The 1,153,433-nt window shown below is 39.0% G+C and overlaps 3 protein-coding genes across 3 annotated transcripts in view; 2 read left to right on the forward strand and 1 right to left on the reverse strand.

The window, feature by feature from the left end:
* Positions 1-84,221: 84,221 nt before the first annotated feature.
* Positions 84,222-719,397, reverse strand: LRP1B (LDL receptor related protein 1B; the record flags this gene model as incomplete). Its single annotated transcript, XM_082285346.1, has 91 exons — positions 84,222-84,362; positions 86,756-86,854; positions 87,894-88,038; positions 90,336-90,426; positions 92,553-92,629; positions 104,011-104,115; positions 104,727-104,901; positions 109,017-109,178; positions 117,993-118,157; positions 125,407-125,532; positions 126,043-126,216; positions 128,032-128,148; positions 129,839-129,945; positions 130,207-130,430; positions 136,108-136,349; positions 137,505-137,624; positions 138,605-138,739; positions 139,257-139,394; positions 139,653-139,775; positions 140,227-140,349; positions 143,590-143,722; positions 144,048-144,154; positions 145,159-145,288; positions 145,953-146,059; positions 150,821-150,937; positions 156,510-156,629; positions 158,927-159,046; positions 159,219-159,335; positions 160,405-160,498; positions 163,315-163,463; positions 164,236-164,424; positions 175,809-176,008; positions 177,787-177,968; positions 181,685-181,807; positions 185,327-185,412; positions 187,264-187,447; positions 188,939-189,126; positions 190,248-190,388; positions 192,979-193,101; positions 193,953-194,081; positions 195,887-196,006; positions 197,693-197,815; positions 200,435-200,584; positions 200,774-200,887; positions 201,858-201,977; positions 203,363-203,491; positions 205,503-205,628; positions 206,071-206,263; positions 214,393-214,597; positions 216,014-216,203; positions 227,259-227,630; positions 230,645-230,769; positions 231,066-231,217; positions 231,372-231,498; positions 234,248-234,377; positions 234,705-234,839; positions 238,501-238,632; positions 239,856-239,981; positions 241,841-241,981; positions 249,804-249,953; positions 253,534-253,628; positions 253,927-254,101; positions 256,930-257,157; positions 258,354-258,485; positions 264,796-265,040; positions 265,586-265,750; positions 268,187-268,391; positions 269,140-269,337; positions 275,067-275,312; positions 276,764-276,960; positions 283,475-283,661; positions 285,322-285,489; positions 286,749-286,829; positions 288,691-288,807; positions 290,549-290,674; positions 293,967-294,107; positions 295,724-295,846; positions 301,117-301,306; positions 302,939-303,158; positions 306,042-306,222; positions 310,555-310,791; positions 312,214-312,357; positions 314,437-314,608; positions 317,467-317,689; positions 353,514-353,676; positions 372,553-372,810; positions 378,347-378,475; positions 379,821-379,940; positions 455,553-455,690; positions 558,142-558,267; positions 719,316-719,397. 91 exons carry the CDS (start codon positions 719,395-719,397, stop codon positions 84,222-84,224), a joined length of 13,800 nt encoding a protein of 4,599 aa, XP_082141472.1.
* Positions 719,398-944,974: 225,577 nt separating this feature from the next.
* KYNU (kynureninase) lies at positions 944,975-1,003,046 on the forward strand (the record flags this gene model as incomplete). Its single annotated transcript, XM_082285436.1, has 14 exons — positions 944,975-945,064; positions 949,936-950,125; positions 955,305-955,425; positions 962,018-962,100; positions 967,724-967,785; positions 969,129-969,200; positions 970,672-970,746; positions 972,083-972,229; positions 978,485-978,583; positions 979,323-979,396; positions 996,152-996,204; positions 997,681-997,766; positions 1,001,448-1,001,678; positions 1,002,894-1,003,046. The coding sequence occupies 14 exons, from the start codon at positions 944,975-944,977 to the stop codon at positions 1,003,044-1,003,046; spliced, it is 1,536 nt and encodes a 511-aa protein (XP_082141562.1).
* A 29,922-nt stretch (positions 1,003,047-1,032,968) lies between these two features.
* The window catches only part of ARHGAP15 (Rho GTPase activating protein 15), a gene marked incomplete at its 3' end in the record, with an annotated part of 304,078 nt that continues 183,613 nt past the window's right edge, over positions 1,032,969-1,153,433 (forward strand). Inside the window, exons 1-5 of the mRNA XM_082285569.1 lie at positions 1,032,969-1,033,148; positions 1,063,140-1,063,214; positions 1,066,367-1,066,428; positions 1,067,786-1,067,873; positions 1,073,878-1,073,967. Coding sequence (XP_082141695.1) covers positions 1,032,984-1,033,148; positions 1,063,140-1,063,214; positions 1,066,367-1,066,428; positions 1,067,786-1,067,873; positions 1,073,878-1,073,967 — 480 coding nt within the window. The 5' untranslated portion in view covers positions 1,032,969-1,032,983. The remainder of the gene's footprint in view (positions 1,033,149-1,063,139; positions 1,063,215-1,066,366; positions 1,066,429-1,067,785; positions 1,067,874-1,073,877; positions 1,073,968-1,153,433) is intronic.

The raw sequence follows: 1,153,433 nt of genomic DNA on the forward strand, positions 1-1,153,433 counted from the left end.
CAACTAATTTTGGGCAGCAGAAAGGAGCTGAAAGGCACAAGTTTCAGTGGGCTAGGCTGCTTTTCAGGCTTTATTTCCTCTGCCATGTTAAAAATCATAAGCTCAAAGGCGGGTGACATTGGATAAATTGACATGGAAACTTGTACTTATTATTATTATTATTGTTATTATTATTATTATTGTTATTATTATTATTTTCTTCTCAGCCTGGAGAAGAGAAGGCTCTGTGGGCACCACATTGTGGCCTTTCAGGACTTTCAGAGAGCTTATAGAAGAGGAAAAGGACTTTTTACAAGGGCAGATGGGGACAGGACAAGAGGACAAGACAAGAGGACAGGACAATTTTAAGCCAGAAGAGGAGAGATTTAGGTTAGGTATTAGGGAGAAGTTCTTGGCTGTGAGGGTGGTGAGGCACAGGTTGCCCAGAGAAGCTGTGGCTGCCCCTGGATCCCTGGAAGTGTCCAAGGCCAGGTTGGACGGGGCTTGGAGCAACCTGGGCTAGTGGAAGGTGTCCCTGCCCGTGGCAGGGGGTGGAACTGGATGGGCTTTAAGGTTCCTCCCAACCCAAACCATTCTCCAATTCTCTGACTATTGAATGAAGCAACCTGGCTTTACAAAACTATCAGCAACAGTGAAGTTTACTAACATCCCTGTAAGTGCTCCTTTTGAGGTGAAGGCATAAAAAAGAATACTTATAAAATAAAAATAATGGTTATTTAATTTTGCATTGGTTGTATCTACTAATCACATACTGCTGTCACCTTTGGTTAAATTTGGGCAAGAAAAGTGATTGGGGACCTGACCCATGGGCACAGTGCTGGTGTAAGAAATTTGTTTAAGAAACAAAAGCAGGAAAGTATTTAAAAGAAACAAACAGAAAACAAAACTAAATTTTCACTTAGAAAAGGAATTTTAAGGAGGAAATGGGAAGCAGGCGCTGCAGGAGCATTTGTTCTTAGCAGATAGACAGCATTTTTAGAGAATATCCAGACTACAAGGACATTAAAATAAAAATGGAGCAACTCAATGAAAAGAACAAAAGATTCCAAGAGCACTGGAGTACATATTCTACATAATGAAGAATTCAAAGGAAAAGGAGGAAAATAATGAATTTTAAATACTGTTTTCATTAGCACCTATCTCCAAGCCTCTAATCAAAAACAGAAGCTTTTGTGCAGAGCACAGCAATTACAGTTATCAAATACAGTGTGCAAGTTTATTTCTTTGGATTTTTTCTTGTTTCTTTTTTTCTTTTGTGTTTTCCTTATTACTCAGTCCTTTCTTTTCCTTTCTTCCTTGCTTTCTTCTGCCTTACATGTGCACTCTATCCCTTTTTCATAATTTTTTAGTGCTTTTTCTTATTTTCATTAAGTTAGTTCTAAAAAAACTTAAGATGACATACTGAAAACATGTGAAAGTCACTCTTGTTGGCTTCTGAAATACAACCACTTTCTAAAAGAGCGTCTGAGTTATGCCTATGAATAATTATATTTAGGTCCCAAGTAGGCAACATGACCCCAGTGGAACAATGTGGCTTATTATCTGTTGAACTCTTTAGATACCAAAGTCCTTTGCCATCAGAGTTCTGACAACAAGTAAAATAGGAAATTAGGCAGGTGAAAATCAGTTTTTCATAGTTGGGCTCCATTTACTGAGACTGCAGAATCCAAAACAGGGTTTACATCCATCTCACCCTCAACACCAATGGCATTAGACAGGAAATGTCTGGTAATATAAACTAGCCCAAACTCATCCCCTTACCAGCAATGATCACACCAATAATTTCAACATCAAACACAAAGCATATAACGCTACAGCAAAAGTCTGGGTAACTTTAAATCATTTTTCTTTAGAGTGTTTTATCTTGTTGCTCTCTCTGTCATTATATACCTCTCTCTTTTTTTTAAGGCTTACATAATTTAGCTTCACAAACTGGGACTGAAATTGCCTCCATTAGAAAAAAAATTATAAAGCAAGTAAGGCAAGTAAATCAGAAATCATTGGTTTCTTTTATTCCCAGATCTTACCAAAACCATGAAAAGAAAAAGAACTGTAGAATCTCTATCACTGCCCAGTTTGGTTAAGCAAAACACAAGAAAACTGTGGATAGAAGCAGAAAAGCTGCTGTTGAATAATTTACAGTGTAAAGAAACACATACACATCTCTCCTTTCTCACTTTTCCAACTGATATAAAGCTTTGTGAAATAACACATCTTGCCAGACATATCTGAATGCCATCCCACCCACAAGATTTTCTATAGACTGCTGCAACATTCATACATAAAATATTTTTGTTTTCTGCCATTATCAAGGCAGAGGAATTTTTTGATATACACAGACTTGTTCCTCACAACACTGATCTCATTGACATAATAAATATCAGTAAGGTAATATGAAGCCTCCAAAATTATTAATGCCCATTGACAAAATTTCCATTTCAAGTGAAGCCTTAAAGATATTTTAAGAGGCTGATACACAGCTTTTAAGAGGCACTGCTGAAGACTGATCATCCTGTATCATGTCTCCAGCTTCTAAGTCTTCCAAGCTGTTCATTTTTGGGGAGATATACATTAGATAGAAAATTAAAGGGTTTAGATTGATCATAAGACTGTTATATTGCAAATAATAAACCAAACCTGAGTGCCTGAATAAACCAAATTATTGAGATTTTCGGGTTCACCTACAAGAGCCTTTCTTTCATTTCTAGTTCTAGCACTTCTGATAATTCAAGGTTTAACTGGAAAGAAAATAAATCCATTCCTTCAAAACAAACTTATTGTAGAATTAGCATAAAACAGAGCATAAATATTTGTTTTCCAGCAAGATGCTTGAAATGGTACATTTTAACTAGAAAAGCATAACTCTGTATTTCCTCCACTAGGGAAAGACTTAAGAAAAAAGTAAAATTATCTTGCTTTAGTATTTCCTTGGGAGGCCTTCTCTTTTCCACTTTCATGATTTCTAAAGTCCCCAAAAGAGAATCACTTATGACAGAAAAGAGGAAAAAAATAGAAGCCATTTTCCTTTAGCTTCTGTGGACTACACTGTAAGTAGGGGTTGCCTCTTTTTCACCCAGGAATCATTTTCACTCCGTTTTCAATACTGACAATTTTACCTATTTAGGAAGGACATGATTGGTTTTGACAGGGCCTTGTGAAGGATGCACCCAATTGTGTGCAGCTCTCAGGCTCTCTGCTCTGATTCCTCTCCCAGAATAATAAGTTTCTATTTTCCAGCAGGTCAGGTGCCGTTGTCTTCTCCTGAGGAGATCAATTTCCTCAAGGCTGGTAAACGGACACGTGAAGACGCTGCTGTTTCAAAAATCATTGTTGGGCACTGGTAGTTCACACTAACAAGAGGAAGGAAGCCAGTGAGTGATTCCTTCAGTTAACCTTCACACACACAGAGAAGGGCCTGAGCAAGAGAAAATGCCATGGAGAGCAGAGCTGCAAAGGCCTATCAGAAAGACAAACGTTCCTGATGGAGAGGGATCTTTCACCATCAGGTCCTTGGTTCAAACCCATTCAAAAAGCGTGAGATTAAGCAAGGTTAAAGGATCGAAGTTACTGAGAGCCCAAGGCTCCAAGAGTTTCCTTGTCCTCTCTGTGTACTTAAAAGGAAAAGATAAATGCACAGCAATACCTGCTAAAAATTTCAATGAAACGTGAATGCCCTTTGAAAACGGCAGAAAAATAGAGCTAATACATTTCTTGTATGCTCCTACTTCTAATGGCAAATATGGCCACATCGTCCCAGAAATTAAAGGAATTATAAGTTGAGTGGGAAAATGAACACTGCTCATAACAAGAAAATGTAGAAATGTCAATAATAAACAAAAAAAGATTTGTGATATTGATGCATATTTCTGAAGCTAACCTGAGAGGTGAATAGATAGCTAAATGTAATCAAATCAAATAAAAATTGGTGATATGAACATAATATATGCTGAAAGGTCACCCGCCAGAACACCAATTGCACCTCACACTTGGCACACATTCACCAAAACTTTTAAACCCCATTGGCTCTTAAGCTGGAGTAGAGATGATTAACAGAGATTTTCTATCAAAAATGCTAGCCTAAGAAATATTAGCACCTTCCAGATACACCACCGGGAATACAGATGAAAAACACCTGCACAAGTACCCTCTTATAATGTTTTGTTTGCAGGAGATGCAAACATGGGCTCTTTCTCTTCTATTAAGTCAAAGTTTACATTATCTGAAACATTCAGAATACCTTTAGTTGTGGAGCAGGTAATAATATTGTCTTTTCAAGAGACTGGAATTGCTGCATTTTCTGTATTGCTATGATTGACTTTTAGTGAAATTATTACTGGAGCACCTTTATTATCTCAGAGAAATTTTCAGTGTGTCCTTGACTCACAGAACCTGGATAATGTCTGTGAACTGCCTCAGCGTGGGCAGTGCAGGACATGGCACACATCTTAAGAAGGAAGTAATGTCCATGGTTGTAGTTAAATACCTGCAGCTACATGACTGGGAAGCAGGGATTGTACTGACCTTTGCCTTTGGTGCTTTTGGAAATTCTGCCTTTTATGACGTTTGTTACTGTTGCCACTTAACTCTTTGGGAGAGGAATAAGGAAAAAATAAACCTCACATGTCAGATGTTAGTAAATTGATTAATGCACTTCTGAAACACATGCAGTTGATAGAAAATTAAGCTGATATAGGAACCTGTGCATAACAATACTTCTTCAAGTCTCTTCTCTTCCTGAAGTGAAATAATATGCCCTCTCCACATGCAACAATCAATTTCACAACTCACCATGTTGAAAAATATTTAATTTAGAACTTTTTTTTTTCCCCACTAGCATGAGGTTTTAATATTGAATCCTGAGTATTGATGCATGGCTTATTGGATAGATGACAAAACCCAGCATGGCAATTAGCATAGACAAGTATGAGGGAGCAGAATCAAACTTTCTTGGCAGCACAGTGAGTGCTATGCCCCAATGGATCCATTTTCTCGTTTGCTTGCAGAAACAACTGCACCATTTCCTCATGCTGAGTCTCAGTTAGAATTCAGGAGCAAATGGGGAGAAGTCATTGACAAGTTTTTTCCAGCACAGAAAGTTAACTTAATTTGCTAGAAGATTGTTTTTTGTGCAACAGCACCATGATATCTGACACGAAGCACTTTCTTCTGAGACATAAATTGTTTTCACCAATTCTTGCACCACCATTTGCTTCACTCAATGGTTCAGTTTCCAAATAAGGTAGAGGAAAATACTCTCATATCCCTTTAAAATTCCAGGCATAATTAACCTCTAAAATAAACTTTTGTTCCACTTTTGGAGGAATCATTAAGCAATAATGGGAACAATAGACTTTTTAATTAAACTTCACTGGAGAGGCAATTCTGGTATTTGCTGAGCTTGTCAGATGCTTTGATAGCATTTCCCAGTTTTGCTGGCATTTTGCTACTTTTTCTCCCTGGCCCTCCCTGAACTCAAGCTTTATTTTGGGAATCTTGATGTTGACAAAGATGTTCCCAGCAAACTGAGTTTTCATCTTGCTTGCAGACATTTTCTGGCTGCCAGTGTCACCTTGTGCACTCCAAGTGTGGGTTGCAGGCTGCCTTTCTGAGCTCACAGTGGCGGGTCAGGTTTGCAGAGAAGGAAACATCCATCCTTTTAACTTGGACATTGGCTCTCTGCTCATATTTTCTCATGAATCACCTGAAGTCCAGACTTCTCCAGGAGCAAGCAAGACTTCTGAAGGTGTTTCCACTCTGTTTAAAAAAGGATTGTCCCTTGACATTTGAACCACCATTACTGACCACCCAAATCTCTGTTCAGGACTCGTAGCTACAAAACTCGAGGAAATCAACCTGTGAAGGATCTGCTGGGGAAAGAATAAGGAGAAGAAACACCAGTACGAGATCAACTCTAGATTTTATCTCATTTTGAAGAGTCTGTGCAAGAGCAAAGAAGAAGCACAGAGTAAGAAGTGGGTGAAGAGGCAGAGCAGTAAATTAAGATGTCAGAAGCAGCGGAGCACAATGAGTTTGGGAAGTGTGCTAGACAGGCATCATGCTTGAAATGTGTGAAAGAAAGTTTCCAGACAAGGACACACACAGGACAGTGGTCAGAGATGGGCCTATATTTAGATGTTAGTGAGGGTGGTTAGACCTTAATGGGTTTTCAAATCTCAGAGTAAAATGGGTATCAACAAAACCCACAGCAGCTTGTCCATACTCCCCAGAGGAAAATAAAGAGAACTCACCACAGTGCCTTTGGGTGCAACAAAAGAAAATCTGCTGCCAAACCCTGTTATGTTCTGGCCATCTGCAAACACACAGTGATGAAGGCACTAATAAAACTCTCTGTTAGTGGCACAGCTCTCCCAAAAAAGGTGCTGATGCTTTTTTGAAGTCTTGGGTAGGCAAGCCCAGAGGTGAAGTCAGAAAGAAAGGAGACAGCTCAGACACAGAGCAACAATTAGACATTCTCCCCCAAGCCGGTAACAGAGTGTAAGAAAAAGCCTTATAAGCTCCTCCTGGGTTAGACAAGTGTATTGAGATACTGTAAAAAAGGACCTCAGGAAAATACTAAAAATTGTACTAGGAGATTATTGTGAAAAGGGAGTTACAAGTAATCAATAATTATCTGGATGTGAAGAAAGCCTTGGCTCTGAAAAATCATCCAAAGGAAAAAACTATTTACTGTATTATAAAAACTAGTCCTTTAAGATCAATGTCTATTTCAGATCTCATAACTTCTGTGTGCAGGTATAAAAAATTTCAGTTGCAATTTGTCCATTGCAGCTATGGTAAAAGTTATAACTAAACTTGTTTTATCCTCTTCTACCACCTGTTTAAAGAATGGCATTTGCTTCTGATACAATAAATGTAAAATATATAAATAATATGTTGGGTTTTTTTTTAAATTTCACTCTATGACAAAATAATTTGTTACTTGAAAATTACAGATTTCAAGTACCAGGAGCTTAATTTCTGACCAGGTGATATTAATGGGAGTGACATTGGGTTACTGCCAGGCTTTGCATGAAAAATATCCCCTTAAGTGTCTTCATTATAATTATGAAAACAGTGCAGTTCAGCTAAATCTAAAAAATGTATCCCTAAGTAATCTTGCCATGAGTTTTCATTATGGTGCATTAGTTTAAAGCACACATTGAACCCAGGCCAAATCAATGCTTGATTTAAAGAGGAAGAGTGGAAAGTTTTGTAGAAGTCTGGAGGTGTCAGTGCCTGTACATCTCTCTTTTCCAATAAGCATGCATTGCAATAACAGACTTTCTGCCTGAGAAGACACTTGGTTGGCAGGTTCTAAAGGCAAAAAACCCAAATCTGACACAGAATGCCTTACATAAGTCTGGAAATCCAGCTGAGACCCACAGCTGTAGGAGGGACATTTGAATAACAGAATAAGTAGGGGACCATTTTCTGACTCACCAGCTCATTTCTCAACTCGTGTAATTTGAGAAGTGCCGAGTTTTCCCTTCCGAATCTTCCATCATCCAGAGCACACCGAGCAGAGTCTGATCTAATCCTTCCAGGAGTTAATTTCCTTTGTGTTCAGCAAAATGTTCAAGACTCCCTATTTAATCTTTAGTCTGCTATATGAGCTTTTACAATGGGTTCAGAGGGTATAGCAGGAGTTTTTACGTTATGCGTTTTTACTCTTTATTCTGATCTATGTGAAATCTCTGTCAAATATTTTACTCTATTTTAAAATCCTATTTTTATGCCTTTTCCAGTAATATTAACAAATATTAGCATTGTGTTAGTGCATAGCTAAAATACTAGCATTAAATAGATGTTAAATACCTGGATGATTTCTAGTCTGAACTACACCTTCAGCTGTTGATGTTTAACAGTCATCAATTCCTGGGAATTGGAGGAGAGTTCAATTTTTATTCCTAATTTCTTCCTTGCACATTTTCAGCTTTCAGACTCTGTGGCCTTTTGGGGGAATATTCTCCTTTCTGGACATATGTGTTACAGTGCTGTGGCCATGGAAACTGCAGTCCCAAACAAGAAAGAAAAGCAGAACAGGAGTTTTTCCTCCTCCAAGACCCAGCACTAAGTCCCAAATCATCTTCTGCACCTCCCCTTCTCTTCCAGATAATTGTTTGCTTCCAACTATTTATTTTTCTCTTGAACTGTTTTAGTTTTCGTCTTAGCTTTCAACTATTTTAAAGGTATAAAGATTGATTACATTCTCTCCCTTTCTTTTTAGCTGCCATTTGTCACTGTTGTGAAAAACATCAGCATGAAGGCTACTTCTATTAAATGGGAAACACTATAATTCCCATGCAATTTGTCCTTGTATGAGGAATAAAAAAAAAAAAGGAAAAAAAAAGAATAGCCTTTCCTCCATGGCTAGATTTGATTTCCCCACATAAATCCACACCTTCACACATCCCACCCACACATCATCTCATACATGCTGCCGAGGTAGTGAAATGCCACAGACTGCAAGCAAATATTTTAGAAACAATTGCATTTATCTTGTGAATGGCATCCTCTGATTAGCTTCCTTGTAATCAATCACACCAGTATCTGATTCACAAAAGCTCAATTCTGCCTCTGTAAGAGCAATTAGATGGAGACCTTAAAAGAACAGATTAAAAGATTTGAAGACTTGGAGAGAGTAATTTAAAAATATTAAAAGGGAATTACTTTTTAATTTTATGTATTCATCTATTTGTAAGTTAATGAAATTAATGAGGCAAGAAATGAAATGGAAATTCCACAACTTTGCATTTCTATAGTTTGTTTGCCACGAGCAAGCACAGAAAACCATGTTTACTACCACTTTGCAGCTAAAAATAATAAATGGTCTAATTGCAAGAGTAATTCTATTACATATTTTGCCTCTTTTCTCTTATACAATCTACAACTATCCTAAATATCTCCCTGAAGGAGTCTCTGCTGGCCAGCATGAGGCTGAAGCTCTACTGTAAATGTGTATAAAGTGACCCTGGAAAAATCAAGCACTTCTATTAAGATTGGTTTTTTCCCCTCTGCAAACAATATCTGCTGAGCTTTCTGTGTCAACCGAACTTTGAAATGAATCATTTGAGGAACTGAAAGCTGTGGCCTAAGAACTGTGAAAAAAAGCAGTTTTCAGAAGATATGTGTGTACTTGAAGTGTTTTCTTCCTGCTACAGATGGGGAGAGATTTGCTCGTTTCTTTCGTCTTAGCTTGGAAAAATCAACACAATCAAAATAAATATAAGAAATGTGCTGAAACTCAATCTGCAGCTCCTTTGCAATCACTGAACATCCGTAAATTTTGATCAAGCACCCAAGCTAAGGATGAATTCCAATGATTGATTAGCCCAGGTACTGTAACGAGGTGGCTGGGCAGCATCTCCTCCTGCTGACATCTTCTATAGCTGGTTCTTGGTGGGCTGCCATCCTTAATCCTTTTCCTTATAAAAAATAATAATTCAACTCTGGGACACACTAATATGCACAAGGAATTAAGTTTTGGGGCCTCAGGTTGGGTTATGCTGTTTATAGGTGGTTTTGCTGTAGGCAGGATCACACCTCTGGGTTAGGACAGGCTATGTGAGGAGATAGGAGGCTCCTAATATGCAGTGGATGACATTTTTTGTTGTTGAGGCCAAAAAATCCATCATCAGTGGGTGCAGATGCAGAGCAAGGGAAGAAAAACTGACAGTGCTGAAATGAGGCAGGAACAGGAACCAGCACTCCTGAAAACTCTCCTCAGAAATGTTAGGAAGGTCATTAAATAAAGCCTTACTCAAGGAGGTGCTGATATTTGATAAAGTTTTGAACCTCAAGATCTGACATTATTTCTCAGGAAATTGGTGAGAGGCACTTGGTTGAATCCTAAGCTCCTTTTGAGAACATCCTTAGAAAGATCAAAAAGGGGAACAAGCAAAGCATCAAAATCTGAATGATTAAATCTAAAATAAAAGGGAGTCAGGGCAAATATTCGAAGAAAGTGATATCAGTAGCCTTTAGGTCTTGTGAGGAACAAAATGATAACTTTTGAGAAAAAGTAAGAAAAAGTACATCATCAGGGTGGATGTCCCAAGCTAATATAACACCAACAGAACATATTTTACTTTTGCTGGAGCCATGAAACACTTAATTAAAAAGATCATGTTGGCAAGAAGCCTTTTTATTAGTTATATCTAATTACAAGCAATTGCTGGAGTATTAAACAGGTAATATAACAAAAGTGTCATTTATTGTTATGAGATTCTGTGTAGGTTAAAGCTCTGTTTAATAATACCAACAACAGTGATAATAACATTAATGGACAAAGCATTAGCAGGAAGCTTATGAGGTCATTGTACCTCTTGTCCTGCCCAGAGGGAATCCTCCTGGCAATTTTGGGTCTCTGAGGACTTAGAGGACTCCAAAAAATAGACAGTCTCTAAATTGCAGCATTGGGGTCTCACCCCGTCAAATATGAATGTTTTCAAGCTTCTCAATCTCTCTTGCTCTTGATCCCTCATCCTTGGAGACCCCAAGAGATGCAGCATGGCACCATCCCTAGGATCCAAGCATGGGAGCACTCTTTACACTGGTATCTTTTTATAGAGGTTTGTTTAAATCAGATTTTTTTTAGGTAAAGTAACCTCTCTAAAATGAGTGGCTTAACACACAGCAAAAGCAGCCGACATCTGTTTTAGATGCTCATTAGTTGTTCTTTGTCTGGGGTAACAACGGCATCAATCTGGATTTGATAGGGAAATCCTGTAGGTATTTGTTTTCCTAACTTTCCCCATTACATTTACACACAGACCTTGACCCTACAGTTCTTCCTGTACCCTGTTTCTCTCCTGCCAAGCAGGGATCCAAAATCTCACCTGACCTGTGAGTTTCCTTCTTCTTTCACTGGTCTCATGTCCCACTGCAATGTTGACCAGAATGGTGGCTATGCTTCTGGTCTGATGGTGGTCCATGTGCCTGAATGGTCATCAAGCTTTAACAACTTCCCATCATTTCTAGACAAAAGTATGCTAGTGGCAAACTGCACAGACCTCAGATCTATCAAAACATCAAATTAAGGAACAATTTTAGACTTCCACCCAAAATTCATAAATTCTGCAGAAACAGTTTCCTGGAGCCATCCCCGTTAAGTCAACTGTGAGTGTCTGTGGGTAAGTGCAATTGCTTATGTAACTAAAATAAACAAATAAAGCAGCAGATGACATCATCTCTTTAGTAGCACAAAAATAAATCTTCAAAGTAGAAACAGGATTCAATACATATTTGTGTGAAGACAGAAATTGGCCCAAGACATTCACAAACATTTAAACACACTGACAGTGCCCAGCAGTGCAGCAGCTCATTTCTCTATTTACAGCAGCCCACTCACCACACTGAAAATCTCAGGCCTTGCTATGCAACTAACTTGACTTTGAGAAGGTTTGGACCAAACTGAGTCAGCTGCAAGTTACAAAAAAATTCTACTGAAAGAAATCTCTTAGTGTGTGTTTGATTTTAGATTTGAAGGACATACTCTTTTAAAGATTAAATCTAGCCAAATTTTTACTTTCTTTACGATATTTTTGTTATTTTTACAGAGAGATATTTTTATTTCAGGGCCTGTAAACCAACATGAGATCAGGATATTCTCACCTACCCAAATTGTTATACATAATATATGTAATATACATATACATACATAAATATACATAATATACATAATATATATAATATACATTATATATGATGCTTTCTCATTGCAATTGGCATCATTGATATTAATTATATTGGCATCTACATGATTTTAGGTGCATCAGTGCATCCTTAGGTATTATTTTTGTATTTCTCAGTGCTATATTGTGTTTTTCTTGGCAGCAGCTTTCTCACCTCTGCTCGCATCATTGTCTGAAACAATTAATCAGCAGGAAGTGCTGGTCTCTACAGTCACTGACTCATAAATATTACAAACACTCCTTCATTGCTCCCTGAGAATATAAAAATAACAATATCGAAGTGTATTTCTGAGTCATGCAGTTACTTCGATGGAACCACAAATACATCTTTTTTTTCATGGAAAAAAAATTGATCTTTTTGTCAGAGTTTGATTTCCAGAGAAAGAATTTAATATATCTGTGTAATTCTTCTGGTTCTCCATTTGCTTCATGGATGATTATATTCAGATTATGGATATAGTATGGATATTGTAATGACTGAAGCTTTATTTCAATGACAGTTTGAGAATGAACTATCTGAATTTTCTCAACAGAAAATAAATTCACAGTAAATAACAAACTACCTTTGTCTTACAAAGAAAACTAAATAATGGACTCAAACTTCATTGAGAAGAAGTATGGGATGTTTTCAAAATGTTAATTTAGAAAATTGGATGCTTACATTTGTTTCCTACATCTCAGGCTGATCTGCAAGTGGAATCACTTCTCAACCAAAGCAGGAAAGAGACAGAATAAATTTTGCAGAAATACCATAAACTTAAGCAAAAATATTTCTTTTTCACTTTGAAAATAATTAATAATAGTGAGATAAACCCATATCAACTCCTGCTTTTGTGTTTTCTAATATATTGGCAACTTTTGCAGTGTGATCTTAGCCCCACTGAAGTCCGTAGTATAAAATAAAAATCCTTCTGTTGACAAAACCAAGCACACTGTGAAAAATGTGCTACTCTGAAAATGAAGACCTTGAAAACACAACACACTTTTTCATTTGTCCTGCATTAGCATTTTTACCTCTGTGAGCCCTCAGAAACCTTCAGCTTATTTTTCACGGAAATTATGAACACATTTCTGTCTCTTCTTTTAACCATCCACCAAAGCAGAAGACAACTCTTCTCTTCTTATTTGCAAAGCAGAGCTTTAGAGCTATTACTTTTCACCCCGAAAAACCATAATATAGGCAGCAGCAGCCAATAACTGCTGTTGTGATCTTCACATTTTGCTCCAAAATACTGCAATCTTTGAAATAAATGCTGGAGCTGAAAAAATCGTACATTCACAATCCCCTCAATAAGGCTAAGATTTCTTTAGTGGTCCCTGCCAAAAAGACATGACATTTATTTTGGCCAGGATTCATATGTGTTGACAAGGGAATGAGCAAAGTCCTAACCCACTTTGCACAGGCCATGAAATATTCCCATCAAAGGTCTGCACTGCTAAACTAAGACTGATTTTAAGAGGTGAAGAATGCTGTAGAAGCATGATTCCTTGGAGCAATTATATCCTTCAAAAGGCAACCATATAACAGGATTTAATCTAGAATAAGAAATAAAAGACCTACATTCTTAGGTCGCATATGAGATGAAGCTCAAACTCTGCATTTTTAATTTTTCTCCCAAGAAATGATTTGAAGAATATCCACTTTATTCAACTGCCAGACCTAAAGCTTTCCAAGCTAATACACTGTTTTCTTTGATCCTACTTTGGCACAGGCACAATGTGCCTCATTGTAATCTGAATCCTCTCTTTTGTTTTCTGTTTAACATCAGACACTTTAAGAGAAGAGTAAAAGCCCCTGTTCCATACAGGTCTCAAAAACCTCTTCTCTGCATCTTTTGGCTTTACCTCTGAAACTGGCAGATTTCACAAGTATAAGACTCCAGCTACAATTTTCCTGTGATTTCTGGAATTTTCCCTGTCCCACAGCTCTTGTATTCACAAACCTTGCACCTATAAAATACCCTCTTGTCCTTACCTTGTGGAAAACACAAAATGCATGCAAGTATTAAATATTTCCAGTTCTCCACAAGTATTAACTACTTCCAGTTCTCCACAAGTATTAAATACTTCCAGTTCTCCATCACATCAAGATGGTCAAGTTGAGGTTGCTGCCATGAACTCAGGCCCTCAGATCATACAATCAAGAAGTCAAACTTTGAATCTGAGCTCACCATCATTGACTACAGCTAAGATTTGTGACTGGGTTTCTGTATATCAGTGAATCACTACTGCTTTTTGAGACAAGCTGGGCTTTGCAAAATCACCTTCACTGCCACATTTTCAAAAATTTTCATAGATTTCCTCCATGTAGTTATTAAATATTGCCCAGGCTCTTGTGACAGAGCAGAGTCCAGTTCTGCACGCAGAGCAACGTCACAGTGCCCAGTAAGGGGTGTTTTTGGAAAACAGATCCCACAACAAAGAAGTCCATCCCTGCAAGTCACCACTTCAGATGGTACAAGAAGTGTTTTGGGATTATGAATCCTTGGGGCCATCTATCTGTTGCTACAGCAGAATCATCGAATCACAGAACAGTTTGGGTTGCAAAACACCTTAAAGATCATCCAGTTCCAACCCCTGGCCAAGGGCAGGGACACCTTCCACTAGACCCGGTTTCTCAAAGTGCCATCACATCTTTCATTGCATCCTATCAGAACATCAGTGTGTTGCTCCTCACTAAGGAACAATACTCCTTTTAATTACTCTTTTAGATGGGCTCCAGTTTTCCTGACTACTTTGAAAGAAAACCCAACAGTTTTTAATTTGTTTCTGTTTACTTTTCACTCCCACAGTTTCAAGGAGGGTGGACACATCTGTATTATGGAGAAATCCTTGCATGGCTGAGAATTTAACGATTTGACTGTACAAACCAAATATTTTCTGAGTGCAAAAGCAATGCACATTCTTGCCTCACTTGTTCAGAGGAATATAAATGAGTGGGTCAGATGGGAGTCTTTATTCTTTCGTTTTTAAATATCTACTAATGAAGCAATTGTCAGAAGGCTGAGTCATAATGTAAATGTGTTTCTGACCAAAGGTCTGACTGCTCCAGCACACTTCAGAGTATCCGGAGGAGTACATCTAATCTGCATCCACTCTAGTTATTCATCAGACTCCTGCAATTATCTCGAGAGTGTTGGAAGGAAACAAGCAGACACAGGGAAATTCTCGGAGTAAATTTTGATCTAACTGAGCTGAAGCTGCTACTTCTACTACAAGAAGAAAGATTCTTTACAGAAGCCTAAAATAATTACAGCAAAATACGTTACAGTTCATCCTGACATCAGAAAGGTGGCTAATGAATATTTATTTTCAGCTTGAAGACTGTCATAGAATCACAAAATCATGGAATAGTTTGGCTTGAAGGAGTCTTTAAAGGTCACCTTGTCCTACCCCCTGCAGTGAGCAGGGACATCTTCAATCAGATCAGGTTGCTCAAAGTCCTATCTTCTAAAAGGATACTTAAGTCCATCACTTTTGATGCACAGGAGAGGGAAAAGAGCCGCCAAAGGAGAGGGGGAAAAATGAAGGAGGGAACAATGGCATTAATACAAAGAAGAACCAGGATATTTATTTCAAATCCTTTCATATGAAGTAAACTAACAGAAACAGAGCTGCAAATTATGGTTGAAATTAATACAAAGTGAAATCCTAATATATGGCGAGAAGATTTAGCATTGCTCACATAAGAATAACTATACTGTCCCTTCCCCTTGAATGTATGGATCATTCATAGTTGTTACTTCAATTTAAAGGCTTCTGAACACTTTTCAAACACCTTGTCTAGATGGTGGAAGTAAGAAGGTCAGAAGTTTTGTAAGTATACAGGAAAAGAAGGGACAGCTAGCAAACAGTAGGAGCAGAGAGTGAGAAAGAGATGTTCAACTGGTAAAGAGAGAGACTGGGATATTTGGTAGCTTCTCCTGCCAATACTGCAATTGTTTCTAAAGAAGATAAAGACCTTCCCTAAAATATTCTTTCAGAGCAAATATATATTTGCAGTTTGGTCAAATCCTGAAATCAACCAGTGCTTTCCTATAGATCTAAACATCTTCACATCTTCCTTCCACAATTTCAAAAGATGACGAAAATATGTAACCTCAGTATTTATTCTCTTAATGTTAATTGTTGTCAAAGACCATGATGTGTTTTGACAGTCAGGGCACATTTATATGCAGCCTCTCAGCTGGAAAGGAGCTGAAGCAGAAGGAAGGATTTTTCTGGACTAGCCTGCTAGGACACAAGCTTTTGGCTGTGCAAACAGGCTCTGACTCTCAAGTAGGTATGTGCATGTGCTTGCACAGTGTTTCAAATATTTTTAAGTTTGGATTGCCACCAACTAGTAAACTTTCTGTGTGTCTGTGCACTATAATTCTTTTCCTCACTCTAAACTTCCTCAACTTCAGGGAAAAAATGGCTTGAGATTATGTTAGGAAAATAAACACACTTGGCCCTAGGTCTAGGTCAAACACTGACTCAAAAAAAAAAAAATTGTGTCAGTAAATTATTTCTGGCACAATATCTGTCACCTGTTTCAAAAGAGTTGAAGGCAAACATGCCCATTCCTCAGCTTAAACAAATCTGGCCTCCATGCTGCTGAGCTGGCAAGAGATGCTTATATTACTTTTCTCCTTTTTTTTAAATCAAGTTTTTAAAGGTCCTTGTTGCCAGGTTTCTAAACAAGCCATTTCTAGCCAACTTCTGGTTTCTTCTTTGTTTTCTGAGGGGGAATTTGAAGGCTTCTCTCTGAGGGAGTCAGACAGTCATTTTCCTGTGCTTGTGTCTCCCCTTATGATGGAGAGTCAATGTCTGGGAAGGACTTAAAATCTGGGGAGCTGGTAGGGATTAGCAGTTAAAGTGCTCAATGCAAGTATTTGTGTAAACATTAGGAAATCAAAATCCTACATAATATTAACACTATTGTATAGGAGAATAATAATATTGAATAGATGTAGCCACACACCTGCTCTGCAGAGCTCATTTCAAATAGATTGTTCAGGACTCATCAAATGCAGCAACTTCTTCTGTTGATACTTGTACTAGTTTGAAGCTTAAGAGCAATGTTATTATTAGTTGCTTCTCAGTTTGTTTCTCACTTTACCCGTTTCTGAAGGATTTTGGACCAATCTTGTTATTTTTCATACTAAATGAGGAAAACCAGATGGACAAGATGGATCACAGACAGCCTTGAAATTATGCTTGTTCTCCAAGGAAGGGATGAAATCCTGCAGTTGTATCATTTATGAGTAGCTGTTTATTTTTACTGCCTCATAACTAGACCTTGGGATTCATTAATGACTGGAAATCACAGACCCTGTAGCAACCATTTATGCAAACTTTAGTGAGCATAAAAAAAGAGTCATCTGTATCTTTCATGGTATGCTATAGGAGAATAAAAATATCAAGTAACCCAGAATATGCTGCAATGTAAAAGTATCAGCTGCAGGTCTGCATACAAAGAAGAAGATACATAAAACTTTATAGTCGATGTCTTTTTAATATTCTAAATTAACACTTAAGTGTAAAAAACTACTTTGCCTGTGTCTTATTAGCCAAGGAGGGCAGAGGTCTAATGTTTCATCTTATAAATTTATTTTAAGAAATAAGAAAGCCAGTCTTTGAGAGGTATGTCAATGCAAAAATAATTATTACATGCAAGCCCCTCAGCATAAAATGAAATTAGACAAGAAATAAGGGAAATGAAACAATACTATTTGAATGATTAAATCAATTTTGGCTGGGGTCGTGTTGCATTAAGGGAGGACATTATACAGGCAGAACTATATTTTCCCTTCCTGTCAAGAGGACTGCAGTTCGTTTGACTCCTACACCTCAGCAACACGTGTGCCACAGAGGAATGTTGTCTTCCACTGCCAGTTCAGTAGGAAATGAAAGCTGTTCCTCTTCAGTGCAATCCTTGTCACTGTGACCCAGGTATTGTTGAGTTTGGGTTGTTTGGAAAGGTTATAACAGTAGCAACCTCAGCAAATTCAATTATCAAGGGCAATCAGAACTCCCCCTCTCAATGTTTTAGCAGAAAATGTCTGATTTTGTAAACAAATTCTCCTCATCTGCTGATCCTTTATCCCTTGCCATAGCAAATCCGGTCTGGATTCACCATCTCTGAAGAGGGATAACAGTCAAGGTATGCAGAAACACACTCCAGAGTCTTATTCATCAAGCCACTTGAATATTTAATTAACTTCACTGGAAAAAGCCCACAATTGCAGCCCCACAGAGCAGTTTGTAAGCAATATGCAGCTGAATATTATATCTTAGATTTTCTCAGGTGTCAAACTGATGCCTTCATCACCAGCTTCTCTACCCAAAGTAATAATTTTCCGTCTTGCAACATATTAGATGAACTGATGAAACTCAACCCCCAAAATATTAATTTACTTTTCATTTTCTTTTTTTCTTCAGGAGCATATCATGTCTAAAAAAATCATGATGATTTAGAGACAGTAAATTTATAGAGTATTTTGCTTTATTTCCTCATACGTATTTTTTCATTCTGAGTGCAGATGGGGGTGAGCCCAGCAGATGTGCAGCAGCAGTTTCACATCTTGCCTCAAAACTTTTTTTCTCTTAGGGCCTCCTTCTAGGAGTTGTAAAGGCTACATCAAAATGTCTAGAAAGTGTTTGTGTGAAGACACGTGTCAATAGATTATTTAAGACTCTAAAGACTCTAAGTTATTATTTGATTACATGGTTGGCATCAAACAATTAGGCTAATGAAGGGCCTGGGTTTTAGAGCACGCATTTGCAATTTGTTGAACTGATTGCTGTCAGACATTACACAGGGAAGGAGTTTAGAAGGATTCAAATGAATGATCAGCTGTTGATGTGGATGAACATCAAATAAGGACATAATGAGGGGCTGTGAGGCCTTTGCTTCAGGCCATAACAAGAACTGCAGTGCTTAGGAGGAAAACACTGTTATGACCAGGTCTTTCCATCATCACCAGGATGATTGGATTTTCTTATTCTTATCAAACAATGCCTAAAGAGCAAAGGATGCTGCAGTAGATGGACGGTAGGACAGTTGTGATGTTCCAAGGAACAAACTCGGAAAATCAACACTCATCAGTTTAAACCTCTTAATCTGTTCTATCATTTATTCTGCTTATTCTGTTTGTAAACTCCATTAAAGTGCATTAACAAACTATGATACTGAGGCAGACAAGAAATCTAATTATCTTTTGTCGCAGAGCACCATATGCTTCTTTTAACTTCAAATAATAGGCTGAAAAACATTAGTATTTTAAATGAATCTTTGATGAAGTTGAACAAGAGAGAGGAAAAAAAAATAAGTTAACCAATCCCTTCCAGTTATATTGGTTTTTGCTATATGGGTTTACCTTTCTCACATGCTTATTTTGGAGCATACCAAAGGGCAAATGAAAACAGGTGACAGGGTTAGTCACTTTTATGTCAGACATTATTTTGCTCCCAGCTGTGGCCCTGAGGAAGGTTTTGTTCATGGTTTTTTTTTATTATTACTGTATTTTTGGCATGCTCATCTAGTTGCAAAAGCACCAGATGTCTCCATTGACTTTTTGAATAAACAAGCAAACTAGAAAATTATAATAATTTTAAATCCCTTCATATGTTGCACACATAAAGGAGTGTCCTGTTCTTTGGGATTTATTTTTTACTCCAAAATGTTATACTGCAAAAAATGAAAAGCAAGCAACACCCCAGCCCACCAAAACAAAACAACGCCTGAAGCAATACCTCCTCTTGGCTGATGGCAAGTGTGGGCCCACTGAACTGGAGATCACTGTCTCAAAAGAAGTGAAACCAAGGCGTTGCCTCTCCATCCTGCTGAGTGTCTGTGTGCACTGAGGAAAGCGAGGCTGTGTGGGTGCAGAACCACCCCAAGCCATGATCTTCATCCAGGAATGTTGGGTGTGTCAAATGAGGTGTCCATTTCTCCAGGGGTATCTGTAAGGAGGAGAAACCTGTTGTCATATGGCAGCCCTTCTGGTGATTAATATGGGCAAACAGTACAAAATATTTTTCTTGCTTAGCTCTGAATTTTTCTTTTCCCTCTTCCTTGTTCACAGTTTTTACATGAGAGTTTCTGAGGTAAATGGTTTATTTGTACAGCTCTTTCTACCGGTAGCAGCTACCAGGATTTTTTTTAAATGCATAATTAGTCTTTTATAGAATAATCCACAAATAAACTTAGAAGATAAAAAAATGGCTGTTTGCAATACTGAAGATAAAACAAAAAAAATCTTTTTTAGATACTTGGCAAGACTCCTTTTTGCTTTGTCTCCAGCCAGGAAGAAAACAGGAACAATTTGGTGTGTCTGTGCTGGTAATGAAGACATACACATGGACTACCACTAGCTCTGCTTCATGGAGCCATTCCGTGCTCTTCAGGTGATTAATAAAAGTTTTATGGTCGAGATTTAGCGAAGAGAAGAGAAAGGTTTTCATACATTTGCTCTGGTTTTCTTTTAAAGGATTACTCACATTCTTTCCAAAAGAAGCAGGCAATGCTTTTTCTAGGAAAGGAAATTAATTATAAGAGCAACTTCTGGTTTCATTAAATATGTTAGTACTTTAATATTTCATATTTGGTTAAGATCTGAAAAGAGAAATAAAAGCTGTTAAATCTTTAGCACATCACTTCAATTTCCTCAGAAAGTCTGGGGAAGCAATTCCTTCTATTCTATTCATCACATAAAGGAAAAGAGGATTATTTCAAATGTATTCAGAGACCTTAACTATGCAATATCCTGGTGGAATTTGCATGTAATGAAGATTTTAGATGAAATTCTTCTTTCGGATAAAGTCACAGTAATATCTTTGATTTCAAGACTGGTTCAAATATGATCAGATCTTGACCAAATTGAGCTCTGGAAGTTTTTTGGGCAATGCCTCCTTCCCTGCTCAAAGAACTGTTCATATGGGTCAGTCCTGCTCTGAGTGGAGTCTCAGGGACCATCAGTCATCTGCAATATCCTCTAATTCTGAGTGCAAAGTGAAAGGATATGGAAGCTAGATAAAGAAATGCAATATTGATTAGCCAGAGAACTTTAGTCACAGCAAGAATCCACAAATAAAAATATCTTTAACCAGTCCTAAGGATGCCCTTTTCCAGCTTCACCTGGAAGGTGAGGCACAACTGGCTAATACAAGTTCCAGACTGGAAAGAAATATTTTCCTTTCTGAGCATTTCATTTGGATCCTGACAGTTCTTTCACAATCCTTTGGGTTTTCATCTCTCCACTCCAAATATATTATTCCAGGTAATAACTGCAGTATTTATGATTTTTATCTCCTCCTCTCAGTGGTGCTATGAAAGTACTTTTTGCAGGTCTAAAATGTTTCTTGCAGAGCACCTGAGGGCACTCCAGCCCCTCTCAGTTGGAAGTGGGTGCTTAAGACACTTGTGACCTTTTTACCCTTTTACCAATGGGACTTTTTTATACTCACTTTACAATTAGACCATCCATACCAGTCGTAAATATGTTTCTTTATAAAGTTTCTCTGCTGCCTCCTCTTTGCAGTGGTTCTTTTGCAGCTGGCCTTGCTTTTTTGAGCTGCACGTCCTATTTTCCTGGAACGAATCATACTGAAATGTGGAATACAGTCAAAGGGAGGGATATTGATTGCATCCTCACCTAAAACTGCTGAGGAAGAGGCAAAAAATTGATCTCACCCCTGGCTGAGGAGGACTATCAGCCCTGTCCCAAGACTACTAGACTCACCTCAGCCTACTAATAAAAAATGTCAAACTACCTCCCTTTTAGGAGTTCTGCTCCACATTTAGCCAGGGATGCTGTTCTTAAGTGAGCCTTCATCAGCTGTTCAAAAGCAGGCACAAGATACCTCTCTTAATTTAATCTTTTCAATGTGGATGTTGACAGGTCTGTGAAGCCCCAAGTGAGAAACCTGTGGGGACAGCATGCAAAGGACTTTCCTCTTTAATATCTTACACTTATTTTTTTTAAGTGGATGTGTCCTAAATTGTACAGTTAAAGACCTTAATGACTGAGGGTGTCTCCTCACTGTACAGTTTTGTATCCCAGATACTTAGGAGAAAGGCTAGAATGCAAATAACTGAAATCTGCTTTTTAAAAAAAATTCGGGCTTGGGGTTGTTTTTTTTTCTTTCAGTTGAACTATGTTATCACAGTAGGCCTCTCAGTGAAAATAATCTATTCTGTTCCTTTTAATGAGTTCAGTCTTAAGCAACACTTGCACTAGCAGCCCCTCATCCTATCTTTGGGTTACAGCCTGTCTTCACTGCTGAGTGATACTCTGATCAACAGGAAAGAACAGAGGAATGGGCAGTTTCCCCTAAGCCATCATAAATATTTCCTGCCAGGACCCCCGTGATAAGATGGAGCTGATGATTTCATATTGCAGCTGCATCCCAGAATGGCAAAAAGGAATTGCATGGTGTTGCTGCTTAGGGAGCTCATAAAGTCCTAGAGAGATCTCTATTCCCCACATGCCCACACCAAAGAATGGATATGATAAAGCCTGGATGTCATCCAAACCCTGCTTTCTGTCTCCAGCTTTCTGTTTTCAGCAGCTGAGCCTTTCAAATTTATACTAGAATAATGTGACCTCAGGAGATCTTTATTTAAACAAATGGAGTTAGGTTGTATAGCTATGTGGTTAATGACAGTTCCTGAAACACATTCAGCAGCAATTTGATGTTATTATTACAGCTAAGTAGTTTTCATAAGGTCTCAGTTAAATATTTCTCCACTAACTCATCAAGACAAAGAGTTGACCTCAGCTTTCTTTCAGAGTCCATCAATACAGCTCCTTGAGAAGCAGAGGGGCTGTTTAAAACAAAAATAAATCCAAGAACTTCCACCTCCTCCTGTTCCATATTAGCTAAGCACACTGAGTCGGCAGGGCTGCCCATCCCCTGATGGCTCGTGAGAGCTGTTTGCATTCTATTTTTAAGGGTAAAGTTCTCTGTAAAGGTGGGCTGCCTGCTGGGCTCCTGATGGATTTAAGATCTTGGTGTTCAGATTAGGGCAGAAGCAGCTAAAAAGGAAGGAAAATATGTTCTAGTCTGCTGTCGTGTTCAATGAATGTCTAATCACATCAGGATTTTTTTTCAAATTAATATTATTTGTGTTTAGCCTTCATTAGTGCAGTTTAGATTGAGCAGTTGGTTACAGTAAACCCTACAGAAACAGGGACCTGCTTAAGCTTCTCTGCAAAGGGGCCTTGGGGGCTGTATATTTATAGAGATCTGGAAAAGATCACCAGTAAAAAACCACAGATGCTTTTGTGTGAATTTAATTAATTTTAGTAATATGAAGCTATCAACATAAAGGGAAAAGATTCTGTTAGTAAGGGAGCACCTCTGCACTTGTCAGCATGACAGAAATGTTCTCTAGATGGGTATTTTCTTTAGAATATGCATATTGTAGAGCTCACCACCCCTGACATTGCCCCAGAGCCTGGGTTCAATGTCTCTTCATGTTCAGGGGCACATATGGAATGTTTTGGGTGGAAAGGAACCTTAAAGACCATTTTTCCCACCCCCTGCCATGGTCAGGGACACCTTCCACTAGCCCAGGTTGCTCCAAGCCCCATCCAGCCTGGCCTTGAACACTTCCAGGGATCCAGGGGCAGCCACAGCTTCTCTGGGCAACCTGTTCCAGGGCCTGACCACCCTCACAGGGAAGAAGAAAAAGAACAGACATTTATTTCCATTAAAGCACAGATACATGACACCAGCATGAATTTTTGAGGGTGGAATGCACATTATTTGCTGCTTGGCCTCTCTGGTTGTGGAAAGCTCTCCCAGACCCAAGGAAAGATGTGGGCTGCCAGGCAGATCTGGCGCCCCAGAGGTGCCCACCACTCTCTTGGAAAGGTTACCTGAGAAAGAGTTACCTGAGCTTTGTCTGCTGCCTGGAAAAGTTCTTGTGTTGGTCTGTGAAGTTGTCCTGTTATCCCAGCTGTCCTTGTCCATGCCTTCTACTTACCCTCTATAATTTTAAGCCTGAACTAATGTAAATCCACATCCTCCAAAACGTCAAGGCCCATTTCTTTCAATCTTCCCCTCATGAGCATTAACTCCTAAACAGTGTGGGATACATATGATTTCCTGACTGGCACACAGCTCTCTCTTCCAATTCCAGACAAATTAACAGCATGAACTGCTCTTCCCTCTATTCAAGGTTGTAGTTTTTCACCAAGCCCTTGAAGTCTGGGGACTAAAAAGGTCATCAGACACCTCTGGATGCAGTGCCTGGCAGCTGGAGGCCCAGGGACAGTGCCAAAGTCTGCCACAGCCCTGTGAGGATACTCCCATCCATCAGCAAGCAGAGGTGATGCCACTGCAGGATGAATTAACCCAGCACCAGCGAAGCAGGACACCTCTGTGGCAGTCTCCACTTGTTTTCCGTGACTTAAAAAGGTAACTACAGAAAAATAAACAACATTTTGCTTACAAACAGAAGGAGATATGATTGAAACCCTTCAGTGGAGAGTTTTAAAGCAACCAAGGGAGCACACTCTGAGTTTGTAATCAGGCCACGCTGTACTGTTGGAGACTGAGTCCTTTCAGCAGCCATGGCAATGACGTGCATGTGTTGAAAAGTGAAGAAACAACTTTATGTTTTTCCCTGTGGGGGAAAACACTGAAAGCCTTTTTTCCTTTTTAATCTACCAAGAGGTGTAAAAGATTTCATGCTATCTTCAGATGTCAGCGTTAGATTAGGATGTGATGACAGAGGACATAAGGTATTGCTGGACAGTAAAATGCCTCTGGCCGCAAGCAAGCCTGTCCTCGTTAATTTTATCTCAACCTCATCTCTCTGATTTGTCACTGGCTCTGAATTCTTCAGTCCCTTCTCTCCATAAAAATGTCTAGCTGTCTCTTAAATTCATTTATGTCATTGCCTTTTATGACCTTTCTTGATAACTTACTCTTTGTATTTTCTATCCTGAGTAAAAAGCTCTGCCTGAGTGAATTCTCTCATTGGTCTTAATTTCCTAATTTTGAGGTTTTGTGGCTGTTGGTCCTAGTTATTCAATTTCTCACCAATATAATCATTACATTTATGGATATTTAGTTTTATCACCAGCTAAAAACCTTGGGGGGGGGGGTTGTTTCTTTTTTTTTTTAAACAGAAGTTCATTTACTAAAACACCCATGGGCAGCCTTTTTCATATTTTCTTCCAGATGTAAGTTTGGAAAGAGTTCTAAAACTATACATATCAATACTATACCTGGAGCAGGGACTCTGTACCAGGGTTGGGTGTGAGCCAGATAAACACAGCCCTGAGTTAAGTTGCTGGCTTTGGCAAGTTTCTTCCCAACCTACTGTTCTTTTCCCCTATTCTATGGATTGTGTGTTTTAAACCATCATCCTCTACTCATAGTGTCAACTATGAATGCAGCTTCTGCAAAAATATTCCTCTTGACTATCCTGATAATTTTTGCAGTACTTGGAATATTAAAAACCTTTGAGAAACAGTAATAAGAATACAATGATCTCATGTATCTCTATTCATATGCAGCTCTATTCTTTACACCTCAGCTTGGGCTACCTATAAAAGTCTCTCATATGTATTTTCTATTTCAAGATTTTGTGCTCCAGATCAGCTCAAAAGGCTTTATTATTAAGACTTTACCCATTTCATTTCTGTGCAGATTTCATTGTCCGTCATGGCCAATATATCTTCCCTTAATTTTCACAAAGTCCAGCCAGGTAGGTCATGACCAGATTCTTCTATAATCTTTTTATATATTTAGACACTGTAATGAGATCATCATCCAGTGTGCTTTTTCTTTCAGGCTAAATATGCTACACTTCTTGAGTCCCTTTCTCATCCATGGCATAAATTTAACTCCGTACCTTTACCACACTACTCTGAAAACTGACTGAAGTGTCAAAGCTGTAGTGTCCAATTTTTTGAGTTGGCACATGATTTTAAAATTTGGTGGGTCCAGCTCTGGTGCAGTTCTTGCCCTTTCTTTCTTAAGCAGAAAAACTGCCTCCATGACACTGCTGAGTGTTGCAGAAGCTGCCATTTAGGAGCACTCATAAAAAAACCTCAAAAGGTGACTGCTATTTCCTAAATGCTGGCTGTTCCACTGGTTATTCTTACCAGCATCCAGCCCTTGGCTTGGAAAGAAGGATAAAGGCTCAAGACTTTCTTGTTCCTGTCTTATAAACCACACAGGTTACAGAGTTAGGTAGGAAATTGAGTAAATTCTCAGCAAAACAACTCAGGTTCTGCTCTGGAATGTGCATAATGCTCTCTTATGAAGGCAATTTTTTCTTCTGGACTTATTAATGAAAAGAAACTGTGAAACACTGAACGCATGGATTGTTCTGCAGTGTTAAATAATTACAGCAAGTTCTTCCAGTTCTTTCTGTGGGCTAGTAATGAAATGACTCTGTCCTTTGTCTCAGTGTTTGGCAATATTAATTCCTACGTCCCAGAGTTATTTGGCAGAGGTAAGCTGCAAATCCAGAGGAAATGCTGCATTTATTTTTCAGTACTGTCTTCAGTCTCATGGGGCCAGCATGGTTTGTACAAAGGAAAGACAATAATTTGTTCTGCTTATAAGAAAGGAAAAAGTAATTGGGGGGTGCTATTTACCATTGTTGTGGAAATAAGAGCATCTTGACGTCGGATTTGGAGGTAGATGTGATCGGAATTGTCAGAGTGCTGGAGCTGATGCTCAGCAGCCAGGACAGGGAGCACCAGGGACAAGGTCACACAAGTGCAAGAGAAATGGTGGGCTGAAGCCTGTATTGCCATCCTTTCCTGCAAGGCTGGCTCATAGACATGCTCTCTGCATCACTTTAAAATATTTGTTTCCAGCTGCAATACTGTGCATGAGCTGCAGCTGCTCTGCTTGGCTGCTGTAGGTCCTACTCGGGAAATTTTCTAAGCAGAAAAGGACCGCGTAACAGAGAAAGCACCACAGGCACATATTTTTTAATATTATCAGACTAGAACTAGATAAAAATGATAATTATCAGGAAAAAAATGCCATCATCGTCTTCATTTTCTCAAGTCTCGCTGATCTTATAAGCACAGAGCTACACTTCCTCACATCCTCCAAAGAATGCCTAAGATCTGCTCCTGAAACTGGATCCAAGTGATATTCATTAACAGCTCTACCATGCATATTTATTTTGCACTGCACATGATAATGTGTGAACAACAAAAGGGATAATGTCATTATGGAGGTGCAAGTAGCAGCTCTGTACTTGTGAGCAGGTTTACGTTCTCGTCCTCTCGTTTTCTGCTCCAAAGATCTGTCTGCATGATGTGTTTGGTTAAAATACCAGACCAAAAAAAAAAAAAAAAAAGTGTCCCAGGAAATTTAAACCCAGATTAAACACATTTCTATGCTGATTATTAAAATGTTATTTAAGTATCATCTTGTGCTGTGCTTTTCACACAGATCTCCCACACCGATGAAAATTGCCAGGGCAGAGATGGACTTACAGCCTCTGCTTCAGGAGCAAAACCAAGAGATGCAGTTTAGGCAGCCCACCCTGGAGATGGCAGTGCTGGCCAGATTTCCCAAGATTATGTGTGTTTTGTCCTCTCATGCTTTACTTGAGCAAAGCTTTGGCACAAACCCTGGTGCCAGTATTTATATCAGTAAGTGTGGAGAGCCCACAGAGTTCCACTGAGCTGCCTTTTGCAGCATGTGCCATAGCACTGGTCTATCCAAGAGCTCCATGATTTTAGTAGCACACAACTGCACAAAGAAAGATGTGGCTTTTGAAGGAAATAAAAGTCATACCCAGGAAAAGAAGATCTAAAGTAACCCTGAGAATAATGTGAGAATATGAAGAGACAGGAAAATGCTAGTATCTCAGCCCAGGATGGCTCTGAAACCGCTACTGAAGCAAACAAACAGCCAAAGAAAGTTACAGTGCAGTTTTAGAAAGGTATTTCTGTGAAAAAGCAGGCTGCTCCTGTATTTGTTGCACATGAGAAGGATGCAGGAGCCTCGTGCATGCCCAGGCTGCCTTGGTCACAGCAGGAGTTGTGCTGTCCTGCCTCGAGCAGAGCGATCGCCATCACCCAGCCCCGAGCGCCGACTGCGCAAACAAACAAACAAACAAACGGGCTTGTACCCACCACACTCGGGAATTTTTTTGATGAATTGCCATCAGTGGAGAATAATTTATCATAGCTGAACCATTTTTTGGTAGAAAACACTGTCTGAGCAATGAAATATGTCAGGAAATACTTTTTAGCTGGAGGTTCTGTTCAGGATGAAAAATGCCTTCCCTGAAGGAACCAGCAGACTGATACCCAGGAGAGAAAACAGGGATGTACAAGGAAAGGTCCTTTTTCCCAGGAGTGCATCAAAAGGCTCATACAATGGAAACCTAAAGCCTCTTGTCTGCACAACCCCATGGTGAGGGATGCTCTTGAAAGATGGAGGAATGGCAGCATGAGGACATGAGTCACCTCCAAACAGAAGACATCACCTCTGCCCAGGAAAATAATTTAAATCTCAATACTTTCTAGGAAGGGAAAATTCTTCTCATGAGGGAAATGCATCTTTTTTTTAGGAAGGAAGTGCTTGTTCTGGAACAACAGCCAGCCAGGACTGCATTTCCACCTTTCACCAGAACTTCCCAGGAGCCATTGACTCTAATCACTTACTTCTTGTGCTGTGTGTGTTTGCAGACTTTCCTCGCTCTAAAATTAGTTTGTGGTGTTCTAAAAAACCTGGGCACCAGGAAAAAAAATGCCAGCTTTTTTTTGGAGCTTTTTTTTTGAGATTTAGGAAATATTACCATCTACCCTAGCAGTATAATAGACAAAGCACCTATTGAAACAAATGGACGGCTTTCATTTTTGTCTCCTCTCTCCACTAAATAATAGCTTATTTGAAAGAAGCAGGAATTAGCTGAAACTAAGTTAAACAACTATCTATGATAAAGGTTTGTGACAACCAGGCAAGAAATAGTTTTCTGGTCGCAACCAAATTTTTTCAGTCTGGGACATTTGTGGCTGCCAGGAGTGAGTGAGGGCTGAGATCTCACTCCCCATTACAGAGGAGCTGTGAGGCTGATGGAGTTCTCATGGGTCCATCAAAACTTTTATTTTTCTCAAGTTTCATTTCAGTTTTGATTTTTTTGTGTTTACACTGCAGTAAGGGAGAGCAAAGTACCAAAACAAAACTCATTTCCAGCCTTCAGAAAACATATAAGTGGGTTTAGAAAAGGTTGGAATGAAATACTTCAATAACATGCAGGCCTTCCTCTCTGAAGAGTTTCACATCAATATCTTTGTGGAAAAAACCATTTTCCTGATTTCTACAGGCCAGTGTTTCTCCATAAAATACATTTCAAGGCTCTCACCTAATTCAGAATATTACACAGACACAACTTCAGAAATTCTATGACTTTCTTTAGGCTTTTTGAACTTTCTTAAAGCAAAAGCACCAGTTTCTATTCCATTTTCTGGGACAGAAAGACCTATGGAAAATTGTAATTGTTTAACATCCACCGGAGTTTCACAGCAAAGACCAAAACACAAACATTTATTCTCAGGTTCTCCAAACCCCTACACTTTACAGTTGGGGTCCAGAAGAGAGCACAAGACATTTTCTCAGTGTCCTTGCCTGGCACTGGTGATGGGCACAGGCAAAAAGCTCCATGTAATTGGAATCATGCTTTGAAATCCATGACCCTTATTGGGAAGCTGAACATATGTTGTTCAAGCAGAAGGAGGGCAACTTGTGTGAGCCAGCTGCATCCTCATTTCCCTCCCAGAGCACTCCCAAGAATCCCAGTGGGTAACAGAAATCTTGCTTTATTACAACCCCTCTATGTATGGATTAATGCACTCACTGCAGCACTCTAGCACTCCACTGCTCAAGTAATAGACTGTAATATCCCTGACTTTCAGGATGGAAAAAACAGAATACAATTAAAAACAGAATACATAATATTCACTGAAATAAAACAGATTTCCAATCAATTAAAACAGACTCTCTTTCCAATAGCACCAGACAAATAATGCATTTACAAAACTAATCGGTTCTACACAAGCTGAGCTAATGAGTGTCATTTGGGTCACATCCTCAAATTGCAAATAAATGTTATCATTTATCAACCTAACACATTACTCAATAAATCTTCTGCACCACTGTTCATACTTATCAGCTGTGTCATTTAATATTCCTTTCTGGTTTAGAAAACTATTTCCTCTGGTGCCTGACCCTTTGTAATGGAAAACTACTGAAAGCAGACAGTAGCTAATTCAAGAATCATATAATTTGGAGCTAAACAGAGCTGTGGCTGGTGTTGAAATGCTCTAATATTAATTTTTCAATGGGTCTCCTCCCAGGCTGGAAATACTACATGCTGTTGAGCTGAAATATTCATTTAATGAAGGTCAGACTGTAGTCAATACCATAAGAGGTTTTACAGTATATAAAAGCATGAAAATTATTACCTTCTGCCCTGGCAAGGAGACCTGTTTTCTCATTTATGCAAGAGCAGTTTGGACACTCCCAATTCCAGGCACAAACCCTCTCCATCTGAGCCACCTGATGTACAACACACCACCTTGTTTGCAGCTTGGGGATTCTGGTGATTTCAGCACCTCCCAATCCCTGCTGGCATGAAAATAAGAAAGGGACAAGTTTCCAAACACTGTCCAGCAACATCCCTCCTGCCCCCACTGACAGCCAGGGGGGAAACAGGTCTTGTTACCCCATGGGTGATACCTGGAGGGCTCCTTTCTTTGTCCCAGGCTGCTTCCCCAGCAGCAGCATCCTGCCAAGGCTCACTGCAGGCTTAGCACAGAGAGGCCCCTTTTCCCAACACATCCATTCCAGAACCAAATCACTCAGATTCTTCTTCTTCACTGCAAGCACATAAAAGCACAGGCACACAGCCACTGGGACACATCTGAGAGGGACATCCTGTGACTGCCCTTCTTCAGGAGTGTGCTTGTGTGTCCCCAGAGCATGTTTAGAGTGACTGCTAAACACTAAAGGAGTCATGAACTGCAGTGTCCTCTTTGTGCACTTGCTTTACAGCCCACAGCACAGCTGGACACAAGATATAGGCACAGGCTCATATTTTACCAGAAGGGCCCTCACTAGCAGTGCCTGGGGTAGTAAATGATCTTTTCAACAAACATGGCTGAGCTGGGCATGCTGGTGGTCAGCTGGCTCAGGTTATTATGTGGATCTAACTCACTCCTCATCTTCAGTTCCCTTTCCCCCAACTCCTTCTGTTTCCTGCTATTTCCCCCATCTCCTGCCCCACTGCTGCTTGGAGAAGTATCCTTGCATTGATTTAAACTCCCCTTTTAGCACCATCATCACTCCTGTCCTTTCATCTTTATGGCTCCTAATGTTCTCATCAGCTTCCTTGCTATTGCTTTCAGCTCACGTCCCACCCATTTCCTATCATCTAATTTGGTCCCACTCCTTCATTTCCCTCCTTTCCATCCTTCTCAGTCCTTACCTTTCATCATTTGAGCCAGATATGTTTTCTGATCCCCTGCCTGCCTCTGGCACCTGCACAGCTAAAAGCAAGGATGAGACAGCATTTTGTCATCAGCGTGAGCCTTGTTGTGACAGAAACCCCCAAATGCAAAGAGATATGACTGCTCCAGCAGCTGGAGACCTAAACAGAGCCATAGAATAGTTTGGGTTGGAAGGGACCTTAAAGATCATCTTGTTCCAAACTCCTGCCAAGGGCAGGGACACCTTGCACTAGAAATTTGAGCAGGCTGTCACCCCCCAGTAGGAGCAGTGGAAGTATGGACCGTGCGTGCCTCATGGAAAGCTCTGCAACAACTCTCTGCAAAGCTGGGGACACACAGAGGTTTTCAAGGATTTCCCCTTTAGGGAAGTTGTGATTGCAAAGTCAGCAAAAAGCACCTCTGGTACAAGAGGATCTGCTGACAAATAACAAGCTCTCATAGCAGGAGATTAAATCAAAGTAATGTGGCTTAAATTATGTAGCCAGAAGCAAACATAAGTGTGGAGAGTTATAAACGGCTGAAAATTAGAGGTTGCTTATGGGAACAGTTAGATAACCTTAGCTTAAACATAGAATTCTCACTTCAGATATGGCTCTCATATTGCTTGTAAACAGGCTTAGACCTACTGAAATGCCCCAGCACAAGGACTTTTGCATCCTTCAAAAAACTGGCCTTAACACTTTTAAGTTCTACATTATCTGATTTCACTGAGAATGTATCGAAACAAGGAAATCTGCTGTTGTGGATTTCCATATCAACAGGACTCAGATAAACATGCCAACACCTCGACTGCTCCTTTGAGCTGTAGTTTTGATCTTAGTGCTTTCAGGGAGAACCCTGGAAACTTAAGAGCACTGGGATATCCAAACTGGTTTCTGCTGTGCAGATCTGAGGGTCCACTTTACACTTGACTGTTACTTTTATTCTAATGTTTGTTTATATGATTTAATAAACACAGCAGTACTGGTAGATGGAATTTAGCAGTGTGTAAATACCTCAAAAATAGTATACATAACATTTATGGCACAGCATAGTCATAACACATCAACTGCTATTAAAAACCCATTTACTTGAGTTTTAGGGTTGCACTTCACACTGCTAAATGTCTTAGACAAGTTTATCCAGCCATTTCTAATGTGACATGCAACATTAAAGTAAAGGCATTTGCAGTGCCTGTTGACCACTTTAACCAGTTTAATAAACCATGAATAATAAGGTACATGCACAGAAGTGTCGAATAAGTATAGGGTGAATCTTCATTGTTAAAATATTCATCTCCCAACTAAAAGAAAGACCTTTTCTTTGAATGACAATGTGCTGAACTCACATGAGTTATAGAGTCTCTTTATGCTTTTGGTAAACATTTCCCTTTGTGAGCCCAGTCTGTGTGCACTGTGTGTGTGTGTGCTTCAGATGAGTATTTTCTGGCAGTATTTACATTTCTTTATGCATGTCACCTGCAGGGATGATGAGCAGCTGTTAAGCATCGTGTAGAGCTTTTTCTTGCTCCAGAGAAGAACTACTTCTTTCCTCTTGTGCATAAAGAGACTGCTGATTCCATAACTGTGTAACAACGTTTGCATTTAGAGAAAATTTCAGCTTTTTAATGTGGAAATATCTTGACTCAGTCATGTCAGGTACTTCAGGCAGCTTTTAGGTAGTCTCACATGGGGTGGACATGCAGCCTATTCCATGAGAGCATCTATTTCAAAGACACAGAGATGAGACTTGAGAGCATTCACAAACCACATCCTGCTCTCTGCTGTTTCACTCTAGCGCATATTGCTGCGCAGAAGTAGCAAGTAGATGTTCACAGGGATGTGAACTTTATGCAAAGTCTTTGTCTGCTTATTCTGTGAAGATACATTCTATACCTTTATTCCTTCACTAAACATTCAACTACATCTTTGTGGCACACAATCACTACACCCACACACAACCAAATTCCTGTCGCTGTGCTTTCCCTTTGCCCCTCTCCCATCCAGCAGTGTGCAAAGCCCCAGCCCTTCCCTGAATTTTTCATTCTTCTCCCTGCTGCAGCTCCCACAGAACCTGGCTGGCATGCTGAGGAACAGCCAGAAGAAAACACCACCCAACCATTTAACAAGACTTTGAGCAGCAGTCATCTGGATTTACTCTGTGGGTCTTGAAGCTGGTATTGATCATAAGGAATAACTCTGAAATAGTAAGTTCTGGGAAAATAAATAGAAACAGCCACCAGGGCTTTTTTTACCCATGCTCCCAAGTATCGAATGCTCCATTACAAAGCCATTCTGGTTATAATTCTTCCCTTATCCCAACTTCTTTATGCTGCTTCCTGTTTTCAGTAAAACCTAATAAACAGTTTCTCTAGGGTTTTGTTTTCAAGGATACAGAATAATGGTTGTAACTTGCCTCAGGTGCCTGTTCACCATGGTTACCACATTGAGTTTCAGAGAGCTGTCCATCTGAGCTCCGGACTGTGGGGATGTGGACTGAGGGAGTGAGCCCCTGGCAGGACAGGGAAGCAGCTTGGAGACTCCTAAGGTGGCAGAATAAATCACAGATTAATTGCCACTGTCTAAGCAGTGACAATCATCATTTATTTTTCGACAAGAGATGAAATCAGAAGTCTTTAAAAACCCCCACATCCTTTTAAAGCCAGGCAAATTAACACAGATATGTAATATGTCTCATCCTACGGTTATTTATTATTGCAAAACTTTCTTGGACTTCCCCTGAGATGTCAGAATTTTTTGTCTGATCTCTGTCTTTTCTTAGTTTTGCCCTTCTTCAACAGCATGTTTAGATTTTCAAAAGATTTGTCCATAGCACTAAGCAGGAATCAAAGGATGATGAATTTTAGGCTTTGACTGCATGTAAAGTAGAGAGACAAGAATGCATCAATATGCTGCTGCTCTGAGCAATGACTGAAGCCTATTCTCTCACCAGATTTATGGCTGTAGGAGTCTGACTCATAAAAAGGTATTTTATTTTGTTATATCACAGAGCAGGTTGTGCTCTGTATAGTGCAGTGTCTGCTGACTGAGTCTTCAAGATTAGTAATTATTCTCTAAAGATGAGATTCTGAAAAACAACACCTAATCAGTGTAGTCTCTTTATTGCACACGTTAGTTGACATTAGCAGTCTGTTTTACTCCAGGCTCTGCAGCATTTTGGACATCTTTTTGCAACTACTTCAATAAAGTTTTTGGTAGAGAGCTCAGGGTGCTAAGCACATGTTCACCATTAACAATAATGGCAGTCATGCACATGCTGCTATCAGGACTTCATTTACTAATTACCTCCAAGGCTTTCTATTCTAAACCAAATACATTAAGTGTAGCATTTGCCAGAATGCACTTGAGCTTCTTTCATTCATACTTCTGTTCCAGGCTCCAGACAGACCAAATATACTGATCATGTCACTCTTTGATGCTAGATTGGATACAAATGTACTCAGATAATTAATCACACTCAGTGTTTATTGTGCATCTTTCTTATTATTATGCAAGCAGATTTCTCACAGCTTGTAGTTCATTATCAGAGTGCATGAAAACAGCTGATTACCTTTCTTCCCATATAATTATATTAACAGCAAGGCCAACTTCCTTTTTTTCCATCTATCTTTGACCATATGAAGTATTTGGGAAAGAACCATTGAGAAAAAAAGAGCAATATTTCCCACTATCCAGGTTTCAATTACCACTGATAAACACCATGTCCAGAAATACCCAGCATTCCTGTCCGCACAGAAAGCAGAAGTAAAAGAAAGAGATGCCTTCTGCTGTCCCTCAAGCCCAGTGGAGAAAAACCCTGCTCTGAGTTGCACCTTTCTGCCTCCGTCTGGGCAGGGTCGTGTCCAGGGAAAGACTCAGCCATGGCTGTTACACACATGAAGCATCTTCTTCTGGTACAGCTACTATCCTTCAGATTTTCTGCTCTTAAAACCAGTCAATAGCCTGTGTTCCCTGGGTGAACTTTTAATAAGCTCATATTATCCTTTTTAAACAGAACTTGGCTGAAAGCTGGTTCTGTGTGGTTTGGGATTCGCATGAGGACCCAGGGAGAAAACACAGGACAGACAGGAACAGAGAAACACACTGGCCAACCTATTTGTCCTTTCTGCTGATGTTGATGAGTTTGCACAGAGTAAAACTTGCTGAGCATCGTCACCACCTTTACCAGGACGAGTCCCACTCTGGAAAAGACCACTAGACCATCCTCTTTCCTTGGTAGCATCACTCCTGGAGCAAAAGAAGGCTTAATATTAAAAGGGTGCCTTAAAACAGTCACAGAAAAGAAAAAAAACATCCTCCACAAAAATAGGAGTACAGAAAAAAAGAAAGACTGAAGAAGAAGTCTAGGTTTACATAGATTTGGCTGAAAAAACATGTTTTTCATGGATCTGTATTTTCATTGTTAAATGATTAAAAAATCTAAAATTACCATGACCCAAATTGTGTTAGTTCACTGACTTTTACTCATCAACCTTCTGGGTCACTGGAGCTGAGATTTTTTTACCTTATTCAGGTTTTGCTTTACTCTGTGTCTGTAGTCCCAAAAAAAGATATTTTGGGACCCTTCCTTGGAAATGGGTGCTCCTTTTCCAGCCATCCCACATCTCCCTCTCTTGTTTTGGCATTTCCTCCTTGGGGACCTGCCTGGACCTCTCTGTATTCCCCTTGGCCAACTGCCCTGTGTGTTCTGAATAAGATGGGGACATTCATATCTGGAGCAGCTAAAAGAGAAGTGGACTCCATTTGGATTTAATTCAGCCTTTTAATGATGGGTAGCATCCTAATAGCTTCACCTAAACTTGTGCTGCTGATGGATATTTTTTAAAACAGTGTTACTTGGTTAACATTATTTTTATTTCTTCTTGAAAGGATCTGCAATTTTTAGTTTCATTAAATTGCAAGGAAATGCACTATGAGAGTTTAGCTTCCTTTTTGAGTTCCCACAGTAGACATTTTGCTTTTTATTGAATATGAATTGTATTATTATTCATAATTGCCCCTTTTTGTCTGATAAATTACAGAAAATGAAGAAGAGGGACTTAAATTCTACAAGAAAATTAGGAAATTTGCTGGCAAAAGATTAACACTGTATTGACTCACTTTAGTGGTTTTTTAAACACGATTATTAGAGGATAATTCAACATCTAAACTTCCCATAAATATATCAAGCCTCAGCCCATCTCTGATGTAGGAAAATACTATGAAAATTAAAAGCCTTATGAAAAGGCATGATAAACATAAACCAGAGAAACCTTTGTTCAAGGTACTCTAATTGGCCCCATCCATTGCCAATAAACATAGAGATGCTGTGTCCCAGGACAGGGTATAAATCAGCCTTGTTCTCCCCATGCAGCTCTTGCAGAGTTGCACAAACAGGTGAGCAGACAGATTTTCCTCACTTGTTGCAAAATGGTTAGAGGATCAAGGACATGGATCACTGATAAAGGGAACAAATCAATAAATGAACTGTGCAAGCAATAGGCTTGCAAGCAAAGGTTAGTGTGAGAAACTGTCTCCATGAGAAAATCCCTGTGTGAGAAACAGGCCTGGGAACAAGAAGGGAGTTTGAGGATGCGCAGCTGTGCAGATAAGACCCGGAGAGGGGAGGGTGAACTCTGAATTATTTTAATCATAACTAGTAGAAGCTTGTGAATGTAGTCTAATTATGTAGAAGCAGAAATGTGCTTTGATAGGTTTGAGTCAATTAAGAGTTAACAAGCTGGTATACTATGTAAGTGCCTCTGGATTGCTAATAAATGGAGCTTGCTTTTATCAACCATATTGGCTGGTCTGCAATTTCTCCTCCCACCGCAGTCCTCAAACTTTTCCAACACTCACTCAGTACTTTGAAGGGAAGGGCTGCCAATCAAGCATCCATTTCCAGGAGATGGATGAATCTGTGCTGGAAAGGGTTGTTGAACAGCGAGGGTTTCTTGTGTTTGCAAGGAGACTCCTCACTTCAATTCTGTCCCACAGAGCAATTACAAATCCTCATTTCTTACCATGTATCTTCTTTTGTTTGAGAAACAGAGTGCTTAAGCAGTTACTGTGCTTATTTGCATAAGGGCATTTCACAGCACATATCATCAACGCTGTTCCCTTATGTAATTCTATCAGCCCAGCTTTTTCCTAGGGCTTTCTCCTTCTCATTATGCCTTCACCAGCACTAAACTTCTCTGTTCCTGCCTCTAAATTATCTTCTAGACCCAATCAATGTTTAGAGCTTTAATCAAACTGAATTCATACTCTGCACCCTTTCTCATTAGTTTGGTTACTCTTAAAAAACTGTGGATACAGATAGCACTCATTTCTATCATGCTTTGGAATCACTTCTAGGATCAAATTATCTTTCACGTCTGGGTGAAAGCTGTTGACTTCACTGGGATATGTGCAGGTATGAAAGCAGAGTACAATGAGACCAGTGGATGTTTAATAAATTAATACTTTCAGGAAATTAGCTCTCCTCTCTGATGGGATAAAGCAGTGGCACAAAATCAACCGTAAACACATACTTACAACACAGAGTCCTCAATTATTTTCCTAAAGTTATTTTTATTGTCTGTAAATTTACTAGGTGGGTAATTCCCTCTGGTGAATAACCCCTTATGAAATTTCATAAACCTGTTTCTTCTTATTAATGACTTCCCTCCAGAATTTAAGAAAAAAAAAAAGGGGGGGGGGGGGGAAGGTAGGTTGTGCACTGTACTGCTCTGGTGTGTGACATGCATGTTTAAATATTACATGCATCCCACTCCAACAGCAAGCAGGGGAGAGAAACTTTCAATCAGCTTCTGAAGTGCCAGGTTTTCTTTTGCCACTGCTTTTAGAATTTTATGCTAGGGGGACAAAAATGATCTTCACTGTTAATTTCACATATTATGCAGAGCAGCCTTTAATACTTCTGTATGATTCTTGTACATATTTCCTATGAACATGAACATGTACCATATTTTCACTGCTAAAATATTGGAATTTTTTCAGATGGAAAATTGTCCATGAGATTTATTCTTGTAAACAAAAGCATTATTAGTTTCTTCTTTCATTTCTTTTCAAAAATTGGTGTGTGAAAAGAGAGAGAACTCTGCCCTCAGATAATTACTCAAGTAAACTGGTTTCATCTTATATCAAAAGCAAGTCAATAACTATGCTGCAACAAAAGACATAACCTAGCATAAGTAAAAGGGGGTTTAATTACTGCTATGATTATATGAGATGAAGGTTAAATCACACGTCTCTGATGGGCAAAAGCTGTATCTCATCTTGCCATTTGTGAAAATCCAGGATGCTGGTTGGGGCCACTGTTTTAGATTTCAATCTTTTTCCCTCTTTGCCTCCTCCCATTTTAATTCCTATTTTGTCAAGAGCTGGAATTTAATTTCCTAAGAAGGCCAGCCCAGAGCAGCTCACCCCCCATAAGTGTTGGAGTTCATATACTGTGGGCCACTTTGAAAGCATGAGATGAAATATTACTGTTCTCTCCTGCTATTCTCTGGGACTCAACATACTCTGACAAATGCATTCTCTGACCCAAATTATCCTATTTGGATTAGCAGAGCTTCCCAGAAGGAATGGAGGCAGCACAGGCTTGCCCTTCTCTTCTTGCTGTGTAAGAACTAAACCCTGGATCAAACATCCTCAAAATCACCACCCTTGTGAAAGAAGAACAGATGGACAGCCACAGTTTAGAATCTCTCTGGAATTCCACTGGAATACTTAGCAGTTCTTCTTTTGTTGCTGTTGTCGCTGCTATTGATTTATGGAACAGAGCAAGATTATAAAGTATCATCTCACTGAAGAAACAGAAAATTGTGATGAGTTTTGTGGTCATCAGTGATCATATTAGCTTTCCCTAAAACAGAATATATCCAAATTCTCATCTAATTACATTTGCAAAATGTTAGTAGGGGAGAGAAAGGTTACAGCATTATAGCCAGCATATTTTGTTTTCCTCTGGAAAGAGTACAAGAATAGTTTCAATGGAAGCAGTTTGTGATTATGCTTGATAATTTGTAATTAACTCTCCAGGGTGCTGTGAGGCCTAATTAATTACTTATTGGAAAGCATTTGGAGATCTTTGGATCAACACTGCTATAATAATGCCAAAAATTGCTGTTATTGTTATCGTTAGGTATTTGCCATCCCCAAATGCAGTTAGGTGGAAAATGTACCTTTATTACCTTATGATGTCTTACAGGCAGGACTAATCTGCTGAAAAGCAGTATTTAAAAGCTGAGAATAATTTTCTCTGCAGTGGGAAGCTGGAGATGTTTACTCTAAACCTGCGAATATAATTTATGAGTAAGGCAAACACATAAATTGCATTCAGAAGTTTCACAGTAATAACACACTTTATATTCTCCATCTGCAGATAAGCAGGTGCATCTATTTGTAGAATTTGTCTTAAGTTATGAAACTGTCTTCAGTGCTGTGAAACTAGGGTATCATGAATGCCTCTGTGTGTTTAGCATCCAGCATTCATTCTCAGGCCTGTCAACAGGAACGTGCCACCTGTGCAATTAACCCAAATTAATACAGAATTGGAGGGTCATGAAGAGATGAGGATCTCTGTTCAAACCAGGATGATACCTTAGTGCAAAACACTGAGAAACCAGTCCATAGAATATTTGTTTTTCAAAGCACCTGGGTTTGCAGGCTGGGACAGACTCACATGTGAAAAAAGAGGACAAATGTTAGCTTCTCTTCCCAAAAGTCAGAGAAGAAAAGGACAGCTTCAAAAACCTGTCAACTTGCAGGAGGCTTGAGCTGGAGGAAGGAGCTTTTGCAGCCTCTGCTGTTCAGAGGAACTCTGAGATGTGGAGGAGGGAGGTGAGCAATGGAATGAATGCTGTGTGCAAGGACTCAGGAGCCTTTCAGTGTCTCCAGACAGAATTCCAAAAATGCTCAGTCTCGGTATAGAAAATGAGAAATCTGTAGAGAATTTTCTCAGAACTGTAGACATTTTTCTTTCCCTCACCCCAGGTCTTTCTGTTTCATGGTAGGTAAATCTAAAGGAAATGGTTAAATTATGCTCTGTAACTCCTAAGCATAGCTGCATGTTTATCTTCAGTATCAAAACCCCTTGAAAAGACCTGCAGTGAAAAACTATCTAATTGTGCTACACTGAAGAGTCCAAGAGATAGGAAATATTCCTGAGGTTTCCTCCCTGTGAAGAGCTAACAACCCAGGATTCTAAAGCATGACACTTTCCTGTACACTGTTCAAACAAAGAAAGGCTGAAGTCTGAAGATAGTGAGTGTCTTTCAAGTACAGATTGACCCCAGAGGAACCCTGCCAGCACTGTGAAATGTGGGTAAAAATAGACACAAATTTGCATATGATCTATGGAACTCACAATAATTACCCAGAGAAATATGGTGTACTAGTAGTAAGTATTCATGCTTCTTTCAGAAGAAAGATCTCAAAATGTATTGCTTTCAATATTTTTTCCTGTGTAGTAATACATTTATGAATAAATCTCAAGATAACTATATAACACTCTTTTTTTTTAATTATTAATTTTTTTATGGTGTTGAATGTGTAGTTCCCTCAAGCATTAGCTGTCTGTAACAAGCAGGTTGTGGTGGCTCTCTGTTTACCTTGTCAACAGTACTCATTTCTGTTATCACTCTTCTGGAAGAACAAAGTTTCTAGATATGCCTCAAAGGTGAACATAATTACGCTGTTTACATTGTTATTCCTACAGGGATCATAAAGTAGTACTTAGAATGATGTTTACAGTCATCAGCGAGGCAGAAATCACTCTGTACATACGAGAAAGGCAGAAAACAATACCCCGTCACTGACTAATTACAAGTGGGACTGTGCTGTGCAAAGATCCCCTGCCTCACACATGATCTAGGTGCTGGGTACACCAGTAGCCTGGAGCATTCAGCAATTACTCTGTCCATCAAAACAAAATTTCTCTGAGGTGTTTTCATTGGGGCCCTGCGGACAGCATGGCGTACCAGTTTCTAACCTGATAGCAAAGCAACAAAATAAATAAACCAAATATAATGATGTCTGCTTCAATGTACCAAAAACCCCACATCCTTCCTCCAAACTTTCCTGGTTTTCTGCTAGGGTCAGCAGCAAAGTACAGTGAAGCCCATAGAATAATTTCCTTTAACTTCAGAGTGGTTTGGGTCAGAAGTTTGAGGTGGGGCTCATGAAAAACAGCAATGAAGTGGAAATTCTGCTGCAGGGGTGTTCACACCAAGGGAGCACAGCTGCTCCTCCTGCCCTCCACCCTGTGAGCTGCCTGTGAGAACACAGACACAGCAACATTTTTAAAGTTACTTCTCTAAAATGTACAAGAAATACTGATTTAAGACAGTTTAGCAATGATAACTTGTGCTTTGTTTTAGATTAAAACTAGGATTTTTGCACAAAACCAGGTGTTTTCCTTATTTCCCGACTGCTAATCACCAGTAATCCTGTTCCATTCGACCATGATGTGATCTCATACTCACAATCTTGCTGTTGCAATATGAAGGTTATCCTGGCTGGCACTTTCCTTTCCTCGTTTGGTGGCCTGGTAGCCAAACATCGCTGCTGTTTGTGGAGGAAGAGCACGGGAGAGGCATCAGCTCCATTGCACATCCATGGCAACGCCAGCCACAGAAGTTCAAACTAATCAGCCAACATCATCAAATATGTATCATAAAAACCTGAAAGCTATCATTTTGGAGAGAAGAAAAATAATAAAAGGACTACAGCATATGAAACGCATCAAGGATACAGCAAAACCAATTTTTGTGGGAATCCTTGGACCTTGTCAACGCAGCGCTGTTGTTTATGGAGGCAATTATGCCGGTGTAAACACACTGCTGGGAGAAAAGTGCAACTTTTGAAGCTAAACAGATGCAGGATGTACCTTTGCTCTGGTTAACCCTGGCAGGATAAAGATTTGGGACAGTCATGCTGTGCTGCTGGCTCGAAGTGGTCACCTGTGGGTTGCACTAAAACCTCAGCATTGTCCTGTTGTGCCAGTACAAGAGGGACAACGGGGCACATCTTAAAAACCTGAACTATAGAATCATGGAATGGTTTGGGTTGGAAGGGACCTTTCCAAGGTCATCCAGTCCAACCCCCTGCCATGTGCAGGGACACCTTCCGGGAGACTGGGTTGCTCCCACACAGGCTGTCCTTGAATCCAATAATGCATTGGAAATTACTGTCCAGAGACCAAAAAGAGTTTTGAAAGGTTTTCAGTAATTTGCCTTTTTTTTTTTCCCTTTTTATTCTGTTTAAGAGTGAGAGCTGGTGAAGTTGCTGAGCACATAACCATGGATGACAGCGAGGTCAGGGTTTCCACCAAGCTGTGAAGCTTGTTCTTAGCACAGCACTTCCAGCTGCAAAACACAGGCCAAACTCAGGGTTATTGCTGTCACATATATTTAAGAGGTGACAGTCATGAAAGAAAGGGCACGGAGTCCACCAGAGGTACAGTTCATACATTAGCAATTTCACAACCCATCTGTTAAATTCTTATCTCTTTAGATTTATTGCCAGCTTGACAAAATAAAGCTCTGAGAAGACAGAGGCACCTCCTAATCACTCAGAAGGCTGAAATAAAACATTTCAATATCATGGTTTGCCGTATCTTTTTTGTCATTTTTACAGGACATTACAGTCTCAGTTACTCATGGAGTGTTGTTTAAAGTGAAACTTGAGACAGGGTTGTCTGCTTTTCTCTTACAGAGTTTCAAACTAAAGAACTTATCAGGTCTCAAATAATTCAGTGTTGAATCTGGGTTCATAATATAAAAAAGAGGAAGTTTTGGTGTTCTTGTCTTTCCAGAGCACTATTAATACCCTCCTCTGTAAATGGGGAGAAATTTACAAGCCTGCACCACCTCTAAAGCATTGAAAAAATTTCTGAATTTGTTGACATGTATGTTTTTCTTAATTAATTCTTATTCCATCATAGACCAAACTCTCCAAGTTCAACAGCCATTCAAATATAAAGAGTCTCATTGACTGGGATTAAATTCTTTCTGCATCTCAGTAATGATGGATAAATGCCCCAATGAATTTTATAATTAACTGTTCTCAATATCATTATATAACTACTTTTTTTTAAACTGTCCACATTAACGTGATTCAGCAATTAAGATCTACATGATGAAAAAAAAGTTAAACATTGTAAAAAATTGAGAGGGTCTGCTCACAAACTGTCAGACACATGAAGACAACACAGCTGGAATCTGAGCTAGGACAAAGAGAAGGCTCCGCCATGGTGCTGTCACAACTTGTCCCCTTTCTCTGGACAGCCATTCTGTTTAGAATAAAACCCTTTGATATGGCCCCAAACATATCTTAAAATTAAATTTGCTATTTCCATTGGTGGTTTAAATTCTCACTATCTTGCTTTTCTGAGTAACAGCCTAAGTTTGTTTATTGCAATAATCTTTTAATTTGTATGTGGATAAATTGATGCACAGTTTCTTAGGTGGACCAGGAGGATGAGAATACAGTCAAGAAATCTGTTTCTAGGAAGCTCTAAATTACATTAGCAATATATTTCAGTAATAACAATCAAGCCTGTCTCATTTCCTTGGGACTAATGATTAGCTGGGAGAGCTGATGGCCCCAAGTAGGAGTCATTATTTTATTAGAGGTAATTTCTTTTTTGTTTTGTTTTTAATTAGGCAACAATTAGAAAAAATCCTGACTTCTCTGTGTGTAAGATGAATGAAAGCAACACAGGAGAAAAAAAATATAATCATTCAGAGAAGGGAAAAGGTCTCTTTAAAGCATTTGATAACCTTTGGTAAGATAAGCAGGTTAATACTGCAACAAACCAGTATTTTCTGTGGGTTTCATCTGTTCTCTCAAGTGTTTGTGTTTCTCTGCTCCCAGCGGGGCTTTTTGTTGATGTTTTGAAAAATGAAGCATGTAGATTTTGAGAAACATTTGTAAATCTATTGTGCACCTTTGGAAAAGGTTTCACAACACAATCTTTTATGACGGGTCGCTCTGTCGGACTTCAAGCCTGTCAGCTAAAATGCATTGCAGATGGGTGAGTAAAAGGAAGACTGGAAAATGTCAAAGATTTTAAGACATAAAACTCCACAAGTCCCTGGGGAGATAAAAACCTAAACCAAACCAAAGCACAAAAGAAGAGCCAGAGGTTTACAAACCAGTCAATTTAACCTCTCTTACTAGAAAAATATTAGAACAAATAGTTAAATGAAGTCATTGCAAGTACCCAGAAGACAATAGGGAAATGGGTAATAACCAACAGAAGTCCATCAAGAGCTGTGATGTTATTGTGACAAATTTCTTCATTGTGAGTTGTTTCAACTATTTTCCTATATCACAGTAAAAGACTCACGCTATTTCCATGCACTTTTCTTACACTAACACAACAAAAATGAGCTTGTTAGCATGGAGAGTGAAAAACTGACTGCAAACACCCACTGAGAAGGAAGGTAGGAGGGGCTGAAGTGTCAGAAGGTGAGGACCTGGCCAGCAGCTCCTGAGAGAGCTGCTGCATCCTCAGATTCGTGCAAGGACAGGTTTTATTAGTGACCAGTGGAGGCCAGAGCACAGACTTATAAAATTTACACTTAACATGAAACAGAAGGGAACTGCAAACACACTGGAATATGAGAACAAGTTTTAAAAAATCAGGATGATCTCGAGTGGTGGAGTTGATCTGAAAAGAAAAATAAAGGAGGAAATATTCAGTAAGAACAAATTTCCTGTTTAAACAGCAATAATCAGCATCACAAATACAGGATGGTTAAAAGCACCCAGTTATGGGTGCTGTAAATCAGAAAAAGTTGTGGAGCTCAACCCAAAGTGGCTGAGAAGAGCAGAAAGTACAATCAGAGCTTTACAGAATGTGCAGCTCACAAAGGCACCTACATACAGCTGCCATCCCTGATTTTGTGGAAAGAGGAGGCATGGTCCTGTATGACAAGGTGATACCGTGATATCATAGACAAATAAAAGGGAAAAAATGCTTCAGATCAGATGGGTTCTGAAGATAAGTTTTTCTAACTGTTCCTGACCACGCTGCTTTTGGGTTTCCTGGCAGTTTTTGCACATTGCAAGAAATGTTGTCAAGAAAAGGAAAGGGAAGAAGCCTTCTTGGTGTGTCTGACAAGCAAGATCACACATCTTGAGTAAGAAAGACTTAACTCACTAGAAAAATTGGTATGCAAATTTCAGATCAGTTTGACCTTCATTTTCCAAACTATTTATAAATTACCTTCATCTTGCAGGTTTTCACTCTCCTTAAATGTGTTATTTAGAACTCTAAGTGTTGTAGCTAAAGAGAGCCCATGACAATGCTGTTTTCAGTTCAAGCACACTCTTGATGACTTTGTCTTTGTTAACTTATTTGTCTTTGCTTTCTGAAATTATCTGCCATTTGCTCATCGTGTTCTGCAAATCCTCTGCAGTAATAACTACATGCAACAGCCCTTCTGTCTAGTCAGTTGAGATTTGACAGCCTCTGTTTGTTAAATGAATCACTTCACTGAGACTTTGGAACACACTTTTCATCTCCCTCCATTCTCATTATCCAGCTAAGGTCCTTATAACATATGGTCCTATTTTCCTAATTGCATCCACCGTTCCACGTCAAACCAAGCTAATCTTTCAAACCGTCAGGCTAATCAGTGCAAAATGCATGGCCACTGTTTGCACACATGCTGGTAACAAGAGGGGAACAGGACCTACACAAATCAGAAAATGCCACTGAGTCCCAGCTGCCTTGTTTATTCCTCCCTCATTTTCTAAGATTATCTGAAATGCATCTTCTTTTACATTTACATTTTTGGAGTGATTTTCTCAGCAGAGAACTATTAGCACTGATGGCTGATGTCCTACCCAGCCAGACCTCCACCATGAAGTACAGCTTTCGCTGGTGATTCCCCATGAGACAGATCTTTAGGTGAAGGAATATTGCTGTATAGAATGTTTCTATTATCCACAAGAAAAGACAACGTATTTTTTAACCACCTTTAAGGCAGCAAAAATGTAGTTGGTGTGGCAATTACCAATCAGTTGTAGGTTTCTTATTTGGTAAAAATAAAAGGTAACATGCAGCTTGTAATTTACTTATCATAACTGACATAATAACAGCAAGCCCCATCATTCCTTTAAAGCAGGTTTGCTGGGAAGCTAATACAGAGAGAGCTTGGGGAGCTGTTGGTTTGTACATTTAAGCACACAGCTGTAGACTAAAAGAAACAAAGAAAAATTCCTTCTTTGCAGTTTAAATATATTTTTGGTATCTGGGCCAGCTGACACATCACAGACAGTTCCATCAAAGCTGCATGAATTCTGTAGATCTGACCTAACTTCTAGTGCATCTTTAGATTGAATTATCTTTACTCATGAATAAAAGCAACAGAAACATGAAGTCTGAGCCCGTTCTGAATAAGGGTTTTCCTCAACTTTAGTTTCATTCCTCAACATCCCACATTACACATTTTGCCATTGTGCCCTGGGCCCTTCCACATGTGCCCCTTTAACCACACACACAAACAAAACCCACCCATTTTCTGGGCTTGGTCTGCAAACACTTGTGCCTGTGGGCAGCATTTCTCACAGTGTTGCTCCACAAATGTAGCACAGGAACAACCTGAGAGCATCTTCTCAGTGGGCAGCACAAGAGGTGTAAATCCTCTCTAAATTAAAACATGGGTGCCAAGGGACAGTTGGTTTATATGATCAAAATCTGGATTATCTTTAGGTATAAGCAAATGTTTCAAGCATAGTTAGTACAAATCCTCATAAGCCTACCTTGAAAGTTAGTTCCTGCAAGAGCAATTTTGGTGCCACTCCCCATTCCTGCTCCATGGGCAATCCCGTAACTTGCTCCTGGTTACACAGATCCTGGTTTACCTGATCTTGCAACATCAATGTCTGTTCCTAACCCATGGTAGTGAGCAGCCAATGAAGGACAAGACTGTATTTTGTCATATAAAGAGAAAAAATACTTTTTTTTCAAGGGTCCTGCTCTCGTTTCATTCGCACCTTGTGTGTCTCGGATTTATCTGAAACAGGAATTGTGGAACTGTCTGCTGTAAGAGACACCTAAGTACTGCTCCATGGAAATGCATGTATTCACACTGGGGCCCTATTTAGTGCCTTGGTTTGATCTCCAGTCCAAAGATACCTCTGAAGTAACATCAAAGCATGATTTTAGAACAGTTTTTCTTACATGTATTACACAGAGCTGACTTTATGCAATTCAACTGCTACAACTCAGTCTAGAAACCAAGTAGGGAGGTATTAAATGTGAGACACATAGCAGTGTAGGAGAGGCATACAGGAGAGGAAAAGGCTGCTGGATCTATATAGATGTAGAGACAGCCTCGGAGTAGGGAGAGATTAAATAGGCTGGTGTGCAATCTGTTTGGGAAAGAGATGGCTGAGGTGGGATGTCGCAGAGGAAAGTTATGAACAACACAGAAAAAGTTAATAGGGAGCAATTATCTGCTACTTCTCAGCACAGGAGGGTTTGGGACGGTGCACTAAATTAATTTATGTAATTTAAGAAAAGGCAAAGGGCAGCGTTTTTTTCACACATTCACGATTAACTGTGGAACGGATAATTACAGGGTGTTACAGGTGCTAAAATCATAAAGAGGTTCAAAAGCAATTAAACTAATAGAGGGAAGGAACACACTTCTGGGGCCACTCTACACTGATGTGGCTGCTGTGTGGGTGAGAGCAGAGGAGCCAGGCTGCAGGTGTGCTCTCCTTCCTCAGGCATTTGCTGACAGCCACTGCCAGAGATGAAACCCTGAATGGGATGACTCCACTGCCTAGTCCCTCACAGACAGTTTTCTGGTTTATATTCCGAGTTTTCCCTGTACACAGAGGCTTCTCAGCAGGTAGTTCCAACCCTGGACTCTCCAGAGCCCTGGTAAGAGAGGGCAGTCACGTCCCACAGCAAAAACACCCCAAGCTACAGTGCTGGGCAGGCAGCAATGCCTGGCAGTAATTAATACAGGTCAGATAAATATAAAATCATTTGCTCCTAAACACATGACTAAAGTTCACCTAATGGCCAAAAGAAAACAAAATATAATTAAGTAAATTATGTACTTCTCTGTATTTTTGAGGCTGTCTGAAGAAGAGAGGGGGAAAGGATGCTTAGGAACTTGGATTTTCAGTTCCAGATAATTAAGTTCTGCACTTGAGGCTTATTAAAATATATTGCCCAAGAGACCAGACGGAATGTGAGATGGCTGGGTACAAAACTTTCAGAGATAAAGAGAACAAAGCTGCCAGGCTTAAATGACCTTTTATTATTCCTGAATACCTTATGATGTTGGGAAATGAAGACTGTGAAACAGATGGAGCTGTTAAAGAGTTTAGGTAACAACAAGACACATGCTCAAAACAGCTTTAGAAAAAACTTGAATTTTGTATTAAATACTGTGGGTCAGTTAAGATCAGTCAAACCTAGAAAAGAAAAAGACAGCAAAGATTTATAACTTTTTTTTATTATTAAAAGCCAGAAGATATAAAGGCTTCTCTCCAAATGAGCTGCAACTTTTGCTCAGCCAGATGATACCCCAGCTGCCTCTGGTGGGCAGAATAGGCTCTCTGTATCTCAGGGGAAGGGACCTGAAGCTGGTTTATACCAGAGCTACCTGCCATGGTTTATGCCTAAATAAGTGAATTCAATCATTCAGCAGAAATCAATTAGCAGAATTCAGTCAAATTCAGTAGAAATCTATGGATATTGCACCTGCAGACAATCGTTGCTTGAGAAAACCGAAAGTACCAAGTTTTGTTTGAAAACTAAGGGCCTGGTAAGAGCTGAGATTAGGTAGTTTAGGGTCCTGGGACAGCCTGGGTCAATGCTTCTTGCAAGTGTCTTAGCTGCTGAACTTGCTCTGTCTTGCCAAACTGCACCTGACAGAAAGGTTAGATAAGCTTTCTGTTACATTTTGTACCCACCACATACGATATAGAAATATTAATAATTTATTACCATTTGTCATTAATATTGCAATTTCAAGCACTCATAAGCTGGGTTGTCTGGGCAACCTTCTCTTTTGCTCTCTCATGCACTGTATTGATGAGATCTGTAATTACAGCAAGACTTGCCATTATTTCCGTAGGACCCTCCACTCGTTTGGTGCATGGATCAAGCAGGGCTCCTTTAATGAGCACAGCTCGTCAATATTTTATTTCAGCCCCACTGTTAATTGTGTGGCTGTATCACATTTACCAGCACTGTTAAACATGGTGCTGAGGACTGACTTGCCAGATTCCCCCCTGACTTTTAGATCACACTCATTATTCCCCTGGTTTTGTGCGGAGCAATCGTTTGATCCCCATGCTCACAGCGCAAGGACAGGGCAGGAACCAGCTGATTTCATTGGGGGAAACTGAAGCACCAGCAGCTGAAGGTCAAAACAGTTTGCTAATTTTGAATGTCCAGCCTGGGGCCTCTGGGAGGTGAATTTTTGAGAGTGTTCAGCATTATGTGACATGAGGTATGTGCAGTGCACCCCTCCTGTTGCCATCAGCTGCATCTACAAGCACTTGAAATTTCTACACATCACACAGTCGAAAACAATGACCAAATGGTAAGAATAGCAGGGCTTGAAAATGCTGCAAGACTTACCACATTAGGTTGAATTAAACAGTCATTCTTGTCCAAATTATGGTGTGTTTCAATCCTGTAGATATTTTGCACTATTCAGACTTTGCTTCTCTGGCTCCCGCACAGCCCCATGCAGTGGTGTCCTGATGCTGCTTTCATGGAATAGCAAACCCTTCAGTGGTTTTAACAGAGCCAGGCCTGGCCTGAAATGAACAATATCTAATGATCTGTTCAATTTGGTCAGTAATGTCTCCTCACAATACTGGAAACGAGGATGAACTGACCCATGCAGTGACCTGTGTCCTTCACTTATTTCCCTGCCTTCCACCATGCAGCTGAACAAATTAATACAACTTCAAGGCAACCAAGTTCAGGACAAACAGTAAATTGTGTGTTCTCTTCCAAACCTCCAAATAATCTGCATTTGTTTTGGAACACTACCATGAATCATTTTAATCTTTCCTTTCTTGAGATATTTTTTGATTTCTTTCTACGAATTCCATCCTTCCCCAGCTGAACATGTCTATTCTGGGTGCATTTGAAAACTCCTCAGATGAGGTTTTTAGTCATTTGCTTTTTGGTGAGTAATTGTGCTCATTTTCAGCCAGAAGGCAGTTAACCTTTTGAGACAGTCAATTGCCCTCTCTGTGTACCTACCGCTGCTCTTACGGGTGGTGGAAGGCTAAGACTTAATAACCTAGAAAAGATGAAGCATTAACTTCTCTCTGACAAAAACTCAGAATGAATTTTAAGGCCAGAAATTTTCAAGGGAACCTGAAAGATTTGGTTCTCAGAGAACAGTAGTGTAGTAGAGTTGGAAATCTTACTAACTTAGTACTTATTAAATCACAGTCTGTATGACCCAGACAGCATCTATGGCACTTTCTTATATTTGATTGTGATAACTGTGTGAGTTTGAAGACTATTGCTGAAAGTTAATGTAAAATATAGGGAATGGATGGATGTATATATCCTTTTTATCAATTAGAAAATTTTGCTTTGCTTCAGAAAAATAACCCTATGCACTTAAATTAAATGATGGTGATCTTTAACAAACACACCAGGGGACTGTGATTATGTATAAGCATATTAAACTCTGCATATCTTTGTAAAAAGTTCCATTTAAAAAGCATTATATGCATTACATGTGCAAAACAAATATTGCAAGATGATACTCTTGGAATACTACATGTGATAGCAGCCAAGTCATAAAAGATTGAGCAAACCCAGCAAAGACATAAATCTTTAACACTTTATAAGTGAAATTCTACCCCACTTTCTGGAGGGGCTCACAGTTATGCAGGCAAGCCCCAGGTGGCCTTTAAAGATGAGAACAAGGGGGGAGGCTGTTTATCTGTGCCCTTGAAGGTGGGCTTTAAGCCATTTTAATTTCCTTCTTGTTCCTCCCTCTTTACCCTGGAGGGCCACCAGAACTGGGACAACTGGGACAGAGACTGGGGGAGGTCAGAGGGTGATTAGACCCATCCAGCATTAGTGATAAAGGGAGGGTAAAGAGAGGACAAGAAAAACAGGAAGAGGCAAAATCCTGGCTTGGGTAGCTGCCCTCTGTCAGTCTGGGAGTTCCAACACAGCATGGGCATAGTCAGAAATCCTCGGAGGTGGTTTTGAGGGAGAGGAGGTGGGAGAAGATGAAGGTGGTGTTTGTGAGAGCTGGCAGGAGACACACAGGTAGAGCTCTTCATCTGAAAGTCAAAGACACAAAAATAACTAGTTATGGCTTTGGGGAATGTTTTTTTGTTTTGCTTTTATTTCTACTTGCTAGATGAAGAGGAAACAGAGCATTTCCATTGGGTTTGGATTTAAAACAGATCTGTAAAATCATTCTTCACTTGACAGACTTGGTCTCCTGGGTGGGAAACTTTCAGAAGATGGTTCAAAAAAACCCCAAACAACCCAACCCAAAACCTGCTTAACATCCTCATGAGTGTAAAATCCAAATAGTTCTGTGTGAGAGATGATCCTACCCCTGGCTGGGTAGGCTAATGATGATGTTGCTGTCTCAGAGAAGAGCAGATACAAACTTGCAGAGTGAAGAGAGTTCTGATTCACATATTTCATTATTTCCCTGCGCATCATGAAAAATCAGGCTCTATCCATGCCATACAGAGCAGGTGTTCTTTCACAGCTCCTCATCTACCCTGGTCTTATCTCAGTGCCTTCTCACCCCCCAAGCTTTGCCACCAGGTGCTTTTCCTGCTCTCGCAGCAGAACAGCAAACCCCCAAACTGGCACATCCACAGCTCTTTCCTTATCCCCATTTGCGGGAAAATATCTCATTTCTAGAAGCTTTTGTGTGGGTGTGAATAACTTTAATACAAATGAATTCTTTTTTGAAGCATCCTAAAGTCTTAATTCCTTAAATGTTAAGAACATTTGCTACTGAGAAATGTTTTATAGAAAAAGTTTCTTACTGCAAATCCATGTGCCTGCTAAAAGGTGAAAACTTACATACATTTCTCAACAGACCCCAAATGATATGCTCTTTTGAGGTGCCTATTTTCAGGTGTTTCATGTTTTTCTGCAATCAAAATTACAATTTTTTTTTAAAATGATAACTCTGAAAATTATATTTTTGTGTATTTTTGATCTTCCTTCCACTGACTACAAAGTCAAAATTCTTTAGGCAGTCATTTATCTGGCAATTCTTAAGCAACTTCCTTGCCAAAATTAGAAAGAAATATCCTTACAAAGATACTTAAAAAGAGACAATACCTGCTGTGGTTACCACTCCATGCAAAGCCTTTGTGAGAACTGAATTTAAGCAGACATGCTTGGAGCTGGAAGTCTGTCTTTGTTCAAATGAGAATGAACTGACCTGAAACAGCATTTCAACTCCTTTTCAACCCCTCAGAAACTTAAAGGTGCAGCTCAAGGAATGTCCTGCATGAAAGAATAAAATGGAAACTTTTACAGTGCTCAGTAATTTCTGCTCACACAAAGGACACAGAGCCATCGAGCTCAGGAAAAATTATAACCCAACCTGCACAGGTATTGGCATATTAACTAGGGATGACCTGATCCTGCTGGCATGGCAATTCCATGGAAACACTGCAAATGAAAAAAAGTTAAAGGAATCAAGGAAAAGTTAAAGGAAAGTTGAAAGTTTCATCAGCCAGTGCCTGGCAGAGGTGGTGTCTCATGCTGTGTGGTATGAGTGAGCACAAACACTTCTCCCAAGGACCCTTGTTTTCATTATTTTCTTTGGTCTGACAAGATTTAATGAAAAATTCAGCTTTGACCAACTCTAAAACTGTTTGTTTAAAATGGTTTAGTATATCAAGAATAGTTCCTGCATTTTTGCATTAAGTTATTCTGTACCTTAATAACCAAATTCAGTTTTCCTTGTAACATCGGGATAAGATGCACCACAAGACATTTTGGCCTTGTGTCTCTAAGGACACACTCCTGGTCAAGTGCAGATCCACCAGTGGCCTTCTCTGCTTTCACAGCCTGAGCATGGAATTCTTCTTGATGCCTCCATGTTCTGGGTGTAAAATTGAGTTGCTATTTGACACATCAGCTGTCTTTGCAAACCAATAAAAACACATGTATGATTTCTTTATAAACACTTTCTGCTTTCTTAGATACTAAGCCAGGCAGTGGCTTATTAAGAGTGTTGTCATTTTTTATTATTGTCTGTTGGGTTTTTCCAACTATTCCTCCTGACCCAATGCTTGGAAGTACAAAAAAACCCCATGAAATATGCTGGTTTCTCCTAAGGAGCTTCAAGTATTTGTCCAAATTCCCAGCAAATCAGGCAAGGATTACTAAACAGTTTTCACAAATCATAAACTATTCCAGAAAAGCTCCCTTTCTTAATATATCCATGATTTAAGAGAAGCAGTTATCGCTGCCAAGGCTTATTTTAGGGCTGCAGCTGTAACAGACTGAGAGCACTGTGATTTCATTAATAATCAATAAAAGAGGCAGTAGAAACCTTCTCTTTAAGCATCCTATTCATCGTGAAGGAATCTTCTAATTTGAAGCAAAAATGCAATGCAGATGGATGATGACAACATCACTGGAAATATCTTAAGGCATTTACATACTTTTCTGATTCCAAAACCCATTAGAGAAGTCAGGCACATTTTGCACTCACTTTTGAGCACTGTGAACACCATGAATTTAATAATGAGAAAGGTTCCAAGTCAGTGCTAGCATAGTGCTAAATGCAACCTGTATTTCTCGTAAGTTTTTTCCTAAGTGACAATCTTGACAAGTCTAGACGGGCTTTTTCTCCCACATGTTCACTGAATTTCTCTCATTCTGCCACCAAAAATTTCCAGCAGCCTCCACAGTGCAACAGTGCAGCCAAAACCAAACATAAAATGTTGTTATAAACCCTCGGTGGAGAGTGGTGGGGAAACAACTTTTTTTTTGCCACAGAACTGGTATTTATAACTTGAGTATCTTGTTTTTATGTATTCAAACCAAAACAATCATAGTCCCTGATGGTATCAGGGAATGGTTTGCAGATGGATAGATGTTTACCTTTTCTCACTAATGTTATGATAGTAGTGTTGTAATAACTGGAATATAAGAGAGATGAGATTTTCAGGAAGGGAGGAAATACCTTCTATTGAAACATAGCTGGAAGAACAATCACTCTGTGTCTGTGGTAAAAGTTTTGTGTCTGAAAATATCTATTGGGGTTTGGTATTTTCTCCCTTCTACTGAGAGCAATTTTCTTCCTACAGTCACTTATAATTTATTTACACCACCTATGTCAGGAATCCTCCAACTGTCACCGTCTCTGACTTTGCCAAAGACAGTAAAAATATTTCTCTAAAGAGACACTCAGAGCTTCATCATGACCTTTGGGGTGAAAATTGTCCAAAAATCATGGGGAGAAAAACAGGACTGCACTTCTCTGTCCTGGCTTACCTCCCTCTAGAAGTAGGTGACACATAAAGAGGAATAAGCATCGAATCGCAGAATATTCTGTGTTGGAAGGACCCACAAGGATCATTGAGTCCAACTTCTGGCCCTGAACAGGATAATCCCACAAGTGCCTGCATGGTGTGATTAGCACAGAGGACTCCAGAAAGACGATGTCCTGTGCAGCCTCTGTGTCCATGTGCAGACCCAGCTGAGCTCAATGCACTCAGGGCTTTGCACAGGGGAAGCACCAGCATCTCCTGGAGCCTTCCACCAGCCTTGTCCCCAGCAGACAGCGAGGAGCAGGGCTGACATGGGGCCAGTCACCCTGGCTCAGCTCCTGCGGAAACAGGCGGGACGAGGAGGAGGAGGTAACACCACGCAAACCAACACAGCCTTCTCTAACAGGAAGGTCAATAGAGAAAAAGACTAAGGGATTGGTTTAGTTGTCAAAAGTGCTGTCTTTTAATGAAAATGTCAAGCACAAAAAGTCACTTATTTTTCATGTATTACATGGCAACACTTGTCTCGCAGTCAAGTATCTCAGGCATGCTTTCAGTGCCGGGCTTTTAATGAGGTGCTTGATCCTTATGTAAAATCAGCACCAGAGCCCTTATCCAGCAGGAACTAACAAGGAGCTATAAATGGCCCAATTACCAGACTGAAATGTCATTCACACATTTGTTATCTCCCACACCAACAAGGAAAAATAACTCAGAGACACAGTAGCTGAAGGCGAATTGAAATTACTGTTGATTGAACTAGAACTTGTGAAGCTCTTCATGCAATCCAAAGCTTTAAAATTTAATGTGAACTATATTTAGTTTCAAACATTAGTGGGGTTCATTGGTATTTTGTTTTAGGCTTGCCAAAAGTCACAATATCCTTATTAATAATACTAGCAGCCCTAAGTGTTGCCTACATGATGATGCAGTAAGTTCTTAAGAGAAGTTCTTTAGAGAAGTTACTTTGGGAGCAGCAGCCCTCAGCATAGAAGATTTCTGGGACATGTAGTCTTGGAGGCCAGATGCTCTTCCTTCAGGTCACCATCACTTCAAAGTAAGGCATGATACCTGAAGAAGGGATGTTTGGTTTTTAACTGAATTTTTCATCTTAAATCTTAATCATTCTGTTGCTAAATCACATGCTGGTTAACTTTAAAAAACAGATGCTAATTCCATGTTATTTAGACCTTTGTATTGGCAGTACTGTAATACTGAAGCATCTAAAGCATAAAATTTTGGAATGGTTTGAGCTGGGAGCATCTTTAGAGCTCCTTTTAAACCCCTGCCATGGGCAGGGACACCTTCCACTAGACCAGGCTGCTCCAAGCTCCATCCAACCTGGCTTTGAACTCTTCCAGGGACGGAGCATCCCCAGGTTCTGTGGGTGAAACTTTCCAGTGTTTCACCACTCTCACAGGAAATATTAAATAAATAAATAATTAAATAAATAAAACCATCTTCCCTGAAAAAAGAAGAGAGCTGCTGATATCATCATAATCCACAATACCATAATATCATTATAATAATATGAGCTCTGTCAGGCAGTGGGAGTGCCTTGGCCATGGCACAGCAGCACTCAGCTCCTCCCATCTTCCCCTGTTCCACAGGTATGTTGTCTAATCCAAGCAGAGCTCTGAAATAAAGGTTTCCCGCTTAGAGTTGGCACAGGCAGCTCCCAGCAAGCAGACATCATCTAAATCCCTCACTGCTTTCACAAAAATAAAGATGTTTTTCCTCCCTCCTTTCCTGTGAGCTGTGTTATTGCTGTGGGACACCTGGATCCACGCCCATGGGGGATGCTGTGATCACTATAAAGAACTTTGGATGTAAAGACGAAACAAAGCTTTGCACTGAATGTCTCGTTCCCGAGGCGCTCAGGGAAGATATGGGGTGTGTTTAGATCTCTACACTGTCAAGTTTAAAAAGCCTGCTAAGAGAAAGGGAAGAGTGTTGCATTCCCCCTCTTCCCTCGAGCTGTCAGTAAATTCGCTAATTGGGGCTGTGAAATTGCTCATTGCTGGCGTTATGTGGAAGGCAAACAAGGGATAGGGGTCAGGAGCTGGAATGGAGGGTGCTGGTTTCAGATCCCCTCAGCTCTAGATGCACCTTACACAGGTGCATATCAAACGTTTGCAATGTATCTCTGTTGATTCCCAGCCAAGAATTTTCAAGCAGCTTTTAATAAATGTGGTTAAATTTGCTTGCAGGAGCACGCTTATATTGCACTTTCTATAAAAACCAAGTATGGTAATGCATGTTGCTGAATGCAGAGAGCTATAAGCACTGGAAAGAACAAACATGCCTTATCTTCTTGCCTTTGTTAGTGAAAATACTTCAGGCTTTTAATACTGAAATAGCATGTTTTTACCTTTGGGATAGCATATTCATTCATGAGATTCCACTGAACTTTGGTGCAGTGAAGGGCTTAATTTTCAGTAATTTTGGTAAATCCCAATTTACCATGTATTTTAGAGAAAACACTGAACACATCATGTTAGGGACTGATTTGACTCCAAAGTGCATTTTTTCTTAATTGATTTTTTTAAAGGAAAGGTATTAGACAAAAAAGAAAAAAGTCTGATTTTTGTCAAGACCATATACAACATGAGACTTTTTCATGCAAATATTGCTGTAAAATACCAACATCTTAACACAATAAAAAAAGGCTCCTGTTTCTTTTTTTTTGCTACTTCTGCAATTAATATCTAAACCACAAGTTGCTACTTACTGCCACTGAGCAGTTTCCTTCTTCTCTTACTTTTTTACTTCTGTTTTCTTCTTTAGGCTGGTCTTTGGAGGCTTTTCAGGTGATCAGGGGGCAGTGTTGGGATTGCCTTTGTCTTTGCATTCCCACTATTAGGATGGAAGAACAAGATAAATTACTTTTTCTACCCATCATTTTTCTCCTGGAGTATCCTTTGCATCAGCATTTCCCTCCAGCTAAACTCATGCTTCACCAGTTTTTTAAGCACAACAAACAATCTCGAGGTTGCCATCTCGGAGCAGAGCCAGCCCAGCTTGCAGGAGAGGATATTATGCTGTGCTCCCTACCCTGCACACATTGCTCCCTTGGAAATATGTGCTCCTTTCTGCTGTTTAATGAGAGAAGATTCGGCCTTGGGACCAAACATCCCTTGCAACACCCGTTGGAACAGTGGTGAGTGTGGTGGATCTGCTGCAATATCCACTGTATTATGGAAATGTTCCTTAGGAATACAGTGGTCAGTGGTCCCAGAAAAAAAAACAATAAACCCCAGATAGACACAGAGGGAGCCATTGGACTGGAGAAGCTACTTCACTTTATTACTTTATAAAGATCACCTGGGTGAAGGTGCCTGGCTTTGGTTTGGGTGGGCTGGACACTGTGATCAAGCCAGAGCTTCCTCTCAAGCTCTCCTCTTATTCTTTTTTTTGTTTTGTTTGTTTTTTGGTTGGTTGTGGTTGTTTTTAATTTTTTTAACATCATAGAATCACAGAACGGTTTGAGTTGGACAGGACTTTAAAGATCATGTCACTCCAACCCCCTGCTGCTGGCTGGGACACTGTCCACCATCCCAGGTTGCTCCAAGCCCCGTCCAACCTGGCCATGGACACTGCCAGGGATGGGGCATCCATAAGGATTGTCACAAGTTTTGCCTCTGAGCTATGAAAGCTTACACAGAATTTTAGATATAAGCAAACAAGCAGGAGTGTTTAAAGTGCATCACTACTTGAGTCAAGCAAGAACTTAATCCCTGTGCAGGAGCAGTCCCTACACTGCAGCCTGACTTGTAGATTGAATTTGTCACGCGACAAGAATTTTCAAAAGGAGTAGATAATCCTGTGGACAGCCAAGGTATGCAGAGACATAATTAGTAGCTCCCAAAGAAGTTGAAAGGAAGTCCAAACATTTATATTTCATATATTAGTGGGCTGGATTGAATTTTTCATCTTCGCATCCTGAGTTCAGGGAAAGAGCTTTTTTTTTTTCAGCATCTTACCAGGGACAGAGACAGATTACTGAAATGTGTGGTCTTTAGGTCTTGTTCAGTTCCTAATCACTCGATCCTCAGATGCAGTCAGGCAGCATGTTCCTCTCCAACCACATTACAATTTGTAGGTGAACTCAGTAACGCTTTCTCAACTTGTTTAATATTTCTAGCACAGTTGTCAGCCAGCTTATGAAATGTTTACCTTTACAGTGGTTTTTGTATTCCTCTCACTGAGTTTATTCTTTGGAAATTTAAGCTATCCATGATATTGTGCAATATCAGTGCTGCTGACCAGAAGGAGCACTGAGTTTCCTGAGGCCACTTTATAATTGCATTTCGGAATACAAATGAGTTTACTCTCCGAAGAAGATATTTCATTTGAATTCTTCCCAACTTAATTTCTTTTATAAACTCCATCATCCAGTGTTCCTGCAGTCTATCCACAAATTAAGCAGTATTTTGTGACTGTGAAAAGTAGCTCCTGTGTGGGATTCTGACACATGATTTTGTCCCTGGTTTATAGCCTGCTCTCTGTGAGGATGAAGGATAGATGAAGCAAAGTGGGCACAACCCAAAGCCTGTGTGACGTGCCTCACTCTGCAGTGATACTGAAATTGCAAATCCAGATTCCCTGACTTGCACAGCTGTGAGTCAAATCAAAGTAAAATAAGCAACAAATTGCAAGTGAATACTTTCTTGGACCACCCAGAGGCTCTGTGATGGAGGAATGCTGAAGTAATACTGTCAGGCAGTGGCAATTGCTATTAAAGCTGCCCCACTGTGGAGATTTGGGTCAAAAGTCTCTGGAAATGTCAGAATGTTCCCTATTTCATATTACTGTTTTCTGATTTCGAAAGCTGTGCATGCTAAACCCCCCAGCAGTTTGGAAGGGAGACTTCTGTAACTCGATAAATGTCTTGCCAGAAAGAATTTTGCCAGAAATAAGTGGTGATTCTGTCCTTCTTGTATTCATTTTCTCTAGCTTTTGTGGCATTTCCCCCCCATTTAACTACTAAACCACACGCTTTTGCAGTAAGGAAGAGCTCCTGAGATCCTTTGGTCTATCTCCCTGCACTGTGGTGTTCTGAACAACCCCAGCTGGCCACCATAAGTATCTAAAGAGAGATTTTCTACTTTGTGCTCACATTACCTGTGTCAGCCCTTCAGAAGAGTTTTAATGCACTGAATTCTTTCACTATCCATTTTTATGTCTTTTAAGAATTTCTAATCATGGTTTTCCAGCCAGTCTAGACATTGATAGCTCATTTTATCTTTCCACACGGTGCCTGCTTTGCTGAACTGCCAACCATTTTTAGAGCTTTTCTCTAAACTCCTTCCAAATTAGTCAACATCTCCCTGTTAATGATGCATTCAGAGTTAACACAAAGGTGAAAAAGCATCACTAAATGAGCTCCTTTCTACGTTAGCAGTGACTTAAATGAAAGCAAGTTTAAGTGAAAAAGCTTATTTTAATGGTAGTGGTGTCTGAGTGAAGTCTGCTTAGATGGGGAGCACCAGGCAGAATTTTAACAGGCCAATATGCTAATGTGGGAGTGCCAATAAACACAACCACTTGGATGAATATTTGATGGATTCAGGAGAACTTCATAAGGATTTCAACTTTACTAAAAAGGTCTTGGAAATTAGAGAATGACAGAAACGTGTTCCCTCCCTGCTGCTTAAAGGGAACCACGGTGGGTTTTTGTCCATCTGAAAACATGAAATTTTTTAAGAGAAGGAATAGTGAGGACGGATTCTCTATAGGTGTAGACACATCAGTCTTCAGGGAAGGCCTGAGATATTGATTCAGTCTGCAGCAGAAAGGATATTTGGGGCAGGGGGCTTGAGGTAGAGAAGGAAATTTTCCAGAATGCCAGTAGGGAAAGCACCGAGTTGGGATGAACCACAAGCAGTTGCTGTTCCTCTGTATTCACAGGCTACATTGCAGTTTCCTTGGTGTTACAAGTAAGCAGTAGAATGGACTTGGGTGGAATTGCCCAGCTCATAAAAACTTGGTTGTCTAGAAAGAAGTTTATGAAAGTTAAAATTGAATGTTGTTCTGTACATACCTTGAATGTAGCACAGCACAGAAATAGAAGAAATTAAGTATTAAAAACATCTGCTCATGAAAAACAGAAAAGAGAATGCTAAAAGTTGGAAAATATTAAATTCCAGCAGCCAGATCCACAAATGTTAAAGCAAATCTTAATCTTTTGCACCTTAATTACATGAGTACTAATTCCCTGACAGAGTCTCTGCCTGGGGTAAGAAAAATACAAGTAGGGAAACTTAGATTCAACATCAAATCATGAGAAACTTCTGATACTTCCCACAGTTAAGCTAGGTTAAGCTCAAAACATTTATGAAAATTCCTAAGAAAATATAACTCTTAATGAAAAGGAAAAAGGTTCTTGTAAATTTTTAATATGAACTATGCAGACAATTACATTAATAAGATTTAATTATACCATGAAATATTTAGTGTTTCTCTCTATGCTAAATATTATTTTGAACGTAGTTCTAGAAAGATCAGAAAGCTTAAGAGATACCAAGAAAGAAAACAAGAACAAGCATTAAAAAAATTAATTTTGAAAATGTATTAACTGTATAGACCATTGCTTCAGTCTTTACTTAAGGGAACATTTTGGTCAGCTGTTGTATATTAATATCTTTATAAATACAGATATAAGAACTAATATGTGTGCTATGTTTAATTAATAGAAAGAACAGCTCCTGTGTTATAGGTCTCATTTAATAAGTACCACAAAATCTACAATTAACATCCAAGTTTTTGGCAGAAATGCATAACTATCTGTTAGTGTCTGCATTTACTTTTTATTATGCCAAAGCTAACCAGCCACATATTTACTATCAACCACAACGTGACTGGCTAATTAATCGACTTGTGAAATACTCTTTCCTAAATTGTGTGCTGTTGCTATTTTTGTTCTGTGGCTCTTTGGTCTAACAGTACTTCATAATTAAGGGAAACCAAGTTTCCTGCAGGAAGTGCACTGGATTTTGTCCATCCTCAGCCCTGATTCTGCTTCAATGTAGGCTGAATCCATACTGACCTGCAGGATGGAATCCCATTCCCACCCAAACACTTCCCTGGTTGCCCACACAGCTCGTGTTGGTGTTGGGAGTTCAAATTGTGATTTGAAATTACTGCCAAAAGCAGCAGAATACCCCCAGGACAGCAGTAATTGGATAATCAAGTTGTTATTCCTTAACATGCACATTTCTAATGCCATGGAAGTCTCCTCTGTAGTACCTCAAGCACTAGTACCACTCATCTGTGCCTCAGACCCACCGATTTCACGATGTTCATTAGGTGCCAGAACAACATCAAGTGAGGTTTTTCACCCTAAACATGAGCAAAATGCTTTATGCATCTAATAAGATCAATATTCAATAACCAGAAAGGGACTCCAAGGGTTTGCCTGACTTCCAGGTGAGCATAGGGAAGGTAGAGCACCCAGGGCAGTGTGCTGGAAACCTGGGCAGCCCATAAAAACATGCAGGATAAGCCCTTCCTGGGGCTGCTCTTTCCTGCTGAACGGCAATGAGTGCTGTGGAGGTGGCCCTGAAAAGATAAGTACCCTTATTTGTCAATGGGATGTTTGTCTTTACATTTCATAGAGCCATAGAATCACAGAATGGTTTGGGTTAGAAGGGACCTTAACGATCCCTTTAATTAGTTAGGGGATCTTGAGTAAAGGTCAAGGGATCTTAAACTAATCTTAACTACCCTTAAGCTAGTCCCAACCCCCATGCCATGGGCAAGGACACTGTTCAAAGCAGTTAATTCATGTGCTGACCCAAATCTATACATTTTTTAATCAGTATATGTATAACATGTATTTGCATATGGACACAGAGCTGTCTGTATGTACATACACACACAATCTGTACAGAAGCAAAGCCTCCACCCTCTGCTCTCTCCTCCCCTCCCATCCATGGCAGAAATACAGATTAGCCTTATTTCTGCAGGGCATGGCCACAGTTTGAGGAAGGAAGAGGTGAGGAGCTTGTGCTGCTGCTGGCTCAAAGCGTGTCCCCACGAGGACCATCCCTGCTTCCTGCAGGCACCGCCACATCCAGGGCACTGCCTGATTTAAGGGATGGGGTTTGGAGCCTGCTCCCTGCACCAATATCACTTGACATATGGAACAGGGAGGTGGCACTCTGTATATCCATCCCCAGCGACTCCTAGTGTTTTATTTAATAATTTGTCACAGGAGGAGGTGCTATGATGAATTTTGAATACAAAATGCACACGCTGCTTCAATATGGTGAGCTCCTCAAAGGATCTGCTCACAGCAGACATGAATTGTGATTTCCCATCCTACCTGGTCTCATATCAGCTGGGGCACCACAACTTCTCCTAAACTAGTCCTCAGTGGGTGGCATCTCTGCCCATGGGGGGGGCTTGGAACCAGATGATTTTTAAGGTCCCCTCCAACCCAAACCATTCTATGATTCTATGATATCATTCTATTCTGTTTTACATGTTTTCTCTGCCCTTCACCACCACTTTCTCCTTTTTTTTTTACTTTTAATTCTCTCATTTTTATCTTTTTTCCCTTTTGTCTACAACATTTAGCTGTAACACACTATTTCACTCTGCCTACCCTGGCAGGCAGCAGCTTGGATTTGTTTGTTTTCCATTCTATTTGGAAGCCCACAAAGGAGGGAGAGGAGCAAGTGGCCCCACATGCACAGAGGCAGCACAAGGGCTGGCATGTGGGAGCCACATGCCCCTTGTGCCACACGTCGTGGGGACATGAAAGAGCAAAAGTACAGATGGGGGGCACATAGCTCGGGGAGAGGGGATGCAGGGAAGATGAGGAGCCAACAGCCTGGGCTCAGAGGAGATGAGCAAATGAACCTGCCCAAAGATGAGAGAGAGGAAGGCACAGTTTGCTGCAGCTCAGAAAGAGAATTAATCGAAGCAAATCCCACAAGCCAGCACAGGCCTGTGAGTGTGGCAGGGGGGACAGGAGGAGGTGCACAGAAAACCTTTTTTGCTGTTGTTCTGTCACTGCTCAGCTCATTCCTTTGAAGATTTCTGCTTGTTTGTTTTAGATGGCAAATACTAGGGAAATGTGAACTGAATAAATTTTTGGGGGTGATTGTTTGTTTGGGTTTTTGTTTGTTTGTTTTAAATTTAAAACACTGTTCCTTTTTGAGATGTCAAAACCAGAAAGAGGCAAATGCAGACCATCTCTGACTGGGCTGCTTTGGGGTCCCATCACATCTGCCCTGGGAGACAGAGATGGGAATGGGCAAGGCTGGCTCCCTGTGTAGCACATCAGGCAGGGGAAGACATTCAATTTTATAAGATCAGAAAATAATTTTAGATTTGTATTTGGTGGGGTTTTGTGGGAGTTTTTCTGAAGCTTATAAGGGTTAGGAATATAAATCCCTCAAACTTTCACATGTCTAGGCACCTGCTGGGACACAGTGTCACACCTTGTGTTTAGTGAAGGATAGGATTTAGCTATAAATCAATCCTATTTCCAGTCTTCCAAGCAGGAAACTGGGCACAACAGACCTCACCTTTTCTTTATAATGTGTAGGACAATCATCCATGCTCCTCTCCTCACTGGTGTGCAGGAAGGTTGCCCACTCTGGACCAGCAGCCTGTGGGTAGAAAAAGAGGTACATTCAATTTCAGTGATACCACAGATATCACAAATATCAAAATATTTGGCACCCCCAGATCTTGAATTTTGTCACCTCAGACATGCTGCCATGCACATGGGCAGGAAGAGGAAGGGAGGGAGAAGAAGCCTCTACATTGGGCTAATCATAGAGAGCACTAGGTTAAAATTAACACTTTCAGAATATATTGGTTTCAAAATAAGTATCGATTTACCTTGGCACCTTACAAGATTTTTCTAGGATGCTAATTCATGATATAAATAAATCAATTAAACATTTGTCTATGTTAACTTGGCTGTTCCCTAAAGGAATTTTCACAGCAGTCAGCATCCCTAACACGTTGGGAAATTGCTCTCAGTTCAAATAGATCTCATCCTTAAAATGGGAGCTGTTCTCTCTCAGTGCCTGGCCAGCCCTTTTAGACCTCTGCATCCAAGTGCTGCCTCTAAATACCAATACAAATGGCTGTGGTTTTCTTTATTTCACATTCTATCCTCACAAGCCATCACTGCTGCCCCTCCACCTACGCCAGAGAAGGTAATCCCATGGATACACCTCAGGCACCTCTTCTCTGGACACTCTTTGTCTTAATCCAAATATTTTTACATGTAAAAAAACCCCAAACAATTAACCAAAGTAAAGCCACAGCAAACAAAAACAAAGAGAAAACACCCCAGGTAGCCTGCTGGCTGCTTGGAGTGTATCCACCCAGAAGGCCATGATGGTCTGCACTTCTGCTGGCTTGTAACAGCAATTGGATAATTTTTGTCATCAATAAAAGCACTTGCAGCCACCCCATGGCAGCAAAAGTAATAAAGGTAAGGCAATCCCACTGCTCCAGGCAGTGCAGAGAGCTTAGGTGCCTCCACCACCTGACAGACCTGTGCCAAGGAGGAGGTCTGGAAGTGGTGGGAGGCTCTGCTGACAGAGGGAAGGGGCTGCTTTGGTGGGCTCAGGGTCTGAACAACATTTTGTGCTCGGAAAGAACAGAATATAAATGTCAGTCAAGTGCAAGGAGAAGAGTTAAAACAGGAGCAGCAGAGAAATGAAAATAAGGTTTGGCTAGAGCTCAGCTTTAACCCAGAAGCACACCCAACAGGCTCTGGTGGTAGCATTTAGCTGTGAACACTACAGTGACAGAGAAAAACAGCCAAATAGATAACTTCCTTTGTGTCTGTGACAGGCCTTTGTCCTCACTCCACACTCACAGCCTGGGCTGGGTAACACCACAGCCTTATCCTGATGCCAGAGCTCTCACAAGGAGCCATGAGAGAAAAGCAAGGGAAGGTTTATCCCCACAGATCTAGGCATCAGTCCTAGAAAATGTTCCATTTTTGTTTGGTCATTAAGATGGATTCACTCTGCAAGTGTTGCCTTAGCATCAGGCTAAAGATAAGCTCATGCTTTTCCTTCACCCACAGCATTTCTGGTTGTTTATGCTTTTCAATAGCACAAAATAGTTTGATGCACACAGACATGTATATGCAAAGTGACATTTTCACACACAAAAATTAAAGCTCAGTTCTTTACACACACACACACACAAAAAAAAATAGTTGAGAAGCCAGACTAAGACATGCTGGTTGAACTTAAAATTATTTCTGCCATAACAAAAAAAACCCCCCTTTTCTGGCGACAGATTTTCAGATAAATCTGCACAGCTCCTCTGAAGTGAACTGACCCATGACTTTATGTACTCCAGCTACAGAGTTTGTCCATATCAGACTGATCCTGATGGACACAAAGTCAGCCATCAAATTCTGTGTTTTTTCAGCAGGGAAGGATTGGTTCCATTGTATAAACATAGTTGAATTGCTGAAAAGATGAGGGAAGAAAAAGACATAATAAAGTTCCTGGTTTCCTAAGCAGATGGGAGAAAGAAGGTCAATTATAGTGTAAAGCATCATTTCACCAAGAAAAGTGTGAGTGCTGGAAGAGCTCTCAACAGAGAGGATTTTGCTTTGCCATGTGTGGTCTCTGGGAAACAAAAGGAAGGGCGTGACTGAAATGAAGACAGACAGAATGCAATATTTTCCTTTGATGTGTAAACAGATTTAATGCAACAAAAATCAATGAGGAAACTCTCCAAAGGAGAGTGTTTTAATGTGTTATCATATTTCACATAGATTTCATAAAAATTCAATTTCAATTATAGCACAGTTTACAAACAGAGAAAAGCGCTGTGCCTCCCTGGAAAACATATGGCCATCAAAACTTCAAACAAAATACTGCCAAAGCCGCTCATAAAAAATAAATAGCCATAAGCCAGGCTGCTATTGTCCTTTTAATGTCTGCTGAATGCCTATAACTCTTCCCGTGTCCGCCTCGGCTGTCAGCCCCCTGAAACTCCAGTCTCCCATTCACACACCTCCCCTTGATGAGCTCTCGGAGCAGGACCTGTGTTGTGAGCAGGGCTTGATTATTCTGGGTGTTATCTTACATCTCCAGCTGGGCTGCTGCAGAGAAAGGATCAAATAAATAACCACAAACACCCCCAGCGTAGCGGTGGAGCAGCAGCAGGGAGAGGCTGAGCCCAGTCATGGGCCAGTGCTGCTGTGGCGGCTGCAAGATGAGGAACGGGCTCTGTCCCAGACAGCAGCAGTGGTTTCCTGAGAGCTCTTGGCTCCAGCCACCAGCTGCTGCTTTGCCAAGTTAAAAACCCACTTGGTTTGCCCAAGCTGGACAACAAGACTCAGTGTGGGGCACCTCATTTCTGGCTTTGCTGCAGGTGTCAGGAGGAGCCGGGCTCTGGGCATGCATTGGATCAAAAAGAGTGCTGTGCACACAAGTGGGAACCTACTTTTGTGCTTTTATCAAGGAATTAGGATAGGAATGAGAGTAAAAGTCCAGGCTGGAAGGCAGAGGTGGCTTTGAAACCCCATGCACTTGGCAGATGTGCAGCTTTGACATCAGCACAGCCTGTACCCCGCTGCCCACACATTTGTGTGACAACCCCCTTTTCCTGCAACTGGGATACAGCTACAATTTTATGGAAAAGCAGTAATGCTTTTTCCCCACCTTAAGCTACTGTGTCTCTCTCTGCACTTTCCAAGTGATGGAGAGATGAGCTTCTCCCATTAACAACCAAACTGTGCCCTTTTTTTCGATGGAGACATTTCTGTTTTGTCCTTTAAGAGCTTCCTGTTGTTGGATGGAGGCCAGCACATGCAAGTGAAGGGATGCCTGGCTGGGGGAGGAGAAGGTGGTCCAGCCCTCTCTGAGGTTTTGCCCCTTTGCAGTACCCACAGAGGGTGAAAGGAAGGGCAGGGAGGGGGGGAACTTCTCCTGAGACAGGGCTAGGGGACTGCAGGGCAAAGGCAGCATTCAGGGAAGAGCCAATCCCCAGGACAACCCTCCCTAGCCCCCTCACAGTTTAATTTAGAAATATGGCAGGGAGCTACTGCTTACAGGGATTTTGATTGGGCTGGAGGGAGGGGAATAAGGAGCAAGTGTTGATAAAATGCCAGGAATGAAGGAGAAGAAATGAAAACCAGAAATATATGGAAGAAAGAGGACATTATTGATGGCATTAGTGAAGTGTAAGTGTGGGGGAAGAAAACATAATACGTGCTGGCAAGGGAGGACTAGCTCACAAACCCGATGTACTTTAGCTGTGAGGGAGAGAGAGGACAGGGCTCAGAGCTGACACTTTTCCCAGTGCACACCTGTCTAGCACAAACTGGGGGATGTGATGGCACCAGTGGGGCTGGCTGCACCTCCACAAGCTCTTACACCTGCAAATTTTGCTCTGCTTTCACTGGAACACAGGACAGAAACCCTACATAAAAATAAAGAGGAAGAAAAATCCTTTCTTAATAGTAGCCTGCACCCACAGAAAAGATGTAAAATGTATCACCCCTACCACTGGCATTAATGTGTTGTCTCAAAATATGCCCAATCTCGACTTTAGGATGTGTAGCCCTTGGAGTAAAGCCAAATATCCACACATCTGCCGTTAGGATTTTACTGGAAACCATTTAGTGGCAAGGTTTTCCCACAAGTAGTTCATCTCCTCACTAAATGAGCCATTTTGACATCTTCTGTACCATCTTTCTCTGTGAGCTCTTTGGGGCAGTTTGGTATTAAGGTTCCTGAGCATAAACAGCTGACAGCTTGGTGGGTTTGGTCACTTCCAGAATAATAAAGACGAAAAGGAAAGACTGATTTTTCTTTTTATTTGTTTTTCCTATTACAAGTGACAGTATCTAAGTTTGCAGTGGGTATCAGAGGAATATTAAAATAGATCATTCTCTTAAGGCCTGAGAAAATAGCAACAATTAAATGTTAAATATAAATGCATGACCCTTCCAAGATAGTTCAAGCCAGCTTCATCAATAAATAGCATTATAGAGAAAGATGAGTCTCACAGCATCTCCCAAAAGCAACTAAAAATGATGGGAAAACTTCCAGCACAATCACAACAGCAATAGCACCAGGGTGCATAGGAATGCACATTTCTGCACATTAAATATTCTCCTTACAACTTTCCATCTGGGTCTCTCCTCGGGGGGTAAATTTATTCCAATAATGTCCAACTATTTAGAGATCTGTAATGTCAAGGCAGCCCAAAGCACGAACTCACACTGAGACAAAAGCCCTGGAGAACATTCACAGGTGTGTGCCTCGACTCAGCCTCACCACTGAACAGAAAAGCCTGGAATCTGCAGCAGTTTTGGGTCAGACATAAAGTACTTTTTTTGGCGGTTTGGGGTTTTTTGTTTTTTGTTGTTGTTTTTTTTTCTTTGGTTTCCTCCTACCCTGTAAGCTGGGTGCCCTTCCTGAGAGTGGGCAGTGTGGTGGGGTGGGATGCTCAGGTGGGAGGGGTTTGGGTCAGTTTGCTAAAGAAGACAACACATATTTGGAAGTGATCTGTAGAAAAGCCTCAGGCTGATAGCTAAATTCTCTTAAATATTTAACCAAGAGCCATGAAGAGAAAATTGGCTACTTTGTTTTACCTATAAAGAGCTGGGCTGTCTTAGCTGGCAGATAACAGTGTCCAAAATGCCAAGAAGAAGGGGGAAATAAAGAAACACAAACACAGGGAAAATGGAGGCATAAAAGCACCTCTGTCAGTGGATAAGTCAGGAGCCTTAGTCTGTGTGGGAGGTGGGACTGGAGCCTTCCAGGGATCATCCTGTGGGTTTGAAGGGTGGTGGTGTTTAGGGGCTCCTCAGAGACCAAGCACTGCCAGTCCCCAGGACAAGGCTGGAGGGGAGGAGAGCAGCTCAGATATGTCACCTCCAGATTTCTAGCTGCTTCTGGCTAAAGCAACAGAGAAATATATCCCCTTCCCTTCCAAAAACTCTCCAAGGATCCACAACAGTTAAATTAGAAACCTCTAACCTAACATTTATAAAGAGGAATATAAAAGAGGAATAAAAAATATTGCCCTGGTGGGTAAGCAGTTGATTAAATCAGGCTGGAAAGTCAGGAAAATGACATCCCATGTGATGAAGTGCAGCCAGGAGGACACACCAGTGGAAGGGAGGAGTGTGGAGCTCCAAAGTGGCTGTGAGGGAACACAGGCTGCTCACCTGAGGTGCTGCAGCAGCCTGCAGGCTTGGGCAATGCATCCATGCCTTGGGCATGCACAAGGAAACAGAGAGAGGAGTGAAGAACGTGGTTATGGATCTTCAGGCAGGGCAAGGAGGAAAAAGTGTCAAGACCAAAACAGTTTTGGAGAAATTTGCAACCTCTCAAGTGCACCCAGGGCTGACACTGGACTACAACTGTGGGAGTCATTGCTCATCCCCAGGATGAGGTGACTGTCAGGAAGATGCAGTAAGCCAGGAGAAGGTTGGGTTGGTGAAGATCAGCCCTTCTCCAGGAGAAGAGCAAACAAATTTGGACCACAGCTTCCCCAGTCTTGCCAAGGAGCTGGGAGAAGTCACAGTGCAGGAAAGTTGTGCTGGACTTTAATGAGGTTGCCTGTGGGTGAATGTGAAATGAATAAAAGACAGCTGATGGAAACTAATCACTGCCTAAAAGAGCTCAGTACAGATGTGTTTAAGACACAGTTATGAAAGACAGGATTGAACATCTCTTCCAATAAAAGCTGTGTCGAATGACAGCCAAGGCCTACGCAGTTAATTAAAGCACAGCATCGAGACACTCATGTATAGAAAGCAATAAACAGCTTTTGCAGTTGATTAAACAGTGAAGACTGGGGGTTTTAAATTGGCACAGGAGATATTTGCTGTAAGCACACCTCAGAGTCACAGGTATTATTGCTCCAAAACGGATGGTTTGCTGTGCTTACCTTCCCCAGAGCAGGAGAGCAAGTGCATGGACACAGCAGATGAATTTTCTTCCCAGCAAAGGTGACCATGGTCATCAGGGAGGTTGGGGAGAGGCTGATCTGTGGAGCAGAGATGAGCTGAGCCTCCAAAAGTGGGTAAAATGCTTGATAACAGGCACTCATTTTGTTGCAGTTTATCTTTTCCTCTTCCATTTCCTGAATGCCCCTGTTCGTTTTAAGACATACAAAAGCTGTTCCAGAGCTGAAAATTACTCTCACTGTGAGAGGACCTGGCTTTCATAGCTTGCAGCTTCCATCCATCCCTGCCAGCAGCAGCCAGACGTGCCGTGTGACGCTCAGGACACACACACAGAGCAGCAAAGTGCCTCACCCCAACTTCTTTTTATAGACAAAGAAAGAACAATAGCAAAGCCAGAGGTACATTATATGAGTTTCACAATGCCCTGCCATTAAAAACAGTCTCCTGCAGCCTTTATTCCTGAGCAAAAAGTTTTACAGGACAATTTACGAGGGCCATGGAGAGCTAAAGCTGGGAGTGGGTGAATATTTTGCTTTCCACCTCACTGGTTCATTAAGCACAATTAACCCTCTACATGAGAGTGCCACCAGCTGTGCCTTCCCACTGCTCTATCCTCTGCCCTGTCACACCCACCAGGAGGCCAGAATTTGTGAGCACACTTCATATTGGTCATGGAGAGTCCCAGAATTGCAGAATATTTGCATGAATAGGGCATACATAGACAGCCCAGATGGAAAAGGGTAAGGTGGTGAAGCAAAATATCTGTTGTGCAGTTTGATTCTCTGTTAAGTGGCAACACCGTGTTTCCCAGCTGTGTCTACTTGATGAACAGTGTATGGAATTAAATCAGAGGAATTCTACTCAAAATATCAGCTGAGAACTGTAAATAATATAATTAATGTAATAATAAAGTACAATGCAATGCAAGGTGCATACAGGTGTCAGAGTGTTGACAGCAAAGAAAGAGAAGATGCTGGGTACAGGGGCTAGTTGGCAATGCTAATTATCCCTCATGAATGGATAACATATATAAAACATTATTATTTGTATAGGATCCTGAATGCTGAAGGAAGATAAAACCACCTGGTTATGCCAGGAGGAACGACGGGACAGGATGGATTCCAAGGAAGGGACACAGATCACTGACCCTGTGCTGCTTTCAGCCCAAGTTCTCCAGGCTCAGGAGCCAAGCAGGGCTCCCTGTCCATTATGCACTGAACTTTAAAGTGCAGAGAAAAGCAGGAACTCAAAATGAGTTTCAGTAGTGAAGCTGCACTTTACTTTTCATAACAATGGATTTTTTAAAAGGTATGTCAAAGAGAATTGAATTTGGGTCCGTGAATACAGCAGTAAGTGATGTAACTCAAGTTAATTACACTCTCTCTGTCTCCCAAGAACTGGATTTTTCCTTCTTCCAGCAGATATATTCCATATATTGTAGTCTTGGTTAAAATCTAAGCATTCACTCTAGATCAGTGTGTTTTCCTAGTGAACTATTCTGAATACATTTTGAATTTATAAAATAGTCTCAGGAGCAAAAACTATTGAGAATGAAGATGGGAAAGCAGAGACCATATGAAACAAATTTTAACTCTTTTCTGTGAAATTTTGGTGTATGTGTTGGAGTGCCCCTGTCCAAGCCCAGCCTGTGCTCCAGGGGGTGGGGCATTGACAGCCCCTGCCCTTTGGGCAATACTTTTTATAGGAAAAAACCCCTCCATCTACACATGAAAGAGCCCATGGCACCAGGAATTGGCCAAACTGCTACTTGCAGCATTAAATCATGGAATGCCCTGAGGGGTACATCGGGAAAACAAGGTTTTCTCCAGGCTTTGTGGAGAAGATGGTGCTGCTCTGACAGAGTGATGGCTCTTATTTATTTTTGGCCTTTGGCCTGTGACTATCATTTCACATCCAGATGCCCATCAGCAGTGCCCAAACAATGTTCATTGCAGTGACATTATTGTTATTGTTGTTGAAAAATGAAAGTAAACAAAGGGCCTGGATGTTTCCATAGGGCAACAGGGTTTTACAAGCACTTTAAAATACACAATTTTTCAAATTTTTCACTTGAGTACTCTCAATAGCAATACTGTGTGTTCTTACATGGATTTCAGCCTGCAGATTTATGCTCTAGTGTGAACTACATTGCTACCTTCAGCAGTAAACTTGGTTCAGGAAAAAAAACCAAACTGATATGCCCTGACTGCACAGTGAACCTAAAAAAAAATATCCTGTCATTAAGAAGCAGGTTTGCTACACAGAATTTTGAACAGACTTTAATTTCCACTGTACATTCCCACACACACTGGATGAACTGCAAGCTCACGCAGGAAGCATTCAGAGAAGGGATTTTAAATCCTACAGCATAAAGAAACTGATTTAATCAGCTTAAAGCATGTTGATAAAATAGTTAAGTAGATTAGATTAAAATTCAACACTTGCAATGTTTCATGAGCAAAGCTGTTTAGTCCCTATGAGTGGCATTTTTCTTTGCCATCATCTAAGGAAAGCAAGGACACTGAATACATGTCATATCACAATAAATGCTCTGTTCCTGGCAAATTTGGAATTCAGAGCACTCATAAAGAGAAGGTTATGTAAATAACTATTTCCTATTAGAAATTTAGTTATGTGAGACTGGGCTATGAAAATCACAAATTCTCTTCCTGCCCATGTATCTGGACTTTAGAAGACATCCATGTGTTTCTGTAGCATGATAGTCTCAGATATTCTGAAATTCCTAAAAATTCCTAAAAAACTGTGTCACCATATCGCACACTGACACAAGAAATACTTACAAAAGTCATTTTGATATTCAAATATGAAGCTAAGCAGCACCATGAGCAGTATCAAGTAAAGCAGATCCATCTCTGTGGTGATTGCTGCCAAGTTCCCCCCAGCTTAGCAAGCAGAACAGGTACAGAGAACTCTTAAAAGCAATCAAAACTGAAATTACAGGGGGGAAAAAAAAGTAGGATAATGACGAACTTTGCTTTGCAAGGCTGCTCTAGGTTAGGTCAGGCAGAGTTTTCAATGGGAACAAAAAATATCTATGAAGTGACAGCAATGAAAACCAAAGTAGGAGATGCTTTTATTATCATAAATATCCATTTCCCTATGTATCCTTTAGAAACATAACTTTTCATGAACCTCCCTACGTTGTAAGGTTATCATGAGCCCTGAGGGAAGGGAGTCAGTCCAGCCAAGCTGGCTGAGATGTCCATCCTCTGGAGCTTGAGTCTGTGCCCAGAGGAGGTCAACACAAAGTGGAGCTGAGAGAGAATTCAAGAGCCATCAGAGGAGAAATGGCAGAATGTCACTTCCTTGGGGCCAGAGAGCCTGGTGGCAAAGGTGAAGAGTGAGAGGGGGGAGCTGGAGTGCAAGCTAAGGGCTGCTAAAACCAGCTGGAGAGAAAATGGGTGTGATCATTGCAACTGCATAGAACAGACCCAATGCCTTTTACTACTACAGCCTTTACACAGCAGCATCTTTTTTTGCCCATCATGAAGGAAATGTGGGGTCAGGGCCTTCCTGGGACTCTTCTCTGGTGTTCACTTCTCTTGCCTTCCGTTCTGTTTTCTGAAATCCTCGTTTTAGCAGCTAATAATGCTGAAGGGGTAGGTAAGAGGAATCCCAAACAACGAAAAAAACCCACCTCACTAGAGCACCTGGGAACATAACAAGACACCACCTATTTGAAATGTCATCCTGGAGAAAGTCTCTTCTGCATTCTACCAGCACAGACCTTCCTTCAACCTGGCAAAGCTCAGAGGTTCCCCCAGCAGAAATGATTCAGAATGTTTTGTAGGCACAAGCCTTGCTCCTATAAACATAATGAAATTAGATACATTGGCTACATAATCACTGGATCATAGAACATCCTGGGTTCAAAGTAACCCACAAGGGATCAAGCTGAACTTCTTAGATACATCAAATACTGACTACATGATTCTCTGATGTCCAGAATTTTGCAGAGGTATGGATACAAGCCTTGTTTGTTTGGGGTTTTTCTCTGCTGAAATATGAAGGTATCTGCTCACAGTGCCAATTCAATCTGAGGGTTATTTCCTTACAGGTTGTGCCTGGCATCAGCAAGGGATCAATGCAGGATTTACAAGTGACAATTCAGAGCTCTGTGTTCACTTGGGCTGCAGTAGAAAGGAGACAGAAAGAAAAGAGTCTCCATGAGTCCCTCCTTCCTCAGATATCCTGCACAGACCATGAGGTGCAGGAGAAGAGGACACCTGTGGCCTTTGTTCTGCCCCACAGTCTGGCTGGAGATGACATTCCAGCAGGACCCTCCGTGCTCGTGAGATGTAGAGCAGGATGAAGATGTGCCCACCACAACAGGGTCATCTCTGCTTCATTTTTACTCTTCACTTTCTTAAGGGCTGTAGAAGGAAGACTTAAGGGCTGTAGAAAAAAGAATGGTTTGTCCATGATGGGTGGGACACAGAGCTTTAAACTTCACCAGTGCAAACTGAGACTCATGCATCATCAAAAAAAAAAAAAAAAAAAAAAGGACAGCACTTGCTGAAATTGGCACTTGCTGAAATTGGCTGTTTAAGGACATTACTGTCACTCTTCAAAAATTCTGGAGAAATACCTATGAAGGCTGGCTGAGCTATAGCTGATGCTGTTAGGGAAATGTGGAGAGGGCAAGAAGACCCCAAGGTACTGTCAAGCCCTGTGGTTCTGTATTTGTTATTCTTAATTAAGCAGCTCCCTCCCTTGGTGCTGTCCACAGGGTTTCTGTCACCTGTAATGAGCATGATTCTGATTTTCTGTCATTCGACTCTTCCAAAACAGCACAAATTTTTAAACTGCAATTTGAACTCTAAAATTGCAGGAAATATAAATAAAAGGAACAGCTCTGCACAAAGAACTCTATTTCATATTATCTGTATCCATGAAAATCCAGTTAATTTCCCTGACTTTTTTCAACCTGCCAGAGAGTAGGAAATAAAAAACCCTATGAAAACATCAAAGAAATAGAATTGCATGTCAGTACTTTGGAATATGAATACGGAAGGGTTGAAAACAATTTAAGAAATAAGAGGCTTCCAGTAACTGAGTCCTACTGAGTTTGGATGTGCATAGTAACTATAGAGATAAATACTCTCTGAAAGAGCTGAAAACAAGAATTAAAAGGATCCCATCTGATATATAAGGTGTTTTACTAGTTAGACCCCTTTTCCATAACTTCCTGTGTGGAGTTAGTACCCTGGACTTTGACATCCCTCAAAGCTCCCTCAGCCAGCTGAGGGAAAATCTAAACAGAGTAATTTCTTCATAATATCAATATTTAAAATACACCACATAGTTGCAAATGAAGAAACCCCCCAAAATCATAAGTCTCATTTTTTCTCCTCTTTTTTTTTGAGTTTAGGTAACTTACATGTAGCTTTCCATGTACCTCTTGGAATCTCCATCCTTTTGCTCCACACCTCTGGAGCAGCACCTCTGGAGACAGTTCCCTCTCACAGCACTTGTTCATAGAGCCAGGCAGATTTTGGGAGTTCCCCAAAGGCTCGTCCCAGATCTAATCTTGCTCTCTTGCCATTACAAGACTGTGTAGGTTTTTAATTAAGAAGGGCCTCGTTTCCCTTCCTCTGAGACACAACTGTTTCTTCATTAGGTCAAGAAACATCTCCTCTCCTGATGGACTAATTAACCGCTCCTTGTCCCAGTGAAGGCAGAGCTTCCTATCCCCTCCCCTTCAGAGGGTCACTGAGCTCCTCTCAGGGTGAAGTGTCCTTTTCAACGAAATTTTGTATTTTACATCAAGCTGTGCAAATAAACAACTTGACCCAGCATTGCAATGGAGTTTCGATGTTCACAGGTTATTGCCTGTTCCTAGCTGACATGGAAGCAATTAACCACCCAGGGTGACCTTGGGGTGAGTGACCTCAGCGTTTTTCTCTTTTGTGAACTGTAACAATTGTTCTAATGATAATTATGTCGACAAAAATAGGATGTGATACAGTAATATGTGACAAGATCCAGGTTGTCATACTGTATTTATGGGATATGGCCATTTAAGTAGACAATATGATTGCTGCTTTTCAATTACATTTTCATTATGGTAAATGATTTGCTGTTTCATTTACTGCTAATGTGCTTATTAACCTAAATTATTTTATTCCTTCATTATTCATTTTTAAAAAAGTCTAAAATTCTACTTTTTAAGATATGTGAGAAAAAAAATTAAGTTATTTTCAAATATTGAAATGTTATTTACGTTTTAAAACACTTATAGCAGTAGACATAAATTGTAATGGATGTATGAAGCTTTTAGTATGAAAAAGAGGTTTGCCCTGCTGATCATAGACCCTTAAAAGTAATTTGTTTCTTTCAATTTCGATATTTCTTAAAGAATGACACTGTTGTCTAGTCAGATGTGCTTAATTAGGACTTTTCAGTGACAAGAGATGCTGTTCAACCCTTTAAGACTTATTAGTTTTATAACAAAATGCACGAGAGCTGTCATATAGTTTGCCAGATATTCTTAAAACTGGGTAGATAATATTTTGGTTAGGATTATGGACAGCTGTAACTGTCCAGTGGGACTCAGTCTGGGAAGTAACCAGCTAAGAATTTTGTTGGTCTAAAGAAGTGTGGCCAAACCCAGTGGCAGTGCTGGTGGTTCTTCACCCCATGAGTCCTTCAGTGTAATCCCTATTTCCCACACTGTCCTTCCGTGCCTGACATTGCTTTCCAACTGCTGCCACCATACTCAGGGACTGCTCTCAGCCCTTCCACTTGCTGTGTCCCTGTGCCCTTGCATATTTAATCATAATTAGAAGTCAAGTGACTTTTACAAGACATGAATGTTAATTACCTTTCAAATTGCTGGAGAGGATACTTTGTCTGGAGTTCCTCTGATTGTGGTAATTAATTAGTTGTGCGAGGTCAGCCTCCTGTCTTGCACAGTTCATTGAACAGCATCTTTTCAAATATTTATAAAGATGTTTTAGTACCTATCACTGAAAGCTACACTAATGTTTTAATTTAAGGAGAAAAAAGCACAACTTAATCCTGTCAGACACAACTGTGGTAGTGTATATATATATATATATATATATGTCTATATAATAGCAATCTCAAAGTAAGCACTATATTTTATTCATGTTCATTAAGAACAGGGGAGAAATATATCTGATTCTGCAATGTAGGAAACAAACTAGAAAAATTGAACTAAAGCTAAAACTGTAGAAAAAATTGCAATAAAATACTTTTCAGGGCAATGAACTACTAGGATTTCAGGAATTCCAAGATATTTAAAACAGCTGAATATATGCAGAAAATCATCACACATCTTCCGCCAAGGCTTAACATCTTCTGAAAAGTGACAGATAAGACACGAGGGTAGAACAAGGTCTGAGCCTAATCACAGACATGCAGACAAATCCCAAAGAAGGGCACTCTCTATGACAGACCAATTTTCAAACTGCCTATTGAACTACAAAGCCCTACAGGGTAGACAGGTTTTGTTTGTACCACCATAGCTCACCACAGCCAGTGGAAAGGACACCAAAAGTCCATGGGATGTCCAGCCTGGGGGAGCAGAGGCTGCACACCAGCCTTGGGGAGCTCACACACAGCACGGCTTTTACTACACAGTGACTCTGGTTCTGCTGTACAAAGAGCCCTGGTACAGTCTGACTACATAAAAGAAGTTCAAATGACTGCCAAGGAGTTCTAACTGGAATATGGTGACTCCTGAAGTAAGGACAGACATGCAGCATTGCATAATTACATGTCTTATGCTGATCCTACAAATCTGACCACTGGGCACCTTTAAACTACCTGGATGCTGTGCTCCTCCTGCTCTGAAAAGCAGCAGACAAGACCAGACTTCTAAAGTTGAACTTTTACAAATGTACACACAAGGGCAGGATAGGCACATGTGACATTTTTGTGTGAGGCAGGTGGAGAAGAGAGATGTCCAGAATTACAGACCTACCTGGAGAAGGGCAACCTTAACCTCACACGTAAACCAGACCACTCATCCCATCTTGTTTTATTCTTCCTGAAGGACATCTCTCCTGATGTATTATTACAAGACATGGAAGACCCCCTCCCAGTATGTGGGAATATTACTTGAACATTTCTTACTTTTCCTTTTAAAAAGAAAAATTTCCTTTTTTAGAAAGAAAATTGGTTATGGACCTCTGTCACCTCAAAATAACAGCTTAACTATAGCTGCTATACTTATATTTCTGTAATCACTTCCTGGTTTACAAAGTAGTTAATCTCATATATTTCACCAAGTGCACAGAACTTCTGTTGGGCAGCTCTGGGGATACCTGGCCAAACTCTTGAATGCATGGAGGAAAGGCAGTGTGTGATGATGCCCACAGCACACCATGAGGGCTGAGGCTGAAGGCAGGAAGCTCCACCTGATGCTCCCTGCTACAGTTTTCCTATCAGATGTCTCTGCTCTCACGCCCAGCAACCTTGTGCTCTTCAGAGCTTCATTCCAGCTTTCCTAATAGGCCAGGACTATGCCAAAGCTCAGTCCTCAGTGGAATTATAACTTTGTCCTAACATTTTCTGCTGCTCTTTGGAGAGAGCAATTCCAGCGTGGCTCCTGCCCCAATTTAGGTGTTGGTCTGTCACAGAGCTTGGTGAGCAGCTCACACACACACACAGGGTACCATATTTAAACACTGTTTCCATTCCCGAGGCTCAAATGCAATCCCTTGCCAAGCCCTTGAGTTATTCAGGTGCCTGGAAGCTCACCTGTTGAGCAGGTCATCTTTTCAGCAAGTGTTTTCATGCATCTACACAGATTTATTCTGTTTATTGCTATCGAATCATCAGACATCAACTCCTGTGACAGAATGCTGCTTGTGCATTACCACATTACAAACACAGTGAGAAACTGTTGGACTACACAGCTTGTTTCCTGAAATCTTCTGAGGTGCCAACTCTTGTAACGTTCAAAATTGTTTATTTAAGAAATATTTTAAGAAAAAGTCAGTGACCAGCTTCTCTAATCCCTTTTTCTCTTCAGGGTGAACAGATACTTTAAAAGAGCTTTAGCAGCAATCCTAAATTAATATTTCATTTGAGTTTCCATGGTAGTTTCAGACTTTCTACTCACCTATAAAAATAATTTTTTACTCAGTGTAACTACAGATGAGTTCTAATACTATACACATTGCATATATGCACGTATCTTGGTATTTTAAAGTTTTTTTTTTTTTACCAAAAAATGGATCATTAGTAGGCTTAGTAGCAGTAGTGGAAGTCAGCAGTGTCATTATCTTCTTTCCAGGGAAAACTCACTGAACATCCTTTGAGGCCAGCAGACAGTTCCCTGTATACAAGTGCAACTTTGAACATCACTCAGAGGTCGTGAGAGGCACAACAAGTACAAGTGATGTGCAGTTAGCACAGGGAAGCAAAAAAGATTCCTTAGGCTTTTTTCCTCCTTTTTGTCACCTTAAAATATGGGCACTAAATGAGAAACCCTTACTTCCATGAGATCTGTATTTCACATGTGGAGACACGATAAATTAGTGGCCTAAGATGATAAATTATCCTTCCCTCCACCAGTCATCCTTCTGTCCATCTAAGACCAGAAAAATTCCAAACGCTTCAACACTTTTGCAGAGATGCCCAGGGCTGGACAGACAAGATTCATTGTTGGTCTGCTTGTTCCACATGAAAAATGTCTTTACCTTTAAGGCCGACAACCTTGAGGACGTTTTATCATCACTGACATTGCTTCCCTATATCATCTCCTCCAAAAAGGGGATGCATGAGAAGACACTTGGTTCTATTCTGACACGTTAGGCACTTCCACAAATTTTCTGAAATGTTTACAAAAAATTCAATTAATGTATGTGACTGCACTGACTCTGATAAAAATAAAACTATTGCTGCTATATTTAGGACTTTCTCAGCAATCTCACTGCTAGGCAATAGACTGGGGTAGAAATTTTAGACATTCCACAACAGAGCTGCCTTCTGCAAGCACCAAACACCATGACTGCCTTAGAAATGAAAAGGAAACAATTAGAAAATGCAGAGCAAAATAAATATCCTCAAAATAAATATTCTCAAATGTGCTTCCTGGTGTGTTTATCGACAGGACTGCATTCATGTTGGCAATCTCAGTCGTGGGGAATGACTAATCAGAGTACTGAGAGCATCACCCATCTCAGGTTGTCATTTAGAACCTTTGCTGTCATCATTTGGAGCTTATGCAAACTCTTGTACAGACCAAGAGGCAGAGACTCCACTGCACTAGTACCTAAATAAACTAGAATAACCTCTGTGAGGAAAAATAAATCCATTAGACAGAACTACAAAATTTTGAACAAATCCCTTTTTTTTCCATGTTTTGCATAGAGATTCTCCATTTAGCAAAAAATTTTACAACCTAGTTTGTGATGGATCACATCATGTCCCCCTTCAAACTTACATGCATTTTTGTTGCCTTTTGAATGAAAATGTGGGTATTCCTTAGCCTAAGAGCACAGAGTCAATGAACAGTGTATTTCAGGGTTAGACTGATCAGAAGTTCCATTTCCCTAAAAAAATTTTAACACCCGCTATTTGTGGAACCCACAAACAGCTTCACACTGCAAAGAAAAATCATTAGCACTGTGGGAGAAAAATTTTACCCTGATGAATTCTGTGGAACAGTACAGAACTGGCATTTCACATCAATGTTCATGGAATGCTTTCACAGGAAAGCAACCAGAAAAAGCCTTGCAACTACACTGTGAAGAGACAGATGCTTTATCAGTGACGCAGCCAATTTTTTTTTTTACTTCTAAGCTTGTGTCAACTTAAAACACACATGAATCTGTGCCATTAATAACAGCAAAAAGGCTTTGGGAATGTAAAAAGTTAAACATTTTTCTTGTCCCTTCTAAAATTTTATAGAATTTTAAGTAATTCTTTTATAGAACGTCCACAAACGTTTCACTAAACGTATGAGGATGCACGTGTAAGTAATTGATCAGGTCCTCAATCTTTCACCCTTCAGCTCCTTGTGTGTTCTGCCCACTTACAGAACCTGGGGATTCAGGTGCTGTTAAAGGATTGTGGAAACAGTTCCTGTGGAGAACCTTGCTACAGCAAGAAACAAACAAACAAACCCCTTGTGAATTATTACACCTATGTGCAGTTTAAAGTATGGCAGTGGTAAAGCTCAATATCTCCACTGAAATTCTGCCTACATACTTATGATCTCATTCTGATCTAATATCCAATATTTAATTGCTCCACTAACATCAACTGTGTATTTGTAAGGAAATAAATTCATTTTTTATAACGTAATTTACTCTCAAGCAAGTGTAAAGTAAAATGTCTCACTGAAGGGAAACTGAGACATCACGACAAGTAAAATTCCTCAGGCCTGTGTAAGAATTCATGATTTCAAAATCATGGGACTTCTATACCCACTAGTTAAAATTTAGATCTACCCGAGTTTTTAAGATAAGAGATTCTCTGCTAGAAAATGAATGGTAGAGTTTCTGAAATGTCCAACTACTTACGCCTCATAACAACTGTAATTTTGAAAAAAAAAAAAAAAAAATAAAAAGTGAGGGCCTAATCCACCTCTGATGATGTCAGCAGAACAAAGGCAGAACCTGTGGAATCGTAGCTGTGTGGTATGAAACTATTTAATACAGTATTTTTATAGAAAAAATAATAGCTTTAAAATTCTATTGACATTAATATACAGCTATACACCTAAGTTACCCAAACACGTGCAGAGCTGCAAAAACATTCAAATAGAATTTGTATAAAAAGCAAAAATTTTCATTAAGAAAAGGGATTTAGCCATTTGTACAAAGTCATGTTCTTTTGCTTCAATTTGCTCTTTCTTTAGCTTTCATTTTATAAGTTAAATTTAGAAACTAGTCAACACACTGAATTAAGTATGTAGATTTTCATTTAAATAAATCAGTCAACAATTTTTTTATAAAGTATTTAACACTTCATTGTAGAAACATAGGCAAAATGACTATTATAACCAAAATGAAAAATACTGTTCAATTTAAAAAAATGTACTTAAACAAGAACCTGAAAAAGTTTATGATATGCATAACATTGTTCAAGCAAAATTGCACTAGTATTACATAAATCAAGAGTTTTATAAAGGCCCCAATATGGCAAAGTTTAGAAATAGGTAGTATGCATGCACAATAGTACAACAAAAATCTCTTATAAAACAGCAGTTATTTTTGTAATGCTTGTACAAAGGGAATAAAGAGCAACCACAAACATATTTAATCTGTTAGGTTAATATATTATGATAGCTAAAAGTCAGTCATGTCTAGCAGAGGAAGGAAGAGTCCTCCACAGTAATGCGTGAATACGTCTTTTGTGCCTTTAAAGTTATGTATAAAATATTTTGATTCAGTTCAAACCTGAAAGTAATTGTATTCTTTATTTCCATCAAAATTAAAAAAGGTGAGTCAGATTTTGCCTCTTAGCAACAACTGAAAACAGACCAGGTCAGAGAAGTGCTGGAAATTGATACTGATGCTTTTCACTTTTGATCCTTGGACTCTGATATTGAACACTACTGGAACTTGGGCTTTGCTAAGGTTTCACTAATATGCAGCTTTGTTTGTTTTACCTCCACAATACCACAGTTTATCTTAATTTAAAGAAACTGCTGTTTTTTGAATCCTTTAATATCACTAAACAGGTGTGAGGGGTTTTTCTGTGATTGTCAAAACCGAATGCTGTGATCATCCGAGTGTGCTTTAGGTTTGGGGTCTGGCTTTTTCCCTACTGCTCGGTTTGTGTTGGGGAGTTATTAATCTGTAAGTACTGCATGTGATTAAGTGAATAAACATGTAAAGCATGTGTAGGCAATGCCCTCTTGTGCTCTAGGGTGGCTACTGTCCTACAGGACTGTTGGAGTTTGTATGCTTTGTCCCACAGCAAGTAAGGTTTCAGCTTCCAAGATATATCGTTACTATGTTCTATAAGGTTTTAATAAATACAAAGCTTGTTTACATGGTATATATGTTTAGTATATCATGTACAGTCACTGAATTTCTGAAACATAATCATTGTGTTCATGCAGATCATTAGATGTTTCACTTCTATAGTCTTGTTTACTTCTTGGCAACCTAAAGCTAATTTAAAAGCAAGTTATGTTTGTTTGTGAAAAGTTATCTAGCTTCATCAGGATCTGAAGAGAAGTTCTAATGGGCACAAAGAAGAGAGTAGACCATTCAATCATTCTTTCACCATTTAAAATAAAACAAAATTACACACTGTACTACAGCTTCCAGACTACATAATGAAAAAGTGCAGATACCATCTTCATCGATTAAGTAGAACCAAAAAAGTTCATAGAAAATAGATTGCTCATTTTCACGCTACAAACGAATATATTGTTTGCCATTTTAACAAATTTAAAGGTGTGTTATTTCAGCAGCATTGTTGTAAATTGTACCGTAGTGCAGTTTCTTTTTCATAAAAATACCTTACAAATGGTCAGTCAAAAGTCATCAGCAAAAGAAAAACCCAGAAAACAATCAACCAAATAAAAAACAGAGGTAATGCTGATGCCAAAACAATTATAATACTGTTGGTACATAGAAAAGTAATCCTTATATTTTATACATTTATACAGAGTATAAAAGGTAACAGCAGATTATGCCACAGTCTCCCTTATCCCAATATCTATTTTCTTTGGAAGAAGTTCTCTTCTCTCATCAACACTTGCTAAGGAGTTTCGACAGTTTTGTCCATCCACGTATAACTTTGCATATACTGGATTGGCGTAATTTGTTGGCTGCAGAGAAATTAAGCAAACATTAGATCAGTCAGATTGAATCAAAATTAGCATTTATGGAAATGGAAATGACTTTGTTAAAACAAGAACAAGTACACATAAAATATAACAGGACATATTTAATAGATACCTGGACGTCTGCAAACCTGATGATGAGTTAATTATTTAGTTGAAAATTAAATTCATGATGAGACATGCTATTAAAATAACCAATGACATGACATGCAGCATATTATGATATTAAAACCATAAAAACGACGACGAAAATTAAACAAAAAACCTTGATAAAATGTCTCTGAGGTTGACTTGTCCACCTTATTACATTGGAAGATTTCAGAATAGATATGAAGGAGTTTATAGAGAAGGTGCACTGTGAGACCATGTGACAAGTTTAACAGGAGAAAACTGCAGCCAACAGTTTCCATATATTACCTGTTCTAAGACATCAGCATCCCATCAATAGCTGACCATGTTTTCGAATTCTGTGGCCCAAATACACAACATGATTTGACCAAAAAATTCAATACTTTCGTAATGTAAATTAAAATTTAATAATAAACCAGCATAACTATTAATATATCATAGTAGTTAGAAATTGAGAAGTCTTTTCTCAACAATTTTGGTCGCTTGGACTGTAATGAAAAACATCTGTTGAAATGAGTGGCACTTCAGTACAGGACAAGTCCATTTTTAATGCTGCAAAGCACTTCATTGTGTAAGAAATCCCCCGAGTCTCCACTACCTCCTTCATACTTCGTGCCTTTATTGTCTCTAGAAGAACTTTGCTATCCAATTAGACTTAAGCTTTTACCTACAATAACAGGAAAGGGCACCTTTGTAGTCACAATCCCCCTCCTTCTTACAACTAATTTATCAGCACTGCTCTGCTTAATCAGATACTGAGTGGAACACCAGCAAGCTCTAAAAAAAAGGAAAATTAATTTGTTTGGTGTAATAAGAAGTGGCTAAACTTTGAATTGCCCAAACCAAAAGAACTCAAAAGAATTGGGTAGGTTTTCCTGACTTGAAAATATTCTGAGTACACCACAGGAAACAAGGAATGAAGGATGACTATAATCTTAGTTCTTCCTTTCCTTGTTGATAACTGTTTCTGAGCCCAGGATTCAGATATTCCTCAGGCTGGATAGCTACAGCAGCTACTCAGTGAGTTAAAAGCTGCCCATTCCATCTGTTACAGATGACAAAGTGATTGCCTCATGGTCCAGACTTTCCTGGAATGGAGGCAGAACAAGGTGAGCCACATTCATTTAATTAAAAAAAAAAAAAAAAAGGCAAAAAAAAGAAAAAAAAAAGCTACTCTCAGTTCTACCTGTCTGTTCCCATAGATCTCTGCATTTGTAAAATTAGAAAAGAGAAATTTAGTTCTATTTCAATTGTCAGGACTTTTTTATTTCATTGACAACCATTATTAAGGATGATAACCACAACAGAACAGAGACTCTTGGCATCTATGCAGTGCCTTACTGAGTTATTAAAATTATATGTAATAGTAGGCTCTGCCTCATGATACTTCTCTGAGTGGTACTGATTGCACAAGGCAGTACAGTGAGGTACAGAAAGAAGCTGGAGTGACCAGAATTTAAGAGAAAAAATTAAAGATGAGTGAATATTCTGGCTTTCATAATCCATGGTTCTGTGCTCCATCAGAAAAATCACATCCATTAAAAATTATTAAACTTCCAAGTACAACATATTACAATCATGCAAGAACGTGAATGGCACAAAAGATGGATATATATTGAGGCACATGAAAATGGAGGTCATATTGATGTCCCTTTTGTATTTTAAATTTTAATGTTTGCAAACCTCATGCTAAGTTGTAGTAAAAAAATCTGATGTTTTGGAAGGAACTGTTTTATAATACAAATCTATTGAAATCTGAACAATGAAAATACGTGTTGCAAATATAGAAGGAAATTGTTAATTTTTATGTGCAAATTCCTCTGTAATAAAAACACTTGTTTCCATTACTTGGGACCATCTTTAAGTTCCATAAACTTCACTAAATGCCTGTAATTACATCCAAGTAAGAAATATATCAGGATACATGGCTGTGAATGCCATGATAAATATGCCATTATATAATATGGGAAAGCATCACATTGCTTACTGGCTTTTTATTCCTTTGCAAAGACACATTTGCAGTTTTAGATCACGTTACAATGATGGCTATGGATGAAATTTTGTAAGCAGAGGGGAACTCTTCCTTTCAAATAGAAAATGTATTATTTACTGTCATTCTTCTTTCCATTAAAAGAAGAAAAACAAAATTAAAAACAAACAGAAAATGCCTCTACTCAAAAATGACAGACAAACTTTCTTTAGAAAGGGGCTGTGGTGGAATGAAATGGACTTGGATCATCATTTCTCACCCCTGTTGATAGTGGTCCTTTCAAGTCAGAGTTTAGGTAGATTGATGGAGCTGTGTGGGGAAGCTTGAATGCAGTGGACCCTCCCCCTATGTATCTGGCCTGTATAAACAGAAAATTTTAGTTTCTGTGCTAATAGAGCATTTTCCACGTGTACTTATCAACACTGCTAAGTAAACAGTGCACCAACTAAAACCATTATTTTAGAGTGATCTACATTTATAAAAACCTCCTTCCAGGTATTCCTCAGCACGAAAAATCCTTACCTTCAACACGAGAATAAAATTCAGCATTTCATGACCATTTTCCACTAAGGATTAGGGCCAGACTTCACAATAGGGATTGGCTCAGCCACTCTGCCTCCAGTGAGTAACTCCATTTTCAGCTTACCTCCTGCACTGAGCACACTGCCTGTGTGATTCAGCGATGACATTCCTAGAGCTATCAGTAATCCCGTTATTGCTTTGTCAGAAACGCCAGAGAGCGATGGCTGCCCTTTGGTGTGTGTCTGATTACGGAGCTCTAGGAAAGATAGCGCGGCATTACCCCGCTCATCCCGTGTCACATCACTCAGGGAGTTCAATCACTGGAGTGGTGCTGCAGGAGTGACAGCATCTCTTACAGGGAAATGATAATACTTACTAGCTTTGTGTAAACATTTAATCTATCTGCCCCGCCAGGAAGCCCAGTTCCTTATGCCTTGGGAAGCTTTCACACGTGAAATAAGTTAGTCTCATATGTATGCATGCACTCTTTCGTGCTTCAAACAGAGGGTGGGCAATAATATATTTCCAATTTTCAGTATTTGCCACTAGGCTAAAAGGACAGGTTGTGGTTTGGCAGCTTATAGACACATCTGCCATGACAAAAAAAGGCCCCAATCTTTTTGTAGTTAATTTCTAACTCTGTTTTGATAAAATACAGGCACTGGGAAAAATGAACATCAGCAAGCATCAGACTACAAAACAGCTGTTAATATATACAGGACATTTATTCTAATGAAATCTAACTTGATTTTATAGTCATTAATTAAATCTAAATGTCATTGTTCAACATTTCTATTTGTTACATTTAAAGACAAAACCTTTGCAAGACATAAAATAAGTAGTGGCTTTGCCACTAGAAAGAGAAAAGAAATTACCTTTTCTGCATTTAGAGTAAAATCTGAGGCTAAAAGACCACCTTCACTGTGGTCATGGCCCACCTCATACATGTTATATGATGGATTGCCGATTTCTACATTGATTCCTCCATTTATCATGGGTTGTCTTCTGATAGTTTTTGTTCTGTAATGCACAAACATACAAAAAAAAGAAGCTAGCGAACTTCCAAGCAAACTGTTGGATATTTTGTTTCTCTTTAATCTCTAAGACCAACAGGATGAGAAAGCATTTCCTGCAGAGACAATCATAAAATCCTTCCATTTTCCAAGCAAAGTAGCAATCTGAGCCTATGTATAGATCTCACAGAAGCTGGAAGCAGAATTTTATTGGTTTTCTCAGTTTGGCTGTAGAGGTAAGAATCCATACAAAGTGCTAACTCACTGTCTACAACCCCAACTTCCTCCAATCATTCCCAGATTTCCCTCGCTTGCAAGGAAAGCCTGGCAAACTCATTGCAGATTCCCTGCAGGAACGAAGATGGAGCGAACATGAGTCATGTCCCCTTGGTCATTCGTTTCACTTCTACTTCAAACCAGTTGCCCAAAGTCAGTTGTAAACTGAGGACAAGCAAATGGTTTCATCATGATGCATTAAAAATGTATGAATTTATCATCGTTCCAGTTTGTATTCCCTGCCAGTGGTTATTGGAACACTCAAGTTCAACTTGAATTTTCTTTCAAGCTTTAATAAAAGATAGAGTCTTATTTTTATGCCTAACCTTGAATTAGGTATCAGTAAAGATAAGTGATTGAGTTGAATTGTTTCTGTTGCTGAATTCATTTCTTTTAGCTAAGGAGGTGATTTCAGCCCGAGCAATTGAAATAACCTCAAGAGGGTAATTTTTTCCCAATGCAATATGTTCTCTAGAATTACAGGGGAATAATAGGGAGGTCACAGTCAGTATGATAACAGTCGAGTCCTCTTGTTGGCTGAGTAAGATGCAGTCAGTGTCTGAAATCCAATATACTAAATGATCGGTATTTTTCAGAAATGTCATTGAAAAAATATTTCCTAAAATAGGCACTTAACAGTAGCATGCAAGTGTTGAACAACTACACCTAGTTTAATACTTGACAGTCTTCTCTGAAGAGATAAAATAACTCTAAAATACATTTTCAAATATCATTTTAAGAAGAAAGTCCTTTATTGAGGCTAGTTCTATTTCTCTACTGAAAATCTATTATTTAACAAGTGATTCTCAGTAACCTAAATAATTCACAGAGCAGCAACTGGTCTCAGGATTTGGCTACCACTAAATTTGGCATTTCAGGTACAGTGGCTCATTATGACATCCATGGAGCCTGGCAGGGTCAGCATTACTAACAGTATGGTCAGGAAATGTATTTATCTTGTTGGCTTTACAAAAAGGTTTTAAAAATTGATGCTTACTAGTTTACACCAGAGTTTTCAGGGGAGATGCTGTGTGTGGTGCCAGACCTTAGTAACTTAAAAGATTCTTTTAGCCTGAAGCACTGAAATAGTCTTGTAAATGGCCACGTTTGCAGAAACAGCAAATTCATCACTTATTTCTAAAGGATTTAACAAAGAGACATTATCTTGGTTTCAGATGTTGGGTAACAAGCCCCAGGAGAAAGGAAGACAGCTGCTCAAGGTCAGCAAGCAGGACAGCTACAGGCTTGAAGTAAATGGTTTGCTGTCTGATTCCCTCTCCGGGCCTTCCCTAGTGGGCCATGTCCTTATTACCAGGGATCTTCCCTTGTTAAATCTGCATCACCATCAACATTATGTTTTTGTCTCTGAACATGTGGAGGGGAGCAGCTCTCTCAGGTGTCTCATACAGCAGAAACACTCTTGCCTCCCCTGGCCACCAAAAACGGTCTTGGAAGAAATGCCCAAAGTCAAAAAGTCAAATACAAGTCCTCGAGTTCATTATCAGCTCTAAGGCAGCTAAATTCAAGAGAACAAAATATTCCACGCTCAGTGCTGGAATGTGGCTTCCTGTGCAAGATACCAAAGGAACACAGTAATGAGGAAAAGGTTTGGGACTCTACACTAAATATTTTGAGTATTGTTCATATCTTCGATATAACTCGAAGATGTAAACAAAACTCAAAATTTGAGTGTGAGTATGCGGTTTCAATGAAATACATAAATTCTGTTAAGTTCTCTAAGCGCCTGGATAAAGTTATTAACACTTATACAGCCTTGTCAGGATTGAGAAAAGTGGGCAAGAACTACAGTTTTTTTATCTACTGCATGTGGAACATAAGTATCAGTAACAGAACGTGGTTGTTCCAGCAAGAACCAAAATGTAACTGATTTGCTGCCTGCAGAAACAAGACTTGGGTCATTTGTTGTGTATTTTGTTTCTCATATAAAGTGATTTTTTGTATATCAGAAAGATGAAAATACTTAAAATATTTTTTTTTAACTTCATAAATAAATATAAAATTACTTACCTTCGTTTTCTTTTGCAAAGAAATAGTCCGATGACAAGAGTAGTGATCAAAGTCACCAGTAAAACAAGAGGAACAATGATTGCTATGCTTCCTAAAACAGGAGAAGGGAATACCAGTGAATAATCATGGCTTCACAGCTGTAAAACAGTTAAATTAATTAAAAGAGAATAATTTCCCACACCAACAATACAGTTTCATGTGATGAACTTCACCCATCAATTTGACATTTTAATGCTGATCTATAAAAAACCCAACTTCATTACAGATAATGTAATATCTGTATTATACAGACAAGTACTTTTATAAACAAATCAGGAGTTTCCTCTTTCTGGATACCAACACACTTTAGACTAATTCCCTGCCCTCATTTGCAGCAATAGTCCCTGAAAATGTGTGGAATTTCTGGACAATTTGGACTGGAGTGGCATGGCCACTGACAACCACCATGATCTTCAGCAGTTTAGGTCATGCAATTATTAGTTTAAAATATTCAGTAGGCTTGGCTCTGGTTGAAGAATTAATTAGTATTTATGGGTATCTATTATCTTTATTTGTGGGAAAATAAAAGGCAGTGAGCAATGTTAATTTCTAGATGGTTGGTGCATTCCTACATTTTGCTGCATTTTACTGCATTGTACTTGAGAGCCAACAATTTTGTTATGTTGATATAGGCAATCAAAAAAACTACAATAATGCTTAATGCAGCAGAAAAACAGCACACAGATCAGACAGTGATGTTAAAGGAGAGGAGGGAACAGGCAAGAAGAAAATGGGCTTCACATTATTTTGGCAGATAATTTCACTGAAATGAGACGATCTGCAAAAATAAGGTCAGCAACTGTACCCTTATTTCTCAGCCTTACTTTAAGTACCTGCTCGTAAAGAAATACATACAACAAATAATTTTATGTTACAAATAAAGGACTTATAAAAACAGGACTCCAGCAGAAAGGCAGTGTGGAGTGGCATGTATTTTCTTTAATATCACAATCCTTAACTGGTGGAAAACAAAAATATTGCTGGTTGTTTCATTGGCTACATTTATTGATTTATTAAAAAGAAAAAGCTTCTGGCAGTGTCTGCTCTACACTAACAGTCTAAATAAAGAATTGAAAAATGCTTTGAATTCTGCCTGAAGGCTTATTGAAAGCCAAGTCAGGTTGTCAGAGACACGAAATGAAGTACTGAATAACTTGAAGCATCCTGAGTTCACTTCAGCTTGTGACGATTCAGCATGTAAAGGACATAACAACAAGGCTCTTTTAAGAAAACATTTGGTAAATAACTGGATTAAGTTCTCCTTAGGAGACCAAAAAAAAAAAAAAAAAAAAGTTTAATTTTGTCTTGGCATGTAAACTTTCAGGAAAAATCCCTGAAAAACATCCCTCCAGGCATGAGTTGCCATTTAGTAGCCATGCTGCAGCCTGGGGTCTAGGAGAGGCCCAAGACAAACACCCATTTCCCAAACAGTGGCTGTGATTCCATCCAAATGAAGCAGCAACCCAGGTTTTGCCTGCTTTTTTGCCTATTTCCAGCTTTGTGAGTGTTCTTTCACTTGTGTGGATTGCTGGGAAGGTTTCATCTAAGCACCAAGCTGACCTGAATAGCGGGCAGCTCATTTTGCTGCTTCACTTGGGCTAAATGTGACCAAGGCAGATACAGCAGGGCACCAGCAGCACACTCAACACTCTGCAGGGACCCTTGTCCAGTTTAAGCTGCCAGTAGTGCAGCAATGCCATCCTTTTATGCTTACAGACATGTTTTAAAAAATATGGCAGGAGCTATTCTTACTTCCAGGACAATTTTCACAGTAGGTAAATTTCTGCAGACAGCCAATACAAAAGTTATGCACTACTTACAGCTCTATTTTTGATGCTTTCAGTAGGATTTAAATGGTCAGAGGTCTCACACTAGCTCCCTGCACAGGGCTGATATGGCCAAATGCTTGTCACTTGACATGCTTTCCTTAAGGAAAGTGCAGCTAGCCCTTGGAGCAGGGAGAGTATGGCCTAAGAATTGCATCCAAACTGCCTCGTGCAGCACCAAACGGCAATCAAAAAGTTGAGAAATATCTACATTTGGGGGTTTTTTTAAAGAAAAATATACAGGTAATGAGCATTTTTCACAACACAAATTCACATTTTAAAATATCACAAGGCTTAGATTTCTAAACTGAGCCAAATTTGACAAGTGATAGCAGTTATTGGAAGGACTTACTGGTACTGATGTTGTCAGACTTGCTGCTTTTGGGAGCTGGCCTCTCACACTGTGTGCCTGACCAGTTGGCTGAACATCTGAAAGGATCCAATTAAGATGGGAAAGTTAATAAATGTCAGCTATTAACCCAGTAAGCCATGAAAGAGACCACCAGCATCTTCTCAAGAGCTACACGAATGACAACAGTGCTTCTACAAAACCAACAAGAAGCCTCATGGAAGGAGTCAGCAGGACTCTGCCATGGCACTGACAACATTCAGACAGGGTTTTAGTTTAAAACTACACTTTCCAATATTTGATTCCTGCTATTATCACTGCAACCTTCAGTCCAGAGGCCTTTTCTAATTTCTTGAATAATAAAACAAGTTTAATCAAAGGTATATTAACATTTTATCTTTTTAAATTTTGAACTGTATAACCAGATATGCATTTGCAGAAATATATTCACGTGTGTGTGTGTGTGTGTGTGTGCAAGCAGGCATGAGAGTTAAACTATAAAGAGTTATCCTAAAGGGTCAGGATCATCTCCTGGCCTCAGAAAGCCCTGAATACTGTTTATATTCAGAATATATGTTCCAGTTGCCAGGTGCCTGGATTATGCACAGCTATTCTGCTATAATTTCCTTGTGTGAATATCAATATGCAAATATTTCTTCAATTGGGATTCAGAACACTCTTCATGCACACAAGCAAACACAAGGAGTCCATGGCAGCAGACTCAGCAAAATCTATCAAGAACAGAAACAAATACCTGAATGAAATTCAATTGCTTATTCAACCTGCTGTAAATATGATTAAGTTTACTACAGACCCCCAAAGTCTCCTTGTGGAAACGGCAGGAAGTAGTCACTTTTCATCTGTCTCTGTTGTCTATTGTGCAATGAATCATGTTTTTTCTAAGTATTTTTGAATTATTTATGAATTTCAACATGAGTTATCTTTAGGAAGGTGCAACAAAGCGTTACCCTCACACAGTTCCAAGAACTATTGCTATCTGATGCCTTCCTCAGGATTTAATAAATTGCAAAGTTTAGAGGTAGACATGCTTAACAACTGATATCGTTCTATAATAAAAGAAGTTTTGGAAAGATACCAAATATTCTAGACAAAAGCAGTGTCATTCCTAGAGAAGGGCCCTAGGCAGCTTTGCTGGTGATGCTTTGGACTCTCTTTTGTCTTTGCAGATCACTGCAGAAGACTGGCTCATTTCTCTCTTTGCTCCTAAGCCTATTCCAGTATAACCCAGCATCCAGATAAATTTTTTTACTGGGTTTCATATTAAGCTTGAACTTTTTTCTAAAATTAATTTCATTTTTAGCATGAAACACAATGAAGGTGCTTAAACTTTACAGAGGGAAGGCACGGATAGTTTTAAAAGCATTACTGATTAATATTTATATATTGATTATTATTGCTAGTTGACTCATAAATTGTCACACACTAGCTAAATTACATTATAATTTAGAAGTTCTTCATGTTTATTGAAGTAAGTTTGTTTACTTAAAGAAATATGGTAAATACACACTTAGGTTTCCTCACTGCAAAGAAGCCCCAATTAGTAATTACACACATGCTCCACAATGATATATTTTATAATGGAACCTGACTGACTTTTCCACCTGCTTACCACCACTACAGCACACTGTAAGTCACGGGGAACACTTCAATCTTTCAGAAGACTTTAATCTTTCAGAAGATGCATCTGTTCCTTTTCTTTCCAGATCTCTTTTTAGTAATTATGTAAGACAGAAATGCTTGCACCAACAGCTTACCTTACTAAGATACTATTCAAGGAACTTGCTTTTTAAAATTTCAATTTTCAGCATGCAGCTGCCAAGTAAGTGTCTCCAGTCTTGTAGAGAAACACTATATATCTTTATACTTTGAATATTCTACTCAGCTCCAAGCTGGTGGCATGTGACAAACATGAAACAAAGTCTTTATATTTCTGACTGATATTTTGCATCATTTCTGCTCTGGATTCAGCTCTTGTGATTAAAACTTGTGATGACAGGAAATTTGCATTTAATACTACACTACTGAAGGGGAAAAATTTATTTTAGAGTCAGACATATTTAACTTTGCCACTAAATTATATTAAATTTATATTAAATATTTCAAATGCTTCCACTGTATATAAGAATCATTATGATAAATCTGTCCTAAAAACAGTTTAAAGAACATAAGACAGTGAGACTAACAAAAGAACCACCATGAAGCATTCAGGTACAAGCTCGTGAGAAAATTGCAAAATGTACAATTACATTCTTCAAAACCTTATAGCAGATATGATACCACAACAGCTGGTGAAGAAAAAAAACCTACAGCTAGGTATGCAGTAATCAGAGGAAAAAAATAAGGCAAAAATATCAAAAGTTCTTTACCTATCTTGGCATTCTAATTGCAAAAATCAGCAATATTGAAACATCTGAGGCATCTGATAGAAGTCTCATAAAAACATAGTTGCCACTACATTTAAATTTTTTTCCAAATGCTTGCTTTCTCCAACAACCTTCAAAGAGACTGGAGCTGCAAGGATGGCAGTCATTTCCTTCTACACTTTGAGGTGAAATGAGTGTCCTTTGATGGTCCAGCAAGCCACTAAAGGCTTGTCTTGGGAGAGAGAGCAGAAAAAGAAATAAAGCCCGGGGAAAGGGATATTTTCTGCAAGGGAATTCGACACAGAAAATCAGCCATGAGCAGAAACGTGAATAATGATGGGATTGGGACATGGACAACTGTTCATGCAGGAACATGGGAAATGAGAAGATCTTAATCAGTTTTTTAATTGTCTTCACACAGAAATTGTTCCTATTAACAGCATTTTCTGGTATCAGGACATTTAAATTCAGACTGCTCAGGTCCTAGCATGGGAACTGACTCCTGGTTCAGTTTGATGCACATCAGTTTGTCCATTTCCAAACTTGGCTACCAGGAGCTGTTCTGTACCATTTTCAGGGGCTGTACGGTTGGTCAGGACATTTGCAGTAAACCAAAAGGTATTAATGGAGCAGAACCCCATAAAGCCACTTTGTTTCATCCAAGAGGTTCACATCATCACAAACTCAGGAGAAAGAACAGTGAAAATGCCTAATTTGAGTCACACACAGACAAATACAGATGGAAACAGATGGGGAAGTTGACAGTGAAGAACAGGCTGGAGTCAGCTGTGTGGTGCAAGGTGCTACAGAGAACATCTTAGGGTGCAAATCTCAAGTTCCCAGCAGAACCAGAAAAAGATCAAAGAGCAGCAGCATCACAGGGGATGCCAATATGAAATCTAAAAGTGAATGTAATAAATAATGTTTGTGCACCTTCTGCTGCCAAGGTCATTAATAAAACTGCTACCACTCTCTGTAAAAATTTAGTTCTATGTTTATAAAGAGATGAGTGCTTGGGAAGTGCTTTCTGAGGTACAGAATGCCTGTGCCACTGGAATGATCTATTTTGAGGAAATAGCATTGCATTGCAAAGAGAGGCATTTAAAAAAACTTTCAGCTGAGATTATGAAGGTGTTGCCCTTGGAGTGAGTAATGTTTAGAATGAAGATATTTACATTTCTGAGATTGATCATGCTGTTGTTACAGAGTCTATTCACGACAGAAAATGCCTTTCCCTTCTTTCTGTATAATCCTTACAGGTCAGTGTGCTCGAACATTCTAAACTCAGTTATACAGGCACTTGACCATTTGACTATGAAATGTCTGAAGAAATAGAAAGAACAGTTTAAAAAAAAGCTAATTTTGTGGCAGTGTGCAAATCTTTTTAAAATTTTGTTTCTCTTTTTTTTCCCCCCTCTTTGTGCCACAGGCATTGTCATAAAAATGTAATACAGCAGGCATAATATGCAGCTAAAAAGAGCTTTTGTAGACAACTGCTTTCCAACTCAATGTACCAGTGCAGATCCAAAAATGACAGCAGCATTGAAAGATTAGCCTAGATGTGTAACAGAATCTGTGGAACAGTCCTTATGAAACAGAGGTGGAAGGGGAACTGAAAATGTTTCTTAGCCATAAATGATATTTCTTCATTATACAAAATAATTTTCTAACTCTGGTTTTCCTTTAAGCCATGACATAGCAATATATACTAAAAGATATTAATGAAGTGATCCAACCTCACTATTTTAAGAACACTTACATTAAAATTTCACTGGAACTTGTCTTATCATTAATATTAAAACTGTTTGCAAGACAAGAGAATATCTGGATTACAGTTATTTACTATCTACATTAAATTGCATTGAAAGAGAGAAATCAAAATCCTCTTTTTGCCCTTAACTCTGTAGCATGCCAGAGGATGACAAAAGCCCTGCACTAAACCAAATCATTAAACTATTCCTTATAATAAATTTAGGAATACTTCTACAGATATGCTTCGTTCATACAGGGAACTGATATAATAGAGTTAAACCCACTAATAAACCCTCTAAAGTAAAGAACTTTCATAACAAAGAAAGACCAAAAATCCCACCCCAGGACTGATCAATAATTGCACATTCTGTATCTTCCCCTCTATTGTAGGGTTTCATTATTTTCAAGTAACAACTTTTCCATAATCATTCTATACATGAACAGACCACATTTTAATAGTTTTGTCTAATGAACATCCTTCAACATCATAAATGAAAATAATGTAGAAGCAAAGGGATAGAAAATTTATGCTTGTTACCTGAAAATGAAATATAAATTACCTTGCAATCCAATACATTCAGAACAGGGTAATTACATAATCCAAAAGCAGGCAAAACAATAAAAAATTACTTTTGAGGAACACAAAAAACCCCCCTTAAATTAAGCCACAACATATATGAAAAAAATAAAACGTGACTTTACAAATGAATTTTAATTTGGGCATGACATTACTATACACAAATCATTATTCACACTTGCTGCATGATGCTCACTGTAAAGGAACAACTTCCAAGTGCAACTCAGCCTCATTCATCCCAAAGGTAAGAAAAAGAAGAAACTGAGGGTCGTTAAACACTGTGCTAATAGCAATACGTGTACAGTACAGAGGCTGTACAAGTATTAAAAATAATATACAGAAAATATCTAAAAAGCATGTCCAAGTGACTACTACTGAAATTACACTGAGCAATAAAAAGGAAAAGAGATTGAAATGGTAAAACTAAAAAGGAATGAGAAAGGACTGGGTAAGCAGATAGATAAAAACTCCATGTTTTTCCCAAGAGTGATGTACAGCAGCAAATACAATGCAAGTTTCATCTGAAAAATTTTACACTCATGTACAAAGGATATCTGCATTACAGCCTAGTTAGTAAATGCACCATGAAAAAGATACATATTCCTCTTTTCCCAAGATCTTAACATTTCCTCCTCTGACAACCACTCTTCAAACACCTGTTTGCATTTAGTTCTTGAACTAATACTAGTTTGTGGTACAAAGAGGATAAAAGATCTTTTATCATACAAAGGTATAACCTGCGGATTATGTTCAATTTCAAGATATTTATAACAAAGATATTTTCAGTTGAAAAAGAAAGCTCTCAAAGGACTACCAGAATCCTGTGAAATTTCTGTTGTAATTGCAATTGGGGAGCTCATTAAATATACCCCAGGAAATCATATGGAAAGCATTTATTGCAAGATACTTGATAAAATTTCCTGGTTTGTACTGCCTCTCAGGGTTACCTGTGCCTTCTCTTAGTCAGGCTTTTCAATCCTGCAATTGTTCTACACCACTGTGGCTTTTTCTACTCAGCCTTCAGAAAATGCCAGTCAGGGCACTGCATGCTATGGTCCCTTTCTTGTCCACAACTGGACTATGGATGGACCTGAACCTTTTTTTGAGCAGAGGTTTGCCATAGTGATGAGTTTATTTAGTTAAAAACCTGAGTGTAAATGCAGCACTTGTACAAGCTGCATGTGCACTTGCATAAAAACTGCTCATATTTGAAGATTTTTCAACAGGAAGGGAACGTCAGGAGGAAGGTACAGCATCACAGGCACTTGAGCTGCTCCACAGAGAGGAATGCACTCCTTTCTTCCTGAATTCTGTGACCTAAACACATGCACACAAATGCACACACAGGTGCTCACCCCCACACACTCCCCTCACACAGTCTCTCTCTCCAACCTACTGGACATAAAGCTGACAGGAACAACTTGGTAACGCTGCAGCAGGTTTGCCAGAAAAGATGTGGATGCCTCACCCCTGGAAGTGTCAAGGCCAGGCTGGGTGGGGCTCTGAGCAGCCTGGTCTAATGGAAGGTGTCCCTGCCTGTGGCAGGGGGGTTGGAACAAGATGAGCTTTAAGGTCCCTCCCAACCAAAACCATTCTAGGATTCTGGAAGAACAGCTCTCTTATTTACTTCATTCCTGCAGGAGCTATTTTTCATAATTTATCAATGTCTACACTTCCAGGTCCAAACTTTGTTACCACCTTTAAGCAATTCCACAACTTGTTCTCTCCCCAGTTGTTCACTGTCCTTCACCTGTTACTTGACCAAAACTCTCCATTAAGAAATGAAGTAACTTATTCTTTCTCCACCCTTCACTTTTCAGTTTCCTCTGTTAGCTTGACTTTCTTTCAAGCTCCTGCATCATCTGTGCCTTCTCATTAACTCTCCAGGATGACTTGTTCTTCATTACAGAGGAACTGATGTTTGTTCTAACACTGAAATAACAACACACACTTGAATCCCTCTGAGCGGTCAGCACATCCAGCCACAGGCACCTAATGTAATGCTGTACTCTGTCTTCTATTATGTAGAAAAATAAAAATGATATAAAAATTTCTATAATGCCTAGTGTAAGGGGCTTATGGTTTGATCACATTTATTAGCAGATAATAATAATAGAACACATCCATGTGCAGGTATAAATAACAATAGTAATACAAACAAAAAGATGGAATTGCAGCAATATATAGTTATGATGAAGGTATAAAAGAAACAAAGCTGAGAGAGAGCAATATTCTGTGCTAAAGATTCTGTAATAAAAGCCCTGCCCATTCAACAACCAGAGAGACTCTTGAGTGCTTGAAATTTTTAATTCTTTTCAGTTCTCTTCACTGTTATCATACAAGGTGTAATCTCGCTCTAAACCTTGCTTCTCCTGCAGGAATGTATTTTCAGGTAGGTAATTAGTGAGAAGGAAACAGAGAGATAAATAAAGGTATTTATTAAAAGACAGACTGATAGAACAGATGGAAGGGACAGTTTGTGAAATACACAGAAAAAGCACTCCTTAATTATTTCCCACATGAATCTGGATCTCCTGATCATTCTGTTTTGCAATTGATTTGTGAACTTACTGGTGTAATTTAGACATATCTCACATGCTTCTACTGTTATGTTACTATCACACACAGACCTCACCCAAGAGTGAGCAGTACTAAAGAGATCCTTAAAAAATCTGGTATGGGAATACTAAAATGACAGTAACTATATAAGATTATGCTACTTTAAGACACCCTAAGTGGTACATTTTTCAGCAAAGGTCATTACCCCAAATTTTAACATTCTGAAATTCTCTCACAACCTCTGTAATTGAGCAAGAACCATAATGTGGGAGGAATAATAATCATCATATACCTAAAAATAATGCTAAGAATCAATAATCTAGATTGCATAGATGTCCAAAGAGAAATCAACAGCATATTCTGCATATTTTAAACCCTGACAGACCATTCATTGAAACTGGCCTTCATACAACCCTCTCTTTTTTGGTAGCTTATATGAAACTACAGTAAGGCTTTAATTCATTCCTAAAATGGTTAGGTGAAAACCACAACTCCTTCCAGAATACAACTGATATTTAGGTCATTTAGTGCATTCAACATTAAAAAGACACCTTGAGACAGGAAGATAAAATAAAAATGTATGCTAGCAGTACAGGTTGTTGAAAGGAGAATCTGTTCTTACAGGCTTAGAGTTACTCTGTATAATTATGGCTTTAGGATTGCCCTTTGGAACAGATAAATCTGATTCTCTATTGTCTTTACTGAATGATAATAAGGGCTTGATTATGTATAAAGTTTGCATTCTCAGCTGATGCTGGCTGTGAGAGAGAGCAGAGCAGAATTCCTGCTGAATGACAATAAACCCAGGCATCTCCTATTTCTTCTAAAAATCACCCACTTGTGAATTAGAGACTGGTTAAGGAAAAAATAGCCCTTGGACAAGTGTCTCCTGGAGCATTCGAGAGAAAAAGCAGGAAAGGAACATCCAATATGTGACTTTATGGGCAGCAAAGTGTTGTTCTTAGGGCTGCATGATTCTGAAAACACAAGTGTGATACACGGCGATATAAAAAGTTCCGAGCACCCATGTCCCATCCACTGCTGATCAACAGACCCACTCCATACTCTTCCAAGTCTAAGAAGCAGTAGTCAGGACATTAAACTTGCTTCCAGTGGATTTATGGTACCTCAAGTCAGAGAGGTTCATTGCATGAGAACACTGACAAAGCAATTGAGATCATGTTTAAAAAAATAAAATCAGATTATTCACCCTAAGCAGTCCCTGTCTTTGCTACCCACCAGACACCCACATCATGTCCCCGCAGCATTCTGTGTTTTCATAACCTATGCATTAAGATAAGTTTAAATCTGCATGAGTTTCTCATTTTATCCCAAATCTAGGTCTTTGGTTGATGATTTCACTAGACTTTTGCATCACAACCACTGAGCGAAGCTATGTTCATCTGATAGGTGTTTTCTATCTCTCTGTACATCTGCCTTTTTCAAAGGCTAAGGTTGTTTTTTTCCTTGATGAAGACCAAAATTTTCTCTTTAAGAAACAGACCTAAAATCCTTTAGAGAAGTAGAGAACACAAACACAATTTTCTTTTATAATCAGAGAAGTCAACGTTACGATGTAGCTCACATACTTTTAACAGTTCCTGTTTTACAGAATTATTTCTATAAAATTAACAAGACTCCTAAATACAAGCTTAACTCCTGAAATTGTACTTAAATAGCTGTTCTGTTCCTTTCCCTGTACACATAAGAAATAGGAAGTCAGGTTTGGACTACAGAACACGAGCAACATCACTGTTCTCTAAACTTTATGCTGTGTAGGATTAGCTTGGTAAAATATCTCAAAAACACGAGCAATAGAAGCCAAGTGGCATTTTCATTTCTTTTCCAATTCATTCAGTAAAAATAAAGCTTTTTATTTCTTCCCCTAATGATACACACACTCCAAATGTATTTTTAAATACACTCATCAGTGCAACTCTCAAAGGGTAAGTGTGTATTAGAGAAATGGTCCCCCAGATTAAGTATATATTGTGAAATGTATGTGAATGTGCATGACTTGAACCAATGAACTGTGGCCTGGAATGATGTCACAGAATGTGCAGCATTAAGTGGAAGGTTAAACCTACTTGCATCTCGGTTCATTAAACGTGGTTAAAGTGCAAATTCCCTCATTCTGACAGTAGTAATCACAAGGGTTCACTTTCTGGTCACAGCGCTGACTTTTAAACCCCACAGAGCATCTGCAGAATTTCAGTAAAATAGACCTACATAAATATTCTGCCTTGTGCTGAACAGATTTTAAACGCATTATATATAACGACGGCAAGACACGCACACGTACACGGGCACACGCTCACAGGAGACAAAAGCAATATTCTTTTTTCATGGAAGGTCCATCTGACAATACTGAAAAGTTTGCTCATGAATGTTGATCAAACAGTTTTTAAAACAATGGGCCTATACTCCCTGAAGTATAGTTATACTCTCAAAGTAGTATTGTCAGATGCACTGTCCATTTGTATAGATTGATCCAGATTGCAATGGCCTTAAAACATGACCACTTTTTTATCATTGTTAATGGTGTTGGTGTATGCTGCAGCATTTATGTATTGTAACTCCACACACAAATTAAAGCACAAAAGTTGTTTGTTTTTTTTTTTTTTCCTTGAGATGCTATGGTGTTCCATGTGAATTGATAAAGAATATGACAGTTTTATAAGAAAAAAATTAATGAAAAGTCACAAGCTTCCAAAACACCCATTCTAGGTCTTTAAGCAAATCAATCACCAGGCTTAGTCATATTTGAGCCTTACATATTACAGCTGTGACATTCTCCTTTTGCCAGGATTTATGTCTCTAGCCCTCAACTAAAGACATTTAAGGAAGTACAAATAACAGGAAAAATGGTAAAAACAGGTAAAAATAATAATGAAAAAGAAAACTAAGCACGTAAAGTCGTAAAGTATTTTCAACTGTATAAGGGCTACCATGCAAAACTGAATTACATTGTCTTTAGCCCCAAAACTGCAAACATACATTGACAATTTTTCAATCGACATGTTGATTACAGTTGTGTCCCTTTCCTCATGCAGAAGTGCTTCAGCTCTCACAGGGAGGAACCCTTGGCCCATCTCTTCCCCTGGTCAGACTAATAAAATCTAGGCATTTATGAACCTCCTTTGAGAGCCTGAATAAAGCTCTCTTTCAATATGAACAAAATGAAAGAATGGCTGTATCTGTATTCACAAAATTGTAGTGCCAGATCCCTTTGGGCAACAATTTGCTTATGTCAGCCAGGAAAGGACACACTCCAGTCCAATTCTATCTTCCAACCTGGAGGATGCTCTGACCTCCAGGTTGTTTGGAGAAGTGGAAGACAATGAATTCTGACATGAATCTTCTAAAGAAAAAAAAAATAAATGAATAAAAAAGATATTAAAAAAAGACTATGACTAGGTAGCTCAGTGTAACTGAGAGCAGGAAAGAAATTAATTTCTTGCTAAGGTGACTACTTCAGTATTTCATATTGAGCAGCTGAAAAAAGAAGATACACCATAGCTCTCAAGAAAGGAGTAGAATGTAGATTTCTCTACTTCTTACAACAGTACTTCACTTCTAGCCTACAGAATCTGAAATTCTTTGACATTTTATGTCTGAGCTTAAGAAAAGCAACCTGAATTACTCTCAACCACGGCACAGGAGGGAGAGCACAATCTCACCCCAGAACAGCCACAACACTGTGGGGAGTGTGAAGTTTAGGGCAGAAACAAGAGACACATGAGAATAACCCCATAAGGGAAATAACACAGAAATTATTTTTCCTATTCCCTAGCCATCAGGAGCAGGGTTTTGCCTCCACCTCTGACCATCTTTGTAGGAGAAAAGACTTAATCCACCTCTGAAAAGCAGGGCAGGCAACCTCAAGATTCTGTTCCAGAAAAAATTGCCTGAACAAACCTGAAATTACTCTAAGTCTCCAAAGATATATCTTTGTATCTATATGCATTCACAATAGAGTCCTTAGGCATAAATTTCAACACACATTTTGCAAAAAAGTATGCAAAGTACGAGGTTACAGAAATAGCTAAAAAACAGATACTGTAAGTTGAAACTGCAACCAGCACATTATTCAGCCTAGAGAGACCAAAAATACAGACACATGCATAACAATTTTATTATTTGTTGTCACACAGGCATTTTAATGATCTACAGGATGCAGGATACTCACAGACAGACAGGTATGTTTGTCTCGGGGTCCAGCTGACAGGTACCACCATTGTAGCAGTAGCCATCACACAGCTGACAGGTAGAGGCAATCTTTCCATTAGTGCAACTGCCACGGTTAAAAAAAAAATTTAAAAAATAGTGCAAAGAGCAATCAGTATTTTAGTAAATCTGAGCATTTCATTGTAAAATCAATATTTTAATGGGTAATTATGATATGTATACATTGCAAGAATTCCAAGTTTCCAGTTTGAAAAGCTAGTACAGCAATGAGATTACATAAAATACTTTTAATCTTTCTTATTATGAAAATAAACTATTATAATACAAAATAATCACTCAGCAGTAGAGCAGCACATGTTACCTGTGCCTCCAACAGTATTTAGTATGTCTCTATCACTGTCACAGATAACGTAGAATGAAGACATTTCAACAGTATGGTAAAATTCCACTGTTAAATTGATTAATTTCAATGTTTCCAAGTGAAAACTCATTCAGTCTGCTGCTACATTGTGCTTCCTCCAGTGAGGAGTGCTCCACAAGTTGGTTTTAAAAGCCAGGAGTCAGTTGGCTTTGTATGGGCAGGGACCACACAAAGGGACTGATCTGATGTGACCGCTTCAGGGACAAGCTACTGTGTGAGAGATTTAAAGGACAGTGCAGTAAAATTACCATTAAATGTATGGTTTTGAGCAAAATCTGTCCCCTACACACACTTACTTGCATACTATGTCATTGCTGTCCTTGTTCATTATGCAGCGTCCCCCATGGCACCTGATGCACTTGTCCACCTCACACTTTGGCCCTTCAAACCGTACTGGACAGACACATTCCACACTTCCATCATCGGAAATCGTGCACGACTCAGAATTCACGCAGTAATGGTGGCAAACATCTGAAAGCAACATGAGGCCTCATTACTAAAAGACATTAAGGAGCGTTACAGAAAAAAAATAACACAGTACTTTCATGTTTTAAAAGATACTGTAATAAAAACAAAATGAAAACTGAAGCTGGTGACTCACTGGCAACCACAGGAATCAAGAATACCCCAATAAACAGACATATAATATATTAACGACGTAGTCTCGGGAAGTGGAACGGAAATATAAACTCATAAGAGGGTTTTTTTTTTTCCCTTCTAGTTGTCTAACCATTTATGGCATCATCCCACATAATATAAAGACTATTGACGAGAAAAGCAGAGCAATGTTAATGTATTTAATGGGATGTTGGCTGAATAAAAATCTTCTGGTACATTCACATTACCATTAACAGCATTATGCTAAACTGAAATTGAAACGATATTTTGAAATAATTAAGTTTTATTTTCATTTATCCACATATTAAAATTTGATGAAGTTCTAATAATAATATATAAAGACATAATCCATAATTTCTACAAAGTACTACATCCATGCTTATCTTTACAGACTGTGCAAGACCCCATTATAGCATTTAACTATTTAAATGCCAGCAGGACTGAGATTTCAAGTAGTGAATTCTTTAACTCTTCAGAACCACTAGTACCTGTCTCCGTTTTCATACCTTTTAAAAAATCAAATTGCCTAACTGAAGAAGCTTCCAAGAGATACGAAATACTGGTATCTTAACATTTTGGTTAATTTTTTTTTATGTGGTAGTGAAAACTTTATTTTGTGGTTTGTTTTTTCCTTTAAAGTCATCATGTAAACTCCTTAATGGGCAGGGACACCTTCCACTGTCCCAGACTGCTCCAAGCCCCATCCAACCTGGCTTTGAACACTTCCAGGGATAGGACAGCCACAGCTTCTCTGGGAACCACTTGTGAGGGTATCTCAAAGTCAGAAACACATTTTGCTTCTGCTACTCTGAGCTGTTTTTCCTCCTCTCCAAGGAGTGAGTACTGCTGGAAGAGTTCTGTGAGGGACAGAGAAAGGCTGTTGGAGGAGTTATTTCTGTTTGAATATTCATTATGTATCTCCACCTGTCTGTGCAGGCTGTAGGCTCAGCTGCTTAAGGAATCACTGCTCAGCAACCAGAGCAGCTTAAAAGACACTAAATGAAGTTGTTCGTTGCTCCTCAGTACCAGTTCCAGGTACAGAACAGCAATTTGCAGCAGGGGGGATGTTTTTGGAACAAAAACTACTGCAGTTTGAAAGCTAATACTGAGAGTGATTTTATGTAAGAGCAGTGCAAGGGGCATATGTTTGCATGTACATTAGGACAAAAAAAAACAAAACCAAAAGACACAACCCCAAAACTTAGGAATAGGAAGGTCATATGCTAAAAAAAAAAATTTGGTTTTTAGTATTGATTGTAGCCACGAACACCTTTAGTCATCTGCTGTATCTAAAATGTTTATGTTACATTTGGGCTGAAATGACACAATTTTTTTTTTCCCCCCTAAAGAAAGGGAGTTCAGTTTCAGAGAAAGTCACAGCTTGTGGGATCACTGTATCCACTTGGAATGATATTAACTGCATGAAAATATTTCCTATTTTTTAGGTAGTTTGGGCAGCCTTAAATGATACAAGGAATGAACTTTAGCTACCCTGCGTCTTTTTTCTGGAGTTTAAAACAGGGAGCTACATTCAAATGCATCAGATTTATGTGTATTTAATAACATGTGCAATGTTAGTAGAATTCTATGTAAATTCACTCACTTAAATTTATTTCAGCTATGCCAGTGCCTTGACACGGAGCACACATTTCAGTTATTAGCCCTTATGTGAACTAATCACAGGAGAAACTCTGCATTGGGTAACTGGAGACAATAAGTGTGGGGAAAATAAAGTCTTTGCAAGCTGGTAATACTGCAAGCAAATGTCTTCTCCCTGCCATAAAATCCCACTAATAATATTTTAAGCTTGGGAGCAGGAGTAAAATACCTACACACATTCATGTGTCATCCTTTGCATATGAACTGCCTTCAATCACAGCAAAGACAGGCTGAAAAAGATATCTGGGAGGCAACCAGTCTTGGCAATAATGCCATATTAATGTATTCCAACTTGCATACAAGGTGAAGGTGATTAATAAAGCAAAAGATCACACAAATGTGCAAAAAAAGCAAAAAAACCCCAGATGTGACTTGATATACTCATTATTAACTGTTCATGGATACAATTTCACAAAACTGTAATTGGCCACCAAAAAATACTCTAAAAGATTGTAAGACCTTTTTTCACACCTAAAAGACTTAAGTTTTAAATCAGCAAAAGCTTATTTTGTGTTTTATAATGTGTTCAAGTCTCTGCATTGTGGCAGTTTCCCAGACAATCCAAATCTGATAATAAGCACTGTTTAAAAAGTACCCCTAAATTTACATTTAAATTAATTAACCAAAAAAAAAAAAAAAAAAAAGAAAAAAAGAAAAAGAAAAAAAGAGGTTTGCAGAAGCATTCAACTAGAAACAATTTGTTTGGTTTTGGGTAAGCCTCAAGTAAATATTTTTCCTTAATCTGTGTGTCTGTCTGTGCATGATTTATGTACTATACTATTTTCAAATACCCAATTGTGTTTGCAGATACTTATTTGTGGATTCATGCAGTTTGTTTAATACCAAGGGGGAAAGAATCACAATTACTGCTGGTTTTCCATTCAAAGGTTTCAATTTATTTCATAGTCTCCCAACTGGAAATATATTCAGTTTACTTCAGTACAAATCCTATTTAAGATACACATTATCCCTTTCCTTGTTTGACAGACCTTTCTCTAAAACTAAATACTTTTTGTATCTTGTAGATAATTTTAAACCAGAGCTTTATAAAAGCTAATTTCCCTTCCTTTTTTTCTTAAACCAAGCCTTCTTCAGCAAATTCACTGAAGGTACATAAGAGATGATGCCTTTCACATTTAATGTTCTATGACAAGCACTATGACAGTCTAACAAGACTGTGACAGTCCTTGCCTTTAGAATGTTACAGTCAAAGCAAAGCAGGAGTAGAAAAAAGGAGATGATTAAAAAACACCATTATCTCAGTAAGATAATTTGTTCTAACTTAAGGTTGCTTGTGAGTCATCATTTTGAAGAGACATGGGGATGACAAACTGTAATTTGTAAATGAGTGACCAACAGAAGAAATTCAAGATTATGTTCCAAATGTCTTGAGTTACTGAAAAGAGACAATGGTGAAAGAAAACAAAAGCATGGTAAGAAAAGAAATGTAAATGGAGTAAGAACAGAATGTCTATTGGTTGATAACCTACTTTTCTTACTCCTCTGTAAAAGAAGCAAAAAATTAGAGGAAGTTATAGAAAGTGAGAAGAGCCTTTCTAAAGGCATGGAAACCTTCACAAACCTATCTCAATGAGAAGAGACTGATGGGTCACTGGAATGAAAAACAAGGGAGAAAATCGGATGCAAAAGACAGAACCTAAGTCCTGAGAAGTAAACAAGAGTAATGTTCAGAAATCCTTTACAATTTCAATACCAGGGTGGGGCAGAAACCATACTCAGGGTAATCTTTGTGCAAGCTAAAGAAATACAGCAATGTGAAACTCAAAGCAGTCCTCAATGTGCTGCTTGCTGGGGTTAGAAATAGAAAACAAAGGTAAAGGAGCAGTTTAAAAGACATGTTGGTCTGCAAAGATAAGGGACACCAGAAGGTTCTTTAACCAACTATGTCAATTCATTATGTCTAGGTATTAAACCAGCAAGAGAAAATATATATAAATTGGAATAGAAAATTTTAACACAATTATCTCATGGTTACTGACAAAGCTGTCTGTCTTGTACTGCCCTACTCTACAGCTCATTCATGAAAATAATAATAAATCATTCCTAAAACAGCTCGTTCTTCAGCTAGCCAAGTAGAAGGAGAAGAACATGCCCAAAAATCACCGGAATACATCAGATGACATTGCCTCAGCAGCACGAATAATCTGGGGCTAAATTTAACAACACCAAAAAAAAAAAAAAAAAAAAAAAAAAAAAAAAAAAAAAAATCACCCACATGGGTTTTAAACTTCCATTGTGTAGAACTTTTACTACAAACCCAGGTGGAATAATTTGTGGAGATTACTCACAGTACTGGCACCTGTCTCCTGTGTACTCGGGCAGGCAGGCACAGAAGGGCTGGTTGCCCGCCGTGACGCTGCAGGTGCCCCCGTTCTGGCAGAAGCGCTCGCACACCGTCTGGTTGCAGCTCGGCCCTGTAAAACCCAGCACGCAGCTGCAGGTCGGCCGACCTGTCCAAAGCAGAGAAAGCTATTTTATGATAAAAATAAATACAAGTTAAAGCAGTAACCAGCATTTTCTCCACGCAGATTTATCGTAAGAGCAGGAAGTTTCAGTGTTCGAGCCCAACTGTGTTTCTCCAGATGTTGACAGAACGTGCCTTTGCAAACATTGCTTGAATGCAGAACTTTTAAAAAATGAAGTTGGCTCTGGGAGTTGTGGGCACTCAAAAACTGCATCTCTGCAATTTTACACTTGTGCATGTACAGCCATTGACTCATATAAGAAAAAAGTCATTATTTAAAATATACAATAGTTTCAAAAGTTGGTCCTAAGCAGGAATTTAAGATATGACTGAACTCTTCAAATATCCTGCCATGCTGGGCTCCTCCTGTTGCAGAGAATAAACATTTGTATGATCACCATTGGTGTCTCTTCAGAGTGCACTCCATTATTCTCAAATCTACAAACCCTGATATATAATCACATGAATACACAAGTATTTACTAATGCAGCAATAGCTACACTTTACATAACAATTTTTAATAAATCACATATATCTATGCCTGTCTTGTTATGCCACCCCTCTCAGATAATGAAAACTGTTACATAAAAATTGCTGTCTGGCATCAGACCAAAGACGCCTGTAACATCAATATTCAATGCCTGAAAAGCAGTTAACACTTTGGGCTGAACATTTGCACACCACGAACTCCTAGTTTACAGCTTCTTTTCAAAGGATTTGAAGATAGTCTTTAAAACCCAATGTATTTTCCTCCCATAATTCTTCTCTATTGTAATTTTCCTATTTTTTTTTCCTTATCTAAATCTCATGTCTAAAGGATTTATAGCTTTGTTACAATTCCACTGTTTTATTAAACCCTTCCATTTTCCCCATCTTATTTTCTTAAGGCTTATCTTCTTTAAAACGAACTTTTAGATTCCATTAATGTTCTTCCATCGCCTGACTTTGCTTTTCTATCTCATTTATAATCTTCAAGTAAGTGACCTGATGTGTCCAACCAGCCATCTCCCTTCTCACTTCCTAATATACTATTCTCATTCTTGATTATCTCTTACAAGACATTATTTTTTCCCCCCCCCATCATCCTTCTCTTTGCTTTCATTCAGCTTTAAGGATTTTCTTAAATTTAGGGAGAACCAAGTTTAACGCTTTTATTTTTCCTGGCTTCCCAGGAAGAAAAGAGATGAAGATTAAGCAGGTCCTGAGGACTCTTCTGAACTACAAGGGCAGACAGGATGTGTTGGAATAAGATGAGCACTAAGGTTCCTTCCAACCCAAAACATTTCATGGTTTTGTGTTTATCAAGGTAACTACATAATGTACTGTGTGTGTGATGCAGAATCCCTTTGGACTGGAATTACAGGCATAAACAGGAAAAAATAACTTCTCACACTTTATTATTGACAGCCCAATCAAGATAATAGACTGGAGAGCTAGAAGAGATTAGAGAAAATCAGGGAATAAGTTATATATCACAGGCCATAGTTTTCCCTGGATTTACATTTGAAAAACTTCACACCATGCCACAAGGCAGGAACAAGCTTCTTACATAGAAACAATCCTACCTTATGGAGGGATGGCTTGGTGAGTCCACAAAAAAAAGCTATGCTTGACTTGGGCCTGACCTGATTTAAAACACACAGAAGAGCCAAAATCCTAAGTAGTCAAATGAAATAACATTAAGGATCACTTTTCCAAAGTAATTCTCCCTGATTTTCATGGCAATCTAACAAGAACTCTTTACTGCTGCCTGACTTACAGCTGCTGTATGAACAGCTTCCTTCTTTGCTGGCTTTTGTCTCATTGTTTCCTCAGTTTAGCACCATGTCTGGTGCAGGTATCCACACCAGCTTTCCTCCTGATGTTCACCACAGCTGCATCTGAAACTCTGAGATGTGCAACCCTGCTTACCTTGCTGGTCTTTCTTCTCTGCTTAGCTGGCCGTGCTATTGAGTAATTAAGATTAAACTCAATATTCCACAAACCCTACAATTTAAATTTTCTTATGGTCTGCCTTTCTTTTAATACTGAGAAATCATTTAACATCAAATTCATTGGAGAATTTTGCAATGCAAGTGAAGCACCCTCATTTTGTCTCCTCTCTCTGGCTCATGCAGAATGATTTATTCACTCTTTTTCCTTCACTTACATCTTACCCTTCTTACACGACACACTTCACGTAATTATTTTCTGTATTTTCTATTTTAAGCTATGCTAATTTAAAGTGTTTTGCAAATCATCCTAAGGGCCATGAGATCAGTTAAGCTCTTTCTCTAATGAGTACAGCAGGAACAAAACCATTGACCTAAAAATAGCTTTGACTACTTTAATATGCATCAGCCTGGTTATTCATATCTGTCCCCTGTGATATAAACATTAAATCAAAGATGTTGAACTCAGATGTTAGCACAGATTCCACTTGCTTTTCCCCATGCATACAGTTGTATTTAAATTTCTGCCCCCAAGACAGGGGGTTTCCATAATCCTTCATCTGAATCAGTGTTTCAGTAAAAAAAAAAGATAAAATAGTGATAGAACATAGAGCTGGGGGTCTGAAATCCGTTTTCATTATTAATACTCCTCTATTTGTTAAAATGATGAGACAATGATATTTTTCTAGTTTGTAGAAAAGATTATTCTATTCTTTACTAATGTAGACTTATAAATATGCCAAACTGCTGACAGTTGTATGAAAATTTAATACAGTATAGCCTAAACCCCATTTTTGTCACTCAATTTTACATGCCTTTCAGTAGTGTTAATAGTCCATTGCCTATTTATACACAGACTGTTGACATCTGAAATAATACTAATAATGACATTTTCATTTGCCTTATTCTCATAAATTATTTCTGATACAAAAAAATGGTTCCAGGAACAGTTTAACAAAACTGCAGCATTAAACAATGCCAAAATTTGCCATAACATTTTGTATCATGGAATCAGAACATAGATTTATGTTTGCAAGGGAAACAGTCGTGTGACCAAGATGTCACATAATCCAGCTATGAAAAATTGCAGGATGAGCTCATGCACAGAGAGCTCCAGCACCTTTCCTGATCATGAAATCTCAGGTTTAGAGCTCTACAGACACAGAATTAAAACTCCATCTTAATTCTTGACCCTCACCACCACAGAAAGATTCACAACACATTAGTATAAAGAAAATATTCACATGGAAAGTGGTTTACAGAATGTTAAACTGCTTCAAATTTGGAACAGAATTTAGTAGAATAAAGGAGAATAAATTATGGTGACCCTAAGACATAAGTTATTTTTGGTAGTAGGATATGAAAAAAAAATGAATTTTTAGACACAGAAATGAAATGTAGTTTCCATGTTTCTTACAAAAAATAAATCATGTAAAAAAACCCCAAAAAAACAGGGATCAAAATCTTTCCACGTTCAATTAGGTTTTGATACAGAGCCTGTAGTTACTTCTGGTTTGTCAATTTAATTTGCTACATAATAACAACTGTCTATATAATAACTTTTCAAATAATCTTCAAAAATTGCTCATAATATCTTCCTTTACTTCCTCTAGAATATGTTGGCGACTTCTTTTGGGAATTCATTAATATAGTCTTAAGCTCATATTTACATTTATTTTGCAAGGATCAGAATTCTAAAGAGATCAATATTCATTCATGATATTGCCTAAGCAGCAGAGAAATACTGTGCAATTTCAATAACCGCATAAAGTTTAAAAAATAATTAAAAAATAATTAAAAACTAAGTCAATAGCATTATTTTTGTAAGCTTTCTGCAAGATTTTAAAGATTAGATAATCCAGATGAATGTCTTCATCAAAACCTACATTATTTATTTCCTCCAGTCACTGGTACATTCACTACCAGCAAGGTGTGGTTTTCAGTTGTTATGTGTGAATATGCACATTTAATTTCAATATTTAACTTGCTGCTGCTATTAAAGACAACAGTGTGGCTCTACATGAGCTTTCTGTAAGCAGTATCTTGCCCTTTGGTGTCGTTATCAGCAGTCTGTGGGAATCACAATAATTCGTTTCTGTGTGGCTGATGAACAATAATTAGCTTTACTGAAACAATAGGAGTGGAGAAAAGCTGCATTATTGAAGATAATTAGTAGGTGAGCTGATTGGGATCTATCCCAACAGATATGGAGTCTCTCTGTGTTATTGAAAAGGAAAGGAAGAAAGAACAATTTCTAAATATCTCTGAGTGCTCTCACAGGCTGCTCTTTCCAAGGCTGCTGGTGGTGGTTCTGCTGGGACCTGAGATAAGACCCAGTGAAATACCACCCTCATCCTTCCCAGAGTCCCCATCCTGCTGAAAGCACAAAAAACCAGGCTCTTCACTGACAGTGTTTTCAGTATGCACCAAATCACCTTGTTTCGCTCACAAAATAAAATACAAAATATCTTCTTTATACTTGAGGATTCTTTCAGAATATTTCATCAATTTTCATTTAGAGGAAAGACATAATATTTTTTTTCACTCATTTTGATACAAACATCACAATTCTGTATGATTAGACATACCTTTCATATAGTACAAAGGGGTTTATCTGATTTTGTGAACTAGTTAACTTAGTTAATGTGTTTGAGACAATCAGCAAAGTATTGCTGCAATATTTTTACTTTAAACTACATGGAGAAACAAAGCGTGTTTTTATGGTAACATTGACTTTTTTTCCGAATTCCCATTAATTTGGCTTACTGGAAAGTGTTCATTATTACACCCAAACTTTTAATTACATGTCTCCGATGTGTACTTTTAATTAACTGATGACATTTTCTTTGTTCAATTATTGTAGTTCAATACAACTGTCGTAAACTTATAAATTTTAATTAAAGCTGCTCCAATCTCTGGCTATATAACGTTCACATAGGAATTTGCCAAAAGGCTTAGCAGTAAGTAAGCCAACAGTGAATAATCCCTGAATTGCCAGTGGGATTTGTTTAACAAATTAACATTTGTGTGCAGATAATGAGGTTCTACAACTTAACACATCCAGCAAAGATTTAGCACAATCATGTTTTAAAAAATTAGTAATACTCTGCAATTTACTTAATTAGTTATCACATTACTATTCTATATTAGGTGGAGAGAGAGGAGAGGATTTACACATTCACTAGAACACACACATTCACCAGAAGAGTGTCTGCTGCATCATTTTATTTGGATCAGAATATGAGGCAAGGTACATTCCCAGGAAATTTCCTCCTGTTTTTTGAGCCAGAAATGAACAATAAGAAAATTCCCTGACTCCTGGGGAAGCTTCCAGCTGTGGGGACCCTTTGGAAGCATCATCTCATGAGGCTAAAATTGCTGGCAGTCCCTAAGTTCTCCAGAGGCCATGTGTGGAAAATGACACTTGTGAGATTGACTGCCTCAAAGCTGTTAGAATAATATGTGAGAATTAACAAGGGCAGTCCAAGCCTCCAAGAAAGAGAAGGTCAAGCAAGCTGAAATGATCACAGGTCATTTATATTTTGCAGATAGGTTTAGATTGGCACTCACACACACAGCTTCTGCAACTTCCAGAAGAAAAATCTTCATCAATTTGAACAAAAATACACTTTAAAAAAAGGCAAAATTGGGAAAATACATGGAACTTGATTGCATGAGTTTAGCAGGTCAGTTTGATGAGTCGGTTGTATAATGGATGAGAAGTATGAGTGCTGCTTTTTCAGGTGGTGTTTGTGAGCACTGTAGTACAGGAGGAAGCAAGCACAGCAATAGCACAGCAGATCAAAGTAAAATGATACCGAGCTGACTTAATTTTAAAATAGCAATCTTATACTTTACAGAAATTGAGGGAGTTCTTTACCAAAATGATTTCACAATATACCTATTGGAACATGGGGATGTGTCACTTGTAGACCTGGTTTAGTGGTGGACCTGGAAGAGCTGGGTTAAGGGCTAAACTCAATCTTAGAGGTTTTTTTCCAGTCTTGATGATTCTATTGCTATCAGACAAATCAACCTGATAGGACAAAGTATAAATCTAGACAAAATATAATGCTGAAGTTCTAAAACCATTAATGAGAAACTGAGCAATTCCTAGTAATAAAGAACCTTTTCACTCCCACATGTAGAAATGAGCAAGAATAAAGTAACACACAGACTAACACCTCTCACATGAGCCTGACACAGCAGGCCAGCTCTGCCTGGAAGGCTGAGACAAGGAGAAGGAACACTGCTCTGGTCTGGATTTCACACCCTCATCCAGCAAAGGGCTTGTGCATGCCCTGCAGCTGCAAGTGCCCTGCCCAAGTCAAGGGCTGAAGGACACACAGTGGTGTATTCAAGGAGAAAGAGGAAATGGTTATTGCAAGAACACTTGGGGAATTAAGCTTTCTTGATTTAATTACATTTTTCAATGCTTTTGGGGAGTCCAGCGTAACTTCTCTCTGTAAAATACATAACAGCCTTAGTATATCATGGATTAGATTAAACTGTGATAAGGGGCATCTCACTGGCATGCTAGTTTGTTTCAGTAAGACACGATTTATGGACTGATACAGATAAGAAATACAGCCTGATAAGAAATAGAGATTTCCTCTTAATAGAATATTTACTGGGTCCAGGGGCTAGGCATGCAAGGAAGATGAGATGCTCATCAACTTGAAAATTTTATCTGAAATACTGGACTGAGCCACAGCGATTTAGAAAGATATAAAGTCCTTTTTCCACATTTCCAGCACATGAAAGTTATGGTGTGGGCTTCAAGGCACGGCTACCCTCATGAATTGGAAATGGCAGATTGGACATCTGGTTAACTTGAAATATGATTCCTAAAAATTTGATGAAACTAAAGGGACCCAGCACAGTAGAAGAATACTCCTATCAGCAGGTATGGCCATCAGAACCAGCTCTGTGTTGATCTCAGCTCTTTCAGGCACACTTCAGTCATGTGTGCTACAGTAAACTTTAGCTGCTGTTAAAGGTTCAGCTTCCCCCAAATCAGGCAGCTGAACAATGAAATACAGACTGTGGTGACACCCATGCTGGCTCTCCTGATGCACTTTAGTGCAGACCTGTGATTCCATTTGGGACCAAGCATCAGGCTGATTGCTTCGTCCCCAGGCTGATTCCTGCCTCCCCAGATCCACGTTAAAAACTGAACAGAAGTGTATTGTAGACTCTGCTCATATCTCGTCTCTACCCACTGGTGGCAAAACCTACTGCACTAATTGTTTCAGCAAGGCTGAGAGATTTCAGAGGCTGGATTTAGCAGGAAAATGAAAATTAAAAATATCCATGCAATAGCATAGCTGTGGGAGCACAGCAAGAGTGAGCTGCCTGGGAGAGGGAAAACAAACTGCTGGAGGTGAGTGAGCCCTGTGGCTCCTGCCAAAAGAAAAGGATTAAATAAAACCCTGGGGTCTCTGCAGGACTCACAACAGAGCTGAGTTCCAGGAGCCAAGTTATTAATTTTATTAAGCCTTTTAACCCCACAAAAGAATCAATTAGATGCCAGACATGTAAAAATGTGGGAATAAACATCCTCTCATCAAATGATGAGGAAGTTCTGCTCACCATTTAAACCATCACTTCCATTCACTTGCACGTCCTCACTTAGCATGTATTGATCTCACTACATTGATAAAAATCGCCGCTTATCACTTGTGTCAGTAGTTCCATCAGCTGTTAGGAGCAGTTTAAAGTATAATTCATCAACTTCCAGTAGAAGTAATTCTCATTTTCTGATATTTAGTCATTATTATGAACAACATTACTAACCCTCAACTACTCAGAACTGAAAGAATAAATTACTAGACTTGCATTCCCTTGGAAATTTGCCACCACGTCTCAGGCAATGGGAGGAGAAGCCAGCAAGTGGGGTTAAGTTACCAAACTACATAGGCTAATGTTAATTAGTAAGGAGTGCTGAGGAAATCTTTACAATCTCTGCCACAGAGACTCAGACACATAAACTTCTCAAGGTCAGGTGCCTGGACTTTTCTTTCACAGATCAGGGTGTTGGCCACTTCATCACACAGGAGAAAACGATTCACAGCATCTTAAGCAGGTGGAAGCTTCTGAGAAGGAGACAGCAAACTCTTCTCCAGCTTTTGTATTTTGAATCAAATATTTAACTATTCCTTGAAGCAGAACATAGAATTCTACTTTTCTTTTCTCACAGAATTGCTACATTTTAGAGTACTTCTTTTCACACTTTTCCTCTCTAGCCCAAACATTATACAAGATACAAAAATGTGTTAGGGACAAAGATCAGCTGTCAAATTCCTGCTTTTTAACAGGGTGATCCTCCCTGAACCTAAGAAATATAATTTCAAATTCCTCCAAGAAAATGAAGGATCTCAGTTCTCATCAACAAAGTCTTCCTGAGAATTAGATGAGTAAAATTCCTACTGTGGGAACTCCAGTAAGACAAAGGTAAAGGATTGAGGTCAAGGATTTAAGCAAATATCTCTGTGTATGCACATATAAATTTAGGAGGTGAATTGATATAAATTAAGAGAACAAGATGTATGGACTTGTTGTAGACGTAGCTTGACCGGACATTTTGCTTTAAAATTCTGCTACACTTCGACATGTGAGTCTTTACACTGAGTATCTACTTATATTCTCCCTTTTCTGGTATACAGTTTATTTCTGCTGAAACACCAAGGTAAGTGAATGAAAAGCCCTATTGACTACAAAGAATATGTGTATGGAGTATGCTGCTATTTTTGCACATTGTTTAAGTACAGACAAAACAAATAACAAAGAAAAAATGTCACAAACAAGGAACAAATTTCAACATTTAATGCAGGTGTAACAGCAAGATAGAGCTGTGCAGAAATACTTACCAAGGAGTGAGGCCCCACAGGTTCCTCCATTCTGGCAGTAGTTGTAGCAATGATTGGTTTCACATCTTTCACCAGAGTAGCTTGGCCAGCAGTGGCATCGGGGATCCCCCTTCTCATTTATGATGCACTTCCCTCCATTCTCACAGGTTAATTTACAGCTGTCATCTGCAGCAGGAGCACACACACAGAGCACTTAAACAATCCCAGTCTCATGGAAGTGGCAAAACAGAACCTTGCCTCTTAAACACAGCCACAGATCTCTGTCAGTGGGGGGAAAATACTGCTTCTCAAAATGGAGAAAGTAAACTACCCCTTCTGTTTCCACAGTGACAGAAAAAACCCCACAAACTTAGGAGACCATAAGCCCTGGAAAGGCTGCCAGGAGCTGTTGAGTTGGTGGGAGCCCTTGCATGGCACAGGGAAGTTGACCTCCCTAGGATCTAAGTCAGTAATAATAGTATGAATTTGTCTGAAACCATAATTTCTAGTTTGAGAATTGGAAAATTGAATGTTGGTTTCATCTGCGAGACCTCAGAAAACTTCACAGTCATTTTCTGGTGACCTCAGCCCTTTTTATTAGCTTTTTTGGATCTCTCTTCCACTCTCTCTGCTAACAGCCTTCTTAACTAAGCTCCGTCCAAAATATTTTAAAGGAAATCATTTAGCCTTCAAAATCCTCTTCAAAAATTGATATTTGCATACAAACCCATTGCTCCTAAGTCATATTTTCTGATTATTCCTTTTTTTCTGTTCAGACTGTAAAATCCCTGAGAAAGGAAGCTGCTGCTGCTCTGCACTCTTCTTATGGCAGCAGAGCCACCCTCTTAGTGGTGAGGTATGAGGGGACAAAAACTCTGATCAGGCCAGATTCAGTCTTTATGTAAAGCTCTTTAGTACTTAGAGTTGTGTCTCTCTAGGAAACACTTTGAAAAGTAAACCTCTATTTCAATCAGCAAAGTATAAAATCACTCAATGATAACAACAACAAATTAATTATAGATGAGCACACATACAATGCTCAAACATCCAAGTAAGTGTAATCCTAAAGAAGCAGAAAAGCACCTTTCCAGCTCAAATCATGCCTTCAGCAATGAGACTTTTCATTTCTCACACAGCAAAACAATCCTGTGAAGCCAGACTGCTTCCTAACGAATCCAGCATTTGAGCCCTGCATGGCTTTAAACAAGAGGGATGCCACAAGTACTGAGAACTCCTCAGTAATACATCCACCAGCTGCAGGAGTTTTGCTGAATTCATCTGCTTTAGTCAAACAATTCATGAAACAAAGTCATATAAGGGACAAGGTTCCCATTTGTCCCTTACTGGTTGAGGTCTAACATTGACTGGTGTGACTCAGCCACAGCAACTCCTTTGAGATTTAAAGGAATACATTGTGTTGCAAGTGCAGAATTTAGGAATGCTGGATGTCCCCTACCTAAACAGTTCTCTCAGACTCTGTAAAACCCAGGAACACGACTGTGTTTGTGCAGAGCCCTTTCTTTGGATGCACCCAAGTCTCTCTCTCCTGCCTGTGTGCACCCTGCCTCAGCAGGGTCTGCTGCCTCCTTCCACAGCAGTGCTGAGATGGTGCAGACACATAAGCTGGGATCAAACTTATTTCAACAAAACTTCTGGAAACTGCAATCTTTCAGATAATTTACCTTTCCAAAATTAAGCTTCCACTAGGCAGTAAATCTTGAAGTTACCATGGTGGACTGACTGGCAACTTCTTAGTTCATGAGTTTCAGAACAAAAATACGAAATCCTGCTTGCACTTAATTTTTTGGTGTCCACCCTGGATATATACAATTGCTGTAAGAAAGCTACTTTGTATTTGGGAGTTTGAGGATGCTTCAGTGTTTTATTTATTTGGGTGGTTCATTAAATCCTTTGATGTTCCATGAACCGTTCTTCAGTTACTCATTACAGAAGTTGTTTGAATGGATAATGTAGCATGTCTTATTGGAGAGAAGGTCTATTTTTGTTTTGCTTATCTTATCTGTTTTACTTATCATTAGTCATGAGTTTATGGAGCAGAACTTGGCAAAAACAGAATAAATAACACTGAAGTACAGACAACTGCTCATTTTTATGAACCTTTCTGATGGTGCATTAAAAACATGTTCTATTTCTCTTTTAGAACAATTCCATAGAATTAAGATATAAAATTTGGGAAAAAAATATGGAGATTACTACTGATTTTGCTCTCTATGAAACACTTTAAATTCAAGAATTTCAATACAGCTCTAATATGAAACAGAGAAATGGTAATACAGAAATTTTGGACTTTCAATAAACTAAGAAAGAGGCTCAAAAGATGCAATGGATAAGAGAGTATTAAAATATTCTATTAGACTAAACAATATAGGGGGTTTCATGCTGCTGCTTGGTTGTCTGGAGGTAAATACAAGAAACAAATTACAAATCACATCAACTTAGTACAAAAGGGGATGACATGCCTGTCTTTGTGTGGGAGACACAAGCACAATGGTCCCATAGGAGAAGACAGGAAGAAAAGGAATAGAGGAGAAAAATACAGAAGACTTAGTATGAAAAGCTGAATACAGTTAATTGGAATTACTGAATAAGTACCTTGGAAAGAAGAAGTGGGAACAGGTCTACCAAGTACCCACCCTTGGAACAAAGTTGTTAATAAAACAAAGGCAGAAAATTTTCTAACTCCAGTGTTCAGTGCTGTTCTGAGCTTGCTGAACTTGGACTTAAAGTCCTCTCAGCTGCTCTTTTCACTTTTGAAATGACAGAGGTAAATCATTACACTTGTTATCCTACCCCTAGTCTAGCTACTGAATCTCTCTAACATGAAAGAAAGGATTACAGATGATGTAATTTTATATATTCTCTCCTAATCTGGATATTTAGTCTTCTTCTGCCTTGATTTGCCCATTTCAATCTTAACACCTTTAATATATAATCAAATAATTTTGGTTTGCCATTTCTCTTACGTTTTTCTTTCCACTAAAACTTTTTGACACAAACATTAATAGACTTGGGCTTATCAGCTTCATCTTTGACTCCTTCCTTTTACTGGAAAGGAAAATCTTACAAAGAAGAAACACTGATAAAACAGCATATCAAAGCTTTGTGAACTCTACTGGTATTTTTTTCTTTCACTTGTTCACTTTTTGATATCCCATTCCTCTCCCCCACTTACACAAGACACACATCTTTTATTGGCATTTCTATAACAACCCTAGTCTTTCTCGAGAAAAATGCATCTTTTGGCTATTTTCTCACCTTTTGAAGTATCACCCAATTTCTGGACTAGACAAGTTAAATGGGTTGATGATGTCATAGAGCACAAGGTTCAGGACCTACATTCGTTGGGACAGGAACAGTTTCCCTCCCCACAGTGGGAAATTCTGATCTCATGGGGCAGAAAGATATTTGCTCTTGGCTCTCCCTTGGACAAAGGTGTAGCTCATCCTTTACTGAGCTGAATGCACCTAATAAAGACAGAGAGCAGAGTTCTAATGCTGAGGTAAGGTTCTATAAATCTTCCCTCAGATGAGAGTCTTGCTACCTGCCAATTTTCCATATGCTGAGAAGTATCAGAACAAGTTGTTCTCCCCAAATTTTGTCTGAAGGCTGTAAGACAGATGCTACTCTTTTTCCTTCACTTTTTTTTTCCCTCTTAAAAAATCCATTTTCTTTACAATTTTAAAAGGAAGAGAATGGTAAGGAAAGGATCCACAGTGAGAAAATCTAACTGACACCCATTTTCTTCCGTACTGGGAACACCAATCCCAACACCAAAACCCCTTTGTAAATACAGAAGAAATGAGGTAAACAGATTTTTTGTTTTTTCAAACCAGAAGCAGATTTCTGTGTGACCCTTGTTTTTTCGATCTCTAAGCAAGCTGAAAGCAGGACCACCCCCAAGAAGATAGCATGGACCAAACTGCTGCAGCTCTTCCTCCTTGAGGCAGACTTTGGGGTTGAAAAAGAAGCCACGTAGGGATGAACCTCTCCATCCCCAGCCAAAGCACGTTCTCTGCCTGAAATCTCTGCATGCAGTGGGCAAGTCCCCACAGAAATGTGCTGGGGGAAGCAACATGATAAATTAAACGTTTCATCTCTGAACAGAAGCAACATCAGTTCCGAGCCTTTGCAATTTTTCCTCAGGCTTTCCACTCAACCAGAAGAGCAGAAATATTCCCCTCTTAAGAGGAAAGTGATAAACGTGATGCTCCAGAAGAGGGAACTCTTGGAAGTGTTCATTACTCCTGCTCGTTCAGCTGTGGGACACAATGCCTTCCTCCAGTGCAAGGCTCTCCATTTTCATCCTCTAGGTACATTTTTAGCTTCATTGTGCTACAGACCATTAGATACAAGAAATCTAATGGATGCAAGTCCAGGGGTGTCTTTTAGGAAAATGAGGTGGTACTCTGCCCATTGGAAAACTAAAGGGTAGCTTCTAAACGGAACAAGTCCAGCCTATTTTAGTGAACAAATAAACCCCAAAAGAACTCTGATCTGTCAGTAACAATCATCCAGGGAGAAACGAGATGGAAGCTGATCTAAGGATAAACTGGAACTTGCTTTCATTTTGTTACAAAAAACATTCTGAATGATCCAACACACCCATATGTTGTAATAATTCCAGCTTGAAAACTCCAAATCAAACCCTGAAGCTGTTTCTCCTCAGTTGCTTGAGGTGCTGGTGAAACAGCTGTCTGAGGCAAACTGGTTTCAGTCCTACTGAAAGCCACTGAGGAGTCAATATTTAAAATTCCTCACGTAGGATTTTTGAAGAAAAATCAACACAACGGACCAAGCCAAGAGTAATAGTATGCAGAATTTTAGGACTTAGCTAATTTTCTTCTGAATTTAAAAAAAAAAAAAAAAAAAAGGGAAGAAACAGAACAATCCAATGAATAAGAATCTGAGTCAGTTTTTGGGATATAGCACAAGGAACAGAGCAAGACTTAGATTACCTCGCAGTCACCAACCTTTATGGTAGGCACACCAAGAAGAAATTGAATTAGAGATGGCTGTCCCATTTTGGCTCTGCCAAGTCATGGAAATCTATCACTAGTTTCCTTACTACATTTAAAAAGACTCAAAACCCACTCAAAGGCATTTAAAAATGTTATGAATATTCAATACACTACTGTTTTCTATTGTAACTTGAACTATATATTATTCCAAAAGTACAGTTCAACCCTACTAGTTCTCAGTATCCACAATTGCTACTAATTTCTGAAAGTAAAAAACTTTTTACATGACCCAAAACAGCTGTGTACAAGCTCAATAAAACCAGAACACCTCCAGAAACCAGAAGACCGCCAAAATCAATAGGAATATTTTGACTGACTTTGAATCAGGATTTTATTGCAGACCAACAACAACAACAAAAGGCTGTATGACCTCCCTTGGGATTGTTAGGTCACCCTTCAAAACACATGCAGTCAAGTAAGGCAGGAGTTTCTGTTTTGGGTTACTGACATCCATAACTGTGCCAAAAATGCTCTGAATAACAGCTTTAGACAAGGTGGATGTGTGGGGTCTGGAATATCTCAGATACATTTTCTAGATCTTCATCAGAAAACTGCAGCTCCTAATTTTTATTCCATACTGTATAACCTCCTAAAGGAAAATAAGCTGATTTATAAATTGACTTTTCTTTTGTTTGCAGGCTATTAATGACCTATTAATGGCAAGTGGACTGTCAGTCAGCCTTTAATCATAAACCTGTTCAAGATGCTGATCTTGGGGTCAACTCTGATCTTTCCAGAAATTTCTGCTGGTCCTTGGAAGCTGGAGTGTCAGCAAGAGACAAACATTTAACATCCACTTACACGTTTTAAAAGGAAAATCAAAATAGTGCAAAAACATTATTAGAGAGTACTCTGATACAGAAGTTTGTTTCAATTCACAATTTACAATCTGTGATACTACAAAACCTGCAGTCTACTATTACAAAAATAACATACATGAAAAAAAAAAGTAAGAAATAGCCACACTAGACATTACTTGAAATATAACTGTAAACAAAAACCTAGGAAACACTTATTCAGCAGCCCTTTAAAAAGTCGTAACAGATATTGCAGCCGTGGGAAAGCACTGAAAATTATCAATATATTAAAAATGCTTCTCTAGGCATTTTCTGGCTATCCATAAAAATTTATAACAAGTCATTTAAAAAACCTCTTCAGATCTTTCTTTAATAAAAACACACATCCCTGAAAACATGACCACAGCATAATCCCTTGCCTACTAGTAAAAATGGAGCATTACTGAAATTATGGGTTCAAACTGGTACAAGTCAGCAGCGAAAACCAAATTTCTTTTATTTGCCCATTCTTCAACACCTAAGTAGTAACTACGGGTAATTTGAAATAATTTTTAGGTCGTGCTGTAACAGCAGAAATTTTTGACAAGTATCTACCTGAATGGACACAGAGCTGACACTTGGAGGGGTAGGGAGGGTGTTCAGACTGATTTGTGTCCAGAGTTGGACAGTTTTATTAATATCACATCATGAACCACTAAAACACAGTCCTGTTAATTCAATATTTAAAGCCTAGGCAGTACAGATCGGTGAGATTTTCTCCAGGGAATTATGACATTTCAGGTAAATTAATTTAATTGCTAAATGGAGCACTTTAAGCACTGAGGATCTTGCCAAAATATCCATCACTTACACTTCTGAGCATGGAATTAAACATCAGAAAAACATGCTAATATGTATAATGCACACAAGAAATGTTATTCTGTGATTTCTAGAACATTTAAAAATTCAATGATTAAAAATCATTCCAGCAGTCTGACCACATTAGGTTTGGCCTAAATTAGAGTGAAGACAGGTAAAGTACTTAATAATCTTCAACGGAAAAGATTCCCTCCCTATCCCTAAAATACAGCAAGAACTTAGAGGCTCTTTTCCCATGAAATCTGGTTTCCTGTGTCTCAATATTAGTCATTATAGAAGTTCCCAGAAGATATAATTTTAGATAAACACGCTGCAGGTTTTTTTTCTTTCTTTTACTGTTGCTTCAAAGTTGTCATTATTTGCTATGCTGCTCTCACTGCCTTTTCAGCATTGCTGCAATGGTTTTTTTCCTCCTAAATGCCTCATCTTTAGTTTGGGATTCAAAACACTTCAGAGATTTTCAAACTTCTTTTGGTCAGTATTTATACCCACTCACTTTTAAGTATCATCTTGTGTCAGTTAAGCTGAAAGCTCATTTTTCATTTTGATATTAGCAGGGGAGGCATTTTTTTTTTTAATCAGGGATTTTGTTTCTTCATATTTCTTTTCCATTCCAGCTCAGTAATGTGCGTATTGAACAACATCACAAAAGTCTGGACTCGCAGCCAGCCTGGCCTTTTGCAATGACAAAAACTGACCAGCTGTTTATTTTCTGGTTCTCATGCAGCTTGCAATACCTACCTAGGAGGCTCTGATCAATGCACGTTCCATTCATCAATGATTTTCCTTCTGGACAAGCACACGTTGCACCAGAAGGGTTGAGTAAACAAATGAATTCACACCTCAGGTCCAAGCATGGATTAGGCACTGTTTACAAAGACAAAATATGAGAAATATTGCTTTTTATTTTTCTATTTAAAGAATTTAGAACTATGTTCTAAAGCTGAGAAAAGTCTGATACACTTCTACTTTCCAGGATATCAACAACCCCAGCTCTGTGAACACACTCCCTCAAACAGCAGCGCAAGACCCCCAGAAGCACAGAATCTGCATCATTACCAAAAAATGTATGTGTAACATGGAGTAAAAAATTTCATCTGCTTCTGGCTGGAGGGATTTTTATTCATCTCTCTTCTAATTTGTTTTTATCTCTCATTTACAGTGCAGGTGCAAAAGGCATTTGTGTACAAATTTCTCAAGCGTCCTATCAAATGAGTGAAAACACATCAAGTAACCTAAATCAAAATTATATAAATAAATATGACTAAATCTATTTTCAGTTTGTACAATCAGGCTCTGGTTTATATTTCTACAACTTGGTTACTTTTCCCCCCCCCCCGAGGTGATATTGAGTTTTAAGTAATTATGCTTACTCACAGTCCATTTGTTTGTAGCGGTGAAAAATCAAGGCACTTTTTGCTTTATCAACATCCACACTTAGATATTCTACAAGGCTCCTGCCAAATTTGTGCACTCTAAATGCACCATTTTTAGGGCCTGCTCCATATATGTAATCCTCAAAAATGTCAATTCTATGTGGATGCAGCAAACCTGGAATAAAAATGGATAATACATATTCATATATAAATAACAACGAACCTTGTTTTAAAAAAAAACTTCAATTCATTTCTATGATTACCACCTAAGGACATTATTTTTCAGACACCTTGTTTGGTCCCCACAAAAACTACCTTTAAAAAAAGCAATCTTCCTCAAAGGAACTCTTCCCATTCTGCAGACAACTGAAATCTCAAGCTTTTTATCAGCTTTGCACACAACTGAACCTCAGAAACTGGCTGATCATATAAAATAGGGAAATCCCATAGTAACAACTCACTAATTAGAACAGACTTGTTCTACTTGTCGTACTCTAGGTACAACACTTTAACTAGATGTATGTGACAAGGAAGAAAGAGGTTATTTTGCTTCAGATGAAAGAAACTATTCTGGCAAAACATTTCTTCAGCTTCTTCCTAACACATTTGAAATGCTAGTTTTTGTACTGCATTTGTTTTAATTCATAATTATAGGAAATTAATGAAAAGAAATTGTTAACTCTACCAATTCCTCATTTTTAAGAGTTCTGAGGGCCTATTAGGCCACCAACTGGATTTCCTGTGTACAACTGGCTGGAGAATTTCACATTTACCCTCTAAGAAGGCAATGGCTTCTAACTAAAACCTCTTTGCCAGAGATGCATCTCTTCCTGAAGCCATAAAGAAACAGAATTTATCATTCCTTGTGATACTTTGTGCCTGCTATTTTCTCCATTTACTCTAAAAAATGGTTTTGTATTTCACTTGTATTTATTTAATTTCATCTTTCAGCCTTTATTTCTTCCTACTGTTCTTTCATGCTATCAATACTTGGGACTCAGTATTTCATTTTCATGAAAATATCTATGAATTCTAATTAATTATTTTATGCCTGTTTAATTCAATGGGTAGAAGTTTTCAGTCTCATTGCAAAGCAATTTCTGAACTCCCCCAGTTTTCCTTTGGTCCAGTGCTAGAGGAGGTTGTGGCCAGATTCCTACACTCAAGGTGATCTTTCTTCAGATAGTTATCTTCATGTATATTGATATATTGTGGAATTAAATGCTTTTAAACCAAAATAAGATTCTTTAAGTCTTGTCCTGCCCAATTAGGATTCTGGGAGATTTCTCCAAGTATATTCCAGAATACCCTGGTGAATTCTGTGTTGAAACACTCAATAGTACCAGATATAAAATATCACCCTGATGATTTTCCAGAACCAGCTGCCCACTAAGCAATCCTCCCCAAAAGCCTGCTTTTAAATATTTTTTTAAATGTGTTCCTTCTCTTTTCTACTTAAATTTCATAAATTTCTTACTTAACCAATTGTCAAAAAGCCATCGTGCAACTCTATGAAACCAGAATCTCCCTTTTTATCAAAAGGAACTTTCTTAATTCCCATTCTGTTAGCAGAAGTCTGTGATTACTCACTGACCTGAAGTCAAGGCCATTATTTTTCCCAGAACCAATTCAGACCAACTGTTCTATAACCCCTAAAACTCCCACTCAGTGCAGGCAGCTCTGATGTAAGCCCAAGTGAGACCAAGCCTAAATATTAACCACAGTGTTATTCAATAATACCTAAACTTGGAGATCTGCACATATCAATGAATCTTTGTTCCCCTAAGGTAATTTTCTTAGATTATCCTAAAGCTAAAACTATTTTATCTAGAACACCTGTTCAGATAATCTTTGAAGCATTGCCAAACAAAACCACAAAATATTACTTAATAATCACTGATTTTTGCTTATATAGTTTATCTAAATAGTAAACTTCAGCCAAATCAAATCAAATCAAATAGGAATCATGTTATACCAGGGCTCTCCATACCTTGTTTCGTGCTCACAGACACAACTGAATCGGACCCATCAAAAAGAACACTGCCAATAACAGATAACTCAAAATCAGCCCAGAACAAGCGCTGACTGAACTGATCAACTACGAGACCTACAAAGGAGATAAAGTTCAAATAGGTACATAAAACCTGAAAAAAAATTAACATTTTTATGTAACTCTGCATCTTTATGTCATTCATATTCTTCTGGATACCAAATATTGTGACAATGAAAAGACTTGACTGGAAACCAAGGAGAATAAAACATAACAACTCTCTCTTAAACCTTCCCCTTGGGGCAACCACAGTTATTTGCTTTCTTTACCTTACTCTGCCCAAGGTCAGCACCTTTTCTAACCCGTTCTCCTCAGCAGGTAGGGATATAAATACCAGGTGGGAATTAAGTATGGAATCAAATCCTCTAACCTGTTCTCCCAACCAAAATCTAATATGCCAATTGCACCAGTGTGATCCTGTGTCAAAAACAAGGCATTCAGAATTCATGGAGTCTTTGTACCCTGTTTCCACACATATGTAATCGTGTTCTCATTTTTATCACCAATACTTCACATGCGGTCTTACAGAATTAAAAATCAGATTATTTTAATTACATTACAGCTGCAAGACTTAAACAGCAATGTTGGCAGATATATATATATATATGCATATACATATATATATTCATCTATATATGAAAACAAAAGTGAATAAAAGATAGATGGCATTATGAATACCCAGCCTCTAGGCAATAATTAAATAGTTAAATCGAGTAGTCCGTGCTTCACAGAGGAACATTAAATGGTTAATATCCATTTTAGGTCATGTCAAAAACTTCAGTCTGAAAAAATACTGGAACCATAAAATAATTTCATTCTGAGCTTTTGAAGTTGCAGTGCATCTTTAATAAGAATGGGAAAAGGTATTTTTCTTCCTACTTATGTAAGTAGGTAAGCCAGAAAAAAATACATCAAAAGAAATTATATATAACCGCAAAAATACTCCTCTTAAGGTCATAAATTAATCAGCTACAGATAGATGAGAGGAAGTGGAGAAAATCTGACTCACAGACCAGTGAAATATGTTTACATGTAAAACTCCATTAAAGAAACCCCTCTTTAAAAGAATCACTGCTATTCAGGGATATGGGTAAAGAGAATAATTTCTGGTAAAAGGCAATCACAATGTGTCAGCTCTGTGTGAAGCATGGCACCTGTAAGGGGCATGGTTTAGAAGCAGTCCCCACTCTCCAGCTTTAAGTTATTCTTAGCATTTTAATGAGAATATTTAAATACAAATTAGTGAATAACTAACATTCTCAATGTATCTTTCACTGTATCAGAGATAAAAAAAAGTATTTATATTTGTTTTATACATATAACACTCCAGTGATAGTTATTTCTATGTAAATCCTATAAAGTCAAGCCCAAATGCTCCAACTCTCACTCCCTCTTATTTAAAATAGAAAAGACATATGTGGTAATAAATTTAAGAGCAGTTCAAGCAATATTAGTAAAGTCCTATTTGGGAGGAAATATTAAAGGTTTGAACTCTTTCTTTACATTCCCTCTACATGGGCCTGTGTGAAATATCTGACAAAAAAATTGAAAGACTCCATAAACATCTATTTTCTACCATGAAGTAAAGCAAGAATAGCACAGAAGGATGTTACTGAAGTATTTTCAGGCAGTACATACAGGAAAATACAAGCTTCTGGGGTGTTTTGTCAGTTTGAGTTTTTTTTAACTGAAAAACTGAAATCTGAGTTAGTGAGGACCAAGTACTTGGGAAAAATAAGGTGTTTACCTGTAGGTCTTTGCAGGTTCTTTTGAACCAATATCCTTCTCAGAGTACCATCCATAGATGATTCCTCTATGTGAGACCGGTCCCCAATAACGGTCCAGTACATCATCCTGAAAGTATCAAACACAAAAATTAAGCTGAATGCCTACACAGAACCTCAAAACACTTCACTGACACTAAATTATTGTGAGCCTTTAAACCTTCCTGGAAGAGATGGGAGATCTTGGTTTGCATTTAGGTAAACTGAGCAGGAAAGTTAAATGAATGACTTGGAAAAATGTAGACACTTGTAGACATAATTTTCTTTCCCTTGCTCCATTTTGCAATTTTATCTCAATTACCAAACCAGAGCGATGCTGAGGGATACATACCCTTTTTTGGGATTTACAGCAATTGCATATGGTTCTCCTGCAATGCTGGTGAGGAGCCTGGTGCAGTTTGGTCCCTTCAGCTGTCCCACATTGATGGAGTACCTCAGGCTGGTCCAGTGAGTCGTGTAGTAGCTGAACCAATGCATTCGGGAGTGATCAGTCCAGTAAACATTCCCAGCCACCCAGTCCACAGCAATGCCCCTTGGCCTTTTGAACTCTGGACACTAAAAAGACGAGATGTTGCAGTCAGGTTTGTGGAAATGGTCTTTCACAGCAGCTGCACAGCCACAGGGTACTTTTTTCGTGTAATTTTCACGTAATTTTTTACAGTGAAACATCAGAAACACTGCACTGGAAAGGCATAAACTACACCTGCAGGAGTCCAGCTCTAAGGGATCTGCTGACACTTCTATGCAATGCAGAAGAAGTCAATGCTTCAAATCTGTTTTCTCAAGTTTAAGGCTACCCACATTAGGGAAAAGTCACTTTGGCATCAACTACTTGAACTATTGATACTGAAGCAAATAAGTTTCATGGACTGTAATTCAAAACCAAAGGAAAAGGAAGTTTTAAGATTAGACAGCTGTTTTATTCCATGCAGAACCATGGTATGGTGATCCATCCCAAAGGCCTCAGTGAAAACAGCAGGAGAGCCCATCCTGAGGCACAGCTGCCAAGGATAAAGAAAATCACTGCAATTAGAAAACTGCAGAAAATTCCCTCTGTATTCCTGAATATTCAGCTTCACACATAAAAGAGGCTTGGATGATTATAACATTAAATTTATCAACTGCAGGATCTCCATAATGATTTTTTTCCATAATCATTAAGGCCTAGATCTAAGAGATGGTCCTAAGGATATTGCAGATAGGAGATCTATATGAATGAGTTTCTCTAAAGTTTACTGGCATTCCTGCAGAAACGAGTAGCACCTGTAAAATAGGATTAATCAACTCTAACATGAATGCAGCATATCATAAAAAATTCAAGACCAGCATGAGCTAAACACATATACAATTATTTGCCTATTTACCTATAATGACATCAAGTTAAATTATGAACAAAAAACATGTATTCCTTAAAAAAATGAAGCAATGGAATGCTACTAAGCTACATAGCTGAAAACCAGGAAAGAAAATCCTAAAATAACTTGTTTTTCCTCAGGTGTCAGAGTTCCCTAATACCACAAGACATTTGTAGACTATTTTCATCATAAAATAAAGGTCATTTCATTCTCTAGGTGAAATAATAGGACCACGAGGGTGAATTTAGAGTGTTCATTGTTCATAAACTTTTAATTCTGCAAAAATGTCACAGAAGGGATGTTTTATAGATATATAGAACCTTGATTTTTGATTTAGAGGAATAGTGAAGCAGCAAAATCAATCACTGCATCCACAAAACAGTATTTCTTTAAAAACAGGGTCACAGTTGATTTTTTAAGAAAATACTGTATCATAATTCTTTGATATGCAATGATGACAGTGGCAGCACATACTTTCACAAATAACAGAAAATTAGTTTTCAATAAGTGTAGCATTTGTATATAACAAAGATTTTTCTTTGTTATATTCATTCAGCAACATTCACAGAAAGGACCAGATACCAAAAAAAAAGGGCATTTTCATATAAAACCGATTGTATTTTTAATCTAAACTCCTTTTAATTCTGGGCAACATTCAGGCACCTGAGTGTAGAAACCTCTCATACCTGGAGATCTCTTTGGATAGTGAAAGGATTAATGGCACTGGCTTACAATGCTGGAACCAAATACTCTTTTAAAAGGAGAGCAGCTGTCATGGCCAGAAAAGCCTCTCACCTATTCTTTTTTTTCTGACTGTTCAAACCCACAGTTTACAATAAGACTGTTTTTTGAGAGCCTGGAAAGACCAGGATGGGAGTTACCAAGCAGAATGAGAGATGGCTCCCAAACAAGCTGGTTCTAGATACAGATGAAACACCCTAAAAGGGACATCCTTAAGAGTCTGAAACAAGGATGGGGTTGCTGAGGAACACTGACCCCTTCTCCTCAACCTGACAGGAAAGGTGAAATTCCAGTAATTCTGGGGGGAATATAAAAGATCAAATGAAGAAGGAGACAAGGAGAAAAAATGGCAGGGAGCCATCTGGTGTAAGAGATTTACAAAAGAGAAAAAAACCCCACTAGCTGATGCTATGGCTGTGTAATTTCCAGTTGTGCTCATAAAGTTTCAGCTACGTGATAGTTCTGAGGTCTTGTGCATCTTCTCACACTGTCTAGTAAAATTACTTACTGGAAATGAGCTCTTACCTGATAGCTTATTTGGATTATGCTAATTTTGAAGAAGAATTCTGCATACAAAATAAGGATGAAAATACAGGAAGAAAATCACATTAATGTTTTCTACAGCGATTTTAGCCCACTTTGATGCTAAATATAATGTACAACAACATATAAGAAAAATTGGGGTTTGAAACCTAATTGCCTTTTACAATTTGGAAGTCTCTGCACAGCTAGAGAACACATCAGCTCAATGACTTTTCATCGGAACTGCTGTCTTTTGTAAATTCTGTTCTCAAGGTAAAGAATTAATAACAAAAAACCAAAAACCAAAAAACCAACAAAAAAATCAACCCCCAAACCAACCAACCAGCCAAAAAAAGAAACCGCAGTAACAGCTTGGATCTGGCAACCATTTTCATATAATGGTACATTACAGAAAAATTTTAAGTCCCCAAAGTAGATGACAACTCTAGTTTGTATCATAAGCACATATGAAGCAATATTTTATCTTATTTATTTTGCAGATAATTTGGGTATGGAATTGCTATGGAACAAAGTAAAAGAATGTCTTATTTTACTTAAAATATCTTCATTAAAAAATAATACATTATCTAATGTTATATTAATAGAACAGTAAAAAGAAATGAGAAACAACAAAACTTGTAGACTTTTGCCCACTGAAACACAACATTTTCCTTGACAGATGAGCATCCCAATGGGTGCAGTGGTTCACCAAACCACCATTTGTATTACAGAGTGTAGGATCATTTATAAACCCCAACCAGCTGATTCCAGAAAGTCTCCTAAGTACATAAACTTTGTCCAGACAGAGCTGTAGCTCTAAGGAAAACCATAAACCCATGCTATTTAGAGAAAATGGTCTGGAAATAGTTTGCATTCACAGGACACACTGCATTCCACTGGACCCCGGGGCAAGTGTTAGGACCACACGAGTGGATGTGTTCCAAGAGTGCTTAAGGGTCCCTGTGAAGTTCTCAGAACACTAGGGCTGGAGCAGGCTGCCAATATTCCCACTGGATACACCACAAAACCTTTGTTTTTCTTCCTATTAGATGGTATCATTATTTTCATGTTCATCTTTTTGTCCTCGTCTATAAAATAAAGCACTCGAGCTGAAGTGTGGGGTTGCTCTGTGTTGAGATTCACCTCAAATAACTTCCCTGTGTCTCTCCAAGGATTAGGCAGCAAACAGCTGCTCCAGTCATCACCAATTCACTCTGACTGTCTGAACTCGATTGGGATGAAATCCTCTTCTGCATCAGTCAATAAACTCTGAAGAGTTGATATTTACTATTTCCTTTAATGCTTGAATTTGTACCAGTCTTAAACCCCTTTTCTGTGAAAAATAGGAGAGCTACTTAAAGCTATTCTCTGAGGAAGGCTCTTGATATGCTAATTCCACGGAGCAATTTCAGTTGAGATGGATTTTTGCATTAATGTAATTACCTGAAAATGCAGGTGACTTTGTTCAAGTTTACTGTTCTGATTTACATATCAAAGTCTAGATACAAAAGTTATAATGTAACCTTTGAAAACTTATCCATTAAAAAAAACTTGGGTTAAAATTAAGAAATTCTCAAGCTTTTTAAAACCAAATTTCGGTGACAATATTAAAGCAACACTATAAAACCAATTAACCTAATGATCACCAGCAAATAGGGCAACAATATTTGAATATTAATGAGATAATACTGGGAAAATAACTGAATAGTTAAGCACAATAAGAAGCAAATGTTTCACAAATATAAATGAGAAGTGTCCAAGATATATTCAAATCAGTCTGTGCATTTTCCACATTCAGATTTGTAAAAAAGCTTTGTCGGGCTTGGATCAAGAATCGTCACAAGGAGCTACCTGCACTGAGGAGAAGGGGAACATGGGGTATAAAGAAAACCATCATTTTCTCAATATCTTTGAATCGAAAAGGAAGTGACTAAAAAGTATTCTCAGATAACAGTGAAAAAGATATGAAAACCAAAAAATATTTCAGTGCGTTAGGAGAATAGTTCTAAGAATATTTTATCTCTATTAGTATAAACAGGGAGACAATGACACATCAGCTGTGAAAATTTCAACCCCTGGACTATGAAGAAGTCTGAAGGAAGCTCATGCTGAGTTTTACAGACCTGTAAGGAAGACCCGTCAGAGAGGCTGTGGGTCAGCAGACTGCGCTTATTGCAGAATGCATCTGCACATTACCCCAAAACAGAATGCAAATAAACAAATAACAGCACCACCTGTCATTACAACACTTTAATTTCACAAGGCTTTACAAGTTCATTACTTTCTAATAATGATCTAAGAGAAAATCCTGTGTATCAGGATTTTTTAAGCACAAATACACACCACATTTAAATGAGAAAAACACCACAGTAGAATTATTCCACATCTTCAATATGAGTATCCTTCTGCAAATCTCAGATGACAGAGCCGACCTACTAGAAATTCTAGGAATTATTTTGTACTTAGATCTACTTTACATTCACTTTCTCTCAACAAAATCCAAACCCTTCTGCTGGGCAGGTGGAAGTGTTGGTTTTTAACCACTCATAAAGATGCCATAACAGACTCAAGGTATCTTCAGGGTCCATCCTGAGGCTTTTTGCCCTGCTGGTGTCAAAGGTCAGGAATATAATTCATTTGGAGAGGAAATATCCTTGGATGGAAGATACTCAGTAGTGGCTTCAGACGTGTATGAATTATAGATGAAAGATTGGGCTACTGCTGCTACTCCTGTTTATTCTGCTGGGTGTAAAAAAGCAGTCACAGGATGGAAGGTCATCACTGTTACCTCTCCTAAATTTAAGGAAACATGAAACAGCCAGGCAGGTGTTTTTTCTAACTGGATTTACTACTGGGCAAGAAAAAACTAAAAACTCTACTCTGCTATCAAACTCAATAAAGAGTAAAAAACCCAAAATCTAAATTTACAGCCTTGACCACATTGTTATCTTGAGTTCAGTACTACCACATCCCAGAGAATTTTGTAGAAATATTTTAGGTAAAATGAGTAACAACCTGCATTTATTTTATTTGCAAGTAAAGACCATTTGAAATTACCCAAGCTTATAAAAATTCACATTTCTGTTGTGAAGTCCAAACTTACATTTATGTTTATTCAAAATAAGACACTATGCAATTCAACAAATACAGGCATAAATAATAATTGTTCTAATGTTTAAATATACATCATAACTTTGCCAATATTATTGTCTATATGATCACTGTAGAAATTAAGCTTGTGTTTAGCCTATCATCATTTTCTGTCTTCCAAGGATTTGAAATTCATGGCTTTCTTCTTCCATAGATATTACATTCTTCCCTTTCCTCTCTTGAAATAAAAAAATCTTGATGGTATACAGACTTTCCAAGCTTCTAATATAGTGATTATTTCTCTGTAGGAAAGTTTTTTAAATCCTGCAATTGTGTTGTCTTGGAAACTACCAAATCTGTCAGTCTTGAACAGAAAGGCTTTAGTAACCATATATATCAGTGAAATAAAATCATTCTCAGACAGACATTTTAATTTACTAAATCAGCACATGCTATTACAGTCAGAACAGTAAAATAAACTAAGTGGAATTTGTGTGATTTAATCTTTGATTTTGATCACTTACTATCAAGCCACTGTTACTCTGCCTTCTCTCTCTGTCGTGAAGTTTTCTGTAGAAAATCCCTCCTGGATTAAACTGAGTGCTCCAAACAATCATATCCCCTTGAAAATATGCATCCATTCCAGTTATCCTTGAATTGTGTTCAATATGTGATATTTGCTGATGAGCATCACTGTAGTTGAACGGATATGCAAAACCCAGGATGTCAGTGTCATTAGCAACATAGAGAACTTGATCTTCAGAGCCTAGGGATTATTATAATGAAACAAAAATAAGGTAAATGTCAACTAATGCAAAATCAGTGAGTTTAACTCAAGTAGCTTCTCGGTGTTTAGCTGATATCATTTCTTATGTTAAATTTTCTGGCTGTTGAAGATTGCAAAAACACCCACACTCTGGGCAATAAATGCAATTTTTGATGCTCTGATATCAACATATCAACCTCAGTGCTCTTCAAGGTCACAGTGTGACACTCAAGACTATATTTTAAGGAGTATGCAATATAAGAATTTGAACATTTTTAAGCGGTATGCAAAAAATACAGGATATTATGCATTAAGCCCATATGAATCCCATATTTTTATATGCATGCTGTCTTTAGAGGGTCCTACATGTATATATTAAAGGAACACAGAGCTGTCAATAAAGATTTATAAATTTCTCAACTGGAAATTAGAAGTGGAATTGTTTTATCTTTAGTGAAGGCAGTGAAGTTTGGAAATTGACTGCAACAGGACCCGTGCAGTTGTGCCTTACATCTCATTTCAGATAGCCAGATACCATCTTGATCCAGATGTAAAGTATATTATTCATAAGAAAATACTCTCTGACATCAATTCATTGTGTTTTGAGAAAGTTTAAAATCTGCTGGATACTTCAGAATGTATTCAAATTATTTTTTTCCCCCATTCATATCACATTTACCCATAGAGAATCAACTTAAAATGTCTGTCCAACACATTTACTCCTTGTGAGTATGAAATATCAAACATTTGTTCCCTTCCTCCTGATAAATGCAAGAATAAAGAGGAGTTTGGTTAAAGTAAATATCAATGAAGTAAAGAGGGAAGCATGAACTGTATTACAATGAAAATGAAGCTTGTGAAAAATTCAGATTTAGGATAATGATTCCCAGATTTTTAAATTATAAGCCCTCAGAATTGTCTGTGTTCCTATAATAACAAACCATTATCTTCAATTAGTAACCCTGTTTGTTCCCATGTCATAATCTGATTTCTTTAGTAACAGGCAATGATGAAAGACCCTGAGAGAGTCCATGTTATGTGTGAATACTAATGACTCATTAATATGGACTTCCCATGGCAAATTTCCTTCCAAAAAATGTGGACAATGTAGATAACAAATGACAGTACTGTCTACTTTGATTTTTACAGCCTTACCTTTTGCTATGCAACTGTTATTCCTTTCCTTGTAATTTTTCTCACACGCACATCTGTAAGAGCCCTTTAAATTTTGGCAGTGTTGGGAGCAGGCACCAAATACCATGCACTCATTGATATCTATGAAGAAAACAATTGTAATTTGTATACCTGCAGTTTAATACATAATTATTTAACATGTTCATAAAATCATGGAACAAAGGAGATGAAAAAAGTCAACTCACAAGCAGTGCTGGATCTTGCAACAACAAAAGGAAACCCTCCACATTAATCACTGATGTTATTTCCACTGCAATCAACATATCTCAGATAATTTTTTATTTTAGGTCTCTATCCTTTGTCAACCTCTCATCTCTAGAACTTGAAAGCAGCTTTGAAAATGAAAACATGTCCCACAGTTATGTCTAACATACCTTCCTCTGCTACAGCCAGAACTACATCATTATCCTTATTGGAAAAGCTCCTCTTTACACTTTTTTCTTAAGAGCCAAAAAATGAAGGCTATATTCACTTTGATAGTCCCATGGAAGTCACCTGAACTTCTGTCAATTACTGCTCACCAGTAAGAAAATGAATTCACAACCCATTCTTTGGGAAGGCAGATTTAACTTATCCTTCCCATCAACCTGTTTATTATAACAGCTGTGTTTTCCTGCTCACCAGTATGGGATCAGATCTATTAAGACTACATCTTTCAGTTTACTTTGATTTCAGTTTTGTGTTATGCATCTTCATTATTTTAAGCATCTCAAAATACTCTCATATGCCAGCCTCAATAGCAATGTTAAATAATCTACTAGACTTTAAAAAATCCATTTACTCCTTAAATTATTTAACAGCCTGACTTGAACCTTTTGACATTCACAACTAATGTTACATTTTTGATAACCTCTCCAGGTAAAATGTATGAATCTACATCTTGTAAATCCTGTTGATTTCTTAATCCCACTGCAACGAAACAGCTTTTACTCTGTGGAAAAAAAAACAACAAACCCAAACAAACAAAACCATGATCTGTATCTTCTTCTCTAGCATAGAAAACTGACTACATGGTTGACTTTTAATACTTTACAACAAGGGAAGATGGAAAATATCTGTACCTTCACATTGTCTGTTCCTCCTGTTTCTTTGAAATCCAGGTTTACACTGACACAAAAGGGATGATTTTGTTTGATTACAGAATGCATCATCTCCACAAGGATTCACATTATCTTCACATGTATATTCAGAGACACCTAAACATAAATAAAATGTCTAAAAAATCCCTGATAGATTTGTTTAAAGTGTTAAAAATGAGACCTAAAGTAACAACAACAAATAACAAATTTATCTTTCTGTTTAAAGAGTATCAGGTAAATTTTTAACAAATTAATAACTTCACAGTGTTTATCTACATCTGCATAATTTAATCTATTACATTTCATGTAATGACAGTATTTAACTGAGATACTATGTTTCACACCAATTTCATACTAAAATTTTTCTTGCTGCAAATATGATACAAAATACAATCAACTTGTACTTAAATTTTGTAAAGAACTCGTAACTACTCCAAAAAACCTCCACAACTTGAATTGCTATAAAATTTGCCTTGCTCTAGTGGTACAGAATTCCATCCATTTCTAACTAAAAGAATGAACTACATTAAACCGAGTTCTGGATTGTTCAATAGGTTTTGCTCAGATGAATATCTCAGTTAATTGTTTCTGTTCTGCTACCATCAAGAAAACAAATCTTGCCAGCCCAACTCACTTATTTTGCAGTCTTGTTCATCGGAGCCATCTCCACAGTCATCAAACCAATCACACTGCAGCTCCATGGGAATGCATTTCTTGTCATTGCAAGCAAACTCATCTTTCTTACATGGTCTGGCTTTATATGTGATTTTATCTACATAATTACAGATTAATAAGAGAAAAATAAATCAGTATTCAAGATTCTCAGATTATTTTAGACACACACAAATGGGAATGACCACAAAGCATTAAGCCACTGGAAATTATTTCAAGCTTACTTTCTTTTGGTTTCAAATCCTGACCTACTAACCTCCAGTTAAGCTTTACTGAAGGACAAGCAGATCTCTGTAACAAAGTTTGCCTTCAAGGTGTTTGCTCTGATCTGAATGCCTTGAAAGGTAATATCACCTACCACAGTGATCTTCATCCGAGTTATCCCCACAGTCATCGACCTCATTGCAAATCTGCTCAGGCCGCAGACAAACCCTGTTGTTTCTACATCTGTATGGCCTCGTTGGAGGGCAGGGAAACTTTACTGTGCAGCAAAGAAAAGAATCAGCTGTTACTCAACTATTAATACTTTTTTAATAACACATCATCAAAGTCAGATATGTGTTGGCACTGTAAGCTCTTCATTTAGAGAATTTGTGTGGTAAGGGTAATTTATACCATTTTTTTAGAATCAGTAAATATGGCAGAATTAAAACAGGAAGTAGGAAGAGTAATGATGCTCAATATTACATCATACAAGGAACTTTTTCCCCTCTGTTGGTTTCCTACAGAAAATAATAATGTCTCAAAAATATCAAATATATGAAATTATATGAAAAGCAGTAACAAAAGAAAACTATATCCCATATTTTAAGCTTGTCGTCTAAAAGCAAAACAAACAAAATTTAAGACACACATGCCTTTATATATTTGTGTATCTTGCATGTCATTCTTGCTTTATTATACAAAAAACTCTGAAAAATGTAATGTCATACCACACATTTCAGCAACTTCATCAGAGTTATCTCCACAGTCATCCTCACCATCACAAACCCAAAAATGCAGTTTGCAGAGGGAATTGTTGCACAAAAATTCATCAGCTCTACATATATTTCCCCCTGGGAAGATGAAAAGATGACAAAAAAAAGTCAGGAAAACAAAAAGAGGAAAGAATGTCAGTTTTTGATAAAACCAGTACAGCCAGTTATCACACACTATTTGCAGAGAATAGCACAGGTAGCATAACTACATTTACAGATCCCAAAGGAATGGGTTGGAGAGGCAGAGGAATACTCATTCAAAAATCTCTTCCTTGCCCAAACACTTCCTTTTACTGACTGCTGGCTGGGAATTACTGAGTGCAGGTACCAAAGACACCAACGAGTGACCAGCTGGGCATGTTCCAACTTGCATTTTGCCAGGAGATGTTTAAACTCCCTGTCTGCGACTCTCTTTGGTGATGCAGCCTCTCAGCAAAGGCCTGGCTGGTACTTCAGTAATTTGGGCCATCAGAGAACAATCTAAACAGAAATAGGGCCAAACATGTGAAAAGCCACCTCAGTCCAGCTTTGTTTCACATGAATGTCTGATCCTCCACTTATTCCTACCCCACTCTCTGAGTCACACATCAGAGACAAAGTGATTGCAGCCCATTAGCCATGAGGCAGCACCTTTTTCTTCACCTGAGGAGCACCAGACCCGGCCAGGTTTGTAATCACCATCACCTCTAAATGCTGTAATTAGGAAAGGTCCAGCCATGTTGGCACAGAGCAGATAAGATGAGGTGACCTCTGACAGGATCTTCCTTTCTGTAACTTCTGAAATGTTTCACCAGGATATTTATTGAACACAGAAAGCAGCAAGAATAAAATCTTCCATGCAACTCCAGGATGTACTAAATTTTGAATCATCTAACAAAAGGGAGCACAGGGTGAGGGAAAATGTTCTAGGGTGGAGTGCTCAGGCTTTAAAAATTAGTTCAAGGTGGATTCAGTTTTAATGTGTGTCATGGTAAAAAGGAACTTCTTTCACAATTATGACTAAATTTTATCACTACCAATCAACAAAGTTATGGAAAGTTCTTGCAATTAATTTCCTATAAAACACATTTTTATGGTAACTGGATTTTCAGTTTCCTGGGAGGAGTGGAGCATAAAAGAAATAAAGCTGTGTATCTGCAGAGGAGGAAACAATGAAATTTTATATGATAGTGCCAAAGCTCTCACTGTGGCTTACACCTCACTGCATTACCCCTACTCTAAGGGCTAGATCAGGCTTCAATGGCTTTTTACTCGTTCGTTCAGTGCCCTGTTCACACCTCATTAAAATCAACAGAAGGCTTTCTTTTGCTTTAAAAATTCAGAATAGCTGAACGTTTTTCCCCCCAAAATTAATTTCCATAAAATGCCCATTGCATAGAAGGATGTTTGAACTCTCACACTCTGCTACCAGGTATAATTCACTCCCATGGCATATATAACTTATGAACATTAACAGAAATATCCTGTATAATTATCTAAGGAAAATATATATAATTCAAGTACTCTTCATGATGAAAGGCATGAATCCAAATAATTGTGTGTGCAATCACAATATAACCATCATTCTAGTTGTTTAATAAGATTGAAGAGAGTTATTTTTATAAACATGCACAGTGGGCCACAGATAAATATTATGGATATTATTTTAGAATGCTGTAGAATAAAACTCCATTTGTGTTTGCTGTATTTCCAAAGATGAAAAAATTAGTTATCAGTGAGATAAACTGGCATTTGTTTCATGTGATTGCTCTGCCTGTCATAATTCCTTTATAAAATAGATTTCTGCAACAGAATCATAATTGTGACATAAATACAAAGTATGATAGCAATAACCAACCAGGAATAGGCTTCTTATTGCATTATAAGCAATTTGCAGTTCACAGAAGCTCCATTATGCTACCCAAAGAATAACGTGGGCATCAGATAAACTAAGTGTGTTACTCTTTACTTACACTTCATTGGGTTTTAAAGAGATACAGTCCAGATATTTTAAAAGCAGTTTTAAAATGGACTAGATGTTGTCTTTTTTTTTCTTTTTTTTTTTTTTTTTTTTTTTAACTTCGTTATCTGTCTTCTTGCATCTAAACACCTCTGGAATATTCTTCCCATTTTCTGAATTTCCTAGTCTCTCTTTCAAACTTAATCATCCCCACATGACTTTTTTTTTTTTCCCCCTTAGTCTTAAGTATTGCATAATAGACTTAAAATAAGGAAAGGATATTTTACTATGTTTGTTTTATATCTGATTATTATCACATATTGCACTTCATTATGCTTCGAATTTATGCACACATCATGTGACTGTAGATGGCTAACATACAGAACTACCCACTCTGAAGAAAAAGAAAAATCCAGGGAGAAAACCAAGATGATGACAAAATGCCAACTCAAATTATTCTTTAGAAAAAACTTCTTTAATTAGACTAAGAGGAGGGGCTGGTGAGGAACGTGAAGCTCAAGGGCAGCCTGGGCTACAGTGACCATGGAATGGGGGAATTCAAGACCCTTAGGGCTGCAAGGAGGGTGCACAGCAAGCTCCCTACACTGGGTTTCTTCAAGGATCTGCTTGGGAAAGCCCTGGAGGGAAGAGGGACCCAGGAGAGCCTGGCTGATATCCAAGCCATCACCATGCAAGCCCAGAAGTGATGTATCCCAACAAAGGCAAAGTCAAAATGTGCCAGAAGGAGTCTGTGGATGAACAAGTTGCTCCTGGACAAACACAAACATAAAAAAGAAGGTGAGGCCCAGAGTTGCCCAGAGAAGTTGTGGATGTCCCATCTCTGGGAATGTTCAAGGCCAGGTTGGATGGGGCTTGGAGCAACCTGGGATAGCGGAAGGTGTCCCTGCCCGTGGCAGGGGGTTGGAACTGGATGAACTTTAAGGTCTCTTCCAATCCAAAGTGTTCTGTGATTCCATGAAATAAACAGAAACCCGGGCTCTTAAGATGACTTATTTAGCAACTGTTCAATATATTGCACAGCTGTGTAATTTATTGTGCATGGCTCTGTAATTTATGGTAGCCTATAAAAGTTTAAATTAGCCAAATTTACTGCTGGTTTCCTTGATGAAAAAGAATATGCTTCCAGTAACAACATGACCTTTTCATCACTGGGGAGGGAAATACAAAGGAGGAACAAGTCATAAACAACCTAAGTTTTGCTTATTCCTGCAGATCACTTGTTAAGCTGCTGTGCTGTCTTTGTCAAAAGAGGTCACAGAACTTTCCTGTCTCCACTCATAATGGCCAGGGCACTACTAATTTGCAATGTGTATATTCATAAAAAGTCCAATAAACTCTTTTAGAAAAGTGTCTCTTGCCTTGGTCACAGTTTTCTTCATCACTGCCATCCACACAGTCATGGATCCCGTCACAAAGCCATCGCACAGGGATACAGTAGGCCTTATTTCTGCACCGAAATTGATCCTCTTTACATTCTGTTACACAATCCATCTGTGTGAACACAGACACGAGCTTTGTATTAATGAATGAGAGCAACAACAAGCTTGTCTATGCTGCCAGGAGGGAGCAGTCCCTGATGGAAACTGCCCCAGAACCACGCTCGGGGTTTGACTTTGAGAAAACAAATTTGTCCACTCCAAAGCCTGTCCTGAGAGCACAGAAACACAAAAGCATGGGCTAAGTTATTTGACAGTACTCAGTGGATGCAAGAAAACCCTATTTACCCTTTCAGTTATTTTGAGGCCTAAAAAGTTTACAAAAAAATCACACTGGGGGGAAGAAAAAAAAAAAAAATCACCAGAAATGTGTCAGGTACCTCATCAGATCCATCAGCACAGTCCAACTCTCCGTTGCATTTCAAAGACGCCGAAATGCAGCCCCCACTTGCACACACGTACTCACTTGAAGAGCAGGTTGGAGATGCTGGTTACAAACACATATTTTAGCATGAAGAAAAAGACAATCTATGAATAACTTGATTTTTAATTTAAAGCTTTCTTCTGGTTAATACAGTGAGCAAAGTTGTGTCTGAGCACTTTCATGAACTACGATAAAATATTTGACAAAGCCGAATTGTTGCATCCTAAGTAAACTGTAAAATGATAGTGAGAAGGTATTTGTGTTTTACCACTTAGAAAGTTAATGCTGTTTTCTCCTTACACTTGGTAACAAAGGCAACCACATACATGCATATATTCATAGAATGAATATATTTTAAAAATTGCATCCCTTAAAATGGGCAGAGTCTAGCTAAATTTAGGTAATTTATAATTGAATAAGTTAAATTTATAGGAAAAAATCTTTTTGGAAATTATACATCATTACAATTAAAATACATAAATATTAAGCAGGATTTTTAAATATAAAGGTGGATATTTTTGTTGCACTGTAAATTGGGAGAGTTTTGTCATAGGCTTTTACCAGTTACATCTATCTACATGAAGCTTACAAAAAAATTAGGAAAACTCCTGCAAAAATAACAACTGTATTGTCCAAGAAAGCAAAAATAAAATAAAATAAAATAAAAATAATAATTTAGCAGACAAAATCTTTGCATAAGGACTATGAAACTTTGAATGAAGACCACAAAGCAAAAGACTTCAGTACATGCCAAGATTTACTGATGTTTTCAGAGCAGAATTTTATATGTTGAATATTTATTATCAAATTACAATTCAAAATAATTAAATTAAATACCCATGACCCAACAATCTTCACATTGCAGAGTTGTACGTAACTAGGGTTTCCAAAATACCAGCTGGAAGACACAATGATGCAAACTCAAAAGGTAAAGTATTTCAGATTATTTTTGCACTTTCTTGCTACTTCTAGTGCCCAAGAAATTTTGATTTGATGATTTATTTTCTTCTTTCATTCTGATTTATTCCTGGCTTCATTTTATATTTCAGCATTATTTAAAACAATACCTGGTTCACAATTTTTCTCGTCATCCCCAAGTTTGCAGTCCTCATGACCATCACATGTCCATTTTGCTGAGATGCACTGGCCATTGGAGCACTGGAACTGATCCCTTGAGCAGCCTGTTTCACAATACCTCTGGTACAAAAGAAGCAGCCAATACACAAGAGCAAGAGTTTAATATAAACATTGGTAAATATGCAGCTGGTCACAGAAGTCACAGCCTATAATCCTACAGGTTATGAAAGACACAGTAATTAAAGTCTTGTGATATGAAATATATTTGTGGATATGATTTAAGTAAGGTGGCTTGCACCCTCTAGATAGTAGGGAAACACCTGAGGTTTTGTATTGACAGGAAAGGAGAAGGGGAAAAAAGGGAAAAAATATAGAACAGAAAATCAGCAAAGTACTATCCATGAGCTTCTGATGCACAACAAACAGTCTACATTGTTCTCTCAAAAAAAAAAAAATCTCTCAAACCAAACCATTGCAGCATGTAAAAAGAATGGTTTCCCAATCAGGACACAAAATATTTCCAGGATAGGAAGAGGTTCAAAACATTGCTGGGACATAAACATGCAGAATACTGTTAAATGTTACTTGATTTATTTGCATGTTCTCTTTTTAGAATAGTTCCTTCAAGAGGTTTAGTTTTAATTTAGTAATGGTATTTGCATACATGGATTCATGTATAGAGTTCCTATTGCTGCCTTTAAAAAAATTTGTATGCAGGAATCCATTCTCCAACAATATAAAACTACTAACCTCTAAAGAAATACTTTTTCTGGAAGATGCCTACCTCATCTGAGCCATCTGCACAGTCATAGTCTCCATCACACCAGAATCTTGCTGAAACACAGTCTCCATTTGCACAAAGAAAGTCTTTCAAAGTGCACGTTTGAGGCTCTGAAAAAAAACCAAAACAAACAACCCTAGGTTTATTAGCATTTTCATTAAATATTTTATACATAGAAACCCCCAATCAATCAATGAATAAACATGAAAAACTCAAAACAATTAGCTTGCAAATAATAAGGACCGGTTTTTCTGTAGGATTTTATTCCACAACATCTTGTAACTAGATTTCATTTACATATAGTAAGACAGTAATGAAAATACTTTCATTACTTTCCAACATTTCAGTTCTATGAAATTTCTTTGGAAAATCACATGATGTTGACTATATATATTTTATTAATTTCAATGCATGTATGTCAGTAGGGTTTGTGAGATACGTACCAGAGACCAGAAACACCTTTTGCATGGCTTAATATCCAATGTAATTAGTACTGACCAGATTTTTGGCTTTCCATCACACAGTAGCACATAATTTATCACATAGCTTTTAATGAGTGTGTGTGTGCATCAAGAGTCAGCTTCCCCTGTGCTCAGCATCCAGGGGAATGGCATTGAGATACCAGATGGAACTCAAAAGTTTGGTGTTTCAAGTAAAATAAAAGTTTTCACTACTGCTGACAAAAAACATTGGCAAGGGGGGCCTCTGTGGAAGATTCCCTCAGCAGAACATCATGTACTTTCCTCCTGAAAATGAGGACCACTACAAAAGACATTTTCTGTGTGTTGGACATTAGATTAAACAAAGATAGAGAGGTATTGGGGATTTAGGAGAAATTAAGCAATTCTCTATATGCAATTTAGATCTGCCAGTCAGAGGGTTTTTGGAGAAAAAAGGACTTAAAAGGCAAACAAGGATTATTTGTGGGATTATTTCCATCACAGTACACAATGCAGTATGTAAATGATGTAAAATCAAGAATAAGGATTTATTATCAAGACTTTTTCAGCAGAGACATGGGAAACAGCAAATGACAGTGACTGAACCAAAGGAAAAAGGATGAAAAAAAAGAAGAGGAGAGACAGAGCAGACAGTAGCAATGGACAGAAGGACTGGACAAGAATAAATTGAGTAATGCATGAGTTATGGAAGGTGCAAGCATGAGTGCTTTTATAAAACATAACATACTGATCAAGGAAAGAAAACACAAAATTACAGGCCTCAAACTGAGAAGAATTTGGTAAATACCAGCATGGGAATACACCAGACATGACTAGCATGGATCTAACAAAGTTGAATTCAGTGTGAGTGGGGTTTTTTTCCAGGTTTTATAAAAACCAAAACCTGTTTCAGGAAAGAAATCATTTTAATCAACTTTGCCACTGCCTTTTCCCCACTCTTTACTTCATAAAAAAGAATCAAAATGACTCTGTTTGAAATTTTTTATGAGAAATTTCATTTTCCAGGTAGGCACAAATTTTAATTTTGAAGTTGTAGGAAAGTCATTTTAAAAGTAGACCTACAGTGATTACATCAGTTCTCCAGAAATGTTATATTTCAGCAAATCAAAGGCTGGCATTTATGCGGCCTCAGATTATGTGCACACTACCTCAGATTTTTTTTTCAAAGTGTAAGCTTTAGCAAAACCCAGATGTTTGATTCTTTTTGCTGTCAACAGGCCAAGAAGGAGAATTTAATGATATGATAAAATATATCAAGGAAATAATTTGTGGGAAAAGCCATTCACGTGCAAAAAACCCACCAAAACTGTCATGTTTCCATATTGATTAGAAAAATATAAGCAAATACTTTTGCTATACTGCTAATAAATTATTTATAAGCAGAGATTTGATACTGGGAAAATGTACACAAAGAGCTAAGTACTCAATTCTCTGTTTGCAAGAAATATTTCTTCTGCTGCTGGGATCCAGCTCTGTGATTTACATATGAACACAGCAAAGAACTTTTCCATCAGTACTGAGATTGTTAGTGAAAGGAATAAATATTAATACAGAACAGTATTGAAGGAATAAGCATAAATGGACTTCTGTATAACCCATGAAGAACAGCACTCTTTAGCTTCTGCTTTGTAAAATCACTGAAACTCCTTCCCAAGAAAAGCATTTGGGATACCAACTCATCCCAGGACAAAATTCACTAATTTGTTTTCTTGGCAACTTGTAGAAGCAATAAAAGAGCATTGGGAAGGACTTCTAGCAGCATTAATATTTGTACACTGACTGAATTCATGTCTTGCTACAACATTATTATGTTTGCTGTGCTTCAAGTTTACAGTACATTTTCTTTAATCACATTAATTAAAAAAAAAAATTACTAGTGCCTTCTTTTCAGCAGGAACAAGATAAATTAGATATATAGAATAATATTCATTACTATGGAATTTTCTTTTTTTGGCGTTTCCTGAAAGAAGAAACACTATTTTTTGCTCTAATTTATTTAAAAAAAAAATAAACTCTGAAAGCAAATTCTCCCTCCAGAGATATTACCTCAGAAGAATTAACAATGTATCCTACATTTCTCATTGCAGACTCATTATGTACCAATATCCATGCTAATAACTCTTATTTCACAGTGTCCAAATATAGTTAAAGAACAATAGACTGTAAGACAAATACAGTTAAATACCAAAGTCATAACAGGCACAATGATTTGCATGACAGCACCAATAATTTTTCACACCCATACAGGTTTTTTTAACATGTATTGTTTCACTTCTGATAACTTCAGCAGAAGAGTGAATTTCTTGCATGTGAAGAAACTGCATAGAAAAGTGTAAATTCTTGAGCTTAATTTCTATAATTCCGTGAATTCATTCTGCATTCTTAAGAAACAACTCATTTTCTGATACAGTTCCCTGACAGCCCTTTGTATATTATATTCATGTATGCCATGAACAATTTATCTCGCTGTGCAATGTAACATATTTTGTCAAATGCTTTTGAAGTTCTAATTTCATATGTATTTGTTTCATTACACTTTATTCTATAAGTGGCTTGATGGTCTATAAAAATTTTATACAACTATTTCAAACAGCTGAACAGTATTATGTACTGTCCCAGTGCTCCCAAGACTTTGAATTTTAAAACTGTGCCAGCCTATTGTGCTTAATTTAAATAACAGAATATGTAGTTAGAATTTAAGTGTGCATTTCACAACCAAAAAAAATGTAAAAAAACCAAACTAACACCCTTTAGTTTGATTCACCTTCCGTGTCTGGGCACTCTCAACTCACTGATTCGATTAATGACAGATTTCTTTATCTGCAAGTCAAGAGAAGGACCAAGAAATGAATATATAACTTAGCTATTGATATGAACACAAAGCTGGAAACTTCATAACTTTTTTTTTAAAAAAACAAACAGATTATTATTCTCTCATTATTTGAACTTTTTTACATCCCTTTGTAGCATAATGATCTGAACTTTAGGGAAGAAAAATATTACTGCTGGGTCAGTCACACACATGGCTAATTCCAAATGTGATACTCAACACTTATCTTGCAAACAGCAATAATATTTTGTGGAAGTTTTGGATTTGTTGTTTTTTTTTCCAAAATTTCAACAGACTACCCAGTTCTGTAGATTAACACTGCTATAGCAAAACTATGACTCTCTATTTGTTTTCTACACGAGAATAAAAGAACATAAAATACTTTCTTGCTACTTGTAATACAGAAAACTGACACCAATAACCAATTCTAAATTAAAATCTCCCACAAAGCTAAGGAAGCTTTAGGGTGCCAACCCCCCTGGGTGTAACAACAAAAGGCTCTGAGTGATTACTGAGCCACACGACATTTTCCCTTTTATATGAAACACTTGCATATGAAAAACCACAGCACTATTGCTTGCTTGAATAAAACTCACAACATTTTCAATGCAGGTAGTAATTACCAGGCAGACAAATCCACTTGAACCTCCCAAGCAGAATGAGACACTCTGTACCTACAGACACCACATCTCAAACTGGAGAAAGGGGCAGCAGCATTTACTCAGCATTAGAATGCCTAATTTATTAAGCTTTCTAAATCATTACCTTGAAGATACCACATATACACTCATGGCATACATCAGGAATGTGTATTCAAAATTATTTGCAAGAACAAGATATTAACTTATTGGATTTCTGAAAAAAAAAAACCCACAGAAATTGTCAAGAGAAGGCACTTCAGAATTATTTAGGGAATGTCCCTCTTGAAATATTTTATAAAGACAATAATTATCAGATAAAACCATTACAAATTTTTCCTTTCTTCCTGAGAACCAGATGGAAATTAACTCCCTGAAAGTGGTATTACAGAGATTTATTAGGCCTTCAGATTCCTCATGGGTAGGAGAGAACTGGGTACATGAGCTGCTTTGAATAACCTCAGCTACTTCTCAATGCAATTAAGTACTACAGAAATTGACTGCTCAATATGAAACAAGGCAAATCATCTCAAGAATATAAAAAAATGTAACGAGCAGGTAGTGTTCGATCAAAATTCCTTGTTAACAAACACTTACCACGTTACCGCTGAACAGTGTTTATGGTTCTTTTTCAGATAAGAAATGTGATATGTAACCAACTGGCAAAAGGTAAACTAATTGCAATACTTGTTTTTAATTCACCAGATTATTGAGCAGTTGGAAGTTAGGCATTTTTTCACACTGATACAGCTCTTCGTAAGAGTGAATAGAAGTGGAGAAATACAGCAAGGGACATTCTCAGTTGTGGTCAACTGATTTTCAGCAGATCAGAGTGTGTGGAATGAAAACATGCCCATGAGTTTTATCAAAATTCAAAAGCTTCCTCTTGCACATTGCTAAACTGACTCTGTTATAACATGGACTAAGGTAAAAGCTACTTACTACAGTTTTCTTCATCAGAATTATCTCCACAATCATTTTGGCTGTCACATCTCCAATGATCTGGAATGCAGTTGTTGTTTTTGCACTGGAACTCATGAGGTCCACAAGTTTTTTTATCTGTAATTAAGGTGAATAATATTTACAGCATTGCAAACAAAGAGCCAAAATGGGAAAGACTTCCACTAAATACAAGATGATGTTGCTGGATACATTTAATAACGAGCAACCATAATATTTGAAATGTTACTTTCAGGAATAATTTATTTCTCATAACATTCTTTAAGCTTCTATTTATACATTCACACCTTAATCTTAAATTTGATGAAATTAAAATATGCAGTGTATAAACTGTCATATAAAGTTAAAAAATATAAAATTCAGAAGGTTGTTTGAAGAGAGGGTATTAGTGCACTAAATCTCAAAAACTTCTCTAACTTTTCCTTGAATTTATCTCTAAGATTGCTTTACCAAAGATCAGATCACAGTAAACTACTAGACTATTGATTTGAAAACTGTAAAAAAATATGTATTTCTCAAAAGTTACTTTTACATATAATAATTTAAGACAGAAAACTTTGTACTTTGATTTAAATTTTCACCTACTCAGGTATTCAATTGGAAGTTTACTCATATGAGGTAAAACATTATAAAGCCTATAATGCTAACCTGAGGGAAGCTTCCTTCATGTTGTATATTTTCAATGAGCTTTTCTAGTTACAGAGAAGCATTGGAAGCAAAGCCTCTTAGAGATACATGAACAACCTGAGCTCCTCCAGCAGGAAGGAGCTGCCTCTGTGTTTTCTGTGAGCAATTCTTGAATAATTCGTTCAGCTTCTAAGGGCTGAGATGAAATGAAGTAAATTAAAAAGTTATCAGTGACATTTTCGTTGGGGGGGGAGGGGGGGGGAAGTTTGCTTTGTAAAAGCCTCAATGACATATTTAAAATTACATGTCACTGTGATATTTCACTGGAAATTTTTTAAATTTCCGTTAGGCAAAGTCATAACATGTCAGAGCAGCTTCACTCTGCTCTCATGGCAACTCGAGGGCTGCTAATAATTGACAGAAACAGCAGCTTCAATCAACCTGATTGCTCTGCTGGTGAAGCACAAATTAGAGGTGTTAGGTTTGATGCCATGGGCCAAACTGCTGCATTTTCTCTGTAGTTTTAGGCGTGGCTCTGGAACCAGATTGATAAAACTACATTTGCATATCAAGACTGGTGCTGCAGTTGAGTTGCGTGCACTCAAAAATCTGGGCATTGCAAGTCTGCCTTTTGCGTTTGTTCCTTATTCTCTGCCAATGTCATGACTGTAAGAAGTTTTCTCCCAAAGATACTTTGTTTTCTATGATATTTTTCAATATTACAGTCCATGATATTTTGATCATGATATTTCAAACACTTGCACTGGCAAACAATTAAAAATACTTAACATTACGAAACACAAAAGTATTCCTCCCAAACTTATGACACTCTTGTATTTTCATTCTGTAGCTTTGTGAAAGATTAAGTTTTAACCCTGAAATATATCCTCTATTTATTAAAATACTTCTAGTGAAGTCTGCAATCTCTCACTAGAGTATTTGCTCACAAAATGAGTTGTAACACCAATGACAGATAACATCACAGCGACATTTAATTATTTTATTTCTCCTTCCACATCCAATAGGAATACCAAGATCTAGTCAGTAATACACAGAAGCCAGAGATGACAGCCATTCATTTCAGTTACCTGAACATGCAATATATATCTTCTCACTCTTCATAAAGAATTATTTAGATCTCAAGCATGCTAAATCCATTTTTTAGCATTGCCTTTCTACACATGTGAAGAAAGTCTAGATTTTTTTTAATTTATCCAATCTTAACCTCTGATTGCTACTTGAATGTTAATCTTTCTCTTCTTACTCTATTTCTACCAAATATAAAGAAACATAATTTATTTTTTTAATGCAAAATATTTTGCATGTTTGTAAGGCTCTCCCTTTCACAAATCTGAAAACTTTATTTTTTTCTGGGTTGAATGATCTCTTGTAGCAGCTTACAGCTAAAAATATCTTACAAACCAGGTTTGCTTGTCTTGTATTTCTTTCTTTACATGAATGAGAACTGAGGAAAACACTGGGATACCAGAGATAGGATATAACAAAGAGGAACATTTGGGGAAGTTATGTAACAATTATCTGATCTTTGAGAATGATGGATTCACTCACCTCAAAGGAAACAGTGCAAGACCTTATTTACTGGGAACTGTGGAACCATGAAAAGCACACAGGGGCCCCCGCATGTTTTGTCATCTGTGCCTTCAACACTAAATTGCTTTCTCATTTTTCTTTAAATGAGACCACCTTAAAGTGTGAAAGTTCAGATAGAAATGGTACAAAGGCAAAGAAGCAAATACTGATAACTCCATTTTCATATTACTCTCTTCAAGTTGTTATTAAGAGATTCACTGACCTACTGTAACAGGCAAAGCCCTTCCCTAGGAATCTGTGTGATTGCCTGAGGTAGCTGCTGGTAGGTTGGGGTTCACTTTTTTGTGCACACTAAACTAGGATTTTATTTTAGAAATACTTCTAAATGAGCATGAGGAAAACAGGATGAAGACTTCAATCAGAAAAACAAAACAAAGCAAGCCCCAAAACCCTTATGCACCCTAAAAGCACTTTAATTCAAAGACCAATCCCTGTGAATGAAAACACTATTTTGTCACTAATTGTATGCACTGCACTTTGGGGATTTTAAATCCATGTATTTTCATGTGTGTCCATTTGTGTCTGAGAGGGATAAAATCCAAAACTAAATTTGCTTTTGATACAGGATCAGCTGGCTGTCCTAGAGCTTGGCAGGCTGTCACCCATGCTGGATACAGGAAATTGTTGTTGGATACAGGAAACTGTTGATGGAAGTTTATATAATGCATCCTTCAAATGCCTCAAAGAAAATATTCTTTATCATCAGGAAAAAAACCTACTTTATGACTCTCACAGTTAAAAATAAAATTAATATTTTAAAAAGTGAAGAAGCAGAAAGCAGTCATGCCAATGCTGACACATTAAGGTAATAAAGACCTGAAATCCACAAAAACTTTAAAGCATATTATAAAATCACTTTCCAAGACCACACTCAGCTTTCTGCAGATTCTAACTCAAGCTGGTCCATTTTGCTGTAAAGTATCAAAGTTGTGAGCAAGGACTAGCATAATCTAACAGCTTTCTTTAATTGCCTGGACAGTTAGCACTAATTAACTCCACCTACTGTTCTCTGAGAGACACCAGACACTCCTTCATAAACACACATTTCCTGATTCGACCTCAACTGTCTGAGTTGGAAAGTTACCACAGAAGACTAAATACATTTACACTGCTTCTAGCAAATTTACTCAGTGTAATATGTCCAATAACACACAGCAGCAGATGTTGACTAAGCAAAATACATATGGCAATGCAGCACTCAAGCAAAAAGAGATTACTTTACACAAGTTTTGCATTGCAGGCATTTTAGAAATAAACTCTAAACAATAACAAATTAGTGTTACATCAACGTATGTAGATCCTTTTTATACTCAGCTTGCAGCTTTAGAATTTAATTCTATCAAATTTTGTCCATAAAAATAACAATCTTTAACTTGAAAAAAAAATGCAGAAGACCAAACTGTGCTGAAATTACTGCCATAGTAAGGTCATTTAAACATATTTCAAATACTAAAAATATGGAAAACTTCAAAATGTGATTAAACACACCCTGTTCTTGTGAATGCTTAGTTGTTCCATGTGTACACAACCGTATTTGGCACAGAAATTGTGACTATGGATAAGTTATTCTGTCTCCTCCAACATGAAAACCAAGAGCAGTGTATGAAGCCAGGAGATTTAAAATAAAAATGTGGGTGTTTTGTCAGGGAAGGGTATGATTAAGCTGTGGAACACCTCGCTGCAGCATGTTGTGAAAAGCCTACAAAGGTAAAAAGAGTGAAATCTATCATGAATTATTGTATACAGAGACATATTTGACCCACAGTATCTCTGATTCTCAAGTTGTTAGAGGATGGAAGGGTATCCCAGGGAAGTTCAGTACAAGCCTGCTCTGCTCACATATTCCTCCCCAGATACTCATTTTCAGTCACTGCCAGAGACAGGATAAAAGTCAAGATGAGTCTCAGATGTGAACCAACACCTCCAGTTGTATATGTTGTGATTTAAAAAACATGTTGAGCTTGGGATTGCACACATTGCTCCTCGATGCTTTTTAACTGTTTGGGTAATTTTATTCTTTCTATTGCAAAATGATGGTTCAGAGTGAAGCACTTATAAACACATTTTTTCCTATTTAATGCCAGTTTTAGTTCTTTTTCTCTTTTAGAAAAAAAAAAAAAGTGACTTGAGGATATTACTAGATGAACTATTTTAAGACCATTTGTGCCACATCAGTTGGGTGTGCACAGGTTAGCCAAAATGTGAATCCATAGTTTGGAAGCTTGGAATGCTGTCCCAGTTGGAAAGCAACAGCATGTTGGAGATCCAGATGATGTGGAATGGTGTAGGAGAAAGCAGCTGTGAAGTAAATCAGGAAGTGAACAGTGCAGGGGTACTACAACAGCAGCCCAGAAGGGGATATGAAGCTTTATCTCCTTTGTATTCACTGTTTCTTCAGGACAAATGATTCCTTGGACTGGAAACTTCTCCCCAGTTGATAGGAACAATTATTTTCTCCATCTCGGCAAATCAAACGATGGTCTTGGATTTTCAGTGTTGAGAAAGACTTCATTCTCCTAGGCATATTTGCCACCTTCAGCATTTTTATATGTGCTCATGTGTCCATTACTTGAAATACATCCATGGAAAAGCAGCCCAGTGCTTTGTCCTTGACTGCAGCCTATAGTTTTACCTCTGTTGTCGCAGAGATAAACCTGCCCAGACACAGGTGTTTCATCAAACCATTTACTGATGCATGGATGAATAATGGTGAGAGCTTTAAATGTCCCACACTTGTCTTGTTCTCTTCCACCTCAGAACATTTTTCTGTGTTTTCCTTTACAGACCAGTCTTGAAAGTTTCACAAATGTTTCTGCACATGGTTAGCATGTGTCTTGCATTGACACCATCTTCAAGGGTTTTCCAGGAGTACTGATCCACTTACTCTGCCTCTGATTGTCTGTAATCCATTTCCCAGGTAGAATATTTAATTACAGCAATAAGACCTGACTCATAACTCCCTGGAGCTCACAGAGAGACACAAAAGTTGGTCATGTCAAGTTGAAATCTGCTCTGAACCCTTCTACACAACCAGTCTTAACTACCAGGATTTGCAAATTATTATATTTTCACTATTTATGAACTTAGTAGCAATAAAGTGCAGACTGAATTGACAGAAAGTGGGTAACACTGCAAGAAAAATAAAGAATGCCACTGTATCCTGTGACAGTCAGTACATTCTGTGCCACTTCTATGATTCTAAATGCCACATGAGAGACTCATTTGCAGTTCCTGCCAATAAAGCAGTGGTACAATATGAATTTTATTAACTACGCATACAAAGATTGCCATTCAGTAAGAATTGGATGAGCCAGAGGCTCCAGATAGGTATTATCAAACATTGAAAGAGGATATAAAAAGTGGGATGATTATTTTCTTTTGCTAAATAAATGTCAAGCCACAGCAACAGGTTCAGAACCACTGGCATACTCACCACAATTTGCTTCATCTGACCCATCTGCACAATCTGGGTCTTCATCACACACCCACAGCTTGGAAATGCAGTGTTTGGTTGTTTTACACTGGAAGTGGTCTGGAGAACAACTGTTTTCAGCTTTAAATAAAAGAATTCCAGATCAAAATTAGGAATTTCTAGTAATATTTAAAATACGTGTTTTAAAGAAAAAATATGAAGGGTTCAAGAGTCAGAAATTGGATTTCTCTAGCATCGTTTATGTAATATCTGTAAGAAAACAGCAGTCAGGTTTATACTGTTTATAGTTTTGTCATTTTCTTATATATTATTTTATACACAACATTAAGGTAAAACAAATATAAAAAAGTATCTATTGTGATTTTTTTTTTAAACAGCAAATAGACTTACCATTGATAGAATCAAATCGCTTTAGCAAAAACCAGACAAGTTTTTTTCCTTAACTTTCTAAAATGCCAGTTATAAATTCTGAGAGTCAGTTTGTAAGACTAAGGCAGCTCTGGATGCTTTGATCAAAAATGGAATCAAAACTATGCACTACTTTTGTGAAATTCTGTGCTCTGTTAAATTGGGTAAATGCTGAGAAAAGTTTGACAAATATGTCATTTTATCAGTTTAAAGCAACAATTTTTGAATGAATCCTACAACAAGAAAAAGATGCAAAGCTGCAGCTGAGCTTTCAGCCTATTCTTTAAGGATGCTCTAAGTTAAAGCTTAACTGCATTAACCTTAGAACAGCCATTTAAAAACAAAACAGATCCTCAGTGCACCCATGTGATTCTAGATGTTCTTTAGAGATAAGTGTATGTATTCCAAATAATTTTAAACTGAATTGACCATAGGGGGAAAACAGGAAACCTTCAATAAGCTTTTCCCACATTAATGTCTGTAGTGCTTCTAAAATTCTGTAGTGCTTCTAAAAAACTTTCCTGTCCCTGTTGAAAAGCAATTTGCTCCCTGATATTATCATTCTTGTTTCTCGGGTTTGGCAAGAGGAAAAAAATTAGGTTTGCTAAAAGTTGGTGTATTATTTCTTTCAGTGTCACATTTCCACAGAGCTGGGTATGTTCCTAACTGTAACAAATAATTCTGATCCTCAGCTAGGACAGGTTACCAGGGGATTTCACAGTGCTTTACAAGAAAGACCAGCACAATAACCTTCACTGTACATATGGAAAGCCTTCAGTATGAAATGTGACTTTGAAAAAGTCACCTGGTAAGTAAAACAAAACAGTGGCAGGGCTAAAAAAAGAAGTATTTTATGGATCCTAGACTGGTGAAATTAGAGTGAGTGAGAATCTCACCTGTTACCTGTCTTGTGCCAGGAGCCCAAGTCAATATGAACTCACAGTCCCTGAGCTGCAGATTCTGCTGCTCTGATTTAATTTCTGCCAGCTACACCTCAAGGCTTTTGGGAGCCTTCCATATACCATGTGCAGTTCTTTCCAAGGAAAAAAGTAATCTCCTTTATGTTTCACAGGAGTTTATCCAATCCCTCTTAATCAGTTTTTAAAGAAACCCAACATGCAAACCAACACAAAATGTTTTCTGCAAGACTTGTATTTATATCTCTCCTGAGCAGTTTGGAAGACAGCCATCAAACATGACCATCAACAAAGCCTTTATATCCTTAGCAACCCTTCTCCCCTTGGAGAAGGATTTGTTCTTTGCAGAAATGCAGCACATGCAAACCTTGAGAAAGCTGATTCAGAGCAAGCAGCTGAGATCAGCAGCAGATCTGAGCAGTGAAATGAGTGAAAGACAGTGACACTTCAAGGCAGCCCCATCATCAGCCCCATGATCAAAGACACGAACTTATTCAATAAATTTTCGCTGTAAATCTGAAAATATTTCCTCCACTTATATTAAAGAAATACAGAGTTAAAATGAATTTATGAAAAGTAAGCTGCATTAAAAGCTGAGCAAATGGAAATCCAGTTACATAGGTAAATTAATGGAAGTCCCCAGAGAAAAGGGAAGAGAAGTGGTTAAAAAATCAATGAAAGAAAAAGGATGTAGAAGGAGCTTTGGATCTACAGCTTTTCCAACAAAATATTCTGAAAAACATCTTTTCCCGTTGAAATGCATTGCTGCAAGGCATGGCAGATGAAAGCCTCAAGAAGATGAGTCATTTGTGAAGTGGTTAAGAGTCAAATACGTGTTTCAACCTCAGTCAAAAACCCAATTAAATGCCTGAAATTGTTTATACCCCTCTCTTCTTTGCAATGACTTTAAATTTGAAGTTAATAAATGACATTTTAGTTTGCTCCCTTGTATATGAAGCATTACATGCCAATCCCATGAATTAACTGTTTGCATGTTCTCAAATTATTTTAATTAGAAGACATTTACAGTATTTTACTCCAGTTCCTTGTTTTAAACCAGCTACAGATGAAAATTCTCTAAGCAGAACTTACGACAGTCTCTTTCATCCTCTTCATCACCACAGTCATTCTGGCCGTTGCATCTCAGGTTTATTGGGATACACTTCTGGTTCTTCGTGCACTTGAACTGCCCAGACAGACACACATGTGTGTCTGTAAATTAAAAGAAAGTAAAAGAAGTCAAAATGATTAAAAGTTAAAAATGAAAAGATTCAAAACTTCAAAGGTAAATGAAGAAAAATACAGTTTGTTCATAGAGTTTGAAACGTGGCATTTAAAGCAGTTTAGGCTGTTTCTGAAGCCTACAATGTATAGAATCACCTACCACAGTTCAGTTCATCAGAATTGTCCCCACAGTCGTTCTCTCCATCACAGATAAAGGCTGGAAGAGCACAAAGCCCAGTTCCACACTGGAAACGTCCTGGCTGACATCTGAATTCAGCTGGGAAAAGACAAAACTGCTTATGAATACTACCTGAGGAATGGTTAAATTCTCACTAGTGCTGTCCTTACCCTGTGGACTACTCAAAAATACCTACAAACTTTTGTATTTCCTTTATAATCTCAATCTGAGTATATATTAGTAACTAAAAGATACACATATGATTGGAAGACTAATTTCAAAGTCTGATACCTTAATTTGTGCAACTATAGCTACAGAGCTAATGGCACAGAATGAAACTCCCTGCAGGTTGAAGCTTGGTAAAGGCTCAACAGAGAACTGTAATTTAGGATCTAAACACTTGAGTTCAAGTCTGCTTTTAAGAAACTCCCTATACCACTGCAATTCTATTTCCCAAGAAAGGCCTAACATTGTTCCTTCTCCAGCCTCTGTCATTAGAAATAATGAGCAATTATGTACCTTTAAAGTAATATGTTATATAAACATAGAGTAGCTTAAAATGGAATTTTATGTAGAATGGTTACAAATATTAAAAAATGCTTCAAAAGCCTCTGGAGCAAAAAAGGAGAACTAATTATAAAATTGTAAAAATAAGGGTGAGGGATTTCAATACCAAAAATCAAACTAACTGTTAATTAACTGGAGATTCTAGAACACAGAGCATTTTTTTTAATATAAGGTTAAGGGAAGAAGACGAGAATCACGGGGAGAACATTGCTGTTGCTCAGAGAACTGCAGTAAATAATTAATGTGTATCTAAACTTCTATAATTGCAACAAAACACAAGCAAATGAGATTAGAATCCCACATTTTTATTACTTAGAAAAATAAACCAAATAAACCTGGCAGAATTTTGTATTTATGCAAAGAATTCCACAACCTCAGAACACAGCTTCAAAATTAAAATCTTTAGCGAAAAGGCTTAAAAGATGAAAAACACGACTGATTTTTCCAAACACCTTAAACGACTCAGAGACCAAGGAACATAAAACAGTGCTGCAAACAAAAGTGACCCCAAAATCCTCTTCCTAAACATTATAAATTCTATAAATTTGTATAAACATGGACCCTGCTGGCACACTGGGCCCCAAAGGCAGCGAGCACTTACGGCACTCGGCGGGCTCGTCGGAGCCGTCGCCACAGTCATCCACAGTGTCACACTTCCACCAGAACGGGATGCACTTGTCGGTTTTGCAGCGGAACTGTGAGAGGAAGGCCAGCAGGAACAGAAGTTTCACGTGAGCATTTATTTATTTGTTTGTTTATAAGCAGTAATAGCGCCCTTTATGAAAATTTACACTCACGGCTTGAGGCATTCTTACATTAATTTTTAAAAAATACCCCAACGCATTTTGTTTTAAATACGGTTTTTTATTTAGAGATGTTTGGCACTGAGATTGTCAAACGGATAAAAATCACTGCAGTTTCAATGGCTGTGCTATGCTGGCTTACAGTGCCCCAACACAAACTGCTCATTGCATTTTGCTGCATTCTGTGATTTCATTCTCCAAGATCTTATTCGAAACAAACACTTCAATTCCTGGTTTCTGTTGAAGCAGATGACATCATTTTTCCAGATATAGCCAAACACCCATAGTTACAGAAAGGAGCCTTAATGTGTGGTGTTGTGTATGGTATTGCTTATATTGTTTGAATTAAATGAACAAATCTAATGTAAAGCCTTCCAGACTTTTAAAAGGATAAAACATCTGTAGAAAAAACAGAAAAATCCTTTGTAAGACCCTGGCTGGGCCTTTACTGTCTTAAGCAGACCTTTCTTCTGACTGAAAGAGGAATGCAAACAAAACAAACAGTACAAATTGATGTAATTTTCTAGGGCTAAACCTAAAACCTGAGTACATTATGTGGCTCAGGTCAGAGAGAAAAATCCAGGAGGATTATCAGCCAGCTTTTAAGAAATGTTGGTTTTCCTACCTGGTGTCTCTATGAACACAGAAAGGAAGGAAACCAAAATGTTTAGAAGGACAAGACATTTCATTTTCTGTCACTGGGCAGCTTTTTTTCACATTTTAAAAATCACTGATTATTCAATAAAACTGTATTTAAAAGGTGTATTAAATTTGGTGCCTTATCTCAGTTTATCTTTTCTGCCAAGAAAAATAAGGGTCTCGAGAGCATTTATGTTACAGAACCTATAGTTGGAGCTACATCATTTCTGTACCACCCTGAGGGACTTGCTATGTAACAGGCTGGCTTGAAGGGCAGCTGTTCTAAACTATTAAACTGCCCCACACGCATCTGGAGCTCAGAGGAGCTCAGCAGGATGCTGCCAAGCGCAGGAGACAAACAGAAACTCAGACATTTGTCTTTTGTTCTTTGTCTTTTCTTTTCGGCTCTGCTCACCACAAGGGACTTCAGGTCTGTTAAAACGGCATTATAAAGCTATTTCCAGGAAACAGGAGCTAACTCTTAGATGTTGTTATGAAAATACTAGCACTCCCTTCTAAACTGAGGAGACAAAACCCTGCAAAATCAGGGATCAGTCATATGGGTCTTAAATGGATGGAGTTTTGGTGTTCTAGAGTCTGATGGGATTTGTACTGAACAATTTCCCATGCCAGATTAGCCATCACAGGATGGTCTGGAGATACAAGATCAGTTTACAGACCATCCAACTCCTTTTTATCAATAGTAGCCAACAGTGGCTGTGCTGTCAAGAGCAGTTACATCATACCAGCTCTGATTTGACAGCATCATCTGAAAATCTTAAGGAGAAACAGCATTTTGCCACTGATCTCTGCATCTGATGCCATCAGACATATGAATTATCAAACAGCAAACAGATTTCAAAAGTGGAAAAAAAAGATGACTAACCAATGTCAACCTCTAACTGTCTGTCTGAAACAGCTTCTTTTATACAACTCTGCTCTCCACTCTGTGGAATCCACAAGTGATAAAATATTGCTCCTCAAGCATCCAAGATGCGATGCTATTTCTTGAATTCATACTACCACTGAATTAATTAGACTGGAATGGAGCCATTCAGTCAACTGTTAGCACATAAATTCACTGTGGAAAAAGCTTCTAGTATCATTTAAAGAAAAATTAAAAAAAAAAAAAAAGTGCCTTTTTTTTAAGCTGGATTTGAGGAGAAAATATGGGGAAAAATTGGTAAGAAATTCCTCATTTTAAAGTGATTTACACCTTGAGGAAACAGAGGAAGGTAGTGGGTATTTAATCTTAAATAAGATTATTATTTGAGTGAAACTGTACATCTTTTATTAAGATGGCCACTGCTCCCTAAAAATTAGGAGTAAAACCATTTTCCTTAATGCTGGAAATCATTATCATGCATCAGGATATAGAACATTGTAAGAGATCATTAGCACACCTCTAATAAAAGGCAACTACTAGAAAATCATACTAGAAATATTTTAAATGCCATATGTACCATAACAATCAACCAATTAATTGTCTGGTTAGAATATTCCAAAGACTTTTATCAAAGTGGTTCTCTTATAAGAAATCAGTATGTTCTACGTATCTACCTTATATTTTAAGAAAAAAAAGCAAAAAATGTCTATTTTAAGTCATAGGGACTACAATTTTGTGTTTCAATTGATGCAATTGTTTCCATTTCAGCCATTGGATTTTTTTCAATGCAAGTCTATCGTTTTCCAATCTTTCTAACTGGACTGAGCTTGTTTTCTTTTTGAAATGCAAAGTTCATTCATGCATCTCAAATCACTCTTATATACCCCCTTTGTATTTTGATATTCCAGACACATATTTTTTCAAGGCAATTTTTAGGGGTTTAGCAGTTGTATTTGTTGTAGCAACAGGCAGGAACATTGACATTTGAAAGCGAACAAGTCCTGGATTCTCTGGAGAAAAAGCCATTTGCAAGTCTGTTTCCCACTAACAGCCTTGGAGGCGCTTTAAGAGCATCCCTGAGTGTTCAGCTCCTTTTAAAGCTCCCCCATTCCCTGGGTGCCAGCATTCCCTGTTTAAAAGCAGGAGGAGGAGCAGTGAAACAACCCCCACGACGCTCCCGTACCTGGCTGGCAGTGCAGTTGGACAGGCACGTCTTGTTGTCCGCAGCCAGGTAGAAGTTGGTGGGACAGGCACACGAGTGCAGCTTGTCAGGGGCCAGCAGGCACAGGTGACTGCAGCCACCGTTGTTCAGGGTGCACACGTGCTTGGACACTGTGGGCAGAACAAGGGAGGTAGATCAGAGCCTCTTCTCTCAGCACACTTCGGGGTAGCTGCTTTATAGAGGAAGAAAATTGTGTTCCACGTGCTGTCTCTACAATGGAATGTCTGAAATTGAAAACCCATGGAGGCAACCTCTTCCTTTTGCCTTTAAGCTATTCTCTGTTGTAGGCAAAAATGGGTTATTACCATGGCTGTAAGTTCAATGCTGAAAGAATGAGAGGAAGAAAAAAAGCTCTATTTTTTTTTCAATAACAAGAGAAAAAATTAGCTTATCTAGTTGAATTGCCAAATTGCATTCAGTTGCAATTCAAATACAGGATATCAACAGATAAGACACAATCACATCACTCACATTCTCTGACATTCCCTCAGTCCAGCAGTATTCTTCTGCAATATTAACACGTTTCAAAGACCCAGGTTAAAAGTTTTCATAACACATTGTTCTCCTCTTAAAAAATGGTAACTTGTACTGTAATGCAACTGAACAGTTGTGTACTTTCAGTCAGTATCTGGGTTAATTTTTAAACATACAAATTATCTCTCTACCAAGCAAGTTCTGTTAGATGTATTTAATACCGGATATGCTTAAAATATTAACTGCAGATTTATGTTTAAAAATGCTAATTTGAAAACTTCCACAATTTGAAACAGAACAGAAGCAGAAATAATCATTGCAGATAAACGAGCATGCAGTACCTCAGCACGTGGCTACTACATTAAACACATCAGTGTGCTGCTTGGAAAGCAGAGACAGGGTAATTACCATCAGGCTGCCTGTAAGAGTGATACACCTGGATGTCTGTGATGGTGTGCCACGAGTTAATCAGGGAGAGCCTGCCTGAGCCAGAGGTTTTGTGGGCACGGCTGAGGGATTTGGTTTTCCCGTCGGTCCAGTAGATGTAGTCTTCAAACAGCGTCAGTGCAATCACCCCTGGGATGTCTTGATTAGGGACTGGAAGGAGAGATGCTCAGATTAATGTTCACTCTCAGAAAACTGCCAGTTAAAATATTCCCCACTGCACAGGCTGACAGAACAACTGCTATGGAATGTCCTGAGAATAATTATCGTGACAACACACCAGGACCAGAGGGTTCTTTATCACCAGTTACAATGAAGGTGGATGGAGCACGAGCCCTGCTGGTTTAGAATTTGTTGACACAATCAGTGTTGAGAAAAAGAAAGGATTTCAGTTAAAAAAACAAACCTCCAGATTTTAAAGTAAAGACATGTCAAACTTTAAAGTAATATGCAACAAACATAACTTTCCTTACTCTTTGCATAAGCAACATAAATTTGCTCTTTTACTAGAATAAATGTTATTAGAAAACATACAAAACATAAACATGTACACCTCCTGATGCTCTGTGTTTAAGACCCTTTCATACAATTAATAGTATTTTATTTCATCAAAATATACTGACAAGAGAGACAGGAAAAATAAAATTTAAAAATTGGCATTAAAATAAACATTGCAGTAAGAGGGTTTATTGATTATTCCTAACGTCACCAACCACACAATATGAAAAAAAAGTGATGATTGCTACAGTATCACAAAATTATGAGCCAACATCATTTGAAAAAGGAGAGAAGGACATAAGGGAGAAAAAGCTTTGGAGCATTCTTCATCCTGCTGTACACTCCTTAATCTTGAAGTATTTGTTCTTGGTAAACAGTAACTGAATGCCACTTTTCTTTTTATTTTCCTCCTTTTAACATAAACAGCAGTAATCATAAATGTCACAGGAGAATATATGGCCACAGTAACTAATTTGTAAATGATAATCTTTTGTTGCTCAATCACCTAATTACTGATAGGGGTGAAAAGGCAGAGCAGAGCAGATGCCTGTCACATTTAGCCAGCATATCCTTAACACCTTTACCTCGTTTTGTGCATCTTTTGACCTGGAAAGTGCTGACAGAGTTGGCAAATCTCAAATTCCTGTTGGAACATTTCATAGCTCACCGAGATCTGATGATGATACTGAGTGTATGGAACAACAACTTAGAAAATTCAATTTTCTATCCAATAGTCCTCCCAGTACTGAGCTCCAGTGCAGGGCATGTTGCCTTCTGGTCAAGGAGACCTTGCTGCTAAGAAATTATTTTCCCTTCTTATATGTCCCCATGAACCACATCTATCACACTGAAATAACAATATGGTATTTTTGAAAGAGCTTCACGGCATTTCCAAGAAATCAGTCAAAGTCCAAAGAAATCTCAATTTTGGCACTCATTACAGAGGCAACTTTGTCACAGTTCCACACACAGTACAGTACAGGAAAAGCTCTTATAATTTCTGTGATTTGTAGAATCCCACTGTGTAACGTTTCCAGTGAGAAATACAAACCAGGCTGACAGGAGAAGCAGGATGGGACATCAGAAACTGCTGCCCTGAATGAGGCCCTGAAGCTTTCCATAAAACTCATTATTTTATTTTTCCTTCAGTTCTGAAACAATATTTGTTCCTATAAATTATGACCCTTGCTTCTACTCTTGCCATCGAATTAAGATGTCAAAGGTCCCACTCCAATCTCTCTAAAGACAAAAAATGTCCTATTTTATTTGTCTGTTTTTTCTTTTTCGGATCAAAGTTAAGATTAAAATCAGAATAAAAGGGCATATGAAAGCTTTAATGCACATGAAGAGGATTTACATAGAAAAAACTTATTTTGATTTCATCTTTATTATTCCCCACCAATGAAAAATAATAGTTATCCTTATTTTGGCTATCCAGGAAGCAAACCCCATATCCTAAGCATAGATCTATGAATAAATACTTACTTTTTGGTTTTGTGCATGTTTGTGGGTTTCCATACAAATTATCCTGGCTTCAATGGATTAGACATACATAAGAATCCAGATGAAACTTTATATCCATGAACTAAAGAAGATTCAGGAGATTAACGTATACTGCCTGAATTGTCTCATCACACTGCATTAATAGGGAGGCCAAGTTAAGAGTGTGGCATAAAATATTAAATATTACAGTTGGAACACTGCACATAAGAAAACTGGCCATTGACTTAAGTACAATTTTCTTTTACTTAAAAAAAAAAAAATCTGTAAGCACCAGGTTTAAAAGCTCAACTCTTTCAACCTTCTTAAAAAGAAACCCACCTTATCAGGAACAATGTGACAAATATTACATTCTCTTCATTTTATGTTCTTTAAAAGAAGAATGACAAAATATATTTGTTTCTAAAACTGGGTTTTTCATTATTACCATTTATAGGTATAAAATTGAAACTGTCAATGGCTTAAACACTCTCAGATTCAGCTTGCAGTTTGTCCTGTCACTATTTTTTATTTCTGAGTAATTTTCTAATTTTAATGGGCTTCTGCATTAACTTTTCATTAGGTCATAATCAACACAAACTTGCACTGTTTAAAGCTGTAAAAGCTACATGTTTTCTGTTGTGAAATGTAGAGAAAGTTATTAAAAAATTTAATTAACAAAGCAATGGATAGTACAAATATATGCAAATAAAAATCCACTTGAAGTAAAACACAGAAAATAAGTACAGAATCACTGGAAAAATATTTCTTGTAAAAATTCTATGCTGACCATAAAAATATAAAACTCTTATGAAAGAAGAATTAATAATAATTAAGTAACAAAAAAACTTATAAAATTTCCTCTAAGCTGACCATAAAACTCAATGTATTTTCTTGTAGAAGATAAACCTGTAAAGCCTGAGAGAAGTTTCTGAAAACAGGCATTAAATGGCAACCAATTCTGTTTAAGGAGTAGTTCTACCATAGCTGAATACAATTTTTCTTTGGCTTTTAGTATGTTATAAGCAAGGAAACATCAGAACTGTTGACATGCAATAGGTTATAGAGTCTACAATTGCCATCAACTGTGAATGACCAAACAAAACTGAACAGAAAACTGAGGTAATTTTTACATCTGATTTTTTGATGGAACAGTAAAATAGTCTCTCATGTTCTTTTATTCTTTGCCTTTAAGGACATCAGTGTTTCACGCTTTCCAAAATTTCAGGCAGTGAATATTGATTTTTATAAATGTATGGAGTAGAAGAAACACTCCCTTCCCCCAGTCTTTCCTTTAACTCCAAAAAAGCCTCAGCTGATTGACCTCGTCATAAATGACATACAGTCATTAAATGTTGCACCACTAATTACTAACCCTACAGCAAACTCTGTGGTGTGAATCAAAGTTTGAAAGAGGAAAGGAAGATCCCCTTCCTTTGGCAGCATTGCAAAAACAGACTACTAAATTTAAGGTAAACGCAGGTTAGTCATAAGTAAAAACCTCTGTTTCCTCTGTATCACCTATTTGAAAACATTTAATCAACCTGACAACCCATTAGTAAGAAAGCAATATATTCTGTTAAAGATAAAAAATTCATTTTTGTGATTCCTTTCCCCACCACAGCCTCCTCCTACCAGAGACGGGCAAAAGTTCCTTGCAATTCCTCCTTTTCTAACACACCTGCTGCCACCTCTAATTCTCTAGTGGTGCTTCATTTTATCCATGAATTATGGATTTTCTGACACTGAATGCTAATCCCAAACAGTGCTTGACCAAACAAGTAGATGAGAAAAGGGGTAAGAAAGAGGAGGCAGAAAGGAGGAGGAATGCACAGGCCTTTGAGAAAGCTGCAGAAAATAGGAGGGAAAAACACAGGCAGGTAATAAAAGGGAAAAACGAGGAGGTTTGCAACAGATCACAACTGGTGGGAAATAAAAATTGTTAGATACTTGAAGACAAATAAAAATGACAATATATAACATAATAAAGGGAGATGAAGTGCTGCATGAACTTAAGAGAAGAGCCACAGGAGAGAACATGATTATGTAGACACATGAGAAACGTGACAGACTTAAAATATGTCTGTCTCTCTCTCTCTCCTGCATTTTGAATGAATTTTGATCCAAGACTATAAATTCATAGGCTGTAAGTCATATTTGTGATACAAATGTTTACTTTTCTCTTTTGTGAACTCTGCTTCCCTTATATTTTCTGAGCACATTTACTTAAGCATAAAAAAAAATGTTTGTCTGATTTCAGGAATGAAAATCATTCTATCTATGATTTCTTAGCTACAAAAACATGCTTATGGAGAAGCCATACAGAAGTGAAGCCTAGCCTCCCTTGGCTCTTACTGAAACACAAGTATTTCCAAAAGTAAAAGCAAATACTATAACACAAATAATAAAAACAGAAAGGTCTCATTGTCAGCTGATAAAATCAACGTAACAAGAAAAACTGTCCTTAAAAAGGACAAATGCTGACTCCTTCCAAGAGGAAAGGAACCAAAACCAAACCAAATTATCAGTGCCCTATCACGTCCAGAAGATGGCTGATCACTTCCAAGACAGAAAGAGACGTATCCCTTCCCTTTCCAAAAATAAAGGGCTGCAACCTTGCCCTTGTGTAAAAATCTACAAGAACAGAAGGGGTGAAAGATTCCTGTCAGGCTCTTCCCAAAAATGCATTCACCAGCTAGAGTGCCAGCGCTGGGAAACAACTGGTAAAGGTAATTAATTGCTGTTAAGCAACCATTTAAATGACTTTCTAGCCCTCGTGGCATTAGAGCAGTTCCTGTTTAAGAATTTTGGCACCCAAGCACAGAAAATTTACATGGGTGAGCAAACTTGAAAAGCCAGGCTACACTGTTTTGAATTCCACGCTCTGAAACTTGATCTTCTGAACTGCAATAAAACAGAAATAAAAAGCTTACTGACATCTTGATCTAAATGGAAGCAATGGTAATCTCCTAGGAAGGATTAAGAACCCTCCAAAGACAAATTGCATCCAGGAAGAACAACACTTAATAAGAAAATAGCAATTAAACCTACAAAACCAAATAAACTTGGAAATTGCTGATCTTCTCTTCTGCAGCAATTACTGGCCCCCACTGTCCTCTTTCTTTGTGAACTCCCTCGTAGCTGTTTCTGTCTCATTTTACATTCCACTTGGAACCTCTCTGAGACACAGTCAATACTTTTTTATTTCCTATACTACTTCCTCCTGATGCTTGCTCCCTTTAATAAAGAATTTGAAGTGCTTAGTCCATAAAATTAATAATGAATAATGACAATAAGATTATCTCTATTAAGCGTGGGACAAAGTATGCAGTTTTGACAGATATAATTAAATTTAGGTATATTACATTAAATATTATATTTTAAAGATGAGATATTTTATAATCATTATTACATTTATGAAATTGACACTTTGTTTAAAAACCTAAACCTGTCAAACTCAATGAACAGAAAAAAAAAATTCATGGACTATACAGATTAAGTCCAGTAATTGAAGCTATGTTGCACATAAAAAAAATAAATTAAAAATACATTTTTAGGATGCTATTACCCATATCTTTAATAACATGTCCATGCATAAATATTTCTTTCTGCAAAATCACTATCTACATCACACATCCATATTGGGTAAGGTATGGGAGATAAAAGTCCTAGCATTCAGTGATGGGATATTTTGCCAGTATAAAAATGTAACTGAAACAGTGAAAACTGAGAATACTTCAGTACAATAAATTCACACAAAACTTGTTAAACCCCCAAACTGCTATCACTAAAGAAGCAGTAAATTTAGACTTAAATCTAAACATCTTAAGGCACTAATGTATTTGTGATATTAAAGCTGACTATTAGCTATAACAATACCATGAGAAGAGATGAATACATTTTCCAAAATCTGCCCGTAAAACCAGTTGATCAAAGCTAGGAATTAAATATTTTATTGTTCCACTTCAAAATGTTTTATTACATTTTTAAATTCACTGTGAGCAGTTGTTTATATTCCAGTTACTCCACAGCAGTACAGAGTAGTAATTAAATTATTCTCAAATATATACAAGACAGTATTTGGGTAGAACAACTCACAGTGTGCTTGTGAGTTCTAAAGGTTTTTTAATTATTTATCAGATTTACAGAGACCCTTTAGCTGCCTACCAGCCCCTCACCTTAAAATCCTGCCTTACTTCTGGCTTTGGTATTTATTCCCACTGACCCCCAAGTTATTCCTTCTTTTATCTTTCCCTCTCCTGCCATCATCCAACTACAAGGACATAAACCACTGAGTGCCTTTGGTTTACCTCATTTATCTTCCACTGCAACCATGGGAGCTGCTCAACACTTCAACTTCCTCTACCAAAATCCTCCTATTTTCCATTGTGTTGATATGAACAGGGAGAAAACAGAAAATCTGTGGTTTATGTTCTCTGTTGTGATTGCTCTCTGACAGCAACAACTGCATGGAAAGTAATGCCCATCCCTTAAAATTTGTGATGGCACAAGTCCAGCTCATGCAGAAGTTTAAAGTACAGTGAACTATTTTCAGAGGTTTATAATCTAATCTAATTTGAGCATATTGTCACAAGACCAGTGGAATATACCTGGTGCCATATAACCTGTTGGCAATCTTCATAAACTGGGCTCCATAAACTGGAGACTGGGGAACCTTAGAGTAATGTAACTGTATGAACTGCCTTTAATATAGGTGAATATGAGTAATTTCCCCTGAATATTATCCTTTAAAAGAGAAGGAATATAATAAAATAAAATAATCACATTTGGGAAGACATATGGATTGGAGAATGTTATCGGAACAGTTATGAAAACTGAATCCAGAAGGCAATAATGGTGAGGAAGCAACTATCAGTTTGTGCTATCAGATGTGGCTACAATGAATAATTCTATAGACTCCTCCAAAGTTGGGAAAAAACTGTTGCCGTATCAGAACTACTTCTCATCTGCTGTGAGAAACAAACCCTCTTTTCAGACTTCTCTAATTTTTGAGCTATGAAAACCTCCAGTATAAATCTGGAAGGAATTGGTTTCTATAATCTTTTAATCACTTCCTTATTAGGACAATTCTATAAACAGTTGGATACACTCTATTATAAAACTCTGGTGGCAGAGTTCAGAATTAGACACAAATATTTTTTTTTCTACCTACAAACTCCTTACAATGAGCAACTTTTGAAATTACAGGTGCTAAAAACTAAAAAGGTTATAATCTCCTAACTGCTTGTACTTGTTACTTCAAAACTTGCATTTATAGTCACCGATTCTGAGATTTGCAAACATTCATGCAGTAGCTAAGTCTCAAGGAAAGAGTGTCTTTTCAAATCGAGGCACTCCAGGAAAGTTATTATCTGTTAACTGTATTCATTACTAAAGAAGTAATTTATGACTATTTAATTTATAAAGTACAACAGTTTTTCATTGCTTAATTTCCATGTCAGATGAAGGAATGAAGTGCCCAACTTTTTGTTTTTACAGTACAAAGCATCGACTTGACACGGTTTAAAGCTTAATCTCAGAGAAGGTTCTGTACTTCCTAAACCGGACTATCACATTTCCCTGTTACAGTTTCACAATACTGAAATGCTTATCTTCAAAGTGAAATGGGGAAATGTAGGCACCTCTGGGTTTTAGGAGCTCTGAAGGACAGGAAAACCTGCATGAAGCAACCAGATACCCAGGCAAGTGTGAAGCTTGCATCTCCTCTGGGCAGTGGGAACTGAAAGCAGCTAAGTCTGACAAATTCTTAAATTTTTTATTTATTTTTTTAAAGCTCACATAAGTAAACCAGCTTAATGCTTAGCCAGATTAGTGCTTCAATACTTGCTTAATCATTTGCAGTGCATAACATTTGTGAATGCTGCAGTGCTGAATTGGCTAAGCTCTAAAGACAGTTTACATAACCAAGCATTAAACTTCAAACAGCTAAGCAAGGTCATCGCTGCCCCCAGTGCCAAGAAGAGCTCCAAAGTACTCTAAGATTTCTGGCCTAGTTAGCATGTTTTCAAAATTCTTACTAGGACTCTCTTGGCAATTATAAAAGCCTATTTCTCTATTGAAATACAGAGGAACTTTACAAGAGAAAAGCAGCAGATGTTCTCCTCAAAAAGCTTTAAGGTTCATAAGAAACAAACAAATAAAACAACCCCTTCATAGTTGTTGAAAAAAGTGTTAACACCAGGACTAAAATACATATAAACTTCCACTGCATGTAATAAGCACTCCTTGGTTTATCAAAGTGTGCCAATAATCAGCCTAACATTGTTCTGTTTATCCTGAAGTATCTGATGTGGAGCACAGAACACTGCACACTCTCTCATACCATAATATCCCTTAATGGTATGAAATCCACTCATTCTGACAAGTTACTTATTTGCTGGGTCTTGTGAAATCTCTGTGGCATTTTCTGATATATTTTGTAACAGATAATTTAAGATCCAAAAATCATAATCTCAGGAAAAAGCCTTGCAGCAAGTGAGCCTTATCCTCAGAGATCACAGAAACAGGTGAGAAAATGCTTAGTTTGCCACTAAAAGCACTTTGGATTGCATCACTCACAGCATTCCCGTTCACACTTTTTCCTCTGCTCCATGAAAATGTATTTTGTGGTCACCATACCTGTGCTTTTATCCTTCTCCATTTGAAAACACAAAGGATAAGAGCAAACTCAACCATCTCCCCCCTAGTTAACTTTGACAATACAAAATGTGCAAAATGACAAAGGAAAACAGACCATGAAATCCACGTGAAAAACATGCCTTCAAGAAACACAGTTATCACAAGAGATAAAACCTAATCTTTCTCATTTAAGTGCTTATCAATGGGGATTACAGATATCAGAAAGCCAGAGGGGACCACAGCTCTAAACACTGAACTTCCCTAAGTTTCCCTTACTAAAATAATTTATTTACAATGGCTCAATTTCATCTTCCAAAATATTTCTATTCCTGTGCTGAATCATGAAGAAATTGAAATTGTATTTGGTTGGTTGTTCCAGGAGAAAGTGGGGAGGAAGGGAAAAGACCCCAATTAAAGGCAAATTGATCATTATGTGTGAACTTTGCAGAACTCTCAAAGCTCCCCTTGGAGCACCCCCAGGGTTGTTTCATCCGTTTCAGACAGCGAGAATTCTACCAATTACTTTTGAAACCCACAGAAACTTTTCCACAACTTGATTTTGATTTGATAATGATGTTTTGAGTGAAACTCCTGGCAACAGAAAGTGACAAATGGCATTAGGTGTGGGCAGGCTGGAGAGGGTCCAGAGAAGGGCCACAAAGATGATCCAAGGCTTGGGAAGCTGCCACAAGAGCAAAGGCTAAGAGAACTGGGTTTGTTCACTCTTGAGAAAAGAGGGCTGAGGGGAGACCTCATCACCACATTCCAGCCTTTAAAGAGGACTACAAAGAAGAGGAGATTCCCTTTCTACATGGAAAAGGTGAGGGGTGATGGGAACATGCTACTCCTGGAAAGCTTCTGATTGGAGACAAGAGGAAAACTTTTTACAAGGAGAACACTGAGCCATTGGAATAATCTTCCTAGGGAAATGGTGGATTGGGCACTTCTAAGATGCAGCTGGTTCTGGGTCATCTGGACCATACTTTTCCCAGAAAAGGTTGGACTAGGTGATCCATGGGGTCTCTTCCAACCTCATGATCTACAATGATCAGCTAAGGAGAAAATCTCGCTTCCACATCACTTAAATACCTCAGGATCTTTCTCCTGAAGCTCACTTCTTATGGCTTGAATATTTATACACCATCTGGACTTCAAAGAGACATGCCCTCAGAAGCAGCACAATACCAGCTTTACACAAAGTCACTGTTGCTTTTGGAGCTTGCCTCAGATACTTCACTGGTATCAAATTTGGATAAACTTGCTGTGGCATTGTGACAAATTCCCTGCTTCTCCAGGATCACATATCCTCAGGAGAAGACATTTATTCTGTGAATATAAAGCAGTTGAAGCTCACTTTATCCACTTGGGCTGGAGAACCCTACAGGTTGAAGACGAAGGCAATGGACACCGAAGATGGGATGACTGGAATTTTGCAGCTATCTCCTGAGTTTAGTGACAGGACATTTCTGGGGAAAGAAAAATTCTGAAACCCTCAGGCTGAAAGAGAAGACTCTGAAAAGTTTGACCACTGCAGTCAGTTTAGGGCTAAGAGAGACACGTGGGCTGTAATTTACTTCTTTCCTTTGAAAAATCCAGAGAGAAGAGTAAGAGAACAAAAATTTTATGAGAACAAAAATAGCAGGACAGCAGCACAAGGAAAGACATCGAGAGGAGTAGGGAGCTTTGCTTCATCTGTCAGAAGAGCAGACTGTCAGCAGGAATCCAGCTCAGGGCTAGGTCTGAGTGAGTGCTGCTTAGGTGAACAGGTTACAACTGACTGGTGTTCATCCCCAAAAAACCATGGACATTATGCTGAGATTAATGGGAGATTAATGTAAACATACAACTCTCATAGCTACTGCTAGAGTGTCTCCAATCTACCATCTCAAACAATTGCCATTGAATTATTCATGATGTATTTATAACTTACAATTCATGAATACAAGGGCTAGAAAACTTGTTTTGCTTTTCCTTTTTTTTTTTTTCCCCCCTTTTTTATTTCATGACGAAGCTTTGATCCAAAAATAAAGTAGTTATCTCATGAACTGTGGTTTGGAGAAAACGTGGAGGCAGTCAGTATGACATAAAAGCCAAAAAAAGCCCAAATCCATGAAGTTTTACCAGCATAGCAGCAGTGCTGAGGTTTGGGTAAAGCTTGTGGAAGGAGCTCAGGTAACAATTTTACTTCAAGTAAAACCTCAGCCAAAAATTCAGTAGACTGATACTATTTCATATGTTTGAATTAAAATGAAAGAGCTTTAATTATACAATTTGGAATATGAGAACTATTCATCATAGTATAGAATTTTTTTTTTTTTTAATACTTTATAGATAAATGGCACAAGCTTTTTAATTATCTGTCAGGTAAGAAGCAAAACACAAGGATAAAGATTAGCTCATTACATAAATATTTCAAAAGTTATTATTTCACCCATCTACCAGGAAAGCCCCAAATTACAATTGCAATACTGGTCTCATGCTGAGCAGACTAATGGGCATTTCCAGGCTTTCTGAGGCAGGAGAAAAGGCTGATTTTAGCCCTATTCTGACACATGGCACACAGGATATATCCCTTCTACTTTTAACACCAAGTTTCACTCACTTTGTAACTTAATAAGGAACATGCCTATACATTCCAGAGTATAAAATTGACAGGGCTGCCTCAGATTGCTGTCTGTTCCTAGAGTTTCTTTTTCCATTTGACATTTTTCCCACAAACATGTATTACTGCACATTTAAAACGTATTCATATCCATAACAGAGAAGAAAAACGAAAAGCAGATTTTAAAAGGAAAAATTCATCTTGAAAAAGGTTGCAAAATTTTTTTTAAAGGACAGTTTTTACATAATTATACACAGAAAGCACCCTTGATATAAAAATTATCAAAAGGAAAAAGAAAACAACTGAAGCATTGACCAACCTTTATGTCTGTGAGATCCATCCATGTCAGAAAACTCAATATGATTTTCATCAGCCCAGTACAGCCTGTGGTTGACATAGTCTATGGTAAGAGCCATAGGTCTGGAGATGTGTGTTTCTATAACCACAGTTTGCCTGGATCCATCCATCCCCACACGGCCAATGTGAGGGTACTCACAGCAATCAATCCAGTACAAGTATCTGTGAAACAAAACACAGCAGCTGAATAATATCAGTAATTAACCAGAGAGGTTGTGGCTGCCACAGCCCTGGAAGTGTCCAAAGCCAGGCTGGATGGGCTTGGAGCAACCTCAGTCTAGAGAATGGCATCCCTGCCCACCAGGAGGGTTTGGATGATCTCTAAGTCTCTTCTAAACCAAACCATTCTATGACTCAATGGTTAATTTATTTAGTGGATCTCAAGAATAGATCAGTAATTACTCTTTAGTATTTCCACTTTCCAGATAAATTTTTGCATTTTTCTAGACCTGTCCATAAATTAAGTCTGCTGAATGTAAAAGGTTTGAATAGGAGTCCTCATGCTAGGTGTGATTTTATTAAATTAATTATGGACAAGTAAAAAGTGCATTTAAATGGCTTAGTCTTGATACCTTAGAATTTGAAGCACCACCCAAACTAGGGTTTGTGAATCTCACATCCTGCATAAATGGCATCACTACTAAATTGATCAGAAATATGGTATTACATCTACTTTCTTTTTTTTTTTACACACATTACAAAACCTTTTTTGCTGTTAACAGCCACATAATGCAAACTGAATTGCTTCAAGAAGTACTAGTTCCAAAATATTAAAACAGTTTCTCACACAGAGGGTTTAAAAATGGGCGAAGCATTGAGAAAGACTGTCGGAAAGCTGAGCAGCAATTTTCCCCTCAATAAGCTATTTAACCACAATGCAGAGCATGTTTGCCATAAAGAAAGAAAAAAGTCCCATTATTCAGTACAAGGATGCATGTGGCTGCTGTTGTATGCCATTACTCAGAACCTCCGGACACATCTTTCCAGCTGGGAAACTGATTCTGCTCTACAGGCTTTGGACAGGCTCTCCAAAATCCAGATGCAGCTAATATTCCTAATAACCACCTGGAAGTGAATTTGTGTGCAGAAGGAAATGGTAGCCCTAAGAACAGCTACAGGTATCCTAGAAGACACAGGTGCAATATGCTGGCACCAAGCCTGCTCCACATAAGCAGCAGAGAAAGGGAATTTTCTCCACTCTATCCAACAGAAAATGTTTGCTTTGGAAACAAACTTCATGGCATCAGCAGGATAATTCATTAAGCATTTCTCATTTGTGAGAAAAATACTAAGATACAAGTAACACCATTTCAAATTCTAACTCTGAATTTGAGTTTTTATTTCCAGGAACTTTATATACTAAAATAAATTTAAAAATACATATGTTTATTAAAAAAAAAGTAAATAAAACCCCCTCAATCTTGGAAAGCTCTCTATACACACTGAGAAGAAACCCAGTAAATTTATTATGCCTATTTATATGTCTAAGCCTTCCTGAAGGACTGAGAGTCTCTCTACTAACTTTGTAGAGTGATTTCTGCATATACAGGCATGTCCAGGCAACCACACAGAGATCCCAGGTATTCCTGTGTTAAAGACATTAAACAAAGGTCTGCATGCTCCCTCCCAAATTTTACAGGGAATAAAGGGTACTGTTACAAGAAAACTAAATTCCAGTTCTAAGAAGTGGTAGAAAATGGCTTTTATCTTAAAAATAGCAAACTAGACAGGTTACATTTCTATATTAGGAAGAAAACTGCTTTTCTTTATTTAGGTAGAGTCCAGACTAACTCAGTGATTTTCTCCTATCACTGAATATTAGATTAAAACAAACAAACAAACCAACCTAAGCAGTATTTCTTATCTATTCTCTAAATAAAATATATCTTAATATCAAATTAGGATTAAATAGGATTTACTGAAAATTGGCTGCTTCATACCCTGCTTGAGGATCTAAGGCCAGATCTCTGGGGAACTTCACTCTCTTGCTCACAAGGACAGTTGGGTACAAGCCATTGAGTTTAGACACCTCAATAATTCTCTTTTCAGTATCAGACCAATAGAGATTCTTCCCAATCCAATCGACAGCCAGGGCATTGGGAACAGCTGTATTGTGGATCACCTAAAAAAGCAAAAATTACATTAATTATTCATCTAAATAACTGGGAAAATGAACAATTGAAGAGTTACCAGGATATTTAGAGACTGGACATTTGATATTATGACATACAACACATGGAAAATGGGTATTATTCACTGCTAAACACTGAGGCCTCTCAGATAATGACACTTCTTAAGTAGCTATGACAATGTGACACTTTTCTCCTAGTAAGGGAGAACAGAGAATACCATGATATTGTAAATAGGAAATCCCAACTTCTCTGCATTATACACAAACTTTTAAGAACTTCTGATCTTTGATTTCTCATCTTAAGTTTCTAGTTTTGTCTTAATACGAGAAGAAAAAAAAAAAAAATTCAAACCAAACCAACCTTTTTCTCCTTCATATTCTATTTTTTGTTCCACAGACCAGAGTGGAGATGAGGCTTCTCTCCCCACAGCGTGCCCTTGAACACATCTGCTTCTCAGCTCCCCATTTCTCTCACCAGTCTCCATCAGCATATCCTTCATTTTAATGTCACAGTTGTGCCATATGTCATCATGACAGGCCATAAAAGCACTCAGCGAGTTACTGGTTGGAAAGTAAATACTGTGCTCTTATTTGCACCATTCATGTGGCAGAAGAATGAGGAACTTCCCAAGAATTAGTTAAATGTCAAAAGGACTACATTGTTAAGAGACAGAAGCAATTTAGTCACCTACTGGAAAGCCTACAGACTACTGACAGGGATGTGTTATCCTCAGAGCTTTTGATGACTTGGATAATTCTGGACTTGGATAATTCTGGAACTTGAACAAATTCCTCTAGATATATGTGATTACAAATCTCATCATGATTGTATGACTCAGTCTGGCTTGTCTGGGAGTACTCCATGTCAAGTGTGCAGTAATATTTGAATATTCATTTGAGTCCAATTTCTTCTAGGCTTGAAAATTCTGTTCCTGAGAAGGTCTATCCTGACCTATTCTATTCCTGATTAAGTCCTGATTAGATCTGGGCAACTAGAACTTCAGAAAAGCCCCCACAAATCAGGAAGCAATACTTGAAAATTTATGAGATTTCTTAAGCACTAAAAATGGGTTTATTACTGTGGTGTACATTCTAATTTATTGTCATCTTCATCACTAACAGCATGTGCACCAGAGAGCATAAACTTCATTTGTAAACCCATATTATGTATAACTGAATGTGCTAGTCTTAAATTTATTTACCATTTGAAGACACGGAAAAGCCTTCAAGATAAGAAGGGATATGGTGAGATGCTTTAAATCAGTTTTATAGTTATGAATATGTAAAAGCACCTTCTCAGGTTGTTACGTAATTTATCACCTTATAAAATCTTTTTAAAAAGTTAAATTCCAGGACACACTGATTTTTTCATGGGAATAAGATATTTTATTTCCTAACACCTTCACACCACCAGCTTTGCCAGTTTATAAATGTGTAATTGCAGCAACTGCTGCACTGTAACATGGGACATTTCATGAAGAAATGGGTAATTCTGAAAATTTAGAGTGGTTTAGCTATCTAAACACTACACTAGAGCATGAACCAAAGTAATTAATCTCTCTTTCTGATGACTTTTCCTTTGGAGAGTCACTTCAACATATCCCAGTCACTGAGATCACCAGTGTGGCACTTAACGTGCACAGCCCAGCTTTCTACTGCATTTTCCACTAACATTTGAATCTAAACTCTCCATGAAACACTGTGCTAATGCCTGAACACATCTAGGTGAAAAATCTATCATTGCAATTCTGTAAATATCTCTGGCATGAAGAGATACAGAAGAAAAATGAAATGCATCCCAGGGCAGGAAAGCCAGAGGTGGTGTGCTGAAGAAATGCCATCTCCTACAAGGGGAATCCGAGGCAATACATCAAATAGCATCCCTTACACTGATAGTAGATCTATTCATAGCAAAGAGTAACACAACAAGTGCAAAGATATTAAAATGAGAGATCCATACTTCAGGGGAAAAACCATAAAAACCTCTCTCTTATGACAAAAACCCCCCCATTAAAATGCGTAAAAAGGTTTGCTAGACAACAAATAATAACATCAGTGTTTAAATAACTAAATAAATAGTTAAAATAATTTCACTTGAAATAATTTAATTTTTAATAATGTCAGCTATTTAATATGTCCTATGGCAGCCTAATAAAAAGAGACATAAAAATTTGGCACTGGACAAAAGGATACTGACAGACACACAATATATAATATAACATACAGACAGCTACAATATATAATTCTTGCTAATTTTTTCACATGTTTTTAGCTTTCAGAGGCCAAATCTGGGCCAGGTTTTTCTGAGAAAAAACAGGCTTTTGCATGAAAGTTAAATGAACTTATTTTCATAATTTTTGTTTTGAATATGGCATCCTATTTGAGAAAAATTTTCATCAACATGACACTTGTGCAAATTGCAAATTATTAACAATGGAAAACCAAAATACCCTCCATGTCCTCATCCTAATTTTCTCCTACTATTTGTTCAACTTTTGGAAAACTTTTCTTAAAAAAAAAAGAAATTATTAATGAATAAGTAGAAAGCAATTTTTTTTATATTCTTCTACATGGTTATTAGAATTATTTTGATTGGGAAAAATTCTTTGTTCGTTTTGAAATAGTTAAGATTAGAAATAAAGAGTCTGAGTAATCCCCAGCCCTTATATAATACTGATTCATCCAGAAGGGACAGAAGCTGAGGAGGATGCTTTGGAAACTGTTTAAAGACAATAAATATGATTCAAGGATTCAATGGATTTCAAACCCCACACTTGCCTGTCTTCTATTTTCTTCCCTTCACAGGGAAAACTTTTGAGTGCATGCTGGGTTTCAGTTTCACCCTGATGCAATCAGAGTGCCATAATTGCTTGTCCACTTGTTTTTTTTTTTTCTTTTTAAGAACAGTTATTTTGGTGTGAAGGATGCAAACGAGGCGCACTGAAGCCAGTGAGTTTCAAACCCTAACTCATAGAAAACAAAGCTGTCGTGCTCTGAGGATGTGTCAGTCCATGCACGAAGCTGTGAATGAAAAACACAATTCTTTTCTCTCTGCATATTTATCGGTGTGAGGGAACAAAATTCACAGGATATGTTATTGCTCATTTAACTCCATGTTTCAGAAGGTCAGACATAATAGAATAAACAAAGAATTCCTTACTGCTTATCACCAGTTCTGGGAAAATGTTCACGTAAGTCAACAAATGTTCTTAATAGTGGATTTGTGAACTTAATCCACTATGGAGGCATAACAGACAGGCTGTGCAGAAATGAGAGTGCACTTTTACCCTTCACAGCAAAGACACTGAGTTATTTTAATTATCAACGTAGTGGAGGTGAAACACAAACAAACTGAAGATCACAAAAAATTTTATAAGAAGTAGTAATACACCAGTGTATTTACACAGCTTACACCTAATGATAGCTCTTTTTTTTTGCTTTGGCATCCTGGATACCACATGGAATTGCCAATTCACTAAACTGTCAGATAAGTCATGAGGAATTTAGCTCCTAAATACAGTTCTCCTAGTCCCTATCTTTACTTCAAATAAGATATAAATGCAATTAAATTTTATTACGACTTGCTAGCTCATGCTGTATTTGTATTCATACACCAAAGCTTCACAATTTGGGTTAAAAGTATGAAGGAGTATTTCCCAAAACACTCAAAAAATTTAATGCTAGTAGTGTCATTAATCCCCAATTACCTTGATGTCACTTCCATTTAAGGACATTCTGTTTATGCGACTGCCATTTGGTCTGCTGGAATCGATCCAGTAAATGAACTCTTCTCTGTAGTCAAAGTCTATTGCAATCACATTGTTCAGTCCCTAAAAACAGAAAAAAAAAGTCCATTTATTCAAATGTTTGAATACAAACTGCTGGATAGCATTCAGAAAGCAAAACACAGTTAATATTCTTAATGCTTTATTTTACTGTTTGTATATTTCTGAAGAACTTCCCTCTCTTTTCCATACACTACTTTTAAACAGAATAAGATAAAGACTGTAACAGAAATAAATACGGTGATAAATTAACTGCCTCACTTCAAAAATGCAGATGATGTATGAAACTAAATGAGGCTCCTGTGTTTTTCCACACTCTTATTTAAATGAAATTTAGCAGTAAATACTTCCAACTTTTGCTCAGTTTCACTGCTGATTGCTACCTTTGGCATTTCTTTGGTAAACTAGACGGGATAACCAGAAATGGTATAATCTTTATGACATTTAAATAATGAAAGAATTTCCTTAGCAATATAAATTAATCAGGAATTCAGAATGGTGGTGTGCAAAAAGACATTAATGCTAATTCCTGAATGAGGACGTTTTGACTTTTTAGATGCTATATTATAGGTTCGGTATATATAAACTTATATATAAATATGTGTGTGTGAATACACACAGACACAGAGGTGGTGGATACAAAAAGTGTGAAAGCTGGAGATCCAGCAGGCACCTGGGAGTCTCCTAGAGCTCCAATTACAAAGCCAATACATTTTGAGAATGAGTGGTGATTATATCTGAGCTACTCCAACAGGTTGGGAGGAGCAATCCTACAAAAGTGGCTTTTCATCCTAAATTGCAGATAAGGAAGAAGGGGATTGCATTCAGCTGATGGCTTTTATTTCCTTATCTGCCCCATAACCTGCTGAACGTTCTGATATGTAGTGAAATCACAATTATTCTTAATATGCCAGGTTGTTGTTATCAGTGAAATATGGAGCAGCAGTGGTAAAAGGAACGGATGTGGTTTGTACCCTCTTTAAAAAGGCAAGGTCAGTTCATCAATTCCCTTATCAGCCCAATGACATCCTGCTCTCAGGCAGAGCAGCAGCCTCCCTCGTTAGTGTAATTCATTGCTGTGAAGGGGTGTGCTGGACCAGCCAGCTCTAAAGTAAACAAGTAAGGACAACAATATTTAATTGTACAGGAACTGATACACAGCTTATCCGCCATCTACTACTGTGGAATTACTGTAACTACTGGAAATCTACCTTTTGATCAAAATGTAGAAGAAAAGAGTAGTTAGGCTGCACAAATCATCATTAAAGGAAGCCTGAAACAATTCAGTGTAGGAGGACCACTCTCATTTTTCAAAAATATCATATCCATGCACACATTTTTCACAAAGCCAACTGCAGCTCTGTCAGTCATAGCTGGGCTCCAAGACACTTTTCCTGTCTCTTTTTCTATTCTTAGTATAATTGCATCTACAAAGAACCCCCCACCCCAAATTCTTAACCAAGGAGACAACAGGTCAATGAATACAAAATACTATATAATACAATTTTATTACATTCTATAAACAAAGTCAGCAATTTGTAAAAAAACATTGGCTTTATCTCTATATGTTCCACAACACTGCAGAAGTTTCCTAAGGATCAAGATCAATACAGACAATTGACTGCCTGCACATCTTTGGTTTCAAGTGTTTTATTTTGGGTCAGTTTAATTTCAATTTTTATCAGAACATTGACTGCAGGTAAAATATTTCTGTACATCTGTAACAGAGTTCTCTGTCCAGACATCATTTCCTCTTTATTGTGTACACATCTTACTTAAGCCCTTCTAGCATAATTCTTTGTCATTTCACACGTAATCTGCTTTTTAGGAGGAATAGGGAAGATTTCAAATGGCATCAGCTACTTCAGTCTCTCATCTTAAACCTGTGGGTTTGTTTCTGTTACAGCACACAATATATCCTTGGCTGTGATTCATGTTCCCTTGGTGCCCCAGTTAAAAACATGGAGATAAAACCCACAAATAATGAGGAGGAAGCTTATCTACTCTGCCTATTGAAAGCCTAAGGATTTTGATGACTAGGAGTGAAGGAAATGGAAAGCAAAGAAGATACATGAGACACAATTCAAACAGTTGTACTGTTTATGTGTACTTGGAAAAAAAAAAAAGAAAAAGAAAATAGAGGAAAAAGCTGGCACATAACTCAGAGAAGACTGAACGAGCTCCTACTTTCAGCTCCTTTATTCTGAGTTTATATGAACAACTGTTAGAGAATGGTAATCACAGATCAAATACACACAGAGAAGGGTGGGTTTGCTCCTCTGCCAGAGCCACTCTGGTGTTTGCCATCATCTCGTAGATGTGCAGGAAAGAGCCAAATCCATCATAACACTGCAAGGACACGAGGATGTCCTTATGAGGGACAAAACCCCCCTGTTCTGCAGGTAAAGCTCCCCCTTTGGCTTTCAAATCAAATGCTGCCTTTGTAGGAGCAAAGACCAGTAGGGTCAATAGCAGAGGTATTTGTCAGCCCAGTGAATTAATGCAGTATGGAAAACACAGATTTTGTTCAATGGCTGGAGCTGCTCAGTCTCTAACACACCGAAGAGGAGCCCACTGAATTCAGGACTGAGGAAGCTCTGACCATCTGTCAGCACCAACCATGAAGAAAATTTCCTGTTGCTCCCCTCCCCTCTTTTCACAGGCTTCTATGAACAGGTACACCAGCAAAAGAGGAGAGAGGCAGGGAGATGCAAATGAGAGGGAGTCAGAGGATTTCAGGAGAACAGACAGACTTTCAAAATGCTTGCTAAGCTTAAATAAAGTCAATGTTTCTTTCAAGATGATGAATTTTGTAATTACTGAGCACCTCTCTTGTGACATTAAGGTGCACAGCCTAGTGACACAAGAAGTTACAAAAAGCCTAATGATATTGATGGGCAGTAAATAATTTCCTAGTCTTACTACAATTGATCCATTTAGTATTCAAGGAAATCGATATTTTTATTAAAACGTATTTTGGAAATCTAATCTGAGGTAAGTAACTACACTTAGGTGAAGCATAGGAGAGCAGACTGCTAAAAATGGCAGCTCTGTATTTACTGGGTGACTTTCTATTTTTGCAGTTTTTCACTTTTTTTTTTCTCTGTTATAATAATTTAGAGTAATTACTTTAAAAATTAGATTCACACAAAGCTAAAAGTTCACGTTTGTAATACCGTAAATATTGGGATTGTCTGTCTGAAAATAGGTTTAGATTATGACAGTAAGTAGCCCAAATAATACATGGCCAAATAGGTGGGGGTTTTTGTTTGTTTTTTAACTGAAACAGACAAATTGCACAAAACATATTGTGATGGAAGAGGATCACAAATAACATAATTTTTTAGTACATCAGAATGACTGACGAAACAACTGCCTGAGCTTTAATCACGTCAAATCCAGACAAAATAGTCAATTTAAAGTATTGTAAGAACTCTGAAGGTACTGCAGTTGTTCTGTGGTGCACACAACGCCAATTGTAGGATGATGTTTCTGTCAGTTGCAAACTTTAGAAAAAAATAAAAAGTATTGAGTTAAACTTAGAGCATGGTACTATGGTTATACCTGTTTCAACAAAGTGTAGTTGGATCCATCAGTGCTAATTTTTCTTATTTCATGATGATCAGCCAGAATTAAGAAAGGTTCCTCATCTAAACCCCGGGAGAAAGAATATATTAGACTAGCTTTTACGTTAATTTATGGAAAATCAGGAATACAATGCTGAAATACAGATGGTTTGAAAAATAAATGTTACATGCTCTGATCAATGTTATGGATGAAAGAAATATTTAAAACATTCAAATGCTCCAAGAAAGATCAATGATGCAGTATAAAAATGAACAAAGCAATCAATTAGTATATCTTTCAATGCAATTTAATTCTTTTGCCTTTGTAATATGGGAACCACACTGTATTTTCTCCTAATTTAATGTCAGAGATTAAAGGGGAAATATATTTCATTCCATATGTTTTACTTTCAACATTTCCTTTCAAATAGCACTATTAATTGTTATGACTGCAAACCACGCGTGTTTTGACCACTCCTTTTTGAGATTTCAATATTCTGAACATGATAGTGATAAAGAAACAGCCATTTATAAAAACCTTGGCTGTCTAATTCTGAACTGAAGCCAGATTTGATTTAAGTCTGGTCTTCTAGTTTATAAAAAAATATTTACTTTCAGAAACTCATTCATGACATCACTGACATATCTCTGAGAGTGACATACATAATAGTAGCTTTTTTTTTTTAAAGCTATCTTTATTTTAGCTCTGTTAGGAGTGACTCAACTAAAACAAAAAAAAGAAACTACCAGTGATAATTAAAAATGTATTAAAGGCTTTGTATCTACTGCTCACACACTCTAGAATGTAATGTGTTGTCCAGCCTACTCTGCTCCTGTACTGAACACATTTGCATTTTTTGTTCAGCTCTTAAGACATTCTCCAGCTCAAAAAATACTTGAGGCCTGTGGGGAATGGCTGCAATGCTCTGCTTTCTTGTAAAAGCCTTTAAAGCAAATTATGCAGAAAAATCAGCATTAGGCCAAACGTCCCCATGTTGGCCCCTCCTGGCAGCAGAACCACTCCTGTCACAGCACCACAGCTTTGCCACAGTCTCTTTTGAAGTTTGATTTATTGCACCTCCAACAAACAGCTCTGATGTGCTCCAGCTCCCCTCCTCCTCTGAGTGAGCCATGGCTTCTAAAAGTGCAGGTGGCTTGGGAAGTGGGGGGCAGGAATGAAGCAAAACCAGCTGCTGGATTCCTGCCCTCTCCTGTGTCTCATCGGGTTATTTAGGGAAGCACCCGAGGCTGGAATATGAGGCAGACAGAGGTTCCAGCCTTCTTGTCATTTGGAAAGAAAACAGAAAGCTTGCCTGAGCTGTGGAGGAAACTCAGCAGAAGAACACAGCAACAGGGTTTCTGTTCTTTTCACTGATTGAGCCAATCCCACCCACTGAAGCACATGAAAACAACATCAGAGGCGTGAGGAAATAGCCAATGCTCTCACGTATCTTGTGTAACACATATAAAACAGGAGGATTTAATATGCCATAGGAATAACAGAGTTTGCATTTTCTCTTATTTTTTCCTGTTCCTCCTTTACAGATGAGGAAGCTTGATGTATGTACATTCTAATGTTCTAAAGATGATGAAAGCTCATCATAACCATCCTATTATCATGTGACTCAGAAGCAAAACTAAGTGATGTATTCTAACTTTCCAAATACTTTTTCTAATAAACTTACTAATTCAAACTTTCAAAAGCCACTGTATCTATTTACTACAAATGAGCTGAGGACAATACATACTAAAAATATAACTTATTATTACGTTCACACACAATCACATTCCTATTTTATACTGAAGAAATAGCAGATTCAAAGTAACTCTGCTTTTATCTTGCATAGAAAGGTAGCACAGACCTTGGGGCTAAGGTTTTTTTTCACAAATTATTTGGATACAGCTGTGAATTATAAAAACATTAAACAGTAATACCTGAAAGGGATTTGCAGCCATTTGGGTTATCAGGCTGTGTTTCATACCCTTCTGCACACAAGCATTTGTAGGTTCCATAGGTATTGATGCATTGCTGGCTACAGGGAAATCCAGATGAACATTCATCAATATCTACACACGTTTTGCCATCATCCTTCAGGAGGAATCCAGGCCAGCATTTGCACTGGGAAAGAAAACCAAATACATTAATTTTTAATTCTGTTTATCATCTGTGTGTACCTTCTTCTGAATATGTTAGCATCATAAACTTTTTATGTATCTCATTTTTTCAAGTAACATCTTAATTACTCTGCTGCTTGTATGTTTTACAGGAGGCATATCTACTTTTCTTTTCAAGTACTGCTCATGTAATCTTAAGGACCATTTCCTCCAAAAAAACCCAAAGAAAATCCTGTACAATGAGTAATTATTCTTTCTACTTTAGCTGAAAAGAAAGTAAAGCACACCTTTTCAAAAATATAGAAAAGATTTTTCCTTGAAAATAATGATGGATGGACGCTTTGGAGTTCTTAATGTTCAATTATACGTGTGTTTTTTGGTAAAGATAGAAAGGTTTTAATTATTTTCCCTGGAACCATTGACATCATCTAGCAATTTGTGCAACACAGCAATGTGAATGAGAACTCTCGAGGCTAATTAGGAGCTGGAGGTGGACAATTCTTGTGGATCCCTTCTAACTCAGAATATTCTCTGCTTCTTTGACTTTTACTTGGCTCTGATGAAGTTTATCACATGCAATGTGAAAGATGGAAAAAAAAAACTGGGCAGAGGGGTTTTGAAATAGGGGCATAAACTTTATCTACAGAAGAATTTGTGTCATGCTCCCTCCTATATCCTCTACTTCTCTCTGCAGAGATCCAGGATGTGCTTTCTCCACCACTTCAACAAGGTTTTTGCTGAACCCAACAGCTCTTGAGTCTCTGTCTCAACCCTCACAGTTCCAGAGGGTTGAATACCTACACATCTAAGCCATGCTGCACAAAACTTATTTAGTTCTCAGTGGGCCAATGTTCAGCTGAAAAGATGAAACTCTGGGAGTGCAGTTAGGGTTACTTCAGAGTTAAAACCCTGAAAAAAAGGTCTTTCTTCTATTTTTAGCTACTATTTACAGGCTACTGCAGTCTGTTCCTCTCTACTTGTCAAGGCCAAAGAGCAGATTCAGGTGATTCAAAAAACATCCTCACATGCTGACCATGAACAGTTTTATTCTGCTGCTAAGGTGATATTAATTTGTTTAAATATTTCTGTAAGAGTCTTGGTAAAAATTGGGAGAAAACTGCTATTTAAATATTTCTGTAAGAGTCTTGGTAAAAACTGGGAGAAAACTGCTATTTCTGCTGTTCATTCCCATGTACTGTAAATTTTTTACTTTTTGATTTTCAGTGCTCTGCATACACCAGTATGATTTGTTGCATTTAAAGTGTTGCATGATCTCTTCCATAGGTTTAAAGTATGTACTGTACCATTTTTTTAAATGCAATTTGGAATTGTTTGCTTACAGGAAATAAAAATTTGAATGTTCTTATTATGGCATGTAAGCTACTTCACTACAAGGAGGTACCACACAGTGGGGCTTTATTATAATCATGCAGTAGTTAAACCCTTAAGAACTAAAAACTTGCATTATATTACACCATATTTTGCAATTATTCACCTTGTAGCCAACAGGAAGGTCCTGACAATCTTGGGAACAGCCACTGACTTTCTTACTGAGGCATTCATTAATGTGGCAGCTTTTCTCATCAGACCCATCACTGCAATCTTCTTTGTTATCACAAACCTCACTTTGAGGAATGCACTTGCCATTTTTGCACATAAAAAAAGAGCTGTTACATGACTGCTCTGGAAAACAAAAAAGAAAACAAAGCTTGGTGTCATCCATTAGTATTTGGAATTAGTTTTCTCATGTATCAGCTGCTGTGTGCACATGAAATGAAACAATTATGTAACAATTGAGTATTCTTTATTGGCAGCATTATAAAAGCTTTTCACTTTTCAGTGTCTTTAAAGGTTATTCCTCTCCTGGAAAAACATGTGAAGACATCAAGTCATAACTCTCTTCTATATATTTGGTTTTATATAATGGAGAACCCTCTACATCATCTCTGCACAAAACACAGTTCTACAGTTTCCAAAAGTTAAAAAACAGGGGTTGTGCCCCCTGTGGAGGCTGAGGTGTTTAGGAACACAACTGACTGAATTACAATGCATTCCTTGCCTAATGGCCTGCACATATGGTTTTCCCTGTTTGGCAAAACTTGAATACATCATTTCAGCTACATTCAGATCCTTCAAACAGCAACTGAAACATTTAAATAAATTTAATGTAGGTGTGCTGCCTCACCTCACAGCAGATGAGCATTTTCCACGAAAACTGGTATAAAGAAGCTGGCTACAGAGCAATGAAATCCTAAGGTCTAGACAGAAGAACTGGTCTTTCAAAAAGCCACAAAATAGAACACAATATGCAGACCAGGACTAATTTCCCTCTCAAAATGCCGTCAGACCTCATCAAACTTATTAATGTAAGCAGAAAATACCAATAAAACCAATAGGATTTGGTCAATAATTCAATAAAATTAAAGCAGTGTTTATTATTTATAGTGAGAGCATCTTTTTTATGATCTCCTTTTGCGTGACGAATATCTTGGACACAGTAAACATTTTAAGAGCAAGCTAGAAACTTTGGAAATTACTATATTAATATCATCTTATTTTAATATCCATAGGACTTAGGCATTAAGGACGTGTCTGCTATTTTATTCCACAGGAACTGGTGGCTTGAACTTTGTGAACTGAGGTTTTGGATGCTCAGAACACTTTCTCCTTGCAAGACATGAGCAATATCATGAAAGCACTAGAAATTTAAGCCATGAGGTTTTGCATTTGCTGACTTAAAACCCTAAACCATTGCTCTCAAAAAAGAAAGGTCACACATGTTCTCCAAAAAATTACACACAAACCTGAACTTTTGCACTTGGTGTTGATAGGTGCTTCATCAGAGTGGTCTGGGCAGTCAAAATCCCCATCACACTGCCACTGGGAATTCAACAGGCACCGTCCATCAGCACAGGTGAACTCTCCAGGACGACAGCGACGATACCCTACAAAAACAACAACCAATCACCTCATGTTTTCTCCCATAATTTCCACATAAAATTCTGCATATTTGAGGCAATGCAAAGTATTTTTCACTCCATAAAGAGATGCAAATTGTTGTGCTTATACAACAGTGTCTACCAGCAAAGAGAGAAATCAAAATTCTCTTATGTAGCACCCTATAGTCATGATACAACTCACACAGATGTGAAACATTTATGCAGCTCTCAATCCTAAATTCCTTTTCTTTTTGGTGTTATTCCATTTATTCCTGTTATTAGGAAATAGCTTAACAATACCCAGCAAATATTTTTGTGTTGTGCTTAAGGCTGCATGCCTTCCCTTTAAAACATGCAGAACACAAACCATTTTAACCACACTAAACACACATTTTCAAAGATGGCCACAAAATCAATACGTATAGAATGGATGCATTTTCAAAGTGAAAGTAGATTTCTAACAACAACAACAACAAATATATATAATGAAGTAAATAAACCACAAACAGGCATTTGATTCTTAGAACACAGTGGTTTAACTGAGTTGTAAACCAACAAAGCAGTAGAAAAACTTAGAAAAGTCATCACAAAGATAGTTTTTTTCTGTTCAGTTTTAAGTAATTAGTTATTAGGATTTCATTAAAAAGACAGGCTTATACAATGGACTCAAAAATTGCATCAAAGAAATTTTCAAGGAATAGAATGATTGTGAACTTTAAAAAAAAAAAAAAAATTGTTTGCTTCAGTCACCTGTCCCATTTTTATTTCTGAATAGTACTCTACAAAAAAAACAATAAGAAAACATACCTTCAATTATACAAATAGGAAAAGTAAAACCAGCTACACTAAAACAAAGCCTAGATTTTTAAATGTATTCCATTAATTCAGCTTTCAGGAACATATTTAAACCCAAATTCCATGTCAGGTAAGTAGACTGGTGGCTGAAGAGTACCTGGATTGTTTTGGCTCCCAGATGGAAGCCACAGAAGCCATTAGCTCCCAGATGGAAGATGAAAAAGGTTTAGGTCTACAATCAACAGAGCTGTGATCAGGCTCTCTAGTTGGCAGTCAAATCAGAAACCACAAGTTTCAAATCCTGGGGAATGATGTGGTTTAATTTTAAATCCTGTCAGCACCTTGGAAAGTGTGTTTTGGAATTTGACTCCTACTCTTTACAAGCAGTTCCCTTTCCCATAAAAGAATGCAACCCTTTCCTAAAATGGCAGTGTAACAGTTTTGCCATACCAGTCCCACACTGAGGTGTATATTTGATTACCAGTTAACAGAAAATTGCATTGAAGCAGTGCAGCACAAACATTGCTGCAGAGTTCAGTTTCCCTGCAGAAATTAAATATAGCCAGTGCCTGAAGGCAGGTCCATACTAAATCAGATTAGGACTTTGTAAATCTCCTGCTCCTTTTGCTGTTCCCTCCTTCTGTCTCTTTCTGAAAGTCTGACAAAATAACACTATTTATTTGTCTATATTTTAAGGGGTGTGTATAGTTCATAGTGTGTGTGTGTACGTAATGCTATAGAAAATAAATTAAATACACCAGCAAGAAATTGTAAGTGTAAAGAAAAAAAAGGCAAATTCCAAAGTTTATGACTGTTGAGCTCTAAATAGTTATTCAGGTACTGAATACTGGGCTGGGGCAGGAGGTGCACACAACTGCTCTGTGTGTCTGTGTGCTCAGCACCTTTTGGGACTAATTATACAATGGTGTTTGAAAACCCCTAAGATCTATAAATTTTGCAGCTGTGATTTGCCCACTCTGTTGCTGCTAATGATACTGAATGTGTAATTCACTGATTTCCTTGTAATTATCTGTCATTAATAAATCAATAAGCATGCTTTTTCTCACAATCTTTGGGTGTTTGCTCACGTCATTAATGCACATACCCCCTCCAGGTCGTGTGCACAATAGACATCTATAATATACAGATATTTTCTAGCTATTTTCTGTTATGGCTCTCATTTCTGAAGCTAATTTAAGAGTAAACAATTAATATAGATTGTGACAGCACCAAACCAGGCATTATAATCACCAATATCTCCTTTTGGAGGGAATATTTGCTCTATATTTTCCATAAATAGTATTCATATAGATTAGTGTTTCTGAGTATGGCCCTGTGCAGATATCCAGATAGTATAAGAAACCCTAAATTCATGTGAGTGGTGAAAATTAAACATTGACATATGTTTTTTAGTTGATATCATTTAACTTCAATGACAATCAGGACAGATGTGTTTCATTATTTAGTAGGAAAAAACCATATAGAGACAAAAAGACAAAAAACCATATAATAAAGATACACTTGTTAAACAAGAAATTCTAGGACATACTTTTAAAATTCTCTTTAATATTATTAGCAGTCAACTGTAAGACACTATGGGAAATAATTTGTCACTGTAGCCCCAGATCCAAGTTAATCCCAAACTGTATTAATTGATGCATAATTTAAAAGTGAGAATTAAAACAATTTAAAAAAATGAAGAGCTTTCTTTTTCAATAGTGCCTTCAAGTACTGAGCCCTGAAGAATGCCTTACAGTTAGCAGTGAAATTGTTCTATTTGCTCTGTTTTTGTTATACTTGCCACATTCCAGAGATTCATCCGATCCATCTCCACAGTCATCATCGTGGTCACAAACAAACTGCTTGGGAATGCAGACCTTGTTATGGCACATGAAAGCATTCTCATCACAAGTGTTATTGGGAGCTAAGGAAAATACAGCCCATAAAAAAAAAAAGAAAAGAAAAAAAGAAAGAAAGAAATTGAGAACAACCGGATATACAGCTGATTTTCTTACACAAAGATGAACTGAGAAGTGCATTTGAGTGAATTCAATGGAAAGAACCATAACTTTTTAGTCAGATAAAAAGCATCACACAATTCAATACCAGAAAAACCTACACATCACAAAGAATGCTACAGAAGTAAAGATAGCTAAAATCTCCTGTAATCCAAGGCAGAAAAGCTTCAAAAGTTGATGCAACTGAGGTCTGGCTCTGAAGAAAAGAACATTTGGGAAGAAGAGGTGTCCTTATATTAGCCTGCTCCTGAACAAATGCTCTTTCAAGTCCATAAACACTCAAAATGTATAGAATATATTTATATATAATTTTTACACATTAATAAAACAATCCCCTCCAGTGAAACTATTACTGAACTCCTGACACTGTTAACAGAAATGTGTCCCAGGAGACTGGAAGTAATATTTTATAGGGTAAGAGATGCCAGGATCTGAACAATCAGCCAGAAAAGCATCTCCCTTCTTGATGCACAACCTCCCTGACCTGAGCAGCAGCATTTTCTTCAGGAAGAGCAGTAAAACTGCATAGTCACTGATGTGCTAATTTTCACCAGTAAACACACTGTGTCACATCCTGATCTTCAGCTGGGCTGCCTCGCTGCGTGTGAGCAGAGCCTGGAGGTGTCAGGCTGATTAAAAAGCTGAAGGATCCTGCTCCATGTGCTCACACAAGGGCCAGCAATCTTCACCAGCAAAGTGGACACTACAGAGGCAAAAGCAGCATGGAAATAACATTTTTTTTGACATGCAAACCTACCACAGCCTGCTGTGGAGAGCTCGTCACTTCCATTGGGACAGTCCCGCTCCCCGTCACAGAGCCAGTGCTGGGGGACGCAGGCGTGGGAGCCCAGGCAGCTGAAGGTGTCTGCAGCACAGGTCACTGAGCCTGCAGAAACATGGCATGGGAGCCCTCAGCATGGAACCATCCCATATTCTCAGCTGGAACATCCTAACCTGTGTTTTTATGGTGACGGGTAATGATTAAAGGGGTTTATTCTAAAATATGACTTTGTCCTGCACATTATGATAAACTGACTGGCTAGGATTGTTTTACAGCCAAATTTTGACCATTTGCTATTTCTTCCATTCTTTTCATTTATTCAGCCTCTTAAATTTCCCACACTTTATGAAAACCATCCAGCAGAATAATTTTTTGAGCCAGTTTTGGTCAGTAAATTTGACTGCACATTTGGACTGACTGAACAAGGGAACGGATCTTGCAAACCATGTAATCCCTGCATCACCACACTCTATGGAAGCCAAAGGCACTCAAAAATTTTGTTAATCAGAGAAGAAAACAATGTGTACCAAGTACAGCAGTAGTGTGAGTTAAAAATACCTGACAGTTCTGATCCAACTAACTCAACATACTGTTTACCTGACTAGTTTTTTCTTGGCTATTCTTTAGATAATGTTATATCCTAGGATTAAACTCACTCCATTTGGAAGCAAATTTTTGTGCAATCATCACTTAATGTATTCTCTTAGATAAGTTAAATATACTTCACGGTGTATTTTCTACAAGTTTTAATTAGAAATTAATAAAATACTAAAACATTTTTTAAAAATATTTTCTGTCCTACTTATGCAAAAGGGGCAACTTTTGCCTACTTATACTCATTTGCCCTTTTCTGAAATTTCTAGAATTGAACTTCATGTTGAATTTCTACTGCTTTTTAAGACTGAAAAATCTGAAGTCATTTTAATCTCTTTTCTCCTTGCAATTCAGATCCAACACCTGTTCCTTAGGAGAAGACTTAACTCTCCCTTCTTTATAACCAGTGCAGATTTTTCCCCTCTTTGAGAGAAGTTAGTGTCCTAAATAATTCACATTTTACCATATTAGAACAGTATAAGTTCCACCTCCATCCTTTTCATTTGATGGCATTTCTACATCTACATTTGATTAAGCAACTACTTTAACAAACCACATTTCTTCTCTGCCTACTTAACACTTTCAGTTATCAACAGTATTTTTACTGTGGTAACACACTGGAAATATGGAATAAATACTCTTTGTTGAATAGACTTTAAGTAAGAGGATGTTTGAAAAGGAACATATATTTAAGAGTTAAAAGCTGAAATTTTACAAAGAAACTTAAAATACAGAGAATGACGGAACCAATGTATAAAATCACTAAATTGTGACACCATGATTTGACATAATGTGATTTTCTTTTGAAGAGAATTCACTAACATTTCCAGTCCATTGAGCCCTAGAATGAAAACAAAATTTTCAGTTTCTCATGCACCTTGAAGCGTTCGGGAATGTGAGAGAAATATCATACAATATATGCTTATGGTATAAAAAATTTTACAGAGAATAGAAGGAAGAGCTAGGGAAAAAAAAACCAAACCCAAAATACAACAACTTTAGGGTCTTTGAGCACTCGTCACTCAAATACAAAATTCAAACAGCAGTTTTACCTAAAGGATAGGAAATGGACAACAGGCTGGCTGTTCTTTCACCCAGGCTGGTTTGCCATTCATAACTCTACTGGTAAAATTCACACAAATCATACAGTTCCCGTAAAAAGGAACCTATCTGCTGGTTGGAGGGGGCTGAGGGAGGAGATCCCTCACAGCCTTTGGAGATTCTGTCCTTGTTCCCTTCCCAGCCTCTCCTTAGACCACGTGGTGTCTCCTTCTGCCTGATCTGCCACAACCCAGAGCTGAAAGGATCCTACTCACCACAAACAGCATCGCTCTCGTCTAAGCCATCTCCACAGTCGTCCTCACCATCACAGGTCCACTGCTTGGAGATGCACTTGTTTGCAGAGCAAGCAAATTGATTCCACGAACAGGACGAATCTGGGGATGACAGCAGGCACTGCATTTGTTAGGTTCACAACATCCCTGCATTTTCAGCCATGGTTTAGGATTTTTTGCACTGCTCCTTTCTTCCCTCCCAGTTTCCATGTACTAAAAAACACAGTAAAATCCTAATCTTGTTATTCAACATGTTATCAGTTTGTCTCAGAGTTTGCATTCACCAACCCATTTATAAAAATAAATAGTAAAACATTCCAAACACATTCCAATATTTCCAAGTATTTTTTTAGTGGGAAGAGGAGAAACACTTTAAAAACTGAAGCCTGGTTTGCATATGTAACATAGATGCTACAGCTACAGTCAACTGCTCTATTTGGGTAGTAGTGCTGAGGGCACAGTCCAAATTTTCCAACCCAGCCTTTCTCCTGGTATTCCAGTATTTAACTCCATCTTTAAAAGCTTTCATGTTATTTTCTCTCACAAGAAAAGTTGCTGTGTGTTTGCTTTATCCCATTTACACTTTTCTATACATTGAAAATAAGAGCTTCTGCATTTCACAATCAGACTGCACAACTGCTCTAAGTAAGTGCTATTCTTCTCTGAAACATTCAGGTCTTCCATGTTTCCCAGACTCCTTTCTTTAGGAATAAATTTTATTTTGTTGCAGCTGATGACAACAAATTTTAATATTAACATTAAAATAATTTTAGGTAATGAAATCTGAATTTAAAGACTAGCATTGTAACAGGTGTCTCAAAATGTGGGAAAAGTAGAATTGACTTAAACCCCCTTCTCTTTTGCCCATAAAAATCAGCTAATTCAGTTTATAATATTGTACAGAAGTGAATAAAACCTGGAAATGTAAACACCTAGTTATGCTTGACAAACGTGGCCAACAGAAAAGATTCTGATTGTCACAGTGCAGAGCAGTTCCTAATCTGAAGTTATAAGATAAAAATATACAATGAAAACTGCAAAGCAAATATGGAAGCACATTAATGGGAACTGGGTCACAAAGAGAGTGATATAAAATGTTCAGTCATGGTAGGAAGTAAAGCAAAAACACCACAAAAACTGAAAAATACCCAAATTTCAGGTGTTATTTAAATAGGGAATAGGAAAATTTGGCACTACTTTTTGCTGTTCTGGTACAATTTCACTACAAAAATAATCAATTCAGGTAATCCATACAAACTGAAAGACCAGCTCCCAGCAGGAGTAAAGCCCACCTGCTTTGTGACTCAGGTAAAATTTAAGAATCTGAAAAGATCTGAGAGAGAACAGACCCTTAACCCAGTTTGCAGTTCATGCTGTATTTTATTTACATCACTTCCGTCATTACTTTAATTAATTACATCTATATGGCCTCTGATGCAAAGGAATGCCTGTTTTGGTGTTTGGCTATTTCCTGTTGGGGTCCAGATAGTGACTCAAATTCATGATACCTATAAAACTCTTCTAATGAGGAGCTGTGAAGAATTAGTGAAATTGTTAAATATTAAAGTAATAGAAAACTCCGTATATAAATATATCCTTAAGAGAGAAAAAAATAAAGGGCTTTCATTCTGGCATGAAATAGAACTTAAGGTATTGACAGCATGAAGTATTAGAACTGAATCTGAAAATACAGCATCAGAGAACTTTTTATATAATCTCTATAAACGCACACTTCTTTGCCAAAGTGCATTAGTGACTAGAGAAATACAAATAAGACAAAATGCTCACCACAGTGCAATTCATCTACTCCATCCTCACAGTCTTTCTGCCCATCACAAAGCCAGGTGGTCAGAATACATCTTCCACTAGGACAACCAAAATAATTTTCTTCACATGTGGGTTTGTTTTGAACTGTGATAAAATAAAGAATGTAATGTAAAATGGTCTCTACTAGTATGATTAGGAGCCTAATACATTTTTGCTAAATTTCTGAATACTGATGGACGAAGTGTTTATGTTTAAAAACGGAAAAAAAAAAAGTAAATAATTTGTGTTCATTAAAAAAAAAGTGATAGCTAATTAGTTTAGGGAGCTGAAATAGTTATTTTATATATTTTTAGAGAAGAATCAGAGCACAGCTTCAAACTAAATTAAAAAGCCTATAGAGGAAAGTACTTCAGTTTACAGGTTTTGAGGTCAAGCAGGTCAACACTGCTTGTTGGTTTACACCAGCTGAAGAAATTGCCCTTCTGATCTTTCTGCTGTCATTTACAAGATAATCTAATTGTGGCAGTATTTTTGTCACTGGGAGAAGCTACAAATCTCATGCATGCACTGACTAACAGGAGCTACACCAGTGATGCTGGAGCCAGAGGATCAGACCTGGTCAGAAATTAAGAACTTCTCCTTTGTCTTTTTTATTTCGTAGAGTCAGAAAGTAATTTAAAATTTGATTTTTATGAATGCTTAGAAACCAGGTTTGAGGAGAGAAAATGTCACATATTGAGTTTCATGATGCAAGCACAAATATTAGTCTAATAACAGCTTATTTTCAAAATCTTAAGCAAGGTCCTGGGAAAACCCAGGAGTTCCAAGCACTGGAAACCACTGAAACTCTGCCATGGTTTTCATTGTTCCCTCAGTGTACTGTATTTTTTTTTCAGCCTCCTCTCTTTGAAAAGGAAAGTTAAAGTAAACATTTATGGCTTCTACAGCTGTATGAATGAAAAAAAAAAAAAAGAAAGAATAAAGAAAGAAGTGGGACATCTGTGATGACTTGGTAGACATTAAGGATTCTCTAAGTACAGCTACCCTACATGAGTATTTTGCTGTAGTTTTCTGTAAGAACAATGACACTGAACCAAACTGCTAATGGGAATTGCAATATTCATAATAGAAACAACACTCACAAACTTAATGTGCCAGAGTTGGTCAGTTTTGAATGAAATGGCAAAGGAAATCACATGGTGGGAATGGTATTGCTTCCAAGTAAAGGGAGGAATGATCCAGGCAATTAGTCACACATTAAAATGATGGAACATTTTGGCATACATTTGGAATTCAGAGAGAAGTAATACAAATAAATGGACAATGGAATAAAATGCACATTAGTGTACTTATGCAACATTAGTTTACTGAAGCTGTAGCACACTGCCCTCAAAATATTCCTTGGTACGGAAAAAAACCCCTTCTTTGTATGGAAATGCAGCAAATCTAAGCTATTTTGAGCTAAATCAAGGGTTATATACATTTACATAATTAAGAGAATCTGGAGAATGTAGAGATTAGAATGGCAACTCTAACTTAATATGCACCTATTCATAGGATTGATGGAAGTTCTTAATGTCAGGTTGGCTGACAGTACTGCTCAAGTCCCAGCTTTCTCTGCATCCTGGTAATATTTTCATCAATACATTTGGCACAATGTATACAAGAATTCCAATAGAAACTTCTGGTGACATAACAGGATTATCACACAGAAAAAGAGAATATTAAATGGAAATAATCAGATTATGTCCACTACCAGGCAAAATTTTGATGGCACCGAATAACATAAAATTTGAAGTCTTTAATTTTACAAAGAATAAAATTTATTGTTTAGGAAATATTTACTTTTATTAAATGCTTATTCTTAGAGGAAAGAGTTAGGGGTAACAGGAGATTAGTTTCACTCTAGAATAAATCAATTATAAAAACAAATAGAAATAAAAAAATGTTTACATTTTGTGCTTAATATTCTCAAACACAAATGAGGGGTTTTGGATAAAAATGGAGCAAACACATAAATGCCCTCCTTCATTAGGAAAGAATTGAATATTGTGAATAATTTGCTGGCTAACATTAAATATCGAGCAATAACCTCAGTGCTGAGTCTGGGGCTCAAGTTGTCATTCCCTTTTCTCCTTGCTGAAGACCAGAACTATCACAAAAAGCAATAACCCTGGATTCTACCCTGGCAGCCTATTCCAAGGACCTTCACCAAATAAAAGAGAAAGTAAAACAAGTCAGCAAGAAAAGAAATACCACCCACTAAAGTGGTGGCTAATAAAAGTTCCTGAGTGATTATGCTGATGCTTGATGAGCTTGACATTTTAATGACTCCTGTTTTACTTAAATAAAAATGACAAATGACAGACCTAACCTGGAGGAAATAGAAAGCTAGGCATTACAGTTTGCTTTAGGAAAAAAAAAAAATCATTCTTTTGTATTTTAAAAAGTTATAATTATATAATTATTATATATAAAAAAATTATTCTTTTGTAATAGTTTGCATAATCCCATGAAACACAAAATAAAGGTGAATAAACTGCATTCAGCATTATATTAATCTCTGTTAAATAAAATCAGTTTTGACTGAATAAACATTTTGCAACACAATGAGAAACACTCCCCCCCCCACAAAAAAAAAACCCTGTTCTTTTTTTAAAAGTAAATTAATGTTGTTTTGCTGTTGTTTGTTTGTTGGGTTGTTTCTGGTTTTTTTGTTTTTGTTTTTTTTTTTTTTTTTTTTTGTTACTTTTTCACAGTTACCTGGGCATTTTAGCTCATCTGTATAATCTCCGCAGTCATTAGATCCATCACAAATCCATTCTGGCAGTATACAGAGGGAAGTCGAATTACAGCTGATAAATCCTGAAGATTTTATCCCAAGTTTATAGAAGTAGGCACAGTTTGTATTATCTGGAAAGAGACAGCAAATTACCACACACCTAACACAGCCTGAGAGCATCACAGTTTAATTTTCCCACTGAGCTCGAGGACACCACGCAGGTGTCAGTATCCCAAGCAGCAGTGCCCAGGAATTAACTGCTACATAACAAGGAATAATCAGGGAGCAGATGCTGTGAGGGAGCACAAACACGAACTTACTGCAGCTCTTTTCATCTGAAGCATCTGCACAGTCAATGATCTGGTTGCACTGTGCTGATTTCCCGATGCAAACCCCATCTGCACAGCGGAATTCTGTCGAGGCACAGGCTGAGTCTGGAACATATGGTTATAAAGGATGTAAATTTGTGTGCTAAACAGACTCTTCAGATGCACATTATACATATGATGATGTTTAAGCTTTCTGCCTTTCAGAATGAGGCATTCAGAACACACTGTACCTTCCAGCAGACATATGAGTTTGAGTTTACTACACGTGTAAGTTTCTAATTTTTTAATTTATTTTTTAGCCTGGAAGCGTCTCTAGGTAATTAAACTCATTTTGAGATAATCAATATTTGAGGCAGGAAGAAGCATTTTCAGGATCATCCATGAATCTCCCTGATTTATTTCTTGTAAAACCAGCTTGGGGTTCTTGCCTATATGTTTTTCCCTCTACTTATATTTAGGTAAATGATTAAAAATTATTTGGTGCCTTCAAAAAAATGCTAATTATTACAGATATCTAGCTTTTTAGTTATATATCTTGTGGAATAGTATCCCCTCCAACCTTTCTGAATCGTAACGAAGGATTTGTGGTCTTCATGCATTGGCTGATGTACAGATATAAAAATTCATGTTGTAAGACAAAAAACCAAAAACCAATTCTGATATAAAAAGGAGAACAATTCTAGCAAGCTTTGCAAAGGACACAGACATTGCCATGCATCTGAGAAGCAGAGAAACAGAGCATTTGCTGCTTCAAAGAAGAAGCAGATGCAGAGAAGAAATCACCCATCTTCCAACCTGTCTACAGTAAAGTTACTCTCTCATTACTTCACAGAAGGAACAGCACCTGTATTTTATATTTTATACATATAAAATATTATATATAATGCATATATTTGACATTTTATAGTCAAAACCCCTCTCCTCCTAGAAGACTGTAGGTGCAAACCAAAATCAGCCTTTATATCAATCCCATCATATGATTAAATCACACGTTCTTTTCCAGCTACTCCAATCTGCATAATAAATATTTACAAAGCAATATTCCTAAATCACCTTGGAAATTACTGCCATTTACCTTTACAGTCAAATTCATCAGAGTTGTCACCACAGTCATTTGCCCCATCACAGACTTTGTCACTGGGAACACAGCGGCGATTGGAGCATGGCTTGAAACCCTTCCGACAACCTCTGTTTTCTGGGAAGTTAAATACAAGCACATGATTGGACTGACACTTCATGAGAACAGCCTTACACTCAATCCAAACAAACAATCCAGAAAAAAAGTATTTTAGTTGATAATGCATTCGAAGCTACATGAAAAAACCTTCAGAAGTTGTTCATGTCTTATGCAGCAGAACTTGGACTGATAAAGGGGTACAGAAAAATCAATAAAGCATGACAAGAAGAAATGGCAAAAAAAAGAAAAAAGAAAAGGTGAAGCCTAATTCCCAGTTTTCATTATCTTGTGATGTAAAACACCCATGTACTTTAGATGCATTTGTTTTGAGACACATTTTTGGGGAGCGTGTTTGCATATGGCAACAATATTGTGATCATATAGAATGAAGCATACCAAATCTGGCCTAAACCAAAACAGCAACAAATGGAGAATAAAATAACAACAAACATTAGCAGAGAGGTTTCTGGATTTCTGAGCACCAACACCAAGACCATTCTGCTCAAGAACACTATTGAAGAGTGAATGAATTTTACGTAAGGATATGTTGGAAAATTCAGGACTGGTTTACTAAAACCCTAATTATTGCAGAGGTCACAATAATAACATTCACTGCATTAGTTAATCAACAATAATGAGTCCACCATCCTGTTCTTTATCAGGTTCAGAAAGCAACACCCTGCATATGACCTAGTGCATCCCAGAATCCCAGCTCTTCCTGTTCTTTTTTTCCAATGTGTAGCAAAAAAATTTGGTATGGTTGATTTAAATGAGGCAAAATGTTCACTGGCACATTGCAAGTTAATAGAATGTCCTTCACAGAATTATGTGGCAAACCCATGGAAAGACAAATTGATGGCTCTCAGAAACACAGAATCATGGAATGGGTTGGGAGGGACCTTAAAGACCATCTCATTCCACCCCTGCCATGGGCAGGGACACCTTCCACTATCCCAGGTTGCTGCAAGCTCCAACCTGGCCTTGAACACTTCTAGGGGCAGCCACAGCTTCTCTAAGCAACAAATCTTGTATTTATAGATCTATTTATAAATCTATAAACTAGCATTCATACTTTTTCAGTATTGCAGAATAAGTATCTTCCATCTTTGAAAAAGCAGCTAGCTGTCTTTTTCCTTATTTTTATTTTAGAGACACAAATATGAGAACGTTTGAGATGCTTTTTAGTAAATATGTCAGTTAATACATGAAGTTTGAAAGAAAAAAATATTTTCGTATGATTTTCTCCATGTCATGTAAGGGTTTTCTTAATGTGTGTTGCCATTTTCTTGCTGAGCATCTTGGCTGAGATAGTGAAAATAAGTAGAGAAGTCACAGAGGAAGCAGTCTAAGCATGTGTGACACCACAATTACGACAGGAAGGTGAAAGATCTGGAAATACCTACCACAGTAGAAAAGTTTCTCATCAGACTTGTCCTTACAGTGAGCAATGCCATCGCAAGTCAGCTGATAATCAATGCATTCACCATTCCCACATTCAAACTCTGAATAGATGTTGCAAGTAGAATTTTTACCTAAAATAAAACACATTAACAGGAAACTTTTAAAAGCTTTTACAACTAGTGGAGATGAGAAAGAATGCTGACTGCATTTCAAATTTGACCTACGTGAATTTTGAAAACCTAAGTACAAAACAGTAAAACACACCATGGCATCAGAGCTTAAAAGCTTCTACAAAGAGAACCTGTAAGAGAAAATACACTGACGAATATCCATGAAGGAACATGTAGTGAAACAACTCAGAGGCACTGCTTGTGATAAGAACTTTGCCACTATTGTGCTCAGCTTCCTTCTACTCACCCGTGCCTTTCCAACCCCCAGCTTGAATGATACAGCCTAAACCCCAATGCAGAAAACCTGCTGCTTCCATTTTACCTATTTCTTTTATTCACAAAACCCCTCCCCTTCTCATCTAGTGGATGTTTTATCTATCATTTTAGAAGAGAACCTGGTGCACATTTAAAATTTTTATTCTTTTACTTAAGAAACTAAAACATATCACGAATTGAAGACAACAATTTGGTCATGAACTTCATGATAGGTCATACATCTGTCTTTGTGAGCATGGTTCTCAACAAAATATCAAAGTGGAGAGAAAAGAGGAGTATTTAGGACAACTCAAGAAGAAGAACAATGGGAAAATGATACCAAATTTTTATGCTTCTTTCTTGTTTCCATTCTAATCACTTCAGCACAAATTCAGGAAGAACCAATGTCTGCTTTATGCAATAGCCAAGCCAATAATAATGGAAAGCATTTCTTGATTTGATTCAAATATGAAGTAAAATATAGACTCTGGACAAGGTAAGATCTGGTCTTGAATATGATTTATATAGTCCATTAAATTTTAATTTAACAGTTTTTATCTCTTTTCCCTCCATTTTCTGGCATTGCAGGAGCTTAGATCTTAGGGACAGTAATTCTCAATTACATTTCTAGTTCATCTAGTTCAGCATCTTAGACTGGAATCTTTAGAAAAAAAAGAAAAACATAAATACAGGATAATCAGCCCTCAGTTCAAGTCCAACCAGACACCCTTGTAGAGATTGCTTCAAACTCCATCTTGCAGAAACAAAGCATTTTAATGCCTTTCAGACTGTTTCTTTGATGACAAGTAAGTAGTTGGAGCAGTCATTACCCATATCATCATCTCTCCCTCTTTGAATTTCACTGAAGCTTTGTCTCAAGACTCTTGACTGGCAGGAAGTTACACAGCCTAATTACACTGTGAAAGGACAGTTAATTCCTTTTCTCAGCTGGAATTGCTAACTTTCAATTTTATTGAGTATCCCTTTCAACTGAGTTACGAAGAAAGAAACTTTTGATCTCACAACTAAAGTCTGTCTCGTTCCCATCCTTTCTGTGCTAATCAACCCCAACATTTAGTGCCTTTCTTATTTCTTTTTTCTAATAGCTCAGATCAATATTTCCTGCAAACATTCTACAGAATAATTTAGAAGATTAAATCTTTCATCATGTTCTAGGTGACAATTTAAACATGGTTTTACCTAAGAGCAATTTCAAGAGTTGCAGTGCATTTGGAAAATATAAATGCCATATAATTATTATAAAATAAATTATTAGGCATATGAATTTATCAGCTGAACCTCTTTTACTTCACTGCCAATCACTGGTTTGACAACATAAAGAGACAGGTGAGAAAGTGCTTTGATTAAAGTTCAACTTCAGTAAATTATCCCACATAACCCTAGACAGACCTGAAGGATAAATTCACATATTTCTATCTATCTCAGCAGTAATTATGATACATATGTTAAAGTCCTAACTATTAATAAGAAACAGTATCCCACGACCATAAGAGGAGTTTTAAGTAGAGTATTAATGCTTTTTAACCCTCCCAAAAGACTTACAAGAAAAAAGAGTTAAAAGCCTGGATTTGCTGAATTGCCAGATCAATTTTTACAGTGTATAGAAGAAATAAAATTAATGGCTTGGGCCAACTGTCTTATGAAAGCCAAGTGCCTCACAGCACAGAAAAGCATCGTGTCAGCTACCATTACTTACTCACACATCTGTTATCATCTATCAGGACTCTGTCCCCTCTACACGAGCAGTTCACTCGTCCATCAGGTGTCAGAAGGCATAAATCATGGCAGCCTCCATTCAGTTGTGCACAGGGAGATAACTCACCTGAAAAAACCAACAGCAAGAGATGAACTCTCTTTTATTAAATTTGCTTCAATGGCCAATGTCTTTGAGAGAGCAAAGATCACCATATCTCAGATCCACGGGCAATTGATTTGGGTTTTATCACTCGGATGAAAACGTCAGCATCCCTCAGATGCTGGCATGCTAAAGATAAACAAACAGCTGGAAAATAACAATTTTTAAAGCCTGCAACATTCAAAGCTGCTGAAATTTGACAAGAAAATATTTAACTGCTATCCATTGAGCTCAACACCCATAGCAGAAAATTCTGAATACTACTTATTTACTTGGGAAGAGGTTATACCCCATCTTTTCTGAACTAAAGAATTTACGAAACGCCATATAATCTTTTAACTTGGCTAAAACTAAGTAAAATCCCTGAAATTAACGATACTGGCATTAAGAAAACTGCTTTGTAGCTTACAGCTGTTGGTGTCGTTGGCAACAGCAATAATTCCCATTGGCTGGTGCGGGATATCGGAGCGGAGAACTTTGGTGTCTCCTCCCGTGTATTTACTGGAACGCAGGATGGCTCTCCTCACTCCATCTGACCAGAAGATGTACTCATCATACACAGCCAGGCTGAGGAAGGTGCCTGGGCCAGACTTAACAATGACCTAAAAATGCAAAAGTGCAGAGGGGAAACAGGAGAAGTGCTGTCACTGAATGAGAAGTCCTTAAAGTGCAAACTGCGACTCCCATCACTTTTAGACAAAACACTTAATACATTTATACATCCAGCACCTGGGAAAATGAGATAACAGCATTTAAAATGTGTATAAAGGATGCTACAGGCATGTAAATTTCAGAAAACCAGGCATCTGTTCCTTAATTTAAAAAATCACAGTTTATCTAAAAGTGCCTGTAAAAATACCTACTCAACACTCTTCCTGCTTAATAGCTCCAACAGAAAAGAGGTTCTTGCAGAATGGTTCAAAGTCTAAAAATTCAATCTTTATGAACCAAAGTGAAGTGAAGAGTTTTAGAACTGAAGAGCGCTCACCACATCATCACATGAGAAACCTGAATGCAAGACAATAAATGTTTCACGTTTTGGAATTTAGGAAAAAAATCTCACTATAGTAATAATCAGTTTAAAACCTAGAAGAAAAAAAATGAATTGCAGTTCACTATATAGTAAGGTTTGAAAGAAAATTCTAGAAATACAATGAACTTTATCCCAATCCAAATCACAGCTCCTGATTAATATTTGCATATGTTCTTTCTTTCCAGGTATCAGAATTAAAAATTTCACATTAGGAGTTTCTTTTCTGAAGAATCTGACAATTCTTTAATTGCTTTTTTAGTTGAAAGTTTAATTCTGGCTGAACAGAATTACTGGAGGGGGGTTTAATATTGCTCCATTAGATAATAGAGATAAGTAATATTCTTTTTGTTTTTATTGAATTGTATTCCAGGTTTCTATAGAAAAAAAATAGTGGCTTATGTATATTTATAAAGTGGGATCAATTCTGACTCAGGTTAAAAAAAAAAAAAAAAAGGAACCCAATGTCTATGTGCTGCTTATCATAGAGAAATTGGGATAAAACCAGAAAAATAACATCCTTTAACATATCTCTACTTCAATCACCATGGTTTTCCATCGCTTTGTGTGCTTTATCCCCTTTCCCAGAGGGAGTTTATAACAACGAAGAGATTTCATGGAAATCTGCATGAACCAGCACATCTGATGGATCTGAGCCCTTTGTGCTTGCAAGGGGATGCTCTGTGACAACTCCTTAAAAAATGCTGTAATGAGGAAGGAGTAGTAATAGTCAAGCCCATACTTAATTATTAAATAAGTCATTGTGGGTGTGTGGGAAGTCTTTCTCTCCATGTAACAAATGCACCTAATATACAGAACACCCAAACTTCATTTTGTGAAACTAAAGCCCCCAGCTTTGGTACTACAGCTATGCCTTGGAGACTAAGGAGGTGCTCCAACTCTGCAGGATTCAATACCAAGGGATGCTCCAGGTTTGTTCCCACCTGTGCCAATTCACTGGGCAAGTTATCTCAACAATCTGCTAACATAAATCATTCTAGTCCTGTGCACAGGAGCATTCCTGTCCATGTTTAAATTCACTTATACAGAGAGAATGTCAAAATTACTAACATTAATCAGATAATTATAACAAATTCTGCTTCACTATGCACATCATGTATTTCTGCACATTTTAAAGAGGGTTGGACAGCAAATCCTTTTTTCCAGGAAAGATTTTTTTCCCAGTGATAAACGTCCCAAGAGGACAACTTTTCTCTAACCAACCTTTCTCCAGAACTAAAAGTATTAAAAGATAAGTGGGAATATATTAATGGCAAAAGATTTCCTCTCTAATTGTGCACATTTACAGTAAGACACTTTTCATAATATACTCTTAAAAGCCTGCGCTATTCATATTCAGACATTTCAGGAAAAAAATAAATCATGTATATTTCTGAAAGACCTGTATGAAATCTGGCCATGCAGATTTTGCAGCCCCGTATTCCTCTCTGTGCTAGTGTGAAACCATCCCAGTTGGAAAGATTTTATTGTTACAACCAATGCTAAAGCACAGCCCTGCTCAGCTTTCTGTGTTGGGTAGCACAGTCATAATTTCTCTCAGATTGGAACAATAGAATGTAAATTCATTAGAGAACTGATCATTGCTGTTCAACCTTGGGAGAGCTGAGATCCAAATAAAGTGTCAAAAAAACAAACTTTTTTCACTATTGCTCACTGTATTTCATTTCCTGGAGTCTCTGTATTATGTCACAGCGCTATCCAAGGACATTGGTTTTATTCAAGCATCCAAAATAAAGAGCTCATATTCCTATCAGCTTTTGGCCAGCTTTACAGCCCTTTTAACATTCTAATTTATAGAATAACACTGAAAGTTGTGACAATTTTTTATTTCTATTTTTTTTAAGTCTGAATTTACACCAAAAATTGCAACAACCCCAGTACAATTTTAAAACTTTAAGGAATCATGAAAAGACATCCCTACCCTACCATCCCTTCCACCTGCAAGAGTGGAAGTCAGATATATCCAAGAGTACATCCCATGTTTTAACACTAAATGATACCAACATTCTGTTGCAGCAGACATTTCAAGCCTTGAGTAACATAAAACATTTTCTACGTAAAGTGATGAGGGTGGAGGCTGGGGGACGTCAGAAGTTGAAAACCAATTTAATTTTAACAGTGATCTTTTATTTTTTGAATTCTGCTTTTTAAGTTGTCCAGAAATATTTTGGTTTAGCATGTAACAGCTCTAATTTGAGATCTGTGTAGCAGTTTCTCCAGAAAAACATGACTGAAAAAGGACTGGAGCCAGCCAGGTAGACATGTCAGGCAGAGAAGAATTTCTGACAGAATACTATGATTTTGATGATTCATATAAAACTCTTATTAGATTGTCAGTAAGAACTAGACTCAATGATTCTTATCATGACAACACTAAACTTTTATAGAAATACTGGATTATTTTAAAAAGAGGAGTGCATAAAGTTAATGCACCAGCTTAAAATATGATATACATTTTTTTAGTATTTTAACTCTAATTATTTATTATTTATAATACTATAATATCATACTATAACATTAATACTATAATAGTTATGATATTATTTATAATACTTCTCTTTCAAAATGCTTACTAAATATGGGTGGGCAGCACTGTCTAATAAAGCTTTTAAATGCTTTTTAAGGGTTCTTCTTTAAGGGTATCTTTTCTAGAGATACCTAAACCTACTCAGAGGTCTAAAGCAGAATAAAAATTCTAGTACACAAAACTATACTTAAAAAGGTTAAAATTACTGACAATTTAAACTCAATTGCATAATAAAAAATCTGATAGAACTGATTTATACAGAGCACCACATTAGTCAATGTTATTTATTTTATTGTTTAAAATGAAAGACACAAAATAATATCCTATACTTGTTGTTAGGCTATGAATAATGATTTTAAAAGATTATAGAAGAGGAATTTATAGAAAAAAAATCACATGAGAGAAATGCAGGGAAACCTATTGCACAAATGGGGGAAATGAAATAATTTAAGTGATAACTTTTTTTTATTTATTTACCAACAAAGGTACATTTGGATTAAACTCCTGATTGTGTTTGTTGCAAGGCTCTTCATTGATTGGTTTGAATGAAGACTATTTTCAACATAGCTTTAATGCATGAATTTTCCTCTCATTTATCTTTCACTTTTACCTTCTAAATAACTTAAATTATAGAAAAGGATACAATGGACATACCAGGAGACCACGCTTGCCAAGAATAGCAAGATCATGCTTGCATGGAATTTTCTAAGCCCAATGTAACAAAATCAGAAGTGCTTCCTCTTCAACAATTCATTTTTGTTTCTCCACGATAGCAATGAACATCTAAGCCACTGAAACCAAACTTCAGTGCTGAATTTGCAGTGTTCCAGCTGCTACTTAGTTTGCAGTTCAGCTGAATGACAGATTAAACAACTGTTTATGAAAACTCTGTATTTTCAGTGCCATGGAAAGGGAAAGTACACAGCTGTGTTTTAGTTTTATTTACCACTATTATATTAACCAGGTTCTTTGAAACTGCATGCTTATTATGATAATTATCTTCAACTCCATAAATGACAATGACAACTTCATCTAATGTTAGATTTACTTCAATCTCCTAGAATTTTGTTAGATCCTGAGGTATTATAAATAATCTTGTTCTCCACCACAGCCTTTGAGATTAGCTTTACCTGTTCACTAATTCCTTCTTTAAATTAATTTCTACCAGGCTACCAACACTGGACATCAAGATATTTCAGCAAACTGTCCCAAACTAAAAATGTTGGATCTGTCTCAACCAGGTATCTGCCTCACAGGGATTAGAGGATTTTACTGCCTTTGGCTAGGGAATAACTTTGATTAGGTTCAAGCTTAGCACTTCTGTACAGAACTATTGGAAGAAAGCAACTCATCAATGTCACTGAAGAAAACTTCTCAGAAAAACAACAAATTAAGCAGGGGGCGGGTATTTCACTCTTTCTATTGGTTTTGGACTTCTTCAGATGAACGTTGAAGGGAAACGTGGACATTTGAAAAGTTGAGAAACAAAAATTTTTTTTATATATATTTGCGAGACAAAAGACTCAAGGATGGAACATTCCTTCTACAACTACTATATCTATTGCTGGACAGAGAAAATTAAGAAGTCCACAACTTCACTTCTAATGCCATTAATTGCCAAGAATATCTATGCTATTCCAGCTGCTTTTCAAACACAGAAAGATGATTTGATTAAAAAGCCCAGAACTTAACTCTTGTTCCCTTAACAATCATAATAGGGGGAAATAGGGGAAGTAAACCATGGTGAACTTAAATGTCCAGGTGGTAAATTGTGCATTTTGTGCTAAAACCAACATTTTTTTAACTGGCCTTTCTTGTTTCTCTATTATTGTTTCCAGCACCATTCAAAATAATTAAAGAGAAACCACAGAAACTGATGAAGTAATTTCTCTATGAAAGTAGGCTCAATTTTATTTTTTTTTCCTAGACCAGCCATCAAAGCTAATTAAAATATCTGCCTTCCAGTCAACATTATTTTCCTTTGGGTTAGTTTTTATGTTTGAATATTTATTTGTACATAGAGAATACAGCAACGAGATTGTTCAACACAGAATTACATTCAGGACTTGCCTAATTTTTAACTGCTAATACTCAGATCTTGGTGAGGACCTCTTCTAATACTTTTTAGCACAGTCTTATTTTAATGGAGTTAGACATTCTACATTTCAAACTGCTCATGTTTTGCATAATTTCTCTTTGTTCCAGCTGCCTTGGCTGATCTCGCTTTTATCCTGCCTTAGTGAGTTTTTTGGTCACCTCTCAAGGTAACAATGATGTCATCACGAATGCCTTCCCAGAACTGGCCAAAATTATTCTGCTGTCCTCAATGATACTTGTATTTGAAATAAATATAACAGCATGCATGGAAAGTAATTTTAGAGGTCAGTCATAAACTCAAGTTTTTCATAAATGTACAACCAAACCTAAAGCTTGCACTTCTGCTGGAGACTGAAGAAGATATCTGACAAAATGTTACTGAATAAAGCAGAAGTTGAACACCAACTATGGAACTTCTTTAACTGTCTTAATACAGAAACTCAACAGAATAAAAACATACATCCTAGAAACTGAAAGGTACAATTACTGCCAGGTTGCAATTACATGAAGGTTTAATTACCAGAAACACCTCTAAACCCCTACTGACTAACAATCACACCCATAGGCCTACAAAACCATAACTGAGACCAAAACATTCCAGCCTGGAAGTCAAAAAATAACTATTTACAGGAAGTTAGAAATATTTCTAGTATTTCACATGTAAAATGTTACTAAATACTTAACACTGAAGAAGAAAAGGAAAAAAATAAATCCAAGTAGGTCATGATTTATTGGAAAAATAACTCTAAAACTTGAAATTAGTGTTATTTGCTGTTGGCTCAGTTTCTGTGTTCATGAAAAAAAGTGTTATAATTAAAGCACTAAGCAGTTAAAAACAGCTGTGGCCACAATATTAAATCCAAGTAAGGCCAGGAAAAAAAATGGAGGAAAATGGGAAAGAGTTGTGAAAAACACAATTGCCAGTTCTGTATTTTAAACCAGAAGATCTGACAGAACAGAACAAAAAATGTTAAAAAAACAAGCCCCAACAAACTTAATATCCTCTAAGTAATAAAAAGGAACAAAAGTAACAAAAAAGCTTCCGAACTTGAAAGAGTATTCCAGAAACCAAATACTAGCATTAAAATATCAGCTCAACGCAAAAATCAATAAACCCTTACAATCCACTTTAAAGAGTGAGTTCAATACTGCTAAATGATTTTGTACTAATTCATTGTACTAGATTATTGTGGTGAGCAGAATGAAGAAAGAAGCTGCTATCTGGAAGAAAATTCATTATGTTACCATTAGCCTTTCATGTTCTACTATCCAATTTCTACCCTTGTTAACCTAACTGAAACTAGAGAGCAATGAAGCAGAGATAGTGGGGAAAAGGCTAATATGTTTAAACTATTTTTGACAGGTGGTTGATGACTGAAACACCCCAAAGAATCTGAGATCACCAGAACAGCAGAGCAACCATTACTTGCATTGATGTCACAGAAATCAGGGATCTCATCCAGCTGGCCAGCATAGGAACAAAGTAAAACAACTGCCCTGGAAGTATTATTTTTCACTAGCTCAATAATACAGTTACCAGGTTGGATTCTGGCACTCCTTGTATCAACAGAAATGTGCCTTCAGCATGATCAGCCACTCTGCTGAAGTGCTGCTAGGGAGGCCAAGCAGCCTGCTGGGCTTTTCCTGCTGGTATAACAATCCTCATCCAAGCAATACAGCAACAGTGAGAACCCAGGTCAGTATTTCTGACAATAGAATTAGCTGATTATCCCAGAACAGATATTGGTGTAACACACTAGAGCTCCCAAAAACCATTCAGAAGAGTATGCTGGACTCAGATTATTGTGTTCAGGAGCTTTTTTGTTTGCTGCAATGGGAAAGAAGAATTAAATCGTCAGAAAGCCAAACCAAGATACAAGATAACCAGAAAAATTGGAAGTTTCACTGTTCAACTGCTGAGAAAACTGAATGACCCTTTTTTTCTTGCTGATGCAAAGTGAAAACCAAAGGCCTGATAAAAAAATGTGGTATTTTAGTAATGGTTTCTGTAACTAAGTAGGATCATGTCCTGTTTCATGTCTGTGATGCCTATTTTGTTATACCTTATGCAAAGATGAAGCTAAACTGTTTAATCACAACCTCCTAATTACCTTGTACTTAGCTGATTACCTTGTACTTCAGTTTTGTTTTACTAAGTATATAGGCAGAGACTGAATACTTCAGAATCCATCTGGTTTTGGTTTGCCCAGTTTCTGATACAGTTACTGCATCTGAAAGCATTAGTGAGCTGTGGTTAATTCATATAAAAGGAAAACAAAAGGAAAAAGGAAAAGCACATGCCTTACTATGCTGACTGTACCTGTGTTCTGCTCTCACAAGCTTGGCTCTCTTAGTTTACTCTGATAAAGTTTTGTCTAAAAATAGTGTGGGGAATTTCTGGATAGGATTCCAAAAAAACATGTAATTTTCATTTAAGATGGAAAAATATATAAAAACTCATACATTGCATATGAAGCACTTTTTAAAAGTTAACAGATATCAAAGTGAGATGATCTGTACTCTCTTGTAAAGCTGGGAACTGAATATAAACCAGAACATGCCCTTCATTCATTTTATCCTGAACTTTGGGAGATACAAAATCCCTGAAAAGAAGGTTTCAAGGAATATGAGAAATGTAGTGCTAAAGATTTAACAAAACCACAAGCACAGATCAACTGCCTTCAGCACATTCCTAGTAAAAGATCTGCTTGAGGTGAAGCTAAGAGTGTTCAAGGACCAAAATTTATTATGATGAAAGAGTAATGGAGAGAGCTCAGTATCTGAAAATGTATAAAACATGTACGAAAAATGTATAAAGTTAGAAAACATTAGAAATAAGATTTGTTGAGCAACACTCCAGAATTACACAAAAGAAATTCTGAGCAAACTGAGCATTATTTGTATTTCAACAGTCTTCAGTTTTAAATCTAATATACAACTATTATTGGGAGAAATTTAGCCAGTTAATAAACTTCCTGTAACAATTTCACTTTGAAGATGCTAATGAATGCAAACAAACATACAATGAACATGTTCAGCATTTTTGGTTTACTTACATATCTTTGTGATCCATCATATTCACACCTCTCAATTTTTCCCAAGCTGCCATCTGAAAAGTAAAGTTTCTCTGCCCTGTGATCAATGGTGAGTCCATTTGGTGTCAGAATATCAGTGCTAATGATGACCTGGGCATTTTTGCCTGAGAGGGTGGATCTCATGATGCTTGGGAGCTGCTCATTCCAGTTTGTCCAAAACATTAAGCTGTATTAAAATCAAAATAACAAACAAAACCATAAGATACATTTTATAATTTAATTCTCTACAAAATGAGCAACAGAGAAAAAACCCAAATGCCTTCATAAACAATTCTGAATGGCATCTATAATTTTTATAATCAATGGTGAATATGAAAATGTAATAGCCTATAAATAAATTATATATAGAAATTACAGCAGTCTCCTAGTTCATTAATTTGTATAGGAGTACAGATTTTTTTCTTTTACAGATCTGTTCAGTCCTGATCTTGTCTCTACAGTAATTTACCATCACAGAGAGATACAAGCTGTATAATTATATAAACCTAATTCTGCTAATGTGTGTATTAGTCATCTTTAACAGTGAAATTAATCTGCAGCTTCTCCCATACTAGATCTATGATACAGACCAAAGGTGTGCAGGAAGTTGATAATGGGAAGAAAAGGACCTTAATGTGCTCTACAGGAGGCTCAGTCAGCCCCTTTTTATTGTTAACAATGACAGACAAATGTTATGGACTGGGCTGCTGAAGTAATTCCAACTCATGGACTGATGAGAACCTGACCCTCCTCTCATTGCAATCTCCATCAGAGCTTGGGTGGTTTATTTATGATACCTTGGTAATTGTATTTTATGATACAGCATAAACTCTTGATTTGCATTAACAGGACATGAAGCCACACATGGAAATAAGCTCCACTACTCATGGAGCTTTGTACATTCAGCTACCACAAATTAAAAACAGAATTTAGTATGGCAGAAATGTTCCCCAACCTCCCCAAAAGAGACAGCTACAAGAAGCAGAAAGAAGCAGGTTGCCTTTATCATAGAATTAACAGAGAAAATTAAAGTACCTCAAACGTGTAAGACACTGAAGTAAAAATAAAAATCCTCTCACTAACACAGTATTTTTGAGAGTGGCGGGAAGGAACTAAATTATACTTCTTTGCAGGATTTTGTCCATTGTTACATACTTTTATACAACACCAATTTTTGTGATAAACACATGAGCCTCTATTTTGCATACAAGAAACTCAGACTTCTTTTGGTAAGTGCTTAAATTAATTTTATTTTTCATTTAAGCAGTAAGAGTAACATGTCTGAGAAAACGACCACTCGATAATTTGCATTTAGCTCACTCTTAAGAAAAGCAGCTTGAATACTTTAACGTTACATGAAAATGAAATGATTATTTGATCTGGAACATAAAAACATATAAAGTGTTGAATCTTAATTCTGCAACTCCTTTATAAGAGGAAGACAATAAAAGATACTAACAATAAAACATGTTAACATTTGTCTCCTAAACGGAGAAATCTAATCAACCTTTGTAGGGGATTCAGCAATATTGGTTGACTAAAACAAAGTGCTGCTTGATACCAGGCAAGGATCAGGATGTCATAGGAGAGATCTAACACATACTTTTGGCATTCATCCAGGGCCAGCACGTGGGGATGGTCATCCTCAGACATGGTGATCACGGCCTCGCGGTTGAACGCCCCGCGGCGCCGCTGGTCCACGGTGTGCCTGGTGATGGAGGACGTGGTGGAGCTGGTCCAGTACAGGGTGTCCCATGCTCTGTGATAAGCCAGGCCCTCCACTGACCCGACATCTGCAAGACATGGTGACAGAGCAGATAAAACTCCTGCTAATGAGAAGTTTGGTTTCAATTGTCCCCAGAGCTGATCCTGCAGACTCGCAGGGTTCAGCTACTTCAGCCAACTGACTCTGCCATTATTGTACCATGTGTTTATTTTCATTGGAATCAAAATCTCATCTCTTTTTTTTTGTCATAAATTTAAATTAAAAAAAAAACATGGAGGGCAAGACCACAGGGTTAATACACTGCACCATATTGGTCAATTCTAACAATCATTAAACTAGTATTACCACTACAGTGTCCCCAGATAATACATCAGAAAGGACAAACATTCATTCAAGACAGCAATTATTTAATCATGCCTTCAAATATCATTTAAACCCAGTCTTGGGCATTTTTTCACTAGTTGCTTGTATTATTTAGCTCTCTCTATTTTGTAACACTGACACATTACATTAATAGGGATCAAAGTGTCCTGTTGTTATTAACTCTGTTGGCTTTTGTTAAACACCTGAAAAATACTGAAAAACTACCAACTCTGAAGGTCTCAGCATCAATATATAATTTTAACAAGCCATGACACCACACTCATTCAACATAAAAAACTGTGAGCTAGGAAAAAAAAAAGAAAATATTAGTAAGCAACTAAAACATATATTTCATGTCCTGAAAAGATAAATTGTATTTAATCCCAATATATAAAAGTGGCAGACTCTGAGAAATAGGAATAATTATTCCCTACCATTATTTTTTAATTACTACAAAAATACATATGTTGGTAACTTCACTTATTATTTGGCTAGAAACAAATATTTTTCGACCAGAAGGTCCATGCAGCTTATTAATGAGCTACAGAAGGCAAAAAATTAGAAATATAATTAGGATTACACTATGTTGGCTATTACAATTTACATTCAGCTTGCTGAAAGATGTAATTTTCACTATGCAATTCATACACACAGAACAGAAAAGTCCCAAAAAGAGTTTGGTCACGCTGAAAAAGCCAATACTGAAAGAAAACTTTGAAGCAAATAAATCAGAACTATGAGAAAAATAATTATTTATCAGTTTTTTGTATCTTTCTTGTTAAAGCATTTGGCTATCTTCTGACTACATTTTGTGACGTATCTGTGCAGAAGTATCAGTGATTTGTCTTCAAGAAGAAACAACAGAAAAAAAATAAATGTGATGACACTCCTTAAAGGGAGGTGAATATATGTAAAAATAGTTTGCCTACTTATGAAACAGAATTGATGAAGAAAAAACCACATACCTTCAGCTCACCTACAAGTAGCTCAAAATATTGAAATACAGAGAAGGTTTTAGAAATCACCAACTGAAATTCAAAAATAATCAGCTCTTACAAATATCATGACAGATTTTCATTAAAATTATACACTGAATCCAAATTTGCCACTACATACAGTTCCCTAAACTAAAACAAATGTTCTTAGAGATCTGGTTCAACTAGTAGGTTTCCCTGTGTGGAATCACAGCTTGGTCTCGATGGTCCTCATGGGTCCCTTCCAGCCTGGATATTCTGTGATTCTAGCACAAAATAACACATGTATTGATGTTTTCCAACCAATTCTACCCTGTATCTGTAATGAACACACCACCAGAGCATTTATTGCTCTGCATTTGTAAGACAACAGAAAAAAATAAAAATAATTTTTCTTGTGTAACCTCTTGAATTTCTATCAACTTTAGCTTTTTTCCTGTCTGAATCTGTCAAGAAATTTGAGAGAAAACTGATTACACAACATGGCCCAAAACTCTTCTGTAGCAGACAAAAGGTAATGATGTTGTTCCTGTCACAGCAAGATGTGATCAACTAAAACTCAACTACAAGGATGAAAGTGCTCTTCAATACCAGATTTGTTGTTTTATGGGTAATTTCTGTACTAAAGAGGAGAATTGAATTTTCTCACAGGTATCAGAAAGCAAAGTTTCCCCTTTGTACCCAGGACAAACACATCATACTGCAGTTCCATGTTTAGGCCTGTAAATGGTGACAGAAGAAGGTTTAAATTCAAGTTACTATTCATAAAATGGCAATTTCTAAGTTTTTAGAGAACAGCAACACGGAAGGTTATGGCATGTATGGAGACAAGCAAACATTTGGCATACAGATGAAAAATGTTTTAATAAAATACCTAAAATATGCAATTTTGCAAAAAAAACCTTTGCCATATATACGTATGTCCCAGCAGAGCAGAGCTAAAAGAAAGCAAACTATAAAACTTAATTCAAAGACAAGGTTCAGGGGAGAAACCTGTAGATGACAATTATTTCATAAATAACTCAAACAGAAGAACAGAGTAAAAAAATATGCTCCTAAAAAAAAAAAAAAAAAAAATCAGAAGACTTAAATTGTTTTACGACAGGAAAAAAAATATTAATTAAATAGAAAACTAACTGCTGCAAACACACACCAAGTGCATTTTCTTAACCCCACCAAAAGTATTAATTCTGAAGGATTTACACCAGGCATACTCTTTTATTTGCTAATAAACTTGTAGTTTTATCATGTTCTGTACTTACGGAATTGAGAACTCCACCAATATAGGAGTGACTCATTTAATAGCTTTAGAAATCTATAAATAAGGTGGTTTAAAAGTCAAGGGCATAGGATTTAGAGAGCAATACAACTTTTAGATAAATTCTTCCAATGCATAACACAAGTAACTTTGTTCTTGTTAGCACGTGGTGTGAACTGGACATGCCAGCAGTGCACCATTCAGGCAAATAGTCACAATAAGAATTTCACACTGCTAATACAATTTTTTTGGGTTAGTTTATACATTTCTAGGGGTTTTCTTTTGTTTTGTGGTTGTTTTTTTTTTTTTTGTTTGTTTTTTTTGTTTAGAGGTTACTGACGAATCTCTAAGTCTAAGTTCCTGTAAATCTTTTATCAGTGATAAAACAGTGATCAAGGACAGGAATTATGCTAGAAATGGTCCTCTAGACCTTTACGCTGTTCCTTAAAATGAAAACTTTCCAGCAACTTCATATTGCTAAAGACAGGATACTGGAGAATATTCCTGAGCAACTGCATTTCAGTGTTGTATCATCACTGGTTTGCATAGATATTATTTTATATTTCCTTATTTCATACTCCTTTAAAGAATATTCTAGAGCACTTTTTTCCTTAAATTTACTTTATCATTAGATATTCAGTTGCTATAAAATACATCGGAAATATGTACTTGTCCTCTCTGGTGCTACAGTTGGGGGATTTAGTCCCAAATGCCACTGACAGGTTGAAAATTAGCAATTTGTTTACTCTAAGCTTCATATTTTTGCAGCATCATGTAATATTCTGAACTGGTAAAGCATAAAGAAACTGGAAATGAAAGGAATCCCATTTGTTTCACTGACATATTGAATTAAAACACTGATGGCATTAGATGCCTACAGCACTGATTAAATTTATTCAAGCCATGAAGCAACAGTTTATGATTTTCACATGAATAGCATACTTAAGTGAAAAGAACATTAATACAATATGATATTAATATACAAATACTCACATTATTCACCTGCCACTGACGTTCCGAATTAAATCAGTAATGGGGTGTATAACTGATTAAATATCTACACAAGAGAATGCAACAGCTTATGATTTACAAAGGCAATGCCAGAGTGATCACATCATTACGTTGCCAAATGCTATCTATCACTTTTACTGAAGTTAACGAAGATAGATTGCATCCCACAGATGAGATGCAGCCTATAAATATTGTCATGCTGATCTTCATCTGACTTTCTCAGGGAACAGACAAGCAAAAAATCAATAACTGAAGAACTCAGAATATGCTCCCTTATTATTGCAGCCAGAAAATATAAATAATAAAGGGCAAGGTTTAAATAATCCAATAGTATTTGCCACTGATTTTGGTTATATACATATACATACACACATATACACACTAGTTCTCCATTTCATAGATTTTTACTTCTTACCTTCTGTTTTTAAAACCATCTAGAAAGTTTACAGTCAAAACTTTTCCAGTTGCACCACTTCAATTACCTTTTTCCTTCAATTTACCATTTTAACCAACTCCTTTTCCTTAACAGTGATGTAAAGCAAGAACAACTGTCAGCATCATTATTTTTTTTAACACTGAAAAGCCATCAAAGTAATCAAATTGAGCATAAACTGTACTTTGATATCAGAACATTGGAGATGGCTTTAATGATCAGTGGAACACCTGCTTGATCTTTATTCATTCTCTGACTTGGGTTTTGCAATTTCCCTTTCAGGAGTCAGCCTGAGGATTGTTACAGCAGACTGGTCGCAGGAGGGGGTCGTGGTTTCTGTCACTCTGTTTGTGACAGATTATGGTGACAGGTAACAGGTGGTCCCTGTTTGATCTGGGGTGAAAGCAGAGCCTCACCAGCAATGAGGCACCTGAAGGAAAGCATTTCTATTCACATCCCTCACTGACTGCACAACCAGAACTTTACATAATTCTCACCCTCACTTTGCTCTTCAAGTACCAGGAAACCTTTTGCTAAATAAAAGTTCTCACACAGTAGTAAGTTTATGATAAACTGCAATAACCAATTATGCCATCGTTCTATTTAGCCTGAGAATATAATTTTGTTTCAGAGCAGATGTAAAGTTTGCTAAAATTATACCAAGAATCACCAAACACCTGTACCATTTTTCTATATCTTGAAAAAATAAACCCATGCTATAAGCTATCCCACATTAAAGATTATTAAATGCAGTAAGACAGCATAAGCAAAGGCTTTGGCTCTTCAAGGTAACAATTAGCTTAAGAAACTACAAACATCTCCGTGGATGTGACCTTATTACTTCTTCAAACTTCCTGAGCCAATACTGGAATAATGAACATTTGTTGGGAATGATATAAAGAAATATAAGACCATTCTAAAAGCAGGAAAAAACCCTCCATCTTTTCAGGTTTTTTGTGGAAAGTGCAATACTGAAATCTCATATCTAGCAAAACACTTGGTGTCTTCCATAATAACCAACTGCTTTTTATGATAAAATCTATTTCTACCTCCAATTATTTTTTTCTAGACAATGGATAGAGCCCTGCCACAAATGTTCCCTGATTATTTACCAAGGAAAATCACAGACCTGCAACACTCTGTCCTTCATTATCTGATATACAACTTACTCTGTTATTAAATTTAGGGATTGTCTTAGGGTCAGCAGGAATAATGTAACAAAGAATGACACATCACAAGCTTAAGGAAATGCATGAAACTCAATAATTTAGAAAAACAGTAGTATTTTGTAAAACTGTAACTGGAACCTTCCCAGTACGGTTCAACAAGTCATTACCAGTTAGCAAGTGTTGTAACATCATAACTGCAATGTAGTTAAACATATCAACATAAAAGAAGTTTTAAAAGCAGAAAGAGATCTAGATTGGAAAGCTAACCTATAGAGATGAAAGTATTTTACTGGATTATTAAAAATCTCAACAATTGTCATGGAAGAAATGTTTTCCTCATTACAGCAGCCCACATTATCTTCTTATGCATTACATATGGACTCTATAAGATCCCCAAAACTATTCACCCTTACCACCTTCAGAACAATAGCATGACTATCCTAATAAGCCTTCCAATAAATATGTATAATCACACATTTTTATTATTACTCTTGAAAAAGAGCTATTTGAGGCATTAATGCCAGAATAGCCTCGCAATCTAATGATATTTGCTGGATCACATTACTCTTTAGAAAAAAATTAAAAAACCAATAAAATTTGAGAGATGTTCCTCTGGGTAGCTTTTTCCTGATAATTCACCAAATGTATTTTTACATTTTATGCAACTAAGTCACAGCTGCTGAAGGAAAAATGTAGCAAATACATACATCAATATAAATTTGAGGGCAATGTTTAAAGTTGACTCAGTCACAGACATTATTAATTCTTCAGGAACACTCTCAAGTGCAGCAGGCAGAAAGAAACACCTTTCCTCGGTACTGAGGTTGGGAATGCTCGGGGATGTACCAAACTAAAAGATCAGTGTGAGGCAGCTCCCATCATGAATATATTTCAGAGTTTCACACCAGGAACACCTAAACAAAGCATGAAATGTGCAGGAATACACATTTCTAAAATTTTTTAAAAAAGCTTGATATAAAATTAGTAAACTTCATCCACCTATAACAACAACTCACAGGTTTTACCCACTAATCTTAGCCTAGTGGAAGGTGTCCCTGCCCTGGCAGGGTGTGGGAACTTTAAGGTCTCTTCCAACCAAAACATTCTGTGACTGTCTGATTCTCTAATATGCAGCAATATACAGAAACAAATTCCATTGACAAACCAGACACTTTGTTTTCCTGTAACAATGTTGGCATTGTAATAATAAACACTATGTTTTACTATTTAAATATCCTAGACTTAACAACAGCCTCTCTTTCCCTCTCACTTTCCCTCCTTTAAAAGGTCAAAATCACTGGACCTCTATTCCAACACATACAGTTAATAATGAATCCCATTTATTTATGAAATGAAAAGCAGCAATATTCAAGTATTTATTTTTAACAGATTAAAAAGTTCTTTCCTGGAGAAGAAAGCTCCAAAACTAAAGGGATCTCACACAATGTACAAAATGTAATGCTCTGTAAGAGAAATGGGAACATAAATGCCTTTTTGACAGTTAAATTGGACCCATTTAGTTAGGAAGAATAGTAGCACACATTGGAACACCTTTAAAAGATTCAAACTGTAAAAAGCCTTACAATACATCACAGGATCTGACACTTTATGTTAGCAGTGAAAAGATTTTTGTGTTCCATGGGCATGAGTGCTTCAGGTTCAAAACAGGAGCGTTTTCTTCACATAACATTTCCCTTTTGTGCTGTGAAAGACAGTACACTGGCAAAATGTCTCAGTGCTGTTGTTTACACAGGCAGGAGGAAAAAAACATCTCACTGAGTGTATCTCATGTTAATACTCTTCCCTCCTTCTCATTTGTTTTTTTTGTTTGTTTTTCCTTGCCTCCACCTTTTTTCTTTAATTTTTAACTTGCTCATTGTTCTTCTGTCTACTGTTGTACCACTGTACTAAACCTATTTGAGCACTGCACTGTTTTTCCAAAGATGCACTGAGGAAGACTTTGGTTAATGAATATATTACTTCAAACTTCTCCCTATGATAAATATATTTAAAAAGCACTAATAGCCTAGAAATTGAAACTTGAAAGTTTTTCTTCTAAAAAGGCTTCTTTGTATAAACATAAGCTTTGAAACAACTTAGATCAGCCAAAAGAATATTTGTGGGAAATCATAGGCCAAGAAAAAGGTAAACTTTTTTTAAGAAGTGGGAATAAGAAAGATTAGCCTGTTAAAATTACTTAGAAAAATAAGAAAGAGAAAGCTGCTGCTGATTGACCAAAGGAGAGTTTAGAGATATGAAAGAATCCCCTCCAAAAAACCCCTACATTGCACAAATAATAAAGGTGTTAGGGCAAGGCACGCTGTGCACATCCTGGTTTTTTGTTGTTGTTGTTGTCATTGTTTCTTGCTGCTGAAGACAGGACCCCACCAGGTACAGGATTCTTGTTGAGTTTTGAATCTGTTTTTAGTGAACTGGAACAAGTTAGATAAAGTTGTTTATATGCTGTATATCTACCTTCCCTCAGCCGAAAATGTGTTAGCTAATGGGTTGTTTATGAGTTGCAAATCTGTTCAGTGAGGTGAAAATTTGTCAGATAATGGGATGTTTATGAATTCTAAATCAATATTCAGTGAGTTGGAACTGTGTTAGATAATAGCTTGCGTATGGGTTGTAAATCTGTTTCCAGTGAACTGGAAACATGTTAGATAAAGGGTTGTTTCTGGGTAGTAAATCTGTTCTCAGTGAGATAAAAACATGTTAGATAATGGGTTGCTCGTGAGTTGTAAATCTGTTTTTAGTGAGCTGAAAACCTGTTTAACAAAGAGCTCTATGTGTCTTAAGTGTTTTTAGTGTGCAGAAAAGTTCACGGATCTATTAGATTTGAGTGACACATCTGATTTCAGGGAGGTATAGATCCATCTGGTAATAGATCCTTTAGGAGCAGGTTTACATTCAGTGAACTAAAAATCTGGGACAACCATGTCTTGTATGTAACGTACCCTATTTTCTCTATTAAAGTCAATTACTGAATAAAGGTTTACACTATTTGTGGACTACAACTTAATGAGGTAGAAAAAGGTTGTAGAACTGATATAACCACACTAAGTATTTCCAGTGTGGTTTTGAATCTCTTCCTAACAAAGTAAAACTTCCTACAGATGTATTCTAATAATTCTGGAGGAAAAAAATAGCAAAATTAATGTCAAATACTTTATTTTTCAATTCTGAAATGAAACATTATTACTATAATTTTTCAGCTGGGTTCCACTCAATAATTTCTATGTGATCACAGATTCTTAACTCAGAAATGAGAAAATATGGGAATTTTACGTCTTCCAGTGAATGGAATTAGTGGTGCAACCATCTTAACACTGCTTTTCTCCTTACAGGTGGAGGTTGATCAAGTCTTTTCATTATATCAAACAGCCTCATGAATGTCTCCTGTTTACAGTGAGAGAAAAATCACATGCAGACTGTGGGATGGAAGGCTACAAAAATACCAGCTGAAAAGGAATGACTCAACATAAACTGAAGAGGTTTAAAACACATGAAAGAGAGCAATAAACATATTCTGGGATGTTATATCCCTTCTCACTTAGAAAGAAGCATTTCTACAGAATAACAGAGAAGTATTTCTACAAAACGCCATAGTTCACACGTACATCCCAAGCAGCTACAGTGAATGCTTTTGCAAGGATACAAAATTTCATCTGACATTCAATTATTCAGAGTGCTGACTCTGCTAATGAAAAATGAAATCTGGCATATTAAGCTATAAGTAGAAACACTTCAGAACAATTTCTTAGACCTGTAATTCCCAGCTATGCTTTATGGAATGTCTTTAGCTCTTGTAGAGCAACCTCCTATGAAGTAATGAGGAATGCCTTATTGTTCTTTTAAAAACCAATTTCTATCTGCATTAGTGCTTCCCCAGTACTTATTTCTCTTCTTTGTCTGTTTTAAACGCTGAAAATTCCAATGGCTTTTCAAATGATACTTTTAATCTCTTTTTAAACCACCAGAGCTAAAGTTGTGCTTCCATGTCACCCCTGCATGTTTCTGTCTCTTGTGCAGCTAAGCTCAACTCTGAACCCTTAGGTTTAATGCTTTTCTGGGAGTAATGGGAACATCCTGATTCATCGCTTAGTTTATCTTTAACATATCTTAATACAGATAGCACAGATTCCTCTAAAATATGCACACATAGGAGACCAATGGGAAGAAACCCAAACAAAAATATCAAAAATAATCACAGTATGGTTTGGTTTGGAAGACACCTTAAAAGATCATCCCATTCCACCCCCTGCCACGGGCAGGGAGACCTTCCACTATCCCAGGTTGCTCCAAGCTCCATCCAACCTGTCCTTGGACACTTCCCAGAATGGGGCAGCCATGGCTTCTCTGGGCAATCTGTGACAGGGCCTCACCATTATCATAGTGAAGAATTTCTTCCTTAAATCTCATCTAAATCTGCCCTCTTTCAGTTCAAAAATATTTAAAAAATGTTCTTCCATGCATTAATGCCAACTGTTTTCATAACCACAAACGACTCCACAGAAGCCCAGTGCAGAGGCAGAATGTGTAACAACTATCCAATGTCAGTTGTGCAATAATATTTTGTCAGTTTGCAACTGTTTAACTTTTTTCTTTTGTAAAATATATTCCCATTAACACGCAACAGCAAAAGGTGATACAGCAAACAAAATTCCATTTTCCCTCACCACTCTTTGGTTTTGTTATTAAACTGACCCAAACAAATAGCTAAATTTAGGCAACATAGCATAAAACAGTAGAAATTCATACGAGATTTATCCACAACTTAAGGAGCAAATACTATACAGCATTTCAGACCTTTTGGAAAACAATTACTGAAATTGCAGCCTTCAAAAAAGCCAGACAGTACTGAAAAAAGTAAGAGAACAAACAAATTCAGTATCTGCATGTGGTAACTGACTCCAGATGAATGTGGTTTGTTGCATATTTTAGAACAAATTAAGTAGAACAGAAATGAAAGACAGCAGAAGTTTTTACAATTAACACTTCTGGCATACAGATTTATGGATGTTTAGCATTAAGGATGTATTCCTTATGTATTCACATTCAGATTTTCCTTGAATTCAGATTTTACCACGACAAACCTGGTACCTTCCTACACACACATTGTATTACAGTTATGTCAGACTTGGTTGATAAACATTTTATGGCCAGACACTCAGATTTTATTGAGACCTCAGCAGCAAAATGCGGTTTGTCCTATCCCAAAGACTTTGGTGAAGATGTTGGCAGCAATTTCTTGATAGTAGTGCCAAGCTACAAGTTTCAAAGGCTAGAAACTGGTCACATTTCATAAAATTCCTCCTACTCCTGGGGGGAATGAAGGCATAGTAAACATGAGGAGTAAATAAGTACATTACCAAGTGAGCCTCTATTAAAACCAAACAGTTTCGTAGGTTGGAATTTGGCTTTGATTATCACTGAGCACAAGTCCCTTTCTTGGGTTTCACTTCAAGATGGGTGAATCAGCTGAACACCATGACCAAGGTCTTAAAATTTTCTGCTGGGAAATGGCCACAACAGAGACTTCATCCTCACTAACTAGAAAATTAACAGCCAAATAGTTTCATTTCCAAGCAATGCACAATGAGGTTTTGTTTCAATGGTAAAGCTCCTTTAAGTCACAGTAATATAAATTAAGCATTGCCACCATCACTTCTGTTTTCTAGTAACATGCTTCAAATATCACAAACCTGTTTTAACATAAATTATTTTGAAGTGGTTAATGTTTAAATGTATCTTATAGGGATAAAATAAAATAATTCATTATGGTAAAACTTCATTGATTTTTTTTACTCCATAAAGCAAAGTGATCACCAACTCTTCACTCAATACAGTTCATTGAGATAAAATACGCATTTTGGGGAATATATATGTGGTGGGTTTTTTTTTTACTTACTTTCAATTAGCACTCTTCTGCCAGCCCAGTTGTCTTTAATAACTTGGATGTTTCCATAGTGGGCATCACTGAAGAATATGCGGTTGGTGCCCCTTCCCTTCAGGCTGTAGTCAAAGGCCAGAGCGATCACATTTTTGAAGTACTCTGGGTTTTCATATGGCCTTACTGGAGAATTCAGGTTGGTCTCATCTGAAAGGTGGATGCTTTTTAGTATTGTCCTTCCTGAGTAGAGCAGGTAACCCTCGTGTCTGAGGCAGCTGATGCCATCCTCTGCCAGGTACCCGTGAGCGCAGGCACAAGTTCTCCAAGCGTTCCCACGGTAAAGGCAGAGCTGGTGACATCCACCGTTGTTCTTGGCACAGACACTGGTACCTGTAAAAAAAACCATAATAAAATCTCTTACAAATAAAAATACACTTCGTTAACTTAAAAAGAAATGAAATATCATGTGTTCTGAGAATTCTCCTCTTAAAAGTTATTTGCACTATGTTCACAAGGAAAACAAAGGCTAAACCGGTAAATAATGCAGCTTTAACCACAACCAAAAAATAATTTTAAAGAACACAATTAATGAGCAAATACAATGAATGCCCTTTTCACTTCACAACAGTATATATTTTATTAATAGAAAAAGATAACGTGAGTTATTCTTCTGAAACCAGCTGAAGATTTAGAAAATGTTTCAAGTGCTGTGAGCTTTAAATTTTTTTTAAAACACCTGTTACTGGCAAAAAGTCAAATTTAGCTACCACCAGAATACAGTACTGCTTTTAGACATTTTCTAACAAATTAAAAACATATGTACTGACTAGTAAAAACTGTGTGAATCCAGTTCCTTGTTTTCAATGAAGACATTTCCTAACATTCTGTTCAATTTAAATTAAAACCCGACTTCAAAAACTTACTCCCTGACAATTGCACACTATTAAGAAATCATTGTCAAATTAGTAACTACACTTGTTGCAAGCAATGTTTAAAATAACAGTAATCAGCAATAATTGGGAGCTATTTGTCTTTTTTTTTTATTTTGGACTATTTGTGAATTACTATTACAGTTAGTTAAGATAATTCAGTTTCTGTTTCTGACAGCACTTTCCATGTAACAACTCAGCTCTTCCAGTATAGTGATTTCCCCATTTCTGAAAGTTTTCCACATAATGAAGGTGAATAAAACATTTTAATAGAATGTTTTCAGGTACAAAACCATAATTGTTGGGGAATATGTAGTGTCTGAAAGCCCTGTTGATTGAATTCTTTAACTGCTACATTTCAAGCTGAAAATCCATTTAATAAAAAATCATGGGAAATGAGAGGTAACTTGCTGTTAAAAGCAGAAATACTGAATTTGTGTTCCTAGGAAAAACTCCATGAGACACAGTCCTCTGAAGCTATGTAAAACATGTGGAGATTCAGCTATATACATTTTTACATTCAATTTGCTTAAAAGATTCTTTAAAAGTTTTATTAGGCTAGAAAAGTTAATATCTGTTTGGAAGGATGAGAGGTTGAGAAGAAAAAAAGAAAATATATGAAAAAGATCCTCAAGCTTCTAAAATCTCTTGGAAAACTTCAATGCTTCCATGGTTCACCAGCTGTAAATCTCTTTAAAAAAGTGGCCAGTTCTGAAGCCAGTGTAGTCAGGGTATGTCCTTGGACACCTATAAAACTGCACTGAAGGATGGGAATGTTTGCAAATCCCACTGCAGGACTGGCTCACCAGAAAGGGTAAAACAGGTGTTTGAAAAAAAAGCACCTATCACAATCAGCACAGCTCATTGGGGTGTTGGGATTTTTTTTGTTTGTTTGCTTGGGGTTTTTTTTTCTTTTTGGTTTGCAGGGTTGTTTTAATAACAAAAGGTCTAGAAACTAATTAATTACATTGGTTTTTTAAACAGCTAACTTCTTCTAGTTCAATAAACTTAAATATATAGAGATATATAAAAGAGTGTGAGATAGAAAAATATTCCAAAAACATTTTTCACCTGTTTTTGCCCTTTTGTCCTTCTGGCTCACTGACATCCCCTCCCAATGACATTAACCATTTGTACCCTAGTAAAATTTGAAAAACGTATTAAAAAATCATTCAGGTATGTTTTTCAAACTAACATCAGTAGATTTTTAGGCTCAGTAACCATTTCTCCTATTCCTAATGTGATCAAGTCTACAAAGATATCAATAAAAATTACACATAAAGAAGCATTGTTTTATCCCACTGTTCTATTTTCCTAATTCTATACTATAAGGCCCTTCCAAGCCAGCAGACATTAACAATTTCTAGCCTAGTTAAAAGAGATGGGTTTTGGTGTGGCTTTTATTTTTATCCATGAAATATGATGCTCTCAAATTGCATGCAGAAATCCTTAGTAAAATTAATATGCATATATGTTTGCAAATTATTTTTTCTCAAAAATATTTAAAATTTCAAAAAAGAATTTTTCTTCTTCATAAACATGCTTTCTTTCAAAATTCAGATTTATTTAACATGTCATATTTAATGCAGTTATTTAGGAAAGATGTATGTAGAAGAAACAGAATCTTTGGATAAATAATGCTGTGATTAAAGCAACTTTTGAGTGCTACCAACACTGGAAATTTTTTTCCTCTCTTTTTGAACACGTTTCTAGAAAATTTTGTCTGGATTACCCATTAGCAGTTTTTTTCTGAGGAAATCATCATCATTTTTGGTACTCATCTAACCAATTTTGCTCACTAAAGCAAGTTTTTCAAGGTATTGTCAAAAACAGAATTTTAGAAGTAAAAAGACAGTTAAAAAGCAAGATTATTCTTAGTCAGGTAATGGAGAATGAAGTTTAACCATCAGTACCATAAATCAAAGAGAGTCTATAATAACTTTTGTCTCTTGAGTTTGCTAAACTAACTGAATATAAAGGAAATCTGATTATTTACAAAGTCTCTTCCCACAGAAAAAGAAGAAAAAACAAAAAAGAAAAGATAGACTCAAACCCAAGTAATTTCAGCAAATAAATAATGAGACACAGAGGCTGGGAATGTCCAATAAGAAAAAAAATCTGGTTTGCTTTTGAATACAAATCTGAAACTGCCTGAGATTACTGCTCTGTAAAGCACAAGTCAAGGTCTCCTAATCCTACGAGTGTTTTTTAAGAAAAACAAAACAAAAACCATCAAACCTGGAATAATAGGAAGTGTTTTGGTTTTAGGTTTTCTCTTTGAAACACTCTGAAGATTTTAGTAGGATTGGTACTATATGTTTTCTTTAGTACATTAATTTTAGTTAAAAAAATCTACTTCAAGAGTAAAAAGTGGAGATAAAATCATGGATTACTTAATTTTTGGTATGCTTTAATATACAGAAAAAGTAGCAGGTGATATTAAAACAATCAATAGCATCCTTAAGAACAGCCAACCTTTCTCTCGTGCTCTATTAAAGACTTTCACTTCCTTCAGGTTTATCCCAAGGCCAGTCCTCATGGTCACAGCATCCGTGGCCTCACTCTTGTGGCCTCTTCTAATAGAGCCATTTGCATGTGCTCTGCCAAAAAAGTTGAAGATGTCTCATCAACAATCCTCAACTAATTCACACCGAACAAATGACTGAAGAGCAGTGGAGAGTTCACTTAACAGGAGGTGGAGAAGCCTGTTCTCATCTACGGCACCGAGGCACGTTTTAGCTTTCAGCATCAGAACGCCCTCTCCTCCTCGGAAACTGCGCGGGATTCTGCGATCCCGCCTGTGACCTTGCTAAGGAACGGCTAATCCTACAAAGGTGAGGCACCTGGCACTGAAATAATGTTTTGAAATTTAAAATACTTATGAAAAATAAATTACCTGTCAGACCAGTAGATGTAAGCTCCGAACACCGCAACTGAAAACATATCCACATTGCTCCCTGACAGCACAATCTCCCGATTCCCTCCACTCTCAAGGTCAATTCTTTCTATCTTGTCGGTACGAGCATCACACCAATACAATTTATTTTCCTAAAGATTAATTTCAAAGGAAACGTCAACAGGCTTGTCCAAGTATTTAATTAAGAGTTATTAAGATTACATCAAGGTGGAACACCAGCTGGCTTTAATGAAACATAACAAATACTGCACATTTTAAGGTACACTGGAAGACAGGGGAACCAACCTCATAATCGATGGAAATCCCATTAGGCCATGCAATCCCCAGGCTCACAAGGACAACCTTCTCAGAGCCATCCAAGTGTGCTCTGCCTATGCAAGGGGTCTGTCCCCACTCTGTCCAAAACAAATACCTAGAATGTTGTAGAAATCACCAATTAAAATTGCAAACATAATTATTACCATTGCCAAACAAAACTATTACTATAATAGTATATATAATATACATACTATTAATAATATACATACTATTAATAACATATAATAATATTATTAAATGGACACTTAAAAAACATAAGGCTCATGTCTCTAAATAATCTTAAGAAATTAAATGTATCATAGTGCTTGGCTAATCGAACACTTCATTGTTTTCAAATTATATATATGAAGAAATTCTTATAACTGTATTCTAGGAGTCAGTGCGAAATTCTATTCCTTAAAGAATTCAGCTTTGTGCTTGGAAAAATAAAAGCAAATTAGAAACAAAAATAATAATTCTGGAACAGAAGCTCTTTAATCACTAACAAAGATTGTAATAATACAAGGGATGCCTAATTTAAAAATGTTTTAGTTATGAAGCAGTGAGAAGCACTGTGGAAATGGCAGAGCAAAGAGGCTTTATTTGAGAGGAAAATATTTTTCAAATTCTGCCAAATGCCTCATGGGAACAATCTAAATCTTACTTACCTAATCTCATGTTCCTGTATACTTCTCACTATACATCACTAACTTAGGATAAGATGCTAGGTCAGACTTCTGCCTTGACAAACTTCTCAGTCTGTTACTTCGGGTATAGCAAAATGAGGGCAGTTAATCTACACAGAGCACTTCCTTTATGAACAGTAACCTATGGAACAGCTTTGTGGGAATATCTATGAGTCTACAAATACAAATATATGTAGGTACATCTGTGTTAAAATACACAATAAACACACACAATAGCATCGATTCTGTGGAAGAAGTATCTAATATAACATGATTGAGGCTTAGAATATTACTAATTGCCCAAGGAGAAGGATTTCCATAGGAAGTATTCATAGAACACTAACATTTTTTTTAGTAACACGCTGTACATAAAGTGAACAGAACACACAAAACCATTCTCCAGTGTCTTCCTCTGTGTGGGATGTGTGTTGTTGGTTTTTAAAGCTTCCAAAAGTCTTCTGGGCATTACTAAACAGTTCTCCCCCTGTGTCTGGTGACATCATTACATCAACCTGCTGTTAAGCAGCTGTATTTGACTAAATGACTGCAGATATGAGAAATAATGAAGGATAATAATATGATAAGGGTGAAAAAAAGTGAATCCTATAATTTGCTCATCAAATGAAGCTTCTGAACCAACCCACTTTGGCTCTCATTGTAGAGCTTTCTGGCTCTAGGAAAAATGAATCTGTTCTCATAGTTGTTGATAGAAAAAACAATAGCATCTATAGTAATGATAGAACTCAGACAGACTAAAAAACAGAACTGCAACATGAGTTAAATTAAAAATATGTTGAGGAATGTTAAAATAGGCAGTATTATTCAGCTGGATTTTAAGAATCCCTGCTTAAGCTCGATGCAATGTTAACCAGATTAACAACAGCACCTCTAAACAGAGCTGAAATTGCTTTCAGGCATCTGGTCAGAGGTCAGAGTTATTTGAGACTTTCTTAATACAGGTTGTGAACTAAATGTTGGCCACAGAAAAGCAGACATTGAGTATACTAAAATTAAATGTTCCCTAAACCAGTTACTCTGATGAAAAAAAACCCAAAAAAGACCAAAAAACAAACCCCATAATTACCAGGTTAAACAAATCTAAAATCCTCCAAAGAAAATCATGAATAGCTGCCAAAACATGTTGCATGAATAAATACACCTGATGAGGGACAAAGACACCCTTTTGTAGGGCTACACATTCCCTACACATTTCCTCAGTGACAATAAATAACGTCACCAACAAGCTGAATGCTGCCTGCTTCCCATCTTGCCATAACTAGCAGATTCAATGAGCTCTAATAACTGCTATTTTCTTCTCTATTCTTACAGCTGTCTGCTCCAGCTTCCAGAGAAACGCAGAGTGTGAAGTCAGGACAAGGGGAGGGAAGAACACCTTTGAAAGTTTTGCCTCGAAAAGGGGAAAAGATGTAACAATAATGCAAAGGATAAAAAGGCCTTAATCTTTCCACAGAAAGGCAGACCTGTACTTCACTAGCAAAACACTGCTGTGCTTCTCCTGGAGGAACTGAGTGGAGATACCTCCAGTTTTTTGTGGCACAATGTTATAAAACAGATGAAGCTTACCTTCCTTTGCAGGAGATACACTATTCTACCAGATGTAAAATAGTGATCTGTGGTCCTCTCATCCTCCTGAAGCATTCTTAACAACCCCCTGACATGGTTACTCAGAGCCCAGTCCACCCTGGGCCTTGAACAACTCCAGGGATGGGGATTCCACAAGGAGTTCTGGAGGTGGATGGAGATGGTACATTCCCTATTTCTGTTAATGCTGTCCCTGCCTTCAACAATCAGCTGGGTGAATCAGATGTCAGTTTTGCCAACCCTTCCTCTCCAATCCACAACCTTCATCTCACGTGACTTTCAGCTACCCTGGCCAGTCTCCCTGGTTGTTACACTGGGATGTTACACAATCCTGGAGTTTATAACTACCAAGAATTACACCGCTCTGGGATTTCATCGTGAGGTCCCTCATGAGCTGACGTGGCTTCCTTGGATCTGCTGGGCACTTCAGATTGAAGCCTGCTTCCAAGCAACGTCTAACCTTCAGGTGAAATGGTTTCCTTAGAGAATTAGAACTATTTTTGCAGAGAAATGACGGCATGCCATGAGTACAGACAGCAAGGAAAAGCTGTGTGTATGTTAGGAATCACAGGTTACCCTTTCTCTGGGTGTACTGCGATAGAGCGTGGCTGGTCCAGCCCCTGGGAGATCACCACGTAGCGGAAGGAGCCGTTCAGCCGGGCCACTTCAATCAGGTTGAAGCCATGATCTGTCCAATAGATGTTACCTAGGAAAAACACCTGGAAGTCACTGCATGAAGGAAAGGCTACTTGAAAAGCATTTAAGTTAGAACTGGAAACTAACTGCTGTATTTTCATTTGCATGGGTCTTGTATTTGTAATGTGTATTATTCCTGTTCAGGCTTTTTAGAGCATAAACTGGTATTGAAACTGTTCATTTAAGAAGTGCCATCCAAGATATATAAATAAATTCCAGACATTTGCAATGCCAGAAATTAGAGCTGAAAGGAAAACAAGTTATTTAACCTTGGGCTGAAGAGGAAAGAATGTACCCTCAGAAATGAAGACAAGTCCTGGAGCAGGCTCAGACCCACCTGCTATCCAGTCCACAGCAATGCCTTCAACTCTCCCCAAACCATTTGTGACAATGTCTTCTTTCCAGGTTTGGTCTCGCTTAGCTCTGCTAATCTTGTTGAAACCCATGTCTGTCCAATAGATTGTATCATTTCCTATAAAACATGTGCCAGTGATTCTCAGATTAATTCACTTACTTCAGTCCAAATATCTGCATTAGCAATAGCAAATATTGCCAGTTATAGCTTCATTAGTATGTATCAAGTATCAAAATTATCAGCTTTAATTCCTCATTCCTTTTCCTTTTCTTAAATTTTGTTTCAAATAATGCTGCCAGAATTCTACGTTGTTTAGTACAGCACAAGTAGCACAACAGGGCCATGACAACAGCTGGAAGCTACTACCTTTGTTAAAAATCACAATAAATATGCTGTCTTTACCTTCTTCCTAATGGAATAAATGCTTCAAAACATACAATTTTGTTTATCACCATTCCAAAATATTCAGGAGTCTGAAAAGCTACAGTGTAAAACTGCTTATACAGTGTTTTCCTTCAGTAATCAGACACACTGAATTTTGACAGTATAGGGAAAAAAAAATTAACTAGGGAAATAAAAAGTGACACTTGAGAGTGATATGCTGACAAAAGAATAAAAAATATATATTACATCCACAATTCAGATTTTCTTTTAAATGTCCTGACAAGCTTCCACTAAGTCTTTTTTTTTTTTTGTGTTTCAGACATCTCAGCTGTCTTCCCAGCCTTTCTGCTGCAGTGATTGTCCATAAAATGGAAAAAAAGGCACAACTTTGACCATTTTAACTCAACAGCCAGGCCAAGAATTTGAAGTGGCCCAAGCACAAACACAAACTTCCCTCTGTTGCACATAATAAACTCAAAAGGGAGATGGGGCAGACAAAGTGAGAGCTTCCCTTAAGCAGAACTGTCTCTATTTCCAGTGACAGGGCTCTGTAGGGAAGCTGCAACCAACATTCTGCTTGCAAAGTAATCAGCTGATGACCTCCTGAGTGAGATGCTTTGTTTGGGAAAGACACTGCTCAGAGATAATAAATAATATTTGTTCCATCATTATTTTTTTCGTACTTTGTATATCTGCTTTTAATTCCATAATACAGTGTGTGTATTTATAGAATATATATATTTCTACATACAGCATAGAAATGTTACCTATAAAAATAGATATAAATATCTCTACATCCACATGTATCCATACATATCTACAAGTGTATAAATATTTGTGTAGATAGATAAATATATTTATAAATAAAAGAGAGTTATTCGTGACCAAACAATATTGGTATGCTCAAGAATCTTACCACACCATCAATCAAACAAATGACAATTCTGGCTTCAAGTAATCAAAACAAATATGAGAGTCACGCATTTTGCTACTTATTTGCTAATTAGAATTTAGAAGCATCAAAACATAGGGAGAGAAAAGATGTACCCATCTTCTAGCTTGTTCATGTCTGCAAGACATTGTCATTAGACTTTTAATTATGATACACTGTACTACTAGCATACACAAATATATTTTATCCACTTTGCATACCTAATTTACTGAGAGAACAGAAAATATTGGGAAACCTTCCAGAATAAGAATGAAATGCAAGGAACACTCACTAAGTGGAAAATAAAAAAAAACAAGATGAAAACTGAAACTACCCCCACTTGCTTTCTGAATCCTATTTGATGTAAGTAGGTTTTAGGAATGAATTTATAAAATTCAATGTAAGGTACCAAAATGAGAAAAACAGCTGTTTTTGAAGCTGAAATGCAGTTGAAAGCTGCACTGTAACTTTTCTATAACACACAATCCCCTTGTGATTTCACTGTTGCACACCATTTATATTTATCTTTTGCAGTGCATTTGTCACTGCCAATTGTATTCATGTTCTCTGTGCTGGAACTGATCATCAGCCAAGTTGGAGAACCTCATTCCATTTCATCCTGCCTCAAATTTAATTTTTCCAAAAAGCCAAAAATCTCATTCTTCCAAAAATATTAATTGATATTTATTAGCTAAGTTCACATAAAACTCTCTAAAGTAGGAGCTAGCAAATCTTATGACTATGGTTAAAAAAAAAAAAAAAAAAAATCCCAAACCAAAAAACATGAGATACAAATAGCACCCTAGTTATTGGTCCTATATATATATATATATATACACACACATATACATATCCTATACACATAAAATTGTAGTATTGGCATTTTAAATTAGAAAGGTCAAACTTTAGTCTTCTGTATTAGAGATCATAACTTAGTAATGTTTGCATAATTTAAATTTTTAAAAAATGTATTATAATAAAAAAAAGTCATCCCTAGAAAACCCAATTGTCTTAGTACTCTCTGTCACAAACATGTGTGGTTACCACTTCTCTCTCCTCCTGTATCTTTCCAGGAATAGATTAAATCTCTGTATCAGAGTCTTTCCCATCTCAGAAGTCTGTACAAAGGCACTGCCTTTAAGTGATTTTTATGTCTCTGGAGACCATAACTGAACTATACCCGTGAAACAAGAAAAGCTCTGAACATCAGCTGCCACTGATTTGAAAGCAAAATATACAAATATGAGGGCACTGTAAAATGTTGTGAGAACTCGAAATTTTGCTAGGCAGAGATGCAAGAGCATCAATGAAGAAGCAGGTAAAAAACGAGAAGATTTAATGAACTTAACTTCTAACCTGACAACAAGAGATTAGTGATATTTGTGTGATGAAGTGATCCAACACAGCCAACAGAAACAGGTCTGATTTCAATACCAAGGCAAATATTAACCTAAACTTAAGTAAAAAATTAGGATCTCTCAATGCTGAATTCCCAGGCAGAATCTACATCAAAATAAAAAACAATGGAGTATGACAAAATAATTGTATATTTCAGGAAGCCAGTGTCTGTATTTATATAACACAGATAACTTAAGATTTTATTTCTAGACTGCCAGTTTGTAAACTGAAGGGGTAACAAAATGAGTCTCAAAGGAAGGCTGGTCAAAGAGCTGATGGGTTAAAAAGATAAAGACACAGGATATTTTTCAGGTCACTACTTGGTCACAGATTACTTATTTTCCAAAAACTAATCAAAAATTGCTAGCATGTTTGAAGATATCCAAGCACCACTGGGAAATGTATCCAGTCACTTTTAGAATCTGATCTTCAATTTTTTCCCACTTTCTTTCACATGCATGCAAAACTGAGACCTCCTAATTTCATAGGAGGTTTGTGAGGCTGTGTGAACTAAAAACTATTTCTGTAATACAGGGGAAAGGTACATAGTGTACTCCAGGTGGAAATGCCTGCTCTTCAGGCTGCCAGAGCACCTTCCAGAAGGAAGAAACAGATCCAGACTTGGCTTGTGCCTTGCAGGGAAGTGGCTGAGCTGTGCTGGATAGGGAGAAAAGTGTCCCACTCAGCTGTCAAAGCCACCTGTTAGCTACAACACCACACAGGACTACGAAAATTCCATGGAAAAAGTGTCACAGCAGGAACAAGCCTTTTTCCTCAATGAACACTTTCTGTAAAACCAATTTCCTAAGCAAGTTCTCAGTGATGACTCCACCAAAAAACAGCAGCTGCTGCTGCCAGAACAACCTGCATATGCACAATACAGGTTCTTCTATTTACTGTAAATGTTAAAGGTAGAGCTTAACTCTGTAACATGATCCATTTCCAATTCCTTTAAATGCAATTGTAATTACTCAGAAGGTTTGAAAACAAGGGGTTATTTCATTTATGAGAAGAATTTACAATTCTTACCATATATACAATAAACTATACATACACAATATTTACCTGCATGGAAGTCTATGCCCACAGCAAATGAAGTTCCAGATATTGGCATTAAAGCATCCATTTTATCATTTGGATCGAGAGGAATTCCTCTAATTCCCTCATGAACAGAGTACATGAGAAATGATTCAATACCTACAGGAAAGATAAAGCAGCCAGTGAGAGCAAAGTGGAAGCTTTCCCAGTTTCCAAGAATTGAGGAGCTAGCATGCACTGGACTTAATTTTCCAAGAGTGCTCCACTGTTTTTCAGAGTGACAACTCCAGCTCTTTGAAAAAGCATCCATGAGTTATTACAGGGCATTTCTAATTAAATTCCAAATGTGGTCCTATAAAGAGAAGGGAATTACTGCCCATTTCAAGCACCACCTTATAATTAACTAATTAGTAGTAACGAAAATTAAGATGAATTAATGAAATTTAGGAAAAAACCAGTTTTGAATTATGAGAAATTTAAGCATATTTTCAGTGCACATCTGCGCTTTGTGAACATATTCAGCAAGAGATAATTTTAAAGAACTTGTGGAAAACAGGACAGTAAATTGTCTTTTGAGGTACAGAATTCATCTCACCTCAGTTATGCACATTTCCCTCACAGACAGGAGAGAGAAATACACAGTTTTAGTGACCAGCATGGTTGATGCATTTTAAATGGCTACTTTTGTGTTAGATTAATCACATTCCAAATGCTCCTATTTCTGTTGAGTAGGAATAAATTCTACTCTGCAGAGGTCTTCTTATTCAGTAATTCTCAGGAATTACTTAGTCCTAATTAATAGTAATAAACAATACTAAGTTTAGAAAACTCTAAGGCACCTTGACCATAAGGCTGCTTCACGTTATTCAGGCAAAGAGTAAGACTTTGGCTGTAAGCTACATTCTGATTTTTGCCAACTAAAATAGAAAAAGATGGAAGGAAAAAATTGGTTTTAATTTTATATTAAGGGCAATACAATAGGATGAGATACGCAACCATTCAGATACTTGTAGCCTATAATTTAGTTTAAAGGTAAGGTAGATGGCCTTGAACAAGTATTTGCTGCTATTAATGATCATTCAGACTGTCTGCTTTTCTGCCTACATGAAAAAAAAAAACCAAACCCAAAAAACAAAACAACAGAAAAACCCCAAACAAACATAAAAATTCCTCAAGAGTTTCCACGGAAATTTATGTATTTAAATAATTAAATGAAAAGGTAAATTTAATTCTGTCCTGACCACAATAGACATTTCTGTGTAACTGCTTCATTCAAGCATATTAAGTAAAGTTATTTAACTGACTAAAATAAGTTTATTTACTCATTGCAATGTTCCCCTAGAACTTAAGCTGGCTAAAATAAATACTGAAAGCCGTTTTACCTTTGCAGGCCATGCGGTTTTTTTGGAGGTTGTAGCCTACTGTGCACACACAAGTTCTGGTGGTTTCTGATGTTGGCAAACAAAGCTGGGAGCATCCCCCATTGTTTAACTGGCAGGAATTGCTGCCTATGACATGATGGGAGAAGAGGGAGAGAAAGCAAGACCTGGGTGAAACTGGCTAAAAGTGAGTGCTGTTCTCAATATATTATTATTATTTCCAAATTTTGTTCAAGTAACATACTCAAAAAATTGAGATATGCATAAAATAATTCACATATTCATATACCTTTCCACACTTCACTGCTGCAGAATTTCAACTCCACATTTCCCCTCGGAATATAAATAATTTCATTTTCTAAAAAATCTGCCTATTTTAAAGTAAAAGTATATGAAAAACCTGAAAATTCTATGTTAATGACAAAATCTCACTGACGTTACTGTATCTTATTCCAGACCATGAACAAATCATTCATTGTATCTTATTCATTCATCAAATGTTATATTAACCTTGTTATCATCAAGAACCAGCCTTTTTTTACTGAATTTAAGATATAGTTCAAAGTAATCTCACAAATCCATGCTCCTCCTAATTGCTTAATTGATACAATATTTAATTTTAGGTAATAGATTAACATATTTTAATAAGATTTATAATAAACATTACACACAGTAAACTAAACACATCTCAGAAATTTGAAGCTTCATGAAAAAACATTTAAATCCACTAAGATATTCAAGGAATTAGTTGATTACAAGTTACCAAGCCTACAAAAATGAGAGCACTACTTGTTGCATTTATTTCCACATTCCTAATTTTGAAGTAGAAAGCATTTATTCACCTAAAATCACAGAAATTTTCTAATGATGCAGCAGACACCAGACACTGCTAAAGTCTGATCACCCAGGAGGCAACGCAGGTGTCTCTATGGTAGGGAGTTAAGGCATTTTAAAATGATAGAAACTTTACTGAATGCCTAAATTTTTGTTACTTGCTGTTCTACCACACTTAAAACTAAGGGCCAGGATGGCAAAGCACCTTTGGTGTTTCCTACATGAGGTAAAATGGCAAGAGTCCCCAGAAAGGTTTAATATGGAACTGAATTATTGCGCTCCACATAAAGATTACTTCTTGCAGAAACCATCTGGAATGGTTCTTCTGGAAGCTTCTCCACAAAAAAACAGAATCCCAGAATGGTTTGGGTTGGAATGGATTTTAAAGATCATCCTGTTCCAACCCCCTGCCATGCACAGGGACATCTTCAACTATCCCAGGTTGCTCCAAGCCCTGTCCAACCCAGCCTTGGACACGACCAGGCATGGAAAGCCCACAATGAAATGGAATAATTTGCTTGACTTAGATCCCATCCTCATCACTTTTCAACTGGAATCCAAATTAAATTCTTTCTAGAGAAAATCACAAATGTTTTCATCACCAGTCACCAAATTCATAACACTGTGTGCATGACCCCAAATTACACCTTTTTATACTATCATAGCTCCCGCTATGCCAACTAATTTTTGGCAGCATTAGCAATATCCCCTATTTTTCTACTGCCTCTATTTTGATTTATACTTCTGTCATTTCTGTCAACATAGATGAATTGAACTGTTTTTAAAATAAATAATGAAGAATATCAATGAATTCTCTCATAATAGTTCACTTAAAATTTCAATAATTTGAATAATGAGGTTCACATGTTAAACCTCTATTTTTACTAAAAATTTTAAACTCTCTAAAAGAACATCAAGCTTCACTTTAGTGTAAACATCTGATAAACTAAAATATGGTAAGTAGATATGCTAACTAAATTGTCCTATTAAATCCATTAATTTATTCAAAAATCAGGAATTTTTATCAATACAATATATTTTATCAGTGAATTACAAAAAATACATTTATTATTTTCTTCACATTGGGAGAATAACATGAGAAAAGATACTCTGCACTTTAAAAGTTGGTTAAATGTACTTAAAATTTACTTTACCTTGCTGTGCTGCTTTGTCATACACTTTCATGTGAACAACACCTGCAGTTTTGTTTCTTAGGACAGTTGGATTCCTTCCATCTTTTTTATTACAGGTACCAATCTGAGCCAAGTTCTGGTCTGCCCACCAAAGCTTTTTATCTGTAAAATTTCCAAGTTTCAAAAATTAAGAGGATCACTATTGAATTGTAGATGGTTGAGACCTAAGGTGGGAAAAAGCTTTTGAGGTTAACTCTCAGATCGGTTTTAAGAGAAATTGCTTAAAGGGGTTATAGAGGAAACCTGAAGACATTGTGTTTTAAAGATTCTGCAGACACGAAAACAGTTTTCACCAGTTTCACTTTTGCTGTGACAACTGCTTATTTAAAGCTACCTGCATAGAAAAATGCCTCACTTTTCATATCTATATATATGGAAGTTCTAGTGTTACCCTAGGGAAGAAATTCATTGTCACAAGTGAACAAAATTGCTTGAAATGTTAAACCACATCTTTTATTAAAAAGAGTCACAATCAGTAACTAAAAAAATCATGAAAAAAATGAAAAGCAGGCCCTGCCTCCCAATGTTTCAGAATTAAAATTTTAACAGCTTTGATATCAAGCTCGAACCAGTGAACTAATGGATGAGGACTGAAGCCAATCTTCTGACTGTCCTTGTCACACGAGCCCTCACTCGTTGAGTACAAACAGATGAACAATGAGATGGTCTCAGGGTTCTTAATTTCAGACAGAAAAGGTTGTTATTATAGAGAAACCAAAAGTAAAGGCTTGAACTGAAAACTTTTAAACTTCAGGAACACTGCCTTCCCAAGAAATATTGTGTGTTAACTTCACTTTTAGTTAACTTTCTTTTCAGGTAAAGTATTTTTTGCCTATGCTTCACTTTTAATATTTAAATAACCAATTCATAGAGCCACACAGTTCAGTGTTTCATGACAGAAACTGCAGAACTGAAAAGTAATCTCCACTGTGGTAACTGTAAAAAGTTACAGCAAAAAATAAAATACATAGGGAAAAAACCAAAACATGCTCTCCATAGATATATGCTAAGGCCAGGATCTATGGAATGAAAAATATTCTGAATATGAAGATTTGAGACAGAAATGGAACTCTATTTAAATTTGGGTAAAATTTAAAGAAAGTCTGTAATTTTATGCACTGACTGGTCAATCTAGAATTGATTGAGTCAAAACATCATTCTGCAATAACAATTAGTAGTAGCTTGCATCTGATGACACTATCAGAAAATCCTTAGAACAAAAAGTACCTGTGCCCAATTTTGATTGTGTCAATTATAACAAAAAGGCACATGAAAGCTAAAAGCAGAAAGGTGACTGTGGGCAACAATCCATATATGAAATAATGGGAATTGGACTTTTTTTCCCTGTTAGTTAATGGCCCACAATCCTAAAGGTTAGGGTAACTTTTTCAATGAAATGTTTGTGTGTGAAGAAGAGTTTTTGTTCTTCACATCCTCTATGTGACCACAAATTAGAACAGGCCATTAAATAATTTTAGTAATGACTGGTGTCTTGTGCATAGTAACATGAACTTACTGTTTTACATATCCAAACCCTTCTATAAAAAAAATTAGTTGCTTTGTAAGACTGGAGTACAGGAAAGAAGCAAAAAACATATGGTTTTGGCATTTTTATCTTTTATTTCAAAGAAGTAATCACTCTTTAAGGCATTTCTTTAATATTTTGTGCAAAACCTCAACTTTGGCTACGGTTTCCACAGCCTCCTAAAACTGCCCTTGTCTGATTTGCTGACTAAGTCACACAAATCCTGACATTTCAAGTATATTAAAAAAAAAAAAAAAAGGTAAAAAATAACATTAAAAAACCCCCACCAATCTAAAAAAAAACAAACCAAAACCCCCCAACAACTAACAAATTCTGAAGTACAAACACCTTGAGGTCAAACCTCTTATGACTGCCTGCCAAAAAACTTGCCAGTTATGCCCTAAAAACTAAAAAATAAATGTTTTAATTCTTTGAAAGTACTAGGTGACCAACATACACCACTGCTATGTAAACAAACAAAAACCCCAATTACACAGCTATTTTTGACCACAATTCTAAGCAAATTTTGGATTATTTCTCTCTGCTTTACTGATATATTCCTTCAATAGATAAGTCATCTACGATCCCTAGCATTCAGGATGAACTAATTATTTCTATATTAATTTTAAAATATAGTAGATGATTTTACAAAAAAAAACCACTTTAGCATAAAGACAACTTACATTCATACACAAGGGAAGAAAAAAGCTATTTTGGACCTTTAAATGTCAAACTGAAATGATTTATTTGCTTGATTATGCTAACGAGAGTGTTGCTCGATCACTAATTACAATCTTGTTGCTGAAACTAGGTTATAATATATATTAAAATTGTTGTATTTATCCATTCTGTCGGGTAATTAGCATTAAGCACAGCAACATATTGGGCAACAGCAACTTCAAATGCCAAGAATTGCTACCCTAGCATTGTGGACAGTCCTTTGGAGATTTCAAGTAGTACTCTGAATGCAAATTTTGATGGGCCATTAGTTTTCATTAATGGTGGTTTGAGTATTTATGGAAGACAACTATGTACTGCACTTAGAACCGGGCAAATTGCCTAGATATATTTCATGTATTAATGCTAATGTAATGAATGGTGTTACGGCAATTAGAAGACTGATGACTTGGAAAATTAAGGTGTATGTGTTTGAAGTTTCCTGATCTAAGCAGCCCCTTTCACTTTGCAAAGAGATCCAGCAGAGTCAGAGCTCCTTCCGTCTGAGCCACTAGAAAAGCATTCTGGTGTTATTTTTGAAACTTTATTTAGGATGAAACAAAAATCAAATAACCAATATATCATCTAATGCACGATGAAAGTAAACAGGAGCATGAATATATTTTGGTAATATTAACCTACATTTTCTGTCTAAAATGAAATACTATAATTGTTACTTTCTGGTTTGATTGGTTGATAATATAGCTTAATGGCTATATTTATATACAATTTTTTGTTCAAAAGATATTAATCTAATATCTGAAAGCACATTGAAAAGCTATTATGTATATCTGATTTTGTTGTATTGCTGATTGAATTTTTTTAATACGAATTTCAATAGAAATAGCACTTACACATAAAATCATTCACTACATGGAGTACTCTATTTTCCAGCAAAAAAAGACCAAATGCACAACAAATTATATCCTCATTATACAATCTACATTATATTCCTATTTTGTGGCAACATGAGCTGAATTTTGTGACTTTGTGTGAATTCTATTTCTGTGGGGACCTGATACAAAATCCAATCAAATGTCTCCACTAAAACTGCTGACAGAAGCCCTCAGCAGCCTTTTCTTCTCAGCTACAGACTTACGGTAACCAATCGATACTTTTCTAGCAATGCTCAGTTTCTCATTCAGAGACATTCATCATTCAAGAAACAACACACCAGCTTGGAAACACATCAGATATGGCTGCGAGCTCCTCTGCAATTCAGATCTTGTAAAACAATGACTCTGCTCACCAATCCAGAAATACAGTTCTCACCACAAAGGTAAATTTCCAACCCGTTTCAGTAACAGACGAGGAACCGTTTTCATTAAGTAACTTGGAAGAAAGGAAATGAGACTTTATGTAGAATTCCAAATACATCTTTATCATTTGATCCCACTCAAGACACTAGCTACCAGGAAAACTACTAAAATCAGATATTGAATGATATATTAAACTCAAACCTTAAGACAAGTATAGGAAGTGTTTTCTCATTGTTGAAAAGAGTTTTGCTGTACCGTATAAAATCCAGAGGTTCTCTAACATCCTGAATCTCAGGAGAGTGGATATATTTGATATAAATTTGTAAATGGTGCCAGGAGCAGGGGTTGAAAATTATGTAGGACATAGGGTGCTGTGAATCACAAACTTCTAAAAGACTAAAATAAACAGCAGAGGTCTTTGAAGAAAACAAAATGTAAAGCTAACATAGTAACAGAAGAACATTACTGTTGACCAAAAGCAAGACAATAACCAGTGGGAGGTACTAGACCATTCATGTGGTTTTGACTGATAGATTAACTAAAAAATGGCTGATGTGGCATACACAGACATCTCACATATTGAATATGGATTTGAAGAAAAACTGGGAAGAGTCGAAAAGCAAGTATGACTTCACAGATTTACAGCAACTTGTTTGTAATACAGAATGGCAACAGCAAAAATAATTTTTGTATGCTCGAAGGCATGGGAAAATAGCAATTTTGTATATATTCAAATGCTTTACTTTCAAATGGAATATAATTTTCATCCCATCTATATCATGCTCAAAAAGATTTAGCAAATGCAGGCACCAAAAGACTAGGAATTCTGCTCAGCATATTGAAAAAGAAAGATGACTGACACTGCTGAGTAGAAAACCAATAAATGAAAGACCCAAAATACAGAAAGATGTGGATTATATATTGTTCCCATTTCCCTCAAGGATAAACCCGACAGTTACTTTGGCACCAACTTGTTTGCTAACATTATTTTTTATGTCTCATCATGACTTTCAATAAGCTCCCACTAAAGAATGCAATAGTAGGAAGATGTTAAAAAGAGCCTGGAAAGGACTAAACAACAGCAAACATCTGAAACAGAAATGGAACTTCCAAATGGTTTCCAACAGCTAAGCTGCAATGCTGAAGTAGAGGAATTGAAAGCAATAGAAACAATGGGCAGATTAAGGGGTCGTGCTAAAGGAGAATTCCCATTGCTGGTGAAGCTCTGAACCGCTCCATAAGTTGTATTACAAAGCGACCCAAAACTTTACTGACTTCACTAGCAGTGCCTATTGAGTTCATATCACAGAACACAACCATGGAGTGCCTAACTGCTTCTCTTTTCCACTTTTGAAACGAACAGAATCAAAGATCACAAAACTCGAGATATCAGAACAGCACAGAGATTATCAAGGCCAACTAAAGAAGTCTTGGTTGGGCCAAGCCTCTCCCAGTCACCACTTTTTTTATAGCTCTGAAAAATCTTCTGGAATGTGAAGTGTAAGATACAGCAAAAGCCACTGGAAACTGTCAGCTCTGTCAGTTTTCTGTGCAAAAGGCTGTCCAGACAAGGGATGGAAGGCATTAGCTCTTGACACAGGCTGTGGGGTTCTCCTTGGGAGTCTCTGTGAGCCCATGCTTTCTCACAGAGACTGATGGCAGGGGAAGAAGCTTCACAAACAGCTAAAGAAACTTTCAGAAGCAACAAACTGAGGTGCTCAAAGACACATCACTGGTATAAGTAAATTCATTAGAAATTCAGCAATTTTTCTGAAGATCCTTTCTCCTTCAGTGCACCCAGCCTTGGCAGGGAATGGGTGCATGGCAACCAGGGCCATCTCGGATCACATTACCCATCCCATCAGTCCACTGAGGTTCCCTCCACTGTTTCTTCTTTTCAGCTCCTCAGTCCAATAAAGGTTCTAGGGATCAACAAGTCACCAACTGCATGATCTGGTGACACAACTGAACACAGGGAGTCTCAAACCACCAAACTCTATCTCCTCTTTCTGCCTCGCTGGAAACATAACCCAGCAATATGACAAGGTCATAAACCAAGATATACCAAGACAGAAAGTAAGTTGACCAAAGTCCTGCTTTTAGCTGGGGAGACACTAAATGCAACAGACAGAATAATACAAAAGAAAGCTGAAGATTACAAGACTCTCCAGCACTCAGTGGAACTTAAATCCTACACAACAGTTAAGGGTTTGGGTACAGGTATCCTCTCTCTCTTCAGCCACTGATGAATTCAAATGATAGCTCAGTATATTCAGAGAGGAGGAACATTCCATTCATGTTGTTTTATTGTGTTTACTGTGTTTTTAGGTAAAAGGAGTCAAGAAAATTTAGGAATAGGAGGAAAAATGATGCAATAAACATTGCAATTACTGTGATTCACCTGCTAAAACCTCCTATTAAACTTGTAGGCAAACAGATCAGCAGGGGTAGTAAATTTTCACACACTCATGCTAAATCTTACACTAGAACAAATTAGTCATTCTTCTTTATTTATATATTATTAGTTATGACCATTTATCAATTAGAGATCTCTTATCTGGCTTCATACAGCATCGGATTTTCTGTTCTGACCCACTTTACATGCACAAATCCTGCTTATAAGAAGCTGCTGTACAGCCACTCGTTCTTTAGGAAAATAAATGGCATTTATATTACCACAGGATGAAAACTTATGGGAGAAATTAATGCAGAAACTTTTCATGTTTTTCAATCAGCACATACAACATTGTTGATAAAACTGTATGTGCTTGTATTTTTCTCCAGCAGATTGTTATATGCAATCTCACTGCAATATCAAGCCACAGTTTAGCACAACTAAGACTCCAAAACCCCAAAGCAAAACAAACAAACCTCCAAAGTCTTTGAAGGTTTTGTTCACCATTTTTGCGTAGGAAGAATTGTCATCATCCATAAAAACAAAGCATCCCAAACTATGAATATCAGAGGTACATGTGTTTAAAACCTATACAGTAGATATTCTTCCATCTCCAGATGTGCAAAAATTCAAATACTTTCATGCACTCTTCTTTACATGGTAGCTATAAACCCTTTATTGCCTGTTCCAGAGGGATCATTACTGTTGTAGCTTCTGTGAATCACAGATGAAGACCTGACACCACCAACTCAGTGACAGTATGAACAAACACTCTTTACACCTCCTGTTAAAGACTTCCAACAGCTCCCCAGAGCAAAGGTCATTTATTCAATCTATTTCTAGTCACAATCCAATCAATAAAAGACAATTTGTCCAAATTAACATTCATGATTCCTTCTGACACCAAACCTGCTTGTTTTTATGAAAGCACACATAAAAACATCCTGTCTCCAACTGATACTGACAGCATTTAGAGTTCAGTACTGGCCAAATATGTGCATAATAAATCTAATTTAGTAATTACCACTTTAAATATGATCTAATTTACACCACGTGCATAAAAATAATTAAATTTTACTTAATTTTCACTAGTACACAATCTATATGTACATAATTATTATATCATTAATCAAATAAAATACCTCATAAAAAGACTGGCAGTTGATGAACCACCTGTCCCAACAAAAGGCTGTTTATCAACTGAACTTTCCTTTTTTTAATATCCAAGATAAATGTAAGTAATGAGGTCAGCAATTTGTAGGAAATATGGAAAGTTCTAAAGTCATCTCTAGGAAAGCAGAAACATGAACATAAATTCTGAGTCAGACTAGAATTTCTTACTACACTCTGTCCTAGCTACAGCAAGGGCCAAGAGCTGAAGGTATATATGAGAATAAGCCAATTTGAAGCAATATTTTTATAATATTCAGCGATCGGCAATTAGCTGATTTTTTAAGGAATTTTTCCTTATGCTACTGTTTTTTGGATTTTTCCAATTGTTGTTTTTGAACATAATGAACAGAATATTCTTCTTTCAACCAATTTAATACGTGGAATATGAGCAGACATCTGGAAATCCAAATCCTCAACCATCAATTCATAACCCAAGGAAGTCTTCACAAAATGCCAGCCAACCCAACAAACTAGGAATATTCTGAACTAAGTAGAAGAATTGAGCAGAGCAAACAAATAATGAATAATTCTGTGTAATAAAGAGCATAACACAGCTCCTTCTTCTTCCAACATTCTTTACATCTCACTATAGTAAATAAAAGCCATCAATTTGTTACCTTCATTCCATAGATATATATATATGCAAGACTGTAGACTGTATTTGGAAATATACTTGTAATAGAGATTGCAAACTGTACAATTAAATATAAAGAATTTTTCACAGACAACAGTCTCACTCATGAATGTGCCATACGTATTATTTACACAAAAACAACAATAGCTTCCCTAAGCCTTTTATATTTCATTATTAATTAGCTTTGAATAATTTAAAAAAATTATTATCGCTGGACTTACCCATAATGGTTAAAGCAGTGGCTTTTTTTAAGTCTTCTTTCATTGATTCAATTATTTCAAGATTACCACCATCTAAATTGCATCTATTTATGGTTCCATTTCCTGAACTGATCCAGTAAAGCTTGTTCTCTCCATAATCTATCGATAAACCTGTAATTAATGCATACAACTTTAACTGTGGCTTTAACAGATGATACACATTTATTGTTAAGCTGTTTTCATCATGAAGGTGCATTTAAGAAATATATATACACACACAATTATGTTATCTACTCACTCATTTACTTATACTTCCAAAAAAAAAAAAAAAATTGAGAAAACCAAACTTGGTCATTTACCATGAAAAAATCTATGCTTTTATAAAGATTTGTGCCTTTTATTTCTTTCAGCAGTTACAGAAATCAGTGACTGACTGATGAAAGCATTATCTGGCAATGAAGAATTACTTGAATAAGCTGAGGTCCTAAGCGAGGGCATTATAAACTTGTAAATGCAAACCAGAAACCATCATTTATATTCTAAAATTATGAATACAGAGACTGAGTAAACAAGGTACATTTTGTGATTCAGAACTATAAAAAGTCTGTTCTCTCCCTGCTTAGGATGCTGAAATACCAAAATCTAATCCAAACTTCTAATAAATTTATAGTATTACTTTTCATTTTGCTTCACAGTGAGCTGACCTCATAATCAGTTCTTTGGAGTCAGAAGTGAAAAAACTGTCAAAAAAAGACACTTTCAAAATAAGCTACTAAATGAATCAAGTATATAGTTTTCTGAAAGTAAGAGCAAAGAACTAGGAGATAATGTATTTCAGACTTCTATAATCCTTTAAAAAACGTTCAAGAAGTGGTAGCAGGAGATTTTCCACAGTGAAATATTCTTGGCATGGTAACAATACATGCTATAACAATTTGCTTTGGTGCTCCAGCTTTCCCAGAACTCATGTTAAGTATCCAGCAGCAAGTTGCCAAAAAATACTGTATTTCACTGCATGGGTCAACCTCTAGATATTGTACTGTAGTCTTTTTCATCCTGTACACTGCTTTCCCATGGAAAGCTATTTTGGAAAGCCTGACAGGAGAAAGCAGTGCCATGGGCTGCAGCTTTTTCAGCTGCCATCATGTCACTACTTCATGCACGTTGGACACGGCAGAGAAAAGGTGTCTGCTTTCTGAGCTTCTGAAAAACAGCTTCCCAGTCCACTTGCAGGTACTGCTATTTCTTTCCTCCCCTCTGCAAGTGTGTCACCCAGGAGGAAACAAGACAGGCTGGAGAGAGGAGGGGAGCTGTGCCTTCAGGAGGGACTCGTCTCGCAGCGTCTCTGCACACACGTTCTCGCGTTTGTACAACCAGCATCCCTCCAAGCACAGAGCAGCAGGGATCCTGGAGACAAGCAGCACCTGCAGTGCTTAGCCTAGCACAGGGAACTTCCCTGGGAATATCAGTATGGGTTAACAGGGAATACACTAGCACGAAGGCATCCCTGCTCCAAGATGGGCGGCACTTGGTATTCCCCGCACCTCCCAGCCATGGACCAGCTGCCCACAGATTGCACCGAGATGGGATCTGCTTGTGGGGTGGCTGCCAACACAAGCTATGCAGCAATTACAGTCCTGTCTTGTCTGGTTTTATACTTCAGATATTTGACTGGTGTTTCTACACCCAGGTATTCCAATTACACAGCAGCAACTGACATGAGAAACATTCCTATGTCTTTCTACGCAGGTCAACCGTGCTGTTCTTCCCCAAATACTTTCCACCTATAACCAACCTTTGCAAAAAAACATCATTTCTAGTGTGGGCAGAGCATGTTTATTAAGATTTTTTTCAGGAACTGTCCTGTTTTACGAATGAAAATGAGTGGTTTATGGCTAATAAGCATCACAGATACTCATGATGTGTTCTAGTGTGGGTAATTGGCTTAAACCTCATAGCCTACCTGCTAAAGTGAATCTGAGCATGATTGTACAGTATTGGTCTCATTGGATTTAAATGAGCCAATGATTTGCCCAAAGCATAAAATTAAGCATTAATTCTGAATTCCTAAGAACACAGTTTAATGGTACTCCACTGACCAGTTCTTTTATCAACCAATACATGTGTTAGCATTTGAGAATTTTAGAACTGCAGAATGGACCAGCAAGCCATAGCTAGTGTACACTAGCTAAGATAAAAATAAAAGGCACCATCTGTCATCCTAACAGTATCCGTTCCCAAAATTTCCAAACTACAAATACTCTTGGTGATAGAAAATATTGTAATTCAAAAATTGTGTCTTTCTTTCAATTGAACTCAAACAGAAAAGAAAAAAAAAAAAAAATCCATCAGCTTACTTCAGGTCACAGACTGGAAAACTCCCTCATTTTTTGAATTCTGAAATTATGCATCAAGATAACTAAACACCCCATAAATTACCAGGTTATCCCATTTTAATAAGCCAGATTGTCTTTTTCAGCAGTCTACCTAAGAACTCCCCAAACATTCAAAATTAGCACTACATGAACTAGAGTTTCACTTATGGACAAAGACAGCTTTCTCAGTTAGAAATTAAATATTAAGGTTTTAAGACTGCTACTTTCTGGCTCTTTAGAAGGGTTTTCTTGTTCTTAGCATGGGACTGTCATACTAATGGTAAAAAGTGATTTAAACCATTGAAACTGGCATCTTGCTTGTATTTCAGTTCAGAGTTTGATATTGGAAACCCTAAGCATTGCAGTTTAGGACCTTGTGACCTCTGATCACAACATATTCAGTACAAAATGTTGCACACAACCTCCCTTCTTAATATTGTTCTAATATTATTGAAAGTGCTTGTTGTTCACCTTAAAATTAGTGGGTTTGCCACTCTTTTTTCTCCAGATGAAGGTAATTGTCTCTTCAAGTGGTTAGACAGATAATCATATCAATAATAAAACAGTTATCAAGTAATTTCTTAGAAATTCACTGAATTTAGGGTGTAAAATGAATGTCATGTTGTTCTTATGTCAAATTTATTGAATTCTTTAAATCACTTTCATTTCTGCTTGCTTAATGCATTCAGTTATTAAAAAAATGCTTTAAAATAGAATCACTTTATTGATGGGCCATTAATAAGGCAGCAACGATTGACATAACCACTTTAGCTCTCTAAAAAATGAAATTATTTTTTGAAAGAGACTTGAACAAAACGAAAAAATTACACATAGTAAGAGCTTTTTTTTTTTTAAGTGCCATAATTTATCATCAACTATATGAATTCCCAAATACTAAAACTGATGCTAAGTCATGATATGAAATGTATGCTTCAACTGTTGCTTTTTCTCTGTGTGAAAAGTTAAGGGCCAATTCATCTTTTGATCATGCAGCTGAGATTCTGGGGAGGAAGGATCCACATTTGCAGTCAAAGGATCCTCTCACATATATCCACGACGCAGTAAAACCCTGACCCCCACACTTTTTTAACTGTGATACAAAGATTGAGAAATACAGATGGGTTCTCCTTCAGCCTACTGTAATCCTAGAGTTAATAATACTCCACTAATTCTACAGTAGATTTCAGTTAGAATGGGCCAAACATATCCTAAAATGTGAAACACAACACTAACACATGAATGTTGTTCATGTCTTTATGCCTGTTCTTATTACTGCAGATGAAAAACATCATTGTACACTTAAAAATCAGTTCAAAATAATGCCCACAACAAATCACTATCAATTAAAAAAAGAAACAGGAAAAAAAGGTGTTTACCAACAGGGTCTTTTTGATTCTGAAAGAGAATTTTGCTGTTGCTGCCATCCATGTTTGCCATGTTGATTGTGTTACCATCCGTCCAGTACAGCTTACTGAAGAAGAGAATTAACATATTTACAATATTGCTTTGTGTGCACAGTGTTTTTAAGGAGTCAGTAGTGAAAGCATTCATCAGTTTAGGAGACAAAATGCACAACTAATAGTTACATGATTTAATCAGCAGCTTTCTAAGGAAAGAAGTATTCAGTTAAGATATTTTCAGTAAAGTCTTTAAAAATCATGCTTTTAAGTTTGAAAGAAAACAGAATGGCCAAACTTAAAATATGAATGAAGAACCACCTTCTGATGAGCTTTACTGCAGTTTATTTCTTACAACCATGAATACCTTACCCTTTTACTGGGTGAACTGCGAGACACTGGGGTTTATCGATTCCATGGATGATTGAGGTTTTCAAGGAACCATCTAAATGTGCCACATTAATTTGTGTTTCATCAAATTCTGAGCTAATCCAATATAAATTACGTGATATCCAATCCACTGCAAGACCTCTGATACTCTGAGTATCTGCAAAAAAGGGAAAGCAGTTATTTTGGTTTTCTTTCTGGATTATTGTCAGGGTTAGAGAAGAAAAACAATTTATTCTGCAGTTTGTTAACAATACTGTGCAATATTCTATTCAGGTGGATTTATTAACTAGTTGCCAAGAATTAATAATCTTTATTTTTCTTCCTGGGCCTGATTCATTTACAATAAGAACACGAAAATCACACTGAATATTCACAGCATTAAACCTATTGTCCAAAAATAATAACCAGAGATGCTGAACGTCTGTATTTTATTTTTCTACTTCAGAAAGCATTTACTGTTCTGTGGCTTTCTAAAACAATGCTATCCTGAAATTTAAAAGCCTCCTTTCCTTCTTCAGCTCCATGAAGGCTCAGCTCAGTACAGAAGATCTGAATTAAAACCACTGGTCTATAGCATAGTTCTGTAGCTCATAAGTAGTTGAGTCACTGCAGAAATTTACTGGTTTTATTTTTGAAGGCTTTGAAGACTCTGGGTTACTCCCCTGCATTCTTGGATATGGCAAAACATCTGCCAGCCAACGGGAAGCACTGAATGAATTCTTCATTTTGCGTTTCTGGTGCACATAGCTTTTACTTTTCCTATAAATTTTTTTTTAATCAAAACACACCATTTTTCTCACTTTTACCCTTCTGATTCTCTTCCCCAACTCACTGTGGGGAGTTAATGAGCAGCTGTGGGGGGCTGAGGGTTAACCAACAGTACCATTATTACCTGAGGCAGCAAGATAAGAATATGATATGAATGATTTGGTAACTTGATGGTCTTCCTTAGCAAGCTGTTTAAAGAAATGTCAATGTGTGTTAATATCTGCTTGAAATACTGGATGTAAAGTCACTGCTCCATCTCTAGATACCAACATGCTCCTCTGCCCTGAGACAGAACTGGTTCATATTGGCTGGCATCTTTGTCAAGAAGGAAGCAGGCCAAGGGTGATTTAATGATTTCATTATAGTTCGTTGTTTATACACATCCTCTGTCAACTTAACATGGTAATTTCCACTGACAGGATTATTGTCCTTGACAAACTGACATGGATGTGGCTGTGGACTGCTTTGCATGACCATAAGGTTGAGCAGTGATTGGGCATTAGGAAATTTGCCACCTTCACAGAATGCAACAAAGGACACCAAGTACATAGTCCTTGACCCATTTTAAATTGATCCCCTGCCCTTCTGGGTTTTTTTGGTTGGAGGAACTAGAAAATAAGCATTTCATACTCTTAAAAAGGTTAAGGTATGAGTTGGCATCTTTGTGACATTGGCAGAAGACTTCACCCAACAAGAATCCCACCAGCACGTGCTTACACATCTTCTTATAAGAAGTACAAAAATATAACTGTAAGCAAATGAGATCGTTTACACATAATAAATAGTCTTTACAGTGTTTTGATGTGCCAAAACGTTATTTTCTCCAACCTTTATATAATGTTACATCCAGAACTAAAATAAAACCAAAAAAACCCACCAGAAGAACAAAACCACCAAACACAAAAAAAACTCCACCACAGAAAAATAATAAAAGGAATATGAAAGAATTCTGATAAACACTCACACACAGAATATTTCTTTTGGTTTCATTAAATTCAGCAATTTTTCTAGAATAAACAATGTTTTTATTTTACTACTATTTGAAAAAAAGCAAGAAATAAGTCCCTTTGTTGGGCACCTGAATACTTGGAATAAAGATCACTAGGAGGCATTCAAAGCATTGTTCTCATTATTGGGACCAAAAAATATATCTAATTGTTCATAAAGTTCTCTCTGAGACAGCAAGGGAAAACAAAAAAGCAGCCACAGAAAATAAATGAATTCACAGTCTACACAGCCCAATGGGGGTATTGCCATATTTGTCCAAACATCTCCTAAAGTGTGCTAACATAGAACTAATTTCTTCTGAAGTGACACAAGGGGCAGAGGTTGAACTAATTATTTGCTAAAGTCCTCAGATAATCAACTATATGGTTTATTTGTTCTCACAGTCAGAAGAGGTCTGATCTTACACAAATGAGCTATTTCTTTTCTTCCCTACCAAACATTCATTGAACTGTTGGGGAACCAGTGTTAGCAAAATTTGCTTTCACAGAATCAGCTTTTTTACTATTTTCAAGCAGGTAGGTACATTACAAAGTGGAACAACATGCGCTGCCAGGAGAGGAACTGCCAGTGACTGGAAACAAGAAACAAATGCTACCAAGGACAACAAATGGTTTTCACTTCAATACCAGAGCTACTGAAATAGGGTTGAAGCCATCAGATACAGATTTTATATTCATTAAGTTTCTGTACTTACGTACATATTCTGCATAGGTAAAAAAACCACATTACAATCACCAAAATTACCAAGTTGTCATATTGTGGTTTCACCAATGGTGCCACAGCTGAAAGATCTACACGGACTGGAAAGAAAAAATAACCCTGACAGAGCCAATTTCATTGCTAGGTCAACATAGGTAGCCAAAGGACACAGGAAATTCTTCAGTGCAAAGCTATGACAGGACACTGTGCTTCTCCTGCTTTTTAGCTTTATTCTTTCTACCTTCCCCTGACGACATTATCTTCCTTTTTTACCACACATTTCAATCTTGTACAAAATCAATGTGAAATTACATCCCAATTTGTTTACATAAAATTGAATAATGAATCAATAAAGCAAACTAGAATCCTAAAGAGAATTCTGCTTGCTTATTGTTCATCTCAATTATCCAATACCAGTGCAAGGTACACATATGAAGAACTCCTATTTGAGCATGCCCATATCACACCTTCACCTAGAAGGAATTATTTTTACTTCAGTGCTATATTTACCTCTTGAAATAATGGTTTCTAAGCCAGTCCCGTTAATGAAGGCACGTTTGATGGTCTGTGTTTTCACATCAGTCCAGTATAAACGTTCCTCAACAGCATCAAAATCTATGACTGTCACATCATCAATGTCAGGAACAGTGAAGGCTGTGATGAAATTGAAATATGGGTTCTCTATGTCCACCCCTCTTATTTCTGAACGTCTTGCATAAAGAAGAAACTTCTTTCTTTCTGTTAGAAAAAGGGAAAACATCATTCCTCATCCTCTTCACAACATCTCTAACAGAAATCAGAATAATTCACTTGAGATCACTTTACAAAGGTGTAAATGATGTTCATACGAGTGACTAAACATCTCCACAAAACCTGCAGGCGAGTGACACTTGAGAAATAATGTTACAGAGCTTAAGAATCACAGGAAAAATGTAAGAATTCTGGATGCTGGACATGGTTCCCACACCACTAATCAATACAGTCTTATGAGCGTGCAAGGAAAAAGTGTTTAAAATGTTATTTTAAAAGTTTTACCATCCTTACCATTCAAATAAATCCTGTTTCACCTGCACATTGTAACAGATATTAACACATGGTATCTCAGGGTAAAAGATTCACTGTAAAAGGGAACTTTTGCCAACAGCAAATGTGTGTGTGTGTAAGCAGTGAAAGGCAAACAGCTGGGGAAAAAAAGGGCAAATTGGTTGTTCTAATTTACACCTCTACTATTAAACACTAAAGGCAAAGCAGAGTTGTGTTTTTAATCTCAGAAGTCTGAATGATTGGAGCAAATGCCTGCAAATGAACAGCAAAAGTAACTTTTTTCCCCTGCAGTATCCTTGACATGACAAAATAATTTCTTTTTTATTTCCTGAATATTATTAATCAACACTGAAAAGAGTAATTAAGTACAAGGTTTTATAGATAATACACACAATTATTTGACATTTCAAGGGCTTTTAGAGCTTAAAAGTGTGTATTGCAGTTTTTTTATAAAACTCCCTCTGCAAGGATGCACTTCTAATATTTAATCTTTGTTTTTTAATCCTTGGAAATGCAACTAAGACAACTCTAGAGCAGGTAGAGATTTAAGCTATTAGGCATCTTTTTGTTATTCAGCTTACCTGACTCAGAATGTTGGGATGATGCACGTTTCAGTACAAAGCTTTCTGTTTTGCAGAGATAAATTTTATGAACACATCACACACACCAGCAGCATAAAGAAATGGCTGTGGCAGCAAATATCAAAGTACCACAGACCTCAACTATTAGAATAGGTCATTGATTCTCGAAAAGTAGATGCTCCTTTAAAATACACCATTAAAAAGCACTATAGAGTTGTGGGTTTTATTTGTTTTTTTTTTTTTTAGATTAATTTGTCCATTGATTGTAAAAAATCAATGCACTTGCCAGGCTGTGGGAGAAAAACTTACCATAACATGTTTTTTTGTCTGAAGACAGTTTCATCAGGTGTGGACAGGCACAGGCAGCACTTCTGTTGTGATTGATCAGACACATGTGAGAGCAGGGGCCTCTGCCCTCGTTAGCAGCACATGGGTTGGAAGCTAAAACAGAGTAATTGAAACACACAAGAAGTAAAAACACTTCTTAAAATTAAGTTTTGTCAAACAGTTGTGAGAAGGCAAAAAATCTGTTGGAAAACAAACCCAGTCTCAGTGATTAACTGAGATTGTGCTCTAATTGTTTTTTGTAGGCTAATATTCAACTCAAGTCCAAGAAAATATACAGACACCATTGTTTTGTTAATACAGACACCATTTATAATTGTAACTTTAGGAAGCCACTGGATATCATTTTCCCAGGGAGATACTAATTTTGCAGCCTATTCATAAGATTTAAATGTATAGAATTTTACAGTCCTAATCAAAACACATGGGATTAAAAAAATGCCAATATGATGAGGATCTGAAAAACAGATTTGATTGTGTGAAAGCAATAGTCAAAGCTTAGATTATGAGATGAACTATGGTAAATTCAATGTTTCCTCTCAATTTGATATCCCTACTAGAATATTAGTTGGAAATCTAACACACAAAGATTATTTGAAAGGGGAAAAAAGAAAACAAAAACCAACAAAAAACCAACCAAACAAACCCCCCAAAAAACCCACAGCAAAGTATTTCTACTTTTCTCAAAGAAAACCTCTCTTAAGTAAGGTTTTCACCTTACAGCTCACTGATTGAATAAGATGTGCTAAAATTGCTTTAAAGAGCAGGAAGAAAGCTGACCAGAGAAGACCTCTTAGTCTTACAAAACCTGGAAATCATTCTTATTATCTTCATTCCTCGTTATAAACCCCAAAGTTCCAGAGCACTGCTGAAGAGACATTTCAAGCATAAACAAAGTGATGTTGACTCTCCCTTTTGTTAAAAAACCCCCTTTGAAAATTAACATTGATGGAAAGGGAAGTGGGAATGCCTGACTCAAAGACAAACTTATAATTAACAAAACCAATTAGTGTAGAATATATTCCTCTAACATTGTGCTAGGCTGCAGTACAAGTAATTCGATAATCAGAGCAATCTGATGGATGAATTTCCTTACAAAAGAAATTCAGCTCAAACTCCAGCATTAAAATTTGAAGACAAAGCTTGCTTCATTGAACCATTCCTTTTTTTCCACCAGTGTATGCATGGTTCCTTAAATTTTTCCAGCAATTCCTGGACCCTTTAACTAATTACTTGTCTAGCCAGTACTATGGGAAGAATGAAGCTTTCAAAATCTTAGAAAAACAGGTTAATTACAATTGCAGCCATCATTCTATCAGATAAAAATCACAGGCTTTTACTGTTTTCTATAAACTCATCCCATTTGCTCCTTTTAAGCACTGGAGGCAGCACTGGAGGCCACTCAGCCTTTCCCAGAAACTACAATCAAGGAATGTTTATTTAATATCACTTTTCTTCTATCTATGGTAACACTGTCAGAAAACCTGGGGTGACCTCTTGCAAGAGGTTCACAGCTTCATGTGGAAGACAAAAGAAATTGAAGTAGAAGAAAAGATAGTGAATTTAACAAGACTCAGGGAGCCTTTCCAGGTATTTACTAATAGTGCATTAATAATGGTAAGCCACCTACTCCTATGAACTATACATTGGAAAGGAAACACAACTTAGAGTTTTGGAAATATTTTGAAGGAGATCACAGAATCATTTCTGTTGTAAGAGATGTCAGGAGACCAGCTAGAGATTCAACCTCCTGCAATTTTTTTGGGCATTTTTTCCACAGGTGCTGCAAGATGGTAAAATTTGGTCCTTTTGTAGCATTTCCTTCCATTTATTTACCAATAAAAAGCAGTAATTTCTGTGGAATTTCAACCTCTCTGTATGCATACAACCATCTGTGACAAGAATTTACTTTGGATTAAGAATAATAATTCCTGTCTTGTCTTTCTATGCAAGAAGTATGGTCTGTTCTTCTCCACCAAAGTTTCTGTTTGAGCATGGAATTCAAACAGAAGAACAGATAGAAGAAAAAAGTAAAAAGCATGCTGGTTAATGATCATTTTAAAGGGAGTGCTGTGGCTCAAGTGCGCTCCAAGCATCCAAGAGGAGTCACTCCAATGCATGTACTGTTCACAACTCCCTCCATATCATACAGAACACAAAACTGGTGAAAAAAAGGTGTTTTAAAGCAGATGTGTTTCTTTCCACCTGAATGCACAACTCTAGGAACAAAGTACCATAATCTAAACATTACTTTTAGCAGCACATATTTATATATTCCTTTCTTGTTCATACTGCATTTACTGAATAACAGCTAAGCCTGCTCTTTATTTCCTAATAAAAAACTAATTCTCCTGAAGGCATGTTGTTATTGCTCTGACTCTCAAAAATTTGGCTTTATTTCCTTGTGCTCATTCTAACTCTTCTATTTCTATTCTGAATGACCTCATATGCATTTGTTACTCACCTTTTCCGAACCATTTAATGATTTCACAGACTGCCACCACACAGAAGCCTGTCTATAACTGGTATTTCAAGCAGCATGAGCCAACCTGTCCTCAGACCAAAACCTTTCACATACTCTTGATCAGCCTGTCAAGCTTTCTTGACGTGCTGTATATGATCTGTATACAGTGTTCAAGCTGTGGGAATGATATGGATTTATACAGCATCACACACACAGTTCACTACCTGTGTTGCTTTGCTCCTTTCCTAATCATTTCCACCAATCTGTTTTCCTTTTGATCACAGCAAGCCACAGAACTGGCATTTTCCCCGACTGGACACCCTTTTTCATTATTTAATTGATTTCCACTGCTGATTGTTTGCCAATCTCTTTCTCTCACAGTGCTGTGCACAGACATACACGTCACTGCCATCACCTTACTTCTTGACTGCTCTCCAAAACTTAATTTAAACAAAATGCTTATTTTTCTTGACCAGTAACCCCCTCAGACATTCCATCACCAGCTGACAAATGAACACTTACTCTGACAACCTCTCAGTATGCATTTCCTATGGCCAACTTATCCCCTTGCATTAACTTCATATCGAACTTGTCCCTTCGTGGCACCAGATTTCAGCGAGACAAAGTTTGATCTTCTATTTTAATGGGGCACAACGTGCTCAAATTCTGCCTACACCTCCAAATATCTGCACTACAGTCACATCAAAAGGTCCTTTCAAATTGCTGACAATCGATTCCCACTCATATTTAAAACCAGTTACAGATCTAATCCTCTGCTCGCTGTAAATACTTCCAATAGAATTGCTTTCCCTAAGGCCAAAGTAGTCAGCCAATCCAAGTCTTCCAATTGCCTGATTATATCTGATTATTTTAGCACTTATCTTTGAAATTTGCAGGTTAGGACTGATCAGATATATAAGTTCTAAAGTAAATATTTTCTCTAATCATGCCGTTTCAGTTTTTAATCATTCATGTCAAAAATTAGTATAAAAATTTACATATTCACCACGAAACTAAACAAGAATATTCTTAGAAAAAAGTTAACACAATTCTTGATGAAGCTCAGAAAAATATAGTTTAGTATATATATAATAAAGACATAATTTAAATTATAATATATATTTTGGTATATATATTTTCCATGATTTATAATATATATACCATACTTTCTGCTAGTTTTGAAGTAAAAAGAATGCATACAAGGTTGAGATAAAATCTCAAACTAATAAATTTTTTAGATCTCCCCATCTTAAACTACATTTCTGTAAGAATTTATTTGTTTTAAACAGCTGGCAATCTGAACCTCAATAGAATATTGTAACAAAACAGTGCTATGAAGTTAAATGTTCTTCATTTTTTAATTACAATACAGCCCAATGGTACCATTATACTTTTTATGTAACAGTTATTGTACTGGTTGTCCTGATTTTTAAATAAAAAATTCATCTGCAGAAATAAATATAATGTCATAGCCATGTTTGGTTTTTTTATTTGAATTCAAATTAATACCCTGGAGAAATGCAAAAAAAAAAAAAAAAAAAAAGAGAAAAATAAAAAAGGAGAATGTGTGAGAAATTCACAGCTTTGTAAGGGTTTTCAAGCTGTGATCCTCCCAAAGCTCTATATTTACCCCTCTTATCACTATCCTCAGTAGAGCACTGATACAACTTCTCGTGACTAAAACAGACCCTGTTCTTTGCAGCAAGGGGATTTTTAAAATACAATGGTAGTTGAAAAAAAAAAATTTAAATCTTCCTAGAAACCCTGTGTTTGCCATCATAACAGCACTCCTGACAAACAGCTTTGATTCTGGGAAGATGAGTGGGCCTCAAGCTCATATTCCTGAGAATATTCTGCATTAGGGGAGAAGCCTTCCACAATCCCTGTGGTTTACTGACAGCTGAACTTATCATCCATACAAATATCTCACTCTAACTGCACTACCTTAAATTAGCATCTGTCCTAGATTGACTCAAAAACCGTGCCTTTAGGCTACAAAATTTATTTAGCTCTGCTCTACTTCATTTCAATCAAAATAACCTGCTTGATATATATTAAAAGGTAATAAACTTTAACCCACATAGGTGACCCAGATGTAGATCTGTAGAGATGAAACTACAAAATGTTCATCCTTCAGTGCTCTATTCAAACTGACTCCTTGCAGTGTGAATCTACTGTTAATTTTATCTTGGGATTCTAACCTGCATGCTATCTTGCTCATTTATTGCAAAATAACTACAAATTCAAAGGAAAAAAATTAAGAAGTAATCAGGCAGTATCATAATTTCTTTAGCTCAAATAAAAAGGTACAGGAGATTTGGAGAAAGAAATTGATTCTGCTGGAAGACAGTAATTTAGAGCAAACGTAGAAGGCCAATAAAAAAATCAGAATCCGGCGTTTTCTACATCATAAAAGCTGCAATTACACAACTTTATACTTGAACTTCTTGATTTTGACAAAAAAACAACTGAAGACTCTTCTACAGCTTTTCCTTGCCTGGAGGCCAAGATATCTGTGACTGTGGAATACTGACTGATGTCTCCCTAGGCTACAGAATCCCTCCGAAGATGCTGCCTGGCCCCAGTCCAAACAGAAGAGAGTTGTTCTTTTTCTGACAGCAAGAAAAGGCAAATAGCAACTGCACTGCTACTCTACAAACACCAAATATGGAACACAGTTCCTTGAATCCCAGAGTTCAGGAGCTGACCAACTAAAAGAAAATTGCCAAAAAACTCTAAGCAAAAAAACCCACCCAAAACGCTGAAACAGAACAAACACAAACAAACATATTAGAAAGGTGTGTGCAGAGATGTGTATTTACTCCACCCCTATTTTATCTGCCTGGGCATAAATATTATCTTAAGTAGAAGTCAGACAGCTTTTTAGACTAATATCCTGCTCCAAAAAGCAAATTCTGAAGAGTAAGGGAAATGAGTGGCTTATTTCAGAAAGTGATGAAGTCCCAGAGACTTGACATCCACTGAAAGCCAGTAATGTTCAATATATATTCATCATTATTTTAAAATAAAACCATCAGGAAAATGTATGCTGACAATATATGTCACATACTGAGAGGTCACAGTTGTCACCACGCTTGGACACACTAACAATGAGTGGTATCCATTGCTTTTCCTTTTTTCCATGTGCTATTAGAGAACATTCTTCAAATCCTTTGCCTTCTAGTATGCAGGGAGAATTTTACTTGCTGGTACTCATTTACATTAGAGCTTTAGCCATAGTTTTCTATGTATAACTAATGCAGGCCTTGGTTCCAATACATTTACAAAGCCATCCAAAATTGTTAGAATTGGATGTTTTCAAAACAAAATTGCTCAGGACCTACAACATAAAAGTCTAAGTGGCTTACTGAGCACTACAAACCCCACATGAGAAGAAAAAAAAAAAAGTAATTTCTCAGTATTAAAAAGAAAAACAATCAGCAGCAAGTATAAATGAGATGAATTCAGAAGCAGTTTCTATTAACATCAACTTCTTGCCAGGAAAGTTAAAATTTATCCAGCTAACATGGAACATTCTGTACCTAATTGGTGGTCATCCTCCAGAGGTATTTTTTACTTTCCAGTATTTATGTACAAAAGAATCACTGTCTTTTGTTATATCTCACAAAAAAAAGAAAAAAAAATACTTTTTTTCAGCATTGGTGTTTTACATGGTAAATCCTAAGCTATATATAAATATATATGTATATATGTACCCCATAAAAACTTCTGCCACATGGGCTGTGTGCACCTGACTTCATCTAATGCTGAATACAACAGCTCAAGGCAAAATCATACACAGATATTTATGTATAAAAAAAATACAGACTGCCCCCCCTCAGAGGGGGAATAAATAATTATTCTAAAAATAATACAGATATTTTTATCTAAGAAGAATACTTATTTCCCCCACCAGTAATAAGTTATTCTATAAATATTCACCTTGTGGCTGACGACTTGGATGATATATCTGCAGATCAAATGGCTGAGCGCTTGTTTTTTGTATTACACTGACATTTTGGCCAGTCCATTTATTGGCTTTGGCGAGGGTATTGGTCCTCCAATCTGTCCAATATACTTCACTCCCATACAAAGAAACAGCAAAAGGGTGAGAAAGATATTCGTGACCCCGTATAATCTCTATCATGCTGGTTCCATCATACAATGCAGAATAAATGGCATCCGATCTACAAGACAACCCCAAATTTAAGATTACATAAAAATAAAATAAAAAGCATACAACCATTATGACATTGGGCAAAACATGTAAAAAACCTTACTCTGTAAGTGTGGTAAGGCCAAAGAATTTTTGCACTACAATCATTAACTTTATAGATGATTAATTCATATTATTTATTTAAGTAGACATATGAAATACTGGTTTGTATAATGCTTTAATTTACCTCCACGCTGTGAGAAATACAACAGAAAATTCAGTTTTCTTTCAGATGAACTTAAGAGAAAAAAAATAATGAACTAACTTGGGCCTTCCATGGATGAGTGTCAGGGAAGACATATGGGAGCTGCTCTCTGAGGCACAGGGAGCCAGGACCATGGGTGATACCACAGCTGGCAGGGTAATTAAACAAATGTATGTATTTCACACGTGCATGCCCAGGGCTCTTTATGTGCATGATGTCCATAACTACATTCCACTTACACTGCAGCTCACATTGGTGTATGGAGGAACAAGGATTTCTCAGTGACAATAAGGATGCTGTCACCACTTTACCTGGCATCTGTCCACACTATTCTTTTTTCAAAGTGATCCACAGTGAGGCCGTTGGGCCAGGCTCCAGTATCCATATCCTTGTAGATGATCTTCCTCTCTGCTCCGCTCATGGAAGCGGATTCAATGCGAGGGAAATTCGCATCCCAGTCTGTCCAAAACAGAATTCTGGTGAGAGGAAAAGGAAAAGAAAGAGGACAGAAGAAAATATTAATGCATGAAGGAGAATCTGAAATGGTTTATGAGACGACAGTTGAAAAAAAGGTTCAACCATTTACATACTTTAAATGAAAGGACTAAACATGGATCAATTTGGGCAACTTTATAAATTCCTAAAGTAATAGGATGGAGGTGATATTTCATTATTAGTGTTAGAGACATCATGAAAATTAAGAAGTTTTTTAAAGCTAGGGGTTTAAGAGCATTCCTTTTTTCATGTCCATTTATACAGTGGCAGCTTGTCTTGTCTTCCCTCTGTAATTAGAAACCCAGCTCATTAAAAGAAATTATAATGAGAGCCTTTGAAAGCAACCCACGGGTAAGAAGGATGGGGAGGAGAGAGTGGGAAGCAAGGTGATTTGAGGTGGCAGGGATCAAGGTACAGGCTAAACCAGAGATTTTCATCTACTGCTAAGTGTTCCGAAGACCCCTGGATTTTGGTATGTCACTAATGAATCTTTTACAGATTACACTTGCTAAAAAAACTTCCAAGCCAAGTTGTATTGTCATCTCTCTCAGTTTTATACCATCTCCAGTGTTTTTCTAACAACTGTCCTTGTTATAGTCAAAGAAGTGTCTTGTTAAATAACAGAAGCAGCATCACCAAGAAGGCAGAAATAAACTCTTAACTGTTCTCAGCTTACTGAATTTTCAACAACATACAGACTTGTTAAGGGAAAATTATACCTTTGATAGGAAAACTTGTGATTAGTTGTAAAGAGTTAATTGCAAACAGCCAGAGTGCAGCAAGACTTCTGACAAGTTTTCGTATTTCCCACTAAAAAACCTTCAACCTTAACAGCCAGGGAGATTTACAGGATGAGCCCACTGGTGCTGTTTGCTTGTCTCAGTGCTGAGTTTCTGTTTGTGCAGACTGGGCCAGGAATGTGTTTATCCACAGATGTTTATTTTGCATACATCTGCACGTGTGTGGACTGAGAACACCTGCTCAGCCCCACTGCAGGCTGGAATGCAGCTCTGACAGCTCTGCCTCCACTGGGATACAGGATTTGTGCAGTCCTAACAAAACCCTTTCCCTTGAATCACCTGTGTTTATTTGTATTTATTTGTGAAAGGATTGAGGCGATATTCCTGTGTATGTTTAAAGATTTTTCTTTCCTGCATTCTAACATAATGCAGCATCAATTGCTTCTAGCTCTTCAAAAGGCAGATTAAACCTTCAGTTTCAAGAAGAGGGGTGATTTCATTTTTTTTTTTCCCACCCAACCATTTAATTTGAACAACTTCTCTGCTGATTCTTCTGCCAAGAGGATGCCTCTGTTTAAAGATCTTTACAGATAAGTGATGCACTCTGTAAATAAGCTTTCTAGCACCTCAGTTGAGAGGGCAACAGCCTTAATCATTAAAGCATGTACATCTCCTAATTCACAATTTAGGTCCCAGAATCTGTGACCTTTATCAATTCTTTTTTTAATGTTCAAAGCTTTGCTTCTGAGAGAAATATTCAGAGAAGACACATGAAATAGCAAATTCCTAAACAAAATTAAATATCACGACTTTGAAAACTAATAATGCATGTTATTTTTGGCCACATTTAATTTGTGGTTGGTAGTTTGTTGCTTTTGTTGGTTTTACTTGTTTGCTTTGTTTTCCTCTCTGAACAATAACTCTGAGAAGAGGATGTAGTTACTGACTATACCTAATATTCTGGTTTATAGGATACCACTAATGAATAGGTAGAAAAAACACTGACAGAAGCTGGCAAGCACTATCTCCAATTTAGAGATGAAAGCCAAACACAACAGGTGGCATTTACCTCACTCAACCATTAGGCTTCCAGTAACATCTAAGGTATATTTTTATAGTCCCACCAAAAAAAAACCAAACAAAAAACCGAACCAAACAAAAAAAAAAACACCAAACAAAAAGCCACCCCAAAACCCCTTGAAAAAACAAACAAAAAAAACCTTAAAAAACCCTTAAAAAGTCAAAAAAACCCCCCAAACAGACAAAAAAACCAAAACAAACAAGAAAACAAACACAAAAAAGTCCCAAAAAATTGGTCTTTAAGTGAGAAGAATCACCTAAATTTCTCAATTTACCACACAGAAGGGTGAGTCCTGTTATTATCATCCACATTAAAAAAAAAAAAATAAATGAAATACCAACATGTCAAGGTAAGTAATTTGCCAACAAACAGATCCCCAGATCTCCTGATCTACCATTTTTTTAATCCTTCTCACTCAGGAAAAACACACTAATAATGGATTGTTTATCACTCAAAATAGACTTTCAAGAACTATCAAAGTCAAGTTAGAAACTGTAATGCACAGCAAAAAAAGGAAATGAAATAAATATCACATTTAAAGGTCTTTAAAATACTTTGCAACAAGACAAAGTAATGTTTTTATGATTTATAATTACCCATATCTGGGATCCAAAGCAATAGCCCTTGGATGCTCCATAGCTCCAGCTATCAGTGTTGTCCTCAAAGTGCCATCAAGTTTTGCTACTTCGATTTGGTCCAAATTGCTGTCTATCCAGTAAATGTTTCCTGCAATCCAATCTACAGTCAGACCTTCAGGGGTGGCCAGGCCATGTTGCACCACAACCTCAATGGCACTAACACCTTAAAGAGAAAGAAAAAAGAACAAAGAAGGAAGAAAACAAAAAAAAAAAAAAAAAAATCAAAAAAAAAAAAAAAAAACAAAAACAAAAAACAAACAAAAAAACCACAAAAAAAAAAAAAAAGAGGAAAAAAGATTCTTAAAGAACTAATGTAGAGACTGGTAGAGTGAACATGGACATGCAAGTTTATCAGATGTTCTTGGAGTGAATTCTGGATTATTTGGGGTCTGCCTTTTAGATGAAAGCACTGCAGCATACCCTTCAACAAAGAACATTTTGTAAACGTTCTGGTATATATTATGAGATTATATTGAGTTATAGGCTGTCATTATGTCACCAGAGCAAAGAAAAAGCTTTTCTGGATGCTATAAAAGCAGAATCTTTCACCTCCTGAGAGGAGATAATTTTTCAGACATCCGATAAATTCTTATATTTTTTTAATAAAGTGAAGATAAATTGCAAAAAAACGAAATAAATCAATATTGCACTCATTGGATCAGGAAGAAATACCAGCCCTTTGCATTTGCCATTTTCTTCCCCCTGTAGAACATTGCAAAAGGAAACTTTGATAACAAAAGTCTTTCTTCTGGCTAGACATGAAGTACAACCTAGATATACAGCTTTTCAAAGTGGGAATGCCATCATAAATTCTGTTTCTGTGAATGGCAGCTCAGTTACGACTGATCAGGTCTAACACCCTGTAACTGCAGGTGTTCTCACTGTTAAGAAAATAAAGATTAAATCCATACCTCCAGTATCAGAGAGCCTGCCTCTGTAAATTTTGTCCTCTACCACATCTGTCCAGTACAGTAAACTCTGGCTGAAATGAAAATCGAGGGCTATTGTATTTCTCAAACCAGGAACTAAGAGGCTGTAGTCACGCTTGTGAAGATCGATTTTTCTGATCTCATGTCGAATAGAAAAAATTATGAAAGCCTCAAATGGATCTGGAAGTAAAAGATTAAACATTTCAAAGGAATAATAAAAAAATATATTGTTATAAATTGATATAAATGACAAGTGGAATATGAAAAACAGAACACTTTATCAGGAGAAACAGATGATTAAAATAATTCATCTTTAGATAAGGAGTCTTTCAATTACTTTTTCAGTCCAACAGGCTTCTTAATTCTCCCTTCTAGCATTATCTTTGATCCTAACTAGAGATATTAGACATTAAATTTGGAAATATCAGACTCAACTATTGAACTGTATTTTGTAACTCTAGCACAATGAGGCCATAATTAGACATTTAAAAAGTCACATTACCAAATTTAAAATCTGCTTTTCAAAAGGTTCTGAAAAAAGGAACCATTAAGATATACATTGTTTCAAAGGCCAATTAGTGAAACAATTTACTAATATATAATCTACCTTTTGAATATACAGTGTAACTTGTGTTTTCAACTGAAGTGCTTAAGAAAACCCCTCATGCCAAACTAACAAGGAAATGAACATTTTATGTGCTTACTGATACATGCCATATAAATCTAGCTACCAATGAATGACCTCCTCCTTCCATTGTTAATCAATTAATGCTACATGATTTGTGCCAGTGAGTTTATATCAAAGGGAATAAGAATATCTGTAAACACATTCAGCTTTGGTCAACCACACTATGAAACTGATTTTTTTATTATAGCTCTTACATAAAGGAAAGGCTTTTCAAGCAAGTAGCTGTGTTAATAAAACAAACAAGGAAGCCAAAAACTGGATTCTGTAAACTGTTGAATCAACTCAGTATAGCCACTTTGATAAAGGTATTTTTTCACTGGAATCTTTTTCTGTGGGGAAGTAGTTGTTGCTCTCCCCCACCCCGAGTTCCTTCCCCTAGAGTGAAACACAGATTGTACTGGGAGGTTTGTTTTCCATACAATTAAACACTCATTTATGTAAAAGATTATTGGCAGTTTATGGCAATAGGCAATATTCCTGCTTCTCAAGGCTCCTGAGAGTCTCTGAAAATACTCAGTTTATCTCTTGCTCATTCACTTGAATACTTCACTGTTCAGTTCCTCCTGCAGCTCCTCTTCTCCTGATACCCATTGCACACACAGACTAAATTATCTGTGATGTTTTAAGCTAATCAGGCCCCTCAGCAGAGCTGTGTTTCTGCTCTTGAAGCACTTGTTCACAATTTGGCTTGAACTTTCCAAATGAGCTTCCTATTTGTTAAAGCAATGAATGGCTTTCTGCAAAGCCAATTTTTCAAAGCTCTGCAGTGGTTAAATAATTTAGTGCAGAACAGGATCACTGACATTAGCAGCTATTTCACAAGCACCAGTTATCTGAACTTGAGACACACTTTAATGGCACTTCCCAACTTCTGATAAATTGGCAGCTATTATGCAGGAGGCTATTGACCTACAGGGATTTTTGGCAATTCCAGTGCATAAGAACAGAAGTCATAATCATCACCAGAAGCTTTTTTGGTATTTTTCAGTAATTAACAACATGAGAGAAAAAGAAATCTAATAAATGTGTGCCATGTTGGAGCATTTTTTTTTCATTCAAAGTACAGGAAGTACAGCTTAAGATAAATAACCTACAGTGAAAATGATCCTTATGAAAAGGATTGAAGTTCAATGGGATCTTGACAGGATTTACAATTGAATTAAACACCACAAAACCCTTCCCCTAAGCTTGGCTGACAACAGCCTGCAATACTGTACCCTCCTCCGAGCACACCTCTTAAAGAAGAGTGTGAATCAATACAGAAATGCAAGAGGAAATGAGCAGGTGTTCCAAGAGGTCTAGAAATCATGGCCTGCAAGGGAAGAATGAAAAATCTGGAACTGCTTAATCTCAAAAAATGGAATAAGATGATGACTGGAAGCACATAAAGTTCTCTTAAGACATAAAAGGCTTATGAATTGAAAATGGGAAAAATCCTGTTTTCTGTATAAATGACAAGTAGGCCAAGGATTAAAGGCTTAAACTGGACCAGGAGGACTCAGAAAGACCAGAAAAACAAAAATCTTCAGGAGAGTGAGGCAACAGAACATCTCACCCCTGGGAAACTTGGAGTTCAGCACTAAGGGTGTCCTGAAGGTCTTGGAAAGCAGATAAACAGCAGCTGTATTAGCTAGGCTTTGATCTTCCTTCCAACCTGATCATTCAATTGCTCCATAAAATCAGCTACATTACAGTGAATTGGAATTTTTAGACTCAATCAAATTTTTTTTTTTTTTAATTATGCTTCCATCACCCGATAAACTCAAAATTTGATGTTATTTTCCTGATTCCTCTTTTAGAAATTGAGACCAAACACTTTTTATTCTGCAAGTTGATTAAGAGCATTTTTGTAAAATCTCTAATCAATATAATGGTTATTGATTACATTCTTTGAAACTTTCAGGAAAATTAACTGTTAATTTATTAGAGAAAAATCATACATTTCTGCACTTTGTGATTTCATAAATGCCTCAAACTTTTTTACCATAAAGGTTAGCGTATAAAATATATGATGCAAACAAACTACATGAAAAGCTGTAAAAAAAGCCTCTGATAGAAGAAAACTGCCTAAACAAAGCCATCAAAAAAGTGTATAAAGTATAAGGCTTCACACTTTCCAGTGGGTTACATTGAAAATTGTTTCTTAGGAAAAATTCTGACTGAAGCTTACTGTAACAACAACAACAACAGCAGCACAGCAAGCAATCTACACTGAGCTTTTATGAAAATTACCTGCAAAAAAACAATAACTTTACAAAGATTCTGAAAAAAACCTTCATTAAAAGAGTTTTACATTGCTCAGAGAAGATTGGACTATTTCCCCCCCCTCCCATTTTTAATATTGAAAGGTATCTGGAAATTATAACAAAATTGAGTTTCAAACCTGCTAAGACAGATCAAACAGACAGACACACCATCCTCTTTTCTAAACATATACACAGATATATATGAAGTGACATAACAGAGTTCCTTCCCACTGCTTAAGAAAAGGCTGACAGTCAATTTTAAACTAAGCAAAGTGTTTCTGAGCTCATCTAACATTTATTTTACCAAAGTCTGAAAGGTTGAATGTAAACATGAAATCGAAATATCTTTCAAGTACAGGTTGTTTTGTTTTTTTTTCTGAATGCTTATTATCATTTGAATGAGCAAGTGCAATATATCAGCACAACTTATTTTGAAATGTATTCCAAGAGAAACCAGGAACACGAGTATGAAAACATATAATTTGTATTGGCTTTCTATTTGAATAATGGGGCTCTGTAACACACTCTTAGTTCAATCAATACAAATTCAAATGTAAAGGAAACATTTAGTGTTTGGGAAGTCAATAATTCAACAACACTAGAACAGCAAGCAAATGAGATGAAAACAAGAGGCGTGGAAAGTGAAGAAACTCTGGAGGAGAAAAAAGACAACACTTAAAACCCTCGAGAAATGAAGACAAAATAAGCAGGAAAAAGAGAAAACAGGGAAAACTAAGAAAGACTTTGAAAGAGAAACTAGAAAGGAAAGAACTGCTCAATTCAAGCATTTTAGTTCTATATACTCATCATCCTGTGACACATTAGATTTCACTGGCAATTCATTAGATTTCTCTGACAAACACTTTTTGATTCTGACTTGCAATCAGGAAAAAACTTCGAATCCCATAATTATTGCATTTTCAGCACTTGGATTCCCATTCTAATGGGCTCACAAAGAAAAGTTTTTACAACATTCTGAGAATGTGCTGCGCACTAACCGCACACGTCATTGCTGGGTACGTGTGAGATGCTTCCTATCCATAGGAAAATGCTATTTCAGACAGAAAAAAAAAAAAGGCTGAAGGGCAATGCTCTCATTTTCTTCTGAGTAATTTCTTTTTCGTTCTGGAAAACAGACCAGTCACTGTTCTAATAGAACACACACCTACTCCTGGTTCAAGGCATTTTAAATCACTATGGCTGTTCTAAGAGTTACTTCACAGGTGTTATTGAAATAGTAGTTTGGCATTTGGGGGACAGCTTATCTTCATAAGGTCACTTTGAACTTTACTTGCAATAGTATTACATAAAAGTTTTTTTTTCTTTATTCGAAGTTCATTCAAGATTTCAAGCCAAGAGACTTAAATGATGGGGACATTTTCAGTCTCACAGATACAGCCAACAACTGAAGTGTCAGAGGATCTGTCCTCCAGAGAACTTCTCGTGCCTTTTGAATTAAATAAACAAAAAAGAGCCAAGATGATTAGTGACTCTAAAAGCAAATATTTAATATGGAATAATTTTGTCACAGCTTTGATGCCATTAGGGTAGTATCACTACAGTTTGTAAAGAAAGGTATCATTTTTCTTTATATCAGCTGACATCACAGGTCTCAGATCATATCTTTAGTATTACATTCTTTGAAAAAATCTGGAAAAAATCAATTTGTAACTTCAGATTCCCATCAACACCAGTAAAAATTAAGCAGAAATACCTCATGGGCTAAAGAAAAACCGAGAAACTGTAGTCTCACTGATCCTATTTTAAAGCACAAGTGAGTATACTTCACTTAGTTTTTTTCCAGTTTAGTTTCCAAATATTGGTCATTTCTACTTGATTTAATTTAAATTTTGTTTCAAACTTTCCTCATACGAGTACTAACACTGTCTTAAATTATTTTAAGCCTTTCATTTCTCTAACCCGGTAAGAATGCACTTTTTTCAATTACTGGAAATGTCCATAATACAGCAAATCAGATTGATCAAAAATCATTGACAACCAGACCAAAGCACTGACATAAGGCAAGAACTTCAACAGCAATCACTGCAGAGCAAGAATAAATAAAGAATATCTTAATCATATTTACTGAATTATGAAATATCCAAATAAGCAATAGACAATGTGGAAGATACTTCTGTTCAGAATTGCTAAGACACTATCAAAGAATAAAAGGTAATATAGAATACAATTATCAAAGAGTCCTAAACTGAATTATGAAAATCTAGATAGCAAACTCAATACTATTTTTAAGTTTATATTGCACATACATGTTTCTGTTTTACACACAACACTGCACCTGAAAACAACACCCCTAACATAGTTTCCAAATTAGTAGGTTTTTCTTTCCAAGTTAGTTTTCCAAATTTCAGTACTTATTAACAGTGAACAATGAGGGGAATACATTCCCCTCTCCTGTTTAGGCTCATGTTGGTTTTCATCTTTATTAGTGAGCTGAGCAGGCTTTTAGTGCTGTCTAAAACCAGAATGCCTTAGGGCAAAAAACAGCTTAAACCTTGAATGCTAACAGGCAGCACATAATGCACGTTCAACATTAACCTTCTGGACCCTGAACTAATACTGATCAATATCATGATGTTACAGATTGATCCAGTTCTTAAAAATACATAGTAGAATGTATAATTATGTATATACATATATCCCATGCATATTAAATATACATGAAAAACTATAAAACTTCAAACACTTTCAGAATTATACTGTATTCTGAACCATACCATTTCTAGGAACATCTGGTGTTAGCATTCTTAGATTAGGAACAACCTAATATTTCAATACCCTTTGCAAATCAAGAATAGGGACAGTTTTAAGGGGTCCTTAGATTGCCATCAAGCCCACATTTAGATAATCCCAGCCTGTATTTCTTGGATAGAAAAAAAAAGTGAAATAAGCTCTCAATAAATAGCTATTAAATAGCAGCTATGAACATCCTGAATATTGAACATGCAACATCTTACCTGTACTAACACAACTTTCTCCATCCTTACTGAGCTTCCAGCCCTCGTAACATGAGCACTTGACAGTATTTTTATGCTGTTCACAAACTTGGCTACACTTCAGGTGCTTTGTACAGTAATCCATAATCTCACAAGTTTTGTTGTCTAGAGTAAGATTGAATCCTGCAGGGCAGGCACACACAATTCTTCCTCCAGGAACCACAGAACACTGATGGCTACATCCACCATTGTTAAGTGAACATTCATCTGAAATAACACGGAAAAAAAAAATAATTAAGGGTTGCAGGGGCTGTCAGTTATGTTGTATATACTTAAAGTCAACTAAAACACCTAAAAAGGCTTCCTAAAAAGACATGCAAACAAAATTTTGTATTTCTAAAGCGGATTTCTAGACTTGTTTTTAAAATTATCTGATATGCAAGTGTTCATCTCATAGCTTTACTGCAACCTTCCAAGATTTTAGCACAGCTCCACGTGCGAGTGGTGATTCTCAGGAGCCAGTGTTGGGATTGACCCCGTTTAACACCTTCATCAGTCACATGGACAGTGGCATTGAGGGCACCCTCAGCAAGTTGTGGCTGTCAAAGGAGGGGAAAGATGCCATCCAGAGGGACCTTGCCAGCCTTAAAAGGTGAGGCCCATGCAAACCTCTTGAAGTTCAAGAGCCAAGTACAAGGACGTGCACTGAGTCAGGGCAATCCCAAAAACAAATAGAGGCTGGAAAAATAATGTATTGAGAGCAGCCCTGAGGAGAAGAAGGATGTGGATGAGAAGCACAACCTGGAAATGTGAGCTTGCAGCCCAGAAAACTAAATGTATCCTGGGCTGCATTAAATAAAGCTGGACCTCAAAGAAAGAAAGGTTTTGTTAGGCCCCACCTAAAGGACTGCATCCAGCTCTGGGGTGCCCAGCATGAGGAGGATGAGGACCTTTTGGAGCAAGAGCAGGGAAAGCCACAAAAATGCTCCAAGGGCTGAAGCCCCTCTGCTCTGGAAATAGACTGAGAGCTGGGGATGTTCAGCCTGGAGAAAAGAAGGCTCCAGGGAGACCTTAAAACCTTTTACAGTGCCTAAAGGGGTTACAAGAGAGCTGGGGAGGGATTTTGGACAAGGGATGGAGTGACAGGATGAGGAGAAATGGATTCAAACTAACAGAGGACAGGTTAGATTTGATACTAGGATGAAATTTTTCACTCCAAGGGTGCTGAGTCCCTGGCACAGGGACCCCAGAAAAGCTGTGGATGCCCCATCCCTGGAACTGTCCCAAGGCTAGGCTGGATGGGTTTTGGAGCAACCTGGGCTAGTGGAGGTGTCCCTGCCCATGGCAGGAGGGTTGGAACGAGATGACCTTTAAGGTGCCTTCCAAGCCAAACCATTCCATGGTATGAACTCAAGCTTTTGTAGTTGGAAAGAACCGCAAATGAGGTGAAGTCCTTTCCTACACACCAATGCCCTTTAAATTGTTTACCTCCAGGAATGTTTTAAGGGGTTCGAAAACGAATCTGTCCCCTTTGCCTTATTTGAACAAAACTAGTACTTCAAGCATAAACTCATTAAGACTTTAACTAAACAAAAATCCTCTTGTAGGCTCCAGTGATAAAATTTCAGTATGATTAACACGACAACCTTTTCCTCAACAAGAGGTATTACAACAGACAGCATCATGAGCAATCAGAAAAATGTGTCTAAAAGAAGTACCACAAAGATCGCCTTCATCAGATCCATCAGGACAATCTCTTCTCCCATTGCAGAGCTTCTCAGGCTGTAGGCAGATGGAGGTATCATTAGCACAAGGGTATTTTGGTGGTCCACACAAATAGCCCTCGCAATTATCCTCATCAGACTGATCCTCACAATCAATATCGCCATCACATAGCCACGCTTTGCTAATGCATCTCCCTTGGGGAAAAGAGACAATAAACACAGGAAATCAGACTGGAAGCAAACTTTAGGAGAAAAAAAAAAACCCTTCAAAACAAAATACAGATTTTTTTTCTCTCTTTTTATTTATTATGCTTTTCTATTAATACTTCTTTCCTCTTTGATGAGCAGAAAGAAATCAACTTGCACTTGTACTCTGAAGCATCATCCACAGCACTGTTGACAATCTAATTTTCAAAACAGCACCAATCCTACTTATTTCTGTGCTGAACAAAACTGAATACAGGCAGGAATACACATCCTCATCATCTGCTAAATACACCAAATGACACTAAAATTCTCTAATTATTTTTAATTTCTGCCTTTCTTCATCTCTCTTCTACTGCAAGAGCCCTCCATGGGAGCAATGTTTCAATATAAGACTTTTAATTAACATAGGTTTGCAAAGCAAAAATCTTTCTAGGAAGTAGACACAACCCATTCCTCCATGAAGTCAGATAAATGATCAGCTTTTAGGCAAAATAACTAAAGCAGATGAAATTTCTGACATGACTTCAGTTTTGTCAAACCAGTGTTCAGATCACTTCTCAAAATGGGAAAAAAATTGTGTTGACCATCAATGCTTAGAGATGCAAGAAAGCCTCTTGATTAAAAAAGGTGTTTTAATCCTTTAAATCATACAGATATTAAATTAGAATCTGCAAAGACAGGGATTTTAATGAAAAGAGCCAACATTGTGAATGCTGACACTTACAGGTGTGTGTGAGATCCTGTCCCAAACTATTTTTCAACTTGCCATTTGCTACCTACAGCCAGGAGGGTTTAGCTGTAAATTTTGATAACCTCAAGGCTGAACAGAAATGTCATGTACTTTATTTTCCAATTAATAGAGAGAGAACAGCTAGAACCATGAGTTATGAACCTGATCTAGAATTTTTTTTTTTTTTTTTTTTTTTTGCCTATTAATTAATTATGCAGAGAAAATCAATTGGAACGGGAAGGAAGATCCTGGGAATGTTTAGTTCCATTGACAGCAATTCTGGTGGATGCCCAGGAACTGACTGGCAAAGCCTGAGAGTCATAAGTTCAAACGTGCTCAGCATGAACTGACACGATTTTCTGCCCACCCTGCCAAGCTTATACAATTTTAGATTTCAACTTTCTTTAAGGGAAATATTTGTTGAAGATTGGTTTAATGCCTTTGGTTTGACATTTTAGACTTCTTTTGATGCAAAAAATGCTGATGTCCTCACAGAAAGTCAAGGGGATAAAAGACAAAAGAACACTGAAGACAGGCATAATTTTGCAGCACTCATGGGACAAATGTGAGACTGTTTTCACTTTTGGTGAAGAAAAGCAAGAAGTGAAGCTTCAGGATCATACTACATTGAATGTGGGGTTTAAACAACAGAACACCATTTTACCAGTGCAAAATCAGCTTGAAAACAAGCAGGAAGGGATGTCAATTAGAATGAAAATCTTCCACCTTTTTCTTTAGTGGCTGAAGTCCCAAATATCCCATACTTAAAAGACAGAATTGCACAGGAAAGAGGAAACAAAAGTGGATGCATGATACATATGCAGCTTATCATTACATGCAATCACAAGTGTTTCAAAGAAGTAACCCTATTGTTTATTATCTTGAATGATCATTGATTTTTTATATTATTATAACACAGCAGTACAATGCAAGCTAATGGAAAATACCAACATCAACCAAACCAACCATAACCCAAAGTAAATTGAAGTTGCTTCCAGTAGAGCTCCTAATCTGTTATTTTAATCTTTTACGTGTTCAAATGTTTACAGAGAAAATCAGTTTCCCTGCCTTTCTTGTACCTTAGTGAAGATATGTTTTATGATGAAAGATTCATCTGTCTTTATGATAGATATGACACGTTCTTAAGTAGAATATACTTTCAAGGAATTAATCTTTGCCAAGATTTGCCAACCCGGACTGGATTTTTCTGGAATACAGAATGGAGGAAGACCCGGACTGGATTTTTCCTAGTGTATGGAATGGGGGAAAACCCAGACTGAACCTTTTCTGGAGTACGGAATGGGGGGAAAACCAGGACAGGATTTTTCCAGGGGTATGGAATGGGGGAAAACCCGGACTGGATTTTTCCAGGGGTACGGAATGGGGGAAAACCTGGACTGCATTTTTTCCGGCGTATGGCATCGGGGAAAACACGGACTGGCCAAGACACGGACTTAATGAAATATTATGACTGTCTTGAAATCATTATTTAAAATTCACTGAAGTATTTTTTCCTTTAATTGCCCCTTAGTGAAACTCACACTTCTGGCTTCCAGGAACCTTTTTAGTAAAGTTCCATTATAAATTATTTGCCTCAATAGCTATATCTGCCCTTTTCCATCGCTCTTTTGCGTAACACAGTGAAACAGAAGGCGCGGGCAGCAAGAAAGCCTGATCCAAATGCTTCCCCAACGATTTTTATTTCCTACAGATATTATCAACAGAATTAACTATTTATACACCCATTCAGTCTCTGTCAGGATACTGAACCCAGGAGGTTTTTTGACTGATTACATCTTTAACCGCAGAAAAACTACTCTGGTGGAGCATTAATTGAACTGTTTCCTCCTACAGCTAATTCTTACTGCCTAAAGCTGTAATGTAACACCTTCCTAACCTACAGAATGGACTCAATCTCATTCCCATCAACATTACAGAATGTTCCAATCTGACACATTTACCAAAATATTGTGATGGCAAATGATCTCACTTGTCCTTTAGAACACACCTGGGACTTAGATTGAATCACATTGTTTCAAAAACGTGGTGATTTGTCGCATTTAAAGCTTTTAGTAGAAAGTTTATAAATAACTCCTGGATGAGACAGGAAAAACAAAATGGGCCTAAAGAAGAGAGCTGTTACCACAGAGAACAATGGTACCATAAAGTAAAGATAAAAATACTACCAATTTCCCATCATGTTTCTGGAAAACCTTTCCTTCCCAGCCCTCCTGAGTGCCAGCTTCTTTGGTCACACATCCACAACGGGACTCTTTCAATCCCCACCCAGACAGTACCAGTGCTGCTGTTGTTATAGTCTTCCCTTATCACTGTGATCAGCTCCCATTGACTTGATTTCCTCTATGTACATCCCTATTTTTCATTCCAAACAAATTCTACTTCCTTCCTCATAATCTTTTTTCCCCCTCTAATATATTAATTACATGTAAGGAAAAAATAAAAAAAGAAAAAAGTCTACAAAGTGGTATGAAAAAATGGTAGGATACCATCAGCTGCTGCTTGAAAAAGTAAAAAGGACAGTAAGGATGACAAATAAACATTGCAGTTCAGATGTACTGCTTACTAAACTGAAGTATGCATGGCTCTTTTGCATTTGTCTTCATAGAAGTACTTCATTATGACCATCAGAGTAATTAGATGACATTTTAAGTGATACTGCACAGATTCTGCTCTTGGTGTAGCACTACTAACTGAAAAGTAGGGAGATGGAATAAAAAGGACAGATGTATGTAGTACATGAAACTGAGCTGAAGTACATGCCTGTCATACTTTTTGGAGAACAGAATCAGAATTTAAAACAGAAAGTTGGATCTTTGTACAATTTATTCTAGTCTAATTCAAAAGAAGCCTAATCTAATTTAAAACCAGAAAATAATTGACTAGAAGCAGCCCAAGAGGAGACAATCTCAATCAGGTAATCACTGCTTCTCATATCCCACTGCTGTGCAACCTCTAGTATACTTTTCATCACCCATCACTACAAACAAACATTGGATGTTTATGAAAAAAATTAGAAAAGCAATTTTGAAATCTGGTAGCTCAAGTACCCTGCAGCATTTTGGCCGACTTTGGATACAGCAGCTCAAGGACTGCCCAGGTGGGAAAGTTCCAGCGAGACCAACAAAAATACTAAAGGTGTAAAAACATTAAACAAAATTGGAAGATAGGCAAGGGGATGAACAAAAGTGTTTATTTATTCAACAAATAATGTTGTTAAGGAGACATATGGCAGAAGTCATTCCATAGCCAAAAGAAATGACTTTTTGGGAATAAAATGTTCAATTACTAGAGGCAAATGACAGAAGGCCATCTATGTAAGTTGTAGAATACCCTCTGTCATAGATCCTTAACTGAATATTGGAAAAGGAGCTGGGTACAATGGGTTCTTGAAATCAGCATCTCTCTAAGCAGAAAATTCCCTTTTGGCTGAATGCTGACAAATTCTGGTTTTGTAGCTTGGCACTCATGCTTATGGCATTGTGACACATTAACCAAAGCCACAGCAAGGGAAGACCCTGCAGCTACTATTTACAGACATAAAATGAAAAGAAATAAGCAAAAAATCAGCAGCAACATCTCCCTATTGCTCTTCTCACCAGCTGCCATTTCCCTCCTGAAGCACTGGCTGTTTCAGCTCCCTCCATTCACACGTTCCTACACAGCCCCATCACATTCTGCATCAGACATCAGATTGCTAGATACCTAGCAATCTCTGAGGGGAGAATTAGCCAGTACCTCCTCATCTGAGCAACTGCCATAAATGTACAAGCCAGACAGCATTATTTCCTTAGAATCACGCACAGAGAAAGTTACATTTCTTTTGAAATATTCCAGTAACTATTTCTCAAACTCATTATTATTCCTTTGTCCAAACCAGATGGAACAAACTGTAAAGTAACTAAACACAAATTTACCTTTGCTGTTTTCTACTACAGTGCATTACTACATGCCTCCTCCAGAATGGCAGTTTTGCTGCTTCCAGGAGGAAGGAAAATTGCAAAAGAGAAAATTATGCCTGTCAAAACTGGTTGCTCAAGCGGCTTTTCCACACAACAAATAAGTATGATCACATTTTCCTCCAAATCAAAGCTGTACACCCTTGAACTCAGCAAATGTTGGATGAAAAGTATTTTTTTGCTGTATTTCTATGTGGCAGCCAGAAAAGTCTCCTTTCATCCTGTAAACTGAGATAATGCCCTCCTTACACATGACTGCAAAATTGGGAAGTATATAATGAGGGAATGTAGTTTGGACAGTGGTCTTTGAAAGGGGGGGGTCTAGTTCTCTGTTGAAAAGAGAACTCATTCACACAATTATGCTGAATTTAAATACTTGCTCTTTCCTGTTGTTATGGCAGCTGTACTTGGAAAACCTTAGCGTACCACCAGAATGGAAAATCCTTTCTCTGTATCTAAAATCATTCAGGATAAGTAAGAAACCAAAGCCCAGCCTAAGAAGCAAGCATTTCTGAAAGGTAATAAACCCTAACAACTAAAATCTACACTTCATCTTGTATTCCACACTACCTCTAACCTATCTCTCTGCTTTCCCTTAGCTAAAGTAGTAAGATCTTGTCTCATTAGCTTTCCAAATGCAGCTGATGAAAATAAACCTCATCTATTGAGATTTTACCTTTCTTCCCTCAAATAATTCTGCTTTTGCCACTTGGATTGGTGTTACTTTTTCCCCATTTAGGCACTAAGAAATACACTTCCTCAGGGTTCCTATCAATCAGTTTCAGGAAACAGACCACTCTGTTAGAAGTGAATAATCCATTTGTACTTGTAGAAAGTGTTTCATTTAAATGGTACGTATTCTACACATCTTTATGGAAATGGTAAGAACACAAAAGGGAATGTTTTATTTAGACAATTCAGTATTCCATATTTCTTTATCTATACATTATGATTTTTGTAACTTTAAAATCCAATCAACAGCAAGATACTTTTGAACAGAACTTCTGAACATAACTCATCTGCAACATTTATTGTGCTTAGCTGTAACACAGGCACTAGAATGAGTTCTCCCTTCCTTCAATAATTACAGTTGCCCAGTGGCAACAATATTACTACTTCTTACAACCTTAAATATTGCTGTGAAAGTTAATTTAGCCCTAGTATCACACATAGATTTGACAGAAATTACAAAAAATATTAATATTGTGCTGAAATACATTAATTTTTTCCTTAACGGGACTTTCCCTTAAAAAAAAAATGTTCCATCTAAACATTATTTAGCAAAATACCCTCATGCAATGATTGCCATATTCTTTTCACAACATTTAGTGAAGTATATCTAGAGAAAAAAAAAATCTATTTTAAACATGATCAAAGAATGTGTTTTTCTTCCAATACTCCACTTCAGATTTCCAGTGCTGCAGTTGTAATTCTTCAAAGTATTCAAGGTACTCTATACAATTTTATTCAACTTACTTCTAGGGCCAAGAATAAGAAATAGAAGAAAATTGAACTTTTGAGTACTATTAAATGCTATATTTGATTTGAGGTAATACCATAGAGAAAGGTTTCAGCTTTAAGTAATCTCAAAACTCATCCATTTTAGATTGTAAATTAGAAAACAGGACATGTAAATCAGTATAATTTTCTTGGTAGGAATACAATAAATAACCTCACCTTATTAGTATTAAGCATTAAAATCATTAGCTAAAGAGTAGATAAGCGATCAAACAACACAGACTCACACGGACACACACTGAGTAGGTGAGAGGAAAATGCATTTGCAAGCACATACCTGTACTCTTGCAGGAGAACTTTGTTTTCTCATCACAGACTCGCAGAGTTCCATTACAGCCTTTCTCATCACTCCCATCTTCACAGTCCTTTTCTCCATCACAGCGCCACAACTCAGGAACGCAGTTCCCATCAGGGCTGCACTGAAATTCCCTTCCACTGCACCTTCCAGGAGAGGGAGTTTCTTAGAAAAATAAGAATTACATTGAAGAATTGGCTCGTGTGAGGTTTTGCCCCATTCCAAGTCTACACTGACTTACTATCCTCTTCCTAACCAAAGCCAAAATCAGAGTCCCCAAGTATAGCACTCAAAATGCCCTCTTCTATCCTGTAACTCATCACCCCAACACTTCCTTCAACCACAGGCTCTATACCAATTTTTATTTCCTTTTTTCATATCTGTCAGATGGGAAGGAGTTTGGAGGTGTAGGAGTCCCAAGGCTAATGAAGTCTTCTTGATGCTTTATAAGCCCAGTTTAATCCTCAAGCTGCTTTCCCTCAACCTTCCTCGTTCTCCTAACGAGGTCCATCTCCTAATTCACAAAGCTTGAAAGGTCACACCTGTGCTCTAACAAGGCCCCTGCATGGGCCTGGTTTGTGCTATTACAGCACTGGCAGAGCAGCTGGAGCTCTTCTAAATTCCACAGCAAGGAGCTTCACTCAGTGCAGCCCTGGAATCAGCACTGACTGCTTCAAAGAATAATTACTGTGAGATTTTAATTATTCATCACATACATAATTCTCTAACTATTTTCTAGCTTATGGCCTTTTCAATTTTATTCCTGTTTTTCTTTTCCCAAACTATTAGCACTGTATTTCTATTATTTAATAACATACTACTGACAATAACAACAACTTTAAAGCAATGGCATACTTACACTATTCTGCTTGTACCAAAAAGTATTATTTGAATAAATTCTTATAGCACTATTTATAAATATACATTTTGTTTTGTTTAACACTGCCTTATTGGTTTTTTTCCTGCATAATCTACATTATTGTAGTCTATTGTAAAAAGTTAGAGCGAGGCTGTAAGTTTCAAAATGGAAATGAGCAGGGGTAAAAATGGGTTGTTCAGTTCCAGACTAATCATTTTGACAGAGATAAATAAAAATTATTTTTTGTGAATATATAAAAATTAAGGATTTCACTCATGCTGGCGTTCTGATAATTTGTGTATTTGTATGAGGTATGCAACTAGATTTAGAATATAAACTTACGAAAAGGGGCCAGTAATATTGTGTACAATTACTTTGTTGTATAAAAAACATTAGGAGCAAAATATGACAGATATTCTCTCATTCTGATCTGATTATTCTTTATCCTTTGCCATAAGCATCCTTCCCTTCTCTCCCCACCCAAATAAATACAATGTATGGCATTTAAATGGGGCTGTAGTTTGTTAAAATGCTTTTATGTAAAAAAAAAAAAATCACAAATTCAAAGACTTGCATTACACAAAAATGAGAGTATTAACTGTTCCACTGCATGAAAAAAACCAGAAAATATCAATAATAACTTAATGAATGCTTCTTACTGTCTCTTCACCTAGAGAGCATGCATCTTTGTAGTAAGACAAACATCACATCTAGCATAATTCACTAAAGTAAAACTATAGAACTTATCTCACTGTAATACCCCTTCTGTTTTCAAATGCACTCCTCTTCCATAATACACTTCTGTGTTATCACATTGCACTTGACATTTTCCCCATTCCAACCTATGCCAAGGTTAAAAGCATCTTCTCTTTTTCCATTGGCTGAAGGTCAGGTATTTATAACAAGGTATTCTGTGTGTATAAGTATTAAAATGTGGGAACAACAACAACAACAAAAAAATCTAACCTTCCCTGCTGCAGTTTGTTTTGGTTTCATCACTGAAATCTCCACAGTCATTGTCACCATCACATGCCCAGTGACTTGGGATACATCTGCCATTCTGACACCTGAACTGATCAGCAGAACACGAGTGAACACAGCCCAGCTCATCACTTCCATCACCACAGTCGTCATCTGCAAATGTTCATATTTTAAAATATTTTAAAATATTTTTAAATATAAAATATATGAAGGAAATATGTAAGGAGGGAAAATAATTTTAAAAAAGGCAAGGAAAAAAAAAGTGCAGTAAATAAAGTAGTATGCTTACTGCCCACAGGCATCAAATTATTTCTAATGCAATCACTATCTAAATCTTATTTACCTACTCAACTCTGTCATTTTGGGCAGTCTAACCTCTTACTCAGGTATTTAGTCAGAGACACCAGCAAGCTGATGAGAAGGCTGTAGATTTTCCTAATTTCTTTAGCTGTGTGTACTTACACAGGCTTTCAAACACAGTGGGTTTACTTTATTCTCTGTGATAACCTAAGATAGTTAACCACAAACACAAAGAGCTTCATATAAACCAAAACAAAAACCTGATGAATTTCTTTTCAATAGTATTAAACTTTGTTTCCATGTGTTTACAAGAGTGCAAAGAGAAGAAAGCACATAAATAATCGTGGACTGTAGTTTCTCATTACTCTAATGTTGCAGTCATTACAAGAGTCTTAAGGCAATTCCCGTAATTTGATCATGGTCATCAAAGGAGGAAGGAGATAAATACGTTAGGCACACTCTAAAGGGTCTCCATGCACAGAAATTCAGTCAGCACACTGTGAAAATTTCGGGAATTTGTCCATTTACAGCTGAAAATTCCTGTCAGACAAATGAAATTATAGAAACACCAAATGCTTTGGACCAACCCAATGTTATTAGGACTGGAGCAACAACACTCCCACGCCACAAGCTCTGAGAGGAGATTCATTTTAACATTCAAATATGTACTCTTCCAGCCAAAAGAACTAAATACATTGTAAAGTCTTGCTGGCCTTTGCTCTTCAGGGATGCTATTTATTTAATTGAACTTGTCCACAAACAACAAAAAATCAGATATATTGGTCACTGAAACCATTTTTCTAAAACCAGAAAATACTTTCATAAGCAATAGCTTTGCTTTTCTTTTTTTTTTTTTAAATAATAAATCATCATACTTCATGCTAGATAATATAGTATTTGTACCTATTACCATATCCAATTCCTCATTCCTTATCTGAACCTTCAGTGTTGCTGATTTCTAGGTCAGGTCAGTAATTTAAAAATGCTTTATTTATTCTCTGCCCACTTGCAAGCCAAACTGACAATATGAGTCTCAGAAAAAAAGAACATCAAAGCAGTATGTATGTGATATTCTTCATATTCATTTCAGATATAGGGAGCTTGATACTTGCCTGAATCACAGAGCCATTTGCTGCTAATGCATCTTCCATTTCTGCAGATAAATTGAGTTAGTGGCTCACATGTTGGGAATTCTGTGAAAGTGTTCAAAAAGAAATAAAAACTATTTAACATACATCCTCTTCAGTAATGTTCTGCCACCTTCCTATATGCATAAATTACACAAGTGTGTTGCAGCAAACATTTGCTTCCTTCCAGGTACTTAATCTGGAGAGGAAAAAAAGCTGAGACACCAAAAAAGAAAAGACAAAAAAGGCTTAAAGTATAAATACTGTCCAAACCCTACCCTTCCTCAACATGGATCATGAAATTCATCACTGTGACAAATGGCATAGTCCTACATTCCCATCAGACCAGGGCTGGTTTTCCCACTAACCCTGCTAGTATTTAAGACACACTACAGCTTCATGACTGATACAAACTCTCTTTTCTCTGAGCTTATTTACATAAGGGTTCTCCAATTGCAACAGCACTGCAGTAAGAGACAGCAAATGGAGCACTATGAAACGAGAAGGTTAAGTACCAAGCTAAAGAACAGCCAAGAAATAAAGTTACTCTACACTGGCATTCAAAATTGAAATGTCAGCTTTCACAAGCAGTTTCTCCAAGCATTCCAGTAAAGTAGTAGAAATCTGAGACAATATAATTCACCAAGAATCATCTGTACTGAACACAGTTATTTGTTTCTGTAATTATCAAATATGCTTCTGCATAGAGTAACTTAAAGATAGTTTGAATTTTTTCAGACTTCTTTTTCTTCTAAAGCCAATGACATAGGCAGATATTGTGGCTAAGTGCTGCTGCAGTTACACACTTCCATTATTTTTCTCAGAACAGATTTGTTTTGTCACTGCAATGTGTTTAACAAAAAAAAAAAAAACCTGAAGAAGCAAACAAAACCCCCAAATCAACAAGCCCAAAACAAACAAACAAAACCCAAAACCAACCAAACAAAAAGAGCAAGAACTTTCTAGAAGAAAGTGATGAAGTGTTGTCATCAATGGTAGCTTTTCTTCCCACCCTTTTCTACTTTGAAGTAGGATAATCACCTTTGTTCAATGAAGTTCTTGGTGTTCTCTATTTAATTTTTAATTAGAAGTCTACCTTAATAATATTATTATTTTTACTCATGTAATAACTACATTTTATGCCCCATCCCTGCAAATGTTCAATGCCAGTTTGGTTGCAGCTCTGGTCTAGTGGGAGGTGTCCCTGTCCATGGCAGGGACAGGAACAAAATGGTCTTTAAGGTCCCTTCCAACCCAGACCACTCTGTGATTCTACACTTCAATACATCTTACTCTGTGATTCTGCATCTGCAGACAGCTCATTGACCCTTATGCTCTCAGACTCACAGCAGTTACTGGTGCCCTGCAAAACAAATGACTATTAAAATCCTTAATTGTTTGGCAGCAGCTGATTAGAGAGAGCACGCCCGTCTCTGCAGTATCTCAGCAAAGCAGCAGTCAGCACAGCTGCTGATATTCTCTCGTGATAGAACCAAGAATTTTTTTTTTTTTTTTTTTCTGAAAAATAAAAGATCGAATATCCTTCTGTTGAGGCTTGAAACAGGTTGATTTTATTGACATCTAGAATATGCTGAGGGGGCCCATGGGGAGAGGTATGCAGCAGAGATAAAGAATAATTTTTGAGGGTGACAGCATTTGATAATGGGCTGTAAATTAAAAAAGTGTTGATTGATCTGCATATTTGGTATTGTAGTTAAAAACTCATTAAATAGAAAATGCTGCATTTGCTTTGGATTTATTTATTAATCAAATAAATTCTATTTGCTGTTTCAGATATAGTATTATCAGTTCAGTTCACATGAAAAGAGATCCTTATGTGTTTTATATTTTACGGAATAATTTTACTTTTTAATAATAATTTAGTAATAATTTTTACTTTTTCCCCCCAAAAGAAAAATGCACTTACCACAGGATGTCATTTCATCCGTTCCATCTCCACAGTCATCCTCCCTGTCACACAGCCATGATGTTGGAATACACCGTCCATTCCCACAAGAAAACTGATTAACCTGGCAAGTTCTTGCTGTCAAGACAAAACACTCCAAAAATACAAGGGAAATGGACTAGATCTGTTAGGTCTCTTGGTGGGGGCCTGATTTTAGAAGCTGCAGGGCTGGAGGGCACATCCTGGCCTGCTGCACCTTTCCCCTGCTCTGACTAAACATCATTCACCTCCTTTGATTTCAGAGAACACTGGGGTCATCTGCAGGGCTGTGCTCTATCTCTGCTGTGTGGAATTCTTAGTGGTTTCTTCCTCATAAAAGATCATGAAATTCTACATATAATTATGCAAAACTAGGTGGTGAGAAGAGCATTAATATACGCTAATGCTTGAAGTAAAGAAAAATCTGGGCATGAAAATGTCCACCAACTGGAATATTAGTAACTTGTATTCCATAACATGAACAATGATCTTGTGAAATTCATATTTACACAGGAAAATGGGAATTAGGTTGTGTGTGATGTGCTTGGCCTCACTGTTCTTAGAATCCTTGCCTTTGCAAACGTTTAACTGTAATCATGCATTAAAGGAATCAGAGCATGTCTTTCTCCCGACAAAATAAGGATCACTAAAGGAATTTGTGCTATGTAACTACAGAAATTACTTTGAAAGCTGATGAATAGTGAAATGCCACTAAAAAGCTAGCGTAGAAAACTGTCATTACGTATAATTTTGTTTATTTAAAATGTGAACCTATAATAGTGGCAGTAAGAGCAACACCGATTTTTACTCCAAATTTAAGCTTTTAGAGTTCACCTGGATGTTATTTTACACTTTAAAAAAATGGCTGATATGTCAAAAACCCCAGTAACTGAAAGAATATTTCTTCATTTGTTATTTTCAACTACCATTTTCCTTTTTCTTCATAGAAGTAGCCCAAAACAAAAAAGACGAATGAAAGTTTAAAATATTTCAAAGAAGTAATTTTTTAAATGTTAACAGTGTTCGCCACTGCAGGAATAAAGGGAAAAACAAAAATACAAAATTCAATCCATAGCCAACTGACACAGGGATTAAAAAAAATAGTCTTCAAATTAGACTCTCACTCTACAAGCAACAGTTGGATATCAAAGAGTATCAAGGCAATAAGACATCGGGGAATGTTTAATATACAATGAGGGCTGTCTTTCACTGTACTTCAGTTCAAAACAGTCATCAGCTTATTGATGGCTGGCATTTTGCATATTTGAGGTTTAATGCTTGTTTAGTGTACTCAGACAACAAGCAGTAAACATTTCCACACAAGCAGAGGGCAGATTGGGAATTCCATGATTTACTACAGTGGAATCAGTAAACAATCTTCATCTTGCTATTTCCTTAAAAACCCACTCTCCAGTTAATAACTCAGAAATGAAAAGAATTTCAAGGCACTGAGTAGAAATTGAATAATTACGCATAAAATAAATCAGCAAAAAATAAAATTTACAGGTGACATGGCACCCATCACAGCATGTTAACACACAAAATTATAACTGCCAAAAAAGATTTGTACCTCAAAGTTTGTACCTGAGCATTGCTTTGACAGTGGACCCATATGGAGAGATTAAGAGCTGAATTACTTTGGAAAACACAGTCAAGCACGTGGATTAAGTAAAATATAATTTGTATTCCAGCCTTGATGGCATCAAAATCTGAATTCATTTAAAACGTCAATAATCAGATTACAAGTAGCAGACTGGTTCAGCTCAGTTCAAATCAGTCCTGAACTATTTATGGAACTGAAGTTAGAAAACCTGTATGCACAACCAAGTAAAATTTTTACCTGCACAAGTTTTATTTGATTCGTCTTCGTTATTACCACAATCATTAGCTCCATCACAAAGCCACCTCTTGGGAATGCAGCGATTATTTTGGCACTTAAACTGATCATCAGGACAACTATGATTGACTGTGGAGAAAAAAAGAGAGGTTTTTTTTCCCTAAGAAAATAATCTGAGAATAACAGCTGTGAAATCTGTGAAAAGAGCACAGGAAATGGTACTCCCTGGTAATGCTGTTAGTGTGGTTATCCTGTATATATAACTGCCATGACATAAAGATTGTTCAGCACACCAGTCAATTAGAAATATTGCAGTGCTTCATTCATAAATTAAGTAACATATAGTAAAGATGCCAATATGGAGATCCTCTTCTATTAAGTGATAAAAGGTAGCAGCATTTTATAGTGCTGCTATTTCCTTAAAGAAAGATGTCCTTGATCACATTTGAGCAGCGTGATGAGGTTTGCAAACTGAAGTGCAAATAAACAAAGGAAAACACCGAAGGGAGCAGATGCAAACTGCTAAGTGCAGATCCAAAATATGATACCACAGTGAGCAGGGATTTGGGCGAGTCATAAAATGCTTCTAAAATGAGGCACATTACTGTCAATGGCCACATATAGATCTGCTGTTTACTCACCATGAAATTGTAGGTGTCAAAAAGTGAAATATGCAACACGGTGTAAAACTAACCAAAAAAAAAAAAAAATCTGGTATTGAGGAGTGAACAAGTTCTCTCTCAAACATGTTTTTGCTGGCTACCAATTCTCATGGAAAGGATGAAGCTGAATGCACAGAATTTATGTAAATACTATTGGCCTTCTCTTGCAACTCTAGTAGTGTTTATGTTCTGCTTTTTTCATGCTAATAACAACATCTATTATTAGCAGATCCTGCTCATCTCGATCTAGACAAGAACAGTAAACTGTACACGGTTTCAAACGCTGGCTTAAAAATAATCTCCAGCTATTTTTCACCTACTCAGCCATCCACAGTCTCTTTTTTAAAGTTTAACATACATCTGGAAACAAAGGGTATTTAAAATGAAAGGATGTCTTGCAGGCTTATCCTTGACATTTCAGTAGCTTTTATCTTTGACCTTTCTGCCTATTCTTCCAATTGCAGACAACACAGAGCGAGGGTGATATCAATAACACATGAACCCTCTGTGAGTGGTTTGTGTGCAGGGTGCAGAAATACAGGAAGTAGAGATTAGTTAACAATCTGAGCAGAAAGCTGTCCCACATCTCATACTTCCAAAGCAACACACTTTGCAATGTGACTGGAGAACAAAACTGGAAGCATCCAAGTAATAAAATCACAAGTTGAAGACTTTTTTTTTTTTAATTTGACTTTAATACTTGACACAGATACTGCTTTAAATGGTAGTTAAGCTTTTGCTCATATATATTTAGCAACATGTGTGTATTCTACTCATAATTGCAAATATTTCAAACTCATAAAGAACTATTGGAGTTACCACGGCAACTGCTGAGCTCAGTGTTATCACACTGGCCATGTAAACTGTAGATCACATTCAGGTTTATGACCACATTATGATTTCATTTATATCTGTATAAATCCTCAGAGAATTACAAGCTTTGATCAATGAACTGGTCTTCCTTACACTAATTTAAAAGACAATCAAGTCAAATCTGCTGAAAGATTTTCCTTCTCACTGTGTTTATTAGTTGAACTCCTTAATTTAAGTGAAAGAAAGAGACCCCAGTATCAAAACAAAATTCAAAACTAGAAAAAATATTTCAAAAAATATTGTTGAAATCAGGAATGACTACTACATGCAGCTATCAAAATACATAAATGCTGGGAAAACAAAAAAAAAAAACCCAACAGACAAACCCAAAACTGGTCATTTAATAGATATATTGAAAAAGGTCTAGGCATTACAGATGATCACAAGATCAGTTTGCATCAGCAGCATCAGGCCTGCGTGAAGCAGGCAAGACTTACTCAAGGATGAATAAACCATCACCCTTCACAAACACACTCTCTCAGCCTAACCAGCTTCACAAAAGCCTCAGCAGAAATACACACATCCAGTATTGGACATTCATCCCCGAGAATCACTTAGAAAAGAGCAATGAAATCTAAAGAAAACCTGACATAATCTACAAGGGGGGGAAAAAAAACCAAACAAACAAACCAAAAAACCCAATGAAAAACTAACAAAACCCAAGAACAGTTGAGAGTTGTTTGGTCTCAAAGAGATAAGAAAGAGACACTATGATAAGAGTTTTCAGACACAGAGAACAGTGCAGAGTAGAAGAGAGTTCATTTCTACAACTGATTGGGAGAAATAATGTACTTTCATTCTGTAAAGGATATTTGGTTTAGAGAAGTAAGCTAAGGACAGAAATAGAAAGCATTGAGACAAATAGAATAAGAAAAAGAATTCTCAGTGCTGCTACACTAATTTAATAGCAGGTTACTTAAGGACCTTCCAGAAATGACAGGTACATAATTGGTACATTTTCTATTATTTTTCATTTCAACAGCGGAATTCCCGTGCAGCAAAAAAATACATCTGTTGTAAAACTGTAACTTCAAAAACAAAGTACATCTAATTTAGTACTGGAAGTGGTTTAGGGACTTGGGTTTTGGTTTTGCTGCAGGTTTGATTTTCTTGGTGAGGGGGATTTGGGGGGGAGTTGTTTGCTTTGTTTGTTGGTTTGGTTGTTTGTGGGGTTTTTGGGTTTTGTTTTTGGTTTTTTGGGGTTTTTTTTGTTTGTTTTTTTTCTTTTTTTCCTGAGGATTTTTGTTGGTGTTTTTTTTTTTTTTTTTTAAGAAATGTATTATACAATTTCAGTAATTTTCATGGTTGGAAGGGACCTGCTGAGATCACCTGGTGTAATCCCCTGCCTGAGCAGGGCCAGATAGGGCAGGTTTCTCAGGACTGTGTCCACACAAGTTTTGAGCATCTCCACAGACAGAAACTCCACAACCAATTATGGGCAATCTACTGCAGTGTCTGACAGTAAAAATCGTTATATTTCAGATGTTCAGATAAAATTAATGCTTTTCAGTTTGTGCCCATCACCTCTAGTCCTGCTAGTGACACTACCAAGAACAGCATGGCTCCCTATTTCCATTCCCTCCCATCGGGTGTTATACTGTGACCCATGCAGAAAATAGTGGAAAACAAAGCAAAAACCACCAATATTTAAAGAATCAGCAATGATGATGCCAACCCCAAAAGATATCTGCTCTTGCACTGCACTATGAAATGAGTGCACCAGTGAGATTCGAAAGGGCTACTATTACCGTACGCAGGGAAAGGAGGAAATGAAAGATTTGCATGGATGGCTTAAGGGTGATGACTTTTGTTTGGCTGGCATTGTTTAGTTTGCAATCCCTGAAATCCAGCACGGGCTGTGGGTGAAAAGGCAAATGCATACGTACAGCAGATGTCGGAGTGCTCGTCGCTGCCGTCCAGGCAGTCGTCGTCCCCGTCGCAGCGCCAGCGCTCCTGGATGCAGCGCTTGTTGCTGCACTGGAACTGCTCAGCCTTGCACAGCTGGGGCATCACCTCTCCCTCTTTAACTGGGAAAAATATCCAACAAGCACATCTCTTTATCTGCTTGATAAATCCAGAGTGCAATGCCGCCCCTACATAAATACATATCAATTCTTGTTCTTGCTATTAGGAACATTTTTACGTAAGCTCGGCGTGTCTGAGGTAATTCCACGTGCAGCCCGTAGTAGCACAAGTATCTGAGTGCACTACACTGTACAGTAGTATACACTACACTGTGTAGAATGTACTACAAATAAAGGGAAAAACTCTGAACAGAATGGCACTCAAACTGGTTTTCAAATTGCTGCTTAGAGGATAGTGTAAAAATATCTGTTTAAAATATTGCAATACCTCATCAACAGCAAAAAGGAAATATTCTGACAGTCATTGGCCAAAATCTGGAGCACATTTAGGGATAGAAAATGATTACTAAAAAACTGATTCTTGTATCCAAGCAACAACTCAAACACCTGCATTATGCACTGGTACAGACCCGGCAGAGAAGAAAGGATAAAATTCTGCTGGGGTAGAGTTATGTAGCAAACTACAAGCTTATTGATAAAGCCAGGCAGATGTATTTCTCAACATCAGGTTCAGAATGCTTCATGTGTAAATGCCACACATCAGTCTATGTGTGAGGACCCTGTGAGGAATACCAGAGTCCTTGGAAAGAGCCAGGCCGTGAAGTGTGCTGGGGAAAAAGCAGGAACTCTGCCTCATTCCAATCTCCGTCTCTACCCTCTCTTCCTAATGCCTACATTCCATCTTTCCAGTGAGGAGTCCACCTTGCAGTAATTTCTGCTAAAAAAGAAAAATAGCCATTTTTTTAACAACACTGATGGCTCTGCCTGCCATGGATTTGGGTCAAATCCAAGGTCATTACAAGTTCCATAATGTTCATCATGCTATGAAATAATCCTTATGCTTTACTCATCTCTACTGAACTTATTGCTGGAGACTCATATAAAATGTTACACACTTCACTTCAAGAAATAGATCAAAGAGACTTAAAAAAAAGAGAAAATTTTTAGAAAGTTACAGACACCAAGTCTAAACATTAAAAAAACCCAACCAAACCTGTAGTACCTGGCAAGTTATTATATTAACTGAAAATCCCACCTTTTATTTTACCAATTTTTATCATTGTTTCAGTGAAGATATCTAAAGAAAAGAGCAAAGACAGCAATATTTGCACACTCTGTGTCAGAACCTATTATATATAAATACATCTACTTAACATGTTTTATGAAGTTTCATCATGCATGTTTCAATGTCAGATTTCCGTTTAAGATACTAAGTCAGTAAAATAATCTGAAAACTGTTCATAGATATTTAATTTAATGATTATATGGATTAATTTCTGATATTTTAGAAGAGTTCAGTGTACTACTTGGGTGCTTTATCGTATCAGATATGCTGAAATATTTTTCAACGCATTTTATCCTTAAATAGTGTATTTGATATTCTGTTTTCCCTGGAAAATCTTTTGCATTCTGTAAACTGTCTTTAACTAGAATCTTTATTCAAGTAAATTTATTTGTCTTATAGAACCTCTAGGAGGCCACACTTTCTGGTTTTATTTTCAGGTCTGACTCGATCCCTTAACAGCAGCATCAACTCAGATATTCTGTAAGAATCTTACTCATGCAGGTTGTACTGTTTTCCTCCAAAAGCTGATTATCAGCACAGGCACAAACTCTGCCTCCAGGAACGGCCAAACAAAGAGTGCTGCAGCCTCCATTATTAACACGACAGGCATTATCACCTGGGAAAAGAAATAAAAAGCAACTTTAAAACTAACAGCCATGCTAGGAATAAACAATGGGGTTTTGGGGAGGGTTTTTAGTTGTTTTTTCTTTTTTCTTTAGGAACATAAACAGATGAAGAACTTTTTGCAATTATTTTCCTTTTGTTTTAGGAGCACATTATTCTCATAGTTTAGTTATGGTGGGTTATAATATTTAAACATATTTAGTTACAGGTTACAATATTCTATAATAATAATAAAACCCCACAAAAAAACCTGCACCATCAGCTCACAGCATTCTACCTTCCTGTTTTGTGAGGGGAACAAATACTGAAAATATTTGGCACAGCTACATGCACATAGTGGCTTCAAGGAATCAAACAGAACATAAAGGAATATTCTGAAGCTAACTGGCATCTGTACACGTTAAAACAATGTGGCTACAAACGCAGATTAAGAAAAAAGAGAAAGGAAACAAATTGAAAGTACACAAAGATCTACGACAGATAGAACACAGACAAATATTCCACTACTCCTTTCTGAACACATCTGCCATTGCTCTGCTTTGTTTTTCCACGTTATTGTTCCTTCCCCAAACCCATTCCCATGAAGACACTCACAGCTGTCAGGTGTTTTAACCATGTACCAAGGGCTGCTGCATCCTCTCCACCTCATTCCTGAGGCAACCAGACTTAAAGTCACCGAGAGCCCACAAATGTCACCATTTCTGTTTGTGTCACTTCGGTCATGACCCAATTGCTTAGATCTGCATGGCTGAGGACACCCAGCCTCTTAGGAGCAAAGCTCTGCTGATTCCAGGTGCTGGTGAGAAGCAATAATGACCAAGCCAGCTGTAAAACGCCATGTCTGCTGAACCTTTAAATTAAAACTACTTTTTTTTTTCATCTTCCTGTCCTAGTAAAAAGCAGTTCCTCCTTTTAAAGGTGTACAAAACATTCATCAGCTTCCTGGGCTAAAACAGACCCCACACAATTCACTCTGCTGAAACACCCTCATTTCACTTTTCATGGAAAATATAATATTAAGTTTTCATCGAGCTATAAACATGGATATTAAACTGTCCTGTCAGAGCCATTCCTGCATGTGAAGGGAAATCTCTTCAAATTATCAAATGAACATCAGATAATGAGCAAATAATTCAAGATTTTGAAAATTTTTAAATTTTAAGATATACCTTGATACGTCTTACAATACAGACCTTGAGCAGTGCTTAATAACCTTTTCCTATACTTTTTCTGATCCACCATACACAACACTTCTCAGAAGAAAATGTGTAAACCGTCCATTAAAATGCTACTGTACTTTTAAACTCATTTGTTTTAAATGTTTAAATGCAAAATGTTTAATAGAGAATGATGTGAAAGGCCACTGTGGTACTTGTACTTTCACTGGATAGGGTGTGAGTGATATGGGAAAAACACATTAACAGGGAAAACAGGAATTCTCTGTGAAGTCTGAGGGCTTGATCACAATTTTAGACAGAGCTTAGACTGGACACTTAATACACATTATTGTCCTGATGTCAAGTCTGAGACTATAACCTAAACCATTACAAAAATCAACTATTAGGTCTCTGCTCACCAAAACCGAAATAATATGAGCAAAACATCACAAATGTAAGAAATGTATTTGAGTCTAAAATTTGGAAAACCTTAAGTAAAACACAGTCTCTGAAAAAAGTAGCCTTGAAAGTCTCTCCATCTTTACATTGTAAAAATACAGGATGTCAGTAACATAAAGATTTTAAAAGTTCTCAGAAGCTGATGAAATAAACAAACCAAAATACAATCTTCAAAAGTGACTCCAATATTATATAGCAAAAATCAAAACATTTGCAGTGATTTAATTAAAGAATGTACATGTGTTTGTCAGCTCACTAAAATAGAATAAGCCTACAGAATAAAAGACTATTTCAGGCAAATATAGAAAACACATTGAAAAGCCATGATGATTCTGAAGCCCAATGCAAGCTTAACATAAGTAACATCAAAAATTAAATCACTAGATCAAAGTCAACTGGTCCATTGTGAAGATGAAAAGTTCCTACTTAACCTCATAATTGGGATGAAAAACTCCTGCACAGTGGGTTATGTGCTAAGTAAAGTGATAAAAGAGCGGATAATGACAAGGAAAATAGAAGTACCAAGAGTTAAAGCAAAAAGATTCAAGATAAAAAGGTTTATAAAGTGCAGTCTTCAACCTGAAGGTGCAGGGAGACTTTCAGTCCCATCAGTCTTGCTGAAGGGACTCCTAGGCTGAAATGACTCCCAAAACACAGTTCAAACAGGTTAAGCCTCTTTATTGAATAAGCTGTAGAACCTGTAAAGCTATCAGGTACTTGAGAAATTAAATTTCCTCGACTACAGTTCATAACAGCTATTTTATATGGGTGTTCTTAAAATAGTCCCAAAATTTTACAATATTTTCAAAGCTATTATCATATTTTTCGTATTTTGACAGCTTTTAAAAGCAGCCGCTGCCCTGTCAGTTGCACGTGATTAAATTAGGCCAATTCCATTTTAATTAGCTAAAAAATTATTCCAGAGCTAAACCAACAATGTAATTGCATCTCAGTCATCATTCTCAGAAAAAAAATGATGGCAACCATGCACATTTGTTCAATCTTCTCAGTTAATAGATACACTGAAGCATTTATCGCATTTGTACCTTCTTAATAACCTAACCTCAAGTACTGTTAAATTGTGTAAGCCCACTCTTAGGATCATCCTCCACACATGAAGAGCAGCAGCCTGGTGCTCAAGCTCTTCTTTGCAGCCTGAGGAGTTAAAACATTAGCTGAATTCAAAAGAGGCTACTTTAACTGCTGTAAATGCACTTACTCAAGAATTATTTACATGTAAGTATCAATCCAGCCTTTCAATGCAGTGGAAATACCTGCAGGCCTTGGCAGGGTCATACTCTGAGTGTAAATCCAACTCCTATGATTACTATGCTTCACCTTCCCATTTTTAGGGATTCCTAATGTGTTAGTTTTCTCTTTTATCGTTTCTTTTCTTCTTTACTTTTGTTTCCTGAGTTCTTTTACTCAGAGTTTGGATTAAAAGGCAGAAGACCCTAGGTTGTCCTTCAGACTTAGATGTTTATTTATCTATAGCACAGCTGCACGGGATGTGCCTCTTAGTTAACAAGGTGGAAAATGGCCATGAATTCTAACTTCCAAGGCCTTTTAAGGTCCAAAACACCCAATTACGGCATGCCAAGTAATTTGTTTTTACTTTTAATCCAATAACTAGCTATTCATGATCCGCACTGCGGGTTTTTTTGACCCAATAGCAGAACAGCCAGATTTGTGAAGAAGAAGGAGAAAAGAAGAAGAACAAATCCACACCCCAAATCCTCCATATTGTTACATATATCCCAGAAACCTAAATTTTCTAAATCCAGGGTTCCAACACTAATGCACGGAGACCCAAAGACTAAGCCTAAGAAAGGAAGGTGAATTCTAATCTCTGAAAGCAAGGGGAAAAAATAAAAAAAAAAAGATTTCTTCACAAGAGGATCATGCCTCATGAGAGAGAGACAATGAAAAACACCCCTCCTTGAGGAGATCCCAAAAGCTTAATGTCGCTACCCAAAGCACAAAGCAAAGCAGGATTGGCACAGGATCCTGGAAAAGCCCTCGTGGTAAAAATGCCAGTCTGAATTGAACCATGCCTACATGAAATGACACAGTTTCTGCCTGTGCAGGCAGTGACAATACCAGAAGCATCAAAGCAGTCACCTTGAAATATCACAGCCAAAAGTTTCTGAGGTTTGTGCATGTAATCTTTAATATACAACTCGTCTATAAAATGGTTTGCCATGGTTTTCTCTGTATCACAATTCAGCCTTGAGCCTGCTCTTTTAGAAGAAAAACATGTACACAAACACACAAACAGTTTCTTTAAAATAAATTTTTATGCTCCTTTGGGGAACAATGGCAGGATCAACTTCACTGAGCATGACAAAAAGGGAAGTTCCTAAAGGCTGCAGTTAGCTTGCAAAATTCCAATTCCAATTTCAAACAAAGAATATATTAACGAGCCAAATTCTTTTAGCTCATTCAGCAAAACTGCCTAAGAGGCACTCCCCCTCTGGTGTCAGCTCACTTGGAAACTAACAGAAACTGCATTAAACATCCCTTTTTTTCAAAAAAGCAAGGAAGATTCTAAGTACTGAATAAAGCAAGAAAAGTACTAAGTATTGAAGCAAACACTGCATCTTCTGTTGCAGAAAAAACAATCTGAAATTAGCCACCTTGAGGGTAGAATTGGGACCAGATTTTGCCTTAAAAACACCAACCAAGCAAAATCCACAATAAATCCAAGAAAAATACCCAAACGATACTTTTACATGTCTTTGAAATTAAGAGAGAGTCCCTGAAAAGCATCTTTGATCAGAAGATCGCTGTTGCAGCAACCCTGACATTGCACAGTGCTACATATACTAGCTAGCTTTAGGTAGAGGAAATTTAGATGCTACAGTAGCAGAAAAGAGAAACTTTTAACAGTAAAAAAATAATCTTTAAACAGTATTTTAGCTATACTAATTCCTGACGCTCATTTTCATGTTTGGTGGCAGACATTAACCAGAAATACGTTTTCACTGAAGCGAGGAAATACTCAACAACTCATAGGAACGCTGTATGTATTAAATGGAATGCAAAGTTTTCTCCAGTAAAACACATTTTTAACTTTACCTGTACTGTAGCACTTGTATTTTCTAAATTCCATCTATGGAAACCTATGGCTTTTATCTCATTTCTCTACTGATACAAGTAGCAACAGCTATGGATTTTTCCACTACTCTCAAAGAACTAATTTTATTCTGTGCAACATACAGTGTTGATGTAGACCAAGATGAGGGAGAAAATTTAAAAAAAGGAAGACACAGGCAGAATCTATGATCTCATTTAAGAGAAGGTAAATGTAATAATATATTTTATATCTTTGAGCCAATGAACATATGTTACCCACTATAATTGATACTTGCACAGCATTTCTTGGTCACACAAGGAAAAAGGGCAATAAAGGCAGTGTGAATGCACAGAAGGAATTCAGACAGGAATAACGCTATGATTCACTTTTCAGTACTTACAAGAGGCTCAATTTCTATACCAATGGACTGAAATGTTGGAGAATATCTTTCTCATGCCACAACCCATATTTGTTTTTCTATTTTTGTTCATCCAGTCACCTCAAAATACTTGGAGACTGTAAGGGAAAATGTCCTTTTATAACAGACCTCTGGAGAAACTGCATAAGTACCTTGCTGTTTGCGTGGATCATAAATCTGGAGCCCAAACAAAGGTGGCCTCTCACTTCTCAACAATGTCACATTCCTTGTTACCAGATCCAACTGGAAAATTGACCCATTCATGTAATCTGTCCAGTATATGTAATTTCCATGATGTGACAGTCCAAAAGGATGATTCAAATCTTTTCCATTGTAGATTACCTGCAATTAATTAGTGGTAGGTGAGCATCAGCAAGGTTAAAAGAATTATTAATTTTTCTGAGAAGGTAAAACAGGAAACAGGAAAACTGAGATAATTACTGTTCCAAACATAACAATCTATTGCAATACAATTAAATAAAGAGTGCAAAGCCCTACTGTGCAGCATTATCAATATCAAACTTCAAAAAACTTCATATAAATTCACTTTAAGCGGCCCCCATCAGATAACACAGGAGCAGGGTGCCCAGGGAAGTGGTGGAGTCACTAACCCTGGGAGGATTTGAACGACACAGGCGTGGGCTTTAGGGTCATGGTTAGTGATGAACTCAGCAGTGCTGGGTTAAGGGCTGGACCTGAAGATCTTAAGGCCTTTCCCAATATAAATAATTCTATGATCCTGTGATTCTGTCCCAGCAGCTGCAGTTTGGAATGACTGGTCTCCTTCTTCTGGCTGGGATCCTTGCTTGAACCAAGAGCCCTTTTCCTACCTCCCCTCTAGAGAGAAGGAAGCAGTTCCTCAGATGCCCTACCTTGTCTGTTTATAGACACAAACCCAAGAGAATACGGAGATAAAGACAACTAAAATACTACTTTGAGGTGATTGACAAACATCATCCTCTTTTGCCCTTCAAGTTTTCTTTTTGGACTTGGAATTCTTATAGTCAAAACTCCTCAATGAACTGCTTTTGATCCAAATTAATCAGTCAATAATCTGACAGCTTTTGGTGGAATTAAGGACCTCCCCGTCCCCAGAATCTTCACTGTTCTGACACAGAATTAAAGATGTGATTGATCCAGTTAACTTTTGACCAAAATATCCCATATTTAAATACAAATTATTAAGCATCAAAAGCAACTATCTTCTAGTTATTTTTGGCTACATACATTTATTCAAATAGTTATGTAGTTTTTCAATATCCCAGAATTAAAAAAAAAGAAAAAAAAAATAAAAATTCTGTGACACACTTCAAAATAAAACCTGTAAAGACAGGTGCTTCTTGTTATTCACCACCTACTAATTTTATGAAGCAGATGGTAAAACTTGCCCAAATTATCAGACTCCAGTCTAAGCTTTAACCGTTTTCAAGTGTCTTATTCTGTGCTTGTTGCGTCTGCAAACCCACACAGAATGTCTGCACAGACTTGTATCCAGCTAGTACAGGCATTAGTAACAACTAAAGCAATCTCTCTCCATCTTTGACAGCATTTGTTGAGTGCTGCCCCTCTGAATATTACCACAAATGCTCAAAAGAGGCACAGAAATTGATAAAACCAGCTTGTCCAATGAAGTTCAAAGAAAAGCCTCCTTCTGGCAAAGCCAAAAAAGAAACGGTTTTTCTACTGAAAAACTCTTTGCAGCTTAATGGCTCAATCAAAATATAACTCATTGGCACATGAGAAAAAAATAGATTTAAAAAAAATAAGGTTTGGTGTCACTTAGTACAGAGGAACATCTTAAGCTGTGTTTCAGTCTCTCACTCAAGACTGCCACCATCATTCTGACAGAGGTGACGCCGGACACGTGGCAGGGTTGCGCAGACTTTAAAAACCTTGAGAAGTATTTTTAATGCAACACAATAAAATCTGGAGAAAGAACATGACTGTGGCAAACCAGCAGCATTTCTCTTTTACCTTTCTGTCAGTCCCATTCAAATAGATCCTTTCAATGTGATCGTAATAGGCATCACACCAGTACAGCACATTGGCGCGGTGGTCCAGAGTTAAACCATTTGGCCAGAGCATCTTTGATGTAACAAAAACCTGCCGGCTGTAGCCATCCATCCAGGCCTTCTCAATCCTCCCCACGCTGTCATCTATTTCATCTTCCTCCCAGTCTGTCCAGTACATCCATCTAGGGAATTACAAAAGTGAGCTTTCAGATCCCATTTTAATCAGGTGAATTACACCGTAGGCTTTTTGCAACACCTCATCTAAGCCAGAGCAATTTTGACTTTTGCATGTTGCTTTCCACTGCTGTTTCTACAACTGTGGTGCCTTCCCTGATGCTGCTGAAATGACACTTCTATTACTTTGCTCATATTGTGATAAATTACATGAATACCAGATGGACCAATAGACAAGAAAAGTGAAAGAATTAAGACCTTATAAAATCCCACCAGAATTATGGGGTTTCTTTGTTTGCTTTTTTTTAAACCATCAATTGTATTGACTCCATCACAAACTTCAAATTTTTACAGTGAGCTGGTTCTGGCCAGGTCTAATTTGCCTTTATGATGTAATTCTCACTTTTATTACACCTAATTCTACCAAAGAAGTTGCAACACAGTAATTATCTGCACTCTGGTTCTAGAGCTAAAGCATAACCTTGACGTTCCGTGAACTTCAGGTGCTACACGAAAGCAGCTAAATTACACAGAAAACTGTTATGAGTACTTTGTCCATCACAAAAATGTTTAGAAATAGTTGCTGTGAAAATTAGTTGAAAAACAGCCAGCAGGCAATTTTAGCATAGTTTTATAGCTTATAGTACAGCAAAATAGATAAAAAAAAAAAAAAACAAACAAAAAAACCACAACAAAGTGTGAAAGAAAGGCACCAATACTACTTTGGAAAAATTAAAAAAAAAGGATATTAACTCCTCTAAAAGTATTGGCTCATAGGAATTCTATGAGCCATTCTCTACTGGACACTACAGAATAAACCTTGATTTTCCTTATTAAATTTTTCTGATTATCATATTCTATTATAGAATTTGCCCATGAAAACTGTGATTTCAACCATTTAAATTACACAACTTCAACTCGTACAAAAGCAGAGGGCAGAAAATATGCTAAGAAACAACACTTTTTTTTTTTTTTTACCCTTTTTTTACATAAGGAAAATGAGTAAATGGGAAGAAATACATAGAAACCTGTATGCAATCTGTGAATCATCTCAGGTTGTATCACATACAGTCACATCATTCATAAATGAAAACGTCTGCCAGACAGCAGATGCTTACTTTTAGTCAAAGATAGCATTTCAATTAACAAGCATTAAAGAGAGGAAAAACATCATGCCAATCTTAAATGGATCCTATTTATTAAAGTTATCATGATTTAATTGCTATTGATGTACCTCACATTTTATTTCACAAGATTTATCTTTCTGAAATAACTTCTGTGATCCTAAACCATTTAATTGGCCTGTACTTTAAAGTCCTGACATTTAAATACTGAATTTACAAGGGAATAATACACTGAAGTGGAAAATTATTTTATTATCACACCTGTGTAAATTATGTCATATCTACCGGCCAAAAAAAAAATATTCAAATGCACTTTTATATATAAGCATAATTTAAGATTTATGAGAAACTGGAAAAAAATTTCACATCACTACACAGGTTTGCAGATATGCAAATGCAGCTTTTTTGTTTCTTTTTCATTTCTCTCAAATTGCCCACTAGAAGGTTGTTTTGGGTTCTTTTAATGTTTTTGTAAACACGTGCAAAGAACATCAGTCAATTTCTGATCCATGAGCCTTACAAACTCCGTTGCATGTTTGACTCAAACAGCACCGGGTTTAATCACAGAATGATAAACCTTGCACATGCCCTGAGGCTCAGGCAGCTGCAGGTCAATATGGCACTTATTTTATTGGGAGACAAAATATGTTTTACAAATATTTACATGACTTCTCAACAGCAATTAACTAAGCTTTTCTCCATCAACTCTTTGTCTGTACTTATTTTAGTTATCCTGTCAAAAGCTAAAACGTGCTCACAGTGACAGACATTTAAGTCAATGTGCTTTAATTGTATCTCAAAATGCAGTTAATGCTCCAACACCGGTTAAATCAAGACTAAAATTTTGGAAACGCAATTAAAAAGCCATAATAAATGAAATCCCTCAGGAAGAGCTTCCATGAGAAGTATAATCATGAAGGACATGCTATTTTATTGGAGAAGTGTTTTATATAATGGCCCTTTCTAGGCAATACATCTTCATACACTGTTTCCTGTGCCATGCACTTACTGAGCCGGAAAATCTAACAAAGTAATTGCAGGTGTGGTTATGGTTCATGGTCTGATTTTATGCCCTCACTATCTGACCTTAATGAATTGTAGCCTTTCCACAGTCACTTCCCCTCCTCAAAGGACAGGCTCAAAAGGGAAAACCTGATAGTGTAAATATTTTCTGTAATAGGAAAATAGCAATCGATCCAGCCACACTAAAACTACCCACCTACATCATTCTTCAGTGACAATTCCCTGAACAAATCTAACACTGATTTTTTATGAAAACCACCATTATTCCACAGTAATATAAAGTGATGTTTTGTTTGTTTTTTTTTTTATTTTGCAGCCTATCAACATTAATTAATGCTAATAAGTAATGAAGAGTACTGTCTCAGTTTTGTAAATTAATGTGTACAAGGATAGAGTCATAATTATCTCCAGAAAATGAGACTTAGAGAGAGAGAGAAATAATTTACAGGAGAGCATCTTAAAATTCCCCTAATATTAAAAATTCATACAGGACTTACACCTTCAATTTGTTTGAGAAAAAGGTGACTCACACTCAGATTAACAGGACAGACATTCAACAGTGGCAGGCATACAAATTCTTCTGAAGGCCTCAGGGCAAGAATGCTGGACAGGAATCACAGATATTACAGACTCCTGAAGAGTTGCAGACTGCTACATGACTCTCCAAACCTCATCCTGAGCAAAGTCAATCCTGTATTTATGCTACAAAGACAATTATTACAGAAGAAACAGTTTGCTTCATACCCATTGACAGGATCGACAACAATTCCTCTCGGGTGGGACATGTCTCCCTCTAATAAAGTTTTCCTACTCTGAGCAGCTTTCTCCAGTCTGGCAACAGCAATTGTTTTCCTGTGGCCATCATTGGTCCAATAAAGATTATTTCCAATCCAGTCCACTGCTATGCCTTCCACATTATCAAGATCTGTTGAAAGAGAGAGGAGAGTAGTAAGAAATTAATACTATTTATGTTCTATATTTACTTATGTTCACTATTTATTATGTGATATCCACGCTGTATTTTTGAAATTGCTTTTTTCCCTTATCTACTAAAGGTCCAAAGAATATTACAGATATTTGGTACCCACCAAAGTATCAACTAAACCTTGTTCACTTAAGAAACTAGATGTAAGTTTTGTAAACCAATCACAGGTGTAGAGATGACAATATGTCCTGTGAGACACAATATGAGAAAGTTATGTGGGGAAAAAAAAAGGTGGCACATGCTGAGAGGTCTTGCAAAATGTGTTTTAACAATTATCCGTATTTCTGATACACCTGCACTTTTAGGGAATGAATTTACCTTGTGATCTAAGAAGCTTGGGGGAAGCAAAGGTGTCAGAATGAGCTCTCCAGGACATGAAACAACAGAATGATGACATTTCTAACCCAGCAACCACCTGGTCTGACAAGAATCACCCAAAGCACAAAACTACTGTGGGTCAGGCAGTGTCTGAGAGCAGTGCTAGCAGCTCAGCCAGCTTCCCCAGGCTGATGGACACTGCCAGTTTTATTGTTTATCTCTCAGTGCCTTTGCTACATTCTTTTGAAAAGACAATGTCAGAGGGAGCTGAAAGTTCCTGAAAGTGGAGAGTGGCCTTTGATCTTGGAGTGGTCAAGTAGGCTGAGAAAAGTGCTAAGAATGGAAGGGAAAAGAAAAGAGAATTTCACCAAGGACTTGGAGCCCAAGGCTCAGGGAAAAGCTGCTGCACAGAACAGGCAACACAGAAAACCTGAGCTGTGAAAGAAACGTGCTTTAGAGCTCTGAGGGGCCTCAGCAGATTTTGCTCAAGTCAAGAAAACAGTGACATGAGTAAAATGAAGCTTGAAGACAAGGAGTGATTTGTTCAAAACTCATTTTATTTTTATCCTGTCTGACCAAGGTAATTTGGGCTAAACATAATTTCTATACTAATAAGATAAGATTTTGATATTAATAAGGTCACCTTTTTAGAGAAAATATTTTCCTCTTTTTTTTCTTCTTTGGGAGTCAAACCAGTCCAAATATGGGCTGTATTGGTATCAGCAGCAAAACTGTTAGATTAGAATGCTGGATACCTCCTGAAATTTACACGACTATTGCTCCACATCTATTCAGCTTCACATAATAGCCACTGTCTCTGACCTGCCCTGCCTTCTGCAGGAATTTTGGGGGAAATGTGCTTCTAAACTAAATACAATCTAAGTCAAAAAACCTCACAGTAACTAAATACTATCTATATAAGAAAGTTTTAAAAATAAAGGAGAATTCTACAGCACAACCCTATAGAGATAATTTTCATTGTTTTTGTGGAGTTATGATTTCAAGCTCACTTTTATTGCACTATCTAAAAGCTTTAAATATATTAATTACTTTTCAAATGGGTTTCACACCAAGAAGTAAACAGGAACAAGAAAATGGCCATTCTGCCATTCTGGTTAAACAAAATTGATCTGACTACAGTAAGCCAGTCCTTCTGCAGTAAAGCCCTTTCAGCATAAAAGGGAGGAGGTAATAAAATACCCTTGTGATCACTCTTCACTTGCTAAAGGAAAAATTAACATCTGTAATTCTGGAATTTCCACCAGAATTTTACTACCAACAGTAATATGAGGGCTCCAAATACAGTGAGTGTAGATAGGAGATTTTTAAAAACTCAAAGTTCTAGAGGCAGCAGTTTGCCACACTGATTTTCAATGTGGAACAGATTACAGGCAGAGCATGTAATTTGGTACAGAATGGCCAAGCTCATCAATACTGGTTAGGTCACGTGCAGTAATAATGATGAAAATGCTAGATTAACATAAAAATTGGTGGGAAAATAATTCTTCTATATACCAACCTTCGAAACAAAGATCTGTACAGACTAACTTTGGCCTTGTTTAAGCAACAGGTTAGCCTTGAGCATCCCTACTAAAATTGCAAGTAAATAATATAAGACTTTCAGGCTTGCAGCAACATCTAAAAAAAGCATTAGGGGTAGAAAGACAAGTAAAAAACCCTGAGCTTGTGCTCAAGTTACATCGACTGAACAGTATTTAAATCCATTTCAAAATGCCAAGGTTTTTCCCAGTTTTTAATGTAAAAGACTGATTTTACACCCAAGTTTGAAATGTTAATTATAATTTCTGTTGCTGGTGGAAGTACAGTGCTACTGCAGCTGTGCCGCCGGCTCTAAGCTAGGCTGTGCTGGGGGCTGTCAAATTGTTATCAACACTACACAGCAGTTTGCTTCCCAAAGTGAAGAATAAGAAATCACAGCTGAAAGTATACGGGAAATCCAACTCCAGCAGAGTGAGGCGCTCAGTGAGCCCAATTCCCAGCCAACAGCGCATAGGATCAGGCTCTCACGTAGGCAAACTGTAATTATCTGAGCTGCAGTGCTGTCTGAATGAGCGAATACATTCTTGAAAAACCTGACAGTCACCAAAAAAAGGCAACTTCTAATCTGAGAAGTGGCACCTACCACAGCTAGAAGCCCTTAGCAGCACGCTATTCAGAGCGAATACACCACCTCCTGACACACCTGATTTTCTGTAGTAGCCTTCCACCAAGGAACGATTTCATCTGTCCCTGCTGAGCTCTTGAGAGTTGACAAGAATAAAATCTGAGGTGTTATGGCTGGAGGCCACATTAATTTTTTAAATCATAAAAAATACATTAACAAGTGTTCTTTAAATATACTTTAAAGTTATGAAACTATACCAAGTTAAACTAACAATGTAAGCTCCTGGGGAAGAAGGAGGGGGAGAATGACAGTGATGTATTTTTCAGTCTTTGCAAATAGTGGAATCACCAATAATAAATCATCAGATAATCCACAAGTCTTTTGGTATTGCATTGATATTTTTGCTATGTTGTAATTATAAAGAGTAGACACTGCATTTAAACAATATTTACAGGAATGTCACCAGTCTTCTGGTTTGGCATGTTTGAATAGACTAATCCCAACCTGTCTGACCCTGACCTGTCTGACACCTTTCAGCCAGGATGCTCCTTGCTGCTCCCTTATAATGTTCAAATTTTCATATTTCCTGCTCCTTCCTCTATTCCACATTTGAATTACTTCGTTGTCAAATGAAATGCACAGTTAGTAAAAGAAGGTCAGCAATGGAAGATGCGAGATGTGCATTATCCATTCCCATGCTGGCAGTGAAATGAAGAATTACCAGACTGACAGCTGAGTATTTGTTATTTTCTGAAACAAATGCCCTTTATTAACCATTCACCAGAGCAGGGTAAAGAGCCTGTCACTATTCCTTGCAACTGCTGCTGAAGGGATCTTTGTGCAGACTCTGAGGGGAGACCTTACACTAAAAGAGCATCATATCACTGCACAGTGGAGACGGTTCCTTAGAAGGGTGGATTAAAACATGTATTATGAATGACAGGGAATGGAAATCCCCCTGCTAAAACAATTGTATTTTAGTTACTTTCACTGTCCTGAGCTTCCATTCACAAGTAATGATATTAAGCTCTCTGAAGTCCAAGATGAATATTTATGCTGCTTCTTACTTTGAGGACTAGAAAATAATTACTGTAGCATGGATTTCAGCCGTGGCAGTTGCTACCTCCTGCTGAAGCAGCATTTCAGAGAAGGGGCCATAAAGGAAAACCAAATCTTGATTGACACATTGGAAGCTTTTTTCACTGCAACAACATTTGGTATGATGAGATATGATTCTAGCCCAGAGAGATTCAGTGTAATGGGAGATGTGGAAACTAGAGAACTGCTGGCATTTTCTCTCATTGCTATAATAAATGTTACAAGCATCTTAATTAAGTTTCTAATAGATGTTTAGGTCTTCCTGTTGCTTCCACATATACAATGGAAAATGCATCAGGAAAGACAATGCTTTTTTCCTAATGAGTTTTCAAGCACAACAGACAATCTCATTCTGCCAAACTTAAACAAACTCCAGTACCACAGTGTGCTACAGGCTGGAGTGAAGTCTTCTAAAGTCTACAGGGATTTGGGATGGCTCAACAAATACCCAGCTACTGGAAGGATACAAAATGAAGACAGGAATTAATCACTAATGGGGAACTGGACAAAGTAAGAACTCACAACAGAATGACTTAAACAAATTTTACATTTCTGTCCTCAGGAAAAATAAACAGGAAGCTGTAAAAAAGTAGCTCCAACTCTGTTCAAGGTCAAATTTGTGTCAGTTTTCCACAAGAAATTCAAATAAAACTTTAAATTATCTGCAAATGTCAGTTCAACTTCTCCACAGTGAGCATCTCTGAATGTCACCATCACTGAGCATCACCTACCATCTTTGAGGATTGTTTCTCGCTCTGTGCCATCAATTTTCTGCCGTCCAATTAGGAAACTGGTGGTATCAGCAAAGTAAATGTAATTGGTTTCAGCATGGAAGTCCAGAGCACGAGGATTGACCAGGTTCTCTATAGGGATCATGTATTCGTCAGACACTTTGGTATTCAGGTCCATTCCCCGGATTATTCCTGGGCGTCCCTTCCCATAAAAAAGAAACAATTCATTCTTTGGTCCTGCAAAAGAAAGATTACAACAAACATAAACAACTGATGCTGCCTAATCTTCTTCCCAGTGCATAATGTCACTGTTTAATTAACTGGCATAATTAGTGGGGAGCAGGAGCCTTATTCGATACCAAAAATTAAACTTTCATATATTCTGAAGGTATCTAGATTTAAAAAAAAAAAAAAAAAAATCTAGCTAATTACATTCCCTTATTTAAAATACAAATTACTTCAGTGAGCTGCTTACATCTAATTATTTTTTTGTGTAAAAGCTCACACTGAAAAAGCTGTGTGTAGATCACAGAATAACTTTGCATCTGCTGTGAAGTGGACATATATAGCTCTGTAGACATTTAATTTCACAATTCATTAGGATCTATCAAGGTAATACAGACCATGACTGAAGTCAGCTTAAAATTTAACAATACCATAAACCCCAACATGTACAAAACACTTTTGTATCCACCTTAAGTTTCTCAGAATCAAACAACAAAAAAGATTAAAGTAAATTTCTTTCAAATTGAAAGGAATACAACAAATCAACGTACTCTGTTCTTTCCAACTGAGGTACAAAACATGGAGATCAAAAGTTCATATTTCTCAGACTTTTACAATTTAAATAATAAGTTGATTACAAACAACTGAAGCTTATCAAAGTGATTTTCTTTCCTTAAATATACTTACAGATATCCTTAGAGGCTTAATGCTATCAATATACTTCTTAAAATTCTCTATATACTTTTCCTGCAGCCTCTCAGGTATTTTTGACGGAATTGTCAGAGAAAACTGCATTAGGTGTGACTGAGGTCAAATAAATCCATCTACCAGCATCCATCAGAGTATCTAACTGCATGTCTTTCCTCTGAACTAAATCAATGTCACTTGACCGAAAAACCAGCCAAAAACCAGGCATTCCCAAAAACTTTTGGTGCCCTCCTGTTGGCTGTAGGTGACCAACAGATTGTGTTCATGTTATGTTAGGTATAACCACAGCTGCACAAATCACATTTGCTTTCACAAAGTATTCTGTGAAGAACCTTGACTTGTTCACAAGAATGTTCTGTTTTTGTGCTATAAGCTGACTGTATGGGTGGAAATTGGATGTGACAAACTATTAAGCAGCATTCCAGCCCCTGTGTGCTGTGAAAATGCGTGGCATTTAAATAAAGAGTGAGGCTGATTAATGCAAAACTTGTGGTAATTCTTAGTACTCTTTGAGCAGCATCCCAGGTTTAAACTGTCACTCCTGTGAACTAAGCCAAATCAAATAATTTTAAGGGAATGAAAGGAGCAGGTGGACAAAGCACCAGGTACATGTTACAAACAAACTTCACCCCAAAGCAGCTCACGTGATTTGCTAAAGAACACCCAGAACTAAAGAACACGCTGGACTATTCATGGCTGGCAGACTGTTGGATTTCAATAACATACTTTTGCATGACCTGCCATCACTCCCCAGGATGAAGCCAGTCCTGCAGCGACACGTCCGTGCTTTGTAGCTGCTGCTGAGCAGGCAGATGTGGGAACATCCCCCTGGCATTCCATATGGGTCCACTTCACACGCGTGGCTTCTGACTATGGCAAGTGGAAAACAGCACGGCTCAGAGCCATTGAAAGCAAGACAACGACATGCATCAGCATGGAGAAAGTTTACAGAGGGAAAAAAAAAAAAATAAAGGGGATTTATGTCACAATAAATCTTTCCCCAGATTGTAACTACTAAGGAAGGTGTTTTTTAAAGATGATACCCAAGCCCAGGGCCATCTTGTGGCAATCAAGCCATGCCCATCACTGTGTGCAATCACCCCTCTGTGAATAAGCTCCTGCACAACATTTGCTGGGCAGCGCTGCCCTGGGGGAGCTGACACTTCTCCCCTTTGTCATTTGTTGCTTTGGTTCATTTGGTTGGTTGGGGTTTTCTGAGGACAAAGTACAACCCATGCCCACACAGTTTGGTATTCCTTCAACTCCATTAGACAGCACCTTTCTGAGCAGATACCTGTGCTGAAACTAAAGAACAGAACAAGCCTTGTAGTGTTTTTCCATATTTATAGAATCACAAAACGATTTGGGTTGGAAGGGACCTTAAAGCCCATCTCATTCCAACCCCCTGTCATGGGCAGGGACACCTTCCACTAGACCAGGTTACTACAAGCCCCATCCAACCTGGCCTTGAACATTTCCAGGGAGGGGGTGGAGGTTTGTACAGTTGGGATATAAATCCAGCTGAGGAAGACAAAGGATTCCTTTCCCTTGATTTCATATTTCCAAATGCACAGTTCTCTGTTAGCAGCCTGCCATTTTTTTTTTTTTAACTGTTTATGGCAGTGTGCTGAGAAAACAAAATGTACCAGGTTATCTTGTATTTACCTAGCTGGCTTAAAACAGAGAAGAGTATTCTAGCTCGAAAACTGTTCTTCTTTTCTTCCTACTTTACCTCAAGCTTTTCAGTTGTTTTTTTTTTTTTTTTTTAAAAAAGCAAAGCAATCAAGTGGTTTAAGGTCGATATAGTTAAAGGTAATACAGAAACTCCAGCAAGCTGAGACAGCCTTTACAGAGAATCTTGACAAGCAACAAACATGTCCATTCAAAACAAAAGGAGTAGTGGAGTAATGACAGGATGTAACAGAAGATTACACTGTGCTCACGTCTCTCCTCTACTCAACCTCTCCGACTCCCTCAGGAGTACGAGAGGGATGATAATAGCAAAGAAAGAGTCTTTGCAGCCTCCTTCAGACATTGACATTTGCAAATCAATGCCCTCAGCTCCAGGGTGAAAATCAGTTCACCCACTCTACATCAATTTAGAGTTCGTTCCCACTTCACAAACTTCTCCAGAAGCAGCCATTCTGTTTAGAAACATCAACATTGAGAATTGATGTGTTGGCTTTTCACTCTAAGCAGTCATGGCAACGATTTATTGTTATCAGTCACTTCAAAAATTCTCATGAAGAATCATTGTAAATGTTATGGATCTTGCTACCTTTACACAAAGTTCCCACAAGTCCCACTGCTCTTCTCCATGCAGAAAGGATGTAAACAAATTAAAGTCATACAGGATTACGGACCTCAGAAATTGTTGTTTTACCAAAACATTGTGAGATTATAAAAAAGTTTTTCATTCTAGAGGAAAATGAAGATTTCTTTCACAGATGGCAAAGCTGACATTCACACAAAGCAAGGAAACACTGTCAGCCTTTCCCTCTCTCCCTGGTGCTGTGCTGGCAGCTCGGCAGCTTGGCTGCCCACACCCCCGTGCCTTTCTGGCAGCCCCAAAGACAGGAGCTCACATGAGGTGGTGTCTCAAAAGCAGGCCCAGAGATACCAGGAATCTCTGAGATCTGAGATCAAGCATGCAGACAAGTCTGGGACATCCAACAGTTCTGAAGGCGTTAAACTCTCAGAGGTCTGAGCCTCCCAGTGCAGAGCAGGGCTCTTCGGCAGCTCTCCAAACTGGAGTCTCAGAAAGAGGTTGAGTCGGCAGCTTAGAGACACAGGAAAAATGGCAACAACCACACAGAAAACTGGGCAGATGAAGTTACAGAAAGTTGTGCCACAAGGACAAATTTTCACTCCATCTTCAGACACTTTTTAACCACACAACCACTTAATGCCCCGTTTTATGTTTTCTAGGGAGAGGAAATTTGGTCTTACCTGCTGCTTGAGTTCTTTTCTGGTACACACGAATCTCTTTAGCATTGTCCAGCCTAGCAAGAGACTGAACATCAGTACCATTGTATCTGTTTATTCGCAAGATGCTGAGGTTATCTGAATTAATTGTATATAAATAGCTTTCAAATACTGCCAAACCACAAAGATGCCTAATCTGGAAAAGAATAAAAATGGAATCATTAATTTAGGTCAATATTTTAGGCATATCCAGGAGTTGTAAACATCAAACACTAGTGCAAATTGTATGTGATAAACTGTACAAAAGGTTTTCTGAATATGTCAGTAAATATTTGTAAAAATTTAAAAAATTACACTAGAAGTATAGTTCCCATTCTTGTAGTCTGAAATTTATAATTAGAAAAGCTTTGTACAAGAAAGGCATAAAATTATAATTATTTAGCAGTCTAAATTCATTTAGTCTCCAAATTCCCCACTTCTCTGTTTTTTAAATTAAAAACTTCTGCATACTTTAAGTGCAACAACTTATTTTAGTATTAACTAATGATCATTAACTAATAGTAACTAAGATAAATTAACTATTATTAACTAGCATTAACTAATAAATATAGTAAAGTTAGAATTTTAAAACACAGTTCGTAAGAGTAATTGATCCACTTTTTAAAATTATTTTATGATCAATCAAGCCAAATGGTGCAAGATATACTTGGTGCAAGAACATTTTCTTGAGTACATGAGAAATACAAATTCTGTCAGCTTTGCTGGGTTCCTTTTGTGTTGGTGTCTTTGAATATGGTGGTAGCCACTTGGCAGCACTTGTTTCTCAAAAAGTGAATTCTAAAATTGTATTAATTTCTGATGTGTCTGAGCACACAGATTAAAAATATTACCTAATAGCAGTTAGTTAAGACAATCATAGCTCAGACACTAAGTGTTCAATAATTTAGAGGCTGTGCTTGATTTATAGATTTAGAAAATGTAAAATATCTCACAGGCAATTCTGAAAGTTGGACAAATTAAAGAGAATTTTTTGGCAGATGTTCATACATTCACAGGCTGAATATCTTATTACTTTAATCATTAAATTGCTCACCACAAAGTATTATACTTATCTCATTCACTCACAAATTCAGACCTACGTCACCAAAAACCAACCCAAACAAAACAACCCTGTTGTGCATCAAGTATTTCAGTCGTTCAGGAAATTATACCACAGTTGGCCAAGTCTTGCCATTGTATTCTGTCCTGATCCAGAAAAATAAATAATAATTGACATCATTGGAAGTGTTTGATTAAGACCCGAAAGAAATTCAATGCAATTATAGCAAGATGGAAGAGAAAACAGCCTTGAAAATAAAGATGCATCTGTACCAAATTGTGGAATTCTCCCCTGAATTACAATCCTTTCTTCCCTATTTCCATTTCCACTCAGTTTAAGTCTTTATCATTTTTATTAAAACTACTAAACTATGTGGCTCTTTTTGTAATGCATTTTATAATGACCTAATTATTTGCATTTGTTTTTTATTTTTGGGTTTTTTACATCTCATGAAGCTTTCCAGCAATCTTATGCACAAGTGAAAACATTGCTGGATATCCTTTGAAAGCCACCCAGGCTGACAATCACAAAGTCCAGTTTTGTTTCAAAAGCACATCTCTGATATGCTTGTATTTATACAATAAACTTTAGTCCCTAAAACTTATTGTGAACAGTTTGGTGGTTTGCTGTTTCCTCGGGCTAATGAGGAGTAATTTGGAGAAACAATCATTCTAGATCATGGCAAATGCAGCACAAAACCTACTGAAATTACCAAGTCTTCATTTGAGTGGAAAGACAATTGGTATTTTTTGTGACAGCAGTGAGAAGCCAAACTTTTTACTACCCTTCACCCATCCTAAAAGACACAGATCTCCTCTTTTCTTAGCTAGTTTTGAGAAGAAAAAAAACCCCTGAACTTGAGAAAGTATCCTCTTTTGCATCTAAATTTCAGAAAGTAGAGAAAGAACAAGCATCTCTCCTATGATACCAGTACAACTCAGTTACAAGCCTGTAAAGGTATTTGTTAATGGCTTCTGAAAATGATTTTAGCTTTTTAAGTATCTATTCCAAAATGTTACGTTAAAAAAAATAAAACAAAACAAAACAATAAACCCAAAAGTTTACAAGACCTGTTGTTCCAAAATTGGTTAAATACTGGGAATAGATTGGTAAAAAACAGGAAGGTGTTTGCCAAACCACCACTAAGATTGCCTTTTGTCACATTTTCTGCCTACTTTTAGGTAAGTTAGTCTAACCAGTTGTGTCTCGGTAAACAGTGATTATTTGGAAGCAAAGAATGACAGCAAAACACGTAAAATGTTTATTCTGCTTGCACATTTTTACACTCCCTGTTTAACCTCAAGCAGAAGCAGATGCAACTTGGTGCCCACACCAGCTCTGGCAGTTCAAGTAGTGACCAGAACAGTTTGGTCTTTGCTGATTTTCCCTGGATTTACATAAGACTCACAACTGTCAGAGAACTCTTCCACTCTCCAAGCTAATGGATTGAAATGCTCCTGCTCAAAGACTCACACAGTCTCAGTGCTTGTATTTATGACTCTAAACATCAGGATCAGCTGTGAAAAGCATCACTGCCATCAACAAAAATACGATTTAAGGGCATCCAGATTAGTCTGAATGGGTGAATAGCTTTTGCTATTCTGTTTCACATTATTGAGCCTGTTAGTCCCTCCTTCCTGAGTGGGTAAGGACATCTTGCCATTAAGGATTTATCTCCCAGCACCTTTCCACCCCATATTTTCCCTCCTGAAGTCTTTTACAATGGGGAGTGTGACTTACCTGGTGCACTGCTAATGAGACACTGTATGGAAACATGCATAGGTAGCAAAATGGGCTAAATCACAGCTAAACCAAAACATTCAGATGGATCTTTTAAAGTCTAATGCATTTGAACTAAAAAGGGAAAAAAATACAAAATCCCTGTAGCTGCTAGCATTATGTGCCTTCATTTACTGATTATATTACTTTTTACTAATTTGCAAATAAATACCTACTTGTCTGCCTTTAGTTATTGTTTGCCTCCTTCTCCCCTGATAGTCAGCAACTTCCACACTCTCCAGATATATGTCAAGCCAGTACACATATTTATTGATGAGGTCTAGTGCCAGAGCAGTTGGCTGCTCAATTTTCAAGTCCACTATCCACGTCCTGTTCATTCCATCCATGTCACATCTCTCCACCTTGGCAGCATTCCCGTAGTCTGTGAAGAAAAGCTTTCTGTTGAAAGAAAATAAGATGTTGTAAGTTTTAAAGGGTGTGAGCAGAGTGCAAAGCTCCTGCTGGCTCCAGCAAAAGGAAGTTTTTGTTCTTTGTCATTCCAATTTCCTAGATACCCCATACTGATAATCACATAATTACTTCTAAAAATTCACCGTATCTTCAAACAAATTAACAATTACACAGATCCATCTTTCAAATGTAATGCACAGAAGTTCTAAATGCATTTTCTTACACAACAGATAAACCATGTAATACTCTAAAATTACAATCTTAAATATATTTTTAACCATTATTTGTAAAAAAATGGCAAGATAGTTGCAGATAACAGTGACAAAAGCATAAAGCACTCACGTTGTCTGGAGAACAGAACATTGCACACAAGCTATAACAAATACAGTGATTCCCACTGCCAGGTGTTTTAAAATTTATTTCTGAGGGAGATGCTTTAATCTGTAACACATTTGTATCCAGCCTTGGAAAGGTGTTCAGGCTTCAAAATGCTTCCACAAATTCAGAGTCATTCCATCCAGGAATAATGGGAAACTATCAAAGACTTAGAACTGCTGCTAAAGCTGCCTAACCCGATACTTGATTAGCATTCGCTGGCTTTAGCACACGCAAATCAATTTTGATTAACATGACAATATTTTAACAAGATTACCTATTTGTGAGAACAAATTACACTTGCAAGCTGAAGACCACCTTGCCATGACTTTAACATACTGTAAAGAATAATCTGATTCCAGGCTGAATGTTACTAAAACTACTTTGAGAACCAGGATTTCATTATCCAAATGAAGTGAATTATCTCCTAGTTATTACCACTAATGGGAATAACTTTGGATCATCTGCATATAAACCTTCAGATATCTTTATGTGAAGGAAGAGTAATTTATAGCCTTGTAACCTCTTATAAAAATCCAGTTTTAGGCTGTTTGCTGAATAGCCAAATGAAACCTATATCCTTTATTATTAGTCTTCAAATAAATAAAAATGCATTTTAGAGATAGTTAAAGTGTTTCAAGTGCAAAAAGTGAAAACTAAAAAAAAAAACCAAACCAAACCAGAACACAAAAACAACAACAACCCCCCCAAAAACCACACAAAAAATCATCTATAGTCTATGTGCAGGAGATGTCAAATGCCAAAATGAATTGATCTCAGAAACATAAAATAGGACTGGAGGAGAATTTGAAAGGTCATGTAGTCCATCACCAGGCCATAAGGCAGAATAAACTTTACCTATAACATTCCTGAGGGATAACTGCATTCCTGACAGGGATTTCTATTTATCAAAATAATCCAGAATTCCTGTCCTGTCCTTCATTGTCATTCTTCACCCCAGCTGTACTCTATGAATATATTTAAAAACATATATTTAACATTCAAGTTTGTATAAATCAAAATGTCCATAGGACAGAATATATGCAAAGTAAGTGCACTCATATCATCAGAAAAAACAAGGCCAACCCCTATATATATTTAAAAGAAGCTGCTAAAAAATTACATGTACTCAAGACTACAATCTGTACTTCTGGGGATTTGATTTATGCTATTTAATGGGACATGGTACTTCAAGATTCAATAATTCAAATAAAGCTCATTTTGCAATCATAGAACCGACTGGGTTTGCTGTGATCAGGCACGAACACACTCACATACGTATAAATATATAAATATATAAATACACACACACATATGTATAAATACACATCCAGACACACAGCAGTTACCAAGACCTGAAGTTTGACTTCAGACTGACTCTACTGTGTAGTGTTCACTGTTTCTTATTAATGATTTAACATTTCTACAGACTAAAATAAGTAAGAAATAATAACTATTAGCCTTTTACAATGAGAATATCTATTCAGATCAGAAAACAAATAAAGTGCTTGCACATCAATAACAAATAAATCCAGGAAGGAATATCTAAGAATCAAGAATATTTAAGAATTTAAGTGGCTGCTCCAGCTTTCTGGAGTGGGGGATATTTCTTTTTTTCTTCAATATCTGTTTTATATTAACATCATTTGTGCAAGTTATCATGACTTCATGTGCAAATGACATTCCCTTTACTCAAAAAATCATTATTCTTCTCCTGGAGACTGACAACAATAAAACTTTATAATTAAATGAAGAGGTGAAAGGCAGAACAAGAAAGTAGCTGCCTAACTGCTGCTGTACGATCAAAGAGCTCTGAAAATTAAATTAAGAAAATTAAAAGCTTTATTGTGTAATCTTGAAAGGCAATTCTGTATTTAAAGACTAATGCAGATTTTTAGAGTGAGGTTTAAACCAGAATTGCATTTCTAACACAAGCAGCTGACCCACAATTACGCTGTATTTCCATTGCCTTGGGAGCTGTCAAGGATGCACTGTACAGTATTTATTTCAGCTCAAGGCTAATTTTTCTGCTCACAAATGGTGCTGGGTTTGCCTCTCCACCTTCAGCAGAGGGCAATGAAATCTTTTATCCATTCACAGAGCAATTTCAGGAGGAAAACTGGCCATGTGCATGTCCCTGCACAGCCGAAGCTCAGGGCACTGGTGCTGACCTTGAGGGACAGGATCTGACAGGAGAGCTGAGTTCATTACAGCCTTTATTTCCTGAGACTGCCAAAAAGGATGCTAATTGAGGCTGCTGTAACAGTAAAAATGTTGGCACTAAACTGGATTTTATTAAGGCATGCTATCTTTTGAAAGCTATAGACTTAATGTGTCGAAATTCTGAATTCTGTCTGCAGTTAATCAAGAACAAAAAGGGCCATCTTCTTCATCAAGTCCTGGTGCTTTGCAGGCACTTAAACTCATAAAAGTATTCAGTTGTTTTGACTCTTCCAGAATGGTTTCACTGTTGTTCCAGCAGCTGGGAATCTACATCTAATAACTAATGGTGATACCTTCCAGGCTAAATTACACCAGCTGATTTCTGCAGCAGCTTATTTGGCTTCAACAGCTACCTTCACCAGTCTTCCCCTCCAGAGATATTTCTAGATGGCAATCAAATTCTTTCCCTCTACCTAGAAGCTAGAGATAAGCAAGGGAAGGCAGATTTCCCATCTCATAAGGCAGACTCTTTCAGCTGCCCTTCAGTGCAGTTATTCCAGTTTTAGGTCAGTGTTTGAACAAGCATGGCCAGCACTGGGTGTGCTGCTCCAGAGAGGAGCTCACCAGTGCCTGCACAACGGCCCAGCAACCTCTCTGCAACAGCTGGAGATTCAGCCACCCCTGGATGGCATTTGCTGTTTTCACAGCTCTATTACACTGCTGATTTACACTTACCCTCTCACCAGCTCTTACACACACCCTCCTCAGCCTAACAGCTTAGTCTCAAAAAGTTATGATTGGAGGTTTTCCAGAGAGTTTGGTTCCAACCAGGAAAAGATACACAGGGACGATTCCCTCCGCATCTGAGCAACAACAACTCTCTAGCATTTTGAAATATCCCCACTGACAAACCCACTGCCTAAAACCAGCAATAAATGTTACCAAATAGAACTAATGCCAGAAGAAAAGAATGCTGTCATGAGACAAAAGTGACAGTGAACTTCCCAGTCCCTGCTCTCACACCAGTGATCACAGATTCATCTTTCCTTCATTACCAAGCCTCAAAACCATGTAGGGAGGGCCTCAAAAGGCCCTTTTTCTTTCCTGACAGAGACAGCTGCCCTCAATAGAAATTCAGATAGTTACTGCCTGAGTTCAGTTGCCAAATCCCTTATCACCACTGGTTTTGCCCACCAACTTCTCCCTTGTCACTTCCTTTTGTTTTGCGAGCTTTCAGTCACCTCATTTATAACCCACCTATTTAATTAGCTGAGAAAGAAATACTTTCCCTGTAAAGCTGCATTTGGGCACTTGCATGACTGAAAACTGCTAATTTCTAACGCAGCTAAGATGCCAAACACTGTACAGCACAATCAGAGTTTGGGGGGCAAAAAATCACAATTCTGGGGCTCTTTGACAAAAACCCAATGAAATATTATAGGAGGAGAATTTTTAGTAAAGTATATATAGAAAAAGAGGATGCTTTCTTAGGCCAAATTACTGCTGTGGACAAGATCTAACTAGAAGTAAAATAATTCCTACCACACCTCAACAAGAGCTATGAGTAGAAAGGACAGCATTTAGTTTTCAGCAGCTATACCGAGAGGATCATTTTCAAGACATAAGGTGACTAAAGATATTCAGTTGATCCTGGCAAAATGAACAAGTGACAAAATGTTAGAGGCTTTTTACCAATTTAGGAGCAGGATTATGGTGTGGGGAAAAAAGTTTGAATTGGAATTAACAGAAATGCTGTTCAATTTAACTGGTTTGAAACATAATGAGAACAGCATTGACATTGAGTGGCACCAGCCAGATTAACTGTAGGACAAATAGGACAACTAAAATTATAGGGACTGTGGTGAAGAAGGAACCCTCTTCAGAGGAGGTGATCAAAATATCCAGACAAAAGGACTGTGTGAAAACACCCTGTGGGGTTCTCTTACAGCCCAGGTATGAGGTGATCGACTGACTGGATTCTCAGAAGGGGACTGCCACACTGTCCTGTATCTGATTTCTACTGCATTTAATCAAAATGAATGTGATTCGATTTAGTTTACATTGCATTTAAATAATAACATGCTTCATAGCGTGGTCCAGGAGCATTTCTTTTTTTGTTGATGTTTAGGATGGTTTCCGGGTTCAGCCGTTTTCCTTTTTCATCCACATCTACACCAAAAGAAATTGGCTACCCTCAGATTAAGCCCATTTTTGGTAATAAATGAGCCATGGCCCTCAGTGTCCCAGACAGATTTTAGGAACTCAAAGAACACTATGTGCTAGAACACACACACATTGAAAGCAATTCTCAGGTTTGGGGCAAAGGGAGATTTTTCCCCAGGCGAGGAACTGAAACACCATTGGATCGGGGTATTTGTGTTTCTCCTTCCTGTGCTTCTTTCCAGCACAACACAGCACCCATCATCTGGAGGATAATTTCCCCTTCCAAACCCACACTATTTTAGGGGATGAGAAACTGTTTTGCTCTCCAGCAATGTTCCTTTTTTTTTTTTTTTTTTTTTTGGTAACTGATATTGGAAGGAAATATCGAGTGGATGTTTTTGTGCTGCATGGGAGTGAAATTCTATTAAAGTTCCTCTGTGATTTCTGCAGTGTAAAGGAGGACATATGTTCCAAATGTTCCTGGCATTTTGGAAATCTAGCAATGAGTGCCTGTGAGTAAAATAATAATGGTTTCTTCTCCTAGAGAGCTGCAGATTTAGTACCATGCAGGAAGCAGCACAGGGTTGAGCTGCAGATAAAAGTAAAACCCAGTCAGACAACTCATTCTCACCACACAGAGCCCAGCTCCACTTACTGCTTGCTGCACAACAACAGGCAACAATCAGCAAAAGCTCAACCCTTAGTGGGGACATTTGTAATGAAATCCACTTCTCTCTACAGGGAAATTGCCAAGTCAAACTAAAGTTTACTTATTTGCAGCACCAGGGTGGTGGCCTGAGCAGCAAACAGGGAAAGTAGCTGAGAATTTGGGGATGGAGCAGAGCCAGTCTGGTTCACTGCTAAAGGAGATATAAATTGTCATTTATTTTGTTTGTTTTTCTATTTAAACTGTCCATCACCCATCTATAAAAATATGCCTGTTAGAAAGCTGAATTGTTTTGCCATAAACAGGTACCCCCCCATGTCCTTACAGACACAGAAACATGAATTTTCAGAGGTGTCATAAAGTGAATGTAATTTGATAATTCAGGACTGTTGTCTATTATATTGTTATTACTACACTCCACCATTGTTATAGCTTTTCAAAACAAAATCCTGCATGTTTTTCTTCAAGTTTGATCCCTTCCACTACAGAGGGTATAAAAGCCTTCACTTTCTTTTGTCTTAGGGATGTCAATCAAATACACATATTTAAAGTTCAGAATAATCTCTGAAAGTGTTTGTCCCCTCCTTTTTCCACCCAAATATGCTTTTTCTACAGGGTGAGACTACAAGTGCCTCTCCAAAGCACTCCTCTGCCATCTCTGGGTCCTGCAGGAATGAAGTACAGCTGATTTTCGGTCTAGTGGTGTTTAGTCACAGTCGCTATTTTCTCACACAAGCTCTACTTCTTCCTATGCAGAGTAAATACATCATAACCCCATATCAATCCCACCATATTCTCTTTCGTGCTCCTTTCATGAATAGTTGTGGCTGTACATGATAAAAAAACGCACATCTGGAATATGATAGCAATAAAGCAAACACACAGAGAAATGAAAGTTCAGTTCACAGGTTTTGCTTGTGGATAAAATTGTAAAGAAAGTTTGGTCTTACACTCATTCTCATCACAAAAGTTGTCTGGTTTTTCCCACATCAAGACTACAGCAATGAGATTTCCTCTTGAAAAAGTGCATCCCTTAGAATTTAACAAATTTATACTTCATTAACCCTCTTTCTGTCTAAAAAAAAAATTAACATATTTTCATTAAAGTCATGTAATTACCTTTAGCAATTTTGTGCACAAAGTAATCTTCTGAACAAAAAGGATGTTGCCTGAATTTTGAAAATTTATTTCCAATATAAAATTTTAATAAGTAAATCAAATATTACCTTTTCAGCCACTTTTTTTTTTTTTTTTGTAACTACATGCAAAGTCTTAATAAGTGCCAGTTTGAAATGAAATCACAGATGTATTCCTGGATTCACCAAGGACCCTGAACATTAGTATTCATTTGTCAGATTACTGCCCTTTATCTGAAAATGTAAGGATTCAGACTTAAATCAGATGCAGAAATTTGGAATTAGAGTCCTTTCAGCCTAAAATGTATTTCCTCATGTGCTACTACAAGCTCATCAATTAGAATATGAATGAAGAGACATTGATTATTTCCATTTTATCACAAACCAGCTGTGCCAAATCAATGTGCTGATCCACTGAAAAAAATCATTTTATAAACAAAGTGCCATGTAACACAGCTTTATATCAACATTTAAGTAGAGTTTTAATGTGACATCCAAATAATGCCATGAATTCACTATAATATTTTTTAAAAGTAGATATAAACCCTACCTAAAGGGGAAAAAAAAAAATAGCAGATTTTCTGTAGTTATAAAATATGTGTTTACATTCAAACCATGCACACATTGATGTAAGATATACTGAAATCTCTAACATGATGATGAATAATCCTTGGATTATCCTGAATACTTATTTTTGAGGGCAAGATGGTTAATTTCCACTGCTTTACCAGATGCACAATATGAAGGGAAATCATTTTGCCATAGAAAATAAAAATTCTCTTTCTTCACTGGCAGCTCAGGGTCTGATATATATATGTTATCCTTCAACCTCAACTCAAGATATGTATTTTAATGTGCTGTTTTTGATTATTCTGCTTTGAATGACTTCTGGAGCATCAAAATGGTGCCACTTGACCTTTTATACTCTTTACATGAACTCTTATGCACACAGCAGAATACACATATTCAGACACTTATTTTCCAAGATTTCCTTAGTATTGTACTGAAGCTCTTGCACAGAAGAAATAAATGCAGCACTTTTCCTGAAGGTATTTAATCTTCACAAGATATTATTAGTGCAGTCAGACTCTATTGCTTCTTCCACTTAATAAATAACCTTTTCCCACAGTTGAAAAGCGACAATATTAAAAATTACTTTTTAAAATAGGATTTTTTGGGGGGCGGGAGGGGGGAGAGTTTTCATTTAATTGTTCAGCGATTGTAGGGGAATAAAGGTAGAAACAAAGAAGATCCCTGAAATTGTGTTTGACTTGCAGCCTGAGGAGCTTCAGGCTAAAGCAGAGTGGAGTTTGGAAGGTTTAACTTTTGTCCTAGAGCTAAGCTCAGCCTCAGAGCAAATCAGGACAGCAACAGCAGCAGCTCATTGTTTAAAAATGACTGTCTAGACACAGCAGGCCATCATTTCCCAAACACAGCCTCACTTCTCCAGGGGCTTTTCCTTCCCAGAATTTGAGACATGGCCTTTTCAACCCAGCCTGAGAAATGATGGTTGGATGGAGCGTTTGGCACTATGAAATGTGGAAAATGGGCCCACTCAGCTTGTCAGGGATTTAAAATCATGTTTTCTGCACCACCAGCATCGATCACAATACAGGATGCTTTGTCTTCAAATATGTGATTTCTGTCAACCAACTTTTTCCACTTAGTGACAAGGAATGAAAAAGAAAACATTTTTGCAATATTAATTTCTTTTAAATGCATTATTAATGAGGAAAAAATAAATTAAACTAGTTCTTCCACCTTGGTATTTGATGACCTATACCAGATTAAATGTCAGTTATAGCTGGCATTTGAGAACCTGTCTCATCCATCTTATGCAGAAAATGCTACAATAATCATCATTATGTAGGATTACATTAAATAATCAAAAATCCACAATTTACATGCTTCAGGAACCTCAGGGCTCCTTCCCAGGAAGACCTGCAGAGAGGCTAGGATTACGTTTGGACTCTTTAGACCCCAAAGGCTTCAGACCCTGAAAACAGATGATCTGAAGTCATGATGAGTTAGCAGTCAACAGAAAGGATGAGGTTTTTTTTATTTTCAAGCAAATTCAGGGAAGGATGTATCTGTTGCTATTAAATGCAGTGATGTTTCAAACTCTGGAAATCACAGCACTGCACAGTGCTGGAAGCTGGCAGGTTTGCTGTGGGAACTGCTGCTGGATGCTTGGTTATTCTTTCCTTCTTATCTAAGGTGTGGTTTGGGTTTTTTTGAGGTTTTTTTTTGGTTTTGTTTTGTTTTTGTTTTTAATTTGTTTTGTCTTGGTTTGGTTTCCTTTGTTTTGTTTGGTTTGGGTTTTTTTTGTTTGCTTGTTGGTTGGGTTTTTTGTCTGTTTTGGTTTTTATTTTTTGGTTTTTGGTTTTTGGTTTTTTTGCTGCACTTAGGAAAAGTCACACTGGGAATGCTGTGGGAAGGAACTGTGCTGGTGTATTCCTCAGTGTCCTTACTCTCAAGCTCTTGGATTGAATTTAAGTCATTAAATATGATCAATGACATCAAAGCTGAAGATGATCTTGGATATAGAGATAGGTGAGGCTGTAATAGAACTATTCTGACAAAATTACACTTGAAATTTATATTTCAAATACATATATAAATGCTAATTTGTATAAAAATTAATTTAAATCAACTTTATGCATGCTAATGATCTCACCTTATGCCAAAGAGAAGCAAAAACATTTAATATTTGATCTCCACAAGCAAACATTACTAACACAGTAAATCCTTAAGCTGGTTTAAACTGTGCCAATGGTTATTTATCACAGTGCAGAACAGAAAATAGACAGCCTGTGCTTGGCAGCAATGGACAGAAATGATCTGTATCCTGGCTTTCCTTTAGGATGAAGTAGTAAATTTTGCAGGTTAGGGAATTATTCCAATTCAATTGATGATTCCAGTGGTGAACAACAATAAGAGGTACTCAGGTCTCACCAAGAAAAAATTATCTACCCAAACGATAACTGCACAAAATGAAATAAAAACAAAATTCTCATCCAGGACCTTGATGCTCCTGTCTGATTGCTAATGTTTGTGGGGTTTTTTGTAAGGTAGTAAGTTCTGAAGTGAATATTAGAACTTGTCCTACATCTTGAGTTTCTGATCAAGTATTTTCTGCTGGAGAGGTTGGTTTGGGTGCTGCTGGTCCACACCGGGCTCAGTGATGGCACATCTCTATGCAGGACTCAGGGCTATGATCTCTCTACTCCAATTTCCTAAACTGTTATTATTTAATGTCAGCAATGAGTGAATTACTTGATTCCATGTCTCACCTTGGCAGTAAGTAAGTAAAAATAGGCAGTTTTGCTTCCTCATTAACTGCTGACTAAACAAGTCATTTTCTCCCCAAAATTGTACTTGCAAATTAAATTTATTAAAAAAAAACAAAAGCCCCCAAACTAAAACAACAACAACAAAAAAACAACCAACCAAAACAACCAAATAAAAAAAGCCATACAAAAAAAAACAACCAAAAAACCCCCAAAACCCAAACCAAAGTCTTGTCTAAAACAAAGATCATATACACCAAATGATCAAGTTAGTAGAAAGAAAAGCAAAGCAGGATTTATACAGAATGATAATATTTGAAATTAGGTTGAAAATATTGTATTTGCATTATTTCATCTCTTCTGAGATCACAGACTCTTTAAATCTTCATGATATTTCTTTCTTAAGGCAATACAAAACAGAACTCAATTTCAGTTAAGTGACAACAAAATTGGTTTTATTCCACCACAGAGAAGGCTGTAGTGCTTTTGCTGTCGTTCCTCTATTCTTGATCTCTTAACCTTTAATTTACAGCAGCTAGGCCTAGTGGGAAGGCAGAATTATTTATATATACCACTAGTAATTAGTGTCTAATTACTAGAACTAATATGAAGCTGCTAGGAAACTGTGCATATATTCAGAGTTTAAAGCCAAAGAGTGCTGGTTTGTAACAGAAATATATAAACAACAGAAGTATTTCCATTTTGACTTCCAAAGGTTCCCCAACTGAGAGCCCATCGATGATCTGCCACATTACTCAATAAATTTCTACAGTGGCAGAGAAGTTATACAAATAATTAACAAAAAAGAGCTCCTGCTTTCGGCTCTAGTTAGGAAGTATTTTCATAGACTTTTCCTGAAAGATTTACTGAGTGCCATGAAGAATACAACGACAAAAAAGTTTCAGTATGTGGTGGTATGTAATAATATGTGGGTACTGACTGGAATGTAACAGCAAATGGATAGAGGCTCTGTATTTTGATGCTCAAAGTGATAAATATGCATATATTTATTTATTTCAGTCATTGCTTTGAAATTTCCAGTTTCAATTGAGTGGATCATTCGAATAACCCTTATTCACTGATTTATCTGCCGTTATTTTCCACATGACGTTTGTGTCACTTCAAGAACAGTGAAAACCTGTTCTGGCATGACAAAGTAGTTTATAGAAAAGCTGCATCTGTAATACAGTCACTGTACTTGTTACAGAGTTGTGAACATAAGTAATGAATTAGATAAGGGGCTGCGAGCAGCAACGTGGGAATTGTGGGATTAAAGAGGCTCTCAGCTGATGCAGAGGCACAGCATCCACTTCTGCTCCAAACACACCATTTATATAATTTTTTTAAAGCAGTTGGCAAAATATGGTAGCACAAAATGATGCCTTGTTTACAGAAATGATGAAGGGATTAGATGAAATCAAACAAATGAAGAACAAGATAAAATAAATTCCCTGTCTCCCAGCAGAGAACCCACAAAACCATGGGAAAATTTCACCAAAATATGCAGCAACAAAATAAATATTATTTCAGGGGATTACTGGGTTATCTATCTATCTATCTATCTATCTATCTATCTATTTATCTATCTATCCATATCAATCAGACATTTTCTGCTATGAGACTGTGACTCCTCCTTGTTCTCTGGGAATAAAAGCATGGAGCGATAGCATAGAAAGAATTCCAGAAAGTCACTAATCATAAATGAATAAAAAATAGAAAAATAAAGGAAGCTTTAGCACTTCCCCTCCTGCCCTATTCCACTCAGGGTCTGACCTGGGCTGTCCCTGTTATTGAGGAATGGGACACACGGTACCACCTCACCCCACATTTTCCTCTGCAATGCTCAGTGAGCCCATTCCTGGATTTCCTTACTCAAGGATGGAATCTGAAGCCAGCACACAAATCTATTTCCTAATTATGTTTCTGAAGCACCAGAAATGTAGAGATGTGTTAGCAGCCCCAACTCGAAGCAGAATGATGAGAAAAGGGGGGGGGGGGAAACACCTTGGCTGCAAACACCATCTCTGTAATAATGTTTCAAATGCCAACCTACCCCACGCAGAATTAGATAGGAAGACAATTTCTGAAAATTACTAAAATGGAAAAAAAAAAAGAAGAAAGAATTGCAGGAAAAATGAAATAAAAATACTTTTCTGGCCAAGAACAGGAATTTATTAATGTGCAAAGCAGTTAGATTATGCCAGCATGAACTGATAGCTGAGCCATCCACAAATTTTATTATCAATTCTAAGACAATTTTAGAACTCAAAGAAGCAACTTATGGCTGATGTCATTAATGCCATATGAAAAATGGAATTCTTACATATTTATGAGTCATGCCACTCAGTCTCACAGGCTTTTGGTCACATCAGTGGTAACTAAATCTAAGTAGCACTGCTCCCCAAGTCTCCAGGCCACCAGGCACACAGCGAAGAGTACAGTTGCATTTTAGAGCAGATTAACTCATTAGTTTTATTAATTAACTAATTATCTCATTTTAGGAGAAGAAGAAACAACATAAACCCCAATCTAAATGCTGAGTACATGATTTCTCATGTGATGAATGACAGAAGGAAAGGAGGTGAAGTTACATCTGCACGTGCAAGCCCAAGAGGTATCGATGGAGATGCTTTTATTAAAGCAGCTGATGCAGTCTGAGGAGAAGATTCCCTTTGCAGCAGATAGCCCTTCACGTCTGAAAGCATATCATGGTGTGCCTACCTGTCAGGAAGGCTTAACTTCTTCATTTTAAGACAAAATTGATACACACTGACATGAGCGCAGAGTGGATCAGCAAAGAGCCTTGTGGGATTTGGAGGGGAGCAGGGCACTCCTGTTTGCTTGCTTGCTTTACACAATAAAGGCAGTACTCTACAGGCATCATTAACAAAACATATTTTTTACATTATTTTTTTCTGATGTCAGAATTATAATGAATTCCTACTTTGCATATTACCTGCAATAGCAGTTAATTTACTCTGATCAGCCTGAGGTAAAGGGAGCACAGATTAAGTTGGGGCTTTCTTCCCCTCACTTTGTTTCAACATAATTGTCCTCCTCTGACACATCCCCAGTGAATAATCTCACAACCTCCAGCACTGTTTATAATCACTCACATTCCTCACTGCTCTCTGTGAAGAGGCAGAAGATGGCTTGGGTTGGGACACACAGACAGCACCTGCTGCAGAGCAGTTGTTTCCTTTCTTACCTTATTAAAAAATCTGCTCCTGGTCTTTTCACGTTTTCTTCCAGAAGAGGGAATTGAGGAGCAGTAAAGACTTTATATTCTTAAAAGCTGTTCCTGTGTTCAGCAAGCAGTAATTGCTTGACTTAACCTGCTCCTTGATGGTGCCTGGCAAGGGAGGTGCTTACTTGTTAAAGCACAATGGGGAGACAGCAGCAGTGACAATCAGCACAGCAGATCAGATGTGCCCAAATCCCTGTGAAACCATGGCAATAGAAAAGATAAACCCCTGGGATTCAGTTCCTTCTGGAAATCCTGATTGCTTGCTTCCCAAGCCTCAGCATCACTGAGGTCTAGTTCTCATCCCTACGAAGTCAGGTAAGATCTCACCACACAAGTGATGAACCCCAAGCACTCTGAACTAGGATCCACAGAAGCACCATTCAATTATAATGCAAAACTCCATCCTTTCTGTTATTATTTGGTTCCTTGTTTGGCTGTTCTTTTTTCTTTTCTTCTTCTTAATTAAACTAGTAATTGAGGCTGTGCTATGAGCTGAACTCAATTAAATAAGTCAGGGTATGTTCAACACATGCTCCCAAAACTCTGCCACTCAAAGCCCAGGCTGGAACATCTAATCTGCAAGCATCAGACAGCTGTGAAAATGAAATAAATTGCCATTTGAGCATTGTGCTATTGAACGTGTCTAGGAAAAGGCAGCACTCACCTCAGTATCTAAATAACAGCTGAAAATCTAAGGACAGTTCCAAAGGTGATGCAAAATTCAATCAAAAACAAGTATTTACTGGGGAGAGCAGGGCATTTCTTTGGTTGACTGGTTAAATTACTCTGCATTAGGAATTTTGGTTGAATTTTTTATCAAACACTGATTTCAGCATCACATGAAATTTTCTGGTAAGAGGGCAGCAGAGTGTACAAGATGCCCCAAGGGCTGGCATAAATCTGTTGCTGACTAGATGGGTTCTTCAAATCTCCATGTTCCTACTTCCACATCAGAGAACCTGGCCCAACATTTCCTTTTGAAACTTTTCTGCTTTCTGTTACTACTTAAAACAGAAGAGAGAACATAAAGCAATAAAATCAGGCATGAGCAAGACAAAAAATTTCTCATCTCTTCTTTAATGAAAAATATTTATTTACACGTTGATAAAAAGCTTCATAAAGATACTATTTGGTGGCTAAACATTTGTCTGGTGTGTTGGAGGAGTGGAGATACTTGAACTTGGAAGTACCAGACATTATATGAGGATCCCCTGTGGCTTTCCCAAGATGTTTCCTTTTTCATGCTAACTGTGAAAGTACCCAGGTTCACCTCAAAACAGAACAGAAAATCTTTTGCAGGACAGAAAAAGTTCTTCCTATCAGATCTACTTTTGAAACACCAAGACAGAAAAATGACCAAACTTTCTTTGCAAACAAACAAAAAAAGCCCAACCCATTTTGATGCTAGAAATCCCAGATACCAGGTTATTCCTTATGGAAAATGCTCTCCTCACGCTTAGGAATAGCCTAAACTGAAGGAAGAAGCTCAGAAAGGTAGTAGCTCTACTGTTTGTCTTATTTTGTGTTTTCCTAATATCTGAAGGATATCCATCTATTTTTTATATTCAGAAACAGATAAGCTGCTTCAAATCAATGCTCAGTATGTTTTAAACTGCACACTGCCATCACATATTTATGAAAACATCAGCTATTTATAGAAATAAATAATTGGACATAAAGCTCTTCCATGCTCATAACAGATCACTGGACATCAGTGAGATGTTCATTAATCTTTGTTTCAGTTTGAATGGGAACACATTCTGTTTGAAGTGCAGAAATGGAAGCCATAAGAACTGAATACACATGTGCTTTATTAGCAGCTGTTTTTCAAATACATTCTCTAATGTCACATAACAAAGTCAGTGATCCAAGAAGGCTAAGAAATTCACTGAGTAAAAGGACTGAAAAGGATGATCTTTATTAAGCCTCTTTTCAGGTTTTCCTAATAGAAATCCCGTCACTAATCAGTCATTCGTAACAAATACTCATTAATTGTCATCCTTCTCAAAGCACTCAGCAACAGGACGGTATTTTTAGAGGTGGGGAGGTTGAAGTGTAGAGCAGTGAGCTCACAAAACTGACAAGTACAAAAACAGGAAGAAAAATCAGTGGTTTTTTAGCTCTTACACCTGTGCCTTACCCATCTGTTTATAGCTGGGTCTTTACTAAAAACGGAGCAGGCAGCGTGCCCAGAGCTCAAACACATCACCGGGCGACAGAGATGTATTGGCATTGCCTTGTTTGCCAGGCACAGCAAATATTTGCTTTCATTTCCCAAGCCCTGCATTGACATAAAATAATTTATGACTCTATTGAGTATAAAACCTCAAAATAACATCATTTGGCTCAGGCAGAATTAAGCTGATGCACTACAGAAGACGAGGAGAACTCTGTGTGGCTGTGACACACCCCAAGAGTTTACAAACACAAAGTAAATGCTCAGTTCTGCCTTCTGCTGAACACAGGCATAGAAAACTTGATAAAATCTGAGTTTTGGTAGGGTTCATGAAAACCTCTACATCTCTGGCCAATGTTTAAGGCCTCTGCCACGGCAATACCACAGAACCACAGTGGCAGCTGCTGTTAATTAAGGCAAGAGGCTTAATTTGATCAACACATTGATGTAGGTTCTTTGGTTTCTCCTCTTCCCAGACATATTTCCATACAAAGGATTCTCTCCAAGGGACTTATATTTTTCAACTGAACAGCCATGTACTCATAGGTCCTTGTTTTTATTTTTGGTGAGATCCCATTAGGATGCAAAGTTCAGTTGTCAAGGATGTGCGCTTGCTGTGAGAGAAAGATGCACGTGCTCTCTGCAGGTTCTCCCACCAAACCACTGTCACATCACTGGTTACAGTAAATATTCCATTCAGAATATTAATATGCCAATTTAAATACTACTAATAGGTGTACCACAGTTTCCCAAGAGTGTTGAACACTTGTAGGATAAGTTAAAGACTGAGATTGCTCCACTTACACAAGTTTGGGTATTTTTAAATATTGAAATTTCTTTATACTCTTTATTTATATCTATGACCAGGGTAAAACAAGGCCCATTCTATTTTTTTTTTCCCCCACTAACTTCCCACCTTTTCTCCAAGCCTCTTCATCCATCAGTTTTTTCACACTACCACTTAGTTCCTTAACTAGATATTTATCCTCACCTCCCTGTTTCAGAGCACTGCCCCTTGACTGGAAGCCACGAAGGTTGAGCAGTCTCAGCTGTCCCCATTTGGGAAATAAAAGGCTTAATTCATACAGCTTGTTTTTAAGTTCTTAGAGTTTGGCATTCAATAAAGAGTAATTGCATATTCTTGAAAAGAGCTCATGTTGCACATGAAATTCACTGTATTTTAAACACACTATGAATTTTAAAATGCATATAAAGATTTGAAATATTTCTTTACTGCTGTCACAAAAGTGTTTAATTTTTTTTTTCTTTAATCTATCATGACTGTAGCTATAAATCCAGTGATGGAAAATAAGCATTTTCATTTGATTAAGCATTTTGAAGCAGCACTGAGTTTGGGGAACACTCGCTTGAAGCACAAAATGAGAAATAAAACGACACAATGAAAGGTAAATGTCACCAGTCTTCTGATTAAAAAATACAATTAGGGAAGACTTAAAACTAATTCTGTGCATGATTTTTGTTTTTTTTTTTCTTTAAACTGTAGCACATGTGCAAATATGTAACATAGACAACTTCACCTACAGAGGCCAGGGCATGGTCAGTCAGTGACCTCTGACAAGGGCCCTGCAAAACACTCCTGGTGCCAACAGAGCTGTAGCATGACCTTTGCTTTATTTATTATGAGGGAGCAGGGTGTTAGAAACAGAAAATAAGAGTTAAAAATCACATAAACCAGAACTGGAACAACCTCGTAAGTCATGTCTAAACCCAGCAGCAGCAAAGGAAAATTTTTCAGGTTTTTTTAAGGTTGGTTTGTTTATTTGTTTGCTATTAAATAAATGAAGTAATTAACAGTTGGCTAAATTTTCATGAGACCTTCTACTTAAGAAAATAATATACAGCCACAGACAAGATTATATATATATGTATTATTTATATATATATATATATATATATGTATATGCAGGAAATCGGAATGGTTAGTCAGATTCACCTCCCAGATAAAACTTCAGCATGCTTCCTTTTTACCCCTGTTTTTATAGCAGAATTCCTGTTCAAGTACCTTCCATGGATATGGATCCTGAAATTTAAAGAACAGCTTACCTGACAATCAGATTAGGGAAATGGGGGAAGCAGAAAATCCAGGCCATGGACATCACCCACAGCTTGAGGGCGAGCTCAGCATCCCCAGTGTGAGCTTGTTCAGCACTTCAGTGGCTTGGGCCTGATGGTACTGGGTTTAATGGATACTATTTACTTTCAGAGAGAGGTAAAGAAATATGGAAACCAGGTCTGAGCTCAGCAGTGCACACAAACACCATTAGGGCTCGACTGAGTGCCATCACTACCCCGGCTAAAGGGGCTGCTGAGCACACTGAGAGCCAATTTACCTTTCCCTCTCTTCCATAATTCACAGGGGCTGGCACTTCCCTGCATGCAGCTTCCCAGAAAATATCTGTTCCATGATGGTGCTGGTTTCAGGAGTCAGGGGTACTGATGTAAAAAGGGCTGGAGCAGCTCTCATTTTACTCATTTTGGTTGCAAACAAGCAGTGACTGAGAAGTGTTAAGTACAATTTCTTTTCTCCCCAGTCTCTCCCAGCCCAAATCGAAACACCTCTCCCCAGAGGTTTGGCACTGACAGTGACAGTCATTACTCTTAATACTGAAAAACAGTATCATCTCCAAAACCTGTAAGGTCTCTGCTTAGAAAAGAAAGATTCTGCAATCTTCATCTCAGGGTTTTCTTACCATTTGCAGAAATCCATACTACACTGCAGTGGCAAAAGCTTCCCATCAACACCTGTGGATCTCAAACTGCAAATTAGGAGTTCTATTTCTCTGCAGTATCACAACAGCAAAATAAAGCACCAGCAGGACACCAGATGTGAAAAGGTAGGATTTGTCTCATCATGAAAAAATTGGGTTCCGTCCAAGAGTAAGGGAAAACCAAAGCTTCTACAATTTGTTTAATTCTGCTTTATGTGAAGTGGCCCATTCATGGCTCCTATTTTTCTCTTTACCTAAACAAAAGTAGGATGCTTAAATTGAAATGTAATTCAACCACAGACAGTTAACAAATGGAGATTTGTGTCACAGCACTAGAGCAGTTATGTTCCCACCACAGAAATATATTCCTTTCATTTTCCTTCGGGTGTTCGGATAGGTGCACATTTAGGAACATAATCTGTCTGTGTGACTGTACATAGGAAGACATTGAGAAAAAATGTCATTTAAGTAGGTTCAGAGCTGCTTTCGAGCTGCTTGGAAGGCTGGAAATGTTACCTAGGATTATTTAATAAATGCACATTTTGTAACTGCACATAATTACCTACCTGACAGTAAGACAGAACCTACAACTTCATAAACATAGGAAGGCTACAGTTATAGCTCTTCTATCTCTACTATTTCTCCTTCAGCAGATAGAAAATGGCTAAATTATCTTTCTCATCCATGGCAAACCTAATATGAGCTCTCAAATTCACCACATGCTGAGGAGAAAATACAGCCCAGGTGCCCCTGGTTATTATTAGCTGTCATATCTTTTATTCTAAGAGGTCTGTAAGACTTCATTATCTGATTTTACAGTGGTACTTTACTGGTAACAAGTAAAATCCAGGTAAAAACCACAAAGAAATGAGATTGTGCACTCGGGGAGGTGCTGACTGGCCATCCTGGAGAGGGTTCTCTGGAGCAGACAGCCGGGGTTCAAACTGTGGCCAACTCACCTTATCACCAGTAAATCAAAACTAAACCTGGGCCCTGGGAACCATCCACAGATTGCAGGAATTTATAGGAACGTGCAGGATCGCAGCTTTTCTTTTTTCTGATACCTCCCCATGTCTGCAACAACCTAATGATGCTCTTCATGCTGAAGCTTTCTTATCTTGTTCCGCCTTTCCTTTTTCTCGTCTTATTTTTTCCCCAAATAAGTTTGTCCACTCTTCGTATAGTTTTTTCCCAATTTGCTCCTTTTGCACTTTGAATTGTATCTGCTTGTCTGACCTCAGATTATTTTTACTGCCCTTTCCACAACCTGGCATTCCATATTGTCCTTTTCACGTCTGTCTGTACGCATTTTAAGCACTAAATTGTACTTTCCCTTCTACAGCTTTGCAATGTGATTCAAAATTGAAGAGAGAAGCAATGGCCTCGAGACATTAAAACACATCCATTTAAACTTGATCATAGAGAAGGCTCTGTATCTGTGAAGTTCACATCTTTTTTTATGGTCTCTTTTCCCCTGGAACACCTATGCAGAGAAATATCATGGAGGAATAAAATACCCATCATTAAGCCCCACTATGTGTGAATACAGAGGCAAGCCAAAACATAAATAGATATTTGGCTGTTGGCAAGATAGTATTTGGCATTTAATATATCAAGCAGAAATCTGCATTGTATTTATTCAGCTGAGCATTTAAGGTGCATTTGAATGTGAGAGTGATAAATAGAAAGGAGTTACACATACTGCAATCAGACTGGTGTGCTATTCTAGGCCTCAGAATTACCAAAATGAAAATACAAAAAAACAGTGTGGGGGGATGTTTCTAGAAAGGATACTTTTAGTGATACCTCTAAGGGTTTATCTGTAGGTGCAATTCTTTTTCTCCCAGTGGAAAACTGCACCTCTGAGGCAGCTCTTAAAAAACCTCATCTACGTGTGGTACAACAGTCTGTGTATGAGATTACTTTTCCCATTCACCTTTTACAAACCCTCAAATGCAATCCTAAAAATTCCACAGCTGGCTTGTAACAAGCCAGTTCAACAAACACAAAACCCACAGATCAGGCACTGACTCAGGCAAAATTCTTGTGATTATACCTCATCTATATTTTGAAGTAATCCTTTGAGTGTTACACTGTTGTTTATCTGAGGTCCAGCCCCAGTAAGTGGATTTCAGCTTTATGTGCCCCTCCCCACGATTCCAGGTGTATTGATTGCCAGATATTTACATGTTGTTTGTCATGTGTTTATCTCATTACCTTCAGGGGACAGATGTTGAACAGCAGCTGAGGTGTACAATCTTTTGTATGTGTAAGCGACTACGTTTGCATTTCTGCCTGGGATTTCAATCCTTATCTTTCTGCAATATAACATTTGCTATTTTAGATATTAGAGGATAATCCATGTTGTGTTTGTTTGGTTGTGCTACTTGGAACATTAAAATCCAGGAACACTTTTTCTCTACAACATTCTAAATCAATTGCAGGGTTGATTGCAGAATTTTCTGGAGAATTTTTGGCAGCAGCTGTTCCTCTGGTTTGCTTTCTATAGCTTATTATGCATTGGAGTCAGCCCCACAGCCCCTTTTCCATATATTTACTTGAATGAAAATGCTCAAACTTGTTTGTGTGGAACTTTTTAACAAGTGGAGGTTGGAGCCACTGAGGCAAAAGGAAAAGAGGTGTCAATATACACATCAGCATTGCATTTCCCTAACAGGAAAGAAAGGAATCTATCAGCTGACTGAAATCCCAGTTTGTCCTTGCTGGTGCTAAAGGCACCTGGATTTCTGGAATTCAGAGCTCTACTCTGCAGGAGCCTGAAGGTCAGACCTGTTGCTGGAGAAATGGAGCAGGCTGCTGACTGCTCACTAGGCGTGAGACATGGGTAAATTCAGGCAGCCAAGCCACAGCACTCGCCACAAGACACTTTCATGGTCTCCAAGACAATGTTTGCCCCACAAGACGACTGTCCTGATGTCAGTGACTTCCATACAGCTCTGGTACTTCAGGCTCTGACCTCTTACGTCCTCCTGCAACCCTGTTAACTGGTGAGTTTGTTAGGCCTAAGTTGTATGTCTTAAACCAAACACCACAACAAGCATCCACTCCGTATTTAAAGTGATGTAACAACTGAGCAGAGTTAACAAAGAAATGAAGAGTAATTAATTAAGAGCAGCACATTGTGAGACATGACTGGAGCTTGCCTGTGAGTGCCTGCAGTAAGGACATGATCATTTTGCTGTTGCCATTTTAAATCATGTTTAATTATATAATTTAATTGTATTCTTACTATCCTGGAATGCAAGCCAAACTTTACATTAAAATATTAACATTTCATCTGCAGCATCACCTGCTGCCTTCATCTGTTGAAGCCAATGCCTTCAAGGTGATATAGTTCATTGGTCTTTGGGCAATAAAAAACCCCAAAACATTTAGCAGTAACGATCTCACAGAAGGCAGAAGCACCATCTGACAGAGGCCAGAAAGCACTGTGGGGCACAGGAGGCACCGAGGGCCCCATCTGGTGAAAGCTGCACTGTCAGCAAGCACAGAGCACTCGCTGGTGGATGTGTTACTGCTCACACCTTGTAACTGGTCCACGATGTTCATTACAATTAGATGTTCATTGCAGAACTTTATGGCTCGTAGGACAGATGAACAGGGACTTGATTAACAAGCTACAGGCTAAATGGAAATATTTCTGAGGCTGATGTTTCTGAAAACTACTAATGGAGTTTAGTCAAGTAATATTTCCTGTTAGTAACTGGCAAGAGGGAAGCAGATCATACACAGCCGTATCTCTAAGGAGTACATGAGATAAAAGAGATGAATATCCCTATCCACTCCTGTGGCCTGTGTGTAGGTATTTACAGTAATAAATCTCTTTATCAGAAAGCCTTTGCATTCAATCTCTCAGCATCTGTAATTCTGCTACAGCAGTCTTATCCTGTGTGTGGGGTTTTTTGGCTTTTCTTTTCCTTTTTACACAAGGGTCAAAAGCCAGCTCACACATTATTGTGCTGAGAGGCAACTGCTGCCAACTTCACCCTGCTCGAAGTCATGTAACACTGAGGTGAGGACAGACAGGAGTTCACACTCCCCACACTCTGCAGCTGTGTCCCTCTGTACCTTCCAGTGCCACTTAAAAAGTGGAACTGGAAACACAGTAGAAAGAATTTTCTGAAGTTCTGCTGGCCCTCAGAAAACTATCTTTCAGAATAATGAGCAACATGCCACAGAATACAGGACACATTTTGCTTTGAAAAACAGCACCAAAAAGTAAGAGATGACAAGGAGTATGGAGAAGGGAATTAGACATCCCACTGTTCCAGCTGAAATAGGATGCAGCTGAGTAGGATGTATAGGAAAAGCTGTCTGTACAGTGTGATTTCAACAGAAGCTGAACCAACCAAATGGCTTCCCCTGTGCAAAATCCCACTTTTAATCCCCTCTTTATAATCATTAGTGAATCATCTACACAGATACAAGACAGGGAGCACCTGAAGCCACAAGAGCACTTCAGGAAAGGACCTAAAAGGTGAGGCAGTGACAGCTGGAAGGGAGTGACAGCTGGAAGGGCACAGAAAGAACAGGAGCAAAAAAAAATGTAACAGGAAGAGGGAAATAAAAATCATTAAATCACTTTTACCAAGGTAACACCTGACCCAGAATCTAGACCCAAGTAATTTCTATCACAGTGCAAAGGGAAAAACTCCAAAAAGTAGTGAGTATTACACTGAAGTGTTTACAACAGGAAACAAACTTTCCGACTTCCCTCAGCTTTCCAGGAAAATGGAGACCAAACAGAGACTATCTAGAGTGCAGCAACTAAATAATCAGAAGTTTGGATGAAGGAGGTGGTGGGGGTGGGAAATATATGAAAAAAGAAGTTGCAAGAAGTGGAGTTTTCTTAGTCTATATTAAAAGAAGTATCTGTTAGTTGTCCTGAAGTAGCTAAAAGGTCACTTCAAGAAGAGGGAAATAAATTGTTCTCCATGCCTGCTCACAGCATAATTAGAGACAATAACCTTTAGTTGATAGAGGCAAAGAATGTAGAGTTCACGGAATCTCCTCTCCGAATATTATGGATTATGAAATTTAGACAAAACCTGCTGGTGGAATGTTGCAGGCTTGTTTATTCTGCCTTCAAAGAATGTGATAAAATAGGCAAGCCCTCAGCCTCTACCCCTAATCTCTACTCCTTTCCATACAAACTGGAAAAGGTAGAACACATGCGGATCTATGTAACCTGTCTCCAGGCTGTGAGATAAATAAGAACAAAAAAATGCACATAAAAATGTTGCAAGTGACTAAAATCCAAGCATTCAAATGCTAGCAAGCACTACGATTCCTGTGTTGTCTTAAATTATCCCATGATATGAGCAATCAGAATTCTTTGATTACATCCCCCCTGATTATTATTTCAAAACACCCTCCTTGTGCTCTGAAGAGTGCTGCTTCCTTACATAATGTGATGCCTCACACCCTTCGACAAAGACGCATTTTGTTCAAATCCTGCTCAGAATGCAAAGCTGCTCATTTCCAACAGGCACTTACCAGTGTTCACACCTCTGTCTCCGACTGCTTCCCAGACATTAATGAATTCTTCTTCACAAAATCCTCCCAAGATTAAATGAAATGACTCTCCCCCAGAATTTAAACCAGAATTTCAAGCCTACCCAGTAATTATGACTGCTCAGCTTAAGCCTGATGTTGCAAAGCCTGATTCTGCCTGTGACACCAAGACATTATATTTTCAAAACCTCATCCCAAATCACAGACAGTTGAACACAGCCAAAACTTCTGTCTGAGAACACAGGTGGCTCATCAATTTTTTTTTTTTTCAATATATACACAATTATATTTAAAATACATAGGCAGAAGTGTCTTGCAGAACATTGAGCTACAATAATTCACCAGCAAAAGACAGGAATCCTCTCCTAAAGTCTTGGAAATCATACACAGACACACACATGTATTACATAAGTAGCCTCACTTCAGCAATTGAACAGTCTCAGCTGTTCCTTGAGTTGGGTAAGACCTGTGGGCATTCAAACCTTTCAAAATAAAGCTGCCAGCATATTGAATACTTAAACATGCATGCAAATTCCAATATTAGGATTTCATGTTTGAAAATGTTAGAATAGATATCAATTTTTTTGAAGTGACAGCTGCATACACCAAAGTATTGTGATCTACTAAAATATTACTACACTCAGAAAACTTTATGTGACAAGAAACAGAACAGTAATTTAACAAGGAGATTCATACATAAAAACAAACAAAAAAATCCTTGAACTTTCAGAAGATGCACTGTTTTCACATCAGTAAACCATGTCAGACACTCAGGAATCCCAACAAGAGCTTGGCTTGGTGCAGTCAACCGTTTTCTGTTCCAATTTAAATATTTTGGTTAGAGGTCTGATTTTCTGTTGAAGCCAGTGTAATCCCTGTTGAGAATGCAGTTTGCTTGTTCTCCTTTCCTTATGCTCAGCCAGAGCAGCTGTGCCAGCAGAAGTACAGTGCATTTCCATTCTGCTGGAGGAGAACAGCCAAGGTGGTGCTGTGCAGTTCCTGGGGCTGGAGAAGTCTGTCAGCAAAGCCTCAGAGCTCTCAGACTGCAAGTGCTGGTTTCTCAGCATGTAAAAAGGCAGTGAGTTTCAAATACCCTACTATTAATAGGGTGTTCTCATTTAATATCTGTTAAATATAGATCCCTGAGTATTTTGGTTTGGGGTTTGTCGATTTGCTGTCACATCCTAACGAATAAAAATGATCTAAACCAAACTGAAGTGGAGTCAATGAGATTATTTTTTAACTTGATGGCCTTTTTCTAGACTGCCCTATGCTAAAAGTTTGCATCCTCAGTGAGCTAATTACCCATTGATTCAAGGTAAACAAGTTTTCAAGTGCCAGTCTGGACCCTGCCCAGACTCCTAAATTCTGTTCCTTAGAAACACCGAGACTGAGGCCAACTGCAAATTTGGAACGAGTTTTTTGTGTGTGCATTAATGTGTTTTTGTGTGAAAATGAACCAACTAGCTCCAGCTAACTGGTAATGAGGAAGGTTTAAAAGTTTCTAGCACAGAGCATATTCATTTCAAAAACAAAAGAGAGCCACTGCTCCCACACTTTGACGACTTTTGGTAGAGTTTTTAGGATGGTAAAGCAGAAACTCTCCTTCCACTGTGGGTTGGCACAGTTGTGTGTTCCAATAGATAACTTTGGACAGATTATTTAACAGCTCCGTGGCTGATCAAACACAACAAAGAAATTGTGTCAGCAAGTTGGAAACATTCATCTCCAAAGAAAAGCTGCTCCTCACTCCCAGTGCCCACAACCTTCTACCCGAGGCAGAAATTTGCCTTCTCAGCCATCACGTGAGAAAGCTGCTGGTGCTACTTTATGAACACAAAACTAAACATGACCTTTAAACTTACAATTCAATCACTCAAATCAAGGCAATTCCTAAAAAGCAAGGATGGAGCCTGTGGTTAGGAACTTTTATATGTATTCCATGATAAATTTTTGGTATAGAAATCCCTTTAAAACCCACTTTTCAGTTCCATCTACAGAAAATCCTATCACCTCTAAAAGAAAAAAACAAAACATCCTAAAATTTATATACTGACCCATTTTCCTTAGAATCTCTCAAATTCCTTCAAGTGGACAGACAAAACAAAGGGTTACTTGGGTACTAATTCAGCCATACTTTTTAAATGACTGAAATGTTAATAAACAGATTTATTGACATTTATTCCTCTAGTATACTGTTCTTTGACATTATAAGCTTATAGATCTGCACACATCTATATGCTGTCTTATGGAGGATGTGAAATGCAAGGCTAAACATCCCTGCCAGACAGACAGTCCAAAAAGTCCCTAATGACATACTCCAACTTTTGTGAGTTGTACGCTAATGTCTCCTCAGACTTGAAACTTTTTCCTCTATTTACCAGTGTCTGCTAATTAAAATTATTTTTCTTGTTCTTTCTTTAATAAGAACTATAATCTCCCTTGCTATTTTACTGGTCTTTTATAGGAAATAGTATGGATTTTCTCTTCTAGAATAGGTTACCATGGTTCCTGCAAGTTTTACACAGGTCATGGGGTTTTTACATCTTTTATTTCTTATTAATACCTCCAGATTTCCTCCAGCTTTTCTCTGTCTTCCACCAAAAGGGGTCACATTGCAGCTGAGCTCCAGCAGGGCATGTTCACACCACTGAGCATAGCAACAAGGGCACTGACATGAAAGAAACCTCAGGAAAAAAATAAAATTGAAAAATCAATTTTTTTAAAAAAATAACCATCCATGTAATCAGCCCTGAGAAAACAGCAGTTCCATCAGGATGATATCATCATACTGCTGACGAATTAACTGAATTGACTGAATTCATCATTTTTGCTACTCTGGGTGGTTCTGGTTAATCCAGAGAGAGAGTAATGGACTCAATGATCCTTTTGGGTCCCTTCCAACTCAGAATATTCTATGATTTAGTGGTTTTATACTTCAAACATGGCATCTACACAGGTGGTTATTTATCTTGTGGGAAGAAGGAAAAGAATGGCATGACAAGAGCTTATTAGAAAATTCATGGTTTACACAATTTTGCACTACTGCAATACTATGACAGTTAAAAACCCACATTAAATATGTGGGCTGCACTAGGAAAGCAGATTTGGAAAACTTTATAACATCATAATACACTGTGTTAAACATGAACTTTTTGTTCCTGTTTTCATTTTGTTCATTTTAGAGAAAAAAAAAAAAATCCCTCTCTCTCTCTCTTTCTATATATATACATATATATATATACACACAGATATTTTTAAATCCAGAATAAACAAGTACATCTTAGAAAAAGATGGGTCCTAAGCAGCTGTATTTTCAGTTCTGCTCTTCCACTCATGCAGTGCTCCAATTCATATCAGTACCTGTCTTTAACTTAAATGACCTTACAGAAGCTGGTTAGATAATATGACAATCAGGTAATAAAATAAAAAAAAAAAAATAAAAGGAGACTTCAAATGGACATGACATAATGTCCATGCATTATGGAGCCTTAAACTCCCATTTATATGCTCATTCAGAAACAAAGTGGCCTCAATTCTCTCAAGCTTAATTGCTTTCAACTTGAAGAAAATCACTGCTAGGGTGATTTAAATCATGTACCTTTTGCCTGGACATCTCAGTTATTTAAAAAAAAAAAGAAAAAAAAAAAAAAAGTACTTCAAGACTTCCATTCCAGGGAGAGTAACCTGTCCATTTCCTGAGTCTCCTTTACAAAAAGCAAATTATAATTCATAGATCCACAGTAATTTCAGTCAAAGATGAGCATTTTGAGCAGAAGCTTAATTGGTGAAGGACTGAAGGCGAGGGATTTGAGGACAGGCAGCAGAGTAACTACTCCAATCACACAGGGAGAGGGGAAAGCTCAGTGGGAGGACAAGTCTTGGATCAGCTGTGGATGGCCCCAGGCAATGCAGCTCACGGAGTTTTATTGGGGCTGTCGCTGCTCATGTGTTCAGCCTGGTTTGCTGAGACAGTTCTGATGTTTAGGGACCAAAAGGACCAGGCAAAGCTGGTTTGGGTAATGAAGATGCTGTCATTTGACAGCTGAGTCCTCCAGGAGAACCTGAGCCCATTGAGAGAGACACAACTGCCTTCATGGTCCTGTGGACCAAACTTTTGATAAGTGAAGAAAAGTTTTACTGACTTACAAGCTTTTTTTTTATTTTTGTAATTTTTCTTTTTACAAACCACAGCTATCTTGTGATTTCATCAATGTTTTTGTATTCCCACTGATTTTCTCCCATACTTCCTGACACTACTCAAATATTGTTCCTCTCAGTAGCAATATATGAAATCCATTATGGGGCACATGCTGCATAAGAAAAAAGGCTCACTTGAGTTCATGCTTCATCAGTATTACTCTAGTTAGCTTTTCAATCTCCAGGCACTACTGCTGTAATACCAAGTCTCAGAACATCAGTTCTGCACTATTTTAATAACACTGCCAGTGTTCACTTTGCCAGCTCGTTCACAAAAGATTATTACCAAAAGTACATCCTTTATCACTGCTCTCAGTACCTGTTTTTTTCTCTGAATGCAACTTGGTTTGGGCCCAAATACAGTGCACCTTCAGGTATCTATAAAAGACTGGATATTAATTATACTCATCCATTTTGAAACGCAGCAATATTTGATTAATGAAAAGGTAGGCACAATAGCAAACACATTCACATCATTACTTGAGAACATGCATGTACCAAACCTGTGCAAGCCTATTCTATTTTTATTGTTTTGATTATAGCTGTCACTTTGATCCAAACCAATAACCTGATGTTGTTAATGAGCTCCTTTTTAATGCACTTATGTCACATGCTTGGTATGCTTGGTATATCCTTCAGTTTTGTCTGACTCTGAGTCCTTTTCAACTGAATAAGCTGATTTTTTCACACAAGCTCATACCTTCGCATGTTCATAAAATTTTTTTTTAATTTATTTTTTAGTTTGCTGAAGAACCATAATTTCTCCTATTTTCTCTTTGCGCATGAATGCAGAATTGTATCACCTTAGTTTTGGGAAGGAGAGAAGATGTGACAATACCCCTCGTTCCTTTTTCTCACCAAGAGCAGCAGCCACAAGGTTTCCCAGTGAGCAGACCTGTGCTGCTGCACTGGAATTGAAGCATCAAGGGAAAAGAGATTCAGGGGGAAATGTAAAGGTGACAGAGTTTTATGCCTCAGTTTAGTTACAACAATTAAAATTAAAAGATGGAATAGCACAGAACTGGAGGCAGTTTTTTAAAACCTGAGATCAGACAAAACGTCTTCTTTCATTATTTTCTAGCAAGGGATAATAACAAAGTAGAAATAATTTTTGTCTGATTAAGTATCTTTGCTTCTCTCATCTTATTTTGGCCCCTCTATTACACCATCTCCAACTGTTCACAGCCTGAAGGAGGTGTGGAGGGGGAGGAAGAGATACAAAATATGAATTCTTAATGAAAACTTTCATATTATGATTAGTTACTACAAAGTTTTTGGTGTTTTTTAGTTTGAGGTTTTTTGTGGGGGTTTTTTTGGTTGTTTTTTTTTTTTTTAATGAAGAAAATTCCTTTTCAGGTCATCTTTAAAACTTTTTTGAAGTGAGTGGGTCTTATATATATCTTACAACTCTTTGAAAATCTTTGTGACAAGGAAAGGAACTGAGCTGTTTTAATAATGGCATGTTATTAAACCACTAATGATTTTGCTGTTTAAAAGTGAGCTTTAATGATTATAACTCTCCTCTTTGATCAGCAGAAAATGGTGACTAATCTGAGAGGGGAAAAAAACCACAAAGTTTTAAGATTCAGAGTGTCTCCAAAGCCTGGTGGCTGCTATAAAAGCTCAGAGACAAGGGAGTAAAAAGAGAATAAAACAGGCAAACAGTAAGTGCAGATGTTTTATTTTTACCCTGAAATACTCCCCTGTCTAAATAACAATGAAACAAATAAAGAAAAACATATGGCTTGACCTCCCCTGCTTTTGAATTTCTTCTCTTCCTGCCCTGTAAGAATCTTCATCTCCTCATTGATACCTCCAGGCAAATATGAGGTGAATGCAAACTCTATTCACTGTGCCTGATACAAAGTCATTTATGATTTGACAATTTTTTTTTTTTTTTTTTTTGAAAGACATAGGTACAGAAGGAGAAGAAAAATAAAATTACTGTCAATAAATTTGATTCAGAAAGGTCTCCACCTCCCACCAGCTGACTTGCTCTTTGCTGGCTGTTGTGGATTTAGCAATGGAGGAGATTTGAGGGCTGGCCTCAGGTTCTGTCCCATCAAACATTCCATCAGAGACTTCACCCATCTTTTTTCTAAGATCCTACCAAGTAGGACAGCTCTTACTGGTTACAAGGCTACCCATGATGCCTAATAGGTTCAGTTGTCAGCCCCAAACTCTTTCTGTTTATATCACCAATCTCTCTGACTCATTAAGGGCTGTTCTCCATCCTCTGGGATGGCTTCTCCGTACTCCAGGCACCATCTCCTGTGCATGGCTCTCTAACAAGGAGAGCTTCTCATTCAATGCTGTGTAAAACTTCTCCCATTCCCTTGGATTTTTAGTGCAAAGTGCTCAGTGGACCTTACATTGCATTTTGACCTGACCAAGAAAAGCCAACATCCCACGGGGATCATCACACACAGCTTGAGAAAGAACATCTGCAACAGCATCTAATCACCCTGGCTGACAACTGGGCTCACATGACCAACAGCCAATTTCCTCCTCTTACCTCTACCAGATTTCAGAGGAAGAATGAATTCAAAGCTAAAAACGAAAATTAAAAAAAAAAAAAAAAATTAAAAAGGCAGAATTAATTCTTTCTTATGATTTTTTTTCTAGATCCCTCAAATATGGTATTGAAAGTTGCTGTTCAACTCGGACTCTGTTCTTACACAAAAGGCTGAATTTCAAAATGTCTTCTTACCACCTTGCTCCCTCCTATCTTCTGAAATTTTAGACTGAGGCAAGTTTCCCTACTGTGTTTCAGAAAATGATATTATGTATTTTTAATTAGCATTATTATTTTCATACTGTGGCTTTGATTTGAGCCACAGCAAAATCTGTGCTTAGAATCCTTAGAATCAAACAGGAAGTGCACACAAAAATATTTTTATATTTTTTTCCTCAGAACAAATTTCTGAGGTGATGAAGTGGATGAATTCAGCTGATAATTCTTCACTTGTTTCCCTTGTTCCCCTTTGTGAACCACAGAGGTATCAACTGATTGCTATTACAGACTTAAAATGCAACAGAGGAATTTTATTTTTTTTGCTGTAGTGCATTTGTTTGTTTTTTCCTGACTCAGTAACATTAGCAAGAAACGGTACATAACACCATAACACATTAATAGCTGTTGTTCTTCAAACATCATCATAACACAATCTCTTCTTGTGTGCATTTACAAATGTTGTGTGAAAGAAAGAAGTGGAGCCTGTGGGGTTTTTTTGTATTTCTGCGCCATAGCAGAAGGAAAAGCCGATTAAAAGATTTATTCAAATATTTACATGACACACACTGTTGCAGTATTAAAATGTGAGCTTGCTCCTTTTACAAATCTCTTTAGCAGTCTTTTCTCCCCTTTGTTCCTAATACAACTTTTAAATGGCAGTCACAAGTTACAATGACTTCAGCCTGTAATTGTGCATCCCCTCCAATTCTTCTCTACCCCCTCCTCCTTTTCTCCCCCTAACTCCACCTTCTTTTTCATATTGACCTGCAATGTGCACGGGGCCCAGAAAGCCACCCAGGTCCTGGCTGCATCACAAAAAGCATGGACAGGTCAAGGGAGCCGATTCTGCCCCTCTGCTCTGCTCTGGTGAGACCCCACCTGCAGAGCTGCCTCCAGCCCTGGGATCCTCAACACAAGAAGGACATGGAGCTGCTGGAGCTGGAGCAACTCCTGAGGCCACAAAGATGCTCCAAGAGCTGGAGCCCTTCTGCTCTGGAGCTAGGCTGGGAGAGCTGGGGCTGTTCAGTGTGTTAAAGGGAAGGCTCTAGGGAGACTTTTAAGCCCCTTTCAGTGCCTAAAGGGGCTCCAAGAGAGCTGGAGTGGGACTTGGGACAAGGGCCTGGAGGCACAGGAATAGGGGGAACGGCTTCAAACTGAAGGAGGGCAGGTTTAGATGGGATATTGGGAAGATAACCATCCCTGTGAGGCTGGTAAGGCCCTGGCACAGGTTGCCCAGCAAAGATGTGAATGCCTCATACCTGGAAGTTTTCAAGGCCAGGTTGGACAGGGCTTGGAGCACCCTGGGATAGAGGAAGGTGTCCCTGCCCATGGCAGGGGGTGGAACTGGATGAGTTTTAAGGTCCCTTCCAACCCACACTTTTCTGAAATTCTATGATGATTCTATGGAGGTTCACGTAGGAGGTGTCTAAGCCATTTCCTCACTCCCAGTACTGCTCCACACTCTGCTCCACACATCCCTCCACACTCCAGCTTTGCTCTGCACATCCTCTTTGCAATGTCACCCTGTGTAACCACTATCCACACATCTCCTTATGTTTGGAACAGTTCTGTCAGTGGATGCTACGTCAATACCCTCTGCATGTCAAACACTCTCCTTAAAGTTCATCTTTTCCCAGTATCCTGGGAAATATAGTAAAAAGTTATGGCTGGCATCCCAAATAGCATCAGAGCCATTGGTACAAGCTGCACATTTCTGGAGCCAGAAGTAGCCCTGAGGCTGCAGCCTTATCTGCTTTCCCCATTTTCTGCCATTCCCAAAGAAATCAGAAAATGAGTGTGAGGAGAAATAAAGACACCCTGGTATTTATATTACTCCATGTATGTCAGATGTCTGAACAGTATGATCAGGACTGAAGAGCTCCTGTTGGGAGGGAACTGCAGCACATCCCCCTGTCCAGGCATTTTCCTTTGTGAAATGGTGCTGTGCATTCTCCCTGGCCATTGTGGTGTGGTGGAAGGAAACAATTTACCTTGAACACTGGAGGCAATTAAGTAGACGTATTTACAGAATAAACACGTAGATGTGCACAGTTAGCATTCCACAATATTAATTCCTAACATTCCTGAAAGCATTCAAATATCACAGAGCTTGAACAACACACATTTTATGCTTCCTATTAAATACAAAGAGATGTAGAGCCATTTAAAAAAAAAATGCTCTATGTATAGACATTTAGCTGGATGTGGCAGAGCTGAAAGAGAACCTAAATCTGATCTATCCTCTTGTGAGTTTTAAATGTGTTACCTTCCCTATCACCAGTGTCCGGTGATCAAAGTCTCATGAATATGCCAATGGAATACTGGCTGGAATACTTTAAAAACCATTCCCCACGAGCACAGCAGACTTGTACTGAGGATCTTAGCTAAACCCATGCTAACACAGCTGGTATTTGTTTCATGTTGACAGTCAGCAGCACCATCATCAATTTTACACCAATTTCACGGACCAGCAAAAGTAATCACTTCTGTTCCTTGACCACTGAAGAAAAGAAGTCCTGCATTAAAAATATCATAACTACAAACAGCAGACATATGGAGCCAAACATCTTCGTTCAAAGGCATTTGATGGATAATATATTCTTGTAAAACAATTTATTCTGCCTCTCTGTTGCCAATTGCCACTTTATTTCCTACTATCCTTGAACAAGGTTTTCCTTCAATCCATGTTTCTCTGCCAAGTCTGGGCTCTGAAGCGCTCCCAGTGATCAGTGGAGACACATCCTTTGCCCCTGGAAATGCTCGCCTTAACACAGGTCTGATACTTACACTGTGCTACTCTTAGTTGATAATTAGTTAATTAAAGATTAGTTGATGTAACAGATGAGTATCAGCACTGCAAAACTCCTGAGTAGCAAAATTCCAGTTCATTGGGGGAAGGAGGTATTTTTCTGGTGGGTGTGCATTAGACCTAGTCTGGAATAACCCAAACATCAAACACAGTTCAGATCCTGCCAAAATAACATGCTTAAATTAAAACATAACAAATTTGGTTCTTCAAGAGCTGTATGAATAGCAGAATCTTTGTTCTCTCAATTTCAAATTCAGTTTTATTAGAATAAACTTCTATGAAAAGTTCTTTCACTCCCTGTGAGATACTAAAGAAGCTTAGTAGCTCAAGTTCCATTGTAAGCTCATAGGAGAATATATCAAACCATCACCACTAAACATCTAACAGAACTTGCAGGCACAGAGATGTAAAATTAACCACACTCAGAAAAGATATTCTTGAGTGCAATGAGGGGAACCATTAGGAATGAGCAAATTTTCCACTGTGCCTTGGTTGTTTTATGGATAAAAGCAGAATTTCTGGTTCATAACACAACTAAACTCATCACACACGGACATGAACATTCAAGAATAGCAGGGCTTGACCCTGTGCTACTACAGGAAGTTTATCACAGACATAAAGGCTTGGGATCACACTCTGAATTTCTTAGCATAGGAACTGGTCTCCTCTGTGCAAGCAGCAACTCATTCAGAGCTCAACTTGCAATATGGTTTTAGTGTGGACGCTTTTGTGACTTTTTAAATAAAATAAACCCACCAAGTTACTCAGACAGGAATACCACACTAATTCTTTGACACCAAAATAAGTCTTAACTACTATCAGCAAGAAAGAATTAAAAGAAAAGAAGGACAGAAAAAAAACCCAAAAAAACAAACCAAAAACAAAAACCAAAAGAAAGGATCAGAAGATTTTTAAATAGCCAGAATGCTTTTTGATTATCTGTTTGCATTCTGTACCAAAACCCAGTCAAAAACTAACAGAATTAATATCTAAGTTGGGGTTTAGCAGTTAAAATGTATGTTAGATATCCAATTAACAGAACAATATATCTCAGATAATTAATAAAAATGCCAATAAAACCAGTAATGAAATAACTGCTGAAGGGCAGTTATTCTAAGAAACATGTATTCTGAGAAAATTTTCCACCCAGTGTTTTCACCACAAAATAAATGGAGATTGCTTAATAAGAATCACACTGTAAAATATCATGATTGCTTGTGGCCTTTCCCACAGGCCAGCACTTCCATCTCCCTAAAACAGCCACTCTTGGCCTTGCACATGGCACTGAGCAGGTGGCTCTCTGAGCAAGAATAGTTTGTAGCCAGCAGGTAACAATGAAGGAAAATAGTCTCTCATTTTTCTGTCCCTCCTCACAGCACCAAAGGCCTGGGTACAATTCCTACATCCCTGACAGATAAGATTAGCTAATAACAAGCTTTGGATTCATCCAGTAAGTCCAGCAAAGAATATACAAGTAAATGTACAGAAAAAAGGCTGCTGTCAGCAAATTTGAAAGCTTCAAGTTCTTTCAGATCAGAACTTGCAGAAAATCAATTTCTACATGAATTTTTATTTTTCTTTTAGAACAACTCTGCAGTCAGATCGAGTCAAGCTTACCATCTGCTGCAGGGAGAAATACAGCCATACTCAAGATTACATTATCAAACTTCTTTGTAAACTTTACATGCAAGCTGTTCCTGTCAGAATTGAAGTCATTGTGATAATGCATCTTAATATTCGGTCAGGCTTTAAATAAAGACTGACAAAAGTCTACATATGGATGACAAGCTGTTCTACAGTAAATATTTTTGTATTTATTGAGAAGGGGCTTATGGCAGTTTAGGACATATTCCATCAGGCATTTTGGTCTGAACTACTTACTGACTAATGAAACCAAGATAAAAACAAAATTTTGGTGAGGAGTTTTGAACAGGGATTTTAAGTTAACTTGATCCTTTTCCTACTCCTATTTAGTTATGCTTTTACATCATTATTGCTTGAAAGCTTTTCCCAGCTGGTGGATGTTGTAGAATGGAAGACATTTAGTACCCTGTATTTTAAGCAAGGCTTAATTTCCAACTAGCACTGAATGTAGCTGTCTGTGGAACAGAAAGAGCAAATACAATGTAATTTTACCATTATAGCTGACCCCCTAAAGCACAGTAAAACTTCTTCCACTTTTTTGTGTAAATAAACTTGTTAAACTCATTTCCAATATTCCCGTAAATGAGGGGATACAGCACAAAAATCCTTCAAAAATTCCTTTTCCACATACTCTAGTTAGAAACACACCTTACAGAAAAGCAAATGCAAAAGCAAATATTGTGACAAGTAGGGATTAAATTGCTTTTTCAGTTTTGACTCCATTTTGAGAAGTTACAAGGCACATGCTGCAATTAATATTGCAATTAACCTAGTTAACTATGTGTTCCAAGTTCATTACACATTATTATAGCAACTATGCAAGTAACTCAATACAGCAAAGTAAAAATAGTTTTTAAAACACCTGCATGAAACATTTATTATGCGCAGTCACAGACAAGCATGCCTCATGTAAAATAAATCCTAATGCAAAGAAATGACCTTACCCTGATGTTGGATCAACAGCTATGGCCTTGGGGTTGTTAAGGTCCAGCTCGATGAGGGTCACACACACCGACCCGTTCTGGCTGCAAACAAAGATCCTGTCGCTGACGTGATCCACAAAGTAAAAATTCCCCGTGATCCAGTCGATTGCTATCTGCTGCACATCTGCCAAAAAAAAAAAAAAAAAAAAAAAAAAAAAAAGAAAAGAAAGAAAGAGAAGCTCAGGAGTGCAGTTTCAATCCAAGAAAGCAGCTGCTGGCTGCTCTGCCAGCAGATGCTCCACTCACTTAAGGAGCTCCAGCTGCTTTGTATCTATTATATGGCTTCTAATAAGGAATCCAATACACAAATAGTGGTGGGGGAGAATTCTTCCTTTTTAAGTACAGACATCTGACTGCAACCTCAGTGGTGTGAAAGACACACATTTGTTTGGAGCTCTCTTCAATATTTTTAAGTCTGTCATTGTGGGTTTTTTTGTGGTCTCCTCAGAAGTAACACCACTGAATGAGGGTGCACTTGTGAAACGGCTGAAGCTGATGGTACCAGACTGCTGGCAGAAGGCACTTGGAAGACACTCAAATTCTGAATTTAGTGTTCTAGGATGTCTGCTACACCGTGGGGATGGAACACTGGTAAAGGTTAAAAGAGTTTTTTGGCTATATTTGAGGGAGGCTAAAAGCAGACTAGAAATACTTCAAGGAAATAAAAACAACAACAAAAAAGCATGTCTAAACACACCAGATCTATGCATTCATTTTCATAGAAAACACTTTTTTCTTGTAGTTCTGGGGTATCTGGATGCAGCCAGATTTCTGCTAACTGCCACAAGAAGTAGCATTGAAGTAACTGCCTGCGTGATAATATAGAGACATTTTTTAACAACGAAGCTTTCCTTCTCAGGACACTGTGGCAGCTCCACAGCCCCCTAACACAACTTCTCACCCAATTCCTGAAACCACTTTCTGTAAAGGCCATACAAATCCTGCATTCTTCTTATAAGTCACCTGACCTACCCATAAACAGTCTTATTGTTACAGTAAGCAAAAGTATAGGGAAGTGCAAAGAACATAATTTTATCAATTTCATTTAACTAACATTTCTTTTCTTCCTCTTGTTGACAGTACTGTATTGATAACACTCTGTAAGACTTAGTTATTCTTAAATTAAGAGTAACTCAATTAATAGAAAAATATACCCTGTTAAATGTTTTCAATGTTCACTTTTAACAATTTTTTATTTTAAGAAAAGCAATATATGTTTATTATATTACAGTGGTTTCAAAACAGTGCTAGCATAAGCGGAGATTCTATCATGGTGAGAGAAGGCAGATGTGATACAGTATAATTTCTTATAGTAGTTTTTTTTTTCCTTTTAACTTTCAGTTGTCTGTATGTTTATCATCCTTCAGATGTGGGATTTTTAGGTTTGCTTTCCACAATCCAATACAAAACTGCTGCCGCCATCACATCCACGCTGTACTGGAGAGCAAGAAGTAAACCTGACTGAGCAAAAATTGTCTTCATTTAATTTTTGATGATAACTCAGGGCTTATGAGCCTTGTACTTGCTTAAAACAGACATGGAGGCTCATTTGTTGTCCTTGAAAGTGCAGGTAGCTTAAGATTTACTCAATGAAATAGCAGCAACACCAACTGTATCCCACCTCAGCCACCCCATTACACAGTTCACTGCTGTCTTCTGTCTCTCCCATTCATGCCCTTCCACTACTCATTTCCCTTTTAATTCAAAGTGAATATTGGGCCTGATAGGTCCTATTACAAAGATCTGCTGAGCCAGAATAAAGGAATGCTCCATTTAGCCCAATATCCCAACTCCAGAGGAGGCCAATGTCAGATGCACTGTGAGATATGCGAGCACTGATGTATTTTAGACAATAGGAAGAAAACACTTTTTTTTTTCCCTCCCCTTTTCCAAGCAAAATATAGGACATGCTTTTAAAAATACCAGAAGAAAACTCTGTGCCTCTGAAAATCCGTAACAGTTAAAGCATATTTGATGTGTCTGCTTGCCATTTTCTGAAGCTGGATTCATGGAATGAAAAATTTACGGTTTACTGATTCAGGGAGACTTTTGAAAAATGCAGATAAGCTTCTATGTAACAGAAGCATTTCTGGAAATATTGTTTATACAGGACAAAAGGTACAAAAGGAATCCAATTTCAAACATTTGTAGAAATAAAACTACTAATTAAATTCCTGCAATGGGAGCTCTAGATGATTGCTGTACACTGGGAAGTGGATGAAAAAGAACAAGGTTAAGTAGCAGCGTGTTGGAGGAGGGTATGTTTTTCTTTTTATTGTGTGAAAAACGTACCTGTTTTTAGATAAATGTGATATATACATGAAAGGCACATCACACACAGGTTATTGGATTTGTTAACATAACAGTACTTACAGTTATAAAATATTTCCTCTGTTCTTTCCCTAGGTTTTTGGTAACATATCACAAGAAATTGCACCAAACAGGATTTTTTATGGAAACCAAGAATAATTAATTCAAGGTCATATTAGGGATAACCATTTGCATTAGGTAGTTTAAAAGTGAGCTCAGCATTCCAGGAGAAGGGACACATCCAGAAGCAATACCACACCATAACCTTTGTGTCAAACAGCACTGGTAACACCTATTTACCCAATTTCCCTTCCCCAGCAGGATGCTTTTGGGAAGGGCATGGAAATCCCAGCAGCTCAGGCTATTGGAGAGGTTTAGGCTCATTCTAACTGCATTCCTTGTAAAGCTGTTCCTTCCACGTTTCAAGACTTTTATCATAGAGTTTCCAGAAAAAAGCAACACATTAATTCACAGTAATTTTCTTCTTCAGAAGAACAGACTTCCTCGGAGAGGTGTCCTGCTATGCAAAGAACACTTCCCTCAAACCAGACCATCACTGTCATTAGCAATTAACCTGGACACTGAGCACACAGTGGCATTTGTGTGTTGTAGATCCCACTGATCTGCTTTGGGTTTTGTCTCTGTTCCATGCCCTTTGCATTGGTCACATCCACCTTCTCACAAGAGAAACTGATAAAGAATTGTCCAAGTCCATACCCCACCAAATCAAATTCCACAGGGGAAATCCCCCTCAGTTAGCAGATAATGGGTGCTGTGAATCCTGGTTTAATCTGCAGGAAGCTGCTGTGAATGGCTCTCCAGTTATCACACAAGTTGCATGCACTGTAAGCCACAAAGGTAAGGCTGTGGTTGGACTGGGGACTTCTCAAAAGATATATGTAACTTCTTGTACTCAAGACCTTACTGAATTCATTTCATGCCTATTTCTGGATTCATATATAAACCCCACTATGTACAGATGTCTGGTCCATTCACATCTTTAAAGTAATGAATCTTTTCTTCTTTCATTCACACCATTTCAGAAGTCTCTAAAAAGAAATGTTTCCCCTTGAAAACACACATTTATTCTGAGCAATCTTCTATATAGTTCTGAGGGCTTTCCCTATATTAATAACAGTTTCCTTGGAGAATTTCTGCCAAATGGGATCATCTTTCCTTTATTACTTTCTAAAAACTAGGATTTCCTCTTAAGGACTTCATAAAGAATAGTTAAGACAGCATATAGGTTAAATTCTGCTCTACTTAATGATGTTATGTAGACCGTGGGTACAGCAAAACTGTGTCTGGAAGTGAACTTTTCCTATTTCTTTTAAACACACAGACATTATTAGACCTTTAGAGAAAATAATAATTTCATATGAGGGTGGCTAAATCTTCAAAGGGTCTTGGAAATATATGTCTTATGGCCAAACCACAGTTTATGGAAATCACAGAAAAATAGAATGGCTGTCTTCTTTCACTTTGATTTCCCAACATATCTCTTGTACTGTATGAATTACTACATTTACTTCCTTTTCAAATCAAGACTTGGACAAGACTTCAGATCTTCAGCAGAAGACAGGGAAAATCAGTGACATATTCTTGTACTTCTGTTACTGCTGTAATCAAGGATTCTGCCCATGCACCATCTATTAAAATCAGTATTACATTAACAGATTTCATTGTTCCCAGATGTAGAAACAAAAATTAGCAAGCTTTTTCCTGTTAAACACTTTAGTATAAACATTGCTTATTTTTAATGTAAGAACTGAGTGGTTTTGACAAACTTCTGTTTGAACTGGGGCATGATTTTGGATGAAATATAATTAAAATTAAAAATATTTCTTGACCTCCCCATATGCTTCTTGTCAATAATGAAAGAGACAGACACTCTCTATTTTAAGAGAAAGAACTTAGCCTCTACTGCCTTGTATAGTAAATTTCTCCTTATTCTGGACATCAATGCAATGAGGACCTCATCATATATGCACATATAAATCAGTATTGATCCCATGTTTAGATTTTCCCCACATTAATATATAGTTGAAAATATATATTTGAAAGTGCTTAGAACAATCTCTTTTTTTGGACACAAAAATACTGGGTTGTTTGTTGGTTTTGGTTTATTTTTTTTTTCTATTGCAAAAATTGATCTTAAAGGAAGAATTATTTTGATTATTTTTAATTACTTCTTTTTCTTCTGTAACACATATGTCTCCCTTCTGAATGCAATGTCGTAACTGGCATGGCCAGACTTTATTTAATTTATGATTGAGTTAGAAAGAAAAAAAGAGATAAAATCATGTATTTATCAAGGAACAAACAAATTTTATCGCAAAGAAATGCAGAAAGACACTTGGGGATGGACTTTTTGCCTCCATTGAGTAAAAAGCCAAGTTTTGAACAAGACAAGGAGCACCAAGGTTTTTTTATTCTACAACAGCCAGTGATAGTGAGAGCAGTAAGTAGTGTTAAAACACGTAAATGACAAGCTGTGAAACCCTGCATCAGCACTGCCTTTGCTGTGCCTCTCTTCTGACATTAATGTTCATAATTAGCAGCCCAGACAGCCTTATACTGACACTGTGGCTTGGGAAAGGGAAGCTGGAATGGATTTTTTCTGTGCCCCTTCTACTACCAAGAATTTGCCATAATTCTGTCTGCAATGCCACTTAAAAAATAGGATTTTTATTAAAGATGTCACCATTCAATAAGTCAGACACGCTGGGGTCTCAGCTTTTAACAGCCATGTCCAGAGTGATTATTACATAAGTTGAAAAATGAAAAATCAAGTGAAAAATATCCATCCATCTTTTTCAAATGACTCATCCTCAAATATCTGATTCCTCTGAGTTAAATCAGCCTTTGCAGATACTCTTTGTTAGAAGCACAATGCAGAACCTAAAATATACTGAATTTAAATAAGCACTTTAAAGCATCCAGACTTCAAGTTCCTAAAAGGAAGAGAAAGCTTTTCCTTTTCTTTGTGGAGTAAAATCATTTAAATTTCAATCATTTTGGTTACTGACAAAAATATTGTTGGCTTTCTTTCAACCCTAGAGCATAATACACTGCATTAAAACCTATAAATGTGAATACTGAGGCAATAGCAGTTTCCCCAAGCTAAAGAATTTTCAAAAATATAAGAATAATCTAAATATTATGAATACTTAATTAAAGCATCCTGATAGCTCAGAAAGACACAAAATCCCTCAGAGATGTGGTCGATTCAGGCACTCTGAGATTCAGGCATTCAGCTTCCAACCAGGTACAGAAGAGAACAAATCTGGGCATTTGGTGAGGAAGTGGAACAGGCTGGGGCTGCCCCATCCCTGGAAGTGTCCAAGGCCAGGCTGGATGGGCTTGGAGCAACCTGGGATAGTGGAAGGTGTCCCTGCCCATGGCAGGGGAATGAGATGATCTTAGATAATCTTCCACCCAATCCATTCTGTGATTCCATGATTCTACATTGGCTGAGGCTGAGTATTGTGCAGGTACTGAGAGAGAAATGTGAAAGTGTGGGTTTAACAATAAACCTCCTCCTCCTCCTGTTGGAAATCCAATAAAACAAATATTAATAATACAAAAACAAGAATCACATCTTCCTCTTCTAACAAATTCCTTTACAGAGCACTCAGAGGAAATGTGAGGATGCCCCAAGAATGTTTGTGTCCTTTCCAGGAATTTTACAGCAGGGCAGCAGAACCTGGTCCTAAATTCTTAAGGATATTTCTTCTTTTACTTTTGTTATAGGATGATTCTATCAGGAAATGCATCAAGTTTCTGGAATGAGTAAGATGAATGAAATTTCTGTTATTGTGTATACAGTGCTGGCCATGATGCCAATGGGTTAAAAGAGCAAGGAAAAAGTGAGAAACAATTAAATAAGGGCCTTGTGAGCGGCCCTATCTTTTAATCCTGACTGTTGAGATTTTTGTAGAGTGAATTTTCTGACATCAATCTCATGTCAGAAATAAGTAAGAATAGCTGAAAACCATAACATTCCTAATTTCTGCATTACTGAGTTTCACACACATTGCCCAGTGACTGCAAACCTGTAATGGGGTCCCAGTGGCCCGTGTTCATGCTGAACAATAAAGACAGATTTATGGAGGTACATAGCCATAACAGTCTGGTTTTTTTTTTTCCCTTTTTAGCTGCACATTCAAAAGCTTCTTATAAATCTAGTGAGGCTGTAAATCAAACCCAGTTATTTACTTCAGAGCAGTTAAGTCACCCACTGTTAAAATTAAAGCATAATTCAGCTGCAACAGGCGTCCCATCAAGCACGTGGCCTCGGAGAGCGGCTGTGGGGACACGGAGTGGCTGCACCAGGCTGGGACATTCCTTTCCTTCAACCACCTTCCAGCAAAGCCAGAAATCCACCACCCACCACCTCCCTAGGACTGCCCCCTGAAAGCAGTTATGAACGCCACAAATCATCATCACACAACAATAAAGCCACTTAAACGTTTTTCCACAGACATGCTAAGCAGTAGATTATTACAATGTAAAGAGATGCCAATAAATATATGGAGCTACTTTCACAATGCAAAGTATTTAAGGGAAATGACTTCCAGAGAGAGTTTTAACAGTTTAATACCAGAGGTAAGCAATAGTGCCTTAAGAAATGCTTTTGGGGAGATAATTTAGAAGTGAATTATCTCTGACAACTCTTAAAGAATGGGTAGGGCAACAAAAGAAAACTCACACTGCACATTTTTCATAGAAGGCCACATTTGTCAGAGAACACTCATTCACAGCACCCAGATATTCTGTAGGTTCTTGCAATTACAATGCAGGTCATAATTTTGTAGGATAATTTCATTTGGAGCCCACTCTATCTGCTGTTAGCAATATATGGTCTACACAATATGAAATGAGGCCATGCCCTGACCCACTGCTATAAATCAATCCCAAAGGACATCACTACGCTGCATTTTAATCAGAAGGTAATACTGACCACAGAGTATTTAATTTTTTTATACAGACATATCCATATTGGGCACGAAAGTCTTTGTCACCATCTCAAACATATTAGGGGAAAAGGAGAAAACATTACACTTTCAAAAAAAAAAAGAAGGAAAAAAAACCCAAAAACCCCCCAACTTTGCTAAAATAAATGCAACTTGCTTTTAATATAATTAAAATCTGCATACAGAGTCCATTTTAAATCCAGGTTGAGAATTACAACTTAGACAATACTAGAAAATCTAAAAATATTCTCAATAACAAAAAATATGACCTGCACAGTAAGCAAACATACACCTCATTTCTCCGCATAATATTTCGGAAACAAAACCCTATAATGTACTTTACTAGATGAAAGAGCCTCTTTTTTAGGGTTGCTAAGGAAAGAAAAAGAACTTGCTTCTTATATGAAGGACATTAAGCTTTTTTCTTCATCTCCTCTCTTCCCTCTAACAGAGGGATCACCACACCATGCCAGCAGCAGGGTGGCACTTCTGCAAGATTCTGAAACCACTGCACAGCACCTACAAAAGTAGTTTGAGCAAAACAAAGAACTAAAACCCTTTCTGTCCACTAATGCTGCCAACAGACAGTAACAGTGCATCCCATGTAAACACTGCCTCATCCTCCCTTTCTCCCTCTCTGTCCTTTGCTTTTTTTCAGCCATTTACTACATATTTTCAGTATCAAAATAATAACCTTTGAGGAGAAGACATTCATTATATGTGACCTGACCAACAAAGAAGACAACTGCCCAGACTTAAAATATCTACATTGTTACTGCACTTAAAAAATAAATAAAAATTCCTTGCTAACTTATTTCCAGTAATGCAAGAAATAAAAATAAAACGTGGCTTTAGATTTATACATAAATTATTTTTCTATCCATTTTCAACCAGACATCAGGACACTGTGTTTTTGTTTATTTATTTCTCTCATCACCACAATAGCGCTGCTATTGGTCTACCTGAGCATTATCTTTAACCAGAATGGCACCATAGATCCCATTAAAAGTCTCATAAATCACTCAAATAGCTGCTGCTTCCAGAAATATGTCACAAACTCAGTGTGCTTATATTTGCAGAACCTGACCTTTGCTTTCAGGCAGCTTCCAGCCCTTCCCAAAACTGGCCACTCCAGGAAGATGCAAGGCCATAATCCCACCTCTTCACAACCAGAGAAGTCCCAGGTACCTTGTGCCCACCACTCCTATGTTTGTATCCCCCATCATTTCAGCGTTTCAGGTTTTAAACCTCACAGCGTCTGTGACTCGCTGCTTAGAGGGGAAATGTCATCCTGTACATCTAGGAAGAACACAGGTCTCCTGACTACCAGCAGATTGCCTTTCTTCCCAAATCACCTCTCCTTTCATGTAAATGGTAACACGAAATTGTCCCTTGCAGTGAAGTGCAGAGGAGAGACACAAATATGCACTGCACCCTCCTCCAGGTCCCCTTGTCTTCCTCCAAGGAATAATTTCTGCCTAGAAAATTTTTGCCTACCCTGATGTGAGATCAGTTCTGTGCTGAGTGATCCCAAAGGCAGCACAGGACATGGTGTGACCCTGAGTGGAGCAGGGGCACAGCTCCAAGTGCTCCTCAGACCCAGGTCCCTCCAGCCAGCAGCAGCTCTGCTCTGCAGAATGTGGATCACAGGGCCTTCACAGACTGTCATAAAACATGTCTTCTCATTACTTCATCTTACTTGAGTTGCCTTTTCCCAGTGGGTTTGTTTCTGGAGGTAATGCAGTGGTTATAACTGTTTAAAACAAATCTAAATTGTGCAACCAGTTGTACAGACTCAGTGACTAAACAATATATTCTCCAAAGAGTCTTAAGAGGAAAATACGTATTTTCAGTATAGGCACAACTAGAAGAGAAAAGGCACTAAAAGAAAAGGCACTAATCTTTTAAAACACATTATACTTACCTCCATATATAACAATATAAAAAACCTCCCCCATATTAAAAAATGGCATCATATATTTAAGTAAAATAGCAAGAAATGACATTCAAGTCAAGTTCAAAAGTGCCCACAAGAGCAAGGGTGCCCTGAACTGCCAGCTGTGGCACAGATCCCCACACCCTCCTTGGCCAGCTCATTATTTTTGCTAACACAGTGTGACAGAAATGTTACAGAATTACACATGCACAGAGAACCCAAACTTCGTCCCCAGCTCAGAAGTGTCACAGTGAATTCCTGGCCCAGCACATCGAGTGGCAGCTGCTGGGTGACATGCTGAGAAACCTCAGGGCATCGATTTTATGGAAGCAAACTGACCCTTTGCATATCCTGTCCTTCTCATTTATCTGCTTACAATGGTCCCAACACTTTTTTTCCAAAACAAAGAAAATCTTAAGTCTGATTTTAGCAAAAGTGATTTCCTCTGGTTAAAACATTTGTTGTATGTAATTTGTCAGTTTTAGAAAAGTGCTTCACTCACCTATTAAAAATGTTCAAGCAAACACAAGATTTTATTTTATTCAACTCAACTAACAAATAGTGAAAAGGACAAAATTTGTTCTTACATTTTATTTATTTCATGATACTGACACTATCCATAAGACTTTCAGCATTTCAAGTTCTACTCAAAAGCTGAAGTCACAAGAAAGTTGTAAATCAAATGTGCTTCATTTTAAGCAGAAATCCACAATTTTGTGTATTGAGAACAAAGCCAATATTTCCATGGACCAGAGATAATACCTGTTGAGCCAGTCATTGCTACTGCCAGTCAAAGGAGTTAAAAACTGAAGAAAGCAATCCTATACTAAATCCCCAAATCAGAGAGTGGTTTTAATTTGTCATCTCCATTCCAATCTAAATAATGCTCACAACTTTGCAAAACATGCAATTCATCTTTTTGTAAGGGCTTTTGATAAAGTGATAAGGAAAGAACAAGTCCATTATTTATTCTGACACACACAAACCTTTTGGTGTGTCTCTGTCATAGACTCCAGTCCAGTACAGAACTACCCAGGCTACTGTGAGTACAGAAAGCAGATTAGGCAAGACTTAAGGTGCTATAGCAGCTGGCTTTAATTTTATTACCCATGTAGCTTCTGATTTCAGATTTATTTCCATTAATGCAATTATGCATTATTATTCATTTCTGAAAAGCATGCTCTCTATTTACCCTTTTCCCTGCAGTAGAACAAAGAATCAGATCAAAACCTGAGTTTCAAAACACAGCAATTACCAGAGGCCACAAGTTTGATCAGGAGTCACAATATTTGTGATTTTAGTCTATGACTCTTTTCATTGCATAAGACATGGAAACAGATCTTTTTTTTCCTTTTCCTGCTGCTTCCCCAAGATATACAGCAGGTGGAATGTGTGGTTCAGTTGCACCATTCCCTGTGGGTCACTTCCCTGCAGATTCAGATCTCTGGGTAGCACAGACAGCACAGAGAATTCCTGACACTGCTCAGGCTCATTGCTAACAAAATACTGTTCCCTCATGGCTTTAGCTACTGATAAATCTCTGCCTGGGATGGACTTTGGTCTGTAATTGCTTGGTGCTTTGTTTTTTATATCTAAACATGGTTCCAGTTATGATGTTGGATGTAAACAAACCGTATTTTGGAGTTTATAGTTTTTATGTCCCCCTTGCTCCTATAAAGGCAAAAGCACTTTCAAAGAAGACACAGACTTTTTAAAGTTTTCTGCAGTGTTGATCTGTGCCTCAGGAAAAATCTTTAGGAGGTAGAAGAACTCATCTAATGACAAAATCCAAAGTGCATTATGAAAAAAAAAAGGAAAACAAACAAAAAAACCCCCAACAAAACAAAACAACAACAAACAAACAAAAAAACCCCCAAACAAAAACAAAACAAAACAAAAAAAAAACCCAAAACCAAAAAAAGAATCCTTGCCTTCTTCAGTTGACTTTAGTGAAGTGTTTCAGGTTTTGAATGAAGTCTGAATTAAATATTTGCACTAATAAAAAAATATCTGGAAGTGTGGCAAATTTGCTGTCAACTAGTCTAAATGAAGCAAACTTGTTTAGCATCGTATGTGAGAGACATTTACAAAGATATTTTACCACTCAAGAAGACAACCACTGGCTAAACTGTAAGAGATGTGAAATTTATAAACACAATAATAAAGTACCAGTAGAAAGCAGAAGAAGTTATGCATATGTAATTAGCATATTGAAATATGCTGAAATATTAACCAGATATTTTATTACCAGTAAAGAAAGTTTCTAAGAGTGCACCTGAAGCCTCAAGTTCATAAACAACTTGACTGAAATGAGCAGGTTACAACTGTTTGTCTCCTCTATATCTCCTGTATCTTTTCCTTGGAAGAAAGGCAGAAGAGAAGCCCCTGTGAACACTGAGGAAATGTGGAATAGTTCCAAGAATAGTTCCAGTGGCTACCAAGTAAAAACCAAGATGAAACCAACATGGTGCATATGGATGTCAAAGTTTTATGGAAAAATGTGAGTCTAATCCCATAAAACATGCAATACTTAATTCCTCATCTCAGGAAAAAAAAAATTACTTCTGAGTTTTGGGGTTATTTTAACCAATGTTTCCCTATTGTTGTATCTGAGGATATAAATTCTTTTGTAAAATATTCACTACAAAACTGTGTGATTTACATCAGCAGAAACCTAGTTATCTACACATTACATCTTTATAACCCCCACAATTTCTTTATTCCATCTTCAAAACCTTGTTCACAAAATCAAAATGTTACTGTTTTACAAGCAGCATAATAATTCGATTTGACAGAGACGAAGAGCCCCTCAGCATTCTGACTGATAAATTTATGTGGTAACTGATACTATGACAAAAAAGTCCTTTTTTCTTTAGAAAACCCTTCTGCTGCTGTGGGAGTTTGCTTGCTTGCTCTTGGAATTCCTCCCTGGGGCAAGAGCTTTTCTACCCAGGATGGGTTGGGATGGAAGGAAGACATAAAAAGATCCAGTCATGTCCCTCTTTAGGACTACAATGAAGCCAATTAAGAAGGAAGTCCAGAAATGGGGAGCTAGGAAGCTGATAAAACAGGGAAAAGGGAATATGACAATTCAACACTGATAGCTTTTGTCTCTCTCTTTGCAGAGACAGTATTCAGGAGACTGTTCCAGGCAAAGCCTGGGAGTTTAGAGGAGGGAAAAAAAGAACAATCCAAACCAAAAGCAATCAAAATTTTGCACTGAGCAATGCCATTGAGATAAGACTTTTTATTTCCTGTACTCAGTCTGAGATTTAACTGTCCAGGGCACAACTACTGAAAAGTAAATTAAAAAAAAAAAACAGACAGCACGTCAGCTTTGCTAAGAGCAAAAGACAATGACAGGGTTTTGACCAATATCAATGCAAGATCAATTGTGGAAGCTGGATGAGTAACAAAGCTTGAAAAATAATAGCATCACATCTTTGAATGGCTAAAAAAATCCATTTGTGGCAATTAACAAGCAGTTAATAAGTTGCTCTGGTGTCAAAAAGGATTAAGTGCAGAAAACCTAACTTGGGAGGGAAATGCCACCAATTCAGGCTCTCTGCCATGGAAGCTTGTGCCTCAGAGTGACACAACACAATGTTATGGTGACAATACTCAAACCAGCAGCACAAATCTCAAGCAAATGGTATCACCTGTATCCAAAAGATGCACCAAAAGCAGACAGATCCTTCACAGCTAATATTTAGAACCCCTCACAGCTAATATTTAGAGCCAAGGCCCTCTTAGGATTTCAGCTATACAGATTATATCTTAACTTTTGTGCAAACACCATCAACAATTGAGATACAGACCTGATTATATGAGTATTATTAATTAAAAAAAGATAAGGAATTTGCAGAACACAGCACAATCAAAGGATAAGACCCAACTGATCATGCCTGTTGAAGCAGAAAGGTTGAATGAAGAGATATGAACTACCCTTATCCTTCCAGTAACCCTGATAACCATCAAAAGGGCTTTGCAGCACCAATAATCAACAAAGACTAGCCTGGAGCTGAAGAGAGGAGCACACTGTACAGGCCTAAGTCTCCAAAGGAGTCTTGTCATTACAGGGCACAGAAAAACTCTCTGAAAAAGGACAATTAGCAGAGAGCATCGTTTCCTGCACTAAATAAAAGTCCATACTGCACTAGGAAAGCACTTTAACGAGGCTGTATCAAATACTGGATCAAGAGTTCTGTAAATTCAGGGACACCTGAATGAGGAATGAACTTATGGAGAGTTGCAAAGAAAATATCATGGAGTATGAACATCCAACTAAAATTGGGACCTGGGCCTAAAATAGCTAAAAGCACATGGAAATCAAAACAAAACATAAACAGGGCAACATGAAAATCCCAACAGACACTGAGAAAGACATGAAGAAGACTCAGGAAAGATGCAGTGTGACATACAGGACAGTGATGGACCATGGGTGACCCACATGGATCAAACCTGGCTCCCTGTGGAGCATCACCGAGTTCCACAGCAAGAGGCTGTGCTGGAACCTGTGTGAGATAACATTCACAAGCCACCTGGAAGATGGCAAGAATAACAAGGTGATGAGGCCAAATAAAAACAAGATTTCCAGAACAGCAAAGAGGATGGTCTGTTTTGAAGAACTGCAGGACCTTAGGAGACTGAGTGACTGCAGAGAGAAAGGAGATGGAAAATTCAAGATAAACAAATATTTAGTTAATGAGAAAATTGTCCTAGTTTTTTATATTTACTGATGGTTCTGTCTAGAGCACTTAAGAATGAGATATTGACACTATTAAAAAAATAAAAAACCTAAAGCCAAAAACCCAAGAAAGCCCACCTTTGGACAAAATAAGGAAGTTCATTATCCCAAAACCAACATTTGTCCAGTCTTTCCAGAATGCAAGGACAGCAGTGCAAGATCAGCCAGGACTTGAGAAGTGCTCAGTGGATGCCACACACATGAAAAATATCCTGTGATACTCCCTTAGGACGCTCTTCCCACCTCCCATTCTGGCCCCTATGACCGTGTGAGCTGCTCTGAGCACTACTGAAGTCCCATGTGAGGTATGAATGACCTTTGACATGAAACCTCCTCATTTCTGTGCACCTTCAAGGCACATGGGCTGTCTATCACAGAAGAAAAAAGCAAACCCACATTCTACAACTGTGTGACAGCTCTTAGTGCCTGTCTGGAGGCAAGTTTGGGGCAGACTGTATGTAGGAATAAACACTTTCCCCCAGACCTTCACAGCTTTGCTCCTCCAGAGTAAGCCAAACTCTGCTCTGATTTTCCATGAATATTCACAGCAATTCACAGGAATTGCTGACAGGAGCACCATCTCCAGTGCTTGGTGTTTCCTTCTGTGACTGAAGGGGAATTACTGCAGCTACTCTGAACCCAGAACTTGTGGTTGTGGATAATCGCTCCTAAGAAGTGGTTTAGGTCAGGAGGTGGAGGAGCAATTAGGGGACCAAAACCAGGGAAGGAAAGAGTGATGTAACCAAACAGACTCTTGGATCGTGGTTAAATCCTCTGGGCTCGCTGTCTGAAGTTCTTCACAGCAATCACATCCAAAATGTGGGAGATCCAAAAAGCCAGCCTGGCTTCTGCCCAGGAGGGCAAGTAGAAGGTGCTGAGTCCCACAAGCAGAGAGGCAAATCCCTCTACCTCTGGAGACTCCAGCTCCTCCACGCCCATCTCCTGTTCCAAACCTTGGCAGGTAAAAACCGAATTACTACAGAAGAAACAAGACATTTCTTTCAATCCAGAGTGGTCCTGTCCAAACACAGCTGCCAAGAGAAAAGCCTGTGTCCCTTCCCAGGTGAGGTGTGATTCACTGGCTGTTGGCACAGAGCACAGGTGGCACAGCTAAGCACAGGCACTGCAGCATTGGTTGTGGTGTGCTGAGATAACCGAGTGCCAAGAAAACCTGAATCAAACATCAGCCAAGCAGAAAATATCATGCTCTGAAGTATCATCCCAGAATAGATTTTGTTCTATTCTGCAGAAGAATAGCAGCTAAAACCCAGGCTGTGCTGCCTGGTGCTGGTTTGTAGAGCATGCAAGGTGCTTGGTGCTTGTAGTGATGAAGATACAAAATGCCTCCTAAAATGAGGAAGGCGATTCTTGCATCCAGAAGATGCTGCTCCTGCCATCTCTCAGCTCCCACACACAAAAGCATTAATGAAAGATTGCACATCATGCCTTTAAAATGGCAGAAAATTGAGAGGTTTTCCACATTTGTGGAATTTTTGTTTGTTTGGGCCTAGAGATATCAGTTTAAAGAAATTGTTCCTGAAATCTCGCTGTACCCACTGAAGTGGGCTGTGAGCTTGCTGTGAGCTCGCTGTGAGGTTTCAAGGAGGCATCTCTGTTGCTCTTTTACTAGAGGTTGCACAGGGCTCCCTTACAGGAGAATTATCCCTGAAAGCCTATTTGGGTCCAGTACTCTCTGCATAAATCTTTCCAAGAGGAAAATTTCCAACTTCTCTTCCAAAACCTTCTAGGTCTTAAAAAGACAAAGATGAAACAACGTGACAATGCCTGGCCTTGGCTGAGACAAAAATGCCTGTGCTGATACTGCTGTGCCTCCAGAAAGCTATCCCTATGTAAGGGGATACAGCTACCAAACAAACCCTGACATAATAAACCTTGAAAGAGTGAAATTAGCCTAATTACTAGCCACAATGGGCAGCTCTGGAGTTGCACCCTGCTCTCCCAGAGCAAAAACACCCGAGTTAAGGATCAGCCTCTCCTCAGCCTTTCCTCTTTGGCAGAGTAACAGCCACAGACCAAGTTACCCTGTGCTTCAAAGCACCTGATTCCATCCATCACAGACACATCGCACCAAACTGAGGTCAGGTTGAACTGTCTGCTGAGGGAGAATGATAGAAACTAAAGGAATGTAATCTCCTTTCTCTTGTGAATGCAAACCTTATGTTCAGTACCTGGAGCTGGTGCTATATGACCCATCATGAAAACAAAGTCATTTTCACAGTCCCTGCTTTCCTAGATGTAGACTTTCATCTTTAAAGATGATCTATATTCTTTGTTCCTAAGTACAAGACTTACTTGCCTTCACTGAAGCAAACACTTTGAATAAATCCACTTCAAGCAATCCCAGTCACTTTGGATAACTGACTTTTCTAGCACTTTTTGTGTCAAATGCAGATTTATTTTTTTTCCCACTAACAAAAAGAACGGATTAGAAGATTGAGATAAAAAAAGATAAATTCCACAAACACCGCTAAGAAAACTTTTTAGGTTTTTTTTTCCCCCCTAGTACTTTATTCATTTTCACACAAACACCAAAAAAAAGGTTCCTATGAAGAAGAGAATGTACAATTTTATGTGACTCACCCCATGGCCATGACCATTTATTTGGCTTGAGCTGTCAAAGAACACCATTACACTTGAAAACAAGTGCTACAATGAATTAATTTGCCTCATCAGGTGTAGTGCTGTATGATGAAGAGAAAAAAGCAGAAGTGACCTGATGGGTAGCAGAAGGTGGAGGGAGTTAAAAGGAAGAATTTAAAACTAAAACTCCATTTTGCAGCAGCCACACAATGACCTGGCAAATATACCAGGCACAGCAACATGAGATTCCTGCCATGTCCTGGCAGGAATAACTCCAGGGGTGTCTAGAAGATCCTAATTAGGTGGACAAAAACAAGTTTCAGCTGCCTCTCCCTCTGAGGAGACATGCCCAGACCGTGGGGATTAATGCTGCTCCGCTGAGCAACACGACAGAAGTGTCTGTGGATGTGTGTGTGCTTGGGAAAAACACTCCCACAGCTAAATCTGCAAGATTTGGTCAGTCAGAGCTCCCAGCAAAGTTTTTTTTAAGTCCCTAAGCACTACTTCCCAAATCGAAATCAAAGAAGAAGTTGGAGCAAGTCTCAGCAGTCAGTTCATGTCCATGGGAATTATTATTCTTCATCTAAAGAAGATTGAACGATTACCATGAAGTTTGAGAAGAACATTAGAGACCACAGGCTGGTGTGTGCTGGCACAGTGAAAAATGAGCAGCTCATTAATCCCAGACACTGTATTCATTTCAAACCCCTCACAGGGCCTCGATTTTGCAAACAGATGCAGTAACACAGATCTGGACAGCACAGGGATCAGAAATTCTCTTCACATGCAGGGAACAGAGGGAGAGGAATGCAGCAGAAGGGGTGGAGGAGCACAAACCACAGTGCTCAGGTCCACTCTGATGGTGAAAACAAGTGACAGAACACACAAACACACAGAGCTCAACGCAAAACACATTTTGCACAGGACTGTGGTTAGTGTGATTGCTCTTCCTAAAAGGAAAACTAAATGTCAATGGCTGAGTGAATTGAAAACATACAATGAAATTCTACCACCCTACTTAAGGGTACTTTGATATCTGAAGTATGAAAAGTCCTCTAAAAAGCAACACTAAAAAACCACTAACCAAATAACTAACCAAGCAACACAAAAAACAAACAAAAAAACCCCAGAAAGACAAACAAACAAACAAAACCCCCAAAAAACCAAATCAAACCAAAATAAAGAACAAAACAAAAAAAACAAAACAAAACCAACAACTGAATAAAATAGGAAAAAGCAAAAACAAAACAAAACTGCCCAAACAAATATATTTATGCCCATGACAAGAGTCTCCTCTAAAAGCAGAATGCTCACAATAGGTAGTGAATTAAAAAAACAAAACAAAACAAAACAAAACAAGAAAAAAACCCAAACCCTAAGTTTTGAAAGTTTCTTTAAAATTCAATTTACTATTCTAGTATATATGAAACTGGGAAAAGAAGTTAGAAACCCCCCTTACTCTGTATCAATGAGCACACCTTACAACAGCTATCTTGATAGTCCAAAGCACAATTGTCATGCAGGATTTCTCACTTTGACTTGCACCTCTAAGATTTATAATCAAATTTGTGATTTGCATATTCCTGAACGGTATGGTCAGAGGGTTTGAGATCTGTTCAGAGATATTCTTTGATGCACATCTCACCTTAAAAGGATTTTTCAAAAGCTTGGGTCCAATATTAGACTCCAGGCTTGAGTTTTTAGAAGGCTTTATTAACACCACCATTGCACTCCTCAGTGCTGTGGTTTGTAAGCTGATCTGGGGACACCTTCTGTGAAAGATGAAGAAAATGGGTTTTTGGTTTTTTTTTTTTTTCTCCCTGCATGATATTTTGCAGTCTGTTCACATGCTCATGTGTCTGTGGATGAACACCTTCTTCAGAAGACAACAGCGTGCCACAAATTGAAAAGCTGACTGAGGAATAATGCTGTAATGTAAAGTCTAATTCAGTGTGATGACTTTAGGCATTTTCAAATTTATTTTCTTAATTAAAAAAAAAGAAAAAACTAGAGGCAGCAGTTTGTTTCCAGTAAGTCAGGAAATACTTTGGTATTTTCAAGAACTAACACACCCATGATAGTTATGTGCCAAGGATGATTCCATTTCATTGTTAATGTTGTCCCAGTAGCAAAGAATGGCTCTCGAGCACTATGTAGCACTATTCTTCCAGAGAAAAAGAAGCCTTTTACATTTCTTCTTCCATTGCACTGCTGATTTTGTAACTTTCACACAATACAGTTAGTCTAGAAAAGTGCACATCTTAAAAACCTTTGCATAGATACAAATACTGCAGCTCAGACTGAATATATGAGTGAAAAACCGTAAAACTGCTTCAGCATGAGTTGCAATATTGAATGTCTCAAGACTGTTTTCAACTGCAAGCCCAGGAGAGACACCACAGTTCTGCTAAAACACTGCCAAATACTTACTGTGAAGGTACTGGGCAATGTTTATTGTCCACTCCTCTGGCAACTTCCCAGCTTTGGATATCTTGGAACATTTCAGCTGACTGGAGAGATCTCGTGACTCAATCCAGCACAGGGTGTCCTCTCTGTAGCTGTAGTCCAGGGTCACTACTGCAGATCCTTTCACAGGGGTCCGGGCAGACATTCTGCTTCCATTAAGGTATAAAACCTCAATTATCTCAGAGCTTGCAATCAGAAGAAGAGGAGGTCTTTCAGCAGGCTCTGAAAACAAAGTGAAGAGAGTTTAAAGGATTAACAGGCTGTATGTTGATATATTTATCTTTTCAGTTTTAATGAAGTTTTTAATGTTCTTACCTGTTTGTTTTAAGATATGCAATAAATTGGTTTTGTTTTTTATTTTCATAACTATCATATATTCCAAATTATTAAGTCTATTTTGTCCTGCTGTTCTAATGGTTCACATCATTAAAGAAAATTAATTACCCCAGCCCAACAGCCTCTGTTTAATTCCAAGTATCATTATTGCAACATTTTTCATGCCTAAGTCATAAAATGAAATACAACTTATGCAAATTATCTCTATCCAGATTAGTGATATTTCAAAAAGAATGAAGGCCAGGAAAACCTGCAGAATTCATGAGGACACATGAAATTGTAAGATGCTTTTCAAAAAAGAGTCTATAAACAAGACAAAAACTGGGGAGTGGGTGCTGCTGATAGAAGTTATAACCAACCTAACAAAAAATCCAGTGCATGAAACCCTTAAAGCACAGAAAAGCTGCAGTTCCAGGCATATGTGAACAATATTTGTGTTGCCAAGTCAGGAGCTCTCACCCCAATGTAATCTGCTTGTTTTCAAAGGAATGCATCAATGTTTGAACGCTGCATTGACATGTAGCACTCTTAATCAACATTCTACCTAATGGAGTTCTCAAATTTTCACTAAGCAATTCCAAATGTCTAAATGATGAAAAGAAAAAAGGCATAAATAAAAGGATTTGACAAATGGTACTTCATCAGCATGTGTGATTAAAGAGAAAAGAATACTTCAGTGAGTACAGTGCTCAGGGGTCTCACTCAAAGCCACAGCAGTTGGTGTTCTGTTCTTTGGTAATATCTGCTTTTATTTAAACATCTTTCTCAATGATTTTTTTTTTTTTTATTTTATTTTGTCATATTAAAAAATGTAATTTTTATAAGGTTTAAATGTGTATTCTTTCTAACATGGATTTCATTTACTGTTTCCTTATTCTTTCTCTTTCCATAATGTATATTCTGTCTTGTCCCTCTCCAGTAAATCCCACGTGGACATTTGTAAATTCACACATCTATAGCGTTACTTTTGGAACTTACTGCCCATCCTCATCATCCTCACATTCACTTCCACTCACCCATCAGTCAGAGCCAAGCATTATTTTTCTTTGAATTTCAGAAGATGTCCAAGAACTGCAGCGATTTAATTTCTTTGTGAAACAATCCCTTGTGGTGTAAGCCATCAGTGAAGCTCTCTAGTCTTGTTTGTCTTCTCCTTACCAAAAGATAAGGTAGTGGGGGGTTCTTGCTGAGCAATTTTTGTTTGAAATCTGCCAGGTCCCTTTGCAGTCACTGTCTGTTCTTAGCAACTTTTGCTACCCTTGAGAAGAAAGCCAGACTTAAGAACTTCTGTCCCTATCACCCACTCACCCCAGACTTCCCAGACTGGTACAAAAGGAGTGTTTCCATCTGCATCCTGCTGAGTCTGGGGATTTATTTTCACATCCAACAGCTCTGTGCTCAGCTCCCCTCTCCCCACAAAATAATAACCACTGCCCACTCCCGGATTCAATCACTTTTCCCAACTACCAGCAGTGTGAAAAGACCTTTATTATTATTTTTGCTCTTATACTTTGAGTTAAGCCAGGTATTTCCACAGCCTGCAATATATAAAGCCTCAAAGAGAAGGCAGCTCACAGGAGCTGTTCACAGTTCCAAAGCCACCGGGTGGTTTCAGGCTGCCAGAGAGAACTGTATCTTTCCTTGCACTGCTTTGAACTGGCCCACTGAAAACTGTAACGAGGATTTAATACCTCACTAAACTCCAGAGAAAGGCTGTATTTCGGAATTAGGGTCTAAGACAGGAGGGAATTCCTCAAAGGAATTTGCTTCAAACCTCTTGAGCAACAGATGTAATCAAACCTGGCTGCAAAGGTATTGTAAGGACTCATGGTACTGCCAAAAGGTTCTGCTCAGCAGGCACCATTACACATTAAAAATACAGAAACTAGATTCCTGGGCTTGAAATCATATTTTTAAAGCATAAATACATGAAATAATTCAATGGATTAAAGCAGTTAATCATGTTTTTTTACAGTAGGGTAGATTACCTGCTTCCTTCAGTGTTGCTCAGATAAAGGTCGATTTGATAACTTGAAAAACATAATATATTAATGATAAAACTGTAATAGAATATTAAAATTCCATACAAAAATATATAAACCAACTTACTGTATAGCATAATGCAGATGAAAACCAGGAGATACTAAAGAAATCATGTCTTCACCCTCACGAAAACTGCTTGTCTGCTCCTTGAGAACAGAGTCTACAAAGCTTAAAAGTTTAGTGGATGGATTTAGGATGAGTTACAGTGAGCTGACAGCAGCTTTTCAAACAAGTGGACTTCATGTGAGTTATTTTTTTACAAGTTTTTTTTTGTTTTGTTTTGGTTTTGGTTGTTTTTTGGTTTGGTTTTTTTTTTCACTTTATAGGAAAGATAAGAAGTGAATAGCTCTTTAATCCAGGGAAGTTTTATGATTCATCCTTCTTGACTAAAATGAAAGCATCCTCCTTTGAATTATGTTTAAGATAGAGTAGTGGAAAAGATGAAAGCCTTGCATTTCCCTCCTACCTGATCTTGTCTAAAATACAGATCAATAAGTGATGCCACAACAAATCAGAAATTGAAGGTGTTTTGCACTGCCATCAGACTTACTTCTCATCTGGAAGAAAAACCTCAGCAATGCCAGCATTTTCTGTATTTTCCACCACAATGATACGAAAGGCATAAACCCCAGAATTCAGTGTTTACAAGCAGCCTAAACCCCCTTTCCCTGGGGTATGCATTGTGCATCATAAGGACTTAGCTGTCACCAATATATGAATTGTATAAACATCTGAAAAAATACTGAGCAGTCCAATTTCATTTTGACATTATTTTTGGTGTTTAACCATAGTGTACCTCACCAATGGGTTGTTTTATTTCTAAAGTCTCCAAACTTAGTTCGGTGAGATTTTACAAGAAAATTGTGTCAAATCAGTTTAACAGGGCTGATTTTTTTCTTTAAATGCTAGAATTTTTTTTTTTTTTTCTTTAGTCACTATCAGTTCATCCCACTTTATCTGCATGACAAATGTTTGTTACCACACAACATTTCTCTCTAGATTGGCTTTGGAGATACAAAACACACCAGGAACTTTTGTAAAACAGATGAATTTCTTTTTCTCAGCTAGATAGTCCCAATTCTGTAATTTTCTTTCCTTAAATACTCTTCTCATCACATGCAGATCTTGCAATTTAGGCATACAAAATTGGTAAACAAATAAGTTATAAAACTCTGTTCAACAAAGATGTGGGTTTTTTTCATTTTCACCTCAGAAGAAACCATTAACTGCTTCTTTATTCATAAAAGAAAATATGGCTAAAAAGTCTGGAAAAAACCCATGGAGAGCCCCCAGCTGTTTTGATACCTATTTTAACATCCTTCCCAAAGGGAATGTGCAGCTAAAAGCTTTCAGCTCCAGAGTTATTTAATTGTGCTGAGGAAGAAAATGCAGAATTTAATAAGGTAGAGACCTCCCCACCTTCCCAGCCGAGCATTTGGCTGCCTGAAGGGCAGCAAAGAGCAGCTTCTGAGAAGTTCTCTGCTAATTGTGCCACCCCACATGTGCAGAGCTGGCTGAGTGGCTCTGAGGCCATGCAGGAGCTGATGGACCTGTGGGGTCACCACACTGTCCCCAGCACAGGGCAGGGCTCCTCCAGACACAAACAAGTGTCACCTGCTCAGCACCTTCTGAGGCCTCCAGCACCTCCTGCACCTCACTGCTCCTCAATATTCAGGGACCTCAGAGTTGATTTCCAGAGCCAACTGGGATGTGGTGGTTTGGTGTTTCAGATTGTGCTGTATCCAGGATCTCAGCATGGATGGTGACTCGTATTTGTAGCAGATCTGCTGTTCTTAACATTGAAAGCTCTACAGAAAGCCCAGCCTACACCTCTAGTGCTGCTTCTGATCTCTCACAGCTCTTACATACAGAGCTGAATACTCCTCGGCTCATTCTCTTCATCTGCTTGACAGCTACTTTTGCCAAATGCAGACAAAGCAGAGAGGTTGCTCTATCCATCCTTATTTGCTCTAGGTTCTTTAATGAAAAAGTTGATAATTTTTCTAAGTGCTGGTTTGTTTGTTTTTTCCTTAGACACCTTTTTTTTTCCTTGGATTCTGTTCTTCTGATCCAAAGCCACCCTGTGTTTACAAAAATCCCCAATGTAATGAGTAACGCTCATTTCTGTGCAGCACCACGATCCCCGTTTGTATTGTCCTACAGGGGTTTCTCTGATTAATGAGTAGTGATTCCTTTCTGAAAACAACAAAAAATGTGAAAACTACTGTCAAGTAAACATGATAAAGTAGTAAAAAATACAGAGAAGTTCCTTATTAATGTGGTTTTTTTCATCTTGACACCAACAGCTCTCTACAGTGCACAGATGTTACTCAGTTTTCTGTGTGCAAAAAGGGAAACTATAAGGGTCACCTCAAGCCCTGTACTGGCACCATGAGGACTTCCTGATCTAGAATTGCATTATTGATTTTCATGCAGTGGAGAAAGAAGAATAATAAATTATTTTTACTTTGCATGGGCTTTCTTATCTCACAAGACTTCACTGTGGATTAAAAAAAAAAAAAAAAAAAGTCCCATGTATGGATCAAGAAAAAACAGTAAAAGAAGGAAAATACTCTTTAACTCCCAGTGGTGATCAAGCAAGAATATATTTAGTAATGCTCTTTAGGTGAGGAACCCACAAAACCATTACTAGACCTTCCTATCTTCTGATGGCAAAACAGTTACAAAAAGGAAGACTTAAAAATACGTAAAACAAACATGGCTCCATGCTCAGCTACATATTCTTCAGCTTCAGGATGCTAAAGAATTCCTTAAGGAACTTTTTTGGGTTTTTAATATAAAGGTATTGTTAATTCATTATGCTGAATAAGAAAACACTGTGTACTATATTGCCTCATTAAGCACAATTGACTAATTTCCTCAAATACCCAATCCACTATAAGTAATGAAAACATGCACTGAGCAACAAAAAGCCTCATGTGAATATGTATATCAGGAAATTCACCTCTTGGGATAATGCAAGGACAAAGCAATCTCATGTCTTTTTTCATCCTAAGGGTACAATTACCTCACGATCATTTCCCCTGTCTCCATTGTCTTCCCAGAGTAAACAGCCTTTTTTGTTTGTGTGAGGAAAATCTTTGATTTATTTATGAACAGGGAGGCTGGGAACTCTTCTAATCTTGGCTGAATTGAGTATTTTGCTTTAATTAATAATATCCAGATAATAACTTTAAATATTTCCCTTGGAGTATTGTCTTAATAAGGGAAAAGTTTTTTCTAAGGTTGTTGTGTGGCTCTTTGTAGTAGAGTGAAGGAAAGTTCATCTCACGTGTGCTCATCTCTGTCCTTTCACATGAATCCTCTAGGACCAAACCTCAACATATTTTCAGGAAGGCAAAAAGATGTTAAAACTTACTATTTTTGGCCTTGCAGGACTTGTTATCGGGCTGAAGCACATAACCCTCCACACAGCTGCAAGTGTAGGATCCATCTGTATTTACACACATCTGGCTGCAGCTTCCGTAGGTGTCACACTCATTCAGATCTAAAGGAACATCAACACAATTTAGTTTAAGGATTAGGAAAAAAAATAAATTCAGTAAAATTGAGAATTCTAAGAGAGATGTTTAAGTCATGAAGTCATTTTGGTGTGAGGCTTGATGTTTTCCCCTTCTCAAACAATGAATTTATTAGGGATGTTGGCTGTTGAAATCACTCGAGTAGCCAAAATGAAGGGTAGGAGTTTTCAAGTTCAATAGCTCTTAATTTTAAAAGATAAAACCTTCATTATTTCAAGTAATCTCCTATGTCTACATCATATTAGGGAGACATTTGGGTCCTTGTTAGTACTAGAGATCACTAGTTATCAGGGTTGATGAATGGAGCAACATTTCAGGAGAGGAAATAATTGATTATCCTTCTCAACCTATTTATGCTGGCAATGTCTTACAGTTCCTTAAATGAGCTGTCACCACTTCTCCATTAAACCACCATCCAACATCTAAAACTACAGACTCCTCTAATAAATATAAAGAGCAATTTTCTCAACTAGGGTGTATATGGATAATACCATAAAATCAAGATATGCTATTCAACAGTGGTTGAGGGCTTAAGTAATAAATTGACATTCTGAAAAAGCCGCTGTTTAAATCATTTCCTAAGATATATTTTTAATCAAGAAACATGACAACCATAGAGAGAAAGAACTTATAATAAATTACATTTATGAAGAATCTGGCTCACTACTTTTAGTTGGAGAGAGGAGTGATTGGTAGTGAGCACATCCATATGGCCTTAGAACTCCAATAGGATTATTAATACAGACAAAATAAAGCAAGAAACAAACACCTGGACAGAGAACTAAGAAGCCATATATTTCAAAAATGAAGAGAACAGTCTGCAAGTTAAGTCTACAGTTCCAGTCTACAATTAATTACTCCAAAGTAACGTTCCCAACTAAGCTGTATGACCTTGGGAGGGATCATTTATCAAATTCTAATCTAGGTGTGACTTCATGGCCGTGAGGTGAAACACTGCAAGTTTTACAGGCACTCCTGCTGGGGAGGTGTGGAGAGAGAGAGACTCACACAACTGAGCTGTAGCGCCAGAACTCCTCCAGTCGAGCTGATCCCTTCAGTAACTTCAGGAGAGTTTCTGCTGGGGCACAGGAGCACCAAAGAGTCAGGAGGGAGGTCCTGACTCTCATTTTAGGGGCACTCTTTTCCATTCCCTGCTCCAAAAGCCCACACTTGTCCCTGACCAACGCCTTTGAAGAAGGGTGAGGAAGCGACAGTGCTGTCCTGGCTGTCCACCAGCTCCCTGCCCCTGACACCCAACAGGGAACCATCAGGACACCTGGGTCTTGATGTTGTAGTGAATTTCTTGTTTACCTGTGCAGCTTCTCCCATCCCTGCTTGTTTCATATCCATCCCTGCAGTAACACCTGGTGCCGTTCCTGGTGATGGCACATTTGTACTGGCAATTCATCTGCTGGCACTTGGGGAGCAATTCTGTGAATGGCAACAGAGCAAGATGTTACTAAATATTTGTATTACTCCGAAATTGCAAACTTCAGAAGCTTTTATATATATTTAAGTGCATGTCTCAGGAAGGAAACACCACCACCATTTTCATTAGCGGGAAATGCATCACACGTACCCTGTAAAACGCTTGTTATGAAAATTGCATTTCAGCAAGTTAAACATTAGAAATCAACATTTTATTTCTATCAAGAGTTGTTCAAAAGTTTATTATTGAGGTGTACTGTTGCTGTTCCTAAACATCCATTTTTAGCACATTAGTCATAGCAATTATTTGGGAAAAAAACAAACCAAAACAAAACCATACCTGAAGTGGTCATAGTTATAAAAAACAACCAAGGTTATGAGAAATGTTTCAACATCTGTGTCTTCATTATTCCTGATATCAATTGATTTTCTAACTTTGTAAAGCTTGTTTTGATTTACTGATACACACATAACCTTCACACCAAACAATGGGAATACATTCTGCCTCAATAATTTAACATTGGATGTGTAATGGTGAATAAACAGTGGACGCTATTTATGTCACTACTGCTGACATCCTTCATAGAATCTATCTAAATACACACCATCAGCACAAGGCATGATGCTAACAGACTGAAGAAATATTGTAGAAATACAGACTGCAATGTTTTCCAGTGTGAAACAGCACAAAACCAAACAAAAACCACTCCAACACTTCCCAGCCTCAAGCTGTGTGCCGTGTTTAAATAATTTTTCTGATCAAAAACCCCAGTATTTTAATGAACAACATTTCTTTCCCTCCAGGAAAATGAAAAAAAGGATTGAAAAATGCAGCTGAAGGAGTTGCTCTGAGGGTGTTTTTCAAACCTATGCAGATGGATCAGAAAATAACGTGCAAATGGACAGAGAACTTTCTGCTACAGGGCTGGCTTTAAGTAACTGGGCATGACCTAAAGAAAAAGAGAAATCCGTATTTTAATATGTGAACAGTTTTAATCCACCTGATCATTATTCATCGAGTTCTACTTGGGAGTAGAATGAACATGAATATGAAGAAGATTCTCTATCAGCATCTGAGCCCTGAAGCTTCCGTTCTGGAACGACTGCCACTGTCAAAATAAAGCTGAAATTTTGGGAGAAAAGTGGATATGGCTGGCACACAGAGTTACTGCTTATTCTAATGCAACTCTTCTAAAAAGAAAGTGGCTTCACACAATTGTCTCAGGGCATTCCCTAGAATTCTGCATGCCACACAGTCTACAGGCTGCCTAGAGGTCGATAAACCACACACTGTCTAAATCTGCCCATTTTCCCAGTGGTTTCTGGTATATTTCTCTGCCTTCTGGGCCCTGTGCATAGGAAGATAATATATTTTTTGGCTGTAGCTGGCTTTGTTGGTTTCCTGTCCCTAGTCTAGTCCTTAAATTTGCTACACCTTTCCAAGAACAAGTCCTACACAGAGGGTGAACTGGGGAACTTTCCTAAAGGTACCCTGAAGAGGTTCTGAGCGCTGAGGTGTGGAGCTGGAACCAGACAAGGTGGCACCTGCTCATTAAATTTGTCTGTCTGAACAAAATCAACACATACATCTCATTTTCTAAGCAAACATGGATCAGCCATCCTTTACAACCTACAATTTTCTTCCTCCAATATTTGTCTGATGCTACACAGCCAGGAGCTCCTACTGGATGAGAAACATTTGACTTACAAACGGGACTTGGTTTATTTGCACTCTTTCCTTAATGGATGCCGACAGGCAGCAGCTTGAACCAGAATAGTGGGACCTGCACACAGCCAGGAAAGCTGGAGAGCAATGAAAATAAATTGGCAAGTGAGGTCCATTATGGGCAAATTAATAAAAAAACAGTCAATCTGCTCATATTTTTGACAAAAACTGTTGCATTGCATTGATTTTAAGTTATTGAAGTATCATACAAGTGGCTTTTAACAGCAAAATAGCTGCATTTTCCTTACAATAAGTATTAAAAGATACTTTGATAAGGGTATGTACTGAGGGAAGAAGGGGGAATGGCTTTAAACTGAAAGGGGATAGATTTGGATTAGATGTCGGAAAGAATTTCTTCCCTGTGAGGGTGGTGAGGCCCTGGCACAGGGTGCCCAGAGAAGCCATGCCTGCTCCTGGATCCCTGGAAGTGTCCAAAGCCAGGCTGGACAGGGCTTGGAGCACCCTGGGATAGTGGAAGGTGCCCCTGCCCATGGCAGGGGGTGGGATGGGATGATCTTTAAGGTCCCTTCAAATCCAAGCCATTCCAGGATTCTCTGATAGCTGAAGTGCTGTGGATAGAACAGGGATCCTCTGGGAGTTCTTACTCTTCCTTCTCTTACATAAATCATTACATTCACTTTTTTGAGAACACTGTCTGAGCCTATTGATCAGTGAATGAAATCATTACAAATTTGTTTTCTCAAAAGACAGGTTTCACAGCCCACTGTCAGGACCAGGGAAAACCAAAACATCTTCTCTCATTTTAGCCAGCTAGGAAAAGGAGCAAGCAATCACTCGCCTCAAGTTTCACACTAAAACTGCTTTTAACTGAAGGGCAACAACAGCCAGCCAGGAATTGTTCAAATGCACCAGACATCCCCACAAAACTATTAAAGAACCACTGTTGGCTGCCATCTGTTTCTGACTTCAGACAAGTATTTCCCCTCCTTCCTTAAATTATCCATCAAATCATTTCAAATGTATTTTGTTTCTTATTGTGACAGACCCTTTCTGGCCCCAGAAATTTTTGCTCTATTGCTGATCTACTAACCCTGCCAGGGGAACCCATAAGTGAAAAAGCAAAAAAATACAATAACAATGTAGAGGGTAAGAATATATATAATACAACAAAATAGAATAGAATAAAACAGAATAGATTAGGAAAGAATATTTCATTTGGAAGGTACCTACAATGATCATTTAGTCCAACCGCCTGAGCCCTTCAGGACTGACCAAAAGTTAGGGCATGTTATTAAGGCCACTGCCAGATGCCTTTAATAAATAAAACATTGAACAGTAAGATAGAAAATGTATTTTCTACTTTACTAGCCATTTTGTAATAGCTGTAATACTGATCCTGAAAACCTTTGGAAGAAAACACAGTTTGACTGCCTCTGGCAATGTTTGAAATATTGAAGGACAAGCTATGGAAGACAGTGTATACATTTAAGGCTTGGTTAGATTTGTAACAGGTTTCTTGAGAAGTGAGAAGGCACAGAAAAATCATGAAGCAGAACACTGATATTTTTAATGCTCCAGATAGGACATTTAAAGAGATAAAAGCCAGGGACTGTCATTTCTTGTCTCTTCTAAAATTCTGCACCCACTTTGATCTCCCTTTCTCAGTGAGAACTGGTTTACAAAGTACACAGGCAGTGAAGAATGAGCATCACTGAGCCTTCCACTTTTATCACAGCTACAGAAACCTCTGAATTTGTCAAAGCATGGTATTTCTGCTGCAGGATTTAAAGGAAGGAGCTGCACTGAAGGAAACAACAGGAGAGAGCTTTATAGCTCTCTGGCAGACCCACAGTTCAAGAAAAGGAGCTGCAGAGCAAACCGTGAGATTTGCAGAAATATGGGGTAGCAGAAACAGCTCTGAGTGTCTCTAGGATGATCTATTTTCCCCAATCCCAGGGAGTAGTGACAATTCATCCAACTCTGATTTAGGTCATCTTGTTCAGTGTTTTCTTTCTTCCACAGGAGACATGAAGGGCAGCATTTTTTTAGTTCCCTACATCTCCATGAACTCTCTGAAGCTCTGATCCAGGTCTGCCACAAAAGCCACCCTGGTTTCTCAAAGACACCCATGTCAATCTTATGCTCCCTGACTTTCATGTTGCTCTGACTCCCAGGCATCTGGTCCTCCAGGAGAGTAGTCAATCAGGCAAAGATGCTGCTGATCTCATCTCCCCTAAAGTGATACACCTTTGACAATGACTCAGAGGAGCTGTAAGCTTCCCGGACAAACTGCTCCCACAGGAATTCACCGTAATAAAATCCTGCCTTCATTTATTCCTTCTGTGTTCAATGAAACACACTCCTTGCCATAGTTCATTCAAGATGAATGATGTAAGGAACTAACTTCTCTTGAATGGCTTTTTAATGAAAGGTTTAAGCAATTGATCTGACTATCCTTTTTGTCAGATCGCCCTGAGCCGACATGAGGTTCACAAAAGGTTCACACCAGGTTGTCACGCTCAGATGTTTTGGCTTTTTCTATGAACAGGAAAAGCAGTTCAGCTTGCAGATTCTTAATACTGAATTTCTTTCTTTGGGGGCTATTGGGGATTGTCAAAAAAAGTAGAATGGATTTACCAATATACCTATTAACTTTGTCTTACCTGAGAGGAAAAACAGCCAAGGCCAGGTTGGATGGGACCCTGAGCAACCTCATCTATTGGAAGCTGTCCCAGGCCTCGGCAGGGTGGTGTGGGTTGGAATGAGATGATCTTTAAGGTCTCTTCCAAACCAAACCTTTCTGTGGTTCTGTATGACCACATGAAAGCAGACTTGAGGCATACACAGCAAAATGCATTCAGCTGCCATTACTTCCGAGCCACTTGCATGCTAATAAGGCCTTTTGGCTGCAGTGGGTTCCCAATTATGTTTCCTAAGTACATCTGTAATAGACAAATCCTGTCCTGCTCTTTTTGTAATGACAATATATGCTGGAGAGTACTGACAACATTTCAGTACTCTGTGAATTAAAATTTACTGCTTACATATTGTTGATAAACATCAATAATACAGAGCTGGTGCAAATAAAAGAAATTGGCTGAAGTTTACAAGTTGAAAGTGCCAGACAATACACCAGGGGAATAAAAGCAGAGCTTCTGTTGTCAGTTCAGGACTTCCCAATTTGAAACAACAAAGGATCCTTGTCACACAGTTCATCAGAGAGTGACCATGAGCAACCAGTGCAATGTTGCCTGGGAAAAAGGGAAACGCATCACTGAGAGAATTGGGATAAGTGTTTCCCATTGAGAAAGTGTTGATGTCAAGCCCCAGGATGCTCCTGAGTGCTTTCCTTCCAGGAGGCAGCTGCTTGCAGCAGCGCACATCCCGATGGATACATGGAGAATATAAACTCAGCTTTAAGCAGAATCAGAGCCTGAGGGATTAGCAGGGGAATGGAGAGCTGCAATCTGAGGGGAGACTGCGAGTTTTCGTGTTGATTGGTGCCAGGGGATGAAAATGAAGAGGAATTATGACTGCTGTCTATGAATATATCAGAGGATCAACAGCGGGGAAAGAGACAATTTAAACTAAAGGGCTATTGGCAGAAGTACAAATGAGTATAAATTGCCCATTAATAAATTCTGGCTGAAAATGAGAAGGTTCTTAGCTATTACCATAATCAGGTTCTGGAACTCCTCTTTGAGTGGGAACAGCAGGGACAGAAAATAAGTGCTTGCTTTTGACATGGATCAAGATAGACCAACAAAAAAGAGCATATGGAAAGGGCCCTGAAATACAAGAAACCATTTACATGACTCAGGAGGTTCCTCCACTGTGTTCCTCAAGCAACACATCACCCGATGCTAAAACATAATTCTTCATTATGGATCTAAGATTAATCCCTTTTTTCCTTGTCTCTAAAATATACCCAAAGAAAAATTTAGGGGAGCTTGTTACTGAACTGTTCTTCTAATTGAACTCCATGCATAATCTTTTTTTCTCTTAAATATTCGTATTCTTTTCGGAACCCTTGTGTTTCATAAATTTGCTTGATCTTATCTCTGTGTTATTCAGTTTTTGTGATTCAATATTCATACACTGATGTCTAGACTATTCTTATCACACATACTCTGTAAGCCTTATTTTTCTTTTCTGGTTTATGTTTTGAGTTTTTGAAGTACAATCCTTTCACAAATTAGACTTTGTTGTAATCTACCCTTAGTTTTTTTCTTTGTTTGTTATTGTTGATGTTAGAGACACAATATAAAGTTCTATGGTTTGCTTCTCTGGCAGAAAAGGGTAGCTTGATCAATAGAATTCACTTGCTGGATTGAAATAATGCAGCATGTTTTTATCTTATATTTGTTGGTCATTTTATTAGTTTTTAATATCTTACCATAAAAGAAAAATGACACAACTGTAATGAACTTTGTCAGACACCTCAGCCCAAAACTCTGTTATGGCAGAAGCACTACAGAAAAAGAGACATGGAAACCAGAGATCAGGTTCATGACCTTCCAGCCCTGCTGTGGGTGACCTCTGTCAAACTCAGCAGAGAAGCACAAGGACTAAAATTTAAATATGTTGGTTTTCATTAGCTCCTAGAATAAAACATCCAGTCAGAAAAATAAACTAAACTGGGAGATTTTCAAGACTCAGCCATTTACAGCTGAAGTCTGCAGCCAGCCCCAGGTGCCCAGCCCCATCAGTCAGTGCAAGATTTCTGTACAATTCACAACAGGGTGATCAGACCCCAGAATGACAACTTAAAACTCTGCATCCTGAACTCCAACAGCAAGCTGAAGAAAATTCTTAGTCCTGGGTGTAACCGCAAGCCTTTTCCTTCGCAGAGTTTAGATGTCTACTTTAGGACTGCTGTTAGGTAACTCCATTCACTTGAACTCCTGAGTGCAGAATCTCTTCCCAAGGCTGGAGTGTTAAAAGAATATTTCTAAGATGGAGGCAGGGAAATAATGCTTGAGAATGGTGCTTTGTCCTGGGTACCAGGCTACTCCTAAATTTTCCACAAAATAGCAACTGGCTAAAATGAATTACCAAATGGCTGTATTTCCACCCATTTTCATTACTATAATCATCAGGCAACTGAGCCTTTTTCCCAGCAGTATTGGTTCAACATGAGAACACCTGATGCAGCAACTGGTGCATCCTGTGGAGGAAACATTGATGGGCTGTGATGTGTGAACACCCCTGAGGCTCAACAAACACCTAAGCAGTCCTGGGTCCCACCCCCTGAACAACTGCTGTGAGGACAACGCCGTCATGTAAAGGGTGAGCACCAGATTCTTGTCATGTTAGCTATAATTTATAAGAAAAAATGGCCTTAATGCAGTGTCAGAGCTCAGCCCATCAGTAGGAGAACCCTGGCCTGTAGCACCAAGTGGTGCAGGAAGTTTGACTTGGAAAAGAGCAGCTCAAGGCAAGACTTTCTGAGCATGGTGGCACATGAATTGCACTTCATGAATTCACCTGATGTATCTCAAGCCTCTATTGTATCTTTCCACACAACACTGTCTATGTGTTGGCAATCAGTCACTGAACAACTTAATTTGTTATTTTAGGTAGACATTACAACGTGTTTGTCTGTTTTATGATTACAGGAAAATTACATATTTTGTTTAATCTGCTTGTCAGTCTGCACATAACCAGAAGTGTCTCACTGTGATTATTGTTCAGTGAAAATGGGCACGTCTTGCTGAGCAAGTTCAGGCTGCTTCTGAGTAACAAGATATTACTTAGAAAAGACAGATTTCTTTTTTTCCTTTTTTTTTTTCCCCATCATTTCCAACATATCGAAGTCAGAGAGAAGAAGGAATGTTGCAGGAACAAAACAAAGTTTAAATTAGCAAATAAAATCTTCCATAACCCTCAGCACTTCCTTTCAGATGTGAGTGTAACCATCTTCAAAATATTCCTTAACAGTATCTCCCTACCCAGTTCATGGGTAAATTTATTTTTCAAGGATGTACTATTGAAATTTCTGCCTGCCTAAATCTTGACCCACATTATTTGGCTCAGCTTCAAAACAATTTGTTTGATGTGGTGTTCTTCAACCGTAGCATCACACAACACTTTAAAAGATGAGATCAGCAGGTAGGAGGCATGTAGAGAAATATTGGCTTCACCTGTGGAAATGGCTCATTATTCTGACCTTTTGCTGTTTTAGTTATATCTTGGCTGCCATACACAAGCATAAGCTGAAGGAAAGTTCACATGGGAAATAACAAACTGGGTAAATGATTTCATGACTGAAGAGAGTAATTTATCTGGTTTTTAACCCGGACGGAAGATATAAGTTTAAAAGAATAGCTATGAGAAAAATACACATTTATTTAAGTTTATTTAAAGTAGTTTATATTTTTAAGCATTTCCATGGGATTGAATACATGTTCACTGAGGTACAGATAATAATCTCTATGTGTGTCTAAAGAAATATGAAGCCTGACAATGCTGCACATGTCAATAAGCCAAAGATGAAAGTAGGGAGTGCTAAAGTTTGTGAATGGTGATAATGACTGGCAGAATGGGTAAACTACAGAGAGGTCCAGAAGTCAGCAGGAGCAGATCACCTGGGCTTCTTAGTAGTCTGGACCAAATTGCATAAAATTCATTTCCAGAATTAGCTCACAATTTCTCAGCCTTGTAAGTAAATTGCAGTTCAGTGCCTGAGGAATGCTTGGACACCAAAGCAGAAATTTGCTGGCAGGAGCAGAGCAGGCTCTGGTGGCAAAAATGCTCAGGAACGTTTTGTGGTGGTAAAGGATGTTAGGAAGCCTCTCAGGGAGAGCACTGGAAATCTAAGTACTGTCCCTGCTGAGGCAGATCACCCCTCCTGGGTTGTTCCCTCACTCAGGCACACAATTCCAGCCAGCTCATCTGGTCACTGGACAACAAGGAATTCTAAGTTGAAAAAGTGTGACTTACTATGGTTTCATACATGCTTTCCAGCTCTATCTATGGGAAGCCAGCTCACAGCACGGCATCATCAGTGTTCAGTGTCTCTCTTAAAACAGCCTCTTGCAGAGGACTGAACCATCTCACTCCCTCCTGAGGATCATCTCACTCCAAACAAACGGTGTGTTTTCACACACGGATTCACACACGGATTTATGGGAATGGCCCAGTCCAATGGCCCAGTAAGATCAGCTGAAAATCTCTACTGTGCCTCAAGCAGATACACCCCAGCATGGCAATGCCATGTTCCCTTCAAGTGGCAAGATGTCTCAGTCTTCTTCTGGAACGGCAGTTTGCAGAGATAAGTAACAAGTTTAGACACTCTTTGTTCTGTTGCCTCATCTAGTGCTGTAGATATAATGGTGCAACAGAGCTGGGAAGGGTGTGGAACTCCTAAAACATTGCAGAGAGGCCAAAAGATTATTAATTTATTTTTACTAATACTTGGGGGGGGGGGGGGGGGTGGGGGGTGGTGAAGAAAAAGGAAAAAAAAAAATTAAAAAAAGCTGACATCTTTATTTACTTTTCTCAGTTCAGTTATCTGGAAAAAATAATTAAATCATTCTGAAATCAAAAAAGACACCTATAACAGCTTTTCCCAACGCCCAATTTCATGCCTCCTCATGGAAGTAGTACCTCAGAAATTGCTTCTCTTCGCGAATACAACTACACTTGACAGATAAAATCCTCAAAAAATTGCCAGGCAGAAACCACAGGCTCATGAGGCAGAGCCTTCCTGGAAACACAGCCAAGGACTTGGAATCAATTACAAAAATAGCAGCAGGTCCCAGAGAACCAAACATGCGATTCAGTAAGTGAACTTTGTTTATGTGCAAACTAAACCCAGTGAAGGATAACAGAAAGGACTTTAAGTTAGAAGCAAATTAAAAACTGGTAGCAAGGAAAAATTGTACTGGAGAAATAAAATTCTTATTCAACTGTTGACTGGTTTTTTTTCCAGGGAGACAGACATATGTACTTCTGGACTGTGGCAGGGGCTACAATAAGTGATACACTCCCTCACAAGCAGATGTTCAGTCAGCTAAGGAGGCTGAACATTTAAATTTTCCCTGCAGCAAACAGGGTGGGATTCAAGTTGACTTCTGGAGTGTTTTTGCTCCACTGGAAGTGCACAATTCATGACAAATTCTACCTAAAGCTGTATATTGCTGCTGCTGCCTGGAAAGACTCACAATTGCCAGTTCTCAAGGTACTGTTGGCAGTGTTTTCCTGAGCATTTCTCACTCATGGGGTGTTACCATCTCCCACCTGTGTCAGTGTGCACAAGTGCAGGTGGCCAGAGGAGCCGGGAAATGGGATCCATCAGATCCCAAAGCCTAGGAAATCACTGTGATTCAAACTTGCTGTCCCAGTGTCTGGGAGGATGCACAATTTCATGTTTGGTGATTTTATGTCATCTCACGTGGCATCCAGCTGGGATTGCTCAGCAACAACTTTTCTGGAAGCACCAAATTTAGAGCACCAGCTGAAAACATGATCAGTAGCAACACTGCAAATTATGGCAACATTTGCTGCCATTTCACCATGACTCATCTTCCCTTGTTGCATTTCTTATATTTTAACCAACTAATGAGCCCTTAGCCCTTGGCAATGTATGATCGATTCAGTGGCACTGAGTTTGAAGGCAACAGAAGGCCAAGAACTGCTTTTCATCCATCTCTTCATTCAACTGAGAGTCAGAGACCTACCCAGTGCATCCTTATTGCTGATGCCTCTTACTGCCATAGGCACACGTAATACATACAGGAAACCTTAATTTTACCGAATATTTTACATAGGATAACATCATTTGGTATTTTTTTTCACTGTAAGTTCTCCAGCTGTTTCAGGATTGTTTTTTTGCAAAGCACTTCAAGTCTTTAGAGACCCAAAAAACCCCCTTCCCCCTGCCCATCCTATAAATCGAAGAACTGGTGAGCAGAAAACTCCAGTGATGAATCATTTCAGCCACCTGTTGTTTTTATGGTCGGTACAGTTATATCTTTTATGTAGCTCCATGTACTGTTGCATGCACAGGAAAAGAAAAATGCAGATTTTCACAGCAGATGTCACTGACACATTTTATTAGTGGCCATAACATAAATAAATGTCATCCCTGTATCCTGCCCCTCGCTTCATTCTCCAGGGCACAAGCAGAATAGGCTGAGAAATAAATTAATAAAACATGATGGTTTTCAGTGCCAATTTCAGCATTCCAGAGCCTGAGATTATTGGAGGCACAGCTGTAAAGGGTAACACTGAACATGAGAGACTCAGGTGATGTGCTTTGGAGGCTGAAGGGCACCACAAAGATCAGCCCTATTTCTAGCTCCTGAGAATAAACATGGAATCACCATGGTATTTACACAAGGGCTTCATGCATTACTTCAACATTCAGCTACTACATTCTGGCACATTAAAAGTTAACCTGGCTCTTCCCTGGCTTCTCAAGGGACAAAAATGCAAAAGGAGATGGAAAAATGTTATCTGTTTCTATTTTTTGCCAGAATCCTTTTCTAAATCTTCTGATTATTCCAGAAGACAGTCCAACTGTGCCAAGGGCTTGGCTTTAGACAATGAATACAGTTTTGGTGTGGATCACTGCTTCTCCCAAATGCTATTTTGAGATATTCTCTCCACAAAGCACCGCAGACTTCAAGCATAGTGTAGCTTTTCACAATTTCTTCAACTAGAAACTCAGGAGATGGATGTAACTCCAGTTGCTCTTGGCTCATTCCAAGTTTGGCAGAGAACCTCATTATTTCCCCCTTAAAGAATTATTAAGCTCCGCCTATGTAGGGCTCAGTAGGCAAAGCCACCTACATCCAAATTATGAAGTCAATAAACAAATGCATCACCTCAGTTTATATTTGTAGCTATTTTTACATCTCAGTATTAATTTTTGCAAGACTAAGACTACTTGGAAATAAAATCATTCAGTATAACAGTGTACCATTAAGATCACTCCAATAATGTTAACTCTGTATTTTATATAAGTAAAATCTAGGTTTACATTTAACAGTTCTAGATATCTATTTGCAACAAATTTTTCAGGCAAAATTATTGTTAAAATACTTCTAAGTATATATCTTCATTATATTCTATTTTTTAAATACAGAATAAATATTGTGCAATATATAGTTAAAGGTATTTTTAAAAGACCTAAGCTACATGGTTCTCCTAACTACTGTTGACATCAGAAGGTAAACATCTTACTGCCTGGAAAAATGAAGAAAAGATTTATTTACTCCTCTGTAAAGGCTTCTTACAGGAGACTGCTTGCAGCACGCTGTACATTTTGTGTGCCATTTGAAGACTTTCATAGGGTTGTGTTTTACCCTCATGAAATACAGTTTTGAAATTGGACAAAATGCCTCATGATGATTTTCTCTTGTGTAGCCTTGACCAGATCCAAGAACAAGAAGCAAACCTCCCTCCTGAACGATGGCTGTTTGTTGGTGAGCTCCTGGTTATGCAGTCAGAGAATTCCACAGCAGCTTTTATCACTGAGTAACACAAATCCTTCCCTGGAAGAGCTCCCTGAATGCAGGAAGCCTTTTACAGCTGTGCAGCATCTTTAGTCAGGATTAGAAGTTCACTTTTGCTTGACTTGGTAGCAGAACTTCTCAGAGGATGCTCAGACTTCAAAGAAACTTTTTCCCCACAGAGAGAAGTGCTCTCACCATCTCTAGAAAATTCGATCCCACTGAGGGTTGGAACAGCCATGACAAGAATTGCACAGTTAGAAAATCACCATGTTTTCCTTGAAAAGTGATACTAAAATAAAAACAGGGTGCAAACATCTTGTCTACAATATTTTGTATTATTGCCACTGGACTTGTGCCTGGAAAATGGAACTGTTTACATAGTTTTGATAGCTATGTCCTTATGTGTGAAGAGACAACTCAAATACATTTATGAAACATCACTGAAACAAACTTAGGGCTTAATAACCTCCTTGCTATTCCCTGTTACCAAAAAAAAGCTTAAGCATACCCAAAGTTAAAGATGAAAGTGGAGTAGCCAGGAAGAAAAAGAAAGAAAAAAAAAAAAAAGGAAAAAAAGTAATTAATTAATTTATTTACTGACTTTTAATAAAAGCTGTTAAGTACCTGAATATCAGAAGGATCTGTAAAGCAAAAAATCTGAATAGATGATTACTGTGAAAATAAAGAGGCAATTAAAGAGGGAATGAGTTAGAATGGTTGCAGGATAATTAAATTCTTCAGGAAGAAAACAGAAATTGAAAATTAAATTGGGGGAGCATTTGCAACAACAGCTAAATTTAAATGTGTATATTTCACCTTCATGTTTTCTAACAGTCAAAAAATAATAACTGTACTCAAATTTAGAAAAAAGCCTTGCTTTATTTTGAGAAGTCTATTAGGACAAACTTTCTGGTTTAAATTTATTTATTTTTTGCCCTGTTTGGACACATCTTTTTGATATCTCCCAGGTTTTTAATTTTGCTCCATGCTCCACATCTTCCCTCCCTCCACCACCCTATAAACATTCTCCATTTTGAACACATTCAATTATTCTCAAGAAAGCACCATTTTCTACTTCTCCAAACCCAGCCCAGCATACAGAACAAAGGACACCAGAAACAAAAGGCTTTTCTTCTTTCAACTGCCTCTAAAAAACAGGGCATGTCCAACTAAAAGAAAAATACAGAATACTTGCGTAACTGTGAAAAGCAATTCCAATACCACATTTAAAAGAGGGGAGGTTTCATAAGGCAAAATTGTTATTTTTCAGCATTTTTGTTTTCTTGTTTCTGTTGATGAGGTAGTAGGACAAGTCAGATTCAGGACAAGTCAGATTCATTACTGAGAACTCCTCACTGTTACCTGACTACACCTGTACAAGTAATTGCAGCTATTCAATATGTGTGGATGCCAGCAAGGGCCAGCAGAGGAATTTGCAGATGCAGAAATGGTTTAACATTCTTACAAACTGTTGTCCATCCAGTTCGTGTGAGAACAAAAGATTTCAACAGAGAAGCTGTGAGAAGCTGGATTTCTCTAACTGCTTTCTCAAGAGAAAGGAAAGTTTCACAGAAAAATTCCTCTGCTAGCCCTTGCTAGCATCCATAAATATGCATTAAATCTATGATGTATTTTTTTATTCCATGCTTTAATGAATACTGTGAGTGAACTCCAGCCACACCTGCTGTTGGCCTCCCTCTGGATGCTGTGGGACCACATCCCCTCAGGGCACCTTACCACCAAATGGTTCCATCCTGCCATCATCTGAAGCTTTGCAAATGCCACAGTTTTCATGAATTTAATCAGATTTTTCCTGTGTGTATGTGCAAGTGGCATTTCAGAGAGATGAGGAGACAGCAGCTCCCATTTCCTGCCACAGCTTTTTCACAGTCCTTCCACACATCTCCGCTGAGACTCAGGAGAAGGACAAATCCAGTAGCCTTCGGTGGTGAAACTTCAGTTCACAAGCAGCTTTGGTTATTTCTTTAGTTTAGTGTTAGTACTTGTTGTGCATGCATTTCTTTCAACATGAGAAAGAAAATTGGTTCTGTGGACAGCAAGAAAAAGTTGCTGGTTTGCTACTCCAGTTTGGGTGCTAATTTGCTTTTTCAGCTCTGTCATGTTTCCCTTTCCTAAAATGATCCATTTTCAGAAAAATACAACAGGAATCACCTGATAAGAGACCCACATTTTAAGAGAATACAGTAGATCACAAGAGGAATCTGCATTAGGCACACATCCACAGAGGGTTGTTTTCTTCTTTCCAGAATTACCCTCACTGTGGCACAGCATGGCTTTTATATTTGTAACAGCACAACTTAAGAGCAATACTTCAAATATCTGGAGAGAATCCTCCATCTCTGTGTCCCACAAAGCCATCCTCTAATGACCTGTGCCAAAGTGATGCCATTACTTAGCCCTTGTCTGTACCACACAGTGCAGCTCCAGTCCTATGGTACAGCATATGGTGTGGTTGTACCCTGTGAAAGCAACTTTAATGAGATGAATTTTGAATTTACATAAATTCAGCCATACATATTTAACACACGGTTCCAGAACTCCTTCCCAAGCTTTACTGTCTCATGCAAAGTCAGCCTTGTTGCCTGGTGTAGCCTGCGACATCCAAGGAATCCTAAGCCAGAACACAACCCAGAAAAAAATCTCTATCCTCACAGTCACATCCAGTTTCAAGTGATGTCCTTTAAGTGGCTGATGAATGGACATTATTATAAAGATGTCTACAAGACAAGTCTATCGAAGGATCCTGGATAAAATAAAGACTTCAAATACCGTTAAAGTTAATGAATTAGGTCAAGGCTGGTAATTTATCACCTGTCTGAATTGGAATCCAATCTGCAGCATCCTTTAAAAAAAGACACATTCAAATGAGGTAGTGCTCTCAGGGAAGTTCATAGTGAAGATAATCATAATTTAAATAAGAAAATGCCTGCATAGTTTTTTGCAAAGTCTGACAAGGGATTCTGTGCAAAAGCAGCATGGTAAGCAAATTTCCTCAAATTAATTTGACCTTGATGAAAGGCACATATTTTTATCAATCAGACTTAACAAATATTGACTTTAGGCATTAACTGAAGACATACATAAACATTCAGGTTGTTGAAACAGTTGTCAAGTTCGTTTTCCTTCTGAAATCACAGTTTGCTGATGAAGATCAAACTGAACTTAACCTCTTAAAAAAACCTGTGGTGCCTCATAAAGCAAGAGTCAGATGGATTGGTCTTCTCTGCCTATCAACTGCTAAAAAAAGTTGTGTCACACAGGCAGACTGAAACCTGGAGCCAGAGTGCTGACTAGGATACACATAAAAATGACACTTGGTGTAACTATAACTACACTGGGCCCTGTGCCACGGCCCATCCTTGTTCAGCAGCACCAGCTGGAAGCTGTGAGGGCACTTCTTGTGAGTCCCATTCACCACAGAGGTTTCATTTCCATGAAATGAGATGGAGCATGTTATGGGTCACCAAGCAGAGGACTTGCCTAAGAAAAGACGCACAGTCGCTGTTTCTTTTTCAGAAATCTGAAAGATGAAAGAACATTTTAATGGTACTTTGTATTCTCCACTCCTAGTGGAGGAGGGAGGGGAGGAGAGCAGCTCGTGTACAACAGTGCTGTCTTGTTTCAAGTCACTCTAACAGAATTTGAATGAAGAATCAACCCTCACCCTGGGAGAAACAAGATTCCCAACACATCTCCACAGTGCCTGGGCACTCACCGAGCGGGTACAAGGTCTGTTGTGCCCAGCAGGGAACGAGCTCCAGGCTAAGGCTGGGTGTCCCTGCAGGAAACACTCCTTGCTTGAGAGCACCAACAGCTCTTCCCTCCTCTGAGCCCAAAACCTTCTCTGAACTGTCAGATTCCCTAAGGAAGGCAAGAGCAGGGACCACATCAACAGCCAAGCATTTGCAAACATTGTGTAAGGTGAGCGCGAGACTGGACTTGAGTACAAAAAGGCTTCTTCTGTACCACAGTATTCAGGCATCTATTTTGTGTCATATCCAGCCTTCACCGGAGAAACACCTTGAGGCATTTCACAGCTATGTTGACATTTCAATTATGCTGCATTTAAATAGATTTTGTCGTGCTGAGTCTTATGTCTTGCTAAAATACTTCCCCTTCTACATATAGAGTTACAGAGTTATTTACTAAGGTAAATTCTAACAGAGAATGTACCAAGGAAGCAACAAAGCAGAAAGTCACAGTTTTTGCCTCCCCTTTTTGAAAATTCTTTCTGTCTCTCCATTTTTCATCTGCTCCATGACTGGAGGCCGTGCACAGAGAGCACTGCAAAAACAGAAGCAGAGCTCTGTAAGGAAACTTCAGAACAAATTTCGCATGAGGAATGGCAAAAGAAGGTTTCTTTTCTCCTAGAACTGGCTGTAAAATGAGCTGGAGATCAGCCTACCTGCTGTAGTGGCCAAAAAGGGTCTAGGCCAACATAAGAAATCCGTGAACAGCCTGGGAATGAAAGGCTGTAAGTAACTCAAGAGAGCCACTCAGCCAACCAAGTACGCCGATATTTTTCCCTCAAATACTCTTAAAGCTTATAGGAAGCAACAGAAGCAAAGAACTGGCAGATAAAAATTGCCTCCATAATTTAGCAGCCTGTCTGTAATGACTGACTTCTCCACAAGCCATGGAAACGTCAAAGCCTCTGCTAACAGAGTTTGCAGAGCTCCCTTAAACAGCTCATGCGCAGCGAGCCCTCAGGAACCTGCAGGTTCCTGAAACAAGGAACAGCTTCACACTCTTTGAAGAAAGAAGAAAAACTAAGAGTCAGTCAAGTTTTATCACTGTCTCCTCTTCCACCTATTCCTGGCTCAGGAAAGTGACAGTTGGCTAATTCCAGGCTCTCTAGGTATAAAGGTTTTTTTTTTTCCTAGCACAGCCTGTGACTCTCTGCTGCTTTAGCTGTTCTGCAAGTGACAAATGGTACAGAGCCTGAATATTTCCCTACATGTATATTTAAGATTTGTTCTAACTGCTGTTTATCCAGAGAAAGTAATGGCTTTGAATCCTGATGAAAATTATAGCAGATACTGGCCAAGTTTTCACTGAATCTGGTTTTATGAGAAAGAATAAAACAAGTGTGCAGAGCTCTTCAGCAAGTTATACTGCTCACTTCTTTCATACGCCTAGAAATATTTGAGGCAGTGTGAAGGTGATCTCTGGAGGATATATCCAATACCCACTGTTACCCTTACAATCCCATGCTGAAACATCATTGCCAAAAATAGCCTCCTAAAGGTGACACTTCTATAAAAGATGTCACAAGCTGCAGCAAGAGCCTCAGGAGTATATAAGCCATCTTTACAGGACTACTGCACATGTACTTCATGCATTTTCCTCTTCCTATTGGATATTCCTTTTCCTATTTTACAGGAAGTTTTTTGGAGATTAATTTCGATACATGCAGTTATGCATGGGGTTTGCTTGAAAAATATCATTATTATTGAATGTGAATACATCTAGAGAACAGTGGGTTTGAGCCAAAAGTGGTATCTGGAAGCCTGAGAGCAAGTGGCCAGTTTGTACATTTACAAGGCAAAGAAAGCAGCTATTGCAACCAAAAAAACCCACAATTTAATAAAAGAAGCAAAAATACAACCATTCCCCACACAGCTTTATATGACACAGGTAATGAACAGATGTTAGCACAGGTACCCATGCAAAGGTTTTCATCTGTGTGCTCATTTTTTAGAGTTAAAAACATGTAAAGTGATTTACACACATGGCTTTGGGTCATCAGTGTAGAGATGCTTTTCACCTTTCCCCAAACCATTCACGCCCTGACTGAAACAGAGGAGACAGTGAAAGAAGTCTTGAAGAAATCCTTTGGAAAATTCCCTTTGGAAAATTCCCTGGTGGCTGGCTGTGCCCACCCGTGCTGAGTATTTCTGCACAGGCAATTCCCATCTCTAACCTGCTCGTACAGAGCGTGGCAGCTCCTGACAGCACCAAAACCTGCCCAAAACACACGGGAGTGACAAGCCCCAGCTTCCTGAGACCTCCTCCTGGCCCAGCACACAGACATCAGCACAGAAGTGAGCTAATTTGAAGCCCCATTAGACACTTTTTCAAAGTATCAACACCATCATACAATTTTTATTGCAGCAGCTCCCAAAAACTGGCTTTGCCCTACAGTGACCACTGATTTCTGCACTGACTTGTCCTTCTCAGCACAGACACAGCTCCAGACCTGATTCAGATTTTGAGGTATAATATCTGTCTACCAGTAAAATCCTATGGCATATTTATATAGCAAATGCTTATTATTATTCAGGTGACATAAAAGCTGTTGTGGGACCTAGAAGTGATGCTAATTTTAGGTCATATTTCCAACTGCAGCGAGCAGCTTCTTTTATTTTATATTTTATTTCACTTCCACTTGCTCTACTTGTCACTGCAGTAGGTGATTCAGATACAAGATGCAGATGAGCTGCAGGATATTAGCTGTGGGTATAAGAAATATCTCCACAGTTTTACTACAATGCTTCAGACTCATTTCTCAAAAACAACAATTACAATAAAAAAAGAGGGGAAAAAACAACCTCAAATGGTTAAATTAATAAAAAAAGGAATTGTGTAAATTAGGTAGTATCAGAATGTCCTACCACCTACCCTTTTTGCAGGGAGACAAATAAAATTTTTAAATAGCTTTTAGTACACTTAAGGAAAATTACCTATTTTTAAAAAAGCTTGAAGAAAGAAGTCAAGAAACAGAAATTTTATCTTTTCTTCAAACACAGTTTGCTTCATTATTCAAACAAAATTATGATTCTATCAAAGTTGTTGTGTTTTTTTTTTCTTTTTGAGATAATGGAAACATTTATTAAAAACAAACAAACAACAATTCAACCTAGCAGGTTTTTTTGTTCTACACTGATTTAAGTTTAGGGCAGTTAATTATGGAATCCTTTGGGGGAAAAAGACAAGAAAAATCACAACCTAAGACTGAAGAAGGATTTACACACATCCTCTTAAGGCTGATGTTAAAGATGTTTAAATTTAAAGATGCTCAAGTTCTTTGTTTCTGACATGGTTGAATGCAAGCAAAATGTACAGATTGTTCTGAGGGGACGCAAGCACTGCAGTGATGAAGGGAAAACATCCACTGGTTGCACAGGTGGATGTATCTTTATACTCTGCTATGGTACTAAAATCATACCTGTTCACTCTGAGGTCAGATTGCCACAGTTTGTGTTCTTTACAGACCTGGGGGTGTGATGTGAGTAGTTACCCTCTGCCCCAAAACGAATAAAGGAGAAGTCTACCACTTCCCCTTCATCAGGTTACTGAAAGGACCCGAAAGGTTTGGCTCCCACAATATTTTACTGAAAAGGCACATAATCCTACAGTTCTTTCCTCTTAGCAGAGCAATTCTTATCTTTAATAAGCAGAGCAAGTCTCATGATAGCTACACAGGCATGGAAATAGGTTGTAAAGAATTACACCTGCTTTACTTCTCCATCTACTACTCCTAATACATCTGCACTGCATTCCTACAACCACCTGTGACTGCACTATTCTGATCCACACAGTTGTCAGGATCCAGGACACCTTGGCTGACCTCTGGGATTCATCCTAAAATATTTAAACAAACTGGTAACCTTCATAGTAATTTTGGCTCCTAGGAGTAAGGAAAAACTGGAAAAGAAATTCAGTTTCCTTGTAAGAATGAGGTAGAGTATCAAGCAGAGATGTACCAAAATTCAGGCTTCACCTTTTAAAAGCAAACCCAGGTCTTTATTGCAATATAAATGAGAACAAAACTGGGATTATGCTATGATGAAAGGACTGGTAACAAGACTCCCAATTAAAATTATACCAGCAAAATCCACCAATGTGTCAACCAGTAAGAAATCCAATTGTTCTGCAGCCCCCAGCTGCCTACCAGGCTTAGCTATCAGAAAAATACAACTACATCCAAAACTATTTCCAAAAACTCGTATGAAGAACTTCTAAGGGACCCATATTACTTTTCCTAACTTCTTACAAAGTATCATGCTCTCTGAAGTGCCTTTATTAGTGCATTCGGGGTTTTAATAAATTGAGAGACCATCCAAGATCAGAGATTTACTTTCTTTCAAGCAGCACCTCCAAAAACCCTTCCAACATACAGAAGTTCAAACCGAATGCTGACTATCACAGTGTGCTCTTCCTGACCTGAATATTTCAAATTCGGTTTTCTAATGAAAATCTCCCATCAAACACTTTTTTTTTTTTTTTTTTTTTAATTGACAATGGTGCTCTCCTCGGAACAAAGAGAACGACACCTCGAGAATAAGAAATGTGTATCTGCAACCCCTCCATATTTTACTGGCGACAAAAGTTCTCTGACTTCATGCTTTCTCCATACAAAAAAAACCTACAGGGAAAGCTGTGCCATTAAAATCATAGGAGAATCAAGAGTGCACTAAGAGCCCATTATTGCTGCTAATGAGGCTGATACCGCTGCGTCGAGTTGCTCTTTGGCGGCTGCTGCTCCACAATTGAGGCAGCCTGATGGACTCAGATCCGATTGTCAAACACCCAGAAGGCAGCACAGGGAGGTCACGGGTCTGTGCAGCACCAGACACATGGGGAAAACCAGGAGAAGAAAGATTGTTTGGAAAATAGGGAGTATGCAAATGCCTTGTCTTTATCTTAGCAGAATTAGAGTCTGACAGAGGAAGGCTCTGCTATTAAACCCCAAGATCTCTCCTGTGCTCCACCCAGGTCTCTGCAGCCTATCCCAACCTCTCTCAGCCACTGCAGTGGAGCAGGAGGATGACTTAAAGGAGCTTTCAGAGTGTCACCACTTCCCATGAACAACCTGAGATATGGCACACACACACTCACATCCGCCCAACCTGTGCAGCTCCAAACTCAGCGTAAAGCGGCAGGTTAAAATACGACAATCATAACTTCCCATTTTCCAATGGCACCATTTGTTACAGGATGGGTGTCTGCTGCGTGTTTTATCTTCTGCAGATGAAAAATTTATAGTGGCTCTTGAAAACGTTTCTGAGAAATTCACGGAACTCGCTACCGACTTCCAGGGTAAAGCAACTCCCATAAATTCCTGCCCAGTGACACCATGACACCGGTGCTCAGTGTGGGGAAGCAGGGCTCCCGTGAGCAGCAGGTGACAAACAGCACTCATCAACAGCACACACAAAGTAAATTAATCAATGGAGGTGTAATTATGTGGGGAAGGCTACACTGAACTCAGCATTCCTGTTTTGTTTGGAACAGAAAGACAGGAAGAGTATTGCTGCGTCGGGGAGGTCAATGAACTAATAAAATGGATTATCGGATCATATATACCACAGAAATATTGTTATTCATACCCAAAGCATGGCTCAAAACTAGAAAAAAAGAATCCATAATTTAAGTCCACATTAAAGATACTGATATCTCCCAGAATTCCAGAAATCACTTCACCTCTGGTTTTATTTTCCACAATTAATGGCCACATATACATTGATAAGCAAGTATTTATTAGCTAAAATTACAATTTAATTCCATACCTAAAGGGATTAACTTCAGATGAAATTATTCCATCTCATTCTTTGAAGATACAGACAGCAAATATAAGAGGTGCGTATGGATAAAAATCTGTGGAAAAGCAACTGAAAACTGGGAAAAAACAACTAGTAGGACACAAAAATCCCAAGTTAAGAGACCTGGTAAGATGTCAATTACAGCTGAAAAATAAAAAAGCTAATGTATTTCCACGATCGCCCATCTCTTGCAAGAATTACTATATCCCTCGATACAATCTCTTTTTTTCTTCCTTTAATGAAATGCCATTCAAAAGCCCTTCAAGAAGAACAACTGGCAGCAGCTGCAATATTCTTTAGATTTTTTTAAAAAAGAAATGAGATGATTCGATTGAAAAATGCTGGTCAGTAACAAAAGCTTTGTCCCATCTTTCTTTTCCTTTTTTTTTTCCCCAAAAGGAGAAAAGTGCTCCCTGACTGAGAAAAGAGTGGGCACAAAGCATGTTTTCCTAATCACTCAGAGGTAACAGGTCCCAGCTGAGCTCTACCAGGCAACAAGCTTTCTATTTTCCTTCAAAGAAAGGGAGGTAGACCTCATTTAGAGAATTTAGAAGTTGGATGATTTTTTTTATTCCCCTTTATGAATAGCTATGGCTGCAAAATAGCCTGACTAATGCTGCAGCAGCTCTCCAGAGCCATACTGGGTTTATCGTGCAAAAGAAGAAGAACTTGGTGCCTCTTCTGCAGGAAGCAAACATGTGTGGGCACCCAGGGGCTCTTCTCAAATTGGTCAGTACTCTTAATTCTACAGTAAGTATTAACAAACCTGAATTTTGATCTGTTTAAAGCTGTTTCTAATGAATCGTCAAAGTTTTTAAGAACAGATGAGAGACAAGAGTTCTATCCCTGTTTCAACTACATAATCTGCAAGGAAAAAAAAAAGCCAATGGATAATTTGGGCTGGTTTCCCTTGACCCTGACAAGAAATAACACAGAGCACAGAGCCTGCGGTTAATTTGGATTTCCTAATTTAATGACTGGAGCCTGTCAGTCAGAGAGGAAATGTGTTAATAAAATCAACTCAGGTGCAAGGGGGGATTAGGACTCCTTTCTCCGTGTGGGACTGCAGTGGCCAAAGGTTATCGTTCAGAATATTAAAACTAAAAGATGCTGATAAAACAGCTTAGCATGTTTAGCAGCTGCTGCACAAACACAGCAATCATTTCCACTGAGCACAGGATCAATATGGAGAATTACTTCCAAATGCTTGCCAGGGTGTTCTCAATGTCACCAAGGAAGGTTTGTCTCCAACCCCAGAGTCATCATCCCAGCACTTCTCCCACTCACTGCCCTCACCAACACTTTTTTCTAACTCTGGAAACTCTCTTTGACATCCTGCTCTTCTTCAACTGCCCGGTTCCATCCTCTCCATCCCATCGTTTCAACACAAGAGGGGCCAGCAGAATTAATTATATCTTAGGCTGCTCTGTCAAAAAAACCAAAGGAAATAAAAAAAAGCAAGACAAAGTTTGTCCGGAAGACTTTCAACCATATTTTCTCTTTTCTTTTTTTTCCCCCCACCACATTAAATTTTATAACCAAAATCTGTGGCCAGTCTCTATCTCCTCTGTCCAGCTTTGCAATTCAGTGGTTTTTTTCTTGAAATTTTTTTCTTTCCAGTAAATAATTTGAATTTTTTCTTAACTTTGTAAACTTCAATGCCCTTCAGTTACTAACAGAACTTCTAGGTCCTCTTATTACTTTGAATTTCTCTCTTTCTTTTATTTTTCTGTGGCTAGTATATTTCCAGCTTTTGAAGAATTCCATCTAGCCATTTTTATAAAACTTGTTTCAAAAGAATATGCTGCACTTAACAAATCTACAACTCAGCGTTCCGTGCATCCCAAAGCAAAGCACCAAGAGCCAACAAGTCATGCAAATAAGAACTGTAATTACAGAACTAATCTACTTTGACTTTTGATTTGAACTAAACTAAAGCAAAATTAATGTGGTAAAGAATTCCACAGATGAGTTGCATGAGCATGAGATGAGTAAGTAAAAGAAATAAGAAAATGAGATATTAAAATAGAATGAGTAATTGAGTGGAAAACCACTGGATATCTACAAAAAGAAAAGGAAACGGAGAGGGTTATAGTACCTGGGCAGGGATAATGTGCAGACACCTGTTACTTACATCTAACACTCCAGTAGCAGAACCACTATAACCCATATTTCATCCTTCAGGAAAAAATAAAACAAAACCCCTCATCCTTTCCATGCTATGCTGCAATATTTAATGACAACTCTGTTTTCAACAACTTATCCCTTAAGTACACAGGTAAAAAAATGATTACATAAAACCCCAAATATAGAATATCAGGTGGCACGATAAAACATTTCTTTTTAAAAAATAGTTCTAAACCTCTGATAAAAAATCTTTAAGACTACTGAATAAGTAAGTCTCTTCATAGAACCGTATCTTTTAGCTTTTTATAGATTTTTGCTCTCCAACATCTGAATCATGCTGCAAACAATGCACGTGCCATAAAGAAAATCAGGAAAATAATAAACAGAAATCCAATGCGAAGAACAACAGCAGCTGCAGAAATAATGCAAGTTCTGCTGTTTAAGTTTCAATGTCCTTTTAAAAGATGGAGAACATGTTCACTTGCTTGAACATCATTTATTGAACCCTACATTCGCATTATAAGAGTTAAACAAGGCAGTAATTACTGCTGAAGATACAACAGCGGTCCTGGAATACGAATAGAGATAGGCAGAGACTGCTCTCTCTGGGAAGATCAGTTTGAGTTCTAGTGTGAAAACTACTGTTTTGGTGACTCTTCAGCCAATCCCATGCAAATTTATGGTTAAAGCAATGTTTATTGTTGCCATAAATCTGCTTTTCTACACCTGTGTGTAGCTGAGTTTGTAAATCAGAGGTATAAAAAGTACAGTTTCTCAGCCAGCAGCTTCCCTCTGTTAGGAAGTGTGCAGACTCCTGAACTTTTACTGTCACAGAGACCTTGAAAGCTCTGCATGGTACAGAATCACGAGTCAAGGCAGACAGCCTGGATTTTTCAAAACAGCTGTAATTTCAATATTACTTTAGGAGATTGAGATTTAGGTTGGAGTGTGATTTGCGATTTTTTTCTCTCACAGAACACCCTGTCCTTCATGGCTGGAATGGAAGAATGACATCAACCACGCAGCAGCAAGTGTCAGCTGGAATACTCTTATGACCCTAACAAATAAGAAGCCTATAGAAAATGCATGGATGTAGGAGATTGAGATAGAAGTGGATTAGGAAAGGAGAAAGGAGATTTAGAGGATAAGAAAGGACAACTTGAATAGTCAGAAAAAAATGCAGCTGGCAGAGGAGGCAGTTTATACACATACATGCAATCAGAACCCTATGGTGTGCTGATGCCTGCCCAGTGCCTCCTGATAACACGAGCACATCATCAGGAATCCTCCCAGGAATCTCCATTCCTAGGATTTTAAGGCTTGGGACAGTAGCAATGCTCAGTGTGGCAGCTGTGATCCTCTGGGAGGGTCACAAGAGGCAGCCCTTGAGCTGGAGCAGACTGGCAGGGCCTGGGGCTGGTGCTGAGCTCACCTGCAAAGCTGCAGGAGCTGCACAAAGCAAATCCCACCAAACCCACCAATCCCACAGAGTGGCTCTTTTCTGTCTCTGTGACCACTGGCACTCATCCTGATGAGAACTGTTATGGCCCTCATTCCAAGCTGCTACTGTATTTCCCCTGTGTATTTCAGGAATACCACATGCCAAGTCTTTTCCTGCCTCTAGGCATCTTAACCCTAACCTTTTTTCTGCATGTTTCTTCGTTTCTTCATTGGGCTCATGGTGCAACTGGCTCTAGCCTAGACTCATGCCCTGCTTTTCTAACAACTTCTTTAGTTTTCATTTCTTTTATTGCAGAATAAGATTTCCTTAAATATGGACATATATATTTCACACTTGACATGAAATCATGGAACAAAAGAAATACTTGTCCTACCCAAGAAGATGAGATGGGCACTGAGACCCAGCTTTGACCAGGAAAAGCTGCTGCCTCTACAAGTTCCTCTTTGTCACTGGATTCCAAACCAAGAAGCCTAAGTCACTAAGTACTACTACAGATGATTTTATTTTTTTTTTTTTAATTTGATATTTAATTTTCATAGCTTTATTGTAAAGCTTTGCATTTAATTGATATTTATACTTAAAAACCACACAGAAATATTGTTTAGAACACTACTAAATACTTCCAAAGGTTGGACTTGATAGTCTTAGAGGTCTTTTCCAACCTTAGTGATTCTATGATTCATTATTACATAATGTTAGAACTCTTTTTACTATATAATATTTTGCTTATATTTTTCCTTGTGGTAAAATATTTTCCCTGATGGGGTCACTACAATAATTATCTTCTATTAAGACAACTGTCCTTGTTTATGAGATGGCATTGTGGTTTGAGTTTCAATAATTATGCTGGTCACATAGTTAAGGTCCTTGCAATAAGATCTCAGGTACTGTGGTGATTTGTGCAGGAGCCTCACCAGCAAAGAATACATTTTTCCATAAAATAATATTATCTACATTTCTCTAAATTTTAGTTTCTCTTTGGGCGATGAACACTTTGAAAAAAAATTAATTCTGTGTAGTAAATATTTTAAAATGTGTAATGTGTGCTACCCTGTGGCTACTCAACATAGATAAAAGCTTATTATACAAATTATTACTTTTTTGCCAGTAACTCAGGGCAGAATTCCCTTTAACTGTAATTTATCCATTTTCTAGTTGATGCATGAATAACTCAATTTCTCTTATGCTGAAAATACACTAGACATGCACCTCTATTAAAAAAAGCAGCAGGTATTTTTTTCTTGACTGTACTGAAAGTAGGTAGGGAGCAGATTTAACATCTAATCAGAGTCCTCTACTACAGACTTTGACTTTATACCAGACTCCCTTTTTAAGTTGGTACTCTCTGCTGAGGCATATTGGATCTACCAAAACTTGAAGTATGAAGTGTTAATTACCAGAGGTGATGCTAATGAAACATAAATATTCTAGCACCTTAACGATAAAAAAAAATGGCTTTCAGATAATTTTTGGATCATGCTTGACAGTACCACATTAAATTGTGCTCTAAGTTAAAATTGCCCTTTTGCTTGCCAGGATGTCTGATAGCAGCTTAATTAGTAGCTTACATCCAGTGAGAAAACAGAATTTCTCATCCTTTTCTTACTTCTATTTTCTGAAATGTTCCTTACACTAAAAGCTCCTTTCTAGTTTGGTTTTTGCAGCCTGGAAATTGAGAAGTTTGGCCCAAGCTCCAAATGGTTGGGACTGAAGATGAATGAGTGAAAAAGGAAGAAGCACAACCAGAAGAAAAACTATCAGGAAAGGACACAAAGTGCACATTTTCCCTCTTCTTTCTTCCCATTCACACAAAAACCTGTTCTGACATTAAAAGAAATCATTTCAACAAAGCAAAGGGTCCTCAATACTTCTGAGGAATGAGCCTGTCTAAATTTGGGACAAATGAGCAAATCTAAGTAAGGCATTTCAGTTTCATTTCCAGAGGACTAAGGACACTCTTTATAAAAAAAAGGTTTTCTTATATACTTGAGAAAATCCCCCAACTTTGCTAAAAAAATACAAAAATTTATACATCATCTTGGTTTTACTTTGGTCCATAAGAAGCAGTGAAAAATGAAACCATTTCAGCAAGTTCACTTTTGCAACTGCTAAAATTTATGTCCATATTTCACAATCTAAGGGAGTTTTTCTAATATAGCATTAATGGCTATTTCATTTTCAAATGGAAATGGTGGAAGGCTCGTCAAACTTATAGTCCTGGGAGCAATCCTGAACTACAACAGGGATGACCAGAAGATACAACATAAATGTTTCATCTCTAATTTCTTAGATTAATTGATAAATATCTCTAGGAGTTGATCACAATAATTGTTAATAGTGCTTTATAAATTAGTTCAGCAGTGCCATGCCCATAATATTCCAGTAAAAAATATCTCCACCCTTACATCAAAACCGAGAAATTAAGATTTATGCTTAATAGTAATTACTGGGGAACTACAGGATCTCACCCTGCTTGTTCCAAATTGGTCACTATCACTTTAAGTGAATATTTACTTCTGTACTGGTTCCAGTAGATTACTGAATGAGCAAAATAATTGAGTATTTGATCATTTTCAGTTTTTAATTGAATATTCATTTTGCACTTTGTCCAACTCTTTGGCAGATATACTAAATCAAAATTCCTGCTGGAATTCTACTGAGTGTGCTTAATTGATAACACCGGCTAATTAAATTTACAACTTCTATGCATATTAATTCTCTAGTTTTATTTTGGCACTCTGAAATTCCATCAAGCTCCTATTAATACAGGATACAAACATGGGTATAGAGCATTTTCTGTTGCTTAGTATACATGTGGAGTTTCAAAGCACAGAACCTAGAACTTGTAATAAAACAGACATTTTTGAACTCACTTGGAATATAAAAGTCAACCTCAAAAAGCCAGACTTTTCTGAACCTACAATGATCAAAGCTGTGGTTTACTTAGGAAAGATAATTATTTGAAATTTTTTGGCTCAAGATACATATTATCATATATTAAAAGCCTTGGGGATATGTTTTAATGTACAATATCCACCTTACAGTTCCCTCCCCTAAAATAAAAATAAAATGCACAGTTTTCACTGGCAGTGCATGATGGATGCTCTCTGGATTGACCCAACTAAAACCAAAACATTTTGTGACTGTCCCCACGTGATTTTTTAATCTAACTTTGTAAATCATGGGATTCAGAAAAACTTCCCAATCTGTGCATTTGTCCTTAGAATGCCTTCACAGGTGGTTGAATTTTTTTTCCTTATTGATCTGAGGCTTCTTGTGCACAGAAGAATTCAATGAAGAAGGCCACATCTGTATCGCTATAATTGTCACAATCACTCTCATTTTGCAGCCCCAGCTCTGATTGCACAAGTTTCTATGGGATAAAAATAAATCTTTTTTTTTTTTCCTTTCAAAAGCTCATGCCTATTTGATACCAGCATCATCTCACACCATCTTGAAGGGAAGCACAATTACAATGACCAGAAGGGACAACAAACTCTCTCCCTCCCACTGGCACTGTACATTTGGTCACCCAGCAGAATATTCCAAATGTGGGATTATATTACTCACACAAGAAGCTGAGATATTTGACAGCAGCTGAGGGGAAAAATAAAAAAGAGTTGTAGGATGAGTGGGAGATTCAATTTTCCTTGGAATATTTTGCTCTTTGATTTATCTTCCTATTTCAGAAAATATTTTCTGTGCATTCAAAAAAATATTCTAAGTACTACAGCCCCACAAAGCAAAGGATGTTTTCAAAACTGATTTAGACCATTTAATTCAATGAACTACCTTATCTGAAGTCAGAGAAAAGTGACTTTGACAACCAATAATAAAACTTGGATCTTTTAGAATGTTGTATTAATAAGACTTGAATTTGATGGATGAATTTTGCTGGCCTCACCGTAAACCTTTTATGTTATGGAGATGTCATAAACAGCACTCAGCAAATGCGCTTGTTGAAGAGAGGAATGAATGTGGATACATTGGTTCTTATTGGCACATCATTGCTTTGTTAGATTTCACTTTTATTTTTGAAATCCTGATACAATCCAGGTCACTGTTAAAAACCAGCAGTCATTCCCAAAGGGTTTCTCACAGTGTAACCCCAGTGAATTCATGCTGCTGTCTATCATCCACTCCAGATGTGTGCCACAAAATAAGCTGAGATTTACAGCCTTTGGGAGTAGCTAATAAGTGGAAAACAAAAGCAAATAAACTATGTATTTTTCCACATGATAAATTATATCTTATTTCAGGAAGACTTTCATTACTGCTAAGATTCTCAAAGAATATGGCAAAATATACAACTGTTTGTCAAAACAGCTGTTTCCTTTCTTGGAAAGGATGAGACCCACCCTGTGCCAGCCCCTGAATTAGGCAGCAATACTAAGTTGTAGTAGAAATCCTTCTGAGGGCAGCTAAAATTCACTCCTTAACAATGGACACGGCAAATGGACAAGGAGGAGAAGGAAGAGGAGGAGAAGGAGGAGGATTTTCCCTCTGGCTCAGAGTGAGCTGCTGCCAGCTCCTCTGGGATTTCCCACAAATCCTCCCTGACCTGAGGGATGACACCAGTGCAGAGCACGAGGCTTGACCTCACTCATCCAACTCCACCAGTCAGGCTGAGCAGTCTCAAGTCTGAGCACACAAAGTCTGATGAAGGCTGTGGATCCTTCAGCTGTGAAGAAGTGTAAGAAGACATTTAGTGTGGATCTCTTCTGTGCCTGGCCTGGTCATAATTACTGATTGCATTATTAGGAGCTAATAGACAACGAACACCATGGTCATGCTATGGCCATGGAGGGAAAAGTTGTGCTTGCAGAGGTTATGGAGGAAAAACCCTAACAGTTCTCAAAATGGATGGAAGAAGTTCGTAGAATTAGGCAGAAAAAGGAGATCCAGATGCAACTCTGTGGGAGATGGTTATCTTCCCAAAACAAAGGGCACACACTCCTCATCTCCCCACCAGCCCTTTTCCTAATATGTTTCCCAAACAATGACTCCTGGCTCCTGGCAGAGATTGGATCCTTGGCCAGCTGGACCTTTGCAGAGAAGTTATTTTGGGGTCAGAATTAAAGGGAAAAGTTTCTCCCGTTGCCTTCTAATCCCCCTTACATTTACCTTTCTCGGTTACAGTACATAAAGCTATTGAATTAGCCAATAAAGGCCAAGTATTAAAGCTATTATTTCTGCACTTCTGAAGTTACACTTGAGAATAGAAGGCTTGGAAGAAGTTCTGCTTGATCCTTAGAGGGGGAAAAGGCTTATTTATAAAAAAGTAACAGATGTAGCTAGATGAAAAGAAGCCAACCATACCACTTAAAAAAAAAAAAAAAAAAAGAAAGAAAAGAGAGAGTAATCCTTCACTCAGCAAAAAAATGGATACTTGCAATATGTGAAGATGCTATTAAAATGCTTCTAAAATTTTCAACTTAAAAAATGCTTTTGCTCAGTAGTAAATTTAATTTTTTGGAAAAAAAAAATCCTAAAATCACTGAATCACTTGGGCAGGATTTTTTAGAGAATCGTGAATGTGGAAGGCTTCTCTAGTCTTATTGATAAATGTCTCTTTTCTTCTCCTATTACAAATCTTATATTCATTAAATGAGCTTCAAATGTCTCAGTTTACATTAGAAAATCATTATTCTGCACCTGATAATTTGCACTAGTAGGCCATGGTAGCACATGGAATTCCCTGCTGTGCCCTTACAGTGCCCAAGAAGAATTGAGGCTGAATCCAAACGGTGGGGAAGACAATGGAATGACACGTGGGTGACAAATGGTTTCCCCTCCTGCTCTCTGGTCAAGTTTACAGCCTGATTTGGAAACACATTTCTCTTTTTGCATGGGGCTGTGCAACTACCATGGCATGGGCAGCACATTTCCTAACAAGAGCCTTGTGGCTTATAAACCTTAAAATATGAGGTTATTTTAATTCCTTCATCTAAAAGCAATTCTCCCAGGTGGCTTCTAAAGACCGAGATAACTTATATTTGTGTGACAGAGAAGCAGAGAGGAAGCACAATTTTTTATTGATGATTTGAAAAAGTCATCAGCGAGCTGCAATTTGTATTCTAACAAATGTGAACTGTGTTGCTGCCATCCCTTAAAATAACTTATCAACCAGCCAAAATTATCCTAACTCTGGTCTCTTAAATTCTACCACACATCCACAGTAAGTAGAGCTCAATGGGCCTAATCTAACACTATTTTTGCTAACAATTTGGTGAGCAATATAGAATTAATTCACAGCAGTATCACCACAGACAGTGCTGGAGGAAATTCATGGTGCTGAGGATTAAAACCCAATGACAATGATTACCACAGGTATGGGGTTAGTATTTGCAAACTGCTTTTTATATTTATCTCCTTACAGAAATAAAGCTTGTTCTTGAAAAGACCGAATAAAAGCCAAAAAGGACATAAGCATAAATGTATAAATAGCTGTGGGTTGACATAACAGCTATGCCACTTGATTTTTAATTAACAAAGCATGTTGTGTAGCAACAGGAGAAACAGAAGAAACTTGAACAGCAGGACCAAAGGGCTGAAAAAAAAGCCTCTTCCATTGTTTATTCCAGGATGGATGCTCAACTGCAGCAAATGCTGCATTCAGTGAAAGTAAAAATCCATTTCCCTACATTCAACACCTATATGACCTATGTTGGGGTTTGATTTTTTGGGTGGTGGGAGTTTTCTGGGGTTTTTTGTTTGTTTGTTTGTTTTGGTAATAAAACAGAGGAACATTTAGGCCACTTGAAATATGAAAGTAATGTCACTCTAAGTCTGCAGTTTCAGTTTTGGTCCTGTGTGAGCACCAATGATAATCCTCTTCAAAAATAAATAAACAGCCAAAACCTTGGTTGGAGCCATTATCCCTCTGAGGCTTTTTGATCAGAAGGCTCCAAAGGATATTATTAGCACAAGCTTTCCATGTTTTTGTACAACAATTATGCAGAATTTAATGTTTTTCTTCTGCATATTTACAATTTAGAATTGATCTGGGCGCTGGAGGTTATTTTCCTCACATACAAACAACAAGTACAGTATCAACAGCTACACCCAAGGGAATAATACCTTCAGCAGGGAAGTCCAGGACCATCCATTTTCTCTAAGAGCTGAATGGGAATGACTACTCAAAGTAATAGGTTTTAAAATGTTTTCTGAGATAAAGCAGCAGTACTCCAGCTTTTTTTTTTTTCGTTGTGATTCTGTTAGGAAACAGGTAGGCAGCAATAATTCAGTATGTAATGCCATTTACACACAGATCTGAATGTAGACTTGAGACTCCTTTGTGTAATTCAGGGCTCTGGAATTGTCACATTCAGAGTATCTCGCTAAAGCCTTGTATTATAGATTGCAAATGCAGAACAGTTGTTAAGTTTCCCATCCCTGGGGAAAGTGCAGGCACTGCAGATTTAGAGAGCTCTGTCGGCAGGCGAGAGAGCCAGCCAGCAGCTCTGTGCATCAGCTTTTCTCCTGGCCAAGGGAAAAGTGACCTTGTTCCTGTCCTTCTTAGCAGGTCTGAAAGACATGGAAGAAACTGCATGAGAAGCAGGCAGCAGCAGAGGAGAGGAAGCGGATACCTCACCCCTTGGGGCTGCAACACAAACAAGCTCTGTAAGACTGTAAATATGTGTGTGTCTACTCTACCTTTCTCTATGCTTTTTTTCCCATATTTTTTCATATTCACCTTCCCTCTCCTGCCTTTCCTCCCAGGCAGGCTGTTCCTGTCTATCACCTCGCCATGGGACCAGGTGGCACTGACACGTAGGAGAAGGCAGCAGCAGCATCAGCAGCACTGATGAAGGATGCAGGAGTCACATGGATCATTACACGTGGTGCTGGAAGGAGGAGCAGCACAACAAGTGGCACCCAGCTCCTCTGTGCCCATCAGCAGGTGCAGTGAGAATCCACAGAACCAAACAGCACCCTGGGAATACAGGGGCTGGCTTAAAAACAATCTGTCAATGGGCAGAAAGGCTGGGCAGACTTCAATCTGCCTCTCTGCTCTGGCTGTGCTGTTCAGCTGGGCACTGAGCTGATGCATATTCATACACACACATAAGTGGCCAGAGGTGTCTTAGAAGGTTATGTACATATCTTGCACCGATCTCTGTTGGATCCACGTGTTCAGGTCAAGCTCCTGTCCCTGAGTCCTGTAGGATGCTCTTGTCCTCTCTAATAGCACAGCTCCCAGAGCAAATGTTGTGTGTCTCATGAGCTCCAAAATCAGAAGGCATATAGAGGGAAATGTTGGAATTTGACATGATAATCTTTTCATGGCAAAGCCATTGGACATCCATTTTTGTTCATGTATAATTCAGAGGGGGAATTCAACCTGAAAGGAACACATTGTGTGTGCAGTTAGGCACTCACGGTAATGAAGAATTTAGGAATAACATTAAAAACCAGAAGAGTATTGCTCTTCAGAACCCAGCTACACTTTTCAAGTGTGTTTTTCCACTTGAACAGACAGTTTACAGCTCTTGAAGCTGTTAGACTATTTCAACCAAGCCGAAGGCTGGGACTTTTAAAGATATTATATTCTGACAAGATTTGGGCAAATCAAGAGCTTGGCATGTGAGAAACTTATTTCCTTCCTCCATTAACAGTGGACCTGTGAAAAACCTCTCTCCCTGGTTTGCCCCAGTGAGTTTGGCAATCACCTCACACACTCTGCTGTGCCAAGGAACCCCGGGGCAGCACTTTTGAGATACCCCACACAGGGTTGCTCACTGGGGTGAAGGGTGGGGGACAAGGAAGGGTTTGGCGAGCACTACAGAGAGGCCGACGGAGCTGGAGGGCAGGGATGAGGAAAGGCAGACTGGAGGGGAAGGATGGCAGCAGAGTCAGGCCTAGAAGGAATGTCTGAGTTGGCTTAGGAAGGGAAAAGGGACACTCATGGGTTTACAGCAACCTGGCTTTTCTGGGGGATGGATGAAGATGAGAGATACTATTCCATTTTTTATTATAATTCATGATTATGAAAGAACTCTCTTTTTTCCTCTTGGTTCTTGGTGATTAAGGATCTTTTCACTTTATGATTCACTATTTCCTTGGTCTTTGCACTGTTTCCAGCAACTGAATCCTTCTTTTCCCCCTTTCCAGAAGGCTGCTCCATTCTTGCCTCTGAGAACAGCAGCCTTCCTGATTCCTGCCTTTAATCCCTCCAATCCTCCTACAGTGCCTTGGTTCACATCTTACATTCCTCTCTCTGGTTTTCAGAGTTCTGGCCCCACATCCTCCTTCAATTCCTGTCCCAGGTGTTTTCCAATCTTGTGCAAAGACCAGGCACATAATTTCCCTGCCTCTTCCACTCTGCCTTACTCTTATTTCTGTCCTCTGCTCTGTAGCATGAAAGGCACGGTGCCCCTGCTCTCTTTGTTTAACAGCACTTTATAGGCACTTCCAGGACTTTCCCTGCCATCAAACTTCTGGAATGGCCTGCAGCCGTTCTTCAGCTGATTTTACAAGCATCGTGAGGTGTTAAAGTGAATACAATTCCCCTCAGTCTGAATGGCTTAGAATCAGATATTTCTCCTCCATAACAAAAGGCAAATGTGTATTTGATGTCTCTGACGGCTGCCTTTGTTCAGGGATCTATATGTCTGCTGGTAGACTGTTGTGGCATGATAAAAAACCTAAGAAGCAGTAAAATATTAACCGTATTTCAGCTGACAGCACATATATCTCGGTATTAACCAGCAGTATATAGAGAATATCAGCTCGTTTTATGAACAGGCTCTGCTGCAATTGTAGCAATAGAGCTGGTGCTATTAAGGAGTGACAGTTTGTTGTGTTTGCATTACAACTGTCAGGTTCCAGGCTTGTACAGACCTCACTCGACTGCCTCTGGAACGATGAGAATGCATGAGAAGCAGAGCGGAAAGATTAACTGCAAATCAAACCAGAGGAACTGCACAGGTGAGGCAAAGTTTGTGGAAGGGTAATGGCTCTGTGCTTCTCAGGAAGAGACCAGCTGTGAAGGGGAAAGTCTTGTTTCCAAGCCCCAGATGAGATCAGGAATGTCAGAGATTTAACACACAAGCTATTAACTTGCACATACTCCAGCAGGATGTTGTGAAGTTCAATTAATATTTGCAAAATGTTAGAAAAAGAAATGCTAAGAATTAACCTTGCTATCATGAAAACCAGTGACAATTATGGCAAAATCCTGTTTCTCAGCTGTTGATAACTTCTCCCATAGATTCTCTTTCATGAAAGAGTTATAATCATGTCTTGTTTCTGATAGTCCATTAGCCAGCTCCCAGCTCCCTTTTAACAAAATCTTCTTAGTAAATGATTCTGGTTTTCCCTATTTAAAATCGTTAATTCTTATCCCTCTCTTATGTTGTATTGCACAAATCCAAACCCCAATTAAAAGAAAAAAAGTAACTGTGTTGACAGATTATTATCAGTATTTTTCAAGGAAAAAAAAAATCCTTAGTAATGACAACAAAGTGCAAATATTGTTTACAATTAAAATGCAAATTCTAGGCCTTTGAGCTGAAACTCAGAACATTAATCCTCTACAACATAAGCTGGTCAAAACAATAACACATTTCGTTTATCACTTGACATAAACAGACAAGAAGGAATCTGGTTGTCAAGTCTTTCTCTCTCAGATGTATGAAGCTTTCTGCTGATATCTGACACCTATCAGGACGCCCCAAGAAAACTCCTGGTACTGCTAGGAATGATTTATAGTGTGCTGTGAACATTGTTGTTCCATGTGGTGAGGTCTTGTTAAAATGCTGATGTATTTAAAAAAAAAGTATCATCCCCTCCTAAACTCTCTGTGATAACATATAAAACCTGTCTTGGTGGCCATCCAGCCTCAGCACTGCCAGTTGTAAGAACCAGCAGCTTTCCTCCCTGAGGAACTTTTCAAAATGTAGCCATTCCCTCAGAGCTGGCAGTTTCTGATCAAGCCTGAGCATCCAAAACCACATTAAGAAAAGGCTCTTTATACGTCCATCATCAAACAGAAAAATCCCTTTGCCACTTAAACCAGTGTGCTTCTTGTTAGTCCAATTCTTCTTTAAACATTTCTTCTTTTATAGTTGCCAGTATTCTGAGGCCTTAAGCAGTGAAGAACACATAGTTTAGGTTGTGACTCTGAAGTGGTTTCTGACTTGATAATTACTGTTTTAATTAACTTACAGAGCCTTAAATGTAGGGGATATTTCTTATTACAGCAGCGAAAACTACACAATGTAGCATTTTGGCAAACTTGTATTTCCATGATGGTTTAAACACCATATAGTAGTACTAATATGTAACAGAGTAACAAATTATAACAAAATATTCCTGATACACTGATGGCAGTGTCCAACCAAATTTCCCTTCTCCAATTACACACATCTCTGACATTTCATAAACAACTACAAACCAACATAAATCTCCCTCTGATGCATACGGGACAATTTCAGATGTCAGCCTCACTCCCTAGCAGATATCTGAATGCAGATCATTAAAAACCTGTTGAATGGAAGCAAGGAGGAGTTTTATTCCCAAGAGAGATGTTATGTAGATGCCGACTGTAGGCCTGGATGTGTGTCTAGCTGGTGTGCAGCCTTACACCCAGCCATGGAAACTGAAAAAGCCTACAGCAAAGAGACAAACAGGAAAGCAGTCAAGGCTCTTCTCGCTTCCATTAGTACGTTCATCGAGGAATGGGATAAGAAGCTTCTTTGTTTTGTTTGAATTTAGCACTGACTGCTCCAGCCTCCATATGAGCACATACTTAGCCAAATTACAGACAAAGCTGAAATCAAGTAGCTGAGAGAGATCATCCCATGCATCCAACGAGGCACAGAGGTTTCCACCTGAAGAAGACCAAGACAGGGTCTGTGGGTTTGCCTGCACTGCAGGGAACAGCTGCTGCAGAGACAGAGACAATGATCACCCATACCTGCAGTGGCCAGCTGATCAAGGGAATGGCTAATTGATACGGAAGGCATTTGGCTAATTATGATTGGGTTGCTCAGATCTTACATTTTTAGTTAAATAAGCTTCTGCCTTGACAGATGGAAAGTAGCCTGGTGTCTCTCGAAGCTCGAAGGGTTGAACTTCTAATGGGGGTTAGAGGAGTGAGGAAATAATGTTCCCATGTGCAGCATTAAGCATCCAGTATCTGATACAGAGCAGGGTCAAAAATATTTTTCATATGGATGAAGTATTATTGGATGAACTATTGAGCAATATTTCCAAAAATCCTATAATTTGATGAAAATGAGCTTGACTCTACTATTAAAGTAGCTGATGAAAATGCCTTAGTGCCAAAGTAAAGGAGTGAATGAAGATCCCAAAATGGGATTGGTTGGAAGAAAGAAGAGAGGTTACAGGCAGTGGATCTTGCAGTCACAGGGTAAAATCACTCCTAGCTGAATATTTTTACTACGTCTTTAAAACTGGTATCTTACATACTGACTATTAAAACTGTTCAGTCATAAAAATCAGAGTAAGGTAAAGTTTTACAGAAATAAAAAGAAGTTCTGAGTAAGAGGGATCTTCCATCTGATTTTATCCAGATTGTTAGTAGTTAGAGATGGAAAGAACGAAGTGATATTTTTACTGCACTGGTTGGTAGAATGAAGAGATTTCTCTTGAACATTGAGGAAAAAAGTGGATCTTTCACTGACATTACCAGATGAGAAAGAGCTATGTGGTAACCATTTCCCTTTCTTGTTGAAGATCACCTCACCCAGGCAGCTTCAGCCTCTGAGAGCTCCTTTGAAAGGCCTTGGCAGCACACCCACAAAATTCACTGAAGTCCCCTCTGCCCTTCCACTTGCTTTCAGTAGGAGTTATGGCTCCTGTTGTGCAGGATTTGACCACTCTGACATGCAATATATGGGGAAGTTACCATACATTCCTCTCTAAGAGCATCTGAAGCCTCAATTTCCACCACTTTTGATGCTACAGTAAGTAACGCAATAACAGCCAACTTTAGGAAAAGATGCTATGAAACAGGAAGTTGCATTGGGATTTCAATCCATAACTATCCAGGTTTTAATCAAACATGTTAACAAACTCCCAGGTATTACTTATTTTCCTAGCCAAGGGCATAGTCAGCCAAATTACACAAAGCTCAAGGAACCGTTGTCATTTTTATGTTCAACAAACATGTAAGAAAAAGACCCTGTTCTAGGAGAAGCTGCAGAAGGGAACATCATCATTTGCTCTCTATTCTTACCTTCAGTAGACAACTATTTGTATTAAAGAGTAGAACTTAATGACAAGTGTTGCACACATCCATATCCAATTATTTTATTCTCTGATGACTGTTTTTTATGTATTTGTTAGAAGAAATGTGTGAGGTGAACTGTGATCTTTCTCAGATGCAGCAGGTGTGATTGCTGTGTTTCTACAAGTGTAGCCAATACAGCTTTAATTTAAGGCCACAGAAAACTAAATAAATCTTATTATTGTCAGTCAACTACAATATTTTATTTACTTGGACTTGACACTAATTACAGTGGAGCTTTCATAGTAAGAAAAGTCTTCTGATACATTTATCAAGGACAAAATAACAAATCCTGCAATGAGAGAGTGACTTTGGGTCAAACTATATTAATTTACATTGATATAAATGAGATTAATTCTTTGGATTTTTATCATATTATGAAAAATAAAAATTTATATTATAAATACTTTTTATATATATATAATAGATATATGCTTTATATTTTGATTTTGTTCTTCCTGAATGAAGCTGTACATGTCAAAATCTTTTATGTTATATTTTTTAATACAATACTAACCATTCCCACCTCAAAAAAACCTAACCAAAAACATTTCCATGAAACAATAAGGAAATCAAAGTCATCATTGTTTGTTGTCAATGAGTCAAAATGTCTTTTGAGAATGGAATTTTTAGGTACAGCTTTTAGATGTGTAACAAAAATAGCTTCTGCAAGTGTACACAGCACTCGGATTTTTAGCTGAGTGTGCTCTCAACAATCTGGTGTTGCTCAACCCCCTGCCAGAGCTCTCCTTGTCAGATGTTCACCAGATGTGCTGAGACCCAGCATCTGGGGCAGATGCCTTCCATAGTGAAGAATCTGACTCTTGACAGTGGCATAACAGATCTTTTAATTTCTTACATCTGGCAGCTCCCAATGCAAACAACGTCGAAACCTCTGACGTGACATTCGAAAGCACCCTTGAAATTCAACGCCTGGGTGTTTAGACTAGAGAATTTGAGCTAGCACATGCTGTTTGCACTAAAATCTAAATCATCATGTTACAAATACAGAGATTTTACTATTATTGCTATCAGTATTTTCAAAGTTTGCTGAAGACAGCTATGGGGGGGTAAAGGAGATCTGCTGTTCCTGTTGACTCTACTTTTGATGCAGCTCAAAGGGCAGGAGGCCACTACTCCCAGTTCCAAAACACGGACTTTTTAAAAGGTGGCTGAGTCTGATCCAGCTCTGAGGAGCATTTCCAGCAGTGCAGAGGACAGCTGATGGCAGGCAGGCAGCAGCCACCAGGCAGCAGATGGGCAGGTCAGTGGGGAGGTAACACCAGGCTATCAGCAGACGGCCAGGACATGGAGAGTAGCACTGTGTGATCAGCAAAAGCACCAAACAGCAGCAAGGCTTTGTCACTCTGCTCACCACAAGCCATTTATCACACCTGCTGGGTTTTGAGAGTGTTTCTTTCTAAGATGTTTTGAGGGCATGGCCAACCCTTCCTCCTCACTTCAGTCTGTGGGATTAAACTGACACAGCACAACCCAAACAGTGCACCTTTCAGCATCAGTGCCTTTTTGGACATATTTATGTGATCTTAATCCCTGTTTGAAATGAAGATGTGGTTACTGTACAAACTTGAAATTGGAAAGCATTGCTTAAGACTTTGGAATCACTGTGGCTGTAATGACCACTGAATCTAGAGCTGTAAAAGCTGAAGGCAAGGAAAGCAATGAAAAAAGGTAAAGGAAACACACAGATAACAATCCCCTACTGGCCATCACTTGTGAGGTATATAGTTCAAAATACGAAAGACATGAGGCTTCTAAAGTTTAGGTTTTTAAAATGCATTAAAACAGCAATATTTCGATACAATGAAAATCATACTAATGCAACAGAAAATTTATCTGAGGCACTTCAAATCCTAGTTGCTGGTTGGGTTGGGTGTTTTTCCTATAGCACAGCACACAGATATCTGGTACTGGCTCAAAGCACAGGGACCTATGGAGAAGGATGCCCCTAAATAAACTGAATTCTTAGGTATGACTTTGGACTTGAGCTCCCATCTCATGTCACATTTGATTTTTCTGTAGAAGTGCACTTTTGTATTCCCTGTTCCACAGAATATTTAATCTAGTTTTGTTTGAGTTTTCTTTCTTGGTGATACTTCGGAAAACTGGAAATCCTCCCATCAGTGGCACTTTGTGTGTTTGGAGAGCAGATATTAATTCAGACAGTAAGTGTCCAATTTGCATTTCTATCAAAACAGAAGAAGAGAAGAAAACCTCCATCAGTTTAGTTCCTCCTTCTGCTCCCAACCTTCTTTTCCTCTCCTGCTGCCTTTGCAGACATTTCCCAGCACCACTGGAATTAGCCCATCTGCATACACACCTTTGACACACACACTCAGAGGCTCTCCTAATTTGATTTTTATCAAATCAACAGGAAAAATGTGAATCCTCACCAAATCTCATTAGGGACCAACCAATTACACTCACTTGATCTCCCAAGCAGAGATGGATAAATAATTAACATTTTACTAGATGATTTAAGATCTAATTTTTACTCATAGTAAGATTGCTGGGGGTTTTTTTTCCAAATATTTTTATTTTTGCCTTTGGAAACACCCTGTGAACTATTTCTGTAAATAATTCTTGGTGTGTAGTTTCTAGTTGTGTGAGAGTTTCTCTGGGGGATTTGTTACTCAGCACTTACAGGCTGAGATAATTGTCTGAAACCACAGATCCCATATTATGTTTCTCACATGTATTTGGATGGCTGCAGTAACTATAATTATTTCCTGACGTGAGTATCAAATTGGTGCATCTGAAGCAATTCTTCACTGTTATTTTAAGCACTGAGTTACTACAAGCATTCTTGTCACTAAAAACTCAGGATGGTCTTGTGAATACACCCATGTTCATCTGAACTACTGAAATTATGTGTGTGAGAGTGGTTTGCAATCTTTCTGCAATGTCATTGGAGAGCAAGATATGAAACAGATCCATCATTGCATTCACCGAGGGTTCTTTCTATTCTGGTACTCTTCCAGCCTCAGGGGCAAGAGAGTCAAACTCCAGGCTCAGATCTGGAGTCTGAATGAAAGAAAAAAGGGAAAAATCTCAATAGGCAAGTAACCAGAGCTGGGATCGGTAGGGAGGAACAAGGAGCTGTGTTAAGAACAGAAAAAGATATGGAACTGACAAGGAACTAAAGCAAGCATCCTCTGATAACAATGTATGGAATATTTAATGGTTTAGTTCCAGGACCTAAACAGCCCTCTCCATGAATAAAACATGCCCCTCTCTGCTGCAGACATTATTCTTCCTGGTTTTCATATTTCTCACAAGACTTTCGTCTGTCCAGAAACCATGGAAAACAAGAGGGAAATAAAGATATGGTTATTCAGGCGTATATAGGTTAGAAAAAATGAATATATATAAATTCAGAGAGGTCTCAACTTGTAAAGCATGAACTATCAATGAATGGATTTACCCCATACTTAATTAACTCTATTTTAAATTTTTAGATCAGCACAACTATAGCATTATTAAAAAAATGCTTCCTGGAGACCATCCTTCCTTCCAAACTGTGTAATTACAAATTCCCCAATATTGAACTCATCCCAATACCACTAAAAAAAATACATTTACCTACTAAACAGGGCACGGTATGGATATTTCTAGATAACTGAAATTGTGCAAAACTATTCACTTATCAAAAGAATTAGGAAGATATTCACGTACACAGCTCCTGCTAAAGAAATGTGGAGGCATGCATTTTTTCCTTGCGGAAAAATACCAAGAAATAAAAAAGATGTACTAACACATCAAAGAAAAAACCAGTGAAATCCTTCTGGAGAATAAACAGCGTTAAGAAAGGAAACCTCAGCAAAAATGTTGCTTGTTTGTTTGTTTAAGATGAGGATTTTTTTTCCCTATAGCTAAAATTAGAAGAGGGGGAAACAAACCTGTTGTAAATATACATCAAGAATGATACTCATTCCAACCCACCAAAATAACAGTCTCTTGTTTTGAATCTTTGTCTCATTTCTTTGAAGAATTCCTTGTCTGCAGCCTATTTATAGTAGAGTTAAATGCCCAACAATCCAGAAGTGGACTGGTTTGGCAATAAGCTTTCTGTGCTCTGCTCCTTGTGTGCACGATAGGTCTCAGAATTAGCTGTGAATTCATTAAAAATGCTGGTAAGAATCTGGAAAGCTCTTTTGTGGAACCAGGTAGCTGAAAAAAAAAAAATAAAAAAGTGATTTCCTTAAAACTCCAGTAGCTGCCACTATTCAGCCTGATAGGGCATGGACAGGACATTGGGGAGCAGGAGCTTTACTGAGCATTATTTTGGGACTGTTTTTCTGTTGATGAGGAAGAAGAAGAAAGACTGGTGAAGCAAAAAAAAAAAAAAAAAGAAAAAGAGAGAGAAAAAAAAAAAAGCTGCAAATAAGCCTGGGGCAGGGCACAGCCAAGGAGGTTCTGGAAGCTCTGCCCTTAAAAAAAAAAACCAAAACAACCACGTGTGCCAGTTCAGACAAATTTGGAGGAAAATATCCTCTGATAGAAGGCAGGTTACAACCATCCCTCCCTGACCAGGTTTGGGAAAAAGAGATTTTCCTTGGAGGAAAGTGAAAGAGATAAAAACTATTTATTTAACAAAGGAAAAGGATAATAATGCTAAATAATAAAACCTTTTGCTGTGGAGAGGAACCTGGGAAACTTTCAGAGTCCTTCTGTAGATGTGGTCTCTCTCCTCCTCCTCAGAGCTGGGTCATGGGCCCACCTCCAGGGCCTCCACCTCAGTAGAAAATTCTCCCAATCTGTTCTGATGTTGAAACAGCCCAGAAGAGAAGAAGGGGAAAAAAAACCCAAAGTCCTAGGAAAACAAAGTTCAACTCTCCATCTCCCTCCGGAGAAAAGGAGCTGGAAGCTGGCTGAGAAGCAAGAAGGGTGCTTCCTCCGCTCTTGCTGCCGCAGCAGGACACAGAGCAGAGTGTATGTGTGTCCTTGAACAACTGCTTTGAAAAGTTTGCTCGTTTTTTTTTGTCTCCCCCCTCTCAGGCTCAGTTTAAAGGCACAAAGTTAATTTCTGGGCATAGAGCAGCGATAGGGGATACACATCACAGAGTCACCCCAAGACAACACAAAAGAAAGCTAAGCAGGAAAGCTGCTGGGCTGAATGCTGGAGAGCTGGGGACATCATCTGTGTTGCAATTCCTGGCTGAGGGAAAAGAGCTTTGGATGTTCTCTGTGACTAAGTAGGATTGTGCAAAACCAAAATACAAACAAACAAAAAAACCCCAGCAAGCCCAAAACACACACACTCACACCAAAAAAATGCTTACAGCATCATTTTTTAAATTCCTACTGGAAAACAAAACCCTTTAAAGATCCCGAATCCAGTTAACAGCATCAAAGAAAAAGGTGCAATGTAAATGTTGCAATGGAATTCAGTGTCAAAGGGAAGTAGCTAGGAACTGGTCCTTCTGATAATCCATGATGGAACAAACAGTGCAGGTACTTTCATAGCTCACAGATGTCTCAGAAAAATGAAAAATATGATTTAAAACAAAGGCTGGACACATAAAAATGAATTAAAGCTGCATCTGAAAGGTTTCTAGAAAACAGCAGAGGGATGTCTTGCTTTTGGAGATCAAACATCTGTTAAAGTAACAACCAGACTGTCTAGACAGATTATGAAGTCAGTTTGTCATGCAGTGGTAAGACAAATCAGGACAAAGTGACTAGTAATGCAATTATTACTGACAAAAATATTTTTCATTGTAAAAAGGTAGAGAAGTTAAAGGATACTCCTAAACAGAAAAGAACTGCACCAAGGACTTCAGCACCTGGGAGAGGGCTGAAAACACTGCAGAGCAACTATTTGGTAATACTTGAATATTGGCAGAAAGAAATACAGCCCAACTCTAGTTCCAGCAGCCAACCAAAAGTGAGAAGAACTTAAAACTTCTTCAGTGATGTTACTCATTTATCCCAGTTTAGTGTCTGGTCTTTTTACAAGGTTTCATTCCAGTCATTTGCCAGAGACCGGTGAAAAGGCACAGTTGAAAGCTAAAGAGAGATATAAAGAAGAAACTCTCTCCGGGCTGATGGAGGACTTTGGGAGAGCTGCCTTCTTGGCATAACAGATGAATTACTCCTGGTGCAAACCAGAAATGACCCGGTTTATAGCTCCTGTGAAATTTGTCATGGAACTTGCAGTGATCACCAGGAGAGGCAGAATCTACCAGGGCAGGGAAAGAAAGCTGTTTGCAATAGTCCCCAATACATCCTGGTGTCCAAGATGTCCATGGGATAGAGGGTTCTCATCTGCTCCATGACATTCCCGGGCAAATATCATCAGTTTGTAAAATAAGAAAAACAAAAAGTAGTGAGAAAACAGAGGAAAGTAGCTGGGGGAGATGTATGTCGTCCCATATTGGCACAGTCACAAAATCTATCAGGGCTGTGTCCTCTTTCTGAAAATTGCCAGGAGCAAATGCTTAGGGAAATACACTACCAACAAGACACATGCAGAGCCATCTTTCCTCTGGTTTATCTTCCCAGGAACTGACAGCCAGAGGCAGTGAACATCTCGAACTGATGGTTGTGCCAGGTGTACCAGCTACTGATCAATGGTACTACCAGGAATGTGACCAATCCCTTTTTTTAACTATTATTTTCCTTTTTTTCCCCTTTTTTTTTTTTTTTTAATTGCAGGGATAATTTAGCTATATCCTGAGTAACAAGTAAATATGCAGGGAATAGCTACAAAACCCAATGCACCAAAACTATTAACAAGACCAGTTATACTGCAGATCCAGCACCAAATACAAAACAAACATGAGCTGAAAGTCACTTTCCTGTCATGAGAAAAAGGAGGCAGCACAACTTGGAGGCAGGCCCCAGTCTGGAAATGCTGTTTACCTCTGCACCGCTGTTTTCTTTGCTTACTGCAAAGTAATAATAATGTTGGTAATGCAATTATGGACAGGAATGGTAGATATTTGCTCAAACATAATAGTTATCAGATCCCACACGCTGAGAGAGCCCAGGGGAGTATTAGCTGCTAAACTTCCTGTGGATCTGGAGGAGAAATGCTGTACCTACCTATCACTGCCTGCTGAACTTTTAAACTGGCAGAAAATGACACAGAAAGAAACACTGGAGCAAACATGAAGTAGAAGCCTTTAGACAGAAGAGACCGCAAGGAGGTGGCATTTCTCTTTGAATGAGCAAGTCTACCTTTCCAGTCTGGGACAGCCTTTGTACTCTACAAAACCCAAAACTTAACTAAGCCACCCAAAAAATGAAATTGGTAAAAAAAAAAGAGTAGTATTTATGTGAGACTCTACCTGAGCATCTAGTAAAGACCAAAGAGATTTCCCAGGCTGTATGCTCATCTAACAAAGGTGTGAGTGAGCCTTGGGCTTTAGACGTTTTCACCCAGTTCCAAAAAAAAAAACCCTAAAAATCCCAAAACTTCATTTAATTTACACTCCAAGAGAGCAGGTATTCCATGTTGATCTTAGAAATTTGATGTATCTGATACTGCTTACCTATAATTACTGATAGTACAAAGGTATCTAATTTCCATTTGGTACCCGAGTGATTCATTTCTAAATATGTCACTCAGTTTCGGTGCTGCCTTGTATTTCTAACTTGCATAATTTCTTACACTTGCTTTATTCCCTGATCAACAATTTAAATAACATTTGTGGGTTATCCAGTACCTTGTTTATATCAGCATTCCCACACTTCGATCCACTTAGGTCAGGCAGGAAAAACTTCTAATTAACTTTGTTCCTCAAGCATCTAAATTGCTCTGCTTGAATTTCTGCAAAGCTAAAAATCTCAATAGGGTCAACAGCCTCTTAAAGGATTCTTCAGTCACGAACATCCTGGATGCAATAGCAAGTTCAATCGTTTATTCCTCACCACATTCAAGGTTAGTATTGGCATCTGGAAGTGGATCCAAAGGATGGGGAACGATTGCTTGCAGAGCAAGCCAAGGCCTTGTAATTTCAAGTCACGGCTTTTGACCCTGGCCACACTTAGCAGGCTAATGGTGGTGACAGTGCATGACGTGCCTCATCACTTTGTTTGCTATATTAGCCCATAGATTATCGTTCTATTGCATGCTAAAAGCTTTGGCATATCTGAAAGATGCGTGAATAATTTGGCAAAACCCTAAGATACGCTGTGAGCTGAAGCTGTGAGTGAGAATTCCCTCTCAATAAATGAAAACACAGACACTGTAGAACTGTCTGTGGCCAGACATCAGCTGCAGAGGGGTGACTCTGCTCTTAAAAACAACAATAAGTTGCTAATTTATTGCTCTCTTGGTTCAGATAAAATATTGACTATATGTACTAAAAATAACTGTATTTTAAAGTTTGCAAAGTTCTGGCCTTGTGACAAAATCTGCCTTGAAAATATATAAAGCTGTTTTCAAAATCAGAACTCTGAGTGCAGTAAAGCATAACAGTAGTGCAAAATTTTGCAGCTCCACAGTTAAGACAGATTCTCTAGATGTTCATGAGTGAAAGATGAAGTCAACTGAATTATTTTAGCTGAGATCTGATCGTCATTTTCTAAATCTCATAGAATTTGAAGATCTGTTGCAGATTTGCCCTGGGAAGCAACGCTGCTGTGTCACCTGGTCAGTGGCACAGCTACTGCCCAGGGCAGGAAAACTCTGCTGGGACTCTGGGTCACATCACACCACTTCATGTGGGACCAGCTGAGAAAGCCAGGAGACAAGCTGCAGGAGTTTTATAGATTCCAAATGCTAGGAAAACGTATCTTCATGTGTTTGGCATGAGCTTAGTAAATTATTTATTTTAACTATTTTAATGACTTATTCAGCAAGGTGGTGAGTTCCCAACCTCTTCTTCCAAAAAGGCCATATTTGACAATTTTAAGAAATATGCAGCAATAGCTGAACGCACAGAAATTCCCAGCACTGCTAGAAGCATGAGCAGTAAAAACCTGCCAAATTCAAACATGGTAAAAAGGTCAATTAAGAAAGGCTGGAATCGTAAAATAAAAAAAGCAAAGGTGTTGTGTATTTGAAATGCAAATAAAAGGAGACATGAAAAATGGAAAAAACAGTGCAGATGAAAATGCCTTACTGGTAAACACAGTATTTTTTTTTTTTTTTCCCCCTCTTGGAGGACACAGTGGACCCTGCTAGGACTGGAAGCCAGTGAGCACTTGCAATGCGTGTATAATTCAGCAGGTAATGTGCTAACTGTTGAAAGCATTAAAACCCGATGTGTACATTCCACTGGAATAAAGGAAACAAAATTCTTAACCTCATACACATCCACTCTCAGAGTTTAACTGTATTTGCCCTATAATATGTTTTTAATACAGCAAAGCTCTCAAGAGAGTTCTGGTGACTAAATACTACCTTGTAAAGAAGATCACATTTCATTTATATTGTGCACTCCTGAAAAATTATGGGCTTCTCTTACAAAACATAAAGGTCAAATCATTAGCCTGAAAATTTCTGCATTCAGAGGTAGAGAGAAGAGCTGTCTGAGCCTTTCTTATTCTCTGCTCAGAGGTCTGCCAGAGTATTTGACCAGATGCCTCAGAAATCTTCGGGCTGGCAATATGTTCTCTTCAACTTCATCATGCAATGATCTCTAGAATACAATATACTTGATTCTCATTTTGTCTGTCCTGAGAAGTTTGAGGTTGAGCACAGTCTCCCTGTTCCAGAACTACAAACATGTCTTTCAGTATTGCTTCCATTGACAGATTATCTACATACAGTGATTTTATTGTCAGAGTGAATTATGGGCAGGATCACTGGTGGCTTGCACCATTTTCTCCCCTTAAAAACCATAAAATTTTGACCTACCAACAAACTTTCCACTCTTATTTTCACTGAATCACCTCAGCAACAGAAGCGAAAAAAAAAAAAAAAAAAAGCAATTCTGGATGAACTAGTTCTGTCAATTCTTTAAAATATTTTATCACTATCTGAGGAGATTTAAGTGGCACGGCAGATGGATGGGGACATATATCAGCTGGGTGATCTATGATGCATGTGTGCCATGCATGGTGACACAAAAATGATGGGACAATAAAATATTAATAGGTGTGGTCATTACAAAGCAGGATTTTTTGGTAAACGTTTTAAGGAAAATAACAGAACAAAATAATTAATCTTCATTCTTTATTTGCCAAAATCAGAAGCCAGACAAGGCATGTATGTTCCAGTCATTCAAATGATTTGTGCCAGCACCGGGTATTCATTTTTTTTAGGTTCATTCCTTTCTAGGAAAATAAATGGCATACATATATTTTAATAAAAAGGAACAAAACTAACTTAGTAGAGCTCTTTTCAACTCTCTGTGTACTATAAACTGTGCAATCTTTGCCATTTTTCCTAATGCTTAAAAAAAATCCGAGTCTGTATTTCCTGCAGTCATCCACAGAATAAATAAACAGCTTATAGGAAAAAAAACCAGTCTGTGACTTCTGTTCCTCCCAGGCTTCTGCTTTGACACAGAGTTTTTATTTTTATTTAGATTCTTTAGCACTGATGACTCAGCTCCTGCACCATCATTTCCAGTCAGTGCCTGAGCTGGGGTTGATCCTCAGCCTGGGTTGATTCTCAAGCTGAAGCTGAAATGCTTCACCAGTAGCTTAAAAGCACAAAGAAGCCAACACTTGGATCAAGGAAGCACTTTTAGAGCAAACATCTCAGAGCTGCAGAAACAATGTCAAGATCTCAGTCTTTGGCGTCTCTGTCTCAGTGTTTTAAATATGTGGGATTGTTCTATTCCTAAAAGAGCATGGGGAAGAAGAGAGAAGCCAGCTAATCGCTCAGGCTCATCAACTTGATGCTACAGAATGCAGATATTTACAGGATGACTTTATACCCTTGCTATAGTTCCATTCCCATTTTATTTTCAGAATTAATTTATCCTGTATCTTGATTACATCTCTGTTTATCCCCTTAATCTCGCTGTGTAATTTGGAACATTATAATTTCCTTTGAACTGGCTTCTCCCAACTACTTAAAGTCATTAGCAAACTTTAGCATGTCATTGCATTGTTCTCCTTAGAAACAGAGCGCAGAGAAGAAAACCACATTGTCTGGAGGCACCCTTTTAGTCACTGACTTGCCTCAGAAAACCCATCTGTCATCAATATCTTTATCCACTGAAGTCCCTCCTGGTTCTACCCTTGATGCATTCACCAATTAGTGTTTTCCATTATACTTTATCAAAGCTTCCCAAGTCTGGGTTTTTTTACATTTACATAAATGCTACTGCCTGGAAAAGACACTTTATGATGACCAGCTCACAGACCTCTTTAATATGTGTTGTTTTTAGCTTGTTAGCAAGAGTCCCACGTAATCCACTCAGTAATTAATACAGCTACACGCTCAGCAGAGATGGGCTCCTGCTTGAATGAGTAAGAAGGAAGAATGTGGAATTGCTAAAATTATGGTCCCAGTGCTCCAAGTTGGGATAACAATATTATAATGAGAAAATCTGAAACAACCATGAAGGTAAGCACTAATTTAGTAAATAACACAGTTGTTGAAGGCAATACAGAAAAAAAAACAAAAAAAGAGAGCAAGACATAAATTGATGTACAAACTACTAGTGAGTATCACGTTGGATTCATATCTAGGAGCTTCCTAATATCAGAATGTCGGGACAACCAGAGGGAGCTGCAGGGGTGGCACTGGACATCCCACAGATACATGAGCCTGCCTCAGCTGGTCCTAAACCGCATCGCCCGAGCACGCTGAGATCACACATCTGTGTGCAAATAACTCCATCCTCACCCTGGGAGCAGAGTCACCCTTGAAAGGTACACAGGGAGCTCCCTGCCCTTCACACTCTCCTTCACACCCTTGAAGAGCAACTCAGTAGGGAAACCATGTGCACGGGACATGGCTACTCCTCCCTGGCTTAGCTCGAGCTGACTGATTCCCCAGGTTTGCTTTTGTGTTTGAATGCAACTTACTGCACAACATAAAGCAGTGTGTCACCATTTAAAATCACTGATCACATGTCCTAGCACATTTAAAATTTGCCATCATCTCATTTAAAACAAAGCTTGACCAGCATGAAGCATTTTATTGTAACAGACACTTTTTTTTTCATTTTTTAGATGTTCTAATCAGCTAGCAAACACTGTGTTTCATCTACTGGAATCTTTAACAGCTCAGATTTAAAATGCCAAGCTTGTATGTATAATGGAAATGGTTACACACATTTAATTGTTGCCTTGTTAGCTGAGGCGATATGATAAAAGCAACTTCATATATCCTGTGATTTTGACCTGATTGTTTGTGTCAGCGAGTCTTGTAAGAGCAAGGGGGAGCACAGCGTGCTCTCCTGGTCTCTAAATGGCAACATGAATTGTGGTCATTAGAGCATTCATGACCTGTGTACAAAACAAGGCATCAGTGTTAGTGCAGGTTGAAGGATCCTCCAGGACACAGATAATTGCTCCTCCTGCTACGGATCAAACTCTGCCCCTGCTGCATCGCCTTGTGGTTTCAAAGCTGAGGAACCTCTTCGCTCTGGGGTTTAGGACTGATACGTGGTAGAGCCTATTTTCTTTCCAGAAGTGTAATTCATTGCTAATCCAAGGATAAAATCAGCATGATAATAACATACGATACTAAAAAAAAAAAAAGAAAAAGAAACCCAAAGCAAGCAGAATTACAGTAGTTCAGATAAGGCCTAGATCTGACCACTCTTGAAAGGAAACATCTCAAATTATGTATCTTTCTTCTGAACAATATGCCTTATTTATTCATGAATACAAATCTGCATGTGAAACCTATAAGCCTGTACATACATTTAAATGAAGCAACTGTGACTATATAATGTTAATTTTATTTTCTTCACCAAATCCCCTGAGCAAACTGAAAACAAAGGAATTCTAAAAATGTCTGGGTACAGCCAAAAATGTGTATTCTCAGGTATTGATTTATTTATTTTTGGCAGAACCACCTTTTTTCCAGCTGTTTTCTAGTTCAGAATTAATAAGGCATTTGGCCAGTGGTGGATCTGGCTCGGTTGCTGACAGCGACCCTGTCTGAAGTCCATGGAAGACCAAGAACAGGGCATGTGAGCAAAACCTCCCCTCAGCAGCCACTCATACTCTAAATATATTCATGTCAGTGATTTTTCCATATTTGCTGTATATCCCATAACCCTCAGAGAATTCTCCTCCCATTCTTCACACCCAGTTTGTCCTTGCCCATTAAAACTCCCACGTTTACAACATTCTCTGGTGAGGAATTTTATAGGCTCCTTATCCAATGTGTTGAAGAAATACTTGTACTGATTGGTCTGAAAACTGTCACCCATCAGCTTTGACTTATGCCCTGCGAATTTTGTCATAGAAAAGACAAACAGCAACATTCCCTATCCCTCTCACTCATGCTTCTACAGCTACATACTTCAACATGGACAATCATTTTTGAGGATGAGGAGTCTTAGCTTGCTCCATTATTCCTAAAACCACATAACTCCATGATCCTTGTTCAATAGAACTTGTTGCCCTACACTCATTTCCCCCCAGTTTTACAAAGTATTTTATTTACATTGTGGACATTTTTAATAAAGTTAGTCAATAACACTTCAGGACAAATTTAGACATTTATTATCAAAACAGATTGTGAAGACTAATATTTCATTCCCCAACTACTTTGATTGATATCAATTTCGTGGAAGATGAAAGCAGAGATCCCACTTGCCTGACTTGGAATTACACCTCACCAGGACAAGTCTTGACTAGGATTTTCTACTTTAACAAGTTAAATATATGTCTTACCTAAAAGATAAAAAGATAAGTTCTCTAGGACCCAGTACTCATCCTCCAGAGATACAAACCTAGGCTCCAGTTTCTCACTAAAGGCAATCTCATATTTAAGTATTTTCAGGATAAATCAGTGCCAATGGAGGTTGGATGCTGTTTACTCAAAACTACCTCCCAGAACGATTGTTTAGTAAACTGTGTGAAGAAATTCAGGGAGAAGTTCATGTTGACCCAAGCAGACAGAGTTTGAAAGAGTGTCTTATGCTTCCTGATGAAATGATTTAAACACTTTAGTTAAAGAAGGGAATCTTGCCCCAAAAGTCTCTGCATCTCAGGATAATATGTTCTGAAAATGTGATTAAAATTCACCATCACTTTCCTATTACTCAGTAAACCCTGAAATTTTAATTAAAAACCACCAAAACCATTCATTGAGTCCTAGTCTGTTACCAATCCTTGTTTACCAGGAAAAAATGTATTTTGTTGGGGGGTTTTTTTTGTTTTTTTTTTTTTGATTCAGATCAACACAGCAGATGTATCCCTACAATGCTTTAGAGCTTTACAAACCTCAGGCACACACGGCATTCCTCTGCGTGCACAGGAACACGATGTTTTCACACAAAGCACTTTGCAGGGCAGCAGCCAAGTGCAGATGCAAACAAATGCTGCCACAATCTCTGAACAACACACCTCATCTGATGCTCAGAAAAGGAATGGCTTGCCAAAGTTGAGTTTGGAGTAATGTGTGATGAAGAAAGGAGTGATCAGGATGTGCAATCGTTACGTAGCGACGAGTCAATTGACCTAAGGAAATGAAGGGATATTATCACGGGAAGAGATGTGATAAAACTGGTTTGCATGGACACAAAACATCTCCCATTGCTTGGACCCCGTTTTCTATTTCTCACTGCTCCCCTAATGAGGTTAACAGCACAGGGCAAGTGCATCTTTATGGGGCAGAAGACAGGTGTAGCAGTTTTAAGCTGTTTCTGGCTTTTCTATTTCTGCTCATTTCCCTGTATCTATTTCATGTGGGTACAAATGGATGCTGGGTGTCTCAGAGTTCAGCAAGTGTTCCATGTTTGTCAGAGAAAGGTATTCCCACCACCCCTGTAGTCAATGAACAGCTTCCTTGCATTGTGCTTAGAAGATGCTTTAGGGCAAACATCCAAACTGTATAAACAACTTAATTTTCTTCCTTCCTGTTCTGCAGGGAGTATTCTTGCACCAATTTTGTAGCCATGAAGAAAAAACAACATTTGATAACATTTTAAGTTATTGCTTTTCCTAAAACCTTTTCAAAATTTAAATTTGAATGCAAATTTATTTTTTAAATAAAATTTTTAAAAATAGTTCTAGCAGCTTGTTTTACCGCAAGTAGTCTCCAGAGATCGAAATTGAGATCCCCACAACTCATTGTTAGAGAGTCCCTGCCCTGCAATATTTCAAATGTCAACGCACAAAACATGGAAGGATTAAGAATATAAATTATGTCTATCTCGTCACTGGGGGGAGATGGCACTGCAAGTTTAAGAGTTTTACAGTCAACAATAATATTAAAAATCAATTTGGATAAGAAAAGAAGGGAAACTGTCACAGTTAAGGTCCCTCACTGTAAATGGAGTCCTCACCAGTGATTTAAGGGATTTGCCTTTAGATGATGCAAGTTCACAGGAATCTTTCAAAAAGGGACTATTAATTGTGCCAGTGTCTGGTTACCCAGATATAATCACATGTCTCTTCCTACAGGTAGATGTACAACCATAAAATATCACATGGATATTATTCCAATGTGTTATTATCAAGACAAAAATAAGACTGCATGAATCAACTTAGCTCAGTTTTGGAAGCTGCAGAGTAAAGAAAGACAAACAGAAATACGAAATGTCTCAGGTTGCCCCTCAGCAGAGTTTGGGAACACGCAGGTGTTTGTGCAGACCCTGAAAAGCAGGATGCTCCAAGCAACACCGCTGTCGTTATGGCAGAGGTCACCAGATGGCACTGTTAAACATGCCAAGATTCAACTGATAAAGATTTGTTTTCTTTTTTAGATGAGCAATGTTTTTGTCTTAAAGAAAATGCTATCGTGTCGCTTTTGGGACACTCGAGGCAAATCTCTAACAATAAATTAAGAAGTTTTCTGTTCATCTTGATTTGTCTAACTAGAATCAATAACAGAGAAAGAGTGATCTCCTGAGACCCCTGGTTTAACTTCTCCGATGAGAGGCAACTGCCCATGGGGGATGCTCCTGTCTTCTTTGTTTCCAAGACCAACATATGTAGTGTAAAATATACTAATTACAAGGAGAGCATAAAGCTCTGGATATGCAGCACTCTCTTCTTTTTTTTTTTTATTTGGAAACAATTCAGAGTTTTGCTATTTCGTACCAAGTGTCAAGAATGGGAAAATGTCATCTACCATGGGAAGCGGAGATTGGGAGAGTTCTCCTATTCCTTAACAAAGACTTCCTTCTGTTTTTTTCCATACTTACAAATCCAAATAATTTTTCTGGAGTGTTCATGGAATCTTTAGTAATAACAGAAGAACACACTTTGACAGAAACTTTTTGGCAATGCTTTATATTAATTAATACTTTTTCCAACAGGGAAAACCATACTGATAATCTCTGAATATTACTCTGTCCTCTTGGGAAACTCACAATCTACCCCACAATGAAGATCAGTGGAATTCCATCAACTTGTTAACCTGAAATTTTTATTTTCCAGCAAAGGAAGATCTATTGATCAGTGTTCCTGCACAGGATACATCGATCATACTTGTCTACTTAGATCTAATAGCAGTGCGGAGGAGTGGGAATGTGTACAAACTTGCACATGAAATGATAAACAGCACCATTGTGTCTGACACAAATTTTATCACCTGGCTGGATGCTGAGGAGATTTATGGAGACAAGTTGTCTAACTGGCTGAAATGACACATAAAATCTCACTAGCTGGTCACTTAGGCAGGGAAAGCTCAGAGGAATTTCAGCCCATGCTTTTATATTTCATGAATTCTCTTGTCACTTAACACGTTCATATAAATAATATTGCATTTTTAAAATTTCAACCTCAGGAGTATAAAACTGTCATCCTGTATAAATTGCTGTAATAATATATGACAGCATAGTTTGGGCGAGTCAGCAAAACTGGGGTTAGAATTAACCCAGTGATTAATTTCATTGGCACCAATTGAATAGAAGTCAGCAAATACACTACTTTTGCAGTGCCGTAATAATACAGAGAGGACCTACAGCTACATGCTTTAGGTGCTTTGAAATTTCAGTTTATTTCCTGGTGAAGCAGCAGACCTCATGAAAAATCGCTAAAACTCTTTTGGTTTTCCTCTTCATCCGTAAAATTGAAATAAAAATATTTTCTGACACCCCTTCAGTTTAACTTGAAACTGTGGTCTGGCTGTCATCTCATGCCAACCAGTGGTGGCACCAGAGAGAATGATCCATTCAGCATTTGGGTATTTTAGGGTATCTCTACTTTCTGTTGCTTTGTTGAGAAGAAAAACTGAGAGTCTCAAAACCATTTTAAAATAAAGCAGAAACCCTTTTTGAGATCTCAAAAAGCACCATCAGAACATTAACATGACCGTGTGCACTGTTGACATCTCTAGACTATACAATTAGTAAATAAATAACATTAGCTTAATACCTTCAGCATTGTGAACCTGCTGTCCCTTTTCAAATTAAATGCAGATGTGCTTTAGGAAAAAAAGTGTATTTCCTTCATCTTAAATTTATATTTGCTTCAACAGTTAGTCCACTACTTTTGGAACTCTGTCAAGAATGTAAAGAAAAGTGGCAAATACAATCAACTCAATATTATAGTAATAAATAGAGATCATGGAATAAATCTCCAACTATCATAATCTCACTGAAATACACTGACTTACACTAATTTCCAAGAATTTTAATTTAAATTCTGATAAAATTTAGGAGTAACTGAGATCGATACAGATTTCATTTTTATCCCATGGAGTCTTCTTGTGCATAATTTCTTTTAATCAATGCATGGCTAAGCTATAAAGCCGTGGGAAAGGAAGGAAAACAGAATGATATTTTAATATATTAATTCAAAGGAGATGTCTGTATTATTTGTTTGTTTGCATTCCTAATAAGTTAAATGACATTAAAATAACTAAAATGCACAAATTTTTGACGGGGGAATACTTGTCAGAAGTGTAACATCTGTTAAAGTTGGGGAAATGAACTAAATTTAGTTTATACACCTGTAAATGTCATTTATGGGAAAAAAAAATACACAAAAAGCCTCACATACAAACCAAAAAATAACAACAACAAACCAAGAAAAAAAAACCCTAATCAAAAACCCGAGAAGTTAAAATGGAACATTTTTTTGTAGGATATTTAATTTTTGCTTACTGTCCTTTGTAATATTTATTCATTACACACCAACAGGAATGAAGATAGAATTTAAATGAAGATTGTGTCTCAGCCTTTGATCCACAACCAAAGTGCATAAACTCAGTCTGATTTTTAATATGAAATCTATGTTAAATACATATTTGCTGCCTCCCTTACATTAATTTACTGCTATTGCTGGCTCTTGTCAGCTTCCACTGTCAGAAATTGATTATCATGGCCAGAAATCTTGCCTAAATGGTGCTGGCAGTGCTGTGGAAAAAACCTAAAACGTCCTCTTAAAACCAGTTCCATGTATAAGATTTACTTCTGAACATGCATGAATTCCTGGCTAAAGCATGTCACTTCTGAACAGGACATGAAACACATCAAATGGATGGTCAAGAGACAGACTGGCATTTGCTTGCGATCTAAGTAGGTAAATCTGCTTTGCAACCAACTGGAAAACACAAACCACAATGTTTTACAAGGTGCTTTGCCTTGTGAAGAAGCATGGTTTGGCAGGATGGCCAAGAAACTCCAGATCAGAATGTCTGGACAGTTGGTACCCAGTAGGTACTGCCTGGAAGTGTGAAAGCAACCCCTGGATCATCTCCAGCTCAAGACTAGAGGTCATGGACTGGAAAAACCTCCTCTTTTTATAAAACAAACCCAGCACAGATACTCTGGTAACAGAATAGTTCTCTGTTCAAGAACACGGGCATGTTCCAAGGAGTCCTCTTGATAGTGCACTTCAATCCTGTGCCCTTGCTCCCAGGAGTTTCCCTTAGCATGAGTAGCAGATTGCAAAATTTTACACATAGAAGGAAAACTGCAGCAGGTGTGATTTCCCTTCTAGAGTTCTGGCTTTGTAGTAAAAACTGTCAGAACTTGTAACAGAAAAGACCCTGCAGCTCGGCCTTAAAGGAAGTATATCTGCTATGAGGAGTAAGTGTTGGGGTGGTCACAAAGAAAATGGAATGTCATTAAAACAGATTCTAATTTTGTGCAGTGTGGAATATTAGAGCAGCACATTCTCCATTTGTTCTCTCCTTTGTGCTGGAGGGGTCACCCTCAAGGTCACCTCTCCTGCTCAGGACAGACGGCAGCTTCCTGCTGGTTCCACTGCTCCACAGCCAACAGCACAACTGTGTTGGTCATTCAGGGGCAAAGAGTGCAAAATATGGAATTGTGGAGTTCTTTTTATGGAAGCAAACAGTAAGGAAGATCGACAAAATCAACACGGAGATTCTCAGTTGTTTAACTGCTTTTCTTACGGCGCCTAAGTGTCGCTGGGAGACTGAAATGCTTTTATGGGTTGTCATGTCACCTTAAATTTTGGTGACTCAAGCATCCCAAATGACTTCCCTGAAGTACATAAAAAAACCCAGCAGGAAGGGCTGAAGTAGCTACTGAATATCTCTGGATATTCAGCACAACTTAGGCTCCATGAAATATAGATTTTTCAGTACAGCTTATCCATGGCAATAATGCGCTGATGTTTACAACAATACATTTGATAATTTGTGAGCATTGCTGTAAAAAAAAAAGAATAAAAAAGTCAGGAAATACAACAGCAGAGTGGATGGTGGCTGTTTTTGATGCCTTGGCTGCTCTTCACTACCTTTACTACGCACCTCAATGGGGTGCAAGATCAAGACGGTCTGTTTCCACCTCTGGGCTGGGGTAGATGGACTCTAGAAGGGTGCAGTTTCCTTAGGTAAGCATTTGAATTGCTATCACAAGCTACAAATCCCTCTTTTGTGGAATATTATTATGATTCTTCCCCAAATCAATACCAAAGAGTAGGTGGAAAATGCAGAAGGGACAAAAGCACAGACAGTGCAGTAATGAATAACAATTTTGTTTAAAAACTGTGTAAAAATGGCCTACTTTCATTTATTGTCTCCCTAATATGCACAGTTGGGCTTCTCTCATATTTATGCACTTTTGCTGATATCAACTTCTTTCCATTTAAACTATACATACCTTTGTTGCACTGCTTCTAATGTGTAATTTATTTTGGCTAGAATAATCCTGAGCATTAGACTAAGTCAGAAAACAAATAAAACCAACATAATGAAAGTAATTTCTTTTCTATTTGATTTCCATGCATAAGATTTAAATGTGTTTTGGGAAAAAAGCATGAGGACAGAAGAGACTGTTCAGAAATCATTGAAGGGAAGGTGCAGCAACCTGAGAGTCCTCTGTGCTGAGCCCTCCTCCCTCCTATGTGTGCTAAGGCCTGCCAGGAGCAGAATAGCAGCTCCCATGCCAGACAAATCCTATGGCTGGGCACAGGAGCGATCTATCAGCCTCCCAAACATCAAAAGGTATGAGCAGGACATTAGGATTTCACAACTGTTTCTTAAAACCACTTCATACTACAGCTCCTTGGTGTGGGAGGTTATGCTTTTATTCCTCGATTCTGCTTCAAAGTGCCAAGCAGTTGTATTAACACATAAGAAAAATATTCAGGTCAGTGCTGAACAGTAATAATCTTCCATGCAAAAGGATCATAAAGTAATTCCGAGCTATCCAAGAACCATCGTCAAACTGAAATGTATCCATGTCCAGGACGGAAGGCAGGGAATTTGTTATAGCAGCCTTGGTGCCTCTAATAGTGGTTAACTCAGTATAAAGTAAAATAGGGCAGCTAAAGAAAGTTCAGTCTGTGTAGGTCTTGCAGAACAAGGCCTTTATTGTCAAGATAATGAAAGCAGCACACCTGGACTTCGGGCTAAAACACCAGAGGAACCAAGTGCTACCCTAACCTGAGCCATGGAGCTCTAGTTCTGTTTTGGACACAGAGTCCTTGTGAGGGAGGCAGAGCAGCACCAGGCCCAGCTCTTGGATACTCCAAGGCCTCTGGCATGACCACTCCTCTCCATTTCCCCTCACCCACCTGGCATCTCACATTTAGCATCTCCCCTTTAGCCCACTGCCATTGAGGAACAGGCACATCTTGGTGCCCTTTCAACAACTAAGGCCATTGATGCAAGGTACCAAACTGCCCTCCATGCTGTACAGAACACCCTGTACACCCCTTTTAGGAACCAAACTGTGTAACATGCACTGAATCAGACTCAAGCTGCCACTGTATGAATAAGTGAAGTGTTCCTAGACTCCATACTTTGGGATCTGCATTGGCACATCAGCATTCATACTTCTGCCACAACATGAGTGAGATAAAGCAAAAACAAGGCCTGGAAAGAAGATAAAAGAAGAGCGGCTGAAAGCAAATATTCTTCTTTCATTGTGCAGTTAATTTTCTCTTTAACAGACCCCATTCCCACTGCACCCTGAGCCCGGGAGATGGGCTCAGTGATGGTGTATTTTGCAGAGCACTCAGCAGCAGCACACACAAAACCCTATCTATGTAGGCCACAGCTGCTTGAAATTTCCACGCAGCCACCAGATTTGTTTTTGTTTGGGAGGATCTCCCCGCACTTGATGCACAGATGGAGAAGGCAGTTAAGTAACAACGATAATGATCATCCTCCATGAGAGGCCCAGAGCTGAATCCAAATCTAAGGTGAGGAGCTGTGGGAGGTTTTAAGGCATGGAGTCAGTGCCCTGGCCATTAGTGAGAACACAGTGTAAGAGAGGCACAAACTCCCTGTTCCTGTTGGGGATGGAGGTTCTGTTTAAGCCTTTAAGCCCAGACAGAGCTAGCAGGCAGAACCATTTATTAACAGCTTATTATCCTCCTGGAGTACAGGACACACACCAAAGAGAAGCCACTGTTTAAAACCACTATTAACCTTGGTGAACAGGTGAGTTCTGTAATCATAAAGATGTGTTATCTTGGAGGCTATCAGGGCAGGGAAAGACAGTCTCTCTCATCTCCTCATCACTCCTGTGAGTCCAATAAAAATGATACAAAATCCCTCAGAGGTGAAAGGTTTTGATATTTCATTCTTTCTTTTTTACTACACAGTTCCATTATGCCAAAGAAAAGTTTATCACACAAGTGTTAGATCCATTATCTTATTAATTGTCATTATCGTAATATTAGTTGTGGGTAGAAAGATTGAGTAGTTTGGTCTGAGTTTAGATACACATGACAATATATGAATGCTCAGGATATTTAATGTCTGGCTGAAGTGGAAGCCTCTGAGGCAGACTTTGGAGTATGTCTGGCTTCACAGTAGTGCAAAATATGAATAGTGGGGGAAAATTATATCAATGCACCAGAGTAACCATGAACTATTCAGAATATTGGAATTCAAACACTTTGAAGTGCATTAAATTCCTGTTTTCAAAATGTTACATCAGCTTTTCCCCATGTAGGGCATAAAAAGTTCCCCCTCACCCTATTCTATAGTATTCGTTTTGAAGTGCTCTCAAATAAAAGTAACCTTGAATTTTCAATCTATAGCACCAATTAGAAGAGGAAAGGTATTGCAGATGTTTTGCAGTTAAACAGAAGCCAATTCATTTTGCTGTGAAAAACTTCTGAGGCAATAATAGAAATTTTTAAAAAATGCATATTTTCAACATATCTGGCTTATCAGTTTTAAAACAATCCAGACTACAATTTCAACAGTCCTCAACCTGCAGTTTATGTGAAATTTTGATGGAGATGTCCAGCTCACCATGCTCCTTGCCTACCCAGGCACCCTCCAGGTTGGACTGTCTCATTGTGTTTGGTTCTTTGCCAGCAGTCACGGCTACAACCACAGCAGAAAATCAGCTGAACCTAACTCGGATTTATGCTCCATGCAGCTACACCGGAAAACAAAAGTTTGGAATGTTTCTTTATTCTATCCAAATGGCATCAACCACCCTTACACTGCAATTGCACAAGCAGAGGACAAAGAAGGTCAGAGAATAATGAAATTATAACTCAATGACAAAAAAAACAAGCAACAAACGAATGTGTTGGCAAACCAAGCCAAATGACAGAACATTAGTCAAACAACAACAAAATGATTAATAGATTTGGGTACTCCTGGCGATGATTAAAATACCTAAATCCTGTACTTATGGACTTGATCATTTCCTGGCTGTGAGGAACAAGAGCCACACTTTCTTAAAGCCACTGGTGCAGATGTAATGTGCTCAGAGTAAAGTCCTCGTTGCTTTAAAGCCATGAGGAATGATTGCAACCTTTTCTGGCACCTATCAATAAAAAATGGGTCTGTAGTGATATTAAAAGATGAAAATCACTTTCTTTTTCTTACTGACATCTCATTTTTGAAGTTAACTTTATGATTAAAACGAGAACAGCCGCTTTTTGTCACCGTTGAAAGATGGATGGATTAAAAGCACATATCACCACTGCAAACAGCCTACAGATCTTCATCGATATAAATCCACAAAGCATTTCACTGTGCCAGGGAAACACATTCTCAAATTTTCATTCCACTGAGAGATTACAGGGACTTAAAAGGCAAATAGCCATTGATTCTTATTACACAAACTGCTATAGCAAGGAGAAAAAGCAAACATTTAAAACATTCTTTTAAAATCTCTTCCTTAACTTGTGCTTCTTCTTACTGAAGTGCTGAGCACTGATAAAATTTTTGTGCAGCCTGTGCTATGTTTTCCCCCTTGAACTTGCTTTCATTTTGCAGATCAATCAAACGTTTTGGAAACTATTTTGTTATTCCCCACTCTTGGTGTTTTGTCACTGAAGGGCCTGTTGAGTGTTCTGAACAGCCAGGTTGTTTGTATTCCATCCTAAGGTACCTTACAGGCTCATTGATCCCAGCTCCACGGAACAACCACGGGTTTTCCCTTATGCACACACTTAAGTGTGTGATAATTGTCTCTGGAGTGATTAGCCATAATTATTACAAGGTAATCATTATTACCTTAGTACCCAGGAGTTCAAACTACACACCAGATCCCCTCTATCAAGTCAGGTATTTCTCTGTCACAGAAAATTTCCAATCCTTGAGCAGCCAGCCCAGGGAAATAGGAAGGGAAATAAGAAAATTACAGCCAATACCATGGCCAGTACAGGAGGCAACTGCCTCATGTGCCAAGGACTCCATTTCACACAGACCAATCAGGCCTTTCCAAATTTTCCAGAACATCTCCCAAGTTTAAAGGAATCAAGCACCCACAATTTTTAACACAAACATATTTTTTAAAGCATTTTTGACAAGAAATGTGAATTAATACTATGAATTCTAATTAACTTCAGAACAGTTATAAAGGCTTTCTCCCGCAGTGTTTTGGATTGATCATCTTTTTTTCCTTGAAAACATCCATATTTAGATAACTCTTTGAGGAGACTGGAGAAGTTTTAGCACAACATTCTAAAAGTAAATTACACTGCAGCTGGTGACACACATCTGTTTTTTAAAAAAGCATATATGGATTGAGGTAAAAGCAATTTTCAAGCTGCTTTACAATGGCCTGGCTGTTTATTCCAGGCAACATTAGATGTGCTTTCAAAGGTTCTGACCAGCCCTACCATCCATCAGCTCCAGGTTATTTCCTGCCCACTGGAAAATCTGTCCAGAGCAAACAAGAGGAGAATACCCAGGAAGAATAACGATGCTCCAGGAAGAAAATTCCCTATCTGAACTCAGTGAACTTCTGGAAACTCAGTACTCTCCTTTTCCCTTGGGCATTTTCCTGCCTGGATCCAGAGGTCCCCTGCAGCTCAGCACCACCTTCACCCCCTCCACATCCAGAAGGTTCTTGATCAACTGTTCTGTTTTCCCAATTTCATCAATTATTTGTGCTTTTCCAGTAGCACAGGAGAGTTCCCATGATATTATCACTCACGACACCTCTCATCCAAATGCAGGGACTCTTCATAGTTTAAATTATTTGTTTTAAAAATCATGTTGTCTTCTTTCTTAATTTCCAGTGATTACTTTTAATCTTTGTCATGATGGATAAAATAATTTTTTTTTTAAATCCTAAACTCTAGTTCTAAAATACATTGTCTGACTTTCCTAAAGTAAACACCATGAATTTAGCATGGATTTAGCAGAGATTTCTGCAATTCTCTTCGAAAAACACATCAGCATGGGAAAACAACAAAACCTGTATTTTTATTTAGAACAGGCAGGGTCTGTGGTGTTTTGCTAAAGAGCTAATGTCAAGTTGTTTTTAAAATTCTCCTTTGACTTTTTAATTTACAAATATCCTAGCCTTCTATGTGCAGCAAAATTCAACACCATCTAGATTAGTCTGCGTTAAAAACTCCACAATTTCTTGGCTAATACCTATTAAAAAAGACCAAAATCAATTATCATGTTATGTTTCCCCCCCCCCCACATTTTTCCCCCTAAAAAATGTCCTCTTTAACATCCAGATGCGAGCACAAGCAATGTTTAGCACCATAATCAACATTTCCAAGCTACCTGCCAGCAGAACTCACAGTGCTGATCATCAGCATTGTCAGCTCCTTGGAAACCTCGGACATATTTTACATAGTCCAAACAGATTATTGTCTCCATTTATAATCCTTCCACGCAGGGAAGGAGTTCCTGAGCAGAAATTCAGGATAGAACATGAATTACAGCTGAAGAAGATCACTGCACAGTAGGTTCTGTGCCCAGAACCAGCACGGGATGGCTGAGTCCACCTCTCCTTGAGGCAAACACCACTACCAGGGGTGAGACAAGAAATGGCAAGAAACCTCCAGCCAAAACCAAAGAAACCCCAATTAATTTCTATTTGAACTAATGTTTTCAGATTTAACAGAGTCTCACTTGCTTAACCAGATCCCAGAATCAAATGAAGCACCATATAAATTCTGGACAATGCAAAGATTTACTAAACTGCCACAGCTTTTCTGTGCTTCACCACCAGAAATGTCCTCAGCACAAGACAGTAACAAATTTCACCAAGAATTAGTCGCTAACAACAACTCTTTCTGAAAGCAGATAAACTATTTTGGAAGTCTGGAATTCCTAATCACACTATTTGTCAATCCCTAAATGCACAGCTGTGCCTTCATTAGGGGAAAAAGACTGATGTGAGCAGCACTTTTGCAGCTGAAGTCAGAAGCAAAGGCCTGCAGATGCACCCGTTAACAAGAATTGTATTTCACTCACATTACTTTTACTTGGGGGATGATTCTAACTCGTGCTAACACAAGCCAACAGCAATTCCTACTTTTATTCTCAATCCATAGATTGAAAAGAGCATCCTGGGTCCCTTGGTGAACACCAACAGCGGTGCTATAGGACCAACAGACTGATTTCCCATATGCCAGTACTGGAGGGATAAATCCTTTCCAAGCACTCTGGTCCCTGCTCTCAGCATGCACAGGGGTGTTTTCAGAGCTGGTGTCCACAACCACCCAATTCCTGTCCAGCTCTGTGTGCCTTCACATCCTGCCCAGCTTCCCTCTCCAGCTGTGTGCTGGGATGGTGACAGGACTTAGGTACATCCTTAGGGATGTATCATAGGGAGTACTTCTATCCTTTATATACAGCAAGGGCTCTCTCTGACTCTGTGGTGAGTCTTAGAAAACCTGAGACACTTTCCAAATGGCTCCTCTCAGCTCTAGGCACCTTTGGCATCAGAAGGGAAAAAATGCCTGGACTGACAGAACAAATTTTTTATTACAAGTAACGAATGGACTTTTTAAGAAACGTAAATCGTGAGATTGAAAATTTCTGCATTTAACATGAAATTTGTATCCCAAAAATGTAATAGTTTTTGAACTGCAACAATTCATGTCTTTGGTACAGTTTCAAGACAACATCAAGAAATCTGACACATATTAGTGGACTTCAAAATAGAAGTTTTCAAAGAGCAGAAAAGCTGATTCTTCATGAAGATCATGTAAGGGCATATTTTTTGCCTTTTATCTGGTTCTCCTTTGGAAACCCAAACAGGACATGTGTGTAGGACCCAGTAACCTTTTCAGTCAGAGATGGACCATCCATGATCCCCATTTTCCTGCAGCTGAACTGTAGACCACACCATGTCAGGAAAAGCCACACTGCTATTTAAAGCTTTTTTTTTTTTTTTTTTTCCCCATTAAGCTCAAGAGAGAGAAATTGCAGTTTGAAGAGCACAGTGCTTTATCCTTTAACAACAGACACTGTGGCCAACATCAGATTTGGTTTGGACTTGTTTGGGATTTTTTTTCTCTTCACTAAGAATCAAAGCATCCAGATCCTACGGGAAGGGCAAGATGCCTTCCCAGGTTTTCCTGAAGGGCTCACTTGATGGTTTTTTTGCACACAGGACATTCACTTTTACCACAAAACCTAAGTATGGGCCCCAAATTGTGCCCACTTAAATTTATGGGTAATTCACTGATTATTTTTTAACATACATTATAAGTGTCAGCTCATGGCAGAAAGCAGAGCAATTGTGCCTCACAGAAGTGGTTTTGGTTACCATGTACCTTAAATGAGAGTCCTCAGAATGTCTGAACAGTTTTGTTTTAATGCAACTGTGCTCACCTTATGTAACATTTTGCAGAGCAGAACTTACTCCCATTCTTTTTTGTCCTCCTGATGCCACTGTGTGCCATTAGTCTGAGAATGTAAAATTATATTCACATCTTTCATGTAGAAAACTAAAAGCTACCTGCACATAAATGTTTCATGCAATTCTGCTTCACTGTCTTGCAGTGGATTAAAAAAAGCTCAATTTGCTAAAAGACAACCAAATTCTGCTACTTCAAAATTGTGAACTATTGCTTTCTTTTTTATTTGTAAGCTGGAATAATCCCTGCTAAAGTTCTAGGAGATGCACATCATTAAGAGAGGGAAAAAGCCAATTAAACAAGTAGCAGGTCCTCCATCTGATGCATGGTTTTGAAAGTGGTTATGAAATATGCAAGACCATTAGAAAATAAAAAGTACCTTAGACAGCAACTAATTGTGCTGAATTGCCTGCTGGTAATTAAACAGGGCATTTGTTTAAAAGACCGTATTTAGTTCTTAATGAGTGAGGATTATGACCTTCTGCATAGTGGGGCTAAGAAATGTGTTTGGGGCTTAAGTTACTATGAATGATTTTTTTTATTGCAAAACACAGAAATCTTCTCCCTTACTGATCTTGCTGTGGGAATGTGACATCAGCTGTTGTGGAATCTCACAGGAGTGTGAAAACCAAGCTGAAAAGCCAGAAAAGTGTAACTGTGCATGAGATAAACCTTTTTTTGGAATCATAATCTGGACTGATGCTAGTTTTTCCTTGTTTTTAATCCTAGTGGCCAACACTTCCTTTGAGAATATGGACGGTGGTGTTTTTTTCCAATAATCCATCCCATGTACAAGACACCTTATCTTCCAGACAGCACTTTTGATACTTTGCTACATGTTAATGGATTTAAAGAAGGTCTAGATAGCCAGAAATTATTTCAGAAAGATGCTAGATGAAGCCTCAGCAAGTTTGATTTCAAAGCCTTTGTTCTACCAGGGTATGCCACCCCTACAAAGAGACACTCAGGCAGCAGCCAATGCAACAACAACAGCCTTTTTCAACAGCTGAATGCCAGAAAACATCATTCATTTGCAGAGAGTGGGTCATGGTCTCATCCCAAGCTTGAAACATGGCTCATTGTTCTCAAGATGTAGCAGTGTCCTAGAGTTTCTTTAATTTTTTTTTTTTTTTTTTTTTGCACATGTAAATACTTAGAGAACCTGAATAGAAGATATTAAAAAAAAAAAAAAAAAAAAATTAGGCACTTTTTTTCTTGTTTGGATAGGCCCAGCCCAGAAGCCCAAACCCAAGGAAATGCTGCCATTCATTCCAGTAGGACTCAGGCCTCATCATAACTATTTTGTATTTTTTTTCCTTCTTGCACACAGCTTATATCTTATCACTCATGCACAGCAACAATGCTTTCAACACACCCATTTTCACAATAGATAAAATATTTTTGGGCTATGGAGTCTCCTGGAAAACTCTTATTTTCTGATCTGAGTCAATGCACTGGGAACACGTTCCTATTCTTTGATGCATGTAGCTCCAGAGAATCCTGATTTAAAGTAGGTCTGCTTGACAATCCCTCACATGAAGGATTATACTGAACCTTGCTGTTGACTGGGCTCTGTGTTTCCCCAGTTTCTGTTTTCACTTCCAGGTATTCTTTTTTCCCCTTTCCCCCACAATTTTTAACTTATTCCGCATCATCTCACAGTATTTCAATCTGCACATTTGACATATAACTCAAATTACAGGCATTACTGCAGTGAGTTAAAGATTAAGTTACACTTTCCTAGATTTTTGTGGAGAAAAGATGACTGGAATCTGAGAGGGTATAATGAATTCTGAAAATCAGTTTTTGTACGCTCTGTGCATGTTCTTGCTTCCGAGTGGAAGAGTAAGAGTAATTTCTCAATGTGTCAAAGCAAACTTCTTCACACCACCGAGTAGTATCAATCTCACTTAAAATTGCTGGTGACATCTTGACTTGTTTATCATAGTCTCAGAAATGATGGCAAATTTTAATTTTTAAACTATATTACACAGTTTGAGAACGACTTGGGCTTTTTGATTATACAGTTCCATGAGCTTAAAATTGAAAAACGCAAGAAGTGGGGAACGGTAAGGAAGTAAAGCCCTTGTCTGGAAGAAAAAAATGGTGAGTTCTCATTTCAGCTATGCATTGCAGTGTGTGAAAAGGCAGAATCTGTTGTGTTCTGCGTGCAGGTGGTCAGGCAGGTGGATGTTGTGCAGAGGCATATGCATTCCAGGTGGGAATGCTCCTACCCCAGCTCCCAGAATTTACCCCTTTGCTTAACAACACACAGCTAATTGCTGAGGTGGGAACAAGTAAGAGACCAGAACTCAGTCTTTGCCATGAGAATGCAAATGAACACTCCTGGAGCTTCAAGTATTTGCTGCAATAAATGTTTAACTGTTTATGGCTCAGGGAAAAAAAGAGCTCAGAGGAGCAAAAGCACCCCCTTCACAGAACAGATGTAGTTTCCTTATTTGTTTATTCACCTTGGGAAGATCAGGAGCTGGGAAGTCAAATCCCCTCAGGCAAGGAGTGGAAGAACTTGAAACCATTCTCGTAATGTAGCTTGGCTGAGGGCTCCCAGGGCAAAAACCTGACAACTGCACTTCTGACAAATTATGTGATGCTAGCCCCAGAATCTGCTCTTTTCTTTCTTCTTCTCTGTCTCCAATTTGATACCATTCTGTAAATTTAGGCTGACATTATAAATTGCTCTAGGAGGACCAAAATCACGTTTTTCAGCACACATGCCTGTCACTTAATTTTTTTTTTCCCCACTTCAAACACCAGGTTGCCCAATTATTTTAACACTGTTGAATGAAGCAATGAATAGGCAAATAATGTCACTGCAAAAAGAGGACGTGAAAATTTAATGACATGTTTTATTGATGGGCAGATGCCTCAGATGTGTTTTTCTTCAGTGGATATAATTTTACTATTAGTTAATGCAAGAAATAGTAATTAAATTCTCACACCATAGGTCTAAATGTAATAGCTTCTGTATATCCTGGAAGGAAAAAAATAGAGAGATAAAAAATGGCCAAAAGGAAACTGAAAAAAACCCCATTATTCCTTCTAAATAAGATTTTAAGATGTCTGTGCTATCTCATCTTCCCAAATATTGGTGGTGATAGCTGAAGACAGACCCTGTGCTGTCGTTCTCCCTATGCCTCAAGGTTACCAGTGCTTCACAAGCATTTGGTGTCAGGCCCCAGTCTCTCCTGGGTGAAAACTGTCTCTGATGCCTGTATATTGAAAATGCAGTTAAGATTTACTCTGTGATTGGACTAATGGCAGCCAGGCAGCAGTTACAATTCCTGCTCGCAGGCTGAGTTTAGGAGAGTCAGGGTTTTTGCCATGTGAATATGTCAGGAATTCGTGATAGACAGATTATGCCCAGAGTATTTATCTTCATAAAAATCCTTTGTGATTTATTCATACAAAAAGCTTGTTGCATTTCTTACATAAGATAAACTCCCTAAGGAGTTTTATTAGCTTATTAGTTTATTAACAGGGAAAAATTAACAGGTAACTCTACATATTAATCCACAGAAAGTGGATTGAGTAAAACTGAAAAGGACATGCTCATAATACGAATTTAAATGTTTGTTTTCTCAGCAGAGGGCAGCTTCAAAACAGTAACAGGCAACAACAACAGCAGACAACTAAATAGCATTTAACCTAAATCCCTGGGATGTAAAATCTGAAGATTTCTCAGATCATTCCATTCCATCCCCTGTGTCACTGACTGTACTGCTTTCCTCAGGTTTCTGCAGCCCTGTACATGAACCAGTTAACTACCACGGACTGGCCCTCCCAACTACCATCATCTTGTCTCAAATACGACAGATTAACATCTCTGCTACACTTCGTGCATTTTATTGGGCAACAGCATCACTGAAATCCTCAAATATTTGAGTTATAATCTTCACTCCTCTCTCTCATTATGAAGAACTCCATGGGTTAACCATCCAACGCTGCATTTGCTATTGCAAGAATGGTTTCTGTGACCTGAAGAAAGAGTGTGGATTTATACTTGTATGCTAAAAACCTGACCAAAATTTGTATTCGGGGAGGCCAGACCCGACCAACACTTGATTTTGCCAGTAAGGAACAGTATCCAGCATTTTCTCTCAGGAAGATGGATACTGCAACTGAAATGGAAATACTGACTGGGAGCAGACCCAACATGCATTGCTCCTTCAATGGACAAGATCACAACACTCTCTACAAACCATGCACCAGTTAATGATCTGCTATCACATATTATCATCTTACGTGGCCAAACATTTAAATCCTACACTTAATTTGCCACAGAGACAGTGCTGATGCCTCCACAACAGCGTTCATTTGTGAATTCTAGCCTAATAAACCTCTTCAGCAGCAGCCCATCAACACAGGATGAAATCACATCACTCAAATGTCTTCCACTGCTCATTCCCCAACCAGCCTCCTCTAATTTGCTTTGCTGCAAAAGGATTTTGTGATGGAAAGTTATTAAATCACCAAGCCTATGAGTTCTTTGTCTTCACAGTAGAATAGACTAAATGACCTTGACTAATTTCAAAGAGCCACATCATGCACTATTAAGGCAAAAAGATAGCAAAGAGAGTAATATACAAGAAATTGGATGTTTGGATGGTGAAATGAGGAGATATCATAATACTAAACAATGTAAATTCAGCCTTCACCCAGACAAAAAGAGCTCTTTCCTAGCAGCTCTGTTCCAAAGCAAAAACACCTGATTGTTTTATTGTAATGTCCACACTTTGTTCTCTTCTCTACCTCATAACCCAAGTGAAAACCTTGATGCAGAATGCAGAGTGGTTGCAGTGGGAATCATTCCAAATGTTACAGGGTGGTTTCAGCAGCCCCACTGGTACATCAGGAGCGCTGGGAGATTTCCAGGGGGTGCACAGATTCAGCAACCTCATGTGACACTTTGTACATCACAGCCTTAAAGGATGAGTGATTTAAAGCTTGTCAGAATAAATCAAATGAGTTCACAGGGAATTCTCTTGCAGGTGTGCATTACTTCCAGAAAAAGTCTCATGAGAAAATGGAGGAACATTTATAACTCTTTTAAGGGGTTTTTGTTACCTTGTTTCACAACTTCATTAGAAAGCAAAAAAAGCAAGATTAGGATCTAAATGTAGGTCCATATCTTTCAGTTTTATAACTTTGCCTCATTCTTAAAAGGTCTGAATTTTCCTTAAAATTCTGAAATTTGTATTTTCCCCTCTGGAAAACACTATTTAAAATTTCCCACTGGTCCAGCTATAGAAAGACCAGAAGAAAACATGATTCAGTAATAGCAGCATTTATCTTCAACTTACAATGACAATTCATTCAAAAAGCCTAAACAGAAAAATAATACTCTGATTGTAGGTTGCTAAAACGGAACAACTTTTGGCCAAAATTTCTCAATGTGTGTTCTGCAGTTCTTTAATAGTAAATGATCCAGAGTTTGCCTTTGAATATTTTATTGATTAGAGACTTTGGAGATTATGGTTCAGATCACAGTTAATAAAGATCCAAAAATCTGAAGAGATAGAAGGATTCTATTTGCACTGATATTTTTTGCAGTATTCTTCTAGCATTTTCTGGCTGGAATATCAAAAATTTTAGCACAGATATTCCAGGAGCTACTAAATAATAACTAAAGTTAGTTAATTAAAAAATGAGATCTCCATATTCTGTACAAGTTTCAGTTTCCTATAGCTCTAACTCAGAGAAAGACTAAACCCCAATTTTGGCACACCACATTCAATTTTTTGCCATATACATATATATAAAGCACTGATTTATAAAACTGTACAGCTCACCTCTACACCCTATAAAAAAACCCTTTACTGAGATTCATGGGAATGTAAGTTTAATTTTCTAGAAATTATCATAATAATTATATCTAATGCTTTACATACTCAAGGCCAGGTAAGTCCAACTAACTCATGATGGATATGTGCCTGAACCATTCCTAAAACTTTCAGGGGGGAAAAAAAAATAAGAAGAGATATTTTAATCTTCAAAATACCTCAAAATCAGACTGGGAAAAGCTGCAGCCACACAACCCCAGCTTTAACTGACCAAAGCCAACCCCAGCCCCGTACTGGGATGAACCCCGTGAAGGAAAGACTTGGAGCTAAATAGTTCAGTTTGCAATAATTTGGCAGCTCCCCTAGGGCAGGAGAGTTCTCACCTGATCGCTCGGCTGAGCTGCAAAAGTGGCTGCAAATGCAGCTGAAATGAAGGCCTGGCTCTCAAAAGAAGCCTCAAGAAGTGTGTCAAAGAAAGAAGCTTAATTGCTAAGAGCAGATCTGGAGCAGTCTTCTACTAGAACTACTCAAGCCTGGCTCTAGTTTTGGCACTGGTAATTTTTATCTGAGCCTTATCAACTCTCCCAGGAGCTGATGGGCATGAACTCCCCCATTCAGCAGGGCTGGATCGTGGTGGAATTACTGGAGTTATCAGAAAGCTGAAGAGCCCCAGTAAAAGCTTTATAGGAAGGATTAATATCTATTTTGATTCCTTGCTTAGTCAGCCTCTCTAAAGCATTCATTCCTCAATTAGTCAAAAAATGAAAAGAAATCCAAAAGGACCAAATACAGATGTCTTATCACCATTATATGCTCTGAGGTTCAAATCCAGTGAATTACGCACCCCTTTCTCCTCTGAAGGACATTGGAACACATAATGTGAAACAACCATACACAATAAAACATTCTTTATTTCATATTGCCACAACCTCCCCTGAATTTATGCATTACATTCACCAGCAAAAATGCATATGTGCCTGAAATAAAAGATGATAATACAGGAGTGTCATTGTATTTACTACTATTTCCTTGAAATTCTCCATACATTACCATTTCACACTGGAGATATGACTGCATTTCCCCTTGCCAGGGAAAGGTGCAGGCCTGAATACATCTCTAAAAGATCGTTAATAATGAATTAATGTGAGAATGTTAAATTTAGAGAAAGAAATTAGAATACTTCCACTTACTGGATACTTACACTCCATCAGTTCTTAAGGTTTCACCCCTTTGGAGTTACCTGTGCACTGAAATGGGCTTTGCCCTTGTGACACCCCCATATTTCATACCATAACTTATTTTCCTGGTGCTTGGACTGTGACTTATTTACACAGCCCTATCAGTGTTCCCAGCAATAGATTATTTTACCATAGCTCTGTGACCAACTGGGCTGTTTGCAACTGAATATTGAAAAGTGCTGTTGCCTTCCTCGATCACAACTTTCCCATGAACACTGTTAATTAGAGCAGAATTGATAATGCCACAATGCCACTCTTGTGAGTGATAGAAAGAAAAAGCTAATGATTTGGCTGGATTTCTGAGGTAACTTTGCAACTTTTGGCCACATAAATGAGTTCAACATATGACTTGCACGTTCAAGACTCAGAAAGTAAAGAATGACTCAAAGGTTACCCAAACATTTTTCTGATATATAGATACATACATATAGAGAGAGACAGTAATTACAACTATAAAGCATTAATACCAAATATTTCATGCGTAGGAATGTAGCATAATGACACTTTAGTGGCAGTGGTTTGCAACAAACTACAGGATCATCATATAAAATTATGGTTTTCTATACTCTTTGGCTCTGTTGACAGAAATATGTCCAGTGATAATTTCAAGTACTGCCCTCAATAGCAAGTAAAAATATGCAATTGCCACAAAAATCAATTTACTAGATGAGGAGGTACTGTGAGACTTCATTATGTAGGTGTTCTGTGGGGTCTAGAAAAAATGTTTGTTTAGAATGTTTTACCAAATTTTATGGTGATTTATTAAAGCAGACATTAATTTTTCCACTGGGCAGTTTTCATATTCATGTATGATAATAAAGAAAAGAGTGGGAATCAATATGAATCTCACAAGGTGTATTTGAGCATAAATTAAAAGGACATGAATAAAGATTGGGTATTTCATGTGCTATCACATTCCAAAGTCCAGGACACATGCACACAATGCTACATATGAAAAGCAAAAATATTTCATTTCCACTAACATAGGATTTTACTTTTAATCTATATATATGTATTTTCTACTTCCATTAATCTTGTCATTTAAAGACTTGATATACAATAAAAATATACGACAGTTATAATATGATAATTATTCAGCACTGGAAGTTTTTAATCCTCTGTCATTTCATCCAGAATAATTTACAGAAAAATGTGAAAAATTGCAGAATATACATTTAAACAGAACTTAATGAATCAATACTGTTCTCCCAAGAACACTCACCTGCAACTTCAGAAAGTTTCAGTATAGGCCAAATAGTGCTTTGGCCAGTTTGACTTCTGGGGGTTTTTTGGATGCTGGGCCCAGTGCTAAAACCAATATACTGACACAAATTTGGATTTTGTGTAATGCTCATTGAACAAGGACTATAAAATAGTTGAGCCTTCAAGAAAAGAAATGATTCCTATCACTGTGAATAAGAATTTTCATGTCTTTTATAACAGCCAGTCTCCTCATTTGGTTATATAAAAATAACTATTTGTAGTTTTGTAAAGTCAGCAGTATTATAATGATTAATTCCAGATGGCATTTTTTTCTTTTTTTTTTTTTTCATGTGGCTTATTTTTGGCGTGATCTCAGATTTTACTCTGACAGCTCTGAAAATATGTCCACATGAAATTTTAAATTCTAATTTAACTTTCTGAACTCTACCATTAATTGTATCTTTCATTGTATATTGTCATATTGGATTGCAGTGGAAGTCCCAGGACCTGTCTCTGAATTTCTGGTTTGGAACATGAGATCTGTTGAGCATCATCAACAACTGGAAATCTACTGATTAAAAATAACTGACTCAAGGCACCCAAGATTTGGCCCTATGACTATCCCCAAGGCAGACCTCAATCAGCCATGAGTACTAGAGCTGAGATATTAAATAATTGACCTTCACCAACTTCTATTTAAGATTTCTCCTTGTCAGAATTTGGTGACTACTCTATTAAACAGTAGATTATTTGTATAAAATCCTCCTGAAACGAAGTCCTCTATGCAAAATAATGCTCATAACAAATTTGACACATTTTTCAGTGGTTTTCTTTCTTTTTTTTTTTTTTTTGTTTTGTTTGTTTTTTGGTTTTTGGTTTTTATTTTTTTTTAACAGAAGTTATAAGGAAAAAAACACATCCTGGCAAACAGTATGTGCCCAAGTTTTTCTCACTGAAGAGTTTCCTCATCCTTCTTTTCATTTAAGAGTTTCCATCATATAAGCCCAGTAACTAATAAAGGAAAACTCTGAAAGTCCTGGGTGCTTATTTTTTACTTGATTTTTGTTCACACAAAACACTTCCTAAAATTAACTTGAAACACATATTAAAATATGCTTCTATCAGCTCGCTTTCTGTTGTTTTACATATATACACACACATATGTACCTATGTGTATTCCCAAGGAGTAAATTCTGGTTCTCTTTGAACTCAAAACAGAAAATACAGTGGAAGATTTGAGGTTAAAGCAATTTTCACTCACCCCTGCAATGAACTCCTTCGTCGTACCCATCGGAGCAGTCGTAGACCCCATTGCAGAGCTGGGACAAGTGGATGCATTTGTTGGTGCCAATGCAGCTGATGAAATTCGGGCTGCACTTGAAATCTGCTTCCTCAGGACCTAAAGAACAGATGGAAAACTTCTTACACATATTTTTTCATCCACAACAAGGCAAAGAAAGTTCTGCACTTTGTTTCCTTTTTAAAGCTAAGGGCAACACTCTGTGTATTAGTCCATTTTGCAGATTTTAGGACATTGTCATCACTGCATTTATGAGAATTTAAAGTCATCAAGAAATGATTAGTGCAATTACATGGAAAACAATGGCTCAGAGGACTATTTCCTGAAATACAGGTGTTTTACACTTGCTAAAATAAGCTTTGCAGACACTAAAAAGCATCATAAGATTCTCAATTGTCCTGTGAATATCCTATCAAGAGTCACATCAAGAGTAATAGGTATCTGTATTTACTTCCACTGTTGTGCTGTGCAGATAATTGTAGATATTTATGAAAATACATATAAATGTCACATATTTGTGGCTGCATTAGATCAGAGAAACTGTTTCTCCAGCCCAGGAGACTGCCTCAGAAACTGCACAGTCCAGGATGGAAGGGGGAGGATAAGGATGCTGTGATTGCTCCCTTTGGGATACCACCCCAGCTGTAATCACTTATCTCAGTCCCCTTTTCCTGAAGTGTTTGGTTCAGGGAGTTTTGAGGAAGTTTAGGGACTTTTGAGAGTCTCTGTTGTTTATCCCTTAGAAAGGGTTCAGACTGATAAAATTCCCCCTGTAATTCACATTAAAAAGGCTTTGAGATTTTTAACACTGCAAAGAACATTTGGAAGTCTGAAGGGTTCAGCTCATTTTAATGTTGAACCGTAATTTATGCATTGTATATCATTAGCTACACAGAGACCAAAGGGGTGGAAATTCTTTAGGAAAACAACTTGAACCTCCTTGATTTCTTGTGTTGGAACCTTGGGTCTGTGCTGAACTCTGGCAGCTTATAACAGTCCTTAAGGGAAATCTATCCTTGGATGCACAGTGCTCAAGTGTAAGATGTTTTCACCTCCCTCGAGGCACAAACTCCAAGAGGAAGGACAGAAACCTCTGGCAGCTGAAAGCTCCCTAGTAAGCTGGAAAATCCCAGCTTTGTCAGATCTTGTCTCTTGGAGTCAGCAGGACAAACCATTCCAGGGGAATCTACGACTTCTGTAATGGTGATACCTCTAAGCACAGACCATTAAGTAAAAATCCTAACACAAAATTTGTGCCGATCAGAAAACTCCCACCAGCACAGGGCATCCCCAAGCAAAGCAGGAGCCCCTATCAGTGGGGCAGAAAAGTGGGAGGTACTGCCCTGCTCCCTCCTCTGACCTCCCAGCTCCACACCTTGCACCCATAGAGGGAACACCAATGACATCCTTGAGGAATTCCTGATTAACCCCTATAGCATGCTGGCTCTAGGGGTGAAAAGGTAATGCTTATGGGGATGAATGTACCCTGTCTCAAACGATTTGTGTGCTCCCAGGATGAAACACAAACTATTCTCATCATGCTCTGGGTTAAATACAGGAGAATCAAATGTGAAGGGATTAAAACACTTCACAAAGAAAACAAATTCCTTGTATTTTCCAGTAAAATATAAAAAGAAAGTAACAACGGAACATTGAAAGTTGATCAACATTGATCCTAGATGTTAGAATTTGAAGACTATGGTAACGGAACAGAGAATCAGAAAGTTTGGGTTTGGGGCATTTTACTCCTCTTTTTGTGACCTGAAGGTAGGACTTTTCATACCATGAAGCACCCCAAACACGTGAAGTTCCCTACAGTGCCTACAGCCCCTGGCAGTGCCAGGCACTCCTCCAGGACAAGTTTGACTCTGCAGACCTTTCAAGGAAGAACAGAAATAAAGCAGCCCAATGTTCAGTGTCAGGTAGGTTGTATAAAACCAAAAAGTTTCATTTGATTCCCATTGCAGCTGCATCAGCACTTGAAGGCACCTTACATGTAACAAAACCAAACTAATTTTCTGACTTGCTAGTAATAACTTGCTTAGTATCTGTGTTAAAGCATCTGTGATAGAATGTCGGGAGTGAAAAAGGTTTTTTCTTCTAAAATAGAGAAAATTCACTTAAAAAAAAAAAAAAATCTGTGAAGCATGGGAACTGTGGTACCTGCATTACTAAAAACCCTAGATTGCTAGAGGGTCTTCATACTTTGATATCAAACAGAAAACTTGAGATGTGTGACTCAAACTATATAAACATATTTACATATATCCTAAATTTAATGAGTGACAAGAAGGAATCTCTTAATTAACATTTTAAACCTTAATAGTCTAGTCTGATATGCTCCTGTCTATGTGACAACTTGCTTTTAAAATACAAGATTCCTTCAGGACATAAGCATCCTGCAATTCTAAGCATATTCTCTAACTCAAAATCTTAGTAGGGGAGCTTGCTAATTAGATTTCTTTGTTTGGGAACATAGGATGGGACACTGAAAAACACTCCAGAAAGTATTACTCGAATTGTTTTGTTTTTGAGAGAAATTTTGTGCACCACTTGTGAAAGCAGAAGATTGGAAGTCATTCCCTTATCCATGTGATTAAGATAAAGTCATTTGTACTTTGGCTTGTTACAAGCATGATGTTTTGGAAGGCAACTTGACTTAATAATGAAGAAGAGCTTCAGTCCCAAAAAGTCCTGTTTTATAGAAGCTTTGTGACTTATTCTGTCTACAAAACAACTCTAAATGATAGTAAGTCTCAACTATCAACACCAGTGGAAGAAGACAGCAGGTTCCAAGGCCCACAATTTCTACCACCCCTATTGAAAAAAATTAAAAAAAAAAAAAAAAAGCCAAATCAAGCTGTATGTTGTGACGCCTTTGAAGTAGCACTTGCTTCTCCCACTGAATCCTTCCCAGCTGCTGCACTTTCTGAAATGTCTAATGCAAATAAAGAAGAGTAGCTTTTTATCTTGTTTACTCCTCTTCACTCTCCCTTTAACAGACAGCCACTTCTGGCAGTGTTATCAAGTGAACTTCGGAAAAAGGAATTTAAAAGTGTTCTTCTTCAAAATAATCTCAGTGTATTTTACATCTGTGCAAGAATGCTAAGAATATAAAAGATGGATGGTGTCTTTTCTTCCCTTCAAAAGATATCATAATTCCTAGCCTTGCCAGTTGGTGAAAAATAGTCAAAATTACTGGCTGCAATTATGGTAATACAACATCCCGATGTTCCAAACATTCATCCTGGGATGCTGCTTGGAGGGCAAAGAGGATGTGAGCAGCTCGAGAGAGTCGGCTCAGGCAGCAGAATATCCAACTGTCTCTGTGAGTAATTGTCTCAGAACAGATGGCTGAGGAACAGGAAAAGAGCTGAGCTGCAGAAGCCGAGCCAGGGCCAAGGGGGAGCCCCCCAGGGCTGCAGGCAGGGCTGTCCCAGCCCTAGGGGAGGGTGGCTGCGCACTAGGCACTTCCCTAGGGATAGTGGGTGGGGATCAGGATTGGTGAGGGTACCAAGGCTGGGCACATTCCATGGCCAGGTGGACAGATTACTGCTGCTTTCCCTGAATCTCCAGAGAACAGCTGTGCCCAGGGGCAGACAGGCTGGAAACAGGAGAGAGATTCATTTGGGATCCAGATTTCTTTGGCTGTCGGATCACCTGGGAAAGCCATTTCTGATTTGGCCACACTGAGTCGCACACACTGGAAGGAAACTGGACAGTGTTTTTGCAATCCCTGTGCAGTTCACAGGGAATCCAGCTCCAGGCCCTCCAGCGAAGGTGCCCTTAGGTCAGAAGGGCTGGGAAGAGGTAAGAGACTCCTTGTGATGTCCCCCAGCAGGAGACAAGGGGAGGAATCAATCATGAGCTCTGGGTTCACACTAAAGAAGCACTGTGAGAAAGTATTAAAGGCAGAGACATTTCACCATTCACATGGCATCTGTGAATCTGTGCTTAATGAAAACTCTGCCTGCCTCACCTCAGGCTCCTGCTCTACTAAATTTCAAACTGGAGAATGTAACCAAGAACCTACAAACTGGTTATTTCCACTATTGTCATTATCAAAAGCAATATACTAGTGTTAGTTAGCAAAAATTATGAATGAACATTATTTCATGATGCACATTTCCTTCTTCTGAAGGAAACATTCTCTTAGAGAAGCAATCTCTCCAAGCTAAGGTAAATTAAGGTACAACTTTACGTACAGAGTTTATGAGGTTTACAAACTATGAATGGAGGGTATTTCCAAATGCAGATATACTTGCACAACACAAATTCAAGGTTCACAGGAAGTTATTATATTAACAGTAAAACATACACACCCATTTACTGGAAACTCAATTACTGATGCTCCTATTTGACAACTGTTACCAAAAAGAGCATCAAAGCTGCTCCTTCTGTGTTTATTTTTTCACCTGTGTCTTTCTCAACTAAGTTTTTACAAAGTGCTTTTTCTTTGAACAACTTAGGCAAGTAGTTAGAATTTTAAGCAAGAGACAAGGCAGCCAAATGTTCTACATCCTTTTACATCACTGCTTCCAATTTACTTCAAGACCAGCATTTTTTGAGCAGCTCTAATCCTGGGCTGTCCTCAGCCCTAAGAACCAATTGTACGAAACTCTGGGACATCTTCAAAATTCCTGGTAGTGTTGTACATCAGTGACTTGAAGATCCTTCCTGCTCTCCTAAGTGTCTTTTTGGAGCGAATCTTCTCCACAGTGAGCAGTTATCCTGAACAAAACCTTATTCCATGGCTTTTGAATTCAATTTTATTTTAAAGAAGAGGAATTGACACAAATTTTGGAATCTCACTGGATAAATAGGTGTTTAAATAAAAACCTTATGGTACAATAGAGTATGTGGCTTGTCAAAATCACATATAAGATTGTGAAGATTTTTCTGTTAACTTTCCTTTAAAGCACTGCTGGTACCCCATTTCTACCGTGGACTCAGAATATGGAATAGCATATTTAAGGCTGCAGAACTGATTTTAAAACTTTATTCTTTAATACCGCTCTTGGCAACAAGAAACAACCTGCCACATGCAGCCAAAGTAACATAAAATATCTGATGTAATTTTAATTGTGAGGAGCCTTCTCACAGTTGGGGTTTTAAATTTATTTTCTGCCCAGTTCATTATCTATAACAAGGGATTTCAAAAGTGATTATCTTTTATAAAACTTATAGTCACAACATCTTGAAGTAATGTCTCTGACCCTGCCAAGACAAGACATATTGTACCTTAATGAAGAAGTTGCTTTCATGGGAAAATTAGATGGTTTTGTATTGGGCTTTGGGTTTGTTTTTTTTTAAATTCAATATTTGAACTCTCACAAGAGGCTGAATTCTATGTATTGGTTTCTGTAGTTACGAGTTAATGTGTAAACTAAACACACAGGGTATCTTATGGTATCATAACTGCTTTATAAAGACAATTTTTACCCAGACTAGAGGCACATTTCTAATTCCAAAACTTTCAAACACTGAGATAAATGCATGGAAATTACTTAAAATCATTAATCTGTGCTACCTTATATATCTGCAAAGAAAGAATTTCATATTTAGTAAGGATTTATGTAGCATAAGTAACCCCTTATCCATATGCTTGATTTAACTATGTAGACTGATAATTAATATAAATTTGAAGTCACCTTTAATTATTAAATCAGGTATTCAGCTGCCCATGTAAGAAGGAGAATAATAAACATTTACAGTAGGATGTCGATAACTGAAAAGAAGAGGAAAGTAGAAGTTTTGTGCTGTTTGTAACAGCACAGTAAGTGAAAACTCTGTCCTCACAGACACAGCACTTTGTCTCCAAGATAACACTTCACAAGAGAGAATAAAACCAGTGGCAGCCAATGGTTTTGTGAGTCGGCAAATGAGCAAATACAGCTACAGCACACAGAAGTCATGGCTTATGACTCCAAGAGAGGACTTAAGACTGTAGAAACCACCACTGAAACAAACAGAAACGGAACAGAAAATGAAGAGGTTGAGAAATCTGAAGATCCTTTGAGTCATGAGGGTCTGACAAGCAGTCATCTGTGCTGACTCACGGCCCTCACGCGCCTGGTGACAAGTGTCTCATCCCTGCCCTCGCTCTTGACGTGGGGAATGTCAACAGCTCCTTCTGCTCTGCACAGGGAGGAGAAAAACAGCTATCCAAGCCAAAGATTCCCAAATCCAATCAAGAACTTGCATTGATCAGCTGAGGCCTCATCTTGAATCCTGTGCTCAGTTTTGTGCCCCTCAGGACAAGACAGACTTTGAGGGAAGGGAACAGAGCTGGGGATGGGTCTGGAGCACAAGTCCCATGAGGAGCAGCTGACAGAGCTGGGAGGGCTCAGCCTGGGGAAAAGGAGGCTCAGGAGGGACCTTCCAACTCTCTGCAACTCCATGGCAGGAGAGTACAGCCAGATAGGGTCTGTCCCTTCTCCAAAGTGATAGGGCAATAGGAAATGGCCTCAAGTTGCACCAGGGAAGGTTTAGATTGGATATTGGGAAAAATTTCTGCCTCAAAGGAGTGATCAGGCACTGGAACAGGCTGCCCAGGCAAGTGGTGGGGTCACCATCCCAGGAGATCTTCAAAAGACATGTAGATACAACACCTGGGGACATGGGTTAGTGGTGAACACAGTAGTGCTGGACTCAATAATCTTAGCAGGCTTTTCAAACCTAAATGATTCTGTGATATATAATTTGGTCAGTAAAAATCACATAATTTAAAAAAAAAAAAAAAGAAAAACAAAATATCCACATTAAAATTCAGTTCCAAAGGACGGTTCCCAGTTCTGTGCATTACAGCAGACAAAACAGTTCAAGAGGTTATCTGGCTGTAAAGCTAACAAGGCTCACAGTGGCTCACAAAACTCCCATTCCTGTACTCCCGTGACACTCTTAGCACCAGTGCTGTGCACAAGTGAACTCACAGGTGCAGCACACAGCACAGGGGTATTGGCTTTATGATGCTCTACACTCCTCTTTCCCTCTGTGTGGATTTGTACACAGCACACAAAAGCAAACAGCAAGCCAATCTAAAGCTAATATTACACAGCAATTCAAGGTTTTAAATACTTTGTTTCAAACCATGAGCCCTGTTTGCACAGTGCCAGATAAGGGCTCTGTCAGGAGCTCCGTTTGAGATGGCTCTCCAGCAGACACTTCCCCTCTGGCTCTATTTCCTGCTCGCTGCTTTCTGCGTGTCAGACACTTGCTCATCTTCACTGCACAGGTGTAAATAATTAATGGAGCCACAGGACTCATCCTTTCTCCTGTAATGGAGCTGATGGCAGTGGAGACAGGGGAAAAGTTGTGCTGAAGGTTGCACAAAGGCTGATGAAGAGGAAAAAAGAGGTGGAGGAAATATTTCTACAACAGCTCAGCGCTGAATCATTATCCAAAAATCCCTTTGGGCAGGCACAGGCTGGGAGGGGCTGGAGCCAGAACACAGTTCTTGGGGTGGTCAGGCCAAGAGCAGCCACCAGAATCAGGACCTGAATTAAGTGTGGTTTTCAACTTAGCTTAATGTTGCCACTAAAGCTATAAAAGCCATGCAGGTATTCAGACTGATAACAGTAAAATCAGCTCATTAACAGCGAAGTCCATCTATATTCCTAAATGAAGTTGGACATTCTGCATCCCTAAATTATCCCAAACTAGAAAATTCACCTAGCAAAGGGGGAAAAGATCCCCTCCTCAGCCAACCTGCATCTAAAGTAACAGTTCTACAAAAGTGGAGTAATTTCTCACTGAACAGCTCTAAATGTAACCAGTTCTGGATTAAATACCAACAGCTAAGTGATTTTTTTTTTTCTTGAAACAACATTAGGAGTGATCAGTGAAATCCGTGACCACAAGGGGAACAGCAAACCACCAAACCTTACCTCACCTCCACTGTCCTGCAGGGTGTCTGTAACCTGTCTGGTGTCAGAAAATACAAAGAACAAGAGATGGCAAAGAGAAGTGGAGAAGAACTGAGACTGAAGTAGGCTGGGGAGCTCCAATATTCTTTCTCTCTGTGTCAGAAGATAAATATAATAAATAAATCAATAAATATAAAGTGCTCAAAGACTGCCATGCTGTACCAGAATGAAAATGAAGTTTAGAAGTGAGGGCAACACAAACACCTAACTTTACTTTATAGAGGAACTGACAAGGACCTAAAGACCGAAAGAGAAATATGTTTGTGCTTGCGTATTTTTCTGATGTCAGTGAAAATTAAACATTCACAGATTTGATGAAGTCAGGATGTCTACTGATGCAGTCAGCGGGGTTGAGTCTTTATGCAGATAAGACATTTTCATTCCTACAGAACAGTTTATAAAAGCCCAGCCTTTACTGAAGTCAAAGTAAATATTCTCATTTTTACCATTTTTCTCAAATCAAAATCTCCTCTTCTCTCTACTGCTTCATATGCACATATGACCTACTATCATCTTAATATGGTACTTCACCTTTCCCATTCCCCATTCCAAACTACCCTGGAATTGTGAATATAAATATTAGAAATGTGTCTTGCATAGTTTTTAGACCCCTGATATTGCTTAAACATGCCTAAATTTCATCCTTTCACCTTAAAATTTTCAATCTAAAGTTCCACAAATGGAAATATGTAGCCTTGAAATATTAAGTAGTATGGAATATAAAGCATCATCTCACACAAGCTATCAAAAACACCCTCAAGCTCTTTGCAGTCAGAAAACACTGATTAAGATATTTATCTGTAGAGAAAACAGGTTGGTTCTTATAAGAGAGAATGAAGAACCTCCAAGAGAAAACGTCTGGCATGACTTTTTCATAAAAATCAAATCTCTGTCTTGTCTTCCAAAGCTCAGTGTGGCAGTAGCTTTTTCGAGTAAAAACAACAATAAAACAAATCTCACCATTATAACCTTCCATCACAACTCTCCAACAAAATACATTTATGCATCAAAGACTCTTCATATTTTTATATGCTTGTTTAATGACAACAGCTTCAGCTTGAGCAGTAAAACTTCCCAAAGAGATGAGAGAATTTGTGCTCTTTGCCACGGTCCCTAAAAATAAAAAAAAAAAAACCTGATCCACACTTTTATCAAGCTCTTGCATTTAGGATGTATCAGAATATAAAGGGAGGTCCTTGTATGTACCAACATAAGCAAAGTCACTGCTATATATTTATATATTTATATATTTATATATTTATATATTTATATATTTATATAAAAATAAATTTATATAAAAATAAATTTATATAAAAATATATTTTTATAATTATATATTTATTTTTTAAAATTTACATTTATTTATTTATTTATACATGTATACTTTATATTCCCTGGTTATTTTTGGAGAATGGCTTCACAAACATTTGTCAATGAAGAGGAAAAAAAAAAAGTTTGCTCTCAGGAAGTGAAAATAATGAATATTCTTTGTACTTGCAGGAACAAAAAAGCTTTGCAAATGGATTTTTTTTGTGATTTACTACAACACTCTACAGCAGTAATTTACGATCAATGAAGTAAAAAATGAATATTGTCTCATGTAGATGGTCACTCCTCATTAGTTACAAGGAACCTATTTTTAATTTGGAGATTTTGATTTAATTAGTGTCACACATCTCAGGGCTGCCTTGTGTCAACTGCTGTAATGACTCGATGTCATTCTGTGTGGCACAGAAGTGGCTGCTACTGGGGTCTCACTCTGAGAAAATGGCAGGAGGTGAACTAAACAAGTGTTAATTACCTAAACAATTAAAGTACCCAATACCAGCAATATTGTAACACATCAACGCTCCTGTTATAGATGTTTACATAGCCAGAGTGTATGAATGTCACTGGAAAAGTGCTTGTAAATGTTCTTTATAAAGCAGCATAACTGTGCAATAGAACAGTTGGATGCAACAACCACATGGCCCCCAAGCTCTGCAGCACTCCAGGTCTCTTTGACATTGTAAAAGTGTGTGTGACCATATTTACACATCTTCCATCTCTATATAGGCCATTCCATCATGTTCCAGCTCAGCTCTTCGTTAGACTCAGAAACTGTATTAAAATAAGGGGATATAAAGAAATTTTTACTGGATCATAGCAGTTAGAAGCTCTGGAAACCCTGATGGAAATCCAAGGCCTTCATCTGACGAACACTTATGCACTTCCACACAACCTCAGAAACGTCTGTGGACTGAGAAAGAATTTACCAAGCTCCTATTTGCGTCAGCACATCTGGAATTCAAACACAGAATCAGTTCTCAAGCCCTAAATAACATGAAATTCCACAGGATTGGATGAGATTTATAACCTAAGACAGTTTTAAAAACAAGAAAGGACTAAAACATACATTGATACTTTAACTCCTCACTTTAAACAGCAAAACATGAAGTTGTCATCTCATTTGCAATACAGTGAGACTTTCCAGCAGATGATGTTAGTATCAACATGCATGTTTTATTTATGATTTTGGGGTAAAAATTTACCATTAAAATGCTGTCTTCTATAATCACATGAAAACATAGCTTTGAAGGCCAACACTGTCTAAATATTTGAGCTTTTTTTTTTAAAAAAAGTAAATCTGTATTACTTATTAAAGTTTATCTTATATGTTTAATTCAATTTTAACACAGAAACTTAAAAATAGTTCTCATGCATTTTTAAACCGAGCAAGGCAGTTTGCAAGCATAACTTATTCATTTTTATTTTGTACACAGACATATAAATTATGTCTAATTAAAATAAGTGTTTAACGTGTTTTTTCTTAGTCATGCACTGAAAGGATGAGAACCAATTTTAATTGCTCTAAGTACAAAATATAACACTATAAAAGATTTAATCAGCTTTGTTGGAGTTTACAGTGTGTCAAAAAGATAAAAATTACAGGGCTTTGCGTTGTGTAGACACTGAGGGTCCTATTTGATTGAGCATTGGCCCATAATTATAAACTGATCTGGAATTTCTTTCATTTGGAATGGAAAATAACATATGTTGCCATGTATATCACAGTAAAGCTTCCCTCTCACAACATCTATGTGTCTTCCCTTCCTAAGTGATGAAAATAGGTGAACAAAACCTCAGATGGGCACAAAATTAGAACAACTGGTAAAAGAATCCTGTACTGCTTACAGGAAGCATTAAATTAATAGTTCTTAGAGACTTCTAAAAGGCTTTGTAGTGGTATAGTACTACAATTCAGAGAGAAAATTAGTTTCACATGTTTACCAGCTAAAAAATTAAACAGCCTTCCCTGCTCATTTTTGTACTCTTAGAATAATTCTGAAGAGGTGTTATTTACCATGATTTGGTCCTGGCTGTATCAGTTTCCCTACACAAAACCCAAAGTGCCTCCTGATAACAGCACAGTGGAAGCAGACAAAGAGCCCGTGTCAGACACAACCACAGTGTATTTTAGCCCTTTCAAGGCAGATCTTCCCCCATTATCAGGCAAGTGCTAATGAAAGTCATGGGAAACTTCCAGCTCATTCAGCTGCATTCCCTCTGAAACAAGATTTTGCTGAACTCAAGGCCAGACTGAGCACGAGCACCTCGAGACGTGATCCTTACCCACCTGCCCACAGCTCCTGGAGCTCTCAGCAGGTACAAATTGTAGAGAGCTGGAGTGCTCAAATGTCATTTAAAATGCTTTAAAAAGTAATTTTTGGTTTAATTCTGTATGATAATGTTTGAAACAAAAATTGGTATTTCATGACTAATAGAATAGTCCAGACTGCTGGAATTTGCAGGACCCCGTGCCTGGCTTGCAGCAGAATCCTCACTAAGTGAAGGGGACAGAGACATTAAGTCTGGCCTGTCTGAAGAAGTAAGAATAATTGCCTGTGAAATACAGAGGGAATACATTGGGGTTAAAAGTATTATTTGCCTGCTGAGTTCGGCTCACCAGGGAGAGGCACAGAGACGTTCTTCTCCCTCATCACCAACAACGCAGTGTCTCAGAGCTGGGCATTTCCATTTTCACTGCTCATAGAGTATTTTAAGCTTTCCACCATGTCCTAGAAGAGCTGAACACTTCAGAGGACTCAAGAGTAAAGGAAGTCCAGAAGTGTGGGGACTTTGGTAGAGACAGAGGGAAATGAATGAAAACACCCAAAATGCTGGAAGACAATAACCAAAACCGCGTTCAGCTTTTCATCTTTTACCATATCTGGCAGCATTTCTTCTACAACTTAGAATACCAAAAAGCTATTCTATGATCTCAATCTTCTGACTCTCCTCTTCTGTCCTCAATAAAATAGTGCTGCTAAGCCACAAAATTCAGCATTTCTGACTAGGGGAATCATTTCCATCATGGGGACCTTCAGAGAGTGTTTACCAAGAAACTGAGCCTTTAGTGATACTCATCAAGGTCTAGCAGAGAGCTGTGTGTCATGGAACAACCTTTAAAAACTATACTCCAAGATGAGAAAATACCCTTTTGATTTATATAAAACTATATTTAAATGTATCCAAGTTCTTTTTGAAATCCTGTGTATAACTTAATCAGCTTGAAAAAAACAAAACCAAAAAAACCAAGAAAACTTGTTATGAAATGATGAAATAAAATCAGACCTCTTCCATAGAAATCTATATAAAATGGTAAAAAATTTACCAAGTCAAATGGACATAGAACAAACACAAGGTACATGTACACTATTTTTAGAAAGTTTTCATGTATCTGTACTAGAAGTTTATGGTAATACACTAATTATTAGGTAAAATTAGTGTGCTGAAGATAGAAATGAGGATATGATTCTGTTTTTTAGCAGGCATAGAAACAGTTATTGGAAAGTATTTCCTCTCTTTCCCAATAGTACTAGTGGTGGAAAGATTTCCAGATAATTGCAGCAGAGTGTACTGAGCTGGACTGATGATTGCTGTTAAGACTATTTCCTCCAATATTGGGCTTTAACTGTCAGGAGTCGAGATTTAAAACTGTGTCCAGGTGAATAGTTGTAATGTTTTCAAATATCAAACCCAAGAAAGTGTCAAAAGAGTTTATAAAGAAGATATACATTATGCTGGTTTCATATATAATATTCCAAAACCTTAGAACACGCTACTTTGTCAAAATAGAAGTGGAGTTTCTGCCTAAAACTATTTTTTTTTTACTGTCTTGTGCTAACACACTGTGACTCAACAGGTAAAGTTCAATATGAAAAAAAAAAAAAAAAAATTAATCCTGGGCTTATATTTAGCAAATATTCTAAAGTTCTTATATAGATCTGTAAAAAAAAAAAGAAAGTGTTTTCAGATTTAGACAAGAAAAGCATACCATTGTCTTTGTAATTTCAGGATGATTAAAAAATACAATTATTTATATTTTTGTTGAATATGTAAGTGTTGAATAGAGAAATAGAATCTTTCCCACTGATTTTCCTGTAGCAAACAGACCTGGACCATGCTGGTATGGAAATTTCTGGTATGAATGTGGTATTTTCAATTCCAACTTTATAATGAGTCCTCCCCTTCCAGGACAGGGATGACACTAATGATATCAAACTGATTCTTTTTCTATTTTATGTATAAAAAAAAAAGCCTACAAAAAATTTAAGACACGGTTCCAGAGTATTACCAGTGACTCAGTATTCAGTAATTCTTCCTGAGAATCAGCAGCGCCTAAAAAAATGGATAGACTCACTGCAGCTGGGAGTAAGTGCTGCAATTTAGGTATCTTTAGAGTAGGGACATTTATTGTTCACTTGAAATAGAAAGCAGAAATTTTCCAAGAAACTGACAGTGCATAACACATACTGTTGGGGTACTGGTGGGATTTGGGGGTTTTTTTTTAAGTCTACAATGGTTGATTAAATAATGACAGAAAGTCTGTATTTGATACCTACAGAAGACACATGGGTGAGTCTGAGTGCTGTCAGAATTATTTACACCCTTTACAGACAGGTTCTAGGAGAAGTAGTTCATTTACTTGAATGTAGTTTCAAGAAATTCCTTTTGTGGTTAGTGAACCTATCTGCTGTGCTCTGGCATTTGGTGAAGCACAAAAGTCACTTCATTCTGATGAAAGCAGCTCAGAAAGAAAAGGCTGTAATATTCATATTTTACCTGAATACATTCCTAAGGACTTTTAGGACACATATATTTAGAGGATTCAGTTTAGAGCCTGCTATATTGACAACGTTATCCTATTAATCTCCATAGTTTGCCTTTGTGCTGTATATTTCTGGGTTAAAACCTAAAAAGTAACATAACTGTGTTCCTTTTCTTAGCACTGCTTAGTTTTCATCCATTCTCAACTCCTATTAACCTTAAGCAGCTCCCACAAGAGCAGGAGGTGATTTTAGTTACCACACATTCACATTTTTTTAACATTCAGCTTCTCACAGATAAATGTTGTCTATTTCTTTCCTAAGTAAAGCAGCCAGTAGTGTCCACAGATATTTTGCTTTAAAAATGTTTTGCAAATATTTAATTTTCTATCTTTTCATTACCTCTTGCACATTCAAAAAGTTCTGGGTGTAGATCCAGAGCAAGCAAGGCATGTGGAGTGAAACTAGATGAAATTTGGAAAACTAAACTCCATACTAAGACTGGAAAAGTCTCCTGAACTCAGTGAGTAAAATTCATTTTGAGTTCACAGCACTGCTCTGTAGAAGCACCTGACAGAGTTGGAGAGGGAGGTGTTTGCACAACACACAGGAGCATCATGGAAGAGATGACAACTCAGCTGCCACAAACTAACTTCAAAATAAATAGTTTCCCTTCATCTTTACCTTCAGCTGGGATCAGCCTGGACTTTGAGGGCTGTATCTACAGCAATGCTGGCTCTTATTGCTCTAAGAGAAAACTGAATATTGTTTCTTATTTCCTGGGAAAAGACCTGAATTGCAGGTTAAGAAGGTTGGAATAGATGAAGAATTTGTACTGTCCTTTTGTGTTTGACTGAAGATGATGGAGGTAGGTACATCACCACAGCCTCCTTTTTGAGACCTCTCCGTTTGCTACACCAGCACCCTGCAGTGGTTTGCTCTGTGAAAATACAGAATTTTCAAGAGCAAAGCCTGTAGGGATGCAGTGTTGTGCCTAAATATCCATTTTTACCTTGTTAGTCTTCCTTAAAAAAAGGAAAAATGTCAGAACAATGTGAAACTTACATTTGTCCTCTAACTAAAAACAGACACCAAAATCAATTGTGTTGGTTTTACTGTCCATTTAGTGATGGTCAAGTAGCCCATTTTGTCTGAGGTTTCTCTGATGTCCTTCTAAGAAGATCAGTAGTTGGGATAACTTTTTATCCCCATTTTGCTGGTTCAAAAGTGATGTTTCATTCTTATGCCATTGAAATTTGTTTCAGTTTTAAAATAATGTAGGCAATTTCTTTTTTTTTTTTGCCTGATCTTTGACCTACCTCATTTATAAAGAGTATGAGTAAACAATGGAGTAGAGGGAAGTATTTTAAATGTATCTTTTATTCCTGCCCTTTCTCACAGAAGCTTTTTCCTTTTCCCCATGCTAGAAATGATTAAAAAGGAGAAGTCTACACCATGAAGAATGGTCTCTGTCTCGGGACCTCTTAACTACAACAAATATTTGAAAGGTGATGTTTCCCTTTCTCTCTGCTATTGTCCCTTGGATACTTTTATGGAAAAAAAAATTATATATATATATACACACACACATATATATATATATATTTTCCATATGCTGTCTAGGGGACCCTTCTCCCATTTTTGTTATCTCTGCCTCCTGGTGGTCTTTGTTTCTTGAGTTTTTATTCAAAAAAAATTCCACTTTTAAGCACTTCTTTAGTCCTGACTCACTTTCTGCTATTCACCTGCCTTTGCCTGACAGTCACTGGCTTTACCCTGGTGCATTTATTTTATACATTAAAAGAAAGCTATTGAAGTTGAGATCACAATATAAAAGAATTGGCCCCATTTTTCCTAGCAAATATACTGCCTAGTTTTCAGATCTGTTCCTTGGAATCTTATTCCTCAACTTTGCTTGTCTCAGATTTGCTTCAAGGTAAAACTCTCTTATCAGAGGAACAATAATGAGTAACTGTCCCAGCCTATGAGCCAGTATTCAAATAAATTTCAAGGCCTTTATTTAGCAGTTAAAGAGAAAAGATTTTCCCATTTACTTTCATAAAACAACAGTTGTGAGGCTCCTTGCTCCAGGCAGTGGCTCATGTGAATATTAGTTCACAAAGTTTCTCCCCCTCACACTGCCTGCAGAGCAGCTACAGATCCATCAGTCAGTATGGATATCAAGGAGAAAATAAAATAAAAAATGGTATTAGTAAAACATATCTGCATAGACAAAGAAATATTGGAAGCATAACCCAGGATCAGAGACAGAGATAAATCGCAAAATGTTTCGGGTTGGAAAAAGATCATCTAGTTCCAACCCTCCTGCTGTGGGTAGGTGCCACCAAGAGACAAGAAATTAGGCAACAGACACATTCAAGAAATGGGAAAAAAAAACCAAAAAAAAACAAAGCCAACCCCCTCAAGATCTACATCTGCTATAACATTTTTGTGCCTGTTTTTTTTTTTTTTTTTTAAGACCTACAGTGCTTGCTGAAAGGCTTTGATTGATGAGTAGGAAAATAGCTTCTTTCCTAATTTAAATGAGTTGAAAAAATAAGGTCTGACATATCTATATATTCAATGAATGCATTTGTATGTCTACAAATAGATAAAAGGATCGTTTATTCACTTCCATGAAGGCACCTTTATATGTTGGAAGATAAACAAGAGGGAGATTTGTAGAGCCCCATAAAAGCTCCAAAACCCTGTCAGTACTCACATTGTTTCCTGGTGTATTTACTGGTGTTCAGACACAACCAGCTATTACCTGAAAGATTTTCAGTCAGAGGTCTAAGTGAACTTCTTTAGTTCCCAGTTGAGCTTTTAGAAAAACTGCCATTGTTTCTGAGAAAAAAAAAGTCCTAGACTTAAGTGCCTCAAAACAGAAACCTCTTTTTAAGCTACATGAAGTCTGAGACATTCTGAGTTCCCAAAAATCCTTTGTTCTCAACAAATTACTCAAAGTTTAAGTTTTACATCTTCAAATTCAGTTTATCAGATTATTGGAACTCTGTACACCCACTGCCAGGATTTGAACCAGTTTAACAAGTGGGTTTTAAGACAGGCACAGAGTTTTATTCATCACTGGGCTCCTTTTTTGGGGGATTATGTTACTTGATAACTAATTGCTGTACTGAACATCCTCCTTCCTGTTCCACACTTTGACTTTTACACAGTTTTGGGCAGTGTACAGCGAGCTTTGCTTTCCGTGCCATGGGGATAATGGAATTCATGCTTGGCCTATTGTGCAGAACTGCCAATTTCGCTCCTGCCCGGCTGTTTCATAGCATGACTTTTAATTCAGAGCAAATCTCTTCCTTTTCTGAACATGAACTGTGAATTATACAATTAATGTCCTTTTATATCTGAAGAAAGAAATCTAAATGTTAACGAAATACAATTTTCCTCTTGATGTGTATTCACAATGGTGGCTCAGTCTTCTTAGTCCACCAACCACACACTATTAATAGTCCTTTTTTTTTTTCCTTCAGACCTATTTCATCTCACTTCTAAAACTCTATTTACTGCTAAGATTTCATTTTTTTTGAACACTTTTGCATCTTTGTTTTCATCAGCTTCACTTAGTCCCTGTGCCACAGCAAATCCAGGGAGACTCTGCATTTTACCATCTTTCCCTCATCTTCTAGAAAAGCAGATTTCCCAACAGAGCTCAGTAAAAGCAAAGGAGATTTTTATAACTAAATGCAGGCACACTTTGGAATGACCCCTTTTGTCATTTATAGAGTTGTATGACTTTTTTAACTTGTCCTTTTATACTGAGAATTTTCCCAGGTTTTCTGTTGCTAATATTCATTAGCTGTTTTGCTATACGTTTTTATTTCCAAGTAGAAATATAATAGGAAGAAGTTTGGTTTTTGGGGGTTTTTTTGTGAACACTGTCCACAGAATGCTGTAATCTAATTGAGCTATCTCAACTGGAGCTGAAGAGACACATGAACTTGAATTATCCACGTCTTTGATGAATAGTCACTGGATCATTCCATGCTTTCTGATTTCATAATTCTCTCAATAACATTTAATCAAAACTGGTATTTCCCATGCACAGGAACTACTAAAAAATTCAGCAGCTTCTGTTCACCAAAGTCCATATATTCCAACAAAATCTCGTAACTCCAAACATACCAACGTAACTCTCTGCCCTGCACCAGTTCATGTTTGTGACATGACACCCAAAGTGCCTTCACTGCTCATTACTGCAGCTCTAGGACACCTTGGTAAGATCAGTAAATACAATAATTTTGTTTTGCTTTGTTTTTATTGGGCAAGCTGAGACTCCTTCAGCCTGTAGCTTAAATTGTTCGGCATTCCAGATACCATCTGGTTCGTGCTGGACACATGCCACAGACAGATAAATACTCATAGAAAGAGATGTGGTTGTTATTGCTTAATTCATCCTTTGGCTCTGGTTTATTGACACTGCAAGTCTTTCCTGGTTCATAACCATATTTACTGTCACTTGCAAGAAATCATCCTCTTTTAATAAAGTTTGGAGGTTTTTTTTGTTTGTTCGGGGGTTTTTGTTTGTTTTTTTTTTAAATACAGCTTCAGATGAACTTAAGAAAACAAATAATCAATTTTCATAAGGGCTTGGAACCTTCTACCTCCTATCACTTTTGACACAAGAGCAGGTGCTGTTATCAGGTAGGCAAATTTTAGACCAAGAACAAGTGATGCTCCAAAAGTTATTCCAGCCTTGACAGACAACTCCAGCTCCCAGCCCCCCATGGACACGTTATGACTCAGTGAAATGAAAACTAGTTTTCAATGAGGAGAAATTGATTTTATACCTGTGCTGAATTTGGAAAAACTACCTTGTGAAAAAAAGAGCATTGTTTTTTCTTCCAAGTTTTGAAAATTATTTAAAAAGAAATTTTTCTGTTCTCTCTCTCTCTCTCTGTTCTTTTTAAGGAAGGGCATTTCTTCCGATCACAGCCTGTTTGAAAGCCAGAGCACAGTCACGTGTATGCACTCACAGAGCTGGCAGTCAAATACCTCAATTCTCATTGCATCTTCTAAGAGTTTCCCAGTAGAAAGCTGGAGGTGACTAAACCCCTTCTCCCTCCCCTGTGCATTTTGCAGGCACTGTGCCTTCTGTTTTTTACAGGAAATTGGTAGGAGCAAAATCCAGCAGTGTGGTGATGCTGGGAAGTCAGGGCAATCTCAGACATCCTTCAAGCATGGCAAAGTTTGATCGTGTTCATCCTGGAATGCAACAGTGCACCACATGTTACAGAAATGGATTATCACTTTTGATTCGTGTAAGTGTCTCCAATTCAGCCAAGTATGCCATCCTTCAAACCCACATCATTTTTTTTGGTGGCAAAGCTGTAATCTCCAGTTCCATCCCTTAGATGAAAATTTCTAAAGCCAGACTACTTGTTTGAAGGCTGCATTGTCACAACAAGCTGCATTAATTAAAGTAGGAAATATTAATTTCTTTATAGTTACTGATGCTGTGAAGGAAATGAATCCTTTACGAGCTGCTTTTCCAGCTCCTTTTCACCTAACTCTCCCTGTGCCTTCTCAAAAGGGGTTTTGGTTCTTTTTAATTTTTCCTCTTCACCTAAAGTGATTTACAATTTATCTGTGTTCAGCAATTGGGAAGACTGCTTGAGTGACTTCACGTCTGTTTGCATACAGCCAGAGATCTCTTTGTCACCCTTGATCCAGGGACAGCTGTTGACATGCACAGAGATTCAAATGGTTGTCAGATCTGACTGGAACTGGTCTTTGGTAGAGCTTCAGTGAGCTGCTGAGCACACACAGTCTCAGGAGAACAAGTCCCTCAGCTCTGACATTTATTCCTTAGGCCAGCATAACAATCAGGCTTTGACCCTGTTTTGGGGCTTGATACAAAAACAACCTTGAAAAAAACCAGCAAAGAAGAAAAAAAACCCTTGCCCTTCCCTCATCAAGAACTTGCATCTTCACCAACAAACAAAAGATAAATAAAAGCAAACTTAAAAAAAAAAAAAAAAAAAAAAAAGCACAAAACCCCAACAAACTCTATAGATAAGTTGCATCTGATCAAACTTCTTAGTAAGTCAAAATTATTCCAGATTCTGACAGGACTATGAGATTTGATTGTAATTGAGTTCATTAACCCAATTTTATCAAAAGCCATCTACATCTGAGACAAAATGAGTAAGACAAATGTTAATCCCTGCAAACTACAAAGTGCCAGTGCAGAGCAAGATGTCACAGGGGTCTTGAGGCCATGGAATGAATCCTGTCCACAGCACTTACTTGGTGGGCAGACTGGGAGGCAGGCAGGTACAGGTGGGATATTTGGTTACTTGTCCCATTAGCTGGGTTTATGTCACAAGAAGCAGCTTTATGAAAGGATGGGAGAGCACAGAGTGGATAAAGAAGCACACCCAGCATTGATCTTTCTCTTTCTGCATTAGGTAAGGCATGAAGAAAGCATGTGAAAACACCATTTTACACTGACAGAGACTTCAAAAAGAAGAAAGGCAAATGTCAGCAAAAAGATACAATATAATGTACATGGAATCATTTAAAGAAAACAGAAAGAAAAGGAAGGTTGAAGAACAGTAATTACATTTAGAACAGAAAAAAGCTTTGAGAGAACTGGGTTTGATAAGTATTTCAGTGGATACATCTCAAACAGCAACAGCTGCTTTTATGCTGCTGACCCTTTAATGAAATGTTACCAAGTTTCAGCGAAAGGAATCTCTTCTGTTACTAAGACACTCAGCAAAAGCCACTTCTCCTGTATTTGAAACTGATTTTTTTTTTTCCCATCCTTTTGTAGAGAGACACCTGATCTGGGTACTTGGCAGAGAGCAAAACCTTTAATCTGACCAAGCAATGTAATCAAATGACAAAAGCCACGAGCTGGGAAAAAAACAACAATAAAAATACCCAAAAAAGCCAGAGTGAAGTAGCAAGTGAAGACACAGCAACAAAATACCTCTGTGATGGCCTGATTAATTATTCTGTTTACTCAGAACTATTTAAAAGAAGTTAAAAATGATAAATTCCCAGTTTGAAGCAACATACACAATTACTGGACAAATCATTCACATCCATGTGGAACACACAGACTAGAACTGAACACCTGCAAAACCACAGCTCACTTGCCTTTGCTTTAAATGTTGCTACTACAGGTATACTACATAAGGTGCAACCAACTGCACTGTAATCTTTATGGAACAGAACCTGTCTACATTAACCTCACACATTAAATAAGGACAACATGGTTTAATACATTTATGATCTTCAAAGACATCACTTGTACCAAATAAAAAATTTACTGTGCTATGGCACCCTGTAATTCCCTCCAGAAATGCATATATTTATACAAATGATCCAGAAATATTAATGGAAAAATGTGAAAGTTTGATTTCGAGAAAATCTTCCAACAAGGTGCAAATTGAGATTTGCACATGATTTTTATTCCAGACCCTGAATTCCAGGAGAAGTTTTCAATACTGGTGGGTCCTTCTCGTTTTTCTGAATTCTGTATTTAGCTGCATTTAACATAAGCAATGAGGCTTTAATTTGGGAAACATAAGACCAGGGCTCCCAAGGGTGTGTTGATGGAGGGTATGTAAATTATTAAATTCAAGTAATCAAATATAGAGGAAAATCAAAAAATTGCCTGCTAGATCATGCATAATTGACTGCATACTAAGAGCACACACAATACATCTCTGGGTAATTTGTTTAATAGACTAATAATTGAATTTTTTCTTCTGTTTGGAGCTATTAATATTCTCTAACCTTTCTGTAAAACACCTGATGTTCTTCCTCCCAGACTTTTAAGTGTGATGCTGAGAGGCTAATCCAGCTCACATCTATGTAATTACGTGGAGATTGTGCAGCTGTATCAGTTAATATTTATTCTTTATTTATTTATAGCAACATAAATCACAAGTAAGTTCACAGAAATCTAAGCAATTATAGGGCTATAAAATAGATGCAGGTAAAGATGACCTACACCATTAAAACTGAGGCTCATTCTGGCTGCTTTTCAAGTAGGAAAATTTGATTGATGACAGGGGGACTATTTCCCAGGAGCAAAGTAATCCAGACATTTAGAACCTTTTACCTGGCTGTAATGATCATATTTAGTCATTACTTAAAATCAGATTAATCATTAATGCAATGCACTTGCCAGCACACACCTCTAACTAGCCATTTGACTATTTATGCATCTCATGGTGCTGCACAATTAGCTCCTGAATTCCAGTGATATTCCTTCCCTGACTTGATCTCTCCTCAATCAAACCAGCTATGAACATCAGGTAACAGAGGTGTTCATATCATTCCCTTTACACAATTCTGTGAATAAAAGCATCATTTTCTTATTGTGCCAAAGAGAAAATAAAAGGCAAAAGGAGAAAATAAACAAAAAAATCATAGATATTCTTGCAACTTGGACCAGCAAAAAACCTTTTTGTAATGTTTACTTTGCTCTAATTGCTGATACAGAATGACATTTTTACTTTAACTAAAGATCAAATCAAGGTTATTTGCACTAATTAAAGCTGCAGTCTCCAAGTACCAACTGGGTGAAAATAAAAGATTGTACTGCTGGAGGAATTGCCTTCCAAACTTCCCTGGGCTCTTTGCTGTTCATCCTGTAGCTCCACAACTGGATTAAGCAGCCAAACATCAACCCTGTGTTTGAGACTGAAGCAAGATTCTGCACACTATTATTCAGATTAACAAGAGGAGATGTAAAAATAGCAAAAAAACCCTCTATCCTCTTTGCACTCCCACTTCCATTCCTTCCTCCCAAATTTTATGAAACCTCTTCTATATGATAATCACAAAATATCAGTAATTTAAGGAACTATGTAACTTTGCACTGTTCCAACATGAGCTCTCTCTGTTTAAATGAATGCACAAGGGAAGGATCCAAAATGACCAGCATAGAAAGAACTAGTTTTGAAAAACTGCTAATATTTAATTGGTGAACTTCCAGGGGACTGGAAGATCTCTTTTCTTCTTTTATTTACCTAAGAAGTGCACCATAAACTTCATTTAGTAAGGTTCTAACTTCCTTTGTTTAATGAGACACTAAGTAAAAGTAGCAAGGTGATATTTTCTAATGATATTTTTGACTGCAGGTTGATTTTCAATCTATTCTCTCTCACACAATATTTTTAACCACTTTTAGTTTAAATATAGTTCATACCACTGAAATCTAAGAAACTTCTCTGCAGAGTATCCACAAACGAATAGATAACTCAAATTTATTCCATGTACACAGTGACATGAGATTCATCAAAGTCTTACTTCTTGCTTATTTTTCTTAATTCAAGTTAGAGACACTAAGATAGGAAGCTTTTTCTGACACTGGTAGCTGTCAAAAAGCTTTCCTAAAAAAAGAACCTGGAAGACAGTGCTGCATTTTAATTTCCATCTGATTTCAAAACAAGATATTTTTCTGTCCTACAGGCAAATTACTTCAGAACACAATGGTGTGAATGTGCCATTGTTTCAGCCTGATAAATGCTCTGCTTCCAGCTACTTCTTCCACTTCTGAACTAAAAATACTTTAGTGTTTAGTTCCTGTTGCTTTTGTTAATACTCCTTCACCTTCAGTACTTTTCAGATACTCCTGGTTTGGTCCTTTACTCTTAGATTTGACATGGGGGTTTTTTGGGGTTTTGTTTGTTTGTCTGTTTTTGTGGGGTTGTTGTTGTTGTCTTTTTGGGGGGTTTTTTTGTTGGGTTGTTTTTTTGGTTTTTTTTTTTTCCCAACTGCTCTCTACTTTCTTCTTTAATATATGACCAAGCAGGTTTTCTCTCTATAGTCCTGGGTGCTTCTTAATATTTTCCCCTTAGTTTCCACAACAGAATTTTCAATCCATGTCATGCCAGTAGCTTCACCACTCAGTTTGTATTAAGGAACATATTTCAAGTATGAGACTATTACTGCCCAGTTACGAAGCTCGTATTTAATTTAATGTACTGATGGCTAAGTGGAAAATTCTTCACAGGTAGGCCCTTGACTTCTAGAGATAATCATTCACTATATGATTCTGTGTGAATAAACTCAAAAAGGATTCAAAAACCTTGTCTTGAAGAAACTCTAAAAATTTCATCCGTCAGTATTCATTTTATGGCTTTTTTTTTTCTCCTCTCAAACATCAATCTGAATAGCATTTGGTTTCCACAAGTCTTTGCAGAAAGAAAAGAACTTTTGCATCTTTTCAGTGTTTTCTAAAGAAATTATTTGTTCAACATCTTTAAGATGCTCTTTATCTTCCCTCCATTTGTAAAAGTGTGGGATTTCACAGGAATTAAAACTCTATTCACAGTTCATTACTCTGCCAACTAACAGCATTAATTGGTCAAATAATTATTTGCTAAGAACGTTTCAGCCAATTATCTTGAAGTATGCTGCTGGGGGAGAGGGAGGGTTATTTGTCAAGAGGATGCAGCTGCCAAACACATTCCACATTATCATAAAATAATCTGACTGTGTCTGGATAGGCTGAGGAACACTGGTTTTATTATGCTTTTTTGTTAAAAGGGATCTAAAGAATCCCCATGCCAGCTCTTCCTTTTATACGAACTTCCCAAAAGCTTTTAATCTTAGAAAAAATAAATAAACCAAAAACTACAAAAAAAAGACTCTATGGGAGGCAGTTGTCTACTACAGTAGAAAGGGTAAGAGAAAATACCTGTTTGACCTGTGTCCTGCAGCACTAACCAGCTGTAATTGCACCACAACTCCAGTCACTGTCCACAGGAGAACAGAGAAATCCTCAGCAGTTGGTTACAACCAGAATTAAATTTCTTTAGAATAGGACCCATCTATACTAAGAACAAAACCTTATCTCAGCAGCTTTGTTTACTTCTCCCATTGATTTAGATCCAGGAGATAGGACTTATTTCAGTGATAAATTTCTGAACAATGCAGGTGCAGTGTTTATCCTCTGTCGTGCCATCTTTTAAAAAACTCATAAATCTTTTTTATTACAAACACACCTTCAAAATGTTACTGATTTCCTGAGATGTGCCCTTCAGTGAATGTGTCACATTTCATGAGACAAGCAGATTAGGCAAGTTCAGATTTAAAGAAAAAATACTCAAGTTCTCAACTTTGAAAATATTAAGATCTTGTCAAGGAATAATGGGGAAAAACCAATCAGAAGAGTATATACCAATTTCAAAAGACAATTTGCCAATCATTTGCTCTACTCTGAGCTTCTGTGGGGAAGTTCTCCTAAATAACAATAATTTGACTGGCAAATTGTAGAGCTGCAAAAGCTCATCTTTGGCATCTCCATTAAAAGGCTTTCAGCTACTCCTTAGCTCACTGAATGTAGTTTTATTTTGTTTACTTGTTTGGCTGTAATTGCATGCAATTTGTAATTGTGCCTTCCCTATAATTACACATGCCACTTTTCCTAGTGAAAAAACCATGCAGTAACGTGGCAGTCTAAAGATATATGTGGTGAAAATTGATAGATTTTCACTACTACATGTTTTTGATGTGTATAGATGTCATGGAGAAGAATGAAGACCTAGCAGTGCACACAGATCAAAGCTGCTCAGTGGAAATCTAAACATGCATTAAAATTCTTTTCATCTTAATGATCACAGTGTAATAAATACTTTGCTAAATGAAAACCTTTTCATTGTTTCAAATCTTCTTTCAGATAACTGTGTAGACTCACAACACTATAATTAGCTGAAATTGAGATATTTTGCAAACTTCTATAAGGTGTCCAGTGATCCATGAGTGGTATATAGTGCAGCATTTCACATGACTTATTTCACAAATCTCTAAAAATAGGGCTAAAATACGCAAGTCTTTCAGTCACCAAAGGCATGCTTTTGATAATCCTTTCAGATATAAATTGAAGAACACTTTGTTTACACAGAAATGGGGACAAGTTATATAGCAGAATTGTACAGTAATAGAAACAGATATTAATGCAGTTCACTGAAACGAAAACATAATCCAGAGTTTCAGAAGTCCAAACCTAAACAATCCAGAATTCGACCCAGAACTAAGATTACTGCAACTGTGGATGAGAAATGATGAGGAACTAGAGGAAAACCTCACTACCCTTCCCCCATGGGATGAAGAGAAGACAACACCCTGAGTGCCAGCTCATGCTGGCTGTTTCTCTCTTATTAAAGCTATGCTTAGCTTCTGATTGAATCCTTTCTCCTTCGTTTCCTTTTCCTTCTCAGTAAAAATAAGATCCAACAGCAATGTAGAATCTGCAACCAAGAACTAAACCCTGCAGTCTGTCCATCATACAAAGTGTGACACTCCCAAAGGATCCTCTGAACACGAGGACCAAAGAGCCCACAGGGAGAGGCAAGGGCATGAATCCTGCAAAAGAAAAGGAGAGTGCTAAGCCATTGCAGCTGAGTAGAGCTGCAGGAACACCACAAGCTCTTGTACCTCAGACACCAAGTTAATACAAACATCCCTGAATTATCACTGTGCCTTACTTGTGGTCTCGATCTGCCAAGCTCAGGTAAGTGTTTACCCCGAATTTATCAAGCTAAGGCACATTTTGGATGCACAAAGAAGCAAAGCCTGGCACATCTTCCTGTTGAACTTTCCAGGAAGTTTGAAGAGCCTTCACCTTCAGTTAGCCACTGTGTGAGGGCAGAGGAGGTCCCACAGGTAATCTACTGATGGAATGAGGAACTCTGGTTTGGAGAAAGGAAATTTTCTCCAGTGCTTCAATACATGCTACCCAAACTTCTGGCTCACAGATACTAATTTACTATCCAAAAGTATGGAAAAATACATTGCACCAGTTAACAAAAATATTTCTCTAGGAGTGACAAAATACAAGCAAAGCATTTGGATTCATTTAGTATCACTGTTAACAAAAGAAAAGTGAAGGAATAATACATCTCAAGCAAGTGGCCACACTGACAACATTTCAGTCACTTAGATAAATAGCTGCAATTTTAACAGCAGCATTACTAACACTGCATGAAAAAGCACATGCATAAAACCCATTCTCCTCTGGCACAGGAACATCCATGGCTGCCTGGATATTTGGAAAACGTGGACTCCAAAGCTGGTTTTGCTCACCAGTCACTGGCCACATCCATGTGATGACAGGGAAATTACAGTTTATCTATCATGTCACAGTCACTCTGGGTGCATGCAAAACACACCTCATTTCCCAAGGATGATGCACATGGGTTAAGCTTTCACATTTTACTCTCAAAAATGACAGAACACTCATGCAGTTTATGCTGCTCCTTTGACAAGCAGTAACTTGCTGAACTACAACAATTCATGTACGTGACCACGTTCTGATCAACCCAAGCAAGACGCTTCCTACTGTCCTCCTTTTACAGATAGAGCAGCTGGGATACTACACTACAATAGTGACTGATAAACTTCTGAGTCTTCATCTCAAATCTGCCCCTGCTGTTTCCACACTGTCTTCAATTTACAGCCAGTCTTCAGTAGTCTTCCATACTTTGCCTTTTTTAACCATTTTTATGATCTTTTTAGTACTACAATAATTGTAATATATGTATGTGCAGATCATTGTGGGAAGTAAAACTATTAAGAAATTTTACTAAAATAAAGCATGTCAGGTATTAGAGAAGCTTCACCGACGTGACTTTTATTGTTTTCCAATTTTATTCATATATTTTATCCCTCCCAACCCCAACTGTTATTCGGAGCAGATTTTTGTAATGCTATGCACAACCTTTTACTGTCTCCATCAGTAGCTGGAAACACTTGGAATGGGTAAATATAAAAATGCAGATGAATTTCTAGATGGTGCAAGTCCATCAGTCTCTATAATTTCCATTGGCCAGTTATTTCTGATGACTGGGGAGGTGGAGGGTAGGAATGAAAAAGCCAAGCCTTATTCAAATGCCTGAGAATATTGCCTCCAAACAAAATCTCTATTTATTTCTCCATCAGCATCCAAACTGACCTTATAGAACAAACCTATTTCTCATTCCTCTGTCACCAAATGAGAATGAGAACAATAGATGTGATGGACAATGAACATTTCTGAGACAGACAGGCAGGAGGGGAGACCAGAAGTTTCCTGATAACGTGCTGGGCTCCATCCCCACTTCCTACCCTGTCCCTTTGCAACACCTGTTTGTGTCCTGGGCACAGCTACAACTCCAATACCTCTGCTCTGATTCAGGGAGTAATTCACTGATGAGCTGAAATGAAGTTTGATACCCTTTTCACCTGGCTGTACCTCCCTGGCACAGGGAACCCCTCCTGGTGCCGTTACTGCCAGCTGGAGAGTGTTTGATCCCGTGCAGCAGTGGAGCTGTGATCAGGGACTACACCCTTGGGCACATGTATTACTCCTGGCTGCTATCTCTGCAAAGTTGTGTTTTCCACTAATGAGAAACATTTCCTCTGAGTAATTACTCACCTATGTTCTAAAAACTCGCATTATAACAACAAGAAAACATGTGTGAAGCTACTGTTTCAATATATCCAAGTTCTTATCCCATACTAAAAGATAATCCAGTGAATCTGTAAGAAAAAGAAAGATTTCCTACATCAGATCATGGATATTTGGCATTCTAACCTCAGCCACCTGTGGTGCCTTTCTCAGGCCATTCTTGGGCACTTTCTTGGACACTTCCAAGGTCAGCCAAAACTTCACTGAGCCACCTGTGCCAGGGCCTCGCCACCCTCACAGTAAAGAATTTCTTCCCGATACCTGATCTGGAATATTTGAAATCTGGATAATAGAGACAAAATTTGTGTTTCGTTTCTCTTTAACACCAACAAACTCACTGTGGCATGAACTAGCTCTTCTCCAGAATGTTCTACTGCTGCAGATGGCCACAATCTACTAAAGATCCCCATTAAAAAATCAGTTTGCAAAACCAATATCACGTACTTTAATCCCTGAGTTTCCTCCAGGTACAGATATATGCAGCTATGGCTGTGGGAGGAACAGTGGGAAACAGGAGTTGCTAGTACTGTATGTATTTTTCATCTAGACTCAGTAATTCTTTAGAAGGCTTATTATGTCAAAATAAAAGTGTTAGTATCATTTATATCCTTCTGAGAAATATATTACCTTATATAACAAGAAAACTAATTAGAGCCAAGAACATTGTTTTCTGGTCCTTTCTAAATTGTACACAACCTTTTTATTGGCACAGTGAATTGTCCCTGGTTGAAAGTGATGATTCCTTCAGAGCCAAACACTTAAATCTTTATTTAATAGTGGAGCAAGCCCTGAAGAAACAATATTCCCATGTGTCAAAGTAGTATATTTTTGAAAATACAGCCTTCTGCAGAAACAGATTTCAATTACACTTCTTTAATGCTTAAAATACAGTTACCTCATTGACTAATTTTCCATCTAGTATATAACTATGAAATGTATAACAATTTAACTATAAATGTAGCTGGTCATAACAAAAAAAAAAAAACAAACCACCAAACAAAAAATTGCTTGAGAAATAAAACACTACACTGCAAATCATTGCTTAATTGACTCACAAATGTCACTAGCTCCAACCATGTCACAGCAATGACAAGTTACTATGGAAACTAATGTATAAATTATGTTTTAGAATAATTAAGTGTGCATTTACTTCAGCATTTCAGCATTTATTAGAGCTATGTAGAAAACAAACCATCTTGCACAGAGGCATCCACCATCTCAGAAGTGACTCCTGAACCCCATGGAAATGAGAAAGGATGCATTTTCCTGTCAATGAAATACTTGAGAGTTGAGCTAGCTTCACTTGTGCTCTTTGAGAGGAGCCATCATCTGTGTTTTGTATCTCCATCAGGCACCAAAGTAAATGTAGAATTCACAAGCTGTGTACTCTATTTCTGCTATTTCCCAGGGAGACAAGGGCAAAGCAGACTGGAAAGAAGAAGAGACAATCATGTTGGATGCTCTGAACATTAGTGATGGAAAACAATTCTAAAGTGGATGTAGATGTAAATACATCCTCCTGATCCATGTCTTCACAGACAGCAGCAAAGTAACTCATTGTTATCCCTCATGTGCTAACACAGTGATAAGCAAATGAGGAAAAAGACAAAAAAAAAGAAAAAAGAAAAAAAAAAAGAAATAAAAACAATCTAGAAGATTATTTTCCCCAAAGATCAAATCCTTTGTTCTGCAGAGCATGTCAGTGTATCTGCAGAGGGATCCGTGAGAGGGGAGGGAGTTAATTGCCTTCTGAGTCCAATGCACTGTTAATAGAAATTTCTTCTGAATAAATAATGTGGAAATAAGAATATTAAATAGTTCATGATTTTCTAATTTACCTTAATTTGCACTCATTTGGAATTGCCAGAGCTGAATGTGTTTGGCTTCTCAGCTGACTATGGAGTGCAGAAAACCTTCCCTGGCCGTGGAGCTGAGGGCTGGGACAGGAGAGCTCCCACATTCCCGAGGCAAATCCCCCCTGCTCGGGCTGAGTGTCCGTGGGTGCCACAGCCCTCGGGGCTCCCTGGCTGGGATAAACCCAGATCAAGTGTTCATGAACAGCAAGGGGTTCCCAGAGCTCAGAGGTGTGAAACCCTCAGAGCCTGATGGATCCCCAGATCCCTGTCACAGGGACTAACAGGGGGTTACTTCTCACCTCACACCTTGTCCTGAGGGAAAGCAGTAAAAGATGGCTTTTTGTGGAATTGACTCTCATAAAGGAAAATAAAAAGTTTTAGTAGAACTTGATTCTTTATCATTTTGGGCAGTGTCATGTCTCTTCTTCCAAGTGACAAATGTCTTTCGTGCCTGCCTCTCCTCTCCACAGCTACTAAAAGAAGTGAACCAATTAAAAATATTTCGTAACTCAGATTATTTTTGGTTTTGGGAAGGAACATCCAGGCCCTGATCTGTACATTTATATTTTTTCTATTTTGAGTAATTAAAATCCTACTCAGTAATAAAGTTCTGAAGAAATCAGAACATAATTCTACCATTTGAGAGGTAACTTCACCTCCTGTTGGCACTTGAACGTGTGCATCACACACACCTCAGCACTGTGCCACTGAAGTCACATTTGGGTAAAAATGTCTGCCTCCCCCAAAGTTTTGCTCACATTTACTCACTTTGAAGTGAACAGGAGAGAAACTGGAGTGCAGAGGAAATTATTTTTCTGTTTCTAATGTGGTGTGGCTTGGTTTTAATACATTACTTGTGCCCAGTGGTTCACACAAGGCCTGAAACTCAGGATTGCTTGGTTCTACCCACAGGCAGAACTTGGGGGAAAAAAAATACTGATTTTGCAAACTTTTGCATTTCCCTGATATTACTTTCACGGTTTTAACAGCTATCTTCTACATCACAATTAATTATGTGTATATAACATTTGAACTCACTCACTGTAGGGTGCTATATAAGTGTTATTTAACCTTGAGCTCATTATTAAGTCTTATATTCAGTAGAACTAGATAATCTTACTCATACTAAGTCATCACCAAAATATTAATCATTCAGAAGGTTAGAAACATTATTAAAGCCAAATCTCTTTAATTTTTTTTTCCCCAGCTTTATGGCAGAACTTAAAACAGGGAGAAAAAAGATGGGGGAAGAGAAAAATCAGAGCTTTTGAAAAAAGGTTTAGATTATTAATTCTCACACCTGCCCAGGAACAACTCAACAAAACACACTGGCACAACATAACACCATTCACGCTTTGTGTTGTGAGAGCTGCTGGGTTAGAACATATTTCAGTGACAGAGAATCATTATTTGACACTCATTTGCAATTTCTCACTGCTGAGAATTTATTTGAGAAAGACAGTGTATCAAAACATGTATTTTTTTTTAGCTTAAACAGAGTAAGTTTCCTAAGAAAACATCAAATTTTGCTATTGAAAAGACAGTGCTACTCCACTGGTGAAAATGAGTTTGGAAAATTGGCTTCAACACAGCAATGGGAAATGTTCCTTAAAGGAAAGCCTACCAGGACTTTCTTCTTCCTAGTGTCTTGGGGTCTGCACAATGTCACATTTTAACTGTTAAATATTGAATTTTCTCAATTTTCTTTCCCCCCATATAAGTTGATTATGGAAAACTTCATTTAGAGATGGATTGAGAGTTTCTAAATGAGTTAAAATTCTGTTTCACTATATTCTAAATTTAATCATGAAGGCTAAATTTATATAGAACAATTCTTCAGAGGCAAGTCATTTTCATAATGTGAGCTCAGTAAAAATCCAGATTAAAAAAAATTGCTAAGGGAGCCTTTTTTTTTTTTTTTTCTCTTCAGGTAAACAAATAACCACAATCCAAACATCTCCCAAAGTAAAATTAATGCAATGCACTACAATAAAATTAAAGTATTTCTCTCCATTTCTTTTCTTTTTGAGGACTAATGAACAACCTACATGTGACAGATCATACTCACATCCCTTAGTAGTGGAAATATTACTACAGCAATTAGTAGGTTATTAGTATTTACATAAAACTGATAATGGTATAGAGACAAAATGAGACTTCCAATCTTAGAAAACAGGTGGAAATTGTATAAAAAAAAAAAATCTAGCAAACACATGATAATTATTAAGATACGCAGAGAAAGCTAAAACAGACATATAATTAAAATATAAATAAAGTTTCTCTCAAGTTTATACAAGCCTATTTAGAAGGAGAGAAGCTTCTGGAAAAGAACAATTAATATAAGCTATGTCCATATGATAACCCTTTTTACTAGTGTCCCTTACCTAAATATCTTAAAATAACTGTACCATCATGAGGTAAGAGTGAAGGTCATCTTGTGAATTAAAGAGCCTCTAAAAGATTAAAAGGATATGGCAGAATTATTATTTTTCCCCCCTGCAATAGGTGTAGGTTATTCCAAGGATCAGGGCTCAGAACTGTGATATTCAACATTTAAGTAAATCATGTGCCAAGCTGGAAGGTTTGTACATAAGTTTGATGGAAAAGGCAGAGAAAACACAGACTGGTGATAAAACAGCAAATCCATCTCAATGGCAGCACAGAAGTAAAAATAACCCTACCTAGAGCAATAATAAACCCTAGATAAGACATTGCCACTCATACAAGACATCTGGTGTTGTGTCAGACAGCTCCCTAAAAGTGTCAGCTTAATGCTCAGTAGCTCTCAAAAACACAAATAGAAAACTATTAAGAATATCTCAGAACCATCATTACGCCATTGTGTAAATTCATGATTCATGCCTGGAATTTTCCATGCAATCCCAGGCATCTCACCTAAAGAAAGCCTTAAGGCAGAGCTATGGAAAAAGAAAACACGCGAATAAATAAAAAGATACACTTTGCAGAAGTTTCTAAAAAGAAAAAAAAAAAAAAATCTATCTATATATATAATAAAAATGGGGGAAAAAGCTACAAGTAGAGCCAAATTTTTCAGACCAATAGAGAAACAGAAATAAAACCAGATTATATAAAACAGTGCATCATATGAGGACATAAAAAAAAATTAATCCATGAGCTCCATAGAAACAAATGAGGATAAATTTAAACGGAATCTTGTAAAACTACCATTTGAAGTCATGGTTTCACAACACTGCTATAGGATTTGATGGAAGTCAATGTGTTCAAAAACAGGTCAGGGCAAAGTCTGTCATTGCCAACCAGTTCTGAAGGTGCAGATACAAATCCCAGCTCAGAAGTGCTTTCTCTTCATCCTTAACTCATCAGTTAAAACCTGTGAAGTATCCCAAGGTTGGATAAGTCTCCCTGTGCCCTGGATGCCTTATGTTTCCCTACTGGCCACTTTCCAAAAGACTTTATTGAATCAGTTGGGCTCCTGGATTCTCCATCTTAGAAGTTTTTATGCTTCTGAATCCTTAAGCTTATTTATTGTTAATGCATACCTGATCCAATTAAACTTTGATTTAGCTACTATTGTATTTATTATTGGGTAAGAGTTACCTAGTTGAAATAGGTCATTAGAAGAGTTCATGACAAAGTTATTTCCAAATATCATACTTTTTTTCCTCTTCCTTATTTTTCAATTTGGTGTTTTTTTGTTTTTTTTTTTTTTTGTTTTGTTTTTTTTTTTTTTTTTGCAGTTGCATTCTGACAGCTTTCAAAAAAAAAAAAGTTATTTAAACAGTGAGACAGCATTTAATCCAGTATGAACCTGTTCTCACAGAACTATTAGCTAACCCAGAGCTGAAAAGTGGTTGGAAATTTGCTATACTGCAGAAAGTGAAAGACAACTCCATGGCAAAGGTCGAGAACTGAAATAAACAGGCAGAGACTCTGTCTGAGTCACTGCCCAGTATTATCCAGTATTTTTCTCCAAAACAACAACTTACCCAGCAAATTACTAAATTGCTGCCATTCAAGGCGTGCAGGACTCAGAAAATACTCTAGGACTGCAGTTTAAAATATCTGCTCCTGCTCTCCCTCTGTAGCCCAGGCTTGGCTGTCCTCCTCCTCCGTGCCAACGCTGGCACTCGCGGGATCTAAGACTGCCCAGAAAGCTGGAGCATCCCAAAATTATCCCCACTGATGGAAAAGCACAGTCTGCAGATGGATCAGCACCCAGAGTTACCCCACTGATGGAAAAGCACAGTCTGCAGATGGATCAGCATCCAGAGTTACCCCACTGATGGAAAAGCACAGTCTGCAGATGGATCAGCATCCAGAGTTACCCCACTGATGGAAAAGCACAGTCTGCAGATGGATCAGCATCCAGAGTTACCCCACTGATGGAAAAGCACAGTCTGCAGATGGATCAGCATCCAGTTACCCCACTGATGGAAAAGCACAGTCTGCAGATGGATCAGCTCCCAACACGGCTCACTGTGCACATGGGTAGATTCTAAGTGACAGCAATGAAGGAAACAACAGAAACTGCTGCTGGAGGAACCATATGCAAAAAGCCTGATTCAATCTATTTTTATTATCATCATCATTATTATTCAGCACAAAACAAGAGCCAATACGTCCATAACATCTTATTTCCATTAAAAAGTCCTTATTAAGTAGGAAAAAGTGGGAGTTTTCCTCATCTTTTAAGAGGACTATTCACTTCTCTCTAGAAAGCTATTTTTCCAGAGAGATTTAAAGTGGTTTCAGTCCCATGGATAAATAAAGACCTGCCTGCAATAGAAGGAGATCCTAATGGATTACCATTAGCAACATGTCCAGCTACAGAAAAATAATTGAATTGGTCAGTAAGCAAATCTGCTTCCTGTATGGTGGCATTAGGAAGGCACAGGAGATCCTGGAGAATGTGCTGTTGTTGAAGAACCATGTCAGGTTTTGTGCTCTCAGCACTATTAGCAGACCAGATCTTGTAAAATCGCAGCTGTTAGGCAGTCAAATGTTATATAACACTGGTGCTCCCCAGGGGCATCTCTGGAATGTTTTTGTGGGATGGGATGCAGACTCAGAGTTTGAGTTTGAGCTCTAGAGCTCCATCCTGAAATGGGAGAAATGACTCTTCAATCATGACAAGCCATAGGATACCAGATCCGTACAAAATCCATTTTTAATAGTTATTTTTAGACAGAAACCACCAACACAGGCAAAAAATTAAACCCTCACAAGGCTGTGCTAGTACTTTACCATAGCATTTTAGTATTTCCGAATCTATGGTTGGTCTAAATTGAGAAAAAGTAAATGTCTTGAATGGTTACGCAGAACTGGCAGGTTGAAATATTATTTTCAAAGTTATACTCGCACCCCCTTCTTTCAACATTGGTATTTAGGATGGTATTTGAGAGAAGTGTAAAGCCCATCACAGTCCCTGCCCAAGGTTCTGCTTTCCACGTTCAGAACGACCAAACACACTCATTTTAGATGATTTCAGCAAAGTTCTCACACAGTATTTTGGAAAGTCCTTCTTCCCCTTCCCCTTTTCACCCAAAACATCAAACTGACAGAACCCTGCAAAATATTTTGGCTGTATAAGCCAACAACCTCTACATGTAATATTTGCTGTTCACCAGCACCCTGTCATGTCAGAGAAACAGATGTTTCCCTGCTTCCCTTCTGACAAGTTTGTACAATGTGCAGCAAACCTACACCTCCCCTCTTTGGCACCAACCACACTGTCAGTCATAGGCACAAAGTATTTAATCAACTCCAAACAAACCTCCCAGACACGAGCAAGGCTGAGAAAAAACAAAAGTGCCTCAAAAGGGGATGCAATTCTTCCAAAAATCATCATCCCTTAACCCATCATATTTCAATAGCTTAGATTTGGGATTTCTCTCCCAGTTCATAAGGCTTCCAGATTTCCTTTCACATCTGCTCAGAGCTGGAAATCCTACATGTAATGACTTCTATTCAGCTCCTCCAAAGGGAATTTATGTAATCATTTAATTAAGGCTTCCTTTTGTTCATCTAGCCAGTCTGGGTCAGGGGCTGCAGGGATCCCAGGCCCAGGCAGGATGAGTGTGTGCTCCTGTTTAAGTCATACTGATGGTGAATTACACCAGACTTTTTTATATCACTTCAAGGAAAAATGTCAAAAAAATTGAAAAATACTTTTGCTTCCAATGAAATATTTGTTCATTACCAGTTGGAGATGCAGTTAATTGAGCCTGAGGCTCATTTATGAGGAGGTCCTTCGTGTTTTTGATGTTCAAAAGAATCTCCTATTAAGAGAGAAGATCTGGAAACTCAGAAATCTGCTTCCAATGAAAGATTGAAAGCATTCTTCATACTTCTAACACAGCACAAATGAGAACTTGCCTTGGATTATATTCAACAATTTTCCTCTCGCCCCAAAACCAGGTCATGAACCAAAGGATAGAGTTCTGTTAAAAAAAAATATACTGTAAAGCATACGGGTATTTAGGCACATTGAACCAATATTAGCTTCAGCTTTACCAGAAATTTTAGTCTGGAGTTTACTCATGTTCTTGTTTTATTATCCTGACTACCTTGAAGATCGAGAAATGCACACTAAACAATAAGGCAATTTAAAAAATATATAACAACAGCATAGCTGCCTTGAGGATGAGCTCTGCACACAGGGGCACACACCTGAGCACTGATTTACCCCTCTTATTATCTAACCATATGAACAGTGAGGCAACTCTACTCATTTTTATGTGCTCACAAAGGTAGCAGCAGAGAAGAAAAGCAATTTTAGGTGTGCTGGAAATCTAGACTTAGACTATTGTCTAGGATCCTTTCAGAGACATATCTTAGTAAATTTAGCCCTTAAAACAAAAATTAATTTGACGTAGAAATTCTAAGCCGACTCTATATTAAAATTAGCATTTATTTTCCTAATGCCAGTTCCTCCATTCCTCCCTACATGATTTGCTTTTTCCCTTTACCAAAAACAACCTCTTTAAATTCTGATCCAAAACTTAACTCAACACAATAGTAATAACTAAAAACAAAACTGAGAACAAAATTCCACTTCATCTCTTCTAGTACTCTCAATGTAGTTTTACCAGGATACTTAATAAAAAAAAATAAATAGAAAATTCAGAATTCTTTTTTACTGAAGCATTTAATCTCCTTTTTGATTTAACAAACGAATGTATGTAGACCACTTCCTCAAGAAAGATCAACTGTAATGGCTTTTTTTCATTTGCATTATGGAATGCTGACACAATTTCATCCTTCTCTGTCCTATTTCATTATCCTTCCTCAGATTTTAACAACATATGCTTTGTCAGCACTCTTCATTTATAGCATATTGCTCTGTTCTCTACGACTGCTTTATCTTACTAAAAATAAAATTGGGGATTTTTCTTGCTTAACTTGGCCATGGGGCTTGTTCTGTCTATCTTCTTTTCTTTCTCACCCTCCAAAAATCCACTTACTGTCATTCCTGTCTTAAGACTTCTCAAATAATATCTATACCAGTAAGGTATATATAGCTTTTTCTTGACAGTTGGTGATTCCTTAGTGTGATAAAGATTTTCCCAACCTTACACACAGCACCAGAAGAGCCAAAATTTACTCCCCTTTCTGTTTATGCATGGAATTTTAAAACATGTCTTTAGCTAGAAATTCCCACTTCTTTGCTATTAAGATGGAAATGTGACAAGAGTTGCATATCTACCCATATTACAGAATGTGGAAGTTTTTGCTGAAAGTTTTGATGGCCTCACTGAGCAAAGCTCCAGGGTCCACAATTTTGGAATGTTTTGGTGGACAGTGGCTCAGCTGACCTCGCAGATACACCACAACCACCAGACTGGTGATAATCCTTCAATGTACAATGGAGAGGTTAACTACAGTGAGACTCTTCAGTCAGCTCTGTAACTAAGGCTAAAAAAATCTCTGAATTTTCTACTCAGTGGTGCCAAAATTGTTTACACCAGAACTGTTTAAGATACACCATTTGGTTATTGTTAATCTACAGCACTGTGTTGTTTTGCTGCTATTCTTGACATATCTCGTGCTACAGATATTTTTTCCAAGGCATGTGACTGACATCAACATCTTTGTTTTATCAATTAACTTGTAATCTCATCAAAACCAATACCAAGGTGGCTTGGAAGGATCTATTTCCCCTCAGCCAAAGCTGTTAGGCATTAATTACATTACATTCCTTACATTTTTATCAAGCATTCCTAGCATTAACCACTATTACTTTGCTCTGGATCAATACCAGGCTAACACACCAGCAATCACCAGGACCAGTAGTGACTCTTTTTAAATACCAGCACAACATTATCCTTCTGTCTGGGATCTGTACCTGCCTGAGATTAATTATTTCAGTTATTACAAAGAATAGTTCTACACAAACAACACAAATGTTATTGCTGAAGTAACTTTAATTTTATATTTTTGGTATAAAACTGTAGAATATTTTTTGAAGAAGCCTTGGGCATCTAAACATAAGAACTTTAAAAGCTTACATCCAACATCCTAGACCTTATGGGCAAAAAATGAGGACCAAAAATGTTCAAGTTTATGGTCAAGAATCATCAGGGGAAGTTGACATTCAGCCCTTTCACCTGTCAGGCTCATTGTGTAAATGAGCTCTGATTATTTCAGGAAAAAGACAAAAAAAAGGTATCCCATTGCCTACCTGCTGCCTACCCTGCTGACAGAACATTCCCCATGGGAGATCCTGCTCCATATCCTCCTCCAGCTGAGACTTTAGTGCCTATTTCACACCTCCCTGGAGAGTTCCCCACTGTTCTGCTGTCAGGTATTGTGCAGCTCCATCTGTTTCTGCCATCACATTTTCAATGGACTATGTAGGTAGAAATTATTAATTAAAACCAGTATGTTGAAGGTAATGATTAAGAACATCCAGAAGGAAACTTCTCATGAAGTTTCTTAAACTAGATTTGCATAACTACATTATATATACGTATTTATACACAATCACACAGATATTTATATATTTAAAATTAAAGACCACACTGGAATAAAAATAGATATGCCTATAGAACATGAAGAGCACTGGAAGCTGTGAAACAAATGAAATGTCATTTCATTTTCCTTCTACTTCTAGATATTGGACTGTAGAATAAGGACCTATTTGCTGTCTTGAAAAATAGACATTTTTACAGTATAGACGTAGTATAGTTCATTCATTTTGATTAAAAAATCAAAAATATTAAGCTAAAATGGAATGTTGCAGATGTTAAGATGAAAAGTTTTGACACTATGAAAGACAAAATGAGGAGCTTATATAAACTGACTGAAGTGAAGACAGCAGTGATACAGCTGGGAGCTAATAAAAGATTTTGGTCCTGTAAAAGTTCATACTCTGGTCAAAGACACTGGATAGAACAGTGGTGCAATTGTATTCATATCCCTTTTTTTTTTCTCCCCAAAGATACTAATTGAGAAATAAACTGTCTTCCACAAACTATACAGTACTTTGAATCAGTGCAAATTATTTAATTGGTTTTCCCTAAAATGTTCCTATCAGTAACGTAATTACAATAGTTCTTTTATCAGCCAATTTTTCAAAATAAGGAATATTTTGCCCATGACATTCGACTCTATAGTGCCCAGCAGATTTCCCTTTTCTCCTTACAAAGACTGTGAAGCAGCAATACTAGAAAACCAAAGTATACAGTACCCAGAGGAGCAATTTCAGTTTACTTTCTGCTTCCCCAAGGAAAGTAACCATGTTCTTAAGCTAACCTGTGCCTAAATATTTTATTATTTCTTTTATTCATTGAAAAGAGCAGCAGAAGTATATAATAACTGCAAACCACATCAAATAAAGTTCTGTCCTGGCACAAAGAACACAGCATCTTTGAAACTTGTTTCCCAACTCTGCCTCAGAAAATCTGAAAAAAACATGAGGTGATCTGGAAGTCTCCCTGACATGTCTCCCAAAGTAAGAGAACTGCTCATTTTGTAAGAAATGCCCTGTGGTCTGTCAAAATGGAAAATTTTGTATTGTTTCCAAACCCTTTCATCCACACAATATAACAATGACAACGAGCTGTTTGCTTTAAAGTGAGTAAGTGGCACAGGTGTAATTCCAATGTGTAAATCCCCTTCTACATGACTGTGCTCAATGCAGTGGTAAAATGCTAAATGTTTTTCCATTTCATTCCCCACATTAGCAAATAGACATAAATAATGCACAACTAAAGATCACTACAAAAGATTCTCCATGGAAACACTCTGTTTAATAGTTTGGGGCTTTTTCTATTAATTCTTAATGCATAATGAAATGGCTGGTTTCTCACAGAGCACTTTGGACATCGAAAGAAAGTGGAAATCACGATGTGTATGGAATCCCAGAAGGGTTTGGTTCGGAAGGGACCTTGAAGATCATCTTTTTCCAAACCCCTGCCAAGGGCAGGGACACCTTCCACTATCCCAGGTTGCTCCAAGCCCCATCCAACCTGGCCTTGGACACTTCCAGGGCTGGGGCAGCCACAGCTTCTCTGGGAACCTGTGCTGGTGGTGTCCCACCACCTCACGGGGAAGAATGTAGGGTTTTCACAAGCCAGCTGAAGGATGACTGGATATTTTTAATTATACAAAACCACAGTCAATAGCTCCCAATTTTTCAAGAAACTTTTCCATCCTTCCTTCAAACCAAAGTACCTGTGAATCCATGTCTAGACCACACCTCTCTAATACAATTTTTAAATTAGAGGTGTAGAAAGTAGGCCTGAGTTACATAAAAGCAGACCCCAACAACAAAAATTTAAATAAAGAAGTGTTTTAGTCAACTCCTCTTTAGTCACAAATCCAGAGCAGGAAAGAGGGAGAAAAAAGAAAGAAAACTACTTATTCCACAAAGTCTTGGGAATCTCTTCTCAAACCCACATAAAGCAAAAAAAGGTATAAACATTTCTTACAAACATTGGGGTAACTAAACTTAGTAAAGCCTAATTCTATATATAATTTATATACAAAGTCTTGTAGCCTCTGAAAAGAAACTACTCCATTACTACAACAATAGCGTAGGAGCTTTCTGCTAATTATCAGTTACAACTTTAACGAGCTTGGAAATCTATTTGGCTTTAGACAAAAAGCTCAAACACGGCTTAGATATACTGCAAAAGTCTCAGGCTGGTTGTGTTTTGGTACAGCCATTATGTACCCTGTTCCTATCAGATGCTTAGTTCATGTTGCGAAGCCTTGCTACCCCACTGTGTTCATAAAACCAAAATTTGAATGTTTTCTTGAATCTAGTCAAGAAACTGCCGTATTCCATTATGGTCCAAAGCAAACAGTTACTTCTGCACTCACCACTGCCTGGTTTTAACCAGCATAACGAGCTTTTAGCAGATTTTCAGAGCACAAGCTATTAAAAGCAAATACTGCGTGCCAGCCATGAGGTTTGAAGTTCCTGCTGTGAATATCAGATCTCTTTGTGCCCTCATCTTCATTTTCAAATGCCTCCTCATCTACACTTCCCTTCTGGAAGTGAGATCCTTCACTATCCCGCATGCAGGTAACATGCAGAACAGTTGATTGTAGTCTTTGCCTGATCAATCCTCTCCCCTTTCTAAAAAAAAAAAATTACTTGAAATGCTCCTTCACTGCCAGTCAGCAAAAACAAATATCCTTGTATTGCAACAACCCTCACAGCCTGTCCCAGGTACCTCACACATTTTGGCAAGAGCCACACTTGGGTAGTTTTTCCTTTTTTGGTGACTTGTTCTCCGTGTAAATAGAGCAGGACAAAACCAAACCTAGGGATGGTGCTCTGAGAGGAAGAAGCTGGAAGATTACTTTTCTTATTTTCTGTGAATTTTGGAAACAAATATTTTAAGAGAGTAGCCTGTAAGAAAAATTTCTCTTTTACCTCACTTGTGAGAAGGCGCTTTGGGAAATACATTCCCACTCCAAACAAGACAAGTCTCCAAGGATTGTCATTTCCTATCTCCAAGGAGACTCTGCCCACTCAAGCACTTGATGCAAGTCATGACCTGTATTGAATCATGGAATGGTTTGGATTGGAAAGGACCTTAAAGACCATCTCATACCAACCCCTTCCATTGGACACTTTCCACTAAACCAATGATGTCAATCAGCTGCCTCATTTTTACACATATATACTCACCATATTCTGAATACATCAAAATTTGGGTTTATGAAACCATCCAGTATTAAGAACATTCTTATTTTGAATACCCTGACCAGCCTACCTGGAACAGGTTGGGAGGAGGCAGAGATTTAAAGAACATCTCTGGAGGCTCTGCTGCTGGAGATCTGCAGAGGCAAACCTTATCTTTGTGCCTGATACAAACACATCAACAGTGACAATATTCTCTCTGGGTTTTCGGTTTTCTCAGTCTTTCCATTAAAGCCTCTATTTCTTAAAAAATATTTCCATTTGCCTACTGTAAAATAAACTGCTACTGAGCTACGGGAATTCCAGGTATTTGTAACTACCCAAACTGACTCATTAGTTCTCAGAATAGTGTGGTAGACGGCTCTAAAAATCACTTTTTCATCAGATGAAGGATGTCTGAGCTTCAGGGGGTAGTTATATATCAGAAGGAAAATGTATTCTAAGGAACAGTTCCAGAACCTACAATAGAGAATTAGTTGAAAATTGCTGAAAAGTACAAATTAAACGGCTCTTTTAGTAACATGATTCTAGAAATTAGATTGCATTATAGGAAACATGTCACGGCTTGACTTTGGGTGGTTTTGATAACTCAAGAAAAAAGGTTTTTAGAAGATTAAATTTATTAAATAGTGCCTCTCAAATCAGAAACGCTTTTTTTTTTTTTCTAAATTTAAAGATACATATTAAAAAGCCACATGGACTTTGATTTAGGTTCTGTATTTTGCAGAATTCAGAGCTGGAGGGAAGAGGGCAAAGAGGAGACAGAGACTACCAAAGAAACCTAAACCATGTTTAACAGTGAGTATGTTTCAGTGGCAGAAAAATACAGAAAATTAATATGTCTTTTATCTGAATAAGCTCTCTATAGAGGAAAAGACTGTAATTTAAATTCCTTGCCTAATAATTATGTATGATTATAACCAGAAACAAGAAACAAGACTCAGATCCAGTTGTTGGTTTTTTTTCTCCCCTGTCTCAGCCACCCTTTCTTTCCAAGAGGCAAAGTTTGGAGAGTCCCATTTGCAGGCTTGGTGGCAGCTCCACGTGCTGCCATGCCACCTACAATGGAGCACTGAACAACCCAAAGGAAAAGTACATGCAAATTTTTGCCAGCAATTAGCAGGCTTTATGAGCTCACTCAGAATGTTATTCTGTGAATTGATGGAAAAAAAACTGTTACTTCTTTCACGAGCAGTTGACATTTGTGAACAACAAGGCACCAGACCATCAGGTGGCTAATTTAAGCATTAACAGTCCTTGGCAGGAAAGACAGCCAGACTGCATGCAGGCATTTATGACAGCATTTCTAAATGTAGGTTTTGGTCTGTAATCCTATAAATGAACATTCTTTTGTGCAATATTTTGACAAACCAGGGGAAAAAATGCCAGGAAAAATCCAGCAGATAGCATGAGTCACACCTTTCCTAAGCCATTTCAGGCATCTGTTACTATGGGACCATATGGATAAAACAGAAGATGCAGGTACCTTTTCCAGTCACAAGTATTCTAAAGATAACCATATGAGTAGAAATGCTAAAAAAAAGAGACTGATTTAATTGTTTGTCAATTCTATGTACTATGCTTGCAACAGCTTTTCTCTTATCACTGTTACAGTTAATTGTGATTCACTGTTGGTCTTGACATTCTGACATCCAAGTGCCAAAACCAAAAGTAAAACAATTTTAACTTTTGAAGTTGTAGTTTTTTGGTTTTCAGGGTTTTACTCTTGGTTTTTTTTTTAATTAGGAGTGGGTGTGTTTCTGTGTCAACATTAAGCTCATTCTTCACCCATTTTTTGAAATTTAATCACTCTACTACAAGCTTATTGTACTGTTAGAAAATGGACTAGCTGAACAGAATAAGCTGGAATTGTATTTATTTTCCCCATATCAGAAAGTTGCTGAGTGATGAATGTGCAAATAGCTTTGGCACCAGGGGTTAATGGATAATTACCTGTATTTGCATAAAAAATACTTAATCATTGCTTGTTCTTTTGTTTTACAGTAGAAGATGATTCTAAGAGCTATCAGCACCAAAAAAAAAAAAGTAATAAAAAACCCTCACAGGCATGAAATGCTACAAATAACATTTGCTTACCTCATATGTTTCTATATATGGGTTCCAAAGTGCTGGCAGACCTATAAAGAATCAAAACCCTGGAGGCAGAATAGCCCCTGCTGGCTCTACAAATGCCCAGCTGCACTTCAGAGAGAGGTATAACAACCAAAACTCCAACTTTTAACACCAATATGTGCATAAAGGCAAAAATCTTGTGAGAGTTATTCATCTTCCTCACACTGATCATAACATTAAGAAGTGACAGTGCATGAATCAATAAATATTTTAAGATTTTTGCACTTCATTCATGGTATGATGAATCAGGTTCAGATTTGTAAAAGTCCAGGTTATTTTACTGTATTTTCCCATTTTGGGTACCAGAAACATTTCAGGAGCAGACTGGTAACTAATTTTCAAGCTGTTCTCAAGGCGTGAGTGAACTCGAACAATTTCCAAAACTGTGAAAATTCAAAAATTTGAGGAAAGTGCAATTTTCAGGCATTTAAAGAGCTACAAAAACTAAAAATCAAAGTCTAAAGTAATATGCCTTTTCAAATGAAAGATCACATTCAAATACACACACATATATATATATATTTCTATATGCAGATATACATACCATAGAATGGTTTAGTGTGGAAAGGACCTTAAAGATCACCTAGTTCCAGCCTCACTGCCATGGACAGGGACACTTTGCACTAGACCAGGTTCCTCAGAGCTCCACAGATGTAGATATACATACAGATAAAATTCTGTATGTCAGAATTTCAACTCAAGTCAGCTGCTCTAAACTGACTGCAGAAGGTGAACTGGACAGCCACATTTAAAGATTTTTATCACGATATTTTGAGGAATATCCAAGTCTTAGAATAATTTACCACTATGTTGTGGTTTTTACATGCCTTTTTTTGCTAAATAAGTGTTGCTTTGTTCTGGATTCCAGCTCTTTAAATTGTATCCACACTTTTGGCCCTGATGCAGGACTCTCTGCTGGTTTGGATCCAGCAGAAATGTTAACACTGTCAGAGCTTTCACCTTCCTTCCCTCTTCTCTTCCTTCCACCCTGAAGGTCTTTTTACATATAGTATTTCCTCTCCAACTTCCTTATCAGCAAACCATATGCACAGCTAATCATGAAAGCTGTGTTATCACCTCCGCTCTTCCAATGACAGTTCTAACAGAAATCAGCTTTAAATCAATTACAGCATCAATCAACCTCCCTGCACTCCAAATTCAACAGGACCTTGTGTTTGAAAATATCCACTCCAAAGGAGGCTCTGGCAATATGCACAGCTGACTCTCGTCTTTCTCTCAGTGGCAATGTCTTTTTATCATAACGATAAGCAATGACACTTGAAATAAAAGTGCTGGAAATCTGAATATCACAGCCTGAACAATGTTGGTGTCTCAGGACATTTAAAATGAAAAAAGCTCAAATCAAAGTCTAATGCTGTCTGTTTTATCTTCTGTGCTTCTTCTTGTCAGGTGAAATAAAAGCACAAATCCACAGAATACACAAGGATTATGAAGTGCTCCTGCTTTCCCTGAACACCCTTTGCTGGCCTGCACTGAAGGTAATTGCTGTTGAGTTAGAAATTGCTGAAAAATAAGAGAAGAAGCTGCAAAAGGCAAGTGCAATTGTAGGCGTAACACAGAGGTGACATGGTCTGCCTCAGAATGTGCTCTCTTGGAAGGCAGCATCCTTTCATTTGTCCTTTCAAATCTGGCTAGAAACAGGAATTTATTTGCTGTTAGAAGTTGGGGGTTTTTTCCCCCCAGGTAGGTCCAATACACAAATAACACTTCTCTACATTGAAATGTGTATTTATTATCTGTCTCTAAAGTTCATATTTCACTGAAATTCTCGCTCTGTATTTTTTTTTCATTAATAAAACATATATATCAACAAGAACTTTGACTTGCACACCCCTCAGGGTCCCACCACACCAGTGCTAGCACCCGTCTGGCTTCACTTACAATCCCAAATACTGCTGAGAATATTATTTGGGCTGATCATACTTCAGATGACCGTAGAGATCTTTCAGTCAACCTTCACAAACTGCTGTAATGATATTCTGCTTTGAGATTTCCATGTGTGTAGCCCAGCACTAAGTTTTAAGCAGATATGAAAACAAATACAGCATTAAAACATATCCTAACCTATGTATGGAGGACTATTTTAAGTTGCTTTGCTTCAAAGTGAACCCAGATGTATATGAATATAAATGCAAATGGGTTGGCTTTTTAAATCAAAATAAATCAAGAAAGATGATGTTTCTTCCTCTCTTTGTTTACTCCAGAGGAAGTAATCAAGTTGCATTTTGAAAACTAAAGGATATTATAGCAAAATTATTTTACTAGGTACAATTAGAAAATAATCTTATTTCCAATTGTCAGTGAGAAATATGTGCTCTTACTAAAACATTAATTACAGATAATTTAATTATTACTTAGAATTAGTTATTTAATTTTTTTTTAATTTTTTGTTTCTATTTAAGGCAGTTCACAAACCTCACTCCCTTGGTGGTTAGAAACTTTCTTTTTAGAAAAAAAGCAAACAATAGTATGAAAACAGTATTCAGTGAGAGCCTTTGACCAAATCCAATTCCCAACCTGAAGGCTTTGTAAATTTTATCCAACATTTCATGAGAACTATTTGCATATCTTTGATCTTCTTGTTTCTTTCTGGGCCGAGTTTTAAGTGTCAAAACAGAAAGAATAGAATAAAATACAGTCAAGTCCAGAGTTGGAAGGGGTCTATAATGACCATCAAGTTGAACTGCCTGACCACTTCAGGGATGACCAAAAGTTAAAGCCTATTATTAAGGAAATAGTCCAAGTGGCTCTTAATCATGGACAGGGATGCAGCAAATTCTCAGCCAATATTTCAGTAATGCTCCCAGAGAAAAGGGACCTTCCTTCTAACAGGAATTTCCAATCATATTAACGTTCTTCTGGGAATACAATGAAGAAGTGCTCAGTTTTCTGGTTAAACCTTGTAAACAGTTAGTGGGAAATAACACACTTTGCGATAAGAAATCAAACTTTGTATCATGGAATAACATGTTGTTTTTTTTTTTTTTTTAATTATTATTTCTCTACACAGACCAAAACCACAAGCAGCCATTTTTTGTTCATTCAACAATCTACAATATTCCTCAAAAGATTTTCTCCCTAATTTTACTTCTGTGTACATACACTGCCTCTACAGGCACAAGCTCTGCTCAAGCCAGAGGCAGAGGTGAGCATCCTGTAACAAGCAAAAAGGCGTGGATCTTAACAGAGATGCATTTTCAGCTTTTACAAAGGGCATCATCCCCTTGGGAGAGGCACCATTTACTGTTCATTATCCCATCAATCTTTCCCTAGTATTATAGTTAGTGATGTATTTAGGGAAAATCAACCCAGACCTGTGGGCTTACACTTAAGGATGTGTCCAAGTCTTTCTGTGCTCAGCACAGGCCACTGACCCCGATCCAGCAAAGCACTCAGACATCTCTGCATAAACCTGAAAGCACACACACACATTGAGAAACTGCAACCTGCATTACCACCGGTTTTGCTCAAAAGCAAATAAATTGCCACCAAAATACTTAAATCACTGCCATGCATGCAAAATGCTCTCTTTCCTATTCAGTGTGATAAACTCCTCTCCCAGGAGTTAATAGTTTTGCTATATTCAGAGCTGTACAGATAGGGAAGCGCACAGAAGAAAGTAAAGTATGAGTTACTCTGCGCTGACAGCAAATGCTGCAATTTTCCTCAATTTCTACAGTCCAGTCCACAACGCAATCCTCACTGGAATATGGTTAAACATTTAGCAGTTAAATGTGTTTGTCACTCAGCCTCTTGGCTCTACAAAACCTGAAGAGAAACAGACAGGCCACTTGTGGGATTCACTCTGTGTGTGTCTGTGTTGGAGTGATAATTAGTCTGAACACAAAAAAAAGATGTGCTGCCCTGCACCAAAGACACTGACACAGATGTGATGTTATCCCATTAGTCCTAATCCCCCTGATAAGTAACAAGCCTTAAGAGAAAACACACAGAGGAGAGGAAAAGAGGCACAACGTGGCCAGGTTGGATGAGGCTCTGAGCAACCTGGCCTAGTGGGAGGTGTCCCTGCCCATGGCAGGGGGTGGAACTACAAGATCTGTAAGGTCCCTTCCAACCCAAAGCATTCCACGATCCTAAGATCCAGCTCACAGTTTTGAATGATACCATACAAATATAAGAATGACAGTTTTGACCTTCTAGAATCTGCTGAAAGACAAAAACGCTTGAAAAGTCCGTAGGTTTGGGGGTTTTCACAGAATTTTCTAGGAAAATAATCAGAAATAGACTCTATATACATGAAATGGATTATGCTTGCCTCAAAATTACTATAATTCAAAGTACATTTACAAGACATTTTCTTCATTTGCCACACAGTTTTTAATACTTTGGAACATTTGTTTGGATTTTCTTTTTTTCTCTGAACTTGTTTCTTGGGAAATCAATAGATGTTAAAAATAAAAATGGTCTAAAGAATTTGCTTTGAAAAATTACATCAGTAAGTTACAAAACATTAAAAAAACTGACTTCAAGCACAGAATTTCCCAAAGACTCTACTGGGAAGACAAAACTGCATTGAGTATCTGAGGTTATTGTATAGAAAGCCCTGGAGAATTCCGTATTTGCAGATCAGACAACATTTGAATGCTGCTTTAGGAAGGCTGGTTTCTGAGAGGCAGTTGTCGCCCAGAGGCTCTCTGATATTAACAGCAAATCACTCCTGATAGTGTGTTTTTAATCAGAAGCAAGAACATGGTTATGGCATTTTCATCTTACATTAAATATTCATGTAATAGCCATGGGGTGAATAGGAACTGTTCTCCAATGAAATCACTTTTTGGATATAGGTGTCAATATGAAGGAGCCAAAGATGAATCTTTCCTTTTGGTTGCTACAGAAGAGCGTGGACAGGAGAGAAGAGTTCTTAAAACCCCAAATCCAGAGTCCCAGGTTGGTTTGTGTTGCCCTGCCATGAACCAGAGCTAAGGTCTCACTGTTTCTGAGTGTTAAAATGCTGCTTTTCTGTTCCACTTTTGTCTGTTTTGGCAACTACAAGTGATCTAACACCATCCATTTTTTGAACCCTCTCAGGTTTTCTTTTTTAATATTGAATTAACATGGTGTTAGGTAGAAGGCAGAGATTTAAGGAGCTATGCCAGTTATTCCATCATAACATAGCTGGGTTTTTTTTCCTCCCCTTCATCTTGTTTTGTGTTATATTTAACCCAAATAGATCCAGCCTTTGCTAATCAACCAATAGAACCAAACTGCCTTCATCCTGCTTATCTAATATGACTTCTTGATGAGATAAAGGCTGCTACTAAGGATATTATTACACTACATTAATTCTAATTTTGGATGTAGATATCTTAGATATGAAATTATTGCAAAACATAATGACCCGAATTATAATTAAACCCAATATTGAAGGTGTTGTGCAATAATGAATGACTAATGATGACCCTGCTTCCACTGGAGAAAAAGCAGAGCGCAACCAAAGCTCTTTATCTCCCTGCAATGGGAACATTTCCTTTCCCTAGATGCCCTGGTAGAGGTTTAGCCTTTCTGACACTGTGGTTTGAGTCAAAAACCCGTACAAAGGCTAAAGAGAAAAGCTGATCTATTGAGCCTGTTCTGATACTCCCTTCTACTGTTTATTCTCCCTGATAAGCATTTCGACCTTGGTGGATGTCACTGCAACACATCAAGGTACGTGGAGCTGAGGAGAGAGAAGGTGAATGACCACAAGCTGGTGTGGGGATTAAACTGAATCTCATCCTGAGGCTTCTGGCAGGCCCTGCCACCACAGAGCAGTGACAGAGATCAGGTACCACTGGCCAAACCACAGAGCAGGGCTGGAGATGCTCAGTGTGTGCAGGAGAACAGGAGCATCACCAGGAGAGCTGATCTCTGAGCTGTCACCTACCAACTTCTGAGGAGAACAACAACCACAGTCCTTAGAAACACCTGAGCAAGACTAAAAGGAATCTTTAAATACCTTCTAAGGTGATTTTAAAGAGAATTAAATACGAGGCTCTACTCTTGGAACTGCTCATACCCCAAAGCTAGCTTACTTCTATTTCACGCCAAATAAAAGCTTTATGAATCACATAATAGAACGTTATGGCTGCTGGCACAATTAATTAGAGATGGAGGACAGCACAACTTTCACCTCAAACAGAAGTGTCATATTAAAAGAAAAAAAGCTGTTAAAATACTGTGACCACAACCACTGCGAACTGATTCAGTACAGAAATTAAGGGATGCTAAGAAAATATTAATTTACAGGAGATAAGGACAGTCTGTGTCACTGTAATGTTTGTAAAACACCTGGAGATCATACTGAGAGGACGGTGGATCAGGACTTCAGCTGGCAAACCTCTCATTTCTCTACTGCTACTTATAGCAACAAAAAAAGTGTATCAGCACCTGTACATGGGCCAATGTACATGGGGCAATGAAGTCCATTTACACATCTGGGGAAAAGAAACTGCCACAATTAACGCAGCAAGCACTGATGTCCAACTTCCTACTCGATACTGAATCTCACTTCTACACTTAGACAACTATACTCCTTCAAACACTTCAGAAACAAAAATGAATTCAAGAATTGTTCAGGATTGCTCAAAACTGATTACCCTACTGAAGGATGACATAAATGCTCATGGAATGGGAACCCCACTGTGTATTTTATTTGTGGCTGGGTTCATGGAGCACCATCTTTATGTAATTTAGACCATGAAGTCCATACACTTCATGCTGTGCTGACCTCCACTGCCCAAAAAGCCAGGAAACACCCTAAAAATTCAGCAAAGGAACAGTTTTGAACCAATGAGAATAAATGTAACATTTTTCAGAGGATATTTCTGTTTCAAGCACAGGTAACACCCTAAGTGTCTGTTAAGTACCCCTTTAATTCCATTAACATTGACAGAGTTTCAGGTGTGACTGCTTAACCTGAACAGAAAACTTACAGTCCTCGCTCTGAGTTCTACTTCTCTGAAGTGGTGTGGATGGTTAGTTTAGGAGAAACAAAAATATAACAATGCTCAGGTACAAAAAAAAAGCTAATAGTGATCAAAACATTCCTTCTGTTCACCAAACATGCTCTGCCACTGCTCTCAGAGGAGACGTGGATTTAGAACCCAAGTTTCGGCAAGAGAGGATTCTCCACATCCCACTCCTTTTACACAAAATGAACAGTCACCCTTTGCAGTAAATCATTGTGTGACTGCACAGTGACAGCTGAGATGTCACTTGTAACCTCTGATGCCTGATTATGTCATTTAACAGAAACACTATTCTAGAAGTGCTTATACACACACTGCAATGCACAGAGATTGGGGAGCCGGTTTTGACAGGAGCAGCCAATGATGACACAAGGGTTCATTTATAATCTGCCTGCACATGTCAGTTCTAATTTCAAAAAATGTCCATTTGGAAGGCCTAGAGATTATATGTAAGTATTTTGATTATATGTCATTACTAAACATGTCCTCAATGTTTGTTTTGGCTTTTTAAGAGAGGTGCTCTTTGCTATCGGATCCAGGAAACTTTCTGCAAAACAAATTGTTAGTAAATTACACTTCTCTCAGTCTTTTTTTGTTGGTTTTTTTTGTTGTTATGATGGTTTGTATGGTTTGTTAGGCAGGAGTTCTGCTTGACTGGCTCGATGCAAACTGCAACACTCTGCAGATCCTGAGTGCCACGCTTCTGTCTCCACCAAACCTGATTAACAACAAGCACCCACAAGGAGCTCTGCCTCAGAAATGAAACTTAACTAGGTTGCCTTCCGTGATGTTTACCCACAGGGAATGAGGAAAAATTTGTGTTCCTAGTTTGAAATTTTCCTCCTTGCATGTAAGAGGAAGGAGGTTTCCCCTAGGTACACATCCCTCTGTGTTTATGAACAGATGTAGGAAGGAAGCATAGTTTATAGTATACTAGTTTTAAATTGACTCATTTGTGATTTCATTAAAATGCAGAATAAATTTGATATCCCCAGGCAATATTTCCACAGAATTCTTTAGGTTAAGGTTTTCTATTTCTCTAAAAAGCAAAGCAGATTTTCTAAAGGCTTGCAGATTTTATATATCACTAAAAGTGCTGTTCAAAGAGGAAAGGAGAAAAGAAAAAAAATTTTCCTCAATATTCTTCATTACTTCTTAAAACAGCATATATTACACGAACCTCAGAAACCTAATCAGAAAGTTAGAGAGACTCCACTTGTGGAGCACCTATGAAAAACCCACACAGAAGAAGTGTTTGCATATGTTACACTCTTGAATGTTACACTCTTTGAATGTTACACTCTTTGAATGTTACACTCTTTTTCTCTCTTTCTGATAATGTATTTATTCTGGATCAGATTAATGTGATTTTAGACACTAAAAAATTAAAGAGAGCTGTTGGTATGAAATTATATAGAGCAAGAAACTACAATATTGCTCCCTTCATCTCTGGAGTCCGTAAAATATACATGAATATTACCTAAATTCCATGATGGATTAAAAAAAAAAAGGTTCTACAGTTTACCATGCAACATTCTATATAAAATTTAATCTTACAAACTACTTTGATGATGAACAATCAACTTTGGTGAACAATAAAAAGTATTAATGTACTTCTGGTTAAATATTAATTAGGGCCCAGAAAATATTGTTAATGACATGTCTAAAAATGCCATTAGTGACCCTATATGCCATCCCCAGACAATTTTTGAGCTAGGCTTAAAAATTTGGCACACACCGTGTGCATCTGAAACACTGAGATGAAAAATCATTTCAAAACTTTGTCATGGGAGATTTAGTCACAACCAATTACAGTGAGATTTTACACAGGCAGTAAAAGATAACCCCAGACCTGTGCTGCAGGTGATCAAGGGATATTATTCGTTCAAAAATATCCATTTCTGCAGTTGCAACCACAGTAATTAACAAAGAAAGTGAAAGGCAGATACTTTTGACAGAGCAAGCAAGTCTCACCACAGAGGGTTTGGACTCCTTCAGCTGCCAGCTTGTGTCGGCCTCCTGGAATTACCTTTTCTGGCTTAATTCCTCCTGACTGGAGTATTCCTTACACTACAAAGCACTGAACTGTGGGATACATGGATTTTAGCTGAAATTGTGCAGTCTTTTACATTTGACTGTCTTGTTAACAGCTGGACTTTTAGTCCAGTACCAGGAATCACTTAACAAATGTATGAATTACTGCCTAGGCAGGAGATGTTGTAGAGAGGTTATCTGAAATATTTCTCTGGTCAGTAAAGCCATAGGGTAAACAATACAAAACAGTGATTATTCTACTCTGCTTATGGTAAAGATGTAATAGAAATGTAGGGGGAAATAATTAAGAGAAAAGCACCTTCATTTTTCCATAATGTTTCCACCTTACAGATCCATCATTACAGCTGTTATTCCGTGAACAAAGAATGAAATCTGCTTTTGAAAGCTTGACTGAAGTTTTTTGGCTTTGTGACAGAACCAGTTCAGATCTGTTTGCTTCAAATAATCTCACTGCTCCTTCGGCAGTTCTCATACCTGAACAACAGCAGCAACATAAGTGATGTAACAGGTTCTACCACTAAAACCCTCTCAGAAATGAGGAGATTTTAACATGAATGCCACATTTCTTGGTCTCACATTCTACTACAAAAAAAAAAGTGGAATGATTTTTGTGCAGCATGTTTTGTTAGCATACAGAGCTTATTTATAAACCGGCTCTTTGCAAAATCCTGACCCTTAGGCTGTTGCAAACTATTTAGGGAGAACAAGAGAAATAAAGACTAAGGGATGAGGAAGACCATGAAACTGGGTCAGAGTTCACTCCCCAATTAACGAGATCTGCTGGGAGTCTTGAACTTTTCTGAAAATTGGAATTCAGAGGGAAACATGCAGCATGACCTAAGTATCTGTGACTGGCCTGAATTAGACTGCAAAAGCAATGGGGACAGCCAGACAAATACTTTTCTCTCCTGCATAACACAGGCAAAAAGTGATGTAAAAGAAGACAGCATTTCCCAAGTGGCCCCCAGAAGGTAAGTGCTGTAACCAAGGCTTTTATTAATTCTGTCTGAACTGCTTATCTTCTGAAGAGCCATTTCTCTCACAAAGAGATGAACACTTCATTACAAAGATGGCTGGAGAGGCAAATGTGGGACCCACTGGGAACTCGAGGCTGGAAGCAGAAGGCATTGCCACTAAGTAATAAGTCCTATTTACCACATATGGGGATTTTCTTTCATTTTGGTTTTGTGCTAAACAACTGTAAGCGAGGGAAAAAGGCAGGCTCCAAAAACCTTAATTTACAAACAGCCTTGTTCTCTAGACAGGATGGGGGGAAATAGATGTATTCCACTTGTTTAGGATAGAACTGCTCTGAGAACAATACAAATTGAGTAGAAAATAACTATGGGCTACAGAGTGATACAGGGAATATCACTCCTCTGACGTCAGCTTCCAGTTTCAGCTCAAATCCATGTATTTCTTCCCATTAATAAGTGCATATCTTTACTACTTATCTACTTAAATGAATAAATTAAGTTCTTCTGTAAACGGATGTTATACCAGGTATTTCAAGAGTTTAGAAGACTAAATTTGGGCAAACATATTCTGGAGCACATCCACAGATCTCAGTTTCTCTCTGAGCTTGCAAACATTGAAATTACTGTGAAAAAAAAAACAAACCAACAACCTTTTGATGTTTTGTGCATTGCTCAATTCCAGATCACAAATGGCTAATTAAAGATTTGTTACTTTTGCAAGGTTTCAGCTCTGAAGAGTTACACTGAAAGTATGTGAAGATTAAATATCTCTAGGCCAAATCTGCCTGTCTAATAAACAGATTAATGCATACCAATATTGGTGAAGAATCCATGTAGCAGGGGACCTTCCCTTTGACACCTGAGACTGTGCTTATACATAAATAAAGATTTTAGAGAGGGCACATATGGAAGAATCTGTCCCATGCTGGTGAAAGAATGGGAAACAAATCAGAGGGGAAAATAACACTGCATCATTTTCATGGGTGTATGGAACGTGCCCTGTGGAAAAAGCAAAGGACCAGTAAAGAAAGTAAGTGCAAAAATGTAGGAAAATACAGTAAATATGCATTATTTTTTAGATGTTTATACCTTGGCTAAATACGGGTATGAAGAATAAAGATAAAGGTGTGTATCATGGGCAGGAGCAAGAATAGAATGTGTGTACTCTCAACATTTTTTAATGTTTGAATGAAGAAGGTCATGGACTGCTTAAGGAAAGGAGGGATAAAGGAATTTGGGAAATGCTTCCTTGCTTCATGGAACCTTTAGAACACATCCCAAGAAAGGCTGTACTGTTTGTATGGAACCATCAGGCAAAGAATGTATCTTCCCTTTAATCTCTCTCTGGAACACTGGACATATTTCATAGACTGAAATATCCTGATATTTAGCTTAGCTCATATAAATAACACTAAAATTGCTGCAATATATTGCTCCTCTGTTTCTCAGCAGAAGAGAAACAACTGAGAGCAGGGTTTGGTCTGGGAAGGCAGCAATCTCCACAGTAACTCCTGTTGCAAGTCCTTTCAGGAACAGATACAAAGCAGAGCTTTTTCCCATAACCCTCCAAAAATATTATGTTGGATTCTTGTCAGCTACCAAATTATGAAGCTGTCTGTGACTGAACTTATCTGCCACTTGCCACATCCCACGTGGAAGAGAAGACATCCCTTTCAAGAGCACTCGCAGGAGCTGTGACTTCTGACATCTCTAATGCTTGCTTAGAAGAGTAACAGGAAAATTGGTCTGTCTGAACAGTATTGAATTGAAAAAGCAATTTACATAGCAGAACAACACACAACAGGAAGAACACTTTTAAAACAGAAAGAGCACTTGCAAACAAAGTATTTAACAGCATTTATCTTTTAATTATAACTATATACACAAAACACACACTGTAGGCATAGTGGATGGCAATGCTCAGTTGTTCTCATCCTTGACCCAATTTCAAAACATTAGATAAGATGTCAGGAAACCATTTTGAGGGATGGTGAACATTTGCACCTCAGGACTTGTATAATACTATTTTCTTCAATATTTCATCTGCCTGTCTTATGCCTTTTTAGTTGGAATGTTCTTTATTAGCCTCACATAACATGACCGAGTGCCAAAAATACAAGCACTCTAAATGCTCAGGATATTTCCCTCTTGAAAATGGTAAGGATAATTGAATACTACTTGCCTGGGGAGATTAGAGTTGCAATATGTCTTATATATCCTAGCTGATTGGGTAATATACTTAATGGAACATACCTGGGAAGATGAACTGCTTATCTGGCCATAGCATATGTCTCCAGGAAAGATAAGACACTTGGCTTTTTATTTTTTTTCTCCTGAACCAACAGTTCTTGATAATTCACCTGTTTGTTCATTTGCATATACTGAATGTTTTATGAAGCCTTTTACATCCACTCATCAAGAGGAAAATGTGGAGAGCAGTGGCAAGCAAGCAGCAGCTCTCTGACATCCCTGAGCTCCCCTGACCCCTTCACCATCAGGTCTCCCCGGACAGAACAGCAAATCAGACACCTTCTGCACATCCCATGGTCTGTAAAAGAGCTGTGGCAGGAAAAGCTGCAGACCAGTGAGATTAGTCAGCCTTGCAAAGGGTCTGGCCTGAAATTTTAGCCCTTACCACACCAATTAAGCATCCTGGCACAAAGTTAAATCAGATCCCTCCTTCACCTCACAGCCTCTACTGCTTGTCAGTAATTGCCAGAAAGACACCTATGGCCAGCAGGAAAAGTGCAGGTAAAACCAATTGAGATACCCAGCAACTTCTTTTCCTGCAATTCTCCTTTGCCTGTCTCATCTCAGGAAGAACATTGCCAAAAAAGTACCAGGCATGAGCATTTTGTTTTAGGATCCTTCTTTTCAGAAAACCCTTTTATTTACTGATCAGAGATGAGAGCTACTGTTCTGTGAGAGGGTGCAGGCAGCCTCCCCTGACTTGGAGTCATTCCATCCCAGAGCTTTCCTGGAAAGGTAGGAGCAAACAGCAGATAAGTGGAAATGGTCCTTGGTAGGACAATCTTTGTTTAGAGAAGGGATTTTAGTCACAAGTAATCAGAGTGGGGTCCAGCTTGGAATTCAGTCTGGTGGATTTGTGTGAAAGCTCATGGAGCTGCAGAGTAAAGTCCTGTTGGGCTCTGACAGCTCAGCAGGTGGGTGCTCATCAAGAGCACAGCTCTCTCCCAGGAATAAAGGCAGCACTCGTGGTGAACAGAGGTAGGAAACCAACCTGATAAACACCATTTCTAAAGTCATTTGGCTGAATCATGGTTAAAGTCAAGGAAAAGGCATATGAACAAAAAGGTCTACAAAACTTAAAAAAACCTGAAGATTTCTTTGGTGCATTTTGCTGTGCCACATGTAAATCCTAAACTACCTATGCTTCCAAGGGTCAGAATTCCAACCTCTCACTTTCAGTACTCCACAGAAGGATCTATTTCAGGAAGGCAAAAAAGCTCCAGAGAAAGATGTTGACAAAGGACAGAGGAAGAAAATGGCTTTTGGCAAATTCCTTTTTACTTTCATTACTAAAACAAGGGAATAGACACCTTTTACTGCCAACAAACCTGCTAGCCAGTAGCTCACAACAAAATGACTTAATAGATTTAATAAGTGAATCATTTCCTATATTAAGTTACCAGTAACTATAAATACAGTTATGACAGCTGAAGTTCCATAGTCTTGGGGAAGCAGGTCACCCTAGGGCCATGTTTTCTCACAGCAGCTTGTTCCTGATTTAAAGGTCAGTTTGATGAGCTCAACTTCAAAAAGCCACTGAGTCACCACTACCATGGCAGGAACAACTAGTCCATGGTTCAGGGACATTACATCACTTAAAATTGCTGATACTGCTCACAATTGAAAAGTAAACAAACAGAAAACAAATCCAGACAAAAAAAGAAGTGGTATAAGCTTGTCTGTAGCCCTTTTTTTAGTCAGAGTAGGTATTACTGAAGGCTGAACACCTACTGTAGTAAAATATTGGTGTAAATTGCCATAATTCCACAATAAATTCAACGGTGTTCCCTTTGAGTTTAGTGAGAACAGTGAATTGGATTGAATTTATACTGTACTAAAACATTAACAGGATAAGAACATTCATAGAATCACAGAAGGGTTTGGGTTGGAAGGGACTTTAAAGATAATTTCATTCCAAACCCCTGCCCCAGGCAGGGACACCTTCCTCTAGACCTGATTGCTCTAAGTCCCCTATGTGATCAGGGAACGTCTTCCTGACACTTAAAATACTGTCACTTTTAAACATTTCAAAATATTTTCTTTCTATTTGTTGCAAGCTATCAAATGTTGTGAACAAAACAGTTGTGAAAAGCCAAGTAGAAGATCTAAAATGTCTTTCTACTTTTAATACAGGGCAGTGTTTCAGAACAGGGTAGAGTTTATGAAAAAAACCCTCTTTTCCTCTGCTCCTTTTCTTACTCCCTGTTGTTGTTTTCCTTTTCTTTGTGACAGTTTTCCACTCAGGTTCTGTCAAAAGAACTGTTAAGTTTTACTGTCTACATCTAAAAATGCCTTTCAATAAAATGAACCCACAGGTGCAGTGCTTTGAAGGGAGTAACTTTTCCAGCTTGGACAAAATGATAGAATTTTATTGACAATAAAGAACAAAACGAAAAAGAATGGTGAAGAGAAATAAAAACACACCTAGAGCCATACCTTAAATCAGATAATTGTGGCACTAAAGATGGGACAGTAAAAGGGAGCAAGAGCAGTATTTGAGGGAAGGAGAAATCCACCTACTTTGATATACCTCATTTGGGCGGATATTTGAGGCATTATTCCAGATATTTTGAAAATGGAGAATTTGACTGGGCTTCTCCCCTGGAAGACTGATCTTAAAAACACATAATGCATTTTGTTGGGTTTTTTTTTCCTAGTGTCCAGTAACATTTTGAAAAATGGAAGAACTGATTCACTAATTCACATAATCATATTATTCAGAGTCCAACAGAAGGCAATAAGTAGTTCAACATTAATTGCATTTGTGGAAATGAAAATGCCTCAAAACCACTCAAATTGATACACAGCCCTAATACTCCTAAACACTTAATGCCAGCATAAAATGATCACCACCACACCAATCCATTTTCAAACCTACAATTCAAACTTCAAATTTCACCCTGCCAGCGTGGCCTCTTCTCCACCCAAATATAAAGCCAAACTGAAACATAAATTTTAAATGAAACATCCATGTGGCACAATAAATAATAAAATAATTATAAAGTGGTTAAGAGTAGTTTTGATCTGTGTTTGCTTAGAATGGTCAACTGCAGAAGCAACACAAGTCAATGCCTGCCGATAAAACATTTTGAGTATAAAGTGCAATACACCCCTGAACGCTTTCAGTCTTCATGTATATATTTCCCCAAGACTAAACTACATAACAGCTTTATTCTTTCATTCCTTTGTTTTCCACAATAAATCCTCAAAAATATCTAAAGAACAGAAGTTCAAGGTCCAGCTGCTCTCACAATCAACTTTATCTTTCAAAAGAGTTGAAACAAATTAGATTAAATTGATTATCTTGAATTTTATTGTGACTGGGGAGCATGCTGTTTCCAAGCATTCAGATAAATTGCATCCCTTTGAGCCTTCCTATACCCTGCTGTGGTACAAGAAACCCATGAGTTCTAAGTTTATTTTTAAAAGGTGGAATATGCCAAGCTGGGGGAAGAAATTACAACAGGAAGGATGAAAGCAGAAGAAAAATATAAATAACCAAGAAGTTTCTGTTCCTTTGACTGTGGAGCACGTTACCTGCCTGGCTTCACATCATTCAGCAACCACAGAGAGAAACTTAGGTTTGTGTTCTGTTCTTTAAGAGAAGGAGTAGCTAGACTTCAGAGTTGCAGTTTTTATTTAAGCCTTGATTCTCTGCTCCTGGTGAAGAACAGCGAGATCATGTGGATTTGAGTGTCTTGACAGAGCTTTTCAAGTAAATGAAACAAATTTGGATGAGCTTACTTGATTAATAAAATCCTCAAGCTTCAGAATGCTTCATTTTGATGGACAGGAAAGAAAACATACAAAGCTGTGTGAGAGAAGAAATGTGAGCACGTTACTGAGCTGCCAAGAAGCCTTGCATTGTAACTCCCTTTTGATAACCATGCTCAGGATGTCACCCTGTGTTTGCTGTATGTGATGTATCTTGCCCCTCCCTCATTAAGTGGCATGTAATAGAAATAAAACACTTTCCAAAGGGTTGCCATCAACTGCTTTTCCAATGGTCTACCTTTAGTTACACAGAAAAATCTAAGGATTTCTAGATTCTAGAAATCTAGGATCTAACTGAGCTCAACAAGAAAATTTATTTAAAATTCCAGATGAAAGAGCAGAAGGCCAGATTTTGAAATCCCACATTAGGATATGGTACATGGCAGCTCCCATATACTGACAGTGAATAAAAACAGAACTTATTTTAATGACAGTATTTTTAAATTGGTTTTGAAGTACTACTGTGACTCCCTAATGTGAAACTCAAAAATTGAAAACTGAGTGAAGTTATATGCTAACATGTTGCATATTTCAAATCTTCCATCAGTTTAGCAAGCACATTCATACATCACTGACATTCATTTATAATTCATGAAACGTTTCTCCACATTATCAGATTGGAAAACATGTTTCTGCTTTTGTTTTGAAAATGCTACAATGAGAAACATGGAAAGATTTGAGAAACTGCAAAGAGGAAATCAGCAAACAAAATTTGCTCCAATAACCAAATCTTACCTGCAAAATCTGCCTGGCTGAGCAGATTAATTGTTCTTTTGATGCTCTCTTGGCAAGATAAACCACACAGAAATAGACCAGGACTCCAGAAGCTCTCATCACTTGTCAGCTTCGTGCAGGGATCAAAGCTTCACAGCCACACACAGGTTTGAGGGAAATGAGAAGGGGCTACCTGAAGTCACAACAGCTTCTACAGCAATGCCCTCAGGAGCACCAGAATGATTTAGGTGCCTCCACCTTCACACATTAATGATGGAAGTGGCTCAGTCTGCAGTGCTGAGGTGCTCTGGGAACACCCTCCCCTTAACAGTGTGCACTCCCAGTCTTGCAGCAGTGCTAGAATCACCATGGGTATTAAATTTGCTTAAATAATTTGCACTTCTTTCTCACTTAAAACCTGACTCAAAACCTGTTTTGGCACATGACAAGCTTGAAGCACATCTGCCTTCACGAAGTCACTTCCAGAGGATTCACTCGTATGGTGAGTATCAACCATCACTTGTAGTAACAGAGATGGAAAGGGGCAGGTAAAGATATCTTCACACCATCCATGGGAAAAGATTTCTGCAGTTTAAAACCAGAAAATCTGAAGTTTTGCCTTTTCAAGCAAACCTAGTATGTTTGCTATAATTTTAGCTGTAGGAGTTACTAAGGTTGCTCTTTGTCTTGCTTGTTAGTAAAGCACAAGAATGAGAATAAACAGAATATTTACAGAAGTGTGCTCATTAGAATAAAGTCACCATTCCTTTCAAGTTTTCATCCTTCTGTGTAATAATTATAGCTCAAACCCCAAGGTTAACGTGAGTAAACACAGTACAATAAACACAGCACTTGAAGGATCAGCACCACATCTCTCCCAGTGAGAAGCTCCACGCAGAGCACAGACCAAGATGAGACAATTCACAGTTACAGAAAGGAGGAAATGTAAAAAAAAAAGCAACTTGTACACTAAGAGTATAGTGAAAGATGTTTTCTCGCAAAGTATCTATGTGGTTTCTTATTAGTCTCAGAGACACCTGCAGACAAACCTCGTCAATAAAGAGTCACACACTGCTGTTATTTCTGTTTTGAATTTTACACGGCAAATTACTCACGAAGATGTAAACTGTTTTCGCAATAATGAGATTTTAACCTGTCTTTTGAGGGGTTTTTTCCTTGATTAATGGTAAATTACTGTGACTGTTCAATGTCTTTCAGTAGTCTACTTCTACATATTAACAACAAGGTAATTACGGGTAATTCATTTTAACAAAATTAAAAGCTTTCACATGTGCTACTTTCAGCCCAAAAATGATTTGCATTTATTCCGATAAGACTACAGCACATGGACAGGTGCCAGTACTTTTCCAATTGCCAGTTTACTCCTGGAGTTTTGCATAGATTCTACTTTTTGTTTCTGAAGTCCTTTTATTCAACTTCCACACCAGAACAACTTCTCAAGCTTTTGAAATGAAGCCCAACATCATCAAAATCAACACAAGCAATTCCTGTTCCAGCGAGGCAGCCTGCACCTGGCATTCAGCAAAGACCCTGGGAAGGCCTAGGAGGGGGTGGAGTGGCTTTTTAATTGCTCCAACCTGTCCTGCTGCCTTGCACCTGAGCTGCCACTGGCAAAAGTGACTATTCAGGCTCCTGTAAGACCTTCTGTAGTAGGGTGTGCTCGGCAAGAAAGCCACACTCCGGGTTTCTGCCTCTTTTAAGCTTTTTTCACAGCCACCATTCAGTGTGAGGACCAAACCTTGCCATTAATTTCTGCACTGCACTTCCCCATTGATCCCAGGAGGATCGACAGAGCAGGAAGATGGGGCTGCCTGCCGAGCCAGCGCTGTGCCAGCGGAGCCCAGGGAAGCATCTGCCCCCCTGGGAGGCAGCCAGAGATTTCAGGGGACCCACAGTCACCCCTATTTCCCACAGAGCTTTAATTGACTTGCCAAGTCCCCACCACCCTCAATTTCTCTCTGTGGAAGAAATACAGCACAGAAATCAAACACATAAATCATGTGCTGAATAAAAGTTGCTTTGAGGACAGACTTGGCAAAAATAATCTTTTAAGGCCCCCAGCTATTTTTTATTTTTACTGTGTCATTAAGACTCACATATTCCTATCCTGGATTACCTAAGCAGAAATGCACACACACCTGCATATCCCCTAACCAGTGTCTCCTACTTGTTTGGCTTTCCTGTGGAGCACAAGTACTGATCTGTTGACCCACTGTCAAGAGCAGGCCTGGATTCTTCCAGTCTAACCAAAGCACTGGCTATGGCACAGCTACAGAATGTCTGTCCTGAAATTTTCCAGTTCAGCCAGAAAAGATATTCATCAGGAAAGTAAACACATCTGGGAAATACAGAAACACAGCAGTTCTATTCTGCCCAGTTCTGCCAAACTAGAATGCAGAAAAAAAGAAAAAAATCTGCCTTCTAACATATTTCTGTGGAGCAATGTCAAATTGTACTACAAAATGTCCAGGGAGAAAACCAAATCATTGAAACAGAAACCAAGATTCAGAAAGAGCTCAAGAGTATGAAATAAAATAGATTCAAACCCAAGCAACGGAAAAAACCTTAATGTATATGAAATAATTCTCTGCCACAAAATAAAATTGAGACAGGCTACTCAGTAACATTTAGTATACGCTTTGGCGTCATTATGAATCCCTAAAACATTGCAAAGTTGTCATCACTAAGAGTGCTGAATGCTAAATTTCACAGAAAAATACAAAAAAAAAAAATCTACAATCAGAAATAACTTCCCTCATTTGTACATAATGGAAGAAGTGAAACAGCTGAAGCTTCATTGCAATATTCCCAACTATCAATGAGAAAATTACTTATTTCATCAATAAACAGTTGTCAAGAGATGACACTTTCTTACAAGTCTCCAACTCAGATGAGCTGAATTCTGTGTCAGTTACTGACTTTTCCACACATTTTCTATGTAATGTGTTTTTTAGCTGTCTCCAGATTCAGCAATTATTTTTAATTTTCATAGAATAATAGAGGTTGGAAAAAGCCCTTAAGATCATCAAATCCAACCAGTAACCCTGCACTGGCAAGGCCACCACTGAATCTTGTCCCCAAGTGCCACATCTACACATCTTTTAAATCCCTCCAGGGACAGGGAGTCTGCCACTTCCCTGGGCAGCTGTGCCAGGGCTTGACAATCAAGTTAGTAAAGAAATTTTCGCTAATATTGAATCTAAACCTCCCCTGGTGCAACCGAAGGCTGTTTCTTCTTTTCCTATTGCTTGTGACCCCGGAGAAGAGACTGATCCCACCTGGCTGCAACCTCCTGTCAGGGAGCTGCTGAGAGTGAGAAGGTCCCCTTGAGCCTCCTTTTCTCCAGGCTGAGCCCCCTCAGCTGCTCCTGGTGGTCCAGACCCTTCCCCAGCTCCATTTGATGCCTTTTCCTAGTCTTAACATCAAGAGTCATACACAGTTAGAAGGGGAAAAGGGATTTTACCTTGGTATTTTATTTTAAGGATCCTTAGGTGCACACGTCCAGGTCATATGCATTGAAATGCATCCTGCTGAGTATATCCCAAAAGATCTGCTATAACATATAGGTTTTACTAATTAGCCTATCTATCAAAGATTCCCCAATGAGAGGCTTGAATGAGCCCCCCCAGCCCCCAAGGAACCTTCCCCTGGATGGTTCTATCTTGGTTTACAGAATGTGTTCTGGAGAGGACCTTGGGCTCTGGGGCACACTGATCCCCAGCTATGAAGCCTCTAAGATATTGAGTCTCTCAGCTTGACAAACAAGTCCAAGAATGTAGGCAAAAAGCACTGGGAATACAGAAGTTGTAAAAAACGTATAACAGGGGTATAAAAGAAAAGGCAAAAAATCTTCATGGCATCACATTCCTTTTCCTGGCCACACTCCAGCCCTTCAGTAATAGTTTTCTTGTCATGAGGGACCAAAACTGACCCCGGGATTCAAAGTGTGGCCTCACCAGTGCCCAGCACAGGTGGCAGTCAGTGCCCTGTTCCTGCTGGACACACTATTCCTGACACAATCCACACTCCACTCCAACAGCATGACAAGTCGATCGTGTACATTCATGCCACGACCACCTCTGGTTATGAATCTTTCCAGTGCAAGACAAGGTTTGACCTTCCCAATCAATTCTAATTGATGCTATTGATTCATCTGGAAAGAGAAGATGCAAGGGAAGCCTAAACCTTGCTAAATAGACCACTTGTGAGAGAATATCCTAAGGAAATAAAAGGTGAAAACCCATTGTTTGGGAGCATTAAAACACAATGTGACAAAATCCATTGTAAGTATATCACCTGGAACATTATTGCCCTGGAGGGGAGATTAACTCCTCTGTCTTCTCTCCAGTGAGCCTGAGCTTATTTGCTCTGTATCGAGCTCTGCGTCATCTGCTATTCAAAGCAACTTTGAGGCAAATCACTTATCACTAATTGCTATCTGTTCACCGTGCTACAAAAATGTACACATCAGTTTTTAGGGCACTTCTCCTGTATTTCATTTGTAATTTAAATTAACTCTCAAGTCAATATGAAACATCCCTCTTTATCTCAGTAAAATGCTCTTAATTATTTTTGTAGTTATAGGAGCTATAAAAATCAATGTCATTATAAAGACAAATACATTTTATGCAAGTCACAGAAAATACTGTTGCAGGCAAGTCCCCTTTTCAACATCTATTTTGTTTTCTTTGTATGAAAAAAGCCCTTCTATCAAAAGCACAATTCTGTCTATTCATAAATCACAAGATACCTAGAAAGTTTTCTGAGTGAATTAACCAGACCTTGAAAACTCCAGATTCAGGCAGTGGAAAAAATGATTGTTCAAGTGGAGAAAGGCCATGCTTTTATGCTACAGCAGAGTTTAACTGCACAAGTTTGACTAATACCCAAGTTGTTTATGAGTCAAAAGAAGACTCATCCTCACAAAGTACTTCTCAGTCAAACTCACCGAGTAACTGTCAAAAAAAAGCTCCACTGGTACTTCTGAATATTCATTCCACGTCACACTGATGGGCTGCAGAAAAATCACTACTAGTTGAGTTAATCTACTGTGGTTTTATGGACCAGAGGAAAAGAGAGATACGTTCTACCCAATATTCTCAAAAACCAGTTGTTTCCACTTCTACACTAAAGCACCACCAGTCTCAAGGAGCCAGGCTGCAATTAGAACATTCATAACATCTGGAGGAATAAAACCCAGGGAGAGAGAACAACAGAGAGAGACTGTGTGAAGGCCATAGATGGGGGGGGGGGGAAAAAAAGGTAAGTAAAGGAAGAGAGAAAAAACTGTATCACTGTGGACTAAAAATAAAATTAAAAAAAAAAAAAAAAAAAACCCACCACCAACAACAACTCAATTTTAAATTTAATTTTATAAAAACTACAAAAAGTGAAGAGTCTGAAGCATGTGGAGAGAAAGAGACAAGTGAAGAGCTCTGGGAGACAGGAGCTGTCGCTGCAGTGAGCCACCAGGATCTGTCCTAACCCCTCACCCTGGTCCATGCTTTCACTCAAGAGGTTTGTCCATGAGGCTAAAAAGCTTCAAAGGAACAATTTTATATTTATTTCTTGCCAAGAAGTGACTCAAAATTCAAAAGTTCCTAACTTCCCAATGAACTGGAGAGTAAAATAAGGAGCTGACATATATTGCGATTTGCTTTCCCATTTTGTTGCCTCATTGTGACATTATCTCCCTCGTTCTGTTACAATTTAAATGTAAATCTATTTGGTGTGTTTTATGGTAGTAACTCTGCAATTTAGTCTTGTAATACAGAGAGTCCATTTAAAGCTCTAAGTGCTCCCAAAAGGTGTCTGTCATACAGCCACGTATTATTATTCTCAAACATCCCTGAGAGCAGGGAGAAGGCCAATTCTCACACATTATGCTGCTTTACACCCAGTTTTTCCCCTGGTTCTGCAGGAAACTGCAGATCCCTGCACTTTTGGATATGCTCTTGATTGTATTGATGCTCATTAAAAAAAAAAAAAAAAAAAAGCATTTTTACTTTTAGGGTCATTAATACTGAAATGTAAGGAATTTGTTTTAAACTGTTTCCTATTAGAGAAAACCAAGTTATTTAAAAGGATCTCTTTAAGCACCCCTTTTGTCTCACAAAAGTCTCCCCAACAAAATACCCAACTTCATCATTCTACATAAAGCTGGTTCACAGAGGCAGTGCAGCCTGCCTTTGAAAGGGTCAGGTAACTCCCCATCAGCCAAGAGCTCCTATCATCACATCCAACGTTTCATTAGTGATTTTAAAATACCCTCAGCCATCAGGGTCAGCAGATAATGCTCAGAGTATCCATTTCAATGACAGGATGTACAGGGTGATTTTAGCATCTCCTCCGACTAAGGTCCAAGGCTTCTTTGGGTAGGGATGACTTCCCTGCTCCTCACAGCATCACTGTGACAGCTGGCTAATCAAAAATAACAGCAGTAATTACACAATCAGCAACACCATTGTGACAGAATTTGTAAGATGCAGCTTTCTGATTTAACACCAAGTATCACATAAGTATTAATGTTCAAATAGCAGAGCATTTATCCCACTCGGTACAAACACCATCTTGGGAATAAAAGACTTGGGGTGGAAATATACAGCTAACAGATAGAAGAGTTTGAAATTTCTCCATACAACTGAAAATTCAGCTGGTTTTTTCCTTTGGTCCACACTGAGCAATTGTGGAAAAAATGTTTCTGTAATCAATACACAAGCATGTTCTGAAGAAAAGCTTTTGAGAACAGCAATCACAAATCGGTAGATAGTAGGAAATGCTGGGATGTTTATGCATCTCCTCTAAAAATACATAAATTTAGAACAGGAGAGCAATTCAGTGTATGCTCTTACGAGTTCCTTACATAGTCCTATATACAAGTTATAAACCTGTAAAGCCAAGTTTATTTCCTAATATAAAATGCCTGTGGTCACATGATGCTCTAAATTGTGTGGGATGACCAAAACCTGCAGCACTACTATTGCAAATCAGATCAGTTTTCATGTTCTTTACCGTCTAGGGGATGGCAGATCAACTGATATTTTTCTCTCATATAAATATTGTCAATGAGATTATTACTAACATTAATTTGGCATTCTGAATTTCATCCCTCCAACCCAGAGCTTTGTGATTTCAATAAATACTCACTAAACCAAAACCAGATTTTGCAGCCCTAAAGTCCATGTTTCATAGGCTGGGTTGAGTTTCCAGCTCACTTTTGTTTAAGCTGGATTTAGGTGTTGCAGTGCTCATGCAACTCTAAGCAAGCAATATCTTCTCATTTGTATGTATCTGACCTAATTGGATTCCATTTTTTTCCAAACCTCAGAGGTAAGATACAAATGTCAATACAAATTAAACTCTGGCCAGTGTAAATCTCTTTAGTCTTTTATTTCTTTTTAAAAGCAAACAATGTGCAAGAAAAGAAAGAAACAAAGAGAGAAGCAGGCTGCAATCTCCTGTGACTTCAGTTTGAAAATAACCATTTAACCAAAAATAAGTATTACCCTGAGTTTTAACAGCCACATTGCATTCCACTAACTGCTAAATGTGAAATGGTTGCGTTAATGGTTATTTATATTATATTATATTATAATTAATGAATTATCATTAATGATTGATTGTGCACAACTGAAATTTCCCTATTTTATGAAAATTCTAACTATGTCTTATAAACAACTAGTCCAGCTTCTCATTTAAAGTCTTTAAATTCAGTGAATCTGTAGAAGAGCTTTGTAAAATGGAAATTTTATAGTAACAGTAGATTCAGATTCTTTAATTTTAACAGCAGTTAGTTGAAAAAAAGCAAATAGATTTTCTATGCAGCTAAGAGAGAAACCCATGGTATTTTCTGAAGTGCCTGTGTAGCACTTCAGCCTTCTCACTGTTTAATGAAATCAGAACAATTAGATATAAACAGAAGTAGACTTCCTAATTTCGAGCAACAAAAATCCTATCCTCATCTTTTTTGCCACAGTACTCCCTGTCTTCAATTCAGAAATATGTGGGATGTATTTAATGCACATTGAGACAGGCAGGTTTTGCTAGCACTTCTTCAAATTTTTGTACTTCCAAAAATCCTTTACAGAACAACCAGACCATGACAGTGGGAAATCTGGGACCAACATTATTCTCTTCTTACATCCTCCCTCTTCCTCTCAGATCTGCTGTGCTGCCTCCCACCACCCTCTTGTGCCTACAACATAAACCAGACACATCAAGGCTCCTGTATTTATTTCCCAAGCTTTTTAACAGCTCCTTGCAGTAACTTTCCCTTTTTTTCCCAAGGATTTAATCACACTTCAGCAGACATTCAGCAAGTGTCAGCTGCTGTACTCCAAGTGAAGGATATATTATAGGGTTTTTATCTTTATAAAGTTTTATAAAAGCTACATGCAAGATTGCTGTCTGCCTCTTCCATCAGCGCGGATAAACAGGGACAAAGCAGCAGCTTTCTGCTGTAGAGCTGGAACTCCCTCATGAAGGAAAATTAAATGGCTGTGCTGGCCAAGGACGAGACCTTCACTTCTGATTCCCCACAGCTTCAACTTTGAGGCGAAACCTCTTCAAAGTCAGTGCCCAGCAGTGCACTCCCTGCTGCAAGGTACACAAATCCCCACCGCTGAAAGCTCCTAATCCCCCTGCTTCCCCTCTCCTCCCAGCCACTTCTCCACATGGTGTTATTTTCATAAACAGTGGTATTTTAACAATAACAACTGCTGCACATCCAGAATCCCACTCAGTTAAATGCCAGGGCTGTTCTTAGTTCCAGATGAAACCATAATTTCAATTTTTATTTCTTGGCATTGGAGGAAGAAGAAAGAATGGAAATGGATGAAAATATACTCTTAGCAGATTTTTCAAAAAGACATGAATAACATTCATTGCTCAGAAAACATGAAATAAATTACATTCTACAGCAAACTGTTTGTAGGAGCCTGAAACAAATTCTGCTAATTGTACTTCTCAGAAAAAACCCTGTGGTTAAGATAACTAATCAGCTGGGAATATTGTAATCTGGCAAAGAAAGCTGTCAATTGGGGGAGGAATTTTTAGCATTGCTTATGAGCCAGAATTAGGACAGCTACAAATGGTTCATAGTATTTGGAAATATTTGAGGAAAGTTTAAGTAGGTTAAAAAAAAAAAAAAAAGAAAAAAGAAAAAAAAAAGAAAGCAACTTAAAACTATCACCAGAAAACAAGACAGTTGGAGGAAAATAATATATCTTTTTAGCACTGCATATATATATATTATATATATATATATATATAAAAGATATATACACATATTATACACATATTTAATGCTAAAATACAGGTTTCCAATGTTCTACTATTCTCATCTTAACTGGAGAAAACCACATTCCTCCTTTGTGCCTCAGTGTAAAATCAAGTAAAAGAGCGAGGAAAATAATTGTTTCTAAAACTTTGAAGTATGCTTAGAGATTTCAGTGTCTAGAAATTCTCAAGAAACTAAAGAGAAAAAGTGACTGACTGACAGTTAAAATCCAGCTCAAGAAATGCATGTGACGTTACACTCAAACCTTTCCTTAGAATCCCTGCTGCTGTTCTCTTGTCTCAGGTCCCAGTTCCTCCATCCTGTCCCATGTTCCATTAGAAGGAGGATGTTCAAATTGGTCATAGGGATTTTTCTGCTCTGTTATAGACCAATGAAAACCTGAAAATAATCCTTAACTCAGAATAATCTTGCCTTACACAAAAGAGACCCAAGCGAGAAACATTCGAGAGCAAAAGTGCTATCAAAGCTTCACAGTCACCTCGGTTTTCAAGAGAAAGCAAGATCACCAAAATAACCCTTGCCTGTTCTAATCTATCATTTTTATATCTTACATAGTTAGGTATTATTATCTATTATCATAGATTGATAAAGTGTCCTTGGACTACACTTAGTCCTTGCTAAAAAAGCTCTGAACAAAACACAGTACATGCTACAGTCTAAAGAATTCAAACAGGTGGAAGTTGTACAGAAATGTGGTGTCTTTTGCTTGACCAGTAAATAAAAATTTGGGGTAAAACTCCACAACAAACAGATAAAATGCAGAGCTTTTTTCAGATAGCTTGTATGTACAAAGCTTGAATTCTCCATCAGTTTCAAACTACAGACATTGCCTATCCCTACAAAATACGAGAGTCTTCAACCTTAGAACAGTAAAATTCATGAAGATGATGTTATATAACGACAGTATCACTTCATTTTACTTCCTGCGAATGGGAAAAAAAAAAAAAAAAGAACTTTATATATCCATGCATTTTTAAGGAGCTCCTCAGACTTTTAATTCTTCACTGGGGTAGATGAAGTATTTGTACTCAAGGCTAATAAGCTCATCAGGGGAATAACCACCAATGATTAAAAGTCAGAAAACAAGATTTGCAACCTTGAATGGCACTCAGGCTGAAGTGATCCGGCACATTTAGGAAAGATCACATCCCAATTAACTAGAATATTTAAGGCATTTATGGAAACGTGTAGTTCTGTTTCTTAAAAGTTAATAAATAAATTTCATATGATTAATAACTAGAGTTATTTGCCTGTGTACATGTTATATGATATCTTCAACTAAAAAAAAAAAAAAAATTACAGGATCTATACTAAAACTGAAAGACTACTGAAGGCAATCCAGAGCTTCTATATTAAAAGTAATAAAATAATGGCTAACAGATGAGAGAGAAAGAAATCTAATGGGTTGCATTAAGTAAAAGATGTGTGTTGGTACAGGCATAAAGCAAAGGAAGACATTCACTTCAATCGACTTTACTCCAATCTAAAAGCAGCAATGCAGATCTATAAGAAAAAAAAATTACTCAGAGTGGAGCTAGGACAGTGCCAAGCAGCACTGATGGAACAGGGAAAAGCTGATTAGAGAAAGAGTATCAAGGTCGTGTTCTAATTGAAGACTAATTGATCCCAGTCCGCTGGAATCAATGAAGCCTTTACCAATGACTTCTGTGGCACCAAATGCCAAAGGAATCCACCGCAGCCTCTGCCAGGGCACACACGGAACGCCAGGGCTGGCAGCGGGGACTCCTCCCAGGGAGTGGTGCCAGGGGTACAACGCCAACCACAAACCACTCGTTCACCATGGAGCACACCAGGTGGCCTCTATGCTTGGTTGTTTGACTTAGTAAAGATCACAGAACTGCAAACTTCTGCTAAAATCCGGGATATGGCATTCACGTTGGAGATTTAAACAAAGAATCCACAGAGCATCCAAAGAAAAAATCTGCCTGTGCTACCATAAACAGAAAGAAAATGAGGTGACCCAGTAAATAAGGTCTGATGCACACAATGATTCACAAGTCACCTCTGATGAAAGATGGGCCATTACAAGCAGTGTAAATGCAATGTTTTTGTTCTGGATCTCCCATACATTGGTATAGTCATCAAAGACTTAGTTTATGACTGCTTATTAAAAAGAATTAGTCACTTCTAGTCCTACTAGCAGAACACCTTTTCCCCCTGTGTAATTACTATTTAATCCATCTCCTGCTTCTCCAGTTACTCATTTCTTTGACTGTGACTCAAATAGTATTTGAGTGACTGGAGTTGACTGTGACTCAAGCTCAGGTATTTTCTGAATACACTGAAATCCCATTGTGGGGATGAGTTTGTTGCTTTTGTTGTCTCTCTCAGTGAGTCCCTTTTAATCTCTCACCCCATTCCTGGTGACAATTTGTGGTGCAGCTGGAGGTGCATTGAGCCATCACCACAGGACTGTCAGTCACTGCACTTCCAAAGAACACCTCCAGCTTCCAGACTCCAAAGGGAAATACACCGAGCACAGAATTTAGGAACTGCCCACTGACAATAAAGTTGACACTGCACTGCACAAGAAGTGTACTTCACATTGCATACAGTGACACTGGAAGTGCTTTGGTCTTTAAAAGAGGGCTCTATGTCCATTAATGCTCCATCCATCAATGGGGATTATCTTTCCTATATCATTGTGTTTTATCTGTTTCTCATTTTCTGTCACTGCAGAAAGAAGTTGCAATAAAGGCTATTTCAGATCCAAACTCGGAACAGGGAAAAGTGCAACATCAAAAGAAAAACCAAACGAAGCATTAAACCCCAGCACTGCACAACAGTCAGCCCAAGCTGAACCATTCCCACCCACAGAGTCTGCAGCCTTGTATTTCCGTGTTTGCTTCATTTTTCTGTCTCTGTTGAACAATGACAATTATTTCTACTCCCATCTTTCAGTTAGTACCCTTAATGGTGACACGGAGACAATTAAATCACCTCCAAATTGTATTCAGGTTTTACTACTAATTCAACATGAACATGAGAATGTATATTCTGAGTCCTTTGGACAGAAACATCTCTGTTCCATCAGAATTAGCAGGTTTGGAGCTCAGTATACACAAGATGCAAACTCCTGTGTCCATGTTCCAGGTCAGCTCTATAAAGCAGAGCCCTTGACACCTCAGGTTTGCAAGGAAAAGGTCTCAGCACCCCATGTTCTGAGGGAACAGACCTGGCTGAAAAAAACAGTAAGAAACTTATGAGGGAGTTGGAAAACAACAAGAACAAAATAACCAAACTCAGGGACAAATAAATAGAGAGATTTCCAGCAAACTCTTCAAATGAACATGCTCCTAAGTGATTTTAAAATGTCTGTTCTAGGCTGCTAAGAAGCAATCAAAAGAGAAGATCTTACAAACCATGGATATAGTGTTTATACAGAGGCCACTGTTCACCCTCCAAGAGAGAAATAATTTCTGGAGGGACCAGGGCATACAAATGTATGAGCTCTGAGTCCAAAACCACAGCCAGATGTTGTAGACTTGTCATTAAAATCACATGAAGAGGCACTGTTTGCAAAACAGTTTCAACCCAGAATCTCTTTACTGATGCTTGAACAGCAGCCCAGATTGCCAACTGGCACCAGGATAGGAAGGCTCCTGAGCAAATTGACGCTTGCTGGGTCTTATGGATGCAGCACACTCCATTCCCCCTTCCCCACCCCCAGTGCAAAGGCACAAATACAAGCTTTATCTGGAAACAACAAGATCACTTTAGATTTCAACCTCTTCTTCATATTTCCACTGTCTCTCAGGCTGCCCTCCCCAGCAAACCCCAAGTTCTGAATGCTGTTCAACACAAGGAAGGCTGTTCCTCACGTGCACTGTACCAAACCTCCCTGCTGGAAAGCAGCCTCAGCCTTCCTGCTGCTCTTCCACAGCTTCCCCTGGTTTGCTTTGCCTTTTAGGAGCCAGGCTTTCTAAGCAGCATTAAAGCTGTTCCAGGCCTCTGTGGACTGCAGCTGAGAAAGATCAGGGAGTGGAACCTGCTATGCTTTATCTCCACCCTGTTCTCCTTCAGAGGGTGAGTTTTTACGATTTTATACACCAGATGGACTCTGGAAACTTATTTCTGCAGTTCATAACTTATTTTACACAACAGTGTCTGTGTTCAAGTCCCAGAGGTGAAAGGAAATTACTGTGTGCCCTTTCTGGTTTAGTGGGAACTTTAAAACTACTTGTTCTTTGCTCTCCACAACCTTCAAGCAACAGTAATACATAAATAGGGCCAGTTTCTTTAGGAAAAAGCCACCACCTTGAATAAAGTCACTAGACTTTACTGATTTGGAACAAACTACAGGATTAGTTCCAGCCAGGATTTTCTTTTTTGGAATCAATGCCCTTTTTTTTTTAACTAAATGACAGCTCTAAGTGCTAACAGTATGGCAAAGCCACCAAGAGTATAGTTATCCCACAGATAAAATATTCAAACTATGACTTTAAAAATGAAAGACATTAGTTGCACTGGAATAATAAGTTTTCTCTGAATCTAATGTAATTCCCACTGAAACAGATTTCCTGAACTGAAAAATATGTAGTTGAACACTATTCCACTTGAAAAATCTTTGAAAGCAATTCTGTAAAAGGAATTCCTCCATAAACCACATTCCTGCTTCATTAACCCTCATATAGTTACAAAAAATTATAATGTAATTATTAACCTTAACAAAGATTAAAGTATCTCTGCAGAGACCCTATGGTATTAAGAAGTGTACTAGGACTCTGAATATTTTTTCGTTTAGTAGGTTCAATTCCTTTTCAAAGATTTAATATATGTGACACAGACACCACATTACAGGAAACAAATACACTACAGGGATCTATGAAAGGAAAAGCCAGAGGATGAAAATATTACACTTTGCAGTTTACAAGTGAACTTTTCTTGTTTCTACATTACACTGAGAAAAGCTGTTTGTTACTAAATCACTGATCCCTCTTTCCCCCAAACACCCCACAGTCAAATTGGATCACCCACAGCCATCGCAGGAGCACGATTTGGGCTTTCAGTCTCAGAGGCTGCAGGCACAGCACCACAGGGCACTGGTGCTGTCTGTAATTGCCCCAGCAGAGATGCTCTCTGGGTCTGCAGCAGCACAGCATCCTCACCTGCCCAGAGAGAGGCTTGGCTGGCCAGGATACTCTGCAGAAACTGAATTTCAAACCTCCCTTTGGCTCATTCCCATCCCCTTACCCTGGCAGGGCAGGATGAAGGGGAAGGCAGGATCAAGAGATTCCTTAGTTAAAGTGAAAAGATTCTAAGCCTATCATAACCTAAAAGAGGAGTAGTAGAAAATGAACTGAAATGTTGAAGAAGGTGAAAAGCCATTTATGATTAATGAGATTTTTATTTTTCATCTTTCCATAACTTTCATTAAAACACAAAGATCAGATATGAAATGCAGCTCTTTACCTTGTGGTATTAAGATGAAAGCATGCTGCTGCTTTCATTCCCGTCCCAGTGCCCCAACACCACACCTCTGCAATAAGTTTGTCTTTCAAAAACTGTCCTGGGCCACCTCAGAAAGATCTGAGTGTGCATGTCCTGTTCCTTCTACCCCACAGGCTGCCCTGTGCAGCATCCCTGGGCAAGGCAATCTCCTCCTGCTTGCTGGCACAGCTCCATGTCACACAGATAATATTCACTGGGTCGGCACCAAAAGAGCATTTTGAACCAAAACTCGCATTCGAGACGCAGCCAGCCAGGACAGTCAGCTAATGATGACTGCCTCACTTGGAGTCCTGCTCCAGTGAATGCCAAATACTTAATCTCCAGCTGCCACCAGTATTTCCTACATAACCCAATCCGTCACGCACCCTCCACAGAGCTGAGCACGACTGCTGCAAAAGCATAAGCGGCGGGGGGAAGCTGCCAGTTTGAGTGGCAGCTGAGCTGCCTGTTGAAGATCTAAAGCCTGGGCTTACACTTCTGAAGTGACAGGCATCTGTCTTAGCTCTGTGGATGTAGCCTTTAATTGTGGTGGAGCCTGGCAGCTCGGGCAGACAGGAAAATGGCCGTGTAAATGTCCTGCTCCGGTGGGGCGCGTCCCCAGACACGGAGCCCTGCGCGAGGAGCCGGTGCGAGGGACGGCGCTGGGAAGCACAGCGTGCCAAGCAGGGAACAGTCAGGGAATTTCTCTGCCAGCTGGAGCTGCCAACCTGACACAGCAGAGAAGGTGAGTCCTGGGAAGGTGCCTTGCTCCAGGAGGGAGGATGGTCTCTGCTAGAAGCACAGGGGCAGCTCCACTCACAGTTCCGGAGGGAGAAAAAGCGAACAGGGAGTCTCTGGAGGTGATGGTCTCCCCACTGCTCCCCCCTTCTGTAACTAGAGGGATAAAGAACTTTAACACAGCGGAAGAGATGCGCTAAAAACAAGAAGGTAAAGTTCCAGAAGGCAAATCTGTAAAACACTCAGATCCTGTGACCCATTAGGGCCTGAGGCTGCAAGTTAAACTTCGCTTTTCCCAATCCAATCTATTACTTCTGGAGCTGGGACACTGGATTGGGACAGAAAGCCATTTTTGCAATAACTTGCTTTTCAATTACATTGCCCCTTGCATTTCTTCAATATAAAAAGAAGGAGCACCTTGCTGTTACAGGATAATTCTTTCCATGAACCTGAGATTTTGGCATTGTACTTTGAACAGCAGCACCTGGGAGATCTGCATAAACAAGTGTAGGAAAAACACAGTCCCTCTAGGGAGTTTAGATTGCAAATTACTGATGTGCTAATAAGATTCTTTATGTACCAACAGGAATAAAGAAATGAAGAATACAGGCAATTTTAGTAGGATACATACAGACAAAATTAAATGATGCTGTGGGAGTAATCCTCTGTAAGAGACATACTTTGGGGCATTTTATTTCTCACTGCTTAGTTAAATACATGAATTGCCTAATAGAAAGTCAGAATTATGGTCTTTCTTTTTTTTTTTAATTTAACTAATGCCTCATTTTTTTAATTGCTCAAAGAATCTAATTTTTCCAAAAGAACCTAAACAATCAAATATGCTGGAGCTACAAAAATTCATCCTCATTTATTATTTTAGGAAGTTCTCCAGATATGAGCTTTGAATTTTGAAAGCTAAATTCATGAAATGAAATTTGAAAGCTAAAAATATGAAAAAATAAGGCAGGAAATGCTGCTTTTAATTCCACTGAAACATGCTATATGCTAAGAATTATTCAATGTACCTCAAACCTAAAAAAAAAAAAAAAATCCAACAGCCCATTCATGTCCCTTTTTATTGTGTTCTCAGCTATATTTTTTCATTTTAGTTAATCAAATGTGCTTATAATTAATTTTGGCCTTACATTAAGAAAATCTCCTCTAAGAGCACATGGACTCAGGATACTGAATGTATAAACCCATTTTTAGTTTTCGTGGTACAGGGCAGAAACCTATTTCTAATCTCAAGCAGCACGAACCTTAAAAATACTTAGTTTTACTTCTGAGGAGTAAATGTCTCATGCAGAAATAATGATGAAAAAAAGTTCTATATCGATAAGTAAGAGGAGTTTCAGACCCTAAAAAAAAAAATATTTGGAAAAAAAAGAACAAAGCAAAATCACAGTCTGGGGTTGATACCAGATAGAATCTGATGCACAAGTTCAAGGGGGCAGCTTCACCCAAAACTCTAAAACCGTGAGATGTTGCACCTTGCTGTAACCAAAGTGTTCTCTCTTCCTACTTCCAAGTAACATCAATCACTTTCCTGCATTAAACATTAAAAAAGTGTAAGAAATAAAAGACTGATATATTGTGGATTTTCAATCAACACGTGACTTAGGTCATCCATTAGCATTAGAGAGAAAAATAAAAATAAATTTACAGTGCCCTTCTTGTGACAATTTTTTCTTTTCCTTCCTTTCTGGAATCACAAGAATATTAAACCAGGAGTGATTGGGAGTTGATGACACATTTCAAAACTACGGAGGAGTTTTAATTTCTGAACTGATGTTTCAGTCATTGGCTGTTACATAAAATCCAACGTGTCAACATAAAGGGCAGGAAGAAGTCTATTTCAAAAAAAGGTTTTCTTCTTTTTCCACATAATTTCATTTTTTTTCCTCTTTGGAACAGTGTAACAATGAGAGAGTATCTCTTATTTTAATTGGAAGTTTAAAAAGAATGGATACATTTTATAGTTACATAAATCAGAGCAAGAGATTAGAGTTCCTCTCTACAAGAATTTTTTTTTCCAATTTCCAAGGGCTTGAAAAGATGGAGTTTTCTAATATATAAAGTTCTTAGAAACTATCTGACTTTGGGATATTTTAGAAGACAAATAACTTTTAATATTGTAAGAAATTCAGTATAAGTCAGCACACTAACCCACGGGCATATGGTCTTTCATAGCATGCTACACTTTGCTGGTCTCTATATACTTAGGACTCTAGATGTCTGAGCATCTTCCTCCAATTTATTGAAAGAAATATATCTCCCCCCTTTTTAAAATAAAACCACAAAATTAAAAATCCTACTAATTAAAGTTAAGTACCTGCTAATATTTTCCTAATTATTTTCCACCTTCAACCATTTGTAGCCTCACACCATTGCTATTAATAAGCCATGATACCAGCTTAAAAACTATATTAAAAGTGATTTCCTTTAGCTAGCAGAGCTTCCATGCATGAGGATGCTTATTTGGTTATCCTGTGTGGAGCATTTCCTGCAAAAATATATTTTTGGTCCCTCGACCAAATACTGCAAATCCTGCTCATGCTTTTTCTGCCTAATAAAGAGCAGTTATCTTGGTGGAAGGAAGGCATCTTTGGCAGGAAACAGACTTAAAAGGCTTGGAAATATCAGTTTTCTGAATTCACAGCCTTGACTTAATGCTGGACTGAAGATTTTTTTTCTTTCAACTCCCTCCCACAGCCAGGTTCCTTGTTTTCTCTTTTCTAGTCTCAGGAGCACCCTCCCTTTTCAGCATCCTGCTCCTTTCACACCTTCCTTTTATTTTTTGGAGAAAAAAATAAAAGAAAGGGAAAAAAAAAAAAAAACCAACCAACAACCAGCTATGCAGTAGTGGGATTTACACATCTACTAAGTATATGACAGCAAAGAAACAGCAAGCAAGTAACAAAACTAGCCAAAAGTGGAATGGTTTTAGGATTTGGCTCCCCAGCTGCTCAGATCATCAGGATGTTGGTGTTGTTGGAAGAACAGGAGTTTCCCAGTGGGGAGCCTGGAGCTGCCCATTCCCTGTGGGATGTTTGAGGGCTGCAGGGGCTCCCTGACAGCAAATCCTGGCAGGAGCCCTGGAGGCAGCTCAGGAGCCTCAGCAAGAGACACAATTGCTCATTTGCCTCCCTTGTCTGAGCTCAGTTCCTCTCCCAGTGCAGCAGCACTTCTCTCCAGGAATGCTGAGAGCTTTCCCTGTCCCAAGGCAGTGATAGCAGGGTCAGCAGCCTCTCCAACACACCCCTGTTCTTGCAGTGAAACTTCCTCCTTTTCTCTGACTTTTCTTGGGATGGACAGGGACTTCATCCATTATTTATTAGAATGAAACAGTGACACCCCCCCAAGGCCTCTCCAAAAAGGATGGAGATCAAGAAAACAGGAGAGGAAAGCTGGAGGTGCTGAAAGTGCCTTTCAGGAAAACCAGGAGAGCTGTGTTTGTCTGCACAATTGTTCAGAGGGATGAAATTCCTGATGCATTTTCCATTCTATTACATAGCTTTGGGATGCAATTTTATTTATAGTTAAGAGATCCAAAAGCACCACATCACTGGTTTCAACAGAGTTTAGTTCAATACCATTCTTGAACAAAATACCCATCACACCAACAAACAATACTCTGCCTCCTATGCTACAACATAGTGTAAACAACGAGTAGCTACAACTAACAGCAGAACATCTACACATGAGTTAAAATTAATGTTTGGTTAATGTGGCATTGCAGCTGTAGATGATGTATTATAAAGACTATTGTGACAAAAATTCTGTAGCGATCAATTTAAAATAACCTTGTAAAGCTTAATTGCTATCTTACATGAGTAATGAATTGAACAAATGTCAGATCCCAGTAAAAGTGCCTTTTATCATAAATCAGTATTCCACATACAATAATTATCCCATTAATGCTGAATGAAATGCTTATTGAGTTTGTTTAGCATGCACTGTAAGTGGATGAAGTGACCAGGAATATGCAATAATTTCCTGACAGACATATTTTTTTAAAAAAATTACTTCTAAGGGGAAATTATATTTTACAAAAAGGTACTACAGAGAAGCTAATTTTTAAAAGAAGCAAAAGTACGGTGTCCTAAATTCTCTTACAGTTTCCGAGTTTAATAAATACAAAATACACCAGCAAACTCCAGCAACTTCCTAAAGCAAGAAGGCTGGCTCTATGTTTCATTTTGGTTTAGTTCTGTCTTATGAGATAAAAAATGGAGCAGTTGCCAATTTATCTAACTTAAAAAGTCCCAGACTTGCCAAGTATGCTATGATAAATAGCTTTAACTACCTTCTGCTCATATTTTATTACAGGACATGACAAAGGGATTTGTAGATTAAGTCGTCAACTTTATTTGTGATACTTTGCAGAAGATAGGTAAGAAGGGCACTTAAGAGGTTTAATGTGAAAAATTACAGTTAAAAAAGTAAACAAACACCAAAACTGTATTTTCCATTGAAAATATCTATGGGTTTAGAAAAGCCTTTAAAGAAAGCTCAGTGCTGTTGCAACCCCTGAACAATACCCTGAATAACCATGATCTCCTTGCTTCCTGAAATACATTTGTATAGGTTCTGTCTACCTGAGGAGCCCATGCGTAAGTACACAACTGTCTCAGCCTCAGACACTGAGGGAAGAAATCCTTTGCTATGATATGTGACAGGAAATTTAGACAAACACCCAAATGTGCCAATAATCCAGTTCAGTGAGCTCTGCACAGCTGTGACCCTCCGAACACCCAAACCCAGCCTCCCGATGCCACATTAAGGGGACACCATCAAAGCTGCCCTCTCCCTTCCCAAGCTCAAACCCACCACACACTTTTCTCGTGCAGGTTTCAAAGTGAGAACTCCTTTTCACATTTTCCTCTCTTTGCAAATCACTATGGCAGGAGTCTTGCCTCTCTTTGAACCAGGTTTACTGCAGGACACCACAAACACTGCAACAGCTTCGTCTTCAACTTCACGCTGCTGTGACCAGTGAAAGGAATCCGTGCATCTGTATTTGCTACCTCGGAAATTAAAGACTTCAGAAAGCTTACAAGTGTGCCTCCTGGTTCAGCAGCGATTTATCTGCACCAGTAATAACCATTATCATTAAATCATTAGCATAAATCATTACCATTACATGGTCCTTGCCCTCATCCTCTAGAGCACGTTAATTGATCCTGCATCATGACGGAAATTTTTTGAACTCTTTTATTATATTTTGCACAACGTATCACATAGGGCACTTCATGCTGGGAGGCACTTTTTGACTGATACAGAGCAAATTGTCCAAGTTATTTGGTAGCTTAATTTACCCTTTACCTGTTACAAACAGCAACTCTTCTCCCACCACCTCAAGCAGTGGTTCTTACCTGGCAGTTTTAACAACCTTGTATCCCAGAATGAGGAGTCTGGAAGTACATGATCATTGCAAGACAGGAAAAACAATCACTAGTTTAATTCTCATATTATTCTGTCATACTCATGACAGAAGCCTGGCAGTTGTTACAAAACCATCATCTAACAAACTGCTGCTCCTGAATCAACCCAGATTTGAAAAACAGTGAAAAAAACCTCAACATGTTTATGTAAATGTGGAAGGAAATGTAGATGGGAGAGAACTTGCCAAAGATGAAGTCACCATAGGCTCCACTTCTGCCTACTGTTTCTGGCACTCAACACTTTGCTCTTCTCTTCTATATGCTTCCATCATTTTGAAGCCCATTTTATTTTACAAGGTAAGTATCACTGTGATCTTATACATTATGAAATAAAAATACTTACTGGAAAAACACTGGGCAAGTGTGTTACTGATACAGTTTATTAAATTTTCAGAAAAAAAACAGGAAACTGCCTTAAAGAGTAGTCCTGCAACAGCAGAGGAGAAAGGTCTATTTGTACAGGACCCTGTGCAGGGGATGGAAACAGCTCCTTTGTCTTGCCAGGACATACTTCTATTGCTGCTTTTCTCTGTCTTGGTTCATGGACTTCAGTGCTCTCTTGACAGACTGCAGACTCAGGCTATGAGTACAGGCAATCAAATTTTTTTCCTTAAAACCCCCAAATATTGAATTTGTTCAAACAATTAAGTGATTATGACCAACTTGCAAAATAACTCATCACCAAGAGATAGGGTGATTCTCAAAGCTGTAACTCTGCTGATTCAAGCCCAGAAACTTTTTGAACCTCAATGTGAGCTCAGCTTCTGTAACTCCCTCGCGCACAACGTCACTGTTTTCACCCTGTGCTTTCTTGTTGGTGTTCTGTTAGAATTATGCCAACACACCAGCCAAAGCACCTGCTTCTCTCCCCACACTCACACACTTCATCTGAGGCACCGTTACAAACCTTCTCCAGAATAAACTACCCCAAAAGAGGTAACATTTGTACGTAGGTGTGACTCCTGTGTGCCCACGTGTGTGTACAAGTCAATCTCCACCTGAATTATCTTTAAAAGAAACTAAAATGCTTTGCCTTTTAGTTACATCTCCCATGTGATACCTGTAACATCTACTGACAGAACTCCACAGAGGTTACACAGCTATGCTTTTTATTTCCTATGAGATTCTTGTCATATAGGTAGATCTTCTCCAATAGATATTGATCAAATGTTGACAGGCTGATAAACTGATTATACCACTGCTCACCACTAAAGCTGATGATATTCCTTCTTCCACCTCACTGCTAAACAAAAAATAAAACAAAAAGGAAAAAATACCAACCTTTTTTCCTCCCAGAGACAACCTGGAAATAATAAAATATAAAACATTTCTCTTTTGTAAATTTCTTTTCTAGAAAGATCGATATTCTTTATGTGCCACTTTGAATTTTAAAACCAAAGAAGTTATTTAGGTTTCTTGTTTTCTACTCATGTTTCCACACACTTCACAGATAAAAGTCCTTAATAAATGTGAGGCTAACACATTTCTTATCCTCCCACAATTTGTGGAACTTCTTAGAGCAGGCTTAATTTGTGAGAATCTGTGTAAAAAGTCTCTGGGAAGAGTGTGAAAGCGCTGGTTGTGTTATACCAAAGCTAATATTGCAATATACTGGCTATATTTATATGGCCACACCTAACCAACCTTCCTTCAGGCATTTCCTGGATGACTAATTGAAAAATAACATTTGTAATTCTGTAACTTTTTTCTGATGACGTGACTGAGATCAAGCCTATCACAGGCTATGCTGTTCCTCAAAAGGTAGGGTGAGAATTCTGTTGAAACAGCAGAAATTTTCCAGTTGACTCACGTTAGAAAAGCAAACTGTGAAACACAAGAACCACAGAATTGCACAGAATCAATTAGGTTGGAAAAAGCCTCTGAAATCATTGAGTCCAACCTCTGACCAAACACCACCTTGTCAACCAGACCATGGCACTGAGTGCCATGTCCAGGCTTTCCTTAAACACCTCTAATGACTCCACAACCTCCCTGGGCAGCTCATTCCAATGTCCAATCACCCTTTTTCTCATGAAACTCTTCCTAATGTCCAACCTAAACCTTCCCACTGCAATCCACTTAAATATAAAAAACAGCGATCACTATCCTGTGCTATAGGTTATACAGAAAGAAAGTGAAAACATAGAAGAGATTCAAGGTAATGCAAGGCTGAAATGAGAAAGTGCACCACTCATGAATGAATCAGCCCTAAAAAATAAAATATAAACACCAAAAAAAGGTGTCAAATTTAAGGACCAGAATTCACGTGGACAGACAACGTTGCGAAAAATGTTGGGGGTAACACAACATTAAATCAAGCTATGCAAATGTAAGGCAAAGGTTGTGCATCCCAGGCATATCCTGATGCTCTGCCCTTCACCTCCAAACAGCCTTCCTCTGAGTGGGGTCCAGGCAGCATCAACATCAACTCTTCCAGAACTGGAGGTTTTACCATGATTCCACCACTCAAAGCATGGCCCGGGGGTGAGTGGCTGCCCTGACATGCAAAGGCACCCTGGCCAGCAGGCCAAACCCACAAGAAGACAGACAGCAGAGGCTGTGTCTGGAATTTACCAAAAAAGCAACAAAGAACCAGAATTGCATCACTTTGCAAGAGTTTGCACAGCACAGCAAAGCTCACAAAACCACCTCCCGAGAGGACAAATCCTCCAGAGAAGTAACTGGTGATACAGCAGCACAAAATGAATTGACTATTAGCCTTTATTATTTTTAAATTGTGCATTAGTGCTCAAGCAACAATGATATTTATATTGCACATCAAACCACAAGAGTAGGAAAGTGGTGAGCTAAAACTGAGGACTAACATTAGTGATCTTGTACGCCCTGAGGGAGCACGAGACCTAAACAGATGCACACATAAAGTAAATAAGATGCAATGATACTGGGGAAATGATGCCAACCGAGTCAGCAATATGAAAAACCTACTGCACAGAAATGTCCAGTGGATATCAGACTCCAACCTGAACAGACAGCTTGGGAACTGGGGAGATGTTATTAAAAGAGGGAGCAAAGCTGAAACAAGAGCTAAGAACAGCTCCAGGAAAAGCAGTAACTGGTTCTTTCACAGAACAACGTCTAGAAAGCAGCACATAAAGCTCCATGCAGAGCACTCAGAGCGAGCTGGCACAGACCAGAATGCTATACCATCATGTTATATTTCTGTCTTTAGAAGTTCTCCTCAGAGAGCAAGCCGAAACATCAACATATCACTATTAAAAATTCCTGTTACCCTCCTACAGCTTTTAAGTTGTAGATATTAACAAAGATGAAATGCTTATCTGTTCAAATAGAAAGGCAATTTTGACCTTAGTGCATTAGTGTAAAAACAAAATGTGTTGTTTTGATATTTACAAGATGCCAGAATTAGCTGCAGTTCATAATCAGCCGCATGGCATCCTTGCTAAAACAGCCTTCCAAAAGTCCCTCTGGAGGAGGAGAGAAGGGAAAAAGCAAGAAAAAAACAGTTACCAGTCCAGGATTTACAAACCAGACTTTAAAAAGACTGAACTGAGCACTTGAGCTCTGTAGACAAAGGATTCGTGAAGCCCAGACTAAGCAGACTTTGAATTTATGTCAAATCTTTCCCAAGAGCAGGTAAAAGCCCGTGATTGCCAGAGCTGCTGGGAAGGATGAATCCTGCTATCCAGGGGGCATGGAAGGTGCCACATGGATTAGGGAGAAACAGCTGGTTTGCACAAGCCACATTCTGTACACCCTCACATTTCTCTGGCAAAATACGAGGCAGAGGACTGGTACCTGGAGCTGCTCTGGCCGTGCAGCAGTGCTGCTGTCAGTAACCCACCCTGAGCACTCGGAGCTCAGGCACTGAGCAAAGCAGACATGCAGAAAAGACTGGTTTTAACTAATCTCTGAGTCCTCAGCAACAACGAGCAGCAGCAACACAGTCAGCACTGTAGTGGCACCAGTGGCTGGCTGTGCTGTGGGTGGCTGGAGGAGGCCCTAACACCCATCAGGGAAACCCTTCACACCAGTGCCAAGCTTTTTATTAAACATCTCCCAGCAATACACCTGGTACAGCTCTCAGAGATTTCTAATTTTTATTTTACTCACTTCTTATTTCAGCAGCAAACACCCTGTGTGTCTTTAGAGGAATATTAATGATGCAGAAGACCCAACCCTGAACCCTGTGAAAGCTATTACTGTTCGCTCAGAGTAACTGGGCTGATGCCAGCTCAGTTTATTATATCGCCTTTGTTTGTTTCCCTGAAAACATGATGCTACAGTGAACCAGGGCCTGTTAATGCATTTCCATGCCATGCTGCATTTGTTTTTATTGCCACGACTCGGTAGTTAATATAGCTGATACCTTCTTCGAGGCTGAGACATCTTAATGAGCTCAGCACAACCATGCACGGAGGCCACACCAAAGATCACTGCCTCGTGAGCAGTTTGCTGGGGAGGGCATGGATCACTTTCCAAATGCTACTGCTGGCTGCAGACTAACTAATGCAGCTTTAACAAGCTAAAAACATCCTGCTAAAATGAATCTGTCATTACAAATAAGTAACAATAAAGTGGGCACACGGGGCAGTGCGTGTACCGAGGCCATCGCACGGCGATGGGAATTAGCTTTGGTACTTGGCATGGAGGGGTTTGCATACACTCTTTTATTCTGGCAATTTCAGTCACTAAAAGAGATCTTACTGTCAGCCTGATGCATACATTTGGTATAAGGCAAAATCCCTTCAGCATCCCAGGTTCATTAAATCGTACCACTAATAAGGCTATGCCTGAGAAGGAGTCCTGCCCACCCCTGTGCACTGGAACACCAGCACCTCGGGCAAACCCTCTGATCTCAGCCTTTAAAAGATCACACAGTGCCATGCTAGAGTGTGGCCAGGTGAGCCCTGCTCTGCTGACCAGCAGGGCTGCAGATGGACCACTTGTCTTTGATCAAGACAGCAAGATCCCTGAAGAATGGGGCTCAGTCTCAGTCCAGCCCAGCAGCACAAGATCTGCTGTCAGGCTTAAACTGAACCCCTGCATTCTGCAGTTATAGGAGTGGAGCTCCTTACACAGGTAAAAGTAGGATTGTTACAGAAACATGTACACACACATTAATGACAAAGTTCTTCTGCACTGTTCTGAGAATAGAAAGGAGTCTTTAAATTCAAACATTTTGAAGTACATCCAATGAAGTGCTGCTCTGCAAAGCCACAAAAACATAAACAGAGCTAAAAAACCAAAAGAGAGATCTCAACAGACACCCATATCAAATCCACATTAAATCCAACACCTCCTTCTGCTCTAAATAACTTCTCACATTGATTTTCCAAACATTAGGAGTTTTTTGCTAAAAAAAAATTTTAGTGAGGGTCATACATGAAAGGAGTCCAGATCTACTGATGTTCAAGACCAGCTTGGACAGGGCTTGGAGCAACCTGGTCTAGTGGAAGGTGTCCCTGCCCATGACAGGAGGTTGGAATTACATGACTTTTAAGGTCCTTTCCAACACAAGCCATTATATGCCTCTATGAAACAGAGATTTTTTTTAATTTTTTTAATGAAAGTTTGAGGTAATTATGGGTGCTGCATCACTGCCTTTTCCTCACAGTTGATTCCTAAGGTGCAATTTATATCTCTCAGCTTTCTTCTCCACAATGGAAAAGGAACATTTCCCTTGACTGTGCAAGAAGTTTGTCAGCTATTTACTGTCATACCAAAATCAAACTGAAAAAAGTAATATCTCCCTACAGAATCTCACAGTATTTTTTTTATACACTCAAAATTATAAGCCTGCTGGCAGCTAAAATGTGGCCACAAATGCAGCTGAGTCACAGAAAAACAGAATAAACACACCATGATTTATAGCTTTATGATTTACCCCAGAAAAAGCCACTGAGCTGTCTGGATTACTGCAATTTTCTCTTCCTTTCTTGACTTGGATTGCTCCCAATTAGAGCAAACTATTTTAAGCCTTTTGAAAACTAATTCTTTTTAAAAAACCAAAACTGTAGGATGCAGACAGGACAAGATTAAGCTGTTTCACTGTAAGAAATGGAGCTGAAAAGTGCTCAGCATCACTCAGTGATAGGGGTAGTGACTCTGGAGTGCCAGGCTCTGTGAGCTGCCCCTGCCTGGCAGCAGCACTTCATAATCCAGGCTCAGGTGTGAAGGTTGCTCCATCTGCATTGACCTCTGTAGGCTGTGAGAAGCCTTGAAAACTGATCAGATCCTGTTGCTCCTCCAGCAACAGGAGCATTCCCCCCCACCAGGCCAAGGGCTCTTCCTCAGCCATTTGTCCTTCACAGCCTCCAGAGGGTTTTCCAAGGGGCGGCAGCAGCAGATCCCTGCAGCAGCAGCAGCATCAGCTGTGCTCCCTCCCTGTGGCTGCATTATGGATGCTGGCAGTGTAACCACAGCATGCTCTCATCTTTCTGGGTGCTGCTTCTGACAGCGGTGTGCCAAAAAACAGAGAGGCCAGGCCTTAAAGGTCAAGGAATATTATATGCATCATTTCAACCTATCACCAGCTCAAAATAAGAAAAAAAGAAACACCAAGCACCAAACCTCTTTTTCTTTAAGCTTGGCTTAGTCAAGGGTGACCTTCTTCTAGCTTATTAAGGAACATTTATCTATTTCACATTTCCAGTTCTGGTAAGGAAATACAAAATGTTAAATAAAATGTTTAAACCCATATACATGTTTGAACCAAGTGCACTTCACAGAAACAGTAAATCAGCCAAGTCCTTCTTCCAGCACCCTTTTCTGTGGCAGACTAAATAACAGTGCTGTGAGATGGCTCCTTTTAATATTCTTGCTCATCTGCACCATCACTGTGAGCAGTGCTGGTAAACAAGCAAAGGAACACTTGGAAGGCAGTCCTGTGTCCAAGCCCAGCACCAGGACTGTGCTCTCTCCTTCACAAGCAGAACGGACATTAAAAATGGCCCCAGGTTCCACACAGCTCTGCATCCTACCTTGCACATATATGAATTCATTCTCCCTCTGAGCCACCTCCCGTTTTTCCTGCTTTGGTGATTGACCCCAACAACCCAAGCTGAAAACTGGAGGAGAAATTCCCTTTCATCCAAAATAACAAAAAAGTATCAGTGGGATTTCTCCAATTTGGGACTCAATATTCAGCAGTATGGAAAGTGTACTGCATAATACTTCCTATCAACAACACCAGATGTGTTTCTAGTAGAAATAATTGGCTGGATATTTATTTATTGACATTTCTGATGACCAAACACTGTTATCTCTTGATCTTAATCATAATTTGTACAATTTGCCATCTGAGCAAAGATCAAGGGCCCTACCTGACCCCTTTTCAGAGCTGTCAGCAGTGTTTATTGACAGACTGGAATCCTGATGTGGAATACAAAACTAAGCTGAATTAATATGGCCCAACTGCAACTAAACATAGCAAAAGATTCTGGTTTGGGTCAGTATAAAACACGTGCAGAAAGGGAATAAGCACATAGCTAAATCTGTGCCAAATTATCAATTCAGAACAACCCAAACCCTCAGTGCATCAATTAATCCTGCAGTATACATTCCTAAACTCCCGCTCCAGTCTCTATAAACTGCTTCCAGTGAATGCAAGATTTTTCTCTGTCACAAAGCCTTGGGCCAGTTCTGGACAGGTAATTCACAACAGCCTGTTCCTCTGGCCTGGGCACAGCAAGCACGGCTGAAAGGCCAGAGAAAATAACTTCAAGGACCAACATTTAATGCATATGGACAGAGAAGGAACCATTCATCACCTCAATTGTTTCAAAGCCCATCCTGTTCCTGAGGCTGGAGACAATGGCTTGCTCATATAGAGCAAATTTAAAGATCAGGGTTCTTGACATGGTAGATTAGGCTCTCCTTCCACATCTTTTGCTTGCTGTGTAATTTGATCATTAACAATCTTTGTGCCACTTCCAGATAAGAATGTCCTTAATGTCTTTAAAAGGCAGCAGTTTTTTCTCTTGAAATAAAAACGTTTTCAGGTTATTTTTTTTAACCACAAAAATTTTCTTGCTGCCAGTATTATTAATATATTAATTATTTAACTGAAATAAACACATCTGTTAATGTGTTTAATTAAGCATACAAAGCTCTTTATTTGATGTTATTTGTATTTAAGATTTCCTGTTTTCCCTGCAGTATTGATTATCCAAGGCATGATTCTTCTAATCTTAGACATACTCTGGGACTGAAGTACTATTTTATATCAGCATTTCTCAGCTGCTTTTATCATGAATAAATATATTACAAACCACTTTAATGAGCTGTTTAGTATTCATATATTAGACTTTTCCTCATTTTATATGGAAATACTACTATAAAAATTCTAAGAATACTAGTTTTATGTGCACGATAATGATGAGATTCAAAGCAAATAAGGAGGAGAAAATCTGTGGTGGCAGTGAACGTGAAATGGATTAGTGCATCGTCAATGTGCTTTACATTGGTATAAAATTATTAGGCATGTAATTAAGTAGGATCAATGGCACTGTTTGTTTTGGGGGTAACATTTTAGCTGCTTTAGGTGTGTCATCTTTAAGAATTTCATTTCACACTTTAATGATCTTCTTGTAATTTCCTCCTCCTGCCATGAAGTCACCCAGTCAGGGTATGCGTGACATCCACAACAGATGAAGGAGTGACTCAGGTGGAAGGCCATGCCAAAGTCACCGTGAGGGAATTTGAGAACAAGGCAAATTAAATAATTTTGTAAATACAAAGGTAATTCATTTCAACTGACCTTATTCATCAGGCACTTTCAAATCCCTTGGATTGTTAGCAGGAAAGAAGTTTTATAGTTACTTGCAGCAACTGCGGCTTTGACCTGGCTGACCTCGGAGACATCTCCAGTGCAGCCAAAAAGAAATGAGATTTGGTGTTAGAGGAGCCTAATGAATAAAACCACAGCTTTCAGTACACTTCCATCTGCAGCAAGCAGAAATTTAAAAAAAAAATCTAAAAACCCAGCTTTGGGTAAAGAGGAAAGAGAGAGAAAAGATTATTCTCTGCCTTGGACAGAGAACTTACTACTGAATAAAAATCCAGCTGTAAAAATCAGACTGCTACTAAACTGAATTGTCTCATTTAGAACTGGGAATTACAAATCAATGGAACAAAGCTTTTGTTATTATGGAAAACCCAGTGTCTGAGCAGGTCCCTTATTAATTTTATATGCTGGACAAAGCACATGCTGACACTGTGGTCCCAGCTCACTGCACGTCCTCCTGCACGGGACTTCCCTGGGACTGAAAGCAGAGCCATGAATGCCAGCAACACTTGGGACTGAAAAGGGTTAGGAGGGTGCAGACAAATTCACTGAAAGGCAAAACGACAATAGGTGCTATTTTTTTCTATGAAAATATAGTCAGAGCAGACAGATTGTGGTAGAGAATAATGTATTTTTCACTTTGTTATTGAACCAAACAGGTGTTATTCTATATAACTGCTCTCTCAGTAGTAGAGCAGACATCCATATTTATGCTATTCATTATTTGTCCCTGGGTTTTTTTGTACCTGAGCTCACTGGCTTTAGGACATGCAGCATGAAGAGAAATACCTTAGACAAATACTTTTTTCTCTTACAAAAATAAGAAATACCTTAGACAACTTTAGTCTAAATAGTTTTTAAAAATTGCCTCAAAGATCAGTAGCCTGGTGTAGAAGTAGAGCAGAGAAAATAAGAATGAGTTAGAAAATGCCATCCCGATGTTCTCCACAGCCTGAGCACAAAGGCAGCAAGAGGCACTCCTTGTAGCCCTGGCCTATTTATGAATGCTTAACAAGTGAAGGAAGGAGAAGAAACACTACAGAAGTAATTTTATTATACTATGAAAAAATAAGTTTCTGCCCCCAGCCCTCCCAATTTTGTTAGAACACTTAAATAATGAAAAATAAGTTTGCCACATCTTTATTCTGAAGCAACTCATGTTATTGCAAATCCACCATTAACAGTCATACCTGTGCCCTTAATGAGGTTATAAATGGCAGATGGTAAAAATTAATTTAGTATTCTCTGTGAGGAAGTTTAAACACAAACTTGGGTCCAGTCCTATAAATGGCTGCTCTCATGAGTAAAACTAACTTGAAATTACCTCATATTGGGCATATCCCGAGTTTTACATACAATTTAAGACCCGTTTCTGAAGGCACAGCTCACAGTCCTCCAAAGTGGTTGCACATACACGCTGATGCCTCTTTGAATAAAAATGTGAAGGGGGTTTAGCAATGCAGGCTTGAAAATGTTTCATTTGGCACAGTTAAGTTTCCCCCAGAAGTACTTGGGCATGAGTAAGAGCTGCTAAAACACGGACTCTCTGGATTAGATCTGTACATCTGTAAGTTAACACAAGGAATTAAATCCTTACCAAATCTCAATTTGTTTGAAATGATTTTTTGTATTTTCCCTTTCTGCTTTATTAAGTTCCACTCCTTTGTCATAGTTACACACTACTCTTTGTGAGCAAAGGTTTTGGTCTTCCACTGTTTCTTCATCCACAGCAAAGCGCCCTCTTTGCTGCCTAAAAGCACCATGCATGTCATCACTAAAAACACATATAAACACTTACTTTATATCACTGCCCTGCTTTCAAAAGGAGCAGAGTTTTACCTTTCTTTCAGAAATTCATCTGCTGCCTTATGAGAGTTGTGTTCGTTGGTAATTTTGAAGGAGAAGAAAAATGATTATTGCTCCGGCAATTTTAGGTGACAAAGAATTCCATGCAGCCCGTAGTTAAATACGTGACATTTCTCCCAGTGTAGGATCTACAGGCCAGATGCATCATTATAATTACAAACATTTGTAATGAGCCTCTGTGCAATTGGGGCCCACGGTGAAGTAGCATCACCTCAGATAAAAATCTTTCAACAAGCCCTTTCATACCCAAGATTGCTGTAATTTATAAATCCCTGCATTATCAAAAATTACCTTTTGATGTCAGCAGAGCCAAGAAGGGGTTTGATGATGCTCTAGACTTATGTTTTTTCCTAAATATGTTTCTACATTTTATTAATGTCTAATCAATAGACAATGCTGTGATACAGTAATTTGTCCACCTCCCTTATACCAGAGCTATTCCTGGCCCAAAAACTCTAAATGGCAGCCTGAAAATCAACACCCTCACAACCAGCTTTGGGATTTGGCTGAATTATCCTGCAAAAGGTGCATTCCTCATTTCCCAAAATGATCTCTTTTCCTGATGCTGACTACTGAACAGCAGCACCATGGCAAGAGAGCAAGGCACAAAGGACTGTTAATGGGAAGATAAAAACAGACAGAAAATGAAGGAGCCAGAGCGTGGATATCAGTGAAACAGACGAGACCTATGAGAGGGCAAAAGGAACCTGTTGAGGATGATGAGAGAGGAAAAATAAAGGAATGTGGAAAATGAAAAAGTTTTAATAGCAGTTTTAGTAGTCTGTCAGCAGAACTAAGAAAAAAGCCAGGAAAGTGTGAAAGTAATGAATAAAGTAACAGCGAGGATTAGGGAGAAACACAATACTGTGTGAAAATGCAGTGCTAGAGTGAAAGGGCTCAGCTGATGTACAGAAGGCCCTGAGACATTTGCAAGGACATAAATATGAAAGGAAAAAGGAGGAAAGAAAAAAAAAATTTAAAAACTGTTGTTAAACAGAACACAAATTAAATGGACTGTAAATAAATGTGCATAGAAATGGGGACTGAAATATCATAGGGCTGCTAAAAGATGCCCAAATACACCCCCCATGCTGTAACCTCACTGCTCCCTCCTTTGCCTAATGACCAGTTCCTGGCCCATTTGGGGGCATTTTCTGCCCCAGTGTATCTCACTGGTGCAGCTCTTGATCCACAGGGCTCCCTCCTCACTGGGGTCTCCTGTGTTGCCAGTGCAGGAGACACATCCCTCCTGTGAAAGCAGAGAGCACAGCATCTGTACCTGACGGACAACCCACACTCAAACCTTGCTTCACACTGAAACAAGTGTCTTACTCACGGCCAAATGCTGACAAGAAGGTCAATGCTGAGAAAGAAAAAATAAAGCCATTAAGCTCAGCTTAACAGCCAGCGCAACCTCAGGAAAGAAAAACTGTACCAAGTCTTTCCATCTCTTCTGTTCCCATGCAATTCTTTTTTTACTTTGTTTTGGTGGGTTTTTTTGGTTTTGGTTTTTTTTTTTGGGGGGAGGGCAGTTTGTAATTTATAGCTTAGCTATAAAAACAAAATTGCTTTGGGTTAAAAACATTAAAAGCAAAGTCTTCCTCAAAGTATGAATTACTTTTATAGGTTTTTCAAAAGATAGATCTTTTCATTTTCTCGTCTTATGAGTGTATATCCCATTAGATCTGCTTCTGTGTAGGAATTGCAATTTTAGCAAGCAATTAATCCATAAATGAGCTATTTCGGAGTTTTAGGTATTGGGCATCACCCTTCAAAGGCTCTGTGCTGGCCTTGGATTACACCTCCATGTTGCCACAGACCTCAAAGAAGCTCATTTTGCCGGCAATCATGTAATTGAAATTCCCATGAATCACTTTGGAAAATCATGCTCAGGATAATCAGGCACAGGCAGAAAAAGGAGGTAGCATTTCTAATAACCATGTCACTGCGAGACACAATGACCTTTACATCCTTCAGCACTGAACTTCTTGTTACTTACTTTATTCCAAAGGAAAATATGCAGCCAAAGAGCCACTGAAATTACACTTATTTGATCCTGGACCTCTTGCCAGGGCTGCCAAGTTTCTGTGCAATAACAGGACCGTGATTTCTCCCCCTGTAATTCTCATCTTTGACACAGACCAGAAACTTTGTGGCTTTGACACCATCAACCCCCCAAATTCATAATTTAAGATTTTGAATATTTTGCACCACATGCAAAGGCAAAATGAAATCTAATTTTATGCATTATCTTGCATTTTATGGACTCAGATGACAAAAACTCTAGCACTGTACTGAGTACAAGGGAAAATATTGTATAAGGATATTCTCTTATGAGCTGAAAGCATTTAAAAAACAAAGGAATTCTTCCTTTTTAAACTTCTTGTGCGCACAAATCTCAATTTCCTGCTACACATTTGCAAGGCACAAATCATTCCTAGCACACCAGAAATGAGCTCACTGTACCAAAACCATTTGCCTACAGTAAAAGCTAATGTAACTGTTTATATTGGCAAGGTATAAATAACTGTTTAAATATCTGCATATGTAACATGCTAACTTCAGAATGATTAAAAAAAAAATCAAAGTCTTCAATTACTTTTTATGGTAATTTATTTGGCTGGAACAGGTTTGGGTGTTTGGACTATGTAAAGAACAAAGTAAAAGAACACTCAGACTGGAAACCAGAGTGAAATGAACACACAGAATAGAAAATAAAGTAGGAAGAAAAAAGGAACAAAGCACAAAATGTAACTGAGTATTTTTAGTCTTTAAAATGCTTTAAAAAAAATTAGCACAAGCAAGTAATTCTATTCCCTGCCAAATTCCAATGTTTACCTGACTGATTGAGGGCACTTTCAAAATAATTATTTAAGAAAAAATACTTTTAATTCAGAAAGCTGAAATTGCAGCCCCCTACTTAATGAAGCTGCTGGGGGCCAAGCCCCTGCTGCCAGCACTTTACAGCTCAGGCAGCAGTGCCTGATGCACCAGGAATGAGACTTTCTACATTCCTGATTGAAGCTGCACAGACCTTGCTCTTCCAAGATCCTTACATCCAGCCTGGTGCAAATTTTAGTTCCTATAGTGTTACCTGCTATTTTCTAATCCCAGCAAGTATTTAAAGTCACTTCCCCTGACAAAAAGCGAACAAACTAGTTTACACAGAGAAGGCAGACGCCTGTATCCCAGTGATGGGGCAATGTGCTTAGCCTCAGAAGCAGTGTTACAGTCCATTGGGAAATTAAAAAAAGGAATTGCCTCTGAATGTTCTCTGGAGCCTCAGCAGCACTGCCTGTACGCTGGCTGTAGCAGAAAGGAAATGCAGAAACATCAAAGTTATCCCCTGGCCCGAGGCAAGCACTCCCCAGCAGCCAAAGCTGGGGAGCTCAGAGGGAAGAGGAGCAGAATCAGTGGAGCGAAAGGCAGGAGCATCCTCCAAGGATGATCCCCCTCAGGATGACAACCGGGCATCAAGAGCAGCCCCAAACACCACAGTGGAACAGGCTGAGCTGCTCCACACTGACAGCAGTGCAGGATTTGTCTCAGTGGGGTGCTTCTCTGTAACCTTCCCAAAGGGCTTCGAGGGTACGAGCACCATGGACACCCATCCTTTCCAGACTGTTTGCTCTACCACCCCGTTAACTATTGGAAACATCAGCAATCCCATCACACCAGCAAAATCACCTCTCCTGGAGGGGCTGAGCTCTCTCTGCTTTCCCAAATGATGGAGTAAGGAGAAAACAGAGGTCAAAAGCTAAAGCCCAGATCACAGTCACCGAGATGTTTTCCACAGGGAAAGGGGGCAAACAACAGCAAACTACCTGGATGGGATGAAGCACAGCAGCCCCAAGAGGCTACATGCCAATAAAAAGGATGGCAAAGGCTCCAGGCAGAATAAATATGTTTTATAACCATGTTTTATACCAGTGTTCACCAACCACAGCAGCTTTGGCAAGGCAAACTGCAAGAAGAGCCTCAGTGAGAAGCGTGTTTTGTTTCAGGTCTGTACAAATAGTATCAGGAAAGTTAATACTCCTTCAAAACATTCATCTTGTTCTGTCAGAAACACTTCCTCTCACCAGCTAACACAAAAGCTGGCAATTCTGTATTGCTGCATCAAGCGTTTAACTTAATTTTAGGTAAACTAGCAGCAGTTTCATAACATTTGTTGACATTTGTCATTTTGTTGTGGTTCATTTCCTACAAGAACTTTAGAAGTTTTACACTACTTATAGGAACAATCCTGATACAGAGAGAAAAAGGAAGTACACATCATCTCAAAGCAGATTAAATTAATACCTGGCCAGTAACAAGTTCAAATATCTTGCTGAAAAATAGGTGTAAGCAGCTATTTTATGTAGCAGATTCCTTGTTCAACAGTAACTACAAACACCAAAATCATAAAGTGAAAACACAAGTTCACATTTTCCCCTCATGTCCAGCATTTTCTTCATCTGCCTTTAGCAGCTTCATGGCAGTGCACCTTCAATGTATGCACATTATTTATTGATATAGGATTTTTCCAAAGCTACTAAAGAGTGGTTTGGGATCCCAGCTTCTATTGAATTTCGATGAATCTACTCATAAAAGAATTAGGAGCTTTAGGAAATTTTATCTTTATTGTTTCATACCACAAGAGCAACATTGCATCCAATTATCTTATCCTTTGCTGGTAAAAACTACAACAGAGGTACCCAATTAACAATTTTAAAGCTTCTGAAACTAGTCTCCCATAATTAGCATCCAGAGAATGAAAGACACACTTTTAGCAAACAAAGTGATACTGAAGCTTTTAAACAAGGCACTTCTGGTTGCTGCATTTCTTTTGCTCCTCCAACTTCAGTTTAATCATGATTACAGAAGGTGACATTCCCTCAAAATCCCAGAGGAAGATAATTATCAGAACTAATTTCAACATGTTACAATGAGGCTACATCTACTCAAACTTCCAGAGACAGGCACCATTCAAATTTGATGATTTATTAATGGCAACTAGAGTTGTTTCAACTCAGGACCAGTCAGCCACAAATAAATTGTGTGGGCATAAGGTATGCAAACAGTATTTGGATAACATTTAGGAAAGCTCAAACACCAGAGCAACAACGTCAGGATCACAAACAAAGGGCAGCTGAGGACAATAGGAGAGACAAGAGTTGCAGTCTGGCTGTGCAGAGTGAAATGGTCTCAGGATTTTGTTGCTGCTAAAATAAATGAGTGTCAGGCACTTCCAGACTTGACAGTACCTTTTAGAGGTCCACCAGTAGATCTCATATTGCAGGGTTTTGTTCCCTCTCATAGGTTATTCATGACATTCAAGCAGTACTTGGGGTCTAATAGATGGTTCTAATGGGCAGCTGTGCTGCTGCAAAGCTCTGCTGCCTGCAATCTGCCACAGATAGATATGAAAGGAGCTCGGGGAGCCTCATGCCAGACCTCAAGTCTCTCTTTGCAGGGCACTATCAGGCAGTGTTACAGCACCTTCCTCCACTCCATGGCTGAGAGACAATGGATCAGCCTGTGCTGGAACTGCTGCACCCAGAGTTACAATATCCAAACATAATCAGTGTGCACAATTTCAAAAAGAAGCTACAGAAAATAAGCAATTTCTCTCCCTGCTCCTTTGTTTCACCTCGCCCTGGCACAACACATTCTGACAGAGAGGTGTTGGTGAGCTGAGATTTGAAAACAACATGCAAGCCAGACGAGTTCTGAAGCTGCAAACACACAAAAAAAGCCTTAAGTACTAAATGGAAGGAGTAATTTGCCAATGCACGTTTTAGATCTCAGCTCTGTTAGGAGGAGGCTGAGGAGAAAAGCAAGCAATAGCACATCACATCAAATACTTGTCTGGTTTCAGAAACCGTGGTATTCCTTGGGCATGGATTACTTAGGATGAATATGTTATTCAGAGGTACAATTGTGGAATACAAAACACACAAGTACCCCAAAATAACAATGTTATAAACTGGATCTTTAAAACACAATCAATTAGTGAAGTTCTCTACTTATGCCACTATAGCAGTTGCTGAGTTAGGAAAATACTTGCAGCTTAAGACCAATACTAGTGGCAAGAATGGTAAAAGAAGCAAAAAAATCCAATCAAAACACCAAAAGGAAAACAACCAAAAAAACCTCAAAAAACCAAAAAACACCACTAAAACCACCCCCAGGAAAATGAGTATTACATTGATGTTTCTACGTAATAACTGCCTGCAGCAGGGAGCAGTGAAGTCAGATGATACAAATGGTTGTCACTATTTCTGTTTTTAAATTCTATGGTTTTTAACAGTGGATTTGAGTTTTGTAATTATCCCACCAAAACCACCTGTCAGGTGAGTCTGCAGGCAGCCATTTTATTTTTCCTTTTTACAGACAGGCCCTCAATGTTTGCATCAACCTCCAGACTCACAGATATCTGTAAAAGCCAAACTGTCTGGCCAGATTCTGGGCTGTCTGATAAAGTTCTATTGATTTCAAGTGAGCTTGCTGATTTAGCCTGCTGAAGAACCCAGCATCATCTGATTAGGTTGAGTAAATTGATTTTTGAATCCTGACTATTTGCAAAAGCCTTATGAACAACCAAGAGACCACCCAAGAAAGGGTAAAAATTACTTGGTCAAGAGTTTTATTAATACATATTATTTTTTAAAAAAATCAATTTTCTCACAACAACTCTGGAACAGAAAAGCAACAGAATTTGTTCACTAAATTACTCATTATGAGATACTGAGCCAGGTTCCTTATTACTGTAAAAACCAGCATCTTCAGAGAGCAGAAAGAACTACAGCTGCTAAGAAACAGGAGATAACGCAAGTGTAGGCGCTGTAGGAATTCACTTCTGGTTTTATAAAGCTGTTTGTGAGCCCATTTAGAGGAAGATGGGAAGCACAAGGGGAACAGACTGGTGCTGGAAGCTCTCTGCTGACTGAAAACCACACAGGCAGAGCCAGGACAGCTCCATCACACCCCCTGAAAGATGATCAAGGAAGCTGTGCCTGCACAGAGCCCTGCCCCAGCCTTTGCCAACACAGACATTGAATTCAACAATAACTATGAATGCCACCCTTTCCTCCTTTCTGTCCCATCCTAGATCTCCTTACAAACACTAATAAAGGAAAAGGATTGCAGGATTTCAGGTGGGTTCCTGAGGCAATTACTTGATACAGGCATATCATGTGTGTTTGGACAGGAGAATAACTTTCAGGTTCTATTGCAAAACTTGGTTAAAATGCCAACAGGAAAGAGCTCACAAAGATATTAAGTTCCTGGATATTTTCTGCAAATATATGCTTGAGTGATGAGACTAATAAGACTTCTCATATTGTCACCATGGGAAAAGCTGCAGCTTGAGAATTTCTCTCCTTTTCTCCACTTTGAAATCCCCACAGGAGAGAAGTTAAGAACTTCCACTTGCAGGAAAAGCTTTGATCAATGCTTGCACATTATTAGAACCCAGAAAACCCTATTACTAGGCAGAAATCCACAGAAAATCAATCAAAATCCATTTGTTTACGGCTATTGGAACAACTAGCAATATTTGTCAGGCTACACCAAATAATTCATCATATGTAAGTCAAAAAAGAGCTGACAAATAGGGGCTGCATTCATCTATAAACAAACACATGACTCAGTGCACAGAAACTGAATGTGCTGTGTCCCTGGCATTAGCACCAGGGATCAAATATATTATAAGAATATTTTTAATGTAATTTATAAGTTCCTACAGACACCACGGTGCAAAGTGCCAGCAGAAAAATTCAGGACCATCACACCCATCTTTATTGAGAAACAACTTACCTGACAAAGACAGAGTAGGAACACATATTTCAAAAATTTGACAGTAAATTATGCTGAAAAAAATACAGAACCATCCAGTCCAAAACAAAATCGTGAGCAATTATGTAACAAAGTTTCACCCAATGCCCCAGCACTGTCACTTGGTTCTCACTCAGTCCTGGGCTGAGTTGAACTGAGAGGGTGAGAGAGGGCAGCAGTCCTAAGGTGATTATTATCTCAGCCCACACAGTCAGCTGTTGCCCAGGCACCTCATTAACCAGCAGCTTGTCAGCAAAGGGCCATGGAAGCTGGAAAAGAATAAGGATTCACACACCTTTCTTCTGTATAACCAGAAAAGCCACAGTGCTGACCTCCTGCCTCTGGCTTGGGACAGCCTAAGTAAAGCACCTGACAGAAACTGCTCACATTTGCAAAGGGAAAGGTGTTTCTGAGAGGACCACGCTGGTTGATGTCAGGATGTCTCTTTCCCACCCCTTCCCCCGCTTTCCTTCAAGCCATCAATAAACCCCAAACACCATGTTTTTTACATGGCATGACTTTAAATGGCACTGCTGAACACAGGTCTTACAAAGCAGCACAATAACCATGTAAAGTTCTCAAGAGGAAAATACCTGGGCATCCAGCAAGCTATTGGATTTGGAGCCACGTGGTGAATATCCCAAGGCCAGTTAAAAACTGTCTGTGTGACCATTTCTGTGCTCCTACCCTGATATTCATTAGTTAGAAAAACTTCTACCTGTGCATGTTAAACACTGCTTGAAAACACCTCAGAGCAGGCAGTAATCCATCAGCAGTGCAGTAACAAAACCCCAGCTGTACCCAGTGCTTCCCACTGCAGGATGTTGTTGCTGAGAGCCCCAAAGTGTGTCGAAGGTGGTTAATCAGAGCACCCTCACCACAGCCCCAGAGGCAAATTTCTGATCTGTTCCAGAGAACAAGCACCGGAGCAGGAAGGCTGCAATCAGCACTGCAGTGTTTGCCCAGACAGAAATGGCTCCCAGACATCTTGAGCTTCTGTCCCTCATTTTAAAGATTAGACTCCTAAATACTGTCTGATATTTTCTTTTCTTTGAGCAGTAAACCCCATTTCCAGCCTTCCTGATTGTGAGTATTGCTTTGATACAAAATACGTGGTTCTTCTCTTACATTAAGTGATTATCCTGGGGATAAAATCAGGAAATTCCCTCATTTTCCTCAGAACACAGGAAACAAGGGAACATTCAGATTTAATAACACCTCATCAGTAGTCTACAAGGCTGATAAGAAAAGTGTCTGTAAGGTTGCTGCTCTGGTGTTCAGAAGCTCTTAGCCACATTAGAGAAACCCAAAAAAACCAACAAGGTTTTCACTATAATTAAATATGTTTTATTAAAGCTTTTCATCATCTTCCTTTCTTTGCTTCTTTCCCCCTCACAGCTCTCACATCTTTCGTTCCTCCCTTTGATGTTTGTATGCTTTTCATATTTGTATTGAAAATATTTTGCACTCTTCTCTTCCACCCCACCTTGCCCTAAATGTATTTAGAGGAGCACATTTTCCTGTGCCTGACTTTGCCCTCTCAGCTCATTGACAGCTTGGTGAGAGCAGAGGGCACATGTGCTCCAGTGACAGTGCTCATTACAGAGTGGCACAAGAACAAACCACCTTCCATCTCTTCCCTTTCTTCTGTCTCTCACCTACACAGAGCATATAACCGGCTCTCCTCGACAGGAAGATTCATACAGGATTTATAAACAAAATGGAATCTGCCCTTTCAGTTGTGTAGTTAGTGTGACTGCAAATGTTACAGTTAAAAGGGAGATAAAATAAAAGAGTGGCTCCTCCTTTACTCACATGTGTCTAAGGACTCATCAGAACCATCGGGACAATCGGGCTCCCCATCACACAGCCAGTGCCAGGACACACAAGTGACGCGATCGCGGCACAGGAACTCCCCTACGTCACACAAGGGATGCTCGTCTGGAAATGAGAATGGGTTAGAATGAAATGGTTAAAGGTGAAGGGAAACAAAATGGCACAACGAAAATGAGAAGTGAAAATGAAATGATCCAGAAAGAAAAAATGAAAGCAAATGATAGGAACAATATGAAGCAATAATTTAATGGTATCTGATACCCTCACTTAGGGAACTCTAAGATCCAGCTAAGGGTTCAGTGGGAGCTGCCCATCACCCTTCCAACCAGACAGGAACAACATCACCATGAACTGCTTTTATGGAATAAAATTTTAAGAAAATCTGGGTTGTTTTTTTTTTTTTGTAAATATTTCACCATAAAGTAGATTTGCTCACTAGATAGAAACCAACAAGCTTTTAATGTCATGTTACCAGCAGGGAGGTCCCCTACTCACCTCTCCTGCCACAGAAAATATTTTTAAATTGTTTCAAGTAATCACATTTTCAAGGATGTATTTTTGTAAGCAAAGTTCTACTTAAATAAACATACCTATTTTCAGCTACTTCCTTAGATGCGTTTTAATGACCAAATCCCACCTCAGTTTTATATTAAAATTATTTTAGAGTTCACATGACAAATTTGCAAACAAAGATTTTAAGTCGATACTGGGGCACCTGGAAAACAATGGCTTTTAAAAGAAGGCAAGTCTGGACATTTGGCACCCCCACACTCTCTGCTGCGTTCAACCACCACAGGCCGATGTCCTTGAGATCTAGAGTTAATTAACTCAAGACTATTCCATCATTATTCAATGTAAAACTATTCTAATATTAATTAAAGCTCACAAAACCTCTGTGCAATATATTATATTCATTTTATCAATATATAAATTACACTAGTGTCTTCCACAAGGTTACATTGCAGATTGCTGGGAAAAGGTTTCCTCATTATTCTTACACTGGCACAAGAGAGAAGTAACTTTACTGGAGTCAATACTGTCACAAAGACATAAAACCAGGAATAAAGAAGGAGACAATTAACACCCAATCCACTTGGAGGTCTCTCCATTGGTTTAGTTCACTCTGAAAGCCATGGGATGTATTATTACTAAAGGAAACAACAACAAGAACACTTTAATAAAGTTATCATTAAATCATTTCCTCTGTGCGGGCCTCATTTCCGAGGTCAGGTTCCCAACTACTGATGACAATCAGTTTCAAGCAAGCCAAATTTGCAACTACCGCGTAGATATATTTCATATTTCTTAAACTAAGTATATCACAGCTTCTATAAGCCTGCAAGAACGAAAGGATTTTTGCTATACCTTAATTCCTTCCCCTCAACAGCAAAAATGAGCGACTGTATAATTAAGAGTGTAAGTTTACATGGACTGGTTTTGCTTAAAGCTTTCAGGGAGATGATTAAAGGCCCTGCTTTGATAGCACATCTTGAAAAACCATCCTGGAAGTCAGAAAGAGGGAGAGAGTTTGGCAAGTTTTAGCATTTCAAAGCCATACAGTAGTATGAGAAACACACAGAAGAACTCTGCCGTATTTGGGGTTAGAGTATTCTTGAAATCCATGATAAATTCCTGCTTGTACTACAGGATGAACTGTAATTTTTTGTGTATTGAACATCTTCTTGCAACAGACCTGGGAATGTTAAAACTGGCACTGCCAAACATGTCCACTTATTTATTCAACTCTGGAATGATTATTCCTCAGAGCAAAAAATAGTTGAAAAGTCTTTCATTAATTAAGATTAACAAAATAATTTTTTTTATTTATTTATTTTTAGAGGTTTCTGAACTGACAGATATGTGAAAAAATATTACTGAATAAATACAGAAATGTCAAGTTGTGAAAACACTTCTACAGTCAAGGTCACACACGTGTCTGGTTCTACATGAACCTCCCCAAATAGCTGCATGTACAATACCTATAGAATAGAAATCTGGTCTGACACCAAACCTGGCAGGGTGATTATCCCTTCCCTAGTGCAACAGCTTCTTTCAAATCTGCTGATGGTCACACATCTACACAAAAAAATCTTGTACTTGTTCCTCTTTTGGGCAAAGATTATGAAAATAGCCTAAGTAACTGGATATAAAGAAGTTCTAAAAAGCAATTTCATACATAGCTCAGAGTTGAGCACGTGTACCTGAAAAAAGGCTCGTTTACTACCTTTTTTTTTTTTTTTTTTAATAGAAATAATTTAGCTATTTCCCTACTATTAAATTCTTGGTTTGAGTTTTATGCAACAATACAGAAATTATGGAGATCTAAGCTTTTTATATTCTCTATCTCAAGAAAAACCTAGAAGGGTGAAAAAAACCACTAACTTATAAAATACTTTGAGAAATAGATTTTGTCTAGAATAAAGCAGTTTAATATTACCTCAGGGTTTTATTGGCTCTGAAAGTGCTTCCTCAAATGTTTTTATTTTGCATAACTATAGAATTATTTTTATTTTCAGCTGTTATCTTTACGGAATGAATTGGACCAGTTAATCACAAACATGCACTAATTAGGGAGCTTTAAAAAAATAAAACAAAAACCACAACAACCCTCTTGTTAAAAAATAGTCATCTCTGATGGCCCAGGAGTGAGTACAACAGTTCTTTGCAGTGACACCTTTTTCCTTCTGTACTATGTGAGCTGCGCAGGAAAGCTCCCAGCAGATGAGAAAATTCACATTTTTAACATCCTGGTTCTTTGAGATACAGAGCAGATGGTGAGAAATCATCCCTCTATGGGTAAATGAAAGCTTTCCCTCCCAAAGGATACTACTCCTATACTCCTATCCTGTGCTGCAAACACCTGGCAGTGCCTCTTAGTAGGGAAGTTAAAAAAAAAAGAAAAAGAAAAGCTGATGCCTTTGTTTTAAAGTCAATGTTCCTACAGCCAAAAACATGTTGTTTTTTTTCTTTTTTTTAAAGATAAGTGTATTTTAAAGAGGACAAAGCGCAAAACCTCCATTAGGAAAGCAACTACAATTATAAGGTAGGAAATTACACTGAACTTGGAAGACCAAAATTCCATTATGATGACAAAAGGGGGGAAAAAAAGGGCAAACAAACCAAGCAACACACAAGGCAGTGACTGATGTCTGCCTGTACCAGGAATGCTCCTGGATTAAAAAGGCATTTGCCTCTGTAAACTTGCATTCAGCTCCTAAAGAAGGAGGGATAAAATCACTGCCTGTGATCACAGGAACTGTTAGGGGTCAAAGGGATCTGCATCCTTCCTATTTGAGAGAATGCAATGAAGAAAAGCAAATCAACAGGGCTCTTGAAAAGAACTGTATGGGAGATAACATTTAAATAATTGAGTGCTCTCTGTCACCAGACTGGAAACATTCGCTGTGAATCTAATTAAGAACTGCCTTGGTCAAGGAACCAGGTGCCCAGAGAAGCTGCTGAATCCCAGAACTGTGCTTCCCACTTGCAGCAGTCCCCTGCTTGGGCTCTCTGTGGATCTGCCAGGCTCCTGCTGTGGTCTTGGTAATCCCCCAGCCGCTTGGATGGGAGTTGCTTGGTGCTCTTTCTTCCGAGCACTTCCATCTCCATCTGCCAAGAGCACCTGAGACAGCCCAAAAAAACACAAACCTCCCATATGGCAACACTCTTCAAAGTGAGCAAAACTCAGCCTGATAAAGTCTTGATCCGTTAGAGCAGGGAGTCTGCTCATTAGGCTTTCACTAAATATTCAGAGAAACCACATGTGCACACTAACCCAAAAAGCACATTCCAACAGGAGCTTTTGAAGGATATGATACAGCACGATGGGATTGAATGTTGAAGGATAAAAGATCATCACAACATACTTTTAAAAGCTTTTATAGCAATAGCTTAAGATCAGTGTGAAGTAAGAATGTCTCATGAATTGATTTCATTTAATTTTACACTTAAAAAAAATATTTTCACTGTGTTTCAAGTGTTGAAATTTTAATTTCCCTCTCCATTTTAAAGGAAGAGGGCAAGAAAAGGTGCACATAGACTAGGGGGGGTGTGTGTGAACATGCTTTCTTTTTCCACTTGAGAATGACAAGATCTAGGAATGAACCATGAACTCTATGAATAAAAACTACAAAATTATAGAAGTTCTCAGCTGGTTTGTCCCCAGCTGCATACCCAGATAAAACTCTTAGGAGAGAAGGGAACTGCCTGCCAAATAGTTGAGATTTTTTGGGGGATTTTTTTTTTTCAGAAGCAAAAGAGCAGGACGACTAAGAATGAGCAGAAAGGCCAAAAGGAGTGATTAGAGAACTGCAATCCAGCTGTAGATTTCCATGCTGATCCACTGGTGACTGCATCACCTGTCTGCACAACCAGGAACTTCTGCCAATGATAACAAACCCATTCTGCCATGTTTCAGGGATATTATACAACCAAAACCTTGCACTTTTAAGTTCTTAATTAGCTTTGCTTTGATTTTAATTAAGTTATCTTCATTGCAAGAGCTTAAGAACTCAGAACTATTTTTTCCCCCCTCTCAAAAGCATGTTTTCCATTTGGGATTTTCTTTGATCTCTCACTGAAACATGGGAGGGTTTCCAGATTAATTTCAGCAAAATTTACTCCGAAGCTGAAAAGTGGATTCCGGTAGTAATTTATGACAGAATTCATCATACGCTAAAACCTAAATTACTGTAACTGAAAGGGAGATGTGAAGAAAGAGCATGCACAGCACTTCCTATTTATGACTTTCAGACTTTAAAATAATACTTTTCAAACCTTTTCTACCTTTTGAGTTAAATCTACATTTTTAGAGCCCAACATACAGAAAAACATTTACATTTTGGCTGCACTAAACTACAGACAAAATCCTTGGAATGTGTCTTGCAAAACAGTAAACAGACTTTTATATTCAGGGTATAAAAATATGATTATGAAACCATTTCCTTCTATCCTGCCTGGTTCAGTATAATGCTGTGTTCAAAGTAATGAAATTTTATTTACAGAACCCAAAAATCTCTCCCAAGATCTACCAAACCCTGATTTGTGCTTCCACAATGCAAAGGGGCTTAGAGAGCTGTGGGTATTTTCACATGTAGCATTCTAAACAGGAACATGAATGCTTTATGTGTATGTTTTATGTGTATTTATTCAACTCTTGGCATATTAGTTCTCACTTATTCAGCATTTTCTAATCAGCTAATTGCTTTATCCATAGGCAAGGCACACGCACAGGTACCCATCAGTAAAAGCACCATATGCTCAGTTTAAGCCACATATGGTTAAATTTCATGTATAAACTTTCCTCAGTCTGCACATCTTCCCCTCAGCAAGGCCATAGGCATCTTCTTTGGAGTCTGGTTAGTCTTTGGAGTGACATCAGCCATCCTAGATCTCAGCCCATAATATTCATGCTCAAATTCCTTATTTACATCACACAGTTACAAGAATTCCTCATATTTTTTTGGATTTTCTCTGTGCTACTATAATTTATGAATCAGAAAAAGCAAATATTGATAGAGGTCAGTACTAACAAGAAGATGAGAAACATTCATTGTTTCATGCAAATCCTGGAGTATATTTGGACGTGGGCAGGTGATAAGTTTAGGGGCTGTTTTGTACCTTCCTCTTTTTTGCTCTCCCTTTGTCAAAAACATACTTCCATTACAGGGGGGTGATGCCAAGTCCCCTCCTGGATTTGAACAAGAGAAGGTTATTCAGACTCAACTTGGCACAATCAATGGACAGAGAAATTTAAGAAGTACTCAGATAATGAGAAACACCCAAATATTCCTCAGCCAATTTTTATCTAATCAACAAAGGGTCACAGAATAACACCTATCTCAGCAAACTACAAAATGACACGATAGTTATGTTCCCTAATGGCTCAAAAATACCACAGAACAGCCAGGTGCCTTCTCTAACACAATAGAGAGACCCTAATAGAAACACATTACCTGCAATCCTGCCATCTGCCAATCCTGCTCCAAGCAGCCCTACAAAGAGAGGCAAAAGGCCCAGCAAACTCCCTCTGAACCAACCATTTCTTCACAATTATCCCTCACTTCCTTAAAAACTGAAGCAAACATGCAAACAACATTCCCCAGGGTGAAGTGGTCCTTCTTTCCAAACAGCCTGACGTGGACTGAATGTAAATGTCAGGGTGGAGGGTCAAAGTGACCATCACTTATCCCTCAGTGTGTGAAGGGTGACAAGCCCTGTACCAGAGTCAACAAGGTGCCCTTTCAGCTGCTGACAGCCAGTGCCAGGGGGAACATGAGCAAAAACATTCTCACTTGTGGAAAGCCTTCAAAGGCTTCCACTGAAACAACCCTTTCCCACGTCAAAGAACAAAATGCCTTTGAAAAAACCATTTGTATGGAATGTGAAAACCTCTCAGCTTCTCCACTACCTTGGCCTGTATTATAATAGTGTGTTCATAATATTAGAATTTCATTTCCTCCTTGACAGGAGGAAATGGTTGCAACAGAAGACTTGAAAAAGTTAACACATTTACAGAAATAAAATAAAAGTTTTTATAAGGAACTGCAAGCATCTTGGCAAGACCCTTCACAGGGGCTCATATATAAGGACATTTCCTAGTCCAAAGAGATACACCTGGATAAGCAACACAAACTTTCACATGCAAAAGAAATTCTAGGAGCGATGACTTGAGTAATACATTTCTTGTACACAGACACATTTGCTGCTTCATCAGGAAGCTCAATGGAGAAAAAACTCAGGCTTTCAGCTGCTCCCAGGATCAAATCTCCAAAAGGTCTGCCAGGCAAGCTCCTGAAGAGCAGAAGAAACGAGCAGACGGATGGGGACTGAGAACAAGTCACCCGGCGCCGATTTCAAACCCGGTTCGCCGCAGTGCGCCACTCACCGTGCCTCCAAGCAGGACTTCAAATGAATCTTTTTCATCTCCTATCTCTGCTAGCTCTTGGAACTTAAGAGATTTCCAAGTTATGCTTTTTCCTTCGCTATGCTGTAAAGCTTCCAAATTCAATTATAATGTTTTCATGGCAAAACTGCTTCTTTTTCTAAAAGTGGGATGGAAATCCTGACTTGAGACAAATTATTTAAATAAATGCCACATAAAATATTTTCTCTTTTGAAAGCTGAAACATTCATTACATAGCTTATTACAATACCTTTGATAAGCCCTTTGCTGAGCAGATGTTTTATCATCGTGAGTTTTCACATACAAACACTTTTAGTAAATACTGAAAGATAATTAATTTAGATAAATTTCATCTACCAAAGGGTAATCAATGATGTCATTGTTTTAATTTAGTCATTTTCATATCTTGTAAAACATAATAAAGCCATTCCATCTGAATATTTCAAACTCTAATAGAACGACATCTGTACACATAAGGAAGGAAAAGCATATAAACTGTTGTGATATTTTAAGATACTGCAAACATTATGGGACTAAAAAGAAAAAAATATGCTGCTCTTATCATCACTTTGAATAAAAGTAAAGTGTTCCATTTTCTTTTAAAGTGCAGATAACTTTATGAAGGAAGGATATAGATAGGTAAGATCTAGGTAAGTCAGGTGAATGCATAATGGGAAAACAAATTTATACGGAGAAAACAGAAAAAATAAGTTATCATAAAGGATTAAAAAACTATAAAGTATCTGGACTGATTTGAACCGTCTTCTTTACTTTCTGTTTTAATTCTCCAGAGGAGAATGTTGAGGCTATGTTATCGCTGGTGCTTGATTTGCTTGTTGTTGTTTTAGGACTCAAGCACAAATTTTATTCCTTTTGCCGAAAATCTTTTCTTGAATAGGATAACAAAAAGGTTAATCCTGAAATCATAGAGTCTTCTATCAACTAAATGGTTTGTTCTCATGAAGTTACACAGTCCAGCTCCTTCACAGGTTGCCAATGCAGTCCTTGAATTCAGCAGTGGAATTCCTGCCCTGCCTGGCTCACTATTCCAGCAGAGCCCACATCTGCCCTGGTGGGCTCCGAGCTGTCACTACAGGGATCTGCAGGGATCAGATCCCATTTTCCCAGCTCCCACTCCAGCGCAGCAGCGCGGGGCCATCCATCTTCCCTGCCCACTCCTGTGTCGCTCCATCGCCAGTCATTTCACGCTGGCTGCTCTGCTAACCACCAGCAGCGTCACCCAGACAGGGGCCGAGCCTGACGGGTGGCAGCGCTGGATTCATCCCACAGCGATCAACCAAGTGGGCTGGGGCAGGCGCAGGGAGGAGCCTGCAACCTGCAGGCATAAAATACAAAATTTTGTGGAAGATGGCAAGGTTGGAGAAGTGAGAACCAAACTCTTGTAGAAAACCTTCTCAGAAGACAATAAACATATTTTTGCAGCTAGGAAGGAAGGAAGCCCTGTCCTACCCTGCTCTCACAGCCACGAGAGCCAAGCCTGCTGTCACTAAGCGTTTCTCAGAATGCTGCCACTTAAAATGACACAAAATAATGATGAGCAGGTTTCAATAGCAGATGGGAGCCTATTACATAATTCAATTTTAATGACCAGAGAAATCTTAAATATGACGGGTTTGTTTTGTGCAACAAGAGACTTACGTTAAATGAAACAGCCAAGTCTGCTTCCGTAAGCAACTGCATATGTTTAATACACATTTGTCTTATATTGGGATAATTAATCTACAGGGAAATGGGGTTAAATACTAAGATAACTTTAAACTATACTCAATTATTGAAAGGATGAGAGAACTAGGGGAAAACCAAGCTAAGACACCTTTCTAAACAGTGTCTACATAAAGAGATAAAGGGAAAAATCTCATTACCAGGGCTACCTATTTTATTCAAGTTGGATATCACCAAACATTAAAAATATAGTAGTAATATTAGAAACTTCCAACTAAAATAATCTGGTTTTCATGTAAACCTTTATAAAATTGACTCTAATCCTACAAATGGCTCCACATTTATGCTAGGCCCTACTGAAATGCTATCCATTATTTTAAATATCTACAATCAACAGTTCTAAGTTAAATTGTAAGAATTAACTAAAAGGCACACCAAAGTGTCACCTAATATAGGTTTAATTGTAATTTAACAGTTGGGAAAGTAGTTACAATTGTGATCTTCTGCAGTTAAGGTCTGACTTTTTTGATAGCATGATCCAAGACCGATAATTTAAGGTGTAATTTGGAAACGCACACATTGAATAATAATTTTCATGCCACTAGAGAGCAATGAATTGTGATATTAGCTGCTGCTGTCAGTAGGTCTTCAATGAGATTTTCTGAACAGGCAAACATGTTATTCACAGGCAGCAAGGCGCAATATTTAGCAAAAGGTTGCTGCTGAACAATTTAAAATGGTATTTCCGAGGGCAGCTTGCATTCTGCCCAAAAAGTCCATGTTACAAAGAAGGACCCCATCCCTAAAAGATGGGTTTGATATCAGCCCAGTGTCACCCAGCTACCCACAAACAAGTTTTGAAACCCTCTCTGCTTGGATTTATTTCCCCGTCCCCAGGACGGCGGGAACGGCGCTGGGTGAGTTGTGTGAGCTGTGAGTGACCACACGCAGGATTAATGAGTGCACCCGCCCATTGGCTCCTTGGAAACAAGAGGGAAATGGTCATAGCCTTGACACTAAGGAGAAGAGTTGGATTGATAAAAGGATGGGAAGACTATTACAGGCTTCAAGTTTGGACTGATAACAAAACCCTTTATTTTCAAAGGGAGCCAAGAGTCACCCTTCTGTGACAAGATCTTTATTTCAGGAACAAGCTCTTGTCTTAGGTTGTATTCTACAGTCACCCCTGGTTCATCGTGGAAGGAAAACCAAGTATTATCACTCAGAATTATTTAATGTTATTAAAAAACTCATAAAAATTTATTTATTGACTGTTTTGAAACATTAGCATATTTTTAAAAGCAATTATATATAAATTAAGCACTGAATTATTCAAAGGCAAACAAAATCTAAGGATACATGAGTTTAGATAATTATTCCTTTGATTTATTAAGGTGACATTCTATTATAATTCATAAGCATTGACTACTATTTAAAAAAAATACTGTAAAAAGACAGCTATAAAAAAAAGGGGTAAATAAAGACAACTTTGGATAAAATGTTATCAAGCAACTTGGTCGGAATAATTTTAAAAGTTTCTTGCCAAGACATTTGGACACTTGACAAAAACCAAAAGAGCCCCACATGTCCTTATGGAGAAAACATTTAATTCAAAGGCAGCATTCCTATGGGAAGTCGTTCCTCAGCTATTGCTTTTTCAAATCCCTGCCGTCCCTGAGGCTATTCGTGTCACACAGGATGATCAAGAGAAACAGGCAATTATAAAACTAAAGACAGCATCAGGAAAAGAATCTATAGGATGGTATACAAGATTACACACACACACACACAAAATGTTTTAGTTGCACAAAAACCAAGAAAGAAATAATTTAATTTTTAACACAACTGCTTTCTTCAATCTGTCCTGGAGCCTGGGGACTGAAGGGTGGCCAAGACAATCCTAACTTTTAAGAAATTCCACTGCAGTCATGGAAATGAGGCTCATTACCCTGATGTGCTGAACAAGGAGTTAGTGGACACCTGAACAAATATGACATAATCAGGTTTCATAGGAGAAGGTCTCACCACAGAACAGGCTGGAGGAAATCCATCACAAATACAGACTCGGGTTCCTCTTTGTCCCCTCTCTATCCAAAAATCTTTAAGTTATTTTTGAGACTTCCTATACGTGAGGAAAAGTTAACTACAACTCATATGATGGCTGAAGAGGAGGCAGGAGAGGAAATAGAAAACTTCATACTCAGGAAAAATTGGCCATCTTTAAATAGAAACCAAAAGGCATCAGACAGGTGGTAAACTCAGGATCAAACCTGCAGAAGTCATCATTTTAGCAGGTCAAAAGGATGATGGGATGTTTAACCTTTGTTAGCAATAGCAGATCTCACTTCATTAGCAAGGGTGCTGAGGATTTTATTACCAGCTTTTCGAGCTGCTGACATTGTGCAAAGAAAATTATGCCCTGGTTTTACCACACAAAAAGAGAACAAAAGGCTCTCTTTGCACTGAGCTGCTTTGCCTCTAAATGCTGATTCCAGCTCACCCTTAAGTGATTTCATGCATATCAAAGGTGAGCCAATGCTTTATACTGTAAAATAGGTAAAGTCTTGTCAACTGCCACTTCCATGACAGCAGTGCCAGTCGTTCCCAAATACACCCAGGTGATGCAAAAACATATGCTCAGACTATGTCTGCTGTGATTATTAAACAAACAGAGTGCTCTGTAGACTAAACCATAATTAGGTACAATGTCAGTATTGTAAAAAGCACAGTAATTATGGCCCTGCTTGTTCTACTAATTTCCTTTGCACTAAGAATGTAAATTCTCACAGGCTAACGTGAAAGTAGTACTTTTCAGTTCAGAAATCTCTCTTCTGATGGGGAAAAAATACTTCTGTAAAGTTAATGAAGCCAGCAGACTCTTCTGTATATATACATATATATTTTTTTAACTTAAACACTTCATGGGACTTTGGATTAGGCAACAAATAAAGAGCTATTATACCCCTATGCAATATGGACCACTTAATAGAGTTAAGTGACATTCATCTTTCTACCATCTCCTCTCCTAAGAGCAGAGTAACAGCAGCCGCCTACACAGAAAAAACAATATTAGAAAGCATGTATTTTTAGAAACTTTAATTATATTCTAGCAGCAGGACAGAAAGAAACGCAGAACCATACAAGCAGGCAATTCTCCCCCAAAGACAGACACAGCTTCGGAGCTCTGCAGCAGAATGATTTCACTTGTGAGTGGGCTTAAGTCAGAGAATTATTGAGGGGACTGCTCCGTTGGTGCTGCGCTGGTTGCTCCTTGCAGCTGCTGCACAGCATCTCAGTAGCTGAGCTAAATCACTGGAGTAGACACAATCCTTAACAATTCCTGCAGAACGTACGTACACACGCTCCAGAAAGAGATGGGTTGGCCTGATCTATGACCACAGTAATAACAATACTTCTTAGGTGGTTTTTTTTAGTGGCTTCCCATTTCTAGAGTTTCCCCCAGATGGGGATTTGTTAAGAACAGGTCTCTGTACTTTAGAGCACAGGCAAAAGCAGTTTTACCTCTCAAATCCACTGTTGTTGACAAGCTGTGGACGGACCTGAATGCCAGCCTAGGTTGTTCAATATTTTTAATATTTTTTTTAAAAGCATCCGAAGTAACTGATATTCCAGCCATGTAATGGTCAAAATAACCAAGGGAGATCCAGAGAACTGGGGTTCTGTACTAACACAGCTGATGAACCCAAGCAACTTCTTTGAACACACTAAAGTAGCGGCTTTTCTGGGCAGTAAGCTGAGGGAAGATACAGGACAAAACATTCAAATCACTACTACTGCTGATTACACATAATCAGACTTTGATCATACCAACTGCTTTTCCTGTGTGCAGGGCATGAAGGATCATTTAGATTGCATTTAAGATGCAAGTGAAGATCCCATTCATAAAGAACACATTTTCCTGCTGCAAAGTCCCTGCCTCTCACTGAGCAGCACAAATAACTGCACGATTTGATAGAAGCTGAGCTTAGGCAATATTTACATCACAAAGGTAGATGTTTAGTTTGGTGGTTTAGTGCCATATTAGTTTGGGGAAATAAAGCCTCATTTCTTGACTGTGAAGGGAGGCATTTGTGGAGGTGCTGAAGGGCACCTGCTCTGCTCAGCGCTGTTGCCTCTGTGTCCAGCCCAGCCTGAGGCAGGCTCCATGTTTTTAAGGTATCAGAGATTGAAAACCTATAATAGGAAATGACTGCTGTAGCAAGCAACAGAGCATCCCACGCATGTTAGGCTTTCAGGGTGGATGTTATCAGCGTAGACAAAATTACACCCATGCCGGAGACTTTCTATTGTAGAAATAAATAACTGGTGAAAGAAACCCTCGCTCAAAATGCCATCCCTTTAAAGAGCTGCATTTAAATGCGTGAGTTTTACAACCACTATTAAAATAAGTGTTAATAAAAACCACACACTTAGAGCATATGAATATACATTCTTGTGGAGGTGTCTATTACAGCTTCAAGAACCAGGACCAGAAGTAAATACTCCCCAGGTGCTCAGCCCACTTGCAGCTGAGAAAGGGGAAATATCTGGGAAGATTCCTTCCCACTCTTCTTTAAGGAAAATGGAAAGAATTTAAAAGCCTGGTAATCAATAAATCAGACAGAGGCCTCCAGCACGATGGGTATAAACATTTTGCAGTGCCATTAATACATCCCTGTACACTTCAAAACTGAACCTTGATGTATTCTTTCATAATCCAGGAGGATTATAATGCTGACTGTAAGTTCTTAGCAAATGAAGTTGTGCTCGCTCAGGAATACTTCTTGTCTGAAACTCTGCCAGGAACACATGCTCTGCAATATTCAATATGATCCCCTTTGCACATTACTGCTGGGGCCAGGTACAGTACCAGCTCTTATAATCCAACTAAAAATATATAAGAAAATCAAATTATTACACATTTTATGCTAAAAAAATCATACACAACATCAACTCCTTAAGTTATCACTGGAAGACTTGTGTAATAAATATTTTAAATACTTTGCTTCTGAAAAATAATTGTAATAGCTCACATTATGGTGTGACAGTCAAAAAATATCAACTTTAGTTTCACTTCCTTTATTTGCAGAACAAATACAAGCCTGAATTAGGGCTCAGGGAATGGAATATTTAGTTTGTGCAATCTAAATATATCTCCCAGGGAAAAACAATTAATTATCTTTGTTACTGCCACTGCTGCTGAGAACAGCTGCAATTTCTGGCTTGCCAAGTTCATGTCATTGAGGGTTATTCCTATTAATATCAATTAAGATCTAAACTGTTTGAGTCTCTTCAATAATGACGCTCAAGTAGATTTAAAGTGTCGTCTCACAGAAAGCACACCTGTGGCAGAACAGGGACATCTATTCTTTTTCTATCTAATAAAAAACCAATTAAAAAATAAAAATCATATCAAGAATTATAGCTATGACCCACTGAAACGTGTTTGAGCAGTGGTTAACAGCGGCACATGAATTCCTAAGATGGCCTTAAAGACCTGTGTATTTACTTCCTCTTAAAAAGTGTGGCAAAAATTTAGTTCCTGAATTGAATCAGAGATACTATTACACTTCAGGATTGCCACTACAGCAGCCCCTAAAGTCACGTCACACTGGTGATATTGAGTGACTTCACTGCTGAGTGCCCCTAGAGACCACCACGGCTGCAGGAAACTCCTCCCTGGCCACCCCAGCTCTGCCCTGAGTCCACCTAAACTCTGGGATCAGCAGAGAAATTAATCGTCTAAACCTAAGAGAAGTCCAGGATTTCCCTCACAGTGTTGGACTTTTGTAGGATATTTAAATCTGTTTCTCATTAAGCCATTGCAGGCTGATGAGTGTAAAGAACAATTACCACATTGCAACAAGTTGCTTTAAACTCTAAGCAAACAAGTTCACAGAGCAGAAAACTGACATTGATTGAACCAAGTCTAACTAAACTGAGCTCTAGGAATTAATAAACTAATCATTTTTCATCATTTACTTTTAACTGACTGATAAAAATACAGGTTGTTGTGTTTTGTGTTTTTTCCCCAACATCCAATCCTTCCGTACACTTCAAGGATACATTTTTAAACAATTTTTTCTTAGATACATTTTTTGCAGTGGCATTAAAAGAAAGGGGAAAAAAAAAACAACAAAAACCCAACAACAACACAGCAAGGGTTTAGAAGATATTCCCAAAGATTGCCTTGTAGACTAAATTTTTGATAAGCTGGGAGAAAACTTTAGGTAAGATCCAGCAACATAACAGAGCTATTTGTATGTTTGAAAGCTGCTTTGTGTAGATGCACAAATAAAGCCTATTTTTCCTGTTATTTGCTTCTTGGTAATGAACACCATCATAAATATTGAGATAGTTTCAGCAAAAATAAGTCTTCCAATCCTGAAAAAAGTCCAAGAGATTTTAAAGGCAATTTGACAAGAAATATAAACCATATGCTTCATTTTTGAAGAAAATCATGTTATCACTGAAGACAAAAACAGCATTCCAGGTAGAAGACATGAATATTGAAGATGACCTAAGGTGATAAATGCAGATGGGTACACAGGGGAAGACTTTTTTTTAAACTCACACCACCTGTTTAAAGATATTTCAATGATCCCTTGAGGTATTCATTAAAATGGCTGGATGTTTGAAAGCATTTTGGAAACGTGCCTTTTGAGGAAACAGAAAGATGACATTGTCGTCTTGTAAACAGGCTTCAAAATTGTGAAAGTTCTGATCAATGAAAATCAGAATAAAAATGGAATAAGATGGTCTAGTCAAACAGTATTTTATTAATTGCTTTGATAAATGAAGCGAGGAATATTTTTATCATTATTATTAGAATTTGACAGAAAATATGGTAAATCAAATATAGGTGATCATGACTTTCCCAAGATCTCCAGCTGGAAACACTGATGTGTTTTAAGCAGCTCCTGGAAGGGCAGCGTGAAGCCTCCTGAGGACACTCCAGGCGAGCTCTGTCTCAGAGCCCCAGCAGGATTCAAGTCTCTGCTGAGATCCCTGCACACCATTCCCATCACACCCGTGGACTGGGGCACCAACAGCCAAACTACCCACACTGTGCTTCACAAACAGAATCTTTGAACTGTCTTGGCCACTGGGTCATTTTCTCTCTTTCCATCTCCTGCTGTGCTGACAGAGATCCACAACACAAGAGCCTTTTACCCAAGCCCAGACCTGGGGCAGCACATTCCCTCACTTTTGTTCCATCAGAAACATCCCACTGGGAATGAGTTTAGCTTAAATGGGACACGGCACAATGCAGTAGGAAGAGCGAGGAGGTAGAGCTGGCTCCATAATTTCCCTCTTTTGGTGGACATGTGACCAGTTTAACCTCCCACAGAGATTAATCTGCCAGGCCAAATGAACTTTACCTTCTGCAGCAGAAAGATTCATGGATTTGTGAGCACTAAGGGGGAACTATACAAGCTCTCACAATTTACAAAGATAGATGAGTTAGAAATCACATTTCCAGAGCTCTTCCAAACTCCAATGATTTTACCCCTGAAAAGAATGTCTTTAAGATTTCTGTTGGACACTTGCAGGAAACTAAGTTTTCAGGTTTTACTTCCTGACTGTGCCTGGCCTCAGGACATTGTTTGGTCCTCATGGTTTTCTGCACTGGCCCAAACATCACTCATTTCTACCAAGTGACACTATTTGTGATTCATATGTGGTTCAGAGGAGCCACAAAGGTGATCAGCAACTGGAGCACCTCTCCTAGGCAGAAAGGCTCGAGAGAGTTGGGACTTGTTCAGCCTGGAGAAAAGAGCAAAAGTAGAGGGATTTTTTCCAAGGGCCTGGAGTGGCAGAACAAGGGGGAATGGTTTCACAGTGACAGAGGGCAGGGTTAGATGGGATATTAGGATGAGAATCTTCCCTGTGAGGGTGGTGAGGCCCTGTCAGAGGTTGCCTGGAAAAGATGTGGATGCCTCAACTTTGGAAACTTTCAAGATCAGGTTGGAAAGGGCTCTGAGCAACCTGATGCAGCTGAAGATGTCCCTGCTCTGTCCATGGCTGAGGGGTTGGACTAAATGGCCTTTAAAGGTCTCTTCCCCAACCTATTCTGTGATTTCAGGATTTTAAAATGCCCTAGAAAAACTGATGGGAAGGAAGAGGTCTCCCTCATCTGAAAGGGAAAAGGACAGCAGTAAGAGGGCTGTTGCTAAGGGAGCAAAAACTAGACGAAATTATGTTACCACAGACAAAAACCAGATGAAAACAGAGACAACTAAAAATATTAAAAATTATCAGGATGAAAGCAAAACAAAAAGCATCCCAAGGAGTTGCTACCTTGTATGAAACATCTTTTATACACTTACAAACTGGACCTCTGCACATCCAAATCCACAGAGGAACAGGTGAGTCAGAAGGAACATTTCATCAGTGGTACACTGAGTTTGAATCAAGTAGACAGAGAAAATAACCTTTGAAACTGAAGCCCTGGTTATCATTCAAACCCAAATGCAGGACTGCTCCTGTTTAACTCAATGCTGCTTCTAATAAAGTGGGGGAGACTCGCTTTATTGGTTTGCAAATTCATTCTTATTCTGATCAGATTCACTGATAGGCACCATTGTGCTTCCTTATCTTGTCAAAGGAACACAGGACCAAGACAATCTCAGGGCTGACATTTCAGTACATAACAGTACATTTATCATTCAAAAGCAAACATTTTATTTTAAAAGTATCCCAATAGCATCCTGTGGCAGGTAAAATCCCTTCTCAGTTTTTCTAGTCATCGTCTAGTTGAACAACACCAACATAAAAGAGACCACTTCATGAAAAATTCTGATTTTTTCCCCCCAACCCTGAAGGTAACTGCCTTAAGTGCTGCATAAATTAAAATTCAACTACACCAAATTTAATATAGTTACTTTACATAACTTAAAAGTGACAAATAACAGAAATCTGCAGAACTACACAAACTGTAGGAAAATAATTTTGTGAGTTATCTAAAAGTAATGACTTCCTTGAAAAGTTGCCTTATTTTCTTTTTATTTACCAAACCCAGGCTATCATTTCCCCATTTTCTCTATTTTCTGTTGTTTTCCAAGTAGCTCATGTGAAATCCTGTTATAATTTTTCACATCTCCTGACCAGACTTTTCCTGCTCTATGCATGGAAATATATCATTAATCCAGGCAGGATGCCTTCCCTGAGTTTTCTGGTGTGCTTCCCAGAGAAGGAATTCTATTCCTACTCCACCTCTCTTTCTGCTTGCAGTTATGCTACACTGGTATCACACAACTGCATTTGTATAAACAAAACTAATCCATACACCAACATGAAGCATAACTTTTTCCTTGAATATTATCACACTGACATAAATAATTTAGAATTCCAGCCTGCTGAAATATCATCTGTGGAATAAATATCACCAAGAGAAGAGATCAAGTGAAAGTTATTTATTTAGCAAAATCAAACAGAGGTTGATGGGAAGATCTTCACCGGCTCTGAAGAAGGTAGAAGAGACTCAAGGAAAAGGAATGTTTATACAGGTGTCCTCATCCTTAATATCAAGACTGGCCATGATTTAAGGTAGAGAAAGTTAGAAAAGCTAATTTTTGAGAAATTTTCCCTAATGACTAATAAAGGCATAAAATAATAGTTAAAAAATACAGTGGAGCTTAAAGAAAGTGATGGTTAGGATATAAAGCTGTTGTGTACAATACATTCCCAACATTCTTCACCCACAGAGCACAGACAACATGACCAAAACTTCCCTAATTACCATGTTTATACTTTATTTTCATATGTTTTTAATCAGAGCCATGATCAAAAGCATTTTTTCCCTGCAGTGCCAAGACCAGGAGCTGGCACCTGCCAACTTGCATTTAAAGCCAGCAGCCAAAAGGGAAGCATAATGGTACCCCTTGAAAAATCTCTGTCCTCTACTTAATTGCAATGACCCCAAGGTAACGAGCATTTCCTGGAACATACAAAGTATTCTTTTCTGACGAGGACAGAATATATTTGTTTCCCAAATTAGGAAGAACCCTACAGATGTTGGCATTAAGTGCACTGATGGGAATCATGATCATCTGTCAGAAAAATGTGTAAATCCTCTGGGCTCTATAACAAGTTGATGGCATTCCTGTGAAATATTAACTAGGCACGATGCAGACATTGACATTTAACTCTATTTCCACTGGATTTTTCTTCCGACTCATCACTGCTCTCTCCAGTTTCCTCAGGCTCAGTATTTTATAGAAGTGGCCAGATGTTTAGATTTGTATTTGATGACATAATTGCAAAACTGCTGCAAGTGAGCAGCTGGAGCCCTGCAAAGGAGCTGCAAAGCTGCAGAAACCTTCTGCAGTGTGGTGAAAGCCACATTAACAACTTCCAAAACTCAGCAATGAAATGGATATTTACACTGTCAGCTATAGCTGAAGCAGGAAACCAAGCAGCCCTTAACATAAACTGGGCTACATTTACAAAAGTAACAGAGGAAATGGTGAATTTGAATCTGCCTAGGTTTTTTTTTTTGGGTTCTGTGGAGAAGAGGGCTTGGCCTTTCTGTAGATCCATCACCATTTATAAAACAGCAATATGGTAAGACAGAAACTTTATGAACGTTTTATGAAGTTGCAGGTGGTAGAAAACAGCTTCTTGCTCAAAAGAGCAAAACTGGAGTTAGACTCTTTCTCCTCAAGAATTCCTTCCTGAACCTAAGGACTCTCTCCTTCAGGAAAAAGTTTCACTGGAAGGGGTACAGCTTTCCAGTTACAGGCAAGATTAACCACTTCATAAAAGGCTTGGGTTTTTTTCTGATTAATCAACTTAATTGAAAAAATTTCCAACCAACTTCTGAAACAGCCAAAAGAGAACACACTCGAGGGACAGCAGCACAGGACAGGCAGAGGATATTTAACCATAACTGCACCTCTGTCCTGCTGTCTCAGGTCTTACTCTTTACTGTGAGGGTGGGCAGGCCCTGGCACAGGGTGCCCAGAGAAGCTGTGGCTGCCCCTGGATCCCTGGAAGTGTCCAAGGCGAGGCTGGACAGAGCTTGGAGCAACCTGGGACAGCGGAAGGTGTCCCTGCCATGGCAAGGGGCAGAACTAAATAATCTTTAAGGTCCCTTCCAAAACTGCTATCCTGCCAGCCCTTTGGAGCTGGGGACCCCTTGAGCATCTCCAAGCTGTCCTGGACATCAGCTCATGCACACTGGGTTCCCCCATGCAGGAGATCACTCCATGCAGTACTTGGAACACTTGCAAACTTTTGCTTGAATTGCTTCACTTCTTCTGTATTCTTAGTTTCTATAATTAATAGACTTAGAGATTACAACTGAAACCAAAGCAAGCATTTAGCTTCATGTGGTTTTACAATATCTTTAAACATTATGCTGGGAAATGTCTGATTGTCTTCCAATGCTACAGAAAGCCAAACTCCAAAATCTGACATGGAACAAAAGTTCTGTCTTATTCATTCTTCTAATCAAAATATTAAAGTAAATAAAACTCATCCAATTGAGCTAATTATAATTTCAACAGAAGCAGAGCTAAGATTCAAAAGGGGAAGTGCTATTAAAAAAAAATACAATCAACACAAAATCTTGTACTCTCTAGAAAAACATAATTGGTCTAACTTGATATAGATGTACATTACTTCTTGGATGCAAAAAGCAAAGCTTGATTACAGCAGTAGAGAAAGCTACCGTGATTATCCTAATTAAAAATTTGCCAAGTTATTTATAGTATAATACAAGGAAATGACATTCATTATCCTATAAACTACTCAACAAACCATTAAGCGCTGTAATAAAATCAACTGGCAAAAAGAGGTGCAATTATATATATGCTCATGTAAACTCCTTAGCAAACTAGAACCAAATCATCCCTCAGTCTCAGCATTCCTTCTGCACGCAAAGGTGTTTGAGAGATTTGGAAATACAAAAGTAGCTCTTGATTAGCACGTGAACAGTTGTTTAATTTCTCATTCAGTAACCAACTGCAATTACACAACAGGTTTGCAGAGCACAGAGTTCAGAAGAAAAAGAAATTTCAAAAACCAGGTACAGCTCAAGAAAACATAAATAAAAGTCTAAAACTATTTTACCACCTTCTAAAATGTGTTGATTTACTCTTAATTAACTGATGAAGCAGAATTCTGAAGTCTCTTTCACTACACACACAATTAACTCATAAGCAATCAAGGAAATAAGAGGAAAATTAGGAACAGGATTGTCATAAAGTGTTGATCATCTACACCTGCAATACACACCTGCTTTAATTTAACTTGCATCAAGAAACAACTGGTTTGTAAAAAACTACTTTATTCATTTTAATTTTTTTAAAATATTTTAAGCACAACATTGTCCACAACCTGGACTGTTTAAGCTAAAGAAAGTAATTGCCCTATTGCCAACCTTTCTGATTGGTGGTAACACTAGGAACCAATTGCAACAAACATTTCACAAAGGCAGAAGTGAAAACACCATAATTTGCCAACACCTCTCCAGTGCCAATCCTATTTAAGCCCATTTAGAAAGGCATTACACTACATTTCTATCAGTTCTGCTGCCCTATCAATTTCTCAGGCTAGAAAATACGAGTTCATCACCCTTATCTCTATCAGCATGTCCTACATGGGCTCCAACACCCAGCCCGGGACTGACCTTTGGCAGCGCTCACAGGGAGCTGCTACCTGCCAGGCTTTGCTTTCGTGTCAGCTGAGCTGCAGAGCAATCCCTCATCCGTTCATTTGGCACAGAGTGAAATAAAATAAATCACATTTTTCTTCAAGCTCAAAGGTTGGTTAAGCACCTGCAATAGCACAACGAGGCTCTGTGGCTTTGCCAATATATATATATATATATATTTTTTTTTTTTTTTTGAGAAGCAATTAATGCCTTTGAGGCAGCATGTCAGTGGAAGGGGGACTCTGTGCTGTGATCTCATTAGTGAGAATGAATCATGACTGGAATTCACCAGGGTGAATAAAACCAGGAGACTAAGCTCACATCCATCTCTCCTGCTGAGGAAAAACATGAGACTAAATAGAACTTCCTCACAATAGTGTAGATTATTCTGCAGAGTCATTCTTCCATCTCTTAAAAGGACAAATAAAATAGGAGCTTAGCTATATTTTTTTCTTATTATTTTTAAGTAGCCTATCTTTTCTTCCTTTGATCTAAGAGATGTTTGACAGTTCCCATATATAGGAAATGTTTGTACCACATCTCACACGTGCTTAGTCCTCTGAATAAGAGCACCCCCAACCCTATTGCACATATTTATACTAAAGACTTTGAATTGAGCATTACCTGCAGCATAACTTCCATTTAAGGAAGCCATTAGTTACAACAAATAAATCCACTACCCTGCATTGAAGGTATAATTTACCCACAAAGGCCAGCTCTCCCCACCCTCTGCACACACCACACGCTGTACAAACTACTGGTGTCTGCAGGCAACAAGGAGTCTCAACATAGGGCTAAGCAGAAAGATTACTGGAAATCTGGAGTTGGAGCTCATGGAAACAGCTGTTTTCTCCCTGGTAATGTACAAACTAAGTTTCACATCACTCCCTCTCTCATGAGAAACATGAGTGATGAAAAACCCAGTTTGTCCCTCTGCAGTTGGACTCTGGCTGAGAACAGGAACATCTGTTTGAGCTGAGCAACCCCTACCAGCTGACAGCCTGAACTGAAAAACACTCCAAGGACCAAACACCAAATAGCAAATTTTGATGTTTTCTTTCTCTGACATTAATATTTCTTCCATTACAATAAGGCTTTTGGTTGGGGATTTTTTTTAATACTTAACATAAGCTGAAGAGTCAACATGAAGAATACTGGAGGGAAAAAAGTGCCAAAATCTAAGAGCAGCACATCTTCCCACTTATTTGTGATGCCCTTCAGGTTTATACCATGAGCAGTGATGCATATTCATGCTAGCTGAACAATAATTAGAGGGGGGAACCATTCAGCATAAGAAATTGAAGAATCAGATTTAGAAGCAAGGCGACAAGTAAATCCAGGAGAGAGCTTCACAGCCCCTGACACCCCCTCAGTAACATACCTGCCAGTCAGCTCAAACAGCAGCTCCCTTGTTCCTCTATGCCCTGGCAAATGACTCAGGCACAGAGATTCACTTATAAATATTTTCCTTACAGAAAAGTTATGGATTTTCCAGTAGGAATTATGGAGCAAGTTCCTATATATGCACTTATGTTGCAGCTGGGGGCAGGTGACATAGAACAGTTCAGCTGGAAGGGACCCACAGCCCTGATCTAGTCCATGTGCAGCACAACACAGCCACAACCAGCTGGCTTTAAATCCCCACAGCTCACAGGACTCAGAAGAGCAGGATTTGGACCTTCAGAGCCATCAGTGAGGTTTGTATTTCTTGTCATGCATCTTCCTGTGTGTATTTCAGCTCCATGCCCTCTCCTGCACTGACAGCACTATTAATCTCCTGGAGAAATACAAGGCAATTAAAATATTACCTTCTTCCTTAAGCCTTCCGAGACTCCTGAACAGTGTCATTTCAGAAAGGAGAGGAGAAAAGTTCAACCTCACTTGTTTCTCCTCTCACCAGCTTCAAACTTGCATTTTAATATCCACAGTGAATATAAGCAAATTTAATGGCGCTACTGGACTACACTTTACAGGGCACATACAAAGAAATGTGGGAAAATTGCAAAGACACAAATGAAACTCAAACAAGCAATTAAATGTGTTTATGATCTCTCCTTTCTGAATTTACACAGCCTGGGACCTGCAGATGGCTGGAGGGGAGCCAGGGTTTGCAGCACCCGGGGATGCCATCAGCATAAAGCTGAGAGAAGAGGATGAATTTGGGGCATAGAGCTATGAGAAGCCACACTGCCTTAATTTTTATTAGGTTTTTGATAATACAGGAATATTTAAGGAGTCATAAGCAAGGAAACAAGCCCATCTATGGAACCTAAACCCATTTTTGTTTAAGCAAAATGCTGGAGTGGCAGCAAGTATTTTCATTCTAAGAAATGTTGATCCTGCTTACTTAGTATCATGAAAAGAAGAGATGAAAGGGAGGATGAAGAGGAGGAACGTGGTATGTGATAAATTCATTATGAGAACACACTGAAGTGAAAACAACCTCACTGTCCTTCAAATTTAACTTTCACAGCCCTGAAGACCCCTCCTATTTTTGCTCCACACAAACTTCATGTCTTGTTTCTGGACAACCAATGACCTGTTTGCAACTGTAGCTAATTGTCATAATCTTTTCTGAAACCAGACTCTGAAAAGGACTGTCATGAACTCTAAAAGTAGGATTAAGTGCGCACACAGAGTGCTGCAAGCACACACTCCTCCTGTTTTCAAACCCAAGCCTGCCACCTCTTTTTAATTACTCATGTAGACAAGCACAAAGCCAGGCAAAAATATGTTTTCCTCTCTCATATAACCCTACCGGGGGGCTACTTCCTTTTCATATATATATTCTGTTTGCGGAATATTATTCCCTTTTTACTTTTCATCTTTTTAGTTATTTCAGTTTTTATTTAAATAGAAGATAAAGACCAACAGCTTTGTTTCCTTAAAAGAAGGCAGCTCTGGTCAGCCATCCTTATGAAGTGACCACATTTTTCTGAAAGCTTGGTTTGGTAATGGGAACAGCTAAAGGCTGACGTTCTTCAAAAACATACACCCCAAATTACCTGCTGCTGTCTCTAAGCCTTCTAAAGAGATAAAGAAACTGAAGACAGGGAAAATATTTGATCTTTCATGCTATCTCCTGGTAGAAATTCCTTCCTATCTTTAAAACACATTTAAGGCAAGTCCTGGAAGTAAAAGCATATAAGCAGTTGAAAGTAATTGTATGATACTGTAGAAGATCTGCCTTTGAAGAAAATTGGAGTTCTTCAGTGTATAAATAGTACATGTGCTGCATTTTGCCTGGTTTTAATGTTCTGCAAAACTTGCATGTTTAGTCAAAGTCACAGAAAAAGTTTCTGTGCACCTGCACAGTCTGGTTCATACACAGAAGGTTAAAGGCTGAACCAGCCAACAGCATTTTGCCATCGACTTCATAAGGCTTGGGATCTTCCCTTAGCAAAATTACATTCAGAAGAGCCACAGAGTTGTTACTTTTATATAACTTTCATAAGATGAGCATAAAATAAGCAAAGAGCTTTGCTCAAAATGACACTAACCTTTACCAGCTTTCAGTGCAAAAGCAGCAGTGTCCTATTTCCAGAAAAAAAAAAAAGAAACACACACAAAAAAAATAAAAAGCCAAAAACCAAACAGATATTTGGCCGCTCACACTGTTTGCTACAAGCTTTATGAAACCGAGATGTGAGCAGGGCACACACACTCATATTCAGTCAAGTGTAGCAGCTTCTGAGTCACGCTGCCAGCCCTGCTTGTGCTCTCGTAGAGAACCAAAGCCCTGCTGAAGCTGTAACAGCACCGTGCCCAGAGCCAGCAGATGCTGCATCATGCTCAGTCACTCCTGCTGGTATCAGGGATGTCACAGGAAGGCTCCAGAAAAGGACACCGAAATTCCCAGGAAATGGAGCAGGTTTCTGTTCAGGGACACCTGAACAACCCCAGCACTGGTGCCCCAAAGCACATACACTGCAGGAAGACTGGCCTAGGAGTAAAGTTTATAAAATGCTGCATGTATGGGTTTGAAATCCTGCTCCTTCCGGATTTACCTCTGATTGAATCCTTTGGTGTGTACCTCCATCCACACCACAGTTTCAGACCAGAGCCTTCTCCTGGAGGCTGGTATCACCATCCACTAGACAAACAACAAGAATTATCTCACCGCTTCCCTTTCAAACCTCCATTTTGTGAGGACCCTAATGGTTAAGAGCAGGTACATCAAAGCATTTGGGCAACTTGTCAAACTCCTCAGCTAAGGCAGGCAGTTCACCCAAAATGTCCATCTCCCAGGGGAACAACCAAACCTGAAACCACATCCCCAATCATTTGTGAACACCCCTTTCTCCAGATGAGAGAGTATTTACACCAAGGAGCCCATCAGACAGGTCAGGATGGGCTCTGGCCTCTGTTTCGAGCAGGGCTCAGACAGTTTTGCACTGAACAATTACTGAACAACAATGAAGACAACCCAACAGTCACCTTGAAAAATCTAACTTCTTTTCCAATTACGTTCTTCATCATCTCTCCAGGAGGATGCTCAAACCTCCCCAAAAAAAGTTAATGGAAAAGTTTAATAAACCTGTGAAATCTATCTTGAGAAATCAACCAGAATTAATTGCCAACAAAAATCATCTTCTGTTCAAGATGGAAGGGAACAAACCACCTGGGCATGGCATTTCTGGACTGCTTGCAATAAAAGATACTTGATTAATCCTTTCAGAAACTGAGTGAAACACTAGCAATAGCTGATGGTAAATAGCTGAAGTAAAACTCAACAAATACAGCACACATGCTTGGGGTTTTTTGGTGGGATTTTGATTGTTCTGTTTTCAATCATATCACATCCTTCTAAAGAAAACCTAAGTTTAAGTTAAGCATTCTTCTTAAATTTATAATACCAACTGGCAGTGAGACACCACCAAGTCCATGATTCTATGGAGTTATTCTGTGCCCTACCCCACCCTTTTCATACCTATCTTCTAGAAAAGCAAAGGAAAAAAAAAAATGGTTTTAGCAATTTAGCCATGTGCCAACTGTTGGTAAAAAATGCAGGTAAAGCATTCTAGAATAACTGAACTACACTACAGAATGATGTTATCATCTTGTCTGGAATTGCCACTGGATACAGGCCAGATATCAAGATTTTAATTAACAGCTAATTAGAGACACAACCTTATCTTGGAGGCTCCTGATAATCTCTAGATCTCTCAGTGGTGGTTATCACATCCTTTACAATTGTTTAGAACAAATTGGAGGGATCCTTTGTCGCATTTAATGTTCCACTCTGGCTTTTGTGAGCACACCACTGGCATTAATGCCAACAGGTAAGTAAGGTCAGAAATGGTCTAAGAAAAAAAAAAAATCAATTTACTTCAAATTAAAGTCTATTGGAAATGCTGTTGTTTTCTTTATATTAAAAATTAAATAATATTTGTGCTTCCATTTGCTGAAAAGGGGATTTTGAAAGTTTGACAAGCTTCCATTTTTCAAATAAATAAAGGTATGACTACATTTGAGGGCTGTTCCTTCGTCAACTGTGCACAAAACAGGAACTTCTTACAAATCTCAGATATTTCAGTGAAGGAACTCTCCCATCGCTATTTATATAAAATTTTAAACAGAAGCAATCAGTCAAACCTCTTTAAAAGGAAGGAAGCACTTGATACAAAACTCACCTTCTCCCTTGGGCAGACACATTTCCCATTAGCCCCTGCCTACAAAGCTCAGCGCTGAATAGCACAGGTAGGAAAAGAGAAGAGCAATTTAAATTGTTCTGGGACTTGAGGGAACACTACAACATCCCGAGACGTAACCCTGGCATTTCAAATTGCACAGCAGCTCTGGGGCTGCCACTCAGCCTCCAGCACCAGATAGTGCTTCTCAATTCAGATTAAGAAGGGATCCACTGTGTGAGGCTGATTACACGGATGCATTTTGCTGACATTGCCAGGAACATTCATTTTAATACAATGGAGGAAGTGGCTGAGGCAAGTCTAAGTTTGACCTTGAAAATAAGATATTATGCAACAGAGAGAATGCTGAGTCTGTGATATACAGAGGAGTACGGGAAAACTAAAGTAATTCAGTGTTAAATCAAAATATTCAGCTATGGAAGTCAACATGATTTAAATTATCTAATTAAATTCAGGGTCAGGCCCCATCTATGTTCCAGATTGACTAAATTATGCCATTTCAGCAGCCTCTTTTCCTCTTCTCCAAAATACAGGGAAATATGAATGAGATCTTTGCTGAACATTGCATAGAGCCACAGAATATCCAGAGCTGGAAAAGCTGTACAGTTATTATTTAGATGTGTGGATACAGCACACTGTGCCTGAGCAAAGAAATACTCTTTGCTTTCCAGAGTGGCTGCATCAAGCTTCAGGAAACAGAATTGATAAAACCCAGACACACAAATCACTTTCAAATAGCCAGTCAAACCCATTTCTCCATCCACTTATATCCAAGAACCTCAATGATTCTCCCCTGCTTTCACCAGGGACAGAATCTGGCTTGGCAAAAGCTCTTTGACACGGCACAGCAACACATGCAGATATTTTTCAATCCAAGTTGCTCTAAGAATTATGTATGTTGGATATGGTTTGTTCCAACTGATAGCAAGACAGCACTGCTTATCAGAAGGAGCCTTATCAATACACAAATAAACCTCCAAGCTGGTTCATGCCATGAAAACCCACTGTGCTTTCACATCCAGCTACAAAGAAACTATGAAGAAGCATTTTGGAGGTTACAAAACCTTATCAGCTCTGCCAGGGTCAACACCAGCTCCAGTCCAGGTTTCCCCCAGGGCACCAGGGCAGATTTTTCTTTTTCTTTTTGCCCTCCTGTGTCTCTCAGCCATTGCAGCACTGCTGTGATCCCATTTCAGCAAGCAATTAGCAGTCCCAGTTCAACCATGGCTAATAATACAACATTTGGGTGTTTCTCTCTTTTGCATTTCAACTTGCTTGAACAGGTCTTCCACAAAAATAAACCAGCTCCTTTCACCCCCACCTCATCTCACCCCCTACATTTTCCCACAGACCCTGAGCAAGCAAACAGCAAATTTCTCTTACCAATAGACATGAACAACACTTCACTGTTTCTGAACACTGAAAACAATCTTTGCTCTTCCCCCAAGTGCAACCTGAGACCCAGTAGCAAAAATAATTTACAATATGGGCAGAATCAGTGCACTAAATTCTCAGCAGAACAGCTCTCACACCTGAGATCCCTGGAGCCCCCAAGGTTTTTGGTCTTAGGTCAGGAATGCTGAAGACCAACCCCAGAGACAGCACCCCCTGCCTCACCTTCCTTATCTTCTCACAATTTACTATTCTTTCAGCATAATCACTGCCTCAAGGTTTCTGTAGTGTCCTTTCTCATTTCCTTTCCCTCTCCCTTACCAGCCTCACCCTCACAGAGCATAAAAAGCAACACTTTTTCCAGACTCAAATCCCCCCTTAATTAAGATGACTTTCCCCTTTTACCCCCAAACTGTGTATTTTATCTAAATATTATCACTCACCCTGTTCATTCTGCACTACTCCATACTCCTGATTATTCCTTCTTCCCAGATTAAATCCTAGAAGCTGCTTTCTCTTAGAGCACCATAAAGCTGCTGCTTTTCTTTGTCCACCCTTGCCTCCTGAATCCTTATTGGGTTCAGGTGTTTTCCACCAAGTCCAACGAGGAGGCAAATGATTAATCACAGCTGACCTGAATTCTTCTCTTTAATCACACCTGACCTGAACTTTTATCATCTAAAAAAAAAAAAAAAAAAAAAAAAAAAATCTGAAATTCTGCAGGATGCTCTGCAGCTTAATCTGTGGTCTTGGAAAAGATGTACGATAGAACATAAATAAAATTTTAAAAATGTAACTACCTTGCTCTATTGCAATGGTGTGTGTCTAAATATGGGGGTCTTAGGGGAAATCACTACTTTTTGTAGTGTTCTGCTCAGAATATGCAGTGTTCCCTCCCTCCAACAGCACAGCCAGGTCTTGGGGCTTTCTGGCAGGAAACAGGGCAAATAAACCAGTTTCTGGCGTGATCCCAGTATGTTTTATAATGGTGGGGGGTCCCAGCACCTGCATGCTTTATAAAGCTGGGGGCTGCTGACATCCCCTCAGAGCCTGGCACCTCTTTCAAAAATAACAAGGGGTTTCTTTAGAATTTAGATGTCTGGGTAACCTTTAACCAAAAAATCAGCAGCTGCAGGGTGGTTTTTGGATCTCAGTTCTAGAGCGAGTACTTCTACAATTCATAAATCTCCCATTAGTGTCTGGGTCTCTCAGGGAGGATCCAGTGATGGAGTTTATAAAGTTATAATCACTGCCATCAGACGATGCTTAGAAGGAAATTATAGATATGTGCAGGCTCACCTGCCAGGGGGGCTATTAAAGAACAAAACAAACTGGACTGGAAATTATATTAATATATGGTGTTAAAATAAAATTGATTCTAAGTTCACCCAGCTTTCCAGTAATATTACCTAATGCACTGCCTTTCTTGTTTTGTTTTTCTTACCCAAAAAAACCCCTTCTAAGTAACATGTCCAAGTCACACATCATCAGGGTGGGGTTTTGTGGGTCTGCACATTTGAAAAGCAGCAGGTTGACAGAACCCTGGTTAATGGCTGGTTTTCCACTCGTTTTTGACATCACTTTTATATGACTGCCTATTGATATTTCCAATAAATTACTTTTACACCACAGCCTGTGGATTCTTAGAGCTCAGGGATGGACAACTCAAATTAGCAGTTGGAAACAATGTTTTTCTTCTTCTCATATTTTTTCAGGGTTTTTTTTAACACATTAATTCTGTGCCATTTGCACTCATTCTGTGTTTCCTTGAAATTTTATTTCACGGATTAAAGATGGATACAAGTTAGCATTTCTCTGAATACTTTAAAAGTTACATATGTATCAAGAAGTTCAAATTTACAAATAAATACAAATATTATAACAGACTACGTGTTGCTGCCCCAATAAAACAGGAGTCTTTTTTAAAAAGAAATTTTATTTAAATATATTGCAAAATGGTCCAGAGAAAATCAGACAAAATCACAAATCTGAGGGTCAATATGATCTTCTGATTCAACAGAAAACAAATACATAACAAACCATTGCTTTCCAAGGATCTTATTGATACATTCTGGCTGTCTAAAAAGAACACCTGCCAGTGGCTGACCCAGAGGACTAATTCTTTTTTCCAATATTGGTTTTTCCTTTTTTCCCATCCTTTCTCATTCTTTTGGTGAACAATGATTAGGCTCTTTTTTTTTTTTTTCATGTATTTTGCATTTTTCTATAATAATAGCAAATATACACAAAGTAGTATATACTGATTAGGTCTATGATTTGACATCATAATTTTGTATTGTATTTGCATATTAATGGTGCTGATGGGAAGAACAAATTGAAAGCAGTTATTAGAACATGTAAGGTGAATTTTCTTGCATAAGCCATTTTCATATCATGTTGCCATTAAAAAAAAAATTGTGATGAATGTTCCCCCTGAAGCTGACAAGTTACAAGGGCTTGTACTAAGGGAATAATAACTCCAAGATTCATAAAAACGGTAATTACTTTATCAACCTTCTAGTCACATTGCAGACACACATACTGAATCACTCCAAAATAACACTGACAGAAAAATTAGACTTTATGTTGATATTACACTTCTTACCTGAGGTTTCCTTCTGTAAACATACAGGCCCAATATATTGCTAATTAGCCTGAAACCAAGAAAATCAGGTTTATGTCACATATCTTTAAACACCCAGGGAAGGCTGGATGCGACAGGGGGAAGAAGGAGTAGGTATCAGGAGGAGGGAAGTATTCAAGGATGGCACTGCCAAGGTGTAAATTACTATATATTTCCTCTAGGAATAGTAAGGCTTAGATTGACAGCTCCTTGTAAGACCCCATCATCTTGGACAGTGTCCCAGGAAGGGCAGCAGAGATGAAAGTACACCATAAAGCCAATCAGCTTCCAATGGAGTTTATTAATTAATAGAAGAGATTATGTGGTCATGCCACTACCAAGGAACATCCACATCCCTCTTGGCTTCGTCCATTACCATGCCAGCTGGTGAACAAGATCCAAAAATGGGTCCAAAAAAATCCTAACCCTACATTTTTGTTTCTCCTATGAAACTGCCCAAAATATCTACAGCTGTGCAGGTACAGCACTGATGAGGAATAGCTCTGTGGATTCAAGTAGATACTCTTGTGTCCAGAGGACAACTTTTCCTAGAACAGCTGGAGCCCTCAGGGCAGGGAGCTGAGAGAAGCTCGATCTCTGCAATACAGAAGACAAAACGCTAATTGTGATCCCAGAGCTCATTCCTGAGTGAGATGGGAATCCCTGTGCTCCATCAGAGCTGGTTTTGTCTGTAGAAGTGGCAGGGTCCCGCTGACCCTTTGCCTCCACAACGCAATTTTAATCCTCAGCCCTGGAGCAGTGCGGCCCTGCTGACTCCATTTCCAGGTCTTATCTCTCCCCCTTGGGCAATCGATAAGGACAGGGAGCACTTCCCTGGGGCTGTGGATACCAAAGGATGGTGGGGTGCTGGGCTGTGCAGCACTCGGGTCCTTTCCGAAGACCCAACAGTTAATCCTTCGCAGTGTTCAATGTCTGTATCAGCATCCCTGTGACATAAATAATATTACCATTGAGCTCTGGGGGTAGAAGCATTAAATTTACTTCTCAGAGTTGAGTGGATAAGCAGCATTTGTTCTGTGTTCCAGTAAAAAGCTGCAACTGGAAAAATAAATGCTCATTATTTCTTACTTAACTCATTAATCCCTACGTGCTCTTGGAGCAACATGAAGGGATGATAACATCATTAGGCTGGAAATTAAAGGGATGGTGTTCCCTCCAAATTCTTTTTTATTATTATTATTATTATTTTCCAAATTTTAACACATAGTTTGTCTCATCCAGCAAAGCAGAGTTTAGAGACTGGAAGATTCAAGGTAGTTCTCACTGTAAAAGATGTCAGTCAGTTCTCCATTAGGGAGGGAATCACTGGCTCATGAAGCACAGATTCTGTTTTAGGAGGAGAGAATGAGATTAAATGTATTTCAGTGCCTAATGTCCATGAAAATGGGATTAGAAATACATGGGAATAGAAGTGTGTAAAATTAGAAACGTAAATACTATTACGATTTTTTAAAAAATGCTTTCAGGCTGAGGCAGAAAACCACCCTCAAAATAACACTGCAGTTTTTCTCTTAGGTATATACTGCTTGTTCTCTCTGTGAGCACCTGAATTACTCATTTTTAAACTCTTAACCACATTATTTTAATTTCTAATGAGTTCTTATGTGCGGCTGGACATCTCAGCCCTTTAAGAAGAGTGCCTTGCAGACAGAAATCTCTCTACAGAGGGACTGTATCCTCCCTGTGAGCTCCCAGGCTCAGTGTAGCCTGAAAGGAGGCAATAGCTCAGTCTTTGTTCCAGCTGGGTCCTTGACCTCCTTGTTTACAGTGCTAATGGGGACAGCAGTTAGTCAGAGTCAAGATGGCATTTCTGAGATGTGAATAATCCCACAAGAAAACAGGCTGGAACAGTCGGCACATTCACAGCGCTGGCCTAACCCAGCCACTGGCTCGTTGTGATGTTCAGCCACCACCACTGATCCGAGCAGGAACAGAGACAGTGACCTATAGGAAATATAATCTGTGTCCCATTACCAACTCCCTGAGACATTTTTCTCCTTCTAAAGCCCAAGATTCTCAATGCCATCCTTCTCAAAAGACCCTCTTTCATGTCGCTTTTATCATCCTGACCTTGTTCTAGTGGGAATTTCCATTCTGTCCTCTGAGACATGCAAACGATGCAAAATTTCACTCCTCTCTTGCTGCACAAAGATCCAAAGAGTAAAATAAAACCCCAGCTTGGGATGTGGCCTGTCTCCCCCAGCCTGTGTAACCAGCACAGAGTGTGCACTCCTGGTCACGCTGCACAGGCTGCCTGTTCCCACCATGGAATCACCACTGGCCCATCCCTGGAGCACCAGTTGTGCTGCCAAGAACGTGCAGTGTAGGAAGATTGGATATATTAAAGAGTTACTACATACAAACTCCATTTACAGAACTTGTTTTTGCAGGAGAGTGAATTATCCTGTTTGACAATACTGTCTTTACAAGTGGAAAAATGTGACATTCAAGACATCAAATATCCGTCTCGGTGTTTTGCTTGGCAATCAAAGTCCCAGATTACAATCCTTGAGAATTTAATACACCTCTTCAGCAACTCCCTGTAAAACTACTTGAGTGAGCATAAAACACTCTGTGTTGAACCACTGTGGCCTGGATTTCCTTAATTATATTGGAATAAGATGAAGATTTCCCCAAAGCGCAGTTGTGACTCAAATGCACTCAGCTCTGCCCAGCTAATGGGGTCACACCTTGTGCAGACACCAGGTTCATAGGTACCATGGCTCAAGAGCTGTGGCCTTAAGCCCCATGAACTCAGCAGAGCTGTGATTATAACACTTAAAGCTATTCCAAAGACTGAGCCCACACATTAAGAAAAAATGGTAAGTATAAAACACTGTATGGAGAGTATTGTTTGCAAGAGCTCATGGTTTTAAACTTCCCCATTCAAAACCTTCAGCTCTTATCACTTTGCATCTGAGTTTTACTAAAAAGCTGTCGTTTTTTGTATCTTGGGGCCAGAAACACACAGGAAAAAAGAGAAGAGTCCCTGAGATGATCAATGCTGTGTTAATCTGAATTTTTGATTACCCACTCCTTACTATTCTTTAACGTGGCTTTGAGAAATGAAGACTCCAGGGAGAACTTAAGACACCTTTCAGCATCTAAAGGGGCTCCAAGAGAGGTGGAGAAGAGATTCGGACAAGGGCCTGGAGTGACAGGACAAAGGTAATGGCTTCAAACTGACAGAGAGCAGAGTATTAAAGAAGAAATTCCTTCCTGTGAGGGTGGGGAGGCCCTGGCACAGGGTGCCCAGAGAAGCTGTGGCTCCCCCATCTCTGGAAGTGTCCAAGGCCAAGCTGGATGGGGCTTGGAACAACCTGGGGTAGTGGAAGGTATCCCTGCCCTTAGCAGGGGGTGGAATGAGATGAGCTTCAAGGTCCCTTCCAACCCAAACTATTCAATGATTCCGGGATCTTTGGTAAGTGGAGGACTCTACCCACCAGTGTTGGGGTCCCACACAATGACAGTAATAATAATTTTAGAATAAAAAGTCCGAACCACTGAATACAACAAGAGATTATTTTTTCTACTTTGTTTTCGGAACTTTGATCAAGAAGAAACAATCTTATCTAGAAACCTCAGAAACCACTTCTCTGTATGTTGGAGGAATCACAGCCCCTTCTAACTTGATTCACAGCCTTAATAAGTTCTGTCATCTGTTCTTCCGAGTCTCACTCCAATGTGCAGAAGAGCCTTATTTTGATTTATCTGTGTAGGAAATGCCAGAGTGTAACTTGTACAGTTCATACAGCAATCGATTCACTACAACAGCAGTAAGATTACACAAGTAAGAGCTATCATTTCCTGAATATCACAGATGAAGAGAGGAACATCATTCTGTCTACTGCACCTTTTAACTTATGAGATGTATAGAAAAATAATAAATAATTTCCATAGGAAGAAAGAGCCGTTGCTTCACCCTCAATTTTCCTCTAACTTCAATGCATTCAATTTTCGGATTAATTTGATATAAAGAAAAGGGACATCAGTGAAATGCTATTATCCATCCGACTTTTTAAGTAGAGCTGCAGCCATGAAAGGTTACTGGAAATGATGTGGTTAAAGCACTGCAGTACATGTAGAAAATGTAGCAAGTAAGGTCAAACTTGCAAGCAAATTCACATGATAAGAAAGAATTGCTTTGATGATTTTTAAAACATCATAGTCATACTATATTGGGTCATCCACACTAGCTTGAATCTTTTTAAAAGTTATAATAAATTGAAAAATCCAATTTCTTGGATGAAATATTTTTATTTTTAAGTCAAATTCAAGCTTGATTGAAATGTACTTGCAGGATTTGCAAAGTAAGCCAAGTCTGTAAAGCAATCAAGAAATTTTGATGTAGGTAGCTGGAATAGTGTCATCCGTGATCTCCAGCTCCCCAACACAAAGTTTCTCAGCAATGTATGAGGGAGGGGAGCTCCAGGCTTCAGAGTGTCTGGTAGATACATTCTGTTCTGGTGGAACTAATGCATTTAGTTGCTAAAACTAAATAAGAAAGTTTTAAAGGTGTATTTGAAAATGCATTAACAAATCCCCTGGAAGCTGTTTCTGATCAGAGGAAGTTGAAATAAAATAATATTACAAATTTTCAAGTAATTTTTGGTGTTTCACCTACTTCTCCTACCAATTAATAATACTATGTTTGCTGCTATGGAAACTCAATTTAAGCAGAGAACAATGATTACATCAGTAATTTGGATGGGTTTGATCATACAAAATTCTTGCATCTGTTTTCCTGAGCCAGATCCAGGAGTGGATCTGCATCCACGATCCCACACCCTGCTCTGTCTATGACACAGAGATAATACACACAAAGTATTTTCTGCAGAATACACCTCGGGAAGCCAGTCAGTACATTGCACGGTGCATATAATTTCACATCACTATTTGTTTTAAATCCAGCTATCTGTAAACTAAATGGGCAATCCCACATTTTGCCCTCTAGTGTCTACTGGCTGCTCCTTGAGGATTTCTGAATGTCAGCATATAACCAGCATATTCAGACGTTTTTCCTGAGAAATGAAAGTATTTTTTCTCTGTTACCTTCTGCCTGAAATGTCATTATCAGGCCAGGGACTCATTGTTATTTTATTGTCAGACAGCTTCAGAATAAAATTGAGATATTACATATCTGTTGCCCTGAAAAAGCCTTTGCAAGATTTTGTGTTTGAGAGCGTCTGAAGTTGCATTTCCCTTGGATCTCTGGCCACAAAGTGCTCTGACCTCTCTCTGCAGCAGCCTCTGTGCCCTGTGCCTTGAAAGGAGGACGTGGCACAGCATCCTGCAGCCCAGCCCGCAGGGTGCTCCAGGCCAGGCCTGCAGGAAAAAAATACCTGGCAGATTTAGGATCTTCCCCACAGAACTGGGAATGGGATGTTAAAACAGAGAGCGGGGAGCTGGGCTAGGAAGGACTTTAGACCTTTAGACAGCAGGCTATTTCTGGGTGATGTGATCTGGAAAGAGCTTTTGTTTCTGTAACAGTTGGTAGAGTCGCAGCTCGCTGGCAGAGAAACCCCAGAGCAGGAGAGGAGATTCTGGACAGAGACAAAGCTCATCCAGAATTCCTGTTTTCCACAGTGTTGTAGAGAGAGGGGTAAAGGGAATCATCCTCCAAGGAGACCCCAGCTCACTCACTCTTGCAGGTTTTCCATGTGCTGTTACTCTTAAATAATATTACCCTGCTTTCTGTATAATTTTAGGAAGGCGTAAAAAAATCGAGAACTTTGTCAGCTTCACTCACACACTCTGCAATGGCACTTCAGGAGGGAAAACCCCCCACCTTCAAATGCAATCCACAAATACCAGTGTTGTTTTCCTTGGTTGGGCTACCAAAGGATAAAGCAGCATTAAATAAATCTTTCATGTCATCAAAGAAATCCTCATACCATTAGGCATTTGCTGGAATAAAAATATCTATATATTGCTGGAGGGGATTTTTTCTGCTCTTTCTGTAGAAAAAAAATTGCTGCCAGAAGTTCAGAGAAATGAAAACTTAATGGAGCTCATGGCAGATATGACATACACACCTTTTAGAACAGGATCAACACAGGCTCTTCACTGCTTTTTACTCTTAAAACTATTTTAAACTGTCTTGGGTCTAAACTGATTTTCCTCAAACCCTGTCTCTAGTTCTGCTGTGGCTTTGAAAATGAGGCAGTTGGCAAACAGTAGGAAAATACCTGCTGTGTCCAAGGCTTTCTGGAAGGCTGGGAGCCAACTGCACTGCTAGAAACCCACCTCGAAAAGGCTTCCTGAGGGACCGTGTTTGGCTTAGGGCAGAATCCCACCTGCACCGTGGGCACAGGTAAAAAAAGGTCATTACACCTCCCCACACCTCCCTCAGCCTAATTACTCCTGAGAGAGAGAGAGTCCCTCAGGGAAGAGGCGGGGATGTTTCTCACATCCTCATCACTCCCCAAGGTATCCAGGGCAGGGAAGCTCACATGCAAAGGCCATCAATATGTGGGCTTAGCTTTAAATTGCCTGTCAGTCGGCACCGGTAATGGCACAATTACTGGCATCCCTTGACATTAAATTCTGTTCTGTGCTGATGCACATTGCTGCAGAAGGATTTCCTCAAGTTCTCCTTAAAGCAGAACATTACACTTTTCCCTTTAAATATCCTGATCCTAGATGCAACTCATGCAAACTTTTTTTTTTTTTTTTTTTTTTTTTTAAAAAAAAAAAATCTACCTGCAGTTTCTCTTTGTTCCAACAACTCCCAACCTCTGTCCTCTTTTGCTGTTGGACACTTGCACCAAGAACAAATGAGGTCTGCACTGGTCTGAATTTGCTATGAAGCCTCAAAGGCAGACTTTCTTACTAATGAGAAGCTCATTTGATGTAATGGCAGGGGATTGAAATGAGACGATCTTTAAGGTCCCTCCCAACCCAAACCAATAGCTAAAGAGCTTCAGAATGAAGAATTATGAGATCATGTGGAAAAGTTGATAACAATACTTTTTTTGTTGCTGTAAAATAACAAAACAGAGTTTAGTATTGAACAGCCTACTAAAAACATCAAAGTGAATAACTAAATGTGAGATTCCAGGGAGCATTTATGCTGCCCTTAGATATTGCACATAAAGAAAGAAAAGGCCACTGAAAGAGGTGACTGATGTCAAAAAGTCAAAAAACTTAGCAACAAGTAGGAAAGATAAAAAATACTTAAAAAAGAAATCAAGATGCTGGATCAGTCTTCTAAGTTCTGGCTCAAGGTGCAAAAACTTTACTTTCGTATACATAATTATATAAAAAAGTCAACCTTTTTTTTTAAATACAAGCTTTTAAAGATGTGACCTCAATGCACTTTTATTATACTGGCAGTAAATAATTTAAATACCCTCTAAACATACTCCCCCATTAATAATAGGGGAAAGGCTTAAGGAGAATTTCTGATTTGAATGTTCTGTTTGTTTTTTACTTCCAAGTAAGACCATGGGAACACATAAAAAATAGACCCTTGGTGGAAGTGCAGAGCACCTGAACAAATCCTCCCAATTTAGGGGTGGTTTCTGACAAAAGTAACTTATTTTTTATATCTTTTGATTACTGGAATCTTCTACCATGATCCCACCCAGCACTGAGATATCTTGTGAAGGACTAGAATGATGCCTTGAGAGGCCTCCTAGAAACAGAGAGTAGACAGGAGTAAAGGATTAAAAGAGGTATTTATTTGAAAGGCCTTCAAAGGTACACCCTGGGGAGCCTGAAGCTATTCTCAAAATGGACTCCAAGACGGACCCCAGGTCACGAGTTCTTCACCCTTGTATAGGTTTGGTTCATTTGCATAGCAGGGTTAATTCTCCCATTAAAGCTTCAGTTTTCCCCACAGCTTGCACCCTCTTAGTGGCTCTTTGGTTTATACCTTTGGCCTAGGACAGTCTTGGAGTCCTTGGAAAGCAGGCCCAGAGAGGCTTTGTTATGTCTATCTGGCATGAGAGAGCAGAAATTAACAGGCTACAAGAAACTTCAGTCACACACCAAGCAGTACAGAATTTGAAAAATATAAAGGTTAAAACTTAAGGCATCAGAAAGCTTCTACACTAAACAAGAGGTGACACATTTAGATACTTTTTGTAAAAATTTGGCGAAATGAAAGCTCTATTATCGCCTGTAGTGAAAACCCCTATCCTCATGATCTCTGTCTAGATAAAGAATAAGTGAGCCATGATTCATCAGGGCAGTAAAAGACACTTCAGCTGTGTATTCCTCATGAAAACTCTGTAAAAATGGTGGGGAGACATTTCAAGGAGAGGGACTCCATCTGAGAAAGCTGCCCTGGTGTTTTGTGGAACCAAACGTGTGTCTGACTTTGGGATGCAGGGCAGGTACGTTTGTTCTGGCAGCCTTTTAATTGAATCTCTTCTCTGGCAGAGAGGCAGTTCCTGTGTGCGACAGTAATGTAGATTTATGGAAAATAATAAGGCAATCAGCTGCCCTGCAGAGTTATTATTTTGTTTCATTCAAAAAGAAGAAGACACTAAGCCTAAACTGATGGGCTGATGTCTGCAGTGACATGCGGTGCCCGTTTCATAGTTCAGTGGAGTTAATGGAAAAACTCCCATTGCCTTCACTTAGGATTCAACCAGCAAGTGTACAAACAAGGCAAAACAGACACTGAGAGAGAAAAGTCCTAATGGTAGGTAAGTGCTAGAGAGGAACCATTTTATAAATATCCACACAGCTCAAAGAATTTCTTTTGACTCCATTCTTGTCCCTTTGTGTTCCCTGGGTTTCATATTTTGGCAGATTTATTTAAGGCAAGATTAATCACCAAAGCAGTGAATTTAAAATTAATATCCCAGAATATGAAAAGAATATAATTAGAACATTAATTTTAAATTTATAATCATGTTTATGCATAAATACTTACTAATTTTTTCACTCATCTACCTCCTCATAATTATCTCATCCTAATAATAACTCTGTCAGATCAATGGAAGTTCTTTCTTTGACTTTGCTGAGCACAGGAACAGATTCCTACCTAGAGATAAAACACCCTACAAGATCCAGCACATCCGAGTAAAGCTGCTTAGGTTTCAAATATCAATCTACAAAACCACTCGACACTTGTATTTTGTCCTCTGCAAAAAAATCCCTGGGAAAACACTTTAGTGAATGCTAAAAAGAAATGCCATGGGCAGAAATTACTTACATTTATATACCCCCATCTTTTCCGTTAAATTACAACTAGACACAGCACTTTGTGTCCTTCCTCTTTTTGCTTATCAGGCCACAGACATTTTCAGGAAACCAGACATTTTCAATTTTTCAATTAATATTTCCAAAACTTTTTTCGTGAGCACAAAATAATGCTGAAACTCATGGAAATACCAGAAGAATCCAGCTGGCTTCACAAAAATCAAACAGTGGTTTTCACCGCACAGAATATCAGCTAAAAAATATCCTTTGTTTAACCACAAGGAAAATATTGTGGTCCAGGCAGGTCAAGTCAAGAAGGATGCACTTTTCCACCAAGATACAGAAGACAAGATGCATCCCAGTGTGTAACTATCACCACCCAGCAAACCCCCTCAGCAGAGCCCTTCTCCACCCAGAGGAAATATTTCCATTGCTCCTTTTCAAATGCAGCAGTTTTTGAAATGGTGATATCACGTCCTTTTAACCCCAAAAGTCTAAATTCTGCACTGTTCTTTGAGCCTTTTCATGGGTAATAAAGTTTCTAACTGAGGAAAGAGCAATCTTAGTGGTTCTCCATCTGCTACTTCAGCTTGCTTACAAAGGTTTTTCTCTTTTTCCCCTCAGAACACACACACAGCACATTTACTGCGAGTTCCAACACTGGATGTGGTTAATCTCTGTATACTTAATTGGGGTAGATAAGACAAAGCAAAGAGACCAAAGTAAATGAGTCAGAAGGGTAGTGGGAAGAGGAATGGTGCTCATGATCCCATGGGTACAGCTGTACCAATTCATCTCTTGACATTTTGTCCCATGTCTCATCCAACAGCTGTGTTTGATGAGCAGGGAGGGGAGCACCAGGCCAGGGCACAACTGCAGCACTGTGAGACAGAGACTAGAACTGAAGAGTCATCATTTTCTATTCACCCTTTCCCACAGGTGAATACCTTCTTCATGGAAAAATACACTTAGGAACATCTAAAATTGTTCCCTGCTCCTTTTTAGCGGATGTGAAGCTGAAACTTCTTCTCTGATGGAGAAAGTCAGGGATGAGCAGTTCCCTGGAGTGCTACTGTGACGTGAAATATTTTCCCCTCTGCTTTGCCTGTGTAAATGGCAGTAACTCTTTGAGATTGACATATGCCACCTTAACTTATTCCTGTAACTTCCACACAGTCAAGCACCAGCAAAACTTGGAGGTTGACACTTGAGCACTTTGCTTGGTGCAGCAAGTCCTATGACACAATAAAGTTCCTCATATTCCTCGTGGCAGTGCTACTTGAGAGAGGAGAATAATTCCTCTCCCTTTTCATTTGGCTTTTGAGTCCAACCCTGCCATTGATCAGCTCACCAAACTCCAAGTGACTCCAACGTGAGTTCATATACAGCTCCCTGGAAAGGTGGGATTTATTAACACCCTGCTGGAGCTCCCAGGCTGCTGCTGCTGCTGCCTTATTGATCGGTTCCCGTGAAATGGCATGTCTGCCCACAGAGATTATGGATAGAATCAACTAAAAGGGCCATCAGGCCGACGGGTATTTTTACAAATTTCATATTGCTTGTTATTTTCCTGGTGCTGCGTGTGGGGAAACAAAGGTGCTAACAGCATAGGAGGGAAATAATCTCTAAAAAGATTGAACTTACAAATCAAATGAACTTACAAAGTTAAGTGGCATTTACTCTAGGCAAGAAAAGATTTTATCTGTACCTTATCAACAGTGCTTTTCAAAGTATGAATTCCTACAACAAATATTCCTGAGTTTGGGTTTTTTTTCCTCCCCGAGTTTTAACCTTCCAGTCCACCTAGCCCTAATTTTTTTTTTTTCTTATAAAAAAATCCCAGCTGGCCCATGCCCAGGGTCTACCTAAGTCTTCTGCGATTTAAAAACCATGTTTGCTTTCCCATTCAATACTCCCAGGCTCAAGACTTCGGGTGGACTTTAATCAAATGCACATTGCCCTTTGCTTGATCTGAACAATCAGCTCAGAAAATTTCTCATTATGACTTTTGTAAGAAGAAATAATAGCCTGTCCTCTCACAAGCAAACACCATTTGAATGAGCAAAATTAATGGCTGCTTCTCTTAATTTTTTCCTCCTACTGATGTGATAGGTTATATATGAGGAGTAATTACAATGATGTCAAAGTCGCTGCTGAAAGAGTTAATCTGCAAGGAAAAATTCCCACCAGGAAAAATAAAATAATCTCTGGTATGCAGATGAACTGTTTACTTGGTAGCTCTTGTGTGATCAAAATGAAACTAAGCTGAACTGCTGAAACAATAAAAGTAAATTGTTACTGGGGCTTTGCAAACCTCAAATAAATATTATGCAGTAAAAACATTCTGGATTTTAATTAGGATAAAACAACTGAGAAAGGAGTTATGAACCAGTTTTGTTATCTCACAGTAACCTTCAAACACTTCTTATAGGAGACTTTATAATAAAGATGTTTAGCTTAAAAAAGAACTACAAAAAACCCACCCCCATTTTACTTTTATGAGCATCAAAAGTCATCTTATTATATATTTTCCCTCCTAAAAAAGTTTCTATAAAACTTTAAATTAGATAGATATGGGTATTGATGGTGGTTTTCTGGTCCCAGCCTTTCAATTACTTTAAAGAAAGCAAAGCATTTTGAAAATAATGTGATCAATTTGTTGCACTTACTCTAACAAAACAAAATCACCATCTAATTATCCAGTCAAACAAAAAACGAGTGCTAACTGGGCGGTAACTAATTTTAAATGGCAGGTACCAGAATGGAAATCATGCCTCATTTTGCATTTTTTTCAGGTAGGTGTAATGTAGAGCAATGCAGTATTTTTGTTATTCATTTGCTTTTTTTTGGAGTGCTGTGCACTCTGTAAAAGAGCTGAATTCCTTGCTGAGCTACCAGATCCCGGGACGCCTCTGGCAATGGTAAAACAGATTTCTACAGAAACTGAAGCACAATCCACACTTTCACTCCTCACCAGTCTGTCCCAGCCCTGAAACTGGGTTCCTACAGCAAACCATGAGTTTTTCATCCCAGAGCACAGCATGGAGCACGTGTCACTACTGCTTAGAGGGGAACAAAATGTCCTGTTACATCTTCTAAAACAAACCTCACCCCTGTCTCCAGCAGCCTGGAGAACACCACCTCCACAAACAAACATTTATGTATGTAGACACTTGAAGTGTCAATTACTGTCAATTTAGCTGTCTTCAAAATGCTAAAATTTCAGCCTTCTTATAAATATTGTTTTGTTAATCAGTAGTGAAACAGCCCAGTCTCAATGGAGACAAAATTACTGGTCTCAAAATGAAAAGTTGAGCTTGTAAAGAAATAGCAATGACATTTGTAGGGGCTGACATTTCTGCACAACCTGGTGAGCTATTAATTTGCTAATTACCATGTACCACTATTTCAGTGCATACTTTAAGAAACAATCTAAATTGAACCTGAAGATTAAAAATCTCGCCCTAAAGGCTTGGATTTCTCCCTTCATTTTACATTACAATCTCTGAAGTAAATCAACAGGCTGCATTTTTGTGTGGCTCTCTCAGAAGAGAAAGTGAGAAGCTCAAGGGTCAGACTCTGCACTGCCCTGGAGGAACAGTCACCTGTAGTCTCCTGTGTACCTGCAGAATTTGTATATTTGATTAACCTTCATGCTCCTGAGAGTTCCAGCAGTGTCCAGAAACACAGCTGGGCTTTGCCATCTCCTTCTCTGTCATTTTTGCCCCGCTGTTGGCACAACTGCATTCACACCTGCAGTAAGGCAATCGCTCAGGTGCTCTCCTCTGCAGCAGGAGCTTGGGAAGGGCTCGCAGCGGGGGTGCCAATACCTTCTGCTGCTGCTTCTTCAGATGATGATTCCCTTAATCAGCTCTCAATTCCACCTTATTGAAGAGCCAGTGCCTTACAAAATCTCATTATCCCAGACCTTTGCTGACAGGTAATTTTGACCCACCCAACATCCTGATAGAGAGTGTCCATGTAGAAAAAAAACTCCTCTTTTGTTTTTCACTAGCAGTTGGGAAGTGAAGGATTTTTTTCCCCCCCCAAGAAAATGACAGAATGGCCTGTACACATCAGGCCAAAGAATCAGTCAGATTTCCAATGCCATCTCCAGCTGTTCCTCAGCCAAATCTCGCAGGCCATCTGTGCCAAGCTGAGCCAAGCCTCACCTGACAACAATCCACTTGGCTCTCCTTTCACTCCCTACATGTTACTTGCTCCTCCTAACCTCCCAGTCTCCTTGCTAGCTTTTTGTCCCGGATTAGAGAAAGACACTTTCCTTTAACAGGGTTCTTGTCCCTATTTCAGAGATCTCACCAGAGGCCTTGGTCACTCGCAAGACATCATCAGTTTTGTTCTGTGTTACTCAAAGGAAAACTGCTGAAGGTCAAAATGAAAATTTTCCACCACCCTCACACACATATGGCCTTCACTTCCATATGACCAACAGCTTCTAGGTTCAGAGAAGGAAGATTGACAGTTCTGTGATGTGGAACATCAAGCGAAATCCAACCTAATTCATTTAAAAGAAAATCCATCTTTTAACGCTTCAGTTGGTTGATTTTTCTACCAGCAGAACACAAAGCTCAGATCTTAGTCAAATTCACAAGTGACATTGGGCCTGTTCCTTTCTCTCTTTGTCTCCAGCTTCTCAATGTCCCAACAAGGATGAAGTGTGTAAAAAAGAATTGAAAAAAGCATCAAGGGGAAATTGGGCAACTCCAAGTTACCTTGCAGTATGGTACATGGCACTCTCTGGAAATCAGCTCTTCCTAACTTTCTGTTATACCTCTGTCCTAATTTCCCTGATGACAATAAGCATTAGAAGAAGAAAACCCATGCTTGGAGGATTTAGAGCCCTTCAGTTATCCTTTTTTTTATTTCTGTCTCTTCTTTGAAGAATGCTGTTTCCTGTGTAAATTATTTTCTTCCCCAGCAACCACCTCCTACAGCTCAGGGGCCCCAGCCCAGCGCTCAGGCGCTGCTCAGCGCTCCTCCAAGCTCCTGAGAACAGGCACTCGGTGTCCCTGTGAGGTCACACAGGCTGAAATCAGGCACTCATCTACAAATGGGGGGTTTAAAGAGCCTTATTTGACCAATCTCCTCAGCTGCATTCCTTAAGGGAAAGCTGATCCAAGTGTATATAGATTTATGTATGTGTGAGTGTATTCTCTGCTTACAGAACATCCACGTGCAGAACTTCCAGAAGTTTTCATGCTCATCCTCAGCCTCATCACCTATGCTTTCTCTTTGTAGACATGTGTGGGTTCCATTAGAGAATGGGATGAGCCTGACCAAAACCTCCTTCATCCAAGCTATATTCAGCTGTAAATTGCTGTAAATTCTGCTCTAAGAGCATTCTTTCCTAATGTAGCAGAAAGCTGGGACGTAACCAAGCTGTGACTAGCTGGCTGATTTTTTTTTTTCCCCCAGATTCCTTCTTGCAGCCAAGCAAAAGCTCAACCAAAACCTCCCTGTTGAGAGTCCCAGAATGCTGAAGAGTACCAGGCTCTGCATAGCAGGATGCACAAACCTTGTTTATGGAGACAAAGAGGAAAGTAGGTGGGTTTCACATCTAAACAGCCCGGTAGGAAAAAAGAAAGGTGTTTACAAACTCTAACCTATGAAAAATTAATGTTTGAGACAAACACAGTGACCTCACATGTGGAACAGGAAGGTTGGGTGCCTATGGGTATGGAAAACCAGGAAAGACAAGAGTGTGATTTTGGGAGAGAAGCAGTACAAACTTGTAGGAAATCACTGGAAGCTCACAAAGCTGCACTTAAAAGTTGACTTTCCCCCTCAGTCTCTCAGTAGATGTTGCAATGACATCTCATTGCTGCTAAGTGAACAAAGAAGCCCTGAATGTATGGTTAAATCACACACCACAGCAAACGTTAATTAAGTGATATTTGAATAGCGTATGGAGAGCTTAAGAGCTGTACGACTGGGACATGGGAAGCATTCACTCAAATTTGACATCCCTGGTACTCCCAGTTCTCTCTGCAGCTCCCTGGTATGGCAAGAGCTGTGCTTTTAGTGAGACACAATGCCTGCTGTCCTCGTTCCTGTGGCTGGGAGGTTACGGTGGAGATGGTGGTGGCTTTGTTTTCCATGTCACTGCTAGAGGTATTCATGCTCTCTGTGCACCATGAGAGGATGCAGGTGATCTTTTACTTTTGAAAGTCTCAAAGCATGTATATTTTTATTCAATTTTTCTGAAAGGTCAATATACTACAGACCACTTATCAGTGATCCTTCCTTGCCTAGGCATCATTTGTACACTGTGGCATCAGTTTTCCTGGTTCAACAGTCAGCTCCTAATAAAAGAGGATGACATGTATTAGAAGTAAAGAAAAATAGCTGTAATAATAGCACTCCAATCCTACTTACTTGTCTCTTAACCTCTTTCTTTCAAAGGCTCCCACGCTGCAGTGCTCAGGAGAAAGTTGCCATTGAATTATCCACCGGAAATCCATTGGCATCTATTGCCGCTCCGGTGCAGCAGCGTACAGGGCAACAATAACTGATAACTCTTCGCACAACCCTGCCCCTCCTCGGGCTCAAAGTATGGCTCTAGAAATAAAACCTGCTGCAGACACGGAGTATTTTTTAAATTAAGCTCACAGCTGCTGACAGAAATCAGCTCCATCTGACAGCTCGGCCCCCCAGGACCCCCAGTGCTCTCCCACTGCCCCCCTGCTCCTCACAGCATTGTTCTGGGGAAGCACTTCTACAGAATTCTCACCAATCATGAAAGGCAAATAAACCAAATCCCAGAAGCAAAGGCAAAAAGCATCAATACAGTTTTCTCCAACAGCCTACTGCTGTTTATACAGGTGACTGTGAACATTCGCACATCAAAAAAAGTGGTATTTTGGCATCTCTTCCAGGAGCAATCATCTCCCTAATGGACAGCACAGTAAATACACTGTCCCTGATGAGGAGAAGATGCTTGAATCATTACAGCAGCAGTCTGTAATGAAAAGGATGCAGATTCAGTTCCCTGTCAGATTTCCTGATACGAGATTTTTTTGAAATCTCACAGGTACCTTTGGATTTCAGTACAAGGATCTAGGTGGCTTTTAATGCCACAATTAAAATTTCTGTGCTTTTTCTAACTTCACAGAGGAATTATCAAGATTGATACATTAAAGAACAAGGGATTCATTAGGGAGCTGGCAGCACACAGCTTTGGTATCTAAGGCGGATGGAAATTCAGACTGGGGGAACAAACCCTCCAGCCTAAAACTGTACTGATTCCAAAAATGATTGGTTCAAGGGAGCAGAGGAACACTGAGCTGCGGTCTGCTCCCTTTTTAGGGCATAGTAGCCACATAACTGCTGAGTTACTCCTCTGTGCCCCCAAATGCCCTCTGAGAGGGGCCCAGAAAACTTCCCAGCAGAGGGTGATTTGGTCTCCCTGCACAGCACAGTCCCAGAGTGGCTTGGAGTGGAAGGGACCTTAAGCACCATCCAGTTCCATCCCCTGCCATGGGCATGGACAACTTCCACTGTCCCAGGTTACTCCAAGCTCAATTGAACCTGACCTTGGACACTTCCAGGGATGGGGAATCCCTGCTGCTTTCACTGTAGAAGTGGGACAAAGACATTCATCTCATGTTTTTCATGGACAGGCAAGAGGATTTCTCACATGTGTTTTTTAAAAGCACCTCTTATGCTGATCTTGCAGCCCAGGCATTCACACTGCAATCTGTGCTATTTCTAAGATTAAGCAGTTAAATAGTCTTGGCCTGGATCTTCTTAATCACACTAATACTACTTTTACAATGATCTGGGCTGAAAGGTTTAGAATGAAGGACAATCACCCTCGTTTATTAACAGCCAATGCTGAGCCAGTGCATTTAATAGGAAAGTCATTGTGGGCTTCAGAAAGAGTAAGATCAGAGTTAAGAATCCTGTTGACATGGAAATACTCTGAAATGTCTGTTAAGAAGTGTCCCAAGCACTGAAGTTCTCTGTATTCCTTATTCATGCCCTAATGAAGTTGCTGCCACAAGTCTGAATTTGGAGCTTTTCTTCCTGTTGAATGCTAGCGTAAAGAATAAATAAGATCGATTAGAGTCATTCTGGCACTAAAAAGAGCCAGTGTACTCCATGTCCTTGCCAGTGCTCCCCTGTGTATCTGACAGGAATAGCTGCAAGGACTGGAGAAGCAGTAACTTTTGGAAAGGACTATATCTGCTACAGAAGCACCGCATTAAGTAGACCATTTCCAGTGAATCCCAAAAGCTCACGTTCATTAGCTTTTTGTGAAAGCAGAATACCATGTAAAATGTGCATTGCACAGCATGACTTGTACTGGTGCCCTAAACGGAGAAAGAAGTCAAATGACATCCTCAGATTAAACATTTACGGGGAAAAAAATTATCTGAGCAAAAGAAACATTGCTCTGTAGAACTGCAATCAAACAGAACTGGGAAGAATACAATTTCTTTACACCAGAGAATGAAGTACATGTATCTTAAAATCAGCTAATATCTACTTACTAGACCTTTAAACCAGAAAAAAATGTATTTTGCTATTTAGATAAGCAGTACATTATGAGTTTGGGGACTCTGTCCAGCATGGAATGAGATATTAAACATCAATTGAGTCAGTTATGTTATTAAATCAAAATACCAACATTTATATATTAGCTTTTTTTTCTTTTTCTTCTTTTTTTTTTTTTTAAACCTGAGAGGCAGTGCCTTAGATAAACACTTTTCTCCATGAGTAAGGGACTGTGGGAGTTCTAAGGCCTTGCTCAGACATGGGACCTGGTGGCAGTTCCCAGTTCCTGAGATGGACGTGGCAGGATGAGGCCTCTCCCATCCCTCTCCATGCATCCTCTGGGCTGCAGCTAAGGAAACTCCCACCATGTGGCCCTGAAGGACCCGCAGCTTGTACACCTGCTGGGAAACTTTGTTCTGTGGCAAGTGTCAGGTATTTCTGCTTTTTACACAGACAAATCAATGTGTCAGACATCAAGGATTTCACAAACACCGCTGTGAACGAGTAAAGAGATTGAGTTCACTAAATGGGATATGACAAATGTCATCGTTGACTGGAACAATTACTGGTTTTCCTCATATCTTTATAAAAGGTGACATCTATCTCATAGCTAGAAGAAATATTGTTTGCCATGTAGGTGAGCCAGATCAAAGTAGAGAGTGGATTTAAACTGGAATATTCCCTTGTTTTTACTACTGCAATCACTGTATAAATTCTGCACGTGATGTACATCAGGATGCTCTTGCCTACCATGTGCTTATTGTCAGCTCTTTTGGTTCATTTATATAGAAGTAAAAAATGAACAAAAGTATTATCTAACTCACTGGGGAGTTATGAACTGTCACTGTTATTGATAACAACAGGAAATGAAATCTGTGCGTGTTCCTCTGGCTCAGCATCAACACGGTAAAATCATAAAGCAACTGAAAAACCTGTGTTTGGCTGTGTTTGCAATGCAAGGCGAGGGACCAGCTTCAGCACTGTGACACTCTGTGGCTCCAGTCACTCCAGCTGATTCATAATGGAGCAGTCAATCAGACCCCTGAGGCAATTCCTGCTCCTTCCTCATTTTCCAGCTCACCAAAGACTTCGTCTAAGGCAGTCCAGCAATACATTTTTGCATGTCCTGACTCCACTGACACTTCAGTGTCTGCTGAACTGGTGTCCAGATCAGAGTATCACTGCACAGTAAAGATGTAAGTCATCCACTTAATCAAATCAGGGCAGCCGGGCTGCTACACTGGATGGACCATGGCCAAGGACAAATGCTTCGGACAAAGGCAGACTTTGGAAAATCACATTTAGATGTGATTATAGATAAGAAGTCATGCTTTAAGCGTGGCAAATTTACCTACAAAAATATTTTTTATTAGTACTTTTGAAGGGGTTATAAATCTTTCCTAGCAGAAGCCCAGCAGTGGGGTTCTCTGTGGAAGGGAGACAGTGCTGGCTACCAGCACAGCCCATTGGCTTCTCCAAACCGGACACCTCAATGTGGAGGATAGCCCCTGTCCTCCCAACAGCCACCAGCACCACAGATCTGGAGCATGTCCTGCACGTTCCTATGATTCTCCAGGCATTTGCTGGAAACACCCCCTCAGCCCCTGGACAGCACTGCAAACCCATCATGAATTCCAGAAGGCACACACCAGGGACAGAGCAAGGAAAAACACAGGGAAAGAACAGTGGGAAAGAGAGGTGTGATTCTGAGAACAGAAGCAAGCCAGCAGAGATGAAGGGAGATAATCCCTTTTGAGTCATCAGGTGACAACTGCCAGCATGAAGAAAAAAAATCAGTGGCTGCCACTAAACACTCCACCCACACAGGGTACTGGCCAAAGAAAAGTTCTCAAAACAGCCTTTAAAAGCAGCCATTGCAGGGCTTTGATGCCCTCTTGTTCTCTAGAAGTTACAGAAAGCAAAGAGCTGAAGTAACTCTGTTAACTTGCCCTGGACTACCGAAAAACACCCGACAACAAGTGATACAAGCTTAGGACAGAAGTTAATGTTTGGGCCCTTTACGTCATCCATGCTCTTGCAGCAAATCCTCTTGCCCCTAAAAAGATCAGAGAAAAGCACCTTCCCTGGTTCTGAGAGGCTGATCACAAAAACAAGATTTATGTCAGGCCATGGAGTCAGAGTGACAGAATTATCCAGTTCTGGAAGGAAATGTGACAGGACAATCTGTGTCAACCCAGGGCAAAAGTCCAAAGATAAAGAGGTGCACAGACCTTCCCTAAAATGTTAGTCCTTTTCCTCATTATTTCCTTGGCTCACTTTCCTCATGATCTTCCATCAAGCTGAAAGCCCACCATAGGAAGAGGATGCTCTGCTTCCAGGCAGAGCTACAACTGTTCCCATCAAGCTTATATCTTGATCAGAGAAAAAAATCACATTTTATCCCAAATCCTAGCTGAGGACTCCAGCCTCCAGCTTCCATTTGAGAATGTTCCTCATGGATATCTCAAACTGTTCCAGTGCCCACGGCCTGGATGTCTCCACAAGGCTGATACAGGAATGGCACAAGTCCAGGTGTGTGCGGATGCTGCCATTCTGCTCCAGAGGCATAAGCTCTGCATGGCAGAATGGGAAGCACTCTGCTTGAAGTAACATTAAAAAAACCCCAAGCTTGGAAAGCTGTGCTGCCAGACAGCTCTAGAAACACAGTTTTTACCCTTGTGTAAGTACAGCTGAAGAAATGAATCAAGAAACATGGATAAAATGGAACAAGCACTAGAGCCTGAAGATGTTCTCAGCTTCTGCCTGGCTCCTCATGCATGGCCACTCCAGTGGGCACACAGGTACTGAGCTGGGCTGGTCCAATTAGCAGGGTTCTCACAGCAAAACTGCCAGTGTCAGCTTGAACTAACTGCTGGAAACGTGTGAGGGGGACTAAATGCAGCAATTTCACCCTTTCAAACACCATCCAGCACACACAAAGTACTTTGGATTCACATGAGTCAGGGGAAAGCTGGACGTGCAGCATGTGCTGATGCTGCTCCGATGCCGGAGTGGCAGCACATCCATCCCCTGTCACATCCCTGGCAGCCTCAGCCTTACAGAGGGTTTAGGGGCCTCATGGCTGTGTCCTCTGACGGCTCCAGCAGCAAGAGGCTCTTGGAGGATGATGTGCTGCTACTTAGCAGCTTGCTCAGCTGTTTGAGAGGGAAGAGAAGCATTGGTGTTGCTTCTATCTGTACCTCAGCCTTTTGAAATCAAATATTGCCTTTTTTCCTTTCAAGTCCAAGCCCCCTCGAAGAGCCCTCAGTTTTCCATTCCCCATCAAAACCACGAGGCACCCAGAGACTCATGCATAAAAATTGGTAACAAACTCATGCAGTGTTTGTGTAGCTATGCTTCATGAATGAGGCAAAAGATTTCCAATTTGTAAAGTTATTATTCCATAAGCACAGTATGCCAGGTAGCAACTGTAAAACTCAGAAATATTTATTTAGATAAGATCTGATATTGATCTTCATCACACTTCCATTCTGGCAGGGATTTTTAAGGACCCTACCAGCTATCTTCTCCCAGTGATAGCACCAAGGCTCCACCTATAATGAAGCAAATCCCTACTATCTTTGCAAAAGCACATGTGAATGTGAATTCCACAATAATCCTTGAAAAATGAATACAGTATATGCAGTGATAATAAGGCAATTATCACACAAGTGGCACATTTTTTTTCTGTAATTTCCTAATTAACATGATTATCAACTGCTTGTTATTAAAGCAGTTTCCTATGCTTTGACTTACAGCATATTGCAAACAAATTTAAGATGCCATTTCCTGCTCCATCGTTTACATCACACTGTTCATTCACACTTGGATTTGTTTTTCCTATTTGTTAGTGTGTTTCAGAGAAAAACTGTGCGTTGTGACGGGGAAGAAAAGAAATATTAGAAACAAAGCCACAGAAAGCAGATTGGTGGATTATTTCCAAATATATCATGCACCCCGGGATTTTTTTCATAAATTGTTAAACTGTGTATCAAAATCTGGAAAAACTACCTCCTTGTGCATCAGTATTTTATCTGCCTTTTCTCCAACAGATGCCACTGACAGTTTACTACATGGTGCACTGCTAATAAATTTAGCAGAGGAAAAAGAATACTTATTTTTATACAAATTAAATCCTGCACGACCCTAAGTTAACTGAAGCATTTGAGGAAAAAAGGTTTCGGTCCACTAAATGAGTGGGAAAACAGAATTCCTACTCTTTCTGATATTAACACCAAGCAATTTCCAACACGACACATTCTTCTGGTCTGCTGTTTCCTGTAAATGCCATCCTGTGCCTAAATTTTTTCCAGAACCAGCAATTTAAATATCCAGCTCTTTGAAATGACATCTCTGTGGTGGCACAGCTGTCTGCGACCAAGCACAATACGACTTTGTTACACACAGTGTAGTACGAAGCGGTGTCTTTGAAAGGAAAACAACACACCTTTGCACACTCCTTTCTGCCTGTTTAATGGGAGAAAACATTTCTGACTGGACTCGTGCTGAGGGTTGTGCAAGCATTTAAAGGATGGGGAAATAGCTTCCTGTAGTATATAACCTGCCCCACCACAGGCTGACTAATGAGTCAGAGAGTGCTGAAACCCTCAGGTCCCATAAACATCCACTAATGAGATGAAACAAGATCTAAAGTGCTCAAATGTTCATAAGTACAGAATGTAGCTCACGATGTACTCTTCACAAATTAGTGAGGGGTTGCTATGACTCCTTAATGAAATGTTATTATGTTTTAAAACTGAAACCAGACATCTGGGGACGGGGGGAGGAAATGGGAGCGAGTGTTTGAACACCGTTGTCTAGGCTTCCTTTCATCAGCCAGCTGAATTTGCTTACTTGTCCTGAATGAGTGGATCCATTTCTTCAGCTGGTGCAGTGCCTTGCAATAAAGCCGAGCAGTGTGTGCTGTCTTCCGCTCCCTGGGAAGTAGAAATCACTGCTATGGGAGAGGAGGCTTCTGTAGGAAAGGCTATATAAGCTGCTCTTTCCCAGCTGTAAAAGTCTCCTGTCCCCCTGCAGCATCCAAAGCATTTGACAGTTGCAAACATGCCAATGTATGCAGCATGTTCTCAAAATGACCAGTCAGATCTTCAAAAAAATTAAGCACTAAAGTGGTGAGAATTGCTTGGTTCGTGCTAAACTCAGATGGAAAAGGATTTATTTTAAAGTTCTTTATATGAGACTATTACAATTTCTTTCCTTACTAACCTTGATATACATGCACAGAGAGAGAGAGAGAGAGAGAGAGAAAGGAATACATATATATACTTGAACACAAAAGGTACATATACAAAATTTAAGTGACAGACAAAGGATGGATCTGGCTTCAGCTACGTATTTCTGACCTCTTGGTAAACACTGACTTTTTCAACTGTGCCCAGCACCCACAGAGCTATTTCCCTCCTGAGTTACAGAGCAATCACTGTATTACCAGGCACAGTAAGAACTACATGCTCCATCCCTGGCACTGCAGGTGACTCCAAAATCACCTGCCTAGAGAGCCATGGGTTAAACTAGAGCCAGGACATACCCAGGAACACACTTCCTCCAGTGAATCTTGAAAACATTTCTTTAAATGCATCCTTTAAAACTTTCTCTTCAGCAGATGAAGTGAGGGAGGACCATGCTGACAGAGATTAAAGGAGCTGACTGACATTCACTCCCTGGCACTCCAGGACACTCAGCCTGCTGCTGGCACTGCGTATCAACATCGCACGTGGGCGGCCAGCGCAGTCCCCACGGGTGGCTCTGGCAACTGATCCCATCTTTCCAAACAAACAAGCATACAAATGTATATCCATTTTAAATCAGATTTGACTTAAATCCGGTCCATTGAAGCAATTTATCTCTCCTGCTTGCCTTGTCTATCTGACCCATGGCAACACCTGCAGGCTGAGGCCTCCTCGCCCCACTATGGGGTTGTAGCTTGAAATCCTGCATCACTATTGCCTCCCCAGGCTTCCCATTTTTCCAAGCAAGGATAGTTTCAATACTGGCAATTCTGGTAATAGCTCTTGTGGGGAAAATTTTAAAAATGGAGACTAGAGCCATGCAGTTCAGATGCCTGACAGCTACTCCTGGCCTTGGCAGGCCTACAAATGGCACCGGGGCCTGCAACGCAGCCAACAGCGTCAGCCCAACCTGCAGAGATGAGTTCAAACACCTCCTTATCCATCACTCTGGCAGCTGGATCAGTTGAACCCATACATCAGAGCAGAGACCTGACCCGCTTCTTAGTACAGTCAGAGAGATACTTCTTACACTGACTACTGAACACAGAATCACAGAATCACTTAGGCTGGAAAAGCCGCCTAGGATCGAGTCCAACCATTCCTCCAGCACTGCCAAGCCTAGCACTAAACCATGCTCCCAAAGTGCAACATCCACACATCTTTTTTATACCTCCAGGGATGGTGACTCTGCTGCTTCCCTGGAAAGCCCATTCCAATGTCTGAAAACCTTTCAGACGAGAAATTTTCCCTACTACCAAAACTGAACTGCCTCCAGCACAACTTGAGGCCATTTACTCCTGTCCTAGTGCTTGTTACCTGGGAGAGGACACTGACCTCACCTCACTACAATCTCTTTTTTGGGAGCTGTAGAGAGTGGTAAGGTACCCCTGAGCCACCTTTTCTCTTGGCTGAGCCTCCTCAGCTCCCTCAGCTGCTCCTGGTGCTCCAGACCCTTCACCAGCTCCAATCCCTTCTCTGGACATGCTCCAGCCCTTCAATGTCTTTCCTGAAGTGAGGGGCCAAAACTGACCCAGGACTTGAGTTGTGGCCTCACCAGTGCCCAGCAAAGGAGCACCATCACTGCCCTGGTCCTGCTGGCCACACTACTGCTGCTACAAGCCAGGTGCCACTGGCCCTTTTGGCCACAGCTGGCTCATGTTCAACCTCTTCCAACAACAACTTCCCCTACAAATACTTGAGTTGGATGTAGAACAAGCAGATGACTTTTGCCGGACCCTAAAAACTTGAGTATCACTTTGTCATTTGAATATAAATGTGAAATTGTAAAACACCCTTTGACCTACTCAAGGACCCAGCACTTGGTGCCTCAGCAGGAGCCCTTCACCCCCAGCATTGCTGACAACACAACGTTTGCAGGAGGAATAACACATCAACATCACAGTGGCAGCTCATCTGATGATGTCTGAACGTAGATTTTCCTGGGGGAAAGGCTCTGTGTGAAGACAACCACTTCAGTATGTAGACTGAGGAACAAAACATTGCCACTGAAAATTTGTGGTAAAAATAATGGATTGGATTAAAATCATCTTTACTCCTTATTAATTATACTATTTCCTTCCTGCAATTGCAGTGTTCACATCATACAGTGCCATGCATGCATTTTGAACATTTCGAAAGAAGGATAAAGAAAACTCAAGGAAAATGTATGTACACACACACACACACACACACACACATATATGTATTTATACATGGCCTAATTACCTTCAAGTCATTCAAATACTGATTTCAACAACCTAGTTCTGGAAATCCCAGACTGGTACTACAGTTCTGTAACCAATAGTCCCAGAGTAAGTACTTTACATTTTCACAAGAAAAAAAAATGTAAAAGACTCAAAGCGATTTAAAGGGAGTGATTCAGATGATACATTACATGATTTCTGTTTATTACTACCTACTCTTTCTGATTTTTAATACCAACATAGAGGTTTCAGGACAAGATTTCCAACCAATTTGGTCTTCTTCCATTTGGCAAACATTGTGTCTAATGGAGCTCGAAATTAAACCAGCTTTTTTTGGTAATTCCCTCTTTGCAAAATCCCAGCAGTGATGAGGGACTCTCCTGCTCACGGCCTGCAGCAGAGGATGCTCAAAAGAAAAGAGCATCTCTCACACAAGCAGCTGAACTACTCTGTGAGGCTCCAGTCCGTGAACGAGGTCAGCGGGAGCTAACACCTTAAAAACAGATAAAATGTAATAATAAATTGTATTTTGATTTTTGCTCCAAATAGCCATGAGTGTGATTTACGTCTTTGACCGCCTATGCTAGGACAAATGCAAGTGAAAAACAGCCACTATAAATGACAAAGCAGTGGATGTTGTTACCACCTCACTCGGAGTCTGACAATATCCCCTTGCAAATCCCTGTCTCACTAGATTAGGCGTGCATGCAATTTAATCGAAGAGACTTCTTCAACTCTTATTGAACATTTCAGTGAGTCAAATAAATGCACTCACAGGTCTGTTTAAGTTTGTCTTTTATTCTTAAGGGTACTTGATCTTTTCCTGCATCTCAGAATCCATTTGGACAATCTAATCTGCTCAAAGAGATGAGTAGTTATGAAAGCCATGTTTTGAAATGTCTAAGAAACACTCAACAGCCTGGACTTTTCCTTGTCCATTTGGGAAACTAAATATGTGTTTCAGTTGGAAGTTTTTCATGCTGAGCCTTTAAGAGATTAGTTGTCATCCAAACTTTTAGTTTCCACATCCAAGGTAACAGTAATACCTAACACTAATATCTGTACCAGCTACAGCAACACAGCATATTTCAATTTGATTTACAGTCTGGCAGTAGGAAAAGTATTTCGCTTATTTCTCCATTTGTTTACTCCGTGCCATCTGTTAATTCTTCGTGAATACTTCATTCCACTGTTTCCTACACTGCAAATGTCTCCCCCTTTCCCAGTGTACCCAGTGTATCAGTGTTGAAAAGGGGCTGGGTTTGCCAGAGCCACCCTCATGGAACACAATCAGTGTCCTGAACTGATTAGCTGCACTCTCTCAAACCACACAAATCTGCTGTAGGGCAGTGACAGACTGACATTGTTCAAGATTTATGCTCTATTTTCCAAACAATTCCTGAGAGATCATGACCTTGTTGTGGATTTTCTTTGAGGAAAAACTCAGAATTATTAACTTCACATGATATGTAAATATATGGATCAATGCTCCTCTCAGCAGGTGATTGCCAAGAGTATTCAATGACTGCTTTTTTTGGTACAAAAGACACCGTCAACTCTCTCCTTCCCTGAAAATCCCCTCGTAAATGTCTCTGATGGCAGATCGTTAAGTGCTGAGCTGTGGCATTTCCCTGAAGATATAATTATAAAGCTGTGGGAGGAAAAGAGACAACTCTTTAGACCACACTCTTCATTCTTTTATGGCTGTGTAGTTCACTGGCTAATGTGTATATTGAATTTAATTTAATCACTTCTGTTATTTCTAGCAGTTAGATAGCAGCCATTTCATCCAGACATATTATTAAATTATTTATATGGGACTTTCTACTAGCTCAACTTCATTAAGATGGAGTTAAAAGTTTATAAGCTCCAAAATAGCATGGCTGGCTGAGGTCATGGCAAGAAAGCTGCAGGACACGAACATTACATTTCCATGTTGGAATTCATAAGCCTGTCTGTGAGCCAGATGCCTAAAATCCATCGCCACTGGAGATCCAGCACGTGGAGACACAGGAATCTGCAGAGTAACATGATGGGAAGCCAGAGCCCAGCCACTCCCCAGGGCTCTATGGCTTCATCGATCAAGTCTCCCCTGGTACAGCAGATGAGACACATTGGCTGCACGTAGATGCTGATAGTTAGGTTAGTCTCGTATTGAATCCCACCAAGACAGCCTGGAGGTGGAGCAACATTTAAGAAGTTTTGCAAAGTTTGTTAGTTTTGCTGGGTTTTTTTGTTCCTGGAAAAGAGTCACATTTTTCACAGAACTTTTCTGAACTTGTTTTTTCTCAGTATTTGCTTGAATAGTGTTTGACTCCTTGGAGGATAGTTTGGGTATTATTTTGTTCATTTTCGCTAAGGGCATCACAGGCTGCTTTCAGAAACCTGAAAAGAAGGCAGGGATGCTAATCCATCCTACTCCCTGGTACCACACAATTAATGCAATGCCAGATTCCCAATCTTACCTGTTCATCCTTCCCACTTTCCTTACATAATCCTCGCTATTGCCTACTTTCAATCTCCCGTTCCCAGGCACCGTGCAGTACCTGCCTCAAACCCACAAAGCACCTCTCAGGTATCCCCTGCAAGGTGAACCCAGCTGGTGGGATTCAGCAGGCAGAGCCTGTCCTCAGCACTTCCAGCTGAGATAAATTAAAGTCTCTTTCATCAGCATTTTTGAATCCAAAGATGCCTTTTAAATATGGTGTGAGGCCACTCCCAGCCTTCTGCTCCACCTTGTTCTCCAGAGGTGGGACAGCAGCAGGATTAAGAGCCAGGCCAAAGAAGCAGGGTGTGAACAGAATGGGCTGGAAGCTGGTGCAATCAGCTCTCTTCAGCACTGACATCACTATATACAACTACTTGATGTTAAGATTTCTTTCAAAATTACCTCCTTTTGCTATGCTTAACTAGAAATTGTCTACGTTAAGTTGACAGTAATTTCGTAGCCCTTTCTTTATTTCCACTATAGGAGCAATCCAATAGTTACCTGTCCGACAACATTCTTCCCATCACACATGCACCAACTAGACAAACTCCATGTGCAAATATCCCGAGTAGTGTGAAATTTGTACATCAAATTTCCACCCACACATCACGGGACTTGTGCAGCAACATTATGGAGCCAACCTATTTTCCTTCCCAAATGTTGTATTGCTGAAGTCAGTCAGGTTTCAGCCAGTTATCCAAACACGGACATAAATTAAATCACTGTGTTGTGGATTTCAAAGACTGAGACATTTCCTAGACATTTAGCTGACTGGGCATGTGGGCAGTTTCCATGAGCTTGAGGTACTATAAGTACTATTTTTACAACAGCAAGCTGTAACTATCTTCTTCCAAAAATCTGGCCATCTCCTGCAGCTTCCAGGGAAAAGCTCAACAGTTCTTGTTGTTAAATTATACCAAAATATGTCATGCAATAAATATACACAGTCATAAGAGATTATAAGAACAAGGGACATGTGAAAGAGAAAGATAGGGAAAGAATAAGGCCTTATCTACCCCAAGTTGTTATTTGACTTAGCATGATTTTAAATTAATCTAGCTAAACTAGTGGAAAGACTTTGTAAACCTCATAAATCATTTTTACCGTGGTTTAAATCCATTTTTTAAAAACAGATTAAAGTCGTGGACACAGGAACTTGTTACCACGAGTAACAGATTTGTGCACCACAGGCAATCTGCGGTGAAGTGGAATATGTCACATGAACTGAAATAACACTGTCTGTGGAGATGCTTGTTTTAATTTATCTGAATCACCTAAGCCTGTAGGAAATGGAGACCTCCTGTAAAATACACCAAGATGTGAGAGGCAAAGCAACAAATGCCTGAGAAAAGAGCATAGATTGTGTTTCAAATTATAAACTACATGCACAGAGGTCTGGAGATAAACATTCATGTAACACAAATTTATAGCTCTGCTGAGGGCTCTCCATAACATCATAACACCAAAGAACAAAGCTGCAGTGTTTTCTTGCCAAAATGGGATTTTCTAGAACTTTGCTGATTGCTTGTTTTTACAGAACAATTGGCTTATTTGACTTGTTTCAGTCTTCCGGCATTGCAGCTTCTGAGCCTGACCTGCAGGAACAATAGCGTTTGAAAACTTGGTTAAATATTGTCAAGCACATCAAAGGTCCCTGAAGTCAGCTGAAAAATGACTATTGACCTCCCAGATCTTTGGTGTATGTGCTTACCATGCTCCACTGTCTGGCATGGAAAGGTGCCACTTTATGAAACAATTTGGAAGCTTGGAAAAAAGAGGCAGGAAAATAGAGCTGATCTCCATCCCAAAGACGGCATCGTCACATTAATCACATTTACCATTAGAAATGTACAAAAGTAATCAAAGTTTCAAAGTAATCAGAGTTACTCACTTAAGGATCGAAAGTCTTGTGTAATTCTGTGTCACTAAGACTGTGTTAAAGTCACACTACTAATAGTCTTAAATTAAAACTGAGCAATTCAGTTCAGAAGAAACTCAATACAAGATGCACAAGTATCTTTGACTGCTGGATGCTTGCCATTCATTTCCTCTGCTATTTACACTCTTAATTTATAAATAATATGGATTTACAAATTCTTTTAGCACAGGTAGCTGGTGTTCTTCCTGCTTTCCAACTGCACTACAAGTTGGAAGAATTAGAAACAATTTCCATGACAGTGCAGGGCAGTGCCAACATGTGCTACTGCAAGGTTTTCTAAGCAACCTCTTCCCCCTTTTTGCCACAAAACTGCATTTAAAAAAAAAATTACTAGGAATCCCATCAGATCAGGTAGTGTCATTAAAAAAAGTTTGCAAATATTTTTTCTAGCCTGACCCCCACTCTCCAGGGTGTTCAAGTGGACTTCTTTGAAAAAAGCAGTGAATAGAATTCTTTTTAAAAGCAAGTGAAATGTTATGGTCTGGCTCCCTGCCACAAAAGCAGGGACATTGAAAATTAAAAATGACATTCCTGGCTTTTATTCACACTACCAGTTTCTTTCTTGATCTTACTCAGCAGACTTGTTTTGTCACTGACCTTTGTGGTGCTATAAGAAGAAAGAAATGGTTTGACACAATAAATCATGATGTCACTTTTGCTGTAATTGTGTAATACCTGACTGGAATGTTTTCCTTTAATCAAGGTGAAATACAGGGCTACCCTCTCTTTAGTGGGCTCAAATCAACTCTAAATCCCAGGAACAATTAATTTTCTTGTCCTAATCAAATTCCCAGTTGATCTGGGCTTGTTCATGGCCAAATCTAGTTTAGCATGATAATACTCAGAAAACTGGGTGTTGGGTACATTAGAAAACAAGCTAAAACTTTGCATTGCTCAAGCCAAGCCTGTCATGTTTACCTGCACTTATTTCTAAGGAAGCCCCTTAGAGCAGGGTTTTAGCTCTTTAGGAGTAAACTATGAGCAACAATTTTGAAACTTATTACTTTATTTCTGACTCACAGCTCTATGGAAACTCCCAGGAAAATTCCACCCTTATGGGGTTAAATGAAATTGGACAGGTTTGGACCAGGACTAAATGTTCTATGCCCTTTAACATCTTTGTAAGTGTTTTATTCTATGAATATTTCATACTGAAGAAAAGCCTTGTTTGTGCATGCCAGATAAGAAAGGTTTCAAGGATCTGCCATCTAGCCAAGAAAATAAGAAAATCCATCAGAAATCCTTGCCAGGGAGAAAACAGGAAAATGCAGCTCCAGGAACAAGAGTCAGACACTTGAAAATGTTTCACATTCACAAATTTACATCCTTACCCAGCAGAAGAATGTGCTGCTGCTGCTGCTGCTGCACATTACTGAAGCCTGAGATCAATAGTAAGTGGGTAATTAAAAACCTAGTTGTGTTTAAGGGACTTCTGTTGCTTGTTTGATAAGCTCAAAATTGTGTCTCTGTGTTTAAATCTCGTGTGTTTATTTAATTATGAAAAAATGAGCCATAGGAGGTAAACTCCTTTCAGTTGCCAGGGAATTCCTACAGATACTGGGATTCAGGCCTTGGAAAAAAGGGCAAGGTGATAATCCTAAATAAATTCAAAATAACCAGGAGACTCTAGCGAAGAGGAGCAGGGCTAACAACTGACTTGCACCACAGGCAAAATAAGGTTTCCAAAAAGTCACTCCAAGAGGTCAGATTATAACCCAGCCTGCACAGATTATTCTTGCCTTTACTTTCTCAAATTTCATGAAGTGGGTTATTTTATTTTCCAACCTGTGAGCAGAGCGACGATCACATGAGATCCAAACTGGCTTGTGTGGGGAAGGAATGAACAGTGAAAAGAGAGAGCTGCCAGACTGCCTTAGTCCTAGGTTAGAAATTGTATTTTAATGCAAAAGTCCTTCAGCTGTGTGCATGGGAAAGGCTGTTCAATACTGACCAGTGATTCCAGGTCTCATGAACTTGATCTACTGCGATATTCAAATACTACTGCAGTATTCCCACATCCCCTTCCCAATAAACACAAAATAAATATATTTATACTCATTAGAAAGGGGAGGCAAAGATTTATGGCACATTTTGGAAAGCTATTTATATATTTGCAAAACCAACAACCCTCGTCATTTTTTTTAATTAATAATGTGTGTCACGGCCTTGATATTTATAGGTACAGGTTTTTCGCAATAAAATGTTAATTATATTCACCAGCCATGAGCAGAATATATAAGAAGCAATTTATAAATTAAACACAGTAGTTTGGGATTTCAGGAAATCAGAAGTAAACTGAAATTTTATTTAGATTCAAGGATTAGAACTAGGTACTGATTCACTACAGCAGAGCAAAACATAATCAACAGATGGCAGAACAGTACTGGACTTGGGGGTTTTTCTGGATTTTTTTTCTTAGCACACATTTATCTACATTAGGTTTATAACACAGCAGTCTCAGTGCTTAATAAAGATTTCAGAACAAATCTGTGTTTTTGAAACATGGCAATTAGAACACCTAAGAAAGAAGAAAGTGGTGAACCCCCATGCAACTGCTGATTGGAAAAATAAAGTTTTAACTTAGATCTTGGGGTAACAGTCTTAGAAGGCAGAGGGATTCAGAAGAGGGTAACCTGCAATATGAGATTAACTTTTAAATTAAAATCACTGACATGTGTGCAGAGGAAAAAACAGAGGACAAGCCTAATTATTGTTAGCTTGTGCTTGTCCCAGAATTGAAGCAAACCTGAGGTCATGAACCCAAAAAGCTGTTCCACAGCATTATGAACTCAGGGAAAACAAAGAACGGCACCTGAGAAAGCACCAGCAGAGCTAGATCCCTACTCTGATAGTGTTCACTGGAAAAACAAATACAAAAAAAACCAAAAAACACCAAAAGCAAAACCAACAAAAAATAAATAAACCTACCTGCTTTGAACAAACTCACTGCCAGAGAAGGACCTGCAGATAAACTGACCTTCTCAGTAGGAACAAACCAGGCTAATGAAGAAAAGCACTTCTTGTCTCCATCTATTGGTCAGAAGTCCATTTAGCTGCTGTTTGAGTATGTATTCCAGAAAGGACATCTGTGTAGCAAATACCCCAATATCCCCATCTTTTCTATCTTCTGATGAGCCTTTTTGATGCCCAGGAGCACATTCTCCATCTGCCTGATCAAAGCCTTTTTGTGCAGAATGCAGGTGTCCAACTTCACTGTTTGCTTGTAAGGCTGCAATAATGCAGCAGCCTCTGACAAACCACTTTCCTCCCAGAGAAATGAAGTATGTGCCCTCACTAAAGGAGAATATTACAGACAGGACCATAAACTGAAGAGGTAATTTGGGTTTTTAACTAAGCACAGGAGTTAGAATAGCATATTGACAGTGTCATTTTGATTTCTGGTGACCTGGTAACCAGAATGGTTTGGGGATTTTTTAAGTAATAAACATAAATGTAAAGGTCTGCATTGAAAAGAATTACTGTTTTAGGAATTCTTTGGTCAGGGAAGCGCATTAGCACTTCAGGAGAGAAGGTGCAAAAGGAATAAGTAGCTATTTAAATGTGAACAGCATCCCTTGATTTTTTTCCTTATTTTTTAACGTTAGCTTCCACAATAAAACCCGTATATGAGTTAATATTGGCATACTGTCCCTGCTCAGAAAGCATTCCTGCTGCATTACAGAAGGCAGCTGGGCGGCACAGTAAATGTGTCATTTGCTATTTAACATCTCTGTGACCTGGATTTAAATTCAGAGTCACACAAAATGAGACTTCAGTTCCCTCAGAGGACTATTAAGGCACACACAGAGAGACTTGTGAGGCATCCAAAGCCAGCGGGAACGCGCTCCCAGCGCTCGCCCCTGCGGACACACACCCTCAGAGCCCATGGGGGAAGAAGGAACTAGATAATTTTTATTAAAAGCATGCCTTCAGTTTGGAAGAAAAGCACCCAACTACCGTGAATAAATCTTCTGTTTATTTAAAAGTTTACCCACAAGGCTTCAACCTCCTCATGAGAAAAGGCATTCAATATGTCGCTTTATCCTAGAGCCTCACCACTGAGCTTTGCAGGTGCAATTGTTTTCCTGTCCACAAAGAACAAAAAGGAGAGCTGTGAAAAATTCAAAAATGTTATATTCACTCCCTTGAAGCATCATTACCCACCATCTACTGCATAATACTCCCAGCCTTGCTCCTGCATCTGTGTGTAGAATGAGCTGCCTGCCTTACCTTTACAGGGCAGCGCAAGTGCTTAAGATGCTTGTCTTTAAATTAAGCTCAAAACTCACCTTCTTTATTAGTTTTACATCCGCCACCTAAAAAAGATTAAAACTTCACCTTCAGCATACGTCAATAATTTAGGCCCAGTCATTATCTTTTTGAGAAGTGGCCCAGCAAGACTTGGAGACCAACAAACAGGTGAGTTAGCATCTCTGTACACACAGCTGATGTGAACTCAGCACAACTTACCCCACATTCCCTGACCCCACACCAATCCGGATCCCTGCAATGACCCTGCTCTGCCCCTGCCTCCAGCTCCAGACACTCCTGTCCTCTGCAAGCAGCTACATCCAGCAGCCCTCCCAACTGAAACTTCTCTTTTTTTTTGTAGTATTATTTTTTTCTTTTTCTTTTTTATCTTTTTTGGATGGACTTAAACAGATCATTTCCTTGGCTCCCTGACTACCATGATAGTATTGACACAGAGAAGGAGGTACAAAGATATCATCCTATGTACAGACTCAGATTAAATCTGATCCCCCAGACATGGACCTCAGAAACTCAGGTGAAAGAAGAGATACTTGTAACATTTCCAGGTAAATAGTTTGCCATAGTTTCTTTGAAAAATGGAAATAAATAATTTTGTTTCTGAAAGCTGAAGTTTAACCGAAGCATCTCAAAATGTCAGTCTAAATCAAATCACTCAGTATTAATGTACACCTGTCTGAACCTTAACAGGGTCTTTTCACTTTCCTTAAAAAACAAAATATTGTGAAGCCTTTCTGAATGTAAGAACAAAGATGAATTGAGTCGTAAGTAATGCTGAAAGGTTCCTGAGAAGGAGCAATCAAAAACCCAGCTATATCTTTCTGCACACTTTTTTTGGTCTTTTTACTTTTCTATGCAGAAGACAGATTCAAAGGAGAAATTTAAGCAGGATTTGGATACCTGACTGATGTGTGACAAGCCAAAATTAACTCTTCTAAATGCCCTTGGCCCCCCTGATGGTTGTGTCATGCAAAGTACCAATGGTCCTACCAGTCATTGCTCCCCCTCACTGCTGCCCTGCTCCACTGCAGGGAGACTACATTGTCCATCTTTAGCATGAACCTCCTTGCCTAAAGCATCTTATTATTATTTTTGTTATTATTAAGTGCCTTCCACAGCTCAGGCAGGTCCAGAGCAATCTGAAGTCTGAGAGCACCAGACCAGGCTGCGCCTCATCTGCCCTTGTTCCCCACTTCCAGGTATGGAGCTGCCACCCTCCATCATCTGTCTCACTCCTGCTCTCCAAAACTATTTTCTTATTTTATCTAACCATTTCAGAAGGAAACCCTGTCTTCAACCTGTGGCCATGCCAGGCATTTTCTGCTGGACTTAACGTGGACCCAATGGAGGCTTCTGCATCTCTCCATAGTTTGAGTCATACACACACAGTTAAATCCACGTATTTTTCTCTTTAAATCCTCAGTTTTATCTGTATTTTATCACTGTCACCAAGAGTTACATGTGCTGAACCACCTATGGGCCCCAGGTTTCATCAAGGATCTCTTTTTTGCCAGAGTTTCCTTTATTTATCTTATTTCCCTGCAGAAAACTCTAATTGGGATGTTACCTGCTGCTTTATTCAATTCCAACAGGACTCTTCAGGGCTAGGGATAACTATAAATCGAATGCTTCAGAATAAATCAAAGCATAAAATTACATTGTCTCTGGCAAGAAAAAGATTTGATTATCTGCATTTCCGTACAAAGAAATTACAGAAGAACTTGTATTGGAGTTTAAAGGCCTGACTTGTTCTCAATTGAAATGTAGCGAGCAAACAGGTTTGTCCCTCCAATCTTATCCTGACAGGAATCAGTTTGAGCTGATTTGTCCCCTCCCTGGTGACAGGGAGGGAATGCAGAGTGCTTGGCATTGCAGATGGAGCTATTCCTGTCCACGCAAACTGGTGGGGATTTTATGTGTAGCAGGAATTGAATTGTGCATCTCTCCCAAATGATGGGAAAATCACTCCCCATGAAGGGGAGGCTGTGGAAGGAATCAAAGGACAGCACAAGCACACTACAAATAAAGGTCAGCCTCTTGCTGTACTTTCTCCAGTGAAAGACTAAACATGGGGACATGCTGGAAACAGGTAATTGCATTATCTGATGCACATCTGTGGTCTATACAATCTTGTATCTCAAAAATATCAAAGGTAAAAATGGGCTATATAAGGATTAGCTATAAAAGTCAGTAGTTAATGATTCACCATAATACACGATTTAGCTGTAAGCTAGGAAAAAACCCATAAAAATAGCTCAAGAAACTAATTTCTTATGCTGTTTCAGGCATACAGACGATTTAAACTCAGGCATTTCCATATTCTTCAGATCCCTGAGCAACAGCATTTGATGAGAAACCGATCTGTTTAGACATTCTCTTTTAGGGTAAATAACGACACTTTATGGCATCCCAGAAAAGATTGTGTAGTTCCGTAATTGGTAATTTTGTACAGCTTGCATGAGGTCTCTGTCATTTCACAAATTTCCCAAAGCAACTGCTGTGCCTGGGGTGCTATAACTGATTACATGGAATTGCTGGGAGAGAGAAACGAGCACACAATCAATTACATTGATAGAAAATTGGTGGGGCCAAAGAGTGATTTATCGCAACCACAGCTGAACTCCTAATGGCAGAACAGGTGCCATGCTCACATTGTGGGCTCACTGTTAGGTTACAGAGCATGTGAGGAGTGACTCTGAGAGACTGTGCCAGAAAATCAGCCTGGGGTGATTTCCAGCAGGACAGCCCAGCTTTCCAATGAGAGAAAAGCCAGAGCTCAGCATTTAAATGTCTGCATTTCACTCTGTGAAGCTGAACCCCGAGTTGTGTCCTTGGCTCTCTACAGGTGATACCAACCAGCTTTGCTACTGTTGTCTTCCCTCTCCTGTTCCCTTTGCCCAGGATTACAGCCCTCAGTCATCAGAAAAACTTCTGGAAACACAAGATCTACTTTCAAATTCTTTAACATTTCTCTTTGTGAGCGAAGTTGAGTTTTGGCCATCAAGCGCCGCTTGTGTCAGATTTATCTTTAAGTGAGCAGAGTGCTTGTGATTTCATGGGCTCAAGTGATGAGCCTCAAATGAACTCAAATAGTTTTTAATGTGCTACAGTGAGAGAGGTTTTATCCTGCCCTTGCTTCACCACAGCAGCTCAGATCCTGTAGGGAGTCATTCTGCTCCCCACCTACAGCAAAGGGAAGACTGGACAGCTGATACAACACCAAACGCTCAGTCCGCCTCATATATTTTGGTCCTACTTCTACATCCAGTATTTTTCTGGGGTTTGTCCTGGTTTCTGAAATTTCACCACCTACTACCATTAGTGGTACAAGAACAAAAGATTTTCTGTACAAATAATAACATTCAAATTCATATCTGACCCCTCAGGCAGAAACATTACTAAGTGTGCCAGAGCACGGCCCCAGACTCCTTCCCTTGCCATTGCTGGGAGCTTCATGTGTTAATTGAAGCAGCCATAAGACAAGTAATGAGCAGAACTAATGAGGAAAAATCTTAATGAAGAAAATTCTTCACTTTTTTTTTTTTTATATAGGGAGTGGATATATAATTTTATTTTTATATATATCTATATGTGTATCCTTTATGCTAGTGCCTCCGAGACTGATGTCATCTGTAGATGTGCCACTTCTTGAATGTGGACCCCAGTGTTTTTGTAAACATCACAAAAAACAATCTGAAAGTGCTTGTAATATCAAATTCCTACACTGAAACCTTTTATGTCACGTCAGAGCCTCCCATAAAGACATTAAGCACAGTTATGAAAAACAACAGTCTTCCAGGAACTACACTACAATGACTCTTTTCCAACACCAGCCATCAGAAAATCTCTTCAAGATGTTTGATGTGGCAAAATATGTAAATGACATACAGTTGCTAGGAGATAAAAAGCTACATGAACTTGTGAAAACATTGCAATCTGCTGCCTTTGAATCTGCCAGGTCAGCTGTATTTTTCATGATGATAACTTATTTATATTGTCTCCTTGCTTAAAATGAGTTTCTATGCACGTTACCTCTTTACTTAATACCAGCTGACCTACTGTACCTATAAATCGGTATTTATTACAAGGCTGGTTAACTTCCTCATGGAGTTTACAGCCCTTTAATTACACTTTGCCAGACTAATTAATAAATACACTGTACACTAGCCTTGAAACAACCAAAGGGTTTATATTCACCACTTCTGTATCTATTTATTTATTTAAGCATTTCATTAAATGTTAGATATGTCTCTTTCTAATGAAAAACACTGGAAGAGGAGAATGGAAGTGTGGCTCATTGTCCAATTAACAAATCTAGTAGCTTTTTCTGTCACTCAATGAATGATAATGCCTGGCTCATAAATCAGGAAGAGAACTACTTAGGCATAGACGTCGTAATCAATGCTACAAGTATTGGCTGCTCTCCACACAAGCCAGACCTAAATGTGCAGCATGATTTTATTCCAGTAACACATTAACAGAATGTACAAGCATTCTGACTTTTGAAAATGGGCTAACGGTGTCGTGGCAAAAAGTATTTGTCCATTTTTTAAAACAAATGTGTCCCAGTGATGAATGTGTTCAGCAGTTTTAGTGATGAAGCAGCAACATGAACTAACTCTGGCCTCACAGCGGAGGCTCCTTCATCCCCATGTTTCAGACAGGACCTCCACCAACCAAGCTGTGCTGGCTGGGATTCAATTTTCATATGGACCTTGATTGTTCTGTGTTTCCATGTATATTCCTGGGCTCCCCATATTTCCATATCGGCACAGGACGACACTGCATTTCTGGGCAGCATCACTTGCTCTGTTTGACCATACAAATGCCAAAACACTGTAGGTTGTTCGGGCAGTGGCCAGAGGCTTTGTAATATCATCGTGCCAGAAAGCGCGGAATGAAACCAGCAGCTTTCCCACTTCCATCCCCACTAATGACTTCCAGGCATTGTCCTGGTTCAAGGACTTGCCCACCGCTGTGGAAAGATGGCAACATTTCACTCCTTGTACTTGTTATAAACCTCTCCTGATGTAAAGCTGCTGCCTTTTGAATGCTCAGAGGGTATTAAACAGGACAAGTGCTAAAAGCATCTCACAACAAACATAACAAACCCCACTAAAAGACTTCACAAATGCATCAATAGAAAGCAAAGGGCAAGATCCGTGGCTTGTGCCACTTTTTGGTTGACAACATCTTTTTGCTGATGCAGACACTGCAGGAAAGCCAAGGAACTGGAGACCCCAGCAAGATGACATGTGGCACTGATGTGTCAAACATAAAAGCCTGGTGAATCCAGCATTTTTTTTTTCCCCCCCTAAAGTAGGCTCACTTATTTGCTAAGCAGCTTTGCCTGAGCTTTCACAGCTAGAGCTGTGGAGCAACAGTAACAGAATCAGGAAAGACCCCCCCTGGGGTATTTGAAAGGGTGAGAAGGTTCCAGAGTGGCTGAAGAATAAATCCTAATTCTCATCCAAAAGAGAGAGAATGGGATAATCATGAAAATATTAGCAGAATAAGCATGTTGAGTAACAGCCAGAGGATCTTTTACCAAAGTCATCCTAAGCAGGATTGAGGAAACACTTATATTAATAATATGTGGATTAGTACAGTTTCAGGATGAAATGGTGCTTATGTAACAAATCTTTCTGATCACACAAAATGGAGAAATAGAGCGATTGTGTGTGATGTTTTCTTGCAGGAGTTTCTTCACTTAAAGAAATGATCAAGATGTGCAATAATGGAAAATCCCTGAAACAAGAGAAAACAGGTTTGACTTTGCTCCACTGTACTGTCTACACATGTACTGAAGCAGATAATTTAGATTGTTTTAGAAATATAATGGAGATATATTTTTTTTCTTATTTTCTTCTTTTCCTGGAAGAAGTAATGCTCTTCCTAAGGGAAATAGTTGATGCACCGCCATGGTGATCTTGGCACTACCAGATCAGAACAATCAATGCATGTTATTGTGAGAATTAGTGGGAAATAAGAGGACAGAGGAAAGAGATGGATCTCAAACACATCTGAAAAAAATACTGACAAAGAAAATAGATATTGTTAAGAAAAAAAATTAGATTATTTTTGAGATGATGTGAAATGGAATCAGAGAAAATTCTCAGCAGAAAAAGCCTCTAGCACTGATGAAAGACTGAGCCTTCCTTCTGCAGCAGAGGAGGTGTCATGCAGACAGCAAAACTTACCCACGGCTCAGCAAAGTAGGAGAACTACGATTCATCACCAGTGGCCAAACACATATGAGATGAAATAGAACCTTTCTGAAGTGCTTTAACAGCTCCAATGCTGTTTGAGCACTGAGGAATGCTCTTACAGATGTGTCTGACCTTTCCAACCTCAGGCCCTATTCCAAGCTCTGGTTCAGAGGGCACTGTCATGGACTGCAATGGAACAGCTCAACCAGTGCATTATGTCAGAGAACTAAAGAGTTCTTGGGAATGAGATGAGCCTCCATTTGCCTTCTCCAACTGTCTTTGTCATTCTCCCTTCTCTTAACCCTGCTAAGGTATCATCTTGGCTGCCTTTTAAAGCATCTCTGCTCTCCAGTTGCCAGATTTGATGGACATGGCTACAGGGAGAAGGTGTGGCATTACCTCTTTTCTTCAGACTGTTCATTTATTAATCAAGGTTTGTAAATATTATACCCAAGGGTAGGTGGTTTATTCGGGCACTGGTGTTAATCACCTGCAGTTTTCAGTCTTTGACTGGATGCCTGTGAGGGGAATATGCTGGAGCTGAATGTTTGGAATTAGTCTGCTTGTTTTAATGGGACAGCCAAGACACAACAGAGCTAGGCAGAATGGTAAAACCAGAACAAACAAAACCTGTCCAATCCATTTTAATGCTTCCCATTGAGAATACCATGAGCAATCAAAACCAGTGGTCTTGCACAGGTAATCTGTGTGTCAAAAGCTTTCAGCAAGTTGTAGTCGGAAGCATCTTCTCCAGTGCACCAGGAATCCAATTCACAAATGTTACAGTGTGCAAGACCCATAACTGATCACACTGAGGGCACGGATGCAAATTAAACCCATAAACAAGAAAGGACTCCTTAGACTTTCTGACCTTGTCTACCTCAGTGATGGCTAAACTGGCTGTGAAATTCATGACCTCAGCTGATTTCACAAAATCATCCTTGCCTCGGTCTGCTAAGTCTTCAAAATATAAAGATACCATTTTTGTTTACCCCCATTTTTTCCACGTAATAATTTAACTTCTGAGATCGAAATTGTCAGTATGTTTAGAACTACAAAGTCCTGCAAATTTTTATATAATTACTGCATTTTTCTAATCAGGTCATTCACACCAATGAAGGTTTTTTCCTTAGCACACGTTCCTTCCGGAGCAGGTCTGATTTTCTTTTCCCTATTTTTAAACAAAAGGCAGATTTAATACTTTACCTAAACAGACTAATTAGTTGGTTAGATGTTTGTAGGCTGACTGCTGAAGGAATAAGTAGATTGCATTTCATTAATCAAAATCAGCTCTAAAACCCTCTTACTCATAAAACATTTACATTTTACAAATCAGCTGACACATTCCCAGACTATCCATTAGAGATTTGTTTGTGCTTATCTAGGATTCTACTCCTTCCCCAAGTTGCTGTGTATCTAATGAGAACAATGTGTTCCAGTGACCTCCACAATGTAAAAAATGCTGCCCTTGTTTAGACACAAATTGTTTTCCTCTACTTTACTTGGTGAACATGAAAGTGGTAAGCGCACTATTATGCTATGCATAATTTAATGTTATATTTATTATTCTCCTGTTCTGCTTATATGGACTTGGGGTTGAAAACTTCAGTATTTATGTACTGAATGCACAGATAACGCTAGGAAAAAAAAAAAACAAGCCATAAGACAGGCATATGAAGTAAGAGGAGGTTGTCTTTGAATAGTGGTTATGAACTAATATCTACAGAACTTTGCAAACATGGGGAAAAAGGTGTCAAGGGACTTGAAGAGAAGTTTTTCGTTAATTGAACTGTAACACCAAATATTTCCAAAAAGAGAAAGTTGAAAAGGCATGACTTAAAATGGCAGAATAGTTCCAGTGCAGTCAACAAAGTGTCAACTGGATTTCCTCTATGCTTACTAGCAGCAGTGCAGTGCTCTGCCTCAGACTACCCAGGAGCCACTTCCCAAATTGTTTGATCTCTCTAAATCTCTGAAATGAGAATAATAAGAAATATTATCTCCTGCTCTAAAATGCCGCAAAGGTCTCTTGTCAGGTGTTTGTGCAAAGACTTCCACGGTGGCTCTGAGCTAAACTGAAGTCTCTGGGCACTGTTGAAATTTAAATAAAATTATTACTAGTGACTATTACCAGTGATCACCATCTCACAAAACTTAACCATCAGCTGACATACGAATGGTCGGTCTGAACACGGCAATTGTAATTCGCCCTATTCCAGAAGTGATTTCCATCTATAATTTATATGGCTATAAAATTTAAATGGCTCAGCCTCTCCTCCTCGGAGTTTGTGATTCACCCAATCGAACAGACACAGTGTGCCTGACTGAAGGGATGCTGTTTCACCCACATAATGGACTCCTTTCCTTCTTTCCTTCCTTCCAGGGCACAGTTCTACAAGGATTTGAGCCCACTCCTGAGGAGCTCTGCCGTTGTTTTCAAAGGGTGAAGAAGGAAGCAGCGTGGGCTTCACCCACAACAGCAGAGGCCAGAATAAGCAGTTGAATGTTATATCCTACTGCTACCTGATATATGCACAGTTTCTCCCTCAAAGCCAAGCAAACCCTGAATTCATTTCAGTATCATGAGCTTTAAATAAATTAACACCCAGCTTGTGTCAGGACTCTGTGCATGCTGAGCAATTTGCATTCTGTGCTTCCACGGATGTTTCTTCTCCTTTGCAACTCTGCTGTTGGCAGAAATCAAATCAGGACACGAAAGATTGCACCTAATTCTAATTCTTTACATCTTTTCCTTGAACTGTACTTAAAACTAATATGAAAACTGTAAATTGAAGTTTTAATAAAAGTTTATATTAGGGAAGAAATTAAATTAAGCAAGTGTGACAGAACACCCATCACACTGGACTGAATTGGCCATCCTAATGGCCTGGGTTAATGATCAGTCCCCCTCCCCAGGCAGGCTGGGTCATGCTCTGAGAATCACAAGGAGTTTGTGACTCTCCAGCAGCACGGAAACCACAGAAATTCAACTCAGGGATGGATGCTGGAGCATCAATGGCACTGCGGACGCTGGGACCATTTCTGCAGCACACCTTGGGGCAGCCTTGGTGTGAAAAGTACATCTCCCCTTTTTCAACCATCAGTATTTCCTCACAAAGCAGCCCTGGAATACTCCAGATGTGATTTAGAACTGAACACATCTTGCAGCAGAATTTTTGTATTTATTACACTCAGGTTTTTCCCCACTTCAAATGTTTTCTTACTTGCTGCCCTAACCTGGTGCAGTCTTGCAGAGAGGAAGGAAAAAAATGCATGAAGGGTTTTTACCTGCAGGTACCTTTATGTATCCCACACGTTGCACACAAGCACAAGCATCTTGATCCTCTGTTTCTTACACAAAGAACTTGATAGCTGCTATGAACTTTTGGAACAAAAAAAAAGTTACTAAAGAAAATTATTTCCTAACTATGAAGAAATAAAAATAACAAGGGAATAAAATAATGTGTAATCTTTCTGTTAATTTAGGACCTAGCCTGCATTTTCGTAATAAAATCTCAAAATATATAAGATCACTCTTTTCTAAATTTTAAAACCAAATACAACTCTCTTTGCAGACAACCAAATGACTGAAGTACAAAATCATGCACGGCAGTCCCATTGCTCCCCTGACGACTCATTAGGGACACCATGCACAGGACTTTACTGATGAAGGAACCACCAAGAGATGGACCTCCAGAGAGAAAGAGATGCCCCCAGTTATCACTAATTTTAGGGATAAAAACTGTACAAATCTTCTTTGCACATTAAAATAACACAAGTACTTAGTGTGAAGAGCTGTTTCAAGGCCAGCCCTAAGTTTCTCATTGCATCACAATCCCTGTGTGCTCCTCTTGCCCCTCCAGCTTCCACCTGTCAGTGGTAAATTTGGAAAGGAAGGTGGTTTTTTATGTCCTGTTCCCTTCCTTCAGTAGTTACAGAACCACAGAATATCCTGAGTTGTAAGGGTCCCACAAGGATCATGGAGTCCAAATCCTGAATAGCTGCTGAACAACCGCCAATTTTAGGTAAAATGCTTCTACAATCAACAGAGTTCTCCCATGGCACGGCACTGAAATGCCTTCTCGATGTTTAAGTCTTGAGGTTTTGGAGAAACATTTTCTGATTTACCTTAGTTTGAATTTAATTGAATTCAGTTATTTATAAACTCAGTTACCTTCTACCCTACTCTCACTACTGTACCACGGTCTGTTGATTAAAGATCCATCTATTGCATAGCAAGGTCATCTCACCCATGAAAGCTGCTTATGTATGGGATGCAAGCTCAGGGCATATTGATCCATAGGATGAAAAGAGATCATAGGGCAAAATGCCCTGACTATTTTTAGTTGGGTTAATTTTTTTCCCCGCTATCAGATAAAAGGAGATGACTGCTTTAATGCATTGTGCTGGCTCCCTTGCTTTTCAAAGAAAAAGCCATCTACGCCTGTATGTGCTGCAGTTCCTCTGGCACTTTTATTCTACTTCAGTTTGCATTAGTGTAACCAAGAGAGGATCTGAGTGCTGGCCATCAGGTCTGAGTGATGGCCCATGCTCAGGAGCTCAGTCCAGCTCTGTGGTGAAACAACAGCAAGCATTTCTAGCCCCTAACACATTCAGTCCTGGACAGTCAGGGATGGCTTGGCTCATGATGTTTAAATTGTATCTAAAATCTATTTGCAGAAGCTATTCAACCATAGGGTGAAGCCATCTAATAGAAAAAAACATATTTAGAAAAAAAAAGCTTCAGTTGTCCCATTTACCTTCTGTTTGCAAATAAAAAAAAACCACTTCAATTTATTTGCTGAAGCATTTCCATAAAATATTAAAGGAACCACTGCCATCAATTTTTCTCCTGTTGCATAAAAAAATTTGCAACTTTATACAACTCCAGTTAGAAAGCTTTTATTGCATTTATTTCCATAAGATAAAATCAGAATCTGCTCTCTTTTACAAATCTGATTGCTTTTGCCTTCTGGTCTGCTTTATCTCTTTAATGTTTATTCTTCCAGTCAGCACTTTGCAGTGCTGATTACTACAGCTTTTTTTCCCCCATTAGACAAAACTTTTTCCCAAGTCGCAAGCTCTGAGCTGGGCTTGGCTCTAGTACCAGCTCTCACCTGCATCTACAAGGCTGTGCTGCCTCCTGCTCACAAGGAATCTATTTCTGAAATACCTCATCATAAGTGGCACTCATCCAACAGCATCACCACTTTTCTCTCTCATGTTTGGACATCCCTTAGTTTTGGTGGGCACCAGAGAGACCAATTCCAGCCATGTTCAGAGCAGGAGTGGAGGGCTCTGAAGGTCCCATGTGCCAGGACAAAAGATGCTGGGTTTGGGACAGGGGGATTTAAGAAAAGGATTGTCATACATAGTGACTGAATGCTTTGGATGAGGAATACCATCCATGCCATCGTCTCCTGGTTTTCTTACTCTGGTTACCTGCCTGCTTGGGGTTCAGCCTTTGCTCCCTCCAGGCCTGTCCTGCTTCTTATGAAGCTGCCAGCTGACATGGGCCAAAAAATAGCCTGGAAAAACTATCCTTGGGAGCAGCTCTGCCACGAATCAGTCAGACACAGAGAAACTTCCAGGCAGAGGAACGCAGAGAGATTGTCATGTCAGCCCCGGGGCTGACTTGGTTCCAGGCTTTCAGGCAGGTAATGCTGAAGAAGTTTGTTGCAGATATTGTTTTATGCTGTGCAAAAAACCCAGCAGAGGTTTGTATTTCCTATGAGCACGCTGGTTTAGAGAAGCAGTAAATACTATTTGAACCTGCATAAAGAAATAAGTAAAAGAGAAATGACTTATCAACAATGCTGAATGCCTCAGTATTGCAGTCCGGGGATGGGTGATACGGAGCTGAAGATGACACTGCCTTCCTACTAGAGGATGCTTACAAATGCTCTGTACCTTGGAAAAAGGAAAACCCCACAACTTTCCCAAAACCTGAGCCCATCTGGAGGCCTCAGCACATGAAAACACACTGCAATTGTGTTCAGCACAATTTCACACATTTAATATATGTACATTTTCTAGTCTGAAAGATGTGAAGCAGAATTCCTCTTCCTATTTGTCCTGAACTTTTATCTATTGCAGCTATCTAGGGAAAGTCTTTCCAGGATGAAAGGTCTTGTCTGTTATTAGCCCCAATAATACTATAAAAGTTCTCAAGATGTTAACAATTAAACCATCTGTGCTTTTTAGGTTCATGGCAACCCCCTGCTCTCTCTGCTTGGGGTGGGGAGGATTTGGGGACTGCTGTCTGATCTTTGTAAAGCTTGTAGGAAAAAGGATGGAGTGGCTGGTGCCCACTCAGCAGACACAGAGGGGACTGGTGGTACTTGATGGAAATCAGAGGTCTCCAAGTTGTGTAAGTGCTCTAGGAAGGAGCTATGACAAAAGTAAGGAATGAGAAACCTTCTGTCATGCTGCAAGTCTCTGAAACGACAAGGCAAGAGGCACTACAGAGGAGCTCGCTTTGCTTTGCGAGTATAAATATACCTGACATTAAGCAGCTGAGCATCCACAAAGGGAAAGTCAAGGAGCATTTCAAATGCTCTGCTAAGTTATGTAGAGCAGAGCCTTCTACACTCATTACAGGACACCTTCTCCCATGCATCTGCTTCACTTATTAGTATAATGAAGCTCTAATTTATGAAAAACCCCCACAGAACAATCCAAGTACATGGCTCCCCTTGCACTTGCAGTGTTAAAATCACGTAGCCCATGTATATTCAGTATCAAAGCTCTCTCTGTTCTCTGTGAATATATCTCAGAAATCATCCCTTGCATCACACAGCCAGTGATCCTGATGCAGAAGAAACACCGTCTCTGAAGGATGTTTTCATTTGTTTCCATTTTCCCCTCTGTGTGTTAGAGCTGCTGCTTCCAGATGGAACGCACCGAGTCATGTTTGACTTCGTGTGAGCACCACTTTGAAGCTCCCATTCATGCAGCAGCCTTAGAAATGGAAAAAAATCACTTTGACAAGATTATGCATAAGCAAATTGAAACAAATACAGGAATGTGGTGAATTGTACCCTGACAGCTCACGACTCCTTGCCAGAATCAAATTTACGTATATCCTGCTGTTCAGAAAAGCTCCATTGCCATTATTCTCTGTACTTCTGCCTTCCAGCTCAATTTTGAGCCAGAAAGGATGAGAGGATTGCATAAGTCTCATGGCACAGTGTTTTCAGAGTGCAGCTGGATTAGGCTGCAGCACATTTAGGAGGCAGCTGAATTCGATGCCAGGGGCAGAGAGGAGTCCAGGACTTGTGCAGGAATTTGGAGTGAGCCGCGGAAGTGCTCCGAGCTACTCTTTGCTGGTCCTTCTTAGTGGGGAAGGTCCTCCTGTCATGGTGAATCTGGGTGAGGCTGCTCCCTGAGCAAAGGGCTGTCACCACTGGATGTGTTTATATGCACGTGATTTAGAAAAACACTCAGGGATCAGCTTTTGAGCAATTTAGCTGAATTCCCCCAGCAAAAATCTGCAAAAATAGAAGCCTCTGATCTTTCTGATAATTGCAAAATGAAAAATAGATATGTTTTCTGCTGCAGATTGTGCCAGAACTTGCAATCTGTTCATAAGCAGCATAAAGTCATAGGATGGAAAGTTCTTCTGTTATTGTCTCTGCATTGCCCTCTTTCTGTCATAACATTTCCGAACCACTATGAATTTACTAAACTCTAAATTCTTGCTCCTCTATTACCAGCCATAAAGAGCTCAGCTTCATTATACAACTGTAATTTCATTTAATTTTTTGAGACTTCAACATGATTTTCTTCATGCAGAATAAGAAAAGTTATTGAAAATGACAACATTTTAGTTAGGGTGAATGAGCTTATCTCAACCATTCTGCTAGGATTATAATTTTTCTTGCCTTATGTGAAAACCTACCTAGTTTCTGTCTAAATGCAAAAAGAAAGGAACATTTCCTCTTGGTTTCAAGTACGGATTTTAGGTAAAACAACAAAACATGCTCAGATCTTTTCAAAGTTAATTTGTGTATGAGCTTATGTATGGAATAGTATAAGCAGAAATAACTTTACATACATTTTCTAGCAACTTCTAAAAAAGCTTGTGTTTTTGGAGAAAAAACAGATCTGCATGGTTTTTAAAAAAAGAATTATTGTAATCAGCTTCTGTTATTTATGAGGACACTTACGTGTCACATAAGCCTGGGGCCAACCCAGCTTGGTTTAGGGCGTATACAGGGCACCGTGACCAGGACAAGAGTGTCTCGATCCATCTTTGGCCAGTTCTGCAGGAGCCACAATTCAGTCTGCCTTGGTCTGCAGGATGCTTTTAAGGTCTTTTATGAATGTTCCATGCCACAGGTAGAGACAGTTCCTCTGTCACAGCACAGGGTGTGGACTGGCCACAAAAATGACTGTGGTCTGTGTTTTGATTGAAACCTTGCCTAGAATCTTGAGCCTGAGGCTATGTCAGGCTTTGTTCATAAAAATAAAGATGAGTTGATTAACACAGACACCTCTCAGTGCCAGTGGAGAGATGTCTGTGGGAGAGAGCCTGCCACGACCAGTGCTGCACGAGCACCCTGCGAGCCTCTACATCTTCCCAAAATCCTGGTGCAGTGTTATTAAACACTCTCCTTCCACAGAGCTATCCAGCAGCAGAGGATATCTGCCAAAGGGGGATTGGCCTCAGCCAAGTAAGTCTCCTCTCCAACTGGAAAACTTTCCCTTAGCTCTGCTGGGAACACCAAAGTCAACCCTCAACTGCTCGTGGTGGTGACCACCTCACCTCCCACTGCTGGAACCGAAAACACAGCGAGTCATTCTGGTAACTATCCCACCCAGTTCCAGGGAGCTGACACCTAAGGGAGAAGCAAGGTTTAATCTAATGTAGTGTAATGATGAGTTCCTCTTCTATTATCGAGTGCTAACAACCAGTACAAGAAAATGGAATTTGGTTTCTTAAAGACACACTGTTCCCAGTACTTTGCCCCAAGTCTTTTTATTAGAAGCTACGATTGCTCATTCATTATCATCCCCACAGCACAGGGCTACAAGTAAATACCAGCTTTTTGGAACATGCACATGTGCAGTGTCCTAATGATTCCCAGTGAATAAAGGGAAATGCTGAAAACATGTTTCATAAACAGGATATTCCCCAAAGTCTTAGTAGTTGTTACTTTAGTTTTAACTTGTCCATTAGCAGCTCTTAAAAACTCCTGCGGCTTCATATGCAAAACCCCTGTAAATGCGTCTCTGCAGACAAAATGCTAAAACATTTTTAGCTGGGAAAAAGTCAGGAAGACAAAAAGAGTCACATTCTAAAGTGCTAGCCTGTCCCTTTCTGCATGTTCACTTTGCTTATACGAGGACGTGAGTTTCAGGGTAAAAGGAAAGAGAAAGAAAGGCTAAAAGTAGGCCGAAATGTACAAAGCAAGATAAACCACTTCAGCCTAATGAAGCCACAGTTGAAAACTTGGAAACTGTCTAACAAAAAGAAGTCTAATGAAGCCAAACTGTTGCTCTCAGACTCCCTGTGCTTGGCATTCCTTTCCCTGCCTCATCTTCCAATGCTTTTTAATCTATCAGAATAGATAAGCACTGCTTCCCTGTCTTTAATATATCTTTATTTTTTTCTCCTGAAAAAGACAGACAATATATTGAGAGTAAGTAAAGTCTAGAATTTTAACTCCATTCGTCTGCTCTGTTTTTTGAACAAATGTATTTTGTGTGAGTATCATCTATGACTACGCTGGCAAATTGAGACAAATGGCTCTCAGAGCCAAGAGCAGAAAAGCAGGAATATTGGACCTTCTTTTTCTTATCTTGCATCTCTTCAGAGTTCACCTGAAAATGCAGAAAGAGCTAATTTAAGTGTATGTAACACACGAGGTTACGTACAAGGCTGCTCTCCTGCAGACCTCCCAAACCTCACTGGGGGGGCACAGACACTTCCATGTCCTCTGCAGTTATTTTGACTGCCTTATAAAAAACTGCTACATTGCAGGAATGCAAGTTTGGCCTCCCCAGTCCATTATGCTTTGAGTGTGGAACAGTTGCCAGCAGTCAGCATTTGCAAGCAATTAATATAAAGCACTGTGAGATTCGAGATCCCATTACTCTTCCTTCATTAGCCTTAAAAACTTGCCTTTGACAAGTCTGTGGTTGGCAAAATCTGACTTTTAAGAGCTTCTACAGCCCACAATTCTACCTTCTAGCATACTGAAATCTCCAAAGTGCATATCAAAAAGACAGTACATCAGTAACAAGGAGCATCCTAGGGTACTGAAAGAGTTACTGAGTGAGCGTAGAGGGGCTCACAGGCTGCATGGCAAAACCTGGCACATGTAATAAGGACAATCCTGGAATACTGTGCTGGTAGGACATACAAATCTGTCATCTCAGAAAGATGGATGGTTCTGAAGGGAGTAGATGAAACCTTTAAAGGGAAAAACTTAAATAAAGATGGCTCTACTATTACTTCCCATGTATATTTTATACAAATATATACGTATATATATATATTCCTATATAGAGAGTAGAGTTTCACTTACGTGAGTCCATCATTAGTGACATAAAAAATTGTCTCGGGAAAATAATCAGGAAAAGCAGGGAAGCACAGAGAACAAACACTTGTCCATTATTCATCCCTGTCCCAAGCAGTGGCTATAACAGATAAAAGCAGCAAAAGATGCCAACATTTCATGCCATGTTCACCCCAAGCTTGTAATTCTGGGAGTATTATACTTGCTATGTTCTTGTTAACCTCCTAGAACCAGTGTGTCATGATTAATTATTAATGAAAATTGGGTGAAATATGTGTTTCAGGGAGTACAAATACTCCAAAAACTCAGTTCAAATCAGCACACTCCTACTTTGAAGTACATGGTTATTTATGATAAGAATTTATGGGTACAATTTATAGGTCACCTTGCAAATGGAAATACTAGATTTCATTCATTTGTTTTTATTAAATAATGAAGGCATAGGTTTCAACATATAACACAAGAGGCACTGCAGCAATGGTCAGTCATTATTTCTGTGTCAATATTCATCAGGTCTCATGTCTCACAGAAGGGTGCTGCGGTCACACAAGAAAAACAGATGAATAACAGCAAGTTCAGAAATCTGCATTTATTCCCCAGTTGTTTACTTAAAGGAAGCCCTTTCTCAAAAGGAAAGCATAATACTCAAAAATTTGCAAATCAGAAGGATTCAAAGTCTTATTTATTTTTTTGAACCACCATGTAAAAGGCACCAAGGCTGCAAAGACTGGCTCTGTGCACAGGGATGCAGAACAGAGTGTCAGGCAGAAAGAGTGAGCAAAAGTGAGCAAAATGCTGATTATTTGACTGACAACAGGGGTGACACTGATGTGTGACCTTGAAATCATGTCCAGAAAGCTCAAACTGCTGAAAGAGCAGAGCAGAACCTCTGAGTGTTACAGTGAGTCTCTGTGCTGCTTCAGAACAGAGTTATTGACAGGAAAGAGCATTTTTACATGCAAAATTACTCTCTCCTGTTCTTCCTCAAAGACTTGATGAAAATCTGTGCTACTGCTTGAAACTTACCTGCATCCATCCTGCTACTTTCTGACTCCACAGCTGATTCTGTCCTGTGTTTCTCACTGCAATAATCTTTTGCCCATAAACATGGCTTTATTTCTTTAAATTAACCCAGTGATGCTCTAGCAGTGTCTATCATTACCAAGTGACAAAGTTCATCCTAATTCTTCACTACCTTTCCAAAAGATGATGCCGAAGTGCTCTGCAAATTTTGCCAACAGGCACCATCGGATTGCTGGGATGCGGCCCCCATCATGAGTGACTTGGCAGCCCCTGAACTGGAACAGCAACACCGTGCAACGCTGACAGCAACAACAACAACAACAACTACAACTGCCTGAGCACATTCCTGATGTCTCTATGCAGGCAGAACAACAGGAGGAGTTATTTTTGGATTACCTCTGCAAATATGTTTGCATTATTATGCTCTCCTTTGAGGTGCAGATAGATTATGATCAAAGTCTGTGTCGGGCGATTTCTGCCTTTATCCAGGTTTCCATTTCATCACTTATAAAAGAGATGTCCATTTGTCCACAGTTGAACAGGGTTTTGTTGAATCACACTAAGGCTGATCAAACCTAGTCTGCAGAGGAGTATTACAGATAATAGATCACTGCCTCCTTCCCCATCCCTGAAGAACTTGATGTTTCAGATAAGAGATTCTCCTCATCTCATCTTAATAATGCTTAGCACTTTACATGCTCTGCTTCAAAGCGTTACACAGACACAAATTGTCACAAAGCCCCAGTGAGATAGTAAGGTATTATCTACATGTAAAAGATTTAAGAAAAAAAAAAAATAAATAACCCAGACCCAGCGAGCTTTAGTGACATCTCATGATGGACAGAAACTCCGGGTCAGAGCTGGAATTAGATTGCAGCAGTTCTTTGCTTTATCTTTAATCTCTAAATATAATTTTACCCCATCTGCCTCCTCTGGATATTAAGTATTTATAGAAGTATTGTCTCCTCCTCCCTCTACCCAGATTCTTCATTTTCAACATTACTAGCACGATAATTACACAAAATTGAACTATTAGCACCAATTTCTATACAAATCTATAAACTGTGAAGCATAGCCTCAATGTCACATTGTCTAGAGGAGGAAAAGGGCATGATTTAATTGAATATGACTTTTCTTCTTTATCTAATTCATTTTGTAACAACCTCACAGCACTGGTAATATTTCTTCTCTCTAATAGGTGGATAAAGGGCTGATTCCTCTGATCCCACCCCTGTTTCGCTCTCCTCTTGCAGCAGTAACTTACTATAGGATTGAGGCTGCCCAGCCAAAGCAGACAGGCCCTCCTTAGGAACTGAAGTGATAGGAGGAGAACCAGGCTGCCATTCCCACAGCTGGCCCAATTGGCAGCATCCTGCACCTGGTGCCCTGCCTTGGCCACCAAATTTATTGGCAGTAGGGAAGAGAGCAACAGGATGATACAATTCCCCAGCCATCTGACTGTGGTGCTCATTTTCTTAACCTTGTATATGCTAAATAGCATAATAAATTTTGAAGTAAGACTTTGAGAAGGCTCAAGGGATCCTTTATGATGACAGGATGGGTCTGTTCTAAACAAACATGACCAGCCATGTCTCATGTATCTCCATGTACCTGCACCCTGTTATTTTAGCTGTAGGTTTACTAGCTAAGTATCTCCTTGTGTAAACTTTTGTTGTAGCTGTTGTGTAAAACCGCTCTATGCACTCAGAGCTGTGGCTGTAAAATAAACACATCAGTCTGGGAGCTGTAACCACATCATATACAGAGAGCAGCCTTCTCAGGGAGTCAGGAAACTTGAAAGTAATTTCTGCTTTCCCCACTGATCTGACCCTATTACTTCAGCAGATGAAAAACCAAGTGAAATGAATTCTCCTGCACGGTGAGACTCTTGTTTTGGGCCATGGGAAGGGGGGAGGCTGTGCCCTGAATTCCTTCAACTTCATCAGTGGCAGAGCCTGCCCACCACAGGCTCTGCAGCATCCTGGGGGTGTCACAGTGCTGTGATGCTCCTGGCCATGCGTTTCCCAGCTGCCAGGTGGGTGCTCTCAGCACCAGCAGCACAGACATTGAGACAGTGGTAGGCGAGAGGCAGAGAGAGATGAGAGAGGGAACAGCACACCAGGACAAAGGAAGAGGACTCTGGGTTTGGTTTTAACTCTGCCACTGACTTTGGCCTTGAAGAAATCAATCAACTCCATCCCCTACCTCTGGTGAGCAGTCTGGGCTGGAAACTCACTTCTAACATTTGCCCACAACACTTTAGGTGGGCGTTTCTTAGCACTGCTTCAATGCTAATAGACAACTGTCTCCTCAGAGCACTGAACTGGAGAGAGAAGGACATGAAAGAAGAGCTCCCAGTTCCTCCCAGTGACTATTTTGGTCCTGTTTCTGTACCCCACAACACAGATCCCTCTGAGAAACCACCCAAACCAGACAGGGCTATTTCTGAAAAGATTCCACGAGAGGAACTGAAGAAAAAAAAGATCCTTCCATTCTTTTCACTACTGATTCGGTATCTATTTTAATCTAAAGAAAAAAGGCCCAAAATCAGGGGCCAATCTCATTTAAAGTCACCCCCTATTTGTGAAGTAAATATGGGTATGTTCTTGCTCACTTTGTCCTGTACAGAACTGCTGATCTCTACTTTCCTAATGAAAACATTTTGTTCTTTCCACCACACCACACAGCCCCTAAATTAATTCTCAACTGCAATTATATTTGTAAATTGTCTGAGTTAAGTTTGCAAACTGAACCTACTCAGAGAGGAGAAAAAAAACACATCTGCAAGCCCAGGATAGTTCCATATGGGTTTTTCCTTGTTTTTCTTTTTCTTTTTTTCTCAATTTTTTTTTTTCATTTTTGTTTTCATTATCAAATTCAAAGCTACTGTTCAATGCTGCAGCACTTCACAATTAATTTTAATTAATTAACCTTTGAGAAAACCTGTAAGTTGCTGCTATATGCTCCTTTTTTCCTGGTCTGTTTTTCTTATAAGGCTGTTTTGGGGAGATGTTAGTCTAAGGAAGGATTAAGAAATCACGGATACTAAGGCTGAATGCTAATTCATTTCATGTTTCATCTGAATTTCTCAGCTCTTTCTGAAAACATTTTAACTCTCAGAAAGCACAGTCATGAAGAAAAATAAAAGAAGTAATTTCTTTTTGTTACTTTATCTTTCCATAACTAACACACCTTATAGGTTCACAGTATTTCTGTAACTGCTCTTTTTCTAGTGTAAGAGCCTCATCAACAAATACAGACTTTATGGAAACCTGGCCAGGAGCAGAGATTTGAAGGAACTGGTGCCATTTACAGATAGCAGAGTCCATGGGGAGAAATCCTGCTCAACACAGAGCCCATGAGCCCCTCTGAAAGTGGGACATGACGACCTTTCCCTGCATCTATTCTGCCATGCACTGGGCTGGCCTTCAGCAGCACTGCCTGCAGATCCTCAGAACCAGCACTTTCCCAAAAATCTGCTGTCCTGATGAGCTCTGAGGGAGCTCATCTGTGAGCACAGCCCCAGCACAGGGCTCTCACCATGGGCACACCCTGAGTGAAAACACAAGTGTGAGGCAGCAGAGTCTCTCACAGCACAGAGGAGAAGCACGATCAGTCCCACAGTGGGTGTTCTCCTACAAACCCTAATCATGACTGGCATTAGCTGGCATCATTACTTACTGCTGCTGTCTATGATATTCCCCCAGGGAAAAAATTATCCTGTTCTTTACTCTAAAGGTTCAAACCTGCGTGTGTGATCCCTATCAGTGTCCACACATGTCAAAAGGTGCCAGGGATTTTCTAGGTACTGGAGGGAAGTGTACAGCATTCCAAAACTCCAATATTCCCATGCTTCCTCTGCACTGGCCCATCAACAGACTAAGCTCAGGAAAGCAATTTCATTGTAACAGGAGACACTGGAAAACCATAAGTTTTCTACAAAAGATTGCAAGTAGGGACACTTCTCGTTTGTCTTTCTGAAAGAGATCTTGGCTTGTGGCGGAACAAGAACTTAAGAGCTCCCAGACATGTTTTTATGTAAATCAGACTTTGTGCTTTATGTGAAGACACATTTTGGAATGTAATTTATTAGTGGGTCATTTTTTTCCTTAAAGTTGAGATTCTATTTCATGGAAGACTGGCTTTTGTCAAAGCCTTTCTGTGTATCTCAACTTCCACTACTCTTTTACCTCCCTAATATGAACAGAAGGAGATGAAGGCTCATTAATGAGCATAAAGAAATTACAAGAGACAATGCTATCAGTTTTAAATTTACCAGCCATTCCATCTAACCTTTTCAATTATGGTAGCCTGCAAAGGATGCTTCAAAACCCAGGGGAAAACAGTTGTTATGCTCACTCACAGGTGCATGAAGGGAAAGGAATCCCTTACCCATGATCACTGGCATGAGGATTATCCATCATCAGGGCTCTGCTTGTCCATGGTGTCTCCATGGGGCTTGCCAAAGGTGTGGAACTGATAAGGCAAGGACCCCAAAGTGGAGCCCAAAGAATCTTCTGAGCCACAACTCAGCCATGCTCCCTGGCTTAAGAGACATCATTGCACAACATAGAGCACAGAAATAAACTATAGGAATAACCTAAATGGGAGAGAAGTTACTAAAAGCCCACAGAGCTGAAGCACTGAAAGAATCATAGAATAGTTTGGGTTGGAAGCGACCTTAAAGATCATCTCGTTCCAACCCATGTCCCATTGCAGGGACACCTTCCACTGTCCCAGGTTGCTCCAATCCCCATCCAGCCTGACCTTGGACACTTCCAGGGATCCAGGGGCAGCCACAGCTGCTCTGGGCAACCTGTGCCAGGCCCTCAACACCCTGACAAGGAAGAATTTTTTCCAACTGAGGGCACATAAACAGCATTTCTCTCTGTAAGTGAAGGGCACTGGCATCGAGGGAGACAGACAAAAGGTGGCTTTAATTTTCATAACATCTGGCCTGACCTTGTCAATATATTTGCACTGCAGCAACAATTAAAAGCTCTGCTTTGGGATTAGGACTGGAGCAGGTTAGAAGTGCTGTACAAACAGCTATCTCAGGCAGATGATCCCCACAACAACCATTTCATAACCACAGCATAAGGTGAGGCACAGACAACAGATGGGTATAACAAAAGGTTAAAAGCTGCACACCACGACAGCGAAATGATGATGATCACTGCCACAGTCAGCATCTACAGCATGCAAATGCACATTTGTTATTCAGGATGCTGCAAATACCCCGCCAGAGGCAAGTGAGAGGAAAGAACATGAGTGTGAATCTCTAATTGTGGCCAGAGCTCTATAGAGCAGCCAAGGAAAAAGCTGAGAATTGCTTTAAGAAAAATTGAGTAAGACTTAAGGGCAATGATACATAACTGAGGACATAGGAGGTGGCAAAAGGGAGACAATGACAGCACATGGGAGTGAGAGAACCCCTTAACGATGAACAGTTGGTATTTCATGACCCCATTTCCCTCTGCTGTCAGTGTTTCTTCTTCTAGGAACACCAGCCCCTGCTATCTGATGTCTTTTATCCAGGAGTTTTTCCGTGGAAAATGCACCGTTCTTTCAATAGTCAGGAGAAAGTGACCCCTAATAATAGAGAAGAAAACCTAACCGCTGTAGTACATAGGTTGTCATTCTTTGAGATTCACATAGCACCTGACCAAAAATCCATCTAATGGCAGTGTATTTTAGTTCAGAGGAGACTACAGTGCCAAATAATCAGTGTAACCATGCTTAGAGCTCAGTCTGTCAATATGGGCTTTCAAAAAAAGTATTTCCAGGGGCTGCTTTCAGCCTGAAGGCTTTGGCACTTAAAGCACAGATACTTTTCTGTAGAATTTTTCCAACTGTAGTTCCATAAAGCAGCCTTCAGATGTATAAAGCACATGATCATCCACTTGCATCTCTGGGGAGGTGACTCCAGGAACTGCAGTCATGATCTGGCGGGGGTGGAATCCACATTTTACTGGTTTTTTTAAATAAATGACATCATCTTCACCTATAATAGCCATTCTCTTGTCCTGCACACATCAAAGTGTCAAATATACAAGAGAAAACAGAACCACCCATCAAGTGAATCATGTTGATTTCCAGTCCTGACATATCTTAACTTCAGATATGTGTTTACATGGAACTTTGTAACTGCCTTTGCTCAACCAACACCTACTGCCCTGCATGTTCCAAAACACCCTTCTAACCCGCATTTAAAGCAAATGGGATGGCATTAAATGTCTTCAAATATCAAGTTTTCTGCATATTTTGGAAAAATAGGCATCCCTGTACAGGTGACTCCTCACAAACCCTGGAAAAGAAGCGCAGCATGGTGTTTGACGAGAAGCAGGAAAACCATATTACCATCCACAGGCATCTGCAGCCTTTCCAGCAGCACAACATTAAAAGCACAAGGCACATCCCAAAAGCAGAACTGCTTTGTTGATACTCAGGTGATGGCAGAGGAATTATTATTTCCTGTCTTAAAAATCCACCAGCTCTTTTCACGTGTGATTCCACTGAGGTGTGCATTCCCCAGCTAGTTTGATTTTCCTGTATCAAAAAACTCACACTTCTTAAATGTCTGGTTTGGGGACTTTTGAGGCATGTGCTGCATGATTAACTTTATGAAAACAGAAATCCACCGCTACAGAAAGCACCTTCACTTGTATCTTCTATTCAGCTAATGAATTGTGAATAAGGGAGGGATTTTCTAATCAAGAGTGGTTCCAATTTCTTCGTAACACCTACTACAAACAAATTACAATCAAGTAGCTGCTTTCACGCCATTTAAGACAAGAGCTGATGCCTGCTGAAAATTAGTGAGCATTCTTGCACTGCCTCTGGGCACAGAAGAAAGGACAGGGGAAGGCAGAGAAGTGGCCACTTACCATAATGGTGGTGTCCAAGCCAGGTAGAGGGAAGCCTGGCATGATGTTGAAAATGTCTCTGCTCCCAGCTGCTGACAGTTCAGGACAATTTCCTGTGGCCTCTCACTGGCACAGCACTGTATTGATATCAATTGACATGTATTGGCTCAGTCTGAATGCTAAGAAATAGTTTATTTCTGGCAAAGCAGCATTCAGCTTTTGGAAACACCAATATAATTTCATGCACCTTTTCTGTCTCTAAGGGCATGAACACAAAGGACAGCTTCACTTAGTGCCCATCTCTAACAGAGAAAAGGAAGAATAATCTTAGTAATTCGTACCTCTACTCAGTCACCAACTATCACCAGTCTGTGGGTGACCTTGTGGTCATCCACGGCCAGCTTCCCTCCCCTCCCATGCTTCCAGGCGTCCCTTAGCTCAGCACACAGGGGCAGACAGTCCCTGACACCTCCCTGCCACCGAGCCCCACCTGCCCCAGAGGAGGATCCAACACCCTCTGCTCATCCCAGAGGTCACTCCTTCGAACCCTCCTCTCAGCCAGAAGAGAGCCCCGAGCAGATGCACAGCCAGAGGTTAAAGCACAGGGCTGGGAGTCTGAAGACACTTTTTATATAGACCTGCCTCGTGTCTTGGGGCAGTGTCATGAATTTTGCATCTCTGCAATGTGCTGCTGCAGAAACTGATAAAATGCCCCCTATTTGCTCTGAGAGCCGCTCACCACGATAAGCTCGACTTCAGTGCAAAGAGCATTGGGGTCCAGGTGAAGACACCGTGAGTTATCATCTCAGCTCTCCCGCTGCCTGCCTGTACTATTCCTCTGCTCTTCCTAATTCTTAATAACCAAGGTCCCTTGCCCCTGCCAGGGCCCAGATAACTGTAATTTACCAAATGTGCAGCTGCGGTGACGGAGGGGTTGGGCAGGTCACGGCAGGCAGACCTGGAGCAGAGTCCTCACTGCTGCCAGCCAGACTCGCCTCTCCACCATTTGCTCTTTTGGGAGCTGACACAAAATGATAAGATCACTGAAGGGCCATCTAGCTAGCTGGCAGGTCACCTCAGCACCACCAAATGAGGGCACGGAAGGAGATTCATCAGTGCCTTTTTTGCACTGTACTTGACATCTGAGATTTTACTACTCATTCACAAATATTTATGCAATCTGGAGCAACGTAAATGATGTTTCCTTGCACTGGGTGAAAATCCCAGAGGACAAAAGGAGGACTACAGTGAATGCTGTCTAATCACCCAATTAGTGAAAAATTGTATTTAAATTAATTTGATGAACCAGGTGAGGTGTCAAAAGGAGCATAAGCTGCAAAATGAGCAAGAAGGAGGTGAAACTGTAAGTTTATGGATCTTATCACACGCTGAAGAACTTGTCCGGTGCCATGACTGATGAAATTAAAGAGGACAGCACAGGAGCTGTTTTTCTGTTTATAGCAACTGTAAGCCTGCTTAGGATGGCTTTAGACCAGTCACGTTTCAACCTAAAAATTGCATCTCTACGGTGAAGATGCCTCTTTTGGAACAGAGAGCAATAAAATTAATTAGAGAAATCAGGGTTCTCAGAAGCTTTTGCTTGTTTGAATGCAAAGGCTCGAGTCCAACCCAAGCAATTAGGCAGTAACAGGCACTGTCATCAAATGGGTAATTCTTGACGACAATAATAAGTAAGTTTTTTTTAATTAACTTGTAAGTATTTCTCTTATTTGCAGAATTTAGTACCAGATAACTGCTGAAGTTAAGTTTTGAGCAGAGACTAGACAGCCACAGAAAGCATTACCAGGAGGACACAACATGAACCATTCCACATACCTTGGTTTGCAAAAGTACAGCCAAGTCCAGGTAGGATGATTAAGGAGAAGGAAATTAAAAGGAGCTCAGTCTGTTTAGCCTAGCAAAATGGAGTCTGAGAGGGGATACAATTATTCTTTATAGGTGCATTTGGAAGTAAACAGCCAGGAGGGAGAAGAATTATTTAACTTTGAAGGCTGATACTTTTACAAGACCGAGGGGCTATAAATTGTTCATGAATAAATTTAGACTGGAATTTAGGAGATTTTTGACAATTTGCAGACTTCTCAAAGAAGGTGATATAGGCAAATTGATTTGAAAGGAAGCTTGATACATTTCTGGAAAAAAAAATTAGATAGAGCAGAGAGGATCTTGGAGGCAGAAATTAAAGTTTTCAGTAGAGGATGCAGGAGTTTGTTTGTTGTGATTGCTCAGATTTGTCTAAAACAGACTTGAAAGCCTGGTGTGACCCTTTACATGGAAGTCCCTAAGAGTCTGATTTTCTTGACCACACAAGACAGCTGCACCAAGTATCAAATGCTCAAGATCAAGAAATAGTTTTCAAGGTGAAATGCTGTTTCTGGGATGAAAGTGGCAGGTTAGTTTTGGAAGTCATGTTTCCTGGGATTTAGTAATCCTACTTTCTATCTTTACAAAGACATGTTTTCCTCTACTGTGTAAGAAATCTTCCTGCTTTTAGTGATAAATAAAAGCAGACTGGACAGTTGTGTATTGGCCATTTGTGGAACAAATATAGTTTGGGGTTTTTTTATGGTTACCTGCACATTTTCCACACACATTGTAATTAACACATGGAGCCGAAAAATAGTGGCCAATGCCACATTTGCCAACAACAAATTTTACAATCTAAAAGCTCATTTACTATGATCCTGTGCTTTGCTCCTCTCTAATTTTCGGATACAAATTATATATGAAAACTAATTTTTCTTCTACAAAAATGTTTGCATGTAGAATGCTCACTCTAAGTACTTCTAAGCAACTGCACATTCTAATTTACTGATAAGCCCTTTAACCACCTCCTGTAAAGGCTTTTGTGTGTCTCACACCACTGAGGTTTTTCCAAAGACTGCCCACACAATACAGTACACTTTATATTATGAAATACAAAAAATAAATTATAAAGGGATGCACTTGCAAAGCTGAATTTTTCTCTGCAAGCTCAGTACAGGTTTTGATCTCATGATTTACACATTTGTTCAAACATATGTTTTTTTCTAATATTCCCTCATCCCTTCAAAACCCAGCATGTTTCACCACAACACCTTTAAATATTCTTGCATACCCCTGCACTAAACCTGTTTTCTCTTCCAGCGCGTTTCAAAACGCACCATTGCCACAGTGAGGATTTTAGTGTAATCCATCAATCTCACTGCATTACGAACATCAGTAATGACAGAAAAACCTTCCTGGAATTTTTCTTGCTTATTTGGAGAGGGGAATTTATGAATACCATGATATGTTTGAGCACATCGTTCAGGAATTAATTAGGGCAGCCAGACAGAGGAGGCTGACTCAGGTATGCGATACCTCCTGCGAACCTCCCGAAGGGCTTGAGGACTCTTCCTCAGCTGGTGGAAATTCTGGCACCACGGCTGAAATTGCTGGGTTGGTTACTCTAATTTATATGGCACGAGATCCTTCTGTAATTAACCTTGAATGGAGAAAAAAACAACAAAAAGAAGAAACATCGGAAGAGGGAGAGCGACACTGACTTTGTGCCGTTCTCTCCTCCGGCAGGAATGTGGGTCACATTGGGCTGAAGGAGCCTCCTACGCCAGCGTGTGCTGGGTGTAACACCCATCTGTCTTCCCAGGTTTGCACAAACATCCTCTGGAAGCCTTGCTCTTGCCTTTCTCCCCTCTTCCGTTGCTCCAGCTTATTTAAGGAGCGCGGAGGCACATAATGATGGAGATAACTCTCCCGTACCCTGCACAGCACGTTCGGCAGACATCAATGTCAGCCTGGGTGTGCTCAAGGACTGCGGCTCAGACACTGAAGAATGTGTCTCGTGGCAGGATCTAAATAGAATATTGTCCATCTACCTAAAAAGTGTTAGCACGTCGATAGCAGAATCTGACTTCTGCACCTATTAATATATGGTAAGATTATAGTGAGTTTAAAATGTAGGCATGCCTGCAAGTTTTATTTACAGACGACTGGTAAATACACAGACTTCTATTATTTTTAGCGCTGTAGCTGAGAAATTCAGAGTAGAGTAGAAGAAAAAGAGGAAAAAAAAGTTCTGTTCTAACTTTTGTTTCAAATGAGGTACAAATGAATGTCAGTCTCTCATCTGGGATAAGAAAGAAAATAAATCCAACATCTTACTACTCCACTGTGGAAAGAGAAGCAAACTAAATGCAGCAGTAACATTAAAACTGCAACATTTTCCAAGACCTTATCATTATAGAAAGTGCATCCCTTTCAAGTGTCAGCCCTCGAGCACTGCAGGTCCTTAGATCACATTGTTATTACTAACCTCTGATCCTCCTGGATTCAGCAGCATGATAAAGAGACTAATTAAGTAACAACAGATCCATAGATTTTTTCCCGCCATCATGTTAAAGACGTGACATCATACCATCACTGTCTAAATATGCACAGGGAAGAGCCTCATCTCCCTGGCTCTGTGCACTTAGTGGAAAGCAGAGACCCCAAATTCCCTAAGGAAGATGACAGGGAGGTGGAAAATATGAGTGTTATTCTGCCTGCCTGAATAGGAGCAGACACACCACGTTATATTTTTTCACCCAATTCTATTGCATCTTTTTAGTTTCATTAATATTAAATATCTAATAAGCTGAAAGGTAGTAGTTGAGACTCATTTACTTTAAAATAACCACTTAAATAGTTTTTCTCATTCTACATAACTATAAATTACTCTCACAGAGCTGTATTTGAAGCTTTTGTGTGATTATCAAGCTTACAGAGAGCCCTATGCATAGAATCATAGAATCACAGAATCACAGACTGGTGGGAGTTGGGAGGGACCTTAAGGATAATCTTGTTCCTACCCCTCTTCCACTATCCCAGGTTGCTTCGAGCCCTGTCCAACGTGGCCTTGGACACTCCAGGGATGAGGCAGCCACAGCTTCTCTGGGCATCCTGTGACAGGGCCTCGCCACCCTCACAGGGAACAATTTTTTCCCATTATCTGATCTAAACCTAACTTCTGTCATTTTAAATCCATTCCCTCTTGTCCTCTCACTCCTTGACCAGGTCTGAAGTCCCTCTTCGGCTCTCCCTTTAGGCACTGCAAGGCGCTCTAAGTTCTTCCCAGAGCTTTCTCTTCTCCAGGTCAACAACCACTGCTCCCAGCCTGGCTCCAGAGGGGCTCCAGCCCTTGGAGCATCTCCATGGCCTCCTCTGGACTCGCTCCAGCAGCTCCGTGTCCTTCTTATACAGACAGCCCCAGAGCTGGACACAGCAGTGCAGGTGGGGTCTCAGGAGAGCAGAATGGTTATCATCCAAACAGAACTACTCAGCAGCAGGCAATGCATGCTCAGAATTTGGTTTTCTCACAGAAGACAGTCTCCTGAAAAAACTGCCAGCTATCCAAATCCCAGCAGTTCGTCAGTTATTCCAATACTACAAACTCCCTTCCATCACTAAAATGTTGCTGTGACACACCGCTAGAAACTGCATGCTTTTCAGTTACCTATTAATATCATATCACAGACAAAAAAGCATTAATCTAGAAATGGTTTCAAATTGGTAGGACTATAGGATCTGAACTAATGATTCATAAAACCATTTGCAGCTATTAGTCTACAAGGATAAGTGCAGCTACTGCTTTTATTTCAGTGCTTGGTGTGGTACCATCAATTTAAAATCTATCTCATCTGCTGTGATGGATTTATGTACGCAGTGGAACCCAGAGCAGCCTTGTCAGGATTTTTAAATCTAGATTGCTATATACAATTACAGGTGTCACAATATGAAATAACAATTGGAGGTACTGAGAGGAAAACTCCAAAATTTCCCGCACACGCCACGCAGGAAGGCAGTTGTTTAATATTCCTATAGCATACTGTGATTATTTCATTTGATGGAAGTGATGTATTTTTACATAACTTGATCTAAGGTTACATCTCTCATGAAAATCATTTGCAGTCTTGAAATCTCTGAGGACAAGGAAAAATAAGAGGGATGTTTTTAATGGGCAGATGTCACTTCTGTGAATGTTTCACCAGCTGTCAATACAAAATGTCTCGGCTGGACTCTATCTTGGAAAAACAGTTGAAAAGACCTTAGCTGGTAGATATTTTCATTCTTAACCTTTTTCTTGAGTAGCAGAAAGGCAGAAATATGCAGTGCTAGGCATAACTAGCAGCGACCGTATTATGGAGGTGAAAACAGTCACCGAGCAAAAAGGAATGAGCAGGTTTGAGGACAAACCTCTCGGAGAACACACCGTGGTCCCTCTGGGTGGAGGTTGGGTCTCTGACACCTCACAGCACTTTTCCCCCTCTCCCCAGGGCAGCAGTGAAAACAGATCTTCATTTCTATCTGCATAATAAATTAGATTAAATGGTTAGGGTGTTGGGAGACTTGTGAGCCCGAGGGATTGCCAACTTGATGAAGACCTTATTTTTAAGTCTCTAAAAGATATCCAATCATGGGAAGAGTAATGAAGAAATCATAATTGTCTGGAGAGCACAAGGGGCTGACAGACAGGTTCAATCCATTTTCTGTAGGACAGATGTGTGAAACACAACACAACAATACAAAATATTCACAGTTATTTGGGGCAAGGGCAACCTGTTCAGGAGAGAACTGAAGGGGCAGAGAGTGACATGAATAATTTCAGCCTTCTCAAAATGATGTCCTTTCAACAGTGTAGGGAATCACTTGTCTTACAAGAAGAGCAGCTGATGCTCTTCTTACATGTGCAAGGGGCCCTCACCAGGGTTTGGGTTTTTGGGGGCTGTTCATATTCTCTGCCATTTCCTCACGCTGAGTATGCTGGAAAAAATAATCTCCAGTGAAGACAGAGAGAGTATGTCTGGCATTATGAAAACAGCAAATGTGCTTTCTTTAAGCACTTTAATTCAGCAATGTTTAAACTTAATTAAATTATTTGTATTGTGCAATTAATTATGCTAAACTGCCTAAGCCTTGAATGAATGTACTTTGCCTTTTAATCTAAAGAAAACACATGCACTGAAAAGCAGCAACAGCAGAGAAGTCCACAGCTGCTGCCAAGACCAGCAGAATTTGAGACTCACGTGACCTTTCAGGAGCACTGCTGAAAAAACAAATCAACCAGGGGAAAAAACTCAAACTGCTAAGAAAGGAGAAAGAGAATATGACATTTTGTCAGTTTATACAACACCTTGTTACTTCAGGAGAAGTTAAATGGGCTTTACCAGATCTTCGAGCTTCCCAGAAAGTTCTTTCCAGTGTCAGTTAAAGAAGCAGTAAGAAAACAAAAGCTCCTTTTGAGGTTCATCATCTTTGTCCCTTACAACTTGCCCAGTGAAGGAAACCCAAAAGGCCAGAGCCACTGAGCTGCCTGCTTTAACCAGCTGTCTTGCTGGGAAGGAGCCACCAGTGATTCAGAGATCATCTGGATTATAACAAAGGACTCAGTGCTTACTTTGGGGGAAAGGAAAGATTTGGTAAGTCTTCTCTATTTTTGAGTGGGTGGAATGAATGAGTCTATGCAGGTCTGTATCCAATTTGAAATTACAGAAGAGTTTTATACACACAACCTCATTAGCCTTTGACAAGAGTAACTGTCATTTTTATTCTAATATTATGACTGTAATGCTGAGGCTGGTTAATGTTTCTGATATTTAATCACAGAGTACAAACCGTAATTGTTCTGTTTCTAATACGTCTCTGACCTCTGTCCTCCAATGATAAACTATGTGACTGCTTTCCAAAATATAGAAATATATGTAGATTTTTACAGACAGTTCACATTTACTTAAAAGTAGATATTTGAAAATATTTTAAGAACTTGGGTTAAGCATTTTTAATAAGACAAAAATATTCCAAGATGTTGAGCTATACATGAAGAAATTCTTTCAGTATTTTTAAGACTACTGGTAAAGAAATAGAAGTTCTATTTTCATATTGAACTGGCCATTTCTATACAGGCAGTCAGGGGATGATATTAAAATGCCCTCTGGTAGCTCTAAAAGAGACACCAATGTTAAGATCCAGTAAAGCCTTTCATTTTCTTGGGCACACTTGGATCTTGAAACCAGTACTGAATCAATGTTTGTGTAAAAAGCCCCTCAACCTCTCATTCACTTGATAGGTCCTTTGGGACATAATATTGTTCCTTCTGCTATAACGGACCATTGCCTTCAAATACTGTAACATCTGTGGTACATGATTACCAAACTTCCTGGGCCAAATTAGTCCCTGGTGTAAATTCCTCAAATCTGATCAAATCGTGCCAGGGTGAGTCTGACTCTTTGGCTTTCCACATTTCTCCTCAAAATTTAATAGTGTAAAAGGTGCAATCCTTCACCTATTTTTTTTTCCCCTCTAAATAAAAAAAACAAAAAAATTTGAGAGGCCTGGAAAGGATCATTCAAGTAAAATCCACTTTATTATTTTTATTTTGTATTTAATTCACCATTTTCTACATGGGAGCAATCATCATGAATTTTCTCTATCTCAGAACGTAAAGCAGAAAAAAATCAAGACATTTCAGGCTAATTGGAGGTTGGTATTTCTTTAACTCTTTTGGAAAGAAGTCTAATAATACCCCAACTGTGCTTTCAGGTGTGAATTCTTTGGGAGGCAGAATGAAACTCAGAAATCCAGATGGGAAAGAAGAGGAGATGCTTTGCGCATCCTTATGGAGTCTTATACGTCTCTTTAAAGAATACTTTGGGAAGAAGGCTATATTTGGAACCAGACAATAATTTAGGTTGTAAGGACTTCAGGAGGTCCAACCCCCTGCCCCTCCAAGGGCTGACTTCACGTTAGATCAGGTTGAAGAGCTTTGTTCCCGTATTCAATCCCACCCTGGGGTTAGAGAGAGACAACCTGCAGGGGGAATCCTAAACAGGGCTGTAATTGTCATTAATTGCAGTGGCTGGCTCATCAGGAGGGGTATTTTCCACAGCTGGAAAAGCGGCAGAAAACAGGGATTTATCACAAAGCTTTGCCATGGCTGCAATGGCAACAGACCACAGGGAAGGGCAGGATAAAAGAAATACTGCCTGGGGCCAAGCACAGCCTTGAGCAGTTCACAACTGGAGAAAATAGCAGAGGCTGAAGAAGGCAGCATTCATCCAGAGGAGGAAGGAAAAATGAGAGAAATAAAGCATGGCAGAGTGGAGAAATTTGTCAGAAATGGCGAAGAAGGATCACAGAGGAAGAAGAAAAATCTGGATGTAATGGTGGAAAACAGATTCTCTGCTACATGGCATCTGCTGACTGCAAGTATCTCATCCGTCCTGATTTCTAGCGATTTACAACCTCTAAGATGAAAAGAGAAAGGGGAAAACCCAGAGCGTAATTCATATGATTAATCCAAATATATGTATGTGTAGAGCAGAATATGCCAGTGATAGCACAGGCAATCATAAACCTACCCCAGACAAAGAGATACAACTGGACCTTTTAAAAGACCTCCTTTGTACAATCCTACAGATATCAAAAGGAAAATCAAAAGCTTTGGCTGTGAAGAGTATGAAGGTGAGTACACAGCAGGGAGGGAACTAAACTGAGACAAGCCAGGACTTTACAGAGAAGGTATCGAGCTGCTGCCATTGAAGCACTGTGACTCTGAGAGGAGATTTCTGTCTGGAGATAAATTGTCTTGATTGCCACAGGCACTGAGAAACTGTCCCTTCTCCTGCCACCAAATGAATATGAATGGAATTACAAATGAGCAGCACTGACAAAAAAAATCAGACTGATAATCGATAAGACTCTTCTGTAGTGGGCACATAAGGAAGGCTTGTAAAATTCACCCATACTGCAGTTTATTGCTCCATAAATTGCCATAATGATTTTTTTCCCCCCAAATAAATACATACTAAACATTGTAAACCATGCAGTATTTGAGAAATTCATTTTTCCAGCAAGTATCTCCCACCTTATTTCCAGCAGATAGTCTGTAGTCCCCATTACTGCTGTAAGATTCAGGGGTCTCTCTTAAGGCTACTGTGATATTTTAAGTGTTATTAACATAAATGATGACTTCTCACAATCACTGACAAGGCACCGGCTCCTTGTTGTTTCATAAGAGTGCCTATATTATTCTATAAATTATTTAATGCTGTCAGATACTCTCATAGAGGACTAACAATTATTGCACTCTTGTAATGATGGATAAAAGTAAGCTATGACTGATTAGGAATTACAGAGTTATTGATTAAATCAGGCTACTGAAATCCCATGACTCATTTTCTTTTCATGGTATGCAGAAAATAATTCATCAGTCGCCCAATCTTGTCTTTTTAATACCTGTAGCGTAATTTAACTTTCACTGTTAGCTGGAATCTTCAAGAGCAGTTTATGACCTTGGCTAGCTATAGCTAGAAATAAAACCACTTAATAAATTCTTAGAATTTACTTTTTTTTTTTCTAAAAATAGGCTATATGCTATATAATATCCAGATAATATATCCTGAAAAAGATTAACTAACGTAGGGAGAAGAAAAGGGTAAAAAATGAGAAGAGACTTTCTTTTTTAAAAAAAATAAAATGGGAAAAATTAGCTCCTTAAAGATATGGGACATAGAACAGAGGTTCATAACTTCCTCATGGCGTTTTTTAACTGATGCTTCCATTAATAAGTTATATGGAAAAGCACAAGGACACAGAGGAAATGAGACAGAACTGCTCTGCTGAAAATTCAAAACTCTTCCAAAGAGCAACAACACTTCCACTTGCTTGAATGGACGCTGTTATTTTTCTTGACTACTCTGAAATGATCATATGATTTTCAATAACATTTTTTAAACATTATTTCATTGGAAGAAAGTAAGAGTTAACAAAGTAATTTTTACAAAAACATCATGCATTTGCTTAAAATACAAAACTTCTTCATGACAAGCAGTTCGTCATACTTTTGGCAAGGTTGTCCATGATTGCCTTTTTATTTTTTGGCTATTACAGAGGCTAATGGCATACTAAAAATCTTCTTTCATGTACAAATTAATTGTGTCCTTTTGCAATTCATATTAGCCTGCCTTGCTTTCTGTTCCGAGGCTTTTAAAAGGTTTATATGGAACCAATGGATGTTCTCCTTTGTTGTGCACACCACTTCAATTACCCACTTTCCACGAGCTGAAAGCAAAAAGACTGTAAATGCCGGATACAGACCATCGTCAACATGTGGTAATTTGGCAGAAAAATATTAAAAAAAAGAAGTTATTTCAAAAGTAAAAGTAAAAAAAATTAAATTTAAACTCTCAGCTTTGTATACTGCTGACAAATAATTTTTATATTTAGCAACTACAAAGAAGTGTGGGCTCCTTAATGATGGAACAGGGTGTTAGCAATTTGCAAAGGTCTTTTCACTCTTCCTGTTCCTGAGAGAAATATATTATCCACTCTTCCCTCGCCATTAAATGAAGTTCAGCCTTCTCCTTTCTGCCAGTTCTTTGCAGAACTGAAAAGTTGTTGTTTTTTTCTTTTTTCTTTCTTTTGCTTGTTGAAAACACTGTTGGGCGCAGAGCCGAGGGCAGTCACTCCCTGTGCAAAGTTTGGGGGTCTGAGGGACACCCTGAGCCCCCATCACCCCATTTGGGCTTGGGAAACAGAGACAAACACTTGGTATGAACTTAAAATTTCTGCAAGAGCTGATGGCACTTCTGGAAGCAGACAACCAACAGAGAAGGTGCAGAAAACAGGACAAGGAGTGATTTTGCCACCACAAAGAATTCTGAAATCCTGAAATTTTGATGATGCACCTCAAGTTGGCCCATCTAAAACACCTGCAGGAACACAGACCTGGTGTCTTTGCAGGTTCACCTCCAGCACTGTAATCAGAGTGAAATCCCCCTTTATCTTATGCTGGTCACCGAGATACTGCATCTTGTAAACACTGCTAGAAAAGCTAACAAGAAAAAAGTCTATGCTTAAAAGGCATTTCTTCTGTTTGAATGCAAACCACAAATTCCTCAGGCATATACTGACTACAGTATAAGCAGTAAAAAGAAAATAGAGTAAAACAGAGTAAAAAGAAAACTCAAGTGATTTTTTTTCCTTTATTCCTAAACAATACCTTTTATGTTCTATAGGATATTATTACTTTCTCGGCAACCAGCTAAAATTTTTTCATCTGTTCCATATTACCAGGAAGAGGTGGGGAAAGTTTCCTTCCATGCAGCCACTACTGCTGCAAATGCATCAGCAGGAGATTGGGTAAACTCGATTCATTTGGGTAGAAGGAGCCATTGCGTAGCAACCCCGGCAATTACGTGTCACAGTATGAGATGCTGAGTAATAGATATGTGTGATCCAAGGACTGTTACATTATTATCAGCTAGCACTGGCTTGTCTCATTCCCTATGCTTTGGAAAATGAAAATTTTTTAGAAAGCAATCAAAATGTATACACATATACATATTACCTCAGCTTCTTGGTTTTTTATCCCCACCAAAAAAAAAAAAAGTAGGTTTTTGTACAAGAATGCTGACATTTTAAGGAAGGAAAAAATAGTTTTCTGTTTCCTTCCCTCTTAGCATTTCATGCTTTGTGTCATTTGATAATATACATGACTGGGTTTAATACTCAATCGTTTCCCAAATCCAATTTGACTACCTAACAGGGTTTAATTTACATGATGATACAATTTCTCACACCAGAAAGCGTAGTAACCCTTCTTCTTTGGAGGTTAATGGTGATCTAGCTTAAAGCCCAAAAGATAATTACAAGGAATGTGCTTCAGGTGACAAAGTATTTTTGACAACCCCAGACTGTTGATAGCTTTTTAATTATACTTCTTCCCACCATAGGAAACAGTATGCTTTTTCCTAAATAGTCTGCAGGCATTTGGGGTTTATTTATTTATTTTTTTAGCAAATTGCTATGCACTGTAATCAATATTTTAACTGGCTGCTACCCCAGGCTCTGCTCTCTTTCTTTCTTCTATTTGGAGCAGAAATTAAACTTTCTCTTATTTTTTTTTTATTTCATAGAAAATTAAATACAAAAGAGCATCAAAAGAAGAATACAAACATTTATTGACTTACTTCGTATCTTCTGCACCCATCTGATATTTTGTGACATTTAGAAATTGAAACTTTGCAGGATTTTTAGGTGTGAGCTTTGCTAACAGAGAAGGTCAGGCTCTTAAGCAACAAGGAAGTTTATGATTATTAAATATGACCAACGAGAAAGGAAAAAAAGGAAAATCCTGTGGCTGATTTTGCATTTTCTGTATATTTTCTGCCCCTGCCTTACTCTGTGTGTGATAAAAAGGGCTGGTTTGGTCAAGAGCAGAAAGTAATTGTTGTAAATAACTGTGATACACAGGAGGAGCAATAATGTGCAGGGGCACCCGTTTTCCATTTAACTTTATATGCAAGTGTTGATTGTTTTTTATGCCACTGAAATTAGTTTCCCACTAGTATTTATGTGTCTTACAACAAATTGTATGTCACCTTCCCTGATTAAATGCGCTCTTAGTAACACCCAACTTTAAAAGTCTTTTCAGTTTGGAGCCCACAGTTCAATCATGATGCCTGCCCCTCCCAGCACCTCTCACTTGTCCTTAAATAAACACCGCTGTAACTTAAAGAGAATGGCAGAAAAGAAAAAAATGAGACCGGGGTGTAAGTGCTCCAAAAAAACAACCCAGGTCTTGGAACAGAACCAAAAAAGCAGAGAAACAATAATTGCTGCAGAAAATAATTAGAAGTGTAACACTACCTGTTCCGCCAAACATTCCTTACATTTTATTAGTCCCCCTGCAGGTTGTTACTAACATGCACAGAGAAAACTAAGTTCTCTGTTGGGGGAGATAGGAAATGAAAGTAATCCAGCACAAAGTAAATCCTTGGACAGCCAAGGATTTTCTTGCTTTTGATTTACACTTTTCTTAGTCCCACCTCTAGTTTAGCTCAGACTCAGATCTATTTCCAAGCCTTTGAGAAGCCTCAGTTGGATGGAGCTCCAACCAACCTGTCTAGTGGAACGCGTCCCTGCCCATGGCAGGGGGTTGGAATGAGATGAGCTCTAAGGGTTCTTCCAACCCAAACCATTCCATGATTCCATGATTCTATGAAATACATTATTTGAAGGTAATGCGAGAAATTCTGGAAGCTGGAGTAGTACAGCTCAATCTGGTTTTGTCCTATTAATTGTCAGTCCACGTAATTAATCCCTGGGGTACCTGAGACCAGCAGGGAGGCTCCATAGGCTGGGTTTTGGGGCTTTCCAGGGAAGGCATGCAGCTCCAGTGCCCTCATTCCCGTGCTGGAGCAGCTTTGCAGTGCCCAGTCTTGTCAGCAGCAATTACAGTGGTGCAGCTCTGATAGCAAAGCCTCTAAACATCACTTTAACTCATCCCAGTTCTTCTGTTCTACTTTTCTTCCCCTCCCGCCCCCCCAAATATAGCTCATTTTGCCTCACTGAGTGAAATAAGTGCTCCTGAAAAGAAAAGTTTCAATATGTAAAAAGCTCAACCTCCCCTCAAAAAACCCAATATCCATCTAGGCCAGCTCCCCCATGCTGGGATTGCACAGGATCAGCTTAAAGAAGTCACAGTGTCTGCTTCTGCAGACAAAGAAATAGGGGAGAAAAACTTCAGCATAGTACGAAATTTATGGAGAGTAATATTTGTTGATAAAAAAACCTTTTAAGCTATTCTACCCTTACAAAAGCGAGACTGGAATGAACTCCCCCAACTAACTCCAAGGCATATTTTTGCTAGGGATTTATCATATATTTACATTCTTGTCATAAATGACCTTTTTTTGTGTGTGTGATGTTTGCTCTTATTAAAGCCTAGTAACAGTGGAGGGTAGATTTTAAAAGCATGTCGGAGAGAATATTCAGCATTTCTATTTCTAAGAGAAAGAAGCTTTGCATACAGCATTGATCACACTTCAAAAGATGTGTTATTGCCTAGAGTGTGGTTACAAGGGAGTGCATTATCACTGATGGTACATTTTAATCTGAAAATAATAAAAAACCCTTTTGTAAACACACTGCAGCTACACTGAGTGACTGCAGTGAGAGCCCCGCTACTTTCTCCCTGTGAAATCCAACTATGTGTGGTGCTAGTGGAAATCAGAGTGGACTTTTCTGTCTGATTTATTTGAAGTTTCAAGGGCACATAAAAATAGCAAATGGCAGATTTGCACTCTTTTCCCCAGTATAGACATATGTAGGTTAATAGATAGATAGAGCAATTGGGACTGAGACACATTATGTAAGTTTAAAAAGTACTGAGTGTGGGGATTTTTCAGGGCCACAACAAAAAACTCTGTGCAGAGGACTGATACTGGAGTTTCACATTTCCCTCCTGACTGTAGATCAGAGCAGCACCTCTGAAGTAAGTAACACTTAAATTAGTCTTCACTAAATTGCAGTAAGTAGAGCAAATGAGATCCAGTTTACCCCAGGACACTGAATCACCTTTTTTTTTTTTTTTTCACTTGTCATGTAGTCCTTGGCTTCTCCAGCAAGCTTTTCATCACTACTGAAACTCAAACAGTGCTTTATGAGAATTGCATGAGTCAAATGTTTGGATTTGGTTTTGGTTTTCCCTCATCAGTCTACTCCAAAAGCAAAACGTCAGAATTATAAATATTTCCTGAAATCATTCCAGTTCTTCCTTCCCTCTACCCCTCCCCTAGATATCATTTTCTCTTCATATATCACAATGTCAAACACCTTCCTGTGGTCATCACAAGAATAACTCTTGATTTACTTCCCTTCAACAGTTGATTATCTACACAGGTCAACATTTTCCCGTTTATTTTTTCTGTCACATCATCATTATATTTACAAATAATTTAATGACAGTGTACTCAAATGTATGATCTTGCAGCAACAAAACTCCCTTCTAAACCAGACTTCAAATATAATGGTTTAAAATGTCACTTCTCCGACACCAGGCAGCTGTGAAATCTGCCTGGGATGTTTTTGCTCTCTCAAGACATCTGTACAGTTACAGAGCTCTGTAAATCAAAGCAGTACACAGTGAATTTTAAGACTAATACAGATTTCTAACCACAACAGGTATTTTAATATCAGGTGTTTGTGTAGCTGCCTTGTCTTATTTACACGCAAAATAAAATTTGCATTAACTGAGCTGTGCTTTATAGAAAAGATTCTTACAATTCATCCATTTACTCAAAGTCCTGCTGCAAGCCCTACAGTCAGCTCCAGCACAGCCTTCTCCTTTGAGACCAACTCTTCCTCTGAGCCTTACTTACTTACAGCTTTGCTTTCCAACGGTGCAGACAGGCAACAAGCTACTGAGTAAAGTCCTTCTAGATATTCCTCCTTTAATTTGTGTAACTTAGGCATAGGAGCTGTATCTGTTAATACAAACAATGCAAGACATAGCTGCAGTCTTAGTAAAATAAAGAAGTTTACGTGTGACCAAATATTGAATGGCAGCAGCAGCACACGTTCCGTGCAGGAAAGCTGCAGGAACAGAAACCCCTCGCATCCAAAACAAATCAAACAAAGGATCTGGGCAAACTCCAGCAATGTCTGATTCCTATTTTCATCCCCCTTTCAAACACAGGGCTCCCACCTGTTGAGCCACTATGCTTATGCCTGCACAAATCTATGTTTCAATCAAATTGTGTATTTTCTGTTCCTTTTTTTTTTTTTCTTCTCTCTGCCATATGCATAATGATGGGGTGACAGCTGAGAAGAGAACAGGCTGACATGTTCATCACTGTGAAGGATGGCCTCCTGTCACCTCAGCTGTGACAGAACGGTCACAGCCTGAAAGGGCCTAATGAATAAGGAAGGCTGGATTTTGTCCTTCCTCTGTGAAAAGTTGCAATAGTGCCTTTTTCCCACTTCATGCAACAACACAATGTCACAACGAGCAATCCTGCTTGGATCTGCTTCAGCAAGACACTCAGTGTCTATTTTTACAAAACTGAAGAGTTTAGTAAAACAAAAGCAGCACATTTCAGGCTGCCCCTCAGCGTAAGAGAAACGTACAGGATGAATATGTCAAAATGCAGTTTTCATCCACACCACCCGAAGATGCCAGGAGAAAGGTGGAGTGCTTCCCCATTCAAATGGCAACTGTAAACACCCACTTACTTTCAAGGATACCCTTCCTGGAGCTATTAAAGCCTGGGAAAGGTCATTTGTCAGGATACAATACAGCAGTACATCTTGTCCTTCTAACAAGACGGATTTCTTTCCTCCCGTAGCAGCGAAAGAGAAACGAGTACCGAGCTAAAATTCCTCAAATTAGCAGTAACTAGAATGTTTATGGGTGTTCTAAGAATATGATCTGCACATTGGTAGCAGCTAGAAAAGATTTTGTAATTCATTTGGTAGAGCAGAAGGTCATCCCTGTGCAGATGGAGAGCATTTGGTATGTCCTTATGCACACAGGACTGTAACTGTGCATTTGCTTGCCTATGTATGCATCCGATTTATGTGGTTTATAGGTATTGCGTGTAGAGATCATCCAGAATTGGGTGCACTGCCACTGTTAAAGACTCATTATGAGTACTTGCACATATAAATCATGATTAATTTGTGACAGAGGGATGGTAGGAATGAGAACTGTTGAGCGCTTGATAAAACAAGACAACTGATTCTCTCTTCAAATACAGGAAGGTTCTGAAATGTTTTTAGATGTACAGTCTCTTACACTTTTGCTATTTGAATTAAGTAGCAATTCAGTCTCAATGCTACAAAGAGCCTGGATGCAAGTCAGACATAACCAATGAGTTTTCTTCTTCTTGATTAAAAGAATTCAATTTACGAATATAGCGTATTCAGTAAAATGTTACAAATATATAAGGCTCAGACTGTTTTATTAACTTGTGGGGTTGGGGGGGCACAGAATACTCTGGAATCAGCACAATATAATTTATTCAAATCAAAAATGAAGCACAAAACTAATAGCCTATATAACATAGCTACTTGAACTCCTTTTTTTCCCAATTATGAACAAGCCCTAAATCTGCAAAATGTGCATATATGAACATTCTAAACAAAAAATTAAATGGTTCCAAATAATTTGTTTTAAATCAAGCCTGTCCTTGTTGTCTTACATATATCTTGTAAATGCAAAATAAACCACTTAGCAAGTATAATTTCCAATTCAGAACCACAACCAGTTTTTAAAAAATTATCAACTGAGATGTTTCAGCATTGCCTCATAGGAAAACTTTCCAGAATTTCCCTCTGAAATTGTGTCCCAACATGTGATAAATCCACACAGCCTAGCTGAGCAAGTATCCATAAAAACTGTTTTTGGAGTAGCTTTCAGAAGTGGCTTGAAATGAAAATAAAATTAATACAGCAGTTGCTTGGAGTTCTTATCCTTACTAGTTTTTCTCCTTAAAGTAATCCGTGTCATTCAGTGTGGAGGGTAAGTTCTTCACCATGCAGACTGTACCAGAAATGCACGTTGTGCTCTAAACCACAAACCTGACAGCCTAAAGATCTGAAAATCCAGCCCCCCTGTCTTGCAGAAGTTTGCACCAAATGCAGGGAATTTCAGTAGGAACATGAGTAGGGTGGATCACTATGAAATACCAATGCACACCACTGCTTTAAGAGTATAAAAAGGTGGCAACCAACTAAAAGGATAAAATAAAAGAGTCTAATTTTATTTTGCAGCAAGTCATGGAAAATATGCCTATAAAGAAATTACTTGCAGATGTTGTTTTTAGGAAGGGAACTAAAAAGCAGAGAGGATGAGGGCAATACACTGTTCAATGTGTGAACTACGTATAATTTAGTAACTTGCCATTACATAAAATGTGTAATTAAAGAGTTAAATTGCTTCCAAACTTATACAGTAATGTCGAAATAGCCCATATATCTACTGTGCTGAGAATGCCAGGGATTACACAATACAGAAGTGTGTTAAACTTGATTTATATCTGTACATTAACTGTATGTACAAGTGCTGTATGGAGGGGCTGGGTGCTGCTACAGCCTTTGGTTTTAAAAGTTGAGAGGGGCTGTTTTGCAAACCTTTAGTGTGGCAATTACACAGGAGTTTTAGGAAAACTCCCAGACAGATCAGCAAGTCATTAACTTTTGCTGGAAGACAAAATTATGATATTTAATCGCTCTGTTGTCTAAATGTGCAGAATTATTCCCCTCCCTAAGCAACTCCTGTCAGAGACCCGATGGGTGATGCTGAGGGATTCCCAGGCTCCCAGTAGCCAGCAGCTCTTCTGCTGGTCTGCAAGGAATTCTGGGAGACACTGTCAGAAAGCAGTTGCTTCTGTCTCTATTTCCTTGCAATCGAATTATTGCTGTTAAATGTTTTCATTCTGACAGTTCAGTCACCTTCTGCTATCATAAAACACATGAAGTGAGTAAATTCCCAGCTGCATTTTGTCAGGACTTGGAAATCTGGATGATTTGGAAGTCACCCTTTGGGATTACTAAACCAACTGCTGTTGGTTTAGTGGGATGATTAGTGTAAAGTAAGGAATGTGTTTGGAGAAGGGTGTTTGGCATCAGGAATAACCACTGCTGGACATTGGGCCTGTGAGAGAAGAGATTTTTGTTTTCTTTAGGAGTTATCCTTCATTAGGGGGAATAGTTTGAATTACATGGGGTAGCTTTGTGAGGCTGAAACACTCTGAATTTATTGCAATACGGAATCTGTCCATGGATATTAACGTACCAATATATCAGTCAATTATTTTGGGGGTTCTTGGGGTCAACAAGCTGACTGGAGTACAGGACCCAGTTTAGATCATAAGTTCTTTTTTTAAAGGAGAACGTAACTTTTTCTCTGTCATTGTTATACTTTACCTTCCCTAAGCCTTCTTAAAGGATGGAATTTTTTTTCCTCCATTGCTTGAAATATACTGGTAAACAACCTATCTGTATAAAAAAAGAGAGGATCTACTTTTTAATGGGATATGTGGACTGTCAAAATAAAAGTTACTTTGAAGAAAAAAATCACACTAAAAAGATGGCATGATTTAGTATAGAAAGTTCATACACAAAGGGAAGTCTGCAAATTAACTGCAAATTAGAATGTTCCTATTATATTTGTGTACAACAGATAATAATCTTATTATATTTCACCCTTATTTTGAACACACTTCCAAAAACTAATGAAGGCAATAGATGACCATAATCTTCAGTGTACTTAAAATTTTAGAAAATATTGAAAAACCTGATTTTCATGAGATTATATCCTAAATTTTGATAATAATAAATTGCATAAACACCTAGTATGCACCAGACTGAAGTTTTAAGGTTTGAAAGTCACATGTTTAGCAACACCCAGAATTGGTGATGCTACCCATCCTTCTGTAGGTGTGTGAAGGGGCAAGGCAGGTAAGACAGGGGCTTTTGAAAAACTTGAGTAAGAGCAAGAAGTGTTGAATCCAACAGCAGCTGTACTGGAAACAGTAGCACAAAAGCAGCGACAGGCTTGGTAGGAACAACATGGAACTGTCCTCTCTTCCCACACTCCAGACAAAGGCTTGCAAAGAACCTTTGGCACAGCGCTGCAAATTAAGCCTGTTAACAAGTATGTATCTTAGCTTTTGTGGCTAATTAAATGGAAAAAGATTTCCTCAGGAACCAAAGAGCACAGAAATGCAAATGGAATGAACAGACAAATAAAGCTAATATGCTGTTTTCACAAACATCAAAGAGTTTTCTACGTGACATTTTGTACACTATTGAGATTTTGTGCTGGTTATATCAGAGTTTTACTGCTGTTTTTTGCTCTGTTTTAGGTACAAATCTGACACTACTTATAATGAAGAGCAGAAAGTCAACACACCTATTTGTAGCCAACACAGCTCAGCCATTTATCAGATCCCTGATAAAGTAAGCACAAGTTTTCAAAAAATCTTGGGCTTTTCTACAGAGCAAATTATTCCCTATTTGCAGTAATACATTTTACAGGTATTTAATTGTTATTTTTGCACCACTGGCAAAACAATTCTGTTCATTTCAGATTTGAAGTCTTAATTTGGCAACTTCCAGTTTGTATTTAAGTGTGAGTGCCCATCCCTGGAAGTGTCCAAGGCCAGATTGGACAGGGCTTGGAGCAACCTGGTCTAGAGGAAGGTGTCCCCTCCCAAGGCAGAGGGAGTGGAACAGGATGATCTTTAAGGCCCCTTTCAATCCAAACCATTCTGTTTTTATGAAAAGCTGATGACATCATGTCAGTGCTACCTACTCTTTGAAGAGTACTCTTTTTTTAATGGTTAAACATTAAATAATGGAATTTTAAAACTCCAGCTTTAAAGTTCTGTTTAAAAGACACTGTGAGCTTTGAGAATTTCTTTATCAGTTTGTGCCAGATTTGATCTCCATCCTGTACACAGGGCAATGGACTAAAGCATTTTACACAAGTGTAACTACTGCAATGAACTCTGCATACCACCACCCCCACACACTAATAACCAGCTCTGATTGACAGTTCTTTGAATCAATGGCATTTGAACAACAGTAGTGAAGATGATCCAGTTTCAAAACAACATAAAAATTAACTGGAAGAAAGTTTAGGCTGCTGTAAAAGCCCCCAGGTGCGCCATAATTGCCAATATGGGCATCTTTGCTTCTGCTGGTGTTTGAGCTCACTTGCCTGTTATTTCACAGACTGTTCTGCAGCGCTATTTTGGCCAAGATCTCTCTCTTTAGGGCTTTCCTTCCATAGCATCTCTTATTTACCATTTAATAAAGTCTCTGTAACATTTGACAACCAGAGGCCACAGGGAACTTTGCTGCTGCCACCAAAAACTTCCTCTGGAGCATCACCTTTGACACAAAAGCAGAGAAGAAAGAGCAGAGCGAGACCTTTCTCAGCGCAGCCGCCCATCCCCAGCCGAGATAAGACAACAGCCCCATTACTGCTGACAGTGTAGGGCCTGCAGCACAGGGAGAGCAGGTGTTTAACATCACCTCAGCTCTGCTGGGAGAGCCCAGCGTGCAGGACTTGGCATTCAGCATCCCCACTTTCATCTACATGGGAATTCTGCAAGGAAAACCCCTCATCCCCAACGAGTCCCAGCACGAGCCCCTCTCCATTGCCCAACAGGATGGATCCCGCTCTGTAACGAGGGTTCCACCTATGGTTTGCAAGGAATGCTTCCGTAGGGTAAGTACTGTTTGACATTCCTCTCTTCCCCCAGCACGTGCCGCTCCGGCCCACTGGCAGCATTGATGGCAGCTGCCGGACACGGTTCATGACTCCAAGCTGAGCCCCTGCTCGAGCCATTTGCTAAAGCTGCCGGGGTCCGATCATAAACACGGTAAGAAGCAAACTGGAGGAAGCAGCAAACACCAGACAGTTCAGCCAGAAGTCAGGCTTTTCTTACAGCCCTCTGGACAGACCGAGAAGAACAGCCTGTACTGATTTTTTTTTTTACCTTATTTTTTATCTAGTTCATCACTTCTCCTAACTAATTCAGCCTTCAAAATTTTATAAGCAACTTAAGGTCTGCAAGGTCACTACTTCCTAAAGGGATTTTAATTTTTAAAATTTACAGATGGTTATTCAGTTCAGACCTGTGAGTTCATAAACAATTTTTGAACTACATGGTTTATGGTTGTATTCTAATTGTAGCAAGATGAAAAAGGTCTGATTTCCTTTTTTTTCCTGGCTTCAGGCAGAATATTTTTTCTTTCAGCTATACATTTCAGCCATTCTAAAAGCATCTGAAAGGTAAGAGAGCTAATATAAAAAAGATTTTCCTCCCACAACTGAAGTAGCAGGTCTTTCTACCTGCTGCGAGATGTGTCACATTAGAGTTTACAGATATTTTGAAAATATAACATCACTCTCTCTCTTTCCCTGACACCAGCAGGCACCTGGATTCATGGTTTAATTGCAAGTGCTTTCAGTTAATGCCAGTGTGTAGGTGTGAGTGGGGATCAAGAGCTTTAGCACTAGGAGAAGTTCACAGCCATCTTCACTCCAGTTACACTCCCCATCTCACCCATTTTTGTAGTATTTCAAAGAAATGCTGGCCAGGGGACAAATGATCAAAGAATGTATTAAAACATGCTACTTGTATCTACAGTTATTGCACTTTTTAATGTTTTTATTCTTTTTGCTGAACTGGTAATATCTTAATTAACTGGGAACACTCACAAAATTCTCCTTGGGTTCAGTTTTCCCTAGTGGGAATGCCATTCCTCAGTTACTGCTCGCCAGGGATGACATCCAACCAGCTGAGGCACCCCAAAAAGATCCAACCACAGTGATTTACAGGCTTTAATGATAAACAGTCTTTTACTTCTACTTTTCTTGACTAACTGCACCCACGTTCTTATATATGACACCACTTGGTTTCCACTGAGTGGAAATTTGTGATCCCTCGGCCAACAGGCCTTGCAGGGCTATCTCCTGTTTGGCATAGAGGCTGCTAACACAGAATTGTGAATTTTCATTGTGGAACATGCTCACTTATGAGAATCACCTCTCTCAACTCAAAGGATGTATCTCCCTAAAGAGTACTTAAAATAGGGCTTCCCCCAAAGTTATTTTCCTTTACCCTGATTTCCCTTGATCTTGTATTCAAAATGACCAATCCACTCTCATTCCCAGCACTTATTCCATTCTCTCCCTCAAAAGCATATCAAAAATTTCTCATTTTTCCACCTTTTTGCAGACATTTCCAAACCAACAATCTCCATGGCTTGAACAAGAAGTAGTGATATAACCTATTTAATTTACTTCTGTTACTTTTAAGAACCTGATTTTTTCCTAAAGAAATCCTCTGCTCCGTAACTATGGCACTTACTTGGTTTTTTCTAATGGGGATCAAATATTCTTTGTTTTTAACTGTATTTTATACACGCATTACTGTGTATGTTAAAAATACATGCAGAGCAGGATACTGTCAGCATTTTTTGCAGTGAGTCACCAGCTTCACAGCTGCTGTTCTGAAATAATATATTTAATCTCCAGTTTTTTCAGCTGTGTCCAAACAGACCACTGCTCCTGTGCTGAAATCCCTTCACTTTAATGGGTACTATGCACATATTCCCATCAGGAGCAGACTGCAGAATTAAGTCTCAGTCTGGCTGCCTTTCGCACATGTCGGGCTCTCATGGAGCTGCAGAGGTGAAAATTGAGAGGTGAAAAAATGACAGTTTTGACACCCTCATACAGTTATAGCACCAGAAAATATGTGCAGAGTATTGTAAAATTATAATTAATTAATTTAATTTAATTTAATTTAATTCAGGCCAATGATGTCCTCTAAAATCAAGCATAGAATCATAGAATCATAAAATCACAGAATGGTTTGGGTTGGAAGGGACTCCAAAGACCATCTAGCTCCAGCCCAGCTGCCATGTGCAGGGACACCTTCCACTAGACCGGGCTGCTGAGCTCCATCCATCCTGGCCTTGGACAACTCCAGGGATGGGGCAGGCACAGCTTCTCTGGGCAGCCTGTGCCAGGGCCTCACCACCCTCACAGTAAAGAGCTTTTCCAAACAGCTGTCTTCTCGTACTGTCACTTTGAATCCATTCTCCCTTGTTCTGTCACTACAGGCTCTTGTAAAAAGTCCATTTCCTCCTCAACCAAGAGCAAGTGGCTGTCCTGATCCCCTCTCCAGCTCTTTCCTTGCATTGCAGAACAAGTTGCATGCACAGACTCTGTTTCCTTCCTGCAGAGGATGAAATACATCCCACAATAAAAGTCAATGAGGCTGTGCAGCACAAGGCCAGTGCCGGTGCTGTCCCCGGGGGGGTTGTGATTGACGGAGACAATCGGAGACGCTAATGGCAAAGGCTTATAGAGTCCACTAGGAATATTTACTCTGCATTTCATATCTGCCACACAAGCCTTAAAACCTGTTTGCTGAATGTCACTGTTTCACTCCATCAACACCCAACACAACAATCAAACTCTCTCCAGTGGGGATCTGGTGTTTGCTCCGCCTTTCCTCTACTGAGCACCATGGGTTAATAAACTGGGAAACTACTCATGGCATCCTATCTATGAACAACAATCATCTCTCTGCCTTTCTAAATTTTGAGTTCCAAAACTGGGCACAATTATTTGATAAATCATTATTCACTTGGAGGACTGGTATTTCCAACCAGGTTTAAATATTCCTTATTTTTCAGTTTCCTTCTAAGTCCTCAGACTTCTTAGAAGGCATGTAAAGGACACAGTTTCAATACTTGCAACCATAAAAATAAGCACTCTCTCTTCATTTCTATGATAAAAAAATTAAATATTTAGACTCCAAATAAGCTAAATAGAACTCTCAAAATATCTGCTGCTCTTTAGGAAGTTCTATGATACCCAGATTAAAAATAAAAAGAATTTCGAAGATCAGTTATTGCTGGTTTATTTACAGTTTCCCTTCTTATTTACAGTGAGTGCTTAAGGAAATATGGAATTAAAAATCAAGTACTCTTGAATGTCTATTGAAAACAAGAGTGATGTGGTCAAGAGGGAAGGGTTTTATTCACCGAACCTCAGTGTCACTCCTTCACGTGTTGTATCAAAATAATGTTATTAACATTAACATCACTGCTATTTGTTTTTAATTTGGGGTTTGGTAGCTACAAGCACACGTTGCTGCCAACAGCCCCAAGCTCCAATGGGACCTTGGTACATGCTGGTGCCAATTCCGTGTCTGAGTGCCAGGAGAAATGTATGGGGTTCACTGCCCATCAACAGCTTTTTGCTTTGTGCTTTCTTGAACTAGAAGACTTCCTGTTACTAAGCATCTGCAGGCAGGTAAATGGGAATATAATTAACTTTCCATGAAAAAAACCAGATTTATCTCAGTGTGGCAAGCATAGACAGACCACTTTGTGAACCTGGGCCAAGCCAGGCAAAAAATGCTGGAAGCTTCAAGAGAGACTCCCAAGAGAGCAGTACAGCTGCTTCAAAGCAGCAACAGAAAGGCCCAGCACACAGCCTGGAGACACTGGGCACTCGTGCTCTGAGGAGACCAGACCTGGAGCTATCAGGGCCCAGAACGAACTGAACTGGCAGCAAATGAGAGAGGATCCCAGCACCTCTCGCCTCCACCCCCATATACACAGAGCTATTCCAGCACATACAACATGTCCTAGAGAATATCCACCTCTTAACAAAAGGAGGGAAAATAGGAAAAAAAAAACAGTTGAAAGTGCTCATACAGCACAGGCTGGAACTAAGCCTTTTGGAGCCAGTAACTATTCAAATAAAGCAATGCTGCTTTCCTTTCCATTAACATTATCTTCCCTATCAATACCCAAGGCCGGCATTTCTTAGTGCTGGCTGTAAAAGCAAGTTTAAAGGCTCTGAAGTCTCACTCCCCAGTTCCTCCCCTGCTCTGGTGCACTGACTTGGAAGGTTCCAGCAGCTCAGGAACCCCCTGTGAACCGAGGCACTACATGGATGCCAAAAGCTCACTGTGCCAGTACCGCTCCTGGGGAGAATCCTTGAAAAGAAAAGGTAAGGAAACCCCAGGAGCTGTGCTAATTGATTTTCCATATAAACAAATAAGTCATTAAATAAGCAACTCAGTGGCTTTACTTGCATGAAGTTAATAGCTAAATGCTCAAAAGGAATTATACTTAAGTCCTAGTTAACTCTTAAATCTATATATGCTGCTTACGCTGAAAATTTAACACATGCTAGTAAGGAATAACCCCAGCAAATGAAAGTATGTATTTCCTGTATTCATGGGAAACAAAAACAAATGGAGCTATTTGTCCTACCAAAACTATGTGTTTCAGAATGAACAAAGCCAACTGTTTATTTTTACGTTTGTTGGGGGAAGTATTTCAATAAAAGACACTCTGCTTTCAAATAGCCTACACATGAAAAAATGTATTTATTAGGTTAAAAGTTGTCTACCAAAAAGGAGCTCAGTGGCAGCCTGAGCCAGGAGTCTCTAATGCCCATGAGATCTCTGGAGCACAGGGATATTCTGCATTTACTCCCCCAGGCAAACCCCCAGCACTGGGGAATCTTCACCAAAGCATTGGCTCAATCAACTCACTGCAAACAGTCACACTAAAACGCTTTTTCTCACAACCCCTCCTTCAAATCTTTTTCATCCCCATAATTTTCCAGACTCAATATCCATCATTCTAATTTTCTATTCTCTAAGCATCCACAACTCTCTTGGACAAACCACAGAATTCCAAGCTACTAACCCCTTTGCTGAGCGCAGTGTTTTTCTACTAAATGCTGTTCTTCTCCAGTTCTTTGGCTTGCCTCCAGTTGCCAATCTCCATTTGCAGTGCCACCTATCTCCATCTGCAGTGGCCCTCTGTCCCCCAACCAGTTCCTTCCTGCAGCTCCAGCTCCTGCTCTCATCACTTCAAGCCTCAGCATCCATGACCAGCTTTCCCACATCACTTCCCCAGCAGTATTTTCTTTAACTCCAATGTTTTGTCTCTGCCAAGATCTCAGTAATGACTCCCTGGAACGAGCAACAATTTTGCTCTTTGTTGTAGGATATGGTAGCCAATGTTGTATGCAATTTTGGGAGTCAGTCTCATAACTCTCACCAACAAGACAGGAGACAAACCACAGAAGCACAGCGGCCCACAAATATATATATATATTTAATACATATGGAGTTTTAAGGAATAGCTACAACCTCCTCATATCTGTTACAGTTTCAGGCTCAGTCTGTGCAGCCACTGGGAAACTGTGATGCCAGGAGGCAAGTACTGCTGACCTTAACTAATACTTACCCCAGCCACAGCCCAAGTGAGGGCCAGTCCTGTCCTCAAACACTGGGAAAATCACACCTTTTCTACTTAAGAAGCAATAAAGAAACAAACAGAAGCCAAAATATGTGAATATTAATAATTCACATAAGTAACACTTGGCTGAGATCCCATATTTTTATCACCACTGAACTTCTACCACTATTGTTCCTGCACCGTCACAGTGTATAAGGCCAACATATTTCAAAATTGCAAAAGGCATGCACAAAAAAAGAGAAGAAAAAGCAAAATGTTTCTTCATTTTAATATTTATGTTTCTAATAACTGTTTTCATTCTAAGCATCTCGAGAACAGTAACTTTTATACAAAACTCATTACTTTTATGAATTTTAAATTAATGCAGTAACTTCCAAATATCTATCCTTGCTAATTTCTACTGTATTAACAGTTCTTCATTACTTGAACATATTTTTGCATTGACCGCAACAGCAACAGGCTAGGATTGTAAATTTTTTTAATGCTGGGGTATTGGATTTTGAAGAATTAAAACCAAATGGAGAATCTTGGAATGCTGATGAGATTGTTGCTTGGGCACTTCCTACAGATATTCTGTTCCAACAGTAGGCAGTGGGAGGATTCTTTTCAATCCAAGGAAGTCAGTAAAGGTGGCATAAAGTACAAAATGGCTGTCTTCAAAATCCTATGTAAATTCCTGCAACTCCAAAAAAAAGAGGGGAACATGGAAACTCCAACTCTCTGTAGCTTGGGCTTGGTGCTCAAACATAACTCTGAGTCTTACAGATGACCTAAAAAAAGACAGTATTCAAAAGCCATTAGGTAATAGATGCAGAAGGTATTAAGAAATAAATTGCATCTAAGCCCTAGAGGACTCCCCTCTGCTGTGAAATTTTTCCGGGACTGGCTTGGCAGCAGAACACCAACCATTCCCAGCTCAGAACAGCCCGGGATCCCAACAATCTGTGCTCAGTGCTGCTGACAGAGGAGACCCGCAAGGGCACCTGGATGTCGATCCCAGAAGACATCTGTTTATTGAAGGATTTCTCAGAGGTTCACTGGCCTGCAGCAATTTGCACTGGACTCAATGCATTCATTTAAGAACACTTATTTAGGCAGAATGTGAATTTCTGGTACCTACAGAGGTTCACCCACCATTGCTCTCAGCACTTCTCAAAGATGATGGATGCTCTTAAGCAATCACTCTTTACTTTGACAGGTAGGGTTTTTCCTATATTTTCTAGTGTCCTTTACAGGTCTTCATATTCCTGGCAAAGAAGTGTGGCACAAACCTTGAACAGACCTTTCCCTTTTTCAGTCTTTAGAGCGAAAATGGGGGAAATACGTATTTTCTATGTGAAAACTTGTATTACAGCACCAATACTAAAGCAAAAATGATGATAATACATCAAGTTCAGCATATCAAAAATAAAATCCAAGTTCTGTTCTCCTTTGAAATTCTGCAGTGCCTAATTGACTGGAATGGCAGAATAGGATCCATGAAGAGAAGCATAAAAAATAGAGGTTTAAATTACCGTTTAATTTATTACAAATTCCGTTTTATTTAACAGTCTATAAACTCAGGCAAAAATTCTACAACTTTGGTTCTGTACATTTTTTTAAATTAGTTTCTAGAAAGATTGTGTTACACAGAAATTCTAATGAATTATTTTTTCGTTGAGCTCCTCCTCTGTTACCTATCTCAGATTTTCTGATCATTAGGTATTTCTCATGCATGTCGGACCTTTCATTTCTAACGCTCAGAATGATCAAGGAGCCTGATGTTTTGTCATTTATTTTAAAATTAGGATGACCCTGAAAACCAGCTCAGTCAGTCATTTCTGTACAACAGTCCCTTATCATTAAAGCAGCAACATTTTCCCAACCTCCATAATTAACCTTTTTGTACAAGTGAAAGCAATAGCAATCTATCCTTTGAAAGCTCTTCTGGGTCTATTTAGCACACTTCTCTCACAACTGAACAGAAATAAGCCATCAAAGAGGAAAGAAAAAAAAAACCAAAAAACAACAAACCCTGAACCACCCTGCTTAGAATAAAATTAGATACTTTGTTCTATATCAGTCATAAAAATATCGCAAATCAAAATTAAAACCTCGTTTAACTTCTTTTTTTTTTCCCCCAGGTCATAAATGTCCTGCTTTATTTTTCATCTCTACGCACTCATCGGTTCCTGGTAAAATGTGTATTGCTTTCAGCATAAGATTATTTCCCCTTTTATGCAATTGTTTGCTTCTACTCCCTATTCAAAAATCAATTTTTATTGATCCAGTCAGTGGCACATTGTTTCCCACAAAAAAGGAGAACTATGTCATGCTAATTCATACAAACAGGCAAGTTCCACGGCTGTATCTGGCCTTCTTTTTCAGAAAGGATATCTTGTTTTTTTCTGTTTGAAACAGGGAGAGGAGATGATGATAAACACAGGCTCACTCCATAATACTGGATGCAACACTTAGGGAAAAATTACAGCAGGGGAACTTGGGCTTAGGTTGACAGGCATTAAAGCAGAGGGCTGATTTACCCCAAGAGCTTGGCTCTCATGGAGAGAGGAGGACAGTAATGCTGGCAGAGTTTGATGCATCACTTCAGAGCTGTTGGTGCCTGGGACTGCAGAGGTGCTCCAATGGAAAAACAGAGACTGACGCCAGGCAGCCCAGAGCATATCCATGAGACACTCCAGCTTCGTTCCACAGCCTGCAATCTTGCTCAAATTACCAGGATAATTTTCAATTTTCCTTTTGGAAAACAAGCCACAAACACAGGAAACTATACCTACTATCTGTATTTTAAAGTTAGCATTTGAAGACCTATATATTTCTTATACTTTGGCTGTGAGCCTCTATTTCTGTTGCTGCAGGGAATGGAAATACCCAATGTATAAATTTGCCACAGTGGCAGAGATGAAACCTGTGTTTGCAGGAAGAAAAGGAATCAAGGTCTTGGCAGAAGGGTTTTTATTTGTTTGTTGTCTGCTGTTTTCATTTTTCTGGCAGCCACATGAATCAGATGAAGAGTTTTGAATGCTGGAATAAATCTCAGCAGAGATACAGTGAGCAAAAGCAGGTGAAGTGAACAAAGCTGGAATTTAATCACATTTCTATTATAATCAAATATGCATTCACAGTTGTGTACAACATATTATAAAAACACACAATGAGCTAAACTGTGATTTCAGCAGTGTAAATAGCAGAGAAAATGCATTGATCTCAGGAGAGTACTTCTGGCTTCTCACTGGTATAACCAAGAAGAATTCTGAACAACAAATGCTAATTATATACAATATAATCTGGCAATCTGTACAACCATCACTGAAACACAGCTCTGATCACCTCTGCCAGGAGGCTCAGTGGTCTGAAACTTTGCTGCAGAAAGAAATATAACCCTCTGATTTTTGTCAGGCAGCAAGTCAAACTTTGAGTCATATTAAAATAAAAAACATCAATAAACATGTAACAAAATATCTCCATTCTAGTTTGCCTTCCCAACTCAGTTTATGGATAAAGTATGATTTTGTAATATAACGACTCACCAAAACCACAAAGAAAAATATCCTGCAAATTTATTTTTCCATCTCCAATTTTACATAATTTGCTGTTCGATTAGTAGAAGAATGCAATTAAAAACAAAGCCCATGTAATCAAATTAGGAGCTGATTTATTTCTAAATTGTATTCCTCATTGTTAGAAAGCCAGCAACAAAACTCAGCTGACATATAGAGATAATACCCATAAGAAAAAGCACCCCTAAGAACACCCTATAAAAAAAAAATGTAAGAATAAGTGGGCCAGTGAAGGCAGGCAATACACCCAGCTTTCGGGATTTTTCCTTTTCCTTTATCTGAGCTGTAACATGCATTTATTCCCAGTTTATCAAGTGCTTAACAGGCAAAAACAGCCCAAAAGATTAAGACTGAACCAGCCGTCTTTATCTCCTCTGTCCTCAACTGGCTTTTAACACATTTAGTAAAAGCGAGTGCCTTGTCTCATTTTCATCAACTCTAACTGGAATTACTGTGGTTTCACTAATACATGAACTACCCTACAACCTATTCTTTCACCTTTAGTAAGGAGAAGGAATGCCCTGGCCTGCTCAATCCCATGGAAAGCCACCCTGCCCCATGGGTGCACAGTTGGCATCCAGCTAAGAGCCCAGCAAACTCAGCAAACTGCATTTTAAGCATGCTGGACCGTGGTTTTCAGGTTTAACTGAAATCTGAAAATCAATTCTAATATTCATATTGCCAGATGTTGTCCAAGACAAGTGTGGAAAACCATTCTGCAAACATTTTGATTCAACACCTGCCGACTCTGATGAGCAGAGTCTCGGTATCATCCCTGAGATTGCTATGCAAAAGTACCTCCTTCCCTAAATGCATTTTAACATCTACCCAATGAACTCTTCCTCAAAATCATCTGGTCTGAACCCGAGGTTACAAGTAAACCATAGTACATGTGATCATTTGTTGCTCCTGACACCTTCCCTTTTTTCTTCACTTGAAAAATTGATCATCTTAATACCAAAGAAAGTTTGTATTAACATAAATCTTTTCTACTTAAGCACTGGCTTGGACAACGAATTATTAAATCTTGACAAAAAGAATATTTATGAGATACAGAAGAGCCTTTTGACATAGAGAAATCAATTTTTTTTTTCCTCAGAATTCTCGGAATCATCAAAAAGATAGTATTTATAGAGAAAAAATCCTAAGGCAATGACAAGCGTGGTATTGTGTATTTCTTATGTCAGTGCAATAAAATAAACAAGAGAAGAAATTAATGAAAGAGCCACTAATATGTCACAGGGACGTGCTATTTTATATGCTAGGGGAAAAGGGAAGAGTTCACACGGTTCCAGAGGAGATGCTGGTACAGGCACACGGAGTCACACCCACACACTAAGCTTCAAAAACCACACAAAGCTCCTCTTACGGGATTTGTACCACCACGTTTTGGCTCTAGACATCAGCACAAATCCATACTGTTAGCATATGTACAGAATGGCCTAAAATCTCTCTCATTATTATCAAAACCTCCCCTAAAACCCCTCGTGTCACATACAGACCCTGAGGTCCCATCTTGCACAACACCCAGGACAGCTGGTTCTGTGCCCATCCACAGCTTGGGAAGACGGATGTCTCCAGAGGTTACTTGATTTTCTAGGATGTCTTACACACACAACTGCACCCCAATCTGAGCACTCGCCTTTCCTTTATCTCCAAATGAACCCCTGCAATTTCTGAAAAACCCAGCCAAGCTCATCTTCCCATATTCCAGTTACTGCAAGGTCTGAAATAGGAACTATTACTTTCCTCATACTTATTTTTAAAGGTTAATTAATGTTCATACAACATCCTTCGATGACTAAATTCCATTATTATAGATTTGCTCATAGATCAGTGCACAAGACAGCAGATTGGCATTCTTTGCTTCAAACTGATGCACTACAGGAGTCACAGAGTATTGATGGTCATGGCTGAGATGCTGTAGAAGACGATGTTGAGAACTGCATACATTACGTTTCTAAAGCAAAGCTGACCCTTGCCAGCTCTATTGATCCTCCATTAAATTCACCCCTTAAAAATCAGAGGTGAAAAAACCACCTAGTTTCCTCACTTCTAATTCATTTTGCTCTTATTTCCTTTTGCCTAATATATAGTTTAATGATTTTAAAAGGTACCAGGTACCCAGATTATGGCTATTTTTCAAACTTAGTGATTTATACTTGGGTAAATTCACGTACAACTTCTCTTTGGGAGATTTGGGCTTCTGTGAAATGCAGGTCCACTCCTAAAACAAAAAGGGCAGAAGAGCAGCCCACTGCAAGCACTCGCCTTCCAGGAAGGGAAACAGCCCTTTTGGGAAATGACAAGATAAATCTTAGATCAGACAGCCTGTGACATTTGTAGTGTTTGAACTTGAAGGGAAAGAAAATTAATTCCTCCTGTTTTCACACGCCAGAGTGACTGACGACACCTTGACTTTATTTCTAGATTTACCATTTGCCTTATTTCTAACCTGAGATAAATAAGGGAAAAATAAACCCAAAACCAAAAAAACACCACATATTTCTAGCACTTACAAAAGGACAAAATCAAATCACCCTTAAAGGGATATTAAAATTAGTTGCAATGCTTAACTATTATTTAAAGAAAAACACTTGGAAATCTTCCAGTGAAAGGCATTAAGTACCAGAGAGCATTATTATTTTTACAGTGTTTGAGTGCATTCATCTGCCATTGCCTTTCCTTTTAGCCAAGAAAAGCTCAGAGGAGCTCAGCTGACCTAAGTGTTCTGAATTTTCCTCCTATGCTCTGTGGTTCTGTTCAGGTCCATTATGTAATTTAAATGCTAGTTTTCATTGTTCAAACAAAACTGTACTTCTGAGATGCTTGTGATAGGAGATTATTTTCATTTCTTTTTGTGGTAGTTTGAATTCTGGTCAATCTTTTGTGTCCTTTCTGTTCGGTGCCAGCTGCTTTGTACCTCAGCTGGCAGTGAGTTTTACATTCCAGGGTTATGGGAAGGGACTTTAGGAAAAAGCTCATTGTCCTTTTGTACTGCAAAAGGAACAGTATGGCAACTGAGACAAAAAGAGCACACTTTAAAGACAAGTATCAGTTGATAGTGTAGCAGAAGATCTAATTTTTTTTAGACATGGACAAACCAAGCCCCTGGGAACATGCAGTACTTTGCATAAGAGGGCAGTAAATAATTTGGCACTGATTTATTCTAGGCCAACTTAATGCCACACTATTAATATCAAAAATATTGTCCCTGCATTCACCAAGATTGACAGAGTAGCAGAAGTATACATGGTCTAAAAGGCATTCTAAAAAGAAGAATTAATGCATAAAATTAAAAGATAAGGAAACACTCAGAATAGATTCCTTTTAACTCGATGTGGAGTTGGATGAAGAACAGCACCATGACATTGCACATGGAAGGGATGTCAGAGGAAAGAAGGGTTACTGGGTTTTTCTAGCTCTCTCGTTGAAAAAGATGGATTTTTCTTTCTATCACACAGGCAAATGTTTACAGTGATCCTACTGCTTGTAATTTAAAAGATGCTCAAATCAGAGTCTCAGTAACTTCAAAAGCATTATTCTGGCCATGACATTACAAAACACATTAGGTACCTACCCGGGTACCTCCCCAGAGCAGCAGGTTACCTGAGCAGAGTCCTTCCCACTCGGTTAATGAACCTTCCTAAAGGGCACAGCTGCTCTGTGCCCCTCTGGGCCTTTAAAAACCTTCCCTCTGAGATCACTCACTGTTGCAATGTTCTAAACTGTTTTCAAACTCCAGCCATCATTCTTTGAATCAAAAACCCATACACTCAGAAGAGGTCCATGGAGAGAACAGTCTGTGAAATCTTGACCTTCTGATTACCTCTTCAAAGAAAGACCTGGATGATGGCAACGACTCCAAAATAAGCATTTGATTGATAATATCATGAAAGCCAAGTTTTATGTTCTTTAAACATTTTGATGGAGCCACAAAACAATCCCCTTTGCCTCCTTTGACAGAATTTCCTACAATACCTTAAAGAAATTATGGTTTATCATAATTGTGTGCAAAGAGGGAAAAAAACCCCGTGAACACAATTGGATGTGTGATTTTGAGTCTATGATTAAACACTAAGATGTATCATCTTGAGCTTGTAAAATGCTGCCTTTCATACATCACTGCTCTTACTCTTTAGATGTCAATACTTTCAGACATTATTCACACAAAGCTTGACAGTGAAGCAAACATGGTTCAGAGGAAGAAGTGAAAAGGGCCTCAGTGGCCCTGGCAAATACGAAGATGTTTCATGTCATCTGAACCAGCCATGACCCCTTTCCCTGCCCACTGTCCCACAGGTGAGAGGAGAATCAGCTTCCTCAGAAAGGCCATTTTGATCAGTTAACCAAACTCCAAATGCAAAAGGGTTTAAAAAATACTGTTTCGAGATCTCCTTTTCCCATCTAATTTGTTTTGCCTTAAGCCACTGTTGGTTTGGTAATGGAGTTTAACCACGCTGGCCTCTAAATTCCATACGTGGGAGAACAGCATTACAATGTTGGGATGTTTTTACTGCCAAGCATGCTATAGATGAAGCAAATGCCCAAAGAATAAAACCCAACCATTCATCTGCACAGGATAAATCAGAGCTGTCTTATTTAGGCTAAAAGCAAGATGCAGGGATGAAAGGAGAAAGCTGAGCAACTTTTTTTTCTGAGTATGCTTTACTTTCCATTAGAAATTGTGCCTCTCCAGCACAGACTGTGGCTGGCAGGGTGGAGATCTGCACACTGCAGATACAGAAGCTGCCCAGATGTTCAGAGGGTGCAGCCACTCTCAGCATCACCCAGCACCCCCTTCTTGGATCCATCCCACACTGAACAATAGACAAGATTACACAGTGCAGGCACTTGAAAAAAGGCAGCTTTCTTGAAAGGCTGTCTAAAAATTGTGAGAAAAAATGTTTTTCTGTTCTCTCATGAAATGCATCCTTTCCATGGTGATTAACATAACCAATCCTCTACTCATGGGGAGCAGAGCTGGTCTGAGGGCACCAGCCTGTGATCATTTCTATTTCAGGAATCTGAAGAGGACTGCATACATTAAAAACCTTTACTGAAGTTGTGAACTCTGAAGCTATCAGGGAAAGAAGCACTCAGTTTGCATCAGCACAACCCTGCAGCTTCCTTGAGCCACCCTTAATTTACACACAGGGAACTGAAGGAAGAAGCAGAATTCACTCTGTGAAAGTTTAAGAATATTTGAGATTTATTCTACCCCAGCACTGACACTTCACCCCATAAAACAGCACTGGGTAAACTCTGCACCCTCTGCTTACCTGCTCCGGCTTTCCAGACTAAGTCAGAGTTTGCATCTGTATTCAGGGCCTGGGAATAACAGTTAAAGGAGAACTTTAATTTAGATTAATGCCCCACAATGCAACTGCCTTAGAGCAAATCTCTTATGCTGGTCACAAAGCACTGACAGATTTTGTACCCAAATGTGACCCTCGCTGTTAAATATGACCATCACATTTCTATATGCAATTTTGTAATTCATATGCTAATAGGCAGATGTACACATGGTGTATCTGTTTTGATGGTAAAACAACAAACATTCCCGTAATGGGAAAAAAACATCCTATATTCATACAAAGCGGCCAGCAGAAAAGATGTAATTCTTCCTAGCACTGAGCCACTCTTCTTCAAGAATGCTTTGAAAGGACTGGCATAATGATAATGAAATAAGAAATAAAAATATTTTTCATTCACTCCACAACAAGCCTGCAGATGTGGCAGCTTCTGATCTTCTTTCTAGTTACAACACATCACACAAATCTCCTTTCTTCAGTTGTTTTATTACAATTCTGAGTACAGTTGCCACACCACGGGATCCCATTTTCTCCGATTCCCCTCCGTATGCTGATGGCAAGGCTGTATTTTATAAACACTTCCCAACTATTTCCCTTGGGCTGGATGAGACATACACCAGTGAGCACTTAAAAGTTCAGCATTTTGTCCAAGATCTGCAGCAAGTGCCTACGTGAAAGCTCTCTCTGCAGGGCACAGGGTATTTGAAACATAGATTTCCTCGGCTCCCCACAGGATCTTACAAATACATCTGGCCAAGGAGCTCAGCTCTCCTCAAACTGATAAGGTTTACACATGCCTGGGAGGTCCCCCAAATGCCCCAGCTCTGGTGGCAGGTCACATAAGGAAGAAACCCTCAACCACCTAACTACAACACTGGAGCATTTGTGTGTCTAAAGGCTCTGTAATCCTCGAATATTTTAATAACATCATCATCTGGTGCAATGAATAGTAACATCATGTTATGCTTAAATAGTCATTTCAATCGGCATGACCCTGTGTGTTTGCTTCACACCAGAAAAGGAAAGCACATCCCACACAGGTATTTCTGCTGTGCCACCAGCTGAACTTGGCAGGCCTAAAAGGAAATCAGGATCTGCCAAAACACTGTGTATCAGAGGAAAAAAAAAAAAGAAAAAATAATGCTGACACCAGTCTCGATCTGCACCCCTAATTTACATTCTGATTTTGCACTGGAAGGTGATGTGAGGAGCCAAAATAAAGTATTTTACTAAGTCTTACTGTGAAAGTTAAACTGGTGAAATCCACTTCTTTATTTCACAACTCGAGTACTCCAAGAGCAGCCACAGCCACACCTTAGAGCTCAGCGTCCTTGATGCTCCATTCAGACATCTCTAATTAACTGAAGGAAGTGCTGAAACCCATATATCAATACAAGAAAAAGTCCGGGAATGTAAGGAAATGTTTACAAACACCCAGTCCTGTACTCCCACTGTTCTGAAAGGTAACATGCATCTTGCAGAAATAAGTGATCTGCAACAAAAGAAACTTTTAATTTTTATTTAGAAAAAAAACTAAATCTTTGAAAAATACCACCAGATTGTAATGTGTATCCTTATCTCCAGAAAAATCATATGCCAGATGAAAAAGGGTGTCTAAATGTGGAGACCTGTTACAGCACCTGAGCTTGCTACAACAGAGAGATCAATGGTATCACGAAATCCCATTTTGGGACTCATTTTTTGGGCTTGCAAATTATCCTGGAGCATTCAGTAGCCAGAGTTCAGAGCTCGCCTTTGATTCTCACGGAAATGAGCAGCAATTTTACATTCAGAACAAGTACAGCATATGCACAAATTTATCTTCATTATCAGTCTCTTTTCAATGACTCCAACAGTTGAAACATGCCAGATTTTGGGCTTATTTATGATACTCATGAGAGTGCAGATATGCAACTAAATATTCTCATCCACATCACTGAGACATCACTAACTGCATTTCTTCAATTGTAAAATGGGAATAATAATGCTTAGCAGTCCACATTGCTCATTTAATGAAATAATTAACCAGAGACAATTTATGTTCCAATTCAGATACTCTTTATAACTACAGCAGAAATAAGAGACATAAGTCATGGCACGGTGTCTTCAAGGTGATTAAGTGCCACTGGCACCTGCTGAGGCACAGTGCCACAACAGAGGGGCCACTGCTCAGGTTGTGACTTTGAATCTGAGAAGAAAAAAGAAAAAAAAAATCAAGGCCACTTGAGTTAGCACAGAAGCTTTTTCATCTATGTGAGCATTTCAGTGCGTTAAATCAGCAGAGGCTAAAATTATTGACTGGTCGACCTTTATGCAGATTAGATAGTATCATGCAGACTCAACTCATTAGGCTACAAAGCTCAGCCTGAACAAGTTACTGGACACTGGAATGTTTCACATTAATCAAAAAGTTATCTGTAATCAATTATATTTCCAAAAGTCTTCAGGGAGTTACACACCTCTACAGAGCTGTGGCTGCCCCACCCATCCAAGGACAGGTTGGAAGGGGTTTGCAGCAACCTTCGATAGTGGAAGGCGTCCCCATCCACAGCAGGGGATTGGAACAAAACCACCTTTAAGGTCCCTTCCGACCCAAACCACTCTGTGGTTCTATGAAATGTAGCTTTTGACTTGACTTTGGTTGGTTGGTTTTAGTGTTTATTTTGGCAAGGAGAGGAGAGTCAGCAGCAGGAGAGGCTGCAGAGCCCTCAAGGGTACCACATAAGGAGCATTAGGGCACACTGACCCTCATGGCAACCTAAGGAAACACAGCATTTACTGGATAAAGGTCATTGCCCAATGTGACCTCAGCTTTGCCTTCCAAAATTGCCAGGGCACACATTCAAGGACATGTCCATGCACATTTTCTTTGTCCTAACTCTCATCAAAGCACTTTGCCGAGGCTAACCTGGAACTCATAACCCAACAATTTCTGCTTCTGATTCTCTGTGAGCCACATACAGCTATGAACTTTAACACAGGAGTTTAGGGATATTTCCAGAACCATTAGCATAACATCCTTGCTAGGGTCCTCAAATACTAGAGTTCTCAAATGGCCTTTTTCAATTGGAAGGTCAGAACAAACATGCAATTAAATTGCTAAATCTGTCATGCACAGGAGCTACACATCTGTGTTCCTATGGAAACCACTTTGGTTATGCTTGGGGTTGAGATTTATTCATTTTTCTGTTGTTTTACCAGCTCTCAAAACTCACCTGTTCATCCAAAATTTTCAACTTCGAAGGCTGATCTCAGTACTGGGAACAATATCTTTGAAGCAGACAACAAAAAAATGGCTTCGCATTCATAAATATTGAATGCACAGTGGTTTGCTTGGGATTAGCGTTTGTCTGAATCTGAGAAGAAAATGAATGCCTAAAGCTGGCAATTTATAAAATCTTGTCTGAGTCAGTCTTGTCCTCACACTTCTCATCTGCACCTTCAAAAAGGACGTGGTGCTACTTCAGCAATTAATTTACATGGCCTTTACTTCTCTTATTTTTACTGCAAGCTGACTGCTCAGCCAGGATTTTTCCCCCCTCATGTACCCATCTCACCTGATTTTCCTTGCTACATTTACAGAAAAGTCTTTAGACATGTTATGCTTCAAAAAGCTTTTTCACACGTGCAGGAATTCACATTAGTGTAGCTTGGGAGGACTGAACAAACTTAGCTAAATCCAGGAATTGACCCAAAGGTGCTGTCAAAAACTTAAAACTTGAAGTTCTGTAATCTTCTAGATGAACATACCAATTTAATGCTAAATGCATTCTTCTGAACTTCCATACTGCCCAAAAGAAAATAAAACCTGTTCATAGGAGAGTACAGGTCCAAAATGAGGAAACAGTCATTTCCATATGAGTGGAGTAAGGGCATTGCTCATTAAACAGCATAATTTCATACCATTATTTTTGATTATGGGAGAAGCATTTCTGATATTTGGATTACCAAGAAGTATTCATTAAATATTTTAATATTTTCCCATGACTGCTATAGTAATAAATTAGACAGGGATGTCTAAACAAGGGAAGAAACACTTTTAAACAGATAGATTCTGTAATTAGACATTAGTTATAAGTGAATTTCCAAGTTTTTAACTTAAAATAAGAAGAAAGCAAGAAGTCAAAACAAGGTTGCTGTTACTCCAGACTATGAATACCATCTACTACATGCAGACTATTCCAGAAGAACATAAACCTGGTATTTCTTAACCTCTACAGGCTTTCAGAGAAATTTATTTAAATTTGCCCCTCTCATTAGCACTCTTGCCTTGGAAGGAATGATATAATTTACAGACATTGCCCCATACCAGAGAAGCAGTTCCTTCTCCAAAACATTGTGGTCCTTAAGCAGCCCCTGCAACTGAGCAGAATTGTCACCCATCAGCTTATGGGCATCTTACAGCCATTTATTGACCCTGCCAAGCACAGTTTAGGAACAGTTTGTTTTTAGTCTCCAGTTTCTCTTTTTATTCCCCCACCCCATATTAACCCTCAAGTTAATTACTACCTCTGGTCCAGTGAGAAAGTTGGAGACACCCTTTAATTTTTGTTGTCCAAGTGCAACAGGATAAACTTTGCTATACAGCCTTTAATGCAGACCCAAGTACACGACGTCCTCTGCTTCACATTCAGAGTATTGACAAGTGAAATTCAAGGCTCCCTGTGCCTGAGGGTCAGCACTGCTTCTGACAAGATGTTGAAGCTACATTACTGAATCTGAACTTTTCCTGCCAGCCTTTTTTTGTCTTTTCCAGCTGTTTTTATGTTGGCAAGGCTCAGCGGCTTTCGCAAAATTTCCTGCAAGGATCAATGTCACTGTGCAAAGCAAAACCTGTCTTTCTCCACCTTATCAAGCCCTTCATCATACCCACCCTAACCAGCTTTGCAACCCAAAAGTTGGGTTTCAGTGAAAACCCACCTCTGAGGCTGACATTACAATCCCATCACTGTATTATCACCTACCCTATGTGTGTCTTGTAGCAATTACCGCACTGGCAAGTGTAAGAAACACCTTCTCAGGCAAAACAGCTTTTCTGAAGAAAAGCCTTTTGTATTCTGAAAATTTCCTTTGCAAATTTACATTGTGGCTCTTTCTTGAACTTTTGATATTTTGTGCTATGCAGCAATAATGGCTTGCTCAGACACCATAGCTTTCACAGATCTTTTTCAAATAGACCATGATTTAGGCTAACTGTATGTATGTGTATATCTGGCCTCCACTATGGGACTGCTTCTTCAAGAGGCCCATTATTTTGGCGCAATTTTAGGCAAGTTTCAAAGGCTTCTTTCACAGTTCCTGCATTTCTCAGTGGCTGACTAATGTACCTTTTATTTTTTAAGTACATAACAGGGAAGGTGCTTCAAAATCTTCCCAAGAGCTATACTACTACTTGGACCCTCCTGTTTTGGAAATTATACACTACTGTAAGTTGGGACAGACCTCCAAAAGTCCTTCCTTGCTCAACGGAGACTTAAATTCAGAGTTAAATCTGTTTGTGCTGGAGCAGGACAAGTTTACTACTGGATGTTGCTAAGGATGGAGGTATCACAGCTCCTCTGGGCAGTACTACCACTGAAGCTTCTCTCATGGTGAAATCTTATTTTTCTAGTAGAATTTCCCTAGCTACAATTCATGACCACTTCCTAATGTCACCAAAACCAGAGAAAGTCTTCTCCCAAACACAGGTGGAAACACTACTCCTCTCTATCCAGCCCCTCACTGCCCAGGGGCAGCATTCAAACCACTGAATGTCATTGTTCATTTAAACATGCACATTACATATTGGGGGAGTAACAGTTTTATTGCCTTTTGTTGGTGTTTTTGGGGTTTTGTTTGTTTCTATGAGACCAGGCACAGGTTACCAACCATCATGGTGATAATGCTTTGAGACAAACCGTCTCCACTCTGACTCTGCTGCTATCTTTTAAGCAGACTGGGAAAGCCCTTAGTTCATTTTTTTTTTTTTTTAATGAGCATTTTACTAATTATTACTCTTATGATTCAGAACGTTCAGGATAATTTGTGGAGTGTTGATGAGAAGTGGTAGAGTGACTGTCATTACTGCCAACAAAAAGTAAGAACAGACTCTGATGGATTTCTAGGACACAGTGCCAGCAGTTGGTTCCACAAGACAGTGGAATTTTGTCATCAAACACCAAAACATCATCTGATACCACAGGTACCTTTTGAGACAGGACAACAGACAGACAGCCTAAGTCTACTGGCCTGGCAAGAGTAAGAACCCAGACCAAAATTTTTAAAACCAGAACCCACCCACCCCACCCCCACAAACCCAAATGATGCACGGCTCTTGTCTGACTTTGCAGGAACTGCAGACAACTTTGCAGTATCAATGATTAATCAAATCACCTATTCTGGTACCTATGCATGAATTTATATGCTAAGCCTTAGAGTAGATTTCCAAAAATTCATGTTCCAGATCACGTGATCCAGGTTAATTGCGGAAAAGTCAGCTGGCCAGGGGTGTAAAGACAGAGCACTGTGATGTCTGGGGCAGGGGGGAAAGAAAAGAAGAAAAAGGGTGAAAAGTAAAACTGCATGAGCTGTACTGTGGAACAGCAGAGGGTAACTTTGTAAATAGCATAAAAGATAACAATGGCTCTGAAATCCATTTGACAGGAAAACAGAAGCACAAACAACATTAAAAATATGTGTTGATATGCTCAAAGCAACATAACAACTTTCCAGAGTAACATACATATGGATATGTGTTTCCTTAGGATTTAAAATTAACTACTTGATAGATTGAGGGGAATAACAATCTGTCGTAAAGAGATCTTTTAAACAAGGCACATATGCACTGTAATAATTTAATTGTACATCTCTGTATTTTAGAAACACATCTGACCTTCTGCACACTAAGAATTTATTGATTTTCAATAATTCTTAATGCTCAGCAGGATCCTTGATTCTCAGAGCAAGCCAACAGCAAGTGTTTGTAAATCTGTCTCTTAAATTTTAAGTGCCTTAACAAAAGGTGTCTCAGCTCTTTTTTAGCGAATTTATCTTTTGAAAATTTAGCGAAGTTACGTGTGCATCTGTCACTGTCATGCTCCATCCCTGTGATTAGAGTTTTATGAAAATAGCAGCCAGGCAGCCACCCAATTTCTTCCATAAGTATGGAGGCAGGGGGTGGTGTTCTATGTAACAGAGGGGCTGGAAAGTGTGGAGCTTGCACTTGGTAATGGCATGGCTGAGGGTGTCTCTGGATAAGGATTAACTTCATGGGACAGGTACTGAGGGAAGACACCCTCCTTGATCTGCTGCCTAGCAGAGAGGATCTTGTGAGTGAAGTGGTGATTGATGGCCATCATGGCCGCAGCAATCACGAAACAACCGAGTAACTTGGACATGAGGAGAGAAGGCTTCAGGCTGCTCAGGGAATGAGTAAAGGCCCCTGGGAAAACACTTTCACTGTGGTACATCAGTGCTGGTCACTTTCTAGCAACACCTCCCAACAGCACAGGCAATTCCAAAATGTAGGAAAACAAGCAGATAAGGCAGGATTTAAATCCTTAGGCTGACTTGGCTGACCATGGATGATCTTCTGGAGCTAAGGCAAAAAAAAAAATAAAGTGTATAACCAGTGGAAGCAAGGCCAGGTGACGTGGGAAGAATATAGAGATGCTGCTCACCACTGTAGGGAGAAAATTCGTGTGGCTGAAGCTCAGCTGAAGTTGACTAAAATGTGGGGGACAATGAGATTATTTAAATGCACTGATAGCAAAAGGCAGTGCAGAAATAACACTGGCCTTGAGAATGATAAACTCCCAGTCGACCTTGAGCTTGTGCGGGATCTACTGCTCCAGCTGGATCCCTCTAAGTTTATGGGGTCTGATGGGATTCCACTGAGAACACTTGAAAGAGCTGGCTGATCACCACAAGGCCTCTTTCAATGATTTTTGAACAGTCTTGGGAATCTGAAGAGGTCCCAGTTGAGCCGAAAAATGTCCCAATTTTCAAGAAGGATGACCCTGGAAACTACAGACCCATCAGTCTCACCTCAGGGACTGGGTAAAGGGGCCCTGCAGAGAGGCTCGGAGAAATGAGAGGGCTGGGTAAACAGCAGCTCTACAAAGATCAACAAAGACACCTCGAATCCTGGGGGCAGTTTTGGGCACCACTAACATAAAAAAGACTTTAAGCCATTAGAGAGAGTCCGAAGGAGGGTTACAAAGACAGTCGTGGCTCCAAGGCTGCCAGAGCTCAAGGAGCACTTGGGCAACACTTCCAGGCGCATGCTGTGATTCTTGGAGCTGTCCTGTGACAGTCCAAGAGCTGGACTTTGATAATCCTTAGGGTCCCTTCCAACCCAGGATATTCTATGATTCTATTCTATGACTCTAAATTATTTTCTTTATATCATTTTAGGCTCAAGAGGTGTCTTAAATACACAAGTTATTAATAATAAAGCAGTGATGGAGTCAATAAATTAAATAGAATCAGCCCCATCCATAGGTTTCTTGAATTCTACCGAAATACTCCTCTGTCTTTGGGCTGGGCATCCCATTACCTTGTGCAGGGCAAAGGAAAAATGACATCTCAATAGGTTCTCCTTTTTGTCCTTGACAGAAAAGATGGGTCTAGATGAGATGTGTGTCAGCAGGATCAGCTCTTGTCTTCAAGTTCAAGGCATTAGGATGACTGGGAAGAGGTTTCCTTAAGATCAAGATGTCAAAATACTCCCCTTGCTTTTCTTATTTTGCTTGTACTGTTCCTTTGATTGCTTTTGTCAATCTATTGTGTGTCTTCCCCTTGGTGTGATTCACCTCCCATCATGAATCCCCTTATATTTCAGTCTTCTAAACAGAGTATTTTGCACCAGAGGGAACATCTTTTCAGGAAAATTTTGCTGGATTTAAAGCCTATTTTGATTTTTGAATGATGCTCAGATCTTGTTTTACATACTCTCTTTGAACAGCTACATTGTTTTGTTCAATTTTTTCTCATTTTTATTTTCATCTCGGTATTTAAAGGTATCTAGAAGTCTTTTTCTGTAATCATGCAGAGTAGTGGAGCAAATACTCCATGGTGAATATCACAGTCAACTTTACCAACCAAAATGAAAAGAAATGTCAGGACTGGGTTGAAAGCCAAGGACAGGTACATGTTTTAACATATAATTTCCCAGTGGAGCACATCACACACTGCTGTCTCACCAGTAAACACATCCTGGCAGACACTTTTCCTTCATTAGTAAAATATCACATTTTTCCACCAATTAATAATATTGCTATGCATTTTTTTAAACACTATCTACCTACTGGACAAAGCATGAACATTTTGACACTGAAAAAACATTCTCAGAAAATTGTAACAACACTACTGAAAATCTTTTATTTTTCCCCCTTTCTCCCCTTAACAGCAGCATAAATTACTCTTCAGCAAATAACATCAATTAGCAACAGAAGTAAGATGTGCTCCTATAAAAGGACATTATCTCCCCTTGGCTAATATGACCTTTTTAAAACCAAGGTAAAACTTTTAATTAAAATCTGATTTGCTTCTAGGACTGTCTTAAAACTAGGAATTTTTCATTAAATTGAGGTAATTATGAAGTACCAAACATGCCAGATTCAAAAGTAGTTTATATATATCACATATTGATTCATATAGGCTACATAAATTTGTGTAACAAGCAGACTGATGTAAACATATTTTATTTAAAAAGTGAGACATTAAATCTATGTCCATTTGCTTTGCTGCATATCGGTTTATGAATAAAATATGTTGTTGCATGGCTGTTTTATTTGCTTGTGTATAAAACAGGGGTTCATTTATGACAAATTGATTAATGCATATAATAAGTTGACTTGCAGTTGCAGAGTATTAAATGTGGCAGGATTGCTTTTGGTTTTGTAAGTCATTAATTTTTTGATAGCCATACTAGTAGGATTTAAAACACATAAAAGTCTATTTGCCTTTCTTTAACTACAAGTAACAACCATTAGAGTTGATAGGACTTCTGTATGTAGCTAGAGTCTGAAAAAATATTCTTACACTTATATGAATTAAAGGGACAATAAATACAATTTGAATCTTGCAAGAGATTTGGGGTAGCTTGACAGCCAAATGTGGAAAAAAATATTCAAGTTCATAAGACATATATCTGTAATATAACATTTCCAGAACAGGTATGTGTTGCACTTCTTATCCAGGTATTCCATCGTAATATTGGGCACAAATGTTGTGGCTGGCTTAATTATGCACATTTTAAGCAAACTTTGAATCTCATGTCATTCTCCTTATGCTCAGGGCACAGATTGATCAGGGGGAAGGGTATTTGGCAGGAGGAAGGGAACAAGAGGGAAGTTTCTCCTCCCTCCCCACCACGGCCAAACAGCAGAGAGCACAGCTGTTTACAGCCACCTCACAGGTACAGCTGATTACAGAAATATTGGCTTTATAAGCCATTGCACCACAGCCGGATCACTCCATCTGTGGTAGAGCTGCTCACGTCCAGTGTGGAAAAGAACAACACAAAGAGCACAATAATGCATTTAATTTATAAAGCCAGGACCAGAGTGCCAGGCGCGGGGCTCTGCCCAGCCAGTGAGGCAATTTCAGTGCTGGCAATGGAGCTGAGGTCCATCAGAGCTCCATCTGCTGACACGGACAGCAAGCTCAGCCAAAGCTGAGCTTTATCACAGAATTATCATATCCATGATTTGCACACATCTTTCAATCCTGTCAAAACTCTGAGCTGCTGACTAGTCACAAAGAAGGGAGTAAGACCAAGTTTTTCAATGGGAGGTGACCAGAGCAGAATTGAGGGGGGAAAGATGGGGAAGAGGCACTCCCCAAAAACCAACTACAGATTTCCTCTTTGAAATCCTTTTCCATGGATTTCAACATGGGAAGAGAAAATATTATTTATGTATGCTTTTAATATATATTTTAGTAAGGTGAACACAACATTACACAGATGATTTACAATTACATACATTAAAAATATGACGAGCAGAGAGCGCTCTTTCAACTGTCATAACATTTCACGTTTGAAAGAATGGCAGATTAGAAATACAGCACCTGACCAACTAATGCCCATTTAATCTTTTCAAATGTTACATTTACTTTTAAACAAAAGTGTATTTGCTGAAACACGAGAGCTCTACTGACTCCAGTGCACTCCTAACGAGAACAAATGTATCTACCCCGAAGCCCAACTATTTCAGCCAAAAAATCAATGCTTTTTAACACAGCCAATAAAATTACATCTGAGACAAACTATTCTTATTATAACCAATACATTTCTCCTGGAATGTTTGTAACACTACTGAAACCAACCTGGAGTCATTGAAACTGACTTAAAACTGGTTAAAAGTCTAAAGAAGGAGAAAACACCGGGAAAAAAACCAACTTACTAGTGCTCAAAACCTTACAATGTTTCAGAAAACTTGGAATATTTGTATTTTCTTTAAAATGACTTTAACCTCATTCATCTTGAGCCATTTAATGCACTGTCAACAACTCCATGTCCTTGCCCAAATAATATTTTAGACTGTAGGTAAAAATCTCATTTTAATCAGGCAACATACGTTCTTAGTAATACAGAAAGCCGGATGGTGCAGAGAGTGCCACACTACTGCTTTTTTTTTTTTTTTTTCCTAATTTCTCTTTTTATTATTTTAATCTTTCTCTGGATTCTAGAAATTTCATGAAAAGCAATCAGTTCCTATCTCTATTGCCTGGTTGCCATGTTGTGGGATTTCCTGTGATGGGGCAAGGAACACACTGAGCCCAGTGGGAAACAACAGCTCAACAGCAGAGCCGGCAGATGATGTTGGTACCTCTGTCTCCCATCCAGCAGTGCTGACCATATCCAGTCTGAAGCCTGTCTATACTGCCTGGCCACATTGCACCTGATTTGCATTTTAAACTCTGCTGGAGAACACAAGGTGCCACTTCTGCATCACAGTAAATATAAGATTTTTCTTTTTTAAGAGGGTTTTTTGAAAACCCTGACCTTTATCTTTTTTGTGTTTTCTCCTCATAAATGACCCAAGATATAAAAACTCGACTACTAACGTCAGCTATAACATCAGATATAGCTCTATACTGACTGATTAGATCATCCTAAAACATCCTAAAACTTCCTGAAACAGTGTGTACTCCCTCTAGTGTCCACAAAAATCCACTCCAAATGGTGACTAAAATGCACGAAACCAGTTTTAAAATAAATACAGATGAAAATTAATGCATCTTGAGAATTAACAGTCACTGAATTAAATCTCACCCATTCACTTTTCAAACAGGAGCTGAAAATTGATGAAGAGTTAAGGCTGAGTACAGATCTGGTCTGGAAAAGACCCACATAGCTGGGAAGAGAGGACTGTTTCAGTGTTTGTCCAAAAAAAGGATCTGCTAAATTTCTCTTTGGTCACAAATCAGTGCATTTACCCTGATACACCAGTCAAGTAATTTGCCTCTGAGAAAACCACTAACACTGAATTCGCAGTTAGATTAAAATCAATTATTTAAATCAAAGTTTTCTGCTTGCTGGTTTAAATCAGAGTTAAATCACTTTGATTGATCTCAATTCACCTTACTGAACCCTTTAATCTTTAAGTCGATGACAAAGCTGCCATTGACTTGGAGTGGATGGTTCAGGAGGATTCCCTCAGGCTGCACAAACCAAACTCCTGCCTGGTTTGCCAGAATCACATGCAAACAATTATCAGCGCCATCTGATAAATTAGTTTTATAGACTGACAGACAATGTCAAGAATTACACCTCCTCGTGCTGTAACACTCAAGTACCGGGCAGGCAGAATCTCTGCCTGTATGATCTCCTGAATGTTTATTTTAACAAGCCCTAATTCAAAGCTAACTTGTTTTTTTCTTGGCATGAAAAGCCGGATCCGGCTCCATGTACACATCACTCTTGGTTGAACCAGTGCAAAACTCTCTTTACACCAGATCAGGCCCCATCTGTCCACTCATGGAATACTGGCGGCTTAGGGTCTAAAAGTTTCCTACATTTGATTTGTTTATTTCTGGGGCATAATTAAAAATGCAGCACTTTTAATAAAAAGCTGGATAATGTTGTGCTGCCATTGCAGTGGAAGAGAAAGATCCAGCATCCATTATTCACAACTCTCTTTGAACTCGTGGCTGGATTTTGCCAACATATTAATTTTCACTATTTTTTTTCTGAGAAAAAAGAAAAGATCTTTGGAAGAGAATCAAAATAGTGAGCATGCACAACAAGCATACATGCAAATCCAAATCAGAAAATGTCTTCAGCTAAAAAAGGGCTGCAAATAAAGACAGAAAGGCAATTTAAACAATCAAATTAAATAATCCAATTACAAAAAACTAATTCAAATATTCCCATGGGTGTCTTGATGAGCTCTAAATGGAGGCTCGAGTTAACTGAAATAGTACCATTAACTTAACGAAACAAAATGATTCTTACCCCTTCCCCAAAATGGCTGTTTTGCCAGAAATGCCATTTTTATATACTTGAACTATTCAGGTTTTAATAGCCATTTCTGAGCATCCAAAGGGCTTTTGTGACCAGTTACATTTTTCTGGGAACTGCATGTAGTTCTGATTAACACTGATAAAATAAAATCAGAATCTACCACCCATAATGAGGCAATTATCTTGCAAGCTAAAAATAAAAATGAAAAATCCAATTAAATGACTTCATTCTCACTAATACTGACCAGTTGTTTTTCCCTGCACTTTTGTCTCAGAAAACACGCACAAGTGATCATGCAATTTGCACCCAGAAACATGCTTATGCTGCTGTATACATACATATTTGGAATCTAATTTCACACTTTATGGATAGACATTTAAGAAGAATGGAGCTCTATTTCAATAATATTTTTTTTTTTACATTTTCTTTACCTCTTCTGGGAAGCACCAGCAACAACAGCATTACCATATGGCCAAGGTGGTCAAGAAATCAGTAGCTTATTACCCATGATCACACCAGACTGCAGATGTATTATACAATTTGTCTTTACAGGTCACATTATGATGACCACATTGGCATTGTCCCCATGGTTACACCTTGATTAATTCCTGAATTATGTGCAGAACTTCAGCATAAGCAGCTGCTGGGCAGGAACCCAATGTAAACACAGGACCCTGCTTAACTGGGATATCCTATTGAATTATCCTTTATTGTACCACCAGAAGGCTATTAATAGTGACACTTTCAATAAGCTGCATTTTTGAAAGTGAACGAGAAATCACCACAGTGGTAAAGCACTCAGAAGTTATTGCTGTATCAGTGAAGAAATACAAACACAGTTATCAGATGTATTTTTAAAGGAAGACTTGTTTTTTCACCCCATACAATTTACTGCACTCACAGTTATCAAGTTTTAAGGTGTTGCCTGAGCCAAACAAAGGTTGTGCTTACTTGGCAAGGAAATTCTAAATTGCTGATGCCAAGCATAGCACACTAAAGACAAAGCTATTAGGGTTTTAAAGAGTATAGTGGGAAATAAAACAGCTAACCACAAAGAGAACAGCGTGGGATGGAAGAGGTTCATCAACCCAGTCTGAAGGCAGGCTGGTCCAGGAGCAACTGAGAACAGCAAATAAGGAATCAGGGTTTGTTAACACAGAGCTTTCCCCCATAAAATCATGGGTGCTGTGTTACAAAGGAAGCCTTTTCAAAGCTGCTTTAAAACACAGGTCAAGATGTGAAGGCTCATACAGACACACCAAGACCATCTCAGAAACTTCTGCTGCCCCAAAAGCACAAAAAGGGCAGAGAAAATAGGGGCATGAAGAAGTATAAGAAAACAAGAAAACAAGGCCAAAGTTCATCTGGTGGATGCCCTCCTTGTCTTCCAGCAGGTTTTGCTCTGCATCTGTGCAGAATCAGACACATGGATTTGGGCCAAGGAATACACAGTTATGATTTTATTGAACAATCTTTATTGGTGGAGAGGGGTTGTTAAACTTCCACTTAGAGCTTTTTTTAAAACATACTTTAGTAAAAAGGCTGAGACTCCAGGGATGGTTATTCCAGGATAAATGCAGGAGCTCTACAGAGCCAGAGTAAAGCTGCTAATGTAGAACAAGGAAGAAAAAAAAAATACTCTCAAGAAATTAAGGTCATCTCCCACCTTTCATTCATCCTTTTTACCCTAAAACTACCTATCTCACCCTAATATTTTTTTTGATTCTAGACTTAAGGACTCTTCTTCTGGCCACTTTACGCACTACAAGTTGAGTCAGACTTCCCACTCTTCCCTGTTATCATGCTAAGAGAAACCTGAAACCTGTTTTTTTTTTTTTTGTTTTTTTTTTTTAAAACACCTACTCTAACAGTTTTCCAGTCTGTTCACCTTTGGACCCCCCTTCATCACCAGTTAGGAGGTGGAATTTGAAGTCTGGCAGTTCCTCACGTTCACTGAGTGGGTGTCTTGATCTCATCCAAAGACAAATTTTTATTTATCTGCATGCTCTCTCCCTGAAAGCATCGTGTTTCCTACACCAGATAACCCCTGACTCAACATACACCCAATATACATCTCATACTCTTTTGGTAACTGATCCTCCACTTAAGAAGGAATTCAATTTTGCAGGTTCAAGAAAAATCAGCTTGCAAAGACAAATTAAGTGAAAAATGTATTATACTTGCGAATGCAATTGTTAAGCAACCCCCTCATTTATAATATTATTCACTGAATAATGACTTTGGGAATATCTTCTGAAGATGAGTTTTACACATCTATTAGCTGCGAATTCTGAACCATTCCCTCACAGGAAAGAGCTATAGCTGCAGATTTGTCTTTAGTTTTTGTTAGTCCTGGCTTATCATGCAAGGGGAAGAGGAAGGAACTCTTAACCTGCTGTGACTAGCTAAGAACAAAGGGAAGTAACACAACTGAGGCACAAGAGAGCTCGCTCTAGAGCCCAAGCAACCTGCCTGTGCTCAGCAGACCAGACATAAGGAGACCATGGGGAAGAAAATCCATTTCCAAGCAGGTTGCAGGAATAAGGATGCCAGGTGGAAGCATGGCATGTTTTCACTGTATTTGTTTTCAGGTTTGTAACTGAAGATGGTTTTGAGGACTTGGCATGGGAAAGACGAGAGCTCCCCCAGGAGCCTGGCTTTGGGCTCACCTGGGCACAGGCTGCTCTGGAGAGGGATCTGCCTGGCCAAGGAACGGCTCACAAACACCACCTCACCTTGAGGAGCGGTGGAGCTTGGACTTTTTTTAGCAAGAAACCGAAATAAATGCAATTTCCACGCAGGCAGACTGCCTCCCCTGGTGGCCAGGGCCAGGAGAGGCCTCTCTTGCCTGAAAACAAGCTATAAATAGCAGCATTATTCACGTACCGATAGCAGATATTCCAACACGTCTCAAAGACGGAGTGACTGCAAACCAAGCCAGAGAGACGCACACAAATCCATAGCATTCCTAAAATAACCTCTCTTTTGTAGTTCTTGGACAAGGAGCAGCTGCATCTCCTGGTACAGCAGAAATGTCAAAGGCATCCTCCTCTTTATCCATGTGGATGAACTTGCTAAGAGAAACCGTGCTGCTGGAGCAAATCAGGTACAGTTTCAAACAGAGATTAAGTGACTTTCACAAGCTGGAAAGAACACTGGAATAAGGGGAATGAAAGGGAGGAAAGATTAAAAGAAAGGTGAAGAGGTGACCTCCTTTGATGAAAAAATGAACAGGTTAAAAAATATGAAGAAAGCACATCCAAAATCCAAAAGCTCAAGCCTTTCCAGTAGTATTCAGACAAACCCCAAACAGGAACAGATTGTTAAGGCTTCTGGAATCAAGAGATGTGATTTTTGTGAAATACTATTTAGCAATAGTTAATATTCTAGACTTATTTGGCAAAATGTTTTTCCTCTCAGATAAAAAAGAGTATTTTTAAAAGCCTATTAGTATACACTTTGTATAAGCAAGACAGACTTATGAAAATTAGTTTCTAATTAAATAAAAATCAACAGATGGCACTCTATAGGCAAGTCTTTATTTTCCTCATTTAATATATGGCTTTGCCTGAAAATTCTTGTGATTTAAAGAGTTTGCAATTTGGACACGACAACTCTGAAGAAGTCACATGACATGTTTAAACTGGATTGTCCCTAACAATGTCATTAATGACAGATGAAAAATACATATACAAGGTAAAAAAGCCAAACAACTTGTATTTCCCAATTTTTACATGATTAACAATTTTTTCACTCATTGAGATTGTAATTATCTTCTGTTAACAAGATATTTTAATTCACTTACACAAACACAAGACTTGCTGGTTGCAGTTGCCATGTGCAACTTTGCACAGGCAATCACAGGACTCTGTGTGGAGTATTAAAAATAAATCAGTAAACTGAGCTGCACTGAGACTGCATCTCAGTGAGGTAAAGCAGGAGTGAGTCTTGCTCACCCCAGCCCTCCAAAGCAAGTTAACCTTAATGCACTTTTTTTACATGACAAGTACAACTTCCATCTAACTAACTTTACCTTTCGTAACCCTTGGCTGGAAAACAGGATGGACTGAGCCTGACTTCTGGAATACAGAGCTCGGACACAGAGGGAGTTTTGTTCTGGGCTACACAGGACACGATTTCAGCAGTGTTTTCTATCCCAGGAACTGTCAGAGGCAATTTCAGCCGCAGCAGCACTGGCAGAACCATTCTGGGCAAAAAAGTCCCATCAAAGAGTACTTCAGGCCCTACTTTGGGAATTTTTAACTGGCACTAAATTAACTCCACACCCCCCTGGACTCTCCACCCAGCCATATCTGGGGGTAAACAATGAGTACAATAACTCAACAATATGTTTTTAGTTGGTTATCACAGATGAAAGGTGACAACACTGCAACTCAGAGGAGCAGACTGATGTGTAATTGCACAGGTTTTGTCCTTGTGCAAATAAGGCACAGTTTACTGTAGGCTGATTTTTCTCTGTGTGATATCTGGATTAGCAATTAACATTTTAATTAAAGATAGATTAACAAATATTAGGAAAATTATGTCTGGAACTGTTCAATTTAAAATCCACCATATATACACAGATAAACATGTCATTAAGTGCAAGTCATTTTCTGGTCTGTGTAAAAATGATACGATTTATGTCTTTGAGACACAGCATAATAATTTGATATTATTATACATGGAGATAAATACTGAACAAATATAATACACGGCGATTTTTTTTTTTTTAGAAGCCGTATAATTACCATTAAGTTTTAGATGTTCATTGAGTGGAAGTTCTGACTGCAGTTCAAGCTATAGACTCGCTGAACTCAGCTATGTTTAAACAGAGCACGGTGGTGAAGGAGGACACACTATTCTAAGTGTAAATTGTATTAGCAACAACATATTGAGATTTCTGTACTCCTTGTTCCATTTGCAGTTTTTTGCCACGAGAATAAATCACAGCGTGCTTTCTGTTCTTGCCGCAATCTTTGCGGGGAGAAGCCAGAATCTGCACCATGTGCCTTTCACTCTGCATCTGGTCTCCTTTTGTCGAGGCACCCCGGGTGCTGGGTTTGCTTTTTCTGCTGGGTTTTTCTGTGAGGGTAAAACCTCCTACATCTCACCTTCTTACCAGAGAGGACAAAATTATGATCAGAGTATGAGGGGCACTAATGGCCAAGCAAGTCAAATAGAGAATAGGCAAAAGAGCATAATGTGTGGAATATTTGGGCCTATTTACTGGTCATTAAAATTACAGATAAATTGCACTTTCAGCTTGGTCATAGAAAGGAACTGAGACAAGCACGCTTATGGCAAACAGTATTATCAGAACCTGCAAAAAACTTAACTGTTCTCATCAGCATCTTTTGAACTAATCTGGGTACAGCTGAATGATTTTGCATTTGTAAAAATTTACTATACTTGGATGAGTAGTAAATAGCATAATTCCTACAATGAAGCATTGATTTATAAAGCCAGCCTTTTTACTCTTTAGTCCCAAGGTTTTAGCTTTCAATAAAACACTCAGAAAAAAAAAAAAATCCAGATCTTTTTAATGCAGTTTCTAAAGCAGTAGCAAACAAAACAAAAAAATCTTTTAAACCAAGTAACTTCAAAATGGCAATGCTTTCTGATTATGTAGTTGCTGAGCATCTCCCTGGGTTTACCTCCACTGACATGAGCAGTGATAAAGGAGTTTACTTCCAACAGGTGGCAGAGCACCCACAGGTGGGTAGAGACACGTTCGATGAGAAGCGACTGCAGCAATGCACAGCTAAGCAAACAAGAAAACTGAAAACCTTTGGAAAGGGAAAAAGACTTTCATCCAGGCCAATGTTTGAGGCAATGTTTATATAGGTCATGTCAGATTTGACTATGACTCCTTTCTGTATGTTAAAGTCTGAAAACTCACATTCAGAGCTTGGAAGGAAGAGGAGACTCAACAATGAAGTCTCTTGTGTCAACAAAGCAACTAGAAAACACTGAGGCAGCAGAAATGCATTTTAGAGCTGCTCATTTGAGTTTAAACATGACATTTTGTCATTTCATGGGCAAGCAGCAACAGAGCAACACTCAGAATACAGAGTGCTTACTCTGACACCATCCTTCCTGAAGGCTGTTCCAACATTTTCATGGAATAACTTTGTTAAACTGTGGGTAGGACTTTCACTATTTTTCAAAATAAAATACTAGTGTCAGTCTGTCTGGACCATGCTGAGGTTCTAAGCCTTGGGCTTGGAACTGCCTTACCCACATTTAACTGTGCAAAAGTTGGTATTGGACAAGAGCAGAGACAGTGTAGAAAGGTAGGATGGAGTGATTTGGTTCCTGAGAGGAAAGGCTTTTTTCTCTCCTTCCCAGGGAACCTTATGTCTAGAGCAGACAGCAGTGGCAAAGCAATACAACCTCAGAGTCTGTCTGAAAAATACAACTGTATGATTTAACATCCTTGAGGTACTGAGAGCCATTACACAGCCTGGCCACAGACCACAGCCAGCTCCTCTGCAGAGGCAAATCCTTGCACCCACTTACAAGGCTGTATCCCAGCAGGAATGTTTGTATTCCTACCAGGTGTCCGAGTATGTAATTAACAATTTCCATCCATTGTGAAGTTCTCTGATGTGAATTTCAGAAGCACCAGCCCCACACATTTCCACTGTAAACACTGTAGTGTTTGCACCTGTTCTTTCTGTAAATGTTTTGACTCGTCCTCAGAGCAGCCTTTGAAATTGCCAAAGAACCAACACCTCCTTGTTTCTTTAACTTGTCAAGTCATGCACTACTATTAACATTGCAGGAATAAAAGCAGAAACAAACACAGAAGTTCAGCTGCATTACTGGGAGAATAGAAATACAAAGTGCTGGTCATAAATTACACTGAGAGGGAAGTTCTAAAATGCCCTCGCAGAAGTTGCTGCAATTTTTGAGGGGAGGGAGGGTATTTCGAAGTGGCACATGTGCCTGAAGCTGAGGTGTCATAGCAACAACCTCATTAAAGCACCCCTCTTGGGAGTACTAACCTGTATTCCGACTGTTGAAAAGATGTCATTTATAATGCGACTTAATTCAGTGAAGAGTCAAAGTACAGTAGACAGCAGAAAAGTGAAACTGCTAATTTAAGGAATTCATAAAAGAACACAAATACCATATCAAACAGCTGCGAAAAAATCTGGCTTTTGCTCTTGACATCTTCCATTCCCTGAAACCACCACCGCTATTTCAGCCTTAAAGCCCACAATTTACAAGTTATTGGCAATTCCTCTTTCCTCGCCACCATCCCTTTAACCAGCGCTCTGGATGTGGCTCTTTTCTTATCTTTTACTACCCGTACATAGAAGGCATCACCATCTCAACTGTTCACCCTGATTGTCTCCAGCTCTCATGCTGAGCTTTTACCCCAGCAACTCCCATCCCACAGGCAATCCCACTGCAGGATCTGCTCTGCTTCTCTACTGCACCGTCCTCAAGGTTCTTCCTTCAGTGTCCATCTTGCCCCCAGAATAACCCAAAAGTGACAATTCAAATGAACATTATGATCCTTAGAAAGAAACATCTGCCAATATCCAGAGCTGCCTGGATATGATACTCATCACGTCCCTAATGGAGTAGCTGTGCAGCAGCCGAATAAATTCATGCATATTTGGATTTCACTTTTAAAGATCTATGATTTAATAACTAATTCACAGCAATAACGCATCCGTACAATACGTTTTGGAAGGGCCTTTCAGTTTTTAGAGGGGTAGAGATAATTGTAGATGAAAAATGAAAGAAAATGGCACTGCTTAGTAAGTGAGTCGTTAACCTTTCAACCCAAGAGCTCCCGCTGCAAGCCTGACCAGAGGGACTGCAAGAGCTCCAGCAGCTGCAAGAGAGAGAATAAAGTTAATTCGATAGCTTTGGATTTCTTTTAGCTCTTTTCAACGCTTCCAAACTTGGTCCCCATCTGCTCAAAACAGTTGCTTGCCACAGCATTTTATGCGTCACAGGGCAGGCTCAGATACTTCCCCCTCTGGTAGATCTCACAGGGAAGGTGAGCTTTACATATCCTGTGCCCATAACATGCTGTCTGCAGCATTTTAAGCTAAAACATGAACCAGTCATTTGGTGTCAGTGCTTTGACCTTGAGTGACAAAAATCACAATTTTCCCTCTATACTTGCAGCTCCCCAAACAGCAGGAACAATCTCCTCAAAGGTCAGGGAGCTGCAGCCTGCAGGGCAGCACTCCTCCCATGGGAAGCTGGGAGAGGAACAGCAACCAGCAAAGCACACAAACTCCCAGTTGTAACTTCTATGGATCCCAGCAAGTGTCTGAACTCATGATCCATAGTGCTCTCTGTCACTCAAGATTGTTTGGACAAATGAACGTCTACATAAATCAGCTCTCCAAAAAAAAAAAAAATTTTTTTTTTTACCTCATTAAATCTTTTAAGGCCTTAATCCACAAACTTGATTAAAACATTTGGATAATTTTAAGACTGGCATCTCTGTATTTCAATCACAGCTTACAGCATTATTGCTTAGAGTAACAACATAATATAGAGGCTAAGCAATAAACGTACCTGTGACTTGCATAAAATTGGTTATTTACATTGGGGTCCTGATATGACTTCAGTTTAAAAAAAAATACTGCTCATATTTGCACTGATCTCAGTTATCCTGCACTTACCAAGAGATACACATATACAGTTATTATCTTCTGGTGTGCTGGTTTGCTAAAACAAGCCATCTCTGCAGTTCAATGTATGGTTTATCCAGTACACATGGATCTGTACAAGACATTCTATATTTTAATATGTTTATTTGCTAACTGTTGGCAGAATTGTACAAGAGTACATTTGCAGCCAGTGGCAACTTACAGATTTTACAATAAAAAGGGAGAAATATTGGCCAGATAGTTAATTAAATGGTACTGGAACCGTTTTTTTTCCCCTTTCACAAACTCCAGTTAGTATTCCAAACCTGTCTTAGGTGCCCCAGTGACATGAAAACCGATAAATCTTCATTTATTGTCAGTAGATTTCTAACCTGGCTGTTTTAAACAGCATGATGAACACATTTTAGCAGAATATATTAGCTGTGCCAGTTTAATAAGAGGGAGATTGATGAAGCCTTTCCTTTCTTCCTCTGTACAAAGCACAGCACTCAGGGAAGAAAATCCTTCAGATTTTCCTTCTTCAGCAACACCTTTCCTTTCCTGGGACACCATTTCTCCTCCTTGGACTATTACTAGCCAGTCTTCTCTTCCACTGAAATTCAAGAGGGATCTCAAACTTTATCAGCACCCACCTGATGAGAGGGTGGGAGGAAGAACAACCTCAGCCTCAAGGGCTGTATTACCCTGCCCAAGCTCTGCACAGGTTTCCCCTCCCGGTTTCCCTCCTTGTTGGGTTCAAGGCCAAAACAAACTGAATGTGGTCACCTGGCCCTGACAGGGGATGAGATCCGAGGAGAGGGCACCCTCCCCTGGGGAAGAGCCAGGGTACAGCCCAGGTGGGCCAGTGTCAGAGCTCCATCCCTGACCCCTCACTCCAGGACCAGCATCATCAGCACCACCAGCACAAAAGGCATTTCTCAGATCAGATTGTCTGGCCATCAAAGGGTTACTAAGGACAAAGGAAAGATTTTCTTCCCCACGCTGTAACACTTAAGACTACTCAGAAAAATACAAATGCTTCCTTTTTTTTTCTCCTTAACGAAAATGCTTAGCTCACACTTAAAATTGCTCCAAGAACCAATCCTATTCTTGATGCCCGCATCAGTCACATGAAGAACCAGGAGACCACACCGTGAGCAACCCTTCTCCACCACCAGCACAGAAGAAGCAGGAGCCCAACCCCAATCCTTCCTGAGGTGTTTTACCTAGTCCCAGCTGCTCAGGTATTTTCCTTTCAAAATAAACATAATTTATCCGTTTTTCCAAACCTTTCCCCAGCCCCTTCTGTAAAATAGGCTGCAAAGGGAGGCAGAAGGTGTGACCTTGGCAAGTGTATGAGCCCCAGAGGTCCAGCAGGAAAGAGATGTTTTGAGAGGTGTTTCTCCCCCAAGTATGGGTATGGATATTGTTACTGGCTAGTGAGATTTATACTCATACCTCCCACTTACTCCTTCTGAAGGATTTCCTTTCGGATGCTTTGTGGTCCAACAGACTTCAACATCTAAGAACCTGTTAGTCTGCTTTTTATTCCTCTTGTAATTAGAACAAATGTTCAGGTTATTGAGAGAATTAAGAAAATCAATGTTAATGAGCTTTTGGACTACAGTATTAGATGGTTTCAGCCCATAACTGCAAAGTATTTTGGCTTACTTTGCCAGGGTTTTGGGTTTGTCCGTTGGTTTTAAACACCAACAGATTTCTCAGCGGGAAAAAGAAAATGGTAGGTCTATGGACCCAAGCTAGCCAAACTGTAAAAACTCAGTTTATACCAAGAATTCACACTCCTGCCCATAAAAACAAGAGAGCTCTAAAGAACAGAGCACTCTACCAAATACAGTTTTGAGGTATGTACTTACATTAAATATAACCAATTGCTTTAAAGGGCAACCATTCCCACAGCACAAAGTTCACATAAATTTTCCCACAAGTCCCAAATGCAAACATTATCTGCAAAGTCCACACGCTTTGTATTTCACCAAAGCTTTGCAGAATACATTTAGCATAAGAGAAAACAGAGTTAGGTTTTGCTCTTCACTTCATCTTTTCTGACAGAAGGGTGTCAATAGAAAGGTGATGACAGGAAAGCTGACTGCAGCCCATGCAACTTTATTACTGAAGTATGGGGGATTACTTGGTGTTATTGAAACATCACTGCACTTCTGCAGTGACTACCGCTGACTTTCTTTTTTTTTCCTCCTTACACTGGTAGTGATTCCTATTGGGATGAGTTACTTTTAACCTTCAGTTATTTATCAGTGGGGGGAAAAAAGAAAAAAGAATTCTTTAAGTCTAGAATAAGGCAGGTGAATGTAAAATACACCCGTGCAGACTTGAAGTCCCACAGTGAGTTACCATTCATTTCTATAAAAATTAGATCCGGATCATCCATGAACTCTTCACTAATACACTCATTCCCAAAAGCAAGTGCTTCAAGAAGCCTCCTGTATTTTCAGGAAAGCAAGAAGAGATGTTGATTTCCCCATGGCTTATCAAAGACAATACTTGCACATACCAAATGTTCCTGCTTAACTCTTCATGCATTCAGTAACACAAGCTCTTTCTGGTTCAGAAGCACTGTGGAGACTGTTAGAATTTTTTGGTACTGGACGTGGACTCTTTTGCTTCCCATCAAATAAAATAATGCTGTAATTTAACAAGTAACTCTCTGCCAATCACTTCTAGGTTTTTTGTTTCCCTGTGGCTGCAAACCCCAAATGAAAGCAGCATTCAACAGGCACCTGTACCATCAACAGCTGTGACTCCCTGATGAGCTCTGCAGCACCTGGGCTTCTGAAGCTGTACCGGAATTTCCCAGGCATGAAATTTTGTAAATTTGATAGGAAAAAAAAAAGTAAAAAGTAAAAAGAGAGAGGTGAAACTACTCGAGATGAAGCCATAATTCATGAGGAGAAAGCAGAATTCATGAGGTGAAACCAGATGCAAACCAGTAGGAGTCACCACTCTGCTCTCCCATAAACGTAAAGCCCATGGCTATGTTATGATTCTCAGGCATCCCATGAAATACAATCCAAGATTTCCACTCAGGTGGGGCAACTTTTCCACTCAACATAAAACAGGATAGCAAACTGAATGAAACAAAGAGAATTTTTTTAATACTAGTGAGGGGAAATTACTCGTGTGCATGCACAACCAGGCAGTGGTAACCAGTTCAAGATGACCACCCTGAGCAGACAGGTCTTTCCTCCCCAAAAATCAGCAGAAGACATCAGCTGACTTCAAGAACAAGCATTCTGCTGTGTTAATTTACTCCTAGTACCACACCAAGGACATGCTGTGCTATCTTTAGAAAAAACTGGCTACTGTGGGGCGAAGCAGACTGTTGATATATTATGCTCTGACATTTTTCATTAAGATATATAAACTTGTGGAAGACGCGCTCTTGAATTTGCATATTTGCATCATGCTTTTCATAGACACATAAACAGTCTTTAATGCACTTAAATTACTTTGAGCTGCTGGATTAGCAAAGGGGATGCAGTGGCAGGATCCGAGTTGTGCCACACCTACCAGCTCTCTGCACTCATTTTATGCAAATGCTTTTAGTTATGCTCCTAAGGCTCACAGCCACTTATCAAATTCTCCTGAATTCTGAAGTCTTTTGCTGGTAAGTCTTCAGAGCAGCAGTCAACAGCAGAATGGCAATCACGGGCAATCACTGAGAGTTTAGTTATGTTACAACTTTTTGTGAGGCACTTCTGACACAGTGTGATGCCACCGTGGGAAGACGGGCCACCAATTAATGTAAATCAGCATGGTTTCATCAAGGAGCATTTAACAATTCTAACTGACATAGAATCATAACATGGTTCATATACTCATTACTGAACACCACTAATTGGTGTGGGGAGTTATGCTGTTTCCAGAAAAAAGCATGGAACTTACGAATTGTTCCGAGAATATTGCACAGCAAAGGTAGCAGTAGCATTAGGAACACAAGCAGGCTTTATACACTTGAATGTGCTTTAAATACTCAACCTCACAGTTTGTATCAGAGCCGTATTTCAGAATTTTGTCATCATCTGTTGACAACCATCTGCTTCAAACTTCTTACAGCCCTAAGAGTGGCCAAAATTGGATACTGACAGAGAGAATTTCTGCACAGAAAGCAAACTATTCACAGGACAAAATAAGTGTCAAAGGCTGGAGACCTGGACACACATGCCCAGAAATCCGAGGTAAATAAGAAAATTATAGAAATTTAGATCTGACACTTTCCTGCAATACTACTGGAGGTGCAGTTCACAGGTCTCTGAAAATGCAGAAGTAGCAGATTAACTGACACCAATTCTCCAGAGGAGTATGATCTACAGAGTAAATAGGTAGTATTGTGTACTGTCAACTCTATTCAACTCACAGCCACTAGAAACCCAGAGAAAGAAACGTAGCACAGCAAGTGCAAGCTGAGGAATTCATTCAGATGGGTCTGTACACACACACTGACCTGAATGGCTTGCTCCAATTTGAAGAAATGTGATAATGGGCCACTTGGGTCATGGCATGAGATTCTGTCTGCTGAAAAAAGCCCTGGTACTCCTGGCTTTGCTGCACTTAGCACAGCACCTTTCATGGCTCTCCCTCTATAGCCAAGGGATATACATATGTATACAGGTGCAATATATTCTCACAGAAGTGGTTTACAGCAGCCCTACAGCATCACCTGCTCAGGTGAGCCTCCAAAACCCTGCCTGCAAAACACTTTTTTTGCTCCAACACAGCTTTGCTTTGTTTCTACCAAAATTGCATACCAGCAATTCAACCCAACAAGCTGTAGGCTGGGACAGTGCTCAAGTTTTCACATTTCTATAATCTCAACCTGCTTCATCTCCCTTGCACAGGATTTGATGTTGCAGCCTCACAAGTTCTGCCTAAGACTCCTTACTTTAAGATATCACTATGAAGAAACCATTTGCTGCTCACCATTCTTTCTGTAATCTAAATATAAAAACAACTGGCTTAGGACGTGGGCCCAAGGAGAACAAATTCCATTTTGCAGCCTTCCTCCACTCCTTGCACTCCTTAACTCCCACTGCCTGCAAACACCCCTCAGAAAAACCAACTTCAATAGTTACACAAAATAAACCTATTTTAAACCAAGTGTTTCTGATGAATTTGGAAGTCAGGCCAGTTTTCCTCCAGGAGATATATGACTATCAGCACTGGAGAACACACAGACTTGACCTACCCTCATTATACTTTACTAAATACTGCTGGAAAAACAGCTGCTTTAGGATAGGTTCCAAAAGAAAGTCAAGTGTGCTCATCCTTGGATAAATCTGCAAAGATTCTGATGTGCTAAATGAAAAGGTACTAACTTTATAATCCTTCCACATCTCCAAAACCAATATACATTATTCATGAAGAAAACTGTAGTGCTTCATGTAGAAGACCAGCAGATTCTTCTGTATTACCAAAAAAACCAGGTTTAACCAACCTAATGACTTCCGAGTAGCAGACCATATACATCTTAGCATATTGAGCTGTCTGGAATTTTCTCTGGTTTTCTGACCTCACAGGAAGGCAGTCTCCTTGCAAAAATCAATGTTTTCACATGAAAAATTATCAATTTAACTTTATTAAAAAAAACTTGCGCAATAACTCCTCTTCTAGAGGATTGTTAGAAACTCTGAAATGAGAAGTAATCACGCATTTGATGCATATAATTTAAAATTAGATAAGAGAAATATAAACGTGGGTTTAGTTTAAGAAACCCAGACGTAATTAAACAAAATATTAGAATAGAAATATTTAAAGAAATAGATATTTCTTGCATACAAGTCATAGGACAATACAGACAGTATAATTTAATTAGAGGTCCTCCAATTAAGAATTTCCGGTGAAATTTTAATAAAATGGTCCAAAGTTCCTTTACACTTACATGCAACCTGATTCTTTACATCAAGGACAAAACAAAGAATCCACTGACTTCAGTGGTGTTGATGAAGGTCTGAAATCTATTTGTTTACAAAACATAAAAAATGTTTTGCTCCAGAGAAGAAAAAGTCTCATTGGCAAATGACACACTTTGATTTCATAAGCACACAGCTTTACACAAATACCAATATACTTTGGGTAAATCAGTGCGTGTTTGCATATGCAAAAGAGCATCCAACCAGCAATAAACTTACTTTGCTCTCTCCTCTTTTATCTTCACAGTATTTGCAAGCAAAAATAAGCAAGTGTTTCGTGGAAATCTACCTATCATGTAGAAAATTGCTGTGATTTTTCATGACCTTCTTGCATTAGTGGAACTTTTTCAAACTTGCATGTTTATGACTACACAACGCTGCAGCATTTCTCCAAAAAAAAGATACACTGAAGAGGGATGTATGAGAAATGGTGATTTTTTGGTACTTTCAGTGCCTCAGAAGAACTTAGCTTGAGGAAAAACTTTCCTGCATGTTAAGGGAGATGGAGACCCAAGTGTTCTACACCATATCAGAGCCTCTGAGAACATCATAAGCAGCAGTCCAAACTATTTGACAATATCGAAACTGTATTTTAAAAAATATCACCGACAAGGTATTTTTGTTAGTTTCCAGGTAGGTAAATTACAATCTTAAAGCTTTGTAGGAAAGCCACATGGGAATTTTTGTGGGAGCATGTCCATGTGTTCGCAAAGCAATCTTCTAGACAGAGCACCTCACATAAAAACACTGCATTTGCAGAACATTGCATCAGCATTTGTCTTGCACACGGTCCATCCTTGCCCCAAAATAGCACTGCAAAAACCAAAACTGCACCTTTTCCGTCTCTCTGCTCATTCCAGGAAAAATGAGTGAATCTTATGAACTGCTGTTAAAACAGAGCTCTACAGTAGCAAAAACTTTGAGGAATTATAGATATTATTCTGAAGGCTTAGCTTTTAGCACTTGAAGTGCAAGTCATTCAAGAATGCCATGCCCAAAAGTTACTGATGGATGTCCTACAGACAATCAGGCAACAGATAGCCCAAAATACATGGATATTCCCAAGGAAAGGAAATAGGTACACCCTTGTTTCTGAAGCGAAGCTGAGTTTCAGCTGTCTGGCTCCTCTGGAAGGCCTCATCACTCAGCAGGAAGCAGCAGGAGAGGTGTTTAGCAGCATCAGGCGGGTTGGGAAGCGCATTTCAGGATGCAACGTACCATATCTAGAACTCGTAATGCTGTAATCTGTTTTTCCGCCTCAGAGAATTAGGCTGTATTTCAACTGCATGGAAATAAAAATCTCCAGGCGTACCTCACTTCCAGACTGGCATTACATCATCTTTAAAAAGCCCTATTACTTAGCAGCACACTCTGCATATTGCAGTGTTTTGTTATTAATACACCATTGCAATTTATGGCAGAATGGTCAATAAAAATGCGGTTTCTAAAGAGACAAACAGCCTTCTCTCCAGCATCCAGCCCTACCCTCAGATTGGCAGGGGTCATAACCACCACACATGGAGCCCAACCTCAATTCTGTATTTACATACTGCTTGGGAAGCAATGACACATATAACAACAAAATATAATAGGCTCATATTACACTTTCCAGGTACAGACAAAAATCTTACTCCTGCTATGTGGATCTTGCAAATTAAATCAGATTAATAACATTGTGAACGTATTACTGGCAAAAGCATGTGTTTATCTCTAATGATCCTTCCCAGTTCCCATTAAATCTAATTAAAAGGCACTGACTGAGTTTTATTGGAATTCCATTACTGAGGTCCAATCCTGCTCTTGCACAGCCCAGCACCCACGGGAAAATGCCCTTCCCTTCTGCAGAGGCTCTGGAGCATCCTCACCAAAGGAATCCTGTTAGCAGGACCTCAGCTGGGCTGGGCATCTGATTCCAGAGCAACAAGTCCTGGTTATTTCACTTTACCAACTGCTTAAAAATGAAGATTTGTATCACTTTGCAGCACTGTGTTTTGGTACATCTTGAGAATTTGTCCTGTTATGGTCAACAACTGGCTAGCTAGCTGGGATAAGTTTACAAATATTTTCATCTCTTCGATAGAGATAATTTAAGGGCGAGAAAATTCAACTTGTTCAATTAAAAAACAAACTATAGCAGTTGGACAGAAGGTGCAAAGTCATTATTTGAGTAATTATATTTAAAAAAAAACCCAATTAGTTTTTAATTGCACTTACAAATTTAAGACCTAGTTCTGCAATGTCTAAGCTTAGCCCAAACTGACATTAAATACAGACTCAATAGTCTGTATGACTCGCATAAAAGTAGCCAAGTTCTGCTATTTTCATCTTTACTGTTCATCATTAAGAATGTAGTGAGGAAGTGCAATTAAAATGAGTTCTCTAAGCAAATTTTTTTTTAATTGCATTTGAAGAACAAGACTATTAAGCGACAGATTAATACATGAAAACTAGGAAAAAGCAACAACACGCTGGGATTCTAAATATGCTACTGTAACAAAACCAATGTTCTAGTATCTAAATTGCCAGCCTTTCTGGAGAAAGCCATAATTCTAAATTCACGAGTTACAATTACGTAAGCCCTTAGACAATGCAAAACGGAGAAATCCAATTTCTTCCATTGCAAATAACCAGTAAAGGACCTTCAAGAAGGTGCTGGAGGAACACTTGCTTCCAACATTCCAACTGAAGTCAACGTGAGTTTTGCCACTTTAAATGCAGAAAGATTGGGGTCCATATGAACCTCAAAGATATGGCATATGCTCAGATTTATATAGCAGCCGTCACGTAACTCTTCAAAGGAAGCACGGTGTGAAGTGAGAGAGTTTCTCTCCAAGCCTTTGGAGGACAGCTCCTTCAACCTGCCACAGCTCCAGCAGAACTGCTGTGATAAATTAGTAAAAGGCTTACTGCAGAACGAGTTTACACATAGTCTTTTCACATCAAACACCTAGTTTTGAACTCTGAAATGCAGCTTACCCTTTAAATAGTTCGTGTATTTCTACCACTTTATTTTCACTAAACTACAGCTCTCAGAAACCACTGACCTTAAAAGAACAACCCAGGTAAGAGAGAACATGCACGTCAATTCACAGAAACCCACACACAGAGCCTGCTCAGGCTCCAGGAGTGCCAGGGGTTTGTGTGTGCAGTCCCACACTCAGCTGAAGGCAGGCAGACATCACTGAGTGCCTCCAAAACCAACCAGCCACTGAAACTGCGCTTGTGGATATCTCCTACAATTTCCATCTTTAATTAACCCTTATGACACATCCTGCCAAGTACTGTCCCAAACTCCGTGATGTATTATCACCCTCCCCTGTAATTTTGCCTCTCTAATGATAGCCATGTTCTCAAGTAATAGTTTTTGGGAGTAAATAAATAAACAGCAAAGTCACTGTGACCTTGGAAGCATCTCTTTTGCATGTAAGATACTAACATTTATTATCCAGGTTCAAGCCATAACAAACTTAACTGTGGGAACATATACCTCTGTAGTACAGCACAGAAACAGCTTCTTTAGGTTTTTTCCAAGAATACTTTCCAACAGATGGCCAAGCTGGAGCTCAGACTGGTGAAGTACAGCAGTGCTGGTACACCCAGTTTCCAGCATTAAGCTGCTAATAACGACAGAGTTATATTGTAAAGTCTCCTGGTGCAGTCAGTGTCACCTGCTGTGGCACCTAACCAGGGAATGAAGGCCATCAGCAGTCGTCCCAAGGAGACAAATTTATTTCACCTGGTCTGTGTTTCTGCTACAGGGGTGAGTAATCTAAACTCCCACCAGCCTAACCTTAAGCCTGAAAATTCCATTTCAAAATAATTTGCTTCCAGCTTTCACTTAAATACAGTCAAAGGATGCTGCAAAAACAATAAATTCCCTGCTAAGTGGGATGAAGACAGAAGTTTTGGAATTGTTTTTGTGACTCCAGAGAGGAGTAAAATTCATGAGGATTTGTTGTTCCTTCTTAAAAACAGTTTTAAAATTAGCAAAAAAAAAAAAGTGTGATATGCCATCACTCATGAACTTGAGTTTTAAGTTATGTGACAACATTTTCCCATCCCATATAAAGTCTCCCTTTGCAGGAGCATCTCTTGTCTGCAAGACTTTGCTGAGAAGCTGTTTCAGCACTCCAGCACCTGCCTGAGAGCTCCAAAATGCTAAAACCACACATGAAGAGTGGGAAGAAAACAGTGGCTCAGTGCTGCTGACAGCAGTGACGTGCCACCAAAACCCAACACAAACAAGCCTCAGCGCAGACAGCAAGTCGATTAATAATGAGCAATGCAACTCATTAATACTGGTGTGGATACACATCTCACTGACAACACCGAGATTATCCAGTCAAGCTCCCATTATCCGGGGCATCTCTGCAATTTGGATCACCTCTAGGTAATCACACCAATTAGTGCAATGGAACCATGTAATGATGTTCACCGCAGCAGACACAAAAATAAAGGATGAAAAAGGGTGTAGGAGCCTAGGCAGGGAGCAGGGTGAAGCTCCAAGGGTGGGAAGAGCTGTGGGAAGGAAACGCCCACCAGAACCCCAGAGCACCAATGGGACCTGTGAAGTTCACCTGAGCGTCTGTAGGGAGAGCAGGTAACAAATGTTGTCTTCTCAGCTTCCTGAACTGTTTGTAATGTTTTTCTCAAGCTCCTGAAATTCGTTTGTTGCAGCTATACTGAGAAGGAGTTGCAAGTGCTGCAAGGAATCTGGGTCCATCCATTTCCTCAGGAAGAACTGACTGAAGCAGAAGGAAATCGCCTCTTTGTGGCTTCAGTGGCACAACCTCAGCTGCAGCAGGACTTATCCCTTATCCTTCCACACTCTCCTGTCTGGATTCCCTTCTGCTCATTTCCCTATTTCATCTCATTTCCAGCTCCCTCTCTCTATTTTCTCTTCACAATTTTTTTTATATACGTGAAATTAGAGGAGCTGTAACCTGGCTGAGGACAGACCTGATAAGACTGGAAGAATTTAACTGTATTTCATACCCAGAGAAAAGGGTTTAGCTAATTCAAACTTTGGTGGGGTTCCCTCCCACCTCCTTTTTCCCTCCTGATGTTACCCACTGGTCTTACAGAAAGTGTTACCTCTCCCTACAGCACCTCACTAATATTTTATATTACCATGGCTACCACAACACTGCTATTAACACAACCCATGACATTTTCCCAATTCTCTTATTACCAATGGCGAGCCTCAGTGCATTCCAAATTTCAGTGCCTTTCACATACATTAAGCTTAGCATGCTCCAGTGACTCTGAATTTTCTCCTGTAAAGGAAAATCAGCTTGGTATGGTCAATAATTTTTGCACTGTATCATAAAGTTTATCTGATGTGCAAATGTAATTCCCTTTCTGGATGCCTCATCCTGAATCCCTTTTAGGTTGAGACCACTTGACATTTTTTTTAAACAAAATGCCTTTTAAGTCCTAATTTGTGCAGTGCTGGGTTTTGATAAGACATGACATTATGATATGATGAGTTAGTTGATTCTAAGTAAATTTGATTTATCCCACTTTTGGGGCTGGTATGATTTACAAGGATGCTGCCTTTTAAGATGGGATTGATTTTAATATAAGCTGACAGCACTTTTCTTTTCTTTTTTGGTGAAACACTAAATCAGAGCAAGGTAACTATGGAAAAAAGAAAACCCCAAAGGTAAAATCAAACAAAATTGAAACACCAGAAATTAATATTCATACATAATTGGTACCTGCTTACCACTATGAAGGAATACAGAGCAACAAATCAATTTCCAGAACAATTCCACAAAATGTTTGGAAGTTTGATTTTTATTCATAAGATCAGATGCAAGCTACAGCTGCTGAAATCTAATCTGGCCATTCTGTGAATACCATGGAAAGTTCTTGAAGTATTTTCCATCAAACAAGCACTACCACGACCACGTATCTTTGTGAACCAAAGCAAAAGCATATGTACCCTTCATAAAACTAAAAAGATTCCCTAAAAACCTTTCCTCTCTGGCTGCTCAAGTTACGTTCTGTGGAATACTATCCTCATTTCCTTGCAATATCCCTGAACCCTGTGATGCAGTGTTTTAAACATGCAAGTTTGTGATGCTGCAGCAATACTTTTCTCGTTGATAGGTAGTTACTTCTCATTTTCGCAGCATGAATCACCTATGTAATTCTGATAGGTACGTGGGAAAGGGACGGGAGAGGTTTGGTAGTTCGACTGAAGCAGAAATCTATACCCCAGACCGACTGTGCAGAGGCATCCGCGCTCACCCAAACGAGTTGTAAGCAGTTAGTAAACAATTTAATAGGCAGTGTGTACGTGATAGAGAGGAGCTGGGTGTCTAACAGTGAGAATTCAAGGCTTTACAGAGTTACATTTCTACTGAAATCTAACTAAACCCTCGCAGACTGCGTACAACACCACCCAGGGCATCTCATTCATGACACCACGCAGTTTGGAAGCGGAAGGGCTACAACAAGCCGACAGACAATTTTCTGGTGAGGAGGCTTTTCTACAGCGGCAAGAAAACCTGAGTCAGAGCAGCACAGCGCCGTTCCCGCACCTGAGCCACACAGAAGGCGGACTTGGGCTATACTTAGAAAATATCCAATTCAAACATCTCACAGGAAAATGAGAGCGGGTCTGGTGACTGTGCAATACGCGAGACGAAACACCGAGCCCCGCTCGGAACCGTCTCCCTCTTGGATGAGGGACTTCTCTGAGGCGGAGAACAGAGTTGGAAGTTCCGTGATCGCCCACCCCGCAGCTGCGGGACCCCGAGCCCAAATCCAAGTTCAGGCACTGAGCGAGCGGCAACTCGGGGACATTGACGAGGGAACTTTTGGAAGGCTGGGGGAAGCGGCGGACGCCCGCCGTTCCTGCGGCACATCGCCGCCGGCCGCGGGGCTGGCTCGGGGAGCCCCGGCCGGGACCGGGGGGTCGCCGGCAGCAGCGGCTGTTCCCCCGCCCGCGGTGGATCGCACCCCGCGAGTCGTGCCCGGTGAGGACATCGGGACCATCGGGGACATTACCCCGCTCCTCGTCCCCGTGTGTTCGCCGCCGCCGAAGGTTCGCCCCCAACCCAGCGCAGCGCGCCCGCAACCCAGGCGTGCGGGAGCGCGGAGAGGGGAGCGCGGTGATGGAGCGTGGAGAGGGGAGCGCTCCGCGGCCGCGCCCGTCCGCGCAAGGCGCAAGGGAGCAAAACTTCCCGAGCAGAAGCGACGGGAAGTTCCACGGCTCCGCACCCCGCCACGGACGTGCCTTACCTCCGCGGGCTGCCGCTGCCAGCGCCTCGGCGACGGGCGGTAATCCCCAGAGCGTCGCCAGGGCCAGGAGGAGAGCGGACATCGCGGCGGGCGTGCGGGAGAAGAGGCAGAAGCCGAGCCTGTCGGCCGCGGGCGCGGAGCGGCGGAGCCTGTGCGGGAGGAGGCGCGGCGGCACCGCCGGCACTTTCCGGAGCGCGGAGCGCGGCTGGGCTCGCCGCACGCAGCGAGCGGGCAGCGCGGGGCGCCGGCGGCCGGCAGCGCCGCGCTCCGCCCCGCACCGCCCCGCGCCGCCCCGCGCCGCCCCTCACGGCTCCGCACCGCCCCGCAGAGCTCCGCGCGCCGCCTCGCGGAGCGCTCGCGCCGCCCCTCGCAGCCCCGCGCCGCCCCCCGCACGCGCGCGCCGGAGGCGCGAAGCCGCCTCAGGGGATGCTCCCCTCAGGCCCGGTCCCCTCCCGCCTCGACTGGGGACGGGATGTTCTCTAAAATTCGAGGGTTTGGTTTGGCTTTTCTTTTTTTTTTTTCTTTTTTCTTTTTCTTTTTTTTTTTTTTTTAATTCGCAAAGGCGAGTGAGGCTGAGGGAGGGGGAGTAAGTTAGCAAAAAGAAATATATATATATATATATATATATATATGTATATTAAAAAAAAAAAAATGAACTCCCACAAGCCGTGTTGCCGTGTGAAGCCGCGGGGATGGGATGCTGTGGGCGCGAAGTCGACGTCCAAAGCTACCCAGGTAAATTTGGCTTCGGTTAGTGATGTTTCACAGATTCACAGGGTGGTTTGGGTTAAACACCAAAGCCCATCCAGATCCAATCCTCCGCCATGGGCAAAGACACTTTCCAGTAGACCAGTTGGCTCCAAGCCTCGGCCAACCTGTCTTTGAATAGGGCTTTGTTTTTAAGTAATTCACAGACAGTGAAAGGAGGGGCTCACGCTACTTTAACAGCACAATGCCATCTCAAAACACCAATGACCACTCAATCTTCTCTAAGTGTACTTCTTTGTCTTGAGATAGGTCTGAGCTCACAGCAGGTATTGCCTGTTTAGTCTTTATGCGACTTTGCATAGGAGTATTACCTTGAAATGAGCCCACACCAAAACTACAGTTTATCACATCTTACACATTTGTTATTAAAAAAAAAAAAAAAACAACCCAGACCCTTTATTAGGTAAAAAGTGATAAAGCTTCTACATCATCCTCAGAAATTAATTTTCCCCAAAGACAGTCGGGTGCTAATATTGATGGCTGAGACCTTCACATTCCAAGGGTAAATCCTCAGCTCTTTCACCTTCATGTTTATACCCACAGCACAGAACCTAAATACCTTTTATATTAAGCACTACGACCAAGAGGCTTCCAGGACCAGACAGACCAAGCAATGCTGAAGGACAGAAAAGTCCTTCAGACTTCAGAAAATGTCAAATATTTTATTATTTCTGTTGAACTAGGGGAAGTTCAGTTGCCCAAGAACTGAAGAGCCCAGTCTGAGTCCCAGAGTCACCTCTGAGGTCAGGGACTGTGAGGACTCACAGAGGGGTGCAGGTTTGCTTGTTGACAGCAAACAATTTACAGCCAAAGGGGAAAATCCAGTTGGGTCAAATTCTGCATTCATCTGCTGCCTTTAAAGCATGTGTAATTCCCCCCCAGTCAATTAGTATTTATACAGCCATAACTGAGCAGAATTATGGATCCCAGAGTAGAAAACCTTTGCTAATACAGAAATAGGTTTGAATAAAGATGAAAAAATCTGGCAGTGTCCATGGTCTTGGAAGTTGGTTGCTTTTATAACCAAAATGAAGTCATGCATAATGTCACACTGGAACATCATTTCACCGGGTTTTTGGAAGAGATTGCTCTGTGTCCTGCCTCAAATCACCCCACCCCCCCGAGCCATCTATAGGGCTCTTAGGCGTTAATTGAGGCTTTTTAAAGCAACGTTTTGCGTTTCAAATACGAAAATGTGTAGACGCTAGAGCAAAGTGAGAAAAATGTGTGAAGGAAAACAAAGGAATTCCAAGTTTTATGGAACTCCTCTAAATCAGTGACATTTCCCCCGTGGCAGGTACAAAGACACACATATTCACAGTGCACACGCTGTCCCAGCATTCTCAGGATATGGAACTGTCTTTGCAGAATAGTCTTTCATCTGCTGCGAAACTTTCAAGGTCTGCAGGGTTACGAGTGGTCATGCTTTTCCCCCAAACATTATCTCGTAATTGGTGTGCTGCCCTTTCGTGCCTCCTTACAAAAGCACCTCAGCTAAAACCCTGCATTTCAACCATCTAATTTGTTCCTTTTCATTCGTATTCCATACTTATTTAACAACAGTCCTCACTACTCTCCGTGAATAATTTCCTTTAATGATACGGTGCCATTTAGTGCCCATTTTAAACATTAACATTTATGAGAGGCTTTGAAGAACTGATTGATCTTGCTTTCAATACTGCTGATCACATATGCACATAAACTTATTAAAATATTTAAATTATATTTATAATAAAAGTCAATGGCCTCCTTGTTTATGGGACATAAAGTGTTGATATGGACTATGCAGTGGGAATTATGACTAAAGACACAATTACTGATAAGTAATTATTTTTCAAATTGCCTAAAAATGTAACTTGCTGTAAGATAAGGCCATGAGGTGAGAATTCTCATAGAAGACTGGTTTTAAAATACAGGCTGTTGAACAAATAAAAGTTGGTCTTTCATAGATCATTCCCCTCAGCCTCATTTCCATTAAACATCAATTGCTATGAAGTGATGGAAGGATGGTACATCTCTGTATGATGGAATGGGATGACCTCAACAGTACAGTAAAAATACATAGGAGTAACTGCCACTCTCATATCTCCTTTACACATCCAAAAAAAAGGCTGCACCAAGGACTGTATGAAAGTTTTAATGTGTATTTTCTATGAATAAACCAAAAAATGTTTGCTGAAATGACCATGATCGAAGGCAGTATCTATACATATATTATAATTCAGATGCTCCAAGCCATCTGCTGTATGACAGGTTTTTCCTTAGCCTCAGACTTGAGTAAAAAAAGGGAATGGCAATTTTAGCTGGAAGCAGTTTCTGCATTTCCAGCCTCTCCGTTGCTGGTTGAATGCACACAACTGTGTTCAGATTTCTGTGTGGTGTCTGAATGTTGAGACACGCAGGACCAGTGGCAGGTACACAGATCAGGAACCAGACTGGCTTGTCAAATATTTATTGAAGTCTTCTCTCAGTCCCATTTAAAAAAAATAAACCAGAAGCTCTGGGGCGCCACACAAAGAGTGGATACAGAGGAGAGCGACAGAAAGGAATTGAGGAATCTCTTTCCCTTGCTACAGCCAAAAAAAGGAAGTTAGTAGGAGACTAGAGTGAAGTACTTGTCAGAAGTAAATTCAAAGTTAAAACTGCTGTTAGAGATCTGTTCACACCTACAGTACTTTATAACTTCTTCCTCGTAATCAGAGTTATTAACACTGACAAGTTAAATAAATTAATTCATCAAGCTATAGAATATTATGAAATCTCTTATTGAGATAAATTAAACAAAGTAGGACCAATCATTCATACTCACCGGCATAATACAACACAGGAATATTAATTATCACCAAAAGGTAATTCTGGCAGTGGTCTCTATGAAACCACCTCAACTGCATCACTGAAACTTGGGTTGTGCTCTGGTTTATTGTGTACCAGCCATGGCCTTTGAGTGGTTGTGTGGATAGGCAGGGATGGTGGCATCAGTGACTCCCCCAGTGCCCAATTTGACAGGGGCAGTGGGGACAAAGGTTGCTAGCTGGTGTGCAGCCCTTTGCAGAGCATCACAGTGCCTGGACTGGTTGCTAGGGGATGGTGCTGGCAGCCTGTCCAAAGGCAGTCGGGTGCCCTGCCCTGTCCCACCACACAGAGAAAAGTTGCCAGGCAGCAGCTGACACAGGAGCAGAAAAAAGGGAGAAAGTATTTGAGCGGATCGAAAAGAGAAAAGACCAAAGATTAAAAAACAGAACAAAAAAACCCACCCTGTCTGAATTCAGGAGGTTGCATTACACACTATCCCTGCTGGAGAAAACATCCCTGAAGGAATTTTTCATTACTGCAGTGAAACGTTGGTTTCATTATTAAAGACTTTCTGAATGTGCGTCTCCAACAGCTGTAGGAAAAGTTCTCCATGTGTGAGCTGTAATGTGGGTATTTGCATACCAAGTGTCACGGATGGAAATTGCTGCCTGGCATTCCAGATGATTTGGCGTGGCTTTAACACATAAATTGGGAAGTATTAAAACCCACATAAAAACGGATCAGTGTGAAGACCCTCCCTCACAAGAGCGACAATAAATGGGACGAGCAAAACGCAAAGTCCTAAACCTGGAAACCATGACCTTGATCTGCACTAAACTCCATCTTCCACCTATTGTAAAGAAATTCTGATACTTTTTTTTTCTTGCAAAATGCTTGAGAGGTGGTGCTGGCCCACGCCAGGTGAAATGCAATGAACTGATGCAACTCTGCTAAAGGGCAGCTCAACGCCAGCTTGTGGTACCCAGACATCTGCTCAGGACAAGTGACATTTTGCAGTTAACTGGACATGCTTTAGCGAAGGCATAAATGGGAAATCTTAATGCTGATTGCAAGGTTTGCTTCTTGTAAAAATAGGCTCATAAAAGTTATTAGAACAGAAAAGAACTCATCACCTTTCAAAGTCTGTTTAAAGGACAATTTTGAGACAAAAAAAAAGCGTTTCTTTCAAACGAAACTTCCAAATTATTTTATTACCCAATAAATTAAGGTGTTTCTATAAAAGAGGCCACCTTCCTTACCTGCCAACCTGCTCTACCCAGAGGTGCTGCACCCACATGCAGGGAGAGATGAAATTTGTTTCCAATGAGTGGAATAGTCCTGGGCCAAAAGAAAAGAATGTTCATGGTCCGTGCTCAGAAAAAGTATGAAAAGCAGGGAAAAAAGAGGAAAAATATCTGGTTGCATCTGTTTCAAACTTCTGTGGTAAAATTTGTGTCCAGACCATGTAGCATATTAGCCAGTTCAAAGTACTTCCTTCACCAGTTTATCCCAAAATATACACCATAGCTCTGAGTAACACAATAAAATTACCTTTGTTTAATATAATGTGGTTTTCTGAGATGGTGGACAACTTAAGTTCATCTCCCAAATACCCATTAGTACGTGCTTTATCATGAATTTATTCTACATTTCTAGTCCTGAAGGTCCAGTTCTGAAATTGTTGAGATTTGGACAACTAGGTGCCTCTTCAGTACTTCCAAGGGGTGGCAGAGAGAACCAGTCCTACCATTAGTAACTTTGGATTAATTCTATAGTTTATGGCATTCGCACAACACCTATTCAAAAACCCACATGAAAATTGCCAAAGGAGAGAACTCATTTTCTTTTTTTTTTTATATTAAATCTCAATGCAACTTATTTATAAAATTTTCAATTTCATCGAGCAAGTGTTGTGAAGTAAAGTGCACAGCTTTATCTCTTTATCTCTTTTACTTTCCTAAACACGGCATCAGGAATAACCTAGTGGGATCTTTGTCAGTGATAGCAAATGATTAAAATAATAATAATGCATAATGTCATTTGACAGAAGTCGTTATCCATTTCCACAGTCTCCTATTCGGTTTCCATATCTTACTGCTCTCAAGGGGCATATATTTCCCATTTGCCAGAAGCACAGAAGGAATATCTAAAAAACAAGGTGGTTTTTTTTAAAACTTACACCTGGTGGTGTTGAAATTGGAGATATTTAATAAGTGTTGTAAATGGATGCTGTTTGACAAATACCAATTGTGTATTCACAGTCGTACAGCATAAGAAGAAAAGATGATATACCACACAAATGGGGGTGCCTCTCCTGACGTGGGGGAGCTCATGGTTGTTTGGCATGCCCTGGAAATACATAAACCATTTCTCCTTATGACAATAAAATCAACTATAGTAAATGTATTTATTATTTAAAAAGTACAGTTGCCACTCTGTTGTACCTCAACTCCTCATGCCTAAAATATCTCACCTTGAAGCAAAACAGTGATGACGCTTCGCATTTGTATTTTAGGAGATGTTCTAAGGGAAAAGCCCTCCCTTTCCACTCCAAACATACCTCCACGTTGCTTGATTCAGCAGCCTTATAAACGCATAACATTTTCCCTTCTTGATAAATGTTAGACGCTTGCATTACTGAAGGAGCCTGTACAATCGCTTTCCTTCTGGCACAGTATTTTTCTACAGAGAAGTGGAATTTTACTGTTTAGATTAGGTTTAGCCCCATGGCTGGTGGTGCATCATCCCAGGCTCTGTCCCACCCCTATTGCAGTGGCATCAGCACTGCCTGGCCAGGCACAAGAGCTTCTGTGCAAAACTGTTTGCTATCCAAACTTCCTTTAACTTTCCCTTTAGGAGAAATTAGTGGTATTTACCAGTCTGAGATGTTTGGAAAATTATCCTGCTGACAGCTATTATATTCACTTTTTACTCCCTTCCTCCAAAATGTATCAGAATGAAAACTTATGAGTCTGCACCACAGCGTTTCAGAGGCCAAACGAGCCTCCCCCCCGACTACAAAGCAAATTATTGTTCAATGGCAGCCAGGTGCTGTAGCAGGGTTTTCATTCTGGTTTTGGGCTAAATCTGATTAATCATAAAACAGATCAAATAAAAGAACATCTGGTACAAGATTTTTGCCATCAGATAAAGGCCTTACAGTGGCGGTCCAAATGACTGCTGTGGCAAACAGCCACCAATACAACAGTAGGCAAAATTTTCCTTCATAGAAAAAAAAATCAAAACAATTTGCATAAATAATTGTTTCACTTCATAAAGCTAAGAAGAGAGCATGCAAATGTCATCAGCGTTTAAAACAATCCCAAAAACTCGGTAGGTGAATAATAATTTTCTCTACCGTTGAAACGTCATGTACAAGGTACCTTGTTTAGAATTTGAAAATGCAAACTCCACAGTCTGCTCGATGCTCTTACGCTTTTAGCATAATCAGGCTCTGAATGTCATTTAAATGCACCTTTTAATATCACTTTGCCTTTCATCGGGGAATAGTAAGGCTGCGACAAAAAACGGTTTCGTTTATTTTCCTCGCTTTTGTTCTTTTTATAAAAGGTAATGTGAAAATGTGCCCCAGGGTCTGCCCCATCCCGGCGCAGACAATCTGAGAAGTTTGGGAGGAGAGGGATCTGTTTGCAGTCCTTGAGTGCCCCCCATAGGCTACTGCTCAAATCATCGCTTTAAACTAGGCACAAACCCAAAAAATCTTTCCATTTTGGAGAAAAGGAGCCTAAAATTTTAAAATCCCCCCGTTCTAATCAAATTATAGATCACAAAAGAACATTACAGTGGTTGACGTAACTGTAATGCCAGTCACTATTTACGTTGTATTTTGCTTTTTTTTAATGCTGTCTGTGTTTAGTAGGGTTAAGGCTTCAGATAATTCTAAATATAACATTTAAATGTGGCTGTTTAAATTGAAAAGATTAATTGGTATAACATATTTTAAGAAGCAGAATACTTTTCCAACAGAATTAACAATGAATGGAAATTTTTATGGGAATAAAACCTGCAAAGCATACTGTAACTTGAAATGATATAGTTCTCAAAATAAGATAATCAATATAAATTCATACATTCTATTAGAAAATAAAACCCCAAGCTAATCATGATGAATACTTAAAAAGTAGACTTTTAAACTTAAGTAAATATCCTCTCTTTTTATAATTGACACTAATATATATTGTCCTTTTATCTGTGGTTGATGTTAGAATAAACCTCATGCTTTGTGGCTAAAGAAACTTCACACACATAACCTTGGCAGGGTCAGATACCTCCTTGTCACATACCCACCCACCTTTGGTGCATCTCATGTCTGCACAAATGCACTTACAGAGCATGGAGAAGGAAAGTGGCAGAAGGGGCAAAGGAAACTATTGAGAGAAAAAAAATTAAATGGGATATAAAGAAAAAAGTTCAGTGGGTGCAGTCATTGAATACTATGTTAGAAGGTGCTTCAGAATGGAAAAGAAACCCTCTAAGGGGTTAAATTCTCCAGGCTTATTTGGCTAATGCTGTTAGGGTGTCACAGCATTTGATCTCATGGAATGGAGTAACAAAGAGACGCAGAAATTGCTACATGAAGGAGAGGGAGAGCTGGAAATGAGAAACTGCAGCAAATGATGAAGAGGGAAAATCCAAATTCAACTTCTAAACAAAGATCACATTCATCTTTATTTATCTCTTCCTTATAACAGAAGCAGGTAGATCTGCTACCAGCTCAAGTGCACAAATCAGAGTAACATGGCTCTGTACATTGAATTTAATCCCTGACTTAAAACTGCAGGGTGACTGCTCCCATGGAATGACTTTGACTCTCCTGGGTATGAAGTCCAGCTCATTTGCTGTTTCCCTTCTCTCACAGAAGAGACTTTTTCTCTCTTGGAAGTGGCTGATGCAGTGGGACACTCTGCAGCCTGTTTCTCCTCCCAAGCTCTGCAGTGCACACTGAGTAGGTCTGGAAGAAGTTTCCTTAAACAAGTTGCTAGATAGATCTTGACTGATAATAGTTTTAAGTCACTTTTTACATCTAAAAGCTTGGGCTTAGATGGATTCTTCTTGAAAAATATGACCCTGATTCAAAACACTAATTTGTTCCCTTTCCCCTCTCTCTCCCTCCTCTAAAGGATGGGTATCCCCCTCCTCTGGGCAGGACAAATTCTGGCACTTCTTTACCTGGAATGAGGTTACAGGTAGTGCTAGTGGGGGGAAAGGAGAAGAGTAGAGAGAAAAAAGACCTTCATGTTGAACCAACTCCGTGTTTTGGTGATCCTGGTTAAGGTGGGAACTCACTTCAATAACCTGAGCAGCTCTTTCATGGCTCTGTGCTACGTGCCCATCTAAAGGCGAGCAGCAGCAAGCTGTGCACTCACGCAGAAATGAAAGGGCACTGTATATTAGCTAATATCCAATGGCAGTTACATGTGCAAAAGAACTTCAAGGGCTTCAACATTTTTGTTCAATACAGACACAGCAGCAAAAGAGAGTAGATGATATCAAAACACACGTGGATGTCTGTGGCTGTGAGGGACCTGGCCTGAGGGACTGAGGCGTCACTTTCAGCTCTAATCGTGAGGATATGAACATGGATCTGTTCTGCAGTCCCTTCTCCTTGATGGCAGCATACAGTTCTCTGCACATGTAGAAAAATGGGGCTCAGCTCCTCTTCTCCATGCAAGAGGGACACAGTTCAGCACCTGCCTGTTCCTTTTCAAAGGGCTTTCAAGGATTCTGTCATACAAGTCTGGAAAGAAAATTGCATCAGGATGAGAGAGGAAATTCCTTCATGGATAAATAACTAAACGTTTAGAAACAAAGGGTAGCAGTAAATTATTATTATTTCCTCAGTGGGGAAAGTGGAAGTCACTCCAGGAGTCCCCAAGGATATTTCTGCAGCAGCACATGCAAGCCAAGAAGACATCACTTACATTGTGGTTTACACTTTGTCTGTCCTAATACCTGCAGAAGCCTTGTGTAAACCAGTAACCTGGTGCCCTTCCTCTGAATGAGAATGCAGGGGATTGAGGAGTGAGGAAATGATACTGGGAGCAAGGACAGATGGAAAGGAAAACCCAAGAAAGGAAAGGAAGAGACAGCCACTGGCGGCTGGGCCAGCTGGGAGTACTGGTCCTGAGGGAAACATTCTCCAGCTGATCTTAGAAGCTTATTCAAATCAACCAGGAAAAAAAAAAAAAAAGAAAGGAGAGAAGGAGAAGCAAGAATGGGAATGAATTATCTGATGGAAAGAGGTGTTAAATAGCCCTTGGTCCACAGGAGGATTATTGAATGAAGGGGTCCTGCAGCTTTCGAAATCAGACCTTATTTACCGCTTTATCAGTCAGGTTTTTCTTTGTAGCAGCATACATCCCGAAGCTGGCACTTGGCCAATACTTTCAGATGACCAAAATAAACTTAAACTAGCAGATTCCCCCCATTAACTTGCTCTGAACACTATTTTTTAAGGGGTACAAGTGTCTGCAAAAAAACCTCAGAACAAACAAACAAAAAGCCCAGACACCAGGGATAGTATTTATGTCTTTTCTCAAAGTAAACAAAAGTATCTCTGCAAACACATAAACTCAGAAGGAGACAGAACTATTTAACAAGGTCTCATATTAAACACACTTTCATAGAAAGCTTAATTCCTTCTTTCTGAAAAAAAATACATCTACAAGGATAATGCTATAGCAGGAGAAGTGGCTGGGATTATTTGAAATGAAGTCAGGAAGATCTTGTAGTGCCCTATGGCAATCCATCTGGGGAAGATTTCAAAAATATCCAACACTTACTTTAATATAGTCTGTCCCAAAGGCAAAACTATTTGCTTTTCACAAGGATTTTTATGAGCTACATCTTAAAAGTAATCACTGGCAGAGATAATTTATTGTTAGCCAGGGAGGATATTGAAAGGCAGGGGAGCTATTAATCATCTATGCAGATATGGGTGAGATGCTGGCCCTGTGGAAGTCAATAGTAAAATTCCCACTGACATCTGTGAAGCTGGGCTATTACTCTCTGTGCTGGAGGTTTAAGTGTTTGCTCTGTCTATTAGGTCAAGTTTCTCATTCGCATAATTTTCTGATTTACACAGAGTTATGCCACGGTTTGACCGAGGGAATATCTCCAGTTTGCTGAAATGAATGGTTTTTTGCAGGAGGGCTGCTTTAATATTTATATAGGAATTGTTTCTATGTTACAAGGCGCAAGCATGTTGTAAAAGTCTGGGTGTAGTGGTATAGTCGCTGTTAGTGGAGAATTGTGAGGAGGCTACGGCTGAGATCTTGCTGAGTGAGACAATGTCACGCTTTCTTCCTGGCAAGCCCATCTGTGTTTAATTCTGCTTTCCTTGGGAGAAGTTCACAATGGAGCTGTCAAGTACAACAAACCAACAGCAAGTCTAATAAACACTCCCAGAAATATCCACACTCAAAATGCTTTCCTACAATTACTGATGTCCTTCAGCATAATCTATGCCTTTCATGGAAAGTGGATACATGAGCCCCAAGAGTTAACTCTGCAGAAAAAAGAAAAAAAGCCATAAAAATATACAGCTTTAAGCGAAGCTCCTCTCTTTGCTGTTGGAGAGGGTGATATGTTTCATAGCAGATCACTTAGTGACATTATACCACTTGGATGTCATGATCAACACACTCTCACTCCTGCTCAATATTTAGATTCTTTGTGAAATGTGTTGCCGATGCTTCATACGGCTCCATCTCCTCTGCAGCCATAAAGGATGTGATCAAATTATTTCTACCTGCTTGTAGACAAAGTGCTCTGGAGGCATCATTTTTAGTCTCAGCCCATGGGAACAGAAGTGATTAAACAATTGCTGTTTAAAAATAGCATCACACATCACCAGCAGTCCATCGCAGAGTCAGCTGTAAACCAGCAACAGCAGAGATGTTTGTTTTTACCCTCTTCTGGGCTGTCATGGCAGACAAAATATTCCCTTTCTCCGAATTGATTTGTTCTGAAAGCCCAAGTATATTTGTTTTCCTGAGCAAATCCTTATGATTAATAATAGTAGGTGAGAGTTATTCTGTGTGCTTTGTTTTAATGAATAAAACTCAAAGCACAGGGAGGTTTGTGTTCAAACAAGGCTGGAACAAAATTCAGTGAGAGATTTTTGCTTTTCATGTGTCCTTTCTTTGGTGTTCAGGATTCAAATCTGCAGCACCACGCTCTAAATCCCGATATGGGAAAAGCAGGGTCAGGCCCCAGTGATGGATTAAATCTCGCTATCCAGAATATTTGAAATTGCTGTTTTGTTCAGAAGCACGGGGCTGATAAAAGGAACGATAGCCTTATCTATATATTTGTTTTCATGTATATTCAAAACAGGCTGAAAAGCCTGGTCTCTCTTAATTAAATCATGAATAAATATGAGATTTCCTCCCTTTAAAGCCCAGCCTTCTGCCTGAGCTCAGACTTTCCACACCAGGAGGGGTTGGATCACACAGGTTCAGCTCGCTGAACCCTGTTGTCAGCAGCTTGAGTGATACGTTCAGAGTGCACGATCTGGTCTGCCACATAGAGAATGAGATCTATTGAACACAATCCTGGTGCCCCAGAGCCTGAAATTCAGATTCAAAAGATGCACTGGCCTCCTTCCCAGGGTTGTGGGATGTCAGTCCCGGCATTCAACACCATGATCCCACTTCCTGGGACCCATGTCCCTTATTTCCACCTCAGGGAGGAGTGTATGCTCCTCTCTAAGGAGTCTGGTAGCACAAGGTGAAACCCCCAGGTTGGGGACTCATCTGAACTTCCTAAAAATACAGCCCCACATCGCTATTCCCTGGGGGAGTGAGCACATGGAGCAGCCAGGAAGCTGGGGCAGCAGATCTGGACGAGCAACCAAACCCACCAGGAGCACGCCCAGATCTCAGAGGTTTTGGCAGGCATTGCTCTCCCCACCCTTAGGTCCCATGCATGAGCATAGGTCCCATAAATCTGTCTGTCTGTCATCCTGTGGTTGGCCACCCATCCAACGCCAGTTTGGGAGGGGACATGCTCCTGGTTGTGAAGCATATGCTGCCCTTCCTTGCACAGTGCAGAAGGCAGCCAGCACCAGCAGAGGTGGGTGGTGCATGGCATGGGAAGGAGCGGGAGGTCCAGGACATGTGATCCATGTTCGGCACGCAGAGAGGCATCAGATGCAAAAAGCATCTTAATTATGGCAATTCAAGGCAGAAGTAAAATTGCCTTCCTAATTTTGGAGAGTGCTGATAGGAAACACCCACCCTGCTAAGGCTGGAGCACAGATGGAGCTGGACTGCCAGCGATAAGGTCATTCAAGGGGGAACGTGGAAAGGGCAATGCCTTTGGGGCAAGGTCCTGCTCTTTCACTAGATGCTGGCTTTCTGCTAAAACTGTCAGGCATTGCCTTTCATTGCCCCAATTTACCAATTTCTTCAGGAGAAGATCTAGTGAAAAGCATGCTTTTTTGGATCAAATATTTCCCATTTGTCCAAGCTTTTCCAAAAAGCAGCTGATTTCAGTGCCTGTGTGGCTCTGTGAAAAGGCTGTGACAGTTTGTTCTTCTGGCTTTTCCGTGCAATGCACAAAAGTCTTTCCCACTTCACCAGATATCCATATCCCCAGAAGTGCATCACAAGCCAATATTCATGTAGACTTACAGAGCACTGCAATATCCTTGGGGGTTGAGGGGGTGCTCCCAAGGGAGATGACTAACCCTGATTTTTTAATCAAAGAGCAGAGGGTTGTAATGCAAATGGAGATTCAGATGCCATTTTCACATCCCGTTCCTCGGTGTGTTAACCCTCAGTAACACCTGATCTGCCCACAGGCTGTGGAAAGAAGGAATGGCTGTGTCGTGCGTGCACTGCCCTCAGCTGTTGAAGACAAGGCTCATCCTGCTGGGTGGTGGGGAGAGGATTCTGAGCCTTCCAGAAGCCTATAAAGGCCAGCACCTGAGCAAGGGAGCAGGACAGGTTAAAGAAGATATGATGGCAACATGAAGAAGATGACTGACTCAGGGTAGGAGCTCCCTTTTGGAAATGGAGGAACACACAGTGTGTGAGGTATAGTTATAATTTTGAAGCCAGACCATAAAAGCCGTGCTCTGCCACTTGCTTTACCAATTGTGGGCACTTTTAAATGTGCTGGGGAATCAGTGTGCATATGGTGAAACATGAGCATGCATCTGTACAAGTGCAGTGTTTGGTAGAAATGGAGGCAGGGAGTGGGGAACCAGCTAAATGTAATTTTGTGCTACACTGAAACACTCAACACAGGAAAATCAAGGTCATATTTTTTTGTGTGCATTTGTCAAGTCCAGGCCAGATTTAATGGCTGAGTTTTGAGTTATTTTTCTCCCTCCCTGTTCCTGTGTTAGAAATCTTACATACATGTTGTAGCAGATTATGTAATGGCTTTATTTTCTTGTGGCCAGAATCCTTTTGGTGCTTGGAACTCCACTCCAACCCCCATCTCCTTGCCAGGTGAATCTCCACTCTCTCACGGTGCTTCTACATTAAGTTGCATCTCTTGGGCCAATTCAGGACACTTGCTGTCGGCAGCACAGTACACAAATTTCAAACTAGCTTTCAAAGTAATCAACAATTTATCATTTATTTATGTGTCCTCTTTATATCTAGCTTAATGTTTAAGCATTAAGATAAAAAAAGTGTTTGAGTTTACTATTGCATTTCACTCTGCATAAGTGGATGTATGAATCCTCTTTTGTTCGATATACAAAACTCTTGTGATGGGATGTAATTCAGCTAACACTTCTGCTTTTAGTGCACCTTTCTTCCTGAATTTCACTGAAAGGAGTGGAGAAAAAGTAGATGTGTGTCATACAGGGCTTTTTACATTGTGGAATTCATAACCCTCATAGGACAATAACATAAATGATGCATCATCAAGTTCTGCATTGTCTGAGGCACGTACCTGACACCGACAGAGAAGGAGCTTTTCTGAGTAATTCTTCACACCATCAGCCTTGGAGGGGCTCTGCTGCCCTGGGCAAAACTCCACCCTCACCAATCACCTATACCTGAATGTTTTGCAAGAGTCACTCTCAAGACTTTAGAGTTCAGCCTTTTCTGTCACTCATGTTACATCTGCTTTTCAGAAGCAAGGCTGATGCTGTAGCTTTTTTTTCTGGAAATGAAAAAAACTTTTTGTTCTGTGCTTTGTCGCTATATATATATTTTTTTTTTTTTTTTTTTTTTTTAATAAAACTCTTCCTGTTCCCACCCCATTTCCCATTCCTGTTCCCATCCTGGCTCCCTCTGGCCCAGCAGAGGTTGGCAGAGCCCCTGCTACTATGGAAGGAGGAGGCAAAAACTTGCCACTCTGCAGAAATCAGTCCACCTGAAAATGTCAGGCCACCAAAACTGGCCCTTGTCAGCTGCAGCAGGAACCATGAGCTGCTCAGCTTCACAACAGAGCAAAAGTGAAACAAGTAAGAGTGGTTTGTTCTATGTCTTGGTGGCTGTTGCTTGACAATGGAGGAATTATATTAAATTCAGAGACTTTGAAGTTAGAAGGTATCTGGAGAGAAAATAAAACCTTGACCCTTTTACAGGTTAAAAAAAAAGGAGAAAAAGGAGATCATGGAGAGCAATATCTAAAACAAACAGCTTGGAATACTGGGTATTAGGGACTTATTTGGTGATGGAGAGGAAAACTTACTAGATATGAGTTCCAGTAATAGCTTTCTGTAGCAACCACAGAAATATGAGATCTGGACAAAAGGAGAGAGAGAGAGAGAGATTCCTTTTGCCTCTGCTGATGAAGACAACAATTTTTCCTTGAGCATGTCTGGAGAAATATATCAAGAGCCTTTATTCACCACATGCTCAACATGGGAATGTGAGAATACCTTATAATGTGAGGTGCAGGTGTCTTGTTCTTGCCCAATATTCTTACCTATCCTGCTAATGATAGTGAGAAAAAGACTGCTTTAATTTTGAGTTTTACTTCTTTGAATAAATATTTTCTTACTGAGAGGGATTTGCATTTCGTTAGGAAGCCAGGGCGCACCTGTATAATCATATACTGAAGGCCTTAGATGAGAAGATTAAAATGTTCAATAATTTCAAGATAGAATTTGCATGTTCTGATCCTTAAATTGCGAAGATATAGGCATAGCTATGGCAATTACATGCTTTTTACTTACCAAACTAAAAAATTAAGGATGCAAAAAAGTCAATCCAGAGGAGCAAAAGCTGATCTCAAACCTCACCCAAGTTAAAAAGGAAAAGTGTTTCTGCTTTAGGTCTAAAGATATTTAAATTATAGCTGTGTTTTGAAATTCCTTTTTAGTCAGAGGTAAACTGATTTATTTTAGAGTTACTTACAGACAAAACCTATTTAATTTGACACTAATGATTATTTGTTAACTTATGATTCCCTTCAACGCTATTTTAAATTTCAGTGAAATTAATATAATTTATGAACAGAAGGATGAGAAAAGGGAATCCTGAGTCCCAACCTTGAGTCTGACACTTGCTAAATGCTTGGCACTGATTGTTTATTGCTCAGACACACAAAATTTCTGTTGATCCTCTGCTGCTGTGGAAGGATCCTGGCTGGTTCAGTCGGCCTCTTCACCTTCCCTGTTGCTGCCCCAGCCTGTCCCTCTTACTCCTTTAGCCCAATCCTTGCTCAAGCCTAGGAGAGAAAGAGTTTGCAGCCCTAAGAGGTTTGCTTCCACCTTACCCACGTGTCCTTTCTGGCATGACCTCGTGTAAATTCTTGTATTCCATATTTATGCCGTGGTTCCCCTCTTCCTCAGGTCTTGAGATGCCGCTAGGAATAGATGTGAATTCTGACAGTAAAAATGAACAACATGAAAGAACAAGACTTGCTCTCTTTCCCCTCCCTTTGTCTGAGTCTCTGTTCTAGCCAGCAGCACCAAGGGCTTTGGTTTCCCCTTGCAAATGTACCTGTCTCGGCTGAAAGGCAGCGTTATGTAAGATTTATCTGTTGCAATTATGAGGTATTATTTTTAGACGTTTCACTGGCATTACAACATTTCAGCCAAAAATCTGAAGTTGCATAAAAGAGCACTCAAAGTGTAAACCTTGAAATGCAGTTTAAATGGGGTCCTCAGCTTGGCAGCAACCCAGTATTGCTCCAGTCCTGTACCAGTAAGAGCAATAAACTCCCTAAAGGCTCTGGGTAGGGAACACAGGAAACACCTAAATATTAATACTGGTTTCCATTCAGGAATGCCAAGAACATCCCATTCACTGTTTCTACAGCCAAAGCTTCAATCCTGCAAAAAAGTCTATAATCCACACTCCCAGTACTGGGGTCCATCAGGATGTATGTGATGTATGTCCAAACTGGCTTGGTAGGTTTCTTTGGATCCGATGAGGAAAGAATTACAAGGAGTGAAACTGGGTTGTGGTCAATGTAAACCTGATGATTCAGGAGCATATTGGTAAAAGCAGCTTTATTTGCAGAAAAATTGCAACCTTGGTGCCCTGTATCACTTCTCCCCTAAAGGTTCCCTGTTCCTACAAAAAAGTTATTGAGAAAGAGGAGGGGGGGAAAAAAAAATCACTGTTAGTCCAAACCTGAATTCCTCAGACTTTTATCCAGTTTATTCTCTGCTGCAGAATGTTCTCAGGTATCAGCGATCCCATTCGTGCAGAAGTAATAGACTTACCTTGCAGTACCCATCTCTATGTGAGCAAAACAAGACTCTTAGAAATCTCAAAATGCTGTCTTTTGGTTTTGTTTTTTTTTTTTTTTTTTACTGTAATGGTTGTACCTTCTGTTTTATGTCTGACAGCACTCTTTATCTGAGTTATCTCCATGTATCTGGTAACTATTTCTAGTATAAAGGGAACAACACACGGAGCCAGAGCTCCTTTCTACCAACCAAGAGCCCTAAATGTTAAACTCAGAAAATCCTGTTCCTCCCCACTTCTGATCCTCTGGCAAGTAGAAATGGGAGAACTGGAAGGTGTACCTCCAGCCTGGCACCCCAAGGCACAAGAGTAGAGGAGTTCACATCTCCTTAGGGTGGTCCATATTTCTGAGGCATTCAGCTTTTAGCCCAAGGCCCTAATGCCTACAGCTTTGCATCCTGCTATCCCTGATCATGTTTTAAATCTAGACTGAGGTGACTTGTGGCTGTTTGGGGAGGTGTGTTTTCATTTCCACAGACCTGCTGCTGAGCCATCCTCTGTCACCATCTCAGGCAGACAAGCCTTGGCACCACAGCAGCACTCGAGCACTCCCAGGTATCGTGTGTTTGCATATGAAACCAACTTCTCTGAATTTCATCCTGCTCCTACATAATGGCTGCTCTGCCTACTGCAGAATAAAATTAACTTCAAGGTGAAAGATTAAACTGTGTGCACTGTCACAGAAAGAACTCACCCCAAAGTTGCCAGCAGGAATGTACTGCAAGAGATCATGCTGCAGGAAGATTGCTGCTGCTGCTCCTTCCATCCCGTTTCTGATCTAATCTCATCTTGAATCATGCATCTCAAATTTGTTTAAAGGAATGAGATAATATTGTGCCAGTGATATGCAGTCATGACTCAACTTACACCTCTGTCTTCTGCTCATTACAAGAACCTGAAAATGTTAGCAAATTATTCATTAACATGGAGTCAATTTTATTGACATATTTTAAATTTATGCAAGGTCTTGCTACTATGGACCTTACAGATGTTGTCCATTCATAGCAACACTAAATTAATGTAAGTCTGAATTTCAGGGCAGGACCAAAACTATGAGATATTATTGCTAGAACAATGTTAAATTTAGAAATAGGAAAAAGGGACCCATAATCATTGCCCATATTTTTAGTACTTTCCTGGACAGGATGAGTGTGTGGAAATAAAGAATATAGGTTTGGTACTGGTGATTTTGAGAAGACACATCTTTAGCTTTATAAAATTATAATACTCCACTGAGCATTATCAAATATAGCTCCCTACATAAAATGTTGTTAGTTTGCCTTGTCAGTCTGCTGATGCTCCTGAGCTGCTGAGCTTGGCATGGAGGGGGGCTGTGGGTGCTTTGCTGGAGTAACAGAGCCACAAGTGAATGTGCTCACAGTTTTAAAGTGATCATTTTTATTCCCTTTCTCTCTAAAGCTCTCGCTAGAAAGGCTTTATGTTTCTTTGAACTTTTTCAAAGTTGACTGTTAGGACAATAGGGGGTTTTAATCAGCTCCATTCTTCTTTCACTCCCCGCTTCCTCTCGTTCATCCTGTTTGATAAGCAGAGATTTCAGGATGTTTTCTTTTACATCTCCTTCTGTTTGTAATGATTTTAGAATAAACTCCAAATCAGAATAATCTTACTAGATAAATTGATAACTATCTAGTAAGTAATATCTAATTTAATCTGCACTGCCATGAACATTTAGATTAACACCAAATTTATTCATGGTAACCAGTGATCTCCTGTAAAACTCACCAGATTTGAAATAACACACTGGCTTATTTTACATATTTTTCTCTTTAAAAATGTTAAAAGTAGTAAAAACCCAAACCCAAGACAATCGTTTAATTTAAGAGCCATTATGAATACACAGAGATGGTTTCCTTAGTTTTGAATTTAAAAGCCTTTCTATTTTTACCCCAAAATATAATTCACATAATTTAGGAGTTATTATAAAATCAGTAGTTAATAGATTTTTATTTTCCCTTCATTTAGTGTGAAATAGAGAGCTGTGGGCTAAGCCCATTAATCCATGATAGCTGCTATATGAAAACTACAAATATTCTGAAGTTTCTAAAACAAACAACCCCAAACTTAAAAATTAACTTAAAAACTCAGAAATCAGCCTGAGGGAAGCTCAAGGAAATGAATAAAAATATCCAGAAAGAATTAGAGTCAACAGTGGAGAGAGAGTAATTGGGTTGACTTCAGGTTGACTAATTCACACACTGAAAGTTGATGATTTTGGGAGTTGAGGTTTGGGGGTTTTTTAAGACTTGTCTTTGCCCTCATTCTTGGCCTTACTAGAGGTATCCAGAAATGTGTGTATTCACTTGTGTATTTCCTTCCTGCTTTTCCTTATTGCCAGAATATACACACACGCACATATGTGTGTACATGTAACATACATTTCCAAATTTATGTGGAAAAGGCCTTCTTTTAAATGAAATACACCACAAGCAAACTACTGCCAGCCAGGAAAGTAATTACTGCCCGAGGCAGGCAGGCTGCAGTGCTGGTATGTGATACTTCTCTGGAAATTGTGTGACACAGGAGCTAAAACTTCCACTTCAAATGCGGTGCTAATGCCTCCTTCACCATCAAAAAGTAAGTTGTGATATTCTGCCTTTTTAGTAGGGGAAAAATGCACGATGGCACAGTGTGGCTGAATTCTGAGCATTTAGCCCAAGGTAACACAAAAATAATTTCACTTCAATGAAATAATTTCAGATCTAAACTGGAGTAACTGAAAATAGGTATTTTTCAGTTGAACTCCAAATCCTTTCCTAACTGAATTGTTCAAGATCTCATATTTTCACCCAGCACCACACAGAGAAAGCTTTTTTCCCCACTTTGAAAGAATAAAACCTTCCCTCGCTGTATTAACTACCTAGATATTGATATGGTCAGCACAAATTACAGGGAGGACTCTGACAAAGGGAGATATATTTGCAGTCAGCAATCTCTCTTCCTCAGATGTCAGTGGACATATCAAGAAAGTAAACAAAATTAGAAATTAGGCTGAGAAGAAAAATAGCAGCAAACACCTCCAGTTTGGTGCTTTCAGTACACTAAGAAGTCACTTTCCTATAAAAATTTCTGGGCTATTTGGGCAGTTTCTTCATGATCAGAGGACTTAACACTTTATATAGATACAGATATGTATCAATATAGACATATACATACAGCTCATGGTTCTCAGGCATCCAGTGCTCTGCAGAAAAACACACCAGCACAGCCTTAAATAAGAAATGAGATCCAAACTTGCACCAACTTGGCCCAAGGAATGTGAGAAGTCGGATACAGGAGTGAGACTTGTATCTTGATTTTGTAAGTGCTGCACTGCTCTTCCAGAAAGAAATGAAGAGGCACTCTGCAGGATATCTGGAAAGCTGTAAGGAGGAAGGGAAACGGCAATGTTAAGAAAACGGAGCTGAAATTTATCCTTTGCTATTAAACAGGACTTCTTTTTTCCCAGACTGGCTCATGGAGTCACAACTTACGGTTTGCACTCCTGGATTTTCTGGATAAAATAGTATCAGTGGAAGCCTCCATGCGAACTCCCATCCATTCAAATTACAGCCTTCCTCCAGGTTCCCCCGTGCAGCAATATCCTGCCCATGCAGGCTAACACAGCTTGGCCTCTGCATTGCTCCAGGAGCTCTCAGAATGATAATGAGCCAGTATTTCCACTCCTAAGGTCCGGGAGACTCAGGGTGCTTATCAGCTTAGGTGGTGCTACAATTGCAAAAGAACTAAAAGAACCACCCAGTCTGCACCTTTTAACCAGAAATACCTCTTAAAGGCATTACAGTTGCTGGTAAAAGTACACATATCTACTTTAATCCATTCTTGCAGATATTTTGAGCTGTGTAGTGGAGTATTTAATACTATCTCTGCCCATAATAGTAGAATGAAAGGCAAATAAAATACTTGACTATTTTTCTGCTGCATTTTTTACTCCTGGAGAGGTTACAGTATCAGCAAATCATCTCAATGTTATGGTCTCACCTGTAATTGTGTCTTTAATTTTGGTTATTTCTTAGAATGTGTAACACTAATAAAGGGATATACTGAGCAAAAATGTAAACAGTAAAAAAAAAAAAAAAAAAGAAGAGAAACCTTGAGATAATTTTGGTTTTATATTACAGGCAGTAAGAATGGTTTAACTTGTGCAGAAATGATAAAAAATGAACAGTAAATAAAATCCTAAGTGCTGTATATTCCTTACCAGGAGGTAAACTCTGAGAGCATATCAACTTTCTTAATGCAAGAGGGATAAAACATTCAGTAAAACTGAAAACTCTCTCCTTTCAAACATGTAAGAAAATGTAAAATTACACATCTCCTCTCCCACCTTCTTCTCCCACTATTGACCTCTGGAACTTGAGATGAGTGACTGGGATCTAAAGAGAAGAGTAAGGGTTTTTATGGATAGTAAGAGCATCGCTGTCAAATGTACAGTGAAAACTGCCTAAAATGCTCACGCTTCATAGAATTAGCCAGTCACATAGTGGAATAAGGAACACACTCTCTTGCTGTCCCTTCTGAGGTGTCCTTGTGTCTTTCTTGCAAGTGCTTGAAAGAAGGAAACTCCTGTGCTTTGACCATGCCAAGGTCCAGAAGTAACATTACATCTCTTGAAACACAACAAAGTTGATTTTGACTTTTTCTGCTTCCGAACTAATTAGCAACATTGCAGAGGCTCCCTTAGTCCCTATGAATGTGAATAATTTCATATTTCATAGAATTCAGACCTTCTGTTCAAAAAAATTTTTCTTCCTAGCTTTTTCCTCTAGCCCTGTTTCTCACTGGAGGACACCAGGGTATTCTCTCTGCAGATGGGAGGAAAACCATAAATAAAGAGGAGGTGAGATGCAGTGTTTGAGTGAGTGAGGTCTTGGCAGTGCACTGATACAGGCTCTGGCTCCCACATGGATAGATGGATCATTCACTACTCTTCAAAATACATCATGTTCTATTCCTTGCAAGTAATCCCATGTGAAATGATGCCCGGGTGAAATAATTCTCCATCTACTTGCTGGTTTTGCTGTCAAACTGCATGTGTGCTGTGAGCATCCTATAAACAATTCCAAAGGCAGGGCAGGGAGGAGGAGGATTGCGCATGTTGCAATTAAACAGAACTTGGGTCATTTAAAGATTTCCCAGTTTTCCCAAGCTGTTGGTTGCTGTGGGTCAATGTGACGTGATACAGACACTGGGGTACACCAGGTCCTGTCAGCCTCAGAAATGTCATGTCAGGAGTCACCACACAAGAGTGGAGAATAATTTGCTGATGTTGTGTGCAGAGGTGTTGAGTCTCTGGTGCCACAGTGATGTTGGCATGGCATTTTCCTGTAGAGGGAACAGGAGCAATGGCAGCTTTGGGTTGCAGGTTTCCCCTCCATCCTTGTGCACATCAGGGCACATGTAGGAATGTCTTTAGGAACACATAAATCTGCTGGAGTGAGCACTCAGGGGCAGTCCTCTTCACTGGAGAGGGCTGCACGTAATTTATTTTCATTCACGCTCTTTTCCTTTCATGCTAGCAGATAAGTAATCTTCCTCTTCTCAACTACATCCTTAATTATAGCAGACAGAAGATTATTTACCACATTGAAATTTCTTTCAGATCCATTAGTTTGCTCAATGTACAGCTAACCGTGGCATTATTTTCTTTTGACAGTGTTCTTGTGAAAGAGTTTGCTAATACACATCAGCAACACGTTGGTCTGACAATGCTCAAAATGTAGCATCCACATTGGCCATGTTTTAAAGGATTAGGGAGGCACAATAATACTCCCTGGATTTGCACAGTCCACCCCCCCAAGACCATCAGAAAGCTTTAATAAGAGTAATTGATACAATAATCTTGGAAAGCACTTTTGAAGTGGGAAGTATATTAACTTTATTAGCATATAACAGAACTATATAATAGATCAAGGCATTAACTGGAATATTGTTATAGACTGAAGAGAGAATATGAATTAAATTTAAAAAAATCCATTATTTTTACTTTTACTATTATTTTAATAGTCAAATTCCTGTTATAAAATGTGCCTTGAAATATTTGAAGATGGATTTGATAATCCATCCAAAGCAGACAGCTTCAGCACCCATCAGCTGGTTACTTCCATGTATTTCCTTGCTCTTATTCTTGATGGTTACCAGAAAAAAAATATTCCGTTCACTTTCTTCATTTTAAAAGAAATGCTTTTCACATCCTTCCCCAAAGTGGGGCTTTTAAGTCAGAGACTCAGAGAGTTCACATCACTCCATATGAAGCAACAAAAGGTGGATGGAGTGGACAAGGAGTACCCAGGCAGTGCTCAGAGGCAAATGGACTATTTCAAAGGGCTGGAGCAGAGCAGAGGAAGAGGAGGAGGGGTGGGAGAGGAGTGTCAGCACCTGGCCTTTGCTGGGTCGTGTCACAATGTGAATAAAGGACTGGGAAGGGTGGTAGCTCCTTAGGGTCTGTGTCACAGTGACAACAGCCAGTCCCAGTAAAAGCTGGCAATCAGATTGCTGGGCTTTTTAACCTCATTTATATTTTCAAGACAACGTCTTTGCAGGGGCCCTCATTCCTCTCTACAACTACCTGGAAGGAGGTTGTAATGAGGGAGGGCTCGGTCCCCTCTGCATTGCTTAGAGGGAAAGGATAAGAGGAAATGGCCTTAAAATATGCCAGGGAAGGTTCAGATTAAATATTACAAATAAAGATTTCGCTGAAAGAGTGTTCAGGGCTTGGAATAAGTTGCCTGGAAAGTTGGAGTCACTGTCTCTGGAAGTGTTCCAGAGATGTCTGGATGTGGAACTTGGAGATATGTTTTAGGGGTGATTATTGTGGTGTTGGGCTGACAGTGGGATGACCTTGAAGGTCTCCTCAAACCTTGATGATTCTGTGATTCTATACGTGTTAGAAACTGAAAACTGTTAAAAAAATTTTAAAGTCCTTTTAAAAACTAAATAAAAAATCCCTGAACACAGCAGTAAGGCCCCCTCAGGTAATACCCTTTAAACTGACAAAAAGAAAGCTGAAACAACTTTTGCCACCCCCAGAGCTTGTTCTCCAAGCAGGGCTCCTTCCTGGTGCCCCCAGACATCTTGCAAAATTATTCCCAGGCCTCGGAAGATTGTTCAGTTCTTTTTGCAAAACCCCTCATGAGTGCTGGGCTGTTCCCTGAGGAGAAGCCATACAAGGGGCTTATCTGTTTCCCCTTCCAGCTGGGCTGTGGGAGCACTCCCCTGCGTTTCTCACGGCAATCCCCTCCATCCCACATCCTTGCTATCAGCAGAGCTTTTGCTGCCTGGGAAAGGAGGATTATTCTCTCCGGGAAGCACACGCCGGCATCCTCAGACAGAGAGCGCATCCCTGACGGCGTGTGATGATGTGCTGTAATGCAAGGCACATCCTCAGGCTCTTCCCACTATCAGCACTGACTCTCCCTCATTACTTCTTGGTTTGCTTTTTTCCTTCTGTTTCCAATGCTGGATTTGCTTCAACAAATTAGAATAATTTTTCTTTCTTAAACCTGGTAACAAGAACCTATTCTTCAATACCACTTTTGATCTTGTATGTAGAAGTAGTTCAGGGGATAGATTAGTTACTGGGGCAGTGAAATGAATGAAATCTCTGCTGATAACAGGGATATGGCCAAAGGGAAAGTGGAGTCTGAATGGAAAAAGAGAACAGCATTCAGTTACAGTAACAATTGTGTTACATATTGATTTGGAATTCACTGTTTCTTTAGGTCCCCACACATCAAATCGTCTGCCAGCTCTTACTCCAGGGTCTGGGCTTTGACAAGCCTCTCAGATGAATGCTGCATTCCTGCTTCTCACAAACATTATTTCAAACTTTGAAAACTCAGGGATGTGTTCTTGCAGTGTCTTACCTTCAGCTGCTTTTCAAGCTCCTCTTTGCAACCATCATGACTAGCGGCAGAACATTTAAAAACCACAACCCAAGACTCCAGAAGATGATCTCAGAGTTAAGAACAGTTTTCCATGCAAAATCTGGTGCAGGGCATGGTCAGGCTTTGCAATAGTCTATTTGATAGTTTTGTTTGCAGCTTCTTGAAGTTATTTGAGACACTTCAAGTGACTTCTGTAGACTGTGTCTCGGGCCCGTGTATATTAGCTACCTGTATGAGTGGCCAAACTCATGTTAATACCAGATACCCTCATCATTTGCAGTGTTTTATAATTATTGACTCATTTTTTAAGTTAAATCTAAATCTAAACTTACTCCTTCTAACATCTTAATTGAAGAATTAAAAAAAAAAAAAGGAAAATCTATTTGAAGCATCAGCTGCTGTTAAAGCTCAAGGATAATTTTCAGGAAGGGTTTTAAGAAAAAAATACACGTGTGTTATATCTGACTTCTGATTTTTCTTTCTTTTTCAAAGTATAGATTCCTTTTCAAACTTGTCTTTCTTTGATAAGCCTCAGAGCAGTACTGTTAACAGACGTTCTGAATCAACATATCTGTCGCTGAGTTGGTTTTTTTTACATGAAGTAAATAAATTAAAGATCAAAACGAATTTTGGAATAATACACCACCTTTCTTTCACATGAGGGAGTGACCTCACTTGCCACACTGCTTTGCAGGAGCGATGTGTCAGCAATGCTAATAAAGTGCTATCAATTCATGTGCTTTCTCAGTTAAATAATGGTGACTTCGAGAAGTGACACATCTTAAATCGTGTGGTTCTGTGTGGGGCCCGGCACACAGTCACACAGAACCCTGCGTGATGCAGAGCTTTGCCTGCTCCATGCAGGATTGACCCAGGAGTGGGATGGAGGTAGTGCTGGGGCCATGGCTCTCTGCTGGATGATGCTCCAGCTTTGTCCAGGACTCTGTTCCTGTTGAAGAAAAGAATTGAAACATTGTGTTATGATTAATGGAAAGAATGCTCCTGCCCATCATCACTCAGGCAAAATAACATGTGGCTGCAAAATGTGCAGGAACATGAGTTCAACACGTGAACCCCTTGCAGGGGAGCAGGGGCAGGTTTCAGTGGGAGCTGGAATATTTGGCCTCCCAGTCACCAATCCCCACTAGGTTGTCTTTGCTCCTGTTGCTACCAGTGGCTGCTAAAATAGAGTTAAACCTGGATGCGTCTTCTTTGCTGAAATTCTAATTTAGCTTTTCTATGTAAACACCCATTTAGTATCTGTATCTTGCTCCCACCTTTGTAAAGTAAAATAATAATATTCTCCTGCCTCATATGGTGTAATGAAGTTTAATACATTAAAGATAGTGAGGCACTAGTTGCTATAGTAATGTACTATTTAAATAACTAAGGGAAAAAAAACCCTCAGAAGTGTTTCAACAAATGCAGTTTTTTGAGAGCTACTTGTTTTGCACAGAACATCTTTGGGATGGTGAACACACCATAGGGAAAGTCTCCAGGAGCCTATTCAGGAAAGGAGTTGATAAGGGCAGTGTGGTGTGTGGTGGTAACCAATGCTGAGCATGAAGAAGGCTTTTCCATCCTGCCATATCCAGGCTTAGCTACCTGCTGGCCAAGTGATAGCTGAGGTGGGGGAATGGTTCATCTGAGCCGCTCAGCCTGGGAGAGGCACCTCTGACCATCCCTTCACACACTGCCAGGGGTTTGTTTTAGAAAGGGCCAGCAGCAGCCCCAGTGCCTGTGAAGCTGCCAAGTGTTTGATCATTTGTACAGACACAGCAGCCTGGAGTGCAGCTCCCTTCCCTGCTGGAAACAATTAAACTCTCTGCTGCTAGATTAAACTGTCTTTGGAAAATACCTTTGGTCTCGAGATCAGAAACCCACCAGCAGCTTGCAGTGCACTGGTTAAGGAACTGCACTGTGGGGCTGGGAATGCAGGCTTGCACTCTCCCTGGCAGAAGGTGAAATCAAATATATGTTCTCCATTTCTTGGGCAAACACTGTAAGAAACAGCGTATGTAACACATGAGCACCATTACCAATCATTCTCTCAAGGCCAAGTTTTAAAAATAAAGTCCCTTCATCTGTATTCTTCACATATTTGTTGGCTGTGATCTCTGAACAGCTATTAGATCAAATTTCTCAAGAGATTTAAGAAAAAAAGCAACTGATTTCTGAGTTCTGATCAGCTTGATGGGTGCAGGAGAGAAGCTGTGGGTAACAGAGGAGGTCAACCCTGACATGCCCAGGGAGGTACTTCACAGTCAGAAGGACTTTTTGAGCAAAATCTTTAGCTGAGATGCCTCAGTTTCTCCTGAGTCACCCTTTAGGTACCTGCATCATTTTTAGATCTTGTCCACTGAACAATTTCCTAAGTCAGAGAGACAAAATTTATAAGCCTAGCCCGTTCTGTTAAGATGCTCCTAAGTTATGAAGGCAAGGATAATTATTTTAATTTTATTTTCTGATCATGATATAGAAAAGATCAATAGGATAAAGAAAATTATGGGTCTTTATGAACTGTTTAAAATTGCTTATTTTCTGATTTAGCTTTAAAATATAAGGATTTTTTAAAATGTGCGTATATATAATTAGATGCTCCATTCCTTTGTAAAATTTTGTTTGGACTAAAATGCATGGACAGAAATAGAGAATGTGGGAAAAATGTATCTTGGTAATAGGTCAAATGCAAAACATAAAACTTGCAAATCAAACCTTAAAGGAGGTGAATCTCTGTTGGAATCAATAGGAGCTGAGATGGTTGGCTGAGCAGAAGGTGGGAAAAATAATTGTTTGTTGCCTCTCTGCAGCAAATATAAGTCAAGTCAGTCCACCATGACCCAAGGGTGTAGCAGACTTTATGCTTAAATGGTTTATTTTACATATTGACAATGGGCTTCTAAACTTGACTCCAGCTTGCAACAACTTCCACCAACAACTTTACTGGTGGAAAAAAAAGTTTACAGTAGACCAAGATGGGATTTTTTTTTATTTTTAAGCAGAATGTTTATACAAACTGGGGGTGAAAATTCTAATTCCAGTAATATACAGAGAAAAATACCTCTTGTTTTTTTCTGATGCAAACTACCTGAACACAACCTTCCTCAAATATATGAGCACGTATCCCCACTGGGGTAAAGAACCATAGGATGATTAAGGTTGGAAAAGACCTCCAAGCTTCCTTTTCCAAAATAGCTTCTATACAAAGAGGAACCATAGTGATAAAGAATTTCTGTGTGTCATGGCCCCCACCTGGGGATAGGATCATGCCATTGTTTTGAGTCAAGCAGTTAGTCAGCCTCCTCCCTGCTCTACTTGTAAAAAAACTATTTATTTACCTGTGAAAAGCAGCCCCATCCAGCAGAAGACCAACAGAGGAATGTGCAATAGGCTGGCAGACACTGGTCTCCAGGAGCCTGCAAACCCTAAAGCAGACAGGGGAAGAGCCAGGCTTGGCTTGGTCACACCTTGTGTGAATGCCTCCAACAGTGAGTTTTTATAATTTTGCTTTATGGTGAAAATTTCTGAAACCTCTTGGTTCTCCCTCACCCCAGAATGGGACTTTTGTAATCTGAAAGTGTTTTATGGCATGAGGAAGTTGCTTACTGTCTTGGGCTACTTTTCAAATTGGACCTGAACTGCCATTATTGAACAGTTTTCAGATTGTCCTGGCTGGTAACTGCAGTGACTCCATCGTGATGAAGCTTTCAGACCTTTTAAAAAAATTTTGGCAGTAATTGCCTGAATTAGCTGAAGGGAATTTCATGGCTTGTATGCCCCTATATTTGGTGAATTGTAGGACTTTCTTTTTCAGTGTTCTGTGGGTATTAATTAGTTAGGAAAAAGCATTAGCACTGCTCATATCTTCAAATATCTGCTCATGCAAACTGGTATCTGCTCACACAAATCAACATATTGATCTCCTTTCAGCATTTCAAATAAACAGTTAACAAAAACATCTTTAATTATTTTATGGTCGTCCGTGTCAAGCAAGTGTTCTCCCTTTTTTAGAGGAAAGTGTTTGAAACATCAGGGGGTAAAATTAAATTATTTAACTGAGACCACAGAAAGGCACTTTCAAAGCCCAAATCATAAAGCAGCAGACCTTTCTTAAATCACTTCCACAGAGGTTTAAGCTAAAGTGTTGTGTTTGTCATTGTAAAAGAAAGCCCAATCTGTGTACAAAGTCAGCTGCAGTCACTTGGCTAATAAGTATAATCTGTTCAACTGCTCTAACTCAGCCTGGTTTGATTGTGTGCCCAGCAGTGGTGGCTCTAATGCTTTTTAACTGGGGGGAGGTTCAGCAAAAATCCCTCCAGAGGCTCTGTGTGTGTGCATGGAGGAGAGCTTTGAGAGAACAGGATTGTGCAAACAAAGCCACTGTGAATGACTAATTTTCAAGATATTTTGAGCAGGAGTATATTTAGTTATATTTGGGAAAACAGAAGATGTTTAAATATCCTTGCAATCTCCTTCTCTGCAGCACATTTTGGGGTAGATGGAGTTGCCCCATGTCTCTGCAGGTTGGGGCAGCCCATGAAATCCCCTCTGAGACTGGTTGCAGGAAGGCACCAGGATCCACTAAAGCATTCCCAGATCTGGTTTTGCAGCACAAAACACCATAACAAAGAAGATACAAGTGCACAACTGCACAATGAATGTGCACAAGTGGCCACACAACTAAAAGAGGGGTGTGGAGGGAGTCCTGCTCTCTCCCAGGTAAGAGCTCAGGCTGGTGCACAGCCCCTGAGTTCAACACCCACCTCACTAACTCATGCTCTTAGAAATCCCACCAAGCTTTGTTTTCCATGGAGCAAGGAAGGAGGAGGGCAACAACAGGAGGCAGGGGGACTGCTTGTGCCTGCCCGGCTTTTACCAGGGCTAAAGCGACTCATTGCTGGCACACTTGCAGAAAGTAAAAGCGTATAAGGTCAGAAAGGTCTGAGAGCTAATTTTAGGTGAAACTGGGAGTTTTGAGCCAGTGCAATCACTATATAAAGAGCAAGATGGAAGCTTTTTAAAAACTGGAATTATCATTGGCCTTTATGGATCCATGTGTCAAAGGCAGGAAATTGCAGCTACTGGTTCTTGGGCTTGGTGGGCAGTGCTGTGAATGGGTGTTTGGTTATGATCTAAGAAAAACCGAAAGATCTTCAAAATTTAATTATATATAATTCTTATTCAAAATACATAATCACTGAGAATATGTGAAATTCATTATTATTATTATTATTGTAATGCATGTCTGCTTTTGAAAGGAAGACATGGAAAATATATCTCATCCCTCAAACCTCTCACCTGCAAAGAGAGGGAGATGACACAAAGAAGACTAGTCTGGGTACTTCTTTGATCAAATTGCAATCCTTTCCCTTCTGGAATATTGTGGATCAATTTCATGCTGAATTTAAATATCTGCAGAATCATAGGTTTAATCTAGATAATGTATTTTATAAGTTTTCCTGATTTAATTTCCTGGCATTCTTTCTCTGTTGTGCACTGTAGGCTTTGTTACATAGAGCCCCTAGATGATTGATAAAAATAATTTTATAATGAAATGTGAATTAACACTAATTCAATTTGGTAGGTTTTGGAGATGACAACTATTGATATATGGATTTCCTTGTTCCTCAGGAATATGCAGTCAATAGCACTGAAATTGGGATTGATCAAATGAATTCTTACTTGTGTATGTAGCTCCTTTCACAACTCATAATTTTCCAAAATATTCATAACTTTTAAGGATAACAAGTGTCATAATATCTTATGATCAGTCCACAGGTTGCCCAGAGAAGCTGTGGCTGTCTCTGCATCCCTAGAAGTGTCCAAGGCCAGGTTGGATGAGGCTGGGCTAATGGAAGGTGACCCTGCCCATGGCAGGGGGGGGAATGGGATGGGCTTTAAGGCTTTTCCAACCCCGACCATTCTGTGATTCTGTAATTCCATAATTCTACATCCTTGTGGTTGTAGTTATAGTCAACAATTTAGCTCAGGACTTAACATGGTCCCCAGTGAGTACCGGGAATTGTCCGAGGAAATGCAAAATAAATGTGGAACACCAACCTTTGGTAGCTGATTTTGTGAATAGCTTTATCAGTTTTGGTATCATTAACACTGGAAAATAAACATAATTCTCAGGGTAGTGTATACACAAAAGCAAAATTTGAAAAAGGGGGAAAAAAATCAGATTTAATTAACCAGTTGTCCCAACATATTGTATGGGAAATTAATACTTTAAAAGTGTTCAAAGCCATTTAAAGAATGCATTTATCCACGAAGAAAAAACAGAGTTAAATCCATCCATATCAGCTGCAACAGTAAATTATGAATAAAAGATCCTCTATGCCATTTATGGTATTTATAAATAGGGAATACCAAAATGTGTTTCTGTCAGGGCATAACAAGGTGTTTCAAAGTCAGGATCCTATCCAAGGTCCTCTAAATTTAAATTTAAAATAACTGCTCTAGAATCTGACTTCCTCGAGTCACCGTGGTAAAAAGTAATATAAGAAAAATATATTAGCACTTAATGGTCTAGTTAAGAACAACAACATGCAACAAAGCACAAGAAACACGTTATGATCAAGGGAACTGAAGTATTTCCAATAAGGAAACTATGCATCCACCATCTCCTGGGATGGAGCATGAAGGAAGAGGAAGAAGATAAAATCCCACCTGGTTTACTTGATTTGTTTTCAGTGGAACCCAAATAACTTACAGCACAGTACAACAACATAAATCTTTCCTTTTCGGTGCTCCAGGTGAGAGACTCCAGGAAAGTAGAAGCTTTCTACCCCCACCAGTAATCCATGTGCATGAAGTTATTTACCTGAGCCTTCAGGCTCAGATAGCTTTGGCAATTACTTGGAAGTCATTAAAAATGTAAGCAAACCCCAAACTGATTGAACGATGGCATTAAAGGCATCTGTGAAGTGATTAATTGGGTCTACTCAATACCCCACCCCTCATTTCACTCCCCAGGTTTAGTGGTGTGGTGCTGGCCTGACTCAGGGCCCTTGGGCTGGGCATCCCTTTTGGCTTGCCCTTTTGGACTGATGGGGGTCAGGGCATGGCTACTTAGCCCTATTTCTTCCTTTTTTCCTGAAAGAATGGGGCTGGAGAGCTAAGTGGCTTCTGAAAAGGAGGCAGCTCTGTAAGGCTGGAAAAGAGGAAGAACATGGGGCTTACATGCACTCGTTCTCTTTAAAGATACACTTTTTCATGCCTCTCCTCATCCTAATAATTTTCCGTTCTTCTGGATGATTTCCCAAAGTTGTCACAACTGAGGAAAAGCCTGAAGGGGATTTAAAAAAAAAATTAGTAGATTTTTTTATTGCCAGATCAATAAGGGGTTGTCATTCAGTATGTAAGAGGAAAAGTGCAAGTATGAGACACTTGTGAGGGAAGTGGGCAGGCAGAAAATAGTTGAGGGGATGGGTAACAGGATAAGAAGGATTTAATCTTGTAACAGATGTCCCCATGTTTTTATTTGCAAAAACCTAAAATGTAAGAAATCTGACAAAATTATGGTTAAGAAAATGGCTTTAGGTAATTTTGTCTTAAATGACAAGGAGAAAGGTGATATTGGTCAGTCCAACACTTCTGTTTTTTTCTTTTTTCTTTCCTTAATGTAAATTTATAGCAGCCCAGAATGGATATCCATGTTCCATCCTAGATAGGTGCAATTCACTTGAGGTCTTGCTTCAATCTGGTCATCTCTGTTGCTGAGAGGAGGCTGTTATTACCCCATCTCAGGTGATCCTCCATGCTCACTGCTGATGTTCACAGCCTGTGTGATGATGGAGAGGTGTTTACACCGTATAATCACCGGTGGCCAGCCTTGCAGAAAAGGGAAAAGGCAAGAATTTCATAGCTAAAATTACTTTCTCTCTCCCTTTCAGATGCATCCCATCAAATCAGTGTTGTGAGAGGTAAAAGAGCGTGGGTGGCTTTTCAGTGTCACTGAGCAAATTGTTGCTATTCTTTGTGGTAAAATGACAATGCCATTTACAGAGCTCTCAGTCAAGGCAACATAGTTCCCAGACACTGAATCCTAATTGTTAGATTTCTTTATTTTATTTTGAGCTAAGTTGATGACAATTAATAGACAGGAGACAAAATATGGTAATTTCATTAGTAAAAAATGCATGTTAAAACTGTAACATTTCCACAAGTGGGGAAAAAAGTATATCAGGCACTTGTCAGACTACCATGATCTCATGATTTGGCAATAGGGGAGGATTATGTAGTTCATCCTACTCTCACTGAATAAAAGGAATGGGCCACAGACCTGGTGCTAGGCGTAGAACCCAGTTATAAACACAGACCTCCAGATCCCCCCCTTGCATCTTCATCAGCCTGCAGTGATGGCCAGGAGCAGATCCCATAGCAGTAAATTGATCTCAGTTGCGGGAGAAGGTTTGCTGGAGGCTGAGGCTGGAGCAGAGCAGGTTGGTTCCCTGTGGCGCTGGAGCCTCCCTGGCCAGGCAGTGAACCCAGAGTCCAAGGGTGCTCCCTCATTTCAGGTCTCACTTGAACATGCGGCTGGAGACACTCTTGAGATCAATTTTTAGATTAGCTGAATACTTACTCACTGAAGCTGATTATGAGTGGAGGCTGATTATAGTAATTTTGACATCTCTGAACAAGTTTTAGATGCCTCTGATGAGTGCACATCCCTTCCTCCTCAAAATGGAGGCACTAGAAATCAGTGAACACTTAGCAGTGCAAAAGATCTTCCCTTCTGTAGTTTGTTTTTAGACTTAGGCTTTAATGCACTCTTATGTCACACAGATGTTGAAAGGATTAAACACAAACAAGGCCCAGACCAAAGTAACCATTTTAGTCTGCAGAGAAACATCTGATGTGACCCTATATCAGATTATTCTTATGTGGGTCAAAATCAAGTACAGCCTCTGAGTTTTTAGAAGGATATTCATGATTCAGGTCTTTGTCTTCCTAAATAGCTGTATTCCATGTCTCCCAGAAAAATTTCCTTCCTAAGTATTGACATTCTGTTATTGAAAACAAAAGATTTGACAAAATACCCAAAAAAAAAACCCACAAGCAAACAAAAAACCTCAACAAAACACTTTTTAAAGCTTTGATCTAGATGCACCCCAATCCTGAATCTACCAAAATAATAATGTGCCACTAGAAGACTAACTGACATTGTTTCGTTATAGATTTTTGTCCACTAGACATTGAGCTGGCAGATAAATCATAACATCCTTTTACACTGTACAAAAAATATTCTGTCACAAAATAATAATGTATTCTTATCCCCAAAACATTATTCCAAGTCTCTCTACATCAAAACTAATTGTCAGTCAAACTCACCTTACCTCTTACCTCCTCACAGGCACAGAAGTTTCTCCAAAGCCTTCCTGTCTGCAATCGGTTATGCAAGCTGGGGAAAAATATAAACAGTTTCTCGGCTGAGAATAAGGTGTGAATCCACTGCTTAAATCAAGGGTTTACTAAATAAATTTAGAAAATTGCACAGAAGTTCAAGATTTAGAATCACTTTAAAATTTTGAACTGGTTCATTTTCTTCGTGCTGGATTATTGAAGCAAGTTGCGGCACAGCATGACAGGTTTTAGAAAGGAGAGAGATAACCTGTTTATTCATCCAGGTCTGCCTAAGTCCAAGTATTGACTTCTGGTTTGCTCTGCTCCCTGAAAAGATCTCTAGAGACTGAAAATATAAGGATGGGCTACAAAATTTGTAATCTTCTAGGACTGGGCTTATCCCAGATTAATGAGAAGATGCCATGATGAGTCCTAGGCACAAGAAATCAATGTTTTATATTTCCCATCTGCCCTTCCCCAAAAGGAAAGAAAAGTTATGTAGACGACAATATTCAACTTTAACAGGTTTTTGAGACATATAATATATGCACTTTGAAAATGAATGTCCAGAGATCCCAAATATATCCACCTGTAAACCTGGTCAGCTGCACCAAACAGAAGAAGAGTTTTCACTCCCAGTTTGGAATCTCTTTCATGCACAGTTTTCTGTGCACGGTTCCTTTTATCTTGTTTCTGTCTAACTCCTAGAAATGGTCCTTAGCCGTTTCTATTATGTACTTTATTGTCCTTATATTTAGACCAGATATAATACTGGACATATCATATGTGGTGATTAAATTTACTCTTTTAATATTTTGGGTATAAGAAGTGAACATTAATTTCACGAATACAAAAATAACCTTTTTTCCTTTACATTGCTGTGTTTCTTTTGGGTCCTTTCATTACATCTGCAGAATTAATGAAAACAAGCTCTTTACTTTTCTTTTTTCCATGACATCTGTTCATATGTAATTGTGAACCACATTTTGCAGAAATGCTCAGAAGATTTCAAATAGTTGATTTTGCTTCTTCCACCTAAATTAAACTTTTAGGATTTTTATATTTTTTAAGTATTTTTTTGACTATTCTTGTATTATGTTATGCTCCAGAGATTATTACAGTTAATCTTGCTTATCAATAGCTCACTGACATTTATTGAGCTGGAAATACTGTTTGCTCTTCACTGTCAATCAAAATCTTGACTCCTACATCTAGCTATCCATCCTGCTTTATAATTCTGATTGATACTGGGAAAAAATCATTACTGGATATAACTTAACACAGAAGTAACTTGTGGGTATGGTGGTGTGTGAAGAGACAGCACATGCAGCAACTATTGTCAGAGATTGAAGAAGTCACCCAAAAGCAAACAGGCTGTGTTATTTAAACTCAGCTGCTTTCAATTAAAATGAAAAATTATTGCTGGGAGGGAGTTAAGGCAAAAAATATCTACAAATAATTGGCCCAGTTCATTTACATCTGATTTTTATGGTGTCAGTGAGGCATCCTTTGGCTTCAGTATGAAGAGCATCAGATTTTCTGTTTGTTAACACTTCAGATGTGAGAATAGCAGAATAGATAAGGAACGGTTTGGAAGCGTTGTAAAGAGACAACGGTGGCAAAGCTGGGGGGAAGGCATAGCTCCTCTTCCCCAAGTTAGAGAAATTGGGTGGAATAAGCAGCCTATACAATTAGCATCCTATGGATGCAATAGGATGCATCATATGAATGCTGGGCAATATCTGCTGATCCTCAGAGAAGATAGATTTATCCATATGAAAATGTTTTAATGCTTTAAGGTGGCCAAGGAACACACTGAGTAAAGCAATGTCAGAGAGTGGGGCAAACTTGCTGGAGTGAGAGCTGAGAGTGCCAACACCTCCAGGGGAACAGCAGTGAACACCCCAGCTCCCCATGCCTTGCCTTGGTACTCTGAACTCTCTCCCATCACTGAAGGATTATCCCATGGATACTCACTAATCACCTGAGCTGAGCGCAGTGTATTTTCTCACTCCCATGCCTAGCATTGCTGAGTGACTTTTACACTGGCAGGTGGTGATGGGACAACAAGGGGGAATGGTTTTGAACTAAAAGAGGAGAGATTAGATTAGATGTCGGGAAGAAATTCTTGCCTGTGAGGGTGGGGAGCCCCTGGCACGGGGAGCCCCTGGCACAGGGAGCCCAGAGAAGCTGTGGATGCCCCATCCCTGGAAGTGTCCAAGGCCAGGTTGGACAGGGCTTGGAACACCCTGGAATAGTGGAAGGTGTCCCTGCCCATGGAATGAGATGGTGTTTATGGTCCCTCCCAACCCAAACCATTCTATGATTCTATTATTATTTATTAAAAAAGCAATTAATTTTGCTTTTAGGTGTTGTATGTGCAGTGTGCTTGATTGGAATCCTCCTAACACCTCCTTTAAGGCTCATGGATAGAGGGAATAGGAGCAGACCTGAGCTGGCTGGCTGGGAGGATAAGCAGGAGTGGTGAAGTTAGAAAACAGATATTAAGTTAACTAAACATGGCAGATCAAGACATATTTCTCTCTTCTATACCCACTCATCAAGAAAACTGTAGTGCTTTTTGTAATAAAGGCATCTATTCTGTTGGAGATGGTCAATTTAAAAACAAATTGTCAGTCTGTGAAGGGCTCCTTACCTATGAAAAACTGGGACCTTAATTTTTTCTTCAAATCAGACAGCTTTTTTATGCAGCTCAATTTCATTACCACCGAGGTGACTTTCAGGGTCACTCTGAGAAAAAAAAAACCTAGCAATTATATTAAATAGGAGAAGAAAATAAAAAACCCTGACTGTTCTGTTTACTCGAATCCTGCCATTCTGTCATTCCAACATGAAAACTGTCCTTGAAGTCTAGTACAACCTACAAAGACAAACAGTGGAGGGAGTTTATATAAATCAAATTGGTGTCATATGATCCCCAAGCCCTGATGTGTTTCTATAAAGTTAGAAGCAAAGTCTATTTTAAGCACCAATGGACTCTGTGGCATCCCTCCTTTTTGTTTTTTCTCATTGCCAGGGGCATGTCTCTAAATAAAATATTATCTTTATCAATAAAAGCATTCACCACGTGCTGAGGCACAGCCCAGGCTGAACTCTAATAAATGACCTGTTTGTAAGCTGTGAGTGCAAAGCCTGAGCTGTACACTTGTCACACTTGGATCCTATACTTGGAGGAAAATCCTCATCCATACAGTTTTGCAAAACACAAATCCTAAAAACTCAGCAGCAAAACTCACAGTGTTATGACAGTCATCCTCAACAAACAACAAAAAATGGGTACTTTTTTTATCCCCAGTTATAAGGTGGTAGCAGAGGGTTCTTTTGAAAGGGACATTTATTGAGAAGTGAATATTTCTTCTAGTACTTCAGGGACCTAAGTTTCAGGTGGAAGAATTAATAATAATGACAACAAAAGAAAAAAAATAAGTTTATGGTCTGCTCCATTTTCTTTCTCATTGTCTTTTGTGCTGCCTTTTGTTTTTCTCCCTTCCCGCTCAACCTTTTTTTTAGACAAAAAAGTATTATTTTTGAAGTTTTCAATTACAAAGAAGAACAGAAGCACTAAGAAGTCTAAGTCACTACTGCTTCTGAATCAATTTATGTCCTTAGATATGGATTGAGAAAAAAGCCTTCCTATGGAAAAACAAAAAAAGCAAAACAAAACAGAACAAACAACAACTGCTACAAAAACAGAAACAAAAAAGCCTTTTTCTACCAAAATTTTTTAAATAAAATATCCGGCACTAGACTTGCATTTTTAATGAAAAACAAATATTCTAAGCACAGCAGCCTATTATCTGCTTGGCACTTGTTTCATTGTCTATAAAATTATGTGGCCTTGGCTATAAACCCCCTATGAGCTGGACTGCATATAAAAATCCCCTTCCCTTAAAAAGGATTTGTGTGTTGCTCTTGCAGAAGGTGCATTTGTACTTTCAGCTTCAGCATCACTCCAAGAACTCCTTTGCAATGACTTTCTTGTACGCTGAGTGCAGTGGTTAAAATTCACATTTGTTTCAGAAGGACTTAGAATTAAAATTCACAGGTATATTCTTTTTTAAATTTTTAAAAAAATTTTTACCTGCAGGTAGCATCAGATTCTCTCTAAGCTTTAGTATAAATAGTCTTTGCTGGTAACCTTTTGGTTACAAAGAATTCAGCATTCAGACCTATCAATCTTGCATCGTGGAGCTGCCAAGTCTCGTAACAAAGGAGTATTTTGTTTGAAGGGCAAACTAAATTGACTTGTGTTTCCAATAACTGTAATGTCCAGCTTCTTATCAGTATTAATAAGAAAATGCAAATTGCATTCCTGTCAAAAAAAAATGGAACTGAAAAAAAAAAGAGTTGAAACGAGCAGTACAAGCGGTAAATTGCTTTCAATATGCTATTATATTCAGAGTCTCATTTTCAGCTATACAGTAGTTTACTTAAGGTGAGCAAAAAGAGCAATCAATGCAAAAAAGGAACAAAATGTTCCTAGCCTGACTTTTAAGTATGAGCAAACAGAAGAACATAATGGATAATGGTAGCAGAAATAATAGCACATAGCAATATGTAAATCATCAGTAGGTTAACCGTTAATCTCTTTATTGAGATTTTTATTTAAAATAAAACAAAATTCGTATTAAATATGCAGGAGTTTAGAAATTCTGAAGTACCCTTGGACAATGATCAACACTTAATTAATCAATTTTCTGTCTGCGTTGTGAAAACAACTTCTGCTTTATTGTTTTTGGAAACAAAATTAAAGTGAAGCCACATAAAAACTATTATGAGGGAGAATTTGTGGCTTGCAAAGTGTTCCCCCCTCTGATTAAACCGTGTCATTTCTGTTTCTTGTTCAATTATCTAATGTTAGTAGAAAGCAATGAGTTTATTCATTTTTTGCTTGTTCAAATACAGTATCTGGTAGATTAAAATTCAGCTTTTTCTCTGAAATGTTTGAAATTATATTAAATCTCAGTGCACCAGCATTGGGTGTAACGGTCACACATGGTGCAAATGGAGCTCTCACCAATGTGTGACAGGAACCCGGGGATGTGGAATTCAAGGATGGGTTAGAGGTTAGATTTAAAAACTTTTAGAATAGATGACATTAAGTAAAATGTTCATTCTATTAGCTGCCTGCCTTCTTTTCAAGGTAACCTGCAATTTAATTTGCATTAGGCACAACTATCCTGGTTTGCAAAGTGTGGAATGAACATCACTGGAATATCTCTCTGATATCAGCATTACTTTGGCAAATATAAACCCATCAAGGGGATCTGTGTTATACTTGCTCTCTGTTACCTGTGAGGAATAATATCAGGGTACATTAAATGTTCTTAAACATGAAAATCATTAGAAAGTTCTGGTATGAATGTGAGGACTGAAAATGGCTTTTGAAGGGGTTCTGTCCTGTAGGAGATCCTGCTCAGGAAGAGCTGCAACCTTTCCTACAGGCAGATCAAGTGGCGTTCAGGAATGAATAGATGAAAAATTCCATCCCAGATCCAAGTCAGAAGCCATTACAAAAACTTGTACAAGACTCATATCACTCAGGAGCACATGTGCCTTGTGCAATTCCATCTCTTACCCACGAGACTGAAGGTGCATTTGCATGGGGAGACTTTGTGGGAATCTAATCTCAAAGTGGCCAAGGCAGAGAAGTTGGAAGCTTGCATTTACTGTGTACTGATGAGATGCAGATGTGAAAAAACCTATAAATTCATACCACAGAGGAACCTTCATAATGTAAAGTCTCTTTAAATCATGGATCAGACAAATTGACTAAATTCTGCTCAAGGTCTTGTGTAAACTATTCAAAATTCATGTGCATCACCTCTGATTTTTGTGTTATCAATGATTTGGCATCACATAAATAGTTACTGACTAATGGTGCCAGCACTCCAAATGACGCTGGCCACATGCTGCCAGCCTTTGCCATGAGTAGGAGAACAGAAGAAATGGTGGGTTTGGCCAGACCACAGGTTTTGTTGATCTTCACACAGAAGCCATCCCATTTATTAAATCTCCAGTCGTCTTCTCCAAACTTTTCCATTCCAAGAAAATTTTTTCAGGACATACCATGGGTTTGTGCAGTGACACAACCCTGCATGACTTTGCTTTTTCACTTTCTGTGCCTTCCCGAACCCATGCTGGAATTTTGCTGGCTTTCCTGTCTCTGAGTGAGTACTGACTTCCCACACCACTCCTGCACCCATAGTTTCTTTCACTGTTTTATTGCTCTGTTACTGGGCACTAAGAAATCCTTTCCCTGCTCCTTGCAGAAGGCATTCACATTGCCCAGGTCTGCCTGACCATGCTGTCCCATTTAAATTGACAGAGCTCATACTGTTTTCTATTATTTCCATTATTTGAATTTGGGTTTTTTAAAGGATGTCTTATTCTTTCTAATTATCTCCTGTGTAGTGTTATTTAACTAAGCCCCATTATTATTTTTTTTTTGACCTTTTCTAAAGATGTTTTTGCTGAGGGTTTGCCTAAAGTCAGAACCAAGTTTTGGGTTTTTTTTCTTTTAATTTTAGAAGTTGACAGCCTACTGCAAATATTTCACTCTTTTGTCTTCCCCTTTTTGTTACTTTTTAAAATACTTTTTTTTCACTTTCTATGGTTTTCCCTTTGTCATATATTAATTTGAGAATTGCTGTGTAAAATTTAATTATTAAGTCAATAAATTTGCCAGTACAGGTAGACATCCTATTACTCAGTGGACTTTAGGACAGTTGGCAGTTTCTGTTTCTTAACTGTCTAATCTATTTAATTTTATTTTTGTGTTTGTTTTGTAGGAATGTTCATCACTTTTCATTCTTTACTTTCCAGCTGATATATTTAGTGTCCTTTTTTTGTGTGTTTTGTCTCAGGAGGGGCTGATCTCTCCATCTGAAACATCTGACATTTGTTTGAACTCGTGAGGCCAAAAGGACCTTGACTTTGTCTGAATAGATTATAAGTGTTAATAACAAATCTGGATTTTCCTTAATTGAATGAAATGCTACATGTTGTCAAAATTACTACTCCTAAAATGAATCTCCTAACTTGTTTGAATTGTATTCTGTATAAAACTGGGGTCACTGTTTGTCTGGGGTTTTTTTTCTGAAATACATTAATGAGGAAAAAGTGTCTAAAAATTCACAGTGATCCAAATTAGCAGAAAACTTAGCTCTTGCCTTAATTCCGAGTAAGCACGGGTAAAAACCACAGGCTTCTATAAACATGTGAGCCCCAACACCTGTCCCATCCATCCACTGGCCAATTTTTATACGTGTCTAATTCATCTAAGTTAGACACCTCTAAAATCCATTCTGATAGAGTCCAGTAAAATGAAAATGAATTTCACCTCAGAAAATGAACCCAGATGGAAAACTTGGGAAACTGAAACCAAATGAGTATTGGTGTAGTTGAATAGCTGAACTTGAATTAATTCATTTATCCCTCACTCAATTTTTATTCCTTAAAAATATCAAGTATAATTGATACCTTGATGCTTTTGAAGTCAGTGAATTTAAGTGTGTTGAGGGTTTTATTTTGCGTCTCTTTCAAAATAGCCTAATGTTAGCTAAAGTGATTGAAAGAGTATCAGGTAGTTATAAATAGTTTAGCTAGATTGGCTTTTTAATTCCCTATGTCCTGTGCCTTAAAGCTGATTTTAATGAGGAAGGTATTGTCACATTTCCTCATCTCTTGTACATTCATGACTCTAGAATGTTCAGATAATTAATTTCTCACTAATCAAAAAGCCCAGGAAAATATCAATAGAATTATTCAAATCTGTAAAATTTCAGAAGTGTTTCCAAGGTAAATGCCAAAATTAATGGCAGCACTTCACAAGCAGAGGTTAATCACAGTTCATTGTTTAGTTGCTCCCTGCAACGACAACGCTCATTACAAATGCATTTGGTACATGTGTAGATGAAATATGGAATTTTCATGGATCCACTGCTCAGGTATTGCAGCAAGATGTTTGCAATTCTTGCTGTTGACTTCTGTTTGCAGAGGAATCAGGTAGTCAGTGCATCAAATGTTAGAAACCATGGCTACAGTGGATCTCTGCAACCACTGAAATAATTTTTGAAGGCTAATTCCTGCAAAACCAGGCATGGTGGAGTGTTAAGCGTGACTCAGAAAGGGACAAAATCTCTCAATTCTTTGAAAATTATTCCTTGGAGGACCAGAGATAGAACTGGGAACTACATGGCCCACTGGGACATCTTGCATTTGTGAACTTGTCAATACACAGAGTGCTTGAACTTAGCTTCATGTCTAACATTAAAAAGGAATTTATCTTATTCTTTAAAGGTAAAATTCTCTGTGCTGTGGCCCACACAAAATATTTGCATTAATTTGCATCACTTACCATGAGTGAGTAATAAGCCCTGTGCTTCTCTCAAAATTGCAAGAAAAAGTTCTCCTTAGAAAACCTAAAAGAATTCATTGCTCTCTGAATCCACTGAATGCACAAACCCCCTCACCCCACGATGATTAACTCTGCCCGCAACACACTGCAGAGCCCAGTCTGTTGGGGCTATTTGCTGTGCTTGTTCACACATCAGAAAGCCTCATTCTCTGCAGCCTGAGAGTAAGTTGAATTTTAATTTCAGTTTTGACGTCTGGTCCCCTACTTGTTGTTTTAGATGAATCGTAGATTATGCGGTCAAAATATTTCCTGCATCGCAGGAAATATCCCAGAGATGGGATCTCGTGATATGCACTGCAGTCACTGCTTCCAGAAAGAAAAGGTGAAAATATTGACTGTCCTACAAGAAGATAATGGACAATCTGTGGCTTCATGTGAAATTTTCTAGTGGGACATATTTTCTCAGGGCATGTAAACTTCGTCCAAGCCGTTGAATCGGGCTGTGTGAGATTACTGCACATCACAGCTGAAGAGTGATTCTTTTATAAATTTTTCCTTATAAAATTGTGGATATGCTACAGCTGAGCATTGCTTTGACTATTGGGGATCCTTGTGAAGGAGACCCACGGTCTTACAGGCAAACAGTGATGATGCTTGTTAAGAAAACCCTAAATAATTCCAAGCAATCTCTCCATTCAGCTTGTGTGCTGTGCAGTGCTAAAGGGCATCTCACCTTCTTTAGTGTCCCTCCTGCTTCTTCCAAAATGCCCCTGTCAGCACAAACGGTAGTGGGCAACCTGCCCTGACTATCCTGGTGACCAAGGGGAAGTGATTGATTACCCAGAGAGAGCTCTGCATTCCACACTGGCCACAAATATTCCTGTCCCTACACGTTGACTGGTACAGGGGAGAGAAGGTGCTCTTGCCAGAGGGGAGCTCCTCAGAAAAAGGAAAAAAGTAAAAAGAAAACCAGAAGAAATAATGCTTCTTGGTACTGCTAAATTTTTTATGCAGTTGTCTTCCAGAACAAGTCTCAGATGTCCTCAAATATTAATACTTGTAATGAAATGCCCAGATTAGCAATTGCATAAATCCTTCCCTCGGACGGAAGTTGCAGCCTGTGGGATCGTGGACGATTAAAAAGATTGTTCCAGCCACAGTCACCTTTGCCTTAAGCTGATGCCAGGTGCTGTCAGCCAAGTTAGAAGTCAACATAGAGTGCAAAATATGATCCTCTGGGGGGCAAAATCTGACTCATCTCGCTCTCAGTGTCCCAGTGTGGTGGATGTGAATGAAGCACCATGGGATGGAAGAATGAGGGCAGATTGCAGCAGGGAGGATAAAACCGCTCCACAAAACCTTTTAATACATTTTAACTAAGAGACTTGGGGCTGTATCTTGTTCTTAATTTTGTATTGACCTTTATGGGGTTTTAAAAGAGAGCAGATTTTCCCTGTTCTTAATTTATGCCACTTACCAAAGATCCCTGGAGTCAAATCTGTGCTAATTTACACAATGTGCAGATCCTCTAAAGGCGATGGGTTGCAGTGTAAATTAGAGCATAAATCAGGTCAGAATTTGGCCCCTGATGAAGAGCCAATGGAAAGATGTTGTCTTAAATGATTCAAAAGAAGCAGCTAAGCCTATTGATTTTTATTTAAATGAATCACACTTGGAATAGATCTCAAAATGTTATTAAAAACTGAAACAGAATGCTCTTTATTCTGCAAGATGGAAATATTTAGCATATCTACTCTCTAGTGACCTGAAGGGAGAAGCTGTACTAACAGCAAGAACCAATTCCTAAACAGTCCTGAAAATTAATATATTCCATGAATAACAGAATCAACATTTGGTGCTAAATACTTAGATAACTTGGAAATAGCTAAGCAAAGGGGGCATAAAGAGCACCTACATTTTCTTGTTTGTTTGGTTGGGTTTTTTTAATGCTAGGATCTTCATGATTTACTACAGTATTTCTTCCAAGGCCCTGGGTATCTTTGCTATCTCCACATATTCATAATGTATCATTTTGGATCAAATTCATGGCTAGTTTTCACAGGTGCAGTCATATTAATTTCACACCTCTGAATTTAGCTCTTTGCTGTGTATCTGGAGACCATTCATCAATATTCTCTGGAAACTAGCTTGCTCCCATCTCAACAAATAACCATATCAGCCTCTGATATTTTCAGCCAGAACAAATTCCACTTGGTGGCTTTCATTTTTATGTGTGTATTATTCTAAATATAGGAAATATTTTAGCAGATGGAAGGCAGGGTATATAGGAGCTTCTATGGCAAACTTTAAATAAATTGGTTTTGTGAGGAGACCTTCTCTGCTGGTTATTACATCAATAAATCAAGAAGTATCGAATGTGGAAACATTAATCAGATTTTGATAACGTCTTCTGGAGTCATTCAGAACAGCTGACATGAAATAGCTGTAATTACATATTGTGGTATTGTATCATGTGTTTCATATTTCATAACATTTATTCTTAGGGAATGTCTCAACAGTCTCCTATTAGTAGAAGACCATTATCCTTTGACAATGGTCTATTTTTCTGTTCTACTGACATTAACTCTTAATTATCTTTTTTTTTTTTTTTAACAACAATAAATTAAAGTAAATGAGGATTATGGAAATCTCTCTGACTAATACACTGTGACTGTTACCTTAAATGCTCAGGGCTAGAGAATGAAATTTAGTGTGTATGAGCTCAAAGACGCTATTTACTACTTTAACATTTTACAAGTCATACATTAACATTTAGCAAGTCATAAAAAATTTACATCTTTAAGCGATTTGTACTTAATAGGTTAGTGATATGCATTTCATTCAGGACGCCAGGGAAAGAATCTATAAAATAAAGGCATTTTGCATTGTCTGCAAATAGTTTATACTGCCAGAGGATGTGCCATCAAACCCACAGGAGGAGTCAGGTGTGCTGCTCCTCTTTAGTCAGGAGATGTTCTCCATGGGGATAACAACATGCCTGTGGTAGCAGACTGGTACAAACTCTCTTAAAGTTACTCACCTTCTATTAAAGTGGTTGCAATTTAAGGGAAAAGACTTAAAATAAGCCAGCAGCCACTGCAACAAAATTATGGACATGGATTATTGTGATTCCATTGGAATAAATATTGCTGTGTGATGTCTGTGAATATTTGCCCTGTTTCTTTTCAGGAGGTTCCTGCAGTTATTTTAGGTCGCATTTGTTATGCTCTGATCAGTTGTTAAGGACACGAACTTCATGTCAGGATCCTGGTAATCAAACCCTGGCTCTGTGAATCAGTCACATCCATCCTTAACCAAGTTGGTGCCACTAGGTGGTACCCAAGAATGTGAGCCACAGACAGTCACTTCCCCGGGATTTCCCTACTTTTGCAAGGGAAGGAGCTTCCTCTGGGCTTCGGGAAAAGACTGTCATAGTCTCATCTTCTTTCAGGAGGATGTCAGAGGCACAGAGGAATTGAGGCCAAATCCCTGCCAGATGTGATCCCGTTCTCCCTGTTCCCAGGCAGCAGCACTGAGTGCTGCCACAGCCTTTCTCTTGAACACAAACTACTAAAACCTAATGAAGTGGTATTCAAGATGAGACTGCAAGCTGGAAATTCTCCATACAAAACCAGAATGTGAATTAATTCGTGTAAATTCTGAACTTCTTTCAAATATCGAATATTTTAAATTCTGAATAGGAAAGACACTGAGATAGGTTTTCCAGACACATAGTTCCTATTAAATTATTTACTATGTTCTATTCATGATTATATAAGCTAATTTGGACATGCTGCTGTTTCACTATTTGCATGTCTCTGGCACTGACAGCTGAAAAATGAACATGATGACAGTATAGAATAGGATGTTTAGACAGCAAAGTACAGCAACAATAACTGGTGAAATATTTCCTTCAAAATACTCCTATTAAATATTGTAATTTTTTAAAATGAATTGATTTTAGACATGGCCCCTACTTCTCTAAAGTTTCTCTCTTTTATGATACAATGTGCATTACTTATCCTTTAAATAAAACACAACTCCTGGAATTGGGCTCTGCAGGATAGTCTGGCTTTTCCTGTGGAAGATCTCCTGGGGAGCAGGTTGGTGTTACAAAAGCTCTTCAGCATTTACCCTGTGGAGTGTCTGTCACGTTGCACTGCTGTGGAGGGATCTGCACAGCATTCAAGGCATGGGAGGGAGCAGGAAAAAGTGTAAAATTACTGTGAAATCAGGGAATATGTGCTCCAATCCTGCTGCTGTCTCAGGAGGGGCATTAAAGACATTCATGGAAGAAATATTAATATCTTCGTGTCACAGGCTTTAAGAAATTTTTTGCTGTTTGCTTGGTAATATTAATGCTTCAGAAAACTAATTTTTTCAGTTAATCGTTGAAACAGAAGTATTGGTTAGATCATCCCAAATCTCCTCCAAAATGAGACACTTTATAAGGCACTTGGATCAAATCTGATCTTGTCCCCCTGTTTTTTATATGAGTTGCTCTCTTCTGTCTAGTTCATCTTCGGAGAGGAGAGGAAAGGATTTTATAAACACTGTAAATTTTTTCCCGTATCTCTGCCACCTTCTAGATTAAAAAGTGCTCTGTGCCATGAATAGACAAACACAGAAGTGCTTCTAAGGTTTTGAATGCCAACAGTGCTGTTGATGCTTCTGCATCAACTTTGTCAAAAATATTGGGTCCCTCCTATGTCCTCTCCAATCTTCTCCGTCTTTGATAGAACAGAATCATAGAATCACGTAGTTTGGAAAGGACCTTCAAGATCATTGAGTCCAACCATTCCCCCAGCACTGCCAAGCCCACCACAAACCATGTCCCCAAGTGCCCCAACTACTCATCTCTTAAATTCCTCCAGGGATGGTGACTCCACCACTGCCCTGGGCAGCTGTGCCAGGGCTTGACAGCCCTTTCAGTGAAGAAGTTTTCCCAATATCCAATGTAAATATCCCTTGGTGCAACTTGAGGCCATTTCTTCTTGTCCTGTTGCTTGTGACTTGGGAGAAGAGATTGACCCCCACCTGGCTACACCCTTCTTCCAGAAAATCCTATGGAGTAAGATGGTCCTCCCTGAGCCTCCTTTTCTCCAGACCCTTCCCCAGCTCCGTTTTCCTTCTTTGGACATGCCTGCAGGGGAACACGAATTTCAGCATTTATAAAACTATTCCCTTTATTAGAAGGATAGTAGTGCTGTTTCAGTGCTCAAAATCATTGAAAAAAATACTGTTCTAAAAAGCTTGTAAGTAATTTTTTCCCCCTACCAGTTAGAGATCAAGTAAACATTTGGATATTTTGATCCTGATCTGCTGAGTCTATAAATAAATAAATAAATTAATAATTAATAGCTGCAATTTCCTCTGGGTTTAGAGAAGGTTTTTGTTCAGCTGATCCTTTTGAGCATGGCCTGAAGGACATGCAAACCCAGGACACAAAAATCCTGCCACATCCCATTGAGAGCAGCACACGCTGCCATCTGCAGTGCCACTGTTCTCCAGGTTGCTCTTTTCCCTGGGGTACCATCCCCTGCCTCCTGAGTGGATGGCAGAGTTCAGACCTGTCACTCTTTCATCCCTCACGGGTAATTCAGCACCTGTAACTCCCAGTTTAAAAGACCGTGGGGACTTTGAGCAGCCCGCAGAGGAAGGAGAAGTATCATGGTTAATGTTCCAGCTGATATCAAAGCTGGCGAGGTTAAAGCTTCTCATTTGAAATGTCGGAGTAGTAGCTCTGGCTCTGGGTGCTAGCAACGTTTTTATGTCTTTCTGCAAAATGTTGGGGGGGGAAAGGGCACGGGAATATTATATTTTGCTTATTTTTAGTAAGGGGTTTTAGGATATCCTGATTGTACGGTCTGAAAAGATCTTAGTTGGTGGGAGGTTCTGTAAAAATCAGGCCTGAGGAAATAGATGTAGCTGCCCTGCACATCTATCTCGATTTACTGTCCGTGGTGTTAGAGAGAGGAAAGAAACAGAATTATTTTCAATAAATTTTACACATAACTTGACATCCAATCAAGCGCATCAACATTAGCAATCAATTAGGAGCTCAATGCATGGTTCTGAGTAGCTGTAAATTACTGCACACTAATGGCTCTTAAGCAAACCTCCAGAGCAGGTTCAGCTTTTTTTCACCAATGAAGCAGTGAACATCATAAAGCCACAACAGGGGTAAATGTTCAAATTAATTTAATCTGTTTTAATTTTCAAATAAACAAATGTTACTTATAGCGCAAATAACTGCAACAGAAGCAACACGATACTTTCCAAATCCCTCTGGACCATTTAGAATACTTCTCACTCATATTGTAGTGCAGGAAATACTTTTCTCCATCCCTTCCTCTCTCTTTCATCTGAAAAGGCTGTCACTCCAGTTGTGCTTGGAGACTTCTGTGGATTTTTTTGTTTGTTTCATTCTGTTTTCCCTTTGCACTAAAACTACACCATATTTAAAGGATAACAATACTTTCCCAATCCCATAACCTCATCTCATTCTCACTAAAGTCACTAGGAAAATATCTCATGAAAAAATGATTTTTTTTTATTACTATTTATTTAGCATTTTTATTTATTTACTGCCTTTCTGAAGCTCTGAGGCACATATGTTTTGGAGTCAAGCATATCTCTGACAGCCTCTCTGAGACCATCAGGATCAGATCTGCCAAGTAAGAGAATACAGTTTTTAAGCCTTTTCTGTAAGCTTTATCATCATTAATGGTAGATACTTCACTGAAACTTTCTTCAGAAGTATTGTGTCAAATGCTGACTTCATTGCATATAGGTCACATGCTGATATCATTATTATTACTCAAGTCTTACTGGAAAGAAGTTGGGGCCAAAGTACTTAATTTACTTAATTAATTGTTAACTGTATGACCAAGTGCGTCTTCCATAGAGAAGATGGGAGTACAATGAAGTGAGAAAAATTTCCCAGGGCTTTAGATCAGGCATTAAGTAAAGCAGTTATATCTTTTGGAAAAATGAGCGTCAGCTAATACAGAACTTCTTCCCTTTATTCAGAAGATTCATTAATATTCTTGCTTATGCTGGAATATGAGCAAAAGTCATTCACACAGACACTCAGCCTTCCTTTTCCCTGAATTTCCAGTATGCATAATTCACCTTTAAAGCCAGGTCTTTTAGAAAAGCATTATGATATTGATAAAAATTCTCTTGTCTTGTGCACTGGGATAGTGAAATCTGGCTGAGTGTCCCTTGCACTGGTCCTGAAGAGAAATATCAGGTGACTGATAACTCTATTCTGCAGTTATTTACAGAGAAAGTAATTCTGCTCAGAAGAGGATTAAATTTTTGCATTTATTTAGGCAGTTTTACTGACATATAATGAATTGGGATTGTGAATGGAGCCTTAGCACATTTACATGTTTATGTCTGTTTATTCCTTTCTCTTGTCTCTCTAAAAAGGCATTAATCCACCTGTCTATCTCAGTCAATATTAGTTTATTTATATATTCTTTAGTTCATTTTAGGAGGCAGAAGAGGACAAGTTTTCATTATTATAATTTATAATGCTTAAAAATATAAAACTATAGAAAGACAAAACCACAGAATTACAGAAGGGTTTGAGTTGCAAGGGATCTTAAAGATCATCCCATTCCAATCCCCTGCCATGGGCAGGGACACCTTCCACTATCCCAGGTTCCTCCAAGCCCTAGCCTTGAAGACTTCCAGAGTGAGGGAGGCACAGCTTCCCTCCTGTTCCAGTGTCTTATCACCCTCACAGTCAAGAATTTCTTCCCAATATCCCATCTAACCCTGCCCTTGCTCAGATTGAAACCATTCCCCCTTGTCCTGTCACTTCATGCCCTTGTCCAAAGTCCTTCTACAGCTTCAGACATTTGAAGGGGCTCTAAGACCTCCCCAGATCCTGGTCTTCTCCAGGCTGAGCACCCCCAGCTCTCCCAGCCTGTCTCTGGAGCAGGGATGCTCCAGCCCTCAGAGCATCTTTGTGGCTTCCTCTGGACTGGCTTCAGCAGTTCCATGTCCTTCCAATGTAGGGGGCCCAGAGCTGGATGCAGGTGGGGTCTCACAAGAGCAGAACAGAGGGACAGAATCACCTCCCTTGCTCTGCTGGCATTCAGAACATCCTAGAAAGACAAGAAAGTAACCAAAGGCTCCTTTTTCCTCTCTTTCTGAATACACATCCTACCTTCTTTTACAGCTTAGGAACACAATGATTCCAAAAGTGCAACTGCTGAGACACATTGGTTTGCTTATTTAGAACCTGCAAAGGATCACATGGGGACAACCGGGCTTTATGTAGGTAATTTACACAACATCTAAAATGCATTGGGAGCCAGTTCTGCTCCTCAAGGCAGCAACTTTGTGCTGTCTTGAGAAGCATATGAGCCCTTTAGCACACACCAGTATGCAAAAATATGGAGATGAGCCACTGAGTGAGTTTGTCCCAGGAGTTTCTTTTGGCTTCTCCAGTGGCTGCTTCTCTCTGTGCTGCCTGGGAAGCCTGGGGCACTGGTGGTGTGAGGTGCTCCTCGACTGCCTGCCAGTGTCCCCTCAGCCTTTCTTACTTCCTCTTTTCTGTTATTCCACCTGAGATAAAGCTGTGTGAAAGCTAACTTAGCCAAAATCTCCCGTGGCTTTGCAGTGAACGGAGAGGAAGTTCACTTATATCATGCTGCTCCATTTAAGTCCTCTAATCTGAACTATGAAGAGGAAATCGAATTAAAGTTTGAGTCAGTCAGAATTATGCATTACATTCACAAAAATTAAAACATTCCAAATCTCTATATTACATTAAAAGTACACTAAAAGAAGGTTAAATTATCAAAATCAAACACTTAGAAGCATGGAAATACCATAAAAACCATTGCTACCTTATGCCACTTCAAACTAAGCCTCCCTCTGCATATAAAATATAATACTGTCTTTAACAGCAGCTTTTCATGCCTTTTCCCACAAAACTTCTCCCTTGCTGCTTCACGGTATTAGTCTCCCTTTGCTTTATCTCCTGTGTACTTAAATCTTCTTACTTCTTCATTTACTCCTACTTTTCTCTCTTTATTTTTTCCATGTCCCTGAAACCACTGAAATCTCCTCTCCTGGAGCTGGTCAGTCCTTGTAAGAATTAAGTTTTGGTAAGAATTAATAGATGTGGAGTTGCTGATGCGGACAGGATTCAAATGCTGTAGTGTCCCAGGAGGGGTTAACCTGACACTGGGGAAAGTTGGCTTTATAGTTTATCCTATATTTGAACTTACAAAAGAGCATCACCTGGACAGGCAGTCACTTAGGTAAAAAAATCTATTCAGAGCTGGAGAAGTTACAATGCCGCCCAAGTTCCCCATGGAGACATCAGTGCCTGTCATTGGCCTGGGCAAATTAGGGAGAAAAACAGTGAAAAAGATGATAGCCAAAATACCCCAAGGAGATATTTTCTCTCTAATGCCTTTCAGGTATCCAGCCTTAGGGATCACTCCTAACAACAGAAGGTAAAACATTTTTTAACAGACGTGCAGTTTAAATTGACAGTGTCCCTTTAACAGCTTCAACAGTGGGAGAGTTTTATGTAGGTGGGTGAATCTGATGCTAAATAGTTAAATCTGTCTTAGCTAAGAACTTGTGACTTCCAAAATAAAATCTTGCTGGTAGAAGAAAGTAACAGCAATTGGGAACAAAGCACAGAGGAATGGGCCAGCTCTAATTTGTGCAGGTTTGAGGAGGCTCACCTATGTGCTTGATTTTTATTTGTTTTTTTAATGTGAATAATTTAGTCGAGTTTCTGATAACTGTCTCTACTGGAACAAAAGGTTTCCACTACTGTTGCACAGCGAGTTCAGCCTCTCATGGGTCAAAGGTGCTGGGAAACATCTACTGAGCACAGTCTGGGACCTCCAGCACTGGGTATCTGCCACGTTCTGCACTGACCAGTGCATCCTGTGCTGCACCAGCACATCTGTGTGCACCCTGTAAAACCACTGTGGGCTGTTTCTTGGCTTGTGAAAGCTGCTAGATCTGCAAATGCAAATGTATTCACATTAATTAGAATAAATGACCACGTGGTTGCATCTTTAACTAAGTTCCCAAACTCCCAGGGAAGGAAGATTCTGCACAGTCAAACACTGCAGAATTTGCATCTGAGGGAAGCATTTTAGGTTTCTGTATATTTTACCAACAATTAAGGAACTGAGATGGCACTTTCCTTGCACATTTGCAATTTAAATCTAAAATTTTGGGCCACCACAACATGTTTTAGTTCCCATCTTGTTGGTCGACTCACAGGGATGGAGAGAGTGACCTTGCATGTGATGATGGTAGAATTTAGAACAAGAATTAGCTACCTTACCTCATAGAAGTTGCTTGGCTGGCAAGGATGATTTTTTGGGCAGCCTCTGCTACTGTACAGCATAAGGTGGTATTTGATATATCTCTGTGTGTAGCCAAACAGAGAGGGGAGGGCAGCAAAGGAGCCAGGCCAGCAAAGCTGGGTAAGGAAGCCACGGGGCTTGGATTCAACAGTGCCCAGTCATCTCCTCCAAAGGAGAGTGCAATTAAAACTTGGCCTGCATTTTTACATATCACCCTGCAGCTGATCAGCCAAGGAAGGCTGGTGACACAAACAGCAGCACTGCCAGGGACGCACTGCTCCTTCTGGGTCAACAACAAACCACTGCCTAAAATTTCAAAAATATTTTCAATAATCACCACAATCCAAAATTACAACAGGCAATTCCACTCCTTTGTCAAAAAAAGGGCCCCAATTTCTGTTCATCCTTGTTATATGTACTTGGGGAATTACCACTGGCCACTGGGGAAAGCCAAGAGAATAAACAGCCACTGAGTGCAGGCAGTTTCTACAACAGAAAAATGATCATCCCAGAAATGGAATTGAAAAAACCTTAATAGATGGAAATTCTCTAAACCATGCTTTCCTTAGGGGCCAGTGTGCTGCAGGAGGTTTGGTCTGCTGTGTGCAGGCTGCCATGTGCTCCCATAGCAGGGATGTTCCTGTACACAGCATTAAGCCCTTTAAAATTATCTGTCCTTCATACATTTAATAGAGGAACTACATATTCATATCCAACTTTGTAATCTGCTTCACTTCTGTGACAGTGTTGCATCCAGAGCTCTCATGTCCATACTGTTACTGCTTATTGCATAATTGTTATACTTACTGCATAATTTAAAACCTTTTGACCAGATTACATAGAAGAATATATATTAGGAAGAGATTGCTCTTGAGAACATTAAAGATAAGCGTGATTGCTGTGTTTCAAGATTATTGGTTGTGTAGACTTGTGCTGTATCTTGGTCAAGTCCATGAACAGTATGTGGCAGATCTGAAATACTTAATTAAAAATATGAAAGAAATAAACTATATAAATTTGAATAGTAAGGGCTTTTGCTTGCAATCTATAACATGCCAGTGGTTTTAATGTAACTGAGATGATATGATTTTTAACCTTCCACTCAGACCAAATTTAATTTCTCTTTCTCAAGATTTTTTCCAGTCAGGCTGGCTACACAATTCTCCCCCTTCCTTGGAAGTCTCCTAAACAACAAAAGTCATTGCTACACTTTTAAACGACCAGATATGTAAAATTATCAACTTTTGGAAAGGTGTGGCAAAAATTATGCTTCTTGGTAGTAACATGTAGGAATATTGCAAGTAAAGAGACCTTATTGAGTTGTCTGCTATATAACAGTTTGCTGAGAAGTGACAGGAGGTATCTGTCTGAAGAAGGGGAACACTGCTGTTGGTTTAGCTTTGTCCCTATTAGAATAATTTAATACCAATATCAGGATATACCTTGCATATACCCTTGTGGGTAGGTATGAACGATTGACAATCCTCCCCCAAAGACAGAAGTCTTGCAACCCTAATCCTGCCTGCTGCCTCACAGGGACAGGCTGCCCCATGTCCATGCACATATCCCACTCCAGGCCAGGATGAATCTGCACAGAGCAGCTTGGCAAAAGCAGACTTAAAGTTCTAAAAAACACGACTGCATGACAGTTAATAGAAAACTCAATTATAAGTCACATCACATTAAAAAATGTGACAAGAGGAGAAAACAACTCATGAGGCAACTATTATCCAAAGATGTTTCCAATTACAAATCTCAGCACAGCTTGAGCACCTGGGCTATTCATCCCAAGAGCTGATTACAACATCATGATATGAGTGATACAATGACTAATACAGTATCAGGACCAGTATCTCCCACTCTGTTTTTTCAGTATCATGTAAGTGGAAAGTGTTTAATTAGAAAGCTTTCAGTATTCATTTTCTAACTTAATAGGCTTTTCTGGTTGATAACAACCTTATTATGTGTTGGGAATAGATGCTTAGCCAACCCAAAAATATCTTTTTCCCCCTTCTTGTCTTTTAAGAAAAACAAGCAGATATCTTTCCCATCCATTGAAACGCTGTTATTAGATTTGACTCATTTTAATAGAGCTGTGTCAGTTCAATTAGTGTAAGGACAAGAAATGACAAATTATATTCTGGTTTTTGTGAGTGTAATATCATGGGAAAACCAGTGTAGTTCCAGGCTAGAGATGCAATTTTGCTGGTGCTTTATGGTAAATCTGGGCAAATGTGTGAGGCAGTGAATCTATCTCTAAAATTCCATCTTGTATACAGCAGTGCTTGACCAAAGTATTAACATTTCACCCAAATGAAGCTCTCTCGTTGCCATTAAATATGTGTACTGATTTCTTTCACTTTCAGCAAAGTCACCAAAGTCACTGGTTCCCTACCAGGTACCTCCTGAGTAAGTTACAAATGTTGCAGTAAATTACTGGAGGATTTTATGTCAAAACTCTTTTTTGTTTGTTTGACATGAGACTTAAATTACACCACATAGAAATTGAAGCTTCTGGTGCTCATCAAACATAAAGCTTTCATTTTTGTTCCAAAAAAACTTGTAGTGAAAGTGATGGGGTTTGCATCCTTTATGTTCCAAAAGCTTTCCTTTGCCTTTCTTAATAGCTACTGGGAAGAAAGAATTTAAGTAAAAGGGACTCCTTGTCTTCTTAAGTGTTAATTAATATTTTCCTCAGAGTTTCCATTCAAGATACGGGCTTATTTTCAAAAGTGAAAACCTGGGGCAGAGAAAAAATATTATCTCCCTTGCTTTAGAGGAAAAAATTACATAATACATTTTTTAGTACTTTAGAAGGGCTTTAGTATTTTGGAGGATTTTTGCATAATACCTGAATCAATTTAGCCAGATTTTGTTTTATGGTGCTCTAGCAAGCCCTGGAAATGTGTAACTTCAACTGGAAATCTAATCCCTGCCAAATATAATCACTAAACATTAATGTGTAAAGTACTTTCAGGTGGCCACACATCAGCTGTGATCCCACAGTCGACACCTAGGAGTAAAATCTTAAAACATGAGAACAGGTTTGAGTTTCACCTCTCCTTCATCTGAGGATAATTATCCTCAGATTTTGCACTGAAATGGTAAAAGTAGATAAAAACCCCAAAGAAACAAATAAGAAAAAACAACTAAAAACCTTTCATTTTGTCAAAGCATCATAGGGTCTTAAAAGTGTCATGAACAGATGGGTGCAGGCACACCTTTGATAGTTGGAAGAAGTGGAGCCAGGGAACAAGTGAGGCAGATTGCTTCCTGACACCAGGAACGGGGAAAAAGTGCCTTTTTGAGTATGAGATTGGTTTTTAATTAATGACTGAGATGTACTAAAGACATTGTTTTGTTCTTTATAACTCCACAGTTTCAAACTTCGTGTTTTTCTCCAAGCAGAGTCATGATTCTGACATTTTTTCTAGTTGGGAAGTTAAATCATGCTCAGTTTCACTGGGATCTCAAATTGCCATAGTATCTATATGTGGAATTTTGGCAGTTATTTTCTTAAACAAGTATTATTATCTTTTTTCTTTTTTTCCATAGAGCCTTGGAGGAACATGTATATTGGAGGTGGGTTTTTCATCTGCCCTCCTGCATCACCTCCTCCTTCCTCATCCTCATCCTCATCCTTTCCTCCCTCTCCAGTTCTGCTTGGCACTGTGAGTAACACCTGCACCTTTGCAACTCCTCTTGCAGCACTGTTAGTGCCTAAAACATTGAATTATCCTCATTATCACTTGCCACTTTTTGTTTTCCAGGGAAATTTTGTGTGTCAGAAAAAGGACTATTTTGGTTGTGGTTAAAATATTAAACCATAACTTTATGTCTATAGGATAAAAAGCTCCTTGACAAAATCTGAGAGCAGTGAAAGTGAGCACAGTCATTGGGTTTTTGTTGGCAGTTCAACTCACAGGAGTGCTTTGCTTATAAGAAATCAAGGACAATGATGATGAAATATTCAATGCCTAATCTCCGGTAAAAATAGAATGCATGAGGATATTTCTCCTGGTTTTTTTTTCCTGGAACTATTTTAATGTTCTGTTTCCATCATCATTATAAGGAAGGTAAAAATATAAATAATATCCAGCACTTTTTATGTTGCTGTTACCTTGGAGTGAGGAAAACTGGTCTTTGAATGTTTAGAGAGCTGCTTGATCCTTTATTTTCAGAGCAAACTGCCAGTAGGTCAAAGTCCTAATGCTTTTCCTAATAAGCATATATATATACATCTATATCCTGTGAAGCAGGCAGCAGTAGATGTAATTAACTGTGGTTTAGGTTTGTTTTTGTTTTGTTCGTTTATGATGTGCACTGAAGCACTGTGCACATGCAAGGACTGAAACCACCTCAGTTCTGCTGGTTTGCTTGTCAAGTGCATGTTCTTTGTGATCAGGACATTATGGAACTAGATAGATAAGGTTTTTGAGCTCCAAGTTCACTTTGCACTAATGTGAAAAGATAAAATATTGTCATTTGTGTGGCACTGAACAGTTTGTGTCTCCTTACGACAGCACTCGATAAATGGAGAGGTCTCATGAAAACTCCATTTTGCTGATTCTTGCCTGTTTATTGTAACTCTTGTAACCCTTAAAGCTCCTTTATGAGCTGTGTTTGCAGATGGAAACTGCAAAAGGGAAAAGAATAAGAAAGGAAAAGGAAAAGGAAAAAAAATCATGCTAATTTTAAGTTTTGGTGGAGAAGATCTTGAGAAAATTGATCCGAAAGGTTTAACATCAGACGTCAGTTCTGAGAACTCACATTTTTAAGTCACTGTTTTCAGGCTAATGAAATGATCAGGCCTGGCTTAGCATTTTAACAGCTGCATCTTTCCTGACACCCGTGGAATTATTCATAAGGCTGACGTCAGACTATGCCAAGGTAAGGAACATCAGTGGGATTAGGCCATTATGAGCCAATCTTATGCCTACTGGAAGCATAATTTTGCTATTAGTATGAAAGGTGTACAGACAGGCCTTCTGATTGCATAGAAAACATTCTGGTTTATATTTATAATTTGGTGTGTGTGTGTTCTACTTTGTGTAAATCAGACCATTTTGTAGTGTCTATCCCCGTGCCTGTGACATGTGCCTTTATAAATGAAACATAATATGTTGTTTTGAATGCATAATGGCAGTTTGCATATTGATCTATAAGTTTGAGATTTTTACAAGTCAATGTTGACTTTTCCTGTGAATTCTTTTGAATATATTAAACCACATAATTTTGTATAAGAATCCTACTTTTTTCCAGGTGACTTTTTTTTTATTTCTTTTTGTTTTCTTCTCCATTGCTCCCCATTTTTTCTCTGCTTTTTGCCTGCCCTCTGCATGCAGGCTGTCTCTGAAGGCAAACAGCCCTGACACCCGACCCTGGAAGGTTTCAGAGCAGTACCAGGAGACATATATAAGGCATAGGTAGCATTACAATAGAGAAAAAACCCGTGATGCATTATTATTGTCTGCATGACCTCCCTCTGAAGCAAAGCGCAGCCCCAAGTTTGATATGATTATTCCCGAATGTGCCAAAGCAGTACTTTCTGAAATAGCCCCGGTGTCAAAGATGATGAATGGCCAATTCTGTAATGTCAGTCCCAGTGGTAACTCCAGCAGTGACACAGTCCTGGGTTGTCTGGAAACCTCAATGGGGAGAGGGACTGGGAGGGTCTGTGGGAATCAGCTCCGCCTGTCTGCATGGCACAGGATGTGGAGTTCCTCGGCCTCAGTCCTGCTTCAGTCCAAAGCTGGAGCAAGTAATCCACGTAGAATTACTTTTACACCTGCTTTCAGGTGATATATGTGTTTGTCAGACTCACCAGAAGGCAAAATAAGTAATCAAAAAAGTAGCTTATATATCTATATCTATATATCTATATCTCTCTGTCTATATATATAATAAGCACCAAAATATAACCAGGTTTGAACAACTGCCAAAATTCCATTTCTGTTACTTACATCTCTTCATGGTGTTTTTAAAAGATGTCTATGAATATTTTAAATGAGGTTTGTTTTTTTTATGAATAAGTTTACATAAAGTTTAAAATCCTACATGTCTGAGAGCAGTGTTCAGTGATTTATCTGGGCTGTAAAGACAAAGTTTCCTTATTCAGTGGCAGCTTGCTCTTCTGCCACTGAACACGTACTTCTGCATGGTCCCACCACCAGACTTGCTGCACCCCAGGAGCTAAATCCCACAATATCACCTCTGTGCTGTGGTGGGAATTTCTGACAGAGCGCATTAGTGCAGTGCAGCTCTCTGCCTGTCAAAATGCACCTACCTGCAGTGACTGTGCTCATCAAACACAACTCCCATAGGGTTTAAAAAATAAGGTATTCATCTCATGGTGATGACTCACCTTCATCTTTTAAAGTGTGTGTTGTCACGAAATTTCTTTTTTTAATCTACTCTGAGCTGCTGTTTACAGTTTTCCATTCCAACAATGCCCTGTTTCCTTTTTACTTCACCTAAAAAAATCTTTTTTACTTCCAGAAAAACACATAGGATATGTGAAATGTATGATGCCTAGCAGGTTTCTTTTTTCAAAAACCTACTTTCTCAGTCTTGGCTTGGTATATACTTTGAAAATTGTTCTCTTTTGTTGTGTTTTTTAAAAAAATCAAGCCCAGTCATAAAAATCATTCGTTTTTATATGCTGAACTCTTCTAGCTTCAGATTTTGTATGAATTGCAACATAAAGCATACAATCAATTAAACATTAAATGCTTAATACAGATAAGTTTTTGGAAAGTTGTTTTTCTTTCACTAATTAAGTCTTCCAAAGCTTCAACTTAAAATATAAACAGAAAGGCATTACATTAGCTTTGGAGAACAATTACTGTAACAAATCTTTATCTGGAGTTTAAAAGCTAAAACCTTTCTGTTCCTCAGATCTAAATGAAGTTATTTCTTTCCTTTTGCTTACATGTCCTGTTTGCAAAACTCAGCCTGAAAAATGCCTGTTCCCTCGGCTGTTCTCCTCCCACTCTTAACCAATGCTTGAGAACCATTTTTAAACTTGTACACTCTGACTTAGAGGTTTTATTTAAAGAGTGAAAGCCTTTCAAGGATTACTTTCTCCATAGCCAGTGGTAAATATCACATTTGAAGCCTGCCAGTCAGCTATAAGTTTTAATGTAGTATTTCAATCTTAAGCCATCATTGTTTCAAAGAACAATGTAATTTATTAGAGTAACACACCAGGCTATAATGGACTCAAATCAATATAATACAATTAAAGCACATAAAATATGCAGAGCACAGTGGCATTTTGGCTCTTCTAACTACTTTATTCTCGTGCCCATATGCAATGCTGTCTCAAAGCATGGGCCCATGGGGACCATCTCGTGGTCCCCTAATTTGAAAGGGATCCTGCAAGCAGAACACAATATTTAATGTAAATGCATCACTGTCCATCTCAGTTCTCCTGGTGTTGAATATGACGTGCAGCCTCTACAAGAACTCAAAATGCTTAGGAGAGCCATTCTTGGTCATATAAACAGAAGATATTGCTATATTGCTCTTTAGAATAAATGGATTAAAGGCAGTTTGGTAGATGGGTGGGAGGAGAAAGACTGAAAACAAGACAAAACGCTTTACAAGCAGTACAAAAGCATTTTTTAAGAGCTTAAAAATAAGGCTAATTATTTAAAATAATGAATAACACTTCCCACTGTCAAAATCCGTCATAAAGCAAGTGGTTCATGCACAACAGTGAAATATAGAATACCCTTATCTGATTTCAAAAGGCACTTGTAGTACCTCATGCTTTTAGACTCTGGTCTGGCGAGGTGCACACGTTTGCTAATAACACACCAACACTGAGGATCAGCCCTTTAATGAGTTTTTCCTCAACCTCTTTTCATTAATTCCCTCCTGATCATAAGACTTCTTTCGTTTATGCATATTATTCCTGGAGTCTGATAACTGCATTGTGGGATTTTCCAGCATGAATAGCTTCAATTGTGTCAGTTTAGCTTTGTACATATGAGATGTTAAAGCCAAAGTATTCTCTTATAAATCTACTTAAAAATATCTGACAGATTTCAACTTTTAGCAACTCTTTAAAGTTTCTGGATGCAAAAGAGCCTTCCACTACTTAATTTTGCCACAGATGTTTGTAATCAATGGTAAATATTTCACAAATCTATTTCTTTTTCTTTTGATACAAAGCACATTTTAACATTTTAAAAGGGGAAGCTTCTGCCTGAATTTCTTCTGGGAATCAAGACTGGCATAAAAATTGCTCATGGCAGCTTCTAGTGGTAATCCAAAGGTTGGAGGGCAGTGTTATATTTAATGACAACCATACAATGGAGGCATTATGGCCGTTAAATATGAAGGACCAGAGAGTACATGCTACCCAAATAACTTCTGCAGATTTGAAAAGCAAGAACTGTTTCTTGAGATGAGTGCTGCAATCCAAGCATCGTGTTCTCACAAGTTTCTAAAGGGAAACATAACCCTCTCTTGAACTGAGCCTTATCTTGAGCTGGCCTAAAGGCTCACTCAGCTGGTACAGCATGGCTGAGTCGCCATGCCTAACTTACAGCCACGGAAATGATTTCCCAACATCCCTAATGCCACAATGGAGCAGGGGACAAGGGCCCTAAAGCATTATATTTTATTCTTTTTACCAAATTTGAAATGTTTTTTGAAAGTTGCCCTGTTTTGTGAAATAGGTGGTTCTCAGAACTGTTAGGAATGGCTTCACCTTGTCTGGTTCTGTTTGTGTGCTTGGTGTACTTGCAGCAGGGCTTTGTCATTTAGTTTACTGGAGATAGAACTTTCTCATTTCTACTTTTTCATTAATTTGAGGCAGTGTATGTGGTCTGGCTTTGGTTCAGAGCTGCCTGACAGGTTCAGACAGTGGAAAAATTAGGAAATATGCTGCTGATGAGAAATCTTTAAAACCAAATTAAAAATTGAAAAATCTTGAACTGAAATGAATTCCTATCATTTTCCTCACTGCCTAATACATTAGAGCCTCACTGTGATAACCCAAACCTGATGATTCAGATGCCCAAAATAGGCTCTTACCTGAAACCCTGACCCTTTTCTCTCAACAGTGAGGGAAAAGTGACCCTTTTCCCTCAAACAGGGATTTGGCGCTCAGCAGTTTGGAGCCTTTATGCCAGCACACCATATTTCAATATTTGCTGCTCTTTTGGGTTTGCTGGAGGGCTTTGAAAAGAACGGGTCTACATTGCATAAAGCCCAGTACCACAATGCTGGGGCTAAAGAAGGGGCTTCAGGAGATCAGATTAAGCTCAGATCTTATTAAGCTCAGACCTAGTATAATCCAATGCATCAGTGATCTGACTGACGTAAAGCCACACTGATGCATTGTTTGGCAGACTCAAAGCCACACACATGTGGCCCAACAGCAGTAGGACAAGTGACTTGGCCCTGGATCTCCCCTGCTTTCCACATGTTTTTACAAGCACAAATTGCTTCAGAACTCCTGCAGAGCTGAGAGCTTTTGCAGTGTTTGGATGCAATTTGTTTATTCATTGGGTTTCTTGTCACACATATCTGTAAAGCCTCTTTTACCACAGGCTCAAATATTTGTTCCCTTCCCATGACTGCTTTTGTGGGGTCTCTCATTACTCTGAGACCTCTGGCTGGAGTGCCTTTGCCTTGAATGGAGCTTGCTAAGCCCTCCCTGATGCATCCCTTTTGTTGCTGAGCTGAATCATGGAGTCTGTGCTTTGCTCTAACTATGTAAGATAAATTTCAATCCCTCACGTTACTATTTTCATCTATTTTATTCAGTTTTGTGGTTTGTTTTATTTTTGTATGTGCATAGGTGTTTTTTCAGCTTTCCTGAAGGGAGGGAGAACAAACACATGGGCTAGGGAAACAGAAATTATTTAAGGAATTTCCAAGCTATTTGAAGGACAAGACCTTTCCCTGAAGTTATAAATTTTTGTAAGTCTTACTTTTCTGGCACTAAGTGTAGGGGTCCATGATTTTTAATCTTCTCACAGATTTAATTGCTTATTTGCATCTGTTTATCCTTATATTACAGGGTGTATATGTACTGCCAAGTACCTTTGCATCTTTCTATCTCTTCTCTGCCTTAATCCAAACTGCATCTGAAAACCCCAGTGTGGGGAAAATCCCAACTGTTGATTAACCAATTAATCATGATCCCATTAACATTACTGGAATTGCTTGATTTCACATTGTACCTTGTTTTGTGAGGAAAAAAAAAACCCAACCAACCAAACAAAGCCCATAAAAATATATTTTACTTTAATAAGTTCACAATTAGAATGCCACTCTGCTTATGCTAGAATGTTACCATCTGATGGCTAAAATACGAAGATGAATATTTTCCCTGGCTGGGGTCTGGTTGTCAGATGTCTTTTAAAGTAGCAGAAGATTTTCACACCCTTTATTTTGCTAGGAAAGGACGATTTTCAGAGCCAAAGTATTGGTGAACCGAGTTGGCTTTTCTTTAAGCACTGATAAGCACAATTTACTTCAGGGTGATGTGACAACAATTGTTCTCACTTCTCTTACTTCAATAAAATAATGAAAAAAAATTATCAAGGAAACTTTATAAAATAATTATTTCTATTTATCTTCTTCTAGTTTGCAATATTGCAGAGCATTTCCTCTCTGAGTATGGAATTTCAAACCTCAGTTCTTTTTCCCAGAAGGAAACGAAATGCTGTCAAGGCAGCAGCATTGAGGGCAATATAGTGGTTTCCTATTGTGTTGCAGCCAGGTAGCACTCAGACTTCATTAAACAGCCTCTCCCAGGTTTCACCTATAACTTCTGGACAATACAGAAACCTGTCTGATCTATCCCACTACTCATTATTAGATTTGGAGATATGACACGCTTGAAAAGAGATCTTCCTTCTTTCTCTCTCTTTTCCCTATATTAAAATGGCTTGCTGAGAGATGGGTTCTGCTGGACTTGGGCCAAAAGCACTTTGAGGCCATATATTTATAATGGTTTTGTTATGAAGAATGGCATCTGGCTAATGGACCTGTGCAACTGCTAGAAAAATATTGATATACATTCAAATCACAGGTCATATAGAAGGGAATAAAGCCGTGAAGAATCCTGCAGAGGTTAGTTTGTTGTGTTTAGGCATTTTCTTGCCATTTGTCTGTTTATTCCATTTGCTATTTTAAAGTCTGTTTGGTAACAGAGCAGATATGTACTATATTTTTCTGAGATCTTTTCTGTTCCCTCTTTTAGTATAAGATAAACTTCTTGCAGCTCTGTCATCCAATTCAGGCTTTCGTTGAAATGTTTTAAACCCTTTCACTGAATTCACATCTTCTGCCAAGGATGCTTCTGTGAAGTACATTTTTCACACTTTTTCCACCATGGCTCTTCACAAAGATTGGGTCATTTGTGTCAACTTGTAAACAGTCTTTTGGCTTATTACTCTTTTCTGTTATTATTACAGATTAAAGTGGGTTTGGTAGCACAGAACTGTAACGTTGAAAGATAATTAGAATGTCCCAGTTTCAGGAGCATAGAAATTCTTAGGTTAAACCAGAGAGATGTTCAAAGCAGGGTTTTGACAATAACCCATGCCAGATGCTTCAGAGAAAAACCCTATACAGCACAACAATATAATAGCAAAATGGGAAGTTTCTTGTTAAACCTATTGGCTGGCAGCTTGAATGCCTTCAAGCATAATACAGGAAATGTTTGAATTCTTATTCTACCGGCACTTGTTCTTATATATATTTGAAAACATGCATTAATCTTTATCCTGCCTTTGCATTACAGTATGCCAGCTTTTCCTGAGGGGCTCTTAATGCTTTCCCCAAGTTAGAAACAATTCTGAAATACTAAGTAGGCACAAATCTCCTTTGATTATTCAAGAGATTCTTCCTTCTCTGTGATTAGGAACTATTACCTGCTTTGGCTTCTTCACAGAGGGGCTATAGGATATCCTACTAATGCCTTTTTTTTTTTTGGAAAAATGTCCTACAAGGTAGGTTTGGTGTTGTTAGAGATGAAACTTTAATGCTATATTCTAAATTCCCAATGTGTGCCATGCATCTGTTTGCAAAATCACCTTGTTTATGTACATGAAAGTGCTGTTCATCATTAGTACATAACAGGTGCCACATAACTCATTGCACCTGTCAATAAAAATTGTAACCTGAAGGAGCTAGTTCAATATCTCACTGCTTTATCTGCCTTATTAGGGCATGTACTCTGCCTGGGCACATAACTAAAGCTCCAATAGTCTGATACAAATGTCCCCAAACACAGATCTTTTTTCCTTCAACTGCATTAGTTCCATTTTCCTGATAGATTGCTTTCAGTTCTTTCTAAACTTTTTGTGAGTGGTACTCCAATAGAAAACCAGAAGGAGAATGTTTGGAAAATATTTCAGCAAGTTGTTTTCTGTGCTCATGGCTAGAATATCTGCTGAAGAGCCAGACATCCTGATAGATCTCATGTCAAATATATATATTCCATAAAGTAATACAGAAGGAAAAAAAATATGCAAGGGCTGACAAAAACAATGTAGTAAGTGCAATGTACGAAAAAAGTTTGCTAGGCATTTGGAGGCATTGCTTGTAATTATTTTTTCTCAAATTGCACCATTTCAGTTGTACTGGACAGTAAGAAACAATATAACCCTGGAAGTAATGGGAAGAAATATGGCCAAGTAGTAGGGATGTATAGTAAGAACATTCTGAGACCAGTGAGAAAATTGAGGGTCCCCAGGAAAAACACAACAGGTGTTAACATAAACTGGTTATTTGAATGTGTGTTGGCCTGGAGTAGATGCAGAAGAGAAGAATCTATTCAATGATGTGGCAATGGGACAATCTGAGTTGTGGGGTTTATGGACAACACCTGCAGTTCTCTGGGTGAGAGGACAGTCACCCTGAGCTCACAAAGTGTGCACCTACCTCAGGGACTCCTGGACAGACAGCAAGACCCAGAAACAGCAAACTTCCCTCGCCAGTGCCTCCCAAGAGCCACTTGGAACACAACTGAAATAGAGGCTTCTACCAATTCTATTAAAATTCAGCAGGAGGGAAGCTGGAAATCTACAAGGAGAGGGAAGATATGTCTACTGAAGGTATGCAAAGCAGATAGTTTTGTGGGTAGGCTGGTTGCCAATTCGTCCACTCTCACTGGACAAAGAGCAAACAAAAATGGCTATTTGTTATCAGTTTTAGCACACAGACTGTCTGACCTATGCAGAACAAATGTATTTGCTCTCTGACATATAGATTTTCTGGAATTATGGATCCCCTGGACAGGATTTTTCAGGATGCCTCTCTTCCTGCCTGCCTAGGGGCTCCAGGAGCCTCTGAGAAAGTTCTGTGCTTGGAGGACTTCTACTCCCCTTATAGCTCAAGCTGCAATTAGTGTTGTCCTGACTGTGAGGAGAACAGAATATAACATAGGAATCTAAAACAAACTCATCGATTCCTAAAGAGATCTCCTATGAAGGACATCTGCTGACTTCTGAAGGGCTGTGCTGAGAGTCCAGAAAATACAACAAAAGCATGAAAAGGATCCTGTTCCTTCCAGCTCTCCAGATGGATTTGCTACATGCACAATTGTATGCACACAAACTGAAAAAGGTCAGAGATACAAAGAGGAATTTTCAAGGATGAAGGAAATAATAATTTTAGGCACAAGTGTCCCTTCTGTCACTTGGGAGGTCAGTGGCTTTAGGAAATAAATCTTCATTGAGTTACGCAGGTTTTGTCCCCAGCAGACATTTGTGTCAAATGCAATCAAGAAACATTAAAAAGGACTTTGTATCAGTCAACAAGGAGCTCAAAGAAGAGCATAGTCCTAGCAGAGAAAAGAGGTTCAGGGGAATGAAAACATCGGTGCATTGTACGTGGAGTGCACATCTCCTCTGTAAGTGACTATTGGAATACTAAAAATTGCCTAGTTTTAGAAATGTGGAGTCAGTTCAGGTTGTTATTAAATGTGTAGTATGTGAAAGAGAATCTTCAGAGGGAATTACAGCATAATGTCTGAGTTTGGGTTTGAAATTCCATTCATATGGAGATATTCTTGCCTTCAAAACTCTATGAATCTGTCTAACTCATCTAAAATGTGACATCTTCTTGTTCCTGTTCAGATTATGGAAGCATGCTAAAAAAAAAGGAATAAAAATGGAAATGTTTTTTTAAATTTCTATACATGTCTTTCATGAGACAACAAACTATAAATAATAAAAAAAATCCCTCACAGTGGTATAAATCTAGGTTTGCTGTGAGACTTAGGCTAAAAATTCACTGGTGGGCTTGAAAAGATAACTTTTCATAAGAATGATTTCTAAATCGGAAGGACTGTGGTTATACAATTTCCAGCAAGTTTCTGATTCATAATCCTTTCTTTTTGATTCCGTTTCTTTTATTCAAAGCTTTAAGAACACATGAAAATCTATTGGTAGTTTAATTTTGTAATTGTCATGTCCCCTGACTAATTAGGCATGCAATATAAATGAGTACAACACAAAAGTAAATGTGTGGGAGGCTGATGAGATCACAGTTCTACTGCAGTTAGTTTGTTTAATTCTCAGCGAGTCTGAAGTTTGCAGAGCTGTCAAATAATTCTTTTATCAGGTCAAGGAGAAAAAATAAATACTTGGGATTCATACAGAGGAAACCGTATAAATGAAGTCTGTTGCTGAAACTTTATGCTTCTGTTATCCACTATTTATAATAGCCAAGCTGATATTAAAGCTGGGTGACTGTTTGGGAATTGGATGCTCATCTTCCAGAGAAGAAATGGATCGTGGGCACGGGCTGTGAGAACTTGCTCTGGTCTCCAGCCTGTCCCCAGAGAGGAAGGAAAAAAATGACTGTTATGGATGCTCAGCACTGCCACATCCAACCTCTCTGATATCCCTATAGAATAAACACTGGTGGTCTGGGGTAAGGGATGGAGCCCCTCGGCCTGAGCAAGATGGAAATACCCTGAGAAGGAAACTTTGGTGCCATGTTTCAGTGCTCAGGTGAAGTTCTGCTCTGTTGCTTGCTTGTGTGGCACCTGATGTAAACCTCAACAGTAATCAGCCAAATCAATGGAATGATTGTAGAGAAAGGTGTTACCCAATGGGAATAATGACTGGCAGAATTTTGCCCTTAGAATTCAACTGAAGTTATTTACCAGATTGCTGTTTTCAGTATCTTTCTTATGAACTAATTTTAAGAAACAATAGCAATCTGTCAAAAAGTGTGATTTTCAGAGCAGTAAAGAGCAACAGTTCATGTGCCCTCCTTTGCACATCTGTAGGAATTGATTTAGTGATTAACATGGGGAGGATGGGATCCAACCAACTGCCCTGCCATGACTTCTGGAGGTGTGTAATGCTCACCTGCATGCTCAGGAGTAATCAGCAAAATCCTGATAATTTGTGACCTACCTTGTAAAACTGCTTTTCCTTGCCTCAGCTGAATAACCCCTGCCTTTGCACCAAAAGTGTCTCCCAGCTAATTAAACTGGTTTCTTAGGAAGAATGTCCTGGCCATTTGGCCACATCTGTTTGATACAATACACAAGTGTAAAACTCGTTTCAGTAAACCATGATCATGGAATCTGGGGGAAATCTTTTGAAATGAATATGTGTTTAAAGAAGTGATTAAACACTGAAATTATTCAATAGAAATTCCATATGCCAAATGGTGAGATATAATAGATATCTGATCTGTTAAAAGGAAAAACCTTTTAAACTGATCGATCTTCTGCGCAACAATTTATGTCAGTGCCTTTTAAGATGATCCCGTCTTAAATGGGTGGCTGACAAAGAAATATGTTTGATACAACTGCTAAATGAATAGATTTGCAATGTGCTAAGGCAATACATTTAAGAGGTCTTTCATGCATTTTGAAATGAGGTTAAAAATCCTGGCAGCACTTAAAAAATGGATTCTTAATGGTGTATTTTTTGTGCCATAATATTATGGCTAAATAGCATAACAGCATTACAGCAAAACATGGGTTTTCTTATTTTGCTTCTCAAGATTTTGTTTCCCAATGAACTAGGCAAAAAATATTAGGTTAAGTTTCCAGTTTGAGAGAGAGAAAAAAAAGAATGGCATTTTAAAAAGGGACAGACTGTCTACAGCCGTTTTACAAAGCCTGGAAGAAGTACCTCATTCCCACTCCTTCATCCAGCCCATCGTGGTCTTGTCCAAATTATCTAGTCCCTGGCTGGTCTCCAGGACTGACTGATGAAAGTTTTGTTTGCATGATTTTCTTTGACATTCCATCATCTCTACATGTAAGGAAGAATTAAAAAATACCCGAGCTTACCACTTTTTTGTCCTAAAGATAAAAAGGAGGTGTCATCATCACCAGTTTAACAGGGGAATTTTAGTCAATAACACAGTATAAAGTTTTGTCTCTAAAATGTATTACGGTGATGCATCCTGTGTCTCCTGCCATGCCTATCCTGTATTAGTTATTATGCAGAGCAGTGTAAGATGGGAAAACAAGGACAATTTTTCATCGTAATGGTTGCAGACAGTGACTGCTAAAAGGTGGGGAGCCTTGTATTACTTACTCTTCCATATTCAAGTACATATGCTACATTATATGTAGTATTCAACTAGGAAACATTTGTCCTGAAGAAGAGGGAAGAAAAGCATTTTGGGAATTGGCTTCCTTGTCTGCTACCAGAAATAAGCACTAAAGTATGACCCCTTGTTGGGAAAAATGCTGGGCTCACAGAGACAGGAATATTTACCTAGAGATGAATCCTATTGAGGGTCTATGCTTTTCTCCTATAAAACATGAGTCAAGTCATGGCTATAACTCAAAGTATATCTCTATTCTTAATGAAAAACCGCATGCTGCTCACCAGTACATCTCCATCCGAGTCTGGGTGCACCATCTTTTTAAAATCAGAGAACAGTTGAGATTTAATGTTCACCGGTAAATTTCCACTCTGCTCCCTTTAGGAGAGTGCTTCCGATTCGCAGACGTCTTTATAAGCCTATAACTCTTTATTTTTAGTGTCATTATATTGCCTATGAGACCTCATCATAGGGGTGGGCAGATATCTAAATAAGGTGAACATGCAGGACATAAAGATGATTTTCTAATCTCAAAGTAGGACAGGCAAGAATGTACAAATAAATAAAAAAGAACAGTGAATAGGAGGAAGCAATGAGGTAATATTGATTAACACAGTGTGTAGTACATCTCAGCATGGCCATAGCCAATGAAAAACAGTCACTTCACAAAAAGAGAGGTTTGAGGGACATTCTGGAGGAGGAGTAGTTACTTTTTCTCATGTTTATGGGAAGCTCCTGCAAAGAGGGAGTGATGGTATGGGAGAAAGCATCAAAGTGCCAACTTGAAAAATGAATCCTTTAAAAATGGAGCTCAGCATTATGATCTGGTCGGAGGTGGGGATACAACATGGTTTTGGAGGAGGAAACAAGAAGTTTATGTTTGACACAGCAGAGAAAGCAGGAGGAGTAATATGAGCAAGACAGGGGATTAAGAACTGTATTCTGTTCAAGACAGGCATGTACTCATAAAGTCAAAGAGAAGAGGGCTGCACAAGCTGAAATTCATGGTGAAAAAAAGTCTGCATTAATTTCTAGTGGGTTTGATATTTATAAAACCTAAGCATACTAGACATGCTGTGTGGAAAATACCTGCAAGATTTTATCAGAAAAGCTAGAAACTGATTAAGTGATGGTGTCACCCACAGTGCTCCCAGACAAGAAAGCTTCCAGCTCAAATGAACAGTGAATCCAGGTTAGGACATCCGAGGCCAGAAAGTGTTATGAGTTAATAGAAAATTAGCAATGGAACATAATGTGTGGCTAATGTGGTTAATGCCAAAGGAAATTGTCAGCAGCCAAAAGGAGAAGAGCCTGTTGTTCCCCAGGTACACCCTAATGAATGGAAGTTGCATTTGTCAGCTGCTGAGTGGGTTAGCATGTATAGTGATATTTAAAAGCCCAGTTTTTGCTGTTTATCACCTTGTTAGTTGTAAGATCCCTGCAGAGCTTACTGCTTTGCCCAAGCTGGTCCCAGCGTCATGGGAAGAGGCACCAACAGTCAGAGGGGCTGAACCTGGGGGCAGGGGCTCCTCGCTGTCGCCTGAACAGCTGTGGTCCCCAGGAGTCTGGAGGTGACCTTGGCCCAGCATCGCTGCCCTCAGGCTTCATCCTTGGCACTGTCAGTCTTGGCCAAGAATAGCAATGCAGATGGTTTAATTTAAATCCATGGATAGGACAGATGATGCAGCACTTTGAAGTGCTAGAAACACCTTGCCAAGGTTATGAGGACTTACAGGCTGAGGGACAAGTGCCGAGGTATTCCACATAGCATGGATCATGCATGAAATGCAGATAACCTGATGGACACAGCTGGGAGTGTGAAGAGGACACTGCTCAGGAGCAAACTAATAGAGAGGTTAAAGATGGCTTCCCTGATTATTAAACATATTGCCAACATGCTAGAGAGAGGCATTATAGAAATTGACATAGAAGATAGAGAGTACTCAAGTGAAGAGCGAAGTTAAGTTAAAAATAAAGTAAAAACAACGAAATTTCTCACTTTCTATTTACAAAATTATATAGGAGGCCACTGATTTCTTTGCTTCAAAGAACTTGCTTCTATTTGCTCACAAATGGCAATGATTTGTAGTGAGGTTCTGGGAGCGAGAGGAAGCAATGCATATTTCCAGTGGTTTAACCTTGATAGTTGTCTTGAAAGGAAAATTAAATACATTGCAAATTCAGGAGTATCTGTTTTACATGGAGTAAAACAGCTCGGGTTGGAAGGGACTTTGAAGATCACCCAGTTCCAACCCCCAATGCAGAGTAGAGAGGTAGGGCGTCCTTGCTCTGAACTTTTTGTCTTACACTTGATTTTTCCAATACTGCCTTACATTAGGCAGATGAAACCAAGCAGTGTCCAGATTATGTCTTTTACCTTCTACATTTTTACAAAACCCAACTTCTATTTGGTGTGTGTTTCCCCATACAGGTTTTTCCATCAATAGAAGAATGCCTGATCACATGTTTAACATATTATTATACAGGCAGGCTCACTGTGCAAGCCTATAGTTGTATTCATGCCAATAAAACTTGATGAAAAGCCACACTTATTTCTATAGGAGTATTTCCACCTTGCCTTCATATGGAGATGTTATTTTGGTGTGGCACCGGGCAAGGAAAGATCTCTATCCCCAGCCCTGCAGCATTCCACCACTGGAACCCATCTTCTGCCGCTACCTTTGGAAGTAATACAGAGATGTGGTTAAAAAATATGGGAAGTAGATGGTGCCCAGTATTTGGTTTGGAAATTTTAGCAGAGGCCAGGCTCCTGAGTAGCCTGGAGGCACATATGTGTGTGGGTAGGTGTGCTCAGGCGTGCGCAGGCACCAGGATGCCACGGGAGGGAGGACAGGACATCCCTCTGTGTCTGTCCCCCTGTTGTGCCGTGGATCACATCTCAGAACCGGTTCAGCAGGAGCTCTCAGGCTCTGTCTCTCTCCACAGGAGTCAGGCTCAAAAACCCACTTATGAATATTTAAACAAAAGGCATTAGCAAACCTGCCTGGCAAATGTAGTAAGAATGTTTTTTGAAGAAAATATGCCACCAAAATGACAGATAGCCACATTTTTCATGTCTCCCATTCTAAGTGCTCTTAGTGTTAATTTGTGAATTAAGGTTCCTAATGAAAATAGTACTTTATGCAGTAAGGATGGTATTATATTTTCTTAATCTATTTTACAGAAGCCCTTTTGTTGTTCGGGCTAAGGCTTGTTTTGTATTTCACTGCCTGTTGCCAGCTTGCTGACAAAACTAAGGGCTATGAATTTGTTAGACCCTACTTTATAATATATTCTGTTTATCATCTTTTTTTTTTTTTTTTTCATTATGGTGGTGTTATTTTCACCGCTGTACTGAAGGTGCTGTCAAAATTTCCATTATAAATACTGTTTCTGAGGGTTTGCGAGTCTAAGAGTTCTGTATTAGAATTCTTTCTGGCTGAAAATTGGCATGCAAAGAACTGTTTTCTTTACATTCAGTTTAAATTTGCTTAGTCATCTTTTTAAAATAAATTTTCATGTAAGTATCAGGAGCCACACATATAGTACAGTCTCATATATTTAAATAACAGCAAGATAAACATATATTTACAGAAAATGTTTCTGAATTTCAATTGGTATCAGTCTACAACCACTAAACGATGCAGAAGAAAAAAGCCCTGATAAAATAGACCTATTCCATAAATACATGTTGACAATTTCATGACTCGTAGGTTACTGCAGCAGATTTATAAGGTAATGAGTAAAGATGCTGGGTTCAGTGTTTGACAGAGATGCAAAGCAAAAGTGTAGAAGCTGTAATGGAGGAATAGATATATCATCCCACAGCACAAGGCAGGTGTTTGTGTTTGAAGGGATCCTTGTTGAGACAAGCAAGAACAATCTTTCAATGACCTCTTGTTTCATGAGACACTCAAGATGCTTAATAAGAGTTTCTCTACATTTTAATTTATAGAACCTAATTTATCCTGTCACTTCTCTGTTTTCACTGACTTCTCAGGGATGGTACAAGTGTCTGATGCTTTTCCCTGCTGTAATACCTTTACAGGTTCTTTTTGTGGTTTAGTTCATCCAGTCACCTCAAAAATCTCATGGTTACTGCTTTTCCTCCTCTAAACTTCAATAATCTTACAATGGCAGAAAAAGTAAGCAGCGCTTGAAAATGATAGAAGAAATATCTTTTAATTAAGAAGATGAAAAATATAAAAAAAAATAAGCGTGGGATATGCATCAGACAGCACTCAAAGTATAACAGTTCTACAAAAATGAGAAAACACAGATGTTTCTCATGCTTTGATTTCTGGCAGTGTGCAGATTTCTTAAAACAAAATAAGGATTGAAAAGGGGTGATTTTTTTCCCTGGTTTATTTTATGCCTCCCCTACCCCACACTGAGCCTCAAAATGTGGCATGGAGGGCACTGCCTGCAGGGCAGAGCTCTGACTTCTTTCAGTCTTGGATATTAAACACATCCAGAGAGGACCTGTCTGGAGCTGTGTGTTGGCATTTTCAGTGAGCAAAAGGGATGGGGAGCCTAGACAGGCGTTCCAGGAAACGTTCTGAGAAAAGACAGCAGAAAAGATCCCTAAACATATGTTTGCAGCCTTTGTTTCAAACAGGAGAGCTGCTGAAATTCCATGGAGTACAGGTTATGTAGCCTTGGTACCATTCACTGCCACATGAGCGTGGCACCGTGGAGCACTGTGGGTTTCCTCTGAGGAGCACCCTCCCTGTGGAAGCTGTGCTCCCCATTGCCTCCCAGAGACCACCAGAAATCTTCATAAATCTCTTTCTGAAGCTTTGATAGCTTGAGGTTGTTTTCTTTTTTCTTTCTTTTCCTTTAATAATGATCACAACTTCTGTAACTGCCTTTGGAGACTAAGAAGTTTCCATGGCTCGGAGCATATGCAATATCTTGTCTGATTAATATCAGCAGATATCTCTGTGCATGTGTGTGAGTGCAATTTTTTATTTTTTTTTTAATATGGCTCATTAAAGAAAAAATCCCCAGTGATTAAAGTATGTAAGAGTTATTATGTTTGTTGACAGAGGAAGAGGGGAATATCGTGGTAATATCTGTGAGGGCTGAGAATGCTACCCATCCCTGTGGTCCATCCCCCTCGTATTCCTGTAACCCCCAGAGGTGCCCAGCAGCTACAGGGGTACAGCCCTAAGGAATCCAACAGTACCCAGTGGGGTGGCAGATGCTGTTTTTTGCTTGTGTCTTCACTGAAACATCCAGAAATCATGGCAAGGCACTGGACTCCATTTCAATATTCCCAGCTGAAACACCTGTAGGAGCTCCCAAGTCCTTCAGTCAAGTGATAATTCACTGAGTATGAAGAAGAGTAACTAAAATAATCCTTCAAGCAAAAAAAAAAGCAAAACAGCAACGGAGCAAAATTGCCCATTTGCCAAGTATTTATTTAGTGGAAAACAGTTCTATATAATGACCCAGTATTGTAGAGGTGAATTTTGCTTCGTGTATACACACAAATGACTGTGCTTCAGGGAAATGCACCGGTGAAGCTTAATCATTCCTCAGAACCATTTTGTGAAATGCCTGATAGTGTAATTCATTTTTCCTTATATGTCCTAAAGTAAAAAAAAAAAAAAAAAAAAAAAGGTAGTCATATGCACAGTCAGCAAGGTATGCTGCTGTGGTACCCTTTTTATGGACTAGATGATAATAATAAAGCATTAGAGAGTCTTTCAAGTTCCTTCTCCTTCAAAAGCCTTTCTATATTAACGCATTTTGCAAAAAAAAAAAAAAAAGCAAGCAAATTCTTTCACTTTTAGAAACTACTTTGTAGTATTGAGTTTTGGTGAAGAACCTGGGAGTATAAATAGAATTGTAGTGTTGCCTTTTGAATAACAATTTATTTAATCTTTGAAAGATATTGCATGCAGGAATATAAGTAAAAGGGAAAAAGAAGACAGAGATAAAATGTGCAAATCTGGGAGTAACATTGATGTGGATAAGTGGAGAGCTATAGTTATTTCTCAGCAGAACATGGCAAGCTCGTGGGACTGACACCATGTCAATAGAGCATTTCTATGAGTCATTTTTTCATTTTAAAGAAAGGAATGAGAGAACTCAGATAAATACAGCGGGGGCATCTCTAGGAATGAAATTCTGCTGATATGTGGGCTTAAATCTAAGTATGTTTCCATAACTTTACTCCTGTAATAGTTAAAAGCCTTCCCATTTTCAGCTCCATTTATTAATGAACATTTATTCTGTTTGTTTTACTCTTGTGCCAATATTGTGATTAAGTTCTGCAGCTCTTCCTCATTGCCAGTGTTAAGCTCCATGCTGTATTCAGGGAGGTGATCGTGTCCCCTCTCAGCTTTCCAGCAGCAGTGAATTGTTCCGTTCCCTCACCCGTGGGCATGCTTTGAACAGGAGTACAATGAGCTCGTCCCTTCTTTCCAAATACTCACTGAAAAGTTGGCTTCCTGCCACTTGTCACTCAAGAAGCAAAGGCAAGAGTGGTTGAAATTGCACAAATGTCTCTATTATTGTTCAGCTTGTTTTGCCTATCCCTCTAGTGACCAGAGCTGAACAGTAACTCCTGATACAGCTGACAAAAAGCTGCAGTACACAGGAAAAAATTGTCCAAAGTTAACATTCAGGTGCACTTGTGCCAACCTTAGCAACCCCGTGGACTATTATAAAAAAGATTTTCACTATTTCCACTATTAATCATAGCAGAACGGTACCCAAAGCCTAATTCATTTTTTATTACCTATAGTTTCTTGTAGGAGGCCAAGATTTCCATTTGGATGTTCCTACAGGGAAATATCTGAGTAATGTCCAGCCATTCTGGAGGACCCAGTGGAGAGTGCAGAGGGTATCATTTTCTCTTACCACAGGACAGACATCAATAACTCTGTCCCTCTCTCCAGATTGCTCTTTGCTTCATGGAGGTTGCACTGCTCATCCCCACAAAGGCACAGGGCAGTGGGTTCAGCGCTAGTGAGTTAATGTGGTGAAGTAAAGTCAGGGCAAAGCAAATAATCAATTTTGGATGAAAGACACAAACCCCTCCAAGAAAAATAAACCCCAGGCTTCATTCATACAGTTCTCATCTCCACCAATTATATATACAGCATGTTTAATATTAATTGCTGCTGTGAAAATACTACACTTCTCTTTATTAATCATAGAAGCCTAGAATGGCCTGGGTTGGAAGGGACCTTAAAGATCATCTCATTCCAACACCCCTGCCATGAGCAGGGACATCATCCACTAGACCAGGTTGTTCAGAACCCCATCCTGCCTGACCTTGAAAACAAGGACATAAAAATTAACATAAAACAACTTATGTTTCCCACATAGCAAAGAGGTGCAAACCAAAATTGTTCTCCTGTGTACATATAGCGTGCATCTTTAGTGAATCAAAAAATCAAGGATCCAGATCTTTCAGATGGAAGTTTGAAATTCAAGAGCAAAGGGAACATTTCCTATGTTCCACTGCCCTTGCCTGTTAGAGGGAACTGTGATAGCTCCAAACCTGGATTCAAAGCTTGAGTTCACGTCCAGGCTTTTTGGCTTGAGACCATCTTTTAAAAGTAAAAATGAAGCAACCCCAAAATATACAACCTCTGTTTCTGCCACATGAGTTACAGCAGGAGAGAATCCTTCCCTAATGACCCTGACCCAGAATAAGTGTGAGCCTGCTTAAAACACTGCTTTCCCATTTAGGAAAATTTATGGCACCCTAAGTATGGAACATTTGGTCACAGCACTTTCACTACAGGTTGGCCTAATGAGTCTGTAATCAGCATCTTTTTGTTGAGGGTTTTCATCCCATCAGGGTTGGTCTGACATTCACCAAGGTGCTCACATTTGTTAGGGGGAGGAACCACCATAGCAAAGAGGTGCTGGCAGCAGCAGTTTGGGAATGCTGGCAGGAGGGTTGGAGAAGGGACGCAGCTGGGGCTCAGCACAGCCCTAGAATCCTCTGGAAGGGACAGGTGGGCTTGGGTGGGAAGTGTCCTTATGCCACTACCACTCATATTGCTCACACTGTCATGTGAAACTGGGTCTAATGTCGAATTTTGAAAAATACTGAAGTTTAGTGAAAAATATATTCCATTTAAAGTGCACGTAGATATGCAACTGAGTAGGAAAAAGGATATTTAAACTGTGATGTTCAAAGACGGTATGGGTGTCTCATTTGCTTTCTCACAGTCCTGACTCCCCTGAACTGCTGCAAATATATTCCAAATATTTGGAAAACAGCACAGAGTTGTTGAAAGTACATTTTGTAGAAAGGTGACCTCAAAAGTAAACCATTGCCACAGGCAAAATCATGTTACCAAAAACTCCTCAGAGATAGGGGTTGAATTCTTCCCTTCCTTGGTCTGGTTTTACACCAAAGCATCCCTGTGTTTCCTACTGGAGTTGTGATTTAGTCCAGGGCAGGATGGCAGAGACAGCATCCCTTGAAAAGAAAGATGTCTGTGAAATAGGAGACCAGTGTCTCTACCCTCATTCACTGGGTGCCTTTTCCAGCGGGGGGCAGAAAGCACAGACAGGGAAGGGAGCACTCCTGTCCTGCCCTGGAAAAGCTGCAACATGCTTGTCAAACAGGGAGAAAAGATGCTACTGACACCCCTTCTCCCACTAATTTTTAAAGACAGTTGTCTTCAATCTGAGCTGCAATTCACTCTAGTCCACAATGGTGGAGAATATTACAGCATTAAAATGTTCATTGAGAAGAGTGCTGTAAGAGACAGGTTTTTGTTCTGTTTGTTTGTTTTTTTAATCTAGGTTTAATGTCTTAAAAACATTTTCTTATTAAATATATTTTGCCCACATGCACTTCCATTACACAACAGTAATGCTCACTAAGATGTCATGATATTATTTTTATGTTGTAAAGTCAACACAAATCTAAGTGCTTTTGGTGAAATTTGTTCAGCACAAGATCCTCAGAGAAAGCAAAGTAAATTTGTTAAATGCTTCATGTCACCAAATTTGATTCCTCTTCCCTCCCAAAAAACCCATTCCTGTCAAGAAAATATCACCCAGCTGACAACAGATGTCACATTTCATGTTGGAAAGGAAGAATGCAACCTGCAAAAAAAACCTATCCAAATTCATATCAGCTTGAAGGAAGTAGAAGCAAAAGAAAAAAAAAGTTTGTTTCAAATAATTTCCATAAAGTTGCAGGGAGGGTGACTAGGTTCTGAATTCAGAGAGCACAGGACACAGGGCATCAGCTCTCTGTGGGTCCTTCAGCCAAAGGAGCATGTGTGAGCATCCTCCCCCTTGGACAGCCTTGGGATATCACCTAGCAGCACCCAAAGGCTGCACAGTGATTAGAATCACAGAATTATTTAGGCTGGAAAAGACCTCTAAGATCATCAAGTCTAACCATTAACCCTGCCAAGCCCACCACTGAACCATGACCTCAAGTGCCACATTGGCATGTCTTTAAAATTTTGAATTTTCTTCTGAGGTCTGTGTCAGAGTAAAACTCAAAATCTACAGGATGAGAGATTTGAAGGATAGACAGGAGCTTCAGGCAACCAGCTTTAAACGAATTCAAGGTGTCTGAGAAGTTGCTGAGGATCAGTTCCTGTGCAAACTTGTGGGGAGGGAACTGAGGGCTGAGCAAGCCACACTGAGAGAGAGGAGATGCCTCAGAGAGTGCCAAACCCTTAACTGGGATGTATGACACCCCTGCGACGGAGATGTCATTATTCCCATTTTCACAGATGGAGAAATATTTCAGGTGTGACTTTTTTCATTTGCTCACAACATTAATTTCAAGGAGAAGAAAAGCAGAATGAACTGCTGTGCCTGCCCTGCTAGAACGGAAAACAAATAGATACCTCTGTGAAAACAACTTGCAAGGAGAACACAACACTTGCCATTTCTGGGTTTCAGCTTCAGAGGTGACTTCCTCAATGGCAGCAATATATCCTGGGAGCCCCAGTGGTGAAGGTAAGGAAGGAAGTCAGCATGCTAGGAATTTACAGCTTCTTCTTTCCATTTATGTCCTGTAATATCCTCCCCCAGTCTGGTCTGTGCCCCAGACCTTTTGGGGTCATTTGTCATATAATGTTGAAGGAAAAGAAAAAAGAAAAAAGAAAAGAAAAGAAAAGAAAAGAAAAGAAAAGAAAAGAAAAGAAAAGAAAAGAAAAGAAAAGAAAAGAAAAGAAAAGAAAAGAAAAGAAAAGAAAAGAAAAGAAAAGAAAAGAGAGAAAAGAAAAGAGAAAAGAAAAGAAAGAAAAGGGAAAAAAAATTAAAAATCCAGAGCCTATGTGAAGAATAATCCAGCAGGTATACTGGGCCTATGGAAGTTGAAAATTAGGTTAATCCACTTTCTACAAAAAATAGGGCTTGGATTAGTTGTTAATAAAGAGCTGAGCTGATAGTTAGTGATGAGTTTTTGAGACCACCCCATATAATAGGCACAGTGGTGTTGGACATTGCCACAGTAGTGTCCTGGCCTCCTGCCAGGGCCAGAACAGGCTTCAATATTAAAATGTGAACTCACATCATACAATGAGATTTGGGTCCAAAACCATTCCAACTAGACTTTCACTTTTCACAGACTTTCCATCCCATTTCAATGGATCTGCACCCACAAAAGCCTCAAAGGGAGGCAACCTCATCAGCAACAGGCTGCCTCATGGATTCTGCAGAAAAAGAAATCTAGTGCTTTTCTACACCTAATCAATTTTTCTCTATTTTATGTATTTGTTTATTCTTTTCATCAAAAATTCTTCCTGATCCTACCAGTCTTCCTGAGGAGAAACCTTTTTCCATAATTCTGCTTTGTTATTTAAGATCATACTAGAAAAATCAGCATTTATCTCTGTTCATTATTCCATTTTTTCTCTTTCCTGATATCTGATAGAAAGATGCTGTGACTGTCAATAAACGTCGGTGTTTTCATTGTTTGCTTTTTTTCCCCCTTCAATACAATTTTCTGTGTCAACTTCTTTCTGTTTCAAAACTTTGACTGCAGGATTGCCACCTTTACCACATTTGTGCCCTCACAGTGAGTGGAGCAATATATTTCTGGATAGCCAGGGAGCTACTGTATGATCAATCGCTCTGGGTTCTTTTCCTCAAAGCCTAATTGCATCCTACCAGCAAAATCCTCCTTCCTCATTGATTACCTCTCCTGCTTTATTTCTCACTGATTCGTTTCTCCCATTCCCACCTTTAATTAACAGGGCTTATTCTTCTTTTCCCAGACATTCAGAATCTCCTCGACCAGCAATGAGACGAGTACAACATGTCCCTGGTCACATGAAGAGATCACAGCTCTGCTGATATAAATTCTTGCAACTGAACTTTTTTAGCTTTCTATTACCCTTCTGTGTATGTGTCTGTATATTTTTAAAGCACTTCTAGAAAAAGCCCTGTATCTTTTCAAACCAACAACAGGTCAATGAAATTCTTTTACATTCTGTGGTTGCAATCTTCCTATCTCTTATGGAGTAGCAATCATTTGCTCTCATGATTGACTGTTTTTCTTCAGTTTGTTGGAAAAAATATACCAAAAGCTTTTCCCTTTTTCTTTTGTTTTGGCTCTTGGCAGTGGGATGGTGGCAACTGATGTGCTCTGTCTGGGTGCACTTACTGACACAGGAGCTTGTTGGAGTGTAAATATGCTGCTAGGAGAATGACATTACTAGCTCTCATGGATAATATAAGTGTTACCATAGAAATAGCATGGGAAAAAAATAAATCTAATTAAAGACTTTTATCTGACAAGAGTTTTGATTGTACTCAGCTAAACATGAAATCAAGTACTTGTGTTCGACACTGACTTAAATCTTCCTGAGTGCATGCATAAACCTACTGACTTTGAGCCAGTATTTCTTTTCATATTGGTGTGTGAATCTGGAAAAATCAAGGCTGGATAAGTTGACTTCAAGGCTGGATGACTTGACTCTGTTATTTAGGCACCTTGGGGATGTTAAAGAAAAGTTGAAAGGTTTCTTTAAAGCAAAATATCCTTTCTTTTGGGTGTGTGGAAGAAGGTTATGCTGCTCTCTATCACACAAAGCCAAGGGAAGCAGAGTTGGAGACAGATGATACCTGCAGAAGTTGTTTTTGCTGTATATCTGAATAGAGCTCAGCTCTTACTTTGCTGGTTTAGAAGCTCCTTCCTTAAATGCCTAAGAACTACAATGGACTTGATGACATTCACAGCTGTGCAGACAGCAAACATGAGAGATTCTTGCCTTGTACTTAAGACCTACTTGAAATTACAGAAATAGAAATAAACCTTCTTACAGTGCTGGTAACAGCATTGCTTATCTAGATTGTCAGCTGGTAAAAAAGCCCTGTGTCTTATTCTTTTTGCCCCAGGGATTCTATAATCTCCCAGGTTCAATGTAATTTGCAGGAATTTATGCCAAATTATTCACCTTTCCTGTTCATCCTCTCATTCTCTGCTTACCTGTCGGCTATAAACACCAGGGCAGAGGTCTGGAAACAAGGCTGAGTGTGCTGGAAAATATCTCACCAGCCTGAAGACAATCTGAAAGCAGATTTAGGAACCCTATTCTAACTTGTCATAAAAGCAGTGCTGTCGGCGTGGCTACTAATATTTGGATAATAATTAGGCGCACTTTTTTCTGACTACATTGGCCTTGAAATTCTGTATCTTCATTAGCAACCTTATCCCTGCAGGGCTGCCAAGTCTGTGAGAGAAAAGCCAAACTAACAGGTAAATAAGGTTCAGGAAATGTCAGATCCATCTTAAAATTTGGGAAGGAACAGGAAGGGCAGTTGAGCAGACCCAGAAGTGAGTAGTCATGACAAAGAGCTTGTGGAGTTTGCAGTGTGTGCATTGTGCACGGGCAGACAGCTGGGATAGACTGCCCTTGTTTCCAAGCTCAAGCATAATTTCCCAGTGCAACCACATTGTGCAGATCATTGAGCAAAAACTGCAGAGCATCACTTCATCTCTAACTTTGCAAGCTCTTGCTGGGCTAATTAACTGCACCAAAGGCAAACTCTTTGGACAGTTCCTACCCAACAAGTACATCAGTGTGTTCAGGTGCACCATTCCTAGGGTTACTCATATGATGCAGAATTTGACAGTTTTTTTGGTCTTGTGTGAACAACCTTCTGGGAGAATAGCTGCCACAATCATGATCCCACAGTTACCATCCCATTAACTCCCAACAAGATAAACCCCATAGTTTCAAGTACTTGTTGCTTAGGTAATATCATCAAAGCAAAAAACAAATAAAAGATTCCTGGCCTTATTTTACCCAAATGTTTTCCAGAGGTCCCTTTGCTGGCTGGTCATGACGTGTCACATCATCTACCTGCACTTTTTGTCCTCTGGGCAACGTTTTCTGCCTTAATGTTTCAGAAATGTGGGTACAACATACCTTATTGTACCACACTGAGAATGGTAAGAGCTTTGAGTTCTGTCCCCTCACTGTGCATTCAGATCTGAAACAACACCCAGATGTCCCCTGTGTACAGTCTGAAAGGAAAGGGCCAATTTCATGATGTGCAAATGCTCACTAAGAAGCAAAACAGAAAAGCAAAAACTGAGCTCAGTCTCCCAGTGTAGCAGTTAGAGGAAGCCTGAGAAGCAAAAATGCCCTTGCTGATTTCAGAAAACAGCCTTCAGTTGATAAAGATCTTGCCAATATGGATCCTTCTTTTCAATTTGGAGAAGCCAGGCAGGCAAAATCCTTTCTTGTAGATAAACCTTTATCTGCTTTGCGAGACAATGAGTACATATATTATCTATGATTTGACAGCTTTACAGGTGTAAGATTCTCAGTATTGCTGTGTGCTGCCAATCTTTTTATGATCTGGCACTGTGGACTCCCAAATGTCATCCATGACAACAGTCCCTACAGCTGATCTACCAACACCAAATTAACTGTGCAATATCAGCAATCACAAGTGATGCACTTTAATTAAAGGCCTGGTAATGATTGGTGGTTGGTGACTGGCCATGGACTTCTCCAAGGTCTGGCCAGGTGGGTGGATTGTCCACAAAAACAACTGGGAAACCTTCTGCTGAGCTCTTCCCCTGCTCCATGTGCTGCTGCCATTGGCAAAGCTGCACTTCCCCCCACAACGCCATCAGCTCTGCTTTGCCACTGCAAGCCCCAACTGCAATCCAAATATTTCCTTTCTGCAGGATAGGGAGCTGCTGTAAACCACAGGTTCCAGGTGCTGAGCGCAGTGTGCATGAGGTGTTTGGCAGGGGAGGCTGATGATCTGAAATTTTCAGTCAGTGAGCATAGCAATACACAGGTACTTCTGACTAAAGACATTTTAATTACAAAAGTTGAGATAATAGGCAGCCCGGAACTATCAGGCCATGGGAAAAAACCCACAGCCAGCTTACAGGGCAACCAAAGTTCCCACAGTGTTGCACATCTGATATCAATTCTGTCTTCTCTTTCTTGTCACTATCTTCCCCCTGCTGAAGAAAAAGGAGGAAAGGGAGTGCAGCGTTTTTACAATTCTGCCTCTTTGTGCCTCTGCCTCCGTGTATGACAGGAAATGGATTCTAAAAAGCTGCCAATAAAACTGTAAAAATGACATTCAGAAGTACTTCTGAAAAATTCTGATTACACTTTACATCTGGTGAAAAGACATGAAGGCTTCACTGATATCAGAACAATTCATCAGCTTTCACTCTGCATAATTATTCCTTGCCAAAGTGGTGCTCAGGGAAGAGGCTGGAAAATGCCCTTAAGTTCTCATGACCTCCAGCTGTGGCAAGTGTTACTATCTGTGCTAAAATTGCCAGCAACTATTTGCATGAAATCCCAGTTACAATTAGATTAATTGCAAGAACTAATGGACTTAATTAAGGAAAAGAACATATATTTGTTTTTAAATGAGATTTTTAGATTACACTTTCTCCTACTCTTCCAATGTGCTGTTTGCTAAAGATGAAGTCAGGCACCACCAGTAAATTTTTAGTTTGCAGCTCTTGTAACATTCACACCCGTGTTCCACTTCACCATTATTTGTTAGGATGCACTGTCTAAGAGGGAAAATTAGATCATTCCAGACACTGCATATTCAGAATGAGTTAATTGTTCACCTGGTTACCATCAGGTCATATTCTGGACATCTCAATGGCTGCTGAAGAGTGAAACCTGTATCTTCCATATCTGTGCCAGAAGTAGAGAGAAATGCTGTAAAAAACAACGTAATGCTCCATGCTCATTGTCAGAGGCTGGTTTGGGTCGTGCACCAGCTCCTCCTGCTTTTGCTCCCCACTGGAAATGTGTAAATCAGCTCATATCCGAGTGCAGGGTTATGTGGTGCATCTCAGCTCAGCACAGAGGCAAGAACTGTTCCCATCTCCGGGGTGGGAGCAGAGCCTCGTGGCATCTCAGTGCCACCTGCGTAGACATGCATGGCCATTGTATATTGAATGCACCTGAATGCAAGGATGCTCATTGGAAAGTTCAGGTCAGTCAACTGAACTACAGGAGGGATTTTTGGGTTTTAATAACATTTTTCAGTGTTTTCAGACCAGCATGGTCTTCATTATATGTTCTAGAAATCTTGATTTCATCTCAGTGTGATCAGGAGACATTTAATGCATCATCCCACTGAGGGGCCTATTCCACCATGTAGCTGCTCCTTTCCCCTGCTCTGATTGGGGAGCTTCTGCTAAGAAGGAAAACTCCCTGCAGCTGTAATTTTGGAGCTTATTTGCACATTATAAAGAGAGGTGGTGAGGAAGAAGTTTCCTTTCAGGGTAGAGTTTCCATGTTCAAGCTGTATTCGCTCACATATGTTTTATGCACGCTCAGACAGAGATAAGTGTTTATATAGACTTAAGTATAACTACAGCACTTGGCTCCCCTCACTGACCACAGCTACCACTGAGCACAGTTACAGCACTCCATAAATTAAATATAGATGCTTTCACAAACTACAGATAAAGAGAAAACACCAAACCCTTCATGATCCTACACAGTTCCTTATTTAAATACGTAACCTCACAAGTATACTTAAAATCCTATTGAAGGGTTTTATTGATGTAAGGAAATTGTGCTTTGTGTAGAAGCTCTTGCCCGTGAACCATCAGGTCCCAGGCTCTGGCGCTTCCCACAGTGTTCTCTGAACTCCATCAGTGTGTCCATGCCTGGTTGGAAACACAAACCTGCACACTGAGTATCTGTTCGAAGGCCCTTTAGAAGCACAGCACATTGTATAAGAAAGCAGATGTTCCACAAGCCACAGATTTTTCTTCATTTTATAATTTCCACTTTATTTATTCCTATCTGGTTGGTTTGGCCATGAACGTGTTGTCATTAAGTACTCAGAAAGAAAAGAGTATTTTCCCCTTACATCAGGATTTTTTCCTTTCCAAGACATCTGAGATGCTTTGTAGGGATTTCCAACATCAGGAGTAGTATCCATTCACATTGTCTTATCATTATTATTCTTTTTTTTTTTTTTACTGTGGGAGTACAGACAGCTATTTACAAATACCACACCTACACAATATGCAATGTATAGAACAGAGAAGGGAGCCATGCGGTTTAGACCAAACTGCAACGTTTTTGATGATTCTAAATCTGCACTGTTGCTGAAACTGTTGCTATGTTACATGAAGACATTTTGTGGCACCAGGAATTATTGAAGAGATTGAAGAGCTATGCCAGATGAAACACAGTGCGTTGCAATTCTAGTACATCCTCTCTGGCTTTGCAAAATTTGAAAAGGTTACTACAGAAGTTTCCTTCAAAGTAGAGAGAAATCCCTTGCTTGGAGCTTAATTGTGAGAAATGTAAGTGCCAGGATATTCTCTGAGTGTTATTTTTCAGTTGTTTGTTTGTGTTTAGTGGTTTTTTTCAACCCTCAAATACTTTTCTTTCAAATGCTTCTCCTTAAGAGCCATGCTAGCACAATTTATTGTATACATAAGAGTTCTATAAAGAGTGATTTCCCTACAGATTTATCAGACTGGGCTCCAGTGAGCCTGTCAAAAATCCATTGTATAAGAGCTTTCATGTTTTCAGTGAGACTGAAGCTTTCCTGGTATAACATTATTTATCAAACAATTTTAGTAACAATTTGGATTGAGCTGTTATTTGTGACCCACATTAAGTAAAGAGCAGCACACAACACATGATTCAAAACCAGTTTGGAAATCAGAAGGAAAAATGGGAAAACCACAGTTCCTGCTTCATCCTGTTTGGAGGTACCTGTTCATGAGGTCATGTCACCTCACTGTGGTGGGTGCCTGGACTTGGATAAAAGTTCTGAACATCTACGTTGAGCCTTCTGCCCTCATCCTGCCTTCTCCTCCTCATCCTCCTCCCTCTGCTCTCTCCTTCTTTCCCCTGCCTCACTCTTCCTGCCTAAGCCCAGTCTCCTAAAGCTAAGAGCTGAAATAAGAGCTGTGACAGTGACTAGCAGAAAGTGCTCAGCAATTAAAAGGAGAAGGAGAGACATCACAGGACCTGATTTAAAGCTGCTATCACAGGATTAATAATTTGGTGCTATGCCAGTCACCAAATGCTCCAGGCATGAGACACTTTAAGCTTCTCCCCGTTTGCCTGTAAGATTTCTGCACTCTCCTGCAGCAAATTGGCCTCAGGTAAATACAGCAGAGGGTTAAAATGCTAAACACAAGGAAAATCTGATTTTGCCAAATTCCCAGGAGAAATTTGAAACCATCTTACAGTGCATTTCAATTTTCATATGAATTTCCAGTGATACAATGAAGGGATGAAATTTGAACAATGCAGATTGTCAAATAATTGGGGCAGATCTACACAAAATGTTCTCACCTCCAGGAGATATCCATAAATTATATATCTTGATTTAGAAGGAACGTGTGAGTGTCCCTGCAGTACTGATGAAATCCTATGAGCCACATACTGATGTCAGTGAGTTTTGGAGGTGCCCAAGAAACCAGAGGATTTACCCATGGGTTTCTGGCCTTAACAGAATGGCATGGGACCAAACAGAGCAACCCTGCTGTGGGTTCTTGTGAGGGGGTATAGGAGAGCTGGAGAGGGACTTTGGACAAGGGCCTGGAGTGACAGGACAAGGGGGAATGGCTTCTCACTGAAATTGGGCAGGGTTAGATTGGATATTATGAAGAAATTCTTCCCTGTGAGGGTGGTGAGGCCCTGGCACAGGGTGCCCAGAGAGGCTGTGGCTGCCCCTGGATCCCTGGAACTGTCCAAGGCCAGGTTGGATGGGGCTTGGAGCACCCTGGGATAGTGGAAGGTGTCCCTGTCCCTGGAAGGGGGGTTGGATTGGATGAGTTTTAAAGCCACAGCCAACTCAAACCATTTCACAATTCTATGATTGTATGAATTGTAAGCAAGGAAAGAACCTCTACTCCTCTATTGCCATCACCAGTGATTGACCGTTTCCAAATATAGACTAAGCTTCCTTTTTTTTTTTTTTTTTGTTGCAGCTGCATGGGAACATAAAGAATTCAATTCATTTTCCTATGTTAGCAGTAATAAAGGCTTTTCCCCTCACAGAAAGCAAATAGCTGCAATTCACAGGAAACAGAGATGGGGTGAGAAGAAGAGTGATACTGGCCTGTATAGATTCCTCTATTACCACTCCATGCAGAAAGTGTAAAGCAGAAGTTTTATATATGTATTAAAAAACCCTTTGTGGGCCAGAAATTTTGGTTTTGATGTACCTTAGATTTACAGTGCTTCTTACAAGTTTTGTTTGTTGTGTTGGATTTCTTAATGATCGACTTGCTGCAGTAAATAATTCAGGAAATCATCCTGTACTCTATTGTTCTTTGGGCATATGGATTTTTTTTTTTCCTCTTCAAAGCTCGAGTTTCTACTGTATGTTGAAATTTCAAAGCTCTCTGAGGAACTGAATACAGGTTTTGTAATTATAACAATTTCTAGCCTGGTACCTGTACATCTGCTGTACCCTTTGGGGAATAGAGCACAACAAAATGTATCAATTCCTTCTGGAGAAAATGTGACAGCATTTCTATTTTCTCGCTTTCCAGACCACCTAGGCTTATTATTTTTAGAACATTATGGATTGCTATTAAGCAATAGTGGATTGTTGTGGAGACAAGATGCACAACATCACCCTTCTGAAGGAAACCAACCCCACGAGCACAGCTCCTCCTTCTGCAGTGGTGCAGCTGCATTTCCATGGTCTGTAAAAGAAACAGGTATAAGGACTTTACAGCCTCAGTCTTTCACAGAAAGATAGCTGGAGGTCTCCAGCAAAAAGCTGCTATTAACAGCTTTTGGTCACATAGAAACATCTTTCAAGGGAAACCATTTAAAGGTGTTCGAGTCTGATAAGTGTAACAAATACTGCAAATTTCCACTTCTTTTTTTTTAATTTTTTTTTCCCCCTGAAATAAACCTTTCCCTGTGCAGGCACATATGCCTAGGCAATATAAGCCATTATGTGCAATTGAACTTTGGGAAATGTTTTTTATCACACTGTTCTGTATCACTCTGCTGCATACATATTATTTCATGTAAAAGGAAAGGCAGAAATGGTGCTCTGAGCTATCAAGTAAATATTATGCTCTAAAATGAAAATATTATTTTTCTAGGGGACAACTGTTTCCTGAAAGTATCACACAATGACAATGATCTAATTGATTTTTACCTGTAGAGCTTCTATTAAATACAAAAATTAGGACACCTAGGAAGATGTTAAATTTGTAGGGAAAACCCAGCTTTAGTAAAGTTAATGGCAAAAATCCCACTTCACCTTGGTGCTTTCTCACATCACCTTTGAAGACTGGTTACCTTTCTGCCTCCATTATCATTTTAATTATGTGGTTACTTTTTTAAATTATACCCACACATTGGCTTGTGTCTCTTGTGCTGCTTCTGCAAATTCCCCCATTCAGGATTGGAAAGCTGGAGAGGAACACCTGATTAAAAAAAGGATGTCTGAGTGTTGCGTTCGCTGATCCCACTCTGGCTTCTTGAACATTTCTGTGTGAGGGTGCAATGGGAGCATCAAGTTTTTACTCTGATTTGTGCTGTGCTGCTGCTTAAGTAAGAGCAGGAAGAACATGGGCACCACACCTGCCCTTCTCCCCTGTTATTCCTGGGCCTAACCTGCTCTCTTCAACCCAAGACAACCCAAGATAAGTCCAGATCAAACTGGATACATTTGTGATACTGTGTGGGGACAGAATTATGTTGGTTTTTTTATTTTTTTCGATTACATATTATTATTGCAGACTGAATGAGTAGGTCACTGAGGTGGTGAATTACATACAGGTATGGGGGGTGACCAGCCTGACCCACTGACAGGAGCACACTCCAAATCTAAAAATACAAATCTAAATTTGGGACAGAATATATGCAAAATATTATTGTTTCTATTTCAGATCCACCCACAATGTTGCAGATGTTTCTTTAAGATGATTGTGTGATGTTTAATTTATATAAAAATGAGTGCACAGCCAAAAGTTAGAAGGACAAATGTCAATCTCATTGTCATCACCAAGAGCTGTTGATAATTTTCACCACAACACCAGATTCTTCATGGCTGCTACCCCTCTCCAGGAGCTTCTCTGTCTCTTTGACCAAATAGCTGGCGTTTTTCAGCCCTGTATCAGGCACAGAGCTCACCCACATGGAGGAGGAAGAAGAGCAGCTGCGGTCACATCCAGCTGTGCCGCCACTCTTTCAAGGTCCTGTTCCTCCCTTGCTGCCAAGGCTCCTAGTCCAACCCTCAGACTTTCTCTGTTCTTTAGGCATCATATTTCTTCCCGAAAACCAGGGAATTGGCCTGAGCTGTTTCTGAGCAAGATGCAGCTTGGATGGTGGATTGAATGACAGAGTTATAAAGAAACAAGGAGATAAGCATAGCTAAAAGCTAAGAGGTGTCAAGGACAGATTTTAAAGCTCTCCTTGGCTGTAGCTGGTATGACTGTAAACTTGTATGACCTAATTCACTCCACTTTGGTTTAAATGACTGCTGAAGAGTCGTTTAAACTGCTCTGCTCACCTTTGCACTGAGCTGGACTCATATCTCTTACCCAGTCAATCGCTGCACTGCCAGCAATGTGAGGGGTTCAGGACATATCCCAAACCTAGACAACCCTCAGAGCTGCTATTAATGCCTCCATGCAAGAACATAGAGAGCAGCTGCATTATCCACCTCCTGACAATCCAGTCCAGAGTCCTCATTTTCACAAGTTATAGTGTAGAAATTGTTTGCTTGTATTGATGGTTGGACATAATGTTCTTAATGATTCTATGATTCTATTCTACCGTGAAGCCCTGGGATTCCCTTGGTTGCCCACCCTGCCTGTGTGCTTTTCTGCTCCTGTGATCTCTTGTGGAGCTTAGGTTATTTCTTGAACTCTGTGGATGTGCTCACGGTGAGCTCAGGTACTGCCTAGAACACAATAAAACCCTGTAGCAATGGTTGTACGGACATGCCTCGGCTAAATGCAACATCTTTGGTTACTGTAATCATTCCCTGCAGGGAAAAAGGGTCAGAGATGCTGAGTCCTCCTATAACATATGACATAACTTCTTTTTGAAGCTCAGAGAAAGACGTTTGTAGCAAAAATTGCTAGGCAGAACCTCTAAAAGAGAATAAAGCAGTATTGTTTGGTTTTTTTAGGTGAGTGGGGCTATGCTGGTAGGTTTGCTGCAAAATCTAGTACTGAGACAGGAAAGAACTGGCTGCTGGTTTTATATACATTTAAAATATGCCACATAGCTATGCAAAGTAGCATTTTTAAAGCTTTCTCAAAAAAATCCCACCAATTTCTAGAAGTTTTTGACTTATGAAAATACGTACTTGCACTGTTCCAAACAAGGTCTCTGTTGTGTGCATCCTGGTTTCTTCCCATGATCCCTGCTTGGCCACAGGAGTCATATGCAACCCATAGGGTTGCAAACCAAGCATTCTACCATTTAGACCTTGCCAGTTTGCTCCAAGGAACAACAACTCTGGACACCATGGGAGTGAGGTCACCCACCTCCATTGGTCTGAAGGTCAAGGGTCTCTCCTTGACATGGTCTGCCAAGACAGACAGAAGGAATTTTCCCTTTCCTCCATTGAGGGGAACTCCAGGAACAGGCACCGTTGGCATGGTATAGACAGCAATTGCTGCTTAGCACAAGTAGGATAGAGAGATCCTGGGTTTTAGCAGTGTTGTTGTAGCCAACTGGCTTGAAATGTGGAGAATGAAAGCACTATCATGTTCCTTCTGTCCAAGGCTTCATAAAGAAACTCTCCTCTCTGCCTCAGAGGACATTGCACTTGAGCAATTGCTTTCTAATCTATGTTTTTCATATCATTCCTGTCACTCTGACATTTGGAATAAAACCCCAGGACAGTGTAAACAAACCTTTTAGCTAAAAGAAGATGGCTAAATGGGATTGATACTATCAAAAACGGGTCTTACAGTGATGCTCTTTATCTTTTCACTTCCTCTGCCTCGTAGCTCTTTATCTCTTCCCTACTTAGAGCATAGAACTTCTTAGTTCCTGCTATCTAAATTGCAGGTCTTTCAGCAGTTTGTTAAATGTGAGGAAACATGGATCTTTTGTGTGATGCAGTAAAGCTCTCGTTTTGTTAGTTACTAAGTCAGCACTCACAAGGTGCTGTGATTTAGGGTTTTCTCATAGTGTTGCAATATTTAAAGGCACAGCAACCACAGCACAGAACTACAGGTGTAAGAATGAAAAACATGACTACAGAGAGCCAGCTGGGCAGATGAAGGCTTGAGAATGTGAAGAAGGTTTGTACACAAACTCAGAGAAGTCTTTTTTAACCTTATCACTCATTTTGAAATGTTTGTCATAGATATATTGTCCCTGACAAACAAAGGTGATGCTTTGGCAAAATGCGTCAGATCAAGAGTACAGTATTGACAAGTTAGTGATGAAAGCTTGTGTTCTTTTCAGAAATGAGAGATGCCTTAGACATCATTTGCCATATTCTACTAATTGAAAGTATTTCAGAAATTGAATGCCTTCTAAAAATCAAAGTGCGAAGTAATACTGTAATCTCCTGTCTTAAGAGTCCAGACAGAAAAATTTGCTTGGAAGGAGGAAGGGTGGGGATAGACCTTTAACTCAAGGTTAGAGAGAGCCAGCAGAAATGGAATTTGATGTGGTATATTAGGGGTTAGATATCAGCACCTCAGGCAGAAATGATCTGCAGATTAATTGTTGACATAATTTTAAGGTTTTGTTAATTTGTATTCCTCTTCCTGTCCTGTCAGTGGGCAAAAAAGAAATAATTATAGGTTACACAGGAAAACTCTCCAGCTCTGAGACCCCTGAAATCAGAAGGACATGGACCCACTGGAGTGAGTCCAGAGAGAGCCACAGAGATGGTCCAAGGGCTGGAGCACCTCTGCTCTGGAGACAGGATGGCAGAGCTGGGGTTTTCCAGCCTGGAGAAGAAAAGGCTCCTGGGAGACCTTAGAGCCATTTCCAGGGCCTAAAGGGGCTCCAAGAGAGCTGGAGAGGGACTTAGGACAAGGGACTGGAGTGACAGGACACAGGGAATGGCTTCAAACTGACAGAGAGCAGGGGATTAAGTATTGAGAAGAAATTCTTCCCTGTGAGGATGGTGAGGTCCTGGCACAGGTTATCAGAGAAGTTGTGGATGTCCCAAGCCTGGAAATGTTCAAGACCAGATCGGATTGGGTTCTGGGCAACTTGGTCTAGTGGAAGGTGTCCCTGCCCATGGCAGGGAATTGGAATGAGATTATTTTTATTGTCCCTTCCAACTCAAACCATTTTTCTTTGATGAAAACAGCCTCAGGTACTTCACCAAGAAGCAAATTAAAATTTCCATGCCATTTCTATGTATATAGAGAAGAAAGGCAAAGAATTCCTTGCCTGGATTGTGTTGGCAGCAAGCGGATGGCAATCGCTCTCCCTTTCTGCAGAGGATGATGGAAGTTAATCTGCAGTTCAGAAGTTCTTGGATAGTTTAAAACTGATTATCTCATTCTGAATGCACACAATGCTCCGAGTACAAAGCACATCTCACCCAGACCGGCTTAGTGGCTGAGCACATACACTAATGTTCAATCAGTGCTGTGCTCCATTTTTTATTAATCATTTTCCCTGTGTATTTGCAAAATGGTATCCTTAGCAAAAAAATAGAAAAGTGTATAATTCTCCTACTGGGGTTTTAAAATGAAAATGACTGCACGGTGTTTTTAACCAGTAATAGAGAAAAGAAAAAAAGCCATGTTTTATGCTGAATTCCTTCTATTTCTTTGGATTTAAGAGTTTAAGAGAAAAAATATCACATCCAGGAAAGAGCAGGAAAAAATCTCTGTTTTAATTCTACCTAAAACAGAAAAAAAAAAAGCATGTCTCCAGTATAACAATCTCATTTAATTTTAGTTTGATCGCGGTAAATGTGATTCCAATTAATTTTACTTAGCAAGTGCAGATGGAGCCAAAGTTATATTGATACATCCGAAGATAAAACTCAAATTTTATGTTAGGAGAAATAATAATGAAATTGCCTTGGCATGTTTGATAAAGTCGCAGTGAATTGTCTGGAGTACAAAAATAACTTCAGACTGCTTGGATTTAGATGATCAACAGATACATCTGATGACAGCAAAGAGCATTTAACATTGTTTTTCTTACACACCAGATTATGAAGATGAGCTCTTAATGAATAAATTCTCAGCATTTCCAATTCCTTTTCAAAGCCCAGTGGAATATATTAATTGAAATTTTTAACAGAAGTCAAGTAACTGAATTAGTTAAGCAATTATGTATGTCCCATTAGTACTTGTGTATATATTTTAGGCTGTTGAATAACTTCACAAGTCTGACCCCAGGTCATTTCAAAAATTTGAACTGGGGCCAAGGGTATGTGGAAATATCCAGATGCTTTTAAAAATCCACTTTGATCCTTCTGTACATTTAGTCACTTGAATAACTTCATAGATTTGATCACCAGGTACTTTTGCAGAACTTAGCCTTAGGTTTTTGTGGGTTTTTTTTTCTGTGTATCAAATTATTTGTCTCAATCCCATTAACAGTCTGTCTGAGTTACAAACCCATTCAATAACACTGGGTCTAAGATTATTGGGCCCATTTCATGGGATCACCCTCAAATTTTTTTTGTACTTTCCTTTTTCTCCTGTTATTCATTGGCTCTTTGCTGAACTTTGCTAATGCTTCTTCTCTAGTAATGAATTCTTATTTTTCATTGACTCCTTTGAGCAAATACCCCCATATATCGTTATCTTTGTTTCTGCTTCCTGCTCTTAATATTTTTTTTCCTACATAAACAGCCTGAATTGCTCTGAACCCATTGACTTGGAGATAAAAACCCCCATGAAAGTGATTTTTCTGATTTCCCTTCTGATTGTCAGGGGCACACTTCTCCCCTCAGTCATAGAAGTTGTAAAGGATTTTTTTCCCCTTCTGTGGTTCCTTCCTCTGTGATCCTGAACTTTACAGGCGGTAACAGGGCTTAACTCTTTTTGTCTGTAAAGGACCTGCCAAGTCTCACTCACTTCAAATGAGAGATGTCCTCAATTTGATTTTTAAATTGCCTTAAAATTAAATCACTCCACTTTTGTGGCAGATGATTGTGTAGTGTGTTTCAATAAGACATCCAGAATAATGTTCCTAATACTCTGAAATTTCATATATTTCAACTGTCACATATTGAGTCACGTGTCAGGCTTCCCAGATTTGGAGCTCTTGCCAGTAATAAACCATCATCCTCTCATTTCTCCATCTTCCTCTGTGTTTGCTGTTGTTTGTGAAGAACTGTGAAAAAAACTATGCTGACACTGTTTCCTTTTTGCTGCAGCATGGAGAATTCTTGGTATTCCATGCCTTATCCTTCATGGTTTAAGGTGCACTCAGAATTACATGGTAAAATCTGAAGTGAAAACCATGGACTTTTTGTTACCTTCCTTAATATGGGAAAAATAATAAAAGGAAAAAAAAAAGAAAAAAGAAAAAACCCACCTTGGAGACTTGGAGTAGAAGTTTGCTACAATTTTTTTTTCCTTTATGCAACACTAACTGTATGCTATAACTTATTTTGTTATAGTCTAAAAAATTAATCATATTCTCAGTGGAATCCTAACAATGTCATTGAATTTATGAGTGGGTGTCTTACTGTTAGTACATACTCTGCTCCTGTCATGCTCTAGTGCATCCCCTGAAAATGGAGCTCCACTGTTTTGCCAAGATCTGAAAAAGATTAAGCCAGATCCAGAAAAATTCACACCTCATGTATTGATCCCCAAAAGTGTTGTCATAACGAGTGTCTTTCAAACTTCAGCTGGCTCCCATCATTCACCAGTACATTAAAAATTCTAGGTGCAGCAGTACGCAGCTTTGCACTCAAGAGATGATCTAAATATAAAGGAAATTGATGACACAGAAGGCACAAGATCAGCAAATTGTTTAAAGTTTCTTGACTTTGTTGTGTCACACAATGCTCATACTCAGCCAAGTCAACCTTTGATGTTACCGGTCTCTTTTTTTCTATTTTTCAAAGTTTAAACCATGAAAAATGTCCATAAGACTCCAGTTCAGAGGGCAATATTTAGGCAATGCACGCTTTCTTTTCCTTTCCCTTTATCCTAAGGAGAAGCAAAATTTAGGTGGGGAAAAACAGTCCAGTTTTTTCCAGCTTTCTGATAACAAAACCCACGATTGCAAAGAGCTGGGGAGAATAATTTTCTAATGTTGTGACTGTATTAGTGAAAATTTGGCTAATCCAGTGACCTCCAAAACTTCCCAGAATGGAAATGGCTGAATCCATTTCAGGTGAGAGCAGCAGTTGTTCAAGGACTCTCCTTCTCCTGGGTCACAGCAGCCCTTCCTCAATCAAGAGACCCAGAGACTTTCAAGACCCAGAGGACTTTTCCTGTTGTTTTGTACAGAGAAATGTGGGAATGCCAGAGGATTGTCTCAGAACCACTGGAAAATAACAAGGTGCTCATTTTTGTCATCAAACTCACTGCATGAGGACACAAGACAGCTGTGAGATTCCTGACTTTATTTTTTTATTTAATAATAAAATACTATTATTATAATTATTTCAAGATAGTTCGAATCAGGAGAGGCTAAGAGTTCTAATTTGGGTAGCAGAGCTGATAACTTTGACTATCTCATGCTACCAGGATAAGCCACTGCAATGCTAATTACAGGATTAAAAAATATACATTATAAACCCGGAGAGATAACTGCTCTCCCTTTTTCTTTTTTTTTTTTCCCCATGAAAACTAATTAGATTAGGTGTTAACTTCTCCAGAATATTGTTGTTGTGGGCAACTAGACAGTGACCTGCTGAGTTCCTGCTGTTTATCCATGGGCTTAAGTTATTCCAGTCCTTGGATTGCATTAAAAGTCCAAATGCCCGGTAGCTTCCTTAGGTAGTTGTTATATGAATGAGATTAGTGTTCATGCTGGTGATAACAGTTCTCACATAACAAAAAAAAAGTATATTATGACTAGATGACATTGTGAAAAGCTTTTTATTAGTTTTTAAAGTAGCTTTTCAATGAAAGTTAAAAAAAAAAATCAGATACTAGTGCATAACAACATCAAATATAGAGACATATGGATCTTGGATGAGTTTTGTTCATGTCTGAAAGATCATGAAGGATACAAAAGAGAATTGTGACATATGGAGGAAGTAGATTAATTAATTTGAAAACAACCTTTGTACAAGGAACAGTTTCAGCTCAAGTAATTAAATGTAAAATGTTGTATAGCTGTCAAGGTTTGTGTAAGGAGAGAGAGTCAGGACTGTTACCAGGTTCTGAGAGAGCGCTGTAAAACCTTGTGATCTAATAAGGTAAGAAACGCTGATGTGCAATACTTAACAGCCCATTTTGCTGGCAGAACTATTCCATGTAACCAAGAACAAACACATCATCCTGCCTGTAACACATGCACTGATTATTTACTGTTCCCTCTGCCCTGCTCTGGGTTCACCTTTGGGGAAACTTTCATCACTTTCTCTAGCACCAGAATGATTTTCGCTCTTCATCTCTGACAGCACATTTAAAATCTTGTTTTCCATTGCCGATAGACTCAAACTGTGTTTTCTCTCTTTGCTGCCACATCTGTCACAGCTGGGGATGCAGTGGCCCAGCTAAGTCCTGTCAGACACTTTGCTGGACACTGACAATGTTATAATCACCTCTTTGCATATTCTGCAGTTTCATGACTTAATCATGGGACTGTAAATAACCCTAGAATGAAAAGCTATTATTTTAAATCTTCTTGACCATTATTTATTTGGAGGAAAATATCCTCAAGCTGTCTAGCGAGGAGATAGTCCAATAAAATATTAAGAACAATTTTGTCAATGTAAACTCTGAAATATTGAAAGGGTTATGGTGTCAGGTTATTTTTTTCCTTTATAAATCTCAGATGCCAATTAACCCTGGACTGGAGCAAAGAAAAATTGTTGTCTGAGCAGAATGGTAGCTGGGGCACAGCTCTCACTGCATTAATAGTGCTTTAACTGTATCTCACTGCTCTCCAGCAAAGTGAGATTGGGATTTTTTCCTAGGATTTCAGGGAAAAAACCAGCACCCCATGAAGCAAATATTGATGGGTCCTCCTCGAACACATCTTGGAAAGAATTTAGTCTGCCTGTGAGGGAAGGTAAAGAGAGAGCAATTTGTAGCACCAACCATGCTCAGCAAAAGTAATGTTTAAGACAGAAGGCTTACAAACCTCTTGGGTTTCGTTTGGCATAGAGCTGGGACTTCTTGAAACTAGTTAACCAATCCAAATCAAAAAAGAAAAATTCCAAAGTCCCAGTATCTGAATACATAAATTTTATTTCCTCTGGATTCCCTGCCAAAGTCATCAAACTCACACACAAATGATATGCATGCATTCTTACAAGCAATTGCTTTTTCCTTTCAAATATTCCTGAAGAAAAAAGTAAACTTTAATTATGAAGAGATAACCAGAGGTGTTACCCTCAGAATTTAATTATTATTTGATTAAATTTCAAAAAACCACAACTAAGCTATGACAGGGGCAGAAAGTATAGTAAAATGGTAATTATGAAATAGGAGATATGAATTAAGATAAGTTAGAAAACATTTTTGCAAGTGTATGCTTGTGGGAAGGGGAATAAAATAAGTGAATGTTCTCTGAGTCTTATAAAATATTAACATTTGGACTTAGAAGGTGGGTTAATTGATGCCATCTGGTGAAAGGACATGGAAACCACACCACCCTTTACCTTCTAAAATAACTTCCTGTGAGAGAAGTGGGGCGCTGCTGTTGTAAGGTGAGCTGTGTTTTGAACTGCACAAAATTTGAGAATAAAAATCAAATAAATAGGGGTGGGATGCACCAATGATAAAAGATGGAGACCCAACTTAGCAGCACAGAAGCAGCAGCTGTATAAATCCACGTGGCTTCTGTGATTCCCTCTCAGGGCCCTGCAGTTGCAGCCACCACTGACATATTTTGAGCAGCTGGAATCTCGGGCTGCTGGTTTCCCCAAGAGAGCAAATTTAAACATACTTTCAAGTCTTCATATTCATGATGGATTGTCTTACATACTTCTTTAAATGTCAAGCTGTCGCTCAGCACCGAGATCTGCCTGCTTGCAGGATGAAGGATGGAGAGCTGGGAAGTGGAAATGGGGGAACTGAGGGTTTGTATTTTGAGGGCAGCCCCCTGGGGAGGAAGAAAAGCAGAGGATGAGCTAAGCTGGGTGAATTGCCAAGCCCTGGCTGCAGGATGGAGCAGCAGGGATTGCAGTCCTCTCTATCTCCTCCCTCTCCCTGGCATGAGAACCCAAAACTTCCTCTTGGCCCATCTGCCCATCCCTCCTGACTTTTGCAAATTCTCACCCTGGGTTCTTCAGAAATCCCAGAAACTCAATATTTAACTTCCAAGACTTGATTTTGATTTAAAAGCTGGGAATGTGTGCTGGGAGCTCACTCTTGCAAATCTTTACCCCAGCGATAACCCACACACAGAGAACATTCTCTCTGAAGCTGGGACTAATTGCACACAAAGTCCTGCTTCCCCAGTTATAACTCATAGGAAAACAAGCCTTTTTTGTTAGATTTTACTTCCTAAAGAGGAGCAGCCCCTCAACTAAGCACTTATCCTGGTTTCTCAGTTTTTTAGCCCTTCAGCTTCTTTTTCACTTTGGAATCTGCATTCTGCTACGGTCTTAATTTTATTCCCAGATCATGAAGACACATCTAAGGGAAGCATCTAATCCTGAAGTCAATTCATAAATCCATCTAAACAACAATTTTATTAGAACTGAGGAGAGGACAAATACCTCATGTGTGTGTGTCTGCTGAGATACCTTTGTACTCTCATTTAATTAAGGATTTAACAGTTTACAATTACCCAGCTGAATTTTCCTTGGATTAACTAGTTGCTTTACTACCCTTAGGAAAATACCAGCTTTTTCCTCCTAGCACCTCCACTGGGAAGTTTCCTTGAGTGCAAAGACAAACCTGCCATGCAGGCTCCACCTTTATTTTTCCAGAAGGATGCACAAGTGCTGCAGTCTTCTGGTACAATTTTAATTCCAATCACAGATGAGTTCTTCTGATACTTTGTGTTTCAGTGGAAGCATGAAGCTTTTTTGCTAATGACACTTTTTTATTTGTAGGCACTGTGCCAAATTTTTAAAGGAATAGTCTTTTATGGGCTGAAAGGTAGGACGGAATAATGGAAAAAGTGCATTTATTCTATTTTGTCTTATTTCAGTTTCACATTAAAAATGAATAAGGGTCACATTCTAATATCAAATTTTCTGGTCACATCAGACAGGAGCTCAAACACATATTTACAGGTAGTTTCTGTAACAGTGGGAATTATAGTAAATACAACTGTTCTCTGTCCAGGTATATAAAAATAAAAGTCTTGCCTTGCTTTTCTCACTCTTTCCCTTGAGATTTGCCTGGAAGGTTACAGAATATATCCTATAAATCACTAAAATTGAACCTGGCATCCTTTGAGAAGTATTTTAACCAAGTAATCACCGTGAGTTTCAAATCCAGTTGCTAGAATTTTAAGAAATTACTTATTTTCTTTACCTCTGTCATGCCACAGAAGCTTCCCTAACCTGTTAATGTCAGGAATGTATCTGCAGAGAAGTGACTTCATGCCAGAGACCTCTGTGCACACTTACAAATGGGAAAGTAAAAATCCTAATACTTGACACCACACAACAACACAAAGAAGTTTCTTCTGTGGCAAAGTGCTCATGGTCTCCCTTCATCTGTTGCTAGGAAACCTTTTTGAGAATTAATCAGGGAAACATCACAAATGCTGCTAAATCATGCACCACACCACAGACTGAGCTGCTCCAAAGAGATGAGAAAACTTGTTTTTTTCTGTTAACCTGGCACAGGCTGGTGTGCAGCATCATTTCCTCCAGTGAGTGCACTGCTGTACAAGTGCAAAGTATTTACTCTGTGTCTCCAGCAAAGCTGACAGTCGTGTCTCACCTGGAACCACTCGTACAACAAGGACAAACACAGGCACACTACACACTGAGGATGGAAGGAGATGCTCAGCCAGCTTCAGGGCATGCTGGAAGTTCAAGGTTGGACTGTGGATTTAATTTCTTTTAAAGAGACTTGTGGAGATTATAATAGAAGATTGATGTGCTCTGTCCACCCCGGAGTGGGGATGAGAGGTGCTAAAGGTGACCAAAGCAGAGGTTGAGCTGTCATGGCAAGGAGTGAAGCTGCAAACTGGAAAAAATCACTGCAAGCACCAGGAGGTTGCACCACTTTACCTGTATTGGCACAGATCTGGTTATTCCAGTGAAAATGTGCCTTTTAAGAGCATTCTGGTCCCTGTGTGGAAGGGCAAATAAGTGATTCCTGTATCAGACACTTTCAAATCAGTCTGGCATGTTCCTGTAAAGGAATCGCGGCGAAAAAGCGTTCTGGTTAAAACACACACAGACTTCAACCAAACAGTTTAAGCTTGGCAGCTTCAAACACTGCCAAGCCCATATTTAGAACAGAGATGAGATTGGGGCTGGCATGGGAAGGAGGGAAGAGCTGGCTCTTTGTGCACAAACTGGGACTCGAGGGCTCAGGGAAGGATGCCGGGGAGCTGGAGGCTGCGAAATGCTGGAATGGAGGGTCAGAAACTCTGTTCTGCATTTCACAACATATGCTCCATAGCTGCTCAGCCTCAAATTGCAGAGATTAGATCTCAGATCCTGCCATCAAAAGCCAAGGTCTTACAAAAATAGCTTTTCTCGTGTGAATTCAACTCTTCCTTACGTGAGGAATAAATCCATTGTAGGTTTGGATTTAAAAGTGGGTGTGTGTTCTGATGCAAGAGATTAACACTTTGGCCTTACGTTCCAGTTTCAGGAATAATTATCTGGGATTTTATTTTATTCAGATAAATTTAAATTTTACTCAGGCTGTGACTATTACAGGCACTGAAATTTGTCCCAAAAGCTTTTGGGAGAAGACCTTGGAGAAAAGCCTGTGCATAGGCTCACTGGTAAGAAGAGCAGGCTATTTTGCTTTTAATGCTTTGTGCTGCATTCTGGGGCATTTCTTATGCCAAGTGCAAAATAAAGAGCAGTTTTTAGACACAGACAGGAAATTTCAGACCAGTGGTAACAGAATTGAAAAAATCTCAACTTCTCCTTTAGTCCACGCAGTCACCAGCTTGATATTGGCATGTGGGACTGTGATTCTGCTCTGCTGTTGGTCTTGGTCAAGTTGCCATCAGACAGATGTCTCTCCTGCAAAGCCACCACAGTACCTGGCAACCTGGCTGGGGATTGTTTGCTGCTATTCATAAAGCTGGTTTTGTTTTGCTAGTTGGAGATGCTGTTAAATACAAAGGGGAGGAATTAATCTTAGTGAAGGAGCCAAAAAATGAATTAGTGTGGAAAGAGAATTACTTGCACTTCTCAGTAGGTGGCCTGTCCTCGTCAGGGCATGGCCACATTGGCAGAATGAGCAAACAGAGCCTGCTGCAGCAGCTCATACTCTCAATGTGCAAAAAGAATTGTTTTCTGGGGCTTGCAGCCTGATCTCTGGAGTCACTAAGTACATTTTCAACCAAACAGAAAAAAAGCTATCCCAGCACAATCTTCCTCCCAGCCGCCAAGTGCAGCACACCATATGTTAGCAGGTGCCTTCTGTCAGATCGTTCTTTTGGGGGTGTTTGCTGAATGGAATGGAATGGAATGGCAAAGAATAGAAAGAATATAATATTTCCAGTTGGAAGAGACCTCCAGCAATAATCTAGTTCATCTTCCTAACATTTATCCTGGCTTCATGACACCCTGTGGGAGCCTCTCCACACGGATAAAGTCACCAGAGAACAAGAAAAAGAAGTTCCCTTTTCCTTCCATGTCCTCCAGGAAGCTTTCTTGTGTGGGCAGAGCAGGGGGCCCTGGATCCTTTAGTTTGCTTTATCCAGCAGGTCAGTGGGAAGATGAGCAGGCAGGAGAAGCAGGTAGTTCTTTGGAGGATATTTAGAGCTACTGCCAACCCTCTCCTCATCTGTGCCCACTGTGTGGCAGCTTGGAGAGGCTGCAGCAGACACCCAGCCCTCGCTCTCACACCTCACACTCCATGGCTTTGATCTTGACTTCCTTGCACCTCACCCAGGGCTATTAAAATCCACACCCTCAGTGTCTCCTCTTCTTCCCACGTACAACACCAGCAGCAGTGCCCCTGATGTTAATAGGAGCAGGACCAGATGTCTGTGCTCCAGATTTGCAGAGCAGCGTGTCTGGCTTTATAAGTGTTGTTTTCAATGAATCCTTTCAGGTAAACACATGGAGCTGCAGTGACAGCAGCTCAGCCTTACTGCTCATCACAGGGAAGGTCAGGAAGACTCAAAGATGATGAGAAATTACATTTGAAAATAAAAGAAGAATACCCCAGTAAAGTAGCTGCAGTTACACTGAGAGAATGGAAATATATGAGCGTCATAAATCCCTGCACATCAAGAGAGAATTTATCTGGCTGCCCAGGGTCAGGGTGAGCAGTTGTTACAGACACAACCAAGAAGTGCTTGACAGTATCAGACATTGATATTGGCCACTGCTGATAGACAGATCCTGTGCTGGACTAATCTGATCTGCCGAGGTGAATCCCATATTCCTAATACACCTAAAGAGTATATTGGCTTTTCAATGTAAAAACCCTCAAAACTAAAGCTATCTCTTTTGGGCTTCAGTGTGAAATCTCTTCATTTCCATTGGTCAAACCCTGAATCACCATTAAGACAGAGAGCTAAAAAAACTGGGAAAAAAAATGGAAATGGAAAAAAAAAAAAAAAAGGAAAAGTGGCTCTGGCCATATGCAGGAAAAGAAATCTTTCTCCCACCGGGAAATCCAATCACTCTGCTCCACCAGCATCCCATCCATCACCAGCATGGGCTCCATTTTCTGTGGTGGGTTTTGCTGTGTGCCTTTGAGGAGAATTACCTTCTAGTTTTTGGTTGAATTTCTCAGTGTTTCTTTTTCTCTTGCATGCTGGTCCAGGTAAACAGATGTCTTGAACACCTTGGAGTGCCCATTCTCACTCCCCATCCTCCTTCTTTCCAAGCTGTAATTGTTGCAGCATCCAAAGAGATAAAAAGGCATTAAAGGTAATGACCCTTGTTCTGATTTCACATATGGCTGGGCCTTACCCAACAAAATCCTAATCCCTGTTTTACAGATAATTATGTATCAAAAGTGATAAATGTTCTGTGACAATATATTGCCCAAAAACCACTAAAAGACTGCTGTAGCTCGGAGTAGCCAGACGTGTGTTCGGAATGTGGTGTTGTGACAAACACACACCTAAGGCAATGTTTGCAGAACTATTTCTCCTTTTGGGAAGTGGATAATAATTTTGTGTAAGACCCTACTGAAATTTTGAGGCAATTCTGTGTGTATTCAGCACTGTTGCATTTCCATAGTTAAATTTTTGTAACGACACATTACCCTTGGATATCTATGAAAAAGAATTTGTAATTGGTTTGATGAGAGATGCCCACAAAGATGGTGCAATACTGCTTCGAAATTATTGATTAAATCAGTAAAAATACATTAAAAGTAAGCATGAATAGAGAGCTAATTAAATGATATTGCCACGTCTCATTCAGCACCAGCTCCTGAAGTAACTTTCAAGCAATGTAAAATGCATTAACACAATACTAATTTAAAAAAAGAGAAGAGAGCACACTTTCAATTCAGAATGAAAGCTGATCAAAATTAAGAGGCTCTGGGGGTCAGGAACCAAAGGATTCTAAATGTGAAAGAAAGAGAAAAACAAGAAAAATAATGACAGTTATTTCATTATTTTAGTTTTTAAAGCCCTTTAACAAAGCAGAGTTCAATCTGAGAAATTATTATTGTTCCAGAAAAATAATTGACAACTGTAACTTCAGCGTATTTAAAACAGTTTGAAACCAATTAGCTTCTCACCTAGACTTGCAGGAAGGCCAGTGCTACTTCTGTAATATAATGTAATCAAAATCACATTGAAGTATAACAGGAACTATCCTCATACAAGTTGGTTTTTATTCACATTAAGGAATAAAATTAATTGGACAACTGTAGAGAAAAAGTCACCATTCACCAGGCTCATCAGTAGAAAAATCCTTTGTACAGCAGTTCAAACTCAGCCACACAAAGCAACTTTTTAGAAGATTTAACTTTTTATTCAATAATTCACTGATACGGGAAGAGAGTGGCAAGTATCCAAAGAAACCCTAAAGGCTGCATTAAAACACATTAAAAATCACTAAGATTTTATGTGCAATTCTGTATGTGGGCACGTGGCTGTTTGGCTCTGGGAAAAGTTTTGCTCTCAAATTCTACAGTTGATTGTGCAGACAATCATTTCACCCCCACAACAGACACACACTTGCACCTTTATGGTTTGGTCTTCAGAAGATCTGTACTACTTAAAATAATTTCAGCTCTTATTCTTGGGGCTTGGCCAGTTGATCTCCCCCATGCCTGGGTTTGTGAGATCCAGGGTGAGTATTGCCCCAGTGTGTTCCATTCTGAAAGAGCAGGAGTGATGTTTTTGCAGTCTAGGAGGAGGCTGAGAGCATGGATATGGCAGACCACGCTCTACCCAAGATCCCCACTTAGAAATCATCTGGCAGGGCTTCTGCTACTCTGTTACAGCCCCTGTGGCCACCTAATGCAGAGCCCGGTCTGAATCCATGCACCCACTTCAGGAGTTTTTTGGTGGGTTAAATTTATATGAGGAGATGCTGTGCTCATCATTGTCATTGGATGCTGAGATTTCCAGTCTTTGTCTTCCTTCAATGACTTCCTTCAAAAATCCATGTTGTGTGCCCTGATGTCTGAGAGAAGTGGAGACACCAGGTCCAGTCCTGGTGAAGATCTGGCATTAACAGCGATGATCTCTGCCTGCCAGGACCCAGAGTCCGTCACCACCTGAGGGATTCCTCTGGCCCTCTCCACCCAGTGTCAAACCCTTGGGACCAGCTCAGGCAAGAAAATTCTCCTGGGCCCTGCAGTATTTAGCACTGAAGCATTTGCTGAAGCATTTGCAACTCTTTTCCATGCAGTACAATCTTGGCTCGTTCTGTCTGCGCCTCCGCTGAGCTGCGACCACCTTTCCCTGCACAATGACAGATGTCTTGAGACCGTCAATGGCAGCGGGGCTGGGAGGGAACACCTGCTTCCCACAGGCCAGGCCCCACTCCTACAAGCATTTCATGTCATCCCCACAGCCACAAAAACCAGAAAGTTACTCTTATGAAAAATTAACTTTTTTTTGCCAAGTGAGTCCATTGAAGAGCAGCTCTTTGCATAGAGCTCACGTTGCAGCTTCTGACACACTTATGAAGAGCACTATATTTTACTCAAAAATACTGGGTGCACGGTGGATTTGGGAGTGCTGGTGCAGCTGGGCAGGTATCTTCTGTCCACACCACAGCAGCTTTTATCTGTTCCCCCTGATTTTGTGCCAGTGGATATGAGGACATGAGGTGTCCCCAGTGTGCTGTGAAATGTTGCTGCTTGCTGGAGCTGGAGACTTGTACCTTTACAGACATTTGGGCAGGCAGGGAAGTGAGGCAGAGCTAAATCTGGACCAAAAACAATCCAGAAGAAAATAATATACAGAAAAAGAGCATCTGCAATGCTTCCTAGGTGGTGGGGATGCACACAAGGGCTGCATGGGGCAATTCCAGCCTAGGGCTGGCTTGTCCTCTGCCCTGGGAGGTATAGGGCTGAGAAAGATTTTCCCAGCAGGAATAAGATGGTGGGGATGAACCTCACTATCCAGGGAAGAGCTGCCACTGCTACAGTCCATATTCAATTTAAATGCTGTTAGTAATGTGTATATTACATTCGTATACTATGTCATAGCTTGGCACTATGAATAAATACATAAACAAGGTCATTTATGGGAAGCCAACAGCAATATTATTGCTGGAGAAAGGTACACACAGAAATAGAAACCAGAACTTTTAAGTGGTTAGAGGATGTTGCTAATGAAGAAATAAAACATCTTTTCTTTTCCAGTATTGTCAGTGATGCTTTAATTTCTGATATCTTAAATATATCTTCCCTTGAATAATATTTTCACTTCCTGAAAACAATTTGTTATCCAGAAAACATTAAATACCAGCAAAAGCAGGCATCACTGACTTTGATGCATTATCTACAGAGTTACAAGAAGCATGGATACTCAAGATGTCAGTAAACAAAAGGATGAACCTTCAAAAGAGTAAAGATATTAAAACAAAACAACAAAAAAGTGACATTGGATAGATAAAAATAAAAACGCAAAGAAAACCAACCCAAATGAGACACGGAGCTTCCTGCTAGGAGTTGTGTGCCAGTTTGACAATTAATTGATTCAGACTGATTGGTGACTTGGCAGGTACCATCAACACAGTTTCCTGCAATCTGCCAGTCCAACCATCCAAAGGATGTTACTGGATTCTGCCCCACTCTGTTCTCTCTCCCATCTGCTGCGTTATGCAAGATGAGATACAGCAGTCCTAGAGAATTCACAAAGTATTGCAGAGGAGCGAAAAAGCATCTTCCTTACACCTTACACTCAACATCACATTGCAGGATCAGGATACACTGAAAATGAAGACACAGTAAGGGAAATTCCTCAGGGTATTTTGAAAACTTAAGGTGCTTTTAGTACATAGAAATTGCACTTTTTCAATTCAATAATCAGTCAGTAATGCAATCATCAGTTGTATCAGAATCCCTATAAATTAGTTGTGGCTTCTTAGTGGAAACTGTGCTTTAAATTTTTTAAAGCACATTAATATACTGTTTTTCCTAAGGTGAATAAATATCCTCTGCACAGATTTTTAACACCCTTAAGACAAGGTGCATGTGTAGCTCTCAAGATCTTCATGGTTCTGAGAGGTCCTGTGCAGCAGAAAGGCAGCAGGGTCCCAAGGAGCAGGTACCAATCTGTTCCAGGATACCCAGAGCATCCCACAGTGTCTCAGGGCAGTGCAGAGGGAGACAGGACACTCCAGAGGTGACCTCAGGCCCTGACATGGGGGTGTCTGATGCTGCAGCCTGTCCTGCTGGGTGATGGAGAGCACTTGGGGGTGCCACTAAGGATCAGAGTCACCTTAGCCGGGAAGATTTTCCATCAGCTTTTACAATTCAATGTTCAGACACTATTAATATACACATTGAAAGATTTCCTAAGAGTCTAGAAAACAAGAGGGCCACCATCAGCAGCAGCCTGATATCCCAGTTGTACAGATAATGGAGTTGAGGAAGGAAGAAATGAATTTGGCATTTGGTTTTGTCTAAAGTTTTATTCAGCACAGAACAAAGATCAGTTCAGAGAAGAATTCAACCTACTGATCTTTATTATTTCTTGTCTGTCTTTGCTGGTATTTGTCTGGAAAGTATTTTCCATGGACAACATATGTAAATCTTGTTCTTCAAAGAGTGAAACACTGATGTCTAAAATTATTTATGAAACAGCTGAAAATGCAAAATGAGAGAAATTTTATTGGTACAAGGGATGGGTGGGTGGGCAGCACTTGGATCGCTGCTGGAAGACAGCACGGAGATCTCACATCACTTCCACTGAAGGGAGAAGACATGGCTCCTTTTAAAAGTCCTTCTCTTATCTACTCATTCCTTGTTTTCAGTAGATTTTTTAGCACCTTCAAGAAGTTCACTGAAGCAGAAAGGAATCACTGAGGTGCCACTCTCACAGCTTTGGGCTGAAGCAGCCTCTCAGCCTCACAAGAGGTGCAACTATCGAGGCACAAATTTATCTAGCAGAACATGCTTAAGATCTGGGCAACTCTTACCATAATTACTCAAGCAATTGCCCTGCTAATGAGCAGCTGAGATGGCTGCTGTGTCTGTTGAGCAAGGATCAGGATGGCCCATCCCTGGAAGTGTCCACAGCCAGGCTGGAGGGGGCTTGGAGCAGCCTGGTCTAGTGGAAGGTGTCCCTGCCCATGGCAGGGGGTTGCAACGAGATGTCCTTTAAGGTCCCTTCCAACCCAAACCATTCCATGATTCTATGATCACAGGCAAACTTTAGAGAGCCACTTCTTTCTACAAGGATTTTTACCTTGTAATTCTGTCCTTCTGCCTCCTCCTGTACAGTTTCACACATGCACGATCCTCATTAGCTATTCAGTTCTGGATTGTTTGCTGATTTTGCTAAATACATAATGAGGCGTAATAAGCTGCAGCAATCTTCCTGCTGAAAAATGGGATACAGAATTAAAACTTGCTGCTCTACATTGCACATCCTAATGGACAAACCCAGCATTTAAATGCCTCCCTGCTTTATGTTATTTGTAATTTTTGTACAGAATTTTCAATGTGCCTACAGAAAAGAGACAAACATTTCAGCCTCTTCAGCCATGTAGGCCCACAGCTTGATTTAATACTTTAGTAGATAAGTGGGCAACTTCTGAGCTCATCCATTTATCCAAAGATCTTCTGTGCCAATAGCAAAGATGAAAGGCAAGTATTTCTTCAGTTTCGAAACTTTTATGCATGTGGGATAAGCTTAAATCTTCAGTCTAATTGAAAATTTTCTAACTATTTCCACCCCGGTCTGGACATGAAGCTGTCTGGTGATGTTAATATGTTCTCAGTCAAATGTTTTATTTCCCAATGAAATTTCACACAAGAGTTAAATGCCATTGAATATTTTTTTTTTTTTTTACTTATTATCTGTGTGGTGTTCATTCATTCTGTCTGGAATTAGATGGAATCACCAATTTGCTTCATTGAGGAAGATTTTCTCACAGAGATAAAATCCATCATCTTTCTACTTCTTGAGCAGCTGAAAATCTATCAAGGGAGAGAAAACATCATTCTAGAAATTAAACCAAGCAACACATCACACAAAAAAATCCAATGCCAATTCCAAAAAGCCAAGAGAACTGGTCCTGCAGAAGTAATTCACCCTATTCAGACAGGTGCTTTTTAACTTGCCTAACAAGATCAGAGATTGATTCAATAGGACATATGGAAAAATTAACTACATTTCCATTATTTTTCACTTTTTGCAGCATTAGATAATTAATTTTAAAATGTTCTTTCCTAATGAGGGTCTGGTGCTTTACCACCCATGTTCAGTGTACTGAAATCTGTGCCTTTGCCTTGTGCAGCTCCAAGAGCTGTCACAAGAATTGCAGCACACAGTAGAGGTACATTTCTGCTGGAAAAATCTGTCATTGATAACAAAAATTACCTGAATTGTTGTTCCCTCACAATTTTATCTTGCTACCACCAGAAATTTGCCTTAAAATGGGCTGAATTTTAGGTGCTGCCTAAGGAACACAAGGGAAAAAAGTGACCTGCACTTAAATCCAATAAAAATTCCACTTTTTCAAAGATGTTTTTATCCCTAGGCTGTCACTCAATAGGAAACAAATAAAATTGTTATGAATACATGAAATTGAAACTTACTAAAAATTTCAAAGGATAAGTGAAAACAAGATCCCAGACAAACCTTCAGTTTTGTGACAAATCTTCAATGCTGCACAGCTGAGTTTTGAAACTCTTCCCTTTCAAGAGACACAGCAAGTGCCATAGTTAAATAAGACATCCTAAAGTTAAAAAAAAGGGGAAAAAAGTAAAAAAAAACCCAAACTCCATGCTTTTATATCATTTACAGATCAAAATCCCTCACGCTTCTCTCTTCTTTCTCCTTGTAGAATGAAGCAAGCGATGCACAAACTCCTGCCTAAGAGCAGACTTCAGCACAGGTTTCCTGCTCCTTGATGGGCAGACTCTCTGCTACAGCTTGTTTTATATCCCACCTTGCTAATTCTGCCTGACTCCTGACCTCCTGCACCCCACAGCTGTGCAAGTGCTGCCTCTCTGTGATGCTTTCTGAGGTGAAAAATGCACGTTCTGTCTGCTCACCCAGAGCAGGAAGTTGAGTCATGGTGTTTTTGCTCAGCTTTCCCAATGAAGTTGGGACTTCTGCAGAATTAAACTTTTTGAGCTTTTGATTTAAACCCTCGGGAATAAGCTGCAGACTGGGGAGCCTGGAGGGAATGGGAATGCCACTTTTCCAATCTGATTCAGCCTGGCATTTAATCTCCAGAGAGAACCGAGGCTTCCAACACAGTTATGTGTTTAACATTTCCTAATGGCTAGCTGCTAGTAATGGCCCCACAATGTGAAAGTCTTCCAGATTACTCTTACAGCCTTTAGCTGTCTAAACTCTTACTTTCTTAGTTTTGATTCTAAGTTTTAAATTCTGCTCTCAGGCTAAATTGGGTTTTTTTTTTGTTTTTTTTTTTAAACTTAGGTGTTACGGTATCTGATTTCGACCTGAATTTTTTTTGGAAACAGAGCCTGGTCTGCTCTAATAAGAAGTCGACTCTCAAACTGAAATAATGCTTTTTCAGAAGGGTTAACCTATTGCCTAGTCCAAGCCAATCTTATTGACTGATTGATTATTCTTCCTAGTTCTAAATGTATACAAAACCAGCATTTTTGATTATTTCTGGGTAAAATCAGCAGTCCAGTTCCGCTAACTTCCACTGATACTTCTTGTGTTCTTGAAAAAAAAAGTAACTAGGTAAAAGCTGTTTGGATTTCAGGCTGTCAGGCTTCTTGTAAACATACTATTCCCAGTTCACACTTCTGGAATTCTGAGTCTAATATCTGCATAAAACAAATCAGCTCCTTCTCCACAATCTCCACAGAGATAGTTAAAGAGATGTTATGTGGTGTGAGAAAGATACTCTTCCCATCTCAACGGATCAGATATTACTGACAGTAATATACTCTTAATTCCTTAACGATCACTTCATTTTTAGGAGCTTAAACAGTGATTTATGGCTTCAAATTACTGAGCAGAAAACATATCAAGCAATCAAAGCTGGAGTTGCTAATAAAGCATCTGAATGCAGTAGCTTTAATGCAACAGCTTTCCAGAAATTGCTGCAGCCATTTCAGCAAGATATCTGGCCCTAAATATGTTGTGTGACTTTACAACCTTTTCCCTTTCTCCTTTGGCACCAGGACTGGCTTCAGAAGTCAGATGCAATGATCTTAGAGGTCTTTTCCAACCTGGACAATTTAATGATTCTTTAATCTCAGTTGAGCTGTAACATCCTTCGTGCCTGTCACACCTCATTTTGCCAGCAGTTCTCCCTGGAAAAGTGAGCTTCATCCAGAATGAAAATACAACTCCATTCTCTGTTCGCTTTCAGGGAAGGTGGTATCACATCCCTTCTTCTCATAGCTAATGGAGACCACATGCCTGAGGTGAAAGCAGCATTCTGAATTCCCAGCTTTGCCTGGTGAGACCTGGAGCTGCCTCTTTGTGCAGCACAAACCAGCCACCAGCACACAGACTGTCCAGGCTGGAGGCACCTCTCACTTTCTCAAGCTGCCTCACTCAGCATCAAGTATTCAAAATGTATTGTGAGAAGGATAAAAAATGTGAAAGAAGCTTTTGTGGGCTTGTGGTTGGGATGCTAAGGAGAAATGGACCTCAGAGTGCAGTCCTTGCCTTAAAGACCAGCTCTTTATGCTGGGGAATTTCATGTAAACTGAGTAATCATCCCCCTGCAGCAGAGATTCATGTTCAAGACTAAAACAGGACACAGCACTGTAACAGCCAAGTGGAGGCCAGGCTATCTGCTGCCATACAGGTGATTAGAATGATGGAACAGCACCAGGACTGGGATGTGCTCTCTGCATTTTGGGGAAGAGCCGTGACCACATCTCTCAGTGGGAAGATGTGTCATTCTAGCCCCAGTCTGTGGTTTTGACAGAAATACTACTAATAATGTGAGTTTCTGCAGCACTCCTCAAGGAATCCAGCTGAGGTACCTGCGGAGGAGTGTGTGACATTAATGACACCAAATGGGAAGCTCTGGCTGAAGGCAGCTCTGAGCAGCTCTGCTCAGGATGTGCTGTGTCTCCCTCTTGGCAGCTTTAGACTAAGCACATCAATTTTAGGCTGCTCTGTTGTGCAGGTTTTTTCCAACCCTAACAAAACACAGCTTTAGAGAGGAGCAGACTGAAAGATATTACAGCACCCATTCGATGCCTGTGGGCAGGAGGTGGTGAGCTGACAGAAGAGCTTATTGCTGCTGGAAAGGGGAGACCCTGATCTTCCCATCCTCTGCTCCTGGTTACATCCTCCATCTGGCTATTTTATACCAGCTTTGCTGCCCAGCAAACACCTCCATGAGGTAACTCTACAGTTCTAATCCAGTTACACATGGTGGTAGAAAAAGCACCCAGCAAAAAGAGTTGTTGCTGCAAGGTGATGCAGAGCAAGCTCACAGAGAAGCCCAGAGGGAGCAAAGCTGGCAGGAGGGATGAGGGATCACAGCACTGGGAAAGGCAGAGACCAGACCACCCACCTGGGAGCAGCAAAGCATCGCAGCCATTAGCTTGTGTACAGCCACAGCCCTTGGTTACTTTTAAAAATAGCTCAGGATCCCATAAGCAGTGATTCAAAACACTGAGCTAAAAGTCTGCTAAGTAGGAGAGCAAAAAACCTGAGATCCCAGCACCAGACTGGCAGAGATGAGCTCACAGCTGCATAGAGGCAGCCATAGAAAGGGAGGGGAGTGATAAAGCCACTGCCAGGAGTCAAAGATCAACTTCAGCTCCTTTTGTTAGAGATCTGATTGAGTTTCACTGAAATGGTTTGGAAGGGATCAGCTCAGGGCAGACTGGATGTGCCTGTCTGTAAGAAAGCAGCACTTCAGAGCTTACAGGAATGTGAGTATTAGCAAGGATTTTGTTAAGAAAGTGAATTACAAAATCATTATCTTCTTTGGATGTCCAGGAGACTACTTTTAAAAGGCTTTTTTTTCCCCTTTTCCTTACCTTTCAAAGTTTATTGAGCTTCATCAGTTGTTGTCCTGAAGCTGCCTTTATCCCATATACCAATATTATACCTTACCTTGTAAACTAAAGTTCTCTTTCTGGGAAAGCAAAGCTTGAGCAACTGCCACAAAATTAGAAGACCTATTCTTGACAGTTTTTATCTAACGATGATCTTATCCCATAGGAGGCTCTCAATATATGCCATTGGCTCAGTTTTGGCTTGTTTCTTTTTTTAAGTTAGCAACCCAGTGTATGATTTCTCTCATATCACTTTCTGACTCCTGTTAAACGTTTTCTGAAGTCTGTTGTAGTGAATAGGAAGATGAACACAAGCAGTTCCTGGATCAGGCCTTACAATGAAACAGTTGTGACTTTCCAAAATATTCCAAGGAGCTATACTCTGGTCCTGCAGTTCATTAACTATCCTACTGCTAAAGAAGCATCAGGACAAATCCAAGTCCTTTCAGGACATTGGGTTAACTGAATGAGACTGAAAAATTTGACCTCACAAGTTGTAATTCCTTCCTCCAAATATACTTCTAAGTATAACCCAGAGGCAGGTGACTGCAAGCAACTTCACAATTTAGTGCAAATTGGAAAGGTAAATTCAGGTGGATTACAAACATTTTGTCATTGCATTATGTTGAACTGTACTCACTTTCATACTTAATAATTGTAAATTTCCTCTGCATTTGAGCTCAGTTTCAGGTTTTTCATGTGGTATTTATGGAGTGGCAAAGTAGGAAATATTGACTTCTGTAAAATCAGCCATAGAAGCTGAATCTCCTAAATGTGAGTCACACCAAGGTAATGAGGTGCAGGTAGAATTATATTTCTGTTTTACTCCAAAGAGGATTCAAGATGCCAGAGAGCCCTTCTCAGAAACTCTGCTTTCTCACTATATTCATTCCTTCTTTTCTGGAAGTAGTGCTAAAAGGTAGCTTAGAAAGAAAGTGTTTGGAACTGAAATTAGGGATAATGCGGGATCCTGAAGGCACCGACTCACGGTCGGCACTGAGGTGTTGTGTTTTATTTGCGGATTGCAGGAATGTTAGTAATGCTCCAGTGTGCACTGACAATTTCCAGCAGCAGAGATAACAAAACCTTGTTTGTGAACTCCTGTTAATATAAAGCTCATCTGAGTAGGCACCTCAACAGAAATGCTGCTCTTAGAGATATCGTTGGCATATCAGCACACGCTGTAATCACTGAACTTGATAATATTTCTGCAGCATTTTCAGAGGGGAGGAGGGGATAAAAAGACTCTTAATGAACATCTATGAAACCACACTCATACATCACCTACATAATATTTTAAATAGCTCCTTTGGAGTTTGATCCTCTTCCACTAAAGTCAATGGAATTTTTTCCTGTTCATTTAGGTAGGATCAAATTCAAAGCCTTAATGTCCCACTGTGTCACTTTGGGGAAAATCTCTCCTTATTATAAGAGAGTCTTGTAATTTGGTTTCCAGCTGTAGGAGATTACTTCTTTCCTTTTCCTTTTGTATGCACTTTATGACAGAAATAAAACACTGCACAATCACAGTGCAAAACAGAAGCCCCAAGGGCATCTTACAGACACTTGTGGCTCCTTAGGAAACCTTTAAAATCTCCAAAGCCACTGTGATTGCTGTGTACTGCTTACAAAAGACCACTTTGACACAACTGGTGAATAATGTGATATTTTGAAGGGTGTTGAAAATGCTTATGGAAGGTCAGCTGCGTACGCTCACCCGGAGTCAGTTGTTATACTGCAACTGAGATATAGTGGAAATATTACATCTTTAATAGCCAATGCTTCATGGAGGGATGACAAGTGTATGTGCTGTCCCACTGTCTGGCTCAAAAAGCCTTTTTTCATATGTGTTTTCCTTGGTTTACTTGTAATCTTTAGTAGAAGCCCATCTGGAGGGAAAAAAGAAAATGGAAAAAAAAAAAATCTGCAAATATTCAGAGCTATACAGAAAAGCGCAGGAAAAAAAACCCAAACAACTAAAACAAAGCAGACCAAAATCCTGGAGACCTTCTCCTCCCTTTTCTGGGCCAGCAGAGGGCTGAGTGGATGCTCTGTGCAGCCCTGGCAGCGCGGGGGCTGCGGGCACCACGGCTTTCCAACCTGGGAGCTGGCAGCGCTGGCGAGGGAGCTGCATCAAGCCAGGTAAATCATGCATAAAACTGGCATCTGCAGGAACAGATTGGCTAAATTCTATGGATATCACAGAGCCTGCATAGAGCTGCTGTGTCCCGACAACAGTTCCTCCCTCCTCTTAGCACTGGCACCAGGGCTGGCACTGCTGCTGTGTATTTTCCCTCCCCACCACACAGGTCATTGTAAAAAAAGGACAAACCCAAAATTGTACAGACAAAGTTGGCAGTCTCCACTGCTCACTTTCACTCAGAACCTTCTTGCTACCCATGTTCAGTCCTGATAACAGAATGCACTGTGTAGTGTTCCCATTTTGCTTCTTATATATGAAGATTTAACATGCAAAACTCATTTTCGGCTTATTCTAGCCGTTAAAAATGGAATGTTTGTTGAACATTGTTCTAACAAGCAGTGTACATAAAGCATATGTATTTGACAGGAAAAATAATCTCTTCTTTGCAATCAGAGACAGTTTGCATATCTTATGTTACATGACATCTCAGAAAGAAGGATTCTGCTCTTTTACTGCATTCACTTTGGTGAGATGGAAGGCGTGGATTGCATTTGATATTAGTGAGCCAACATGGGCCCAAAATGAGGTATATGCATGTGCTGAGGTTTGAAAGGTATATAAAAAGCAAGGCTGTGGGCACAGGAAAAGAAAAACAAGAGGAAAAAAAAAAAAAAAAGGAAAAGAAATGATGCAAGGGATTAATTTCTCATTCAGAGAGTTCTGGGGCTAATCTTCATTTTGTAGCATGAAAATGCAAAATTAAGGGGTTCCTGCTTCCAGTAAGGGCACAATTCAAGTTCAGTCTCTAAACTTTGTACAAATTTTAATGGGAGCAGTAAAACATAAGCAAATGGAACTGTGAATATTGTGCCCCTGGGTAACACCTGCAATAACTTGGGAGTTTTACTGAAGGGAGGAGAATAAAAAGGAGGATTAACTGATGAGTCAGTGGGCAAGAAATACATTCTCAGAAGGAAATAGTATATATTGATATTTAGGTCCAACCTCTGGTGTTTACACTCAGCTTAAACACATAAAGCCTTTCCCTTTCTGCGTTTTGTCAAACCTAAGCTGTGCAGTTCTGCTCTGCAGAGTCAGGTGTCCAGAACCTGAGTGAGGGGGTACCCAGCTCCTCTGCAGAGGATTGGGCTCCCTGTGACTGCGACCTACAGGATGCTCTCACTGGTGAGTGACTTTAAAATTGCCCTGGATGAGCAGGGAGGTGATGGCCCTGAGGACTTTCACAGTAGAAGCTCCAATTCCTCGCAGCACTGAGATTTCCCTCACTATGTGGATGCTGGTTTTGAAACTACACGAACTCAGATGTTGCATTGTCAAGCAGCAGGGAACTATGTGGTCTGGATGAATTCTCTCAGTTTGATGGACACCACAATGTGGCTGCTGGGATAAATCCAGTTCATCCAGATAATCCAGTTATTGCTCTCAGGTAACTAAGTCTCCTCCACTTATGAGGTGCTGCAGTCTGCATACCTACCCTGGCAGCAAAAATGTCCAAGGTACAAAACTCATTTCCTTCACCTAGATGGATTCACATAGCTTGTTTTCTTCACCCATGAGCTTTATTCTTAGAGGATACTTAAGATTCTATCCATTACTTGGTGGTCATGATAGAAAATATTTAGGGTTTTTATCTGGTCTGTCTCATCTTTCCAGCTCATACTCAGTGTGCAGGCAGTGGCAGCCTGGGACAGACTCCATCCTGCTGTGGCACGACATTTATTAATATGATGGGCCTTTGGAGATGAAGGTGGGACAGGCTGCCCTGTAGGACAGGTGGCAGGAATTACAGGAATTACATCTCTGATGGCAGCAAAGCATTTAAAATGAAGGAGAGGAGCTGGGAGAGAGGACAGCAGCAAGCCTGGCAGTGAGGCAGGTGTAGGTAGGTGAGTGGCTGGGGGTGGTTGGGGTCCCCTGGAAAAATTATATAATTTTGGTCTTGACTGAGGAAAACTGACAGTACAGCTCTCCTGGTGAGTTTTGCCCCCCTCCAAATTGTGATTGCCTAAGGACGATGCAGCCAAGGTGGTGTTCACCTTCATCCTGTCATCCTGCCCTTGGCTCCTGGGGGTATAACAGGGGCACACAGGCTGCAAGTGCACCCTGGGTTACTTGGCTCTGCTGTGCCTTTATCCTTTGCTTTTTGCCAGAGGTGCTTTTAAGAAAGAGACACTTTAAAAAAAACTGCATCAACTATGTATGTTCAAATCAAAAGCTCCAAAGGACAAAATATTTCCTGTGGAAAGTGCTCAGTTTGCCAAGCAGGAACGAATTCACCCAAGCAAACCTCTGAAGATACTGTCTCACTGGTGCTCTGTGTTGCCTCCCACTGATCCTGATGTTGCCAGTAAAGATACTTTTTTTAAAAAAAAATCCTTTCCAAATGCATACACCTACATATTCTGTTTTGTTTTTATTTAGGAGAGAAAATGGTTGTGGCTCCTTGTTTGTTATCAAACTCGATTTAGGTGAATTAGCATAATAAGGGCGGTTTAAATGAAGGAATTGTTCCACAAAGAATGCAAGGTTAAGAATTGCTTAATTGATCCGTATATCTCACAGTTAATTCCCCCCAAAAGAGTGCCTATACCTCTCTTAACATTAGCAAAGTCTACAGCCACCTGCAGTCTGGCTGGCTGAGCATGGCTCACAGGGATGAGGATAAACTTTGTGGAGGTAGGGATATGGAACATACTTCATTATTCTCCAGTGCTCAAAAGTACAGGTTGGCTGAAAAAAGATAATTATTGCTTTCCCTGTGGTGCTGGAAGAATGCTTAAACCCTTTAAGAGTCCTTTGAAATTCCCAATTAATCCTTAAAAAAGGCATTTTTATCCTTTAAGGAGCTCCAAAATTATTTCTTAGTGTACAGATAAGAAGGTTCCAAGTGAAATGCAAATATTCCTAGTTTTCTTTTTTGCTGGTCCACTTGGTTACAGGTACCTCACTTAGAAAGACCTCCTTCATCTCAGAGCATTTGGTACAGGATTTCTTCCAAGTTCTCTGCCTGCTTTCTGTCTGCTGTGACCCTCCAGCTGGAGCAGGGGGAAGGAGAAATGGAAACTTTCCAGGTCCTTCTGCAGGTGTTGGTAGCTTGGCTGTATGTATTATTTGCATTATTTTCTTTTTAAATACAACGATGGTTAAATCACGAGACAGAGGAGACTGTTTCTTCAGAGATGCTAATGCCTTCATCAAGTGAAGCTGTGAGGTATTAACTGCTTTTGAGGATCTGTTCCCTTCATGTAGACACCTGGCTCAGACAAAGGTGGCTGAGCAACACAGAAGATATGCAACAGCACAAGCATAATTACTGAGTGATGTTTTCCAAGGACATACTATATATATAAAAAAAGAAAAAAGTATTATAAGCTTTTCATATTTTTCAGAAAGCTGTATTTTACTGTGGCTGTTAGTGGCAGAACCGATGCCTCATTGCTTTTTTTTTTTTAAAAAAAAAAATCAGTTTAAAGTACAGAACTTTATGCTGTGAAGTTAAAAATGGTATCCAGGGAGGTTTGGTGTCTTTTTAGGTTAGTTGCCACTGTTTTTTGCACTCTCCCTGGGATGTTATTATTGAATTATTTTTTGTTGTTGTTTTAAATACAATGAGCCTTAACTCTCATTGCCAAACACTCTATTGGCAGATTTGGAGTTTGGAGTCTTGTTGTATACTTTATTTATAGCTGCAGAATGGCTGCTGGTTCTGGGATGTGTGTGAGAGGAGTCAGCTCCCTAAAAGCACAAGGGGAAACGGAGGCTGCTCCAGATCATACAGATTTTTGGGACAGAGCCAGAGTTACAAGCCGCTTTTTCCCAGTCCAACATGTTCATATTTTCCTTATCACTTGTCAGAGGAGTCAGAACTGAGGCTTTCTTTTCCTTTTCATAAAGGAGAAAACCTTGAATAAGACAAAGGTGAAATAATCTAATTCAAGAGTGAGGAGAACTTCCTTTATGCAATTCTGCCTCTATTATCACAATTCAGTGCTGGCCATTGACAGCTGAATTGCAACCCTGACACCTGGCACGCTGTTTATGAACAGGCAAAAACTCCTTCCTCCAACATTTATGGCTTAGTACGGTGAAAAACTCACCTAAACACACACATGAATACAGAATAATCTAAATAAATGGGAAAACAGGCTGGTTAGACTTGGGAAGGGTGCACATCATCCCCTCCAGCATGGGGAATAACTTCAGCACTAGGAGAGGTCATGTGTCTCTCTGGTAGCATCATTGCACTGAGTGCTTTAGTCTTTAGTTAAATTAATTAATTCCAGCTCTTCTGACTATTCAATACCTTGCCAGACATGGGGCACCTTGGAGAGGGTAACACCAGCCACTGAAATTCTACCTTTCTTCACCCACCCTAAGTTTCCCTACGAGCAACTCCTTGAGTTTTTTAGATTCACGTTGAATTTTTTTTTCTCTAATTTCCTTTCTTTGCCTTGACATACTTAGAGCTGCTCCCCCTCCATCTGCTTGCATTGCTTTCCCCATTTCTAGGGTTCTTGTGCTTTTGACCCCACTTGCTGTGTTTCTGAGGTCATAGCATAGCACAACAGTGCATTACTTCTTTTTATTATATTTATTGGAGGCACTGTGCACACAGCACAGTACTGGAGATGCACAATTGCAACTTGATACTAAAGGTAAGTATTTTTCCCAGGTGTGAACACCTTTTGTTGTGAGAAGTAATCAACTCCAGGCTTAAACAGAACATCCAAGGTTTCCTCCCATAGCAGTGGTGAGCCTGGTGAGTTTTGTGAAGTAGTTTCTCTGTTTCTTAAGGGTTCTTCTTTTAAAGCATCTATTAAAAGGCTGTGCAGACTCTCTTTTAGAGAAAGGAATTCTAAAGCCAAGGAATTTTGAGCAGCACGCTAATCTGTTTTATTTTTCAGGAATACACAAAAGGGCTGATGTTTTAATGAGTGAGGTTCCTGCCAATGTGATGACAGGAACAGTTGCTGATACAAGGTCAATTGTGCTGAGTGTCAGAATAGGAATTATTCAGCGTTGGTTTCAAAATATCATCGTGTGAACTTGCAGGTTGCAAGAGGTGATTCTTTGATTCTTCCTGTCTTGGTTTTCAGTGGGTTCACAACAAAAAATGGCTCTTTGTTCATGCCCATTTTGCACAATGTTTTAGACCATTTTTACCAGGATGTGGTTTCTTGGGGAGCTGGCATTAACCTCAGTCAGTGCATCCCCTGAAAGGGTCAGGAATTCACTGCCCTACTGCTCCATCCCTTTTCCATTTTCTTTTCTTGTGCCTGCTCTAGGCTAGCTTGGGTCACTGATACAAAGAAATATTGCCTGGCTTTTGTGGGATTGGTTTTTGACTTATTTATCTTGTCTGTCTAGCTGACTGTGTAACAACCCAGGATCAGGAAAGCACAGAATGTATCTGGTGGGAAGAACTGGACAAGCATGCACAGCCATGAAATGGAATGGTCAGAAATGAATTCTTTTCCGTGCGTCTGAGTTTCTTCATAGACTTAATTACTCTAACTATCCACCTTGGTCTAAACTTCAAAGATTCATAAGCTACTCTTGCTGAAAACAAATCCAACTCTGAGATAGAATTGAATTTCTTGATCTGTTTTGTTTTTTTTATTAGTGTGTTTGGGGTATTTCTCAGGCTTCCTGCTTTTCTTAGATTGGCCCCTTTCTTAAAAAAAAAACCAAACCATAAATTATGAGTCTTCCTTGGGAAAGTTTAATAGGGACAATTCCTAATGTCATCAGAGAAGAGAATTGATTGCAGCTGTCACTTTTAAAAGTGTACAAAAAAGGCAAAAATATTATTTGTGGTTTAGAGTTACTCCTATTTTAAAAGCTGCAGTACAAAAGTGTGGTGAGATACTTTGAAAGAAGTGTTTGGCAGGGACACACTTTTATCCCACAGTAAATGTGAGCGAAGAGGTCACTGAACCCTAATGTTAGCTCTTATTTCTTCATGGGTTTTTAAATTTAAAGGAGTTATTTTGAACCAGAAATTATTCAATATCTGTCAAAGTATTGAATATTCCTTGCGTGTAAATGGAGGAAGGGGTGGCAAAACTTACAAGAGTTCCTACTCAGTGTCACTAAAATCCCCTGAAAGACTTGTTTCCTAAAAATATCCACAAGATGAGTGATACCTCTGAAGGGTTAAACAGTACATCAGGAATGGCATTGTCTAGTTTGACTCTAAGAAAATAAAACAAGGGTGAATTGGCAGGAGAGATATAGGGACAACCTGAGGGAGTACCTGTGAAACCACACAGGGAAAACCATTCCCTGACTTTATAATCAGCCTCTGAATAATCAAAGCATCAGCAAAGCTTGTGCTGGTAACATGAACAGCTGGTAAGGGTTTATTTGCCTCTTGTTAGCACAACTTCAGGGGCAGTAAGTCCTTGTACAAAAGTGTACAGCGCTGCAATTGGAAAAGCAGGCGTGGGCCTGACCTGGTGACACAGAGTTTATTTCCAATACCCATTCTGTGTGGAGAATGGTTTATTGATTATGTCAAGACAGGCTTGAAATGCCCCTGCAAAGCTACAGTAGCACGCCACTGGTGTCCTCAGTGAACCAAGCCTGGATGTTTGACCAGTAACTTGGGTATGAGCATTAAGTGTTTGACTTGGGGAAGTTTTGATGGTCAGACCAACTTTTTATGGTCTAGGAAATGCTGACTTGGAATGAGTCTGTTTGTATGCATCTAATTTACATATTGTGACAACTACAGAGCAGAAAGTAAATTAATTAGACCAGACAGTTGATAAACTAACTTTCCTAGCAGAAACTTGTGTGTCTGGAAAAGCAGCGTGGGTCAGCTCACAATAACTGGCTATTAGCCAGTGGAAATGCACCCACTTCCCTTGACTTGATGATGCAAATATTTCATGTTAGAGCTGTTTGTTTGTGGCAATCTGTTAATCCATTGCTTTTCCTATCTCACATGTTCCCCCTGTTCCCTGCCCTGGCCTTGGCCACTCCCTTGGTTTTTTCCTATTGGTTCCTGTACCCCAACCCTGCCCAGGGACCGCCCTGGGCCCCAACAAAACCACCCTGCACACAGACCACAAGGTCTCTCTACTTCCAGAGACCATTGGGATGAGATGTGAGATTAAAATCCTCTTAACCCACGTGGGGAGACCCTTCTCTACCTCTTTTGTCATCACTGCATTGTAACACTGATGGCTGGCCAGAGCAAGATCGTGGGGCCATCCAAAATGGACTACGGGGTGACGACTGAGTCGCATTGCCCAAGCAGCCCCTCTGAGCTACAGCCTGCTAAGCTAAATCTAGCATCACAACATTTGGTGAAATGGGTTGTTTGAACACTGAACCACCTCTTGTTCTGGTTTTGATCACTTGAGTCTTTGGAAAGGGGCTCAATTTCCTACATAAATCCATTCTGCATCACAAAGGATAACTTGTGTGCCTGCTTGAAGGCTGCACTACTGCATGGTGCCTCTATGGCATGAATATACAAATGCACAAAGGGTTTTTTGGTTTGTAGAAAATACCCAAATAACACTCCTGAGTTTGCTCAAGGATTTCTTGTTGTTCTCCTCTGTAATTTTATGCAGGATGTGTTTACTACAGTTACTGGATTATGGCCCATATACATATGTTTATTTGGAATTCCATTTCAGTCTACTCCAGATCCCATTAGCATAAAAAGATCCCCAGAGCTTGCTAGTGTAGTTCATGGTATGTAGATTAGCAAACTCTGCAATTCTGTCAAAACTCCTAATATTTTACACCATGAAATTTATTATACTTGCCAGGTTTCTTTCAGCATTTAAATTCTTTGATTTGCTTATGTCCAAGACAAGGATTATGCACCAGCCATTTTCCCCAAAGTCATTAATCAAGAATCATTAACTATATAAATGTGTTTAAAGTTTATAGGCTTCTAAACTATGGTTTTCTGTTTGCATGTAAAAGTGTTCTATGTCCATGGCTGACTGGAACCATTCAGCACTTAGGTTTGTGCATGGCTTTTACAGGTGAGGGAGCCTTTTCTGGCTCAATGGATTTCTGGTGTTGCAGCCATTTAAATATAAAAAATGAAGTCCCAAAGTGAAATCTATATTTTCAAATAGATTAAGCTTTGAAGGAAAAATAACTTTCTGAGCAAGTCCAAGAGTAAGAAAGATGAGATGTGAATGAATCCCCAGGCAAATGGCAAATCTGGCGGAGAGTGATACCCCCTCAACCCAAAATTTGTGCCTTTGAAAGCAATCCTGAAGATATGGATATGGATTAAACCTAGGCTTCTGCCCACTTTAGGTTAAATAGGAGTCTAAAGTTTGGCTGCTCAATTGAGAACAGAAATGGGGTTTTATTCTTACATTGGACTAAGAATATTAAATAAGACTGGTTGTGTTTCCCATTTGAATCCTTCTAAACTTTTGATTTTATTTGGACTTTGAAGTGTGCCTTCATTTAACCCAGCATCAGTGAGGTAGAAATAAATACATTTTGGAGGGTTCAGGTATTTTGATATTAAGAAAGGAAATACTTGGGGCTATGGGATTTGTAAGGGATCCTCCTCGGTGTGAGGATACTTCAGGATCTGGTATCACAGCTGGAAGTGCAAGAAGGGCTTTCCAGCCTGCTGTGTAACCATCTACACCCAACAGCATCAGGGAGTAGGGAAGGTGGTTGAGCTTTAAGGGGCTTCAGAAAACCTTCAATCCCTGAACTAATTCCTGGCAAACTTGCCACACAGCTACTCCTCTACGGCCATAAATAATTCAGGTAATCTGCTCAAAAAAAGCATTTTGAGGAATTTGTCAGGGTTGACTGTAGAGCTTTGTTTTCAGCTATGTCTTTCTCAGCTGCTGCAGGCATTTTTGCTTGCTGCAAAGTGTTTAGATGAAATGATTTTTATGTCTGTTCTGGCTCAGGTGACACAGCCAAGGTGCAACTCTAAGGCTGGACTCATCTTCTGGGCTGCCTTGAGAGATGGTTATGCTGGAGTCTATCAATATATTTAATTATTGTAAGATACAGTGTGTGTTGGCTGGTGCTAGCTTGTATTTCAGCATCTCATGGATAAGAGTAAGAATGAAGAGTGCTTAGGAGGAAGAATTCTTGTTATATTAATAAAATATATTGGGGGATTGTAAAACTTGAGATTGAATCCTGAAATGGCAGCTTTCACTGTATAACTATAACTTGTGGATGAAGCATGTGACTCTCTCCCTATTCTGTCTGAAATTTGCTTTATTTCTCAGTGTTTTGCTGGTCAACACTCAAAATTGAGTTGATGTAACAGCAAACAGTATCTGTGTATTTTATATATTGCATTTCAGGCAAGAGGAGAGGAAAACAACACTGGGCAGAGTATGAAGCAGGCAAATAGAACTGAAGAAATATGAAATAGCTTTGATAGCTGCTCACCCAACAGATGTAAGCCATCATGCACTGAGGGCTGCTATCTGAACAATTGTATGATTTATGCATTGTGGAATGGTTTATGATTCAAAGTTTTCAATAGCCTGTCTTAAAATCTTTTCAATCTTTCTGTCCCTTGGTGTAACTTCAAAAAAAACTTCCTGACAGCACATGGTACCTTTTGACACATGGCCAGCTAAACCATCCAGCCCTCAAAGAAAGAGATGTTAAATGAACAATGTGAAAAATGGTTCTGGAGACTTGCAATGTGCTGATATAAACTGGGTCATCCCATTATGACTTGTAAATCCAAAGCAATCCACAAGCTTTGACTTCTTAGGAAACAAGAACTTGAACTGAAATAAATTATTCAGGATGCATCCCATGCTTATCTTTATGTACATAATTTTCCCTGTCCAAATAACTTAACAATTTAAAGGCCACAGTTGTATTGCTGTTTTTAGGACATCATCAGATTTTTTTTTTCCCCTTGGTGTACCAGTTAACCTGCTGTGCTTTTGATGAGTTTATCCCAGTAATTTATATACATGCCTATAAAAATGGATTTAGCCATGTTTACTGCTGCGTGCTTCCCACTCAGGTAGCTGTCATAAAATTGGAAACAGTTCAGTATTTTTGTGAACCAACCAAATATTACCATTATTATCAACTTGTCTACATCTTCTATGACCTTATAGGAAGAATTATTTAAACACAGGGCGACCCTCTCCAAAATCTAGTTACTATTCCAAGGTGCTTCACGGCAGGTGAATTGTGATGAGTTTGGAAGGGGAATAGTGAAGTACTGTTACAGATATTTCTAAAGTGTTACTGCCAAGAGTAAAATGTGGTATGGATGTGCTTGTTCGGAAAAACCCAGGTGGGAGAAGCCAGTGTTGTGGAGTGAACATGGTGGGTTAGTAAAATGTCTTTACACCAGCACTGTGGCTGTAGATCAGTGGAGCAGGAGTGCTTTGGGGGCTGCAGGGGGGCTGTGCTCTACCTGGGGCCCTAGAGCTGGGAGCATGGCCTTAGGCCAAAGGAAAAGTCACATCCCCAAAATATCTTGTGGGTTAGTTCTGCAGAACTTTAAGTTATTTCTGGCTGCTTGTCTATAGCAGGTGCCTAAGCACCACATGAGATTGAATTGCAGTGTATGTTTGTCCCAAATTATTTTCAGGAAACACTAGACTTTCTTCCTTTGTCATCCCAAACACCTTTTGAGAATACACATTTTTTCAAAGTCCTTCTAACAGAGTGGCCTCTTTGCTTGGGGTAAGTCACCTACCATGCTGTTACTCAGCAGTTCCCATTTCTGCCAGGCATCCCTGCCATCTGCAACAGGCAGGAAAATAACGGGTCATATTTTATAAATCACATTTTTTATTCTTTAAAACTGTTTTTAACAATTTGTCTGATTTTTTTAGTGAGCAAATACTACTGTCAACAAAGTAAATCAAAGGGGTACCTTGATACTCTCCCTACTTTCTATTGAGAATGCTATGAAGTCACTTTTTTGTACATGATAGATGAGAAATCTGAATATCCAGATTTCCATCTATCTTCAGTGTTTACAATAATTGTACCATTCTCATTAGGTATCAGCTTATATTGTGTTCGCTCAGGATTTCTTAAAAATTGGAAAACCAATGCAAGTAAAAGATGTGCTAAAAATGAGGAGTTGGAAATAGCTCTCGTAGCTGGGATGGGAGAAGGAACTGTGGCTATAGGCCAATTCTGAACGGCAAACTGTTTTTAAAAGGACTGTCTAAATCAAAATGTGAGTATCTCATAACAAGGGACAGAATTGTTGGGGAAATTCAATACTGGTGTAATTTAATAGCTGAGAGAAACTTCAGAAAATATTCAGTGCTAGCTCTGAAAAGGAAGAAAGGATATTTGTCCCATCACTAAACCAACATTTTTTTTCCCCCCTTGTATTTTCTAAATACAATATCACTACAGGAATAATACGGGTGTAGCAATCAAAGGATGACTCTTGTGGATGATATCATGGCTAATTCAAGATGTTTTCAGCCAGTATTTAACATCTAGTTATCTAAGCCTACTGTGGCAGATCAAAGAAAACACTTAACATCCAAATGAAACGCTTACCAAACAACAGCAAAAATAAATCCAGCAGTAAATGGAACTAAGACTTGATCTTTCTACTTTAGAAAGGAATCAGGAAAATATCAGTTTAATGAAATACCACAACTAGAGTGCTGAAAAGCACCCTCACTTAGATTCAATGTTGTCTGTTTGCAGCCCCCACTGACACTTCTTCAGCTGCAAACATTTTCCAGAATGAGTAAGGAGCTGATTAACAGTGCAGATTTATAGAGACAAGCTCGTGTCAATTAAGCCCCAGGAGGGACCATCAATTAGTGTCAGTCAGGCAAACTTTTACCACTTAAATTAATGTAATGAAACATGGTGCTCAGTCATTCAAGGTTCAAGAAACTTTTGCCATCTAAAAAGACATTCTTTTTCAATAAAAGCCTTGCAGCCACAAAAAATACTTTTCCTTGCAAAATAGTCAGGGGAACAGTTGGCTTTCTTTTGTTTTTTTGTTGAACTATTGTTTTTCTAAATTATTTTTCATTTTTATGACTTAAGAGAGTGTTCAAGAAACTTTGGCCAAGTTCTTTTAGTTTTTAACTTGGCTCTACAAGGTATAATGAGGTGGTGGAAGTCACTGTGGTGACAGAATTAAAGCAAATAACCTGGCAAAATGAAAAAAAAAAAAAAAAAAAAAAAGAAGGAGCAATTAGACCAAGCCCTCAACACTTGCATTTAACGAAACTAAAATTCAATGTTTCATAAACAAAACTTAAACAACCAAAAACTCCAGTGCTTCTTAATTCATCATTCCCAGTTTCTGGCTTTTGCCAGTTGGCTGGAATAATGAAGATCAGTTTTAAGTAGGAAGATACTTGATAAGGAGTTACTGGGCTTTTGCTTCAGAGCAGACTAAGTGTTTCAAGATTTTGTTTGTGAAGTCCATGATATATTTTTAATTTATGTGCAATATTGAGAGATGTGGCTGTCAAACTCACATCCTCCCCTACAAATCACATGCACCGGGGGATTGCTTTAAAAATCAGATGATCGTCAAACAGACAGTGAGGATGGATTTGTGTTTCTTTTCCATGCAGCAATCGGGTAAAACCTTGGCAATGTTGTGTGAAATTAGTCCCAAGGTGACAGTGAAGAGAGGTGAGAAGTGCAGGAGGAACAAGGCCCTTTGAAAGTTCTTGGAAATGGAAATTGTACTTTTTCAAGTGTTAATTTCGGCTTTACGCTGCCATTGTTTACTCTTGGAAGATCCTGTGCTGTGGGAAGGCATTATTCCACTTCGGAAGCTCCTTGCCCCAGCTCGGGAGCCCCTAAGGCTCTGTTCGGATCTCCCATCGCCTCCCCACGGTTCGTGGCCGTGGGAGGCTCTGGAGCTGCCCGGCTCCCGCAGCCCTGGATGCAGGAGTGCATCTCCATGGCAGCACTGCTGAGCACTTCTAGCGAGCACCCCTGGGCTGCCTGGCCTTTCTGCAATAGAGGAAACTTTACTTTTTTTCTCCCAAAAGGCTTTTTTATTCCAAAGCTAGCCTTGAAGGCATATATTATTGTATACTCACTGCTGTGACTACATGGATTTTCTTCTTTTTTTGGGCAGATATTATGTTTTCTGTTTCTTTGGGGACACTTTATTTTTAGAATATCTATCATTTTATTGAACTGTGTTGCATTGAAGATGTTTACCTTATGTATATTGCATCCCATGCTGCAGCCTGTGGCTAAGGCACATATTAGTAAGCATATTGCTATTGATTTTTCTTTGTCCCCATTTTTCTGTGTGCATAAGAAGTTGAAATATTTGTTTGGAATCTGTCCCTCACAGTGATCTGTTTGTGACTTCTGTGGTTTGTGAAAACTGATTGTGCTGTTAAGGCATGGAGAAAGTGATTTTTTTTTTCATGAGTTCAGTGAGATGCAGAGTCCCAGGAACTGGTGGAGAGTGAGAATTTACTACAAGAGAAAATGCCTGAATCTGGGGAATGGGAGCTAGTTCAAAAATGGTCCCTATCTGTAGTGCTGTGACCTCTGCCTCTTAGCTCATAGAATCACAGAGTGGCCTGGGTTGGAAGAGACTTTAAAGAAAATCTTGTTCCAATCCCTCTGCGTGGGCAGGGACACCTTCCACTAGACCAGGTTTTTCAGAGCTGACACCAGAGTGGAATCCAAATATTCCTAACATTGCATTGAGGTCCCATACAGAGCAAAGGGGAGAGAGAGTGTGTATGTGTCTGTGTATATAAATATATATATCTTTGCAGCCAAAACCACTTCTATCATGAAAGGCAAGCTCCTCCCCAGGAGCTGGTAATCAGATTTTTCCCTGGTTATGCTTCTGTGCAACTTCTGGACTCAGAATCCCCAAGCCTAAGTTTACCATGGTTCTACACTTAAAATAGCCCCTGTGCTTACAGAAGGCAGTGATGCAGAGCAGGGTTCCCTTGGGGGCAGATAAGCTGATTTATTGTCCTTCTGAACAGCCCAAGAGCCACCCAAGCTAATGCCTGTCTCCCCTGCTCCTTAGTGCCTGCAGTTATGTCAGCACAGTATTGATGTAACACTCCTAAAAACATTCACAAATTTAGAATTTTCTGCACAGCTGTTACTACGAAGGTTACTAAGTATTACACAGCCATCATCAAAACATTTTTTTAATTAGCTTCTTCAGCACTGTGTTTAATTACAAGCGCTTAGCCACAGGGAATGTTTGTGCCTTCTAACCTCTGACTGAGGGAATACACGAGCTCTAACAGGACAGAGCAACCTACACGTGTGAAATGCCAGTGAGAGCTGTGAGTTTGGTCCCTTTGAGAGCTCTATTGATATTGAACATGACAGGGCAAGACCTGAAAAAACATCCCCAAAGAACTTCCAGTGTGAGGTGCCCAAGCTCCTCATGGGATTGAGTGGCAGTGGATATCTGTCTCAGGAAATCCTAGGTGGTAGCAGACTAAATTAAATATTCCTATTTATTGCTTGGTAAAAATTATATTGATGTTGAAGTTAAACATTAATGTGTCTCATTTCTGTAGGCACTTTTTTGTCCCAGAATTGTGGGGTGGATGATGAGCCTTTAACTTGAGTAATATGAAAAACAAACAGTTCTTTGACAGCCTCTTGAGGCTTCAATGGAAAATCAGTATCAAAATCTGTGATGTGAGTGACTCTCCCTGCTCCAGTGTGGCTCTGACATCTGTTAGTAACACAAAGAACTAAGTGTATGGATTCCAATGCAGAAGGTCTGTAACACTTCCCCCACCCCCACGTGAGGGAAAGTGTAAAAATGACTTCTTACCTTTTCTCTTTCGCCAAGTGTTTCTCTCCTTGACTTTTGCAAGATTCCTGAAAACTTAAGAGCAGTGTTGGCTGTAATTTGAGTCTATTTTAAAAAAGATATTATCTGTTTAATGATAGGAGGTAAATATGCTTTAAAAAAACCCCATAAAAACCACACTGACTATTTCTCAGTTTGAAACCTCCCTTTTTAACTGGTGGTTGTGGAGGAGATTTGGGAAATGTATGGCTTTTCTGAGAGGGCTCCTGGGCAACAGCCAGGTAGAGCACTGATTATGCACGAGTCTGAGATATATTGGCTGGGCGAGAAAAGTGAGGGTTTTCTCATTTTGTTCAGGGCTTAAGATCTGCAGAGTTGCGTTGGAGTCATTAGTCACAGTTTAGTGAGCTCAGGTAAAACTCAGTGAATGTGGAAAGCGTTCACTCCAGGTTGTGTTTCCCAGAGCCAGCATTCCAGGGACTGCATGGGTGTGGCAGGAAAAGCACTTCAGCAGAAGAGATTTCTCATTCCCAGAGGGCCTTTCCACCTGCAATGACACCTGTGAGGAAGGGTCTCTGAAGCTGCAGAAACAGGTCTGGAAGTTTTGTTGTGGTGGACAAGTTGTTCTCATTCCTCTAGACCCTGTTTCAGGGGGTTTATTTTTTACAGGTTTTGTTTTTTCAATATAATAGTAGAGTTCATGACACCTTAACTTTGAGACTCCCATTTCAAGAAAAAATCCAAAAACAACCAACTCCCAAAAAACCTCTTAATTGATTTTTTGGAGGCCCTTGGTAAAGATGTTTTAGCGGCACTCGAGTGCCTTGTTGACACCTGCTCCTAAATTCCACCAGATAAAGGAGTTTGATTTGAACTTCTTCCACCCAAGCTTAACAACAATGAACACCATCTCAAGCACTTACCAAACCATTAGTGGAGTTAATTACGTTCATTTGAGCTGCATTTCAGTACCACTCAAACTTGTCGGCCTTCAGACATGTTGATATTTCTTTAAGAGTGCATTTATTCAGATGGAAATCGTCCTTAAATGCAAAACCTTTCCATTGTTGGCCATACCAAATCTTCTCAAAGCAAAATGGGAGCTCTGTTTTTTCTCCTTTAAGGGTGATGTTGCTCATTCTTCAACACCTGTGCACGAATCAACCTATTTTGCTCATTTTTCTGCCATGATCAGTGTGTGTCCCCAGTCTTGTCTCCTTTTTTCCTTTCCCTCTTAGCGAAGGGAATTTTGGAGACTCTTTTATTTTTTAGTAGCTGGCAGTTTGCAGAATTCATTTTTTTCCCCTTTCCTTGTGTTCCCTAGTGAAACATACATTTATATCTCTGCAGCATCTGCTAATTCTCAGAAGTTACTGGTGGTTACAGTTGCTTCTCTGTCTTCCACTGAGATAATTAATTTAATGACAATATTCAATACATTTAGTGTGCCAAACCACTATCAGACTGAGGTTGCATTTTGGATGACATCGTTGGTCTCTGCTACCTGTATAAATAAAACCACAACATGCTGAACTTCTGGCTCTAGGGTGAGGAAGTTTCCTCACTCTGTTGCTCATTTCCTCCTCTCTTCAAGAGTGTGATGTGTTTGTATATATTTCTTTATTATTTCATGGCCTCTTTAAACAAAAGCATTGAAATCTGTCAGTCATAGACCTGACTGTCCCCTCTGCACTGGACAATACAAATATCTATTAAATAACATTAAGATGTGAAATATTTGTTACTGCCCTATGTATTGTTTGCACATTGGGATAGTTGTTGTATTTAGATTTATTAAATTAGGGCTTGTCAGATATTCAGTCTTGTCTGTTTTACAGATTATATCCAGACACATTTGTTATTTTTATTTCTCCTGTTTTTTGCTTTCTCTGTGCCTTCTCAATTAGTCTACTTTGTCTTTTAGCATGTCTTTAAACATAATGTTGAGTGGGTAACACTGGCTCTGCTGGATGATTACAGGTGGGCAAAGCAAATTCCCCATAGGTGTAGACTTCTTCTCTTCTTAGATGGCAGATTTTTTGTATTTCACTGGTGGAAGTGGCCAGGTGAGGCATAAGATGGATGAAAACCGAGCTCTTTTTTTCAGCCATTAATTGCAGTGAGTTTTGCACCTGACACTAGGTGCAGTTTCCTGTGTATCCCTGACTCCCCCCCCACCCCAAACCCTCTAACAAGTCTGTCAAAACAGTATTTCAATGAAGCTGGAATTTATTATTTTTTTTTAAACATTGACCTTTTATGTGAAATCAGAACAGAGAATTTGCAATGACTAATTTTTCCTCGCTAAAGAGCCATTTAATACCCATACTATTTCAGTTCTGCACCAAACTTTGCTGTGTAATCAATTTTCTATTAGAGGAATCACCTGCTTAGTCCATTACCATAGATTGAGAGTTTAGAACAAAGTGCAGCCTTAAACCATCAGGAATATCCAAAAGTTGAACTGAGAGTTGACAGGAAAGCTGTGTCCTGTTCTCTCCTGATGTTATGCACAGACTTTGGAGGTTTGTCAACCCAAGCAGAGCAACAAACAGGCTGATTTTCAGTTTGGTGGTGTTACTAGGAGCTGTTTCAGTAAGCTTTGTTCCTCCTTTGATTCCCTGAGGCTCCAGCAAGCTTCACCCTTTTCCCCACTGTCCCCTAAAAAAGCCATTTGTGATGCTGCGCGGCTGCAAACACAACATGAGCTTCGTGGGCTCTGACACGCACAGCTGTGGACAGATGTGGAGGAGCCACAGGTCAGGGACTCTTCAGGGTGAGGGGGGCCAAGGGGAAAGGCAAGGATATCTGAGGGAAAAGGGAAGGTGAATCAAGTACAGTGTTTAAAACACCTTGCTTTGCTTCTTTTTTCACTAAGGTTCTCATTCCTGTGTGGTGTTTGTTCACCCTGGAGGTGTTGGCATTGTTTTGAATTCTGATGAGAAAGTCTGAAACCCCAGCACAGATTTTCTGGGCTTGAAGATTTTTTTCCAGTGGAAAAGAACACGTGTCTACACTCAACTTGCTGTGTCTAGTCACCTGTGATAGCACTTCTTCCTTCAGCAAGTGCGTACAGTGGGCTAATTTAGGTTGAAATATAAAAGCATCACCAAACCAGCACAGCTGCAGCCATTGGTGGCAAAAGCAAGGCAGACTCACCAGAAGCATGTGCTCAGATGTGTGGTGCATTGTGGGCAGCTTGTCCAATGCATCTGTGGTGCAACTGTGCCATAAATTCTGTACTGATGGGGCTTTTAAATTTTCCAAGATGTAAAGATCAATTTTAAAGCGGGCAAGCAGGAGGTTGGACACTCCTCAGTGGCAGCGAGTAGGTACTGAGGGGTTGATTTGTGTACAGTGGAGAATAAGTGAAGGATTTCTGGGCACTCCTGTGCAGGCATCTCTGATGAATCTGAAGAATCTATTTTTCAAAAGGACAGACACTGTCATGAGCCATCCTCATGGCAGCTGAGCAACAAAGAGCTCCCTGGGGTCACTTGACTGACAGAAATGTCTCTGATTCCTGCAAGAGGTCCATCAGCACTAGTGCATATTATATCATCTTCTACCCGTAGGAAAACATGCTTTGTGCAATGGAATAATTGCACAAGTTATCTGTAAATGACAGTGAAGTGTTGAAAATTAAAGGAGTTGCTGCGTGCTGGGAATTTTAGAGGTTAGTTGTTACTCCAGGTTGTAGTGGTACAGTGAGAAGCCTCACTGATGGGGAATGGGAGATTGTCTTTAGCATTTGGAAAATTCTTACGAATTTATGTGTGTACAGCTGTCTTTAAGGCAATACTCAAATCAGAAATTATTACCCTCTTCTTACCAGTACAGAAATAAGGTACTGAGGCAGAACACCAGGGGCAGATCAGTCAGTGGGTAAGTAACACAAGTGGAAAAGAGCTGGGGTTTCTCTAGAACTGGTTCAGGAAGCAATGTTTTCCTTAAGTAAGGCAAATTACAATTAATTATTATTTTGCTCCAATTTATACTTGTTCTAGTCTATACAAAGAAATTATACAGGAGACCATTGGTAGAATTTAGTTCATTAAATCCTTGCAGACAAATGAGGAGCTGGGTTTTTTTATAAGTTAATTTCTCACACAAACTCAATGTAATTCTGGACATCCTTTTCAAATAATGGGTGTGTGTTCCCATCTCACCCGTGAGGGCCAAGATTGCCAATCCCACTGAGTGCCCACACTTGTGCTTCAGCAGGAGTTTGGCATCACTCCACTGTAAGGGTTTGTTTGAGGAAGCAAACCTGGCCTTGGTGAAAGATCTGGAGTTTTGGAGGTGAGAAAGGCCACCAAAAAAGTGCTTTCAAGAACAACTTTTTATCTATGAAAAGTCTGCCTCCAGGGTAGGTGGATGAGGGGCATAATCAGCTGATTTTTATGTTCCTATTTTCCAAAGTATGTTTCGTTATGACTTGTTTATAAAGGAAAGCAGGAAAACACTTTGGAAATGAATATCAAAATAGCCTGGAAATGTGCTGAAGAGCTCTGGTCCTTGAATATATGTCTACACAACTTTTCTATAGAAAAATAAGTGGGTGTTGCAGACATGTATTTTTTTTTCAGCCCAGTAAGCAGATGCAGACAGAGAGAGATTCAGAAAAGGTTGATCTGGAAATGGATTTTTAAATCATTAACTCTGACCATAAAAAGTATGTCTGCATCATGATGGCAGCAGAGGTGAGCAGAGCACACTGTACTGTAGCACTGCTGGAGTGAGAGGAGAAGATGCATCTCTGCTAGAAATATAGATTTTCAAGGTTTACTTTTAGGTGTCAGGCCTCTATAGCTGCTCTTGGTTTGTAATTCAAGGCTGTGCTCAGGAGGGAAGTATATTCATCTCTTTCTTAATGGGTTTGCACAGCTCCCCTAAGTGTTGGTGGGAATTATAAATGGACTTTGAAGGAAAAATATACCTTTTAATGCTGTATTGCAGTTTGGAGTCTCGATGCACAGTGGGATCTGTGCATGTGTGTCTGTGTATACAATGCCTGGGGGACATGGCTTTGAAACACTTTATTACTTGGACAAAAAGGAATGGTGACCTGTCTTGATGCTTTGTGTTAGGGTTGCAATATTTGTGCAGGACTTGGGGAGAACTCTGTTCCTGTCTTACATCAGAAGCCTTGTCTCAATTAAAGCTGAACTACCCTGTAGTGACTGAATAGTTAGTGCAGGGAGTAACACTGATGACAAAAATAGAGCATTTTAGGTAATAACTTAATGATTTTTCAGCATAGTCAGAGGTTCAATAAGTTTGTAGAAAATGCATCTTGCTGAAGTGTAACCTCTCAACACGCCAATCTTTTTAAGACAAGAGCATTCCTGCTAAACATCCTTGTTATTCAGGCAGACTTAGAAAGACTAATCTTAATTCCACACACAAAGAATTTTCAGAATATACTTTCAGAGAAGGAAATAAGTACAAGCCCATTTCCCCCCTTGCTGTTTTCTTTCCAAATATCATGTACATGTACCTATACTGGCTTGCTGAGATATCTGCAGGGAGAAAAGCAGCAGCCTTAATCTTATCCATTCTTCTTTTTATTTTGGTTGGTCGTGCTGCTGCTTCACTCCTGGTCCTCAGGCTTAGAGCTGAAGCATGTGGAAGAGCTCTGGGGAGGAAGAACTCCTTTCATACTGTTCATGTCCCTCTGTGTGAATCCAATTTAGCTCAATATGGAAACCTCAGCAACTCTTTGGTTTGATGACTATGCAACTATCATGTCAAAAACTTAAATTTGCTGTATTATCCTTAGTTTTATCTTCAGTTCTGATACCAAGGTATTCCTTGAATTAACATTCATCTGGGTCAAGCCATATTATGGATAAAAGTATCTATGATCCACTTGAAAGGGGGAAAAGATGTACAGGTAGTTTTTAACACTAGATATGCAAGGAAAAATGCATCAGGAACTGTAGTGACAGGACAAGGAATAATAGATGCAAATTGAAAGAGGGGAAATTTAGGTTAGATATCAGAAAGAAATCCTTCCTGTGAGGGTAGTGAGGCCCTGGCACAGGTTGCCCAGAGAAGCTGTGGCTGCCCCATCCCTGGAAGTGTCCAAGGCCAGGTTGGATGGGGCTTGGAGCACCCTGGGGTAGTGGAAAGGGTCCCTGCCCCTGGCAGGGGGTGGGATTGGATGAGCTTTAAGGTCCCTTCCAACCCTTTATCTTTCTAGGATTCTACAATACCTAATACTGGCCCCTTTAAGGTTCATCAGGGGGTTTTATTTCCTTTTACAAAAGGGCCAATCTCAGAGCTATTTTTCCCCCAGGAAAAGACAGTTGTAGAGTTTGTCTCCTGTACTGTATTCTGTTACTGTGACTGGTTGGTCTCCTGTTGCTTCTTGTGACTTTCAAACTTGTTGAAGGTTTTGGGGATACCTTCAAGAGGTATTTTGATTTCATGAGGGAAAGTGTGTCCTTTACCTGTTTCTGCAGGAGACTGGGAAGGAAACCTACCAAAAAGGATGAAATATTTTCTGATCCCATAGTCTTGAGTAAGATGTGCTTTGAGTACCGAGAGCAATATTGCTGTATTATCTGAGCACCCCCAGCCTGGGCTGCCTTGTCCTTATGCTTGGCTGATTCTCAGGAAAAATATTCCTGCATGGACAGTGTTGTTCTGTGATGGTGGGGACTCTCAGTTTCTTGTATTCCCAAAGTCAGAAATAGGGTTTGATCAAACTGAATCAAAATGGCTGTTTCTTTGCTATGGCTACCAATATTTTTATTTCCCCCCCTGCCCGAATGACTTATAAATACAACTGCATTGCTAGTGCTTAGCTTGGGAGTGAATTGGAGCTGATGATAAATGCAGCATTCCCAGCAATTTGTAGCTTGCTTTGTCCCCCCTGGTGTGGAGGAGGAGGAGGAGGCAATGCAGTTGCTCAACCACAGTGACTAATGAGGAAGCCAAAGCCCCTTATCTCAGCTGATAAATCCTCATCTCCTTATATCTGTCTTCAGCACTGTCACTCGAGTGCCTGGCTCTGCTGCAGGATTCCTTCCAGAAGCAGGAGGTAACCTTAGCCTTGCTGAGCACAGTAACTACATACAGCATTTCATGGAAGACAACCTTTCCAGAAATGTCTCCAACTTAAAATAACTGTTCCCAGTCCTCTAGCAAAATGCTAGTCTATTATCTGTTTGCTACTTTGGGACCACACAAACAGCTGTATTTGTCAAAATATGCATCTCTTGCTAAAGAACTGTTGTGACTTAGCCCCAGCTGGCAGCTAAGCCCTGTACAGCCACTCGCTTTCCCCACGGTGGGATGGGCAAAGATTGGAGAAGTGAGAACCTTGTGGGTTGAGATAAAAGTTTAATAGGTAAAGCAAGAGCTGTTCATGCAAGCAAAGCAAATCAAATCAAGGAATTTCTCCACCACTTCTCTTGGGCAGGCAGAGGTGCAGGCATCCCCAGGAAAGCTGGGCTCCATCACAAGTGATGGCACCCTGGGAAGGCACATGCCAGCACTCAGAATGGCCCCAGCTCCCTCTCTGTCCCCCTAGGGTACAGGCTGAGCATGATGCCATAAGTTCTAGGATGTCCCTTGGGTCCATTGGAGTTTGCTGTCCCTGCTGTGTCCCTTCCTGGCTTCTGGTGCACTTCCAGCCTACTTGCTGGTTGGGTGAGGAGCAGAGAAGTCCTTGGCTCTGTGCAATAACTGCTCAGCAATAGCAGCAATGTCCCTGGGTCCTGCACACTGTTTCCAGCAGCTTCATAACAGAGAATTAATCCTACCCCAGCCAAAGCCAGCACAAGAATGTGTCGTCCCTTGGACTCATGAAGAAGTGTAGTCAATTCCACACCACCCCCTTCCCCAGATGAAAATGCAAAGCAGAACGAAGTCCAGGACAGGCCTTCCTTGGAAGGTCCCTGGCAGCATCTTTCCATTTTAGTGGCTGGTGAAAGGTAAAAGCTTTGAGTGCTGTTTTTAAACCAATTGTCTACATGCTTCACAATAACTTCACTTAGGCCTTCTTTTCTGAGTTTACTTATGAAGCTTTTGAGGATTAATCTTGCTACCAATAGCCTCACCAGACTGCATTTGCACCTTCCCACGTGCTCATCAGAGTCAGGAATGCCTCATTTTGGTGACAGGGTTAATCTGCTCTTGAGACATTCACACACTAAGTGTTCACAATTTTGTCTCCTCGTTTTAAGCACAATTCTAATACACTCCTAAGTACAAAAGCAAGGTTGACTGATCTTTAAATCCTTGGACCTTCCTTCTGTCTTCTCTTCACGGAACTGGTGCTCTCTCTGCCCTTCCCCAGTCCCCCAGGACTTCCCTGCCCTCTGAATTCTCAAAGATAATTGCTAATGGTTCTTAGATGGCTCAAGTTAATTCCTTGAGTACTTTAAAGTGCATTTCATTTGTCTTTAAAACTTGAGTGTGTCTAACTTAAATATTCTTCAACCTTTCCTTTTCATATTCCTGTTCTATGCTTTTAGCTCCCAGTTAAAATTAATTGTTTTAGTATCTGGCTGTAATTACTCATAGTGAAAACTGAAGAAAAGCAGATTTTGGCTACTTGAGTTTTCCTGACTTTGCCATTATTTATGACTAAAGGGAACTTGCTGGTTCTTTGTCTTCTGTTATGGATGCTGCATTTCTAGAACTGTTTTCCTGCTTTCATTTACATTAATAGCTGGTCATAACTTGCTTTGTGCCTCTGTCTTTTCAATTCTATGCCTACATACTTGTACTTTTCATTTACACTTGTCCTTAATTATATTTCCACTTTCAGCACAACTCCACTTTAAATACAATTCCTTTCTGATTATCTGTGTTGTTAAAGAGGTCCTGGGTCTCTATTTCTTCCATTTTCCCTGCATCAGGATTATTTGATATTGTGCCCTTAATAAGCTGTCCTTTAACAACAGCTGTCCCAAATTTTAGAGATTTTTTGTTTTGTTCTAATTTCAGGTACCGTCTTGACAATTTCTCCATATTCGCTGACATTTCCTTTTAATGTTGATTTTGCTTTTTCCATTCCTTTGGAATTATGAACATAATTGTTCTGTGAATCTTTACATCTTCTGCCTTCAGTTTTTTTAGCCAACAATTTTTATTCCTTCGTTTTCCCAATTGTGAGAAAAAATCAAGCCAGAAGTGCCAATTCAAACTGGGGAAGCTGAGACTTGTAATGGTGACCTTCAAAATCTGTTGTGAAGGGCAAGTTCATCTACATCTTGGTCATACTTGCCCACTGATATATGCAAAGAATCATCATTTTAGATACTTAAATTGTATGAGGAACCTGAGTGACAGGTGGGTCAGCATGCACAGAGTATGAAAGGCTGTCCCGTGGGTTCAGCAAGGGTGACACCTCTTCGGTGTGCTGCTCACCTTTATGATTGCTGTGTGCAGTGAGGAGATGTCTTGGTTTTGCTTTGTTTTATAAGATACTCAAGCTGTTGGTTATGTGTAATAATACAATATATTTAAGGAGGAGCATGAACAGGTCAAAGAGCAGGATGGAACAGGGGGATGAATTCTCAGCCTTGGCCCTGATTTGAACAAGATTTCTTAATTCATTAAAATATGAAATAGGAACACAATGAAATAAAGTCTGTGCTGATGTTCATCACCTCAACTTCTATTGGGTTCTTCTCCTGATGTGAGGCCTCCTTGTCCTTCCCTGCCTTTTCTGTGTCTGTCCCCAACCAGCTCCTCTGTGCTGCAGCTGTTCCTCTCCCCTTCCTTCTCCACCTCACGGCCCTCAGCTAGCAGAGCCAGAGCTATTTCAGTAAGTGCAACTGTGCCACTAAATTGCAACTTTCCTATTTTTATTGGAAAACTAAATTGAGATATACGTAATGATCCCAGGAGAAGGCTGGCCCAGCACAGCATAACCCAACACAGAAACTCAGAGTGGCAATCTAATGGGGACAGCAAATGAAGCAGTGCTGGGAATCTGTGGTTACAACAGCAGCTCAAGTTTAAAACATTTCTGGCTCCCTGCATCTGCATTTCACACAGCTATCAGTACTGGCTTGTTCTGTAAGCTTAGCTGGCTCTTCTTTGTCTTTCAAATCCCTCCTGGAAGCTCCTTCTGCAGCCCTGTTTCCCAACTGGCTTCCTGTTCCTGTGTGTGGTAACATCATTTTAGTTAAACTCAGGGCTTGCCCAGGCAGGGTCTGTACCTGCCAGGACCTCAGTTCTGCTGCCTCTCACCCACATCTGCCCTGTGGGCAGCTTGACAGAGTCATTTCATCGGGGGCCAGTCAGTCCTTCCTGATATCCCACCAAAACAGGGCTGCTCTGCCCCCGAGGGTCTGGGACAGACATGTGGACACAGCTGCAGCCAGATGTGGATGATCAGACCCTTGTGGATGCAGGGCTTCATGGTCTCACCAGTAGGAAAGAGTTGGACCAGATGGATGGGGAAGAGGGAACGTTGCGAAAAAGGATGTTCTCATTTCTATAGGCTTGGCATAGAAATAAGAAATGAGGGGTTTTTTTAATCCCCTAGCACGTGATAAAGCTTGTCCATTCCCAAATTATATTAAACCATAGAGCTAACCATATATTCTCCTGTATTCTACATTTTTCTTACTTCTTGTTCAAAATCTTCATTCCCAGTGTCCATTCCATCAGCTTCCCAACTGGGTTACTGATAGGTAAATTTGTAGTTGTAATCACTTGATGTCAAAATTATCTTTTCTCCCTGCACCTGCGTGGCATCCAGCCACATCCTTCAGTAGGCTGCTACCACTAGGCCTGCATCAACAATTTGCATATTGAAAGATGAAATAGGAATATGTTTAATGTTCCCTGCTAGTTTTTTTAATTAAGAAACGAATATGACAAGCTAAGATCTGAAATATGGTGTCTGTGCTAAACACAGACAGGAACTGTTTTTGATTTTTTTGTTAACTGTGAGCCCTGTCTCTTTCCCATTGCTGTCAAACAGCCAGTCCTGGAAACAGTAATGCACCTGCAGGATTTTACTTAGGTGGGTGGGTTGGATTGATTGGAATTGACACTGCATTAATTTAGTGTGTCTGGAGCACCGAGTCAGAAATTCTTAGAAGCAGAACAAATTTTACCTTACATTTGGGTTGCACTTTGGTAAACTGATGTAGGGGAGATAACTTTTTTTACCACCTTTCTGAAACTCAGTGTTAATTTCTATGGTTTGGCTTGTTGTGTTCTGGATTGGTTGGTTTGGGTTTGGTTTGGTGGGTTTTTTGTGGGGGGGGTTGGGGTGGGGTGTTTTTTTTCCAAGCATGGTCAATATTTTTGTATAGTAGGGCAATATGGTTTAGTAATCTTTGCATCTTTTATAGGTTTTATCATACATTTGCACTGCAAAACTCCTTAAATTCTAAATTTATTACATTCTTTTCTGTGGTTTCTGTGTAGATGTAAACACGTGGGAAAAGGGAAACTTGTGAAGTTGTACTTGGATTCATCTGGGGGCCAACTTGCCTGGGCCATACCAAATCAAACTAATTGTATTCAACCTTCTTCCAATTATCTAGTTATTGGTTTATGATAGCAATCAAGCTGGGAGTATTCACTATATCTGTGAAACAAAGCTATTGGTTTTGGTGTCTGCAGATGGAACTACAACACAGATTTTGGAGCATGATCCCATAGATGGGAGAACACTGCACATGCTGTGACTAAGTTTTCCAAGGAGATTTTCTAGCATAGGTGGCAATTGTCATTATAGGTGACAAATAGAACCACTTAAGCCCAGAAGTTGTTATTTTTAGCATATTTAAATTATTCAAATCTAGTTACTTCTAACTTTAACCTGCTACCATGGCAATAGTGCTATGTATTAATAGACTTAAGTGTGTGGCTGACTAATCAGAGCTAAAGTCTGCCTCCAGAGTGGAAGGGTTTTCTTCAGCCACCTCCTTCCACACTGAGAGAAAAAAGTGGTGTGGAGACACCAGGGTCAGGTTAGCAAACCACATGGTCACTTCAGCCATCACACAAGTCTGTGTTTCCCAAAATTTGTAGGGAACAATTTCCAAGTAGAGGTATCTTAACTTCTCTGCATATTAAAAAAAAAAAAAAAAGGTAGAAGTTCTTCCACTATGTACTTAAAGCACTTATTAATGCTTTTCACCTAAATGGAAGTTGGTTTTACATTTTCATGAATAAAGGGCACCTGATAGAAAATCAGACCTGTTTCTGAAAATAAGCTGAGAAGGTCTGAAAATTTTCAATAGGTAACCCTGTCCCTGCCCGGCTCCGTGGGGCCCCCACAGACGCACGGGTGGGTTCAGTGTCACAGTCAATACCAAAGAGTCCAGAAGGGCGTTTGGGTGCATCCTGGCAGGAGCATTTATTGCTGCTACCCTGTCCAGGGCTGCAGAGGCAAATACCAACATGAGCCCAGAACTCACAGTTTTATCTGGGGGAAAGGTGGGACCAGGGAATGGGGGCCAATGGGGAAGCTCTGGGGGAGTGATGAGGGGTGGAGGCTGACAGGCAACCGGGGAATCCAAACTGGGACAGATGAACAGAACAGAACAAGCATCCTGGGAGAAGCCTTTCTGGTCACCCTAAGGTAAAGTGGTTCCTGTGGTTCTGGGGACTTGTCTTACTGAGAACTCTCTGTCCTTTGTAGTGTATGTTCACTGGCCACCACACATAGGCTTTATCTTTGAAAGTGTAATATTTTGATTAGTATACAGAAATATTGTCTTTGTGTTTAGATGTTGTACATTTAGCACCTGCTGTAAGGTTCTGCAGTTCATGTTTGTACTGTTCATAAAGAGCTGTCTGGAAATTAAAAACAATATAGCAGTTAGATCCCTGCCCATGGCAGGGGTGTTGGAACTAGATGGTCTTCAAGGTCCCTTCCAAGCCAACCCATCCTAGGATTCTATGGAGAAAATTCCAGTGGGTCTTGATTGTTTTTTTTTTTTTTCCCCAGAGTGAGATGATAAAAAATACTCTTCAGTTTTCTTCTCATGCCTCTTCTCTTCCTATTTGTTTTATGGTCATTATGGTCATATAAAACTTAAACAGTCAGTGAGATCATAACCTGTACTGAAGAAATTAATCCTATCCTGAGCTTGCTTAGTTTTGGAGCAGAGACCTGGAAGTCCAAGTTGCAATTCTGCCTCTTTACTGCTGATTTACTTTCATGGGTTTCTGAAATTTTAATTATTGCAAGCACTGTTATATTTAGTGTTTGTCTTCACTAAATAACTATTTGTCCTCCTGGTTGTCTCTATTTCCATCATAATAATACCTGTAAGAAGAATTCCCAGCGTAGACCCAATTAGTGTTAAATCCTGTCACCAAATTAAATAGCTCTCAAGCCCTTCTCTTCATCAGAAACATGCCATGCATTCAGGAAAACCATAATCCAGACCCTAATCTGTGAAAATCTGAGAAAATAGCTGAAACTAACAATGTTTTTCTAAAATGGAAAAGAACTCCTTATTTTCTTTTTAAAAAATTCCCACAAATGAAACCACAAGTCGGTTGAAGTCAAGAGATTAATAACAGAACCCTGAAAGACTTGACCCTGAAGTCTTAGGTCATTAGTTGGAAATTATTTATGCTGTACACTACTCTAACCTTTCTTCCCTCTTGTCAAAAATAACAGATCTAAAGGAGTGAACTGCAGTCCTTAAAAATCTTCCAGTGACTTACCCAGTCCTATAAAAGCTTCTTATTCACAATACTCAAAATCATTTGTCAAGCAGGTGCAATCGGGAACTTTTCATTTCAAAATATGTGAATAAAAATTAAATGCCCCCCCAAAAGGCATAAATTTAAGAGGGTTTTGGAACGTTTCCAGGAGGGAACAGTATTTATATGATCTTTACCAAAACCCAGGAACTAAGCAATCTGTTTAGTTCAGGCTGTCCAGGGTAGGTAAAATCGGGGCAATGTATATGAAGGAAAAAAATGTAGGACTGTTTTCCAAGTGAGATCCTTGGCCTTTTCCCCAGGGAGCTTTCAAAGAGCCTGCTTGACTTCTTACCTGCTCTGGGCCCTCAGCCTGAGTCTGAGGCTCTCGCCCTATTTACTTTAATAGGACTTTCATACCAGCACGGATAAAAGTTTATGAACCAAGGCATTAGCTGATATTTGTGGCTTCTCTGTGAATTGATTTCTTGCAGACCACAGCCAGATCTGGTTATGCTGGGAAATGTCAAGCCAGCTCTGGTATTAAGACATTTCTCCTCTCTTGTTTGTTCCAGTGAATAGCTGCATGATTTTTTGACAGCTCCTCACTGCATAGTCATATGTTCAAACAGCAAACTCTGCATCTCAGATGGAAATCTGGAGGTGGTTACGTGGATGTTCCCCTCTGCCCAGCTAAGGGACGAGGTGATCTAGGCCCTCACAAGCACCAGGATAAGCAAATCCGGAGGTGTTTAGGAATGAAAGTACATGTTCTGCCTCTGGATGTGAAGGAGCCCTTGGTGTAAGTGGTGGCAGCAGCCTGTGTGTCAGGAGACAGTCCTGATGCTGAGTCACAGCCGTAAGTGGCTGTGTTGTTTTTCCACCAGTCTGTGTTCACAGCCAGCATTTCCCGAAGCTGCTCCAGGGCCACGCTGGTGGCACACGTTCCAAGGCTTATGCAAAACAAATCCAGTCTTTCTAACATTTATCTTCATTTTCAGAGGAATATGTTGATGTTTCTCTCCCATCTGCCTCTGAACTTTCTATAGCATGTAGGTTTATTGATGACTATATTCTCCAGAATAAAACCTCTGTAATAATTCAGCAATATATGCATGAGCTTCTCTGTGGAATTTCCATTCACACAGGAGACCTAACTCTGAACATCACCCCAACAAAGCAAGGGAACAACTTCTTTTATGCTTTCTGCCTAAAGAAAAGGGCAAAACTCTGTCAAGTGAATCAAGAATTCTGAAATTTATTGTATGAAAAATAATGTAAGGAATTCTTTAAGGCCTTTTGCTGTATTATATCAGTAATGTATTGTCTAAGTGGGTGAGAGCAGTAGCCTTTGATTAAAAACTGCATAGTCTTTGGACATGAACAGCCCAAAGAAATTGGCTGTTCTCTTTGCTGGCAAACACAGACCCATGGCTCATGTTCCTCAGAGAGCATTTCCTCTGCCATTCTGCAGGGCTGTGGACCAATACACTGGCCTTTATTTTTGTCTCTTCTGCTTTCCTGTTTCTGTACAGTTTTTTCTTTAACCTTCATCTTATGGCACTGATGCTGAATGCAGATGAGCCATTGCTTCATTCCTGTCAATGATTTTTTTCAGATATTTAGCTGAAATCCCAAATAAGCATTCTGGAATTTTGTGAATTTTTTTGGCAATGGATCTGTCCCTGATTCAGCTCCTGACCACAAGAAAGTATTAAAAAGTTGCCATGCAGTTGATTCAGAATCAGTATATTAGCTGCTTTTGACTTAAAAAAAAAAGATAAAATCCACAACCAAGGCTTTAGATTCATATTATTCAAGCATCTGAAGTTTGGTGCAGTACAAGGGTTTGGTGTAATTATTACTTGTGAAGTGTTGGTAGCAAGTACAGGAGCAGCAGCAAATTCTGATGAGGGATGTTTGACTACCTATACAAACCACAGGTGAAAAAATGTTGCTAATTAATGCCTGTGAAGTATTTACTTATAATTATATCTGTCTCCAAAGACTGCATTTTCATTGTGCTTTGCAGCACTGGCTCTGACTCTAGAAAGGAAGGGAAAATGTGCTCTTTATGGCTAAAAGTGCTTTTCTAAAGTGGATATTTAGTGCTGCTCTTGACAGGAACTTATTCATCCAGAGAAAGTCAATAGGACAACCGCAACAGACCCAGCAGGTTCCTTACACTCAATACTAATGGCAGGGAGGCTTAGTTGGGGAAAGCAAAAACACAGAGAAAGCTCTATAATATTAGAGGTTGTTTTCTCTTTAGCGCTGAGTTTTGCCTTTTGCCTCTTCTACATCCCCCTGTACAAAGCTGAGTGTGATAAAAAGCAAAAGCAAAGTGGGGAGAAGAGTAATGAGTGTAGGAAAAGGGCAAATGTGTCAAAATTCCCATCACTGACAGCTACAATAGATAGTTAAAGGGGCCCTTCCACTGGGGAACTGTGTTGAATGTTGAATGCACTTCCTTTTCCCTAAAAAATCCTATCAAATAAAACTTGAAATATTATTCAAATGCTGTTTTATCCATTCCTGTAGAGGAAAGCACTCTAATTGTTGACTTTCTTTCCTTACTCTGCTTTCCCTGTGCCTCTAAGGTAACAGCCTGGCTTAGATCTGCCTTCTGGTTCTGGGCATACAGGAGGGACATGGCAAAAGCCAAATTTTCCATTTCCTTATTTTTCCCTTGTTCTTGTGGTGATGGAGCCATGCTCTGCATGTGCTGGTCACAGCTTTGAGAACATACAACACTAAACATGAGCTGCTTCTGTGCTCTGCTTGTCAGCCACGTGATTTAAACATCAGGAGCCTGGAAGGAAGCAAAGGGTCAGAAATCAATTCTGCAGTCAAATGGCTCAGGGGACTTGATTTCTCTGAAAGAGGTAAACAACTCTTCCTGTAGAGGGGTTCTCACAGTGGGAGGGCTCTTCAGAGGAGAGTGAAGGGGTCTGAAACTTCATTCCTTAGGAATAATACCCAAACACTCGCTTACCCAGCCCATATATTCTATTCCATGTATTTCTTCTTTCATCTCCTGCAAGAAGAGTCCAGAGCTGAATTTTTGCCTTTTTTCACAGTGGGTTAGAGCTTCTCCTCAGTGTTGCAGCCATTGGGATTGGCTTGTTCCCCACTGTGCAGGGACTAATTAAACATAATGGGCCTGTGCAGGGATGGTCATACTTTAAATACCACCAATTCTGGTTGCAGGGATTTTTTATGTGCCTCAAGTGAGTTTGCACTCCAAGGTATGAGGGGGTAAATGGCTCAGTGGTGCCAGAGTTGCCCCTTGGAGCCAAGGAAAACATGGGGAGAGGGAAAAGGAGAGAAGGAGGCAGTGGAGGCGAGTGTGAGGATAACGGGAAGTGGTTTCCTTAGCAACAACAGCACTTTGGATGGTTTCAGACAAGAGTACAACAGGGTACAAAGTATCTGATTAAAATTTATTGCAAGGGATAGAAGCAGTGCAAGCCATAGCAGATCCAACGTGTGTGCTGGAGATGTGATTTGAATGATTGCTGCATTGTCTGGGCCATCTTCTGTGCTCAAGGAGAAGAAAAGAGGTTTGGGAAGTGGCAGGTGGGTGAAGGTGGCATGACCAAGCTTCGAAGGCACAAAAAACCCCAAAATGAAATGCATGCCCTGGGTTCACAGTTAGGGAAAACATAAAGCTGCCTCATATTAAAAAAAAAAAGTTATTTAAGAAGAAATATAATTTAAGAATAAATAAATTTTAAAACTTCCTTTAGTAGCTGTGAGACCTATATTTTTCATCAGGAGGTGGACCGCCTGTTGGCAATAGCAGTTGCTAACTGTCCTACTGTGCTTCTATTTGTGAATTGTAGGGTTGTTTTTTTTTTTTTTCATTAACCAAGGTGATAAATAAGCATCCCAACCACACACTTTTAAGCCAAAAATAATTGTTTCTCTTTACAGTAATAGTAGGTCCAGTGGCAAAAATCCTGCTATTAATATTCAGACCTCTTTCTCCCTGGGGTTGCTGTTTGGAAAGTTAACAGGTAGAAGTTATAAGTCTTTTAATCAACCTAAGATGTTAACTAGGTTATTTTTAGGGGTTTGTGTATTTTTATACCTGACAGCTCCTTTTTTTTTTAATTGGAGCAAAATTCTCATTTCTGAATGTGAATACTTAAGCTGTCATTTAGATGCCTGAGAGTCCATTTTGGACATTGAAAGTAAATGTCAATTTGTTAGTCATGCACTTTTCTCTGTGCTTAAGTTTCCTCATCTGTAAAATGACTGTATTTAAGTTTCTATCTCACACAGATGTTGCGAGATTTATTTCTATAAGAACTGTAAAATGTTATGAGTTGCTTGTCTTGCTGTGTAAATACAAATTACTAGCCGCAAGGATGACTTCAAAATTTTGGGTTTTTATCTGAAGTCTTGAATCTTCAATACTGGTCTCAAAATGTGATGACAACACCCTTTCATGCAGTATTCCCATCAGATTTGCCTTTTGTGAGCGTGCAGTGGTGCATAGAAAATGTCTGAAGTGAAATGCAACTCAAATATTTCTTGGTTCATTTTCGGGTTTAGATCTCTCAAATGTTGCAGCTCAGAGCGTACACAATGGGTAGATAAAGAGCTCAGCTGACCTGTGAAGGAAAGGCTATAAAATAAAGGTCTTTGAGTATTAGCTGGACCAAACTCTCCAGGAATTGTAGAAAAACACATCTGGTCTTTTTAAGCTCATCCCATTCAGTGTGAAAGGAAGGTGGGTTTGTAACGATGTCATTGTCCTGATGCCAAACTGTGTGTGCTTAGATAAGTATAAATTATTGGGAAGCTCCCACGAGAGTGAAAGTCAACAGGTGTAAGGAGAGACCATTATCATGGTCAGCACATGTTGGAATTTCCAAACAAAGGCAGCAAGGGGGAGGTTGCACAGCCTGGGATATTTGGACAGGGCCATAGGTGTAGCCCCTCATGTTGTCCTACTTCAGGCACTTCCTTGGAGGCAGTATCCCTCTTTCCTTTGTGTTAGTGGAGAAGCAGTCTTGGATAATGAGGAACCAGTCCAATGGATCAAAACCAACACCACATTTCACCAGCTGATGGTGAGGTAAACGCCTGAATTTAGGAGTACCACTGGGAAATACATCAGGCAGAAATGTAAAATAGTAATGGAATGGCCAGGTTTGGATCTGGGTGCAAACCACATCTGAGTGTTTTCATCCTATATTTCTTGGATTAGAATAGTTAGTTTTAAAAATAAATAAATAAATAAATATTCATTAGAGTTACCACTTCCTCTTTTTGTGAATTCCAAGACCTTTGAAAGACACTATTTTCTCGATTTTTCATTATTTAAGAAATAGCTGTGAGCATGCTCCACAAAGAGTTGACTCTTGCCATTCCCTGAATTAGTATGTTAAATGTAAGTGAGCAGAGTTCAGAATTACCAGCAGGCCAGCAGCAGACTAAAGGGTCTCTGTGCTTCTCAATCTTGTTAATAACAATAGGATAAGGACAACTAACAACTGTACATATTCCCCAAACTGAGGAAGTATCCTGTTCCTTATGCTCCTCAAAGTAACTGGAATGGATTAGTCCTGTCTATTGCACTGTCAGCCTCTGTGCCATAATGTGAACCTTTGTGAGTGTCACTTTTCACAGCGAGATGCCAACATCAGCTCCTTTGCTGTCCTTCCCCCTTGCACAGGAGTTGTAACCCATCCCTCCTCCGTCCTCTGCTGTAAGTCATCTCCCACCCCCAGCTACTGCTGAGCCCTGAGGGAAGAGGAGATGACTTTCACAAAGCTTTCAGTGCTGCTGCTCCTTGCGTTGTGCTACCACCTCTGATAGATTGATACATCAGGATTAAGAAATAATTTATTATAATCTTCATCAATTTAAAGTTGCCATTTGATTTAATGGATTGGGGGTTTATCGGAAAAGCTTTTATCCACGGTCATTGACTCGAGTTCCCTTGGCCTGGCTGCTGAAGGAGATGCACTCTGATAACTGGTTTGAGATCTGAAGTGGCACAGGTCAATTCTTGTTTGCATTTCTAACTAGGGAAAACAGCAGGCAGGGCTGCTGTCTGACATGTCTGCTATTTATCTTCTGGGATTTTTTTAAACTGATATGATGTAGGATAAGATCTCTTGGGAAGGTATTGGTGTTTGAAGAGCTGGAAGATGCATATTCAAGCTGGATCTTTACCTCTGAGTTCCTAGATAATCTTGGGCAATTGAATTTTCTGTTACCCTGTTTCCCTTGTAAATGATGATAAAGAAAAATAAAAGAGCCTTTTGAAATAATTTCCTTGTCAAGGGCAAGCTAATTTTTGGGGGCATGTCAGTAAAATCTACCTGGTACAGGACATATCAGAAGATGCTTTGTCTATACATTTTATAGGTCATCTTAAATTACATCTACTATACTGAAGGTCTATTTTAAATAAGACAAGTGCTAAAATTCAATGTAAGTGAAGCCTTTAAATTAGAATTTAATAGCTTTAAATTTTATGAAGTGGCCTAAAGTATCTGAGATAAAATTAATGTTAAAATGCAAAATTCATGTTTTATTGCCCTTTATATGCAAATACCTTAATTTTGGATTGTCACCTGAATCAAATATAAAAAAAATATTAACAACAGACGTTGAGAAATATTAGGATATACCAAAAAAGTTGATCTGTTTTTTTGTGTCTATATATGTATAAAAAAAGGTAGAAGAAAGTAAATTCTCCAGTGTGAGTGTTGCTTACATGCTACATTACTCAAGTGTCATTTTGAATATAGGTGTAAAGACACTGAATAAAAGGACAGTGGATGTTATTTAAAATACACTTAAGGCTTTCCAATAGCTATTTAGTAAGTTTGATTGCTAAGTGAGTTTTGAGGTGCATTATACAGTTAAAATGCAAACTTAACTCCTTGAGTTGAACACCTTAAAATTGTGGAAGTATTTCTGCTACACAGGAAATTTTAATCAACTATTAGAACCATTTTTTAATAGCTTTTTTTATTAGTGGACTTAGTTATTTGGTCCAGTACCGCTCTTCTTTCGAAAGGCACATAATGCCCTTTTCCTGCCTTTGCAGTCCAAGGAGAACAGATGAGAGAAATGTATTTTCCCTCCATCAAAGCAGGAGTAAACACACATCCTCCAGGCTGCACCAGGGGTCTGTGTTGCGTATTTTGTACATCCCTCTACCCAAACTGAGCAGAGAAAAGCAGAAGTGTAGAAGAGGCAGCGCAGTTCTAAACCACGCCTGAATGCGGATGAGAAGGGAGATTTATCCTTGTCTGTGGCCGTGTTAGTGATGCCAAAATTAATCATTTTAATGATTTCAGGGTGGGTGAGGCTGATGCCTCCCTCTCTCCAAGTACAAGTGGTGTTGGGTAATAACATTCTTTGCCACTTCTGATTATTGCTGTTTAACACATGAAGAAAATTTGGGTAGTTTTGTGGTTTTTTAATGTATAGCAGGGAAAGTCCTGTTTAAGTTTGAACAAGGTCCGTAATTCTTTAACAGGTTGAGTGAAAACATTCAACACAAATTGTTTTGTGAGATGGAAAAAGTCAATTTAAAGATAAAACATAAGAACCCTGAGTGTGTAGCAGAGGTTCTCCCTGACATTTGGGGACCAGTGGTATTCAGATGATTCACACAGGAATTGCTTTCTATGAAAGGTATGTAAATGAAATGGAGAAAAAGTGGTTCAGGAAAGGTGTGTTTTGGCAGGAGAGGAGGGGAATGAGGGTGAGAAGGCATAGGTAGGAGGGAATGAAGCCTGCCAAAGTAGCAAAAGACAAAGTTTTTCAGCGGAGCAGAGGAAATGCCTCGTTAGCAGAGGATGAGCAGAGCACCTGGCTGTGCAAACAGCCCCTGGGGCTGGCAGCCGAAGGAGGAATCCCTGAGCCAGGGAGCAGGAGGTGCCCCGAGCGCAGGAGGATGACCTGTCAGGAAAAGCCAAAGGGCAGCTTGGGAGGCTTAACTCCTGCACGCTCACGGTGTCTGGAAGGAACTGGTTATGCTGAAGCTCCTATTTGAATTGTTATCTTTGCTTTTATTAATGCAATACAATCTCTCCCTTCAAATCACATTTTTATACGTCTGTGTGCCTATGTATTAGATATATGAATATAAATTGCCTCCTGACTAATTTCCAAAGGGAAAAAAATGTATTTTCTCAATTTACAGGGAGGATTTCTAATATTTAAATGAAAACTTGCAAAGTAAGTTTGAAATCAATGGATCTTCAGGCCCTCTCCCTTCTGAATAAAATAGAGGAGATGGTCCCTGTAGAGCTCCTGGTTTGTGCAATACTGTAAAGTTACTGTTCAGTGTTGAAATTCAACTTTCAGGGTGTCACCACCATCAATAGCCCTAAATATTGAGCGGTTTATTTATAATCCCAGCATTAATCCTGATATGAAGGCAGCACTGTACTGTACATCAAAATCCTAAGGGATGGAAATCACAGAAATTTTTCATGGGACCAGGAAGCATTTGATATGACAAATACTTCATAAAATTAGAGAAGCCTTATCATTTAAAAGATGAATCGCACTGAGTTGTAACTGCCCTGCTGTGCTTTGCATTCTGTCTGCTGATATCTGGTATTTCAAGTGTATATATCATCGACCTCCTTATCTGTACTTTACAATCTTTTTTTTTTTTTTTTCTTTTGGTGTTGCTACAGAATTTTTGCTGATTCCTCATCTTTAAATTTAGTTTTGGAAGTGTTGGGTGGTTAATTTAAAGTAGGTTTAAGGTAACATTTAAGCTCAAGTTACTGTTCTGGGATTTCTGGGGAGGGAGAAGGAAAACTTTCTTTTATATACTGCCTCTTCCTCCAAGAACACAAGGGAAAACAGATCTCTGGTACAAGCCACACACATGACAAGAAAAGATACTGTGTTTTTCTCAGTAATTTATCACCTTCTGTATGATGGAAAGCCTAGTTTTCCAAAAGAAATATCAGGGAGGGAAAAGAATACCCTGAAACAAGCTCATATTCAGTACAGGTGAGGAACTCGGTGACTCAAACCCAAGCTTATTTCCTGTACTTCTGATGGACTTGGGTCTGCTAGTTACAGATTCTAATGGGGATGCTCAGGAATGACCTTGCTGTGTAATTATTGCCTAGTTTGGGGTGGGTTTGGGGGGGAAAGTTGTTATTCCATGACAAATCTGTTTAGACATTTCATAACACATCTCAAATGAACACCATTTTCTAGCTGTTTTCAACCAAGCAAAATGTGATATGTCATTGTGACTGTAACAGAGAACCATATTTTTAAACAGATGTCATTTTTCTTATGATTTCTGTATTCCATTATGAATCACTGCCTTTGGAAGGGGAAAAAGAATCTCATCTCTAAATGTACAAAACCTTATACCTGGAATACAGTGTTCTGGAAATAGCAATAATAGGACACAGCAGTCCTCCTCTTCTGTCAGCCTCGAATGCCAGGAGCTCTTCAGAGAAGAAAAGCTGAGGTCTTAGAAGATATTACTCAGTATTAAAGATATGAATTTTTATATCAAATCTAGCATATAACAATACCAACAAAGCCTTTCAGTATAAACAAACATAATTGATAGCATTGGGTATCAAATGATCTATAAAGTACTTTATTTCATGTAAGATGGTTGCGGAGGTTTAATATCCAGGAGAAAGTTGCTATAAAATGCCATAATGTTGCACATAAGAGAGCTGCTAATTAGAATTGTCAATCAGAGATTGATCACTGCCTCATAAACTGCATTAAGGTGCTGTGCATCCAAGCAGTTGTGTTATCTAAGGGGACAAGGAACTGCAGCATTCAGCTCGGAGCTGTCAGCAGGATTTCACAGAGCGAAGGTCTGTTCTATCCCTGCAGTCTGTTGAGCAGCCTTGCAGAGAACACCTAGAGCATCCTCAGCTTCACAGCCTGCTGCTGATAAAGGAATACTCTGCTGCAATATAATATACATTTGTAATCTCATTCTTGTTTAATATGGAAAAATATATTGTAGTCTCAGGCTCACTTGCCCATTTTCTTCTTTTGTATTTCAACACGTACAAGGAAGATATTAATGGACAGGTTCTTCCCTAAAGTCAGACCCCCCCCCTCAGAGCACTGCATCCAGCTGTGGGGCCTCCAGCACAAAAAGGACTTGGAGCTGCTGGAGAGAGTCCAGAGGAGGTCACAGAGCTACTCAAAGGGCTGGAGTGTCTCTGGTCTGAAGCCAGTCTGGGAGAGGAGAGTTGGGGGTGTTCAGCCTGGAGAAGGCTCTGGGGAGACCTTAGAGCCCTTTCCAGAGCCTAAAGGGGCTCCAGGAGAGCTGGAGAGGGACTGGGGACAAGGGATGGAGGGACAGGACACAGGGGAATGGCTTTAAGCTGTCAGAGGGCAGGGTTAGATGGGATATTGGGAAGAAATTGTTCCCTATGAGGGTAGTGAGGGCCTGGCACAGGCTGCCCCGAGAAGCTGTGGCTGCCCCTGGATCCCTGGAAGTGTCCAAGACCAGGTTGGATGGGGCTTGGAGACCTGGGATAGTGGAAGCTGCCCATGGCAGGGGCGGAACAAGATGACCTTTATGGTCCTTTCCAACCCAAACCACTCTATGATTTGATGAAAGCAGCCTCAGGTGCTTCACCAAGAAAAAGATTAAAATTTCATGCCATTTCAAAGAATATAGAGAAGGAGAAGAATTCATTTCCAGGATAGGAAATACATTGAAAAAAAGTTTGTAGCTACTACTGTCACAATAAACTGAGGACAAATCTCATTGTATATTAACAGAAGCCTGATATTAAGTTGTTCCTTCTGCTTGAATTCCTGGTATTATCTGGTTTTATCTATGTAAATTGTGTCCTCGGAATAGAAAAGTGTCTCCTCAACCTTCAGGTATCCAGAAAGAGGCTGGTTACAGTTTGCTGTGAGAGGTTTGGGATGGCAATGCCATGTAGCTACTGAGGGACATGAAATTTCAAAATAACTGTGATCAAAATATTGGTATTTCTCTGCATGATAATCTACTATCAATCAAAAATATCTTTAGAGTGTCTGAAAGGAAGAAGTTCTAGGAAAGTAAAATTTTTGTCTCCCCAGAAAACCCTGGTGTAGTAATTCAGTGTCAGTTCTGCTAAAGAGGGGGCAAAATAGAGATCAGAGTTGGATTTTGGTGGGAAATAAATCACCAAAATGACTGCCTTTAACTTGTGAAGGATCAGGGAGCATTGGTGTATCTAAGACAAGGCTGGATCAGCCTGATGTCTGTGAATTGTCAGTCAGAGATACTAGTGCAAGTTGACTATTTTGGGATCTGAGGGTTGCAGGGTAATTGAGGTGGGAAAGGGGCCCTGGGAGGTGTTGGGTCAAACTTCCTGTTCCAGAAGGGTCTACCCTGGGGTCTGACTCACTTGTCTGGGACTTGATCTCCTTGGATCCTGCAAGCCTATGAGGTTGGGGGTGGGCAATCTTCTTCTCTCACTGACTGGTATTGTGGGGGAAAAGGCTTTCTTCATAACTGCTCTGAGTCACTCTTCCTTAGTTTTGAAGGATTAGAGTGATAAATGAAAAGATGGAGGTGATGGTGAGTCATTCATGGCCAAAAATAAAATTACCTTCGGATATTGTCTTGAAGAAAGGCAGCAAAGCTCATCCAGACTCCAGATTTATTTTTTGGCTGTTGTGACTAGCCATGGGAAACAATGCCTTGCACTTAAAGCTCGTTTGTAGTGTTTTGCAAAGCAATTCTCAAACTGTAAGTGCTAGGAAGGTTAATTTGATACAGAGTTAATGAAGAGACTCTATAACTCATCCTCCCTAATGTTAATCATTCAAAACATCTTACATCTTTACTTCTTAACTGACTACTGTCAATTACCATCTCTTAGAGATGCTGAATAGGTAATTTCTTGTATACTGATTCTTGTCAGTATTTTATAAAACAGTCAGCATCTCATTCAGAAAGCTTGAATTTGGAAAGAACAAAAAACCCTGCTAGAACAGATGGTTTCTGTGATTGACGCCCTAATGCACAGTTTCAACTCTGTCTAGTCACTTTATCAGGAAAGTGTTTAAAGGATTCACCAGTTGGCTTGTCAAATTAGCATCAGAGACCAGTTTGTAAATCATTTGGTGACCTGAGGGTGGATGAAGTATTGGCTAAAAGGAAACTCTTAACTTGAAGAGAAGCTTTTCCTGTGCTCTGGTATCACCTTTAGGCAGGGAGGTTGACCACCTGGAGCTGGCCTCTCCTCTGCGGGGCCTCCATCCTTTTACCATGAATTTATGGAGGTGCCTACTGAGCTTCCATGAAAGAGCAGCAATTTGTGAGTCCTTAATGCCAGGGTCTGATGCCCCCACTATCCAACTACTGCCAAGATTTTGACTCCAGACCATCCCTAATGGAGGGCTGTTCAGAAAACCAAGTTGAACTGAACTGACAGTGGTGGGGTAACATCTTACAGACAAGTATGTTCATTAAATCAATCATCAGATCCTTTGTGCTGCCTCCACCACTTTGTTCTCAGGAAATTGGACTTCTATATAAGTGCTTGGCTTAGGTCAAATTCTATTTAGGTCTTTTCGTTGTGTGAAAAGTCTTTAGCAGCTAAAGATAAGGGCAAGATGTGGCAAAGGAAAGGTGTGTCAAGCCATCTACTTCAGTGTTTAGGTATTTACTCAATACAATTCTGAACTGTGAATAGTGCCAGAAGATTTGTCTGAATAAAATAAAACCTGTAAGAAATCCTGCCTCTTAGGGGATGTGGTTTTCCAGTTCCTCCTTAATTTTGAAGACAATATTTTTATGCCAATAATACATGCCTGAAGCAAGAGAACTGTAGAAACTGGAGAGAAAAATAAATGCAGAGGAGAAGAACAGGGAAATAGTTAGGGGTAGAGTGAAAAAGAGAAAATGTAAGCAAATAAAAAGGGAAGGGAAAAAGGGCAAAATAAAAAAAGTATTTCAAGTGATGGGAGATAGAGGGATGAGTAGGAGGTGGCAGGTTCAAAACAAACAAGCTCTGAAGTGTGGGATAAGCTTTGAAACCCCTGCTACAGGATGTTGGGAAAATTCGTAGTCTCACCATCGCTTTTTCACAGTCAATATTATTTCCACATGCTGTACGTGTTCATCTTAGATGTCGTTAGCACAGAGGAGAATATAAAAAGGCACAGTAAAGAGACTTTAAGTTCAAGTAGAAGCTGGACACCTTCATTGAAGATTAGTCCCCTGTGGGTATCTTACTACTTAGAAAGCACGTCTGGTGGATTCTGGGTTGTTGGCATGGGATGGGCAGGGGCTTTGGCTTTTCCCTGCTCTTGGAGCTGGGATGTGGGATCTGGCACTGCTGCTCTGGGCCTCCGTGGCTGTTCCTATGTCAGGGAAGAAAACCAGGCTGGCAGAAAAGCACGGTCTGTGCATGTTGCAAGAGAGACCTCAAAAAGCAGGATGCCAGCAGAGAGAGAAGATTTCCAAAGGGTTAATATCCATTTGCCTTTGCCTTCCTCATGGCCCTGGACACTCCTGGTTTTCGTGCCTCTCCCACCCTCCCGATGCGGTGGTTTCCACCTCTCGCCGTCTTTCTGACATTGCTGAAAGCCATCATTCTCCATAAGCACACTTTGTCCTGATGGCTCCCCAGGCAGGTATTATCCCTCACCACTCACTATTTAGACTTATGCTCTGCTCAAGTATAATTTTTACTAATCTGCTTCACTCTGAGGAATTCCTAATATTTCTCTAGAGCATATGCAAGGATTTCTTTGGAAAGATGAGCGCAAGGTGCATCTCTGTTCAGATGAGTTTGAACTGCACGATTGAGCTGTGTGAAATGGTCATTTGGAATGAGAGGGGCTTGTTAAAATTGCTGTTTGCTTGATGCCATAAGGCTGTGCTGCTGGGATTTCCAGCAGAACCTCAGCACAGGGCCTGTGCTGTACATCCTCAGCAGATCCAGGAAACTGGATCCTACATCATTCCCTTACAAATCGTGCTTGGTTGACCCCCTGCAGAGGTGTGAGGTGGTACGAGAGAGTGGGTGCACAGCCCTGGGTTAGGGTGAAAAGGACTCAGTCTGTGACTTTCTGAATCATGATTTTGTTTATTCCCTGTTAGTAGACCCGCTCCCTTTTTATGTATCTTTTCCTAAGGAAAACTCGTCGGTCCAAATCCTTTTCTCCCTCTTGTAGCTTTCACAAGTGTGCAAGGTGTTGCCTTGCAAGCAATGGCCAAGCTTTCCTTTAGTCTGATCAATTTTTTGGTTGGTGAATTAATGAAAATTAATGAACACATTATATATAAATTTTAAAAGTACTCCTATGGTGCTTTGCAAATGTCACCTCTGGTTAGACTGAGAAGAATTTTACAATGCTCCAAATACACTGAAATATATTCCAAAGTTCCATGTCTAAAATGCGATCAAAATTGAGAGATTATATGTGCCCATAAACAGAAATACTTTTATCTGCTTCCCAAAGATAATTTTATATAATTTAATAAATATGGGATATAATGATAAACTGGGTGCTTAATTTCAAATCTGAAATGATAAAACCCCACACAGTTTTAAAGTGAATAATCTGTGTAAATTGGCAGTTTGTAATCCTTTCTAGCCACTTCTTTGAGCCACATTGCACCACAGACACAGCTTATCACCCATTGCATAAAGGAATTAAGTCAGTTTTACTGACAGTATAGGGGACTATTTACCTCTGACAAAATTACAAGGTAATAAATACAAGTAATGTCAAAGTTTAACTACCCAAACCATCGTTAATTACCCATTTCCAGATGATTATTAGAAGGAAAAAAAGAAATAAAAAAATTACTTTTTCTCTGCATGAAGTGCTTCTAAGAAACTTGAAGTGAGAATAGTATAAGAGTGCCTCCAAGTGGCATCTATTTAAATTCCACTTCAGAAAAACAGTTGAAGCAAGCTTTAGGAATTAGTTCGCTAAACAAATCCTGCCTTTTTTTTTTTTTTTTTTTTTTTTTGTTTCCTCTTAGTCCATTTCATTCTTTACACCACTATAGGTGTTTACATGTACTGGGCAGTGGGGATTGCTGTGTGTCATTAGAAAACCACAAGAGAAGGGTATTTAATCTAAATCACTGTTCTTAGAGGCTTGGCTTTATATCCTACCTTTGCAGATGTAATCTGCAGATTAATTTTAATGGTTAAATTAAATTTATTGACACATCATGTCACGGCATTGGTGTTTCCTGGGAACTACTGCTTTGAAAAAATTCTTTTTCCTTTGGTTTTGTGGTGCTTCCTGCTAAAGGGTCTCCAGCAGAGCCAGCCTCTGATCCACACGCCCCACGGGTTTTCTGCTACATCACTGCTGTGGATGTGCTTGCAGGGAGGAGGGGGAGGCTGTGCAATGGGGAAACTTTTTACTGTAGGACTGAAGGTAAATGGAGAGACTCACAGAAAGGGAATATGTATGGACCCAGTGAGCTGTGATCTGGTAGTGCTGAAAGAACTGGAAGAGTCTGTGCCCTCACTCACACAGGCCAGTGGCTTTCACGGGCACAGTCATGTGCTGGAAAACCCCAGGAAAAGAGAGAAGTGCATCACCCTGTGCTCTTGGAGTTCTGGGCTTTGGAGAGACCAAAGGAGCATTTTAATACAAGCCTCTCTTGGTTCTGAAACTCATTAGAACGAGAAGAAAATCTTCAAAACCTACAAAAGAAAGGTGAGGTCTGGAACTGGCTGTCTCTGGAGGTCATGGAGACAGACAGCATCAGCCTGTTCAAAAAGGGTTACAAAAATCCATGGACAGCAAGTCCATAAAAATATACTGATGGAAAGGAACAGGCAGAGATGTCTGCAAAAATGTCCCTAATCCAGGAAATGGGGATGTTGGAGAAGGCTGTGAACCACAGGAAGTCATGCAGGCTCTCCCAGCTGGATTAGATGGATCAAAGGTCTCACCTAGTAGGGAATTTTTTGCCATTAAAAGAGATTGTTGAAGACAATTGATTACAGAATGGTTCCTTTTCTTTTTTTTTCTTCTCTGTTCTAAAAAATTTGTAACTGTAGTCCTGAAGTTTTAATCACCAAAGATGAAAATAACTCCTATAAAGGAGACTTTATGTGGAAATATAAGAATAACACCAAATTATACATGGGAACAAACCTACAAGCTTCATGAGCTTCATGTGTTTTTTTCTCACAGGTGTCTCAAGTTATTGTATCCTTTTTAAGAAGGAGATAACTTGATATCTGGGAGAAAATCACTGTCTGAGAAACCTATGAATTTAAATTATCTTGCATGATTGACAGGTTTTAACACCCACAACTAATATGGAGCTACTTGATGGCAGACTTCACAGTTTACAGATAGATTAAAAGGAAGCAGGAAGCTTGTTCTTACTTTAAAGCGAGCCTATGTAGCATATATCCAGTGTTCCTTTGAACAAGCAATCTGCTTTTGAGAGAGAAAATCCGCTGATTTACATTTAAGAAAAACAGAAAATAAAAGTCCCTGTTGCACATGTTGGTTTGTGGTTTTGTAGAGGTCTTTATAAAGACAGTAGCATTTAGCAACATCTATTTTTACAAGTCTGTTTACACATTAAAGAGTGGAGACTTAGGTTTAGACATGCAATTAATAACAACAATAATCCAGCCTGGGAAAACACAAGCACAAATATCCGGTGTTTGTAACCTGTGTTGAGATTTCCCTTTGCTCCAAATGAATGCCTGCTCTTCTTTTTTTTCCTGACTGTTGTCTGTGTCAATCCAAAGATTGTTGTTCTTTTTGTTATTTTTTTGCTTTTTTGCTTTTTTTTTGCTTTTTAAAGATAAATCATGTTTAGCTCACTTCGAGGTTTGAGCATGAAATACTTTCAATAGTGATTTGCAGTTTAGTAATCCTTGGAATGGCTTTGTTGGAGAAAAGAGCTTTGTCAGAGATCAGTGTGCAGGAAACAGAGATTTAAGAGACTAGCTGAGAGAGTGGGGAAGTTTGGGAAAGCATATCTGAGCCACCTATCTGAGAGGAAAATGGTAAATGAGAAAAAGCACTGGCAGAATTTTCTCAGATCATAATATGCAGTTTATGCAGCTGGCACATAATTATAGAATGGTTTTTAGGCTGGAAGGGACCTTAAAGATCCTGTAGTTCCAATCCCCTTGCTGTGGGCAGAGACACATTCCAGTTATTCTAGAATAACTCCAGACCTTGATCCATAGGAAGAACAAAGCATGTTAAACATGGGCAGGCAGAACTGAGCTGACAGGAGCTGAAGTGTGTTGGAAAGAATGTGTGCTATTTACCACTGTCATGGAGAGTATTGCCCCAAATTCCCAGCATTTTAAAATTATTTTCACAGAAAAATAGACCCCTATTTTTGCCAGTTGACTCTCTTAGTTCTTTGCAGTGAGGTAGTGATGAGACAGCTGCATCTCAGGCTTGATGCAGTAGATATTTTGCAAGGAAAATAATAATTCTCTTGCAAATTTTGAAGTAATTTTTCACTTCTTCCTTTTCAAGTCCCCTTCAAGAAGCGTCTGCTGGTATCACCCCGTGCTCACGATGCAGTGACAAGCCAGGGAATACACCAGAGCCAAGATGGTGACATAGCTGATGGCAGTGGCCATGGCAATGGTTTGACATTTTATTTAAAACCTTTAAGCACAATGAATCATAAGAGCTTTGGGCCAGATCCAGTACAGCTGATTTAAGACGATGGGATTTATGCCCTGTCAGCACTTGTCTCGGTATGCCTTGGAGGACAAGAGTTTTCTGCTGGATTATTGTCTAATTAAAATTACTGCAGAAAGAGAGAGAATTGGTTTCCCAGTGGTTAGAAAACAGGGAAGACAGCCCACCCATTTGAAGTTATCAGATTTTGCCCTCCAAACTATCATGGAAGAGGGAAGCATTTTTACCATCTCTCAAAGAACAAAAAGCAAAGAGATTTTTGTGATGGTTGCTCTCCATCTCCAACCACTGAGAAAATCACTCCTCTAGCTTTTAAATCTTTTTATTTCAAATGATTGTCTTCTAACCACCTGTATCTCTATAATCTTACCAAAAAGCAATTGCTCAGAAATGCTTCAGGAGGTAATAATTCAGAATTAGGTAACTTTAGAGAACATCTCAAACTCGGAAGTATAGAATGAGTTTAATTTTTGTTTTGTAGACAAATTAATGTTAGGTCATAATTTGGAGAAAGTGTTGCTTGTAGCTCTTCTGCTAGAAAATTATGAAATAGCATTGCCAGCATGATTCAACATTAGTCAGGAGTGACTCCATTGCCAGTAAAAAGTGACTCAGGCTCCACCATGTGTTACAGAGGAAATGGACCTCTAATTCTGAAATACCACTTAGAAGTACAATAACTGATAGGTCACTGGAGTCAGGGATGCATTTTCCCCCAGGCAAATAGAAATGTAAAGATAAGTTAAAAGCATGAAGAAATAGTTAAAAGTATCCTTATGAAAAATAGTGGTCCCTTAATACTTGATGCTTTAAGGCAAGTGTAGGAAATAGCAACAGATTGCCTTTCTTCCAGATTTTCTTTAATGATCCATTCTCTCAGACAAAGGGAGAATCCTCATTTCTTCTCCCAAAGAAATCAGTGACTCAGGTCAGTCTCTCCCTGGATTATCCCTGAAGGTTCCTGGTTCCTCCATGAAGGTGAGTGGAAGTTTCAGGCCTGTGATTTCTCTCCAGCAGTGCCCTTGACTTCAAGTGAAGCTTGACTTCATCTTCCATTTTCTGTTCAGCCCTTCTGTTTGTTTTACTCTCAGGAACCTCTAAGGGCTGAAGGGTGGATATTTCCCCTGCCATGGCACAAGGGCTCTGGCAAGGTCGGATGTGGTTTGTGCAGAGTTCTGGAGGCAGTACTGAGAGCCAGACTGGTCAGTCACCCCCTCTCTCTTGAAGAGGAATTACTGATACTCAAACCACTCTCCCAGGTTTTCTCTTGTTTTGTCAGGTCTGTAGAGGATGAAAGATTCATAGGTTAGAATAAGAATCATTGAGATTGGAAAAGACCTCTAAAATCACTGAGCCCAGTCATTAACCCAGCACCAAGTTCACACTAAACCTTGTCTCCAAGTGCCACTTCTGTCTTTTGAACACTTCCAGGAATGGAGAGATCACTGCTCCCCTGGGCAGCCTGTTCCCATTCCACCTATTCAGAAGACATCCCTTCCTAAGGAGAAATCCACTCTAGCAGTTCGCTTAGACAGTCCCACACATTCCATGCCTTCCCATATCATCTCTGGTCTACCAGTTTGTGACCATCTGCTCGTGCTGTTTGCATCTATATTTATTTGTGTGTGTTTATGTTGGTGGATACATCTAACATAGGCACCTTTTCCTGAAGTGACACCCCCCGAAACACGGCAGCAGGAGCCTCAGTTGTTGAGATAATTCTCACCCACCAGTGTGGGGGAAGAACTGGTCCTAGTCCGTTGCTATAGCAATTTTCAGATGTGTGAATGTGGCTTAATAGTGTCATCCTGGAGCACTATAAATCTAAAGTAATGCCTGCCAAACTATTACATTCTGAAAATTCCATACTAAGGGAGTTAATAAAATTGATATGTGTGCAAATGGCATTTATAAGTTGCACATTACCAATACTGTGCTCGGTCCCATTCCAATAAAAATCAGTTGCAAAACTCTTGTTGACTTTATGGTGTTCAAGGCCCAACATCCAACTGTGATTAAGTATGCAGTCTTGACAATTCAATGAAGAAAAGATAAAAAGCAACATTCCTATGGAAAAGAAATCTTCTTGTCTGTTTATCAACATATGTGTTCAAAATCTTCCATCGTTAAATAATACATCAATAATATTATAACTGGAAATGAAAAAAGCAAGCATCAAACTGAAATCTTTGATGCATATACCTGTACGAGATGATGAAAACCAGAGCCCAATATAGCTGTCTAATAAAATCTGATAGGTGTATAAAATATGTGTACTTCTCTACTATATGACTTTTTAATTAATACTAAATCATTTATTGTTATAATTAGCATGGTTAAATAATAATCTCCAGCAAATTTGTAAAATATCCACTAACAACGCTTCTGCAGTTTTTATATAATAATGTAGTGAGACCAAAAGGGATTTAAAAACATGTTCAGTCCATGTCAGTTTTAAGGTAAATGCAAATCACCTCAATTGTTCAGAAAACAATAATATTATGGGCTACTGCTGTGGAAGAGGGACAAAACTAAGGGCACAGTACATTAGACTGCCACGTCTCTGGGGTCTGTTTATAAACAGAGAGCCCAACCAAGCAGAAATAATAGAATGAGTTGGTTTTCTTCTTTTCTTGTGCATAGTTTTTAAGTAGAAGAGAACTCTGTTGTATCTTTTTCATAGCTAAGGGGTGTTACTCCTTGTTAGTTTCTGTAGAGTAACTACTTTACCTGTATGGGACTCAGAAGTTTGCACTCTGTAACTGAGATGTGGCAGGGATGGGGTTCCCTCCTTATGAAGTTGCTGGTACTCACAGCACTGTGCTCCCAGTACAGCACTGTGAGAGCATCCCAGGCTGTGCTAAGGCACTGTCTGTAGGCAGGGATTAGCTGGAATTAATGACTATTTTCTGTAGCTTTATGGGTAAAAAAGGTTATTTTTGTTCTTGCACAATGTGTTCGGTCATGTTTCCTTACAGTGAATATTGCTGCGTCACCAACCAACTTTTTCAGATCATAGGACCATAGAATGGTTGGGGTTGGAAGGCATCTTAAAAATCTTCCAGTCCAATTTCCTGCCATGGGCAGGGACAATTTCCACTAGGAGATGCAAGACTTGTGATTTTAATTCAAGAATCTAAGAAAAAACAATTTTATCCCTTTCTGTACATCAACCTACCCCACACTGCAACTTTATGTTAAACTACCAGACAACCAATATATTTATTATGTATCAGGGTCATTCTTTGTTGCAGCAATCAAAGACTTTAAATAAAAATAAAAATAAATAAAAAAATAAAAAAAAGACACTGAAAGACTGAAATATTCTGAAGAGATACTTTTAATTATATGAACTTGATCCTGTCTTTTAAAATTATCTGTCAATGCATCATGGTTGCTTTGCAGTGTTTGCTTTTCAGGGGGTAGAAATTGAGGACATGGCTCTTGTTGCAGTGGAAAATGAATTCAGAACAGAACAGCACAAGGCAAGGGGCAGAAATGCTGTGACCACCAATCCTTTACCAGGGAGGCCCAGGGTCACCAGAGTGGGGGTGTCTGCAGCAGGAACTGAGGAACTTCATCTCAGGAAACCTTGAAAGATTTTGCAGCAATTTCAGCAGGAATTGTCTGCCAAGTTGTGTGGTTTAGTTCGAGCTCTGCAGTTCACATGCATAACACAGATTTGCTTTCACTTTGTTTTCCCTTCTCATCGTCGTCTCTCCCAGCTAAACATAAACCTCAGTCTCCCTTTGTTTCTCCAGAATTGGTTGGAGCTCCTTTCCAGCAATTATTCAGATGTGAAGCAGTTCAGCATAGCAAAGTTAAGCTATAAAAATAACAGCACAGACAGGAAAAATATTGCATGATGGATTCTGATCTCCTGTGTTTTAACATTAATCACAGTATTGATTTTAACAGGGTTGACTTCTCAGCATAGTGACTGTAGCTGCTTTTTTTCCTCCTTATTTTACTGTGGCTGATTAGTTTCTGTCTGATGTCCAGTGTAGACCCATCCTCTGGAGAGAGCACTTTCAGAAATACTTCTATTTTTTTCTTAGTAAAATAATTACTTGAAGAGATTAGACCTAATAAGTGCAGTTGAGTCATCTTGTGTTCTTATTGGATTATAATGCAAAATTAAAAGATAGCAAATTCAAGATATATTTATCTAAGAGGCCCGTTGCAATGTGTGCCCATAAACTGTAGATGATTTCAGTTCAAATAATTTGGGAAAAAATGTCACAGTAAAATATTAGGCTGCGACATAGGTCACTTTTCTGTTCATCCATGATCCTTGTTAAGCCTTCTTTTTTTTTAATTTTTTTTTTGTTTAAGATCTTTCTAGGAAATGTCACAGTTTCAACTACTATTGACTTCAGTGGCTCAAAATCTTTATATTTGAGCTGGAGTTGGATAATCAGATACTGCTATCTGCAGGTTTAGTTGCAGCTTTACCTCTAGCCCCTGATATTTCTGCATTCCCTGTACTCCATTGCTTTGGGACAACTTTGCAGTTCAGCAGATCCTTTGGGGATGGGTGTCACAAATCAGATGCCCAAGGCTGGGGGATGGATGCAGGACATGGTCCTGTCAGTGGCAGTGCCAGCTTAAACTGAGTGCTAGCAATGATTTCTGTGTACGTGAGATTTGCTGATATGCATTAGGGTAAGTTTGTGCCAAAAACCTGTTAACCCCCAAAAATAAGAAAGCGGAACTGACTGGGAACTGGGAGAGCTGAGAGGGTACACAGAGCCATGCTGGATGTAGCAGTGAGTTCTGGGACAGCTCCCTCATCTTTAAATATCTACATCTCTATGTTTGGTGTAGAAGATGACTCTGAAGGTGATAGTTCTTCATAAACTACTAACATTTCACATCCTTTACTATAAGAACAACTGTAACCAACTTTGGCAAGGTGTATTTTATCACTATTAAGGATGCCCATCTCCGTTAGTTCTTCTGCTGCCTAATCACCAGTCTAAATATTCCTGCAAATGTGTCTTGGCTTCCCTGAACTGGTACTTCAACCTCCAGAAAACTATTTTTCTTGATCTAATGTGCAATTCTCATTCAATCGGGGTGGCTGGGCTTGACTTTGTGACCTCTTGAATGCAGTAAAATCACAAGAGTAATGCTTAATGACACATAGGGCTGAAAGGATATTTTTAAGATTTGCAGGGCTGTTACTTTCTCAATTTCAAATTTATCAGACAATTAAAATAATTAAATATTCAGTATCTGTTTAACTTAACAGAGAGGTTGGGCCTACTTAACAGACTTTATTAAGCTCACGGGTCAAAATTAATTTGTTAAAACTGCTCAAGGTAAGAGATACTGTCCTGTAATACATCTATTTAATGCTGGTCTACAATGAAGCCACACACCAGATTTCTAATTCAATGCTTACCAGTCTTTAGAACATTGTTTCAATCCATTTTACTGAGTAAATTTGACTGGGGCAAAATCAAATAACAAAGACAAATTAGTTGCATCTTCTGTTAATCATCAATTATAAATTAGACATGCTAGCTCAACTGAAATGTCTCCGAGGATGTGAATATTAGAGTTAATTGTTTAATTTGGAAAGGAGCTAGAAAGTTTGTTTCCATTTGTACTGGTTGTAATCCTTTGAGATTAAGGTATTTGGACTGTCTCTTTACTCAGTAAGTGGCACTGTCTTTCAAACACTCCCTGATCTCATGGGTTAGAGAGGAATGGGTACCTGGACAGCCAATGTGTTTTTTCACTCTCATGTTGACCCTGATTTTTTGGTGTGCTCTCCATGATCACACTTCTTGCATAGAAATATTACACAGAAAAATGCTTAGTTACTATTTAAAGATACTCCAGTCATTTATTTCAACTACCTTGAAAGTTCTACATAGGAAAATAATGCTTTAATTCTGTGTTAATATATGCCTAACACCATGGAAATCAGGTTCTTGGCTGATAGCCATGGGTGGTACTCTGTTATAAATTAAAACACATACTTTATATATAGATAATTTCTATATATAATATACAAATTCTTTATAATTTACATAATTTTATAATTTATAAATGTTATAGTAATGATACTGGTTATAATAGTTTATATTTTCATAGAATCATAGAATGTTTTGGGTTGGAAGGGACCATAAAAATCATCTTGGTCCATTTCCCTGCCATGGGCAGGGCACCTTCCACTATCCCAGATTGCTCAGAGCCCCATCCAGCCTGGCCTTGGACAGTTTCAGGGATGGGGCAGCTACAGCTTCTCTGGACAACCTCTGCCTCATCACCTTAAAGCAAAGAATTTCTTCAGTTCTTTTGTATTTGTATAGTTTGTATGCAATATATAAAATATATCTATATTTTGTAATTGTTACAACAGTTTTAAACCCGTTTAATTGGGGTTTCTTATAGTTCCTGCTTCAAAGACTTAGTCTTCCTCCAATCTTTTAATTAATAATAGAAGGCAATAGGGCTCTTGGAAACACTACTGGATGCATGTTGAGCATTCATCCATAAAATTTTAATGACAGGAGCGATAGCCAACTATGGAAAAAAAAAACTTTGAGGAGTCTTTAATGCAAAGATATGGTGGTGACTTTGTTGACTCAAGAGTTCAGTCTGGGAAAGCAGAGAAAGGGGTGCATCAAAATGAGGCCCATCACCAATTCAGTGGCAAACTTATGGGACAGACCTTTTCCTTAGCAGTTGATATGAGAATATACTCTGAGGAATTTTATGAAGAGCATTTATCTCTACGAATCCCAGAGCAATGGTGTAATAATAATAATAATAATGGAGCTCAGAAAGGAGAAGAAGCAGCAGCAAGAATCAGGATTATTATTTAGATGAGCTTTACCCTTTGGTAAATAGCAAACTTTTCCCCTTTTCCTCTGCTATTTATGGCAGTGTTTAGATGAGCGTGTGCTGTAGGTTGACATGTCACCTGTGTGTGCCAGCCTGCCAGGACACACCACTTCTAACTTTTTAAGGCATGTCTCTAGAAATGCCATATATTCTCTAAACAGCTGTATAATTAGGACAAAAATAATTTGGAGCACCATTTATCCTGCTGTATAGAGGGAGGCACATGCCACCCATTAAACCCAGGGAAGGGGCTTTGTTCTTTTTGTGAAACGCAACAAGCCAGCGGATTTCATGAAAGCAGCAAATTGTTTGTTTGATTGACATCATGTTTAAGACTTTTTTCCAAATACTTTTCTGTTCTGCAAAATACAGCTTCGGTTTTACAAGTGCAGCTTAGACTCAGCCTGTAATTGAAAGATGTTGAAGGTAATGAAATGCATTTTTGATGAGCTGTGAATGTTTTTACAGTGCAAGGGGGAACATGACCCCATTGAGGGTGGATGTGGCTGGAGCATGTGAGTTGGGGTCAGGAGCTGCAGGTGACAGCAGGACCAGCTGCAATCAATGGCCCTCTCTAAAAATTGCTGATATTGAGGCAAAAGGCATTTAAGTGCATCATTTAAAGGCTTTCAGTAAATGCTTAACTCAGAGTAAAGTGACTACATATTTAACACCATTCACAGATGCCTTCCTGGGCTGGTGCCTAAACCTGAGGGGAAAAGAGATTAAACAATGCTTCTAATGGCAAGAAATACTGTCTTAGTGAAATCAATAAAAATATTGGAATAATCCCCACAGGGAAGTGGTGGATTCACCAATGCTGGACACTTTTACGAGTCATCTGGACAGGATGCTGGGCCATGTCTAGGACATGTCTTTGCCAAGACAGGTTGGACCGGATGATCCTTGAGGTCCCTTCCATCCTGGTATTCTTTGATTTATTTTGGCATTTCAAATTATTATAATGATCAGAATGAACAAGCAAGTTTAGAAAGCATAACCTATCAGTGCTATGATAAATTGGATGGGCTTCAGAATATCTGGTCAGCCTTTCTGGTGATTTATGAATGTCAGAGGCCTAATAACTGAAAGAAATTGGTTGAGTCTTTCTATCTGATCATGTTTGCTGTGCTTTGTGGTTTAAAATAAACTGTGTATTTGTATCAGGATTACAAAACATTGAACTTAGCACAGAGATAAATCTTTTTTGATGTAATTTGCCTCAATTTTTGGCTACTTTCCACACAAGCTTCTCCAACTCAAAATCCCATAAAGGCTTTCTACCACAGTACCTATATGTTTACTTCTGTATCACATTAATTTTTTCTTTATCGTGTGCTTCTTGAAATGTACATCTCTGTTTCCCACACACCCTGATACTCTAATCACCTCTAACAGCAACATTAATATAACTATAAAACAAGCACATATGATATAAAAAATAATAATGAAAGGGGAGACATAACACTGAAGGTACCTGCATCTCCTCCAGTGTATGTGCTCAAACACAAAGTTAGATAAAATGGTTTTTACCCAAGCTGTGGACGATACAAAATAAACTGAGTGGAAGATTTCTCTGCATTTTTGATAGCGAATATCATGATTACTGACAATTACTCAAGAGTCAGTCAAAGGACTAAAGGGTTTGATAATGCTGTTTCCTTGCAAAAGGTCTTTCTCATAACTTTTGCAGGAATATTTCACTGGCAGCCATGAATTCCATCCTAATATCTTTTGCATATAAATTTCAATATGATATTAAGCAATATGTGAATTATATTCAACCTACCACAGTGTAGACTCTAGTAGAGTGCAAAATATGTGATCTACTATGTACTAGTTTGAAAACAAACCAGTGGGAGATCACAAGTCAGAATTATAATTTAATAGGAAAATTAAAATAAATGCAATAGTACAAGAACACTGACAGAGTCAGGATACAACCTGACACCCTGTTAGTCAGGGTGGTGGTAGCAGTCCAGATGAAGTGGTCCTATTGAAGCAGCGATCCTGTAGAAGGGTCTGGTCTTCACCTGAAGGCCCAGCAGTAGCTCTTGTCCTTTGGGAATCCAATAAGTAAGGGCTCCTTGTGCTGTTCCAAACCCCAGATTATATCCCGGTGGGAATGCTTGGCTCCTCCCCCTGGGCGGAGCGTCTCACAATGGGATGATGTAATGCTATGGGTCATGGTGTGGGTCCTGGATGGGCCATTAACAGAGCTGGACCCTCCGAGGGAGTTATCAGGGATGAGCCATGGTAGGAGATAACGAGCACTGCCCCACCTGCTTGAAGAGCTGGTGAAGATGACAATAGAACACATGCTATTGGTTACATCTTACATTGTAACCTAGGTCACAGCACTTAAACAAAATTACTTCTTTATAAACCTTGAGAAGGTGGATTTTTTTAAAAAAAATTTAATTTAAATTTAGCACCCGAGAAGAGTTAGTTGGGGTCATTTTCACCCTGTTGCAAAATTGGATTAGATAACAGTCCTCTGTCTAGACTGGAAAATGTCACTACAATAGTGCTGAACTCTGGAATGAAAATTACATAATTGCAGCCAGGAGATATTTTGGTCTTTGCAATATAGGTGTTGCAAAATCAACATCAAAATGGGAGTTAAATCTGATGGCATTGTGTCTTCTTCCCTACCTCTTAAATTTTGAGGATTTTGCATAAAGTTTGTATTATTTTTTATGTATTCCTCGTGACCTGATATGCTCTGCCACACTGACACTTTTCAGGAACTGAGATTATTTCTACAGCTTCATGAAGATCGGCCCCATATAATCATGTCACACCATAACAGGTCTCCATAAGATGTGTTATTTTCACTTTTCTGCACAAAGTTGAAGCTGATCCCCACCCTCCTCCATAAATTAGACACAAAGCCTTCAGGAAATCAAACTGAATAATCAAGCACTTAATAAAAAATGCATCATGGTACATCAGCCTGTTATCAACTTGAAAGAAAAAGCAGTATAAAGTGCCCAGACAATAATAATTTTTATTAATATAAACATTAATGCTAACTTCAGCCTCATTGTACTTCTGAGTTGTTTAAACCCTTTTACCAGATTAAGCTTTCTTCAAACCTTTCTGACAAACTACTTTGTAAAAAAAAGCCACACGAGTTGATAAATGATTATGAACAAACCGATTATGAATGTGAAGTGAAATTAGGTCATGTCAAAGATATCTGTTCCATGCACACTTGTAAATATTTATCACAACCTCACTGGTAGGTCCTGATCACTGGTAGGTCCCAACGAGCAAGTTGATTCCAGATATTTCTGCCCCCCCACTTGCAATTCTTTGTTTTAAAACAGAGAAAAGAGAAAGACATAATCTCTCAAAAGATTTTTTTACCTTTTCAGTAGAAGAATCTTTCTGTATTTCTTCCAGCAAGGAAGATAAGGACAAAGCATTTAGAATTTTATGTGGTGATTTATGATAAAAAAACCCCAAACAAATAAACAAACAAAAAACAAACATATGCCCTCCCAACAAAAAAAAAAACAAACCCCAGAATTATTCAGCTTACTTTGACAGTGAAAAATGGAATTTAAGTCATTGAAAAGTCATTGCTGTTTTAAATCACATAGATTTCACAAATGTGAAATGTGATTATCACATTGTTGCCTCTCTCTCTCTCTCTCTCATCTCCTTAAAGTATTTCTCTTTAGTATCAGCTTATATTCAGATTTTGACTTTAATTCCCATTATTTTGGATTGTTTATGAAAGGACTGCAACCTTATCCAATATATAGCATGTGTTTATATGTATAATTTAGATATATGTTTATAGCAATAAATTTCTAAAACAGAGTCATATGAGCAACAACAAATTTATCTTTATATTTGCAAAGTAAATATTGTGGGTTTATAATATTTGCCTTCTATGTAATAGTTTATTGAGGCACACACAGTTTGCTGCTCTTGTCAGGAAATGGCTAAATCTGGTTTTAACAAAAGACACCATGATAATGCTTTAAGACAGTGTGAGAAATCATTATGAAATTAATGAAGTTTTGTATTCTGTACATTACTTTTTCATCCAGCCCATCCTTTGCTGATCTGTGGATAACAGCTTAACAAGGAACAAAGGCATTTTAATTTGCCTTTTCCTTTCTAATACTCAATGATGATGGCCAGCCTTAAAGAAAAAAAAAAAAAAGACAAAAAACTTATGTATGACCCATGTGCTGGAAGGTCATTTTCCTCCTTAATACAAGGTTTAATTTTCCTATGTTTAGTCAAGCCAATTTCTCAAGGGTATCCATGGAAGCTTAGTCCTAGCGAGGATCTAAATTGCAGTGAATATGCCCATGTATAATATTCCATCTTGCATTAACTTTAATGCAGTGTTTTATGGTACAGTTTTTTTACAGGATATAGTTTAGTTAATGTGATAAAACATTAAGTTAATGCTCTGCTCCTCAGAATTTATTTTACAACTGTTTTTTTGTTTAAAAATAAAAAGCGGCTTTACAGGGACAAAGTCATGTGAAACTTGAAGCACTTGGCTTGGCAACTATATTTAGGATGGCCAAATATCAGTGGCCATCAAATGACTGGTGGTAAATGTTGCTTGGAAAATACTTGTTTTACAAGGAAAAAAGAACAGTACAAGCATAAAAGTTGCTTTCTAATACACTGTTTGTTGTACCTGGCAGCACTTTGATGCCTGTCAAGCAGCCCGTTCTAACAATAACACCCAAGACAATGTGAAGTGAACAAGTACACCATTAAAGCACTAATAAAGTTCCCCTATATTCATTAATGTACCTTGTAATAGACCAGTTAGAAGACAATTTGTTCTTTCTTTCATGCAGATAGTTCTATTAATGGAGCAGAGAGGATGATGACAATTTAAAAGGTACACTAAAACACTCTGATGAATATATGGGCTGAGTGGTGCTCCTGTGGCTGGGATGTGAGGGAAAATAGAACACTCATGTTCTTGGTGTTGCAATTTCTGAGTCAGTTCAGCCCTGGACTGGTTTAGATATTTAGCAAAATAAACTTACATTGCCAAAAAAAAAAAAAAAAGTTTTCACTATCACTGTACAGGTACAAAAATTATTTGAGGATTAATGCAGATTCAAATACGCAGAGCACGTTGGTCTTAATTCCATCCAGTTCAATAAATTTTCAGTGATGTGGAAGTGTGGAGTTTGACACATTATTTCTTCACCACACAGTTCACCATGTATTCCCTCAGGTTTATTCACCATGAATACATGGTTCACCCTGTGTTTCATATTCTCTGGGCATTTAACTTAGATATTTTAGCTATCCAAAGCTAGAGCCCAAGCAGGCTGTACAGGACAGACAGGTATTTAGACAGTGATTCAAAACACCTCCATGAGCTACCACAAGTTAAACCATGTGAGGAAGAGCCTGTGGTTACAGGTTTCAGAAGAGCAGTAATTGACAGGGAATATTCCAGTCTCCAGCCCAGCAGATCATTGAAGCTTTCACTTGTCTTTGAATATAATTTTGAAGTAGTCATTCCGAGTCTCCTCATTGTGAGTTTAATTGTGCAATGGAAGCTTTTTGGAGAAGTTCTATCTGTGTTTTACAGATTAACATTTTCCCTAATCTTGAAAGGGATTTGTATGCATAATATAGAACTATTTGTACACTTAAAATTCAGCACTGGCTTTATTATCTAGCTAAATCAGGATTAAATGAGTCAAAGTCTAAGTTCTTACTGACTGTAGGTAAGTTTGGATCAGGACCTACACTATGATCACCTCTCAAACTTCTTGAAAGGTTTTAAGAATATCATTGAATAGAAATTAGATGAGAATAACTTTGTGGTGCTCTTGGTGTTACTCTTAGATCTTTTGTGAGTCATTAGCTCATCAGAATAGGCCATACCAGGAAGGAACCCTGCAGAGATAAAGCTCTCAAACTGTGATAGTGTGTGCAGGCTGATACCAAAGACCTGCAAAAAGAGTTGTGCAAAATCCTAAAGCTCTTTCCTCTGCGATTTCCTTCTAAAGGATACATAGAGAAGCACTGATGGCTGGATGAAGGAGCTGTTTCACCTGCTTATTCTCTGAACAGCCCTGATGCAACTCAGTATCTCAGGAATTGCTTTGGAAATTTAACACTTAGTGATCTCAAACTACCTGGAGACATAAACTCCTCAACATTCCAGTATTTCCCATTTTATATCATTTTCCCTTTTGAAGCGTGATGGACACTCTGGAAGAGTCTTCTTCTGAGTCCTTTGGGAAGCAAGTCCACTTCTGAGGGCTGAACTTTTCCTCTGTGTTTGTGCTCAGAGTTAGAGTGGCACCTTCCCTCCCTCAGCCCCTGTTAGAATATAAGACAACCTACTAAGTAAAAGCAAACAAGCTTTTTACCTTTTTTATAATTATTAGCCTTTTTGCCCTAGAAAGAAAAGCCCTATGGAGATATCATCACTTTCTATTATCTCTGATGGTTCTTAGAGTGATTTTTGTAGACTCCTATTACAGTTTCATAGTGTCCTATTGATTTTGTTTCTCTTAAGGGCTTTCCCACCAAGAGATTGTATATAATATAAAGGACAATAGAAGAAATTGCTAAGCAGTAAGGATTATTATTCTCCGTGTTTACTGCTGTGCCAACTATATGAAAAAAACCCAGAAAAATAAGCTGAGGTAACAAACTTATGACCACTGGGATTTGTAGTATTTCCTGTGTAAATGTATGATGACCTCCAACTGCCAGGGATGGTAAAATCAATAACAAGAAATCCACCCACTGTTTATTACACTGAAATTGTTATGCAGGTTATATATTAAGAGAAGGCTTCATCTGCAGTGTAGTGCCTCATGTTACATAGTTGGACTTTTCTGAAAGCACCTATCATATCTGTGTGGATATTATATTACTCTGGCATAATAGCATTGCACTGGCAATCCAAATTCAGTATTTTTTCTTCTTAGAGGCTATATTTATGGCCAAAGTAGCTACAATTTTCTTCACATAAAATATGAAGTGTAATCTAATCTTTCTCTTCCTAACAGAAAAGTATTGTAATTCTAATCTTTCTTTTCCTGACAGAAGGGGATCGTAATTCTATTCAGTCCTCAGCCATTCTTTACAAAGATTAATGATGGAATTTTGGAAAAAAATACAATAATTTCTTTTGAAAATAAAACTGAACAATGTTTTTCTCAATTATGAAGGTAATTGCACCATGGTAACAAATATTACTGCCACCTCTTTCAGCTTTTTTAGTGACATGAGTAATTCTTACTCAAGTAAAGAATCTCACTGGATGTGGATTAGCATCAGTCTTGGATGTAACAAAGATGATCTTGTGTTTCTTTTGCAGCAGATTCTTGTTGGATAAGAAATCCTTGAAAACTCTTTGTTATTCATCAGTTCATGATTGATGATATTGATGAAATTTAGACTTTCCAATGTCACATGAATTTATAGACCTGAGTGTGGTACCACTGACTCAACAGCAGAACTCAGGCTGACATCTGTGATGCCAAGAAAAGAGCTTGGATTCTGAAAACAGATGAACACCTCCAATTTTAAATAAGACCAATGAATGTCCTCCACAGATCTATCCAGCACATTTAGCAAACATGCAGTGATCAAATAAACCAAAAATACATAGCTATTTTTGAAAATATTATTCTTAGTATGAAAATATTCGTTTGGGTATCATATAAAAAAAATTTTTTTTTATATTATTTATAGGGCTTTGCAACTTTCACCCAGCTAAGAAATGGAATGAACAATGCAATTAAATAACACATTGTAGTGCTAGAGAAAGAAGAATAAATTCTTTTAACTAGAAGAAAATGCTACATTTACCTACAGGCTACAAAATATAAAACTCTGTGATTATTGAAAATTGTGATGTACACAAAATTTGCCTTTTCAGTTCCTCAGAAAAGGAAGTAGGGATAATTTAGTTGCAGACTTCAGTATCCAGGAAAAGAAAGAAAAAAGCAGAGTGGAGAAATAGCAAAATGACCTCATTTACTGAGATAGAAATGTGCTGTTTACTCTTTGATGTAAGGAAATCTCCTCCTCCCTTCAAACCAGGACGTATTTCTTATTTCCAGGTTTATGTAGACAAGAAAGTAAGAAGTGGGCAGGAAAATTCAGGTATTATATAAGAGGAAAAATTCAACAGTTTCATAAAAAGAGCTGTTGATCAAAAAAGTTTCATTCCAGTCAGAATATTTTCTCAGAAATATTGTGGCACTTGGATTTTTTGCTTTTGAGGGCCTCATTGTAGCCTACAAGTAAGGTATAACTCAGTTCAAGAATCAGAGGCATCAAGATGATATTGCCATGGATTTATACCCATTTTTTTCATCTCTCTCTCTCGTTTTTTCTTTTAATTGGGTAATTGAATACATACTATAACCAAACTGTTATAAAAGGTCAGAGCATGAATTAGTCTTCTCTTGGGACACTTTATTATGTGTCCTTGCAGCTTTTAAGGCTATTTCCACTATGTTTAAAGAAATACATCACTAACCTGGGCATCAACCATTTATTTTTGTGGACTCTGCCTCCTTGGTTTGTCCTCCACAACACATCAGGAAACCCAGGCCGTTGTTTACCTACAAAAGAACTCTGATAAATAATGTTTCCTGAATTTGCTTGTTGTAAGCAGGAAATGCATAATGAATAAAGTGTACAGAAAGGGAAACCTTGAGAAATGAAGATTAAAATATGGCCTAAGGTTAATGATCTATTATCCAGTGTTTCTTTTCTTTCACTAAGGCATATCTCAGCTTGCATACGCTGTAGTTATTGAAATTATAATAGAAGAAAATATTTCGGTGGAGAAATTATTGCCAATATTTAGATTTAAAGAGAATGCGAAGTATAACATCAATTTAAAACTCATTAAAATTATCTTACTAGTTCCTTCTTTTACAAAAGGATTTGGGCTGGATTAATTATATCATGACCAAATGTAGAGACACCAATGCAGTGTTTTGCTGATATTGTCCTTTTTAATTACATTCTAAGTCTTGACTTCTGATGCTCTGTATCCATCCTCTTCTGAAGTTTTTACTTTGAATCATTGCTTTAGTTTGTGAATTCTGTAAGTAAGAATATACTCATTATTACTACTCTTCTTTCTAGGAAACAGTTCTAAGAAAGGCAGCAGGTTTTTATTTAATGATGTGATGTTCATTACAGCACTCTTTCTTCCCATATAATCACCTGCAAGGCTTGATGAAATTTGGCCTACAATCTGCATCCAAGACCTTCTTTGTAGATTGGGGAATTCTGTGAGTGTCAGAAGGGCTTTATAAACTCATTAATGGGTTTTATTGCATCACCTCTGTTAATAAAGAGAGATGAAGAAGAAGGAAAACACGTGCAGCCTGTGGTGTTGCTGCAAATGCTGATCCTTTGGGGTAAGGAATACAAGCAGGAGTTGAGCTGATGGCCAGAACGGATTTCTGGAGAAGCTGAAATGAAGGTGAATTCAGGAAGTTGGTCAGGTTTGTCTGCCTGCTCTTCCCACAGAAACTTAGAGCTGAAGAGCCTAAAAAATTTTAATGTCAAAATCTCTTCATTTTGTTACCCATCTTGTTATGCAAAAAAGCATCCAAATCTTCAACCTAAGAATAAATCAGGTTAAAAATGTGGGAAAAACTTGTGCTATACAGCTGCTTTCATGTAAAACCCAACCAGCATAGATGAGTCACTGTGGAAGTCTTGTAATTTTCTGCCAAGTGATGAATTATTACCTTAGCCTGCACTGGAAATGGGGGAAAAGTTAGCTAAAAGTGTTTGAAATAAGCAAAACCTCCTACCTTTTTGCTACATAATAATAGACATAGTTATCTCTGATGACTCATGTTATGGGAGGTCATGGTGGGAACTGCAGAAGTAGCAGCATTTTGTCATTGAATTTAAAATGAAACAGCTCAAATTGTTCTAAATAAATATGCTTCCCCCCCCCCCCATTTGGAATATTCTCAGACATTCTTTTAAAAGCAAGTGTTTCACAAGAGATTCAAACTGTGTGAATAAGTAATATGTCATAATAAAATGTCATTAACTTTGAAATCTGAATGGACAAGAAAATGACGCTGTTAGTATTCAGACTTAAGTTTAGAAAAATAGACTTTAGGAAAGTGAAATATTCTACCACTGGAAGTGGCAATGTGTGGTTGGTTCAGAAGCCCATGAAAAAGTCTGTAGCAACTTTAAATATCAACGAAATATTTATTTGCTATAAAAATAAATGTTTTTATATTATGGCACTATGATTTGTCAGGGAATGTGCTGTCATTTAGCGTTTAAAAAAAAATTAAATTTTTTTGGCAAAATTTTACCATGATGGAAAAAATCTTTTGATCAGTGATTTAATTCTTCTATTCCAGTTTTTCCTTTCCTCAGTTTAGTTTCTCTCCCTCCTGCTTTTATACATATACTTAAAAAAAAGGAAAAAAATACAAAAGAAAATGGAAGAACCAATATCTCAAACTTCTCACTTTCTAGAAGTAGTACATCTGAGTTTTCTGATCAGTTTAAAAGTCATGTAACTTTTTTTGGAATACCAGTTTCCCTGGAAAGTGGATATCATTCTTCCAGCTCAAAGCATGATACACTTAGTAAATGCACACCTGTATCACCAATGTCAAGCTCTCAAACAGGGCAGATACCTTTCGCAGGTGCAGCTATTCTGCAATTATTACTTCTGATTTTCCAAGTGGATGGATCTTTAGAGCTGATTTCATCCAGTTCAACAGAGGTGCTGAGGATAAGGAGCATTTCCACTGGTTTTGTGAAATAGGCAGGTGGATAAGTGAGAAACAAACCATGAAAGACCTTCTTAGACACCATCCCCACCACTCAGTTCCCCCTTCTTCCCACCTGCATTGCCTGCTCCTGGCACTGATGTGTGTCTGTGACTAAGGCAGTGATGTCTCTGCTCTTGCAGGCTGAGGCACAGGAAGAGGTGAATCACTGTTGTAACTCAGTTAAAAACCCCAATGCATTGCACGACATAAATCCAATTCTTCAGGTATTCATGAACTTGCTGCTTTGCCAGTGATCCACCTGAGGTAGAGGAAGTTTTGGGAGCTTCGTGTTGTAGACAGGCTCTGTGATATCCACTGAAGGACAGAGAGAAGGGGTTGATTAGTTCTGAAAGGATCCTCATCCAGTTTCCAACAAAATCAGAAAAAAAGACAATATTTTCTTAAAATAGTTGAAGTCATCAACATTAAAGGTGATATAAAAAAAAAGAAGGGAAAGCAAAAAAAGACAATTACTTAAAAGAAGGAAAAATTAAGCCCTTGATCTTCACTTTTACATTCCTGAATGACTGAAGGAAATCCAATGTCAGATGCAGACAGTGCCCCATCCCAGCACTGAAACCCTCTTGAGGCTCTGCCCTTCCAAGCATAAATAAAGGAAAGAACGTTGGACTGTGACACTGAAAAAGTCTAAAGGTGTTTAAAGAACATATCAAAGTCTGTACTTCAGGCTTTAAATAATTTTTAATGTCGGGAGCATTCAATTGAACAACAAAAAGTGTAGAAGCTCAAAAATATCTTGGTTTGTACTTTCATGCAAGTTTATTGGAAAAGCAATATGTGTGCTGTCCTCTATTATTAGGAAAATTGATGATTACAAGGTACCTTCTATGGGATACAAAAATTTGCGTAGAGACTGAGTTCAATTATTATTCAGCACATTGACCAAGCATTAAAAAAAAAAAAAAAGAAAATGCCAAGCAAACCATATTGAACATCTGTCTCAAAAATGTTTAAATCAATAGGAAAGGCAAACTTTATTTGACTTGTAGTCACAGTCTAATTCCATTCCCAAATTTTCCACAGGCTAAGTAATTACAATTAACCAATGATTAATGCTTTCACTAATAAGAATTTTGCTGGGGAGCTGAATATACTATATTTTCAAAAAACCATGGGAAAAGGAAGGTTAAAAGGGTATTTCACAGACAGAGATACAGAGAAATCTATAGCAGAAAATGGGTTATTATTTGATAATTTCTGAAATTCGTTTCGTATTTGATTTACGACTTTATAGTTTACACTTCCAGTTTATCAGTTTTGCAATGTTCATAGACAAAATTATTTCCTCATTTTCTGGGAGTAAAACCAGGCAATTCTATTTTGAGCTGATGGGCGAAGAAAATTGATTTTTCTTCAGCAGTATTTCTTGTATTTACTAATATCTCCTAAATTTTGATTATGCAATTTTATTTCACTTTGTACTTTGTTATTTACTGCTAGAGTTTCTTGAGGGTTTTTTTTTTCCCTAAAAATGATCTGATGAAAAATTTGCAGCAGCTGAATAGCACAATATTTCATTTAAAATGAGGCCAGAAGTTTCCCATTTAATTCAGATAAAAGAATAGAAATTTCAGAATTTTTTCTTCTTGGTTGTCCAATTTGTAGTGTTCTCATAAAATCAGAAAAAATAGTTCAAAATAATGAACAGAGACATGACAGTGCATTTGATTTCATGAAAATCACTGGGGTTTAATTATTTACCTCCTTTTTATATGTACAGTTTAATCAGAGTCAAGGCATTCTGAAAAAAGGCATCAATTTCCAGAACTGAATGTTTTTTCAATAGAAAAGCATTTCCATTACAAATCTCAGTTGATTTGACTTTCTGTAGGGTATTTCCTGTAGTAACTGGCTTTACTCTCTTCCAGGTACAAAAAATACTCAAATAAATGCCCATGTTGGTAATTTACCTTGTCTGTCAGCCACTTTTGATTTTCCAGCAACTTGCCAAAAGTTTTTATTCATAGAAATATTCACACTGACAGGAAAACACATTATCTAGAAAAATCAACAGCCCTGCCATCCAAAGCAGATAAATGAGGGGAAGTTTCTTAGCCATTATCTCTGCCTTAGGCTTTGGAATTTAATGTTTAATTATTTGAGAACTCAACATGACAAAAATCCAGAAGGTGAGAAACTTGTTCACCAGGTGAATTAGGACTTGAGATCTGTGGCCATGCCTTGTTTGGATGTGATTAACTCCAGAATATTTTCCAGTTATGTCCCAGCTCCATGTTGAAGGACTCCGGTCCTCCTGTCCTTTTCCCTGTCTGTTTTCCCATGCAGCCTGGATTTTCCCTGCCAGATGTGGGGCTTGCAAATGATCAAGAGGATCCATCCCATATGCACAGTCTTGGGACACATGGGCACAAAGCAGTGGAGGTGAGATATTCCAACACTGGTGGCTGAGGTCTACCTACTGTAAATCCTTGGGGAATTTCCCTGTTAAACTCATGGATTTAATACAACTTGGTTCAGCCCATCGTCTCTGGGACTCCTCAAGATAATGCAGCATTCTGAAACTGGGAGTTCATTAAGCACAGACAATTGAGCTAAAAAGAAAAACATGTGGGTTGAGTTCTGTTGCCTTTGTTACATGGGAGATCAGGCAAAATTAGCCCCTGCACATGGTACATTGTACATTTATACAGATATTTTATGTGTAATAAAATAACAGCAGTTTCCAGTGGCGTGGGAAGTTTTCCCTATAGATAAATCAAACCTGTTGGGATTCTTATTACTTTGGACCCTACTGCTACTTCTGAAACATTAAAAATATTTTACCCTCTGCATTCAGTAATTGCTTAATGTTTACAGTAATTTTTATTATTATTATTTTTTAATTCTGTGCATACTTTGAAAGTGCAATCAGCATTCTAACGAGTTTCCAGGTTGCTGATTCCTCTGTTGCAGAATAACTTACACTGGGGGACTTAAAAGGCATCTCTCATTTCTGTCGCTGCCAAAAACCAGGTAGGTTCAACATTTTACTTTGAAATTATGTTCTTCTTATGAACTGCTTATTAGGCAATTAAATGTGCTGTTTAAGCTAGAACTAGCTAGATATTGAAATAAAATTATTTTAAAAGACTCAGTGGTAGCTCTTGTTGAAAGATGGTTGTGGCTGCGCGGCTGTCAGATAGGGTTTAAAGTAATGAGACACACAGGTAATCAGCATGAACTGGCAGGAAGAGTTTTTCCATGATTTCATTCCAAGGGGACCTGATTAGAAAAAATATTGCACTTATTACTTCTGAGCGGGCATTTTAAGTAGGCTTGACTAGAAAGAGAATTACATATGGCATTACTATTTCAAGCATCTAAAAAACTGTAAAGTTTGCATAAAAAGAGGGAAATTATTATTTCAGGGATTAGTGCTTTAGCAGGACCAGCTAGCCAAATGTTTTTAGTACTTACAACTTCAGTGTGCTACTCTCCAGTTGTGGAAAAGATTCCAGATGTGACAGGCTCCAGTATTTGTGAAACAAGTGATACAAATTAAATGTGGGAATTAGGGATAAGGTTGTGATTTCCATCTTGCCTGTACAGGTTGGTGCTTTCTTGTGTATTTTAAAATCATCACGCTAGTTTTTGGTTATTACTCCTCATTTACAAGGCTCCCTTCATTGAAGTGGAGCTCAGAACACCCCACAACCTTCTTTGTGCATTGAACTCTACTCCTCTGATGTATTAGGGAGTTCTTGTTAACTTTGAGAACACATAAACCAGATTAACATAAAATTAAATAATTAGAACATCAAAACAGACATCTGACTTTGTAATACTATGAATAGTCTGCATGCAGTATAGCAGAATAGGGAAGATGGAGTATTTGCAATCTCTTCTTCCTCTCACCACTTGGGTTGCAGCAGAGCTCAGAAGTCCTAAAAGCAATCTGCAGTATAAACAGAAGGTAAGGCAGGAACTACCACAAAAATATGCAATGATTTCAGCAAGAGAAAACAGCAGATCATTAGCAGAGCTGGAGGAAAAACTGGAATCTCTTCATTCAGCATCCATGGCCCTGTGTCAGGTCCCCCTGCTCATGGGTGTTGTGATGGTTCAACTTGTGCTGCTGCAGGAATGTGGAACTATTGCTCTTTTGATACTGAATGGTTCAGAAATGGCTTTCACCCTATTTTCAAGTGTGTGAAAACTCTTAAATCAATGGCTAAATTGTCTTAGAAGATGAAATTTTTGCATCCTGATAAACCCCAGTTTGGACACTTCACCCATTTTACATTTTTGAAACCTGATGAAGTTTTTACAAGTAGCTACCAGATACTGCCGTATCACCACAGTAGGTCCAGTTCATAGGCAGAGATAATTCTCACTGATGTAGGTAAGAATAAAGCCTGATCATTCCCTTTTGGATTTTCAAAGAAAAAAAAAAGCATGGTGTAAGGAATCACAAGAACTCCCACAGATTCTCTTGAAGGAGTCTGTGACATGCTTGGAAACATAAAGCTGAGCTACCAAGTCCTACACTTTTAAAAATCTGTCAATGGAACTCAACAATGCTTTTAAAACTGAAATTATAAACTAAATAATCAGCTCACAAAGGGGAAAAAATTGGCTGTTCAACATTAGCTAGCTACCTGGAGTTATGGTAAGTAGTGCCATCATTCATTTTAAGGCATAATGAGATGCGAAGTTTGAAGGCATAATGAGATGCTGAACTTGAAGAATATTTATTTGATAGTCATCTGCTATATGGTCCCCGATTAGTTTAAGCTGAATAAACCCAACAGCCCAGCATTAGTGACAAGCCAGCAGAGCAGCAGTTGCCTGGAGCATCATATGGGTAATGGATTATAAACTTCATCTCAATAGGTAAATCTGTTACCATTCCACATTTTGTCTGAAAAACTTGGTAGTGTCACTGGTAAAACAGAGCTGATCTTAACACAAAAAGAACCCAAAAACCCACAAAACCACGTCCGAACTAAAACATTGGTTAGGCTTTGGAGCAGACTGCCCAGGGCAGTGCTTGAGTCACCATCCCTGGCAGAATTTAAAAGAGGTGTATTATGAGGCATTTGAGGACATGGATTAGAGGTGGGCTTGGCACTGCTGGGTTAATGGGGACCTGATGATGATCTTAGAGGACTTTTAGAGGACTTTTCCAGTCTTAATGATTCTATAATTCTAAAATTTCTGGAGCAGGGCACTGGGGAAGAAGGGTCTCCACAGGGTCAATGACGTGCTTTGGTCTGTGTGTGGTACAAAAGAGCATTTTCAGACCCCAACTCCCTGACAAACTAACAGAACACATTGCCCTCTGCTTGTGTGAATGAACGAGGACGAAATCAAGCACAAGAAAACACTTTGTGGCAGCTGGATGCAGTCAGGACTTTGTGGAGATAAAAATCCCATAATTTGGGAGCTGTGCATCTGGAGATGAGCAGATGGATAAGCTAAAAACTGTTCTTGAGCGGGCAGCACCCTTTGGAGAGCAAGGAGGGCTGCTGACATCTAGTGTTTCCCACTCAAACAAATCTCCTGCTCGTGCTCTTCAGGAGCAGAAGTGCCTGTGTGTGGTTACAGCCCCTGGGCTGCTCGGGCAGCACAAGGTTCAGGGCTCCATGGCATCTGTTAAATGAGGGGCTTGTGGAGGATGCTGGTATGAAATTCCCTGTCCCTGCCACCTGTGATAGCTGTGCCTCCAATATCCTGAACCATGTGGACACCAGAGCAGAGAGGACTGCAGGGGGAGTTGCTTTTGAACATTTAATTTCTTTCTCCCCCAGTCTTATTTTCTTGAACAAAGAAGCAATTTCTAAAATCAAGACCAAAAATTATTTCAAGGAAAACTCAGGAAAAGACAGTAGGAAAATGGGGGATTTTTCTGCCTCACTTCCTAAACCCAACAACAATAAAATTTTATGGTGTTTGCTTTACATACAAAGCAAACCAAACAAAAAAGCTGGCAAAGAAGGCTTTCATTGATATGGTAGATGCAGTCAGAGCACATAAATATTGCATGTCCTCACTGTGATTGTCACTATGCTTCCTTTTAGCCAAACATAATTCTTCTATAATAGTTTCATTGGAGAATATGTTTTGCGTCCCTACACAAGTTCATTCTCTTTACTCTGTCTATTTACAGTTTGTGCACACTGTCTGATTACGTTAGGACTGTCATTCTGTGCTGTCATCATTATCTGGATTGTTTTGTTAGCTCTGTTGCTGTTAGACTCATAATTTTCAGCCTGCTAAATGTCCTGACCTAGATTTGATTGCCTACCAGGTGACTCATTATTTAAATTAACTGGTAGATCTACATCAGGCATTACAATCTAATTCCTTGAATTAGATTGCCTGCTGATTCTTCCTCTCCAGATGATTGATAGTTTGAATGATTGCCATTTATGAAAAAAAAAGAAAAAAAGAACTAAGCTTTTATGTATGAATCAGTATTTAACTATTCCTTTTATTTTATACTTTAGCCTCAAATTTGTCCTTGAGGCCTCAAATAAAATCATAGAACAGTTTAGGTTGGAAAAGACCTCTAAGATCATTGAGATGGAGGGAGGTGGATTACAATGATTTTATAGCGGAAAATATTTTAATATTTTGCCTGTAACAGCCTTTACTTAAATATTCTAGAAAGATATTTTCTGGCTACTGTTGAGGCTGTCTGTACCTATATTGCAGATCCTTTGACATGCCAGCTGCAGGGAGACCTTTGTGCTAAATGCAGGAGGAGATAGTGACTTCCCTGAGCATCTCTTTCAACCTAAAGGTTACATTGAGAATGTCTTTTTTGCGGTGATGGATGAGCGCCTGCATGAGCTGTATCATTATTTTGTATGGGGCAACTGGTGCAAGTGCTACTCATCAATGAGAATAACTGGTTCACAATCTGTCTCTCAAAGATAAGACACAAAAAGGACACAGACCTCGGGAATGACTCCCAATCTGTTACCTTAACCACAAGACCATTCTGATGAGGATATCAGTTTTTCTTAATGTGCTTGTCTAGAGAAGACACTTTGCATAAGGAAATTAACTATTTAAAAAACTTCGTAAGCATTACCCTCCACAAAATGAATTTTAAGTGTGTCATTTTGCACCACTATAATTTATTTCGTTTCCAGCTGACGGTGGGGTTTGACTCTGCAAGGTCACTGTTAAATTGCTGCAGTCACACTGAGCTCTAAGCCTGTTAGTGTTTAACAGGACGGGAGTTTCTTCCCTTGAGTTTTTGCTTTTCACAGTGGAAGGGGTGAGATCTTGCAGCTCTGCCAAAGGTTGCTCTACCTCTTCCTTTTCCCCAGAATATTTGTTCTGTGGTTTTCAGTTTGACAGTTTTGACTTAGGTTAGAAGAGTTCATCTTGTTTACAGCTTCTCAGGATGGAAGTAATGCATGTGTATATTCATGTACCAGAGACGTAAAAGGTTTGTGTTTTGGGGATGGTTTGCTCACCCTCTAATTGAGACAGCTCTATCTGCTCACTGCCACAAGACACTGTGAAAAGGAGTAATGGTATTTTTATCTTTTAGTCCATCATTACCACAGGACTAAGAGAAACCTCTCAGCACTGCCAATGGAGCAACTTCTGCTACTCCAAAGGAGGGCAGGTGGGGGAGTAGGCAAGCGCTCAGGCTCGTTGCTGAATGGTCTCAGCTCAGTGAACATGCAATCACAGGCCTAATTGTAATCAAATAAGTAATCCAGGCCCCAATCCATAAACCACATAAGGGTATAATTAACATTAAATAAGTGCCGAGTCCTATTAGGCTTAATAGAGGATAAGCGTGGACTAATGTTAAGCATACACTTACCTACCCAATCTCCATGTACTTCAGAGGAGCAGCCTTGAACCTCTCGTGTGAACAGTGGGTTGCTTGAGTGTGGATTTCAGCAGATAGCAAGCCCCGGGGTGTATAAGAAGTGTAGGTGTTTAACATGCACAGTTGTAGGCAGAAATACGAAAAATGAAGAAAAGCAGTGCACTTAAGCCAGTCTAAATTCCCTTGGGGACTATGTGTCAGTGCATAAGGCACCCCATGGTTTATTCTGTCCTACATGAAGTGTGAGAGAGGCTTAATGCAATGTTTCTGCTGAAATAATCCTTGTGTGAAAGTCTGCTCTGTGGGATAGGAGCTATTCACAACACTAAGGACTGATGTGGGTAAAACCCTTGGTGACAAAAGGACAGCCCAAAGGCCAGGTTGGATGGGGTTTGGAGCAGCCTGGTCTAGGTCAAGGTGTTCCTGTGGTCAAGGTGTTCCTGTTCCTGGCAGGGGGTTGGAACTGGTCTTTAAATCCCTTCTAACCCAGACCATTCCATGACCCACAGAAGCAAGTAAGCAGAGCATGTCCACAGGTGCTCAGACAATCTGATTCAAAGACATCTTGAGAACTCCAGCATTCAAAGAGGGGGCAGAGAGCCTGTGTCCTTCAGCATTTTAATTGCTGGCTTTCAAAATTACCTGTTAGTGAAAAATCAAGTGTCTTAAACCACGCAGAAATTAAGGGGGAAAAAAACCAGGGAAAATAGAGTGTGAAAGAGCAGCAACTTACTAGTACAGTCGAGAATACAGGAATGTATGTTAACTACTGATTGCAAAAGACATAAACTATCAACAATTTTCTGCACAGCCAGGGTAAGGACTGCAGAATTAAACATTAATGCTAAGCTGCTTAAGATGAATGCTGTGACTCCAGAATGTGTACATTAGAGAGGTTGACAGAAGACTAATTTCTAAAGGAGAAAATGTTTTAAAAATTAAGCACAGCCATCAATAAATCAGCCAAGCTTAAAATAAAAATAGGGGTTTGGATGCATTCTGACATTTGAATATAATATAGCTGTAAGAATAAAGGTTTTAGAGAACCATATTCTAAAGTAGTCAAATATTTCTATCACTTAATATCTTTATGTTGGAGATAGTGTTTCAAGAATTGTAACCAAAGGTATCATTCATGGATTTATATCAAACTTCATATGGTACTAATGCTGCAGTAATAATTTCTCCTGGAATATATATATACACCAGTGCAGATCTTCAGAGTGCTTTACCAGCATTATGTAATGACAGGCACAATGGCCCTTTGAGGTATGTATTGTAGGGATGGAAAAGCTGAGGTATGGCAAGATATTCCTTAACGCTGTTTTGTGGATAAGCAGAAGGGTAAGAATTAGAATTTAAGAGGACTTAGTTCCCCAAAATGACTGCGGAGCGTCTCTGCACAATGCTTTTCGAAAGTGATTAAATTATTAAAATGCTTTCATTCCAAATGCAAATAACACATGTGGGCTCTAGCCCACTCTGATGTCTCTGGCCTAAACTGCTTCTTTTCACTGCTGAGGGCTAGATCCTCAAAGCAGCTTTGTAATCTGGCCCCTTTAACGAAGTGCTTACATCAATAAGACTACACATGTACAGACTTTAAGTAGCTGCACTAATGCCTCTGGGGATTAAAGCCATGCAGTTCAGCACCTTAAAAGAGTGCCTCACAAATTTAAGTTTTAGTGTCATATACTGCCTGAGACAATTAATTTTTAATAGAAATGACATTGGTTTTGACACGCTTCCTCCAGCATAAAAAATTAAGATCTCACTGGTCCAATCCTTTTTTTTTATGGGCTCACTCAGTACCACCAAGCCTCTCCTGTGCTGGGTTTGGGTAATGCACAGCTATTTAGGACATCGCCCAAACAAAAGATGTGTGAGGATCTTTCTGCAGCCTTGCTGAGCCAAATCCCTGGGGCTGGGGAAATTCCTGAAGGCTCCTGTTGTTGGGCAGTTAGACCCAGGTCGGTGCAATTGTTCACTCAAAGCCTTGAGGTGAATGTTTGGGCTCTTCTTGGAGAGAGCAAAAAAAGAAGAGGAAGGGTGGGTGATGAGTTTTCAGGTACAGCACAGCTTCCCTTTTATCTTATTTATGGGCCTCAGCTCCAGGCCACTCTTCACTGTAATAATGAAAATTGTGTGTATATATATATTAACAACAAATGTCATTAACATACCTGTTTTCACAAGTAAAATGTTTTTGTTGCTGTTTTACATTAGTCCACCAGTGTACCAGCTGAATATGTGTGTCAGCTTTTCTTGAGCTGTTCTCAAGCCAGTACCTAAGCAAACATATGGGTTCTAGCAGGCAATGAGAGCTGCCTCGAGGGCACTCACTCCTGTGCCTTAAGTTTTAATTAAAGCAAGCAGACATTATTTCTGGTGTTTTGATTTAATTGTGGTTTTAATGATGAAATGTTGCATTTGGTTGTGATTTTTCTTCTGTTTTCCTTCTCTCTGAAAATTAAACAGCAGAGAAGTGTGCCTTTTCCTCTGAGTTGTAACTTAAGGAATTAATTTCTTATTTCCTCTTTTGGTAAGATTTTTTTTTTTTTCACAGCTCGTATCTTGCATTTGAGAAGACTTTACTTAAAAATTGAATACTCTTAGGCTCCCAATGCAAGATGTCCCAAGAGTGACAGACCTGGCATACAAGATGACAGTAGCTGTCTTTAGCTCTCCATGGAGATAAAACTAAGATAACACAGAGTCATTCTGCACTTCAATCAGAGATGAAAAATGCAATTCAACAGTACATGATTTTGAGCACTTCAGGGATGATTTTATTCACTGGTTCGTCTAGAGGATGATCAGTTGTGTTGGAATTTACAAGTTTCTTGTTTAATATTCAGCAATCTTAATATTCAGTAAACTCTAGTCTAATTTAGGGTTATTAACATGGCTGCTTAGATCCTGGTTCAATGGGCTTCTCCAGTGCTCATGGAGCTGGTGTTTGCAGTGATCCTTACAGTAATCACTAATATTTGATTAAAAAAAAGGAAGAAACTTCTCTTTTGATCAGGGATTCATGCTGTTGTGAGGAGCTGTGTTTCCATGTTAAATGCAAAGTGTTTGTCTTTGACCGATGAGTAACTTTTTTTCCCCTGTTTTGTGGTAAATTCTTTGTACTTGAAATAAGTTCTGAATCAAAGTGAGAAAACAAAATGCAGACATTGAAGTGAAACAAAACAAGAATATTCAATTGGAGACCATCAAACAGTATTACTGCTGCATTTCAAGATCCATTGATAATATTATTCCAATGTATTCTATTTTATTCATATTTCAATATTGCACTGAATTTCCTACGTACAGAACATGTTAGTTCTTTTATAAACTTCCATGTGAGTCTGATGGGGTTCTCTGTGTCTTGCCTGTCACAATCTGGAGGACAGTGATTAGCAGTAATATTCTGAAGGTGGAAGCTCCTCTCCCGGGAGCTTCGCCAGGCACGCATGACCTGCCCATATGGTCATTTGTCCAGATGATCACGGTGCTGCTCGTGGATTTCAGGATATCAGTTCTTCAGTACAAAGAGCTCTCCCATGTCTTTTCCAGTGCAGGAATGTCAGCAGACAAAGTGACCAGCAAGACTCCCACTTTTCCTGTCCATTACACTCGTTTGCAGTGAGCTGTGGACCACATCAGCCTGTGGAGCATGGGCTCTGTTGAATGATTCTCTGGGATATTCCTGATGCAGTCCCTAATTATGCTAGGTATAGCCATAGCTGAGCATACCCCTAGTTAGCCTATAAATCAGCGGAAATATTTCCAGGCTCCCATGCCCAACTTGTGCCCTGTAAATGACAGGACAAGGTTTAGACACTCAGCTTCTCTCCTCTCCTTGACCTCATTTCCATGAAGGGAAACCTGCGCACACGCTTTGGAATGGAATAAAAGAGAATCCCGTCCTGTAGTCTGAATGATAAGGAAAGCCAGGTCCTGGCCACAGCAGCACTATCACCTTCTTAGTGATGTTTTGTTAGTTCTGGATTTCCACAAGGCAATCCCAAAGCTCTCTGTGCTCTGTAAAGGGGTGATCTGCTGGGACCATCCTCTGAAAGCAGCACGGTGAGCTTTGTCCTAGGGCAGCTCCCAGATACAGGCTTATGCTACGCTGGAGTGCAAAGGACACCAGGAAACCTAGTGGCTGTCCCTTATTTTCTTGGCTGTACCTGGCCAAACCCTGCTATCTCAATCTGCTCAGGAGTGATGGTGCAGTGCCAGACATGAATCCAGCAAGCGAGATGTTGTCCCAGTGTGTCGCATTCTCTGTACAGGCCTCAGCAATCACCAAGCAGAAGCAGTTTCACAACATATGCAGAACACAGAAGGACTTAGGAGGAGGGCAAATAGGAATATTTCAAAGAAATTTTCATAATTTTCTCATGTTTTTCTTTTCAGGTCTAAATCTTTCTGTAGGATCTGCACCTGGCAGTGTAATTAGCCAAAGTCTGCAGTAGTAGCCACTTAAGCTACGGGGTTTCTGTGGGCTGAATGTTTCTCAGCCTCCTCAATCCATTTTTGCAAATGTGCAAAAATGGGATTACTGGGAGGCTTTGTAGGGGTTGCTTTAGCTGTAATTCCCGAAGAGTTTTTAGAGCTGCTAATCTAAGTGCTTGTCTCCGAAGGCTGATGACTCTTAAATCTATCTTGCAAATTTAAATACCTCACCCTTAATATCCAGCGTTGGGGTTAGAAATGCCACTTACCCTTTTCATCCCCTCTCTGCTCTCTGAGAAGGATGATAAAATTACCAGGAGAGACAGATAAAGATGAGCAGCAGGGTTAGGAGGAAGGAGAGAGACATTTTTCCTTGCTCAGCTCAGCTTGCACTCTAACAGGTATTTACAGTCTCTGGCTCGTGGTGCTTGTACTCAACTGTGTCAATCTGCTTCTATCCACAGGCTGACTGTAGCTAGGAGCAAGATCATTTATCTTTCTTGCTCTTACCCTTGTCTGTGTCCCCACACATTAAGGATGTTTCTCAGGCAGCACAAATATGTGTGAAATCTCTCGATTGCCTTTGCCCCTTGCGAAAAGACACTGCGTGCTCTGTCCTTGACCAGCTATTGTTATGCCTTCAGAGCTGGCTGATGGATTCGCAGAGCACAAGCACAAATTCTGATGGACTGAAAAAAAGTATGTAAATATATAAAAACATATATGCTCTGTAGTGGAAGGGGACAGCTCCTGGTGACATTGCCTGCCAGAGAGCTGCCAGTGCTCCGTGAGCTGGGTTTTCATATTCATGGGCTACTTTCTAAACAACTCCAGGTGCTTATGGACTCTGTGCATCCCTCCTCTGTCTTTCCAGATTAGTGGTTTTGGGTGCTGCTGCTCTTTGCAAAGGTCACTGTTCCCAAAAGGATCAGCAGCATCACTGGCACTATTACCCTTGCACAGGATATTCCCAATTCTGCAAAACATAATGGCTCACGGTAATTTCTTCCTTGTCGGCTGCAAGGATAAAAATCTGCAATTTTTTTTTTTTTTCTTTCAGTGTGCTGAACTTCTGTCAGGATTTTTCACAATAGCTAAATATTTCTTAGGAAAAGACTAAGTAGAAGCTGGGGGAGAGACACAAATTATTTTCAAGTGGTCATGTTCCTCATTCTCTATTTAATTCCTGACACAAATAGAGCCTTCCACAGATATTTATCAGGCTAAAGAGAATTTTTGGTGCTGGTAGACCTCACACAAAGCTGAATAATGAAGGTCGAAGTTTTACATTCAACATCCCTTAAGTGATAAAATATAACATCTTCCATTTTCAGTACCAGAAAAATATTTAGCGGTTACAAAGGTATCATCTGTAAACAAAACTGTGACTGTAAACCACCTTTAGGAGACCAATATATCATTCTGGAATTGCCTCAAAATATTTGGGTTAAAGATTTCTTGGATAATTTGTGCAATAGAGACTCCCCTTCTTCCGGCTGACGTGCACGACCTGTGGGACTGGCAAAAAAATGTCAGGTTTCTGATGCATCAGAAAAATTCACTGAAAATCAGAGTGAATCTATGATTATTTTAGCTCTTGAAAGTAGTTATTTAAACCAAAATGGGTCAAGTACAATGAAAGATAAGAGATAGAGATAGAAAGCCTTTTGTTTTTTCCTACAGTGGAATAATGTCATTTTATATCAGGGGAACATCCATCTATCAGTGACTAGAGATTCAGAATCCAAGGTTTGATTAAATTAATCATTTTTGTTTTGGGAAAAATGTCTGTGAAGTATCACATAACACAGACATTTGCATGCTTTATGTCTCTGAAATCCTCACTTCCATCTTTTTCAAATGTATTGGGAAGAGTGTTATAGATTAAATCCTAAGACTATCTTCAAGAAATTTGAGAGCTAATCTGTATTTTACAACTATAATCAGCAGATTTATGGAAATACAGGAGAAATATTGGGAAGCAGCAAAGAAATACCTTTGCAGACCAACAAAATGTACAGAAATGTAATATTGAGGCGGAATAAATTCACCTCCTATTTCAAATGCTTAATAAAAATATTAAACTTTTAATTAGGAGAAAGTGTTGTAAGTTCTGTGCAACTTTGAATTTTGCAGACTTTTTGTCTGGCACAGGAGCTTTTCTAGGAGGCAGTTTTGGAGAGAAGATGCTGAAAAATGATGCTGTGTGCATTCCCAGCAAATCATCTTTGCAAATGTACAGCCAGAATACAAATTAAAGATGAAAACAGGGCATAATTAATGCCAAAGTGAAAGCAGCAGGAATATTTAGAATGCTTTTTTCACGTAAGTAGGAAGATAATAAAATATGTGGCAGCTGAAGCCAAAGAGAAAGAACTAGGATGAGAAGAGGTTGTGTATTTAGCAATGTAAAAGAGGTAACAGATATGGTGTAAGGTCTAAGAGAAAGATCTAAAGAGCTCTGGTCAGCTCTGGGACCTCTGTATTAAGGAAGTCAAGGCTCACAGCATGAAGGAAGCCTGTGAAATCTTGGTTTTGGCTTTATCCATTGCTATGATCCTACAAGCACAAACATCCCCACCAGACTGACTGCTTTCCTATAAGTCAGTGAGAAGTTCATATAAGTTCTGTGGTGCCTGTGGTGCATCACTGTGCTGGTTCATTACAGCTGGATGGATAATTACTGCCTTCAGATGTCATGGAGACATGAGCTGGAGTTTGCTCACAGGCCGTAAGATGATGTCAAGGCAGCAAAAGAGGACCTGTAGCACTTGCTGGGTTTGCAAACAGCTGGAATGTGATCTTCCTGTGTTTGCCAGCGTGTGCCAGAGGTGTGTGTTCCAAAAAGCCCTGTATTTAGGTTGTCATGAGAGTTCCGTCATTTCCTTGTGGGAGATTATTAAATTGTATAAAACCCTTGACAGACCTCATTTATTGGTCTGGAGGATGTCAGAGCTCTTGAACAAGCAGGAATATCCTGGTGGAGCAGTTTTCTTGTTCTTTGTATGGGAGTGATGTTCAGTGACCCAAAGAACACCAAATTTGAATCCAAACTCTCTATGAGTGAGTATATATAAATATATATATAACTTTTCCTCATCATAAATGGTAGAAGGAGGAGGACTACAGCTGGTGAGACATTCCAGTACTTTGTTTTTCCTCAGACCAGACCTGAGGGAAGGAAAATTCTATTTACAAAGCAGCACCAGAGAGAATGAATCACAAATTTCCACCCAAGTCTTTCATTGTTTTGGAACAAGTTTGGCCATGCTAAAAATATTTTAGCTTCAGTTTGTAGCTTGTTTGTTTGTTTGCTCTTTTTTTCAGTTTTTATTGTAAACTAAAGCTTTTTTCCACCTGTTGTTCAGAAATATTCTGCTTCCCCATCACCTTATCCGGTGTCTGTCAAAAGCCTGTGTTGGCTTCAGATGTATGTGCAGCTCCTATTGAACTCAATGACACTTCTTAAGCGCAGGTATTCAATTATCTGCTGCTAATGGCCCATTCATTTTGAAAACACCTATTGCTTTCTCTAAGTATTCTCTTAACTCATCCTAATATTGACCAGAGTCCTCTGGAAAAGGTATCTGCTGAGCTGCTGTCAGGACATCACTTAGCGCTGTAGCCTTTTCTTCACGGGATGCTCTCTAAGTCTTATTTCAACAAAATTTTTCTCTTTTCTACACTGGTTATTCTGCCTGTGTTTGAATCGTAGAAAAATGTGCAAAACTCAAACTTCAATGAAAAAAAAAAAGTGTAAAAATAGTGTGAAAATAGTGCTAAAATTTAATGTTTATCTCTGGGAGAATCCAGGAAGGTTGTGATGAACTCCAGCTTGTAACCAAACTGCCACCAGCTCTTAAATGGAACAGACAGGATTCCCCATTTTAGCGTTTCACCCCAAAGGATGCCAACACCTATAGGACAGACCCTTAAAAGATTTTCTGCTACAGAAAAATGAAAACCAGAGCAAATGCTCCTGGGTTTGCAAACATTTCTGTTCAGAGAGTCGAATCGGTTTATCACAGTGGTAATGTGGATACCCAAGTCCCAGATAAAGAAAACCTGCAGGGTATGGGACAATCCTGGTTTTTTTCTCCACCTTACAAAGCAAGCCATGTTTTTTTCCTGTGTCTTGCCTTACCAGCAGCCCCTCTATGTGGGTACCCGCTGGCAGCATCCTCACAGGGCACAAAGAGTTGAGTAAGTTGTGTATTCAGACCCCGGCGAGTGTTGCTGAAAGCTTCCTGACTCCCTGGTGGCAGCAGCTTAGCACGGACAGCACAGACTTTTCCTCCTTCACCCAGCCTATGGAAAACTGAAGTCTCTCACATGTTCACCTTGACAGATCTGGGTTAGCAGCATCCCTGACAGCCCAGCTGTCTCGTGTCCTGGTGTCTCTATTTGGACGCAGACAGCATATTTTAGGAGGGGCAGAAAGAAGAACAAGAGCAGCTAATTTGCCCTTCTGAAGGAGCTGTGGTTTGATGAAATGCTGCCAGCCGAGCAATGCCATGCTTTCTGCTGTGCCTTGTCACTGTCAAACAGGTTCTCACTCCTGATCCGTGGCTGACAGTCTGACGCAGAGCAGGAGATATCCCTTTTTCTCTGTTTACGAGCTTCATGTAATTGCTAATCACTTCAGAGGATAGTTAAGTTTTATTTTGCAAACCGTGTTATGCCAGGTATAGTTTTTGCCTTTGTTCCTGGTAAATGTAGAGTGTTGTTTTCTTTGGCACATCATGTTGACAGTAGTCTTGGTTCTGGATGTTATTTATTTATCAGTTCAGTGACTTCACTGTGCTAAGGCAAATACAAGGTATTGTCTTTGGCCATAGGGGACAACATTGCATTTGGATGCTTTTATTTACTGATAGATCCTTATTAATATAAATTTCTAGGTTTTAGTCAGGACATTTTCACATTCATTAAAAATCCATAGTTAAAAAAACCACCCAATTGCATGTGGTACTTCAAATCAGTTTTTCCAGATATAAGGCAGGCAAAAGTTTTCATGGAATATTTGTTCATTTTGGGGATACCAAGCAGGCTTAGACCTTAGGTCATAGTACCCCTGTGTGACACAGGTAAACAGGTACTTTGACCAAGTAAAACTTCCACTGTGAGCAGTGACCAGTGTTAATGGCAATTAAATCTAATTATGGTCTGCACAAGGTTTCTGTAGTCAGATTAACCAGGGCTGTGAAAATCCCCATCTTTGGCACTGCTGGCACGATCCCAGGGCGTTACACTCACACAGATATAAAACACTTGAGCACACAGTAGCACTTCCCACGCAGGAATAAGCTCTTCCAGAACACGTATGTGGCAGCTTCTGTTTGTTTGTGCTTTCTCCACACTTGTTTTACTTTCCTTTGAGAAGGTGTGACAGAGCCACGTGAAACCTTCTGGGGGGAGGGGAGACTGGCTTGTGTCTGCAGGAATGGAGCAGGGATGGGCACTGGGACTCGGCACAGTAGGGCTGGGCACTGGGAAGATTTAGGAAGTACAGAGGGTGAATTTTGGGTTGAAACCATGGGCACTAAGGACTGATAGAGGTGTATCTTTAGCTAACCTCCATGGAAATACTGCATGCCCTTTTTCTTTTTTTCCCCTCTCTAATTGCTGTAATATATGGAAGGGAGTAAGTCTCCTTTGTTATTCTAGCATGAAGTATCTTTCACATAAATCATTGTGTCCCCGTGGCCCACTAAAGTCCCTATGCTAATTTGAATTAATCACTCTGTTCTGGGCAGGTATCTCATGGCACAGTCTTTCATTATTCCTATAATTTGTTTTGTTTTGGTTTTTTTTTCCTTTAAATAGATGGGAGATGCTGAACAGAAGCTGGGGGTAAACAGGCAGCTGTAGAACACACAGGCATTGGTTTCACAGCTACAATTTATAAATTGCCAAATAACTATTTCATGCAAGTAAGATGGTGCACAGGTGTTTGGGCTCAAACAAGGGGATGAATTTCTGTCTGCTATTCCAGCAGGATGCTCCAGCTCTGTACCCGTTGGAAGAATGGCAATGAGTTGAAATAAAGAAGTTATTTGTATTTTTGACAGTGCTGATCTGAAGTAACTTATTGGGGAGACAAAATGGCTGAGCTCACAGATGGTGACTGGTGAGAAAGAATGATGGCACAAACTTTCCACTGGTGGTTGGAATTAGGTCTAAGAAGGTTTGTTTGCTTAAAAGACCTTTGCTGAGCTCATCTGTGTTTTGCAGCAGTGAAATGCTGGCCTAAGGCTTCACCTCACATAAAGCAGGGAATTGCTCTCTTCATCTGCAAATGGGTTCCTGGCTGTGTTAGTAGGAAAACTCTCATGTTTAGAGAACCCAAATGGGTATAATTAGGTGAGAAACTCAGCAGCCTTTACTGATCTTTTGGTTGCAAGGTAGAAGAGCCTGGTGGGAATATCAACTCAGCTCTGCAAGGAGCTGCTTTAGGTCTTGTGGTTGCATCCATTCTCTGGAGTGAACCCACATGGAAATCCAGACTGGCTCTGTCTGCGAGACAAACCACTCTGTGCCCAGGTGGAGAAGGAGGATGGAGGGATGGCTGTCATCCAGAACTCTGCCAAGCATCTTTGAAGCCCTATGGCAGCAGCCACCACACTGAACACCCCAACTCTCCAGAAGTATTCAGTGGGTTAGGAAGCCCACAGACCTTTCCAGTCATATTGCAAAGCATTCTCCTTGAGATGAACCTTGATTTCTGCTCTGAAAAGCCTTCCTAGCACAGTCTGGACTATTTTGCTTTGTAAATTTACTGGCATAATGCTGAGTAAATTTTAAGCAGATACCAGTGCATCTTTTTTACCTCTTTATCCTCTTCATCTAAGGAAAGGTGTCTCTCCTGTGAGGTGTTTTATTTGTAGGCTGATATAGCTGACAACTTGCAGGAAGGTTTAGGCCACTGTGCTGTGTGAGAGCTGGAGAGGGAGAACGAGCAGGAGCAGCTGGGAAAACAGGAGGTAGCCCCATATCTGTGAGGGAACAAGGCAACCACATGGCAAATGAGGGGATTTCATGGGTGTATTTAAATTCATGCTCTGGAAAAGGATGTCACATATCTGGAAATGAGTGTCCACATGGATATTTTTGTACAGTGTTTAAATTTGGTGAATCACACAGTTAATGACTGTGTGGGATATTTCTGGTGTGGGCTTTGAAAGCCCGTGCTTCTCCAAAATTTTACAGGAATAAATAGTTACGGTGAATTAACTCCTGCTAATTATTGCATGGGAGGAAGCAGTCTGTCAGGGAAGCATCAAGACAAGGGGATTCTCATACATTTCCTCATCTCTCCTTGCAGAGGTGGAACGGAACTGGGACTAAGGGCATTTCATCTGCATCACTGAGGCAGAATGTGAGCTGCAGAAATCACGGCTGAATAAAGCTGGTTTTGAGGATTTGGCCCTTAACTTGTCATGCTCATCTCCCTTTGCACCTCCACCCTTAAACCACATTATGTAAAACTGTAAAAAGGGTCTTTGGAGAACTGGATGAGCTTTTATATCTGTGTTATCCACACCTTGCTCAGAAAGGTCTGGCAGCAGTGATGATTAGGCAGACAACTTTTTAAAGACAAACTTCAAGCTTTCCATGATCTCTTCACAAATGTTTGTTAAATAGGGCACTGCACTTTCATAGCCTTTGTTGTTCTGACACTTCTGAGTAATTTGGATTGAGTTTCAGTCTACTGGACTTACTGATTTGCATTTCAAAGCCCCAGAAAGTGAGCTGCAGATCCAGACACTTCTTGAGTTTGGGGCTTAAAAAACAATACCAAAAAACTTTGGCAATTGTTAGCTGAAATGCTGACTCATCAGTTGTGTCACTTGTTTTTTTTAACCTGCCTCGGTGGCTAATTAAGGATTTCCAAAATGGAACACGGCGCAAAATGGAGAAGAGCAAGGAGAATTTGGCTGACAGGAGATTAGCGAAGAACAGAGTTGGATCTAAAGGGAACGTTATCCTCTGTGCATCCCTGAATTGAGCTGCAGGGGTGTACCTGCTGGCTGGGACCGCTGATGAGTGAACAGGATTTAGAATAAACTGCCAGGTCTACTCTATCTTTCATGAGCTGACTGAATGTTTTTTCGGTCTCAAGTGAAGACGACACAGAGCTAATACCCTGCTAACCTGTATCCTGCCTTGGAGCTGGAGATAAGCTGCCAAGACTTGATGAAGGGCTACATAAAAACCCCAGTTAAGCCTATGTTCCAGTAGCAACAAAGAAAAATGAGGGCAAAGGAATAAAAGCACTGTTAATTTGTTTCTTTTTCTTGTCTTTTTTTTTTTTTTTTTTAAAATTTGCAAAACCGAACACAACCCCTCACTGAACATGGGTCCATTTAGGTCTCTGGTCCCACATCTGCCTCTTAGAATGTACTGGCTTTATAGGAATTCCCATAATTGTAGGGAAACAAGTTTCCTCTAGATCTCTTAATGATTAAATAGTAAAGACACTCTTATTTATGCATTTTATTATTTCAAACACCTGCACTGACAAAGGAAATCAACCGTATTTGAATTTATCAGTGTAGATATCTAATGTGTCTGACTATTGGATCTCAGTGCAGTGTTGAGCCCTGATCAATTTATTCACCTTATCATTGCTACAGAGGGATGGGGATTGTATTAGTCCAACCCTCAATATTGATGTCATTAGAGAATAAGATTGAGCCTGGAACCAAAGGCTAAGGAATACAATTACACAAATGTTCTTGTGCACTCTTAAAACATTGACAAGGTGGTTTTCTTCAGGTATTTTCTGATCATTTCAAATATCTCTGGATTACTCCAATATTAATATAATAATGAATGCTTACAAATACAACCTATATTCATTGTTATGACAGCTGCTTTGCCAGGCATTTAGAAATTCCAGTGTGGAACTAATAACCCACCATTTTTTCTAATTATCTTGATTACTACAGGAATTAAACAGTTGACAAATAATTTTCAGAAAATCAAAGGATGTCTAATCTTAGCAATAGTAGGCAAAATTATATCACTCAGAACAAAAGCTCTTTCTATGATCTTCAGAAAATGAGATTATTTATTTTGGAAAAAGAACGTTTATTAAAATTCACATCATGCAACCTGACTATCAGCAGAAGTTGTTCTTTCTAGATGAACTATATTTTTTTCTAATCTCTTTTTGGGATGCAAATTAAAAATAGCAAATGTCCCAAGAACATTTACTTTATATTAACCTAAATATTTCACTTTCATGTTTTTACTACATTTTTGGAGGTTTTTTGTTTTTGTTTTGTTTTGTTCTTGATGTTTGCTTTTCAATTTTTAAACTCCTTTGTTACAGTATAAAGATTAAAAAGGTTTTATGAACTAGAAAGATGAAAATGAAAAAAGTTAAAGTACCTCCTTTTCCTTATTTCAAGCTTAAAACAAATGTTAAGTTATTAATAATAAAATTACTCATTGCAAAATAAGTTTGCATTTTTGATATCAGAGGACAATTTAAAATATTTTAAAATATCAATGATCTGTGAAGAAAAACTTGACGCATATTTATGAAAGAATTTTCCTAAACTATGTTCAGTATCTTCCCTTTTTTTTTTTTGTTTGTTTGTTTGTTTGTTCGTTTGTTTTGGTTTTTTGGTGTTTCTTTTGCCACCTATCTGGCATCTGCTAATGAGCGTGCAGAGCCAGCACTCTGAGCATAACAACTGGGAACAGATTGAGATATTCCAAGGAGACAGGCACAAAACTGCTGGGGGACTGTTTAAAGTTTAATTAAAGAAGGAAACACAAACCAGTGCTATAATTTTCAAGTGGTTTTTCAGAGTTCACTAACTCAGGAAGTTTAAGTAAATCCTTGCAGAAGGCAAAATAATCCAGCATCCAGTAACAAGATCCCTCTTCTTGGAAATGAAAATAACTGAGACAGTGACAGGAAGAACAAAACTTCACTATTTGAGTATAAAAAGCCTTTATATGAGAAAAAATTTATTCCTTTGTGGCTCTGAACATCATACATTTATTTACAATAAGTTATTATTATTTCACAGTCTCATGTCCTTTATGACCTCACAGTGTCATGTCCTAAGCAGGAGCAGGAGGAACCTGAAGAGGAATCAAAGATGTGCAGTGGTAAAATCATTAATATTTAAGATTTAAGAGGTCTGGCTGGGAAGTTTATCCTAACTAAAAGAACATTGGTGCTACTAAACTCTGTACTTGTTTCTGGCTCCCAGTTCTGAGCTTGACCATACAGGCTGTGCCACTCCTGGAGGCTCCAGCAGGAGCCACCTCTCGGTCATCACATTTCTGTGTGGTTCCTTCTCAGAATTTTGGCAGTTAACAAAATATTTAAGGACTCTGGCTTTATTAGCATTGAGATTACTGTTTCTCCTCTCCTCTTTGTGTTCTGTTTCCTGAAACAACAGCAAATATATTTCCAGTTCCACTGATGTCTTCCACTTCCCATTAATTACCTGGAGGAATCCAGTTTAATTATTTCTGTCTGAAAATTTCTGTCTAAGCCATGAAAACTTGTACCCAGAGTCTCACCAGTTCAGGAAGTCCTTTCCAAGGGACACCAAGCACAAGTCACAGAATACAACTGATTTTACACAGTGACTTTTATTTGGTTGTTTAACTTCTGGAATACTTGGAAAAAAAAAACCTTTTTCAAGTACAAATGTGTTATTAATATTAAAGGAAAAAACATCACTATTATGTTGACATAGGAAAGATGAGTATTATGAAGAAAGTATTCATGAATTTGCTTAATGGTCTTGCTGCTCCAACTTTTGGGTTAGGTTGTTCTCATGGTGGGATTAAGAGACAGCCACAGAAATAAAGGGCAGGAGCACCTGATGAATATTAACAGAACACAGACAGCTCCAGGTGTAAGCAATGATTAACCTGCCTGCTTTACCTATGCCAAAGCCCCAGAAAGCTCAGCTTACTTCTCCTGCCACCCAGGTGTCAAGGTTTATGCAGTATAAATTACCAATGAAATCGTAGTCAGACTGCATAAAATACAGCATCAAATGAAACACAGCCAGAGCGCCTGCAGCTCCATGTGAGGGATGGCAGGAATTATTTATTCATGAGTTTCAATCATTAACCATGTTATTTTTTTAACTACAGGTTAAATAAAAATTTGGAGAACAGAAACTTTGGTTTATCTGTAGCTCAAGTTCTTTTAAAGGAGCTTTTACCTTGGTCAAGTCTATCTTTTTTTTTCCCCCCCTCATTGATTTAATTTTGTAATTTATTTGAGACAAAGTAACTATTTTTTTGTTAATAAAATTAATTTCTTAGTGATCCATAGACACAGTTCTTTCTGCACTGGACAAGTGGCTTTTCTGTTTTGTGCATTGCATTACAACTTCAGCATGAATTTTTATTTACACATAAAATGGTTCTCTGAGTTAAATCACACACTTTGTCAAAGAAAGGAGATGAAAAAGGACCATTTTCTGAAGTTATCTGAAAATATCCCCAGTACCACTGAGAATTTGGCTTTGAGTTTTCGAGATATGTGGAGTGAAGCCCTGACTTGCCAAGGGAGTTTTGGTATGGAATTCAAGCCTTCTCCTCATACTGCCCTCCAACAGGATAAGAGAGCTGGGGTTTTCCAGCCTGGAGAAGGCTCTAGGAAGACCTCAGAGCCCCTTCCAGTGCCTAAAGAGGCTCCAAGAGAGCTGGAGAGAGACTTTGGACAAGGACCTGGAGTGACTGGACAAGGGGAATGGCTCCAAACTGACAGAGGGCAGGGTTAGATAAGATCTTGGGGAGAAATTGTTCCCTGTGAGGGTGGTGAGGGCCTGGCACAGATTGCCCAGAGAAGCTGTGGCTGCCCCTGGATCCCTGGAAGTGTCTAAGACCAGGATGGATGGGGCTTGGAGCAACCTGGGCTCGTGGAAGGTGTCCCTGTCTATGGCAGGGGGTGGGACGAGATGATCTATAAGATCCCTGCCCACCTGACCCATTCTGTGATTCTATGATTTACCAAGACACAGTTAGAACAATAACACATTAGGCTGCTCTGCATGAGGATGTTACAGGGGAAAGAGTAGAAAGATGAATGTAAAGAGCCTTTTCGCTCATGGGGTGCTGAACTGCCCCACACCACCTGCAGAACAGCTTCTTCAGCCACCATCCCACCCTCACCCTGCAGAAGGCCCCACTTGAGCTGTGCTTTGTGCTTTGAGTGCCTCACTCCAGGTTTGGGTAATGCACCCCTGCCCCAAGCCCCTCACTGCACCTCATCCACGGTAACCATGGAAAAGCAGCCGCCGCTCCTGCACGGGGAGTCAGGAAAAGTTGCAACTGCACTTAAAATTCATAACAGAGCTTGTTCTGTGCTGACCTCCCCATGTAGACAAGCCCTTTATGAGATCATCTGCAGTTTTGATGATAATGGTGGCTTTATTTTCTTCTATTAGGCCTTGGGGTGCAAGAGCTATTGTAAATCCTCTTGCACTTGTGCATGCTATTGCTCCTTATTTCCCTCCTGATTCACAATTCCTATCCCCTAGACCAAAATACTGATGTAAATAAGCTTTTTATTTTCATTTTTCAAAGTTATAGCTCTGCAGAGTATGAGACAAAAAAATCCACATACTTTCTTTTTTTCAAGAAAAATGTTTTTTTCAAGGAGGGGAGCTTTACATAAGAAAGGTCAAATGCTCCCTCTCACATTTGATTCATTTAATAGCAGGATGCTCTTTCTGGCCATCTGCTTATTGTTGAATTAATTGTCAATTAATTGTCTCTTAATTGAAGCATTTGTTTCCAATTTTCAAAGATTAGCAGGGTATTAAACAAGAGAGGTCAACACAATTTAGGAGAATGTTTTAAATTTTGCATATAGGAGCTGGGAATTGTAGCTTTCATTAAACATCACTCTGGTATAATTTGTGTCATTAAAAGTGGCAATTTCAGCCAATTACCACAGCTGTTTTGAGTTTACTTGCTTGAACGATTCCTGATTCCAGGAGTCAAGAAATGCTGAACTCTCACTCTTCTTGCTGCTTCTATGTCTGTTTAAAAGTAAAATTAGTCATATAAAGAATCATTCAGAAAATTGTTATTTTTTTTACTGGAAAATATAGCTCTTTAATAATAAAAACCCAAACAGATACAAACACCTGTTCATAAAGGCAGACACTAAACCCTAATTAAGTGGGTTTTAAGCTAAGCCAGGCTAAAAGGGAAAGGCTGATGGTGGTGGAAGCAAGAGCCAAGCCCTGACTCTGCACCAGTGCTGGTGGAAAGGTCCCATATGCATAAAGGTGAACTGTGAGGTCCAGAAGTCAGCACAGAGACAGCCTGAATTATATGGAGTGTAATTACACCGGGCAGCTTATGAAAACACAGAGCAACTGAGCCCTGAATTTGCTGGGACCATTAAAGCTGGGCTCTGCACCAGGGCTGACTTCACCATCAGCTATTCAGGTGTGGAGCCCTGCAAGCTTTGACTGATGAATATTGCCCACAAAGGGGTCGATTAAGCCCATGGCAGCTCAGGACTGCCGATAGCCATCAGTTTAAAGTTTTGCTTCTGTTTTACATTCCATTAAGTAATTTAAATGCTTATATTGAATAAAGCCTCGGTCCCCTAATGCATCTGCTTTATTAAATGGAAATACAAACTTAGGAAGATATGTTTTTTTTAAAAAAAACCTATTGTGTTTTATTCCCTAGAAAGTTAGAGACTAAGAAAAAAACCACATGCTTTAGTTTAATTAAATCTATAACTTTATTAATCAGAGATTCAGCAGGTTCTGGGGAGAATCTTTTCTTTCACAAGCGGGATTTGATATTGCTTGTCTTTTTGTACTGAGTAATTTTAGATAAAATTTGGTAAATTTACAGCTGGGAAAGCAGGATCTGTTTCCTCTAATTCAATGTTGCATTATTAACACTCCCTTCACCCCAGATTTTGAGATGCAGACCAGGAGGGATCTGTTTTCCCAGTATCAGTGCTTAGACAGAGGCAGTTGTATACGTGCACTGATAGAACCATCCTTTTGGCCACATTATCCTCACTCTCTAATCACAGAGAAAGACCTTGCAAGGGCCAAGGTAAGAGAGTTCAGGAGATCAGAAATATCAGTGCCTGCGTAGATAACAGTGATTACTCGAAGAATACAGCATGCTCTGTCTTATTCGATTGAGAAGAAATGAAATTTGATTTTGGTGTTTGCATGCACTCCAGCTGTACGAGGTTGGGTGTACATCCATCTGTCACTGTGTGGGGAGAATTTACAAACTCTTCCTTTGCCTAGCCCAGTCTTGCTTGTCTCTTCTCAAAGTCTAAAATGTTATATTCAGAATAACCAATAATATGTACATATATATATATTGAGCATAAATAAGGTATCAAGAAATGTAAAGTGGTTTTTGATGCTGCCCTTCCACTGTGCCTCTTCTCTGGACCCTGCCAGTTCCTGGGACAACCTGGAAAAGGCAGCTCTGAGGCAGATGGCGGGATAACTGCAGTGGAAGAGAGGACCAGGTACTTGGAGGTGCTCAAGGTTGGGAATTTCAGCTTAAATCCCGAGGAAATGAGTCCAAAACGATGGTAAAATGGGGATATATTGTTTCTCCCTGTGGCTCCACATTTTGTCAGTGAATTGCCGCTGTTGTGTGTGGTAAGGATAAAAGAGAAGGATGCTCAGAAAACAGGAGGATACTGGGGAGGATCGGGGTCAGAGCTTGAATGGAATCTCAACTCCTACTCAGAGTAATTAACTCACTGTATGCATTCAGGGAAGAACAAAGTGAGAAAGCCTGTTACAAAACCCCAAATTTCAGGCATGTTCTGTAAACCAGGAGCAGAGATAAATCTGCTCTTTACTGGCATTTAGCAGGAACCACAGAATCCAGCAAATCTTTCCTGACTCAGCCCATGCTTAACAGCTGGGAACCTGTTCTCACTGGGTCACGCCTGCTGGCTGCAAATGATTTATTTGTGATTTACATAAGCATGAGTGGAAAATATGGCCTGACTGCTCTCACTGAGTACTGCTGAGGAGGTGAGTACAGTAAAGAAAATTTAGTGGTTCTACACCAAGGGCTTTCAAGAAGAAAAAAAAAGTCATATTTTAATGGCACCTTCACAAATTCAGCAGGACTAAAGCACTGAAGTAGAGGATATTTGTTTATTTTTAACCTCCTTTGTGGAGCTTCTCAGCAGATTATTCTCAGTAGAATAATCTTGCAGGGAAAGAGGAACATTTAAAGTAAAATTTAAAAGGAATGCATCTGAGAAGTAAGCATTATTTAAACTGGAAAAGGATATATTTTCTATCTGGTTGAACAGTCCTTAAAGTCTGTGTTCATTTATATATTTTTTTATTTAATACAGAAATTATTTTATATAATATGCATTGAAGTTCAGGATAAGGTTTCCTATATAGAAACTTTGGTTAATTGAATTGTCTAATAACCTAATTATCAATATTGTATATTTGCCTCTGGAATATTTTCTCCCTGAATCCTTTCATAGCTTAGAATGTCCTTTTTCCCAAATGGTTTCCAAGTAACATTTTGTTACATTTAAGAATTAGTCCAGAATTAATCTTTCACCCCAAAATCTGACATTCTCCCCAAAACACTGGGTTCATGCTCAAGATTAGTTCAGATGAGACAGACAGGCTTGGCTTCAAGCACTTCATTGACTAATTACAAAAATGAATAGGTTTACTATGAAAAAAATCTAAATAGTTGTTTTGTACCCCACGTACTAAAACCCAAACTGTTGTTTACATCAAGTCATTGAAGGAAGAAAATGAGATGAACTTCAGCTCTTTTCCTTTTGTTTTCTTTTCATTTTTACATCACAATCTGGTCTAGTACCCTGAGATGCTGTTGTGTCACTAGACACAGCCCAGGAAAGCTCCAAATGACTGCTCTCAGATGATTTCATTAACTCTCCATTCTTGCAAACTCATCTCTGCCCAAATTACTCTCATATTTTCCTCAAACTGATATCAGCAATTTTCATCTGATTGGTGGAGCTTTAGCCTGAAGACAGTTTCTAACAAAGGCAATTCCTGCAGGTACTCTAAATGTTCTAAATGCTTTAAAATATCATTGTTTTCCTTTAAAACTTATCAGGCCAGGATGCTAATAAGTCCTGATAGACTTTGATTAATGGATCTCCACCACTCATTCCCTTGTGTCAAGCAAATTTCTGAAGCCCAGTTTTTTCTCCTTGCAATTTTGCAATACCTAATCTTTCAGAAAGCCAATGCATACGGCTGTTAGTTTAATGTTGCTTCTTCCTGACATCCCTTTGAATTGGCAAACTGTTCAGCAAGACACAGAGCCACGTGGGGTAATTTATTTTAAATGTTTAGGACCTCGTTGCATTTCTTGGTAAATTGAACACAAAAAATTTTGTGAGTTTTACCCTGGATGACATTAAATAGATGTTTTGTCCCTGCTGTGAGTAAAACCCTTGCAGAAGAAAAAAATGTGGGATGTGGGATGCGCTGCCACAGTGTAAAAATTGTCTGGCTTGTGTTAGAAAGGGCTTTATCTGTTTCAAAGCCATTGAGGAGAGACATAATTTTAAATTATTGTGTGGTAATGTTCTAGCATATAAAATCAGAAAAGTGTCAGCTCCAGGCCACTGGATGTAACAGGTGACTTTCTCTTCGGACATAGGTCAGTAATACTGGGGCTGTGTTGTCATAACGTTTGAGTGACATAACAGTGGTGGCTTCCTGCTGACAAGTCTGAAACACCCTTGAAATTTATAAATCTTGGCAATGGTAAATTCCTATTAAAAAAATATTAAATTGGGAGGCATTCTTTAAGAAGTCTAGTTTTGAGAAAGAAATTGATATTCATCACAAATAAAAATTAGTTATTGGATTGCTGAAAATAGTCCTAGCTTCACTGCCTTGTTAAGTTAAATGCTGAATAGTGTTAATATTTTCAATATTAAAATGTACAGACACTTTGCAAGGAGGGCCTTCCTGATTTGGAATTAGTACTGAGCCTGATCAAAGCAGGACAAAGAAATAAAAAATAGCCAAAGAGGATTATTAAAGTGAGATGAATGGCTACACACATAGAGATTAACAGATCCACTGGCTTCATTTAATAACAGAAACAAATTAAAGTATTTTTGAGATGTTTGCATTGATTTTGGTGCCCCAGCGCCATACATATTCATAAAGCATATATGAGATACAAAATAACCTTGTTGGCTACACAGTATTTTAATTGGGAAGGTAAACACTTCAGAATTAAGAAATGCTAAGTGTGTGATTGTCGGCGATTTTATTTTTGTCCTTTGCATATCTGTTCTATAGTAGCTCACCTAGGTGTTGCTGCGGGGCAGCAGCAGTGGTCAGAGTGTTTAAATTTCAAATTTGAGACCTTTTCTTAACTTCTGACATCTCAAATGGTGGTGATAAGGCTTCTTTAGAAGTACTCTTATCTTCTTTAGAAGATTTTTCAGCTTTCTGCTTTTGTGTTCCTCCTGTTCAGGACATGCTCAGTCTTGGGAAGGAGGTAGCGATGTGGTGCTGGGAGCTACAGCTCCTCTGTGGATGCTCAGGTTCTGCTCTGGGAAGAAAACCAAACTAGGTGAAGTTGCCATGGATTTTATCTTTTTTACCATGTTTTCTTGAAGAGTTGCATGCCCAGTGAAGCTGCTGCTAGCCAGCTGCTCTTCTCACTGTTTGAGTTAGATTCAGAGAACCACAGATTCTATTAGGTTGGAAAAGACCTTTAAGATCATCAAGTCCAACAATTCCCCAGCACTGCCAAGCCCACCATCAACCCAAGTGCCACATCCACACAGCTTTTAAATCCCTCCAGGGATGGGGACTCCACCACTGCCCTGGGCAGCCTCTGCCAGGGATTGGCAACACTCTTGGTGAAGAAATTTTTCCAAAATCCCACCTAAACCTTCCTTGGCACAACTTGAGGTTTAGACAGATAAGTTTAGATGGATATGGGGATGATATTGAAGTTGTTTTATAATTCCTCACAACAGCTCATCCTGGGAAGGGAACAGTGTTACTGCTGGTTTAAGAAAGGGAGCAGAAGCGTGTAAGGCTTCACCCCACAGCTCTTTAAATTCTCCTGACACTCTGATGGAGTAGTGCTGTCACTGTGACTTGTAGATGTCATTCAGCTGCAGGCTGTGTTATATGTGCTGGCCAGGTACAAGGAAAACGTGCTCTACCTAACATGTACTGTATTGAAATTCTATTTTTTTCAGAGAAAACGGTGCTGTTGCAAGCCTCCAACCAATTCCCAAGGGACTTGCTGACATTATGATTGAGGTTTAACAAAAATTTCAAAAATGCATATTTCTGGCGTTTTATTTAGTTAATAAGATTTTTTATTGTAGTTACCAGCACCACAGCAATAAAACAGTGCATTATAAAATAACTCACCATGAGGAAATACCACCTATTAAATAAAGGCCCCATTAACAGCACAGCTCTTTCCCTCTGTTCTGACTTGAATCACTTAGATTACACAGAAGGATTTGATTTAAATGTCTGTATATTGTGTTTCTTTAATCTCATTATAAAGTTAAAGAAAAAAAAAATCTGGGAAATTCATTTGGATAGAGCCGAAGAAGACAAACCTGAGAAATGGATTCCTTTGTATCTCTTGTGATTGATTTTAAATTTATGCTAAAGGAAACACCTCCATTCCCTTCACTTGGAAAGGTCCACGTTTCCATCACAGACCCACCTCAGCACTGACTGAATTTTAAGATCCACAGCCAGTGAAGGTAACAGGGAGGAGGAGGCAGGAGATTTTTAGATTTTTAGTGAAATCATTTTTATCTCCACCAAGAGCCAGGCAAAAACATTTGCTGGAAGGATTCGGAGACTCTGAGAGGAGTGTGGTTATTAGACCTGTTCAATAGCTGCTTTTGGAACACTGCAGAAGGTTTCCTGTGAGAAGAGTGTGAGTTTCTCATGCTCACTATCCAAACTGGGGAGAAGTGGAGAATGCAATTAACAAACAGGCTCTTTTAAGGTCATGTAAAAACCTCATTCTGTGGGATGGTCATGGTATACATCTATGGATATACTACATTTGGGAACTTGCAGCAAAATATTGTCCTGTCAGCAGAGAGTTTTTATATCCAGAACAGGAAAGATTTAAAGCCTTGCATCTTTATTTAACAAGTTTTAAAGAATGAATCCTAACATGCTTGAAAATATTTAAGGATAAAATAAAGAATTTCCTGCTGTAGTAAATAATGGGATATTTCCTCTGAGGCTGCCTGGCAGCTGGTGCTGCTGTTTTCTATTTTTTTGGTTAATGTTAAGTCAGTGAGTTCCCTTGGGTCAGGAAGATGGAGGGCAGGGAAACGTGGCTGGGGGCTCCATCCAGCAATCTGTGATATCCCTTGCCCAGCTGGCTGGCACTTGGGAATGTTTTCTGCCTGTTTTGAGTGATTAAACCCAGATTTCTTGGTGCCAGTCAACCTGCACTTAATGTCACACACAGAGAGCAATGTAAACCAGAAAACACTTCATATAACAGCAGAGGACCCATATGCACAAGTAGCATTAAATATTTCGGATATTTTAACCTTGTCTCCTGCGAGTTTGGCAAAACAGAGTTCTCAGAATGTGGTTTATTTTTCCTGTATTGCTTTCTCTGCCTACACACTAAAAATTCTCTGTTTTTTGGGGTCAGGGAAAGCACAACGGCATTTCTGGGAATCTCAGAAGTTCTGTGCACTCTGGGATTGTGTTATAAAGCAAAGTGTGATATAAGTGGCCCATAAACACCCAGTTAAAATCAGTGAGAGCACTGTATCTCACTTTTCTCCCACCTGTTGGATGTTTTCTTTTGTGTCCTGATAATGCCAGCGTAGCTGATATAGCCCCTATTTTATACCTTTGCAATTAATGTCTTTTGTTCAATAAAATCACCTCAGCAGATTATGTTACTTCTGAGGAAAATTAAATAACATTCTTGCTGCATCTTGAAAAAGCTCTCAGCATGTGTCTCTGGTAGATCTTCTTCCTCTTCAACAACAAACCCCCAAGTACCACATGAGTAAGCTACATTGCAGGTATATTACTATTGTTCCTGCAGGGTAGGTGATTGTAATCTTTTAGAGTAAATTCCAAAAAAAAGGAACTGCTCCAATAAATTTGGTGTTTTACAATAAACGCACTCAACATGTTCATCTTTTATATGGTCATTGTCTAGAAGAAATATCCGTGGTAGGTAGTTAAGGCACCCCTGTAAGGCACTAGAGCAATATGCTTTCTATTTCACATTAGGACAGCCAGGCATTATTCTTTAAGGCTGCTGTAAAACCTAAAAAAAAAAAAAAAAATAATCTAAATGAAAGGTGTTAAACGGTGAAGTTACACAAAGGTGTGTTTCATTAAAATCTTACTGGAAAGTCGTTCTGTTTTTTTAACTCTCAGTGTATTTCTGAAGGTGTGGTATAAATCTGGGGAATTTCTACTGGCACTGAGCAAGCCTTGCACATTTATTGCTTAATTGGAGATAATTGGCCTGGCTGTAGAAGTGTACACCTGGCCATTCCAAGATCACGACAGATAAAGGTTAAGTATCACTTCCAGTAAAATCCTCTCAGGGAATTTGAAAGTTGCAAAGCAAAGTTTGGTGAGATATCCAATTTTCTTGCTGACTGCGATCTTTCTGTTTTTTAATTTAAGGTTAATACACCATTTGAATTTATTTATAACACATCTGCCCTGACCAAAAATGATTATTAAAGCATTTAATGTCACTTTAATAACTGCATTCATTTTGGGTTTTTTTTCTGAATGGCTTGTGAATTAAGGCTTTCTCAGTATAACGTAATTATTTGAAATGGAATAGGACAATAAAGATATTCTTTCATTAAAACCGAAATAATAGCGAAAAAGTTTAATATTTCCCTCAGGAAATTAATCTGATTATTGGACAAAGCAAATTGTGAAATAACTACTATTCAAAGTCACTCTACTAAGAAATCCATAAATATTTATTTAGCATTGTCACCTCAAAACTATATATCATCATTTTATGGCAGTACAGATATGATATAATTTATTTTGTGTGCTGCTGTAATAAACTCTCAGCTGGCACCAGATTGAGCTTGATTCCTGTGTGGGTGAACTGTATCAAAAAAATAAACATTGCATCTTCCAGCTGTAGGTTTGCCATGGGGACACATCGGATTTTCTACTTCTCCATGTGCCACCTAGAAATGAAATATATTAACTTGTATCACAGTTCTATTAGAAAGCAAGATTTTTAGGTATTTATGACTAAGCTGTAAAGCTTGTTTCTGAGTGAAACGCAGAGATTTCCATCTTCTCTAACAAGTTTGTCTCTCCCATTTTCAGACAAAACCAATCTGTTTTATTATATTGTGTGGTTTTGCACTGCAGTTAACGAGTGCAAACACACCATGAAAGATTGCATGGGTCCTTGTGTAATATGAGCCTCTCTGCTACCTCAGGTGAGGGTAAATCAGACAATTTCGAGTTTGCAATTAGATTGAAAGGTCCAAGTTAACACTGAATATATCAGCCCTTCACCCCTCTTCTGTCTGTGCAAACAGCCAGGTGCCCTCCACACAAGCCAGCAGTTCTACTTTGAGTGGCCTTCTGGACAGCTGGATAATAAGCTGAAAGTTAAGGTTGATTAAAGAAAAAAAGAAGTAGAAAATTAATTTTTAAACAATTTTTAAACAGCTTGATTATTGGTGCTGGCACAAGAGAGGTGCTGGAAGTATGTGGCCAACACAAGAGATCTTAAACCTTCATTAAACTGTGTGTTCAATTTTATTTCTTTGCCATAGCAAGGCCAAAAGTTTCATTTCAAGGGAAATGGGGAAGGATTTGCACCCTTTTCCCAGGGGCAAGTACTGCTCATCTTCAGTTTTCATCAGGCTATGAGCTGCCAGGGATCATTTATAGGCACATGAATAATTAGAAAATGTCCCTATGCAGGTGTGTGTTCTCTGCTAATCACATTCGTCCTTCTTTAGTCAGGGGAAAGGGAGGATTAGAGAATGGGATTTTCACAACTTGCTGTTAATTGCTCCAGCATCTGATAGCAGACTTTTAAAACCAAAACTCCTCTCATTACTTAGTTGGTGTTAAAACGTTTATATTTAAATATAAAATTCCATTTTTATGCACATATATGTGGGCTGTTTCCATCATGAATATTCTTCCATAATACAATTTCTTTACTTATTAGTAGGATTTTAATTCAGAGCTTATTATCCTGTGGACCCCATGACTCAATTTCTTTGTGCATGGGGTCACTGTTGCTTCCTGATGGGAACTTTCTCCTCTGCAGGGCAATATCTCCTGCAGGAGCAGGAAAACGTGGGTTTGTAGCTGTGCTTTTCTGAGCGCTGAGCAGCCACTCCACTCCCAGCACAATCATGAATGGTATCACTGCAGCTCTCAGTAGTTTCTGACTGATTTCATGAGTAGTGCCTGCTGTTGCACTGAGGTTTTTTAGCTCAACATATATATATATATATAATTTTTTTTCCTGTAAAAATAACCTTCTGGAGGAGGTAGGGTATAACTCCAGCAGTGAAATCCCTAAGACTTACACTGGGAGGACATGTAAAAGGTTTTATTGGTTGTATTTATAGATCTTTTGCACTAGAGGAACTGTAGAAAAAGCCTGTGGTGAGGCTGAGAGCTTGGCTGGGAGGACTGGCTCTTACCTGGCGGATGCTGCATCTTAGCTCTGCTCTGAGAGGCTTGAAAATAGCAATACTTACATGTGATACAGAACAGGATTAGGTATTGATTAATAGCAGTTAGGGATAACCTGCAGGGAGGTGTTTTTCCAATCGCCCCTGAGACATCAAAATTATGGTGCTGTCTTTAGTAAAGCTGTAATAAACTCTGGTTTCAGGCTTTTTTAATGGAGTGCAGAGGAATATCTGAGGGCATTTTGGGGTTTAGGCTGATATACTGTAGAAATACCTCAACATGTATGCCGCTTGTTTTCAAATAGCTGAACTGCGGTTTTTGGTCTTCTTGTTTGTTGTTTTTTCTTTTCTTTTTTTTCTTAAATGAGAAATGCATTGAGAATTGAACCAGCCAGGTATTTTATTTTCAAAGGTAGGTTAATATATATACCAGAGTGGGACAACTTGAAATCCTGATCAGAGCTTCAGTGCCTTTTGTTCACGTAATCATTATCTTTTATTTTTTTGTCAAAGCTCATAATGCTTGTGGAAAGATACTGGGGTCCTTTAGGGTCTGAACTTCCATAATGAAAAGGTGCACCCTGCTGCAAAAAGTTTATCTTAAACTTAATTCTGAAAGTGAATGTGAAGTCACGGCCTCATTTTTTTGACACTTGTATGGGAGAAGGATGGTGGAGAGTTCACAGACAGGTAAAGCTGGTGGAAACACACACGTGGATGAGTCCTTGGTTTTAAATTGTTGGAAACTCTTTCCTCCAAGGTCAAGTGGAACTTGCTTTCTGCCAGAAATGTGCAGCCTGTGCACGTGTGTCAGTAAACCATTTTTATGGGCTCTGTCTCTCAAAATCTCTGGCTGGTATAAACTTCACCTTATGCCAGTGGGAACCACATTATGCCTTCACTTCATTAAAGGAAGATTGTAGAATAACCTTTCTGAGGCAAAAATTAGGGGGGCAATGAAAGGGGCTTTTGTTTTTTCATGTTTTAGCAAGGAGTATCTTCCACTACCTCTTGTGCCAAAGATGGTATGACTGCTTGGAGAGCATCATCTTCACTGGACCTGACTGAGGGAGCTGGGAAAGGGGCTCAGCCTGGAGAAAAGGAGGCTCAGGGGGACCTCGTGGCTCTGCACAAGTCCCTGACAGGAGGGGGCAGCCGGGGGAGGTCGGGCTCTGCTCCCAGGGAACAGGGACAAGAGGAGAGGAAATGGCCTCAAGTTGCACCATGGAAGATTTATATTGGATTTTAGGGAACATCTCTTCCCTGAAAGGGCACTGGAACAGGCTGCTCAAGGCAGTGCTTGAGTCACCATCCCTGGAGGTGTTTAAGGTGTGTGGATGTGGCACTTGGGGACATGGGTTAATGGTGGACTTGGCACTGCTGGGGGAGAAGTTGGACTTGATGATCTTGAGGTCTTTTCAACCTAAATGATTCAGTAAATCTAAAAGCCTAGTCTGAATGACTCTGGACATGCCTGGGGTCATCCTGACCTGGCCAACAAAGGATGGGACCTTGCAAGGAGAGAGAGTCATCCAGGAGAAGAAGGTCTGTATCCAAGTTCCGGATACACCTTACAAAGGAATAAAGACATAAAATAGCTTCATAGTGGCCTAAGTGTGGGGTTGGCCAAGAGGAAAAAAGTATTTGTGTAAGGAAAGTATCTCATAAAGGGAACAGCTTGGTCCCCCAGCGTGCCTCTACATCTTTGTCTGGCTGTCACTGAAGAATAACTGCCGAGGCATCGTGCTGGGACACGCTTCCTGAGAAGATCCATGAGCAGGAATCAGGTGGGCACAGCCCCGTGGACAGCCCATGCTGTGGCCACCAAGCATTTATCTCTCTCTCAGGAGATGAATGGTGAGGGTGGCAAGCACAGGCTGACCAGTCTGTCCCTCAGGAACAACCAGCAGATGGCATTCCCTCGGAGCCCTGGGGTGGCTGGAGATGTGCTCCCTGGGGATAGGATGTTTTAGGGGTGTTTTAATGGGGACCTGCTCTGCTCCAGCTCTTCTAATGATGAGCAGCAGTTATTGTTCCTCCTGAGCCACACTGGGCACCTGCCTGAACTGCAGAGTGGTCTCAGCAAAGCTCTCTTTCCCCTGTGTTAGTCCAAAATCCCTGTTTGCCAAAGGCCTTTCCTGTTCTCCAGGTGCATCTCCTCCCAGCTCTCATCTCATCTGTCAGGATATACAAATGCATGTGTCATTTGGTCAGTGGTGGCCACCAGCCCAGGGAAGGTAAAGCTGAACCAGCCTCCAGCAGGTTTTGCAGCTCCCATTTGGAGGATTGCCTCCGACACGGAGCACACCCTGGTGCCCAGCATTTTCTGCCCACCAGCTGCTCTAATCACCCTTTCTGTGCCTGCTCATGATGCTGCCTCCCACTTTAGATTTTGGATGTGCTCAGTTGTTTGAGAATCTAAAACACAGATACCTACAAATTCAATCTAAATCTAACATCAAACCCTTGGATCCTGCCCCAAGTCACTACAGTACATAGGACACTCCCACCTTTTCCTTTATTACCATTTGTATTAAAATATTTTTTCCAGGTATCTGGACATCCAAATCATTAACAATACCCAACAGATTTAGCATTTAAAAAAATAATCAGTTGTGCATCTTCAATGTAATCTCCTGAATTATGCAATGTCACTATGTTACCTATTCTTTCCAAAAAATCTTTGGTATTTTAGCTTTAAAATCATGTTAAAATTAAGTGTTCAAAACCCAGCAGCCTTCAAAAGGCCCCTGCCTTTTCTTTCTTTTTTTTTTTTTTTTTTTGTGCAGAAGAATATACAAGGAACTGTGGCAAATAATTAAACATTCTAATTTGAGATAATCTTTGATTAATGAAGAAGCTGCTTTCAAATGCTCTTCTCTGGTTCTAATAATTGATCTCTAATTGTCCCATCTAAAGGTTATATATTGCCTTTCCTCCTGCTTGTGTCCTCCTAATGCCTTATAACTCAGATCAAGCTATTAGCAATGTTCATTAATTCCTCTGGAAAATGCTGTGAACTTTCCAAGCTGAAAAAAAAAAATAGTTCTTTCTAAAACCAAGTTTAGTTTTGTATCAGTTTTATCAGTTTTGAGACTGTTGAGAAAACCACAGCAAATGATGTCACAAACATGATGGGTAATTTTTCAGTTCTAAATTATTTAAGAATTTACAACTAAACTATTTAAGGATGTTGGACAGAGGAGGTGTAGGAGGATAACCTAATTAAAAATAACAGAACAGATGCTTTTTGTTCTCTTACTGCACGTAAACAGGTGGTGGATTTGCAATTAAGTGCATGATGCCTGAGTGGTAAGTGCCTTTATGCAAAAATAGGAAAACTGTGGAATTTAGGATCTGGTGAAGTGTTTGTGATGGTAGAAGAACTCTGTGTTGTTACAAAGGAATTTTACTTGGATCTCTAACAAGATGGGACAGCTAAACATTTATTTTACTGTGTACCTGAGAGATGAGGCTTTTCATAAATTGTTAATTCATTTCTGGAATAAGCTGTGTTTTAATCTTATTCTGCTTTAGTTAGACAAATCCTTCTAACCTGTTGCTTAGCAGACTTCCTTTTGTAAGGTCAAAGAAATATGGCTAAAATTCTTTGTTTTTCCTACTAGTTATTGAATTATGTGCCCCAAATATTTATGTATCTGGTGCTTGACCAGAGCACGACAGCACCAAAGGCTTGTGATTACCCAGCACATTTTCTTTATAGTTTGATATTAAAATATGCATAAGGTACTTGCATGAGCACAGGTTTTTACAAATATCTAATTAATACAATTTGAAAATGTTGTTATTTCCTTTGCTCCTGAAATTTTCAGTCTAATTTTATTAAAAGTGAAATACTTATTCATGTGCTTCTTTCCCCAATTTTGGCTTAATTGTTTCCAGTCTGTACAGCCCGGCTGTCTGGAGATGTTTATTACCAAGTAAATGTATTCTGGAAGGAGAGAGCCTGGCTAAATTGCTGGAAAGAAAAATTCTGCAGTCTGACCTTATCAAGGCAGGATCCAGAAGGTTCCTATTTTTCATTTTGACTGCGGACCGTTAGCGAGGCAAAAAACAATCCAAAGAAGTTAACTAAAGTCTATCTCAACAGTCAGTGGTGCTGGGGAAAGGGAAGAAAGAATGAAAAAAAAACCAAACAAACCACTGTCAAACACTTGTAATCCATTCTGCAGAATAGCACAAAAAGCATTACATATTCTGGAATGATACAAAGGTATTTTCTTCTGGCTTTGGAAAACACATACCTCTTCCAGGCAAATGCACTTGGTATTTAGGGAATCTTTTAATATACTTTAAGTATATGATGACACAAAATGAGAGTACGGCATCAAAGTGTTCAATAATCTATTTTGAGTGATCTTTAGCAACTCTCCTAAGCATTTATAGCTTGCTAGAAGGAAATGCACTTTTCAAAGATCATGAGCAGTCCCTATGGAGACCTGTAACCTTCCTCGGAGCAATTCACCACATCCTGATAGGTCTGATCCCAGCACAAGGGAGACAGTCAGTGGAAAAGAAACGCTCTGGGAATACTAATGGAGCCCTGTGACGGCTGAGTCACCTGGAACCAGGGAGAGGGCAAACAAAGGGTTATTTGGGGATTATAAATATCAATAGGAAGTTAAGCATTGGCTAAAGCTTCGTTTAGACCTTGGCCGGTTCGTGGTCTGATTTGCTGCTTAATCAGTTTATTAGTGAATCAAACAAAGATAAAAATCTGTGCTTTGGGAGGGCTGGGAGGTTCGACTCTGGGGCTGGGGAAAGGAGGAGTCAGAGAGTGTGGATAGCAAAAACCTCCTCCGAGCAGCGCAAGGACCTGTGTTTGTTCGTCAAGGCAGAGTTTGGTGCCGATGTGTCGCTCCCGTGCAACCCGCTGGCTTTGTGAATAAAGCACAAGCTTTTCTCCTCACCTCTGGCCCCTGGCAAGGGTCGTGCTGTGCCCTGGTGGCCTTAAAGCTTGTTGCTTTTCTCGTGTTATTTGGCATTGGAGTGGTTTCAGCTTTGCCAAGGAGATCTGCCCCTGTTTGTGTGTGCGCTGTTAAACCCGCTCGGAGAGAAAGCTGCAGAATGAGTTGCTTATGACAGGATGTGTGTGACTCTATCCCCTTCCTAAGCCACCGCTGGCCTCCCTCGGGTGTCACACGCCACTTTGCTGCCTGTCACCATCCTTTACCTGCTGTGGGTTCCTCCGTGCATTTACGCTCATTCAGAACCGTAGCGTGCTATTTAAATCAGCCAGAGCCCGGCCTTGCAATTTCAGCTTTTGGAGGGTCCAGATCCACATGATGCTTCATTAACCCGTATGTGCTATGTGTGGCATATTTTATTTTATTTTATTTTATTTTATTTTATTTTATTTTATTTTATTTTATTTTATTTTATTATTTTCATTTCATTTCATTTCATTTCATTTCATTTCGTTTTACTTTTCTTAGAGCCCACAAGAAGTAAAAGCTCAGCTTGTTATTTTCTGTCCTGCCCTTTCTTCCTTTTCCCCTCCCTGAGCCTTGTTCCAGGCGGTAACTGCTGCAAGAGCTTAAAATCAAGAGTGAAAAGTGCGAGGTGCCTTCACTTTTATGGAGCTGCAAACAAGGGGCAGGGGAAGGAGGGAAAAGGCACCGGGATTGTTTGTCTGCCTCAGTTCCGTTCATGTCAGCTATTTGTAAGCCTGCAATGGTGTGAAGAGCATCATAAAAGACATGATACACAAACATTTAGGACAAAAGGAAAGTTCTGGTGCTGTGGGAAGCCTCTCAGTGAGGTATTGTTGTTGTTATCCCATTGCATCTGGCTTGTTGCTGGTGTCTGATTTCCCCTTTCTCAGAAGCTCTGTGACCACAGGCAGGAAATGTGCTACAAGCAGATGGAGAAGTGGGCGGTTGTGTTTTTCTGTGAGATCTGGTCACTGGCGGGTGAGGACACCGTGGCTAGATAGAAAGAGGCTACATCTGACACACAGACACCTTTGAGATGACCTTGCAGAAAGAGTAATTAGGATGTTTGCTGGAAATCCATCCCCAAGGTGCTCACTTTGATTTTTAAGATTTTATAAAACACAGCAAGCTGCTGCCATGACAAAAGGGGGTGTAATGAGAAAAGGGAGTGCCACGTCCCCCATTTTACTTTCAGTCTCTCAAATGCCCCTGTGGCCATCCCAGCTCTGATCCCTCAGGTAGGGACAGGCACACTCCCCCTCCCGTCCCTGCCTTTGGTAAAAACCACTCGAAATATCCTTGCTGTCCGGAGCGAACACTGAGACCAAATATTTGACCATAGGCAGGGGAAAATCTCTTATTCTTTGCAAAACATTAAGATCAACAACAGTGATAATCCATTCCTTAGGGCAAGAGGCTTTAAAAAAAAAATTTATATCTGTGCATCCAGCTTGGAAATACAGGTGAGGGCACCCGAGGTACAGCAGCCATCTTTTGTTAGTAGCAGCTAACTTGGAGAGACACAAGGAAATTTCATCTATTCAAAATGTGTTCCTCCTGCTGTTGCAGCTACCATGGAGTTATCAGAGCCGTGGGGAGTTACTGCTCTCGTTTTCTTTACGTGGAAATCACTTGACTCTCATTGCCTTATTGTCCCTCTCTCGGTATTACTATTATTGGTGCAGTGGTGCAATAGCTCTCCTTAAAAGTTACTGCAGAAAAGTGAATAATTTCTTGTTTCTGTGATTTTATTTTCTTTTCACAGAGGCACTACATTGAGAATAGATTTTAAAGGACAAATATTGTGTTTAATGAGTCAGAAAGAAATGAAAATGATAGCTGGTACAGAGCCTGAAGATAAACAATATTAGGAGCAGGTCACATAACAGGGAAAACCCATATGTATTTAGGGAGATGTGCCTAACAGTCTGACCAAAAAGAAAATAGGGAAAATCCATTCAGACAAGGAGGAAGACTTCAGGAGCTCGTTTTGACTACTTAAAGGGCAGTTAATTATTTAGCAGGAGCTACTAATGACTGCATCATAAATAAATAAAAGAAATAAACACTGGATCATCATTATAGGGAGTTAAGTTTCTATAAAGTAAAGTTTAACGGACTGAGTGAGGGTTTTTCAGTCTTAATCAGAAGACCAAAAGTTAAAATCAGACAACCAGAGCAATCCACTCCCACAAATAGGCCAAATATACATGTTCTTTTCAAATAACTTCAGAAGGAAAAAGCAGCTCCCTGAGATCTGAGGGAGAGGGAGGGGAACCACTTAAGTGAGGGCAGGTGTAGGGCACCCTCATCACACAGGGTTTAAACGGGACCTGAGGTAAGAGAGGAGTTTTCAGGCAGAGCAGGGGTGTTGATGGAGCAGAGAGAAAACAAAAGTGGTAAGAAAGTTGTTATAGCAAGCTCAGCAGGGAGGAGACCAAAGGTTTTATGCTGTTGTTTACCCAGCGATTGCTGTGAAGCCTGAGGTGAAATGCATTGTGCCATCACAAGGTGCAGATGGCATGCTTTAAAAAATAGCTGGGGGGCTGGCCTTGTAAATACAGACAATCTTGGTTTTTCTGAGCATCTGTGCCTGAGCAGAGTTCTGTGCTGTAGGTGCAGTGTGTGCTGCTTGGACACATCACTGCTTTGCTGCTCCTCTTCTGACTGTAAGAGCCACAGTTTTCCTGCCTGAGGGCCTTCCAGGCCATCTCATTCTGGGTAAGACCTGCCTATTCCTGTTAAAGAGAATACTTCTTTGTTTGCTGGGTCATTTTACCCTCTTGACAGCAAGAAGGTTCAGGGCTAGCAGTGCCAAGGCAAGCTTCCATGACCTGATGGACCCAGTGTCCTGGCATCCCATCTGGCACGGGGTGAGTTTGCTTTAGGGTGCCCTTGGTTATTTGTTGTTGTCACATGCCTCCAGAAGAAGGCATATGTTTTGTCAAATTAATTTTTTACTGCTTTTACTGGTGCTTCTGTGGAAAAACTCCCATAGCTTCTTCCAGTCAAGGGACAAGGCTCCCGTGGCTGGGGCTTGAGTGGTCTCTGGTCAGTCTGGGAGTGGCAGTGATGGAAGGCAGATGGGCACAGCAAATAATTGGGGTGAAGGCTGAGATGAAGCAGTGTCAGCACACTCGTGGATATGGCTGGCAGTGTGTGGCTCAGTGTAGTTACAACGCAAGGAAGCTGTTGGTATGGGAAATGCATTTTCCTGCCCACCCCTCAATCCCTTCTCTGCCCCACCTATCCCACACAGCCCTTAGTTACGGACATGGAGAGCTCCTTTTTTTCTTCTTTTTCCTTCTCTAAAGTGTCTGTCAGATCTCCCTGCTTTCCCATCACTCTCCTAACAGCTCCTCTGAGAGCAGGAGGGCTGAGCTGCCCTTGGTTGCATTCTCGGCCTGCTCTCTGCCACATCAACCTGTGCCCACTGGGACTTTGGCCATCTCGTGCAGCCTCACTCCCTTGTACATTGATCTTGCTGTAACTTACAGCAGCTCCTTCTTCTCTTCCTGTCCTCTGGCTGCTTCACAGCAACACAGGAAAAAAAAAAAAACCAGACCATTTTACTTGTTCTGCAGCTACAAGACCATATCTAGGCTATATGTTTGCTGATGTTTGAGCCTTGAATTTGGGGGCACAGGTTTTTGTCTCTGTTTTTCTTTCATTCCATCAGAAGGGTTGAGAAGAATAGCCGGGAAGGAGAAGTTGAGAATTTATTCCAATTCTCATAAAAGTCTGCAAACATATGGCCTTTGCCAGCACAGCTGCTTTCACCACCATCGACAATCAAGGTTAAAATGCATGATGCTCATTCAAAGGGAAATACAGTGGGAAAATTTTCACTCCACTGTTTGTGTAGTTTTATTTCTAAAGGCAAATTGAAAAGCTGCCGTGTATTTCAGCTTGGTTTGACCTAAATGGCCAACCAAACAAGAAATAAATACCCTTTTGACTTTGAGTTGAGACTGAGTTTGACTTTGGATCCCTTTTGCTTCAGTAGCTGAAGTGCCCCAATCTCCTGCTTCTTTCTCAGACCATATTCCTGGTGGGATAAAGTTTCTTGAGCAGCAGTCCCATTGTCTTGCTGGTGGAGTAAACAAGACGAGTTAGTGGGAAGCCCCAGAAAAAGTCATTTGAGAGTGCGAAAGAGGGCAATGGTACTGCAGGAGCTGATGGATAGAGGTCAGCTCTGTTTTGGGTCAATATTAAGTGCTCTGTGTGGTTGTTTTGTTGGGCTTTTCTCTCACAAAGAAGATGAAATGTTACAGTTCAAGAGTGTCGCATCTATTGGTGCTTACTGAAAATGGAAATCCAGATAATAAACAAGCATTACTGCAGGGGTCTGGGCGCACAGAATTCTAGGATGGAGAGGTATCTCTGAATTACATTGTTAGTCTACAACTCTGACCCTCCTGCCCCTATATCTCTCCTCACTGTTGCGTTATATTTTTTTGTGGTTTTCTTTTTTTCTTTTTTTTTTTTCTTAACCCTGCTCTGAAGCTTCAGAGGCTGGATAGAAACAATTTTTCTTGTCCACATTCCTGCATTCTAGCTGTGTGTAGGAATGGGTGTTACTCAAGCTTGAATGGAGGGGATTGAGTAAACACGTGGCTGGTTTGAGATAATGTTTATAGAGAGCAAAGAGAGATATCAACTCTGTTCTTTCCTAATTTCACCTTTAATTCTTCTTCTGTTTTCCACCCTGGCAAATCTGCATTCCATGTAAATTCCCACCACTCCTTCTGCCATGTGGTTGCAAACACAACTGGCTTCTTGCTGTTCTGCTATCGATTGTCTCCTTCACGAAAGTGAAAGAGTTTGGTCTAAAACCACTTTCATCACAACTGTGTTTATTTTCCCATGCCCATACGGAAGAGGGGTGCCTTCTGAATTTAACCAGAGCTTTAAATTTTGTCATGCTGACAAAGGAAAAGATAATAATAAAAGAAATAATTCCATACATAGCTGGTTTTTGGTTAACTCGGAGGTTATGTGGCTGGTGGGGTCAGAGTCTGGGGAACCAGGCACGTGACTGTGGCCGTTTCTTCATGCAACAATGAGTATTTGCTCAGGAGTTTCATCACCCTCTCCCAGGAACAGCTGCTGACCACAGGGTAATGTGGTTTCACTGCAGAGGAGAAAAGATGAGTTTTCTATGTAAAATTACTTTTAGCACCATAGCGCTTCTTGACATGAAGGTCAATAAGTGCCTAAATTACTCTAAGTAACTGAGTTTATTATAATTCCTCTCTGTCACATTCCCTTGCTGCTGCTGTGACACTGTGCTGTATAACTTATTTAATTATACAGTGGTGGTTGCTGCTGCGTGTCTGTTGTTGGGGATGCTATGAATATTTAGATTTTTCTTTCTCTCCAGTTCCGTAATTTAAACAAATTCACTGAAGTGTATTTAACCTGAAGTAATCTAGGCTGCATGCTGCCTTGGGCTGTGCTGTTTTAGAAACCTCCTTCTGCAAAATCATAGTCAACCAAAGCAATTTCTTTGGTGTAAAGATGGGAAAAGAATAAGCCCTTACACGCCATGCAATTCTGGAGTTCCTCTTTTGTTTGTTTTCTAAACCAGCCTCAATTACGGTGCTATTGGTGCTTTCAGTGGGTGTATTTTGACAGCCTGGACCTGTGCTGCAAACTTCCCCACTCACATGTGTGCACACCCCCAGTTTTCATTCCCAAAGGGCGCATTTGGACACCAGCCTCAACGTATCAAAGGTCTGTGGGCTGAGCTGTGTTTAGCAACCTGGAGAACAGCTATTGGAGGGCAGAAAGTGCAGGACGGGCTATTTCCATGACAAACCCTTTTCCTCTGAGGATATTGATACAGCGTAAAGTAGGGATTCATTGTGTGCCTGTCAGCACTGTGCTGGGTAGGAAGACTGTGAGTAACATCTTGGAATATTTAAAGAAAATGCTTAAGGGGAGGGTTGAGGGAACTATTTTTTTTTGACAAAGACATCAAGACAGAGGGGAGATCCATAAAGACACAAGCGGATCTAAAACAGGATGAATTATCATTCTTATAATTAAGCCTAATGGACCTTCCTGAGAAGGTTTGATAAGATGACTTGCTAATATTCACACTTTTTTTTTTTTTTTATTTAGTCAGTAAATTATGCATAAAGGACAAAACTGGAATAATCACCCAGACATTCGTGTCACTTGTGCCTGACTAATTCTCATCCATTGTCTTTCATAGTTTTAAAATGGGAAATAAGTAGTAGGGGCCAATGTCTGTGCTGTTAAAGTATGGAAAAAATGACTGTTTTATTAATTTAAGTTGTATGTTACCTTTTTGAAGATGAAAGATTGCCTACAGTCATAGCTGAGTTTTTACATGGAATCAGGGTGTAGTACAAGCAAGCCCCGTGGAAGAGTCAAAAGAGCAATGGAAGAAGAAAAAAGTAAAAATATACTGACTTCATGTCATCTGTTAAGTCAAAAAGTGTAATAAAGTTTCAAGGAAAGGAAGGAAACCTGGTCTAGTGGAAGGTGTCCCTGGCCATGGCAGGGGTTGGAACAAAATGGTCACTAAGGTCTCTTCCAACCCAAACCATTTTGGGGTTATATGAGAACACCTGAATGCTTTTTTTTTTAGAGTAGGTGGTGGGGACAAATTGTTTCTCTCAAAATATTTTTTTCTCTAAGCTGTATGAAAAAAAACTCCTGGTAAAGAGCCATGTTTACCAAAGTGGGAAATGCATTTTTCACGGATGGGTCTGAATTATAGTTTGAAGAGGTTACTGAATATTGTTTTCAGTTACAAGGAGATAAGGATGTGCTGTTCTTATACAAATGTGTTTGCTCTACATGTAGAAAAAACCAAATTACCCATGAATTATTATAAAATAATTGCACAGGACTCTATTCTGCAAATAAAAAAAAAACCAACAAAAATGCCAGTCAGAGTAAAGCGAGGGGGAAAAACCCAACCCCTAACAATTCTGGGATTCCTCTCTATGGAGCCTAATTCCTACTCAAAGGACATAAGTACTTTCTTGTGCTGGTCTCAGAACTGGATCTCTGGGATTTCGTTCCTCAATAGGATTTTGATTGATTTTATTTAAGTAGTTTTATCTTATTTCATCGTGCTTGTATTAAATCAGATATCTCTGAGCACTTAATCATTTTTAACTTCTAGATCTTTGTATCCAATATTATATTTGCTGTCAAAATCTTATATCAATGAGAATCCCAATAAATGTAAGTCATTGATCAGATACAGCAATGACAGGGAACCAAAAGCCTGATCGAGGTGTTGCTGTCTGTAATAGAGACACTTATTGACTTCAGTGGGGTTTGGGTCAGGCCTCAAATGGAAACAAAACCCATCTGTGCTTGCCAGGCAGGTCACTGGATGATGGCTATTAATCCACTGTAATTACTGGGTGACCTTGCTGAAAAATGGTGACTGGTAAGATAAATATTGGGATGCTGTGCTGTGTTCATGAGGTGTAGAGCAGGGAAGCTACAGGCTAGATGAGAAGAATACGGTTATAATACCAAATAGTCCTTCAAGCACCCTTATCATCCACCTCCTGATCACAAATTTCAGAGCAATTACCTCAGTGGTCCCAGGAGATGAATGCTGGAGGCTCCCAAACCACCTTCAGGCTGTTTTCAGGAGAGGACACAGGTGTTGGCAGCACTAAAGCTCCATGGTCTCCTTCCTAGGGACCATGGGGGCTGAGCATAACTGAACAAATATTCTTAACTCACAGTTCACCTGTTTAGAGAGCTGAAAAGGCTCCTTACCTTACTTCAGGAGGTATGTCACCAGGGAGCAAAATAAAAACAATAAAAAATAAAAAATCCAGGCATTAACTTGAGTGGGAAGGAGATTGTACAGAAAATATTGCATAAGCAACTGCGTGGTTCTTTACCTAGGAGGAGACAGTCAGGGAGACATGGTTTTCAGCCCCTCATCTAAGGATTTTTTAACATAATTTGCATTAAGTACTCATTATTAAAAATAGAGGACTATATCTTTATTACGTATGTGCTGGACATGCTTTGATAATGGGATCAGGACATCCATGCTGAAGTTGTAAATCAGATAAACAAGCCTCTGGAAACAAAAACTAATTCTTCCTTCCAAGTGCTGATCCAAGTATTGCTTGGAAATCGGCCCTCATTTACTGGTTACGCCCATGGGTTCTTAACATCTGTAATTTGTGGAAGTGAAACTTAAGTTACCTTGCAGTGTCTGTAGATTATAATGAGGTGCCTGTATTGTGATGGCCATGGTTTCTGTGAACATGACTTGCTTTTCTCGTGGTTCACAACATCTCCTGGTAACCCTGTCCCTGCCCGGCTCCGTGGGGCCCCGCGTGCCCCCACAGACGCACGGGTGGGTTCAGTGTCACAGTCAATACCAAAGAGTCCAGAAGGGCGTTTGGGTGCATCCTGGCAGGAGCATTTATTGCTGCTGTCCAGGGGTGCAGAGGCAAATACCAACATGAGCCCAGAACTCACAGTTTTATCTGGGGGAAAGGTGGGACCAGGGAATGGGGGCCAATGGGGAAGCTCTGGGGGAGTGATGAGGGGTGGAGGCTGACAGGCAACCGGGGAATCCAAACTGGGACAGATGAACAGAACAGAACAAGCATCCTGGGAGAAGCCTTTCTGGTCACCCTAAGGTAAAGTGGTTCCTGTGGTTCTAGGGACTTGTCTTACTGAGAACTCTCTGTCCTTTGTAGTGTATGTTCAGCAGCCACCACATCCTGGAGGCAATAAAGATCCCTAAGCCATCCTTCCTGGTGTCTGCCAAATCAGGTGCAGAAGGTCGATGCTCTTCTGACCTGCAGAAAAGCACATCTGTTACTGAGATCCCAGCAGGGAACGGAGCCCTTGGATGTGCTGCTCAGCTGTGGAGGAACTGAGGAGCAGTTCCCTGGGGCACAGGGAGCCTCGTCACACCTTCTTCAGGGCTTTCAGTGGGGTGGCAGCCCTTTGTGACATGGGGTGTACTGACCCCAACCAGCTTGGCCACTTGAGCATCACACTCAACTACCAGTCTTGATGTAGCCCTCTGCCTCCTAGAAATCTTGAAAAGCACTCTGAAAATCAAGATGCTGAGATATCTTTTTTTTTTTCCCCCCAAAACATTTTTGCCATTTTATTTTCCTTTTTACAATGTAAAGGATGATTAGAGAGAATGAGTGGGAATGATAAATTTGGTAACAATGAGGAGGTATGAACAACCTGTGTGGAGACAGCATAAAAATAGGATGTCTCCAATAACTCCCAGGGGAGGGTGAACATTAGCTAAATGAAACCTGTTGTTTTAAAGAACTCTGCTGGTATTGGTTTTTTTTTTTTTTTTTGGAACTCTGCATGCTGGTGGGAGGGGAAAAATTGTTAGTGTAAGGTATCAAGTCTGGAGGGGAAAAAGATTATGTTCTCATCATAAACCAAATGATAGCAGATTAAAGCAGGTAAGTAGCATCATGCTGGCCATTTGGCCAGAGTATAAACAGGTTTGGGTTAATTGGCACTAAGGAGGCTGTGCTGTTTAGGGGTTTATATTTAAATGCCAACTGTTGTCTTTCCCATATGTGTTGACAAAGCTCTTCTCAACAGTCATCTGTTGTTCTACCCACAGCTTGTTTCTGGATAACTGTATGGAGGATATTTTGGCTTTAAGAAATGAGAGCTTGTGGAAGATATGTGCTTAAAGAGCTTTCTTTCTCAAACAGAGAGAAAAAGTGATATTCTCTAGTGGCTCTGTGCTGCATGTCATGTGCTAATCCAACCTATTTCAGCCTATCCCCTCGAGTGTTCCTTTGCAGCAAGACTCCTGGGGATGTTAAAAAGGCAGAGAACATTGTGTGGTGTAACTACACATTTCTCTCAACTGCGGCAGCCACCAAGCATCTCACTGAGCCTCTTGGCTGCCTGCTGCCACAAAAACACAGCAGTGAAGTCGTGCCCTAAAGTGCAGAGTATTTGTTGCAAACCTTCTTTGCCAACTGTAAAGCCAAGTGCACAAGTGCTGTCTGGAAGACAGTGGTGTCTCTGAGCATTACAGTTACAGGACTGTTTTCATATCAAGATCAACGAGCTTGTAAATTTTGCAGTTAGTTTTGGATGTTCTCGTAGAGTCCATGGTCTGTCATATTTCTGATTTCACTTGGGCTTGTCTCCTCTCCCAGAAGAAACAGAACTAAACCAGCAGGATACGTGGTGTAGCTGAAAGGAAATATTAATTCAAGGCTCTGATCCTGAAAGCTGTGTTTGCCTGACACTCGCATCCTGCCTGCTCTCCCCTTGCACATGAGCATGGCCATATACAAACACCCCCTCCAATTTTTGAGGCAAAAAATGCTGCAAGGGGCTGAACGTTGCACAGCCTGGAAACAACTTCAGTGTATCTGTGCACCTGCTATTCTGAGGAGCTCAGACTGCAGAAACAATAATGCTGCCTCTGGCTTTGACATCTCCAAACTGTGAGTGACACTCCAGCATTTGGAACTCCTGTCAGTCTGGCAGGAGAATTTGGAGGCTGATAAAGCTTAAAAAGGGAAGAGCTTTGTATCTATAGAAGGGTAAGAAAAAAGCCTTTGGGGGTTACAGCAATATGTTGCCTTGGAAATATTTGATCAGGCTTACCAGTCTATTCAGACACTTCACTTTTTAAAAGCTTTAAATCAAGTAACTTTGGGTCCTGAATGATGCAGCTTTAGTGACTGCTTATCAGCCACTCGTGACTATGCAAACTGCAGAAGCTAAACTGTCATTTCTGACTTTCAGGTGAAATTGAATGACCTGAAAATGGATCTATCTTCTCCTGTGCTCCCAGCAAGCATTTTGGAACAAACTGCCTTGCAGCTCGGGTGCAGTCCCACAGACAAAAAACTCGCTTTCCACTTAGATGAAAAAGATGAGTTAAAGCATCTTCGGGAATGTTTCTGTATCCCCAAAGTAAAGGATCTGCCTCCAAGTGAGAATTATAATTACTGTGAGGGAGAGGGAGGGGGAAAGGGCTGGGCTTCACATCTTCTGCATGTGTTTATCACAAGTCTTTGGAAATCATCGTCACTTATGAGATAATTGAGCAATTGTAGTCATATCTGAGCACAGAATGTCCCTGCTGTTGCTAAATCAATCCATCAGCTTATTCTAGCACCAAAAGCTCTGTTCTCGTTCCCATCCTGAATCAAATGTGAGGATACAGTACTTACACGGTGCTTATGCTGTCAGTCAGCAGCTTTGAACAATGTAGTGACTGATTGAAAATTATAGGCAGTAGCTTTTCTGTCTAATGGCTTGAAACAGCAGCGTCGCTTGGGATAGTTCAGAGCAGTTGCTTCCTTGGTGTGATTCAGTTTGGTATTATCTGTCTAGTTACAATTATTTTAGTTAATGAAAGAGACAGTATATATATTATGTGAACATTTATGTCTTATTGCTAGTGGTGGAGCTATTTTCTCACTGAGGCCAAATGGAAGACTGTGCCTCAGAACAAATAATTGATCTGAGAAAATAATTCATAATGAAGTCTTTTATTTGAAGATATTTTCCACTTTCCTCATGAATTGCCTAAAAATAGATAGCACCTGACTTCAGTGTAGCTATGTAAAATTGTTCCGGACATTTTTCTCCTTCTTTCCTGTTCCATAGATTGTTTTGAGGAGCCTGTGGGATGTCTGGGCATGGGGAGGGCTTGCTGTGGAGGCAGGAGGGGTAGAAAGAGGGGTGGCCGACTGAGAGGGAAGCATTTGCTTCAGGCTAACACTCCCAGCCCACCAAAACTAAAAACCAACTCCACATTCTTTTTGGTACCTGCAATAGCCACGTTCATGCAGGGAAACATGGCCACCTGTGGAGGCAGCAAGGTCCTGGTCTCTTCTCATGCTTCCCAGGTCCTGTTTGGGTTTATTTTCATCTCAGTTACATCGAGAGCAAAAGCTGTGCTGGCTCTGCAGGCTCTGGTCTCTGAACGCTGGCCCCTGGAGAAATGGCAGATTATTTCCTTAGATAGTGAACACATATAGGCATAGTCACTCTCCTCCTTTCCTGCCTTGGCAAAATGCACCTATTGAAAATCAAAGGAAAAAATATGATAGAACTTTCTCGTTTGTTTGTTTGTTTGTTTTTTTTTTTTTCCCAGTAAATTCAGATAGAATTTTCCGCAGATTTTCTGAAAGGAACAGTACTGATGGTAAATGAGAAATTACAGGTGCATTCACCAAACTGTGTCCAGTAAGAAACTGTGACAGAAAATGGTGTCAATAGTCAGAATTCCAGGGCATCTTTTGAAACTGTCTCTGTCTTCAGTATCTTCTTGCCGAGCAAAGATGAGTGTTGGGAATGCTGTCTGCTCCTGCCCTTAGGATACAGGGATGATAAATCTCAGTTTTTTATGTTCTGGGGACATTGGCTTTTTTTCCCTCCACATTCAAATCTTTGAGTTATGCTGTTTCTATTATTCAGAGCAGGACTGGACACTTTGCAAATATTTAAACTATTGTGCTTCCTCCATGCCTCCTTAATTTTTCATTTTCATTTTTTTTACCCTGGTCACTTAAGAGAGTTTGCTAAACCCCTCTGTTTGGATAGTTGACTCTTCTGTACTCAAAGCTCCTTCAGCTGCCACCATGGCGCTGCAAGATGTGCCACTAGAGCTGGAAAGATGCTGGAACACAGACCCCATGGAAGTGGTGCTGCTGGAATCCAGCCCAAGTAGGACACATGAGCAGCAGCTGCATCTTTGACTGCAGAAAGTCAAATGTCTCTCCACAATATCAAAGGTCACTTTTCAGTGTACTGTTGTAGCAGGTTCAGATCAAAGAATCTTCTGAGAAGTAGGCAGAGGTTTTGATACCCACGTGGCAGTTTTGGTTTCTTCCCTTCCAAATTCCTTTATTGTTTGGTTTTCAATTACCACAATGTTTAGACCTGTGGACTGCTGATGTGGGGTTTTTCCCCTGTCACTACAATAATATTTAGTCCTGAGACTGTGGAGATCTATATGTTTTAGTGAAGATAAACAATGTACAAAGTAGTACCAGTTGAAAAGCACAGAGAACCCACCATTCTGGTGTTCCTAAATTGAGGGGTTTTTCCCTCTCCTTTTTTTTTTTCTGTCCTTCTTTTCTGTGCTTCAGCTGTCATCATGAACAGCTTCCCTGCTGAAGAACAGCGGGGGTGTAAAGATATATATATTTGCATTGTGTGTCTATACCATAGAGACAGATCTGCCGTGACATTTATCTGCGCCCAGGAGCGGATGCCAGATAACGCGTTCCTGAAGATAAATGTCATTACAGATATTAGCCATCAAATATTCTTTATATATTTACATAAAACATTACAATGAGGCTTTAAAATGAAACCTTACAAGAAGCAGATGAGAACATCCATAGGAGACAACTGTAAGATGACGTACAGGAAAATATTTAGGAAGTCATTATAATAGTTTAATTTAGTTATCAAGTTATAACCTGTCAGAGCTGTTTATTTGTTGTATCAATCAAAAGGAAACCAGTAGCAGCCTAACTCCCTGCAAAGCTCAGAGGCTTTATGTGCAAGTATGAGGGACGAGGCTCAGGTGAGCAAATGAGGAGAAAATGACAGCAGAAGATTTAGAGAAATGCTTGCATCTCCTCGCCCTTCTCCCAGCTGACAACAAAGTCTCTTTAACGCTCTCTTCTCACACCACAGGGAGCAGGCAGGAATGACTGGATTGCAGTTGGGCACCTAATCACCCATCTGATTTAGGCTATGGCTTGTGCTTTGTCACCTTGTGAAGGAGTAGGGCATCATTTGGGTTTCTTGGGAATAAAAAGATGCCCCGGAGTGAAAGCGCTGAGCTGTACTTCCCAGAAGAAATGGTTAAAGGTAGCGGTTAATCATAAAAATCTGGCTCTTTGGAGGGCTGGTGAGGGGGGTACAGGCAGGTGTGAAAGACAATCTTTTATCCTTCAGCTAAGGACAGAGCTCAGATAAGTATAAGCAGATTTAGTCCTTCCTTTCTGATTAATAAACCCATTATATTTTTCCCTTTTATATTTCTGACAATAAACTTGCTTTTCCTTTTAGGTTTAAAAGAAGTGCATCTTTAATACAGATGAATGAGGATAATTAGTATGCAAAATAATGTATGTGATTAGATTTGACCAGTTTGCATGAATCTGAGTAGGTGTGTGAATATATAATATAGTTAGGTAATCTTAATGTAAATGTATTTTTTGATCCAGGCTACTCTAAGAACATATTTCAATATTTTTTTTCTTTGCCTTTATTTCCTCAATTGTGTTTATTTCCTGTTGGAATATTTCAATATGTGTTTCAAATCAACCACAGCTCCTCCAGAAATTAAAAGGGCCAATACCAGGAGAAATAAATGTAATTTGGGGAAAGACAGGTGCTAGGCTTAGGGAAAAAAGCTGTATCACTCTTAAGAATATCACAGTGAATGTGGAGTTGTTGGAGCACGAGGGGGTGGTGATCAGGAGAAATTACAAAGATGGTAGAAAAAAAAAAAAGCAGCAATGTCCAAAAGGAGTCATTTAGTGATGTCAGAGAGGAGGAAGTAAATAGCTTTTTGTCAAAAGGAAAAAAAGTTCATCCAGATTCAGATTTGATAACACACCACGAAAAGAATATCCAAAGAAACAGGTATAGAAGTGCCAAAATACACTTTATCAAAAAGGTAATGCCCTATGTATCCAACAGTGAACAAGAGATGTTTTTATTTAGAAAGGACTGTGGTGTAAGAAAAGCTGGCTTGCTAATATTTCCTCACCTGTTTTACTGCTTGGTGACTATTAGTCAGACTGAGCTCCAAATTCTTGAGCAAAGATCCTTCTCTCTAATCCCAGTGGGAAAGTGTTATTGTGTTTCTTGGTAGGAAAAGAACTGTTAATAGAATCAATTTGGGGGCATGGATAATATTTATGCCTCTCTGTTTTCATTCATATTAGAATGGAGATGAAAAACAGACGTTGTGTCTGCAAAACAGATTAGGCTGAGATTGCTCCCTGACTTATGCTTTTTAAAAGCCTCTAAAACTTTAATTAAGAAATTACCCAAGTTGTCTATACTCCTGAAAAATGTGTTTCTGGGCAAGCACAATGAAATTGGTAACTGTTAGTGCAAAAGGTAGTAAGAAACCTTTTCCAAGCTGTTTTTCTACAGGTCTTATAAAATTTTCACAGACTGAATTGCAATCTTATGGTTCATTTTTAGCACGTATCTTAACATGCTCATTCATTTTATCTTTATTCTGAGGCATATTGATTATATTTACCAAAATTATATGTGGTATTAGCTTTTGGGGTATTGTAAGTATTGGGTGTAGAAGAATGCAAATTACTGCTTCCAGAAGGTCACCATCGCTTGTCCCTCCAACAATCTCTAACATGAGAAATAACAGAAGAAGGCTGTGTTTGGATTGATAGATAATGACACAGGGTAATTAGATTGTTCAGAACCTCACTAGAGCTATTATTTATAAATTTCTACTGCCTTGCTTTTCTCCTAATCACTGAAAGGATTTGTCAACATAGATTTCCTTCTCCTCCTCAGACGATGACATGAAGTGCAGCCCACAGTATTTGCTGACAAGACAAGAACTTTTGAGACTGCCTTAAAGTATTCTGCACAATGACTACATTTTTCTAAATAGAGGTTTAATTGTGCAGGGAGAACTTACATGAAAAACACAGATTTACCTAGTCCTAACTTTTATTAAATGCATGATTCCAGTAGCTTCATGACTCAGAGTAGGCATGTATTGGTGGTGGAAGAAAAGTGGATAGCCTGGTTGGGAAAACGCTCCCTGTTTACTCACTGCTGGTTACAGACCTGATAAAATCAGTGCCAGTGACTGCTTCTCACACAGCCCCTGAGACCTATGGATTTAGTGATGCCTGAACTCACATCAGCCCCAAAAATTGTAGGAGGAAAAGGTGAATAATTGCTTGCAAATTGCCTGCTGTCCTCCTTAGATCCTTTGCAGGGTTACTGGGTGGTGCTCTGGGAGAGAGGTCAGGATGTGACACCTCTGTTCTCGTATGGGGACCGTGATGTCCCAGGGGATGGGGAATGGACAGAGCCCCGGGGCCCTCCTGTGCTCACTCCCACGTGCTTTTTGTTTCTGTGCTTTCCCTCCACAGCTGACCTGAGCCTGGTGAATGGAGAGGAGAGCTGCATATACTTCGTTGGGAATTCTCTTGGGCTCCAGCCAAGAAAAGTTAAAACTTACTTGGATGAGGAACTGGACAAGTGGGCTCGAACGTGAGTACCCTGCAGGGTGTGCCAGATGCTCACCTGTGCTTCAGAGGAGCACTTTATTTTGGGATCTTCCTTGGTACTGCTTGAACAGCAGAATAGCATGTTAAAAGTACTGCAGCCCAGGAGTAAAACATGTTCAGTGTTTCCCTAGCACTGTTTATATCTCTTTTAAAGGCAGGAGCTAAAACAGGCAAATAGACCCTTCCAGCTGTGCTAACCCATGCTGTGTGTGGTGGCTCTGCTTGGCTCACCTGCAGGACCTGTGCAGTTTAACCCTCCCCACCCAGCAGCATTTATAAACAGTGTTTCTACACAAGGCACACAAACCTATTTGGTCAGTGCTGCTTGCTGATGAATGTGGTGGTGTTCCAGGCCCTGTGATGTTCTAGTTAGTGTTTTTAACTGTGTGATTCACCCTGCAGGCCTTGCAACAGGCAGTTCCCCTTGAAATAGCACTGAATGCAGGTGATGCTCCTGCCAGCACTGGCAGGTTTTTGGCTCCTCTTAAACCAAGTCTCTGCCTGACAAGTTCATTTTATTTAGAAAGAAATGTTCCTGTCTTCTCAGTATCATCTCAGCAAGGAGCTGAGTGTGGATTGCAATGAGCTTTGCTGAATGAACCTGATGTAAAAGAGACAGGATAAAAGAAGGACACATTGCAGGAAAGGGACACTGTTATCATAACAAATGGGGAACTTTTTAATATACACAGGGGAAAGAAAAAGCTTTTTTTACTCTTTATTTAGGTTTTTTTTTAATATTATGTTCTGTTTCCATTAAGAGTCTGTGCTTTGAGATCTCCAGCACCTGCCTGAGCAGCTGGAGCAGGGATGAGTAAGGAAAATGATGAGTAAAAAACAGGGAACTGAAGGTGGGAAAGGAAAATAACATCCAGATGAGTGAGTGAGCTGGGTGAGAGATGAACTCTTTTATAGGGTGCGGGATATGAGTGGAACAGATGTGATTTCATGGTGAAAGAGCAGAGGAAATATGGAGAGGCAGAAGAGGAAACATGAATTCTGCTAAGTGGGCAGCCTTGTTTCAGCAGGAACAGTTGAGATGGAGGCTTCTCAATGCAAATGTGAAAACTCTGTAGCTGCTCTTCCACTTGAGAATGTATGAATGCTGGGAGTTCATCAACATGGTTTATTGTTTCCTATTTATCACCTGTATTCTCATAGGTAAGAAGGCTGAGAATGAGTGGGACTTTGGGAGGCGCTCGTTCCTTCTGGGTATTCAGTCAGCACAGCAATGCAGTTTCTCCAGTTGTTTGAAAAAATTGCAACCCTGTCCATTTCTGGGCTGTTATCCCACTTTATCAGGGAAACAGCTGAGCTTCTTCAAAAGGCAGAAGCCAGATAACATTCTCAGAGTGACACACTGGGACTGCAAACTTATTTCAGCTCCTCCACTGTATCTTTTCACTGGCTCACTTCTATTCTTGTGTTTGTCTTTGCTGCAGTGAAGGATGAGGTTTTCCTCAGTGACTATAAAAGCCTGGAAGAAAAGGGTAGGCAGTGTGTTTCTTCAGATCAAAAGTGCCTTCAGGAACTGTAACTAAGGGGGAAATATGCCTGAACATTGATTTCAAGCCACTGGAAGAGAGGGAGCAAAACTAGAAAGTCTGTCTGCAAAAACACATCTTGGCCTCAAAAGCCTTACCCAGAATAAATCATAAAGTATAAAACAAATTAAAACCAAAAAAAAAAAAACCAAACCCAAAGAACCAACCAAACAGAAAAGCTCAAGATCAGCAAAGAAACAGAATAAAATCCTGCACCTAAAGCAACTGAGACAGCTGGGGTAAGATCAAGCTGATTTTGAGAACAGTGTATGCTTGGAGAAGGTGGTGAATGGAATGCAAAGGAATAGGTGGCTGAAGGTACAGGAAGGGGTACTTTTATTCCAGTCATCAAGGACAGCTTAGCAAAGCCCAGTCTAAGGTGGTAGCTGTTCCCAGCTGAAGCCTGCTCAATGGCTGGTGTGCTGGCAGTGTGGGATGTAGTGGCTCTGGCTTAGATAAATAAGTAGCAAGAATCTAAGAAATGGCATGCAAATTAAGTACATCTATCAAGTCAGCAGTGGTATAGATTCTGGCTTTCTTATAAATTGGTTTATTGCATTTTCTGTTTGTTGTGTCTTGGGACCCCTCTCAAAGAGCTGCAAGTCTATTTAAATGGCTTTCACTGCTTGTAGTTAATGGCAAGAGTAAAAAGGAAGATTACCTACTGCTGGTCAAGGGCAGGGAAGCTGTAGCTTTATCTCCAAGTGGTGATGGTGACTCATTAGGGCAAAGCTGGGAGAGAAAAGCACGGAAAATCCTCTTTTCTTTTTGTGTTCCATCTTAGGGCTTTGTTCCTTTCCCCCACCTCCACTTTAACTGGTGGGTTATCGCTTTCTTCATACATCTGCCTCCCACACACCTCCTCTGGTTTTGTATTCTTCCTCTCCATATCCTTCATTCCTCTGGTTTTTATGCTAATGTGCGAAGATTACAAATCCAAGCCACTGACATTCTCAGTATGGATTTAAAAGGAGTCTGAGACTTCATCTTTCAGTTATGATTTCAGCTAAATCCAAGACTTATTGAATGAGGGGCAAAAAGGGATGAAGAGTTGTTCCCTTGTGTTTAGCCAAGAGTAGTCAATAACATAATATTTTAAAAGTCTGAATTTCAAGGGACGTTTTTGGTTGGAGGAAGGCCAAGAGGTGCTTTGCAGTGCCTTGTTTTCCCCTTTGCCCTGCCAGAACTGGTTAAGTAATTAAAATATTTTATAGAATCATTACTGCGTGTGAGCATACTCATTGCAGCAGGCAATGTCTCTCTCATCTGAATAACTCATTAAACTGGAACAATTAAGACAGAAGGGAGCCTGCTGTAGCCAGTTGTGCTCTTGTGAAGGACTGACAGGGCGACTGGGGATTGGGGAACCTGCTGCATGCAAGTCTTGAGGACCCGAGTTGAGTAAAATTAAGACTGAAAGGAAAACTTTTCCTCTGTGGATTCATCAATGTTGGCACAGTAAATATAAACAAGGAATTAATAAATTGAGTCTAGAAATAAAATATAGATATATTTCTAAGCATTGAAGCAGTCTGGCAAGAGGCTGACATGAACAGAGTAGATTAACAACCTCCTAGTTTGAGGAAGGCTTTGTAATATAGCACTTGCACTAGCAAAGATTATTTTCAGCAAGTCAGAAGGTATCTTTGGGTCTGTGTGCTGAACTAATCCTGCAGGATGTGAGAGCCTTGCAAACAAGAGTGCAGCTTGACCAATCCCTGTTTGACAGATCCACCTCTCCTGCCACTCTCAGGACTCATCTCAGCACTCTGCCTTTCAGCAGGTTGTACAGTAAAGCTGCAAATGCCTGTTGCAATGCCCTGGGTTTTTTAGTTTTCTCTTTAATCTAGTGGCCCATACAGTTCCTTTTCTTTAGATATGTCTTCCTTTTCTTGGCTGTTTCTTTGCTTGAAACCATGGTCCAACTTGAGTCTGTACTGGCTCATTAAATACCTTGCATCATTTTTGGCAAAGGAGCAAGAAGGAAATTTGCACTTGAACAAGATTTGGATGAGCACAGAAGATTCCTGAAGATGGCAATTAATTTAAATTCCTTTTCTCACCGCCTTTGAAACCCTGGGATCATCTCAGAAAATGTGTTTCTAGCTCCCTTAGCAAGCTTTAAATCAACCAGACCTCAGCGAATAAAACGTGGCATTGTGATTTCCTGCCAAATTGAAAATAAAATGGTAACCGACTAAAAATTAATTTGCACAATGAGAAACTCTCATGGAAGTTGAAGAAATATCTACTTGTCTGATGGTCTGTGATTTGATGGATGAAGTTTTGTATTCATTAATTTGTTTAAATCTCTTTTGCTGCCTAGGGTGCAGTGGGGGAAAAAAAGGGATGTAGGCTCTCCATGTCTGAGGGGAATGCCAGGAGCACTGCACTTGTGTCCTTAAAGATTATTACCCCCAGTGCCTACCAGAGCTGAGAGAGGGGTGGCATAATATACAGAGATATAAATTCTCTGAGGCAGAGCATAGAATTTTACAACCTGAGTGTAATAGGATGTATTGTGCCATCAGCAAAGTCTACAGAGTTTCATGTGATTAAAATAAAAAAAGGGTCCAAGAATATGCTTTTAACTACCATTTTAGCAGCAATAATTTTTGTCTCTTGGCATTTATATTGGCCATCAAGAGGGAGGCAAGCTGTAAGCTGTGCCATAATAATAATAATATGAATAATAATAAATGCTGCCACTCCCTTCTTTCAATATGGTTAAATGTCCATGTTTTCCTCTCAAAATAAAACATTCTCATGCCCAAAATCTCACAACTGTTTTCATGATAACTTGGAAATTTATTCTGAGGTTTTGATAGTCCTGTGTGCTGATAGAGAGAACTTTCATTAGTAAATTCCCATTAGGATGACACTAATGGCTATAAAATCAGGGAAAGCTAATGAAAGAGAATCCCATAGGTAGTTAGAACTTATTTTTCCCATCTTATTATGTTTGCTATCCTCTTTCAGAAATACAGATTCCCTCAGGCTGGGAGCCACTGAAAATCTTTGGGGGTTTTATTTTAACAGTCTGTATTATCCTAAAGTCCCTTGATCGCTATATTACAGTTAAGAATAAGACAGGAAATTACCAGTAAATGTCTTGCTGTTTGTGAAACATATACCCCTGTCTGCAGGGAATGCAGCTGCATTGTGGGCTGATAGAAGGGAAGACATTTTAGCACTAATCCTGCCCCTCACAGCGTTTTCTGGCCTCCCCACCCACTGCCTTTTCTCCTCATCTAGGAAATGTTCCTGTAAATGAGGGTTATTTCACACTGCCCGCTCTCTGCTGTCGAGGACTCATCAGAGAGCAATTCTAAAATGGAGAAAAGCAGTCAGGTGCTGTACCATGACCTTATCCAAACTGAGGAGCAGGCTCCTCCTTGTCTGTGTGGGGTTGGATTTGTTGAACAGAGGGATGTTATTTTATCTGTAAGAGATGTGCAGTTGTACCTGTGCACTCCTTCAGATGTTGACCTAATCTAGTCCAAAATTAAATGGTGTTTTGCAAGGATGAGAGGCTTGAAATGGTTAATACAGCTGTGCTTTTTTGCAGCAGCTCCCCTATTCTTTTTTGGAAATATCCCTAGGAGATGTGAATTAGACCCAAGTCAATCAAAAAGGGTCTGACTGTAAAACACCCAGGTAATTTTTGTGGGAGACAGAATGAAACTCTATCTGAGAAGGGAAAGTATGAGGTGGATAGGGAAAACCAATCTTTAAAATAGCCTTGAGAATGGGGTAGTGTCTCAGGCACCCTCCTTTCTCATGTCTTAATCTGCCAGCTGTCCTCCCATGATTTTGAGTGAATGTTGTGGGCCGGTTCTTCTTTAAAGGGTTTATTACTTTTTTCTTCTTGTTTTCTCACATCAAAGCTTTTAGGGCTTTTGCTCTCTACCCGGCTTCCTACCAGCTTTGTCCTTATTTTGAAACAGCTTTATACTCAGCCTCATGCAGCCTGGTGTTTCCAACTCCACAAGTACCCCGTGGTGCTCAGCAAATATGAAAATCATCCAGTGTGAGATGGGAGCCCAGAGCAATGTTCCCCTGGATTAGCACCATTATTACTTTTCTCAATCTGCCTCCATTTGCATTTAAATCTGTACTCTACACCCTGCATGTTTAAGAAACTGGGCAACTTTTTATTTATATATGCATGGTTAGAAGTTTTCTTCTCCGTCATAATTGAAGGAAAATTTAGTTCAAAGCACATAATCCAGAATTTAATTTATATATCTGTCACTTCAGAGTAGCAGCACACTTGGGTTTAAGGTGACCATATGATCCCCTGTAGACAGAAGCTGTTTGCAATATAAAGTTTTAAAACAGCCTTTGTCAACCCAAAAAGCTTTATGCACACTTGGATCTAGAAAAAATTTTCAGGGACAAGAGAAACAATGAAAATTAGCAAACAGCTCTGTTGATGCAGGGAAGCACCTGTGCCTGCATGAAGTACCCTCTGGTTTATGCTGAAGGGTGAGCTCAGACAGGAGATACAGGAGGATGGAAATTGTTTCTGACAAGAAATATTCCTGGGAGCAAGGCAGTGTTTAAGTCTATCATCCTCTGCACCATATAATGTTCAGCCAGAGATGCATGTTGGGGAAGCCTGTGGGGTGAGCTCTGCTCTCTGTGCAGTGGTGTGAGCCTGGGTTAGCAGGTGCCATCCCACACTGGGATGCTCTGTCCCAGCTTTCCTGTCCCCAGAGGCTTCCAGAACCCATGCAGCCACTTCCAGGGGCCTTGTGAAAAAGCTATCAGCTTTAATTCTGAGGAATTTCTAGAGGAATTTTGTGGGCCAAAATAAATAATTTTCAAGCAAGTGAAATCCTGTCAGAAACCAATAAATTGCCTTTTCTCTGCAGTTTAATGGTATGAGAACAGTGTTGTGCTCAACTTAGGCAAGTCTCATCCTGCTTGTCCATCCTCTAAATGTGTAGTCTCCAAATCAGGTATGATTCTTAGGACTGATCCAAATAGAATACCACACATTTTCATCATTTTTCCATTCCTTTTCAGAGGTGTCCATGGCCATTTCAATGGCCAGCGCCCATGGGCTTTGGCAGACGAGTGCATCCTGGACCTGATGGCTGAGCTGGTTGGTAGGTGTGAACTGCAGTGGAAAATCTTTCTCCAGAAATAAAATCAACTTTGGTTTCTTTTAAGACTCAAAACCCTGAAATTCTGTAGGCAGAATTTCGTTCTTTTTATTCTTGTATTTGAAAGTAGGTTTTCGTGTGAGTGGACTAACACTTTATTTTAAGGCTGCGAGTGATTTAGGAGATGGATGTATGTGACAATGTATGACCATATGCAGATCATGAAAGTAATTGCAGCAGAGGGCTTCTTGGAACATCATAAACCACTTGGACTAACACGTGAATCCCTTTTAAGGGGCACTTGGTATTGGAGAATCTCAGTCGCTCTACCAGAAGTAAAATTATGAACTTTCCCCTTTGAAAAATTATTTCTATCTAGACATTTTCTGCTTTTTTCCTCTTTTCCCTGCCACTAAATCCAGACTCATATTTGAGAGCTGCTTATGTCAATGGAGCAGATAATTGGGGCAGGACCTGCTATCAATGAGTTCCCATTACCCTTCTGTACCCCTTGAGGAGCCTGCAGTGCTGCAGGACTTTGGCAGGAAGCGCTTCTGGTTATTCCAGAGATTGAGGAGCCCTCTGGAGACTCCTCTTGGTGAATTTGCCATGAAAGCATCCAGCTGAGCAGGAATGCAAATTTCCTCTATCACTTCTTACTCCGTGTAGTTGCTGAAATATTCACTGGGATTTCCTTCAGAGTTGTCTCTGGAGGGGGAAGACAAATTATCTTGGCAGGGTCTTTTTCTCCCTAACCGTCCCAGCTGTTGTCAAGGCTAGGTTAGTAGATTTTGGGGACATTTGTCCCATATTTCAATGTAGGTGTTGAAGGCAACTCTCAATAGCAACTGTCAGGACTGAATTATCAGGCATTCATTTGTGCCATCACTAAGGGAAAATATTACCCTTATGTTGACCTACTGTATTCCAGATATTGTATCGTAATTTCTCCTCCAACTGCAGACAAGTGCTCAATGAGAAAATTATGGTTTTTCTCCTTCAAGAAAAGCAAGTGGGGTTGGAACAATTGGAAGCAGGGACATTAAAGAATGTTTCATGACAAATTTATTTTTAAACTTATAAATAAAATCCCTCTCTGAATTCTTTATGATGTTTCCAAATAGCTAAAATAGTGGGTGTTATTATTGGAGGAGAACAAATGCAATAAATTATTGTTGTAGTTAGTCTATCCATGATGTAAACACTGAGATAATATAAATATGAGTGTGGTTACACTGGGTTATGTAGAAAAATCCCATCTGCAGAATGAAATAAAGTAACCCAAAATGCAGATTGAGGGTTCTGATTTTGTAAGTTGCCGTTGTTGTACCTGGTATTGCTCAGGAGGTTAAGAAGTTACTTCTCTTGCTTTCTTTACATTCAAGGGCAAGCTCAGCACCCTCATCCGTTAAGCACCATAGAACATAAAAATGTGGAAATATAAAGGGTTGGAGGGTGTTGAAATGCTGAATGCAGCTGATTTAGGGATTTCTCCAGTATGACCCATCTCCCTTGGCCAGTGGACATTCTTGTTCTGGTAGGTACAACTAGGAAGCTGTGGACAGGTGGGGAAAGGTGACTTGGAATTTTCAATTGAAAATCTTGAATTTAACTAAGCAGACAGTCAAGAATTTCTCTTATGTCGTACTCCCAGGCACCTAAATTAGTAATGAAGGTAAAACCACTGATGTTGTTCACATAACCAGGAGAGAGCGCTGAGATTCCCTAAAGGACAGCTGGAAACTCCTGAGTTATCATCTTTCTCTGCATCACCTTCTGTGACTGTTTGCCTCTGCTTTGTTTGCAAAACGTGGACCCCTGTGGCAGGCTGAGCCCTGACCTCCTGCCACTGCCACTGCCAGGGTCCCTCTGGCCTCAGCTGTGGGTTAAGAGTCACTGCAGAAAGCAGGGAACGAGGCTGGGATCCTTTTTCCTTTAACCATCTGTCTTGTAGAGGCTGCCAACTATGTTTCTGCTTTAATATTAATTTAACTAAAAGATGCATTGTAGGTGTAAGGAGTTAGAAATGAGAGCTTTGCTTAAATTTCATCTAATTGCTTGTCCATCTCCTTAGTTTCCTTTTATTTACTGAACTCCATGTGACACCGGTGCTTTTACATCACAATGGCTTATCCACAATGAACCTATTACAATTTTCTTCATGGTAAACAAATATTTTAAAATTTTCAATGAAAATTAAGACTGAACTCACCCTACCACTAACCTAACTTTTGTTTTTAAGATTATTTCCTGGGAAGAGTTTTCCAGTCCTGTTGCTTTCCTCAAAGATAAAGGGCATGATTGGTGTTCTCTTCTCCAGAATTTTCAGGGCTTTGTCTGATTGAATTGTAAAATGTGGTATGGGCACACATCTGCCCCTCAAATTTATGTGCAGGGCTTTGTTTAGAAAATATCCTCATGACTTTTTACAGGACATAAGTGAATGTTTCTTAGCATGCAGATGAATTAATATTTCATTATTATAAATAATGGATGCATTGTAGTAAATTCCAATTTTTAAATTTTAGGCAATCGTGAAGAGGCTAAAAGAATAAATGCGGGAAAAAAAGTTATGTTAAAATGCTCTCTTTGAATGTGGTATTTCACAGAATCATTAAATGGTTTGGGTTGGAATGGATCTCAAAGTTCCAACCCTCACAATTTATGTTCAAGTACCATTTTGCAACAAAAAATAATATTGATTATGCATGAATATGTAGTTGAATGAATTCTGAATTTACTTTCTTATTGACTTTAATGTAAGAACAATAACAGAATTTTACTGTGCTTTTTATTCAGTATTGAACATGTTATGGAGGAGGAAGAATTGTCATTTCTCACCCTAAGTAGTGGTAGGAAGTAAAATTCTTTGGTGAGATTTATTCAGGAGTGGACCAAAGACTGTAAAACACCTTTGTCTGTTTAATGGTTTATAGTGCACGAACACCTTGCTTATTAAATGCAGTCACATTTTCTTGTTCAATGAAAGTTACAGTAGTAAATACGTTGTGAAATGAAGAGTCAAGGTCAGTGGAGGCCACAGCTTTTTTTCTGCGCTCACACCAAGTGGCAGAACGCAGTGAAGGCAATCTCTGCTTCTCCTACCAGACTTTATTAAAACATTACAACCTTGGCAGGATCACCTTCTGATGGAACAAGATTAACTGTGTGGCTGCGGCTGTACGATGTGCTCGGGCAGGTCTCTGTTGAGGGAAGACTGAATGCTGAGCAGATTTGGAGTGACTTTGAGTGATAAGGATTATTTGAAATAACCAAAATGTTTTTTGAAATTGGGGCCCTTAGCCTTTTTCCAATCATTTTACAAAATGCTTTTTACTTACTCCATCGAGGATCAGACTTCCCCAGCAGTCAGAGAGGAGAAGGATGGCAGCGTCTGCCTAACGCAATCATAATTGTCTCTGAAGTTGTACTTTGCAAACGCTGCTTCCTTTTATTAAAGAGGAGATTTATCACGCAGAACATACAGGTTTTAGCCTGTCCTGGAGATATGGTATAAAGTTAGGAAATAAGGAAGGCAAACATAATTTTGTCTCCCGTGTGCTGGGTCTTTGAATATTGTAATAGGTTAATTGGATCACGGAAAGGTTGTTTTCCAAAATGCAGTGCAGGTTATAAAGGATAACAGTTTTCCAATGACACGGATGAGGTTTGTTTTGTGGGCATGAAATTCAATAATGGAAGGCTTTTAATAAATATATAATTTACAGAAGACCAAGACTTACATGACAAATGTAGTGTCATATTTAATTTGGGATGCTAGCATGCAGCTAAAAATGATCTACAGATTAACCATTTGTTTTATACAGAATCAGTACAGCAGGCAGAGGATTGCTCGTGCAGAATTTGCTGTGAAAGCCCCAGATTTCACAGAAGGAGCAGAGGGACAAATAAGAACAATACCATTTCTTGATCCTGTCCCTTTTTTCAGCCTCAAGAGTTCCATAGAAATATTAAAACTGCAAATAATACTGTTTGGAGCTGCAATCACTCTCTCTAGCTGTCTCCTGTATCTGCAATAGAACAGCCCCAAGGTGACCTCTGCCAACAGCATGGAGCCTGCAGATGCAATGCTATCTGAGGGAAGAAAAGAAAGCAAAGGAGAGGAGTTTAAGGGAAAAAAGCTTATTTTTTCCTATGAAGGACTAGTCCCTCATTTATTTCTTTCCACAAACTTGATGATGTCCCTGGTGTCTGAAGGAGGAGGGAGCTTATTCATGGCATCTCGTTTTTGTTGTGGCTCATCCCCTGGACTGATCATTCAAAGCCACTGGCATTATTTGCCAAATCCTTCTGTTCAAAACTTGAGGATTTCAGCAGCACATGGAAATGTTCTTGAACACCTCAATGAGAATGGTGCTTGGCTTTTCCTGTGCTGGCAGAAGCTGAGGCCTTCTCGGAAGGAATTTATGAATGAATCATAATTATAGATTTCCATGTTTTAGGGCTATATTTGCCTGTATTGTGTTGAACCCATGGTTATGACTTTCCTATGCTGAGAAAGCACTCACCCTGTGAATTTAAACTGTTTAGGATGTGGTGGGAGTGTGTCAGGTGTCCCCCAAGGCAGGGACAGGAGAAATTCAGGATTCAGCTTTCCTTTTCTTGTGGCTCTCCTTACCTTTGTTTTTTACCCCAAATCATGTTTTCCTTCCTCATTACCGATTTCAAGGGTGGCTGTTGCCCTCCCTGCCTGCTTACACTTGTTTCCATCCCTCCCTGTCTGCAACCTCTCTCCACATTTGGTGAATCAGTGGCTGAGTGATGGCCAGGACAAGGTGCATGAGCCCATCTCTCACCTGAGGAAGACTCTCAGAAGTTGATTTGTCTCAAGGGTGAATTTCTGCTCTTCAACAATGGGCATCAAGCAAACCAGAAAGAAACAGGAATTGATTTTCTCCATATCTTTGTGCCACCCTGTCCTGCCTAAAACCTTTCACCAGAGGTTGATAAGTGCTGGAGAACTTGTTACTAAATACTTGCTAACAACAATTAGTTGTTACTAATTAGCTCTTCCTGTGATTAGCTGTAGTCCGAATGCATCTGTTATTATCCTCCTTGGAGCACTGTGGGAATGGCTTCTTGTGAAGATGCTACATTAATAATGGTCTGTTATATCCAATAGGTCAGTCTTGCTTGTTTCGTTTTTTAATTAGGGATGAGACATATCTTTAAATTACAGTAACTACTTAAAATAGATGATTATCTTAATATATTTTCTCACTTGTGTTACATATGAACTTCTGACAAAAATAAGTCTTCAAGTCTTGCTTTACGCATAGTCTTTGTGACCTGACTTGTCTGAGGTATTCAAGATAGTAAATCCACTGGTGGTTTTCTGGGAAATGGAGATACTTCACTGTTTTTTTGTTTTCTGCGTCTGACCTGAAAAAATAAATATTTGCCTGCCAGTGCAGTGTAGAGAGTCAGACAAGAAATCTTTTTATTTCACTCTGATGACACCTCAAACGTTCGTTTCCTTTCCAGTCTTTGGAGAGACATTGACTGAACTCATGCTTTTGCTTTCCCACCACTGTTTTATGTGTCTCTGAAATTTTAAAGGAAAACTCCAACCATTTTTTAAACTTTTTATCTTTTTATTATTCAGGAGCCAAAAGACAAGAAATAGCCTTAATGAATGGGCTGACTGTTAACTTGCACCTTCAGATGGTATGTCCTTATGATATATGTTTGATGTTGTGTTGACAGGTATTTTTCTCCTTTCTTTGTGTGTGCAAGCAAAGTGCTTTCTGAGGACCTCACAGAGACAGCACCGGGTGACAGATTAACTTTTTAAGCCTCGGGAGTTGTATCTTGAATAATGTATGTGCAAGACCTGGCCTGACTCAGTACTAAGCAGGAAAGCTGGACAGAGAAATATTTTCAAGGACTCTGTAGGGACAGCTGTTAGAGCTGTTCTCACATGTGTTGTATGTCAGTTACCAGAGAAAACCTTATTATTTAAGAAACATTTGCAGGTAACTTCTCAAATTTCAATTCCACTCCAAATTTCAAGGAAACAGGAGCTCAGCTGTGAGCAAGACAAAGCTGTAATATCAGTCGAGCTTAAAATGTAGTTGCATACAAGAGATGGAACTTAGAATTATGCTATTTTATACTTGCCTAAAATGTGCTAAAGCATTTTGATTTGCATGACATAGCAGCCATGAATGTGTCTTATCTATGCTCAGGTGTCCCTGAGGCTACATAAAGCCTGTCTCTGGTTCTCCAGTATTTCCAAAGATTTGGTTCAACCGAGTGTAGATGTGAAGCTTCACTTTGTGTGGTTCACACAGAAAGGTTTATCGTGTCTCTTACCTTTGTTAAATTAATGAACCTGGAGCAGGGCAGGATGGGGCTCAGTACAAACCAATTCACAGGGCTACTCTGCCCTGAATTAGGTGTGAAATTCTTGAGTACACAGACCGAGCAGAAGGTTGTGTAACCCAAGCTAGCTTGAGCAGGAGAACTGTAAGTCTTAGTTGTAAGCAGGTTTGTAAGTCTTCCTGGTCCTCCTGGCACGGTGGTCAGCCCAGCATGCCAGAAACTGAGAAGAAAAGACCACCCACCTGAAGATGCTGAGATCAGGTCTTTGGTCAGCCTTGGTTCGGAGTGAGGGATGATTCCATAACTAAAGTTTTAGGGCAGGAATGTAAATCCAATTCTTTTTCACTGCCTGCTACTCTTCAGCAGCTGCTTTTGCTTGCTGGATGGAGCTGGGTGAAATCCCAGCTTCCCTGGCTGCAGTCAAAGCTTTGCCATTGATTCCCTTAAGTGCAAGTTTTCACTGCTGAGTTTCGGTGGCCTTTGTTATGGATATATGAAATACAGTATTATAACGCTCTCCTACTTTGGTAAATGTTATATGGACAAAGAAATATTTGTAATTTCTGGGGGATTCTCTGTAGCTGGCATAAAAATAAAGCAGTCTTTATTAAATAATATGCTGGGAGCATCTTTCTCATCTCTGCTTAGATAAATTTCAATATTTCTTTCTTTTTTTTCCTTAACAGCTATCTTTCTTTAAGCCTACTCCAAGACGCTATAAAATTCTTCTAGAAGCAAGAGCCTTTCCCTCTGACCATGTAAGAAATTAATATTTCACCATATTTGTATTATTAATCATATTTTTCCAAAGAATATCAGTAGTATGATTTGAATATTTATTAGCTCATCTTGTCCAAGTAACATTATAATAAAAAAAATCTGTCAGAAGCTTTTGAGCTCAGCATATTTTACAGATTGTAGCTTTATTCCTTTTGTTCAAATAAGAAGTGTTGCAACAGGAAAAGATTGAATGGATGCATTGATTTATTAGTCTTTTTAAAGACATTGAGCAAACTACTGGCCTAAATCAACTAAAATTGTAAATGTTTTATTAATTCTTGTTGCTGTTTTACTTTATGAAACCAAATCAATACCAACTCACAACATTAACACTTATATATCCCCAGACAGAGATGGAAATGTTTGTTCTTAGCACTTTAGATTACTAGTTCAAACATAATTTGTCTGCTATAAAATAGGAGACAATAGCCCGTGCATCAGAGCTTCGAGCAAATTAATCTTTGGGTTTGTGACCCACTGCTACTTTATCAGCAGCACCGTAAACCCCTGGAAACTGATAACAAATTTGATCTCTAAGGTGTGATAAAAGCAAGTCGGGGCACTAACAGGTTTATCTGTAATGAAGATGCTGGCACAGATGTATACACCTCAAATTGGTTTTATTCTAAGTAATGTTCAGATTAATCCCACATTTGTTCCATGTGTGCTTGTACACTTACACTCCATCCTCTTAAATTTCTATGGCACTTCAGTAATAATCTCTGCAACTGCCATCGCTTCAGTTCCTGTCGTGAAATTTTAAACTCTTTTATACTGTTATTTGATGATTGTTATTTGATCTCCAGGACCATTATTTATCAATAAAATCAGCAGATAGGATATTTGAAATAGCTTGAGAGCTTAAAGCTCTTATTTCCTCCCAGCTGTGCAGCAAATAGAAGAGGTGAGGATGTCACAGGGGAGGATGTCTGTGCTGGCCAAACCTTGTTTGTATTGGCAGCAGGGCATGTGGGTGCCCAGGGCTCCTAGAGGAGGAAAGCTCTTCTCCTTGGCTGTTATCCCTGCATTTTTGGCTTTCTGGCTTCTGGTGAAGTGCATCCATCACATCACAGAACCATGGAATGGTTTAGGTTGGGAAGGACTTCAAGGTCATCCTGTTCCAAGCCCCCTGCCATGCCACCCACTGGATCAGGTTGCTCAGGGCCCCATCTCCACCCTCATTCTGCTCCATGGATTTATCCTGTGGGGTTTAGGCTTTGACTTTTTCCTTGCAGTCTGAGATGGATTAAATTCAGATCTTTTTTAATCCAAAGGAAATCTGTAAATTTCTCAGTGGAGTTGGATTATGCTTTCAAGCATTATTTCTAGTGAAAGGCAAGGCATCTGAGCACCTTTTTGAAGTTCTGATGTGTTTGTCCGTTCTTTTTGTTTTTGTAGTTGTTTATCATGTATTTGTGTTAATGTTGTCTGCATGGAATTCTCTTCCAGTATGCTGTCGAGTCCCAGCTCCAACTGCATGGGCTGGATGTGGAGAAAAGCATGGTCCTGCTGCAGCCACAGCAGGTTGGTGACGAATCTGTCGCTTCTGTTTGCTGCCACCAAGGGCAGAAACATATTTCATGTGAAAGCAGGCATATATTCTGAAATATTGTAGCGTAGAAGTTGTTATCAGTGTTTATTAAAACTTAGATAAAATTTATGAATCATAAACAGAAGTGTTTCAGCATATATTTTTGACATTGAACCCCATTTTATAATTGCTGATTCAATAGCTAGTTTTCCTGGAAGAACAGCAACAACAAAGCTATTTTCTCGATTTTTCCCATTTCCAAAAAAACTGGCAGAATCTTGAGTCACCTACAAAATACAGTAACTCACTGAGAATGCCCAACGTCCTTTGAATGTCCTGAGGTAAGAGATTGCCATGACACGAGCACCACTGTGTCTGCATCAGCACAGGCTGAGGGAAAGGTCTGCTCTCAGTAATATGCAATTCAGATTAATTTGAAAGGCTGCCTCGCTTCACTTCTGCAGCATTAAGAACTTTGTCACCTAACTATAAACCGAGGGTGACCTTTTGCTTCTGAAATCTGAGTCATCTCGTGAGTAAAGAGCCCACTCCTGAACGCTTGATAGATTTGCAGAGATTGTTGAGATAATAACAGTCCCTTGCAATTCAGCCATCTTGCCCAAGCTTTTTTCAGTAACAAGTCTAATTTAATTCTAGGTTTTCACTGCCTAATTGATCCCTAGGTGGTGGTATGTTTTACAAGATCCCTTGCTAGGAAGACAGGAGGAGGATGGGGCAGTAATTTTCCTATAAAGAATCAAAAATGAGGTTGATTTTTTTTTTCTTTGTGGTTGAAATTCTTCTATATTTAATGACCACAGATTTGGGGATTTTTGTACTTTTGATGATGTGAGACATATTGTTTTTGAAATATAAATATGGCAGGTTTATAATAGCTTCCTGTGGGATACCAAGTTTGACAGAAAAGTACAGAGTGAAACTGATAGACAACTTTCAAGTCTTGTGGGTGTCACAAATTTCAGATGCCACTTAAAAATCATTAGATGTTCTGTCTGCACCAGGAATTTTTGACTGTAGATTAAAACTGTCAGAAATATTAAAGAGTATGAAGTGTGTTAGAGTATGAAGCGAATACACTTTTTATAACTGGCACCTCCAAGATTCACTTGCTAATGATTTTTTTTTTTTAGGTTTCTACTCATAGGCTACTTCATACACCTTTGTATATCATTACCATGCTAAGGATTTGCTTTTGATCTCCTTATGCAAGCAGCCTGGCTCATGGGAAAATATAGATTATGAAACAAGGAATGACAGTTTCATTACTGCCAGAGTTGATGTAAAATACCTGCTTTAACTTTGTTTTAGGGGGAGGAGACCTTGAGGACTGAAGATATCCTGGCTGTAATTGAGAAGGAAGGGGACTCTATTGCTGTCATTCTGTTCAGTGGGGTGCAGTACTACACAGGACAGTTGTTTGACATCCCTAGAATAACAAAGGCTGGCCAAAAAAAGGTAGGAGTTCACCAGGTGTGTCCTTTTCATACAATTTTAGATCAGTTTTCTGTGTGAAATATTTTTAATGTCAGTTGTTGGTTTTTTTTTTTTTTTTTTTTTTAAGGACAAAACACTGAAATTTGTGGGGCTCTGGTAAAATATAAAAGCACTCTGTGCCCAGACCCTTTGGGGACCGTGTGCTGCATGAAGAAATACCCCTGTGGGAACCATATTTCAGGCAGAAAAGTCCTAAATTATTTGGAAAAGGTAATTCATGGCTATTAACTTTGACATGGCTTGTCTTGAAGGATAGAATACCAAGAGCCTCAGTGCAGAAGGAGGAGGTGGCAATCACAGCTCTAATCTCTCTTTGAAAGTTAGTTTGTGTAAGATTTCTGAGCTTTCTTGACAGACTTTTATGATTTCACTCCTTTCTCGCAGCCATACCATGGCAGTTTTTGCCCCCATGAGCAGGGGGGTGAGCTCCCTGTGGAGCCAGCACCACTCAGACTCCACTGATGAGTTTTCCAGAGACAGGCACAGAGACAGGCACAATGTGGAGCACATCAACATCACAAGATGAGTGTATTTTAGTGATGACTCAGCCTTCAGAGCTTGCAGGCAGTGTGTTCTGTGGACATAGCTGTAAAACTCTTTAACCATCTCAATTGCCTTAGGAATCCAGGAGAAAATAGTTTTTAATTAAGTTGTCTTATCAACAGGAGGTCACCAGACTTTCCATAGTGGCAGCCTTTTACTGGATGCACCTTATCTCACACAAGATTAAACCACTGAAGGGTAAACTTATTTAGTATCACAGGATTTTTGACAAACCAGCTAACTCTTTATATTTAATGGTTTAACTCCCTGGAGAGGTTCCTACCTCACAACACACTATACATCTTCTGTAGCTGTAGGTTTGGCAGTGGAATTTTTTCTGGACGTCTGGGCGTAAGTTATGCTGGTGGCAAGCAATGGTAAAGTCCCCCCTGGGAGAGCAGAGCAGGTGTGAGAGCTAGTGCAGGGCCCATGGGATATAAAAAGGGAATGTTCTCACAGAGCAGCACCTGGTGTTAAAAACAGTACAAAACAAAACCAACTTCTGACACAGATGAAGAAAAGCAGGGTGAAAAGAAATGTGGGGAGTCAGCTGCAAGGGAAGTGGGTTTGTGTAGGAGCTCCAAAAGCAACACTGTCATGGTGCTTTCCTGGAGTGTCTGCCAGTACTTTGCTGACCACAAAAAAATCACAATTCCACCATGCTGGAATGTTAGAAAGGGAAGACAGGTTATTAACAGGATGATGCCACCCACTGCTCTACTCTCGCTCTCTCTTGGTGGCAGCAGAGCTTTCGTTCAGCTGCCAACACCTACATGTCTTCAGTGCTGCTTCCCAGAAATCTGCTCCTTGATGTGTCTGAAAGGTGTCTGAGAAAGAGAGAGAGAAATCTTTCTGCCTTTCCATAAAGATGAACAACCTGGGAAAAGCCTATCACTTTACCACCTCTCTAAAGATGCTCTCTGGACTGTGGGCTGCACACTTGGATATGTGGAAGAGATGCAGTTTCACTGACAGCTCTAAACTGCCCCAAAGTGGTGCTCTGGGAGAGAGTAGACACTCACAGCTTATTACATGGAGTGAAAATGGATTTGATGTTTATAAAATCTGAGGAGATAACCAGGACTTGGTGGAGAAAGATTAAAATTTCTGTAAGGGAGTGAAAATAATAATAATAATAATATTAACTCAGGGGTATGGGCTTCCACAGGGATACACACAGAAACACCACACACTTTACCCAGAGACTATATCATGTTCCTGAAGAGCAGAGCAATTTGTGACAGCAATTCAGCATTCCAGTAGGAACAGGTAGATGTCAAAGGCCTCTTTCCACCTGAATGCCTGTTAGAAATGACATAATGTAGACATGAATCTCTTCTTCCACAGATTTTTCAAGAGGGAGAAAAAAAAAACCCACCAAATTGAATTGCTAGTGTCTTTGTGGTTTGAGTGTGCAGGATTGAGATCCAGGTAGATTTGTGAACTAAAATATCATTAGTAAACTGAAAAAGCAAAATTAATTCAACCTGAAGAACTGTTTGAGTACCCTTAAGGCTTGAAAAGCATGAGCCAGCCGTGTTTTTATTTCTCTCCTGTCAGATACACTCAGCTCAGTGTCCTTACAGATTCTGCCCCCAGGTTAAGTGATGTTTATATGTTTATACAAATCCTCTATGTTACAAACTGTTACACCACACTTCAGCATCTGCGTATGACAAATATTTACTTGAACAGCCACAAAATCGTTGATTCATGAAGAGCTTCTGTTTTAATATTGGTAAGAGGCATTTCTGCTCTCTGCTGCTTCTCTTGGACTCAGAGCTTCTGGTTATCAAAATGCCCAAAATGTGGGGTCTTCAAAAGCAATTGGATCCTCTTCTCTTTTCCCAGGCCAGAGGTGGGGTTAGGAACTGCTGTTGGATTAGAGGAGAACCAAAGCAACTGCTGAAGCAGTCATTAGCATCTATACATCTGTAGGTTTAATTGGACTTACAGACCATATCTCCTTCAAGAACTTCTGGACCTGATGAAACCAGCATTGTTTCATAGACAACATATTGTCACAGATAGGCTGAAAGTCCTTTTAAAAACAGGTAAGACTGAAAAGTCATGTTTGTAGCAAAAATACAAGGTTCTCCTTCCCAGGGATGAAGGGTAGTGAAATGACCCTGTGCTCCTGAACAGAAAATAGGGTGGGGAGAGCTGACAAGCAAATGAGTCAGAAGGGGAAAATACAAGGTGAAAATGTCATTTGAGAAGAGAGGGGAAAAAAATCACCTGCCAGCCAGTATGTCAGAGAGAGAAGTCCTACACAGATGGTCTTAATAATTCTTTTAATGTACAATTGAAATAAAATCCCGCGGTGTTGTGCCCTATCAGGGCTTGGCTAGAGATTCGAGCTGTGAGCTCTGGAGGCCTGGAAAATGTCCTAGGATTCTTGAGGTCAATCATTTATGAATTAAGTTACTGATTTCCTTTTACATTTTTTAAGCCAATTTCCTAAGTTCTCTGCGTACATTAAGATTCCTCCCAGAGTGAAAGCTCTGCACATAGACAGCTTCATTAAGTCATTAAATATTAAATGAACTAAATTAAGCTTGAAAAATTACCTCAGGCTATTTTTCCATCTAAGGTCTCTCAGATAAATCAAAATTACTACATATTGTGCAAGAGACTCATCAGCAGGCTGAGGAGGATGTAACAGTTTTCCTTGTTTCATACTTTCAAGCTTGCTCTAGAGGATGGAGGAGGCTGAGTTGTTTTTTCTACAAGTGAAGAAATGGCTGACTTTTAGGAGACTCTACCTTTCAAACACAATTTTCATTTCATAAGTTAAATTGTACTTTCCACTGACTCTGTACCGTTATGTAAAATATTTTAATCTCTTGAGTCCCAGTAGGAAGAGCTTTAAGATCCTTCATCTTCATTTCTTTTCCTGTCTCTCTTTCTAAATGTCCCAGCTTTGCTGGCGTGAAGCTGTCATTTCTCTCCCTCTCTCCAAATGTCATTGTCCATGCTGAGTTGTTACCTGCTGGTTATCAGCAGCTACCCAGACACTTTGCAGAAATGACTTTTAGATGTTGGAATAAAATGGAAGAGGCAGGGGAGAGCACATGTCCTCTCCTTTGCCCAGAGCAGATGGAGAGCTCTGTTTTCCCCCCAGTCTGGGGAAGTGCCGTTCCCACGCAGTCCTGGTTCTGCGTGGCTTGTGCAGGGAGAGCTGCTTCAGTTTGTTTTACTTTTTCCATGCAATCTGTGTGGCTAAACATTTGCTGTTTGTGTGACTCAAGTGCCAGACACCTCCCTGTGAAAGCAAACCAGCACAACCCATCTTGCAGATGATGACTCGAACAAACTGGAGCGAGTGGGCGTTTCTGAGACGATGCAGGAACCCTGCCAGCACCGAACCCGAATTTCCAGGCTGTGCCTCAATACTCAGTTAATCAATGCCCAGTAGGATTTGCCAACCAATTTCAAAGTGGTAGGGAGCAGCTAAAGGAGTTCAGGAGGAGGACCCATGGGTGTTACGTCAATAACCTTCCTTTTTGTGGGGTCTGAGCTTGAACTGCAGGTTGGAGCTGATCTATTGCAGCCACTGTCAGTGCCCAAGAAGGTTTGTCCATGTCAAGGTCACACATGTAAATGTGGTTATGGAGCCTCACTACTGTGAGGACATCCAACCTGCCACTGTCCCAGGGTGTCTCCTCCTACCTCCCATCTACTGTATTTTCATAATCTGACATTGTGTGGTTGAACATATCTTTTTATAGATGTACTGACAGGGAAAAGACAACTGTTTTTGGCACACGATTTAGAGAATTAAATTTCTTAAATGCTTTTTCTTTATGAGCAACTTCCATTTTTTTAAAAAAATTTGTTTCAATTCTGTTAATGTACGGCCAGACACACACATTCTGCAAGACTCTCACTGTATTATTCCTGGTTTCCACTGAAACCAGTGAATCTGTTATAGAATTGCTTCCACAAGTTTGTGTGGGATGTATGTACCTGTTAAGGTTTAAATCCAGTCAACAGAAGTTTTGAAGTAAATGCTTTAAAACCCAACAAGAACCTCCTCATTCACTGGCAATTTGCTTTAGTGTGCTACAGCTTATTTCTCTGATCCAAAGCCATTTTACCCCTGAATGAGGGCATTCCCATTGGAATTCAGTGTGCCCCAGCCTCTTTGCATTACCTTCACCATTTCATTTGATTTGTCTTAACTCAGTTCTGTGTGTCCCTGTGAAATCAAGCCACCACAGCTATTTATTGGGACTCCGATTCCAATGTTTAGATCATGCAAATGCTGTGGCAGTGAGTTTTCTTCCCATCGTTTTGGAGCAACTTCTCAAGCTGATAACTTCACAAATGTCTCCATTAGAATTAACGTGTCACATCTTCTTGAAATGCTGCTTTGTTCAAATTGTTATCTAGTTTATACTGAAGATTAAATATACCAAAGTACTGCTTAAATAATTTAGCTAAGACTCCCTCCATGCAAGAAACAGCAGGAGATTCTTAAAAAAACCCCCCTTTGTTTTATTATTGGATGTTGATTTTTCTGAAGCCTGTGCTCTCACTCTTATTCCTACCCTGCTGCTTCGCAAGCAAGCTGTTTGTGTTTTAAAAGCAAAATGCAAAATAGCATTTTAATTTGTAGTCCAGGCACAAAACGCAGTTTTATTTCTCTGCTCTTAAATAAATAGCAAAGCTTGGAAGAACTTTTTAGTTTAAAAATGCTGCCATCCAGTGGTTATTTCATGTGTAAAACTGTTACTTTTAGATCTAGAATTCTCTTGTCCTTAGATGTTGAGTTCCCCCCCCGCCCCTTTTCCCAGTGTCCCGTGCAAATTGTGGTTATGGCAAATACAAGATTTTTCACAGAGAAATGACAGAATCCTTCTTTTTAAGGACAAGAATAAAAGTCCTTAAAGATAAGGCATTGCATAAATTGTTATCTCATCCATTTGGATTCTCACAGAGCAAGGTCCTCCTCGTTTAAATACCAGGGGCATCTTGAGCATAAATACATATTGGAATGTAATTGTTCATGGGTAGCTGGCATCATTATGTCCCTTACTGCTTTTTGTCTGCCTGGGGTTTGTTGTGCCAGACAAGTGTTTGTATTTATACACTTGTTCTCAATACTTGTTTCAAGTGATTCCACTTCACTGCACAATCAAATCCTCAGCAATCTACACCCTGTCCAAGCACCCTTGAAGGAAAGCACAGAACAATTGATGATTTCTCTGTGTATCTACAGCATAGAAAACTTGTTTCTAGTAATAACTCAGAACATATGGGGCTTGATAGATTCATCATGGAAGGGTTTGGGTTGGAAGGGACCTTAAGGATCAGCTTGTTCCAACTGCCCCGCCATGGGCAGAGACACCTTCCACTATCCCAGATCGCTCCAAGCCCTACCCAACATGGCCTTGGACACTTCCAGGGATGAGACACCCACACTTTCTCTGAGTAACCTGTTCCAGTGTCTCACTACCCTTGCAGAAAAGAATTTCTTCCCAACATCTAACGTAAATCTCTCCTTTTTCAGTTTAAATTCATTCCCACTTACCGATCTCTGCCTCTGTAAAGAGTCACTAGATGGCCTGCCTATAGAGAGAGGGAGCTAAGCTCTGAAGGTTTTCTTTTCAAAATTTCACAGTGATGATAATCTTAATAAGTGACCTAATAATCATCTCTTTTCTGCAGGGATGCTTTGTTGGATTCGACCTGGCTCACGCTGTTGGGAATGTAGAGCTTCACTTGCATGACTGGGGAGTAGATTTTGCCTGCTGGTGCTCCTACAAGGTAAAACAGATTCATTGTTGGAGACTGTTTTCCCTAATGTCTCTTATCTCACGGGTCAGCAAACAGGTCAGGTGAATAAGAACTGCACCTGAACCGTTGAGCAAGACTTGGCTGAATCTTTGAATTGGCCACAAGGAGGAGATGGACACTGACTTGAGTGGTGCCTTTGTTATGAGTGGTTCCAAAAAACAATAGTGGCAATGGCCTACAAGGTCTTGTGGATGTGAGATGGATGCTGGTGGTGGTTAAACATCTGCCCTGTGGACAGGAGATCAGGAGCTCTTCTCTTATTTCTCACACCAAGGAGGTCTCACAGATATAATAATTTATGAAGTGGTCCCTAAATAAGGGAATATTCTTGTCTAAACTTTAATAATTTCAGATCACAGAGCAAGGTACCTTTAGTTCCTTTGACTCCTAGTGAGATTAAGACTTGACAGACATAGTCAGATGAATTGTTTGATGACTTTGCTATATACATTATGGTATGGAACTGTTTCAGATGTACTTCAATTTTCTGGCCTGTTAGACTTCAAATACCGTATGTAAGCCAAGAGAGATACTTTTAAAACTAATCTGAAAAAATATATCTGCTTTTACCTCCATCAGCACTTTGTGACAAATGCTAAGATCTCCATCTAGAAACCACTAGAAGTGTTAAAATTGGTTTGTTTTATAGATCAGAGTGAGGGAAGGAAAGTGATACTTTACAGATAATATGTTGTTTTATTCTTTGCAGTATTTAAATTCTGGAGCAGGAGGCCTTGCTGGTGCCTACATTCATGAAAAGCATTCCAAGAGTATTAAACCAGCGTAAGTATTTTTCTAAGAATAAATTCCCAAATAAAAGGTGCTGCAAAGTTTAAACGGGAAAGAATCTTCCCTTTGAATTGAGACATGAAAGTGAAATTGTGCAAATTCCTAGCCACAGAATATGGGCATGTGCATCTATGCATATATTTATAGAAACAGAAGGAAATTCCTGTTTCAAGAGAAACTCACTAGGCTAATATTTGTTACTGATTTATTGCATCAATGAAAGGAGTAGTAAACATTTAGACAATTTGGTTATCTGATTTTGTTACTTCAGATGGGTTGTTTTATGCTAACTTTAGTAAATTTTGAAATTGTTAATGCACAAACTTACATTTAAAATGCATTTCCTCCTTTAAGCCTGCTATCAGTTCTTAACTAAATAGAACCATAAAAGAGAGTGTTGATAATATTAAAAACAAGCACCCTAAATCATGTCTATGAGGCTGTTTAATGTAAAGAGAATATTTAACATCTTCCTTTAAAAATGGATTTAAAATAATCATTAAAGTCTTTGGTTGGGGAGAAAAATCAAAGACACTTTCAACTCTGTGCCTAATAGCTCTTTAATAGTGGCATGTTTTCATTAAAATTATATCCACTGGTAAAGCTAGGAAGTATTACATGGAGACCTGTTCTGAAAGACTGTATAATCCATGGAAAGCTGAGCTATCAGCTGAGGCTAGCTGCATTAACACAAACACCTGTTATTTAAGCCATTATATGGCTGTACTCTACCTATGTATATTAAGAACAGTGGGATTAATACTTTTAATGCACTGACAAATGTAAACTTTTCTGGCTGTAATACTTGGAGAAATTGCTGGCACTTTCTTTTATTTTAGCTTGAAGAAGGCAAACTAAATCAGGTTTCAGAGACAAATAGTATTATAATAAGCAGCTTTGCTGCACTATGTGCTGGTTTCAGACTGTCTAGACTCTCAGGAGATAACAAAATAACGCTGATAAGTTCTTCTCAGTCACCCATAACAGAAAACTCATTAGGATGACATATGACCTGTTGTGAGCTGATTCGATCCTTATATGTGAACACTGGAAAAACATTCCAGATATCTGGATATTTCTTCTGGACAGTTTTTTTCCTGCTCCTCTGTTAGCCAGGTGCAGGCGTTGTTCCCGTGGCCACACCTGGCTGTGTGGCAATCACGGATGCTGGTTGTGGGGAGCTGGGAAGATGCTGAACAGTGGGAAAAATGTGAAAAATTATAGAATATCTATAAGTGGAATGAATAAAATATCAAGGACTTTCAGTCTTTTTACCTCCTTGATGACATTTTGGAACTTTTCTGAGGGTACTAGCTTGATATTGCAGGTAAGAGTTTAAATTAGTTTTCCTGAACCAGCTCCATCATACATAGTCATTAATTTGTGTACTGAATCTGGATACTGAATATCTTAAATGCAATTACCTATATGGAATAGGCTTTTTCAGCCTGGGGACCAATTAAGGATATAATTCCAAACTTCCTGCATCGACCCTCTGCATTATTTAATCATAGTTATTTCATATTTCCCGAGATTTGATAATCACTCATCAAATTGTTTGTAGTTCCTATGCCCCAGTTCCATTACTTTTCTTTCTTTCCTGCATCAACCAGCCATTTCAGGTCTCCAAATAAGGCACTGAGACAAAGGAGAATTTGTCTATGTCAAAGTATTCAATTTTATAGCTGATTTAAATGCAGAGCAATTTGCTGTATGTTGTACAATCAAATAGAGTGGAATTTAACTGCTGGGGAAGTTGCCGGCTTTGCACTGTAGCTGCAGTCTCTGGCTGTCATCTGAATCAAGGATGACACCCAGTGGCCGCACAACTTCAGTCAAGAACAGAAACACCAACCACTTGTTTCTTTGCACCTCAGCCCACACATAAGCAGGGAATTAAATTCCAATCCAGCTGACACCCTTTTGTCGTTTGAACTGTCTGAAATAGTGTTTTAACTCACGGCCCGTATTAGGTGAGTCACTTTTTACCCAGCTGTATAAATTTCTCTAATTTGTCTCATCCTTCATATTTCCTGCAAGTTATCGACTAGGTAGTTATTTTTATATGGGAATAATCTACTGTGTCTTAATAGGAAAATGCATGTTCTGACTGTAATTCAGAGAGGGAGAACATTTGCCTTTTACTGTCTGAGGCTGGGGCAAAAAGACTTATTGCAAATAAAACAGCTCAGTCCAAAATTTCATTTTTAAACCCCACAAACCCAGCTACTGCACAGCACTAAAGGAATTTAGGTGCTTTGGTTTAACTTCCCTTAATTTTGTGAGTGTGCTTTGTCTTATGCCCAGTTTAAGAAATTGGGTTCCCCTGCAGCTGCTCCCCTCAACAACAAGATATTTATTTGCTGCTTTCTTTTAAAATGCAGCTTGAGAAGAGTTGTTAAAGTATTTAAAGTGTCTAGTAGCTTTACCATCAGTACCTGAGGCTGTGCCAGAGCCGTTTTCTGCTTTGGGGCTGCCTCACTGCAAACCTCCACAACCCAAACCTGGTTTGGTTAGACATACTATGGCATGTCCCAGCAGACAAAAAGGCAAGCCAGTCACACTCTTCCTCTTCGTGGAAGTGCAAGCTTCCCACAAGAGTTTTAAAGTTGGTAATTCAGTATCTTGGGAAAGGATTTATGCCTAAGGGCAGGGCTTGATCCTTAGATCAGAGGGAAGCTGAGGGTGATGCAGTCTCCTATGTCCCCTTCTCGTTTTGTGTCATTGCAAACACCACCCTGATGTCCTGCAAGCAGCTTGGCTTAGTGTGGGGTGGTTCTCTAATTCACTGCAGGGGCCATGGGTCTAAAAGTGACACGTTGTAACCAGCCCAATTAACATCTCTGCTCAAGCATGTGGGGTAGTCCTTTGCTAGTCCCCATCTTGCTCCTTAGAGCAGTAAACTGAATCAATCTGACATATATGGGTCCGATATATCCCCATTCTTCCATGATCTCACCTCCTTTGAAGTCTCTCTTAATACTCAAATAGCTTTTTTAATACCTGCTCTATATATCACAATGCAATATATTCCTGGCTAATTGTGTGAGAGTGATTTCTTTATGGGAAGGTTTCAAATGAAAAAAAAAGGACCTGGAGAGAGCAGAGCTATGAAATACTACTGAAACCATCGGGTCAATGCAGGCTGAGCCTGTGCCACCAGGTTTCCATGTAAGTGTTGCAGAGGGGAGGTTTCCAAGACACAGAGAGCACTGAAGTGACCTGCTAATACTGAAATTTTGCTTGTCTAGCTGTTTGGGCTGCAGAATAATTCCTGGTTTAATTTTTGTAATTTTTTTCTCCCTCCCTAATTCTCCGTTTATGAAAAGGATAACTTGAATTACCAACCAATTTAGCTGTAATGAAATGTGAATGTTTGTGAGCACCTGGAGGAGAAGTTGCACGAGTCAGGTGTTCCCAGCAGGGAGTTTGCAGCTGTAGATGGTCAGTGGTCTCAGCTCTGCTGTCAGGGGTGAAAGGGACAGGAGAGGACAAAGCTGCAGGGCCCTGAGACAGTAAGCTAGGTAAAAGTAAGGCACAATGTAAACAGATGAAAGGGAAATAAATGTATATAAAGCAGTCAGGAAAATAATAGATAAATGCTGGCAGAGGATTAAATGAAAACTGTACAGTGTTTAAAATGAAAGGATTTATCAAGACTTTAGCCCGCACTAGCAGCAGGTAGTGTTTAAAAGTGAAAAGTTTCTGTGATGTGAAGAAATGCTGCATGTGCAGGAAGCAGCTGATGTCCAAAGAATATATTGGCTTTTACTATAGCATAAAAAAAAAAAAAAAAAAAGCTTAAAAGAACAAGAAGCAAAAAGGTAACTATTTCATATTACCTTTGAGAAACAGAAGGCATCTTCAGCCAATTTCTTCATAGACAGAGGTGAGATATCAGCTCTTTTTCTTAGACCATTTACCCTTTCGGCATTTTGATGCCAATGAAAATGCCAGTGCACAAATAGCTTCCTGCTACTTCTTTCTAGAGACCTGCACAGCTTTTTCTTGGTATGTGAGCTTTAACCCTGGCATCAGATAAACAGAAATATCCTACTCCAACTCCTTATACTTCCGCCTTCCCATTTTTCCCAGGTGCTCTGGGTCCCCATCCTGCTCCAGGGCAAACCTTCTCTCTCCAGTAACTCTGTTCTGCAAGAGGTTACTCTACACCATCAAGGACTGGTAGCTCTTGCTGAGTTTTTCTTTACTAGTTTTCTTGATTTATGAGGAGATATCACATTTAGTCTTTTTTTGAATTAGAGTCACATAATCCCTAAAATAAAGAGCTGAATCTTCTGTAAAACTGCTGAAAATAGTGTAACTTTGGAGGACTGTGAGCTGGGAGCAAAGGACAGTCATAAAAGGATTTGGGAGGTTGTTTTATATCTGCTGTACTGGAAAGAGCTAATGCTGCTCTTCTTGAGAATGCTTCTAAGAATCATGGGGTTATAGAAAGGTTTGAGTTGGAAGGGACCTTAAAAATCTTGTTCCACCCCCTGCCATGGGCAGGGACACCTTCCACTATCCCAGGTTGTTCCAAGCCCTGTCCGACCTGGCCTTGGACACTTCCAGGGATGGGGCAGCCACAGCTTCTCTGGGCACCCTGTGCCAGGGCCTCCCCACTCTCTCAGGGAAGAATTTCTTTACTCAAACTGAATCTTCTACTCAGATTTTACTCAGGTAGTAGGCTAAGATGGTCTGTTTCTCACTGATTCCTTGAATTTGTCACCTCTGAGTATCTCAGCACTGCTGAAAGCTTTATCAGAACAGAGCACCTTGTCCTGGTCAAGGAGAGGATCAGGAGAAGCAATGTAGAGACTTGTAGGGAAGCTGTGCTGAGTGCAGCCAGGTGGGAAAGTCAGTGGTGACAGATGGCAGTGAACATGCTGCTGTTTCCAGAAGAGTTTCTCACTGGTCCTACTGGACTCAGATTGTGGGCTAATGTAAATAAACTACTCTTGTGGTGAACACGTGTCCCCTGAGTGCATGAAGTATCCTGGGCTAAGGTAGAAATGAACTGTTGCCTTGCCAAGGAGAAGAGAGCAATTTAGCTCCTTGAGTTAATTTAGAAACCAAAAGTTAAAACCTCCCTTGGGAAGAGACTGTTTAGGAATAAAGCTATCGGCTAATTAGGCTTAATTGCATTGTCTTGGGACAAGTGATTTATTAGGCCAATCTAGACCCATGATGGGCCTGCAGGGGTGTGTTCTCGGATTCACCAACTGCATGGCAAATATCCAAGAGCATTTTTTAACTTTGGAGTGAGTCTCTGGGAGAAAAAATGAGAGAGGTTAATGTGCACTCACATCATCTATTCCCATTCTGATTTCTTCGGCTCCTTTTATGTGGCTCTCATGATTGTCTCCTTGTTCTCTGTCAAGCATTTTCTCTCTCTCTTCCTTCAAATCCTTCCTTGTAATTAAGCTGTACCTTCAAGCAATTTTGCCTCTTTTCTCATTATAAATAACCTTCTTGTTCCTTCCTCCCTCAAGGTCTTCCCTTTTGTTTTGTTATCTTTGCCCTGGTTGGATTTTACGGTGACTGTAAAGGTGCTGTGTGTGAAGTCTGCAGCTGGGGTGAGTGTGGAAGAAATGTGCTGTTCTCATTCCCTGAGTGCACCCCCATGCATTTCTCCTCCTGGATCACACTGAAGGGACATCACTTTGCATGCTCTGCCGTGGTCCTGTCCCACTCCCAGCCTTGGGAATGAGAGGGAGATGGCTCTGCTCCTTGCAGATTTGCTTTCCTGCACTTTCTCATCAGATGGTGTAAGATACAACTGCTTGAACACATGAAAGGAAGCAACAGGCTTAGCCTGATGGAAAGGTGAATGTAGCCTGAGGGCGACTCTTGCATCCTGTTAACTAGCAAGGAAGGGATCCTGGGGCTCTCCTTGGAGTCTGGATGGTTGCTGTGATTTTCCCCTGCACTTCAAAGGCCGTGTGTTATCATCTGCCTGCTCTTTGTGCCTCAGTTCTCCACTTCCAGGCAGGTAGTTTTGAAAGCACTTTGCTGTGTCTTGATTTTTCCCAATAAGACAAAGCAGCAAGCTTCCTTCCTGCTGAATGAATTCCTAGAAATGCTGCACTCGTACTGGTGTCACACACCTCTAAGAAAATGGAAAGAAAACCTTCCTTGCCTGCTTTTTTAATAAGTCACAAAAAGAGGCGTTATTTCTCCTCTTATTCTTGTCCATTCATCTCTGTGTTTCTGTAACCACCTCAGAGATCCTTTCTATTTTAGGGAGGAAAGAGTTTATTTTTAACAAAAAAAACTCAAGTAAATCTTCTGCTGTTTCTGCTAAGAGCTCGCTTACCTCTGTGCAGAAATGTGCTGGAACTAATGCAATTTTGCATCTGGGATTTCCTAGTAGATGTTGACTCACTTTCAGTATTTGATCATTTTTCACTTCCTCTACTTCAGAAATTTTGTAACTTTCTATGAAGCTTTCCTCCTAAGATTCTCAGTTAAACCTGCAGACCTCTCAGTCTGCACATGCCCTTTAAAAATGAGATTTGCTCATGCTTTTTCATTGGTTCATTAGACCACAGTGGGGAATTGTTTCTAATTTCTCCTTATAGAGTGTGCTTTGAGGTCATGGTATGGCTTGAAATTGCTCTAAGCTGAAAACACCAGCAAGAGCTTTTATGCTTTTGTGCCATTTATAGTCACCAGTTTTCTCTCCATTTAAGTCCCCTGGAGTCTGTTCCTGTAATTGTCAGCTATGGGTTCAGATGGGGTTTTGTGCCCGGGATGTTTCCCAGAGCTATTCGTGTCCCTGCCCTGGCTGAACACCTCTCTGGCTTTAGTTGCAGCTCTGGGGTCACAAATACAGCTCATATTGTGATTCATGTCTCAGCCAGCACCTGGCTCAAACCATAAGCATTTTCAAAGGTCATTGGAAGGTCATTGCTCAGGTTAAGGATATAATTCAGTCTTGTTACTTTTTGCTAAGTTGGCATTCTGGGTTTGTGCATTGGGGGATAATGAAAGGCTTTTTTTTTTTTTTTGTTTGGTTTACCACTTGTGCCTATTTGTTTCCACCTGTTCACAGGGTTTCTAGCCCTCATACCCCCTCTTTCTCCTGGCTGAGCCTTCTTTCCAGCACACAACCAGGATAAGGTCTCACTAGGTCAGAAACCTTCATATTTGTCTTCTTCCTTCATCTTCCTTAATCAAATCTCTTTTATCTTGCAAAGTCCAGCAAAGGACATCCACATCTTGCTGTCTTTTATTTCTTACTCATTTCCACGTCTCTGAATCTGGAGTTTCCTAGAGGCCTCCATGACATATATTGTCTATTCTTGCCCACTCGCTGGAAGCCATCCTTCCTCTCACTTTCCATTTGTGAAATACTTACTTTCACACCTCTTTGTCGCTGCTGGTAAATTTTTACTGTCACAGTGACTACTCCTCATTTTTCACCGGAGTAATTTTCAGTGCTCGCTGGCAGCTGCCTCTTGCTGACTTCCATTGTGTGGAAACTGCAGGGCAGCTGCAGCCACAGAGAGCTCACTCAAGGGTCTGAGGAGTGGTTTCCAGAGAGAAGCTGGGAGGAACACAGAATCTTCCCTTTCCTTTTCCTGACCCTAGTTTCTCAGTCAGCATGACATCAATTCACTGATCTAATCACACCCGTGCAACTGTTTTGGGAAAATGTTAGGTTCTTTCTGTCCCAGGCCATGAAAAACGGCTGCTCAGTGTGAATAATTATTTATTATTTTCTTTAGCTGTTTACAGATTATTGACCAAAAATTGAATCGTTTCCTACTGTAGTTTTTCAGCACCCTTCTGTTTCCACTGACAGTTTTCTGAGATGACTTTCTAGCAACCCTTTGTGAGCAAGTGCAGGGAGATTTTGTCAGTGTGTGTTGAAGGTCAGAGTTGCAGGTACAGTTATTTTCTGACAGGAGAATAAGTCCATATAAATGTCCTTATCTGATGGCTTCTCACCTGCTCCTGGTGTGAGAAGAGCCTGGGGCTCCTGGCACCAGCGTTGGACCTCATGTCAGACATGACATGCTTATATTGGGCCTCATGTCAGATCTATTTTAGACCCCAAAAGACTGTTAGTTTATGGGCTACTGAAAATTTGGGCCCTATAAAGAAAGGTCCCTAAGTCACATTTTTCTTGTTTTCTATTGATGGATGAAATTTAGTCTTTTTGAGGAGACACTCTTCAAAACAACTCTGAGAGATGCCCATTTCTGTTCTCCCCTAATTATTTCATATCTTAGACTTCAGCTGAAAAGATCCCATCCAAATTTTCCTCCTTGAGTATCATTTAGTGAATGTTTTGTAACACAACTGCTGGATTCTGTGGCAAATTCGCACATGAAACTATGAATTCAATTAGTTCTAGCCACTGCCATTAAAAAAAATCTCATATAATGTGGCTTGCTTCTTGTTTCAGGCAAAGAGCAGAGGTGATAACTTACATTTTAGTTAATTAGGATTCTGGTATGATAAAAGTCTTGCATTAATATTGTGATTACTCTATTCAAAAACAACAAAGACCCAAGGAAGTGCAACTTCCCAGATCTTAAAATTTTTATGTTATAGTTCAGTCAGATACATTTATTATTTAGAAATCTATCTAGATATCCTCCCCTGAAAGATTTATTCAAGGGATTGTAAAGACTGTATAGTTCAGTAAACGCATCATAGTAATCAAAACTGTCCAAGTCTCCTTTAAGTCAGAATTCACATTTAAAAGTAGCTCTAGGAGGGGTTGTTGCTTTCACTTGTTTAATTTAATCTATTTGAAACAGCCTTGAAAAAAAATTACTGAATTCTTAAAGAATGTACCATGCTTTTTTTTTTATCAGCATAAAATATTTGAGAGCTATTCAGTACTTTATAAAAATCACTGAGAACTTTATTAATATCTCCATGAGTAAATTGGCTCCCTGCTTGATTTTTAATTTCTGATGTTAGGCAGAACATTCAATTTCCCCTTACTAAATGTGTGAACATACTGTTGGCTGTATTCCCCCTTTTCATATATCTGATATTTGGCCAGTGAAAGTGTTATATGAGCACTTTGTGGTAATAGTTGTTCGTAAGCTGATTTAACAGTTTTTAATTCAACTTCATTAGCCTCAGGGGGTTTGTTTTTTGTGAAATCTTCTCCTGGGATTTAATTTAGGCTCCCATTTTGTCTGCTGTTGGATCATACCTTTCTTTTGCCTGATAATGGCGAATGAAATTATCATCCCTTATCGCAAGTGCCTCAGAGGTTTGGTGGAGAGCTCTGCGTGGCTCCAAAGGGCCTTGATTGGATTGGCAGCATTGCAGCCATTCCTCTTCCTCATGCCCTGACCACAGCAACTTGTTTCCTGCTACAGAAGTGAACTCAATCTCCTTTTGTTTTGACCTGGAGGGGTAATATGTATGGACGTGTTGAAATTGGTGTATTCCCACTTGTGCCGAGCCTAAAAGACTAACAAGGTAAAAATCAATCCAGGAAGAGCGTGTGCACCCTCTGTCTTCAAGTACCCATGAGCTGTAAATCACCTTGTACTCCACTGACCAAACAGCCCAGGTTTTTCACCCAAGAGCCTCTCTAATTGTGGAAACAGTTTTGTTAAATCTCCCACCTCGAAGAATAGCAAAGCTCAGGGAGCTGAGAGCTGCCCTGCTACTTTTGGAAAGAGGGTGATTACTCAAATCTAGAAGTTTCTTAATTCCATCCATGCAGTTGCATAGTTAAGTGTCATTGTTTAAATTATGAGACTGTTTTTCAGGATTTGGGTCTTTGCTGTTAAAACTTGCTGCTAGGCAGAAAGTGAATTTAGCTATTTTTTAACCAAGACAAGCCTCAAAATAGAGGAGAAAAATTGTCTCCCTTTAGATGGTACTGAAAATGCAAGCCTCTTAACAGAAGAAAAATGTCATGCTATTAGCCTCTAATACAATCACATTACTTTGGTCCTTTGACAAAGTAAAGCCTCATTGATATTAAATATGAAAAGTTACTACTTTCACAGTAGCAACTTTTCATAAGGAGTTTTGATTTTTTCCACTGAGTTCTAAGAGACTGGTCCATTAATAATGTATGGCGCTGCTCACAAGTCACATATGCTTAATAATTAGGAAACATTTGTAATGAGTTGAAAAGGGTAAGGAAAGCAGCAGAGTGTGTGCAAGTCCTAAACTACAGAAGTCTGAGGCTAATAATTACCTGGGCTTCAAAAGCTTTTCAAATTCTAACAACAGATCCTACTTAAAATTAACAGGCGCTGCACAGAAGAGAATAATGAAACAAGTCCAAGCTTACCATTTGGGATAAAGGATATCTAAATAGATATAAGGGAGGAAAAAAAAAAAGCCTTTAAATATAACTTCTGGCAATCTTGGCAAGGTTTTCTGAAGGAGACTGGTTGAGTTAGGTTCGAAATATTGCTAAAATCTAGCAGGGGTTATAACAGCTGCTATAACTCCCTTAATCCCCCATGCAAATCCTAGCCCTTGTAGGTATGTACTGTGGGGCTTCTCCAAAACTGACAGCTTCTCAGTATGTGAAGAATTTCACCTACACAAGGAGGTTAAAATCATTGAATTCTTGATTTCAGTGATGAAACCAGGAGCTACTTTTCCTTTATGCTTTGTTTTGATTAAACAGACCCCTCAACATCCCAAACATCATTTGAAATGTCTTTCTCCCTTCCAGTGAGCTGTCAGCAGGGGAGCCCTGGGTCAGAGCAGGACCCTGCTGGGGTGCTCAGTGTGGAGAGGGTGGAGTGGAATAACCTTGTCCAACCTCTTGGACTTGTTTTTTTTTTTCAGCATAGCTGTAAAATAGCATGTGGAATTAAGCAATAGAAATACTGATTTTTTTTTTTTAATTTACCTTTTTTTTTTACCTTATTGGAAATGCCACTTAAGTGATCTAGATCAAGAAAAATATAAGATTCTGAACTGAGTAGAAGCACAGCACTGGCAACAACTTTTGAGGGCAAGGTGATAATTTAGGGAAAGGCTGACTGGAGGGGGAAGACACCAGGTTACATCAGCTTTACTTCCACATATCCTTTCCTTATGTGCATATCAAAAACTCCTGTATAAGATACTCCAAATAAATCTTCCTCTTCATCCTTCCATGGTCCTCGTTGCTAAATATATGAGCACATTTTAACAGATATATTCTCACCCTTCACTGGAGAGTTAGGGCAGTCCTGAGCAGAATTTCTAGAGATGAGGGCTTGAGGCATGGAGAGACCAAATGACTCATGAATGATCAGACAAGTCTGTGATCGCAAAGAAAATTGAAACTCCTTCTCAAACCCCAGCCAGTGAGCCAAAAATATGCCATTTAAAGCAATGAGCAGGTTTTTCTGTTTTCTTAGTTGGTGTGTGTGTGTGTGTCATTCTATTTATTCTGAATTTTGGCATTGAATTCAAAGAAATACAATCATGCTCATGTGCTTGCAATAAAATTAATGCCATAGAAATTAAATTAAAATGTATAAAAAAATGCAATTAGAAAGCTGCAATAAAATTAATACAGAGGAGAATGGAAAGACCTGAGCCCAGCTGTTCAACCTGGGTACCAGGTCTGTGCTCAGAGGTTGTGGAGAGTTGTTTGTAGATCTGGGTGAGAGTAAGGTAGATTTGAGGGGGTTAGAGAACTGTTTTCCATGACTTTGCTTTCTGGGACTGACCTTTGACTGAGTGCAGCACCATTTGGAGATGCTCCTGCTCAGAACCTGAGTCCTGGGTGCTTTTTCTATCTGTATTTCATTGTATGGAGCCCAGGAAACTGGAGCAATGTACCTCAAAATATGGAATTAAACTTTCAGTTGAGCTGGAGATTCACATATGGATATAAGGTACGTTTAGAAATGGTTTTGGGTTTGGGGAGTTGATTGTACCTTTTTTTTTTCTTTTTTTTTTTAATCCTGGCATTTAAAATATGCAAGCTGGGCTTTGGATGTGGCACCAGTGCTGTGGTACCACCACTCCCTCCTAGGCAGAGGATGATGGTCAAACACGGTCAGATGTGGATTGTTCCTAGCTCCAGGCTGCCTCCAGCCTGCAGGCTTTCCATGTTCTTTTGTAATTTAATTTCTAACATGTCATGGGTGTTTTTGTCACACATTTCTTGCTAAGAGAGCCGTATTTGAGTCACAATTAACGTCTGTCCTCTAAACTTGTGTCACACTGCACTTGGGCCTCTTGGTTGCCCATCTTAGGTCTTTAGGGTGTCTTCAGACCTGGATGTGCTGTTCAACCAGCCAGTTGTGCCATGGACATACAGGACTGCAAGAAACTGCACTTAATCATTATTTTTGGCCCTTTCATTCTTTTCCCTGCACGAAGCTGCCTTTGCAGGCATAGCATAAGATCTGCCTAGCTCTGTGTAATGAACCTGGGGAGCAGTGACAAGTCTTGTTAACTTCTCAGAGCTGGTTCTTTCTCATGGCTGGAACAGTAGCATGAAAAAATCAAACAAATCTTTGGCAACACCTGGATGCTTTTGCAAAATTAAAGCAATGTGTGAATGAAGAACTTAGCTGCCACCCAGCCGTTACATCAGCTGCTTTGCAGACACAGCCTGCCCCAAAACTGCCTGTTTATGATTTGGCTTAATCCATCCTTTCATAAACATAACATGCTTTGCTGGTATATGCTCCAAATATAATCTAAATAAGGGCTATGAAATTTCCAGCTTGCTTTGTGACCTGATAAGGGAGAAGAGACAAACTGCTTCATTCCCAGGGAAGCTGGAAGATGTAAAATCAAGTATTACAAATTTCACACTGTATTCCTGAAGCTTTCCAACTTGCCTTCTCCTGGATGTGAAATGATTATCTCACACAATATAATGACAGGATACTTCCAGCACATTGCCCTGGACTGTAAAAGCTGGGCCACATTAGTGGTATTTCCCTGTTTTCTGTACCACTACTCAAGAGTTTCTGCCTTTCTTTCTTTCTGAGAAGGAAAATGAGACCCGTGTTGCTCCAGGCTGTAAATTATAAATGAGTAGCATGATCATCTGTAAAGCCGAAGCAAAGGTCAAAGGAATTTTTTTTGTATTTTTTCTGTGTTCTATAACTGGATCTTCTTTGATGTTTACACTGCACATACATCACGATCATTATATCCCGCACTTCTGCATCATTAATGCAACTACAAACGAGATGACTCAAGTTATGAACAACCAGTGCTTCAGTCTAATGCAGACAGATATGAAGGAGGAAAATGAGCTAAATAAAAATACTTATTGAAGGGATCGTTCCCTGGTGTAAATATCCTTAAAGAGAGTATGACTAAATAAGAGGATACTGCTCCTCTCTGCAGTCATTTTCCAGCCCAGCAAACCTCTGTTTGTAAAACAAGAGAACATTTTGGGGTAAAAAAAAAATAAGGAATTTGCAAACCTTTCAGCAATATTTCATTATACTCTTACTTGCCTCATGAAGCCGAGCTAGTAACAGTTTGCTTTAAATTTTATGCGGCACATGTAAAAATTCTGTGCAAAGACTGGAAACTGCAGATTTCCCTGGGAAAGTGTCAGAGTTATCAAACTGTGAGGACTTAGACCACGTTGGATGGGTCCTTCAGCAACCTGGTCCAGTGGAAGGTATCCCTGCCCATGGCAGGGGTTGGAAAGAGGTTCTCTTCAAGGTCCCTTCCAACCCAAACCATTCCATGATGGCAGTGGTTTTATTTGAGGCATAGAATGGAACAATCTACTTTAAAAGTTATTTTCTAATAGAAGTGGGCTTGTAAGAACATGCTCACCTTGCAGAAAAAGGCACAGCTAGTTTGGCACTAATTTAATCTCCTTTTTAGCATGATTTTGCAACAGATTTCATATATGTTTTGCTCCAGGATGGAGAGAGATTCTCTGTGGAGGTGTTCCAGGAGCATGTTCGCTGAGCAGCCTTGGGAGGCTGCTGGAGGTACCTGGGACTGGCAGCAGGATGCTGCAAGCACAAGCTATCCATCACTGAGATAACAATTTTGTTTAGTGATGTGTTAAGACAAGGGCTTAGTTTGGATAAATTTGCATTCTTAAATTTATAGTGGAACATTTGCTAAATTAGACCTTTATCTCCTTAGACACTGATTTTTTACACGCTTCCCGCAATGGGTTTTCTCTGCTGTGGAAAGCATGTAACTTGACAGGCCCATTGCTAATGTGTTTAAGGTGTTTTTAATCACAAGCACATCATATATGGCTTCTCAGAGCCTTCCACCTTATGTATTTTGCCAAAAGTTATGGTTTGGAATTCAGAATCCATTTAGACCTTAGTGCCTTTCTTTCTGAAGCAGGAACAGTTGAAATGGTGACTGTGGTTCAAAATGCTCACTTTGCATGCAGAGTAACAACTCTTTAATAAGAAATTTTACTGCACTAAGTTAATGTGCAGTTTTATTGCCTATTATTTTTAGTGAGCATTTATAAAGCGTTATGTTTGGGGTTTAACACCTTAGCTCTTTCCCATCACAACAGGTTGAAATTTGGCATAGCAGTGGCAACCTTCATTTCAAAATTTTCACAGAAAATTGTAAACAGCAAATTGCTATAATTTGTGAAGATTTTGTTAATTTCCATGCTTTGAAGCCTGTCAACTTAAATGTCAAATAACGTGACATCCATATGGACCATTAGATCAATGAGAGTGTAGGACCAGAGCTGCCTCAAAGTGCACATCCTGCAGTGACACCTCTGAAGTTCTAGAACAGCCAAAAGAGAAAAAATAAAAAAGAGGAAAATCAAATTGTCAGATTATGGTAGGAAAGGGCAAGACATCTAAAACTGTCTTTTAAAAAAAATCCTTCACTCTGTCATTTTGGAAAAGTTTTGAAATTTCACTTTCCAAGTTGCCTCCGTGGTGCTGCAGCTGAGATCTGGGTTGAAGCCAACTTCAGAATTAGCAAGTTTTGAACATTCAAAGTGTCACCAGAGAGCTTTTCATCAGCCCTGATCTGGGTAATGATCTGATTGATCTGTATTTTGTCTTTGATTTTCGGGTGTGGTCCAAGTGGAACATAGTGTTGTTTTCTCCTTCTCACAGACTATTAGTCCAGATGTTTTATTTCCCATGGATTTTTTTCTGCTTAAAACTTTTGAAATTCATAGAATGTGTGTGCAATTGGTATCAGTAGATTGTTGCAGGAATATACAATATTCAGGGTTACAGTCCAATGTTGTCTATACGTTATAGAGTTCCTATAAAATAACTGAAATATCTTTTATGATTTGAAGCATCAGCAATGGAGTCAGTCGGGCAGAGGCTCCACTGTGCTTTATTTGGGATGTATTCATTTTGGCAATGTAATATCTCATTTAAAATGGATGTATATTGCATTATTAATTTTCATGGCTCTTAGAATAAAAACATCATGCAGCAATAAAGAAAAAACCATGCCTTTTCTGTAGAGCCTCTGTTTAGATGCAGCTCACAGAAGTAAACATAAAACCTGTGTTGTTATACAGAAATACGAACTACTTTATTTTACACTCTGCAGTATTCATATAACAAGTTTCTAACTCAAATGTGGTCTTAATCCTGCAGAGCTCAGCTCTTTTAGGCAAACTGCAAAATGCTCCTGCTTTAGGGAGAGGCCGTGACTTTCTTTTCCCTGTTTGCTTCCAGGAAGGCTGATCTACTGTGACTTTTACATAGAGACCTTTTTATCATTACAAGTTCTGCCAGGCTTCACTCCTAACGACTTTACTATCTGGCATAGGGAAAACTGAGCAAAGCCTTGGCAGAAATGGTGTCCAATATGTCCAGTCCTGCAGAGCTGAGAAGTTCTGGAAGGAGTCTGTGATGGTGACTTCTTGATATTGTAAAAGCATTGATACATGGGAAATCTCAAGTGGGGCTGGCATTATTAATCACTGATGTCACTGTGTGCTGAGTTAAGAAGTGGAGAACCCAAGGGAGGTGGGGACAGACTCCTTGATTTTGCAATATTGGTTTTATCTGCAGTGCCCTGGCAGTAGGTGATCCAGTATATCCAGCTGCTTTAGAAAACTGTATGCAGCAGTGTCCTTGGAGATATTTTCCATTAGATATGAGTTAATAATGCAGTGTCATTTTAATGTCTAAGCTCAGACATATTATTTTTTAAATAATTGAATTTTTTTTTTTTTTCTGGAGATGATCTTTAAAAAAGTAATATTGCATTAAACTGGTTTGGGTTTTATTTTAAAGAAAGATTTTGAATAGTAAGTTTACTTCATTGAGAATGAAAGTGTATGCAGAATTCACACTGGTCTCACAGTAAGGACGAGGCAATGCCCACATAATTATCTTTCCAAGGTCCTGTTGTCTGCTTGCTGTTCACCAAAAAGTGCTTTTCTTGGTGAAACTAAGGAAGATTTTATAACTCCTTTTAGCTTTCAATATTCATTAAACTAAGTTTAAGAGCACGGGGAGAATGGTTTGAATTTAATGCCTTGGAACCAAACAGTGGAAATATTTCTGCACTGTTTTTTGTTTTGTGAAGTGACTTCACATAGAATGGATATTGTTAAAATCGATAGTTAATTGAAAGATGTGGTGTGTTTTATCATTTGCAGTAAAAGAGAAATTCTCAAATGGTAATGTTAAGTTTTTAGTGCTAACTCTTTATAGAATTTATTGCATTTTTATGTCACTGTTAGAAATAAAATGTATTATTATAAACATATATATTGCTCAATCTTATATAATTCTTAACACTCTAAGCTAAATTAAAAGATATTAAGTTTTCTATTAATTTATTTTCTTTAAAAAATCTTAGGCTAATCGGCTGGTGGGGCCATGACTTCAAAACACGATTCCTCATGGAAAACAGTATGTACTTATACACTCTCAATTTTACCTTTTTTGATTTATTTATATATAACCAGCTTCACTTTTTTAGCAGTTTGACAAGGACAGAACTTTGCATTTCCTCATTTATGTTAAAGGCATTAGGCTAAACTCATCCCAAATATGTAATGCAGTGCAGTCAACAAAATAAATGTTGGAATAAATTTATGTTTGGGCATAAGGGTTTGACTGTCTGCTCCTTGATATTCTGCTGAAATACCTTCAAAATGCAGATATAGAATATGGATGAAACTTTCAAAATATCTCAGTGAATTAAATTCATAAGTCTGTGAGGAGCAAGGATCTGCTAACATTCACTGGGGCAATATCTTTCTTCAGGATTAGTTCCACTGGAATTAATGAGAAATTATATAAATAAAGGTAAGGCAAGCTGGCATAAGTCGTGAAATCTCACTTACGTTTCAGCATCTCCAAATTTCCTGCACTAGGGAAGGATGGGTTGTAAGACAAACCTGCTCTGAAATAGTGAAGTGGTTTTTGTTCCAATACATAATGAGGACTCCTGTCCAAATCTGACAGCTAGACTGTTCCAGTTTAAACTATGGCAGAGAGAATATCCTGAGGGATCAGGATGAGAAAGGAGCTTTTTGGTTTGATTGGTTTTTTTTTTTTTTTAATATATTTTTAATTTTCTGTGGCGGTGCCTGTTGATGTGGCTTTGGCTGGAGAGCACCTCTCTAATAGCCTCAGTCTGCTCTTTGTTTTCGGACCAAATGCAAGAGAGTGGCACGATGGAAAGCCAGCAGGAGACACAAATTGCCTTGAAATACTGCTAGAAGAAGAAAAACATTGTTTATTCATTTCCATGAGCAGTTTACAGGGGAGAAGTTGGGCATTATAAAATTAGTTGGTCTGCTGTGCGTGAAAAGCATTTCCTCCGCTTCATCCTCCTGCTCTGGTGCTGGAGCATGAAATATGAACGGTGACACAGAACTTACAGTGAGGCTTTGTAGACTTATTAAATAGATTTTGTGAAATTTCACAGCCCAAAGTCTAGGCAACTCCTCTACGTGGCCTGAAGCTACACTTAGCTGCATATGCAGCCTCCCATGTGTCTCGTCAGCTCAATAAAGTTAAGGAACGTGATTCCTTGCTCTGCGTGAGCGTGCCTCTGCTGACTTGGAATTTCTCAGCCTCGTGCCAGCCTTAAAAGAGATTCAAGTGTAAAGGTGGTTTTAACACACACCATTTAAACAAATTAATTGCAGTTCTCTGGTTCCCATGAAGCTGCTAATGAGGTCTTCTGCTGGATAAAATTGGGCTTCTCTCAAAGTTGAAAGTATTAGCTGGGAATAGATTACTCTTTCCTTTTAATGACCCATTCCTACAGGCCACATTAGGGAAATATTTTACTGTGTGAGGACAGACTTCAAGATAAGGTCCAATCTATTAAAATGAAGAAATCAAAAACACTAATATAAGTTATTCATTTTCCAGAATTACAACTAAGTGAAGGAATTAATGGATTCCGGTTATCAAATCCTCCAATTTTACTGGTCTGTGCTCTGCATGCCAGTTTAGAGGTAAGTAATTGCTTTACTTTGAGCGTGAGTTTAGGAGTATAAAAATATTTAATGAATGCTACTTGTATTATTGCTGTCTCCCTTAAAGAAATCTGTGAAATATTTGAAAATTGAAGGGGAGAAGTAATGAAAAGCAAACAAAATAACCCCACAGCTCTGAGAGACCAAGGGCTTTAATGAATATACTCACCTCCCCATGTCTCTCACAAACTCTGCTGGAGGATGCAGAGTATTTGAGGTTTGCACCTCCAAACCTGGACTCTGGCATTGCATTTGTTCCTGCTTTTAGGGGCTCAGTACAAACAGCACCTTTATCCCATGGAAGTATACAGGGCTCGAAATAATAGAATAATTAAATTTGGAAGAGATCTCTGAGATCACCAAGTATACCAGTGACTTGTCTTAGTGCTACTCATGGGAAGGATTCTGCTCAGCATCTTCCTACAGAGGAGTCATGTAGGTCTGAAAAGTTGCATCCAGAGCTGCTGTTTCCTATACTCCATGAGCAAAGCAGACTTACATCCTTTATGAAAGAAAATTATGTATCCTGGGTGCCCTGGATCAACCAATCCAGTGGCTCAGGGAACCTCTTTTTCCTTTGGTTACAAACAGAAGAGACAGAAGCTCTCTGCAAATGTTTCCTAAAATGGGAATTCATGAGTTTGGCATAACTCCAGCCTTTTTTTCATAGAATCATTAGTTTTCTGGTGGTCAAAGGAGCAGAGCCCCATCTCTGACCTATCTGTGTATGAATCACTGACACTGAGGCTGTGGGAAGAGCAGTCCTGCCATACAGAGCTAATTCCTCCTTTTCTCCAAAGGTGTGATCTGTGTGCTGAAAGCTCCGATCTGCTTTGGAGAGCACAGCTCATCCCTCTTTGAGGGCGTGGAGCTGTCCCCCAAACACCTGGGTTTCACATCAAGATGTTCCAGCATTCCTCTTAAGGATGGTTCACCCCTGAAATCAGGACTCTGGGTCTCTGTGGCTCAAAAGGGTGGTGTTACTCAGATTTACCTGCTATATGCAGTATATTATTCTGCTCTAAAATCATCCTTAAGCTGGTTTTCAAGGCAGCCTTGGGTAGCAAGGTTTTGCTGCCAGCATAAATGGCAGAAATTTATTTCTGCTTAGCATTCCATTAATTCTAGTGGAATGACTGAGCTGATGCTGGAACAAAGAGCAGTGTCCACATCCCTCTTCTGTATTTATTGAAAAAACAGCATTTTAAGCAAACAAAGTCAGAAAATTTCCAGTTATGCTCTCTCCATCCTGCATGCAACGCTGAAGGACTGCAAAGGGCACAGTCATGCTTCTTGTTCCGCCTGACAATTTATTTTTTTAGTCCTTAAACATCCAATATATTGTTTTAAACTTTATGTGACCTTTGAGATAAGCTGAAAGCTATTCTGCTATGACCCAGATTGTCAGTGCTCGGGTTTGTGTGGGCTGGTGTCATTTAGCCCACTGCAGGGAGCCTCGAACAATGAGGGCTGAGCAGTTTCCATTGCCTCCCCTTTCCCTGCCCACATTACCTTTTGGCACAGCCAGGATTTCCCAGTGCTAATTGCTCTAATACAGTGGGAAACAAAATAGTTTTCATGTCTGGCAATAGATGGCTAGTGAAATTGCATGCCACCTTCACTGGGACACATTAAGCAGAAGGCAGTGTTTCCGATGGAAACAATGAAAGCTGCAAGTGTTAATGGATGTTATTCCTCAATAATGCTTAAAGTGACTGTTATGGCACTGGCTGCTGCCTTTTATGGAAAAAAGGGGAGCGCTCTACAGACACATTTTAAAGACCTTTTTCAAAAATTTCACCCAGGAGACCAAATATTCCTTCACAAAGCCTGTGGAAACAGATTTTTGCATGCAGCCTAAGGAGATCCATCCCTCATACTCCTGCAAATCCTGGAGGAATAGGAGGCAGGTCTCTGTTTTCCCTCTAGTAATGCACTGAATAGGCCTGTGTCTGCTCTGCCTGTCTGGGTGGAGAGGGAAGCACCTCTAGATTTTTTGTTGGCCTGTGCAGGTGCTGACTTCTGGTGGCTCTGGTCCCTGTCACGTTCATTCCCTTGCAAAGTCTGTCTTACAGCATCCATATTTCATTTCTCAAACACAAATGCAGGGGTTCTTGGTTTTGTGCAGCATCTAGTGGCTGTGATAGCATCAGGGAGTGAGACTCGGGATGTTCTACAAAAGAATGATTCCCAGATGCTGCTGGGAACCAGACTGTTGTGTTTTGAGTAGAATTTCTCAGGTACTTCTCTTTATGCTTTTCCAGGTTATGATACAAGTAATCTTAAAATTGTTACTTCTCTTGTATGAAACAGTTGTTTCTTGAGAGTGAAGCTCATGGACTGTCATCCAGGGCACTGCCTTGCCTCTGATTTGCAGCTGCAGTCAGTGGAGAGAGAGCTGTCCACGAGCATTGATGTGCCAGGATGTGATCTGAAGTGGCTGTTGGGCACTTGCATGTCTGTATCTTGTCATTTTCCCCTGCAGCCAATTCCATAAGAAGAAAGAAAGGGAAGATTTGAGGAAGGCAGGGGTAAATTATTTCTGGGGTTGCTTATTCCATCATTCCCTGTAATGGAACCTTTCCAGAGTAAAAGAAGAAGCTATCTCACCTTCTGCTTCCAAGCTCCTCTACCACACTGATCTTGTTTGTGTGGTCAAATGGCACTGCCATTTTCAAGCAGTCATTTTTGCACCTCTCATGATATTTTGAGTGTGTAAAGCTCACCAGTTCTTGTAGCTGTGCAAGAGCACAGATCTACTGAAAAAGAATTCAGTGAATATTTTTTTTTTTCTTCTTGTGGTTTAGGAGAGAGGGAGCCTGTACAGGACTTAAGGCTACAAAGTCAATATGTTAGTACACATTTTGTGCTTTCTAAGTCAAGGATTTGTACATCAGTCATGATGTTTCAGTCTTGGCCTTTGGATTTTGTTAGTAGAATCATTTAGTTTGGGAAAGACCTCTGAGATCATGGTGTCCAACCATTGACCCCACACTGCCAGGCCCACCACTAAACCATGTCCTCAAGTGCCACATCTATGTGTTTTTTGAACACTTCCAGGGACTGTGATACCTGCCAGGGAGCCTGTTCCAATGCTTGTCCACCCTTTTAGTTAAGAAATTCTTCCTAATATCCAAACTAAACATCTCTTGGTATAACTTGAGGCAGTTTTCTCTTTTCCCATCACTTGTTATCTGGGAGAAGAGATCAAACTCCACCTGACTACACCCTCCTTTCAGGGAGTTGTAGAGAGTGATAAGGTCTGTAGTAAAGGTACACACAAGGGAAAAATTTTCATGTGATATTGAGTTTCATGCAGCACTGTTGCATCTATGGAGGATTTATGGATCATTTTCAGACATGCAGATGAATGCTCTCTTAGCAAATTGGCTTTGTGTGCAAGCTCATTTATGCAGACATAGATGTGTATGAAACTTTTAAACAATAAGCACAAATATCTGTCATTATCTAAAGCATAACATTATCCTGGGTTTTCCAAAGCCCAGTCCTGCCATGTTTATGTAAAATGCCTATCTGGTATTACTACTTAATTCCAGTGATAATGTGCAGAGAAATCTGTCACCTTTTTAGTCTTTCTTTATTTCCTTTTCATTTTCTACAGCAACACGTTGTCATTCTAATGGTTTCAAATCATTACAGGTTTTTAGTCAAACTACGATGAAAGCATTGAGGAGGAAATCCATTCTGCTCACTGGTTACTTGGAATACCTGATAAAACATTACTACAGTGAGGATAAAACAAATCCAGAGAAGCCCTTTGTAAGAATAATCACACCATCTCGGATTGAGGACAGAGGATGCCAACTCACTCTGTCATTTTCCCTTCCAATCAAATCTGTGTTTAAAGAGCTGGAGAAGAGGGGAGTAGCTGTGAGTAAATCAAACTTCATCTTCTTAACAAGTAAAAAAGTATTAATTTACTTTTATTCAAATATAACCTCATATAAGGCAAATACCCTCTAGGACTGATGACAGTTTCTTACATCTTCAATTTTCACTTGCGCAAGCAATCAAATACACAGTTATTTTATAGATTATTTGTTACACTCTATGTTGCCCTTTCACTTTTGACTTATTTCCAGTAGTTCTGGAGTCACTGCTGAGGTTAGAGCTGTATCATGGGTGCACTAGGATGGGAGGCACACCTACAGACACATGACAAGGAACTCTGAACCTACATCAGTTGCCTTCTTGATCCACAAATGGCCAAAAGCTTTGTGAGGCATCGAGATGGAGCAGTGGAAAAGCTGCCATTTCCTTAGAGATGTGTTTTAGCACTCAGGAAAAGAAGCCACTAAGCAGTACTTCCATGTAATGGCACAGCTACCATTGAGCACTGCTCCGAAAGAATAAGGGGGAAATTTAGGGCCATACATTGGGTGATTCAGATGTGATGGGAGGTGAGACTGATAGCATAATGCCATATAAATGAGATATCAGTTTTATTTCTGCTGGTGATTTGTCTCCCCAAAGGACACCTCTTTTACCTTACGTATGCTGCTGCTTTGATGCTGCCAGGGAATTCCAGGAACTCCTGCTTTTAAGAGGCCACGGGGCCTCACGCTGTTGGCTTGCCTTTGCAATGCAGTGATATTTTTCAAATATGAGAGATTATTGTATTCAGGAAAATGTTCAAAATCACAGAGGGGGAAGAAAAATACTGCAATACCTGTGCCATCACTTGTACCTTTAGAACAAGACATTCTCACATACTGGAATGGGTTTTGTTGTGTTTGGTTTGTTGTTTTTTTTTTATCAGCTGTGTGCCTTTTCAACTCTGAGTTGCTGTAGGCACTAAGGTGAATTTTGGGGCTACATGGCTGGTTTGAAGCCCTCAATGGCACTGCTAGAGTCCTGCCAATCCTGAGATTTGCATCCTTTTTTTAGGCAAAACATTTCTTACTAAGTTCTTCACAATCCTGCTCCTCACTGTAGTTGCTTGAGGATCCCAAAGCTTTTACACGTGCCTCTTTGTCAGTCCAGTCATTCTTCCTTGAAGACAAGTTGTGGCATTTAAAAATATAGCCTGACAGATAAACATGAAGTGACCTGAATTTACTGAATGTTCCCTCTCTGTTTTTGCAGTGTGACATGCGAGAACCAAACGCTCTTCGTGTTGCCCCGGTTCCTCTCTACAATTCTTTCCATGATGTGCACAGATTTATTGAAATCCTGGGATCTGCAATTACATCTTCAAAACAAACAGCAAATAATACCATGCTATCTGGCTCTTATTGATGGCTCAGCTCTATCTTTTAATCTATTTCTGACTAAGATACATTTATCCTGCTGAGCGATTCTTTGCTTCGAGTAGACCGAGCTATATCCCATGCAATTTGCAAAAAAATGACTGTGCTTGAATAGTTATTTACAACAGACATAGTTTTATTAAAGCTCATATTTCCACTCTGCTTTGACTTTGACTTCATGAATTAGTATGCTTTGTATATTTTAATGGGGCTTTTCTTAAACATTTTATGTAGTTTTATTACATTAACTTTGAGAAGCATGGAAGAATTGCTATCAACTAGAACAGGGATGAAAAAAAATCCTTCTTTATTATAAAAATTATGCATAATAAAATGTGGAAAATAGACAAATCACCAGCTGTTAAAAGATACAGTTCAATTTACATTTTTAATTTAGTAATTCTATTTAAAGTACAGGGTATACTTGAAAAGTAAAAGTTGAACAATAAGTTGTTTCAAAACTCCTGACTGCTGCACACTGAGTTTTTCAAAGGGCCCAATATTTTGAAATTCTGGTTTAATTGAAGAATGAATTTACATTGCTGATACCTTCTTTGTTGTGGTATAGTTGGCCAAAAAACCCATTTTATCTTTCTAGGTAGTCATGTTGGAGAGGAGGAGCTGAAGAAAGCTGAGAACAGTTGTAGACCTGTGTAAGGCAGCGTGAAGGGCTGTACGAACACTCCCTGCAGCTTTAGTGAGGCTTAGTTTGGATTAGGCAAAATGAGCCCTGAGCTCTTTAAGCAGCATCAAAATATCTCATTGTTAACTCACCGTGTGGCCCGAATTTTTACAGAGATTTGCACCAGGCAGGCAAAAGCAATGCAGAAAAACTGCTTACATTTCCCCAACTCTTTATCCAAAGTTGTTTTAAGGCATAAATAACACCTTGGCATAATTGGCAATTAAGCCCTAAAGTCTGTAGCTATTCACTCAGCGTTTTCCAAGAATCAGCTGAAACTTCCTCTCTGATGATGTTCAATGAGTCTCATTTTTGGTATGAAACACTTAGAAAATTGCATCCAGTTGTGCTTTCAGTATCTGAAGGGAGCCTATAATAAAGACAGGGACAAGCTGATGTGATAGGACAAGGGGGGATGGTTTTAAAGTGAAGGAGGGTGGATTTAGGTTAGATATAAGAGAGCAGTTTTTTTACAGTGAAGATGGTGAAACACTGGAACAGGTTGCTCAGAGAAGTGGTGGATGCACCTCTGGAAACATTCAAGGCCAGGTTGGATGGGGCTCTGAGCAACCTGCTCTAGGTGCCCCTGCCACGGCACAGGATTTGGACTAGAAGACCCTTAAAAGGTCCCTTCCAACTCAAACTACTCTGATTCTGTGATACTTTTTATTCTACTTCAAGGGTGAGGAAGGATTTTGGGGGGAAGTGAGCTCTTCTCCAGTTTTGCTTACAGTCACTTTTACTGGTGGAAATTTTCACACCCTTAGAGCATCTCCTGCTGCACAAGGAAACCCAAGGGCCTTCACAGAACCTACCTGTTCTCTAAAATTCCCTTAAGATGGGTAGTTTTAAAATCCTTGCTGCAGTAACACCTATTTTGTTGGTTGTAGTGTGCAGGGGGAAGCTAAAAGAACTGCAAATACAGCATTTGTTGGTATTTTTAGCTCTTGTGAAAAGTAAGAAGAGCTTCTTTAACCAGAATATTGTTCCAAAGAATAGCACAGGAGGGTTAATCAGTTGGGAAGCTCTGTCTCACTCAAGAGGTTTTGATTACACTGAGGTCATTTCTCCTCAGTTCAGCTGACTGGATCATTCTGTTGCAGACTAGGTACCTGTGTTTTTGTGTGTTTATTTTTATCCTTGCACCTGCAGCTCAGCTACTTTATCTCTCAAGTGACAGGATCTTAGAAAAGGACCATTTTACATAAAGTAACAGTTGATGAAAAAGCACTGAATATAAGAATGTGCAGGTCCACAGTGTTGAAAAGGGGTTTAACTCAGTGTCAGTGCCTTTGCAGCACCTGTGTGCAAGTGCCAACAGTCACTCACGCCTTCCCTATAAAGTCAGGCAAGCTTAATACAAATCCAGATCTGGATCTAGGTGGTATTATAAAATATCTTATTCTGGTATTAGCTGAACCTTCTTGTAAGAAACCCCAGAGGAGTAAGAATCCCCAAATCTCTTTCTAAATAGCATCTAGACCTCTGGTTTAGATGAGCTGTCTTGGCAGTTATGGGGAGATAAACAGTGATTTTTGTGACGTTTGAGATCTGCTTTTAATTCACAAACTGTGAAAATAATTTTTTGTGTCTCTGGTTGAGGAAAGTGAACCACATAGTGGGTAAAGTACTAAATATATGCAGTTCAGGTTTCGAAGACTAACAGATTAATAATAAATATTTCATAGTATTTTGTCTTTTAGTATCATTTCAAGCTACAGGTACAAATACTGATTTTAGAAATAAGTATTTGTGTTCCATTTGGTGGATTTGGTTAAATTCAGTGCATCAAAACTCACTTATTTCAACTTCTTTAAGTTACTCTCTCATTTTACCCGTGAGCTGTGATGATAAACCTGAAAGCTCCTTGCATTTATAGGTATATATATATAAATTCAGGAAATTATTTCCAAAAAGCGAGGGAAGACTATATTGCAGTTTACTCATTTTACTGAAATAAAATTGCAGCGTAAGCACCAGTTTCACACGATCTTTCCCTCCTCGAAGTAAAAGTTTTGCAAAATGAATAATACTGGAAGTTAACATTAGGTGTCAGTATTTTACATATTATTTAGCAAAAGAATATCAAGGGAAAGAGCTTCTGTGAAAAAAAAAAAGAAGAATATTGCAGACTGCTTTTTCAAATGCTTTAAGTTATCACAGTTAGAGTAATAGCAGGAATAATTATGTGTGAAACAATTAATTGTATATACCCCGAATGTTTCTTGCTAGTTACATCTCTGATTTAAAAGTCAGTATTAAGTACCACTGCTTTCTAATTGTGATAAAATTTTGTTCTTGGATTGTTTGAAGAAATTACATTTTTCAAATTGAACTGCAGTATATGAGGATCTGTAGATGACAGAAAATTGATACCCAGGTAGAGTGAGAAAATGCTTACAAATGAAGGTAAATGTGAATATGAAGATCCCTGGTTGTGTGTGATCTTTTTCAGCACAATAAAATTTAAAAATGTACAGAACTCTTAGGCTCACTGCAACTGTTGAAAAGATGAGGAAAAAATACTATAGGACCCATCTGTGCATTTTTAACCTTTTTTTGCCACAGGAACACCAAAGAGAAGGCAAAGTCTTCCTTCACAAGCAGAAAAGGATGCCTTTGTTTTCCAAAAGACCAGTATACTCAGAGTGAAGAAAAAGGCACGACATAATAATTTTTTCCTCTGAGCTTGTGGCATGACTGAGAATGTGGCTCATTCAAAGAGCTTAAACCCCAAATGCTGGATGTCCTCGTCTGACAACTACAAAACCCACCTTGATTTCATTTTACCAGCAAATTATTATAAATTGGTAGATTGAGCAAGAAAGATGCAAGAAAGGATGGAAGATACTAAAACAAAATAATTAACTTTTAAACCTCTGTTAGACATTCCTAAACAGAACTGGGTACAGGTGGGAAAACCCTGTGAAATTCTAGCCCCTGGCCTGGGGATGGGCTTTGGTTGGATTCACAAAGGTGAAAATAAGCATTTTGGGCTAAATCCACAGAAGCCCCTGACAGAATGTGTCAGCATCAAAGCAGCAACATCAATATTTTATTTTAATACCTCTCCCTGAGTCACAGAATGGCTGAGGTTATAAAAGACCTCCAAGATCATCGAGTCCCACCACTCACCCAGCACTGCCATGATCACTGTTATAATGAAGCCATGGCTGAGGTAGGTGTGCTATTTCCTATACCCACCTATAAAACACACTTCAGAGGCAGCTGACCTGGCCAGAGACCCCCCAAAACCTCTGCAGGTCCTCATCTGAACCTCTGGGCATTCAAACTGGTGCAAATATATTTCTGAAAAGCTACCCACTCTCTGAGACCAGCTGAGAGGCAGTTTTGCATTGTAAGCTTAAACTTTTGTCAATATTTATGAAATATATTTAGACAGCTTATTCAGAAATGAGTAAGTTATAGATCAGTAATTCATACTTTTTATATCCCGAGTTTTTATTACCTAAACTTACTCTTCTAAGCATCGTTTTATGTTTCTAGTTAAATATAAGTGAGAATTGATTGGAGTATTTCTCAATGGAATTCTATCTTTATTTCATCATAATTGCTTCATATTTGAATAATGACAGATGAACTATTTCATTCAATTGCAGTTTTAAGGCTTTGAAGTCACAATAGCAGCAAAGGATTTAAATCCTGAAACCATTATTATGGCAGAGAAGACATCAGGGAAAAAGAAAACTTATGGCAGTGTAATTTTCTAGACAGAAAAATTCTTCTGTGGTTGCACTTTTTTCTTTTTATTATTTTTTTCTCTGGACATTTTATTAATGTTAAAAGAACCCTGGAAGAAGAGATTGGAAATGCTGAATGAGAGTCCTGCTGTAAGTAAACTTCTGTAGTTATTTGGCTTTGGAGCTGGCTACAAACCTTTTAAAATTCTGGGCAGCTGCAATACTGTATTTCACCAATAAAGAGTTCATTAGATCTTTTTTCTCTCTGACATTTACATCTAGTCCTGAGTACATGTTAATACTCCAAGGTATGAATTTCAAAGTTCCCTTTATCTTTGTGCACAGTTTTAAGCAATTAATCAAATGATAAAATATAGCTTTAAAAATAAGAAACGAATTGTGAATTTAAAGTATATATTCAAAAAGTTGCTCCATTATAACTGGGGGAGGATGGGGCCTCTTATCAACTGAACTTAATTCTGCTGTTCTTTTTTTTTTTACCTTACACTTTATTGAAGAATTTTGAGGCAATCCTCAAATTGTTAAAACATGACCAAGTGGTATATCCAGGATAGTTCTTTCTCCTCGGAGGCTACATCAAAGTGGGAGAGAAGTAGAAAAATCGTTATTCAATATGTTCAAAATTATTCCCATGTGGGGCAAGATTTATACAGGCTTCTGAAATGAGAGTGGGGGCAAACAGCACCAAGACCCCTTTGTCTGAAATAAAAGTGAGTGACAGCTGTATCATCCTTGTACAAGGTACAAATATGAAGATATTCATGAAGTGTAGTGGGGTGGGGGTTGCCCCATAATTTTGGCAGCAGGGGCCAAATCGAGCCTCTTGAGTTCAACTTGCAACTTTGCTACTCCAAGGATATTCCTGGTGCCTCAGTTTTCCTGGGCTGGGGTGGCTGTTCCAAAGGTAATTGGGAGTGGACATCTGCATGGTTCCCATCGGTGCCTGAGCAAAAGGCTGTAAGAACTGGGAGCTACTCAATGTCATTAATGAATCTCAACAGAAACAGGCTTGTAATTTTTTGCCTGTATTTTCTCTTTTACTCACTGAGGGGTGTCAAGCATACAAAACCCTGCTTCTTCTTAATGAGTGTGTTATTTTAATTTTCACCTGGGAGGTGAAAGGCAATATTCAGAAATATTCATTCTTCAGACAGGACATGGAAGCAGTTTTAACCCCTGAGCTGAAAGTTGGTGTGAAATGCTCAGGTGATGTTTTGTGTGATATCTAATTTAAACGATTGTGGCCACGAGACAAGACATGCTGCCAATACTTACCTTCTTATATAGAAAGCACCTTGCAACTGGGTAACTTGTAAATATGTGGACCTTCCTTTTTAAGGATGCTTCTGGACTTTTCTGTACTGCTCCAGCTTGAAGAGAAAAGAGATGAAGGTCTCATTTAGAGGAATTGTGAGTGAAAGTCTGTATGCACCTGCTTCTGAGTTCTCTTTACTGACCCTGAAAGTGTGGGTTTTTCCTTATTTTTAAACTGATGTGAAAATCCCACTTATTACAGAATCATGGAATCATTTGTGTTGGAAAATACTTTGAGGTCACTGAGTCCAACCATAGACCTGATGCTGCCAAGTCCACCACTAAACTATTTCCCTGATTTTTTTGTTTGACTTCTAGTTTCAATGTAGTTTGGTGTCAGATTAATTTAATGTTTATAAACCTCATTGTAACATTCAAGTTTCATTTGATTTTGAAAGAATTTTGATTAGAAAAGATAAATTTCTTCTGCATTAATACAGCAGTGACAAGTACACTGAATTTTGAAAAGAAGCTACTCTCAACTTCTCAAATTTAACTACTAAATGAAAGATTCTGCATTGCTCTGTGTCAGATATGGATGAAGGATAAAGCTATGTGTCAATTTTTGGAATATCCTAAATTCTGTGGAAGACGATGCAGCATATGACTGCTTGATTTTCATTAGTATTCTTATTTTATTCAAACTTTCTCTCTTTAACTGGATATTAAAGCTGAAGTGAGAAAATACCAGAATAAGTATGAATCACCAAAGTTCTATGTTGAAGTCTGTTCTCCTGACATTTTTCTGAATGAATATTGAAATGCTTCTCAACAAAAGATCTTGAAATTGCTCCATCGGTAATCAGACCCAGACTTGACTTGAAAAAAATTCTTATATTTAGTTATGAAAAGCATGCTCTTAATTACAATGATGATCATTAAAACAAATGTCTTGGAAGGCTACTATTTTCAATTCAAAGTCTCTTCAAAAGCATATGGTATATATAATAAGTCTATCCTGAAAAAAGTCAGAAAAACATACGAAATTAATGTATATGATATACATGTACATCTATGTGTGTGTATATATGTGCTCCTCTCCAGAGAATCAAGAGGTTTGGTTCTGCCTTTAATTTTTTTTTTTTCACATTTATGGGGAGTATAAGAAGTGGTTTAATTTGATGAAATCAAACATTTGATGAAAACAAAGGCGTGAGCTCTGAAATAAGACATCAGCTTTGCAGGGCTATGGATCCTTTGAACTTGGATGACATTGTCTCTGAGGACAAGATGTTTGATGAATTTTAGACTTTAAAGCCTTTGGTAGGAAAAATTAGTCCAGAAGCTGTTCCTGTAGGATGGGGAAAAAAAAAATCATTCTTCAAAAGATCAGGAAAAAAATGATGTCGTTTTCCATTTCCCTTAAGTACCTTTTCTTCAGATGCTTATATTTGAAAAGGCTCAACAGCCATGAATTTAGGGGCTTATGCTCCAAGTGATCAGGGCATTTATGTCCTCTCTGCACAGAATATTGAGGAGAGAAAAAAAAAAACCCTCTTAGAATATAAGGATAAAGGGCTCTGTGGGTAAGATGGTCTTACAAAACATCTCTGACTAATTTTAATCTATTAATTTAATATAATGAACATAATGATTTGTGTAAAATTACTTTACCCCTGTTATATGCCAAATCTGTCAGGAACAGCTGCTTTGTGTTCAATATATCATAATGACATATACTGTGGAGTTATAATATTTAAATTTTTTTTCATTAAGGCCCTATTTTAGATTTGCAAGCTTATGCACAAGGGGAGAAGGGCTGGTGCCTCCATTGACTCTCGCTGTTAAAGGTTATCAAAAAGAACTCTTGGCTCTGTGAAGAAATGAGTAATGACTGCAAGTTGGTTTTGCAGACCCTGTTACAAGGGAAGAATAAACCAGGATTAAAAAGCCTCATGGAGAATATTTTTTCCCAACAGGCCCAATGTTTAATGGTTTTGTGCTCAGAAGAATGAGGAGGGTCACAGTAACTGCAGCTTGAAATAAAGGTGAATTGATAACACAGGTGGGGAGGTGGACTGAAGGGTTTGTCATTAATTAAGCCTTAATAAACATACAGAGGCTGCAGCAGAGACTCCCTTTCTCACGCTTTCCTACATCCCAAATACTCCTAAAATTATTACCTAGCTCTAAATACCCCTTTCCTTTGGAACTGCTGATGATACACTTTGTCCTGTCGCAGAGCTTGCCTGGACTTACAGAAATGGATGTAGATGAACATTTCTCACAGCTCAGAAGGTCCAATTCTGGCTGAGAAGGAATCAGCATTGCAATAATTTTGCTAAACACCCACACCCACACATCATGCAAGAGTGGAGATGATGTAAAACATGGCTCCAGGCTCCTTCTGTTGTAGCCTGAAGGTGATTATTTCATGAAAACCTAAGGAGGTAACTGCAGCATTGGGGAATGACAGTGTTCTGTACCTGCTTTAGGAGAGTCTCGATTAATCTTGGCAGATAAATAAAATAAAAAGAGACCCAAAAAAGCAATATTACAGGCATGGACCTGAGCAAAGAGGGCAGCGTGGCCTTGAGAAACAAGGGAAAAGGAAGTCTATGACTTAAGAGACCACAGACTATAGAATTAAAAGGAACTGAAAAACTGGAACAAGCTCAAGGGCTATAGAATGAGGGCTATCAGTTTTCTATTTTTGTCTGTTTGGAGCAAGCTGAAATTTGCTGTATTTCTACGGATATGCTGAAGTGCTCTGAGTAAGGACATGCTTATTTTCTGTAGGTGGCTGCTGTGACCGAGTCTTCCAAGAAGTGCAAGCAGCCAAACATATCTAATACTCAGCCTGGTGGCTACAAGTTGCACTGCAGATACCTTTATTCTTTTTTTTTTTGTTTTCTTTTCTCCTTCCTCAGATCTGGATTCCCCCATTCACCAACAACCTGATTTCCTGACATCTCCCATATCCTGTAAGAATACAGCAATTCTCTGTCAGAACGAGGGAGCTGAGGAGAAGGGCAATAGGGTAGAGTCATGCAGATAAACTAGAAGTATCTGTGTATTACATGAGCAAATAAAATCACAGGAAGTGATTGGAACTGACATACTGAATTAATTAATTCAGCTAACTGCTTCAAGTCTTTGATAAACTAATTTATTTTGTTGTTTCCCAGTCCATTCCAGGTAGCACAGTCTCCCCTGGAGCTTCTGGACACAAGAGAGGACATTCATCTGTCTGCAGAGGATTTTGCCATCCTGCAACTGACTTTCCTCTACATTTGTTGCCTTCTTTTTTCTGGCTCCAGTGCCTGGATTGTTCTGATGCACTCTGGGATGGCAGCATGGGAGGGAGTAGGGTGAGAGCAGAGCTGCCACTTGGATAAAGCCTCTATTAGTAAAAGGCAAAAAATGGCTTGAGCAATTCTTATTTCCACTAGATTTGATGGGGACACATTGTTTTTTGCAAATAGCTTCTGTGACTGCTTGCTTATATTCATTTATTTATTTATTTATTGTGAATGGGAACTTTGGTACTGTAGAAATGAGACTTTTTTCGCTCAAAGGCTGAAGCAGAAGGAGAAAATATCTCAGAACATCTTATCTTTCTTCTGCATCAATTCTCAGCATGGGATTTTACAGGGCTTGGGACTTTCTTCACTAGAAGCTATTCACCAGGTAGCTGAAACTCTTGTAGTAGAGGTAGAAACAACACTGGCTGGAGCATCATTTTTGTGCTAAGGACTGATATATTCCTTCCAGACTCTTCCTTCTCTGTGAAAATATTGACTGTTTTTGTAGGTCTGACTTGATCATGGGTTCATAGATCAAGATATTTTCTCCCAGAGCGCACAACTCTCTTTCTTTTAAGGTCCCTTATTGTGTGATGTAAAACCACCTTTTTGGCAGTTTGGTATTGTAGTACTTTTAGCACTCCAGAAAATACATTTACACTGCATTTCAAGCTTGCATGTAACTAAATCCTGTCAAGGAAAGTCTTTACATAATGCATCAACATATGCTGGGGTTTTGTCTCTTTTTTTAGTACAGTATGGCTATACAATGGGTTGGAGTGGCGTTTCTAAGTTATTAAATATAGCCCAAGGCAAGGCTGGCTTTTAAAAGAAATGGCAAGATCTCTAAAAACACCTGGAAAAGAGAGAGAAAAAGACCAGTTTGGATTTTTGTAGAACTTTCTCACCCAGTAGTTTTTGTTGAATTGAGTGTCCTATTTTTTGTCTTTAACAATGAAATATAGCAGTAACTTAGCTTGAAAAACAATGAGGTTAAACCAAACAATATAAGTTATTTTTTTAGCTATGGATATTCCTAAATGCAAACCTCATTTTAGGACAAAATGAAGTTTGTTAGGAAGTAAATGTTCAGAGAGTTCTATCCTAAACTTCTCTGCTGCTTTCTAAAGTACATCTGTCATCAAAACTTCAGTGGCTCTGCTATTAAGTGATTTAATGCAAGATCATTTTTCTCCTAAAATGTGAATGTTCTGGGTTTTAGACCTCAAGTCACAGCACATATGTTCCTTCCATAGAGCCAACATTAAACTGCTGGGGAATCTCTAAAGATCTATTTCCTACCACCTGTGACCATTTGGTTAAAACGTCTCTTGCACTTTAAAGACCGTGGTAGATAAAATGGGTTGTTTGGGGGGAAAGTCAGCTATGGGCAAAAGGGTTTGGAAGATGGTACCAGGATGTTTATAATGCACGTTGTGGTTGAGAGGGTTGTGTGAATTTAGCCATTACTGTACATTTACATTGACATTTACATTCAGGCTCCTACATAATGAGCATTTATAGCCCAAGTAGGTGACATATGAGAGGCTGCTGTTCACTTGGGCTACGAGCTGTTGGAATCTGTTACGTGGCCACATGCGTGGCCTTCTTCATACATGGGAATGTGCTTCCAGAAATGTTTTTGCTGGGATTAAATATTCAAAGCCCTTGTAGCAAAAAAAATAATGTCTGCTGAACTGACATCAGCATTTGAGCAAACAATTGTTGTGAGCAAACAATTGCTATGAGCAAGAATATGAATTAATGGCCATGGGACAAAAATATTTTTTCTCCATTTTAAATATTCTAAAATTATGAAAAATGCCATTTCTCTGGTGAAAGATGTGGGAAAAAAATCAATTTTTCGCTATCCAAGGCCAGGTTGGATGGGGCTTGGAGCAATCTAAGTTAGTGGAAAGTATCCCTGCCCATGGCAAGAGGTTGGAACTTGATGATCTTTAAGGGCCTTTCCAAACAAAACCCTTCCATGATTCCATGATCACCATGTCATCTCCTAGTTTCCTAGGGTTTTTCCCCGTGACTTGCAAAGTTTTGGCACTTTAACCATTTTTATTAATAAAAAAATAATTTTCTTCTGCAACCAGGCATTGATCAACCACAATGGATCTTCCAGGCCTGTGTGCTGTCAGGTTTGCATTGTCTGTTATGGCTTGATTTAACCACTGAATTAGTTTTGCTGCTGGGTGTCTGCTCTAGAAGCCAGACACCAGGCTGCCTGCCAGTCATCACAAGAGGGAGTAAAGGCTGAACTAGGCAAAAACAACAAAAACTCAAGTTTTCTTTCCCCCTCAGGAGACTGCTGGTCCAGAATAAGTCTTGCAATCAGTGTTTAAGCACCTGAGGAAGCATATGATACCTCTTCAATTTATTATAAGAGAGTTGATAACATTTGATGGGCATTCAGCACCCTCAGCCTTTTTTTAAAAACTGCTTTTTTAGCTTTAGTTCTCAGTACTCTGAGGTATGAGATGAGGCAATCTGGATGTTCACCAGCTTGGTGACACATCTCGTAGGCAATGACGCCATCAGCCACTAAAACAGGGATGAGAAATCAGCACTTCAGAAATGATGCTCCATCTCTAACTTGCACAGCAAACACGAGGGCCAACCTATTGCCCAGCAATCTGCTCCAGGTAGCGTCTCTGCAGCTTCTGTTTCCTGCTTAGTTTTACTTAGGTTAAATGAGCGCTTAGATTTTGTAAAAGTGGCTTTTTTTTTTTTTTTTTTTTTGCACATCTAAAGTATTTTCAGCCTTTCAGAGATCACACAGGAAGCTTGTGCTGCATAAGTTTGAGCTGTATGCAAAGCTGCCATCCTTTTATAGAATTTTGTCACTGCTGACATACTGTCAAATGGATGTGAAGGAGCTCAGACAGTCTGCAACTCGAGTGAAATGTTAGGTGTGCAGTGAAAGACATTTTCATAAAAAATGTCGTGTCCCCAGTAATCTAGGGTTTGGACCAGGTAACATAGGCAACTTCTGCTGCAGCATTTTACAGGTTTGATGATGGCTTTTCATATTTTGGTGGTAAAGTTCTGCTGTCCACACTGCTCACAAATACTTTGTGACCGTAAAAATGCTTCCGATGATTTTATTTGAGGAATATTTGAGATCCACAAAGCTACAATTTATTTTTCAATTAAAATTTATTTTATATGACAAAATAAGTGTGAATATATACTGCTTTTTAAAGAGTTAGCAGTTAATTAGTGCTGCAGTGGTTATTTTACAGAAAATTACTGTACTGCTCTTTCACCCCCTCAAACCTGGGAGAAATCCCTCATCACTGCTCATAGACATCATTCACTTCTTTATTCCAAAAGTCCAACTTTAAAACACATCCCTGAAATGCAGGGCCTACAAAGAAATGATATTTTAGTTTAGAACAGTGAAGAGCAGCTGTTGTGCTGTTCAGCTCCCTCTCCTGCCTGTCCCTGTGTGCTGCCTCTCGGCACACACAGGAAGTACTTGGAAGCAAGGACTGTCTTGATTCTGGCTTTGTGTGGGCTTTGGCATAATTGGATCTTTGGCCATGAAATGGATCTTGTAGAAGTTACTAGAAAATGAATAATAATAATTAAAGGGTCACTCTGTAGCCTAAGAGGTCTGCCATTCCTTCAACGGGGCTGTGTCCCTCTGTTTTATTGCTGGACTCTGAGGGTTTCTTGAGACTCTGAAGGTCTTGCTTCCCCACTGATTCAGTGAGTGCATGATGTGCTAAAGCTCCTCTCTACAGGAATCTTCTTGCATCTTTTTTCTTGCTGCAAGAGGATATAACCTGCCTGCAAATCAGTCTTTTCTTTGCAGCCTTGTAAAATACGTCACAATCCCCTTGTAGGCCTTCCCAAGATCCAGTCCAGGCACAGCCCCAGCCCTCGTTTCCTGTCTCCATTAGGACAGTTTTACTATCTCCATTATCTTTATTTCCCTCTATTACAACCATGGATTATTCTGTGGGATCCTCTTTTAGGGCACCCAATGATTTTGTTGTTGGACCTCTGTACAGATGGGACAGAGATTCTTGAGGAGCTCCACCTGTCAACAAAGCTCATTTTACCTCACTGTTGGGACAAATCCCTAAACATCAGGATGGCCATGATTTTCTCAGGTCATATGGCAGCTGTTTGGAATTTTTTGGGGGGAGACAACCAAAAAACATCCACTTATTCTGCCAAAGCATTACCAGAGAGCTCTTCAGCCTGACCAGCATTGTGACTGTCTCCACAGCACCACAGCCCTGCCCTGCATGGGAATCCCCACTGCTCTGGTTTGTAAGTTGACCTAGAAATACCAGAAAGATATTGCTGTTCCTTGCTGAAAGAAAAAAAGGCCATGTGGCAGATGCTGATGAAGGCATTTACAAGGAAGGGGCTTTTCCAGAGTCCCGAAGGCGCAGAGCTGTGCCTGTATCTGGTGGTTCTCTGGGTTGCCCCTGCCTGAGAGGGACCATTGGGGTGTGGGATGCAGCGGGAAGTGACGCAGGCCAGCAGCTTCATGGTGAAATCTTAAAGCAGAAAATCAAAGATACAGAAGTGTTTGCCTGTCTGACCTCTACCAGGAAATAGTACACATTACTACAGGTTTTTTTTAGTAGCAAACTCTCTGATTGTCCAGAACTTGCTACCTTATTAATCTAGAAAACAATACAGTAAGTGTCCTGTTTACTAAAGCTATATTTCAAAATAGCAGAGCAGATTTGTTGCAAGCTATTTATTTCAGTACTCAAAGGGTTTCATTCAAGGTAAGAAAAGGGAAGTTGTCTTAAGGCTTAAGAATCGTAATTCCTTTCAGCATTTCCTTTTAAACCTCATCTTTACCTTCTGCAAAAGCTAACATTCCCTGTTTGCTGCAATTTTCACAAAGAAACTTCTTTCATACTTTAAAATCTGTTTTCTTCTCCAATCCAGAAGAATTATGCACTAACCCCTAGATGTAAGTTGCTCACTGGTGAAATGGTTCACTTTTGCTCTTGCAGGAAGTGGTTTTACTTTACTTTTTTTTCCTGCTTTCTTTCTCTGTATATGTGCTGTGGGGCTAACTCAAATGCTGTCTCTAGACATGTGACCTTGTTCTTTTCCGTTCTTTTGAAATAGTTAAAACTGTTGCTCGTTGATGGCGGCTTGAGATGAGACTACAACGTCCCTGAGGCTGCAGGTAAGGAGCCTCTGGTCCACCTTAGTACAGTTTGGGAAACCTGTTGCTAAAAGTGTTTAAAATAATCACAGCTGCGTTTATTTTGTAGGCATTCAAATCAGGTTATTTTAATTGCACAATTACTTTATTTCTATAGGTCTTTGTGAATTTGGAAGCAATGAGAAAAATGTAGAGGATACAGGTGCAGAATAATGTTTGAAGTAAGGTCTCGGAATTTAGGAAAGCTGTTGCATCCTATGCAAGAGGCAATTTTATCTGACCTTGTCTAGTAACCCAAACCACTAATCCCTTCTCATATCCTGGCTGGAATGAACTAGCTCTCCCTAAAATGTAGAAAAGTTTGTGGCACTGGCTGGAAAATGAGATTGGATCGCTTTTCCCAGCATTTGCCTTTCCTGGGTGCAGTTTAGCACTGTTTGATTAACTGGCTTCCATGCTGGTGACCATGAGGGATGTGATTAGTAGCCATGGATACTGCAAAAGTCAGTGAGTGCTAAGGGTAGGTGTCTAGTTGTTTTGTTATTTCTAGAGTCTGAAGATGTTGCTAGAGGGATTTCTTGCCCTACTCAGTATCAAGAAGTTTGATACCACTCTATTACTCATCAGTTATAGTGATAGGAAAAGGAAGTGGGGAATAAAGGACATTTCACATAAAATATCCTGGGCAGTCAATGGTGTTCCCTGTGGAGCTGTTCAGTGGAGATGTCGTGGCTGCGTGTTTCCTGAATGGGCTGTTTAAACCTGGACTAATTCCTCCTCTGCTCTGGAGCTGGCCAGAAAAGGGTTGGATGTCCTGAGTCCCCACCTCAAAGTTTTCCCTCAGCATAGATGCCTTTGCACTGCTGTTGGTGGGCAAACAGCTTTCTGACCTGCACAGTTTTGCAAGGAAATAGTAATTCAAGAAGATGCTCAAATAACACAATAAAACACTTTGATTATGGGCCACATAAAGGAGAGACAGAATTAGCAAGGCTTGTTTTGTGCTGAAGATTTTTTTATCCCAGTAACGTGTAGCTTGCTGCAAACTTTGTGACTTGTGCTCCTGTTTGTAGCTGATAGCCTTATCGTAACAAGCAACTTGGGTTTCTTTTGGAAGTATGGGTCAGAGTTGAAAGATATCACATGTGGCTCAGAGCTCATTTTGGAATCCTGCATACTAATTGGAGACAGATTTTAGTGTAATGTTGTAAGATCGCATTTCATATTTTCTGTACTTTTTGGAGAAAAAAAAGCTGTCCTGCCCGCATACACAAATCAGCACAGACAGGGAAATTGTATAAAAAGAACATGTTCTCTTCCTGGGCTGTGTTTGTCGTGATTTTTATGTTTCTGCTGCAGAGTCTTTGAGTAATTTAAAATGCATTTTCCAAAGAGCTGTGAGATTTGGTGAAGTAGTTTGAATTCTCAGAGTTTTATGTCTTTATTTTCTCCCTTTCTCTGCAACTTTCCCCTTTGTGTCCAAAGCAAATTCATTTTAAAGCAGCATGTCTTGTTCAGTTTACCTCTCCATCCAATTACATTTGTGATGTACACTTGTTCATTTTCTTTTCCAAATAGAGTGAACAGCTGAAGCACTCTGTATTTTAAAGCTCCTGTTATACACTTTTATTGAATTACAAAAAAAAAAAACAAAAACCAAAACCAAATCAACTTTGCTTTTTTGGACAGCATTTGTTGTAGAAACTTCTTTTTGCTTTGACACAAAGTTATCCTGGCTTGGAAGAGATAATCCATCTTCTTCCAACCAAGCTTGAGTGTGTGACACCCTTGGTAGTCACTGTCACCAGGGGGCTGTATCCTGGTCTTGGCCATGTTCCTCCCTACCTGGGGGAATCAGAAACTAAAATGGTGACAGAGGCACGTTTGAATTTTTCTCCTGATCTTGGGGTGGCAAAACGCCACAACCTCCAACATGGTGCTGGTTAATTCCAACAGCTCTGTTTTGGATTTCCCTGTCTGTTTCTGGTCCCAGAAATTATTACTTCTTTGCAGTGATGAGCTTCAGGCCAGGGTTTAAGAAGCAGCATCCCATGCAGTGGGATGGATTTCCCTTTGTGATCTCTGGTGCTGCAGTGAGAATGGCTTTGGCTGTGCTGCCCAAAGACTTCAGCTGGGGTCTCTGCTAAGGAATCCCCTGGACTCTGAGCCACGGGAACTGCTATATTATGGTCTGGTTTACTGAATCACATCAAGGATAGTGGGTTATAGGCAGAGTCTTCTGGATTTTTTGATGCTCACTATGTGTAATTCTGGTACTTGCTTATTTTTCTTGACTTTTTTGTTAGATGCCTCTGTATTGTGTCAGCTCAAACAGTGTGAGTTGTTAACCATTTAATGAGGTGTTAAAACCTGCATGTGGCTAAAAAACATCTCTTGTTGTTGAGGAAGTCTGAACTTAGGTGTGTTCTTCACTTGTAACCTGAAACACGGCTGTTGTGCAGAACATATCCTAATCCTCTATTGGTGCTGTTTAGGCTCATCTCTTCTAAAGGCAAAGCAAAGCATCACCTGAGCTCCAGCCAAAGTCTCTACATTCCATTTGCCTCCTAAGAGTTCCATATGGGTGCATGAAACCTGTTTCTCAGTGCTACAAATGCAGAAAATGGTGCTGATGGATACTGTTTATATGCAGATGGTTTTCCTGGTTTCGTTTTTTGGTAGTATTAGTCTTGAAGAAAGCAGATTGGATACAATTTTTGGCCCAGATTTTCCATGGTAATTCAAGTGCCATTCAGAGCACTGCAGCAGATTTCCTCACCTGGTTACATAACCTGCACAAAACTGTCCCATTTTCCATTCTGTGGTGGCTTCCAAGAGCTTTTGTCACCATCAGACTGATGTCATGACCTCTGAGGCTCAGGATAGGCAGAATGCCTTGCTGCCTTCAGCATTTGGGAACCTGGGCTAAGTGAGGAGGTTTTGGTATTGCCTGGTCTGAAAACTTCTTTCAAGGTGGGTCTGCTTCAGCCAGTGGTCTCAGTGAATCCTAATTTCACTGACAACAATCTTACCAGCCCCTGAAGGACAGAGATGGTTGTTTCTTTGTTGTGCTGGATGTTAAGATCGTGCCCTCATGCACTCAGCATGCCTCTGTCAGTCTTCCCTGCTTTGAGGAATACTATAAAAAGGTTGTTTTAGAGACTCACTACAAAACAAACACTGCTAGCTCCTCATTTATGCTGGGACTTCCTCAATGCAGAGCTATTTTTACTTTAAGAGTAAGACTTCTTGTCACAGAGTCTTGCATCATCTTTGTCACAACTTGAGGCTCCCCGGGTTGCAAACTTCCAGGCCGGCTGAATCAGGAGCAAAAGGAAAGCACTTGGATTTTCATTAAGAAGGTTAGGAAATAAATTTCTGGGCCTAGATACTTAGATTTTTCAAACTGACAATGGGGCCAATCTAGCCCATGCAAGAGCTGTCAGTGGGTGCAGCCAGGCCATGCTGGAGAAGATTTTCAGGACATTATTGGTTCATGTTAAAGTAATCTGGAAATGGTGAGGTCTGGCATATTTAAAACTGAGTTCTGTTTGCAGAAACCAAGAACTAAAATTTATATATGTTTAAAAATTTGACCTTTTTCTCTTAATTTGTCTGTATTTTCACTCAGCTTAATTAGCATGAGAAAGAAATATTTTGAGAATTAAGTAGGCCAGGTAACAGAGGTTTAAATAGATATTTGTATTCTCCAAATTATCTGCTAAGCTACTGTGTGTATGTGCAAGTTGCATTAACTCAGACAGTGCTTGGATATTTACTGAATCATATCTTCAATAAACTAAATAAGTGAGTTTGATGGTGCTATGGTTGGTGGTAGGTTATTTAAGACCCATATAACTTTTCCTGCCATTTGAGATTGACAAGTATTAAATCACTCACATGCAGTTAAGGTGGGTATTGTGGGTTTGTACTGTGGTTTTCATGAGTATTTCTTCCAAACCTTGTGCCTGATACACTAAACAGGCACAGTCCTGGAACAGATGAACTTAAACAGACATCTGGTTCCTTCTCCAAGACATCCATCAGTTTTCAGTACACCTGCAACCTGATAAGAGGGGAAGGGGAGACAAGGAGGAAGGGAAAACAGAAGTGAACGTGGCTTACAGCTGAAGAGACATGCTTCAAATATGTGCTTGCTCTTTGTTATGGATTTCTTTTTCTGCCACACCTTGAGCAAAACCACTGCCATATTTGGAGCTGAATCAGATACCAGTTACTGAAAGTGCTCTTGGGCAGGACACAGCCCTTGGCACCTGAACTTGTTTATTAGCTACTCAGGATGTTACAAACTCTCTTCCTTTCGGGGTGAGGAAGGAAATGACAGAAATATTTTGTGAAAGCAGTTGAATCTCTGGAGTTCTGTCTCCAAGAGAGTTCTGTCACCTCCATGGCTGGTGGGTCTGTCCGCAGCCTGCTGGGTGGCAGGAACTTTCAGCTTTCTGGTGTCTCTGCTGCAGCTGGGGCTCAGGAGGCACCTGCTGGTGGGACACCCAGCTGTCTGCTTGGGACAGAGGGTTGGAGCATTTGAGCAGTCCATGATGTGGGAATGGTGTCCCACTGGTTGGGGAACATCCCCCACATGGTGATGCTGGTTGGAGCCAAACTCACGCACACATCACAGGAGGGCCAGATGGCCACACCATGGACACCCACAGCAAACACCAACAGAAGCCTCCCTGGGCTCTCTCAAAAATGTATTTCTAGCAAATAGTTTTGCTATGAATGAATTGATGTTTTCCACCTGGGACAGTGTCACATCAGGCTTTGCAGCTGTCAGGGCTGCTCTGGCACATGCTGCCATTTGTGTGTTGGGTTGAGTAGTGCTGAGGTTTGATCCAGGGAAATTAATGTTTCCATTATCAGCAGTACATTGAATGCTTGGTTAATTTACTAGGAAAAAAAACCCAACAAAGTATAGTAACGAATAATCAAATTCTTGTGATGATTCTTAGATTTAGGATTAACCCATTTACGATTAATCCATCCGCCATTAATCCATCTGCCGTTGGAGTGCCAAAGAAAGCAGAAACTGCCCAAGTGAAAGCATGTCAATTCCTCCTCCTTCATTAATCCTAAACCCTGGAAAAGGCAAGGAGTGCCCGAAGTTTTAGCAGAGGCTTGGAGGAATTGATGTCTTCAACCCATTCTTGAATTTCCTTTGGACAGTCCAGCACTAGTTCCATGTTGAGTAGGATGCAGTCACAAACACCTGAGACATTCCAAATTGCTGCACAGAATTTGAATTTAAAAACTTTTCCAGTTTTAAGTTTCTTTTAAAGTTTGGGTCTTTCATAAAAACTTTTTTAGAGTGGGGGTAGCTGAAAAGAGGGAATCTATTAAGATGTGGAGTGGAAATCGTATAAAATAAAAGAATGAAAGAAGCTAAATGAAGACATTTCTTACCAGAGTTGTACCCTGAACCAAAATCAGGTGTTCAGGGAACAGTGTTGGTGCAGTCTAAGGACATTTTAACTCAGGTACATAGGACTGCAGAGGTTCATTTGAGCAGAATGCAGCTATTTCATCCCAAAAGAGGTTTGAGGGTGCTACCTCATGAATGCAGTGGGAGAGGTAATAGTCATTATGTATTTTTGCCCTGAACAATGCTGGGGGCAGATGAATGGCTGTGGCTGTTCTCACTATGAGTGTTGGTGCCCGCAGGCGGATCTGGCTCTGCCGTGTTTCTTCTGCCCTTGATGTTGACTTTGGCTGTGTGTAGCAGATCTGTGGTGGGACAAAGGTGGCTGTGGCCTCCTGGCTTGCAAAAAACATGTACAAAGTTTCCTGGAATCACCCTGAACCACCTTAGTGAGATAATTTTTTCTGGTCCCTCGCTAAAGAATTTCAGTTGCAGCAAAGGAATTTAAATATAATTAACAGAGCCTATGCTCAAACTACTTGCGTCATCCATGCATTCATGTCAGGGGAGTTGGAAATAGATGATCTTTAAAGTCCCTTCCAACCCAAACCATTATATGAGTCTATGAAATTAACTTTTTTGACAGCACAGCACCCTTGGTATTTCCCCTCTGCCGACATCTCAGCTACACGATGTGATATCAGATGTTATCACACAGAACAAGTGCCTTTGTCTTCTCTTTGCCACGTGGTGCTGGGGAGCAGCGTGGTGGGGCATACACTCCTGCTGCCTTATGCTCTGTGGCAGTGGTGGCTGGTGAAGAAAGCAAACTGGGGGCCCCATGAAATGCAGAAGAGGGGCTTGCTCAAAGCAAACCACAAAGAATTTCCCCTTCTGGTTCCTGCCACAGCTTAAAAGTTTTCTCCTAAAACTGTAGGTGCCGTGTCTGCTGCATTTCACAGCAGCGTCTCTTGGAAGTGCAGCACCAGGAGCTCTGCAAAGGAAAGTGGAGATGGAGTGTGGGAACAGATGAAAAGTGTCTGGAGGCTTTTTTTCCTCCCTCAGATGGGAAGTGGGAGCAGTGAGAAGAAGCAAGGGAGCAGCTGCAGGATCACAGCACAAAAACTGCTGCAGATATAGATGATTGGAGATGGAGAGAGGGTGGGAGGGACTGTTTCATGTGCACAGCACGGGAAGTCAAACATCATCCGGGGGAGTGGGAGGGAGGGCGTCTCACTGTCCAGATAAAGGACAAGCCTCCTCTTTGTAGACACTATTGAAGCAGGCAGGGTCAGCAAAAAAGGAGTTTTATTGTAAGTTTTAAATAGAAAGAGAAATAATTTTATCATAAATTTATTTTTAAATTTATTTTTAAAGTCTGAGAAGATTTAAATCCTTTGATATTCAATAATCTCAGTATCTCAGTCTGACAGATGTCTTCTGTGGGATGATGGGTACATGGAACTGCAAAAAGGATTAAGACATAGCAAATGTGCATTGAAACTACTAAGCTGAGGAACTCTGAGATGCTCTAAGAGGGTAAAACTACTGTTGCTACCTCACCAAAGACTTTACAGAACTCAAGAAGGCATTTTTTCTGTTGAAGGGGATGGTGCTGCTGCAGGAACTGGGGACTAGAGGGCAAACTGAGGCTTGACTTACAACTGCTCCACATGTTCAGCAGTGCCCAAGTGATTTAGAGGTAGAATGAGAAAAACTTTTATGGTCTTTTACTCAGTGATGAATGTGAAATACTTCCTTCCTGTGGATCAGCCAGTGGACCCTGTGTGGCAGGGCACACATAGCCTGTCACACCCTACCCAAGCAGGCCTTGTGACAGTCCCATCCCTGTCAAATTGAGCCCAAAATTTCTGGTGGCAAAGCTCTGAAATTTAGAACTTACAGGAAGTTTTTTTCTTTGGCTATTTGCAGCAAGCTTTCAGGTGTTTAAAAAATATTTTTCTAATACATCAGTTTGTCTTGTGGTACAAACTCTTCTACTTCTCCAGAGATTTTGGGCTGTTCCAAAATTACCATCACCACATGTCTGGTTCAGGTAAGCATGGAAAGCTTGGATGAATATCCAAATCTCTGTGAGGAGAAGTTCTGCAAAATTGAGCTGGAAGTATTTCAAGCAGCCTTACTTTGAAATTTCTGTCACTTCTGCTTCTGCTTGTATCTGTAAATACTGCAAGAATAACCTTTCCCATAGTATCTCATCACTTCAGATCTGGCAACACTAAAAGTAACAACACTTTTCTGAACATTTAGGCTATAGGAACAGATTTCTTTCAAGCACCGGGGAAAATTTGTGATTCTTATGTGATCTTCCTAGAGAAAACATTGAATTTACTTTTTTTTAATTCCAAATTAGACAGCTTTAAACTAAAAAAGTTACAATGAAACAAGCATCAGGTGCAGGTGTGAAATGAGTTTAGACTGGTCAGTCTTGAGGTGTTTGGAAAGCCAAGGCTCTATTCTGTACTTTTATGCAGTATATAAACATTTAGAAGCAAGGAAGGTGGTAGAAGGAAATTTTTTTCTCCTCTTGAGTAGGATTGGTCAGGAATAACCAAGCATTCTCCTCTAACACTTATTAGGTCTTATTTAGTGTTAAACCAATTAAATTCACTAAATTATAAATTGTTATGAACTTTCATGCTGCTGTAAATTACCTGATGCCACTAGTCTAATGTCCAAACCATTCCAGTCCTGCTGTTGAGGGTCTTAGGAAGCATTAGAAATGCTGTGTACAGGACGATATCCACAGATAGTTTTTTAATACTGTGTGTATATAACCACTACTCTCCATCTGAAGGATTGTAGTCTAGTTTGCACAGCATGGAAAACAGAGGCAGGTGTCATGGATCAGATGCACTCCAGAAAGAGCTGAAAGGTGCTGCCAGCAGGAAGACCTAGAAGTAGCATTTTTTTTCCCCAGGCATGTTCTTCTACATATTCAACTGAATTTCTACTGTGGACAACTGTTCCCAGAACGTATGCAGGCCAAACCGTACACAAAGGATCCTTTTAGCTACAAGTTCCACTGGAAGCTGAGATACTGAATTGACATGGGAATGGTGAAAATAGACTCCATTATGCTATCCCATATGATATATTGGGACAGAAGATCTTTTGAAACAACTGCTACCTCTTCTGAGACCTTCCCATGTAACAGAATTAGGAAACTGAGTGATGCAAGAGGAGATGTGACCATATGAAGTCACTTGCTGACTTTCTGTTATATGTGGTGGTGTTGTTTTCAATAATATCCCAGTGGTATTTCCTAGCAAGTGTTATTTGTGCAGGGAAGACATAGAGATAGCTGGTCATGAAGCATTACAGGATTAGAATTGTTGGGTCTGTAGTCATAAAATGTGGATGTGAAGACTTTGTTGTTGTATCCACAAAACTTTAGAATAGTAACTGTCTCCCATTCTCCTCTCTTTCTAATTCTCAGGCCATTTCCATCCAGATAGGAAATAATTTCCAGAGGGAGCAGACACCAAGCAGCTTTTCCATACCCCTGTTTTCCTTTGCCATCTATCCTGCTTTTTTTAAGGGTTTATCTATGTATAGCAGGGAACAGTCTCTGGGGTTGTCATTGTCTATGAAATTCCAGAATAACACAAAGGAGGACTTTAGGACCCTTTTAAATCCTCATTGATAAACATTGCCAGTCCAGAAGAGGCACGTAAATTTTCTCTCTTCGTGTTTCTCTTCATCCAATCCTGGAGACAAAGAAAGAAAAAAATTGTAAAGATTAATAATATTTCCAATGAATATATTTGGATAATATATTTTGCTGCCACTTGCTAGAAAGTAGAGCTTGATAGAAGCCTTTTATTATTTTATTTTATCCTTTTAAGTTTATTTTATTTTGTAGTGTACTATTACTTGTTGAAAAAATAGAAAGAGCCTGCAGTAAATCTTCATATCAGTAAGCCACTCACAGTTTTAGTGTCAATGGACAGGAAATCACTGAAGCACCAAATGTAAGAGTCTGTGAGGTATTGTGGGGTGCAGGCTGTACTCACGTGGCTCTGTGACCTGCTGTAAGTAGAGAATAACATATCCCTAATATGTGTGGAAAACCTGCAGGAATGAGAAATGAAGCACCACCATTCTAATCCTTTAATTCTTAGGAAGTGAGTCATCAAAACAAACTTTAAGTATGTTCTTAGACCCAAAATGAAACAAAACCCTTGCTGCTGTACAATGGGGCAAGTCTGTGCCCTTGCATCTTGTTACAAAGTGCATTTCCTTGCCTGGCTCCATAAAGCAATGAATGCTTTGTCTCTCCTCCTCAGGGGTGCTTGATGTTGCCATTGCTCAGCTGTAATTCCATCAGCCTCAGTTGGTTCACTGTGAACTCAAGTTAAGAATCAGGCCTTTAAGGCCTGACTGGAACCCCTTTTCTTGTCTTGCACAAACCAGAAAGAAATTGTGTTATAAGAAAACACATTTTGTTCCTACTGGATAGTAAGCAGAATACATGAGATTTCTGTTAGAATTAAGTATTTCCTAACTGAGTTGTTGTTAAATATAGCCCTCTCTTAATATAAGAGAACAAATCCAAAAGGTTGAAATTGTCATCAAGGATCAGGTTAAAATCCCAAAGATAAAAAAATTTTAAGCCTAAAGTCTTGTTTAATGCTTTACTCTTATATTGAGCTACTTTCTAGGAGATCTGCTGAGAGATAGGACAAGAGGAAATGGCTTCAAGTTGTGTCAGGGGAGGTTTAGATTGGGTTTTAGGGAAAATTCCTTCACTGAAAGGGTGATCAAGCATTGGAACAGGCTGCCTAGGAAAATGGTGGAATCACAGTCCCTGGAAGTGTTCAAAAACATGTAGGTGTGATGCTTAGGGACATGGTTTAGTGATGGACCTGTCAACGAATGATGTCAGAGGTATTTTCCAAGCTCAATTATTCTCTGATTATATAATTTGGGCCAAGCTGTGTTGAGGAATTTGCCTTTAGGTGGATCCTTTGTAGAGACTGAATGATGTACCTCAGAACATAAAAAATTGTGAATGATGGTTTGGGCAGCTTATGTAACTCATGGTAACAGAGAAATTCTGGGCAGTGAGATATGGCTCCAAACAAAGCATAAAAGATTATTTGCTCTTCTCTTTGACCACAGAAGAGAGACGGTAACTGTACATATAGATAAGAGTGGGACATATCTGCTTTTATTTGCAGAAAGTCCACACATACTGGACTAGAAAAGAATAATTACAAAGCCAGATTTTAGAAGACCTCCATGATCCTTGCTCTGTGTGTTGTGTGTTCTGAGACACCACCGAAAGTCTAATATGGCTGCAACAGGTTAAAAAATTAAAAGAGGGTGTGATAATTCATGCTGATGAACATGGTTTTTGTAGGACTTAGGGTTTGTCAACTTAGTGATGAGATTACAGTTTTGGGGGATAAGGGAAACTGAGCTGAGTTTAGGACATTTAACATTTTACAGCAGGTTGAACCTGGCACTAAATTCTGTTTCATTGTCTATCGGACATAAACAGACAAAACTGGAGTAAGGACCCAGGCACTGGTGGTGTTGTGTCCTTCCTGATCTCCTGCATTCATTAAAGATAGAACTGATGGCTGAAATAAATGCTGCTTCCTAAGTACCTGACATTTTTTTGCAAATGAAAAGGCATAGGAAGGTTACATCTGCTTTGTATTTTCATTAAGATGGTTTTTTCTGTTTTCCAGTACTCAGATAAACTGGTTTCAGGACACTCCTGGGCACCAGCCCAGGACCCTGTATCCCTCAGCAGCCTTTGCTGTTTGTGTCCCTGCCCTGGGCACAGCGTGTGACGTGTCAGCTCCGAGAGCAGTGCAGTGGGGATGGCTGAAAAAAAGTAGACACAGCAAAGTGCAGATAGGAATAATTAAAAAAAAAAAAAAAATCTATGTAACAATTTACTTGTTATGCTCTCTCTTTACATGTAGTTTTCTCATCTATGCCCTTTCCCCCCATCACTGTTTAAGCACCTGCTGCCCCAGCTGTGCCTCGGCAGAGATATCAGGGTAGCACAGGCCAAGGGCAAAGCCCAACAGCAGCAGTATTTACATAGGTGTGTTGATTTTGGTGATAAACGCTTTCACAGACACAGTGATATGTTCTCCTTAACAGGAGTGCTCCATCTCACCACGTGTCTGGCATTCTCTTGTTTTTTCAGTCGTTAACTGCAACTTCCGCTTCCATTTTTATGGTTTTGCAGGCTCAGAGGTCTGGTGTGATGGTGAACCTAGTGCTGATTTTTATCCTTCTGTGATATCATTGCATTAGGTTTCATAGATGCTCTTCAAGTACTGTGTGTTCTTGAGCAAAATACTTAAATTAGTCAGTGCAACAAGATGCACTTCAATTTTGCAGTGTTTGCACTCTGCTATGTCGAGTACTTTCCTGTTCGTTATGCTTCTGACTTGATAGTGGTGCAAGTCATAAGGAGAAAAGGTGGGAGAGAAGAAAGGCTTATTTTGAGAAATTCTGAAAAATATGCATTATTTTAAAGTCATAATCCTGAATAAAAAATTCAAGAAGTTATATTAATTAGGCACTTTTTTTTCCCTTTTTTGGAGAAAAGTACATGTTACAACTGTTTAATCATAAAATCCTGGTATGATGTGGGTTGGAGGGGACTTTAAAGACCATCTTGTTCCAACCTCTTTGCCTTGGGGAGGGACACCTTCCATTATCCCAGGTTGCTCCAAACCTTATACAACCTGGCCTTGGACACTTCCAGGGATGGGGCAGCCACGGCTTCTCTGGTACAAGATGTTGATGAATTAGCATTTGTATTCTGTCTTCTGCTCTATGCAGCTGTAGGAAATGCAGGCACAGCTCAAGCCCAAATTTGGAAATACTGCTATCCTCTGGTTTCCTGAGGAATTAATACTTTGATTCCTAGAAAATCTATATACTGACTTTACCAGTACTGCACCAAAACTCAGGAAATAAAGCCCATGGCTAATGCCAATCATTCCACTTGTTGGATCACTTTCTGGACAAAGCAACATACATAACATGGATTGAAATACTGATAATATGAAACTCATTCGAGGTCCATGAAGTGCTGCAGGAGGGCAATACTTGTCCCTGACTATTCCTCACCCTTTTCCAACCTGCCCTTTATGTTCCACAGTGTCCCAAAGCAGGTACTTCCAAGAGGAATTTTGAGTGTGTTCCCCTGTTTCCCTTCTCTTAGGTCAATGTCTCAAAGTTATCCTGCCCCTTTACTCCAGGAACACTCTAAACAACAGGGGGGAGAGGAGGAGAAAATCTGTCTTGGTTTAATGCTTTTCTCTAACAAATCAACTATAGGAGGTTTCAAAACTAAAATTTATATCCAGATGCTAACTGTTTGCCAAAAGGCAAATTAGCTAATTATATAATGAACATGGAGTGTCCCACAAGCAGTTGCACGGGGCTTGGCAGATCTGCCTTCCAGAGGAAGCAAAATGAATTCCCCTGCAAAACCGGCTCAAACTTGGCCCTGATGTTTCTAATAACAATTTGGAAGCACCAACTCATAAATGCAGAAGATAGGATCCTTTTTATGTTTTCTGACAATATTTTATCTGTTTCCTGATGGTCTTCCCCTCTGTTATTTAAAAAAAAAAAAGTTAGAACAAAAATAAACAAACCAACAGAAGAGGCAGGGCAGAGTGTGAGGATTACCAAATCCTTCTTGCAAATGCAAATGTCGTGCTGTTGCATTTGTGGAGCTCATATTCAGGGTGCCATCTACTGGCACGTAGGGCTGGTAACGCTGTCAAGAGCCTGAAGGGAGTTTGGACGGCAAAGGATTCCTACCTGAAAATCCCAAGGGGACAACTTTTGTACCTTTCTCCCATATTGTGCAAGACCTCCTTCATATCCTGCAGGATCTCACTGTGTTTTACACTAAGACAAATCTGATGGTGGAAATGTTCCATTTGGAGTTTTGTTATTGTTTTCTTTTATAGTAGTTCCTGTAATTTTACTACCTTGGAAAGCCTCCATGTAATACTGTGATATATGCAAATCAGTTCAAATTTTCAGGAAAATTAACTAAGGTTCAGTGAGATCAGAATTAAAAGTTTCAGAAGTCTTTGCAGCCTTGCCATTTACTTGTGATGCAGGGCATGACTTTGTCACACTATTAAAATTTTTTTACGGCACATGGTGTACTGACAACACCAGACAGAGACTACCTAACTAAAACTCATAATGCTCCCAAGAAGGGATATGTCAGAGTTGTATAGGTGGGAGATTTCAGAAGAAAATCTGAGTGATGTGCTCCAGCCAAACACTGGATCCGTGACAGAGCCAGTGTTGCTCTCGTCTCTCGAGTCTGATCCGCTCTCCAGCCTGGAGCCTACTGAAAATCTGTCGAGAAGTAATTTTGATTTGATACCAACACGAAATACAAAATGATTTGACTCTCCAAGTTTAAGAGGAGGAAAAAAATAATTTCCTGCTTGGAGCTGCTGCAGTCCTTACTGCCAAAATGGCAAAGTGTCCCTGTGACATGGATTTGGGTGCTGACTGCTCTGAAGGGTGGTGAGAAGTGTCTCGGGGAGGGAGAATACACAGTGCTGCCCACCAAAGATCCATGTAAAGAGTTTTCTCCAGTGCAATACACCAGCTCTGCAGCAGTCATAGGCAGGCCTGCTCCTAAGCAAAAGGAAACAACTTTAATCTAATTTTTACCACCTGGAGTTCAGCTTCTGTGGGGATCCTTGAGTAACTGAGTCAATGCAGGAAACAGCCAATGGGCACAAGCTTTGTTTTTGGTATCATTAAATTCAGTGTTTCTATCATGACACATCATGTTGAGTGAGTAACGGGTTGATATTAAAGCACTTCCTTCTTCTTTCTCTCATCAAGAGTGCTGTCATGAATGTGTAAGTGCCAGCCTATGCCAGGGGTGCTGGAAATATTTGATCTTTAAGGTCCCTTCCAATCCTAACTATTCTGTGATTCTATGAAAAGCCTTCTGGACATGGTCTGGGGCAACCACCTCTAGGTGGTCCTGCTTGAGCAGGTTGGACCGGAAGACTTACCAAGGTCTCTTCCACCCTCAGCCATCCTGACTAACCTGTTTTTATCCTCCTCTACATCTAGGGCAGTTTCCTGGGAGGGATAGTTTCATCAGTGTCAAGGGAGGCTGAAGCTGTGGGAGTTGTGTCCTCCCACCTGCACTGGGCTGTGGTCCCACCCAGAGATGTGCAGCAGAACTCCCCATCTCCCTCTCTCCCTCTCCACCTTCACATCAGGATGATGTGTTCTCTGATCTGATGTCTTCAGAGTAATGGGCTGTCTTGAAATCAGGGAATCTAATCTTTCAGAGCCTTCAGAAGTTGTGGGGATGTTGCTAGAAATAGCCGTGCTCTCCAACCCATTTGGAAAATGCTGATTTTTCAACAGTTTATACTACAACTGCACTTAAATGGATTTCCATTTCCCTGGCTCCATAGTTGGGAAACCAGCTATTTCAGCTTGTGTAGTATCTCTTCCTTACACATTTTCCCATGTAGTTACACAGCAATATAAAGAGCCAGTTTTCTTGTGACTCTCAGTAGATTACTGCACCCACGAGCTACATGTAGTAGTATGAGGGTGAGCAAGGGGGGAGGAAAACAGAGCAAGTGTTGCACATCACTGTCTTGATGTTTTCTACAGGAAATATAAAACAAATTTTGCCTACAAAAAATGTTTGGGGACTTTGAATAGCTGGAAGGGAGTTTGTTGAGTTGTTCTCATACAAAAAACAGGAGGTTGAACAGCAGCACTGTGATCACTCTAGGTCTGCCCCTCATCCAAGGGCTTGAGAGCTCAGCCATTTCTCAACTTCAGATTTTAAAAATGGACAGAGAAACAAAAATCCCGTCTGTGCTGCTGGTAGAGTTGTGAAAATTAAGGGATATTTTAATAGCTCCAGGTTTGGATTTAAGACACTAACAGGGTTACAGTGTGGCCCTGTGATGCACTTGTAGCACTCCCGTGTGGGACTGTGAAGGTAAGATATGTTAATTGGCTTCACAGCACATCCTTTCCCTTTGCAAGATTTAAAATGTGTTGTGTGAGCAGGGCCAAAGACAAAGTGGAGTGGCTGCCAGCTGGACATGGCAGAGGTTTGAAGGGAGATTACACCGTGGAGGAGAATGGCTTCTGAGATAAGGATAATCTTTTACATAAACTAACTCTTCCAAGGCAGTTTGGATGGGAGAGTGATAAGGACAATAATAAAACTACAGGCTGACACAGCTGATAGTTATCCTAGTGTTCAAAGATGATCAAGATCTTGCCAGCAAGATAACTCAGCTTCTTCTCCTGACTGCAGTGACACAGACCTGGCATTGATAGGTTTTTGTATGAGGATTCCCTAGATCAATGCTCTTATTTTCCATTCTTCAGGTCAACCCAGCAACCATGGAAAGGTCTTCAACTTCCGATACAGCCTCTGAAAAGCCTAATCCTTCCCACCATAGCACGGGGGCTGTTCAAATGAGGATCAAAAATGCCAACAGTCACCACGACAGGCTGAGCCAAAGCAAATCTATGATTCTCTCTGAGAATGTGAAAATCGCCGAGCCCGTAAGTAAAACACTCCTAATATTTTCTGAGTCTTCCAATTTTTTAAAATCTATGGGATTATTTTGGGATACTGGTTCTATTATCATCCTTTGAAAGGAGGGATTTAAAGTCACTAATACATTCTTAGGAGTATTGCTAGGCGTTGGAATAAAAACTTCCCTTCACAAAAGACAGAATTTGGCTTTGGTAGCCGTAATCGTAACATCTACTCAACATTTCAACTCTCAGTTGTAACAGCACTTAAGTAAGGCTTAAGTAAGTAGAGAATAGCACTTCCAGTTTCAGATGCATGTCACAGTTTCTCAAAAGGCAAACTTTAAAAGCAGAAAAAAGAAAACAAATGGAAATTTCAAACTCTGCAAATAAAGAACAACTCTGTAACAAAAATAAGTCTTGCTGTAAGACTGAATGAATTGTACAAAAATCAGACACTGAACGTATGTTATTATTTCAATAGTTAACAGAGTCAAAGGAGTTGAGTCATTTTTTTATCCATTAGCATTTTTTTTAAAATTAAATACTTAGTGAGGGACTCTATTGCCAGTTGCATCCCTGCCCCTGTACTCCTTGTGAGCTACTAAACAAACTGATTGGTATGAGTCTCCCCTGGTTAATTTTCTTCCATAATGGTGGCAACTTGCAGCTGAGGCCATATGATGTTACAAAATTATTTATGCAATGTTAGCCACTTTTTGGACTCCAGATCCATTTTGTTCTCAGAGAATGAAAATGAGGGAGAAAACTCTGTTAGCTGGGGACAGAGTCCCAGGTCTCAGCCACTTCTCACAACCATGCCAACCATTATTTTTTTGCTGTTGATGTAATGGAGTCCTATGAAATATTCAGCTTTTTAACAAAGTTATTAAATGGAGGAAAGCTACAGGACCTTCAGTATTTCCTTTCCTTTTTACTCAAAATTAAACCTCAACATTTAGACTTACTTAGAAATATGTTATTCTAGTGATTAATTTCTCTGGTATAACTTAACTCATTTCACCTTTTATTTCTAGAGTGAAAAATCTGTTTAGATCTTAGCAGCTGATAAGATACTCATTTACAATTTATTTAAATTATATTCTTTGCCTCAGACACACTGCATATGTTTTCTCCTTTTATCTAACTCAAAATGTTCCTCCACCAAAAACTTGGAACACTGCTTATACTAATTTACTGGGAATACTGTAATGTAATACCAGGAAGAACTGTACCTTTGAAAAAGTTTAAAAGTTAAGTATACTTAATGGTGCCTAACATTTTATTGGCTGTGTTTAACAAAAGGCACTAGGCTGCAGTTGTTTTTGACAAGCATGAAAACATCACAGCATGAGACTGCAAAAGGAATTATGTAGAGAAATTACAAGTGATCCATCTCTCAATGAATTATCCACCTCAATAGCCTGCAGAACTCAGCTACCAATTAACACCTACTTTATTACATGTTGGGATGTACTTAATAACTTTCATGTGTTTATGCACTATTACCTTGACTGATGCCTCTTGTACAATTAGGCATAATTGGCATATCAATATGCAAAAGTTAAAAGGATTAACCCTCTTAAAACTAATGAGCATTTCTGTATCCAGCTGCTAAATGAGACAAAATTAGCATTTTTCACTTTTGGGCAGGATTTTATCATGCAGTTTCTCATTGTTGATATTACCTTGTTACATAACTTTAGTTTGGGGGATAGTATGTTGGATTGTTACAGAGCAAGGGCTCTAAAAAGTTAAATTAGACATAAATATTCACTGCTGTATCCCAACAACCACACCAGGTACAATATACATTCATTGGCTGGGAGCTGGAAAGTTGCTTTGTGTCACATTTGTTTAGTAGCTAATTACATAAAAGTGGAATTTTACCGAGTATATGTCATTTTACCAAGCAAACTTGGCTCCAACATAATAGATTGAAAGCTTGCCATGCTACTAATTTCCTTTCTGTTTCAATTCTTTTCATCTCTTTTTGCCATGCAGAATTTTCTGACTAGATATTGACAGGCTGAAAGTGTTTGGGCGTATTTACTTAAATAAGCCTCTTAAAGTTGTTTGCTAACGCCCAAAGTAAAAGCAAAATTCCTAAGGATCCAGATGCTTTCAACTACGGGCTTTAAATGCAGTGAGTTAAAGGAGCAGTGAAATACCAATTGTGTGTATCAGCCGTGTGCTGACATATCTGGGCATGTGACTTGTGAAGGATTTTGGGGGAATTAATTCAGGGGAGCATCTTCTATCCTTCCAAGAGTCTTCAAAAAGAAGGGTCCAACTGACACACACATGTGTATATATATATATATATATATATATATATATATGTATATATAAATTTAATAATATTGTTTTAAAAATCAAGACACTCTTCCCATTGCACTTTTCTACACAGCCTTCACTTTTACATTTAAAGGCACACAGACCCCTGCTAAAAGACACATATTACCAGAATATTAATCAAAGCTAATTATTTTGTGCTTGAAGAGAAAAAGGATTTATCCTCATCTTTCTACTTGGAAATTTTCTGTTTTCACAGTCTGCCTCTGTTTAGATGATGGATATAATCCATGAGGCATCCATTGATTATGTTTATTTTCTATTTTACATTGACTGAGTATTTTTGTCCTGTTATTGGAGAGATTTTTCTTCTGAAAAACTAGAAGCAGCTGAATAAAGGATTCCATACTACACTTTTGCTGTCCATGTTTGGTGTGTGCAATATACTCTGTTCTATTAATAAATAGGTCAAATCCTCTTCACTCAACTTATGCAAAACCTACTGACTTCAGTGGATTAAGGCAATCAGCGTTTGGCACATTTCGAGCAATCAATAGAAATATAGATTTCTAAAACTTATTTGGAAAGAGGAAATGCCCACTCTGGACAATAAAGGGCATAAACCAGGCACAGAGGTAGAAAGATGAGTGGTGATTTATGGAGGAGAAAAATGCCTAATTTTCTCTGAGGGATTTGCTGTATTCTGAAGCATTTGCTGTGGTGCTTGTAAGCGCACCGGGGGCTATACTTTTGAAGGTGGACAGATTATTTTCTGTAGTGTGACAGGGAGGGATGTGCATCATACATCAGTAGGGCCATATGCACTTGTGCGTTTTATAGTGGTGCAGATGCAAATGTGGGAGACAGGAGCTAAACACGCAAGAGATTATTGGGGGTTTATGTTATTTATGTCAATGGAAATTCTTGAGCTTTGTGCAAAGGTTGAAATTGATATTAATGTAGAGTCTAAAGAGCACAAATCATGAAGCTGGACACAGACTGTGGCAAGTGAGGGCTCTTTCTGTGCTTAATGGTAGCGTCTGAACTAGCAATGTAAATGAATATTTGCTATTTTCATCTGTTAAACCCCAGGGAAGTGCATTTTGCTTCATTCAGAACAACTTCAAACAATGAAATGTCTTTTTTATTGGTGTCTATATTAAGAATTAGAACCTATTTAGACATTCCAAAATGTTAATGTATTAGAGCTTTCTCTGATTAGGTTAAACAAACTGGTAGGTTTATTTATCTCCCTAATACATTATCAGAGAAATGGGAAGCAATCTTCTTTTGTTTCTTACTCCTGTGATCATAGAACACTTGCCAAAGTTATGGCTAGCCAAAAAGACAGAAATAAATTTGCTAAAAATATAAGCCTTCTGTTTAGCAGAGTTTTTGAGCCATATTTTGAAATTGCAGGGCTTGTACATGTTTACTTCAAATCAAGCTTATAGTCAAGTTTGAGGCTTTGTTTGTATAGATTGTCCTGAAGTAGATCCTGATATTTAATTAAAATGACACTAAATCACATTGAATTGATAAGACTTGGCATCTCAAACAAAGGTAATTGCCCGTATTGGTTTTGTACAAAAATAGAGCTGCTTGGAAAATGTGCAGCCAACACAGACTGTCAACTCCATTTATAGATCAATATGTGAAAACCATTGATCAGGCAGGCATGTGTAACAGTAACACTTTGCATTTATTTGTTGTTTTTATACCACGTTAAGGCTTACAGGATTATCGGCTTCCAAAATATTTTGACTTCCTCGTAAATATGTTATCTGTTTAATGTTAATTGCAAGACAGTCTCCAGCCCTCTTTTAGAGTATTTTCAGTTTCATTGCTATGGGTAGTTTTAGCTGAAAAAGGGATTATTTCAATCTCTACAAGATCATCAGAGCTTCTTTTATAGTGTAGTTTATTTAGGGAAAGTTTTTGAGGATGGCTCTTTTTTTTTTTTCTCCCCGGTTTACTTTTTTTCTTGGAGGAAAAAGCAAATCTTGACAAAATATTTCTGAAAGCAGAAAACCTTCTCCTGATGTAGTTTTGAAAAATATTCTCTTTACTGTGCTCTAATAACGACTGCCCAGGCTTATTTCTCTGCAAATTTTATCATCATGAACTTGTCTGTTATAGATGCAGCCACGTTTGTCTCTAAAAGGAAAAACTGTGTTCCCTTCAAGGTGTTACACAAATCATGTAATAGCACTGGGACAGATACAGAAAAATATGTGAGCTTTCCATGACAAGTGTGGGAACTGTTAATAAATGCAAGCTTATACCTTGCTTGCTCTAAGTATTTCGGGGTAGATATGAAAGCAGTGGGTCCATAAACACAGTCCAGTTTTACTTCCTGAACATGAATATTGCTAAAAGAAAACAAATCTGTTGAGTAACGTTAGTCATTCTCCTTTCCAGGGCAGGAAAATGAGAAATGAAGGGTGTCATATGTCCCCTTACTGTATTCAGACTGGTTTTGTGCTTTGAAAACCCAGATCTGCTCTCTGCTGAGTGTCGTGCTCACAGACTGTCTCCTTTGGCCTTTGACTCCAGTTTTTTATCCATTTCAGTGCCTGTGTCTCTTGCACCTCACCTGAGGAGCTGCTCTGGCTCCGGGGTAGAGGCCCTCAGCCTTGTACAGATATGCCCCTATGTGTTCATGTATGTTCTCCATACCATAAAGTCCTCTGACTTAAAGGCTGAAAGTAGAATATTAATGCATGAGCCTATTTTAGAGCTCAGCTTACCTTCAATACATGATTTTTCTCAGGTTTGCCTCCCAACCTTTTACAGGACCAATATTTTGTGTGCAGGTGCGTTTTCGGGCTCAAAACAAGCCTTTTGCTTTTGTGGATAATATTTTTCTCATTTCTATTTTCTTAAATATGCCATGTGAGAAAGTATTGTTCATTGCATATTTGCATTGTAGCACTTCAGCTGCAATAATCCTGGCTAAAAAGGAAGAAGTTAATTTTATTGTTAAACTCCCCATTTATTTCTCCTCCCCACAGTTTCACTGTACCATTTCAGCTGCGTAGCTTGATAGGCAGCATCATAATGAGATCACAGAAAAAGGAAAGAACCAGCACCTATTTCTTCTTGAAAGTGAGGATAAATTCATTTCAGTTCTATTAAGGGAGTGGTGAGTGTAACTGGTTTGACTTCCTTGTTAAGCCAAACTGAAGTTCAGACGAGCTATTATATGAGTCAGAATTGCTGATTTTGACTTTTACTCAGTGTGACAGAAGGGTAGAAAAAAGGTTCAAAAACCTCCATTTTTTTTCCTTTTATTTTTTTTTTTTTTTGCAATCGTACATTATCTCACGCTGTGAAAATCTTTACTCTATTTACCAAGCACAAATTAGTCTTGCCAAAGGTTCTGAAAGTTTGCTACTTCAGCTTAGATCCTAAAACTTCAAAGAGAGCTGCAACTCCACAAATTAGTGTATGTGCTCTGGCATGGCTATTTTAACTTGAACTTAGCTAAATTCGTTTATAATTTAGTGCTGATTGAATGCTGCCATAAATGTACACAAGACACATTTTTTAAAGTTAGTCCTCTGATTACTAATTTGAATAAAAAACTCTAACCTTGTTAGCATCTGGACTTATTTTCATAATAACAACCCCTTCAGAACCTACAAAGTAATGAATAATTGACAACAAATGAAATGTTTTGATAGTTGTCGGCACAAAGCATGTTTAATGTTTTGTGTTGCTTCCTAGCTAATTATGTAGATGACACATTTGTCAGACCTTGACTGCCATTAGAAACGTGTTTCCAGAGGGGAGAAAAACAGGCTATTCATAGAGTAATTAACTAGAATGCTCAATGACCTGTGAGAGATTCAAATGGCTGCCAGTTCAGACATTGTTTTGTTACAGAAGCAGAGGGGTAATTAAAATTCCAAATTACAGTGCTATGATGAAGCATTTGTTTGTTGACAGTATACTCTTACTCTAGTTTGTTAATTCTTTTTTAAATTGCTTCTAATCCATTTTATAGCTTTAGGAGTTTCGTCTTTGAATTTACTGACAACTAATATTATGGTAAATGGTTCTTCGGCGGAGCTCTGCGGGCTTGGCAGTTCCATGGGAGCACAAGGTGGGTGGGATGGAATCGCTGCTCTCCCCCTAAACTGACACACCATGTGCTGTCACCGAGACGCGGCTAACGCGGCACATCTTGTGAAATGATATGTTCATAATTCTGCGTTAGGGAAGATGTCTACTTAGGGGAGGAAATGGTTCAGATAAAGTAATGATAATCAGACAAATTGAGGAAGGTGTCCTAGAACGTTAGGGGAAGAGCTGTGATGTGGCTGGGGCGAGGGTGACCGTGGGTTAGGTGAAGCACTTTGGGAAGCTGAGGTCTGCTCGGTAACGGAGATTTGGAGGACAATCGTCTGCTTACAAAGAAACCAAGCACAAAATATGAGGAATGGGGTATTTCATAAGAGCCGACTGTATCTTTGCCAGCGCCTTTTGCAGGCAGTAATGGACCTGACAGGGTAAGCTGTCTTTTCTCCTCCAAATGGGGACTCTTTGCAAGTCCAAAGTGTTAAAGTTCTCTAAACAATGAATTAAATGCAAGCCCGAGTGAAATATTTATTTACTTTGCCAAAAGTGAGACTCTGGTTTTGTTAAGGAGATGTGACAGAAGTAACATGGTGTTTGATGCAGGAGAGCTGACAGCGGCATGGAGTGAGCGCTGATTATCCCGAAGACACTGTCAGCCGGGATTGATTTCCACTTTCTCCGTTTATGTAACGGTTCCTGTAATACAGCTGACCCCAAATCACGTTACCTTGTCATTTCTCTGCATGGATCAAGAAGAGATGAGCTGAAAATAGCTAGGCACTGACCTTGAACTTGGCGGAGAAGTGAGAAGTGACAGCGGGGGATGCTCGGCGGGCGGCTGCTCTGCGGCCGCGGCAGCACCAGGGGGCAGAGCAGCACCAGGGATTGCAGCTGGAGCAGCTGATGCCACGGACCCACAACCCTGTGCCAAACGCCTTCCGCCCCCCCGCTTCTCTTTCCCCTTTTTATTTTTTTCCTTTAAAAATTGGGGAGATGCTAGCTAGAAGAGCAGCTGACTCTAAAGCATTGGCGTTCCCATCATCCGCCGCCTGAAAATGGAATTATTTGAAAGGATGCTCAATAGTAAAAGACCCCCCTGACTGAATGCAGTGTTAGGAAGTTTTGCATCCTCTTTATGAATACTCCTCTGTCGTTTTCCTAGCATCTAGTGAAAAAATGTAACATTTGCTTTATCATTAATGGAGTTTTCTACAATTTGGGTGGTTTATGAGAAGATCAATGCATTCCTATTCAAGTCTACGAATACCTTTGAGTTTCATAGAAAGCTCAGTGTAGATATATATAAAAATATTTTTAAGCTGATAAGACATTTTAAAAAGTGTAAAAAATTAAAGATTTCTTTTTTCTTTTCAGATGAGACACTTCTCTCTGTTGTAGTGCATGTCTTGAGGGGAAAAAATGAAAACTTGGTCACGAAAATATTATTTAATTTGTCATCTAAAACCCGTGCTTGACTTCTTTTGTTCCATATTTTCTTTTAATCTCTTAATAGCCCTTTTAGTGTCTGATGCTGGCAGGAGCTGTGGAGACATGTGATGGCAGCACTGGTTCTTCTCAAGGATCTGGTGCTTTGGGCTGTCACTGCTCGGGCAGGACCTTGTGAGAGCTTGGGCCAGGACCAAGAGTCCTGAACTCACCCTTTAAGATATTTGGGCAGAGTTCCCACCTTCATTTGTTAACTCTGAGACACTGATAAGAAAGCAGATAAAGAAACGCTCAAAAAAACATCTTCCAAGGTAGTGTTGGTAGTTCTTTACAGAACACAGGGAAAGCCAAGGTGTAAATAGGAGTTTCTTGATCAGTAATCATTGATTTTATTGTCACCTATGCAAGGGCAGTGGAAGTTCATGCTTATGCTGGTTTTTGACCACATCACATAAGATGTGATGTCTTGTTTAAGAGCAGAGTGCAGGCACAGACCGAGGTTGTAATTTCTCACTGATAATTGGGGACTGGGGCTATGGAACCAACAGGAGCTTAGAAGGAAAAGGACTAAAAGATACCCATCTTCATTCTTTCTATAAAAAATGTGCAAAAATTATGAAATTAGGTGAATTCTAAGAACTCCAAATGTTCCTCTCCTTTGTCTTATCTTGTTCAAAGCCAAAGAACCATCATGGAGTTTAACCAGGACTTTGTAGCTCAAAACTTGCTCCAAAATTCTGCAGTGTGTAGCCTTTGAGCTGTCCTGGTAAGGTAATGGAGCAGACTAAGAAAACTTGGACACAAGGTTTAACTAACCAGAACCCCCCAAATAATAATTTCTCTACCTTAACACCTGATTCAAATTGCAATGATCCCAGTGCTCTTGTATTACCATAATTTCATAGTCCATACCATGTATCCTTGGGGTTTTTGCCAGTAGGAAAAATTTATTTTGTGCATCTCTGCTGATTGTACTCCTCAGACTTCAATTTTTTGACTCTTTTATTCTGTAAAGAGTGGCATCCAAATATACAGACGTGTTAATGACACTGAAGTTACCACCATGATGCTAATCTGACCATCACACTATAAGGTTGCACCTTTTTGATTCAGGAGTGAGATAGCAACATGCCATGATGTTAGCAAGATAATTTATTTATATAACATTTCACTTGGCTTCCAAGATAGCCTTCAGTTGTATTTATTTATTGCAACCAAGGAGAGAAGGATCTGGACTGGAATTTGTCATGTTTCCCTGGTCCCAGCCTGGACATTTTCTTGCCAAAGGGATTTTTAGTCCTTTTTTCTGTTTCTCTACCTGTAAAGTGGGACTGTGGAGAATTTGTATTTCTTTTCTACACATTAAAGAGGCTTCTTCAAAGCTGGCTCAACTGTTATGTTTCAATCATGCTCTCTATGTAGATAATTCTATTCTCATCATATTAACTCTATTAATTGAAACAGAATTATTCCACAATTATGCTAGTGTAACTGAGAGGAGAACTTGGCCCCAGGTCCTGTACATTTTCCTTATCTATATTCTCTGTGCTTAACTGTTTCACTATTTTTCATCCAAAAAAGCCTTATTTTGGCTTCATCATTAATCAGTTCTGTTCCCTTGATTCTATACCCCTGTGCTTTCAGCGGCGTTAGGTTTCTCTGAGGGCCTTCGTGTTCTACACTGTATATTTCAAAAAGTATGCTTAAAAAGTGTTGTTTAAAGGAGTCTCTCTGGCAATCTGTGTCAGTGCACACCGTGACAGGGAACATAAGCTGTGGAATTATATTCCTCTTACGCTATCTTTATTAAGTACTGTGTTACAGCTGAATTGTGGCATCTAACACATTTCCTTTCAAAAATGCCGTCAGATTTGAAATATGTAGGTACTGAAACTGAGATTATATCAAACTTCCCATAGCTAGTCTTGGGCACCTGACATGCATAGTTTCCCACAGGGGAAAACTGAGCTCCATTTCTTTAAATTTCCAATGAGAAGGGACATGTGTCTCCTTGCATTGAGCTACATGATATCACATCATGTGGCACAGAGTGACCCAATGCAACATGACAGGAGAGGTAAAGAACCAGGGTGTTTTTGTTTGTTTTTTTACTGCCGTGAAATATTTGCAGTACCAATGAGATGAAATGGGGATCAAACTATTTTGTGCATGCCCTAAATACACGTGCTGTTGCACTGTGTATGCACATGCTTAATAAATGTTGTTTAATGCACTGAGAAGGGGTTTTAAAACAGACAAGAGAGTGTTGTTAGGCAATGTGCCTATTCTTAGACAAATAGTTGACAGCAGCATTCTCCTGCCCTAAATCAGACCAAATTTCCTTTGAAGTCACCCCTATTTTTTTTCTCAGAATCCAATCCTGTCATGTTAACATGGTAATATTTTATTTTCTGTTTGATTTTCTGTTTGGTGAGATTCATAGCCTTAATGGAAATAGGTCTTTATCATCCATATCATCCACGATTTTGTAGTTAAGGGTTTGCCTGCATAGACACACATCTGTGGCACAGTTGGATTGAAACTTCCCCCTCCAAAGGGCCCAGGACCCAACAACTTGAGAGCAAGAAGGAGTTTCATTTTTCAATATACAACCAATGTAAAAAAAAAAAAAAATCAATTTTTTAAACTTTATGTTTCATAAGCCAATGCATCTAAGTCATGTTTCTTATTTTTGGATAGTACTGAATGTGTCTAAACTTTAGAAGCAGTTACACCTTTCCTTTTGTGATTATTGACTCTCTGAGCTGCCACATATTCTGCCAGTTGCAGTAAAAAGTGGCATTGAAGACTACAGCCAAAACCCAAGTAGACTAAAAAATGTGCTTTCCTTTCTAATCTCTGAATCTTCCCCCAGATTTGGAATCCAATTTGAAAGACTGTGAAATCCCCATCCCATTTTCCCTTACTTCCCTCCCCTGCCCCAGAGCTCTGTAAGAAAGATTGTTCTCCTGGATATTTCATCCATGGCCAGGACTGGAAAGTGCTGCAGCTGTGATGAGAGAATCTGTTCTCATGACATCTCTAGCCCCAAGGCAGGTAGAAAACCCAGATGAGCATCCAAACTTTTGTTTGTTTATTTGGACCAAACCTGGATTTTGGACCAACTGAGCTTCCCATCAGTGATTCTGTCATCCTTAAGAGCTCATTCTTCTTGATTGTGATCCTGAAGTCAGACTCTTACTTTATAACCTCATTACATAAAACCCCCCAATGTTTAAAAATTAAAATGCCAGGTGCCAACTCTTTCCAGTAGTTGGCTACTTTAACTTTGAGCTTTCCATTTTTTATCAGCAAATTATAAAATGAAAATTCAGTGTTCCCAGTTTAGATCTTTCTCAAAATTAAAGTGTAAATCTAAAGTAGCCACCTGTAAGCACTAAAACCTGAAGACATTTGGACACAAGTTAAACAAATTGTTTAAAGAACTGCCAGTTGGTTGCATCAGGTTTTAAGAATAACTTTGCAGGAAAGATTCAAAATTTGTGTTTTAACATTTGCAGGCCTGTTTTTTTGTTTTGTTTTGTTTTTTTTTTTTTAACTTAGAGGTGGGGAAAATTTTGTGGTTTGGGTTTTTTTTAAATTTTATTTTAATCAAGAAATTGGAGAGCTAGCAAAAGAAAGAACTCAATTGTAGATAAACTGTTGCAGAAGAATAAGGTTGACACCATCATGCAAATCTCAAAAGCCTGGAAAAGGCTGGGGCAATGGGGCCCATTGTGAAAAGCATGGATCAAGTAGGGAGCAGAGGGATTTGGAGACAGGTGGGTGGGAAGAAATGGGGTGGGAAAGGTAAATTTGCTGCACCTGAATACAGTTGTAAACTGTGGCTGGGGGAGGGGTTGTGCTCCTGGTCTCTAGTGCTGGTTCTTTGTTGGAAGCCAGGAAAAAAGCTTCTTATTTATTTGGGATTTAGCTAACTGCACATGCAGGTAAGTTTGTTTTTCTATGTATGATGGTTTGCAGAAAATCTTTAGTTGTACTGCATTTGGCTGAAATTCTTATCCTCCAGTTTTTGGGTCATATTTTTGTTGATATAAACAAGAGAGACATCCTAGTGCACTCTGAGAAGATGCACCACTAGTTCCTTAAAAATATCCATCCTTTTCCCAGAATCTCCTTTGGTTTATTTATTTCATTTTCTTCATGTAAGTTCTTTCATGTTTTTATGGCAGATGAGCCTGATTACATGAAATTTACCTTTCAAATATTTCCAGTTGATCACACAGTTTTCTTACCTAGAAAATCCCAACGCAGCCACTGCTAATGTTTGATAAGATTTGTACCTGGTAGATTCTAAATTACATTAATGCATAAAGCCTGCAATGCCAGGCTCCCTATTGTTACAGTTATTAAAGCTGTAACTGAAATGATATCTTTCATATTGATCTTCAGCTAGCAGCTCTTATCCAGAAGCTTTGTTTCACATTAAAGACACTAATGATTGTCTCCACAAAATGAGCAGCTTAATAGTTAGAAAAAGTTAAATGGAAAAAAACCCAACTTTGATAGCCACCTTTGATAGCTCTTCGCTCCAACATCTCTCATGGCCACAAAGTGCAAGCCAAGCATTAATAGACCTTTTAATAAAATGACTTAAAAGGAATCAATGGTATTTTTCACTAAGTCTAATTTCCAGCAAGTTATTTAAATGTTTGTATTCCTTCTGGACAGATCATGTCCTCCTGTAGCTGCCAGTTTTTTCCTGGAATTTCTCAGGCTATCTTCCTAGGGTTTTTAATTTTTATTTTCAGAGGTCTGGTTTTGATTTACTGCCTCATTGAAATTTTGTAAAAAATGGAGTAAATAGAAGTCTTGTACTCTTCCAAGGCTGGCAAAATTTCCTGTAGACATAAAGACAACAGCCAAGTGTTTGTGGGGTGGAGGCTGAAGTTTTTAGCTATGTACCTAGAGCCTTTTTGAGTAGGCTTAGGTACCTTGGTTCCTTCATGGCCTATAAAAATTCCTTCTCCTTCCTCACCTTCAGGTGAAAATGGTATCTCCTACCAGCTGAAATTGTGATAAATGTAACTGCAGGACAGGAGGCTTTGGCTTAGGCTGGAGTTTGTGGGTGAAAGAACAGAATCATAAAACCAGAGAAAGGTTTGGGTTGGATGGGACCATAAAGCTCATGCAGTTCCACCCCCAGCCACGGACAGGGACACCTTCCATCAGAGCTCCGTCCAACCTGGCCCTGGACGCGTCCAGGAATGGGGCAGCCGCACATTGTTGCACTTGCTCTTTTCCTTTTTCTCTCTCTCTCTCTTTTTTTTTTTTCCCTTGGGAATTTTTGTAGCTTTTCTGTTAGTTTTTAGTTCACTTGTTTGTTTTGGCTTAGGGTGAGGAGCAGCTGCTGGATCTTTCCTTGTTTTCAGCTAGAAAATTATTTTCCCCCATTTTTGGCTGTGGCAGACAGAGTGCAACCTAGGTGTTTTTCATGAGACCACACAGTATGAGCAGAGAAATACATGTGAAATTTTTATATTCTCTGAGCTCATTTAATATACTTGAGCTATGACAGGTATCTATTTAAAGACTGATATTCAAGTGAAGGACATTTTTTTTGATGACCAGCAGCAAACACACAAATTGTTCTATTTGGGAAAAACAGGTTGGTATTTATTATTTTACATAAACAGAGGCATGGTGCGCTGACAAGGTAGGATATAAGGGATCAAATTAATTTGTATTACTATAAAATTTAATTCAGCTGAGATCACCCCCTCTGTGTTCACTGAGGGATGGCACTTCCCTGATAAGATCTAGTCAATCCACAGTAATGATTAAATCAAATATTCCATATGTTCAAAGTTCATATATGGAATCATGGGGGTGAAAAGAGAGAGGGAAAGGAAAGGGTATAATACCAATAAAAACCCCAAAACAACAGAAGAGTATATTATAAAGACTCCACAGCTACAAAATATTTCCCTCTTTCAGTATCTCATGGGGAGTCAGCCCTTATTTCTGCTGTTTTTTTCCCAGGCTCCAGTGGAAAAGCCTGGATTAAACTAATGCAGGGACATGTTTTGGCCGCTTATTATTTATTACAATTTTAGTTCCAGGTTTCAAAAACAATTAGGGAAACTGCTTAATAGGAAAATGACTCTAATTACTTGTTAATTGAGGTTATCTGCTTCACATTATTCAAAACGTAAATTGTGTTGACACTTGTACCCAGATATGATTACTTAATAAACAGACTGAAAATGCATCATGAATGAATTCACCCCCCACCAAAAAAAAGAGACATTTTATTTTTTTACTCTAGTTTGCTCATCTGAAATATATTAAAAATTGTGTATACAGTTTGCATTGAGCTCAGTTATAGCATGTTAGTACAAAAAATAATTATATGTTTCAAATAGTGAAAAGATGAAGGGCTGAAATTGAAAAATGAAAAGGTTTATTAAGCTCTCACGTAATATATTCAGGTAAGGTTTGCACACAATAAGACATGGGGTTACATGAACTATGGTGCTATTACTTGAATATATAATTTGGCTGATAAATCAAGTACCTGGATCCAAATAAATACCAATGTTAATATTTGACATACTAATATTTGATTTTGGGGATTGACAAAAAGAGGAATGTTACTTTTAAAAAAATAAACTCAATTGGGAATGAGAGACACAGGTTTCTGACCAATATTATATTTTCTAGAACAAGGTTATATATAAGAATTATATATCTTAGAATATAAGAATAAAACTGAAGCATCCCCTTTTTCCTTTACAGTATTGTCCCCTGGGATTCCTACTTTTTGCAGAAAAATACAATCCCTATTTTTTAAAAAATTCTTAGGCCATGAGTTAGATTTCACAGTCACCAAATGTCTAATGATATTCAAGACCTTGATTCTGTACAATGGAATTTGTCAGCCATATCTGTGTGGGTAGGATCAACCCTTTTTAAAGTACTGGGTTTAGGGGGCTGTGTGGTTAATTTTGGTTTTTCACGATGTGGGTTGTAAACATCATAATTTCCTTGAATCCCAACATTTTTATTACAGGAAAATGATCAATAAGAAGGGATGAAAGGCAACATTTTTGTTTTAATGACATAACTAACGAATCTGTTGACAAGAGAGATTTCATGTGTGTTTCACCTTGAAATTTCCCTGTTTGAAATGAGAGAAAGACCTCAGTTCATGCATAAGAGCCATGACTCCAGCCTCAGGGTCTGTTCCTGTGTGTCAGACTTGGGACTATTTATTACTCAGGCATTTTTGGAAGCATGAGCCTCTGTAAACCATGGTGGTCAGGCAAGGAAAGAGGGACAGGAGGAAACTGGTGGAGAATGGAAATAAATTAATTCTTCAAATTAAAGGGGCTGATTGCACATTTAAAAGATTATTTATTTTTTAATATGCAAGCATAATTCTTCCACTTTTAAATTTTGGACTTGTATTTTCCTTAGCTAAATACCTTTTTGAGGCATTTTCTGTAGAAATGCTATTACTCCCTTCTCCTTCATATTTTGCCAAGAAATGACGGAAAGTTGCAAAGCCCACAAGGATGGAAGTTTCAGAGCTGTGTTTGTGCCCATTAATTTTCTCTTCTATGATATTTTCCCATTTTCACTCTGTTTGACATTGAGCCTGAGCTTTGTTCCTGACTCGTAGCCTATGGCAGTGGAACGGGGAGATGAGACATCACGGAGATGTAGAGCACACATAAAAAGAGAAGATGTGTAAAAACTGAAATGACATGGCAGCTGAAGCAGCTTGTTGCTCAGCTTGGTTGCATGTTTGAGAGGAGGAAGCGAGGTAAATTGTGATATGTAAGAGAATAACACTCGACAGGGTGTATGGTTGTAAGGTATATGGATGCTCAATCATGTGGTGAGGCAGAAGGCTGAAGGACAAGCGCCTTCAGTATCCACACAGTCTGTGGATCTCTGTGTGACCTACAAAACAGGGGGTGTTAGGCTTGGAAAAATATCACTTGCAAAGCAGATCCAAACCATTTCAAGAGAATTCCATCTACACCGTTTGACTACCTCCTAATCTTTCAGTAATTATTAAAATAATGAAGTTTAGGGGAGAAAAGGAATCACTATCACATGTTTCTGTGTGCATTCCCCCCATAAATAGATGAACTCTCACAGTAGTCTATACACAAACAACCATTTTCACTTCCCACTGGTTGTACTTATTAACCTATTAGAGATACATGTGCCTTTATGCTAATTTTCCTGAACATTTGCAACCACCACTCTATCTGTGCCTGAATGGCTTTGTGTAATGGATCTGATGATCTTCAAATCTGGAGTAGGGTTTATTTAGGTCGGACTCCATTTACAGTATTTTGGATATTTGAGCTGGGAAGTGAATGGCCCTTTGTATATCAATGGTAGAACATTTTAAGATAATTTTTGATACTTTTAGAGCCACATGGAAAATAGTTTGTGAATTCGTTTCTATGGCAATGTGTACTAAGTGACTGAAGGAATTATAATTTAGGTGGATTAATCTTCCCTTGTGCTCCACTGTAACACACACACATGCTTAAACCTGCAAGGTATTTAAAAAAATCAGCGTGACACAGTACACCAGCCTGCCTCTGCCTTCCTGGTTGTATGTGCACCTGTATAAATGAGTGAAAATATCCTATTTTTGATTTGGTGACTTTCTTCACGGATAAAGAGGTGATTGCATAAAATGCAGGGTGCTGCAAATCAACTTCTTTATTTTAGCATGTGGAAACTGTAGAGTGCAGATTTTTGTTCTATCTATAAGGTGTACTGTACGTTCAGCAGTTTATAAATCTGTAGTCACTGAATCCAGGTAGTGACAAATTGGGCTATATTGGCTAATTGACTGTTTTTTGTAACGACACTTGTTAAGGCATAGACAGGTTCTTTACACAATAAAAAGCAGCCAAATGCTAAAGTGTGTATAAAACCTTCCCCATAACCAACTGCACCCCAGATATTGTACCCTGAGGGGAATCCTGCAAGCCTTGCAGTGCTGGACAAAAGGGATGCATTCCCTGTGTCCTGAAGGTTTCCAAATTCTTTAAGTTCTGAACTCTGTGCACAGGAATAATTTCAAGAAACTTGTTTCTTCTCTAATTTTAAGAGCCTAATTCTGTGCTGTTACAGGATCACTGCTAAGATGATGAGGCTTATAACAGTGATGCAGGAAAGAACAGAAAAATGAATCAATATTTGTGGGGTTTTGAGTTTGTGGTTTGTTTGGTGTTTTCTTAAAATTACCTGTCTTACTTGTGAGAAACTGATGATGAACTTTCCATCCTATTAATGACTAAAAGCATGTTGAATGTTAATTTCAGAAGAAATTACCAATATCTGGCAGAATTTTAGAAAACCTAAATTAATGTCTGACTAGGACCTTACAGAGTTTTCAGAGGTGGTCCATACCTGTTCATTTTAATTGTAAATATTTCATTGTAATGGAAAATTACAAAATTTAAAAAGGGACAGTCATTATGCCAGTATTCAGAAAGCGAAGATGGTATGACTTGGAAAATTTTACAGTCAATTTACCCTATAAGAGTATTGGGTCAATGAAGGAAAAAATGTCCCAGGGTTCAGTTATAAAAAAGTTAGGAATACCACTGGTGTCAATCACCATAACGGAACAAACAACAAATATTCAAAAATGCAACAAAATGGATTATTTTTTGATGTACGTCTGGTTGGAAAAAGAGCCATATTTGTGAAGCACAGTGAAAGTTTTTAAGTCACTTGACTTAATAGTACGTGACATTCTGATTAAATATTAGTTATGTGCTGTATCAGTGAAGCACACATTAAATGGATTAAGAACTGATTAATTTACACGTTTTGGAAAGTAGTCCCTGGGGAATCATCATCAACTGGGTGAATTTTTAGAGTTGTTCTCCAGGGACTAGCATTAAGCTTGACACTAATCACTCTCTTTATCCATGATATGGAAGTAAATAGAACTATTCTAATAACATTTGAAAATAAAGCAAAGATTGATGGACTGGCAAATAGGTCTGGGTAAAGGCACTTGTGGAGAGTGATCCGGATGGCTTAATGGCTGAAAGTGCATTTTAAATTATCCAAATGTATATGTGGGAAACAGGCTGTGCTGTACCCAGAATTTGGAACTGTGTTCTGAGATTTTGCTGCAAAATGTAGCTTTTGTGGGTGTTTTGGGGTCAAGAAGTTTGAGCTGACCATTGTGAGTGATAATGAAGTAGGGAGATGGCAAAGGTTTGTGCCATCAATGGCACTGATGAGTAGAAAGTCAGAATAGTGATTCTAAAATAATGAAGATTATGCAAGGAAGAGGCAAAACAAAAAAAAAAAAAGAAAAAATGAGGTTAGGAAAATTGTCTTGACAATGAAGAACCTACAGACCTCAGCACTTTTAAATTATTGAAAAAATTGAAAGGCAAATTATTTCCCTCTTTCCTATATTATGGGACAACATTGGGCACCAAAGAGTTCTTTAATGTACTGGGAAAAGGGTATACAAGATGAAATGTCAGGAAGCTGGAACCCCTCCCAAAATAAAATGAGAATTACAGCACATTTTGCAAAAGACTAGTGGGAAGCTACCAAGAGAATTGGTAAATTCATCATGTTTTCATGCCTTCAAACATGAAAGGTTTCCCTTCCAGGGAGATATTAGAGAGAAATATCCAGCATATGCTAGGTCCAGAATAGTTTGGGTAAAGTATTTATACAAATATTTTCATAAATGGTGCCATCTTGATTCCTCATCCATGTCATGGGGTGGAGAAGCAAAGCAATCCAGTGGCAGGTGTTATTTGAAAGGCTTTGTTGAACTGGGGGTGAAAGAGGAAGAAACCAAGCACAAAAGTGATAAATCAAAACGTTTTTCCCCGCATTACATGATGTATATTTGGGCCTTTCTGAGAGTGTGGTATATATATATGTACAACATGATATATGGACTGAAATATGCAGTTAAAGTCCTGTTTTCACATGCCACCAAAGCTTCTAACAAAGTTTGGCTCATTTGTTTTCTTGAGTTGTTGGATGGTTGATTGGGTTTTTTTTTTAATGAATTATATAGGTATATAATTTTGGGGTTTTTAATAAGGTAAATTACTTCTCTGGAGTAAGTGCTGCCTTTATACACTGCCCACATCTTGGATGGCAGTGGATGATCTTTGCGTTGCTGAGAGTATTTTTTAACGTTTTGAAAAATAAGTGACTTTTTTCTATCAGAACAGAACTAGGAAAATCAAATCGGGGGCAATTTTCAGTCTGTCTAGACGCTTCAGAAGTTTCAAACAGGATAATTCCATTTCTTCTTTTCTTTATCTGCTGTGTTAGTGTTATGTGGTTTGCTGTCAGTGTAATACCACAGCAGTTGTACGAGGAGGTCCAGTGTGCTTGGATCAGGAATATGCCCTTCCCTCTCCCCAGTGTTCTCTTCAGGACATGGCCCAACATGTGAAGTAGATTTTTTTTAAGTGTTTCTATGTCTCTGAAGAGCAAATAATGAAATAGCACTTAAGCAACATGAAGAATAACATTTTGCAATTGTAGTTCTAATTTTGCCAAGACACAAATAGATTGAACTTCTCTTTTTTTTTTTTTTTTTTTTTTTAATGTGTATGACAAAGAATCTCATCAAGAGCTCGATACAAATTTGAAGAACTAGCTTTGGTATTTAAAAAAAACCCCGACCAAGCCCTAACCTTTACATCACCATAGTTTTACTGTGTCAGCAGGTTGTGGTGAAAGTGCTGGGATATTAATTTTGTGTGAAATGAAGGCAAATTGTAAGTGGAGAATCCCTGAGCTGGGTAGCAGCATTAGCAATCACTGCTGTCCTACCTGCTTTGCTGCAAGGTTGTGCTTAAATATAAAACTGAGAAATCTCTAAGGAAGAGAGGAAAAAAATTAGGTTTTAAATATTTTCATTCTTTTCTAGCTGAATATCATGGTGTCAAATCTAATAGGAAGGAGTTGTCCTGCTAATTGACCTTTGAAAAATTACCCATTTGCTTAAAAAGCTACTTGAAATAGATCAGTTATTATCTTGATTACTCTTTCTTTCATGTTAATAATGTTTATAATGGCACCTGGGAAAATCTGTTTGAAAACTTTGCTTCTTTCTTGTGCTGCATCTGTAATTTGGTCCTCTGAACAATGCTAATAAGCAAAACTGACTTTTTTTTAAGAGATTGTAGGTCTTGGTGGTATGAAAGACTAATATGAGCCAACAGGACTGGGGAAAAAGTATTCACAAGCTTATTCAGGTTATTAGTGCAAAGGGAAGGGAGAGCAGGTGGCAAGTTAGATGGTCATCTAGATATTATCAATCTGACAGGTATCCAAGTGGTTCTGTATTACAGTCTCTAATTTTGGTCTCTGGATAGTTTTTAATAAGATTTAGCTATGGGGTTTTCAGCCGTGACCTGTGTTAGAAGATACTCCTTTCAATCACACAAAAAGGTTCTTTGTGAAATTTCTGCACTGAGAAAAACAAAGGACTTTCCACTGTAAAAGCCAATGTTTCACCTGTGCTTTGCCTGATATCAACAGTCTAAAAGCTAGAAAGGAGGTGGTCTTAGCAGTTTCTTTTCCATTCAGATTAAAGAAGTTGAACTAAGCTTGAGAGCCAGAGCAAACTACTTTTTATTCCGATTCTTTGATTTTTTTTTTGTCACCGGATGTTCATAGTGACTATTTTGGCTTGTGTTCTGTGTAAATCTAATTTCATTCTGGAGCCAGGACTTTTTCGGCACTGCTCCCGTGAAACTTGGACACAAGGATCTGACAATATGTCCAGACCCAAACAGATCAAGCAGCCACACATGAGTGATTTGGTGGAGCATGCTCAAAGACAAGACTGATGTCTCCACACAGCAAACAATTCTCTGGGGTAGGGACAGCGTGCTCAAATCCAGTCACCCCAGAGTAAACACTAAGTTAGACACAGCTTAAATGTGCCTCCAAGCACTGGTTTTCACTGCTGACTCGATGAGAGCCCTGAGCCAGGCTGCAGATCTAGCCTTGAGGATTTATCTCTCTTTCCAGCCTGCTTGTACACGTCCGAAATTGTTTGAGCATTGTTGGGGTGCACTCAGCGAAGGGAAGGGGAAGAAAAAAAGAGAAAAAACACTTGTTGGAATAATTTTATCAATATGTTTCATAGGTATTTGCAACTCAGCTTCTTAATTTTCTATGCATGTTTGTAAGAGTAATAGTTTGCTCACAACAGTGTTGGTGGAAGGAAGATTCCTGAAAGACTTCACTGGAAGTGAAGTGTTTACTCTCTGCTTGATCACTCTTTGAGTTCCCCCTCCCTCCTTCTTCTAAAAGTTTAGTTCATGTAATCAAAAAGCAGAAACTCTGTGACTTTTCTAATGACTCCCATGCAATGTATGAAGAACAACTAAAGAATGGATGGCCTGTGAAAATACCTTGGGATTTATAGGCACAAATTTCAAATAATTGCGATTAAAGTGTAAATAAAATATATCTTTTTGGGATAGTTAACAAGGTATTCATTTTTTAAGTATCTTATTTCAAGCAAAAAAATTACTGCTGCATGTTGATTTACTGTTAATTGAACTAGGGAATAAAACGATATTTTAATTTTAAATTGCTGCTTTGTCCTAGTATAGCTGCAATAAGGTTGATTTTTGGACTTGGAAAAAAAAAATAAATAGAGAAACTTGTCTTATCCGCTTAATTATCTGAAATAATCTCTTGTTACCAAGTAGAGTTTTCTCAGTTATTGTTTCAAAGGGCAATGACACAAGTTAAAATGGACCTTTGTTAAAATGACTTGTTAACTATCTACCTTGACTGGCGCCATGGCTTACCACGGAATACTTTGTGCTGCCTGGTGTATATGGAATGTGCATTGAAGTTTGGACAGGTCTGAATTTAGTTCACACTGGTTTTGGTACGATTTGGTTTGGGTTTTTATACACTTTGGCCACTGAGTGATGTGCATTGCCCAAGGTAGTTTTAAAGGAAGTTGGATAACAGAAGAAGGAATCAGGGTAAACCAGGCAGTGCTCTGGCCAGCGTGGCCATGGCTCTGCTGCTCTGATGCTTAAGCCACTTTGTGTCCAGTTAACCTGGGTGTTCCTCCACTGCCATGGGCAATGGAGAGTGTCACAGGAATCCTTGCAAATTTTTTGTATCATTCCATTCTGTATTCCCCCCCCCCGAGTACATTCCCCCCCTCCCTTTCCATTCCTGGCACGTATATGTCCACAGGTGCTATTAAGTGTAGGGTAGCATGTGGTGCCCATGCTTCAGTGCTATTGCAGAGGAAGGACTTCCTACAGGAAAAAAATGATCACTTTCAGTATTTTGCAGGCTGCCCATCTAAGCCCATCATTGCCTGGCATCTACACACTAAGGGCAAGGATCCAGCGAACTTGTGAGTGGGCACCATGCCATCTGAACAGATGGGCATGGAAGTAGGCAGCCAGTAGACCATGTATGTGCATCAACTGTGGGTGTTGAGGGCAAGATTCCCAGTGGAGAATGTCCAAACAGCTGTCTGGCCTGAGCCAACATGCCTACGACCAAGCAAAAGTGCCATCCCTAAATCCTGCTGAGTTGGATTAACCTTCAAAAATAAAAATTGCTTCTGCAGTAGCATAAGGTGAGTTTTTGGCTTGTCTAAATCTGAGAGAAGGAGTCAGGTAGGCAGGATAAAGCAATGTGCTAACGTGGGGCCCACTAGAGAGGATCGAGCATTTGTCTAGGAATATTAATATTATTTTCTACAAGGGTGTTTATATGGCAAACAGCAACGGATGACTTGCAGGAGTGTGACATCAATGTTAATTATGCTTTTCTGTAAGACAGTCCTTTCAGGAGAGAGCTTTTGAGAGCATTTTGATTGTAGTGTATGTGCTGGATGTGATTTTAAAAGGCAATTCTTGTAGAGGTTTTTGCATATTTACTTAGTAAGTTTTAATGATATTTTTTTGCTTTCCCCTTACCCTGAGACTACAGTTCTGGGGTGCAATTTCAGGTCAGAGTTGCTGACACAGTCTGCAGTCACAGCTGAGTTCTCACATTTATTGTCTTTATTTTTCTAAGATCCAAAGGCAACATGGAAAGACAATCTATCATTACTCTCTGTCTGTATTAACTTTGATTTTTACCTTTTTTAGACATAACATCAAAGAGCAGTTTTGCAGACATACATGTCAGAGGCAAAGAACAGTAAAGCACTGGTAGTTATTGCATTTTTATTCCTGCTGCTCTTACTCCATATTTCCTCTACCATTGCTGCACTACTCGTGTAATTTTGCCAAATCACCTGCAATACTTTAGATAAATATATTCAAATATCACAGTGAAGCAAAAGCAATGACTGCATGATGAATAGAAAGATCAGAATAGAAAACTTATCAATATATTTCATGATATACCTTTTTATGTATGGCTGGATGAACGCTGTCACAATGTGCGTTGCTGCATTTTGTTGCATATTACAGGCTGGAACAGAAAAGGCAAATAGAAATACAGCAAAAATCCCACTTTTAATGTTCTTTCCTGGAATCAATGAGGATTGTATTTAATGCAATTAAAGCATATTGAAGCTTAGGGACTGGGTTCCAGTTTGATTTCCAGTTGGAAATCCTATGGATTAGAGGCAGCACAGCTGTTGGTTCCTTTGTGATAGTTGGATCCCCAGGTACACGAATCTGAGCAACCCACAGTCAAATTCAGAGCAGCCCTAGGATTTCTTGAACACATATGGGTGGTAAGAACCTTTTGTAGCTGTCTCTTCTTCTACATGGGTTTTTGGCACTTCTCCTACTCCTGAAAATGTTAAAAATGAAGCCAACTACATCAGCTGGGACTCCCTCAAAGCAAGGATCAATTGGACAAATTTCAAAGGCCATTTGAGTGACTAGAGAGGAACAAAAGGGCTCCCACTCTAGGGAAAAATCTGCTCCCGGGAAACAGCAAGCCATTAATGGAGAAAAGTACCAGTGTAGGCTAATTCTTGGACTTAAAATATTAGCCCAAACTGGATACCCCAAATTCAGAACACCTCTCCAAGAATTTGGGGAAAGAAGGCGACATAGTTTCAAACAGACTCTGCTTTGTAATAAAACTCATGATTAATGTTTCTCTGATCACAGAGAATGAGCTCATCTTAACACTGGGCTGAAATTTAAACTAGGATCTGAGTAATTATTTTGCTCTTCTTTCATGAATGAAGATAAATGGAGATACTCCCCCAGCAGAGGCACCGCAGTGCTCGTCTACAGCAAGTCCTGAAGCCAGGGAGCAGCACGCCCACGTGGTTATATTGCCTTGATAAAAAATACCCACCTTCACAGGCTCGGATAAAAAGGAGGACCCTCGCACTGTGGGAAAGGTCTATAGGATTCTGATTTATAAGGGAGCAAGAGGTCAAGGGAAGCAAAACCATTATCATTATTTTCAGAGGCTCTGGTGATGTGAGCTGAGTGTAGAGGGCAGTGTGCTCAAAGGGAGGCATGCAGGGCGAAGGCAACACAATCCTGCTTGCTGCTTTTTCTCTTCCCCCCACCGATTTCAGGCTGCAGATTCTGCTGAGAGTATGTCATATGTAACATAGGCCTGTGAGGACTGTGAAGTGGTTTTCTTATTAAATGATGCATGGAGAGATTATCTGGTCTGTAGCCAGCGCACAAAAGCTCCATCCATGCAAGTTCCTATTCCTGAGCAAAGCGTTGGGTCACCTGCGTGGTAATGAGTTTTCGGGAGCCTGGGGATGGAGGGCGAGGAGCAAATGTGGGCTGGTGGGGGCAGGACTGAAACTGCACTTTATGCCTCTCTCTCCTGCAAGCCTTAGAAAAAAGGCAGAGAGATATAACACCATACTATACTGCCTTTAGTCTCATTACCTTTTTTCTGAAGAAATCTCTTTGGGACAAGGAAAGGGGAAAAAGAAAATATAAACCATGTGGTTCTAATGTAACCCTCAGGAGGATGGAGTTAGGAGGGCTCCAGAGCAAGTCAGGAATGCCAGTGGCTGTGGGCAGGTAGCCCACTGGGACATGGAGCTTTCCCCAGGGCTGAAAGGGATCTTTGCTGAGTGATGGCACAGCTCAAATGCACTGGGAGAATCCGCAGCAGTGTGGGGGAGAAATGGGATAGTTCCTGCTGTTTCTTGATGTCCTCTGTATCTTGAGAATGGACAAAAGTGCCTTATCTGCTGAAATGAAATGAATAGAATTTAATAGAATCATAGAATAGCGTGTGGCTTGGAAGGTACCTTATATGTCATCCAGTGCCACCTCCACCCATGGGCAGGGACACCTTCCACTATCCCAGGTTGCTCCAAACCCCATCCAACCTGGCCTTGGACACTTCCAGGGATGGAGCAGCCACAGCTTCTCTGGGCAACCTGTGCCACGGCCTCACCACCCTTGGGTGAGCAAAGGATTTCTTCCATATATCTAATCTAACCCTGCCCTCTGTCACTTTGAAGGCTCTCCCAATTTTCATGTAATGAAATGCCCTTATAAATGACAAAGGGGTATTTCTGAGTGGGGAGGCCTGTGGGATTTTCTCAGTGCCTTTCACAGCTGACATGAAATCATATCCATAGCTCAGCTGTTTCCAAATAATTTCTGTAGATAACCATGGACTTGCCATACTGCCCAAGACTGGATCTTTAAAACAAGTCACTTTGAGCATGGCAGTGAGTGAAATGTTACAGGATTCTCCTTGCCATTGCCATTGCATAGGTGTCTGTCAAGGGACGTGGCCATTAAGAAATGTTACAATACATTTTTGTTAAGTTTCTTTATCTAAGCAATTATGAGCTGTCACTGCAGTATGGGAGTGACTGGGAACGAAATGACCGCAGACATCACTAAATCAGGTGTCACCCCTCCCTCTCTGTTGAGGGAATAGTTTCCACAAAAGTTTATGTGACTAGTTTGTACTTTTATTGCAAACTTTCAAGCTGCCACCAGTAAGTTCGATCCTGTAAAGAATGGAGTGTTCTGGCCCTGATCCAGAAAAACACTTAAGCCCATTGCAGAGTGCTTTGCTGGGTTGGATCCAGAACAGAGCATCAGGCAGTAGTAGGGGCTCAACAGTAGGGGATTTCTCTCTTTTTTTTTTGGTTATTTATAAAGGAATCTCCACATACATGATTGCAGTGTCGGCAGGATGAAAAAAGCAATACTTAGAGCCCTAAAAAGGTCAAACCATGAACAACATGAAAGGTTTTTGGTAGAAATCTATCAAACCCTCCATGAGAACCTTCTCCTTGGCAGAGCAATACTGTGAATGATGGAGAAAACAGCAGGTAGATGCCAGTTTAGGGTTTCCCATCCAAAGCAGAGCTCTGTTTGACCAGGTGCTGCTTGTTAGAGAAAACCATGGTTTTCCCAGGCTACTTGTAGGTGGTGTTTGTGGATAAATAATCTGTGGTGAATAACTTATTTGACAATCTTGAAAGCCACCTAGAAAGGTCATACAATTATCTTAATTACGTAGGGATACAAGTGAATTCAGAATGGCATTTCAGGAAATAATTAATTGTCTGTACTTTGCACTGGAGCAGCATTTTGAGTAATGCTGGTTGGTTTTCTTCGGTTTGGTTGAAATCAGAAAGAAGACTGCTGCTTCTCGTTGACGAGATGAATTAGGTTAGAAATATGCCTGTAATGGGAAATAAAAAACAAATGGATCCTCCAAGTTTCTTTTTAAATCAATGCCACACTGTGTGAAGAGGATAGTGCTGACTTAGCCATGATGACTCCCCAGAAAAAGAGGGAGAATTTAAAGAACAAACGGGAACACAGAGAAAAATTAAATGAAAGATCAGCTTGCTGTGTTTTACCTCCCTGTTAAAACAGCAGTTGTCAGATGGTTGTCCCTTCACACCGGGGTACCAGGCACACGGAACGGAGGCTTTGCCTTTGTGGGAAGGATGATGACGGATTAGTGCTTAGATGCTGAAATAACTCTGGTAGGAGATGGATCCCCTTTAGCTAAGGGAAGGGGGGGGGCTGCTCAAGCTGAATTTAACAAAACTAGACTTGCCCACAGAGTTGCAAGCACTGGCAGAGTGGATTTTTAGTGCTGCAGGTGACATTGTTGCTGACTGAAGAATGTTCATCAAATCAGAAAACTGCTGATAAGCTGCCTTTCCCAAAAAGGGATCTCACGAACTTCTGTAAATCTCTGCCTTCATCATACCCTGGGAGGTGAGGTAGAGGACTAGTGACAGATATTATTTAGGTTTTTCTGGAGTTTATTAGGGTAATCAAATGGAGCTATGGAGGAAAAAAAATCTCAACCCCTCTCCTTTATGGTCTATCTATTAAAAGCTGAATGAAAGAATGAAAATAGCAGAGCCTACACCTCCCTTTGAATATTTTGGTACTCCACTGAGAAATGTGAGTATATTGAAACATGGACATCTTGACTGCTGTCACCCAGGTTCTACTGAGAACATTTAGTTTTGAACTGGATTTATCTTAAGGGATGTAACTAACTCATTCAATGGTATTTGCAAAATATATTTAAGACCAAATTTCTATCAGACCTGCTGGAATTTTATCAAATCAGTCTAAAAGAATGTATTTCCTCTGCTGTTACTGGTTTTGGGTTTTTTTTTTTAAGTTGTTTTGACTAATTTTCTTTAAAGTTCTATTTCTAAACCAAAAGGCTGGTAGAAATCAGAAAGAAATTTATTGAAGTTTCCATTAATTCCATTTGTGACCCAAATATTTGGGGGGTTTTTCTGGAACAGCTGGATCTTGGCTTACATAATTGTGGATTTTGGTTGTATTTCTGTAACTAGGTTCAGACTTCGGAGCTTCAGGACTTTTTCTGTGTGAGATTGCTTAAAAGGTGTTTCTTTTTCGTAGCCCACCAATGTGCAAACACATCAATTAAATAATTGTGTAAGAGGTCTATTCTTTCCCTTGCCTTCATGAAGATTTCCTCAGCATTTTTGCTTTGCGTACACAAATGAGTTTCTTAAAGGACATAATAACATCCACACCTGAAATTTAATTTTCCTTAATCCTTTCATACATCCTGGAAATCTTACTGTTGTCTTTTAATTACACTACCCCAATAATTTTCTAAGCCTACAAAAATAGGACTTTGTACTCATTTCTTCATTGGGTTGTGGATGGATTTAGGGCTCTGGATAAATTCTTTTTAGCAAGTATCAAATATGAGCATTTCTTTTGTTAATGCTCTGATCACTGAACCAAAGAGCAGCCAAGAGCTCTGCTCAGTGCTCCACACTTCACAAAGTTGCACACAGGGCCTCCAACATGCACATGGGGCTCCTGGAGAGAGCAGCAGAATGTTAAAGCAGGCACTGTGGAGTGGTAGTGTGTCTTGTTATTTAATTTGGATGAGTGAAGAATATATTTGAGAAAGCATCGCCAGGCAATGCGCTCTGTTGTATGTTAAGGAATAATTAGAATGGGGGGGATCTGGGTAAGAAAGAGTTTCTGTGATCTAGACCTGAATAGTTTAGCTATATGTCTTGGGCACTATAGAACCTTCAGAGTTGTCTAACAGTAAAGATAAAGAAAGAGATAAATTGAATTAATTTATTTTGAATTTATATACATGCCTCTGCCTGCATTAATATTAAGCTCCATCCAAAATCTAAATAGAAAGACTGTAATCTTAGAAGTTCTCTCAATAGCATCAGCAAATCATTCTTGTTTACCCTACATGCTAATAAAACAGGAACATGACACTCCTGAAAACAAGATTGCAAAATACAGAAAATGTGGTCTGACATTTTTTTTCTCCCCAAAGGAGGGACTGCCACTAACTAAAGTATTTCTTATGAAAGCTCGATTGCTTAAGATGCAGAATATTAAGAGAGAAAAACACTTTAGGACACAGCCATGTCACCAGCTGTTACTCACCCTTAATGAAATTGTTAAGTGATATTCTTCATAAATAGGTCAGTGAAACTTTTGAATTGTGAAGAATGTTTTATCTCTTTCTTTGAAATGTTTGTATTAAATTTAGAACTGGTAATTCATTAAGCTCATTAGCTCTGACTAGGAGAGTAGAGCAATATCTAGGATATAGATTTCAAGGCTTAAAAACCTTAGTGCTTACAAATAAACATGAAAGCAATGTGTGGAGAAAAAATATGGGATCATAATATGTTTAACTGTTTTTTGAGCGTGGCCCTCTGGATTAATTAAGAACATTTTCTATATTCAGACACTTGAATATAAACAGAATATATTATGACTTTTGGTTAAGACTCTTTTAATAGAGGAAAAGAGAATGCATTATGATGAATACAGTGGAAACTAGTTGAGACTATATTTTGTTGTTTGCTTTGTGGCTTCAGCTAAAAGAAGAAATAATCACCGAGTTTTACAGGATCTCAACTCGTAATTATTTTTTTTTTTTTTGATTGATATTTAATTTAAACAGTAAAAGTTTTATATATATGTATATATATACACACACACTTGCACACACTTTTGAGCGATCTGTTCTTTGTGGTAGATTTTTAAGGAAGTAAAACGCTATTGACCTCTGCCAAATGTTTGATTTGTGAAGCAACTTTCATTTAGTTTTAATAGTTTCTGGTGTAAAGCAATAATTTTTCAGAATTAAGTCACAGATGATTACATTGTCTTCCTCAAAGAAAAGGGAGAATTGGAGGAAATCAAGGACTTGCGATTTGGGAGGAATTGTAGATTCAGAATCCAGTATTGCTGTAACCTTTCAGTCATGGAGACTTTAGAAACAGCCTTTAAAGCAGTTTAAACTTGCTGGGTTGTTTTGTACTTGTGCCCAATTGTTTTCTGGTTTCTTCATTGACTTGCTTGTTGTGGCCTTGAGGTTATAATCAGCAGCTTTCTTATTTCTCTAAAATGGATTTAAGAGCACCTAACCAGTTAACCTATTTTCGAGATTCCTAATGGGGGAAAAAAAAAAAAAAATCGTAATTTAGGTTATTACTATCGGTTGAATAATTTTTAGGTAAATTTGCCAATGTGACATCACAAAGAGACACATTTATACCAGAGTTTTATACCACAGTATATCAGCTGTACATTTCAAATACCCAGGGCTCAGAGGAACATCAGAAAGAAACCCCAAACCCCCACCCAGTTCATGCTGTGTGTGCCCTGTAATTAAATTTGTTGGTCTATCTTTACCTGCATCTATTAGATCCCTCTCTGAATACAAATATTTCTTCTTCTTTTTCAGATAAATCGCCACAGAAGAAATCTTTCCCAACACAACCTGACGTTTGCAGACATCATCAGTACCCAGGACCCCACGGTGAGAAATTGCTCTACAGATCTGATAAATCACTCTGGTTATTTTAAAGGTTTATAACGTAAACGTTGCACTTGCTTTACTAAAGAATGAATATGAGAGTATTTGGATGCCTCAAGATGTTAAGGGACGTAAGGGATTTTAATTAATCAAAAAAGGAATGATTTTAGAAGGTACAAAGTCATTTATACAGCTTGACTTTGTTGGTAGTTCTGTTGCACTCAACTGAAGTTTCATCAGTATTAATACTTGGTATAAAGGAATGTGACCAAGTCTTTGTCCTCTCTTTGCCCTTATTAAGGTGTTTTTAATAATAGTATTAATTAGTATAAGAAATATTATCATGAAATTAAAAAAAAATTCTTGACATTAAGAGAATCTAGGGGGAATGAGAAACAGATGTTTTTTCAGCTAAAAAAAATGAATATGCAAATACAGATTCATTAAAGAAAGTTTGGTATCAGCAGTACTGTTACACAAACTTTTCAGGATTAGGTGTGTTCAGAACGTTTGAGTTCTACTCAAGAAAATTATAAAACCTGTATGTGACACAGTGATGTTTCCTCATAGTTTCTAATGACACTAACTCATGAGAATGAGTCTTTTTTCTTTGATTCTTATTCAGAAACTCAAATATTTACACTACGTGCTCTCATCTTTACTATTCTTCTAAAAACAATTTAGAAAACAAATCAACATAAACTCCACAAAATACTTCCATTTTTCTATTTCTATGCTAACTCTTCAGGGCATTTTGGGTCATTTTCTCAACCTTTCACATGTTGGAAAGGTGCAGGAAGGGCAGCAGCTTAACAACAAATGATGATATTTATTGAGACAGAAACAACAGAACATATCATTGGAATATATTTAGAATTCTTTTCAATCCAATATCATCCATTTGCAGAAGTATTGTAAGTTGATCCTGAGCTGTCCTAGAAGTGTTTTCTTGGAAAAAAAGTAGAATAGAAAAGGGGATATTAACAGAAGCTAAGCAAGGAGAATGCAGCCCCTCAAACAGAAATTATAAAAATATTGTGGTCATCCTAGATATATTTTTATTTGACTTTGTGGTAGTTTTTTCATAATTCCGTGCATGCTCTTTATATTAATTACAGAAAAAACTGTGCACATTATCAATTAGAAGAGGCCATGCTAATTTTAATTAAGGACAGCACCTGTACTAATTCAATTAAAGCAATATATATGAAAGGAGTTTTCTCAGCACTGAGAGGGCTCATATTAACTGCAGCTCTTGTAGTTTTTTACTGTTCAGTTTTGAGCCATTTAATTTATAGCAAATGGTGGATTTGAGCTATGTAATTTAAGTCAGGATATTTTATATACCCACTATTTGTTAGTGGATTTGATATCCTAGCTGAAGACAATTATAAGGAAAATATGCCTAAACAGCAACATTTTCACCTGGAAGCACATCCAGTTTTTAACTTCCCAAAATGTGACAACAAAGGTGATACAGATCTGATGTTGGAAAATAATATTTTCCTTTAGTTCTGGATTGGTCAAGATAGCAGTTTGGGAAAGTGGTTGGTAAACTTTGAAAACATGAGATTTAGGGTCTGATTCAGAGAAGCAATCAACAGCTTGAATGCTTAGCCAATTCTCCTCCCAGTTTCTATTTCCAGATGGATAGAAATATTAAAAATAATAACTTTTCTCATATGTTATTTGGCATCTCTGGCCCTAGTCAACCACCAGAAGCTTTATGATACAAAAATAAAGGATTAGAAGGAGAAAAAAAAATTTAAAAAGTAAAGTAAGGGGGAAAAAAAATAAGTGGAGATGGGGATTAAACCTTATTTTAGCTCTTCTAGTTCACCCATCCATCACAAGATAAATAGTGACATGACTCTGCACAATAATCCCTGCACACTTTCTCTCTGGGTTTTCTATGGCAATGATATGCATGACAGGAATTTACATGAGATAAGTACAAATTACAGATGAAGCACACGCTGATCCTCATGTACCCATTTGATAATGTCACCTAAATCACTGTCCACAGGCCTACAGGCCTTTCCATAGGTACAAACAGATGTATTCACAGTATATATTTCATTACATATTGTATATCAACCTCAGACAAAATCTGAGGAAATAGTGAAACATATTACACGGTTAAAATAATGCTATTTTGTACAATCAAAATAACAGACATGTTTGATTTAAAAATCCTTATATTGCCTCTTAAAGCGTGTTTTATTGCTATTTAATGGCTTTGCAGACAGCAAAATTCTATTGAAATTGTAATGAAATCTCCTTGTGATGCAATTTACTACAAAGGCCATGTGGAGTTTCTAATATCCAAGTTGGGCACTGGCTTGGTAGTGTTTGAAAGCGAAACCAGACTCACCCCTAATCACAGTTTTGTTTCTTTTTCCCATTACTGACACAGTCGAGACCTTAGTAAATGAGACCTGATGAGATGGAAGGTTTGGCTGAAAAACAGTCATCTTGCTTTGTTTGTTTCTTAGCTTTTTAATATAAATTTACATAGACAAAAATAACCCCTATCCCAGCTGTATCCCAGCTGTACAATGGGATATTTCAGCAGATCAGAGAGCCAAGTGTCTGCAAGGGACTCTGGCTTAAGGAAGGTGTTCAGAGAGGTGTAGGAGCACAAACTGCAATGCAAAAAAAAAAAGCAAGCCTAGGCCTTGCTTCTAATACACCAAAACTCAAGCACAGTGTTGGGACCCTGCAATCCAGTGTCACATTCCCATACAGAGCCCTCAGTGTGGTGTGTCCCTCACAGCTAGTAATGAAACTCAATATATAAAATGGTATTTTAACATATTTTCCTGCAATGTATTTAAAATTCTCATTTGCTTGTAGCGAGAAACTTTCCCTGCATTAAAATAAATTTCTTCTAAATAAATAGAATAAAATGAAGTAAAATAAAACTTAATTCAGTTTTTATTGTGGTTAATTTTGTATAGTAGTTGACTTTAAATGTTGTTTTCAAATATTTAAAAGAACTGAGCGTATCAGAAAAAATAGGTGATTAAGCTGAGAATTAGTGGTAAAATTCCCCACACTAGACTAGCTGGATGAAGACTCCTTTGCATGTATGAAGTGGTTTTATTCATCTGAATATATAATATGGTTATGACCTTAATTTTTCTTTCTTGCAGGTAGTGGAGAAAGAAGGTTATCTTCTCAAAGCAAAAATAGCAGATGGCGGCAAGAAATTAAGGTATAACACATGAATGTGACAGAGCCTAAAGGGGCTCCAAGAGAGCTGGAGAGGGACTTTGGACAAGGGCCTGGAGCTGGAGAGGGACTTTGGACAAGGGCCTGGAGTGACAGGAAAAGGGGGAATGGCTTCGAACTGACCGAGGGCAGGGTTGGATTGGATATTAGGAAGAACTGTGAGGGTGGTGGGCCCCAGCACAGGGTGCCCAGAGAAGCTGTGGCTGCCTCAGTTTATCCACAACTGATGGCATTTAGTATGAATTGGGTACTGGATTTAGGATATATTCCAAGATGTATTACTGTTTAATTCTTTGGTAATCTGTATTCATCCAGCATATCCGACTCATAGGAACATGTGTTTAAATCTGCACATAGCACACTTGACCACTTACACCTTTGTGCACTTGCAAGACCTCTTTTAAATGAGAAGAAAAAATAGAGAAAAATAACAAAGAACTGAAGTTGTGCTTACCAGCAGACAATTCGTATTCACCATATGAAGCAGATCAATAGTGGGGTTATGAGTATTTCTGTAAATATCAGATGTTATGACCCTTAAATTGGACAGTCAAATTTGATCTGTTGATCTAAAAATAGTTTTTTATCAGATCAGATTTATGATTATGTAGTGCTTTGAAACCGATTATAGGTAACATATATAATAGCATTTTCTTGAGTTGAATGTTGTGTTCTTCTGCTATCAGGGGACATTCTTTTACATGTCCATGTGTATTTTTACTTCTCCCTAGCCCCAGCAGTTTGTCAGTTCTCTAGGGTTGTACCATGAACTCCTGATGTTTAATGGTTACTTAAACCTTGCTCAGATATTGTTCGTATCTTCCTTGCTCTCCTGTGAAATTTTAATTTAGGAAAAGCACAAAGCATTTGGGACCTTTCAAAATAGACCTGTTACTGAGCTCTGAGTATAGTCAGATCAACATTTTTCTTTCTCAGCTTTATTTTAAGTATTAGGTACCAGAAGGGCACCAGCTAATTCAGAGTCCTCTACATGTGAACTTTGAGCATGTGTGAATAATCTCACAGTTTTCATTTGACACCATGGCAAAAAAGAAATACAAATGGGCTTCAAAATATGAATGAGGAGAAAGAAGCCCTTCAAGCTTTGATAGGTTACATTTCAGATATAATTAGGATGGTGCAACGCCGTCAATGTTGATGGAAGATCATTGACAATGTTGACTTTAGATCATTTTTGTTTCTGACAGATATATATTAATATATATTATGTTTTCATAATTAAAAGTCAAGCCTACAAATGAAACATCTTTTACCTCCTGCTTGAATGCCTCACAGATTTTTCCCTTTTTTTTTTTTTTTTTTTTAATCTTATTTATAAGGAAAAACTGGTCCACCTCCTGGGTTGTTCTTACTGCTCGGAAAATGGAATTCTACAAAGAATCCAAGCAGCCGGCGCTGGCCAACCTGGTAGGCAATCAACCATCCAATATCCTCAGCCTCCTGTCAACTATTATTTCAATATAAAATGTTTGGTGTTTACAGAAGACAAATTTAGACTGAGCTGGCAACTTCAAAGGTTTGAGAGCAGCTGAAGGAAAAATGCCTTGATAAACTCTTAATCAGATGTAGTGTACGAGAAGAAATAGGACACAGCATGTCCTTTATTAAGAGATGCATTTCGAGAGTAATTGCAAAGTGAGACAAATGGTGAGTGACTACCCAGTAATGTGAAGGTAACACTTTAAATTAAGGTGCCACTTATAAATGCTTTATTCTTATTTATGAAAATGATCACTAAATGCAGCTACTTCCTCAAATAACATATTATAAAGTGTGTTATAAAATGCATTAGTAATAAATGCTGAACAGATGATGCGATGAGAATCTGTTGCAAAGGATATTGTGAGGCGTAAATTGTATTAAACCATGCATGTGCATCTTTAATACATGAATTTAAGTTGTTATCTACCATCCTATAAAGTGGCTTATACATTAATAAATAATAATAAATTATTTATAAATGGCACCTTAATATAGGGTGTTACCAAAGCAGAAAACATTATAAGTTAGCAAAGTGATTTTTTATCGCAGTATAAATGTGACATCCCCCATATCCCGCTAACCTTCCTGAATATTTCTATGACTCCATCTAATGCAGCTAATGCAATTTCTGTAGCCTGTAGTTACTACAAAGTGAAATTTGCAGTACCTTTTTATTGTGCCCCAAGGAAAGGCCACTGATCTTCGTCTCAGGAGATGTGACAGCTCTGTTGCACGAGCGGTAGCGGCACGTGTCCCTTCAGAGCTGGGCACTGCCGAGCCTCAGCGTGGGCAACAAAAGGGAAATTTGGTGGCTCTGTGACACTGTGGGCAGTGAAGGGGCAGGTTTGACAAAGCCCTGTTGTGAAAGGCTCTCAAGGCCTGATCGAACCTGCCAAATCTCATTGGCGTGATGGGTGGCCACAAAGGTGCTCTCTTTGGCAGGAGTCACAAACAATAAGTTATTTTTCCTGTGGCAGGTGATGCAAACTGTTCTTCTATAAATCCTAGATCTATCAATGCCACCTGTCATAAAATCAGCCTTGAGGAGCACCTTTTCATGCCTTACATTTTTTGAAAGAAAGTGAGCTTTGTAGAAAAAGAACCCCAGAACTAATAGATGAAACAATAAAAATAAGTAAAGGGTCTTTCTGCTTGTGTTTGCACTAGTCCAGCTGGAAAATACAACTCTGCAGTCATGAAAACAGAGAAACTTGAATTATTATTTTTTCCAGAATCATCTGTTTTCCTTAAAGTTGAATTATATGTTATTAGAAAAAAGAAAAATGTCTAAGGTGAACTTATGAGAACTAGTCTTATAACTTACTAGGTGTCTTACACTTCTCCTTGCTACCTCTTCCCTCTCTTTGCAAGCTCTCACTCGAATTCCAGGAGACAAATGAACTAGTGGAAATCTAGTGCACAGGAGGCTAGATTCTGCTCTGAGACTCCTCCACATGGTTAAAATCCTCTTTAGGGTTTTGGATACTAAACTAGACCTGCCTGGAGAATGGGATTTTGGCCCAGCTCTCAAATTGGTTAACTAGAAAAATAGTGGTGTGTTATGAAACAGGACCTTCTGAGAGGTCAGTCCCTATCCCTGAAGCCTCAATGATCACCAGTGCTCACAATCAGTCAGGTAAAATCTGCCTCCTGTGTTTGAAAGAGCACAGACAAATTGAACCCGTATTTTCCTCATTATCGGCGAAAAAAATAAAAGTGTGGTGTTTTCTTATTTTATTCCGTGCTGGATTTGAACACTGGGAGGTGTGAACTCAATGTTCACTAGGTGAGAAAAATTTGTTAAACTTACATTTTCTGTCTGTTGCATGAAACTTAAACGCAACAGTAAATAAACAAATTGAGTAAAGCTTGAAAACAACAAGCACTGTCAGTTTTCAAAATCCTATAATCCAATTTCCTAAACCCAAATTTTGCACATCAAAAAAAGCTAAACTGGCATGTTTCATCTGATAAAGTAAATGCAATGCTTACTTCCTCTGTAAACCACTTAACCAGATACAATTTTGGTAGTGGAAAAGGACTAATACAAAAAAAGATTCATTAGAAGGTGTTTGTTTACCGATTTTTTTTTTCCAGTTTTAGTTTACTTTGGAAAAGGGGGAACTCACCCATTAATTAAATAATGTAAGAGAAGTGACGTTCATATAAGATAGTATGAATTATAACAAAGCATTTTTATTGTTAGCAGGAAAATGATGTGACTTAACAAAAAGATTAATGTTCCTTCGTATTCTAAAGACATTGATTCATTAATTATTAATTATTAAATACTGTACTTGGAGCAAAAATTTAGACTAAGACAGCATGGTTATAAGAGGAATGATATTTCACAAAACAAAGGCAACATGAGAGAGGGAAATGAGAGCCTCTCTAATCACACCTCTTTTCATGACTATAGGACAGCATTTAGAGGTGATTTAAAATTATATTGGCCTAAATCTTTAATAATGTTTTAATCAAAGAACTGGCAATAGCTAAAAGGAGGTTTTGCTGTTCCTGTGTACGACTGTAGTTGCAGGACTCACTGTGGCAACTTTGCTGTTGCTTTGCATGGAGAGGACTGGGATCCATTGTTTTGCTTTCTGGTGAAGTTGGTGACAAAATCTGGAGTTATTGGAAGTAATAGAGCACAGCAATTAAAGCACACCGAGGAGAGATTCAGAAAATGAGATTGTTTACAAATACTACTGAAAATGCAGGTTTGCATCCCATGTAGCTAAATCATTAGCTTTTGCTGCTGCCTTGATCATTTGTGGTTCTGGCTCTAATACACTTTTCTTTTTACACTATTCTTATGAATTCGACTAACTCTTTATTTTAAATTAAGGACATTGTGATCTAAATGAATCACAGCTCCGTTCTTCCTTGCCAACGTTAAATTCTATTATCAGCTGGTCTTTCTGACCAAGAAAATGTAGTCAGTTTATTCCCTCAGATAGTTTATTCAACAGAGGTTATTTTAACCTCAGGTTATTAGCCCATCTGCAAAGTAATTTAGTGAGTGAAAACGCTGCTGAAATCCATATTCATGTTTAGGAAGACTTCATCTTAGCAGACACTTGTATCAATTTACAGCATAACCCCCTCCAACAACATTGATATAACATAATTGCTCTGACTGCAAAACACAAAGCAAGGACGTGGAGAGCTCAGGCTTCCCAGTCACCTTAACTTACTCTCTCCCAATGTCTCTGGGTGTTGCATAAGCTGGAAAGCCAACTATGTAGGAGGGAAATGTTTAGGCCAGAATGAATTTCCCTGTAGATTTCCTGGAGTTCTGATGGATTTCAGTGGGTGCTCTCCAGGTGTGTAGCAGAAGAGTGATGGGCAGATTCAGGCTCGATGGATCTGAATGATTCAGCATGGAATTTTCATGAGAAGCTTCACATTCTATGCCATACCCATGAGTTCGTAGACACACTGTCATCGGAACTGAAATTCTCCAAGGGATAAGATTTCATAGAATCATAGAATGGTTTGGGTTGGAAGGGATCTTAAAGATTATTTTGTTCCACTCCCCTGCAATGAGCAGGGAGAGCTTCCAATAGACCAGGTTGCTCAATTCATATTTATTTCCCCCAGAGAAAAAGAGACTGACTCAAATAATTATTGCACATAGCAGAAGTGTGTTCATCTTTCCAACACCACAAGCATCCCATCCTTTCTGGAGAGGGAGATGCTCATTCTTGTACTTTTCTCCTGCTTATTACAAAATCAGAGCTGTAAACAAACTCCAAAGTACTGCAACAGCAACAGAATTATACTGTGTGCTCACTGGGTGCACAGAATGGTCCAGGTTCTGCTGTTGCATATATTTTTGTACAGTCATAGAAATTAGAAATGGTAAAATCCTGTAGAGTTCACTATTCCATCTTCCTGCAAAGCCTCTCTAGGCTTTTCATTGTTTTTTCTCCCTTCAGTGTTCCATGACACTTTTCCTGAGGAAAATATTCTGTAGCCCAGTAATGTTCTCTATCAAAAAACTATTTCTGTTTCTTTGTCTACATGTTCTTTTAATCTCATCATGTGTTTCCAAAATTTCTCAACTCTTTCTGCTGACGGAATAAAGCTTCCCTTCTTTGTTAAAGTGTTTTCAGACTCAAACTATCCTTGTGGGTAATTTTTTTTCAAAGAAAGCCAGATTACCCACTTTGAGAAGCCCGTGTTGTGTGTTCCTGATGGGTTGCAGAGCTGCCTGTGTGGTGCAGATCTGGGTGTTGCATGGAGTCCTGGAGAGGATCTAGGCCCCATAGCCCTATCTATCAAAGTATAGGAATATTGAAAACTCATTCATTTCCTCCACAATTTGAATTATTTTTTGCATTAATATGTCAGTGATGGGTTTTTTTCCAATGTTGCAATTTTTGCCATGCAAATATTAGCTGACTAAATCTCACAACATCTTTGTAAAATCAAGTCTCAATGCTGCAGTTTTGATCCATTATTAAAATTTGGAAAGACTAAGCTCCTGTCAGAGGCCAGGCAGGAAATTTGAGGCAGAGGTGGAGAAAAAGAAATCCAAGCTCTTTTCTTCCAGTGGTTTAACCACAAGAACATCCTTCTGTTTTGAAGAGTATATTTCTTCTATTAAAAAAATTAATAATAATAAAAAAAAAGGAACAAAGACACACAGAACTGTCAGTTTAGTGGAGCTTAACCATCGTGGTTTTATGGTTTGGCAAATGGAGAACATAATTACAACTCCAGTACTGAAAACTTCTGGAGACTATGCCTGCAAATCACTTGACCAGGATATCTTTGCTTCTTTTAACCTAAATAAGTTCTTTTCCTCCCATCTCAAAGGCATCCTGGAGAATGCACATACTTTAGCCTTTAATAACGATATCAGAGACATTCAGTGAACAGACTTTGGAAAGCTGAATCTGTGGCTGATGCTGGACTGGCCACTCCTAACACTACAAAGTCTCTTTTCTGTATCACTAGTGATATTTTTAAGGTATCTATGGCTTAAGAGCAGCAGAGAAAACAGTTGCATCAAGCTGATTAATTCAATTATGTGGCTATCGCTCCACTTCTTCCCCAAAAGGGAGTTAGTGGTGCTTTGTACTGCTAACAGCAGTATTTTTCCTGTTGAGTGGGATGTGCAGCAACCCAATCTACAAAGCCTCCTCTGAACTACATGTGCTTTGCCAGAACTGCTGCACAGGGAGAGTCCCTGGAGAAGGAGCTTCAATGGCAAATGAGGATTATTGTGCTTTACACCAACTCCCAGCAACGTAAATGATACAGGCAAACAAATCTGCTCTTTGAATTACATGCATCCATATGGAGGAGCAGGGGAGGCAGAGCTGTGTCACTCCAGGATGCGTGGACTGACACAGAGAAGTATCAGCCCTCGTGTTGAGCTCTTTCTGGGTGTCACACATGCCCTCAAAGCCTTTTCTTCTTTTTTTTTTAGGAGCAAGAAATGATAATTTGTTTGGAGAAAGGAGATAGCTTGTCTCAGAGATACGATATGTGTTCTTGTCTAATTTCTGTCCTTTCCAGTTGCATCAGTTTAAATTTGCATTTGGAAAACCCACAAAATTTTTCCTTTAAACTCAATGACTCTTCAAGAGGTTTGGCAAAGTAAGCATTGAAAATAGCTGGTCCATGTGTCTGCATTTGTGTTTTGATCTACTATATGTTACACTAGATTGTTTTTTAAAGCATTTAGTTTTTTAAAATTATGTTCTGATCTCAGAACCTTATTTCATACTAAGACACCCCAAGAGTGGTTATTTAACAGTACCAGGGCATATAATGAGTTCTTTTCAGTAATATCAGCAGCTGTGCTACAACAATCTGTCACTTTAACTTGATTTATTCTTGTTTTATCTGATAACTGTCTCTATTTGTGAAAAGTCAGGCCATATTCATGTTGATTTTTTTTCTTTTTCCTTTCCAGAAACCGGGATATAAACCTGAGTGTGTGGATTTGTGTGGTGCTCGCATTGAGTGGACCTCAGAGAAATCCAGCAGAAAGAATGTCTTTCAGGTAAGAGGCAAAGCATTCCACTGCTCATTTAAGTCTGAACTCTGTGAAGAGGTAGGTTTTATTTCCTTGGTTTTAATAACTAGAGCCTGATTTAATACAGCATTTTTCTTACCAGTACAGCAGTGTAACACTTTATCCAGCATCAGTTTACTATTTTTCTAAGAGAAGGATTTCTGATGACTGAGTCTCCTAAACACTTGAGAACCTGTTGATTTATTGATTAATGCTCTATATTCAATTTGTTTTTAAAACTTAGTAGGTAATTGCTTTGGGTTCAGGCCTAGAATCTTGACCTAAAGGACTTCCATAAACACAACTTCTTCAAACTGCTTATACAAGCACGGCTCCAACGCAGTGCGGTTACTCTGTTTATTTTTATTGCTGCTCAGGGTCCTCAGACGGTGATGACCCAGGCTCACTTCTGTGAGGGGAAGGGAGGATTTTAAAAGAGCCAGCAGAGAAGGACATGTATTTCTCACAGGACTATTCTTCATTGATGGAAAATAATATTATTTAATTCCTTCATCCAAATCCCATTGAATTGAAAGGGAGGATCAAGGCCCAAGAAGATGAAAGGAGGGGAAAAGCATTACTGCAAGGTTAACATTCCAGGATCTAGGGGCTAAAATAGTTTATTGCAACATCTTCAGGTTTTGGATATAATCCAGCTCCCATGAATATCAGTAGAAAGGATTTGTTGTATTTTTCTGTTTCACTAAATGTTGCATCAAGCCACATCAAAATGTTATTCTCTATGAGCCGAGTTGTTTCCCAGAGTTCTAACATTTAAAATGTTTAACAATACAAGCAATAAAGGGGGGAGATACTCAGAAAGGAACATGTCAGGGTCAAGATCCTGTTAGTTACCAGAGAGTCCTTTGGCATCATCACCAATGAAACATGCTGGAGGAACCAACTGTGTCTGGATCTGGGCTTGAAGGAAAAAAAAAAACACTACACATAAAAACCCCCTAAGGGCCTGTACGTGGCTTCTTGAAAAGAAACCTCTTTGGGTCAACTGGGTGTTACAGAGGCTTTTTCAAGGTTTATTTTTCTAGACATCTATCTAAAGCATATGCAATATTTAGAAATATTCCTCTTTTCCAAGACAGGGAGACTTATGCTTCTATACCCCCCACATCTTTCAGGTTGTCTTGAGACAACACTTGGGGCTTTGTCATTTCCTAGGTATTTTTAGAATAAATATTTTGGTTTCGCTGTCAATCTTCAGTTTTTTCGCTTGGAATGTGATTAAGTATAACCTTAGCTTTCACTCCTGCAACCCCCTGAGCACACTGACAGGTCTTCTGAGCTTCTAGGGTTTATTTCTCATTTTGCAGTAAGCAAAATTCCTGTTTGGAAACGCGTTTCGGAGCGGTGATTCATTGCAGCTAATACATTTCCAACGTGAAGACAAACGAAGCTCTGTTATTGATTTACCAAACTGGTGGTACGAAGGCTCTGCGATGCATTTTCTTCTCACTTCTGTTCGTGTGAGGTGTAACTCCACTGAATCAGAATAATGTGAGAAAGGAAACTCATGCACTACTGTTTGAACCCATTAAAATGTGTCTTCATCAAGCCAATAAGTGAGTGGGAGAGACATTAAGAACTAAAAGCATGGGAGGAAGGACATATGTTAAGACACATTTTGAAAAGGGATGGAGCATTGTTTAGACAGAGAGCTACAAGAAGATTGTGCCAGATGGTAAGAGCGAAAGAGGAGAAGGCTTTGGCACCAGTAGTGGTGACATTTTGGGAAAGGAAGGGACTGAACGAGACTGGTGCTACATGAGCAGATAGAGTGGGAAGGGGACTGGAGAGGGAGGGAAGATTTGTGAGATAGTCTGGAGGGAATCCAAGGCGAGTTCGAAAGCGGAGAGGTCAGTTTGTACCTGGAAACTGAATATTTCAAGAAACACTTCTTCTGATCTACTTATCCCTCGTGGGTGGGAATAAAATTGATAATGTGCATCTACTTAATTATAGGTTTGTTCAAATGAAAACAATATGGGTAACTTTCTTTAATCCTTTTTTTTTTTTTTTTTGCAACCTAAATATAGATTCATTGCATTGCTCTTTGATTGAATGTGCTAGCTGCTTAACTGAAATTATCAGAAATAAGTATAATTATATCTTCAAAGCATGGCATCAAAACATAGTTGGCATTTTCTTTCATTACTTTCTAATAAAACCTTTTTTCCTAATTCAAACAGAGCAATGGTTGCTTTGTGTTAATGTGTTGTATTAGCAGTAGGTGCAGAATTTTGAGTTTGATTTAGCCAGGGTGCTCAATTTGAGTTCATGAATAAATAGAAAAAGACTATTGAAATTTTGGGTTGAAGAAAAAGAAGGAAATCTTGGATTTAAAATCTAAGCAGATGACAGTTAATGGATAGCAGCAAGGAGCTGGAGCATAGGAGTATTATGAAGAAAAACTAATTGGAAACATGATCGATGCAGAGTGAAAAAAAAAAAGAGGAAGTTGTAAGTAAATGATATTCAGGCAGGAAGATTTGGGTTTCTGGTCTTGATCATGATGTTTTCAGCAGTGTTACTCCTCTCATTTTAATTGAGCTACTCCCTTTTTAACAGGATAAGTCTGATCTGTCTCACACTATCCAATTTGTGCATGCAATCTATTTCTGTTCTTGATGAACACATTATGTGGGGGTTTTTCTCCCTCAACTTTTCCTTAATAGCAACTGAAAATATGCACATCTCAAAAAAAATAACCTCCTGATTTCCTTTCCTTTCTTTTATTGATGATGTAGCTGGCACCAAGGGAGAGACCTGGTTAGAAACAGCTTCCCATGATGTGGAGAAAGGTAGCAGTTTGCAGTGAGACATGATGCTGTTTGTTCTTGCTGGCTGAGTGATGTGATGCACTAGGTCTTCATCGAAGGAGTGCTGAATAAAAGAAGATTTATGTTCAAATCACATGCTTTAAATATTTCTGCTAAGTGCTAGTTTGCTCTTTGGTGTTTAGCCTGAAATTTAAAGCACTGAGGATTAAAAGGATTACAACATAATCTTAAATAATCCTAAGTGTCATTTACAGAGAGATGGTTGTAATAACTAAATAAAACCATGTTAAGGGATGGCAGTGTTGTCAGTCAGCAACTGGAACAGAAACAGCGCCTATGTCACTCTGTCGTTCTCCTCTTGCCTTCTTTGGCTTAGTTTGATATTGGGTAGGTGTGTTTTGATGTGGGTTATCAATAAAGAAGATAACTTAATGGACTGCTTTTCAGGCAGTACTGATATGGCTGTTGAAACATCAGTAACTAGGATAATTTGCAGATTTTTTCCCCAATATTCCATATTCTTTAGTTCCAGTAAACTTTTCAACTGGATCTTATTCTTTCCCCTGTTTCACTCAACCTCTACTCTAAGTCAAACAACCATTTAACTTCAAATTCAGCCCAGACTCCATGGAAGATGTGCTCTTGACCTCTGGATTTTTAATTCTGGGGGTTCATTAGCACAAAGTCCTGTGGTTGTACACTGTTTCCTTGAAGAGGTTTCGGGAGATTTCTCGCAGATAATTCAAAAAGAAAAGGGAAAATAGGAGAGAGGTGAAAAGTACAAAAAAGGTTGCAAACAGCACATTTATGAATTGGTGAAGCTGCTTTCTTCTCTTAATAGCACCATTCATTTAACTAACAGGCGTTTTTTGGTTTCTCCAGTCATAATTTTACCCTGTTCACCAAGTTCACTTTTAGGAAGGTTTCATATGAGGAATTTCTGGATTTCTATGGCTGGGCACTTGCCACAGTTCTGGTGTGATACCGTTTCTTGTTTCAATGCACTGCAGCTGTAAGAGGTTACTTAATCACACACAACTAAGAAGTGTAAGTGTTACAAACAGAGAAAGCTGTGTAAGACCTACAGTATTTCAACAGCGAAACAGCTGAAAGTACAACTGCACCTATGTGTAATATGAAAGAATTTATCTTGCAGCTGTTTCATATATAATAACATTTATGGTGCTGATCCTGGATAAGTCCCTTGACCTTGAGGCTCTCCAGCTTTGTCCAGGCGCATAATCTGAATGATAAGGTATTTTGTTCTACATACCGTAGGATCAGGATAGTGTCTGGATGCCTCCCAGCAATGGTTTAAATCACCACTTTTTGCCATGGGAGGGATCATTTTTGTTTCCAAGATCTCTCTAGAGGGAACGCTGAGAGCGCAATGTGGAGGGGCTTGGGTTGGAAGTGGTATTTGGGTTTCTTCGTGTGTTTTTAGATAAAAACGTTGCACAGAGGAGGGAAATCTAAACAAGCCACCTTGCAGTCTTATGGTGGTCCTTATCAGCAGCTGGAGCATGTTCCCACCCAAACCCTATCCCAGAGTTAGTGTCGTTTCCTGAGCCTGAGAGGACTCTTGCTTCAGCTCCACCGAGTCGTGAAGGAACCTTTTCTGGCTTTGAATTTGCTGTGCATTAGATGGAACTCCTGTGATCTTAAATCATGATTTTGTCCACTTCTGGACCTCACTGCTGTGACTGGGGTTTAATTTCTATCCCAGAAACTGCCTAGTTAAAAGGCTTCACCATGTCACACCACCACATTAGGTGGTGTCAGCAAGAGGTCCTTTAACTAAAAAAATGATAGTTAATTAAAAAAAAAAAAAGCCCAAGAAATGGTCTTCATCATCATCTTCAAAAGAAGTGGTGGCAGAAGTTCAAGGGAGGTGACACCCCACTTTGAGCACCTGGAGTGCCAGAACAAGGAAATGGTTTCCCACTGCCTGAAGGCTGGGTTAGACGGGATATTGGGAGGGAATTCTTCCCTGTGGGGGTGGTAAGGCCCTGGCACAGGGTGCCCAGAGCAGCTGTGGCTGCCCCATCTCTGGAAGTGTCCAAGGCCAGGTTGGATGGGGCTTGGAGTGGAAGGTGTCCTTACCCATGGAATGAGATCAGTTAAGGTCCCTTCCAATCCAAACCATTCTGTGGCTTTTACATAAGTACTCTCTTTTTATTGCTGTAAAGTGGGAGATCTTGAACACAACAAGGTGGAACAGCCTCACAATTGTGTTTCTAGTTCTCTCTTCTAGCTGTTTTGTTAATGACCTTACTGGCAAAGCTCCTGCCAAAATATTCAGTAAAGCCTAATCAATGAAAGCACAAAATCTTCTGACTTCTTCATATATCTACTATTGTCTTTTATAGCATAAATCCAACAAAACCCATGAATACATTTTTTTTTCATTTATTCACTTGTCTTTTTTCTTAATGTCTTTCATTTTGAAAGTCACATAAGATTTAATGCATTTTTTGGTGATCAAAACAGGAAAGTAAGAGTGAGAGTACCTAGTGTAAGAAGAAAACAAGCCTTGATTGTGAGGAAAGTTTTGCAGGAAGTAGAAAATTTCACACAATATGCGTTTTAAACCTTATACAATCGAGAAGTCACCTTGGCTTCTAAAAACTTTAATATGATACTTTAAGGTGATGAGCAGGAGAGACCTTTAGAGATCCTTGGTAATTTTATTTTTTATCATTTAGTTCATTTTTTGTGTATGAAAAAAGGCAGATTTAACTGTAACCATTTCACCTGTGTTGACAGTAGCTGCTCTTGAGACTCAAGGAGGTGTTGAGGTGACCCTGGTTAGTAAAGAGCACAACAGGCAGAAAAATCAGCCCAGAAAGGAAAAGATCCTTATCTAACTGAGCTTAAGCAGGATCCTGGTAACTGGAGCACTCTGGAATACGCAGTTCTACCCTTGCTTCAGAAGCGTTGGGTGAGAAATGGTCAGACTTTCACGTTCTCTCACCAGTGTCTCGGTCTTCAATCTGATGTTACTCATGCTAGCCCGAAGAGAGCATATGAAAAATGAACTGGAATTCAGATTGCTCGGTAATCATGGGCACAGAAATTCTTGATGAGATTCATGTTCTAAGGAATATCAGGTAATAAAGCCAGTTTCCCCAAAAAAACATGATGGAAAGAGAGACAGATGTCATTACTCCTGTGATACAAGAAAAGCTTTGCACTTTGGACAGGAAGACACAAACTGTAAGGCCTTGGACTTCATATGTGTAAGAAACCTTAAAGGAAATGAAACAAACTTTAATATATACCAAAATATTTCAATATTTTGATATTTCAATACTTGAGCTATAATCAATTTGGAAATAGACAAGGAATCAGCAGGAGGGCACTCGGCTGACAGCAGTGTGCATTTAACAAGTTTGGGAAACTGAGTCTCCAACCTCTGTAGTAGAATTTCAAGGAACTTCTTTATCTATTTAACCTTTGTATGGAAGTGCAAGGATTTCAAGGAACATCAACTTTATTCATAAAATGGACAAACCAAGCAGTTAAGGTAGAGATGCCACACAGTTAATCTTTTTCTCTCACTTTCTGTAGTTTCTGAGTCTGCTTTGGGGTAACACAACCCCCTGAGTTGTGTCAGAAAGGCCTTGCGTATTTTGTGGCTAGAGAACCAGAACATTAATATTTTGTTATTATGATTATTAAAAGAAAGAATTTAAATCCTAATTACCTGTTTTTTAATGATGTGAAAAAGTTGTTACTTTTCCAGCAATAATGAGGTCCACTCCTGATAAGCAATATTTTGTTAACTTGGCTTCTTGAAGAAAGATTCAAAATTCTTGAAATAAGTGGTTGATTTGTAGCTAAATATGATCTTACCTAGGCAGGTACTTTTTTTTTCCCCAATTACTGTCCTAAAAAAAAATTCAGGGAAAAAAAAAATCTCTTGAAAAGTGTAACTTCAACAACTCATGGAGGTCTTGGAAAGGCTTGAAAGCCCTGGGCAGAGTGCTGTGGTGCTGCTGTCTGTGGCACTGCACATCACCTCTGTGTGGTACCCACTGTAGGCCATGGCCTGGGGTCTCCCTAAATGCTGGAGAACTCCAAAATCCAATTGAAAAGCAATCCTAAATTTTCCATGAAACCAGGCTGATTTAAAAACCTCACAGCCTGTATTCCTCCAATGTGACATTATGGGTACACAGAGGTCTGTCTGCTAAAAGTGATTATTATAATAGCTCACCACGCTTTTTAAGAGCCCCTCTTTTGGCATATCCAAGTGCTGATACGTGAGTGCCTGTGATAGATACGAGTGTCTGTGTGTGCTCATACACATGTGCCTCTCAAGAAATTATCTGAATCACTTAGCCTGTGACAGCCACGCTGCAGCTTTCACAAGTGCAGATGTTATTTGTCCATCAGAAAAGAAAATATTTATTTCAAGCCACAGGCATTTTCTGTGCTGCAGAAATAAAACATAGCAGCAGTTAATGCTTAATGTGCGTGTGACATAATTTTGTCAGGGACAGAAGCACGGCTGAGCACAAGGACCTGGGACAAATCTGTAAGGGAAGAGGAAGCACCTTGTGCCTTGGAAAACGCCGATCCCACACGAGAAAGCAACCCGGGCAGCGTGACAGAGGAGCAGCTTATTTTTCCCATTGTTTTTTTGGCCGAACTCACAGAGGGTTGTGCGGCTGGGGAGGGGAGGGGGGAGTGCGATATTATTTTGTTTTGCAGCTGAAGGAGCGAGCGGCGCTTTGCAGCAGCTCCCGCATGCGAAATGGGCTGCAGCCTCTGCTGCATTATTCATAAACATATTGCTGCCATCTCGTGGGCAGCGCACGGGCGGGCAGGGATGCGGGCAGGGATGCGGGCAGGGATGCGGGCAGGGATGCGGGCAGCGGTGGCAGCCAGGGCTGCCCAGTCTGGGCCCGGTGCCACCAGGGCTCTCCCTTTCCCCCACGGACTCACCCTGCAGGGCACGGGGTGCAGGTCGCTCTGCACCCACCATGGTGACACCGAGCATTTTTTTTTTTAAACATCTTTCAGCCCAAATCGGCGCCTGGCTGAGTAATTCGGGCTATTAACTGGTCTAGTGGAAGGTGGCCCTGCCCAGGGCAGGGGGGTTGGACTAGGTGGACTTTAAAAGTCCCTTCCAACCCAAACCATTCTACAATTAACCTTTGTTTAACTGGTTTCTGAATCAACTAATATATCTATATCTATACCTATATCTATTTTTTTGTTGTTTTTTCGTCAGGAATAATGCCTCCATAAACCTGTTATTCCTTAGGTAGTTCATTTCTGTTTTAAAATGGTGATTATCTTCTGATCAGCTGATAAGGAAAAGGTGTAAATGACTTCACAAGGACGAGCTGGCTCAAGATAAAGCATGCAATGAGAATTATGGCTACAGATATTCAGTAGGGTGAACTTGATAAAGAACCTCGGATGTGAGCGTGGCCCTTGGTTCTGTGTTTTGTGTACTCATGACCTGGGGAAAATGGTATTTTCTTAGTTCTGGCAATCAACAGCTGAAAGGAAAACGTAAGAAAAGCAAAAGAAGCCTGGATTTCCTGATACTTTAGTATTTTAAGGTTTAGCGCTTCTCCTAAGTGAAAATAGTTTAATTAATTTAAGAGCATTATGATTTTTCATAATTTTTTTTAACTTAAAGTAAGTTAATATGAAGAAAAAAAGTATCTTGATAGGTGCCCAAGCATTCCCTTAATTTATCAAACTCTTGGAAAAAAAAAAAAAAAACAAAAAAACCCAAACAAACAAACAAAAAAAAACCCCATAGAGCAAAATGAATCCTAAATGAACTCACTCAGAGATAATCAAATCTGACTTGTTTACATGTTTGGTGCTGGTATTTCCGTATTCAGCCACTACATTTTTTAAAATCTTGGCGAAGCCACTTGACTCCATTTTTTTGTGTTTCTCTTTAATGACTGAGGCAGATATTTGGAACTGGCTGGGCATGGGGAGCCTTGGCTGTCCTCTCTCTGAATTTGTGTGCAGAGGGATGCCAGAGGAGAGGTTTGGAATTCACATTTTTTTTGTGTAGGAGTGATTTCTTTGCTGAGAGGATGTTTTTTGGATGCTTCAAGGTGTTATATGGACAATGGGAGGCAATTTAAATGCGAGGGGAGAACTGCAGGCAGTGAGCTGCCCTCTCTTTTAAACACTACACCTCTGGTTTTCAGCAGAGCAGGAATTCCTAAACTGTGATTCATGGACCACTAATGGGATGGGGAGACTTTTGAAATGGTAATGCATTACCCATAGTAGTCGGCCTGAGAAGACGTTTAAGGTAGTTCCCAGATGAAAGGAAAACCCACAGGAACGTTTTCCACAAGGGACCCTGACTTTTCAAACCTCCTCCTCAAGTTTATTGATTTTGAGGATGCGCCTCCAATTGATCCTAGTTAGAGACTATTTTTATGTGGATTATGAGAGTTGTCAGAAATTTGAGATTGAGTTCAAGGGCTAGATTTTTTGAATTCTGGAGTATTGGGGTTTTTTACTGTTATGAGGTTTTATCATTTATGGGGTTTTATTTATTTATTATTTTTTACTTTCATAACCTCTACTCTGATTTGGGGTAAATAAATTCCTAGGAATTTCAGCCACTACATCTGCAATTGCATCCATAAAACACAGTGATCCAAGAAGTTTAGCAAACGTTTTCTTTGGCAAACAAAGTTGCAGGGAGGGGATGTGGTTTGTTTACCATTTCATTTAGAAATAGTCTATCAAACTTCAATTTTCAGACAACTTTAACACTTAAAATCCAGAGCACTTCTGTTACCCCCCCATTTATTTTTTTTTGTCCTGATAATAGTGGTGATTGCTACAAATATATTATCATTTGAAATTTTAGTATACTTAAAACTTAGAATGTGTTTAGCCTCCCCCAAGTCAGAGCAGACTGTCACAGATTGAGCTTTAAACTAATTTTTCAGGAGGCAAAGTGTGCATTTGTATACGTGAATATTTGCATGAGAGCACATTTTAATTTGGGAAAATGGGAGCCAATTACTGTGATTCTCTTAAGTAATAGAATAATTATTATTATTTTCTATTATTTGTACATAGTCATCACTAGGTGGAGGCATACTTTACATATTCTATTGAACATGTCATCTGTTATGGGCTGAGATGAATTGCACTGATACTGTAAAGTTAAGTGAATGATCCCATTTTTACCCTGAACTGTTGAAATAACCTGTTACCACCCCGTGCCCAGCTCTCAAGCAGACTAAGCAGACTCGTGTTTCGACCACTTCTGCTGCTGAAGAACAATTAAAACTGGATAATTTTTAATCATGTGCTGCCAGAGATGCCTTGAATTAATTCAGAAAAATTGTTAATGTGTGATAAATTTAAAAGGAGAAAGCAAAGCGAGGCCATGGAGCAAGAGATTGAAAGGAAAAATATCTATTTATTTGAATACCCCATCCTGCAGTTCTTAAATCAATATACAGTGGATTGGCTGGGGGTTTTTACCTCTCTTTTTAGTTATGGTATCAAAGTCCATTCCCAGTTCATCCCTATCTTCCTTATGGGGTTGCCTGTTATAGACTGTACATGTTGGATTTTGACTGAGGGTTGCAAGACCTACCTCCATGGATGTTAATACACTAATTTCACCCAAACTCTCCTGATTTACACCAGGGTAGGTCATACACATCTGTGCAGGTGTAAGTAGTACCATGATTATGCTTCTTTCCTGTGTTTCTGAGCTGATAGGGTGGAGTCTGAGCAAGGTGGTCTTGGCTGGTACAGCCCAAGCCCTCTTTGAGAGGCTACAAAAGCAAACTTTTGGGTGTGAATGTGGGAGTCTGAGATAAGAGCTGTATTTCTCCACACTTGCAATACTGTGTTATGACTCTGCAGCTTTTAATACCCCCTGGCTTTTACTGTTGGAGAAAGAAGACTCACGTGACAGAGATTACAAAGAAAATATGTAGTTTATTGAGGAAATAATCCTCATCTTTTAGGGCATGACACACATTGTCTCCTAACCACTCTGAGAAAAGTGGGGTAAATGCATTTTTGCATCTTTGTCATTCCAAGAAATTTCAGAGAATGGAGTCAGGATTGTAGAGAGATTTCCTGAGCTTTGCAGCTTCTTACCCCTAAAATGTCACAGGGGCCATTGCTGTGACTCCCAACTTTGTCACCTGACTCGGGATGCTCTGCCCCTGCTGGATCTGGGCTCCTCCATCCCCTGGGATAGAGTCAACCAGTTCCACCCTGGGAAAAGACCCTTTCATGAAGTGTAACAGACAGAGCTTTGAAAACACTGTAGTGCACCTGAAACACTTGTGTTTGGTTTGTTGTTCAGGTTTTTTTTCCCCTGTATATTTTTTTTTTTCTTTTGATTATTTGGAATCACACTTTTAATAATTATATTCACAATCTGAAATAAAATAAACATTGTGTTTAGTGATCAAGGAATTGCCAACCAGCACTCAGGAAAGTATGTCCAGCAATTTATCAATGTGTAGAAAATAATTATAGCAATATTTTGAAATGCATTGGTTGTAGTTTTGTTTTGATTTATAGAATGTAAATAATCAGTTTTGATTCTTCTGTTTCAAATGACTTTTTTGGAAGTAAGGCTTTTGAATAAGAGTCCCTCAAACCAAGCTGTTACTCCTGGGAAATTCTCTAGTGGTATGTTACTGGCATTTGAAAAATGCACACCTTCTGAGAAAAAACAGGAAAATTGTGTCAGACAGACTGATGGGAATTCCCAAGTTTGGATATGCAAGTCCTGTTGGAAAACAATGGCAGCACAATTCAGCTAGGGCTGCAGTTGGAGTGAAAAGGAACATGTTTTCACCATTGCACACATTTTTCTTCTTTTTCTTTTTCCTTTTTCTTTTTCTCTTTTTTTTTGTGTGTGTGTGTGTGTTTTGTTTTGTTTCGGATTTTTTTTGTTGTCGTTCTGGAAACAAATATTCTATATGATCAGTTAAAAAGTGCAAAGTAAGGAAAGAGAGAGAGTGTAATGTGTGTCGGAACATAACATAGACTTTACCCATGTAGAAAAGTGTGAAGAAATATGGTAAAATTGAATGTAAACAAAGAAATGGGGAAAATGAATGTGGGAGTGAAGAACTGTGTGCAGGGAGTAGGAAGAATGTAATCCAATAGTAGAGATCAAAGGAAGGGAAGCCAATTTTTTCAAATATTCCATAATAACTTCAATGCAGCGAGGTAAGGGATCTGAACAAAGGGTCAAAACACCACAAATGGGGGAAAAGAGAAAACATTACATACAGCGAGGGGTAAGCAATTTATTGCCATTATTTTTGTTTAGGATCAATTATTCTCTCCATCTCCTGGCATTTCAGGACTCTCTTATAATTACCAGCACTATTTTCTCTCCCTCTCCTGCACACACGCTCTGTCTCGCTCCCCCTTGCAGGCAACACTTCTCCTCTCTCGCAGATTTGAGGGGGTAGGAGGATCTCAGGGGTTCTTTGCAAGATGCTCGTTTCCCACCGCAGACTGTGGCATTGCCAGGACTCTTCAGGGGACTCTCTGCCAGCTATCCTTAAAAGCTTGCAGAGGAGTGGGAGAAGATTTGCATACTGCCCAAGCAGGGCCAGATTTGAACCCCCCTCTCTGCTGAATAGTTTGTTACCGAGTAAATAATGACACCAAAATCTTTGCAGCTTCTGCAGTGGAGTAGGTGCTGCGCTGTGCCAAGCTATTAGGGACTGTCCCTTATTTCTTTCCTCTCCCCAATCCTAAGATGCCCCTTTTTTTTAATTCCAACAGATTTCTTTTCACCTGCATTCCCCCTCCCTTTCTAATTTTACCTTTCTCTGCTCTTGTTTGCTTTTCCTTGTCCCTTTATTTGTATTTTAATAATATATTTTAAGCCGTTTTTTCTCCTGTTCTCAACGTGATGACAGTGTATCCTGATGGAAAGATAATAATGCCCAAGGAGGTTTCCTTTTATGAATTCTGCTGGTGTTACTTTTACATGCACAAATATATCATCTTGATTTCTAGCTCTGGGTCATTTCATTGCTCTTGTATGTCTTGCTATGAGATGTTTCCTGTAATTAAAAGATTAGGTTAAATAGATTATTTGTGCTGCCCTGTCTACATAAATGTTCTGTTTCTCTGCCTCTAGATACTGGCTTTTGTGTTTTAAGGCAATGTTGTGTACATGGAGTTGCATCATGTCTCCTTTGTCTTTAAGCTGCTGATTTATTGGTAAGAGAAGCAATCAAACGAGACATTTACTGCCATAGCCTAGTAGGGTCAGTGAATTAACAGGTGCCAATAAGTTCTAAGGAAGTGTTTTAATCGTTTCTAAAGTATTTAATTAATGGACTTTCTTAGAGGAGTGGTGACAGAGCAGACATAAGGCTGATAAATATTTAATGCTTGTATCTAGGGAACTTTTTCTCCCTTTCATGTAATTTGAGGTGTTTACTAATGGAAAACAAAACCTAAATTGTTGTGTAGCATGCAATCAATGCTAAGCTGCTATTAGATTGTCCAGGGTTTGGATACCTATCAGGAATTAATCTGCATGTGCTGTGATATTCTGCATTTAGAGCTGGTGCTGTTTAGAGGGGATTTTGGAATTGGGTTTCTGTGATATCTATGCATTAGATATCTATGTTAATACCTATGGGCTGTTTCAAGTAGCTTCTATGAACAAAATTTATTGAATATTAAGTGTGTGCATGGCTGTATGCTTGGGCTGTCGTGGTTTCAGCAACTCCCACTTGTAGGGTGGTACTAGAAAAGAGACTCCAGGTCCCAACAGCTTTGTTGCTCTATGTGGAGTTCAAAACACTTTATTTAAACCACGATACTGGAAATGCCATCATTATGCTTATGAGCTTGAGGATATTTCTTACTTACTTACCATAATTTGTTTTTCTTCACCTTAGAGGAACATTTTCCTACCTGTTACTTTCCTAAGTTTTTCACTCCTTTCTCTCTTTAAAAAAAATAAAAAAAAAAGGAAAAAAAATCGGCTGTGTATGAGGTACATTTGATGGTATATAATTCCTCCTGCTCTTGAATTCTCTTTGTTCTATTTCCATGAAAATAACAAATTCTCCTTTTCCTTAATATCCCTACCTTAAGGAATGAAGTTTGTGCTACAGAAAGTGTGGCTCCATGAATTAAGGACCCTTTCTTTGTGTTTCCTTGATCGTCTGAGCTCTGTTAAGTCATGCTCTGCTGTGTGCCGTGGTAAGTTTAGGAACACAGAGACTCTTGAAGGAATTGATTCTATTTGTTGTTGCAGTTCAGCAGAGCTCTGATCTGCAATGCTTGAGCACACCAGGTTGTTCCAGACACCTTTTGCTGTTGTTAGTGCAGTCATAGACTTGTTATTAGGTTGTAAGAGTTAATTTTGTCATGTCAGGAGGGAGAAGTTGTGCTGTTGAAGGATAGGGGACAGCACTGACCAGCCAGGCTCTCATTGGTGACAGTGTCTGTGAGCAGCACAGCTGTGTTGATCACTTCTAATTATAATGGCAGGCTGCTGGAGTAACAAAAATGCATTTATACAGTGTCCAGGCCTCTTAACTACACAGAAAATGTAGCTAAGAACATTGTGATTTAGTGACAACATTGTTTTATGAATCCCTGAGCTATTTATGGGGAAAAGATGGCAGCATGAGGCACCTAAGGAGGGAACAGGAAGCTTCCTTAGAAGTGGCTGATCCTGAGAGAGTCACAAAAACAACTTCTGGAGGTGTCTCTTGTGTTATCTAAAATTTTGAACAAAATGTTTATGACCAAAAGAAATGAATCTTATCAGAATTCAGTTAATATATAGTATCTACTATAGGCATGGTATAATATATTCCATGCTGCACTTTTCTCCTTCCCTCACTTTTTAAACTTTTACCTACTTTTCCCTCTCCTCTCTGTATTTTTATTAATATAATTGCTATTTGAAAACCTTTTGTGAGGCATATATGATGTGTCTATTTTATTATTGCTGTTGATGGTTAGTCCTGGGTTTGAAGTCATCCACATTTTCTTTCCAGCTCTGTAGCATTTAGAGAAGGATGTGCTTATAATCAGTCAAGGCAAAATAATTGAAAACAGGAATAATAATAATGTAGCAGTGGCCAATGTATCTGTCAACTCGCCTGCGATGGTTTTGGTTTTCCACTTGACTCAGTGAATGTGTACATGGCATGAGGAGGGAAGCAGGCATCTCTGTGGGTCTGATGTATGCAAACCTGGAAATGCAGTTATCACAAATGTTGATTAGATCTGCTGATGCTATTAAAAATACACATCTGCCTCTATACTACCTCTTTGAAAATGCAGCTCCATTCTTGGGGTTTTGGTTTTAGTCTTTAAGAGACAACTGTGCCAATCTGAGAAGTCATACAGTAACTTCGTTTGGACAAACTCTCACTCTGCTACTTTTTGTTCATAAATGCAGTTAACAAGTTCTTTTGTACTTCTTTGAGTGTTAATTGATGTAAACAAAGTCTGCATTTTATCTAATCCCACTGAAGCTTGTTAAAATTAGAGATGTGCCAAATTATTCCAAAGCAGGTTGTAAAGTAAGTGAACCATTAGATCCACTGGCTCACAAATGGCATAGACAATGTGTGCTCTGTTTGCTTCTTTTTCAGGGGCTGTTTATGTCAGAACTTTCAAATCACAGGTTTTTTTCCATCTTTAACATTGTATTTAGTTAATCTGTATGGGAGAAATACAGTACAAGCAGCAGGTCTGCACGTGACTGAAGCTATATCTAGAATAGTCCATATATACATTCCTAATTGAGCATACCTAGCAATCAGCTCTGCTAATTTCTATATCCAGCACTTTCTTTCTCACAGACACATCCATTTGGTAGCATTTTCCCTTTGCAGGACTGTGATTTGCAAAACTGGTTACTGCCTAATGTGTTACTTCAGTGATGGTGATCCAACACACAGGGCTCTGTGCTAACCTCAGCTAAGCCTCCAGCGTGCAGGGCGAGCACTAAGACATCATTTCCATGGAAAAATTCATGGGATTGATACAACTGCCTGGAATTGATGGCCCTTCTGCCCTTTGCTGGTAAATAGGCTGTCCTCAAAATCTGGTCATTCAGGGCTGCTGTGATTCTGCTCTTCTCCACACCCTTATCTGCTCCTTTGCCTTTTGGAAAATTATTCTTTTCCATCTCCTGCCTCCTGTCCAGACTTCAAGGTCTCTGATGTGCTGTGCTGGTACAGGACAATCCTCAGAGCTGTTGTGCCTGCATCATAAACACAAAAGTCTACACTCCTGCTCCAGTCCTCATCCCTTTCCTGACTTAATACCAAATGGGTTTTCTGAAGTCTTCTGACACTTAACCATGAAGACAAGTTCAACACCTCCTCTAAGTCTTTTAAAGCTAGGTGTGATGTCTCCCCACTTAGACTTTCACTGCAGGGTCCTACTGATAGAGCTGATGGGTTTGTTCCATACACAATACAAGATATGTGACTGGGGCTTTATGTTAATAGAAATAATAAAAACCTTATAAAATAGGGAAAGAAGTACCTCTCTTCCCTGTTTTCAAGTTTTGCTTCAAGTTGTAAATGATCACCAGGGATGAATATCCTACAGCTTCACATTTTACAGCATCTCATGACAGCCATTGCTAACCAGAAGTTTGACTGTTAAATGCTTAATTGAGATATTGTGTCTGTGCAGCAGGAACATTCACTGCTGCCCTCAAGGTGAAGGAGAGCAAATCTAGAGAGAAAGAGGCTTGTACTAGGATGTTCCTGGACCCTGGGAACTGGCTAGCTGGATACAGAGGAGCTGATGTACCCAATTAGGAATGAGATCTACAAACACCCTTATAGACCTAGTTAGCAGTGTCTTTATTTTAGCTTAATCACCAGAGCTTTTTTCCAATCAAAAATGTCTTATGGACGATTCTTCTCCCAGGTAAAGCTGAGATAATCTGGTGAAGCATGTCAGAAAAGACAGATCTCAAAGATCAGTATATATAGATATTATCTTTCATAATTCTCTGTTTTTTTCTAGCTGCCAGCATCACTGTATCTAATCTTTCTAGCAAACAGGTGGCTCTTGCAGCATGCTTTACAATCAGTCAGACTTTGGCTCAGTCTAATTTGCTTAATCATATTAATTAATTACTTTTGTAAATGTCAGAAAAGTTCAGCACACATTATACTTTTTAAAAAGATTTTTTAAGATCTTTCTAGTAAATATGTAACTTTGAAATATCTGCAGTATTTTTACTGAAATTGCATAGTTACTCAGATTATTCATTACAAGTAAACTATTCAAGTTTTTTTCTCAGTCTTCTTTCACTTAGCAAATTGACTTGGATTTCTATGAATTTATTTCTTATTTCATATCAGTTTAATTAGGTGATGCCAATCAATTCATCCTATGATCTGTTCTGCTAGTTACAGTGTGGCATTTTTCCATTTAATATACCCTCTGATTGGAGAACAAAGTATTTTTAATGGTAGGTAAGCACTATGGACTAGAAATTATTTGGGTTTTTCCCAAATGACTTTTATTTATGTATACCAAGATTTGTTTGCTGAAGAGTGAGGGATTTTTCTCAAGTATTGGAAACTTCAGAAGTCAGCTTAAGAGTAGAAAATGAAAAGGGTCGTACACCTCCTAAAGGTGGAACTCACAGAGGTGGTATAAGCCACCTGTCTTGACCAGGGCTATTATTTAACCAAAATGGTGACAGTGTATTCTTCATTTAATTAACAATATAAACAAGAGGCTGATGACAGTCACAGTATAACATCTGATAGATTTGTGCAGGGGTTTTTTTCCTTTTTTTTTGGCGGTATGTTGGATGTTATGTGGTTATTTAGTAAGGCTCAGAACAGAGGTCAAGGCAGAGGTGATGCTCTGAGTGACAGTTCTGAGAATCAAAATATTGAGACTTTATAGAACTCTGCAGTCACTGAATCATAGCAGGCTTAGGTGAAATGAAGGAAAACAAATGCTCCTACCTCAAGAAGCCTTGGGGGAATCACTTGAAATAAAGCCTAATTGACTAACAACTCTACAAATGGTGCTTTTCCTTACATCTGACCATGTTGTACACTTCCCATAATTTCTTTGTTCTAACACATTTTCTGACTAATGGCATCTGATGCGTGCAGTCCCCGCTGCCAGTCAGGGTTTGGCGATGTGCTCCAGATGTGCAGTGTAGGATCACTGTCCTGCAGCAAAAAGTCCTTCTGTTCCCATCTGTAACAATATTTAACTTTGAACAGGGCAGTGATGGTTACAAAGAATTTCTCTTTTCTTTGATATGCATGAAAGCCTGAGACTTTTAGGTTAAAAATAAGTAAACATGAGAAGCTCAAAAAAACCCCAATTTTCTGCCACATGGTATCTTCAGGTTACTCATCATCTCTTAACTCAAGGACAAGCCAACAAAAGCATTTGGTTTATTCCTGCAGCATGGAAGCTTCCAGCTTAGAAACCATCTTAAGTCGTAAACCTTGGAGATTTCATTGTTCCATGCATTCTTATGCTGTTAACACTGCTAAAGCTACTTGTTTGGGTAGGATCTTCTAATTCAGCCATGCATGGGAGTAGCAGATGTTGTATAGGGCAAAAGGAAACTGAACATGAGCACAAGGGGTTGTTTTAATTGTCTAGGAATTTGTGTCTCATTCTGAGATGGCTGTGTGTGGTATTCTTTTTAATGAAACAAAATGAAGGTTGCACCAGAAGTTGGCCTTGTTGACTTTAAAGTGCATGAAATCTCACCAGCCCTTCAGTGAGCATGGGGTACATTTAAGCAGAAGAAGGCAGATTTTGTGTGGATCTAGACCAATTGATGTTTTTTTGGCAGAAACAATAGAAAACATATTACACTCTGTTTTTATGTTTGTTTCCTCACACTGTGTGGTTTTGTCTGGTTTCTCTGCAAGCAAGGTTCAAGCTGGCGAGCCACACAGTTTCCTTTTGATTTCTTTGTTGTTCGTTTATTGGAATTTGAGATTGGAAGCAGATACAGTGGATGCAAACCCAGGCGAGCCAAAATGTTTTCAGTCTGCCTGTGCAGCCCTGCCTGAAAGCTCAAGTCATTGGATTTTATACAGCAACGATATTAAGCTAATTCTTCCAACTCTTCTGGAATGTATATTTCCATTAGGATGGATGTATTCACATAAACTAGTTATTTTAATATTCTTCTGAACTGGAATGCAATTACTCACTCAAATTAGCCTTTCAAAATATTGACTAAAGGGGTTATGACATTCTGATCCTTCATGAGGCTATGGTCAAAAATTCAAAGTTTGTCAAGATTCAAGATGCAGGCACATGAAATGGAGTATAAATGCAGGTTATGTATACTCCATCTGCAGCAATAATATTCTAAAAACTTAATCAGTATAATACTGCTTGACAGAATAGCACAAGATAAACTAATATTTTCAGTTCAATTGCATAAAGGCAGTTTAAAAATAGGCCTTACCATTTGATCATGCATTATTTTCCCTATGAAAGAACATGTGGAAACAGTAAGAAATGATAATCCAACATAAAATACACAAATGTACAAATTTTATCCAAATGCTCCAGACAAGCCAATATGGCAACCAGTATAACATAGTCTGCTGCTCACTAGCATGCTTTCAGCATCAGTTCTTAAGGGTTTTTTTAATGTTTAAATATATTTGATGTCCGCATAGGGGTCCAGACAAAGCACTGGGGCACCAGTGCCTTCACATCTGAAGCTGTTGTTTAGCATCTGGCTCCCACCTGCTCACTTAACATAATTACTCAACATCAAACACCATTTTGCTCATCTCCAGACTTCAAAGCCTCAAGGGAAAGTCCTTGTGCTTCTCCAAAAGCCTGCCACGACCATCACTGGTGCTGATGGTGGCACTGGCACCATCACCCACATGGTGCAGGAGAGTGAGGGGGAACACTGAGACACAATCCTTTCCCCCCCCCGTGTACATGTAGTGTGAAGCTCAGCATATTTTTCCTGTTTTATTTTCTTTAATAGAACAAAAAAGCCCTTGTCATAGGTAAGACGACCAGAGTGCTTGTTCTGGTGTCTCTCACTTTGTATACCTATCCCAATTCCTGGTCCAGGTGACTTGCTGTGAGCAAAGGTGTTGAGCCTTAACTTTTGTTGGAATAAGACACTAAGATCTCCATCCTTCTGGCTTGAGTGACAGCTCTGATAGTCTCCTACCTGAGTTTGTTAGTTGTGCTAGGGAGCTGCCTGGTTCAGTCAGGCTCATCCATCTTCAGGTTGTTGTGATGTGGAGCTGCTCTCACTTGGACCTTCCACTGCATATTCACCATGTGCAATGGCATTGCCCTTCCTCAGCTTCCCAGGAATTGGGGAACACTCCAAGAAACACACAGGTGAAAAAGAGAAGTTTCTATGGCCATTCCTCTTTGAAGGGTATTTGCTCACATCACATCTCTTCTCAGCATGGAACTCCTGAGCTTGAGTTCACGATGCTCTTTCCCAAGTGGTGCAAAAGCCGTGGCATGGTGGGCACACCTGGCACACGTGCTGTGAGAACTGAGAATTAAAAATCTTGTGAATTAAAAGTCTGACTTTCAGAACCTACACCCAGACTGTGAATATACGCAGAGTAAACAGGTCTCAGAGAACAGAAGCCACAGGTAAATCATCTGGTTTGTGTTTTTTCTAGATCGACTGGACTTATGTGTGCGCTTTGTTTTGGAGATGGTACTCTTATTTTTGTTGCTTTCCTTTAACTCGTAGTGATTTAGAGATGTTATTTAGATGTTGTTTTGTAATACAAAAACCCGTAATCCTGAAAAAATGTGGAAAGCAAAACTTTCCTAAAAATGTTATACTTTCTTTTCCTGCACAGATTAATGTGTCAGGCAAATGATAAATATCAACAGTGTTTTCAGAGCAAAAATACTTTAGATAAAGGGCAGAAACAAAGAAAATGCATGTCGGGAGTGTTAGGATACGAGTGAGTTAAGAGTCTTTGATAGCGGTTATTCTGCTAGTCCAAATAATGACTAATTACCACAGCAATCCTTATGTTCTGTGCCATACGGACCCCACCATTCCCACTTAAAAACACTAATGGCAAATATACATTGCAAACAGATGCCATGTGCACATATCATCTGAAAAGGCTTTTAGGAAAACAAGATTGCTGGTCTTTGGATAGAAGCAGAGCAGTTGCGTTGCAGGATGGCAGAGCACCAGTGATTCCTGTCCCGCAAGAGACTCCCCATCTGTGGCACCACTGCAGGAGGATTGGGGATGGAGTGAGAGAGAAAAGCCTGGCCCAGGTTTGAACACAAATCACCCTCTCCAGGTACAGCTTTTCTGTGCCATGAGCACACCTGGTCATAGAATATGAAGTCTGAGCAGGCTGAGATGCTTCTCATTAGCTCCAAGCCGGTGTTGGTCCTCAGCTGCTGGGGAACAGCTTGGAACCCAGGCTGCTGGATAGTTTGAGGGTCTCTGTCTGAGATGCTGCCTGGAGAAATGGTGTTTAAGGTCTTTCCAACCCCAGAAATTAATTTCCCTCTGCCTGTTTCAAGGTAACTTCTGGTCAGCTCAGGCCACGTGTTTGCCAGACCATGGATGTCCCTGACAGCTAAGATCACCTTCAGGGAGCTCTGAATTAACCAAGTAGCAGATTTATAGTCCAGGGGCTGGTGCAGGTGCACTGGGAATGGAGAGAAGGTGGAGAGGACCATGAATTGGCACCATGGTATAGCCCTGGGATGGGCAGGCTCCGTGGATCAGAGCTCCTGGTGGACTGCAGCTGCTCCTGTAATCCCACCCTTCTGTCATTCCTGCAGAGGCTCAGTGCAGAACTTTGACTTCTATAATGAACCACTTTAGGAGGGGAACTAGGCCTGTAGACAACATATTTTGAACTGCAAAAGGCCAGTAATTTGGAAATGTGGAGTTAAATTTTGGAAAGCAAGGGGCATCCGTACTTTTTAAAACCCTTTGCTAGAAAAGGAGAAAGGAAAGGAAAGAGAAAGGAGAAAAGAAAAGGGGAAAAAGGATACTTTGCCTACAAATGATTGCTCTAGATCTTATCACTGCATTCGGGGTTTGACCACCACGGCACCTCACATGGAATGAATACAAATACCTCTTTAGTCCTGATCCCAGAGATGAGGAGGTTTGGTCCACAGAGGCTTCATAAATGCTGAGCCCACTGAGGACCTGCCAGCCGGTACACCCTGTCCCAAAGCACAGCTCAGCCGTGCTCCTGGCAGCACCAAGGGGTGCCAGGATCCGGAGATTCTGCGGGCACAGCTGCTGCCAGGAGAAGGCGAGGGACACATTTGTGTTTGCTCAGCAGCCGTGGCCAGTGGCACAGCTCTGCCACTTGACACATCATAAGACAAACATGTCAGGAGAGAATTGATATGTTTGAAAATCAATCTGTGAGCAGCTTTCAGCATTAGCAAGGTTTCTTTCTGATATTTCTGCCATTTTGTTGCGTTGTGATTTTAGAGGAATTGAGTTATTCTCTTTAATAAGCATCCAATTCTACAAAAAAATCCTTTATAATATGAAGCTGGGTATCTCATAAATTCTGGTGAAAATTACTTCTAATAATTTCCCAATTAATTCTAAAGGCCTACTAGTATGTTGATGCAACCAGTGCAGTGTCAAGTATAACCCTGAATCCATGGCAATTCCTGATGCATTATGAGATCTTGATTAATGAAACACGGCAAGTAACTCACCAGCTTTGATGCAGTAAACATCTGAAGGAAAATGTGCATTTACCTTAAAATATGAAGTTTTCAAAGCACTGAAAGAGAAAGGCCTACTGTGACCTTATAATTGCATGAACTGATATCCTTAGGATATGAAAATATCTTAAAGTCTGATCTCAGAATTCCTCCAGCTACCTGTCCCTCTGTCCTGCATGTTAGTCCTACATTTTAACTGCTTTATTGCTCTTCTGCTTGCTCCTTCAGAATCATGCTTATGTTACACATTCCTCTAGACAGTCTTTCACACTTCATAAGGCTCTGAACTATCATTAATTAGGAGGCATTTCCTCCTGGAAGTCCCCTATGTCTCTCTGATGGTGCATGAAGAGAGAGATATATCCTCACCAAATGAATAGTTTCTCCCTGTTGGTCGTTGTCCCTGTGGGACAGTGAAATCTGTCCTGGTGTCACTGAGCATGGGCATGTAGAGTGAGCTTACAGGAAATGTTTGTCCAGAGGTACAGAGGTGTTCACTTTCTGTATGAGTTTACATGGAATATCTGTGCTCAGTCAAGCCCTACCCATAATACTTACAGCTGCAATAATCTCTCCAATTATTTTTTTTTCAGCAAATCCCATTATTTATATTTCAAGTTTAGCCCTTTTTTTTAATAAGAGGCACAACAGTGAATATGACATGTTATTATTTTCAATGCATTCAGTGCTTAAGCTGCATTCTTTTTTTTTTTTTTTCCTGGCTTAACTTCTGTGTGAAAACAGTGCTGGATAATTTACATTATTAATACTTTTTTTAATGCTTCTCTGTATGGGGGAAAAGCACCTGGCCTCATCATTTTATGCATAGGCTAAAGCCCAATGTGGAAAGCTCAGATTTCCTTTTGTAAAGCTCAAAGACATTTATCTACGTTATGTGTATTCGGATACTTAGGAATCTTTTCTATCTCTCCCCCAGGGCCTTACAGGACATTTTCCATGTATATCTTAGTGGGATTGTTCAGCACTGTGTCCATTCCATCTACCTCCAACTTCACCTGAAGGGCAAAATCCTTAAGATCTTGACACAATACTGATAAATACATGGAATTATTAAAGTTGCCATCTCAGCAGAATAGGATTGCTGCTGCCTTTGTTCTCAGGGGAATACATATTTCACCCAGTAGCAAGACACCCAACTGCTGCAACAATCAAAACTCTCTGAAATGCCTTTAAGCTAATCATCTTTGAACATAAGCCTTTGTTGTTAAATCAGGGACCTTCTAGATGCAAGGCACAGAAACCTTTTTTGTTTTTTCTCCACCTTGCACAAAACAGCTTTAAGCCTGTCACTGCTGACAGTAAGGTTCAGTGATCTGTCAACATTCACCCCTGATAAAGACAGTGAGAGAAATCCATGGCTCTGGAGAGTTCAGTAGAGACCAAACAGTATGTTTGCAAAAGAGCATTTTTATATGTTTTCTTGTGACAGCACTAGTTTAACAGAAAATAGTTGGAGTGTGCCAAAAAAAAAAAAAAAAGGGTAAAAGAGAAAGAAAAGAAAAAAAAAATAGAAAAAAAGACAGAAGTAGTAAGTTAGGCTAGCATGACATGATGGATCTGGGCTATGACAAACAGAATTGGAAAAAAACTTCCCTGGGGACCAACTATAGCAGGTTTGCTGAATTGTATTTCTTGATTTCTTACTGTGCAACAGTGCTTTTTAGTGTTAGATTGACTAGGCTTCAGAATATTTTTAAAATTGTACAAATCAAAATCCATGTAGCTTAAAAATGAAAGATGTAAAAGGTTTAGGAGTTTGATGTATTGAAAGGCATTCTGTATTCCCTCATGTGAGTATTAAATGTACACTTTGTCTGTTTGATGAATTTTAAATCTTTGTGGATTGCAACATGCACCGCAGCAGTTTAGGGGGTATAAAACTTGTCTGAAGGAAAGTGTAAAGGATGTGCAGTGGTCAGGCTTCAAACTAAGCTATTCTTCACTTTTCCTGGTTTGCCTAGGTGCTGCAAAACGTAGCCAATCCAATTTATAGAGAGCTAAGTAAGAGCACTTGGGGAAAAAAATCTTGAAATATTCATTTTGGAACCAACTAACCCTGACTACATTAAATGCAAGGAATTTTCATCTTGTTTTAATTTTAGTGCAGTATGAAAAAACAAGGAGATATTTATGACGAAAGGACAGGCTGAAGGGATCAGAATATTTTGGAATAATAAATGCCTTTATTCAAACCTACTGTCATGTTAAGCAAGGGTCTTGCCTAGTGACAAGCAAAGTGAGGACAAAAGGCTTCAGGGGCTTGAAAAATGACATTAGATGACATTGATCTCCAAACCTCTGGTTTCTAGGTGCATCAACAGAAAGCTGGCACAGCAGGCCAGCAACACAAGGCGTGTTTTACTGGGTCCTGTCATCTCTCTCAATTCAATTCTGCCTCCTGGTGATGGAAATATCTCTGTCCACCACAGCAGCATTTTCTGTAACAGTCTTACAAAGTGCTCATGAAAAAAAACAACATTAAGACATGAAATGGTGGTTATGAAATCCAAGGAAAATATCATATCTGTGCCTTAATTGGGATGGATCTGGATGTGTGTTTGGTATGTGTGTCAAGTACAAGGGAAAAGATGGTGCTGTTTGGGAGGAACAGCTGTATTGGTAGGAGTAGAGGGTGAGGGTGGAATAGGGAAGATCAGCCCCAGCCCTTCTGTGACTTTGGTGTTTTTCAAATCAAAATAAATTAGTTCCCATTTCCTTGCTCCTCTTCAAAAGTTACCTTTCCTTTCTGCCTCAATATTTAGCCGTTTACACCAACTTGAGGTTCTGATATTAAATTTTGAATGCTTTGGGGATTTTGAAAAACAGACGCTCATGAGCTCTGAGACAAAAATTTTGTGATCACATGGGAATTTAATGATAGGTGCAGGACTGAGCCTAGACAGACATCAAGAGGTGATGAATGTGTAGAAGACTTTAATTGGTTGTCACTATGAATGTGAACTGATTATTCTTCAGAACAACTTCCAGAAAGGCTTCCCTATATTTGTTTCCAGTTGGGAAAATGAAAGATTTAAATACAAAGTTAAGAATCAGGTAAAATGTTACTGTTCCTACCTTCAAGGCCACACAGCCTCTACAAGTTAATGGGGGTTGTGTCTGCAGCTGAAGTCTCCCAGATCAGAGGCTGCTTTAGTTCAACATCTAATAAGGCATGAAAAAAATAAATAAATACACCAGCAATAAATTTTAAGAGACATAAAAAGTCATCTCCTTTCCATGACCTTCCAGGCTGTATCATCAAAGGTCACCTGTGAGATTAGAAGCAAATTCTGGACTCTGTGAGGGGGATAGTGGTGCTGTTGCCAATTGCTTTGACTCGCATTATCAGCCATGGTACTGCCAATCACTCTGCTGATGCCTGTCAGGTTTCCACTGCTGCCAAGCAGAATGTAAAATTGACAGGGAATATTACAGCGCTCGTCAAAAACTGCGAGATACCTCTGCCTTGGGGAGAGCAGGCACCTGTGGTTACAGACAAGGATCGAGGCTCGGGAACACTTCGTTGCTCCCTTTACATTTTTTGAAACTTAATAATTTTAGAAGTGAAGTGCACAGTTCACCCATATTGAGATTCTTATTATGAAATTGATATTTCCACAGATTGAGCTAACATCCAATATGCTTTCCAATGCAAGTCTTAAGCAGAGATGTGAAATAAAATCAAAATGGGATTATATTTTTGACAGTGGGAACAATACTCGTTAATTCTGTAGTCTAAAATTTTGAGTGGCTGATCTGTATCTTTTTATAATAGGCACTGTGGTCAGTTCCAAAAATCTGTCTACATGTTTCTTTTCTATTTGACATGGTTTCTCCAGTTTCAAGAAGTTCTCTTCCACCTATTGCTGTATTCTTGGTTCTTACTGCACAAACCCAGGATTTGTATCTGTACAGCCATCTAAAGTGTGGTTCATTAATCATCTGTAAAGTGTAGGGTTTCACAAATGTAATATACACAAAAACTACAGCCAGCTGGACTTCTGGGTTTCCAGCAGGACAATGACATGCCAGGAATACTTTGCCATTACAACCTGACATTAGGTTTTCTGCCGAACAGAGAAGACTCATGAATGCATTCAAGAGAAGTCAATAGCTTGTGCAGCTATTGAGAATTATTTAATTAAATCTGGAAGCTTTCAAGGAAGCCATAAAAATGAGGTTAATATGTCAGACTAATAAATTCTATATAATTAAGCTCCCCAAATATAGAAATTTCAGAATACGATGCTAAACATATCACAGTAGGGACATCAATTTATTTAATCTTAACATTGTTGCATTGTCTCCATGAACTTCCATGGGTGTTGCAATAAGATTATTATGACAGCACCATTAAGCCCCACTCAAATGAATGGGGAATTAGTGTCATGATGGAAACAGCTGCAGCTAAGAGCTGCTGTCTATGATCAGCAGTTATTTTCAAAAAGTCAGATATTTTGCTATTGCAACAATTATATTTTCTCTTTAAAAAGGTATATAGGACAGGGAAGAAACCTGGGTGTTCAAGGCACAGTGAAAACCAACACAACAGAATGGGAACTGTGTGGCTGCTTAAGTTACTCCACAAAATCTTCACTATTCCAGCTCCATTTGGAATATTTTTCCTGATGTGTAAAGTCTTGACTGAACAGACATGTTGCTAGATTTTAGGACTGTCAGTCAATAACTTGCATGTTGTCAAGGATCTTTGCTTAGTCCATTGTCCACCTTCCCCTTTCCCAGAGGATAGAGAAAAAAAGACTTTTTGTCAATCACAGCAGATGCATGAGGGTAGGATGGGGATCATACCAGTGACAAGAAGAAGGGAATTTAATGATTTAGAAGGCAGAGTACTCTGAGCTCTTTCTTTTATACCTGTCCACCTTATGTGACCTCTATTGTTAGTCTCTATTTGCCTTTCCACGTGCTGATGTATCCTGTTGAGAGAGCACTTCCTCTAAAATCTCCCATCTCCTAGCATTACATATCGCAACTTTTCTTAAATTCTAGTGGATTCAATAGCAACTTTAAGATTTGAAACTCTTCAAGCAGGTTTTCTCTCACATATTAAACACTGAGATCTCTGCAGGCTTGCAAAGAAACGTATTAAGATTTATAGCAATATATTTCACATATATTCTGCTGTTTAATAGAAAATGAAAATATTTTATTGACAATGCCAAAAAGAAAGTTGAGAGCTCTTTATGCAAAGATGCATGTCTGAAGCATATCTATCCATATCTAAAAGATAATTCTCCATGCTTTCCAGGGCAGATTTAGTTAAGTCTGCATGTTTCAGGACCAAAGTAAAAGGCTCGAGATATTTAACATTTTTAAGCTCTAGGCTGGGGGTGTTGCAGAGGGGTTGTTTGGAAATCCATGTTGGTTTATGCTTAATATTATAAATAGCTATTTGAGTGACATCACAACCTTACGGATTTTTTAGTGATGTTTAAGCAGAATAATTGTTTTTTCTTCATAATGACAACTTCAATTTTTAAATTAAGTAATTGGAAATGCTTGGTACCTGTGTGCCAGTTCCCATTCTGGCCTGAAGAATTCAGAGACTATAGTGGTAATACACAGTTTCATGGCAAAACCTTTTTCTCCTCATGCAAGGGGTTTGCCCTGTCAGTCAACACCTATGTAGATCCTTTCTCACACATCCAACTTGCAGCAGTTCTGCATCCTGCACTTCAAATAGTTCAGATTGCTGAAACTTGGGAGGTCAGTTCAATCATTCCTGCTGTGCTCCTAGGAGAAAACCAGTAACGTGAGACTTCCAGTCATATCCTGGGGCCTTGGGGAACAACGGCTCCTCTGTGCAAATGGAAAGTAAGCACCTGTTGTAAACAAATTAAATACTGTTTTTAAAAAACACAAATATTAATACCTGCCAAAATTGTGCCAATCAAAAGGAACCAGTTGGTAGCAGAAAGTACAATAGAAGATATGTTCTAAGTAGGTATACTGTGCATCTCTGGTGCAAGCATTCTTTGATGAAAAGGCAGCCTGTTCGGGACACCTAGATTGAATTTCTTGTAAGGCAGCTGCTTTGGAGGATATAAGATATTTTTCTCGGCCACCTGTTTCCTTTTATTGTGTTAGTATTTGAGTTTGTTGGGCCAGCCCATGTGAGGAGATAAGGCAGAGCTGCTGTATTTTGTTTAGAAGGGCATACTTGTTCATGCTTTTAAATATTAGTGGAAGGAGTTCAGCAGGGCAGCCCCCTGTGAGACGGGTGTAAAAGCTCCTTTTGTTCCCAGCTTCAGTTATTTGTGGGTTTGCATCCTTGCCTTGACATTGGAAAAGAGTTAAAATAATCATATCTTTGCAAACAGTTGCAGAACAGAAAAGGGGGGGAAAATCTAGACTTTACAGTAGAGGAGTATCCATAAAGGGTCCTCAGCCCAGCACTGCTTCTTGCTTACGTCTTGTCTGGCACTTCACACCAAAGCTGATTATTTCTCTTCTTATATCTTGTATTTGATATATATCGATAGATTCTTCCCTGTGAGGGTGCTGAGGCCCTGGCACAGGTTGCCCAGAGAAGCTGTGGCTGTCCCTGTATCCCTGGAAGTGTCCAAGGCCTGGTTGGATGGGGCTTGGAGCACCCTGGGATTGTGGAAGGTGTCCCTGCCCATGGCAGGGGGTGGTGGGATGGGATGATCTCTAAGGTTCCTTCCAACCTAAATCATTTAATGATAATTTTTCCTTCAGGCTGCCTTGACAAATCCTCATTTCAGTTGTGTTGTAAGAGCAGAACCAGAGCTCAGTGTGAGGGATGGGGTTGGGTCTGTGTGTCGATGGTTGTGACAACGGAGCTCAAAGTGCTGCACAAACACCTGTGTAGCTGCAAAGAGAAATGCTTTTATTTTTGATAAAGAGTGCTTGACAATGTTAAACATTGTCCCCAGAATTTTAGACAGAGAAATAGTTAAACCATATTTCCTTCTTCGTAGGAATATTAGGATACATTACTGAAGCGTCCTGAAGCAAGAGAATAGCTGAGAGTAAAATAACATTCAGACTCCAGTGAAAATAGTCCTGCCATGTACATCACAAATTCAGGATACAGGGAGAAGATTAAATGTTAACTATTTATTTAAGTGTACCTTACATTAATTTCCAAAACAACAACAACAAAAAGACCCACCATGACAGTTGGGCATTCAAAAATATGAATATTGCAACATGATTGCAGTTGTTTTTATAAGGGTACCTGATCCCTGCCTATTGACACACTGATGCCTTCTGATTGAATTCATGATCATTACCTTAAAAATATATATATAAACTCCCCCAAATAAACAACCAAAACAAAGAATAATTTATTTGCTCAAACTATTTTTAATGCTTTAAAAGTCCCAAAGCCCTTCCCTCTACTGCTTTTGATTCTTGATAAAATCATGCAAACACAGCCAGTTTGATGCTATTTTTTTGTTTACAGTATTGCTGTGTTGTTTTGGTTAACAGAATGAAAAACAGCACAGTTAGACTACAAGTAAAAATGTTTTATTCTTGGTTTGTTTCATCAATAAAAGCTGACATTTTTGCAAGAAAGATGTTATACTATTGGAATTAACTCTTAGTCAATTGTAAATAATTGTATTATATTGGTATGTTATCATGAAGATTAGAAATCATTTCCTACAGAATCATGTTCCTGCTTTCTCAGCACTGTTTCAATTGAAAGGAATTTGAATGAAGTGCATCTCATTACTAACATAAAGTAGATGGAGCTTGAATAATTTTTATATTTATTTTCCATAGATAGCTATTACATTTCTTATCCTATCCATCCAAATTTTATAAAATAAATTGTTTTAATCCGTTTTTTGGAGAGAAGCAATGAATTTGTTTTTGCAGAAGTAATACATCTGAATATATTGTAATATGCATAAAAATCTGTTAACACAGTTATTTATACAAAAAGTGTAGCTGCCTTACCTTTGATTTAATTTACATACTTTATTTGCCTTCTGACAAGTTCTTCCCTTGCCTTTTTTTATTTATGTGCCAAAAATATGTCTTTTCAGATAAGTCAACTAAAACTTTAATGTATTGTATATTTTAAAACTACATAAAATGTTTTATGCATTTGCTAGTTTTTTCCCACAAGCATTTGTTAAAGGTGATGCTATATCAAGATTAGACATGTTTTACCACTGATAACTGTATAATGACATTGTATTTCTTAAATATTATGAGCAAATAGATGTGTTCTATTTTAAAGCCGAAGCTGACATTTAGGTTGAATTATCAAGCATTTTTAAAAAAATAAAAAAAAGAAGAAAGAAAAAGAAAATCTTTATTACACGAAGGTCAAAACTTTGTCAGCCTTCAGGTTTTTTTTAAATATAAGAATTCAGGCCCACACCCTGAGAAAGAATTTGATGCATTTACTTTAAGTATGTGAAAGATGTGAGCGACATAATTATTTTTCCATTCAAATGTGGAAAACAATAAAAGTTTCCCATATGTAGTTCATAGGCTGTAACTCACATCACTCAGCACTAAAGCAATAAGCAATAGAGTGTTGATACAAAGAGCTCCAGCTCTGGAAATATCAGCTTAACCCTTGCTGGTCTTTCCCTGCACTTTGCTACTGTAAACATGGTTTGAATTTACATAAGCCACCATTCATATTCTTGTGAGTTCATAATATAAATAATGCAGAAAATCTCATTCACTTCCCTAAATTATGCTAGTCATTACAGATGATTCATGTAAGTATTAATCTCTTGGATGTGGCAGAAAACTAGGGAGGAGAAACTACCTATCATATCATTTGCAGTTAAGAACCTGCTGCGTATCTCTGAGCTTTGCTTGAAATGCTTTGCAGTAATTGGGTGTGCATCTTTCCACTCTCCTGTAATCCAAGTGGCAATATGGGTTTCTCTGTGATTTCCTCATGCTAAAAAATACAATTTGTGGAAAGATGCTAAAGTAATAACAAGCCTGGGGGCAGAGTGATGTCCTGCATGCAAGCTTGAAGAACACAGCCACAAATCTCTTTATTTGTTGCAACAGGGTGTGTGATGAGGGGATAGACTGAGAAAGCAAATACTTAAATCATAGAATCACAGAATACTAGAATGGCTTGGGTTGGAAGGGACTTTAAAATCTATCCAGTTTCACCTCTGCCATGGGCAGGGATACATTCCACCAGATCAGGTTGCTCCAAGCCCCATCTGATGCGGCCTTGGACACTTTCAGGGATGGGGCAGCCACAAAGTCAATATTTGTCTCCTAAGACAATTTTAGTGCAAATTTATTTATGTCCCCAAAGACCAGGCCTACAATTGCTGGCTGCTTCATACTTTGGAAAATCTTGGCACAACAGAGACTTGTATGCAGTCAGGATTAGTTTTGCAACTTATTTTTGGTGAGCAATGCCCCAAGATGTAGGTCATTGACAGCTTTCTTTACATTTCCACATCTTTGGCTTTCTCCTTCATCCCCTTCAATGCGCGATCTTCCTCTGAGCTTCTGCACCTTGTCGCCTTCCTGAAAAAATAAAAGGTTAAGCGCAAATTATTGAATTTAAACAGTTGAATATCATAAAAATATGGGCTGGAGCCATAACCTTGATGTTTGTGAGTGAATTCATGCAAGATGTTCACCAGGACAGGGTAAGTAGTGACTGATAGAAGAAATCAGCTGTTGAAACCAGGCTCCAAAGGGGGCAGGGAACAGGGTAGAAGAAGCACCAAGGCATAGCAGGGAGCAAACACATAACTGAGCATTTCTCTGCAAAGCTCAGAAAAGTAGAGAAATACACTAGGAAATATATTGCAGTCATTAGTCATATATATCAGGAGCTGGACATTTATACCTGATGTTCATTAATAGTTGATGGATATATATAATACATTGCTGAGCAATTATATATAGAATACTTAAAAAATATTCCCTTTTTTTTTTTTTTGAGAGACAGTAGTGCCGTGAAAACTTTGGGTTTGCTAATAGAAAATGCCAACCATAAAGTCTTTAAAACCAGTCTATAAAGCCACTTTTTGTGCAGTGGGTTTGCAACACTGACCAGCCAGCCATATTCCAGATCCCCCATCAGCTCAGGAGTATGCCAGCTTCCAGGGAGAAGAGAAAGGAGCACAAAGATGGGGATTAGAATAAAAAGACATGGGATCCATACTGCTTTAAATACTATTGTGAAGAATCAGAAGTGTAGGACAGGAGTTTGGGGGGTTGTTGATGTTCATTATCACAAAGGACTTTGAGGAATGGCACGTTCATGGGATCTGTGTTACTGCACAGATAGGACAGAGCTTTACAGGTAGATACCAGTATTGTGCTTAGAAATTTGCATTTCAAAGATCTTGAGTATTTGAATACTTTCAAGGCAGAATAAAGACATTGATTGTAGTTTTTATTTAAGCCAATTCATAATATTTTTCTTGCATTTTCTCGTGACACTGCATTCCGACTTGGTTTCGAAAGCCTTAAAATTATTTTTTTGTGTGTGTAAGAGAGCTTTTAGCTTAATTTTATGGATTATATGGTATTCTTCACTATGAAGTTTTAAAAGATACAAAAGAAAAACCTTGCTCAAATGTAGAAGTTATTTTTGCAGTAACGTATGTCATGATTTTTAAACATTCAGGCCTTTAAACTTTTTTTTTATAGTGTATGTTCTTGCCAATCCCAGCACAGTTCTACAAAGTAAAATATTTGGCAGTGAATTCATATTAACAGATGGAACAAGAAATTAACACGTTTTTGCTTCGCTAATTCACAGTTCTTTTAATACGCTAATTCTAAATCACCTGTTCTGACTTTGACAGGCTACAGACACCTGTTTGGGGTAATATTCCACAGCTAATTATTACATGAGAAACTCAGTTTCCAACAAAAGGGTTTCTGTGTGAAATTGTCATAGTTAGCAAATTAGTAATACCAACTTTATACAAAAATAGCTTGCAGTTTTAATTTACATGTTCTTAACCTTGCCTGCAGAACTGGGAGCAGTGGGGTGCAGGGGGCAGCCTCTCCCCAGCACATCGGAGAGTTGGTGCCTCCATCCCTCACCCTCCAGAGCTGGAAAGTCCCTCATGCAATTCCTGGTCCTCGCAGCTGGGTCAGGGATACCAGATCATGAGGAGCATGGTGCTGCTCACCAAAAACCTAAAGGAGAGGGCAAGAAGTTTCTCCCAAGGAGAAAGCTTGGAGTAGTTTCCATTTCACCAGGGTTGGTGCAGTTTAGAGTCAGAATGAGGAAAAAAAAGTTGGTTTTTTTTTTAACTGATAGCCCTGCTGCAACATAAAGACATTACAGTGCTGTTACACTTAGAGTTTGTGCTGTTTACCTCTATAAATCAGATACAGCAGTTTAGAACTGAGCTTCATTGTAGGATGTAATGTTTAAATATTGCCCCAAAAGCTGGCAGTGGATAATTTAATCCTATATCATTGAATGTGTGAGCTTTTTTTTTTTATGTATCTGTGCCTGTCAGAAAAAAAATACATGTTTTGTGGTTGCCTTTTTAGAAGTTTATTACACTTCTGTCATAATGAGTCATCATGTTCATATGGGAAAGGGGGGAAGGGAGGGGAGGAGAAGTTATTCCCTCTCATTCTCTTCTCTGCTCTTTCACTCTTGAGACAAAAAGAGATGATGCAGCTTCCAGCCTCTGTCCCAGTTGTGCACCAGTGTGGAGCTCAAGGAGAGTCTGTGGCATTAACAACGTTGTGATAATGGTGGAAAACCCAAATCTGGCATGGGAATGAGGGGATAAACAATGTTGCTCAATGCAATAGGATGAGAAAAATTATTCACTATGAGAGAAAAGAGTAGATACACAGCCACATCTTACAGCAAACTACAAAGTCTTAAAAAGCTCCACTGGTACTACCATGATCTCTATACTTTTTCTTTCTCAACTCCCTGAATTCTTTAAACACAAAATTAATCTAAAGTCCTTTGCTCATCTTGCTTTGAAACTTCCTTAATTCATCTCCAACTGCTTTGTCAGGAGCTTATTGATGGTAACAATGCTTTATTGCTTGACTGTTTATTGCTGTGTAAATGACTCAGTGAATCTCTTCTCTTTGTTCTCTCTGCTTCTGATTCTTCCTTTCTACTGTCTCTTCCCCACCTTTACATCTACTCCTCATGTTCTTATAGTGTTCAACTGTCTTGTCAGATAATCTATTCCAGCTGTAATACAAATCTCACAGCCTTAAAAATATTGTTGCTATTATAAGCCTAATGAAAAGAGTGCAGTTCAGAGGGAAAATTCAAAATTATCATTAGTCATCCTTGCTTAGTTGTGCTTCCTTCAGGGGTCTGAGGCACAGGAGCTTCTGTTGAACCTGGATGCAAATACAGGGCTACTCCTTGCCATTTCTGAGCACCTGGAAGCTTTGGAGGGACAGTGCATTTTGCCTCCAAGCAAGGATGACCAGAGTTGTTTTTAGTTTTCCTGGCCCCTGAGGAAAATATATAGAATCTATCAAATATTTTTACATGTTTGTGCCCACACCTGTTTTATATCTTTCCCCAGGAAAATAAATACAGGTAAGTCAGGGAATATTAATCAGTCCTGGAGAAAAAAATGCACAGATTTACCAGTTGTCCCAATGAAATTATGCAAATACTTATAATAAAGGGAATGTAAGCATCCCATGATATCTCTGTCTGCTGAGTTGAGTTCACTTACCCTGATTGTGATAGTTCTTATTTTTGGAAAACTGATTAAAATGAAGTTGCCTGGTACCTGGTGTGAACACAGACTCTGTGATCATGTAACTCCTCTGATTAGCGACAGCAGTTCGATGATCAAACAGGTTTACAGGTATAAGTCAGGAAGAACACCATATAGGGTCTAAGAGTCCCTTTAGAGATAGATATAGGTGTGCAACCACTCTGATAAGTGTGCAAACTGTTAAGTCTCAGACTCAGTGCTGAGTATTGTTTTATGGCATAAAAAAATAAAGTCAAATTATCCATTTGCAATAATCTTCCACAGCTTGTCAGAGAGACAAGGTAGAATATCTATCATGCAATTTCCTTTCTGCTTTCTGTAGGACAATAATTATTCTAAATACTTTATCCCTCTGTGAGCTAAGACAGCCCACTAATCTGTAAGTGGACCTATGGTCATTCCTATCACCAAAACTATACTGAGGGTCTGCAGAAGTTAGGGCTGGTAGTTGTACTGAGGGGAATCTTTTCATTTTTTGACTGTATTTGCATGAATAGCATTTCATTGCTAATGTCTGTGTCCTTAAATGACTCTTACTTAGTGTATGACAGTAGTTTTCAGTTGTAGTTTCTGCATGCTGCTTTGTAAGACTTTGTTATTGCTTTAATCAGTTTCATTACACCTCGGTGTCTAGATCCTCTCCTTGTCAAAATATCATAGTCAGGCATTAACCATGGAATGATGATATGAATCTTAAGGCAGTAGGATCTGGCATTGATGCCGAGGGATTTCTGCTCTTCCACTTGTGCACTCACATGCTCCTGTCTTTTTCTTTTGGTTTTTTATGCCTGACCTAAGCAGAACTCCATCTAGTTAAAGCCCTGTAAGAGAATTTGCCTCTTTGGTTCACAATGAATTTCTTAAGAATCCCAGTTAGCACATTTTGATTTTGCTTATCTAACCCTGGAAAGCGATAGGACATGAACCAGGGGGAAAAAAGTCCCAATGAACAGCACCAGATGAGTGATGCCTTTGCCCACTGTGGCTGGGAAATCGCTAACAAGTTAGTTGTTATAGACAGTGATTGATCCCCGCTCCTTCCACAGATACATGATAGATAAGGGAAATAGGCAAGTCTGGAAGAAGCTATTTTGTGCTCCTAACTGGAGGATTTTCAGCAGATGTCTTAATAGTTGGAAATCAGCAATAGTATGTGGATTTATTTGTGTGCCATCTGAACCATTTGACTTGCCAGATGCATGTTGTTTAACAGCCTTTTGTACATCGTTTTCCGAAGACAGTTCAGTAAGATTTTCTTTTATTGTGTGAAATAACCCATTTGTGGATAGCATTTCCTATTGTTAGACTGTGTGTTGAAGAGACTAATCGGGTGCAGTCATTGCAGAGAAAAGAGGATATGCAAAAACGCGAGCCTGTGCACCGAGAGGCACAATAGGAACTTGTGATGAAGTCATCATCCTTTATATCTTTTTTGAACATCACACATTTTTCTGCTTTTTGGATGTCTTTTGCTTGGCAGTGATCTTTTGTTTAGGTACTTAAAAGCCACTTTACTGCCTCAGTGTTTAGATTGTTTCAGTCATTCCTATCTTGTTACTGTCAACATTATCATACCCTAATATGGTTTAAATTATTTGCAGGCACTTCAGCCCTGTACCTAATGTGAAGATAGTTTCAGCTTTCCGTTGTTCTTGTATTAAAGTGTATCTGAAAAGATAAATGAGACCTCAGCTCTTCCCCTGACTCATATCATACAGCCCCTGCCAATCACTGTGTGATTCCATGAACAAGAAATACAACTGATTAATCACTAAGAACAAGTTTGGTTTATGTTTTTTTTTTACTTTGGTTATCCCTCAGTATATCAATGATACACATAAATATCCCCAGTAATTTGGCTATGTGTGTGTTTAAAATATAATATTTTGGTATTTACTGTGGCTAGTAATGGTGAATCACTCAAAATTATTCAGATTTCAGTGGCAATTCCTGTTGTGATATATTAGGTTCTGGGAATGAGTCCTTGTATAGCAGAGATAGTGAAGAGCAAGGAAAGGAGACAGAAAGTTGTTAGATTAGGCTGAAGTTACAACTTAATAAAATTTAATTTGTTGATCAATTAACATCAAATACTACAACAGGACTATTTTTATGTACAAAGGCATTAATCAGAATCCATGGAAAAGAGTGGCCAAATAGTGACGAAGAAGCTCATGCAGGCTTTTTGGAAAAGCTGCTGTGGACGGAGATGTAAATTACACTAAAAAGAAAAATCTTTAAGGGTGACAAAATTACCAGGCTGAAGGTGCCTCATGACTCCACTTATGGGAGAAAAGTGCTGTCTACCAGTGGCAAAGGTCCCACTGGAATCTCGATGCAGGAATGTGTAGGATGTACACTCAGCAACTCCAGCCACCAGATGGTAGACTCTGCTTACTGGTTAAGTCAGCTCTAGTGTCTGGTCACCAGTTGGCAGAAACAACAGTAGACAAATTACATCACCTTAGAATCACAAAGCACAATATTGCTCCTGTATTTTGATAAAAGTATAAACCTTCTTTCAAATTTCTGCTAAAACACACACACACACACACAATGACCAAATCCCTGTCAATATTACGCAGCATCTATAAATATTCTCAGATGGAGACCAAGAAGGAAAGTATATTTTTATTAGGCTGTTTATTATGTGAGTGGAATTAGCAAGAGACAGTTGGTGTAGAAAATTAATGAACTAGAGTTTCATGGCTAGAATTTACTCCAACCTGCCTTATGTTACCAGTAAAATTTGTTTGGGGAACCTCAACATACTCTTTAGGAGACATTTGTCCATTTTGCCAAATGATCACACAACTGAGCACATTCTAATGGTATTCTCTGCTATATTTTAAATTCTCCTTTCATTGTGCAGAAACAAAATATAGTGATAGAACACAAATGTTTACGTTTATAGAAGAACATTTTTTTTGAAATGCCTATGAATCATTTGTATGTGTGGGAGATACATATATATGGTCTAGAATCATACCGAATATTTTAAAAGAGCAAAAAGGACTAATTGGACAAAATCTCAATGATCTTGTGCCTACTAAGGTATGAACTGTAAAAGACAGCTGAAAACATTGGGCTCTGCAAAGAGAATGAAAACCATCTGTCAGAAATACTTTCCACAGATTATATTCGGTCCAGCTATTCATTAAGTGATTTGGCATTACTACTTTCAAGAGCAGGGCCTTCATCACTGGGAGCGAACCCGAGGTGCACATTTGACCTTCCATGTCAAAGATGGTTGTGTTCCATCTCCTAACAGTGAACAAAAGGGACAGAAGGGTCATCCTCTGTACATGGATGTACTTCCTCTATCTCAAAGTTGCAGCTGTGGTGGATTTTAGTTTACGGCCTCAGAGGAAGAAAATGTTCATGGTGATCCTCAAGTGTGTCCTGTCCCCCTCAGTGCCGTTGGAACAGGCGTGGTCAGGAGCTGGTGTCCCCCAGAGCCACCTGAGAGAAGTGTGGCTGTGAACCAGAGCTGCCTGCCTGACTTTGCCAGTGGGTTTTCAGCTGAGTGTCTGACACACCAGTTGCCAAGAGACCGATCCAAGTCTCGTTTAAATGAATGGGATTTTTTGGTTGCATTTTCTAGGCTTCAGTTCTGGCTTCAATTCTTTCAGCACCACCAGCCACCCTCCCTCGTAATGCCCTGCAGACAGCCTGTCCTCTGGGCTCTTGCTGGACCTTCGTAGGTGAAAGAGGGAGATTGAACTGATGGTAGAACGTGAGGGACAATTTTGTTCTCTTTATTCTTTTTCACAGTAGTGGATCGACCAAGTCTCTGTTTTCCACATGGAGCTGTAAACGAGGGTTTGTCACAGCGCTGATACTCATCCACCCATTGACATTACTTTGTGCACCACGTAGCAATAGGCTCCTCTCTGCCCTCCATCTCCCCTGCTCTGGGGCAGATGACGTAGTGAACAGCAACTTTCATGCTGAACTACATAATAAAAGCAGTACAGTTTCCCATGAGAGAGAACTTTAATACCACTTAATTATTACAAAGGGCTGATAATCTAGGCAATTAACATGTTCAGTGGAAGGCAAGCATCCTTACATCCTTATGTATAATTTCATATGCTACTTAGTTCTGATCTTTCAGCATCCCACTGTACCTGATGATATCGTATGCTATTTTGTCTTCCAGTTCATTGAACAAGTGAATTCTGTCCTAGGGCCAAAATCTGGAAGCACAAAGTTCAGATCTCTGGAGTAGGCCCCATCTTGGAGGAATAAAGTACTAAGAGTCACCTAATATTCTTTGGCATGAAAAATTCAACTGGATGCCTCACAAGGAATTGCCTATTAGCACCTCTAGTACTTTCTTCTGAAGTCAGACTACTGCATAAAAGTTCATCCTTTAATAAGTTGATTTTTCTACTTCTTATTCTGACTATTCCAGAAAGCATTATCCAGAGCTGCACAAAGTCGAATGAATGATTTGTTCAAAGCTAATTAAAAATTCTCAGACCTGTTGAAAAATCTGTTTGGATTTAGTTTAGCTTTTTGTTGAATTCACATTTTTCAGCTTTAAACCTATGAATCAGAATGTCTAAAGAATTGTAACTATAATCAGCAGTGTTGGTGTGGAGTGTGCAGCAGAGATGTTTTAACACCATGACGTTGTGAACCAGGCAGCTGAACTGTTGTTTAGGGAAAGCAAACTTGGAGTGTTATGTGATCACTGAAGATTATTTTCTCCCAAGACCAAGCAGGGAATTACAAAACAATGTGGAGGAATAAAGCCAGTTTAAAGTGCTCCAGCTTTCTTTCGGGCAGCAGCAATTCACAGAATTGTTAGGCCTGGAAGAGACCTCTTAGATCACCCAGCCCAAACATTAACCTCACTCTGCCAGGTCCACCACTAAACGGTGTCCCTAATCACCACATCCACACATGTTTTTGAGCACTTCCAGGGGTGGTGATTCCACAGCTTCCCTGGGCAGGCTGTTGCAATTCTTGACCACCCTTTCAGTGAAAGAATTCAGTGAATTCCTTGCTGCTATGACTTGATCTTCTCAAGCCCCAGAGCTTGCTCAGATATTGCTGGATTTGTGTGTATGTACATGGATGTCTATGAATACGGTCACAGCGTGGATGGTAAACTCGGGCACAATAACACAGTTTCCTCTTCTAGAAGACTCCTTGTTTCAGAGACTATGGAGAACCCAAAAATTCAGCATAGAACTTCTTCCTCTTAATCTCTTTTCATGCATCTTTGCACTAATGAAGACCTACTGTTTAACACCACAAAACTATGATGCTGGTGAAAGCAACCAGAAACCTGACATGAAATATGTATGGGCAACTCCCTTTCACACAAAAAAAATTCAGATATTTGGGATTTTTTTGGTAGAATACCTGCAGATATTACCGTACCCCAGAAGATTGTTAAAATCTTTGCAATGTGATCCACCTCTAGCATATGATTCATCTTAGTAAATTTGATGCTAGCGGAAACATTTACAGTTTTAAAAATCACAGCTGTGCCAAGAAAATGGGGGTGACTGAGATGACATATCAAACTGAGAAAAGACAACAAGCAAACACAGTGACTGGTTCATCTGGGTTATTTTGTCCCATTTTCTCTTGTAATTCCAACTACATATACCTAAGATACATTTATAAATGAACATGCCTGCTTCAATTATCCTTTTAGAGTATGTACCAATACATTGTATAAATAAGAGTTTTTGAAACCATTTAGTGCTCCACCAAAGTACCAGGGCATTAGGTTACCCTTCATATATTTGAAAACAATTAGGAGAAAACGCCACTTATCTTAAACAGTATTTGTCAGATTTTCTTCATCAAACCTGGTAAATACATATCTTTTGACGTTTTGATGTATAATCATCAGTCTAGGGTAAACCTAAGTGACTGGGCTTTGGCCCAGGAATAGCTTTTGTTGCTGTGTGACACTAAAATGTTATGTTGGGTTTGTTTTTTTTAAAAGATATAATGAATATTCAAAATTAGGGTTATTCTCCATTGTGCCCGCAGTAGGTCAAGTGTCATAATACAAAGAGAATGCTCACTATGCAATCTAGATGTTTTAGAAATGTTTCTGAATTGAATTTTTTTGCATGGGATATGCTTTGGAGCTCCTGTAAATGAAAAATATAAATTGTCAAATTTCATGTGAATGGACAAGTAATTTAAAGGGAGATATTTTGCCTTACAGATTCCTTGCATTCATAGGTATTCATAGGCATTCACCCTTTGAACTTCTCACAACATCAGTTTTTTCATCCCCTATCCTTACATGCCATGTAGTTTATTCCTCAATAAAACATTTAGCTCTATCACCTGAAGATGTGCATCATTTGATTAAGTGATGATGCTACATGGGCCATCATTAGGATTGTCGTCTATAAATTTTTGGCATTCAAAATTTAGGATGATTTGCTACCATCTCTGTAGCAGCTTCTTTAACTGAGATCCAGGAGCTGCATTTGGAGCATTGCCTTACACTCATTTTAGAATCTGATAAGTATTTTAGTCACAGATTCCTGACTCAGCCATTTCCCTGTGATCTGCTTAGACCTGTGGAAGTGCATCTGGGTTGGTTATGATTCACCTGCTCAGCAGCTTTTAGTTTTCAAACAAGTACCTCAATATTCTAAGTCATAAGCAAAACTATATACAGTGAAACTACATGGGAAAGATGGATATAAATTATTTTATTCAGTCTTTTTTTTCTGTAGGGGAAAGAAATATGAATTTAGCTGTGGATGTTCCACCCCTGGAAGTGTCCAAGGCCAGGTTGGATGGGGGTTGGAGCAACCTGGTCTAGTGGAAGGTGTCCCTGCCCGTGGTGGGGGCATTAGAACAAGATAATCCTTTCCAACCCAAACTATTCTGGAATATAATATGATTCTAGGAATGGAGGTGGAATGGAGGAAATGGCAGGATTTTAGTTACAGCTGAGGGAGGAGGTAGGGTTGGTTGTTTAAGAACTGTTTTTCATGTACACATGGAGTTAGTCTCACCTTGTCTATTTTAATTTCCCTTTTCCCTCTGTTGCATCCTGGAGGGACCTGAGAGGAAAGGTTTTATTTGGAGCTAAGTTTGAAAAGTCTTTCTGGGCAGAAGAAGGAGCAGTGCAGTGGTGTTCTCTGAGGGTGTGAAATAACTGGTGTCCTGCAGGTCAGCGTGGGTCACACTTGCCCTAAGCAGGCAAGTCTGGCAGCTCTAAGGAACAGCAGATTTACCACATGTGTGCAGAAGAATTGCAACAGTACACATGTATGGTAGACCTTGTGCTCCTGGAAAATGCAAAAAGGGTTTATTGTCTGCCCAGAATAACCTACACAGCCATGTTAGACTCAAAGGCTTCCTCGTGACTCCAAGAACCTCAAACTGCCTGCAGGAGAAGGGCTTCTAGGAGTCACCATCCAACTAGAAATTCTTGCTGATGGCAGGTAAACTGTGGGATAAATATCAAAACAAAGCATCCATTGATTTCCACTCACTCCCCAAGCTCTCCTCAACCAGCTGAACCTTGTTCTTGAGGGTCTTTTGTTCTTCAGGTGTGACATCATGACCCTCTCCCCAAGGCAGCCTTTCTTCCAGTGGCTCTCACCCAGTGCTTGCAGGGAACATGGTTATAAAAGGCAGGTCATAAGCAAAAATTTTCTTTTGATGAGGATGATCACACAGAATAACAGAATATTCGGGGTTTAAATGGTTGTTTATTTGGTATAGCTTACACTTTGTTTATTGCATTGCATATCTGCCTAAAATTGATAACTGCAAGAGAGGCTACCTGTGGTTTTGGTCATTTTAGATAAGTTTTGTGAAAATCAGGCATTTTTTTGTAGCCCACACATAGGCATACAGAGCTCCTCTGAGAAGAGGTAGGCATTGATGAGTACAGCAGTGAAGAGAAGTAAGGTTTCAAAGACCTCATCTTACTTTCCTGACTCATCTGAAACAAGCAGTGAACTCAAGAGCATCTTTGTTTCAGTAAAGGTTATAATAGTAATGAGAGCTCCAGATTTTCTAAAAAATAAGAAGGTTAATGTAGTATCTGGAGTCTGACCTCAGGTCTAAATTGTGATTCTAATGTTAATCATTATGAGACATAGCTTCACACCTCATAAATCCAGGCAGCCTGTTTCGACTATCCAGTGCAATATTTAAATAAAGAGCAGTTTCACAAAGACATGCATCGCTATAGATTCCCTTTTTGCACTTTTTCAAATTATGTTGCTGCTTTATACAAACCACCTTTCATAAACTGTCTGCCAGAAAGCTCTAAAAATAATAGCACAGACGCTTGCAACAACAAATTGGCTACTTCACTTTTAGTGAATCGAATGTTCAAATGAAAAGGTTTTTGCTTCCAAGTGTTTGAGGCATACCTTGAATATGTTACCAGGCTCAGATGTACTTACTATAAAAATAAAGTGAAAGATAAAGGAGTTGTTTACATTCATTGTGATTTCCATTTTTTAAAATATAAGGTTTATTGAAATGAAGGGTGAAAAGAGACAGTTTGACTTGGTTAGTAATTGCCTATAGATGCAGCTTAAAAATAGTAGGTGGGTTTTTTTAACTTGCAATTGTACTTTCTACATCCTCTGTATGGGTGCATGTCTATGTGTATGTGTATTTGTGTTGGCTGCCCCATATTTGAAGGTTTTTTTGTTCATCCCATGTCCAGAAATGAGCATAAAGTTCTGTGGTAAGAGCAGAGCTCATCTGTGCGTATCAGCTCAAGGAGAAAGTTCCTGCCTGGCTGCTTCCTATCAGCTGGAATGGAATCAGCCTCCAATAGAACCAGAGTAGACCCAGGTTCCCACAATTTGCAGATGTTACCAGCTGCTTTGTTGTCTTTGTGGCTGAGAAGGAATAGATCCTCCTTTGTTTTCAAAGATGCAACAAATTTGGGGAAGTTCAGATGTTTGAGGAAATGGGGTGATATCTGCTTGTCAGCCCTACACGTAGTACTTGTGCGGACCAGTAGTGCAGCCAATGTTGGTGAAAATGTTTGTGAATGTCCTCATGAATGCAAATGTATAGAACCATTAAGGTTGGAAAAGACCTCTAAGAACACTGAGTCCAACCATTAACCTACCACTGCCAAGTCTTCTAGTAAACCCTATTCCCAAGCACCACATTGACTCACTTTTTGAACACCTCCAGGATGATGATTCCACCACTTCTCTGGGAAATCTTTTCCATTGCCTGACCAAGATTTCAGTGAAGAAATTTTTCCTAATATTCAATTTAAACCTCTCCTGGTGCAACTTGAGGCCGTTTCCTCTCACTCTGTTGTTATTTGGGAAATGAGACTGACCCGCAACTGGCTACACCATCCTGTAAGAGAGTTGCAGAGAGTGAGAAGGTCACCCTTCAGCCTCCTTTTCTCCAGGCTGAACAACCCCAGGTCCATCAGCCACTTCTCGCTCTTGCCTGTAAAGAGTAAAAAAAACCAACTGCAAACATCTCATCATGATACTGGATTTGGTTTTTGTCCAAACCTGTGAAAACACCTAAGTACATGGAGCTTTTTTTACTCATGGCTACTATATCCAGTTATCACATGCCTCCAAGTGGGACGTGGTGACACACTTATGTATTCATGAGATCACTTCTCCTAAGCTGTTCACGTATGGTGTTTGTGAACCACGCGGCCTGCTTTCCTCTGGGAGCTGGAAAAAAAGAACAGCTGAAAACTGAGCAAAAACTATACAGGCTTTTTTTAAACATCCATTTCTAAAACTGAGTTTTTATCGTTTTCCCCCAAACTTCCTGGGACAAGTTCTTCCCGCTCTTCATACCGTAAGTGATAAAATGCAAATGTCAAACATTATTAGTTCTGTAGCATAAGTACTAATTTTTGGTTTTTCTAAGCAGTTTATATAGGAAAGTCTGGAACATTTCCAGTCATCTTCACTATCATTTAGTCCTTAAAACCCAGAACAGACATTTAAGCTGAAAAACATTATATCTTGTGTGCAGATGCACATGCAGCGCCATCAGAAGATGAATAGTTGTAGTCTTGAACTGGCGTCTCTATGAAATAGACTCTGTATAATTACATAAGAAAGCATTTCAACAAAAAACTGCATCTTGGGCACTCCTTTGTGTGGAGAGAAGTGAGCTGCAGAAGGAGAAAAGTCCACAAGTGATTAGCAGTTGATTTCCATGAGAAAATTCCAACACCTCTAATTTGATTTTTCTGTCTTATCTTGAATGAATACTTTCCTCAGTGATGGTGTTTGTTGTTTAAGATACCTCCCAGCATCATTTTTAATGTCATTACAATATGCAGGCTCTGCAGTTTGGCGAACTTAAATACCAGACAGCTCATAAAAAACTGTAGCTCTTATGGCACTGCAGATAGCAGTTTCTGTATTAGATTTGTACTACTTTAATGCTGCCTTTTCTATATCTCAAGGCTGTTTCATGCAAATATTTAAGCTTAGGTACCCTCACAAACAAGCATCCATAACATTGCAGTAACTTTGTTTTAAAAGAAAGACTTTTGAACATGCAGGAAATATTAGTACATCAAACAAAGTGAAAGACAAGGTAGTTTAACTTGTTGGTTTGTTTGCTGAAACTCTAAAGTAAATATACTGTAGCTAAAAGTGTTCCATTTTTATCTGCCTGCTGCAGTAATGGCTGTGTTACTTCAGGGCTTACACTTCAATAATTGATCAGGGTTTGTATAGCACCGGCTAAGAGCAAAAATAAGAGTGTTGCTTTGAACAAACTGCTGCAATGTTATAGCATTAGGCACAGAAACAAGATTCTGGAAATATAGATATATAAAAAACAGGAAAAAGATGGATAAGTTGGAGTGGTAAATACTGCTTCAGGCTAGAAAGTAATGAGAATTTTTCCATAGAGAGTTTTGACCTGCTATTCAAAAATTGTTTCTTGTCTTAATAAATCCTAAAAGTGTAATTTACTTGCAAAAGGGAAAGAACAAAGGCACCAAAATTCTTTTGATAACAACACTTGTTAAGGTTGATAAGTTGGGTTTCAAATGTGTGAAGAAAAATGTGTGACAGTTTGTTTTAAGGTGACAACCTAAGTGTTCAGATACTTCCATCTTGTGCTGTTTATAAAGCAGTACTCTAGTAAATGCTTTACACATGTATATTAGAAGTGGAAACAATAGATAACATATCTTCCCATCAAATTTTATGAAACCTGTAGTATCTCTTTACAATTTTACAAAATCATTGGTATATTTTATCTATTAAATTAAGGTTATTTCAGAACAGAATAACTATAAATCAAAGATATATGTATTATTTCTTTATTTTTCATGATGAATTATTTTGAGACTTCATTTTGGAAGTGGTTTTTATTAGTCTCAAGGTTTTATATTGTCTTCCATAGACCCAGCTTTACTACTGAGTAAAGGATACACAGAATATTTACTCTGCTGTTAAAAATTAGTGTTGAATTGATAAAGCATGACAAATTCTCAATAAAAGATGAAAATGCCATCTTTAATCTGTTCTTCACAGAGCAGGTTCCTCCCAAGCGGATAATTTTGAATAGCATAGGTACCACAATGTCTTTTAACTTTATGGATTTGTCAAATATGTTAAATTATGGCTAAATGATAGGAAACTTAATTTATATACAATTCAGTATGGTTATCTCAAACTGAGTGTACACAAAGGAAACCAGGGATGAAACTGTATTTGAGGGCACTTCATGTTTAACTACCTGATATAGCTGTTGAAAGTCTGTAGGTTATTTTCAAATGTACTCATGAATAAATATCACTGTGTTTGATTACTACAGCAACCTAAAATTTCTGAAAGAATAGGAAAAAGAGCTTGATAGTTACAGCCTTCTCCTCCTCCCTTCACATACATAGCAGTAAATGAAAAAGTATTAGCTGGTTTTCAAATAGTGTAGGCAGGGTTGCATGACATATGGTAGTTTGTTGTTATTGAGTACTTCACAATATTACATGGATGTTGGTCTCAAATACAAGACATTTTTACATATATAAAAGAAAATGAGCACGATTCATGAACCTCTCATTGTCTGCCCATGGTAAGTCCTAGGTACCTCACCTCGCTGTAATTATTGCCTGGCAGTGGTGCTCTCTGCTCAAGTCACTTGGGTGCTAAAAACAAAGCACAAAACCAAACAAAACCTTGCCTAGTGTTGTTTTGAAGTGACGCCACTTCAGTGGCATTTAGCAAAAAACCTGCTCAGATGGCAGAGAAGTTGCTCCAGCGGAATTTGATAAAAAGCCAATTGCATGGTATTAAGCCACATTCCTATTGAGAATTTGTATTGACAATGTATTGCCTCCTTTAAGAAATATTACTTGAAAAAGTAATGAGAAAAATATGTAAATGTTCAAATTCCAATTAACATCACCTTCCACCATTTTAATCCAACTTCATTCATTCTGTTTTCTCCATGTCCATCTAATGGAGCATAAAGTCCAAAAATTTTCATTATTTACAGCATAAAATTCCCATAGAGCCCTGCAAAGGGACTGCTGTTCAGGAGAAACATGGTGTTTCTTGTCAGATCTGTTACTGTGATACTCCTAAGTGTGATGACACCCCCGTATTTTGTATAAGTAATTAGCAGCTCCTATGGAAATCCAAATTTGCCGCAACTACGGTTTTAAAACCACTTGAAGTTCAAGATAGTCAAGGTTAAGATCTTGTTTTGTCCAATTTCTGTTCCTATTTCAAGTTGTAGCTAACAATATCAGAGCTAAAATTAAGATGGATAGAGGAAAAAATATTACTCGCTTTCCAGAAGGCAAGGCTGGGTATTTGGAGAACGAAAATGAGATTATACTTGCAGCAGATTGGGAAATGCTGTTTTGGTGGGTGGGTGGCCCCTGTGAGGCAACCCCAGCCCTGCTGGTGTCCTTGGAGCTCAGCTGAGCCACCACGGGCTTGTTGAGGAGCTATGACAGCAGCAGGTTCCCATCATAATGCCAGAATCCTGTCCTTCAAAACAAGGAATTTCAGTATTTGTGGGAAGGGCAAAGATTGGAAACACATCTGATGACCTGTGTCTGACATCATGCTGCTTTTATCATTAAAAGGTAACCTTGGAAAAATAAAAGGAGCCATTACTTCTGCCAGAGAGATCAGGCTTGTGGCAGAGCCAGAGCAGAGAGGATTTTAGTGCTCTGTGTGGGATGTGGAGAAAGGCTGGACCTTTGGGTGGAGTGCAGAACTCCCTTAGGTTGTACCAGAATGCTGTAACTCCTTCCAGAAATCACCCCATATCTGCTAAGAGTGATGTATCAGAGCCAGGAGACCTGCAGGTCTGAGATTCTCCATGTCCTCTTGAAATCATTCTGAAAGATGTGAAAAGGGAAAGGATGATAAAGTTGCAATTAAGTCATTGTCAATAGGTGTCTAAATTGCTTAAAACTGAGCACTGGAAGGGGTAAATCAGTGGCAACTTTTAAGATTCCATTCTAAGCTTTGAGAACTTGGGCAGAGGCTGCTTTATGGGTTAATGCTGGTTTCATGTTTTCTAAACCCTTGCCACAATCAGAAATGTTTAGCTTGAAAAATAAAGGTGGTTTATTTTCTTTAATCTAAAAGAAAATCCAAAAATATATTTTTATGTTGCAGTTCTTCTGACTTTGAGCCATGGATGCTATCTTGAGTAAAGATTCATTGTTTACAATCATTATCAGACCCTCTTCAGGTCTGTACTATTGTCTAAGATAATGGGGTTTTGAGTAATTTTTTTTTTTTTGCCTTTAAACGATATCATATTTGAGAGCTACATACAAATCAGATATTGTGCTTGAGAATTTTCAACAAATTACACCATGTTTTGCCTCTGAGGCCAGCCTTATCCTGGAAGACAAAAAAATAAAAGTTTGATTTTGTGTAGAAAGAGGTTAAACTAGGAATGTCTAGTAATTAGATTATATTTTTCCAACCTGCTCTTAAAATTGAATATAAGACTGAAATCCGGCAGTAACCATGAAAATGTCCCCAGCACACGTTCTTTGCTCTGATCTGTCAATATTGTAAAGCACCAGGAGCAGGTGGCAAATGCGGCAAATAGTCAGTCATGTTTTTAAGTGGACTGCCCTAGAATGATGGACAATAATCTATCAATTAAAAAAGAGAACCTGATCCATTGATGGTCCTCTCCAACCATTTCAGTTGATATCAAAGCCAAATTTTGTTGCGTAGGGAAAAGCCTTTTGTCATAGCAACACATTCACACAAGTAGTAGTTGCGTGCATAACATGAGAAATAAACCCAAATAAAATTACTGCTATTTATATGTGGGTTTTATCTAATAGTAAGACATAAAACATGCCAGACACTTTTAGGATATACATTTAGAGCCCAAAGACTTTCCTTACTCTGAGTAACTGCCATCTGAACAGAGCTGTATATGTAATTAAGACAAAGGAGAAACTTAAACAATTAAAGACATCATTTTTTAGCTATGTATTTTTTTGTTGTTGTTGTTTAAATCCTTTATTCTGGGGATAAATGTAAAGTTTAGGGAAGCAGCATGGGGAAGCTTATTAATAGAAAGGAGAAGAGAAGAAGATAAGAGAGAAGAGAAAGGATTAAGGAAGGGATGGCTGAATAGGAAAAAGTGGGGGAGCAAGAAGAGTGCATCATACAGCCTCTCAGCCTGTGCCATAGGCTAGCAAGTAAGTCACAAACACAGTGTTTGAAAATGTCATAGTGGGTTGAACAAGGCAGTTGGGAAATATCAGAGCTACATGAATTTAGATGAGCACTGCACTCATGTATGGGTATCATGATGGAGCCCTCAATGATGGGATCACACTTTGCTTTTATCAGAGCACTCCTACATCCTTCAATAACCAGAAAATAACCTTTGGGTAAATCAGGGATTTGGTTTCGTCTTCCATATTCTGAAAGTGTCCAAGGAACTAGTAAGGGGACTGCAGGAAAAAAAGCAAGTTGAGATATGGAAAGCAGAGCTGGGTCAGGCCTCTCTCGCAGGGCTCTTCCCATCCTTTGCTTTTGTCTCTATGGTTTCTCACTACTGACACGCTCCTCCTTTACTGGGGGTCTGACTTGAGACCCCAAGAAGCAACAGCACAGCTGCACAAAATTAGTAGATACTTCTGATCTTATTCTCTTTGCTCCTAAAATTTCCCACTGTGGACATTTCAGCTGAAGGAATGACACCCTCTTGTTTTTAGTGGGTCTGGCACAATTCCTAATAGAACCTAGGTACTGTGGCACATTAATGAGAGAATAGCAAAATGAAAGACTGGGTGGTTTTGAATCAAACCAATCATTTGTGCCCTGAATGAGGCAGGAGCCTATGAAAAATGTCTGTATGTATCCATGTGATGAAAGATAGGTATAGATAGAGATTAGATATAGATGATATAGATATATATGCATGTAGGGAATGGATAATGAACATAGTCATTATGCAAACTTCAAAATAATTTGTTTTCCAAACTTCAAAATGTTTATAATAGTTTGTGTATATATATATTTATAACACATATGATAGCATAATTTTTGTAATATAAATATTTCTTGCATTTATATGCCTGAGTACTGTGTGCTGAGGATTCTCCCCAAATTCATAAAAATCTGTTTAGCTTTTGTCTCTTCTAAAAGGGGTGTTTTGAGGATGTTTTTGGAGGAGGAAAGTGTCAGCCATCTCTACAGTTACATCAATTTACTTGTTTAACAGACACATTAAAAACTAATGCAAAACATAGCAGGAACCATTTTCACCCAGCCATCAGGCTCACTGAAGCAATTCACTGTTTACATTACTGGTTCATACCTTCATTTTGCACAAGAGAAACTACATCACTTCATCTGCTCTGGTGCAAATCCTGCAGCAGTCTCAAATTCAAAAAAGGCCTGGTATTTAAAATTTGAGGGATCCCGATCTGGCATCAGAGAGGCAGTAACATGAAATCCTAATGTTGCCTCTGTATTTTGAAAATGTTGTGGTTTAAGACCAAAAATAACCTGCTCTGCATCAAGTACTGGTTTGCTTCACTGCTTCTTTTTCTTTTTTTTTTCCTCCCTCCAATTTTCCCCCCCATTCAGGCTGGCCTCCTCTCTTTATTTGTATAAATAATTGAGGATGCAATTATTTATGGCTGCACATAAGGATTCTAGATGTCTAACTATCTATCTGTGCCCACAGATCAGATAGTTTGTTATCTATATCACTATTTGCACCTGCAAGTCATTGTGCTTGGAAATTATCTCCTCATCTAATTGTGTGCACAAACAGAGGTTGAATTAAAGCTGCTTTAGAAAGAAAGCCCCTTCTGTAGAGTGCACTGATACAGTACATCCATGGTCTTTAGGTTTTTGTCTAGTTTCCTGAAAATACCTGCTGCCACCTAAAATCTGTTTTGAGCTCCTTCTCTATTCTTTCAAGTCCACATTCAGGAGCTGGTAAAAAGTGGTTGGGTGTCAGCACTGAGCAGCCCTTGGTGCTGGGTTGGATCGTGCCTGTGATGGCTAATTTGAGTTTTTTGCTACCATTGTGCTGCCTTTGAGGAAAACAACACAAAGGCTGACCGAGACCCTCTTAAATGTGGCACATTCATGATGTGCAGCACTTCTTTGAGGAGAAACCCAGCCCTGGTCCTGGCACTTCCTCTTGCTTAAACCCCAGCCCTCTATCTTGGGCATTTTCCTTCTGAATCGTAATTGTGCAATCTGTTTCTCATTTTAGCACAAAAGTCTTCTCGAAATGGAGCAGGCTAACTTTAAACAAGCTGCGTTTTTCATGGATCAGGTTGTAAAGTTCACTCTGCCAGAGAGGAGGCATGTCCTTGCAAAATTCTGAATTTAAAAAAAACAAAAAAGGGTATCTAAAGATGGATGGTATGATATGTCAGGCTTACAATTACATTTTTCTGCAAACAGAATAGGGTTAGAAAAATGGGTCTCAACTGTTCAAAATACTTTTGAACAGCCAAGAAGAAATGATGTTTACCATTTTACGAATGCTACGGATACTTTATTGTCTGTGTGGCTTCCATGCACTCCAATAAATTTAAATTGGATATTTGCTGTCCAAATTGACAGTGGGTGATTAAGCCAAAAATAAGAGCATTCGCCTTTAAATTTTAGCTGTGGCATCGTGTTATATTCCCAACATTATGTTACTTTGCATCAAGGCAGTCACTACAGACCAAAATTTTGATGGATTTAAAGCAGATCAAAAGGGTATAGTGATTTTGAAGTCAGTGACAATAGATGCCTCAATATTTGTACATTTCTGCTAAAGAGTCTTGCATTATTTTGTCAGTTTGTTTCATTTTCAGGGTATTCAGAAATGATATTCATTCTTTGATATAAGCCTTAAATTGTACAATTTAAGAAAACTGACTGAAAAAGATAAATTAAATGGGTAGAAATATTTTCAAATCAAAGAACAATTGACATATATAAAAATGATGTATGTTTCTTACATAGTCCACGGGGAGAATTCTGCAGGCTTGCTATGATCTCTACAATTTGCCTCCGGGCAAACGAGGCTTTGGGATATTCTATTATTCCTTTGGTCTGTCTATCATGGAAACTGATGTACAAATTGAAGGTTCTTTTGGACCTTTCCTTTCAGTTTCCTGGATGTGCTGAGAATGAACTTATCACCTGTCCTCACCTTCAGCGAAGTGCTTTGGGGAAGGTTCAGTGACCAATAATCAATTATTATTGAGAAGCAATCAATTGCTAATCTCCATAATTATGCACATCTAAACACTATGAACAAGAAAGAGAAACAAAGCTGCACTCCAAGCATTGCCTTGTTAGCAGTATTTTGTTAACACAGGCTCTAAAAAAAGCTGCCGCAGCTGGTAGCACAAATGTGTTTCCAGTATTCAGGCCATCAACGTGATTCGTCGCTAAATGTATAGAATCAGCTTCTTGCTAAAAACTACAATTACAGGTGATATACAGATTGAAATCACAGGGCTGGTTTGTCGAAGAAAATTGTCCTAATGATGGGTTTTCGGATCGGGAATGCAGCTCTTTTCTTCCTCTGTGATGGGTACTGAAGGCAGCTGCACCTGCCTCTGTGCTGTATTCTGCCGCACTTAATGATATCTGATGATATCATTAGGCAAAGTGTTCATAAACAGATGTTGAGCCTGTGCCTAAATGCTGTCAGATGAGCGGTTGCTGGCCTGAAACAGTATTATTTATATAGAACATTTACGTTTGTTATGTTAATAACCCCACTATTAGCTCTCTGGATGTTGCGATAGGAATGTAAATGTAGTTAATATGAATAACAACCTCTTTACTCTTTGTGCTGCAGTTGAGTATAACTTTTAGGCTTTTAGAGAGAAACAAAGATTCCCCCCACCAAGTCCTTTTGACTTCATGATTTTTTTTTGGCACCGTTCGAAATTTTGATCAGCAGATAAATGGTAAGAATCTGTAGGACAGATGTTAAAGACTGGAATTTGTTTCTCTTAACACTTCATGTTTTCAAGAAATTCGAGTATTTATGTGTTTTCTGGTAATTCCCGGACCCAGTTCATTACCCTAATATGTCAGAGTTTTGATTGTAGGCACTAAATTGACAAACACCCATTAAAAATAAAAATAAAAAGTACTATAGCAACTGGAATTATCATCTGTATTTCTAAAGATTATCTTCCCCGATTGTTTAATTTATTTCACAACAATAACTAAATATTGGGGAGACCACTTCACTCAATATTAATCTTTTTTTGTTTAATCTTTCAGTCTGCTGTTATTCTAGCGGTGCTTGAAATACTGCTTTACAATTGCTGAGGGTTTATTTAGCCAAAGTTGCATTTTATACCTCATAGTTAATTCATGTAGAGTAAGTTATGTAAATTTTGACAGTCATCAAAATGTGCAGTGTTTCTCTAAAATACAGCTTACTCGCGATAGCTCTGTTATAAAAATATCATTGGTGCCTTTATAATTTTATTTCGTATTTTAACTCTTGCTGAATAGGGTTTGGGAGTAGAGGTGCATGTTGCAGGGAGGGGTTTCTTGTTGGTTTCTATAGCAGATGATGATGGTGTTTCTGCTTTTACGTGTATAAAGTGTGATTAACTGATGTGCTGCTCTAACCATGCATTGGAACTACAGCAAACTGTTCTCTTCATTGTGTGTATTAATGCTTTTATAGCCCTCCGTGTGCAGGGAAATGTTAAACATATCACTAGCAGAGCATGCCTGTAGCATAAGGAAAGAGATTATTCTTTTTTTTCTCCCCCCATGTGAAATCCTATCTGGTTTTGTTCACTTACCCCTAAAATCTGTAGTGCTCTCCTTCATTTGTGTGTCTCCTCAGATGAGTAGCCTGCTCCATATTACACTGAAGGGTGCATTTAGGGGGCAGATATGTTTGGTGACTCTTAGAAGAAGAAATGACATAGGAAGTCCCAGTGTTTGACTATCCAAGAGGACAAGGAAAGGGCCAACTAAATCCTTGGAAGGGAATTGAAAGATGCACGATTAAGAGAATTGGTTGCTTGGGAAGGGAAAGAGGAAGGAATACAAGGGGGAAAGTGAGGATTTAGGAACTGTTGAAGAAGTCTTTCTCAGGTAGTATGCCAGGTAGGAACCGCAATGCTTCTAGTGCCATTAAACCATCCAAGTTTCCCTCCCAGGTGGAAAGAAAGTGCCAGTAATTGGTTAGAAACATGAAAAATTTGTTTGCTGTGCATGTTGGGGTTCAGCTCGTGAAGGAGTTGAGGAACCACCCTAAGTAACACAGGGGAGGGTGAAAGATGGGAAAAGCAATCCTGTGCTGTTGGTTTTTGTTTGTTTGTTTGTTTTAAGGTGAAATCTCCTTTGACCCAATGCTTTGGCAATCTATGCATTCACTGAGTTTGTTTCCATGAGGCTGGTAATGAGGACACCAGGGCATGTCTTAAGACATGTTTATACTTTTTGGACCTGAAGCATGTGCTTAAAAGGAGACTATTTCTATAGCTCCATCTTGTCCCATCTACTGCTGCTCTTGTACATATTCTATGGTAATCAGTGGGAATCAAGGCTAAAGAATCACCTAATGAAAGAAAGATAAAATTTGTACAATAGACCCATTACAATTTGTGAGTAATCAGCCTTTCAAGAAGAGACTTTATAAAGCACAATGTAAATTCATTGCTATTTTGCCTTAAATATTTATTATATGTTGTATTATTAGGTTATCTGATATTAGAAAGGAATAAAGAAAAAATGGCAAAACAGGATATTAAAATTCTTACTTTTTATCTCCATTCTTTTGCTGAATGTTATTTTTAGATAGGTCTGAAAGAGACAGCAAATGTAGACACTACTGGGCTTTAAACAATTTAAAAATCTGGAATTGGATCTGAACTTTGTAGTGTCTGCCCGATTTCAAATGAAAACCAGGAATCAGTAAACCATTTTAAATAGAACTGGTTTAATTGTGCTCAGATTCGTGGGGATTTGTTTGCTTTGAAGAGGTGCATTTTTGTGCAGACCTCCAGTGTCTGATGGCCTGAAGGAAAGCTGTCTAACTGAAGAAAGAGAAGTGTAATGCTGGCGTGCATTAGTGCTGAAGTTAACATATCACACTATCAGTTCATGTTGTGATGAGAAGTGTTATAAGTGCTTGGCAGAAATCACAGGTTACATCACACAACATGCAAGACCAGAGAGGTCACCGTTTTAGTTATCAATAATAAATCCTCTGAATTTTACTTTTGCAGCATTCAGACAGTCCCTGACCCCCAGGTGAATGCATATTTCTGGCTTTAGTTTTTGTTTGATTCTTTCTTGGTAGTATCCTGGTTATTGCATGGCTCTATTTATAATATCTATGGACTGGATGAGATTTCTTTGTTTCATATATCACTGCTGGTTCTAACAAAAAGTGTCATAACTTGTTCCATTTCTCAATAAATACCGGTTCTATTTCTGTTTGCTGCAGTGCTGGCATTCAGCAACTTCAGGTGTCTAAAATAAAGCTTTTAGGTTAAAACATTTCAGTATTTTGTGCCAAATTTTGTGATTTTACACTGATCAAAAAACCAGACAAGGTTTACTTAAGCCAATCCATCAAGGAAATTCACTGGTATAGTGAGTGAAAGACAGCCTGGCTCATCAGATTATTAATAAGTCTTATTTCATTAAAAACAATGTGGGCTTTGTCAGTCAATGGTTTTGCTGTTTATTAACAAGAATTTAGTTAGGCTTCTACTGACGTACTCATAGCAACAGTGCAGAAAATAACATTTTGAGAAGACTGTGCTAAGATGAAGACAGTGCTAAGATAAAGAGAGGAGTGGTGATTCCTACCTGAATGAGCCAAAATTTTATTTCCTTCTTCCATGAATTTCAGAAGTCTAATTTTATAGATACTATGTATTTATAAGTGATATAAAAGATCCCTACTTCATCAGGTAAGGATTTGAGGCCACTAAATAGGAATAAAGTCAATTCTGAGATGAAATCTTCTCAGAAGTTAAAAGTCCCTATGCAGTACAAACCTCTTTGCAGTCAGTGAAAGCAGAAAACCTGGTAACCACCCAGAGGAGGCTGTCACCTCTTTAGTCCAGTGTTGGACCTACTGTGAGAGAGAATTGATTAGACAAAAAAAACAAAAAAAAAACCAACCAACCAACCAAAAAAAAGCTAGAAATGATGCTTTTTTTTTTTTTTTTTTTTTTTTTTTTTTTTTTTTGGTTTACATTTACTTGCACCTTTCTTGGAAAGGAGTAGGCAGAGCTATTTGTGTGTTGGATGCCAATTGCACAAATATTTTTCGTATTGGGGCTGGTGCAGTGAAGTTGAGCTCAGTGAGCTAAGCTAGAAGTAGTGAATAAAGGAGGAGAGAGAGAAAAACTTGTGAACAGACAGGTAAAGTGTGCATTTCTCTATAAGCCATCAGGACTTGGTTCTGCAGAGCCTGTCCTCCTGCAGTAGTGATGTGATGGCAATCTCCTCCAAGGTGTGGTGGGTTTTTTAGCCCTGAGGAAGGAAACTGCTGCCTGGATGAGGAGGAATTGCAGCAAAAATAGGGTTGTGCAGGGTCTGAAAGAAAATGTCTTTTCATGTCATTGCATCTGCTGGAAATCATGGGCATGTCCATAGCTCTTACAGCCCTGTGATGGGCTGCCTGCATCTAAAGATCCACGTGTTTTCAGGATCTGCAGGGCTCATTCCACGACATTTCAGTGCATTTCTTTCCTGCAACCTTTGCAGTTAGGCAATGGCACTTGATTTTTGGCTAAACCAGCTCATGCACAGTAAAATACCCTATGGGTTGACTGTTGTGCAGATCAGCATTACAGCCCATTACCTGAGTGTTTCTGGGTGGATCCGGATCCTGAAGATAAAACTAGGATAAAGGTGGAAGACCAATTTAGTCTTCCAGAAAAATACAAACCCAGCCTAATTAGATCTGAGTTTCTAGGAAAGAGATGACAAGTCAGACTCGTGGAGTTCAATGTGGAATACTCGTGATTCTTGAGGTTTCTTCCCATTCTCAACTGTGGCAGTTTTTCCATTGTTTCCCAAGGTTGTGGAGACTGGCCACAGAATGATAGTTCTATTGAGTTAATGACTATTCCCCACCTAAAATGTAAAATTTCCAAGGACTCTGTGTGCTTTTGTGAATACGTAGAGTGCACTTTATCAGAAGTTAATGGAATAGTATATATCTATATTTTGATGTTGAGCTTTGGTGTTGAAAATATTCCCTGCACAGAAAAAATAATAACATTTTTCAAGAAGGTCATAAGATATTCCCGCTTTCAACTCCTTTGTTTTCTCTTAATTTATTTTGAAATGCCATGTTTTATTCAAATAGAAGGAGATTCTACCATAAACTTGGATGCCATATGTACAGTTTCTAAAAGGCTCTCTGCTTCTCATTGATTTATACAGTATTTTATTATAATAATTTTTTTTTTAGGTGTGAGAGTAGAAGATTTCAGAGAGGTAGACATTAATAAATTTTCCACCACCTGTTTCCCAGTTGAAAAGTTACTTCTGTTTCTGTTTTGTTCAGGTTTTCTGGTCCAATATGAAAGCAGGCCTTTCAATAAGATGACTTCAGATAAAATATTTGAAAACACTAGATGAATCATTATTTTCTGTTGTGAACAGAGTGGAATTTTTTAGTTAAAATATTAAGATGTAGACCCATCAGTGGATGGTATGTAGCATTTACTCAGATCTTTTGAGTGCACAGCTGGTCATGTCTGATAAGGGGGTTCTTTAGAAAGAAAGGGATGTTTAGCAAGGTAGACTAAGGTAGATTGTGGTGTTATCATATTTAAATGTCCTCAGTGATGTCTCAATTTAAGATAATATAAGGAATAAGGAGCAATCTGGAGTTTAATTGTTTCTACTGTCATTAAGAAAATACCTTGTCATTATTTCAGACTCTAATTTTCTGTCAAACAAGATACAGCAGGATATATGACATATATGATATACACAATGTTTTCATGTTATTTTCATGAAAGAAGAAGGGATCATTTGAGCACCAGGATCTATGGATAAAATCAGTGGACCTTTCTCTCTCTCCCTTTTGGAGAAGGCTGTTGGTTCGGATCCAGGTAGGAAGAGATCAGAGAGCAGAAGCCTCCTGTGGAGTCAGACAGCAATTTCATTCCTCTTTTGCCTCTGTTTAGCTCACTGCAAAGGTGCAGCCTAAATTATTAAAGATATTGACAAGTGAAGGACTGAAGGAGTTCTTATCCTCTAACTGTCCTGTACAGTTTTAAGTTTTCCATATTTTTTTTAATCTGTCTATATCTAAAGTCCTGATCTCCTGAATACTTTGCAGACCATATTTTCAACAATTTACTCTTACCAAATTTAGGTTCATGCATGACTATAAATAAATATTTGATCTCCTTCACTGTTTTTTGTCAGATTTTTTTCTTTAAGAAGTTGTTTGCTTTGTTTTCTAAGCATAATTTGAGGAGGAGATACGTAGGCTCATGGGTTTCGTCTAACAATACGGGAAGTTTGATAGCTAAACACAGATGCTTAAGTTGTACAGGCATAATTTTTAGCAAGTAGTTCTCGATCCTTGTGTGTGGCAACAAATCTCTATAGTTAATGAAAGTGAAATCATAGACAGTGAATTTGTAACTATTGATATGAGGAATAGATCATGGGCTTTTGCTTACTGCTGCTGGTCTTTAAAAGACGGTTATGGGAGGAATAACATAGAAATATGTTCCTTCACTGCTTTAAAAATAAGAAAATGGAACAATTACAGTAGATTAAAGATGGCAAATGAAGTTCTGGGTGGTTAAACCAAAGTGATGTACCCATCTGTCTCATCAGTATTTCCCTCAAACAAAAATAACTGGTTTTTCTGACCTGCTGGAGAATATGTCAACCCATTTAAAGTCCTCCAGGCCTGATTGCTTCGCTGCATCCCACCAGAAGTTGCTCTCCTCTGTAGTTCAAAATGCAGAGAATCCAATACAAGCCTGAATTCCTGTACGCTAAAAGGTAGAGCTGGAGGGCGAGAAAGCTCTGTGTGAGATAGGCAGAGCGTTAGACTCGCCACCTCCCCTGAGCCCTTGGTTTGTCTTTACCCTCCTACAACACATGAGAAACAGCACAGAATGCAGAGCAGCAAGAAATCGCCGTCCCCAAAATGTACTAGCAACGTGATAATGCTGGCAATATGAGCTATATCATCAGCTGATGTAAATCAATGTAGCTGCAAAAGAATTTATAATCCTTTATAGCAGTTGAAGATCCAGCCAACAGTTTAGGAAAGAAAATGCTCGGCTTTTTTTTTTTTTTTTTGTAGACATCAGGGAAACTAGAGAGGTACTCCAGGTGGGGGATGACAATACTGATGCCTGGGAATTAAAGAGGGATACCTGGTAGACCAAGAAGGCAAACGCAGCTCCACTGGCTCAGCAATCCTTGAATCTTACAGCATTGGTTTAATGAGATCTCTTCATCTTGAAATTAAAGTACAAGGAGTTTTTTACAGAGAACAGTATTCAATAACAAAATATTAAATGATAAACACAGATTGCTTAAAATCAGATGGGCCATTTTAAGAAAAAGCATTTTAGCTCATCATGATATGTAGCACCTTATTTAAATTAGGAGGTGTTAATTCTTAGCTTGAATAATATATTAATATAATATGTAAAGTGAATGGCATTGTTAATCACAGTCGCGCCTGGAACGACTTTGCTTCTGTGCACTGAATGTTAATTTTGCAAAACATTAATTTCAAAGATTTTGCAGCAGTGCTTTTGTAATTAAATATTAATGTCACATGTTATTGCAGTAGCATGTTTATGAAAGCCGGCAACACTTCAAGTCAACTCATTTGTTTTTATATTTATTCTTGTACATCTGCAATCCCTTCCATTTCACAATTTCAAAGTGAAGGCCATTTTGAATAGTCAATATGTGAACATTTTTCATTGTAAGCGTTTTTTAACATCCAACAGGGTAAATATTTAATGTTGTGTTTTTAGCTGGTATAATTTTTCAGAAAATTGGCTATAACTTTTAACAACTCAAAGGTACCTAAACTGTCTACATTTTTGGCAAAAGTGATTTGAAAATAATATAGCAATAAAACATGATGAAGCTGTGAAAAAATACTTAAAAAATTAGAAGCTTTTTTCTAAAAGTTTGTCTTCCAGAAGTTGCAATTTCCCAGCCAAATGTATTTTGATGCCATTTTATTACCTGCAGTGTCGTGACTTTATATCCACTTGAGCCATTTCAGCAAACACAGGGTTGACTTCGGAGTAACTTTTCTAAGTCGTGTGTTTGAATTAGTGCTGGAGAATTCACATCTGCAGTAGATTGCTTAATGATTGCTGTTCAGTATTTTAAAATAAACATTTTCTGTTTGTGCCCTAAGCCATTTCACGAGCACCGGCAGGATTCAGACTCAAACCATTTTCTATTAGGGCCAAATTGTAAGGGCAACTAAGTTTGTCAGTGGCTTTTATTGACATGTATGTACAATATACACGTGCCTGTATTGGTTTGCCCAGGTCTGTTTTGACCAATTTACCGTATCGCACGATCTTGCCTGTGGCTCTTCAAACCTGTGAATTACATTAGTCTAAAAAGAAAGTCATTTCCATTTCAGTATGTTGGCAAGAAGAAATTTGTTCAAAGTATCATATTTTAAACCATTCTTAGTCCCTTCATGCTCCCTTAGTATAGACACAGCAAAATAATTTGGCAGAGAAAATTGTGAACTATAAAATATGTTATTTATTCTATCACAATATATATGAACAATCAAGATGCATTGTTTAGTTACAGGCACATTTAATAGTTAAAAATTATATCTGCACCTGATGTTGCATATTAACAGCTAATACCATTTGACAGTGATGAAATTAAAGGATGAAGAAGAGATACAAACTACATTTTACAAGCATGATGGGTCTCCAACAATGCCATTTAAATATTATTTGTCACTATTTAAAATGAACCTTTCCCCTTTAAGCTATGCCATTATGCTCATTTGTCCTGTCACCACTGACAGGCTCTATGAGTCACACACAAAAATGGTCATTAGGTACTGCATCTTCATCTTATTTAAAAAAATAGAAAGCATTCTGATGCCTCTAAAAGCCTGTAATTATTTTCATCCGAGGAGATAGTGTTGCTTGGAAGGTAATTTAATAACCTTTTGCATGTACCTGGGGAATGCCTCTCTGGGGAACCAAGGTGCCGACATGCCATTCAGTCGTCAAAACATGACCTTTAATGGTTGCTTGGAGAGAAGTTAGCCTGGAACGTTGTACACAGCGCGATGCTAATTCTGCTCTCTAATGTATGCAAAATTTAGTTCTTGAGCAATGATCTTTGTAAGATGAATTAATATAGGTACTGCTCCAGGAAACAAAAGAAATTGCAGTTGTGAGAGCTTTTCCCCACCACGATCTTTTTGCTATATTGTTTTGAAGGAGCTCCCGAGCTGTCTGATTCTTTTATTTTTTTTTTTTTTTTTTTTTTAGGAAATGCTAGCAACAACAAAACTGTACCTGGCAATGTTTCCCAGAATTTGTGGGTTTAATTCTTGCTTTGGTGAGGAATGCCCAGTATCTCTCGCAGGGAAACTGGGACAGTGTCTGTGTGATGGCTGCACAGGCTCTGATGGCTGAGCAATAAAAGAGAGTAAATATAAACTATAAGAAAGTAAAATGACAGCTTGTAGGAAAATGAATGCACATCGAGAGTGGCTTTGAAAAATTACTAATACAGTTACGGGGTTAAAGCAGAAAGCACTGGGTTTTCTGTAGCAAAAACATATGCCAGGCACCTACAGGATATAGTAAATGAAGCACAGGCTATGTCCTGTGACATCAAGGTCCAGAAACTCTTTATTTTGGTGCACTGATATTAGATCCCACCCTAGTTAGAAATGCTGGGATTTCAACTCATACCCCTGACATGCCATCCGTCAATTTATTAGCACGCTGGTGCAGTAAGCCACTGAAAAGGCTCTATCAATTTGGTTAGGGGCTTTTTTTTTCCCCCCTCTTCCCTTTAAAATGTCTGTAATCCTCAGCTCTGCTCTCTCAACCGGTCAACATTAAAGATTTATGTTGCACTTTTTTTTTTTCATTGCCACACCTGAATATGGATTACTTAAATGGGCTGTAAATAATTCATATCTGGGAATAAGTTTCCATTACTGACCAATGTTGTAATTTAATATACTCTATTATGGGTTATACAATTTTAGATTGTTTTCTGTGTGCATTCAGCAGTCGGGCAGACAACAGTTTAAGTAAAAAGGGCAAGATGTTTGTTCAGCTTATTTTCATGTTCCGGGCTGTACTGGAGGGAGGGAAATGCTGTTTTTAACAGCATTCTTTGTAGCTGTTCATGAAAATAAAAAATCTTAACCTGAATCAGCATAAAGAAAACTGAATGAGTAAAAGGAGGAAGGGGGGGGGTGGTGTATTAATCTAGATTTATATTCACCAAGCAGATGTCAGGTTTTAATGTAAAATACAAACATATTTTTCAGTAACACAAAATGTATCCCCCTCTCAATATGTGTGGGATTTTTTTTCCCTTTCCCTTAACCAGTACTATTGCCTGTCACATGTGGTACTTGATAATTCTGTCAAAAGTACCTATAATAGGAGAGAACATATTTAGCAAGAACTTTTTGAATAAGGTTACAAGCTACAAATAGAAATGCTCCAAAATGTTAAAGAGCATCATATTTTTAAAAACTGTCCATGTTCAAGTGTTTACACTTAAAAGAGATTTAAACAATTTAAGATTAAGTTGACTATGGTAAAAAAATTAATAATAGATTAATACATGAAAATCTATGAAGTCACATAAGATAATGATTTAAAAAGGAATAATTTAGAAAGATGAATTAAAAAGTAGAATCAGAAAAGAAGGCCAACATAAACTAGGGAAAAACATGCTGTGAATAAAGTCTGTTAGATCTTGAAATAGGAGAACTGCTAAATAATGCATAGTTTTATTTTTCTATAATTTGCATAAACCTTAAGAGAGTATTTATTTGTGTAAAACTTGATGTATCGAGGAAGGAGAATTAAAAAAATGGCATTCATTTTGTTTTCATTTTGGTATTTAGGAAAAATATTCTGTTACATATGGACTACTTAGACCTAATCATCTGACTGAATGTGATGTGTTTCTTGAGCCAGGTTGGAAAGGGCTGGCTTGAGAACAGTGCCCTGGTCTTGCTGCAGGCTATGCAGGTTGGCCCAAACTCTGCTGGGGAGCAGATGGTGAGCCAATGCTTGTAGTCACACTTACCTTCCTTGCTAAATCCATAATCCCTCACTGGACACGCAGCCAAGGCAGGCTTTGGAGGCAGAAAGGAGGTTACAATCTGGACTTGGGTATTGACTGCCAGAACTGAGAAAACAGCTCAGAAATTTCAAATGCTTAACAAGTTATCTGTCTTGTCCCTAAGCCAGTGCAGCATTTTTAAAAGTAATTAAGACATGATTGAAAATGTGTGTGCCATCTAAATACAAAAATCTTCAAAAATAATCAAAACCAATAATTAAAAGCTACATTTAATATACTAGTTAGTAAAAAGAGAGTTATTTAAGCTGAACTTGCTTTTCATTTTATTGCACGATGCTGGTGAATTTTTTTAAAGGATGCTTGTATTCAGGGTTGGGAGAGAAAAATATTTTCTCTGAGCGAGGCACTGAACAAAACTGGAGTTTTTAAAATATGCCACTCTATGGAATTTTAGCTAACAGTGTGACGATGATTAATTTAATTAATTATTTAATTAACTTCATACTGAGGGAATATTAGCCATATTATTATATATTACAAGATACCTAATATGTAATGATAAGCACAATGCTTCTGCACAGAAAAAAATAACAGTTGCTTATAATAATCACAGCATGGCTTGCCTTTCTAAATATTTAATCTATTCTAAATCAAGACAGTGATCCTCAAAAATCTATAATTTCAAAAAATATTTAGTAAACAGCCAAATTGTGGTCAACTGCAGTAAAGGGTGTGCCATCTGTTTAATGTAAATATCTGGGGAAAGGGAATGTCATATACAAAAGATTACAGAAATACAGTGAATACACAAACCTTACTCTGTGTGTGTGTATCTGGGTTTGTTTGTACATGTGGTGTAAAACATTTAATTTATTTTTACCCAAAACATAACTGTAGACTTAGCCCTACAAGGTGAACCTTTGCACCAAGATGCATCAGAGTATTTAACCATGGACTTAATTTAAAGCACATGCATCATTGTATTAAATTTTGAGAGATTAAGCTCTCGCTAAGCATTTTATTAATAAAATAAAATATATCTCATAAATCATTAATGGATTCTATGAAACTTATCTATCATACCATTTAAAGATGTAAAGTAATTTTAAAAAGGAATAGTTAATTACATAATCCATTTTAGTCAGAACACAGCTAAAGTTATATTTTGATCAAGCAGAAAGACAGGCTCAATTTATGTAAACACCATACCCTTAACTCTGACCATCGCTCTCTTGGGATTTTCAATATATTTGTTTCTTTGTCCAGAAAACCTGTATTATTTTGAAGGATGTTACTGTTTGGAAGCACCAGATAATGGATTAACCAAGTGACTCTTAAAATCACTTACATTTGGAAACATTATTTATTTGTAAAGAATAAGGGAGAAATATATAGCATTGATCATTTGCAGTACATTAGAAGTGTATATGTCCATTCCCTTCTGTCAGAGACCAATCACTGTGTGCCAGTAATGGGTGCATACATAATGTTAACTTAATTGAAATTCCTTCTGAAAGACTTGTGCATATGAAATTGCACTGATACAGAATAAGGTTTATTTTTACACTAGAATTGAAACTACTCTGTTGAATAAGAAAACATGTGTATGTTTTATATCGTAAAGGGCCGGATTCTCAGCTGCTGTAAATTGGTATAATATATGTTTTGGGCGAGATTTATGAATGTCCTTAATATTAATTTGCTTTCCTTTAAGCACTTAGGTTTGTTAGTGATGCGATAAACAATGGCATTATTTTCACTTAGCTCCTTAACTGATTTATGAAATGAAGTATTTAGGGCTTTGGAATTTTGCAAGTTGTCCTTTTTCCAGGGCCAGAGCCACTGGCTCCCTGCGCTGGAGAGAGGCTGTGGAGCTGGGGGCGGGTCCAGGCAAGCCTTGGGAGGTTGTGTCCCTCTGAAGATTTAGTTTTTTACTTTTAATACACGAGAAAAGAAAGAAATCAGGTGATTAAATGTAATGAACAAAAAGGAAATTTTATTCCTTCCTCGCCTTATTGGTGTGAATAATTAAATTTAAATTAATAGGATTATTTGCGAGAGTAAGGGGTGTGATTTGGACTTCAGGTTCACTCAGGTTGTCAATGATAAATTTGCTTGTTGTTGGAAATTTTCTGATATTTCTCAAAACTGATTTCTCTAATACCTGGTTTGATTTCAAAGACAGTAGATTAGTTAATTTCAATGGCTCATATAATTAATTTATCCCTGTCCACATCCATTCAGGTAGCTCTGCTTCACCCGTGGAGAACTGCTCATAAACGTGGGGCCCAAATTTGACCTTGTGTTTTGATGTGGCTGTTGCTTTGCAAGCAGGCTTTTAGGTATATTGTAATAAAGATTTTCTCTTTACACACGGCAGAGCCCTGTCTGTCCAGAGCATTGTCAAACTATAGGCAATCACCTATTCTACAGTGATTTAATTTCCTTCAGTGTGTCTTTTTCATCCCCTGGGAAATGTGCAGTACGTCTATTTCTGCTGTGCTGCCCCCAGCTTGCTTTGTGAACAGTGAGGCAAAGCATTCATTTTTATATATTTTTTTTATCAGTTCCTACCTCTGCTGTCAATAAATTACCCGTGCCATCTCTTAGAGGACCTTCTGTCTTCCTCACTGACCTCTTGGACTATATGTTCTTGAAAAATGTCTTTTTATTTATCTTTATCATCTTGTGCAATCTTCCTTTCATTCTCCACCTTTGCTTTTCTTATCATTTTTGTACACTCTCAACTTCATCCTGTAATCTTTCCATTCCCTTCTGTATCTGATATTGCACAGCTCGCACTCCTCCCTTGATCATTCTGAGCGTCCTTGTTCAGGCTAATTGGCCTTTTTAACTGCTGTTATATTTGCTGCTGGATGGATGGACAGCACACACGCTCCTGTTGAGATGTTGATTTATGTTTGGAAGGTTTTGAGTTTGCCATCCGCTTCTTTTCCTCTCCCTTGGCTCAGCCTTTTTCTTTTAATATTTCCAGTGGCAGGAGAGAATTTATGTTATGTCACTAATTTTACTAATTTCTAGGCATATAGGGGTGCTTTATCCAGTGCTTTCTGATTTTATATCTTTTTTAATATGTCCTATTTTCTTTCTCAGAAATTCAATTCAAAAGCTAATTCCTCCTTCAGTTCTAAGATGGCAAAAGGAATATTGTGCCAGTTGTTCTCTTTGACACAGGAAGCTGTAGGGATTGTATTTCTATTTTGAAATCATTTTCTTTGCAGATATTTCCCTGTCACTTGGCAATGGACAAAGCTGGGGATGTTCAGCATCCCCAACATCTGTACTAAAGGTGTTGCTTCTTTCAGAACTGTCCTCCACAGCACAGCCCTGCTAGGAGAGACTTTCTGCATGACAGGGTTCCTTAGGAGATTGCCGGTTTGGAAAAAAAAGAACATGACTAAATTAGGAAAAGTAAACTTTGAGATGAATAATGACTTTACGTCATTATGGCAGTACCTATGCTAAATAATTTTCTTTTCAAAAATCCAAATTACTGGAAATCAGCTGTGCTCCTTCTGTGAATGGCCCTTTGGAGTCCCCAGATTCCTGTGGTGTTGCTGTGATGCTTTTCAACCTCCATTGCTGCTGTATCCTGCATGATGCTTCCATAAAGGAATGGGAGCAGGGTACTCCTCTGGTGGATGCCTGAGCTTGGGTTTGGCCACTGTTCTTAATGTCTCTCCTTTCTTTTGTCTTTGTGCAGAAGAAAAACATAGTGACTGTTCCAAGAGTTTCCAGGGTCAAAAAAAAGCAAACAGGGAGGGTTAATAGATATTTTGTGGTCTTCACCTTCTTGTTAGCATGGTCTTGGTGGCATTTACTTTCCTGTTATTCTGTGGTGTTCAGGAAAACAAGTATTACTGTGAATGTTTTCAGCACCTCTATCTGGCAATACTTTAGCTACTATACAGAATTTGGTTGTCCATTTCTTTTTAATTCCAACCTTCCATGTGTTCACGCTTAGTCACTAAAAGGTTTGTGATCTCACAGTGTTCCTACTGACCAGGGATTAGTAGAAAGTATCTACCTGAGTCTCAAATTCTTTCATTTCTTCTCTCCATGGATAAAAATAATTTCTCTGTGGTGCTTTCAGAATCCCTTGCTGCATAAATTAAAAAAGTTGAAAGGTTAAAATTGACTTGATGCCAAGTTTTTGCATTAGACAGCAGATTCCATTTACTTATTTATCTGTTATTTTTATGTTTTTAAACATTTTGGCATGATTTCCATATTGTGATTCTTGCGTGCTGCACATTCAGACTGTCAGCCTTTGATTCCCCCCAAGGAGATGTAAGAAGAGGTCTCATTTCAGACTTGGAAGTTTTTATCTTATTGTTTTTTTGCAAAAGACTAGGGGAAAGTTTAGGAAGGATTTTTAAGTTTGATTGACAAAGTGAATTCCTAAAAGTGATATATCAGTGCAGGACTCAATAAGCCAGGACACATGCTACTAACAGAGAAGAAGTGGTTTTATTTATTATTCACCATTCTCCAGGGTTTCTATGCCAGTGAGTGTTGGCTTACTTCCCATATATATTATTAAATGTTTTACAGTTCAGCATGCATACAAAAGCAGTAAATGATGAGATACATACAGTTTAACCTACATATGGAATAACTTAAAATTAAACCGTTTGAAGGTTTATCACAGAGTATTGATTACACAAACCAATAAGGCATACATAGATTGGGAAATAGTATAGCAAATTACAAACCTCTCCTCAGCATTTGACCAACTTTCCCTAGGTTCCTCCATTTCTAATCTCTCATTTTTATTTTTTTTTTAATGCACAATTATTAGTATAACCAAGCTAGGCAGAAGGTACTGTAGGCGTTTGTTAGGAAAATCATTTAAGTGAGGTCAGGGAAGAGCTGTAGGTGAACAAACCCCAAAGATAATCTGGATGTGCCTCAGTTCCTTCTGGAAAATCAGAACAATGGAATGTAAAAGTGAAGGTAGTCATACACATGTACATGTGACCCTGTATGTTCACTTATTTCTCTGCTGAAATGCAGTTTGGAGGCTGGAGCAGTCCAGCAGGTTGTCCTGGGTAATCCCACCATCCGCTCAAATTGCTTTGTCACCTGTAGTTTGCACCATCCAGTGGGACTCAGGGTAAACTCTGGAGTAATTTGTTGGTAACCTGCTCAGTGTCTGGTCTCTGCAGAGCCAGGGACAGTATAACTGATGGGATTTTTTGGTATGTATATTAGGTCAGGACTACTTAAATTCAGTATTGTCCTAATCTAAGAAATGCTAACAACAATTTGCTTGAAGTCTTGGGAAAGAACCCCACACCATTGTTTCATCATTTAGACTATTTCTGCTTCTGGGATGCTATGAAAAAAATATAGGAAATTTACCCTTGCCAGTCAACAATATAAATTTTATTTATTTATACATTATTTATCTATTTATGTATTACACATTTTACATTTTCTATGCTCTTTATTGCAGGCACATTTCTATGTTGCAAAGCAAGGGAAGAAAAATCTACTGAGGTTATAAATTAAAAAAGCATTTTTAACTGGTTCTGTCACTAAAAGCTAATTTTTGCTCTGCCAATGAGTGGTAACATTCTTTAGAAACTTCTAGTCAAAACCAGGGTTATGAATAGAAGGGGATACTGAGGAAAAAGTAGTTAATTGATTGGTGTGGGTGATAGTTATGATCACATCCTGTTTCTTTAGACTCTGATTATCACAAAATGACATACTTGAGTTAAATCAGTGAGGTGATCCAAAAGCTATAAGAAACACATGTATATTAGCACATTTACTCTATTTTTACACGTTTTTCCTCTTCACTGAAACTGAGAACTTAAAATATTTTTAAATTTCTTGAATGACTTCTGAGTGTAACCAAATGATGTTACTAAATTACAGAACACAGCTAAAATATTTTCTAGACTTATGATCCCAAGCCTGTTGGTGGTTGGGTAGCTGCACATTCTGAAGATGAAGGTTCATATTTGTCATGTACCTGTTCTTAAGAGAAGCTACCCTGGTGCTTTCAAGAGTGCAGGAACAAATTCCATCCTGCATTAAATTTGTTTGGTTTCCTCAATAACTGACCATGATCCCAGTCCAACACCTACTCACATATTCAGTATTTCATGTTAGGAAACCTGTAATTTAATTGGTATTACCTTTGGCTAAAAATATGTTTGTTTTAAATCTTTATTAAATTCTTTAGGATCTATAGCCTGTAATTGATTCAAAAAACTTGCTTTTGTATCATTGCTTTTGTCAATCAAAATAAATATGGAGTTTATAGCAAGGTTAGTAGACCTTGGCTTTAATCAGAGTCCCAAGGGGCAGAAAATACATGAACTACAAGGCTCTTTCATACCCAGATAATATCCTTTCCATTTCTTTCTCAATTACATCATCCTTACAAGATAGGCCCTTAAAATGTCCTCTTTTTAATTTCCTTCTCTGAGTCTTTTAATTAAATTAGGCAATCCTGAGCATTAGGCTAGAAAGAAGTTGTGAATACCTGGAGCTTTGCAGCAACAAGGAGGTAAACAGGAAAAGTCTTGATATTAGCATTGAAGAAACACTTCATCTGTGTGAAATTTGTCCATGAATAAGATTATTAGGAAACAATACTAATATAACCATGAGTGAGGGTACTCTTATTGTCATTTAAACAATTTATTTACAGGTTAATTCATTCTGGAATGTTTTCTGGTAACGCTGAATTGCAGCACCACGTCTTTTCAATTTGCCTTGATCCATCCTCTTGATAGCTTCTCCTCTAGCAACGTTGTGGAAATGTCTGTTCACTGAGACAAGATTTCATGTAGGTTATTGATTTTGATTTGTATATTTGTATATACATTTAAAGCGCTTTTCTCTAGATCTCAGAGATTTGGAATGGAATCCTGTAGCTTATCCAAACAAGAATTTCATATGCAGAAATGAAACATGAGATTCCATCTAAGTTCCTATAACTTTTTAGCTTCTTGGCTGCAAACACACATCCTGTTTGATAAGGGTACAACTGGAATGTGACGATGACGTAACCCAAATTAGAAATCTGATGCAAGACAAATGTCTGAAGCAATTAATAAAGCTTTGTCTTAAACAGAGCTTTCCAAGGACTGGTACTACTCTGTGGTCACTTTTCCTTGCTAACCCAGCAATAAATGAGTATCCAGTCATATCTTCATCTCATTCAAGAAATGAATCCTCTTTCAGTCAAGTGGATTAATATAATCGCTGGCATCATCAGAGTGCTTTACTTAATTCACCAACACCAACTTGCTGTTGGTGAAGCTGAGTGGTGGCTTTAATTACTGCTCCTTGATGTTCTGGGAAAAGCCTTAAAATAAGGTGAAAATAGTGTATTTTTATCTTATGCTCTTTACTGCTTATCCCAATTGCTACAGGGATGTGGTGCTGAAACTTAGAGCAGTCACATAGTAGCTCATGAATAGAAATAGGGTATCATTTAGATTTGGCAAGTTGGCTCAAAAACAGTGTGTATTCAGGGGACAGAATCACTATTTTTGGATAATGAGGGAAGACAGAAAGCTGTATCCGGTGCTTCTTCATGATTCCTGCTGCCACGGTTGCAGTATCTGTGGTCTGGCCATGCCACAGATCCTACTTTGGTCAGTAGCACAATACAGTACAATATCACTTTGTCATGTTCATATCATGGCAAGGGGTGTGTTTCACACCTGGTCTTTGCCCAGGTGACCCAGATCAGGTCAAGATCAGACCCAGAGTCAGATCAAGAGAAGTTTACACAGCTGCTTCATTGACTGTGTGTGCTGTTGTTTGAGGGTTTCACTAAAACATCTTGGTAAAACACATTGACTTCATGGTAGGTGAGCAGCTCTAACCATTGTCCTCCAGACTAGGAGAAAAAGCCCCTAACAGTGGGAAGAAAAGGCAACCAATATTTACTGTGACATTTCTGTGATTTTATAGCCTTCTTTTAGTCTGCTACAGTGGCAGAAGATGAGTATAGCACACTTTAATGTCCATAATTATGTGTCCTACAGAGGCTTTGTGTTATGCAAGCTGCAAAGGTGGGAAGAAACTCTGCATAACGATGCATTCCATGCAGAACTAATCAATTCACTCAGATATATAAAGAAGAAGCTACAAAGGCACCATAAATAAACTTTCACAAAGGAAATTATGTATTGATTTTAATCAAAGGAATTTCCTTCTATGATATAAAAATGCAGTTTGGTATCTGTTCAGTAAATACTGCCTTTTACCCAAAAATACTTTGTGATTATTTTAGTCAGTTATCTCATGAATGATTCCTACCTGAGCCTACTTGCATCCTTTAGGCAACCTGAAAAGGAATTTTAAAAAATTTTAAAAATTGGGTACCAGTATTCCCAGTAAAGCATTCCTCTTGCAACATAAAACAAAAAGGATGCAAGCTCTTACTATGTCAAAAAGTTTCAAGACCCTTTTATTTCTAGATATGAAGAACAAAAGAATAGACAGTGCCATGCCAAAAGGAAAGGAGTGAAGTAACAGTAACCAGTAACACAAAAGACAGATTTTGTCTGCAGACTTGAGCTGAAAAAATGATTATGAAACCCTAACTCACGATGCACAGAGAAACCAGCATGACCTAGAAATAAGCATCACACAGCTATGACACTTAGGTGTTGCTTAAACTGTAAGACACAATACGGCTGGGAGAGACGTATGTAGTATGTGTAGAGGAGCACAAGATACACCCAGGAGCTTCCCTCTGCTTTGAACAGAGCCTGATCATGTGGCAGAGGGACTATTTGCACTGTATAAATGACATTCGTCTTTGAAGAATTTTTTTTTAATGTAGCTTTTAACTCAGCACTATGGACCACATTGTTGCAAAAATAAGGGGCTTAATTCCCTCTCGGACCTCGTTATCTTTTAATGTAGAGGTATTTGTAATCAAATTCTCATAAGCAAGGAAATAAAGATGTTGCTCACTGCACACCCTTCTGAGGTTCTCACGGACAAAAGGGTCTTAGGAGGAGATCAGGAGAATACAGGGGAAATGTGGCATAGCTACAGTGTTGTGTGTGGTGGGGATGACACCCTTATTCTTTATTTAGCTGGCACTTATGTGAGTCTTGTTCATCGACCCCCTGGTGAGGCCTCCCTAACCTTAATGTAGTTTTCAACAGAATAAAGAAAAATACTCTAGTAAAACAGGCAGCTGTCTTCTGCTCTGAGTGGACCTGGAACTTAAAGATATTGTAGAAACAATAATATGCCCTCTCATTATAGCAGTAGCTTAAGAGAAGTCTGAATGCCTTTTCTGCAGCCTTCCCCCTGCATTTTATTGTCTTTATTTCATTGGCCACTTACTGGCTTTTTTTTTGTCCTAATCCTGATCTTTCTACATGTACTTTCTCATCTGGCTCCCATTCTTACACCACTCAGTGGTTACTTGTGTGGCAAGTGAGCAAAAAACTTGGCAGTTGTTGCTGGGGTTAATGCGGAAAAATAAATCTCACGTAATGCCAGTATGGATTTACTTCTCATTCTTAATGGCACCAGCAGATGTTTGAGGAATCCTAGACTTCCTGAGCGCCTCCATCGCACAGCTGGCACCTCTTGGTGAGGTCCTGGTCATGGGGGACGTGTGTGTTGTATCCTCACACTTTGATTTACGGACACTTCTGCCTCTGGATGGGGATTGTTCTCACCCTTCTCACTCAGCCCTCGCCACATCCCACTGTATCAGGTTCAGTGCTTTTGCCATTTCTTCTTCTGCCGTCTCATGCCAGCACCTTGAGAGGGTTTTGGTTTCAGTCAAGCTCTCAGCACCTCTCTCTGTTAGAAAGGTTTCCTCAAATATCAGGTGTCTCTGACGTATTCAGCATTTTTAATGTGTGTGCCAAAGCTCTTGAGATGCAACTTCCATAATGAATAATATTGTGTGGATTACTAGCTCTGTATTCTGTAGTGGTGGGAACCACCTCTCTTGACACTGGCAACCTAAACCACATCCTCAGCCATGATAGATATTGCCGAATATAAAATTAATATTAAGAAAACCTACGGTATGCTGCAGTCAACTTATATAGTCAATGCACGTTACCAGGTGAATCAAGGAGCAGGAGGAACAAATATGTCATGAACTAGCACTCAACTGCCCAGCACAAATTCCCTGTGGTTTCTGCTGGGACATAGAGACAAGTCCATGAATCTTTGAGATATTGTGATTTTCATGATAACTCTTTTCTTTCATCATACTCAAGATAGAAATCCTCTTAGTACTCTACTCTTTCTTCACAAGGAAATCACTCTACTAATATCTGCTTTAGATGCTGACTGCTTTAGACACTGGTAGGTTGTTTGTGTTTGGGGCTTTTTTTAGGAGTAGCCCTTAGTGGCACTAAATTTAACAACTAACAACAGCATGTGCCTCACACTTGATAGTTCAGACTATGGTGACAGCTTTTAGCAATTTGGAAAATCCCACAGGACCCAGAGTGACACTGGCTGCTGTCTTCTTTCTTTGCATTTACTTTTCTGCTTTGTCAATTTGTTCTGTGGTTGCAAAAGTAAATCAAGAGATCCAGATTTAACCAAAATAAAGTAGTCATACGTCCCTCCCGTTCTTTAAAGTAACCTCCCCAGCAATAAGCCTGTTAACTGATGATAATCTTTGGAGGAAAAAAAAAAAAAAGTGTGTGAAAGTCTAAACTGAGAAGGAAAGGAAGGATGATATAGATATTCAGCACTGCTTGCAATAAGTGACTATTGTAACACAGTCACTCAGGGTTATTTTCCTCTTCTTTTAACTTACAGTGCTCAAGGCACCCTCCAAGGGCCTTGAGAGGGTGTTGTGATGCTCTTCTCACACATGCTCTTCAACAGCCCTTTTACTACAATCAATCATTGAAAAATATTTTTTTGTGATTCAGTCTAATGCTTGGAGGGAGCTGCGGAGATAGAAAAGTCTATTGGCACGTGAAAATATTAAATGGAGTACCCATGTGGGAAGTGCAGAATGTAAAGGATAGGCATGGGTAGGTTGTTTTTTATTTCTCCACATACACAAACGGAGAAAACATGATGTGAGGAATCTGCAAGAAACTTTTCCCTTTCTCTACATTTTCCTGTTATCTGCTGTCACCAGGATTTGTAAATATTTTAAAGTAAAACCAGTTACAGGCTAAAGACCAAAACATATGCATCTTGGTCCCTCCTGTATGCTGACCATGACTAGCCATGATAAAGTGTGCCCTGGAAGCCTAGAAAAGAAATATGGGAGAACTTTCATGAAGCTTTGATTGAGGTGAAGAGATTCTTTTTCTTACCTAAAAGACAGGTCAATGACCAAAAGAATTGCAAAGCCCTTCCAATTGCACATTATCTTAATTATCTACAGACAGAATTTATCGTCTGCAAAAATGAATTTGAAGTTTCATACTAAAAATTAAATGTGTGTTTATATGGATATTTCCTGTGTTGACTTGACTCTTCAGCTTTTGCAGCTTTTCCCTTGGTGTTTGGGTAGTTATCTGAAATATGGCATGGCCTGTTGCTTATTCCTGCAAGACATCACACATCCATTAGGGGATGCTGAGAAAACCATTCCTTTGCTCTCTCACAGGTGAGGAAGGGAGGTGTTCTTAACCTGTGCATGGGCTGTTTGAGTCCTTGTGTTCTCTCCTTTCTCTTTCTCTCCTTGCTACTGCCGTTACCCTTTAAATACAGCGATAATGCAAGCTGCAGGAGGTTCCAACTTGGAATAAGCTGTCTCTGATGCTGCTAGCTAGGGACATGAGGGAAGCTGAAGCTGATGGGGGGAGTCAAACACAAAGTGTTGGTTCATCTCCAGGAAGTGGGAGACTGTACAAGGAGGATATCTAGGACTAGAACACCCTGGGCTGGATGCCTGGGGTGACAGCTTCCAAGCAGAGGGAGCTGCCAAATGTAGGAGGTGAGGATGTTATGTGCATAATCTCTTCTCTTCCTTAGCAGCTATGCACTTTCCTGCCCTAAAGCTGGAAGAATTGGTTTTCCTTTCTGCTGCAAGCAGACCTTTTCGAGTAGATAAATCTACTAGAACTTAAAAAAAAAAAAGAAAAAAAAAGAAAGAGAAAGGAAACAGAAAAAAAAAGCAACCAACAAACACATGCAAATGGACTGAGTTAGAATTGCATATCCCATCTGCTTCGTTCATTTTTAGAATAAGGTTTTCATACCTTGTACTTCTCTTTTTTCATTAGTTGAAATAGCACTGCATTGTTGGCCACCTCAGTACCAGAGACAAACTAAATAACTATCCTGAGCATATGGAAAGCAAAATTTAAGGAAACAAACCTGGTTCTGCCAGAAATATCTTTTGTCTGTCTAAGGAACATAAGAACTCTTAACCTGCTTTTGCAATATAGGGAATGCTTTAAAATTTATTGGCCATTATACTGTAACCTTGTATTGCTACTCGTCTGGGAGCCCTGTGACCATGAGTGGACATGGTAGCTCTGTTGGGATCTAATATGGGTCAGTTCTCTGCCACAGCAGTGGAAGACCCTGAGGGAACAGCTGCAGGAAACAATTAGTAATTATTTAACTGGAGGATGAACACACTTATTGGAAATGACCTGGGAGTCTCAGCTGATGGGGGTTAAATATGAGCTCGTGGTGTGCTCATGCTGAAAACTCAGCACACCTTGAGCTGGATGAGGGGGACACTGAGGGGGTTTTCATCCCACCCCAGCACAGGGTGGTGAGGCCATCCCAGGTGTGCTGCCCAGGCTGAGTGGGGCACAGAGAAATGGTAGAATATCCAGTAGTGGCAGATTGAGCTGTCACAAATTGCAGCTTGACAGTCTCAGACTGGAAATCAGAAAAAAAAATTTACATAGAGCATAGTGCAACACCAGAGTAGGGTCCTTGTGGGACTGTGGAGCAACACCAGAGTAGGGTCCTTGTGGGACTGTGGACTATATTCTTGAATTTTCATGACTCGGCTACGCGAAACCACGGGCGACCTGATCTAGCATGACAATAGTTCTGCTTTGTGTGGGAGATTGGAAAAGACCACTTCTGGTGTTCCCTTCTGAATAACAACATTTCTGAGGTTTTCTGATGATGTCTGGAAGGTTTGGGAGGGTGTTTTTCTGATATGCAAGGTAAATATGTCTCTGGTTAATGCACTTTTTAGTTATCAGATACCCTACAAACCCTTACAGCAACATACAGTAACAGTTTCTTCTCTTTTTGTCCCAAAACATGGTTGAAGAAGGGGACAAGAGCAACCAGTTATTAATTTATACAAATAAATGATTGCTTGAACCACTGGGTTTCAGTTTTGTTTATCAGTACTCTGGAAATAGAACAAATTTACCATCTTTCAGATTGTGTTGCACTGCTAGATGTGACAGTTCAAATTTTTGCAGACTTTCAATTATATTTTACTACCTGTTTTAACAAAATTTTAACAAAATTTCTATGTATTGTTTTGGATAAAACAATTTTTTTTCCTGAATCCCTTCAGAAATAGAGTGGTTACTGGAAAAGATCAGTTCTTATTTTTATTACTAAGGATGTAAGTTGCATCCTTATTGAGTAAAGTCTGGTGAAGGGATTAAGAAAAGGAACAAAATACATTATTTGTGGGAATGGTTGTCCTCTGTACTCCAGACAAGTCTGGTGGGTCAAGTCAAACCATCTTTTAGCTAAATAAAATATGTACCACTGAATACAAGGGGGATGAATTCTTAGTATGATCTAGGTATACCCTGAGAAGAGTAAGAAGAGATTACAGATTGAGATTTAGATTACAAATTTTAGCATCAAACATCAAACAGTTTAGTGATATTTTTTTTTATATATAAAGGCAATCAAGCCTCTTAATGAGCTTATCAGTAATCAAAATACGTCTTTGGAGTTTGAACAAGTGTACATACACTTTCTAGAGCATAATTTTCAAGCAAGGGCTTGGAATGTCTGATTACTACAAATTATCCATATGTATGTAGGATTTGTGTCAGTACTTCTCATGCCACTGGAGAATGGATTTCCATTGAGTTTTCCCCTGTGGAAATCATAACTCTGAACACCAGTATTATTTTTATTTTGAGATAAAATTAACTTTGTGCTTATATGATAGCTTCAAAATTATGGTGTGCTCAAACATCAGTAGCAGACCTGAGAAACACCCCATTGTTCTTGTAATTGGGACAGCCAGAGCCAATTAATACAGCAGGCTGACTCAACTAATCAAAGAAAACAGTTTTTACTTGGGGAGTGTAAAGGTCCTTATGCAAATATTGATTTACATATCTATATCTTGTATACATGCAGAGATTTTCACTGAGTATCTCTATTAATAATAACAAAATTTCTGTGAGGAAAAAAATAATTGGTGGAATTTGGAGGCCTTGCATCTATCTTGACAGCTTAACATGGCTGTAGTGCTTTGAACTGCCTAAGTGTGCACTTTCCACCTGCTCGTTCATCAGGACTCTTTGAAGTCGCTGTTAAACCAGAACCTTGTTCATAGGCCAGTTTATGCCTTTGCATAAAAATAAATGGTTTCCTTAAAACACACGTGTTGGAATTCATGTTACTGGTGAGGAGACGAACTTTTCAAAAATACTCAGTGGTTTAAAAAGTGCCCATGGAACCACTGAGCTCCCAGTATGTAGGTGGTGCAACATTTGTGGATTGTCACACATTCAAAGCTACTTAAGGTGGAATTCATTGAAGTAATTTTTATTTTTCATACGCAAGATTGTAAATTAAGGCATTTGATTTTTTTTCTACATAAAGTGTTGTATTAATTCAAGCCTCAGAAATTTGTATGAGATGGCACTTTGAAAAAAATTCATAATAAACAGCTCTCTTTCCTCAGTGCAACAGATAGGGTGGAGTGAAAGAAAGCACAATCTCCTGAGCTTTTCCATACATGGAAAGCAACCTTTGTACTTGACGCAGTTAAGCTCCAGGACACAAGAGCTGCCACTGAATCTGTGACTATCTCTTAGGTTTTCTGGTTTTAGGTCAGGTAAACCAAGAAGAATAATGTTGGGGAACATCTTTTTTCGTTAACTGTGGTAAACCCAGCTGAGCAACTGTCATGAATATCCATGGGAATTATGGCTTTAATTCCCTGTGTATCTCAAGGAGACGAGTTGTCTTCTGATAAACTGTGCATTATCATATGTCTAGTGCCCAAAAGAAAAATGAAATTTTCCTTGTTCAGACATCCATAGTAACCAAGATTCCAAGAAATTCGCTAAATTTACTTGCCGGAAGGGGATTCACATTGGAAAGGTACGAAGAGAAAGTAAAGAGAAAGCAAATTTCATAACGTGGCAATGTTTTGATATTTTTCCACCTTTCATTCTCTGATTTCAAGTCTATTTCACTGGCAGTTAAAAATCTTTGTCTTTTGAGTACAATGAAACAACAACCTGTTTTCCATTGGA

Source organism: Coloeus monedula (assembly GCF_965178545.1).
Source record: "Coloeus monedula genome assembly, chromosome: 7".
In the NCBI taxonomy this organism is placed as follows: domain Eukaryota; kingdom Metazoa; phylum Chordata; class Aves; order Passeriformes; family Corvidae; genus Coloeus; species Coloeus monedula.